The sequence below is a fragment of the Pan paniscus genome, chromosome 8 (genome assembly GCF_029289425.2).
Source record: "Pan paniscus chromosome 8, NHGRI_mPanPan1-v2.0_pri, whole genome shotgun sequence".
Lineage (NCBI taxonomy): Eukaryota > Metazoa > Chordata > Mammalia > Primates > Hominidae > Pan > Pan paniscus.
Window position 1 is genome coordinate 31602451 of NC_073257.2, and position 882689 is coordinate 32485139.

General features: G+C 36.0%; 1 protein-coding gene, 2 non-coding genes and 1 pseudogene across 3 annotated transcripts; 3 read left to right on the plus strand and 1 right to left on the minus strand.

The window, feature by feature from the left end:
• The first annotated feature begins 163194 nt into the window (after positions 1-163194).
• MALRD1 (MAM and LDL receptor class A domain containing 1) lies at positions 163195-805441 on the plus strand. The gene is given in 38 exon segments (XM_055092251.1): positions 163195-164454; positions 183569-183670; positions 184602-184748; positions 188415-188581; positions 194069-194161; positions 196787-196994; positions 206389-206535; positions 215504-215601; positions 224647-224820; positions 233943-234063; positions 262126-262278; positions 262708-262813; positions 263298-263665; positions 267682-268085; positions 318288-318375; positions 340723-340838; positions 340840-340900; positions 343694-343856; positions 384004-384160; positions 387606-387716; positions 391412-391625; positions 415697-415944; positions 419774-420065; positions 455757-455923; positions 455925-456003; positions 457677-457834; positions 518426-518609; positions 559479-559607; positions 566406-566567; positions 598818-598975; positions 641263-641464; positions 668916-669179; positions 681438-681563; positions 689487-689553; positions 763730-763809; positions 763906-764011; positions 801890-801965; positions 805340-805441. Coding segments are annotated over 38 exon segments (5928 nt in total). The 5' UTR covers positions 163195-164324.
• Positions 557059-557413, plus strand: LOC112440995 (non-histone chromosomal protein HMG-14-like; annotated as a pseudogene).
• Positions 671941-672157, plus strand: LOC112441120 (small nucleolar RNA U3). Its single transcript, XR_003029087.3, has one exon. It is a non-coding gene; the product is annotated as a small nucleolar RNA U3 (small nucleolar RNA).
• Positions 805442-863523: 58082 nt separating the features above from the next.
• Positions 863524-863627, minus strand: LOC112441061 (U6 spliceosomal RNA). Its single transcript, XR_003029042.1, has one exon. It is a non-coding gene; the product is annotated as a U6 spliceosomal RNA (small nuclear RNA).
• Between the last annotated feature and the right edge of the window lie 19062 nt (positions 863628-882689).

Here is an 882689-nt window from a genome sequence, read left to right on the forward strand (position 1 = left end):
AAAAATGGTAACATCACAGCAGCAATCATTTGTGTGGAAGGGTGAGCCGATGATCACCAAGGAAGTTGGTAAGTCCTAATCCAGGCGGGTTCAAGAATTAGGCTGTGATGAGGGTTGAAGCAAATAAATCTGAAGGAGCTTATTAATAAAGCAAAAGATCCTGTAGACTACATGTTATCAGATAGTATTACAATATTCCATGATGGCAAAAAATTTTTTGGTATATAATTTTCTATATAAGATTTCTATAATACACAACCCATTCCCAGTGTTCTTTTCCTGAACTGCTGTATTAGAACAGTGCCTGGTGTGTAGTAAGTACTGAATAAAAGCTTTAGTAAATGAATAATTCTTGATACATTTTGGAGGTGATATTTACTGAGCAGTTACTTTGAGCCAGGCACTTTTCTAAGCACTGATAATATGGTGGAATATACATGTACATGAGTAAAACAATTGGATTTTCATGGGGATTCTTGTTCTTCTTGCCATTGGGATTTATAAGCCATTAAACCATAGGTGGCACTTCTCCAAAAGTGGAGGATGTGTTGGAATCTGATACTTCTTCTTCTTCTTCTTTTTTTTTTTTTTTTTTAGACAGAGTGTTTTTCTTGTCACCCAGGCTGGAGTGCAGTGTGGCATGATCTTGGCTGATTACAACCTCTGCCTCCAGGTTCAAGTAATTCTCCTACCTCAGCCTCCTGAGTAGTGAGTAGCTGGGACTACAGGCGCCCAGCACCATGCCTGGCTAATTTTTGTATTTTTAGTAAAGACAGGGTTTTACCATGTTGGCCAGGCTGGTCTCGAGCTCCTGACCTCAGGTGATCCATGGACCTCAGCCTCCCAAAGTGCTGGGATTACAGGAGTGAGCCACTGTGCCTGACCCTTATTCATTTTTTGGATTTTCTAAGATATGAAATGATATTGTATTAGCTCATTAGAAAGTTAGATTGACATTGTAGATGACATTAATTTGCCATAGATATTCACTCAAAGAATGACAACATATATCCTAAGCTTTTACTTTTAGAAGATTATTATTTAAAAAAAGCCACATGAAATAAATTGTTATTGAAGATATTTACATTTAACAGCTTTCATTATGTTGTTAAATATTCTCAATAAAGTAACTGGCAGGAGCCTTTCTCTCCTGAAAATGAGAAGTGCAATAGGTAATAATCATTTTCTTTCTTTACTTTCCATTTCATGAATAGTTTTACTATTTTTGTGGGAAGCCAAATGTTAAATTTTATATTTAGCTGATCTTCTACCAAGAATTAAAAAAAAATTTCTTTCTGACAGTTTTTAAAGGAAGTATACCTTAAGAGTCCTTAAAAAGTATGTTTTAAAGGTTGCCATGGAAATGGTAAGATTGAGAAAAATAACTATTTGGCTTTTTTTCCTTTGACTTTCTAATGACTTTATAATGAAACTGCGTATTGGTTTTATAATGAAGCTACATAACTGATATTTGCAAAGGGATAATATAAGGATGAATCTTTTTATAGCTCTGGAATATAAAGGCTATTTGAAATCTTTCCCATTCCCAAAACCTTCTCTTGACCCCCTCTTCTCCCATCAGCTCTTGTCTAATTTCTCTACCTTCCTCACTAGCAAACTTCTTTGAAATGGTTATAAGTACTTTCTGTCTTCTCTTTCTTTACTGAGCCCACTCCATTAGGCCCTCCTTTCCATGCTTCTATTAATACAAGTGTTTCTGTTCCATGTCCTCTGTGTAGCTAAATTCAGGGGCCAATTCCCAGTCCTCATCTTAACTTGACTGAGTAACAGCATTTGACATCATTGGTTGTTTCCTTCTTTGAAGCTGTGTCCGTGTCTATTCACCACCATAGCCCTCCCTTTTTGTTTTATATGGACCTCATCGTGTGGCTGCTGTGCAATTTTCTCTGCTGGATTCTACTCAGCCTATCATGACCTCAAACATTACAGTCTTGCAGGGGATAGCCTTTGGATCTTTTCTCTGTCTATATTCAGTCATGTGGTTATCTCATCTTTTTTTAAAAATCAAAATTGGTACATTTTATTTGTGTAAATTATATCTCAATAAAGCTGATATTTTAACAAAGAGTAAACTAAGTCATACATTAATTTTTAAAATTATCCATACTTATCCTGTTGAGATATTATTATTATTTATATTTTTTTATTTCCATAGGTTATTGGGGAGCAGGTGGTGTTTGGTTACATGATTGTTCTTTAGTGGTGCTTTGTGAGATTTTGATGCACCCATCACCCGAGCAGCATACACTGCACACAATTTGTAGCCTTTTATCCTAACCCTCTTCCCACCTTTTCCCGCTGAGTCCCCAAAGTCCATTGCATCATTTTTATGCCTTTACATCCTCATAGCTTAGCTCCCACTTACGAGTGAGAAGATGTTTGGTTTTCCATTCCTGAGTTACTTCACTTAGAGTAATAGGCTCTAATCTCATCCAGGTGGCTGCAAATGCCATTAATTCATTCCTTTTCAAGGCTGAGTAGTATTCTATCACATATATATATGTATATATATATATATGTATCTCACAGTTTCTTATATATATCTCCCGTATCTCACATATATATATATGTATCTCACAGTTTATCTACTCATTGATTGATGGGAATTTGGGTTGGTTCCACGTTTTTGCGGTTGCTGATTGTGCTGCTATAAACATGTGTGCAAGTGTCTTTTTTGTATAATGATATCTATCTATCTATCTATCCATCTATATAATGTATAAAGTACCTTTATTTTTCCTCTGGGTAGATACATCCTGAGTACAGAGATTTGGCTGTCAAAAGTTGTCTACCTTTCTTTTAAACCCTATATTTCAAAATATCAGAAAATCCTGCCAGCTTTTTCTTCAAAATATATCCTAATTTTGAGCTATCAATGATATATTTTTAGTTCAAGGCAGTTTCACTTCTTACTAGGTCTACAGCAATCAGTTTTTATTGTGTTTTTCAGTTTCTTCTCTTGCTTTCCTCACCCTAGGGCCACCAATTGCTTATAGTTTCATTCAGAATGAAACCGAAGTGCTTACCACGACATTTAATGTCCTCTATGAAATGAACTTGACTTATTTCTCTTTCTGCATCTCTTAGCAATCTTCACCTCCCCCATAGTACTTCAGCCACATTTGCTTCTTTGTGGTATCATTAGTCATGCTAAGTCTTCTGGGGCTGTGACATATAGGGCTTCTTTTGCCTGAAGCACTTTAACCTGATAACTTGTTAGCACACTCTTACTTCATCCAGGTGTTTTCTCAGTGTCACCTAATCACAGAGTCCTTCCCTGCCCCTCAATCAAAAACATGGGACCTTCCAGCCTTTTCACTACTCATCCTCTTACTCACCTTTATTTTCTTTAAAGCAGCAGTCCGCAACCTTTTTGGGGACCAGTTTCTTGGAAGACAATTTTTCAGTGGATCAGAGAAAGGGGTGGGGTGATGGTTTCAGGATGATTCAAGTGCATTACATTGATTTGTACTTTATTTCTAGTGTTATTACATTGTAACATATAATGAAATACTTATACAACTCACCATAATGTAGAATCAATGAGAGCCCTGAGCTTGTTTTCCTGCAACTAGACCATCCCATCTGGGGGTGAAGGGAGGCAGTGACAGATCATCAGGCATTAGAGTCTCATAAGGAGCCTGCAACCCAGATCCCTTGCATGCACAGGTTACAATAGGGTTCATGCTCCTATGAGAATCTAATGCCACCACTGATCTGACAGGAGGCAGAGCTCAAGCAGTAATGTGAGCGGCCCCAAACAGCTGTAAATACAGATGAAGCTTTGCTCGCTTGCCCACTTCTCACCTCCTGCTGTGTGGCCCTGTTCCTAACTGCTGTGTGGACCAGTACTTGTCTGTGGTGCAGGGGGTTGGAGACCCCTGCTTTAAGTCACCTATCAATATTAATTATCTATTGATTCAGTTGACTGATGGCTACCTTTCTCCAGTAAGATGTAGCCTCTCTAATAGCAGAGATGTTGGCTTTCTGTTTGAAAGTATATCCTCAGTGTTGGAAGGGTGCCTGACCTGTATATAGCAGGTACTCAACAAATTTTGTTTCCAATGAATGAATGGAAGAAATAATGAATGGGTTTTAGTGTGTTGGAATGGAAGTGTTTGCCATTCTCACGTATCCATAAAATGCTGGTTGTGGCTATGATTAATCAACTTGATGATGCTTCACCCTGGGCATCCCTCATTCCACTGGTGAGCCCATGCAGAGGTAATGGAAGGGTCATTCTAAATGCTTTTTGCTAGAAGAGTATCTTGCTGCTTGGAGTTCTCCTGGGAAACTGATCCACTACTGCTGAGAAACGTGATTACTGTGTAGTCTCCACAGCAACACCATTGATGATCACTCCCACTCCATCAAGAATGGATCAGAGATTGAGCAGGAGCCATACTCTTTGGTCGCTTCTTCGAAAGAGCAGGATTTATTTTCAACTCTATGTAATTATTTGCTGGAACCTCATTTTGCAGAACTGTTATTTTACAGTTGGAGTACTGGGGAAAGGTATTTAAACTGCTCTAAAATAAGGACACATTGGAAGTGTTTTCTCTGTTAAGGGAAATTGTCCAAATTTGACTTTTGAGTCAACATTTTTATTGGATATTTAGGGCTTATCAAAATTGCTTGCAGCCCAAATAAAACATCAAGCAGAGGGATACATTTTACTGGTAGAAATTCATGACTTCATTGGATTAAGATTTTATAGTATTTTTGTGATCTATATCTCTTCAAGTTACAGTTTGACAGAAGTTGCATTAAATCTGCCATTTTCAGATGAATCCTGAAGATGGAGAAATTATAAATAATTTTTATAAATGATAAAGCTATGTTCTTCTTTAGCAGTGAATGCCACAGTCAAAATAAATAAATAATTTAAATGTTTATTTGAGATCAGAATTGCTTTCAGAAAAACATACCATTAAAGCTAATGACAGAAAAGTCATAATGGAATAAATATTACAACAGGAAGATGATTAAAATTCTCCAAATGAACTTTGTACATTTTGAAATTAATAAAAATTAATGCTATTTGCTATTTCATTCATTGAAAATATTCCATGTTTAGTAGGGAAAATATTAGTTAGACTTTTGGTGATGTATTATAAAATACGATAGGTTAGAATAGCAAAAAATATTATAAGACTATTTTTTTGAAGAATATAGAGTAATTACAAAGGGAAACCTAGAAGACAACACATTACTGAAACACTGATAATGATGGTGTGTAAAATCAAATTATTTCAAATTTAAAATTACTATAAAATTTAAAAATTTAAATGAAAGAAATGTGAACATTTTGACACATAAATTACATTTATTTTTCATGTTTTTTCCAGTCCTTATCTAAATCCATATTCATGTTTAACAGACATAGTCATAAAGCACATGCAATATTATAGCTATAGTTTTCACTTAAAATCGTATATATTTTTATATCTTGCTACATGACCTTTTATGAATATCATTTTTTGTTTGCTTGTTTTTGAGACACAGTCTTGCTCTGTTGCACAGGCTGGAGTGCAGTGGCGTGATCTCGGCTCACTGCAACCTCTGACTCCTGGGCTCAAGCAATTGTCCTGCCTCAGCCTCCCGAGTAGCTGGAATTACAGGTGCATGCCACCGTGCCCGTCTAATTTTTGTATTTTTTTTTTTTTAGTGGAGACAGGGTTTCACTATGTTGGCTAGGCTGGTCTCGAACTCCTGACCTTGTGATCTGCCTGCGTCAGCCTCCCAAAGTGCTGGGATTACAGGCGTGAGACACTGTGCCTGGACGCGAATATCATTTTTAGTGATCACTTGCTATTTCATTCAGGAGATTGCTGGAATTTGCTTAAACTACTTTTCTAATTCTGTACTCAGTCACTTTCTATTTGCTTTCTGAGTAGGCGCGCACAATATTTAGTTATAATAAATAACTCCCTATGTGGTATGATTGGAGTAATGACAAAAGAGATTTCTCATTTCAAAGTTTCCATGCTAAGTTATACCATGGCCTGGATCAGTTAGCATGTTGGTTCCAGCCAAAATATAAAAAATACATTTGGAACAGAGAAGACACAGCAATAGGGTTTGAACCTAGGCTCAACTCAGGAGACCAGATCTGGTGGGTTGACATTGAGAAAGGATTTTGAGTAAGGATGGACACCCCCAAGGGTCCGAAGGGACACCTCATTTGCAGTATAAAATCTGTTACTGGACAAGGTGTAAAAATTGTATAATTTTTATGGAGTTTGGTTTTATATAGATGAAAAATTTCTAGATGAAAAGAAACAGCTATAAATATTTTTTTTCCTGTCTTTGGGCTGAAAGAAGTTTAAGGAGATGTTACTGATTCACAATGCATATCATAGTGTGGGCAGAAAAATAATAAATTTACCTAATCCTAAATGTACTATAACACAATAACATGACTGTGATACGGTGGTTCAAATCAGTAAAGTCAGAGCTGCACTTGTCAGTTCTGTTGTTTGTCATTAAATCATGAGGAAAATAACAATGACTAGCAAGATTTTAGACACTGATCTATTTTTTCAGATTCTTTCACAGTCCAAATGACCAAGACATCACTGGAACAAGGGTTCATTTAAATTGTAAGGCAGTATACAAGCAGCAATTAAATGATATCTTTTTCGATTAATGGCTGTGTTATAATTTAAAAGAATAATTATTGTTCACCTATGTCCAGCGGTGGCCATTTATGACCAAAATGATAATACTCAATTTTAAGGATTTAATTAGAGCAATGAAGTAAATTGTAAATTACATAAATTGTAAATCATGTGCATAATTACAGCGGTAATTATGTTCATTTACTCATGTAAAATATTTTTTGAGCTTTTTGTGTGTGTCAGACAGTATTTTAGGGAACAAAGTGGTGAATAGAACAAAGTCCTTACCCTCATGGAGTTTGTTTTCTAGTGAAGTGACATAGACACTAAACAAGCAAATACAATACACAATTTCCAGTTTTAAACACATAGTAAAAAATAAAACTAAAAACACTGGAAGAAGACCTGGTTTATATAGGGTGGTCAGAGAAGATCTTTCCAAGTTTGAGATATTTGAATCAAGACCTAAAGAGGGGACAGAACCAGCCTGCCATTAAGAGGTAAAAGATGCTCCAGGTGAAAGAATCACATGTGCCAAGGTGTTGTAGAAGCATTCTGGGCATTGCCCAGGGAAAGTGATGAAGCAGATGGGAATGGAGCAGAGTGACTGAGGTTAGGAGTGGTCTGAGAGGAGACAGGGAGGTTGGGCGGCTAGTGGTGCAGATGGTGTAGGAACTTTAGACCACTTTGATTATTTTGTTTTTTTCACCCAGGGTGAGACAGGAATCCATTACAGGGTTTTGAACAGAGGAAGGACATGCCTGGTTTGTTTTAAAATATTGACTCTGCTGTGTGGAAATTAGGCAATATCAAGATGAGGAGCAGAAAAAGAGAGGCCTATGAGCAATCTCTATAGAAAAGAGGCAACTGTGGCTTTGACGTGGTGGAAGTGGTCAGATTCAGGATGTATTTAGAAGGACGAGCTGATAGGTCTTCAGACAGTATAGTGTGATGTTAAGTGAAACGGCAAGGACAACTGATGCTTCTGGGCTGAGCATCTGGTAGGCTGAGGTTGCCCTTTGCTGAAATACAGAACAGTGTGGAAGAATCAGTGTGGTATGGGTGCAGCTGGGACCAAGAGCTTGATTTGGGATGTGTGAGTTCATGATGCTTATTAACTATCTAAATGGAGAAGTTGCATAGACAGTTTAAGATATATCCAAAGCTCAGAAGTTTGTTCTGGAAATATAAATATTTTAAGTCTGTTCATAAAGCAAGAGCATCAGTGATATGGTTAGGCTTTGTGTCCCCACCCAAATCTCATCATGATTTATAATCCCAGGAGTTTAGGGAGAGACCTGGTGGGAAGTGGTTGGATTATGGGGGTGGTTTCCCCCATGCTGCTATTGTGATAGTGAGTGAATTCTCATGAGATCTGACAGCTTGATAAGTGGTCGTTTTTCCTGTGCTAACACACACTTGCTCTCTTGCCTGCTGCCATGTAAGACATGCCTTCTTCCCCTTCCGCCATGATTGTTAAGTTTCCTGAGGCCTCCCCAGCCATGTGGAACTCTGAGTCAATTAAACCTCTTTCCTTTGTAAATTACGCAGTCTCGGGAAATTCTTTATTGCAGTGTGAGAATGGACTAATGTGATCAGCAAAGACTGAAACTGAGTAATCATATCCCTGGAATGAAAAATGAACGTCCCAGAGTATTCAGACAGCAGTGTATGGCCAACAGGGGACCGTGAATGATGATCCAGCAGATTATAATGGGCAACCCCTTAGACACACTGACCCATCTGTCTGGGAGTGCTTCTTAATCCCCTGTGATTTACTGTACTCACTTATTTTTTAATTTGTTTATTTATCTGATACCTTTTAGCAGGATATAGAAAGGGACCTGTAAGATTATCCTTCCAGACTGGTCAATTGAGGAGCTCAATAAATTGTACTGAATAGAAGTAAGTTCTATGAATCCATAAGACAAATGCAACATAGTCATCCATTTGGATAAAACATTTCTGTATGATATTGATGGCCATTCATTCTTTCACTCACAATTATTTACTGAATGCTTACTATGTATGCTTTTGTGCTCTGTGATGGGGATGTTTCAGTGAACAAAAAAGAAAAAAATTCTATGGAACTTTCATTCTGTAGGAAAGATATAGACAATAAAAATATAAGTAAAATATATATTAGATGGTGGTATTTAGAAAAAACAGACCAGGAAAATGAGACTGGCTTTATAATTTTAAATAGGAAAAGGCATTATTAGGAAGGTGACATATGAAGTTTTATTTTTTCTCCCCAAATTTTATTGTCCATGGAACAATCCTCGATAGTTTCTCTACAGGTGTCTGACTACATCCTAGATGAGATTTACAACTAGCCTAAATTCTGTTGTGAATCAGCACCAGCCTCAGCTTTCTTGGTACTAGGGGAAGAAGGGTTTTGTCTGTAGTTATCTGCGTCAGCTTCACCTCCAGAGAGTCTTATGGGTCACTCTTCTTCAGTCTTTGGGTCATGAGATTTTCAGTGTTGGTACACAATGTTGCAGCTTTTACCATCTATTAGGGTATCACTGGATGCAAGCCATCTCTCTCCTGTTCTAGGATGCTGCAGGTCCAGTTATACACCAAGACAAGCATCAGAGAAAAAGAGACCATGTGATAGCCTTGCATCAAGCCAATCTTGCATCAGCTTCTTGTAAATAATGCATATGTGTGCAAGACCTCCACTAGGAAGACATTCTAGAACTACAATTATTAGTAAGTGTCAGAAGGATTAGTAGAAATTGGACAGATAAGGCAAATATTTGAAGGCCTAAAGACTCTCTCTCATTTTTTTTTTTTTTGAGACAGGACCTTACTCTCTCACCCAGGTTCTAGTGCAGTGGTGTGGACACAATTCATTGCAACCTCTGCCTCCTGGGCTCAGGTGATCCTCCCAACACAGCCTCCTGAGTAGCTGGGACTACAGGTGCACATCACCATGCTGGGCTAATTTTTTTGCATTTTTTGTAGAGGTGGGGTCTTGCCGTATTCCCCAGGCTGGTCTCGAACTCCTGGGCTCAAAGGGATCTGCTTGTCTTGGCCTCCCAAAGTGCTGGGATACAGGCATGAGCCACCATGCCCGGCCTATGAAGACATTTTGAATCTCTCTGTTATCTATATCTGGGTATGTTCTACAATTGCTGAGTTAACTTGGAAAATGACTACCTCACTTTCAACTGCAAATTTCAAAATTTTTGAGTTAGGTATAGTGTTGAATCTTTTGATTGATGGATTTTTCAGCTTTGAAATGTTAAAAAGAAAAAATACCATATTCACCTATTATTTTTCTTCATTTCTAATTTTTGTGGGTATATAATAAGTGTATACATATGGGTATATGGTATATTTTGATAGAGGCATACCATGTATAATAGTCACATCAAAGTAAATGAGATGTCTGTCACCTCAAGCATTTATCTTTTGCGTTATAAACATTATTTATGGTAATTAAAACCACCGTTGGGGCTGGGCGCAGTGGCTCATGCCTGTAATCCCAGCACTTTGGGAGGCCGAGGTGGGTGGATCACCTGAGGTCAGGTGTTCGACATCAGCCTGGCCAACATGGTGAAACCCTGTTTCTACTAAAAATACCAAAAAAATTAGCCGGGCATAGTGGCAGGAGTTACTCAGGAGGCTGAGACAGGAGCATTGCTTGAATCCAGGAGGCAGAGGTTGCAGTGAGCCGAGATCATGCCATTGCACTCCAGCCTGGGCAACAAGAGCAAAACTATGTCTCCAAAAACAAAAAAACAAAAAACTGATGTTGGATAAAGTAGAAACATGTATATATACTTACAATATTCATGCACATCTATCTTTTTATCACAACAATAATTAATGTAAAGTATTGTTTTGTTCTTTTTACTCATTGTGCCTAGGAATTTGGTTCACGTGTGACTGCTAATGTCAGTGCTACTGTGATCTCAGGTACACAAAGTAATGAATGAACACTTGGCCTCTGGAGTCTATAGATGGGGCAGAGATCAGTTCCTCACTTGTGTACTGAGTAACTTGGTAGCTAAACTCTTTTAGCATCAGTTTCCTCATCCAGAAAATGGTGATCATAAAATAATTCTCATGAGGCTGTTGGGAGGATTGAATCAAATTAGATAACATAGGTGATGTGCCTCATCTTGTGAGATATATGGAAGGCACTTAGAAAATGGTAGATGGCACAGAATGGTGGGAAGTTAATTGGATCCCAAAGGACTCATACATGTGAACTTGTCCTTCATAACTTATTCTTCAGCATTTCAAGGCTGCTTCAATACAATATACTACTCTATCATTCATCATTTTAGTGACTATCTCTACTTACCTATGTTGTACCAGTTCTTCCATTAATAAAATGAATTTATTTTTAGATATTAAAATTCTCTTTCTGATTGAATGCCATTTCCCCAATATCCCCCAAGGCAATGTTTTCAAAAGTTTCCCACAGAATAGTAACACAGACGGGAACACTGCCAATTAAATGCTGTGTGGACAAAAGAAGGTTGAAAAACACTATGTATACTGTCTCTCTTTTGCAGAGTCACAGGCATAACAAGAAATCTTTTAATAAAAATATCAGTTTTTCTTAGTGTAATCTTGTATTTCCCAAGCAATCTTGCTAACTGAATTCTTTTTCTTTTTACTTTATTATTATTTTTAATTGGGGGTGAAATACACATAATGTCTTAATCATTTTTAAGTGTACAGTTTAATGGCATTAAGTACATTCATATTGTTGCGCAATCATCACCACCATCCATCTCCAGGACTCTTGATCTTGTAAAACAGAAACTATACCCATTGAATTATAACTTCTCATTTCTCTCCCCTCACCTCCAGCAACTATGATTGTACTTTCTGGCTCTATCAGTTTGACTGTTCTAGGCACGTCATGTAAGTGGAATCATGCAGTATTTGTCCTTTTGTGACTGGCTTCTTTCACTTAGTATGATGTCCTCAAGGTTCATCTATGTTGTAGCATCTGTCAGAATGTTCTTTCTTTTTAAGGTGGAATAATACTCCCTCGTTTGTATGTACTGCATTTTGTTTATCCATTCACCCATCAATGGGCGCTTGGGTTGCTCCTAACTATTGGCTATCATGAAAAATGCAACTATGAACATGTGTGTACAAACATCCTATGAAAGAGAACCTGCTTTTAATTTTTTGGGTATATACACAGAGGTAGAATTGCTGCGTCATCTGGTAATCCTGTTTAATATTTTGTAGAACTGCCATACTGCGTTCCATAGTGGCTGTGTCACTTTACATTGCTCTAACAGTGCACAAGAGTTCCAGTTTCTCCAAATCCTTACCAATACTTGTTATTTTGTGTTTGCATCTTTGTTTAATAGTAGCCATCCCAAAGGGTGTAAGGTGTATCTCGTCGTGGTTTTGACGTGCATTTACTTACTAATTAGTGATGTCTAACATGTTTTCATGTACTTCCTGGCCATTTGTGTAATTTCTTTGGAGAAATATCTGTTCAAGTCCTTTGCTTATTTTAAATTTTTTTTTCTTGTTCAATTGTAGGAGTTCCTTATATGTTCTGGATATTTATGATTTGCAGATGACTTTTCCCATTACTTAGATTGCCTTTTTGTTGATTCTGTCCTTTGATGCACAGTAATTTTAAATTTTGATGTAGTCTTGTTTATCTGTATTTCTTTTGTTGCCTGTTTTTGGTGTCATATCTAAGAAATCATTGCCAAATCCAATGTCATCAAGCTTTTCCTTTATGTTTTCTTAGGAGCTTTGTAGTTCTAGATTTTATGTTTAGATCTTTGATCCATTTTGAATTAACTTTTGTCTGTGGTGTAAGGTAAGGGTCCAACTTCATTCCTTTGCATGTGGACATCGCGCTTTCCTTGCATCATTTGTTGAAAAGATTGTTCTTTCCCCATCAAATGGCCTTGGCACCTTTGTCCAAATCATTTGACTATATATGTAAGGGTTTTTTTCTGGGCTCTTTATATGCCTGTCTTTATGCAAATACCACACTGTTTTGATTACGGTAGATTTATAGTAAGTTTTGAAACAGGAATTGTGAAACCTACAACTTCGTTCTTTTCTTTCAAGATTGATTTTTTTGTTTGGGGTCTTTTGAGATTCCATATGAATTTTAACATGGTTGTTCCTAATTCTTCAGAAAATCCCATTAGGATTTTGATAGGAATTGCATTAAATCTGTAGATTGCTTTGGGTAGTAATGACATTTTAACAATATTGATTGTTCCAATTCATAAACATGAATTGTCTTTCACTTGCTGATTGTATTAATCTGTTCTCATGCTGGTAATAAACACACATCTGAGACTGGGTAATTTATAAAGAAAAGAGGTATAATGGACTCACAGTTCCACATGGCTGGGGAGGCCTCACAATCATGGCAGAAAGTGAATGGGGAGCAAAGTCACGTCTTACATGGCAGCAGGCAAGAGAGTGTGTGTGGGGGAACTCCCATTCATAAAACCATCATATCTCCTGAGACTTATTCACTACCACAAGAACAGTATGGGAGAAACCGCCCCCATGATTCAATTATCTCCACCTGGCCTTGCCCTTGACACATGGGGATTATTACAATTCAAGGTGAGATTTGGGTGGGGACACAGTCAAACCATATCATTAATATCGTCTTTAATTTCTTTCAGTAACATTTTGTTTTCAGTGTACAAGTTTTCACCTGCATAGTTAAGTTTATTACTAAGCATTTTATCCTCTTTTGATTCTATTGTAAATATAATTGTTTTTCTAATATCCTTCTGGGATTGTTCATTGTTAGTGTATAGGAAGCAAAGGATTTCTGTTGAGTTCTTTTTATTCCCACATAATATCTCAACATCCTTTAAAACTGGTGTTCTGAAAAGCACAGTTTACTACTCAAAGCAATAAGCTTTGGAAATACCACTCAAAGGGAGATACTTTTTGTTGTTATTATTGCTGTTGGAAAATCTTTCTTTCAGCTTATTTGCTTTTTCACATCATTTAGAGAGCTTTGTTGATGTCGTTTGTAACATTTATGATGAATCATGTTCTTATTTATTTTGAGGAAAAAACCCTAGAATATTTGAATAATATCATAGTTGAATAAAAGTTGATTTTTTTTTTTTTTGAGACAGAGTCTCACTTTGTCACCCAGGCTGGAGTGTAGTGGCACAGTCTCAGCTCACTGCAACCTCTGCCTCCTGGGTTCAAGCAATTCTTAGGCCTCAGCCTCTGGAGTAGCTGAGACTACAGGTAGGCACCACTATGTCCGGCTAATGTTTTTGCATTTTTGGTAGAGACAGGGTTTCACCACATTGCCCACGCTGGTCTTGAACTCCTGAGCTCAGACAATCCACCCACCTCAGCCTCCCAAAGTGCTAGGATTACAGGCATGAGCCACTGTGCCTGGCCAATAAAAGTTGATTTATTCATCAACCAGATCTCAATATTTACTTGCATTTTATTATTATTATTATTTTTTGAGATGGAGTTTCGCTCTTGTTGCCCCGGCTGGAGTGCAATGGCATGATCTCGGCTCACTGCAACCTCCACCTCCTGGGTTCAAGCGATTCTCCTGCCTCAGCCTCCCAAGTAGGTGGGATTACAGGCACCTGCCACCATGCCCGGCTAGTTTTTGTTATTTTTAGTAGAGATGGGGTTTCACCATGTTGGCCAGCCTGGTCTTGAACTCCTGCCCTCAGGCGATCCACCCGCCTTGGCCTCCCAAAATGCTGGGATTACAGGCATGAGCCACCGCTCGCGGCCGTACTTGCATTTTATTAATTCAAGAGTGAAAAGTTCGAATGTGAGTTTTACTGCATGTGAACTATATGACTTTGCACATTGTGCTTAGTAATTCTGCACCTAAGCTTTCTAACCTGTAAGACATAGTAACAACACCAAACACCAAGTGTATTTTTGTTATAATCAAAGAAGATTTTATATCTATATATTTATAGATATATTTCATTTTAGGGAGTGTTTTGGATTGAAGATGAACAGTGTGTATTATATTTGTACTTTGCTATTGGTTCTATATGTTCTAAGTTAAAATATTAAAAAACTTTTAAACATTAAATCTCTTAGTTCATGGAAAAATGAAGAAATATATGCAAATGGTAGGGTTTGAAATACCATTAATTTATTTCTATAATTTAGGCTTGTCAGTATTGCTAGACTTATTAATTTCTTTGACATTGATCAGATGTCTGTTGTTTGAAAGCACAAAAGTCAATTGTATTTTCTGAGTAGGGGCATCAGATGAGAAGTTCCTAAACATGATTTCTGAGAAACATTGAGCAAACTAGTAAGTGGGAAAGAATCAGGTCCTTACTTCTTGGCAGCAGTCTTCCCTTCTCTTCATTATAAAACCCAACTGTTTTTTTTTTTAATTTAGGCCTATGTATAATGTAAGAATTAATTCATTGATAAGGATAAAACACCATTGCTGCACTTCAAATCATTGACTGTAGAGACTAGTAATCCATAGAGATACGACCTGCTATCTTTTCTCTTTCCCTTATTCAAGGTTGTGGAACAGATTTCCCCCAAAGATTGCTGTTATTTTTGTCTTTAATCTCAGTCCTTTCATAAGAGTTTAAACTAACTTCTTATTGCTACCTTTGGAGGTGACATTGCTATTATCTCTGAGGTGATAACGGGCTTTCTGCTGCACAGAATATTGTTGCAGTCATTTCCCAAACAGCTTACCACCTAAGCAGGAAATCCCATTCTAGGGTAAAATATCTTAAATGAGAAACATCACCAGTGCCCGGTTACTTATTCCCTAACTATGGTTAGAAAGAGATTTTAGTTCCTTGAGAAGTCCTTCTGTTATGAGCGGGGGATCAGCACTTGTGTATCTCCTAGAGGTGCCCCTGGTTTTCTGAATGTGTAATCTGGTGTCTGCAGGCAGCTTTGCTCTGTGCTTATGGTCAGTGAGAGGGCTGCATTTAGTATCATCAGTTCACCCTACTTGCCAGAGCCCTCCGTCCCAGCAGTGTTGAGAAATAGCAGTTTTCTCTGTAAAATGACAAATGTTGAAGAATGCATTCATCCTCTCATTCTTTTATTTGTTGATTTACTTATTTGTTTATCAAGATGTGGCCAGGTGTAGTGGCTAATGCCTGTAATCCCAGCACTTTGGGAGGCTGAGGCAGGTGGATCACTTGAGGTCAGGAGTTTGAGATTAGCCTGGCCAACACAGTGAAACCCCATCTCTACTAAAAATACAAAAAAATTAGCCAGATGCTGTGGTGCATGCCTGTAATACCAGCTACTTGGGAGGCTGAGGCAGGAGAATTGCTTGAACCCGGGAGGTGGAGGTTGCAGTGAGCTGAGATAGTGCCACTGCCCTCCAGCCTGGGCGATACAGTGAGACTAGGATCTCCAGAAACAAACAAACAGAAAGAATGTACAATGTGTAAGGCATTTCTAGGGGTACACAGATGAAAAAAACTATCATTTTTGACCTCAAGGAACTGTCTGTTGAGTGGTAATAAATATGTAACTCTCCTACATTATGAATAGTACCAGCAAACACAGGAAAGACAACTGCAAGGTGGTGGGGAGGGAGCTTACGGTTGAGATTGGAAAAGAGCTGAGGAGGGTACTGAGGTGGGAAGACAATGGAGAGAGGCTTTCAGAAGGGAGGGAAGTGTTGTGTCTCCATCCTTGAGGCTGCAGATGTTAGAGAATACCTGCCTTTCTGGGACAGTGGAGCGGCCGGAGTGATTGGGGTGGAACTTTCCCCTGCCATTCCAAGGGGCCTGAGGTCAGGGCATGGGCAGAACTCCAAGGTGCCACCTCCACAACAATGAAGTGATTCCTTCCTTCAATCAAACAGACCCAATTACTGGGAGGAAAAAAACCAAGACATTCTAAACCAAGCCATTTGACAGGAGAAAGTTAAAATAGTCACCATGTCACTGCTGGAGTCAAGCCTCACCCCTCTGACAGGTTTTTAACAGGTGAAATCTATTCCATTAGTAATTCCCTATAGGACACCATGACAGCTGCCTGAGCTCCCAGTTCCCATGTTTGCGCTATTATTTTCCTGAGGCCCCGTTGTTTTCCTTAGGCCCCAGATACAAACCTGGGATAATCAACAAACTAATTTTGTGCCCTTTTTTGTGAACTCCCCAGCAGAGAATTACTCCACTTTTTTCAGCTCCAAGACACTGCCTTATCTGAAAGATGCTAATAGGATGGCATCTGCCTAGACAGGGATCATAAATATTCAGATCAATTCCATGTAGTACTTGTTATGTGCTCAGCTGTGGCTCTGACAAAAGAGGAGTAAAACATAGTTGTAATCCTCAGAGAAACAGGGTAATTGTTTGTGGGGGGAAATGAGGAGATGCTAAAAATTAAGCATGAAGGACTCTTATGTTTACAGGAGAATTCTACACCAAAACGCTAAAATTCAGGGAGATACATAGCAAAGGACCCAAATGGGCCCACTAGAGAAGGAATTTTAGTATATATGTGTGGGGTAAGTCAGATCGGTGTGGGTTTGTGGTAATACAGGAAGGCTTTATGAATGAATTGGGACTTGGTCTTTAGGAATGAATAGGAGTTGGGTCGACAGAGTGGTTGGTGAGAGGACATTCCAGAAGGAGAAGCAGGACAGCTGAGTGTTGGGAGAAGGACACGGGCATGAAGCTCAAGGAGAGAAGGACACAGCCTGATTGATTTAAGTGGGGCAGGGAAAGACAATGTTAGGAGTGACATGTTACCACTAAATTATGGGAGGCTATAAAGATGAAATGGTTGCTCTTATTTTTTTTTCCCAGAGAAATTAGAAACTGTTGAAGTTATTTGAGCAAGAGACTTGTGAATGAATAAATTTACTTATTAATTTCTTGGAAAAAAGGTGTGCTTTAGATGCGGAGAAGCAAGAAGCTAGGGAGACCAGTTGGGAGACTGATTTAGCAGCTTTAGGGGAATGAAATATTCTTGGATTCAAGTTGTGGCAATGAGGACAGAAATGATTAGAAAAAAATAACATAAGCCTGGACAACATGGTGAAACCTGTCTCTACAAAAAATACAAAAAATTTCAGCCTGTCACCAAAAAAAAAAAAAAAAAAAACCCAAAACATAGCACTATGATGTGCCAGATGCTTTTCTGTCTTTTACCATAATTATATTACTTATTTACTCCTTGGAAAAACTCTTAATGAGGTATGTAAAATGTAATCATTCCCATATTGGTGTAATTGTACATACCTCACCCATTTTATAGATCGGAAAACTGAGGCAATGAGCAGTTGTGTAACTTTTCCGTGGCATGTGGCACAGCCTCGATCCAATCAGGCAAACTGATGACACAGTCTGTACTGTTAACTGCTAAATCCTTTTGCCTCTGGGATGGGTAAAGGGGCTGTTTATGAAGAAACACAGATAATATTTGGAAAATCTATAATGTATGGGAAGACAGGCAGCATCACTCTCTGGATAGCTTTTAACTGTTTTTTTTTTAACATAGTGTATTATTTGAATTAAAGATATATAATATACTTTTAAAATAGAATGATGGGAGATAAATTTAAAAATTTCTGTGATTTGCTTTTAAAGGAGTAGAGAAAACTTAAATCTGTTTATTCAAATGCTTCTAAAATAATAGGTTTTTATATTTTCTAGGAATAACTTGTGCATCTTAAGGTGTTGATTTGTCAGAAATGCAATTTGGAATTGTAAGTGTAAACGATTGATTTATACTATGTCTTGAACCCAAATGAGGCCTTCTGTTCATAACACATTAGTTGATGGTAGGATTTGTAGCAAAATCCACACATTTTCCTTATATGGTGGGCAATTTGCCAGAAAGCTTTTGGGTAACTTGCTAATGTGCCAATAAATAGCCTGTTTTTAGCTCCACTGTCTTAAGAATACTCCATTCTTATATTTGAAGACATAAAAAGACTATAGAGAAGAGGATTTTTATCACTTCCTCAGTTCTTACTCTTTATTTAAGTGGGGAATTACATTTCTAAAGAAAAGACAATCTCTCATTGGGCATTTGTTACTAAGTATGTCGTTTTCGTCTTTCTTTGGGGGAAAATTTTAAGTTGTTTTATAAAAACTCTAATAGTTTTATTAGATTACAAACCAACCCTGGAAGAACATTTCCATTAATATAATATTTGACTGGATTTGTGTTTCTGAGCTTAATGATGGGAGAGAGAAGATATTAAAGACCTCAAAATGAATGTATGAAAAACATTTTACTGGTCTTGTCCTTATTATAATTTCTTTTTAACTTTGTTCTGGTTTAAAGCACATTTTATTTCAAACAAGGTGGATACATAGGAGTAGACTTTTATTTGATAAATTTTTAAAGAAGAACGGAGAATAGTCATTAAAGTGTAATAGATCAAGATAACTTTTATTTTTAAGAGAATTGAAATTTTCTTTGTTGTACAGATAATTTTGGACATGTTGGGTATTTTAGTGCAAAGATTCAAGTTCTTTCTTACATTTGTGGTTATTTGCAAAACAGGAGAAGAATATTCAAGGCTCCTGATGAAAGAAGCCTGTCTTTTCAGGAAAAACACTTCTCTTTCCAGGCATTTTCAGAATTTGCTTTGGAAATTTTGTTGGTCATTTAATTCTTGTTCGTGTTACCTAATGTAATCGAGTTATTTCATTTCCATGCAGGAATATGTGGCTTAATAAACCATTTGTAACAACACTTAGAATTTCTAAGTGAAAGACTTTAGTGTTCCTATATGTAAACACAACAGGCAACTTAACTTCAGAATTGCTAGGAGATAAAACACCAGACTAATTTTTGTGAAGTCTTGACTCACTAGATTTACCTAAAGGAAGGAAAAAGAAAAAGAAGTAAAACCGAAATGAAAAGATCTGTTTGTCTTCAAATGATATTACTCAAGCAGTAATATCATCTGATATTTACTCAAGCAGTGATTGCTGTGATTTAAGTTGCAAGTTTTGTGATGTGCAAATAAAATCAGATTTATGACAGCAAAAATATAGTCTGATAAGTTGCTGTGTATATTGATGACCTTCTAGTCATTGTAGATCTTAGGATAAGGAATATAGTTTCTCCATATGCATATTATTTCAATATTAACATGATAGGAAAATGCAGAAGTTTAGTTATGACCTAGTGCCAAAGTTGTACAGGCCTGCATGAGTTGGTAAAAAGAAAGTGCACTGGGAGGAAAAGTAATAAATGAACATTTAAATTATATTTCCAATTATAAAACAACACAGTGGCAATATCAACAACATGAAAGTACAGAGAAGCAGAAAGATGGAAGAAAAACTACCTATAACTCACAACCTGGAAACAACTATTGTTAACTGTATTATATTTCCTTCCAGAATTCTTTATTCTGCCATATGAATACAACTGATTGGAATCATATTTAATTATATATTTTTCTTTATTTGTTTTTCACTTAACATTGTATCAGGACCATATCATTAAAATTTTTTGAACATTTAATTTTTAATAACTGCAAAATAATCAGGATATAATGTGTTATAATTTATTTAATTACTTCTTTATTTGGACATTTGGTTCAATTTCCACTTCATCTTTGTTACAAATAATGGGTAATGACCATCTAGATATATACATTTTTGTCATCTTCACCTCATTGTTTCCTCTGAGTTGATTTCTAGAATTGGAACTACTGGGTTATTTATTCATTTAATCATTCTGTTACGGTAGGTAGCTAGTCAGGCATGAGCAGGGCAGGAGAGGCCCCCCACCCCCACCAGGAATGTCAGGTGACCATCATGCGGTGGTCAGACCGTTGTTACACTAGTTCTCTAAAATAATTGGTCACAGCTGGTGTCAGGGAAAGGCAGCCTCCTAATAGATAGAAAACACCTGAAACTGGTGATCAGCAGGTTCCCAGTAAGATCTAAGGATTTGGGTGAGTGGGCACAAGCATGCCCATTAAGAGGCCAAATGGCAGAGGTTAATTGGTATATGGCCTCCTAAGTATATTTGACTGGTAAGGGAAGAACACTTCAAGTGAGCGTGCATGTAACTCCAGTAAAAACACTGCGCATGTTCACCTCTCAAGTGCTAGCAGGCCATTGCGCACGCGGACAGCCCACCTCCAGGGAAGAATCAGAGGAGAAGGGACGGAAGGCCTCGGAAGTATGCCAACATATAAAACCCTACCTCAAAGGTCAAATGGGGCACTTGATCTCTCAACTCGCCTGCTTTGTCTTCTTCCGAGTGTTCTTTCCTTCCTTTCATTCCTGTTCTAAAGATTTTTAATAAACTTTCACTTCTGCTCTAAAACTTGCCTCGGCCTCTCCTTTTTGCCTTATCCCTCTCAGTTGAACTCTTCTGAGGAGGCAAGAATTGAGGTTGCCTCGGACCCGTATGGATTCATGGCTGGTAACAATTACTGCGACAAAAACATTTTCGAATGCTAACTTTGCGCTATAAAACATTTTTTCCAGTTCAGCTGTTTTTAAAGTTTATTCACAAAGTTATGCAACCATCACCACTATCTAATTTTAAACATTTTCAAGTCCTCAGAAATATATTCTGCTGCCTCCCTTCTCCATACCCATTCAAGTGTCACTGTTCATTCTGCCTTTTCCTCATCCCCTGTAAACCACAGAAACCATGAGCTTTCCATTTCTAGAATCTGCCTACCCTGGAGATTTTATATATATATGTGCAATAAAACGTTTTTAAGTCTTTTGATACAAGGTGTAAAATTGCTATCCAAAGTGACTCTGCCAACTTTTTGGTGCTTATGCCAAACATACCTACCTCTTGGTGTTTATGCCCTCGTGTAGTCCTTTTCCTAATGAATAGCATCAACCTATGTAAACCAACATGTGGTTACAGAAACACAGACTGGTCATAAAGGCCATGATGGCACCTGCTTTGCTTCCTCTTAGATCTCCTGCCCTGGGAGAAGCCAGCTGCCATATCATGAGAACGTTTAAGCATCCTTGAGGAGCGGTCCTTGTGGTGAGTGAGGAACAGAAGGCTCCTGCCAAGAGCCAGCAAGGTCTTGAGTTCTCCAGTCAACAACTGTAAGCGTGAGCCATTTTGCAAACAGATCCTTCATTCCTCACCCAGCTTTCCAGTGACTGCAGCCCTGGCCAACCTCTTGATGGCCTCCTCATGAGAGCTGATGAGCCAGGACCACCCAATGAAGCCATTCCTGGATTCGTGTCCTGCAGACACGGTAAGATAATAAATATTTAATTTGCTACATTTGGGGGGTAATTTGTTACACATCAATAGATAACTAATACTCATTCCTATCAGCATTTGTAATAGAATTCTTGCTGATGTTGTCATTTTTCAGTTATTTTGGCAGATAAAAATCATCTTATTGTTTTACTTTGCACATTTTGGTTAATAGTTAATATTTGCTTCTTTGGTAACTGAAGCAAAATGTGGAAGATTTTGTATTCCAAAAATGCCACAGCAGCATTTCCCAACCTGCACCATGAGTTTAACACTCTTCCCACTAAGTGCTAGGGTCAAGAGTGGCCTTGAATCTGGATGGGCTAGGGACTGTGCAGCCAGGCCATGTGACTTTTGAAGGGGAATCATAGAAGATGCTATAGCTCCTGCCTGGATTTTTTTTTTTTTTTTTTGATGCTCATTCTTAGAGCTCAGATACCCCGATGTGAGGAAATGCAAATTAGCCCACTTTAAGAGGGCACTTTGAGCGTCTACTGGTAGGTTTTCAGCCAACTGCCCAGCTGAGGTTCTAGTCAACAACCAGCACCAATGGCCAAATATGCAAGTGAAGTTGCCTCTGCATGATTCTGGCTCCAAGGAATTGAGTCACCTCCAACCTTCTAGTCTTTCCAGCTGAGGTTGTAAATTTCTTGGTGCAGAAACAGCCAAGTGCACTCTGCTTTGTCTGAATTCCTGACCTCAAGAACCTGTGCATGATATAATCATGTTGCTTATGCTTTTAAGTTTTGGGTAGTTTGTTATATAGCAATAGGAATTGGAACAGCTACCATATAAGGAAAAGTAGATTGGTTAGACATTTTATTATTGTTTAAATTTTTTCTTTGTATTTCTATACAATGTCTATACAAATGGTTAGGTATTTTTAATCCACGTTTTAGGATGCTCAGGACATACAGGCAAAGAGAGAGGGGAGTGGTGTTTTCAGGATGTATTAATTGGGGCTTTCTATTGGAACAGAGCCAATACGATGGAGATATATGCGTGTGTGTGTATATCTCTATACATATATAAATATAACATTTATATATAGAATTATATTAAATTATTATATATAATTTATTATATACAATATATTTCATATAATTGTATATATAAATATATAATATATAAATTATATATTATAAATTATATAATTTAATATATATACATTATATGTATTAAAATTTTAAACAATAATAAAATGTGTAACCAATCTACTTTTCCTTATATGGTAGCTGTTCCAATTCCAGTTGCTACATAACAAACCACCCAATATATATAATATATATATATGAAATTGGCTTATGCAATTGCAAGGCTGGTATGTCCCACTATCTGCCATCTGCAAAGTGGAGAACAAAGAAAGTATTTGGTATAATTCAATCTGATTCTGAAGGCCTGAGAAACAGAGGATGGGAAGGGTTGGGTAGGGTGCTGGTATAAGTCCTGAGTCAGAAGGCCTGAGATGTCCGAGGGCAAGAGAAGATGAATGTTCCAGCTCAAGAAGACAGAGGACTCACCTTTCCTCCACATTTTAATTCTTTTCAGGCTCTGACTGTTCAGGCATTGAATGGTGCCCACCCTCATTGGTGAGGGCAGATCTTTTTTACACAGTCTGCTGATTCTAATGATAGTCTCTTTTGGAAACACACTCACAGATGCGCGGAGAAATAATGTTTTACCAGCTATCTGGGCATCCCTTAGCTCAGTCAAGTTGGCACATAATATTAACCATCACATATGATTTCCTAATGTTAGTATTAGTCCGCTAGTGGATTCTTTCCATACTTTTTCAAAGTTATAACTGGTGATAAAAACATAATGGAGACATTTTACAGTTAATCATTTATTCATAAATATATATTGAGATATATTAGTAGGTGCTGGGATTAGACTAGATATTGAGGGTTCAATAGTGAGCAAAAACCAGGCATGGATTCCACTTGCATGGAGATTACAGGCCAGTGCAGGGGTAGACATTAATCAAGTAATCCTGCATACATATAAAACTTAACAACTGGGAATACCAGATGAAGGAGGTCATAACAGTTTTCTGAGAGCAAGAACGCACTGATTGTGGTCAGGAAAACTTGGCTGAAGAACTGGTATTTGAGTTGAGAGCTGAAGGATGAATAATTGTATTTAGCTATACTTAGGTTTTCTTTTTATGCAGTATCTAGTTTTTAATTTGTTCATTCACTTTCTACCATTTAATTATACACTGCTTTAGGCCAGAAAATGGCCTTTCTGTTTCACTTGAATAACTTTATAGAGCATATTTATGCTCATAGTCTTGCTTAGCCTTCTGCAAATTACTTGTAGGAACATGTTGGGCTTGAGAGTAATTTAACTTAGGCTTTCATTTCTGTAATTGTTTTACAATGCTGCTTTTATATCACTCACCTACAGGGTTTAGTTGAGATCTCTGTATCATTTGCACAAAGCTGTTCCGAAGAGCATGGTACCCATGGGTTTAGATACTGATCTGCGGTGGAGATTCAGTTGGCTGATGGGCCATGCATTGACGTGGCAAAATGATGGGTTATTTTTACTGATGACATTAGTGACTCCTGTACTGTTAAGTTACAAGAACATTTAATGGTTATTAATTGGCAAGATAAACTAGTAGCAGTTTATGAAGATTGGCAGAACAGATTTTGTTTCTACTGATAATGTAAGAATGGAAAGAAAATGATAGGTAGGATCCAAGATCCTCTAAATCTCTAAAGCTCATCTGACAACTTAACTGCCTTAAGATTCTCAGTATTTTATAACGGAATTTCTACAAAGGGGTTGTAACTATAAAAGAGTCTTTCGGCGGACCCAGACTTGGAGGGTCTGCTGGAACTCAGGATGGTTATGCAAGGACTGAACATGAGGCAGAACACCATGCTTTCTCTAATTTAGTCAAACACTGGTATTCCATTAGGGTTGTAAAGAGCAGATATTCTGAGATGAGCATCTCTCTAGAATTTATCTCTGGTTTAAGGCCTCCTTCCTTTTGAGGGGCCTACTAATTTTGGTATTGAGCTTCTTCTACACTTGCTGAGCCACAGCCCATTTATCTTTTTGTTGGAGACTTAGCTAAGGGTTGGGCAGTCATTGAAGTGGACCAGGTGGTAGCAGAAGATGTGATCTTTTCATGTTAGGGACCAAGAGATGCTGCTAAAGGGGCAATATTTTTGGTGTTTGTTCTGATTTGTGTCAGGGACAAGTGGATGGCTCAATTGTCTTTGTAGTAGTTTGGGTTAAATTAGAGCTATTTCTTTCACTTGAAGTTAACTTACCACTCTGATTAGCTGTATGGCCAGGAAAAAATGCAATCATTTCAGAAACTTGGCAGAGGACACCTTAGCTACAAGAAAAGATTATGAGTCTTTAGCCCATGGTGATGTGATTTGGGAAGTCATGGAGCCAAAAGTCTTAGAATAGGGTTTCTCTTTAGATAAACTTAAGGAAAAGACTGATTGCTCTATGCTCATAGCAACCATTAAACTAACAAAATTGGTTCTAAACCTGTTTAATCATCCAATGACAGTTCAATAGCCATAGTATGAAGTATTAACTGGATGTAGTTTCAAACCTCTTTAGTGGACTAATGACAAATTGCTTCAGTTTAACAGACACCTGGAAGCCAACCATGAATGATATAGCCTCTCACTTTTTTTTTCAACTTTTATTTTAGGCTTAGGAGATACATAAACAGGTTTATGACGTGGGTAGATTGTGTGTTGTGGGGGTTTGCTGTACAGATTATTTTATCACCCAGGAAATAAGCATAGTACCTCATAGGTAGTTTTTCCATCTTCACCCTCATCCCTTCCTCCCCCCTCTCCCAGTCTTCACCCACAAGTAGGCTCCAATGTCTCTCGTTCCCTTCTTTGTGTTCATAGTGTTCTCAACGTTTAGCTCCCACTTATAAGTGAGAATATGTGGTTTTCTGTTCTTGCATTAATGAGATTAGGATAATGTCCTCCAGCTCCATCCATGTTGCTGCAAAGGACATGATTTTGTTCTTTCTTATGGCTGAGTAGTATTCCATGGTGTATATATGCCACATTTGCTTTATTCAGTCCATCACTGATAGGCATCTAGATTAATTCCATGTTTTTGCTATTGTGAATAATGCTGTGATGAACATATGCCATGCATGTGTCTTTATGGTGCAATGATTTATATTCTTTGGGGTATATACCCAGTAATGGGATTGCTGGGTCACATGGTAGTTCTGTTTTAAGTTCTTTGAAATTCTCAAACTGCCTTCCAATCTCTAAACTACTTTTTTTCATTGATGAGCTAATTTGCATTCCCATCGGCAGTGTGTAAGCATTCATTTTTCTTTGCAGCCTGGCCAGAATCTCCTATTTTTTGACTTTTTAATAATAGTCATTCTGACTAGTAGGAGATGGTATCTTATTGTGTTTTTATTTGCATTTCTCTAATGATTAGTGTTGAGCACTTTTTCATATGCTTTTTGGCCACATGCATGTCTTCTTTTGAGAAGTATCTATTCATGTCTATTGCCCATTTTGTAATGCGGTTGTTTGTTTTTTGCTTGTGATTTGTTTAAGTCCCTTATAGATTCGGATATTAGACATTTGTTGGATGCATAGTTTGCAAATATTTTCTCCTATTCTGTAGGTTTTCTGTTTACTCTGTTGATAGTTTCTTTTGCTGTGCAGAAGCTCTTTAGTTTAATTAGGTCCCACATGTCAACTTTTGTATTCGTTGCACTTGTTTTTGAAGACTTACTCATAAATTCTTTGCCAAGGCCAATGTCCAAAATGGTATTTCCTAGCTTCTCTTCTAGGGCTTTAAAAAAAATAGTTTTAGGTTTTACATTTAAGTCTTTAATCCATCTTGAGTTGATTTTTTATGTGAAAGGAAAGGGTGGTTCAATTTCAATCTTCTGCATATGGCTAGCTGGTTATCTCGGCACCATTTATTGAATAGAAGTCTTTTCCCCATTGCTTGCTTGTGTCAACTTTGTTGAAAATCAGATGGTTGTAGGTGGGCAACTTTATTTCTGGGTTCTCTAACCTGTTCCGTTGGTCTATGTTTTTGTTTTTATACCATACCATGCTGTTTTGGTTACTGTAGCCTTATAGTATAGTTTGAAGTCAGGTACTGTAATGCCTCCAGCTTTGCTCTTTTTGTTTAGGATTGTTTTGGCTGTTCTGGCTCTTTTTTGGTTCCATATGAATTTTAGAATAGTTTGTTTTCTAATTCTGTGAAAAATGATGTTGGCAGTTTGATAGGAATAGCGTTGAATCTGTAAGTTGCTTTGTGCAGTATGACCATTTTAACATTATTGATTCTTCTTATCCATGAGCATGGAATGTTTTTCCATTTGTTTGTGTCATCTCTGATTTCTTTGAGCGGTGTTTTCTAATTCTCATTTTAGAGATTTTTTACCCCTTTGGTAAGCTTTATTACTAGGTATTTTATTCTGAAACTTTGCTGAAGTTGTTTATCAGTTCTAGGAGCCTATGGACAGAGATGATAAGGTTTTCTAGGTGTAGAATTATATCTCTCTGAAAAGAGATAGATGGACTTCCTCTCTTTCTATGTGGATGACTTTTATTTCTTTCTCTTACTTCATTGCTCTGGATAGCCTCACACTTTGAAAGTGAGACAATTGGTGGTGGACTGACTGGGCTGATTGGAAGTCAATATTTTCATCAATCTGTGTTCTATGAGCACTACTTCTCTTAGACCTTGAAAAGCCCTTACAAATTGCATTTTTATATTTCTGTTCTGTTTTTAGCATTGGATGTTTATAGTTCAGTGTTTAAAGCACTCAATACATATTTATGTATTTTTATTTTATTTTTAGACGAGTGTTCAGTTGACATTCACCTGAGCTGCTTTACAGAAGTCTCTAGGTGCTGCTAAGGAAGAGTAATGACTCAGGAACCATTGAAGCCCCATTGCAGCTGGATATTGGTAGAAGTCAGAATGTAGAATGATAAAAATGTGGAACAGAGATAGAGACTACAGACATAAAGGGATAGAAACATCTAAGTTCAGTGAATGCATAAATATTAACTTCAAGACAGCACAGATATTATTTATTGGCCCTAAAACATTCCAAAATTTATAATTTTATAATAAATTCACTATGATTCTAAAAGTTAAGGATTGCTTCAAACCTCTGTTCACAGATATGTTAACTCCAGAAACAGAGACATATTTCTGGTTAAACTCCACAGATTATCACATGTAACAGCCAGATAAATATACTGTATATATTTTTCATTGTCTTTGTCCCCACCGCCACTTGCCCACTCTTTTAGTTTTGATACTCTTTAACTCCCAGCACTTATGGAATACATTTTTAGAAAAAGACCATTGCATGGAACACTGAACATATAAACCCCTTTAGAATCTGGCTTCTGTTTTTCTGCCCTAATCTCTTTCCATTCCCACTCCAAACACAGAGACACACACATGCGCACAAACAGACGTACCAAAATATTAATCGTCATCTCAGCATGCTAAAGCCTGCGTTTGTATCCATAGTCCTGCATTTTCTTTGCTGGGAAGGCCTTCTCAGAGTTGTACAAATCCTCATCCTATAAACCTCAGTTTGGAGAGGGCTTTGAAATAAATCTGTTTTCATCCTAGGAAAGGAGTTGATTATTTCAAAGGCTCGTTTGCATCTAAACAACTTCTAGCACTTACCACGAAGAATTGTAGTTATTTTCTTACATGTCAACAGACTCCAGAGAGGAAAAGCTCAAATATTATTATTATTATTATTTGTATTCTGAATCTTAGAATCAAAGAAGACTTATAGGTAATGTTTGAATGAATATAAAGAATTCTTTCCAGTTGGTAGTACAGAAAACAATGCATTACATCTAGTAAATAATTAATTGATCCGTTTCGTATGGCCAATAGATGAAAAGCTTCTATTTTGGCTATATCTCCTGAAGTGTAAGTGGTCTTTAAAAAATGTAATCGTAATGAATGAAAATTCTTAAGAAGAACTCTACCTATCCTAGTTTACAAATGTTGCATCATGATGATAGAAATTATACCAAACTTCAACATTTTTTTGGGTGGAGTTTGTTCATGATTGTCCCATTTGATAGTTTTTTAGAAATTCCACAAATCTAAACAAGGCATGTCTGTTCATGGCATTATTTGCATTAAGTTTTACTAAACATGTTCTTTCCCGGAATAGAATCTCAGGTAAAATAGCACTTCCCATCAGAGCTTCCCAGCCTCTGGTAAGCGTAGGAGTTGTTTGCTAAGCCTGTTTTCCCGAGATGTGTGCTAATGTTGTCTCTTACTCAGAGCTTCCATTAACAGGCTTTTAAGACCCCTCCAATCAACCTCTAACAAGGCTGATGCTCAGATAAATGTAAGTGAAGGAAAAAGAAAAAGTGTATATACATACACACACACACACATATATGTATATGTATATACACTCACGAAAAGTTTCAGAAAAATAATTAGTGTTTACTTTGAGGTTTTCACTTTGAAAGCATCCTTTTAGAAGCAGATCTGTAGATCATTAGGAAGACTTCTGAATAACACAATAGTAGATAAAAACTCTAGTGAAAAAGAGTTATTTCTTTCTGAGTTAGTTTTGAATATAAGGTCAAAATGTATCATTTCAGGGCTAGAGCTATATTTAGGTTATTTGGGCTAAACTCATTTATAGGCAGGATTAATTCACACCAGGAAGGCTGGGAAGTATTGTTAGAAAATGTCAGGAAGGAACTGTTTTTACCGTGGGGTAGGTTTCTGCTTGATGCAGAGACGTCCGGGCTTTTATAACATTATACCACAAAGGTCAAGGCAGTACTCAGGATCAACAAGCAGCCCTTTAGGGTCAGTTTCTTAAAAGGCTTGGATTTCACTCCCACTCAAAGTGGTAAACTGATAAATGTGGAGTCTGGGTAAAGAGATTGGCTGGATCAGCAAATGTATTATCGCTGAAACCAAAACACAACATGACAAACAGCAAACAAAAACCAAAATCAAAGCCAGTATTAAGCCAAGTCCCATCCCCTCCCTTAAAAAAATTAACATTTAAGGAGAACAGGCCAGTATCTTCCTAGTAGATAAAAAGTAGTATATTAAAAGAATTAAGTTCTTGCTTTCATAACCCCTAGGTTCAGCCTTTCATTAAAAAACCAATAACCTTAATTTGAATTAGCAAGTCTGTGATAGAAAGAACTGGCTACGGTAGTATTAGGGACCTGATGTTTTGAGCTCTATGTGCCAAAATTAGCTGTGTCACCTTGGGCATGACCTTGCCTTCAGATTTTTTTTTTTTTAACTAAGAAAATTTAATTAGATGAACTAAAAAGTCTTGTCTGGCTCTGGTGTTAAGAAGGATTTCTGAGGAAGGATGATTAAATTTGGAAGCATAGGTCTGGGGTGCCAACTGATACTATATTAGGACATTTGCTGGAGCTGAAAGGTGCTGGAAATTTTAATTACTCATCATGCATAATGCAACTTTCAGTTGATTTCTGGGTTGAGGGCTGAAACAATTGAAATTGTTCCCCAAGAGATCTTGGCTGTCTTTGTGAAAACTCCTCCAGCAGGCCTCCCCCATAGTTATATTTCAAGTCAGGAATCTTCTCTTCTCTTCTCTTCTCTTTTTTCTTTCTTTCTTTCTTTCTTTTTTTTTTTTGAGACAGAGCCTTGCTCTGTCTCCCAGGCTGGAGTGCAGTGGTGCATTCTGGGCTCACTGCAAACTCCACCTCCCAGGTTCAAGCGATTATCCTGCCTCAGCCTCCCGAGTAGCTGGGATTTCAGGTGTGCACCACCACACCCTGCTAATTTTTGTATTTTCAGCAGAGATGAGGTTTCACCATGTTGGCCAGGCTGGTCTCAAACTCCTGACTTAAGGTGATCCACTTGCCTTGGCCTCCCAAATTGCTGGGATTACAGGCGTGAGCTTCTGTGCCTGGCCAGGAATGTCACTTTTCATATTAAGATATCTTTTTATTCCTTCTTCTCCATTAATATGGTCATTAGCTAGTATAGAAGTTTTCAAACTTTATTGTGCAATTGTATTACTTAAAATACAGATTCCTCTATTCCACCACTAAGGAGTCCCCAGCTCTGAGTTGGGTCAAAGGAATATGCATTTCTAGCAAGCTACCAAAGGGAATGGGCCACACTTGGACAAACTGATCCCAGAGACCATGGTTCCTCTTACCTTCAACCATGTACCTTCCAGTCCCTTGCTATCTTCTGCTGTCTTGAATCAGAACAACTCAAGCAGCAGCAACTTACTTTTCTTTTTTTTTTTTTTTTTTTGAGACAGAGTCTTGCTCTGTCATCCAGGCTGGAGTGCAGTGGTGGGATCTCGGCTCCCTGCAAGCTCCACCTCCCGGGTTCATGCCATTCTCCTGCCTCAGCCTCGTAAGTAGCTGGGACAACAGGCACCCACCACCACGCCTGGCTAATTTTTTGTATTTTTAGTAGAGACGGGGTTTCACCGTGTTAGCCAGGATGGTCTCGATCTCCTGACCTTGTGATCTGCCTGCCTCAGCCTCCCAAAGTGCTGGGATTACAGACGTGAGCCACCACGGTGCCTGGCCAGCAACTGACTTTTGACAATGACATTTCTAGGAGGTGGTGCCTCCACCATCATCTGAGAATCATTTGTTCTACATAGATTCCTGGTCTGAATTCAGAGGTTCTAGCAGTATAGGAACTTACATTTCTTAGCAGAAAAATTAATTTAGGAAACCACAGGCTTAATGAACTTAATCCTTAAGATTTCTTGAGTTATTATGTGATATTAATCATTATTCTATTGGAGGAAGTTACCAGAAGTCCTTATAACATTATGAAATCATTGTGACCTTTGTTTTTACTAAGGCTTTGATATAAAAAATAGCCATATGTTTAATGACATTCTTTGTTCTTTATTGCTTTAGAGTTCATGGCCCATTACCTTCTCAATATTCCTTCTATTAAGACCCTTGGGACAAATTTTTTCTAACACACAGGTTTAAAAAAAGTTTGTTTCTATTGATGAATTGATGTGATTTCTTCTACTAGACAATGAGAATTGTGTAACATATCATATTACCCTTTGCATAGGCTGCTAGGAAGCTCAGGGCAAAGCTTTGAGTTCAGTTTTGGTAGTGTTCATTAGTCAGAGTTTTCTGGATGTAATTTCTACCTTCCATCTTTATAAATTGGCATTTTTGTTTTATTTGATATCAGTATATGTGTGGTTTTATTGTTAGCCAGTTAAAATCACTAATTGAAGTGGAAGGAATAAGCAGATTTAATGAGAATGTTTCGTTTTAAAAGCTATGCTTCTTAACTACTCTCCCATATGCTCTGGCGAAATAGTGTCTTCCTTGTTTTTTACATCTAAGGCACTGTTTTCATCCCTTTCAATCTACATTAACTAACTGCTTCTGTGTATTTGTTGGTCTAAGCATTATTTGGTTATTCCTACATTGCATTTATTTCCCCCCTGGTTCAGTATTTCCAAAACTTCCTTAATCATAGAATCCCTTGGAAGTGCTTGTTAAAAATACTCAATCTCAAGACACCCTCCCCTGTTCCAAAAATCTGATTTGGTAAGTAGATGACATGGTAGGTGATATGGTTTGGCTGTGTCCCCACCCAAATCTTACCTTTTATTGCCATGTGTTGTGGGAGGGACCCAATGGGAGGTGATTGAATCATGGGGGCAGCTCTTTCCTGTACTGTTCTGTTGATAGTGAGTAAGTCTCACAAGATCTGATGGTTTTAAAAACAGGAGTTTCCCTGCACAAGCTCTATTTGCTTGCTGCCATCCATGTAAGACGTGACTTTGCTCCTCCTTGCCTTCCGCCATGATTGTGATGCCTCCCCAGCTATGTGGAACTGTAAGTCCATTAAACCTCTTTTGTAAATTGCCCATTCTCAGGTATGTCTTTCTCAGCAGCGTGAAAACAGACTAATACAGTAGGGTTGCATTATCATTTTAGTATGCTGTACTTGAGAAACCCTGAAGTGGGCATGATCTTACCCTTAAGGAGTTCATTACCTAATAATCTAGATCAGTCATCCTGATGGTAACATGCCTGGAAAACATCTTATGAAATAAACTTTTGAATCCCATCGTGGTTTTATTGAATCAGAATCCTTTGGAGTGGAATAAGAAATTTATATTTAAAAGAGAAATCTGAATTGCATTTGATTATCAGCTATATTTGAGAACCACATGTGAATATCAAGGGACTTTGGAAGAAAGGACTTATGAGACAATTTAATTAAATGATCTTTGGAAGGGCCAGTATCCTGTTAGCTAATATCTGGGAGGCTGTAAAATTCTAGAGCAATATTTTTTTTCTAATTGTTGATCTGATGATGGCTAAGGTTGAGTTTTACCATATCACATCTCTCTTACCTTTCTCTTCCTCTGTGATTCCTCTAGTCTTTCCTTTCCCTGTTTCCCTTCATAACTCCCTCCCTCATTTTTCTCATTCATATCTGGAATATATATTACAGAATTTAAAGTTTATTATGTTATATTATTTATCTCAGAAAACACTGTTGAGATACAATTTTGATTAAATTCATGGCAGAGGTTCTCAAATCTAAGCTTACGCTACAATTATTGGGTCACCTGTGATTTCTTTCAGCAGTGTTTTGTAGTTCTCCTTGTAGAGATCTTTCATCTCCTTGGTTAGATGTATTGCTAGGTACTTTATTTTTTTGTGGCTATTGTAAATGAGATTGCATTCTTTATTTGGCTCTCAGCTTGAAGGTTATTGGTGTATAGAAATGCTGCTGATTTTTGTACAATGATTTTGCTGGTGGGGCTGCAGAGAATAGGGAATGCTTGTATATTGCTGGTGGGAATGTAAATTAGTTCAGCTACTGTGGAAAGCAGTTTGGAGATTTCACAAAGAACTTAAAACAGAACTATCATTTGACCCAGCAATCTCATTACTGAGTATATATCCAATGGAAAATCAATCATTCTACCAAGAAGACACGTGCAGTCATATGTTCACTGCAGTACTATTCACAATAACAGAGACATAGAGTCAACCTAGTTGTCCATTAGTGGTGGGTAAAGAAAAGGTGGTACATGTATACATGGAATACAATGCAACCATAAAAAAGAATGAAATCCTGTCTTTTGTAGTAACATAGATGCAGTCAAAGGCCGTTATCCTAAGTAAATTTACACAGGAACAGAAAACCAAATACTGCATGTTCTCACTTGTAAGTGGGAGCTAAATGTTGGATATACATGGACATAAAGATGGGAACAATAGATACTAGGGACTCCTAGATGTGGGAGAGGGAGGGACAAGGGTTGAAAATCTACCTATTGGGTACTATGCTTACCACCTGGGTGACAAGATCAATCGTACCCCAAACCTCAGCATCACACAATATACACATGTAACAAACTTGTACGTGCACCCCTTGAATCTAAAATAAATGTTGAAATTATATATAAAAAAGAATTACTTGAGGAGCTTTAAAATATGTAAACCTCACCTTATGGTAATTAAGTCTGGGGTTGGGGTCCTGGTATGTGTATTTTTTCTGAAAGTTTTCCAGTTAATTTGAATGGTATTCAGGCTTGAGAATAACTCGTTTATTTTGTTTTACATTAATGCATTCAAGTTTTTGAACTTGAACTGACGTCTTTTGCATTCTGCCTTTTTTGTTGTTGCTCTTCGTATCTTTTTAATGCAAAAATTTTGTTATATTGGACAGCCTTTAATGAGACAGTAAACTGTTGCACTGAGGCCAAAGAGAAAACCATGTAATAAGACATTACTTTATGTCTTGTAATCATAAAACTTACCATCAGGCTCTGACATCATCTATGGGAAATATGGATGTTATCCCCACAAAACTAAGATTTTGGGTTTTCTGTTGTCATCCATTTTTTTTCCTGTATAATTCTAAATATTTTGTAGTGAACTATGCATCTTCCTTAGAGACTGAAGTATTTAGTGCTTATAACTTCCAAGACATGCCATGGCATATCCTGTTGTTTTATTTTCCAAGTAAGGAAAAGCTTAGATTGTGAGTATTTTAACAAAATCTTTTTTAAACCCATAAATATTATTTGAATACCTGTAAATTCAAGGAAGCATAATAATGAGATGTTTGTCTCTGTATTAGTCTGTTTGCACGCTACTGATAAAGACATACCTGACACTTGGTAATTATTTAAAAAAAGATGTATAATGAACTCATAGTCCCAGCCCCACGTTGCTGGGGAGGCCTCACAATCATGATGTAAGACAAAAGGCATGTCTCACATGACCACAAGCAAGAGAGAAAATAAGAGCCAAGCAAAAAGGAAAACCCCTCATAAAACCATCAGATCTCGTGAGACTTATTCACTACCACGAGAACACTATGGGGGAAGCCCCATTATTCAGTTGACTCCCACTGGGTCCATCCCACAACATGTGGGAATTTTGGGAGCTACAATTCAAGAGGAGATTTGGATGGAGACACAGCCAAACCATATTAGTTTCCTTCAGAGAATTTATAGTTATTCATCAAACATTTAGGGAGTCTCTGTGCTAGATGTGTTGCTGGGCATTGGAAATGGGTATAGGAAATTCCTATGGGAATTCCCATAGGAAACTCACAATCACATGAATGAAAAAGATATACTAAGAGATATGACAAAGATATTTGCAGTCTAGTTGGGGAAATAAAATCAATACTTATGAAACAAATACTAGGAAATTGTTATTAGATCATAACTGGAAAATAATTAGAGAATGATTAAGTGCTAAAATAGAGTGCTACTGTTTAAAGTGTAATAGGAGTTCAGAAAGTATAGTGTCCAATATGGGCTAGAGTAGTTGGGGTAAGCGTCATGGAGAAGGTGGTACTTTACTGTGTCCTGAAGGAAGGACAGACTTTGCTAGATGAGTGTGGAAGGGGAGGCCATTCCAGGCATAGGACTTAGCAGAGCATAGGTCCAATAAGGATATTGGACCTATCCAGTAAGGATATACATCATCTGTATGTGTAGCAGGGCAAGGTACATGCAGACACAGAAGAAATGCTTTCTTTTTTTTTTTTTTTTTTGAGACAGAGTCTTGCCCTGTCGCCCAGGCTAGAGTGTAGTGGCATGATCTCAGCTCACTGCAAGCTCCACCTCCCGGCTTCACGCCATTCTCCCTCCTTAGCCTCCCAAGTAGCTGGGACTACAGGCACCCACCATCACGCCCAGCTAATTTTATTTTTGTATTTTTAGTAGAGACAGGGTTTCACCGTGTTAGCCAGGATGGTCTCGATCTCCTGACCTCGTGATCTACCCACCTCGGCCTCCCAAAGTGCTGGGATTACAGGTGTGAGCCACTGCGCCTGGACAAGAAATAAGTTCTTATATTTTGGAGGAGTGTCATGAATCTTTTTGGTGACTGAATGAAATCTATGCAACCCTTTCTCCAGAGATAGGAGGCATGTATAAACATGTATACATATGTATGCACATACATAAAGAGGCAAAGATTTTGTAACTAATTTTAGGGGTTTTATAGATTCCTTAAAAGCAAACAGAGGAAATAAACTATATGTGTTTCTTTTTTTTTTTTCAAAATGACTATAGGTTTATGAGCAAGGGAGTGAGATTATTATCTTGGTTTAGGGATGATTTCCTGGTTTGGGGAAACTTTCCTTGTTGTATCGGTGTAATTACAAGCATCAGAGCCAGGAAAGAACTGGAAATGGAGGAAATGAAGATGACCTAGACTGGGAAGGCAGTTATCAGGATGGAGATTAAAGCAATAAAAGAAAGATATTGTGCATTAATCAACTGACGATGAGTCTTTTGAATAGATGGAATGCAAGGAATAATTTTTTGTGTACATTTTAGTTTTTACATTTAATGTTCCAAATATTTTATGAAGTATTCTATGATATCAAAGGTTATGTAGTTAGCTCTCTTAAGAAGCAGTAAAACTGTAGTAAACATTTTTAGAAGTGACCATTGTGAATGAAGAAAAAAGTAGTATTTTTCACCAGATTAATTTGAAGGATAAAATAGAGGAGGGTAAAAATATATTCAGTGCTATCAAATTTCTCAAAATGGTTTGAATTTGGAAAGAAGGAAAGTTTTGTTGTTAGCATGAATTCAATAATGAGCCATTCAAAAAAAAACCTACTTTTAAAGACGTTTTTATTTACTTGTTCATTCATAGCTGAATTAGGTAACTTGGTTCTTTATAAAGAAGTATAACATAGGAAATCTGTGTGTAAGGGAACCATATGTTCAAGGAAGAGATGATGAGCTTGGATGTCCTTAAGGTTGAGGAAGACAACTGTTAACCAGCAGAGGGAGTGTGTTAACTGGATTTTTGATAGTGTTAATATTTTTCGCACAAGTGACTGAGTGATAGTAAAAGCTTTACTCTGATAGGGTGAAAAATCAAAATTATAAGTGTGTCGTCTAACTTAGTAACTAGGATCAATTACTTTTTTTCAGGAGAATCTCTGCATCATGCTTTTATGAAATTAGATATGAGATTGAAATTGACAAACTTAAGAAAATATGGTAATAAATATTGTTTTATTCTTGTTTACTTTTGCAAAGTTCATAGCTTTTCTTGCTTTCTGCCAGAATGCAGGAAGGGATGTCTGATTTTCAAGAACTGATATGTGGCAATGAGTGTGTTCACATTTTTGACTAAAATATCCTTGGGTAACTTTTATTTTCTTTAAGAAAGGACTGGATTGTGTCAATCTGTCTTCCATTGAAGTTTTATATACTATACATTTACCTGAGGGGTATGGTTAACTTTACACAATACCTTTAGAATGAAAGAAAACTGATTTTAAGAAGGCTGTGCTCATTTTGCATTGCCTGCCAAAAATGCATGCATGAAATAACACAGCAAAAATAACAGTAGTTTAAGCAATCTATCAGTTGCTTTCAGATAAATACTTTTGACAGTTCTTCAGTCCTTCTGTTTCAGATATGAAGAAATCCCTGAAATAGCACAGACTTAACCAGTTTTTTAAAAAATAAGCCACAAAATGTAAAATATTGCTCTGTAATTAAATGAAGATAAGATTTTCAAATAGGTGAAACTCAACAAATTAAAATTTTACATACATTTTAATTATTCTCTCCTTGAAAAAGAAATTTCAAATCTGGTATGTATTGTTACTATAAGACCAGGTTTTCCCAAACCAACTGGTTAAAAGAACAAAGCTTAATTAAATTAATAATAATAACAAGTTTAATTAAAGATTAATAGTACACATCATTCCAGAAAGAAAATGAGGCAGCGTAGAAGCTTATCTAGAGAATAAATAGATGCAAAATAAGTGAAAAATTAGGCTTAATGTGTTTGTGAGAGGAGAGATGGAAATATAAGGGTTAGGAAATGGAAGATGAAGCTAGGTTAAAATCACTGTTTTAAAAATCTAGGGACCTGGGTAAGATGGCTGGGTAGGCACTCCCACGAGACAAACCAAAATGTAGAGTAAATGGGCATACTCCAAAGAGATCATCTGAGAGAACACACTGAGAGAGGGTGGAGAGATGACCCATATGCCGGGAGTGAAGGGGGAGGAAACTGGGAACCACGCATGGGGTTGCCGAGCACTGGGACAGATTCCAGGCCCTGAACAGCTCCAGAGGAATGGGCGGCTCTGACCTGTGTAATCTGCCTGACCTGGAGAAAGCAGGGGCTCTTTCCCATGGGACTGGGATGAGTGTAATGTGCGTGCCAGCCCCTCCCAGAATCCCTGCCTGAACATACAGACACACATTCATTGTGGTCTCTGCTACCCTGCTGGAATGCTTTTGCCAGCAGCCACCGCCATTGTGCTTTCAGCAGCGGCCCCCGCTGCCCCACTGGAGCACATTTGCTGACAACCTCCCACTGGAACATGTTTGCCTGCAACCCCACCACCATCCATCTAAAGCATGTGTACCTGTGGCACCCCGCCAGACTGCCTCCTGTCTGCTGCACTCCTGCTGTCCCTTCTGGAGCACTTATGCCCACAGCCCTTCCCGTTGTTCCCTATGAAGTGCTGTTGCCAGCAGTCTGGGAGTACCTTGGCCCTTCCAGCTCTGCTGGGGCTTGACCTTGGGGGACCAGAAGACAGAGCCATGGACCCAGTCCCAGCCACCTCGGATTAGAGCACACAGACCAGGAGTGCAGAGCTGAGCCTTGGTTGTCTCCAAGCATTGGAAAGGAAGCCATTCAACTATACCCAACTTGCACTACAGTTAAACCCTCAAGGTCAATAAAGATCATAAAAGCAAAAAGCCCACCCAAAGGGCAGCAATTCCAAAGGATAAAGGAACATCAGCATTCACAGATGAGAAGGAACCTTCAAAATACAATTAGCATTAACAACACGATAGACGAAGCTGAGGAAAGAATCTCAGAGCTTGAAGACCACTTCTCTGAAGCAACACAGGCAGACAAAAATAAAGAAAAAATAATTTCAAAAAATGAACAAAACCTCCAAGAAATATGGGATTATGTAAAGAGATCAAACCTATCACTCATTTGCATTTCTGAAAGAGAAGAAGAGAGAGTAACCAATTTGGAAAACATATTTGAAGATATAATTTACAAAATTTTTCCCAATGTCACTAGAGAGACTGACATGCAAATTCAAGAAATTCAGAGAACCCATGTGAGATACTATGTAAGATAACTATCCCCAAGATACATAGTCACCATTTTCCAAGGTCAGTGCAAAAGAAAAAATCTTAAAGGCAGCTGAAAAAGAAGGGGCAGATTACTTACAAAGGGAGCACCATGAGGCTAACAACAGATCTTTCAGCAGAAACCTTATGAGCCAGAAGAGATTGGGGGCCTACTTTCAACATCTTTAAATAGAAGACGTTCCAATAAGAATTTCATATTCTGCCAAACTACAAACTAAGCTTCATAAGCGAGGGAGAGAGGAGATCCTTTTCAGAGAAGCAAATGCTAAGGAAATTTATTACCATGAGACCTACCTTACAAGAAGTCCTAGAAGGAGTGCTAAGCATGGAAATGAAAGAATGATAATTGCCACCACAAAAACACACTGAAGTGTATAGCTCATTGACACCATGAAGCAACTATACAATCAAGTCTACATAACAACTATCTAACAGTATGATAACAGGGTCAAAATCTAATATCTCAATATTGATTCTGAATGTAAATGGGCTAAGATATAGAGTGGCAAGTTGAATAAACAAGCAAGACCTGTTCTTCAAGAGACGTATCTCACAAGTAATGGCACCCCTAGACTCAAAGTAAAGGGATGGAGAAAGATTTATAGAGCAAACAGGTTACAAAAAGGTACAGGGCTTGCTATACCTATGTCAGATAAAACAAACTTTAAGCCAACAATGATCAAAAAGGAAAAAGAAGGGAATTATATAAAGATAAAGTGCTCGATCCAACAAGAAGATTAACTATCCCAAATATATATACACACCAAACATCGAAGTGCTCAGATTCATAAACCAAGTTCTTATAGATTTATTAAGATATTTAGACAACCACCCAGTAATAGTGGGGCACTTTAACATCCCATTGACAGCGTTAGACAGATCTTGAGGCACAAAAATAACAAAGACATTCTTGACTGAAACTCGACACTTGACTCATTGGACTTAATAACCAACTATAGAAAACTCCACCCAACAACCACAGAATATACATTCTTCTTATTTCCACACAGCACAAAGTCTAATGTTAATCACATGCTTGGCCACGAAGCAAGTCTCAACAAATTCAAAAGAACTGAAATCACATTAACCACACTCTTAGACCACAGCACAATACAAACAGAAATCAATACCAAGGAGATCTATCAAACCCATATAATTACATGGAAGTTAAACAACCTGCTCCTAAATGACTTTTGGATAAAAAACAATAATGAGGCAGAAATAAAAATGTTCTTTGAAACTAATGAAAACAGAGACACAATGTAACAGAATCTTTGGGACACAGGTAAAGTAGTGTTAAGAGGAAACTTCACAGCACTAAACACCTATATCAAGAAGTTAGTGGCTGGGCACGGTGGCTCATGCCTGTAATCCCAGCACTTTGGGAGGCCGAGGTGGGCAGGTCACGAGGTCAGGAGATCGAGACCATCCTGGCTAACATGGTGAAACCCTGTCTCTACTAAAAAAAATACAAAAAATTAGCCAGGTGTGGCGGCGGGCGCCTGTAGTCCCAGCTACTTGGGAGGCTGAGGCAGGAGAATGGTGTGAACCCAGGAGGCGGAGCTTGCAGTGAGCCAAGATCACGCCACTGCACTCCAGCCTGGGTGACAGAGGGAGACTCCATCTCAAAAAAAAAGTTAGAAAAATCTCAAATTAACAACCTAATGTTGCACCTAGAGGAACTAGAAAACAAGAGCAAATCAGCCCTAAAACTATCATAAGGAAGAAATAATCAAAATCAGAGCTGAACTGAATGATATATTGAGATACAAAAATCTGTACAAAAGATCAATGGGACCAAAAATTGGTTCTTCAAAAGATTAAACACAATTGATAGACCACTAGCTAGATTAATAAGAAACAAAAAGAGAGAAAATCCAAATAAACACAGAAACAACAAAGGTGACATTACAACCGACCCCACAGAAAAAAAAAAAAAAAGAAAAAACCATCAGTGGCTATTACTGCTATGCATCCAAACTGAAAAACTAGAAGAAATGAATAAATTCTTGAAATGAATAAATTCTTTCGGTCTTTCCCAAGATTGAAACAAGAGGAAATTAAAATCCTGAATCGACCAACAATAAATTCCAAAATTGAATCAGTAGTAAAAAGTCTACTAAAAAGAAAAAGCCCTGGATCAGATGTATTTACAGCTGAATTGTACCAGATGTGAAATCCTACTGAAATTATTCCAAAAAATTGAGGAGGAGGGACTCCTCCCTAACTCATTCTATGAAGCCAGCATTATTCTGATACCAAAGCCTGGCAGAGACACACCAAAAAAAGGAAAACTTTGGGCTGGTATCACTGATGAACACAGATACAAAATCTTCAACAAAATACTAGCAAACTGAATACAGCAGCACATCAAAAAGTTAATTTGTTATGATCAAGTAGGCTTTATTCCTAAGATGCAAGGTTGGTTGAACATATACGAATCAATAAATGTAATTCATCACATAAACAGAATTAACAAAAACCACATGATCTTCTCAAGAGGCACAGAAAGGGCATTCAATAAAATTCAACATCCCTTCATGTTAAAAACTCACAACAAATTGGGCATCAAAGGAGCATTCCTCAAAATAATAAGAGCCATCTAAGACAAAGCCACAGCCAACATCATACTGAATGGGCAAAAGCTGTAAGCATTCCACTTGAGAATTGGAACAAGACAAGGATGTCCAATTTCACCACTTCGTTTCAAAATAGTACCGGAAGTCCTAGCCAAAGCAATTGGGCAAGAGAAGGAAATGAAGGGCATCCAAATAGGAAGAGAGCAAGTCAAACTATCTCTCTCCACGGACAGTATGATTATATACCTAGAAAACCTCATAGACTCTGCCAGAAGGATTCTAGAACTGATAAATGACTTCAGCAAAGTTTCAGAACACAAAATCAGTGTTCAAAAATCAGTAGCATTTCTATACACCAATAATGTTCATGCTCAGAGCCAAATCAAGAACACAGTCTCATTTGCAATAGCCACAAAAGAATAAAATACCTAGAAATGCAGCTTACCAAGACGGTAACAAGTCTCTACAATGAGAATTACAGAATGCCAGTGAAAGAAATCAGAGATGATACAAACAAATGTAAAAATTAATATTGATAAAATGGCCACACTGCCCAAAGCAATTTATAGATTCAATGCTATTTCTATCAAACTGCCAATGATACTTTTCACATAATTAGAAAAAAACTATTTTAAAATTCATATGGAACCAAAAACAAGCCCGAATAACCAAAGCAATCCTAAGCAAAAAGAGCAAAGCTAGAGGTATCACACTACTCGACTTCAAACTATACTTCAAGGCTACAGTACCAAAGCATGATGATACTGGTACAAAAACAGACATACAGACCCACAGAACAGGATAGAGAACCTAGAGATAAAAGCCACACACCTACCACGACCTGATCTTTGACAAAGCTGACAATAACAAACAATGGGGAAAGGATTCCCTATTCAATAAATGGCGCTGGGATAATTGGCTAGCCGTATGCAGAAGATTGAAAGTGGACCCCTTCCTTTCATCATATACAAAAATTAAGGCAAAATCAAAGAGTTAAATGCAAAACCTAAAACAATACAAACTCTAGAAGAAAACCTACGAAATGCCATTCTAAACATTGTCCTTTGCAAAGAAGGTATGACTAATTACAACAATTACAATTACAACAATTACAATTACAATAAAACTAAAAGAATTACAACAAAAACAAAAATTGACATGTGGGACCTAATTCAGCTAAATAGTTTCTGCAGAGCAAAAGAAACTATCAATAGAGTAAACAGACAACCTACAGAATGGGAGAAAGTAATTGCAGACTGTGCATCTGACAAAGGCCTAATATCCAGAATCTGTAAGGAACTTAAATTAACAAGCATAAAACAAATAACTCCATTAAAAAATGGGTAAGGGACATGAACAGATACTTTTGAAAAGAAGACCCACACATAGCCAACAAATATTTGAAAAAATATTCTTCACTAATCATTAGAGAAATGCAAATCAAAACCACAGTGAGATGCCACCTCATACCAGTCAGACTGGCTGTTATTTAAAAGTCAAAAAATGACAGATGCTGGCAAGGTTGCAGGGAAAAGAGAACACTTATATACTGCTGGTGGAAACATAAATTAGTTCAGCCACTGTGGAAAGCAGTTTGGAGATTTCTCAAAGAACATAAAACAGAGCTATTATTTGACCCAGCAATCTCATCACTGGGTATATACCTAAAGGAAAATAAATTGTTCCACCAAAAAGACAGATGCACATATATGTTCATTGCAGCACTATTCACAGTAGCAAAGATGTGGAATCAACCAAGATGCCCATCAATGGTGGACTGGATATAGATAATATGGTACATATACACCATGGAGTACTATGCAGCCATACAAAAGAATGAAATCATGTCCTTTGCAGCAACATGAGTGCAGCTGGAAGCCGTTATCCTCAGTGAACTAAATCAGGAACAGAAAACCAAATGCTACATGTTCTCACTTATAAGTGGAGTGTTAAACATTGAACACGTATGAACACAAAGATGGGAGCAATAGACACTGGGGGCTGTTGAGGAGGGAGGGTAGAAGAGAGGCATGTGTTGGAAGGCTGCCAGTCAGGTAACATGCTGACTACCTCGGTGACAGGATCATTTACACACAAGCCTCAGTGACATGCAATTTACCTATGTAACAAACCTCTATATGTGCCCCTTGAACCTAAAATAGAAATAGAAGAGGAAAAAAAAAATCTATAAAGTTTATACATTTTTCCAAAGTTGTGCAGAACCTTGATTCTGACTCCTTCAAAGTAGGAGCTAAAATATGCTTTGTGATTTTCTTCTCTTTTTTTAAAAATTAAATAACAGCTTCATTAAGATAGAATTCGCATACCATACAGTTCACACATTTAAAGTGTATCATTCAATGGTTTTTAGTATATTCATAAATACATACAGTAATCACTGTAGTCAATTTTAGAGCTTTCATCACCCCAAAAATAAACCTTGCACAACCTGGCTTTTCCTTTTTATCCTTGAGTATCCTCTACCCCTCAGCAATAAGCAACCACTTATCTATTTTCGGTCTCTATAGATTTCCTTATTCTAGGATTTTATATGAAATGGACATATTAAGCATGTATTCTTTATTGTGACTGGCTTCCTTCACTTAACGTGATGTTTTCAAAGTTTATCCATGTTGTAGCATGTTACCAGAACTTCATTCTTTTTTATGAAGGAATAATATTTTATATTATTCCTTCATATAAAATATTTTATATTATTAATTCATATATATTTTGTTTATCCATACATTAACACGTAGACATATAGTTTGTTTCCAGATTTTGGCTAATAGGAATAATTCTGTCATAAACACTTGCGTATGGCATGTCTTCATTTCTCTTGGGTAGGTCTCCAAGAGTGGACTTGCTGGATCCTATGGTAACTCTATGTTTAATCATTTGAGGAACTGCCAGACTGATGTCCAAAGGAGCTTGCACCATTTTATGTTCCCACCAGCGGTGTATTAGGGTCCAGTTTCTCCAAATATTTTTCAACACTTAGCTGAGTTTTTGGTTCTAGCTATCCTAGTAGATGTGAAGTGGTATCCCATTGTGATTTTGATTTGCATTTTCATGACGACTCATGATGGTGTTACATGATCTTTAATGATCATAGGATAAAAAGAAATAATTTTCTTAATAGAATATATTAATTATTTATGTACATGGACCCAAGGGAATGTTATCTTATATGCCTTCATGAAGAAGTCTGTAACACTTGTATAGTCAATGGAATAATATATTCCACAGGGTAAAGTGCAGTTAATAAATGATTCTGTGTCAGAATTGGGGGATGTGAAGCCCTGCAAGAATAATTAAGCTTTACAGCTGTGTTTTATAATCAGCGCTACCGAATATTTCCTTCATGCTGTTGATTAAGGAGACATAGCTGTTGAATAAGCATATGTTTTCTCTGAGGCACAGCTACTAACAGCTGAGGTTCACCTTTATTTGTCCTTATAGGTGTGCTTATCTTACCAAAGGTAAGTCAACAGTCTGTTTACTCTGATTGTTCTGCTTGAAATTAGCAGGAAACAATTTAAGGCTCCTCTGAAGAGCTCATTCTAAAGAGTGCAATTTCTACTTTTTCTTTGCAGAGATCCTGTGTTATCAGCTGGCCCTGCAAAGATAATGAATCCTGTCTTTTGCTGAATGTTCACCCCATTAGAAACTCAGTTTCACTCTGCTTTTATCCACTTTAGACCCTATGTTGATCTTTCTGGATCTTTACAGTTGGGTTGAAAATAATAACAGACAAAAGCCCTATGGAGTCTTCATTCCCTCAGGTGTTTTTGTTGCTGGGACACAAATAGCACAATTTTTCTTTGTCCTTTTCCCAAAATTGCAGCAGAGCAAGCTGAAACTGTGATATTATTAAGAAAAAGTGCTCTCCTTTTCCTTCAAATTAAACCCTGTGGTTCTGAATTAGTCCCTGGAGGTGGTTGAATAGGGATAGTACATCTGTTCAAAAATTAGATGCTTTCCAGTTAATAAGACTGCATTGGATGCTATATTATTCTCTTGTCAGAACATTATAAATTATTTCATAATTTTTAAAGTATTGCAGGAAGTTGTAATAAAACTTTGCTGTTCTCATTAGCAACTCTTTGTTACCAACAGTCTCCTCTAGCTTTGAGGACTTAATTTTTTTGATGACTTATTTAATGTGCTCCAGATTCTCTGAGTTTGGCAAAGAAAACTTTCAATTAAAAAAATAATTAACTGCCCTTTTTGTGAAATTGATGGGTCTCAATCACTGTATGGTGAATTTTTACCAAATGGAAGAATCGAATTCAGCAATATAGAAAAATCTTGTTAGATAACCTCAGCAGATATTATGAGATAACCAGGCAAAATTATTCTAATTACCTTATCATAGAACATATACATAATTTTACTACATCTTCTTTTTTTAAATAATTTTTTTTTGAAATAGAGGCAGGGTCTCACTATATTGCCCAGGCTGGTCTCAAACTCCTGGGCTTGAGTGATCCTCCCACCTCAGCCTCCCAAAGTACAGAGATTACATGCATGAGCCACCACACCTGGCTGCCTTCTTCTTCTTTTTTGTTTTTAACAATGAACTTGCAAGTAGTGGGGAATTAAATTTAATGGAAATTAGATTAAAATTTGTGGATCTCCATGGCAGTACAGTGAGTGAAAAAGTAAATTTGGCTTGAGTAATAGGTAGAAACTGAGAAAGAAAAATAGATTTACTTCCTAAACATTTTAATATCCAGTAACAGCAAAGCTGCTAATTAAATATGTCAGGAATAATAAACATGAACCAATTCAAATCACTTCCGAGAAAGTCTCACTTTCACTGCAGATTTGGTTAAATCTCATTTGTCTTGTCCCAGCAGCTTAGCAGAATAAGGTAAAATATGGAAAGGAGGATTTTGGGGTGCCAGAGGAGCCATTTCCACCAGTGCCTTTAGCTCTAGTTTATTATAATTTAATCAGTTAATATGCCCTGGGCTCTGACCCTCCTCTGTTATCAAGACGGGCTTCATGGACATGCAACCAGTGCAGCTCACAGCACTTAGAGCTTAATGCTATATGAGTCTATTTTAACACTGCTATAAAGATACTACCTGAGACTGAGTAATTTATAAGCAAAAGAGGTTTAACTGACACAGTTTTGTATGGCTGAGGAGGCCTCAGGAAACTTACAATCATGGTGGAAGGCGAATGGGAAGCAAGGCACTTCTTACCTGGCAGCAGGAGATGGGGGCAGGAAGCACCAGACACTTATCAAACAACCAGATCTCATGAGAACTCACTTGCTATAATGAGAACAGCATGGGGGAAACCACCACCATGATCCAATCACCTCCCACCAGGTCCATCCCTCAACATGTGGGGATTGGAATTTGGATTACAATTTGAGTTGAGATTTTGGTGAGGATGCAGCCAAATCATACCAAATGCTCTACATGCAATTGTTGTCCTGAAATTCTGAACAATTTAATATTTCCATTTGTGCTATGCAAGTGAAATCTGACAACTGGGACAACTGAGTATGGGCTAGGGGCTCGGAGCCTTAGTCCATGTGGGATTGCAGCTCCTGCCTCCTCCACACCTCCTAGGATGGATTCTCAGGCACCTGCTCCCCTGCCCCTCCCAACACCACCTGTGACCTATACCCCCACTCCAAGTAGGATCTGGATATGTGTCAGAGGTTAAAGTTGGACTTATACAACATTAAATAGCAAGCAAAAAAACAAAACACAACAAAACAAAAACTCAAAAACCCACTGTGGCAGGTCAAGAGACAAAACTTGGGAAGAAGGGAGAAAGCTTTTTGTCAGTGCTGCAAACAAGGGGCCCTTGTTTGAAATGTAGGCATTTTCATTTTGCTCTGGGCCTTGCAAATTATGCAGCTGGCCCTGTCTGTTAATCAATGATGCTCCCTGTCTTCTCCTTGCTATCAGGTTATTTTCTTTTGAAATGAGTGGATAGAATAAAAATATCTTCACATTTTCCTTGTTTCCTTTTCCCCATGCATCTGAGTGCTTCTACTGTGATTTTCACTGTTCAGATCCACCCTGGAGGCACAAGAGCTGTAATGATGCTTTCTTACAAAGACCATTGTCCTGAGTGCTTCAGGGATTAATGTCTCTTTGAAAGAGCCAATTGTTTTTTTTTTTTTTAATTCCAGGTGATCTAAGAAACTAGTATGGAAAATATTTTTGTTATGTTTGTAATGCCCCATACTTATTTTTGTTATTGTCTGTACTGATTAGCAACATAATCTTACAGTCAAAATCATGCCACTGGAAGCATAACAGAAAGGTCACTCATTGGTTTTCCTATAGTTTTTTTAAATTGGACTAGCTCCACTCAGGTGGGTATGCCCTAAGATGAATTGTATTTGGAGGAACTGAAGACTGCTGAACATTTTACTCCTTTCTTGTACCATAAAGTAAAAACCAGCCATGCTGCCCTAAAGATCACTCAGAAAATACTTTCTTTCAGGCATTTATCTAGTCCTATATATTGATATACTGTAGGACATATTTTTTCTAATATTGGTAGTGATTAGAATTTGATTACTTTTGTTGTTTACAGAGAGTCAACACCGCCTATGCCAAGTTAAAATAGGTAGTGGCTTAAACAAAATTGAGTAGATATACTGAGCATCAAACTGAACGAAGTGGAAAGCTGATGTCAGGAGATAATTTCAGACTTTCTCTAGACTCCATTCTCCTTCTCTGCACCTCCCAGGAGAATATGCCTACAGCTCTCTAATGTCTTGCATTCCTTTATAGATACGACCTTCCCATGTTAACTTTGTAATGTTTGTGCGGTCTAGCGAAGTCTCTTGCAAACTACTATCTATACACTCTCATTGCTTCCTGAAGTTAATCCCCCCTAAAAGGGATATAGACAACTGGAAAGTGCTACAGACACCAAACTTCCCCAGGGGAGCCTTGGCATACATCAGTCCACTGAAGGCTCTTAGTAGGCTTGGAATAAAATTGGTATTTCCCTGGATTTTCCAAACTGATTTTATCATGAGGCGTATTTTTTTCTCATTATTATCTGTTAACATTTTGGGGTCAAAGCCATCCGTGGCAAACCTTTTGGTAATTTCCGATATAGATAGTTAGAACTAGTTGCAGAGGGATTTTGGCCTTTAACCAGTTTTATTTCGATTGTTGTAAAGATATATATGAATTCAGTGATTGGTGTCGGAAATGCGACAGAATATATTTCTGATGCTGTAAGTTTATGGTAATTGTAGCAGCCATAGGAATCTAATCTAGCAAGTAAAGAGAATAATAGTTAAACTTTTCAAAGTTTTCATCACTGATCTAGGCTTGAGACCATTTTTCTTGCTTCCACAAAACTGGAAAATCAAGGTATCTTTAGCATTTCTTCATATTCAGCCTGCAGACTCAGATCTATTTTAGCTATGTTATTTTAGGATTTCTTAGGAGGCTATGGTTACAGGAGGAAACATACATGAGAGGGTGGAACTTGGAGCCAGTAATAGGAAGAATTGCAGTGGTGTTCAAGGTGAAAGAGTGGATAGCAATTATGAAGTTGATATACTACCTTGTCAGCCAATTATGTTGAGAGGTTCCCTCAAATTTGAGGCAACTCTGGCCACGTAGTCTAGGGAGAGCAAAATCAAAAGGGAAGATTGTTTTTTATCACAGATACATATTGTTTGTTTCATGGAATCTGTCTTGAATATAAGGTTAGAGTCAATTGGGATCAGGTGGAGATAAACTAAATATACCTTATTTATTTATTTTTTTATTTTTGAGATGGGGTCTTGCTCAGACTGGAGTACAGTGGCACCATCATGCCTCACAGCAGCCTTGACCTCCCAGGCTCAAGTGATCCTCCAACCTCAGTCACCTGAGTAGCTGGGACCACAGGTGCACACTGCCATGCCTGGTTAATTTTTGTATTTTTTGTAGAAACAGGATTTTCCCATGCTTCCCAAGCTGGTCTCAAACTCCTGGGCTCAAACAATCTGCCTACCTCAACCACCCAAAGCACTGGGATTACAGGTGTGAGCCACTGTACTCAGCCACTAAATGTACTTTTATATCTATACAAACAAAGATGGATAAAATCATCCATCTATCTATCTAGCCATCTGCCTGTCATCTACATCTATCAATGTATGTTTTAACATTTTGTTTGAATTATGACAGTGTCATTATTAACTTTTATATCACTGCAAAAGAAGTAAATAATCAGGTAAATTAGTTCAATAAGGGCCCTAACTAAAGACTGAAAGGATAACAAAGAAAAGAAAAGAAAAGTATCTTACTGTCTTTTAGCGGAAATTTGCACTGTATGAAAGCAAATATGGACATATTCAAATTGGTGCTGAATAAATATGAGAAGGCTAGAATGTCCTGGCTCAGAAAAACTATCTCTACAGTCACAACCATATAATGATATTTAAATTTTATTTATTTCTAAGCTCCCATTCACACCACAAAGCTCCTGCTTATAATGCTATACCATTGAGTAAGAGCAAAATCTTCATTTCAAAATCGAAAAGGTTTAGCGAGGCTCAACTGAATGGATGTGTGCATAAAATGGTATTTTTCCCGGGGAGGTGAGATTTTGGTAATACTAAAGCCTCTCCCCTGACTGAATTGGCCACAAGGAGGAATCCATCCCTGTAAAATGAGGCCAGGGATGGTCTAGCATTTCTGGAATGAAGCCCCTTGGAACTGCCATGCTGATTTTATCACACATGAGTACAGCAACCAGTTGTTGACACTGGGTTCTGTTGCAACAACAGAACTGGGAATGCTGGCCAGCGGTGGATTGAAATGGAAATGAGAAACCTTCTGTGCTCCACTGGCTCAAAACTACCTGCTCTTGTCCTAGCATGCAGGTTGCCCCTAGTATTACCCCATCCCTTCACTGTCCTTGTCCTACAGCCTCAGTCTTATCTAAAATACCTGAAGTTTGTGATTTAGACACACACTGAGTATTCTGGTTCTGACCCAGGCTGAGTTTCCTGGAGTAATTCTTCACCTGTCATTAGCGGCTTTCAGTCTCTTCCCCTGGTTTGCTTATAATTCTTGATGATACTCATCACTGTTATTATTTTTTTTTCATTTTAGTGTGTCACTCAAGCTTCAAATCCTGATAATTGGGAACTCAGCATATGGCGGACTCGAAGGGATCATACTTTTTTCTGTCTTTCTCATCAAATATTAAGCTCAATTATCTTTCCCCCATCATCAGCAATTATACAAGTTTGCATAAATTTACGTTGCCGCAGCAGTCATATTGCCCAACTGAATTTCTGGCAAGTATAAATGTTATTGTCAGAGGCAATTTATAGTGCAAGTCAAACAGACATCCTCCTCCACCCAAATCTCTTTCCCCTCGACTCTCTGGAAGCATAATTAAGAGAAATGTAGAAAGCTGCATGTGAGAAACATGGAAATATAGCTGCTGTGTTAAAGGAAGAGAGAATGAACGAACTAAAATAATTATTCCTAACTTCCCTTCCTTGGAGTGTTGTGTGTGTGGGTGACAAAGATGGAAATTGGAAAGAGAATTCCCTGTTTTCCTATGTATTTGGGTCAATTCAGTTAAAAATTCTTTCTAAAAACAGACATCATTTATTAATGATGCAACTCAACTCTGTGCAAGGCAGTAGGGATACACTAAAGAGTAAGACAAAAAGGCCGGACATGTTGGCTCATGCCTGTAATCCTAGCACTTTGGGAAGCCGAGGTGGGAAGATTGCTTGAGCCAAGGAGGTCAAGATCAGGATAGGCAGCAAAGAGAGCTCCCATTTCTACAAAATAATAAAAAGATTAGCTGAACCTGGTAGTGCACTCCTGTAGTCCCAGCTACTTGATGTGTGAGGATCTCTTGAGCCCAGGAAGTAGAGGCTGCAGTGCCATGATCGTACCACTGTACTTCAGCCTGGGTGACAAAGCCAGACTCTGTCTCAAAAAATGAAAAAAAGAGAAAAAAAAGAAAAAGGAAAAAAGAAAAATCTTGCTTGGAAGGGGCTGGTTGTGTGATTGTTCATTCATTTTGGTTTTGGTGAATTCTCTCCCTTGTATTTAATGGGACAGATTATGGGTTCCATAATAACTTAGATCAAGACCATTCTGGGACTTTGAAAATAATTCTACAGTCCCAAATAATTAAAGAAAGAATTGCCTAATACTTATTCATTTTCTATTTTGGAGATAGTTTCAGAGAAAAATGGACAATGGTCATCCCCTAAGGTTTTGGTCTACTTATCCTAGGAGATGCTGGGGTTTTTGGTATTCATTGGGTGTATAGTATGGACAATACATTTGATAGTTGGTAAGATAATGGAAACGATGCTCTTCAATTATTAAACTCTGAAAGTTAGACAGCACTTTAATGGGACCTTTATTCTAAGGAAAAAAATTTCCCCTCTGGATATTATTTTTCAGCATAGTTCCTTCACTCTCTATGCTTGTTTAATGACTGCTGCTTAAAATTCTTTCATTTCTTATACATTTAGTGGGACAAATGGAGAGAATAATGGTCAGAATAGAAATAGTAATCTTTTCCTGTTTCACACTGTTCATTCTTTTGGGAACAATCACAAATTGTGTTTGAAAGCAGAATGTTCATCCTTTGAAGAAATACTGGGCTTGAAAACCATCAGAGTAAAACTGCGTTTTTCTCAAGGAAAATGACTAACTGTCTCCTGCTCTAACGTTGCCTAGAAAATGCCATTATAGTTTAAAGTAAATAGCAAGTACATGCATTCGAATAACTCCTGTGGGTAGGTGGCATTTACTCTCCAAGCTGAGCCCAAATAAAGTTTTCTTTATGGATTTCTAATTTTATAATGTTCTTGAACTCTTATCTTTTAATGGGTATTATTCAGAAAGCAAAAACGATAACACGGGTAATTAGATACATTTTGAGGTGGAATATTAAGTATTTCACTCAGGAGGGATTTTATTTAATTAAATTGACTCATCATGAAGACTTGAAGCAATCAATTTTATTTTTACAGGGAGTACATTCTTGTTGTTAGAAATCACCTTAATATAGACCCTTCACAAGTCAGAGAAATTTACCTTTTAGCTTTATAAGACACACGAACTATGCTTGTAAGCAGGAATAGTGTGGTATCCCAGGTACATGTTTTATACCTGCATTATTGAACAGTAATTATTTGGTGATTTTAATTTCCATCATGAGTTGAAGCAAAAATTTTGATTTCATTAGGAAGTGAGCTATTATGATGCAACAAGTTATTATAGGATATTATGGCAATTGTTTTTTATGTAATGCGTTAGGGGTTAAATAAAAAAGGAGTGGATATTAGAAAATTCCAGTTAGAGGGAGACGGAGATTGCAGTGAGCTGGAATCACACCACTGCATTCCAGTCTGGGCAACAGAGTGAGACCCTGTCTCAAAAAAAAAAAAAAAATCTGGTTAAAGATATTGGATTAAAAGGAGACTGAAACTTCCTGTCACCCTTTAAAAACAAAATCACTTCACTGAGTATGATGGGCATGTAAAAAGCTGTACATATTTAATGTATACACCATGATGAGATTGGAGATAAGTGTACACCTGTGAAACCATCACCACAATCAATGCTGTAAACTTTTCAGTCATCTCCAAAGACTTCCTCCTTCCCATCCTTCCTCTCTGCTCCCATCCTCCCTCACTGTCGCTCCCTCCCTCCATTCCTCCATTCCTCCCTTCCTTCCTCTTTTCCCTCCCCTCCCCTCCCCCTCCCTCCCCCTCTCCCTCTCATGGACACAAGGTGGGGAACATCACACACTGGGGCCTGTTGGTAGGGGGTGGGGGGCTGGGGGAGGGATAGCATTAGGAGAAATACCTAATGCAAATGACAAGTTGATGGGTGCAGCAAACCAACATGGCACATGTATACCTATGTAACGAACATGCATGTTGTGCACATGTACCCTAGAACTTAAAGTATAATTTAAAAAAAAGCAAAAATAAGAAAAAAAATAAGAAAAAAATTATATTCTTAAGAAAAATACTTGTGACGTTATCAAAGAAATGAATTAGACTATATGAATATATTCTAAGAATAATTATTCTGATTTTTAAGCGTTTAGATACTATAAATAAATATTTTTATATTTTTCATGAATATATGCTAATTGTATTTTTATAAATCTTTTTTTGAAAATAGGTTTTGAAAGGAGCTATTTCATAGGTTTACCAGCATAATGAAACCAATTCATCAGATGGTTTTAATAACTACACAATTATAATAATTGTAGCACCACCTTTTATTCACCAAAATGTCCAAGTTGGTACTGTAATTGTACAGTTACCCTACTAATGCAAAAGCCAAATAAAAAGAAAGTAAAAAACAATAAAAGAGGAAAAGAGAGCCAAAATTTGAAGAAGATGGAAAAATTTGGGCACATTAAAACCTGAAAACATTTAGCAAAAGAAGGTATCATAAAGTTGAAAACAACTGGTAGTCTTGGGAGGACAATATGTGCAACATATATCACAGACAGCCTATGTATCAAAAGAAGAATATGAACAGCATATACAGCATATATAACACATATGATATATGAAAACTCCTTTTGCTGGCAAGCAAAAGACCAGCAACCTAATATAAAAACAAAATGAACCAGAACACAAACAGCCAATTCACATAAGGAAAAAGTGGAAGAATATCTTCATTGCTTTCAAGTTTTGACAATTATGAATAACATTGCTATAACATTCCTGTACAATTTTTTGTGTGTACATACATTTTTAATCTATTTAAGTAAATACCTAGGAGGACAGTTTCTAAACTGTATAGTGAAACTATGTTTAACTTTGTAAGAATTTCGAGATTCTGCCCATCAGCAAAGAATGAGAATCCACGTTACTCTGTGTCCTCACCAAAACTTGGCATTGTCAGTGTGTCGGATTTTAGTAATTTTAATAGATGTGTAGAAGTACTACAAATTTATTTTCAGTTTTCTAATGACAGATGATGTTGAGCATCTTTTCCTATGCTTATTTGCCATTTTTATAACTTCCTTGGTCAGGTCTGTTCAGATCTTTTCTATGTTTTTTAACTGGGTTTTTTTATAAATTGTTGAGTTTTATTTTTGGAGTTTATTTATTGGAGTTTTAGAGTTTATTTTGGAGTTTATTTGTTGAGTTTATTTTTGGAGTTCCTTGTATATTTTGTATACCAATCCTTTATCAGATATATATTTTGTAATATTTCTTTCCCCTCTGTGGTTTATCTTTTCACTGTCTTGGAAGTGTCTTTTGTAGAGTGAAAATTTTCGTTTTCATAAAGTGCAACATGCACATTTTTTTTCTCATGGATCATGCTTTTGGTGTTGAATTTAAGAAGTCATCACCATACCCAAGTCACTTAGATTTTATCCTATGGTATCTCTTAGGAGTTTTTAATGTTTTACCTTTAGGTCTGTGATTCATTTTGTTTTGGGATAACCTGCCCCCAATATTTCAACATAGGTTCTTTCTATTTTCCATGAGTGTCGGCTGGCTGAGAAATAAAGAGAGACAGTACAAAGAGAGGAATTTTACAGCTGGGCTGCCAGGGGTGATATCATATATTGGTAGGACCATGATGTCCACTTGAGCCTCAAATCAGCAAGTTTTTTATTAAGGGTTTCAAAAGGGGAGGGGGTGTAAGAACAGAGAGTAGGTACAAAGATCACATGCTTCAAAGGGCAAAAAGCAGAACAAAGATTACATGCTTCTGAGGGAACAGGACAAAGGGCAAAGCAGAACTAGTGATAAGGGTCTAACAAAGATCACAAGGCAAAGGGCAAAAGCAGAACTACTAATAACGTCCAACAAAGATCACAAAGCAAAGGGCAAAAGCAGAACTACTGATAAGGGTCTGTGTTCAGTGGTGCATGTATTGTCTTGATAAACATCTTGAATAACAGAAAACAGGATTCGAGAGTAGAAAAGCCATCTGACCACAGATTTACCAGGGTGGAGTTTTTCCCCACCCTAGTAAGCCTGAGGGTACTGCAGGAGACCAGGTTGTATCTCAGTCCTTATCTCTACCGTATAAGACAGACACTCCCAGAGCGGCCGTTTATAGACCTCCCCCCAGGAATGCATTCCTTTCCCAGGGTATTAATATTAATATTCCTTGCTAGGAAAAGAATTTAGTGATATGTCTCCTACTTGCACATCCATTTATGGGCTCTCTGCAAGAAGAAAAATATGGTTCTTTTGCCTGACCCCACAGGCAGTCAGACCTTATCGTTGTCTTCCCTTGTTCCCTAAAAATCGCTGTTATTCTGTTATTTTTCAAGGTGCACTGATTTCATATTGTTCAAACACACATGTTTTACAATCCATTTATACAGTTAACACAATTATCTCAGTGGTCCTGAGGTGACACATACATCCTCAGCTTACAAAGATAACAGGATTAAGAGATTAAAGTAAAGACAGGCATAAGAAATTATAAAAGTATTATTTGGGAACTGATAAATGTCCATGAAATCTTCACAATTTATCTTCCTCTGCCGCGGCTCCAGCCAGTCCCTCCATTTGGGGTCCCTGACTTCCTGCAACAATTTTGAGTTAATTTTTATGAACGTTTTAAGGTCTGTGTCTATATTTATGATTTTGCATGTAGATATCCACTTGTTTCAGTACCATTTGTTGAAAAGACTGTCTTTCAACGAAAGATAGTCTACTATTTTGGATCAAATTCTGCTAAATTGAATTTCATCTAGTTTGTTAACTTCCTTTCTGTGTCTTTTTCATGAATATTTTAAGTGTTTGAATTGCCTTTAGTCCTTTGTCAAAGATCAGCTGATGATATGTGTGGGGGTTGATTTCTGGGCTACTTTGATCTAATTCTCTATTTGTTCTTTTACTGATACCATACTGTCTTCCTACTGTCTTCAGTACTGTACCTTCATAGTAAGTCTTCAAGTCATGTAGTGTCAGTTTTCCAACTTTGTTCTTTTCTTTTACATTGTATTAGGTATTCTGGACTTTTTATCTTTTCACCGAAACTGTAGAATCTGTTGGCTTCCGAAAAATAACTTTCTGGGGTTTTAATTGGGATTACATTGAATCTATACAACAAGTTGGGAAGACTGACATCTTAACAATATTGAGTCTTCCTTTTCATGTACATGCAATGTCTTTCCACTTAATTAGGACTTCCATGTTTTCTTTCAAGAGAGTTGTGTTTTTCCTCACATAAATCTTGTACATATTTTGTGATACTTATGACTATTTCATTTCTTTGCTAATACAAGTGGTACTGTGTTTTAATTTCAAATTACAATTGACCATTGCTGGTACATAGGGAAGCAATTGACTTTAATATATTAACTTTATATCCTGAATTCTTATTAGAATCGCTTACTAGTTCCAGGAGTTTATTGTTTCTTCTTTGGGGTTTTCTACATAGAAATGATGTCAATGATGTCATCTGTAAACAAAGATGGTTTGATTTCTTCCTTCTTAATCTATATAATCTTAATTTCCTCTTCTTGTCTTATTGCACAATCTAGCACTTCCGGTGGGATGTTGAATAAGAGTTATGAGAGCAGAAATACTTGCTTTATTCACAATTATGGTGGAAAAGTATTTATTTTCTCAATGTGAAGTATGATGCTAACTATGGGTTCTTTTGTAGATGGCCGTTATCAAGTTGAGGAAGCTTCCCTCTGTTCGTAGTTTGTGGAGAGTTTTTTTTGAAATCACAAATGGGTGTTGGACTTTGACAGATGCTTTTCTGAATATATTGACATGATCCTATAATTTTTTTCTTTAGCCTGTTTATGTGATTGTTTACATTAACTGATTTTTGAATGTTGGTCCAACATTGTATACTTGGAATAAATCTCACTTGGTCATGGTGTATAATTCCTTTTTAAAAATAAATTACAGGATTTGGTTTGCTAATATTTTGTTGAGACTTTTGTATTTATGTTCATGATATGGATTGGCCTATAGTTTTCCTATTTAGTAATGTCTTTGTTTTTATATTAATGTTGGTTTCATAGAATGAGATGTGAAGTATTCCTTCTAATTGTTTGCTGGAAGAGATTATAGAGAATTCATATTGTGTCATCCTTAAATGTTTGGTAGAATTCATAAGTGAACCCATCTTTGCCTGGAATTTTCTATTTTGGAAGGTTATTAATGATGGATTCAATTTCTATGATAGATACAGGCATATTCAGATTGTTTCTTCTCATGTGAGTTTTGGTAGAATGTGTTTTCCAAGGAATAGGTTCATCGCAATGTAAAAATGTGATTATAGAGTTGCTCATACTATTTTTTAATTATCCATTTAGTGTCCATAGGATTAATAGTGTTGACCCCTTTTTCTTTCCTGATATTAGTTATTTGTGTCTTCTCTTTTTATTCTTGGTTAGCCTGGCCAAAGTTTTACCGATTTTCTCTGTTGATTTCCTACCTGTTTTATTGTTATTGATTTCTGCTCTAATTTTTATTATTTCTTTCTGCTTATTTGGATTTAATTTGCTCTTTTCTTATAGTTTCCTAAGGTGGAAGCTTAAATTATTGATTTGAGGTCTTTCTTTCTATAATATGCATTAAATGATAAAAATTTCCCTCTATGCACTGCTTCATTGCATTCTGCCTAATTTGATTCTTTGTATTTCTTTCAAACTCATAATTGTCTTTTGTTCCCACCAAAAAGGACATGCAACTTTGATTTTAGTTGTGAATACAAATTTGAGAAAGACAATAGGGCTGATCAGTTGTGAAAACTTTTATTTCAATAAGTTCAATGAGACCTATAAATGGTTAGTCATGCCTATAGTTTGAGTTAAGAATGAAGCCTGTGATTCTTAAGTTTTACATAGGCCACCTCCAGATGTATGTGCTTTCAATCAATTGGTTTTGAGTTTCAATCTCATGTTGCTTTTGTGGAAATAATACTTTTATTGTCTTTAGAGTTCACAGATTATCATAATTCATGTACAAAGCTTCTAAAAAACCAAATAATTTTTTTTAATAAACTAGTCATAAATATAATGCATCAGAAAATAGTCTTTATCCTTATTGTAAATTTTTATAGCTTTCTTTTTAAAGATGTAGAAACGAATCTTCATGCAGTATGAAAGAAACACATATAATTGGGTCATTTTCTCCAATAATTCTACATAAAATACCATCCAAGTTTAAAATTTACTTTGGAAAGAGAAATTTCAGTTCTGAGTATCTGAGACTAGCACTGGTTAGTAGTGCTTTATTTTAGATTTGTAGTAAGTAAATGTCCTCTCTTTTCACCTTTATTCCAGAAAACCACATTCTGAGGCATAGCACATCTTGAACTATCTTGATTAGCTTCAGTTGTCAGACAACCAAATGTGTAAAACACGCATAGAAAAGCCAGTTTTTTCCCTTTAGGATAATCTATTCTGTTATGAATTTGTATGACCTCTACCATATTTGAGCTTAAGATTTCTCATAGGCTGTTAAATGCACTTGCAAATGTCACTCACATGCTTCATTAAGTAGAAAAGTTTTTGGAAAGTGATTACAATTGTGTAACTCTCTGTTGGAAAGTCCTACGCCCTGTGAGATATGCATGTTCAACAGTAAGAACAAGATGTAGAAAGTGGCTGGAGATGGGGGACTGGTTGAGAAAAGCATGTAGTCTAAAGCTGTAACATCCTGGCTATTTGCAACTTCTCCATGAAGGTAGAAAAAAGCAAAAGTATATGAAATTGTAAACTCATGGAACCCCTCCAGATAAGTTAAAAAAAAAACCCAAACCAAAAATCTCCAAACCCAAATGAACTTACGGAGTGTACTCTCTCTCTCTCTCTTTCTCTCTCTTTCTCTCTCTTTCTCTCTCTCTCTCTCTCTCTCTCTGTCTGTCTTTTTTTGAGACAGGGTCTCACTTTGTTGCCCAGGCTGGAGTCCAGTGGTGTGAACATGGCTCACTGCAGCCTCGAACTCTCAGGCTCAAGCAGTCCTCTTGCCTTAGCCTCTCAAGAAGCTGGGACCACAGGTGCACACCACCACACCTGGCTAACCAGAGCTCTTCCATACTCCATATTATGTCTAGTTTATGCTCCATCTACTATTTTCGATGAAATTCTGCTAAATTGAATTTCATCTAGTTTGTTAACTTCCTTTCTAGGTCTTTTTCATGAATATTTTAAGTGTTTGTTTACTTTTAGCTTTTTTTTTTAAGATGAGAAAGATACCACTTGTAATTCTTTAGGTAAGTTGTGTGTGTGTTCATGCACACTAGACTCATATTGTGTGATTTCTCTAAGGACAACATTGCAAATTTTTGTTACTCTTCTTATCCAAATTAATTCTGTGGAGTCACAGGAAGTACATACTTTTTGAAAACTTTAAAAGGAGATAGAATTTTGTCTCACTTCCATGTCCTAACTTTGTTCATGTAACTATTTCATCTGTGGCTATACTGATGCCACCTAACTTGAAAAGGAAATGAAAAGTAGACATTCACAACATGATGATTTGCCAATCAAGACTATTTTTAGTAGTCAGTAAAAATTCCTGACTGAATATCTAATTTAACAAAAAGCGAATGAGCTATGAAGATTGCTGAGAACAGGTAGTTTAAAATTATCAGTCATAATTGGCTTCTAGTGTCTCTCTTAATGTAACAATCCTATTCTGTCATTTTATAATAGTGGTTCTCAAACTTTAGTATACGTCAACTTCAACTAAGCAGTTTGTTAAAGCACAGATTGTTTGACTTCATTTCTAGAATTTATGATTTATGGAATAGGGTATGGGTTGGATAATTTGCATATCTAACCGGTTCCCAGGTGATGCTGGTCTGGGACCACAGTTTAAGATCTACTATTCTAAGGAGTAAGATCAGTCTCTTCCCGGACCTCCCCGCAACAGCTAATCGGAAACGATTTACGTTATTCTTTTTATACTTAACAATGTTGGTTGCTTCTTCTCTGAAAGGATTATTTTGAAGATTTATTATCCCCTCTCCTGAAGATTAGAAGTTAAGGAGAGGGCAGTTTTGTCACTTAGAGGTTAATCTTGAGAACACACAAAAAAATTGTACCACATACAGAAGCCATCTCTCTCATGTAGGGGTCGCCTTCAATTTTGTTTCAAAGTTCTCTACATTTTGTATATCTTTATGCTTCTTTATTGTTGACAAATTAAAAATCCATATTCATACAAATAAAACTATTGAAAACTATAAATGAGTATCAGTACCAGATTCAGCCAGAGAAGCCATAATATTCCACATAGAATTTTGAAAATCCAAATGGCCATACTGCCCAAGGTAATTTATAGATTCAATGCCATCCCCCTCAAGCTACCAATGACTTTCTTCACAGAATTGGAAAAAACTACTTAAAAGTTCATATGGAACCAAAAAAGAGCCCACATTGCCAAGTCAATCCTAAGCCAAAAGAACAAGGCTGGAGGCATCATGCTACCTGACTTCAAACTACCCTACAAGGCTACAGTAACCAAAACAGCATGGTACTGGTACCAAAACAGAGATATAGACCAATGGAACAGAACAGAGCTCTCAGAAATAATGCCGCATATCTACAACTATCTGATCTTTGGCAAACCTGAGAAAAACAAGCAATGGGGAAAGGATTCCCTATTTAATAAATGGTGCTGGGAAAACTGGCTAGCCATATGTAGAAAGCTGAAACTGGATCCCTTCCTTACACCTTATACAAAAATTAATTCAAGATGGATTAAAGACTTAAATGTTAGACCTAAAACCATAAAAAACCTAGAAGAAAACCTAGGAAATACCATTCAGGACATAGGCATGGGCAAGGACTTCATGTCTAAAACAGCAAAAGCAATGGCAACAAAAGCCAAAATTGACAAATGGGATCTAATTAAACTAAAGAGCTTCTGCACAGCAAAAGAAACTACCATCAGAGTGAACAGGCAACCTACAGAATGGGAGAAAATTTTTGCAATCTGCTTATCTGACAAAGGGCTAATATCCAGAATCTACAATGAACTCAAACAAATTTACAAGATAAAAACAAACAACCCCACCAAAAAGTGGGCAAAGGATATGAACAGACATTTCTCAAAAGAAGACATTTATGCAGCCAAAAGACACATGAAAAAATGCTCATCATCACTGGCCATCAGAGAAATGCAAATCAAAACCACAATGAGATACCGCCTCACACCAGTTAGAATGGCAATCATTAAAAAGTCAGGAAACAACAGGTGCTGGAGAGGATGTGGAGAAATAGGAACACTTTTACACTGTTGGTGGGACTGTAAACCAGTTCAACCATTGTGGAAGTCAGTGTGACGATTCCTCAGGGATCTAGAACTAGAAATACCATTTGACCCAGCAATCCCATTACTGGGTATATACCCAAAGGATTATAAAACATGCTGCTATAAAGACACATGCACATGTATGTTTATTATGGCAGTATTCACAATAGCAAAGACTTGGAATCAACCCAAATGTCCAACAATGATAGACTGGATTAAGAAGATGTGGCACATATACACCATGGAATACTATGCAGCCATCAAAAATGATGAGTTCGTGTCCTTCGTAGGGACATGGATGAAACTGGAAACCATCATTCTCAGCAAACTATCACAAGGACAAAAAACCAAACACCGCATGTTCTCACTCATAGGTGGGAACTGAACAATGAGAACACATGGACACAGGAAGGGGAACGTCATACACCAGGGCGTGTTGTGGGGTGGGGGGAGGGGGGAGGGATAGCATTAGGAGATATACCTAATGTTAAATGAAGTCAATGAGTGCAGCACACCAACATGGCACATGTATACATATGTAACAAACCTGCACATTGTGCACATGTACCCTAAAACTTAAAGTATAATTTAAAAAAACATAAAAAAAGAATTTTGAAAATCCTATCAAATAACTAAATAGTCTCACTTTTATGTCTATATTTTTGACAGAATGTTAAAAGGGAATTCCACCTTTGGCTTTCTGAGGGTGCTTCTCCATTTTCTTAGACAGTGGTCTCAGTTGCTTCCTGTTATAAAATAACACTTCAGTAAATTTCTGTAGTGATTTCTCCTTCTACCTTTGCAGACTTCTGTTGTCTAGAGGACAGATATCAAACTCAGGGAAAATGATGGAGTTAAGTGTGTATGTTTAATCTCAAGTGATAAATGTACTGTTTGCTTACTGCTGTAGGCTATAGACATCTCTTTTTATATGAAGGCAGCCAAACACATACCCAATTTAGAACAATTTTATTAATCCACTCTGTAATAGTCTAATCTCTACAAACCTTATAAATTACAGCTTATATTGTCAGAGGAACTCGGAAATTCTTTAGGTGATAATATTTCTTTCCATGTGAAAAAGCTTGAAATAATTACAACATTAAAATTATTTTGGCTGGTCGCAGTGGCTCATGCCTGTTATCCCAACACTTTGGGAGGCTGAGGTGGGTGGATCACCTGAGGTCAGGAATTTGAGACCAGCCTGGCCAATGTGGCAAAACCCTGTCTCTACTAAAAATACAAAAATTAGCTGGGCATGGTGGCACGTGCCTGTAATCTCAGCTACTTGGGAGGCTGAGACAGGAGAATTGCTTGAACTCAGGAGGCGGAGGTTGCAGTGAGCTGAGATTGCGCCACTGCCTCCAGCCTGGGTGACAGAGCAAGACTCCATTTCAAAAAAAAAAAATTGAGGAGAAATAGTGTATATTTCATGTCATCTCAAAGCCTTATATTTTTAATAAGTTCAGGGTTTCTTTTAATAGGTTAGATAGATCTAAATAATTCAAAAATTGGATTCACTGCATTTGTATTTTTACAGGGTTCCCTGTGGCATATTATAAAAATGGCTACAGATTTCTTTCACCCCTGTATGTGCATTACTTTATATTGTGACTTTCCATTTTCCTTCCATAAAAGGGTGGAGGCTGTTTGTTGATTCTTTGGCTCAGAACATGGCATGCAAATTACTTTGGACAATGAGGAAAATATGTCACAAGGATAAGCTTTTAAAATGCCATGCAGTGGGGCTTGCTTTTTGCTGAATGTGGAACCTCAGATACATCATATGAATGAACATAGGCTATACTGGTGGAAAATTAGAAGCAATGTAGAAGAGAACTGAAGCATCTTGGCTTCTCTTGAGCTAACCAGCTAGATATGTATGTTAGACCACCCTAGACCAAAGATCAGCAAACTATGGCCCGTGAGTTGAATACAGCCCATCAGCAGCTTGTGCAAATAAAGTTTCATTGAAACACAGCCATGTGTATTTATGTACGTATTGTCCATGGCTGCTTTTGCACTAAAGCAGCAGAGTTGAGTGGCTGCAAGGGAGACCCTATGGTCCATAAGGTCTCGTACAGGAAAGGTTTGCTGACCTCTGCTGTAGATCTTTTAGTCTCAGGTAAGCTGGCCCAAATCAGAAGAACCATCCAGCCAGCCCACAAAATCATAAAAAATAATACATGTTTGTTGCTTAAAGCTGCTAAGTTTTGGGGCGTTTTTTTTTAATGCAGCAGAAACTGATACTAACTGAAACTAACTGATAACTAACTCCATCCCTACCACCTCAACCCCAAGCTTTACTGTTATCTTTCTTAATAATGCCCATTCTCTGATGCTCTTAAGCTTGGAGGTTTGGCCCATAAGCTCAGTGAGTATAAGAGGTGAAATAATCTTGGAGATTATTTCTTGGCTCCAGTTTGCAGCCAAGAAAATAAAACCCAGGGAGAGTAACTTAAGGCTGCAGAGATAGTAGTCTTTGCCAACTGACTGGGAATAGGCATTTCACTTGTGCAATTCAAACCTTTCTTCCTTTCCAAGTTGATTGTAAAAATGCCTTGATTTGATTATCTGAGGAAGTGATTCAACATTTGTTTAGTTATTCTTAAGGCAACTTGATCTTCTTTTATATTTTTTTCTAACAAGGGCTTTGAAAATAGGGGGATGTAATGACTTGTGGTCACTGAGAATTCTGCTACAATGGTGTTTGAGAGGACTGATTTAGGGAAGTGACACTTCATCTTTAATCACATCCAAATGGGCAGCTTGGTCTAATGGCTATGTATAATTTTTTTTTTGATTGCTTGTTTCCCAGTTTCCCTGAGTAACTCTGATAAACTTCAGATATATTATTTTATTAATTAGATAAATTCATTAACTGGTTTGCATTTACCTTTCTCAAAAACCTTTATTTGGATTGTATGGCAGACACTTGGGGTGCAAATTGTCACAGCTCTTTTGTCCACTTGATTTCAGCACTAAAGTCGTGGACAGTTCCCTCCCCTTGTCTGCTTTCTGCACCAAGTACTCTGTAGGCATACGCTCGCTGTTCTGCTTTCTTGAAACCTGGACAAGCCATTCAGCTCCAAGCAGGTGCAACCTTGAAGTTCAAAGAGAGGTCATACACTGGGGCAATCCTTCATCAACAGAGGATGAGCGTTGATGGAAACATGACCCAGAATCCCTCTACAGGGACATTTGGAGGCTTTTTCTCCACAGTTCCTTAGAGGGTTTCCCACAGGACTCAGCTAAATGGCCAACTGCTTCATTGCACACCTTGTTAACTTGTTAACATCTTTCTCACAGGAACGTACTCCAAGATCTTATTCAGTTATTGCATCTAACTCCATGCCCAGTGTCTTTGGATGATGTGTAATTTTTCTCCCTCAAGTATCAATCTGGTTCCCCATAGTTCAGGTTTGTAGAGAAAATAGAACTTAATCTTCTTTTTCACATATACAATAATGGATTACAAATGCTAATCCATTACTATTGTCTACACATTCATAAAAGGGGAGAATGGGAAACACTTTATTTCCCTAGAAAGGAACAATGAAGACTTTTGCTAATTAAGGAATGAATCATGAAAGGCCAGAGGAAGGAGGGGTGGTTCTGGAGGAAGGAAAGAAGGATGAAAGAATGGCTAATGTGTAGACAACCAGTGTAGACAACCAATGTAGACAACCAATGTTGTATATCTGCTGGTATACCACAAAAGTATTTTCTATTTTGTTCTATTGAGATTTTAAAAATCTGATTTGTATCAAATGACTTTTCAGCATCTATCAAGATAATCCTATGCTTTCTATTTTACTTATTAATACATGTATTGGTAGATATATTAATATAAAACTAGTAACAAGCTCTATTTGTTCATTATATATTATACTTTTAATACATTTCTGATTTGATTTGTATGGTATTTATTTAGTCTGTTTGATTGTATTACATGTCAGATTAATCTGACATTTTTTGTCTGTTTGCTTATCGCCTGCTAATCTTATTTTCAAGATTGTTTTAGCTGCATAATAAGAATTAGGGTGCTTCCCATTTTGTCTATTCCTGGAATATTTTAAACAGTATGGGCATTGTCTAGTTTTTGTATCTTTAAAAGAACTCAGCAGCAGTACAGTTTCATTGCAGTGTTTTTGTAGAGGTTATTTTTAATAACCCAGAAATTAAGCCCAGTACCCAGCAGTGATCTTTTCTGCTCTTCTCCCTCCTCCCACACCCCACCCTTAAGTAGACCCTAATGTCTTGTTGTTTCCATCTTTGTGTTCCTACGTTCTCATCATTTAGCTGCCATTAAGTGAGAACATACAGTATTTGGTTTTCTGCCATTTCGATATTTCTAACGAGATTATATCATGGTATTCTTCAGCAACTTGCTTTTGATTATGTGGCCTTGGGTTGGCCAACTAAATCCTCCCCTCTTGGGTGTAGTATATGATTTTCCTCATTCCTTAAATGATTTCGTGATAGTCTGTTGTTGTTTAATTTGGTTAAATGTTTTCCTTTTTTTAAAGTTATACTTTAAGTTCTGGGGTACATGTGCACAATGTGCAGGTTTGTTACATAGGTATACATATGCCATGGTGGTTTGCTGCACCCATCAACCCATCATCTACATTAGTTATTTCTCCTAATGCTATCCCTTGCCTACCCCCGACCCCCAACCAGCCCCCGTGTGTGATGTTCCCCTCCCTGTGTCCATGTGTTCTCATTGTTCAACTCCCACTTATGAGTGAGAACATGCAGTGTTTTGTTTTCTGTTTTTTGTGTTAGTTTGCTCAGAATAATGGTTTCCAGCTTCAGTGATGTCCCTGCAAAGGACATGAACTCATTCTTTTTCGTGACTGCATAGTATTCCATGGTGTATAGGTGCGGCATTTTCTTTATCCGGTCTATCATTGATGGACATTCCAGTTGGTTCCAAGTCTTTGCTATTGTGAATAGTGCCGCAATAAACATACTTGTGCATGTGTCTTTATAGTAAAATGATTTATAATCCTTTGGGTATATACCTAGTAATGCGATTGCTGGGTCAAATGGTGTTTCTAGTTCTAGATCCTTGAGGAATCGTCATACTGTCTTCTACAATAGTTGAACTTATTTACACTTCCACCTACAGAGTAAAAGCGTTCCTAGTTCTCCACATCCTGCCCAGCATCTGCTTTTTTTCTGACTTTTTAATGATCACCATTGTAACTGGCATGAGATGGTATCTCTTTGTGGTTTTGATTTGCATTTCTCTAGTGACCAGTTATGATGAGCTTTTTTTCATATGTTTGTTGGCTGCATAAATGTCTTCTTTTGAGAAGTGTCTGTTCATATCCTTTGCCCACTTTTCGACAGGGTTGTATTTTTCTTGTAAATTTGTTTAAGTTCTAAGAGCCAAAATTAACAAATGGGATCTAATTAAACTACAGAGCTTCTGCGCAGCAAAAGAAACTATCATCAGAGTGAACAGTCAACCTATAGAATGAGAGAAAATTTTTGCAACCTATCCATCTGACAAAGGGTTAATATCCAGAATATTTTCATTTTAAAGGACAAATAAAGATTTCTTTCTATGACAAGTAGGATGTCAATGGAAACTTCGTGTTTGTGCTGGTACTAATTTCTAATGTTTCTGTGGAATGATCTCCCAGAAGCAGACTGGCTGGCTTAAAGTTCATTCACATATAAAGTTTTATATTTCTTCCTAGCTAAATTGCCGATTTATATTATTTGTCCATTTTTTTCTATTGAGATACTTGTCTTTTTCTTATAACTTTATAGGAACTTTTGATGTAATATAGATATTATTTGCTTCATAGAGCACATATAGCTTCAGTGTTTTTGTAGATTTTAATCTTTGCTTATGGTATTTGTGTTAAACTGAATTTTAATTTTGGTGACCTTAGTTTTTATGGTTCTCATCTTGCTTACAAAGTTCTTCACCTAAATCTTATAAATTATTACTGTATTTGTTGGAATATTTGTTTTGTATTCACTATGTTTAGTTTTAATGAGTACAGCTTATTTTTTCTCAAATAGCCAGTTGTCTGATAGCATTTACTGAATGGCTATTTCTTTATTGATAAGAATTTATATATCACATTCTCAATGAATATGAAAGTATAAGCATGTGTTCATTTTTATGCTTATTTCTGAATTAACAAGCCATTTTAATTACTCAGTCTTTATTGTAAGTTTTGAGATTCCTTGCTATTTTTGTTTCAAAAATGTATAGGTTTGCCTTGAGTACTTACTTTCCCTTATGAACTTTAAAATCAGTATGCTATTCCCCAGTCAAAAAATAAATATGTATTAGAAATTGGATTGAGATTGTATTTACTATAAAGATTTGGAGGATTTGTTCTAGCCAGTTTCAGATTGTTATTACAGCATAAATAGCCAGTCTCCTTGAAATGCATTAAAATATTGGTTAAAAGAAAATAACACTCTGCATAAAACTAGAGTGTTATTAAAGTTTACCTATGAATGTATGCAAGCTGCAAAAGCAAAATAACCATTTAAAAAATAAATATATGGTATCTTTTTACCTTCTGCAAGATTAATTTTGATCCTGAATATTATAGAACTGATGAGGAGAATGATAATTTTAAGCTTGGCTTCATTTTGATTCCATAGTTTGGAGTTTATACATCTGAAGACTACTGTCACAGATATATTTCTGTAAAACTGAGAATGTAAATGAAAACTCAAAATTCCATTTCTGTGGATGCATGTCAGTATTGCTTTTTTTCTGTACTAATTAAAAATGTCAGTGTATAAGGTTAGTTACATATTATGTATCAAATTATTTTGTTGACAGTATAGACTTGTTAAGTACATATTACAATGTAATAAAGTGGATTGGCTATAATTTTTTGCCACGTACTCTATGCATAGTTTAAAGGAAGTTATCTCTTACTTCCTAAGGTTAACTACTATTAATTTTGAATATTTTCAGATAGCTTTCTTTTAATTTACATGTGTATGCATAATATGTCTGTATTTCTCAAACACAGTGGTATCTGAATGTATATATGGTGTGCCACCTCAATTATTTTACTTATATTTTGGGAGAATGTTTTATGTTAGAACACATAGGTATTCCATTTTCTTTTTAACATCTAAATATAATTCCACGTAGTAGATTATCATAATATGTACAATTTTTTAAATTGAGTCACTTAAGTTATCTTAATTTTTATTATTATAAGCAATGCTTTCATAAATGCTTTTGTGCACATATTGAAGTATTTCTGAGGGATAAATTTATAGCAGCGACGTACCTGGATCTATGTTTGTGCACATTTTAATGTTCTCCAAAATGGTTGTGATATTTTACATTCTTGCCAGTAGTATAAAGACATGACAACAGTAAATTTTATCAGTTATTAAAATTTATGCTAGGCTGATGATAAATTTGAATTCCTATGTTTCCTAATGATTTTATCATTTCAAATGTTTATTTGAAATTTGTATTTCTTCTGTTAATTTCTTATTCATATATCCCAGGGACATTTATATTTATTTAAAAATAATTTATAGGTATTCTCTATACAGTATAGTTAAGAGATTTTTGTGATTCAAAATTTGGCTTTTTAAAAGTCAAATTATAAATTTTTATGGTATTGGGATTTAGTTTTGTTTAAGGCCTTTCCTATCAAAATATAATTTCCTAGATTTTCTTCTAAAAGTTTATATTTTTATTGTTTACATTCAGATGTTTATTTATTATTATTTTTTTGAGTCAGGGTGTCACTGTCATTCAAGTTGCAATACAGTGGCTGCAAGATCATGGCTCACTGCAGCCTCAAACTCCTGTGGCTCATGTAATCCTCCCACCTCAGCCTCCTGAGTAGTTAGGATTACAAGTACACGCTATCATGACTTACTAATTAGGTTTTTTTTTTTTTTTTGTAGAGATAGATTCTCACTGTGTTGCCCTGGTTGTTTCTGAACTCATGGGCTCAAGCCATCTTCCTGTCTCGGCCTCTCAAAGTACTGGGATTACAGGTGTGAGCCACCGCTGCCAGAACATTTAGATCCTTAGTATGGCAGGAATTTATTTTTCTAAATGAGTGATATAGAGATCTGTCTTTAGTTTTTTAAGTATATAGCTGACTATTTTAATGCAACCTTCCCAAATTATCTGAAATGTCACTTGCTCATATATGAATTCCTTGTATGTGCATAGGTCTGTTTTGCACTGTTTAGGGTGATTTATCTACTTCACTGTTCCTTGGGGTTCCAAAACTTTCTGTTATGTTTTGGTATTTGAGTAGTCAAGTGAATAAATCTTTATTCTTTTTTATTTCTTTAAGATTTTATTGCCTATTTTGCCCATTTACTTTTTCAATTGAATGTAGAATAACTTTGGAAAGTTCTATAAAATGAAAGTTTGCATTTGATTAAAATTACATTGGTTTGATAGATTTATTTAAGAAAAATAAATAGGCTTATGGTACTTTTCCCTTCAATCCAAAACATGGTGTTCCTCTCTCTGTGTTCTGGTCTCATCTTATGCCCATGAATAAGGTTTAAATATAATAACTTTGTTTATATATCTCTTGAATATTCTCATGTTAATTCTTAAGTATTTGCTAGTTTTTATTACTATTATAAACTGAATCTTTCTTAAACTAAAAAGAGTGCTTCAGCCAAAAATTGTTGTGCACTTGCTGAAATACTCAACTGCTATTATGTCTAGTTTGCCAGTCTCCAAATACATTTTAAGGTGGAAGTGGTTTTGAAAATTGTTTAAAAATCAAGGATCTAGTATTTCATTTTTCTGTCATCAAAAAATCTTGTCTGTTTGATACTTGTTTGAAACTGTCAATATATGCAATTTTCATTCCCTTTTTATTCTATCTTATTATTCTATATTCCATGTTTTGTCTGTTATTGGCACTCATCAGCAGTCATGAACTTTCCATGCATCTGTCAATTTTTCTCCATCCTTTGGGGGAAAGAAATTTATCATACAGAGTACAGTAATTTTATTGTACTTAGGAACATCTTACTTCTTTGAATGTCTTATTAGAGCTCCAGAGTGAGAACTGTAAGAAAAATATGACTTGAATAACTATAATTTTTCCAACCTTTTTTAGTGCCTCCTCTCAAATGTGTCACTACCAATGCAGTGTTTGTGGCATAATAGTGTAAACAGTTGTTTATTTATAAAAACATTTTAATCCAAATTTTTTTTGGCATCTTACATATCATCAATATACTTTCTATGTTGTGGTATTTCTAAAATCTTGGACATAGTTATTCTGGGCATAGTTATTTCTTGGGTACAGCCTAGAAAGTAGCATTTGGATATTTCAAATCTGATGACTAAATGGCACAAGTTAAATTGAAGCCAAGAGTTCTACTAAATTTAACCTTAATTTTACCTAAATTTAGTATTACATCGGCTGTTATTGGCACTTAGGTTTCTTATGCCTTATAGTCTTAGCCACTAGTATATAAACACCAAAACACAATTCTTGAAGATATAAAAATGAGAACTCATGTTTTCAAGCACTTAATCAATTCGAGGTACATTTAATTCCTAATGTCCACACTATTCTGACTTTTTTTTTTTTTTTTTTTGAGAGAGAGAGTCTTTGTCACCCAGGCTGGAGTGCAGTGGCGTGATTTCGGCTCACTGCAACCTCCAGCTCCTGGGTTCAAGCGATTCTCTTGCCTCAGGCCTCCTAAGTAGCTGAGATTGCAGGTGCACACCACCATGCGCAGCTAATTTTTGTATTTTTAGTAGCAATGGGGTTTTGCCATGTTTCCCAGGCTGGTCTCCAACTCCTGACCTGAAGTGATCCACCCACCTCAGCCTCCCAAAGTGTTGAGATTATGGGTGTGAGCCACCGCACCTGGCCTATTTTCTGACATTCTAAGTGCAGTACAATGTAGAGTCTTTAAAAGTGTGGATAATGCATTTCCATTTTTAGTTGTTAAGGAACACCCATAGTGAAAGGGTAGTTTCCCTCAATTATGAAACATTAGGTTGTGATGTTATATGCAGAAATTTTATTTAATGATAAACATAACAGCTTGGGATTTGACATGGTGACAATGGCTAGAAAAGTGCAGCTTAAGTGCTTTTCAAGCTGTGCTCGCTTCATTCATGCAGAATTGCTGTCTTTGCTGACTTCTGGTTTCTTGCTTAGGCGCTGACAAGAGAAAGTATCTGTCTGTAGTTTCTAATGCTAGTGTTAGTCTAATCATAAAGCCAGCACACCTTTGTCTCATATAACACAAAGTTATTAATCAGCTCCCCAGTGTCTCTTGTAGAAAGAATAAGAGGAAGTATTTTAAAAATACATATTCTATAAATATATTCTTATTGCCCATTCTTAGAGTTTTCATTTGTTGAGCATCAGTGTACCAGGTAATTTACAGACTTCTACAATCTTCATAATTATGGTGTAGGATAAATTTTTTTCCCTAGTTTACAGAAATGACTATTTTTTGTAGTTGTATGTGAAAATTATAGAACAGTTTTGGGGATCTGCACAATGTTATGTTCTCACACAGAGAATTTGCCTTTGTTTCTTGTATGCAGGTAATTTGAAGAAGAACAATTCAATCTCTTTGGGAATTAAGTTGATTTGCAGCTCTATTTAAGTTTCTAGAAGAGCTGTTCTATATCTAGTTGCCCTTTCTCCAATAGCATAGCCCTTCATGAGTCCCAGCTGAAAGCTAGGAGTGTTTACTAAGCTCCTTCCCTCTCCAATTTTTGTTTTCTCAGTCTCATGAACCACTGAACTCCCTGCTGAACTCTGCTCACCTTTTCAGCCTTTGAGTTGCTGCTTCCTGTGTGGCTTTTTAGTCTGTCAGCCAGCACTTTAAAAAAAAATCTATGTGTATAAATAAAACTACCATGTGACCCAGCAATCCCACTACTGGATATTTGTCCAGAGCAAAGGAAATCAGTATATCAGAGATATTTGCACCCCTGTGTTTACTGCAGCACTATTCACAATAGTCAAGATTTGAAATCAACCCAGGTATACAATATCAGATTAATGGGTAAAGAAAATATAACATATATACACAGTGGAATACCATTCAGCTATAAAAAGAATGGAATCCTGCCATTCCTCTCATCCATGCTAACATGGATGGAATTGGAGGACATTACGTTGAGTGACATAAGCCAATCGTGGAAAGATAAGTACAGCATGTTCTCACTCATATGTGGAAGCTAAGAAAGTTGATCTCATGGAAGTAAAAAGTAGCACAGAGGATATTAGAGGCTGGGAAGTGAGAGGGGAGAGGGGACATAGGGAGAGATCTGTTAAAGGAGACAAAATTACAGCTAGTTAGGAGGAATAAGTTCTAGTGTTCCATAACACTGAAGGATGGCTGTAGTTAATAATATATATTTTTTCAAATAGCTAGAAGAGGCTATTGGATGTTCCCAAAGCAAAGAAATAGTAAATATTTGAATGATGGTTATGCCAGTTACCCTGATTTGATCGCTATACATTTTACGTATCAAAAATACACTATGTATGCCATAAATGTGTACCATTATTTTGTGTCAATTAAAAAATAGAATTTTTTAAAAAAGTCAATGACTTGAGGAAAAATATGATGAATTTGGGAGTTACTGTTCTGTACTTCCCTTCTCTCAGGGATGTCAGCTGTCAAGTCCTTGAAACTTTGGTTGCACATTGCCTTCAGGTTTTAAATTAATTAGTTAATATTTTTTATATCCAGGATTTCTAGTTGTTTTCAGCAACAGCTAGCCGATTGCAGGTAGTCCTCTATAACTGTAAGTGGAAGTCTTTCCTGGAGTCCTTCTTCTGGAAGCTTATTGATTTTGTTCTGGAAACAAATCCAGTATTATTTTGAATCACATTGATTTGGTTATTGTCCGTATTTTACCAATAACAATTCACAGTCCATGAAAGCTGGAAGCATGTAGTGCTTCTACAGTATTTCTCTTACATGGTAAGCTTTGTCCATCTGACAGGCAGTTGACAGGTACCCACTTCCAAGGCTGCTGCTGCTAATGTACAACTAGCACAATGACACACAGTAAAATGTTATAAGAATTCAGGAGCATTTCCCAACCCATCTTCTGGTTATAATTTAGAATATACTAGATCTTTAAAAAATTAAAAAAAAATTTTTTTTGGGGGGAGACGGAGTTTTGCCATGTTGTCCAGATGCAGTATTTTGAGCCTATTGTGTCTATAATGTAAAGACAATTAGAAAATTTGACAAATTATCCCATATTAGATAATCCCTTGTCATGAATTGCATTACCCTGACTGACATTTTTCTCACTAGGTGAACCATGAGGCGCTAGATGAAACAGTGATGATTAACAAGGGTATGTATTAGAATCACTTGGAGGGTTTGGACTATAGATCACGCTTCAGGTCCCATCCGGGGAGATTCTGATTGAATTGATCTGGGGTGAGATACAAACGTCTTCCACTTCATATTCCTGATCCTCTGATTCCTACTTAGCCAAGGTGTCCTCTTCTCTGTAATATTTTCTTTTACTTCCCTGGACTCTATTTTTTCTCTTCTCTGAATTTCCAAGTTTACAATACTCCCAGGGCTCTTATGTATATACTCATTTCTTATTAAATCATCTTTTTTTCTTAATTCAACTTTTAATGTTTTTACATTTTTCATTCATTTATATTCAGTCATATATCCCAACTGATGTTTAGCATATTTTATATTATTATCATTATAGTTTTTCTTGTGTCATTCATAATCAAATCATATGGTCTTACCTCACCACCTAAACTGTCAACCCTTTGATTAGGGACTATATCTCGTATTTATTTTGTAAAACGATAGACACAGCCCTGTCCCTGGTGAAGAAAACATTCTTAAAGATTAAAAACAAGCAAAACAAACAATATCATCCAGGGAAAAGCACTACCTTTATGTAAGAAAATACTTTGATAAGCCACTTATAATTGAATGTAAGTATTTGATGGTGGGCCACTAAGGCTGAAGACTACACCTCAGATAGTCAATGCAATTGCTAAATGTCTTTATTTTTATTTTTAGAGATAGGGTCTCATTCTGTCATCCAGGCTGGAGTGCAGGGGCACAGTCTTGGCTCACTGCAGCCTTGACCTCCTGGGCTCAATTGATCTGACCACCTCAGCCTCCCTAGTAGCTGAGACCACAGGTGCATGCCACCACATCTGGTTAATTTTTGTATTTCTCTTTTTTTTGAGCGACGGGTTTTCATCATGTTGCTTAGTCTGACCTCAAACTCCTGGGCTTAAGCGATCTGCCTGCCTCAGCCTTGCAAAGTGCTAGGGTTACAGGTGTTAGCCACTGCACCCAGCCTTTACTTCAGAATGGAGAGAAATGCAGGGGTGATGGAAAAGCAAAAAACTAGATAAGACAGAAGGAAACTGAGAGAGAAGACAAGACAGTGGGGTGTAGCTGAGCAACCAGCTTAGTCAGGTGCCTGGAGAAATTTTAATAAAAGGGAATCCTTATTCAATTTTAAGTTATCTTGCTACACTTAAAAAGTAATAAACTCTCTGTTTCACCTAAGAAATCAGTAAAGAAGTTTGCTATACGTTACCCTATAAAACCTACCATTTAGTTTAGTTTTTTTTCTTTATTTCCATATGAATGAAACATGGGCAAGTGAATGCAGTAGATAGGATGCTGCTTGAACTGAGCTAATTCGGTGAAAGCCACACCTTGGAGTCAGAACTGACCACTTGTCAGCCCCTGTGTAGACATCTCAGATATGCAATATAATACAGATAATTCAAGCCAATTTCATTTAAATGTTAAATTATTTAAGCTTTAAGACTTTAAGAATTAAGATCTTAAACTACTGCATGGGCTATAGAAATAACTGCTTTTTCTTAGCTGGTGTAAGGAACATGTGTATATATTTACGGCAAACTGCCTGGGATTAAATCCTGGATACACCGTATTACCTTGGGAAAGTTACCCAGTTTATTTCTGCCTCAGATTTCTTAACAATGGAAGTAATAATAGTCCCAACCTCAGAGGGTGGCAATGAAGATAAAAACGAGTTAAGACACTTAAATCCTTTAGCCAAGTCCCTGAATGGCACATGCAGGAATGCAAACAGTGTTAACAACCATTATCATTTTACTGCTGTGGTGTAGTTCTCAACCCTGCTTTGCATCAGAGTCACCTGCGGTATCTGAAAAAATGTACATCCTCAGGTTCTAGCCCACACCGATTAAGCAACATTTCTGGCATTGGAAATTGGGCATGCATAGAAAAAAACCACAGGGATCCTGAGAGACAGTCAACTCTGCAGAGCACTTCTGGGATATGTTTGCAGGTAGCAAAATGTGAAGATAAGTGTGAATGGTGAGCTCCTATAGAAATTAGATCACTAGAGACACATAACTCAAGCTACCAATCCCCAAACTCATTAATATCAAAGTGAGTACTGTCCAAAAGTCTTTGGCTGTCAAATGGAGATGTGAGAAACCAGCTGTTGAACACCTTTCTGGGTCTAGCTGGAACCCAACCTTGAGGAAAGAATGTTTGTCATTCCAGCTGGTTCTTAGTGAAAGAAAATACCATTTTTCTCTCTGCTTTGAGAATGAATTCAAGGATCCGGAGAACATAATTGGCGTCTATGATGATGAATGTTTACATGACAATTCTGAGCTGTCTTTTCTTCAGTGTGAACCTAACTGTTATTGCTTTATAGGATTTTGCATTTTAGAAGACTAGAATGACAGTAGCAATTATGTCATGACCTCAGGAGGAGGTAGACTTTTCCAGATAGTTGTGATTTTTCTGGAATCCCTCTTGCCTGACATTGACAATTACACAGCCACTATTTGTGTTGCTCAGTCTGACACCTGACCACAGGTACATGCTTGTAAGTTCTTGCTCAGATTCTTCAATAATTCTTTATGATTGTGTTTCCAGGATAATAAAGATGAACCCTGTGGTTGGCATTCAAGATTCTCTAGTGTGAGTCTCAGTTACTTTACTCTTACTTTAGCCAGTTGAGCCTGTTTCTGGTATACCAAACATTTGGGAGATAGAGATGATGTGATTGTTACACTTAGACTAGCAGACTCAGCTCTTCTCTCCTGACCTTCCCCCTGTAGCCTAATGATAGGCCAGCAATAGTAATAAGAAGGCAAAAACTTGTCTTAGTAATATGGATTTTAGGCACAACCATATACAGTATCTATCAAATTATCATTTGGAGGAGGGCAGAAGGCTATAATGGTTAAAACCATGTACTTTGGAGATAGATTTTGCTTCAGGATGTTCCTTAACCTCTTCATGCTTCTATCTGTAAAATGGGGATAAATCGTAGTAAGTAATTCATAGATACAGGAGAAGGAATTGAGTTTTATTTTCCTTTCTATTTTGTTTTGTTTATTTAGTTCTAGTTTATTTTAATTTTATTTTGTTTTACCTATAGAACAGTGCCTGTCACATAGTAAGTCTTATATTGGTGTTTGTTAGAGGGAAAGAAAAAGTTACAGTGGTGGAAGTTCTTAGCACAATGGAGTCTTCCAAGCATGGCTTCCTCTACTGATTCTTGCCTAGTATTAAGATGTTAGACTCTGATCTTAATGTTTGACCTATTCTTTACCATATTGATTACATACTTATTCTTTACCATATTGATTACATCCTGGGTTTGTCAAAAGTGAAAGGAATAATTCTTACCCTTGTTATTTTAACCAGTATTTTTTTTTTACTTTTATCTAAAAGGGCATTTTTTACAACTATTATAATTTTTCTAGAGTATAACCAAGTCCCACTTGAGTATTCCCTCTTTGCTACTTTCTGGAGGAATTTTGGGTTTCATATCTGGTTTCAAAAGTACAGCAAAGAAAGGAAAACTAGAGTCTTATGCTCTGCTGGTGTGTCCTTCATCTTTCGATCTCTCCTCAATTCCTGTGTTTGGGTCATTTTATAGTTTCTGCAGAACTAGAACTTTGCTGCTTAAAATCATCCCTGGACTCTTAGTCATTGGCCAGCCCAAGCATGCTGTTGGTTCTTGATATGATTTGGTTGTGTCTCCACTCAAATCTCATCTTGAATTCCCACATGTTGTGAGAGGGACCCAGTGGGAGGTAATTGAGTCATGCGGACAGGTCTTTCCTGTGCTGTTCTCATGATAGTGAGTAAGTCTCACAAGATCTGATGGTTCTATAAGGGGGGAGTTTCCCTGCACAAGCTCTCTCTCTTTGCCTGCTGCCATCCATGTAAGATGTGACTTGCTTGCTTCTCCTTGCCTTCCACCATAATTGTGAGGCCTCCTCAGCCACATGAAACTATAAGTCTATTAAACCTCTTTCTTTTGTAAATGGCCAAGTCTTGGGTATGTCTTTATCAGCAGCATGAAATGGACTAATACAGTTCTCCACTCATATTTCTCCACTCTTATTTCCTTACTACATTAGTGCCTGCCATCAGACTTCCAGACACTGTGGCCTGCTGGAGGACTTCCAGAGGACTTTCTCTGCTGCTAAAGAATGCACCTCTGCCTGTGCCCATGACTGGCCCAAAGTGCAGGAGAATTGACATTGCCCAACCAACGACTGATAAATATACCATGTTCCTTCCTTCTCAGGTTAAATCTAGGGCTTTTCCAGTGGGATTGAGCTCTAGAAACTGTCTCTATTGAATGCCTCACCATCCTTCACTGACTTCTCCACTCCCTAACTGTTGTTCTTTCCCTCTGCAAATAAAAGACTTGGACTCCAATACTTATATCAGCTTCTGCTTCTGGGGGAACCCATGCTCAGGCCTACATGTTCTTCCAATGTGTAGCATAAAGGTTGGAGTGATAAAGTCCAATTTGATCTGTTTTGCAGGTGCAGCAGGTACTGGGGACTGGTTGCCACCATTACAGCATTAGTTGGTGCTATAGACTGAATGTAAGTGTCCCCTGAAATTCGTATGTTGAAACCCTAATCCGCAATGTGATGGTAATTGGAATTGGGGCATTGGGAAGTAATTAGGTCATGAGGGTTGAGCCCTCATGGAGGGATTAGTGCCCTTGGAAGAAGAGGAAATGACAAGAACCTCCTTTCACCCCCCAGTCTCTGTGCATGCACCAAGCAAAGGCCATGTGAGGACATACCAGGAAAAGGCCCTCACCAGACACCAAATCTGCCAGCACTCCAGTCTTGAACTTCCCAGCTTCTAGAACGATGAGAAATAAATTTCTATTGTTTAAGCCACCCAATGTAGAGTATCTTGTTATAATGGTCTGGAATGACTAAATCAGTTGGTGACAGAAGTGATATGGGAGATAACATCAAGTAAAGAGTTTATATACCATGTAAAGAGCAAAAGTGCTTAAGGGGCCAGGTGCGGTGGCTCACGCCTGTAATCCCAGCACTTTAGGAGGCCGAGGCAGGTGAATCACCTGAGGTCAGGAGTTCAAGACCAGCCTGGCCAAAATGATGAAACCTCATCTCTACTAAAAATACAAAAAATGAGCTGGAAGTGGTGGTGTGTGCCTGAAATCCCAGCTATTTGGGAAGGTGACACAGGAGAATCTCCTGAACCCAGGAGGCAGAGGTTGCAATGAGCTGAGATTGCGCCACTGTACTCCAGCCTGGGTGACAGAGAGAGACTCTGTGTCAAAAGAGAAAAGAAAAGTGCCTAAGGGATAAATACATCCTTGCATTTTTATTTTGAGTCCTCTTCCTAGTTTTACTCTGGATCAAGTATCAGGGCTGCTTCAGAGATTACATGGAACAATTACTAGAAATACATGCTGAATAGATGTGCCATTCCAGGTCTTTAAAAATGACATATACCAGCCCTATGTATATGAGGACTAAGCAACTCAAAAATTCCTTGCAGACTACTATATACATGTCTTAAATCCCCTCCTCTCTTGCCCCATCAACCCTTCAATGAGTCTCTATTTCCCACTCTTTGTGGACATTCAGAGACTATATTTGGACCCCTTCCCATAGATACAAACCCATTTTCTCTATTACTACCTCCTATATATCCTTGACTTCAGTGAATTTGTTATGTTCATTTTTCCCCCAAATACAGGATGTTCATTTTTGGATATGGCTGTTTTCTCCAGTTTTTTCCCACCTGGATTTCCTTCTCATTCTTCTCTGTTGAACAAAATTCTATTCTCCGCTCAGGCTGCATCCACTGGGATACATTTTAATTAGAAATAGCAGAAAACTCAACTGATAGTGGTAAAATGAATACGAGGTTTATTTATATCATACAACAAGAAATTTGGAAGTAGGATATCTTAGGCTGGTTGATTAGTATAATGGCTTCATACCTCAGTTCCTTTTGTGCTTAAACTTTTATGGCCATGGTTCCAAAAGGCTGTTGTACCTCTAGGCATTGTATCCATATTCCAGGTAGAAGAAAGGGAAGGAATAAATGGCAAAAGCTAAATGCCAAAATGTATACCTTTTTTCATTTTAGAAAGCCTGTCTAATGACTTCTGCTTAAGTTTCACTGGCTGGAAGTGAGTTGCATGGCTAAACTCAGCTGTGGGGGATGCTGGAAGGATTTCTTAACACTCTAGGCTCCATTTCAGAGAAAATTCAGGGAAAACAAAATTGTGGAAGATTTTTGTGTAGCTGATTCACAGCATCCAAACATTCAGCTTTTTAAATTCCATGAACTCCAGCAACATTTATTGATGGCAGCCATTTTGTTTTTTAAATTTAAGCCATGATGTTACAGATGAAAAAATATTATAGATATATGTTTTAGCTTTTTGACTGGATTTGAAACAAATGTGAATTTCATCTTGTCATATGACTAGCAACTACTACTTACAAGTTTCTTGAAAATAAACATATGCCATTGAGGATGAATTAAGCAAATGAAGAATAACTGTTGCAAACCGGACTGGCCAGATCCATGATCATGGGTTCACTGGCTCTTCCTCCTTCTTGCTGATACTAGGTAAGCCCCAGATTTCGTGGATGTGGTCAAATCCATGTGCTAAGAGGTCAAAGCCAAGTGCTAAGAGCTGAAGAGATGTGAATAAAAAGCCCATAGGAAGATGAGTATAGGATGTTTTTCGAAATCCTAATGTATGTCAGTTGTGGGTAAAGAAACAGTATTGATGTAATTCTCATTAGACAGTGAAGGAAATCTATTGGCGGGCATTCAAAGAAGTCAAACAACTTGCGTTAGATAATATAATGGTAGAAAATGAAGCTGGGATTGTCTGACAGGTATACATTCAAAGTTAACTTCTTTCTACTGTTTCAGGATAAAAAACTAAGGGAAATTATATGGGTCAAAGGTTAGCCAACAGCCAGAATTATTTTTCTCAAATCACTTTTGGAAGGACATTAATTCAGAGTTCATCAAGGTTAATCACTTCTGACTATAAAGTAAATATCTAGGCAATTTCTAGCAATGACAACATATTGGGGTCTTAAAACGATTTTGTTTTACGGTGGAGCTAAATCTTTTCAGAATCAATTTGAGCAAGTGAAACGAAAGGCCGAAAAAATACAGCTTTGTAAATAATGGAAGTCTTCACATTCTTTAATACTACAGAGCAAATAGCTCCACACTCTAATTACTGTTGTATTGTGTTTGAGTATCTTTGGTGATGTTAATTAAAGAGTGATTCTTGCATATTTTTCTTAAAATATCCATGCATCCCTTTCATGCTGCTAAATTCTTCCAAAAACACATGCCAGTAACTGGGAAGAAACACAGACCAGACTACATTTCTTTTCAGGCTTTTTATCTCAGTTATTTGTATTAACAGACTGCAAAAAATGGATATTATTTATGCTGGAAGAGAGAATGGAAGGGTATCCTAAATATCAGTATTAGAGCTTTTTGCTCTTTTAGGTTCTTAGGTGAAGGTGATGAAGTATTTTATTTTAGGGGCTTTTAATCTTTTGCTTGTGGGTTTTTTCTTTGTCTAGTATTACAATCTTGAACAATTATGAAGAAGATATTACACTACTTTTCCTGGTCAAATTACAATAAACCTAATAGAATGGAAATTTTACTGTTTAAGGATTAGTGTAGTGGTTTCCAGCTTTTTCAGCTATGCGGAATTCTTTTTAAAGTAACAAATAAATTAATAGAAACATTCACATTTTATTACTTAATAGTATTTTTCATGGTGGTTGACATAACAAAAATGCTATGAAAATAATACTTTCACATAACTTGTAATTTGTTAATCAGTAAAATCTGCATAAATTTGAAATGTAATAACAAGTATATGTGTAAGACACATTATTTATTCCACTACATTCAATGCTTAGTGCTTTGTGAATCTATGGATTATTATGCTACCTTTTAGGATTCAATGGAAATGATCTAGAAGATACCTTTGTAGAGAATTGGAAGAGAAGCTGAGCAAAACAGTTCAGGGCAGGAGATATGTCCAGAGGGGCTGCTAATTGTCCTGTGGTTTAAAGAAATTTCTAAAACTCCAAATAAGAGACATTCAGCCATAACATCCTAAATTTTTCTTAAGAAATGTTTACATTCAGTATTGTAAACTAAGTGCGAGACATTCATGGTAGACTGTGGTTCTTCTGAAGGTAAACTTGTCATTTGAGCTTCCTACAGTAGTTGGTATTATTTTAAATAATATATAATTTAAGACATTAAATAATAGACATTCTGCTTAGAAATATTTAGCCTATTCTTGGATTAAGTGCTAATTTTAGGGAGATTCACATTCAGAAAATTTTGGTATTCATATGGAAACTACTAAAAGTCTAAAACTAAGTGAGTTCATTGTTAATGAGAGATCATATTCTATAGTGGTGAGCATAGGTTTTGGTTTGAGGCTCAGATGTTCATGCATAGTCTAGCTTAGTGATTTATTAGATTTTTTCTTCTTCTTTTTTTTTTAGATTGAGTCTCACTGTGTTGCCCAGGCTGGAGTACAGTGGCATGATCTCAGCTCACTGCAGCCTCTGCCTCCTGGGTTCAAGTGATTCTCCTGCCTCAGACTCCCAAGTAGCTGGGACTATAGGCATGTGCCACCACACCCAGTTAATTTTTGTATTTTTAGTTGAGACGGGTTTCTGCATGTTGGCCAGGCTGGTCTTGAACTCTTGATCTGCCTGGCTTCCCAAAGCGCTGGGATTATTACAGGTGTGAGCCACTGTGCCTGGCCAGCTATTTGTTTTTGATCCTTTGTTAAAAAAAATCTTGGATTTCTCAAGAGAAACTATTATTAGGATTTTTATAGAGATTAAATATATTACGATTAATGTATCTATTATAGGTTTGGCCCATTTTAGTGCTTATTAAGTTATAGCTATGGTTGTTATTCAATTTCATCTTTTCTAGATACAACAATAATTTCTGAAACAGAAGCTATGATTTCAGAGTTGCATAGGTAAATACTAGAAACACAAAGGCTGATATTTTTCAATATGGATATATTTTGCTAATATTTTCAATAAAACCTTTTGGAGAAGTCTTTTAGAATATGAATCCTATATAAGTGGATTGGCTATGCACTTAAAAAGTCAGTTTGAGGGAAACAGTTAATGTCAAAAGCCATGTACGTGGGATGCCTAAAGTGGTCAGTGTTCAGAGGGAGGAACTACAAAGACGCACTGATATTTCAAGTATTCTACATCAGTGGTGCCCAACCTTTTTGGCACCAGGGACCGGTTTTGTGGAAGACAGTTTTTCCATGGACCAGAGAAGAGAGGGAAGGTTTTGGGGTAATTCAAGCACATTACATTTATTGTGCAGTTTATTTCTATTATTATTACATTGTAATATATAATAAAATAATAATGCAACTCACCATAATGTAGAACCAATGGGAGGCCCGAGCTTGTTTTCCTGCAACTGGATGGTTCCATCTGGGGATGATGGGAGACAGTGACAGATCATTAGGCATTAGACTCTCATAAGGAGCACACAACCTAGATCCCTCACATGTGCAGTTCACAATAGGGTTCATGCTCCTATGAGAATCTAATGCTGCCACTGATGTGACAGGAGGTGGAGCTCCGGTGGTAATGCAAGTGATGGGGAGCAGCTGTAAATACAGATGAAGCTTCACTCATTCACCCGCCACTCATCTCCTGCTCTGTACTCCTGGTTGCTAACAGGCTACAGAGTGGTACAAGTCCATGGCTCAGGGAGTTGGGGATCTCTGGTCTATATGGTATTTTCTTTCTCATGGATACCATGTCCTTGCATATGAAACTGTTAGAAAGCAGCTCCTGCCTCGTATTTTCCATCTACTATTCTATATCTGTTCTCAGAAGGCCAAATCAAGGAAATGAATATATATATATAATATATATATAAAACACTGGTGATCTTTATCCAGTCATTTCTAAAATAAATCTAGAGCTAGGACAAAGCAATGGAGTTTTATAGATAGTTCTAATGGTACTTAAACTAAAAAAGATAAATATTTACTTTAAAATGAGAGTTCAAAAGAGAAGCAATAATGAAAGTTAAATTGATTGCCATACAAGCAGAATGTACTTTAGGGGTAAAACCATGGAGGAATAAGTTTTTTTTTCTCAATTAGGATGGAGTTGGAGTAATGACATTCAGTTTCTTATTGCATATTATTACATCTAATATGTGCAAATGTTGCTGTGTAAAGACATAAAACAAATTAAAAAATCTAATTGAACTGCATCCTATTACCTGGTCTTGAAATAAGGAAAAAATACTAAACTAGAAAAGTAGCTCTGCCTTTTTATTCTGGATATTTCAGAATCGATTTTTGTCTTTTCTGAGAAGTGACATGAATAATTTAGGGAATAGAGCATAATGCTGTTAAAAATGGTTAAAGTATAATACCACAGAGGCAACTGCGTAAAAGTCCCTGAAAAATCTCAAAGGTGTTTAATGTTTCTAATTATGTTTAAGGAATTCAGTGGTGAGGTCTGGGAAATGACTTGCTGAGCTTGTCAGCTCACTCACTGACCCACTCAAATTCCTAAACAGAAATCTGGACTCTTTCTAAGTCATTACTTCAGCTCAGGAAACTTTAGGCAATTTCATTTTGCCTTAAGTGGGCTTTGAGACTCCAGAATGATTTGGGGGAGGGAGTAGGTTAATTGAAGTAGAAATAAAGCTCACCTATAATAATGGGTTCTATAGGGATGAATATTTCCTATCTAAATGTATTTTCATCGTAGCAGCTAATTACTACCAATTTGAATCTATCTTAATAGAAATAAAGAAAAATGTTTTCTCCACTATTGTTTTATGAACGATACATATGTTAATGCCAATGGCTTATTATTTTTAAGGAAACGTATTTATACAGTTGACCCATAAACTATGCTGAAGTTAGGAACACCGACCCCTGTGCCCCTGTGAGGCTGAAAATCCCTGTATAACTTTTTTATACAGGGAGACAAGGTCTCGTTCTGTCACCCAAGCTAGAGTGCAGTGACGTGATCTTGGCTCATTCACTGCAACCTCCTCCTCCTAGGCTTACGCGATCCTCCTACTTCACCCTCCATAGTATTTGGGACCACAGTCATGTGCCACCACGCCCAGCTAATTTTGCCCAGGCTGGTCTCAAACTCCTGAGCTCTAGCGATCTGCCTGCCTTGGCCTCACAAGGGGATTACAGGTGTAATCCCTTGCTGGGATTACGGGTGTGAGCCACCTTGCCTGGCTCCAAATTATTTTCTCCTGTACATATATTCTGTAAATTTCTTGATATTTTAAGTTATCATAGTCTTTTTAGCTGCCTAATAATCTATTTGGGAGTAATTGGTAACATTTTAATGTGTCTCTATATACTGCAAGCAATTCCAAATGGAATGACTTGAAGAAATGTGCTAGGTTGTGGATAAACTATTAGGTAGCTTAAAAAATTATTTGTAAATAGCTATTTGCAAAAGGTAAAGGTAAAAAGCAGAATGTGAGAAATTGATTTTGAGGAACTAGTTCTCTTGTTACAAAAAGACTCCAAGAAAACCTCTCAAGAACTAGTTCTAGAGATAGCTGACGCTTAATATTCACGAAATCAAGGTAATACAAAGAAAAGATTTAACAAAAATTGTGTATTTGGGACGTCATGTGCAGGTAAAATGAGTTAATTTGCATTTGCAGTATGCCATTTACATTATGATGATGCTAAGACTCTCAAAATATTTTGGTTTCTGAGGAAAGAAGTGATATATACAAACATACGTGGAGGACTATAATGAAGGATTTAATGGTCCGGTGATCTCTACCTTCTCTGTAGGTGGAGTAAAAGCAATTGGCTTCATACAAGCAAACAAAAATGATGTGGGCGACATGTAAAAAATTATCCAATTGTTAAATATGAAATCATGTATTGGGTTGTCTAATTTTCTTTATTGCAGATTTCAGAGCAGCCAAGTTTTCATCTTAGTTTAGGTAGAGCTCTTTGTTTAGATGCAGAGCTGGGAAGTTAATCCTCTAATGTAGAGGTCAGCAAACTTTCCGTAAAGGGCCAGATAATCCATGTGTTCAGTTTCCAGGGCCATGTAACCTCTGTTGCAGTACTCATCTCTGCTATGGCAGGATGAAAACAGCCATAAGCAATATGTAAATGACTGATCATGACTATGTTCCAATAAATCTTTATTTATAAAAACACGAGGGAGAAGGGATTTGCCCCTTGGACTGTAGTTTCCTGACTCCTGGTTGAGATTACTTTCCTGTAGGAAACATGAAAATTTGCTTGATAGGGTTTAAGGAAAATGAAATAAAAAGTGATCATTTCTGTGACTTAAACTTGATTATTCTACAGTTTTAAAAATTCTATAATAGCTTATTATGGGTATGACATTTTATGGTAACAAGACAAATCTTTAATTGCTTTTTTTTTGAGGAGTCTCTCTCTTCTTGCCCAAAATGGAGTATGCAGTGGCGCGATGTCGGCTCACTGCAGCTTCCACCTCCCAGGTTCAAGCAATTCTCCTGACTCAGCCTCCCAGGTAGCTGGGATTACAGGCATCAGGCACCAAGCCTGGCTAATTTTTGTATTTTTAGTAGAGACGAGGTTTCACCATGTTGTCCAGGCTGGTCTCAAACTCCTGACTTCAGGTGATCCGCCTGCCTCAGCCTCCCAAAGTGCTGGGATTACAGGCATAAGCCACCGTGCCTGGCCTCTTTAATTGCTTTTTATCTGTCTGTATAACCCTGGGACCCATTCCAGCCTTGATGCATTCTAAAGACAGAACTGATTTACTTCATTTCTATATTCCCAATGCACAGTGTACTACCCATCACTAAATAGGTACTTAATAGATATTTTAACTGAAGCATCAAGTGTTTACTCATTTTTAGGCTGCTTTAAGTACATGGAAATTTTGACAAAAGTCTAGAAACAAGGAAATATTCAAAGGCCCTTTTTTATACAATGACAATAAATGTTTTTCTTGCTTTTGGAAACATTTTTATTGCTGTAGTACAAAAAAGTTCTTGATTAAAACCTTTGATTCAGGAGTTCCATGTAGTCTAAGACAGACCAGTTAGGTTTATGTCAGAGTACTATCAAATACAGTGTCTGGAGAGCTAAGATCCAATTTGGCAATACTGTAAAAATTCCAGTATCTGTGGCACTGCAGAAACAACTTGCAGAGTGAATCCCGATTCCATTATCAAGCTCTTTTGTGACAGCAGTAAATATGACCAGGGTCTAGCAGGTTTTCTTTAAGCTCCAATGATAGCTGATGGACAGAAAATGTTGACTGGAAAACTTCCCAAGGAGAAAAGTAAATGTCTCATTCCATGAGAATGTTTTACAACTATTGTTTAATAAAGAGAGGTTACAGTTATAGCAACAGCAGTAAAGGATGGCGTGGATGAGTAAACCCCATACTCCTGGTCATGAAAATTTTTTCAGTAGTTGAATAACTGGTACAATGAACAAGAACAACCTGTGGGATGTAATGAAAAGATAATTTTATTTTTTTCTCTAGTAATGTCTCTACATTTATTTGATGGGTATAATTTGTCCTCTTCCCTGACTGAAAACCAGTCCTTGTCTGATTACTCTTAGGAAATAGGAAGTCCTACTATCACTTAAGTCATAAGCAAAATTTCATTTCCGAAATTAGAAATGTTTTGACTCTACTGGATTTACATTCCCTCCTGAAACAAAAACTAGACAAAAATATATGAAACAACAGTTTTGAAGATGTTGGATGTCAGGTAATGAAAGACAGTGATGTCTGAAAGACAGGAAACACATAAGGTTGCCTTGAGAGAATTTCCAGGCTTCAGTGCAGGAAGCAGGAATGCGGGCAGGGCCCAGTAGACATCCTGAATTGAAGACAAGGAGCTGAGAGTACAAGATGACCAAATCATCTGTAGTGTACAGGAGAGAGTCCTGGAAAAGAGAGATTTACACAAAGAAAGAACCCTTGAGACCTGCACGAGGACTCCATAGGATATTTAACCAAGTGCTTATCACCATATGCATGTGAGCAAAAAATAGACTTGAGTCCAGGGAAATAAATATATGAAAGGAATAGCAGGTCAGTCTGTGGCAATCAATCAAGGTTGGAAGGGTGCCTTTCCTTATTAGCCAGCCTGGAAAACTTCAGAATTAATGGGGCATTGAGTAGATTATTTAGAAGGGTCTTCCCTCAAAAGTGTGGAATAGGTAACCCAGCAGTTAAACACTTTTAAATATTCAGTTTTTCAAAAACGTAAGTAGAGATGTGAAAGATATAAAAAAGATCTAAATCAGACTTTTAGATCAAAACTACAATGTGGAAGATGAAAACTGCACTGACTTGGACTGATGTAAGGTTTGATATCATGGCAGAAAAGATGAATAAAGTTGAAGGCATGGTACTGTAATAGACTATTCAATTGAAATGCAGAGAAAAAGAAACGTAAAAACATGAACATCAGTGAGCTGTGGGACAACTTCAAGTATACTAATGTACCTGTTATTGCCCCTAAGGTGGGTGAGGAGAAAAATTCTAAAAAAAAAAAAATGGCTGAAAATTTGTCATATATGATGAAAACTGTAGATCCATGGAACCAGGAAATTCAAACTCTGTACAGCGGAATAAAGAGCACTGGAAATGGTAACTACATCAGTTAATGCATAAGATGTTTTCCTTATTTATCTCTCTTGTAGATATAATTGACTATTAAAACAAAAACTGTATTATGGGGCTTATAACCTATATAAGTAAAAATGTAAAAAATAGCATAAAAACAAGGATGGGAGAAATTGAAGTACATTACTGGAAATTTGTTACACAGTGTATCATAGTATAGATGAAGGTGTGTTGTGGTAAGTTAAAAACGTAGTCTATAAACCCTAAAAAACCACTGAAATATCAAAACAAAAGTTTATAGCTAATATGCCAGGAGAGAAAATGAATTCATAAGAACACTAAATCTGGATTAAACAAGAAAAAGATGAAAAAAAGAAAAAACAGATGAAGCAAATAGTAGACAAATAGCATGATGATAGACTTAATTACAGTAATAGCCATATTGAATGTAAGTGTTATGAACAGCCCAATAAAAACAGGGTTGATAGCTTGGATAAAAAAGCAAGACCTCATTTATACGTTGCCTTCAATAAATCAATTTTAAATACAAAGACACAGATAGATTAAAAGTAAAAGAATAAGAAATATATGCAGTACTAACACTGGTCAACAGAAAGTGTCTCTATTAATAAGAGACAAAATAAAATTCAGAGAAAGGAATATTACCAAAAAAGAATAAATGGTCGTTGTGTAAAAAAGGCATGCCATTCTGAAATGTTTTTTTTAACCAAATAACAGAACATTAAAATACATGAAGCAAAGCAAAACAAAACAAAACCTTATAGAACTACCAGGAGAAATAGACAAATTCACATTTGAAATTAGAGATTTGAATACCTCTCTGGATAATTGATTTAAAAAACTTGATAAAACAAATCAGCGAAGATATAAAAGACTTGATAAACATTCTCAACCAACTTGATCTAATTGTCAGTTACAGAGCATACCACACAACAAGGCTTGAATGCATGTTTTCAAGTCATATGGAACATTTGTCAAGATATGTCATATTTTGATTCAAAATACATGTTTAAATTAGTTTATAATGATTCAAGTCATACAAGGTATATTCTGTGGCCACACAGAATAAAACTAGAAATCTAACAGAAACTTGTCTAGAATATTCTCAAATATTTGGAAACTAAATAGCATAATTCCAAATAACCCATAAGTCAAATAACTAACTAAAAAAGTTTTTGAAAATATTTTAAATTAAATAAGCATAAAAGCTGGACCAGTCACAGTGGCTCACACCTGTAATCCCAGCACTTTGTGAGGCTGAAGTGGGCAAATTAGTTGAGGTCAGGTGTTCCAGACCAGCCGGACCAACATGGTGAAACCCTGTGTCTACTAAAAATACAAAAATTAGCTGGGCATGGTGGTGGGTGCCTGTAGTCCCACCTACTCGGGAGGCTGAGGTACAAGAATTGCTTGCACCCAGGTGGCGGAGGTTGCAGTGAACCAAGATGGTGCCACTGCACTCCAACCTAGGCAACAAAGTGAGATTCCGTCTCAAAGGAAAAAAAAAAAGGTGTAAAAGCACAACATATCAAAATTTATATCCCCAAATGTCTTTGTTATAACAGAAGAAATTTCTCAGATCAGTGACTTCAATTCCCCCTTAAGAAACTAGAAAAATAAAAAACTAAACTCAAAGTAAGCAGAAGAAAGAAAATAAAGTTCAGAGCAGAAATCCATGGTTCTTTGAGAACATTGATAAAATCAATACATTTCTAACTGGAGAACCTGGGGAAAAAAGAAGAAAGAGATAAATTACCAATACAATGAATGAAATAGGGAGCATCAGTGCTGATTTTATAGACACTAAAAGGATAATATGGAAATATTCTGAATAGCTTTATCATCATATATTCAACAATTTAGAAAGAATGGGAAAAGTACATAATTACAAATATCATTCAAGAAGAAATAGACTTATGATGAAATCTTGCCATGTTAAAAATAAAAGAAGAAATAGACAACCAGAATTGTCCTATGTTTATTAAAGAAATTGAATTTGTAGTTAAAAACCTTCTCACAAAGAAACCTCAAGTTCAGATGGCTTCACTGATGAATGCTACCGAACATTTAAGGAAGTAAATATCTCCAAAAAATTAAAGAACAAGGAAGGTTTTCCAACTTTTTCCATGAGATCAAGAATATAATTATCAGAAAACTAGAAAGACGTTAAAAGAGAACTACAAATGTCACTTATGAACATACATGTAAAAATCCTAAACAAGATATTAGCAAACCAAATTCAACAATATGTGAAAAGGATAATACAGCATGGATAAGTGGGTGTTAGCCACACAAGGTTGGTTTACCTTAGAAAATTAGTCAGTGTAATTCACAACAAACTATAAGAGAAAAACCAAATGATCATATCAATTTATGCAGGGAAAGCATGAAACAAAATTCCACATCCATTCCTTATAAATACTCTCAGTTAGTGGTACTAAAAAGAAGCATCTTCAAACTGATAAAGACAATTAGGAAAATCTGCAAATATCATACTAGATAGTGAAAGGCAGAATGTTTTTCCTTGAGGTGTGATCTCACCACTTCTATTCAGCGTTACGCAGGAACTTTTTACTAGTGCAGTAAAACATGAAAATGAAAGAAAAGCAAATGATAAAGGAAATAAATAAATAAAACATCTTTATTTACACATGACCTGATTGTCCATTTAGAAAATCTGATGGAATCTGTTAAAACAAGCAAGCAAGCAAACAAAACCTAATAGGACTAATAAGTGAATTTAGCAAGGTTTCCCGACACAATATCTATATGCAAAAATCAATTGTATGTTCACTGTTTGCGTGATGGGTACTCTAGAAACCCAGACTCTACCATTCTGCAGTATATCTATGTAACAGATCCGCACATTATCACTGAATCTAAAATAAAATAAAAATTTAAAAACCTAAGAACTGAGAAAGCTAATTTATGGTAGTAAAAATTGGAAGTTAATTACTTGAGGTGGTAGGGGAATTTATTAGAAAGAAGCACAGAAACAATTTCTGGGATTATATGATGGAAATATTCCATGTCTTGAATTGGGTGGTAGTTACATGAGCATACACAATTATTATAACTCATCCAACTGTATAAAACTCAATTGTAAAAAAAAAAAACAACCTTGTTGGAATTTTGATTGGGATTGTGTTGCATCTGTAGATCAAGCTGGGAAGAACTGACATCTTGATGATATTGTCTTCCTATCCATAAACATGGAATTACTCTCTATTCATTCTTTGATTTCTTTCATCAAAGTTTTGTAGTTTTCCTTATATAAAATCTGTATATATTTTCTTAGATTTATATGTAAGTTTTTTTTAAGGTGCTAATGTTAATTGTATTATGTTTTCAATTTCAAATCACAATTGATAATTGCTGGTGTATAGGAAAGCAACTGAGTTTTTAATATTAATCTTATGTCTTGCAACTTTGCTATAATTGTTTATTAGTTCCAGGAGTTTTTGTTATTGTTGTTGCCTCTTTGGGCTTTTCCACATAAACAATCATGTTATCTGCAAACAAAGACAGTTTGATTTCTTTTTTTTTCATCTGTATATGTTTTCTTTTCTTTTCTTGTCTTACTGTCTTAGCTGTGACTTCTAGTACAATGTTGAATAGGAGTGCTAAAAGTGGACATCCTTGCTGTCATCCTGATATTAATGGGAAGCACCTATTTTCTCAGATTTCAGTATGATGTTAGCTGTAGGTTTTTATTTTATGGTCTTGATCAGTTTGAGGAAGTTACTCTCTCTAGTTTGCTGAGAGTTTATATCATTAATGGGTGCTGGATTTTGTCAAATGCTTTTTCTTCTTCTGTTTATATGATTATGTAATTTTTTTCTTCTTTAGCCTATTGATGTGATGGATTACCTTAATTGATTTTTATTTGATTTTTGAATGTTGAGCCCATTTTGCTTACCTGAATTAAAGTCCACTAAGTTGTTGTGTATAATTATTTTTACACATTGTTGTAACCTTTAACTTTTTCCCATTTAGTATGATGTTGGCTGTTGGTTTATCATATTTGAACTTTTTATGTTGTATGTTCCTTCTATACCTAATTTGTTGAGAGTTTTCATCATAAAGGGTGTTGAACTTTGTCAAATGCTTTTTCTACATCTATTAAAGTGATCGTATGGTTTTTTCCCTTCATTCTGTTACTATGATGCATCACTTTATTGTTTTGTGTATGTTAAACCATTCTTGCATGCCTGGGATAAATCATACTTAATCATAGTGGATGATCTTTATAATGTGCTGTTAAATTCTGATTGCTGGTATTTTGTTGAGGACTTTTGCATCCACAGTCATCAGTGATATTGGGCTGTAATTTTTGTGGTTGTTTTATTGTCTGGCTTTGATGTCAGGGTAATGCTGGCCTTGTAGAATAAGTTTAGAAGAGTTTCCTCCTTTTTACTTTTTTGGAATAATTTGTAAATAATTGGTGTTAGTTCATCTTTAAATGTTTTGTAGAATTCAGCAGTGAAGCTATTAGGTGCCAAACTTGATGGGGGACTTTTTATTACTGCTTCAATCTTGGTTTCTTCTATGCTTTCCAACTGTTGACATAATTGTTCATAGCAGAATCTTATGATTTTTTTTTATTTTTGTGGTCTCAGTTGTAAGGTCTCTTTTTGTTATTTATGATTTTATTTTTTATAGTCTTCTCCTTTAGTTAATCTGGCTACAGGTTTGTTGATTCTGAGATTGTCTATTATAAAAAGACTTTTTGTTTTGCTGGTCTTTTGTATTTTTTTAGGCTCTATTTTATGTGTGTTCTGATATTTATTATTCTTTTGTCCTACTACTTTTGGGCTTTGTTTTTGTTTTTCTAGTTCCTTGAAATGTGTTGCAAGGTTGTTTGTTTGAGATTCTTTCTCTATTTTGATGTAGGCATGTATTGCTATCAGCTTCCCTCTAAGGACTGCTTTTGTTGTATCCCATAAGCTTTGGTGTTTCAATTTTTATTTGCTTCAAGAAATTTTAAAATTAAAAAAATTGTATTGACCCATTTGTTGTTTAGGAACATTTTGTTTAATTTCTATATATACTGTTTTCAATGTTCTTCCTCATATTGGTTTCTAGTTTAATTCCATTATGGTCAGAAAAGATACTTGATTTTGATTTTTCAAATTTGTTAAGGCTTATTTTGTAAATGAACATGTGATCTCTCCCGGAGAATGTTCCATGTGCATTTGTGAAGAATGTGAACTCTATAGCTGTTTGATATAATGTTTTGTAAATATCTGTTATGTCCATTTGGTCTAGAATACATTTTAAATATGATGTGCCTTTGTTGACTTTCTGTCTGGATGATCTGTTCATTGCTGAAAGTGGAATGTTGAAGTAAGCTATTATTATATTCCTTTCTATCTCTCTCTTTAGGTCTACTAATGTTTGCTTTTTATATATGAGTGTGCTGATGTTGGGTGCATATATCTTTATTATTGTTATATATCTTTTTATATTGACCACTTTATCATCACATAATGGTCTTTTTTGTCTCTTTTTATAGTTTAAAAAGAAACTTTAAGTTATTTTATCTGATAGAAATATAGCTAGCTACTCCTGCTTTCTTTTGGTTTGCATTTGCAAGGAATATCTATTTTTCATTCATTTTCTTTCAGCCTAAGCATGTCCTTCCAAATAAAGTGAGTCTCTTGTAGGTGGCATATAGTTGGGTCTTGATTTTTATTCATTCAGCCACTCTATTTTCTTTTTTTTGAGACGGAGTCTTGCTGTGTTGCCAGGGTGGAGTGCAGTGGCGCGATCTCGGCTCACTGCAACCTCCACCTCCTGGGTTCAAGCGATTCTCCTGCCTCAGCCTCCTGAGTAGCTGGGACTACAGGCATGCGCCACCATGCCCAGCTAATTTTTGTATTTTTAGTAGAGATGGTGTTGCACCATGTTGGCCAGGATGGTCTTGATCTCTTGACCTTGTGATCTGCCCACCTCGGCCTCCCAAAGTACTGGGATTACAGGCATGAGCCACTGTGCCTGGTCCCTGCCACTCTATTTTCTAATTGGAAAATTTAATCCATTTACATGCAAGGTAATTATTGACAGCTAAGGACTTGGTACTGCCATATTATTTGTTTTCTAGTTGTTTTGTAGCTCCATTCTTCCTTTTTTTCCTTCTTACTGTCTTCCTTTGTTGTTAAGCTATTTTCTCTCTCAGAGTGTTTTGATTCCTTGATTTTTGTTTTTAGTGTAGTTATTAAAGATTTTTTGCTTTGTTATTACCAGGAAGTTTACAAAAACCATCTTATCGTCATAACAGGTTTTTTTTGATGTGATAACAACTTAATTTCGATCACAAAGAAGAAAATACTATTTATTTTGACTCATTCATTTTACTTATTCATAAGCTATAGTCACCAAATTCATGGTTGCTATTATTGTTTTGAATAAACTATTGTCTCTTAGATTGAATATGAATAAGAACAGACAGTTCACCCAAAAAGATATGTTTGGCATACAAGCACATAAAAAACACTTAACATAATTTGTGCTTAGGGCAATGCAAGTAAAATTTCAGTGAGATGCCACTCTTTTACCTGATAGAATTAATAAAATTAGAAAGCAAATTTTATGAAGATGTGGTGGAGCCCTCACATACTGCTGGCAAGAATATAAAAAATATAATCACCTTGGAAAACTGTCAGTTTCTTAAAAAGTTAGACATATACCTAGCATCTAACCTAACACATTACCTGCCATATAACCACAAGAAAATAAAACATGTGTCCAATGTTCATAGCAGCTTTTTTTTTGCAATAGTCAAAAACTGGAAACAACCCAAATGTCCACCAGCACATGAATGGATAAACAGATTGTGGTGTATCCATACAACACAACTCAACAATAAAATAGAATGAACTATTGTTACATACTACAATGTCAGTTTATCTCAAAATAATTATGCTGGATGAAACAAACCAGATAAAAATATTATACACTATATGATTTCATTTATATGAAATTTTTAAAAATGCAAACTACCGTGACAGTAAGCAGATCAGTGGTTGCCTGGGGGGTGTGGTGGAGGACTTGAAGGATTGAGATAGAGCAGGGAGTGATGTGTTGGTTAGTTAAATGTCTTTCCCTTGAATGCCCAGTCCTCTGGGATTTTATCATCATGGCTTCTGCTCCAGTTCAGAGATGTCGAAGCTGGACTTGGTGAACCAGATTTGTAGAATTATTCTACCTCAAATACCAATTATGTCTCTACCAAGAAACCACACTTTTAGGATCTCAGTGAAACATTCATTTTCATGTCACTATGCAGTTATCTATATAATTAGAAATAAGAGAAGAACACAAATTTTGAAAACATTTTAATGACATAGTGAGTCAAAATAATCTATTCCTAGAGAATTAGCATGGATATGACATGAATCTGAATCAAATGTGTTTGGAGGCTTTATTTATATTTTAGTGCATTCCCTAGTTCCATGTTATTTTAGGGAATTTAGCTTGAACCTCTCAGAGTAACAAAATTAAAGAGAGCCAGGTGCGATGGTGTGCCTGTAGTCCTGGTTATTTGGAAGGCTGAGGCAGAAGGATTGCTTGAGCCCGGGCGTTCGAGTCCTGGGCAACATAGCGAGACCCTGTCTCAAAAAAAATTAGAGTCAATTTTATTAAAATCATTAATGAGTCAGAGCTTTTTATTACAATACTTGGTGATAGTTACATAGTAGTAATACCTTGTGGTTAACATCCACTAGCTTCATAGTACATGTGTGCTATCTAGTAGGACATTCATGTTTTCATTCCTTAAATATCAGGTAAGTAGAATCAAGACAGTATTTCTATGATATTTCTATAGTAAGATGTGGGCCAGAATCCTGAGTTACTTTACTCTCATTCAGTCAACTTCCAGCTGTAAATTACCTCCCCTCCATGATGCACCTGGCCCTGGCCACCAAAATGTTCTTGAGAACTAGAAGTAAGTAGCAAAATGCATCTGGTTTGGGAGTCAACTTTTCTCCCTCCATTCTCTGATAACGAGTAGCAGAATGACCAAAAGGTAAAAGAACAGTAATTTCTGCTTTGAAACACTATTTTTCTCTGAGTTTTATATTTAAAAATTTAAGAATATATTTTTAAAAAATAATTACTTGAGTGGTTAATACTCTATCTTCAGTAACATTAGTGATAGCTATCATCTGAGGATAGGAACCATATAAATAACCTAGTATTATTACTTCATTCTTTATTTTCTCATTTCCGTAATCTCTGTAATTTCCTCTCTCAATTCCCTTTTTAGTACTTAAAAACATCACACAAAGTATCATCTGCATTTTCAGGTTTTTTCCTTTCTATTTTAGCGAGGGCCTTATGACACCTGTGGAATAAGGTGTCCTTTAAAGCACCCTTCCTTTAAGATAGAAATTTTGGTCAATTTCCCTGAGAATTATGAGGCTTATATGTGTTATGGAGGATTTGTGATTCACCTCCAGGTGGCAATTCTAGTTGTTGAGTTGAAATAAAATATGTTACCACTGGGCTTTAGTTACCTTAGAAAAATCTGTTTTCCTCATGCAGTCTCAAAAATAAGAAAGATCAATCTGTGTGCTCTCACAGCCATGTCTGTGATGAAACTTCAGGGGAAGCAGTGATAAGATACGGTGTTCACATCTTTGGATTTTGTACCTGCTCTTTGTCTGTCACTGTTATATTAATAAAATATTTTGAAGCAGTGCAAAATTTATATTTTGAAGAGTTTATCTGTACAGGTGGAATTTGGCAGGGCATATTTTATCACCCAGTTCTGGCCATTTGGAAGGATGATTCTATTACTTAAAAGGATATGCTTGCAGGGTAACTAAAAAACTCCTTCTTTAGAAGCATTTTTGCAAACATGTAAAACTAATAATTCTGTCTGCAAGTCATATGGTTAAACTGTTATGTAATCATTAATAAAGATGTTTATATTTATATGTTCATTATACACAACCAAGCATATTTATAAAATATTCTTTTTAAATATAAAAATATAATTATAGCAGTTTACCAGAAATAATAGTTATGAGCCTTTGAAATATCTTCACAATATGCCAGAATGTCTTGGCCTGTTTTGTAATAGAGTTTCTACTACGAGATTCATTTGTCAACTCAGATATTTCCATTGCCTTGCAAGAGGCACTAAGCTACATCCTCTTATGCCACAATGCCATGTTTATTAAGAATGCAAATTCTTGTTTTTTTTAATTGTAGAGGACATACTATTCTTTGACAATGCAGTGTTGTTTAAGGTATTTCTGCAGAATAAAATATAGTGAGAATTATATTGCTTATACACATTTACCTTTTAATCTATGACTACAGAAGTATTTTAAAATTTATATTTTCTGTTACTTCCCCTAGACTTTTTATAAGTACAGAATTTAACTAATGTGCATATTATAGGTTATGCCTGTTCTGTAATGTGCATGCTTATGATTTTTTTTAAACATAAGGCTCTAGTAAACATTGATATTTTCAGTGGATATACCTTTTACTGTTTTCTGTTTTCTAGAAAAATACTCTCAATTATAGGCAATTTAGAAATAAAATTTAAAACTATTATATGTCTTGTATTAAATTGGTGAATTATTGGACATTCCCATACATGGTAACATTGAGTAGGGTTGAGTTGGCAGGAACAAATGGATAGATCCAAGAGATATTTAGAAAGTAAAATTGTTAGAATTTGGTGATGTCTTTCTCCCCTATTTTAACATATTTCTTCCCCTCCTTCAAAACTTGGCCCTCAATTCCTGGATTTTAGCAGTTCTTTCTTTTTTTTTTTTGAGACGGAGTCTCCTGTCTCCCAGGCTGGAGTGCAATGGTGCGATCTGGGTTCACTGTAACCTCTGCCTCCCGGGTTCAAGCCATTCTCTTGCCTCAGCATCCGAAGTAGCTGGGATTACAGGTGCCCACCACCATGCCTGGCTAATTTTTGTATTTTTTGTAGAGACGGGGTTTTACTATGTTAGCCAGGCTGGTCTCAAACTCCTGACCTCAGGTGATCCGCCTACTTTGGCCTCCCAAAATGCTAGCATTACAAGCATGAGCCATCCGCGCCCAGCCTAGCAGTTCATTCTTGACCTCCAATCTGTTCCATTCATTTTCTTTGACTTTCTTGAGACCTTCGTCCACTGATTCCACTATTATTTTTATCAATCGCCACTCCCTTTTAGATTAACTTCTCTAATACTCATCATAGATTTTATGATTCATAATTATAATCACGGTCTTGCAATATCCCCCAATTCCTTGTCCTTCTCTTCTGTATACTCATCTGTGTTGGGGAAACCAGCTCCTCATCACCCAGCAGGTACCCCGAGTCCGGCGGAGACAAAGGAGTTAGAAAGAGACAGAATAAGCGTTTAAAAGGTGGGTCCAGGGGACCAGAGCGTTGGAGGCTTACTCAAGGTCCAGAGCTCTCGGGCTCCGCCCAATTAATTGGTTTACAAGCTCTTTGTTCTTAGGGCAGATGGGAGGGGGAGGAAGGAATGAGGAAAAGGATTAATCAGTGAAAGAGAACTCATGAGTCATTCAATAAGATGTATAGCAGTGGCGGTTTCTGTGAATTTCCTTGAGCAAAGACGTGTGTCTAAACTACTTACAATCTTTAACTTACCGGGACTGAAACAGGTGGGAGTGGGTTTCAGAAGGAGCTGAGATGTTTGATTATACTCCACTACTTCAAGGGAGTGTTATCTCCCTGAGCAACCTGTGGAATGCCGCTGAGCGGTTATGCTCTCGAGGCATAAAGACATGAAGGCAATAAGGAGACTTTTCTCCTGAAAGGCTGCCCATGGCTCCCCATGGGTGTCTCACACAGGCGAGACCAACTCAACTGACACCCCAGAAACTCTCTTTCCCACAATCTGGAAAAACTCAATCCTAATTAAACTCTATGGTCTGACCTTTGTACCTGCTCTGACCAGCTGCATGTTTCTAGAGCAAATCACACAACCTTATTGGTTGATTTCACTTTAAATTAGTTACAGTAAACCCTAAACAGGCACTCAAAAGTACCCAACAATCCCCCAGGAGGCATGAGTGCACATACACATACCTGCACAAATACATGTAATTCATAGATAGATAGATCGATAGGAAATGAAGAAATAAAAGAAAAGGAGATGTCAGGGAAACTCCTGCTTTTTCTGGCATATAGGCCCAGATGTCTTATGAGGAACACACAAGGCAAGTTGGGTCGAGGCAAGGTGGATGAATTCAGTTTTGTACATTTTGCAATTAAAGCGACTTTGTGACATGTTAGAGGAGATGTTAAATATGCATTTATTACATAGATTTAAAATTTAGAGTAGAACTGTGAGTGAAAAACCCTGATTTAGGAAATTCTGGTAAACCTAGGAAGAGAGAATATAATGGTGAAAGAATGGGGCAGAAATGAACCTAGACAACCTGTAGCATCTAAAGGCAATAAGGGGTGATGGGCCAGCAAAGGCTAGGCCAGAAAGTAGATAAATCACCAGAATAATTTGAGATCAGGGAAAAGAAGACTTTAGAAAGAAATGGGGGGCGGGCATGGTGGCATATACCTGTAAATCCCAGCACTTTGGGAGGCCCAGACAGGAGGATTGCTTGATGCCAGGAGTTTGAGACCAGCCTGTATAACATAGCAAGACCTAATCTCTACAAAAAATAAAAAATTAGCTAAGTGTGGTAGCACATGCCTGTAGCCTCAGCTACTAGGGAGACTGAGGCTGCAGTGAGCTATGATCACACCACTGCACTCCAGTCTGGGCAACAATGAGGCTTTGTCTCAAAAATCAATCAATCAATCAATCAATCAATGGAAAAAAGAAGAAATGGTGGAGGGAAGGAGTCATCAGTGTACCAGTGTAGAATGCTGTGAAGATACTTTTTCGTAACTTCGTAACTAAGATATTTCGTATCTTCACAGCACAAAGATAAAACTCTAAGACTAAAATATTTTATTCTTGACGTTAAACAGACAGCATGGTCACTGGTTGCCTTAGGTGGAGAGTAACTTTGATCAGTTGTGGAAGCCAAATTAGAATGGGTGGAATAATTGGAGGTGAGGGAACGGAGGCACATGCAGACAATTTTTTAAGAAGAGACAGCATGAAAGGAAAGCCTGAGAGAGGGTAGGTCTGTACCTGGAAGAGGAAGGGAGATGAGGTGAGATTTTAGTTTGTTGGTTTCCTATTTTTTGCTCTAGGAAAGATTGAACAATGAAATATAATCATAGCTTAATTGGTAGCATAAAGTCATCTAAAGAAAGAGAGGTAATCTGTAGCCTGGAAAAAGGGGAATTTGATATTAAGAATCTGGCAACTTTTATTCTGCAGAGAGAGAGAAGGAGAGAGAGAAAGAGAGCGAGAGAGGCTGAAGTTAGAAGGAATTCCAGTTTATTGTGCATTTCCTAGATGAAAGAAATGCCTATTGGGATCATACTACTCCAGAGTTTTGGCTTCTCTCACTCCTAATTAAGTCTCCCCACCATCTCCACCGCAAGTTAATAAATTGATGCCAAGGTTTCTTTATTAATCTTTTATGTGTTGAGTTAATTTTAATTGGGTTTTGAGAAGTTTTCTGGGTACGTGGATATAATGGAGTTTGTAGACCTTCAAAAACTAAGGTATAGACTGAAGAACAAGGTGCCTGAATTTAAATATCACTGGTTCAAATTGGTATAACGGTTTAGTTCCTCAGTTAATAAGAAGAATAAAAATAATTACTGTTTGTCAAGCCCTTATCATGTGGCACACGCTGTACTTCACATATTTCTAATCCTTTCTGTAACTTTGCAAGCAGGCTATTATTATTTCCTAGGTGAAAGAACTAAAGCTCAAATTAATTCTTTTTTTGGTTCAAATTTTACCATAGAGATATTTGAATGTATAGAAAAATAAGGAAAATAGTGTAAATAACCCCTATGGAATCCAGATTCAAGAATTACTGATATCTGCCCATCTTATTTCAGTTCTGTTCACCCTACTCTGCCACCCCCAGATATATCTCTTTCTCACCAGCTTGGATAATTTAAATGCCTTGCCCAAGGCCACCCAACTAACAGGCTTTCTAAGTATCTTCTATGGGTTAAATACTAAATGAGCAATTGAGGGTATAGACAGAATATCTGGTCCCTTCCAGTACGACCACAAACAGCAACAAGGGTTTGCTAGCCATTTTTTTATGAGAATTAACTCAGTTAATAATTACCATGATCCCATAAGGTTGGTATTACCCCCATCTTACAGATGTGGAAACTGAGTCACAGAGAGGATAAAATGACCCACCCAAGAATGGGAAAGCTGGAATTCTGACCCAGATGGTCTGGTTCCAGAACTGGTGCAGTCAGGTAGGGAGAGCAAACTATAAAGAATTTGGAATGATTAGTGATAGGATGAAAGGATCTGGAAGGTTCATCCTTGTGGTGACATTGGCCAGCTGGCAACCTTCTCTGCTACCTTTTTCATTTTCATCTCCAGATATAATCCTGCAAGGTAAGCAAAAATTTGTATGACAGCACCCACGACATCATTAGAACCATGGCCTGGCTGGGTCTATCTCTTTGGTAGTTTCTGCAGCCAAGTCAAAGTGAAAGTAGGGAAAATTCAGAAGTTAATGACAGACTTTTTGGCCTGCTTGGTTTTTCAGAAAGTGTTAACTGAATGATGTGTATGACTGAACACATTTAGTATAAGTTGGCAGGGCCGGCCTCTGAAAAGCCTTCAGGGGGATAAAACTGGGACTGCTTTTTAACTGCCAGCTAGACATTGTTTCAGCCATGCTGAATTCCAATGAGCTGGGCTTTATTGGCAGCTTGTTCACCGTATCATCATGTTACTTTAAATTAAATAATATCTCAGTCATTAATAAGCATTGTTCTTTTATCTGGAGTAGTGAAGAGTAGAAAAATTGCGTTAGGAAGAAGACGTTCCTCTTGATTTATTTTCTTAGCTCCCCATGGATAGTCAGCTATTATGTGACATACACTCAGATTAATTGCTTATGTGATTAGTAGCGATTTTTGCCTCTGCTCTGGTGACTAAAATGGCAGCTCTGTTACCCTGCAATTCAAAGGCAAATGGATAGGGATGCAGACTTATAGCCGCAGTGCTGATATGAAGAGGGAAAGGAGAAAAGACAAGAGAGGAAATGAAAGGAGTAGGTCGTAGAATACAATTTTTCTCGTTTGTTAAGAATCATGATATTGGGTGTATGAGAATGATCCCTTACAAATGAAATTCTTCTTAGAGGAATCAGTTGTTGTTAGAATTTTTATCTCCTGCCTTGAAATCGGGAATTGTGCAATTGCTGCAATCTTACTTTGTCTTGAAATTCCTTTCTTAGAAATTCAAGCCAAGCCTTCTATTCATCCTGGTAACTGAAAGGCAGTCTTCTTGGCTGATTCAGAGTGTGCCAGTGGGAAGTCAGGTTACTTCTGACTGATGAACTGTCTTGAAGAAATGTTGTACTCTAAATTGCTTCCAAGTTTATTTTGTAAAACTCTATGGAAGGCTGTATTTTCTAGAGGCTTGGCAAACTGCTGGAGAGTAGTGTTCAGTAAGCAAACCATTTTAGTTATTCATCAAAACAAAGTCTTACACTCCCACTCACCTTCCAAATTCTCATTGAGCTTTTGATGGAAAGAGACTGTAACTCAGTAGGCTCACTTTCCTATTAAAAAACAAAAAGAAAGAAGGAAAGCAGCCTCTGTCACAATGATTCATTAGAGGCAACCGCCCATATCCCAGTTCATCTAAAGTTCACTAAGTTCCAATTCCCCCAAACGCCAAGTTCCAATAACATTATAATCCAAGAAGTGAAGGAAATAATTTATCCCAACAGTTTATACACTTGTAAATGCCTTGCTAGGCTTGTGATGTACATGGTTGTATAGAGCTCATTACTATGTTTGACAAGTTTATACTTTAACTTTGGGCAATAGGAATTTTGCTTACATCCTGTTGGTCATATATTGCTAGAGAAACATTTGAATTCTATTAGTTTGCATAATTTTAAGGTTTGAAATCACTATTTTGAAGGATGCTCTACTCTTCAAAAATTTGCAGAATCTGAAGAACATAATTGCAAATTCTACTCCTTAACTTGCACGCCTCTTTTAAAAAAATCACTTTATTGAGGTGTGCTTAACATATAAAAAGCTGTACATAATTAATGTACAATTCGACGAGTTTGGAGTGTATGTCTCTCAAAATTATTGTTGCGCAATACCATGGATTATTATGTGGCTAATGAAAATGAGGAGAAGGATGGTGAAATATTAACATGTGTTTTACTATATGTATAGTTATTAAAGAGCATGAAAGTTTAAAAAGGTAAATTTGACTTCGAGAGAAAAATGAATTGTACCATTGGTGAGACTTAACCCACTAGGGATTTTAATAAATATCATGAAAACATTCAATATATTTTATGTTTGAGTTAAATATCAAATTTGCAAGAGAACTACTTGCTGAATTTGCATTGATTTTAGATATTGAGATTATTTTTGTGACATTAGTAGAATCTGTTCTTGTAGAGGATTATTTTTTTCATATTGGTCACTGACTGAATGGGATTATAACTGAATTATTATAAGTATTGGTTTGTTTCTGAGAAAGAAAAATTGTATTATAGTATATTAGGGTTCGTCAGAGAAACAGAAATGCTAGGATTCGAAATACTGAGTTCAAAGGCCTGAGAACTAGAGAGGAGATGATATAACTCTCAGTCTGAGGCTGAAGCCTGAGAACTGAGTTGGGGATGTTGAGGGTGGCTAGCCTGGGGCTGGCGATGGAGGTCTGAAGGCCTGAGAACAAGGAGCTTTGATGTCTGAGGGCAAGAGAAGATGGATGTGTCCCAATTCAAAGAGAGGAGAGAATTTGCCCTTTCTTCTCCATTTGGTCTATTCAGGCCCTCAGCAAATTGGATGGGGCCCACCCACATGGGTGAGGACAGATCCTTATTCAGCCTGCTGACTCAAATGCTGATCTCTTCCAGAACACCCTCATACGTACATCCAGAAATATTTTTTACCAGCTCTCTGGACATCCCTTAGCCCAGTCAAGGTGACGCATAAAATTAACCGTCATATATAGACCACAGGAAGGGGAAATATCAATTGCCCAATGATTTGACTACTGCTATAATGGAAAGAAAAAAATTTTCAATGCTGATAAAACAAAGTTAATTAAACAGATATATTTTAAGTAAGAATTGTGATTTGAAGAGATATAAGACATATTCTCTTTTTTGTCGTCTCTCTTTTGGGGACTATAGCCTAAGACTTCCTTAAATTTTTTTTAACTGAAGTACATTTTATTTTAGTTCATGTAGGGCATGTCTGTCTAGACTTTTCAGTTACTTTTACAAAAATATCCACGAGATAATTCATGGATCTCATCTTCACCCATTTAACAATAAATATTTGTTCAGTAGGTATTGTATTTCAAGAACTAGGCATTGGGAATATAGCAGTGAAAACAATAGGCAAAGCCCTTTATCTTAAGGGGTTTACAAACTAATAGGGGAACAGACAACAGATCAATAATCATGTATAAACCAGTTTCTATATCTTAGGTGGACATAGATAAACATATATTAGGAAAATAAAGTAGGGTAGTAGTGTTTTTGAGTGGTTAAGAGAGGCTCTCTAATAAGAGATTTGTGTTTTTGGACCAGAGATCTGTAAAATACAAGAGAACAAACCATTCTGTTCTAGGCAGAGGAACATGCTATGATGCATGTGGGCTTGACATGTTTAAGGATCATCCAGGAAGCCACTGCAGAGGAGGAGCAGTAGGAAAGGATAGGAGAGAGTAGCAGGATCCTGATTATACAGAACCTTGTGGTTATTTTAAGACTTAGATTTTGTTTGTTCTAATCTAAGAATTTTAGATTAGAAATTTTCTAATTTTCTAATTCTTTTTTTTGTTAGAGACTGGGTCTCACTCTGTTGCCGAGCCTGGAGTACAGTGGCACAATCATAGCTCATTGAAGCCTTGAACTCCTGGGCTCAAGCAATCCTACTACCTTAGCCTCCCAAGTAGCTAGGACTACAGGTGTGCGCCACTGTGCCTGGCTAATATTTTAAATTTTTCTGTGGAGACAGGATGTCACTATGTTGCCCAGGCTGGTCTCAAACTCCTGGCCTCAAGCAGTCCTCTTGCTTTGGCCTCCCAAAGGACTTAGGTTTTGATATAGAGAAAAATGGGAAGCCATCGAAGGATTTTGAGAGAGAGACGTAATCTGATTTACAATTAATAGGAATTACTCTATTTTTATTTGAGACACATCTCACTCTGTTGCCCAAGCTAGAGTGCAATGGCGTGATCTCAGCTCACCGCAACCTCCATCTGCTTCCTGCGTTCGAGTGGTTCTCCTACCTCAGCCTCCTGAGTAGCTGGCACAGTAGGCACATGCCACCATGCCTGGCTAATTTTTGTATTTTTTTGGTAGAGATGGGGTTTCACCATGTTGGCCAGGCTGGTCTCGAACTCCTGACCTCAAGTGATCAGTCTACCTTGGCCTCCCAAAGTGCTAGGATTACAGACGTGAGCCACCGTGCCCAGCCGGGATTACTCTGATTGCAGTGTGGAAATAGAATGTAGGGACACAAGAAAGTAAGAGAGACGTCAGTTAAAAAACTACTACAATAATTCAGTTGAAAGACAATGGTGGACTTTGGGGAGGTGATAATGGTGAAGTTGGTGAGGAATGAGGAATTCTAGGTATGTATATATATTGCTAGTGGTAGGATTTCATGATGGATTGGGTGTGTCGTGTGAGAAAAACAGACCAACCTAAGAGCTATCTTCTCTGATTTACAGAAGAGCAACACATTTTACTCTATTTCCTTTTTGTCTCATTGGGGTGGTGGTAGGATGGAGTGTCTGGGCATATGAGGTAGGAGACTGTTGAGGAGAATTCATCTTGGGCTTTTTGCAGCCTTCATATTTACTGTTCTTATGGGCTATTCCCCAAGCCTCAGATTGTTCATTCACTTTTGCCCTTGTCATGCTTCCTCTGAGACTTTGGGTGGAATCCTCCCTTGTCTTCTTAGCTTCTGATGGTGGCCAGCAACGCTTGGTGTTTCTGGGATTGTAGATATTAATATCTCACTCCAGTGTTTGCCTCTGTTTTCACATGGTCATCTTCCTGTGCATCCCTGTCGTCTCCTCTTCTTATAAGGGCACCAATCATATTGGATTAGGGACACGTCCTACTCCAGTATGATCTTATCTTAATCATTCACAACCACCCCTTTTCCAAATAAGGTCACATTCTAAATATTGGGGACCAGGGCTTCAACATGTTGTTTTAGGGGACACAATTAAACTCATAATGATGACGGAAATGATGAAGCCTGCTGGTATTCCTTGTAGACCCAATTACTCTTTGGTAGTTTTAGTGCCTGTTTCTCCTAAGAGTTTATTTTTTAGCCTACCACAGTTTTATGAATGCTGGCAGAACAAATATGCATCTTGGGTCAAAGATGGAGAAGAGTTTATTACCCATAGCAATAGGAGTAGTCAAAATACCAGCATTTTGGCATCCATTGCCCAAGCCCCACTTCCCACATGGTGATGTGAAGAGAATCAGATGACATTTGCACACTGAATGGATTGCATTATGAGAGGAAGATGCTGAGTTTAGGGAACCTGAATCTTTTAATGGGCAGTAAGCATGGCTGCTGTCTGTTTCAGAGGGACTCCTGGAGAATTGTTGTCCAACAACTGTTATGAGGGGTTATTTCCTCATGAGAATACATATGGTGATGTTGTAATATTTTTCAGAAAATGTGATGATTTGTATAAAGTTTTGCAGTGAAATATATTTAAATGCTGTTACAACATCATTGCATAGAACAATAACTCTAAGCCATGCACTTCAATGTATAATTCATACATGGTCCTCAAAATGGTATTGTGTAGTAGGTAAAGTAGGAGCTTTGGAGACAGAAAACACTTAGTTTTATCACTAATTGGGCCAATTCTTCATCCATGGGCAAAAAAAAAAAAAAAAAAAAAAATCTTCAAAATTGCTTCCTTAGGCTGGGTGTGGTGGCTCATGACTGTAATCTCAGCAGTTTGAGAGGCAGAGGTGGGCGGATCACTTGAGGTCAGGAGTTCGAGTCCAGCCTGGCCAACATGGCGAAACCTCATCTGTACTAACAATACAAAAATTAGCCGGGCATGGTGGTTGGTGCCTGTAATCCTAGCTAATTGGGAAGCTGAGTCAGGAGAATCACTGGAACCAGGGAGGCGTAGGTTGCAGTGAGCTGAGATCACGCCACTGCGCTCCATCCTGGACAACAGAGTGAGACTCTGTCTCAAAACAGCAAAAAACAAAAATATTGCTTCCTTGTTGAATCCAACTTAATCCTTACAGAAACACATCAGATCAAAGAGCTTTGGTAACTCTCCCAATGTCATAGTGCTAACAGAAGAGAATCAGGACTGAAACCCGAGTCTGCCTGGTACCCATTCCTGATTCTTAACTACTTTATTATGAAAAAGATGTAAAGTACCTGGTATAATTAATAATAGGTGTTTATATTTAGTAGTCATAATTTAGTAGTTAGAATTTATAGAAGTCAACAGATTTCCAAAATGAATTCTGAACTATTTCTTGGAAACAGACAAAGACACAGTTGTGTTAACATCAGAGAAATCAAAGTAGAGAACATCCCTAGAAAACAGACATCTGACATTGTCCTTAGAGCAGTTTTTTTAAGAGAAAAATTTGATATAAAAAAGGAATTGTCATCCCTCTGGGCATGGACATTGTCTGTTAACTAATGGAATTGTTTGGCTTATAACAGCCAGCGAATGTGAACTATAATTCAGATTTATATATTCATTTGATCATATCTGCCAAAACAGGAGAAAAAACAGGGACAAGAGTGGGGAATTTATTTTATTTTGCAAGTCAGAAGAGCAGAAAATTTCCTGTGTGATTGCCTTGGTGTAGAAGGGAGTCCTGAACAGTGCTCTAGGTATTTTGGTTGAGTATACACATGAGATTTACCATCCCCTTACATTTTCTCATTGTGTGCTTGGCTTTGTCATGTTTGTCTCATCTCTACCACTGGGCATTTTCTTCTTTGGTTTTGCTGGTATAAATTTACTAGGCATTAATCACATGCAAGCACTGTAGAAAATACCAGTTACATAGGATCCCTTCTCAGTAAATTTGTGATAGAAATGGAAACATCAAGTGATATTTTCTGGGATGGTGATAGGGTTTGGTTGTGTCCCCACTCAAGTCTCATCTTGAATCGTAGTTCCCATAACCTCCACATGTCATGGGAGAGACCCAGTTGGAGGTAATTTGATCTTGGGGGTGGTTACCCTCATGCTTTTCTCATGCTAGTGAGTTCTCACCGGATCTGATGATTTTATAAGGGGCTTTTCCCTATTTTGTGCAGCACTTCTCTTTGCTGCCAACATGTGAAGAAGGACATGTTTGCTTCCCTTTCCACCATGATTGTAAGTTTCCTGAGCCCTTCCCAGGCATGCTGAACTGTGAGTCAGTTAAACCTCTTTTCTTTATAAACTACCCGGTCTTGCGTATGTTTTTATTAGCAGCATGAGAATGGGCTAATAAAGATGGCAAGTGGATATTTCTGTTTTTAATTTATTTTCAGTGATGGGTCAGTTAGATTCTCAAGTGGCATCCAAACACAGCATGTCACGTGACATATTTATTTTGCTAAGAGTTAACATTTTCTTTGGCCATTGGTTTTGTTATTGCTGGAGCTTATACTGTTCTATGTTGCTTGCTTGTTGGTATAATTGAGTGTACTACCCAGGTGTTTGGACAGTCTTGTTGCCAATAATTAATAAATACTATCACTTGAGGCTTAAGGAAAGAACTTTGATTCTAAAATAAATGTTTACATCTGGGACAAGCATTTGACTTCCAATGTAATATGAGTTTCCTTTAACTTGATTAGCTCTGGGGTTATCTTTTCAAGAATGCCAATTAAGTGCAAACCTGCCCTAGAAAACAAATTCCTTTCAAACACAGGCTGCCAGCAAAGGGGCACAGGCTATTGGCAAGACATTGAAATATCAAAGTTGGAGGCCAAAGGATTGCGTTTTAATCCTAATGCCTCTTCTCATTAAATTCTTAATTTTGGGCAAATCTCTTAAACTTTTGGTGACCATCTTTGGATTTACAATGAGAGCACCTGAATATCTCCAAAACTGATAGGTGCATATAACCTCTTTTATTACTTGTTAATTTTATTTCTTCTAACTTTGTGTGACATTTAAGAGTTTACTAAGATATTATATAAAATTCTTTGTTCCAGTTTGTATTGGTGTAAAATAAATCATCCTGAAACATAGTGGCTTGGCATGGTAATCTTTTCTTCTTTTTTTTCTTATGAATCTGAAATTTGGACAGAGCTTGACAGCAAGGAGCTCATCTCTGCTGGGTACCAGCTGGGGCTGCGTGGTGGTGGCTAGCAGGTTCATTAAAATTTTTTTTTTGGTAGAGATGGGGTCTCAATACATTGCACAGGCTAGTCTTGAACTCCTGGGCTCAAGTGATCCTCCTGCCTTGGCCTCCAAAGATGCTGGCATTACAGGCATGAGCCACTGTACTTGGCCGAGTTCCATTTTTAAGATGCTAGCAAATTGGTGCAGGCCATTTGCAGGGACCTCAGTGCTGTGGGTTAGGGGTCTGGTTCTGATTCAGCTGGACCTCTCCATGGCCTGTTTGTAGATCCTCACAGCATGATGTCAGGTTGCAAGAGCAAGTACCCCAAGAGAAAAGTGGAAGCCGCCAGTTCCTAAAGCCTGGAGTCAGACACAGGTACAGTGTTGCTTTTGCTATATTCTGTTTTTGAAGTTTTTACAAAGCCCCATTTCAAGAGGAGAGAACCTAGAGGCCACCTTTCAGTGAGAGGTGTGTCAAAAAATTTGGAGGCCATTTAAAATAAATTTTTAAAATACATTTATCTGAGTTTTTTATTTTTATGTATGTATGTATGTATGTATTTTTGACATGGAGTCTCATTCTGTCACCCAGGCTGGTGTGCAGTGGCGTGTTCTTGCTTGCAACCTCTGCCTCTCAGGTTCAAGCAATTCTCCTGCCTCGGCCTCCTGAGTAGCTGGGATTACAGGCGTGTGCCACCATGCTCAGCTGATTTTTGTATTTTTAGTAGAGACAGGGGTTTCACCATGTTGGCCAGGCTGCTCTTGAACTCCTGACGTCAGGCAATCCACCCGCCTCAGTGGAGGCCATTTTTAAAACCACCACACCCAGTTTCTGAACTACTGACGATTTATCATGCATCCTTGTAAATAGCATTTCCTATGTTTAACTTTTTTCTTTAAAATAGGAATGTTCCCTTGATAGCCTACATCTCTGAATTTGAAACTTCCTCACCATAGTTATTACATATATGTATATATATATGAATTTCTAATGAAGCAAATGGACAAAGACCTAGAAGACAGAAGAAAAATTTGTTGTCACCTACATCTAAGAGTATGAAAACACTCATAAATTCATTCAGAAAAATTAATTTAAAATTAATTATCACTCAACTTAATTCAGAAAGATAAAACATCTTATTGAGAAACTCTCAATCAGTGACATCAATGTATCATTAAAAGGAAAAGTCAGAGTAGAGCTAGTGGCAGTCAGTCTGATAAATTATAACATAAATACACTTTGTATGAGAACATTCTCACCATTTAATCAATGTCACTGATAAACATCCTCAACAGGAAAGGGCAGGAGTTCCGATCTAGGTTGGGAAAGCATTCCACACATTGAAGTAAAGAAGGCTTTGTGAACATTAGTTCTGGGTAGGTAGGAGGATTTCTAAATAGCTCCAGAATATTAAGATAGAGTAGAGATACTAAATGGATAGAATGGCCACAAGTCCTTTTACAACGTTCACTGGGGCACAATTTCAGAAGCTTGAGCACAAGTACAGCTTTAGAACAGTTAAGGTTGGAAGATAAATAAACCTGATATGAAATAGTCTAAAATGCGATGAGTTTTTTTCTGTAGGAGAAAATATGAGTCAAAGAGGGGAAGGTTAAATTAGCATTAGGTATTGAAAATACCAGCCAAAGCAAAATCTGGAGACTCCTGTAATAGCGAGAGCATCTGTTTTGGCCATCTTCTTCCAGGGGTCCTGAGGAAGAAGGAGGTGGCCACGTGAGATAGCTGGTGTCCCGGACACCTTCTCTGAGGACCTTCCTGCTTCCCCAAGTGCTAATACCTTCATGCTCTTTTCTGCTGTCCTGACAATTAGCCTTCATCAGATGGCTCTTTTATGTCTATTGCAGATTATTGGGTTGCATGTGCATCTCCTTCACTTAATGTACCTTTTTACCGTAATGACTGAATGAATATGGAGCTTTTCACACTACGTTGTTAAATCTACTTGTTCTTCATTATTGGCATGAAATCACCTTTTTGTTCTTCTGCATGGTAGAAGTTAATATTGAGTGTCAACTTGATTGGATTGAAGATGCAAAGTATTGTTCCTGGGTGTGTCAGTGAGGTTGTTACCAAAGGAGATTAACATTTGAGTCAGTGGACGGGGAGAGGTAGACCTACCCTCAATCTGGGTGGACATCATCTAATCAGCTGCCAGTGTGGATAGGATAAAAGCAGGCAGAGGAGCATAGAAGGACTGGACTGGCTTAGTCTTCTGGCCTCCATCTATCTCCCATGCTTGATGCTTTCTGCCCTCGAACATCAGACTCCAAGTTCTTCAGTTTTGAGACTCTTGGACCTCCGACCATAGACTGAAGGCTGCACTGTCGGCTTCCATGCTTTTGAGTTTTGGAACTTGGACTGGCGTCCTTGCTCCTCACCTTGCAGACGGCCTATTGTGAGTCTTCACATTGTTATCATGTGAGCTAATACTCCTTAATAAACTCCCCTTTATCTATCTATTCTATTAGTTCTGTTCCTCTAGAGAACCCTGACGAATACAGTAGGTCTATGTCTGCCTTTTATCTTCACATAATAAATTTACTTATATAATCATCTGTTGAAAGGACCATGTGAATCACAAATTGATTTCTTTAATCAGACTTATATCTACTAATAATTTAGGATTGTTCTTTCAACCCATCGCTAACCACAGCATCATGCACAATGATGTTAAGAGTAAATGCTTTGATATTTGTCCCACTAAGAAAAAAGATCTACTTATTTATATTTGCTTTTGTTATTGGACAATAAGATAAATAACCAATTCACTTTTTAAATCATTAATTTGAAACTTTATTAAATAAATACAGTATATATATATATATACATATATATATATATATATATGCAGGTTTTTAAATTTAAAACATTTTCTTTTGAGACAGGGTCTCACTCTGTTGCCCAGGCTGGTGTGCAGCAGTGCGAACACGGCTCACTGCAGCCTCAACCTCTGAGGCTCAAGGGATCCTCCCACCTCAGCCTCCTGAATAGCTGGAACTATAGGCGTGCACTACCATGTCCAGCTACTTTTTTATTTTTTGGAGAGTTGGGAGTCTCACTATGTTGCCCAGGCTTGTCCAAACTCCTTGGCTCAAGTGATTCTTCTGCCTTGGCCTTTCAAAGTGCTGAGATTATAGGTGTGAGCCACTTCACCTGGCCAGGATATAGAATTTACATGATATCAAGAGGAATAGGACCTCAGCAGTGTTGCTCACATCTGTCTTCTCCTCCTGATACCCTCATGACCTTTATACTCCAGTTGTTGCTGTGGCAACCAGCTATATGCCGGCATAACCTGGTAACACTTTGCCTCAGCTGATCTCATATTTCTGCCCCAGTACTTCTCTGCTTCTTTTCTGTAGGATGTCCACTGAAATCTATCACACCCCTTTAAGCTATGCATAAAAATGGAAGGGTGAGAAAATGACCACTTCATGGTCTAGCCCTTGACCCATGGTGCAGGAGTCTGTATGTGAATACTTTCTTCTTCAGTCCTTCATGCAGACATTATGAAGTACATCCAATAAGAGCAGCAGGACCCAGCTCCAGTTGCCCACAGGGGTGCTCAGGTCAAACATGCACATTAAAAAATAGTTTTGTGGGTACATCGTAGTGTATATATTTATGAGGCACATGAGATATTTTGATACAGGCATACAATACATAATAATAATATCAGGGTAAATGGGGTATCCATCACCTCAAGCATTTGTCCTTTGTTACAAACAATCCATTTGTACTCTTTTAGTTATTTAAAAATGTACAATTATTTTTGACTATAGTCACCCTGTTATGCTAGCAAATACTAGGTCTTATTCATTCTGTTTCTGTACCCATTAACTATCCCCACTACTCTTCCCAGCCTGTGATAGCCATTCTCTTACTCTCTATCTCCATTAGTTCCATTATTTTAATTTTTAGCTCCCACAAATAAGTGAGAACATATGAAATTTGTCTTTTTGTGCCTGACCTATTTCGTTTGACATAATGACCTCCAGTTCCATCCATGTTGTTACAGATGACAGGATCTCATTCTTTTTTATGGCTGCATAGTACTCCATTGTGTATATGTACCACATTTCAAAAATGTACGTTGTGATGCGCTTTTCCTTCTCTGTTTACTCTTTCCACTTCCCCATTCCTGTGTTTTAGGATCACCTCCCAGAATAAACTACCTATATACAAATTCTTGTCTTTGGGGCAACCTGAGCCAAGATATCAGAAAAAAAGACAAAAGCAGGAAGGCTCAAGTACCACAGTACTCCCTAACATGGAGAGCCTTGGTAGTTCACTTGTCTCTCCCTCATTGCCTTTGAAATGCTGTTCTCTTTTTATTTTGTTATGCAAAATACATTAGATGCAAAAGAATGTGCAGCATAACACTTCCTCAGTTTCTATGGTAATGATCTCATGTAGGTATTTACAAGTGAGCATATAAATATGTAATAAAAATTAGGCTCCAGTATCAATGACTTGTGTCCTATTTATATATATACTTTTGCCAAATTCTAAAATCAAGTAGACAAGTCAGTCAATAAAAATGGTGATACCAACTAGGCAAACTTATAAGGAATTCACTTTCCATGCCTATAGAATTGAAATACTAAAATCATGACATAAATTAGAAACATCGATGTTATGAAAAAAGATGAAAATATAGGAGGCAAATAATATACTATCCCAGGGATGTTTTTGCAAAGGAGGACACATAATGTCTGTGTTCTTCATTTTAGCAGTTTAATTGAATTTGTGTATAAGACGATTATGTGCTTGCATTTCTTCTTAATTTCTTCTTTATTTTTCCTTTGTCCTTTCCTAATGAGATTTGACTTCCTCTTTAAACATACTTTTGTAATCTTTGTTCCTTTGGCCTAGTAAAAACCACCTTGCTAGAATGTATAAGGAACACTAGCACCTTTCATATTAAACACATTCAATACAAATGACAAATTTCCTTTTGAAATTCTGGAAAACTTGGCTGATTTACTGATCTTTGTGGTGTCCTTGAGTAACCTATATCTTTTAGTGTATAATTTTTAGTGAAGAAGGATTTATTATGAATATACAAAAGCAATTTGGAGAGCCTAAGGATGAAAGTACCATTTGGTCACACAAAAAATGAGATAAACAAAATGAAACATTGTATGAAGCCAAAGCAGCAAATCTTACTCTTCCATATAAATCTTTTTGTCTCTCTCTATAGCTACAAGTCTCTCCTCTTCATTTTTCCTCTGTATCTTTGGTTCATTCTTTCTTTTCTCTTCATAGGATTTTCTTTTTTGCTTATGTGTGCAGAAAGAGAAGTGGCAGCAACAGACATATGTGGTCTCCCACCAAAATGCTCAGGAGACACATACGAGATTCATACTCCGTATCTCACATATGCTAACATGCACTATTGCTTAATGTATTACCAAGGAAAAAATGCTCTCTGTTAAATGTAATGCACAAGCTATTGTAAGATGCATTATGATTTTGGAAATAAAATATGTGAAAAGTGTATTTAGCATCAACAGAATACAGTACTAGAGTGTCTGGTGTCCAGACTGTAAATTCCTGGAGAGAACCTGATTGGCTCAGCCAACTGACTGTGGCCTTCAAGCTCAAGTGTGTATTCCAGGCCCAGTTAGCCATGGCAAGAGGGACTGCAATTGGTTAAGGGAAAAGTTCCCAGGCAAAGAGCAGGTGGTGGGTGGGAGCCAGGAATTACTCCATATTGTTCTTTAACATTTTCTAGAATTTTGCTTTCAGTATTTTGCTAACACAAATTGTTGATGTGTTTGCTTTTAAGTTTTCTGTTGAATTGCTGCAAAATATTGGTTAAAAAATTCATGCAGGCAAAAATCCAATGTATACTAAATTGTTGTTAATTCAGAAAGTAAAAAATGTATCCTTTTAATATTGAAAGTTCCATTTTGTGGTCCAGCTACAAACTAAAAATAATTTTCTTTTGTGTTGTTGGTGACCATATAACCATATAGGTCAGGCAAAGAACTATGGAAGTTGAGGTTTTGGGTTTAATCTCAAATTAAAAATTAATATTTAACCCTTTATTATGAGATTATTTCAGACTTTCGGAAGAATTCCAGAAATAGTAAAGAGAATTCTCAGATGCCCTTAACTCAGCTTACAATCATGGGAATATCTTACATAACCATAGAACAGTGATCAAAACTAAGACATTTGGCTGGGCGTGGTGGCTCATGCCTGTAATCCCAGCACTTTGGGAGGCCGAGGCAGGTGGATCACCTGAGGTCAGGAGTTTGAGGCCAGGCTGGCCAACATGGTGAAACCTGTCTCTACTAAAATACAGAAATTAGTCAAGCATGGTGGCGGGCGTCTGTTGTCCCAGCTACTTGGGAGGCTGAGGCAGGAGAATTGCTTAAACCCAGGAGGTGGAGGTTGCAGTGAGCAGAGATTGTGCCACTGCACTCCAGCCTGGGTGACAGAGCAAGACTCCATCTCAAAAACAAAAAACAAAACAAAACCCTAAGAAATTTGACCTAGATACAATACCATTGTCTATCCATCCTTGGCATGATGTGGCAATGGAAATAAGCACAATATCACCATTGGATACTCCTAATTTAAACACCTGAAAAGGGCAAAGATCTGGGTGATGAGGCACAGGATGTCTTTGAACATTTTTGTCAAACTGAGTGTAATGAGATTGGCTGGTTGCTCCTAATGTTGCTGGTAAAAGTGAGAGAAGAAAAGGATGAACTCAGGGATACAAGTTCCTAACTCAAGCATAGAATGAATGAACCGAAAGCTTCTATGTCTGCCCAGAATGCAACACTTAACTTCTACAGCTGTGGGGCTGAGATTGCTGAAAACCAAACCAGCATCTCATCCTGTAAGTGACTGTATTACAAAGCAAATTGAATTCTCAGTCTCACAGGGTGTCTACTGTTAAGGTGAGGGCATTGATTAGAAAGGAATGGGATTCAGGAAGTTGGAGAATGTGTGTGTGTGAAAACCATGGAAAAGCTGGGGACATTGAACCCCTAAATTTGAAGGCATCTTCCTTGCCTATAGAAGCAGTCTCGCCACCACCGTTGAGGAGATTAACCGTGCATTGCCTAAAGAAACTGCAACAGCCTCCCTTGAGGCAGTTGCCAAGCAAGACAATGCTCATTCTCCTTAGGACTCATGCTAAATATCCATCTTTGCTTCTCCTCCTATAACTAGACTGAAGTTTTAGAGGTCCCCAAAGGTGAATTACAAAGTGTGAGTCATGCAGAAGTATGCTACTGTCCAGAAAAACGTATTGATTTTTTAATTTATACAAACAGAAACCCGTGGATATGTGTGGAAATGAATATTAAGGGTGTGGAATAATGGTGGAAAGAACCAATAAAGTTGGATCAGGCTGAATTGATTGATGTGAGTTCACTAATTAGACATTCTGCATTTAAGTCACAGTTCAGGGAGTTGGAAAGAATTCTCACAGATAGGTTGGTTGGTTGGTTGGTTGAAACATGGAGCAAAAGGAGGCCCATATTGATTGAACCTGAAATGCCATATCTTCCTTGGTTTACCATAGAGGAAGCCATTCAAAGGGTTAGGGAGTTTGGAACGTCAGAGTGAATTTGTCATCTAAGACCTACTTACCTGCCCTGGGAGCTTCCCCTGCAACTATGGGAAATGAATTTGTTAGAGGAGCCCCAATATTCTTGAAGAGCTCTGTGATCCCTGTTCCCTGTAGGCCAGAACTTACAGTGAGAGCTACAGCCACTGAACTAGGAAAACTAAATGCAATGGGAATAATTGCATCCTGGGGTGGTAGGGGCTAAGTGGTGGCACTCACAACCTAAGGCAGGTAGATACAGTTACTGTAATGAACAGCAGAGGCAAAGCAGTGATTCATTAGTCTGACTCATGCTGATTATGGGATTGGCTAGTTAAATGTTATGTTCCCAGAGGTGAAATAGATAGGAAGACTATTAAATTCATTCCTGATCTATATAAGCAAGAAAGCTCTAGGTCAAGAGAAAAAAAGTCTAACCTGAGTCACAAAAACATAGAGTCATGGCCCGTATGTCAATTATTAGATTTGAACCAGTTTATAGACACGGAGCCCCTTGAATGAAGGGGCAGTTAAATCCCGTTGAGGAAGAACCCTAGTCCACTGCTAAAAATTTATACTGTTAACCTTTCTTCTAGCTTTCCCCCAAAGGACTACAGCTTTTTACTATGGTAGCTATGCACAAGGGAAAAAGAACTAATCAGACTTTAGGGGACTACTGGACACTAACTGAAGTGGTACTGATTTCAAGAGACTCAAACCATTGTTGTGGTCTGTAAGCCAATAGGGACTTCTGAAGGTCATCAATGGAGTTTTAGCTCAGGTCTGTGGGCCTAGTAGATTCCCGAAGCCATCTTGGTTGTTACCCCAGTTCTGGAATTCATAATTGGAATAGACATGTTCAGCAACTGGTAGAATTCCCACATTGATTCTCTGACATGTGGAGTCAGGGCTATCATGATGGGAAAAGATAAGTGTAAGCAACTAGAATTGCCTTTATCTACAAAAGTAGTAAACTAAAATGTGTATCATGTTCCTAGAGAGCTTCAAGAGATGAGTGCCACCAGCAAAGACTTGAAAGAGACAGGGGTGGTGATTCCCACCACAATCCTGTTCAGTTCACTTACTTTGCCTGTGCAGAAGACAGATGGATCTTGGAGAATGGCAGTGGATTATTATAACTTAACCAGGTGGTGACCCTAATTGCAGCTGCTGTATTAGATAATGTGATTTCCTTATTTGAGCAAATTAACACCTAGCACCTGATATGTAGCTATTGATCTGAAATATGCCTTTTCCTCCATACCTGCCCATAAGGTCCATAAGAAAGATTTTACTTTCAGCTGTCAATGCTACCAGTATATCTTCACTGCTCTACCTCAGTGGTATATCAACTCTTCAGCCTTGTGTCATAATTTAGAGTGCAGGGATCTTGTTAGACTTGCCATTCCACCAAATATTACACTTGTCCATTACATTGATGACATTTTGCTGATTAGACCTAGAGAGCAAGAAGTAGAAACCACACTAGACTTATTGGTAAGACATTTGCATGTAAGAGGGTGGGATATAAATCGGTCTAAAATTTGGGAGTCTTCTAGTTCAGTGAAATTTCTAGAGGTCCAGTGGTATAGGACATGTTGAGATATTCCTTTTAAAGTGAAGGATATATTGTTTGCCTCTGGCTCTTCCTACAACAAAAAAAGAGGCTCAATGCCTAGTGGGCCTCTTTAAGTTTTAGAGGGCACATGTTCCTCATTTGGATGTGTTACTCCAGCCATATACATACAGTTTTGAGTCGGGCTCATAAAAAGAGAAGGTTCTGCAACAGGTCCAGGCTGCTCTGCCAACTGCTCTGCCAGTTGGGCCACATGATCCAGTAGATCCAATGGAGTTTGAGGTATCAGTCGTAGGTAGGAATGCTGTTTGATGACTTTGGCTGACCCTTATGGGAGAATCAAAGATGACAACTACGCTCCTTTTTAAATTTTAATTTAATTTTATAATGAGACAAGGTCTTGCTCTGTGGCCCAGGCAGGAGTGCAGTGGTGCAATCACAGCTCACTGCAACCTTGACCTACTGAGCTCAAGCAATCCTCCCACCTCAGCCACCTGAGTAGCTGGGACTACAGATACACACCACTGTGCCTAGCTAATATTTTTTGGCTTTTTTTTTTTTTTCTTAGTGTTACCCAGGCTTGTCTTGAACTCCTGAGTTCAAGCAATCTTCCCACCTTGGCTTCGCAGAGTGCTGAGATTACATGGGTAAGCCATTGCCCTGGCCTTTACTCTCTTTTTCATAAACAATTCTTAACTTGCTTCTGGGCCTTAATAGAGTTATGGGCCATCAAGTTACCTTGGAAGCTGAGCTGTCCATTATGAACTGGGTTTTAGCTGATCTAGAAAAATAGTACACCAAAATTCGTACTAAGCCCTGAAGTTGGGCATGTATAACATGTACATAGCAGCACTCCATCATCAAATGGAGGTGATGTACATGTGATCAGGGCCAAGTAGGCCCTGAAGGCACAGTAAGTTACATGAAGAAGTGGCCCAAATGCCCATGGTCCCCACTCCTGCTGCACTTTCTTTTCTCTTTCAGCCTGAACCTATAGCCTCATGGAGAGTTCCATATGATCAAATAACAGAGGAAGGGTAAATTCAATCTGGTTTACAGGTAGTTTTGCATAATATGCGTGTAATATCCAAAACTGGACAACTGTCGCAATACAGCCTTTTCCTGGGACACCTCTGAAGGACAGTGGTGAAGGGAAATCTTCCCCCTGGGCAGTACTTCCAGCAGTGCACCTGGTTGTTCATTTTGCTTGGAAGGAGAGTTGGCTGGATGAGCAATTATAGACTGACTTATAAGCCATGGCCAATTGTTTGGCTGCATAGTCATGGGCTTGGAAGGAACAGGATTGGAAAATTGGTGATAAAGAAATCTGGGAGAGAGATACATAGACAGACCTCTCTGAATGGGCAAAAAACATTAAGATATTTGTATACTATGTGAATGCTCAATAAAGGGTGACCTTTAGTGCCACCTGGACCCCTTGGGATCCTTATATCTCTAAGTCAACAGGCTAAGCAGGGTGTTATGGTGTTGGCTGGCACAACTGATCCCTACTGTCAAAGGGAAATTGGACTGCTTTGCTAAAATGGTAGCAAGAAAGAGTATATCTGGAATAGAGGAAGTCACTTAGGGTGTGTCTTAGTGTTATGCCCTGTGATTATAGTCAATAGAAAATGACAACAACCCAATCCAGGCAGGACTACTAATGGCCCAGACTCTTCAGGAAAGGAAGCTTGGATCACTGTACCTCGTAAAGAATCATGACCACCTGAGGTACTTGCTGAGGGCAAAAGGAATACAGAATGGGTAACAGAAGAAGGTAGCTATACATATTAATATCGGCTATGACCACATGATCAGTTACAGAAGTGAAGACTGTAATTGTTATGAGTATTTTTTCCTTATTTTGTTGTGAATGCATTTGTGCATTTTTGTTTTATTTCCCTCCGTTATCCTGTTATTATGTAGTGTAGGAGATATTGACTTATAGTATTTAAGTACTCTTTAATTTTGCAACATAGTATTTAAGTTACAGAATATAAGGGAGAAGAGTTAACATCACTCAAGAACTTTGTATCCTCTTCTGGGGAAAGAGTATGTTTTTTGTTGTACGCAGAATACTTTATCATGTATGACTTTATTATTGTTGTTATTTGGAGATTAATATGGCTTAAGAAGATGTGTATGGGTGCGAAGTTTATTATTTTATAATTGTTATTTGGAGATTAACATGGTTAATAAAATATCATTTTATTATTGTTATTTGGAGATTAATATGGTTTATTATTGTTGTTATTTGGAGATTAATATGGTTTAAGAAGATGTGTATGGGTGCGAAGTTGACAAGATTTGCACTTGTGATAGTTAATTTTATGTATTAACTTGGTTGGGCCACAGGGTGCCTACATATGTGGTCAAACATTATGCTGGATGTTTCAGTGAAAAATGTTTTTGGATGAGATTGATGGTTAAACTGGTAGACTTTGGGTAAAGCAGATTACTCTGCATAACGTGGCGTACCTCATTCAATCAGTTGAAGCTCTCAGTGGAACAAAAGATTGACCTCCTCCAAGAGGAAATGAATTCTGCAAGCAGATGATGGCCTTTGGACTTGAATTACAACATCAGATCCTCCCTGGGTTCATGCCTAATGGCTTTCAGATTTGAACTGGAACATTGACTTTCCTGGGTATCCAGCTTGCAAGCCTTCAGACTGGAAGTGAAACATTGGTTCTTCCATGGATCTGTAGCCTACTAGCTCACTTTGCAGATTTTGGACTTGCCAGAACAATTGGTTCTTTTCATCTGGAGACCTCTGACTAATACAGCTTTCAACCCAGCAAACGTCTCCACAAAGGTAGAAGAGGAGGAAGACCGTTTTATTATTGAATAAACATTAAATCACAATGTGATGCACACCACAGGCAATCTGCTAAAGAGATTGGAAAGACAGAAAGAGATCTCACTCTTCCATATAGCTACACAAGTACAACCCATCACATACATGTTTTCAAGATAAGCAATGACTACTCTTCAAGTAAAAGGACTTGACAGCATCATTTGTCATAGCTTGTGGTAAATTCACCTGGTCATTGCAGTCACCATCTCCAATTATCCTTTGGATAATTGGTGTTATTCAAAGGAAAAACTAAACTTCTCATACCTTTATGACAGCACGTAGTTAGTCTTGGAGTAAGGTGCCCACCTAAGTGAGGTTCCACGCCTCTGACAGAAACTGGGAGATAGGGTACTGTCTTCCATTATAATTACATTTCAAAGAGATGGCTCCCAGGTCCTTGAGATTCCTAGTTTGTAAAGTTGCCAAAAGGCTTATTTAGATTTTAAAAAGATTGACACACATCTCAAAGGGACATAGAAGGAATTTATCATAACAAGTTTTCTAAAGAAAATGCTCTGAAAGCAAAAGGGGAAAAGAGTGTCTCTCTTTTTGCGGCAGGGAAAGTTAACCTTTTTCTTTTTTTGATTTGTATTTACCCTTACATTATTCATCATTAGCTTTGGAAGTTCATCTTTGCTATTGGTATGGGCAGTAATTCATTAATCTTCACAAGTAGTAATTCATTGTATAACTACAAGAATTTATTTATGTATTCTCTTGTCAATGAACATTTGGTTGCTGCTGCTGCTGCTCCTCCTCCCCTCCTCCTCCTCCTCTTCCTCCTCCTCCTCTTCTTCTTCTTCTTTTTTTTTTTTACATGCAGTCTCGCTCTGTCATCCAGGCTTGAGAATCCGGGAGGCGGAGATTGAGGTGAGCTGAGATTGAGCCACTGCACTCCAGCCTGCAGGACAGCGGGAGACTCTGGGTAAAAAAGCTGCCCTTTAGATCTGCCCTTTCCCTTTCCCTCCCCTTTTGACAGAGTCTCCATGTGTCATCCAGGCTGGAGTGCAGTGGCGCGATCTGGGTTCAGGTTCACTGCAACCTCCGCCTCTCAGGTTCAAGTGATTCTCCTGCCTCAGTCTCCCTAGTAGCTGGGATTACAGGCATGTGCCGCCAGACTAATTTTTGTATTTTTTACAAAAAAAAAGGCGGGGTTTTTTTTACAAAAAGGAGACGGGATTTCACCACATTGGCCAAACTGATTTCTAACTCCTGACCTCAAGTTATCCGCCCTCCTCGGCCTCCCAAAGTGCCGGGATTACAGGCATGAGCTATCGCACTGGGCCATATTTCTAATTTTTACGTGTTTTTCAGTTAGTCATTTGTCTTTTCCTTCTTAATTTATGAGAATTGTTTATGTATTCTAGCTTATGCTCTACCGGTTGCAATAGTATCTTCTAGGCTGATATTTGATTTTACATTTTCTTTTAAAATATCAGTTGATAAAAAGAAACCTTCATAATTTTAATGAGTCAAGTTTATTTATTTTTCAATCATGTTTTATGCTTTGTATCCTGTTTAAGAAAGTCTTCCTTACCACAGGGTCCCCAAAATACTAACCTATATATTTTTTAAAATGGAAAAATCTCCTGTCACATTTACATCTTTAATCTAGAATTGATTTTTTTGTATGATGTGAGATAGAGTTCCCATTTCTTTTTATTTTAATGTGTTTAATCAATTATTCCAGCCTCACTGTTTTATAAATTCACTTTTCCAACATGATTATTTAAGCTCCAATTCATCTTTACTGATTTGCAATGCCTATTTTATCATATATTATGTTTTCTTGTATATGGGGGGGGTCTCTTTTTGAGGCAATTACAGAGGGTCCCAAGTGGTGAGGCTCATGCTCATTGATGTGACAAGGATAAATGGAATATACTGTACTTTTATTTTTGGCTTCCATTTCATTTAATCGTGCTATTGATTCTTTTGTTTCTTTATCTTTCTTTCATTCTTTTGTCTTTTTATGACTTTTTAAAGGATGTTTTCCTTGTCTTTGGCTTTCTGAATTTTTACTATGCTGTGGCTATGCTGTGATTTTTCTGTTTCTTTTTCTTTATTAAATGAAACCTTGCTTGAGTATTTCTAAGCTTATAATTTCTAGAAAATTCTTAGACATTATTCTTTAGATATTGCCTATGCCCTAACCTCTTTGTTCTTTCTGACTGTGATTAGATATATGTTAAAACTTCTCATCCTATTCTCCAGACCTCTTAAATTATCTTGTTTTTTGGGCTGCATTTGGCTAATTTCTTCAGGTATACTTAATTAATTTTTCCTTTGGTTTTGTTTCATGTGCTGTTTAACTCATCCTCTGAGTGTTGAACTTCAATGATTTTTTTTTTTAATTTTTAGAAGTTTTACTTGGTTCTTTGTCAAAACTGCTTGGTAATTTTTAATATTCTCCTGACGCTTGGCTATGGTTTTATTCTTTAAACATTTTAATCCTTGATTATTTTCTATTCTGTGTATTCTAGTATTAATATAAACTTCCATGTATTAGTACTAGAATATTATAATATAAAATGGTATTAATATTAATAATATAAAAATATCCTTACTTTATATTTTATAATTACCTTACAATAATTATTTTAAATAATTAAATCTTATAATAACATATTATCATAATTATGATAATAAAAATTATTACCATAATACAATTATACAGTTACATTATGATTATTATAAAATAACATATTAATAAATTATAACTGTATAATGATAATTATATAATGAATATATTATCATTATGATAATATAATATTAATATGATAAATAACATTAATTTTAATTAGATTGATATATTACATATTTATATTAATATCAATATATTAATGTATTATTAATAGTATATAACATTATGATATATTAATGTATTAAATTGTGTTAAATATCTATTATAAAATGATATTAAATTATTATTAACATAAAATTCTGTGTATTGGGGCTCTGAATCTCTTTGTTATTTTTACTGACTCTCAAGATATCTTGTTTTCTTATGTAATTGATAATTATTTTGGTCTAATATTTGACTTTAGAAAATCACACTGGGGCTCAGTGGAAGATGCTTTCTTCCCAAGAGGATTTGTGTTGTCATACTCGGTCTACTTTAATTAATATTTTGGCTTCTGCTTCCCCAAATCATACACATGATATGAAACCAAGCCCCAGCCACATGTGGTGGCATTCTATGGTTAGAATTTTTTATGAAACTATTTTTATTCTTCTAATATATTTCTCTCCTTTAACTGAAGCTGGGACAGACAAGTTTTCTTCTTAGCTCTCTTAACTCTGCTGCAGGCCTGAGTTGCCCAGGTCATTCTTCCACCTCGTTAGAGGTTTTTTTTGTTGTTTTTTTGTTTTTTTTATTATACTTTAAGTTTTAGGGTACATGTGCACAATATGCATGTTCGTTACATATGTATACATGTGCCATGTTGGTGTGCTGCACCCATTAACTTGTCCTTTAGCATTAGGTATATCTCCCAATGCTATCCCTCCCCCCTTCCCCCACCCCACAGCAGTCCCCGGAGTCTCATGTTCCCCTTCCTGTGTCCGTGTGTTTTCATTGTTCAGTTCCCACCTATGAGTGAGAACATGCGGTGTTTGGTTTTTTGTCCTTGCGATAGTTTGCTGAGAATGACGATTTCCAGTTTCATCCATGTTCCTACAAAGGACATGAACTCTTCATTTTTTATGGCTGCATAGTATTCCATGGTGTATATGTGCCACATTTTCTTAATCCGGTCTATTGTTGTTGGACATTTGGGTTGGTTCCAAGTCTTTGCTATTGTGAATAGTGCCGCTATAAACATACGTGTGCATGTGTCTTTATAGAGTTGTTTGTTTTGATGGGGGGCTTATGTCCAGCAGTCTTTACTCTGGCAAAACCCCACAGTCTAATCCTCAGTTATCCAGCTGGCATGATCTCAGTCCCCAAAGCTTGAGGCTCCTCTTATTGGCATTTGCCTCCAGGACCTTTCCAACTTCATATTCTCTTTCTCACTGTGCTTGTGGCTTATTATTATTATCATCATTTTTTTTGCCTTTGGGAATTTTTCTGGACTTTGTTTTTAGCTTAACAATGCATTTAAAAGTATGTGGGTTTTTAAAAAATGTATCTTTTTTTGTGTGTCATGGGTTGGGGTAGAGGGATTAGAATGTTAGTCCCCAGATGGCCAGAAACAAAATTCTCACCATATTTTCAGAGATACAAGGAACCAACATTTCAATTACTCTGAACTTTCAGGGAAAAAGAAAATAAGTGATTGTCTTGTGATGTGGGAAAGCATGTTGCAAATGACTCCAAATTTTGGCAGGTGCAGGGGATGATTTGTGAGGTATCACAAAGGGGTGACATTTTACTTTAACCAAGCTTCTGCAATGCCTGCAGTACAAAAGAGACTAATTTATTAATTCCATTCTCTATCTTACTGTAAAGCTGTTGCTCTAAATTACTTTGAAAAGGCTGTAGATTATATTCCAATTCTTGTAGGTAGCCCTAGATATACAGAAAGTCACAATCATGGAATTCCTAATACAATTTTCTCACCTGAGTTTCTGTTCTAAGATCCTTCTTTCTGACAGTATCTACAGCACTGATTTTATCTTAGAACTGATATAACTTCGGCATCAGCCTCACATGTAGAAAGTACTGATTTCATTTTCATAATGAACCAAGTAATACCACTTCGATAATGGATTGAAGTGTTTTATATAAATCATATTAAAGATGTAAAACTTGGGAAATTGAAGATTTTGAGTTAACACAGGAAAATCTAAATGTCCTTCTGACTTATTTTTTCTTTCCCAGTTCATTCTACAGACAACTATGAGACTCTTTTCTGAAAGCAAAAATCTCAGTATATGGGCCTTTCTCTACTTAAGAAACTTTAAAAATTCTGCTTTTTCTAATTCCTTCTTAGACTTTTCTATTTGAATGCTCAGTTTACAGTCAAATGGTATCTGCTTGGTTCCAAGACTTTTATTCCATTAAACCAAGATTTATTGATGCCTTCCTTTATATTGTATTCTGTGCAAGGCAAGGTGAGTCAAAGATGAACTAGTCATGGTCCTACCTTCCAGGGGACATTTAGTCCAACATGGGCAGTCGGAGTGGGGGCAGAGAGGAACCAAAAGCATGTTTTAAAAAGTCACATGCCGTTTTAAGGTCTATAGTGGAAGTTTACGTAAGTAATTATTTTCTTAATTTTCATGGCATTTTATCTTTATGTCTTATGTGGCATCATCACTTTCTTCTTTTAGTATCTTTACCTCTTCTATGATATTAAAGTTTTTGAGAAGCAACATATAGATAGTATGCTTTGTGATATATGTATATTTTTAATCCTACAACACATTTAGTGGACTGCCTTACATGGAAAAATAACAATAACAGAATAACAGTAATGCCAATAATTAAATAAATCACTTAAAAATGGTTAACTTTGGCGAATATGGTGAAACCTGTCTACTAAAAATACAAAAATTAGCTGGGCATGGGGGTGTACACCTATAATCCCAGCTACTTGGGAGGCTGAGGCAGGAGAATCACTTGAACCCAGGAGGGGGAGGTTGCAGTGAGCCTAGATCATGCCACCACTGCACTCAGGCCTAGACAACAGAGCAAGACTCCATCTCAAAAAAAAAAAAAAAAAAAAAGACCACTGGTTAACTGTGTACTAGTCCGTGTTCTAGAGTTTTATGTATATTAATTCTAATTCACACCATAGCTGGTGAAATGCGAACAATTGTTGTCCTCATTCAACTTATGAGGGATCTGAAGCACGAGTAAATTCAATAACTTGCCCCAGTTCACGTAGCTAGTATGTAGAATCCAGAGCTGGGATACAATAGATACTTAGAAAATATAGATTGAAGACATAGTAAATTATTATTAGATACCTTTTTTAAAAATTAAAAACCTTAAACACAAAAGCCTTGGAAATTCTAATACTAATTTGGATTTTGGATTGCATCATTGGCAAGGACAGTAAAACTATATCTGCGTTAAAGGACTTTATTCATGTCTGATAGGAAGCCTGTTCGTGTCTTTACCGGAAGACATGAAAGATTGACACGTTTTACCTCTAGGAGTTCTTTGATTTTGTTGTTCTGTTTCTCAAGTTGGACCGTCCTCAAAGGACAGAAACTTCATTGGCATGCTAGACATTTCTTGTGTATTACATGGAAACTTCCCAATGTTCTGCATATAAATAAGCTTTACCTGCAATGCATAACAACTGACTTGCTCACTCACATATTAATGGAGCACACTGAACTGAAAGTCATTTGGAAACCTGGACCATTTTTGACTTCGTGGTCCTTTACCTTCGGGCCCTAAAATATTCGTAGCTTGTTGGAGTTAGAAAGGGCTTTAGGAATCACACAGTCTAACTGTCTCCTTTTACAGGCCGGGAAGCTATGGTTAAGAGAAGCTCTGACTCACCCTCAGCCACACTATAAATTAACAGAGAACGGCAATGAGAACAGTCCTGGTGAGAGATAAGACTGACATGCACAGAATAATCATGGACATGATCAAGGATAACATGAGTTATTACTATGAAAACAAAACTGTGTAAACCATTCCCTGTATTCGAGTAATTTATACTTAGAGAACAATACGGGGGCAGAAGTAGTTACACTACAAAGTGGTCTGATATGGTCTACACACATGATAGATGCTAGATTATATGGGATTGTGGAGGAATGATGGGAGCATTTTGGCTGTTGTATTCGTTTATTCATTTGAAATATTTTTATCTAGCATATGTTCCAGGGGAATGCAGCAGAATTTAGATTGACCAGGGATCTTGTGTTCTGGGGAAGAAGTGATTTAAAAATTGAGACTAATGCAAAATTGCAAAAAGTATGGTTTTGTTAATTAGGAAATAGGCATCTATTATGAGAATAATATAATTTAAACCTTGGCTTGGGATGATTCACACAATGGATGAGAGAGATGGAGTTTATTAGCAGGAACAGTAGTGCTGAAACTCTTTCAATAGTCTGTGTATGAGATGCTGCTAGAAGAGTGGGAACAGAAGGAATTGGAGAGAAGCAATGGTTTTTGTTGTTGTTTCAAGAATTTCAGAGAATGAAGAAATTGTTCTACTGCATGGGATAAACATGACTTCATACATTTCAATGCACCGTTGTAGCAGCAAACAGTTTTTACTATCAGCCATTAGAGTTTGGCCATGTGTAATTACAAATGATAGGAAGCAATTATAAGCAAAGAGATTCCAAATAATATAAGAGAGTCTTCCAGGCAACTTTTGGCCCAGAAGGTACTATGTCCCTGCCTAAAGCTGGGAAGATCTGAAACCTCACACAGAAGAAAGCTTGTGGCAGGAGGCATTGTTCAGAAAGTAGAAGTCAGTTTCAAAGCACATCTTTGTTTCTGTCCTTTATTCTCTATGCATTTTAAAATGGCTGAGTTCAGGCTGCAGATAAAATTTTGAATCTGATTCTTTTCAGGCATTTTTAGAATTTTTTGGTGGCATAAAAAGTCTTGGTAAGCATAATTGTTAAGCATATTCATGTCTTTGTACATAAACCTTTGCTGATATTTCAAATTATCCCCCTAGGAAATGTTACTAGAAGAGAAATGAATGGACCATTTCCAGTTACTTTTGTTCCTAATAGTTTTTGCATTATTCTTGAGAATGTAGGAAATTGAAGTGGTGGAGAGTCTTTCATTATTCCTTTCAAATGCAAACATGAAAAGTTGAACCTGAATTATCAAAGCATGTCAATGGCTGGCTCAGAATGAAATAATAGTGATTACTTGAATGGCTGATGACTTGGTTCTAGTGATACAGACAGGAGGCAGGGAAATACTGGGTAGAAGAGGGCGGGGTCCCTGGTGAAGCCCTACCCTCAAACCTGAAACTGTGGCTAAAAGTGAGAACATGCATTCCTGTTTCCTGCTTGAATGTTGCCTTTTCTAAACCCACCCATGGCCTGCCCTGCCCTGCATCCTGTACCCGTAAAAACCTCGGGTTACTCTGACAGCAGAGTGGCAGAGAGGAGAGAAGAGAGGAAGGAGCTTGACGTTGGTGAGAAGCAGCTTGACTTCAGAGGTGGGGCTTGATGGCGGGATCTTGGAGAAAAGTTTGGCTGGGGACAGCTGAACTCCAGGGGAAGATCACCTTCCTGCTCCATCCCCTTCCCAGCTCTCCATCTCACTGAGAACCACTTTCATCAGCAATAAAATTCCCTGCATTTACCATGTTCAATTTGTTCATACAACCTAATTATTCCCAGATGCCAAACAAGAGCTTGGGATACAGAGGGCTGTCACATTGAGCTGTTAAACACTGAAGCCCCCCCGTGGACAGCAAAGCTGAAAGAGTGCACTGTAACACACAGCCTCTGGGGCTCCAGGGGGTCGCAAGTACCCCCCTAGATGCTGCCATGGGGCCGCAGGGAGTTCTGCTCCTGCCAGCGCCCAGAAGCACTTGTCCTGGCCCCTGTACCTGCTCACCTGTGTGCTCCTCCTCCTGTGAGGGGTTGAGAGTTGCAGGCTGAGTAAACGAGCCACTCCTTTTGCCAGCCCCGTGAAGGGGTCAGGGGAAATTTCCTGTTTTACTACGGCTTTTATATATTGTCTTCTTTAGGCTTTGAAACAATTCTGAGTCAGGTATTATTATTCCCACTTTGCAAGTGTAGAAACTGAGGCTGTGAGGGTTAGCCAACGCCTGCAAACTGCTATGTTTGACTCCAGAGCCTATGCTCTCAAACCGATGAGACAAATAAATAAAGCTAGATGATAACCTGAATGAGAACATCCAAGCCATTCCTGGTTTACCCTTAACACCGCGAGGGAACTATTTCCTCACCTTAAAACTTACCTTTCATCCTCCCTTCTAGGCTTAAATACTCGGCTGAAGTTGTTTTCCTTACCATTAGATGTTAGCCGTTCTTCCTGATTCCACCTTTAACTGCACAGCCCTCATAACTATAACTACAGTGTAGTTAGACCTTACTGTAGTACCTGTGTATTTAAGATACATTAACGTAGCCTGTAGTTCATTCTGTAGTGTAAATTCAGTTTTGCCATCAACGTAAAGTTAGATGTGTAGAAGGCCTTGAAAGACTAAACATTTTTTGATGTGATGTTTGCAAGACTTTGGCCCCCCAGGTATTTCTCCCCACCCTTCTGGCTAAACCCCAATTGTCCATTCAACAGCTGCTGAGCCATGCATTCATTTCTGGGGCTCTTCCCTGCTTCGTGCTTAGCATAACCTGTTTCCTAAAACTTGCTGAGAATTTGAACACTAAATAATTCTTAGAACAGAATTGATTGGGCTTTCTCCTTTCATAAAAGATTTTCTACAGATAATTTAAGGATGTACTTTGAACTGAATTGACCTGATTGACATTTGAAGTTGCTTGTTTTAGTTACTGTTTGGGACAACCAGGTAATTAGGGATTTTATAACTTCATGCCTCAATAACGATATAAAACAATATTGTAAAGTTATTTACTGAGCAATTATTCAGTATTAGGGTCTGAGCACTTTATAGACACCATGCCATTTACTTCTGAAAAGAAAGGTATAATGTACAATTATCAGCCCATTTAAAAAACAGTGAAACCAAAGCTTAGTTTAAGTAACTTCCCAGATAGTAGATGGCAGAGCTTGGTTTTTAATCCAGATGTACTTGACTCCAAAGCCTGGGTTCCTAACCTCTACAAAGCCTATTCCTGCCTATCCATCCCTGAAAACAATCGGAAATTCAAACTGAGGCATAATTCAATTATGCTTAATTGTTTTTTATATAACCAGGTTGCTTAATTGCATAGTAAAATTTACTGTTTGATCAACAAATTATAATTATACTTCAAATGGGTCTTTTATTGGCTTGCTTTACTCTCAAAGTACATTTTTAAAAAATAAATGCGAATGAAACAAAAGGGAAAGAAAGCAATTTACTGGGCTTAAAAGTCCATTAATTTGTATTTCAATTACACCTTTGAAGATCACAGAGCAATGTTCAAATAAATATATCTCTTTTATGGTCTAAAAGTATCAAATTGTGTGTTTTATTTAAATTTTAAGAAAATTATCAGGATTGCTTGACAGTGAATTTGTCTAAATGACATTTTTTCCAGATAATTTTCATTGAAAAATCATTTCATTATTGCTTTTTATAAATGTCATCATTAAGGAATATATTGGCCATTTATTTGTGCTTTTACTGAGATGAAGGCAAATGACCAGGAAAAGCTTAGGTAGTAAAGAACCCCAAACCTGTGAATTCTTGCTGTTTATCAAGTCTTTAAGATCTAAAGGGCAGCTAGCCGGGCACTGTGGCTCATGTCTGTAATCTGAGCACTTTGGGAGGATGAGGTGGGCGGATTACCTGAGGTCAGGAGTTTGAGACCAGCCTGGCCAACATGGTGAAACTCCATCTTTACTAAAAATACAAATATTAGCTGGGCATGGTGGCACATGCCTGTAGTCCCAGCTACTCAGGAGTCTGAGGCAGGATATCACTTGACCCAGGAGGTGGAGGTTGCAGTGAGCTGAGACTGTGCCACTGCATTCCAGCCTAGGTGACAGCAAGACTCTTTCTCAAAAAACAAAAAAAGATCTAAAGGGCAGTTTTAAATGAATCTCTTGCTATTTCCCAAAGACGACTGGACAACTCTGTGCCATCTGCCAGGGATGTTGTAAATTATGTTTTAGGTTGCAGATTCTCCAGCAAAGTCCATGTCTTGGCCATCTTCAGTTTTCTGCATGTGATATTGTCATCACTCAAGTTGCACAAAATTATCAGAATCCTAATAATTTGTGCTGCCATCATTCCAGGAATGGGCTTGCATCAAAGCAATTCAAATATCAGTGAGTATTTATTTTATTATTATGTCATTTATTTAAAATGACATGAAGAATTGGTATCTGTCCAAAATGTGGAGGGTTTTAATAGCTTTCGAACCAATCCATTTCATCAGTGCTTTTTTTTTTTTTTTTTTTAGATTTTTCTTAATAGATGTGGTGAGTTGCACTCAGGTTATTGACATTTCACAAAATATCAAGTTGATAACATTTCCATACTATTTATCAAATCTATGAATGGTGAACACAGTCTTTTTGCAGTTCTGTAAGAAATTAAAAGTGCTTTGAAACACTTTAAAATTGTTTAGAAAATTTGAGTCAGAGGCCGGGCGCGGTGGCTCACGCCTGTAATCCCAGGACTTTGGGAGGCCGAGGCGGGTGGATCACGACGTCAGGAGATCGAGACCATCCTGGCTAACATGGTGAAACCCCGTCTCTACTAAAAATACAAAAAATTAGCCAGGCGTAGTGGCGGGCGCCTGTAGTCCCAGCTACTTGGGAGGCTGAGGCAGGAGAATGGCGTGAACCCAGGAGGCGGAGCTTGCAGTGAGCCGAGATCGCGCCATTGCACTCCAGCCTGGGCGACGGAGCCAAGACTCTGTCTCAAAAAAAAAAAAAAAATTGAGTCAGAATGTGTAAGTGGATTATTCTTAAGGAGGAGTATGTTTGTATGTTTTCATGCTTTTTCCTTTCCTTAATTCTAATGAGAAGAAGGAAAAAGGGAAAAGTAGACATATATTATTCTTGCTTTATTAATGTGGCCATTTATACAGAGAATGCTTTTATATAAGCTCAAAACAAGCCCAGAAAAGAGGTCAAATGTGCAAACAGGTATTTGGAATCTTAGGTTAATACCATACTTAACATATTAAGTTGTACACAGTAGTCAACATTTAAAAAAATGTACTATGCTTTTCTAAGAATTTTCTATTTATTTATTTATTTATTTATATATTTAGAGTCTCGCTCTGTCACCAGGGTGGAGTGCAGTGGCACGATCTGGGCTCACTACAACCTCTGCCTCTTGGGTTCAAGTGATTCTCCTGCCTCAGCCTCCTGAGTAGCTGGGATTGCTAATAAAGTGAAATTTCCTATCAGTGAGAAGGCTGAACAGAGTAGAAGCATTTGAGGTCCAGCATACCTCTTAAAACGTTTGATTTTAATCTTTCATTCTAATTATAAGTGTCTGGGAATTTTTTTAACCTTTGTTTTGGTTTGCTGGGCTTGTCATGGCCTGTTTGACCTCTGACCCGCTGTAGCCTTTCCTTGCTTGGCTTTTGTCTGAAGGTAAAGTGAACACCTGCAGCCTGCTTTATCCACCAGATGTTGGCTTCCAGTTGGGTGTGGCAAATGGGAGGCTGGGTGGGAATTTAAAGGGCAGTGGAAGAATGGGGCAGATTATCCCCAGCCTGCTCTCCTCCCTATTCCCACCCCCCTATTTTATCTCAATTAGCTGCTTCATATCCTCAGTGGCTGCAATTTCCACCTGACAGGCTCATTGCTGCTTTAGCTACTGTTGTGTGATCCTGATCCCTGGATGCTGAGAACATCACTTCCACACTCTCTCCAGTCAAGGAGTGAGAGTGGCTTCCTTCTGTGCTAATGTCCAGGTTGACTCATTGTCCCATGCTTGACTTCTTCAAACACCACTGTAACCAATTATTTTTACTATATTCCTTCTATTTTAAATGTTTAGAGTAGTTTCTGTCTTCCTTAAATACTCCTGAACAATATACTTGCCAGGAATGTGATAAGGAGTTTAAGAATTTTCTATACTCTAGCACAGAAGTGCAGTCTATTCATTTGGGGATAATAGGGGTACTGGGTTGAATAGTTTACCCCCAAAATTTATGTCAGCCTAAACCTCAGTATATGAATTTATTTGGAAATAGAATCTTTGTAGAAGTAATTAGTTAAAATGTGGTCATACTGAATTAGGGTGGGCTCTTAACCCAATGACTAGAGTCCTTGTAAGAAGGTCACGTGAAGACTCAAAGATACACACAGAGAAAAGCCATGTGCAGGCAGATGCAGAGATCACAGTGATGTGTCTACAAGCCAAGGACCATCAATGATTGCCAGCAACCACTAGAAGCTAGGAGAGGCATGGAACAGATTCTTCAGAGCTTCCAGAAGAAACCCATCCTCCAACACCTTGATTTCAGACATTTGGCTTCCAGAAGTGTAAGAGAATAAATTTCTGTTGTTTAAAGCCACCCAGTCTGAGCTATTTTGTTATGGTAGCCCCAGGAGACAAATGTACCGACTACCTTTTGCGTTGGGAATGTTATTGTAATTCTTTTCATCTTCCTTATTTGTTAGGCCCATTTTGCTGATTCTCCCCATGACTGGGAGCAGATAATTTGCATTATTGATCGAATGAAAAGTGATGACCTTAGGATAGGGTGCTGGCGTGATGAAGTTTCCCCCCAGCCACATTGATATAAAGACTTGCCAATTCCCTGGCACGGTGGCTCACGCCTGTAATCAGTTTGGGGGGCTGAGGTGGGCAGTTCATTTTAGGTCAGGAGTTTAAGTCCAGCCTGGGCAACTTGGTGGAACCCCGTCTCTGCTAAAAATACCAACATTAGCTGGGCATGGTGGCAGGCACATGTAATCTCAACTATTCGGCAGGCTGAGGCAGGAGAATCACTTGAACCCGGGAGGTGGAGGATGCAGTGAGCTGAGATCATGCCACTTGCACTCCAGCCTGGGCGACAGAGTGAATCTGTTTCAAAAAAAAAAAAAAAAAAAAAAAAGAGAAGAAGAATCGGCAATCCAAGTAATCTAATGTAAAAATGTATTTCTATAAGAACACTGTTTTGAAACAATTATGTAACATATACAAAAGAATATATGTAACATATCTAAGTTACAAATGTAAGTTATGAAGCATAATGAGCCAGGAGCCTATCATTGAATTTATGAACTGGAATAGAGATTGGTAAATACTTTCTGTGGAGGACCAGATAGGAAATATTTGGGTTTTGTAGACTAGATGGGATCTCTATTACAACCATTCAAGTCTGCCTTTGTAGCGTGAAAGCCACTATACACAATATGTAAATGAATGTGTTCCAATAAAACCTTACAGGCATCAGGCCAGATGTGACCCATGGCTATAGTTTGCTGAGCCCTGATCTAGAACATTGCCAGCGCAGATCTTAAATACCCTTCTCCTGTACCCTTGCTCTGAGCAGTAACTACTATTCTGATGTTTATGTTGTTCTGTTCCTTAAACATTATATTATTTTATTTTGTTTGTGAGCTTTATTAAAATTCATTTTAAAAGAAAAAAGTCAGAATGGAAGACAATTCTTGCAATCTACTCATCTGACAAAGGTCTAATAATATCCAGAATCTACAAGGAACTTGAATTTACAAGAAGCAAACAACCCCATCAAAAAGTGGGCAAAGGACATGAACAGACATTTCTCAAAAGAAGACACTTATGCAGCCAATAAACATATGAAAAAAAAGCTTAATATCACTGACCATGAGAGAAATGCAAATCAAAACCACAGTGAAATATCATCTCACACCAGTCAGAATGGTGATTATTAAAGTCAAGAAACAACAGATGCTGGCAAGACTGTGGAGAAATAGGAATGCCTTTACACTGTTGGTGGGAATGTAAATTAGTTCAGCCACTGTGGAAGGCAGTGTGGTGATTCCTTAAAGATCTAGAACCAGAAATACCACTTGTCCCAGCAGTCCCATTACTGGGTATATACCCAAAGGAATATAAATCATTCCATTATAAAGATACATGTACGTGTATGTTCACTGCAGCACTATTTACAATAGCAAAGACATGGAATCAACCCAAATACCCATCAATGATAGACTGGATAAAGAATATGTGGCACATATACACCATGGAATACTATGCAGCCATGAAAAGAAATGAGATCATGTCCTTTGTAGGGACACGGATGAAGCAGGAAACCATCATTCTCAGCAAACTGACACAGGAACAGAAAACCAAACACCGCATGTTCTCACTTATAAGTAGGAACTGAACAGTGAGAACATGCAGACCCAGGAAGGGGAAGAACAAACACTGGGGCCTGCTGGGGAGGGTGGCAGGGGAAGGGAGAGCATTAAGATAAATAGCTAATGTATGTGGGGCTTAATACCTAGGTGATGGGTTGACAGGTGCAGCAAACCACCATGGCACATGTTTACCTGTGTAACCGGCACATCCTGCACATGTATCCCAGAACTTAAAGTAAAATAAAATTTTTAAAAAAAGAAATAAGAGAAAAAGTCAAATTATACTTGGGAGAGTCATTTATGGTATTAAGTCAATCATTTTCATAAAATATTTTTAATATTAATATTCTATAGTTTTTCATTTTTCTGTTTTTGGACATTTGGATTGTCTGCTGTTATTTTTTGTTAACATTACTAACAATGTTGCTTTGTTCATAATACTCATATCTCTGTGCACATGTGCATCTATGAGCCATATGCCTGAGGGTGGAACTGATTAATGGTAAAGTATGCCCATCTTCAATTGTATAAGAAATTGCTAAAGTGTTCAAATGTTTTTTAATGTAGTTACAGTAATTTACATCCTGCTAATGATATATAAAAATCTCCAGGATTACACATTGTTGCCAAAGCAATATCGCTCGACTTCTTATCTTTTAATCATTTTGGTGAGTATAAAACGATATCTTGATTTGGTTTTAATTTATATTTCCAGGACTACTAGTTACGTCAAAAATCTTTCTCTGGCCTCTTATTTTCTTTTCTGTGAAATGCCTCTATTTTATTTTTTTTGTGTGTATTTATATTTCATTGGCTCATATGTCTTTTCCTAATTGATTTGCCAGAATTCTTTATACATTCTGGATATTAAGCCTTTATTGATTAAAATAATAGTATAAACATTTGCCTCATGTTGGTATCCTTTAATGGACTTTAGTAAGATTTAATAATCTGCAAACTGAATCTGAACACATTTTTGGACTTAATATCCAAGAACCTTGTATTTTTGTAGTTTGAATAAGTGGATTCAATTAAAGACATTCTGCTTGCTGGTAATAAACCAGGTTTTAATGATAAAAATGGAAATTCTTTAAAAAGTAGGATGCAAATGAGAAGTTGGAATTGGGTAAGTAATAGTGAACTTTATAATAATTGTGAATATTATAGTCATAGGAAATAAATTTATGAAATAAATATATGAATTATAAACAAATATTACATATTATATAATAATACACAATTATATTATTCAGATATACATAATATAAAGCAAATTTATATAAATAATATAAAATAAATTTACAATAATAGTAAACAAATACTAGTAACATTATAATAGTAAAATGGGGAATTTTAATCATAGTTCGGCTTTGCATATGTTTCCTAGAATATCACAAGTTTATTTTTCCTGAGAGTAATACGATGATTATAGCTCCATTTTCTAATGGCATACTTTATAAAGTTATGTTGTAGTGTATTTCAGTTTTGTATCCCTACTGCAGCACAGTGCCAGGAATATTAAATGTTGTGATTATTGCTATTTTGGCAAATGAAAGAAGTTTTCCTGACATATCTGAGTTAGAAACCTGGAGACCCAAAGTTCTGTAGTCCCGATTTGTGCAGTCAGGACTTCCATTAAAAAATTATGCAGAACTTCAACTGAACAACTATGAATTTCTCTCTCTCTTCTGCCTCTTCAGCATTCATTAAGCCAAATCCCTACACAGTTGTTTAAATAACTACCTAAAAATTAAACATTTACATTATCAAAATTACATGACTTTCTAAATGTGATATCTTTTTGCATAGATCAAATAAAGAGATAATTTTCATCTCCAAACTTTGTGATTGTACACTAGATAGCAACTGACTATTATTTTCAACAGGCTTAGTCAAATCAGCTTTGTAGATGGAAAAACAACCTAGAAAAACCATTTTTCTTAAGTGATAAGTTAAAAGCCTCCATTTATTTTCATATTACTATGTTGTGATTTGATATAGAGAGAATTTCATAGATTTGCTCCTTTTATAATAACAAGCATCTTCTGGTGCTGCCTACCGTCCCTTGCAACTGTCCCTCTTTCATCCTCTGTGTTTTCAGCCCACATTGTCTTGTTGCATTTCCATGTCTGCCAAAAAGATGTCTACTGGAAGAATTATTTCATAAATCTTTGCTTAATGTTTCAGCTCATGTATTAAGCCCAGCAGTGTTATCTCACAAACACAGATCCATTTCTATAATTTTTGAAATTTCTCTATTGACATACTCATCTTTAAAAAAAGAACAAATTATAATCACTTAGCTTAATGAATTACCCTGAAGTATGTAACTGCTATTTAGGCAAAAAAAAATGGGAACATTGCCAATGCTAGAGAAGACTCTTTAATGTCCTTTCCCAATCTTTCTACATTCTCCCCTACAAATAACCACAATCTTGACCTTGACCTCTAGCATACAGTTTAAGTTTCGCCATTATTAGCTTTGGTATAGTTATATAATTGGAATCATTTAAAGATATTATTTGGGTTTCGTTTCTGCTGATTAATATTACGTTTATGATATTCCATCACATTTTTGTGACTAGCTGTAGTAAATTTATTTTATATATTTGGTTATACAAGTGTAAGACAATTTAATCTACTTTTTTGGACATTTGGGTTATATTTAGTTTCTACTATCTTGAATTATTCTATTATGAACATTCTCATATATGTCTTCTCGTGCACATACACAGACAGTTTTGTTGGATATATACCTAGAAGTGGATTTGCTGAATCATAAAAAGAGCGTATACTTAACTTTAGTGGACAGTGCCAAATAGTTGTCCTTCTTGGCCTTACCAATTTATACTTTTCCTAGCACTGTATGAGAGTTCCCATTTTTCCACCTAATCAACAAAATTTGATGCTATTAGCATTTTAAAATTTAGCCATTTGGGTAGGTGTCTTTGTATTTCATTGTAGTTTTAATTTTTATGTTCCCAGTGACTAGTGATGGTAAGAATTATGCTAAGCACCATTTCTCATATTTGTTGTTATTCAAAGTCAGTCTCTTATATACAACATTAAACTGTAGTTGTTATTTTTAAATCCAGTTTGACAATATTGGGGTATTTAATTCATTTGTATTTAATGCAACTTTGAAATAGTTGGGCTTAAAATGATCATACTATTACTATTTTCTATTTTATTCATATTTTTAATGTTTCTTTTATCTTTACTTTTTTCGTTTTCTATTATTATATTACCTTTTTACTATTCTAATGCTAATTAAATATTTTAGTTATACATTGTTTTACTATCTTTTATTGGTTACTGTAGAAATTATAATATGTGTCATCTCCTTATTATAGACTAATGCAAAGTATTAATTTTCATATTTCCCCAGTAATGGTAAAAACTTCAAATCTCTAAAATCTTTTTACTTACTTTCTACCTTTACATTATCTTCTTTTTAAAACTTTTTTCTAAATGTAATTAAAATTTCACAAAATATCACAATTATTGCTATCTATAGGCAATACCCTGTTATGCCTACTCATACCATTATTCACATATGTTATTTGTATAGTATTCACGTTCATTTGTATATATTTATATACCTCCAGTATTTATTTATATATATTCTTACTGGTGATCTTCACTTCCTTTTGTATTTTTATATTTCCTTCTAGAATAATTTTTATTTTGCTTGAAGAGCTCTCAGCTTTTCTTTCATTTATGACTGGGAAGTAACTGAACTCAGTTATTGTCTACACGTTTGTTCATGCTGACTTTCATTTTTGAATGTTATTTTCACTGGATATAGAATTCTAGGTTAGCAGTCATTTTGTCAGCCCTTTGGAGATGCCTTTTAATTTCCTCCTTGTTTACATTATTTTTTGTTAAGAAGCGTGCTGTCATTTTGAATATTGTTTCTTTGAAGGCAATGTTCTCCCACTTTGTCTACTTTGAAGCTTTATTCTTTAGCTTTGGTTTATCCTGCTTTGGGTTCATGGAGCTTCTTGGAAACTGTGCATTAATGTCTCATATTAGTTTTGAAATTATCTCATCCATTATCTCTTCAAATTGTTTCTGCCCCATTCTTTTCTCTCATTTAGGGATATCAGTTATAAATGTGATAGATATTTTGAGCATTTTACATTTACCTGCTATTCCCTGTTCTGTCCCCCAACCCCACTATTTTTTATTTTGCAGTGCTTAACTTACTATTTTTATTTACTGATGTTTCAATCTACTAGTCTTGTGTTCTGCTGTATTCAATCTGTTATTAAACTTATCAATAGTATTCTTTATTTTGTACATTCTATTTTTCTATTTTCAGTTCTAGAATGTCCATTTGAACCTTTTTATAGATTCCAATTTTCCATTATATTCCATCCTTTCACTTATTTGATCCATATTTTCATTTATTTCTCAAACATATTGCAGTTGTTTTAAAATATCATTGTCTGCTAAACTTAAACTTGGATTATCTGTATGTCTGTTTCTATTGTCTGCCATTTCTCTTTTTTAATAGGTAACATTTTCTGACTTCTTTCCAATTATAATAGTTTTTTATTACATGTTGAACATGTATATATGTTGGACATATAAGAATTAAGGAGGTTCCTGATGTTGTAAACTTCCACCAGAGAGAGTTCTTTATTTTTTCCTCTATTAATCAGGTAAGATGAGAATCTTGTTACTGCAGTCCAATTCAAAATTGAGCTGGGTAGGAGCTGAGTTTGAATTTCAGCAACACACAGTCAACCTCTGGTTCACCTTTGCTTTGAGGATGTGGCTTTCCCAGACCTTATGTGTGGAGCTTGGATCGTCTTATTTTTCTCAGGTGTAAAATACTACAGAAGTTCCAGTTCTTTACTTCAGAGCCCAAATCTCTAGGCTCATACCCTGCCTATCTTCAAAATGTGGCAAATATCTTGAAGATAAACTTGACAGTGTGCTTGAAACAAGTTTATATTTCTTAGCATTAAAAAATAGAGAGAATTTCAGTCTGCCTATAAAAGAATTTGACCTGTAGTATCATATTTCTTTACAAAATCAAAATGCAGAAAATGCCTTATAAACACATCAACTATTGTTTCAATTTCTTCAAGTTTTTAATTTGCCACGCTATTTCCTCTGTGATTACTACAAGTCTTTCTGGCTTACAGTTCTCTCATTAGAAGCTTTGTGCTTAGGCAAGCCTGAAGCTTGCACAACCCAAATCATTAGTCTACAACAGAAATTAGCTTATGTTCCAAGAAAACAAAACAAAACAAAATCAGAAAACCATAAAACCCCTGGATATTATTAGATTAGCTTCTCTCAGAAAGTTTCCCCTCTTATATACTTCTTAAAATTCTCTTTAGAATTTTATTTCAAATAACTCTTTTTGTTTCCATACATTTCTAGTACCTTTAAAAGTATGATTTTGGTAATTTACTTATCTTTTTTTCTAGTTATTGTTTCAAGAGCATTGGCCTGCTATGAAATAGTACATTATACTTAGAAATTAAAGTTTGAATGGATTGATTATTTTTATTATTTTATATTTTTCCTACCTATTGGATTTTTATTTATATAGTCATTCTTCTATTCCTTTAGTTGTTACTTTAAATATTATAGCACACATTCTTATGTCTGGAAAATGCAAGATGTTTCTGCTATCTATTTTTGTATAACACAAACTGCCAGGAAACTTGTTGCCTTAAGACAACAATTATTTCTCTTGTTTCTGTGGCGACTGGGCTTAGCTGGACAATTCTTATTTGGGTTTTTTATATGGTTCTAATTAGATGATGACTAGGACCAGTGCCTACTAAAAACTTAACTGGGCTGGGTTTTTTTTTCTTTAAAGAAGAACAGCTATCTCCTCTTAATATTTTAATGTGTTTTCTATTTTTTTAATGTGCATGTTGACATGATCTTTTATATTCTGATTGTGAAGGATAGTTATTGGAGAGAATTGCTTTTTATTTTTTCCTGCTTTATTAAGGCATAACTGACCAATAAAAATTATATATACTTATCGTGTAAAACATGATGTTTTGATTTATGTATGCATTGTAAAATGATTAAATCTAGCTAATTAGCATATCTATCACTTCATATACTTATTATTTTTTAGTGAGAATATTTAAGATCTTTCTCAACAATTTTCATGTATACAGTACATTGTTATTAATGATAATCACCATGCTGTACAATAGATGTCCATAACTTATTCATCCTATTTAACTGAAACTTCCTACTTTTTGTCTAACATCTTCCCATTCTTCATCCATCCCCCAACCAGGATGGAGATTCCTGATAGTTTACTCATGTGGTTGACAGTTGATGCTGGTCTTCAGCTGAGAAATCAGCTGGGACTGTCAACTGAGTAAATGCTTTTCTTTGATCAAAAAGTTCTTGGATAGTAAATAACCTCCAATGATACCGTCCTCAATGAATCATATTTCCCAGTATTTACAGCATTGTGTATCCCCCTGTCTTTGAGCCTGACTTACCCTAGAATTCCATTTTTGCCAGTAGAATGGGGCAAACATAATGCTGCATCAGTAAAAACGCAAGGTCGCAAGAGGCATTTCAGCTTCTACCTGTCTCTTGGTGTGTTTGTCCTTGAGATGCTCCCTCTTAGAATTCAATTAGCATGTTATAATAGACTAAAGCCAGGTAGTAAGGTCATGGAAAAGCACTTGGGTTGAGATTCCCTCCTATGACAACAGTAACAAAAGAAGAATTATGTGAATTTTTTTTCACTTCTGAATTTGTTCTCAAAATCCCTTATCCTGAAGTTTATACATTTTTATTTGGGGCTTATATTGGTAGGGTGGAATATTTTTAATACCAAGATGATGTGAAAATATTTCTGATAAGAACTGGAGAGCAAACCTATCCACACAGCCTTGTGCTTACTATTCGGTGCCAAGCCCTTGAAGTTGTGCCTTCTATCTCGTTGTTCTTTAATATATTGCATTAGAATAATCTATTTAAGTTTCTATTAATAAGTCCACAGTACAAAAAATATTCCTCAAGAGTATTGAGCATTCTTATTCATCTTCTAACCCCAGCACCTAAGCATGACTGTCCTATAGTTAGCACTCAATAGATGGTTATTGATCTGTACTGATGAGAAGTACAAGCTGTGGATTTCAGATCAGTAAGCTTTCTAAAGTTGTTATTGTTTTTTTTAATGGTTTAGGTCTCATGGTTCTTGGGTATGAAGAGATAAATGTAAATAGAAGAGAGTTTAAATATTTTGTTCAACTGTAAGTACAAGTTATATAGCATTATCTGGTATGAAACAGGGTTTAATTCAATACAAAATTATTACAGTGATCACTAGGTAAAAGAAAAAATGTACCTTAAGTTTTCAGGAAAAAAGCAGTCACTGTATTTTCTACCAATCCCATTTCTTTTGCTGCATATCTTCCTTTCTTATAATTTTTCTTTATTGTTAATCATCATCATCATATATAAGTTATATTACTTGATCTCCATATGGCATTAAGTTTTAGAAATACAAAGAGGCGAGGCGGGTGGATCACGAGGTCAGCAGATCGAGACCACAGTGAAACCCCGTCTCTACTAAAAACACAAAAAATTAGCCGGGCGCAGTGGCGGGCGCCTGTAGTCCCAGCTACTCGGGAGGCTGAGGCAGGAGAATGGCGTGAACCTGGGAGGCGGAGCTTGCAGTGAGCTGAGATAGCGCCACTGCACTCTAGTCTGGGCGAGAGAGCGAGACTCTGTCTCAAAAAAAAAAAAAAAAAGAAAAAAGAAGTACAACAAGGTTACATTTTGGAGGTAAATATTTATTGATCACTTATTATTTGTTAGGCACTACTTTAGGTTCTTACGATACAATAATGAGTAGAAGAAGTAGATGTGATCACTGCTTTCCTTCATTGCTTTCATAGAATTTATGAGCTAATCACTGTACTTGATTGAGTATGTGAAGCACAAATAGAAAACACTACTGTTAAGCTTCATAGATTCAGAGTAAGTCATCATTGTTGAAGACTCATGTGATTAGATCTCAAGGTAGAAATACAATTTGAATGGTGGCATGATTTATAAAAGTAGGAAGATACCTTGCTTAGTTATTAATAAAATCCTCAGAATTGTGACCTGTTTGGAGATGAGTAGTTTGTTTTGATTAGATAAGAGGCTTTGGCATGGGTTTAATGGGAGATAGGCTTGAAGAAGTAGGTGGAGGTTAGATTGTTAAGAACAAGCACCATTTTTGTTGTTGTTGTTTGTAGCAAAAAAGGGCCAAGTTAGGCAAACTGATGTGACTAATGTGATAACAGGTCGAGTCAAGCAATAGAACCAGACAAATATGAACATCACTTTTGCCATATTCTTTTGGTTAGCAGGATGTCACAGGTTCAGCCCATACTTACAGGAAGGAGATTATGCAAGGGCATAAATACTAGGAAGTTACCTTGTCAGTAAGGTAACCTTGGGAATGGGAAGGCACCAAAATGGAGGAGAAAAGGATAGACTTATAAAAGGGCACAAGAAAACTTCTGGGGGTGATGGATATATTCACTCTCTTGATTGTGGTGATTATAATGATTATTTCATGGATGTATATATATGTCAAAACATTATAGAGTTAAAATGTACAGTTTATTGCATGGCAATTATACCTTAATGCAACTGTTAAGAAAGAAAGAATTGTATTTGTGTATATATCCATATTCAAATTGAAACCAAACAAGAATAGGCAAGGAAAAACACTGGTATTTTCTCAGCTGTAAAGAAGCAAGCCTATGGATGTGTCCTCGACTATTCTCTAGATGAAAATGTACTAAAGGTGCTAATACAGTCAGTTTTATGTAAAGAAATGCAAAGTATACAAAACATTACTGCTACTGATATCAATTTAAATTTATAAAATTTATGAGCTCTTGTAGTTTATGTCTTATAATAAAGAACAATGCAAATTATATATAATTCAACTGGAAGTTAATTCCCCACATAAAGCATGAATAGGATAAGAAAATAATCTGTCACATTTGTGAAACTAGAGTTACAGCCCTTAGAGAAGGTATATTATTTTAATGTCATAATGCAACTCATATTTCACTTTATCATGATAATGAAATTATGCAAATATATTTTACAACATGGGCAAGCGTGGTGTAACTTGATGGAAATGTGGATATTAAAACTGAATTGATTTTATGTTTACTGCTAATTTTGAAAGCGTATGAAAGATAAATCATCAAAACAGCAAAAAATGAAAGAACACAGAAGCTTATTACTTTCCAGTGAGCAGAAATACTGGTAGGTTAATATTATCTAGGATTATGGTAATAGAATCAAGAAAATTTCATTCACAATGGGGAAAGAAAGTAGCAACCATTGAGTATCAGATGTGTTAGGAAAATATGGTAGGCACTTTACATATTATGAGTTGAATATTTAATTCATATAAAATTCCTGCAAGTCATTTTCTAAAGGATGAGAATATGGGGCTGAGGTCACACAGAGTTGTCCACAGTATAACTAGGTTTCCAGTGATGATCTATGTCACCCTAGGTATTTTGTTCCTCAAAATAAGAGGCAGAGAACCATTTTGGAAAGAAGCATAGATTCTGGAGCCACAGTGTGTAGAGTCAAATCCTGATTATATAATCTGATACAAATTATTCCATCTCTCTATGCCTCTGTTTTCTCTACTGTAAATATCAATGGTACTTCCTCATTGGGTTGCTTTTTAACCTATTTCCCATTTAGAAAAAAAAAGTGCAGCCCACTGCCCATGCAGTATTCTTGGTGCAAATGGGAAATGAGATAAGGAATGGGGAAATATCTGTAAAGGGCCTAAAGCAGTGCTTGGCACATAGTAAACACTGCAATTATTTATTCTCATTATTATTACAGGTCCTTGGACATGCATGTTAGGGTTTTCCAGAGAAACAATCAAGAAGATGTATATAGGAGAGGGTCTTCAAAAAGTTCATTGAAAATGCATACTATGAATAAACTACTCATGCATTTCAATTGTTTTTGCACCTAAATAAACTTATACTAACTTGTTATAACGTATTTGAACAGGACCTAGTTTGGGACACTAATTAGGATAAGATATGTGTTTGAAAATAGCCCCTATCAGAGCAACACGAATTCTGTAAAAATCGAAGCAAGAACAAACATCAAATTTATGGTAAGCCTTGAGTAGATGAATGGTGAAATCATGGATGCTTTATGACAAGTTTATGGGGACGATGCACCAAAGAAACCAGTAGTTTTCAAATGGATAACTCATTTTAGGAAGGGACAAGACAATGCTGAAGATACAGCCTGCAGCAGAAGACCATCCATGTCACTTTGTGAGGAAAAAAATTGTCTTGCTTGTGCCCTAATTGACGAGGACCAATGACTAACAGTACAAAAAATACCCAACACCATAGACATCTCAATTGGTTCAGCTTAAATCATTCTGACTGAAAAATTAAAATTGGGCAAACTTTCCATTCAGATGTCAAAACTGTTGCATCCAGACTAGCTATAGACAAGAACAGAGCTTTCAATGCAAATATTAAACAAGTGGGATCAAGACCCTGAAGCATTTCTTCAAATAAATGTAACAGGAGATGAAACATGGCTTTATCAGTGTGATCCTGAAGACAAAGCACAATCAAAGCAATGGCTACCAAGGAGTGGACTGTTCAAGACCAAAGGTCATGGCAACAGTTTTCTGGGATGCCCAAGGAATTTTGCTTGTTGACTTTCTGGAGGACCAAAGAATGATAACATCTGCTTATTATGAGATTTTTTTTTTTTTTAGAAAGTTAGCCAAAGCTTCAGCAAAAAAGAAACCAGGGAAACTTCACCAGAGGGTCCTTCTCTACCACAACAATACTCCTGCTCATTTTTCTCATCAAACAATGGCAATTTTGTGAGTTGCAATAGGAAGTCATTCGGCATCCACTGACAGTCCTGATTGGGCTCCTTCTGACTTATTTTTGGTTCCTAATCTTAAAAAAATCTTTGAAGTGTGCCCATTTTCTTCAGTTAACAATGTAAAAAAATGACTAAATTGACATGGTTGAATTCCCAGGAACCACAGTTCTTCGGGGACGGACTAAATGGCTGATATAATATCAAACGTGTCCTGAACTTGACTGAGCTTGGTTGGAAAATAAAGTTTATATTTTTTATCTTTACCTTTTAATTCCATATTCCCACAAATGTTTTGAAGTCCCCAAATATATAGGAAGAGATTTTCTAAAGGAATTGGCTCATGTGATTATGAAGGCTGACAAGTATCAAGTTCTCCAGTGTTTGTTGTCAAGCTGGAGACACAGGAGAGATGATGGTGTAGTTTCAGCACTAAAGTTGGCAGACTTGAGACCCAGAAAGCCTTGACATTTCAGTTCAAGTCTGAAGGCAGGAAAAAGATGACGTCCCAGTTGAAAGGCATTCAGGCAGGAGGAATCCTCTCTTATTCATGGAAGGATCAGACTTTTTGTTCTATTCCAGCCCTCAACTGATTGGATGAGGTCTATCCACACTAGGGAGGGTGATCTGATTTACTAAATTCACCAATTTAAATGTTAATCTCATAAAAAGAAACCCTCAGAGGCACACTCAGATTAATGTTTGACTAACTATCTGGGAACCCTCTACCCCATGATGGAAACAACTATCATACAAGTCACCAACACTATGCACTGCTAGAACCTAGATTCTGTGATATTTTTGATTGAGGTTTATTGATGTTTAAATGTTTTATTTTATAGCTATGTTTATGCCTTTTTATTACTGAATGCATGATGGTTTCTTGCCTTGGAACAGACACTTATGATTTCTCTTCCTCTCAGTATGACTAATTTATAAGTCATATTGGCTGGAACATGACAAGCTGGCTGCTTATTGTGAAAATAAATCACAATACTTGTGAGTGATAAAATAACAAATGTTATGTTTTTTTTTTCTATTGACAAATGAATCATTGGTTTTTAACTCTTTTGAAGCAATTCAGAAATTTTGGGCCTGGTTGGTTCTTAACTACCGTTTCAGCATCAAGTGAGACGTAAAACAAAAAATGAAAAAGAATAATGAGGTATTATTAGTAGTACCAGTAATAATATTTACCATTTATTGAGCAACTATGGTGTGCCAAGCACTGGAACAGACACTTCACATCAATTACTTCTTTAATTCTCACACACCCTGTGGGTTTGAAATCAATATTTTACTTATGGTTTGATCAAAGTGTCTAATACTTTAGGAAAGAAATGGAGCCAGACTAGCCTTGTGGACTTGAGTGCTTTGACTCTTGGTACCTTATTCCGTCCTTCTGAAGGAAGAGTTAGGTATCACGACAGGGGGCCCCTTGGGAGATGGTAGCTCTCTAACAATTTTTCTTCCCAAATGAGAGTTACTAGGAATTAACTTTAACTTTAGTTGACTTTAGTACATTCTCCCTTCTAATCACTATGGTTTCTCTCTCCTCAGTTCTATATTATAGTGAAAGTCAGCAGGTGTTCTAAAATATAGTGTATAATGGAAAATTTGGGGCATAATAAGTTCAAAAGACCAAGAGATAACTGCTATCAAAAGGATAGTTTATTACTCACAGTTCCCAAAAGAAAGGGCATGTCACACCATGGGGCACCTCATGGGCTGGCACTGGAGTTGGACATGAGGCAGAGGGAGAGGGGCAAACAGTAGGTAAGAGCTTTTATTGTGTTTCTGCAGGAAGGAATGAGTGAGTCAGGGTGAACAGGCTTCAGATTGGCTAGTTTGAATAATTTCAGCAGGCTCTGAGGCATAGAGACTGTCCCTAGTTGTATAGTATCTGGCTCTGGTGTGTATATAATCGCCTGGAGTGTGAGAGTTCAATAAGAAAATAAGTCCAATAAGAAAAGTGGTTGGGGATGTGGATTCTAGTTTGATTGGTTTGTTTGAAAAGTGCATCCCTGGGAGGTGAACTCCTTCTGAGGAAAAAAGGATGATGAAGGAGGCAAAAGAACAAAGCAAAGCAAGTCATATGTATTATTCTGTTGTCTAGAACAAGTTATGTCCAGCATACATGTGTAGGGCAGATGTTAAAGCATCAAGCTTCCAGGAACTAGAAATGTGGTTAATATAATAGCCCAATTTGCTTCAATTAAAGAAAGGGGAGTTCGTGAAGTTGAGTTGAGTATTTGTCTTCTAGTGCTCAACTTTTATCTGTTTTTGGCAGAAATGCACAGAAGTGTTCTTACAGTACCCATTCATTTCCTGTTAGTCTATAGACGCCCACCTGCCATGAAGGTGCTCTTTGTTTGACCAATGGTTGCAAAGACAACCATCTAATGAACGTTTGTTTGCTGCTCAGCGGTGAGATTTGTTAACATGCGCAGAAATCCTCTACTGTAAGGTTATGAATGTAAACACCAAAGCAGAAGATTAAAGCTCCAGGAAACCTTGAGATTTGTGAGAAGGGACCATGACTGTGTTGATTTGCATGTCCTACTGACAGCTCTCTGGGAATGACATGTGCCACAAACCCGAAGGGTAGATTTTTGTCTTGATTCCCACTCTTTTCCAGATTTAAACAAATATTGTTCATTGAAACTAGTCTTTCTGAGTCCCTCCAATGTTTTTTCTGCCTTTTTCACTCTCATTCTCTGTATTTTTTAGGATGTTGCACCAATAGCCAAAAGTAATAAAAAAGTAAGTGATAGAGACAGATTATTTTCATTGACAGAGGAGAAAAAGGAAGCTGAGGGTAACTGCTTACAAGACATAAAAACCTCCTCTTAACAACGAATGTGGGAAAGAGACAATTGGAAAATATTTGCAGTTCAAAATGAAGGCCTGATGGGTGTCTAAGAAGCGGGTAGGTTGAGCTGAATAGGGCAACTTATGAATCTCAGTGTGCCATAAACCTGTAGTGAAAGAAAGCTCTATTGCATCTGTCCAGGCCCAAATATTGTAATATGTTTGCTATCAGCAAAGCTTGAGGAAAAGTTTTGGGTTGTACCTTTCTTTTATTCTGATATTAAGTTCATGGTGAGGGTGCCATTTTTTGGGGTGATTCTGATAAGTGAGATGGAATTTTTCCTTGGATTGTTAAGGTTTTGGTGTGTCATTTTGAATAGTGTAGAGAACCCATTTCAGGTGGACTCTGTGGATAGCAGTAGATGATTCATTGAACGTAAGGACTTGTTCTGTACATCCTTCTAGACTTCCATAAGCATGAAGGATTAAGGAATAATTAACAAGACTTCATTTTTGGAATGGAACTTCACTCTTCCACCTTTCTGATATTCAGGGCATTGCGATGTATTACAGATGCAGCAGTAACAGAAAAGGTATGGATTTGATGATTGTCTAGAAATGTTTCCCAAAGTCCAGGCTCATCAGGCCTTGAAGAATCTTCCTTCAAACAGACTCTGTGGTTGGCTTTAGATCACTAATGCAATGGGAACTAGGGAGATGCTAGAAAGTAAAGATTACAGGTGTAATCTAACACAGAGTTCCTAAACCAGCAGGTTTTAGGGTTGCCACACAGGGCTTCTAGTGGCTGTTTTCACTAACTCTAGCTTTTTTTTTTTTTTTTTAATATGATCATGTCATATGTATTGTACAATCAGAAAATTGTTGAAAATTACTAATCTAAGGAGGTCTAAAAGGAGAATACCATCTGTTTTTTGTATTCATACTTTCCCATGCCTCTTTAAGGGTATGACCAGGTTGTAATGACCCTTTCAAGGGCAAAATATATGTGTCATTCAAAAGGAATAATACCAAGATTTGATATGTGAACAAGCACATGAATTAAGCACCAGGAATGATCCTCCCTTCAACATCAGTCCCTTTGTTGGCTTCCTTGTTAATGAGGGAGCCTCTAACTCACCACATCAAATAAATTGGGTTTATAGTGATCTGTTCTGTTGGTCAGCAGTTGAATAAAAGAAACCACTTTTTCTTAGTTCTAACATAAAGTGTTCTAACATAGGTGGGTGCATTTGGCAGCACTACTCTCTGTATTTAGATAGCTCTAAGACTGAAAACTGTGCATTTTTTTCTGGGTCAAGATATCACATAAGAGAACACAAATCAAGATTGTTTTGTATTTTTCTTTTGTAAATGGTGCTGAATTGCTATTTACTTTTTCTTGTAAGGTTAATACAACTTTTGGCAGCTTTCCTTTCCTTACATTTTCTATTTCAACGACTGATGGCCGCTCAAGTCTTAGTCATTAAGTCAGAAATGTGGGAACTACCTTTGATACAGTCCTCTTTTCCTCTTTTGTCACCTCCCATATTGAATTAGTCATCAAATCTTTTCAGTTTTCTCTTCATGATTTCTGCCTTAGTTCACGCCATTATGGTCTCCTGCATTATTGCAACAACTCCTTTTCAGTTTCTCAGAGTCTAACCCACTCGCTGCTGCCAACTTTCTCCACCCTCCATCCTTCATCCTCCATGTTGATATCATAGTAATCTTCCTAAAATGCAACTTTGATTGTATTGATTTCTGTTCCATATAAGTTGAAGACCAAGTTCCTTAGCATAGTTGTAAGTAAAGGGTTAACAACTCTTTTCCTTTCTACATGAGAAATTGATCTTGAATAAGTGCTTCTAGTTCTTTTCCCCTGAAGACTCAATAAAAGTGGAATGTCCAGCTGTGTTACTGGGCCATATTACAAATGGCAAAAATTGCTTATTGACACACTGCACCTGCTCAAGGAGCATTGCAAGTGGGAAACCACAGGATTGACTCCTTCAGTGTGGTGATGGTTTCACTGGGGCATGTCTCTTTGGATCCCTAAAAGCTGTGTCTACAGGACTGTTATAAGATACATTGGTTCCTATTTGGGGTGTGGAGCTACTAAATCGAAGTGGCTCCCACATCCACGATACCATTCCTTAGTACTGAAGTGCTAGCTGGGGTTGGGGATAAAGAGGATTGGGCTGTGGATTGCAGTGGGAACTCCTGTTGAGGAAACATGCCTGACACTGACTTGCTGGCATGCCGCAGTCCTTTAATTAATTTCATGCCAAGTGCAGCCTATTAGTATTATGGGCTTGACTACTTAGCTGAACTCAAATAGACCTACAAGAAGGGACATTACACTGGCTTACAAGTTGCTGACCCTGCTTCCCAAATTTATCTTCAGCCACTGTCACCCTTATGTATTCTATACTCAGCTTTACTTGTGTTCCCTGAATGTGTTGTCTTCTTTCATCCTTATTTCTCTCAGCATTTCTTCCTCTTCCTCCCCCTCTTTCTTTTCCTCTCCTTCCTCTTCTCTTCCTCCTTTTCTACTTTACTGTAGAACATTATAAGCCTGGTGAGTGCCAGTTTTTCAAATTTCAACTAAATAAAACCTGTCTGAGGTGTTTCTTGAGTGTCTAGAGCAGGAGACACTGGCCTGCAGGACAAATCAGGTCCTGTTTTCTGGATGGCCTGATGGTTCAGAATGATTTTTACATTTTTAAATGGTTAAAAAGGAGGAAAAAAAAAGAATATTGTGACATAGGAAAATTATACGAAAATCAAATATTAGTGTTCCTAAATAAAGTTTTATTGGAACATGGCCACACTCACTTGTATAATACATTGTTTTGGGCTACTTTTGGACTACAGTGGCAAAGTGCAGTTGTTTTGAGAGAGCACATGTGGCTCATAAAGACTGAAATATTTATTATCAGGCCAGGCGCGGTGGCTCATGCCTGTAATCCCAGCACTTCAGGAGGTTGAGGTGGGCGGATCACAAGGTCAAGAGATTGAGACCATCCTGGCCAACATGGTAAAACCCTGTCTCTACTGAAAATACAAAGGTTAGCTTGGCGCGGGGGCATGTGCCTGTAATCCCATCTACTCAGAAGGCTGAGGCAGGAGAATTGCTTGAACCGGGGAGGCAGAGGTTGCAGTGAGCTACGATCGCGCCACTGCACTCCAGCCTGGCAACAAAGTGAGACTCCATCTCAAAAAAAAAAAAAAAAATTATTATCTGCTCTTTTACAGAAAATGTTTACTGACTCCTTGTCTAGAGCAGCACTTTCCAACAGAGATTTCCATAGTGATGGAAATGTTTAAATTTGCACTCTTTAATATGGTAACTACTAGCTTATGTGACCATTTTAGTTTAAATTAATAAAAATTAAATAAAATTTAAAATTCAGTTATTTAGTCACACTATCCACGTATGGCTGGTGGCTGACATATTTGGACAGAGCTGGACTAGAAATCTAGCATTGTTGTGTTGGTTCGTTCCATAGCACCCCAAACACAACTGTGTTACTGCATTTAACACATTATTTAATGAATTCTTATTTCCTTCATTTTTTTCTAATCTAGATAGGGAATTTTGTGGAGACCTTTATTTTTATTTTACTTGACTTTCAATTGTCAGGTCTATTATAGTACCTGGCAGATGACAGGAGCTCAATAAAAGTTTGTCTAACAGCTCCATCTGATAGTAATGTTTTAGGTATCTATAGTTCTGTTGAGCTGCTTTTTTTCAAAGGGATTTTGAAGGCTTTAGGAATCTACTTAACATGACTGGATTTGTCAGAATGATCAACAGAATGTTTATTACTTTCTCAACATGACCCATTCTTAGTGCTAGGCATGATTATATTCAGTACCTTATTTGATTCTCACAATTTTGCATAATAAGTTGTTTATTGTAGCCATCATTGCATAGTTAGTGAAGGTCAGACTCACTATTCTTACATTAAGGTTTCACTCTCCCCTTAGGGATTTTAGATGTAAAATTCTAAAAAAGGAACATTCTTTAAACCAAGTAAAGGATTTCCTAATGCAAAATTTCAATGATCCAGAATAAATGAGAGGGGATGATATTTAGGGTCAGGAAAATAAATTCAGGTTTTCTCAAAATCTTACCCCATAAGTGATTGTCTTCTGTGTGTTTTATTGGTGGGTTCAAAAGGTATTTAAATAATATTATTTATTTATATAGTGAAGGGAAGTATCTTATTTAATCCTCACAATTATCTTGTGAGAGTCTACATAGATTTACCTTTTTATGTAGATTTAAAAATTCCGACTCCAAAAGATTGAAAAAGTGACTAAATTGGGATATAAATACCAAATTATCAAACTCAAAATTTATGATTCTTAATGGAAACTTTCTGCTATGGTTTGAGTATGTCCCCCAAATTGTATGTGTTGGAAACTTAATTCCCAAATTCATATGTTGATGTTACGTGGAGGTGGGGTCTTTGGGAGATAATTAGCGTTAGTTAAGGTCATCAGGCAGGGTTTCCCATGATGAAGCTGATGGCTTTATAAGAAGATAAAGACCTGAACTGGCACTTTCTTGGCCTCTTGCCATGTTATGATGTAGCAAGAAGGCCCTCACCAGATGCCGCGACCATGTGCTTGGACTTCCTGGCCTCCAGAACTGTGAGCAAAATCAACCTCTGTTCTTTGTAAATTACCCAGTCTGTGGTATTCCATTATAGCAAAGAAAACAGACTAAGACACTTCCTTAATAAAGATGCTTTAGAATTAGGTGCTCTAAAATGATAACATCTCTCACAACTGAAGTACTGGGACAATTCTGGGCTCAAGGAAATAGTATTTATATCTAATGTACTGACAATGCTGAGCCTCCCAGATAGTTCAAGAGGATTCTGAGTGTTTCTTTTTCTGTTGTTTCCCATCTAACCTAATTAAGGCTATATTTAAATAGTATGAAGAACTTAGTAAACCACACATCTGTTCTTATGCTTGCTGTCTGCCTGTTTATCTTACATCTTCCTTGAAGAGGTTTTTAAACAATTTTCAATTTTCAAAGTGTTCTGCAAGTCACATGAAATTTCACTAAAATATTCATCACATAAAGTTTTATGTCCTTTTAACAAATGAGCTAGGTGAAGAGAAAATATATATTGTGATGATGATATTTATAGCTGTGGTTTGTCTTGAAGATTTTTAAAAATTATATAAGTAATGCATGAAAATATGCTCACTAGGAAAATTTTTTTAAATCAATAAAGATTATATAGATTTTAAAGTAAGAATCTACCTTATACTCCCCAATCTATTTTTCTTCCTAGAGGTAAATATTGTAAATATTGGTATATATCCCTCTGTACTAGATCTTTTTTCTATATATGAATCAGACATCTTTTTTGTATAATGTAATCATCGTATAATCATTTTTCTGACTTGCCTTCATGACTCAATAGTATATTTTTTTGAAATTGAGTTAGTACATTTCATTAATCTATTACCAGTGTAATGCTGTGTAAGAAAATATCCCAAAGCTTAATGACTTAAAACAATAGCCCTTTTTTACCTTTCATGTGTCTATAGGTTCAGCTGGTAGTTCTTCAAATATAGGTTGATCTTAGTTGTATTTTTTTTATGCATCTGTTAGTAAGTGGGCTAGGAGCTGGCTGGTCTATAATGGTATCAACTGGAAAGCTTGGCTTTTCACCATTTACCTCTCACATCTCTTAAGCAGGCTAGCTCAGGCATGTTATAATTACAGAGGCAGGGATCCAAGAGCTGATGCAGAGGCAATAAGAGTTTTGTCAAACCTCTATTTGCATTGAATTTGCCATTACCCTATTGACTGAAGCCCATCACAAGGTCAAGTGCAGAATCAGTGTGGGCATATACTAACAAAGAATGTGAATACCAGGAGCTGTGAAAAATTGGGGTAATGAATATAGCCTACCACAATGCAAAAACAGCATGATTTTGATTCTGCATAGTATTTTACTATATAGCTCTACCAAAATTCATTAATCCGACCCCAGTGATAGACGCTGAGGATGCTTCTAGTTTTTACTGTTACAAACATTGCTGCAAGGAATATCCTTTTGCATGTATATTTATATCTACATTTAATTTTTTTTTTTTTTTTTTTTGAGAAGGAGTCTCACTCTGTCGCCCAGGCTGGAGTGCAGTGGCACCATCTCGGATCACTTCAACCTCTGCCTCCCAGGTTCAGGCGATTCTCCTGCCTCAGCCTCCTGAGTAGCTGGGATTACAGGTGTGCGCCACCAAGCCTGGCTAATTTTTGTATTTTCAGTAGAGACGGGATTTCACCATGTTGGTCAGGATAGTCTCAAACTCCTGACTTTATGATCTGTTTGCCTCAGCCTCCCAAAGAACTGGGATTACAGCCCAAAGTGCTGGGATTACAGGCGTGAGCCACTGTGCCTGACCATTTAATTTTTTTAAAATAGAAATGCATTCCAAGAACATCTTTACTTTTGCTTCTCATTGACAGGAAATGAAAGTGTGTGTAGTAAAAGACTACACCTAAATCAAGAAGAAGGATGCTTCCCTCAAATTAATTGATTTCTGCCATTGGAAGCAACATTTTCTGCCCACAAGTTGAGATTTTGACTTGCTATTGAATCAGCAAAGAGCAAAGCACATGCTTCTTTCAAGTCTCTCTTGTCCCTCTTAGTGGTGGGAAGTGGGGTCCAATAAAGAGAAGTAGAGACCAAGGACTTGAATAGCACATAATGCCAGGGGAATACTGCACTTTATTCTATATCTACCATTTCTTTTTAGCAAGTTGTTGATATCATAACTAGTAACTTGTCTTATGGATTAAATATTTCTCATATGTGATTATTTCCTTCTGGAATCTACAGATAGAAATGGAATCAACTAAAAGCCACATTGACACAGATACAGTCATGAACAATTCTACATATCTTGGTCATGGTCTAGTTCCAAGTACAAGGATCAGTGCAAGCACATATTAGGTGTTTAATACATTTTTGTTAAATAAATGTCAAAAATGTTACCACCTGCACTAGAAGTCCTTTGTAATGGAGACTATATGATGGGAGAATGTGGGCTGAAATTTGAGATCTGAAACATCTCGTGTTTTTAGCTTCTCAAGGACAGTTGTACATAGCCCTAGGATTCTGTTTTGCTTGACTATTCATTTACTGTTTAAGATGCTGGGAATAGTGATTCTCCAGCATTATGAAGTATCATTCAGTCGTAGTGATAAGAGTCTTTGAGGTACAGCATAAAGATCAGCACATTAGAAATGGATTTGTAAAGAGCCCAGGGCCTGGTTTGGGGTCATGTAATTGAAGACAATTTTTCTAAATATAATGAAAACAGCCAAGGCCTAAAAGCTAAGAGTTTAAAAGAAACAGATTTATGCAAGGATGAGAAATGCTAAGCCATTATGTGAAGAAAGTAATTTTTCATTCTCAAATTGCATTTTCTAATAAGTCAAGGTTCAATTTATTTTACTTATAAATGAATAGACACTTTTGTCCTGCCTCCTCTTTGTTTGATTGTAGGAAAATCCGAGGTATTTTCCCTTTTAATTCAATAATATTTATGATAACATATGATGAGGAAATAATTACTCTCATCATTTTGTGTCTCAAATGTTTTCTTGGGAAATAAATGGAATGTATACTACTAATTAAGAAAACTCTTACATAATACATATAACCGTAAGTGTTTTTAATGTTTATACTCACTCTGAAGCAGCCTCGTTGTCTGGGGCTATACCTGAGGCTCATTGTTTCATGCCAAGGAAATCAAAGACGTGAACATACAAGGAGTGAGGTTAAGAATGGAGGTTTGATAGGTGAAAGAAAGAGAAGAGCTCTCTCCTGCAGAGAGAGGGGTTCTGAATGGGTTTCCAGTCCATGGCGAAATGCAGGGGGTTTTATAGATGAGCTTGAGGAAGCAGTGTCTGATTTACATAGGGCACTAAAGATTGGTCAAACTAGGTGTGTTATTTGCATAAGGCACAAAAAACTGATTGGGGTAGGTGTGCCGTTTGCATAGGGCACAAAAAGCTGGCCTTTCCCACACTAATATTTTATTATGCAAATGGTTCTCTAACTGGCTGGTGCCATGTTGCCCGTTTCTTTACTGTGCATGTGGTAATAAAAGGCAAGACGGAGCTTCTATATTGGTTATGCCTGGCCCCCAGGTAGCCTTTTTTTATTGGCACAACTGCCGGCATTCACCCGTGCAAGCTTCCAGTTTGCTTATCTATGTTTACAGCTCGATTTTTCAGGCTGCTATTTGTTATAGAAAGTAATTTATTGGGCTGCTTTTTGGTAGAAGGGAAGCCTTGCCAAGGACTCTTTTACCCTCACTATCTGCCTAAATAATTTCTTTCTAGCTCCTGTATCAATGCCATCCAGATAGTATTATCCATCGGTCATCACCATTTCCTCTAACATTTAAATCAAGTGGCTTGAGTGCTGACCACTTACGTCTATTCAGAGGTCATCCATCTTCTCTTAAAATGTTTGGGGTGAAAGGAATTTGTTTCATGTTCACTGTTGGATTAGTGCAGGCCATACCTGACTTCTGTGGTATAGGAACTCCATGATCTCTCCTATGATCCACTTTTATTTTGCTGCTTTGCTCATATATATATATATATATATATATATATATATATATATTCTCCAACATTATTAAAATGAGGTGGGTGTTTGGGAAATAATCTTGCTGATGTTTTGGAGAAAACAAAGAATGTTAGATACTACTTTTCCTAAAAATAAAACTACCATACACCAACACAGCTCTGACCAGGACCCTCCATAGAACATATATATATATATATATATATTTTTTTTTTTTTCAAGATGGAATCTCACTCTGTCACCCAGGTTGGCATACAGTGGCACCATCTCAGATTGCAACCTCTGCCTCCCGGGTTCAAGCGATTCTCCTGCCTCAGCCTCCCGAGGCTGGGATTACAGGTGTGTACCACCACACCTGGCTAATTTTTGTATTTTTAATTGAGATGGGGTTTCACCATGTGGGCCAGGTTAGTCTCGAACTCCTGACCTCAGGTGATCCGCCTGCCTTGGCCTCCCAAAGTATTGGGATTATAGGTGTGAGCCACCATAATAATAATTTTTTTTCTTTTTTTTAATCATCCTGGGGTTCCACTTTCTTTAGCTAATTTTCCAGATTCTAACCCAAATCCTTGTCAACTCTTTTCATTTAAATCTGTCTAGCTAGACTATTTAATTATGCCTGATGTGTCTTGTGTTTTACAGCCACATAGACCCATTGGTAAATTTCCCTCCACTTCGAGAAATAGTTATTTCCCTAAGAAAAATGTTCCTTCCTGCTAGGCTAGTGGACTCAAATGGCAGCGAATTTTCAAAATAACGTTTCATCAGTTATACCAAGTTAACATGTAATTTAACAAAATCAAATAAACATATAATATCTATGGCAAACTCTAATGAGGAGAGGATTACAGCAAGAAAGTAATTTAAAAGCTACTTCAGTAGTCCAGGGTGAGGACATGGGAGAGGAAATAAGAATGAAAGGAAAATAGGGATTAATGGAGCTTATCTCATTGGAAATGAGAATGGAGGAGAAAGGGACTCTCAAGGTCATTTTGGAGTTTTGAGCATTGGAGAGCAGCATTCTTCTGGTACCACTGTCAGGAAATGAGAGTGAGATGAGAGCTCCAATCCGAGGAGAAAGGACAAAGTGTTTTGAATTATAAATGACTTGTGTCATCTGAGTGAAAATGTCCAGCAGGCTGTGGAAACTGGGGAGGAGAGTTCAGGAGAGAGATTAACATTTGTTATGTAAGTTTCTGATTTATCAACCCCGAAGATGAATGGTGTTTTTTTTTGGTGAGGAGTGTGGAGAAAAAAACCCAGAGACATGTGATATAGTTAACACTTACTTCTACTTCTTTTTTAAACTATGGTGACTGCAGGCGTATCCTTAACTCAGCAACAGCTAGAGACTATCTCTATGAAAAAGCTTTCAGAAAGAATAAAATGTTAATTTGTAAAGAATAGGTTTTTACCTACAAACACACAATTCATATAACAGCTTAAATATTTTAATAACTATGTTACAATAGCAGTAGTGAACATTATTTAATGCTAACTGTGTACCAGGTACTGTTTTACATGTTCGCAACTCATTTTTCCTTATCATGTAGGCTATCATTTTATCATTACATTGTACAAAGAAGAAAACTGAGGTATAGAGATGTTAAATAAGTTCTCCAAGGTCCTGTTGCTATTAAGTGTTATAGCAAGGAACTGAATCCAAATAGTTTGATTTGAAATACATATATATATATTCAAAATGTATATAATATGTAATAAATATATAACATATATCTATATTATAAATAGATATTTTGAATCAAACTACTTGGATATATATAATATATGTAATTATATATTATATATAACCAACTTGGGTATGTATATTGTATTATGCATATATTATATATTATAATAATATATAATATAATAATTACATATTATATAATTTATATAATTAATACTTGTATATTATATAAAATATATAGCATATGTATATCATTATATAATATATAATATTGATATTATAATATATAAAATATATAATATGTATATTTTATTATATATAATCTGTATATATAATACATAATTTTATGTATATATACATATATACATATGCAAAATATATACAATACATATACTATAGGTACATATATGTATATAATGATATAGGTATATTATACATATATGTATATATAATATATATTCTATAATATATACATTATATCACATATATAATATATATATTATAATATGTATATTATATTATATTATTATATATCCAACTTGGATACATATAGAATAAATTTATAATACATAAATATGTTATATCTCTACTTGGAGATATATCTATAACATATTTGTATATATTACAAATTTATTAATATATATTAATATATAATATATATTATATATAATCTCCAAGTAGCTTGATTAAAAATATCTGTATCTATATAATATGTTAATTTATATTATATGTCATAATATAATTATAACATTATCTATATTATAATGTTTTAATTATAAACTATATTTAATTATAATCTATATTATAATATAATCATAACATAACATATATGGTATAACATATTATATCATATATGATATAAATTATATAGTATATATTATATAACTACATATATAAAAACTATATTTTTTGAAAAAATATCTTTTGAATCAAACTACTTGGTTTCAGATCCTAGCTATATCTTGGATTCAGATTCTAGCCATACTTTTAATCACTATGTTATACTGCCTTTGTATAAAACTATCTCTACACAATAATCTTTGCCAGGCCTTTGCAAAATGGTTCTATTTTCTAAGTAGTTACACTTATTTTTGTATAAAGAAAATACGACTTTCTTAGGACTACCTATTGTCAGATTTTTCTATAGGTTGTGGATGTTTCTCGGTGGACTTTTAATAGAGTGATAGGTAGCATATGGCTTGAAAGGACATATACTGGTACAGCATATTGTACAGGGATGAAAGAATTTCCCATAGAAAAACGATCTGTTATGTTTTGCTGCATCCAGATCAATTGTAAACCTAAAAATCTGGGCTGACTTCTTGAAAAATAAAATGTTTATGTTGTAAACAAGGTTGAATAATGCACAAAGCCTCTAACATCAGTGATACTCATTAATAAGGGTGGGATAATGTCTGCCATCAACATGCCAATTTTCTATCGATTTAGTTAATTAGAAAATCGGAGACTGGCTTCTTTTTAAGTTTCTCAGATCAATCATACCAGAGTATCTTTTCTTAGTGGTGTCTTGGGCGGGCTTCACATCCTAATGTCACGTTCAGTCATTTCTTCTTCTTCTTTTTTTTTGAGAACAAGTCTTGCTCTGTCACCTGGGCTGGAGTGTAGTGGTGCGATCTCTGCTCACTGCAACCTGCGCCTCCCGGTTCAAGCAATTCTGTCTTAGCCTCCTGAGTATATGGGATTATAGGTGCCCGCCACCATTCCCAGCTAATTTTTTGTATTTTTAGTAGAGACGGGGTTTCACCATGTTTGCCAGGCTGGTCTAGAACTCCTGACCTCAAGTGATTCACCTGCCTCAGCCTCCCAAAGTGCTGGGATTACAGGCGTGAGGCACTGTGACAGGCCACGTTCAGTCATTTAAACAATAAGTCACAGAACAATCATTTCCAGTCGATGTTTAGATAATGGCAGAAAATGTGCAATAGGATAGCATGATGATGACATCTAAGGCAAGAGTCGATAAGATTTAGAGAACCGGCCAGGTGCGGTGGCTCAAGCCTGTAATCCCAGCACTTTGGGAGGCCCAGGCGGGCAAATCACAAGGTCAGGAGATCGAGGCCATCCTAGCTAACACGGTGAAACCCTGTCTCTACTAAAAATACAAAAAATTAGCCGGGCGTGGTGGTGGGCGCCTGTAGTCCCAGCTACTTGGGAGGCTGAGGCAGGAGAATGGCATGAATGTGGGAGACGGAGCTTGCAGATAGTGCCACTGCACTCCGGCCTGGGTGAAAGAGCGAGACTCCGTCTCAAAAAAAAAAAAAAAAAAAAAAAAAAAAATGATTTAGAGAACCAAAGGGGAAGATGGGACACAATTGCAAAATGCCAAGAACTGGAGCTCAGGATGGAGCATGGATCCAAAAGCAGGTAAATGCGAAACAGTATGAACACATAGGAAGTGAACATAGGAGATGGTTGTAGGGAAAAATCTGGGTGAGTATTGCTGCATTTCACTATCATGTTACCTATCCTATGCCAGACATTTGAGATACAGTGATGACCCTGCATTTCTTTGTTTTTGAGAATGTTTGCTTTGATTTCTTTGCACCTGGAATTGGCATGATCACCCAAGTGCTTCTAGAGAGTGACATGCTTCCTGTTGCAGGCTCTCTTTCATAGCACTGTGAGACAGTGATGTTCCTTGCTTTATGTTTTTGTTTTGTTTTGTTTTTCTTGTGCAGGTTGTTTTTGAAGGTCAAATGGCTTCAACGTATGAACAGGATGAAGTCATTGCTATTGATGATATATCTTTCAGTTCAGGCTGCTTGCCTGCCAATGGTAAGAACTTTTTCTCTCATTTTGATCTTTACTGTGTTTAAAGATTTCAGTGCAATTTAAACATTGTGACGACTTTAATCTGCTGTTTATTTTTGTCTGATGTTTTCATGTGGGATATTTTTCGTTCTAATACATTGTATAACAGTGACTGGATCTATACTGGGAGTGAAGTTTGGCTGTTTTTCACTGACTGATGCTGTAAAGAACTGAATGGGATAATTTAGTCTCAAACTTGAAATCTTGTAGCAATGTTTACAACGGCTAAAGTTAAATCTTAACAAGAGAACTCTGTGCCTTCTAGGAGACTGGGAGAAAACTAGCCTCCATAGACTTGAAATTGTCTTCTTGGACAATTGGTTTGATTATTCTGCTGAAAGATACAAAATAGAGGTATTAGTTATAATCTATTTTCTATTTTGACACATCAATAAACTACATATATCAGATATAAATTTTTATTTATATTGTTCCTTTGATTATATTAACTAATATTCTATTCTTCATTTATATTATTCCAAAAACAATTCAATATTAAAATTAGAATAGCATAAAATATCAGGCTTAATCCAATAATAAAAAAGAGTCAGTCATATTGAAACCCATATATTTCAGGGTTTTAAGAATTTTGTTATATTTTGGCATGATATAACAGAATAAAGAAGGTATTTTGTAGATAAAGCTTCTGAGTTCAATTTGGTACAAAGATATAGTTGTTGTGGTAAATGATATTTCAAGACAAGAAGAGATGTCTTCATCTACTTAAGAAAGACCATAGGATCTTGATATTGTGCTTGGCTTTTGAAAAGTTTTATTTTATTTTTAATTGACACACAATTGTATATATTCATGGGATACCATGTGATGTTAAATACATGTATCCATTGTGTAATGATTAAATCAGGGTATTTAACTTATTGGTTATTCCAAAAATTTATCTTTTCTTTGTAGTAAGAACATTTGAAATTCTCTCTTTTAGTTATTTTGAAATAATATAATATTGTTAACTATACTGTGTAATAGAAAACCAGAATTTATTCCTCCAATCTCTCGGTAATTTCATACCCATTGACCAGTTTCTATACACACACCATCCACGCTATCCTCCCCAGCCTCTGGTAACCACTATTCTACACTGTACTTCTATAAGATAAGCTTTTGAAAATTTTGCAGATGAGTAAGATAATATGGTATTTGTTTTCCTGTGTCTGTCTTATTTTGTTTAATATATTCCAGATTCATCCATATTGTCACAAATGATAGGCTTTTATTCCTTTTATAGTTAAATAGAAAAGAATTCTACTGCATGTATATTACCACATTTTCTTTATCCATTTGTCCATTGATGGACACTTAGGTTGATTTCATATCTTGGCTATTGTAAGCAGTTCTGCAGTAAACATGGGAATGCAAAAATCTCCTTGACAGAGATTGAATTTGTATCTCTTTGATTTCATTTTCTTTGGATAAATGCTCAGAAGTGGGATTGCTGAGTCATTTGGTACTTCTATTTTCAACTTTTTGAGGAACCTCCATAATGTTCTATATGAGTGTACTAATCTACATTTCTACCAACAGTATATAAGTATTCCCATTTATCCACATCCGAACCAGCATTTATTAACTTTGACTTTTTGATAGTAGCCATTCTGACAAGTATGAGATGATATCTCATTGTGATTTTAATTTGCATTTCCCTGAGGATGAATGATGCTGATAATTTTTTTCATATTCTATTTATTGGTCATTTTTCTGAGAAATAGCTATTGAGGTTTTGTGTCCATTTTCAAATTTGATTATTTGAAAATGAGTTGTTTTGAGTTTCTTATATATTCTGAGTATTGACCCCTTATTAGATGCACAGTTTGCAAACATTGCCTCTGATCCTGTAGGTTGTCTCTTCACTCATTTGTTTACTTTGTTGTACAGAAGATTTTTAGTTTGATGTAATCTCATTTTTTTCAAAAGGACTGGTTTTATTTATTTATTTATTCTATGAGTGAAATATTTTACATATTTATGGGATGCATGTGAGTTTGTTACATGCATAGAATATATTCAGTCCCCTTTATATTCTCTTCCCACCCACTCACCCTTCACAGCTTCTAGTATCTATCATTCTATTCTCTATTTCCATGAGATCAATTTGTTTTTAGCTCTCACATATGAGTGAGAGGTTGTTAGTTATTTATTAAATGTTTGCTAGAATTTAGTAGTGAAGCCATCAGGTTCTGGGTTGTTCTTTGGTGGGAGACATTTTGTTACTGATTCGATCTGTTCAGATTTTCTCTTTCTTCAACTTTAGTAGGTTTTATGTGTCCAGGAATTTATCTATTTCTTCTAGGTTTTCCAGTTTATGGTTGTTGATAATGGTCTTTTATCCTTTGTATTTCTGTGCAACCAGTCATAATAGCTCCATTTTCATCTCTCATTTTATTTGAATCTTCTATCTTTTTTCCCTTAATCCAGCTATGGTTTGTCAATTTTGTTTATCTTTTTTAAAAAAACAACTTTTTGCTTTGTTGTCTTTGGTATTGCTTTGTTTAGTTTCTATTTCATTTAGGTCTGCTCTGATTTTTATTATTTATTTCCTTCTACTAATTTGGGGTTTAGTTTCTTCCTGTGTTTTCTAATTCCTTGAAGTACACATTAGGTTGTTTGAGCTCTTTCTAATATTTTGATGTAAGCATTTATTGGTATAAACTCCTCTCTTAGAATTGGTTTTGCTGTATTCCTTAAGTTTTGGTAGGTTGTTTCTCCATCTTTATTTGTCTCAAGGAATATTTAAATGTTCTATTTAATTTCATCATTGGCTTATTTTGTTTTTCAGGGGTATGATTAATTTTCATGTATTTGTATAGTTTCCAAAGTTCATTTCATTGTTGAATTCTAGTTTTATTCTGTTTTGGCTGGAAAAGATAATTACTATGATTCTGACTTTTAAAAAATGGTTGAGACTTGTTTTGTGGCCTAACATTTGATATATCCTGGAGAAAATTCCATGTGCTGATGGGAAAATGTGTATTTTGTAATTATCGAGCAGAATGTTCTGCAAATATATTTTAGGTTTATTTGATCTAGAGTTCAGTTTAAATATCATGTTTCTTTGTTCATTTTCTGTCTGAATTATCTGTCCATTGCTGAAAGTAGGGAGTTAAAATCCCTTACTATTATTGTATTGCAGTCTATCTATTTCTATACATCTAATAATGTTTGCTTTATATATTGGGAGGTCTAGTTTTGGGTGAATATATATTTACAAGTATTTTATCCTTTTTCTAAATGGATCCCTTTATCATTATATTACGACCATCATTATCCATTTTTTCAGTTTTCAAATTAAAGTCTATTTTATCTGATATAGTTATAGCTACTGCTGCTCTCTTTTGGTTTCTATTTGCATGAAATATTTTTCTTCCATTCCTTTAGTTTCTCAGTCTATGGGTATTTTACAGGTGATGTGAGTCTCTTCTAGGCAGCATATAATTTGGTCTTTTTTTTTTTAATCTACTCATCCACTCTATATATTTTGAAAATTTAATCCATTTACATTTAATGTTATTATTAACAGATAAGGCCCTACTCCTTTCATTTTAGTCGTTATTTTCTGGTTATTTTGTAGAAATTTGTTTCTTTCTTCTCTTGTTGTTTATCTTTGTGGTTTGGTGGTTTTCTATAGTGGTAAGCTTTGATTCTTTTCTATTTCTCATTTGTTTATCTGCTGTAATTTTTTTCTCTGTGGTTACCATGGGGCTTACATTTAAAAAATCTTATAGAAGACTATTTCAAACTGATAACAACTTAAATTTGGTTGCATGCAAATATTCTAGAATTTTACTGTCCTCCCACAATTTGTCTTTGACTTTTGGTAATATGATTATAATGTGTCTTAAAGAGGACATCTTTACATTGAATCTAAGGCAGACTTTGGGCTTTGTGGATATGGATGTTCATATTTGTCCCAAGGCTTGGGAGGTTTTTAACTATTATTTTAATAAGTAAGATTGCTGTGCCTTTCTTCATCTTTTCTCCCTCTGGAAATTGTATAATGCAAAACTTTGTCTGCTTAATGGTTTCCCATAGGTCACATAGGCTTTGCTTGCTGTTTTTCATTCTCTCTTCTTTTTTTCCCTCCTAAGTTATTTCAAAGACTTGTCTTCAAGTTCAGAAAATCCTTGTTCTACTAGTGTGTTACTGACATCCTCAATTGTATTTTTTGTTTCATTTGTTGATATCCTCAGCTACAAGATTTCTGTCTTATAAATGATATCTCTTTGTTCAATTAATTATTGAGCTCATGAATTGTTTTTTCTAATTTTATTGAATTGTGTATATTCTCTTTTATCTCATTGAGTTACCTTAAAATTATTATTTTGAATTCCTTTTTGGGCAATATATAAATTTCCATTTTGGGTGGGGGTCAGGTACTGGAGAGTTATTGTGTTTCTTTGGTGGTATCATGTTTCTTTGCTTTTCTGTATTTCTTGTTTCCCTATGTTGATATCTGTGCAACTGGTGGAATAAATGCTCCTTACAATTTTATAGAATGGCTTTCAGGGGGAAATATTTTCACCTGTTTTATAGTATTGGTTAGATAGGGTACCTTTACTACACCTGTGCTTTAGAGTATTGGTTAGGTAGGGTACACTGACTTTGGTTCCGATTGGGCACAGTAGTGTAGTCTCAGAGCAATTTCTTCAGCTGTAGTCAACATCAGTAATACCTGAAGGTGTCTCATTGACTTAGGTTATAGGAGTTTGTGCAGCTCCTTGGACAAGCTTCCCCACTGGGGGTGGGGATGCTGGGCTGTTCTGAATGCCAAGTGTGCATGAGAGCTGTTCTGTTACTGGGTCAAGCATTACCTCCCTGTCGGGGACAGAAGTGTTGGGCTCTTTCGTGTATTGAGGATTTGTCAGGGCTGCTCCACTACCGGGTTGGGTGTGGCTTCTTTGCTGATGTTCATGGTGCCAGACTGTTTCACACACAAGGATGCATGAGGACTGCTCTATCTCCGGGTCAGTCATGACCTCCCTGGTTGGGAAGATTGCCTATAATTTGGGGGTAAAGACATCTCATAAGCTTGGCCACTGGGGTTGCAGCAGTACCACTAGGTATAGGCTTCAAATAGCTGGGATGGTGTGCTGCAGCCACTTGAATTTGAAGATTGGAATGCCTCCTGGCAATTTATTCACAGAAGTAGATAGCTATAGCTTCTTGGATGGAGAATGGCACACTACCACGTGGGAGCACAGTGTAGTGCCAGCAGATCCTCATGGATGGGGAGATGCAGTGGCTACTGGATCCCAGAGAAAGATGCACTCTAGTCATGGCTCCATTCCCAAGATAGCACTTTATAGCAGCAATGTAGATCACGGGAAGAGAAGGCACAATGTGCGCTCCTTCTTTGGAGCAGCATAACCATGTCAACTTCTGGCAGTGACCTTAGACTGGGCTTAAGGCCTGTGATGACTGCAGAGTTCTGTAGCATCAAAAACTGTGGCAACTGATCTTTGATGGGGGATGCTGGGGGCCTCCTGCTTACCTTTTCTTTGCAAGGATAATTACTTCTGATTCTGAACCTCTCCCAATTGGGGAGACAGGGCAGTCTAGATAGGGTATTTTCTTCCATTTTCTATGAATCCATTCTGAGTCCCCATGCTCTACAGGGTCACTGCTATTCCTCTGCAACACTCTAGTGCTTTCCCTCAGCTGCTGTTGTCAAAATGTGCTTGTTTATTCATTGTTTTAGTCCTTTTTAGTGGAGGGAAAATACATTAAGCGTCTCTAGTCAGTTGTCTTGCTAACATCACTCCAGTCCGTGCTTGGGTTTTTAACATCCCTTCTGTTAGCATAAGAGCTTATGGATAGATGTTTCTTGCCACATAGACCAAGCCTGGGTTTTGTAGAAGCTGGTGACAGCTGCTTCTAACACTGGAACGTGTAAAGTTCTCGTTTGCTTTTGTATTTTTAGTGCTCAGCATTTATCAGGTGAGAAATCACTATATGCTACATTTAAAAGTATATCAATTGAAATAGAGAACTTTAAGGGACCAGATTATAACACCCCTGCCTCAAACCTAGAAGTAAATAATTAAAGTGTCATCCTCAATGCTGTTTCACTATTAGAAAATAACATTTATTGGACTTATCAAAAGGGATGCAATTTATCAGTAGAGAATATATGGCTAACTGAAGGCAATGCAGCCTCTACTGCTGACTGCTTTGTTATTTAAAATCTTCTCTAATACCCCCTCTTCTGTTACTTTGCATGGTATTCCTGGGTCCAGAGCAAAGCCAGCTTAATTTTAATGAGACATCTCGTTCTTGACCCTGATCCCTTCAGCAATGTCTTTATATATCTCAATTTTATAGTTTCTGCAGAGGTCAGGGTCTGTCAAACAAAATGATCCCTGATCATTTTGTACTAGTGTTATTCATTGGCTGGTCTGGCTAATCACATTCAAAGGAGAAAAAGGCAAGGAAATCACCTATTGGCTGGACTTTCCTACTGTAGGGAAGTTAGGAATTGGTTGCTGCCATTGAAACTGTATTTGCATTACAAATTTACAAACACACATGCTTGGGTGATGCTTGGGAATTGAGATGGCCTGTAATAAGATTTTGCTATCATTTTAGATATAAATTTCTCTCTATCTTTGTCTCTGGGAACCAAAGCCATTTCCCTACTTACCCATGAACTATATACTGGGACAAAGACCAAGTAGATGGGCCGTCATATATATTCAGAAGACAAATGTCAGATGTGTGGTAAGTATTTACAAAGACTCTATAAAATCACTACAGAAGTACAAAAGCAATCGTAGTACAAGTGAGATTTTAGAAAGATGAATATTCAAAGGAAAATTGTGATCCAATAGAAAAACATGAGCATTTTCAATTTTTAAGGTAATTGTTCTAGACATCATTATAACCATAATGTATTTGAGGTGGTGTGGAGAAGAAATTTACTAAAGAAGAGGCATCAATAAATGTTAAGACTCATTTATTGTCTGAGCCTTTCAAATGAATATGACATTTATATAACATGACAAGCTTTGGGACTGGAGAGGAGGACTTTGAAATCTAAGACTGAAGTTATCAATGCATATGGAAAGTAGACCTACACGTATGACAGAGGGCAATAAGCTGAATATCATGAACCAAGATGTTTGCACACTTTCAAAGATAAATACTTGTGTTGAAGCAACATTGGGGATTTAGATGAACAGCAACCCTATTTTTAGGCTTTGCCTTTTATGGGGCATTGCAAACAATGTCATCTCCTGGGAATGCTGCAAAGGAAGTAGTTTTCTTATGGAGAAAGCCAGGATTCAGATGAGGTCACCTGGTATGTTCTTTGAAGATGAGGACACAGAGAGTTGTTTCTGTTTTTGTTTTTCAAGTAAAATAAGGATTGAGGACATATTTACATTTTTGGGAGGAAAACACAGCAGCATGAAGATTAATAATAGAGGAAAAACATAAAGCATTATGGGATGAGATTGGCACTTGGCTGGGGCTGCACTTTGTAAATGGCAGAAATGTGAGAGATTGTAAAATTAAGTAGCATTAAATTGCCAAATGGGACTCTCTAGCCAAGTTCAGGCACTGTCATAACAGACTAAACCTAGTTAATCATCAGAATCACATCGGGGAGTGATTGATTCTGGGCTTCACTCCAGTGATAGATGGGAATCACTGTAAATGGAGCCTGAATTTTAAATAAGATTCTCAGGATTTTTTTTTTTTTTTTTTATGAAGCCAGTAGAGCTCAGGCTTAAAAACAGGACTAGCATTTGGGAACCACAAGGTCTGGTATCCTGCTGATGATTGTACTTGGGGCAGAGTCCCAGCTAACTAGAATGAGTAGTTTTAGTCTCATGCAATCCTGGTGGTGGTGGTTGGGGCAGGGGTGGAGGGAGCATCGGAGACATGCCGTTCAGCATCTTCTGGACATCGTCATCAGAAAATCCTATACCTATGGAGGATAGGGATAGGGATTCTTGGATTTGGATGCAAGAAAACAGGCAAGTTTGCTTAAATCACTTAAGGAAATGGAGGAGATAATTATGGAATAGGTTCATCACCCCCAGTACTGTTGGAGTCGGGGACCAAGGAATTTATTTTTTTGTATCTGCCTTACTACCTTACGCTTGTCACTTTGTGGCTATAAGATGACCGTTAAAGGCCTGTACATCTCAAATTTTGGGCAGGAAGAAGGTAGAAATAAGAAGGGGCAATGTTTTTGGCCATATCATTGGCTTGACTATTTTATCTGGATAACTTTAGTTGCTAGGCAGGCTAACAAAACTGAATATTTAGCTTTTAGCCTTTGGAATAGAGGTAAGTAAGGAGAACAAATTTATGAGTGGAATAAGCAAATATATTTGCTACAGAAACTGAAAATCAACAATGTTTAGAAGTAAACTCCAACTTTCTTTCAAAATCTGTTCCCTCTCGTTCATTCCCTGTTTTAGTCATTGGCAGTTGTTTTCTCTCACTCAAAAAGTTAAGAGTAATTTTTACATATTCTTCTCTTTTTTTCACCTTTATATCAATTTGGCTAAAAAATATTATGGAGGGAATGTCCTACCTTATTTCTTAAATTTTCTCCTCTTATTTATTACTACTATTTATCCAACCCTGACTTTGTTCCAGCCCACATTTTTTTTCCCCTATGGGATATTTTTTTTCTTCCAATTTTAATGTATTCTACTCAACAATCTACTTCCAACAGATTATACTTTATAAGAGACACCTATGGCCAGGTCTCCACTTCTCATAGATCCATCAATAAGTCTTACTGCCTCCAGGACAGAATTCAAATATTTTATCATGATATTAGCTCCTCACGATACTGCTCTTTTTCAGTAGTCCAATGTCCTCCTTCACAATTCCCCCAAGAATCCCATACTCTGGTCAAAACAAATTACTTGTGAGTTCAGCAACACAGTGTCCTCTAATTCTTGGGTATTATGCAAACCTCTTTTCCTCTGCCCGAAAGCCTCATTCCATGACTTTTCTTTTTCTTCTTCTTCTCATTTTTCCTCTCCTTCATCCTCTCCCTATCCTCCCCACCTTCTCTTCCCTCTTTTCTCCCCATTCCTCTCCCCTCTGTCCTCCTCCTACATTTCTTCTCCCTCCTTCCTCCACCTCCCTTGCCTTCTTCCTCTCCTTTCCTTTTTCTTCCTTCTTCTCCCTTCTGCCTTCTTTGTTCCTTCCTTTTCTTTCTTTCTTTCTTTCTTTCTTTCTTTCTTTCTTTCTTTCTTTCTTTCTTTCTTTCTTTTCTTTGTTTTTGATATGTCCTTCCACCATTTATGCTCAGGTTTCTGAGCAAAAGTTTCTTGTGAGTTGAGGTTTCTTGTGCAGGGAATTTTCCCTTATAGACTATCCCTCCACATTGCCACTACCACCCCCTACACACACACACACAGACACACAGACACACACACACAGACACACGTGTATTGATTTATCTCCATGACTAAATTCTAAGTGCCTTGAGGCGTAGTTCCTACCCTGTCTAATTCATTTGTGGACCCTAGAACAGAACAAGCACTTAATAAATATAGATTGACCAAATGATTGAACAAAGAACATGTGCAGTTATTCAAATGCCAAATATTTGAGATTTTGGATTATTTCTTCTTCCTTGTGAGATACATATGCTCTATTCCATAAAAAAGCAGATTTAAATAAAATATCAAGGGAAGATGTTTTTAACAGTACTTACATTTGTGCTAAGAATATTATATTATTTCTAGGTTTTTGTTTTAGTATGAAAAATGAAGCTAAGTCCTCAAACTATATAATGAGGCTTTATTGAAGAAGAATTAATCTGGGCCAAGCATTTCCCATATTTTAATAGACATACAGGTACTTTTGCCATATTATAACAGAAATATTGTATTTAGAAATGAGTGGACTTAAAGAAAATGAGTGGACTTAAGTTCTAACATAGCTGTCTTGTGGTAAATCTTTTTGGTTTATAGAAATGATTGTTTAGGAGGCTGAGGTGGACCAGATCACTTGAGGTCAGGAGTTCAAGACCAGCCTGGCCAACATGGTGAAACCCCATCTCTACTAAAAATACAAAAATTAGCTGGGCATGATGGCGTGCCGCTGTAATCCCAGCTACTCCAGAGGGTTGAACCTGGGAGGTGGAGGTTGCAGTGAGCTGAGATGGCACCACTGCACTCCAGCCTGGGTGACAAAAAAAGACTCTGTCCTGGAAAAAAAAAATGATATTTAGATTTCCTAAAAAGACTTCTTTTCACATACGTGGGCCGCTATGCACCTGCCCTACACACCCCAGGGCTAGTATATTAGTCTATTATGGCTGCCATAACAAAGTACCTCAGACTGTGTTACTCAAACAATAGAAATTTATTTTTTCTTGATTATTGAGGCCAGACATCCAAGTTCAAAATGTCAGCAGGATTGATTGAGTTTTGTGTCCTTTCTTCTTGGCTTATAGATGGCTGTTTTCTCCCTGTGTCTTCACATGGTCATTCTATACCTGACTATGACCTAAACTCTAGTTTAAGTACACCAGCCATATTGGATTAGGGCCACCCTGGTTACCTCATTTTACCTTAGTTAGCTCTATAAAGGCTGTATTTCCAATACAGTCACTTTCAGTAGTACTTTGGGTTAACACTTCAACATAGGAATTTTGGGAGGCATGATTTAGCCCATAATAACCAAGTTCCAGACAACTAGAAACAGCTTCTATGTTCTAGGGCCTGCTGACATTAAAACTAGCCAGTCCTAGGCTTGCTTACCCTGCCTCCCCTGCTTCTTCTCCTAGAAACCAGAAGAAAGTTTCTTACCCACATTTCACTCCTCTTCCTCTGCCTCCTGACTGACGCTGGGACTTTCCCACGTGCTCCGTCTTCTTGGAGAGGAGGTGTCTAGAGACACCGAAGAGGAGGTCTATACTCTGGGTGACCAAATAATCTGTATAACAGACCCCCATGACACGAATTTACCTATATAACAAACCCACATATGTACCCCGAAGTTAAAATAAAAGCATTTTTTAAAAAGTAAAAAACAACTCATAGAGCTGAATACTGGAAAATAGGAACTTTACCATATGTAAATTTATAAATAAATTTGAAAATGAAATGACCAACTTTTAAAGTTGAAAAATTCTGAGATGAGGAAGTTTATAATATATGGCTTATTTATTATACCGTTATTTATGAAAATGAAACTATTATTTTACCATATATATTTCTCTTTACTATAAAAATATATCATGAAGTCAGGAGGTCGAGACCAACCCGGGCAACATGGTGAAACCCTGTATCTACTAAAAATATAAAAATTAGCCAGGTGTGGTGGCACATACCTGTAGTCCCAGCTACTGGGGAGGCTGAGATGGGAGAATCGCTTGAACCCAGGAGGCAGAGGTTGCAGTGAGCTGAGATCACGGCACTGTACTCCAGCCTGGGTGACAGGGTGAGATCCCATCTCAAACAAAAGAAAAAAGAAAAAAATACACATAAGCTATTTTATTTATAAAACTGCTTAGTATTAGGTATGTTCACAGTTTCTGAACACTTTGCAAATTGGACAATAAAACTAATTTTTAATATGAAAGAAATTGTTTAGCCTATTTCCAGATTTTCAAACAATACCGTTCTAACCTCTGCCCCTTCCAAGATATGAAATTTTATTGTACATTTATTGAAAAGAGGATCACTTTAGATTTTACCAAAGTAGCTAGTATGAAAAAAAAATCAAGCCTTGCTATTGTGATTAAATAAGAACATGTTTAATCACTGATTCTTGAATAACGCTGATTCTTAAAGAAACAGCTGATTATAATTTTGTATAACGATTTAATGCTGTGGCTCACAATCAGAATATTTTGAATATTCTGTGAATATTTTTAGATTGGTTTCTCAGGACTTTGCCTAAGTCTCATTTGTAAAGCCCTCAAATATACCAATCATCCCTTTATTAGAATCTGAATGATGCATATATATTATCCAGTTAAATAACTAAGGACCTTTTTTATTTTAGTAGCTTCCAGTTCTCTTTTAAGAGACAGTAACTGTTCCTTCCTTGAAATCCACTACAAATAAGGATAACTGACACATTGTCTAAAACCTCTGGAGTAAAAACTGGATGTCACTTATAACTTTTACCACAATGGCCTTGAGACTTGGACTTCATTTTCTACCCTCTGAGAGAGTCTGGACAATTTCATTTAATCTGTTTGTGCAAGATAAGAATGGAAGGATGGCAGGCCCTAGACATGTGACTTCAGTGGTACAGACACCTTGAAATGGTTGGCAAAGCCTTATTCCACTAATCATGTATCATTGACGGAGGATTTGAAAACCCCTAAAATAATATTGTACTGCCAGATTGTGGTACAATGTAAGAATAAGAGAAAGAGAGTTGGGCACAGTGGCTCACACCTGTAATCTCAGCACTTTGGGAGGCTGAGGTGGGCAGATCACCTGAGGTCAGGAGTTCGAGACCAGCCTCAACCTGGCCAACATGACAAAACCCTATCTCTACTAAAAATACAAAAATTAGCCAGGCGTGGTCGTGGACCCCTGTAGTCCCAGCTACTGGGAAGGCTGAGGCAGGAGAATCGCTTGAACCTGAGAGGCAGAGGTTGCAGTGAGCCGAGATTGTGCCACTGCACTCCAGCCTGGGCAACAGAGTGAGACTCTGTCTCAAAAAAAAAGAAAGAAAGAAAGAAAGAAAGAGTGAGAGGAGAGAGGGAAGAAGGGAGAATTAATATGAGTATAAATAACTGACATCTTTAAATAGCTTTGAGCTCTGGGATTGAATGCACTAAAATAAAAATAGCTGTCCAGATTTATTAATTGACAATTTATGCATACCAGGCCAAAATACTTACTCATATACCACTGGTTTTATGGTTGTAAATTCCAGTTTTCAGGCCAAAGGTAGTTAAAGTGGTAGACACTGGTGAAAGAAATGTAATACATTTGACAAAAGCTACGTTTTTAATTCCATGCAATTTGTACTCAACTGTTTTGCTATTTTTGTTTATAGTGCTTCTGCGTTTTTTTTTGTCTTGTGTAAATAGTGATGAATTAGAGATAATATGCAACATTTAACTGAACTATGGCCAATATTTAGTTATGTAGCTCTAGGGACAGAAGATTTGTAGCTATTATATGAATCTACAAAAATTACAGTTTTAATTGTTTCATGGTAATCGTTATTGTGCAATCTTAGCTTCATTTATTGCCAACATTCCCTTAATTGCATATGCAGCTTTGTTTTCAGTGCATCTTACATTCAAGAGGATTTGCATATTCATCATTTGTAAACTCCCATTATGAGAAACCAGATTGTGGATGCATTCATAAATCATTTCCATAACCAATTGCTTCAGTTTTATCACAAATAAAAGTAAACATGATGTATATTGAGTCTACAATGTTTTAAAATTTTTCATCAGGTTGTTCTTAGGCCATTTATTCATTTATCAAACAAGTATACATTGAGCACCTATTATGCCAATAAGTTTTTTAGATAGTCGTGTGATAGCAGTGAAAAAGCAAATAGTAATCATTGCGTTCACCAAGCTCACAATTTAGTCAGAAAAATGATACTAAGCAAATAAATAAAAAATATAGTTTATGTCAAGTGGTGATATTTGCTATGGAGAACAGTAAAACAAAAAACTGTGATAAGAAGTTCTAGAAGTGAGGATGAGATGGTGATGTTTAAATAGTCAGTATGGTCACATTAAAACATATAATCTGAGAAAAATAGCCAAACAATAGAGGAAATAAGCCATGTGAATATTACATATGTTGACAAAAAGAGTCAAGCTCTGTAAAATATTAAAAGAGATTTATTCTGAGCCAAACATGAGTGATCAATGGCTCATGACACAGTCCTCAGGAGATCCTGAGAACAGGTGCCCAAGGTAGTTGGGCTACAAGTTGGTTTTACACAATTTGGGGAGACATAAAATATCAATCAATGAATGCAAGATGTACATTGGTTGAGTTTAGAAAGGCAGAACAACTGGAAGAGGGGGCTTCCAGGTCATAGGTAGATTTACAGATTTTCTGGTTGACCATTGGTTGAGTTATTATCTGAAGACCTGGAATCAATAGAAAGTAATGTCTAGGTTACAATAAGAGCTCGTAGAGACCAAGGTTTTACCATGTAGATGAAGCCTCCAGATAGCAAGCTTCAGAGAAAATAGACTGTAGATGTTTCTTATCATACTTAGTTTGTTCTACCAGTAATTGCAAAAGGGAGGAGGGTATAATGAGGCATGTCTGGCTTCACTTTCCCATCATGGCCTGAACTAGTTTTACAGGTTAACTTCGGAATGTCTGTAGATGAGAGGAGGAGTCCATTCAGATGGTTGGGGGCTTAGGATTTAATTTTTTTATTTATATATCCAGCTATAAATGCAGAGGCCTTGAGGAAAGAGGCTTTGGTTTATATGAGGAAGGTCATAGTAAGGCATTGATGTTTACTTCATGTAGGATGAAAACCCATGGAAGGGCTTTAAGCAGAGGAGACATGATCTGACCCTCAAGATTATAGTGGAGCAGGGACAAGGACAGAAAGACAAATTAAGAAGTTACTAAGATGATCAGGAAAGAGATGATGTTTCCTGAGCCAGAGTTGGTAGTAGTAGTGGAGGTCGTAAGATGTAGTTGGATTCTGGATGTGTTTTATTGATAATGCAGAAATTTGCTGATGGATTGCATGTTTGGTGAGAGAGAGAGAAAGAGATGAGTCTTGGAAGACCCCAAATTTCTCGCCTTAACTAGAAGGATGGAGTTTCATTAACTGGGATAAGAAAGGCTGTGGGAAGAGAAAGTTTACGTTGAGAAAAATCAGAAGTTTATTGAGATAGTAACCGCCCAAGGGGTTCACCTTGCCAGCTGCCTGGGCAGAGCCAATTCATCAAGATGGGAATTGCAATAGAGAAAGAGTAATTCATGCAGAGCCGGCTATGTGGGAGACTGGAGTTATATTATCACGCAAATCAGTCTCGCTGAGCATTCAGGGATCAGAGTTTTTAAGGATAACTTGGTGGGTGGGGGGAAGCCAGTGAGCCAGGAGTGCTGACTGGTCAGAGATGAAATCATAGGAAGTCGGAGCTGTCTTCTTGTGCTCAGTCGGTTCCTGGGTTGAGGCCACAAGATCAGATGAGCCAATTGATTGACCTGGATGGTGCCAGTTGATCCATCAAGTGCAGGTTCTGTGAAATATGTCAAGCACTGATCTTAGAAGCAGTTTAGGGAGGGTCAGAATCTTGTAGCCTCCAGCTGCATGACTCCTAAACTATAATTTCTATTCTTGTGGCTAATGTTAGTCCTACAAAGGCAATCTAGTCCCCAGACAAGAAAGAGGTCTGCTTTGGGAAAGGGCTGTTACCATCCTTGTTTAAACTATAAACTAAGTTCCTCCCAAAGTTAGTCCAGTCTCCACCCAGGAATGAGCAAGGACAGCTTGGAAGTTAGAAGCAAGATGGAGTCGATTAAATTAGATCTCTTTCACTGTCTCAGTCATACTTTTGCAAAGGTGGTTTCAAGATTTAGACCTATTTCTGTGACCCGAGGAAAGAGGCTTAAGTCAGTATCAGGATACTGCTGGAGTGTAGAGTTGGAGTCCACAAAAATTTTGGGCCTGAGGTATAATTTTATGAGTCCCCAGCATTTAGGAAAGGGTTTAATAGCATGTTACTAGGTGATATTAACAAGGTTGTGGGTGTGTAGAGAGGAGAAGAGATGGAGGGACTGAGCTTCCAGGCAGTCTCATGTTGAGCAGATGAGGGAAAACCACAAGAGAGACTGAGAAAAAAAATAGGTGGTAACACAATCAGAAAACCAGAAAAGAGTTTTATGCAAAAGCCTGGTGAAGAAAATATTTCAAGAAAAAGGGAGGGATCAGATCTGTCCAATATTACTGATATGTCAAATATGTTGATGAAAAAAATTAAATATGAGATTTAGCAATATAGAGGTCAATCTCGATATATGCAGTTTCAGGGGAGTGGTAAAGGTGATGAAAAAACAAACAAACAAATAAGGAATAAAATACTGATCCATGCTACAACATGGATGAACCTCAAAAACATTTTGCTGAGTGAAAGGAACCAAGCACAAAGGCTACAGCCTGCATGATTCCATTTATGTGAAATAGCAGAGTCGGCAAATCCATAGAGATAGAAAGCAGATGTAGTGGCTGCCAGGGTAGGGGGGAGAAGAGAGAATGGTGAAGTGACTGATGGGTACAAGTGATGAAAATGTCTTGGAATTAGGTAGTTTGATGATTGCACAACATTTCAAATTTAATAAAAGCCACTGACTTGTACACTTTTTTGTTGTAGTTGTTGAAGCAGAGTTTCGCTCTAGTTGCCCAAGCTGGAGTGCAGTGGCACGATCTCAGTTCACTGCAACCCTGCCTCCCGGGTTCAATTGATTCTCCTGTCTCAGCCTCCTGAGTAGCTGGGACTACAGGCATGCAACACCACACCTGGCTAATTTTTGTATTTTTAGTAGAGACGGAGTTTTGCCATGTTGGCCAGGCTGATCTTGAACTCCTGACTTCAGGTGATCCATCTGCCTCAGCCTCCCAAAATGCTGGGATTACAGGCATGAGCCACTGTGCCCGGCCTTTTTTTTTTTTTTTTTTTTTTTGAGTTGGACTCTCACTCTGTTGCCCAGGCTAAAGTGCAGTGGTGCGATCTCGGCTCACTGCAACCTCCGCCTCCTGGGTTCAAGCAATTCTCCTGCCTCAGATTTCCTAGCTGGGATTACACGCGTGTGCCACCATGCCTTGCTAATTTTTGTATTTTTAGTAGAGATGGGGTTTCACCATGTTGGCCAGGCTGGTCTCGAACTCCTGAACTCAAGTGATCCACCTGCCTCGGCCTCCCAAGTGCTGGGATTACAGTTGTGAGCCACTGTGCCCAGCCTACTTGTACACTTTAAAATAGATAAAATGGAAATGGTTAATGCTATGTTTTGTGAAGTTTATCTCAATTAAAAAAACTGTTATTGACATAGATTCAAGAGAGAATAGGAGGGGAAAGAACTGGTGTTTGAGTCAGTGTGAGAATAGGCAGAACTTTGAGAAGTTAGTTGGAGAAGGTTGTCGGATCAGGAGAATGTTTTTCTAAGATGGATGAAGTTTTGGCCATTTAGGTCCTGAAGGAAATGATCTTGTAGGGAAAGAGAACACATCGTTGTAAATGAGAGGAGAGGAAATTGGCAGCATGATTCCTTAAATAGCCGAGCAGAGATGAAATTTCTGTCTAAATGGAAGGCGTCATCCAGAGAAGGGCATGGAGAGTTGACCCGCTCCTACAGGGGGCAAAGCGTGTGGACAGCTGGCCAGTGAGATTGATGATGCGACTTGTAAAGTTTTCTTCTGATTTCTCTCATTTTCCCAATGAAATGTGAAGCAAGGTGGTGAGCTGAGAATGACAATAGGGAAGGAAGAGCTGGAAGTTAAAAGAGGGAATAGAAAGCTTTGAATAGTTGTCTAGGAATGCGGAAAAGGAAAGAATGAGGGTCACCCTGATGCCAATGGAGTGAGTAGTCATGAATACGAAGTCATTTCAGTCTGCATGATTGTGGACAAAGTGAAATCTGCATGATTTCTTCACTCATTCAGCTGCACAGATACAGGCTAGAGTAAGTGAAGGGATTTATTTTCTAGAGTTTTTGCCATGAGAGTATGGAGAAGTATGAGCATGGCCAGGGAGTGATTGCTTGTCTGACATCTCTAATAAAGGAAATGAAGACAAGATAGGTGAGGGAAATAACTGAAAATAATTTAGGATCCTGGGCTTGTAGAAGCTGGTGCAGCTGAAATATTGTTAGAGTAGAGATATGAAAAGAAGTGAGCTGGACACATAGGGATGATGGTTGGTGAGTGGACCACTTGAAATGAAGACAAGGAAACGTTATCATCATTAGTAATGGTAATACTTCTTTTGAAGAGTGGTGGCAAAGGTTGTTTTTCATCAAAGTTCTCCTTCAAAGTCATCAATAAGAAGAGATCAAGAAACTGAGAAGCAAATAAAAGTGAATATTTACATGACAGAGAATGACAGTGAGCTCAGAGCTAGAATCTTCAGGGGTTGAGGGGCAGGGCATCCTCAGGGCTCACCTACAGTGTCTGTAGGTGATTGTAACAAGCTGGAACAGTGAGGGGTGCCATTTGACATGAGAGTCAAAGCTTGGGTATTTAGGAAGGTCAGAGGGAGAATTGTCTGCAAGTGGTATGGGCAGAAAGGACTCCTAGTCTACCTTCAAGTCTTATATTGGGGGGCTTGGGGAAAAGAAAACAAAAACACAGGCACAATTTTTTTTTTTTTGAGATGGAGTCTCGCTCTGTCACCCAGGGTGGAGTGAAGTGGCGTGACCTTTGCTCACTGCAACCTCCACCTCCTGGGTTCAAGCAATTCTCCTGCCTCAGCCTCCCTAGTAGCTGGGATTATGGATGCATGCCACCACGCCCAGATAATTTTTGTATTTTTAATAGAGACGGGGTTTCACCATGTTGGCCAGGCTCATCTTGAACTCCTGACCTCAGGTGATCCACCCTTCTTGGCCTCCCAAAGGCCAGCCCATGCCTGGGATTACAGGTGTGAGCCACCATGGCCGGCCAACAGACACAATTTGGGAAGGCTCCAGAGAAAGCAGTTCCAGGGAAGATCCACCTTCCACATTTAAGGGGCACCATATCTTGTATTGGACACATGTACAACTGTCCTTCAAATAGTAGACTCTGAGTTCCAACATTAGGGCAATTTTTTTACTCCTATGAAGGATTGGCTTTGGGGCTTGCCTGTCATTATGGAGATATGATTAAAATTCTGAAACATTGGCATAGTTGTTTTGTTCTGTTTTTCTCTGTCTCTATTTGAGTGGTGTGTGTGTGTGTGTGTGTGTGAGAGAGAGAGAGAGAGAGAGAGAGAGAGAGAGAGAGAGAGAGGGTTACCTAAAGGGTGATGATACCATAAAGAGAAATTGATTACAGAGTGCTTTGTAGAATGAATATTAACATTAAAGCAAAATACTTGAGTCTTTCCAGTTGCACCTGCATTTCACTTCTTGCCAATCTTTAAATTTAACAGATGGAATTTTACTGTGTCAAGAAGCATTGAATGCTGAGCGGGAGCTATGTCATCCAGATACAGATCTCTGCAGATTTGATGCTACCGATGAAGAGTTGAGATGTAAGTGTTAAATTGAGATATTCACTTTTCTGGTATATATGCAATATGTGAGACTCAGAGACCACTCACAGGAAAGTGCACACGCCAACCTTTGTTGACATTAATGTCCTAGTTTTAGCTGGAGTGTTATTGGGAGGCTGTGGTGGTTTATACTAAATACATCAATTTAAGGCGATGTCATTTTGTGAAACAAACTAAAGCCATTGTGGATGCATTATGCAATGTTTCTTCTATAAAATTTCAGTGTGATTATGAATAGTAAATAATTTAAACTAACTAATCTAATCCCATAAAGTAGGTAAGGTAAAATATAAAGCCATTTTAAAAATTGTTGACTGGGTATGGTGGCTCATGCCTGTAATCCCAGCACTTTGGGAGGCCGGGATGAGAGGATTGCTTGAGGCCAAGAGCTCAAAATTAGCCTGGGCAATATAGCAAGATGTCATCTCTACCAAAAAAAAAAAAAAAAAAAGAATTACCTGAGCATGGTGGCATGCACCTGTGGTCCTAGCTACTTGGGAGGCTGAGGCTGGAAGATTGCTTGAGCCCAGGAGTTTGAGGCTACAGTGGGCTATGATTGCAACACTGCATTTGGCCTGGGTGGCAGAACAAGACCCTGTCTCTTAAAAAAATTGAAACATATTGTGACTGAAGTGGTGACACATACAACAAAAACTAGGAATCTCCTTTTTTTATGGCAATGGGTCACATTTGAGAGGATATTGTACATGTGGGTCAACTGAGAAATTTTTGCAAAATGGAGTTGCTGGTACACTCTAAGGCTTATTGAATCCCAACTTCCAGATATAAATTAGTGTGTGCTGATGTGTATGTGTGTATATAAGCCTTTTGGTTGATTACAACACATAACTTGGTTAAGCAGCCACTCTAGCAGACTAATAGTCCACCAAGATCTTTTTCTCCCGTTTAGTGTGTCAGGCCTGTGGGTTTGAATTTGACATGTGTGAGTGGACATCAGAAGCATCTGCTGGCCAAATTTCCTGGATGCGCACAAAAGCGAGAGAGATCCCTGCATTCGAATCCACACCTCAGCAGGATCAAGGAGGTGATGATGAAGGTAGAAAAAAAATAATATCTTTTATGTATTACTTTCAGAATTCTGCTTTATGGTGACTAGTTATAAGACATTACATAGGAGGCCTTGGTGAATATACTGAGTATATTTTATTGAAAATACATTCTGCCATAGGAGCTGAAGGCGAAAATAACAATTATGTTTCCAACAGTGTAAAACAAGAATTATACTAGGTTAACAATATTTTTTAAGTTTTATTATTTCCTTCAGGATTTATTATCGTGTGAACAAAAAGTATTAAAAGACTTTTTTTTTTTTTTTTTTTTGAGACAGAGTCTCACTCTGTCACCCAGGCTGGAATGCAGTGGTGAGATCTCGGCTCACTGCAACCCCCGCCTCCTGGGTTCAAGTGATTCTCCTGTCTCAGCCTCCCAAGTAGCTGGGACTACAGGCATGTGCTACCATGCCTGGCTAATTTTTGAATTTTTAGTAGAGACAGGAATTCACCATGTTGGCCAGGCTGGTATCAAACTCCTGACCTCAAGTGATCCACCCACCTTAGCCTCCTGAAGTGCTGAGATTACAGGTGTGAGCCATCATGCCCAGCCAAGTCGGCCAGCTCTTTCTTTCTTTCTCTCTCTCTTTCTTTCTTTCTTTCTTTTTCTTTCTCTTTCTTTCTTTCTCTTTCTTTCTTTCTTTCTCTTTCTTTCTCTTTCTTTTTCTCTTTCTTTCTTTCTTTTTCTTTCTTTCTTTCCTTCCTTCCTTCCTTCCATCCATGCTTCCTTCCTTCCTTCTTTCTTTCTTTCTCTCTTTCTTTCTCTCTCTCTTTCTTTCTTTCTTTCTTTCTTTCCTTCCTTCCTTCCTTCCTTCCTTCCTTCCTTCCTTCCTTCCTTCCATCCATGCTTCCTTCCTTCCTTCTTTCTTTCTTTCTCTCTTTCTTTCAACACTGCTCTGTTGTCAATGAGTTTCTTCCTCTTGCTAACATATTAATTTGTATTTTCTGTTTACTTTTATTCTTTTTGCTTTTTTTTCTTTCTTCTTTTCTTGGAGGGGTGAGTATTGTTACATTTTTATTTTTATTTTTTTCACTGATCTGGAAGCTTTAATTTGTATATCTTATTGTTATGACTATTCTTAATTTTTAGGGTATATTCTTTATATGAAATTTCTTTAACAAAACCTAAAGTGCTCTAGTATTTCTGCCTTCTTGAACATGAGAAAGACCAAACTATCATTTAATTATTTTTTGGTCCTGAGTTACAGTTGAACATTTTAAAGAGTTTTAAAGTCAATATCTTGTTATGATACTTGTAATTAGTAAGTTTATATATTTCATTATTTTTCTTACTCACCATTGTTTTTTAGATTTTATGCTTTCCTTCTTGGTTCCCTTATCCCCTTGCAAAGGTTGATTCTTTAATCAATTTTTCTTTTATTTAGAAAAGATCTGTGGTGATGAGCTCCCATAGTACCTGTAAACTTAAAATGTTTTAAAATTGTTCTCACTTCGAAATAATAATTTATCTGGTCATACAATTTTAGAATTTTTTTTAAAATTTCTAAGTACAGGGTGATTTTCCCTCTTTAGCTCCTGATATGTGCTGTAGTGACGGAGAAGTCTGAGTGCATGTAATGGTTTTTAGTTTAATGCAGATTTTAAAAATGTTTCTTTATCTTTGTTATTTGAAAATTTCAGTATGATGAGTGCAGGAATGAGTATATGTTTAATTTTTAATGCTCAGAATGCACATATATCATCACTTGCAGAAATTATGTTATTCTATTCAAGTAATTATTTCTTACTCCCTCTAATCTTTTCATCTTGAGTTTCTATTAAACACAACTAATGTTCACACTCCATAACCTGACTCCTCCTTTTTATTTTCTATATAATTTACTCTATTTTGAGTTACATTTCAGGGCTTCTGGTACTTGAATTTTCTCTTTGACACTATGGCCAGTCTAGGTTATATTCTGCCTATTGGGCATTTAATTTAAAGTCTTAATTTATTTTTGTTTTAAGTGTATACTTGCTAATATTTTCTTATTTATTTCCTAGTGTATCTTAATATGTTTTTAATAGAATGTATTAGAATTGCATGAAATTTAATTTCTTTTTTGTACAATTTATAAATGTAATTCGTTTTTGCTGTCTTTAGCATTATATTTATATATTTTACTGTGCAGATTATTATTTCTTATTTTTTTATTTTTTGGGGGTAGCAGTAATATTATTATTATGGTTATTTATTTTATTTAAGTTCCAGGCTACGTGTGCAGGATGTGCAGGTTTGTTACATAAGTAAACATGTGCTGTGGTGGTTGGCTGCACCTGTCAACCCATTACCTAGGTATTAAGACCAGCGTGCATTAGCTATTTATCCCAATGATCTCCCTCCCCTCACCCCTCAACAGGCCCCAGTGTGTGTTGTTCCCCTTCCCTGTGTCTGTGTTCAAGTTGTTCAGCTCCCACATATAAGTGAGAACATGTGGTGCTTGGCTTTCTGTTCCAGCATTAGTTTGCTCAGGATAATGGCTTCCAGCCCCATCCATGCTCCTGCAAAGGACATGATCTCATTCCTTTTTATGGATGCATAGTATTCTGTGGTGTATATGTACCACATTTCCTTTATCCAGTCTATCATTGATGGGCATTTGGGTTGATTCCATGTCTTTGCTATTGTGAATAGTGTACAGACTATTTTTAAAAAGATTAATAGACTTTACTTTTTAGAATTACTCTTTTCAAACTGCTTTTTGCCTTGCAGGTGCCTTGTAATTTTTTGTTGAAAGTCAGACATGATTTACTGTGCAAAAGACATTAATGTAAATAGTGTAAGCTTTTACATTACGTTTATCCAGTTAAGGATCATATTATGCTTAGTATTTGCTGTAGCTGTAAATATGTGAGGCTAAAATTTGGTCTCATGTTCTTGTTTTTGTCTTTCTTGTTGTATTTGGGTTTCCTTAGAGACTTCTTTTTAAATAAATGTCAGAGATGTGCAGCAGTTTCAGTAGCATGAAGAAGCATTTCAGACTTTATTTTTGAAAATGAAGTTGTAAAATTATAGAAATCTCTTTATAAATCTGTGTTGTCATTGTTATTAAGTTCAAGAACAGCTCCAACTGGTTTTAAATATCAGATGGGGAAAAATTTATATACAATATCTTTATGTAAAACAAAATTCATAGGTGACGTTTAAAAGGACTGTAGATATCTCATACCTCTATGTGGCTTGGTAAGAAAGAAGACATTTTAAGTTGTATTCCCTAAAACTATAAAGGATTTTCTACAAAAAGTAAATCAAAAAATCATCCAGAGGGGCAAGAATTCTGGGAAGGATGAAGAGAAATTCTTGATTAAAAAAGGATTGAATTGTGATATTTAAAAGAAAATGACAATAATTTGGTGGTATAGCAATTTGTATATGTAGGTTTCTTTTACAGGAATCTTGAATTTTTACAAAAGGGTGTTATCAAATTTTGATTATAGAAATTAGGAGATTTCTCTACATATTGGAAATGATATATAAAAATGAAAACCTGTTATTTGTAGTTGATGTAATCATTTGAAAACACTCTATCCTTTTAAGTAAAATATTTGTGTTTTAAGTCTGGTTTTGAAAACTTCAGAAATGTGATAGTTTTAGTCAGACAGAAAGAAGCTAATGTTTTCCTAAATTGCTTCTTTTTTCTTTTATCTTTCAGGTTATTATGTATGGGTAGGCGCTAAGCATGCTTTCACTCTTAACCATTTAGACAGCAGGGCTTACCTAAATAGCTCTGTGTGTCATTGCCTGGGCAAGAGCTGTCATCTTCAATTCTATTATGCAATGGAAAGCAGTGTCCTGAGAGTAAGACTGTATAATAATAAGGTAAGAAGAAAGTTGCATTTATTTCAAATTCATTGAATCAATGAAGTTTCTAACTCTTGGCAACTTGTGTTTCGATTTCTCAGTTGCGCATAGGCTTTTATTCTTTAACTTGACTTTATTTGGTATACTTTTAAAAAGATTGATTAAGAAACTAGGATAGGGGACACTCTCATGTACAAAAGTTAATGTGATAACTTGCCCAATATTATTTCATAAAGTTTTCAAAATTCATGGAAGTATATTAAAGAAACTATAGATCTAATAAAAATGGGATAGCTGAGATTCTGTATTGTGAGCTCTGTATTGAAGCTCTGATGTGATCTGTTTTGGACATTACATCTATATATCATTAGAACTATAAATATAATGGTTAAAACTTACTTGTTTGGGTAGCAGTAGACATAATTTTTAAGACTGGTAATAATTGATTAAATATTGAACAATGGCACACTGGGTAGAGTGAGTCCATTCTTCTTCTCTCTCCTTGTCCAATATGCTCAATGAGTTCTAAAGTGTAAAGCTGGGTGAGTACTCCAATTAGTATAACAGATAAAAACAAACTGACAGCTGATTCCATAGTATAGGAAAACACCCTGCTTTTTCTACTCTTACGCACTCAGCACTCCCAATATCTCACTTCTGACACCAGATGCATGTTTTTTTTCCAACACAGCAATTCAGTTCTCTAGTGGACACCAACTGAGTGTCCTTTGATTTGCCTCAATTCTGACACTGCTACGTGAAGATAGTACAGATTCCACAGGTTGAGGTCTCAGGCCCACAAGACTACCCCTACTTCAGATGTCAGCTTCCTATTGTGCCTCTTACCTACCAGCTATAAATTGGAGTTCCCATGACCCCCTTCTTAGGTTTGATAATTTGCTAGGATGGCTCACAGAATTCAGGAAAACACTTTACTCATGTTACCCATTTATTATTAAAAATATAGATGAACAACCATATGGAAGAGATGAATAGGGCAAAGTATGTGGGAAGAGGGGTGGTGCTTCTCTTCCATGCATTCCCGGGTGTGCACCCTCTAGGAACCAAAATGCGTTCAGCAATCTAGAAGCTCTCTGAAACCTGTACTTCAGGAATTTGTATAGAGGATTTGTCACATAGGTATGATCATTTATTAGCTCAATCTCCAGCCCCTCTCTTCTTCCCCAAAGAGGTGGGGCTGAAAGTTCCAAGCTTCTAATCATAGCTTGATCTTTCTGGTGATGAGTCCCATAAGATTCTATTAACATCCCTACTGATTAGGAAATTAACAGGTTTTTGGGAACTATCTGCCAGAAACTGGAGATGAATAAATATATTCATAATAAATAATATATAATGTATAATTATATGTAATATAATATATAACAAATAATATATTTATTATTTTATGTATCCAGATTTATATGATTCACATAATTACATCTATATGTATGTGAGATATCTATAGATATATATCTCTACACATCAATATAGATATAAATATATGGATAGATAAATATGGATGTCATATATATATCACATATCTGTAGATATGTGGATGTGATTATATATATATATATATATATCTCCCCACACATCCATATACACACATATAGATATATAAAGTAATATACATATGTATATAAATTCTTTTTTAATTGAATGAGATATAATTTTCCTGGCATTCTGGAACTTGTTATGTTTTTGTGTTTTTTGCAATAGTACTTTGTAGTCACTGCCCTGCAATCTATTTAATATATTTCATTCCATTTGGTAAGGTGTGGGGGGAGGAAGAAAAGGGGACAACATCTCCCTATCCTTCCTGCAGCATTACAAACTGTCCAGATACGTGGGATCAATTTTACCAAAAAGGAAGAGAGAAAAAATTTAACTGTATCCATGTATGTTCCACCATTCATGCCTCAATATTTCAGTTGCTGTCACCTGTGCTGTTTGAACCAATCCCAGCAAGCCTCCATGCAATCTACAACATTCTATAATTTCCAACTCCTTCTTCAATAAAGGCATAGTAGAGAAATTCTAGAATAATTTCGATGAGTTTAAATTATAGTTAAAATGGTTAAATTATATATGTGGGCCTATGGTAATGCTTTTCAGATGACAGATAATTAATTATTTCATTAAAATTGAATGAATTTTTAGCCTAAATTTAAGTGGAAATTTGTATTATAATATGGTCTAATCCTGAGGATTATTTTAATCTGCTCTGAAAATGAGTGATGTATTTTAAAAGTTTCAATGCATGTAGAATGGAATTGTGTATTTAATTATGAATGTGAGTATGTACTGTGTATGTAATTATGAATGTGTATATGTATTATGTAATTATGAATGTGTGTATTTAGTATGTATGTAATTATGAATGTATATAGATTGGAATTACTGAAAATGAGCCATGCCATTCTTCTGGTGGCTTTAGAACCATACAAGAAAAGAGTGAAATCAAATTGGCTTCAAGTGTTACATCATATAAAAATGACATTAGATACCACACATCATTAACTCTATTAATCAGTAATACAGTTATCAAGATTCTGTCTCGAATATTATAAGAAAAGAAGTTAATCATAGGGAAATGATCTAGTGTATTAACCAGAACCAAATGAATGTACATCTTAGAGATTGTTGACTGATGTTTGATTTGTTAGTATCCTGTGAGGTGTCCTGTCTTTTCTGACACTATTTGCTATCCTCTATACATATGTTACTCACTGATGCAAAATCTGCATCAAAGTACATTTAAGTCCCAAGACAATGTTTTATCACACACTTAAAATGACTCCAAACAAACCTATCATTTAAAAAAGTAGCTCTTGATGAAAATGATGATTTACATCTTTCCATGAACAGAATGCTGTTGTATGTTGCGAACATCTATTACTCTATAAATGTGAGGAGGTAAGCCAAGAAATATCTAGCAAGAATGCTGAAGGTTGTTTTCTTTATTTCCAGAGGACATTAGAACTTGAGAAGTGAAAAACTCAGGTGAAGGCAAGTTGTTAAATAAAGAGTTCACTCTTTAGAATCAGCTCAAGTGTGTAGCAATTCTAGTTTGTACCATCTAACCATTCTTGGGTTAGATCTGCGTCCATGATCTATAAAATAATACTCATAGCAACAGACTACTTTTGTTCTGTGTAGGGTTTCCATGTAATTATTTACCAAGAAATTTACATGTAATTTTTCTTTACAACCAAATTTACTTGTAATTCTTTACCAAATTACATGGTCTTATTCCTAGATGCAATCAAAAGTAGTGAAACTCAACAACATTGACTTTGGTACCCTTGATTTCTTCACTGGAAGAGAAAAGCATAGACTGGCATCTCTAAGAGATAGAGTGTTAATAAATATGTTAAATATTTTTCTTGAAAGGTAAATCGGCATTATTGATCCTGGACCGGCGGAGCAAAGATATATTTTTAAAAAAATTATTTACTGATTTTAAGATAAAAGTAGAACATCACTTGAAAAGCTTTGCTGAGTTGGAGATTTCTTTTTTACATTAACACCTGTGAAAAGTAACTAGAAAGTGGAAGAGTAAGAACAGAAATAAAATGAAACCTGATTTCACTAAGAATAAATTCTTTTTACAAAGCATTGCTAGTGCCATCAGACTGGAAAATGTATAGAAAAATATAGATCTCATTCACTGTGTACTATGAACTTGGCTTATGAAAAACTATTTAAGTTTGGAAAGAACACTGCTCACTTTTCAAAAATGTAAGTGCACCCATCTTCAGGGGGAGCAGAGGGGAATCAATTAGTCACTGTGAAAAAAGAGCACAATAACTCTAAATTATTTTCATAAAATGAAAACGGGGGAAAGTGGTGAATGCAATTTGCCAAGAGGTGTCACTAAAAGCATCTGTGTAGGGTGTAAGTGTTTTGATGCTAAATAACTGAAGTTGTGTAAGAAATAAGCAGAAGAAAAATTAGTTGCTTGTGTCAACTTTTCATAACTCCAGTTCATCCTGATCCGCCATGAAAGCTATCAGCCGAAAATATGTCCACCCCATGTGCTTCATTGTCTTGCGGAAATCTTCACAGTTGATATGAATAAGTAATGAAGTAAATTGTAATGGATTTAGACTATCTTCTGAAATATTTAGGTCTTGGAAATTTGGAGTAGGCATCTGAGAGTGCAGGACTAAGTTGAAAGTAGATTCATTTTTAGAAAATCTTGGGCATGCATAAAATATCTGAGGCTGAGTGAGGACACAAATATTGATATCACTTATCATTTGGATTAAAACAAGATGTTGCCTTTCAGGGCCGTTTTCTATCTCATGCTAGAAAGTGGGACAGAGCCAGGCTCAGAGCTCAACCTGAGACATAATTATGTCAATCTTCACATTTTTACCATATTGTTACCTAAAAATTCATGCATTCTATATGTAAACATTATGAACAATTTGGTCTATTTTTGGGAAGAAATGTGAATTTGAATGTCTAATAAAATGTAAATAAAAATAAGATTTCAGAGCATAAAAGCATCAACATAAATCATAAAGACCAATGCCATACATGCCGTAGACAAAATTTTGAGTACCTTATAGACTTTTTTATTTTATTTAGTTTTTTTGAGATGGATTCATGCTCTGTCGCCCAGGCTGGAATGTAGTGGTGGCATCTTGGCTCACTGCACCCTGCGCCTCCCAGGTTCAAGTTATTCTCCTGCCTCAGCCTCCTGAGTAGCTGGGATTACAGGCACCCACCACCATGCCTGGCTAATTTTTGTATTTTTAGTAGATAGGGAGTTTCACCATAGACTTTTATTGAGCTTCTTACATTCAATACATGTTTTGAATGCAGTAAAGGCTTGTTACTACACTCATAGCATGTAGTAACAATTTTACATAGATTTTGCAATCTGAAAAATGATCATTGTACAGGTACATAACATATATTTCTCTAAAAGATGTAAATAGGCCTTTGATAGAATGACCAAATTAAGAATATAATTTTCAGAATGTAACTGTATTGTTTGGAACTTGGACCAAATGTTTCCACAGGAAAAAATATTTAGTATAAATTGAAATTGTGCAGAAAATGCATCTGACAACATTTTTAACCTTTATATTGTTTGCCTGTAATCTTTTTCTTTTCTAGTATCATGGCAATATTACAAAATGTAATAATGTTATTGAGATCAACATTGAAATTGCTGATCTTATTAACTGTTATTTAGAATTTTATTTTTGAAATGCAGTACTGTTTTTTTAAAAGATTTCATCCAAATTTTTGTTCCATCCTAATACTGTTTATCTACAAAAAGCAGCTTTACTACATAAACATGCTTCATTTTCTTATTTTTTAATGATATTCAGCTTTTTCAATTTGACTACCAAGACTTTAGATTTCCTAGTACTTTATATCATACAGGTAAGGTAATACCTACTACAATGTAATTAAAAGAGCATGTATGTAAATGTGAAGATTAGAATATGGGTAATGAGTGATGTCTTTCTCTTCAAATCAAAGGAAGAAGAAATATTTTGGACATAGAACATATCAACTCACAGCCAATGGGTGAAAGCAGATGTGTTAATATCAGAAGATCTGAAGACATTTAAGGTATGAAAGAAAAAAAAAATATTTTTTTTATCATGGTTTAAGTTTTAGCTTTGCAGCAATAAATTGATCATGCACTGCTAAAGTTAAATTAACATTTAAGTTAGGGATGCGTGCTTGTATATTTGGGGAGAGTGATTGCTTACTTTTTAAATTGTACCTTTTCCTTCTGAGACCAAATTTCCCATGGCGGGGGAAATAGAGTGTATCCACTCTTGTTCACAGCTTCCTCATTCTCCACAGCCTTCCTTTATTGCTCCCCAGCACCATGCTTTGCCCCAGGGAAACAAATTGCATTATGAAGTAGGTAAATAATAAACTGGTATTGAAACTTAGTAGAGTATAGGCAAATGTTTTGAATGCAATAATTCATATCTTTATAACACATGGAAAGCTCTATGTACACCAAGAAACATATGAAACATACATAGGCTCAATAGGAATGCTGTCTCTTAAAAAATTAAATTGATATTTTGTGTTGTATTAGGTTGGTGCAAATGTAATTGCAGCTTTTGCCATTGTGGCTTTTGCCATTGCTTTTAATGGCCAAAACCTCAATTATTTTTGCACCAACATGATACACAGAATGCGTAAGTTTATTTATGCTGGAGTGTGAGTATAAAATGATGATACTGATTATATGTGTGGGTTATGAAGCCAATTTCATTTCTTTATAGTGATATTCCATTTATACATCCTGTCACAGCCTATTGAGTTAACATTTTGACACTATTTAATTTTCATAGGCTGATATCTGTTTTTATAACTTCTCAGGTACTAAACAAGTTTCTTTTTTTATAAACTGAAGATTAAATTTTGTTTTAACTCAAAGATAAAACAAAGTAAAATGTAAAGAAAATGAATTTGAGAGTTATTCCAGGTTCTCAAGTGGATATGTAATGTAATTAGCTGTTCAATAATTATAGGCCTTTGAGATCTAAGTTTAAAACCATCAATTTTTGAACCTCAAATTGATATCATTTCTGCATTTCTGATCTCTTGCTGCTATGAAAATATACAGCTATACATTAATAATTTTTACATGTATGATATTCATTATGGGAAAAGTATGTAGCAGCATACAAAGTTTTCTTATTGTTGGATATGATTTAAATTTAATATTATTTTCTAAACCAAATTATTAGACATATTTGCAAACTGAAAATCTGACCTTAAGTAATTATTAATGAACAAACAAATATATATCCCTCGTATTTTGTTTGTTTGAAATGGAGTCTTGCTCTGTCGCCCAGGCTGGAGTGCAGTGATGGGATTTTGTCTCACTGCAGCTTCCACCTCCTGGTCTCAAGCAATTCTCTTGCGTTAGCCTCCCAAGCAGCTGGGACTACAGGCATGTGCCACCATGCCCAGCTAATTTTTTGTATTTTTAGTAGAGATGGGTTTTATCATATTGGCCAGGCTGGTCTCGAACTTCTGACCTCAAATGATCCACCTCCTTGGCCTCACAAAGTGCTGGGATTACAGGTGTCAGTCACTGCACCTGACCTATCCCTCGTGTTTTGAAAAGAAAATCTATTCAGAAACTTTAAGCTGGATGAAACTGAAGGAAGTCAATTTTAATTCTTAGTATCTGGCTGGAATTTTAACCACATTTAGTGCTGTTTAATAGAACTTTCTGCCTAATGGAAATGCTTTATATCTGATGTCCAGTATGGTAGCCACTCATCACATGAGGCTATTGAACAATTGAAATTTGGCTACCATGACTGAGGGAACTAAATTTTATTTGATTTTCATTAATTTGAATTGAAATAGTCCTCTGTAGCTCATGGCTAATGTTCTGGACAGCAAATAATTAGTTATCTGTGATACAGTCAGCTATTTATACTTCTGCACTTTTGGTGTTAAGTAATAATTGCTCTTGGTAGAAACTCAAGGAATGCTAATACTTTGACATTATCTTACACTTGACCAGCAATGTGTGGTTGTTTCATTTGCTAATATTGCTTATCTCCAGAAAAGCTAGCAATTCAATTGGTGACAACAAAATTTATTTACTTTAATTGACACTTCTTTTCTCATTAAAGAAGTTACTCTTTTATGTAAGTTGAATAGAGTTTTATGTTTATTCCCTTACATTTTTTTATTCCTATATTGTGTCTGTTTCCGTTTGCCTGATATTTTTCTTCATGTATTCAAATACTAATTTCACTAGTTAAAAAATAAGTCAGATGCTGTTACAGCTCTTGTTCTATAAGTAATGACAATACTTCTTATTTTCCTTGAAAATGAAAGAAAGAGAGCTGTAAAGATGATGACCAAGTAACAAGTTTGCAGTCAGGGACATTTTTGATAGTTAAGTGGGATGCTTGTGTTTTGCCTGATCCTGGGAGGTTTCTCTGAGCCTTTAGTGGAGCAAATGTTTCCATCAGTTTTTTTTTTTTTTTAATACTTTAAGTTTTAGGGCACATGTGCACAACGTGCAGGTTTGTTACATCAGTTGTATGAGCATGGGTTGAGCTTATCAAACAGGAACTTTGTTATATATTGCCTTGGTTGCTTTAAACACTTTTTCTCAATACCTACTTTGTCTTTATCAACCTTCTTTAGTTTTTTGTCTTATTAAGGAGATTGCAAACTCATAAATTAATCTTTTTCTTCCTAAAGATTATTTTTGAAGGGACTCTTTTGAGCCAGAGAAGTTTTATTGCCCTTGATCACCTCTGGGTCTATGCCTGTGGACAGACCCAATCCAGAAAGCTTTGCTCTGCAGGCGAATTCCCTTGCACTAGTGGCCAGTGCATCGCCAAAGAATCTGTCTGTGACTCTCGGCAGGACTGCTCCGATGAGAGTGATGAAGACCCAGCAACTTGCTGTAAGTGAGTGAATGGCTTACTAGTTTACATGCTCTAATTCAAGACTGTTAGTTGGATTTAAAACAGTCTTTGTTTCTATCAAGGCAAAGGTAAGTCATATGTATGAAATGTGATAAATATGCATTATTGCTCTGAAACTATTAGTACTATGCCTTCAGGGATCTCTATTTTAACTTAATGTTTTGGTGCTTGTTGCAAAGTCTGCAACATCTCTCAATTTATTCTACAAATGAATAGTTGTGATTATTGTTGGCTGGGTGTGCGAATGTGTGTGCTTTGATTAAAGAGAAGATGGGTGGTAGAAGGAAACTTTTTGTACCTTTGCCTTGGAGGCATATAGTATGGGTTGCTAACTTTTATTGTGTATGCTTTTTTCCTCTCTAGTCAATCATCTTGGAAGCTGTAGCTGGGAGGGATGAGTAGGAGGAGGGTGGCCCTTCCTCCAGGGCAGCTACCATGATTGTAGAAATCACTTCAGCCATCATGGCTGCCCTGGAGGAAGGGCCGCTCTCCTCTTACTTGCCTAGAAAACACTTCAGCCAACTGGGTGCAATGGCTCACACCTGTAATCGCAGCACTCTGGGAGGCCAAGGCAGGCAGATCACGAGGTCAGGAGTTCAAGAACAGCCTGGCCAACATAGTGAAACCCCCATCTCTACTAAAAATACAAAAAATTAGCCAGGCGTGGTGGTGGGCACCTGTAATCACAGCTACTTGGGAGGCTGAGGTAGGAGAACTGCCTGAACATGGGAGGTGGAGGTTGCCGTGAGCGGAGATCATGCCATTGCACTCCAGCCCAGGCGACAGTGTGAGACTCCGTCTGAAAAAAAAAAAAAAAAAAAAAAAGAAATCACTTCAGCCATGACTGGCGTTGGGGAGGGCCAAAGTGCCCCAACACCTTTCTTTCAGGCCTTTTCTGAAGAGTCTTTGATAGAAGTGATGACAAGAGATCCCATTACTATTCAAGCATAGTCATAGTTCAACAAAAATATAATTTAATTTACAATCCACAGGATGATTCTCATATGAGGTAACTTAGCAACTGAGATCCCTGTGTCTCTTTAGAAAACATGAATTCCAAGGATATGAATCCAATTTCTGTATCACAAACAGGTGGTTTTTAAAAGATATTAAAAATTTGACGTTTATTTTACTGCAGTGTCTTATTTTAGTGAGATGTTTTGTTGAGCAGAGGTGAAAATACTGTAATAAGATAAATGCCACCTTTTAAGTGAAAAGCTCTGTATAATTGGTTTCTCTTGGGAAGCTTGGATTTTATTAAGAGCAATGCGGAGGGACACAGGAGAGAGGAGATGAGAAAGTAAGGCTAAAATCCCCTTCTGCCATGTTCATCAACAGCAATCCAGTTAATACTTCAGACTCCTAGCTTTAAACCAAGTAATCGGCTAACCAGTGTGAGCTCAAAGGAGCTTTTGGGCTGCTCTCTTCTTTTGTTCAAAACAAGCGATGTAAGAGCAATTTATTTACTCCAATGTATGTGAAGTTTCTTTCTATGTTTTATTTAAATTTTTTACAGACAATTTGCTTCATTTCTGTTGGGGAAATATTTCTTTCTAACAGTTTCTATAATTCTTAATGTCAATAACTGAAGGAAAATATATTTCCTTTCTTTCCACGTATATAATTTTTTTTTTTTTTTTGAGACAGAGTCTTGCTCTGTCACCCAGGCTGGAGTGCAATGGCATGATCTCGGCTCACTACAACCTCCACTTCCCGGGTTCAAGTGATTCTCCTGTCTCGGCCTCCAGAGTAGCTGGGATTACAAGCATGTGCCACCACACCCAGATAATTTTTGTATTTTTAGTAGTGACAGGTTTCATCATGTTGGCCAGGCTGGTCTTGAACTCCTGATCTCAGGTGATCCACCGGCCTCAGCCTCCCAAAGTGCTGGGATTACAGGCATGAGCCACTGCACCTGGGCACTTGTATATTTGGAAGCTTAGCTTTTTCCCCTCCATTATTTTCCCCGTAGTAAATCATAATTTATGTTCACCTTTAAAAAATTGTTTAGCATTTGATTTTTGACATATTTTCTCATTTATTGAAGTTTCATTGATTATGTATATGACATTTTTCCAGTTCAGTAGCTCTTGATGCCATATTCTGCTATTGTCTTTGGGTGAATGCAGGAATGGGTAATTGTTTCTCAACAAAAACAGTGTTACTTATTAGTCTTTTAAGTTTTTAAATAGTGTAACCTCATTTGTCCAAAGAAAACCTGTCATGTTTGCATGATTGAGATTGACTTGATATAGGGAATATGTCATAAAAATGTAGCCATATTGCATACAGTATATATGTATATTCATGTATTTTGATACCAAAATGAGTGTTTCATGTAAATATATATACAATTATTTATGCTGTGAAATTATATAGATTTGGATTATTAGAATTAATATAAATTTACACTATTTGCTGCACTAAAGTATTTAATATATTTTTGCATATAGACACGTGCATATGTATATTCTTACAAAATAAAAGAGGCTTTCCTTTGAAATTTAAAACCATATTGAAACATTTTACACATACAAAAACATTTGTGTTTTACAAATTTGAATTTGTAATATCAAGTTTTTTTTCATAAACGATTCTTCCATGTTCATGAAGCACAAGAAAAATACCTTTATATATTTTTTTTATTGCACTTTAGAATGAATCTCTAGGAGGGTATAGCTTGTGCAGGCAGTTTGAATAGCACCAGGAATACTTACCAAATTCTGGAGAATGAGTAAATATGAACTCGTGAGGATTGTCAGTTGGTATTCCACAGCCAGTGTGCTTTTCCCCAAAGGCAGACTCACTCAGGTCTTCTCTCATTATCAAGTTGCCCTTACTTTTAGGTATTATTTTAATATATGGCATAACATAGCCTCCAGACCGGTGGCTTCTCAAAATCAGTTAATAAAAACGGCCTGTGGGTTTTGCTGCCACAGCAGACTCCATGGACCAGAGCATCAGCATTACCTGGGAACTTAGTGGAAATGCAGAACCTCAGGCCCTGGCCCAGCCTTACAGAACCAAAAGCTACATGGAACAAGGTTCCAGGTGATTTGTCTGCATATGAAACTTTGAGAACCACTGTACCAAATAGGCTTCAGGAAGGAAGACAGCTAGGGGAAGAAACAGATGGCATCTAAAAAAATTGATAAAAGCTAAAGGCAAACAAGTCAGAGTTCTCTCAGCGTAGAAGCAAAAACTCTCTTTACTTTGCTAGTCCTTAAGAGCATCAATATTAATAAAATATTTATAATGTGTATTTGTAATGTATATTAACACAATATTTATAATATAATCCTGTTATAATCTAATATATTCTCATTAAATGAAATATTCCCCATTCATTTCCCATACATAGCTTTCTTTCTTATTTCACGGAGAGCTGATTAACTTCTGGAGGATTCATAAAATATTTTACTTTTCATGATCCAGAATTTTTCCCAGCTGCACAATGAAATTCTTTCTTGTCTACTCATATGCTGTAGTGGTTAAATATGCAAGAGAAAGCTTTGTCATGATCTTAAAATATTACTTTAACTGATGAACTCTGAGTAAAATTTCTCTAAAACCAAACAATAGATTTTTGATGTTTATTAACATAATCCTGTATTAAATGAGGGCAGTTAAGATTAAAATATATCTGCACCCTCATGTTCATTGCAGCATTATTCAAAATATCCAGCCAAAACAACTGAAGTCTCTGAGAATGGATCAAACAAGTGGGGTGTGTGTGTGTGTGTGTGTGTGTGTGTGTGTGTGTAAAATGTATATGTGTTCACGATGGAATATTATTCAGCAATAATGAAGAAAAAAACTTGCTATTTGTGACAATGATGAGCCTGGAGGGGATTATGCAAAGTGAAATAACCCAGACAGAGAAAGACAAATACAGCACGATCTCACTTATACATGGAATCTAAAAAAGTTGAATTTGTAGAAACAGAGAGTAGAATGGCAGTTGTCCAGGGCTGAGGGCTGGCCGAAATGGGGAGGTGTTGGTCAAAAGATACAAATTTTCACTTACAAGATGAATAAGTTCTGGGAGTCTAGTGTACAGCCTGGTGACTATAGTTAGTAACACTGTATTGTATACTTGAAATTTGCTGAGAGTAGATCTGAAATGTTCTGATCACACACACAAAAGGTAACTATATGATGAAATGATGCTAATTAGCTTTACTGTGGTAATCCTTTCACTACGTATATGTATATCAAAACATTACATTGCGTACCTTAGTTACAATTTTATTTGTCACTTATACATCAATAAAGCTTAAAAAATTAATACATATATATGCAATATGTTTTAAAAATTCTATCAAAATAATTAAAATACAACATGCCAAACATGTCCAAAGATACACGTTGGATCCCTGAACAGTTTATACATGAAATAGATCTAATTTTCAGACACACGCTACAACATGGATGAACCTTGAAGACGTTAAGTGAAATAAGCCAGAGACAAAAGGACACATATTGTTTGGTCCCAGTTATATGAACTACCTAAAGTAGGCAAACTCATAGAGACAGATAGTAAAATGGTGGTTGCCAGGGTTTGAGGGGAGGGGAGATGGAAATTATTGCTTAATGGGGGTGGAGATTCAGTTTGGGAATGAAAAAGTTCTGGAGATGGATGGTGGTAATGGTTGTACGACAATGGGAATGTACCTAATACCATAGAAGCTTACATTAAAAATTGTTAAAATGTTACATTTATGTCATGTATATTTTACCACAATAAAATACACATTTGTATTTATATATAAAATTTTCAATAACTCATATAGGAAAAAATATATATATATATATAGAATCTACTTCACTGTGTTCCAAAAAAGTTGGCATGATAGATATATCTTCAAATCAAAATAGTTCAGGAAATTCCATGAAAAACGGGTTTTTTAAATTATAGGACTTTAAAAACAATTTTAAATGCTAATATGAATTGTGTACCTTCACAGGGGACATTGGTATAATAGTCAAATGAAAGAAATTTAAACCAAGGATCTTGTATGATTCATTAATTTTTACTGTGATATTGTCTCTAGATGTCTTTCATGTAAAAAAAAATGTTGGGCCGGGTGCGGTGGCTCACGCCTGTAATCCCAGCATTTTGGGAGGCCGAGGCGGGTGGATCACGAGGTCAGGAGATCGAGACCATCCTTGCTAACACAGTGAAACCCCATCTCTACTAAAAATATAAAAAATTAGCCGGGCGTTGTGGTGGGCGCCTGTAGTCCCAGCTGCTCCGGAGGCTGAGGCAGGAGAATGGCGTGAACCCGGGAGGTGGAGCTTGCAGTGAGCCAAGATTGCACCACTGCACTCCAGCCTGGGCCTCAGAGCGAGACTCTAACTCAAAAAAAAAAAAAAGTGGAATGCTAAAACACTTCATGAAGGGAAAGGAAATACCAATATAAAAATATTTAGTGTAGCAATGATCTGTGTGGGTTTCCAATACATATTAACAAAATATTTATAATGTAATCCTGTTAAAATCTAATATATTCTCATTAAATGAAATATTCCCCATTCATTTCCCATACATAGCTTTTTTTTTCTTATTTCACAGAGAGCTGATTAACTTCTAGAGGATTCATAAAATATTTTACTTTTCATGATCCAGATTTTTTCTCAGCTGAACAATGAAATTCTTTCTTGTCTGCCCATATGCTGCAGTGGTTAAATATGCAAGAGAAAGCTTTGTCATAATCTTAAAATATTACTTTAACTGATGAACTCTGAGTAAAATTTCTCTAAAACTGTGAACAGCGCCATATCTCATACTGCGGTTAGAGATGGTGAAGCGTATTCTGTAATCACAGAAAGTTAAAATAAAAGCAACTAAGTAATCAAAATCATTGTTTTAATGAAAGTACTTTATTTATAACATGAATAGATTTTTTTAGATTTTGCAAATGTTTACATTTAACACATATAGTATGATAAGACATTTAATAATTGCCAGAATGCATTTGACTCTCCCGGCTTTCTTCAGATATTTATAAGTTCACTTTAAAGTTTTTGAATTACACAGGGGAGATATTAATGGAAGAACTTCAATTTAGTTACCGGAATTTGATTTATATTTTACAGTACAGTGAAGTTCTTGAACTTTTAGCTTTAAAAAATATTCTTTTATGTGTACAGGAACACATTAGTAAAAACAGCCAATCAATTCACCAAGGTTTTTACAGAGATGGTTGCACCATGTCACCATGTTGCTTTCACACATCTTTACGGTGACGGATTTTGAAAGCTAATTTTCATTTTTCAAAGGATGGTGGTGTTTAGCATTCTGTAAAAAGCACAATGATTGACATTTTTTAACCAATAAAACATCTAGGTAATGAAAGAAATGGTTTGAACTTTTGTCCTAAAGCCAAATTTCAACATTTATACAATCAAAAGTGGCTTTTATCTTGAGAGCTTCTTTCTTTATGTCTTTGCGGTTGAGCGACTAGCTCAATTATGAAGAGTCTGGGTGAGGGTGTGGGATGCATCAGTCATATGGTACTTTCCATTTTCACACTCATCGATCTCATTGCCATTTCACACCATTGCCTTGTTGGGGAAATTAGGATGGTGCCTTCAGCAGCTGTCTGAATGAAGAACATTGCTGTTTGCATGGACTTGTATAGCAATGCATAATTTGCTGCCCTAACAGTGCAATATTGAGTTTATTACCCAAACAGGGACTGAGAGAGGGAAAAGAAGAGATGAAGTATTAATTATTATACTAGGACAACAGGCATGCATTGAGGCAACCCTGGGCCAGGCAAGACATGTGGTCACTCTACCCATGGAAGATTTTGTATTCGAGGGAAGTGTGTTCTAGGAATTGGAGGTAACCTTGTAGAGAGGTGGAAGGATTCCTTCGTCAAATCCACAGCCAAGAATTTGGAACTTTGAAGCACATTTCAGAGGCCAAATATGTACTTTGAGTCTTAAATATTTCTATACTCCACCAACTGACAGAACATTTTGGAGGTGGCATAGAAGGTGGCAGAGCTCACAGAGGACCGAGGGATTAGGCCAGAGGGTTCTGTAAATGCCCAGGGAGAAAGTCACAGCTAGGTTGTAAGTGCTCAAGATTGTGTCAGAAAACAGAAGGCACTCTCCCCTGGGGAGTAATGTTTTATCTAGAGCCATATCCTATAAATTATGTAGACACACCTGAGAAAAGAAAAACATAGCCAAGAGCAATAGATTTCCAGCTAGGTATATGGGCAAACTGCACTTCCTTGTCATATCAGTGCACCATTAGGCGATGTGCAACATGTTTTTATTATTATGCTGTAGTCAACTTTCTTGTTTTTTATTTGTAGGGAAATCCATTTAGAGGGAAAAATAATATTCATTTGTAATGAAAGAAATGCTGTACCAAAATCTATGGATGCTCAAGTCCCTGGAGAACTTGAGCCCCGGGGAAAAGTCAGCTCTTGTATCTGCAGGTTGCACATCCTGCTAATACTATATTTTTGAACCACTATTGGTTGAATCTGCAACAAGGAACCCACAGATATGGAAGACCCAGTGTCTATTCTATGACTGTCTAACAAGCATGGCTTTCAGATCTAAAGGTTCAGTTTGCATGTAGAGAAATCGGAAGTGACATTGTCATTTGCATACCGCACTTCAATGTTTTAAGAGTTGACATGTCAGTGATAAAATATGTGGTCATAAAATCAGGTGTCCCTATTACAGAGACTTGAAGATGCTTTGATTATTAAGATATAGTGAGCTTATTTGATATGCTGGTTAAATTGGCCTTATTAAAATTTACAAGTTGAACACAATGGTCAGAAGCAAACCCATGGTGATGGAGTCTTTTTAATTATGAAACAGAGTTCCTGGTTTAAGGAGGCTTCGGAGTATGAGCTTTTGGTGTCAGACAGGTTCAAAGTCTAGATGTTCCATTTACTAAAATGTACCACAAGCAAGTTGCTTCATGTTCTGAGTTCCAATTTTCTCTTTTAGGAAATGGTATTTACTATGTAGAGTGTAAGAATTAAGGTTAATATATGTAAAATGCCTGCTACATACTTGGAACTCAGTGGTAGTTTGGCTGTTTTTATTGTTATTAAAGATGATAGCATGAAGATCTTAGGAATCCTGTCAAAACTATGGGTGTTTTCTGACAACTTAATTCTCCTTTTCTTCCCCACTGTTTGAAAACTGCCTCAGCATAAAGAGGAATATTTAGGAATAAGCTTTTAAATTGATTGTATTAATTTATTCCCAAAAGTACTAAGATAGTCTGATACTATGATTCTTATTTTAGGAAAATGAAATTTAAGCACATAAAAATGAATTTCTCGAAAGCACAAATCAAGCTCTTAGACTTTCTAGTTGAATGCCCAGTCTTATGAAACCATCTATTTTTCTCTCATAAATTTGGTGTCAAAGCTGTGAAAGGTGCCTATAAAGTATGCTCCAAACCCCGACTTTCTCTAGAACCAGTTCTTTTATGATAAATGGAGGAAATTAAGTGCTTGGCAACTTTTGAGTTATGTATTAAGAGAAGACAGGCTCAGGCTGGGCACAGTGGCTCATGCCTGTAAACCCAGCACTTTGGCAGGCCAAAATGAGCAGATCATTTGAGGTCAGGAGTTCGAGACCAGCCTGGCCAACATAGTGAAACACTGTCTCTCCTAAAAATAAAAAAAATATCCGAGCATCGTTGCATGTGCCTGTAATCCCAGCTATTTGGGAGGCTGAGGCAGGAGAATTGCTTGAACCCAGGAGGTGGAGATTGCATTCAGACATTGAACTGAGACTGCGCCACTGCACTCCAGCCTGGGCGACAGAGCGAGACTCTGCCTTAAAAAAAAAAAAAAAAGACAAAAGATAACACCAGCTCAGTTCCGAATATCTAATTTACCTGCAATTCCAAAATGGCTAGGTATTTTTTTTTTGAGAAAGTGTTAGGATAGAATAATAAAATGCATACTGAGATGCTGGCCTCAAGTTATTTGTGTGTCCAGAATTAATTTAAACTTCCCCCTTCCCAGTGGATTTTTTTCATTTAAACTACCATCTCAGCAGGTTTATACTGGGCAAGCAAATTAGTTACTCCCTGAAAAGCTTTGGAGTTCCACCTTGCATCATTAAATAAAATGGAGATGGCCAACCAGAATGAAATGTACCAGACTTACAGATGGAAGCATGTGGAAGGGTCATGCCTCACACAGCACCTGAGATATTGTGTGTGACTAGATAAAGGAAAGCTATTCCGATCATTAGAGAATATTCACTACCAAGCAGAATAATTTTGCAGGCCTCCTAAGATGATTAGCTAGCGTAGAGCAGTGTTTGCCTGCATGCTCTTCATTTCTCCTCACCTGTTTTCTCTTCTACGTGTAACAGCAAAGCATCTCACCTGTGACTTTGAGTCGGGTTTCTGCGGTTGTGAGCCATTTCTCACAGAAGATTCACACTGGAAGCTGATGAAAGGATTGAATAATGGAGAGCACCACTTTCCTGCAGCTGATCACACAGCAAACATAAATCATGGTAGGACATTTTCCTCTTTAAAAAAAATAGTTTTCTTTCTTGCATGTTGTGGGATGATGATACTGTGTATTTTCATTTCTATTCTGTAGACTGTATACATGGAACTCTGGTTTGTCTTGCTTTAAAACCTCCTGACCAAGTTAATAATTGGCGGGTAATTGAGTTCCCTGAAAGGAGCATTGTTTTAATCACCAACATGTTTGTTGTTGCAATTTTTATAAGTTGGGTCAAAGGCATAAAGAGGTGGAAAAGTTTTCTGATCATTTTCTCAAGTTGCCCAGAATCAAGTACAGTAGGCTTGCCTTCTTTTTAGAGCAATCCAATTTTTTCAAAACAGGAAGAAAAATAGTCTAATCTTGTTTCTGGGAACTGAGAACAGAGATTTAGCACTATCTGTGAAATAAATTTACAAATACTTGAATGCAATTTAATCAGTCTTCGGGCTTCTTTATAATAAACAGTCTTATTCTTCCACATATATATTTTTAACCATCATTCCAGTGTTTACATATCATCTTAAAATAGAGGAACCATAACTACCTGTGGTATTCCAATAAGTGTCTGTGAAACTCCAATAAAACAGAAAGGGTTTGTTCTCTTTTTTCTTTTTTTTTTTTTTTTTTTTTTTTTTTTTTTGAGATGGAGTCTCGCTGTGTCTCCCAGGTTGGAGTGCAGTGGCGCGATCTCGGCTCACTGCAAGCTCCGCCTCCCCGGTTCATGCCATTCTCCTGCCTCAGCCTCCCAAGTAGCTGGGACTACAGGCGCCCGCCAACACGCCCGGCTAATTTTTTGTATTTTTAGTAGAAACGGGGTTTCACCGTGTTAGCCAAGTTCTCTTTTTTCTTTTGTTTTGTTCACATTTATCGTCGAATGTCATTCCCCATATACGTTAGCATCGTGTTAACTTTACTTTTTAAATGTATGTGTTTTAAGTAAAGAGTGTCTCGCCATGTTGCCCAGGTTGATCTCAAACTCCTGGCCTCAAGCAATCCTCTCACCTCAGCCTCCCAAAAGTGCTGGGATTACAAGAGGGAGCCACCACACCTGGCAAACCTTACAATAGCACAACTGTACTTGTACTGTAGATCATCTTTCAACCTCATTGAACATTATCCTATTTGTTTCTTCTTTCAGACTTCCAAAGAATTATACCAAAAATAAGTGTTGATCATATTTTTAATTACAGCCATTGGAAATTGGGGTTGGTGGTAGTGGGTGAGGGTGCTAGGGGATGGGGTGGGAAAATTCAACCATCCATCTGTTGGCTACAGCCATAAACCTAGTTAATTGTTTAACAGTGTGGTAAGTTCTTAATTTTTGCTTTTGTGCCATGACTCATTTCTTTAACATTTTGTAGCAGACAAAGTTAAGTTTAAAGTTTAAAATAGAAAGGGGACTATAAATCATTGGAACTATGTATTAACAACACATTTTCTCTAAACTCATATAATATTTTACTTCTTTTTCTCTGTTCAAGCCAATTATTAAATACATAGCATAGACGATACCTGGATGCACAAAGATGGATGCCACGATCCCTGCCTTTGAGGTGGTCTCAGTCTGGTAGCTTAAGTAGATAAGCAAGGAATTGCAATCGGTTATGAAGGATGCTTTAAGAGGGATGGAAGGTGATTCAGATGGATTCGAGATGCCTTGTTGAAGGAGATGACTCTTGAACTGAGCACTGAAGGGAAATGAAAAGTAGTCAGGAAGCCAGAAGTAAGGAATTACTGAGAGAAGACGGAACCAAAGAGAGGTGAGAGGGATCATGTCCTAATTGGAGGGAAGAATCCCCAAAGAGGGCAGAAAGATGGGAGTAGTTAGGGATGAAAGACATGTGTGATTGGACAGGGAGAAGAGAACTGATGAAACAGGAGAGGAAGGAAGGGGACTCTAGAGAGTGCTGAGGAATTGGAAATGTGTCTGCAGGATGATGGTGACCCAGGTAGTCATGTTAAAGCATGTGACCAATCAAATTTGCTCTAAAGGGCTGTTCTGTCTGAGATGAGGAGAATGGAGAGGGTGAAAGGCTGGAGTCAAAAAAACATGGATGTGCTGAAGAAATATCAGTGAGAGATGATGAAGGCCTAAGCCAAGGCAGTGATTCTCAAAGGGAAGCTGTGTGGGCAGTGTGTCATGATGGTCTGATGTGAGCATACCATAACCAGTTAGGGAAGAGCACGGGCTGCCCAGGGTTCCGACACGATGTTGACACTGCACCCATGTCTAAATATTAGGGTGCTTCAGTTTTATTAGATAGAAAATACAGAAAAGAAAAGTAGCTTCCCTGTGGAGTTGTCATGAGGATTAAATGAAATAACACCTGTGAAGGTTTTTCCATGCAGTAAGAGCTCCATAAATATTAATAGATATTTGTTGTCCATTCTAATAAGAAGACTAGGAAAAACACCAGATAAGATAATTAGAAAATATGTTTGTAATTCACCTTTAGTCTTTTGCCATCTTATAATTACTACATAACTATGATTTGCATTAAAAAGATTCTAATAGAGCCCCTGTGTTAGATGTTGAAAGACCCATTCTTTTCCGGTGAGATGAAGAATAGTGAAAGATAACAATATGACTGATAAAACTAGGGGCAGCTGGTCTCACCCAGAGTGTGAGGGACAAAAACGCAGTCTTTCTCATTTTAGAAAGGGCCAATTAAAAAAAAAAATATATATATATATATATCTGGATCACGGAGTCAACATCTCTTTACCCATGATTGCCATGATCAAACCTTAAAGAGAATCAGTAGTGTTTTTAAATTGCAAGTGAGGAGGAGAATTAAAAAAAATGAAAAAGGACCAGGAAGGGAAAGGAAAGTGAAATGGAAATTTCTGGTAGAGTCAGAGGCAGCCTAATAGTTCCGATATCTAAGAAAGTGGAGTTCTGGTTCATTTTGTTCTTAGAGCCTTGAACATATAGATTGCAGTTTTTAAATCTGTCTATCTATCTATCTATCTATCTATCTATCTATCTATCTATCTATCTAACTAGCTGAGACAGAGTCTCACTTAGTTGCTCAGGCTGGAGTGCAATGGTGTGATCCATGCTCACTGCAAACTCCACCTCCCAGGTTCAAGCAATTCTCCTGCCTTTTCCTCCCAAGTAGCAGGGACTACACGTGCACACCACCACGCCCAGCTGGTTTTTTGTTTTTGTATTTTTAGTAGAGCCGGAGGTTTCACCGTGTTGACCAGGCTGGATATGTTGATATTATGTAGTTTTTGTGTGTATGTGTGTAATTAAGCCTCGAATTTCCTTCCTGCCTTTTTTGCTTTGTTTCTACCTTCCTATTCCTACTCTGTTAAATTTCCATCGAAATAGGCAACTCATGTTAATTATGTTCCACTTTTATCTATGTTCATATAGTCACACACAGATATATATATAGTAGATACATACATATTCAAAATTATATGTGTTTCTGTGATTGTTTGTTTTTTAAGAAATATATTATCTTGTAACTATTGTCCCTATCTTCTTACTAAAGATAGCTTATGGCAGTTGCTCCAAGTCATCAAATACTATCTATTTTTTTCATTTTTTTATGATAAAGTATTGGTTAAATGTAAAATTCAACCATTTTCGTGTACAGTTCACTGAGTTCTGACATACATACACAATTGTGTAACCATCACAAAAATGAAGATATAAAACAATTCTATTCCTGCCCAACACATTGTTCTGTGCCATTATGTACTCAATAATTCTCCCACCTCCCACCACTGACACCAATGATCTGATTTCTAGCCCTAGTGTATGCCTCTTCCAGAATGCCTTGAAAATGGAATCATATCATATGTAGCATTTTGATTCTGCCTTCTTTCAATTAGCATAAAGGACTTGAGACTCATCCATGTCGCTGGCTTCAGCCACAATTCCTTCCTTTTTCACTGCTGAATAGTTGGGTCCATTGTGTGGATGAGCCACACTTCATTTATCCACTAACCAGCTGAAGGACACTTAGATTGTTTCCAAATATTGTCAGATATGAGTAAAAACACCATTAAATTTGCATACGTGTTTTTGTCTGGACATAAGTGTTTATTTGGTTTGAGTTCTCTATCCAATGCCTATGTCTGTTTTTGTTTTTTTGGCACTCTGGTTGGTGAGAGAACTCTACCATTCCTGACTTTCTGTGACCTTCGGTAAATGTTCCAGCTATTCATTTCAGGTGTTTTTACCCCCAGACTCAGGTAGTTTCTCCAATCCATGCACACGATCGGTCCTTACATGGCAATTTAGGGGGGACTGTCTGCAGATCTTGGGAGCTTGCTGTCTTTTCAAAGCTCCAGTACCTGAAAGGGGCAGCTGGCACTCTGTCTTATGAATTCTACCCATGTGGGTCTCCCCAAAGCACCGACTCTATCTGTTTCAACTTGAGGAGACTACCACACTCCTGTGTTTCCCCTCTGCACAGGTACCTGGAAACTCTGTCTAGGCAGTAAGCTGTGGGAATTACAGGACTTAACTCATTTGTTTCCTCTCTCTCAGAGATCACTATCCTGTGATCTATCACTATCTTACATTCCCATTGTCCTATATTTGACAGTCCATGCTAAATATGCTTTTTTTCTAATATTTTTCTTTTGCTCGTTTAAGACAGAAGATAAAATCCAGTCTGTGATACTGGATTCATGTTTGTTTATTTAGCTAAATTTATTTGATTTGGATATACCATAATGTATCTAGCTATTCCCCTATCCAGTGACATCAATATCATGACAATGTTTCAAATTTACTCTTGTACACATTTCCTCCTGTAGGATACTTTCGATTTTATGCAATAGATAATAACTAGGAGTGAGACTTCTATATTTTTTAAGCAAGATATGTATTTATATTTTCAATAAACATTTATAGATTCATTTACCCTAAAACTTTGGTACTCCAATTTTTAGTGACAAAATGGGACTACTTTTTCCTATTTTCCTACCAGCAAGAGGCATTATAATTCTCTATAAAAATTTCCAGTTAATGGGTGTACAATGATTTCTCATATGTAATATTTATTTGCATTTCACTGAAAAATATTTTTTTCAAATGTTTCCAGTGTCTCAATTTATTTGTGTTCTTTAATTTTACTAAGTAATATTTTACAGCTTTCGGGGTAGAGATTTTGAAAATCTTTTGCTAATATTTTCCTAGGTTTTTGTGTTACTTTTAAAGAACTTCTGATTTTGATTATTGCTGACATATAGAAATGCATTTTTATAGAAAATATTGACCTTGTATCCAGTGGCCTTGCTAATTTTATTTATCATAGCTAGGAACTTATACATATATATTTTATTTTCTAGGATCACAATTATTTTGTCTGCAAATAATGGCAATTTTATTTCCTTTTTTCTAAATATTAACAGTTCTGTCTTCCTTTTGTTGTTTTATGTACTGGACAGAATTTCTAGAATGTGTTGAATAGAACTGGTGGTAGCTGCTAGATTTGTCTTATTTCTCTCTCAGAAGAAAAGCTGTCAATAGTTGAACCTTAAGTGCCATGCTTACTGAAAAATTGGATTCTTTATCAGATAAAAATGTTCCCTTCTATTCAAGAGTGTGCTTTTTAAAAAAATTAAGAAATTGAATGTATGTTAAAAGTTTTCAGTATTTTTCAGCATCTATTATGATATGATTGTCAGATTATCTTTTTTGTCTATAAGGTAAATTGATTTTTTAAATATTAAACCCCTCTTGCACTCCTGAACCAAACCTAATTGGAGTAATTTTATTTATTATTCATTTCTTTATTCTATATGGTAATGCTTGTTTATAACTTTTGCATTTGTGAAAGCTATAGAGACTGGCCTCTAACGTTCTTAAGACATGTAAGGTGTTACTTCTAGGCCAGTGCATTAACAAGGTACCTGTTTTGCAGAAGGTGAGGTCGAGCCAGATGTGAACACTTTAACCCAGGGAGACTATTCACTCTGTCCTTTAATTTTTATATTGTGCTGGTCACATAGCCACTCTGGGGTATGTGGGTGTGTAAGAGTTTTACAATAAACAATTCTGATTACCAGAAGTAAACTTGCCATGACCAGGAATAAAACTGGTAAATTCCATATTTCTCTAACTTGGCTCATTGTTTAGAGCAGGCTGATAGGAAGATAAATCAAGGGACGTGTTCCTAGAAGTCCCTGGGCCTGTGGTCAGAGTTTAGACTCTCTATACCGGGCCTGTGGTCAGAGTTTAGACTCTCTATACCCCTTACCTGCACATATTAATTTTAACGCAATATTGTCAACTTTCTAAATATTTGGTTAAAATTATCATAGGATAGCATTTAGCTTCCAAATCAATGGTCAGTAACTTCATATTTTAATTCTATTATCTTTCCATCTAGAAACATGTTATCTCTTTTCATCTAACCAGAGAGTTTGCAGTCTTTCACAAAGTTTATAATGTTCTTCATATAAATCTTGTCCCTTTTCTGTTAAATTTATTCCTACATTAAAAAAATTAATTTTGCTATCAGGAGTTGGACATTTCTTGCTGTTTATGTATCTGGAAACTTACTGCTAAGATAAGATAAGTAATTGTGTAATATATCTGTTTCCATTTAGCTTACCAAATTTTCTAAATGATACTATAATTATAAAAAATGGAATACTTTGGCTTTCTATTTTTACAATTATATTATTGGTAAAACATGGGAAATTTACTTCTCTTTTTCTATAATGTCTACTAGATATTTTATTTCCTTGACTTCTACACTCACCAGACCTTTAAGATAATATTAGTCTAAGATTATAAATATTGCCTAATATTATCTCTAATTGATAGTTGTGACAGAAATATGTCATTTCCCATTTTAATTAATATTGTTTTATCATTTGCCATTTAGAATGCTATTTATTTTGAGGTTGTTCACTAGTCTTTATTTAATTATTTCCTTTTATTTTATTAAGATTTGTGACTTGAAATTGTTCACTGGTTTTTCATAGTCTTTTCAACATTTAGATAGGATTCTATGACTTGACACTTTCATTTGTTGTTGTAACTGAATATGGAGACCGAGCTCCTAAACTAAACCAAACCTACCTTCTTGGAAGGCTCAGATTAATCAAGACACACTATTTTTGAATAACAATTTCAAATTTATTCGACATCATTTTAATTAGAATATTTGTTCCTATGCTCACAAGTGAGATTGCTCTCTAGAGTTTTAAATTTTGTCCTATTTTCATCCATTTTATTAAAAATTAAAGATATTCTGGCAACCTAATATGAATCAGGGAGCTCTCCATATTTTTCTAAGATCTGAGGTTTCTCGAATAATGTTGCAAATATTTGTTTTTTAAAAATTAAATAGGGAGCCAGGTGCAGTGGCTCATGCCTGAAATCCCAGCACTTTGAAGGGCCAAGGCAGGAGGATTGCTTGAGGCCAGGAGTTTGAGACTCTGCCCCTACAAAAAAATTTAAAAATTGGCTGTATGTGGTAGTGTGCTCCTGTACTCCCAGTGGGAGGCTGAATTTGGAGGATTGTTTGAACCCAGGAGTTCCAGGCAGCAGTGAGCCATAATCATGCTACTGCACTCTAGCCTAGGTGACAGAGCCAGACCCTGTCTCAGGAAAAAAAAAAAGAAAAGAAAATTAAATTTAACTCAGATGTGGGACATACATTTCTCGCTAGATTTTCTTTTCATTACTCTTTCAGTTACTTTTGTTGTCTAAATGATTTATTCAGGCCTTTTGCTTCATTTAGATTTTGGCGTCTTAATGTGTACATGTTCTCACCTTCATTAACCAGCTTGTTTGAAATTGTGTATATTCTTTTGAATGACTGGAGGAGTAAGGTCTTTGAATATCGGTTCATTTGTTTTTAGAATTTTGATCATCTTTTTAAAAATATTCATTTGAATTTTACCTAAAACTGAGCATTTTTAGGTGGAAGAATTTTTCAAAATCAACTTTTCCCATTCTTTTCCTTTTTAGGTGAAGCATAGAGAATTTAATGAACTTGCTTGCATGCACTGTTTCCATTACCTGTAATTTGGAATTTGGGGACAGTAAACTTTATCTTTCCAAGTAGGTTTTGAGATTTAAAAACAATGTAAACTGGGTTCTATTTTTCCCACTCAAAGATGACACTGCTGACTCACATCCTTGGTTGTTTGGTTAAACATGTGATGGAGTCTATAAAATAATACATTCTAATTCTAAATCCTTTCCTTTGTGTGCAGTCGGCATTGACTTGTATCTAGGAAAATCACTCTCTGAATACGGTATTTTCCAATGAAAATAGTTGGTTTTCCAAATTGCCTATCACTGTGATTATCAAAGGGCAGTATCAGACCTTGACATTGTTGGGTATAGCCTTCCTTGTAAGTCTTCAGTATTCAATGAAACTACCCCAGACAGCAGCTCTGAACCTGTGATCTTTTAAGCTGCTGAGAGATGTTATCCCCTGCACATTTGCCATGAGCACATCCGTCGTAGTTAAAATCTAAAAGTGGTGATTTTGTTAATGTTCAGATTAGATCTTTAATTAAGCTTTAATCCCCTCTAGCACAGACAACAATGTCAAACATGTAAGACCCGGGAGAAACTAAAATTCATTCCATAAGCTCATATCCTTCGGTACTTTGTGAAGAAACTAAAAAATAAAGCTCTTGTGGGTATTTCATAAGGGCGTGTTGAATATCTAATTGTCAGCTTAGAAGCTTCATTTAATTTGATGTCAAACTCTATGACATAAATGAAGCCAACAGAAATGTTTGTTTAGGTGATTTGGATCAAGAGCTTGTTTTAATTGATTAAATGTTATTTTAGGTATTTAATGTTATACCGGTATAAATGCTATTTGTTATCTACAAACCATAATAGTAAATATGTAAAAAATGTACTTTTCTTTATCTAATTGATAGTTTAGCATGTGCAAGGATAAGATTGTGGAGCAAAGAACAGCTAAGTGTGTAAGAGAACTTGCATCCGTATGACTTTCCCTTTGTTTTTGCAGGATCGTTTATTTATTTGGAGGCACAGCGCTCCCCCGGGGTGGCCAAGCTTGGAAGTCCTGTTCTTACAAAATTGCTCACTGCCTCTACCCCATGTCAGGTAATCAACTGTTCTGAATTTCCACTGGCCATTCTGTGGTTGTAAATCGCTGAGCTTTGGTTACTCTGCTAGTAAATGCCCGCCATGTTTTACTAGCACTTTAATGATGAATTAAGAGATTTACATGCGCTATTTCAACACAAAATGCTATGTCCTTCTAGAAGACCATTTGTAACACATAAGTGGCACCATTCTTTTGAGGGCTATTAAAGCTTTCTGTTACTTTATATTCTTTTCACACAGTCATTTCAATAATCTAAAGCTGTGGATACGTGTTGCCAAAATTTTTGGCCAACAATGTACATTGAGAAAAATAAAGTCAGTTAAATAAGTGTTTGTTGAAAGAAAGACAAATGGAAATGATTATATTTACTGAAATTTGAGTTTTTTAAATGAGTCCTCTGGTGCCAGGCAAACACAAACTAAGGAGTGAAATACCCATTTTATTTCAGCAGCATATTAGAGAGGATGGACTAGTTAGACTTGGTTCAAGTCTCTTTTGCCACTTTCTAACTGTGGCTCAGACAAATTGTATATTCCTTTTGAGACTCAGTGTCTACACCAGAAACATACATGATTGTATGGATTAAATGTCAGCGTTTACATTGGAAGCATACACGATTATATGGAATAATGTCAAGGATTAAAATGTGATTAAATAAAGCACCTGGCAAAATATTTGGTACATAGTAGGTAAACAATGTTTGTACCAAACATTGGTATATATGTACCAAATATAATGTTAATTCAGTAAACATAATTCCTTTGCTTTCCATAAAAGTAACACCTAAATCAGAGGTCTGTATTCAGCTTGTCTTATTTTCAGTCCTTTTGAGAGCTCCAACATGCCTCTCGGCCCTTAGGATTTCAGCTAATTTTTTCGTCTTTACTTATCAGAAAATAATGAAGAGATCAATAGTGCCACACAGTAAATTCATTGCCTGTAAGTGTAGTGTTAGAGCAGTTTACTTGGGCATTCCTGGTGATAAATGACATATTATTCCGAGGTATAAACCTAATTATACTTTCAGTTTGGTGTAAGTCTAAGTGGGAGTGCCCTGAGTTCTTAATAGTGGTGTCCATAGATACTTTCTTTTAAAGTCCTAAAGATACTTTCTTTTCCTTTCTTTTGTTTTTTTTTCTTCCCATTTCTTTGTGAGAATAAGAATTAAAACAAATGCCTGGTCTCCATTTCCATTTTATCCAAATGCCTTTTACCCATTCCCACCTCTTTATTTTAATTAAATCCTATAAGATAGACAGAAAAAGAAAAAGATAGATATAGAGTGTTTTTTTTTTTGAGGGGAAACTCCAGAAGCACTTGTTCTTTGAAAGTACAAGCTAACTTAGATTTAATTCAAGGTCATACATTAAAGTGATGAGATCACAAATGTTAGATATATAGAAAAAATTGAATGTAAAGGAATATGATGTGTTAATTCTGCCTGCTTTACAGAAATTTGAAGATATTAAGAGTGTATTAGAAATTCCTATGACTCACCTAGAGTCACTGAGAAATCATATGCATGTGTATGATTTTAAAATGTAATCTACCTTTCCCATCATTGTATGCTTCCCGATAGCCATTGATTTGTGGTCACTGGGATTGAGTTTCAGTTTATCATTGTTTCCACTTGAGGACACTTAATTTTTGCTTAAATTGGTAACTTAGTTGGGGTTGGGGTGTTATTTAGGTGGGGTCTCAGTGAAAATGCTGTCATGGACATTTTGGGTGCTTGGTAGTTTATCTCAAAACCAAGGCTTCGATCTCTAAAGGCTATGGATACTGACTTAATGGTTTGCCTTGGTTTTTGAAAAACTGAGACTGTTTCAAGGCGCCACTGCAGACTGCCAGAATAGATATTTGTTTTTCACGCTTTTCTGTATGTGCTTGAATTTTAGGAGTCTTTGAGTTAGCAGGAAGGATATTTGAGTTACTTTGTAATGCTTTCCAGTTTAGGAAATAGGAGTAGACTGTAGGAGAATGTTATTGATAGTCTGAGATACACATAGCTAAGGTTCTCAGGATTTTTCTAAGACTATAATATGAATTTTTTAAATAAGTTTGTGGCAATATGTGATATTTTCTTTTTCTTTCTTTCTTCTTTTTTTTTTTTTTTTTTTTCCTGAGACAGAGTCTCACTCTGTCGCCCAGGCTGGAGTGCAGTGGCGCAATCTGGGCTCACTGCAAGCTCCTGCCTCAGCCTCCTGAGTAGCTGGGACTACAGGTGCCCACCACCACTCCTGGCTAATTTTTTGTATTTTTAGTAGAGTCGGGGTTTCACCATGTTAGCCAGGATGGTCTCGATCTCCTGACCTCGTGATTCACCCGCCTTGGCCTCCCAAAGTGCTGGGATTACAGGCGTGAGCCACCGCACCCGGTTGATATTTTCTTACATAAAAGTTACAGAATAAGCAAACAAAACAAATTCTTACCTTCTTGGGTAACTGGAAAATCTAGCCAATCCTCTGAATTGGAACGTATTAATAATAGTGCTTTCATGGAACCAATGTTCTTCATTATAAGGTAGTAGAGTCAAGCAGTGAGATAACCAGTGTGGGGTACTTTGATGTGATTAAAGCCTTCATTTTCTGAAATTATATGGTTTTTTTTTTCCTACATAATCCTAGCAGACTAATACAGTTAAGAATTTTTTCTTTTTTTTGAAAGGAATTTAAAGCAACTTGAGCTTTCTCGTGAGTTGCCATTTCTAACAGCACGATTTTAGGGCCATTTTGCATGGATTACCTTGCATTTTATATGTGGCCAACACATGCCATCAGCATGGACAATTGTTCTTGCAGCTAATCATTGTTCAAGATGCGGACTTTAATTTATGCTTCAAAAATCCTTTCAGCCACTAGTGGAAAACTGGCATTTTTCTTTGAAATACAAGATAGGACAAACAGAACACGAGGGAGCCCAAAGCTATTCTATCTTACTGCTGTTGAAATGCTGTTACTGTTTACAATTAACTAGGAAATGTAAAGTATGAAGGGGATTAATGTGGGTACTAATATTTTCTGAGTTTTCATATTTGAGTTACTGTGTAAGTAACATAATCTCTTACTTTTAGGACTTCACAATTAAATACAGGAAGATGGATAATATGAAGCTTTTGCTTTCAAAGTTAGTTTGTATGTTCATCTATTGATCTTTCTTTTGTTTTTAATTCTCCAACTTGTTTTGCAAGTACATTAATATTCCTTCAGTAAAAGATAATTCATAGATTGTTTTACAAATATGAATGAGAAAGTCAGGACAAAGGTAGTTGAAACCAGAGATAGGTTGGATCCCAAAGTAAAGTTTATGAGGGCCAGCCTACACATTTGAGTCTGCCAATGCAGAGAGGGCCACATGTGGTTCAGATTCAAGGAAGTAAAGAGAAATAAACAAAACTGAAAATAGTTCTTCTGAGACTTCTCCCGAGTGCTTGCTATATTACCAAAGTAAACATTATACCTACGATTCAACACATATATATTGCTTATCTACTGTGTGTTGATCACAGTCCTCGATGCAGGGAATATAATGACAACAACCTAAACGCATGCTTGCTCTAACAAAATGTTGTTTAGTGGGGGATACTGACAGCAATTCAGTGTAAAATGCTGCAAACTACAAGAGTGTGAGTCCAATATAATAATAACACTTTACAAATCTCTCTCAAAGAGTTTTAAAAGGCCATGTCTTACAATGTCCCCAAAGTAGGACAATGAACTGGAGTCAAAGAACAATTTAGAAAAAAAGTAATTTTGGATCATGTCCTGCAATGGTGCAGTTGTGCTCTATTCCCTGGTCATTGTGTTTAATCCAAAGATCAATGTTAGAATAGCTGATGGATTCTAGAGGAAGCAACAGTCTACAGAGGAAAGGGCGAGCAGGTGCTCTCTCTAATCTGTATATCAAAGCACATAAAGATTAATCATTTAAACGGGAAAAACAGATTCTGTTTTATTGAAGATTCTAAACCTCAACAAAAGCTTGTTCAGGAAAAGAATGCCCAGGAAAAAGCATAACTGACTAGGAGCCATAAAAATCACTATGGTAATGGTGAGGGATGTGTGTGTGTGTCTGTGTGTTTATGTATGTGATGAATGATCCCCTCTTTCAATATATACTTATTCCCAGCTGAATTTTGAGGAGCTATAGATATCTTAGCTTGTTTTTTTTCTTTTCTCCCATTTATTTATTTTGCTTTTTTGGCTATTCTTGTCCTTCTGTATCTTCGTATTCCAGATCTTATAAAGGTGCAGCAAGTGTGGCAATAAGCAGACTGAGGAAGGCATAAAGGGTCTGATGTGAAGCAGAGAAGGCAGAGGTGGCTGAGGGTTTGGAGTAAAATCGAGAATGGCCATGAAGATCTGACCAAGGAGCTCTGAGATTGAGAAGGAATTAGAACAAAGTCCATAGGGAAGTTGAGAAAATTGGCAGAAAATTTGAAGAGGAGAGTTTCAACAGGAGATGATCAAAATTTAAAAAAAAGAAAGAAAGAAAACAGAAAAATAAGGAAGAATTCATTTTGAACCTCTGAATCATGACCTTGGGTGTCCCAGACTGAAGTATCAGAGAGCCCAAGGTCCCAGAGGCACTGTACAGACACGAGAGCCAATGGAACTAAGACTATCACCCCCTCTCCCGCTTAGGTACTCATCCATATGCAGTAACTGGTGTAAATCACCAGATGTTCTTTCCTTTGGTAGTAAAATATATGATTTAATGTATACATATATTTTTTAAAAAATAGAAATAATTTAAAATCATAAGGATACAATTAAAAATGAAATAATTGGAGCTTCCATTTTTATCTTCAATATTCAGAAAGAACTGTTTGTTGGAAACTTTTTTAACCACATGAAATTCTCTTGAATGCAGTGATTCAAAGTCTTGAATAGTCATACTATATATAAAATCTGCCTTAGTGGAGACCCAATAAAAATAAAAGCAAGCCCTTTTTATTAACATTTTACTTAACTTGTTTTGAATGAAGCAGGCATGCATCAAGAAAATTTCCTTTAAAAATGATCAAGTAGTAAATAAAATTTGAATGTTTGGTGTAATTTTCACTTACATGCTTTGCAGACCTGTTTCATGCAACATTCTGGGATGATGGACAATGTTCCCTATGTTAAGTATAGTAGCTACTAGCTACATAGAGCTATTGAGCATTTAAAACAACTGAGAGGCCGGGTGCAGTGGCTCTGGCCTGTAATCCCAGCACTTTGGGAGGCTGAGGCAGGCGGATCACAAGGTCAGGAGATCGAGATCATCCTGGCCAACATGGTAAAACCCCATCGCTACTAAAAATACAAAAATTAGCTGGGTGTGGTGGCACGTGCCTGTAGTCCCAGCTACTCTGGAGGCTGAGGCAGGAGAATCACTTGAACCCAGGAAGTGGAGGCTGCAGTGAGCCGTGATCACGCCACTGCACTCCAGCCTGGGCAACAGAGTGAAACTCTGTCTCAAGAACAACAACAACAACAACAAAAACAAAACCATAACTGAGAAAATGAATTTTTCACTTTGTTTAATTTTAATTAATTTAAATTTAACAGCCACACTATTTTTACAATTTTGTAGTTATGCTCATTATAATTAAATGTTCATTTTCTTTTGCCACTCTTCCTCCAAAAGACTCAAAGGTCCCTAAGGACCTGTAATGCCTTATACATTTTTTTGACATAGAATAGATTATCTTTCTTCCTCTCTTTCCTCTCTCTCTCTCTCTGTTACTTTCTCTATATATATTTCTGAATGTTTATAAGCATTTACTGACAGTCTTCTCATTTCTTTCTTCTTTTTTTTTAATGCAATTAACTGAATACTTAGAAAATACAAATTACTATAATAAGTTCTGTGAGGAATTTATGACACGTTTCCTGATTTGGAGTTTAAGGTTTAGTGTTCTGCTACTGGCATGTACCAGGTTGAGAGGCACAGAGTTTCCATACTTGAGTACTACTTATGTGAAGTCACAGCTTGTATCAATAACTTAAAATTGATCATTAGAGAAATTCAAATCAAAACCACAATGAGATATCATCTCACACCAGTCAGAATGGCCATTATTAAAATGTCAAAAAATAACATGCCGGCAAGGTTGTGGAGAAAAAAGTATGCTTATACACTGTTGATAGGAGTGTAGATTAGTTCAACCATTGCAGAAAGCAGTATGGCAACTCCGCAAAGAGCTAAAAGCAGAGCTACTATTCCACCCAGCAATCCCATTACTGGGTACATATACCTACAGTACTAGAAATTTTTCTACTGTAGGTCAGGTGCAGTGGCTCACGCCTGTAATCCCAGTACTTTGGGCAGCTGAGGTGGGTGGAGTGCTTGAGTCCAGGAGCTTAAGACCAGTCTGGGTAACATGGTGAAACCCTCATCTCTACTAAAAATTTTTTAAAAAATTAGCTGGGTGTGGTGGTGCAAGCCTGTAGTCCCAATTACTGAGAAAGCTGAGGTGGGAGAATTACCTGAGCTCAGGAGTTTGAGGCTGCAGTGAGCCGTGATCATGCCACTGCACTCCAGCCTGAACAACTGGAGTGAAACCCTGTCTAAAAAAAAAAAAAAAAAAAAAAAAAAAGACATCATTCTATCATAAAGATACATTCACATGTATGTGAATGGTCATTGCAGCGCTATTTACAATAGCAAGGATATGGAATCAACCTAGATGCCCATCAATGACAGATTGGATAAAGAAGGAGTGGTACATATGTACTGCGGAATATGCAGCCATAGAAAAAGAACAAGATCATGTCTTTTGTGGGAACATGGATGGAGCTGGAGGCCCTTATCCTTAGCAAACTAACACAGGAAAAGGAAACCAAATACCGCATGTTCTCACTTACAAGTTGGGAGCTAAATAATAAAAACAATGAACACAAAGAAGGAAACAACAGACACGGGGGTCTACTTTGGGGGGAGGGTGGAGGAGGGAGAGGAGCAGAAAAGATAACTATTGGGTACAATGCTTAGTACCTGGGTGACGAAATAATCTGTACAAGTCCCCGTGACACGTGTTTGCCTATGTAACAAATCTTCACATGTACCCCGAACCTAAAATAAAAGTAAAAAGGAAAAACAATGAATTAAAAAAATTTGTGGGCTGTATCAATAACTTTTGTTCAGTGATTTCACCCTCAAAAATTCAAAAGATAATGGAACATTCCTTGGTATTTAATAACTTAAGAATTTAAGTCTGCATAATGCAAATTCTATAAAAAAAGTAAATTAAATATAAGTTCTGAGCTCTTATCCCATTGACTATGGATCCCGTTGGCATTTATACTTAATACACTATTAAAATAACTTCACACTGGTGATGTACTGAGTGACAGTTTGACAGCTCAAAATTCTGATGGGACATGCACCTCTCTTGTACAACTAGGTTTAAAGCTCTGTTTTGCATATTTACAAGCTTGGGACATAGTGAAACTTACAGCAGGGATCTAAAATGTAATCGCAGTTGAGAAACATGAATCCTCTCTTTCCATGGAATTTAATTAAACATTTCCATTATTTTTGTTTCTAACTCACCTGTCAAGGTGTGAATTAAGGTAAGCACAGTAATAAAATCTGAAATGAAATAAACAATCAGAATTTTTAAATCAGGTGGTCACAATTAAGTAGACATTGATAAAAATGTGTACCAAATAGATGCTTGGTGTTTTAAAATGAACATTTTTTTAAAAAAAGCATTTAAAACATTTTTTTTGGTCAACATTCATCACTGGAATTGGGTCCCAACAGTGAAATACATGGCTTGCCTATATATACACTAGTATCTGTCCATGTATCAGTATAAAAGCACAATGATGAATGGGAAAACATTTTTAAAAAAGAATTTAAAATATAATGAACCTGAAAAAATGTCATTGAATCTAAAGAGAAGTATTCCACTTTTGTGGGACCTCATCTTTAAATGTTGGGTTTTTCTTTAAAACATACAGCCTTAGGACCTGTTATATGATAATGAGAAGAAGCAAAAAAATTTGACTGCAGCGTACCTGAACTTGTTTTAATGGAGGTTTTGTGGGCATATTTTACAGAATGAATCATCCAGACAACATTGAGGGAATTAATTTTTGCCTCACACAGCTCCAGGTACTTAGAAAGTGGTCAGTAAATATTGGTTGAATCAATAACAGTACGCAATTTCATGTTAGGGCTACTGCTATCAGCACCTGGCATAATCCTCTCTATTCTCTTCACTATGTAGTTAAGCCATCAAACCTTTAGATTGTGTCATTATTGATGGTGAATAGGAAGTGAAATGATTAAGCCTCCCTACCCTCAAAGAATGTTGTCTTACTTGGCTCAATTATTGATGAACAGTATCCTGTGAGCTTCCCCGTTATTTGTTAATGCTACCACAGAGACTAAATTGATATAAAGTATTAATTACAGTTTTAAAAATTAACCTAAGAAAATAATTTTTAAGGAAAGTTTTTCTTGTTTGAAACATCAAGTTTGTATAGTAATACTTGATTTTGTAACGTTGAGTCTCAACGTGTACCTCTCATATTTGTAAGAAGCCAGAGAGAAGGATTCTGGAAACTTCCATGGAAACAGTGGTACTGCCCATGACTGGGTTACACATCTGGGGGAAAGGAGAATTGAGAAGATTATATTTAACACAGAAGTTGTTTGGAATATATATATATATATATATATTTGTTGTTGTTGTTGTTTGTTGTTGTTTTGTTTTGTTTTGTTTTTTGAGATGGAGTCTCGCTCTTGTTGCCCAGGCTGGAGTGCAATGGTGTGATCTCAGCTCACTGCAACCTCCCCGCCTTCTGGGTTCAAGCGATTCTTCTACCTCAGCCTTCCGAATAGCTGGGATTACACGCATGCACTACCACACCCGGCTAATTTTTTTGTATTATTAGTAGAGATGGTGTTTCATGCCTGTAATCCCAGCACTTTGGGAGGCCGAGGCAGGCAGATCACCTGAGGTCAGGAATATTTCAAATTATAGGAAAAACTACCAGAGACAGGTCAATGGAATATTTATATCATTGAAAACATGTTTTCAACAGGTGCAGTTTTGGTATCATTTGTCTCAACATTCAAATCTCTCAGTTTTTACAAGAACGTCTCTAGATGGAAACTTGCAAAAGCAAGGCAAAATAATCAGATTCTCTGAATCTCAGTGGAGCCACGCAAAAATTGATCTCATTGCAGAAGCGGGAGAATCTACTCTACCTTTTCAGGTAAGCACATACGAAATTAATACAACTCAACAGAAGACACTTATTTAATGCTAATCCTTTCAGATAACAATATAACACACATAGCTCATACCTTTTCAGGTGAGCACATATGAAATTAATACAATGCAACAGAAGACACTTATTTAATGCTAATCCTTTCAGATAACAAAATAACACACACAGCTCATGAATTTATTCAACATTAATGAAGCAAACACATTCAGAGATCAAACACATGATCTGTGATGAGTAGAGAGGTTGTTTTGACTATGCACTTAAGACATGTGTAGAATAGTAGCAAAAATGGAGATAAGAAATGAATAAGATGGCAGAGAGAAGAGTAACTTAAAATCATTTCTAAGTGAAGACATTGGATTATATGATGTAGTGAAAAAAAGTCTGACGTGGGCTGTAATATTTTAATCCTATTGCCTCACTTTCTGCTGCCTGGTAACATTGAGATTGTTATCCACCTTTGGGAACTGGAGGACATTATACAAAGTGAAATAAGCCAGGCACAGAAGGACAAATATGGCAAGTTCTCACTCATGTGTGGGAACTAAAAAGTTGATCTCATGGAGGTAGAGAGGAGAATGATGGTTACTAGAGGCTGAGAAAGGTGGGGAGGAGGAGGTTAGGAAGGGAGGTTTGTTAATAGTTAAAAAATGTAGTTAGTTAGATAGAAGAAATAAGCTGTAGTGTTTGATAGCACAGTAGGGCAATTATAACAAGTTATTGTGTATTTCAAAATATTTAGGGGATAAGATTTGGAGCGTTCCCAACACAAAGAAATGAGAAGTGTGTGAGGAGATGGTATCCCAATTACCTTTATTTGATAGTGACACATTATATGCATGTATCAAAATATCACATTTACCCCATAAATATGTACAACTACTATGTATTAATAAAATATAATAATAAAAGAAGGCAATTGTATCTTGTCAAATGGGTGTTCTAATTTCTACCTTCCTGTATATAAGTCTTCTGGATGACATTTGAAAAGAGCTATTTTGGAAACTAGATTGGATGGAGTGGAATATGGTGGAAAGCACACTGTTTTGGAGTCAGTGGTCTGAGTTTTAGTCTCTGCTCTGCTCATTGGTTGCTAAGTGACTGTGTAAATATTGTCTTTGTGCATCAAATTTCCTAATGTGTGAAAACCAGTGATGATAAAAGCAATACTCCAGGGGAGTCTGAATATTAAAGATAATATAGCTAAAATGGCAGCCATGAACATGGGCTCTGGAAACTTGGGTTCAAGTTAAAGGGTTGGGGGTGGTGGCTCATGCCTGTAATCCCAGCGCTTTGGGAGGCTGAGGCGGGTGGATCACGAGATCAGGAGATCGAGACCATCCTGAGTAACACGGTGAAACCCCACCTCTACAAAAAATACAAAAAATTAGCCGGGCATGGTGGCACGTGCTTGTAGTCCCAGCTACTCTGGAGGCTGAGGCAGGTGAAGCACTTGAACCTGGGAGGTGGAAGTTGCAGTGAGCCGACATGGCGCCACTGCACTGCAGCCTGGGCAACAGAGTGAGACTCCATCTTAAAAAAACAAAAACAAAAAAGTGTATGATTATAGGGAAGTTACCGAAGCCCTCTATGCCTCTTTCATTAGTGGGGTGTGAGGATAATAGTTGGGGATTTAAGGTCATCTCATCCTCATTTCTGAACAAATTGAGATAAATATAGAGGTTAAACAGGTAGAGAATACATATTTTGGAGCAGATGGCTTTAGAATGTAGAGTCACTTATTTAAAATAATGCTTGATCTTAGAATAAATAGAATTACCCAGAGGACAATTGACTGTGCTGGAGAAATATAGAGCTCATACTCTAGGCGAAGTCTCTTACCTTTAGCCAGAGATAATATCAGTGTGCATGCCTCCTGAGGACAGGCTGGCTCCCAATGGTGGTTGTTGAATGGGAGAAGAGGATGAATCGAGCTCCCCCAGGTTACTCTTCTAACTTCACAGTCAGGTAAATCTTCCTCCTCCCACGGAGTGAGGGGTAAGTAACAGCAATGTTACTACAGTGAACCACCTCCCCATGAAAGCAGGAAGACTAGGGCATAAGCATCAACTGTAATCAATTACTGTTCTCTACTTTATACAGTTATTGTGAGGATTATATGGTGTATACTTGTAAAGCACATGGAAGCAAATCCGGCACAAACACAGAATTCAGCTGTTTTTATTGCTGTAGTTATTCCTTGGATATTGTCTGGAAATAGTAGACACTCAATAAATCTTAGTGTTCTCTGTTTTATAAAGGGAATTCCCGCTTGATCAGAACTCTAGGCTTGATCATTAAAGGCTTCTTTACTCAGTGAAGGTCCCCAACGTTCCTTCTCAAAGATCAATTTATTCTATTCTCATATTTAATGGACAAAGACATCATGAATACTAGCAGCTCTTAATTGGGAAGCATTTGACACAAAGGCTGGTCATGGAATCATTTTGGTGTCAATCTCCATTGCAAGGAGCAGGGCAATGAAATCAGAACAATTTGATCTTTTGCCTCCTGCATTTATATTCTATAGAAAATTGTTTTCATTCGGTTTGCTTTTAGTTAGAATGAAACTCACCAAGAAGATCGTTCAGAGTTTGTCATTAATTGACATATTGAGAAGAAAATAGAATGTCCTTTCTAGCAGTAAGTAATTTAGAAATATGAGTTGAAACACATGCCATTTCTGTCTACAGCTGGAAGCTCTCATGGACCCATCAGCATTACTGAAGAGTTTCAGTGAATGCAATTTTTGTTTTCTCTTTAATGTTCTCCTTTTTGGATATAGTAATGGTTTTGCTTTGCAGTGCAAATGGAGACTATCCCTTATTATCTGGGGGCATATTAACTAGTTTGTAGATGGGCAGTGGTTTGGTTAGATTCTGTGATTTGGCTGCAATGGATGTGTGAGGGTTTCTAACCCAGCCCTGCTCCTCCCTCTCCCTTCATCCCCCTGCTGGTGGCTCAGCACCTTGTGTTGCTTTTTCTCTCCAATCAGCCTCAATGCTGAGTTCTTTCGAGGCCTCGGTCACATTGAATTCACCCCAGAGAAGCTAAGACTTTTCCTCTGTGCCTCCCCACTTAATCTGCCTATGAGTTGGCTACAGCACACATTTATTTTGGAAACTACAGATGAGTAAAAGAAAAATAAGAAAAAAACATCCCCTCACATTTCACTCTCAAGAAGCCCATGACAGCCCTATAATATCCAATCAGCAATTTAGAAAATTAAGTTTGGAAAGCAATAAGCTTTTTAAAAATGAGTTTAGAGGCAAAACCCAAGCTGCCCTGAACCACTATGAGGCCTTTAGGCAGCTGATTTCATGATAGGTTTGATTAAACAGTGCTGCCCCCAATCTCCCAGAGGGTGTCATGTAATAAACACTCTCGGTGTTATGTTACCATTCTCAGCTCTGAGCTATTCACATTTCAAAACTCATCTGGCCCCAAAGACTTTAGATAAGGAACTGTGGACTTGCATTGATGTTCTGCTGTGAATCAGTCTGGATTTTATACATACACAATATATAAAAATAGATACACTTGCACAGATACATACATGGTAATATTTAATCCATGAGTATTGCATATATTTACTATTAAATATTTCTAACTAGTAGTTAAAACAGAGAGAAACAAATACCTAAATACAGCTCAGGATTAACTAATGTTAACATTTTGTTTGCTTATAATGTTAAAGTTTGTTTGCTTATGAAGATGCAACTTTTGTCTTCCTTGTATCTCTCTCCATCCCATTTCTTATCCTCTGCAGAAAAAAAAAGATGCTAATATTATGCTGGCTTTAACCTGATTTCTCTGAGTGTATTTTTAAAGATATGAAAATATACATGAGGATTCTAGCTAGGTACAGTTCTACTTTGTTCTTTTATCGACAACAAATGAAAAAGATATTCTACCTACAAATAGTTAATCTAGCTTTTTAAATATTCAAATATTTAAAGTTTGTCTTCTTGGAAATAGGCTAGGATTTAAGATTAGTAGCCTGAATCATTTAAGGGTGACCTTAGTCATTGTCTAGCTTTCAGTTCCGCGTGACTAAGCTCTGAACATATTTATACAGTACAGTGTAATCCAGTCCAAATATTGGAAAGAAGAAAGACATCAAATCACGTGACCTCTGTGTTCCCTTTTAGCCATGAAATTCTGATTCAGTGTGGTTCTTTTGATGTCAATTGTAGACAATATAACAGAATACAAATTGCTTTGGGTTTCATAGCAAATAAGCACCCCTAGTTAGGTAGGGCATTTGCTCTTCCTGCTGGCAAAGAATTAGGTTTACTGTTTTCTCTGTAAGAACAGCAAATTAATGACATTTCAATATTCCCTCTATTTCTTGTGAGAGTTTATTGGAAAAATTTAGGCCAAAGAGTTAATAGTATTTTTTAAATCTGTTTTAACTTGGCCTGCTCACTTGCTATGTTCAGCTTTTCACACAAATAGATTCTTTTAATATTTCTTTTCCCCCCAACTGTTGTGCTGTTTTAGTATCTCAAGGTGGCACTTTTTCTGAGTAGTCCATTGATTTCAAGTTGCTCTACTTTCTTCGAGCTTCCCATTAAAATGTAATTGTGTCATATTTTAGATTTCATTTTGAAATGAACCTTTTGTGAAATTTCACACAATGATGGATACCATGTTCTCTCTTTATCGGAGTCAATGATATAAATCAATAACAATTTCCTGACATTATTTGACGATTCAGTGAAGGGTAAGATTCATAACACAAAAGTAAAAGGTGATCGAGTCTCCGTAAAGTTGCTGTGTCCTTGGCCTGCTTAATCTAGAGCTGCATGAAATCTTGTTTCTCCAGACAGTCCTATTCTGCGGCATCCACTAAAGCCCAGTTATCTCTTTATTTCATTAGAGAGATGCAGGATAGTATAATCATTAATGGCTCAGCTTACATATTTTTCTTACTTGACATGTGACATTCAACCAATTACTTCTATTCTCTAATCTTCTGTTTCTTTCACCTTAAAATAAGACGAAAATAGCATCATCTTCACAGGATTAAAACAAGTGAATGTGACTGGCATATAGTAAGTGCTAAATAAAAGGTGGCTGCTGCTCTTATTATTGATACCATCATCATTCTTCAAAAATTAATATATTCCTACTACTCTCTACTCCTTCTTACTATATCTCTATTTTCTCTTGGATTCATATTCATTTTTTGCTCCTGTTATTTTTTTTGAAAACAAGATTTCTATGTTAATTGCGTATTTGTCTGGAAAAGCACCTGAGTTTTGCACTTGTAAAAAGTAATCACTTGATTATGAACATTTATGAATTTTTATGGTTCCTAAAAGCAAGAAATTATTTTGTTCATAGAAGGAATAATGTAATTGAATAAAACAAAAATCAACAAGATCCCAAAAAATAGTTTTAGAAGAGTGAGTCATCTAATTCAATTTAAAATGTAAATTATTCAATTACCTTGAGAATCTTATCAAATGAGGTTTTCACTCTTCCTCCATCTGTGGTTGAAACAGCTCTTCTGAGTGACCTCTTTCTCACTTACTGATTACCAATTGATGCTGACTGTAGTTCCGAAAAGGAATTGGTCACAACATTCTATATTTATATATATATATATATATGTATATATATACACACACACACATATATATACACACACACATGTATATGTGTCTATGTGTGTATATATATACACACATATATATGTGTGTGTGTGTATATATATGTATATACACGTATATATGTATATGTGTATATACATATATATATCATAATATATGATATATATATACACATATGTATATATATATCATATATACATATATGTGTATATATATATCAGTTTGGTTATATATATACATATATACACATATATACACATATATACATATATACACGTATATATGTATATATATGTATATATCATAATATATGATATATACATATATGTGATATATATCATATATATGTATATTTACACATATATGTGATATATATCATATATACATATATGTGTATATATATCAGTTTGGTTATGTATATACATATATACACATATATACACATACATATATATACATATATACACATATATACATATATATACATATATATGTATATGTATATGTATATATCAGTTTGGTTAAAACCAGCAATAAAAAATAGGAACAGCCAAGGTGATTTTGAAACCATGAGATGGTCATTATTTACAGGTGTAACAGACATTTTTTGAAGGAAGTAATTGCTTGTATTTTAAAATTCGTATGATTTTAATTAATGGTAGAATTACAATTTCTAATTGTATAATTATGAATTTAACTATGTAGAAGTAAGCAAGCAAAATATAGATGACGTAATATTATTTTTATTTGGCTTTTGAAGTTGGATTTATCCTTCCATTTTAATATGAATATCTAAAGGAACCTGGTGGGTCCCTTCAGGTAAAATAATGTAACCACATTTTAAAGACTACCTCAGGATTTTACTTCACCTCATCCCAGGGCCCATGCATTCCATTCAAATAATGTGAGCGTGTACCTCTTTAGGAGCATAGAGAAGTGCCTCAAACTGTCGTGTTTTTTTTCTCCAGTTTTCTCTGAGTAGCACAGACCTTCAAATATGATGGTCAACAAATGCTTGTCTAATGAGTCTGAAGAATTAAACATCTATTTTAATTGACATCAATGCAAGATGTATTATAATAATGAATATAGAAAAACTCTTTCAAAAGTTAAGCTGTCCAAAAAAATCACAGTCACTTAATGGTATTAAACACAATATATTTCTAAAGTACAATACTTGTGTATATTTTACCAAGATCCTTCTTCAAAACCTATGTTATTTTCTGCCTCTGGAATGAAGGCTAAATTTCTTAGTTTAAGATTCTACAGAAATCATCTCTAATCAGAATCTTAAAAAAATATTATGTACATCACATTAAAATATCAAAAATTGCAAATAAAGCAACAGTCCCTGCTGACCACCCTCATCACCCACCGTAGATTTTATCTTGAGTATCTTTAGATACCAGTTTATTTTTACTTCCAGTCCATTTTCTATTTACTTAATATGTATAAATGTACTACATATACTTGGAAATCTAAACCATTGTATGTTTTCAGCCTAAGTAATATTATACTATAATATTTTTCTGTAACTTAATTTTTTTACTCCAAAACACATGTTTAATTTCTTTCCGTAATGACACATGGCAATAGATATTATTTTTAACTGGTATAGTATTTCTCACTATTGATTGATTCATTCACATGTAAGTTCTTTCCTGTCATTTGTCATCAAAACCAGCACTGAAATAAACATTCCTGCACAAGCCTTCATGTGTATACCTTTGAGTGTCTCACTAAGATAAATGCCAAGAAATTAACTCAATTTTTATAGTCTATGCAATTTTTCTTTTTAACAAATGCTATCTAGTTTCTCTCCAATTGAGCTGTACCAACTCATGGAATTTTCCTCTCCATCTATTATCTGATTAATTTGTTGTTCTCTTAAAATCTTATACTCCGTTAACACCCATCAACATTTTCTAAACACACCATACACTTTCTCATCTCTGTGTTTTTGCTGTGATTGCTGCCTCAGTTTCTCGAGGTAAAATGTTTTGCCCAACAAAATTTGGTATCATGGAGGCTTACTATTACTTCTCCACCAAATCTTTTCCCAAACTCTCATTATTGGCAGAAATAATGAAGTGTCTTCTTTGAGTCTCCTAGTATCTTATACTTATTTCTTATACAGCATTTATGATGTAGGGTAGTGAATGTATCATACAAAGTGTAGGAGAGGAAAAGTAATACCGTTTCCTCACTCATCACAAGGGACATGGCTGGAACCCCTATAACAAAAGAGAGGTTAAAAAGAAAAAAAATAACAAATTTATTAACATTTTATGTGACATAGGGGCGTTCAAAAACAAAGGCCTGAAGACCAGGGAAAACTCTCTATGTTTATGCTTAAGTTCAACAATGAATGGACAATCATGAAGAAATACAAATGGAGAGAAAGAATATGATCTCATTGTAAAAACTTGGAGAGAACTCAGCAAAGATCTTTATGGGCCTCTCTGTGTAGTGTTTCTTTCATCCAGGTATAGATAGGGTAGGACACCAGTTAAATGAGGTTCTTATGACCTATTTTGAGGAGAAGTAAGCCAGATAATTCCTTTATGGCTGGCTCTCACAAAGGAAAGAGAGGGGAAGGCAGAGAGGGACTCCAAGGTGCTATATTTTGGGACAGCATGTTCTGACTCCAAGGTGTTGTATTTTGAGATAGCATGTTCTGAGCCCTGGCACAAGTAAATTTAATGATCCTTGAGACTGGAGACCCTCCTTGATAGGATAGAAATGTACCTTCTGTCTGTGTCCTGGACTGGTGGTCCACTATGCAGGTTCATAAGATTCCTGGCATAAATTACTTCTTCCTTTCCCTCCTTTCTCTCTCTCTCTTTTTTTCTTCTTGGAATAACAACATAATATGAGTAATTAACAAGAAAGAAAACAAATTATATCAGTCATTATTCAGCGTTAGAATAAACTAAAATTAAATAGATGTCTCTGAGTGCTTCAGCATATGAATATTATCAACCACTGTATGTGGTTATTGATGTGTGCTTTACTACAGTGAGTATGTTTCTGTGTATGTATATAATATATATTATGTTTGTATGAATGTATATAATATTTGAATATTTTAATATGGAAATAAATCATTGCCTTCAGCACACTGATTACAAATCAATTCATATCTCAATTAAATTGAGTTGTAAGTCACACAGTTGATTACCCCAAAGAGCTCATTATAAATGCATATGACTCTTAATGGCTCCAATGAGAAGAGAGCCCTTCACTCGTGATGAATATTACCACTTTAATTGAAACAAGGTTACCTTTGGCATTAAGGTACATAAGACACTGTCAAAGCAGTTATGGTTTTATAAATTTAAATTAGGATGTTCTGGTCAGAACAGTTTTCTAAAATTAGATTGGAGAATGGGACAGATGTAAATAGGGTTCCTCTACACAAAGAAATATGATTGTAAGACATTACTTTTGTGATGTGTTTTTAACAGTTTTATCTTTCTGTAATTATAGTTAATTTTGGAAGCTACTGTTTTGTCATCAAATGCTACCGTTGCTCTAGATGACATCAGTGTGTCCCAGGAATGTGAAATTTCCTATAAATCACTACCAAGGACCAGTACACAAAGCAAGTGTAAGTTTTTCCTTGTCGTTGTTGCTGTTTTAAACATTGAATTAAGCTCTTCTCAGTATCAAAATATAAAATGTATTAGAGTCACGAATACCTAATACAGGGTGTGGATTATATCACCTGTTCTTGAAACCTAAAATATATATATATATATATTTTAAAAGGTAAACATCTGGTCTAGTCCTTAGGCCTCTCTTCCAGTAATATGGAAAATATTCTATGCTTGCAGCTGAAATTATTGCATCCAAATATTTTAATTATAAATATTATGAAAAAATTATAATTATTTTGCATATTTTAAATACACTTTTATAAATATTCACTTCTCCATTAATTTTATTCAGAACTTCAAATGAGCATGTAATAATATTCATATTTCAGGATCACCCAGGAGTTCAAAAAAAGCAAAAAGGTTGTGTTTGGGAAAATGATGTAAGGCCAACCAAAATTTAAAACTGGACCTTAAAATTCTGTGTTTCTATTCAAAATTTAATATTTTCAAATCACAGATGGAGTTTGTCTAATTCTTTGACTAAATTTTTTGGAGAGAATATCAATTACAGGCCAGAAATGTTGCCATAAAAATGGATCTCATATAGTCAACTATGTATTTTAAAACCTAATCATTATTTAGATTCTGGGATCATGTACACATTGAAAGAATTTACACTATACCTTCAGTTACTTTCTCTTTCTAGTACTAATTGATGTTTCTCTCTGACCACTCCTATCCTCAGATCTCAATGAATCTGACAATATTAAAAATGTTTTCTGAAAAGTGTCACACTTTATTTTTCTTAATCTGTATCTATGGAAAAGATTTGCATATGAAAATCAGACATACTGTATATTCCTAAGTTATATTTACTTAAACAACATATTTAGTGAGTGCAACGGTTGTATTCTTACAGGAGCTGAATGGACTAATCAAGAAAAATTTGGGTCACATGATTCTGGATTGAGACGATTAAAGAACTTTTAATTAAAGGTCCTTTATTAAAGATATTTTTCATTCGAGAGAGTGTATATTTCTGGGTGCTAACTTATATTGGGTTAACGTGTATTTACTTTGTTCAGAATGTGTATCCTGCATGCATAATAGACCATTCTAAGCTCTGCGCATGTGTTCATGCAAGTGTGTGTGTGTGTGCATGTGTGCGCGTGTCTGCCTGTGTGTCTGCATATGTGTGTGTGCATGCCTGTGTGTCCGTGTGTGTGCATGCATGTGTGCATGTGTGTGTGCGTGTGCATGCGTGTGTGCATGCTTGTCTGTGCACATGTGTGTATGATTCTGATAGACACCGAGGAGTGCAGAGCAGCAGATTTAATGATTCATTTAAAGATTCATGAGTTTGGCCAGGCGCGGTGGCTCACACCTGCAATCCTAGCACTTTGGGAGGCTGAGCCGGGCGGATCACTTGAGGTCAGGAGTTCAAGACCTGCCTGGCCAACATGGTGAAACCCTGTCTCTACTAAAAATACAAAAAAATTAGCCAGGGCATGGTGGCGGGCACCTGTAGTCCCAGCTACTCGGGAGGCTGAGGCAGGAGAATGGCGTGAACCCAGGAGGCGGAGCTTGCAGTGAGCCGAGATCGCGCCACTGCACTCAAGCCTGGGTGACAGAGTAAGATTCCTCTCAAAAAAAAAAAAAAAAAAAAAAGATTCACGAGTTTTTAAGGGTTAAACAGGATTACCTTATTTTTGTTGTTTAATTAAAGATTTTCTTTCTCCTAATTAAATACCACATCACCAGAATCATAATAGCTGAAAAGCATTAAAGTTGACATTGAAGAGCATTCTCTTGTAATGTAGTATTTGGAGGTATAGGGGCAGAAAGGTGTGACAAAAACCTTTCCTCACCCATCATAAGGGTCACAGCTGACACTCCGAGAATGAAAGACAGTTTAATGAGAGAAAAGCATAACAAATTTGTTTATCAAAGTTTTACTTGACACAAGAGCCTTCAGAAATGAAGATGCAAAGACCCAGAGAAAAGCATGTGCTTTATTTTATTTTTTCGTTTTTATTTGTTTTTCAGCCCCTTTTCCTATTTAGAAAACTGTGTATTTTTCTGCTTAGTTTTGGTGAAGAACAAACAGCCATTTTGAAATGTGATCGGACAAAAGGGTATGATCCAATGGTAACAGACTGAGCAGGGAAACTTAGCAAAGCCTCTGTGTTCAGAGTCTCCTTGACTCCTTTGTGTAGAATTTCTTCACCCCTGGGAACAGGAAAGGACCCCTCTAGAATGAGGATCTTGTGACCTAATTTCAGGCAAGATAAGCCAGATAATTTCTTTATGACCAGCGCTCACAAAGAAAGGTCAAGGAAGATCAGAGTGACCTTGCTCCTGGGGTACCTCCCAATCTCCTTCAGTTCAAAGTACTTTGGGGCAGCCTTTCCTGAGCTCTTACCGAGGCAAAAGTGTGGTTCAAGGTTTTAAATCATTACTAAAGTTAACCTTAGCAAAAGTTTTTGAGACACTTGATCTTGCTTACGGAGAATTCTTTTCTTAAATTCACTCAGGATTCATGGATATGTGCATCCATCTGAACACCAGATCAGTTGGATAGATAATATATCTAATTAGGACAAATTACATGAATGATTCCTGAAAGATCAATGGATGTACACAAAGGAAAAAAAGGCGTTTCTTATTGTTTTTGCAAATATGTCCAGTAGACAATTATAGGATCTCATTTGTGGAGTTCAGTATTAGTAATGGGCAGAAATTTATGGAGAGAAACTGAAAGGAATATTTAAAAACGTGTCATGCTCCATTGACAGTAAATTGTTATATGTATGGAGCAGAATGGCCAAAGGTTTACCCAGACTACCCAGACCCTGTACAGGACTTGAAGTTTTGAAATCTTTAATAGGCATACAAATGGCTGCACCACTTCAAAGCAATCTTAGAGCTGTAGTTTTCTGCTCACAGTCCGCGTGATGAAAATCGCAAGTGCTACTTTGATTTGGCCTTTAATCAAGCTTCTTCTCCTTCAGAATATTTAAAAGCTACTGTTGATGAAATAATTTTACATTCTGTTTATTTGTTAAAGGGAGAGAGCCTGTTTTACGCTCTTAATCTCAATTTTGAAGCCAGATTTGTGCCTGGTGAGGATGCAGGTTGTATTTCATCCAGGAAGATACGCGATTTTCCAACTGAGTGCCCAAAGGGAGCACATGAAACTAATTGCTGTGAGTGCATTACTGACTCCTTCAGCAGATATTTATATGTACATATTTACTCTCTGAATGTAAAGTGCACACTACTCAAGTGAGCATTGTATGATGAAGACAGTCAGAACAGAGACCTCTGCATGATGGAAATGACTTGCCGGTGAGAACAAACCAGATTCTCTTTAAACTAGAGGCGATGAATGAAAACGTCCTGCTAACTTTCAGTTTTGCCCTGTTGGAGAATAACATTTGAAATATATGCAGGATAGCGCTCAAAACACAAGAGCAAGGATGTATCTAGCCAGTCATAGAAAAATAAGTAACACATGACACCACTTATATGAGGTATCCATGTAGTCATATTTGTAGAATTAGAGTAAAATTGTGGTAACCAGGTTCTGGGAGGAGAGGAAGTGGAAAATTACTAATCAACAGGCATACATTTTCAGTCAAACAAGATGAATAAGCTCTAGACATCTGCTGTATAACATGGTATCTAAAGTCAATGACAATGTATTGTACACTTAAAAATGTGTTGTGGGGGTAGATCTGGCTGGAGGCAGTGGCTCAAGCCTGTAATCCCAGCACTTTGGGAGGCTGAGGCAGGTGGATCACTTGAGGCCAGGAGTTCAAGACCAGCCTGGCCAACATCACAAAACCCCATCTCTACTAAAAATATAAGAATTATCAGGGCATGGTGGCACACACCTGTAATCCCAGCTACTCAGGAGGTGCAGGTTGCAGTGAGCTGAGATCACACCACTGCATTACAGCCTGGGTGACAGAGAGAGACCCTGTCTGCCACCCCCCCATAAAAAAGAGGGTAGATCTTATATTTTCTTATCACAATATATGTATTATAAACATTTATGTATTAAATTATTTTTAACATCATAGTATTCTTATTATCGTAAGCAGTTGCTATTTCAGTACAACTAGCAGTAGAAGACTTTATACTGCTTACAAATGTTATTTCAAATGATAGTGTATCAATAAATAGTTCTATGGTCATAAAACTATAGATCCTGCCTAGTTCTATATATTTTTCCACCTTTAAGAGTCTCCTTTCAGTTTGTCCTTTTCCAGGGCAATGCCTCCATTCTTTCTGCATTCTACTTAAATGATTCTAAAACTATCCTAGCATCCCTGAAAAAGTAATACAGAAGAAGAAAAAAAAAGAAGGTTGTCTGTTGGTGGATAAGCTTTTCCAAAAGTATTTTAATAACTGTGCTATTGAACACAATAAAAAAAAGGCAAGAGGAAAGGCAAGAGAAGCATCCCATTTTATTGATTACCCATACCCGAGGTGAAAACCAAGGTGGTTTTGAGTCAAGACAGTGGAGGAACACAGACATTTTCCAGAAGTGTGGTGGCGCAAAGAGTTGGAGAGACTCTTTCCTCTGCATTCAAAACATACATGAGAATGACGAGAAAAATCAGGGCCATTGCTGATTGCTAATACATTGGCAAGCAGCCATGCTGCGACCCACAAAAAACCTTATGAGCATCTTTTCTATACCAAGAGATTTGGTAAGAAGAAAGTGTGATCATTTCCCTCGAGAAACATAATCTATTACAGAGAGCTCAGAAATAAATCTAAACATAAAAGACCAAATAAGTTTTGACAAAGGCACCAAGAGGACACAGTAGGGAAAAAGTAGTCTCGTCAATAAATGGTGCCAGAAAATCTGGTCGTTCTCATGCGAAAGAATGAAATTGGACCTTTGTCTTACACCGTACACTTAAATAAATTCAAAATGTAAGAAAGTCCTAAATTTAAGACCTGAAATCATTAAACTCCTAGAAGAGAACTTAGGGGAAAAACTCCTTGACATTAGAGTTGGCAATGATTTTTTAATATGACACCAAATGCTCTGGCTACAAAAGCAGAAATAAATAATGGGATTACCTCAAACTAAAAAGCTTCTGCACAGTAAAGGAAACACTCAGCAGAATAAAATAGCAACCTGCATATCGGGAAAAATATTTGCAAACCATATATCTGATAAGGGGTTAATATTCAAAATTTATGAAGATTTTATACAACTCAGAAATAGATAAATAGATAAAAAATGGGCAAAGGCCCTGAATAGACATTTCTCCACAGAAGACATAAAAATAATCAACTGGTATATGAACAGATATTCCACATTTCATTGGCATTAATCATCAGGGAAATACAAATCCAAAACTCTTTTAGATACCTCCTCATATCAATTAGGATAGCTATAATAAAAAAAAGCGTAACACATTTTAGTAAGAGTGTGGAGAAAAGAGTACTCATACTGTTGGTGCAAATGTGAACTGTGCAGCCATTATGGAATATGGTATGGAGGTTTCTAAAAAAATTAGCAATAAAAGTACCCTATGATTTAGCAATCTCTCTTTTGGGTATATACCCAGAAAAAATGAAATTACCACTTCATAAAGCTGTCTGCACTCCCATGATCGCTGCAGGATTATTCTTGATAGCCAAGATATGAAAACAACCTAAGTGTCTGTTGATGTACAGATAGATAAACTGTGGTATCTAAAAAACAGTGGAATATTATTCAGCCTTAAAAAAAGAGAGTCTGCCATTTTTCACATCCTAGGTGAATCTGGAGGAAATTATGCTATGTGAAATAAGCCAAACACAAGAAGGAAAATATTGCATGATCTCAATTATGTGTGGCATCTAAAAATTATATACAGATATAGAGAATGAAACAGTGGTTACCAGAGGCAGGGGCCAAGGGAAGGAAATGGAGATATGTAGCTCGGAGGATATGATGTAACAGATATGGAGGAGAAATGTGTCTAGAGATGTAATGTACAACGTGAGGACTACAGTTAATAACACTTGAGGACTACAGTTAATAACAGATTTGAGATTTGAGATTTGATAAATGAGTAAGTTTTAGCTACTCTTGCCACAAAAAAAGAAAAAAAAGGGCAATTATGTGAGATAATGGATAATTTGCCTCACTGTAATAACCATTTTACTATCTGTATGTATCACATAACCTTATGTTGTATATCTTTAATATACATAATAAAATTTGTTTTAAAAATTAAGAAAAGAAGCTTAGTCTATTAGGTAAGAAATGTATCGATTTAATAGTGTTGTAATGATAACTGGAATAGAGATGTAAACAAGTAGCTATTTTAACTCTAGGAAGTTGGAGAATATATTCAATAGAAAGTAGGTAAGTCCTCAGCAGCAATTTTATTTTATTTCATTATTATTATACTTTAGGAATTTCTTAAGATGTTTTCTAGTTTTCTTGCTGTGTAAGAAGAGTGTCTATTGCAAATTCTGCCAGGGATTAACAGTTCTAGGCCTGTCTCTGATATACATTAAGACTGTTACCAAATGTACATGGTTTAAGAACCTTACCTATATAGTCTTTTAATCAGCAAAATAAATATAAGAGGTACTATTTTCCTCATTTTACGAACTTTCTTGTCATTTAGTTTCTTATCAGTTAGAATTCCATTTTAAACACAGTCTGCCTCCAAAACCTACATTTTTTTTTTTTTTTTTTTTTTTTTTTTTGAGACAGAGTCTGTTGCCCAGGCTGGAGTGCAGTGGTGCGATCTGGGCTCACTGCCAGCTCTGCCTCCCGGGTTCACGCCATTCTCCTGCCTCAGCCTCCCGAGTAGCTGGGACAGCAGGCGCCCGCCATCATGCCTGGCTAATTTTTTTTTTGTATTTTTTTAGTAGAGACGGGGTTTCACCGTGTTAGCCAGGATGGTCTCTATCTCCTGACCTCGTAATCCGTCCGCCTCAGCCTCCCAAAGTGCTGGGATTACAGGTGTGAGCCACCGCACCCGGCCCAAAACCTACGTTCTTAACTGCAAATCGTATAGCCTTTCTATCCTTTTAAGGTCATCATTACATTGAGAATGATGTTTTTAGAAAATGTGAAAAGTTCCCTACATGAGCAGTTTAAGCAATGGGAAGTTTGAAGCCAATGATCAAAACTTCACTTTTGGAGGAGAAACGATGCCCTTAGTCTCTAATATGTCAAATGGTCACTTAGTAAATGCTGTCGAGAAGTTTAAGGAATGAATGTCTTTAAAAAATAATACTTAATACTTTCTCCTTAGTAATTATTTCTTTAATCACAGTACCTTTTATAATCTGAAATGTATTAAATTGCTTTTAATTCTTATAGTGCTTTTCGGGGACCTAAAAGATAATTTTTTAGACATAAAAGGAAAATAAAAGATCACTATTTGGATAAGGGACCCACCCTCATAGGGAATTGAATTAGAAAATTAGCAAACGACCTCCAGTTCTCTAAAGTCTTATTTTGAGGGGTTTTTTTTTTTGCCTGCTTTTTTGAAAAAACTAATTTTTATACTGTGAATCTGTTTATTCATAGAAATGCTCATTCTTCATCCCATTTTTGTGAATCCTTTCATTAAAGATTCTGGCAATGAGTGGAGGTGAGGTAAAGACACAGTGAAGAATACAGAGAAGTAGGAGTCTTTTTTTTTTCTTGTCTTCTTTGCAGCAAAAAGGTTTGAAGGAAGCATGCAAAATTTAGGCTGCGATTCTAATGTTGAACAAATGAGCATTATCACTTCTCTTACAGAGACCTTAACTGCTTGAAAAAACAGGGGTTTCTTATAAGGAGGAAAAGGCAATGCCACCCTCAGGATTTCTATTTATGAACTTAAATCCTCCTAAAAAGGACCATTGCTATTCTTGAATTTCAAACATTTAATATTTTAATGCTATTTATTTTAATTTTTCTCACTTTCACAACCATCTTTAACACAATTTACTTTCTTTTTTACATGAGACTGATTATGACCTACTTCAAACGGGTTATTAAGTTTGCTAAAAATTTAGGTCTTCAGTGCCTTGAAATATTTTCAGATTTTGTAGAAAAAAATAGCAAACATAAATTGCAACCAATTTTGGTAAATGAGAGAACAAGTTATTGGATTTGTTCAAGAACTGTTTGGGATACATAGAGGTTAGGAAGTTTTGCACAATTTTGATAGCCTTGGATAATTTAATCGAATGTTTCCATACTTATTTATATTATGATATAAAAGTGCAGTTACTTAAAATGTAACCCAGGTGTACAGGTTTTCAAGGAGTCTCTCTCTCTCTGCCAGTTAAAACACCACACACTGACTATGATGTTAAATTATCTCTGATTTTTATTTATGATAACTGAAGGGCTGAAAAACCTACATAGCATGACAAATACAACATATCTCAACAAAACTTCTCTGGACCTTCAGAAACTCTAAGGGACAGGCTGCAGTGTGAATCACTGTTGGATGTAATTTTTGCCTGGACGTAGCGAAATTACAGTGTATCAGAAAAGCTCAATGCCAGAGTGGATTTTAGACCTGGGATCATGTTGCCATTTATGAGGAACTAGACAAATACTCTGTATGTTTTCATTTAAGGGAATGTTTAACATGATCTGCACATCTTAGCTCTCAAGTCAAACTTGGCATCAGGACAAACCCTAAAAGAAGGCAGAAGAGGAGTGAGCTCCAGAGAGCAGAGCCAGTACCTAGGTGTCTTCCCATAGTTCCAGTGTTCTGAAAAGTCCATTTCTCCTGGACGGGTTATTTGATGTTGAGGCCAATCAAAATGCTACCTCATCATTTTTGAAAGCTTATCTTTATTTTTTTTTAGATCAAAATTGTTACTCTGAATTGTTTCTTTAGGATAGATCATAAAAAGGGAAATTTGGGGTTTGAGTTTTTTGTAGTTGTTGTTTTGTTTTGTTTTTGAAACAGGGTCTTGCTCTGTTGCCCAGGCTGGGGTGCAGTGGTGCGATCTTGGCTCACTGCAACCTCTGCTTCCCGGATTCAAGTGATTCTCCTGCCTCAGCCTCCGTAGTGGCTAGACTACAGGTGAGCACCACCATGCCCAGCTAATTTTTGTATTTTTAGTGGAGATGGGGTTTTGCCATGTTGGCCAGGCTGGTCTCGAACTCCTGACCTCAGGTGATCCACTTGCCTTGGCCTCCTGAAGTGCTGAGATTACAGGCATGAGCTGCCATGCCTGGCCTAAATTGTCATTTAATGACATTCAACACATTTTGCCAAATGTTTCCCCAAAACATTATGCTAATAAACAATCATATCAACAAAGTAAAACTGTGGCAGTGTCCCTGTGTTTGAAGTCCATTTTGAAATTTACTTTCACTTTTCATGATTATGCAAATACTATTTATAAGTTCCTATTTTTGTGAACAAATACTTTGTTTCCTCAAGACTAAAATAAATAATGCTACTTTATGTAGTGCTTTCTTTCATTCCAAGAGATAATGTGTATACTGGAAAATGAAGATATTATGTGTCAAATAGTATAAATGGTACATTTTCTCACACCTACATTGTATTAACAGGACATATATAAACTATTTTGTTCTGGCTGTGCTATGTAATGCAGGCAAGAAAGCCAAAATTTACTTAAGCAGCTCTGTAAGTTGTAAAGACATTTTAATATTTCCAAACAACATTTAGTGAGCACTATAATTTATTTCTGTCTAAAACCTATTTAGTCCAAAGTGCATGTACTAATTTTATGAAAAAAATTCTAAACAATTTCCTATATTCTACTTTTCTGTCTACTCATGAGAAAAAAAACATGTAAGTCTCTACTGAGTAGTTGAATTCAATGAAACCTTAGCCAAGGTTGAATAGTACAAGGAAAAGGAGTGATTTATTATTTATTTATTTATTCAATCTTAGATGCTGATTATATATTTTCCTCAAACTAGTATATCTGCTAAATACAGAAATACGTGCATTAGACACTGGCATTTCCACAGCAGAGATGCATAATAGAGACAAAGTCATTTTATGTGTGTTGATACTTTGCAAGCCATGTGTCTTATGTACTCAGTATTGACCAAGAATAATTGCATTACTCTGCACTGAGACTTATGTTTTCTTTTATTACATAAATGCATTAAGAGAAGGCTTGAATTTCCTATAGCAACTCTCTGCTCTATATGTTTTGAGATGTGTGTGTGTGTGTGTGCGCGTGTCAGTCTTTGAATTAGGACTACTTTTTTCAGTGTATTTTCTGAAAAATGTTTCTGAGTAGGCCTTTTTGGCTAGATTGGAGATACTTCATCTTAATTATAATATTAAAGGATTTCTATGATGTGTCTCTCTGTATAATTACAAATTACTTTTAATTTTGTAAGGTCTAGAAAAATGAGCTGCTGTTTTCTATGTTCTATCTTATATTCTTTTTCCATAGCCCTGAATACAAGGAAAAAAAGTCTGAAAATATACCTACACTTGCTAATTATTGAGTATCTTCCCCTTTTATTAAATGCATATTGGCAAATAAGTCTCTGTAGGGAAAAAAAAGGCTATCTAGTTATTTTTCCTTAGTAAACTGGATTTCCATTCTCTTCTCATTGTCCTCAAGTTTAAAATCTAGACAACTATTTTCTATTCAGACAAACCCCTCTAGACAGATGTCATTGTGAAAGACCCTAATGGGAGGTTGTTTCTGGTGAAGGCTCATTATTTCTGTGGCATGAAATCAAGAAGTGGATAAAACGTCCATTCACCCTCATTTATGGAAGTCACTGATCTCCGATAAAGAAAAGTGAAAACTATTTCTATAGTCAGGTAAAATCTGATAAATAACCCATGCTATTTTGATCAATCTTTGCTGCAGATAATCATGTTGTTAAATTAGGAGAATTCAGGATAGTAGTGAAAATAAGTGATTCTTCTTCCGCCATTGAAAATTCTATTGAGAATAAAAGTCAGGCATTTAACAAGAAAGCCTTTTTCTATAATTATTTAAGATTAAGTTTCAGTACATTAGATTATTAGTGGTGACTGTGGAGAGAGTGGATTTTTTTTCCATGTCATACTTTGAGCTCGGCTGGGATATTATTTTTTTTGACAAGATCATTGTTCTTCTTCACTCTTAAAATTGTGTTAGAAGTATTACTGCCTTTCCTTTTCTTTTTGTTGCTCATCTGCTGAAACTATTCAGTTCTTCTCTTTTCTCACATGCCACTACTCTTGTTCATTTTGTTTCCATTTTCAGGTTAGCAATGTGTGTGATAGGTAAAAAGGGGGTGTAAAGAGCCTTCCCCACCTAACACTAAGTGTTCCAAGCATCCAAGCAATCGACGTCTCCCTGCCTTGCAGAAACACACCACTGTAGGGAGTGAAATGTACACTGCTTCTGATGTGATATAATTATCTCTTTGGGTTATAGGTTTAAAGACACCTAAAAGACCACATAATAATTTAGTTAATTTATGTAGTATAAATACTCACATGCTTACTTTTAAGCACTTACTTTATAGCTGACAGTGTTTGAAGTAAATTTGCATGCACAAACTAATTTATAGCTCTGTAAAATAAGGCATAAAGAGGATTAATATTAGGGCCCTGCTTCCTAGCTGGGGAGAGACTGACCCTTATAATGAGTGAATAAATTATGTACTATTTTTAGAAGGGATGTATGCTGTAGAAAAAAAAATGAGGCAAGGAAAGGGCAATGGGGGAAGGCAAGGGAACTTTGCAATTTCCAAGAGAGTGGTCATAGTACATCTCAGTTACAAGGTGGCATTGTAACAAAGACTTGAGAAGGTGAGGAAACAAGCTTTGAGATATCTCAAAAGAAAAAAAAAAGAGTGTTCTAAGCAGAAAGAAGGAACTAAGGGATTGGGACAGGAATACATCTGGTGAATTTGAACAATAGCAAGGGGACCAATGTGGCTGGAAGAGGTTGATTATAGAGAACAATTATAGGATAATAAGGCTGAGGAAGAGCAGCCCACCTAGAGCAATGGTTCCCAACATTGGCTGTGTGTGAGAGACACTCAGAGTTCTTTGCAGCAACATGGATTGAGTTGGAGGCCAGAATCCTAAGCAAATTAACAGAAACGGAAACCAAATACCACATGTTCTCACTCGTAAGTGGGAACTAAAACATTGAGTTCACATGGACATAAATATGGACACAATAGACAATGGACTACTGGAGGGTGGAGAGGTGGGTGAGTTTCAAAACTACCTATTGGGTACTGTGCTCACTACCTGGGTTATGGGATCTGTACTCCAAACCTCAGCATCGTGCACATTGCCATGTAACAAATTTGCACATGTATTCACTATATCTAAAATAAAAGTCGAAATAAAAAGTCTTGAGGCAGGGCTAATTAAATCACAATCTCTAGGGTAGAATCCTGGCATTCACAGTTTTTAAATTATGTGCAGCCAAGGTTGAGGACCATTTCAGCCGAGGCCTTATGGGTGATTGTAAGGACACTAGCTTTTAAATGAGACTGGGAGCATTTTGAACAGAAGACTTGCAAGATCTGACTTGCCACAATCACTGTGTTTGCTACATTGAAAAGAGATAGAAGGGGGTTATTGATGCCCATCGTCAATGACCACCTGTAACAAGATTGGGTTTATTGATAGTTGCTAAGCAAGGAAAATAGCCTACTAGGAGAAACTGGGACGTGGCTTAACAAGAGGAACTTGTTCTAGGATTTGGACTTGTGTTGGATCATTTAGAGAAGGGCTCAAGGAAGCAAGAATTTTCTTTTGATTGGATGTTTTCAAGAAATAGGATAATTCTGTAATTGTATATCTGAACAAATTTTATTTAGGAGGTGAGAGAAATTGAACTAAAGTTATAATTGGTTAAAATACAATACTCATGTCAGTCAGGAAAGGGGAATGAATATTTGAGGACTTTCGAGTTTACACTGTGATCTTTTTTTGTCTGTGTTCAGAAATGAATAGAGTGGCCTTCTTTTTGTGTGGTTTTATTTCTCAGTCTACGGAGTGACCTTGTTTAATGTTGTTGATATGTGCAAATCTTTATGTTCAACGGAAGATCACTACAGCTCAGCTGTTATTGTAAGTTCAGGTACTAGCAACACCAAAGTCTAGACGACATCACCAGCAAACTGCCAACTGTTGGCCAGTGTCAGAAATGGAAGCAGAAAGAGCAGTTGGGGAGTATTCCAAGGACTGAATAAGGAAATGTTGGTGACTTGAGCTAGGTAGGGAGAGAGCAGTAGAGATGGTCAGAAGTGGGCAGATTCTGGATCTATTCTGAAGGTAGGTAGAAGTGAAAAGCTTTGATAGAAATGAATAAATAATATAAAGATAATAAAGCAAATCAAAGAAATCAAACATTGATTCTTCAAAAAGATTGGTAAAATTGACAAACCTTTAACGAAATGAGCCTAGGGAGAGAGAGAAAGGGAGAGAGACAGAGAGAGGGATAGACAGAGAGAGAAGATTCAAATTACTATAATCAGAAATAAAAGTGGGGACATTACTTTCAATTCTACATAAATAAAAAAGATTATAAGATTAGAGTACCATATACAAGTACATGCCACAAAATTGGATAACTTAAGTATAATAAACAGATTCCTAGAAATGTAAAACCTACCAAGATTAAAGCACAAAGAAATAGAAAATCTGAATGGACCTACAACTAGCAAAGAGATTTGATGAGTAATAAAAGATTTGCCAACAAAGTAAAGCACTGGAACTGTCCCATTAGTGTCAGTGGTGAAGTTTGCCAAGTATGTAAAAAAGAACTAACAACAATCCTCTCAAATTTTTCCAAAAAATTGAAGACAAGGAATATTTTCTAACTTATTCAATGAGGCCAGCATTACCCTGAGACTCAAGCCAGACAAAGAGACTGCAAAAAAAACTATGAACCTATAGCCTTTATGGTCATTTATGCAAAATCCTCAATAAAATATTAGCAAACTTATTTCAGAAGCATATTAAAAAGATTATACAACATGACCAAGTGGGATTTTTTTCCTGGAATGCAGGAATGGTTCAACCTAGGAATATCTGTCTATGTAATGCACCACATTAACAGAACGAAGGAAAGAAAAAAACACGTGATCACCTCAATTGATGCAGAAAAAAACATTTGATACAATTCAATATTTAATTCAGGATAAAAATACTCAACAAACCAGGAATAAAAGGAAACCACCTCAACATAATAAAAGCCATGTATGAAAAACTCACAGCTACATTATACTCATTGGTGAAAGACTAAAAGCTTTTCTTCTAAGATCAGGAATAAGGAAAGGATGTCCATCCATATCCATGTTTGCCACTTCTATTCGTAGTACTAGCAAAAGCAATTAGTTTAAAACATAACAAAAAATAAAATAATAGGAATAAAGAAAATGAAATAAAAGTCATACAAATTGGAAACAAAGAAAGAATTTTTATATGTAAATATCCCTGTAAGTTCTACAAAAAACCCTGTTAGAACTAAAAAATGAATTCAACAAAATGTAAAGTTAAAATACAAAAATTGGTTGCATTTCTTTACATTAGCAATGAACCATCCAAAAAGGAAATTAAAAAACCAATTCTCTTGCAATAACATAAAAAAGAATAAAAGTCTTTAGGAATTAAGATGGTGAAAGACTTGTACAATAAAAAATAAAAAAGATTTCTGAAATAAGTTTTTAAAAATATAGGTAATGAAAAGATATTCCATGTTCATAGATCAGAAGACGTAATATTCTTAAGATGTCAGTATCACTCAAAGTGATCTACAGATTCAATATAATCCCTATTAAAATATCAGTCACATTTTTTAGCTGAAATAGAAAGTAAGTTCATATTGAATCTCAAAGAACCCCAAATAGACAAAATAATTCTGAAAAAGAGGAACAAAGTTGGAGGACACACACACCCTGATTTCAAAACTTATTACAAAACTACAGTAAACAAAACAGTATGGTACTGCCAAAAAGACCAATGTATAGATCAGTGAAATAGATTACAGAGTCCAGAAATAAATCCTCACATATATGAACAAGTGATTTTTTTTTTTTTTTTGGCAAAGGTACCAACACCATTCAATTGGTAAAATCCAGTATTTTCAATATATGCTGCTGGGAAAACTAGATATCAACTTGCAAAAGTATGAAGTTGGACCCTTACCTAACTTCATATTCAAAAACTAACTCAAAATCAATCCATAAACTAAATATAAGACCTAAAACTATAAAACTCTTAGAAGAAAATATAGGACAGAAACCTTATGATGCTGTGTCTGTCAATGATTTAATGGATGACACCAAAGACACAGGCAACAAAATAAAAAAATAGACAAATCGGACTTTATGAGAGCTTTAAAATTTTTTGCATCCTAAAACACTATCAACAGAGTAAAAAGGCAACCCCAAGAAGGGGAGAAACTTTTTGCAAACTATATATCTGATAAGGGGTTGATATCCACAATATAGGAGAGAACTTCTAAAACTCAATAATAGACCAACAGCTCAATTCAAAAATAGACAAAATATTTTAATGGACATTTCTCCAAAGAAGACAAAATATTTTAATGGACATTTCTCCAATAAGCATGTGAAAAGATGTCCAACATCACCAACATTAGGGAAATGCAAATCAAAACAATGAGATACCACATTGCATCCTTTAGATTACTACCCAAAAATAATAAAAACCCAAAACAAAACCAAACAAAAAACCAATCCAGAAGTGAACAAGTGTTGGTGAGGATGTGGAAATCAGAACTCTTGTGCACTGTTAAGGAATGTAAAATGGCATAGCTACTTTGGAAGAGGAAAGCAATTCTTCAAAAAAATTAAAAATATAATTACCATATGATTCGGCAATTCCAGTTTTGGGTATATACTCAAAATAATTAAAAGCAAGATCTCAAAGAGATATTTGCACACTCGTGTTCATAGAAACATTATTCACAATAGCTAAAACCTGAAAGTAACCCAATTATTCATTGACTGATGAGTGGATCAGAAAAATGTGGTGAATGCATACAATGGAATGTTATTTAGTCATAACAAAGAAAGAAATTCTGACATACACTACAAAGTGAATAAAACTTGAGGACATGGCCAGGTGCGGTTACTCACACCTGTAATCCTAGCACTTTGGGAGGCTGAGGTAGGTGGATCACCTGAGGTCAGGAGTTTGAGACCAACATGGCCAACATGGTGAAATCCCATCTCTACTAAAAATACAAAAATTAGCTGGGAGTGGTGATGTGCATCTGTAATCCCAGCTACTCAGGAGGCTGAGGCAGGAGAATTGCTTGAACCTGGGAAGAGGAGGTTGTAGTGACCTGAAATCGCTCGTGCCACTGCACTCCAGCCTGGGCAATAGAGCAAAACTCTGTCCAAAGAGATAAGTAAATAAATGAAAAAAAAAAAAAAAAAAACTTGAGGACATACTGCTCAGTGAAATAAGCCAGTCACAAAAAGAAGTAATGATATGATTAGACTTATCTGAGGTATAGTGAATAGCCTAAATCTTAGAGACAGAAAGTAGAATGGTAGATTCCTGGGCCTGAGGGAAGAAAGGAGTGGATAATTCTTGTGTAATAGGTACAGATGTCAGTTTTGTGAGATGAAAAGAGTTTTGGACATGGATGTTGGTGATGGTTGTGCAACAATATGAAAGCACTTAATACTCCTAAGTTGTGCACTTAAAATGGTTTAGATAATAATACATTTTATGTTATGTGTATTTTATCACAATAAAGAAAAAGTAGGGGAAAAAGCAAATAAGAAGAGGGCTTGATATACCACTGCTGGTTTAAAGATGTAAGGAGCCACATGAAAAGATACGACAGGTGGGCTTAAGGAGATGAAAGAAATCCTCAGCAGACAGGCAGCAATAAAACAAGGATCTCAGTCTTGTAGCCACAAGAAACTGAATTCTGCCAGCTATCTAAATGAGAATAAGCCAGGAAGTAGTTTTCCGCCCCCTAGCCTCCAGATAGAGCCATCGTACCTTGTACTTTTATTACTACCTTTTGAGACCCTAAGCAGACAGCCATGCCATGCCATCCTAGACCTCTGACCTACAGAAACTAAGAGATAATAAATGAGTGTTGCAAGTCCCTAGGTTTGTGGTTGTTTGTTACATAGCAATAGAAAACTAATAGAAACTAAAATAAAACAAATGCCCTGGGTATCAATAGAAAACAAATGCACTGGCAGTTACTTTCTTTCAACACTCTAAAGATAACATTCCTTTTCCTTCTGGTTTCCATTGCATCTATTAAAGAGGTCTAATAATTATTCTTTGAAGGTGATTTTTGCTTTTTTTTTCCAGCTGCTTTTAACATTTTTCTCTCTGGCACAGATTTTTGGCAGTTTGGCTAGGGTGTGCCTATGTGGGTTTTCTTTGTATTTGTTCTTTTGTGCTCACAGGGATCCTTGAAATATGGCTTTATATTCTTTTCAGTTTTGAAATTTATTAGACAGATTTTTCAAATATTTCTTCAGTTCCTGGAAATACTGTATGCCCCACAATGAGTTCTGAAAGGAGGCCAACATTATTTCAACAAATGACCAACAATATAATTGTTAAGAGGGAATGGGAAGTAGTGATAAAATAACTTACAACATCAGGCATACATAGTCATGAAATAAGATGGAACTATCAAGCCAGGCTCAGTGGCTCACACCTGTAATCTCAGCACTTTGAGAGGCTGAGGCAGGAGGATCGCTTAAGCCCAGAGTTCCAGACCAGTCTGGGCAACATGGCAAAACCTCATCTCTGCAAAAAATACAAAAATTAGCTGGGCATGGTGGCACATGCCTGTAGTCCCAGCTACTCAGAGGCTGAGATGAAAGGATCTCTTGAGCCTGGGAGGTTGAGGCTGCAGTGAGCCGTAATCATGCCACTGCATCCAGCCTGGGCAACACAGCGAGACCCCATCTCAAAAAAACAAAGAAAAGAAAAATGGAATTATTAAATTGTGCTACAAGACATGGGAATATTAATGCAATTGCACTTGATTTGGGTTGTAAAAATGGGTAGCGTTAATATAAATAATTCCTTATATCCTGGAGAGCAGGTTATCTTGGGTAATAAGAGACCCCTGTGAATTTTAAGCAAGCAACTTGAGTTTTTGCTTAAAATATTCATATTTTGGCTCTTTAGGTAATTGAGCTTTTGTCAAGAAGTATAAAACATTTGAGATCATTAGCCTAGTCTGGGGAAAAAATATATATATATATACACACACATATATATAATGCAAAGACAATATAAATAAACATTTAACATGACAGAAAAAAGTCACGTTATTTTAAAAATACATCACTGATTTCTGCCTACCCCCAGAGAAAAAATAGAAGGGTCTTTTACGAATCATACATTTTGTTCATCTATATTACTATAGTATACTGTTAATGTGATTATCTAAAAAAATTATATTATTTGTCTAATAACAACCCACCTCATATCACCATAGCACTAACAATCTTCTCATAAATGTAAGCATAGTAGTGGATACTGTTATTAACATGAGCTGACTAATACAATTTCACATTTCAAACGCAATTGTGGGTGCTCCTTAGACACCCTGATGTGCCTAAGTTATATTTACTTTTAAACATAAACATAAAGAAAATAAACATAGGTTATTTGTAAGACTATAAAAATTTAGTATGAATTAATACGCAGTTATTGATTGTATTTTTGTAATATTTTTCATAGCCTATTGAGTCCTCTTTAAGGACTCTCGAGTTACAAGAGTTCCTGGTGAGACTCATTTATCCAGTAACAACAAAACGTTCTCTTCTTTTTCACTGTCAGTCTTTAGTGCTACTCAAGCAGCCTTGATTTCTTCATTATTCCCAGTTTCTAAAATACAATTTCCATAATGACACTGTCAGTCTATTACCATACACGAGCTGTCTGGACACTTCTATACTTTCTGCTTGTGAACTAGATCCCATCCTTTCTTTACTATTCAATGGTGTCTCTCCAGCAAAGCCCACCACTTTTTCCTTGTCTACTGTGTCTTCCCCATGAGCCTAAATAAACATGCTGTTCAATTCTCTTGACCCCATTTTATATGACAGCTTTCCACCTCATTTCTCAGTTTTCCTTGATAAAGTCTTAGAAAGATGTTGTCAAAAGTTATTCTCTCCTCCAATATTTACTTAAATTCTCTCCATTCAGGCTTTTTCCCCTGTAATCAGGACCCACAAGGGCCTTATATTGTTACATCTAAAAGTCAATTCTTAGCCCTCATCCTGATTTGTACAGTAGTCCACCCTTATCTGCAGTTTTGCCTTCCACAGTCAATCTCAGTCTGAAAATATAAAATGGAAAATTCCAGAAATAAATTCACAAGTTTTAAATTGCACTCCATTCTGAGTAGTGTGATGAGATCCCATGCTGTCCTTATCTGTCCTGCCCAGGATGTGAATCATCCTTTTGTCCAGTGTATTCAGGCGGTCTATGACCCCCCTGCCTGTTAGCCAACTTGATTACCAGATAGAAAAGCAGCGTACATAGTGTTCAGGATAATCCAGAGCTTCGGCCATCTACTAGAGGGTCTTGGAAAATATCTCTTGTAAATAAATGGGGATTACTAAAAGCAATATTTGCAGGTAACCACATTTTCCATTTCCTGAAAACATTTTATTCACTTGGCTTTCAAGATGGCAAATTCCCTAGGTTTTCCTCAACTTCCTTGATTGTTCCTTCTCATCTTTGCTTCTTTTTCTTTCTGGCTCTGACGTCTAGACCTTAGATCTTTTATCTTCACTACTGTAGAAAACTCATCTAGTCTCCAGCTTTAACTGCCGTTGATATGATCGTGTCTCCCAAATTTATATCTCTAGTTTAAACCTCTTCATTGAACTCCAGACTCAGATCTAACTCTCTATTGGACATCTTCCCCTGGATGTTTAATTGGGATCTTAAATTTTTCATACCCACCTGCAAGCTTCTGAGACTTTCCTCCAAACACAGTCTTAGAGTATGCCCGGGGTTAGAAATGACAACACCATTCTTCAGTTGCTACAGGTAAAAACTTTGTACTCATCTTTAACTCCACCCTTTTCCTTATACTCCACATCCAGGCCACAAAGCATAGCTAAATGTGGCTAGAGATGGAAAAACAAAAACAAACAAACAAACAAACAAACAAAAACCCAGTGACACCTGTTCTCACTTTACATTGGGGATTGCTGCCCTAAAGTGTGTTCTTGGTGCTACCCAGCAAGCACATGCATTTTCCCCAGTCCATTCCTTCCCCCGCCCTCCTCAATGAATAACACATTTTTCTTCCGTCTTCTTTGACAGCTGTCTTCCACTTCCCTATTCCTAGCCTCAACTGATGATCTGACATACTATTTCACTGAAAAAATAGAAACAACCAGAAAAGAACTTTTAGAAGTTCCAGCACCACTTCTACCCACTTGTAAAGTCAGTCTTTTCTCCTGTACCCGAAGTAAACTGTCCGTGTTTCTTTTATGTAGAACCCCTCTCTATTTGCCTGTTCAACAGCATTACTCCTGAAAGTTCTTCTGTCTACCAGTCTTTTCTATAAGAAAGAAAAAAAATGTTTTTCCTCTCACATCTTAAAAATATCTTCTCTTGATCTAATTTCTCCTTCCTGCTAACATACCATTTTTCTCTCATTTCCTTTACATTTTCCTCCTTTCTTTTATATTACTCAAAAGAATTCACTGTATTCACTTTCTTTAAACTTTCTCTTCTGAATCTCTTTTTAACTCAGTCCAGTGAGGCTCTGGCTGTCACCATTCAACAGAAACTCTTCTTATCCAAGCTACCAGTGACCTAGATCCGGTGACCTATTCTCAATCTTCATTTGACACAGATGGTATCACCCTCCTCCTTCAAATACTTAAACTTGACTTGGCTCCCATGGCATGGGGCACCACTCTTTGTTTTTTTTTTCTCCTATTTTTATGCCTTCTTTTTGTCACTTTGATAATTTTCTAATTTATATCTCCAGCCTAACCTCCTCATGTGAACTCTGGATTCATACATACAGCTCTTGACCTGACATGATCACTTGAATACCTAATAGGAACAGCAAGTGCAACATGTCCAAAATTGAGATTCTGTTTCCCTCAACCACCTCCAAACCTGCCTCCCCACAGTCTTCCGCACTTCATAAATGGTACCTCCATTGTTCCAAATGCTTAGGTTAAAGACTTTGAAATCATTAACTTCTGTTTTTCTCATACTGCAACTTTGATATCAATTAATCCTGTCATGTCTGCTTTCAAAGTATCTCCAAAATGGCTTATTTTTTTCTTCATTGCTACCACCCTGAATTAGTCTGTTTTCACACTGCTCTAAAGAACGGCCTGAGGCTGGGTAATTTATAAAGGAAAGAAGTTTAATTGACTCACAGTTCTGCATGGCTTGGGAGGCCTCCGGAAACTTACAATCATGGCAGAAGGTGAAGGAGAAGCAAGGCACGTCTTATATGGTGGCAGGAGAGAGAGAGAATGAAAGGAGAAGCACAGCTTTTAAACCATCAGCTCTCATGAGAATTCACTCACTATAACAAGAACAGCATGGGGGGAAATCACCCCCATGATCCAATCTTGTCCCCCCAGGTCCCTCCCTCAACACGTGAGAATTACAATTCAAGATGAGATTTTGGTGGGAACACAGAGCCAAACCATATCACACCTTGACCTCGAATTCTCATTTCTTGTCTGGATTTTTGCAGTATTCTTCCCCTTCCTTTTTTGTCCTCCACTCTCTTCAGTAAAGTCAGATGTTGTCACATCTCTGCTTAAAACATCCCAATTGGTTCCCATCTCATTCAAAATCATAGCCAAAAAAATTGAAGTGACTGTCTAATATAATATCTTATTATTCTACCCTCACTCGTTGTCCTTGTGACACCCTGGTCTCTGAATACATCTGAAACATGAGAAGCATGCTATGGCCTCAAGGCTTTGTCCCTGTGATTCCCTTAGTGGTGGGTGTCCTTTACCGGCATAGCTGCACAACTTGCTTCCTCACCTACCTCCTTCAGCCATTTACCTAGTTGCCAACTTTTCTATAAAGTCTTCCTTGATCATTGATAAAATTACAGCCCTTTGCTCTAACATTTTCAATATTCTTCCTTATTTTATTTTTTATTAGCCCTTTTACCATTACTTATTTATCTTGTGTTTTTATTGTTGTCTCCACTAATGTCCACACCCCCCTGGCTTTCATATGTAAAATCCATGAGGACAGAGGTTTTCTTTCTTTTCCCTGCTGTGCTCTTAGACTTTATACTTGTGCAGACATATAGCATGTATTTGCTAAGTTTTTGTCGAATGAATGAATAATGAATGAATGAGCACATAGTGGTTTTTACTCTCTCATGATTGCTTACTTGCTTATGAATTTCCCACACTAGAGTCTAAGCTTTCCTTTTTTCTTTTTTTGAGACAGAGTCTCTGTCGCCCAGGCTGTAGTGCAGTGGCATGATCTCGGCTCACTGCAAAGTGGTAGTATACATAGATATTTAACATAGCGTCAAGTATTGTGAAGGATCTAAAATTTTACCTGACTGATAAGGAAACAAGTTAGCCTGCCACTGTTTCATGGATGCTGACACAAGAGGTGAGATTCCTGTGTCACAGACAGATGACTTTATTACTAATGGTATAGCAAATGTTGTGAGCAACGTGTTTGCATTGGTTCTTCTTGCTCCCCATGTGCCCTGAGAAAGGGACCAACAGAGAGGTGCCCAGGTAGATAGATGTACACATGAAGCAGGCTTGTATCACCGCTAAAGAGGCCTAAACTTATGGAACTAAAATCTTTTATGATGGGCTGCAAATAAACTTGTCTGACCTTTTCTTTAGAAGGAGACATTATCTTTATTCTACAGGATAATAACTTGCCTTCTGTTGTAGAGGGAGTCACTCTCTGTCTTTCATAGCTCTACTATTTAAATATCCTTGAAAGGATAACCTGGAACAAAGGGGCAGTTAATGGCCCTGCTCATAACCTGTGCAGAAGCATAAGAGACCCATGAGGAATTGTCTACCAATAATATCTGCATTGTCTAGATCTCAGGAGACCCTTTAAGCCATGGGTAGAATAGTGTAGTTAATTATTCTCATTCCAAATACAATAATGATTTCATTATTTATGTATTGGAATTTTTAAAAGAGTTAATTATTTCTATTCATTTATATAGACAGATTTAAAATAATTTTATGGTACTTTTGCAAACATTCCCTTACTATTGTATATTTTATTTTAAATAATTAATGACTATTAACTATTGATGAAGTCTAGAGTTTAATTGCTTCAACCTTATGATAACTTCAAACACATAACCATTAGAATGCATGGAAAAGCCTGAAACTCAAAAGAATTACAACGTTACAGAACCTGTTCCAAAATAGAGAATAGAGTATTCATGAATTTGGAGTTTATAGCAAACGCTTAATCAAAGAAAGGACAACCTCTATGAACCTAAGCCAACATACTAGAATACTCAATTAACTTTTGTCCTCCTTCATGCAACTTTCAGCAGGGGCACAAAATCTAGAGGAAAAAAAAAATCTTTGAAGGAACAAGAAGAGTCAACGTGGTGGACTTAACAGCAATTATTATTGTGTGGCGTAACACCTATTTCCAGAATGTGCCCCGTGGTCATACATGTTTTGATTTTGTATCATCTTCCATTAAAAACACATAGCATAATGCTTGGTATAGAATAGCTGTTTAAAAATGTTATAATTATTAATGATTTAACTTAATAGAAGCTGTATAACTTTTAAGAGGATAGGCTTTGCCATCAGGTTTGGGTTAGAATCGTGACAATAATAATGAGCACTGAAAAATTACATGTCACTCCTCTTTCAACCTCATATTTCTTATATCTAAAATAAGGACACGGGCCAGGTGCAGTGGCTCACGCCTGTAATCTCAGTACTTTGAGAGGCCCAGGCAGGTGGATCACTTGAGGTCAGGAGTTCAAAACCAGCCTGGCCAACATGGCAAAACCCCATCTCTACTAAAAATACAAACAGTAGCTGGGTATGGTGGCAGGCACCTGTAATCCCAGCTACTCAGTAAGCTGAGGCATGAGAATTGCTTGAACCTGGGAGGTGGAGGTTGCAGTGAGCTGAGATCCCACCACTGCACTCCAGCCTGGGGTATAGAGCAAGACTCTGTCTCCAAATAAATAAATAAATAAAATAAAATAAAATAGGGACATGGCCAAGCACTGTGGCTTACCACTTGTAATCCCTGCACTTTGGGAGGCCAAGGCAGGAGGACCCCTGAGCCCTCAGACCAGCGTGGGCAACATGAGGAGACCCCAACTCAACAAAAATTTTTTTTAAAATTATCCAGGTGTGGTGGCATGCACCTGTGTTCCCAGCTACTCAGGAGGCTGAGTCGGAGAACTGCCTGAGCCTGGGAGGTTGAGGCTGCTATGAGCTGAGGTCATGTCACTGCACTCCAGCCTGGGTGACTGAGTGAGACTGTCTCAAAAAAGAATAATAAAATTAAATAGGGACAATAATATTTTCTTTGATATTTCATGAGGATTAAATAAGATGATGTATGTATTAACAGATGTTTTTCACTCTACATTTATGTTCTTTCTGGTTCAGGTCTTTCTGTAAGTCACAATGGCAGCTCTAGGTTTTAACTTTTTAAAATTACTACTCACATGCTCAGCCTTTGTTTTGTTTTTGTTTTATTTTGTTTTTCTCACTCAACATGTGCATCTTGCCTCTGTGGCTAATACCAGAAGGAGTTCAACTGTTCAAAGTTCAACCACATGATGCGTTAGGATGTATTTCCTCCTATGAATGTTTAAATCCTTATGTGAGGCCCAAATTACCAGCTCAGACTTCAGACTTCTTTTTTGTACACTTCATGTTTATTCCTTACCAACAAACCTCGGTAGAATCATCCTGAACCATCAGAGAAGTTCTAAGACAGTGGATCTGAAATAAGAAAGAATCTGATTCTGGGCTTTTTTTTTCCCCCTCCCTGCTTGAGGTTTTTTTTTTTTTTTTTTTTGGCTTCTACATAAATTCGTCTTCTTTTATCTCAATGAAGAGCTCAAAAAAATGACAGGGATGGACCTGTGAGCCAACCCAGCAAGTATCCCCTGACGCCTTTTCTCCAGGGACAACTGCTGTGATGATATTTACATAATTAATAGAGGCCATTTAGGTAATTTTTCTCACAGCAACTAAAAGCTGCTGTAGAATCATTAGCTTTTTAACCTATAGCCATAGTACAGACAGGCATAATTTTTATTAAATAGAAATTTTGTGTCAATGGGCATGCTGTTATGCCTGTAACAGCCCCTAGCACAAAGCTCACTATACACTAAACCCAGAGTAAATGCTACTTGCAATTATTATTGCAAAAATGAGGATTCCAATGATGATAACTGAGAAAGTCAATAATGCTTCAGAAACAGTGAAAAATCCTAGGATCTCAATTTTTAAAACATATCCAGGCTATTTCTCCTTTTCTAACTTAGAAATTTTATATATGTATACATGTGTGTTGACATATACACATATATATATTTATATATTCAATTAATGGCTAACTAGAAGACTAATTTAATTGATTATTACATTTATGATCAATCAAGGGGAGTTTTTAAATCTATAGGAATAAAGAATACTAGAAAAGCATATCTGAATTTTAACAGCATAATTATCTGTTGAAAAATCATTATCTTTGAAGAGTCTTATCTAAGAGGACTACAAAGTCACTGCAATGATTTCTTAAATTTTACTACCATTCGAATATTCACTTATTTCTATAGCAATATCTCCCTGGATAGCAGATAATAAGGTTCCCTTTCCAGGTAGCTATGGGAGATAGATATTATACATTAATAATAACTTGCTTTCTCCCCATATTTACATAACAATAACTCCTAGATCCAGTTCCCTGAATTGTCTGAAATAAGAATCAAAAGCATTTGCTTCCCAGGTATTGAAATGACATCTAGACACTTTGAAAACCCTGGACTCTATGTATATTTATGTGTTGTTTGCATATTATGTACTTATGGAGATAGCTTTTAATCCTGTGAAGACAAATATCCTTTGCATTTTATTTCTAACTTGTATTATTTACTGTTATTATCTTTAATTTTTGAGCAGTATATAATTTTGCTTTACCACAGATTTCTAAACTTTACTTGATAAATCCTTTTTTTGAGGTGGAGTCTCACTCTGTCACCCAGGCTGGAGTGCAGTGGCAGGATCTCAGCTCACTGCAACCTCAGCCTCCCAGATTCAAGCGATTCTCCTGCCTCAGCCTCCCGAGTAGCTGGGACTACAGATGCATGCCACCATGCCCGGCTAATTTTTGTATTTTTAGTAGAGACGGGGTTTCACCATATTGGCCGGTATGGTCTTGATTTCTTGACATCCTGATCAGACCGCCTAGGCCTCCCAAAGTATTGGAATTACATGTGTGAGCCACGGCGCCCAACTCAGAAATCTTTACTCTAAATATAGTAAAGCTTCTTTCATTTCGCTTGTTTCTAATTGTCTTTACATACTGAAGTATAGCTATCTCTTGCATATTAAAGTAGATGTGACATTTTTAAAGTATTTATTTTTAGATATATAGATGTATTTATACATTCCCTTTGATTCTGATAAGATTCAGAACTAGTTTGCTGGCCAAATTTGGGCCAGGAAATTTGATAGAAAGCGAATATGGTTTTGAAATTAGATATTTCATAGAAAGTATAAAAAACTTATAAGTTGTTTGTAATATTATTACCTCACATTCTTCTCCATGTAGAAGAGGCATTTTCAGGATTCAAAATGATATTTTTATCATTAGGTTAAAATGCTCTTACAATTAGGTTAAATTCCCTATAATTTTGTTATTACATTAAAATGCACTTATAATTTTAAATTTTGTAATCTCATTTAGTGATTTAGTTTATACTTTTTTCCCCTAAACTCATTGTTTACTTCCTAATTTATTTTACAAGGGTGTGTCTATGCAGTTTATTCCTATATTCCTTGATAAAAATAGCCAATGGCTAAGAATTTCAGTGTAATCATCATCAATGAAAATGAACTTCATTTTGCGTTGGTCTGTGTAGTAACAGCTGAATGTTCACGCCAAGCAAATTCAGATTATACCTCTTTGCTTTACTTTTTTTTTTCAATCTAATGACAGTTAACACTTATTGTCAACAGTTGCAGAAAGAATATTAGCCTAGGAGTCACAATCTTTGGATTACGATCCCACCCTACAACTTCCTAAATATTTGACCTTGGTTACATTAATAACTTCTCTCAACCTCTCTGTCTTCTTTTGTAAAATAACAACAACAATAATACCTTCCTATATGGCTGTTTGTGAAAGTTAGATATATATATTCCACACAGGGTCTATTTCATAAAGTGTTCAATAACTATCAGCTATATTATTACATTACTAACATTATAATTTCCCTTTCTTTTTCTTTCTTTTCTTCCTTTTTTCCTCTTCATCTTCCAATATATCTCTGTGGAATTTAACTGATTTCTCTGCGTATTTTTCTGAAAAATAGTTCAAATTATTTTCTGCACCAATTAGGCAATGCATATAACACTTTGTGAAATATTAAGCTCTATGAAAATCTGGGGTACACATTGTATTAAATATAGTGTATCTGGGATTCTTCACATATTATATTGTTTAGAAGTAGCAGCTTGTCATGATTTAACATAAAATACCCTGCAGGAACAATGATGCCTCCCCGCTGATGTAGCAGTAGCAGGGAAACTAACATGAGTTTCAGAATGAATTAGGCATACCTTGGCAATTCTATAAGCAATTGGGCTGAATGATGCTGTTTCTCAGAATATTCGGAAAAAAATTGTATTTCTTAAATTGAGAATTCTGCCTTCTCGATCACCAGTATGGAAAGCATAGCTCCATTTTTGCAAATGAGAAAGGATCTTTTTTGTTTTCTGAAATGTGTCCCTCATTGCCCTTCATTTGCATACAGAAGCATAATAAGGTGAATTCTATTTGAGCTCTGCCTTTTCAAAGCGTGGGAGCAGTTTGGAGAGCCAACATAAGAGCCACATTTTTGTTCTTCAGTTTCCAAGTGTGACTTTGAAGCAAACAGCTGTGGTTGGTTTGAAGCAGTTAGTGGTGACCATTTTGACTGGATACGGAGCTCTCAGAGTGAACTTTCTGCTGATTTTGAGCACCAGGCTCCACCTCGGGATCATAGTCTCAACACATCTCAAGGTAAGAAGCAAACAGGGACTCTCCAACCACTGCTATTTACTGTTTAGTTAGACTTCAGAAGAGAAAGGGAAGCTAGTACGGTTCTGTGATAACTACAACAAACAGTCAGATAGTTGAATATTGTCAATTACAGTTATGCTGTCTGCATGGACTGATTCCTTTATGGGTGGTGGTACAGATAGCATATAGATATATTTTTGGCTGAACTAGCTGAAATTACCAATTGTCTTTGGTATCATTTAGCATGAGATGTAGATAGTGGTTCAACATTTATCAGAGCAAATTTGACTAAGAGTCACTGATTGATTGTTTATTGTATAATTTTAATTTCAGTTAGACAATGATCTTGCTCAGTGTAGGGTTAAGAGACAGATGTCTCATTTTAGAATCCAATAGGTTAATGAAGGGTTTGTTTTTTTATCTCAACAGGGCATTTTATGTTCATTCTGAAGAAAAGCAGCAGCTTGTGGCAAGTTGCTAAGCTTCAGAGCCCAACTTTCAGCCAGACAGGACCTGGATGCATACTTTCCTTCTGGTAAATATTAAACAAATATTTAAACAATATTAAACAGTTCACCCTAGTGGTGAAGTGTTTGCAGGCATACCTCTGCACTTATTCATTTATGTGGTTTACTGCTGGTTTTACTCTAAAAATAGTATTGCATTAAACTCATATGATTTTAATTTTACCTAGGAGCGTGTTCTCAGTATATGTTGTTTTCTTTCTTAAGATGAAAGGAGCTCTTTCCCCCCAACCATGGATTATAATTTAATTAAGATTTCTTCCTCTTGTTATGTACTGAGCTCCTTGAGACAAGTTCCCAGCGTTGTGAGAACCACAGAGTGTGTGCCTCAGTAGATAAGCTCTTGCAAATGGACAGCCACAGTTATTGCAGGAAAGAAAAGTGTCTTATGATAACTCATTAAAACTGACTGTTGACTGAGTAGAAAAGTCTAAAGGTTATATATTTAGTCTATTCTATAAATCACTTTCATTTCTTACGTTTACTCTTTTTTAGGTTCTATAACTATGGCCTGTCAGTGGGAGCAGCTGAGCTGCAGCTACATATGGAAAATTCTCATGACTCAACAGTGATTTGGAGAGTATTATACAATCAGGGCAAACAATGGTTGGAGGCAACCATTCAGCTAGGGCGCCTTTTGCAGCCCTTCCATTTGTCACTGGATAAAGTCAGTCTGGGCATTTATGATGGGGTCTCAGCTATTGATGACATCCGATTTGAAAATTGTACTCTCCCTCTTCCTGCTGAGAGCTGTGAAGGACTGGATCATTTCTGGTGTCGCCACACCAGGGCTTGCATAGAAAAGCTTCGGTTATGTGATCTGGTGGATGACTGTGGTGATCGTACTGATGAAGTCAACTGTGGTAAGTTCTTTTTGGTTGGGGGATTCTCTTTCTCATTTTGAAAGTGTTGACCTTGATGAATTCACTTTTGTCTTGCCAATCAAACCGGTAACAGTAAGCATAGCTCCAAAGCTGATGAATGTTATGTGTGGTTAATTAGTCAAGCCATCAGTATTTTTAAGTGGATTTATTAGATACTAGATACTAGATACCAAATACTAGAGATACAATGATAAACATAACTACAGAGTCCCTGCCCTTGTGGAGCTTACAATCTTACTGAAAGACAAATATCTAAATATTTAATAAAGAAAAATGAAATGGTAGCTTTGATAGGAGTGATGAAGAAGAGTGCTGTGACCTTATATAATAGTGGCATTGGACTTTCTAGACATTAGGACTTAGATCAGATCTAAAAAAATCACAAGTCAAAGCATGTATCTAAAAACCCTGAGATGTGGCTGCAAGGCAGATGGAAAATAGCCAGTGTGGCTGGAGCAAGGAATGAAGGGGAAAGAGGGCCCAAAATATAATAAGGATGAAGGTGTGGGGAAGGCCAGATTCGCAGGCCTTTGTAGTACATAGTAGTACAATTTGAACCTAGCTCCAGTATTGCCCTCTGCACTTAGTGGTGCAGTAAGGAAAATAAGTTAGAACTTAATAGGATTTTTTTTTTTTTTGAGTTACAAAACCCTGTCAAGAAAAGAAAAAGTTTGCATCTTTCCTTGGACTCAGATTCCTCATCCAGAAATAGCAATGATTTTTTAAATTGAAGATAGTTGAATATTATATTTATTTTATAAATTACTTATATTTTATATATGAAAATTATTTTATAAATTATGCAATTTATTAAATTTATTTTTAAGTAAATTATTTCTTTTATGTATTAAATTTATGTTCCTGAAATACAGATGCTAATTACAAACCAAAGTAGAAACATAAAATGCTTACTACATCATAGAAAACATTAAGAAATTTCCATATAAATCCTTGTAGAGAGTTTTGCATATATGTAATCTTTGGTACACATATTATCAAAGGCATATCAAAGTCAGGCCTATTAAACTCAGAATTACCATGCATCTCATGAAATTTACACACCAATATTTGAGTGGGTATAATTAAAATGGTGATTTTGACAATGACTATCCTATGAAGTGTAACTTTTCCTAAGGCCAATTCATTTTTGCAAACTTCGAAAGCCTTTTCATCTTTTCAAGCTCTCTGAATACCACTCATTAAAAAATGTCAATGTGCTGCTAAAAATAAGCAAATTGCCCCTCAGGCTTCCCTGTGTTCACTTAGTAGGATGTGATAATGCGAGTACAACTATAGTATCAAAATACTTCTTGCGATTATGGATTAGTGAAAGAATGTCGGTTTCTCACACGGCTTTCCATCAAGGCATGTTACTTCATGACACAGTGTACATTACAGATCCACAAATCCATGTTGGATTTCCTGAAATATATTGAGAGATGCGGTCTTTTATGGAAAGGTGGAGCTAGGCGTATTCCCTTTGGAAATGAAGTTTGAGTGTGCAGTCAGCACCAAGACAGACAATAGAAAAACGTGTTTGCTTTAGCGTCAGTTTTATGTCAGAAACGCAGCAACTTGCCATTCACCTTCTGCCCTACAGCCAAAGACTGACATCTGGAGGGTACCCTGTGTCCCCCCAGTTCACATCACAGCTGGTCTTGATTAGTCACAAGTGAGGAAATATCAAAAGAAAGCTCATCTCCCACTTGACATTTACTCACTTGGTTCCCTTCATTAGGTCTAAGCTCTTCTTCTGTGATTTTCCAAGACAGATGATTTATTCTCGCCTGGCTGCATTTATTCACATACCCTTTTATTTATTGTTTCAGAGTATTTGTTCACTTTTGGCATCAAGTGTCATTACTAACATGAATAAAGGACAGTTGACATTTATTTAAAAAAAACTAACATGTAAATGAAGCTAAAATGTAGAACTACTTGTTAATTCTAAAACCTGTCCCCTTCCTCCAAAGACTGTCAAATGCCCATTTTATACCATTTATGCTACAGTGAATATCATTTGAAAAATTGACACGTTCCTGTATTACCCTAGAAATTTAGATAGAGTTTTCAATTATTGACTATGGTAGGCTTCCCCCTTACCTGGGGGCTTCAGAGATCACCAGTGGATTCCTGAAACTGAGAATAGTACCTAGTCCTACATATACTATGTTTTTTCCTATATATACATACCTATGATAAAGATTTTTGTTTGTTTGTTTTTGTTTTTTGTTTTTTTTTTTTTAGAAAGAGTCTCCCTCTGTTGCTCAGGCTGGAGTACAGTGGCAGGATCTCTGCTCACTGCAACCTCTGCTTCCCGGGTTCAAGCGATTCTCCTGCCTCAGCCTCCTGAGTAGCTGACATTGCAGGCGCCCGCCACCACTCCCAGATAATTTTTTTGTATTTTTAGTAGAGGTGGGGTTTCAGCATGTTGGCTGGGCTGGTCTTGAACTCCTGACCTCGAGTGATCTGCCTGCCTTGGCTTCCCAAAGTGCTAGGATTATAGGAGTGAGCCACTGCGCCCAGCCTGATAATGTTTAATTTATAAATTAGGCATTGTAAGAGATTAACAACTACTAACAAAATAGAACAATTATAACAATATGCCTGCACCGTAACTCTTGCACTTTGGTGCCATTATTAAGTAAAATAGGGGTGACACTTAAACACAGGCACTGTGATCCTGTTACAATCGATCTGATAACTGAGATAGCTACTATTTGTGATGGTACAAGATTTCATCAGGCTGCTCAGAATGACCTGCAACTCAAAATGTATGAATTGCTTATTTCAGGAATTCTCCATTTCACATTTTTTTTTTTTTTTTTACCACAGTTGGTTGTGGGTTAGTGTAACTGCTAAAAGCAAAACATCAGATAAGGTGAGACTGCTGTAAGACTCTTCCTAAGTCTGAATTGGTCTAGGGACTGAAGGAAGTTGGAAGTTGCAGCTCAAAGGAGCTACAATCCAGTGAGAAGAAAAGACCCATACTGATGAATCACAGCAAAAAAAGTGGCAAGGCACATACCTATCATTAGGGTAAACAGAGGTGGAGGAAGTGGTGGGGTGTTTAGAATACATGGGGAAGATGGTGCAGGCTATGGGGAAGAATAGTAGGGATGAGGCAGTCATTTTAATTCGGGAGAAGTGGAGTTTGAAAGAGGAGTTTTTTTTTAAGTATAGATTCTATGAGCATACATGAAAGAACCTGGATTCGAGAAGGAAGTGGTAATACTGCCATTGAAGGATTGTTACCTTGGCACTGATGCGTAGGGACTCTAGGATCTGGGACGGGATGGAACCAAAGACAAGAGATTTTGGGAATGAGGTCAGGAAAACATCTACATCAGGGTGCTTGTTAAAAATGTGGATTTCTGGGCTTCACCCTATATCTAATAAGCTAGTATCTGTTTCAGTGTTTTGCTATGAAGTCAGCAATTTTACCATGAGCCCCAGGTGATTCTTAACACATGATTGTTCCCAGCTCTGCCTGTTAGAATCACCAAGGGAACTTCGAGAAAATCCTGACGCGTGGCTTTACCACTAGGAGCAATTAAATCAACACCTCTGGAGATGAATTCTGGGCTTCAGTGTTTGTTTGTTTTTTAATGTTCCCTGGCGATTGGAACATTCAGTTGAGGTTGAAATCTACTGAGCCAGAAGTTTCTCACAGTGAGCCAGGCATGGGGTCTTGATCATTTGCCTGGAGTTATGGTCATAGAAATGGAGAAGAGATGTGCATAAAAAATATTTGGAAAAAAATGTCCAAAGCAATTCCATCTTTAGTTCATAAAATATTATTCATTGATATATCATTTAGAAACAAAAACTCTTTTTTTAAAAAAACACTTCAGTGTTGGATTTTAAAAATAAAATGGCTTACCTTGGCTTGAGCAAAGTATCAACTAGCATTCTTTAAATATTAATAAATAGAATGTGGTTGCATGTATTTTTGTCCCTAATTATCTTTTGCTTTTATTTCATGTGAATTTCAGCACCTGAGCTGCAGTGTAACTTTGAAACTGGAATCTGTAACTGGGAGCAAGATGCAAAAGATGACTTTGATTGGACCAGGAACCAAGGTCCAACTCCAACACTTAACACAGGGCCAATGAAAGATAACACTCTGGGCACAGCTAAAGGACACTATCTCTACATAGAATCTTCAGAGCCGCAGGCTTTTCAAGACAGTGCTGCCTTACTCAGCCCAATCCTTAATGCCACTGATACAAAAGGCTGCACCTTCCGCTCCTATTACCACATGTTTGGAAAGCGCATTTATAGGTTGGCAATGTACCAACGAATCTGGAGCGACTCAAGGGGACAGCAGATATTTGGGAATCAAGGCAACAGATGGATTAGGAAACACCTCAACATTTCCAGCAGGCAGCCCTTTCAGGTATGGATAATAGATTTTATAATGTACATTTGAAATGCATCTGAATGTCTAAGGAATATGAAAGATCGCTGTATTCTCTAATTAAAAGCAAGTGGAATTTGATCAAAGTTACGTTGAGACACATTTATCATTTAATTGAGGGTGTATCAAAGGTCTTTACATTGTTTCCTCCTTGACTACCCCCAATAATGTAAGATTAGAATTTCTGAAGATGAACATGTGGCCATTGGAAACAGCTGCAGGACCTTCCAATTTCAAGTAATTTCTTTACTGAAATGAACAACCTGGAAGTGGAGGGAAGAGTTTTGCACAATCTCTGATATTTTGCAAAGAGCACAGACACTGAAATCTGTGATTTTGCATATTTCATTTTATTTTTATTATTTTATAGGTTAGTAACAGAAATCCAGGCTTTATTCAACAGTCGGTTCCTCTGAGGAAGAGCTAGAGTTTGAATATAGTTCTCCTTACTCCTGGGGGAATATTCTTTACTTCAGATTTCGCCTGTTGTTTTCTAAAAGTCAGACTTACTATAGCAAGCTCAAATGCGTATGTGGCTGTTAACAGTTTTGTAAAGGCATTTTATATATTATCTATCTGATTCTCTCAGCAATTTCCTGATTTTGGTAAGCCAGAAGTCCTTTCAGCCAATTTTGTAGATTCAAAGAAAAAAGCTTGGAGTGCTGGTTGTTTATCCCTGGCCAAATAGCTTATGGGCAGCAGAACTGGGATTTGGACCAGAACTCACATTTTGTGATTAATGAACATTTATTTACTTTCCAGCATATCATAGAGCCTATAACATGCAGGGGGCTTGAATATTTGTTCTTTCATCCTATAGTCAAATTAATCTACACATAATATACTGGAAAAAAACTTCTTACCTGTCCCTGGCTAAACATTTTATGCATGTACTAAACTTCTTTAGTTACCCAAATTTAAGCACTATATCTATCTAAATGTCTAAATCTAGTTAACAGTTTTGTAACCAAAAACTTAGCTCCAGGCCACCTTTTGAAATCTTCTAAAAGTCATAGATGTAGATTGTACAGTGAAGAACACATTGGAATGGGAGATTTGTCCAGATAGATATAAACCGAAAGCATGAGAACGAATCCCCCATCTATAGTGTGGCATCGTTCAGCTCCGCCACAGTGTAAAGTATGTGTAAGCGTGAGAATGAATCCCCCATCAGTGTGGCATCGTTCTGGTCTCCCACAAACATAAGATACATGTAATCATATGGAATGAAATGGAAAGGAAGTCCTTTGACTTTTATGTAATAATGGCTTATCCACTTCAAATTAATTCTTAAGGTCTCATTGGGTCAATTATGATTTGCCTCAAGCTAGTATGTAGTGGATAAGCCCTTCTTATGATATTTACTCAAGGATTGGTTTCCAGGAGAAAATCAACTTTGCAGGGAAGCAGCTTCATAGCCAGATCGACGTGGGACTAACCAAGGAACACTTTCGTCATGAACCTCAAACATGAAACTTGAGGTTTGAGACCCATGTTGGGTTACAAATGCAGTGTTCTGATTGATTTTTATCTAAGGCTCCTTTTAGTCTTAAAAAATAATAATAATAAGATTCAGGCCCGAAAAGATGAAATCAGAGCTCCTCCATGCTGTTTGGATTTGTCATTCTAGTGAGTAAAAAATGGGGCCTGAAAGGGGGCTCACACCTGTAATCCCAAGACTGGGAGGCTGAGGCGGGAGGATTACTTGAGGTCAGGAGATCAAGACCAGCCTGGGCATCATGGCAAAACCGCATCTCTACTAAAAATAGAAAACAATTAGCCAGGCACGCACCTGTAATCCCAGCTACTTGGGAGGGTGAGGCAGGAGAATCGCTTGAACCCAGGAGGCTGAAGTTGCAGTGAGCCGAGATGCGCTACTGTACTCCAGCCTGGGCAACAAAGCATGACTCCTCAAAAAAAAAAAAAAAAAAAAAAGGTTGGGCAGGGTGAGATACTGATTTAAGGAACAGGATATTTTTTTCTCCATTAAATGATGGATAGACATAGTTTCTGTTCTACTGAGAAACAGCAGCAATAACAACCAGCATTTTAATTAACTGTGATATGGTAGATGGAATTACCAGCAGATAGGAGGTACTCATTCTGTGTTTGCATAAAGAAAAATGCAGAGATTTTTCACGATCACTCATGTAAAATGAAAGAAATAGGATAGGAACAAATTGTACATGTAAGTATACAGGAACCAGTTTACTTGTTAATGTCAGTTGAAATAATCAGCCAATGCTTTCATGTGTGCCTTGGTCAGTAAAGGCTCAGGAAATCATTACACATGAAACTTCAGTTCAATCTTTTGATTTTTATTACAAGCTTTATTTTGTATAACATATAATAAACTAAAAATATTGAAAGTTTAGAAACCATCAGCACACAATCGAGGTGATGGAAATATACTTCACCTCCAGTTTCCTGATGCCTCTTTATAATACATTTCTCTGGCCCCTCATTCCTGGCCCTTAAAAACCACCAAACTGCTTTCTGTCACTGGACAGTAATTTATACAGTCAAAAAATGTATATAAATAAAATTTTACACTATGCACTTTTTTGTCTGACATTTTATGTTTTTTTCTCTGCATGTTTTACCTCTAGAGTCTGCCTTGTTTCATTTAGTATAATTATTTTGAGATTCATTCATGTTATAGTATGTATCCATAATTAATTCGGATAAAGCAAGTTAATTCATTAATGTATTGATTGATATTTAGACTGTTTCTAGTTTGGGCTATTATGAATACATGTGCTATGAACATTTGTGTTGATATCATTATATGAACACCTACTTTTATCTCTCTTGGGTAAATACCCAGGAGTGCAATGGCTGAGTCTTACGGCAGAAGTATGTTTAACTTTTTAAGGGACTCTTAAACTGTTTTTCAAAGGTTACACTTTTTTTTATTCCCATCAGCAGTGTATGAGAGTTTCAGCTTCTCCACATCCAAGCCAGTGCTTGGCTATTATCAGTCATGCTAATCTTAGCTATTTAAAAATAGATAGTGGCGTCTCATTTTGGTTTTAATTTGCATTGCCCTAAGCATTAATTATGTTGAGCATATGTGCTTATTTACCAAACAAATGTCTACTTTGAAATGTCTGTTCCAGTCTTTCACCGAAGTTTTAAATGGGGTTGTTTGTTTTTCATTATTAAATTTTGAGCTTTTAAAATATATTTTTGATGCAAGCCTTTTATCAGATATATGAATTGCAAATATTTTCTCCCGGCCTGCAGCTTGTCTTTTCAGTCTCTTAATAGATTCTTTTGAAGAGCAGATTCTTTTTTTTAAATTTGATGAGTTCTTCTTATCAATATATTATTATATAAATCATGCTGTGGGGTCATATCAAAGAAAGCTTTGCCTGACTCAAAGTCCCAAATGTTTTCACATCTTCCCTCTCCTCTCCTTTGGGAACTGAGATTACACGTAAATTCAGTTACTTGAAATTTACTGTCTACTATTGCTCTGTTCATGTTTTTTAAAAATTTATTTTCTCTCTATATTTTATTTTGAGAGGTGTCTATCTTTTCTTCTTTAATGACTAATGTGCTATCAGCCTACCATGTAGCTGGGACTACAGCCGCATGCTACTATGCCCCGCTAATTTTTGTATTTTTAGTAGAGATGGGATTTCACCATATTGGTCAGGCTGGTCCTGAACTCCTGACTTCGTGATCCACTTGCCTCGGCCTCGCAAAATGCTGAGATTACAGGCGTGAGCCACTGCGCCCAGCCTCCTTTAGTGTATCTTGCATGTCTCTATTTTAGAACATATAGAATACTGTTTCAATAAGCATTTTAATGTTCTTAACTGATAACTCTGGCACCTTGATTTACTCTGGATCAGTTCTGACTCAGTGATTTTTCTCCTTATTATGAGCCACGTTCTTCTGTCTTTTGTTGTTACTGTTGCGTCTCTGCTAAACTGTGTCTGGATGTCAGATACGGTGACTTTTATCTTACTGAGTGCTGGAAGTATATGTAAATATTCTTGATCTTTGTATTGGTATGTATTTAAGTTTAGTTGGAAAGAGTTTGACTCTTTTTGGTCTTGTTTTAAAAATTCATTAGGTGGGATCAGACTAGTTCTCATTTTAGAGCTAATCACTCCCAACTAGTGAGGCAAGATCCTTCTGGGTATCCCTGGGAATCTTGAGGTGTTTCTGGTTTGGCTGATAAAATAAGCACTATTACTGGACCTTGGTGAGCATGTGTACTGTTACTTTTCATCTTATCTGGGTGTTCTTTCCCCAACCGTAGGTACTTTTCTCTAGGCCTGTCCTAACAATTACTTAGCTATGTACTTTAGGGGGACCCTTTGCAGAGCTCTGGAGTTCTCTTTCTGTGCAGCCCCTTCTTCTCGGAAACATTGTCCTGAGAGCTCATGTCAACATGGTTTCTGTGGACTCTCAGCTCTGTCCCCTCAGCTCAGGGAGAACAATGGGCTTCTCTTGGGCTCTTCTCCTGGAGTAGTGGGCTGGAAAACTTTCTCCAGGCATAAATTAGGGCAGTTGATAGGCTCACCTTGTTTGAGACTGACTTTACAGGGTCTTGCAAACTTTTGTGGCATACATTTTGGCCATTTTTTTGGTTGTTTCAGGAGGGAGAGAAAGTCTAGTTCTTGTTACTCCATCATGGTCATTGCAGAAGTCAACCTAACTGATATTTATCAATACAGTCTGTTGCTACACATTGAACTTGCTTAAGATAATTTTTAGATGGCACAGAACTTTCTGTCCATTGAATGAGACTCTCTGCTTATTTTGCAAGTGCTCATTTGTATGGAGACATTTGTATGGAGAAACTTCAAAAAGTTTGTGGAAAAATGAAGTTAAAAGATAAACATTGAAAATGTGATCTTCGGTTTTCATCCCTAAAGAACTGATGGTCCTGGGAACTTAACAATGTCAATGCAGTCTCTTATACATTATTAACTTAAGAAAAATGGGTGCCCTTTCCACATTTGTTGAGATTGGGAAACAAAAAGAAGTCAGAAGGAGCCAAATCAGAGCTGTAAGGTGGATGCCTGACAATTTCCCACTGAGACTCTCACAAAATTGCCTTTGCTTGATGACAGGAATGAGCAGAAACATTGTGGTGTTAGAGGACTGTCTGCTAAAGCTTTCCCAGGTATTTTGCCCTAAAACTTCGGCTAACTTATTCAAAACACTCTCATGATATGCAGATATTATTGTTCTTTGACCTTCCACAAAGTCAACAAGCAAAATGCCTGGAATGTCCCCAAAAAACTGTTGCCATGACCTTTGCTCTTGAGTGGTCCCCTTTTGCTTTGACTGGACCACTTCCACCTTTGGTAGCCATTGCTTTGATTGTGTTTTGCCCTCAGGATCATACTGGGAAAGCCATGTTTTATCTTCTGTTACAATTCTTCAAAGAAATCCTTCAGGATCTTGACCCTAGTTCTTTAAAATTTCCATTGAGAGCTCTCCTCTTGTCTGCAGCTGATCTGAGCACGACACTTTTGGCACCCATGCAGTGGAAAGTTGGTTCAACTTTAATTTTTTAGTCAGAACTGTGTAAGCTGAACCAATTAAGATGTCTGCGATGTTGGCTATTGTTTGTGCTGTTGACTATCAGTCCTCTTCAATTAGGGCACAAACAAGATTAATTTTTTTCCTTGCAAATTGATATGGATGATCTGTCCCTGTGGACGTCATCTTCCACATCGTCTCGTTTCTTCTTTAAAAAAGCTGTCCGCTTGTGAACTACTGATTTCTTTGGTGCATTGTCCCCTCAAGCTTCTTGTAAAGCATCAGTGATTTCACCATTCTTTCACTCAAGCTTCATCATAATCTAATGTTTGTTCTTGCTTCAATTTTAGCAGAATTTACATTGCTCTGCTAGGGGCTCTTTTCAAACTAATGTCTACTCCTTCTTACTGTCTCAAACTAGATCCTGTTCAGACATGCTATAATAAATTAGTATGAGTTTATTTTGCTGCCAAAATTGAAACCTTTGCATAGTTTTTTTCATAATATACATTTTCCATGAACTTTTTAAGGCCTCTCATGTATCCACAGGTAGAGTGCCTTACCTATTCTGACTTCAGTCAATTATTCAAGACCTTTCCTTGTCAGTGATACATTAGAAAGGTAGAGTATTGAAAAATAAGAGTAGCTTCTGCTGATTAAGAAATACTGTATCTTTTTCTACTTCTTTCTTTCGTTTTTTTTTTTTTTTTTTTGAGACAGCGTCTTTCTCTGTCACCCAGGCTGGAGTGCAGTGGTATGATCTCAGCTCACTGCAACCTCTGCGTCCCAGGGTCAAGTGATTCTCCTGCCTCAGCCTCCCGAGTAGCTGGGACTATAGGTGCCTGCCACCACACCCAGCTAATTTTTGTATTTTTAGTGGAGACAAGGTTTCACCATATTGGCCAGGCTGGTCTTGAACTCCTGACCTTGTGATCTGCCTGACTCGGCCTCCCAAAGCGCTGGGATTATAGGCATGAGCCACTATACCTAGCTTTCTACTTCTTTCTTATTATTTTCCTCCTCTCTCATTCCCATATTCTCTCTCTTCTCCTACTTTCCTCCCCACTCCCTGTTTCCTTCCTTTCATCTTTCCTATTTTCAAGACTTAATATTTCTTGAACCTCAGATGTTATCATAGTATGTTATTTGTTTAATTTTCACATAACAATAATAGTTTAAATACAAATAATATTTACTTTCATCCCCATGTTATCAGTATAACAGTAAAGATGTGGAGAGGCCAGCTGGGCACGGTGGCTCACGCCTGTAATCCCAGCACTTTGGGAGGCCGAGGTGCGTGGATCACAAGGTCAGGAGATCGAGACCATCCTGGCTAACGCAGTGAAACCCCATCTCTACTAAAAAATAGAAAAAATTAGCTGGGCGTGGTGGCGCGTGCCTGTAGTCCCAGCTACTCGGGAGGCTGAGGCAGGAGAATAGTGTGAACCCGGGAGGCAGAGCTTGCAGTGAGCCAAGATCACGCCACTGCACTCCAGCCTGGGTGACAGAGCGAGACTCCGTCTCAAAAAAAAAAAAAAAATGAAAATAAAATTAAAAAAATGATGTGGAGAGGCCAAACCAATGGCTCTTATATCCACGTTCTTTCTTCTAAATGATTTCACCTTAGTTTTGGTCTGCATCTCCAACCATAGCTAGTTGCAGTAGGACCTTCTATCTGGCCTTGCTGCTCTCATTTTTGGACCTCCTCACTGAAATCAAATTGATCTTTCTAAAATGCAAACCTGGTTCTTAGTATTTTATTACTTAAAACCCATTGGTGGCTTTCCATGATTTATGGAATAAAGTCAAAATTCCTGTTTTTGCCCATGTTTCTGTGTGCCTCTCATCCCTACATTTACTGATTCCTGTGTGCCATAAATTGCCAGTAGTCCAGAGTTCATTCTCTTTTTGTACTTGGGAAGACTTCTGCATCCTGCAACTTTTCCCCTGAAACATGCTTGGAAAATACCTACTCATTTTTTTCAGATTCAGGTTAGTTTTTTACTTCAGTTTCTTTTCCTGAAGCTTATACTCACTGCTCCATATGCCTTTGGGGATTAGCTACTCATTCCTTTGTGCCCTTTGTAGATATACATTTATCATGCAGTCTTTTTTTTTTTTTTTTTTTGAGACAGAGTCTCACTCTGTCACCAGGCTGGAGTGCAGTGGTGCGATCTCAGCTCACTGCAACCTTCACCTCCCAGGTTCAACTGATTCTCTTGCCTCAGCCTCCCAAGTAACTACAGGCGTGCACCACCGTGCCCAGCTAATTTTTGTATTTTTAGCAGAAATGGGGTTTCACTATGTTGGCCAGGATGGTCTCGATCTCTTGACCTCATGATCTGCCCACGTTGGCCTCCCAAAGTGCTGGGATTACAGGCATGAGCCACCGCTCCCAATCAATCATGCAGTCTTTATAGTTACTTGTTTACTTGCCTGTGAGATCACTGAATGCAGGCACTATTTCCTTGTTGCTCTAGCACCTACACCAGTACCTGGTATCCAGAAGCTGCATGCTAAATGTTTGTTGAGTGGCTGTTTGACTGAATGATTGTACTCCTAATTAGTGGATAGAAAGTCATGAACTTCCCAGTTCATCATTCTTTGTGCTCAATTCTGGTTTCTTTATTGTGTTCAAAAGAGTTCCTTAGTGACATGAAACTATGGAGCTAGTATGTCAGCTCATTTAAGCAATGACTGGTTTATGTGTATAAGAGGCTTCAATAATTATATATTTTTATTTCAGTTTCAATAAATGATCAATTTATTAATTTTCTCTGTTTTGGCTTATTGTTCACATTTAATATCAAATAAAAGTGTTTTACTTAAAATTATTCACGCCAATTATGACAGTTAGGTGAATATTACTTTGATTTACATTCCAGTAGTAGTTTTGGTTGAACCCTGAATATGCTAAGACGTCACTTTTCTTTTTTCTTATGAACAGGCTACTGTGTTTACATATATTATTAAAATCTTCTTTGAAAATACAAAGAGTGTTATATTTCTTATATTTAGTTCTCTGTGCTTCAGAATTCCTGTGATACTTGCACTTAAGTCCTTCTGAGCAGTTGATGTTAATATTTATGTGGTTAATTTCATGAAACATGGTGGTTTTCATTTCTATCATTAATTTATACAGGAGATAGACTGTTTTCCAGGTGTAAGCTCAGTCATATAATTAGAAAATTTATAAGCAGAAAGGAGTTATTTGGTCTAACCCATTTATTCTACAGATAGAGAAATTAGAGTCCAGAAACTCTGTCTTCTTTAAAGTCTTATAGGTATTTAAGAAAAAAGAATAGACTTGAGATTTCCGTGTTCTGAACCCAGTGATCTTGACACTGTAATGATCTTCATCCATATTATTCACAGAAGTAAATATAATCACATATTAAATAATAAACAAAAATACTAAGGAGATATTATACTGAAAAATGAAATAATATTATCTTAATTATTTTGATCAGATTCAATATATAGCAGCTTGAAGGCTAATAATTCCAATGATTCTCTGAATAAACCATTTTTCTAATAAGATTACAAGTTTTAGTAATCTAATTATTTTGACTGATGCAAATGTTACCCCGCCAGTCTGAAAAATGTGTTTATTTGTATGTCATAAAGAATAATTTATTCCAAAAAGGCTAATTTTCAAAATATATGTATCTTCTGAAACTATATCTATTTTTTTCCCACATGTTTTCTAAATATATTTTAGAGGGCATTTGTAGATTTTCATGGTGCTGAAAAATTAAGGTATAATGGTCTCATGAAGGAGAATAATGTCATTTAGACATTGTAATTTTGGAGGGTCACAATACATTTTGGAATGTGGTTGTTGCAGCACTGGTCACTTATACTAATTATATAATAACATACTATACTGATGCAATAATATACCATATTAAATTATTAAATGGTAAATTTGTCTTAAATCCTCTAGAATACTGCAAAGAAATAGTTTATATAAGAAAGAGTGCCATAGCATATGTGAACACAATATTTCCTATTTTTTCTTCTTTTTTATATTTTTGAAGACAAGTTCTCACTCTGTTGCCCAGACTGGAGTTCAGTGCCATGTTCATAGTTCACTGCAACCTCAAACTCCCAAGCTCAAGTGATCCTCTTGATTCAGCCTCCCAAGTAGCTGTGCCTATAGGTGTGCAGCACCACACCGGCTAATTTTTAAATTTTTTATAGATATGTTGCCCAAGCTGGTCTCAAATTCTTGAGCTCAAGAGATCTTCTCACCTTGGCCTCCCAGAGTGTTGGGATTACAGGCATGAGCCACCATACTCAGCCAATATTTCTTTTCTAAAAGACATTTTCTAACATACTTCTCATTTTAACTAACATAATACTGAAAGTGTAGATCTGAGAAAGAGATAGTGCCTGCAGAGCTGGGATCCTACATGCTAATATTATGGGATGCATTCAGATTTGATCAGCAGATATTCCATTTATTCTAGAACACCACCAGCAGAAGAATGTAATTACGTCTATCACTAAAACTTTGTGTCAATACAGACTACCGTATTTGTTATCATAGATGGTCCTTGGATGGCAGCCTTAAGCAATTTTAAACCTAGACAGGTGATGTACTTTTTCTTCTTGGATAATTTTCATTGTTTTATCTAATTTGGTTGTAACTAATGTGTTTAATATGGCTTGCTTGTTTTTTAAAAAGTTGTTCAGTATCCTTAGAACTCAGTGCTGATTTCTTTTTCTAGCAGGCCTTTTATATAGGACATCTCACTTTCTCCTGGCTCTCTACTACTAGCATGAGGTCTCTGAAAAATCAAGACAGCAAAATAATTTGTTATAGAATAGTCTATGTAGAGGGACAGGGGAGGAGTCATATTCCAAGAGGGAAAGACCTTTGAGCCAGGCTCAATTTGTAGAGGCTGTTGAATGAAAATGAGAGAGAGAGAATGCACACTTTATTGCACTATTAAAGCAAAATTCTGACAATAACTTCTAAAAATGATTCAACTCTTATACACTGAGCATATTACAGACCTTCCAAAAGTATAATTTCTTACATGAACGTCCAGGTATATAAGGAAAAATAACTATTTCATACCAATATCTTCAGCCGCCTTTATTGTTGGTTCACCACATAGGTTTTTATCAGAATCGCAGAACATTAATTTTTTAAATTAGCTACCATTACAACTAGCTTGAGAAGAACTTTCTTTTTAATAATTCGACCCAGATGCATTCTAGATACTCCAGTGTTACAAATCGATGGCTTCATGAGGAGCAGCTGTTGACTCATGCTATCTGGACACACTGACAGGAAATGTTTTCTTACACCTGTTTTCCTCCTGCTTTTCCTTGGTAGGACTTAGTTCCTTGGCATAGTTCAGTATCAATGGCAGTCATAGAGAAGTGTTACAAAAACCCAGCTTATTCCAACTTGTGAATTATTTGGCACCCAGGAACCAGGTCTTACAATCTTCAACCCACTTTTTCCTAACATGGCCCCTTTTCTGAAATGTTTATTTATATATGATGTAGGCCTGGGGAAAGGACATGGACTTTCAAATAAAATATTCTCCAATAGATCTCTCAACTCCAGAGAACCTTCTGACTAAATCTGAAAGAATTCCAGTGTGCTCTGATAACATCCTTTAATAATGAAGGAAAAGATATTTTTCCCCCAGGAGGATTTTGTAGTGAAAGAGATGGCATAGTTTTTTTTAAAAATGTTGTTTATAATCTAATTTGTTTTTTCATTTGTGGGGTGTGTCTTAAATCCTAAATGGTACATCATTTTTTAAATACTTCTAGTAATAAAATGTTTCTGAAGTTATGTTGTAAATATCATTGGACTATGTTTAATAATGTTAAGTTGATCCCACTTCCCCTGAAATTATATACATAAATGCTGAAAGTATAAATTTACATATACAACTTCATGGAACATTTTTCTTCCAAGTGTGCATTTGCTAGAATTTGCATTGAAAGGTTTTGGAAGGAGCCTGTTGGTATGAATCCTGTGTGAGCAACACTCAGATTCGTTGCATACTGAACAGCATGCTAAATCTCACTTCACAATCTTAGATTTCTCATCTACCATCTTGAGCTGAATTTAAAATGTAACTGCAGTTTATTATGTCACCTGTTTGTCAAACACTGATGCAAAGCTTAGTTTTCAGTGTGAAGAACCCATGACTAGAGAAGGGAAGAAGAAAGGGTCAAGCAGACCTCATTAAAGAGTGTATGGGCAAGAAAACACATCAGATGTCTTGATAGGTTTTTTAAAGTCCTGTTAGACTTGTAGTGATTTCCAAAACACTAAATGCCATCTAGTATTTTGGACCCTCCAAAATTACAGTAGAATATTATTATGGGTCATCTTAATTGGAAATATACAGGAAAATCCTGATGATTAATGTAGACTAGTGATAGCTCTCACACATTTATATAACCTATGTTGAAAAGAAAGAAGAAAGGCAGGGAGGAAAGAAGGAAAAAGAGCGGAGAGGGAGGAACAAGAAAACACGTGGATTTGTGGAAATGAAATTTTTTAAATTACTAATTTGCAAGAATGGGTAAGAAAAATACCGAATATGAACATAAATGCTTTCAATTCAGTTTGTCTCTTAATCCTTCTCAGTCCGTGGCCAGTTTTGAAACTTGGTGTAACTTCCTTCCTTTATTCCTCCCTCCCTTGCTCCCTCCATCCCTTCTTGCCAGGCTCCTTCCCTTCCTCTCTCCTTGAGTTTCCTTCTTCTTTCTTGTTCCCTCCCTCCCTCTCTCTATTTTTCCCTTAGTTCCCCCGGAAGCACATATACCAGCCATTTGAATGCTTTCTGCTCATAGATACTGCCAAGCCCCCTCACCCAGACTGCTGACTAGATTTGGTAGAATGGAATGAGGAACATAGACTTTGTGTCTGTGGCGGCCACCTCTGATGTTGCAGATTTTTGCCGTGATTATGCTCTCCAGCCGAGGGACGCTAGAGAGGTTGAAATTTCAACTGTGGGATTTGCCATTTTGGAATTTGCAGAAATGTACTGGATATGCTAACAGCAGCCTGGCTAGCCTCCACTTCACAAGGAAGTATTTAAATATACACGTGTAATATGAAGAAAATTGCATTAGATCATAAGGGATGAATTATTTTGTAAATGACTCTACCATCAAATACCATACCTGATATCAATCATCTTCATCAGACAGTATCTGTGTATGTAAGTAGATAGACAAAAAAGCAGGAGTTTATTTCTCTCTAATGTATCCTTGACTCTCTAGCAGTGACCTCTGAAATGTCTCTTCTGATCCAGACTTGTTTGAATCATGTGCAACATTTTAGATTTGTCTTTTCTCTGCAAGTTTTCTTTTGTTAAGTACCATAACATATTGAACCAAATAGTTTTGCTTGCTTTCTATTGATGACACATGATTTTGGCTTTTATCTTCAGTGGAAAATCAATGTGTCACATGGCGTTCACTAAGAAAAAGGTATGGGGCCTCTTTGTAATTCTTTGTCAGATGATTGCTTTATCTTCATTTATGCCTTCAAACTTTTTCCCATTCAGCAGAAAATATTGTGTCGCTATCTGTGAGAGCAAAGCGATCTATACCAATTTATGCTCTAAGTGTAGCCTCCTTCCAGAACTGCTTATGGAACATATCAACTCACTATAGATTAGGGACATAATGGATTCTTCTTTCTTAAAAGTGGCAGATTGACAATTTTAGTTCATATACAAGCTTTTATATTAACATTAAAACAATATTTCTATGTAAAATAAAATATTGTAGTTGATTATTATTCGAGGGCCTCCCAGAATTTCAAGGTCTGAAAAGAAATTCAATGTTCCTGGTGGTAACAAAATTGCCCCTACTTCCTTGTATCAGGACTGCCATTTGGAACTGCTGGGGAAGCTCTTTTCAGAAATTATTTTCAAAACAGCATTGTTGCCTTTTGCCAAACTGAAATCTGGTTGTAAACTTTTGAAAACTAGTTCCTTGGAATGGAATTCAAGGTGTCTTCTAAGCAATTTTTTTTTTAACTCAAACATACATTCTATCTTGCTTTATTATGTCACTATTTGTGTAGGAAACATATTTCTATTTTTACCATTTTCAATTTATTTACATTTACATTTACATTTGTGTGCATATATATACACACATACACACACTTTAAGTTCTGGGATACATATGCAGAACTTGCAATTTTGTGAAATAGGTATACATGTGCTGTCGTGGTTTGCTGCACCCATCAACCCGTCATCTACATTAAGTATTTCTCCTAATGCTATCCCTCCTCTTTCCTTCCTACCCACTGACAGGCCCCAGTGTGTGATGTTCCCCTCCCTGTGTCTATGTGTTCTCATTGTTCAACTCCCACTTATGAGTGAGAACGTGTGGTGTTTGGTTTTCTGTTCTTGTGATAGTTTGTTGAGAATGATGGTTTCCAGCTTCATCCATGTCTCTGCAAAAGACATGAATCCATCCTTTTTTATAGCTGCATAGTATTCCATGGTGTATATGTGCCACATATTCTTTATCCAGTCTATCATTGATGGGCATTTGGGTTGGTTCCTAGTCTTTGCTATTGTGAATAGTGCTGCAATAAACATATGTGTGAATGTGTCTTTATAGTAGAATGATTTATAATCCTTTGGATGTGTACCTAGTAATGAGACTGTTAGGTCAAATGGTATTTCTAGTTCTGGATCCTTGAGGAATTGCTACACTGTCTTCCACAATGGTTGAACTAATTTACACTCCCACCAACAGTGTAAAAGCATTCCTATTTCTCCACATCCTCTCTAGCGCCTGTTGTTTCCTGACTTTTTAATGATTGCCATTCTAACTGGCGCGAGATGGTATCTCATTGGACCGGGGTGATGAGCTTTTTTTTTTTTTTTCTTCGAGACAGCCTCGCTCTGTCACCCAGGGTGGAGTGCAGTGGCACAATTTCGGCTCACTGCAACCTCCACCTAATGGGTTCAAGCAATTCTCCTGCCTTAGCCTCTTGAGTAGCTGGGATTACAGATATATACCACCACACCTGGCTAAAGTTTTTTTTTGTGTTTTTGGTAGAGACAGAGTTTCACCATATTGGCCAGGCAAGTCTCAAACTCCTGACCTTGTGATCCACTCGCCTTGGCCTCCCAAAGTGATGGGATTACAGGCGTGAGCCACCACGCCCAGCCTATGATGAGCTTTTTTTCATGTGTTTATTGGCCGCATAAATGTCTTCTTTTGAGAAGTGTCTGTTCATATCCTTTTCCCACTTTTTGATGGGGTTGTTTTTTTCTTGTAAATTTGTTTAAGTTCCTTGTAGATTCTGGATATTAGCCCTTTGTTAGATGGATAGATTGCAAAAATTTTCTCCCACTCTGTAGGTTGTGTGTTCACTCCGATGATAGTGTCTTTTGCTGTGCAGAAACTATCTTTAGTTTAATTAGATCCCATTTCTCAATTTTGGCTTCTGTTGCCACTGCTTTTGGTGTTTTAGTCCTGAAGTCTTTGCCTATGCCTATGTTCTGAATGGTATTGGCTAGGTTTTCTTCTAGAGTTTTTATGGTTTTAGATCTTATGTTTAAATCTTTAATCCATCTTGAGTTAATTATTTTATAAGGTTTAAGGAAGGGGTCCAGTTTCAGCTTTCTTCATATGGCTAGCCAGTTTTCCCATCACCATTTATTAAATAGTAAATCTTTCCCCATTGTTTGTTTTCATCAGGTGTGTCAGAGATATGTTGTATATTTTATGGTACAATGCCTTCTGTCAATGGGGAAAAATAACAAGCATATATGGGATGAATGAAGTCTGCTATGGTTAAGGTTGAGAATATTTACTGATCCTTGAGTTCAGTCTCCAGGAATGTTGGAAATAGAGAATGGAGATAATGGAGATAAAGAAAAGTTCTAAAAATGACACTTCCCATAGTGTCAAAATTGTGATCTATTGGAGAATTCTGTGATACATCAAAACCTCTGTTTATACTGATGTTTGTTATTTTGTATGAGCATATCTTTATCAGGTGTAGGCTATTTCTATACTTTCATGTCTTTAAATCAATGTTTCTATTCACATATGTATATGTGCAAATAGAAGCATGTTAATATTATATATATATTTTCTGTCATTACCATGATTGCTATGATTATCATTAGCATGTATTATTAGTGTGACCGAAGTATCATCAGTATCAGTTTCTTTCTAAATGCAGTGCTCCTGTAATGCTTCATTTCTACAGAGCCAACCTACACTCACCGTTTCCCTGACTATAACTTTACCTAAAGTATAAGCCCTTATAAAGCCATGAAAGCCTACCAAGAATTGTCAAAGAAGCTAGGCAGCAGCCAGGCTCTGCCTTAGGAAAAGACTTTACTTTTTATTATCATGTGCAGTACTTAACTACTTGTTTTGACCTCTAAGATTTTGCTCTCCTATATTTCTATCCCCTGGCTTTCTGATATTTCATGTGATTATATTTGAAAATTTAATCTTGCTTTTCTTTTTGGAATCTCTGATATCTCTGCTGCCACAGGTAATGACAGGTTCCTCTCTAACTGTTGGTGTTATCCCTGGTCAGATTATTACTGATGACAGAAGTAGATGTTTTACGTGGATTCTCTCGATATCAGAAACAAATACAGATATCACAACTCAAAAATGACAGACTGATAACCATTATGAACTTAGATGCAACATTCTTAATACAATATTAGCAAATTGAGTCTAGGAATATTTAAAAATGATAATGTGTTTTAACCAAGTGGGGTTTATCTCAAGTTGGTTTCAACAACTGAAAATCTACCATGCTGACAGAAAAAAGAAAAATCACGTGACACTCTCAATAGATGCAAAAAAGGAATTTACAAAATGTAACACATTTTTTAAATTAAAAACTCCCAGCAAACTGAGGATAGAAAAGTACATTTTCAAACTGATTATGTGTTTACAAAAAATCTATAGCAAACGTCTTACTTAAAATGGTGAAAGCCTTAATACTTTCTACATAAGATTATGAAAAATGCAATGATGTCCTCTCTCCCTAGTTCTTTAAAGTATTGCATTCAATATTAAATAAGTGGAAATATATACCAAGTTCATTGATAAATATTCAATACTTATGAGATGATAATTCTCCTGAAATTGATCTCTAGATTCAGTGGAATTCCCATGAAACCTTATAGGTCCTTTTGGATAAATTACAAAACTGATTCTAAAACAGGGAGAAAGAAAGAAGGGAAGGAAGGAGGAATGGACAGAAAGAAGAAAGAAATAAAGAGAAAAGAAAAGAAAATAAGAAATAAGTGACACCCAAGTTGGGAAGAAAGAAAAATACTATTCTCATCTGATGTAAACATATACATAGAAAATCCTTAGGCATCTGCAGAAGTGTGCTAGAGGTATGAAGTGAATTTAACAAAGTTGTAGGATGAAAGATCAATAAATAAAATCAATTGTGTTTCTATACACAATCAACACCAATTAGAAAATAAAATTATGTAAGCAATTTAACTTATAATAGCCTCAAAAATAATAAAATAATTCAGAATAAATTTAATAAAAGGTATGCTGATCCAAAATTTCTAAATCACTAATACGAGAAATTGAATAGGTAGAAATATGTATCAAGTTCATTGGTAAATATACATGTAATACTTATTAGATGATAATTCTTCTGAAACTGATCTCCAGATTTGGCACAATCCCAATCAAACCTATAGGCCTTTTTGGAGAAATTACAAAGCTGATTCTAATTTTTTTTTTAAATGCGGAAGTCCTAGAATAGCCAGAGCATGTTTTAGAAAGAAGAATAAAGTTGGAAAACTTTCCAAATTTCAAGACGTATTGTAAAGCTACACTAACTAGTACAGTAAACTTACTGGCATGAAGAAGACATATATATCAGTGAAACAGAATAAATAATTTAGAAATATATCCAGCCTCACATGGCCAAAGTTGCCAAAATAATTCAATAAGGAAATCAATGTCTTTATAAAGATGGTACTATTAAAATTGGATATTAAATGGAGAATATGAACTTCAGAATTACCTCACACCATATCCTCAAATTAACTCAACATGTATTTTATACATAATGTAAATATAAAAAGTATAAAGCTTACTGAATAGGAAAAATTTTTAATAATCTTACTATAGCTAAAAATTTTTTAGATAAGAAAAGGATGGATGAAAATGGAAAAAAATAGTAAGTTGGACTTCATGAAATTAAAACTTTTGAAATTTAAAACATAGCATCAAAAAATGAAAAGGCAAACCACAGATTGGGACAGAATAATTTTAAATATGTCTGATAAAGAACTTTCATCTAGAATGTACACATAACTAAAAAACTAAATAACAAAACACCAATAACTCATTTAACATAATATTTTGACCTAAATGGGCCAAATATTTGTACAGATATTTTAATTTAAAAAGAGATGATGTCCAATACACAAATGAAAAGATACTTAACATTACCTGTCATCAGGGAAATGCAAGTTAAAACCACATTGAGGTACCACTGTACACCCACTGGAGTGGCTGACACGAGCAGAACTGACCATACCACATGATGTGAAGAATTGCTATTCACACCTGGCTAGTGGGACTTCAAAATGGTACAGACATTTTGGAAAGCAGTTTGGTAGTTTCTTTTAATGTTAAACTTAGTACTGATCATATAGCCAAATAATTCCACTGCGACTCAAAATAAATAAAAACATATCCGTACCAAGCCTCATCCTTGAAGTTCATAGCAGATGTGTCCATCAACTTGTAAATGGATAAACCAGTTGTAGATGGAGTACCACTCAACAATAAAAAGGAGCAAACTGATACAACAGCAATATAAATGAATATCAAAAGCATTATGCTCAGTGAAAGAAGCTAGACATGAAAGACACCAATGTATCATTCCACTAATAGGATACTCTAGAAAATGCAAACTGTAGAAACAGAAGCAGATTAGTGGTTGCCTGTGTTCAGGAATGGAGAAAAGATCAAATGCAAAACAGCAAAAGAAAACATTTTGTGATGATGCAGATTTTCTGTATCTTGATCATGATTGTGGTCAAATGATGATATTCATCTGCCATAACCCATTAAATTGCACATTTAAAAGGGTGAATTTTACTGTGTGTACATTATACTTAAATGGAGCTGTAAATATGTTTGGAGCTTATCTGTGAACATTAGTTGCAGAGCAGGAGTTATTTTTATAGAGTGGAAATCTGCTGAGTGCCAACTTGAGAAGGGTTGAAAAAAATTAGAACCTTCTTCCAACACATTTCAGTTAGAACACTCTTAGGATGTCGTTACAGCTATGCTCTATATTGGAGTCTCTGATGAAATCACATCTAACAATCTCAGCATGCTTTTAATCAACAGAATATACACGTGTTTTCTTTTTTTACTATAAAGGATATACCAAACAACTTTTTCAAGACTTTACTTCAAAAAGGCACGTAGTTTTGCAACATTTTTGGTAAGTCTTTAATTATTTCAAAATGAAAAATTGAAAATAAAATGCAATTATTTACTCAGGCCCCCCAAAAAAAGGCCTGTATGGGGAATGCATGTGTGGTGTGTGTGTGTGTGTGTGTGTGTGTAAGTGTGTGATTTGAAGAATTGAAAAAATTTTAGTGGGGTTTTGTAGCATCACTTTGATAGCATCCTGTAATTTTGTATTGTGTTTGAAATAAAAATAAAGTGAATACACTGACAAAAGAATTTGAAAAGAATTTGCATTATTGCCTAAATTATGTGTGGTTTCCACAGTGGCATGAATCGAGCATCCTTAACCTACATAACAATATATCAGAATGTATTAGGTAAAAAATAAGTAAACTAGTATAATGAAGTTAAATATTTCTAGGGGAAAATTATAGCTTTATTTTTTTTCCTGAAATGTTTTGAGGAGATATTTACACCAAAAGATATTATCACTGATCAATGAAACTTTTTCAGAATTTGCTTGTGTCCCACCAATATTTGATTACATAGTGCTTCTGTGAGTTCCATTTCATTAATTTAGCATTGACAGGAGAGAAGGCAATGGCTCTGCAGCCTCTCTCGGTGTGGCATGATCCTGGTTCCGCTGGCTGATCTCTATTAGAACCATGGCCTTAATCATGCCTTTCATGCTTCTAACTTGATTTGCATTTGTTGTGTAATCCAAATTTATTCTCTCTTTTAGTCACTTCCACCCATAGAAAAGCAGGTCTTTTTCATTTCCCCTTCACCATTGCCCCCATTTTTTCTTTTTGTCCTCCCATGATGAAAAACAAGACAGAAAACAAACTATAACAACAACAGACACCTTTTGTCTGTGGTCACCAATGCATTGTAGCACTAAACTTTGTTCAAAATCTCTAGATCTAACCTCTATATCTGCTGTTCCCAGAGTTTTTCAATGTATTCTCTAGACTGCTGTGACCCACTGACAGAAAGCCTAGCTATATTTAATTGAAAGTTATTACTGTCTGATATGGTTTGGCTGTGTCCCCACCCAAATCTCATCTTGCACTGTAGCTCCCATAATTCACATGTTGTGGGAGGGACCCAGTGAGAGGTAAGTGGATCATGGGGGCAGTTTTCCCCACACTGTTCTAGTGGTAGCGAATAAGTCTCATGAGATCTGATGGTTTTATAAGGGGAAACCCCTTTCGCCTTTCACTTGGTTCTCATTTGCTGTTTGCCTGCTGCCATGTAAGACGTGCCTTTCGCCTTCTGCCGTAATTGTGAGGCCTCCTCAGCCATGTGGAACTGTGAATTCATTAAACCTCTTTTTCTTTATAAATTACCCAGTCTTGGGTATGTCTTTATCAGCAGCATGAAAATTGACTAATACGCTGTCCATGAATGATACTCTGTTAGCCCATTTGCATTGTTATAAAGAAATACCTGAGGCTGGGTAATTTATAAAGAAATGAGGTTTATTTGGCTCCTTGTTCTGAAGGCTGTACATGAAGCATAGTACTGGCACCTGCTTCCAGGGAGGGCCTCAGGAACCTTCCAATCATGGTGGAAGGTGAAGGGAAACCAGCATATCACATGGTGAGAGAGGAAGCAAGAGAGACAGGGAGGAGGTGTCAGTCTCTTTTAAACAACCAGATATCGCATGAACTCACAGGGTAAGAACTCATTCATTACCAAGAGGACAGCACCAAGCCATTCAGGAGGCATCTATCTCCAACATCGAGGATCACATTTTAACATGAGATTTGAAGGGGACAAACATCCAAACTATGTCAGATACCAAAGCTGACAATGCTTAGGATCTTTAGCTGTTCCAGGTTCTGGGAAAAGGGAGAGAGTTAGCTTCCCTCCTGTATGCTGTGCTACTCCATATTATATTAGTAATTATTGTTCTCTAAAGGCTCTTAAAAGCAAATAAACAAATGCAAGGCAAAACATATGAAATGCAAGGCAAAACATACGAAATGCAAGGCAAATGCATTAAAAACTTTTGAGTGTTAATATATAGATTTTATTTTATCTTTTTAATTTCTTTTGCTTAACCAAATAGATTATGTAGTTTTGATTAACTGGCCATGAAATAGCTCTGCCTACATAGAATTTCCCATGAATAATTGGTTGTGGAGACTTTTGTGTGTGACCCAAATCCTCCCTCAAAACTGAAGTTTGCCTAGCTATTGGGAGTGTTGGCAAATCATGCCTCTCAGCTGATTCTCTCTAGAATTTATTCTCAGGAGATCTAATTAATAACTTGTCAAGCTGATGTCCATCCTTGGGGACAACTCGTATCTGAAGAATGGCCAGTGAAAGGTATTAAAACTCCATACTCCTGCCTCAATTTAGGGCAACTCTGAAGGGTCACCCCAGCTTCTCAGCTCCCCCTTGAGATTAGCTGAGGTATTTGTTGTGACTGCCTCACATCTCAACTCCCTTTATCCAATTCAGCTTTTTCGCCACAGTTGTTGGTTCCTAGGATTTTACCCAGTTAAATGTTCTCTACACAAATCTCTATCTCAAATCTGCTTTACAGGGAATGTGGCCTCAGACAGGTTTTCTTTAGGTTCTGGACATAACTCTCATTAGTCATTGATATGATTCGGCTGTGTCTCCGCCCGAATCTCACCTTGATTGTAATTATCCCCACATGTCAAGGATGGAGTCAGGTGGAGATAATTGAATCATAGGGGCGGTTTCCCCCTACTGTTCTCGTGGTAGCGAATAAGTCTCACGAGATCTGATGGTTTTAAAATGGGAGTTTCCCTACACAAGCTTTCTTCTCTGCTACCATTTAAGATGTGCCTTTGCTTCTTTTTTGCCTTCTGCCGTGACTGTGAGGCCTCCCCAGCCATGTGGAATTGTGAGTTCATTAAACCTCTTTCCTTTATAAATTATCTGGTCTTGGGTATGACTTTATTAGCAGCATGAGAACAAACTAGTACAGTCTGTTCTATAAGCCCAAGTCGGATCACAGAGTCCCGCTTTCTGTTTTTTTTTTTTTCTAGCCTATATTTCTACTAAAACTTGACTCATATAGACTTAAAACAAAATAATTAAGCATGGCTAATATTTATTTAATATTTTATACATGTCAGGTACTGTATTTTGTAACTTATCTTTTAATAATCTTTCCAAATCTCTAAAAGGAGAATTCTGCTCTTTTATAGAGAAAATAAGGATGACTCTGAAAATGTTAGTATTAGGGGAAGTAGGGTGAGGGACATAGGGGGCACTTTGTGTTATTTGTGCATTTTACTATCAGTCTAAAATCAGGTCAAAATAAAAATTAAAAAAAATGAGTAGTAGAAGCAGGTTGTTAAGATTTTCAGTGTGACTCTAGAATTTTTTTGTTTGTTGTTTGTTTTGGAGTGTAGTGGTAAGATCTCTGCTCACTGCAACCTCCACTTCCCAGGCTCAAGCAATTCTCCTGCCTCAGTCTCCCAAGTAGCTGGAATTATAGGTGCCCGCCACCATACCCAGCTAATTTTTGTATTTTTTTTTTTTTTTTTTTAGTAGAGATGGGGTTTCAGCATGTTGGCCAGGCCAGTCTCCAACTCCTGACTTCAAGTCATCCGCCCGCCTCAGCCTCCCGAAGTGCTGGGATTATAGGCATGAGCCACCACTCCTGGCCCAAAGTTCATATTTTAACTACTAACCTAAATTATTTTAAAAACAAAAGTCTCCTTGGACTCAAACCAGGTCAGAGTGACATGATCAAGTGCCTGTTTTGTGCAGGGTAAAGTGAGATTGTTATCTAGGAAATAGGTGAAATGTCTTGTTGTGGGCATAAATATTTCATATAAATTCTCAGCTTCATATTAGCACTTAGATTATAATTACCTAAAGAATAGAGAACAATTTCAAATAATTTTCAGTGTATCAGGCGAATCAAAAGTATACATACAAGCATGCAGATGAATTTCAGTGAATATAGTGGTGACAATGCTCAGCAGAATATGTGTCCCCCACCCCAACCCTGCTTCTTGCTCTTTCACTGTCCTAAAGATAGAACAAAATGGTTCAGGCATCCAGCTTGTCCCCTCCACACTTCACACTTTTACTTAATAGCAGCTTATCTTTAACACTTTGTCATCTTTAAGATGTTGCTAATTCTTTCTGGTAGATCCCAGGACTGAGGATGAGAAAGAATGATTTTATTTAAATAAGGTTGCTTAATTAAAAAACAATTTTTTTTAGTTTTAAAATATTTTCATTATTTTATAAAATTTTTGTGGGTACATAGGGGGTTTATATATTTGTGGGGTACATGAGATGTTTTGATACAGGCATGCAGTGTGAAATAATCACGTCATGAGGAATGGGCTTTCCATCCCCTCAAGCATTTATCCTCTGAGTTAAAAACTATTCAATTGGCTGGGCGTGGTGGCTCACACCTGTAGTCCCAGCTCTTTGGGAGGCCGAGGTGGGCGGATCGCCTGAGGTCAGGAGTTTGAGACCAGCCTGGCCAACATGATGAAACCCCATCTCTACTAAAAATACAAAAATTAGCCAGGTGTGGTGGCGAGTGCCTGTCATCCCAGCTACTCGGGAGGCTGAGACAGGAGAATCATTTGAACCTGGGAGGTGGAGGTTACAGTGAGCCGAGATCATGCCATTGTACTCCAGCCTGAGTGACAAGAGTGAAACTCCATGTCAAAACCAAACAAACAAAAATCAATTACATTCTTTAAGTTATTAAAATTAAACATTGTAAATGATTTTTTTCCCAAAGCTTTTTCAAAGAAAAAAAAAAGTAGAAACAAAGACACTTTCTACTGATTTCCAACATGGTGACTCTGTATTTCTAGCATGTGTTAAGGTGAAAAATTGATTTTATGTTTAATACAAAACATAGCATAATGTAATGAAAAGCAAGATTGTAATGATAAAGGAAAATAACATTAGTGCTAATTTTTTTCAATTTGAAGCATTGGATTAAAATGAATTAGGTTATATTCCAACATGTTTATATTGAATTTCTTTTTTCTCCAATTGGTTTCTTTTTTTTAATGGGGGAGTGTTGCATTTGTATAAGGTTTCCCTATTATATTCAATTGTTTTGAGATGCTTTTAATATGAAGTTTTTATGTTTTCTTTTTGATGTATACATGTTATGCTTTTATGCTGAATTTGATAATTGGTGCTGTATATGCAAAGCAAATGTAATTTCCCAGCTTTTATTTTTTAAAGCCCTGGGAAGCAACATAATAAAGTAGAAATAGTATCAAGACAGGAGTTAGAATACCTGGATTCTAAAATTTAAATTAAATTAGGATCTAGTGACATTATAGGTGTTCCTTGATCTTCTGATGACCTGATTCCTCAAAAGAAAAATAAAATAATCTATAAATTGTTTCGAATTCTAAAACTCTATAAATCTTATTTTTAAAATTATAATTAGTTGAACTCTATAAGGTCACAAAAATCCCTATTAAGAAACTAAAATAAAATTTTATCATATCTTAAAAATACTCTGATCTTTTTTTGTATGCTGACATGAATTCTAATTATTTTTGAGCCCCTAAAAAACATTTAAGATCACAGTTTATGTTTTATTATTGACTTTCAGATAATTAACATTTTACTGATAGATATGAACAAATCTACTCTAATAGAGATAGTCATTAGTTTATTTCTCTCTTTTCAGTATCAATAAAAAGTATCGATTTACCAATAACAATGAATTAATTGCCTGAAATAAATGAAACGTAAGCAGCAAAAGTGAACTTTTTAGTATAACTCTTCTTGTAAACATTGACTTAGTTCAAAGGGAGCTTATCTTTAAAAAAAAAAAAGCGCTAATTCATGTCTATTGGTATAGATATAATCTTTTGTTCCTTGAAAATAGATCCTACTATACTTCAGACACTATGCCACTTGGTGGAGATATTAACACAAATAGCAGGTGATCATTGTCCTCATGGAGTTTATTTTAAAGAGAACAAAGTGAGACAAAGGCACACAAGCAAAGAACTACAATACAAAGGGGATGGCATCTGACTCAGCATGGAGGTGTCACGGAAGGTGTTGTTTAGCTTAGGTTTTGAAGTGTGGGTAGGAGATGGCCCATGTTGAGAGTGGGAACTGGGAATTAAAAAGATGAGGAGGTCTCTGCAAATCTACATGGATGGGAAGTAGCATGCTGATGTGGGAAACAACTAAAAAGTTCCAGAATGCATGGTTTATAAAGCGTGAGTCAGAGAGGGCTAGACCAGTAGCCAGATCAAGGATATCTCAGATGTTATAGTCATGAATTAGTGCATTGACCTGCAGGCCATGGGAGTCACTGAAGGTTTCAGTCAGGTAAGTGAGCTGATCAGAACAGTCCTTTAGATAGGCCGCTCTTTTGGCTGTAAGGGGGACACGTTTGAAGTAGGGCTATAGCTAAAAATATACAGACACTTCCTCTTGTCTACAGCCCTGCTGGCATCTGTTGTATTTTGACTTTTTAATAATAGCCATTCCAACCGGTATGAAATGGTATCTCATTGTGTTTTGATTTGCATTTTTCTGATGATTAGTGATTCTAAGCATTTTTTTTCGTGTATTTGTTGGCCATTTGTTCGTTTGAGAAGTGTTTGTTCATGTCCTTTGCCCATTTTTTAATCAGGTTATTTTTTTTTCTAATTGATTTAAGTTCCCTGTAGATTCTGGATACTAAAAAACAAACAAAAACCAGAAGTAAATAAATACTCAGGACACACACACCCACACCCACAGAGAGAGAGAGAGAGAGAGAGCGCCTAGGTAAGAGGACACCAACCACCAGGGTCTAAACTGGGAACACTTTCTAGTACAGAATGAATGGAAAGGATTCATGAAATATCTAGAAAGTAACGTTAATGAGATTTACATGTATGGAGTGAATGAGGAGAAACAGGGATCATTCAGGATTCTGGTGGGAATAACAGGGGGAGCCATTAGTTGAAATTTTGAAGTGGGAGAAGGAGAGGGAGTTTTAGGGAGAAAGATGAGTTGTTTTTTAGGTATTTCAAACCCTTGAAGCTTCTATGGGACATCGAAGTGGAAATAACAGTCTGTGGGTTGGGACAATAAAGAAAGAAATTGGTTGAAGACTAGGGGAAGAGTATAGAGCAAAGAAATATTTAAGATAATAAACGTATAGAGATAGCTGAAAATGTGGGACTGGATTACAAAGGAAGAATGATTTAGTTATGAAGCCCAAGGGCTGACAGGAATGGGTGACTACTCGAGGAGTTCATATGCATCTGTTATTGTATGAATAAAAAAAATTATCTGTTCCTTCCTAAAGATATCTTCAACCTGTTTTTGGATACATATGGGCACTGCTTTTCACTCTCTTAGCCCCATTTCTTATTTTAGCCTCTGCTGTAGCAATCAGTTCTGCACAGGCTTTGACCCAGGCTTTGACTAATTGGTGCAGGTGTGATATGACACTTACCTGGAATGGCCCACAGTTTGTGGCTGCTCTCACTTAAGCAGGTGAGATGCTCATGTAGGTGTAACCTAGAAGCTTGGTAGAGTTTATGCCCATGGGGCAACCTGTGACCACTCAAAAATAAAGCCCTTTCCTCCTCCCAGATTGAGGAGTCTTGCATTATGTAATAAAACTCCTTAGAAGGCCTATTAGGTTCCAATACAGCATTAGGCAACTTGATAAGGTATCCCATCATCAGCCTTCCTTTCTTCCCTCATTCCTCTGCCTCTCACTCTTTCTTCCTAAGTTAACTTCTTAGATAAAATGCCAACTTTCTATATTTTGCTTCACATCAGGGAAAATAATTGTATATCCCATTTCAAAAGCACATAAAAAGGAAGGTTACTGTATAGAAAATTTGTCTTTAATAGATTAAGCTGTAATTTTCCAAATACTTTAAAATTTTATTTCAGATACGTTTTTCATTTTTATAAGCTTCATCTAAAAGCAGAGTTCACCTAAGAATATACCTAAGAGCATATTACATAAAATATATTTTATATTTCAGTAGTTTAGCTAGGATTCTTTCAAAATTGAGAGGATCTACAAATATTTCTAACACATTAGTTTTCAGTCTTAAGGCTGAGTCAAGAACAAAGCTCCTAAACTTTGCATTGGTGATTCAGAACACTTTAAAATTGTTATTTAATTCATTAATTTATTTTTAAAAATTTTTCACATTGTAATTATATAGATTTATAGGATACAATTTGATGTTTCAATGAATATGTATGTTGTCTAATGATCCAATAAGGATAGTCAGTGTATTAATTACCTCATGCATTTATCATTTCTTTTTAATAAGAAATTTCAAAATCCTTTCTTCTAGATACTTTGTAATATACAATAATTTACTTTTAACTATAGTCACACTGCTTTGCAAAGAACACTACAACTTATTCTTCCTATATAATTGTGATTTCATAACTGTTAACCAATCTACCTCCATTTTGCCCTCCCCACTTCTTCCTCACTGTTTGGTAACCATTATTCTACTCTACTTCTGTATTAACATTTTTTTTTTTAAGATTCCACATATGAGAGAGATCATGCGGCATTTGCTTTCTGTGTCTGGCTTATTTCATTTAACATTGTATCCTACAGGGTCATCCATGTTGTTGCAACTGGCAGAATTTCATTCTTTTTTTATGGCTGAATAGTATTTCATTGTGTGTGTGTCCATATATATATATATATATATATATATAAAATTTTATGTACAATTATAATTGCACATAAAATTATATATAATTATAATTACACATAAAATTATATATAATTATAAATGTATAATTATATAATTATAAATATATAATTATAAATATATAAAAAATATACAATTAATTATATATAAATATATAAATATATAATTATATATAATTTATATATAAATAAATAATTATATATTTATATATCAATATATAATTATATATAAATACATAATTATATATAATTTATATATAAATAAATAATTATATATTTCTATATAAATATATAATTATATATAAAAATATAATTATTTATAATTTCATATATAATTATAATTATATATAATTTTATATGTAATTATAACTATATATAATTATATATAGTTATATATAATTATATATAATTATATATAGTTATATATAATTATATATAATTTTATATAGTTATATATAATTATATATAATTTTATATAGTTATATATAATTATATATAATTTTATATAGTTATATATAATTATATATAATTTTATATAGTTATATATAATTATATATAATTTTATATAGTTATATATAATTATATATAATTTTATATAGTTATATATAATTATATATAATTTTATATAGTTATATATAATTATATATAATTTTATATAGTTATATATAATTATATATAATTTTATATAGTTATATATAATTATATATAATTTTATATAGTTATATATAATTATATATAATTTTATATAGTTATATATAATTATACATAATTTTATATAGTTATATATAATTATATATAATTTTATATAGTTATATATAATTATATATAATTTTATATAGTTATATATAATTATATATAATTTTATATAGTTATATATAATTATATATAATTTTATATAGTTATATATAATTATATATAATTTTATATAGTTATATATAATTATATATAATTTTATATAGTTATGTATAATTATATATAATTTTATATAGTTATGTATAATATATAATTTTATATAGTTATATACAATTCTATATAATTTTATATAGTTATATACATTATAAATAATTTTATACAGTTATATATAATTATGAATAATTTTATACAGTTATATATAATTATATGTAATTTTACACAGTTATATATAATTATATGTAATTTTATACAGTTATATATAATTATATGTAATTTTATACAGTTATATATAATTATATGTAATTTTATACAGTTATATATAATTATATGTAATTTTATACAGTTATATATAATTATATGTAATTTTATACAGTTATATATAATTATCTGTAATTTTATATAGTTATATATAATTGTACATAATTTTACATAGTTATATATAGTTATAACTATATGTAGTTATATATGATTATATATAATTATATATAATTTCTATACTTATAAATATGTAATTATATATATTATAATTATAAATATATATAATATAAATATACAATACATTTTATATAATATATGATATATAATATATAGTATAATATAAAATATACATTGTCATATAATATATAATATATAGTACTATATATTATAATATATAATTATATATTATAATATATAATACTATATATTATATATAAATGTAATATGTAATACTATATATTATAATATATAATACATAATATATTATAATATATAAAATTGTAATGTAGTATAATATATAATATATATTATATATTATAATATATAATATATATTATATATTGTAATATATATAATATATAATAATATATACCATATATAATATAAATTATTATATATACTATATAATATAAATTATATATACTATATATAATATAAATTATTATATATAATATATAATATAAATTATTATATTTAATACATATAATTTTACAATATATGATATATAATATTTAATATATATCATATATGATATATGATATATATGATATATATCATATATCATATATGATATATATTACATATAATATAGATATATGTAATACATATTATATATAATAATTTATATTACATATATAGCATATATTATAATATATTATATATTATAATATATTATAATATTGTACATTATTATATATTATTATGTAATATATATTATAATATATATTATTATATATTATATTTATATATAAGATATGTATTAGATATTATATATAGTTATATAATATATTTATATATAATATATGTATTTTATATAATTATATATTATAATGTATATTATTATATTTTATATATTATAATATATTATAATGTATATTTTATATTATACTGTATATTATATATTCTATAAAATGTATTGTATATTTATATTTTATATATTTATAATTATAATATATAATTACATATTTATAAGTATATGAATTATATATAATTATATATAACTACATATACTTATAACTATATATAACTATGTAAAATTACATATAATTTTATATAACTATATAAAATTATGTATATTATATATTATATACATGATGTATATTATGTATGTTATATATTATATGCATAATGTATATTATGTATATTATATATTATATACAACATATTATGTATAATATATGTCATATATAATATATATATCATATATAATATATATGTCATATATAATATATTATATATATCATATATAATATATTGATATATATCTCAATATATTGATATATATAAGATATATAGGTCATATATTATATATTATATATATCATATATAATATATATATCATATGTAATATATGATATATCTTATATATATAATATATATGGTATATAATATATTGTATATATAATATATATTATATATATGGTATATATGACAGATTATATATATCATATATAATATATATCATATATTATCTAATATATATTATATATGACATATATAATATATATTAGATAATATATGATATATATCATATATGATTTATATAATATATATGATATATATCATATAATATATGATATATATCATATATATCATATATCATATATATAAGATATATGATATATAATATATTATACATATCATATATTGTATATATCATATATATCATATATTATATATCATATATCATATATAACATATTATATATAATATATCATATATGATATATTATATATGAGATACTATATATGGTATATTATATATAATATATCATATATATAATATATATGATATATTATATATAATACATAATATACATTATACATAATATATAATATACATAATACACATTATGTATATAATATATTATACACATTATGTATATAATATATTATATACATAATGTATATAATATATAATATACAATATATATTATGTATAATATACATAATATATATTATATATAATATACACAATATATATTATATACAATATACATAATATATATTTTATATATATATAATTCACTTGTTTGTTTTTAGACACATAGGTTGATTCCATATCTGATTATTAGAAATAGTGCTACAGTAAATATAAGAGTGCAGATATTTTTCAAACACAATGATTTCATTTCCTATGGATATATACCCATTAGTGGGATTGCTGGGTTTTGTGATTGAATGATTTTTTTTTTTTTTTAACGAACTTCCATAAAGTTTTGCTTAATATTTGTACTAGTTTACAATCCCATCAATAGTGTGTAAGTGTTCCCTTTTCTCCACTTCCTTGCCAACTCTTATCTTTTACCTTTTTGGTAATAGCCATTCTAATGGGTGAACTGGTATCTCATTGTAGTTTTGATTTGCATTTCCCTGATGGTTAGTGGTGTTGAACATGATTTTGTTATATATTCGTCTTGACCATTTCTATATTTTCTCTTGTGGCATGTCTTTTAGTTTATTTTGTCCTTTTTTTTTTTTTTTTTTTTTGAGAAGGAGTCTTGCTCTGTTGCCCAAGCTGGAGTGCAGTGGTGCAATCGGGGCTCACGGCAACCTCCATCTCCCTGGTTCAAGCAATTCCCCTGCCTCCGCCTGCTGAGTAGCTATGGTTACAGGCACACGCCATCATGTTTGGCTAAATTTTTGTATTTTTAGTAGAGAAATGATTTCACCATATTGGTCAGGCTGGTCTCAAACTCCTGACCTCAGGCAATCCACCCGCCTCAGCCTCCCAGTTTTGCCCATTTTTAAATAAGTTATTTATGTTTTTGCTGTTGAGTTGTTTAAGTTTCTTATATAATCTGGGCATTAACTCCTTAGCAGATGTGTAGTTTGCAAATATTGTATCCCATTCTGTAAGTTGTTTTTTCACTCTGTTAAGTTTCCTTTGCTGTGCAAAAGCATTTTAGTTTGATGAAACCCCATTTATCTATTTTTGCTTTTGTTGCCTGTGCTTTTGACGTCTCATTTTAAAAATCCTTGTACAACCCAATGTTATAGAGAATTTCCCACATATTATGTTCTAGTAGTTGTTCATAGTTTTCAATCTTACCTTTAGGTCTTTAATCGCATTTGAGTTGATTTTTGTATAAGGTAGAAGATAGGGGTCTAATTTCATTTTCCCACATGTAGATATCCAATCTTCTCAGTACTATTTAATGAAGAGACTGTCTTTACCCCTGTGTGTGCTCTTGACTCCTTTTTGGAAAATCAGTTGACTTTAGGTATGAGAATTTATTTCTGAGCTGTATATTCTCTTCCATTGGTCTATGTGTTTGCTTTATGGCAGTGCCATGCTGTTTTGCTTACTATGGCTTTGTAGTACATTTTGAAGTCAGGTAGTGTGGTGCCTCCAGCTTTGTTATTTTTGCACAGGATTGCTTTGGTTATTTGGGGTCTTTTCTGGTTTCATACAAATTTTAGCGTATTTTTTTCTATTTCTGTGAAGAATTTCATTGGTATTTTGATAGGGATTGCATTGAATCTGTAGGACATTTTGTTAGTATGGTCATTTCAATAGTATCAGTTCTTCCAATCCATGAGTATATAATGTCCATTTTTTGTGTATCATAAATTTTTCCATCAGTGTGTTATAGTTTTCGTTGTAGAGATCTTTCACGACCTTGATTAAATTTATCTGCAGATTTCTTGGTAGCTATTGTAAATGGAATTCCTTTCTTGATGACTTTTTCAGATAGTTCACTATTAGTGTATAGAAACACCACTGAATTTTCTGTGTTGATTTTGTATACTACAACTTTACTGAATTTATTTATTATTTCTAGTAGTTTTTGGTCAAGTCTTTAGGGTTCTCACTCTATATAAGTATATATAGAAAGAACCCTAAAGAGAGAGAGATCATATATATCTATATGATCATATATATAGATGTATACGTATGTATGTGAGATCACATTTTCTACAAACAGAAACAATCTTACTTCCTTCTTTCCAGTTTGGATCCCTCTTATTTATTTCTTTTGTCTAATTGCTCTGGCTCTGACCTCCAGTACTATGCTAAATAGAAGTGGTAGAAGTTGACATCCTTGTCTTCCTCCATATCATAGAGGAAAAGCATTTAACTATTCACCATAAATAAGATGTTAGCTGTGGGTTTGTCACATATGGCCTTTACTGCATTGAGGTACACTCCTATACCTACTTTCTTGACAGTTTTTATCATAAAGGAATGTTGACTTTTGTCAAGTGTTCTTTTTGCATATGTTGAAATGATCACATGGTTTTTGTTTTTCTTTCTATTGTGGTGGTGTATCATATTTACTGATTTGTGCATGTTAAGCCATCCTTTCATCCCTGGGATGAATCCCACTTGATTATAGTGAATAATCTTTTTAGTGTGCTGTCGAAGTCAGTTCACTTGTATCTTGTTGAGAATTTTTGTATCTATGTTCTTCAGGAATATTGGCCTGTTATTTTCATTTTATGCGTGTCTTTGTCTGGTTTTAGAATCAGGATATTGTGAGCCTCATAAGATGAGTATGGAAGTATTCCTTCCTCATTACTTTTGTGAAAAATTTTGTGGAGAATTGGTAGTTATTCTTTAACTGTTTGGTAGAATTCAGCAGTGAAGACATCAGGTCCTGGGTGTTGGTTGTTGTTGTTGTTGTTTTGATGGAAGATGTTTTATTATTGATTCAATTTCCAAACTCATTATTGATGTGTTCAGATGTTATATTTCCTCACAATTTAATCTTGGTAGTTGTATGTGTGCAGAAATTTATTCATTTGATTCTACATTATCAAATTTGTTGGCATATAGTTACGAGTAATGTCTTACAATCCCTTATATTTCTGTGGTGTATCAGTTGTAATGTCTCCTTTTTCATCTTTTATTTATTTGAATTTTCTCTCTTTTTGTCTTAGTTTAGCTAAAGGTTTGTCAGTTTTACCTTTACACTTTGTTTTATTTATCTTTTGAAATATTTTTTAGTGTCTGTTTCATTTATATCTGCTGTGAGCTTTATTATTTCCTTCCTTCTACCAATTTTGGGTTTAGTTTGTTTTTGATGTTCTAGTTACTTGAAGTGTATAATTTTGCTTTGTGATTTGAAAATCTTTCTTCTTTTTTGGTGTAGGCTTTTATTGCTATAAATTTCCCTCTTAGAACTGCTTTTGCTACGTTCCATAGGTTTGGGTATGTTGGATTTTCATTCTTACTTGTCTCAGTGACTTTTGAAATTTTCCTATTAATGTCTTAATGAGACCCATTGATTTCTTGGGTGCATGCTATTTAATTTCCGTGTTTTTATAAAATTTCCAAGGGCTTTCCTGTTGTTGATTTCTGGCTTTATATCACTGTAATCAGAAAAGATACTTCATATGATATCTGTCTTCTTAAGTTTGTTAAGACTTATTATGTGTCATAATGTATGATTGGTTCTAGAGAATGTTTGGTGTACAGTTGAGAATAATTTGTATTCTGCAGCTGTTGGATGATGTATTAGTCTTTTTTCATACTGCTGATAAAGACATACCTGAGACTGGGTAATTTACAGAGAAAAAGAGGTTTAGTGGACTCATAGTTCCACGTGGCTGGGGAGGTCTCCCAATCATGATGGAAGGCGAAAGGCACATCTTACATGGTAGCAAACAAAATAGAATTGAGAACCAAGTGAAAGGGTTCCCCCTTATAAAACCATCAGATCTTGTTAGACGCATTCACTACCACAAGAACAGTATGGGGGAACCGCCCCCATGATTCAATTATCTCCCACTGGTTCCCTCCCACAACATGTATGAATTATGGGAGCTATAATCAAGATGAGATTTGGGTGGGGATATACAGCCAAACCATATCAGGTGAGATCTTCTTTACCTGCTAGGTCCATTTGGTCTATGGTATAGTTTGAGTCTGTCATTTTTTGGTTGATTTTCTCTTCATGTAATCTGTCCATTTTTAAAGTGGAGCATTGAAATTTCCTACTAATATTGTATTGCAGTCTATCTCTACCTTTAAATCTAATATTTGCTTTATATATCTAGTTGTTTTGGTGTTGGGTACATATATAGTTACACCTAAGTAATATATATGTTATGTCCTCTTATTGAATTGGGCCTTTTATCATTATACAGTGACATTCTTTTTTTATATAGTTTTTTTATTTAAAGCCTTTTAAAATATGACATGACTGTGGCTACTCCTGCTTGCTTTTCATTTGTTTGCATAAAATATATTTTTCCATCTCTTCACTTTCAGTCTATTTGTCTTTATTAGTGAGATAAGTATCATGTAGGCAGCATATAGGTGGGTTTTGCTATCTGAATCCATTCATCCACTTTATATCTTTTAATTAGAGTTTAATCCACTTCTATTCAAGTTCATTATTGATAAATTAGGACTTCCTTCTACCATTTCATTAGTTGTTTTTTAGATTACTTGTTCACTTCTTCCTTTCTTATTGTTTATCTCTCTAGTTTGGTGGTTTTCTGTGGTGCTAAGCTTTGTTTCTTTTCCCTTTTTGTGTGTGTGTGTGTGTGTATCTGCTGTAATTTATTTCTTTCTGGTTAGTGAAACTAACATACAGAGTCCTGTATTTGTAACAGACTATTTTACACTGATAACAACTTAACTTCTGTCACATAAAAACACTCTTGACTTCTCCCCCCCACACACACAATTTATATTTTTGTTACCTTACATTACATCTTTATGAATGGTAGACTCCATGGAACATAGGATCTATGTCACAACTAAATCAATTATTTAATGGCAGCATTAAAGCAGCCCAAAGAATGTGAAAAACTGGTGTGGGTGTATTTAACTTTTTAAAAACTGTGTTTCATAATGTTTTCATTAAAAAGTCTTTATCAGTTTGCTAATGCCTAATTTTTACAACCAGCCACCATACATTTTACAGGATAAATATATTATTTCAGTAGTAATTGAAGCAGAATTTTTGTTGCTCTTCTTACCCTTAGAGATTGTGTATTATCCTCAGACGTAATTCTTTGATTTTTTTTTCTTTTCATGTTGTTACACATAGTTACCAACAATCAATGTGAGAATAACCTTTGAATATTTTCAAGCATTAAGATTTGTTTATACAGCTGCACAATTAGACAACCAACACTCTTGGGTCTTTACCTCTCAGCATACACCTGATTATTAACTTAAAGGTATGATGGGAAAAGTATCAATTTTTCTTGGTCACCTAGATTTAGAAATATGTAATAACAATAAGCTTGGGTCTGCTTCTTCAGAACCCTAGGAAGTGGAGTGATGGTTCTCTGAAGAGGCTGAAAACAAAGTATGTGTTTCCAGAAGGCTTAATAGAATATGTTGAGACATAGACCATTAACACAAAAGTGAAAGAAATGCAAAAAAAGTATGAAAGTAAGGATTTGAGAAGGGAAATTTTATTTTTAACTCTAAGATTCCTATGAATTATATGAAAGTAAATGTCCTATCCTTAAAATTAGCCAAAGGAAGCACTTTAATTATCAATATGATATGACTTTTCATACTCTTATCTGAAGATATCCTAAACTAAGATCCAGTTTTCTAAGAAAAGACCTTTTACTCATGCTTTAAAGCATGTTAGATGATTCCTACCACATCACATCATGTTGTTTACATGTATGATTTAAACTGCATTTATTCTTCAACTCACTGGTTCCTTAGGCTTCTTATCTTTCCTTGCACGCTTAGATAATTTTATGTAAAATTGATTTTTACAAGTTTAGTTGCTGGGCGTAGTGGCTGTCACCTGTAAACTCAGTACTTTGGGAATTCAAGGCAGGTGGATTGCTTGAGTCTTGGAGTTTGAGGCCTGCCTGGGAAAGATGACAAACCCCATTTGTACAAAAATAAAAATATTAGCTGGATATGGTGGCACATGCCTGTGGTCCCAGCTACTCCAAGGCTGAGGTGGGAGGATGGCTTGAGTCCGAGAGGCAGAGGTGTGAGCCAAGATCATGCCCTGCTCTTCAGCCTGGGCAACGAAGCCAGACCCTGTTTCAAAAAAAAAAAAATCTAGTGAGATTTGATTTCTATTTCTATGTGATTCAAAACTAGGAGAGCTCCAAGGCTAATGACTATTAAAAAATGGCCATTGCTACTTGCATTTTCTATGAAGCCAGCATACACAGCAACGTGCAACATGCAACCTAAAAACCAAGCTATTTAATATGTAGCTTAGATTTCAGGTTTGATTGTCTTTGAGGTTTGATTATTGCAGAGATCAATTGCCAGACCAAATATAGACTAATTCTGTATTTGGTCTTTTTATCATATGAAACATCCCAGCCTTGGGTATAAATTAAGAGCAAATACGGATGTCCTTGTCAGGTGGTTGCTTCTCTGCACCTCCCGTAGGTGGCCAGTGAACTAAGACCATCAAGAGAGGAGAAGTCACAATAGTATCTTAGATGATGTTAAATTACGTTACAGTAACTCATGAACTCTGTCAGTGAGCTTGCATCATTGCTGGAGCATACCTCTTAGAATCCAAGAGATGAAAAGCAGGTACAAATAAATTGTGTATTGAGTGGCTTTCAGACTGCACTAGAATTAATTTTGTTTCAGTGTTGAAATGTTGTCATTGAAGAAGTCCTAGATTCCACATGAGCTTATACACTGAGAGTTCACAATGAGATGCAGCATTATTTTTAACTATAATCTAGGTAATGTGAGGAACTGGAGAAAGCAGAATAGATTCTTAGGAAGTAGAAATAAAGAGAGAGCTCATCTAAATTACAAATGATTTTTTTGTGTAGGCTTTAGCTGGTTTTATAGGAGACTACAAGGTACAAACTGAATCCTCCATAGACTAGGGAAAACATAGCAAAAATTTTCTTTTGAGCAATAAAATAAATAAATGTATGCATACTGTATTCTCCCCACATTGCGTGGTTGAATAGAAATTTGATTTAAGAGGAATTGATAATTCATTCTTATCTCAGTTATCAGGTCAAGTAATTTATATTCCTAGGACTTTTATTTGCATGTGTGTGAAAAAGTATAAAATATCTCAGTTATCAGGCAGAGGACTTGATATCCCTGGGAATCCACTTGTCCTTTTTAACACAGAACTTAGATTAGATTAGTAGCTCTTAAATTTTCCTAATTATCAGAAAAACCTAAAGTCTTATACAAAAATGTAGATTCCCTACAAACACCAATATCAAAAGCTCCAGAGGAGAATCCTAGGAATCTGTATTTTTAGCAAAAGCTGTTAGTGATTCTGATGGTAAGAAAGACAAATTGGGGAAACATTAGATTAAGTGATGTGTAAAGTAAGTGCCATGCTATTGAATGTCACAATATATTTTAAAAATTTCTTGAGATGAGTTGTAAATGTGACAATTCATTCTAGCTTATCTCCTAAATAGCATCAAGGACCCTATATTCTCTCTTTAAATTTCATTACAAAGATGCTAACTTAAATGCAGTCAGTGGAAGGTAGCTGAATTATAAAAAATGATGATGTGTCAAACAGTTAATAAGAGCTTTTGTTAATGGTGAAGATTATATCTGTGCTTTTAGTTCTGTGGTGTCAATACAGTATCCCTTTCTAGTTGGTAGACAACTGACTATATTAGTTTGCTGATACTATCTCAATAGAATATTCCAGACCTCTCTCCCTCTACTTTATCTGCTTAGCAAACACTTCTATCCTTCATTTTGTTCAAGTAGATTTCCTTTCCTGATAACCATATTTTGATAAACAGCTAGCATAAATATTCAGACACATGTAGAGTTATATTTTCATTTTGTATTAAGTAACTGGCATTTTGTTTTATGGTTACTTTATGGGGATACTGTCCAGGTCACTGAAGACCAGACACAAGCTGAATATACCCAGAGGGGGAGACACCATAAGAGGCTGGCATGAGGCGCTAGTGCTTATTTTCTTCTGCTGTAAGATGCCTGGGCATGAAGGGGAAAAAGCCTGGATGTAATTTGATCTGGAATTTCTGACCTAATGCTTTAAAGGGATTTCTGATTTGAGGCACTGCTTGAGACAAACTCATCCTCTTAAATAGGAGCCTGGGGCAGTGGCTGGACATCAGAGTACAAGAACAAAAAATAGAACTCAGGCTTATCTTGTGACAGATGAAGCTGAGGTGATTGCTTGAATATTTACCCCAGGCATAACTGAGATAAAAGACCATCCTGTTGAGCTGCCAGATAATGCAATGAGAATGGTTTTGATAAGTAATTCCCAGTTTTCAGGGAAAGTAGTATACTAATTTGTCAGAATTGAATACTTAATTTTTATTTCTATATGTACAAAAATATGATGCTTGATGAGTTTGGGAAAAGCATTAATGGACAATTTCATCAGTTTGATATAAAGGGATGCTCTCTATCACTGAGCTTAATATGAATATGTGGCTCTATACAACAGTGTGTTTCTTTTTTCTTTAGTTGTGTGACTTACTGCCATCAAAAATCCCATTATACAAATGTGTATAATGAGAAAGGCTGCCACCTGGTTTAGTGAAATTATGATGAAAGATGTTTAGCAAAACTTTGACCAAACATATAATCAAAAATAGTTGATTGCACAGCTAGTCTACATAGTGCCTAGGATCTCATGAAGATCTAGAAAGTTCTTGCAAATGGAATTTTTTTAAATAGAAAAGCCAAAGGGCTTTTTGATTGTACTACTGCCACATCTTCACAAACTGAAAAAGAAATACAAAAACAAAAAGCCTTAAGAAATTAATGACCCTCAACATGTTCAAAAATTAAATTACTTCATTAAAAATATTCTCTTAACATTCATCACATTAAGAAATCACATAAGTAATGAAATAGCTCTTAAATATTCAAGGATAACTTGGGTTGCAAGGGCTTCCGAAGGTATAAACCACCAAAGAGATTTTACTCTAGATTTCTAGAATTAAAGTTATCTATTTTTTTCAAGCAGTTAAGGAGTGATGTTTAGTTTCTATGTTAAAGAGTTTGCAACACTTATGAATATTCCTGTGTTCTTATGATTCTTTGGTCTTGTAAGGTCTGTTTTATATATATTAGCCTTATTGTAAGGAGAAATTTATGTTAAATTATAGATTTTGATGAACTAAATTCCCCCACCCCCAAACTACATTATAATGTGCACATCATGTCACAGTTAATGTTCAACATACCCTCAAATACCATTTTGGGAATCAGAGGCTTAAGTGACACCAAAGCATTTCCACATGTAAATAATAAAAAAGATAACATTAACATTATATTTTTATTTTCAAGGAAGTCAGATTTGAAGAGCAATTACAAAGTGGACAGGAACTTGACAATAAAAACTTAAAAGTTACATTTCAAATGAAATACTATAACTTTTAAAGAAGAAAATGTTATTAACAGCATTAATTTTGTTAAAATAAAAACTTTACCCCTGTTAAATTTAACATAATTTAATTGAGCAAGGAAAGATTCATGAATTGGGCAGCACTCAGAACCAGGAGAAGTTCAGAGAGCTCCACTCAGTAACATGGGCAGGCAGTATTTGTAGACAGAAAAAGTAAGTGACATACAGAAACAGCTTGATTGGTTAGAGCTCAGCATTTGCCTTATTTGAGCATGGTGTGCTAAGGCCTTTGCTTTATATGAACATGGTTTAATCATTTGTGCTGAACTTTGGCTGCTGTGATTGGCAGACACTCGTTTACAAGAGTATACGCTTAGATTGCAGGTTGTTTACATACTAAGGTTGCTGTTTGCTATGTAGGGATTCAAAGTACTACATAATAACTATGGAGGAAGCTTTAGGCCAAATTTAATTTAATCTAACAGTTTCAAAAGCAGGTATTATTTTCACTAAAATGAGATTTTAAAATCTAAATTGAAAAAAGTGTTTATTTTGGAAAAACATTTATTATTACAGAACTTGTTCCTCTTGTAAGGGTCCAAAGTCAGTTACATAATGAATATTAAGGTGCCATGAAAAAAAAATAAAATGTGACACATGTAGAAAATGTTATATTACTAGTATAGTGCTAACCACTTGGTAGATGTTACAATTTTATAGTAAGAATTAATAGTTGTTTAAATATAAATAACTGTTTAAATTGGTTTTGTATTATTTGTATAGCTTCCTCTGTCATTTGACACCTATTAGTGACTATGTGATCAGTAAAAAAAGCAAGAAGCCTTGTAAAAGAGAAAGTGAAAGTAAAAATTTGAAGCATTTGGACTTTTTAAACCAGTCAAGAATTAGACTCTTTGACTGTTTGGACATCATTTAACCAATGGTCTTTCTATGGGCCTATGGATGAGTTATTTAAATTTTGTGGGTCTCATTTATTCAGATCTAAACTAAGAATTTTAGATTCTAAATGTTCTCTATGGACCCATTTAGTATTAAAATGATAGATTTTAAAAACTATGTTGTAAGACTGGCCACAACTAATAGCTATTATACAGATGTATAACATATATGATATATGTGTATATCATATATGTGTATATGTTTTAATTTATATTATATATTTTATAATATATGTTATATATTTATATTAAATATATTTATATGATATATAATATAAATTAAAACATATACACACATATGTGTGTATATGTCTCTGTGCACATACACATATATATGCATACACACATACGTGTGTGTATGTGTGTATATATATTTCTTTTAATTCATCTAACAAATGAAATTGATATTACTCCAGATAGAAAGTGATGCTTGATAAATAACCGAAGATTGAAGGAAAGGACTTGGAAATGCAGGCATAAGTTGGGGAATGGAAAAAGGAGGACAGTCATGGCAAAACTATATAAATGTAGGTAGAAATCGAATTGGAATCCAGGAACTAGGCCATGTAAGGAAGAGAAAGACACGGTTTCAAAGTAAAAGGATGCAGGATTTGTCAGCAGTTTAGATAGTAGTGTGAAATATTAGCGTAATCAGTATCTTTGGCACACGTTTTTTTTTTGATAATTGTATGTCATGTAAAACAGATGGGATATGGCATGGCACCAAGTGTAACACCAACAGTTTTAGTTGAAAGGGGAAGTTTCATTTTTTCTTAAAATACATTAAGAGCTTATCATGTGTTAGTTACTGTGCTGGATGCTGTGTTTGCAGCGCTTGTGTCCTTCAGTGTCCCTCCCGGAGGTTGTCCTTAAAGTCTCATAGAGAAGATGAACATTAAATGCACAAATACTTATGTGATTATAAACAATAAGAAGTTTGTAAAAAGAAAAAGAAAATAGCCTTAGCTTGAGTGGTCAAGGAAAGCTTCTCTGAGAAAGTAACATCTAACCTGGAACTTCAGATACAATTTCTAATTCACAATAACTAATGGGTGGGTATGTGGGACATTGAGCTAGAACAAAAGACAAATATGGGTTAGTTACGGTTTAAGTAGAGTTTAAATCTATCTTTTTTTTAATTTCTGCTTTAGGTCTGCATCAGTGTTAAGTTGCTACATAGAAACATAAAAATGGGGGAAATTTGGGATTTGGTGTCTCCTTTTACAAAGAGAATGAAAGTCATATGATGATTTTTTGTAGAAAGACTTGTATATTAAAATAATAAATTAGAGTTCAACTCTTTTCCTTAAATATTACCTTTAATGGTATGGAAGATAAAATTAGTCTGATGGGAAAAAAAATGACATTTAAGAATTTTAAAACTATGCTTCCTAAATAAGAATTTAATTTTGGTATGTGTGAGCCTATTGATCGGACAGTAGTGCATTGTATTCTGTTAAAATCTTATACCTTATTATGTCATTTTTAAATAATAAAAACACAATTTACTGAAAATTTTAATCAATAGCTCTGAACCTTCTTCACTTTTTTCTAAAATATCAACCAGACTTTTTTCAATTAAATCATTCATTGTAACCTTTAGTAAAATAGGTTCCGTCTAATTTTTAAGATTTGGAAAAACTGAGAATAATTTGTCCTCATTCACATAATATATGAGATGCGAAGTGGGTTACAGGGTATATGGGTTCTCAGAGGGTATTTTAAAATAGCATGTGAGTGTGCAGAGTTTCAAGTAGCAAACTAATTTCAAGATGATCAACACTGATTCTTTTTAAAATTTACTTAGGCAGGTTTCAGGAAGGCATTGTTATATATTAGAGGCAAAAACACAAATGTGCCCCAATTTGGGCCCTTTTTTTGCGCATCTAAAAACACACAGAGGAAAATGGAACTGAAATGAACTTTGTGGTTTGTGAATCCTTTAAAAACCGCAAAAAGCAAATTAATCTCATATGACTTGAGTACTTAGAGATGATGTGTGTGATGATATGTGTAAGACATTTGTTTAGATTCCAAAGTAATGATCAGCTCCCCACAGCCTCCCTCTCTCTACCTCTCTCTCTCAATGTGTGTATTCTCTTTCACTCAACAAGATTAGCAGAAAGAATTCTCTGTAAGTAAAAAATCATGTCTGAGGTTTTGAATGGCCCAATTTCTTAAATCTTTTTTTGATTTCTCTTTTAATATTATTATTATTATTTACTCTCTGCCCTCAACACAGCAGAGGCCTTGATGGGAAAAGGCTTTGTGGGCAAGCGGCAGGTGGGTAGTTGAATCTGGAAGACTCTAACAAATGATACTCCTTCCTTCAGAAGAGTATGAAATGAGACATTTTATAAGGGGAGGGGAGGCTGAGTTGATTTAACCATTCCAGTGTGCAGATACATTAGAAAAGAATTAAGGGATCGTAATGCTTCCACAAATGAAATATTTCAACCATGTAGCACCATCCAAGTGCCCTGTTTGGAGATAATTCTCCATGGATTTCTTCTGTTTGGCACAGTTCAGCCTTTGAGCAAAGGGCGTATTTAAATGGTCTTTACCTTGAGACATTTGCTTACATTCCAGAGTAAAAATAAGCTCTTCTTGCCACCTCTCTTTCTCTGGAGGGGAGAATGGGCAGACATGCCAGCAGCCTATTCCAGCTACAGTCTCCTCATTTTGCATTCCTCTCCTATGGTGTGACTGTCTCACATGCAGGTAAACATCCCTGCCTCCTCATATTGCCCTGTGGGAATGGAAGGTACTTCTCTGGCTGTTGCTTTTTCCTGTCTTTCTGTATCAGGGATCTAGTGTCTTATATCAGTGTATATATATGAAATAGTGGCAAATTTACTCATTAGCTTCCAAGTAGGGTAAAATCTCAGGCCCTTCGTGCTTTCTGATTTGAACTGTGCAAGGAATGGCAAACCCAAATAACTATGGGAACCAGACATGGGACATGAATTGAAAGAAGTAGGTGATATGGTTTGACTCTATGTCCCCCACTTAAATCTCTTGTTGATTTGTAATCCCCAGTGTTCGGGGCAGGACTGGTGAAAGTGATTGGATCATAGGGGCGGATTGCCCCTTGCTGTTTTCATGATAATGAGGGAGTTCTCATGAGATCTGGTTGTTTAAAAGTGTGTCACACTTTCCCCCTTTCCCCTTCTTTCTCTTCCTCCTACTCCAGCCATGTAGGAAATGCTGGCTTCCCTTTGCCTTCTGCCATGATTGTAAGTTTCCTGAGGCCTCCCAAGCCATGCTTCCTGTACAGGCTGTGGAACTGTGAGTCAATGAAACCTCTTTTCTTTATAGATTACCCAGTCTCACATAGTTCTTTACAGCAATGTGAAAACGAACTAATAAAGTAGGTGAAGTTTAAAATAATGAATGGCCGCTGACAACCTTGGTGTGGGTGCTTAATAGGGAGGACTAGTGTCTGCAGCAGCTGAGGAGCAATGTCTTCTTGTGAGATATCCTACTTTTAAAATATTGGCAACCAATCTGACTCAAGAGCACTCATGGAGTTAAACGAAACTGTTATGGACTGGGTCCAGCCCAAGGGCCACCATTTAGTCTTCTCTATCGTAAATGGTGAGATAGTCAAGGATGGGGATGAATTTATTTCTTCCTGTTAACTGTGGAATCACTTGGCACAATGCCTAAGTAGGCACTCATTTTTCTTTTTTTAATCAAAAGTTCTCAGCAAGCTATAAGCCAGACATTAGCTAAGAAGAAATACAATATAATGCCAAAAGATCAACATAAATTTTGTTATGATTTTGTTTCCCAAAATAAGAAAACAGATTTGGTAGACATCATATTTTTTTGTCAGTAATCATCTTATAGTTCTTGACTACTTATATATCCCAGCATTTTATTTTGTCTCTACTATTACCACAATGTTATTATTATCCATTCCTTTGCCCAGTTTCTCACACAGTTTTAATATGGCACTGATGACCCTTGTTTCATGATAAATGGTTTTCATATGTCTACTATAGTAATTGAAAAACTCCAATTATTCTGCAATTTTGTGTATGTGATAGAGTCAGCCACAGAGTTAGAATCATAAAATTTGTCAGGTCAAATCTGAGTTTTATTTCATAGAGATTGGTTTCAGGGTTGTGTAAACAATTGCAAAGATGATTTAAAAACTCTTTTATATTGTATTCAGCAAATAGTTCCCTCAGTATTGGCCTAAAAAGTTTGGAATTCTAAGCTGATTTTCTAAAAGCTCCCAAGAATTGTAGGTTATGTGGTTAAATATTAGATCGTTGTCTGAATGTGTTTATAAGAATTTACTTAACACCTTAGGTGTTAAAATGGGCTAAAAGAGAGCTTCATGTAATGCCTTTCATTCTGTTTGTGCATTTTTGATTATTGGAAAATCCAATGAAAAATAAGTGGGTATCATTAAGAAGTATAAGAGAGAGTGTAAGTATTTGTCCTCTAGGAAATTATAAGTGGATAGCAACAGAAAATTGTTCATAGCTGAATTGAAGAATAGATTGAGATTCTTGAGATTACTATATGCTGGTTATAAAATGCCACACATTAAATTAGCAATTGAGAAAAAGACATGAAAGTAATAGACACATTGATGACTTATGGCAATAAGTATAGAATAAATGCTTTGTATTTGTTTATTGAGGTATAATTTATATGTCGATTTTATCCTGTTTAGGTGAGCAGTTCTATGAATTTCAACAAATGTACAGTTGTCTTTTGGGATTCAGAGGATCAGCTCCAGGACTGCCCCCATGTAACTAAATCAGCACATACTCAAGTCCTGTACTGGAAACAAAGTGTTGGCCCTCTGTATACACATCTTTCACAGCCACAAGTATTTTTTATTGTGTTTGATTTAAAATAAGCCACACATAAGTGGACCAAGGCAGTTCAAACTCATGTTGTTTAAGAGCCAACTGTATACAGTTGTGTAAGCAACCACTACAACCAAAATAGAGTATATCTCCACCATTCCCCCAAATCTTCCATTTCCTGATATAGTCAATCTCCTCCTTTTACACCCCCAGCTCCTGTCAACACAAATCTGATTTCTTTCCCAATTGATATGGTTTGGCTCTGTGTCCCCACCCAAATCTCACCTTGAATTGTAATACTCACCATGGGTCAAGGGTGGGACCAGGTTTATATATGGGGGTGGTTTCCCCCATACTGTTCTCACAAAATCTGATGGTTTTATAAGGGATTTCACCCTTTGCTCGGGTCTCATTCTCTCTCCTGTCACCATGTGAAGAAGGATGTGTTATCTTCCCCTTCTGCCACAATTGTAAGTTTCTTGAGGCCTCCCCAGCCCTATGGAACTGTGAGTCAATTAAGCCTCTTTTCTTTGCAAATTACCCAGTTTTAGGCAGTTCTTTATAGCAGCATGAGAGTATTCAAATACACCAATAATTCTGACTTTTCTAAAATGGCATAAAAGGAGCTGATAAATGATACAGGATTTTGAGTCTGGCTTCTTTCACTTTAATGCTTTTGAGGTTCACAGCTGTTGTTGCATACATCATTGTTCCTTTTTGTTGCTGAGTGGTACTCTATTGTATGAATATACTGCAATTTGCTTATCTGCTTACCAGTTGGGAGATATTTGGGTTGATTTGAGCTTTTGGAGATTATTAACAAAGCCTGTATAAACCTTGTTAATGGATTCTTGTTTAGACACATCTTCATTTGTCTTGAATAAACAAATACCTACATGTGCATTGCCATGTCATATAAAAGTGTATGTTTAATTTTATAAGAACCTGCCAAATTAGTTGTATTAATATAGCTGTGCCATTTAGGATTCTCATCAGGAATGCATTGGAGTCCCAGTTGCTCCACATAGAATATGTGCTTTTTATAAATTTTAAACTAAAATTTCTGCCTCAGATATAATGTATCTTCATATAAAATACATTATATTTGAGACAGAAATTCTTATTTAAAGTTTATAAATTTATAATATATCTAAAATACATTATAGTTATAAAACATACCAATTTTTAATATAATGTATCTGAGGATACATTATATTAAAAACTGATATGTTATATTGGAATTGTGTAATATTTTACAAATACATGATGGCTAAAGTGAAAGTAAGCAGCAGGTTGAATTAATTCCATTTCTCTTATGAGTTAATGGAGGCTAAAACATGTGTTTGTATGTGAGGACAGTCGTTTTTATATCATTTAAAATTTTGGTCAGTCATTCAGTTTCCTAAATACATAGAAGGATGAGTTCAGGAAAGTTGCTAGAGCCTCGTTAATGTTTAAGCCTCAAAGTTCCAACGTGGTTACCAAGGCCAGTCTGTCTTTACGTGGAGCAGGTGGCAGCCCATGCAAAGAACAGCTTGGATGAGCTGGTTTACTTCATAACATTTCCAAGACGATGATAGTTCTAATATAAGTAGAATTGACCTGTACAGATAAGGCAGGTCATTTAAACTAAACTGGATTTTCAGTTGCCCTTTGAGGCACTCCGTGAGGTAGCAATGGGACTTAGGAGTAAAATTCGACTTCCCTAATTTCCAGAATCAATACTATCTTATATACAATGTATAATGCTTGTGTTTTGATAATCTTCTACTCATTCTCGGGGAAAAACACCATAAATGAAAGTGACATTTTCATAATAGAGGCATTTGGGTTTATTCTTTTTGTGGTCATTTTCTTAGGACTAGTATTTTAGAATAATTTACCAAGCTTTTTTGCAAGACTAAAATATAGGGTTAAAGTAGGGTTAAACCTTAACAGTCATAACTTTGTTCCTGAAGTGTGATTATTATCAAAAAGTCTTTTAAAAATGTTTTTCTTAAATATTCAAAAGAGATTGAGACTATCATACAAATGGACAATTTTAGTTTCTCAAATTGTAATTATTGTTCATTAATTCTCAAGAATGCTAACATTTAGAGGTTAGCAAATTGAAGATATTTTGGTAAAAATTATGATTAAATTATGTATTAGAGCAAACCCAACTGTCTTCTGTCTTGGAATGTTTCTGTCTTCCCGTGGGCCTTGAATGCAGATAGAAACAATATTAAAATACTTCTCATGCAACATGAAGTAAACTCCAAAGGAAAAATGCCTTGAGCAAATCACATTCTCTAACCTGTTATGGCCCTCTCTGGGTTACAGAGTTTTGTCTTAAATTTTCATAAATAGCCAATTCTTCAATTTGTGACTATATAAAGACAATAAAAAGTCTTGGAACAATTGACTCCAAACACCAGAATGGAGCTATGAATGTGTATATATCCCTAAAGCTGGTTTACAGCTACTTATATGTACAGCGGCCTCACTCTCTATGAAGTGGGATGTTAATATCAATTTTCTATTCCTTCTCATTAATAAGATAATGATAATCATGAGGAGTGAGGCCAAGTCAATAGTATTTATTTTTATTTACCCTAGTTTCTTCTTTCTTTTGCTGTTTCTTCTAAGCAATTTGTTAGCATGTTCTGTGTTTTATTGCAGTGGGATTTACATGTATGGGTACAGGACATTAATTGGTGATTAATTTATATTTGTGCCTTTTCCCCAATTGTTCACCCAACTCTATTTTTAAAAATAAAACAGAATATGTTTTTCTGTAGTATGTTCTTTCAAATTCTGTCAGCTAGTTTAGGTTTATTGAAAATAATTGTATGAGTTTGGACTAAACATTCTTCATACATTTTTGTTTTCTCTGCCTACAATGCCTTTCACTCATGGTGGTGGTGGGAAAAAGGATGCATTTTTATGTTTGGAGAGACTCATTGTAAAACAGCAGGACACTTCCTGTATAACACCATTAAATGTTGTTCAAACAATGTCAGGGGGACTATATTTGCCCACTAGTTCTATGCAGAAACATTTCCCAAATTAATTAATCTCCTGGTAGACCTCAAGAAAGGGTAGAAAGTTGAAGAAAAGTGTTAAGAGGTTTGAGGTCAGCAATTTGACCTTTTAAAACTTTCTTTCATAAGGAGAATGTCAACAAATAATGTTTGTGGTAACTTTCAATGAAGGATAGAGCTTGAAAAGTAAAACTTCAACTCCCACATATAACATTTGTGAGGAAAATGAAATGAAAACATATGTTCATATAATAATGGGAAAACATAATGTATTTTTCTAAGTTTGAGTTTGCTAGAAGTTCTTTATTATTAAATTATGCTGGGATTCCTAGTAAGCATGCAACACATTTGCATAAGTATTAAAATAATTCATCATGATCAATTCTGTTACAGTAAATCTCAACCCTAATCACAATCTACCATATACTACAGTGGTTCGTCTATATGTGGTATTTCATATTTTACTAAGTTTTGGTGGAACTGCAGCTCCTGCAGCAGCACAAATGTCATCTGAGTTCACTGTGATTAATGTGGCCCTGAAGGAGATCTAATCATGATTAGCCAGTTTCATAAAGTGTTACAGCATCAGTGTCATGTGAGAAACATTTTAAAGCCCTTAAAACTGTATATCCTAGCAAGTAACTCTGGTAGAAAATCTAGGAGGATGACGAGGTTTAATTTGGGAAACAGATGACCCAGGGGGATGAGGGAACAATTATTTGCCTTCAAATACTTAAAGGACCAGAAGGGAACAACACAAATCTAGAACTAATGGCTGAAAGTTATAGGGCAGTGGATATCAACCTAATATACTGAAATTTCAAAAATGGAAACTCATCAGAAATGCAGTGAGCTCCATGGGTCTAATAGGCTCAATGAAGTATGGAGGTTTCTGTTACTAGAAGTATTCAAGGCAAGATGACCACTTCTGGAGACTACTGCAAAGTAATTTTTTAATGGCACAGAAGGTTATATTTGGGTACATTTTAAATTCCTCTTCATCCATTCCATAACTTAATTTCCTTTACCACATAAACACATTTCTTATTTTTATTTATTTATTTTATTTTTTTAGATATTGGTGGAGGCTTCAGTGGGAGATGGCTTCACTGGAGATATTGCAATTGATGATCTGTCATTTATGGACTGCACCCTATACCCTGGTAAGAGAGAACATTTTAATTTGGGGTTATTTCTAAATCTGTTTACTTGGAAAACTTGCAAGGAAATCAATATTTCATTTCTACAAAATTTCCAACATGACCTTGCTTTTATTCTTTTTCTCAAAACTATTAACTCTGGAAAAGATTTTTTTAGATCCTTGCTAGTAATTAGTTTTAAAGTGTCAAACATAGTCAAGATGTTTGAATCACTTATGTCTATGACTTATCACATGCAAAATACTAGAAAATCCTGCCTGAAGTTAAAATGTAATTCCATTATATTTAAGGAGTTACAGTAACCAAACCATTTGCCTTATAATTACATCGCATTGGATACTTTATTAACCTCTCGGATTACTCTCGGGAGGCACTTTAAATATTTCTAACAATTGTTGTCAACCATTTCCTCACTATTTTATGGATTTATGTCTATTAAAATGACATAAATGACATATTTTCCAGATATATATCAATTTTCAAACTTTCCCCTAACTCCAGACTCATATACTCACTACCTACTCAACAGCTTAACCTGGATGTCTAGAAGGCATCTTAAAGATAATGATAGAAAATAACCTAAAATAAACACAACCCAGGCCTTGAATAGTGTTATGAGGAGAAACCCATTCTGAGAAGTGCATAGTGATCTAAGAAGACTGGATATTAAACTAATGGAGTTTGGCACTCAGACTGAGAGCTCTTAAAGTGCACGACAAGAGGGAACATGATCTCCTCCCTGGAGTGATCAGAGGCTGGGGCCCAACAACATTCTCATTTGCCGAAAACTTAATATCCATCCCTGCTCTATCATCTTAGCCTCACTGGTCTGCGGAGCACCAGCTCCATCCCATGCAGAGTCAGGGGATGGGGCTGATTCCAATATTTTCAGTTGTAGCTATGTGACACAGCTCTGATCCTACCCACCACTCAGCATCCTAACAGGATCGATTGGTGTCACCACTGTGTGTCATGGTTTTCATAGAACTCTGGAGACAGCCGAATCCCTCTCTTGAAGGCTGGTAAAACAAGAGGCAGAACTGAACAAATTTACTCTTACCTCTCAATGCCTAAAAGTGAATTCCTGATTACCAGTTGCCTCTCAATCCTGCCACTCCTGTATACCTCCCTATCTCAGCAAATGACAGTTTATATCTAGCTGCTTATTCCATATTAACAAATCTGGTTTATATTAACAAATTTGGTTTAGTACCCACTCCTCATTGCCCTCACCACTTTCCCCATGGTCCAAGCAACCAGTGTCTATGCATGGATCATTGCAATTGCTTTTTAAATGATCTATCTGCTCCTACCTTTGATTGCTATATTCTGAAAACAGCAGCCCACATGTTTCTTTTCAAACTTAGATGAGATTAGGTCATTCTATAGTCAGAATCTTCCTATGACTTTCTGTCTCATTCAGAGCAAACCTCAAACTAATGATAGCTTCCAAGGAATAAATGACTAACCCCTTATACCTCTTGAATTCACCTTTCAACAGTGTATATCTCATTCACTTTTCCCTACTACAAAGGTCTCTTAGCTAATACTTGAGCACTTCAGCCAATTTATGGTGTATTAGTCCATTCTCACACTGCTAATAAAGACATACCCGAGCCTGGGTAATTTATAAAGAAAGGTGATTTAACTGACTCACAGTTCTACATGGCTGTGAGGGCCTCACAATCATGGCAGAAGGTGAAAGAGGAGCAAAGTCACATCTTACATGTTATAGGCAAAGAGAGTGTGTACTGGGTAACTCCCCTTTATAAAACTATCAAATCTTGTAAGACTTACTCACTTTCACAAGAACAGTGTAGGAAAGACCTGCCCCCGTGATTCAATTACCTGTCAATGGGTCCCTCCCATGACATTTGGGAATTATAGGAGCCATAATTCAAGATGAGATTTGGGTAGGGACACAGCCAAACCATATCATATGTTTAGGGCTTTTCCATCTGCTTTCCCCTGTTCCTGGAACAGGTTTCCCACAGATGTCTATCTGACTCCTTCCCTTACTTCCTTCTGGTCTCTGCCAGAGTTTCTTCTTCAGGGAAGCCTCCTCTGAACACAACACAACACAGTTTCTTTCTTATCTGGCATTTTCTATTTCTATTCCTGGTGTTATTTTTCTCCACATCACCTATCACCCTTATGGTTAAATTTCTGTTTTCCCCCATAATGATGTTAGTTGCATGAGAGCAGGTATATCACCTCTTCACTGTTTAATCTCCAATTCCTACAACAGTATTTGACACATACTAGTACTCAACAAATACTTGTTGGATGGATAAGTAGGTAGAGGAATGTCAATAATTTTAGGTGTTTTATATACTCTCGTTATATATTTTAGTTTAGTTTTAATATTATTGCTAAAATATTAAGTATTTCTATGTGCCAGATACTATAGTATATGTCAGTCAGCTTTTGTTGAAAGCCAAGTCTCAGTAGCTTATGACTACATTTAGTTCTTGCTCTCAAGCGTGTGGGTTGGCATAGAGAATAAGAGCAAAGACATAGACAGACAGACAGATAGATAGACAGACAGATAGATCTTAATCATAGCTCTGTGTAATTTTATGTAGCTCTAGGCTATGTGTCTCTGTTTCACGTGGTCCTATCTCTCTGAGACCATGGCTAAAAGACCAAGTCCCTGTTTGACACATTTCATAGAGGATGGAAAAAAAAAGCATATTTGAAATTTCAACTGGGACATGGTATACATCTTACTGTGTCTGTTCATGTTCATTATCCCTTGATCAGATCCTAACAATGGGGCAGAGAAGGATTTTCCACCTACAGGGAGCTCAGCAGGGGTAGGGGAGATAGAAAATCTTTACAAGAAAGAGAGGTGATGTGTAGGGACAATATTACAACCGGCCATTCATACGTATTTTATTTTACTTAATCTTATAATGTTTTAAGAGTCTAGAAGAGTGCCTGGTCCATCATAGGTGAATAGATGTTGTATGTGGGGTAGGATTAATGCCTTTATTATACCAGTTTTATGGAGGAAATTGAAAAGGAGATAACCTGCTCAAGGGTACCTAGCTGTAAAGTGGCAGAACACAGTCACTGCTTCTTGGAACCATAATGTTCACCACTAGTATTATAGGGCTCATCAAACACACTAAACCTGAAAGGAAGAGGCTACAATCTCCAGTTTACAGATATGAAAAATTAAAGACATAAGTAGCGTGGATGAGAATACAAAATTAAGGATTGGACTGTGATTTTACCTAAGCCGGTCTGATTTCAGTGGCCAGGGCTTTCCCCACATTGCCCCCAAATCTGAGATTAGAGAGAATCACTGTGACCTCAGAGTCAGAAGAGAACAAAAAAAGAACACAGAAAAGAAACACAAGTCACCATTGAAACTATTGTTGCCCTAATTATCCGGCTAAATCCATTCCGTGGCTCACAGTTCCAAGGGGAGGTAGAACAGCTACTAGAAGCATAGGCAGAGATGCGAAATATCAGTTACTGAGTGTTGGTCCCAATTTTCTGTTTCAAGTTTTGGAAGAAAAATAAAAAAACTTGAAAAACTGTAGGAGCTGTGTTTTTTGCAATGTCATAAGAAAATAAACTATGGGTCAAAACCACAAGGCTTGTTGAATCCATAGGTTTGATAAAGGAATTTGATAAAGGAATCTTACCATAAAATGAAACAAAAATAAAAATTGAGCTCTATGTAAAAAAAAAAAAAATGTTACTCTTGATGCTTTCCAGTCATTTTTTTTTTTCATAGCATCATGTTATCTGAAGTAAGAATCATGCTTGTAACTTCACTAAGGGGCATTGATTTCCTTTTAATATTAACTGATTATTTGTTTATAGCATTTTTCTTCTTTGGCCAATAAAACAAAGCAAAATAAATAAAAACTCAAAGTCACATACACACAAACCAAAATGTTGACCTAATCCCCAAGATGTGGGTTTCTATCTTACCTACAACTTTTATTTTATAGAAAATGACTGAGCAGTAGATTATTTTACTTTTCTTTGGTACTTCAAAATCAACCTTTTCCCCTCGTGCCTGCCTTGTAATTTTAATGAAAGCAGTGTTCTCCAGCAACCTGGGCTTGAATTTCCACAGTCGTCTTTGACTTTCTTCTTAAACTTCTTCGGTTGTAAATTCCACTGACTACAACTACAAGATATTTCTCGGACCTGCTGTTTTTTCCATTACTCTAATTCAAGTCAGTGTTGACTTGAATGAAAAACAAATATTAGACCAAAAATGTTATTAATATTCCCCAAAAGTTTTTATGCCCTTAAATTAGTTTATTTTTACTTTGTCTTAAAACGTCATCATTTGCTCTTCCAAGTCATCTCTCTCATATTCTGAGCTATAGCTTTTTTCTAATTTAATTTTCAAATCATTCTCAATTATGAATTATACCTGATTTGTTTCAATACTTTTATAATATTGTTAATTTATTTTTCCTACTTTATTAAGATATAATTGGCAAAATGATGTATAGTCAAGGTGTACAATATGATGTTTTGACATGTCTATATATTATGAAATAGTTACCACAATCAAACTGTTAGTAATTGACACATCTCTAACCTCATATAGTTACCCATCCTCTGTGTGTGTGTGGTAAGAGAACTTGGCCGGGCCTGGTGGCTCATGCATGTAATCCTAGCACTTTGGGAAGCCGAGGTGGGCAGATCACCTGAGGTCAGGAGTTCAACACCAGCCTGGTCAACATGGTGAAACGTGGTCTATACTAAAAATACAAAAGTTAGCTGGGCATGGTGGCACACACTTGTAATCCCAGCTACTTAGGAGGCTGAGGCAGGAGAATTGCTTGAAACTGGGAGGTGGAAGTTGCAGTGAGCCAAGATCATGCTACTGCACTCTAGCCTGGGCGACAGAGCAAGACTCTGTCTCAAAAAAAAAAAAGCACTTAAGATCTACTCTCAGCAATTTTCAACTGTACAATATCTTACTGCTGACTATAGTCACCAGAACTTATTCTTCGGATAACTGAAAATTTGTACCATCTTACCAACATATCTCCATTTCTTTCATCCCTCAACCTCTGCTAACTACCTCTCTACTCTGTTCTGTGAGTTCAACTTTTAGATTCCTCTTACATGTGTAATCATGCAGTATTTGCTTTCTGTGTCTGTCTTATTTCACTTAGTGTAATGGACATGGCATTATTCTAATTTCATAATGACAGGATTTCTTGATTTTTTTTAAAGCTGCATAATGTTCCAATGTACATATATATTAGATTTTCTTTATCCATTCATCTATCTCCATACATGTAAGTTGTTTCCCTATTGTGACTATCGTGAATCACGCTGCAATGAACATGGGAGTTCATTGGAGTCCAGATGTCTCTTTGAAATAGTGATTTTATTGCCCCTGGGTATACACCCAGAACTGGGATTGCTGGATTATGTGGATAGTTACATTTTAATTTTTTTGAGCAACCTCCATACTGTTTTTCATAATGGCTGTATCAATTTACATTCCTACCAACAGGTATAAGTGTTCCCCTTTCTCCACATCTTCACCAACACTAGCTATCTTTTAACTTTTGATAATAGACATCCTAACAGATGAGAGTTAATATCTCATTGTAGTTTTGGTTTGCATTTTCCTGATCATTACTGATAATGAGTGCCTTTTCATATACCTGTTGTCTATGTCTTCTTTGGAAAAAAAGTCTATTCAGGTATTTTGCCCCTCTTAAAATTGGATTATTTGTTGTTGTTTTTTGTTTTGTTTGTTTTTGCTGTTGAGTTGTATAAGTTTCTTACGTAGTTTGATATTAACTCCTTATCTGTTATATGGTTCGGAAATACTTTCTTTTGTGATTTTTGTACATGATGTAAGATAAGAGCCCAATTTCATTTTGCTTTGCGTGTGGATATCCATTTCTTTAACATCACTTATTGAAGAGATTATTTTTTCCCATTGTATATTCTTGTCACTTTTTTTTATAGGTTGCTTGACTGTATATGTGTGGGCTTATTTCTGTGCTTTCTATTATGCTCCATTGGTCCATGTTTCTGCTTTTATGCAAGTACCATGATGTTGTGATTACTACAGCATTGTAATATAATTTGAAATCGGGAAGTATGATGCCATCAGTTTTTTTCTTCTTGTTCAAAATTGCTTTAGCTATTTGGAATGTTTTGTAGATCTCTATGAATTTTTGTCTTAGAGACAAAGATTTGAGGATCTTAGAGGAAAAGCTTTTAACTTTTTACCATTGAGTGTGATGTTAACTTTGGGCTTGTACAGGGGTTCGCTTTTACCCACATCCTCCCAATACTTGTTAAAAGTTTTAAGACTGTTACTGTATTAAGGAGCATTTCTTCTATTCCTAATCTGTTTGGAGTTTTTATCATGAAATGATGTTAAATATTGTCAAATGCCTTTTCTACATTTGTTGACGTGATCATAAGATTTTAAGCCTTCATTCTGTTAATGTTATGTATCACATTTATTAATTTTCATATGTTGAACCACCTTTATGTCCCAGGGATAAATTCCACTTGGTCATAATATATGATCCTTTTACACTGTTATTGAAATCAGTTTGCTAGTATTTTGTTGAGGATTTGCATCTATATTCATCAGTCACATTGTCCTGTAATTTTCTTTCCTTGTAGTCTCCGTTTCTGGCTTGGAATCAGGCTGAAATTTTTTTTTCTTTTTTCTTCTTTTTTTTTTGAGACGGAGTCTCACTCTGTCGCCCAGGCTAGAGTGCAGTGGCATGATCTCGGCTCACTGCAAGCTCCGCCTCCCAGGTTCACGCCATTCTCCAGCCTCACCCTTCTGAGTAGCTGGGAGTACAGGCGCCCACCACCATGCCCAGCTAATTTTTTGTACTTTTCGTAGATCCGGGGTTTCACTGTGTTAGCCAGGATGGTCTCGATGTCCTGGCCTCGTTATCCGCCTGCCTCGGCCTCTCAAAGTGCTGGGATTACAGGCGTGAGCCACCACGCCCAGCCCAGGCTGATCTTAAAAAATGAGTTTGAAAGTGTTTCTGCCTCTTTAGTTTTTGGAGGAGTTTGATAAGGATTGGTATGAATTCTTTAAATGTTTGGTGGAATTTAGCAGTGAATCCATAAGGCCCTGGACTTTTCTTTGGTGGGAGATTTTTGGTTAATTATTCAGTCTCTTTACTCATAATTCATCTGTTTAGATTTTTTTATTTCTTGTTGATTCCATCTTGGTAGGTTGTATGTTTGTAGGAATTTATCCATTTCTTTAATGCTATTCAATTTCTTGGAGTATAATTGTTCATAGCAGTCTCGTATGATCCTTTGTATTTCTGTGGCATCAGTTGTAATGTCTGTTTCTGGTTTTATTTATTTGGGTCTTCTGTTTTTCTTATCTAAATGGTTGTTAATTTTATCTTTTCAAAAAATTAATTTTGTTTCATTGATCTTTTTTTTTCTTCATTGTAATTATTTTTGCTCTGATCTTTATTAGTTCCTTCTTTCTATTAACTTGGAGCTTAGTTTGTTCTTTTTCAAGTTCCTTGAGGTATAAAGATAGATTGCTTATTTGAGTTTTTTTTAATTTCTGATTTTTTTTTATTTTTTAGGTATTCAGTACTATAAACTTTCCTCTTAGAACTGCTATTGCTGTATCCCATAAGTTTTGGTATGTTGTGTTTCCATTTTCATTTATCTCAGATTTTTTTATTTCATTTTGATTTCTTCTTTGACCTACTGGTTTTTAAGGAGTGTGTTGTTTTAATTGCCATGTTTGTGAATTTTCCAGCTTTTCCCCTGTCAATGATTTCTAGTTTCATACCATTGTGGTTAGAAAAGATGCTGGATATGACTTCAAACTTCCTAATTTGTTAATGCTTGTTTTGTGGACTTACATATTATCTATCCTGGAGAATGTTCTGTGTGCTCTTGAGAAGGTGTATTCTGCTGCTGTTGAATGAAATGTTTTGTATATGACTGTTAGGTCAACTTCCTCTAAAGTATCATTTAAGTTCAATGTTTCTTAATTGATTTTCTGTCTATATGATCTATCCATTGTTGGAAGTGGGATATTGAAGTCCTTTACTATTATTGTTTTGCTGTCTCTTTCTCCCCTCAGATTTATTAATATTTGCTATACATTTGGGTTCTCTCATATTGAGTACATATATATTTATAATTATTATATCCTCTTGATTAATTGCTATATATTTATATAATGACTTTTTGTCTCTTTTTACCATTTTTTGCTTAAAGTATATTTTGTCTTATGTAAGTCTAGCTTCCTGTGCTCTTTTCTGGTTTGCATTTGCATGGAATGTGTTTTTTGTTCTTTCAGTTTTAGTATATCTGTGTCCTCAAAGTGGAAGTGAGACTCTTGTACGCAGCACATTATTGGATATTTTTTTTTTATCTGTTAAGACATTCTATGTCTTTTTGTTGTAGAATGTAATTCACTTACATTTAAAGTAATTATTAATAGGTAAGGACTTACTATTGCCATTTAAAAAATTCCTTCCTAGCTGTTTCGTAGATCTTTTGTTTCTTTCTCTCTTGCTATCTTCCATTGTGATTTGATGATTTTTCTGTAGTGGTATGCTTTGATTGCTTTCTCTTTACCTTTTGTGTATTTACTATAGGTTTTTGCTATGTGTTTAACATAAGGCTTACAAAAACCAGCTTATAGTTACAACAATTCATTTTAAGCTGATAAAAACTTAATTTTAATTCCATACAAAAATCCTACACGTCTTCCCACCCCAACATTTATGTTTTTAATTTCACAATTTACATCTTTTTATATTTATAATATTTAAAAATAATTCTAAATTCTGAATACAGAATACACACTAGTACTGTAATGATAATATGTAAATCACTTATAACTCTAAATACTAAAAGATAAATGTTGTTAAAAATAACTATAGCATCAGTAATTTGTTAATGGATATGCAATATGTAAATAAATTCTTATTTTTAATCTAATCCATTAGGCAAAATTAATTACATTTCTAGTAGGAACTTAGCCATGTAATACATTTCTACAGTTCTTTGCATAGCTGTAAAATGATGTTGTCTATTACCTGAGGAGACCACGGTGAGGAATGATGACAAAGTTAAAGATATTTCCTTATATCTTGAATCAGATCTTCAGATTAGATTAGGAATTGCTCTGAGACATTTATATTAAAAAGTGTGTATCTCAAAGGAAGTATTTGCTTTTCATTATTCTTTCTGTCCTTCATTAGAAAGGCCAGAATTATATTTTCTTTAGCTGAACATATATGACAGAAATTTTCTTTCTTGCACCAAGGATTACTGGTGAGATAGCTAGTTTATTTAGAAAAATAAAACACTGACTACATCACAAAATACTGTCTGCAAATTGAAAAATAATTTATGTGCTCTTTCTTTTAAATTTTCAGATTTCAGCATGCACATTAGAATTGTTAGTTACTAAAATTATTAGTTATTACAATGTAAGTATTATATGAATATCCATGTTTACATTATTATTAGTATTTTATTTTCCCCAGGATAACTGTTACTAAAGCAGTGGCACATTGTACAACTGATGATGCCTTCAAATTGATAAAATATGATGACTATTTTAAGGACACTTAACATAATTTTTATGATGTCCTCCCCCACCCCTCACACATTAAATGTGTTGTTTTGTTGTTGTTGAATTGGGTTGATTACATTTTTGGCATCCCTTCTCGTTAGCCTCAATGTCTCACCAGCTTTATTTACAAATGGTGTTTAAGTCTTCCTTTATTCTGCAGAGATGAATGTTTGTTTCAGTGTGAATCAAAAAGCAAGGGGAACAGTGTAAATACTATTGGCTTTACTTTTAAGATATCACCTGCAGCTTTTCGTCTTCTAATATGCTGTTTGGCGTATTCATTATATTTGTCTCAGAATAATAAATTACATGAAAGCACTGTGTTTTGAAATATGCCTTTCTTTTGTATTTTTCTAAAGGAGGTGTAGACTCAGAAGAAAATACCAGATTATTGGAAAATTTTGCAGTTTAAAGTAAGATTGCAGGGGAAAAATAAAGAAATTTGAGCCTTGGTGATTGCAATCTTAAATATTCTGGTTTTAGCTTCTTTGGTGTAGTCTGTAAATTGATTTAGCATATATATAGGGAAGAAAAATTTGGCCAAAGTCTGCGATATGGTCAATTAACAGTTTTATTGTGTTCTTAGAAAATAAAATTGAACAAATTATTCACTTAACTTATTTAAAGTTAAAACTGTTACATTGTTTCACATTCTCTCTTAATTGAGAGAAATGCTAAATGTTAAACATGGAGAAGGTTGTCTAAATGGTTAGTTCACAGCTTGGAAATTTTCCATCTGCTACTTCAGTCATTTGTAGTCACATTCAAATATAGTAGAATGCCTGTAAAGATGGAAAATGTCATTGAATCTTTGTTATAAAGCAAAAGTATTTCAAAAATTGCTGATTGGCTACCAGAGACAGAAAAAAAAAAGCACTGCATAGTTTATGGCAAACAGCTATAACACAGTTGTTATAATAGTATCCAAAGAATAGCTATGCTTTCATAAAACCTTTTCACCTAGAAAGTATATCTAACACAGACACTTCAATAAAATCATACTAAACATAGTTCTTTCAGCTTGTGAGTATAACTCCAAGTTATTGTACTAAGTGAAATAGAAGAAATGTACGATATTCCCCAAAAGCTATAGATATTTAAACATTTTAAATTTTCTAAAGAGACTGTTTAAGCTTCAAATACACTTTTAGATTTTTATATTAAATATATTTCTTAACTCAAAAAGTCACAGGGAAAACATATACGTTGTTAGCTACAGATAGATATAAAGTACAATGGCTCATATTAGTCAAGCAATTCATTCAGTAATCATATGTCTAAAGTTGGTAATAATTTATCAAGGACTAGAGATGTTAAAATGTTATTTTTATTTGCTTAATTATCAATGTGGGAATGGCTGTAGGGAGGGAAGTCTAGTATAAAACAAGTTGGAAAATCTATTTTACCAGACAGAATATATTAATGTAGCCTGAAGTTTGTCATATTTGTTACAGTGAACTTACAGAGCGAGGAGTTAGATCACTGAGTCCATTTGGAGCCTGAGACATCTACTTATGAAATCTTCCACATGACAGATGTGCAGGTAGTTTGGTTCCCCTGTGGCTCAGAGATGTGGAAGAAGATCAGATCAAACCAGACTAATCTCTGCTTCTTAGTGAGTGCAAACTTCAGTCATATGCATTTCATCTTTTCAATTTTTGTTTCATCTGCAAAGATTTTAGTGTTCTTTGTTTAAAGAGACTTAAGTCTATCATTGCTACCAACTTTAGCCTTATTCTAAGCAATTATAGGCCAACAAAACCCTATAAGCTTTGTAATAAGTTGAATATTTGCCCCACTCCACAATTCATATCTGGAAACCTTAATCCCCATTGAGATGGTATTTGGAAGTGGGGCCTTTGAGAGGTAATTTGGAGTAGATTAGGTCATGAGGATGAGGTTCTCATAATGGGATTAGTGCTCTTACAAAAAGAGGATGAGACAGGAGCTCTCACGCGCTCTCTCGCCTCTCTTGCTCTCTCTTTCTATATACTGCATAGTCATTTCTAGCATCATCTGAGTTAAGAGTGTGATACTTTAGAAAATACTCTTCTAAGTATTTGCAAAGTTAAATGAGTTGACCTCATGTCCCTTAGAGGAAAGTCTAAACAATGTGTGAGGACCAGAGAGTCCATCAGGAATCTTGCAGTCCTTGTCATGCCTCAGTCACACATGAAGAAATGGCCTGACCATGTTTCTGGATTCTGTTTTACTTCCACATCACAGAATCTGTGAAATCAGCTGCAACAACATCTTCCCAGTTACAACCACCACCAACTGCAAAGTTCAGCTCCAGAAGAAGAAACGCTTTTCTCATTTAGCTCTTTTAGTGCTCTTCTCTTCAATGCAAGACATTGGACTTACTTGGTTTGTAAAATTTCCTCATTCTGGTAGAGTAATAAGGAAGTAATGAGAATAGGACTAAGAATTATGAACTCTTAAAATGTTTTTGCTTAGAGTAGTTGTCCTTTTACTTATTCTCTGAAACCTTTTTAAAATAAAAATGAATTGTCTCTACTTTTCCTCAGTATGAACTCATCGGTGTCTCTTTCAAGTCATCCAACTCATGTCCATGATTTCTCTCTAATGATTATTCTCTAGTTAAGTTGAAATCAGAACTAAAGATGCAGTTCAGACTGCTGGTTTTGCTGAGTGTGGTGGCTCATGCCTGTAATCCCAGGACTTTGGGAGGCCGAGGCAACTGGATCACCTGAGGTCAGGAGTTTGAGACCAGCCTGGCCAACACGGTGAAACCCGGTCTCTACTGAAAATACAAAAAATTAGATGGGCATGGTGGTAGGTGCCTGTAATCCCAGCTACTCAGGAGGCTGAGGCACAAGAATCGCTTGAACTGGGAGGCAGAAGTTGCAGTGATTCGCAGTGATTCGAGATCACGCCACTGCACTCCAGCCTGGGCGACAGTGAGACTGTCTCTCTCTCTTCTCTCTCTCTCTCACACACACACACACACACACACACACACACACACACACACACACACACACACACACACACACCAGACTGCTGATTTTAGTAGTATGGAAGACCAGATGACCTAAAAACTGTGACACTGTTTATTCCTAGAAATGTCAACTATAATATAACGTGCATTGATTTAAATGTCAAGCTGAGCTTAAAAAGGGGAAATCTCCAGGTGAGAGAAAAAAAGAGAGAGTATTGAGAAATAGAACAGAAAGACAAAGCAAATGCCAGAATTAGGGAGTAAGAGCATATGGGATGGACAAGATGGAGAGAAAGGGGAGAGGAGAGCCAGAAGTGAGTGAATTGCAAAAGAAGCACAATTAGGCTGATGACTGACTTCTTAACAGCAAGAACAGAAGTCAGAGGATAGATGTAATTTTCAGAGTTCTAAAAACTATTAATTGTTAGCCTAAAGCAAAGCAAAACTTTTTCAGGAAAGAGGGTTAAGATGGCATTCAAAGGATAACACACACACACACACACACACACACACACACACACACACACACACAAAATAATATTATTTCACTGCACCAGATTCTGCAGTTCAGACAAATGAACTATGTAAATGTGAATCTCAGAAAGACACAAAATGAGCTCAACCAGGGATGTGATGAAAAATGGCAAACACATGGATAAACCTAAATATACGAATGAATGTCAAGTACATAATGCATATTGAATGTTTATATACTGCTGGGAAGTATAGAATTACTTTGGAAACTGGTTTGGCATTATCTCCTAAAGTTGAAATTGTACATACCCCGTAACCAAGCAATTCCATTTCTAGAATACATAAGGAGAAATGTACAAAATGAGAAAACAATACCTTAGAAGAATCAACCCCAAAATCATTAACGGTAGAATGGCTAACTACAATATATTTTCATATAATAAAATACTAGACAGCATTCAGAGTTACTGAATTACAATATACACATTAACACTAATGAATTAAAGTACTATCTTGAGGAAAATACCACGTGGCATTGGTTGAAATCTCTAATTGTTATAATCTCTGTTGCTGATACAGAGAAAGCTTCCATTCATCTAAAGTTAAAAACCCAAATACCATTTTATTTAAAAAGGACCTCCCTGATGTTTACTATATTCTGTCACTATTATTAGAATTTTAAAATGTTAGGCCGGGTACGGTGGCTCATGCCTGTAATCCCAGCACTTTGGGAGGCCGAGGTGGGCAGATCACGAGGTCAGAGATCGAGACCATCCTGGCTAACACGGTGAAACCCCATCTCTACCAAAAACACAAAAAACTAGCCAGGCGTGGTGGCACATGCCTGTAGTCCCAGCTACTTGGGAGGCCGAGGCAGGAGAATCACTTGAACCCGGGAGGTGGAGGTTGCAGGGAGCCGAGATCTCACCACTGCACTCCATCCTGGGCAACAGAGCGAGATTCTGTCTCAAAAAAATAAAAAAGTTAACTCATTTAATCACATAACAACCTAATGAAATAGAAACTGTGAGAGGATATTTGGTGTACCTGCAAATGAAAAAAATCATAAAAGCAAATAAATGAAAAATAATTCAGTATACTACTCACCTTGAGAGATGAGCAATGAGGGGTGAGAATCAGCAAGAAAGACACTGGAGGCTTCAAAACTATCAGGAAATTGACATTTCATAAACTGGTAGGTTCATATCTTGTATTCTTTAAAGCAGGCATATATTTTACTCATTTTTATTCATGTGTAATAAAAATTTATACATTTCATAATAAAGTGTAAATAAGTGAGAAAAGTTTGTGCTGCTCAATAGACTAATCGATCAAAACTGGCTATTTATATAAATTAGATTATAATCATAGATAATATACAATAAAGTCTAAAGTAAAGACTTGAATGTGCAAACCACAACTATCAAAATTTAAAAATTATAGAAACATCTCGAATATTAGAGAAAAAAATTAGAGAAACTTTAAGGCATTAGTCATAGAAGAAGTGATTGATAAATTAAAGGTCATTAAATTTTTTTTTATTTTGAAGGACACCATACAAAACAAAAAGACATTTCACAGACTAGGGGAATATATTTGTCATACAGATAAATAAGAGGATTAGAATGGAGTATGTGGAATATAAACCTGTAAATAAGAAAACTATAATCCAATTGGAAAAAGAATAGGAGATATGAACCATCAGTTATAAGCCAGAGCAAAATACCAAAGTGGCCCTTTAAAAATATGTATTTAAAAATATTTCATTTAAAATTTTATCTTTTATTTATTTTTATTATATTTTAAGTTCTGGGATACATGTGTAGAACGTGCAGGTTTGTTACATAGGTATACATGTGCCATGGTGGTTTGCTGCACCTATCAATCTTTCATCTAGGTTTTAAGCCGTGCATGCATTAGGTATTTGTCCTAATGCTATCCTTCCCCTTGCCCTCCACCCACCAGAGGCTCCGGTGTGTAATATTCCCCTCCTTGTGTCCATGTGTTCTTGTTGTTCAACTCCCACTGTGAGTGAGAACATGTGGTGTTTGGTTTTCTGTTCCTGTGTTAGTTTGCTGAGAATGATGATTTCCAGCTTCATCCATGTCCCTGCAAAGGACATGAACTCGTTCTTTTTTATGGCTGCATAGTATTCCATGGTGTATATGTGCCACATTTTCTTTATCCAGTCTATCATTGATGGACATTTGGGTTGGTTCCAAATGTTTGCTATTGTAAATAGTGCTGCAATAAACATATGTGTGCATGTATCTTTATAGTAGAATAATTTATAATCCTTTGGGTATATATCCAGTAATGGTATTACTGGGTCAAATGGTATTTCTGGTTCTAAATCCTTGAGGAATCGCCACACTGTCTTCCACAATGGTTAAACTAATTTACACTCCCACCCAAAATATTTCTTGATGTAAAAATTACATAATTTTTACAATCTCAATAATTTTCATAATTTCCATAATTGGGAAAATACAAATTAAAATGTCAAATGTGAAATGCAAGCATGTGGAGCAACAGGAATTCACGTTCATTGCTGGTAGAAATACCAAGTTATATAGCCGCTTTGAAAAAGGTTTGGTATTTTCTTCTAGAATTAAACATAGTCTTACCGTGTCATCCAGCAATCAAGTGCTTTAGTATTTACCCAAATGAGTATATTCACACAAAAAACCTAGATACAGATAGGTGTTTATAGCAGCTTTATTCACAATTGCTAAAACTTGGAAGCAACCAGGATGTCCTTCAGTAGATAAATAGGTAATACACTGGATCACTTCCAGAGAAAAATATTATTCAATGCTAAATAAATGAGCTGTCAAGCTGAGATATGAAGGAAATTTACCTGCCTGTTACTAAGCAGAAGAAGCCAATATGAAAAGGCTACATACCCTATGATTCTGACAATATGACGTTCTGGAAAAAAGCGAAACTCTGGAGATAGTAAAAACATTAGTGTTTGCCATTGTTTAGGGGAGAGGGTGGGATGCATAGATGGAGGATTTTTAGAGCAGTAAAACTAGTCTGCATGATACTGTAATTGCTGATCTAAGTGCTGACAGGAATAGGGTGTCAGATTTGGGGTTGATGAGAACAAAAAGATATGCCAGTGTCCAACAAGCATATGAAAACATGCTCAACATGATCAAATAAGGAAAATGGAAATCAAAACCACAATGAGACATCACCTCATACCCATTAGGATGGCCACTATCCAAATAATAAAAAATAGCATTAGTGAGACTATAGAGAGATCAAAATTCTTGTGCATTCTTGGTGGGACTGTAAAGTGGTTTAGCCATTATGGAAAGCAGTATGACCATTCCTCAAAAAATTAAAAATAGAATTATCCTATGATGTAGCAATGCTACTTTCAGATACATATCCAAAATAATTCAAGCAGAATCTTGAGATTTTTGCCTCCCCTTATTCATTGCTACATTATTCACAATAGCTAAGAGGTGGAAGAACCCAAATGTCTATTAACAGATGATTGGATAAAGAAAATGTGGTATATACGTACAATGGAATATCATGCAGCCTTAAGGGGGAAGGAAATCCCATCACATGCTACCACATAGATGCTGTGGACTGAACGTATTTTCCCAAAATTTATATGTTGACATTCCAACCCCCAACGTGATGGTATTTGTATGTGGGATAATTAGGTCAGGAGAGTAAAGCTTTCATGGATGGAATCAATGCCTTTATAAAAAGACAGGAGAGAGCTTGCTTTTTCTCTCCCTATTCTCTACCATTTGAGGATACAAGGAGAAAATGGCCATCAGCAAACCAGGAAGTGGGCCAGACACCACTTCTGCTGGCACCTTGAGCTTACACTTCCCAGCCTTCAGGACTAAGATAAATAAATGGCTGTTTAAGACACTCAGTGTGTAATGTGTTATAGCAGCCTGAACTGACTAAGACAATGGATTAACCTCGAGGACATCATGCTAAGCTAAATAAGCCAGTCAGGAAAGTACAACCATTGTAGGACTCAACTCATATGAATTATTTAAGGTAGTCAATATCATAGAAACAAATGTAGAAAGGTGCTTGCCGAGAGCTGGGGGGAGGGAGGAAGGAAGGAGAACAAGTGTTTAATGGATATAGTTTCTGGTTTTTGAGATTAAAAAAAGCTCTAAAGAGCTGTTGTACAACCTTGTGAATAGCCTTAATACTATTTACCACAATAAAAACAATTAGAAAACAAACATGAGAAAATACAAATTGGTACAAACTAGTATTTGGATAAGGGTCCCTCTGAAGGCATTAGTGAAGGGGTAGAAAGAGGAAGAATGAGGTCTGAGCTTTATAGAAAGGTTTTCTTTCTTTCTATTCTTTCTTCCTCATTTATTTGTTAATATAAGGATCTGAAACAATGCTATAATAACAATTTACTTAGTCTTAGTGGTGGAGTCATGTATCTATTATATAATTTTCTTAATTTATATCAATGTTTAAAGTTATTCATAATTAAAGTCATTTTTTTAAAGAAAAGATGTAATTGAATCTGAAGCAGTTCAGTCGATGTCTTCTTTGTCTCAAATGCAAAGTTATTGACACTCAATTCGCTGGGCTTCTGTCCTGCCCTGAAATGTTCTTCTCTTGAAGGAAGAATAATAAAATCAGAAATCGGCCGGGTGAGGTGGCTCACGCCTGTAATCCCAGCACTTTGGGAGGCCAAGGCGGGTGGATCACTAGGTCAGGAGATCATGACCAGTCTGGTTAACACAGTGGAACCCCGTCTCTACTAAAAATACAAAAAAATTAGCCTGGCGTGGTGGCGGGCGCCTGTAGTCCCCGCTACTTAGGTGGCTGAGGCAGGAGAATGGCGTGAACCCGGGAGGCGGAGCTTGCAGTGAGCCGAGATCGCGACACTGCACTCCCGCCTGGACGACAGAGCGAGACTCTGTCTCAAAAAATAAAAATAAAAATAAAATAAAAAATAAAATCAGAAATCAGTAAATCCTAGGTATTTGTGACTAGAAGTGTATTATCGAGCAAGTTTAAAGTAGTACAGTCAGTGAAGAACATCATATATGTGTTTCCATTTAGCTGTTTATTGAAGTTTCTGTGTATTAAGGTAAGATGATTAATTGTAAATGTCTACTTCCATAAATATACATAATATACAGCAATGTGAAGAATAGGAAAACATGTGTGATCCACTGTTTTTTAAGACTTTTACTGTTCTAGTAATGTGTATTTACCCTGAGCTTGGAACACACATTTACCCATTCTCTCTTGAAATTAACGCATTTCAAAATGGCTGCCTAAATTGGAGCATAGAACATTTTTCTCAGTGCAAATGACAGTCATCTCTGTGTAATTAAAATCTTTGTCTTAAACTAAAACTTTATTATCTAAATATGGAACAAACCAGCTTGGATGAGCATGTGCTAAAGTGAAAGAACTTGACATCCTGCTTTGGTTAAAGGAAAACTTTCATTGAAACTTTGACAAAATACGTCACTTTCCAGATGCCATTTTTGATATAGGACATACAAATAAAAAGTTTACATGCATCTTCTAATGCATTTTAATTATATATGTATATTTTCAGTAAAATTATGTAAGTAAATTATGCTCTGAAATGGCACAACAAATTTAGCGATCAAATTAGAAGATTATTTTTAAGACCTTGTATTTAAACATTTTAAAAGGATGATTTTCAAAGAAATTTGTTCCATATATTCCATTGAGACATATAAAATATCCATCAACCTGGCCATTGAATGTTTTGCAGTTCTCAGCAAATTCCCTCAGAAGTGATTTTTATAATCTCATTATAGATTTATTTGAAAATAATTTTTCATCAAGGCTACCGAATTTTTCTTTCTCTGATTCAAACTCTGTCCTTCAAGATCTTCAAAGTCATCAGCATTCAAAAATGATAAAATGATTGTCTTTTTAATTTTTTTTCACATTTTATTATAACGTTGGATGCGTCAGATTTCTATGGAAGGTAATAACTTTCACCTCTAATTGGGTTCTTATTTTTGTTCAATGACTTAGACGTGAGTATATCCAACTGGATGTGAGATAAAGTTTCCAACCTGTTAGGATCTCCTTTTTTTTGTGTTGTTGTCATTGGCTTTCTATTTTAGGATAGAAAATATTTCTTTTTACATTTATTTTATTTTGATTGTTTAATTTTTTATTTTTTGTTTGGGTTGGGGGGGTGGGAAGGTGGGGTCTTACTCTGTCACCCAGACCAGAGTGCAGTGGTGTGATCTCGGCTCACTGCAGCCTCAACCTCCCCAACTGAAGTGATTTTCCCACCTCAGCCTCCCACGTAGTTGGAACTACAGGTGTGGGCCACCATGCCCAGCTAATCTTTGTAGTTTTTATTTTTGTAGAGATGAGGTTTCACCATGTTGCCCAGGCTAGTCTCAAAATCCTGAGCTCAAGTGATCCACCTGCCTTAGCCTCCCAAAGTGCTGGGATTATAGGTGTGAGCCACCACACCTGGTGAGAAAATATTTCTTATCCCTAAAAACTGACTCCTCTTCTATATTTTATATATCTGATCTTGGGGAATAGAATGCTCATTTACTTAACAATTGATTAATCATTTCAAACTCACCCCTATGGGATCAGAATACTGTTTCCTTGGTCTTAATCTCTCATGTAGACTGAGCTGTATCTGGCAGCCTAATATTCCTGGTCTCTCTTCATCCTCTTATTCATTCCTTCCCAGAGGAAGGAAGAGCAACAATGGATTGGTGAGTTTTCAAGAAGAATCTGAGTATGCATGCCTGGTCCCTCACCTCCTCTTTTCTTTTTAATGTTTACTAGCTGAGGAAATATGAAATCTGGTCAAATCTTCCTTGCTATAGTTTCACACAGCGTAGCCTGGAAGACACAGTTTGGGCTCTTATTTCTGGGTTTCACATTTTAGAAGACCACTTGTCTACAGAAATAGGAAATTTTCTTCAGGATTAGCTATATCAATAAAAAGTTGATATTTTGATCTATCTTCAATCTTAGGTCTTAATTGCCTCTGCATTTGAGCTAAGAAATAAACTACTAGTTATTGGACTTTCCCCAGATTCCCAACAGCATGTAAATCCCCAGTCCTCCAGATACTGGACGTTTAGTATTGCTCAGATTTTTGCTCTTTCCTTTAAACCATCTCTGTTTTGGTTTATTAGTTGACTGGATTAAATAAAGAGGTTAACTATTCTAACTATTATTTTTTTTCAATGTTAGAGCAACCTACAATTCATGCTTCACACTGATGCCAAAAAGTACATCTTGAAATAGACATTTTATATCTTGTTATTTCTCCATATTTTTGTGTGTTTATTTCAGACTCTCAAGTTGATTTCAGCTGGCTCTTTATGGTAACTGTCTACTCTCCAGTTCCATATCTAATGAGTCAATCAGACGCATGCTTATCATATCACAAGATATTATCATATCACAAGATATTATCATGTTAAATTCTCACAGTATTTAAAATAAAAAAACAGTTTAATGTATTTCCATGCATTCACACAAGTTTTTTCTCTTTGCCCATAAAGACCTTGTATTCTTTTTCACCTAGCAATATGAGCTCATCAACCTTTGAAAGTCAGTTTAAGCATCAGCTTGCCAAGGCATCTTATTTGACTCCCGTCTGATATATGGTTTTCCTCTGTTTTCTTTCAATACACTGTGAAATCTTCCATTTGTTATTTTATTCATTCATCCACTCTGGTATTCATTCATCCGTCCATCCATCTATCCATCTATCCATCTATCCATCCATCCATCTGTCCATCTATCTGTCCATTTATTCACTTGTCAGTGTCAGTATACCTACCATATGCCATGGTCTGTGAATTGTGCTATGGATGCAGGGATGAAAGATACCATTCTTGCTTCCCTGGAGTTTTATCTTTACCATAAATTTATCCCAAATACCTGTAATGAAAGATACATCTGACTGCCTTGTCCACTAGATGTAAACTATTTAATGGCAGAGATGGCATATTTGACTTGTGTTCTGTGCAGAAAATGCACGAGGAGAGAAGGAAAGACACACACACAATACCTCTAAGGGTAAACAAGCTTTATCCCACATAAATAGCAATGCAGATATAATAAGCAAATGATATAAGCAAATTAACATAAGCAAATTGATATAATAAGCAAATGATATAATAAGTAAATTGCAATGGGAAGGGGAGAAGGGAAAAATATATACATATTTACACTCACCAGACTATGGAGGATTCACCACCAAACTGGGAAGCAACAGCCTGGGCTCCAGAGTTGGACACCGCACTCACCAGACAATGGAGGATTCACCACTAGGCCCGGAAGCAGCGGCCTAGGCTCCAGAGTTGGCCAGTCGTCCATGCACAGAGGAGGAGAGGTCTCATGAAGCTTCGGAGCAGCCTGGGACCCTAGCTCTTTTTGTAATGAGTTGTTTGGCATGAGGTCCAGTCACAAGGGTCCTTTGTGACTGGGCCCAAGGAACACAAAAAGGTTGACTTGTTTTTGTGACTGTCTGTTGTTTTTCAATAACTAACGTATAGGAATAGATTGAAATAGAGATTTCTTCTAAACAACACTGGATGAAAGCCTGAAGGGGCTCACACAACCCATTCTGGGACTTGGTGATCATTCTTTGTGTCCATGTTCAATTTAGTTCAGGTTTAATATTTAACTTTTTCTCCACAGCTTGGATTCCCTGCATCTACCATGTGTATGGCACAGACATGTTATCAATACATGTTTATTGAATAACTTATAAATCAGTCATCATCTATAAATGTCTTCCATCCTCAGTAATTTCGGAAGTTGTAGTCTCGTATAAAATTTCTAGATGAGGATTTCAGGTTTGACTCTTTCCTGAAACCTTGAATTTTAAATAAGTGAAAATATGTTAAACAAAGATGAGGAGATGTTAGATTTATTGTAGCAGTGGAAGGACAAAGGTTATTTACCTAGTAAATTAGAAAGTTATTTAGATCTTTACTCTGGCTCTTAATTCCAGAATCTGAAACTCCCTTGGTTCCTGCTGATTCTCTAAGCCCTGGCCTTGGGCCTCCCATTGATTTGGTGAGCTCTGAATAGCTTTCCAGTAATTTCCGTCTGTACCTTCATCATTTTTCATGATCGAAGCTGTTTAGTTATTTACTGTTACTAAAAACAAGAACCTCAATTTTATTTTAGCAGAGTAGCTGATACTACCCACTGTTCTCTATGATATTGTGAGGCATATTTAGAAAGCTTCATTGTGTAAAATCTCTAAAGAAGTAGAAAACCAGAAAACCTGCTAAATGATGCCTGTATATTATTTCTTATCAAGGTAATTTGCCAGCAGACCTCCCAACTCCACCAGAAACGTCAGTTCCTGTAACATTACCTCCACACAACTGCACAGACAATGAATTTGTCTGCAGGTCTGATGGTCACTGCATCGAAAAAAATGCAGAAATGTGATTTTAAATATGACTGCCCCGACAAATCAGATGAAGCATCCTGTGGTAGGTGGATTCTTAAAATTTGTTTAAATATTGCCACAAAATAGAAAATACAAGTGTAATCTCTAAGTAGCACAGCCTAGCATCATAGTTAGATATTTTTAACATGAGTTAGGACAACTTCTAAATGTAACAGTTATTCATACAGAAAATTGTAATGGAAGAATCAGAATGCATTTTCTGCCAGGCCCAGTAAGTGGTAAGTGTCTTTAGATTAATGTTTTGGATTCAAAACTATCATTTTCACAAACTTTACTTGACTCTGGGAGTAGCATTTAGTAGCTCTTTCCATCCATTCCCTTTGATCTGTACTCCTGACACTATAAAATAGGGAATAAACGGGAGGTAGCTTTATAATACTGTCAAATTAATTCATTCAAATTTTGCCATTGCCAAAATGCACATACAACGTTAGTACTATTAAAATATGCAGAGTTCATGAGAAAACCTATCTTAATGCAAATGAGACCTTTATCCCCTGTGTCCTGGTTTTTACCTGCCAATTCAATGGTACCTGCCAATTCAATGGCTTTTCCTAAATGGATCAAAGACAAACTATTTAATTTAAAAATGGACTTCTCAGCCAAAGATACAGTCTGAGAGGAGAAAAATTAATCTGTGTCTGAATGAGCAAAGCATAAGATCAGAAGGGTAAACACTTTGAAATATCTTTCCCTTCCCTGTTCTTCATGGAGTAGCCTGTGAATTGACTGTACCATCATATTTCTCAAGTGTCTTGATAATATTAAGGGCTTAGAACAGACAGATAACACAGAGAGAGTAGTGAAACCCTTGTTTTATGTCAACCTTGTGAAGAAATTCTAGGACTTAAGAAATCCAGTGAGGTTCATATTTATTCTTTTAATCTAGAAAAAAATGTTTTTTAATGTACAAATACACCACCAATTAACTATCTAATCTAGACTAAAAAAGTCATAAAATCAAAGCTGACTCACTTCGTGCATAAGATGAGACAGTAATTAACTCAAGCTAGCCAGGGATTTATATCATGCATCACAGATAGAAAATAATACAATGGAAGGTGTGGTGGTGTTCAGACTTGCTCATCGGAAGGCATTCGAATCCCCTTATGATCTTATATAAGTTGTAGTGTTTGTAAGAGTTTATACAAAACCTAATTAATTACACAAAATGAGTATCTTTAGGGAATACTGAATTTCCTCTAAGTTCAACTTTGCCATTTTAGTCATGTCGTTTATGATTAGAGGGGAAGTTTTGATAAATTCTTTAAATGTCCTAAATGAGTGCCTACTATTAAGTTATTCTTAGTCAAATAGTTTTTATAATTTTGAACAAATATAAATGAATTATTACCATTTTATTTATGAATAAACTGAGATATTGTCTCTTCCACCCTTTTGTAAGATAAAATAGTATGACAAATCTGCTTGTAAACTATACAGATTTTCTAACTGATTTTGAAAATTGTGATAAAAACACATAACATGGCCAGGTGCAGTGGCTCACGCCTGTAATCATAGCACTTTGGGAGGCCAAGGTGAGCAGATCAGTTGAGCCAAGGAGTTTGAGACCAGCTTGGCCAACATGGCAAAACCCCATCTCTACAAAAAGAATACACAAATTAGCTGGGTGTGGTGGCGTGTGCCTGTAATCCCAGCTACTTAGGAGACTGAAGCAGGACAATTGCTTGAGCCTGGGAGGGGGAGCCGAGATCGTGCCAATGCACTCTGGCCTGGATGACGAAGTGAGACGATGTCTCAAAAAAAAAAAAAAAAAAAAAAAAAAATGAACACATAACATGAGATCTACCATCTTAACAAAATGCTAAGGGTACAATACATTATGGTTGACTCTACTGTAATATTGTACAGCAGATCCCTAGAACCTATTCATCTTGCTTGACATGTTATATTTTCTAATAGTTCTATTAAAAGCCTACAAATTATATATTTTAAATGATATGAAGAACAGAGATATATTGGATCCTAAATCCCTTCACAAGATAAACAATTAATGTCAGAGATTAACTAATACACCTGAATGTCATGACTGAAAACACTTTTTTAAATGTTTCCTTTTCAGATTTCACATTAACTCATATACCCAAATTTCTAAATGGTCATAGTGGTATGCTGCCATTATTAATGTCATTTAAAAGCTAGAGTGCACACCAGGTTTTCTATAGTATACACAAGAATTTCATTGAATGAATATTTCTTTTTTATTCAGCAGTGGAAGATTTTAGACACGAACACATTCGGAGAGAGAATTCAGATAACAGTTTTACACATAACCTGTACATTTTAAAAAATCACTGGACCTGTAATTTCCTGTGATATTAGAATAAAATTATTACAAGAATCTGTAAAACTTTATAGGAAACAGGTCCAATATAAAAGTTATTGGAAACCTCGTTGCTTAAACTGAAGTTGGGAATTAGCAATAACCCCTTCAGAGACTGAGAAAAGAACAGACTTGTCAGAACTTGGAGATCATGCAAGCAATGAAATTGCTTAATGGAAGTGCTTAAATTGCTGCTGTAGAAGCTAATTAAAATCTCACCTCCTCATGAAACCAGATCATTAGTATATGTATTTTTTCCTATATTTTTTTCCTGTAAATATTTGACTAGAATAAACCTAGATTTCTTTGAAACTCTTCCAGTGATTTTACAAACCATTTGCCTAATTATTTTAATAATGTTTAAAAGTTACATTATATTTAAAAACAAGAGTAAGAAAGTGCTGATTAAGATTGTACAGATAGAAACTGCCACTTACTAGCTCACCTTTTCTTTGTTCTACCCTGTCCAAGTTATGGAAGTTTGCAGCTTTGAGAAAAGAAGCCTGTGTAAATGGTATCAACCAATCCCAGTGCATTTGCTTCAAGATTCAAACACATTCAGGTGGGGGCTTGGGAACGGGATTAGCATTCATCATGGGGAAGAAAACCACAGGCCATCAGTGGATCATACACAGTAAGTGACCATGTATTTTGAATATGTCTCTTGGGAAATATTTATTAAGCATCTCCCAAATTTCTGCCCCCACCACCTTATCCTAGGCCAATGCTATTGTAAAGACAAATGTTAAGTTGAAAAGAAGGCTGAGTGTTTTCTTTCATACAAAATGGAAAAAATATCAATTAAAAAAGCAATGAATGCTCTTGTGAATTTCATAGAAACCGGAGAAGAGCATGAATAAGTGAACAAAACAATTTAATATTATCACTCTTTGAAAAGCCCTGTTAATATATTGTTTTTAAAATGATCTATGGATTTCTTCCCTCCCCAAATCTCTTTTCTCCTTCTTCCCTTTTCCATCTCTTCCACCACCTCCTCCTCCCATTTCCTCTTCTTCAGCCTCCCTTTTTTCCCCTCCCCTTTCCCCTTTCTGTCTTCCTACTTTTTCTCACTCCGATGTGTATTTGTCATACATGTATGAACACAGGTAAATGTGCAGATTTTCAACATAGATGAAAAGATTTTTCCACTTTTCAATAAATCATGCCATTAAATATTCATCATTATTTGCATTTCACTGTAATGACTTTCAACAGTTTACTAATCTGTTCTCAACTAGTGGATTTCCCAGTTAATTTCACATTATCTCAATATTATAAAGTTGCTTCAAAGAAGAAATAGAGTGCCTACTGTGTGAGAACGCTGCGGTAGGCACTAGAAATAAACGAGTGACTGACACAGATGATCCTTGTTCTCATTAGGGAGACAGGCAGTAAGTCAATAAATAGAAAGCGGGGCAGATGGTGTTAACTGCTACACAGCAGAATGGAAACAAGGAAAGGGTTTGTTAGTGATGGAGCATTTCTTTCTGAATGGAACACAAAGGGAAAGGCCCTGAGCCAGGACCATGCAGGAAGACCAGCATGGCTGGGGTGGGATAAGAAGAGCAGACTACACAACAAATGTGATATTTTTCTTTATTGACTATTAAGGCTTTTGTCCATTTTGAACTTTTTTCACTTTTGTGAAATGCATGAATATTTTCTAGTGTTGTAAGCATGTTTGTATTTTACATACCAACTTTTTATGTCTACCTCTTTCATCTTTATGTACCACATGTAACAAATTTTTATCACAGTGACTGCGTGCATCTAGTCTAAAAGTGTCAAAGAGAATTGACAGTCATAATGACAGCTGTCATTCCTTCAGTAATATCAATCCAATTCCCTGGAGATATCCTATTATGTCCTAAGATCATTCCTCTATACTTTTCTCACTTTTATCAGGGACTGGTTATAGGTGCTAGTCCATATTTATAAAAGAATATATAGTCGTTTCTTGATTCAAAAATTTTGGCTTCCTCTATTGACATCCTATTAAGAGGAATAAAACCTCTATTTCTCTCCCCAAATTCCTATTTCTCTCCCTCCCATCGTTCCGACTGTGTATATTTATACACAGTTCTGTTTAAGTTTTTAGCTTATCAGTATTCTGATTCTTTAAATTTCTGAGCTAGATATTCCATGATGATTATTTCCTTTGTTTATATTTTTATGTGAAAATTAATAGTTTTATCTTTTTTCTGTAGATGTTTTATGATCTTAATGTTCTTTTCCTCAATATCTGTTGCAATATCAATTTGCATTCCCACACACCAGGTAGGGAAAATGATTGATATTTAGTAATGGTGCTGGGATATTTGATTTTTCATATAAAAATTGCATACATAAATTTAAAAACTATACCATATAGTTTTGTGTAACTGTGTTCTATGATGTTGAGGTGAAGACAACTCACCTAACAATGCATTTCTCAGAACTTATTCCCGTCATTAAGTGACACATGACTGTGTATAGTTATATAGTTGTTCAGCTTGTTTTTTATTAGGACTTGTTTATAGGGAGCAGAATCTAAGACATAGGTGGAATTATTAATTTTACCTTGGAAGAAGGATATCCCTTGCTGTAAACAAGCAGGGAGAAAGAATGTATTGGTACTGACTCAGATGAATTTATGAATTTAAAAAAATTAAGCAACATGACATGCAAAGTAATTTAATGGGTTTTTTCAAGTACCCATCTTTCAAGGCCTTGTCTTTTTTTTTTTTAGTTTTAATTTTTTTCTTTTTTGGAGTCTCACTCTGCCACACAGGCTGGAGTGCAGTGGCTCAATCTCAGCTCACTGAAACCTCTAGTTTTAATTTTTGTGGGTACATGGTAGGTGTATATATTTATGGACTATATAAAGTGTTTTGATACAGGCATGCAATGTATAATAATCACATCATGGAAAGTGGGGTACCCATCCCCTAAGCATTTATCCTTTGAGTTACAAACAATCCAGTTACTCTCTTTATTTTAAAATGTACCATTATTATCGATGATAACAACCCTGTTGTGTTATTAAATAGGTCCTATTCATTCTTTCTATTTTTTGTACCCATTAATCATCCCCACCTCCCTCACAGCCCCCTGCTACCCTTCCCAGCACAAATATTCATCCTTTTCTGGCTTCTTTTTCATGTGTCATTTTCTTTACATTTTTCCTTGTTCATTTGCTCCTCACATACACATGGTAATAATTATTTTAAGTAGGGATTTTCTGACCTCATTTTGTTCTTTGTTATTTATTTTGGTATCTTCTCTTTTTCTGAGGTTCCGTAACTAGTATCTTTCCCCTGTTTTGTAGTTCACAGTTCTGTGTGTGCCCAAGTCCTGCGAGATCCCATCCTTCCTCCTCTCATTCTGATGATTCCAGGGAAATGTTATTGCAGATGCTCTTATATTAAAGAATCTTTTCAAAATCTTTATGCCCTTTACAGCCCTCTCCACACTTAAAACTTCACAACCCCCAGACTCTGTAGCTGCTGCTTCAAAGAAAACTAATGGTGTCTCTGCTGCTCTGTGTGGGACCTCCTTCTGCAGATGGGCCTTATACTAAAGAGATTCACAATATCTTTAGCATCCAGTTATTTGCTTCAGGCTGATTTCACCCCTCCCTGCTTTTGGATCTCTCTTTTGTCATTGTTTTTGTTCTATTAAGATGGCTCCAGTTTTTTATTTAATATGTTTTAATTTTGAAAGTTTTTTATTCAAAATTTTTTTCTTTCATTTTTTTCCTTGGGCTGCTTCTGACTCACAAAAAAAGCAAAGGACACTTACAGAAAGTTTTTGTGGCTTATATCAATAAACTACATCTTATGAATAATCTATAAGTCCATTAAGAAAAGGTGGACTGGAATTTCACGTATAAGTGGTAAAGGTAGAAGTAGCAATGTGTCAAAAGCAATAATTTGTATTTCCGTATTTCCTCTCACCCTACCACTTTCAATAGACTGGAAATTTCCTAAGGAATCCCAGGAGCTGTGATTTCCCAATGTGTTGCATTATTTTCAGGTGTCTGGTGTATAATAGGCCTCAATAATTATTTGTTGAATGAATTAGTTGCTAATTAGCATCAGTATATTTGTGTTTTATAATTATAGGCTACAGAACACAAAATTAACTTTTAAATCGGAATGCTTAATGGTCAGATAATATTTAACATATGTGCTCTACATGACAATAAATCGTGGAGAAGGGAACAGCCTCTAACCTTATATCTCCTCTCCTTTTCTTCTTTTCTCTCTAGGCTCGTTCCTCAGCCAAGGAAGGCTTGATATTTTTTCTTTTCTTAACAAATAGTTCTTATGCGTCAGATATCCTACTCTATAGCTTATAGTAAGATTCTAAGTTCAGTTTTCCAAATTTTGTTTTTTGTGTTTGAAGGAAAACTTTTCTAATTTTAAAATGGCTTTTCTCTCTCAGGCGTCTCACTATAGAAATTTAAAGCCAGGTTTTTAAGGATGTTGTTTTGGAAATAGTTCTCAAGATTAGTTTTAAAAATTGAAAGGCTTTCTGTCAATTCTTTCTTGTCTCTTTCTCTGATCCCGGCTGTCTTGGAGACAAAGATTGCTTCTGGCTCAGTAAAGTAAGGATTATTTATAAGCAAGTATAAGAGAAAAAAACCCACAATAATATATTTCAAAATATTCTCTCGCTTTATACACCTAATGAAACAATAAAAAGTCTAGAAAAGCCACAGTATGGTAGGAATATGTAGGGAAATTTTCACTGTGTAGTTGAGTCTTAGGCAAGGTCTTAAAATGCATATTTTTTACCATGAAAATGACATGACTACCTGATATTCTACTTTTTTTTTTCTCCCCAGAAAATGGGTTTTTATTTTATTTTTATTTATTTTTTTTTATTATACTTTAAGTTTTAGGGTACATGTGCACATTGTGCAGGTTAGATACATATGTATACATGTGCCATGCTGGTGTGCTGCACCCACTAACTCGTCATCTAGCATTAGGTATATCTCCCAATGCTATACCTCCCCCCTCCCCCCACCCCACAACAGTCCCCAGAGTGTGATGTTCCCCTTCCTGTGTCCATGTGATCTCATTGTTCAATTCCCACCTATGAGTGAGAATATGCGGTGTTTGGTTTTTTGTTCTTGCGATAGTTTACTGAGAATGATGATTTCCAATTTCATCCATGTCTACTTTTTTTTGCATCCACAATTTAATGGACTATCCTTGGTACATCAGAAGTGAACTCTGTGATATAAAGTTAAGATTGCATCTTTATTTTTTATGTTTGTGGGAGAGTAACACCATTCCATACAGCTAGTTTATTAATTTTTACATGAATTAGAAAAAGGCATCTCTTCTTGTAGATGGAGGCATTTTCAGCACAGAGTTCGGTGAGTAGATTCTCCCTTTCTCCTGCTCAGCAGGGCTCAACTGAGGTTGCCTGGTGTGATTTTTCTAGGGTTGTAATCAAGGTATATGGAAATATTGCTCTCAACTATAATGCAATGGAAAGATAAAGTAAAAATCATTCAATGACAATATCATCAGTTGCAATTTACATGTTTTTTTGAGATTGGGGTTGAATAAGATTTCCATTTCCTTTAAATTATGTAGAGAAGGAGAATATTTAGTAGAAAAGTATTTTTCATAGTATTTTGAGAAAAGAATCATAATCTAGTATTAAATAAAATGAGTTTGTACCCATTCATGCTCCAACAACTACTAAGGCAGTTGGCAAAATCGTGAGTTCTCTTCAGCTGAGAAATTTTTTTAAAAATTATTATTTGCTTATCATTGAATCAAGATACTTGGATCACCTAGAATCTGAGCCTTATAGTTCACATTTAAATATGCTTAGAATACTGTATATTTGCAGGTCTTGTGTAATGATTCCTCTCAGTTTGTGATTTTATATGATCTCAGAGTCCTGTACTCTGACCTACACAATTAGTTTAATTGGTCAAGTCTCTTAGCCCAGGCAGTGTTTCTATAGTATGTAAACTGGCTCATAGCCAAGCACCATAAATTTTATGATCATTTTTATCTCATAAGAAAAGCCTTTATTTGATCCAATTTATTCATTTTTATTGCTGGAAGCTAGAGAGCAAAGTTTTAAGTTCTTGGTCCTCAAATACATTTTATTTCAGTAAATGCCAATCTATTGGTTAAATAATGTTTAATATTAACACTTTTTTTAGTATAAAATTATTCCCTTAAGCAAAATAAAGTTCCTCACACTTCATTCATGTGAAATGATGTCTGGTAGAATACCTATGTGTATTCTAGGTCATTGGTTTCTAACTATGCTCATAGAACCCTTGGGGGAAATTCTCAAAATGGAGATTAAAGACCACTGAAAATTTATATATAAATTTGCTTATACATTTTTAAATGCAGGTTCTAAAACCTTGTATTAAAATCTCTGGGAATGAGGCCAGGTGTAGTCACTCAAACCGGTAATCCCATTGAAAGGGGAAAGGTGGTTGGATCACTTGAGCCCAGGAAATTGAGGTTGTAGTACACTACGATCATGCCATTGCACTCCAGCCTGGGTGACAGAATGACACTTTATCTCTAAAAAGAAAAAAAAATTCATGGAATGGAGTTGGGAATTTGTATTTTTACAAATTCTAGATGCTTCTAGAATCTCACTGTTAGGGGCTTTCAAGGCAAGAAGTGGGGAAGGTATTGCTAAAAGAGAGAGGGTTGCTTTCTCACCTAATTCCAATTTTGATCAGAGAAGATTCATTTTTCTCTAAATGTAATAACTAATTTAAAAAAAATAAGAAAGAAAAATTGCTCTAAGTTCCTTCCATTAAAAAAAAATAAAATTTGTGGGCTGGGTGCAGTGCTTCACACCTGTAATCCCAGCACTTTGGGAGGCTGAGGCGGGTGGATCACTTGATGTCAGGAGGTCAAGACCAGCCTGGTCAACTTGGTGAAACCCCATCTCTATTAAAAATGCAAAAAATTAGTCAGACATGGTGGTGCATGCATGTAATCCCAGTTACTCAGGAGGCTGAGTCAGAATAGCTACAACCCGGAAGGCGGAGTTTGCAGTAAGCTGAGATAGTGCCACTGCACTCCAGCCTGGGTGACAGAGCAAGACTGTCTCAAAAAAAAAAAAAAAAAAAAAAAAACCAAAAACAAAAAACAAATTTGTGTGTCCTAAAGGAACTATTATAATTGTAAAATAGTTTTGAGGGAAAACTCTACCCTGAGTCAGTCTAAAAAACATCATTTCAAGGCACCCTTTGGCTTGCTTCATTTATTGTACAATACACAATGTTTTTTTCTGTCGTTTTTGCATACATGATCTCTTCTCGGTCTAATCAAAATTACCTTTGTCTTTCTGTTGGATCAAAACAAAAACACACATACCAATCTCATGATTACCTGGAAGTGATGGATATTTTAAAATGTTGTGGATTTGCTTAAAATGTTAGAACTTGCTTACAGGTGGTTGAGAAACTATGTGTTTGAATATACACTATCTTGAAAAGTAGAAGTACCCAGACTTAAAAAAAAAAAAAAAAAAAAAAACACTGATCATTATCTTTCAGTTGGAAATGAGTTATGGTCCCCACTGCTGCTCATGCACCTGCGTTCCTATCTGTATTATACATTTGTGCAGATTTGACATCATGATAAACTAAAAGCCACATAAATAATGCAGGCCGGGTGCGGTGGCTCACGCCTGTAATCCCAGCACTTTGGGAGGCTGAGGTGGGCGGATCACGAGGTCAGGAGATCGAGACCATCCTGGCTAACACTGTGAAACCCCGTCTCTACTAAAAATACAAAAAAAATTAGCCGGGCATGGTGGCGGGTGCCTGTAGTCCCAGCTACTTGGGAGGCTGAGGCAGCAGAATGGTGTGAACCTGGGAGGCGGAGCTTGCAGTGAGCCAAGATCATGCCACTGCACTCCAGCCTGGGCAACAGAGTGAGACTCTGCCTCAAAAAAAAAAAAAAAAAAAAAAAATGCAAACTATGTCACTGTGACACTAACTCTGTGTATCCTTCTATATCTAGTGCTGGATATGAATGTGGATAAAAGCTTCAGTAAAGAGAAAATATTATAATTTTTTTCTGTAACGATAATAATTTTCAAAGCTTTAGTCCCTTAGACAGTAAATACCAGAATTATTGCCTTCTCTGGTAAGAAGATAAGCCAATATTTTATAGGCCAGTTTAGAAGCCATAACATTCTCCCAGCATAATTTCTAACAGATCAAGACTTTTAACTAAAATAATGGTTAAATACCAGTCCTTAGAAACAGTTGTAGTGCAATAAAAAGCAAGTGGTGCAAACAGCTGAAATTTAAATCAACTGTAGTTATATATACATATATTTTTTTGCCAAGACACCAAATGCAAGTATGTAGTTATTTTCTTTTAACTGTTTTGATACTTGTTGTCAAGCAGCATTCTGGCAGTATTGCCATAGGACTGAATATAAAGCATAATTATCCCTCTAAACACACAAAACAATGTCCTTATTTTAGATTGTCCTTGAGTTAAGGATCTATTATTTGCATTTTCATATATATCAGTAATTTGTTGTGCGTAAGTAAATTAAATCACTTTAATTTTGATTTTATTCAAAGATATTTTATCTGGATAATTTTTAAAAATTAACTAGAAAAGAACGAGATCATGTCTTTTGTGGGAACATGGATGGAGTTGAAGGCCATCATATTTAGCGAACTATAATGCAGGAACAGAAAACCAAATACTGCATGCTCTCACTTATAAGTGGGAGCTAAATGATAAGAACTCTTGGACACAAAGAAGGGAACAACAGACATTGTGATCTATTTGAGGGTGGAGGGTGGGAGGAGGAAGAGAACCAGAAAAAATAACTTGGGTACCATCGTTATTACCTGGGGGATGAAATAATCTGTACAACAAATCCCCGTTACATGAATTTTACCTATATGACAAACCTGCACATGTACCCCTGAACCTAAATGTTTACAAAAAAATGAAATGCAGTCGCTTGAGATACATGGGATTTAAGAAAAATTTGTGCTGAAAATATACGAACCATATCTAAAATGACACAGAGAGTGAGTGGTTAGGTAGCATACTTGCTATACAAGGTAAAGTTTTAAGAAGGTAGTCATAAAAAGGTCTATAAAATTATGTTACCAAAGATCACAGCATTTTTGACTAATAATAAAATAATAACTTTTATATCTCGGTTACAATTGCATTCAAAAATTAAAAATTCATTTTCATTATATAATCTTTAAATATGCTTTTCCTTTAACCACATTAAAAAGAAATAATTATACTTACATTCCAACTCCTGTGAAGAATTGTTATAATTGCCCCCAAAAATTGTAGGAAAAACGTTTCCCAAACTAAGTATAGGTAAATTAGACTTGATTCCCTATAGTGAGACAAGAACTTGAACAAATGAATATGCCATATGAAATATGAATCATTTTTATGACATCAGTATGATCTTGTGACATAGTGATTTATGCAGATATATCAATTACTCAAATCAAACATTTTTATTGCCTAAAAGATTCATAGATTGTATTGACTAGGCATACCATTTATCCTTAACATTAGTCATATGTTTCCTGAGCCCCTACTCTGTGAGAACAGAAAACTGTAAGTAGATGTATAAAACCCAGCAGAAAGTTTTACTTACTGAAAGAGTGGTCCACTCAGGTAACGACCTGTCAGGACTATGTGCTTGGTTGTATGTCTGTCTTTAAAGATACCCAAGGCATTCTCTATCTTTGGATTTTGTTGGATAATATAAGTTAACTAAAATAATACAATGGGTAAAGACCATACACTGTTAAGAATTTCTTAGCTTTTTTATTGCTACAAAATTTCTTTTTTTAACTATGAAAAGAAAAATACAGTTTTATTTTAGAAAAGTGTTTAGATATAGATAAGAAAGACAATACATTAACCATAATCCTACTATCATGATATGAACATTATGCATATAAGCATATATATTTTTAATAAATATGCATTTATATTGACCATACTGTTTTTGACTATGGTTTTAATTTTGTTTGCAATCTGTAATCATCTATTTATTAATATTTTTATGAGTTAAGAGTATTCCATTAAGTGAATGTACCAAAATTTACTAATTCAAGTCATCACTGTTATTAGTTGCTTTTGGTGATAAACAATTTTAATCAATCTTCGTTGAACAATGTATAGCTTTGCCACATGTCACATCATGTACTGAAAGGAAAATGAAACCATACACAGTAGAATTTTGTGTTAATTATTATTATAAATTATTACAAATTATTATTCGTAATTTAGGCATTTGATAAGTCTCAATTACTCCTCAAAAATGTACCACTTTTGCAAGCAGTTTATGAGATGTCTGTCTTTCTATGTGCTTACCAACACTGAATATGTAAGTATTTTTTCATATTTTCTAATTTGACAAGTTAAAATAGTATCCAATTGTATATATATTTTTATGTCTTTGGTACTAATGAAGCTCAACATTTTTTATGCCTTGCCCAAGTATATTTTGTGTGTGTGTGTGTGTGTGTGTGTGTGTGTGTCCTGTTTGTGCCCTTGGCTTGGTTTGAAGTGTGCAGTCAGAAGATAATAGATGTTTATTAAATATTTATGGTGATATTTGTATATAGACAGGTTTGAGAAAGAAAAAAGCTGGAAGTTAGAAAATTAATTGAAGTAATTGAACAGGTTTTATTGGTATAAACTAGACAGAAAGAATAGTTTTGCAAAGGAAGGATCTTTCCTGTGTCTTCTAGACCTCAAGCTCCAGGAAGGTAGAAAGGAGGCTATTTTGTTCACCATTGTAGCCCTAGTACCTAGCAAAGCACATTACACCTGTGCTGTATTCTCAAGCACATCAGAATTGCCTGGAGATTTGTTAAAACACAGGAATCTTGGGCTCATTCCAGAGTTTCTGATTTAGTAGGTCTGGGGTAGACCCTAAGAATTTACATTTTAAACAAATTCCCAGGTGATGCTGATGGTACAGGTGTGGGAACCTCACTTTGAGGACCACTTAGTCAAGATCTGGTTCTTGAAGTTGGCAGCACAGTGGAATTACTTGGAGGCAGTGTTGAAACATACTGATACCCAGGCCCTGTTTCATTCAATGAAATCAGAATCTTGATGGTGGACATGGTTGTATTTTATAAAGCATTGCAAGGGTGGGCAGCCAACTCTTGGGAAATGGCCATCTATACTAGGCTGATAACTTTAAACACAGTTCCAGGGAATATTTCATGATCCAAAATATAGTTTCTTCTTAACTTTTTCACCTTTATTACCTTTTTGGATATGTGCTCACCTGACTGTACTTTTGTTACACTTTTTCCTCAAATGTAACTATTTCCTCTCCCAGAGTTGCAGTCCTTTACATTTCTAGTGTTTTTATTTATTTATTTATTTATTTTTGGCTGACAGTTTCTTATTTGGCAAGTTGATAGTCTGACTTTCCTAGCTATGTGTTTTATAAGAGGAACAAGCAGGCTTTGGCATGATTTTTCCAGTTTGGAAAAATATTGCTGTCTTCATCATTTTGTGGGGAAAATTTCAGGAATGATAAGTTATTCTTAAATAATTGTTATATATCAAAATATTATCTGGAGGTTTTATCAACTTTTCCTCAGCACTTAAGTGTTAAAAGGAAATGGATTTAAGGCATATGCTTACTATAAAGAACTGCACTATCATTTCAAGATAAGTTGGGACTGGTTTATGAAGGACACATTAAAATATCTTATTGGCTATTCATGTATTGATTTACTGAATTGACATATATGAGTATTTGTTATATAAAATAGTCTGTTGGAAGTCCTTCATTATGCATTGTTAAAATGTGATTGAAGTAATTCTTAATTATGTTATACTTGTTCTCTTTGAAAAGACATTTGTGAGAAATTAGTTTCCAGTCTTTTATGAGCACATGATGTAATTTTACTGAAGAATCAGTTTGTTTTTGTGTTTTCATAAGGCTCTCATGATTATTACTAATTATGTTTTCTTCCTCAGATTGGCTCATAGAAACCTTAGAACCAAATTTTTCATATATTGTTAGTAAGTCTGTGAAATTTCGATAATGCCTTTTGTGATCTACTTTTATCCTTGACTCCATTTAGTGCCTCAACTCTTTTCTCTTGGTATTATCTTTATTTATATATATATATATATATATATTTGTGTGAGTGTATCTTTTAGTTTATTATATTGTACTGTATTGCATGTGTTTTTGAGAATAAGGTGAGTTTTAAGTAAACGATAAAATTAAACTTTAAAAGTATAAGCATTATTAATGATCTCATTAGAAATATATAAGTTCTGTGAACTTTGTTTTAATTGAAATAATTATTTACTTATAATTGTTTTCACTTTATGAACTAATTTTCTCATTCACTATAAAATAATTTAAAAGAGTTAATTCTATAATCATAAGATTAAAAGAGGGAGTATATATAGATTGAGTTTTCTTTAGGTAACTAAAAAAATATTTAGACATTTTATTAGTGGCATGATGGTAAAAGTAATGCAGTTTCTGGAATAATAAAGTTTGGGGTAAGAGTGTAGATCATCATGGCTATTTTTAAGACTTTTCTTTATATATATAGTTACACTTTTATAAGAATGTAGTGGCTGCATACCCTGCCTCATAAATGTATAAACTATATTTATAGCATTATTTGTATGCCCTATGAAATATTACTTTCGAAGGCATGTTAAAATGCAATTTTATAGCTATTTTGCACACAAGATATGAGAAATATTTTCTGCAAGTAACAGGGAATGCAAAGATCTTTAAATTTAGATTTAAAAAACTGTGTCATTTAAAACAAAGTAAGGACCCGAAAGAAGATACAAAGTATTCTACAGGAACTGAAGAGAGAGACTTCATATCCAGAAAGGGAAAAAAACGGCATTATGGGAAAGGTAATTTTTGAGTTGGCTGTAAAGCATTGCATAGAATTTCATCAAGCAAAGCGATGGCTACACCCAACATGGGGAAATAATAAATGATTATTTTATTATATAAAATCTTAGTGTGTAAGAGCAACGGCTTGGGAGGTGTCTTCATCCATTTTGTGTTGCTCTAAAGGAATACCTGAGACTGAATAATATATGAACGAAACAGGCTTATTTAGCTCATGGTCTGCAGACTGCACAAGAAGCATGGTGCCCGCATCTGCTCAGTTTCTGGTGAGGAATTTGTGCTACATCAAAACATAGCAGAAAAGGCCAAAGGGGAAATGGGCACATGGGAAGAAGGACCAAGCCTAAGAGGCTTCCTTGCTTTATAACAACCCACTAATCCCTTCCCCACAAGAGTCAATCCAGTCTCCTGAGAGTGGGAACTCACTACTGCTAGAAAAGCACCAAGCCATTCATAGGTAATCAGTGCCCATGACCCAAATATCTCCTGCTTCACCTCCCAGCACTGCCACACTGGAGATCAAATTTCAACATGATATTTGGTTGGAAAGGGACAAAGGATATGATTTACAAGAGAACTGATAGGAAAGACAAGAAGGATAGGAAAGGAAACAAGGGGAAACAAAGGGAAAGAAAGGGAAGGGAAGCAAGGGAAAAAGGGGAAAAGGGAGAAAGGGAAAAAGGGAAAGGGAAATCTAAGGGGAACATGTGTGAGAGAGACTATAGGAAATTATTAATGTCAAATGGGTAATGTCATGACTAAACTGTAAGAGAAGAGAATGACTGTGGAACCTTGGAGAGTGCCTTTTTAAAAAGCATCAGCAGGACTAGAAAAGAGACACAAGAATGTGTCTTGGCGGAGAGGTACTCAGCACCTTAAGATGCTCAGCAGCATGGGCAGGTGAGAAGGTAAGAATGCAGAGTTTTGGCTCACAGGAATAGAAAACCTCAAAGCACAACTTTAATCAGTTCACTCCATATTTAAGATGTTTTGCTGGAAGACATTTTGCTGGCCAGAAGTCAACATTTATCTTCTTAGGGAGGAGATAACGTCATCCAGACCCTCAAATCCTTTGCGTAGTTCCAGGCACAATGTATCAGAGAAAAAGAAAATCAAAACTAGAATTCTATACCTGGTAAAAATATTCTTCAAAACTTAAGACAAAGACTTTTTCAAACAAATGAAACCAAGAAAATTTGTCATCAGCAGGCTTATACAAAAGAAATGTCTACAACCGGAAGGAAAACAATCCTAGATAGAAATAAGGAATGCATTATTGAATGAAAAGCTGACAGATAAATGTACAAATTAATTTAAATGAATGTATGCTATATGAAATAATATTGATGGATTTATAATATGTAAATCATATATTGATTAAGATACACAAAATTAATAGTATAAAAAGCAGTATAAGGGGGTGCTTCACATGATAAGTGCCTTGGGAATTCTGCTTCTCCATAAAAGCTGGCAAAAGCTATCAAATACAAAGTAAAGAGGTGGAGAAAGATCTATTGAATAGAAAACAATAGGGAGCAAGGATTGCTATTCTAATTTCAGACAAAACAGACTTTGAGCCAGCAATGATCAAAAAGGACAAAGAAGTGCATTAGATAATAAAGGGTACAACTCAACAAGAATCTATAACTATCCTAATTATATATGCATCCAATACTGGAGCACCTGAATTGATAAAACAAATTCTTAGAGACCTGCAAATAGACTTATACACAGTATACACAAATCAATAAATGTGATGTGATTCAGCACATAAACAGAACTAAAACCAAAACCTACATGATTATCTCAATAGATGCAGAAAAGGCTTTCAATAAAATTCAACATCTCTTCATGTTAAACCCTCAACAAACTAGGCATTGAAGGAACATACCTCAAAATAACAAAAGTCATCTATGGCAGACCCACAGACAACATAATGAGAGGACAAAAGCTGGAAGCATTCCTCCTGAGAACCAGAACAAGACAAGGATGCCCACTCTCATCATTGCTATTCAACATAGCTCTGGAGTCTTAGCCAGGGCAATCAATCAAGAGAAACAAATAAAAAAGGCATCTGAATACGAAGAGAAGAAGCCATACTATCCTCTTTACAAACAATGTGATTCTATAACTGGAAAACCCCATAAGTTCTGCCCAGAGGCTCCTGGATTCAAGAAACAATTTTAGCAAAATTTCAGGATACAAAATCAATGTACAAAAGTCAGTAACATTTCTATATGCCAACAACATCCAAGCTGAGAGTCAAATCAAGGACACAGTTCCATTCACAATGGCCACAAAAAGAACAAGATACCTAGGGATGCAGCTCACCAGGCAGGTGAAAGATCTTTATAACAAGAATTACGAAACACTTCTGAAATAAAACAGAGATGACACAAGCAAATGGAAAAGAAATTCATGCTCATGGATAGGAAGAATCAATGTTAAAATGGCTATACTGCCCAAAGCAATTATAGATTTAATGCTATTTCTATCAAATTGCCAATGACATTTTTCACAGAATTCAAAAAACTATTCTAAAATTAATATGCAATCAAAAAAGAGCCTGAATAGCAAGAGCAATCCTAAGCAAAAATAAAGCAGGAGAAATCATACTACCCAATAAACTATATTACAAAGCTACAGTAACCAAAATAGAATAGTGCTGTGACAAAAATAGACACATAGACCAATAGAAGAGGTTAAAGAACCCAGAAATAAAGCTGCACACCTCAAACCATCTGATCTTTGACAAAATTGACAATAACAAGCAATGGGGAAAGGACTCACCTAGTCAATAAACGATGCTGGGATAACTGGCTAGATATACACAGAAGATTGAAACTGGACCCCTTCCTTACTCCATATTCAAAAACCAACTCAATGTGGATTAAAACACTTAAATGTAAAACGTAAAACTGTAAAATCCTTAGAAGAAATGCTAGGAAATACTATTCTGGACATATACCCTGGCAAAGATTTCATAAGCAGATGCCAAAGCAATGGTAACAAAAACAAAAATTGACAAGTGAGACCTAATTAAACTAAAGACCTTATGCACAGCAAAAGAAGCTATCAACAGAGTAAACAGAAAATCTATAGAATGGGAGAAAATATTTGTAAACTCTGCATTGGCAAAGGCCTAACTTCCAGAATCTATAAGGAACTTAAAGAAATCAAACAAACAAAACCAAATAATCCCATTAGAAAATGTGCAAAGGACATGAGCAGACACTTGTCAAAGTTACACATACAGGTGCCCAACCAGCACATGAAGAAATGTTCATCACTAATCATTAGAGAATTGCAAATCAAAATCACAGTGAGATGCCATCTCAAACCTGTCAAAATGGCTATTACTAAAAAGTCAAAAATTAACACAGGCTGACGAGGTTAGGGAGAAAAGTAAATGCTTATACCCTGCTGGTGGCAATGTAAATCTGTTCAGCTGTTGTGGAAAGCAGTGTGGTGATTTCTCAAAGAACTGAAAGCAGAATTACCATTCAATCCAGCAATCCCATTATTGAGTATATATCCAAAGCAATATAAATCATTCTACCATAAAGACACATGCACTACATGTATGTTCATGGCAGCGCTGTTCACAATAACAAAGACATGGAATCAACCTAAATTCCCATCAACAGCAGACAGGATAGAGAAAATGTACATATATAGAGCATAGAACACTATGCAGCCATAGAGAAGAATGAGATAATGCCCTTTGCAGTGACAGGGATGAAGCTGGAGGTCATCATCTTAAGAAAATTAACACAGGAACAGAAAACCAAATACCATATATTCTTCTTTAGAAGTGGGAACTAAACATTGAGTACACGTGGACACAAAGAAGGGAACAACAGTCACCGGGACCTTCTTGAGGGTGGAGGTGGGAGGAGGGTGAGGATTGAAATGCTACCTATTGGGTACTATGCTCATTATCTGATGACAAAATAATTTGTACATCAAACCTCAGTGACACAGAATTTACCCATTTAACAAACCTGCCCATGGACCCATTGAACCTAAAATAAAAGTTAAAAGGAAAAAAAGCATATGTAAATAACTCTTATAACTAAGCCATAAAAAGATAACCTACTTTAAAATAGGAAAAGCATTTGAGTAGGTGTTTTTCCAAAGAAGTTATACAAACAGCTAAAAGTCAAATAAAAGAAGCTAAACATCAGTAGTCAATAGAAAATTCAAATCAAAACCAGAGTGAGATACCACTTCACATCCACTAGGATGGCAATAGAGGAGAATTAGACAATAACAGGTGTTGATGAGAATGTGCAGAAATTCAAGTCCTCATAGTTGCTAATGGTAATGTAAAATTATACAGGCAACTGTGAACATTGTCTGGCAGTTTCTTAAAAAGTCAAACAGAATTATATGACTCAGCAGTTCCTCAACCAATTGAATGAGTCACCATATGATTCATAGGTGTATACCTGAAGAAGTGAAAACATAGACCCACAAAAAACCTTGTACGTGAGTACTCATAACAGCACTATTCATAATAGATAAAATGTGGCCACTACTCAATGACCATCATCCTATGAATGGACAAACAAAAAAGTTATATCCGTGTAAGGAAATGCTATTCAGCTGTAAAATGGAATGAAGGACCGTTGTGTGCTACAACATGGATGAATGTTGAGAACATTATGCTAAGTGAAAGAAGCCAAATGCAAGGCCACATGTATTTTTATTGCATTGATATGAAATTTCCAGATTGGGCAAACCTATAGAAAGAGAAAGTCTTCCAAAGGATAGAGAAAGGTTGAATGGATAAGGGGTTACTTTTTGGGATGATCAAAATGTCCTGGAATTTAATAGAGATTGACAACTCTGAATATACTAAAATTCTCTACATTGTGTACTTCAAAAATTACGTGAAGTGTGAACTTTATGGTATGTGAATTACAATTCAAGGCTAATTTTTTGAAAAATAAAAAGGAGGTAAATATTCAATAGGTGAGGGATGAATTTTTTAAAACTATTAAAGATATATGTTTAATTTCTCCGATGATGTGAAAATTATAAGATTTTATAACTAACAACTAATAAAATAGAAAAGTAAAGCAAAAATATCTTTAACTCAGATTAGTTAGGGAAGGAAATGAAAGAAGAAATGCAAAAAGTTGAAACAAAGAGTATAAAATGGTAAGGTGGTAAAATTGAACCCTAAAGTAACAAAAGATTAAATATGTTTGGCTAAATACTCAATTGAAAGACAAAGATAGACTGGATGAAAAGTTATACATACACACCCCAAAACCCAACTGTATAGTACTTAAAAAATAAACATGTTAAATAAAAGGATTCAACAAGTTTGAAAATAGTATGGTAAAAAGATAATATACTATCCGAAGACCAAAACAAGCAAGCTGGCATAACAATATAAATATCTGAGAAAATAGACATTAGGTCAAAATTACTACAGAGACAACAATTCATTTTATAATGATAAATAAAATAGTCATTACACCAAGTATGATAGTACCAAGTTTGGGTGTCTCTTATAACTTATTTAATATATAAATAAATATTTGGCTGTGATCAGAAATCACAGATATAAATAGAAAAACTCACAATTGAAATGGGAGATGTTAAGACACTTTGCAAAGGAGAAAATGAATAGACAAAACAGTAAATACATAGAATTAATGCGATTAGCAAACTTGAACTAATGCATATCTCTTGTACTCTCTACTGGTGCTATCCAATGAAAATATAATGCAAGCCATGTGTGTAATTTTAAATTTTCTAGTAGCCACAACATACAAAAACAAAAATAAATGGGTGAGATGATTTCTATAATACATTAACTTATTTTCATTAATATATACAAGTCTTTTCAATGTGTAATCAATATAAAGTTGAGATATTTATGTCCTTTTTAAAATAATCTTCAAAATCCAGTGTGAATATTACATACTACATTGTAATTTAAAAACTAAAATCCCATTGGAATTAGTTGTTCTCTGGACTTCCTAAAATTTACATTTGAAAAAGTGGATTCGTATACTCAGGTTATTTCAAATATACTTAAAAGTCCAGTACCAAAAATGAAAAACTGGGTCATCTTTTTAGAAGAATCATTTTTACCTTAAAACAAAAGCATACATGATCCTTAATTTTAAGTTTCAACTTGACTGGGTTAAGGGATACTGGGGTAGCTGGTCAAGTGTTATGTCTGGGTATGTGAGGGTGTTTCTGGAAGAGAATGATATTTGAATCACTGGACTAAGAAAGGAAGATCTGTCCTCACCAAGTGAGCAGGCACCATTCAATTCGTTGAGGAACAAAAAGACAGCGGGAAGGTGAATTTGACTTGAACGAGCAGCCACTCAGATTCCCTGGCCTGTGGACTTGGACTAAATTATGCCATCAGCTTCTCATGTTCTCCAGGTTACACATGGCATATCGTGGAACTTCTCAGCCTCCATAATTATGTGAGCCGATTCCCACAATGTCTGTCTGTCTATCCCTCATCTCTCTCTCTCTCTCTCTCTATCATCTATCTATTAGTCATCATCATCATCTATCTATATCTTATTGTTACTGTTTCTCTGGAGATTCTTGACTAATATAGCATATCAGTTTCAAAATTACATTTGTACAAGTCAAATATATTCCTTAGCGCTTGCATTAAATTGGTATTATTGACGTCAATTTCAAAGGGATACATCATAAATTGAAAAGCAACTCTAAATTTATCAATGTCAACAAAACATTCTTCACATTTTTCTTGTAGATCCGTAGCCAATTACATAATCCTATCAATTGGATTTAAATTAACCTGCATGTTGATTTGTGTTTGAAAAATATGTTTCATCATTATTACTGATTTGTATTATGAAAAGTTTCCATTTCAACGTAGATTTTAGTACTTGTCACCTTTGTGACCAAGGTCATAAATAAACTTTTCTTTATTTCTTGAAGCTTCACATTTAGCTTGTTCATCACATTGTGATATCAGTGAGAAACTGCAAATCACAATGCCTGTTTTGTTTTCATTGATTATTGTCTATTTGGCAAGCATTCCTTTTTGTCAGGAAAAGCTTGAATTGGAGTTAATAGTACAGTAGATGTTCATAGCACCCTTCCCTCATCAACCAAAAAGTATTGACAAAGCATCCACAATCATTGAAGTCATTGCCTTCTGCTTCTTTCAGTGGTTCCTTGAGCTGGAGTTGATTCATAGCATTACTATGCAAATCCTGAATGACTATCAACTGAATCCATGAAACTTTCTATTAGGTTGGTGCAAAAGTAATTGTGGTTTTTGCCAGTATACAGAGTCTTGTTCAGAAAGCAAATCGTATCTATTTTAACATATCACGCAGTGGAATGAGGCAATAAGAAAAACATCGATCTTTTGTTTAAAAATTCCAAGGAATCTAATCTCAATCTAACATTAATGTGCAGTACTACTTTTGTTGTAATAGAAAATGCTTTTCAAAAATCTAGCTGAAATTCTTCTTTGAAAATTATACGAATAAGAAATATGCCCCAAGTAAGGTTTTCAGGTTATGACTTGACAACTTTTTTTTGTTTTTGTGCATTTTGATGTAATTTGAAACCTAATATGCTCTAATATGAGACACTGGGGAGTTATTCTTAGAGCATAAATCAATATAAAGCTAAGTAAAAGTATTGCAAGTTTTCAATTTTGAACCAATTTGTTGTTGTGAGAAAGATCTTATATTCTATGGGCAATTCTTGGGCAGCTTGACTGATGATCTTTCATTTCTTTTCAAGCCTATGTCCTCATTTCATTGTTTCTGTATTTACCCTGTTAGAGGATAATACCTACTTCTTCAAGTAACTTAATCCTGATATTATCTGTCCTCAGCATACTGCTGGGTAAATTAGCATTCAACCAATTCTATATATAGAGAGTATAGTATATATATACACTATACTATATATTATATATATACTATATATGTACTATCTATTATGTATATACTATATATACAATATATTATGTATATACTATATATTATAGTGTATATATAAAATCTATATAATATATTATATATTATATATATTATATACTATATACTATACTATATATTATATATACTATCTATACTATGCTATATATTATACTATATATACTATGCTATATATTATACTATATATTATATATTATACTATATATTATATATACTATATATACTATATATTATATATTATACAATTTATGATACTATATATTGTATATATAATATAGTATATATAGTAATATATAGTATATTATATAGTATATATAGTAATATATAGTATATTGTGTTTTATATATTATATTATATATTATATTATATTATATATTATATTATAATATAGTATATATAGTAATATATAGTATAGTATACTATATATAGTATAGTATATTATACAGTATATATAGTTATATATAGTATATATTATATAGTATATATACTATATAATTATATAATTCTATATAGTATGTGTGTATATATAGTATATATATACACTATATACACACATGCTATATAGAATTGGTTGAATGCTAATTTACATATATAGTATATATATACACACACATACTATATATACTATACTGTATATATAGTATATATAGTATATATACCACACTATATATAGTATATATAGGATATATACTACACTATATATAGTATATATAGGATATATACTACACTATATATAGTATATATATAGTGTATATACTACACTATGTATACTATATATAGTGTATATATATACACTATTTATACTATATACAGTGTAGTATATATCCTATATCTACTATATATAGTGTATAATATATATACTACATATACACTGTATATGTAGTATATATTATACACTATATATAGTAGATATAGGATATATACTACACTGTATATAGTATATATACTACACTATATGTAGTATATATACTACACTATATGTAGTATATATACTACACTATATATACACTACACTATGTATAGTATATATATATACTACACTATATATAGTATATATATACTACACTATATATAGTATATATATACTACACTATATATAGGATATATATAGTATATATACTACACTATATATAGTATATATACTACACTATATATAGTATATATACTACACTATATATAGTATATATACTATACATATATACACACATACTATATATATACTATACATATATACTATACATATATACACACATATATATAGAATTGGTTGAATGCTAATTTACATATATATTATATATACACACATACTATATATATACACTATAGTGTAGTGTATATAAACTACATATAGATATAGTATATATACTACAGTATATAGTGTATATAGTATATATAGTATATAGGATATAGTATATAGTATATATAATATATGTACACATACTATATATACTACACTATAGTATATATAGTATATATATAGTATATATAGTGTAGTGTATATATTGTATGTATATATAGTATATATAGTGTAGTATATATAGTATGTGTATATATATTCTATATATGTGAATTAGCATTCAACCAATTCTATATATATAGTGTGTGTATATATTCTATATATAGTATATATATACAATATAGCATAGTATATGTAGTATATATATTCACTATATAAATAGTATATATAGCATATATAGTGTAGTATATGTGCTATATATACTTATATATAGCATATATAGTGTAGTATATATACTATGTATACTATATATAGTATATGTAGTATATATACTACATATACTATATATAGCATATATAAGTATATGTAGTATATATACTACATATACTATATATGCTATATATCATATATATAGTACAGTATATATACTATATTCTATACTATATATAGTATATATAGTGTAGTATATATACTTTATATGCTATATAGTATATATACTATGTATACTATATATAGTATATATACTATGCATAGTATATGTAGTATATATACTATGCATAGTATATGTAGTATATATACTATGCATAGTATATGTAGTATATATAGTATAGTAGTATATATATACCTTATATATACTGTATATATATACCTTATATATACTGTATATATATACCTTATATATACTGTATATATATACCTTATATATACTGTATATATATACCTTATATATACTGTATGTATATACCTTATATATACTGTATGTATATACCTTATATATACTGTATGTATATACCTTATATATACTGTATGTATATACCTTATATATACTGTATGTATATACCTTATATATACTGTATGTATATACCTTATATATACTGTATGTATATACCTTATATATACTGTATGTATATACCTTATATATACTGTATGTATATACCTTATATATACTGTATGTATATACCTTATATATACTGTATGTATATACCTTATATATACTGTATGTATATACCTTATATATACTGTATGTATATACCTTATATATACTGTATGTATATACCTTATATATACTGTATGTATATACCTTATATATACTGTATGTATATACCTTATATATACTGTATGTATATACCTTATATATACTGTATGTATATACCTTATATATACTGTATGTATATACCTTATATATACTGTATGTATATACCTTATATATACTGTATGTATATACCTTATATATACTGTATATATATACCTTATATATACTGTATATATATACCTTATATATACTGTATATATATACCTTATATATACTGTATATATACTTAGTTGTATATATATATGTACTTAAATGAAGGTATATTAGTCTGTTCTCATGCTGCTGATAAAGACATACCCAGGACTAAGTATGCATAAAAGAGGCTTAATTGACTCACAGTTCAGCATGGCTTGAGAGGCCTCAGGAAACTTACAATCATGGCAGAAGGGGAAGCAAACGTTTCCTTTTCACATGGCAGCAAGGAGAAGTGCTAAGCAAAAGGGGGAAAAGCCCCTTATAAAGCCACTGGATCTTGTGAGAGCTCATTCACTATCAAGAGAACAGCAGCATGGGGGTAACTTACCCCATGATTCAGTCACCTCCCTCCAGGTCCCTCCCAAAGCATGTGGGGATTATGGGAACTACAATTCAAGATGAGATATTGGTGGGGATACAGACAAAACATATCAGAAGGAAAACCATCAAATCATGCTGAACAGAGGGTGTATGACAGAGACCTTGGAATTGTAAGGGAACAACATTTTAAAAATTATGCTTCATGGGGTCTGCAGTTATGACATAAACAATATTACTGTTTCTTGAGTTGGGATGCATTGCACATTCATTGTGCAAAAGTGGGTACCCATTATATACTTTGGTAGGACATAACTATTCTCAGCTACAGAAACATCAAACTCTCTCACCTGAACCAAAGGATTTTCATCTGTATTCCATTAATTTGTCTAAGGGGGATACTTGATGAATTAGTTCTGCCTGACACTACTGCCTTATCTGTACCATATGCTGTGATTCTGCTGGGACCCGATTTCTATGAGCCCTCAACTGTCAGGAGGCAGTCTCTCCATCAGATTTGGAAGAGCTGAGCTGAACACAGCTAGTAATTGTAACTTTTTAGCTTGAGAGATGTGAAAAATTGAGAATTTGACACATTCAGTCATAAAATACAGTTTCAGTGATATATAACTCGGGGTGTGGATGAGACATTAGTTCAAAGGATGATCATTTCTTAAGGAAACAGACTGAGGCACATTTTTACTTGCAAACTGCATGGCATGGCTCTTTGAGGCAAATTGGTAGTGAAAACAACATGCTGAATCTAATGCCAGAGACATAGTTATCCTCCATAGTTTTATAGTGGGGAGGAAAAATATTGGATAGAGAATTGGGTTTGGAATGAAAAAAATTGAATTAGAATTTTGCTACCTACCAACCTACTGCTAACCTTATGCTAAAGTTGTTTCTTTCTTGAATATTTAATTAAATTTAATTTTTAATTGACAAATAATAATTGCCCATATTTATGGGGTACATAGTAATGCTTTTATCTTTTTAAAAAATTTTGTGGGTCCATAGTAGGTGTATATATTTATGAGGTACATATGATGTTTTGATACAGGCATGAAATGAGAAATCACGTCGTGGAGAATGCGGTATCCATTCCTTCAAGAATTTATCCTTTGTGTTAAAAACAGTCCAATTACATTCTTTTAGTTATTTTAAAATGTACAGTTAAGTTATTATCGGCTATAGTCACCCCAGTGTGCTGTCAAGTAGTAGGTATTATTGTTTCTTTCTATTTTTTTTATACTCATTAACTATCCCTACATTTCCCCTAGACTCCCACTACCTTTCCCAGCCTCTGGTAACACCATCCTTCTATTCTCTATGTCTGTGCGTTCAATTGTTTTGATTTTATATGGTGTGTAATGATCAGAACAGGGTAATTAGCGTGTTCACCATCTCAAGCATTTATCACGGCTTTACATTGGGAACATTCAATATCCTCCTCCTATGTAAACTATATGGTCTATTATTGTTATCTATACTCATTCTACAGTGATGTAAAATACTAGGACCTTCTTTATATCCAGAAATAGAAAAAGAAGTAATAGACTAGGGATGATTAGCAGAAGTGGACAGAGTGAGGACGATAAACTTGGCCTAGGGGGAGTCTTAAGCTTAGGCTAGTCCAGATAATAGTTTCTGCAGGCTGTTTTGTTCTTCTTCTAAGAAGATATCATAATTCTCTATTTTATACTGATTTGAGATGCTACCATATCTTGTCCCCAGGTAGAGTTTAGCATGACGTTACAGAGTCAGACAGTATACCTGGCCGTACTTGTCCTACTGTAATGACTGGCTTAAGAACACATTTCTCCTATTACGTTGTGAGCCCATTAGAGAAAAAGTGTGTCTTTCCTATCTCAGGCCCTTTGAGCTTTAGTCCAGTGTTTGGAACAAAAGAGCTTACCTAATGTAAATTTCCAAATTCAGAGAAAGAAATGCAGTTTAATCTTAAAAACAATTATTTTGTACTAAGAATGTAATAAATCAAAGACAGCTGAACTGAGAAGGTAGTATGAGAGACTAATATTATATTGAGTATGTTTCTGTTTGTTTTAGTTTTTTTAAAAATGAAGATATATTTTATAATCTGGGTTTTGGGCTTGTATTGCAAATCAGGATTAAGAAAAATAAATGCATAGGAAATTACAGGATTTAAGGTTTGTTCTTTTACCATAAATCTAAATTTAACATTGTTCTATCATTGTTAAATGAACCAGAATTTCTTTTGTTTTTATGCTTGCCTGTTGAATTCAGTGGAGATTGATTCTCACAGAGGTGATTCATGGAGCATAATATTTTTTAGTGAAGAGATGGCAACCAGAGTAGAAACTTGGGCTCCTTCAATGTGGTGCCTTTACCTTTTATTTAGAGTCTTTAAATAACAACACTCACCAATATTTAAGAATTTATAGTATCTCTTTTATTTTCTCTGCTTACTTCATTTTTGTAAAAGATGGGAGGGAATTTTTACCAAAATATATTTATTTACCAGACCGTATTTATACCTCTGTAACTGAAATTTATTATATATAGGATTCTCTACAGTATATCTATAGTAGTGTTATGGGCCACTATTGTTAAAAGGTACTATATTGAACAGGCACCATTCCAGGTGCTGGGGGAAATGATAAAAAAGTATTTGCTTAGGTGAGATAGTCAAAGACAGATTGAAAGTAAGTAGAGACTGTGTGAACAGGTGAAAAGGTGGTGTTGGTGTTTAATACTGAGAAATGTATGGCATGAACTAGCTGGTTAAAAGTATTCTAAAAAGAGTTGACAGATTTTGTAAAAACAGGGATCAATGAAGAGTCCTAGGTTAACTGTACAGTGGTGTTAAGTAACCTGTGACAGAACGGTAGGCTCCATGGGGAAAAATGAGTTAGGTAAAGGGTAGGATGGGGGCTATATTAGTTAGGGCCCAGGCAGGAAACAGTTGGCACAAAGAATTTAATCAGAGACTTTACTGCAAAGACTACAAAGGATTGAGTGATGCACTGAAAGACCAGCAACACCTAAATCCAAAGGGACAAGGGAAGGAGACCAGATTGCCCCATCCAAAAGGAAAGGCTTTAAAAGAGACCAGCTCCCACAGTGAGTCAGGGAGGAAAGGGATTGGAGTTGTGGAAATAAATACTGTGAACTCTTTCCTGTCACTTTCCAATCTCTTGTCAGTGTCTCACACAGGCCAAATCTAATTCAAGGTCAGAAGGCTAATGGAACCTTTACTGAGTAAAGGTCCTCACAGTTGGGACTGTTTTGCAAACAGTAGGGTCATAAAAGAGACAGGAAATGAAGGAAAGGATGTGCTTAGGTTTGCTTTTTTACTGACGTTATTGGTAACAGAGACTGATTTGAGTAGGGCATGATTTTATGCACGGGAGCCGCTTCATTGTTGAAATCTTCTGAGTAAGTGATGAATAAGGAGCAGTGTTAGAAAGGACAATTGAAGGGATAACTATATTTAAACGCTGAATTGTGATACATTCGTGGTGTAAAGGCAATACAGTATGATGATTAACTGGAAATGCATGTTGAAAAACAAAAAGCAGCTAGATAAAGAGGACCATTAGCTTTAAACTTGCAAACCTGGATTGTCAGAAGTCCAATTAGGAATGTTCTGTGAACACAGGAGATAATCCATCTTAGTTTTGAATTCTTTAGTTTAAGAAAACCAGAAGACATCCAAATAGCTGTTCTTCATCTCCTAAATTTGGTCTTAAGATCTTTCATTGTGTGGCCCAGGCTTCTTGTTTTGGACTCAGTCAGCAGCCTACTTCTCTCATCCATGCAATTAATCCATCTGTTCTTCCAATATGACTCTATTTTGTGCCACTGTGCCTTCATTAAACGATCTCGTAATCATCTTTCCAAACTGAGTTCAAGATCAACTTTCCTTGATGGCTCTCTCTAGTCTGATCCCACAGTCCCTTCTCTGGGTATTATCTATATTACAGTGCATGTCCCAGAATACCATCAGTATTAATTCACTTAACTCCCGCATGAGTCTGTAAGCATCTCAAGGGAAACGACACTGACTAATTTACTTTTTAGTCAACATCTATCTTAGTGCTCGTCTCAGATTAGGCCATGAGAAGAGAAGGATACCTTGAATGATAAAAAGAAAAAGTTGAAACACATAATATTTAGACAAAAGAGAATAGTTCATTTATGTTAAGGAGAAGCTGAAGACAAGGGCAAAAGAGATACAGTAACAATAATAACATCTTTCAGATAAAATTAGTTCTCTTTTCTAAGCTGCTTAGATACAGTTTTAATACTTCTGTGGATTATTCCCTTATGAGTTATATTCTTAACTCATGCACAGATATGTTACTTTTATTAACCTTGGTTATATTTTTCATGAGTATGTAGGAAGTTTCTTATAAAAAAAAGAAGAAAGACACAGAAAAATGTCTTGAGCTAGAATTTGGGGAAATTCCTAGGTTTAAAATTACATTTTCTCATATCTACTTTAAAGTAAATATCTAAATTTCCTGCTAGTGATTACCTTTTATTCCATTTTAAATTAAATACAAAATTTTCTAACTGAACATTTGCTAGGATGTGATGAACTGAAAGTATTCTAGTGACTTAATGAGAAAATAAAGATTTTTAAAAGTAAACAATTTTTACTTAATATATTTTTTAAAATTAAGTCATTAAGTTCAAGATTTTAATATTTTTATCAATAAAATTCTAAAATATGTAAATTATGAACAATCTATATTTCTGTCAATATAATCAACATTGTTTCAAAGCTCAGGGTAGAAATGAAATGCAATGATATAATTTTATGAAATGGGAAAATATGCTCTTAAATTATCCTGAATTTGACTCATTTGGATTAGACCCATTCACTATTCATGTTCAAATCAAAGAAAAGTTTCCTTTCAACAGTATTTAAACTGTTAAAGCTTGTAAAATTTCCATCTCACTGCTAGCATTGCCTTAGAATAAATTCCAGTTGTGACATTTTGTACTCATGTTATTATAAAAACAGTGATAGACCACAAAACACTGTGGTGATATTTATTTACCTTCTGAAATACTTCCAGCATTATCTGCATCTTTTATATATTCAGAATTTAGATTGGCCTTTCCATCACGGGCCATGATGCTATAAATAACCGATAAAGGCAGTTGCTGATGAGCAAAGCTGTAGGGCAATGTAAAGGTCAAAGAATGATAATTCATGATCATCTTAACAAAGTACATATACCACGCATTAAAATACTGAAACTGAACTCTGGTGGCAAAACACAGGAAAGAAATGGCACCATGTGAATTCCCTCATGTAAATGTGACTGTGAGGAGGTTAAGAACTAGAACAAACTTACCTGTTTTTCCATTGAATGTTTATATCCAAGGTCGGCTTTCTCTGTATAACACATTACAGTGGATAGTTTTAGACCTTATAGCTATTTTTATGCTCTATTAATTAACCTCTGGTTCAGTACAGGGCACAGAGGAATGTATATATATATATATATATGTGTGTGTGTGTGTGTGTGTGTCTGTGTGTGTGTGTGTGTGTGTGAGAGAGAGAGTTTGTGTATATGTATATGTATAATGGCACAGAGGTTTAAGGGATTAAAATTTGAAAGCATCGTAGTCTTTAACATCTAGAAAAGTGTTTCAATATGTGAATACACATATATAGGAGCCATTTAAATTTTAAACACAAGATACTTTTCCAGTTTTTTTCAGACCCTGATAATATTGAAGGGTGTAAGAATGAGACTGGAAAACTTTGACTCATTTGCAAAATGGTGATCATCATTTACATCTGACATGCCTACCACCCCATCAACTACTTCTACACTGCTTTCCTCCTATAGACTCTTAGGCTGTATGCTGATTTTAGATGACATTAGATGAAATTTAGATGACATTTAGATGAAATTAGATTTTAAATTTCCTTTCAGAAGAATCTGGGAAATGCTAGTGCAGGTGAATTAGTGTTAGACATGAGTAGAAATGAAGGGCAGGGAAACGATCAATGGCTGAAAAGGAAAGCCACAGTGATCGTTGTAAAAACGGAACATCTTCCAAGAGGTCAAGAATTTAGTATGCAGCAAAACAAACTAGAGATTTTGTTAGATTACTGAACCCTCACTCCAGAGTTACTGATTCAGCAGGTGTAAGATAGGTCCCAAGAACTGGCATTTTAACAAGCAACATAGTGATGCTGATGTTGCCAAATCAGGTGCTACACTAAGAGAACATGTTGTTTACAGTCTATAACATTTGCACATCAATCTGTTTCAAATCCTGGCTTCAGCACTCACCATGCAAATTACCACTGGCAGATTATGTAATTTTAGTTAACTCATCTAGGAAATAGTCATGATTATAATCCTTACTTCTCAGATTTATTGAAAATATTAAACAATTTTCAATAAATATTATTAAATAAATATTAAATAAATATTGAAAATATTAAACAATTAACTTAAAAGCCTCCTAACTTAAAGACTGATCTAAAATCTGTAATTTAAAATTTTCATACATCTCAGATGTGAATGTTTTTGTCCTAAAATCTAATTTACAAAGATTATATTTACTTTTATGAGACTTTTTTCCCCAAAATAGCTAGAATAGAATAATTTGAATGTTTCCAGTATGAAGGAAAGACAAAAATTTAAGGTAATTGATATCCCAAGTACCCCAATTTGATCTTTACAAATTATATGAAGGTATTAAATGATCACACATACCTCAAACTATGTACATCTATTATGAATCAGTTAAAATGTTTTATAAAGGTCTAATATGTATTTACTGAGACTCTTAGAGTCCTATTTGAAATTAGGCCTTAAATAAAATATATTACATCATGTAATTTCTTAGACTTTTTTATTCATGTGTTTATACTTGCCCCATAAAGTGTTATTCTCCAGTGAATGTCATACAATATTGAAACAGGAACTGTGGTTGCCCCTAATGAGAATAGTTGGCTCTGGTACCTTTGTTATTGAATTTTTTAGTTAGTTAAACCATAGGTGGTTCTGTAACATTTCAACAAATGTTGTCATTACATCATTTTTATTTCATGAGACTAGGAAAGAGAAATGTAAAAGCACTCTGCTAAAATTGTAAGTGTATTTTCAAAATCAAAGATGCCTTACTTCATAAAGGAGAATTTCATATAGAAAAGCAAGAATCCTCTGTCAGTTTTATTTAGCAACAGATTCAGCGAATATTTGCTGAGTGCCACTTGAGTTCAAGCTACTTTTCAAGAGATTCTAGATATTATAATAAAGAAGTTAAAAATGTGTGCATTGGTATGTATAACTTATAACTTACTGGGCATCCAGCTATGTAGTCAATGAATTGATATCTATAATGTTGAATGCATTGAAAAAATTACATGGAAGGTGCTGTAGAATTCTTAGGTGAATCAAGAAATCTTGAGTTTAGAAACCTGAGTCTAGGAATCTAAAAAGGCTTGAAAATGAGGGTACATTTGAAATATACTGTGGAAGATTAGTAACTATAATGGAAGGAGGACCAATAGCAGAAGTTATAAGTGTGCCCAGAAGAAAGACCAACATAAAGGAGGCATAGAGAAATGAAAAGGCGTGATGTATTTAAGTAATTGCATGAATCCATGAAATGGGCATATCTGGGTGTCCGAATACTTATGTAAATTTGAAGGTAGAAATTGGAATATAAAGTTATTCCTCAGAGCCTAACAGGCTGAATCTTTATCTGTAGAACAGCAGTGAGCAAACTATAGCCTGTAAGCAAAATCCAATCTGATGCCTGTTTTTGTAAATATGGTTTCATTGGAACATAGCCATACCACTCATTTAAGTAGTATCCATGGCTGCTTTCATACTACAAAGGTAGAGTTGAATAGTTATAACAGAGACCATATAGCCTTCAAAGTCTGAAATATTTTCTATCTATATCTTTACCAAAAAAATTTCTGACCTCAGTTGTAGACCAGCGCAACATGAAGTGCCAGTCTGTTGATCGTTAGTTATAAGTGTTATATATGACCAGATAAAGAGCTTTCATAGAATGCAAATTAATTCACTTTATCAAGAGAATCTTGCTATGGAAAAAATAATTCCAGCTGATCTGGACTGTGTGCTTAGTAAATTTATATAATTTATATAAATATATAAATATATATATATTTATATAAATATATAAGTATAAGTTATATGAATATATAAGTATAAGTTATATGAATATATAAGTATAAGTTATATAAATATATAAATATAAGTTATATAAATATATAAGTTATATAAATATATAAATATAAGTTATATAAATATATAAATATAAGTTATATAAAAATATAAGTATAAGTTATATAAATATATAAATATAAAAATATAATTTATATAAATATATAAATATAATTTATATGATTATAGTTATATATTATATATAATTATATATAATACATATTTAATTATATATTGCATATTATAATGTTATATAATATATCTAATATGTAATATATGTATATAATATGTATGTATTATATAATTTATATAATTTACTAGGCACACAGTCCATATTAGCTGAAATTTTTAAATTATTTTATTATTTATAATGTTTACTTATAAATAGTTATATTATTTTACTAAAATAGTACAATTTTACTAAAATAGTATAGCAGTATACTGTTATACTAAATTCATATACCTATGAATTTACTCAGACATCCACATATACCCATTTCATGGGTTCATGCCTTTACTTAAATAAATCATGTACTTTTATTTCTCTGTGACTCCTTTATATTGGTACTATTAAACTCATTAGTAAATTTTTGTAATATACTAAGGAAACTCCTTAGTAAATTTACGTAATTTACTAAGGAAATTTACGTACTTTACTAAGGAAACTCCTTAGTAAATTTACGTACTTTACTAAGGAAACTCCTTAGTAAATTTACGTACTTTACTAAGGAAACTCCTTAGTAAATTTACGTACTTTACTAAGGAAACTCCTTAGTAAATTTACGTACTTTACTAAGGAAACTCCTTAGTAAATTTACGTAATTTACTAAGGAAACTGCTTAGTAAATTTATGTAATTTACTAAGGACACTTGCTCTGCAGGTATATATATATGTTCTAGTAACACTGTGTGTTTACTTCCAGAGCAATGCTATACAGTTTAGTTAAAGACTTCACCTTGAGTCAGTAAAGATGTAGTGAACATTTCTATGCAGGATATTAGGATCAGATGTGTATTTTGGAAAGGACCAATAAAGTCAAAAACAAGACTTTCTTGGTTTCTTCTGGAATACTACAGCAGAGTAGAGAGGGCATATGTGGAGCTATGGAGTTGGCCAGAGCTGTTTCCAAACTCTGGGGAGTCAGCCAGTAAGAAGACTGGGCAAACAATACAGAATATTCTTTTTTTCATTAATTTACATTCTAAAATCCCACACAGGAACTCTGATTGGTCTGACGTGTTTACGAAGCCCACTTACTCCAGCAGTTGGTGGGTCAGGGACTTTTATCATCACACATTGGGGTTGGTAGTGGGAATGGGGAGCAGTTCTGCACAACGAGGAATGATCTGCTGCAGATACCAGGGTAATGCTGTGGAAACTATAAGAAGTCTAGTGCTGTCACCTATTTGTGGGATCTGGACATAAAACAATTGAACTCATGGAGATACAGAATATAATGGTGGTTATCAGAGTCTGAGAAGGGTAGTATGGGGAGCAAGGCAGAGGTGGGGATAGTTAATGGGTACAAAAAAATAGAATGATTAAGACTTACTATTTGATAGCACACTGGGAGACTATAGTCAATAATTTAATTGTGCACCTTAAAATAACTAAAGGAATATGATTAGATTGTAACAGAAAGGATAAATGCTTGAGGAGATTGATACCAATTTTTCCATGATGTAATTATTACGCATGCATGCCTGTACCAAAATATCTCATGTGCCCGTAAAGATATACACACCTACTAGATACACACAGAAATCAAAACTGAAAAAAAAATTTTTTAAAGAATGCTAGTACTATTGAACACTGGCTTGGCTCATTTGGGCCCCTGTTTCTAAATGCTATAAACTGGGTTGCTTATAAACAACAAACATATATTTCTCACAGTTCTGAAGGCTAATAAGGCAATGATCAAGGCACTGACATATTTGCTGAGAGGTTTCTTGTTTGTAGATAGAGAATTCTAGCTGTGTTTTCCCATGGTGGAAAAGCTGAGATAGTTCTAGGGTCTCTTTTCTAAGGACAGTAATCCCAATCATGACAGTTTTACCCTAAAAACCCAACCACCTCCCAGTGGCCCCACTCCTTAATAACATTACCTTGGAGAGTAGGATTTCAACATACAAATTTTGGGGTATGGACTCTAAACATTCAGACCATAGCAAGTTTTTTGTATTTTCTGCAGCTCAAAGTATTGTTCACAACAGCTTTTTTAGTGGATTATGTCTTGTCAGATATGCTAAAACAGCCTAAGTTAGCACAGTGAATCAAAGGACAAATTCCATCTGATCCTGGAGAATATGTCTCTCATACTGTGTGTGTCCAGGCCCAAAGATTGATGGGCCTTACTGAAAAATATCTTGATTTGCTCAAGAATGGGTATTTTTTCCTACTTATTGAATTAGAGTAACTACTCACGAGATTCTCAACAAAGGAAAACACAGTCAGTGTTTTAATTACTTAATCTGTGTGATAGTAAGAGTTTAGAAACTGATTATCCTGTAAGACCTAGGCAACTTTTGTGAAAATAGCATGGACTATAAATCAGATCTCTTTTTATGTAATGACTTTTAAAATGACTTGTACCTTATCACCTTGGACCTTTACTTTTGCAACACCTGAAAGTAAAGCACGATTTTCTTAAACCTTTACTACTGTGTGGTTTATGATATGTTTTATTAGAAAAAGATATGCTTCTATAAAATGTCCTACTTCCCGCTCTGTATGAGAAAAGATAATTTGAAGGTTGGTAAAGGGATGCTGATATTTTATGAGTGACAGTACTGTTAGCTGTGGTCATTACTGCTGTACTCATTCCAGGAGAGGAGCTGATTTCCTCTGCAGGTGTATGCTTGAATAATCTCATTGCAGACATAGGCAAGTGTTTATGCAATTCTTCATTTTTACATTAGGAATCATACATACATCATGTGCCCCCAATTAATACCTATAAGACTGGCAACCAAATGATATATTGCTACATTGTACTGTTCACAGTTTGATAAAAACACAAATGCAGTTTTGTTGTTCGCATTTTTCAAATTGATCTCCTGACATGTCTCCTTTTTTTTTCTTTTCCCTGCAGGTGAAAGGGGTATTTCAGAGATATATAATATTAGAGAATTGTTTCGATAGTTTATTTTGTATTTGTCCTTATGATTGCATTTTCTAGAATTCTTTTGGATTGGGGAAATTATACCTTGGTTACCTTAGGGTTTTTTTTTAATTATTTGTGTAGTTTCTGGGAAATTAATACAGGGACCTCTACTTGAAGAACCAGTGACATATGCTTTTATCATTTCTAGAATTGTGACCTCTAGTCACGTAATTTCTCCATGGTCTCCAGATCTATTAGCCTTGTTCTGTCTCTTCTTACATTTTATTTTTGCCCCAGCCTGAAACAATGATCAACTTTTTATGTATAATTTCATCTGAGTCTACAATTTCTGTCACACCCTTATATTTTTATTACACATGTGCTTTATTAATTTTAAATTCACTTGGTTATTTTGCCTATTTTGAAGGTCTGCTAGACCCTGTGTAGACAACAAAATGGATATGGTCCCTAAGTAAAGCAATAAATATATCAACATTTTGAGATATTTTATCCAGTTCTAGCTGGCAGGTATATAGTTAAATAAATATGTACATATAATAACATACACAGACATACACACACACACACACACACAGTTGAACATCTGGCGTAGTGCATGCTACAAAGAAAGCAATCAATAAATGTTATATTCATTTAACATGATACAAATGTTTTCTCCCATTGACTGGTTGGCCTTTACATCATATTGATTTTTATGATAAACAGAAATCCTTATTTTGAATGCAGTCTCTTTTTTTCAATATTTTCCTTTATGGTTAGTGATTTTTATATACTGTTGAAAACAAACTTTCTTACTCCCACATCAGGAAGATATTGTTATGTTATATAAGCTTTCATTCCAAGTATGATCTACCTGGAATTTATTATTTTTGATTGCTGTGAAATACCAGTCAAGGTTCATTTTCCCCCTCATGGCTAACTAACTTATTCAGTTCATTTATAAAAAACGTTATTCTTTCCATCGCTACTTCACAGGAGCCACAGTTTTCATAAATCAGGTGTCCAAATACATGTGGATCTGTTTCAGGACTATTTCTTATAGTTCTCTGGATTGTTTGTTTGTTCTTGTTCTAATTCCACTCTGTCTTAATGTTTTAGCCCATTCAGGCTGCTGTAACAAAAAATCTCATAAACAAAGAGACTTATAAATAAAACACATTTATTTATCACAGTTCTGGAGGCTTGGATCATGGTGCTGGCAGAATTGGTATCTGGTGAGGGCCTATTTCCTCCTTCATGGATGGTGCCTGCTTGCTGTTTCCTCACGAGGTAGAAGGGACTTGCTAGCTCTCTGGGGTCTCCTTTGTAAGAGCACTAATCTCATTAAGGTCACTTAATCGACTCCCCAAAGGCCCTGCGTAATAAGATGATCACCTTTGTATTTAGGAGTTCAACATGTGAATTTGGGGGGAACACAAATGTTCACACCATAGCACCTGATAACTATACCTTTATAATGAGTCTTTTTTTTTTAAACTTAAAGCATTTATTGCATTTAAAACATTTAATGCATTTGTAGACAAAAACATCTTATTTTTTAGAGTTATTTTCTTTTGTAGCCACATATGAAATGGAATTTGTAAACTGCTAACCTGAGTTTTATAAAACTGCTTTTTTTTTTTTTTCAAATTTTACTTTAGGTTCTGGGATATATGTGCTGAATGTGCAGGTTTGTTACATAGGTATACATGTGCCATGGTGGTTAGCTGCACCTATCAACCCATCCTCTAGGTTTTAAGCCCTGCATGCAGTAGGTGTTTGTCGTGATGCTCTCCCTCCCCTTACCCACCGACAGGCCCCGGTGTGTGATGTTCCCCTTCCTGTGTCCATGTGTTCTCATTGTTCAGCTCCCACTTGTGAGGGAGAACATGCAGTGTTTGGTTTTCTGTTCCTGTTACTTTGCTGAGGATGATGGTTTCCACCTTCATCCATGTCCCTGCAAAGGACATGAACTTTCTTTTTTATGGCTGCACAGTATTCCATGGTGTATATGTGCCAAATTTTCTTTATCTAATCTATCATTGATGGGATTTTGGGTTGGTTCCAAATCTTTGCTATTGTAAATAGTGCTGCAATAAACATACATGTGCATGTGTCTTTATAGTAGAATGATTTATATTCCTTTGGGTAAATACCCAGTAATGGGATTGCTGGGTCAAATGGTATTTCTAGTTCTAGATCCTTGAGGAATTGCTACACTGTCTTCTACAATGGTTGAACTAATTTAATTTACACTCCTACCAACAATGTAAAAGCATTCCTATTTCTCCACATCCTCTCCAGCATCTGTTGTTTCCTGTCTTTTTAATTATCACCATTTTAACTGGCATGAGATGGTATCTCATTGTGGTTTTGATTTGCATTTCGCTAATGACCTGTGATGATGAGCTTTTTTTCATGTTTGTTGGCTGCATAAATGTCTTCTTTTGAGAAGTGTCTATTCATATCCTGTGCCTACTTTTTGATGGGGTTGTTTTTTTTCTTATAAATTTCTGTAAGTTCCTTGTAGCTTCTGGATATTAGAACTTTGTCAGATGGGTATATTGCAAAAATTTTCTCCCATTCTGTAGGTTGCCTATTCACTCTGATAGTTTCTTTTGCTGACCAGAAGCTCTTTAGTTTAATTAGATCCCATTTGTCTATTTTGGCTTTAGTTGCAATTGATTTCGTTGTTCTTGTCATGAAGTCTTTGCCCATGCTTGTGTCCTGAAGGAGTCTTGATGTCTGATTAAGTCCTGCACCTCTGTTCTTCTCATGATAAAATTGGCTATTCCTGTCTTCTTGTATTTCATTAACATTAGTTTTCCAATTTCTGAAAAATAAAGTCTATTGGGAATGTGTTGGGATTTCATTTAATCTTTAAATCAATTTGTTTGATAATTCACACATGCAGTGTTGTACTGGAGTCACATTGTATTGGCTCAGGAAGGATGATGGGAATCATCTCTTCCCAACTCCTATTCCTACTGGGAGACAGAGATAAGTTATGTAGAGATTTGTAAGCCATATTAAATATATATTTTTAATTATTTCAAAACTATGTTTTAATTGATGCATGATAGATGTACATAGCTCCAGAGTACATGTGATAATTTAATACATTCAACTAAATCATAAAGATCTAATCAGCATACCTGGGATATTCATCTCCTTAAATATTTGTCTTTTCTTTTTGTTAGAAACATCTGAACTATTCCCTTCTAGCCACTTAGAAGTGTACAGTAGATTATTGTAAACTATAGTCACTCTACTGATTTATCAAACACTAGATCTTTTTCTTCCATTAAACTGTATGTTTGCACCCATTAATCAACTTCACTTTTTTCCTTCTTGCTCCCACTTCCTGGTATCCTATGTCAATTAAAAAGACTTTAGCAGGTTTTCAGAAGTGGATTGGGGGACATGATTTAATCCAATCTCCATTAAAAAAATGATTCTAAGTGATGTGTGAAGAATGAATAGAGTGAATCAACGGTAGATGTGAAAGACCAATGAGGAGATTTATTATTCTAAGCAAGAGGTAGTAAAAATTTAATGAGGTGGTAGCATTAAAATTGGAGAGGAATGGACAATTCAAGCTATATCTCATAAGTAGAACTCAATTTCCTGGTGGACATTTAGATGTAGCACATTGAAATAATTTTCAATGAAGTATAAAATTATAATAATCCTGACATTTGCTTAAAGAAAGATTTACAGGTTAAATAAATCATATACATATAGATATGTGCATGCAGTTTTTTCTTGACTGTTGCCTCTATGTATCTGGATGTATAAGTATACACATCTTTGTTCTGCGTATCCCTGTTATACTGGGATATTTAACGTATGATATATAAGAGAGCTGGAAATGCTTTTTCACTGAGACGTAATTCAGATAAATATAAATGATAATTCTGCATCTTAAAAATTAACTCATAACTCTGTGGTTTGCATGACACTACTTATTTCATTAGGAAGAATGAATGATATATATATAACCACAAATTACAACTACCATTTTTTAAATATATAAATGGGCCAGGTACTGTGTTAGATATTCCACATATTTTATGATTCTTATTAACACCATACATGGAACTGTCTCATTTTCTGAAATGAAGAAACTAAGATGTTTAGAGAAGTTAAATAATCTGCCTTAAATTGACCATCTAGTAAATGAGGAGGCCTGAGGCCAAACCCTGCTGTGTCTTTTGCAGACAATTATATTCGTAGAAACTTGGACAGCCACTGGCAAGACCTGCAAGACTGAGCACTCAGTAAATACATGGTGACTGAATGACTACTTCCACCTCTCTTTCCATCTGTTTGCTCTTCATAATTCCCCCAAAATGATAAAAAATTTCAAAATAAAATAGTTTTAATAAGAAGCAAATTTAAACTCTGTAGTTTCTAGCATCTATATTTAATTTAGAAAGTGGCAAGAAATCAAGTTAATCCAAAACAGAATGCCAGAATACCCAAACTGTGCGGATCACTTCTTTATGCTTCAAAAAGCTGTGTATAACCTAGAATGACTTTAATGTTTTATTCTCTTTTTTGAATTAATTGTCCAAGTAGGGTCATAAATTCTTTCTTTTATGGCAAAAAAAATTCGTATTTAGTTGTTTCCATCATTATTTTTCCTCTTTAATTTAAGCCTAGGAAAGAAAGGATATTCTTTAAAATTATATACAAGGTTACTAAAATGTGTTGAAGTGAAACTGAGCTAAATCAATATAGAGAGAGTAAATTGGAATGGAAACCCTTTGAGACTGATAAGTTGAAGCCCAGACCAGTTTACTGTTTTTCATCTCCTACTTATTCATGTTTTTCCCTTCCTTTTATGTTTCTTCTAAAGGCAATCAGTGCTTTAGGGCCTCATTTTATTCACATTAAAATGAGCTCTAAAAAGCTGATTAGAGCATTAGTGGTATTATTGTAAAAATATCAACCAAGTTATTACAGATTTGGTAGTTTCAGTCTTTGTCATAATTTTATACACATTGTACCAATTGATATCATTGCAAGGACTATGGGTTCAAAATCAAAGTGGCGGAAGTATTATTTCTGATGAAGATAATGGACCATAATTAAGCTATATAACACATTATACTTTTAGGAAAAAATATAAAGCAATAAAATATGGTTAGTGACAAACTGTACTATGTTTCACAATATTCTTCTTCTTCTTTTTGAGACGGAGTTTCGCTCTAGTTGCCCAGACGGGAGTGCAATGGCGCGATCTCGGCTCACTGCAACCTGCACCTCCTGGGTTCAAGCGATTCTCCTGCCTCAGCCTCCTGAATAGCTGGGATTACAAGCACATGCCACCACTCCCAGCTTATTTTTTTGTATTTTTAGTAGAGATGGTGTTTCATCATGGTAGCCAGGCTGGTCTCGAACTCCTGACCGCAGGTGACCCACCTGCCTCAGTCTCCCAAATTCCTGGGATTATAGGCATGCGCCACCGCGCCCGGCCTCTTATTCTTTTTATAATATGATAAATTCCTTTTCCAGAAATACCACAGATGGCTGGTACCTGTATGCTGACAGTTCTGATGGGAAATTTGGTGACACGGCTGACATTCTCACTCCTATCATTTCACTCACGGGACCAAAATGTACCTTGGTGTTCTGGACACATATGAATGGGGCCACCGTTTGTTCTCTCCAGGTACTGCTTAGGCAATCACATTTTCTGAATTTTCTCTGTAAAAGTTCACAGTGCATAATTTGGTATCATTAAAATATATTCTGTTAATAAGTGAAAATGGACAATTACCAACACTTCACTAGATTTATAGTGGTATATGGAGTAAAAGCTTTAGCACAATTGGACATGAATAGCTAATAAGTAATTTTTATTCTATTTAATTATGAATGTTGTCTCTATGCTGAGGTTACAGCTTCTGGGTAATACTATTTTACACTTGAAACATATGCAGGTTTCAGTATCAGTGTTCTGAGTATAACCACAATCAAATAAATATATACACTTGGGTAATATCTGGATGTGTCTTCTTGTTGCCTTTGATGGTAGTAGTGCTACATTCTGTAATAGTCTTTTTCACAATGTTTCTCTGTTAAAAAAATTAAGCTGTTTTAAACTCATAACATGTTTCAAGAACAGCACAGACAACTCCAATATACACTTCACTCAGAGATCTTTTTTTTAAAAAAAAAAAAAAACGAGTTGTCCTGGTAATGTCCCCTATAGAAAAAAAAATCCAGTATAGGATAATATATTATACCAAGTTATTTCTTTCTACTGTCTTTCAAACAGGAATAATTCCTTATCTTCCCTAGGTTTTTATAAACTTGATATTTTAAAAGCCGATAGCCAAGTCATTTTGTAAAATGTCTCTTAGTTTAATTTTATTGTGTTAAGCTCTTTTTTCCTATTATATAACCAATATCGTGTTATTTTTATTGCATCCTGTTAGTGATCCTTATAAGCCCCATTACTTTTGTTTTTTTGTTATCAATAAATATTTTGCGAAGAGATATTTTAAGGATATGTAAAACATGGATTTCATCTCCATTTTACCCACAAATTTTTGCCTTCAGTAGTGGCTTTTTTTTTTTTTTTTTTGCTTGAACTAATTTTACAATGCTGATTGCCTAATTGTGATTTTCTAACTCAATTATTCTGTCCACATTTGTAGGTTGGATTCATGTTGGAAAAAAAAATTCTCATCCCTCTGTTTGTTTGCATATTTACTGTTTTATATCAATGTGGACTCATAAGTTTCTATTTTAGTCAATGTATTATAATCTATTAGTATTATTATTTATTTGCTCCTCAAATTATCTCAGATTTGGAAATAAGAGTCCCTCTTAACGAACTCCATGTCTCTCTAAAAAGGCCCATTATTCTTTGAGCATATTCTTTCTATTTGGCCAAGATGTTACAAACTTCACCTTATTTTTATCCTGTCCTGTCTCTGGAATTAACTATTCTTTCAGAAAGTCCTGTATTTTTTTTTTTCTGGAGCGTCCAACATATACAGGCCAGAGAAGAGTTCTGGAATATTAATTCAGATTCCCAAGTCCTGTATTCCCATGCTGTATATGCCCTGGTAGAGAATAATGCATAAAGTTCGTGAGTAATATGCGTAGACACCTCAGTTATATTGAAGAAGCCAACTCAATTTTGGAGCATCTCTGTTTATTGTGTTTCATAGCTTATGTGTTTCTTTCCAGGAAGCCCTGTCTGAAATAAATCCATGAATTCCAGAATTGTATGTACTCTGAGCAGTTTTAGAGTAGGGCTATCTTGCTGGAAGCAATCTATTGATAAGGACTCTCCCCCTTTTAGATACTATTAGCTTGCCAAGAAATCTCTAGCATATTTGCAACAAGATTAGACGTGAGTTTCCTGCTTTCTTTTTCCTCAGTAGAGAGATACAGACTGTGACTAACTGCTAGGTCATATGTTTTCCAAAAGGTTGATTGCAATATTAGTAGTAGGTGCTACCCTGACTCCTATTTTGTTTTATTCTAGGATTTTCCTGGCTGTTGTTATTCATTTTTCTAAAGAAACTTGAGATAAACATAGTTTCTTTCAAAAAACATATTAAATTTCATATCAATTTTAGAATTTTTTTATAATGTGAGACTTCGTTCTGAAAACAGTTAAAAAGTATATTTGTGTGTATACATGCATGGTTATGTTTAATAATCTAAAGACATCCAAATGGTCTTCTGGGTTGACGTTAAAACTTATTGTTGTAAATTGACTTTTTAAAAATGTTTTCAGGCAAAACAATTACTACAACTTACTGTAAGATTTTTGTCAATAAAATAAGAATTGTTTGCCTGGAATATTGTGGGGTTAAGATTGATGATGTGAAATATGCTTTCATTTTTTCAGTATAAAATTTGGTATTGGTAGATGAACTTTTTTAAAAGGATTAAAATTTTGTAAGTATGGAATTATAAAATGAATAAAATGATATCAATGCCTTATTTTTGTGTATGGATAAATAAAATAACATTAAATGTTGCATTAGTAAGTTTCTTGAACATATTTTTTCTCAGTGATTTGTATATAGTGTGGTATTAATATAAAGAAGACTCATTTGCTATACATTTTTTTCAATGCCTTTCAAAATTGATTTTTACTTATTGGTTAGAAATGACATTTTCTTGACCTTGATAATGTTCCAAATTAATTTGAATTTTATAGACTGATCATTTCATGATAGTTTTGCTAGTAACACATTATTTTTCTATGACTCTGGAAACTCCATTTATATTTTTAAAATGTGAATTTAATTAAAAAAACAGGTAATGAAATCATTAAAATTCATCTTCACTTTTAAAAGTCAGGACTTTCACAAATCTTTTATCTGAATAATTATTTGGTTGTATAAATTCTATTTTTAAAAAGTAATGTTGTGAAATCATTTAATACACTATGTAAGTCAGTTATTTTAAAATCAGAAATTGTTCCACTCTCCTTTGAGCCTTAGTTACTCTCTTCATGGCTCATTTTGTATCATTCTAAAAGAAGAGCCATAATAGTTTCCTGAGAGTAATCTGGATTCTGCTTTACATTGGGGGTACAGTACTGATGAGAACACGTTTGTTTCATGGTTGTTGGGCAAGAAGCTCTTACTGGTGCAGCATAAATAGATGCTCACTCATCTTACCCATCTGTGTGCTTACAATGAAATGAGCTGACATTGTAACATTACTGCCTCTCTGGAACCGTCTAATGAGAAAGATCATTCTCAAAAGAGTGTTTTAGTAAGCAATTCCATACTTTCTCATTTGACCACATGAATATTATTTAATATATAAAACAGCAATTGTTACTGCTGCCAGATTTTTAAAAAGTTAATGCAGTTGAGTTCTTAATTAAATGGTGCCCAGATACCTTAGGACTTGACTGACAGATATTCATGCACATCTTTATTGTAGAAAGCTTGTGAGGTACGCTAGGGGCACAATGCTGTAGAAAACAAAGATATCTAATAAAAAATATCTTAGCTCTTCTCTCCAGGACTTCATGTTGATATTGCAACTAAAAAAAAAAATCACTGGAAGAATTCTACATGTTTGCAATTTCTCAAGATAAAATACTTCAATGCCTTTTACTTGATTTATCTCTGTAGGTACTCATCAAGAAAGATAATGTTACTTCTAAATTGTGGGCTCAAACTGGACAGCAAGGTGCACAGTGGAAGAGAGCAGAAGTGTTTTTAGGCATTCGTTCACATACACAGGTGTGTAATACAGGTAGTTATGGGGTGAGTGAGTTCTGCTGATTTTTTTCATCCTCATTTATTTCCTTCTCTACTCACAGTCTTCTTGCCCCCGTTCCCTTTTTGATGTGTTCTGTGAATGCGTGGACACCACGCTTAACACTCCATGGAGCATTTTACATAAGGGATTGACAACTTCAGAATACTCTGATTTCTTCCAAGTAGATATTCGTACCTCTAGGAACATTTAATTTGAATAACAACCTTCCTTCACTCCCTAATCAGCCTCACACGTATAAGGAACATTTACCTCTGTTTTGCAAATATATTCTCAGAGCTTGTACAGCAATTAATTCTTTCAACCCTAATTTAAAAGATAGTCTTTGGAAAACATATTATATTATTAAACCTTATTATAGGGAATAGATTCACCTAATTTAAAAATATTTTTGGGAGGCACAGTATTGTGTAATGCTGTATTTGTCTTCATGGAATTTGTGACAATAGTAAGAGGATCAGACCTATACATATTAATAACTAAAGAAAAGTACTAGTACGAAGATGAAAATGTTTAAACTGGAAATAAGCATGTGCTGAAATGTTTGGCACAAAGCATATTTCTTATGGATTAACAAGAAAGCAAGACCTCCATTGGCTGTTGTTTTATTGGGAATTTTCTCAGAAGATGAGGCTTAGCTCTGAAGATTTGTTAAAATTTGAATAAGCAGAGTGAGAACACAGAGCCATTTATGTACAACATTTTCTTCTTAGTCTTAACTGCCTGGGTCTTAATTCCATGAATTTAGAGCTGTTTATCTCCAGATAGAAGGGATAAAATTCTTGTTAAATATTGCATTTTCACTCTTCCATGTGCAGCTGGGGTAGCCAAGTTGGCTGTGAATGTTCAGATAAATACATCTACAATCATGTGCTTTCTCTGATAGATCAGCTCCTCTCAACTCCAGTGGGAGTATACAGGCTTCCATTGTATAAAAGCACTGAAAAGTGTTACAGCCAATTTCTTGGAATGATAGGTGTGGTAAATCCCATGTATCTTTTGCCTCTTTCTGGAACCCAGTTTACTTATGAATCACTTGTAGATAATTTAGGATATACATAAGAAGGAAGTTCAACCTGAAGCAGTAAAGACTGAATATCAGTTTCATAGCCTTGCACAACATGAAACTTTTTATTACAGGGATCCCAACTGTTCAGCCTCTCAGGTCTTTAAACTGAGGCGAGAAGAAATCTCAGCAAGAACATGTAGAAAATTCTACTCTGCCACACTTGGCCTTCCACCCCAGGAGATGAAGTCTTAACTATTTCTGTGCATGTAAAATATTTTTATAGTAAAATTGTGTTTGAAGTAATATTAAGGGGAATTTCAGCACATACAATCAATTATTAATTTAGCCATTCTGAATTTCTAATTTTTCACATATTGAGATTAAAGAGGAGTATACCCCTGATTTTTTTGACTCTTAAAAGTAAATATTAATGGCTTGTGAATATTTGCTGTTTTATGTGTGATTTCTTCCATATTAAGCACTTACTACGTGCAAAGCACATTGCTATGCACCATGCACGAGAGAGACAGTGGTTAGTTAGGCACACTCTTCGTGATTCTGCCATTTCTTACAAGATTGTTCTCTTTAGTCTCACAAAGATGACTGCCTCTAGCCCTTGGGGAAACATATAAAATATTTTTAGAAATGGTATGCTGAAGCATCACTGGGAAGCTTGTATAATTTTATTTGGGAACCCCCCCCAAATTTAAACAAAATATTTAATTACAATAATTTTTACTATTCGAGCAATTGCATATGTAGCAGTTACTGAGTGCTACATACTATTTATGAATTTTTAAAAGATTTACTCATTTTGCTTTCACAATAACCTTTTGAGTTACATAGTATTATTATCTCCATATTATAAATTAGAATACAGAAATACCCAGATGTTAGGTCTTTTGTTCTAGTTATGTAACTACAAATGGCAGAGGCTGACTGTAGACAAGGTCAGGCCTTCCACCAGTCCACAATGCAACTGCCATGCTACATTGTCTACCAAATTTTACAAAAATGATTAACCCTGACTATATTCTGTCTGAAGAAAGATGCATTGTAGTTTCTCTCTTTTTTAATAACAGTTAATCACATTTGGTATTAAAGTCTAGGGAATCCCAACCAACCTTATATGAAGCATTGAGATATAAGTGATGATTTGATTATTTGAACAAGGCAAGCATCTGAGGTTGTACCTATATGGCAGAAGATAAGCCAGTTAACAGTGCAACACTCATTGCATTATCTGATTTCTTATTCACAGAGCATTGCAGCATATATTGAAATTTTAGACTATCCAGATAATAGAGTATCTTTTATATTTTGCATGTCAACATTTTTCCATTGCTAAATTTCCCTTTTAAGAAAGTCGTAGTCCTTATTATACTTTCTGGTTTCATCTCTTTTTAATCACTTTCAAGCTCTTCATCTATCTTACTAATATTTTTTTCTTTCCAAGCTCACCTACTATGAAGAGCAGTCTATTCCTTTTACGTAAAGTCAATATATGTACACAGTTATATATTTTTTTGATAATGTGAGAGGCATGATTTCAATTATTCCAACCTCTCATGTTAAGAGGAGAACACCTAGGTTCACACAATAGTATAAAGACCTACTGCATCTGAAGGAAAAGAAAAAAACTATAATTATTTCTTTTAAGAAAAATAATTGTCCAGAATTGGTCAAAAGATATTTCTAAATATGGTAACAGTAAATATTTCGTGCAAAATCACTAAAGTAAAACTGTCCTTGTTAACTCACCTCCAATTGTTCTAAATTTTTTTGAAATATCTCAATATTTCTTATGTTAACATATACATACTTAGCTTGCAGAAAAACTTAATAAAAAGACTGAATTCATTTCTCTGAAAAATCCTAAACTACAGAATATGTGATGTTTTATGTACCTGTGAAACAACATTCATTTTTATTCCAAGCAATGGTATTGTTAATAAATTGAAGATGGAATTTGTAAAAGCATTAATGATTCCTGTTACTATTCTTCATTCTTCCTGATTCTACTGAAGTCCACACACGTGGGAAATCATTGTCAAACAATAGGACACATGAAGATTCTGCTCATCACATACATAAATCAAAAGCAAATCAAAATCATTTCAATTCCAAAGATGTGTCCAATTAAAAAAAAAAACTCATGGTATTGAGGACTTATCTTTTAGCTTTCAAACAGTAGGAATGGAGAGATCTGACGAATGACAAGAATTGAGCAAAATAAAGAATATACTTGTATCTTTTCATTCTTGGTACTTTATGTCATCTGATCTACTGTTTTCCTGTGCAGTGATGCTCTAAAACAGGAGTAGGTCTTGTTGGAGATCTGAGAGCTGGCAAAGGCAGTAGTGGATTGGTGTCTCCTGCAAATTTTCTAGACCCATATCCTAAAAATCTAGACATAAGCCAGTGGTGTTGCCGCTCCCACATTCTTAGGTGTTGAGGGTGACCTAGGTCTTAAATGGTCCTTAAATTTCCTGGGTCACTTTCAACATAGGGACATAAAAAACAAAAACACAAACAAAAAACAAACAACAAAAAACAGATTCACGATTGATGTGCTTGATACTTAGTGTTTGCCCAGGTTTTGAACTTCTTGATTGACAGTTTAACTGTAACTGGCTTTTTTTTTTTTAGATTGTCTTCAGAGCCAAACGTGGTATCAGTTACATAGGAGATGTAGCAGTGGATGATATTTCCTTCCAAGATTGCTCCCCTTCGCTTAGCCCAGAGAGAAAGTGTACTGCTCATGAATTCATGTGTGCTAATAAGCACTGCATTGCCAAAGACAAGCTGTGTGATTTTGTGAATGATTGTGCTGATAATTCAGATGAGACTACTTTCATTTGCCGTAAGTAAAAGGGTTCTGTTTTCTTACTTTTGCCTTCAACTCCCACAACCTTACTCAATATCTGTGTTTATTGTTGAAACATGCAGAGTGTGTGTATCTCAACACCAGGGGAAGGTAAGGTGATTTAACTTGACACATTCTCTCCTTTCTCTGAATAATTCATTTATAATCATAATTCATTTAAAACCAATTGATGGCTGTGTGTGTGTATGTGTGTATTAATTGGAGATAAATTGGAAAACAGGTGTCTTCAAAGAAAAACAGAATGGAAACAAGTATTTTTCATATGAAAGTTTTTTGTTTTTTTTTTTTTTCGAGACGGAATCTCACTCTGTTGCAGGATGGAGTGCAGTGGCGTGATCTCGGTTCACTGCAAACTCCGCCTCCCAGGTTCAAGTGATTCTCCTGCCTCAGCCTCCCGAATAGCTGGGACTACAGGCGCCTGCCACCACGCCCAGCTATTTTTTTGTATTTTTAGTAGAGGTGGGGTTTCACCATCTTGGCCAGGATGGTCTTGATCTCTGGACCTCATGATCTGCCTGCCTTGGCTGCCCAGAGTGCTGGGATTGCAGGCATGAGTTACCTGGCCTGAAATAATTTTTTTTTTTTAAATGACAGGCAAAATTTTCATTAAAGACAATTCATGCAGGACTGGTGAGCCTACAGCCTCTGATGCATTTCAGAGGATTGTCATTTCTCTGTGTATATTGTCAGATGTGATAGGTTGTTAAAAAAAATCAACACCCTGTTAAATACCTGTATATAAAATAGACAAAGTGATCTCTCAAGGAGATACATATCAGCTGTGTGATATGGTTAAAGGAGATCAACTCATAATGAACACCATATATTAAAATATCCTTAGCTAAATGCACCATATGTACTCATTCTGCTAAGCCTGTAAGATTGTGCAACATAGTCCAATTGTTGCTTCATTTAACTGCAAGTGAGGTGTATATAAATTGTCAAAATGAAGGTTGACAAATTATGTCACCATTACCTTTAATAATTTCTGAGATAGAATATTGCAGTTTGATATTATTTGCTTCTTGGAACCAAACCTGGAATATCATGAACAACTTCAGTATATAGAGCTTACATATATATAGAACTCTTAATGTTCAAAGCCTTTTTATTTATTAATCTTCATTTGAACTTCAGAAGTCTTGAGAGGTACGTGGGAAAGATATTATTAGTGCAGTCAACAGATGAAGCTGTCAACAAGAGTGCCTTAGGTTTTGTCAAAGTTCATAAAACTTGTACTGACAGAGTTGGTCCTAGAACACAAGTATTTTATTTATTATTATACTTTAAGTTCTCGGGTACATGTGCACAACGTGCAGGTTTGTTACATAGGTATACACATGCCATGGTTGTTTGCTGCACCCATCAACATTAGGTATTTCTCCTAATGCTATCCCTCCCCTAGCCCCCTACCCTCTGGCAGGCCCTGGTGTATGATGTTCCCCTCCCTTTGTCCATGTGTTCTCATTAGAATTCAAGTATTTTGATTTATGATCCAATGTTTTGCCCAAGCTACCACACCACTTCTTTTTTTTTAAAAAAAGGTTATTTCAACTTTTATTTTAGAATCAGTGGTACATTTGCAGGTTTCTTGTATATTGTGTGATGGGGAGATTTGGGGTATGATTAGTCTTGTCAGCCAGATAGTGAGCATAGGACACAATAGATTTTTAGCCCTTTTCCTCCTCTCCCTCTCTCCACTCTAGTAGTCCCCAGCTCTTTTTGTTCCCATGTTTATGTCCACATTTACACAGTGTTGAGCATCCACTTATAAGTGAGAATATGCAGTGTTTGGTTTTCTGTTCCTGCATTGATTCACTTAGAATTATGGCCTCCACCTGTGTCCATGTTGATGCAAAGGACTTGATTTCATTCTATTTTATGACTGTGTATTATTCCGTGGTGTATATGTAACAGATTTTCTTTATTCAATCCACCATTGATGGGCACCTGGATTGATTCCATGTCTTTGCTATTGTGAATCGTGCTCCGATGAACATAGGAATGCGTGTATCTTTTCGGGAAAAAGATCTATTTTCCTTTGGTTATATACCCAATAATGGAATTGCTGGGTCAAATGGTAATTCTGCTTTGAGTTCTTTCAGAAGTCTTCAAACTCCTTTCCACAGTGGCTGAACTAATTTACATTCCCACCAGCAGTGTGTAAGCTTTGCCTTTTCTCGGTAACCTCGCCAACATCTGTTCTTTTTTGGCTTTTTAATAATGGCCATTTTGACTAGTGTAAGATGGTGTCTCACTGTGGTTTTGATTTGCATTTCTCTGATGATTAGTGATACAGAGCATTTCTTTCATATGTTTGTTGCCCCTTGTTTGTCTTCTTTTGAAAAGTGTCTGTTCATGTCCTTTGCCCACTTTTTAATGGGGTTGTTTTTTGTTTGTTGAATTGACTAAATTCTTTATGGATTCAGGAAAGTAGACCTTTGTTGTATGCGTAGTCTGTGACTATTTTCTGCTGTCTTGTAGGTTGTCTGTTTACTCTGTTGGTAGGTTTTTTGTTTTTTTTTTTTTTTCTGTGCAGAGCTCTTTAGTTTAATTAGGTCCCACTTGTCAAGTTTTGGTTTCGTTTCAATTGCTTTTGATAATTTAGTCATAAATTCCTTTCCAAGGCTGTTGTGAAAAATTCAGTTTCCTTGGTTTTCTTCTAGAATTTTTATAGTTTTGGGTCTTGCCTTTAAGTCTTTAATCTGTCCTGAGTTTATATTTGTGTATGATAAAAGGTAGAGTTCCAGCTTCATTCTCCTGCATATACCCTATCACTTTTGTGTATAACTGAATCTTAAAAAAAAAAAAAAACTTAATGTTTTTACCACCAAGAGATGACAAGTGTTTGAGAGATGATAAGTGTTAACTTTGGTTTGATCAGTACTATAATACATACATATATGAAAACATTACACTGTACCCCATAAATATGACAATTACTGTATCAGTTGAAAACAAAACTTATTCTCTACAGTTATAGACATAGATGTCCTTTTAAAATCACATGACTATATATTCCTTCAATTTTGGGTTATTTATTATATCCATTATGTGAAAAAGGGAAAATACTTTGCTACTCTGGAATTCTGTATTTATTAATATTTATCTTTACCTTATGAATATTTTCTGCTATTAGTTATTTTTGTATCAAATGCTTGTAGATTTTCTTCATTGTCATTTTCACTTAAATATTACACAAATAAGGTTAACAGTTAAATAGAGCACATATAATGCTTTCGAATTTTATTTGTAATGTTTCCAGTGTATCTCTTTCCTAGAGATATAGTTTAGTGTAATTTTTCAGAATTCAAGGTATCATTTTATTTCTGGCTAAATATTTCTTGAACTCTTTGTATTTAGGCTCTAAAGTTGTGCGTATTTCTAGGAATTTCTCTCTGTATTAGGGAAAGTATGCTGATTTACCAAGGGAATCGGAAACATATTAAAAACATACTGTCTTGTTAGTTCTTTTATTTCAAACCTAAAGGCAAAAGTAATCATGAACCTTTGGAGGATAAGTTGTATCAGAAGGTGCTTTTTGGTGAATGATTGCAAAACCTCTTGTTCTGTGTTTTTTTTTTTTTTTTTTTTTTTAGATTTGAGTGGGCATATTCATACCGGTAATATTAGAGCAACAAAGCTGAATTAGTTCCAAATAATGCATAGGAAAAGTAAAACTTTTTCAGCTCCTAGGACAAACAAACAAATCAGAATAAACCTGATTTTGGCATTGGTTGCCATTACATGAGAATTATTTCTTTTAACATAGCATTGCTAATTTTTTTTAAAAGTTCAACTGTGTTTCCAGTCTACTGGTCTTAAATGTTACGTTTTAGTTATAAAGTGGCTGGAATCTGCCATATGAATTATAAGTGATGTTATTATATTTATATGCTATGAACTTTGATGCCCTAATTTGACCCAGAAGAAGAGAAAGATAATATTAAAAGAATCACCATAGCAACTGATTTCAAAAGTTTGGCTGGCAAGCAACCATGTATTTGGGTTTAAATTCCACAGTCTCCTTTCTTTGTTTTGTTTTGAGAATTCTAAGTAAAGCTTGAACACATAACATAACTCTGAGAAGGCTTTGAAAATGTGATTAGGTAGAAATATACCATCTAGGAATAGCAGAAAGAATGAAAGAAATCAACTCTTTTTAAAGATATAAGACGTTTCATGGAGAAATTTTTTTTTTATTATTATACTTTAAGTTCTGGAGTATATGTGCAGAACATGCAGATTTGTTACATAGATATACACGTGCCATGGTGGTTTGCTGCACCCATCAACCCGTCATCTACATTAGGCATTTCTCCTAATGCTGTCCCTCCCCTAGCCCCCCACCCCCCGACAGCCAATAACAGACAGAGAGCCAAATCATGAGTGAACTCCCATTCACAACTGCTACAAAGAGAATGAAATACTTAGAAATCCTTTGTAATATAAACATGTACATCCTGCTTTAATTATCTGTATATCAGTGTAGACTCTGAAAGCAAGAATCTATAAAAAAGTAATTTAAAAAAATAATCTGAATAACACTTCTACAATACAGGATGTAGTCAAAGTGATTTGTGTATCTAGGAACTCTAAAATCTTATTTGAACATAATCATGCCATTGATACAGAGACTTCTATGGGAAACAACCATTTTATTAGCTTCCAAATACATTCTAATTAGCTTATTTACGGATGAGACACAATTCAGAGTATCTCAGGCATTCTCCAAATGTTTTAACTTTGTGCTGTGGTAAGGATGCAATAGAGTTGACCAACAGAGTCAGTGATCTGCACCTAAGGGCATATGTAACACAGTTTCACAGCTTCAGATATGTATCATTTTCAAGCACACACAGAACATTTAGCAAGGAACAAAAAAGGGTTATAATTTTAAGTAGTAATTTTTGATGGTTTAAAGTCACTTAGGGTATACCTTCTGAATTAGGCTGGAGATCAATGACAAGACAATGTCTAGGAAACTCCCGTTGTTTAGGAAAAAGACACTTTTAATAGCCCATGCCCCCCTCCTAAATCACATTAAATTAAAAAATGTATTGAAACAGAAATAACAAGAATATTGCATAACATAAACTGTGGGCATTTGCTAAGCCAGTAGATAGAGAAAAATGTATTGCCTTAAAAAATTGTATTAGAAACCAATTAGGTAATAGCACAAATTAATGAAATAGAACACAAATCTAAGATGGAGGACTTCAGAAGACCAATAAAATTTTCAAAACCCTGCCAAGAATAACGAAAAATAAAGACAAAACTATTTAATTAATATATATTTATTGGGCAGTTGTTATATGGCAAGCAATTTTTGAGACACCTAGTATATATCATTAAATGAAACAGAAAAAATATCCTGTTCTTCTTGAGCATGTACTTTTTTGTTAAACAGAAAATATATATTGTGTGTGTATATATATTACACAAAATATATTGTGTGTATATATTTGTGTATATATTATACACAAGTAAACTTACACATATGTATATGTAAGTAAACTTTCATATACATATGCATGTATGTGTATATGTACATACTTAACATATGTGTATATAAGTAAGCTAGACAATTTGTTAAGTAATAGGTACACACTTACATATGTGTATATAAAATTACACAGCTTGTTAAGAGGTGATCAGTGCTATGAGAAAAAGATAAAACTTAAGAAACCATGAAATGGAAGGATGGCAAATTAAAATCTTAAGTAGCACAGTAAGGACAGGCCTAGGTGAGAAGGTATTGCAGCACATTTTTGAAGGAGGTCTGGGACCTGCTGCTTTCCTTTTTAAGCTTTTTAGTTAGAGCCATCCTAGGGAGTATGAAGTGTAATCTCATGGTGGTTTTGATTTGTATTTTCCTAATGATGAATGATGTTGAACATCTTTTCTTGATCTTATTGGCCATTTGTGTATCTTTTTTGGAGAAATGTCTATGGAAGTATTTTGTCCATTTTTTCACAGAATTGTTTATCTTTTGTTGAGTTACAGAAGTTCTTTAGAATTCTAAATCTTAAATCATTATCAAATATGCAATTTACAAATATTTATCATCATTTTGTAGGTTGTCTTTTTTCATGTTTATTTTTAATTCCTTTACTTTTATAGCAATTTTAGGTTTACAACAAACTGAGTAGAAAGTACAGTTATCAACTGGGTGCGGTGGCTCATGCCTGTAATCCCAGCACTTTGGGAGGCCAAGGCGGGCGGATCATGAGGTCAGGAGATCGAGACCATCCTCGCCAACATTGTGAAACCCCATCTCCACTAAAAATACAAAAAATTAGCTGGGCGTGGTGACACACGCTTGTAGTCCCAGCTACTCGGGAGGCAGGGGCAGGGGAATTGCTTGAACCCAGGAGGCAGAGGTTGTAGTGAGCCAAGATCACGCCACTGCACTCCAGCCTGGTGACAGAGCAAGATTCTGTCTCAAAAAAGAAAAAAAAGAAAAAAAAAAGAAAGAAAGTACATATACTCCTTCTTTCCATATACCCACAGCCTTCCCCATACAAGAGTGGTACATTTTCTACAATCGATAAACCTACAATGACACATCATTAACACTCAAACTCCATAGTTTACATTAGGTCTCACTCTTGGTGCTGTATATTCTGTGGGTTTAACAAATGTATAATAACATGTATCGACTATCATAGTATCCTTACAGAGTCGTTTCATTGCCCTAAAAATCCTCTATGCTCCGCTTGTTTATTCCTCTCTACCCTTAAACAGCTGGCAACTGATTTTGATCCTGTCTCCATAGTTTTGTCTTTTCCAGAATATCATGTAGTTGGAATAATACAGCATGTAGCCTTTTCAAATTTCCTTTTTTCAATTAATAATACACGTGATAGCTCAATTATTTTTAAAGCTGGATAATATTCTGTTGTCTGAACATGCCACAGTTTATCTGTCCATTCACTCGCTGAGGGGCATCTTGGTTGCTTCCAATTTTGGCAATTATTAATGAAGCTGCTGTAAGCATGCATGTGCAGGTTCTTGTGTGGACATAAGTTTTTAACTCCTTTGGGTAAATACCAGGGAGCAACTTTACTGGATTATATGGTAAAGTATGTTTAGTTCTGCAAGGAACTGCCAAACTGTTTTCCAAAGTGGCTGTACCATTTTGCTTTCACAGCATCAATGAATGGCAATTTCTGTTACTCTATATCTTTGCCAGCACTTGATGTTTTCAGTTTTGTTTTTTAAATTTTTGCTATCTTAATAGGTATTTAGTAGTATGTCGTTTTTTAAAATTTGCAATTTCTGATGACATATGATGTTGAGCATTGTTTCATTTGCTTACTTGCCATTGTATATCTTCTTTGATGAGGTGTCTGTTTAGATCTTCTGTCTGTTTATTAATTAGATTGTTTGTTTTTGAGTTTTGAATGTTCTTTGTATATTTTGGATAATTTTTTTTATCAGATGTATCTTTCACATATTTTCTTCCAGTTTGTGACTAGTCTTCTACTGGTAATTTGCTTTACAGTGTCTTTCAGAAAGCATCAGTTTTAAATTTTAACAAAGTCTGGCTTACCAATTATTTGTTTCATGAATTGTGCCATTGGTATTGTATTTAAAAAGCTATCACCATAGCAAAAGATCATCTAGATCTTCTCAGATGTTATTTTCTAGCATTTTTATAGTTTTGCATTTTCATGTCTATTGTCCATTTTGAGTTAATTTTTGTGAAGGATATAAACTTATAAACTCTGTGTCTAGATTCATTGTTTTGCATGTAGATGTTCAGTTTTTCCAGTGCCATTTACTAAAAAGACTCTTCTTTCACCATTGACTTGACTATGTTCTGTTTTTCAAATATCAGTTAACCATATTTTTGTTCATCTGCTTCTGGGCTCTGTATTCTGTTTGATTCATCTATTTGTATATTCTTTTGCCAATACCTCATTGTCTTGATTACTGTAACTTTATTGTAAGGCCTGGGGTCAGGTAGTTTTAGGCGTCTTCTTTTGTTTTATTTTTACTATTGTCTTGACTATTCTTAATCTTTTGCCTCTCTATGCCAGCCTTAGGATTGTTTGTCAATATCCACAAAATAACTTGCTGGGATTTTATTGGGAGTGCATTGTATCTAAAGGTCAAATTGGGAAGAATTGATATCTTGACAACCTTGAGCATTTCTTTTGATGAACATGAAATAACTCTCCATTTAGTTAGTCTTTGATATATTTTATCATAGTTTAATAGTTTTCCACGTATAAGTCTTACATCTGGCAGGGTGCGGTGGATCACACCTGTAATGCCAGCACTTCGGGAGGCCGAGACAGATGGATACACTGAGGTCAGGAGTTCGAGACTAGCCTGGCCAACATGGCGAAACCCCGTCTCTACTAAAATTGCAAAAAATTAGCTGGGTGTGGTGGCGGGTGCCTGTAATCCCAGCTACTCAGGAGGCTGAGACAGGAGAATCACTTGAACCCGGGAGGCAGAGGTTGCAGTGAACCGAGATCATGCCACTGCACTCCATCCTGGGTAACAGAGCAAGACTCCGCCTCAGAAAAAAACAAAAATAAAATAAAAATAAATCTTACATCTACTTCGTTAGACATATACCTAAGTATTTCATTTCTGCGGGGAGAGAGTGCTTATATAAATGTTATCATGTTTTTAATTTCAAATTCCACTTGTTGACTGCCGATATATAGGAAAGCAATTGACTTTTGTGTATTAATCATGTATCCTGCAACCCACGGTAATTGATTACTAGTTACAGAATATTTTTGTCTATTCTTTTAGAACTTTACATAGGTAATTATGCCATATGTGACCAAAGACAGTTTTATATCTTCCTTCCTGGTGTGCATAACTTTTACTTCCTTTACTTGTTTTACTGCATGAGCTAGGACTGTCAGTGTGATGTTAAAAAGGAGTTGTGAGAGGGAACATCCTTGTCTTGATCCTGATTTTAGCAAAAATGCGTCTAGCTTTTCACCATTAAATGTAATTTTAGCTGTAGGATTTTTTGTAGTTGTTCTTTAAGAAGTTGAGAAAGTTTCCCTCTATTTCTAGTTTGCTGAGAGTTTTTATCGTGAGTGGGTGTCGGATTTTGTCAGATACTTTTTCTCATGTATTGATATGACTGTATGATTTTTCTTCTTTAGCTTGTTGATGTGATGGATTACATTATTTGGTTTTCGAATGCTGAGCCAGCCTTACAAACCTGGAACAAGTCCCCTTTGGCTCTGGCATGTAGTTATTTTTAGACATTGTTGGATTTGGTTTGCTAATGTTTTACTGAAGATTCTCAGATCTACGTTCATGAGAGATGTTGCTCTTTAGTTCTTGTTTCTTATAAGTCTTTGTCTGGTTTTGGTATTAGAAATACTGGCTTCATACAATGAGTAAGAAAATATTCCCTCTGCTTCTATCTTCTATAAGAAATTGTAGAGAATCTTCCTACCATTTTTAGGTTGCTATCTTCTTGATTCAGCATTTGCTTGCTTGTTGTAATCTTTTGACTGCTTTCCAGAGTTCTGACAACATTGATTCGGACATTTTCTGCTTGCATTTTGATGTGTCTGTGGTTGAACGGAGCTTAGAGCTGCCTCTTCACCAGTTTGCAGATGTGACTTCTGCTTTTGCAAGAGACTCCCCACCTACAAGTTCTGCAGTTCATGTTGCTTCTCACCCACTGTTAAATTCTTTGTGTGATGTGTCTTTTTCTCTAAATTTATTCACAGTTTTTTTTTGATGTCTCAGACTTTTGTAAAACCATAACAAAATAAACCATAAAAAATATCACCTCCCACCAGGTCCCTCCCTGACATGTGGGGATTACAATTTGAGAAGAGATTTGGGTGGGGACAAAGAGCCAAACAATATAATAGTAGGTGTATATATTTATGGGGTACATGAGATGTTTGGATACAGGCATGCAACGTGAAATAAGCATATCATAGAGAATGGGGTATCCATCTCCTCAAGCATTTATCCTTTGAATTACGAACAATTCAATTATACTCTTTAAGTTATTTTAAGTAAAACTAAGATATTATTGATTATAGTCACCCTGATGTGCTGTCAAACAGTATGTATTATTATTTCTAACTATATGTATATATATATATATACACACACGTACATATACATACATATATATTATATATATAAAACTACATATATACTATATGCTAGTATATACATATACTAGTTATATACTATATATACAACTATGTGTATATATATAGTTAGAATGAATTAATAAGTCCTACTATTACCACGTCAGGGTGACTATACACACACACACACACACACACACACAAACACACATACGCACACACACATCCCTAAGAGGATGCTTTTCCTGTCAAAAGTCTGAAAAACAGTCTGCAGCTCTACACTTGGTTTGGACTTTATCCCAAGGCCATGCCTTCATGGTGGAGCCCTGGGTTTGATCTTTTCTGGAAGATGTATTTTAGCAGTCCACTATTTAAATGATCAATTAAAGTTTCTACTTCTGAGGTTTAAAATCTCAGAATTTCTGACCTCTCTCCTTGCCTTCTTAAATGTGTTTACTAGCTGCTCAGTTCTTTCCTGAGCTTATATTTTTCTCATGGCATCTTATCAAATACGTCAAGTAGTAGCCAATTCACATTTTCAACATTTTGCCCAAAAAGCTCCTCACACAAATTTGTAATATAATTATGTACATATTCAGCTTTCCACAATATGTTGGGCACCAGGTTTCTCAAATGTTTTGATGTTACATAACATAAATCTCAAAATTTTCAGTCTCCTATAATAGTTCCTTTATTGCTTGCCATCCTGGCCATTGCTACAAATTTTAGGTAATTTTTATGTCCTCACTCCATTACAAGTACTAACTTCTGCATAAGTCGTCTGTATCATGATAATGCTGTGTAACAAACTACCGCAAAATTCATTGCCATTTAAAAACCATTTCTTATTTTCACCCTGTATGTGATGAGGTTCTGTGATTTGTTTTCTTAATTTTTAAATTTCTAAATTTTGTAGGTACATAGTATGTGTTATATTAGTTCATTCTCACGCTGCTATAAAGACATATTTGAGACTGGGTAATTTAAAAATAAAAGAGATTTAACTGACTTACAGTTCCACATGGCTGGGGAGGCCTCAGGAAACTTACAATCACAGTGGAAGGTGTAGAGGAAGCAAGGAATGTCTTCCATGGAAGCAGAAGAGAGAGAACGAAGGAGTGAGTGCCATACTTTTAAACCATCAGATCTCCTGAGAACTCACTCACTGTCATAAGAACAGCATGAGGGAAACCGTCCTCATGATCTAATTACCTCCCACCAGGTCCCTCTCTGACACTTGGAGATTACAATTTGAGATGACATTTGGGTAGGGACAAAGAGCCAAACCATTTCATAGTAGATGTCTATATTTATGGGTTACATAAGATGTTTTGATACAGACATGCCTTGAGAAATAATCACATCACAGAGAATGGGATATCTACCCTCTCAAACATTTATCCTATGTGTTACAATCTATTTACACTCTTTTAGTTATTTTAAAATGTAAAATTAATTTATCACTGACTATAGTCAATTTGATGTGCTAACTTTTTTTTTTTGTACCCATTAACATCCCCACAAGATTCTGTGATTCGGGTTGAGCTTAGCAGGGCTTACTTGTAAGGTGTGGGTGGAGTCCAGGCTTGAGCCAGCAGCTACCTAAGGCATGTTCTTTGAGCAAAAAATAGGAGGAAAAGGGCACAAATCCAGCCATGAAAGTAAATGTTTATTCTCTGCCTGTGTCATGCCTCTAAATATTTCATTGGCCATACAAAGTCACAAATCCATTTCCAAAATCAGTGGGATAGAAAAGTGTACTCTGCATAGACTGGGAGGATGAGGGGAAAGAACATTTAATAAAAAAATCAACCAAACTCTTATACTCAATCACTTAATAGCAGTCTTTCACAATTATTACAGATATGTTTAAACACAGGTTATTTCCCACTGGATGAAATGTGCTTCAAAATATCATTACTTTTTATGTCATAGCAGTGCAAAATTTAGCATTGCTAAATAATTAAACTCACCTCTACTTAAATTTTGGTCTAGAGAGCATCAGCATCTTTGCCAGCATTGAGACCCCATCTGAGACTCATTAAATCATAAACTTCATGTTAGCAAGTTCCTCAGGTGATTCATATGTGTATTAAAATTTGAAAAGCATTGCTCTCAATAATATAAAAAATTTTACAAAGCTTTCTGGTGGAAGGGGGAGCTAGTATTGCACTCTTTAGTTCCTTGTCAACATAAGCAAATATTTATTGGTTTTAATATTTGATATTAATTTTTTAACCATTAGCAATAATTTGTTTTATTTTGTATATCTTTCTATATTTTTTACAACTTTCTCTCTGTTTTTATGAATTGAATAGACTAAAATATATTCAAGTCAAGACATAGTTCATATGCATGTATTTGCCTACTAATATAACTTATTGAAGGTTTTGAGAAACTTGTAAAAATGAGCATTCATTCAGCAAGTGTTTATTATGATATGTCTGGCATTTTTTCTAGTTTCTTGGGATAATGAAGTGAACAATACATACACATGTCCTGTTGTGGAGTTTCCATTCTGACTGTTGGTGGTGGGTGGGACACAAACATCAAACAAAATAAGTAAAATAACACTATATATATATATATATGTATATATATGTGTATATATGTATATATGTATATATGTGTGTGTATAAGTGTATATATGTACATATGTATATATACACACATATATATACACACACATATTTTATACATGCATGTATATAAAACACACACACACACACACACACACACAGATATTACAGTGATTAGTGGTCCAGCAAAAAGTAAGGAAAAGTAAAGCAAAATGCTTGCAGTGGTGGCTTATAATTTTAAATAGGGTAGTCATAGAAATTCTCATTGAGAAATTAATATTTGACTAAAGAATGAAAAATGATGAATCAAGCCAAAGGATATGCGATGTAACTGAAGGAGTTAAAAAAATCAAAGACATTTTTAAAAGCCAAGAATAATTAAAACACAGCCCCTTTTATTTCATCACCGTGTCAATAGCAGTGTCGTTTGGGTTCTATAAATGCATAAGGAGAATTTCACCACCCACTTTATCCCTCAGGATGTTTTTATTTACTGAGTTTTTTGAGTTGATGTGTTCACATCTTGACTGCCCTCTTTTAATTGTTATGGCATATAACTATATAGCGTTCTCTAATTTCCAAGTAAACAGATGAATTCTAGGAGAGAAGGGACTGTGGTTTGAAGGTATAATTGTTCCTTTTTGCAGTAAGGTTATATTATGTATATTATTTATTTATTATAGTAAGGTCGACGTTCCATCTGAAACTTTTTATCATTTTGTAATTAGTGCTCCGTTGTGGCAAAAATTAATTTCACAGTGTACACTGCCTCTGGGCTAGGGAGTAGTACACCAGTGTGCATTATCCTGGGTACTGAAAACCACTGACCTGCGTAATTACTTTGTTCTTAGTCAATAACCATTTAAAATCTAAGGAAGCATCTTATAATTAACACTCACATTATCTGACATATTACTACCAGATTTCCTTTTCATTTGTTTATTTGGTAAACATTAGGCAACCCCAATAGAAGTGGCCCTAGAGCAAAAACAAAGAAAACAAGATATGACCTGAATAATTGTGGAGCTTCTTGTCTAGTAAAAGAGATATGTAAATAAACATTTGCATTTCTTGAGAGTTAGAGAAAGTGCCAAGTACTTTTGGAGGGGCTAAATGAAGATAATTTAGTCATATATAAATACTAATCCCAACATGGGCTTTCATGAAAGTAACACATTGCTTTGAAAACAACCAGTGTGTTTTCAGAGATGTTATTAAGCATGGACTGAGAATAGCTTTTGTTTTCTTTGAAAAATTATGTTAGAAAATAGGTCAGGTATCATGATGTTATTAAGGGAGGCTTTCTGGGAAGGATCAGCTGTCCTGACTGCAGCTGAGTGACAGGAGCTAAGACCACTTTCATTGTCTTTCCAAAATTACCAGCAGTGGTCCCTCCTCTCACTATCGCAGTGTCTTAAGTGGCAAGTCTTAGGATAATATTTTCCAGATTATAAAATCAGGTCGTTGACAGAGAAGAAAAAATTATATGTGAAGGACCTCTCTGAATCACTCATGAGATAATCCATATTTTCCAAATGTTTGATATATAATGTGCCTTATGAATTTTCAAAAGGTTGATGCACATAGAGTTTTTCTAAATTATTTACCCTCAAAACTGCCTTTTTCTTTGTAGGAGCACAAATATGCCCTTTATAGGACGGTCATTCTGTATATCACAGTGTGAAAAATTTTGTTTAATGTATTTATGATTATTACTTCACAGAATAACAAAATACACTGGAAACCACTCTATCATAAATTCCTAATGATAATCAGCAAGTGATATTAATATTTTTAGCCTTCAATTTTGAAATAATTATGAATTCATAGAAACTTCAAAGAGAGTGCAGAAAAATACTATGTACCCTTCATGCATTTTTCCCTCAGTGGTTACCTAACTATGGTCCAGTATTAAAACCCAGAAACTAATATTGTCTCAATGTTTGAAAGTCTGCAGCATTTCATTACATGCATAAATTTGTGTAAAGCATCATTGCCACAATCAAGATACTCCATCTTTACAAAGATCTTCCTTGAGCTACTTCTTTATAGTCAAACTCATTCCCATCATCCCTAACCTCAGGAAGCCACTACTTTGTTTTATATCTCTTTGCTTTATCATGTTGAGAAAGTTATATAAATGGAACTATACAGGATGTGACCTTTGAGAATAGGTCTCAAAGATCTTCTTTCTCTCAGCATCATCCTCTTGAGATCCATCAAAGTTGTTGTGTGTATAAATCACGTTTTCCTTTGTATTGCTTAGTCATGTTTCATGCTATTGAGGTAACATACCCTGGTACTATTTTCCAGAGCGATTGCGTCGTGTCACACTACCACCAATAATGTACACAAGAACAAGTGTTTCCATGTCCTTGTGATGATTTGGTGGTGTTACTATTTTATTTTTATATTACCCTTCTTGTAACTGAGGAGTAATATCTCACCATGTTCTTAATCTGCACTTTCCCAGTAGCTTGTAATGTTGAATATTATTTCCTGTGCTTGTTTATAATCCATATATCCCCTTGGCTGAAATATCTCTTTTGCCCATTCTCTAATTAGACTTTTTAACTGTTGAGTTTTGAGAGTTCTTTACACATTATGGGTATAAGTCTTTTAACAGATATGTGAATGGCACATATTTTCTCTCCGGCTTTGGGTTGTCTTTTTTGTTCTCTTAACAGGATCATTTGCAGAGCAAACATTTTTAATGTTGATGAAGTTCAATGTATTGATCTTTCTTCTTCCAGATCATGCTTTGATATCACATCTAAGAATACTTCACCAAGTCCTACGTCCCTGATTTTCTCCTTTGTGTTCTTTAAAAAGTTGTATGATATTACATTTTACATTTAAGGGTATGAATCATTTAGTTAATTTTAGTCTAAAGTGTCAAATTTGGTCACAGTTTCTTTATTTTTATGTTTGCCCATAACCAACTACTCCAGCATCATTGACAAGACTGTCCTACTTTTATTTAATTGTTTTTGTACGTTTGTCAAAAATTAGTTGTACTTACATGGAGCTATTTCTGGGTTCTTTTCTGTTCTATTGATCCAGGTATCTATTCCTCCACCAGTACAAGACAGTCTGGTTAACTAAAACTGTATCATAAATCTTGAAATCAGTTAGATTAATTCCTCCTAATTCATTCTTCTTATACAAAATTGTTTTAGTTATTCTAGTTCCTTTGACGTTCTATATATATTTTATAAAAATATATATCTACAAATTATTTTGATGGAACTTTGATAAAAATTGCATTTAATACCATGTCAATTTGGGGAGAAGTCATATTTTTAATATATTGAGTTTTCCAATCATGAGCATAGTAGGTTTCTCCCCATTATTTAGATCTTTCATTTCTCTCATCAACATTTCGTAGTTTTCAACATACAAATTCTATGTATGTCTTACAACATTTACACCTATTTCATTTTCTGAAGGATTATAAATGGTATTATATATTAATTTTATTTCTGTCTTCATTTCTTGGATTCAGAAATAAATTGTAATTATTTAATTTTCCTTAATTCATATGGTATGTCAATCTTGTGTCCTGTGACCTTGCTGACTCATTTATTAGCTATCAGAGTTTTGTAGATTTTCTTTGTGGACAGTCATGCCTTCAGAAAATAAAAATGGTTTTTTAAGTTTTTCCCTCCTTCCCTCCCTCCCTTCCTCTCTTCGTCCTTCCCCACTTCCCAGTACACTCCTTAGTTTTTCTTTGTAGATATTTGTGCCTTCAGAAAATACAAACAGTTTTTAACCAACCTCCCTCCATCTGTCCGTCCGTCCGTCCGTCCCTCCCTCCCTCCCTCCCTTCCTCCCTCCCTACCTTCCTTCCTTCCTTCCTCCCTTCTTTCCTTTTCTTGAGATAGGAACTCACTCTGTTGCCCAAGCTGGAGTACAGTGGCACAATCTTGGCTCACTGCAACCTCCACCTCCCAGGTTGCAGTGATTCTGGTGCCTCAGCCTCCTGAATAGTTGAGATTACAGGCGTGCCCCACCATGCCTGACTAATTTTTGTATTTTTAGTAGAGATGGAGTTTCAACATGTTGCCCAGGCTGGTCTCAAACTCCTGGCCTCAAGCGATCCGCCCACCTCGGCTTCCCAAAGTGCTGGGATTACAGGCAAGAGCCACTGTGCCCGGCAGGTTTTAAGTCTTTCTTAGTTTAAGCTCATTGAAACAGGGATGTAACATTTAGACTTTTGTATAGTATTTATTATACTCAATTACAATTAATCCTAAATTTTTCATCTCCATCCTAGCACTTAACCCATTCTATTAAAATGTGAGAGAACTCCATTAGGACATGCTTATTGATGAACCAGCCCCAGCATCTATTACATTGTTAAATTAATTGATCAAATGAAACACCAACCAGTAAAGGAATCATTTTTATAACTTCCCTGACTTGGCTGACAGTGGAGGTGGAAGGAAGTCAACTAATTCCTGTTTCAACATTTTCATAAAAGAGAGTACATTGACTCATACCAAAGGCCTTTTCAACTGTCAGGTTTCCCTGTTGTAACAGTGTTTTTCCCAATATGAATCCACGTTTCCGTATTTTCCAAGTATGGATTTTGAGTATACTCCCTAAATGGAACAACAAAGCCTGAATGACAGCACATCTGTTTGCATGGGTTACTGAAGCCCACTGTTCAAATTTACTGCTCAGAAAAAAAATATATTACTGTCAAAATATTACTGCTTATTGACAATACACCTAGTCACCCAAGAGCTCTGATGGAGATATAATGGGAGACTAATGTTGCTTTCATGCCTACTAACACAATATTCGTTTTGTTGTCCATGAATCAAGGAGTAATTTTGACTTTCAGGTTTTACTATTTAAGAAATACATTTTATAAGGCGACAACCGCCATAGGGGGTGATTCCTTTGATGGATCTGGGCAAAGTAAATCTAAAACGTTCTGGAAAGGATTCACCATTCTAGATGCCATTAAAAGAACATTTGTGATTCATGGCAGAAGGTCAAAATGCTAACATTAATAGGAGTATGGAAGAAGTTGATTTTAACCTTCGTGGATGACTTTGAGGGCTTCAAGATTTCAGTGCAGGAAGTAACGCAGATGTGGTGGAAATAGCAAAAGAACTAGAATTAGAAGTGGAGCCTGAAGATGTGTCTGAATTACTGCGATCTCACGATAAACTTGAATAGAAGAGGAATTGCTTCTTACAGATGAGCAAGAAGTGGTTTCTTGAGATGGAATCTACTACTGGTGAAGATTCTGTAAACATGGCTGAAATGACAACAAAGGGTTTAGAATATTACAACTTAGTTGATAAAGCAACAGTAGGGTTTGAGAGGACTGACTTCCAATTGAAAAGAAGTTCTTCTGTAGGTAAAATGCTATCAAACAGCATCACATGCTACAGACAAGTCTTTGGTAAAGAGTCAACCAATGTAGCAAACTTTATTGTTGTCTTATTTTAAGAAATTGCTACAGTAGCCAACTTAGTAGCTACCTTCAGCAACCACCATCTTGAGCATTCAGCAACCATCAACATTGAGGCAAGACCCTCCATCAGCAAAAGCATGTTGATTCACTAAGTGTTCAGGTGATAGCATTTTTTGGGAATAAATTATTTTTAATTAAGGCATTTACATTTTTAGACATAATGTTACTGCACTTTTAGGACACTGTAGTATCATGTAAACATAACTTCTATATGCACTGAGAAACCCAAAATTTCATGTGATTTGCTTTATTGTGATATTCACTTTTTTGCAATGGCCTAGAATTGACAGAGCAACACATTAGAGGTGTGCCTGTGTATCCACATACACATGAATTTAGATGGAGAGAATGGAGAAAATATAAACATTTGTGAACTTGGTTAAAGGGTAAATGAAATATATTTTTATTATTCTTGCAACTTTTTTGCAAGTTTGAAACTATTTCAAAATAAAATTTTGCAAAAATATTGTTAAGAAAATGAGAAATGCTAACTTGAAAAAAACTCAAATGATAAGTCCAAGAATATATACATATGTAACTAACCTGCACATTGTGCACATGTACCCTAAAACTTAAAGTATAATAATAATAAATAAAAAATAAAAAAAGAATGTTCTTTTTAAAAGTAGATATAGTAGATAAAATTTTACTAATTTTTAATTTAAAGAAGGGAAGATACAAATAAATGTAGTTTTGCTAAAGGAGACATATAAAGGATATAGAGAACAATAACTCTGTGCTAATTTGCAAATGTCAATGATATAGTCAATTTTCCAGGGGCAAAATAACCAAAATTAACTAATAAAGCAAAAAACCTGAAAAGACCATCAACTATCGAATAACTTATCAACAAATGTCCTCCAGTTCTTTCTCCTGGGATAGATACTGCGGAGTTCTATCAAATTTTAATGAACTAATAATGCCCAAAGAAACTATTTCAATCATATGAAAAGATGGAATTTATTTTATTAAGCTAATATATCACTGATAATGAAGCCTCCAAAAATTAGACAAGTGATATTCAAACATCCTGTGAATATACATGCAGAAAAGCTTAAGATGATAGCAAACTAAATTCATCATAATATATATAGTATATACATAGTAATATATCATACACTTTGAGATGAAGATCTTATATAACATTTTAAGTGTATTTTAATGTCATAATGTATTAATGTACCCAAATCACTGAAGAAAATAGTAGCAAGCTGATAGGTGCTGAAAATACTTGTTTAAATTAAGCAACCATTTCTTACGATATGCAGAGCATGCATACGGTTATTTTAACACATTAAAGCTGATCTAACAAATTAGGGAACAGTGAAAATACTTATATTAAAATCAAGAACGTGTCAAAGTATCTACTATTAGTATTACTATTTAATATTGTTTTTGTGGTTCTGGTCAATATATAAAACATGAAATGAAATCAAGGATGCTCAAATTATAATTATTTTTGAATGATATGATTATATAGTGCAAAAGCCCAAGAGATTTACCTTTAAACAAGTAAACATTTAAGTAACTGGGTTGTATAATGTCCACTGAAAATTTGTGGACACCTGATCACCTGGAATTTTAAACTCATGGTCACCTGGAATCTCAGAATGTGAGCTTATTTGGAAATAGGGCTTTTGCAGATGTCATCTAGTTAAAGTCCTGCTGGATAAAGGTGGGACCTAATTCTGTGACTCGTGTACTTATCAGAAGAGGGAAAATTGGGCACAGACTGACAGAAGATGATGTGAAGACAAACTGGGAGAATGACATGTGATTGATGTGATACGTCTACAAGGCAAGGAACACTATGATGGCCTGTAGCCACCAGCAGCTATGAAGAGGCAAGGAAGGATTCTTCTCTGTAGCCATCAGAGAGAGCATGATGCTGCCAACACCTTCATTTCAGACTTCCAGTCTGAAAATGAAGTCAGAGAAAAAAATTCTGTTGATTTAAGCCACCCAGTTTGTGATACTTTTGTTATGCAGCCCTAGGAAACTAATACCTAGCTTCTGTAATTATGCCTTTTGCTTTCGTGTCTTAACATCAGGATTTGAAAATCTTGTCCTGTATAATTAGCATAGTATTCTACAATATGTTAATAGTTCTTCCAAAAAAAAAAAGATTCCTTAGTCAAATAAATTGGGAATATACTCTGTTGTATGAAGAAATAGTTTGCATATTGTGGGAATTCTCAGAGCCTTTAATATATTAGCATCTTTTAAAATCTTTCAAAGAAAGATAAAATTTATAGAATTGATCCCATTCATTTGAATGCAGAATCTTCTTCCTCTGAATGACAAATTGACACCTGTAGGACATTCACATTCAGATGAACAGTTAAAGAAGTGATGAACTACATCATGTCATAATACCTCAAGAATAATCACACTAAATTGAACGACTGCCATCTTCATGTTGGTACCAACTCACAGAGGAAGGAGTCTCTTAGAGAATTTTTTCTATAGATACATGTACTTTCTTATCCCATTGTATTTGTAAATTTGTTTTATTTTAGCTCTCACCCCTAACTGCTGCATCCCACATTATCAAAGGGAATAGTACTAAAGGAGCTGTGTGTGGTATCCTTCTTCAGCTCATAGCTCTGCTACTTACTGTGGAATACTAAGCAAAGTTTAATTCCGAACTTCAACTTTCTCATCAACCAAAATAAGAATAATAACTATTACATAGAGACGAAGTGAGGATTAAATGAAATGACAGATATAAAGAGAATGTTTTAGGACCTGGCATACATTATATTTAATACCCACTACCCCTCTTTTCCTATTTTCCTAAATGTGCTTTATTTATAGAATATGCTGAATAAATTTATATTGAATGAATACATGAATATAATGGTATGATTTTAATTTTTTGAGTTTGATGATAGGACCTCAAAAGGAATTATGTTATGTTCCTTCAAAATATGCCTTTTCAAATGAGGCATATTTTGTACCTGTAAGAGATATCGATCAATGGACAAATTATAGGATTGGGAAAGGTAGAAAATAGTTTGATTGATGACACAGCTTTAGACAAAGGTGATCATTGTCTTCCTGATGGCACAGGTGTCTGATATTGGCATTAATTGCACCAGAAATGCCAGGAATTGGCATCAGTTCCCAAGACTATGTGCTACTTTTTTTACCTGGTGCCTATAGGAAATAATAGGATATGAAATTATAAGTTGTTCCCCCTCATCACAGTGATGTGAAATTCAAACTACTTATTTTTGCTTATTTTATTTTCCCCACTGGTATATTAGAAATAAACTTTCCAAGGAAACATAACTTCAAAACAAGGGAAAAGATCAAAAGAAAAATATGATTTACATTATAAAGATCTATTTAGCAGTGTTTACATGAATAAAAATATCAAATCTGTTTTTCAGCAGCACACATTATTTTCTTGTACAAATGGCCTCTCTAGATGCTGCTCTGTATGCTAATATATTTCTCACAGGCTGCTAAATTTTCCAACACAAGGCAACTGAATTATTTACTTCATTTTATAGTTCTTAACTAAGACAGCGGTTCATATTCTAAACTGGATGCTGAGTTGGGGTTCATTATTATTTTCCTGACATCTACTCCCCAGTCCTTTGAAAGGATACTTAGAACTTCAGTATTCTATACTACAAGAGGTTATAAGTATTATAGTCTATTCTAGGAAAAAAAATTACAAAATGCATTTCAAATGACATTTGAAAACTGAATTAGCAGTTAGATTTTTAAAAGGCATTCTCTTCATTTGATGACATAAATTATGACAGAAAATGTATCTCTATCCTTGAAGACATTACAAATTTGTATTGACTGTTAAACAATTTAGAAAAACAAATTATTAGTCTTGATGTTTTCTTGAAGTAATCTTTTTTTTTAGTTCTTTCAGCAGCTAAAAATGATTATTTTAAGCCCTTTTTCTTTATTGTACAAGTTTCTTGCTCAGAGGTGTAATAAAGTTAGCTTACATTTTATGCTGGTATTTTCTTATATATCCCCAAATGACATAGAAACAATGGTAAAACTCGTATGTTTTCTTTTTTAATTTTTAAATTTTAATTTAATTATTTGTAGAGACAAAGTCTCACTTTGTTGGCCAGGATGGTCTTGAACTCCTAGCCTCATGTGATCCTCCCACCTTAGCCTCCTAAAATGTTGTGATTACAGGGGTGAAGCACTCCACCCAGCCTCGTATGCTTTCATATTCTCCACCTTATAAACTACAAAGAGTAATTGGTTTATTTTGCACCTTGAGACAATTTTATCTGACTTGGGATAACTGTAAGAATGTATCTATACAGAAACAAACAAACAAAAACCTCACTGATTTGATGCCAAGTGCAATAGAACTTGGACATTCTTAAAGAGTCATATGTAATAAAATAGAGTACATGATTTGTCCAGGAATTACCATAGCATCTGTGGGGTTATCTGCCTTTCTTTGGCTTGTGCATTGGAGAGCAAATCCCTGAGTGTTTTGATGACAGAATCATTCTTGCCCTCATTTGCCTTCAAAATTTTGAACAATTGTTTAAATGAGGCTGATTTAAGAGAGAAACATTTATCTGAAGACATATCAACATGCTACCCTAGGTTCTTTTCAAGTTTTTTTAATATTTGGACACTTATTTCACTGATGATTTTACAGATTTTTCTTTCAGTTGTAATATTCAAGAAGAACTTCATAAAGAATTATTGTCATTAAAGAATTCTAAACAGTACATTTTGTTACTTACCAATTACTCACTCATTGGTTTTTTGTTTTTTGTTTTTGAGATGGAGTCTCGCTCTGTCACCCAGGCTGGATTGCAATGGCACGATCTCATTCACTGCACCCTCTACCTCCTGGGTTCAAGCAGTTCTTCTGCCTCAGCCTCCCAAGTAGCTGGGACCACAGATGCCTGTCACCATGCCCAGCTAATTTTGTATTTTTAGTAGAGATGGGGTTTTACCATGTTGGCCAGGCTGGTCTTGAACTCCTGACCTTAGGTGATCCACCTGCCTCAGCCTCTCAACGTGCTAGGATTACAGGTGTGAGCCACCATGCCCAGCCTCCCTCATTGGTTTTATGCAGAATCATGAATATTGACTTAAAAATGAAAAGTATCAAAAGTCCTAAATATATAAATGTATAAGGTATGACACCTTCATACAACAATGCTCAGTTTTATAACATCTTCACTACCATTTTCAGCTTCATAATTTACTTGAAGCACGATAAAAAGATGCCTGTGTAATTACTACTGTCATGGAAATGGGAAAATAAAACAACTTAAGCAATGACAGTAATAAAATACTTCAAAAAGTACCTGGGAGATAGTGTGGTATTTAATGCAACTTAACATGTTTAATTTCTGCAACTTATTTCGATAAGCTCATTCAAATTATCACACCTTTTTACCTCACTTTTCTGTTTCACAATTTTCTCTAAAATAAAGAACTGTTCTAAAAAAATAACTACTATGATAAATGATAACTTTTGCTTGGGGCAGCATTACCCAACCTAAAATGTATTGCAGAATAATAAACTTCATAAATTTCTTACCAAGACCTGAGAAGCATAGATGAGAAGACAGAATAAATAAATTATATTGACCAAATAGGTATTTAGAGAAGGAAATGTGTGTAATGCTAAAATAGTTTATCAGTTTTGAAACTGGGACCAGATTTGTAGAGAAATGAACTTACAGAAGCCACAGAAATAGCTGTGTGTATCGCAAACCAAAATAGTCTCTTTATATGTTGCTATCAGGATAGCATTATAAAGGTTTCAAATATTACATGATACAGCAAGATCACTGCAGTTTTGAATTGCATGTTTTAAAGTAGGCAAATTTCCATTTTCTGTAACATATATTTGGAAATATTTTCCAGGTACCTCCAGTGGGCGCTGTGATTTCGAATTTGACCTTTGTTCCTGGGAGCAGGAGAAAGATGAGGACTTTGACTGGAATCTGAAAGCTAGCAGCATCCCTGCAGCAGGAACAGAGCCAGCAGCAGATCACACTTTGGGAAATTCATCTGGTCATTACATCTTTATAAAGAGTTTCTTCCCTCAGCAGCCCATGAGAGCTGCCAGAATTTCAAGTCCAGTTATAAGTAAGAGAAGCAAAAACTGCAAGGTATGGGGAAAATCGAACCAACCAACCAAACAAACACAGAATTATTGCGAGCAAGTTGATAAATTGACATACAGAAAATAGAGTGGCTGGGGCCAGAGAAAAGATGAGTTTGAATTTATTCAACTTTGGATATGTGAGGGAGGGAAAAAATGATGTTCAGAATGAAAGGGAAGGATTGCTATAACTGTTGGAAGAATTTCTCCTATGGATAAATTCCATGGATACTGAAGTTTGGGAAACTGTTGGAAAATTCCATGGTTGTTATTCACAACCATGTATAATACAGAAGAAGTAAGATATATCAGTTGTTTTCTCTTAAGAAGTTTAGTACTTATTAAAACTATGGAAATTTTACAAACAGAAATAGAATTAAACAACAGTCAGTATATGAAAACATGAAAATCATGAAAACATCTATGGAGAATTAAAAGTATAAATAAGGTTGTATGGCTCTTTGGGAAAAGCAGCAGCCTCATTTGATAACTATGTATTTACAGGGTTTTCCACCTTCCTTTGTTTATTGTTTGCTTGTTTGTTTATATTCCATAAAAGACTTGAGTTAGCTAGGCTAGGAACTAAATTTAGCTTTACATATAGTACAAATTAAGTGTTCAGAGATCACAAGCACTCAGAGATCTCTTGCTTACAAGAGATGGATACAGAAATAAATACATTTACAATAAGAAATGCAGTCTGTAATTTCTGAACACATGTATTCTGACTAGAGTGTTCCCCAATGTTTGAACTCCAAAAAGCAAACAAATTACATCCAGAAACTTTCTTCCCTTCCCCTTCCCTTCAACAGTCTCACTCTGTCGCCCAGGCTGGAGTGCAGTGGCGTGATTTCAGCTCACTGTAACATCCACCTCCCAGGTTCAAGTGGTTCTCCTGCCTCAGCTGCCTAAGGAGCTGGGATTACAGGCGTGCGCAACCATCCCAGCTAATTTCTGTATTTTTAGTAGAGATGAGGTTTCACTATGTTGCCCAGGCTGGTCTCGAACTCCTGACCTCAAGTGATCTGCCCACCTTGACCTCCCAAAGTGTCGGGATTACAGGCGTGAGCCACTGCGCCCAGCCCAACTTACACTTCTCTGTGCCTGTGTCCACAACTGACGGAGCCCTAACCATGGGAGAGAGACATATCAAACAGCCTTCAACACCTTACCACTGCCATAGTATTAATACATGTTAAACTTTTACTTTGTCTTAAGAGTTTTTCTGTCTCATCGTGAGTTGATTTTATAGTTTAACTCTCATAGAGCAATTTCATCTATCACATAGACAGTGAAGATTTTTCTGTAAGGAAAGTGACATGATCAGATGAGAGTTTTAGTGACAGCACTTGGTCAGCAGTCTAGAATGAAAGTAAATCATACAAATCTATTTTGGCAAAAATTGAGTTTTTATCAAGTATAGTTTCTATCTGTTTTTACTGTCTTCCAGATAACTTAGTACTTTCTCAAGAATAAAACCCAAGCACACCAGATTTTCTCTATGTTGGGTATATATCTATAAATTTAGCTTTATACATCTATAGATATTCTGAAAATCACAAATTAGTTTTAGTCTTATAAACCTAATTAAATATTAAATACAAAATACGACAATTCCAGGTTGACCTCTAAGCTTTTCTATTTAAACACTTCTAAAAATGTCCAGTGGATTATTTTTTCATACTGTAGTAACTAAGATTTCATCCATTGCTATATTCCCCTGGTCCCAGAACTAGAGTCCCCAATGTTTTAAACATCTGTGTGAAAATAATGAAGTATGCCTAGAAGAAATGTCAAAAAATTAATGATGAATGGTTCATTTTATGAATATTTATGATATAGATGGAATAAAAGCAAGTAAGGAAAGATTGTGCTAGGAAATATTGGGTCTCCTATATTAAAAATATATTCATCGGGTAAGCAGATTGACCTCCCAGCTTTTTATGAGAATCACCTCTGCCCCTTCATCTTGTGGAATACCTTTCAAGCAGAAATAATCAATTTTTTTTTCTTTGTAGGGGTTGGTGTATAGGAAGGATGCATGTAGAGGGTGATGAGAGAAGAGATGAGACCTTAATGATTTTTTCTTTTTCTTTTTCTTTTTTTTTTTTTTTTGAGATGGAGTCTCAGTTTGCTGCCCGGGCTGGAGTGCAGTAGTGTGATCTCTGCTCACTGCAACCTCTGCCTCCCAGGTTCAAGCAATTCTCCTGCCTCAGCCTCCTGAGTAGCTGGGACTGCAGGCGCACACCACCAAGCACAGCTATTTTTTTGTTGTTGTTGTATTTTTAGTAGAGACAGGGTTTCACCAAGTTGGCAAGGCTGGTCTCGAACTCCTGACCTCTGGTGATCCGCCTGCCTTGGCCTCCCAAAGTGAGGGGATTACAGGTGTGAGCCACCGTGCCTGCCAATGCTTAGAAGATTTTTATTCACTCTCACTACCCTGTGTTAGGCTTTGTGGTCACCAGATGTTCCCCTTGGAAATAGGGGTGTTGGTGCATCTGTTTGCATGTTAACCTGATGGCATCATTCAGCAAATGACCTGAAGAAGATACAAACGTATTTACTGAGACATAAAACATATGCCTCATATTTGTTGCACGAATAAGACAAACAAAAGGAGAAGTCCCTCTTTGTAGCTGCAAGGGGTCCTTGCAGAAGTGTGCCACACAGGTGGCTCTGGGATGCTGTCTGAGAGGTTGGCCCCTGGCCACTTTGTTTCTCACTCAAATGAGTCATGGTACCCAAGTTTCACCGGTACCAGGACAATCCATAATGATCACAGAGCTCATGTTGGGAAAGTTAGTCCACAGAACAAGTATTTTGGGGTCATAAAATAATAATTAAAGATTTCATCAGTTGGGAGATGGTAGAGTCACTGCATGGCTCACCCATTCTTCGTTGATCCTTTTTGAATTAATGTACTGCATATATGATTTAATGGTGTTCATTTTTCTTCTTGTAGAGTATGATATATGTGACTGCTAGTGTTTCAAACATGTTTTTTTTCCTATGTGCAGAACAGTTTCGTCACTGTTTTCCCTCATTCACACAAATGACAAGACAAAAGCTTTAAAGGCTTTGAATTCCTACTGCTCCTAACCTGTCCTGTTCTTTTCCCAGAATTTTTCTGGACTTTTTTCACTGTGTGACAATCACTGAAAATCTAGTAAATTTCATCTATGCAACATTGAAATATTAATCCCTGAAAATACTTTTTATTAATTTTTACTCAGAGAAAAGCTCCCTGGGCTGCTCTGTGAAGGCCCATTTGTAGCATTTCAAGTAAAATTTGGATAATTACCGTTCTGGGGTTTTGCTGTATTTAAATGGAGCCCAGAGAATCTTACAGAACTGAAAAAGTGTTTCAAGTACAAGAATGGCAGTGGAATAAGCAAAAGAAGAAAAGAAAAAAATTTAAGTTTCATGAGATTAAGAATAATCTTCTTTTGTTCCTGTTATTTCTTAATCATGAAAAGTCTTTTTGTATAATGCATAGCAATTTAATGATCTTGTATTCCTTTGACAATGGGCTCTAAGAGTTTATGAAGGAATCTTACTTTTAGAAGTCACAGAGAGAAAGTAAACTCAGCCCTTTAATTCCTACTAAATTTCTATTTGATTCTTCCTCTGCTGTCTCCCATACATTGCAACATATGATTCAAGGCTGGTCTAACTTCACTCAGTGTTAAAGTGCAGACAGAGCAAGAGAATAAACAGGTGTAATTTTCCTTCAGAAATCTGTTAATCAAGAAGAGGGCAATGTGATAGAACTGAAAATACTATCATATTAATTATACTAATCATATCATATGTAATATTCCTATTCTTGATTACAGATTATTTTTCATTATCACATGTATGGAAATGGCATTGGGGCACTCACCTTAATGCAGGTGTCAGTCACAAACCAAACGAAGGTTCTACTTAACCTCACTGTAGAACAAGGCAATTTCTGGCGGAGAGAAGAACTGTCACTGTTTGGTGATGAAGACTTCCAACTCAAATTTGAAGGTAGAGTTGGGAAAGGTCAGCGTGGAGACATTGCCCTTGATGACATTGTGCTTACAGAAAATTGTCTATCACTCCATGATTCCATGCAAGAAGAACTGGCAGTGCCTCCTCCAACAGGTACATTCTAATCTGTGTGTGTGTGGTATTTTTGCATGGTGAAAGGTGAAAAGGAAGAAAGAAAATGCAAAAGAAATAGCATAAACACCTAGTAATTTATCACTTTCATAAAGAAAATATAAGATCTTTTTAAACTCAAAAAAATATTTCTCAAGCCTTTATTCATAAAAATGTCTTCCACATTTTCTCCAAGTTTTGGTCTGTTTATCAGTTCCTGGCTTCTCTGTTTAGTCACCTTCCTCTTAGATCAATAAAATAAGAGAAGACTCCTTTGTTTGCAGTCTGCTTCAGAATTTAATCCTAAGCAAACATCTATTCACTTCCAATAAAACATAGGTAAGTTGAGGACTGAGTTATTCAATTTTAATTAGACATTTTTGAGGTTATGATATTTGCCACCTTCTTCATGGACCCGTGAGCATGCCAATTTGATATTGAAACAAAGCAGATGATTAAATGTGTCCATATGTCCTTTTAACCTAAAATAACTTTTGATAATTTGTTGAAAGAATTTTACTCAAATGTTGAGTTGGCAGATGTTCAATATAATTCCTACAGATACAATGTTGTAAGTAGTAGAATTAGCAAGCACCATTAACCCATATAATATTAAAGGTCTGAGATGAAAATAAACGCAATAAATATTATTAATGAGACAAAGGAGTAAATTTTATTAGCCAGTGATATGATAGATACTACTTTTTTTTTCTTTTTTTCTTTTTTTGAGACAGGGTGTAGCTCAGTCACCCACACTGGAGTGCAGTGGTACAGTCTAAGTTCACTGCAACCTCTTCCTCCTGGGCTCAATTGATCCTCCCACCTCAGCCTCCTGAATAGCTGGGTTTACAGGCATGCTCCACCACACCTGGCAAATTTTTGTGTTTTTTGCAGAGATGGGGTCTCACCGTATTGCCTTGGTTGGTCTCAGACTCTGGGGCTCAAGAGATCCACGTGCCTTGGCCTCCCGAAGTACTGGGATTATAGGCATGAACCACCATGCCCAGCAGATATTAATTTTTTAAACCATGAGTTTAGTGTAGAAAACAGAAGTGCAGTTTCATTGATATTTAAATTATATTTATTATAATTGATGAATATAAAAATGGTTTATTAAGAGCAAACTAATTTGTTTGCTCTGGCTTGTAACATAGTAGGTGGAATGGGCAGTGTTGCCACTTCTGCCTTCCCCGTTTATTTCAAAGCAAGTATTTTCATTTGGTTACAAAGAAGTTTCTAGATAAATGTTTCCCAGTTGACAATTAGTTAAACAAGCTCTTTGCCTGACAGGCTTCTAACACTATATGGAATAGTATAGAGGAAAGCAAATAAACATTTTAAGACTGTAATGAAAGGGAAATATACATAGGTGGATTTAATGCAAAGGTAATTGACCTGCCCAAGATACTCTACTTCTCCAAGAAAAGCTTTGCCTTTCATTCTGTGTGGGATGTTTGATGGCAGATATAGGTCTTATATAAGTCTGGTCCTTTGAAGAGTAATTATTTGATCGTAATAAAAAATAATCTTGTAGCATCCAGTTGGTGGGGGAGCAAGAGTTTTGTGGTGGTTTTTTTTTGTTTGTTTGTTTGTTTTTTGTTTTTTGGTAGAGACGAGTTTTCGTTATGTTGGCCAGGCTGATCTGAAACTCTTGAGCTCAAAGCAATCCACCTGCCTCAGCCTCCCAAAGTCCTAGGATTACAGGCATGAGCCACATGCCCGACTCAAGGAAGCAACATTAAAAAAAAAGTTAAACCACTTTAAAATTTAATAAACAACTATTGAGTGGGATACTAAAGGAACAAACCAATCTTGTTGGGGATTTTAAGACTTTAAACTAGTAAAATCTTGAATGAGGTCATATTTTAGGAAATCTGCAACAGGAAAATTTTAAAGTATGTACAAAATAGTATTGATTATACACTAATTACAAATTAAGAGCACAGATGAATCATACCAGAGCTCTTTGAATATCATAATATTCGAGGGGGTGTATTAAAATTTTTAATGAATATAATTTGTTTTAAAAAATTGCTCTTAAAAATAATACAAGATGGCAAGTGGGTAGGAAAAAAATGCCTTGAATAACTTTAATATTGAGTAGGATGTAACTAAATACCAGGAGAAATATTTAAACATTACGCAGTACTGAACACTAGATTGTATTCCTTCAATCTAACTGTATTTTTGTACCCATTCACCAGCCTCTCTTTATCTCCCCATCCCCACTACCCTTTCCAGCCTCTGGTAACTACCATTCTACTCTCTACCTTTGTGGGATCATTTTTTTTAGTTCTCGCATGTGAGTGAGAACACGTGATATTTGTCTCTGTGCCTGGCTTATTTCACTTAACATAATATCCTCCAGTTCCATCCATGTTGCAAATAGGATGAATATCATTAACAATAATTTACTGTATATTTCCAAATAACTAGAGGAATGAATTTGGAATGTTCCCAACATTTAAAAAAATGATAAATGTTTGAGGTGATGGTTATCCCAATTACCCTGATTTGATCATTACACATCACATGCTTGTATCAAAATATCACATGCCCCCTATAAGTATGTACAGCTATTGTGTATCCATAAATATTAAAAATAAAAAAGAAGTTTGGAGAAAAGTAAGCAGAAAAACTTTTATGAGGTGGTAGTGAAAAATAAAACATTCAGCTGAGGATATCTAATTTGAAATGTATTTATAGCATGCTCAAGAATTTGGAACCACACTTAGAGCTCATAGGAGGGAAAGATCCCTTCAGTTTGTAGGGCAGGGGCAGTGGAATTTGAGCCCTGGAGGACCAGATAAAGGATATGGTTGTGAGAGTGCTGTAGGCAGGCTGAATGGCATAAGAAAGAACAGGGATGGTTCGTGCACACTGCAGGGTGGGCTGTGGGTGATGATTTGGCTGAGGTGGGCACCTTATGTAGCTATCTGAGATATTACAAAGGAAATAGAGCCAAATTGTGGACCACCTTGAGTATCAGTTTAATTTTTTCTCAAAATGAACCTACATTGAAAAGATATTAAATGGTCTTAGAAAACAAAGAATAAACAAGAATTTAATATAAGAATATGAAAAGTTAATATAAAAGGTTAATTATATTAAACATTAATATAATTTATTACATTAAAATAAAAAAGTATTCATTCATATAAAGTATGATAACTTGTGGGAATGTCTGCAGTAGAAAGACTCCAAGAAAAACAACTGAATGCCTTTATTTCTATGATTAGGAGCATTCTGAAAATTGAGGCGAGATACTGCAATGTTTGTATAGCTATCTCAGCTGTAACGCTTACATTCAAGCAGATAACAAATAAATGCATGTGGAGTTCACTTTCCTATAAGCTACTTGATGTACCTTTAATTGTGCCTTCAGAAACTAGAAGTATATACTCATTTCTTGGTAAAAGTGAAATGCTAAACTTGGTTTAGAGACTCAAGCTGCAAAATGATTCTGAAACACCTTAACTTCACTGTGAGTTTAGAAGACTCTGCAGGAGTCTGATATTTTTAGGGAAGAACATATATTATATATATATATATATATGATATACATTAGCTAAGCATATATATATGTTGAATATATATATATGCTGAGGTTATATATCATATATAATATATATATGCTAGGGTTAGGGTTGGAATGCAGACAATATAAGTCACTCTAAATATTTTAAGCAGAGTGTAATTCGGTGGAGACAATTTTATATGTGTAAATTGTTGAAATGGTTGGATGAATGAGCTCTAATGAGGTCTTCTAGAAATGGCTCCCAGTACCACTACAGTAGTTACAGGACATCTTTCTTGGTGAGATATGTTTATGTCTGTATGTATATCTATACCATTTATATCTATATGAAGTTACAGAACATCTTTCTTGGTGAGGTATATCTATATGTAAATCTGTAACTATATCTAACATCTGTCTGTATCTGTATGGAAGGGAGGATAAAGCCAGAAGTGGGAATAGTGGTATCTTGAACAAATGAAAAGCCAGCATGTTTCTTTTGATGTTTGTGGAAGTTGGTGCAAGCGAGTTAAGGAATACCATGAATTTCCAATAGAGTCACAATGTGTAAGCCACATATTTACTTTTACATTTTCTAATAGTCACATTTTTAAAAACGAAATTAATTTTAATAATATATTTTAATTCGATCTACCCAAATTTTACCAGCTTAACACAAAATCAGTATAAAGTATTAATGAGATATTTTGCATTCTTGTTTACATACTAAGTTTTTAAATCCAGTGTGTATTGTACACTCACAGCACATCTCAATTTGAATTAGTCACATTTCAATTACCCAGTAGGTACTCATGGCTATTGGTTACCCCAGTGGACAGCAAAGGAGATAAAATCAGCACTCTAGGGCACTTTTGGGCCTGTCTCTGACAAAAGAGCTCCATTAGTTGATGTGATATTTGTAAATTTCCAATAATTTCAGCTATTTTCCTATTTAATAGAAGTATAAAAATGTACCTTGTCAGGCACGGTGGCTCACACCTGTAATCCCAGCACTTTGGGAGCCTGAGGTGGGCAGATCATCTGAGGTCAGGAGTTCAAGACCAGCCTGACCAACATGGCAAAACCCCATCTCTACTAAAAATACAAAAATTAGCCAGGCATGGTGGTGGGTGCCTGTAATTCCAGCTACCTGGGAGGCTGAGGCAGGGAGAATTGCTTGAACCTGGGAGGCGGAGGTTGCAGTGAGCTGAGATCTTGCCGCTGCACTCCAGCCTGGGCGACAGAGTGAGACTCTGTCTGGAAAAAAAAAAAAAAAAAAAAAAAAATGCACCTCAAGGTCAAATGTGAAAGCACAGGCACCATGTTCTAGTGGATTAGATATTAATATCAGACTCTCCTCTTATTAGCTATTTTTACCCAATGTATCTGAAACACAGTTTCCTCTTCTATAAAGCAGAGATAATTTCCACATGTTTCTTAGGTTCTAAGATTCTTAAGAATTAAAAGAGGTAACTGCCCATGTAATTTACTTAATGTCTGGCATATGGTAGGTATTTTTCAAAAAAAAAATCTCATTTTACATTATCCTGTATTTTTTATATCTCTACCTGTATTCTTTAGGTGGTGTAAACATTTGACAGTAAACCTTGTTTATTTGCATTTTATTAAGCACATGTTTCTTTTATTTGCTTTGGCAAAATTATATTTCTTGCACATATCACAAGCATATCCTTATTTTATATTACATTATAACTATAAAATCTTATTATTTATTGAAAACATCTCTTATTTTTGATGTCTCATGAGTAGTGTATGTGTGTGTATCTTTAGAATGTTTAATGATTCTTAATTTCTCATTACGGCAAAAACGCTTAACTTGGAATTTGCACAATGTAAACTGGGATAAATGGCATTATGTTCTAGCAACAGTAACAACATCCATTAAACTTTTGGAAATGACTCTAGTTCACACAGACTTTTCATCTGTATTCATGTGTGTGGGCTAACAACTCCATCAAGGATAGCTTAAAATAGAAAAGACAAGAGGGGAAAAATGTATATATTTAGGAAGATGCAATTGAGCAGAATCTGGAATCAGTAATTCTGATTAATCAAAATAGACCCAGGGCTTTATTAGCAAAAGTAATATTAAATTATTATTAAGTCCCTAGGAGTCACATTTAAGAGCTTATCTGGATGGCAATTTTGTTAATTGCTAAATGATGAAGGATAAAAATAATTGTTTTATGAATTTTAATAAGAAAAAGACAACCAACTTTCCTCTTCTAAATGTCCATATGCAAATTCAATCATGGTCATATTCTCTACTTATTGACATATATTTAATAAAACCTACATATATGCAATCAGGGCAGGAGTCAAGTGTGTGTGTGTGTGTGTGTGTGTGTGTGTGTGTGTGTGAGAGTTTAATCACCACAGCTACTTCCAAACAGGAGTTATTCAATACATCTGTTTTGGGATATAACATGGAAATCAGTTTCTTTAAAAAACATATGTAAAACAATGAGGACTGAATAGCTCATCTTTCAGGTCACTCATTTCTCTGCAATATTTAGCAGTGCTTTAAAACTAGTGCCTAGTGATGAGAATGCTGGTGTAGCAACTCAGTCAGAGTCCTGAATTAGGAATATCTGACTGGTTGTGTGTGGCTAAATAATTTCGTGAAACCTACATATGCTGTTTAGTGCAAAGTACGTGTTACATGCTGAGATTTAAAGACATAAACTTGGATCGTGACACTGCTTACTAACTGTGTGATGTCAGCTAATCTACTTCAACCTCTCTAATTCCTATCTTTACGTTCTGTACCATTGGGACTGTCGGAATCTACTTCTGAGCGATTTGAAAAATAAATCAGATAGTAACATATAGCACTTTTGGAACAATGTATGGAATATAATCGGTGTTGTGTGTTACTTTGTTTGCCTCTCTTTATTCCTGCTAAGGAGACTGTGAAATTAAACTGTACACATGTTGACATTTCTTAAAAGCATATTTTATACTTGCTGTTCTTTCTTCCTCATGTTCTATTCTCTGCTGAAAGCAAGGGTTCAGTTCTCCTTTGCCTTCACTTTCTCTTTAGAAAAAAAAATGCTTTCAAAAAGTCTCTAAAATTTCTAATTGCTAAATGTGGTGGTTTAACTGATTATACATAATAAGAAATGGAGAAGAAAGAACAGTCACAATAAAGATCCAGAGATAGAAGTGACATGACGGCTACTGATGGACAAAGGAGACAAAGAAGAAATTATAGTTTTGAACGTGGAAAACCTTACAAAACAGAACTGAGATTCAGAGAAGTTGATGAGTTGGCTGGATATGATGTGTGTGAGGGAGAGAAAAGTTCATTTTTAAAAATATTGGCATATTCCACCAAATATTTTCCAAATTAATGTTTTCCCAATAAAACACTTCTTGGTTTTTAATATCCAAATTTCACAGAATGCCTCTTTTTGCTTTTGGTTTTTGACTAATATCTGTATTGGAAATACATATTGACATCACCCCAAACACACTAGACTACTGTTCATACAGTATGTTGTGCAAGAAAAATCACAAGTTCCATTCCAAATATAAGTTCCATTCCAAACTGGTAGACAAAGACATTTTGAAGATTTTGTGGAGTAGCAATGAAGGCTGTTCATCATGGGTGTTGCTGGAACTGGGAGAAACAGCACAGCATTAGATGCACTGTGGGCCAATACTCCACTGCGCAATTCTTCCAAATAGATTTCACTATTGTCTTTCCTGTGTAGTCATGTTTTTGTCTAACTTGAGCTATAAATGGCCCTAGAGGTTGAGAAAGTGTTGGAGAAAATTGTGGAGAGGAAAGCAAAGCAAGTGAAAAAAAAGACATCACGAGGTAGGAGAGCATAAAAAGAATACAGGATTTTGACCCAGGAGAGCTGGCTTTGATGAAGTAGATGAAAAAAAAAATAATTAAAGAACTCTTGGAAAATGTAACTGAGGGATTCACTACCAAGTTTATTCATATAAACATGTAATGTTAGTCTAAAGAAGACAGCAGTGAAGACCCAACAAACCAGCTCATCACACGGTTAGACATCACTGGTTTCAAAGAATTTGTGGCCCTTGCAGATGCCATGATAAACATTACACCTTTTTTAGTTTCACTGGATTTCATCTGCATTTTAAGAACTTAGAATGATGGTAGATATGGAATACCTTATAATTATCCCCATTTACATAATGGGAAATTTAAAAAGAGAAAAATTAAAATAATTATTATAATTATAATGGGAAATTGCCTCTAGGATCTAGCATTTCATTTATATAAGCAGGACATCTGACTTTCAGGAATACATTACTAAAAGTATATGAGTAGGGGGTATACTTTGTTTAAATTCTCCATGGGGCATGATGGTGTATATATTCGGTCAGCACTTGGACTTGTGAAACTTAAGATCTCTGAATGGCCAGGGATGAACTGGGCCTTTTAATGTCTGAAAGCTCTGTTTATTTTCTGCTACCTAGGTCTATTTAAAAATACTTATCTTCTGTTCGTGGATCTAATGATAAATAGCCTAAATAGCTCCACAGCCTCTCTCTACTTTAAATATAAGATATTTTCCTGGAAACCTGCTTTTTTGTATATTTGTCCTAAGGACTAAAATTTCTTCATTATGGCAGCTAGATTGTCTACCCGTCCCTGCTCACTCTCATTCCCAAATTCCTCTATTGCTGGTGATAACTATATTTTACCTATCCTCTTTCTTCCAACTTCAGATGTTATAGTACAGAAATTGTATACAATTCTGTATGGCCTGCATAGAAAACACTCCTGGAAATACTAGCTAATATTTTTAATATACTTAAATTGCTTTTGAATATAACAACACATAGTAAACAGCCTTATAAATATTGACACAGCAGCTTCTCCCACATTATTTACCCAGTGCATCAATTTAAAAATGCATGACATCATTATGTATGAAAATTATAGAATGATTTAGTAGAAAATAGTAATAATGTTAAGTTGCATATTATTGTACTGCAATATTTGTTCATAGTAGCATAGTATTATTTTAAAATCTCTGGTTAAGGTAACCAGTGAAGTTTTTTTTTTGAAATTCATTCTTTCATATAGCTTTACTATGGTCTCATTATTACACAAATTAACTACATAAAAGTAAGCACCGTTGCCTAAACAAGTTGTCATTGTTTTATCAAATCACCCAAGACTGGAGGTGTGGTAGTCTGCTATTTGCTCCTCAACAGCCATTCTCTTCTGTTTCTTGTAGTAATAAAACTCCCAATACTTATATAGATACATAGCCAAACAGAGTAACGACTCTATTTCCCAGTCTCTGTTATCACCAGTGTGGAACATGTGAATATATTTTGCCAATGGAATGTGAACATATACTATACACAATCTGTAGTTTGTGCAATTAAACAGAAGAGGCATTCCCTCCATTTCCCTTCTCTCCTTCCCACTGGCCAGCATGTGAATGTGAGGGCAGGAGCTCAAGCTTTGATCTCAGTTCATGAGTTTGAAGAATTGCCTCTTCAGCAAAGAACACGGTAGAAGGGGTCTGGTTCCCATCCCCCAGACACTAAAGAGCTGCCATATCAGCCTACGATTTCTTAGCTCATATTGTTCTGTGAAAAAGAGAATAATCTCTCACCTTTTCACTGCTATCTTGTGGTTTGGCATAGCAGCTAAGCCTACATCTTAATAAAGGAACTTACTATTTTTCATTATTATGTGCTATGTAACTAGGATATTTAACTGAATGTTGGCTTATCCCTAGTTAAACTCAGAAGATCTCTAATTTCCCAGAAGTCATCAAGAAAGATGTTCTGTGACTTCTGTATTGGTAGTCGGTTTCATGGAGAGCCAATTCTGGGAGCCATTTCTGGAAGACCTCAATAGAGCTCACTCCTCTAACCATTTCAACATTTTATCTATGTAAAATTCTCTCCATAAAATTACATTCTGCTTAAAATATTTATGGTGATTTAGATCGTCTGCATTTAAACCCTGACTAACCCCAGTATTTCTTATCAAAAGTTGGGTTTTATTGTTTGAATCACTTGTGGTTGTATAAATTTTCTAGATGTGACATTCTGATTCTAAAGATTCAAATTTTTTTCCCAAGAAAGTGCCCCAAATTTTACTTATAGGACCTTTCCAGGCTTGGTTTTAATCTTTATTCTAATTCTGCAATCTGATGAGTCAAATCCTGTGTCTGATTTTTGCCTGCGTCAGCTTTGTGCCTACAAGCAAGAAGAAATTCTTTTAGGGCTATCATAGCAATACTCTGAATTTCTGACCAGCCCGTGAGTCAAGAATTTAAGAGCCAATTGTTTCTTTTTATAAACTCTCTGGTTATCAACTTCAGTGTATCCAATTTACTCCTATAATACTTGAATTTCTTATACCGCTCACTCTGCTATGGAAACCACCATTTGGTATTCTAATACTTTGCCTTTAATGGATACTTCTTTCCTGGTAACTGTAGATAATATTGAAAGTATTATTTTGTGCCATATATTACTAGTAATGTTCCTGTAATGGTAACATACCCTCACTCCCTCCAAATCTAATCAGGTCATGTAAACAATACAGATAAGCAAAGACAAAAAGTAATTTCATGGGAGGTTATTTGAGCAGACTTGAAGGAGATATGGAAATTAGCTAAGCAGACATCAGAGAAGAGAGAATCCCACACATAGGAAGCATCCCAGGTGATGGTACCAAGACAGGGCATGCCTGACAAATTTAAAGAAGAGGCCAGTGTAGCTGAGAAACTAAAGCTGGAAGAAGGTAGTGGGATAGGAGGTCAGAGAGGAGATGGGGAGGCAGGTTTTGTAGGTTACTACAAGGGCTTTGGTTTTAATTTTGAGCAAAATGGATAAAACCCTGCAAGTGATGTGATCTGACTTATATTTAGAAAGAATATTTTTGGCTGTAATGTAGAGAGATTTCAGAATAACCAGGTAAGAGCAGCAGGACTACTTAGGAGGACGTTGAAGTTATGCAAGCAAGAAATGATAATACCATAGACTAGTATGGTGGCAAAGAAGATAGCAAGAGGTGGTTAAGTGAAAGACTAGATGTGAGGTGAGAGGTAAAAAGAGGAATTAAGAGAGATTTTTGATTTGAGGCCCTTGAAGGATGAATTTGCCATCAGAGGAAGTGAGGAAGACTGTGGGAGGAGCAGATTTCATGGGGGAGAGTTCAGGCATTCAATTTGGACATGCTCAGTTTAAATGTCCATCGTCTAGGCACGTACAGATGTCAACTCAGCATTTGAATACAAATCTAAGCTTTGAGGGAGGCCTGAGAGGCAGACATTAATCTAGGAGTTGTCAGAATTAAAGTCATATGCATATAAAATCATCAAAGAATGAATAGACATTTATTCCTTGAAGAATGAATAATAAAGGATAAGAGAAGATCCAGAGAAAAATAAAGAACCAGGAACTAAGCCCTGGGACATTCAACATTATGAGGTCAAGAGATAAAGAAAAGGTAACAAAGAAAACAGACATAGAGAGACCAGAGTGAAAGGAAGACGATCAGGTGAACAGTGTTCTGGAAGCCAAAAGAAAATGAGTATTACCCAGGAGTGACTACGTCAAATGTTGCTGCTGGGTTAAACAAAATGAGGTCTGAAACTGGCCATTGTATTTAGCAATGTGCAAGGCAGTGGTGATTTTTATGAGAGCAATTTTGCACTGTGGGTGTCTTCCTCCTCAACCTTGAAATCCCTTGTCTAATGACAAAACTTGTAGTGAAATGAGACTATAAGAAATGGCCCAAATTCTTAGAGAATGCCAGAGTTGACCAGGAGATTGAGAGAAGACAATAAATAAGAAGCAACTGGAAGTTTCATAAGTGGGAGACATGGGTCTTAAAGGATGAATGAGTCTTGATGAGACTAGGAGTTACAGAAGGAGGGTTTGTCCTGTGAGAAGAGCCAGAATATAGTACCCTGGCTTCCAAAGAATCATCAGTAATTTCTTTAAAAATTCTAACTCCCATGACATCCCACTTCCAATGTCCCATAAGTCAGTATTTCTGTCATTGAGGACTGATCATCGGGTGATTCTAATATGCAATCAGGGTGGAAAATATTGCATTGCAGTAAAAAAGAGACAGAGTAGTGTTTTGTGAAGGCCCTGAGAATATGAAGGAGTTTGTTTACAAACACAGAATCCTAGGGCATGATGGAAAGGATTGTGAAGGGGCCAAAAAAGTTAAAAAATATCAGCATGGGAGGAGGAAGGGAAAACCAGTTTTTACATTACAGGACAAGAAAGAACTGGAAGTCACTTTTCTAGAATAAAAATATAAGGATCATAATGATCAGTGTCAAGGATGAAATTAACTGAGGGTGATGCTCTGTGGATCTTGCAAAGGTAGCACCTTGCAATATAATTGTTTAATAACAACTGACATGATTTAAATTTATTACTTGATATGCTAACTTAAAATGAATACCTCATTTCCTATCAGTGATTGGTAGGAGTGAAATCATTGCATAATTCCCCAAAATATGCTCCTATATCACAAATATGTTCCTTAGCACTCACAATTTGGTTGTTTCTTAGGAGCTCTAAAAACCAAAAGACTACATTTTTAATGTCCTAAGTAATATATGTGTTTGTGTTTCTGATAAACGTAATCTTTACTGAAATATAAGGCAAGTTTGAAATTACAGAATTATTGGCATTATCTTGGTTATCAAGCTAAAACTAAACTATTTTTTACTGCGTGAGCTCCTAAAATATGTTCTAGTTAAACGAAAACCAAAAATGGTCATATGATAACCTATTTTGAATAGTTGAGTGTAAGTGAAACAACACGTTACATTTCTCTTGGAAGAAAAAATATTATTGTGTGAAACTGAATATATTACATATCCCAATGAACTGAATTTGTTAGAAAACTTCAGCTTCACTTGAAATGCCAATTGGCTGTACTCTACTTATGTAATAGGGGTGAGATGTGCAGTTTAAAATAATTTAATTTTTAACTCTATCATTGTTCCAAGAAAATGTCCTTAATTCAATTGAGGATTCTTTCCACATAAGCCATTTCTTTGATTTCTTTGGAAAGAATATTGGGGATTAGCATATTATCTGAGTGCTATTATTTCAACTGTTATTTGGTCTTCCCAACCTGCCACCACATCATCTGCTTTCACAGATACATGAATAGATTACAAAAATAACATTTCTAAAAAGAATGTCATTTAAAATTTTAAAATTGTTAATATAAAATTTTGTGTCAAACCATAAAAATGAAAACACATACATGTTTTCTCTATGAAATATATTTAATTTAAAATGAAATAAAATGAAAAGGAAAATGCTTAACATTTGTAGATCCAGTTTTCCTACTCATTTGTCTCTATTTACATCTCTGTTCTGCCTTCTCAGATTTTCTTAATTCCTTAAATATGCTAACTCTAAGAAATGCTTTTAATGATGATATTTTTTGTGGTTACCTGTAATTAACTTAAATGCTTTTACTTCAGCAGAGTGTTTGAAAATAGTTGAACTGGACATACTACAGGTTTAGGTTGGAAGTTATTTTCTATTAGATATTTTTGACAGACATTTTATCACTGTCTCTTGGTTTCTAATTTTGTGATCAAGAAATCAGCTCTGAATCTAATTGTCACACCTTTTAAGCAAAGTCTTTTTTTTTCCTTTTAAGCTTTTGTGATTTTCTCTTTGTCTCTGGTATTCCACTCAATACTATGATGTGTATTAGAATGGGTTTCTTATTCATCCTGTTTGAGATTCATTAAGATTTCTCAATCTGATAATTGACATGTTTTATAAATTCTAAAAAACAAAAAAAACAAAAACCCAAGCTACTATGTTTTTTGAATATTGCTTTCTCTCATTCGAATCTCTGAAGAGACTTACTTGGATCTTCTCACCTTATCCTTTCATTCTGGTATACAATACGATGAATTCTGACAAATACAGACCAGCATAAATTCAACTCCACCAAAATAGAGGACATCTACATCAACCCAGAAACTTTCCTGTTCTCCTTCCCGGTAATACTGCCCTCCACCCCAGCACTCAGAGGCAACCAGTATTTTGATGTCTATTACCATACATTAGATTTGTTTGTCATGAACTTCCTATCAATTGTGTGAATTTTAGAGTAGCGATCCACAACCTTTTTGGCACCAGGGACCGGTTTCATGGAAGACAGTTTTTCCACATACTGGGGAGTAGGGGGAAGGGGTGGTTTAGGGATGATTCAAGTATATTACATTTATTGTATACTTTATTTCTATTATTATTACTACACTGTAATATGTAATGAAATAAACATACAACTTACCATAATGTAGAATCAATGGGAGCCCTGAGTTTATTTTCCTGCAACTAGATGGTCCCATCTGGGGGTGATGGGAGACAGTGACAGATCATCAGGCATTAGGTTCTCATAAGGAGCACGCAACCTAGATCCCTTGCATGCACAGCAAATAATAGGGTTTGCACTCCTATGAGAAGCTAGCGCTGCTGATGATCTGACAGGAGGCGGAGCTCAGGTGGTAATGTGAGCGGTGGGGAGCAGCCGTAAATACAGATGAAGGTTAGCTCACTTGCCCGCTGCTCACCTCCTGCTATGCGGCCAGTTCCTAACAGGCTATGGACTGGTACCAGTCTGTGGCCCAGGGTTTGGAGACTGCTTTTCTAGCGTGTCTGACTCCTTTATCTCAACATAATATTTTTGTAACATATCCATATTGTTCTGTTGTTTACTTGTTTATTTTAAATTAATGAATAGCATTTTATTGTATGACTATTTCATAATGTGCTTATGCATTCTGGTGATGAACATATGGGTTGGTTCAAACCATTAGATCTTGTGCATTAGGCTGCTGTGAAAATGTATGTACACATCTCCTTGTAAGTACCTGGAACTTTGGTTGCTGGGTCCAGAAGCATGTCTTACTTTATAAGAAATAACTAAACAATTTTAAAATATGTATATCACTTTATAATCTCACTGGCAAATTTCAGTGTATGAAATTTGTAGTTGCCCCACATCTTCACCAGTATTTGGTTTGTCAGTGTCTTTAAGTTTAGCAATTCTAGTGGGCATAAAGTCTTGCATTGTGCTTCCAATTTGCATTTAAAAAATTTTTAAATTGCCACATCATAATTGTACTTATTTATGGGGTACATAGTGATACTGTAATACATGCAATGTATAGTGATCAGATCAGGGTAATTTGTATATCCATTTCAAATGTGTATTATTTATTTGTATTGGAAACATTCAGTATCCTCCTTCTAGCTATTTGAAACTGTAATATATTATTTTGTTAGCTATAGTCATCCTAGTGTGCTGTAATACACTAGATCTTACTCCTTCTCTCTAGCTGTAATTTTATACCTTTAGCAAACTCTCCCTATCCTCCTCTTCCTTCTACCCTTCCAAGCCTCTAGTATCCTCTGTTCTACTGTTTACTTCTAGGCGATCAACTTTATTTTAGCTTCTACATATGAGTGAGAACATGTGTTGTTTAACTTTCTATTCCTGGCTTATTTCACTTAACATAATGTCTTCAGTTCCATCCATGTTGCTGCTCACGACGGGATTTCATGCCTTTTTATGGCTGAATAAGATTGCATTGCATATTTTTACCACATTTTCTTTATCCATTCACTTGTTATTGGACACCTAGGCTGATTTCTTATCTTGGCTATTGTGAATAGTGCTGCAGTAGACGTAAGAGTGCATATATCTCTTTGATGTACTAATTATTTTTCCTCCTTCGGATAAATGCCCATGGGGGAATTGTATGGCAGTTCTATTTGAAGTTTTTTGAGAAACCTCCATACTGTTCTTCATAGTGGCTGCACTAGTTTTCATTCTCAAGAAGAGTGTATAAGAGTTCTCTTTTCTCTGCATTCTCACCAGTATGTATTTTTTGTCTTATTGTATAATAGCCATCCTATAAGGGTGATGTGATACCTCATTGTGATTTTGATTTGCATTTCCCTGGTAATTAGTGATGCTGATCATTTTTTTCCTACAATTCTTGGCCATTTCTATGTGTTTTGAGAAATGTTTGTTCAGATCATTTGCCTTTTTTTAAATTGGAGTATTATTATTATTATTTTGCTGTTGAGATGTGTGTTTTCCTCATATATTCTGGATATTAGTCCTTGGTTGGATGGATAGTTTGCAATATTTTCAATTCAACAGGCTGTCTTTTTACCCTGTTGATTGTTTTCTTTGCTGTGCAAAAACTTTTTATTTTTATATAATCCCATGTATTTACTTTGTTTTATTTTTGTTTGTTTGTTTTTTGCCTGTGCTTTTTTGGTCTTACTCATGAATTGATTTCCCAGCCAAAACTCCTGAAGCATTTCCCTTATGTTTTCTTCTAGTAGGCTTATAGTTTTGTGTCTTAAATTAGGTCTTTGATCAATTTTAATTTTGTATGGGCTGAGAGGTGGGGGCCTAGTTTCCTTCTTCTGCATGTGGATATCTAGGTTTCCCTAGCACCATTTATTTGAAGACACTGTCCTTTCTCCAATGTCTGTTCTTGGTGCCTTTGTCAAAAATCAATTGACTGTAGAATTGTGGATTCATTTTGGGGTTCTGTATTCTGTTCCATTGGTCTATGTTTCTGTTTTTATGCCAATATCATGTTGTTTTGGTTACTACAGCTTTGTAATGTATTTTGAAGTTTGGTAGTGTGATGCCTGCAGCTTTGTTCTTTTGGATGAGGATTGCTTTGACTATTTGGGGTCTTTCGTAATGCCATATCAGTATTAAGGTTTTTTTATATCTGTGAAGAACGTCATTGATATTTTTATAGAAATTGTATTGAATCTATAGATTTCTTATGTAGTATGCTTATTTTAACAATATTAATTCTGCTTAGTGATCATGGGATGTTTCTCCATTCCTTTGTATCCTCTTCAATTTCTTTCCTCAGTGTTTTGGTGTTTTCCTCGTAGACTTCAATTCGCTTTTTCTGATAGTTTTTTGCTTGTGCTTTTTGGTGATTTGTGTGTGTGTGTGTGTATGTAATTTAAATAGATTTATTTAAATAATATATCAGTAATATATATAATGATACTTGCATCGAGTATATATAACAGATATCTGTAACTCAATGTTAAACAGACAAATAGATACCTTAGCAGATACTCCAGAGGAATATATTTATTATTCCTCTGTGTATGTATTAATATATATTTAAATATATTTATATATAACATTTAAATATTAATTATTGTATTTAAATTTAATATTATATATAAACTAATATTTATATATAAACTAATATATATAAACTAATATTTAAATTTGAATATTAATTCTTGTATATAAATATATTTATATTTAAATATACACTTATGTTGTATACATTCATGGTGTATAGAATATATATTATGTGATATAAATATAATACATAAATATATAAATATAAAATATGTATATATATTGTATATATGTATATTAAATATACAACATATTGAAATATATTTATATATAAATGCACACACACACATGCTATGGAGTAGCTGCTAAAGTATCTATTTGCTTAACATTGAGATATAGATTTTTTTATATACTCTGGATGGAAGTATCATGGTGTGCGTTTATATATAAATTTAAATATATGTAAATACACAAATATTTAAATATATTTACATATAATATGCAAATATGTGAATATATCCATATAAATATATCCACATAAATATATTTAAATATACATAAGAGTACAGATATATTTAAATACATACATGTTTTCAAATATGCATAAGTACACAAATACATATATTTAAATATATATAAGTATACACACACACACACACACACACACACACACATATTCCTCTATGGAGTATCTGTTAAAGTATCTATTTGTCTGATTAACATTGAATTATAGATATTTTTTATATACTCTGGATGCCAGTATCATTATATATATTACTGATATATTACTTTCTTCAGTAAGTGTCCTATTTATTTTCTTAATTGTGTCTTCTGATGATTAGAAATGTTTAGTTTTGATGACATACAATTTATTAACCTTTTTCTATAATGGTTGCTGCTTTCTATGCTTCTGCAAAGAATTTTTCTCCACCCTGGTCACAGAGATATTCTACTATATTTTCTTGGAAGTTTTTGAGTTTTAGCTTTTACATATAGGCCTCTGATTCATCATGAATTAATGTCATGTATGGTGTTCCAGCGTCGTTTGTTGAAATGACTCTCATTTACCTATTGATTGCCTGAAAGATTTGGTTGAAAATTAATTATATACCTGTAGATCTACAACTGGTACTTTGTTGTCTTTCATCAATCTGTTTGCCTTATTTTACTACTGATTTTGTTTCCTATATATTTTTATATAAATGTGAGAACCTACTGGGATATTGATTATCATATTATTAAATCTGTTAATCTGGGAGGATTGGTGTATGAATTATATTGACTTTTCCTATCCATGGGCATGATATATCTCTTCAATTGTTCAAGTATTCTTTCATTTGTCTCAGTGCTGCTTTTTAGTTTGATTGTATAGATCTTGTCTATATTTTTTAAAAAATTGTCTCTATTTTATTTTTTAATGCTATCGTTAAGTCATACTGGTTTTTTTGCTGTATTAAAACTACAGTTAATTTTTATATGATACTTTTGTATTTTACAGCTTTGCTAAATTCACATATTGTTTTGTTTTGTTTTGTTTTTGAGACAGTCTCAATGGCTCTGTTGCCCAGGGTTTAGTGCAGTGGTGTAAACTCAGTTCACTTCAACCTCTGCCTCCTGGGTTCAAGTGATTCTTGTGTCTCAACCTCCTGGGTACCTGAAACTACAGGGACACACCACCAAACCTGGCTAATTTTTGTTTATTTTGTAGAGACTCGATTTTGCCCCATTCGTCTGGCTGGTCTCAAACTCCTGACCTCAAGTAATCTGCCTGCCTTGGCCTACCAAAGTGCTGGGATAACAGGCATGAGCCACTGCACCAGGCCCACATATTAGTTTTAATAGTCACCTTTTCATAAATTCTTTATAATTTAAAATTATAAAAGCTGTGATTTTTAAAAAAGTGTTTTTCTTCCTTTTCAAAATTTAGGCCTTTTTTTTTTTTTTGGTATTGTTGGATAGGATATCCAAGACCATATTTTTAAGATGTGGTAGGAGTTTTAGACCAGGCTGGGCAACATAGTGAGGCCCTCTCTCTACGAAATAAAAAAAAAAAAAAAAAAAAAAGAAAAAGCCAGGTGTGGTGGCATGCACCTGTCGTCCCAGCTCTCAGGAGGATCACTTGAGCCCAGGAGTTGGAGGCTGCAGGGAGCTATGATGGCCCTACTGCACTTCAGCCTGGGCAACCCAGTGAGACTCTGTCTCTTAAAAAAGAAAAGAAAAGAAGAAAAACAGAATTGGCATTGCTTCTGATTTTAGAGGAAAGCCACCTTTCTCCGTGGAGTATATTAGCTGTACATTTTTTATGTAGTATCCTTTGTCAGTATGAGGAAGTTTCCTTCCATTCTCAATATCCTAAGAGATTTTATCATCATTGAACATTACATTTTGTCAAATCATCTTTTGAATCTATGCAGAAAATTATGTTTGTTTTGTTTTGTTTTGTTTTTTGTTTTTTTCTTTTTTACTTTTATATCTAGCTGTGGGTATTACACTAACCAATTTTCAAATCTTGGCCCAGGCCCGCAGTCTTAGAATTAACCCTACTTGGTCAGAATCTATTATCCCTTCTATATATTGCTAGATTTTAGCTAATCATAGTTTGTTGAAATTTTTGCAAATATTATTTCTGAAAGGCACTGTTCTATAATTGTCTTTTTGAAGTTTGTTGCTTACAATTATATTCACTCATAGTATGTATTATGTGCATATATAAAGGTATATATGAAACATTTATATAATTGTTTTGTATTTTCTATCACTACAATTTCAGCTTCATAGCGCTAGGGATAATTGGTTAATTGCTTTGTTTACTACCTGGATCATAGTTGGAGCTCAGTAAATACTTCTGAAATAAATGAATGAGAAAGGTAAAGGGAATTCCCACAGATATGAGTATACAGAAGGTCTAAAGGGTAGCTCATCCAGACTGGGTCTGGAGCCCTAAACTGAAGCAATATATTCCAGAACACATACAAATGAACAATTACATCATTGAATTGATTATATTTAGAGGAGTTCTGTAACTCAGTTATACAATTATGTTAAATAAAAATAGGAAATAATTAAATTCAAGACAAATAATAGTTGTATGAGAACTTAAATATAACATACTATATGACTTAATTGCAATATTTATATAGTTATAGTAATATGAACAATGGATATACATTTAAACAAAAATTATAACAACTCTTGGATTGTTGAGGGGAGAAAAGAATACATCTTGGGGAAAGAAATAGCATAAGACCTATATCCTTATCCCTCGTAGGGCAAAGGTAAAATTGAAAAATCAAAAATTAGCATTATAAATATTTAGACACATGCAGAAAATATCAGAAAAATAGAAAGGTGTTAAAAATGATTTTATCCAAAGTGTACCATAGAGTTAGTGTAGGATGAGACATAGGCCTCTTGAAATAATATTTAATTTTTTTTTTTTTTGCAAATGGAGTTTCGCTCTGTCACTCAGGCTGGAGTGTAGTGGTGCAATCTCGGCTCACTGCAACCTCCACCTCCCAGGTTCAAGTGATTCTCCTGCCTTAGCCTCCCGAGTAGCTGGGATTACAGGTGCTCATTATCACGCCTGGCTAATTTTTGTATTTTTAGTAGAGACGGGGTTTCACCATGTTGGCCAGGATGGTTTCAAACTCCTGAACTCAAGTGATCCACCTGCCTCGGCCCCCCTAAGTGCTGGGATTACAGGTGTGAGCCACAGTGCCCAGCCAATATTCAATTTTTTAAACTCCATTTATGTATTACTTTAATAAAAATTTAAATTAAAGGTAAATTTAACTGGATAAGAGAGCTTATGTATAACAAATACGTAAGACTGGTGCAGTTTTTAAAAGCTCAGCAGGTTTCTCAAGACTACAAGATTACTAATCAGCTCATATATTTTTCGCTATCATTATATTCCTCATAAATAATCTTTGTGAAGATAATTACATAAATATGGATGTTCATGTGAATGAAAGTTCCCTGGCCATGCTTATTCTCAAGTGAATTTTAAAGATGAAAAGTCTTCAAAAGTGTGAATTTACACTTTTGGAGAAAAAATAATTCATTGATGAAATTTCAGTAGACAAAGCAGAAAAATAAAAGTTGCTCTCATTTTTTTTTCCAGAATGTTTCCTCCTTGCATTTCAGCAAACTCTAAATACAAAATAAAAAATAATAATAAAGGGGCCGGGCACGGTGGCTCATGCCTGTAATCCCAGCACTTTGGGAGGCCGAGGCGGACGGATCACGAGGTCAGGAGTTCAAGACCAGCCTGGCCAACATGGTGAAACCCCGTCTCTACTAAAAATACAGAAACAACAACAAAAAAATGTAGCCAGATGTGGTGGTGGCGGGTGCCTGTAATTCCAGCTACTCTGGAGGCTGAGACAGGAGAATCGCTTGAAACCAGAGGGCGGAGGTTGCAATGAGCCGAGATCATGCCACTGCACTCCAGCCTGGGTGACAAAAGCAAAACTCTGTCAAAAAAAAAAGAAAGAAAAGGAAGGAAGGAAGAGGAAGGGGAAGAAGGGAGAGAGGGAGGGATGGAAGAAGAAAAAAAATGACAACATAAAATACGAGAGAAAACATTTCTATATAACCTTCTAAGGACGTGTCTTGTCATTAAGTTTCTCACACGTGTGTACTTGTATATGTGCTATTCTTCACTTTACATTGTCCTTGAATCCATAGGCAAGACATAACAGTGTTTTTCTAAAAATTATGAAGGTCAATTAACCAAGAAGCTTTGACAGTTTTCACACTGTTTTGTGTGTATAACTCAGGCTTTAACTTGGAAACTGAAAAACTGAAATTTTCTCTTGGTTAGATTTTCACTAGATATACAAGAACGCACATTTATCAATTCAAAACAATTTGTGACTGGTCTGTTTCTCTCTCACCCTGAATAGTGCAAAACCAATAGAACTAAATGAAATACAGTTCTTTACTGCTCTCTTAGCATACATTATTGTTTGCACTGGGAAATTGTTTAAGCGGCTATCTGTGAGGGGACTTTAAGTTTGGCATCTTTATTGCCTTTCCAAAGAAAGTTCATTTAAATATGTGCATACATTAGCTACTTTTTAAATGTTTTCAATGACTTAGTCTGCATATATAAATACACATTACTGTTTTTTAAATGCCTTAGTAATTTAGACTGCATGCTTAGTACAATGAAGTACTAATGTAGAAATCCATATTCTTGTGATACATAGAACATTTTAATATTCTAGAAATTATACTGTATAATCTTACTACAGTATGCTGCTCAGATTTCAATTCCTATTAATGCTATAGCCTGTTTCAGATAAATTAAAATTTTCAATGTAATAGTTTACTTGATAAATGTTCACATTAAAAATCTGATGGTTGATATAAAGCCCAGTAGCATAATTACTATAGGCTGCTTTCTGCAAGCTATAACAAACCTACTTAGTTTATTTCCTGAAGTTCTATGCAAATTTTTGAAACAGTTTTGTGATTTTATTTAGTATCACATCTTATTTCATAAGTGATTTGAAGTATCACTTAAATGACTTGCGTATAGTTTCGCCCATGTGCACACACACATATACATACACATGCATATATACTGAAGGTTTATGGAATCAAGATTCAAGCAACTCATTGTCCTGGGCAGCCCTTTACAGTTTTCACTCTTCAGGATCCACAATGGTGGTATGCACCTTCCAGGTAGCAAGGTGGATGAAGAAATAAAGAAACTGGCCAACAGGTGCATGCCAGCTGTCCTTTAAGAAAAGTATCTGGAGATCATCACAGGACCCGTGGGATTATATGATATTAGCCAGAAACTAGTAGTGTGATCATACTACATTTTTCTGGGGAATGGATTTCATTCTGGGCAGTCATGTAACCATCTAAGAATTGTAAATCAGAAGCAAAGGACAGATATAGGGGGCAAACATTAGTCCCTACCACGTGCAATGATAATACATTGTGAAAGAATGGTCACAAAGGGAAATGGGCCATGGGATGCTATGGCCCTGCACTTTTTCTAGATATAGACTGAAAATAAAAGCTTTTTATTGACCGGAGGGAAAAGAAAAAATTATGATGAGATTGGACACTCATCACCATAACCAATAACCAGGTCAGTAGAAACACAACTTATACTAGTTGAGAATCTGATAAAATTTTCTTTTGATATACTTTCAATATTCCCCAAAGTAGGTACAATAGGTAATTTTAATATTTCATTTTTTAAAATAATGTTTCTCAATACATGCCAAGGTGAAATTCACTAATTGCAACAATAGAGGAATGCAAAGTTAGACAGCTAATGTATACCCAGATATAAGATAGTGTAGCTTGATCTAGTGTTGTGTTTATTATAGAGAAAGGGTTTTTCTCTGGTGGTGAGAAAGAGTTGGGAGAAAACTTTAATTATGGAACAATATATTGGGCTTTAAGGTAATAGATCTTAATCTTGTTGATATACCAAAATCACCTGCAGGGCCCTGGATAAGGACACACATCCTCACCATACTGTCACCCGCCATGCTCTCCTACTAAGTTGGAAGGTATGACCTTATAATCTGTATTTTTCTAAAGATACACTGATTATTTTGATACATAACTGGTTGAGAACCATTGTTATAAGATGTGAGAGTAATTCGTTCCTTGTTATAAGGAGAGAGACCAATTACTTCCTTGAAAGCCACACGCTAACAAAGCTCAACCACGATGAAATTAAAACAACAACAAAAACAGACTAGTTAATCCTGTAAACTAGAAGGAACTTGAATTTACAATTAAAAAGTTTCCAAAAAGAAAAATCTCCAGGCGGCCAGACATATTGGCTCATGCCTGTAATCCCAGCACTTTGGGAGGCCAAAGCAGGTGGATCACGAGGTCAACAGATCGAGACCATCCTGGCCAATGTGGTGAAACCATGTCTCTACTAAAAATACAAAAATTTGCTGGGTGTGGTGATGCACACCTGTAGTCCCAGCTACTCAGGAGGCTGAGGCAGGGGAATTGCTTGAACCCAGGAGATGGAGGTTGCAGTGAGCCAAGATTGCACCACTGTACTCCAGCCTGGGTGACAGAGCGAGACTTCGTCTCAAAAAACAAAACAAAACAAAGCAAAAACAAAAACAAAAAAAACTTCAAGCTCTGTTGATTTCACTATTTAAAGAAGATCTTTCTTCCTTTCCTTGCCCTCAGCGTCTTCAAATTATAACTGTCTCATATTTCATTCCCTCAGATTTCTACCTTTATTTAATCTGGGCTTATGAATCTGTGGTTAATAAGATGGTTAAGTTGTGTTGCACTTGAGTTCCTGCTTCTCTGAGGAGCCTCTTAAGAACCAATTACATGTGTAGGGGCAAAATGCTGTTAACGTGGGACAGACAGGAGGGGGAGGTCTCCAGATATCAAAAATTGCTTCCCTCACAGTAGCTGGGTAGATGTATTTTGATACTGTGTACCATTTGAACAAACAATGGAGGAAAAAATGTTTGAAAGTCGAGGAGTTGATACGTTCCTTTTTTTTGTTGTTGTTAAGAGGGAGCCTTGCTCCTATTGCCCAGGCTGGAGTGCAGTGGCATGATCTTGGCTCACTGCAACCTCTGCCTCCTGGGTTCAAGTGATTCTCCTGCCTCAGCCTCCCAAGTAGCTGAGATTACAGGTACCCAACACCACACCCGCTAATTTTTGTATTTTATTAGAGATGGGGTTTCCCCATCTTTATTACAGACGGGGTTTCAGTCTGTTGGTCAGGCTGGTCTCAAACTCCTGACAGTAAATGATCTGACCACCTCGGCCTCCCCGAGTGCTGATACATTAATCTAGTTCACCTTAATATCCAAGCAAGGAACTCCCTCTTTTGTGAAAAGACTGTTGCACTAAGTTGATTTATTGGGAAAAACTATACAGGAATAGCAAGGAGGACTCTTATTTTTCAAATTATATTAAGTAAAAGGAGAATGATTAAGGTAAAATAAATGAAACACTATGTGGTACAATTCTTAGAACAGGATTCTATTCCATTCAAAATAGTCAATGCAAAGTATAACATATTATTACCACGTATCATGCTGAGGCATAAATAAAACTATGCATAACTGTTGGGCTCAAAACTGATGTTCAAGCACCTTAATTCCATTGCTAGATAATTTGTTGGTTAACTTTTGCAAAGTGGAGAGAATAGTAAGATCACTTAAAAAATGAAAAGATGGGTTTTTTTTGTGTGTGTTTTTAAAAAAGGAATAATGCATGGGTTATTTTTATATATTAAGTAAAAAATAATATAACATTTTCTTACTAAAGAAACTAACATTTTCTTACTAAAATACATTTCATGCCCTTAAGCTATTGGTAATATGCAAAGTTATTGAGAATGGATTCTGGAACTAAATTACCTAGATTCAGATCTCAGGTCTGCTCCCTACTCAATTGTGTAACATTGAGGAGGATGTTTTATTCTCTGCTCGTTAGTTTTTTCATCTGTAAAATGAGGTTATTAAACAGAACTACTTCATAAGATTTATGTGAAGATTGAATAAGATATATAAAATTCTTATAAGCGTGACTAACAACTGAAAAGTATAAGTCTCAGTCATAATTATTGTTTTTTTTTTTGTTTTTGATACAAATCCTATAACCATTAATGAATTAAGAACAAATCTGTTACAATCAACATATACGTTAAAGGAAAATATCAGGTGTAAAATGAGGTGATTTCAGGAATTAATAGATTATTATTTCTGAGTATTTTGTTTGCATTGCCAGTATTCTATAAGCAAATTAATAAACCTAAACTTCATAAATAATGAAATATAATTTCCTTTCATGTATTTTAAAATACTCTATGCACAAAGCTTTGCCCAGTTCTATGAAATACCAATGATAATTGCCAGCAATAAAATCCCAATCCCTTTCGTTCACAATTTTCACCATTTTTGTCAATCAAGAATTCTGTGATTAAAGTAAGCTGGACACACAGATTTTACAGCATAATTGGATTAATTGACATTTTTCTGTCCCTACTTTATTAGAAACATTATGCATTTAGCTTTTCAAATATATACAGTTTTTGTACTCTAAACTTGACACTTCTAGAGGGCCAGTATTAGATTTTATACTATATGGAAGCTACCTCTCTATCTTGAACTAGAACCATACCAAAGCTTAAACAATATGTATTCAATTAATGAAGAAGGGAATTTGTTTTGCATTTCCAAAAGCATTATTGAAAATAAATTCTCCACTGTAATTTATCACATGCACTTGTGATGATAATGGTGAAATGAAATCCCTGGTAGAAGTGGATTTGGTTGAATGAATATGTTGTCAAAACCTCTTCTATACCACTGTATCAACAAATATTTTCCAGATTCAGTCAGCATCTTTTTGGTGGCCATGGAAAGAAGTATTAATCTGCACCAGCAAAGTCTTAAGACACGCATAGTTGAAAGAACACAGGGCCTGTGATCAATCAGTGTATGGTCTACCTCTTGATCTGATGTGTGCCAGATATTTCAGAAGACAAATATTTTTTGTTTATATCTTTTTCTGAATCTATTAAAAATATCTTGTGTTTTTCCCTTCATTTTGTTTATGGTTATTTATATTACTTGATATTCAAGTGAATTCCTTGCACTCTGACATGAACATGATCATGACGTACTGTCTTATGTGCAGAACTTTATTGGCTAATTTAGTACAAAATTTTGTGCCTATGTTCATGAGACATATTGGTCTATCATCTTGTCATGTATTTTTCTGTTTTCGGTATTAGAGTAATATTGACATCATAAAATACACGTGAGAGTGCTCCCTCTTTCTCTATTTTATGGAAGAGTACATGTTGGGTTACTATTCTTTCTGTTTACATGTGTTGTAGAATTCATCAGCCAAATTTTGCCCTAGAGTCTTCTTTGTGACAAGACTGTTAATTATGGTTTCTATCCATGTAATAGTTGTAGGGCTGTTCACCTTTTTTTTTCCTCTAGTTGGATTTGGTAATTTGTTTTTGAAGGAATTGATGTATTTCACCAAAGTTGTCAAGTTTATTGTTATAAACTTGCTCATAATAATCCTTTATTATCTTTTTAAACTGTATACAACATGTAGTGATATCTTGTCTTTCATTTTTCACATTGGTAATCTTTGTCTTATTTTTATTTATTTATTCATCAGTACAGATGCTGTTTTATCAGTTTTATTGATATGTGCAACTAAACAGCTTTTGGTTGAACTGCTGTTTTTCACAGTTGTTCATTTTGTCTTTAATGGATATTTCCTCTTTATTATTTTCTTCCTTCTACTTACTTTGTGATAAATTTGCTTTTATTTTTCTAGCTTCTTGTGATAGAAACTTAGTTAATTGATTTTGGATCTTGTTTTGTTAAATGTAAGCACTTATAGCTATATGTTACCTGAACTGCTTTACCTGGAGCCCATAAATTTTGATATGCTGAGTTTTCATTTTCATAAGAGTTCAAACTATATTCTAACTACTGTTGTTATTTCTTCTTTGACTCAATGGTTACTTACAAATATGTTGTCAAATATTTGGGTGATTTTTCAGATACCTAATTTGATACTGATTTCTATTTTAATTCTGTTGTGCTTAGAGAGCATACTCTGCATGATTTTAATTCTTCTAAATTTCTTGAAACCTGTTTTATGGCCTTTTATAGGGTCCAGCTAGTGACTATTTCACATGTCCTTGAAAACAATGTATATTCTGTTCTTGTTTGGTGTAGTGTTATGTAAATGTTAACTAGACCAGTATGCTTGATCATGGGTTCATGTCTTCCATACATTTACTTTCTGTTTTATCAGTAACTGAAAGAAGAGTGGTGATACTTCCAACTAACCTTGCAGATTTGCTTATTTCTCCTTTTGATTCTGTCAGTGTTTGTTTGTTGTAATTACATGGATAAACACTGAAGTTTTATTTTTACTTAATTTTTTTTTTTTTTGAGACAGAGTGTCACTCTGTCACCCAGGCTGGAGTGCAGTGGCAGGATCTTGGCTCACTGCAGCCTCTGCCTCCCAGGTTCCAGGAATTCTCCTGCCTCAGCCTCCCAAGTAGCTGGGATTACAGACATGCACCACCATGCCTGGCTAATTTTTTGTATTTTTAGTAGAGACGGGGTTTCACCATGTTGGCCAGGCTGGTCTCGAGCTCCTGACCTCAGGTGATCCACCTGCCTTGGCCTCCCAAAGTGCTAGGATTACAGGTGTGAGCCACTGCGCCCAGCCTTCTTTTTTTTTTTTTTTTTTTTCTGATTGAATGACTCTTTATTACTGCAAAATGGTCCTCTTTGTTCTTGGAAGTGTTCCATACCATGAGTTCTGCTTATTCTCTCTGTTCTGGTGGAGTTCCAACACCTATTGGCCGTAAGTGATTTGTATGAATTATTCCCCTCAGCTGTTCGGTAGTTCTTTTGTTTCATTTTTTGATTACGTTCTTATTTCTTTTAAAAGTGTTTGGAATTTTACTTTACACACTTTTTCTCTCTTAAGTAAAATCCCAATTTACTGTTTCTCTTAATTCCCAATTTTCTCTTCCTCTTACATTTGTATATAGTCTTTACCATAGAAGTTTAATGTCCATACATAATATTATAAGGTTTAAAGTAATTTAATATATTTATCATCCTTTTGAACATTATATAGAATTTAAAAATGTTTTAATCATTTCCTCTCTATCCATTTACTTGTGGTTAGTTGTTTTGCCACATTTTGATACATTACATAAAAATTTGGCAGTGTTGTTGTCATTGTTTTTTATATTTACCGTCAAGTGTACTGCTTTCTTTACTGGAAATTTTTTGTAACATCTTAGGTTTTTATTCTAGGATCACTTGATTTCTTTCTAAAGAACGTTCCGTAGCAATTTCTTAATAGAGTCTTTTGGTGACAAAGTCTTTCACAAGATCTGCTGAAGGCACGTTAGCCAAATGTCTTGTCTCTAAATAGCTCTCCTTACAGATATATCATGTATTGCATTCTCTATTATTTTCATTATAACCTCATTGAAAAATGGGTTATGGCCAGGCACGGTGGCTCACGCTTGTAATCCCAGCATAACGGGAGGCCAAGGTGGGTGGATCACTTGAGGTCAGGAGTTCCAGACCAGCCTGGCCTACATGGTGAAACTCTTTCTCTACTAAAAATACAAAAAAAAAAATTAGCCGGGCCTGATTCCGGGCACCTGTAATCCCAGCTACTTGGGAGGCTGAGGCAGGAGAATTGCTTGAACCTGGGATGTGGAGTTTGCAGTGAGCCGAGATTACGCCACTGCACTCCAGCCTGGGTGACAGATTAAGACTCTGTCTCAAAAATAAAATACAATAAAAATGATTATCATTAATATTATGGAACAACAAGCAACATGAGAGTTCAGGGAATAAATGGTATTTCCAACTGAGTAAAATTTTAACAGATTCTGTGGTATGTATTAAAACATTATTTTGACCAATGGTACTACGAAATTTATATGTGTATGTATTCAGGTGTGTATACTTGAGAAATAGCTTATAGATAATTGAACTTCAAAACATTACTCCAGTCTATACCCTTAATGTCAAGAATGTGTCTGTTCTCTTAAACGCTGCCTGGCTTTAACAATTAAGGTTTGTTTTAATAATATAAGAGTCTCAGACTTCATTGTGCTAAGAAATTCCAAAACTCTAGATCATCCTCACAGTATGTTGTTTTGATGTCTTTTCCTGAATACCTGTAAAAATAAATAGAATTTTGACATTCACAACAGGCCTGATCTACTTGTAGTGTAGTGTGATGCATGGGATGACATCTGATATTATTTGATAGATGGAAGTGTGTGTGTGTGTGTATGTGTGAGTGTGTGTGTGCATGTGTGTCTTAGAGAAATGGAGAGAAATGGACATAGTAAAAGGAACGTTGGCATAAAAGTTAGAATATCTGAATGGTTTTATTCTTTGCTTATCTGCTATTATATAATCACAAACTAGAAGGCATAGTTGTGTCACTTAATTTTAGTAACTGTGATTTTTATAATAGAAGTTTTATTTTTCATGTTTGAGTTTATGTAATATAGGACTGCAGAAGTAAATACTTGGGATTTACACCTGCTGTTTAATTCAGATAAAGGTCTTGATCGGGGCTTTCTTCTTTATGTACTTTGTTCTTTCCATTAATTTTCCTGGTCTGCTCTGGGAGTCATTATAAATATATGGAACCCTCAACCTCCACTCATCAGAAGGCTCACTGAGTAGGAGCTGTTAGTATACTAGAATGTTTAACAACATAGATACTTGTGTGATAAAATTATTTCAGGTGGAAGATTTTCATCCTGTACCACTCCTGCTACTCAGTGTTTCTGCAAATGTTGAAAGGTTGTATACTCTTTCTTTAGTAGTTAGATTCTTATAACCTTCAGTACCAAAATTCTTTATATGACTTACTACAATTTATTAAATGTTTTATGCAAATTATTAATATCAGAAATGAAGTAGGGAACATCACTACAGATACCATGGACATTAAAAGGATAATAAAAGAATACTATGAACAACTCTATGTTCACAGTTTGCTAATCTAGATGAAATGTTTGTTATATAGGTAACTTGCATGTCATGGGGGTTTGGTATACTGATTATTTTGTCACCCAGGTAATCAACAAAGTACCTGATAGGTAGCTTTTTGATTTGCAGTCCTCTCCCATCCCCCACCCTCAAGTAAGCCCTGGTGTCTGTTGTTCCTTTCTTAGTGTCCGTATATCCTCAAAGTTTAGCTCCCATTGATAAGTGAGAACATACAGTATTGGCTTTCTGTTCCTGTGTTATTTTACTTAGGATAATGGTCTCCAGTTCCACCCATGTTGCTGCAAAGGATATAATCTCATTCTATTTTATATCTGCATAGAATTCTCTGGTAAATATATACCACATTTTCCTTATCCAGTCTACTGTGATGGGCATATGGGTCATTCCATGTCTTTGCTATTCTGGATAGCGCTGTGATGATCATGAATGTGTATGTGTCTTTATGATAGAATGATTTATATTCCTTTGATAACTTTTTGATAATGAATATGAATTGAGAGTTACTAAGTACATACTTTATATGGTTCATGCTGCTTAGTCTATTACATGTTAACTAATTTTAATACTTGTAATTCTGAAAGGTAGACAAGTGTTATTATTATTTCCATTACTTAGGTAAATCAAATTTACATGTGATGATCAAAATATCTCTTCCAATAACAAAAACTTTATGGGCTGCCTATTTTAAGTCTATTTCTTATTCAGTATTAAATAGATACTAGATGCTAAGCCCTGGGTCTGCAGCAAAATGGAAATAGTACATTCTCTAGGACTTTGAGAGAGGCAGATAAATTAAGCAAGGAATTAAAGTGTGATGAGTGCTATGATATGGGAAGTGTGAGGTGTTATGGAAATGTATAGCATTTAAGTTTGTAGAACCTAACTTAGACCAAATGGTAAAAAAAGGGAATCCTAAGAAAAAAGACTTAAAGTCTGAATGATAATTCTGGTATTGGAAGATAAGTATTCCAGGTAAGAGAGTGCATGGTGTGAGATGATATTGTGGTTTGCATTTGCATTCCTCTGATGATTCGTGATGTTGAGCATCCTTTCATATATATATATATATTGTCTACTTGTATGTCTTCTTTGGAGACATGTCTTTTGCCAATTTTTAAATCAGGTTACCTGAGTTTTGTCCTACAGAGTTGTAAGAGTTTATATATATATATATAAAATATATAATACATATATAATACATAATATATGTATTATATATGTATTATATATAATATATGTATTATATATGTATTACATATAATATATGTATTATATGTATTACTTATATGTCTTATATATGTATTACTTATAATATATGTATTATATATGTATTATATATGTATTTTATATATGTATTATATATAATATATGTATTATATATGTATTATATAATATATGTGTTATATATGTATTATATATAATATATGTGTTATATATGTATTATATATAATATATGTATTATATATGTATTATATATAATATATGTATTATATATGTATTATATATAATATATGTATTATATATGTATTATATATAATATATGATATATATTATATAGTATATATAATATTTACTATATATTATATAGTATATATAATATTTACTATATATTATCTAGTATATATAATATTTACTATATATTATATAGTATATATAATATTTACTATATATTATCTAGTATATATAATATAATATGTACTATATATTATATTGTATATAATATAATATTTACTATATATTATATAGTATATATATACTTATATATATATTATATATATTATATATAATATATATATTATATAGTATATATTATATATATTATATATAATATATATAATATAGTATATATTATATATACTATATAATATATATATTATATATACTATATAATATATATATTATATAGTATATATAATATATTTACTGTATATTATATAGTATATATAATATAATATTTACTATATATTACATAGTATATATAATATAATATTTACTATATATTATATAGTATATATAATACAATATTTACTATATATTATATAGTATATATAATATAATATTTACTATATATTATATAGTATATAATATAATATTTACTATATATCATATAGTATATAATATATTTGCTATATATTATATAGTACATAATATAATATATACTATATATTATATAATTTTTACTATATATTATATAGTATATATAATATAACATATACTATGTATTGTATAGTATATATAATATAATATTTACTATACATTATATAGTAATATAATATAATATATACCATATATTATATAGTATATATAATATAATATTTACTATATATTATATGGTATATATAATGTAATATTTATTATATATTATATAGTATATATAATATAATATATACTACATAATAATATATACTATATATTATATAGTATATATAATATATACTATATAATATATAGTATATATAATATATACTATATAATATATTGTATATATAATATATACTATATAATATATTGTATATATAATATAATATTTACTATATATTATGTAGTATATATTATATAATATTTACTATATATTATATATTATATAGTATAGATAAAATTATATATACTATATAATATATATAATTCCATTTATTCTTTTTATATTTGAATGCTTCATTTTTTTCTTTTTCTTGCCTAATTGCTCAGGCTAGGACTACTAGTACTAGTTTGAATAGAAGTGCCAAGACTGGGCATTAATTCTTTGCTCCTTATGCTAGTGAAATAACTGAAAAGTTTTTACTTTTGAGTGTGATATTGTATTTGAGCTTTTTATATATGACCTTTATTATGTTGATGTAAATTCCTTCTATGTATAGTTTAAGAAATTTTATTATGAAATGATGTTGAATTTCGTCAAATGCTTTTTCTGCATCTATTGAAATCATCCTAAGATTTTTATTCTTCATTCTGTTAATGTGGGGTATCACATTATTAATTTGCTGATGTTAAACTATTCTTGCATATCAGGTGTAATCTTATGTGATAATGATGTATGATCCTCTTAAAGTGCTGTTGAATTTGGTTTTCCATTATTTTGTTGAGGATTTTTGCATCTATATTTATTAGGGATATTGGCTGTAGTTTTCTCCTTTTGTAGTGTTTGTGCATGGTTTTGGTATTGAGATAATGCTGGATTAATAAAATGAATTAGGAAATGTTCACTTCTCTTCAGTTTTTTGGAAGAGTTTGAGAAGGATTAATGGCAATTCTTCTCTGAATATTTAGTGGAATTCACCCTTGAAGCCGACTGGTTCTGGGCTTTTCTTTAATGGGAGGGTTGTTACCATTTCAGTCTCATTACTCATTATTGGTCTGTTCAGATTTTCTGTTTCTTATGATTCAGTCTTAGTAGGCTGTAGGAATTTCTAGGAATGTATCCATTTATCCAAGTTATTCAATTCTTGGTGTATAATTGTTCATAGAAGTCTCAGTGATCCTTTATGTTTCTATGGAATCAGTTGTATTAACTCCTCCTTTAATTTCTAAGTTTATTTATCTGAGTCTTCTTTATTCTTTGTTCATCTAGCTAAGTGTCTGTCAGTTTTATCTTTTCAAAAAATGAACCATGTATTTTATTGACATTTTCTATGGTTTATTCTCTATATTATTTATTTATGTTCTAATCTTTATAATTATTTTTGTTCTGCTAACTTCGGCCTTAGTTCTTTTTCTTCTAGTTTTCTGTCAAATAAAGTTAGGATGTTTATTTAAGATCTTTCTTTTTTAATGTAGGTATTTATCACTATACACTTCCCTGTTAGTTCTGCTTTTGCTGCATCTCACAAGTTTTGCTATGTTGTGTTTTCATTTCATAAAATATTAATAATTAACCAAAAAAATTTTGTCATAGACGGAGTCCATGATTGAAGCTTATTTTCAATGGCTTCATAATACAAAGTCCACCTAATTAGGCAACCTCAAACAATTCAGGAACAGCATAACACACAAAATTGCCAGAAGCCTTCATAATACGTTTCCTCTCCAGTGGCTTCAATGTGGCATTCCATTCATCTTCATCTTCTGCTCTCTTCCCTCTTGACCATCTATTGTCTAAAATGTGAGACTTATCCAGGAGGTACAAGCTTCTGTATGAGGTTGTATCACCAGCCGTTTCCAGCTCCCAGAAAACCTTATAATAAATACCTGAACTTCATCCCCTACCTCTGACCCACATCAACCCCTCATCTACCAGGTAACTTGCCTCCAGAGGTTCATGTGGCAGGGTGGGGCTACCACCTTCGAAGTAAAGCAAGGAGTGATGTTATCAGCTCCTCTACCTGGAAGAAGGAGAAGACAAGAAAAAAAAAAAAAGTCATATCCTGTAGTGTCAGAGAAAAAAATGTGAAGCTGATATCCCAAGCTGGATTTCTGAACAACTTTTTCTATTGAAATATTGTTACCCATGACAGTTAAATTCTGTTGCAATATTGGAGTAGTATAATAATAATGCCTTCAATATACATTCTAAATAACCTCGTTCCAAAGCACTTTATTTCCCTCATTCATGTATTTGACTAATATTTACTAATCACATAGTAAGGACCAGGCACTGTTCTAGACACTGGTGAGATATGTATATACACACACAAATACATATACATATGCATACACACACACACACACACAATACTCTTTTAAATTAGATTAACTTCTGTAGGATTTTGCTCTTTTTTTCTCTTTTGAGCTAAGGAAACTAAAATTTATCAAATGTTGGTATGATCCAAGTCACGTTACTAATAAATATTAGCACTAGAGGTCAAACTCAGGTCTTCAAAAGCATTACTTTTTCTCATGTTTTGTAAACAAATCTCTATGGTTGGCATTGCATTGTAGAAAAATTGCTTCTAAAAGTCCAAATTATAGACAAATAAATATGCATTTTAGAGAAAAATCTGTTGTAGTGTCAGTTATTAGTTATATAAGCATAGCCGTGCTTCTAAGGAGGTATCTTACATATTGTGGCTTCTGAAAAATATTAGAGTGGACGGATGCTAATGGAATGTATTTCCAAATGCCACATAATACATGATCTCTTAGTTCCTTAAAGATTTTGTTTCAGGATGAAAAAATAGAAGGCCTCACATTGGCTCTCAGATATAATTTACATCCTTGAACACAGTTTACTAGGAATGTTGCATTTGGGGAGATGGAGGGGTACTTTCCTAGATCAATAAAGTGATGCTTTTTTTTTTTTAGCATTTGTGAATAATCATAGTCATGAATAAGCATCTATAGGTTAGAGCTCTGGAGCAGAGTGGGAGAGAGAGAGATGGGGTTCAGGTACCTCAAATTCCTAAGAACAATATGTTCCTTTATAGATTAAAATGAATCCACTCTTACTGCTTTTTGACCTCACTGAATGTGTTAGGAGTGTTCGCTCATTCTTGTTTTGTTTTGTTTTGTTTTAGGTTTCTGCCCACTTGGCTATAAGGAATGTCAGAATGGAAAATGCTATAGGCTGGAACAAAGCTGTAACTTCATGGATAACTGTGGAGATAATACTGATGAAAATGAGTGTGGTAGCTCCTGTACTTTTGAAAAAGGCTGGTGTGGCTGGCAAAACTCCCAGGCTGAACAACTTTGATTGGGTTTTAGGGGTTGGCTCTCATCAAAGCTTAAGACCTCCCAAAGACCACACACTTGGAAATGAAAATGGTAGGTTATTAGATTGTTGTAATTGATTTCACATGATATTCACAATGTACATCAAAATGTCTTTTCTGATAGCAACTGGGGAGCTCTGAAGAGACCACCACGATGATATTGCAAGGCGATCAAACATTTAGTGAGTTTTTTTTTTCTTAGGACTGCTGTAAGAAAGGGCCACAGAGTGGATGACTTAGACAACAGACATTTATTTCTCAAATTCTGCATGCTGGAAGTTCAAGATCAAGATATTGGCGATGGTGATTTCTTCTGAGGGTTGTGAGGGAGCATGATCTCTTCCATGTCCCCTCTTAGATTCTGGTAGTTTCAATAGTTCCTTGGCTTGTGTATGGTGGTTTTCCCTAATTCTTCACATCATCTTCTCTGTAAGCATGTCTGTTTTTAGGCCCATATTCCCTGTTTCATTAGGACCCAGTCATATTGGATTAGTGTCCATCCTAACAGCCTGATTTTAACCTGATCATCAGCAAAAACCCTATTTCCAAATAAGGTCACATTCATAAGAACTGGGGGTTAGAACTCTGGCATATTTTTGGGGAGGAGGGAACACAATTCAAACCATAACAGTTTTTAGCCAAAATCCAATATTAATCATTAATTCGGCAATTGAAGTTAGATGATAATGTATGCTGCCATCAGACATCTTTCCTAAATGGTACACACTTGTAATCAATAACCCTGAATTCTGCCACTCATGTGATCATTAGCAAGTCATTTAAATTTCAGATTTTCAGATTCCTCATCTGTCATTTTGAGATAACAAAATTTGAACTGTGTGCCTCACAGAGATTGTGGAGATGATGTATATGAAGGGAAAAGAGTTTGAAACCTATAGAGATGCCATGAAAATTAAACTTTAAAGCCACATATGTTAAGGGTGTTGGACATGGCTCATTTTTGTAGTGAGTGGCTGAGACTTGATGAAGGAATAAAGGACAGTAGCAGAATAAAGCTGGTTACTTTATTCCTTGGTGAAGGAACTTTTTTCCTTGGTGAAGGAATAAAGGACAGTAGCAGAATGAAGAAGTGACCCTGAATCCCTGGATGCTACGTCATAGGCAAAGAAGTCTAAATATTGAAATTCCATAGGTCTACTGAAAAAAAAAAAAAAAACTGACCAAGGCAGGGAAAGCAAGGCAAAAGTGTCATTCAAACACTCAGCCCTACATACATGAAATGTTATGGATATGTCAATGTACAAGAACAAAACTCAATACCTTTCTTCCCATGTTACTTATTAAATTTCTTAGTGTTATATTTACACACTCAACAGATGACTAAATTTTTAAAAGCACACCTTATCACTCTTTCTTTTTTAGATTTCATTGGTAGTCTTTACATTATTTTACAATCACTTGATAGTTTGGGAAATCTATAAAATAATTTTTGTAGCTATCTTGTTGATGCGACGGCATAAATATCCCATCAGATCAGTTAATGTGCATACTGTGAAGCACGTGCTAAAAGCACAGACGGTTGGAAATTGTTCTGTCAGCAAGCTAGAGGCGAGGCTATTAGATTTTCTTTCTGTTCCAAATGAAAATACTTTTGGCAGCTCAGATCATATGAATTGTAATTAAAGACCCTAGCTATGATGGAAATGCAAAAACAATCCCATCATTGTTATTTCGGTCTTCTCTGAATTCTGTCCTTGTCCCTAGGGCACTTCATGTATCTGGAAGCTACTCCAGTGGGCCTTCGGGGTGACAAAGCACACTTAAGGAGTACCATGTGGCGAGAATCCAGTGCAGCCTGCACAATGAGCTTCTGGTATTTCATATCTGCAAAGGCCACAGGATCCATTCAGATTCTCATCAAGGTAGGAACATGGCCTGTGATGCCTCTGAGCTTGTTTTGTTGTGTTTTAGAGACAGGGTCTTGCTCTGTCACTCAGGCTGCAGTGCAGTGGTGCAGTCATGGCTTACTGCAGCCTCCAACTCCTGGACTCCAGCGATCCTCCTGCCTCCGCCTCCCGAATAACTGGGACTACAGGCATGCACTATCATGCCTGGCTAATTTTATATTCTTTGTAGAGAATAATTTTATATTTTTTGTAGAGATTTTATATTCTTTGTTGCCCAGGCTTGTCTCAAATTCCTGGGCTCAAGCAATCCTCCCACTTCAACCTCTCAAAGTGCTGGGACTACATGCATGAGCCACCACACCTGGCCCCTCTCTATAGGTCGCATGTGGCCTGAGGGAGTTGACTTGGCTAGAGAAGTCCCCCTGTTTTTCAAAGGTGCCATCTCCTGTGGCTGAAATGATCTATGGGGTTTGGTAAGCTGAGACATGAGAACCAGCTTTGAGTTCAACATCATATCTTGTGATTATGACTGAATCCCAGAGACTCCTTATATAATAGTAATTAATCTAGGACACATACATTTCTTCTTCCTATTTAGTTGTTTCCTTCCCTTTCCTTTCCAATAAAAGAAAATAAATTATTTGTGCATCTGAAAGAAGACCGGCTATCCATTTTTCCTCACATATGAGCAATCATTAAGGGAACTAATAATAGACATTCTGGTTCTAAGCACACTGTGCAAAGGACTGAACTACTCAGGAGAATGATCAAGGTATGATTACATGAAACTGCTTATTAACTGTGACACAGTAATGCATTTTCTTAGTAAGGATTAATTGGATGTTTCTGTCAGAGCTTTAATTTAGTATAACAAAGTGACAGTGTTCAGGGAACAAAATAACGTAGTAAATATTAATATTAATGAGACTTGGTCAAACACCTTTACTCTTTACTGAGTTAAAACAGTAGCCGAAAGGAGATGTATATGTGCACGCGCAGGTATGTGTGTATTTATTTGAAGAATCTAGGTAGAATTCCAAGAAAGCTTACTTTAAAGCATGCTGTGGAGACCATTGCTTTTTTTTTTTAATGACACATGAGCTTTGGTTAAGTGCCCTGGTACTGATAGAAAATGCCTGAGCTGAATACCAAAGAGCTTATACCTATGAACAGCTTATGTCTGCAGAGTCTATGTTTTATTGGAAACCAGAATTGACTTTATAACTTAGAACTCTTCTATAATGATGCAGAAAAGTCTGCCTAATAAAATACATGTTGCAAGAACCACAGCAAATCATTCTTATATTTAAAGATGGAAACTTACAAAAATATAGCACTTAAAGTTCTCATAAGAGGACTTCACCAGCACTCTTGAAATGTGATACTTGATTCTATGGTGTGCACCATGTTAGAGATTTTGTACTGTTCTGTGGGGTTTGCTTTGATTATTTGCTTCAGTCGTGTTTACATTTCAATTATGTTACAGTAACAAGCTTTTTATGTCTAGAAAGTGTAATACTAAACCATTTTGCGATATTAGTCTTCCTATCAATGGCATAGAATTCCTGTGGTTCCTCTAATTGATTCTTAGGGAAATTTAACAGCATTTTAAAAAGCCTGTCTTCCTACTGTACACACACACAAACATACACACACACACACTTAAAAAGTATATATGCCTGTACTTAATTAGTCACATTGATTGTGAAGAAATCTCTCATAATATATTTGGATTCTATATTCATGAGTATTAGGGCAATCATTTCATCTTGGTGATTAATAAGATATGTATTTTCAACCAGCATTACAAAGTAGTTATTTGGCTGTCTCTATGTGGAATCATGCTAGATTTTACCTTGCTCATTAGTTTGAAAGCATCCTAGCTAGATGGTAAGCCCAATAAAGGCAAGGATTCTGCCTCCAAATTCTTTCTTTACTCCTCGTCTTTTAAGATGTTCCAGTACACACATTCGCTCCCTCTGGCTTGGCACTCCCTGTCTATTCTTAGTTAGGCCCCCTTCTGTGTTTTCTGGCTTTTCCCTCCACACCGAGTCGCACCCAATTGGGAAGACTCGACCTTTTGCAGAACTTTCCTTGGCCACATTTGCCTAGCCTCCCACAATAATTCCTTTTCTGAGTGTCTTGCAGTTCCAGAAAGATTCCTGCTAACTGGCTGTTCATTAGAAATTATTCTAGTTCAACCAACTGATTGTAAAGTCTTGAGAGCAAGGCACTGAAGTTTTAGGCTTCAAGTGTCCCTCTCAGATCTTCAGAAAAGGGACTGCTGGATGAAGCAAAAAAGTGGTGGCCTCCCAGAGGTTGTGGCTGGGCTGGAGCCAACCCTTATTTAGGGCAACCCTTGCGAAGGGATGGCCATTGTGCATTACATGCATGACGTTCAAGTCTAGCCTGAAGAAACATCTATCATCTAAATCAGAAACATATACATGGAATCAGATTTAAAAGCATGTGCCATTGAACAATAATTAATTGGTAGCATCATTTATATGGGGTAATACTGACTATAGATCACTACAACAATGCATCCATAAATACGTCATTTATAGAACACCATCACTTATATTATTTCATGGAATTCTTAACACACCCCTCTGAGTTAAATAATGGGAGCCTTATTTTACTAAAGGGGTAGAGGAGTCACAGAAATAACTTTACCACCCTATAGCTAAATACCCAGTCAGTGACAGAGTGGGAACATGAATCCAAGTATGTCTGTGTCCAAAACTCATTTGTTTACTCCCAACCCTGAGCCCCAAGTGTTCCACACTGACTTTAATATTGAAATGAAGATCCCCCTTTATCCAGATCTATACACATTGCATAGAATATTTTTTTAGAAAAAAACAAAATGAATCATGGTTCTTAGAATGGCCATATATGATTCTTAAATGACTCCTGTAATAAGAAAGTAAATTCAGAGAAACCTCAACAAAGCAAAGCTAATGCTTTTGAGAACATTTGGTGAAAAGCAGTACCATATTATCTATTTCTGTATTTTTTGCCTTTGGTTACATGAGAGTTGCTTTTCATTAGAGAGATGTAACTGAAACAAATGTAAGTTTTGTGTCTTCAGTCAAGCAATGGGTGAATAATAAGAGGATCAAAAAAATTGAGAAATTGATGTTAATTTTTTCATTTTCTTGAAGTTTGCTTTAGTTATAAATGAGAAAAAAAAACCTTTAAAAGGATGTAGTTAAACTTTTTTGAAGGAATAACAATTTTTTAAATACAGTTGTTTGGTATACGATCAGAGGGTTTACTAGGTAGGATGATTGACTCTCACTCTCTGCTTCAACCAAGCCAAACACTGTGTGCATGAGATTCAGCCTGTGGGAAGCAATGAGAATCTCTGTTACTCCACTCCTTCATTTCATGAGTGAGTCAAGAGAGGCTCAGATGGGCTAAGTTATAAACTCAAGGTCACCAGTAAGTGGACTGACTATGACTTGAACTCAGGTATTCTGAAATTAAGTTTAGAAAGTCTGCATAATTGGTTTGGTGTATGTCTTTCTAAGGAGTAGATTTGGATGTTAATCTAAGTTAAAATAACTGGGTCCTATCTTTTTCTGAATTTTATAATAGTTTATTTTTTAAATGGCATCCTTATTTTTGCTAATATTTCTCATTTTTCATTTTTAACTCATTTATATTCAGTATTAAATTTCTCATTAAATTTAAATGCATTACCTTCCAGACCACCTAAGATTTAAAACAAAATATAAAACAAGCACTCAAGAGTAGTAGAAAATGGGTTTTATAACATGAAATTAACTTATTTCACAAATTTTACTCCCACTATTTTTTACCTATTTTCTAGTCACTTGTTTCCTGATGAGGTTAATTTTTTTTTTGTTTTGTTTTTGTTTTTTGAGACCGCGTCTCGCTCTGTCACCCAGGCTGGAGTGCAGTGGTGTGATCTCGGCTCACTGCAAGCTCCGCCTCCCGGGTTCATGCCATTCTCCTGCCTCAGCCTCCCAAGTAGCTGGGACTACAGGCGCCGGCCACCACGCCTGGCTAAATTTTTTTTTTTTTTTTTTGTATTTTTAGTAGAGTCAGAGTTTCACCATGTTAGCCAGGATGGTCTCCATCGCCTGACCTCGTGATCTGCCCACCTTGGCCTCCCAAAGTGCTGGATTACAGGCGTGAGCCACCGCGCCTGGCCCTGATGGGGTTAATTAATGATGAGTAATATGTATACATGAATACGCTAAAAGTAATTTCAGGGAAATTTTGAAATGGACTTTGTTTTCGACAATTTGTTTTCATTGGGTAAAATCTGTCTAGCCTCTACAAGAAACAAAAGACCTATGCATCTTTTCAACCAGCCTTTTGAATAAAATGCAGGAACACCTGCTACCTGAAGAGCATTATCTTCTTTTGGAACTATTCCATCTGTAATAAACTGTTGATGTTTTAATCAAGATTACTGCATGCTTTAGGGAATTTGAATATATTTAATTGAAGGTGTTCAGGACTATCCATTATGCAGTCATGATAGAAAACATAATGTATTCAAGCCAGAAGTGGAGAAAAATAATGTGTTTCAGGAGAGCCCTCCTGATATAGCAACCTAGTTATGCTGAAAGACCACAATTAAATTAGTTCATCGCTTTATCTTGCTTAGTGGTTCAGATAATTTTAGAGTTGGTGGGGTCTTACTCTCAGCTATTCATTTTACAGATGAAGGAAGTAAGAGTAAGAGGTTATATTTCTTGCCTCAGCTCACATGGTATTTTAAGAAAAAAGTCAGGATATGAATTCAGTTTTTCTGAATTCTAACTTAAGGCTCTTCTACATGTCTTCCTAGAAATTTTATCTAACAAATTTGATATGTAATAGGGAAATAAATATTTTGTTCAAGAGGCTGCGGAAAATGTCAGATAAAAAGAAGCTAGCTTCCTTTGATTACGTAAAAGACTGTGGTCATTCTGGGTCCACTTTTAACGTTAGTCTAGGGAGCAACTGAGTTCATGGTAAGCTCTCCGCATCCATCCAAACCCACCTGCACCCTGTCCTCTGCACGCATATTCACCACTGCCATAATCTGAAAAGATTTACAACACAGATTGAGTATTCCTTATCCAAAAATCCAAAATTTGAAATGCTCCAGTGAGCCTTTGCTTTGAGCCTCATGTCGACCTTCTAAAAGTTTTGGATTTTAGAGCATTTCAGATTTTGGATTGCGGGGTTAGGGATACTCATCCTGTAATTGCTTATACTAGAGTAGTAATCAGACAGGTTTTCAAAGTTAGGGTTATTTTGATATTGACAAGCTACTGAATATCTAATGTTATTTTGAGTATACTGTTTGCATTTTATTCATTATTTCAGAAAAAGAGTATAGATAATATAGGAGATTCATAGAATCTAGATAGGGAATTTGACTTCTCCAAGACTATCATGTGGATTTTGGAATGTAAATCAATTAAACTACATTTTTAGTGCTTTTTCAGAATCGTTTCAGTATCTTAGCAGTGTAATCTGCATAGTTTTGTTATATTGTGCTAGTGTACTTGGCCAAATAATTGAAGAAAAGTTGATCCTTTCATTTCAAGTTGTGAACCACCAAATATCTGAGACAGATCTCAGTCAATTTAGGAAGTTTATTTTCCCAGAGTTAAGGACGTGTGCCCATGACACAGCCTCCAGAGGTCCTGATGACATGTGCCCAAGGTGGTCCGAGCACAGCTTGGTTTTATACATTTTTAGGTAGACATGAGACATCAATCAACATATGTAAGATAAACACTGGTTTGTTCCAGAAAGGTGGGACAACTTGAAGCAAAGGGGGAACTATTCGAACTGGGGAGAGGGCTTCCAGGTCATACATAGATAAGAGACAGATGGTTGCATTCCTTTGAGTTTCTGATTAGCCTTTCCAAGGGAGGCAATCAGTTATGCATGTATCTCAGTGAGCAAAGGGATGACTGGATAGAATGGGAGGCAGGTTTTCCCTAAGCAGTTCCCAGCTTGACTTTTCCCTTTAGCTAAGTGATTCTGGGGCCCCAAGATTTATTTTCTTTTCACAAAGGTATAACCACACAAGATATCAACACACCCAGAGTTTAATTCAGTTAGTTGCAACAACATCGCAATGCCCTAGTTATATAAAATAAATATTTCTTTATATCATCTTGGAGAACATGCGATAATTATTCCAGGCATATTTTTGAATATGTGAGATTTTTCTTTTAAACTTCTTCTGTTCCCATGTTCTTTACCTCTTTTAGTGTCTCTACTATTTCCAAGTAGGAGTCCTACGAAGCTAGTTCCACCGGAATCTCTTCTGTCTTGAAGAAAAGATTTTCGTTAGGATGCTAACACCTTAGTTTAATTTATCCCAGGAGCCCAGGAGTTTTTGCTTTACAGAGAAGCATATAGTCGGCTCTAAAGAATGACATTATCACTATTATTGTTGCCATTCTATTTCTGTTTCTACTCCCACTAGCACTGCTACTCTTGTGTCCAGTCCAAATATTGACTAATTCATTCATTCATTCCTTCGTTTCTTTTTTTTTTCTTTTTTTTTGACGAAGTCTCGTTCTGTCACCCTGGCTGGGGTGCAGTGATGCAGTCTCAGCTCACTGCAACCTCCACCTCCCTGGTTCAAGCGATTCTCCTGCCTCAGCCTCCTGGGTAGCTGGGAACACAGGTGCACGCCACCACGCCTGGCTAATTTTTGTATTTTTAGTAAAGACGGGGGTTTCACCGTGTTGCTCAGGCTGGTCTCGAACTCCTGGCCTCGTGATTTTCCTGTCTCGGCCTTCCAAAGAGCCGGATTACATTCATGAGCCACTGTGCTGGCCTCGTTTTTTTCTATATCATGTGCTAAGTCTTCCAACTATATGAATCCATTTAATCTTCAAAATAAGATGGCAAGGAAGATACTTTGTTTTCTAATTTTACAGACCACAAAATGAAGACCCATGTCACATAAAAATTTTGTTGAATAATCAGGATTAAAAAACAATTCTAGCTTCAATATTCATACTCTTAACCACTATACTCAACTTCTGCTATTAGAATTTAAAATATTCTAATACTCAGGAGTCAGAGAGGTTATTGTCCCTCAGAGTTTTCCAGTGTCTCTGAAGTCATAAAAATCAGAAATTTCCATCTCTACATATTAATAAATCTATAGATGTATTCCACACATGTTACAGAGGAGAGGTGACTACTTTGTGTTCATCAACTTCAGCAGTTTTTTTTTTTTCTAACTTAGCTTGCCAGCATCTAGTAACAGTTACTGCATTTATCTAAATTATTCCTTATCATATTTAATATAACTCAGACATTTTAAAATCATGCTTAATATAGCTGCATTTTATTTTTAAAATTATTTTTAAATAATTTTTAATAAATAATTCCACATATTTATGGGGTACAATGTGATGTTTTGATACATGTATACATTGTGTAATGATCAAATCAGGGTAATTAGCTCATCTATAACCTCAAATATCTGTCATTTCTTTGTGGTAAGATCAATGAAAATCCTCTCTGCTAGCTATTTTGAAATATATATTATTTTTAATTATATTCACCTCACTGTGCAAAGAAACACGAGGACTTATTCCTACTAACTGTAACTTCACACTCCACCAATCTCTCCCCATCTTCACCTCCCCTGTCCCCTCCACATTCTCTGGTAACTACTGTTCTACTCCCTGCTTCTATGAGATACATGTTTTTAGGTCCTGAATATGAATGAGATCATGAGGTGTCTGTCTTTCTGTACCTGGTATATTTCACTTAACATAATTTCCTCCAGCCTTATCAATGTTATTGCAAATAACAGGATTTCATTTTTTTAATGGATGAGTAATATTCCATTGTGTATATAGACCCCATTTTCTTTATCCATTTATTCATTTTTGGACACTTAAGTTGATTCCATATCTTGGCTATTGTTAATAGTGCTACAATAAACATGAGAGGACAGATATCTCAACCTATTGATTTCATTTCCTTTGGATATATACCCAGTAGTGGATTTGGTAGATTATATGGTAGCTCTGTTTGAATTTTTTTTTTGAGAAACCTACATACTGTTTTCATAATGGCTGTACTAATTTATAATCCCACTAACAGTGTGCAAGGGGACAGTGTTACTGGGTGTATAACACTTGTTATACTATTTTTGCTTTTGTTGTCTGTGAATTTGAGGTCTTATCCTAGTTCCCCAACGTTGCTAACACTTCTTTATCTTTTGTCTTTTTGATAATACCCATTCTAACAGGCATGGGGTGATATCCATCATGGTTTTGATTTGTATTTCCCTGATGATTAGTGATGCCGAGCATTTTTTTTTTCATATATCTCTTGGCCATGTATATGCTCTCATTTAAGACTCATGTATATTAAGGTCTTTTTCCCATTGTTTAATCAGATTATTTGCTTTTTTGACTATTGAATTTTTTGAGTTCCTTATATATTCTGGATATTATCCCTTTGTCAGATGTAGAGTTTGCAAATATTTTATACGATTCTGTAGATTGTCTCTTCGTTCTGTTGATTGTTTCCTTTGCTGTGCAGAAGATTTATAGTTTGGTGCAATCTCATTTGTCTATTTTTGCTTTTGTTGTCTGTGAATTTGAGGTCTTATCCAAAAAAATCCTTGTGCATTCTGATGTCATGAAGCATTTCTTCAATATTTTCTTCTAGTAGTTTTATAGCAATAGCTGCATTTAATGTTGGTTAGGAAAGAATGAATTAGAAACAAATTAATACCAATTATTAAAATATTTTTAAAAATCTATAATAGTGACTTTGAAAAATATATGTTAAACAAGAAGATTTATGGAGGATGAAGTAATTACCATTATTTTAAAGGCGTGATGAACATAAATGATACTTTTGAGACAGCCAAAGTATTATAATGGGATATTAAAATATCTACCATTACTATTGGTGAGAAAGTCACAGGTACTACTAATACCTGTGATCTGTTGCCTGTATTCACAATTTGAAGAAAATACGAGAACTTTAGTTGAAGTTTGTGAAAATAAAGATGTATTTCCTCCATCCATGTTATAACTCTCTTGAAAATTAATATTCTATTTATAAGGAGGCTGAAGAATTTTTAATTTTATGAGGACATCTATCTTATGTGCTCAGTGTTTACATTATTTATTAAGAAATATTAGTGTGCCTTGTCTGCAGAGGAATTTCTTACATGAAAAAGCAATTCCAGTTTCTAACATTTGAGATACATTAAGTCACTGAAGATAGCATTCTATCTGAGACAAGTTTAGAGCAGATTAAGTATAAATGGGTTTAAATGCTGCCACAGCAAAGAGCTATTTCAGCCAACTAGACATCAGGCCTGCAGCCAGGTAGAGTCAGCAACTTCCATACTGGCTGCTCGTGAATTAATATAGTGAGAGATTTGTCACCCAGACTCAAGAGTATCTCTTCAAATGTCATAAGTAGTCATAGACATTGTCATCTTAGGTATTATAAGATCTGAGAGAAGGAAGAGAATAAAAGCAATATTGTGGCTTGTCTAGTTTAAAATGTGGCTTCACATGGTTGCTGTCCATTTGCCCATGGAAACTTTGTAGGTTCAACTGCTGTGCACACAACTAGTCTGTGTAGGAATCCTGAGAGCCAGTTAATTTCAATTTAACTTCTGCTTATTTACTGAAAATATTTGAATTTTGATTATTTCAAACACATTTTTCATGGTGAAACATTTCTTTTTTTCTCTTCTCATTTTTCTAGGGCATTGCTTGAAAAATTGTAACAGTTTTCAGCGCATGATAGTAACTGTTTGTAGAACTCGTTTAAGTTCTTAATTAATTTTTACTGCCTACTCTTCATTTTCTATGGAGTTTGCAATACATGCTCCAACCAAAGTAGGGTAGAATTGCTTATCAGTGGGCTGATTGTTCTAACTGAATCACATTTCTGACTCAGATGCTGCTATAAGTTTGGCAGTCGGTTTTTACCAATTACAGATTACAGAGTTGGAGTAGAGAGAAAACCCTTGTGATTCACTCTTGTATGCATTGATAAAATAAGCAATTAAAATGGCAATAATCTTAGATATCTTATCTCTGTAAGAAATGAATATACAGAACAATACCATTTGTAATCTTTGAGGGAATTTTAATTAAAATAAATGTTTTAAACTTTTTTTAACAAATAAAGAAATATTTAGACTTACATTTCCTAGATTAGTGTATTTCTTTACATCTTCTAAAGAAGTCAGGAATATTTTCTGATAATCTGTTGTGACAATAAAGCTCCTTGGTAAATTCTGCTATTGTTCTCCCACTATGGATAGTATTATGTGAAAGATATAAACAAGAAAAGCTGAGCAGTTTGGGATATACTATGCCCAACTTAGACTATTTCTAACTAACAATTCCTTTAATTTAGGATTACAACTTTCTTCTGCAAATACTGAGTTTCCAGCTCCTTCCCAATTCTTTTCACCCTTGCTTTCATTCATTGCGATTTAAACATATATTTAGTGAGCTTTTCCTAAATACACTGTCTACTCTCATGGAGCTTGTGAGTTTAAAGTGGGCTTAACTGCTGGCAAAAAGCAATGGTATGGCATGGATTCTTTCTATCAGAAGTTGTAAGAGCTTCTCATTAGAAAGTGAATGTCCTTCAATATTTAATTCTCCTCATTCTGAAGTCGTCCTTTTCCTGAAAAAGTAGTTTATGACTTCATGTGCTACATTCTTGGCACTGGAACCTCTCTGAGGTTCATGGAATGAGTTTGAATTCAGTGGCGGTGTGTTCCCATATGATTAAGTCTTTGTCTCCTGGCACTGCTACGCTGCATGATGACTGAGTATGTGAAAAGTTCTATTCTCCAGTGATGAGGGAGGTTTCATGACGCAGACCTCATCTGCCTTGTTTACTGTCCTGTCTGTAGCAAGTAGCATAGTGCCTAGCACATAGTAGGTATTAAACACATATTTTTTTAATTGAATGAAAGATTGAATGTACAAGCAGTACATAAATGCCAACTCTACAGAATAATTCAATATTATCAGAATTAAAAAGCTACTGAAATATTTATAGACTGAAAGTGTTTAGAAGAAATAAAAAAATTAAACTGGATTTTGAAAGACAAGTAGAATTTGGAAAAAATAGAAGAAAGAGGCCAGGTGTGGTAGCTCACGCCTATAATCCCAGCACTTTTGGAGGCCAAGGCAGGCAGATCACTTGAGGTGAGAAGTTTGAGACCAGCCTGGTCAACATGGTGAAACCCTACCTCTACTAAAAATACAAAAATTAGCCAGGCGTGGTGGCACGTTCCTGTAATCCTAGTTACTCCGGAGGCTGAGGCAGGAGAATCGCTTGAACCCAAAAGGTGGAGGTTGCAATGAGCCAAGATTGTGCCACTGCACTCTAGCCTGGACTACAGAGGGAGACTATGTCTCAAAAATAAAAAAAATAAAAAAAGAAGAAGAAGAAAGAAAGGAGAACATTATTTCAAATGAGAGAATACACAAAGGAAGAGAAGCCTGGGATGTATTGAGTGGCCCCTGAATTCACCAATTATTGGATAGTAATTAAGGATATGATACTAATGACAATAAAAAATAAGCATTTATTCTACCCTCTACAGTCTACGTCATACATTTGCATATCTGATACTGTGATTCTATTTGTGTTAACATAGCACTGCTTTCATTGTTTCTATAATTTTCAATTATTTCTGACTTATGAACATATTTGGCTTTAATTTAACTTCGTAATCATTTCTTTTGGGTAACTTCTAACATAATGTATTTAAATTAAATAAGTTATGTACCAAATTATATATGGAAATTAGCAGTTTGTATAAACACGAATAATAGGAAGTAATCAAATTGAAAACTAATCCAAAACTGCTTTTTGAATGGCAGAAGGAAAACAATTGAAAAATGAAATCCTTAAATATTATTTGAATGACCTTAACTTTTAATTTTTTCTTGATACGAGAAAACAAATTTCAACTTAGTTGCTAGATATTCATTCAGACATTGACATTATTTTCTTTGCAGCAATGGACATAATGATAGGTAAAATAACTTTAGTAGAATTAACAAAATATAAATTTTTAATTTAATTCTCGTGGCTCAAGTTCACACAAGATCACCGAGAATCAAGCATAAAAAGCATTAACACAACAGTAAGTGGCAGCCAACAGGCACACACTGGCCACCTCTAGTGATACGACTTTAAGATTGATCAAACAATCAAAAGAGAGTTATTTAATCAAAACAATCTATTTGCCAACATTTTGTAGCATTTGTCTTGTGCACTTTTTATGTAATTTTTAAGAACTCTAATACCACTCATGTTGATACTTACGAAAACATGATACTTACATAAACCCAACAAGAATAATTAAATATTGAAGAATGAGACTTACATGTAACACTGAGCTTTGGAAAGCCAAAAACTACATGATATCTAAAATTATGCTCCCCCAAAACCAATTTTTGTCCCCTTGGGGGCAATATTGGCCCCTCTTAACAATGCATGTTATACCCTCTACTTTTTCTCCAAGTCCCACCTGTCAGTCTCTGAGAATGCTCTTTCTTCTGGGAAGGCCATCATTCTTTATCTTTTGAGAGAGCAAGTTGTCAAACTTAACACAATCACCAAACTTGAGTCCCAGAGATTGAGACCATCATGGGCAACGTAGCAAGACCCCATGATATGGTTTGGCTGTTTCCCCACCCAAATCTCACCTTGAATTGTAATAATCCCCATGTGTCAATAACGGGGCCAGGTGGAGATCATTGAATCATGGGGGTGATTTCCCCTGTACTGTTCTCTTGGTAGTGAGTAACTCTCAGGAGATCCAATGGGTTTTATAAATCGGAGCACAAGCTCTCCTGCCTGCCACCATGTAAAACATGACTTTGCTCCTCACTTGCCTTCAGCCATGACTGTGAGGCCTCCCCAGCCATGTGGAACTGTGAGTCAATTAAACTTCTTTCCTTTATAAATTACCCACTCTTGGGTATGTCTTTATTAGCAGCATGAGAACAGACTAATATACCCCATCTCAAAAAAAATGAATAAAATAAAATAGTTATTCCCTTAAAATCTTTCTTAATAAGCCAGGGTAACCACATATTATTAATACACATGTGTCTTCCATGCTCTTATTTGTGCCTTTTTCTTATCCATGCCTTTGTTAAATCCATATCTTTTTCTACATTTGGAATCCTTGTCTCCCTCCATCCTTCCCCCACCAAACACACACATATAGATTTTGACATAACCAAATCCTGAACATCTTCCTAGATCCAGATTGAATATTTTCCCTTCTGCGTCTTGTCACTTACTACCACAACCTTGAAAGTCAGATGTAGGTACAATTTAGTTTTGTGTCCTCCATAATAAATGGCTCATTGTAGACTCATATAATGTTAGAAAAAATAAGACATTTATAGTGCTTAAAGAAGCTTAACTATAAACAAGGAGAAAAATATGTGAACCTATAATAATAATTTACAAAGTGGAAGATTTAGGGGAAATTGGAAGCTGATGATGGAATTATCTATGCAGTCTAAAAAGAATTTATGTTTTCCAAAAAAAAAGTCTAGTTTTGTAGTCCTGATTTAAAACCCTTACATCATGTTGTGAGTATTATGCCTCCATGAATAAAAAATAGAAGCTATAAAAGTGGACTTGGATGAATTACTATTATTTTTATAAATTAGACCATCTGGTTATGAATTTACTTTATGAATTAGACCATATGTATTAGGATTTTGCCATTAAAAATTCCATGAATGACTCATTGAGGACTTTGTTATGGGTTACAAATGCTGATACATTTTATTTTCCATTCACAATGTGGCATTTAATATATCCACATATAATCATTGAGCATTGCTTTGCCCTCTTTTATGCTAACCTGTTGGTGACAAGAAAGCAGACTTAGTTTTTCAGACTTATGAGCTGAGGGATCATTATTCTGAGTGCTAGCAATTGAAGTGACTTAGATACTTAAGGTTAAAAAGAAGGGTAAAATAATATTTTTATGTGAATTCATGGATTTCTTTTCATCAGCATTCATGAGCCCTAAGGATTTTACAGGTCATATTTTTAATGAGTTATCTTGACTCTTTTTGACTTCACTGGGGGTCATTCAGCAAATAAAATCTTACCAAAGTTAGAGCTGCATATGGCTCCTGAATGATGAAAGAATGTTGAGAATATTCTTTAGTCTTTTTAGGGTTTGTTTCTAAGTTATTTTTCAGAAAATCCCCAAATTATAAGACAGAACATTGAAATTAATTACTTTGTTGGCTTCATTAGAATCAGAGCTGAATTTTCTTGGTAGTCAAAAGAATATAAAACATCAGAAAACATGTATTGTGAAAAGCAGAAAATAATACTTCAAATGGCATTAAACACGTTAAGCTTTTTACTAAGCAATTTTGTTTCTTGTGAGGTTTTTAAAAAATGTCTAAGCAGAAGATAAACTAAAAATATAGTCAAGCTTAGAGGAAAAAATACTTTTTATTTTGTTTTTCCATTTGAACACAAAATATAATGGGAGCATATAAGTAAAACTTCTACAATTTACTATGTTTCCTTAGATGTAGGGAGATTGTGAACAGTTTTATTTTTATAGATAGATGGTTTGCAGTGATTTCAGAATGCACTTATGCTTTTTTTATTATTACTTTATCCATGTAGTAATAAACATCATTAGGAAAAAATGTCATACAATAATTTTAAGCAGATATCTCAGTACTTAAAATTTTTTTATGCCTTGTAGAATGATTAAGGGCAGAGTGTTGACCTGGAACTACAGATAATTTATCTTTGACTAAGATGTAGTATATTCTATTTCATATTAGAAGTTTCTGATGTATGTTGCTCCCTTGAAAATCTTCCACTTATTTTCCTCTAAACTTCCAAGCCACAAATATATGTGTTTTTTTCTAAGTAGCTTCAGCACTGTTAAACATTTTAGAAAATTTTATTAATGTAAATATAGCCAGATCATTGAGTAGGAAAACAATCAATGGTGGCAAATAACTGACATATCCATAATAGAGTCACTTTGTTTTCCTAGACCTCTGGGGAAGTGATCATTTTATATCACTTCACTCATTTTGCACACACATACTGCAAATTACTTAAAATTCTGTTTCTGAAATAATTTGTTTAAAAAATAGCACTCCAGAAAATTTCTGTTAAATTTAATAACTTCATTGTGAACACCCTGGATCAGAATCATTATACGTAACAGAGCACTCGATATATCCATTTGCATCTTCTCATATATGGTGAGCTCTGAAAATATACGGAATTCTATGCACAGAGAAGAGAAAGCAAATGTACTAGTTGCTTTTCCTTGTAACTTCTTATGAATGCATCCATGAAAATGCATGTCCTATGTATATTCATGAAGAGAAGTAGCACTTTATTTAGTAGGTTTTTCATGACAACAAAAAAACCTGTGAAAGGCAGAATTTGTGAAAATAATCAAACTTAGAAATGAGGCATTGAAATGAAGTGATGTTTTGCATGTATACACGTTACCTCAACTTTCTAAATATTTCTTAATTTGGTAAGAATACTTCAACATCTTATTTGTTATTTTGCATGAAGGAAGTTAGAACTACTGGTAGAATGTAGAAGGAGAAATATGAACAAAATTATTACCTTTTCTGGAAATTTATGTTCAACAAGAAGGGTCACCTCCTCTCCCTCTTTGAAGTCCCACCATTCTCTTGTATTTTTGAGATTATTTTTATATCTACCACAGAGTTGTTTACTGTGCACTGCTTCTCAGCATTGTGTACTTTTCCCTGCAACTTCCAACAATAGTTTTGGCCATTGATTATTCTGTTCTAGTTGCTGCCTGAGAGTCTGAGACCCCTGACTTGATCATCTGCTATAATCAACATACTGTTTTCAACAGAGATTCAATGGGAGGAAAACCACATCTCTCTTTGGTCCCATCCATCAGTTCAAAACAAAAACACCAACACAAGGCTTATTTACATGTTATAGATTTCACAGAAGTGTTGATCCTAATTATAATCTTAGAACCCAGAATATGGCTGTACTCAGAGTACAAAAGGAAAATCAGATATCAAACTTTCACACATAGATTCTCTCCATACACACACATATCCTAGTTCCTAGACTCATTCCTTTGAATCTTTTAAAGGAGCCACATGTTCTATTCTTCCAATGCATACATAGACTCCATTTTCAGATAACACCACTCACTAAACATAGGGATTACTTTTGCGTTAGGATGCATTTTTTTTTTCCTTTTTGCTGGAGCGATGAAGACCGTTTGACCTATAGAGTTTATTTCCTGAAGTATGAGGTGTTTAGCCAACAGAGTGTCACAGTGGGCTCCTAGATGTGACAAAAGATCACTGGTCATGTAACTGGAGACAGACTTGGATTTGAATGTCAACTCTGCCGCTTACTACTCATTATCTTGGGCAAATTATTTAGAATCCATAAGCCACTTTCTTTACGTATGTAAAATGATGATTATAACATGAGTTGCAAATTGTTTTCAGGGCCACCAAATGCTATACCAATGGAAGAGCGAGTGCTTTGGAAACTATAAAGCATTTAACACACTTTAGGTAAAGTTTTCTAAAATTAATCCTTCATAAAATGTAAGCATAGGAAAGGGAGAAAAAGTAAAATTCAGAATATTTGTTTAGTTGTGTTATTAAAATAGACTGCATTAGTATCTGTATCATCTAAAACTGTGCAATCTATTACTTTTCTGAACAGGAGTTTTCATTGTATTTCCATTTAAATGCCCTTTCACTTGATGCCAGAATTCGTTCTATGTGTTTGTTCTCACACATTGTCTGTTTGGATGGGTGTTCATTAAACTTCATGCCTGTGTTCACTGATAGCTGGGCCTCGATGAGATCCCGTCAGGTGTTAAGCTTAGAGCACAAGCTGTTCACTGTTTGCCTCCGGTAACCTGGCTAAGGGTGTCTGTCATTTAGGAGATAATGTTAGAAAGAGTGAATGTTGTCAGCGGGTGAGTTGTTCATGACGAATAAATATCCAAGGAAAATGAAAATGTTTGTTTTTAAAGCAAAGGAAGGGCATTGAGATCTGTTGACGTATTCTTTAAAAATAAATAAATAAATAAATAACATTCTGCCGTTCTCACACATGGTGAATGTTCAAATAATGACCTTATCTCACAGACAGAAGAGCATTAAGATGACATAGTGCCATACACAACTCGCTTATTAGCTCTTTACTGAGAAAAAATACAACACCCTCATTTGTTATTGGAGTGCCAACTTCTCCATAAAAACACAAAATAGGAGGATAATCTGATGATTAATATATCAGATTTTTTTTTAGTTTTTCATGTAGAACCCTCATGTATACCTTCCACCACCAAACACATGTGCTGCTTCCTGTCTTAAATGAGGAGAGGTCTGTCTTCCTGATGAATTCAAACTCTTCTACCTTTAGTCTTGACTCTACTCCCCACTCCCCAATTCTGGAATCTGGCTTTTATGAGCATGGATCAAATCCCAAGATTTAAGCTTCAGTACCTGTGCTTGTAACCGCCATATACTACTGCCTCTATAAATAACCACTGGCCAGGCATGGTGGCTCACAGCTGTAATCCCAGCACTTTGGGAAGCTGAGGCAGAAGGATTCCTTTAAGCCAGGAGTTCAAGACCACTTTGGGAAACATAGGGAGACCCTATCACTACAATAAAATAAAATAAAATAAAAATCAATAGCCAGATGTGGTGGTGTGCACCTGTAGTCCCAACAACTCAGGACGCTGAGGTGGGAGGCTCACTGGAGCACAGGAGTTCAAGGCTGCAGTGAGCTATGATTATGCCACTGCACTCCAGTCTGGGCAACAGAGCAAGTCCTGTTTCTTAAAAAATAATAATAATAAAAATAAAAAATAAAGAACTTCTAATTGCTAAAGCATAGACAAATTGACAAAACACATACATAGGTATCACACCTAAGAGGAAATAGAAAAGGCAACTAATAAACCTATAAAAAGATGCCTTACCACTATAGTGATCAGGATAATGCAAATAAACTCTAAATACCCAAATGTTGAGCAAAAGTTAAAAAGCTAATACCAAGGATTCCTATGGATGTGGAACAAACAATTAAAAATTTAGTATACTTTTGGCAGTAGTATAAATTGGTAAAACAATAATAATTTGGCAGTAGTAAGTGATATTGAAGCTGCACATATTATCCTGTTACATAGCTATGTTCCTCCTTTGTATGTTCTTTAGAAGAAATGCTTATCTGTGTGTCCAAGAGGTATAAGCAAAAATGTTCAAAGCAGAGAGTTTTGAAACACCCTGAAAATGGGTGTTTCCATAACACTGTTACCAAACACCATGGATTCAGTCTAGGTTCCCTTGCTTACCTCACGGAAAGCCAATCACTGAAACAATGAGTATTGCCAGGCTTTATTATATTATGGGTAACATCAGCCAGAGAGATGATAGTCAAACCTCAACTCCATTCCTCCTCCCCAAGTAAAGGATTTATATAGATGGGAAGGAAAACAGGAAGGGAAAGGAAGAGAAGTTGGTCAACAGGCAGCAGGTGGTTGAATGAAGGGTCTAGTGTCTCATGGTAACCACATGAAGGAAAACAGGAATTAGGGAAGGGTAAGGAATAGGAATTGGTCAGCAGGCGACAGGTGCATCTGTAGGTGAAACTGTAGGTTTCTCAATCTTCAGTTCTATGGGCATCTGGCTTGTTGGAAAATTGGGCCAGTTTCAACACAAAAGGAGAGACAAATATCAAACTTCACACATGGTTTCTCTTCATAAGCACATTCTAGTTCCCAGCCTTGATCCTTGACTTCAGATTTGACTCTCCTTTGAGTTTTTTAAAGGAGTCATATATTCTATCCTTGCAATGAATAGATGAACTCCATTAAATAATCGGTGATATATTCAAACAAAGAAAATCATACATTAGTGAAATGCATTAACAAAAAAATTAAACAATCCAATTAGAAAATGGGCAAAAGATATAAAGAGACATTTCACTGAAAAGAATATACAGATGGCAAAACAAAAACATGAGAAGGTTTTCAACATCAGTAGACATTAGGGGAATACAAGGTAAATCCACAGTGAGATATCACTACACGCCGACCAGAATAGTGAAAAAAATTTAAATGATAATAACGTCAATACCAAATGCTTGGGAGGATATAGAGATACTGAATCATTATACATTGCTCCTGAGAATATAAAATGGTATAGAAACTCTGTAACAAAGGGTTTGGCAGTTTCTCAAAAACAAATAAACCAAAAACTAAACATGCAACTACCATATAATCCAGCAGTTGCACCGATAGTTGTTTATCCCAGAGAAATGAAGACTTATGTTCACATGAATACCTGTACACAGATGTTTATAACAGCATTCTGTTAACTGTACTAGCCATTATCTAGAAACAACATTCTTTGTAACAACCAATATCTAGAAACAACCCAGATGGCCTTCAGTGAGTGAATGGTTAAATAAACTGTGGTACATCCATACCATAGAATACCACTCAGCAATGAAAAAGAGCAAACTATTGCATGCAACAACCTGGATGAATCACTAAAAAATCAGATTGACTGAAAGATGAGGATTCCAAAAAGTGACTCATTTTTTGATTCCATTCATATGACATTTTTGAAATGACCGAATTCCTTCAGAAATAGATAACAGGCTGGGTGAGTGCAGTGGCTTACACCTGTACTCTCAGTGCTTTGGGAAGCTGGAGAAGGAAGACCACTTGGGCTCAGGATATCAAGTCTGCAGTGAGCTATGATCATGCCAATGCACTCTAGCCTGGGCAACAGAGTGAGACCCCATCTTTAAAAAAAATAAATGAAAATAAATAGATAACATATTAGGGATTGCAAAAAGTTAAGGAGGGAAATGGGATAGGAGAAAAGCAGGTACAGCTATTAGAGAGTAACATGAAGAATATTATCAATCCTTGTGGTAATGGAAATATTTTGTATCTTGACTGTATTTGTGTCAATATCCTAGTTATGATATCGTACTCTAGTTTTGAAAGACGTTACCATTGGGGGAACTGGATAAAAGATATTTTGAGATTGCTCCATATTATTTCTTAAAACTTCATTTGAATTCATAGTTATCTTACAATAAGAACTTTAAATAAAAATAATTATGTTAAATTTACATTCTAGTGGTGATTTAGTTTCATTTAGCTTTTATATAGCCAAAATTTACTTCCAATTTGTACAATGTAAAAGCATCTCCATCTTCTTTTTTATTTTTAATTTAATTTAATTTTAGTTGAAAAAAATATGCATATGCATGGGGTGCATAGTGATATTTTGATACATATAATATGTGGTGATCATGACATATTTAGATCTGTAAAATCTGTAGTCCACAATATCATCACAAAATGGACAAGAAAATAATCTTAGTCATTGACATTTCAGGTTTTAGTTAATTAGTAGCTTGCTCTGTGTCTGTTCCAAGCCATGTCACGTAATTACTACATGGATAACATCCATGACTGCTTATAGTTTTTTGTCAGTTTTACCCTCATTTAGGCAATTCTTGAACATTTTCCAAATGTATTATTTTTGTACTTTCTGCTTTTCATATTGCCTATATTATCCAATGTCAAGTTGTAGATTGAAGCTAGATTTAGTATGATAAATAGTTTTTGATATCTCACACCCAAGTTTAGTATAGATTTTTTATTCACCTCATTGCAAACCATTCTAAATGAACCTCAAGGCGGTCTTCATGAACCTCAAGTCTAGAAAACAGTCATTTTTCTCACTACTTAAAAAGTATAGATGAAATAATTTGTATTCTGGAATGAAGCTGTAGTCAGGCATTTCAAACCAAAAAACTTGCATAGTACAAGCCTAGGTCTTGACCTCTGAAAATCTAAATTAAATCTCTCAGCTAAGTGTGAACATTGTGCACTTCAGGGAATAACCTTGATAATGGACGCTAGGAAAGTAGAGGGAGACAGAAGCTAGTGAACAACTTCCTTCCTTCCTCCCTCCCCTCCTCCTTCCTTTCTTCCTTCCTCCCTCCCTCCCCTCCTCCCCTCCCCTCCATCCATTCTTCCTTCCTTCCTTTTTTTTTTTATCTTTATCAAGTGTTTAGTGAGGACCTACTTTAGGAAGAGTCAAGAATAAATGTTGCATGGTAGTAGCAAATACATGATTAACTAATATTCTAGAAATTCCATTTAGCTTATGGGATAATGCAGAATATACAGATTTAGACATCTACTATGTCAAAAACTGAATTTGTGTACAAGAACATAAATGAATCTTTTTGACATAAATGTTGCCTAGTAATATAGTTCATCTTGATAAGCTATATGACCATGTGGATTTTTTCCATTTTATTCACTCTTAATTGGGCATTTTTGGTAAATGTGCTATAATTTCTTTTTCAGAAAAATATTTTCACCAAATGCAGGATTATTATAATATCAAATCTGCGACTTTTTGAATGAGAAGACTTTAAATATCAGGCCATTCTCTTAGGCAGCAGTAAGTGAAAGCGTGGTTTTAAAATATTATGTAGCAATTGTCCACAATGATGTGTGACCCAATCCTGAAAATATAAAATTCAAGCTTTCGAGAAGATATTGTTTAGACTCCATGAGGTTGCCTTTTTTAGGTCAGCTAGGTAAAGATATGAAGAACACAAACTAAAATAGTTGGGTTTGTGAATACATATGCTTAGTTCCAAAAACTACCACTAGCAGCAGCAGCAGCTAGCATTTCCCTGGTGCTCTCTAATACCAGTATTATCCAAACACAGCCTAACTCGTAATTGGCAATTAATAAATGTTTGCTTAATGGAACAATTAATGGTACCTAAGTCTTATTCATCTCTTCCTGTGAACTAAGCACTCTTCTAACTACATGATCTCGTTTAATGTGCATAATAAGTGCAAAAAAGCTACCATGATCATACTTTATGCAGACCAGATAACTAAGTTACAGAGAACTCATTAACTTTTTAATGTTAGTAAGTGGTTGAGCAGGAGTACAACTCCAGACAGTCCAGTTCCAGGATCCGAGCACTTAACTATCACCCCAGACTACCTGTCAAGGTTTAGGACTTCAAGGTTTACTAATTCCATACACAGCCTTTACCCAACATTTATCAGGCAAACAACCAAGGGACACTAGTATTTTCCTAGAATTATTTAAGCATAGCAGTGATTTGGAGCTTGGTAAGAGAAAATTTTAATTATAGAGCTATATTAAGTTCATGGATGGAAAAAATGTTGCAGCTGCCAAAACTTTCTGATTAAATGTGTAAGCTGTTAAAAAATTAAAGTATAAGCCTTGTGGGACAACTGACAGTTCACTCATGGTTTTTCATATCTTTACATTGATCATTACTTCAGTAAATTGTATAACATGTAATGGTATTAAGAAGTTTATGGCTGGGTGCAGTGGCTCACACCTGCAATCCCAGCACTTTGGGAGGCCAAGGTGGGTGGATCACCTGAGGTCAGGAGTTCGAGACCAGCCTGGCCAACATGGTGAAACCCCGTCTCTACTAAAAATACAAAAATTAGCCAGGCATGGGCCTGTAATCCCAGCTACTTGGGAGGCTGAGGTGGGAGAATCACTTGAACTTGGGAGGCGGAAGTTGCAGTGAGCCGAAATCACGCCATTGCACTCCAGTCTGGGTGAAAGAGCGAAACTCGGTCTCAAATAAATAAATACAAGTTTATAAAATTATGTACTCTCTTAAATGACAGCAATGAGCTTTTAACCTCCATCAATTAAACTACTTAATCAATTGAAGGGGTGCTAGAAAAACCCCATCAACCAGCAAGGAAAAGAATAAAGAAGTTTGTCACCTGTCAGGAATCTTGTATGGGGGCTGAAACGCCTCTGATATAAGTAGAAAACCCAAATTTGTACAAGTGATTCAGTGGGGACTCCAAATGTATACTATTGTGTAATGAAGACATGATGAGCTAAGAAATTAGTATTGAAACAAATGTAGGACCCTGGATTCTTTCAGGTGGAACCTGTAGCCCTATAGTGAAGAATTGATAACTTAAACACACAACCTCCTGCACATGATGAACTCATGGTGAAAAATGACAAACCAATGTAAGAGATGAGCCACCAGGAGGCAGAGTCTGCCAACCATAAAACAGAAGAATCATCATTTCACTACTGCTCCTGAGCTTGTGTCTTGCCATCTTTTTCCATGAAAATCCTGCTCATCTGTCAAGGGGATTAATTCTATGATTTACCTATCACTGTTTTCTCTCATAGTAATGTTAAGTGTAGACATTTCATGTGTCGAATAAATTAAAAGCTATTACTATGTAGATCAAACATTTTATTTTACAAAGAAAGAAAGTAAATTATTCCTATATGATGTATTTCATAACATAACTTTATTCTTAAAAATTGAATCTCTTTATGTAAAGAGATTGAAATCTTAGAAAAAAAATAGTTAACATCAATTGTGGAATACCTCCTATGTGTAAGGTTACCATCACATACATGATGTAACCCAGTTCTCTTAAAAATATTTTGAAACAGTTATCCTCGCATTTTACAAATGAAAAACTGAGACTCAAAGATTTTCAGTCTCTGACTTCATAGCCCTTGATAACAAAAAACTACTAAATAGTTTTGAGATTGAGGCACTATTAATGATTTGACCATGATTATATTGTGTAAAGTGTCTTTAACTTTTTATCATCTTGCAACATTATTTCAAATTTAGGTCTGAGATATTGGTAGATTTATGTTCTCAGAAAAAGCACCCTAACCCTTCAACGGTAATACTCAGTTTACTATACTTTTCCTGTGCTTGTTTCACCAATTTTCTGCTTTATACTAGATTGAATTTGAGAGATTTCCTTTATTTACAATTTTTGATTTATGCTTTGAAAACTGTGTATCCAATTTTAATTATTTAAATAGAAATAATTTAGATTACTTCTCTTTTAATCATGAAAAAAAAGGATTTTAGGACAATTTAATTTATTACCTCCCAATCTTTTCCACCCATTTACCAGATTATTATTCTCTAGTTTCTCCTTGTTTTTCTGCACTGCCACATAGCCAGTGAGGTTTTTTAAAAATGATTTTAGGCTGTGTGTGGTGGCTCACACCTGTAATCCCAGTGCTTTGGGAGGCCGAGGTGAGTGGATCACAAGGTCAGGAGTTTGAGACCAGCCTGGCCAATATGGTGAAACACCATCTCTGGCGGGTACCTGTAGTCCCAGCCACTTGGGGGGCTGAGGCTGGAGAATCGCTTGAACCCAGGAAGCAGAGGTTGCAGTGAGCCGAGATCGCACTACTGCACTCCAGCCTGGGTGACAGAGTGAGACTCTGTCTCAAAAAAACAAAAACAAACAAACAAAAAAACAATGATTTTACCAATTGCGTTCCTCATAATTGATTCTCCTTCCTTCTAAGATCAGTTTCCAAAAAAAAAAAAGTTCAATTTCCTCTTAAATGTAGTAGATCATTTAGTAGTTTTATCAGTAAGGTTCTCTTAGTTATAGACTCTACAGAACTTTATATAATTATGTACTCTGTTTAATAATTAAAATTATGGATAAATAATTCCTGCATATTTTCCAGAACGTTGTCGTAGTGGTAGCAAATGGAACACACTAGAGGGGGGACAAGAAGTAAAATCCATTCAGGTGCAACTTAAAATTATTACAGAGCAATAACTGATAAGTCATTTTGTCACAAATAAGATACAACCTATGTGATAAATTTTAAAAAATATATTGTTAAGTAAGTGGTTTGTGACTCAGAATTGGAAAACCAAGGAAAGAGAGGCATAAAGATCCTAAGTTTTTTATTTGAGTTATTGGGGTAAAACTTAGGAAACTCAGGAAGATGATCAACCTAGTTTTGGAGAAGAAAATGATGAATTGGTTTTAGATTGCCATGTAATTTTAGTGCTTGTATGACATCTAGCATTTAATATGAATTGTACAGCTGTGTCCAGAAAGATGTTAAAGTTAGAGGTGAAAATTTGGTAGTTATTCTCAGAAATGTATTAGTGAAAGTTGGGAAAGGATGTAATAGTTACTTCACGGAGTGTAGGGGAAGGGAAAGGAGGGCTTTGTGAAAGCTGTTGATAATCAGTACTGTAATCAGCATCTTCTGAGGCACTGATTCCCCCAAGAACTCTACAGGCTAGAAATTTCCTGGACACCAGGCTAGCAATTTCATGGAGTTTCTTGCAAAATTTATACATGGCATAACTTTCTTATAAATATAAAAGAGAGTCATATTGTGCAACCCTTTACTACAGGCCAAAGACTACAGGTTTCATATTGATTACAGACAGGACCAAATGATCTTATTTTCCATAAAATCATCTGCATACCTTCTACTTGAACTCATAACACTTTTTTTCTGTAGAAATAATATTGTAAGCCATGGTTTGTTTCACCTATTAGGCTATGAAGCCCTATTTAAACCATAATTTAGCTCTACTTTTGAAATTAAAACAATAGGTATAGAAAACATATTTTTTGTTGTTGTTTAAACATCAAAACTATAATTCAATACATAGGACAGACAAAATAATCTTTAGTAGATACAATAATTTTTAAATGTGTTAAACTAGAGAAAACTAGAGCATACTAATAAAACACATCCATACAAAGGATTTATTTATTTGGGCGTTGACCATACCTTATCAAGATTAGTATAAGACTTGTATTCATTTCAATAAAGGTGGTTGCATAAACTTTTCCTAAAAATAGTTAATGATACTGTGATTCCCCCTTGTGAATTATTAGACAAAATCAATACTTTAAAGACATAATCCCTCTAATTTTTTATTTGTTGTTAAGATGATTTATCTTCATAATGTGTTATTGTACTAGCTTAAGGCTAATTAAGTTAATTCACATATTTAAACTTGGTAAATGACAACCAATGTACTATTTCTGCATGGAGATCAAGCAGGAAAGCAAGATTTTAAAAAATAAGATATATTCAAATTATCAGATTATTTTAAAGTTGACTAATTTTTTAAAAATTCATTAATGTGCTCTTTTAAGAAATGGGTCTAGAGAATAGATGATTTCTATAGACTTCTAAAAGATCATTATTTTTTAAAAGACCCTAGGACAGCTTTCATATCAAAGAGAGACAATACCAAAATTGTATTAAGTGAAAAACCCTGCTTTGTAATACTGCCAATAGAAAAGGGTGTTCTCATGGTCTTTATAAAATCTCTAGACAGTAAATCTTTGTAAACAGCAGCCATCAGTTTTCTGTGTTGTTCACACGTGAATTCCAAATATTAAGAATACGGTTAGATAAATTTGGTAAAACTCAACCTTTTACTTAATGAAGTGGGCTTTTAAAGAAAAAAGTAGAAACTGAGTGAGGAAAGTTTTCGGATTTGTCTCTGGCTATAAACAAACTGCTTATATGTTAGTAAGAAAGTGCAGGTTGCTTGTTAACTAATTTGCCTAACTTCCAGGATAAACTGAAGTTCCTATTATCATGGATGTAGTTTGTGTTAGGTTTTTAGGATCTGGAGTTCTACTTAATTGTGTTTGAAGTAGGTTAGATTTAAAAGACAAAGCAAGATAGTGGTTGTGCCAATTAAACTAAATGAGAGTTACAAGGAAGAGATCTGTTCCACAAATTATCTGAAAGTAACCCAGTTGAGAGAATCAGAGAAGCCACAAATCAGCATTTCCACAATATGTGATTTGTTGTATCAGCCAGCACTATTCAATGTGGGAAGGGACTACCGAAGAGCACCACAGGCCAGAATAAATGAATATTGAGAGGCAGAGATTAAGGTCCATCTTGGAGGCTGATTGCCCCAGGGACATCCTGATAACCACTAGCAGCTTAATCTTCATTGATGTGAGTTCTAACCCTTCTCATCTGCTCAAATATATTCAGCAGCTCATCATTGCCAGGTGGAAAAAAAAAAGTCCAAACCTATAATCCTTGTGTATCACTCTCAACAGTTTGGCAACAAAAGTCAACTTTTACAGCTATATCTCATACAGTACCTCTCTATTTACTATCCAGCTATGTTCTGGATTTTAATCCTGCTCTTCTGCTGAAGGACCTTGTTTACTTGATGCTCTTTCTTCTATTTCAAGTCTCACCCTCTCACTGCATCAGCAAATGAGCCTACAAACATCTTAAAAAGGTTTTCATCTACCATATTCCTTGCTTGAGTTATCATTTCTTTACTCTGCTTCCCTGCACAGGAAAACTTTTCAAAAACTTGCCATTCTTGCTCTTTCTTCTTTAATTTGTATTCACTGACCAATCCCTAAAACTCCATAGAATCTGCTCTTGGGAAGGTCATCAGTTTCATCTCACCAACAGGTGATGAACACTTCGCTACCTGTCACCAAATTGCTTGACTGTTCAGTCACATTCAACAACTATGGCCAGCCCTTCTTGGAAGCCCTTTCTCTTTTTAGCTTATGGGATACCATACCTCCTTGGTTTTCCTCCCACTTTCCCAGCTTTTTATTCTTATCTCTTTTTCCATCTGTGTCTCTTCCAATTTCTAAATACTGGATTACCTGAGGACTGGGTCTTTGCCTCCTTAATTTTTCTCTTCACATGGTCTCTCTGGGCCATTGTATCCTTTCATATAGCTATAAATGTCCACTGTTTTATTCTTTAACTCCTATCAAACTGCCTAATCAATTGGATTTACAATAAATTTAGCCTACCAAATTGAACTTTGATTTTGGTGGACATTTTTAAGTTTCCCTATTTTATAATACTTTCATGTGTATGTGACTTATCTTCCCCAAATTAGTTGTAAATACTTAAGAGTTTTTGAAATAGCATTTTGTATTTTTCAACTTGTTATGACATATACCAGGAGAGGGGACTATTTGGTACTTAATACTCATTGAATTCCATTAACATATCAATATGGCAAGACAAACCCTGTGAAATAAATTTGTTCCACAGCTTTAGGCAGTGAAATAAATTTACTCTTAAGTAAAGTTTTAATTAGCTTTACTAATTTACATAAGCAGAGATCTCTAAAGCTATATCTTAAGTCAGCATATGTAATAGTTTTAAATGAATATGATATTGAGGGTCACATCAGCATTCCAGAATGCTTTCCTTAGACTGAGATCATTCATTTTTAGGTACACCTTGAGCAGCAGTTAATTGAGTGCTGTTTTTACTCACTAATTCAATACAATGTAAAGATCTCAATTCTCAGTGAGCTGAATGCATGTAACATGGTATGGATTACACTATGTGTCACATCATATAAATGTATGACATAGTGAAACCATCATTTCCTTATTGTTCAACAAAGCTTTACTGAGTTAATGAGTGCCTACGGTGCACTGGGGTTACAACCGCAAACCACACATACACACACACACACACATACACACACCTGCCCTCTGGATTAATTTCTCTTAAGGAAAACAAATTTATCTAAGAAAAGTCTTGACAAATTTTTTTAATATCGATGATCCCATATGAATATTTTCATTATAAAGTAAAGCCTTAGGATGAATGTAGATCAATTGACCTGTCTCTATCTATCTATCTATAGATATAGATATGTTGATAAACTATCATTATAGATTATCTGTGCCTAAGAAAGAGATATATTCAGTAAACTAGCTAGATAATAGATCAAATATGCACCATTCCCCCGCCCCCAGCCCCCAACAAATACACATTGCTTTCAAACATAAGTGCCATGATTAAGATTTTAAACTAAAAATAATTTTAAAAAAATATTATGTTTTTCAAGCTCATCTCTTTTTAGGTATGTTTTATATTTTTCTTGGGATTTCAGCATACGTTTTTTGGAGATTGAGATTAAGGTTTTATTCATCTTTGAATGAACTCCAACAGCCACTGCTATGCCTGACATGTAGTAACATTTTAAGGAATGTTTGTTTTTGGTGCCTTCCATGATGTCTAAATTGTTTACAATAACAGAGAATAATTTCAGTGTGGATGCTACACTGTTATGATCATATGATTTTCCTTAGATACATTTCTGATTACTGAAATAATTGCAAAATTAAGACATCATATTTTAATCATGAAATGTGATATAAAAGCTTATTTTCAAAGCTACATAGAAGAGATATCTCTTTATCTGCCAATGGAAAAAATATATATTTCAAATCTTAAGGTCAATAAATTGTGATTGTCTATCAGCTAAACCCTTAAGCCTTTCATAATTTTTTCTATCCTTATAACCAATATCTTAGCTCAGGTTATCACATAGCAATTTTAGGATTGGCCTCCTTTCATTCTAACTTCACATCTCTCTTAATGCCTGGGACAGTGCCCTATATCCACATTGCCTCCTTGAAAGCTATTCTGTCTATCCTGCCACAAAAAAAGTAGTATGGTGGAGCAAATACATGATCATTTCATTATTCAAAATCATTTGGTGGTTTCCCATAACCACAGAGGATGAACTCAACCATTTCAATATGCACAACCTTCTCTAGCTAACCGCCTTCCTTTCCACATCTCCATCCTTTGCCACCTGACTCCCACGTGATCTATATACCCTTGTCTTTTAATACCTTCATTTCCCTTAACTCATGATCCTTTACACTTTCCTGGTTTAAAACATGGTCCTCTTAAAATGATTTTCCTTATTCTCATTCTCCTTCTCCTTCTTCTTCATCTTCTTTCTTTCTTTTGTTTGTTTGTTTGTTTGTTTGAGACTGAGTCTCATTCTGTCACCCAGGCTGGAGTGCAGTGGCACGATCTCAGCTCACTGTAACCTCCACTTCCCGGGTTCAAGTGATTCTCCTGTATCAGCCCCCTGAGTAGCCATGACTACAGGTGCACGCCACCATGCCCAGCAAATTTAATTTTTTTTGTTGTTGTTATTAGAGATGGGGTTGCACTGTCTCTACTAAAAAGAGTAGTTGGCCAGGCTGGTCTCAAACTCCTGGCCTCAGGTAGTCTGCTGGCCTCTGCCTCCCAAAGTGCTGGGATTACAGATGTGAGCCACCATGCCCGGCCGATTTTCCTTCTTTCAAATGGAAAAATCCTTTTACTTGTCAAATCCCATTCAGTATTACTGCTTCTCTGAAACATTCCAGCCCAAAACAGTGATCACTGCAATATATTCATACTTTAATTGTAGTAGTTATAGTATTGTATTTTACAGCTATCTTTTCCAATAGACTCTGAACTCCTGAATAGCTGTCAACTTTTCTTATTCGTAAAGCTCAGAGCCAGGCATGATAAATATTTATTGAATGGATCAATAAACTAAATACTATCCTACTATTAGGAAAGGAAAAAAATAAAAAGAAGACATAAAGTGTCACTCACTGTCCTCTATTAAATAGAAAGATCAAAGTGTTATATGTAAAGTTTCGGTGCCACAAAATAAATGGCACTGGAATATAAAATTTTCTTTTTAATTCCCAGCAAGGCAAGATACTTCTATAGAAGGTTGCACCCTTACAGAGGGAGCAGTGGAGCACACACTTGGACAAGGGAGGGGAAGGGGTTCTTATGCCTGACGCTCGTGGCCCCTGCTGCTCTGTCGTTCCCCTGTAGGCTAGGGTTAGACTGAGCAGGCTAAACTAATTATGATTGGCTCATTTAAAGAGAATGATGGAGTGAGTGGTTTGGCAGGAAAAATGGTTATGACAGAGCAGGTAATCGGAATGAGTCAGGGTGGAGTAGGTAATCGGAATGAGTCAGGGTGGAGCCGGTAATCCAAAAAGGTTGCTTTATGAAGAAGTTAAGTTTAAAAGTAGAAGGCAAAGAATTGAACATACTGACATATTGATTCTTTGAAAAGAAATTTAGAACTTATATCTAACAAAAGTTATCTTCATAAGGAAAAGCAATCATATATTTGTTTCCATGGAATCACTATTCCCTACATCTAATATCAAAAACAGAGGAATAAGTTTTCTCTTAAAGTCATGTCTATATTTAACTAATGCTCATCAGTGATTCATGCTCTGGGTAACAAGCCATTTAATCAAGTTGCAACTAGATAAGGAACATGTTATTTTTAAATCCTTATTATTGTGTCTCTTAAGAGTCTTTTGTGCACATACACTCTGCCTGGATCAGAGCTTTGTCTCCCATGCTGCAAAGCAATATTGTAAAATTTAAAAAATGCATTTGACTTACAGAAACTTCCAGGGATAGAGAGATACACAATAAATGCAGTGCACAGGGGTAGCAATGTCACCAGAGGCTCACAGCATCCCTCAAATGGGCAACTCCAAAGTGGGGAAGGCTGTGAAACCATCCTCACCACTGGAATCAGAAGGGTGCATTTCATTTTTTATGGAAACAGGGCTACTTGTCTCTTTTGAGTTGCCATTCATTTTGACTTTGTTCACATAGACTTACCTGAGTACCCTCTCTTACACTTGCAAAATGACTCTACCCTTGGTTGATCATGGGATTTGAATGATAAAGATGAATATTCCCAAGGATATGTGGGGCACAGAGTCTGGGGTAATGGGAGAGATCTTGCTCTGTAATCAGCCACCTCAAAGGGTTAGTGCCCCCTTGAAATCAGCCAAAACAACAATACCTGATGTTTTTTCCTGTCTCTGAAGATGCTTTTGATGCATCTGTTTGTGTGTGTATGTGTATGTGTGCATGTTTGTGCACACTTTCATCCTAGAATTTGTTAAATGCTATGTTTTAGAAACTCTGCCAGTGACACCAGGATTTGAACCCTGGCTTTCCAGTGCGCTCTGATTCTAAGCACTGACATTCCAATGCTAGCTTTGGAGATGAATGGAGAAAGTCACTAACTTAAGTAGGGAATAACAAGTAACTGTGTGAAAAGATGGGCAATCTTAAAAGGGATTATTTTTAATTTCTGGTTAGAAGCTGCAGTGAAGTAAGTATGAGGCATTACAGATACCAAGTCCTGTAATTACTGTGCCCCTAGATAATTATGCCCCAGTTAATGGCTGCACTAGTCAACGTATCCCATATCTTCTAGTCATGTTAATAAGGTTAAAAACATCATTTGTGTTTTTCCCACTATCATAGTATTGGATTGTCAGCAGCTCATAAAGGCGATTTTTACAATTAATCGTCTTTCTCTCCACTTTTCAGAGGCAGATTGCTACTGCCTTTTTTCCCCTGGCCAGTAAAGGGTTAAACCCTCTACTTGAAAGACATGTTGAGAGTTTGGCTTAGATGCAGAGATTTTGAAGATCAGAGCCAAAGTGAGTGTGTTTGTGCCAAGAAGGATGGAAGGAGCATATGACTGGACCCATCTGTAGCAAATTGCCTTTGATGATGCAACAAAAAATAATTAAAACACAACAAAGAATAGTGAATGATCCCAGTAATGAGCAGAATCCTCTGGAAGACTGATAAAGATGCTAGTGCAGAAAAACAGCATTTTTTTCCAGGAAGACATTTTCAAAAGGAAACCACATTGATTTAACCTTTAGAAAGTCTTACTGCTTCTATTAGTTTCCATTTAAATCATGTTCTTTTCTAACCTCATGTTGGCATTACCAGTAGTTAGTAAAATTTTCTGTGAAGCCCTGAGATGGAATGCCACTTTGCAGTATCTTTGCAATTTTATGACCAATAAAATACCTTTGTGTCAGAACACAGTAATCAATGTATGAGAAATACATTTCAAACAAAACAATAACAAAGATATTGGTGAGAAAATATCTTTTAGATGTTAAAAATGTCACATATAGAGAGTAAACACAGAAAAACATAGAGTAACCAGAAGACTTACAACATTTGCATCAGTCATGGTATAAAACCTGAAGGCTAGTTAGACAAAATGTAAGAGAGGATTTAAGGATAGTAAAGATAATTATTACTCTGTATTGTTTGTGCATAGAGTAGTAATCGCTTTCTGGCCCCAGAGATACAGATATAGAGTGAAATTGAACAAATGAGAATTGTATTTTTATACTTCATGATTAGATGTAGAATACCCTCGACCTATGGTTTGCTGGAGTATGTAAAGTAATTACTATATTATATCATTTTCTAAGCCAGATTTCACCTTCTGTCTAGAATTTTTTCCTGAAGTTTATTTTGTCTGAGTTTTCATTTCCCCCTCAATGGGGAAAGTTTATGAAGCCTCACTAATTAGGCTGGAAATTTCAATGACAAAAAGTGCTAAATAATGATAGCATTTTCATTTTTGGCTCTTGTGTTTCAAGTATGCCTCCAAGAGAAGCAGTTTGGGCCTGCACTCTGTTTCTGTCTCACTTCAGGGCAATCCCATCAGTAAGTAGGCTCTGGTATCTCTTGTACTGCTCATATTTACTGTTCTCCTAAGAAGCGAGATTCTTAAGCCCTTGCAGTGCTCACCATAGATTCATGGCTTCCTGTCCTATGCTGTCAGGTTGGAGGATGCCTTTAGAATTGAAAGACTGATATTAAGCAAAAAATGTGCTAATTCCAATTTAGCAAGTTTTGGGAAGCCTAGCAATGGCTGTTTGAGGATCACCTAAATCTTATGTAGAAGATTTTGTCAGATTGCAATTTATATTGTTCCAACAAACAGATCTAGGATATTGTACACACCTACCACTCCATGGTAAAATGCAATCCTATTTGCTCAGTTTGACTCTAAATTTGCTCTCTGTGGACCTGAAGTTATTACCAATCTATGAACAAATATTATAATGATGATTTCTACTATTTTTAAGGTAGACTATTTCCCCAATAATTAAGAAGCTTATTATTAAATAAATATTAAATAATATATCAAATGATAGGTAGATTAATCTGATACAAAAATGCCCTCCCACCCCCCAGAAAAACATAAACCTACAATGAAGTGCTCTAAGTGAATGGTGATGGCAAAGTTTAAACAAAATACATTAAGCCGTGAGTCACTCTGTGTGCAAGCTGTGTAGTACAGGTGATGCTCTGAGTGTCTATAGAAGAATGTAGGCACATGGAGAGGTTCCCGTGGCAGGTCATCATGTATGTCAAATGATGAGAGCACCCATTCAGCTGCCAGGAATGGGAGAGGAGAAATTAGGGGATTGAGGCCCTAGGAGGGAGGTCATGTGTCCCTTCCCTAAAACTGAAAAGAGACGTGTAAAATTGGCAGATTCATGTCACCCTGAAGCACTTCCTCCTGCTGTTCAAGAACAGCCAGGATGCAGCAGGGAGGCTGATTTCAATCTGCATACCGGCGGCCATCCTAACAATGAACACAGTTTGACATAGGAAGAGTCTGACTCAAATGTCACAAGACTACATGGAGGTGATTATTTCGTATGGATCATTTATGTTGGATGTTAATCTTACAGAGATGACATGTACAAATATCAATGCAACCTTAGAGATGGACATAGCATCTATAGTCGAAAATAAAACAGAAAAAAAGACTCAATTTGTTTTGAGTATCAGTTTAATGAAAAAAATTGAGCCAAGAGTTTGGAAATCTAGCTCATGTGTGTTTCTGCAATTATGCCACTTGTTCTTTGTTTTTCTTTTTTTTTTTCTTTTGTTTTTTAGATAGAGTCTTGCTCTGTTGCCCAGCCAGAGTGGAGTGCAGTGGCACAATCTCAGCTTACTGCAACCTGCACCTTCCAGGTTCAAGCGATTCTCCTGCCTCAGCCTCTCGAGTAGGTGGGATTACAGGCACCCACCACCACGCTTAGCTCATTTTTGTATTTTTAGTAGAGATGGGGTTTCGCCATGTTGGCCAGTCTGGTCTCGATCTCCTGACTTCAAGTGATCCACCTGCCTCAGCCTCCCGAAGTTCTGGGATCACAGGCATGAGCCACTATGCCCAGCTGCTAATTATTCTTAAATGTAACCTTAACTAAGTTCAGTTCTCAAACAATATTTAAAAATAAAAATACTCACATTTCTACAGAAAAACATACACTAATATGAGATCTGCTTTTTTGCAGAGATATTTCAAAAATCAGAACTAAAGTAATTTTCAGTGTTACAATTAAAATATTACATAAATGTGTTCATTTCTTTTGTGACATGGACAATTCAGCATTGCCTGATTTGGTTTTCAGAAACTCCTCCAATTGTGTTTGATGGTAAGAAATAATATTTTCTTTAAAAATCACATTTGTTTTTTTTCTCTAAGTCTTGATACAGCTTTTATCCAAAAGCAGTAGAATCCTGACCTGAATTTGCTTGGGAGCAGATACCAGTAACTGGATTAATATCAGGCACTAGAAAATTCTGAGTCTGTAGCTGACAAAAGGGTGGCTCTTTAAAACTGAATGTCAAAAGAACCAAAGAGTGAAATGGAAAAAAATAAATAAAAAATAAGAAAATAAAGGCAACAAAGGAGAAAAGGATAGGATTACAACAGGGAGAACACTTTCCAAAAATCATATTCATGGTTGACATGAATTATTTTTGGATTTGCCTTTTAAAATATGATAGTTTTATATTTAATCAGATCATTAAAAAGTGCTTGGGGGCCATTTTTTCTCTTTTTATCTTCCAGAGTGGCTTTCCAAGAGAGTGACAATCTGCCCTTTAGCAGCTATTAAATGACAATGTGAAGTAAACCCAAGCCCTTTTTATTAGGCTTTAAAAATTCGTCTTTTCCTTATTAGCCTTAATAATAGAGTTTTGGCTATTGCTTTTGACATTTTACCTTAGTTTGGTCTTAATGTATTATTTGTGATTTCCCCTTCTTCCCTTTATTCATCATCAGTGAGTCAGCCCTGTGGAAAAAATGGTCTCCAGTGACTATTAAGGAATAGTAGCATTGAATATGTTCTGGTAGAAGAAGGGTGTAAGTGTGTGTGGAAGTATATACGTGTGTGTGTATGTATACATGGATCCATACCCACACATCTGTCTGTGACTGTCTTTTCTTTTCTTTCCTTTCTTTCTTTTAAACCGAAGGCTGACAAGTGTGCATTACAGGGAGGATGTAACTGTTCTCGATGGGCTGCAGAGAACTGCAAGGGCAGAGCGAAGTGAGGGACAATGTACCTGTTCTCTGTTGCATTAAGGGAGTTCAGTGCATTCTCCTGAGATGTTTAAAACCGGAGAGGGAAGTAAGAGGGAAAAGAATTCCAGCCCGCGTTTGACTCCATTTCTTGATAGAACAAATAGTTTTAGCATGGAAACGTCTGTGGTCCTGGGAGTTGTGGAGGAGGACGATTGAATTGTTAAAAATTAAAATAAGGGTGATTATTTGTCCTTAGAGTCTCCTTCGTACCACAGGCTACCAGCTCATTCATTAGTCTTGCCTCCTGCCCAAATCCCAGAGCACTAATCTAATCCATGACAAATTAAGGCATACATGTATATTTTTCCTTAGTTTTATTTTTCTTCATCTCTCTCCCAAAACATTTCACTGGAAAGAAAATAAGATGAGGGATGCTATTGTTTAAACAATTATTATTTATATTTTAGAAAAATATTTTTAACAGTCTTATTAATGAGTGTTGACATATGAATATATATCAGCAAAATGTTAATGTCTTCCATATGCCAAGCATCATGTTAGAAGCTTTAAATCCTTGATTTCCAATCCTCACAATAGCCTGCTTGGTAAATGTGGCAGTTTTCATGTTTCAGAATGAGGAAAAAGGGGTACTTAGTGGTTAAAACATGTCAAATAAATAGAGAGCTGGATTATTTCTGTTACACTCCATTGAGTTCAAAATCAAGTAAATATAGATGAGTGGAGTTTGAGAATAGTGAAAGAGTTCAGTTCATTTGTCACTTGCCATGAAGTTTAAGGGATGGAAAATACCTGCAGAAAGCGTGATTTTTTTTCCCATTCAGCACTTATGAAAGACATCACTAATCAGTCATGATATATATATGTAATTTTTCCTACTAGCCACATGCAGTTTAAAAATTTTCAGGCTTTGGCTGGGCACGGTGGCTCACGCTTGTAATCCCAGCACTTTGGGAGGTTGAGATGGGTGAATCATTTGAGGTCAGGAGTTTGAGACCAACCTGGCCAACATGGTAAAACCCTGTCTCTACTAAAAACACAAAAAATTAGCTGGGCATGGTGGGGCATGCCTGTAGTCCCAGCTTCTCGGGAGGCTGAGGCAAGAGAATCACTTGAACCTGGGAGGTAGAGGTTGCAGTGAGCCGAGATCGTGCCACTGCACTCCAGCCTGGGCTCCATCTCAAAACAAACAAACAAAAACATTCAGGCTTTGATAAATGAAAATAAATTCTGGCATCTTAAGTCTATGGGTAGGATTTTATATATATATTTTTCCTTTTAAATGTGGTCTCATAACACTTTTCTAATTAGCTTCCTCTTTTCGATTATATAAATGTGTGTTGTATGTGCATGTCTATATTTGCAGTTTCTTTTCCATAATGACTGTCGCTATGAAGAATGTTGATGCTGACACCTAAGTCATTGCACTACAATTTGCTTAATTTTTACATGAATTTTCTCTTAACCAGTTTTATCGCTTAGTTTTATATTTTATATTCTAGTTCCTCCATTTTTAATCCTTAGAACAAGGATATGAATTAATAAAAGCAATATTTTTTCTTTCTATATGGCATCCTTGTTCTTTCCATTTATTGCTGAGTAATTAATCCACTATTCATGGGCATTTGGGTCTCAGTCCTGTTGCCCAAGGCTTTAAGGGACATACACAGCTCTTTCATAATATTAAACCTTAATGAGCATGGCTATCATATTTTTATATACGTAATAAATTGAGAGGCTAAACCAAATCAAAATTTTATTTTTAATTCTCACCCTGGTGTTTCAGCAGTTAAAATGTCCAGATAATAGATTATAGAGTGAGTATTGTTATTGCCATTTTAAAGAGAAATATGACAATTGCCTAACACTGGCTTAAACCATGTCTCGCAGATGGCCTCTTGTTAATTTAGCTCTCTAGTTCCTAGTAGTGGATGGTAGCACGGACATCAAATTCAAACAAATCTGGGTTCAATCTCTTAAATTTCCTGCAATGTATTTTTGGCTTCATCCCCTAAGTAGTCTGAGCCTCAATTTCCTTATTTGTAAAATGGATAAATAATAGGTCTTCTAGGGGTTATTATTGGCGTTATATAGACTGTGTGTAAGATCCTACTATAGTTACATCTATTTTGGGGTTAATATTATTATAATTTATATATAGAACATACCTACATGAGGGCTAAAAGAGTCCCAATCATTTTGCAGTTTACTGAGCATCTTCTGTGTAGGATGCATCTTTGATAGAGGAACACAGAGATTTAAGACATGGAATTTGCCTTGAATGCAATCCCAGTGAGAAGCTTATGTATGTTGCATATCACTGTATACACATGAGTGCAGCCTAAATCTTAAATTGCATACACTAATTTCCTGAGCTAGAAGCATCAAGAGCTGTAAATACTTTGCCTTTCTTACCTGTCCAGAATCTGTGATCAGCATCAACGTTCCCACCTTGTGGACAGAATAAAGAACAGTTTGACCCAGCGTCACTTTCCTCTACTGCCTTAGTTTCTCCTTGGGGTGGGCAGGGAGGCTTTGGGAGATGAGGCGTTGGCAATTAGGAGATGGGTGGATGATCTCCAAGCGTTTCACCGAGATTTCACGGCAAGCTCCATGTTTAATTAATTTCATCAAAGGTTTTCCTTCTTTATGAAGCTCATGCATAGGTTTATCTGACTTCTCTTTTTTCTTTTCTTAGACCTGAACCTTGGAAACTGCTTCAGAAAAGTCTTCTTCACCTGAAATTGTTCTGATCTGATTCTGAAATCTTTAACTCTGAAATTTTAATCCCTGAATACGATCTTCTGCCATTTTATTTCTCAAATGACTTTTCTATCTCATGGTAACCCCAAATTCCGCTTATTCTCCTAATCTCTGCCTCTTCTTTTCCTTCATAAACACCACCATCCTCACCACCACAGGAACTACTGAGTGCTTCCAGGTCCAGATGCTCTCCAAAATCCTTCACATATATTATCTCTTTTAATGATCACAGCCTTATGGTTTAGGTGCTAAAGTTCACACACCCCTATCCAGAAACTCTTTCAATCACTTGAAATATCAAAAATTTGAAAAAAAAATCAGGTAATAGAAAAGTTACATTATTTAAACCGCAAGCATACTGAAATGTTTAAAGTTTACATATAAGTTAATCCCATTTTGTATTTTCAGAATAAGGTGAAATTAGCTGTAGACTCTTTTAGATTTGCATAAAATCTATTCCAGAGAAATAACCATAAATTCAAAGTCTAAAAAGCTCTGAAGCTTTTTTAAAAATTGTAACTCACTTGCCATCAAATTTGACAAAAACTGACATGAGCCTATCTGTAGTCTGAATTTATTCCATTGAACATAAATAGCCATATATTTTACTTTGGAAGTATTCCTGTATGTTATTATGGAACTGCTATTACAAACTTACTGGGCTATTACACCTAGTATATGGTATGTGTACTATAAGAACTTTCTAAAGTTTAAGCAATTCTAAATTTAAAAACACACTTGACGACAAAGGCTTGCATTAAGGGACTGTAAATATGTATTACTGTTATCTTCACGTTACAACTGAGGAAAACAAAGCCAGAATAAATTGAGTGACTTGTCCAAAGTCACATACTAATGTAATGTGTAATGTGTAATGTGACTGGGAGTCAAATAGAGTCACTTAGGCCGGGCGTGGTGGCTCACACCTGTAATCCCAGCACTTCAGGAGGCCGAGACAGGTGGATTGCCTGAGGTCAGGAGTTTAAGACCAGCCTGGTGGTGAAACCCCATCTCTACTAAAAATACAAAAATGAGCCAGGCGTGGTGGTGCACACCTGTGATCCCAGCTACTCAGAAGGCTGAAGCTGGAGGATCACGTGAACCCGGGAGGTGGAGGTTGCGGTGAGCCGAGGCCATGCCATTGTACCCTAGCATGGGCAACAGAGTGAGATTCCATCTCAAAATAAAACAAAACAAAACAAATAGAGTCACTTGGTACTCAGAGCCTGTGTCCAGTTGCTGCTAAGCCTGTGGGTATTTTTGATACCTGCTATAGCCCCCAATATTCTCAGCCCTATCCTAGATATTTTACCCCCATACGTTCAATTATCTTCATCTAATTTCTAGTTCTTGATATTGATCTCATATTGATCAGTTCCATTAATGAATTTATGATATCTAATGTCAACTTGATCTTCAATGTGACCCTTCAATTCTCCCGCTTATTCCAAGGCCATGCCTACTCTCAGGCTTCTGAGCTTCACCTCCCCAAGTTCCCTACCATCTTTAAGATTCCTGCCCTGACTCATCCCACAAATCCTTGTCATAGACGCTTTCAGAATATGGCCAATGTACCCAGTCATTACTTCTTAAGGTCTTTAACTCACTATTGATGTTCTCAACATCTCAGACTATTCGAGATTCCAATAATATTCAGACACTTCCATACTCCAGTGCCTTCAATCATGCCGTTTCTTGGTTTCTTTGCTTGGAATTTCTCCATTTTCCTTTTTTTTTTTTTTTTTTTTTTTTTTGAGATGGAGTCTCACTCTGTTGCCCAGGCTGGAGTGCAGTGGCACAGTCTTGGCTCACTGCAAGCTCTGCCTCCTGGGTTCATGCCATTCTTCTGTCTGAGCCTCCCAAGTAGCTGGGACTACAGGCGCCCACCACCATGCCTGGCTAATTTTGTTTTTGTATTTTTAGTAGACATGGGGCTTCACTGTGTTAGCCAGGATGGTCTTGATTTGACCTGGTGATCCACCCACCCCGGCCTCCCAAAGCGCTGGGATTACCGGCATGAGCCACCATGCCCCGGCCTCCTCATTTTCTTTATGCTCTTGCTGGTATCCTGTTCACCTTCCGAGGCCCATTTCAAGTGCTACACACTTTATATTACACCTTGCTAATTTCATACAGGTCCTTCATTTCACTGATAGCCCACTAAAGTACTCTCCCTTTTTGCTATAATATAATAAAATTTGCTCACACACAAGTATAATCATTACATGTTTTCCTTGCCTTTTATCTGTGAGCTCCTTAAATCATGTATTCTTATTTTCCCATGTGACACCCAGCTCTATTGACACATAAAAGACACTTAATATTAATTGGATTTGAATGAAAATTTGACCTTAATGTGGATTGTATCTGTGCAGGTTTCATTATGTGTCCTCACCTGCGCTAAGGAGTATTAAAATGTATTGAGCAAGTTAAATATGCCTTGTTCGAATTTGTGTAAAACAAGCATAAATTTAAGTTGTGTTTCTATTATTTTAACATTTTACCAGCAAATAGAAGGGTGCCTAATGTAGACTTGATGCTCCATATATGAGTTGAGTAAGTAAGAAAAAAATAAATTTATCATGTTGGGATTCTAATCTTTAGTTAATAAGCCATTTTTTAATTTTAATTTTTATTTCAAGTTCTGGTGTACATGTGCAGGATGTGAAGGTTTGTTACATAGATAAATGTGTGCCATGGTAGTTTGCTGTACCTATCAACCCATCACCTATGTATTAAGCCCATCATATATTAGCTATTTTTCCTAACTCTCTCCCTCCCCTGACCCCATGAACAGTAAACCAATTTTTATCCCACTTAATTCCCATCCTGCATGAATTGATGGCTAGACTTCTCTCTTCTGTTATAGACTTAATTCTTCATTTAATGCTTTGTTGTTTTAGCGTAAGGTTCATTTTTTAGGTTTATACTTCTTTTTTTTTCAGTATATCTTTCTAATTCATTAGTATATTTTGAGAGTAAAAGTTTGGATATTTTGACTTGTCTCTTCTTAAGGAAATACAAAATAGCTTTTCTATTTTGGAGAATCCAGCAATTTATTCAAGCAGAAAATTATCCGATTCCCTTATATGTATACAGTATAGACTTTTATGAGTAGTAACATATTTCTATATTTTATTTTTATGTACTGTTAGATAGTATTGGTTTTCAGAAAATTTCACGTTGAACATTTTGCTTTTAGCACTCCTCAAAAGACTTTTATTCATTTATACCCAATGTATGCAAGTGTTCTCTGGGAAGAGAAATTGGTACAAGAATCTTGGCTTGGAATTTGTTGTTCCTTTATACACAGTTGCTGTTTCACATGCATACATTTGTTTTATTTTCTCTCTCATTATTCCCCACCCCTCAAGGAAGACAAGTGAGCTGAGTTATGTCCAATAATTTTGCCATAAAGTACTGTTCTTCTGTTTGCATTGAATGGTTATCAACCTTCATGAACGACAATGTGCCATGGGACAGATACAATCATTCATAACTGACACATTGCTTTTGACCTTGCTGCCTTTACTTATTACTCTTCCTGTCAGGTGCTTCCTAAGGCCTTTTCATTTTTTATTTTTTTCCCAGTGTTCTTCTATGTTCTACCATATGAATTTTTTTTTCTCCTTCAGGAACCAAATATAGTGTGAAAGACAGTGAAAATCAGCCATCAACCACTAAGTGGGAAATCATCTCGAATGTCATGGATTGGGGTTTTAATTAGGTTAGTGAGCCTTTTCTATACAGAGAGTATAGTAAGGACCTGGCATGAGTCATTCTGAATATAACTTTGTCAGAGCAATGAGCAACATTGGCTATTGTCTGTTATAGACAATGCTTACTCTTTTTTGTGTTATGTAAGATTGAGAACAATGATAGTATGCCTCAGGAAAATCACCTATGTAAATGAAACAATTCACTGTTTAGGAAAAACACCCTTTGGTGAATTTTGAAATGTTTATTTTACATTAGTGCAATTTAGTTATGCAATTTAAACTAATTAAGATTATTTTTTACCTATATCAGAGAAAGAATCTGAAATCTATTAGTTGGATAGGGAAGTTTTGAGTCAACTTTTAGCCAGTGGTTACAGTTCCATGAAATGCCTTAATTCATTCAGTTGAAATTAATTGATTAAATAAACACTTATTTAGTGCCTTCACAATGCTCTGTTTTAGGCATGGGAAATCCAGAAATGAATGAAGTGGAGAAAGGGCTTGTCCTCATGAATCTTAAATTGTGATGGGAAGACAGACAATGCACAAATATGATTTTGAAAAGAGAAGTGAAAGGTGCTATAAAAAAGCAAGTTGATTCAACATGAATAAGAATGGAGCCCATTTTGCAAGTTCTGAAAAGGCTTCTCCAAAGTGATATTTGAAGAGAAAAAGCCAATCACTAAATATTGCTTTTCTGCAATTCCAATGATTACATTCCTGATATGTTTTCTCTTTCTCCCCCAAACTTGCAATATCCAAAGGTTCTTGTGAACATTTCAAAGAGAAAACTGAATAACTTTGGATGCTTTATAATAAACACATTTTAAAATTACATTCTTTACATTCCATGCACACTCATTATCTCTTACGTAATACACTTGTAATGCCTCTGCACACCTATATGTATATATAGATACAGTTATTCCACTTGCAGTTATTTATTGAACACTTATTATGTGCAGGGCACTGTGTTAGGTACTCCTTATCAGATTTTGCCTATCATTATATTATTTTTATCTAATCAGAGAGACAGATTATCAGGTTATCATACCAGGGAAAACTGTATATAAGTGTAGTAAGTGCTAAGAAGGAAAAGTATATCCTGCTCTCAGAGTGTATGGCAGGGAGGCATGCCTTTGTTGAGGGGGTCAGTGAAGGCTCCCATGAGGACGTGATTCCACTGAAATGTGCAGAAATCAAGGAGGTTGAAATGGGGAAAGATAAAGAGTATTTCCCATAAATGTCCTGAGATGGGAGGGATCTTGGGTCATTGGAAGACTCTTTGAAAGGGAATGTGTGACTGGAGCAGGAGTGAGGAGAAGCATGATAGGAAATGAAGTTGGGCAGAGGGCCTCTGAGCCCTTCTAACATGACAGCCTCTTAGTGTCATATTTTGGTATCGATTTCATAAGATCACTTGATAAGTCAAATTTTGGTCAACAGTCATGTCAGTTAGATGGCTTATTGGACATGTTTTAGGACATTGTGAAAAGTTTTTAACTCCATTAACTATATTGAAGATCTAGAGGCAGCTGTCAGATGTTGCTTTATTAACTTCCAATCATGAGCATAGCAGAAAATGATCATTTGAACATGGAGGAAAAAAAATGAACACCTGTGTGGAGAATAGAAAGGCTCAGTGAGAGTCATGCATGGGAACTGTGACCACTGTGTAGACAGACAGGGGCAAATAATGGCCAGGGTGAGAATGTGTTTTCTATTTCCACAGGAAGACCCTTGAAGGACCTTTGCCAGCAGTTATATGGCAAACACACACACACACGCGCGCGCACACGGGCGCACACACACCCAGGGATATTTATATCATATTTATGTGTTTGTGTGAATGAAAGAGAAACTAAACTTTCTATCATATATAATATAAATGAGTTTATGGTTCTGTAATTGGAAACCCTGGAAAACAGAGAAAGACTGGTATGGTAAAAATGAAAATGATTGCTAAGTATGGTTTCTACCTCTTCAGCTCCTTTGATCTTCATAATTTGCATTAAAATTCCTCCGTCACCTTTGAGTCGCATATTGACCCAAATCTTTAAAGAAAAATGTCAGTAAATAAATATTTCAGATTTAAAGAACACTATTTTAGCAAAGAATGGGAGGACATTCTGTCTGTTTAAAACGATTTTATAAATGTATGTCTAAAATTACACATGTCTACCCAATGTGTATATTGATCTAACCTTCATAATTATTCTCTCAGGGAAGAAAATTTTCTGTAAATGCAAGAGCCACTGACACAGGTATTTCTCCAAGAATAATAGCTGTTTGCAAGATATTTCTGTAGATGAGATTTTATGTAAATTTAAAATAGTCTACAATGATTTCATTTTATTTTTAAAAATTCAAAATATAATTAACATATATATAAACTTTAAACATTTCAAAATGTTTGCAGTTTAAAGAATATAACTTTTCTATTACTCAATTTTTTCTACATTTTAAATATTTTAAATGATTTAAAGAATTATATATATTAATCTAGATTCACATATTATTCTACATTCAAGCCACTCCTTTCCATTTTTTTAAAGATATTTAAAAATATTTTATTGTAACTATGGAGGATTTTAATACCAGAAAACCATCTACGTAGCTTGAAATATTTTTATGTTGTAGTCTTTTTCTGAGGCAAAAGATAAATCTGGACCTTCATGGCAGTGATAAGGGCCACACATGTATAAAATGATTTTTCTTTTGTTGTTGATTAGATTCAAAAGGATTCCTATATGGTCCTGAATCTTTTTATTTATTATTTGCATGGTCTGCCTTAAACATAGCTTAAGGTTTAATTGATAAAATATGAAAAAAATTAACAACAAAATAATTATTGGACACACCAGACACAAAAAGAAAGTTTTATTTAATTAAAATATTGAAAGCTATGCTCTATTATATTAAAAATGAATAAAGGTCAGACAGTTCTTACAGTTATTAATTGTTCTGACTTTGTCAGAATCAATTTGATAAATTCTCATTACATGTGGGAATTATACAAAAATATACATAATATATTTTATAATATATATTTTATTTTATAATATCCTATTTATATATAGAGAGAGCAGCTTTGCAGCTTTTACAAATTTATTTAATTAACTGCCTTATTTTAGAACAGTTTCAGATTGAGGTAATTATTGCAAAGATAGTACAGGGAGTTCCTGTATACCTCACACTCATTTCCCCTGTTATTAACATCTTACATTAGAATAGTACATTTGTCACAATTAATGAACCAATATTGTCCGCTGTTAGTAACTGAGTCCATACCTTATCCAGATTTCCTTGGTTTTAGACTAATGTCATTTTCTGTTGTAGTACTCAGGCCTTCCTAGCCTCCTGCTGGTTGTGACAGTTTCCCAGTCTTTTCCTGTTTTTGGTGATCATGACAGTTTTAAGGCATACTGATCAGGTATTTTTTAGAATGCCCATTAATTAGTATTTAATCTGATGCTTTTTTTTAAATGAATAGATTGGGGTAATATGTTGGAGAATAAGACCACAGAGGTCCCATTGTTATCACGTCATGTCAAGAGTCCGTAGTATCAAAATGCAAGGTCATGGTTGATAGTAACTTTAATCACCAGACTTGATAAAGTTATCAAGTTCCTTCCCATATCCCTGGAAAGTTGCTGTCCCTTATTTCCTTACTGTACTTTTCAGAAGAAATGCACTGCGTGCAGCCCACGCTCAAGGAGTGAGAAATCATGGTCCACCTCCGTAAGGGTGGAGGATCTATGTAAATCATTTAGAATTCTTTAGCATGGGATATTTATCTATTCTCCCATTTATTTCTTTATTCAACCATTTATTTATATTAGTATGGGCTCATTCATATTTATCTTGTAATATGGGTTATAATTCAATAGTATTCTGTTCTGTTGCTCAAGTTGTTCCAGCTTTGGGCACAGCTCTCAGCACCTGTATCACCTGATGTATCCCCGTTATTGTGGGAATTTATTTATTTAACCACTTTCTGACTTCAGCCCTACAAGATGTCCCAGGCTCTTGTAGATTGCAAGACCAAGTCCTAGAATCAGCCATTTCTCCAAAGACCACTGGTGCTTTTATTGGAGAATAATACTAGAAGCGACAACTGAGCACTGTGTTGCTTGCTGGGCTTCTCAGCTGACAGAGCTAAGAGACCTGAGTCTATGTAGAGATCCATGAATATACACATATCTATAAATATTTGTATATGCAGTCATCTGTATCTAAATTGATCTAAATACAATTTTATATTATTTCCAACTACAGTCTATTACCACAGGGATCATTCCAGTCTTCTCCATTAGCTTAACTGTAATCTTTCACTCCAACAGTGAGAAACCTGGTTTCTATATAACATTCCATTAAAATGGTTCCATCCCCTAACCATTTAATTAGTCATTTAATTTTTGTAGACATGGATAGTGCTTTCATAATTGTAGACCTATACCCCTGTAGGAAACAGCTTTAGTAACCAGAGTACAGTGCTTACGTGCAGTTCCTTTTCCCTTTAGTTTTACAGACTCCATCTCATTTCCCCATTTTCCTAGGTCAATATCTTATTTCCACTCATCCGTCTATGAGGTTTTTTCATACATTTGTAATACATTTGCATTGATTGGTCGGATTCTGCATTTCTTCCTGGCATACTTCAAAACTCCTAAATGATCTTTTTAAATGGCTTACTTTTAATGGCATAACATGCTGTTAAGTTGTATGAGTTTTGACAAATGCTTAGTATCTTGAGCTTAGCATTACAGTATTGTACAGAAAAGTGTCACTGCTCTAAAGAAATCCCCTGTTCCTCACCTATTCAGTTATCTTCCCATACTCCTGGACCACTGACAGTCACTGATAGCTTTATCATCTCTATACTTTTGGGTTTTCTAGAATATTATGACAATTACATTTAGGAGGAGTATTTGAGGGGGAATATAATGATTCTTCAGACACTGAAAGTGCAACGAATATTAGCAAAACGAGTGTGATTTTTTTGTAGACAGGATTCTGTAGCAGAAGAAAATGACAAACACTCCAAAAGGACAAGGCCACAATACAGAGCTTAAATCTTTGTAGTTAACAGATAAATGATATGATGGCTTGGGTATTGGTCCTAAGATCACCTGTTTTGTCTCTTTGTTCTTCGTTTTATTTTGTTTCTTCTTTTTATTTATGTATGTTTTCTTTGTTTTTGTTTGTTTGTTCCACTGCTTTGTATATTTAATGTTTCAGTTGCGAGGGCCCTGATACTGATATGATTTTCTTTCTTTGTAAGTAAATAACTTCCAATTTCTGGAAGCTTGTGACATTTTCTCTTAAACTTGGAGTTTAGAAATGTCACCAGGACGTGTTTCAATCTTAACGTTTTGAATTGTTCTTCAGCCCAGAAATTGTCTTTTATTATTATTATTTTTTTGTTATTGTTTCTCCTCCATCTATTTCTCTCTGGAACTCACCTTTGGATCTATATTTCCTGAATCCATTCACATTGCTTGTCTTTTCACTCACAATATTCATTTTTTGCATTTTGCTTACTAGTGTTATAATAAATATTATTTGAATATAATATCAACAACTAATGTTATATACTAATGCTAGCTGCTGATAAGGGCTGAGCTTAATTTTAGACCTGGCAGTCTACCTTCAGAGCCTAGAGGCCCATCGATACAGTAATACATGCTGTATTTTGAGATAACCTCACTTATTTCAGATCACATATTTGGCTTCTAGAAATCTCAATTCTATTATTCATTTAAGCTTTTTTTCTGAAATAATTTTGTCTTAATAGACCCAGTTCTTTACATCCTCAAATTGCCCCATTCCAAGTCCTTCCTTACAATTTTTGGTAGTTTCTTTTTGAGAACGTGTCTTTCTCTGCTATTAAATATGCCTTGGTAGAAGTCCCTGATGTGACTTTTAGATTTTTTTATTTTAAATTGTGGTAAAATCTATTCAAGAGCTCTTTTCATCTTGCAAAACTGAAATTCTGTACCCATTACACTCTAACTCTTCTTTCTTCCCTCCCCCAACCCTTAAAAACCACCATTTCACTTTCTGTCTCTGTGTTTCTTTTTTTACTCTAGGTGTCTTATATAAGTGGAATAATGGAGTATTTGTCTTTTCGTCACTACCCTACTCTGCACAATAGAAATAGAAATATGTCCTCAAATATAAAAATGTCCTCAAAGTACACGCATGTTGTAGCATGTGTCAGAATTGGCTTTTTAAGGCTGAATAATATTCCATTTTATGTATATACCACATTACATAATGGATTATATATACCACATATCCATTCATTCATGGATACACATGTAGATTGCTTCCATATTTTGCTATTGCAAATAATGTTGTTATTAACATGGGTTTACAACTATATCTCTTCAAGTCTCTGCGTTCAATTACTTACCCAGAAACATAATTGCTGGATCACATAGTAATTCCATTTTTAGTTTCCTATAGAACCTCCATACTGTTTTCTGCAGTGACTGTACCATTCTACATTCTTACCAACGTGCACAAGAGTTCCAATTTCTTTGCCTCTTCACCAACACTTGTTATTTTGTTTCATAGTAGCCATGTCAGTGGGTGTGAAATAGACTTGGTGTGATTTTGATGGTTTACTTTAGTGTTCATACAAGCTATTGGGTTCTCTTGAGTGGTGAGTGACTTTTTTTCTTGTGCCCACCAGACCCCACAGCTCAGACAGACAAGCCTTCTTTGTAGACTGCAGCGTGAATAATGTTCAGTAAAAATGTTTTCCACAGGATCTATCCCAGGCTCTTCTGAACTCAGTGCCTGCAGCACGGGTACCGTTCATCCAAGATTCACTGGCAACCGATGCTTTTTCTTGAATCCGCTGGCTGTTTACTATCATAGTTATGTGTCTCCATCAGGGAACTAGGAGCATGATGAGGTCACAGATAGGTTTACAAGATGCTAATTTCCTCAAAATTCTCACAGATTATACTTGAAAACTACCAATCTGTTGCATTTTAATTTGTAATTGTTTTTAAAAATTACAATTTTAATTAAAATTTAATTTAAAAATTACATAAAACAGCCATTATTATGTTCATTGTTAAACATTGTTCTGAAAGATTAAGGCAATGTACAAATAAAGTTAAAAGAGAGAAGAAGCTGGGCATGGTGGCTCTTGCCTGCAATTCCAGCACTTTGGGAAGCCAAGGCAGGAGGATAGCTTGAGCCCAGTAGTTTAAAACCAGCCTGGGCAATGTAGTAAGACCCGGTCTCTGCACAAAAATAAATTTAAAAAATATTCACTGATTGTAGTGGCGCATCCCTGCAGTTGTGATGGTGGGAGGCTGAGGCAGGAGGATCACTTGTGCCTGGGAGGTCAGAGGCTGTAGTGAGCTAGAGTCACACCACTGCACGCTAGGCTGGGCAACAAAGCAAGACCCTGTCTCAAAAAAAAGGGGGGGATAAATATTAGCAAGGAGTAAATAAAATCGATGCAGTAACAAGACAATATAATTAAAAGTCAAAGTATTTAGAGTGCAGTACATTAGCTATACAACTATACTAATTAGCTGAAATTATAGTTTTATTTATTTTAATGTATTTAGTGTGTGTATATATAGATATAAATAATAAGTATATAATATATGGACTATTGTTTTGAATGTTTCATATTTTTCACTTTGTATTGTATGTATTTTATTTTACCTTTTATCCCCCTTCCCCACTCCATTTCCCTTTTACTCCATAGGCAACCTTTCTAATGTATATTCTTTGGTCGTATACATTTTATAATACGTGTGCTATTACTTCGAGTGTGTCAAAACTTACATTTTGTTTATTACATTTTCCCCTTCTTTCTATGTCTTAAAGATCCATCTTGGCTTTGATGTATACATCCAGTCCATTGCTTCTCCCTGCTGCAAAACATTTCCTGGGGCGTACTCATCACACTTTAGGTGTCCATCTTACCACTGTCTGATTGCCAACAAGTCTGAGCATCTCCCTTTATGCTTGTTGAGCTGTTGTCTCCTGTAAATTGGTTAAAAAGATCTCTTTCACATTTTTCTGTTTTTCTGTCATTTTCGCATTGACTTGGGGAGAGTTCTGTTTATATACTAGTTTTTAGTCCATAGTCTATTTATGTTTCAATTTGTATTATGGTAAAGCTTATTGCTATTCTGTTTCATATTTTTTCAAGTTTTGCATTTTATTTTTGTTCTTATGAGGGTTTTTATCTGTAGCTTAAAACCCATTCTTTTTTTTTAAATTATACTTTAAGTTCTAGGGTACATGTGCACAACATACAGGTGTGTTACACATGTATACATGTGTCATGTTGGTGTGCTGCACTCATTAAATCATCATTTACATTAGGTATTTCTCCTAATACTATCCCTCCCCCCGCAACAACCCCACAACAGGACCCGACGTGTGATGTTCCCCACCCTGTGTCCAAATGTTCTCATTGTTCAGTTCCCACCTATGAGTGGGAACATGCGGTGTTTGGTTTTCTATTCTTGCGATAGTTTGCTGAGAATGATGGTTTCCAGCTTCATCCATGTCCCTACAAAGGACATGAACTCATCCTTTTTTATCACTGCATAGTATTCCATGGTGTATGTGTGCCACGTTTTCTTAATGCAGTCTATCACTGATGGACATTTGGGTTGGTTGCAAGTCTTTGCTATTGTGAATAGTGCCGCAATAAACATACGTGTGCATGTGTCTTTATAGCAGCATGATTTATAATTCTTTGGGTACATACCCAGTAATAGGGTGGCTGGGTCAAATGGTATTTCTAGTTCTAGATCCTTGAGGAATCACCACACTGTCTTCCACAATGGTTGAACTAGTTGACAGTCCCACGAACAGTGTAAAAGTGTTCCTATTTCTCCAGATCCTCTCCAGCACCTGTTGTTTCCTGACTTTTTAATGATCTCCATTCTAACTGGTGTGAGATGGTATCTCACTGTGGTTTTGATTTGCATTTCTCTGATGGCCAGTGATGATGAGCATTTTTTCATATGTCTGTTGGCTGCATAAATGTCTTCTTATGAGAAGTGTCTGTTCATATCCTTTGCCCACTTTTTGATGGGGTTGTTTGATTTTTTCTTGTAAATTTAAGTTCTTTGTAGATTCTGGATATTAGTCCTTTGTAAGATGGGTAGATTGTAAAAATTTTCTCCCATTCTGTAGGTTGCTTGTTCACTCTGATGGTAGTTTCTTTTGCTGTGCAGAAGCTCTTTCATTTAATTAGATCCCATTTGTCAATTTTGGCTTTTGTTGCCATTGCTTTTGGTGTTTTAGTCATGAAGTCCTTTCCCATGCCTATGTCCTGAATGGTATTGCCTAGGTTTTCTTCTAGGATTTTTATGGTTATAGGTCTAATATTTATGTCTTTAATCCATCTTGAATTAATTTTCGTATAAGGTGTGAGGAAGGGCTCCACTTTCAGCTTTCTACATATGGCTAGCCAGTTTTCCCAGCACCATTTATTAAATAGGGAATCCTTCTTGTTTTTGTCAGGTTTGTCAAAGGTCAGATGGTTGTAGATGTGTGGTATTATTTCTAAGGTTTCTGTTCTGTTCCATTGGTCTATATCTGTTTTTTGGTACCAGTTCCATGCTATTTGGGTTACTGTAGCCTTGTAGTATAGTTTGAAGTCAGGTAGCATGATGCCTCCAGCTTTGTTCTTTCGGCTTAGGATTGTCTTGACAATGTGGGCTCTTTTTTGGTTCCATATGAACTTCAAAGTAGTTTTTTTCCAATTCTGTGAAGAAAGTCATTGGTAGCTTGGTGGGGATAACATTGAATCTATAAATTACCTTTGGCAGTATGGCCATTTTCACAATATTGATTCTTCCTATCCATGAGCATGGAATGTTCTTCCATTTGTTTGTGTCCTCTTTTATTTCATTGAGCAGTGGTTTGTAGTTCTCTGTGAAGAGGTCCTTCACAAACCTTGTAAGTTGGATTCCTAGGTATTTTATTCTCTTTGAAGCAATTGTGAATGGGAGTTCACTCATGATTTGGCTCTCTGTTAGTCTGTTATTGGTGTGTAGGAATGGTTGTGATTTTTGCACATTGATTTTGTACCCTGAGATTTTGCTGAAGTTGCTTATCAGCTTAAGGAGATTTGGGGCTGAGATGATGGGGTTTTCTGAATATACAATCATGTCATCTGCAAACAGGGACAATTTGACTTCCTTTTTTCCTAATTGAATACCCTTCATTTCTTTCTCCTGTCTGATTGCTAGCATTATGTTGAATAGGAGTGGTGAGAGAGGGCATCCCTGTCTTGTGCCAGTTTTCAAAGGGAATGCTTCCAGTTTTAGTTCATTCAGTATGATATTGGCTGTGGGTTTGTTATAAATAGCTCTTATTATTTTGAGATACATCCCATCAATACCTAATTTTGAGAGTTTTTAGCAGGAAGGGCTGTTGAATTTTGTCAGAGGCTTTTTTGCATCTATTGAGATAATCATGTGGTTTTTGTCTTTGGTTCTGTTTATATGCTGGATTATGTTTATTGATTTTTGTATGTTGAACCAGCCTTGCATCCCAGGGATGAAGCCCACTTGATCATGGTGGATAAGCTTTTTGATGTGCCGCTGGATTCATTTTGCCAGTATTTTATTGAGGATTTTTGCATCGAGGTTCATCGGGGATATTTGTCTAAAATTCTCTGTTGTTGCTGTGTCTCTGCCAGGCTTTGGTATCAGGATGATGCTGGCCTCGTACAATGAGTTAAGGAGGATTCCCTCTTTTTCTGTTCATTGGAATAGTTTCAGAAGGAATGATACCAGCTCCTCTTTATACCTCTGGTAGAATTAAGCTGTGAATCCATCTCGTCCTGGACTTTTTTTGGTTGGTAAGCTATTAATTATTGCCTCAATTTCAGAGCCTGATATTGACCTATTCAGAGATTCAACTTCTTCATGGTTTAGTCTGGGAGGGTGTATGTGTCTAGGAATTTATCCATTTCTTCTAGATTTTCTAGTTTATTTGCATAGAGGTGTTTATAGTATTCTCTGATGGTAGTTTGTATTTCTGTGGGATCGGTGGTGATATCCCCTTTATCATTTTTTTATTGCATCTATTTGATTCTTCTCTCTTTTCTTCTTTATTAGTCTTGCTAGTGGTCTATCAACTTTGTTGATCTTTTCAAAAAACCAGCTCCTGGATTCATTTATTTTTTGAAGGGTTTTTTTGTGTTTCTATCTCCTTCAGTTCTGCTCTGATCTTAGTTATTTCTTGCCTTCTGCTAGCTTTTGAGTGTGTTTGCTCTTGCTTCTCTAGTTCTTTTAATTGCAATGTTAGGGTGTCAATTTTAGATCTTTCCTGCTTTCTCTTGTGGGCATTTAGTGCTATAAATTTCCCTCTACACACTGCTTTAAATGTGTCCCAGAGATTCTGCTATGTGTTGTCTTTGCTCTCATTGGTTTCAAAGAACATCTTTATTTCTGCTTTCATTTGGTTATGTACTCAGTAGTCATTCAGGAGCAGGTTATTCAGTTTCCACGTAGTTGTGCGGTTTTGAGTGAGTTTCTTTATCCTGAGTTCTAGTTTGATTGCACTGTGGTCTGCGAGACAGTTTGTTATAATTTCTGTTCTTTTATATTTGCTGAGGAGTTCTTTACTTCCAACTATGTGGTCAATTTTGGAATAAGTGTGATGTGGTGCTAAGAAGAATGTATATTCTGTTGATTTGGGGTGGAGAGTTCTGTAGATGTCTATTAGATCCACTTGGTGCACAGCTGAGTTCAAGTCCTGGATATCCTTGTTAACTTTCTGTCTCGTGGATCTGTCTAATGTTGACAGTGGGATGTTATTATTGTGTGGGAGTCTAAGTCTCTTTCTAGGTCTCTGAGGACTTGCTTTATGAATCTGGGTGCTCCTGTATTGGGTGCATATATATTTAGGATAGTTAGCCCTTCTTGTTGAATTGATCCCTTTATCGTTATGTAATGGCCCTCTTTGTCTCCTTTGATCTCTGTTGGTTTAAATTCTGTTTTATCAGAGACTAGGATTGCAACCCCTGCTTTTTTTTTGTTTTCCATTTGCTTGGTAGATCTTCCTCCATCCCTTTATTTTGGGCCTATGTGTGTTTCTGCACGTGAGATGGGTCTCATGAATACAGCACACTGATGGGTCTTGACTCTTTATCCAATTTGCCAGTCTTTGTCTTTTAATTGGAACATTGAGCCCATTTACATTTAAGGTTAATATTGTTATGTGTGAATTTGATCCTGTCATTATGATGTTAGCTGGTTATTTTGCTCGTTAGTTGATGAAGTTTCTTCCTAGCATTGATGGTCTTTACAATTTGGCATGTTTTTGCAGTGGCTGGTACCAGTAGTTCTTTCCATGTTTATTGCTTCCTTCAGGAGCTATTGTGAGGCAGGCTTTGTGGTGACAAAATCTCTCAGCATTTGCTTGTCTGTAAAGGATATGAAGATTAGTTTGGCTGGATATGAAATTCTGGGTTGAAAATTCTTTTCTTTAAGAATGTTGAATATTGGTCCCCACTCTCTTCTGGCTTGTAGAGTTTCTGCCGAGAGATCTGCTGTTAGTCTGATGGGCTTCCCTTTCGTGGGTAACCCAACCTTTCTCTCTGGCTGCCCTTAACATTTTTTCCTTCATTTCAACTTTGGTGTATCTGACAATTATGTGTCTTGGAGTTGCTCTTCTCAAGGAGTATCTTTGTGGCATTCTCTGTATCTCCTGACTTTGAATGTTGGCCTGCCTTGCTAGGTTGGGGAAGTTCTGGATAATATCCTGCAGAGTATTTTCCAACTTGGTTCCATTCTCCCCGTCACTTTCAGGTACACCAATCAGATGTAGATTTGGTCTATTCACATAGTCCCATATTTCTTGGAGGCTTTGTTCATTTCTTTTTACTCTTTTTTCTCTAACCTTGTTTTCTTGCTTCATTGCATTCATTTGATCTTCAATCACTGATACCCTTTCTTCCAGTTGATTGAATCGGCTACTGAAGCTTGTGCATGTATCACATAGCTCTCGTGCCATGATTTTCAGCTCCATCAGGTCATTTAAGGTCTTATCTATGCTGTTTATTCTAGTTAGCCTTTCATCTAATCTTTTTTCAAGGTTTTTAGCTTATTTGCAGTGGGTTCAAACATCCTCTTTTAGCCCGGAGAAGTTTGTTGTTACCAGTCGTCTGAAGCTTACTTCTGTCAACTTGTCAAAGTTATTCTCCATCCACCTTTGTTCCGTTGCTGACTAGGAGCTGCGTTCCTTTGGAGGGGAAGAGGCACTCTGATTTTTAGAATTTTCAGCTTTTGTGCTCTGGTTTCTCCCCATCTTTGTGGTTTTATCTACCTTTGGTCTTTGATGATGGTGACATACAGATAGGGTTTTGGTGTGGATGTCCTTTCTGTTTGTTAGTTTTCCTTCTAACAGTCAGGACCCTCAGCTGCAGGTTTGCTGGAGGTCTACTCCAGACCCTGTTTGCCTGGGTATCACCAGTGGAGGCTGCAGAACAGCAAATATTGCAGAATGGCAAATGGTGCTGCCTGATCGTTCCTCTGGAATCTTTGTCTCAGAGGGGCACCCAGCTGTGTGAGGTGTCACCCTACTGGGAGGTGTCTCCCACTTAGGCTACTTGGGCTCAGGGACCCACTTGAGGAGGCAGTCTGTCTGTTCTCAGATCTCAAACTCCGTGCTGGGAGAACCACTACTCTCTTCAAAGCTGTCAGACAGGGACGTTTAAGTCTGCAAAAGTTTCTGCTGCCTTTTGTTCAGCTATGCCCTGCCCCTAGAGGTGGAGTCTACAGAGGCAGGCAGGCCTCCTTGAGCTGTGGTGGGCTCCACCTAGTTTGAGCTTCCGGGTCGCTTTGTTTACCTACTCTAGCCTCAGCAGCGGTGGACGCCCCTCCTTCAGCCTCGCAGTTCAATCTCAGACTGCTGTGCTAGCCATGAGTGAGGCTCTGTGGTCATGGGACCCTCCGAGCCAGGCATGGGATATAATTTCCTGGTGTGCCATTTGCTAAGACCATTGGAAAAGTGCAGTATTAGCGTGGGAGTGTCCTGATTTTGCATGTACCGTCTGTCATGGCTTCCCTTGGCTAGGAAATGGAATTCCCCAGTCCCCTGTGGTTCCCACGTGAGGTGATGCCCCACCCTGCTTCAGCTCACACTCTGTGGGCTGCACCCACTGTCCAACAAGCCCCAGTGAGTTGAACCCAGTACCTCAGTTGGAAATGCAGAAAAATACATTCTTATATTTATTTACCTTGTTAAATACTAAAAACTCTAGAAATAGATTAAAATGTCAATTGGAAAAAAGAGAGGTATTATTTAAATGGTTTAAAAAAATGGCTAGTTATTTGGGAAAAAGTTGTATATTCACTTCAAACATATGAAATGGAGCTTCCAAGGAGATCTGTCTATTAATATGTTTGTACAATTTGAAGTGGTTCTGTCTTTTTAGTGTTTCTTATTGCCTTTCTTTGCACAGCAAATAAAGGAAAGACTGGCATAAAGTATGAAGACAAACACACTATAAAATAAATATGCAATTTGCAAGACAAAATTTCCATGCATATACTATATGTGAGGAATCAATTCAAAATTTGGAAAAAGGTTAAATTATGAGAAGAAAATAATTCTTCAATATCTCTAACCATTTTTGTATTAGTGTCTATTTTTTACTATTATTAATGTGGTTAATCACTTTTCACATGCTTATTTCCTCTGGGTATTGAGATTAAAATCTGTATATATACAAGGGAAAAGTCCCTCAGCAGTGGCAAAATTATGAGTTGGGAGTGAGCAATTTTTCACTTTCACAATTTAGAATGAATGTAAATCAGGATATTAAGTAAATAGGTGAAGTAACGACATATGTGGAATAAAAATTTGGGAATTGACTACATAATCACTTTTTAAAAAGTTTCTCTGTTAGGAACACACACACACACACACACACAGACACACACACACACACACAGAGCGCGAGCAAGAGTGAGAGTGCTTTTATGGTAGTTTATTTTTATGACTTTTTCTCCTGTATTAAATTATTACGTCTCCAGGTAGGCTCCATGTCTTTTCACCTTTTTGTCCCTGGCATCTAACATAGTACCTGGCACTGTGTGAGCACAGAAAGTTTGCTGAATAAAGGAATGAATGAGTGGATAAGGAAATAAACCTCCATTCCACATTTAGATGAGTATTTTTGTTAGTTATAGGGATAACATTTGATGTTATGAAACAACAGCTAATATAGTAGAATGATGTCTTATAGTACATCATCATTAGGTTGATCCATGATTGGTTTGCAAAATAATTTACCCATTTTTTTTCTAACACATAAAATGACAGTGAATGCATTATTTGTCTCTTTTTTTACTAGAAGACCAGTTGTAAGGTTTAAGAAATAGTTCGCATTTTTTGATTAGCGTGATCATATGCTCTTCTTTGATGGTATTTGTTGAAAATTCTTTGGGGATTTGGCATAGCTAATGAGTGGCTTTATAAACTGCAGAGGCAGATAAATAGGAAAAGTTAGTAAAGTGAATTAAGTTTGTAAATCAAGACAGGCTTTTATCAATATCCAGCCTGTAATATTGCTAGGAGTCAGACAGACCATCCTTTCCTTTAATTTTTAATTTAATTAACCATCCCTTTGATTTCAAATCACTAAGACATCACTGAGAGTCAAAGACTAACCTTGAGAAGGACTTATCTTCTTTAGTCATCAAAAAGATATGAAATTCCATTAATTAGGTGTGAATTCTCCACCCCTTTCAATACAGAAGTTACATGAATCAGTGGGTGTCAGATTTGTTGTTGTTTTGTTAAGGACGTTAATGATCTATCTATGAACTGTTAGTTGTTTTGCAAAGTTAATTTTAGATTAACTGATGCATAGTTGTGCTCTCGGTAACCATGCAGAGGAAGAACCACTTGATCAAACATCTTCATCTACCTCAGCAGAACAAGGCATCAGACATATTTATTAGCATTAGTTCCCTGAAAACACAAAGTTATGAATGTCTAGCTCCTTGGTATCCCCTCTTCAGACATTCCTTTTTTTTCCTCTTTAGCTTTTATTCTTTAAATTATGTGTAAATTACACATTTCATACCTATATGCTATAAATCTATTGGAACATTTTGCTTCACTTCTGTATGTCATTTCCCTAAATCTTCTCTAGTCTACTTTTTTGATTACAAGCTTCAGAGACAAAGTTTTTCTTGTGAATCATCATGAAAGTGCGATGACCCAGGACCAAGGAATATTAACTGGGAACTAACCATAAACATAATAGTGTGTATATATGTATATTTTTTTCTTTGCCAAATATCCATCATTATGATTTGTTAAATCATCTAGTTCCCAGAAAGGGCTAGACCTAGAATAACAAACAACAGTGTATACAATCTAAGCCTTGTCCTTTGCTCAACTGGTTAATATGCTGTTTTAATGAAGTTGTCATTTTTATTCGGTCATTGGGATTATATGTCATTTTACGTCATGTTACCTTGTACTGGGACTGTTCATGTATTAGAATATTGTATTACTAGTTAGCCACCCTCAGATATCCATGTTTACATAAGATTTTTAGAAAATTCATTTTTTCTTTTCAATTAAAAAATTTTATGTAAAAACAATCATAGTCGTTACTTATATAATAATTACATTATAACAGAATTTATGAAAATCAAAATAATCTGAGTATATAATAATATAATTTTTGGAATCTGTTGTTAAAATTATCACTTTTCCTTCTAACTCAATTCACTTCATAAATCCTTTATTACATCCATCAGGGATAAGTGATTTCTCCAACATGTTTCTCCTTTTCTCTTTTCCTCTGTCAGTGATTTAAGCTTTTTGTAAGAAGCTACAACTTGAATAATTACACAACATGAATAGAAGTTTGGATAGCTAATCACATCTGGAACTAGAAACCCAGGGCCTCAGTAAATCGTTCAGTTTTCATCAAATATAAATACTTCGTGTAAATGCAAGGAAAGGTAGATTTTACTGAGTAGGGCAATTTGTTTTATTTTAGTTTAGTTTGTTTATTTATTTATTTATTTATTTATTTTGAGGCAGAGTCTGACTCTGTTGCCAGGCTGGAGTGCAGTGGCGCGATCTCAGCTCACTGCAACCCCTGCCTCCTGGGTTCAAGTGATTCTTCTGCCTCAGCCTCCCAAGTAGCTGGGACTACTGGCACGTGCCACCACGCCTGGCTAATGTTTGTATTTTTAGTAGAGATGGGGTTTCACCATATTGGCCAAGATGATCTCAATCTCTTGACCTTGTGATCCAAGTAGAGCAATTTATAATAATGGTGTCTCTAAAAATTCCAAAATACGTGTATTGCTAATTCTGCTAGTTTTTATTTTGGGAAATACTTTAGTAGATTAATATGCCTCTGTTTTGGTGAGATAAACTATGTCATAGTTATCATCAGAGATGTGTTGAAGTCAAATAAAATATAGATAAAAATCTCTAAAAATTTTTTTGAGGGAAGCAAGAATTGCAATTTGGGGCATATATACAGACCAGGTGGTCTTCAGTATATCTGAAGAACAAAGAGAAGATTGGTGGTTTTATAAAAGAGAAATGTAAAAATAACTATTTGGTACTATGCTTAGTACCTGGTTGACAAAATAATCTGTACATCAAACCTCCATGACAGGATTTTGCCTGTATAGCAAACCTGCACACGTACCCCTGAACCTAAAATAAAAGTTTTTGGGGGGTGGGAGAGAAAAAAGAAATGTTCCATATTGTTGTGAAAGAAAGTTCATTGGCACTAGTAAAGTTGTGCAGAGCTGGAAAGCTCTAACTGGTGCATGATGGGTAAAACTAGTTTTAGAGTCTCAGCAGATTGTTTCAGTATCTGTCAGATACAACTAGTTTCAGGTTACGGCTGTCAGTTTCAGGAGCCAGGTTTGTAGTGAATTATATTTTTGGAGCAGTATTACGAGCCCTGAGTGCTTTCCCTGACCCCTGACCTCTTGACTCTTTTTGAGTTGGGTTTGACAAGAATGACTCAATTTGTAAGATCACCTTTCACAGATTCAGTGCTTCTTTGTTTTTTCAGTTTTTATTGGTCGAATGCTTCTGAGATAAATAACTGGGTTTTGCCCCACACTGCATCATCTTCTTTTGTGTTTGATTATTTCCCTCATACAAACTTCTTTACTTTCAGACAGAGAAAGGACTATCAAAAGTATGGCAAGAAAGTAAGCAGAACCCTGGTAATCATTGGCAAAAGGCTGACATCCTGCTAGGAAAGTTGAGGAATTTTGAAGTCATATTTCAAGGTATCAGAACAAGGGACCTGGGAGGAGGAGCTGCAATTGATGATATTTAATTTAAAAACTGCACAACTGGTAAGTTTCCAGAAAGCACTTCCATTTGGAAGTACATTTGTAATCTAGCCATTTTATTTTTATTACACATGTTTAAAATGCTTTACTCTTATGTATTTTGTACACATACACAAATCAATGGAAAGGCATAATTTTATAATTGTGAACTTAAAACTATATGTTGAGATAATACCTATCTTAGTCTGTTTGGGCTGCTGTTACAAAATGCCATAAGCTGGGTAGCATATAAACAACAGAAGTTTTTTCCCTGTGGTTCTGGAGTCTGGGAAGTCCAAGATCAAGACAGGCAGATTTGGTATCTGGTGAAGGCTCATTTCCTGGTTAATAGATGGCACCTTCTTGCTGTGTCTTCACTTGGTGGAGTCCAAGTGGAGCCCTTATAAAATGAGCTCCCTTGGGCCTATTTTATAAGGGCACTAATCCCATTCATGAGGGCTCTGCCCTCATGACCTAGTCATCTTCCTGAAGACTCTGTCTCTGGACACTATCACCTTTGGGTTTAGGATTTCAACATATGAATGAAGGGAGGAGAATAAACAGTCAGACCATAGCCATATCTTCTTCATCTTTCAGTTGCACAAGTAACTCCCCTCTTCCTTCCGTTCCATCTGCTTTCTAACATGAATAATTTTTCCCTTCTGAATTTGTTTTTCAACACAATTTTAAATGTGAGCCTAATATTTACATGTATTTACCTAATTTAAACTAATTATAAATGAACCAATAAAAACAGGTTAGAAATCTGGTGGTTAGTGCATCTATAAGAAATAAATTCAATCAGGCAAAATTCAAGCAGAAATTGAGCTGAGAGCTGTGCTTGGGAGATTTAAAGATGCTACTCAGCCTGTGAACAGTAACTTGAAAAAAAAGTACCGCCATTTATCATGTTTCTAAATGAGAAGTATAACTACACTTAGATTCTCTTTACAAAACTACCCAGAAAATGTCAAAAATAATTATAAATACATTTGTACAATTTCACAGTTTGCAAGGTTCTTTCAGAGGAATTATTCCATTTGGTTTCCAAAATAATCCTGTGTGAGATATACTGCCAGTGAAAGATATGCCTTCTGTGGTTTTCTATACTGATTCACTTGGCAGCAAGTCTCTGCGACTAAAAGAGCTAAACCTGAATGCTGTTTAATTTTATTGTTGCTCTCATATTAAAATATCATTTCACTGAGGCAGTTCAAAAATGTGACTTTGGTTTTTTCATAGTGTTACAGCATCTGCTCTTTTTATGAGTGGTACTGTTTCAAAAGATTCTACTTAGAAATACATTCTTTAAACTTTGAATTCCCTCTCCTCCAACCTATGTTTCCAGACAAGGTGGTTGTTACTCAGCTACCTTATGTTACATAGAATCAGAAATTATGTGTTTCATACCATGTAAGGAGCATGTAGCTCCAGGTGTCTTTGTCATGCAGGAGACAGGATTTGGCCTTCAAGATGCTGGAGAGAGGGTGTCTTAATGAAAGAAGATGAGGTTTTGCACATGCATTTGTGTAAAGGGAATCTTAGACATGAGAATATGCTTCTTGAACTCTCTCCTAGTAACTTTCCAAGTAATATGTTGAAATTCTATTATGGTTAGTAACTCAATCTAGAAATGATTCTGGCAACTTGAAAAGGAAAAATTCTTCAAAACTTTCTCTAAGATTTTAGAAAGAAAGCTTTATTCAATAAGAGAAATTCCTTTCCTCTCAAGGGAAGCAGAGTGATTCCTAGATGGGTTGATTCAGGACAGAAGGAAACTGAGAGTTATTATTCTAGCTTTGCTCGTCTCATGTAGAAGTCTGCACTCTTTCTTCCCTTTTTCGTAATAGAGTTCTGTGAGAGTTTACGTGATTACAATTAATTTTGTTCAATTGAAGCCAACACTTGGCTTACTAAGTTATACTTTAATATCTTACATTTAGTGATCAACTGCTTTTAGGCCTATAATTCTTTCTTTTTCATTAAGCAAAGAGGCATCATGTTGTCAATTATAGTTGAATATAGTAAATTACACATTTAATACATTTTCAGAAAAAGTAGCCATTGGTTTTTAACAGCCTAGCCACCTACAATTAACAAGGATTTTCAAATTGTTTTTCAGTTAAGATAGAAAACATGAAAAAATTATGGGAAAGTTTGAAAGACTATGAATGGAACTAAACAACATTCTTTTTAATCATCTTAGTGTTTAGCTTTATGCAGGTGAAATATCAGGGCTGTGTAACATGGATGATCAGAAGGAGCTTAGAGTGTAAGTTACACTAAGTTGCTTTCTGCAGTTGCCACTTTAGATGATGAGAATGGTATTTAGCAAAACACGTCAAAGTCAGAAAGGCACTTTATCATAGTGGTTAAGAACAAGGAGCCTTGAGTCAAACTATGTGGGCATGGCATCTGGCTGTGTCATCTGGCTCAGGTAAGTTTCTTCATTTCGCTTTGCGTCGGTTTCCTCATCAATAAAATTGAGAAGATGAAAATAGTTATTTTCATCATACGTTTACATGAATATTAAATATGTTAATATATGTGAAGTTCTTTGAATAGTCTTGGCACATAGAAAAATTAATGTTACATTTTATTATTACAGTGATCATCATTATTATTAACATGCATTATTCTCAAATGGTGCTTTATTGCCCTGTATTAGGAAACCAACTTCAGATCATAAACTACCAGGTCACCACACAATTTATCATGAAGTTGTTGATGTTCTGCATGTGAAATAACTTAAAAAATGACTGAATGTTTATTTCTGTCACATTTTGCTAATCACAAAAAATCCCCACATATTGTATGCTACCATTTATATGAAATGTACAGAACAGACAAATGTATAGAGACAGAGAGGAGGTGAGTGGTTACTTAGGTGTGAGGGAATGGGGAGAGGGGAATGGCTGCTAATTGATATAGGGTTTCTTCATGGAGTGATAAAAATATTCTAATGTTGTTTATAGTGATCATTGTACAACTTCATAAACATATTAGAAACATTAAGTGTTATATGGCTAAACTTAATGGCATGTAAATTATAAATCGATAAAACTTTTTAAATGAAAGGAATGACTAACCTGGGCAACATGGCGAAACTCCCATCTCTATAAAAATTTTAGGGTGGGCACTATGGCTCATTCCTGCAATCCAGCACTTTGGGAGGTTGAGGCAAGTGGATTAATTAAGGCCAGGAGTTCGAGACCAGCCTGGCCAACATGGTGAAACTCCAACTCTACTAAAAATAGAAAAATCAGCTGGGCGTTGTGGCACATGCTTGTAATCCCAGCTACTCAGCAGGCTGAGGCATGAGAATTGCCTGAACCAGGGAGGCAGAGGTTTGCAGTGAGCCGAGATCGCGCCACTGCATTCCAGCTAGGGTGATGGAGCAGGACTCCGTCTGAAAAAAAAGAAAAAAATTGAAAATTAAAACATAAGCCAGGCATTGTGGCTTGCGCCTGTAGTCCCAGCTACTCAGGAGGCTGAGGCAGGAGAATTGCAAGAGGCTAAGCCCAGGAGTTGGAGGTTTCAATGAGCCATGATCATGCCACTGCACTCCAGCCTGGGTAACAGAGTCAGACCCTGTCTCAAAGAAAAAAGATCAAGAATTCTGGAAAGATGGCAATAGTAGTGGCATAACAGCTTTTGGATTTTCCTAAGTCCTCACACAAAACAGTCAGAGAACCTAATTAGCAAAGTCAGCAAGTCATGAAAAGCATATGCAACAAAATTAAATGAAAATACATCCCTACAAAATCCAAAAATACAAACTAATAGGACAAACCACAAACAGTGACAAGACTTGTGTATTATTTATTTCTATAAGGGGGAAGGCAGGAAAATCACAAAAGAGTCAACAGATATTCACTGGAAAATGCAGCCAGGTTTGAGAATTGGTTGTGAGTAGAAATGAGGAAAGGTAGATTATGCATATGATATATATATATATATATATATATATATAATTATATGATACATATAAATATATATATATATCTATATATAATGGTAATACAGATATTCCTGGACTTATGATGGTGTTATATATGGATAAACCCATATAAGTTGAAAATGCATTCCATACCCAATAAACCCGTTATAAAGTCAAAAAATTGTAAGTCAAATCATTGTAAATGCAGAAGCTCCTAGATTTGTGATGAGGTTATGTCCTGATAAACCCATTGTAAAGTTGAAGGATTATAAATCAAACCATTGTAAATTGAGGACTGTCCATGCACACGTACACACACACACACACACACACACACACACACACACACACACACACGGACATTATATATACCATAATATGTATGGTACATATTTGGTAGTTATCTACTTTAACTGCAAATAGGAAAGCTATTTAAGTTTCATATTTCTTTCTTTCTATTCAAAAACTTACAACTCAATTTATTAGATAATATTTAGAAAATAGCCAACATAAAGCTAGATATATTCTTTTTTATTTATTTGCATTCTGAATACATTATGGTGCTATCTTCAACTTACTATCAAATGTATTTTTCTTAAAAGAAAAATAAAGCAAAATAATGGGCATATTCTGTAGTCTGTCCAGGAACACAATAAGAAGCCTCTCTCCTTTTTGGACAAGTTAATAAGGAAACAAGTAGCTTATTTATAGAAAAATAAGTGACAGATTATAAATTTGATGTTTCTCCTTTTTATTCAGGTTGGTTTAAAAATGGTTTATACAGAAATCTTATAAAATGTAGCAACCATTCCAGAGAACAAAGAAGTAGGAAGACAATTCATATTGAAAAGAAAGGGTTATCCTATCATTGTAATTCTAAAGTTCGAAATTTAAATGACTTCTGAAATTTCAGAACGTTACTTAAAGTATAATCGTTTCTTAAGTACAGTCATTCACCTGATACTCAGGGAGCTTACTATTAATACTAAATAGCATTTATGTCAGCTGTTAAGATCCCAGATCAGCAATAAGACCACTAGGTGTTAGTCCTAGCTTACCCATTTGCTATCTGCTGTATGATTTTAGGCAAATAACATGATCTTCTTTTGCCTTATGTTTTTCATCTATAAAATAGTAATAATAATGCTTCCATCTCATAAAGTTCTTATGAGGATTAAATTATTAACTCTATACAAGGTACTTTGAAAAACGCATGAGATATAGCAAGCATCTGAATATTCATTGGCCAATAAATATAAATGAACTACACTGCAAGGCTTCTTAATTGTTTTAGGGACAACACTTTTTACATCACATTTAGAATTCTATTCTGTTTTGTTCCTTCATTTTCACATGTTCCGCAAACATCGATTTTCTAGTCTGCAGAAAGCTTTGTGCAATGCACTGCACACATCTACGGAGAGCTGGGCTGAAATGTGTGCTTTCCAGAGTGTTCAGTTTTGTGGATTTTTCTGTTTCCCTTTTCAGTGCCTCTTTCTTAATTCCTGGCATTTGTCTCCTTCCCCAGTGTGTTCCCCTCCATGTTTTCTACTTACAGGACCCCTCTGTGAACTGCTCAAAGACACTGGTAAACCCAGGACCTCAGGGTAGAATCCAATAATGGTATAAGATGTTGCCTTTTCAACTGAATATCTAGAAAATTCAATTGAATGATGACCAGTTTTCAGTTCAAGGAAAAGGAAGAGATAATTTAGGGAACAGAGAATGTTTCCAGAATCTTTTGACAGTAGCTACTCAATCTTTCCCTACATTCATACATAGCAAAACACTCACACCCCCCAAATAATCTTAATTATGAAAAGAAAAAAAATACCTTGAGGGTAAAATAAAAGAAGCTGGCATTCTTATAATTTCAGATGTCTTAGGTGTTGTCTTCACAGATAATGTAAAAAGACATTCTTTTTTATTATAGCCACTTTTGCATCTTTCATTTTTTTCTTGTTAAAAACTGTATGTATGACTCCTGAGTGTCCTTTAAACAGTGATTTTATCTGGAGTGAAAAATAGTGGCATGATGATAATGATCTCAATGCAGCATCACTCTGGATTCAAATTGAACTTGGGAGATCACAAAACACTGATTGCTCTATATAAAGTTCACACACAAATAAATCTATAAAGAGAACTCCATAGAGTTTAACTTCAGAACTTACCTTCTTCACTTAGTTTACATGAAAAGCTGTATTTCTGCTCACATTTGAGTGCTCCGAGTGTTGCATTCAGATCGCTCACAGTCTTCTTTTAAAGTAAATGTCAGACAAGAAAAAGAAGAAGGCAATGAGTAGAAAAGTAATGCACATCTCACCCTAATGAAATAATTAAAAGTGACATTTACTTATTTATTTATTTATTTATTTATTTTGAGATAGAGTCTCGCTCTGTCGCCAGGCTGGAGTGCAATGGCACGATCTCAGCTCACTGCAACCTCCACCTCCTGGGTTCAAGCGATTCTCATGCCTCAGCCTCCTGAGTAGCCAGGATTACAGGCATGCACCACCATGCCCAGCTAAAAAAAAAAAAAAAAAAAGAACCTGCCTTATATTATTAGAATGATAGTGTGGATTTAAAAGTTACTATATGCTAAGTGCTTTATACAATAATTCTTCATGGTAACTACTCAAGCAATGTTGGATATGATTGCCATCACTCATCAACACCATCATATTTAATTGAATCCTTAAGACTCTGAAAAATTGAAATAGCTAGATGTTACACCAAGTATCAGCTGAGTTGATTTCCCTCCTGATGCTTAATGGCATGGAAACAGCCATATGTAGCCATAACATCATAGAATACTACTAAAACAATGATAAACAACTTGGAGGTAAAAGCAGTCACACAGCACTTGACATATCTGTCAAGCAGGTTCACTGTCTACTGGTTACCAACTTGCCTGAGTCTGGTGAGACAGAATCCTCATAAACTAATTACATAAAGTGGGTTTATTACCTACAGATAGGCAGCAAGGGACAACAGAAAATTAGGGTTCATCATTAAGTTGGTCCCCCAAGGCTCAGGAAAGCTGCCCAGGGTGGATGTAATCTCATCTGTGCAAGACCCTGTTGCACCACAGCTGATGATCTGGCGAAGCCCGCCCTGGGTTTTATACCTTAGGTGAAAGCATGAAAGGATGTTCTGTTTCTAAAAGAAATTTGAACTAAGACCGGGCTGTTCTAGAACATCCCTTCTTATCTCAGAATGTTGCATTCCTAGCACATTCTGCGTTTCTTCGTGAGAACTGCAAGCAAGAAACTAGGGAGAATTGGGTTGGTCCAAGGCCACAGGGAGAAATGTTTGGCATTATCTAGTTTGCCAATGATTTCAAATGGTCTTGAAAGAAAATAAGTGATATCAGGCATATCATTAGTGTTTCTAATAGTAGAATGTTTTAATAGTACTAGTTTAAGTATTTTAAAACATTGTTAAGTGATGTTTTAAAATTTTTTAATATTCAAATAATCCTTACTGTTACAGGCTTGTTTTATTTTGGATTCAAAATCTTTTCAGTAAGGAAAGGGTGGGAAAAGAATATGATCCTTACCTACAAATATTATTTAACTTGAACCAGACCCAGGTCATAGCAGTTTCTTTCTTTACCTGATTACATATGACTATTTTTTATACTAGGTTTCTTTATACACTGCAATGCACCTTTTGTACCGAGAGCTAAAATTTTCTGCCAACACTTGATATAAATTGTTAAATATACTCTTTATAGAAGAATCCATACATTTAAGCCTGCACTTTAAATGAAACTTTACTTATTGGCAGGATGAAGTACACAATGCTTCTCAAATGACAAAATAGTCTTATTTGAAGTAACTACATCCCTGCAAATATTGATTAACAAAAAGTGTCAAAGTCATGTTTAAAAATAGCTTGTTATAATTAGTTTATCTCCTGATTGTATGTTCTATTCCAACTTACTTATCAATATTAATAACATGTCCATATATAAATTGATATTTTACTAACTATATATCATATATGGATACAAAGATTAATTTTGACTTTTCAGTGAAAGGTAACTGGTTTTTATTGATTGAAGAATTTTGATTATCAAAAGGTAAGAATGGTGACATCGTTGTCATTTATTTATAAACAGATGCTATCTTTTTGAAAATGTATCACCACATGTGGTAGAGATATTTACTCTTTGAATGACATCAGTTTCTTTCCCGCATGTTTCCCTTTATTTAAACGGGTCAATAAGAATCAGAACTGGCCAATGTGCTGTGAGGAAGTAGCATGTGTCATTTCCAGTTGAAATATTTAAAATGTAGTGTACAATTTTCATCGTTACAGATTTATTTTGAATTCAAAAATAAGTCTCATCAGCTCTCCCTTGCATGTTAAAAGGGGCCTTATATCCCAGATAGTATATCTACATCTGCCTCATCTTCCTGAATCTGTAGATGAGAATCTCTTAGCCAACTTGTTTTTTAGATATGTATAGTTGAGTTATATATATATGTGCGTATATATATAGTATATTTTAAGATTTAAGTGGTATTTTAAAAGTATATCATCAAGCCCATCCTAACACACAATGCAATCTACTACCTAACACACAGTGCAATATTACATAAAGAGACATTATTTAACGTTGAGTTTTCCAGTTTCTCTACCTTGGAAGCAAACACATTTGCTGTATTTAAGGTCACAGTCTCAGGATTATGGTTGCTTAATTAATAAACAAAAAGAAATCACAACCAAGCTATCAATCCTTTGCAGGTTTATTCAACCTGAAGATGTAAGAGAGAAGTATACTTACCTTCAGATTCTAATAGTCTAAAGGTGTTAACCAAAAGCTCCCAGCATTCCTGGGTTCAGCCTTTTGAGGAAGTACCCTCAGTGAATAAAGTTGACACTAAACAAAATTCTTAACGAAGAGGTGGAAATAGTCTTTGTGACATCAACCCTCTACATTCAGTCATTGCCAGTTATAAATCTAACTTTCTTTTATTGCTTGAATTGATTTGAGACAGGCTTCAGAAGAGAGGCTTCATTGCCATGGTCAACTAACTGCATTGTTCTTCATTAAGCCTTAGAGCCCAATTACTTCTTTCTTATAAAATCAGGGACTAGTTCTTTTTTTCTTGTCCAAGGCCATTCTTTAAACAAAAGAACTATGTGATTGAGTTTATTATACTTTTAATCAGTGATTTTAAATTTAAAAAGTCAAAGCCATGGAAGAATCTAATTACTTTAACATTGTATTCACGTAAACCATTTGTTACATACCTTGAAAGCATCAAATACTGCTTTGTCTCTCAATAAAATTAAGAAAATTAGCATCTGAATGTTAAAAAGGTCTGTATTTAAAGATGTAATTTAAATCATATTATAATGATAAATATTACTATTAATATAATTATATTTAATTATAATCCAAGCACAATGATATAACTTGGTTCATTTGCATTATTAAGAAAAAATAATTATTTGACCAGACATTTTAGTAAGGCTTAAATAGCCCTTGAAATATCTCTAGGTTCAAATAGAGGCAACTGTAAATCTGAATGTTAACATTATCCTCAGTTCGTGTAATTTCTAATTAGAATTTGTTTCAATGACAATGAAAATTTTCATATTTAGGATCTAGGTCAGTAGGACCATTGCATAGAGTTTTTGTGATGATATGGTGTTTCAATTTTTACTGAACTATATTTTACTTATTTTCACTCAAAATGAATATTGATGTTTATCAAGAAGACTCCTACTTTATACTCATATATATTTTTTCCACTACATAATTGAAGTATATGTTATTTAGTCCTGAAATATCGGTACAGATATATGCTAGTATATAAGATGTATAAGCTACAGTTGAACTTGAGTAGATGTGGAACACATGAAAATTACATCTAGTTGAGCCAAACATAAAGAAACAGTTAACAATAAAATCTACAGATATTTATACATGCACAAATATTAAGCCAGGACTAGAAACCAATTTTCTTGTCTATTACACTTAATGGAACGCACACACAAATGCACATACTCACACACAGATTTTTTTTTTTACTATAACATATAAGTTTCTGAAAAACCTCGTGTTTTGAATAATATGAAAAGAAGAAAGCCTTTGGAAAAATAGGATTGGAGCAAGCCACTGAAATCATAGGTAATCTAGTCACCCAGCACTAATATAAACACTAGCAATCATATTCAAACTACTAGTACAGTTTAAAGTATCTGAATTCCTAATAAATAGAGGAACTTTTGAGTAAATGTATGACTCTACCTAAAACAGTGGGGGTGGATGGGAGGCAAGGACCCTTGATGTAAACATAGTATAAAATGTTTAAGGCTGTTGAATTTTGAAGGCAAGAGCAAATTACCCGAAGACCAGGAGAACTAGGCAATAAAGAAGCACTTTCAAAAGAAAGCATACGGATAACTCATCTGAAAACGTTGGTTGAAGCACACTCTGCGCAGTCCTGAGATTCCTGTATGACTTGCTGAGCTCAGCTGTGCAAGTACTCTTTGGTTTCATCTGCTGTATGTTGGTGCTTCAAGAATTATTGTAGTGGTCAAAATCATGGACCAATCAATACAACTTCTGGTTATAGTAACCTAATTCCTCCACTGATCAGTTGCATACATGCCTACTTGTTTAATTGTTTTACAGAAGCATGCATTGAATAAGTGACAAGACAATGGAAGGAAATGAATAGATATTGAAAAATCAGTGGGTGACAAGATCATACTAGACCCAGCATATACACAATCTCATTTAAGAGGGGAATAAGAATGTGTAGTATGGAATGGATTCTTGAAGGATTTGAGTCAAATGACTCACACAAATTGTCTGGAAAGTTGTCTTGGAGGAACTGGGAAATGAAGAGTTTAAAATCGTTGATTAAAAGGTCAGGAAGGAGTTCAGAGAAAGAAACCAAATGTGTTTGGAGTTTTTTCCACTAGCTTACTTTTTGGTCTTTTAGTCTTTGTACATTCTAATGATAATTTCTTGGAAATCTCTATGTTAAGTAGATTTACTCTAACTGCCAACAATGTCAAACATAAAAGGAGTTCATGTAAAGGTACAAGGAATCACATAGATCAAGAATACAGTACAATATCAGGAAGATATGGAAATCAAAGATTAAAAAGTGAGAGGGGGTAGGGGCAGTGGCTCACATCTGTAATCCTACACTGTGGGAGGAGGCTGAGGCAGGAAGATCACTTGAGCTCAGAACTTCAGCTTGGGCCACATAGTGAGGCCCCATCTCTACAAAAAAATTTTAAAAATTGGCTGGTGTGGTGGTGTACACCTGTGGTCCCAGCTACTTAGAAGGCTGAGGCAAGAAGATCACTTGAGCCTGGGAGGTTGAGGCTGCAGTGAGTCATGATCTCACCACTGCACCCCAACCTGGGTGACAGAACCTGTGTGTTTCAGCTCATATATTTAATTTCCCTTTCTGCGGAACGTCCATCTCTACTTTACCATACATAAAGAAAACATGTCTCCGGGGAATACACGAGCCTGGACACATTGTTGCAGGCATCCTTTAGTTTTATTTCTAAATTATCTGACCTATCTTGGGTCAAATGGCCACCCTCAGACTAGTTATTGTAGACAGATGGCAGGATACGTTAGACAAACATGCCTACTGGAACTCCACCTTGGTGACCTTATTGATGAAGGAGTGTCACCAGAATAGGGGAGCTGGATATACAGATCATATTCACTATGTCTTATTTTCTGTATTCTGATGCTTCCTAGCGATAGTAAAGCACTTCCTCTTGAGTGCATTTTTCAAATGCAAACCAACCACTCTAGAGCCCACATCTCCACCTACTTCCTTTATGAAGCCCTCACACTCACAGCCACTATCTACCTGCCCTAATCATCCTAGGGTTAAGTACCAGAGACTAGGAAGAGCCACCATGCCCCAGAGTTTACTGAAATTATTCAAACTAGCCAATTGTAAATCTGCTTCTCATAGAAACTACAATAAAGGTGCTTGCCCACAATTTTGCATCTCCTTCTGCCTCCGGATCAATCCGAGTGTTTGCCTGTGCAGCCTCCCTACAGTGAAGTGTTCTCCCTTCACTCAGGTTCTGTGAGTATAAAAACCTATCTTTTCCATGGCAGTCATTTCGTGATCTGTTGGCCTCACCATGCCTAAATATTACTAAAACCTAAATGAAAACACAAATCCACTATAAGCTCATTGAAAATCTATTCTTAGAACATGATATTTTGCATTCAATAAATATTAATACAATACCTCCTACTAGCAAGTATAGAAGGATATTACACAGATAAGTTGATTATTCTAATAGATGGCTAGTCCAATAGTGAGGATAAAAAGTAATGAACTGCACTAGAGCAGTACAGTGAGAGTTGAGACGGAGAGAGGGCTGCCTGAAATATTGTGAGAGGAATGATAATTCAAGAGAGTGCTTTAGCTCTGGTTATTATAGCTTCCATCTGGCTGGCAAGAAAAAATAAGGCAGGGAAAGAGGCAAAGGAAGGACACATACTTGGTGTCTTTTAAAATTGTTTTCTTGAAGCTTTTGTGTATTAATTATACTTATAATGAATTAACCAAAATTTAGTTGCGTGGTTAAATCATAAGGAAATCTACGAAATGTGTTTATTCAAAACTAAGTTGTATTACTAGGAAAGAGGAAGAGAATATATATTTGTATAGAGAACCAATAGCCTACCACAATTTCTTATAAGGTAATTTCTTTTATTTTTAAATTTAATTTTAATTTTATTTATTATTTCCATAGGTTTTCGGGGAATAGGTGGTATTTGGTTACATGAGTACGTTCTTTAGTGGTGATTTGAGAGATTTTGGTGCACCCATCACGTGAGCAGTACACAGTGAACCCAATTTGTAGTTTTTTAATCTGTCACCTCTCTTCCACCTCCCACCCTTTCCCGAGTCCTCAAAGTCCATTGTATCATTCTTATGCCTCTGCATCCTCATAGCTTACCTCCCACTTACGAGTCAGAACATAGGATGTTTGGTTTTCCATTCCCAAGTTAGTTTACTTAGAATAACAGTCTCTAGTTCCATGCAGGTTGCTGCAAATGCCAAATGCCACTAATTCGTTCCCTTTCATGGCTGACTAGTGTGTGTGTGTGTGTGTGTGTGTGTGTGTGTGTGTGTATGTGTGTATATATGTATATATATATATATACACTCTTTCTTTACTCATTGACTGGTGGGCATTTGGTTACATATTTTTGAAACTGTCAACTGTGCTGCTATAAACATGCATGTGCAAGTATCTTTTTTTCGTATAATTATTTCTTTTCCTCTGGGTAGATACCCAGTAGTGGGATTGCTGGATCAAATGGTATTTCTACTCTTGGTTCTTTAAGGACTATTCACACTGTTTTCCATAGTGGTTGTACTAGTTTACATTCCCACCAGCAGTGTAAAAGTGTTCCCTTTGCGCCATATCCACACCAACATCTATTATTTTTTGATTTTTTGATTATGGCCATTCTTGCAGTAGTAAGGTGGTATCACATTGTGGTTTTGATTTGCATTTCTCTGATCATTAGTGATGTTGGACATTTTTTCATATGTTTGTTGACCATTTGTATATCTTCTTTGGACAATTGTCTATTTATGTCCTTAGCCTACTTTTTGATGGGATTGTTTTTTTCTTGCTAGTTTATTTGAGTTCATTGTAGATTCTGGATATTAGTCCTTTGTTCAGAGGTATATATTGTGAAGATTTTTCTCCCATTCTGTAGGTTGTCTGTTTACTCTGCTCACTGTTCCTTTTGCTATGCGGCAGCTCTTTAATTTAGTCCCACCTGTTTATCTTTGTTTTTGTTGCATTTGCTTTTGGGTTCTTGGTCGTGAAGTCTTTGCCTAAGCCAATGGCTAGAAGGGGTTTTCCGATGTTACCTTCTAGAATTTTTATAGCTTCAGGTCTTAGATTTAAGTCCTTGATCCATCTTGAGTTGATTTTTGTATAAGGTGAGAGATGAGGACCCAGTTGCATTCTCATACATGTGGCTTGCCAATTATCCCAGCACCATTTTTTGAATAGGGTGTCCTTTCTCTAATTTATGTTTTTGCTTGCTTTGTCAAACATCAGTTGGCTGTAAGTATTTGGGGTTTATTTATTGGTTCTCTATTCTGTTCCATTGGTCTATGTTCCTATTTTTATACCACTACCATGCTGTTTTGGTGACTATGGCCATATAGTACAGTTTGAAGTCAAGTAATGTGATTCCTCCAGATTTGTTCTTTTTGGTTAGTCTTGCTTTGGCTATGTGGGCTCTTTTCTGTTCCATATGAATTTTAGGATTGTTTTCTCTAGTTCTGTGAAAATGATGGTGGTATTTTCATGGGAACTACATTGAATTTGTAGATTGCTTTTGGCAGGATGGTCATTTTCACAATATTGATTCTACCCATCCCCGAACATGGGACGTGTTTCCATTTGTTTGTGTTGTCTGTAATTTCTTTCAGCAGTGTTTTATAGTTTTCCTTGTAGAGGTCTTTCACCTCCTTGGTTAGGTATAATTCCAATTTTTTTTTTTTTTTTTTTTTTTGCAGCTCTTGTAAAAGTAGTTGAGTTCTTGATTTGATTCTCAGCTTTGTCACTGTTGTTGTATAGCAGGGCTACTGAATTATGTATATTAATTTTGTAGCTGGAAACTTTGCTGAATTCATTTATCAGTTTTAGGAGCTTTTTGGAGGAGTCTTTAGGGTTCTCTAGGTATATGATCATATCATCAGCAAACAGTGACAGTTTGACTTCCTCCTTACCAATTTAAATGCCCTTTATTTCTTTCTCTTGTCTGAATGCTCTAGCTAGGGCTTCCAGTACTCTGTTGAATAGAAGTGGTGAGAGTGGGCATCCTTGTCTTGTTACGGTTCTCAAAGGAAATGCTTTCAACTTTTCCCCTTTCAGTATTCTGTTGGTTGTCAGTTTGTCATAAATGGCTTTTTATAAGGTAATTTCTGAGCTTAAACATATGTAAAAGTATGACTTTAACATATATTGTCAGTTAAGAATTTGTATCAAATGTAAATTTTCACCTAACCCCACGTTCTTAGGGCGGTTTCTTCACATACTCTCTGTTGAGGTTGCTTGTTGTTTGATTCTCTGGAGTCTTTTTAAAAAATTTTTTTTGAGACAGTCTCACTCTGTCACCCAGGCTGAAGTATAATAGCATGATCACAGCTCACTGCAGCCTAAACTTCACAGGCTCCAGCAATCCTCCCACCTCAGCCTCTCAAGTAGCCATGACCACAGGTGCGTGTGCCAGCACGTCCAGCTAATTTTTTGTATTTTTAATAGAGACAGGATTTAGCCATGTTGCCCAGGCTAGTCTCAAACTCCTGAGCTCAAGCAATCTACCTGCTTTGGCCTCCCAAAGTGCTGCGATTACTGAGCCACCATGCTTGGCCTCTCCAGAGTCTGTGGATATCTTTCCCTGTCTCTGTAATTCAAAAACCTAAACCTTTCTTATAATCCCACCACTCCCATCAGGTTCCTTTCCTTTTTTAATTTAGGTGAAATAATTTGTCAATTTCTTTAAATTCTCACCAAACTTTTTAAAGAGAAATTTCAATTTTTTAAATAGAAAAATTTCCTAATAAGGAAATGAAATTGTAGATTGTTTTAATTTACATCTATGATTAATAATGGGGTTGAATGTTTTTTAAAAATTAATGTGCTAATTATTAAACATTTATTTTTCTTCTTTTGAGAATTACCCATTTATTTTTTTGCCAAGAATTTCTACTGAGCTGCTTGCTTTCTTGTATTCATTCAGAAGTGGTCTGTCTTCATTAACTATATTAACCTTTTTTATAAGATATAATGTAAATATTTTTTTCTTGATTTTCGTTGTCTTCGCATATTGTTTCTAGTAATTTTGATGAAAATTTTTTTTCCAATTTGTTTAATTTAGTCTAGATTTTCTTTTATTGCTTTTGCCTTTGTCATTAGGCTTAAGAAGCCCCCTAAAATTAAATAAATATTATTCATGTGTTTCTATATTTTCTGTCTTTACATTTTAGTGCCTATTTTAGTTTGTTTGAGCTGTCATAATAAAATACCACAGACTAGGCATCTTAAACAAGAGAAGTTAACTTTCTTACAGTTCTGGAGGCTGGAAGTCCAGGATCAAAGTGTTAGCAGGCTTGGTTTCTTCTAGGGCCTCTCTCCACGGCTTGAAGATGATTTTCTTCTACTTGTGTTATTACAAGTTCTTTCCTCTGTGCATGTAGCTGTTGAGTATTCCTTATTGGAAATCCTTGGGACCAGAAGTGTCTTGAATTTTTTATTTTTTCAGAATTTGGAGTATTTGCATATACATGAAATATCTTGGGAATGGGGTCCAGATCCAAGCAGAAAATTCACTTATGTTTAATATACACCTATGCACATAGCCTGAAGGTAATTTTATACAATATTTTAAATAATATATATGACCCATCACATGAGACCAGGTGTGGAATTTTTCACTGACATCATAACTCTGTGCTGAAAAAATTTTGACTTTTGAAGCATTACCAATTTTGGATTTTCAGATTAGGGATGTTTAACATGTTCATGCCTGGCGTCTGTCTCTCGCTTTCTAAGGACAGAAGTCACATTGGATTACTGCTCCACCCTTAGGGCTTCAGTTCAATTTAAGGACCTTTCTTGGCCAGGCATGGTGGCTCACGCCTGTAATCCCAGCACTTTGGGAGGCTGAGGCAGGCGAATCATGAGGTTAGGAGATCAAGACCATCCTGGCTAACATGGTGAAACCCCATCTCTACTAAAAATACAAAAAAATTAGCCGGGTGTGGTGGCGGGTGCTTGTAGTCTCAGCTACTCAGGAGGCTGAGGCAGGAGAATGGCGTGAACCCGGGAGGTGGAGCTTGCAGTGAGCCGAGATTGCGCCACTGCACTACAGCCTGGGCGACAGAGCGAGACTCCGTCTGAAAAAAAAAAAAAAAAAAGACCTTTCTTACAGCGCTATCTCCAAATATACTAACATGGATTGTAGCTTACCCATATTCTCTCATTTAACCTTAATTATCTCTTTAAAGGCATTATTTCCAAATATGACTTCATTTGAGATACCAGGGGTTGGCTGGGACTTCAACTTAGGAATTTTGGGGGAAAGGATGTAGTTCACCCCACAATAATGCTGCAGTCCTCATATGTAAATGTCCTTGAACCATACCTTATTCCCAAGTTCCCTACCAAAATAATGTACCATAAGGCTTTTTTGGCTTTTTTTGTCTAACAACATTTTTTCCCTTTACAAAATGCTAGTATGTATTATTTCCCTGGTTGCCTAATCTACATACTTTTTACATTTTTTTTAAATTAAAATAATTTTTTTTTTGAGGTGGAGTTTCACTCTGTTGCCCAGGCTGGAGTGCAGTGGCACGATCTCGGCTCACTGCAACCTCTGCCTCTTGGGTTCACGTAATTCTCCTGCTTCAGCCTCCCGAGCAGCTGAGATTACAGGCATGTGCCACCATGCCCAGCTAATTTTTGTATGTTTAGTAGAGACTGGGTTTCTCCATGTTGGCCAGACTGGTCTCTAAGTCCTGACCTCAAGTGATTCACCTGCCTCAGCCTCCCAAAGTGCTAGGATTACATATGTGAGCTACCACACCTGGCCTAGATACTTTAAAACAAAAAAAAAAATCTATTGTGCTTTGCACCAAGAGAACGTCCTGTATTCATTTTAGTTGTTTGTTTATTTCTTAATGGTTAATTAGAATTCCCTTAATTGTCCCACTCTGGTGGAAACTAAACTATGGAATTAGGTGATTATCCTGATTATCACAGACTCACAGGAATTCATTTGACTGGGTGATGCTTTTATTTTCTTAATTGCTTTAAATATAAGCATAGTCCAAAATATTAAAAGGTTCTTTTAATCTATACTAAGATTAAATTTGTTAGTTGAGTTAATTTTAGAAAGAAAACAAAAAAGAAATGAACATACTTAGAAATTAATAATTTTATCACTCATTAATGTTTTACTCTTGTGAATATATTTCTAGATCTTCCTTAGTGTGAGTTATTTTTTCCTAGATACATTTTCATGAGTTGAGTCACTGACTGAAAGTTATCTTGGAATATATTAAATATCATAAGCACATTGAAATAAAGTTGAGTAGAATAGAGCTTTCTTTGGCAACTAGATAACATTTTCCAGTAAGCTAGGGAATATCTGAAACAGACTGTAAGAACACAGCCTCTGTGAGGTTAGCTGGGGGCCCTACACCACCAAAGCCTCAGTGTTTATATAATCTGAAAGACTCTGTATCTCCAGTCTTTACAAATCCCAGAAAACCCATTTCCAGAAATACACTCCTTGTTTAATGTTTTGCCCTTTGTTCTTTTTGGTTCTGATACTAATGTTACCCACAGCCCTCCATGACAAATGTATTTCTATGAAAAGGTAAAACTTTGTTTTCCTTTCAGTTTTCTTTATTTCTCTCTCTTCTCTCCCTCCTCTTAATTTTTTTTTAATAAATAATATTTATTTCCTATCGTGAAATGCATCAGTGATTGTGGTTCTCAAACTTGGCTACATATAAAAATCTTTTGAGGAACATAAAATACTATTTCTGCCTGGGCCCCACAGCAGACCAATTAAATCATTCTCTCTGGGTATGGGGTCCTGGAATCCATACTTTTTAAAGCTTCAAATTATTCTAAGGTGAAGACAGTAATGTGAACCCTTATTATACACATAAAAGAGTATTTTTAATGTACGCTTTCAGCTTAATAATAAAATAAGAGGTTCCCCTTAGTTACTCCACACAAAGTAAACATATTACGTGTCTTTGGGAAATTTTTTATGTGTTCTTGTTGAATTACGTACTTTTCTCTTCTGCTAGAGGAAGTCACTACCATGTCTTTTATGATAATGATCTTCTTGACTTTTTTAGTTTTAGCACAGCTGATTGTATTCCTAAATAATGCTATTTAATTTTGCCACTTTTTGTCCTTTATGTAGATAGTCACACTACAAAATTGTATGCATTTTGGTGACTTGCTTCTTTCTGAGCGATGTGTGTTTGAGATTCTTCACTAAGCACAGAGCTGTGACTCATTCATTTTATCTATTACTTTATGTAATCATGGATGAATATTCCTAAAATAAGAAAGAATTCCATTTTGTTTCTAATTTTTGCTTTTATGGAAGTAAGTAATAAGAAACCTCATCCACATAGAATTGGGATGTTTGCTAAGATTAGAGTTTTGCTATTGCATTGTCCTGCAGGTGTTTGAACTGGGTTACATGCCAAAAGTAAGTTACATGCCAAAAATCAGTGTTGCATAATCAAAAATTGTTATTCTCTTTCTTTCCAGAAAACTTTATTCAAGTGTGATTGCCATATAAAAAGCTGTGTTTAGTGTATACAACTCAATGTGTTTGGGGATAAGTATACACTCATGAAAAAAGTCACCGTTGTCAAGGCCATAGACATATACCGCACATCCCAAAGTTTCCTCCCATCCCCTTTATTGGACTTTTTATGGTAAAAACACTAAACATAAGGTCTGCCTTCTTAGCAAATTTTAAATATCCAATATAGTGTTGTTATCTGGAGGCACTATACAATATAGGGCAACCCCAGAACGTATTTATCTTGCATAACTGAAACTTTGTACCCCTTAAACATTACCTCCACATTTCCCCCTTCCACCAGACTCTGGCAATCACCATTCTATGCTTCTCTGAATCTAGAAGAAGATTCCACATATAACTAAAATCATGTCATATTTATCTTTCTGTGTCTGGCATATTTCACTTAGCTAATACCTTCCAGAGTCACCCATGTTGTCCCAAATGTCAGGATTCCCTTCATTTTTCAAGGTTGAATACTATTCCATTGCGTGTGTATACCACATTTTCTTTATGCATTCATCCATCCATGGACATTTAGGTTGTTTCCATATCTTGGTTATAATGCTGCAATTATGATACCAGGTGTAAATATCTCTTTGAGATATTAATTTCAATTCCTTTGGGATATATACCCAGAAGTAGAATTGTCAGTTTATTATGATAGTTTTATTTTTAATTTTTTAAGGAAACTCTCTACTGTTTTCTGTATGGTTGTACCAACTTACATTTTCACCAACAGTGTGCAATGGTTTCCTTTTCTCCACATTCTCTCCTTTTATTTTTTAAAACAATAGCCATCCCAAGAGATGTGTGGAGATAGCTCATGGAGGTTTTGATTTGTATTTCTCTAATGATTAGTGATATTGTCCATGTTTTCATATACCTGTTGTCCATTTGTTATGTCTTTTTTGGGAAAATGTCCATTCAGGGTCTTTGGCAATTTTTGCAAGTTAATTATTATTTTTTGTCTGTTGTGTGAGCTACTTATATATTTTGGATATTAGTCCCTTATCAGATATATGATTCACAAATATTTTCTCCTAATACTTTCTTGGGTCGCGTAGGCTGCCTTTTCACTGTGTTGATTGCTTCCTTTACTATGCAGAAGCTTTTCAGTTTGATGTAGTCTTACTTGTTTATTTTTGTTTTTGTTGCCTTACGTTAGGGGTTGACATCCAAAAATTTATTGCCAAGATCAATGTCAAGGAAATTTTCCCCTCTTTTTTTTAGGAGTTTTGCCATTTGGGGTCTTATTTCATTTTAATCCATTTGAGTTGATTTTTTTGTTCGTAAGATAAATGTTCAATTGCATTCTTGTGCATGTGGGTATTCAGTTTTCCCAGTACCATTTGCTGGAGAGATTATTCTTTTTTCATTATGTATTCTTGGCACCCTTGTCCAAAATTAGTTAGTCCTACATGTATGGGCTTATTTCTGGGCTCTTGATTATGTTCCATTGGTCTATGGGTCTGGTTTTAATGCCAGTATCCACACTGTTTTCATTACTGTGGCTTTGTAATATGTTTTGAAATCAGGAAATATGATGCCTTTGGCTTTATTTTTCTTGCTTGAGGTTGCTTTGTCTAATCAGCGTATTTTGTAATTCGATATGAATTTTAGGACTTTTTTTCTATTTCTGTGGAAAACGACTTAGAATTTGGATGAGGATTGCACTGAATGTGTGGATCACTTTGGGTAGTATAGACATTTTAACAATATTAATGTTTCAATTCATGAACATGGGATTTCTTCCCAGTTATTTGTCCCTTTTCCTATTTTTCTCAGGATTTTTTTTTTTTTTTACTTTTCAGTATGCATATATTTCACCTCTGCTTAATTTTTTTTTGATTCTTTCATAGGTGGGTTTGTTTGCCTAATTTCTTTTTCATATAGTTTATTTTTATCATGAAGAAACACTACTGATTTTTGTAAGTTGATTTTTGCATCCTGCAACTTTACAAAATTTGTTTAATAATTCTAACAGGGTGTTTTTTTGTGGATTCTTCAGAGTTTTCTATATATAAGATCATGTCATCTACAAACAGAGACAACTTTACTTTTTCTTTCAAATTTGGATGCCTTTTATTTCCTTTTCTTATCTATTTTCCCTGGCAAGGACTTGCAGTACTGTTTTAAATACTGTCTTAAATAAAAGTGGTAAGAGTGGGCATTCTTGCTTTGTTCCTGATCTTAGAGGAAAAACATTTTTCTTTTTCACCATTGAGCTTTCACATATGGCTTTTATTATGTTGAGTTAATTCCTTCTATACCTAAATTTGTTGACAAGTTTCATCATAAGATGTTGAAATTTGTCAAATGCTTTTTCTCCATCTATTGAAATGACTGTATGATTTTTATTCTTCATCAGTAAAGGTGGTGTACCACATTTCTTGATTTACCTATGTTGAACCAACTTTGAATCTCATGAATAAATCACACTTGATCAGGGTATATGATCCTTTCAGTGTGCTGTTGAGTTCTGTTTGCTAGAGCTGAGGATTTTGCATGGATGTTTATCAGAAATATTTGCCTGTATTTTCTTTTCCTGTGGTGTTTTTGTCTGGCTTTGATATCAGAGTGATGCAGGTCTCGTAAATGAACTTGGAAGTATTTCCTCCTCTTCAGTTATTTGTGAAAGTTTGAGAAGGATTGTCATCAATCTTTTTTAAAAGAAGAATTTGGTAAAATTCACCAGTCAAGCAATCCAGGCCTGGGCTTTTCTTTGTTGAGAGTTTTTGATAACTGATTCAATCTCTTTACTCATTATTGGTCTGTTCAGATTTTCTCTTTCTTCATGATTCAGTCTTGGTAGAAGGTATGTTACTAGGAATTTATCTATTTCTTTTAGGTTATCAAAGTTGTTAGAATACAATTGTTAATAGTAGTATCATATGATCCTTTGTATCTCTGTGGTAACAGTGGTAATATCATTTATAATATTATTTATGTTGTTATCTGGCCTTTCTAAGTCTAGCTAAAGGTTTATCAATTTTGTATGTCTTTTCAAAAAACAAACTTGTAGTTTTTTTATCTTTTTAATTTTTTTCTCATTCCCTATATCATTTATTTCTGTTCTAATCATGATTTTCTGACTTCTAAATTTAATCATTGATAAATATGAATTTATCTCATATCCTTCACATATATTTTTTAAATATGCAATTTTAATATCCTAGACAATAATATTTGCCATTCAAATGACAATATTCCACACTAAGTGGAAACTGAAGCTAAACATTTTTGGCATCCAAAGCTTGTTCATATATAAGAAATGTGAAAGCTTGTTCATAACCTCACTTTATCCTCAAAATTTAAGTTGAGGATAAAGTGAGGTTATGGCGTATACCCTGCTCCTATAACAGTGCCTGGCATACTACAGACAACAAGCAAATAAATAGGTAATTTTTAAAAAAGTATTTAAAAATTGTGGTAAAATATATAGAACATAAAATTACCATCTTAATCATTGTTAGGCCTACAGTTCAGTAGCTTTGAGTACATTTACATTGTTCAACCGTCACCATCATCCATCTCCAGAATTTTCATCTTGCAAAACTGAAATTCTGTACCTGTTGACAATAACGCATCATTTTCTCCTTCCCCAGCCCCTGATGTCTACCATTTTATGTTCTGTCTCTGTGAATTTTTCTACTCTGGGTGCCACACATGAGTGGCATCATACAGTATTTGCCCATTTGTGACTGGTTTATTTCATTTAGCATAATGTCCTCAAAGCTTATCCTGTTGTAGCCTGTGTCAAAACTTCCGTGAAAACTTGTTTTTTTCAGGCAGAATAATGTTCTATTGTATGCATATACCACATTTTGTTTATCTGTCAATGGACAGTTGGATTGCTTTTGCCTTTTGACTATTGTGAAAAATGCTGCTATGACATTAGTGCACAAATACCTGCTCAAGTCCCTGCTTTCAGTTCCTTTCAATATAAGCCAGAAGTGGAACAGTTTGATTATATGGTAATTCTATTTGTAATTTTTGTAAGAACCACCACATTCTTTTCCATAGCAGCTCTATCATTTTACAATCCCACCAAAAGTGCACGAGGGTTCCATTTTCTCCACATCTTCACCAACACACATATTTTCTGTTTTGTTTTGTTTTTTTCATAGTAGTCATTCCCATGGGTGTAAGATGGTATCTAATTTTGGTTTTCATTTGTATTTCCCTAATGATTAATGATGTTGAACATCGTTTCATGTGCTTATTGGACATTTGTGTATGTTCTTTGGAGAAATATCTACTTAAGTCCTTTGCCCATTCATTAGCCAGGTTATTTTTTTATTATTGCTTTTGTCAAGTTTTAAGCAGTCATTTTTTAAAAATGAGTAAAGAGATGAATGTGAAGAGTAGGATCGCTCTTCTGCTTTGTCATTGAGCAGCTAATAAGAAAATATAAGTACATATACAGTTACAAATATAGAAACATTTATAAATTTATCCTATTTCCAATATACATCCAAAGAGATTTGAATAAAAGTGGCCAAGTTTTAAAAATCTCTTCATCAAATAGTCAAGTCTTTGTTTGCTATAATCTCATTAGTAACAAAATATTCTTTGCTCTAAGGCATAGCTTTTCTTTTTAATCTACCATACATTTCGACACAGTCTGTTGAACAATGTCTTCTGCCATCCTTTTCATTCACCAACTAATGTTGTTCCCTGGTGTCATTACAAGGAATAAGCCCATTGTAAGTTATCAATTTTAATATCATCTGCTAATATTATTTTATAACTTTATTTAGAAAGTAAATGATAATATAAAATATTATTTATGTTTTCTCAAAGAAGCATTTTGTTCTTAAAAGAATGCTGGCCAAGGATGAAAACAACAACAAAAAAATTTAGAACTTTCAACATTTCCTATAAATCAAGAACTGTTTTGTCAACTTTATATATTTTATTTTATCTTGGCAAAATCTTAGTAGAACCCATTTTATAGAACTAAGGGTGTAACAGGGCAGGAAATTAAGAATCAAGGAGGAAAAAAACCTAGAAAAATGAATGTCATATAACATTTATTAAATGCCAAACGTACTGAAAATTTTGCATTCATTAGTTCATTAAATGTTTACGTACCACTTCATATAGGAAGTTCAATATCCCTATTTATCACATGAGAAATATGAGGCTCAGAAAGATTTGTTAAATTTGACCAAATCACACAGTTGTGGCAGATTTTGCTGAAGGATTTTAAGATTTCATTTAAAAACATTTTAAACTTTCTGGCCGGGCGCAGTGGCTCACGCCTGTAATCCCAGCACTTTGGGAGGCCGAGGTGGGCGGATCATGAGGTCAGGAGATCGAGACCATGCTGGCTAACACGGTGAAACCCCGTTTCTACTAAAAATACAAAAAATTAGCCAGGCGTGGTGGTGGGCGCCTGTAGTCCCAGCTACTCTGGAGGCTGAGGCAGGAGAATGGTGTGAACCCAGGAGGCGGAGCTTGTAGTGAGCTGAGATTGCACCACTGCATTCCAGCCTGGGCGACAGAGTAAGACTCCATCTCAAAAAATAATAATAATAAACTTTCTTTAAATTTTCTTTTTTGTAGCTTTGTTAACAATTACAAAATAAAGAATATAAGGTAAAAATATTAATCTTGAGTCCCAGTGTCAATAATAATCCCCAGTTCACAGCAAACCTATTGAATTCTGAAGGCGTGATTGAAATACTATGTCAAAAATATAGTAGAGATGAAATTGTTATACATTCCCTAAATATAAGCAAGTTCAATGGAAAGGGTCAAAGACAATATTAGGCTGTGATTAGACTTGTTTGTATTCATTTTATGCAGAAAAACATAACTTGTTCATTGACCCTGAAATTTGCACATAAATTGAACATTATGTAACTGTGTTCTGCAGTGACCTTTCTATGTCAATAATAGACAAGAAAGGCTAATTAAAAGGTCTCAATCTAATTGCTCAGCTTCTCAAAATCTCTTATTCTTCATTAAAGCCCATTAATGTTATCAAAATCAAGGAGATTCTAAAACCTTATGTTTGGGAAAGTTATATTTCCTTGAACGTGGGATTGTTTTTCTTTTATTACACACATCAGTGATTATTGTTGCCGCTCCTCCCCTCACTTTTACAATGGGACCTAAAAAGAGCAATAATAGATGCAATTAATAGTTAATATTCTTTTTAGTGCACATACCTTAAATAAATCAAGGGCATTTTTGCCAAAGACTGGGGGATAATGGGTCGGAAAAGTGAAGAAACTATTGTGGAAGCCATCCTTGGGGAGAGTAAGGTCCAAGGATCTCAGCAGTAGGTGTTTACAGAAATTTGCTCCAAAGAGCTGCCCACTAGATGCCTGTCCACGCCAAACTTGGCATCCCTACGTGTTTTAGTACAGCATTCAATCCCAAATGGAATAGTCCTGTTATTCTGTCTTTGATCAATTGTCTATCCTTAGGTCAATAAGCCATATAATACCATCTTGAGATCCAGGATAATGAGTATTTGAGGGCTCTTTTCTGTCCCTCTCTGAGCTACACCCTTCCTCACTTGGCAAGGGGTGTGTCCAGCTAAGAAGACACGCCCACTCAGAGACATACTCCCTGTTCCAGATCCAGGATCTCAGGTTTCTGTGGTTCATATCTACTTCAGAGGTCTTTGTAGGCCTCTTCCCCAGCTCTGTCCTCTTTCAGATGAACTGCCTTGCTGGTGTGCTTACCCCAGGCTGGTGGGGTGGCTAAGCAATGACTGTGGATTTGAGGCATTTGTATGTGAATAGGTTAGAAGTGGATCTACAACAATAGCCTGAGCGGTCATCTTGAACCAGGATATACATTCATTTTGTGTTTACTTTGGACACCATTCCAGGCTGCACATAATAGCACTTATTTTACAACACTCTAGTTATGTTTTTTATTCGTATGACATGTTCTTACACAATGAACATAGAAGATTCGTGAGTCTTTCGTGGAGGTATGTACACTTCAGAAATACATCTCTATATTTCAACATACGCTTCCAAACTCTCCATCTCATTAACCTAACTTCTTTGTCAAATAAAAAAAAAATATTTTCTACTGAAAAACATTAATGTTTTCATTTTTTCCAGGTATTCCAACATCTCATTTTTTAGGATCAATGGTAGTAAACTCTTAGCTCTATATAATTCTTGATTTTTTCATTCCAGTGGAAACATACATTCAGAGATGGGAATGCCTGTGGCTTGAAATGCACTACAAGAATATGTTTTAACCCTTAGTGCTCAACAATATTAATAGAATTTTAATCTTATATTTTACCTCATAAGAGGAATATATTATTGCATAGCTGAAAATGATACTTTTATATGACTTGTTATAGAAATTTTTATACTTGTATTTATATATTTTAAAGGCAACAAGAGAATTGTCAATGAATTAACTAAGTATCTTCAAGGTGTAATATTCAAAACTCCATAACACTTTAAAGATCCAAAGTAATTGAATTATATCATTCAAAGTTACTTGGGGGATTTTACAAATGGGAAAATAGAAATAAGGCCTGTTAGCTCTCAGTTGAGTGACTATTCTGCTACTCTAGAGTAGTTGGAAATAAATAAATAAACAAACACAATAATTGTTGACTTGCTTGGTCATGAAGTGGCATCATTGTCTGGGGCAAACACCTGGGGTTCATTGTCTCATGCCAGAGAAATTGTGGTTGCAGACACACAAGAAGTGAGTTTAAGGGTGGAGGTTTAATAGGCGAAAGAAAGAGAAAAAAGAATAGCGCTCTTTCTTGCAGAGAGAGAGGGGCTCCCAAGTGGGACTTCCAGTTTTGTGATGAAATGCACCAGATTTCATAGATAAACTTGAGGAGGCAGTGTCTGATTTACACAGGGCCCAAGAGATTGGTCGGACCAGGTGTGACATTTGCATAGCACATGAAGAAGCTGGTCATCCCACCCTAATCTTTTATTATGCAGATGGAGTCTCTAACTGGCCGTCACCATGTTGTCTGTTCATTATTGTACACATGGTTGACAAAAGGGAAGTTGGAGCTGCCATGTTGAACATGCCTGGCTCCCAAGTAACCCTTTTCGATTGGCACAGTTGCCGGCATTCGCTTGTGCAAGCTTCTAGTTTCCCTTTCTATGTCTGCAGCTGAATTTTACAGGCTGCTCTTTGTTGGAAAGGAAATGATTTGGGGGCTGCTTTTATTAAAAGGGAAATCTTACCAAGGACTCTCTGGCCCTAACATTTTCAAACTCCATCAGAATAAATCAACTCTATCACACAATATAGCCAATTAAACACATATCCTTACTGCGCATTATTGTTTTGAACAGATAAGCGAATGCTTCAATGCAAATCCTAAGCAAAAGCTATCTGAACAAAGGAAATAATCATCTCCCAAGACAAAAGTAAGATGCTCAGTTGAACCTGCTTCCTTTTGCCATTCCCTATCAGATGTATATGACGTTGATGCTTTATTGTAAAAATTTCATTTTACACCTCACCTTCAGTAGAGTGGAGATGAGCTAGGAGCAATGTGTGCACTCCCCTCTCAATATAGCAATTCGAAAATATTAATTAAGACTAAACACATATCTCATCAATCATGGTTTTCTTCAAGTTAGAGTTAAAATTCAGCACGTGAAAAGGTACCCTTAAAGAAGGGCCCCTTTTTAATGAGGATCACAGTTTCCTAGTCTAATTTCTTTTCTTTCCTTGCAATTTTATATCTCATACTAAGTTCACCTTTCTCAAAAAGAGCATTTATTATTTCAATACTCCTTATTGCTTTGACCCAATTCTGGTTTGTTTACCTTTGCTTTCTGCCTCATTTCATCACGTACTATGGGCCTCCTTGTCTATATAACAACCAGTAAATTACTTCATTAGTTGTGTTTATATAGAGTATCAAAGTCACCAAACACATCACATTTCAGAAATTATCTTGGCCAATGAGAATAATTACCTCACAGGCTATTTATCCTCTGAATGATTTTCAATGGTTGATAGCCTTTTTAGCAACCATTCTTAACTGTAAAATATTCTAAGAATCATTTTACCCAAAGTATTTTAAATTCATTGAATGTAGGAATTAGCCTAGTACAAATAGCATGTTTAGAATGTATTTGGTGTTTCAAATAGCCACCTATTCTCACTGCAATGGTGAAGCCAGCCCAAGTGGTTTTACCAAATTTAAACACAGTTCCATGAAATACTATTTGATCACTCAAAAGATATCTAGGTTTTGTGCTAGTATTGAGTACATAGTGATGATTATAATACAGTTTCTTCCTTTAAGGATTCTTCATTTTCTTTCAGAATGGGCAAGTTTAGTTTATCTGTTACAGAGTAAAGAAATCAAATAGGAAATGCACCATTGTATAGCATTTCAATATCATGTGCTATAATTAGGATATCTGGAGCCCCAGGAGAGCCAGATGGATAGATGGGTCTGAGGCAGGTCAGATAATTCTTCGTGGAAGGAACAGCACCTAAGGTGTGAGTTATAGGAATCCATATTTGAGTCAGATGAGAGAACATATGGATTTTGTTGGCTAAGGGTAAAGACTGTGGTGCCAAAGCATGTATTCTGGCTTGGCTATTAAGTAACTACATGAAATTAGGTAAGTGACATAAGAATTGTAGTACCTGCTTCACGAAGCTGTTTTGAGAATTACATGAGTTAATATATTAATATGTAATGTGCTTAAATTGAATGAGGCACGTATAAATTCGCCATAAGTGCTAGTGTCACCATCATCATCATCACATCCTTATCATATCAGGCTACTGCTATAACAAAATAGATCCCAAAAAAACATAATCCAGGAAGTTTATCTCCTATCCACTTTACAGCAGCTGTCATGTAAACAGATTGGTGGGGTGGCTTTTCTATTGAATTTACTCAGGGACCCAGGCCTTCAATCCCTGGCCTTCAAGGTCCATCCCACTGATCATGACTTTTCCATCCACGTGGAGAGGTACAGAACATGGGGAACAGTGTGGGGAAGTCTGTATGGCCTCGCCTGGATGTGTGCACATTACTTCTACTCACATTCCATGGGTTAGAACTCAGCCTCATGATCTCACCTAGTAGCAAAAGGAGCTGATAAAGTGCCTGTGTGAGCAGCCACAGCCCAGAAATAAGCATGTGCTATAGAAACGTGTCCACAGGACCCAAAACAGCCATCCTTCTCCACCACGTGGCTGAGGAGGGAGAAGTGCGTGAAAGAAGATGGTGTGCATCTCCGGACCACACGTGGATGCTTCTCGTGAGATTGTTCATGAGTCAGGAGTAGAGAATGATAAATTAGGAGGCAAAGAAAGAAGCTAGTGTGTGAATTTTTAATCCTGTTTAGTGTGTCTGATATGTTGCAGAGAAATCTCACAGAAAATGTACAATAAGTGTTTAGATCTCAGCAAAAGGAACAGGTTGCGATTGTAGACATGGGGCCATCAGCCTCCAGATAGCAGTTAAAATCAAGTGGGACTACCAAGGAAAATGAATTGGAGTCACAGTTTGTTTTTCTAGCAATTGAAAGTCTGAACTGGAAAAGGACCCAAGAGAGGAGAAGGAAGGTTGAGACACTGACAGGGTGCCAGGAATATCATGCCAAAGAGCTTAAGGAATTGACGTTTCAAAGTGGAAGCCATTTTTGGCATATCAGCAGTAGCAGTAAATCCAGAATGGGAAGGGTTGACATTTATTTTAAAATGGTAATTAGGACATCATTAGATATCTATGCAAGGGTCCTTTTAGTGCAGTAGTAGAAATTGCTAAGAGGCAAGGAGTGAATGATGACTTCTGAATCACTGAAGCACTGAAAATGCTTCTTTTTGCATAAGAGCATAGTGGTCCTTGTCGGGTGTACCGGTTCTGAGCTTTTGTTCTTGTGTTGCTTTAATTTCTTGTTATCTCTTCTTCCTTCTTTCTAGGCCTTCTAAACAGGCTTTTTTTTGGGCGGGGGGAGGGGATTGGGTCTGAAACTGTAAACCAGTGATTTGAAGTAGGCATAACCTAGGGTTCAGCAATCAATTTTTCTAAAATTATATGAAGAATTCATTTTTAAAAACTGGATATTTAAAATATGTCCATGCACAAAATATTAAAGATAAAATGTCAGAAAAGAGAGCTTGGTATATATATATGTATACTTTTCTTTCAAACAAGTATACATACAGTTTATGAAGTCGTCTTTTTATTTAAAATATGAAAATTCAAACTTCAGGAAATACTCCTTTCAGCATGCACCTTGCCTCTGTGTATTGCCAGTGAAATCACATTTTAAAATATTTTTCTAAACTGTTTCTGTGCACTAATACATGGTCCAGTAACTCTGTTAACACCTCTGATAATTTTGATGCAAACTGAAGTTTGCTGTCACTGAGATCACTAAGGTTACAGTTTCAGATGTGTTGCTATTAATTGCCTGATATGTGCATTGACCTTTAAACCTAATTCTTTTGAGATAGACTTAAATTATCATGGTGAATCGAAAATATTCTATTATGTGTATGTTCTAGATATTTGAAAATACTGGTCATGTAATATCAAATCATTGGCAGTGCTGAGATGTCCTTTTATTTGCAAACTTGCCTCTGATAGTTCCTTCTAGAATAAGAGAGCAACCAAATGAAATAAGTAGTTCATCTGTGAAGAGACATTTGGGTGCATAATCTTCCCAAAATATATGTCCCCTTTATTTTCTCAGATGTTGTTCTTCCTTTATGTAAATATGAATCTTCTAGTCATATTTATTTGTAATAGGTTGCCAAACTTGCTTGATAAGGAAACTGAGAAGAATGGAATTTTATAAATAAGGAAACTCAAAAAGGAATTGATCCCTTTCTATTGAGTGTCTGGCCTATTATTCTACTTGGTTAAATGACCAGCTAGCGTGGTAGGTAATTCGAAAGGTCATCAACAATTTATATTAACACGCCAGTACAAGCTGGGGCCGCTTTTATTGTCTTCTGATAGCAATTCATAAATATATTCAATTATAGCACTAAATATACTGTTTTACTAATAACTTTTCATCACTGGATCATAAATTCCTCGAAGGTGAAAGCTATCTCAATATTTTCCATCGTGTCTGACAGTTGCTTAATACATGTTTCTGGCATGAATAAATGGAAGGTTCTAAATTGTTGGCATCGCTAGATGTAAACACACTGTACTTTGTATGAGAAAGTGATTATTATTATTCTCATTTGGAAATCACATTAAATGACTTATCAAAGATTACAACTCTTATAAGGACTGGGGTTCAAATCATTATCTTGGTCTACATATTTGCACTGCTCAATAGCAATCAGTGTTTCCTCTCCAGAATTACCAGGTCTAACTAGAGGTTAACTTTTGCTTGCAAATTCAAAACTTTTGAAACATGCCTACCATAAAAACTGTCCAAAGATAATTTATCAACAAGTCAAAACAGATAGATGACAAGGAAAATTCATGTATTAAAAAGCTAAAAAAAAGTCAAACAAAAAAACAGTTTTATAGAAAATTTTCTGGGAGTCCTAGCCACAGCAATGAGAGAAGAGAAAGAAATAAAAGGCATCCAAATAGGGTAAGAAGTCAAACTATCTCTCTTCGCTGATGATAGGATTCTATACTGAGAAAGCCCGAAAGACTCTTCCAGAAGGCCCCTGTAACTGATCCACAACAATGTGCAAAAAATAGTAGCATGTCTATACACTAATAAGGTTCAAGCTGAGACCTAAGTAAAGAGCACAATCCCATTTACAACAGTCACACACACACACACACACACACACACACACACAAAAAGCAAAAAAAACTTAGGAATACATCTAATCAAGGAGGTGAAAGATATCTGCAAGACGAACTATAAAATGCTTCTGAAAGTAATTATAAATAACACAAAAAATGTAAAAACATTCCATGTTCATGGGTTGGAAGAATCAGTATCATTAAAATGGCCATATTGCCCAAATCAGTCAGCAGATTCAATGCTATTCCTATCAAACAACTAATATCATTTTTCACAAAATTAGAAAACACTATCCTAAAATCCATATGGAACCATAAAAGAGCCCAAATAGCTAGAGTAATCCTGACCACAAAGAACAAAGCTAGAGTCATCACATTACTTGACTTCAAACTATAAGGCTACATTAACCAAAACAGCATGGTACTGGTATAAAAAATAGACACATAGACCAATGGAACAGAACCCAAAAATAAGGCCACACACCTCTTACAAAAATTAACTCAAAATGGATTAAAGATTTAATGGAAGACCTCAAACTATAAGAATCCTAGAAAAAAAAAAAAAAAACTAGGAAACACCATTTTTGACTGACCTTGGGAAATAATTTATGACTAAGTCCTCAAAAGCAATTGCAACAAAAACAAAAGTTGACAAATGGAGCCTAATTAAAAAGCTTCTGCACAGCAAAAGAAACTATCAACAGAGTCAACGGACAATTTACAGAATGAGAGAAAACATTCAGACTATGCATGCAACAAAGGTCTAATATTCAGAATCTATAAGCAACTGAAGTTGATAAGCAAAAAAAAAAAACCCCATTAAAAAGTAGGCAAAGGACACGAACAGACACTTCTCAAAAGAAGACATACATATGGTCAACGAACATGAAAAATGTTCCACATCACCAGTCTTCAGAGAAATGCAAATTAAAGCCACAATGAGATACCATTTCACATCAGCCAGAATGGTTACTATTAGAAAGCCAAAAAATAACAGATGCTTGTGAGGTAATGCTTATACACTGCTGGTGGAAATATAAATTTGCTCAGCCACTGTAGAAAGCAGTTTGGAGATTTCTCAAAGAACTTAGAACTAACATTCAACTCAGCAATCCCATTACTGGATATATATTCAAAAGAAAATAAATATTTCTACTAAAAAAAAGATGCATGAATGCATATGCTCTTCATAGCACCATTCTCAATAGCAAAGACATGGAATCAACCTAGGTGCCCATCAACAGTGGATTGAATAAAGAAAATGTACATATTATACACTATGGAATACTACACAGCCATAAAAAGGAATGATATATCCTTTGCAGCAACATGGATGTAGCTGAAGGCCATTATCCTAAGTGAATTAACACAGGAACAGAAACCCAAATACCACATCTTCTCACTTAACATGAGGCCTAAACCTTGGGTGCTCATGGACATAAAGATGGCAACAATAAACACTGGGAACTACTGACAAGAGAAGAGAGGGAGGAGGGCAAAGATTGACATGCTAACTTTTGTGACAAGCTCACTACCTAGGTGACAGGATTATTTGTATCTTAAATCTCAGCATCACACAATATATCCATGTGACAAACCTGTGCCATGTGCCCTGTGAATCTAAAATGAAATTGAAATTATAAAAATAAATAAGAAAAGTTTTCTAGCTACTAAAATGCATTTTAATATTTCTGTTTTAATTAATGCACCCAGATGTTCATACATATTTACTTGTATGTGAACATGAAAAAGAGAGTGCATGTGTCAGTTTTCAGTTTTTTAAAGAATAAATTTACTATTAGACAATATGCAATTAGCATAAAGCTCATCTTAAATAAGGAGTATTATTTGCAGAAAATTGATTTATGGGGTTTTCTTGTTATTTTTATAATTCATAACAAAATAGCAACAGTTTTTTAAAAGATTAATTTTATATTACAAATTGGACTACAGAAAAATTAATGAAACCATAGAATATGCTTCCCACTCACTGGAAACATTTGAAAATATTTTTTAAAAGCATAATAATATATGTTGGCACAGATATTGTTAAAAGGGAACATTTATACACCACTGATGGAAATGTAAACTAATACAACCTCTATGGAAAACAATGTGGAGATTTCTTAAAGTACTAAAGGTAGATGTACCATTTGATCCAGCAATCCCGTTACTGGGTATCTACCCAAAGGAAAAGTAGGCATTATTTACAAAAGGTACCTCCATGTGTATGTTTATCAACAGCACAATTCACAATTGCAAAGATATGGAATCACCCTAAGAGCTCAGCAACCCATGAGTGGATAAGGAAAATGTGGTATATATACACCATGAAATACTACTCAGCCATACAAAATAATGAAATAAGGTCTTTTGCAGCAACTTGGATGGAACTGAAAGCCACTGTCCTAAGCAAAGTAACTCAGGAATGGAGAACCAAATACTGCATGTTCTCACTTAAAAGTTGGAGCTAAGCTATGGATATATGGAGTGGCATACAGAGTGGTATAAAGAACATTGGAAACTCAGAAAGAGGGAGGCTGAGAGAGTAGTTCGAGGGATGAAAAACTATCTGATGAGTGTAATGTATGTACTCTATTTGTATTATAGTTGCAGTAAAAGCCTAGACTTTATCGCTATACAATTCATCATGTAACCAAAACCATTTCCATCCCTAAACCTATGAAAATTAAAAATATTTTTAAAATAATAAAGAAGGCCGGGCACGGTGGCTCACGCCTGTAATCCCAGCACTTTGGGAGGCCGAGGCAGGCAGATCACAAGGTCAGGAGATCGAGACCATTCTGGCTAATAGGGTGAAACCCCGTCTCTACTAAAAATACAAAAAATTAGCCGGGCGTGGTGGCGGACACCTGTAGTCCCAGCTACTGGGGAGGCTGAAGCAGGAGAATGGCATGAACCAAGGAGGAGGACCTTGCAGTGAGCCCAGATCGCGCCACTGCACTCCAGCCTGGGCGACAGAGCAAGACTCCGTCTCAATTAAAAAAAAAAAAAAAATAGTAATAATAAAATAAACCAGTGTAGTTTTTTAAAAAAGCAATTAATTTTATTGATAGATATCAAAAGCCCTAAAAGACACAAATCCATTGATACATTTTTATACCCAATAGTGGCATGTTAGGAGTCTGTCTTACATAACTACTTCCAATTATGAAGAAGCTAAACATAGTTTTGTTTAAATATAAAATACTGAAACAACTCTGTGATGAATAATAATGGAATTATTAACTAAATTAGGGGTATATTCAGTTTTCATTATATTTTATAGATATTAGTGATTACTGTGAAAATCAGACAAAATATTTATGATATGATAAATATAAAAAGGTAGAGAAAATATTGTGTATATGTTATGATTACAAGTATTTAACCTAGTTACAAAAAAATTGAAAAAGAAAAATGCGACAAAATGTTAAAGACATTGTGTAACGAAGAAGAGATTTTTTTTCTACATTTTTATGTGTTTAAACTCTTACCATAATAAAATATGTTTTAAAAGCTCAGAGGTTTCCATTTACTTATCACATTAAATCAAATGTCAATCTGCATTTTCAGAACCAAAAGACGTAGTTTCTCCAGTACTTCACAGACCAACATACCTTTGTAAGTCTGATCAGTTTTTTTAACTCCTGCTCACTCATGAACATCTTTGAGTCTTTGATAGTTAAAATTCTTTGTTGTGGTCTAAGTTCCTTTCATGCCTTCAATGCATCTAGATGTTTACTTGCTTAGGACTTTTCTTAGATATGTTTCCTGACTCACTGTATTCCATGGGAAAGTTCTCTTGTACTTGGAATTTCACTAGGTCTTCCATACATATATAGCAGCCTTAGAAACCCTAATTGTTTCTTTTCAGTTGATTCCAAAGCTGAATATGTGGATTTGTCATCTAAATAACATGGTCTTCAAAAGCAGGGATTATGCCCATTTTAATATTCTTCATGTGGTTACATGAAAAACAAAGGTACTTAGAAATGCATGTCCATATGAAACTTGCCGTCTGGAATCTCAGAGCATATTGAATGTCATCAGCTTAAGAAAGTAATAAAACAACAAGTGTTTCTTCATAAATATTATCTATAGAATTATTATATCTAGTTCAGTGTAATGAACTCTGTGTACAAAACGATTTTAATCCAAATTGAAATTTATAGGATCGAGGATTTGTAAGCTCTGTTTCAAAGTAAAATGAAACTAGTTTTCAATTGATGTCACTTTCATGTTGGTGAGAGTTTGTTTAAATCTACAGTAGATTAGTCCTATATATACCTTATGTTCTTACTGGATTAAATTTTCTTTTCTTATGGCTGCATTATTTTCCATGGCCTTCATAGGATCTTTGAGTTTCTCATGCTTTAGTTAGGTCTTTACATCTCTGTTTGTCAGTCTTTTACTAGCAAAATAAATATTCTAGTTTTTTCATATGCCATAATCTGCTGGCCAGGTTATTTTCAACTTTTATTGTGAGCACCAATGTTCCATCCATTCTTTTATCATCAAATATAGAATATGTGAGATATCTTTCATTTCATATATTTGACAACCAGGTGAATAGTTTTTGCCTTTATCATTACCATTTTGGCTGAATAAAAAATATAAAATCGCTAAACACATGCAAAACAGTCTTTCATTAAAAAAATCTATCTTTTCAATTTACTGTATTCTTAAAAAAGATATGTGAGGCTGTTTGTTTTTTTTTTCTTTGGACACCTAATATTTCATAGATATTCTAGTCATTGTTCAGTTTACTGCAATTCAGAGCATCACTTTATTTCTCTTCATGGCTTTGCTATTCTATATTATCAAAGAAAATAAGCCTTATTTAGAGATGTAGCCTATTTTAGCCTTTTTTTTTTTTTTATAAAAGCCAAAGAACCAACTATTTAGAGTGACGTCAAAGCACATTTCCCCTGTGGAGTAATTATATGGCTTTACATCCTATGGCATGGAAAAATAAAATAATCTCAAATGCATAGACTTGCATATGGAAAAATGTCCACATACTGCCCTAGGGTTAACTGTAAATTCTCACTAGTGTTAATTAAAATTATGTGGCAAAGTTCCTAAACTACTTGGTAAATATGACCTTTAAGTCTTCGTCTTTTTAATGCCCATAATTGGACCATTTGCTGTTGTCTTAGATGTTCTTTCTTCAGTCTTCATATTTGTATATACCAAATTTTACTGGTAAATTGTTTTTGGATATCATACAGGTTTTAGCTATTGTATTATGGGCATAATCCAAAGACTCTGGATATGCACTTTTAGTCAAGTCTGTAGAGTTGTGTTCTTTTTATTTGTGGAAGTACTGCCTAATTGTCAGTAAATTACCTCCAACTCGGGTACATCACCTCTGAACCTATAATCACCTATGTAACAAAGGAACTGCTGAATTTTATTTAATTTGTTGAAGTTGATAAAAAAATTGTAAACCTTTAATATAAGTCACTATGAATCTGTGAAGTATTGTCATTTGACTACATATCTGATGAAATAATATTTAAATATAAGAATTGCTCTAAAAATTCTATGTCAATTCACTTTTCTAAGCCCCCTTTAGATGAAACCATTGTTTATGAAATTATGATAACCAAGATTTATAAAGAGCCAACTATATATCAGGTTCTATGTGAGGCCCAAGAGAACACGATAAAAACTTCTGGTTCTAAGGAGCTTGGAGTCTGGAGGGACAGCCAGCCATGCATAAATAGCTCTTATATGTGATGATACTCATTGTAATATAGGAATAAAAGGGTACTTAGGTGGCATGAGACAGAAGTGTTTCACCTGGGGCAAAGATGGCAGTGAGAAAGGCAAGACAAAAGTAGAGAGAGAGAAGTCATTTCATTGAATCATAAGTTTGGGCAGCGGGCACCTGGGGCTCTGGAGGGAATAGTCAGGGCAGACAGGAAGTAGCGTCTGTGAATGCATGAAAAAACGAAGAGCAAGGGACAGATTTGTGAAACCTTCAGTCATAGGATATAGAACAATTGCAGGTACTTGAGAGTCACAGAAAATGAGACTGGAAAACTAAGCTGGAACCAAGGACAAAGGATTTTTAATGTCTTTATTAGGGGGTTTGGATTTATGTACTAGGTAATGATCAGCCTCAGTCCCCACGTGTACGATGGGAAGGTGTGTGGCCATGCAAAGAAGTCAGATGTCATGAATGACCTTCCTGCAGAGTTAGGATTTTTGTTAAGAATACTTTGCATTTTCTAAGAAGTAGTTTGGGTTATTACATGGGTTATTAAGATCCCGTGAACTGAAAAAATTTAGGCGGGCAGAGGAGAAGGCGGGCTCCCGATCCGGTTCTATCCGGTTCTCCCACCATCCCCCGCCAGGGGTCTCAGCAGCTCGGAGGGTGGAGGAGCGGCAGCGCCAGGCACCGCGCACGCGCCTTTCCGGAGCCAGAATGCCCAAGAGGAAGGTCAGCTCTGCTGCAGGGGCCGCCACAGGAAGAGCCTAACAGGAGGTCAGCGCTGTTGTCAGGTAAACCTGCTCCTGCAAAAGTGCAGGCGAAGCCGAAAAAGGCAGCAGCGAAGGATACATCTTAAGACAAAAAAGCACAAACAAAAGGGAAAAGGAGAGCAAAGGGAAAACAGGCCTAAGTGGCTAACCACGAAAGTAAAGAAGAGTTAACTGCAGAAAACGGGGAAAGGAAAACTGAGGAGAGTCCAGCCTCTGATGAAGCAGGAGAGAAAGTAGCCAAGTTTGATTAATACTATGTACCATGTCTTATCAGTGGTCCCTGTCTCCCTTCTTGTACAATCCAGGGGAATATTTTTATCAACCATTTTGTAAATGCAAGTTGTTTAGTAGCAGCTCCAGAAACATTTTTAAGAAGGAGGGAATCCCATCGCATCCTATTTTTTAAGTGTAAATGCTTTTTTTTAAGAGGTGAAATCATTCGCTGGTTGTTTATTTTTTGGTACAACCAGAGAATAGTGTGGGATATTGAATTATGGGATGCTTTCACTGTCTTGGGTGTCAGCTTAACATTCCATCGATGGGGGTTAGTTTTTATATCCTATAATACAAAGCATATTAAATGGCAATATGGAGTCACAATCTTGCATCTAACGTCTTTAGCATTTTAAATTACTTCTATTCCCATGTTGTTTTGTAGTAGAATTTTTTCCTAAAGAAAACTACTCCTTGATCGTGGCTCTGCTGTCAGAATTGTGGGCACTGTGTAGCCTCTTTGGTTGTGATAGTCCTATTTTCCTAATAACTTTGTTACTGTGCTGTGAAAGGTCAAAAATTTGCATATGTAGCATACATGCTATTCAGTTGTGAATTGGTGGGATGTAGATAACAGCTTATCAACATGTGAAGATACTGGTACTTGATAGCCTCTTAAGGAAAATTTGCTTCCAAATTTTAAGCTGGAAAGTCACTGGAATCACTTTAAAAAAGAATTACAATATATAGGTTTTTAGATTTTTGGTACATGTGTTAGGAATTGTGTACATATTGAAAGGTCTGTACTGATCCTCAACCAATACAATGTCAGTTATGAAAGAAAAATATCTTTTTATCTTTTTTTCCTTTGTCCATTTAAAATGTTTGATTTTTCTATCTAAATTAGGTTGTGATGTGCCACTGAAATAGGCAATGTTGGCAACACAATGTCTGTTACAATAAAATAAATTAGACATTTAAATAATCTTAAAAACCATGTGAAGGGACATAAACCCGGTCGATTAAATCTGGAACAATGTTTTCTGCACAAGCGAGTGCAGGCATACCTCTCGTTAAAACTGATGTAAACAGTCATACCTCTGTTTAAAACTGATGTAAACAGAAGAAGCCAAGTGGGGCGGGGGGGGGGGCAGGGTTATGGGGGTGAGGGTAGAGTGGGGGTGCGGTGAAGGGAGGCTGAGGTGGGTGGGGGAAATGGCAAACCAAAACAACACTAACTGAAGTAGCAGGACTCTGCTCAGTGCAGAAAAATTGGCTTATGAATAAAAATTAGACTGTGATATCAAATTAAATTCAGATCATCACGCAAAAGACACAATACATGCTATTTAGTTTTAGAAAAAAACACACATTCATTTCCTGAAGTCTGCTGCCAATTAATTTTCTGACAATGTCTGCTGGCTTGACTATTTTTTTATACGAGGATGAGTATTAAACACTGTCCATACTTTTTCATCTACAAAAAATTTGCATAAAATAGTGTTAGTTCTCTGTACTTGTCAATGGACACTTTAATTATGTGTATAAAAAAGGAAAATTTTGCCCCATGGGAGTCAGAAAAAGCAAAATAAAATTTAGAGTATGAAACCTCCAGCAGCCAGTATGTTTATGTGAAAATTCAGCAGAAATAGACAGTTGCTTTAACCAATAAAGTTAACATCTTCTTTATGTAAAATTTTCAGTAAAGACAGGAACATATCATTAAAATTAGTGTCTTTGCTATAGACTCAGATCACCAGGAGCATTACGATTAGCACAAATGGCCAGAAAATCTCATCAGTGCATGCTGACAAGGAGCAGGATTTGGTGGCAGGCTGCACATACCCTTTACCAGGTTCCAGGTAGTTGTGGGCCACAAATTTGAGTGTCTCATCCATGAGAATCATAGGCAAGGAGATTTTCAGCACCATCAAAGTGCATAAAAGATATTTCAGAAGTAGAATCTATATAACTTGCTGAACCATTGAAGGTGGGACTGAGAAAGAGGAAGTTGGGGAAGTCCACCTTAGGCAACTGTTGAAATCCTTAACTTGCTTACTAGTGTGAAATCTATAAAATACCTAACAGGAATCTTCAAGTCTAATGAAAATATTGATGGAATACTGCTTTTGTTTTTTTGTTTTTCCCTAGTGGGAGAGATCTCTGAGGTTTGTCCGGAAATCACTGATTTTTTGTGCCGGGACAAGAAGTGCATTGCATCCCACCTTCTTTGTGACTATAAGCCAGACTGCTCTGATAGGTCTGATGAAGCTCACTGTGGTAAGTTTATCTATCTGCTGTATGGCAGCCAGTTCAGCAGAGATTTTCCTTCATAAGTAGAGTTAGATATTGGTGTTGATGATGGAGAAGAAATATTATTTTCATGCACTAGAGTAGATTTAGAATAGCCCAAATATTTCCCCAAATTTGTATACAAGTATCAAATACAAATACAAATGACAGCACTTTCATATTCTTTACCCCATACTGAGAACAGTAACAAATCTATAGAAAATCATTTTACCAAAAAATAATCCCATTCTGTAATTAGGCACACTGTGTGTAGGGTTAGAATTAAAGTTTCTAGGAACTGCGGTAGCAATCTGCCTTTCTTTATTGGTCTTCGTTTTTTTTTTTCTATTTTTTTTCCCAAAAAATTGTTGATTTTGTATATGCGGCTGAAAATGATCACTTTTAATAAATACAAGTTTAGTAATTATTTTTATCAATTACATTGCACTGGAGAAAAAGGACTGGGTGGGCTCCATTGTATTTTTATTCAAGCTTTAATTCAAGCAATGTTTAAAAACATATATAAAAGTATATAATTTTAAAATATGAGCAGATATTTAAATTCAAAGCATCTTTTTTCCATATATTGTACTGGAAAAAAAGGATATTTTTTCCATTTATCTTATCTTTCCTAGAGAATATTGATATCATACCAGCTACCTGTTGCAGTTACCATTTGCTGCCTAACAAGCTACCCCAGAAGTTAGTGGTCTAGGCCACTGTTACATTTTGCTCACAGTTTTTTGGATCAGTAATTCAGGAAGGGCTCTTCTGGGCAGTTTGTCTCTGATGGCCTGAGTCGAACTGATAGGGTGGAACTAGATAATCACATCCAAGATGACTTCTTCTGTTGATACTCTTTGGTCTCTCTGTCTTACTAGAGATGGTGTCTCATCCTCCAGAGTACTCCATGTGGCTTGGGCTTTACATAACATGGTAGCCACAGGGTGGTAAGCCATTGTACACAGGGCTGGCTTCTACTAGAAAGTGTCCCCCGATCCTCAGGAAAAATAGCAACAGTTACTTTGATTTAGCCTCAGATGTTGCATAATACCATACCTGATTCTTGCTAATGGCCAAGCAAATAACAAAGTCTAGACTAGGCTTTCAATGGGAAAATACATCAAATGTAGAGAAGGTTGTAGGGTGACCTTTTTGGAGACAAACTACCACACAAGCATATTTACATTTTTATTGTATAGCTCAATTTAATTTTTTATTTCTTAGGATCTTATACTGATGCTTCCAATGGGCTCATTTTCTATTTAAAATTTTTAATAGATTTTTAAACTTTAAAAAGCTGTGGTAAAAAATACATAATAAAAAATTTACCATTTTAACCATTTAAAATGTATAATTTAATGGCATTAAGTACGTTTGTATTGTTGTGCAACCACTGCCACCATCCACCTCTATAACTATTTTCATCCAAGAAAAACAAAACCGTACTAATTAAAGAATAACACCCTTCCCCTAGACCATGGTAACTACCCTTCTCCTCTCCATCTCTATAAAAGATCTTTCATTTCTATTCTAGGTACCTCATATCAGTGGAGTCATATAGTATTTTTCTTTTCTGTGACTGGCTTATGTCACTTACCCTAATGTCTTCAAGGTTCATTTCGTATTTTAATTTTAAATGAAAGTATTTTTAAAAAGTCAAAACAATCAACACATCTTAAGACTTTATTACTAATACCATAGTATTATAGTATTAATTGTATAAAATACCATGTATTTCTTTCATAGTATGTACATTCTCAAATAAAACTTATAGTTCACTGAGTAACACTTTCTAGTGTTATTTCTAGCTTCTTTTAAATTCACCGGCCAGGCGCAGTGGCTCACACCTGTAGTCCCAGCACTTTGGGAGGCCGATGCGGGTGGATCACAAGGTCAGGAGTTCAAGACCAGCCTGGCCAACATGGTGAAACCCCGTCTCTACCAAAAAAAAAAAAAAAAAAAATTAGCCGGGCCTGGTGGTGGACGCCTGTAATCCCAGCCACTTGGGAGGCTGAGGCAGAGAATTGCTTGAACCTGGAAGGCGGAGGTTGCAGTGAGCTGAGATTGTACCACTGCACTCCAGCCTGGGCTACAGAGTAAGACTCGTCTCAAAAAAAAAAAAGACAAAAAAAACCCGACAAAAGTGTATTTTTAAAAATACTGAGTGTAAGGAATTAATTTCAATGGAAGACTCTAAAACGTGTGAAATCACCATTTTCCCCACAAGATGTACTAAGTAGGGCATTTAATAGTCACCCACGACACAGTAAAAACTTGGACAAATTCAAGCCTGTAAACTGCAGCCAGCACTCAGGTGGAAGAGTAGCCCACACATTCAGGGCATTAAGAGGGAGCACAGCTGCAACTGTGAGGAAATATAGAGGAGCCACATGATTAAGAGCCTACCTACTGACTACTGCACTTAGCGCCACATGCTGGCTGGATTACACCCCAAATCTTCAACACCAAAGTACTTTGCTAGTATACCCTCCATCAAACCAAAGGCAAGAAGTCAGCTACAAATGAAGACCCTGAGCAAAGCCTCAGCCCTCTGGAAACATGCAGAAAAGAATTCTAATGACTGTACTCAATCTACACTGAAGTTAAAGGAACATTTGCACACAGAAATAAGAAAGAACCAGTGAAAGAACTCTGGCAACTCAAATGGCCAGAGTGTCTTCTGTTCTCCAAAGGACTGTGCTAGTTCTCCAGCAAGGGTTCTTAATCAGGTGAGATGGCTGAAATGGCACACATAGAATTCAGAATATGGGTAGGAACAAATACTATTGAGATTCAGGAGGACATTGAAACCCAATCCAAAGAAGCTAAGAATAACAATTATGCAGGAGCTGACGGATGAAATATCCAGTATAAAAAAATAACCTAACTCACCTAATGGAGCTGAAAAACACACTACAAGAATTTTACAATGTAATAACAAGTATTAGCACCAGAATAGAACAAGTTAAGGAAAGAATCACAGAGCTTGAAGACTGGATTACTGAAAAAACATGGACAAAAATAAAGAAAAAAGAATAAAAAGGAATGAAAAAATTCTCTGAGAAATGTGGGATTATGTTAAGAGGCCAAATCTATGAATCACTGGTATCCTTGAAAGAGACAGGGAGAAAGCAAGCAACTTGAAAAATTGCTTTCAGCATATTGTTAATAAAAACTTTTCCAACCTCACTAAAGAGGCCAACATTCAAATTCAGGAAATGAAGAGAACCCCTGCAAGATATTAGACATGAAGATTATCCACAAGACACATAATCATCACTTTTTTTTTTTTTTTGTAAGACAGAGTCTTGCTTTGTCACCCAGGTTGGAGTGCAGTGGCATAATCTCAGCTCACTGCAACCTCCGTCTCCCAGGTTCAAGCAATTCTCCCGCCTCAGCCTCATTAGCAGCTGGGATTACAAGTGTCTACCACCACACCCAGCTAATTTTTCTATTTTTAGTAGAGATGGGGTGTTGCCATGTTGGCCAGGCTGGTTTCAAACTCCTGATCTCAAGTGATCTGCCTGCCTCGGCCTCCCAAAGTGGCGGGATTACAGGTATGAGCCACCACATTTGGCCATAATAATCACATTTCCCAAGGTCAAAATGAAAGAAAAAAGGTTAAAGGTAGCTAAAAAGAAAGGACAGGTCACCTACAAAGGGAACCTCATCAGACTAATAGTGAATCTTTCAGCAGTGAATCTTTTACCTTCCAAGCCAGAAAAATTGGGGGCCTATATTCAACATTCTAAAAAAAGAAAAAGAAAACCTACAACCAAGAATTTCACATACAGGCAAACTAAACTTCATAAATGAAGGAGAAATAACATCCTTTTCAGACAAGCAAATGCTAAGATAATTCATTATCAGCAAACCTGCCTTAAAAGAGCTTCTGAAGACCATCACCAGCCACTACAAAAACACACGTAAGTACACAGACTAGTGACACTGTAAGCAACCAGACAAACAAATCTGCATAACAACCAGCTAATGACATGATGACAGGATTAAATCCATGCATTATCATGTTAACCTTGAATGTAAATAGGCAAAATGCCCCAATTAAAAGGCACAGAGTGGCAAGCTAAATGAAGAAGCAAGACCAAGTGGTTGGCTGTCTTCAAGAGACCCATCTCACACTCAATGACACCCATAGGCTCAAAATAAAGAGAAGGAGAAAAACCTACCAAGCAAATGGAAATCAGTAAAAAGCAGAGATTGCAAACCTCATTTCAGACAAAATAGACTTTAAACCAATAAAGATCAAGAAAGACAATGACTGTAGATATGGTAAAGGATTCAATTCAACAAGAAGACCTAACTATCCTAAATATATAGGCACCCAACACAGGAGTACCCATATTCATAAAGCCAGTTTCTAGAGACCTATGAAGAGACTTAGACTCCCAAACAATAATAGTGGAAGACTTCAACACCCCACTGACAGTATTAGACAGATAATTGAGGCAGAAAATTAACAAAGATATTCAGGACCTGAACTCAACACTTCACCAATGGACCTAATAGACATCTACAGAATACCCTACCCCCAAACCACAGAATATACATTCTTATTGCCAGATGGCACATGCTTTAAAATTGACCACATAGTTGTACATAAAACAATCCTCAGCAAATTCCAAAAAAAACGAAATTATACCAACCATCACAGCACAATAAAAATAGAAATCTATACCAAGAAGATCTCTCAAAACAACACATTTACACAGAAATTAAACAGCCTGCTTCTGAATGACTTTTGGGTAAATAATGACACTAAGGTAGAAATCAAGATGTTTTTTGAAACTAATGAGAACAGGCATACAACATATCAGAATCTCTGGGACACAGCTAAGACACTGTTAAGAGGGAAATTTATAGCACCAAATGCCCACATCAAAAAGTTGGAAAGATCTCAAGTTAACAACCTCAAATAATCTCAAATTAACCATCGCAGTTATTGCTTGGTGGGAAATCTGCATAAAAGTGTGAAAGGCCATGGAAAGGGATGACTAAGGCCAATACAGAGTGAGAAATATAAGCAAGCAAATATATGTGAATATTTTTAAATTAATAGGGGCAGCCTGGCTGTGTGGCTGCAAATTAGAAGAAAGGAATTAGAAGAGAATGTGAAATTGAAGGACATGGAAAAATGTGTAACTTTGCAGAAAATGAAGCTGTGGAAAGTCAATAGCAGTGTTTTCCTAAGGAGTTGAGATCATAAACAGAGATTAGCCTTAGGAAAGAGAAAAGTGGCATATTTTGAGAATGAGAGAATGAAATGTAAGAGAATTTATCCTGATTGGATAAATATCTTTAGCATCAAAAATGAAGTCATATATTAAGCAAGTCGGGACAGGAGGTACAAGGATGATCACAGAGAATAGAAAAGGATGCGGAATAAATGTTGTAGGGCTGTATATCAGGGAGTCACTTACATAGAAAACTAGTAAAGAATGTGCAGGTGACATCATTCCAAAGAACACATGATGACTGTCTTTTATGTCCATTGCAAGATTCTGAATTTTTACAGATGTGTTGGCTAAACACCAGCAGAATGGAATGTCTCATTTTTTATCCATATCACATAATAAAAACCTATTCTATGTTATATAACACTGGCATGACAAACACAAAAAAGGCACACAGAGCCCATAAATAAGCATACAAGAAGCAATAGGTTATATATAGTCATATAGAATGAACGAAAGGAATGTACATGAATACAAGTGGTTGTAATTTGTAGGGATAAGATACAATAATGCTTGAGAAGTAAAATGCTAATATTTTATTTAAATAATCTCAGGGATCCAGAAAGTTTTGTGTGGAAATATTAAAGCTTTGCTTGCTATATATTTAGTATCTATTTTTACAGCAAGGCTTTTTTCTGATTACATTTCTATATGCTAACATTGGTTGTATGTTAAGGAAAAGTTGTGAACGAGAAGGAATTTTAAAAATAACACAAACTTTCTTTCTAAAAAGAAAGGAAAAGTCAATGACAATCTCAATTGATTCATACCGATTAAATCACCCAGTCATTCATTCTGTCTGTACAATGCAGTCTGGTTTTACAGTGAGTGCTCAAAAGTAATAACTGACGTACAAAAAAAAGAAAAATGAAAGCCTAGATCAGGGTATCATGATGGCACTTTTCACAGGTGACTAGAAATAGATACAGTTATTATCTATTAATTTTTCTCATTGTGAATTTAATTTTTAATGAGTTATCAATCAACACTTTTAGAAGAGAATTTCTTTCTTTAATTTAGTAACTAGCTCTGATATTTGATGCTGCAGTGATTGGTATGGTGTCCAAGATAATTTGTGTCCTATACAGTTTACTACTTCTCCCAAAGTGCCTTTTCTTTAGTAAATGACTTTGCGTCGCTAATAGGCTATGCTATTCAAACATCAGAATAAGGGACGGAAGTGAATTAAACATCCAGACAACTGAAGCTGTTTATTTATTTGACCTGAATAATCTTGTATTAGCATAATGTTATGTTTATTTTTCATGTGTAGACACAGTTTTAACTATCATCTATAAATATTATTCGTCAATGCATATAACTCCTTAATGAATAAGTGACAACATTCATACACTGCTTCTAGATCCTTCAATTAAAATATTAACAATGAGTACAAATGTCTCGATGCTGTAAATGTATTTATAAAGAATTAGAATATGCAGATACTAATTTTAAATGATCCCAAATATAGGGTAGTAGCAAATGTGATAGACATTTCCAGAAACTTCCATTAATGTTTTTGCTTCCCCAGCACAGTATACAAGCACAACAGGAAGCTGCAATTTTGAAACAAGTTCAGGAAACTGGACCACAGCCTGCAGTCTTACTCAAGACTCTGAGGATGACTTGGACTGGGCCATTGGCAGCAGAATTCCTGCCAAAGCATTAATTCCAGACTCTGATCACACGCCAGGTAAATCTAGTAGCCATCCCCAGACCAAGAAACCCACTCATCTTAAAGTTTGCTTTAACAATTTGTGTGAATTTCAGTGTGCATTTCTTATGTGTATGTGGGGACAGAGCTCAGCAGGTTTTATGGAAAGAGGGCTAGTCCCTTCTATTGCAAACTCTGAATTACTAAATAGACCCAGAGCTGACACTGCTACAACAAAGCAGCTCACGACTCATATTTTAAGAGACTCAGATTTTACTCACTCTACCCTAAGGGTGCCATTAAATTCCCTAATTGGAGGAGTGTAGGTGGGTGGCATTCAGATTAATGATTGCAATATGCAAAGATATACAACTGGCAATGCTAAAAGTTATCCTGTTGTGACAATGGCCAGTCACAACAATGAAATGGCTGACCACCAATTTCCTTCCCATCATTTTGAAGTACAGGAGCCAAAGTGTAAAATGGTAAGTGGCGATGGAATGAGTGAGTATCAGCATAATCTTCACAAGTGTTGCTTTCTGCCCTGTGATTTCAGATTATGCAATCTTTAATGGCTTTACAGTTAATAGACTCAAAGTAGGAGTAAGCTTGTAATCTTATTTACTCTTACAAAAAAGTCCTACTGACTCAGAATTTATCTTAGAAATCTAGCTTTTATTAGGGATAAAAAAAATCTAAGATATTTGTGATGCTAATTTTATGTGTCAAATTGGAGGTGTTTTGGATGAGATCAACATTTAAATTGATGAACTTTGAGTAAAGTGGATTGCCCTTCATAATGTGGCCTCCTCCAATCAACTGAAGGCCTGAATAGAAAAACAAAAACAAAAACAAAACAAAAACACCAGCCTATGCAGCAAGAAGGATCCCCAAGAGAATGTCTTCAGATTTCATCTGCACCATGGGCTTTTATGGTTCTCCAGCCTGACAGTCCGCCCTGCAGATATTGGACTTGGCAGCCTTCATAATGTCATGAGCCAATTCCTTATAATAAATCTCCTTCTATATATATACACATCCTATTGATTCTGTTTCTCAGGAGAACCCTAACCAATACAATATTCTTCAAAACAGTTGAAGCATATGCACAGTAAAAAAGAACGAGATTACATGGAATTTAAGTAACTTTCAAAAGATTGTCCTAGCCATTATATGACTAGTGAAAAGAGCACATTAATTTTATTATTTATACATTCCAGGCAGATTGAATGTATCATGCTATTCAATTACAGTATGGACATTCATTCTTGTTTTAAAGATTTTTCCCTAATTCGTTCTATATGGTGAATCACATGTATTGATTTGCGTATGTCGAACCAACCTTGCATCTTAGGAATGAACCCTACTGGATTGTGGTGAATTAACTCTTTGATATGATGGTGGATTTGGTTTTCAAGTATTTTGTTGAGGATTTTTGTGTCTGTGTTTATCAGGGATATTGGCCTGTAGTTTACTTTTTTCACTGTGGCTTTGCCAGATTTTAGTATCAGGGTAATGCTGGCTTCATAGAATGAGTTAGGGAGGAGTCCCTCCTCCTTGAATTTTTGGAACTGTCACCAGCTCTTCTTTTTATGTCTGGTAGAATTTTATGTCTGGTAGAATTAATCTTTAAATTGAATATTCTAACTCCTTTTGACTTGCCATGTTGTAGCTCCCTTTCGCAAGTTTTTGTTTCCCTTAAAAACATGAAGTTAGTGTATACTATAAGATGAACAGGACAGAGAACCAAGAAACTAAGGTCAGTAATTAGAAGGATTTAGTGTATAACAAAGGTAGATATTTAAAATAGTGGGCAAAAGATGGACGATACAGTATGGTGCTGGCATATCTGGTTATCCACCTGGAAGGACTTAAAATTAAATCCAAGTTTTATATCATATACAGCAATACAATCTAGATAAAGACTTAAATGTAACAAATAAAAACAAGAAAATCTTTGCAAGAAAACAGAGAGTAAACTGTGTGTAATTTAGAGCAGAATATTTTAAAATCTCCTAAACCCAATTTACAAAGCATTTTGGCCTCTTTGACATAGAAGTCAACTTTTAAAACCTGAAGTCAGCTTCTAAACCCAATTTAGAAAGCATTTTGGCCTCAAGGACATAGAAGGGCCAACACATAATGACTTATATGAGGATATTTATGTCAGCATTGCTTTTAGCAGAAATAATGGGAAATAAATGAATGCCTATTATGTGATCATTTATATGTTCCTTCCTTCATTCACTTAACTATTTCTCAAATGCCAGGCACTTGGCCAGGTCCTGTGGATGCATCAGTGAATAAAACAGGCATAAATCCCTGTCACGGTAGAGCTTACATTACAGAAGGAGGGAAAAGATAATGGGTAAACATAATAAATAAATAAATTAGATGGCTTATTAGAAGTTAAGGGGACAAAAAGAAAGGAATGGAGTACATAGGAGTGTGAAATAGGTATGTGCCAGTAGATAGGTATGTGCCTTGGAGTTGGGAGGATGGCCTGTAAATAGGCTGGTCAAATTAGACCCTGCACAGAAATGCCATTCAATAATGGACCTGAAGGAGCTGTGAGGAAGTGACCTGTGGTTACCTAAGGAAAGAATGTTCCAGAGCTAGATCAGCCTGTGTTTGGAAGGTGTCTCAACCTGGTTGCTAATACATTTGGGGCAGTCTAATTAATTAGGGGTTTGACCTGTGCATTTGTAAGATGTTTAGCAGCACTTGAGGCCTCTGCCAACTAGATGTCGGAAGCACTCCTCTTTCTAATTATAATAAAGCCAAAATATCTTTAGAAATTGCCCCTGTTGAGAACCCAGAGAAACAGTCTGGAAGCCAAGGTAACTTGTAAAATCCACAATGTGCAATATTGTGCAGTCATTAAAAAGAGTTTAGTCATGTATAGTTGATTTGAAAGGATTTCCAAATGACAGTGTTGAAGGAGTAAAGCAATATGCAAAATGTTAAGATGGTGTGATCTAGTTTTTCTAAAGCAGACAACAACTAGTACCCCCTTATTGTGCATATGTATAAATCTGTACATAGATATTTCTATGAATGACTGTGAGCATGGAGGATAGGATAAAAGGATACATACTTGTTTATTGACATAGATTACTTGAATGGGTGACAGGGTTAAAGTAGAGGAGGAAATAAACTCAGTAGAAAAAGAAACAAGGCTGGGCAGGGTGGCTCATGCCTGTAATCCCAGCCCTTTGGGAGGCTGTGGCAGGAGGATTGCTTAAATCCAGCAGTTCGAGACCAGCCTGGGCAACATAGTGAAACCCCATCTCTACAAAAAATAAAAAATTAGCCAGGTGTGGTAGAGTGCCTGTTGTCTCCACTACTCGGGAGGCTGAGGCAGGAGAATGGCTTGAGCCCATGAGATTGAGGCTGCAGTGTCGTGTTTACTCCATTGCACTCCAGCAAGATTCTGTCTCAAAAAAAAGAAAAAAAAAGAAAAGAAAAGAAAAGAAGAAGCAAGTAACAGGAACTGTACCTGAAAAGAAAATCCAGTATACATGGTGGTAGCACATTTGTGTGTTTGTGAAAAACGTGGTGAATATATTAAGGTTCCCCACTTGAAAGGTCTGAACTGTTCTTGTCCTTTTAATATTTACTTTTTCTTCAATATTTCTATTTATCAATTTTACATTACTAAATAATAAACTTTTCTAAAATTTTTAAAATATAAACAAGCAGAAAAAACTTTTCTAGTAACCTCAGAGTAATGATAAAGCCATCGATAAGCCTTATGTATGTTCATACTCCCATTCTTTCTTAATATATGCATTTTCAAAGAGAAATAGGTTTCTATTTGATTTTGTAATTCTAAAAATGTAGTGTAAATAAGTTTATATGTAGTGAAGTATCTTGCACAGCATAGTTTTATAGTATTTTACTTTTTGAAAATATCAAAATTTATAAAATCTTATTATAAACATATTATTTTCTCCATTATGATAAATATCACAACAACAAATTGACATTTAGATGGAACTTTTTTACTTCTATAATTCCCAAAGATGAATATATGGGATTTTTTGAGAAAATATGAGAAACAAGCCAATTTTCATTTATTCTGCTAAGATCTGTACAATAACGTGTGGACACAAATGCCTGTGAGCTCATTAAATATTATCTGCCATAATCTTCCCTTATCCTAGGATGGTATTTGAGAACTACAGAGCATGTCTTCTGCTATAATAATACTAATGATACAAAAACTGCAGGCTCAGTTGAGAGCAAGATTAAAGTATAGTCAATAGATATGAGAAAGTTTACATCTGTTGTTCAGAAAGAAAACACGAGTGATCAATTGATACCTTTTAATGGAAACATTAAAGATTATTAATAAGGGTATTAATTTTTCTTTTTTGAACTTTTAGAGCTTGTGTATGTTCATCAAAGATCACATGAAAAGTTTTGAATCTGGTTATTTATGTAATGTTATATACAAGCAATGTTGTCTGCAGATTTAAAAAAAAAAGCAGTAATTCTGACAGAATACTTTATTATCCTCCTTGTTAATCACTACTTGAGACAGTATATTTTACAGAGTGCTCTCTTCAAAGCAGCCTGATTATATCATTCTTGATACACTAATACGGCTGAGTGAGACTATTTAGGCATCTCTGAGATAATGGGATGCTGAATAAATTGTAAGGACATTAATTAATTTTGACCCTCTGGGAAAAACAAAATTCTTTATGAGAAGGCCAACAAATTCAATGAGCCTATGGTCTATTTCTAAGCATCACAACAGAGCTGTTAATTAAAATTGTATTTATGGACCTTTGCACTTATTGTTATCAAGATGAAGAATTAGATACATAAGAGGGCCATTTTCAATGCCCATCACAGGGCTATTTATGAGCCTTTTTGGAGACATTGACGAAGTTGGGGAGAGAAACAACAAACATCAGTCGACTCTCTGGTCTACACATGAATACTGTTTAGACTTAATGTATACAAGATTGAATGGCAAGAGTGACATTTATGTAGCTTGAATTAATGAAGGCATAAGGCACAAAGCTGCTGCTGTCTCTCTTTTTCCCTTCCTTCATAACTTTATGTTCTTTTAAATGATATAATCGGCCATCTCCACAATTAGACTATCAACTCCAGTAAGACAACTGTCACATCTTTTGCTATTGTTACGTCTCCTCTAGCATTTAAATAAGTTTGAATTGCACCTGATAAATACTTCTGTAGGTTACTTGGAACTATCTCTTACTATATTTATTGACAGCGAAGTATTTTGGATTACTTAATGCATTAAGCATTTCCTGAGTGCTTACTAAATACCATTCATTGTGTTGGGAACTGAGAATATGAATTAACTAAATGTTTGGTAAATAACTAAGGAATCAAATATGCTGACTGATAACAGCATACAAGCTTACTATCATGCATTTCTATACTCACCACTCAAGGTCAGAAAACACCCCCAAATAATCTTAGCAAGCTAATGCTCTCCTATGTATAATAGCAATTTAAGACATATAGTATTCAATAAATACAACTCAATTTGATATTTGGTTGATAGTGTCCTGCAGGTTATGCAGATGATAACTGTACTTCCTATGGGCAGACAGGACGGATATTATTCTGATATCAGAGATGAGGAACACAGATCTTATGGTTTTTCTCAACCCGTAAAATGAGTAGCAAAGCCAGAGTGGAAACCCTGGCGTATGGATCCGAATCCAAGCCCTTTTCCAGGACATCACTGTAGTGTGTTCTTTCCTTATAAACAGCTCTGCCTGGATCCCCTTAACCTTCATATTCAGGGCCGCTAAACCTCAATTTCACTCTTGATTTGTATCACCCTGGTCTCTGATAGAGTAGAGAGAGACTCCCCTACTTCTACTAATTCATTTGCTTGAGAAGGTTGGACAGGGATATGGAGTTAGATATAGAAAAGCCAGCACTCCCTCACATGATTCCCAGACCATTATTCTTGGACCCACTTTGATCTTACTCATATGCACTCAAACATACACATACACTTAAAGACATACTTGCACACACACTCATACATAGACACACACACACATATACAAAAACATATAATGACTATATTGTAACACATTTTTTAAAGATTCAACTGTTTGACAAGAAATTTTTGAGGCATTCCAGAAAAAGAAGGAGAAGATGAGGGAGGAGCTGGGGCAGAAAAAGAAGGGAGAAACAAGGAGAGGAGGAGGAAGAGGGAGAGGTAGAGTAGGAGGAAGAGGAAAAAGGCAAATGGGATCAGAATGAATGGAGGAAAAATATCAGAAATCCTAAGTTAAGGAAAAATAGTTCACTATAGGTCTTCCCAAAGAAGCTACACATATATACAGATATCCTAAGATCCAAGTAAAAAGTACTGGTAAGGACTGAGTTGTGCCCCCTTCCTCCAGAATTCTTAGGTTGAAGTGCTAATCCTAGTGTGACTATTTGGAGATACGGTCTTTAAGTAGGTGATTAATGTTAAATGGGGTCATAAGAGTCCTAATTCAATAGGACTGTTGTCCTCATAAAATGAAGGAGAAACACCAGGAATCTTCAAGTACAGAGGAAAGGCCACATAAGGACACAGAGAGAAGACAGTCATTGCAAGCCAAGGAAAGAGGCCTCAGGAGAAATCAGATCTCCTGGCACCTTGGTCTTGGACTTCCAGTCTTCAGAACTGTGAAGAAATAAATTTCTGTCGTTTAAGTCATTCAGCCTCTGGTATTTTGTTATGGCAGTGCTAGCAGACTAATACAAATTCTAAGAAAGGCTGTGAAGAACTTTTCAGGGGAACTCACTCAGACCACTTGGAGGAATAGGGAAATTGGCCCTGCTTCTCACATTTCAACCAATGATCACTGCTTCCAAACACAACTTCTTGCATAAATGGCTTTCTCTCTCAGGATAAAGTCAGGGAAGGGCAGTCTAAAGAAATTTGGACATCTGCCTGGGGAAAGATAATCATGAGATAATTACAGCCTGAAAATGAGTCAGTGTCATAGTTGGGGTTACACAGGATCATCATAATAGGGAGTGGTTTTGAACCTTGGCTGCATATTAGAATCATCTAGGGACTTAATAAAAGTACTAATAGCTGGGTCCCACCCACAAAGATTCTTATTTAATTGGTCTTTGCTGTAGCCTGGGCATGAAGATTTTTAAGAATTCTGCATGGGATTCCAGTGCATGGTCAAGGATGAGAATGCCTGCCCTATGGGGAAGTGTATTTGCCTGCATGCTCAACCTACATCCAAAGCACCTGCTATTCATCCTCCCAATCACAGAAGTCTGTTGGGAAAACAGTTCTTTATGTTGACTATTGAAATTCTTTATTGTGTGCTAAGCAACAGAGGCTTTCATTCATGAGTTTAAATGAATAACCAAGAATCACCACACATTTGAAGACAACCAACGTCATGAAAGAGAAAGTAGAGGAAAAGAACAGTTATCCCTGGAAGAAACAGAACTCAGCATAATGGACAAAAATCAAATTTCTCATTGCTCTTTAGAGAACTGTGACTGGGTTTATTATCCAGCTATATGAGCCCAATCTCATTCAAATTCTCATGTACTTAGAATGAAAGCTATCAATCAGATGCACCTGTAGGAGGCATTGATTTGGAAGTGAGCATCAATTATTCATATCTCTTGACACTTGTGTATCATACAAGTGCAACCATTTTTGTCATGATACTAAAAATATTGCTGAGATATATATATATATTTCCATATACATGTATATATTCTAATTCAAATGTGCATATATAAGTAAATATTTACATAAAATATATTTTCTATTGGTTAGATATGATAATAAGTGTAGTTAAATGTAATATGCCAGTAATAAAAAAGAAGTCATTATCTGATAAAAATATATACTGAAGTATTTAAAGATGGTGCAATTTGATACCAGGCTTGCTTTCAAATAATTCTGTAGTATTGAAAATGTGGGTGGAAATATAGACAAAGCAAGATGGACCATGTGTATTAGGCCATCCTTGCATTGCTATAGAGAAATACGTGAGACTGGGTAAGTGATAAAGAAATTTAGTTGACTCACAGTTCTACAGCCTTTACAGGAAGAATAGTGCCAACATCTGCTTGGCTTCTGGGAAGGCCTCAGGAAGCTTGCTATTATGACAGATGGTGAAGGGGGAGCAGGCAGAACGCATGGTGAAAGCAGGAACAAGAGAGAAAGTGGCAGGGAGAGGAGGTGCCACACACTTTTAACTGACCAGGTCTCCAGAGAACTCACTCTCACAAAGAGAGCACCGAGCCATAAGGGAGGGATCTTCCGCCATGATCCAGTCACCTCTCACCAGGCCCCAACTCCAGCAATGGGGATTTCAGTTAAGCATGAGATTTAGGCAGGAACCAATATCCAAACTACATCACCATGGGTTGAAATGGTTAAAGCTGGGTTTTGGGTAGGTAGGAGTTCATTAGTCTATTATTTCCACTTTGGTATAAATGTAAAAATTTTCAAAATAAAGGCGTTTAGAAAAATCGTTCCCACAAAGTATGAACGTGATCAAATCTAGTGAAAAAACCTAACAATATGAAATCTAGTGTGGAATTAGAACTGATTGTTTAGAAAATACCAAGGGAGTTGTACACCACATAGAAGCGAAGACAATAAATAATAATAATAATAATATCTCTTCACTAGGTTTTCAAGTTATACTGAAACATAACAAAGAATATGATACATAAATTCTTCTTTAATATGAATTTTAAACAATACATTGGAATTTATTGTGATGCAAATTCAGAACAAATTTCTGTGTAATACTGGTTAGTGTTTGGATACTCAAAAGGAGTTAATTACTACCAATAGTCATGATAATAATAAAATTAAATCCTGAGAGTATTAAAGTGAAACATTTGGGATTTCTATGATGCTTCAATCACCACATTGAAAATGTATGTGAATAAATGGAGGTGTTTTCACAGGTGGGTGACACAAAAGTAAAATAATGTACATTGGCATGATGAAAAAAATGTTTCTTCAATAATTCATTCATCAAGAAATATTTTTTTGAAGCCCATTTTTTTGAGGCACTATTCTAGGTGCTTGGAATATCTGTTGAATAAATCAGAGAAGGATCTCTGCCATCATGTGGCTGACATTGTAGCAAAGGGGGAAAGAAAGTCAATATGAAGCATTATTAATCACAAATTTGTATAGTGTGTTATTGTTGATAAGTGCTATAGGAAAAAAAGGAGTTTCTGGATGGTGGGGGTGGGGGAAGAAGAGTGAGTTAAATAAAATGTTACATGTAACTACTGCAATAAAGATGCTTTCATTAGTGTTTTTAGTTTTTCAAAGTGTTGTGGATGGATGGATGGATGTGTGATGTATACTGAATAGACAAAAAAGCTTTTTTCAAACACAATGAGAAATTTCAGAATGATTTAGAGGAAGAGATCTGACACTTATTAAATGTTTCCTAAGAGTCAGAAACTGTGAAAAAAAGAATTTATGTATGTTGTCTCATTTAATATTTTTAAAACACTGTGATGTAAAACATGATGTTTTTAGAAAGGTTAAAAAGCTTTACCATGTCACATGGATGACTGAGCAGGTAGATTGGAATACCAAATTTTCTGACTCAAAACACTTTCTCCTGAACCTATACTGTCCAATGTGTTAGCAACTAGCCACATGGAACTATTGAGCCCTTGAAATGTGGCTAGTCAAAATTGACATGTGCTCTATGTGTAAATTACAAACTGGATTTCAAATATGTAGTAACAAGCAAAGAATATAAAATATTATACTAGGAGGTTGTATATTGATTATATGTTGAAATTATAACATTTTGGATATATTAGATTAAATAAATTACTAAAAACTTGTTTGCTTCTTAAAATGTGGCTACTAAATATTCTAAAACTACATATGTGGCTCACGTTATATTTTAATTGGACAACCCTGTTTAATATTACACTGCATAGGTAAAGAAGGCTTTCTTGTCTACCAAGTGAATAAAACACTGGAATTGACTGAAGAAATATTGAAAAAAGCCATCCCTGTATAACTTTGAAGATGAGTAGTCTTTTACTTATAAATTTACACACTTTCAGCAAGAAGTGGCAAAGATGGTCTATTTGACATCCAATCCACTTTAAGCAAAAAGTACTTTGGAGAAAAAGAGAACAATGAAAAGCAAAGTGGTATAATTGTAACAATTTAGCCTAATCTATTATCTTTATATTACATTATATATATTAACAAAGTATATCCTAATAATTAAACATTATTAAAAGAAGAATGTTAGACAAATTACGTTTAGCAGAGTTTATTTGCACAATAAATAATTCATGAATTGGGCAACACTCAGAACCAAAAGTGGTTCAGAGAGCTCCACCCTTCAGTGTGAGCAACAAGCTTTTATGAGCCCAAAACAAGCAAGTTAGAGAAATTATCTGATTGACTATAGCTAGGCATCTGCCTCATTTTGGTATGGTGTGATGAGTTGGCTGCCTGTGATTGGCTGAAATTTGTCTGTTATACTCCTAAATTTGGTTTTGGTTTATTTCTGTACTAAGTGAGGTTGCAGTTGGTTATCTAGGAACTCAAAGTACAAAGAAGACTTCAGGGTAATGGCCTCTTGGTTATTTACTTTGACAATTCCCTTTTCTGGTCAGCCTCTCAATCTTGAGAGATTGATGCAAACCTTGGGCATTGATGCTAAGGTTTGTCACCATCATAGTGGATATATCTGGTCTCAGTATGGAACTCACAAGGTACAGTATCGAGTCAGCTGAATGATTATGTTCTCTTTGTGTTTTTGTTGTTCAAACCAAAGTGAGACCATTTGATACACAGTGAATGGCTACGCACAAGCATTTAAGACCCTTGAGAGAATACAGTGTACCAGGCAGACTACTATGATGACTATCAGAAGGATAATACCAAGACACTGAAGGATGAAAGGGTGGGTTGCCCCTCCACACCTGTGGGTGTTTCTCGTCAGGTGGAAGGAGACACTTGAGAAAAGAAAGAGACACAGAGACAAAGTATAGAGAAAGAAAAGTGGGCCCAGGGGACCAGCGCTCAGCATGCGGAGGACCCGCGCCAGCACCAGTCTCTGAGTTCCCTCAGTATTTATTGATCATTATCTCTACCATCTTGGAGAGGGGGATGTGGCAGGACAATAGGGTAATAGTGGAGAGAGAGTCAGCAGGAAAACCTGAACAAATGTCTCTGCATCATAAACAAGGTAAAGAAAAAGGTGCTGTGCTTTTGATGTGCACGTACGTAAACATCTCAATGCCTTAAAGAGCCAGCCTGTCTCACCTCCAGCCCTAAGAGAGTTTTCTGCTATCTCAGTAGATGGAATATACAATCAAGTTTTACACTGAGACATTCCATTGCCAAGGGAGGAGCAGGAGACAGATGCCTTCCTCTTACCTCAACTGCAAAGAGGCTTTCCTCTTTTACTAATCCTCCTCAGCACAGACCCTTTACAGGTGTCGGGCTGGGGGATGGTCAGGTCTTTCCCTTCCCACAAGGCCATATTTCAGACTATCACATGGGGAGAAACCTTGGACAATACCTGGCTTTCCTAGGCAGAGTTCCCTGCGGCCTTCCGCAGTGTTTTATGTCCCTGGGTACTTGAGAGTAGGGAGTGGTGATGACTTTTAACAAGCATGCTGCCTTCAAGCATTTGTTTAACAAAGCACATCCTGCATAGCCCTAAATCCATTAAACCTTGAGTCGACACAGCACATGTTTCTGCAAGCACAGGGTTGAGGGTAGGGTTACAGATTAACAGCATCTCAAGGCAGAAGAATTTTTCTTAGTACAGAACAAAATGGTGTCTCTTATGTCTACTTCTTTCTACATAGACACAGTAACAGTCTGATCTCTCTTTCTTTTCCCCATATTGTTTACTCCATAGCAGGAGCCCTAAGAATCATATGAATTAAAATCAAATAAATCAAAAAATAAACCAGAAGTGGAATCTACTTGTTTTAACCAAATAGCTTGTTTGTTGAATTCTTGCAGATTAGTTTCTATACCAGATGTATTTATCCGTGTGCAGCAAGAGGTGTTAGCTATTGTAGACACTCCCCGCTGTTCAGCCAACAGGTAGTCCAAAACAGTCTTGCTATCTAAAACAACCTTATCAAGAGAATTTAAAGAAATGTACTGGGCAGCCATAGCCTTTGCAATATAGTCAGCTATATCAGTTAGTATTTGAGACTGATTTCTAACCATAACTTTATTATATTTATGCCAAGCCAGGAAAGGAGTGTTCTACCCAAAGATGCTCATTTACAGCTAGAAAAAATCTTATTTATTTTACATTGAAAATTGAATTGTATAGATCAATGATCAGTTTCCAGTTGATTATGGAGTGAGTGGTGCCGTTAAAATGCCTAACCCACATTGGCCTCTTTTTGAGACATGGAGTCAAAAAGATCAGCACACGGCTGATCTTTAAATTCTCTACAAATAAAAATATATCTTCAAGAGCCACAACAGACAGTTCCCTTTAAGATGTCTTGTGATTTAAGGGTCACTAGTAGGAAAGCACTAAAATTTATCCAAGGCTTTATTATCAAATCATAGCATGGTTAGAGCCCATCAACAATTAGGGTTATATATTTGTCTACAAAATGCCAAATTATTTTTTGTTGTTCTTATTCAATTTCTGGCATAATTAACTGCAAAACCCTCACTATATGTTTTGCCTACTGTTAGCTTTAAACAAGGAATATGAATATGTGAATCTAAAAGTCTAACCCTATAGAAGAACCAAATCTGCAATATGAGAAAATGGTCACATTTGGAATATCAGTAACTTTTGTTTCAGGGTGAACTAGAGGATCTCTAAGATCATGTAGGGATATTGGTTTAACATGACATAGTCAACATTCAGTTAGGTTTTCTGCAGAAGTTATCAACTATGACATCTTGATTTTGGCATTATCTCACCATTTGTAAACAGAAAAGAAACACAGAGAAAAAATAAAAAAGACAAAGTTTTCATAATGAGAGAGGGGAGAAGTTTTGATCCTTGTTTTGGGGAAAGTTGGCCACATCTAGGATGTCATCTTCTTCTGAAGAGAAATCTCCTTGGTCAGTTTTGCCTTGAGGTCTCCAAAAGATGTGCAGTCTTGGAGGAGTCCTCTTGAGTTGAGAGATAGGGAGCCAAGACTGAAGGTTATAAAGTTTTGCTGCAGTATGATTGCTTAAAAGAGCTTGGTATCATTCCCTCCAGTGGGGCTCAGGGGCAGTCTTTCTCTAGTGTCACTTCCAAAAGAGCCATTCTGTGTCCTAGATCATGAAAAATGTGGTTATCATCAGTTGGTGGGTAACAAAGGGCTTTTTTTACATGGTAAACATATACTCTGGCATAATACATTAAAGCTTGGCAATATTTCATCATTTATAAGAACAGGAGATACAGGCAGCTCTATTATTATGGGCAAAGGCCTCAGTGACTATTTGATAAGCTTTCATAATTGGTGCTTTCCAGGGAGAATAGATATTATTGCCATCAAGGACAGCAGTAATACATTTGCCCAAGGCAATACAGTCTATTCAGTTAGTTTTGCATAATGCCATTGTGTTTGTAATATCTTATTTAACTGTTTGATGATTTGCCCAGTGAAATGAGTGCCTCCATCACTGGAAATTTCTTCAAGAATACCCCATAAAAGAAAAACATTTATAATAACCTCTTAGTTACTGTCATAGCATTGGCTTTCCTATACAGGAAAGCTTCTGTCTAACCAGGAAACATACAAACTACAAGAACACATTGATATCCCATTGAAGGTGGCAATTGAGGTAAATCCATTTGTAAAAGTTTAAATGATTTATAGGTAGAAATGCAACGCCTAAAGACTTGATTGTCTTCCCAGAATTATGGATTTGACAAACCAAAAAATGCTTACAAACCATTTTAGCAATTTTAGACTAGTCACTCCAAGATTTTTTTTTCATAATTTAAGTCATTTTGAAACTTCCATAATGATTCATGGAGTGCATAGTTTTAAATAATGGAAGATTTAAGGACTCAGGAAGGACGAAGTGGTCATCTGGGTCCTCCATGGGTGTACAATTAACATCGAATTTACTTAATTTTAAATAACACATTTGTTTCTTCATTTCAGGTGTATAGCACTGTTTATTAAATAGGTTGTCATAGATAATTTGAGTTGGGTCAATCTTACTGTGTTCACTTAAATTGCATATATGATACGGTTTGTATGTTTGTTGCCTCCAAATCTCATGTTAAAAGGTAATCCCCGGTGTTGGAGATGGGACCTAGTGAGAGGTGCTTGGGTCATGAGGATGGATTCCTCATGAACGGCATGGTGCTCCATCTCTGGTAATGAGTCCACATGAGAACTCATTGTTAAAATGTGTGTAGACCTCCCCCTTCACTCTCTTGCTTCCTTTCTCACTATGTGATCTAGCAGGTTCCCTTTTTCCTTTTTTCATGACTGTAAGCTTCCTGAGGCCTCACCAGAAGCCAAGCAGATACTGGTGCCATGCTTATACAGCTTGCAGAACCATGAGCCAAATAAATCTCTTTTTTTTTTTTTTTGAAAATTATCCAACCTGGCCGGGCGTGGTGGCTCACGCCTGTAATCTCAGCTCTTTGGGAGGCCGAGGCGGGCGGATCACGAGGTCAGGAGATTGAGACCATCCTGGCTAACACGGGGAAACCCCGTCTCTACTAAAAATACAAAAAATTAGCCAGGCGTGGTAGCGGGTGCCTGTAGCCCCAGCTACTCGGGAGGCTGAGGCAGGAGAATGGTGTGAACCTGGGAGGCGGCGGTTGCAGTGAGCCGAGATTGGGCCACTGTACTCCAACCTGGGTGAAAGAGCAAGACTCCATCTCAAAAAAAAAGAAAAAAAAAATTATCCAACCTAAGGTACTCCTTTATAGCAATGCAGAATTAACTAACACAGTATCTTAACAATTTCAGTATTGGCTGACTTAACCACGAAAATCTGCAACAGCATTTTCTTGGCATTCAATTAATTCTTGTTCTACTAGATATTGGGTTAGCAATTTAGGTGCCAATCAGTTTCTTCATTAAAATTCTGAGAATTCTTACCTAGTCAAATGATGGGATCTTAAAGTTACCAGAAACCTGTACTTGTTAGAGTCCTTTCCGTGAATCCCCTGAAAGATAAAATATTTTAGGCTTACAGCTGTTTGTAATAGCTTTCAGGAACGTAACAGAATAAAACAATGAACTATCTACAGATGACAAGACTTAAAATGGCCATGGCTTAAAGATCTTATTACAGTTTATTATAGTGCAACTGGCAAGAAAATTTTGTTTTTGCAACATAAAATAATTTAAGGTAATAACTAGAATTATGACTGACAGCATTATACTACAACTATCAGTTTTCTTGGAATTTTATATAATTTCTCAAACACATATTAATAACATATCATACAATATAACTGAAATAAGGTTTAGTATCACTTATTATTTGACAATGTTTCCCATGCCATTTAACATGTTAGATAAGCCTAATTAGTTTTACACCTCTCTTTTAATCAAGAGAAAGAAAAAAATTGTTTTGAGATATTTCTATGGCCTGTAGGAAAACTCCCTAAGTTAGTTCAACGTCAAAAGATCCTAATTTAGACTTTGATTTTGGGAAGTCTTGAAAAATAAGAGGTTTTAAATACTTGATTAAAATAGGATTACAGGGCAATGTGAAACAATGCTTACTCATTTAACTAGAGTGATAATTAAAATATTTAAAGACAAATACAGAAAGGTACATAGTTATAGGAAAGAAGAGCCTTAGTTCATTTAATAAACAGAACTCACTTTTCTTAAGAAATGAAAGATCCCATACAGACTGCATGAAGTGTAGGAAATTATCTTGATAAAACACAGAATATTTGTTTCCTAGGTCAATTATCTAAAAGGAAAGCCTTTTACAATTTTCTACTAAAGGCAGACCAATACTCCAAGAAAACCTTGTTGTTTTAACATAGAGGATCAAATTCTTGTTTTGTATCAGTGTACTTTTGATATAAATGCTTATTTTTTTGGAAGACTTAAAAATAATTCCCTTCTAATTGCAGCCAGTTTGATCACACATAAAGTATCTGTCCATTCCATCTACAATACCCTTATGTCCATTCAGTTTTTGTTTTATACTTTTTTCTTTTTCCCATTTTGAAACAGCCATTTCTTATGCTTTAGGACAAAAAAAAAATCTTTTTTACTTAACAAACAACAAAAACACAACTTTATACTTTATAGCTTTTCTTACCAAAAGCATAGCTTACCATCTTTATGTACTTGGATTTAGAATGGTTTTTCTAATTATTTCTAGTCATTTTAGTTACATGTATGAATTCAAATAATGAACTCTTAGTGACCTTAATTTACAGGGAACACTAGGAAGCAAACAACTGAGCTATATCACACCAGCTTCCTGTAGATTGGCAAATCTATGAATCAGAATTTCTAGAAATATGTACTTTTTCATAGTACACTTTTTTTGGTACGACACAGAACATGTGTACTAACAGTTTAAACCATCTTTAGTCCTGTAATGAGAAACTGTAGAAGAGGCAAAATTTTATCTCTGTCCTTTCAAGGTTTTTTTTTAGTAGGTCACTTTAACTTGTTGTTTGTACAGATTTCCTGTAGCCTCAACTTTCTCTTTTTTTTTAATTTTTATTTATTTATTTTTTTTGAGACAGAGTCTCGCTCTGTTGCCCAGGCTGGAGCACAGTGGCCCGATCTTAGCTCACTGCATGCTCTGCCTCCCGGGTTCACGCCATTCTCCTGCCTCAGCCTCCCGAGTAGCTGGGACTACAGGCACCCGCCACAACTCCTGGCTAATTTTTTTTTTTTTTTGTATTTTTAGTAGAGATGGGGTTTCACCATGTTAGCCAGGATGGTCTCAATCTCCTGACCTTGTGATCTGCCCGCCTTGGCCTCCCAAAGAGCTGGGATTACAGGCGTGAGCCACCGTGCATGGCCAACTGTCTCTTCTTGCTGATAAGAACGTTAAAACCAGCTAGTATAAGGACATCATTCACATGGGAATATTAGATTACTTACACCTATATAATTCACTTGTTTTTATGATTATGCTTGGATTGCTTATGAAGATGAGACATTAAACAACTAGCTATCGTCTTATTTTTATTGCTGACAAATTTTGTAATATAGAGATAACATAAGCTTGTTTTACTAATAAACCTAGGTAGAAAAAGTTGTGCATCTGAATTATGTCAAATGTTGAGAAATCTGGAGATGTACCTGCTTTAATCAAACTCACACACTTTAATTAGCTTTTATTTACCAAAGACTATCCCAGATCATGTAAATTTGAAAATAATTTGTGTTACTTTCTATCTTAGAGTTTAAGGAATATCTAATTTACGCAAGTGCTCATTTTTTTAAGCCAATGTAAGAGAACTCTTTTACAATTTAATTTTGGCAGTCCTGTAAGCTGGTAGAAAAATACCACACATACATAACATATAGACAATTAGACAAAAATATATAGAGAGAAACATTTCTTATAGCTTTTATTTGAAAATTTAAACTGTGTTTCAAGTACAATAATATGAAACTCACTAATTTATTAAAGATTTAGAGTCAAATTCTTTTTCTTGTCCGTGGAACAAGATTGCTTTCCTAGATGACTAAATATTCTACTAATATTTGTGGGGAAACTTTTAAGATTTTTTCATTTGTTCAATTTTCAAATATCTTCTCCTCCTCCTGCTCCTCCTCTTCCTCCTCCTCCTCTTCCTCTTCCTACTCTTCTTCCTCCTCCTCATCTCCCTCCCTCCCTCCCTCCCTTGCTTACCTCCCTCCCTCCCTCCCTCCCTCTTCCTTCTTCCTTGTTCTTTCTCTTCTCCTTCACCTTCTTCTCCTCCCTCTTCTCCTCCTTCTCCTTCATCATTATCATTTTCTCTATACTTGCATTTTAAAATGATATCTATGAGGTCCTACAGAAGACAGGGTTAAATTTTTACATCTTAAAGTCACAGAGCTTAAACTTTAGGCTTAAATACTGTAGTCTGCCTAAACCAAGAAAGAACGGCATAGCTAAAAGCCCAGTTAAGACAAGATGGCCATGACAAGCACTTAAAACAAAAGTAAGGCTTTTCATGTCATCAGGGGTTTGAGACGAGGGGTTTTAGTTGACCGAGTAATTCCTCTGGTTGAAGCAGGATTGAATAGAAAAAACAGAACTAATTCTAACAAACGTTTTTCTGAAAATGATCCTAATATCAATTGGATAGATTAAGACTGTAGACTTTTGGGGGCTTGACTTGAAATTCCCACCATGGAAATATGCTTTTTTATCTGAGGGATTGGTTGGTTATTGTCCTGGGATTCAAGCCCTTAAGTACTTTCTCCAGTAGGGAAACATTCCAGGCCAATGTGAGTGCATTCATCAGATGGCTGGTGAAAACACGGGCAATTTCTTTTCCAATAGCCTGGCTGTTTACAATAAAGGCAAAAATCTCGGGGCACGAGGTTCTAGTTTGAAATCTCTCAGTTTGGGTTTTAAAATACACACAAGGAGGACCTCTTAGTCCCATAGATACAAAGACATGCATCATGCCTTTTCTAAAGAGTTTTCTCGCTGTAGCCAATGTAACTCTAAGTTACCTTTGATAAAGTTCACCCATTTCTGTAGAAAAACACAGATTCTAGGTCCATAGTTCTTATATATGAAATCAGCTGGTGTTCCAGATGGGGGAGTTCTAGATACCTTGGATACAGATGACCTACAATTTTATGTAGTAACCTTACCTATTGGATCCAGTCCAGTTTTGTTATGAAGTTCAGTATGAGCCTGGGCACAGTCATATCCAATAATTGTTCAAATAAAATCAGGAAGCTCAAAACACAAATTTGAGGAGCTCAAATTTAAGAGAGAACTCACCCACAGCCTTCACTTGTTGCAAGAGAGCAATGGACATAATGCTTGGTCACTTGGTGCTTCTGAGGGTCATGGGAGGTTTCCTCCACATCCCACTTCTGACACCAAACTGTTAATTCAGACAAATTAAATTTAGCAGAGTTTATTTTTGCAGATATGATTTATAAATCAGGTAGCACTCAGAACCAGAAAAGGTTCAGAGAGCTCTGCCTGAGTTTGAGCAAGTTTTTATGAGCCAAACACAGAAGCACTTTAGGGAATCCCCTGATTGGCTATACTGCTAGGCATCTGCCTTATTTCGGAATATTGTGATTAGTTGCCTGCCTGTGACTGGCTGAAACACAGCTGCTTATGATTAGCTGGAGCTCTGTTGTTTGTTATACTCCTAAGTTTTATTATAGTTTGTGTACATACTAAGTTAGGTTGTAGTTTGTTTTGCAGAAACTCAAAGAGACAACCTCAGACTAATGGCCTCCTGCTAATTTAATTTAACAACATTAACATGGCAATCTGAATATATCAGCAATTTCAATGTCCATAAATAACTGTCTTCTGAATTATTGTGCAGATATTATCATTTCTGTTTTATAATTTCCATAGAGAAAAACCAATGACATTCTTAATTTTATATTTTCTTTATCTTCTATGATTTTCTTTTTCTTATATAATGTCAAAGTTGATATTTTATTATTTTTTGAAATTACAGAGTCTCTACTGACCTGTGAGATAGTATTTATGATAGTGTGATAACATCTCTATAATGACATACGTTGCCTTCATAATTCACTATACAAAATCATCCAGATCTCTATTTCCAAATTTTGTATTAATTGTTACAGGCTTTGCATTTTCAGGTAATGGTGTGAACATTTTTTTTTTCATAAATACTAAAATGCAATTATCTTTGTCAGCAGAAAGGTACTTTTCTTAATAAAATGTTTAGTTGTTTCACTAACAGTCATGTTCTGAAACTTCCTAAATAGAACAAACTTTGGCTTACTACATAATTGGTTTCAATTTTAGTGGCAATTGCCATTCATGAATCACTCACAACCACAGTGAAAATTATGACCATCAGCACTGCCAGTGCAACACTAGTCATAAAGTTGATTTGCTTTAGATGTTTTGCTTTTACAATGAATTAGACAGCATTATCCCTATAATGCTGTTTGGTGTATGTAATGCAGGATCTCACTTTTTAATGATGTATGAATGTATCTCAGGTTATTTTAAAAGCTTTCTCTCTTTTTCTCTCTTTTCTTTGACTTGCCCTAGAAATATCCTCTTCATGTTTACCATTACTTAAAAAAATGTATATACCTGTTCTAATTTTCTTTCATTGTCAAAATTTTTCATCAGTACATACTTATTCTAATTTTCTTTCATTGTCAAAATTTTTCATCAGCATAGTAAAGTTTTGCATAGTAGCATTTATTTACACTATGAATATCAGTTTTTTTCTCATTTTCTTCTATTGTTGCCTCCTACTTTTTCTTTTCCTTTGACTTTTCTCCTATTATGCCACCAAAACATATAAGCATGAAGTGAAAGGAGATTTTTATCAAGGAGAATGACAAACTATTAGTATAAAATGAACAGTTATTAATATTACTAATATTTCCTATACTCATTATATACTTTGAAAAATCTTTAGTATCATCTTTTAAAAATAATTTGGTTCTAGACTGGGCACAGAGGCTTACACCTGTAATCCTAGCACTTTGGCAGGCCATCGCAGGAGGCAGGAGGACTACTTGAGCCCAGGAATTTGAGACCAGCCTGGGAGACATAGTGAGACCCTGTTGCTACAATTTTTTTTTTATAAGGTAGCCAGGTGTGTGCCTGTAGTCCTAGCTACTCGGGAAGCTGAAGTGAGAAGATTGCTTGAGCACAGGAGGTTGAAGCTGCAATGAACTGTTATCACGCCACTGCAATGTAGCCAGGGCAACAGAGCTAGGTGCCTTCTCAAACAACAATAACAAAAAACTGGTTCTGATATTTTCTAATTATTATATTTGTTCAATGATTAAGTAAATACTTTAGTTTGGAACAAAAGACTATTAAACGGTCTACTTTCATACAAAGCAAATGAAGAGGGGTTCTTACAGTTGCTATTGTTTACCTCTTTTTAAAGGAATAACATATAACTAAAGGTAGATCATTGTTATGTCCACCTAAATAGAACATGTCTTGTCAAAACTGATGTGACCCTTTGTAGCTACTATTCACTGAGTGTCAATCACCGTGCACCTGACTCTGAACAGGCTTTTTCATTTAATCCTCACAACAACCTTGAGTCGTTCACGGAAGAGGAAATTGATGCACAGAGAGGGTTACTAACTTTCCCCCAACTACACAGAAGGCACTTGTTGAACTTAGCATTGAAACTCGTGTGTATCTAAAGCAAAAGCCTGTATTTGTAACCACTGTCCTTTAATGTGGATTTCTCAAAACATCCCAAAATGTATAAAACTGATGACATAAAAATGGTAATTGATGGTTTGTTTTCTAAAAAAAAAGAGCTGCAATTGGTATCATCTTTGTCATTGCATTTTGTCTACCAATGGCTCAAAACAAGTATGTTTTTTCTGTCCTTCTTAGTTACTCTAGTTGCTGTTTTCTTCCTACATATCAGTATATTTCTACTTTCTCCTTGTCTCATTTAACTTTTTAGAAATACAAGTATTCTACTCCAAACATACAATACCATCAAAAAAGAAATCCAGGTGACTTTGTTGGCTGATAAGCCTCAGAATGTGTCTTGCAGATTTAGTTTTCTTAAAAGTTTTCTGTGAAAAGAAATAAATGATAGCCATTGTTTGCTTGTTAACCACAATTAGAATAAAAGTGTTTCTCTATGATACCATAGTGAGTGTTTAGGTTAGGGTCCTTCCTGTTTCTTTTATTTTTTTTCTGAGACAGGTTTTTTACCTTAGTGATGTTTAGACAACAAAAACAAACCCTGATTATCTACAGCTGCTCTATATTTCTTCAGCTATTCACCCCATCAAACAAACAGTAATTTTCATTTTGCTGCCAAAAAGCAATGCTGGTCTGAAAATATGAACCCCTTCTATTCATCCACATGTACCATCTGAATCAGATACCCAATCAAATATTCCTTCCTTTACTTTGGTATATTTGTCTACATTTATTTAAAATATTTCCAAAAATACTTAACAAATGTTTCAAGCACGACCCAAATGATGCTTGCTTGCTTGCGTTTTTTGTTTGTGTCAAAGGTATTATCTGTGAGATGATACTGAGTGAAAAACATGTGAATGAATCAGTTCATTTGGAATCTTGGAGGGCATGATTAGACTCTGAATATGTAATCTGAAAACTTTTCAGATGAATTATCTCATCGTTTTATAAGCATCTAGACACCGTAATTTCTCTAAAAAGAATCTTCTAAATATGTATTTATTTACAGACTCTATTTCCCGGTAAAATAATGAACTACTTAACCATTTCTATCTTTCCATAATCTTGCTTCCTTTAATTTATTTCCTTGAGTGTCCTTAAACTGTCACTCTGTCACCACATCATACTTTTTGTCTTCAAGCATCACAGTTCTCTCTGATCTTAACCAAAAAAAGACAAAATGAAATAAACTTAGTCTAGATTCTCTTCTAATGATTATTGTTTTTGTTATAAATATATATTAAATAACCATTCCTCATGCACTTTGTATCCTCCCCCTCACTATCCACACCTTCCTTGGTGCCCTTCAATCTGTCTTCTGCAAAATATTATTTCTGCAACTAGTAATTATTGGTCACTCATTCTTGGCCATTGATCTAGATAGTGTAAAGATAATATTTAATATTTTACAAGTTGCAGTCTCTGTCCTCTTGAATATATTCTAGTTCTCTTCCAGGACTTTTATGATTTTTTAAATTGTAACAACCTGATTCTTGCTATTATATGTATTTAATACCACTGATCAATCACTTATTTCCACATTTGGGTTCCATACTATCATTTGCCCACTAGGTAATTGTTAGTATCTCCAAGTCACATATTCAAATGTAAACTTGCCTTCCTTGCAGAAAGCATCTTCTTCTCATGACTCTAATATCTCTGTTATTGTCATCATCATTGTTAACACTGTTAATTCTCTCTCAATTTCAAATTCTGTCAGCTCTCTTTCTCAGCTGATTATATGTTTTCATATCTTTGCATTTTCACATCTGTCATCCATACTCACTTCTGGGCTATTGTAGATAAGGCCACTCATTTACAACGCAACTATTCTTCTGAACGAGGCCACTCTTCACACTGACGCAAGATTAATATTTATAATTGGTGACTCCTGGTCCGCCAAATAATCAGAGGCTCTTCATTGCCTTTCAGTTTAGCATCAAGGAGTCTCTGCATTCTTCTACAGATTGTATTTTTCATTTTAATTCTTATGATCTTCTTCTACAAACTGAGTTCTTGTACCTCAAAAGTACTTTGGGTTTTATTAATATCAATACTTCATTGTACCGTTGTTTTGGTATGATTTGTAATTTTTGGCTGATAGTAGACACTATATACTGGGTAAAAGGAACTGAGATTAAAAGGCCATTAGTGTGAGGTTTTTAATGTTTACCTGACTAGGACTAAGATTGTATTTACTGTTTGTTATAGCTGTAGGTGTCAGAAGGTAACATTTCCTCTGGTATCCTTGTCTTTGTCTTCCTCATGATAGTTGAGTTTCCTTAGAAGCTTCTTCTTAAATAAGGACTGCAGGATGGCCTGTCTTTCAGTGGTAGTACCCCATTAGGACACACCTTTTATGAAGTTTTTCCTCCTTCACCAAATGTAAGCCATCTTTTATTTGTTGAACTAAGTAGCATTTATGATCTACTTCAATATTTGGTATTATATGCTCCCAATAATCCAAATGAGCTGTAAATTATTATTATCCCCATTTGATAGATGATAAATATGAGACATAGTAGGGATTAAGAAATTTTCCCAAAGTCACAAAGCTTATAACTATCAGTATTTGGCTTTTAACTCAGGCAGTTTGACTCAGAGCTTGTCTTTAAAACAATACATATTATTAGCTTGTAAGATTATTTTGCATTTGTTTTGTATTTTACCAGTCTTGCACATCATTCTACATCCAAATGAAAGACATGCTACCTTCTCTATAGTAGTTATTCAATCAATAACTTGCAATTAATTGTCTTATTTCCACTGGTAGAATCATCTTTATATCTATTCTCTAAATTTCCCAGGAGAGTAGCACTAATTTGCAACTATGTTCTAAGTACTTTACATGTAGTAGATCATTTAATTTTTACCATAACCCCATGAGGCTGAAGTATGTACTATAATTATCTCTTATTGCTTCTGAGTCCTAGAGAATTTAAGTAGGTTGCCCAAGGTCACATACCTAATAAGTGGTAGAGTCAGGATGCAAATCAAAGTCTACAGCTCCAGTGCCTTCAGACTTAACCAGTGGACAATCCTGCCTACAGTTCTGCCCATTACATATGCATTAAAATAATGTGATAATATATTTCTGTTTCAATGAAAATAACTATTCTTCTGTTCTTACTTGCTTTCCACACTCCTCCAGGTAAAATAGATCTGAAATTTAAATGAAGTCAAAGCTCTTTTATAATAGTGACCACTTATCGTTTTACCTAAATAAAAGCATCTATCATTTATTAGTTTTGCCTTCCCGCATGACCATGAAACAAGTTTTACTTGTAATCTCATTTGGAAAACAAAGTTACAGAAATGTTATTAAGTTAATTCATGTTTCCAAAGGCATCTTGACAAATAAATGACTCATAAAGAGGTTTTTCAGGGTTCTTTGAATATGAGGATGCAGAGATTTAGAATCTCTTGTCTCTAGCTGTAACTTATAGGAAATGGCAACGAATTTCACTTATATATCATCTTCCTGTGATTGAGGTATTCTTGCTGCTAAGCATATTAGGATCTTTAAAAATAAGATGACTCTACCTTGTGTTGGCATGCCACAACCAGAAGCTTCATTTTTGTATCAGATTAATGCATACTGCGGGGGGCGCATGGGGGGAGTTTATAATATTGATTTTGATGACAGTTAATAGCATTAAAATGAGACATTCTGGTAAAAAAGTGTTTTTATTTAAGAGGCAATAATTAGTCTCAAAAGAGATTAATGCCTAAAGCATTACTTATTGGAACAAAATATAATTTATGACATTTAAAAGAAATAGTCATTGTATCACTCTTTAAAAAGCAAATCAGAATAATGTAATGACAGACATTTTTATCAAATGCTATGAGAAAAATTCATTCGTCTCCAGAAACACTGCATCTGTGTTTTCCATTCTGACAACTTTGAGGAAACTTTTTCTCTCGCTGGCCATATTTACATTTCACAGCCTTTAAAAATTGCAGATGTGAGCTGGGTGCAGTGACTCACGCCTGTAATTCCAGCACTTTGGGAGGCCAAGGTGGTGGATCACCTGAGGTCAGGAGTTCGAGATCAGCCTGGCCAATGTGGTGAAACCCTGTCTCTACTAAAAATATAAAAAATTAGCTGGGTGTGGTGGTGTGTGCCTGTAGTCCCAGCTACTTGGGAGGCTGAGGCACGAGAATCACTTGAACCCAAGAGGCGGAGGTTGCAGTGAGCCAAGATTGTGCCACTGCACTGCAGCCTGGGAGACAGAGTAAGAAAAAAAAAAATTGCAGATGCACGTTGGAAATCTGCGGGAAGAAAATGAAAGCACAAAAAGAGATTGAGAGCGTTTCACCTGATAGTCATTAGACACCCTTCTATTGAGAGTGAGAGACAGGCAGAAATTATGGAGGATGCAGAGGCAGACTGAATAAATCTGACTCTGAAGAATGGAGCTTTTGCTATTTTGAGAGAGGCATAATGCACAGCATTTTTAAAAACTATTAGCCAGCTTTATTTTATGAACAGGAAAATGAGAAAAAAAAGTCTAAAACTGAGTCTTAATTTAAAGCAGGGATTGAATTCAGATCACTTGAAGTGAGAAATTGTCTTTTATTATTTTTCCTTAGTGCAGTAAGTATGATTCTTCTTAGGGCACTGAAGCTGTCAAAGCATACCTTTCCTTTATTTTATTTTTTAAATTTTATTACTATTATTATTATTATTTTGAGATGGAGTTTTGCTCTTGTTATCCAGGCTGAAGTGCAATGGCATAATCTCGGCTTACTGCAACCTCCCGCCTCCTAGGTTCAAGCGATTTTCCTGCCTCAGCCTCCCAAGTAGCTGGGATTACAGGCATGTACCACCATGCCCAGCTAATTTTTTTTTTTTTTTTTTTTTGTATTTTCAGTAGAGACGGGGTTTCCCTATGTTGGTCAGGCTGGTCTCGAGCTCCTGCCCCTAGGTGATCTGCCCGCCTGGGCCTCCCAAGGTGCTGAGATTACAGGCGTGAGCCACCGAGCCCAGCTAGCTTTCCTTTAAAAGTACGAACTTTTTTTTTTAACAGAAAAATGTAAAATTGATTACCTTATAGTAGAATGACTCAATGAAACAGTTTAAAAATCTCGAGAGTGTAGCTAATCACATCTAAAAGACAAATTAGAATTTTTAACCCTCTGCTGACATCAATGTGAAAAAAATGTCCATGAAGCATAGTGATTAATTCTGAATTTGGCTAGTATATATTTGGCACTCTGATATTAAGTAACTGTTGTGATTTGAGGATAGTACACTTTGATGCTGAATTTATAGTATTGTATTTGACATTAAGCAGCTACAATTTTCAAAAATGTGTGCAACTCTTTTAAAGAGATTTTAAGGTAAAAGTTGAATATTAATTGGAAATCTCTATTCATTGCCTAATTGTAGCTAATTAAGATGCAAAATGTAAAATCTGTGCCCCAGGAATCTTAAGAACTTATAATCATAAACTTACACAAGCAAAAGTGAAGTATTAAGTGAAAAGTGTCCAGAAAATATTTGGTGTCAGTTTGGGAGAGGCAAAATTCAGATATATTTAATGAATACAATATTCCAGAACACTACACCTGGTAGTATTTAATTAAAGTGTAATCGATTTTACAAAATTAATTGAATGCATTCTGATCTGAATATATGAGGGTTAAGTAGCTTTTGAAATGGCAAGTAGTAAGCTGTAAAACAGTCCAAAATCAAACAAATAAACGAAAATTCTGCTTCTATAAATAGCTGTCCTGTGAATGTTGTTGATCTTTTCATAGAGTCATATAAATAAAGCGAGTTGGTTTAATGATTTAACATTAAATTTTAAATATGCTGTGGCAGTTCAGACATTTCAGCTTTATTATCTGCTTTAATATATTCTGAACTTTGTGCAAGAGGCTACATTGACCTTCCCCAAGGATTTTGCTAGATATAAATAGGTAGGTCTCAATGAAGCAACTGAAAGTTTATAAATGTTTGAAAGTGGGTCTAGTCTGAGCTTGCTAGATAAAGAATGAGTCTATTTCTGAAAGTATAATTCAATGTAAGGTGTTATAACATTGAGATACAGTACATAGTTTCTGGATAATTCATGAATTTCTATTAATAATTTCAAGAGGCTAAGCAACTTTCATCTTTATGATTCTCCAAATATATATATATATATATATATATATATGGCATCACAAAAGTTCATCCCTCTTATAAGGTCAAACTTAGATATGCTAGAGTTTCAGAATTAAAAATTGCCAAAGATTAAATTTGCAATGGTGTCTTTTAAATTTCCAGGTACATTTTTGCTTTCTTAAATTTTAAAATGGATACCTTGGCATGCATTAATACTTTGGCCAAGATTCAGTTTTCTGACTTTTGTGTTAGACTGCACAATTTTGTAAGACCAAAATTGAGTATGCAAATTTGAAGATGTTAAGTGGGGATATACTTTGATAACTCAGCCCAGAGTCCCTTAATTAATAATTGGAATGGTTAGCTTTGATATTGGGCCTTACATGACATTGATTGTCCTGTGCCAAAATAAATATGCTGCAGCGAAATAGTGGATTATCATTCCCAGTGAATTAATTTTCTTTACATTGTGTTTCATGACATAGCCCTAAAATGCAAACATTAGATTGTATAACATTTCTTTCTACGAAGTCATATCTTTGCTAAGCTGGTTTTAGTAGTTGCTGTCACAAAAGTGACATTTACTGGGGAAAATGTAGAATAGGAAAGAAGGTGATGTTCAGTATGATTTCAAGGTTTGGGAATTTGTGTAGGGCCCAAAAGACACACACCCCATTAGAAAATAACTATGGCTATTTAAGAAAGCAATAATACATATATTATTGTTTCCATCTGTGTGCAGTAATTTTCCAAGTACCTGCGATGTTGTTAGAATATTTTTCAAGTACTTGAAATGTTGTTAGGTACCAGGCTGGAAGAAATATCTCAATTTTGTTTTTTACTTCTCTTTATTAGTAAATTACTGAGAACTCTAAAGATGTTGTGACTTGAGTTACTTCAGGAGCCTGTAAGTTATTACAAAGGATGGAGCATTTGGTTAGACTTAATTCAGGTTGCTGTGGAAACTTAAAATTGGCCTTTTATAGTTAAATATTGGAGTAAAAGTATTGAAAAGAAATATCTGAATTAGTGAAGTTTCAATGTATGTATGCAATTGAAGGAATACATTTACATAAATACAAGATTTTAAATCGGAATTCAATTCCTAACTTTGCAAAATTGGTTAAATTTGTGTCAGTGAACCTAATTACTAATTTACCTACTGCTTTAAATATTTGGCTTTCAACATCAGGTTGACACTACAACATGGAAAAAGAAATATTTAAAGTCTGAATTAAATAGAATCTGCTTCTGAGATGGAAGTACATTAGTTATCATTATACATGTTATAGTATTTGAGAACTGAACTATAAAATAGAAATAACTTATACAAACATATTAGTTATTTAACTATTTGGGACAAAGTCAAGGCTATTTATTCACATCCAATATAGGATGAATATATTCCATACTTTCAATTAAGCCTTACTGTACATGAAAAGTTATTATGGCTCATTGGATTATACCATATTTTTCTTACTGAAGATAATGTTTTAAAGTTGGTCTGATAAAGTGCAGTCTAAATGCATTAGAAATTCTCAAGTGTGTAAAAGGCAACAGAATGTGGAGAAATCCAGATATTCTTATGTAATTAAAAATACCTTGGATTTAAAGAAAGTACGTTTTTAATGAATAAGCCACCGTTCATAGTAGGTTTGACAGGTGCAGTCTAGGTATATTGGCTTTGCATGCCACCTATGTTGTGATTTTCCAAATAAGAAAACAAGCCGTAGTTTTGGAACAAAATGTGAAACTTAGAAAACTTTTTTTTCTGTGGCATTAAGTACTGTGTTCAATTTTCCTAACTCAATATTTGGTGGTACATACAATGTATTTCAAAGAACAATGAGGATAGAAAACAGCTTACCAATGCTACAGGAACAGTCCAAGTTGCTTTCATGTGTAATCTTTTGTACTGAAAATTTTGTTGCAATAATTCTCAGACAAAGTTCCCTGCTTATCTTACTCATATAAAATTAGGCCAGGCACGGTGACTCAAGCCTGTAATCCCAGCACTTTGGGAAGCCAAGGCGGGCGGATCACAAGGTCAGGAGATCGAGACCATCCTGGGCAACATGGTGAAACCCCATCTCTACCAAAAATACAAAAATTAGCTGGGCTTGGTGGCACACACCTATAGTCCCATCTACTTGGGAGGCTGAGGCAGGAGAACCGCTTGAACCCGGGAGGCAGAGGTTGCAGTGAGCCAATATCGTGCCATTGCACTCCAGCCTGGTGACAGAGCAAGACTCCGTCTCTAAATAAATAAAGAAATACAAATAAATTTTATTGAAATTTTCTTATTTTGGCAGCCTTTATAAAGGGGTGTTGTTGAAAAGAGAAATTTTCAGTAAAATAGCTTTTTTTAAAAAATAGATGCAAGTTATTTGCATCTTCCAGTCCAGCATGTAAGGAGCTTGGAAGGCATCATTCCTATCATTGTAGAAGGAAAGGTGAACCAACTGAAAATCAACAATTCTTTTTAGATTCATTAGAGAACTGAAGTCACAGTCAAACCACTAACCCCAACATTGGACAGCCAGCCAGACAGACACAGAGTATCGTAACTTACCTGGGCAAGTAGCCCATGAACGGGAACTCTTCGGGGACAAGTACTGGTGTAGGAATCCTAACTGTAACCGACAGATTGCTGCAGCCTCAAGGTGGACAAGTTTGAGAGATAACAATGTCATGAGGACCCAGCCGTTGGCAGCCCACACACTTTGGTGAATGTTCCCTTCAGGACCCCTCCCACATTCTCACAGCAAAGATGAAAGAAAAAATCCCCTCAGTTTTCAGCAGGGGAAAGGGGGAAAGTAGCCATTTTGAAATATTCCTAGAGCATTCTATTCTTAACAAGGCCTGCCTTCAAGAAAAACTATTTTACCAGAACCTAACCAACCTAGGGGAATAGAAATGCCCAATTATATTATAAGAAGTGGGAGGGAATAATTGAAAATACTCTGTTTTACAGTACTTGTACTACCCATGAAATGGGTTAGTTATGTTGTTACATAAGTTGCTTATAAAATGGTATGATGATATTTGACAGAGGATTTGGTTTGGTAGTTATAATGTATATTGCAAATTCAAAGTCAGTCCCTAGAAAAAGAATGTAAAAACAGAAGATATAAAATTGATATGTTAAGAGAGGATAAAAACAGAATTGTGAAAAGTTCAATTAAAAAACCAGAGAAGACAGAAAAAAACAGGAGGGGGGGAAAAAACAAAGATTAAGGATATAAGAATATTGAATACAAAATGAAGACAAATATGGTAAATGTTATAAATATTAGTCCAACTATATGAATAATTACTTTAAGTGCTAATCATCTAAATTCACCTATTTGTCAAAATAGATGCAAACACAAGACCCAACTATATATCGTCAGTAAGAAACCTACATTTAATATAAACACACAGATTAAAAATAAAGGCATGGAGAAACATATACCATGCTAACATTAATCAAAAGAATGTAGAAATTTAGATAAAGATGACTTTGGAGAAAGGAAGATTACAGGAATAAAAAGAAACATTACATAACATTATGTAGTAATAATTAGATCATTACTCCCAGAAGACAAAACATAGAATATGTTCTATGTACATGCATAGGAAGACAATATTTTGTAGACATCAGTTCTTCCCAACATGATGTATAAATTCAATGCAATTCCAATCCCAAGTTATTTTGTAGATATTAACAAACCGATTCTAAACATTGCATGGAAAAGCAAAAGACTCAGAATAGCCAAAACAATATTTAATTAATAAGAATGTGTCAATATTGGCTCATTAATTGTAACTAATATAACACACTAATGCAAAAAAGGTTAATAATACACAAATGGTCTGTGGGAGAGGTATGAGGACACAGGAAACTCTCTACTGTCCTCTCAACTTCCTTTAAACCTAAAATTGCTCTAAAAAATTGTGTATTCATTTTTATCGTCATCTATATTTTGAAGGACATTGTTGAAATGTTGAAATTTATATAAATATATAATATTTATATAAATATTTATATAATTATATAATAATAAATATATAATATATAATATATAATAATAAATATATAATATATAATATATATACTAATAAATAATTATATAATATTAATATAAATAAATATAAATATATTAGTAGTCTTGAATGGGACTACAAATAAATATTTAACTTAAGGAAAAAATACACACACATATATATATATATTTCATATTTACCTACCCACAAAGGAGAATGATAGCTATGATGAATTTCTGACAATGGCAACAGAAAAAAATCCAATTGTGTTTAAATGCAGAAATCTTTCACATACTAATGCATTTGAGAAGAAAAGAAATAGTGTATTACCCAGAAAAAGCTATTGTAATGACTCTTAGAATCACATTTCACTTTGCAGTTATAGCCATTCACTACTACCCTGGCCAGTGTGGGAATCAGAGCAACTGAAAATAAGATACAATACCAATCAGTCCCCAGTACCTACTCTGTATTTGCTGTATGCACAGCATACAAAGTATTTTATTGCTGGAATCTGACAGGTTTAAGCAAATTAGGAGAATAGGAATACACCTTCATATTCAAAACCAATATTTGATTACTTTATTAGTCACTGGCTCAAGGGAATTTTGTGAATCACATGATCATAGTGACACTTTTTAGGCTCAGAAGAATTAAATGTTATTGATATATGACTCCCAAAATGAAAATGAGTTCTGTTTGATTGTGTGTATGTATAAGGATAAAAAGATATCTGTTAATAGTTTAAACACATTCCGACTCATGCGATATTATCATAGCACTGAAAAAAATTTTGTTAATCTATTTCAAGGTAGTGGTCAGCACTTCCTGTACGTCAACTCATCTGGCTCCAAGGAAGGATCTGTTGCCAGAATTACTACTTCCAAATCCTTCCCAGCAAGCCTTGGAATGTGTACTGTTCGGTTCTGGTTCTACATGATTGATCCCAGGAGTATGGGAATATTAAAGGTACAAAAGGAAGCCAGAGATTTATGATCACTGAAATATGCATGACATGTTTAAACATTGTCTTCCCTTGTCTTATTTGTATTTTTGTTGGTCGCACCGCCAGTGCTGATGCCATTAATTTCTCATTTCTTTCTGGGGCAATGGGACTTTGGCAAGCTGTGCTGTCATTCATCTTAATCTCATTCAAGATTTATCTCACTGACGGCTGCCACCTGAACTCAATTATGTTGTATGGTATTTAAAAGATTATCTGGAGATAAAAGAGTTTGGGCAGATTCCACATGTATCTTCTATTAGCAGCTTAGCTAGGGACAGTAAAGAAATGTGATGTGATGCATAATGGTGAGGAAGATAATTTTCTACCCAAAATTCAGTTAAGGAAAAGCAAATTTGAGACTTTAAGTATATATCAGCTCACAGTAAAATCAACATGCGCGCTCTATTTTTAACTAGTTTAAAGCAATAATCTGTACCAAATGCAGATACCTTTAATGAAATAAGTTGCTGCACTTATACTTTTCATTGTATCAATGAGTTTTTCAATCATCATAAACCAATTTTAAGATCTTGGTTTCTAATTAAATGGTTACGTATCAGCACACCACACCTAGTGTTATTAACTTACAATTATCCAATCCTGTTTTTTGAATAAATACAATTGGGATTTTTGTGTTTATATCAAATATGGTCCTCTGTAAATAATAGCAGCTCTTATTAAGTTCTGCCTTATATTTACATGTATTATAAACACTCTATGGTATCAATTTTAATTCTCACCTTCACCTGATGAGGTAAGTATATTTTTTCCCAATTTTACAACAAAGAAACTGAGACTCAAAGAGGCTTAGTAACTTTTTCAACATTTCACAGTCAAAATTATGATTTCAAAAATCTGATATCTTTTTTTTTGGTGGGGGGCAGGGAGAGACAGAGTCTTGCTCTGTCGCCCCGACTGAAGTGCAGTGGTGCGATCTCAGTTCACTGGAACCTCCGCCTCCCAGGTTCAAGTGATTCTCCTGCCTCAGCCTCCTGAGTAGCTGGGATCACAGGCATGCATCACGACGCCCAGCTAATTTTTTGTACTTTTAGTAGAGATGGGGTTTCATCATGTTGGCCAGGCTGGTCTCAAATTCCTGACCTCATGATCCACCCACCTCAGCCTCCCAGGGGGCTGGGATTACAGGCCTGAGCCACCATGCCCCCCTTCTCAAAAATATGATATCTATTACACAGTTTTGTTTCTCATATTCTCTGTGGTCAACCAAAGAAGTCAGAAGAGAAACATGGGAAAATGAGAGAACGAAAAAAGGCCTTATCAATTCTAGACAGCGACAGAAATTGAAACTCTTAAGTAAAAATCTAAACATGCAAAGAAAGTTGAGAATTTATCCTGACTCTATGAGAATGTCTGTTTTTTCAAAGGAAGCCAGTAAAACAACAGAGAAAGAGGTTCATTTTTAACAGTTTGAGAGCACACGAATAAATGCAAAGCATGTAAAAATTTTAAATTATTTCTCATAGTTTTTACATCTAATCGATGAATATTCAATAGATTAGCCTATTGCTTATGCTAAATTTTATCTAGTGTAATTTATAACCACTGAGCTTCAAGAAACTCCACAACACCTTATTTCTACTGACATTATTAAACACAGATTCCTGCAATTGAAGAGGACACTAGTCTACAGTTCCTCATCAAAGCAAGCATCAGTGGAAAGGCCACCAGACCTTTCCATATAATGTAGGCAGATTTCGGTCACTTTCTAAGAAATTGTTGCTTCCTCAATTCAAAAAGACCACCCCTGTGTTCTTTAGCTACTCACCAGCTGGGCCTTCAGTTCCTTAGTTACCCAGTTAAGTGGCCCTCTGTGTTTAGCCATGTTTCTGTAAATAGCCTTTGAAATAGAAATAGTGACCTCACGTCTTGATTTCTGATACCTGACTTTGGTGCTTACTGGATTTTCTAACCAGAGGGCAGCAGTTAAGTATAACGATGCTTTTGTACTCTGGGAAGTTTTCAGAGAGGTCTACTAGAAAGAATGGTGGCAGGAAATTGACAATCAGCATGATATTGATTTTTCTGTAGCAACAGTCTTGGTGGGTGTATTAGATCATTCTTGTGTTGCTGTAAAGAAATACCTGAGACTGGTAATTTATAAAGGAAATGGGTTTAATTGGCTCATAGTTCTATAGGCTGTACAGGAAGCATGGCACTGGGCATCTGCTCAGCTTCTGATGAGGGTTCAAGAAGCATTCAAGTATGGCGGAATGCAAAGTGGGAGCTGTCACAGGGTGAAAGCAGAGGCAAAAGAGGGAGGTGCTAACACTTTTAAATGACCAGATATCATGAGAACTCACTCATTATTATGAAGACAGCATCCAGCCATGACAGATCTGCCCCCATGACCCAACAGCTCCCACCAGTCCCAACCTCCAGCATTGGGGATTACAATTCAACATGAGATTTGGACGGGGTCAAATATCCAAACTATATCAGCGGAGTTGACTGCCACAGTGACTTGCTTTTACCACGTCCATGGGTGACCTCAGTAGGGCCAGTCATAGGGTCCTCTAAGCATTTAATGCAGAGGAAGAGAGGTATTTCTTTTTCTTTTGGATTACAAGTTGTAGGAACATAGACTAGGCTTGGGGCTGTTGGTAGCCATCTTTCCCCACAAAGGGAGAGAGATTGTTTGACAAAGAAGCTAACACATGGGGACACAGAGCTAAAGAAAGGGGAAGAAACAGAAAGGTACCTGCTCTGTTTAAACCCTCAATCCCAGTTTTTCTGCACCAGTAGAATTCTCCTTTTGTTACTTGCTACTGAAAAAGCCCTCGCCATTACAGAAACTCAGCAAAAACTGTTTTCATAATGTGGCCTTATATCACTGATGGATCATAGCAGCTGGGGCAAATCTTATTTTCTCAACTATTGCTGTGGAAAATCGTGAGTTATTCACAGATGAAAACCTTCCTAAGCATGCAGTAATTTTACATGTGGAGGAACCAGTGAAGTGGAAACCCATTCTCCGTGTTCTTCGGATTGAGGCTTTCCATTAGCATGCTTTTCTTTCACCTGCAAGTTTGTGCTTTCTTACAATCTCTAATTTCGGTATTACAGTGCTGCAGGACCACTCCTTATAAAGGAGATGTGGACCCATGTTTGTGGCTCTATTTTTTACAAATAATTGATGCCAAAAGTCCAATTAATATAATCTGGACTTGTGGTGGGAAAAAAACTTCTTTTTCTAAGTAAAAAACAAGTCCTTTTTCCCCCTTCTCTAATAATGTTGACACCATAAAACAAATCTTAAAAGAATAAAATAAATGATCATATCTGCTGTTGGTGTGGATGTAAAGAAACAGATATTCATTGCTAGCTAGACTATCAGTTTGCAATTATGAAGAATATTTTGACAATTAAAAAATTTATAATTTTTATATTATTTACTAAAACATTTTACATCTAGAAATTTATTGTAATGAAATAAAGATAGATAGATATATATGCTATTTTATTTATAAAGTTTTTGTTGTTGTTGTTGTTTTTGTTTTTTGAGATGGAGTCTCGCTCTGTTGCCAGACTGGAGTGCAGTGGCGCGATCTCGGCTCGCTGCAACCTCCGCCTCCCTGGTTCAAGCGATTCTCCTGCCTCAGCTTCCGGAGTAGCTAGGATTACAGGCAGGTGCCACCACACCCAGCTAACTTTTGTATTTTTAGTAGAGATGGCGTTTCACCATGTTGGCCAGGCTGGTCTTAATCTCCTGACCTAGTGATTCGCCCACCTCGGCCTCCCAAAGTGCTGGGATTACAGGCGTGAGCCACTGCGCCCGACCAAAGTTTTTTTTTTATCTCAATGTTTACCCTTGTAAATATTGGAAACCACGTGAGCATCAAATAGTAGGAATTACTCAAATATAGTACATTCGGTCATACGGAAACACTGTAGAACAATTAATTCTGTGAATGAATAATTAGTGATAAAAAGAAATGTTTATGATTCTTTAATGACCTAAGCAGATTGTTAAGGAATATGTGTACTAGTATGCAATTTTTTAAAAAAATCAGATTTTGTGTGAAAATGTGTATATGGCTATAGATATTTCCCTCATAAATATATGTATATATGTGTATATGTATATACATATATACATATATATACACATATATACATATATGTATATACGTATATATATATATATATATGACAGGGAAAAGAAAGAAATGGAGAAATATACACTACAATGGTTAAAATAATTATGTGTACTTTTTGAGATGAAAAAGTTTATTTTAATATTTTGCAGTCTTATGTATTTTATAATTTTTGTACATGAAACTTGTATTAGCTTTCTAATAAAAATTACGTATTTCTAAAGGGTCCTCATATTTGGAAGGGTTGAGAGACACTGCCCCAGAATGTGCCATAAACACATGACCTCTTGAGTTAATAATAGCAAATGTGGCTCCAGAGTACATGGTAGATTACAATTGTCTGAAACTATTTCTTAAGTTGATTATAGAAACCCTTCAGAGGGGATGTGGCAAAGAAAATACCTAAGATGAATTTTCAGAGGCAAGGGTTTATGAGGCAATAAAAATAGGAATGCATTCTCAAAAGAGATTCCAAATTGTAGACTGTGGGAGTATGTCTCCTTGTCAGCGTAAATTTTCTGAAATCTCACTAAAGGTTAGGCATTCCCTGCCCTTCCAGGATCTGCTCTGTATTCCAGAGAACTACACTTCCCTAGCTGCTTTACTTTCTGCCTTGCTAGGTAGGTTTGGTCAATGGAAGGTACCCACAAAAGACCTGAGGACAGGAAGAGAAGACAAGCCTTCCTCCTCTATCTTCCTATTTTGGATTGAGTCTCTAACTGTACCTTATCTGTGACTCAGCTTCCCGCAATTAGGCCATGCTTCCTTAGTTCCAGCTCCCATAGAACATGCCCGAAAATTTTTTTTTCTTTCTTTTTTTTTTTTTTAAATTATACTTTAAGTTTTAGGGTACATGTGCACAACGTGCAGTTTTGTTTCATTCTTCCAGCAGCTTGACTTTGGTGACATTCTTCCTTCGTCCCTCTCGTTTTAGGGATGGAAACATTCTACATATGGTAGGTTGCATCATAATTTCCTTGCTGATTTCTCATCTCTTTCGTAGCCTTTGTAATCAGTCCCCTATCTCTCTATATTAAACTTCCTTTATTTGAAATATGTTAGTTTAGCTACTCTAAACTTGAATTTGTCTGATATAAGTGTGCACTGTAAAGAAAACAGAAATCTTTTGGTGCTATGACCTTACAAAATAATAAAAAAAAAATTGAGTGACAGTCAGCTTCAATTTGTCCTCAACATTAATTACATTAATTACATTACATTAACTTATTTCTGAATAAGGTTCTAGTAGTGATAACAGAAAACAGGTAAACAAACAAAACAGATAACTATGAGACCTTCCATTTGTCATACAGCACTGGAGCAAATAAGAAAGTTTCCTGTGATAATTACTCATCACCTGCTGAGAGAGGCATTTTATATTAATGGTAAGAAAGCCCCTCTCAGAAAGATGGTATTTGGATTTAGAGTTGAAGAGCAAGAAGGAGCCAGCCTCGCGACTATCTGGAGAAAAACTGCTCTAAGCAGAGGTTGCAAGTTAATGAAAAAGCTCCCATGTAGAAATTTCGAGGGCTGGCATAGCTGGAACAACATAGACAAAAGGATAAATAAGATTGAAGATGGAGGAAGAGATCAGGTCATTTATGACCTTGTACATGATAAGGAGACTCAGTTTTATTCTAAAAACCATGGGAAGCTATCGGAGAGTATTAACATGAAGAGTAATTAAAAATATGTAAAAGGGCTGTTTGGCTGCTATATGGAAAAGGGCTGGAATCTGGTGGGTAGGAGGACGCCAAAGTGAAAATGAAACTTGATATCTTAGTTCTTTCAGGTTGCTATTACCAAATACCATTGACTGCATGACTTATAAACAACATAAATTTATTTCTTATAGTTCTGGAGGCTGCGAAGTCCAAGATCAAGGGGCTGGCAAGTTTGGTGTCTTACCAGACCTTTTTTGTGACTTCACATGATGGAAAAGGCAGGAGAGCGCTCTTCTCTCTCTCCTTTTTCTTCTCCCTCCTCTTTCTCCAGATATTCACAAGGCTGGCTTCTTGTATTCAAACATCATCTTTCTCAGAGGGCCTTCCTTATCATTTGATATAAAATAACTCTCTCAGCAGAAGATGAGTAATTACTTATCATGGGAAACTTATTTTATTTTTCCAAAGAACTATATCACAAATGGAAAGTTTCATAGCTACCTGTGTTGTTTGTTTTCTGTCATTTCTCTTACTTGACTTCAGTCTCTTTATAAGGGCACTAATCCCATTCATGAGGTCTCCCCCTTCATGATCTTGTCCCTCCTATAGGCCCTACCTTCTAATACCATCACCTTCGGGGTTAGGATTTCAACATGTGAATCTTGGGGAGTAATATTCAGTCCATTGCACAGGGAGAAAACTGAAGATGATTTCAGAAGTCCGGGGCAACAAAGATGTGGCTTGATTTAAAATGGAATATAAAGATAAACTGAAAACCAATGTCTGTAAATAATGCACAGGACTTAGATCTTCACTGACATTTAAGATAATTTTCTAAATAAAGCATATCTAAATTTTATTAGCATATTAATGAAGTGTATCATATAAAGTGAAAGCAGTCAACAACTAGTACAGTCATGAGATCAAAGTGAAATTCAATTATGATTTTCCTATTATGTTTTAGGATAAAAAGCCAAACTATGCTGATTTATCTCAGCCTTCAAAGTAGAGGGCTGCATAAAGAAAATATTTTATAGAAATTAGGAAGACTTCAATATCTTTTCATCATAAATGACTGATAATCAGAATAATAAAATGTTCACATGGGCATCAATATCCTTCAATTAAAGGCTGAGGGAATTAGAGAACAATGCTAATTTGTACTTACCTAATAATTGCTTTATTTTCTAGTAATGCCAAACCAGAAGAACTTACAAAGATCAGTTTCTTTCTGTCTTTCAGTTACCTACTTACATGTCAAATTAATGCAGTCTTTAAAATGATGGTGGTCACTTTTTGATCCATACTGCCAAAAGAGCCCTAAATGAAACCAAATTAATTTCCCATTATATTATTTAATTACAGCTATTCAGCTTCCTAGCTTCTGTCTTGTTTTGATATTTAATGCTATCTCAATTGATTTGGTCTACAAATAGCAGTTAACTTGGCACTGAACAAGATGATTTCTCTAAAAATAACTAATATATTTTATTACTCCAAACTTAAAGAAATAAAAGGAAAATGAATAGGTAACTCACAATTTATACTTTTCGTAATATTTTTGTAATTTATATAAATTTCTAATTGCTCATGAAAAAAAAAAAGCTACTTTCTAAAACTTCCGTGATCACAGATAAGTTTATATATATATGGGATTCCGGAAACCGATTGTTCGTATTTCAGAACAAGTAGCCTATGGTGTTGAAATGGTCTCTATCTTAGATTTGAGGCATTCTTAGGCCTAAATGAGTTTCAGTAAAACCCATAGGATAAGACATTTAGCATGTATATGCTCCAGTTCAGAAAACCATTATTGTTATGAGCTGGTGCTGTTGAGTTTTGTTTTGTTTTGTTTCAATGTAATATTTAGGAAGATAGTAAAAGCAGAGAAAAAAATGGAGAATAATATCAGAGTCAGACTTAATAAGATCAGATGGTTACGATATGCCATACACCATTCAGAGTCCTTTATCATAAATTAATTAGTCTGATTCTCACACCCTCCAAATGAGGCAAGTACTGACGTTATCTACATTTTAACGGGTAAGGCAAATGAGATAGACAAAGCTTCAGGAATTTGTCCAAGGTCATAGAGCTGGGCAGGTTTTTCCACATGGCCTATCTCTACTCTATGCTTATAACTACTATGCTTTTCTGCCTTTCAGAACTAGAGGGCTATTTATGACGTATTGAGGGTTTGCATTTTCATTACTCAAAATTGTCTTATATTTTCTACCAGTAGTTGATAAAATCTAATTCTTTAAAAGGTATTTTGCATATTTTGTGTTCTGCATATTATATTTTTCAGTATACATTTGGTTTGAATTTTAAATTTTACAAAATGGCACCATGGTTACTTAAATAGTTAGATGTGTCCCCAAATGCTTAGTGTGTGTGAGCCGATATGGGGGATGCTGTAAGTATTTGTCTTACCAATAGTTGCCTGTAAGACATGCCACGCAATCCTTTTGTTCTGCTGCTTTGCTTTTTTATTTTTTTGTATTTTTGAGACAGGGTCTCACTCTGTCACCCAGGCTGGAGTGCAGTGGTGCAGTCTCCACTCACTGCAGTCTCAACCTCCTGTGCTCAAGTTATCCTCCCACGTCAGCCTCCCTAGTAGCTGGGACTACCAGCATGCGCCACCACACCCAGCTAATTTGTGTGTGTGTGTGTGTGTGTGTGTGTGTGTGCGCGCGCGTGCACGCGCAGTGATGGGGTTTTGCCATGTTGCCCAGGCTGGTCTTGAACTCCTGAGCTCAAGTGATCTGCCCACCTCGGCCTCCCATGCCACATGCCCAGTGTGTTCTGCTGCTTAAGATGATTAACTTTTGAATGAGCTGCTCAAGGACAAGGGCCACCAAGACTGTATCTTCTTTGTCAAACTCACTGAGGGCCCTTCTGATCGACTTTGTAATCACCTAGAATTTGTCATTAGATCTACAGTTGTCCTGTTAGAATTGGCAGATGTTTCTGGAACCCCTTCTTTAGGCTAGTGCAAGAGGAAATTCTATTCCCTGTGATGATAGCAGACATATAATCGTCAGAATAGGAAGTTTGGCAGGGAAGAAAAAGAGTCTTACCCCAACTCAGCCTCTCTTAAATGCAGAATGACTGTGGGCCCTCTGGGGTGTGGTGCAAAGACACGTGGCACCCACAGTGGAAGGTATTTTGAGGTAGTAAGGCTTTTGATACATCATTCAACAATGATTCTCACAACCCATAATAAGATAACACAGCAATATGAATAATGAACCAATGAAATATGGTGCATAAAGAGTTTCTAATAATAGAGGAAATGCGTTGATATTTATATTCACTCAATCAGGTACTAGGTTATCATTTATTGCAGTGAAGTAATCATTTAGAAAATGATAACCCTTGTTAATGAGCTGCTAAAAAGGCTCTGGTTATTCTCATGAGATGTTACTATATAGACGAGGACCCAGCCCATCTCATAGTTATCACTTGTGTTGCAGAAATTTCTCCAGGCATATGTTGAGTGAAAAGAGAAGTGGAAAAAAAACCTTGACGTTTCAATAGCAAAAAATATGCAAAGTTGAATATTCACTTAAATTTACAAAAATATATATATTTTCAGAAATTAAAAATGGAAGTCCAGGCACAGTGGCTCATGGCTGTAATCCCAGCACTTTGGGAGGCCAAAGCAGGAGGATTGCTTGATGCCAGGATTTTGAGACCAGCCTGGGCAACATGGCAAGACCTTGTGTCTTTAAAAATAAAAATATATTCAGGGTAAAAAAAATGAAACTAATTAAGTGGGTACTAGTTTGTATAACATATGCTTAAGGCAATAGAAACATCAGGCCTTTTTATTGTATTTCTTTTATTATTGACATTGTAAAAATGCAATCTTATTATGAAAGTTATTGAGTGGCACTATCAGTATTCTGTCTCTAAATTTATTCATTTTCAAAGTATATTTTAACTAATTTTCTAGACTAACCGGTTCTCTTTCATTTCTGTTTATGCTGAACTTCATGGCCATTGTTTTTACAAGTGGTGTTAAACTGCTTATCAATGGTAGCTTTGGAGAAAAATATTAGATAGTATTTAAGAGACATATGCAATTATCCCCATGCATAAAAGGTAGGGAGATGTGTGTAGAAGTTTTTAAGCATATTTAACAAATTTATAAAACCTAGATTATACCTTAAATCTGAGCATGTCTTACTATTTTCAGCAGAAACATGAAAAGTAATATTCTAGGGCAATAGCTCTTAATGTGTCACTCATCCTGGCACATTGAAATCATTTGTACAATATCACACAAGTAATGTGTTATAGCAGTAGTTAAAATGAAGCAAAGTATTTTTTTTTCTCTTTGTAAGAATAGATTCAAGTTTCTCCTTCTATGGTATCAATGTCTTATATTTTAATCTAATATGTTTTACTGAATAACAGAAAAAGGCAAGGTTTGGTCTGGTGTGCCAGAGACACTTAGGATCCTGCGAAAAGGTACACTTAGGAGTGTGTCAAGCATACAAACATAATCTATCACATAATAAGAATCACTGGCTCATATTAACACTTTAGCAAAGATGGGTGAATAGGTCTTGATAGCAAAGAGACACTTTGACAGCTGCGCCAGAGTAAACCTTGCTAAAATGTGCTATGTATCTTCCATTGTGAATAATAGAAAATATAAACCATAGGATGGCAAAAAACACTGGTATTAAGTTTGCTATTAAAATATAAATTAGGCAGGGTGGGAAGGCACCACACAAAATGCAAAGGTCGACACTCAAGAGAAAGAGCTAATCTAATATGACCTTCAAAATAGACTTTCTTTTCACAATATAATAAAAGTAGAAAAATAAAAGTAAACTCAACTTGAAGAGTTATGCAACTAAAAATTAAAATCAAGTCACAGTTTTAAGACAGAGGCATGGGAATTTGCAAAAGAAGGTCTTTCTTACACCTGACTACAAACAGACTAGGTGCAAAGTCACCTTGAGAAAGAACCTAAATCAGCTTCACTTGGAAGTCTCGGTCTGAAGCTGAATATTATTTCTTTATAAAAACCATTTAATATACTTGAAGCTCAAGTAACTTTTCTTTTACATTTTTATTTCGTGAAAGCCACCCATCTTTATTTTCCTTACAGAGTCTGGGTTTAATGCCTCATTTAGAAAGCCATTTTCTGTCATAAAATAACAAAATATTTTCATTTGTTTTAATAATTATATAATTTATAATTTTAATAATTATATAATTCTGATTTCTAGTTTTAACTACTTAATCTAGTTATAATTCATTTTTGTTTATGGGTGGTGAGAGGTTAGAATCTCCTGATGGTTTTTTTCCAAATTGCAGTATAGTAGTTCCAATATCATTGATATAATTCTTTGTCCTCTCCTGTGGATTGGACATGCCTCCACTGTCACATGTTAAATTTATATATATAGATGTAAATTTTCTTGAAATGTGTGAAAGAATGATAGCTTCTCAGTTGGATACAAAGATAGGTAGATAAATAGATGTTAGAAATACAGAGAGAAACCTTAATCTTCTCTATCCTTACTGTTTTTGGCTTAATTTGTCCATGTAGGAAAAAGGTATTTTAAAAGCCTCCAGTACAATTATAAAAGTGTCTATTTGTCTTTTTGTTTTACCTGTCTTAGATTTTTATGTGTTGAAGTTATGTTGTTGAATGCCTAAAGATTCAAGACAGTTATGTCTGTTTGGGGAATTACAACTTTTATCAACAGTAAATAGCCCTCTTTGTACTTTCCATGGAAATCCTGTATTATTTGTTAATAATATGGATGTTCTACTGTCTTCATTTTTTGTTGGATTCATATAAGAAAATAAAGGAACTTTTATCTGAGCACTGCAAGAGTACTATTAATTATTACATCCAGGGAGACATTAAACTGAGACAGCAATCACACCCTACTCCCCTGGATTTTTCACAGCTCACTGCAGCCTTGCCTTCCCAGGCTCAAGCAATTCTCTGGCCTCAGCCTCTCAAGTAGCTGGGACTACAGATATAAAAATCATGCCCAGCTGATTTTTCGTTTTTGTTTTATTTATCTTTTTTTGAGACAGGGTCTTGTACTGTCAGTCAGGCTGGAGTACAGTGGTGCAATCACAGCTCACTGCAGCCTTGGCTTCCCAGGCTCAAGCAATTCTCTGGCCTCAGCCTCTCAAGTAGCTGGGACTACAGATGTAAAAATCATGCCCAGCTGATTTCTTTTTTTTTTTTTTTTTTTTTTTTTTTTGAGAGATAAATGGGGTCTCACTGTGTTTCCTAGGCTGGTCTCCAACTGCTGGACTCATGCTGTCCTCCTGCCTCAGAATCCCAAAGTGCTGAGATTACAGGTCTGAGCCACCATACTAGGCTTACTCCCCTTTTTGAGTTATGTAGTTATCTCTTCAAACTGCTTGTGATTGCCCCAACCATCTATAAATTAACCTAATAATGCCACACCAGACACTGTAACCCAAACTCTGTAGCTTAACAATGCATAGCCAATCACTAATCCACGTTATTTCTGCAAACCAATGGAGAATTCTTGGCAAACAACTTTGTATCAACTTACTCCCTATCCCTGTTTTTGCCTTTACAAATCAACTTGTAACTGCTGCTAAATGAAGTGTATATTCAGGGCAACTGGAGTCTATGCTCCTGGGTTTCCATCCTCAAGCCTGGCCCAAATAAACTCTCTACTTGACGTTAATTTCTCCTCACCTTCTTCTTGTTAAATCAATATGTATCTTATCTTTATTTTTATTATTCCATGCTACTTGGCTTTAGTTATGCCTATTATAAACACTATATGGCTGAATTGTGTTTTTTTCACACAATCTGAGCTTCTAGTTTTTTAAATAAATCCAGTCTTTTTATATGTGTTGTGGTTACAGTTTCATTGTCATATAGATCTTTTGGTTGTGTGTTTTCTACTGGTATTTTTTATTTTTCCCCTCTACTTGAGTCTTTTTTGCTTTGTTTTGGGTGTTTTTGTTTTTGTTTTTTTTTTAGATGGAGTCTCGCTCTTGTCACCCAGGCCGAAATGCGATGGTGTGATCTTGGCATACTGCAACCTCTGCCTCCTGGGCTCAGGCGATTCTCCTGCCTCAGCCTCCCAATTAGCTGGGACTATGGGTGCCTGCCACCATACCTGACTAATTTTTGTATTTTTAGTAGAGAATGGATTTCACCGTGTTGGCCAGGCTGGTCTTGAACTCCTGACCTCAAGTGATTCGCCCACCTAGGCCTCCCAAAGTGTTGGGATTGCAGATGTGAGTCACCACACCAGGCCTACTTGAGTCTTTAGATGGGTTGGCTAGATTTCTGTTGTTCTTGCTTATTCCCAGTGTTTATAAGTTTTAATTGCTGTGCCTTTTTTTTTTTAAAGTGGACGAATTTTTATTGTCTATTAAAGTATTTATTATGAATAAAAATTAATAACCTACCCACCACCCACTAAAAGTAGATCTTTGGTCAGATTTGATTGGCCTGAATCATCCTCTCTAACAGCTCTATGACATATTAAAATTGTCTGGAACTAAAGTGCAAATCATTTCTCTACCTTCTTGGCAATCATATTCATAAAAATGACCATGACCTCTCTTCAGTTTTTCAATTCACAGTATGTTATCATCAAGTAAAACTATGCATTTTACTTGATGATAATATCAAGCAGTGGGCAAGTTATCTTTGCTCACCACTCTTTATTAATGCCTATGCAGTCTACTATATTGGATTCTTTTTGTTTGATATGCATATTAGCTTGCTAGAGTTGCCATAACAAGATACCATGACTGGGTGGCTTCAACAATAGAAATGTATTTCCTTATAATCATGGAGGCTGGAGGTCCAAGATCAAGGTGTCAGCAGGTGTGGGTTCTTCTGAGGCTTCTTCCTTGACTGGTCACTGGTCACCTTTCCACTGTCCTCACAAGGTCTTCCCTCTATGCAGGCATATCTATCCCTCATGTTTCTTCTTATGTCTAAATTTTTTTCATTTTATAAGGGCATCATTCACATTGGATTAGAGCCTACCCTAACAGCCTCATTATAACTTAATGAGGCCCTGTTTCAAAATACAGTCACATTCTGAGGTTCTGTGGTTTAGGGCTGCAACATATGAACTTTAGGGGAATACATTCATCCTGTAACAGTATGTTTTGCTCATATGCATTTCAGATAAGTGCAAAATGCTAACCTTTTGAGTTCCTGATTGAAAAAAGCAATCGTGTCTATATTGGAAAGATTGGTTGGGTATAGATTTCTAGGTTGAAAATTATTTTTCCTTACGTAATTGAAGATGTGGCTGCATTGCATGCTAATATCCAGTACCTGCCTACCTTTTAGAAGACTGATGTCTGTCTGATTATTTCTCCTTCAGGACTTTTACACGACCTACTTTTCCCTGTATGTGAATAAAATGTTCTTTTTATTCCCTGGAATCCATAAATTTTCCTGGAAATTTAATGAGCCCTCATCATTCGTCACCTTAGGGAGATTTTCAGCTGTAATTTGCTTGGTTATCTCCTTCAAGGAAAATTATTAGACAGATCTGCAAACTTCTGGACCTTTCCCCACCAACCCCTCATGTAAATTCACGACGTTTTCAGCTTTTAGTCCTCTGGCACTGTGGTCTTAGAGGATCACTTCTTTCAGTTTTCCTGTTCACTTTTTGGTATTTAATCTGAGTCAGTTTTGCTATTCAGTCTATCTCTGAGGCTTTTATTTTTACAATCATACTGTTAATTTCCAAGAACTGTGAATGCTTCCCCCTTTCATATTTGCCTGTTAGATATGACTGACACCCAAATCTCTCAAGAGAGTTAATTATATTTCTTTCTTTATTTTCCCATTGGTTCTGTTAACTGTCTTTCCCATGGTGTTCAGTATTCTGTTTAATGTAGTGTCTCTATTTTACAGTTTTTCACAACTGTCTGGTTACTTAGTGTTCTATTTCTATAGATGGATGAGTCTAGGTTGAATAATATTACTATGTGTGCTTTATCTTCTCAGACCAAGTAAGAAATTCCCTTCCCCTAACAGTGAATATGCATTCTGATACAGCATCTCTGGTTTCATATTTATCTGATGTAAAGTACTAGCTGTTTTCTAGTGTGTTTATGTTTACGATGTATTGTTAGCTTGTTTATGTGTTGAAGGAGGTACACGTATTTTTATGGCAGTCGTAAGGGACATTGCATCATTTCTATGGTCTCAGTCCAAACTCTTGGAAACTCCTGTGTCAGAGCTCCATTTCAGCAATATTTACTCATCTTGTCTGTTCTGGGTACAAATGCTGGAATCAGCAACTCCTAACCCAAGGAATCAACCTGGCTCTTCTGGAGTCCTTGGATTAATTACCAGATGGTGACATATGCACAGCTTCTTCTCTTTGGTCTTTGTCCCTTTGAGTTATTCCAGAATTTGGCTAGAACAGTTCACATTTTTGTCATTGGTACTGATCTTTTCTTTCACCTGTAGGTGTTTGCAAATGCCTCAGTTCTGTTTATGTATTTTCATCAAACAGTTTCCATTTGATTTAAAACCTCCAAAAAGTCCTAACTATTTCTGTAAGCTAGTACCTGTGATCCTGATTTTCCATTGCTTCTGTTGATTTATGTCAGTGTTTTTCCTGTCTTTCCAGTGGAACATTTTTGGAGAGTATAGGTAAGTGTGTGTTTTCAGTTAGCCATCAGAACCAGAAATGAGTTTTCTAAATATTTACAACTTTTGAAGAACCTACTAAAAGAACAGTAATTCAGCTTAGAAATTCATTTTTTTTCCTGTTTGCTGTCTTGCAGTATAAATTTTCTTTCAATTTGAGGGAAGGTGTTTTGAAGGCATTCTGAAGGTGGGCTGTGCAGTGATATTGTTCATTGAGAGAAAAGCCTCTAAGTGTCGGGCTAACTAACATTAAATGCTACATGGGTCATTTTGCTATGAAGAGACATTTTCTTGGTGCTTTATTTCTGATTACTCCTATTTCTAATTACTTGGTCTCTTTCAAATAATGTGGGGTTAACGTTGAAGAGCTAAATACAAGTCAGCCATTTCAATTTCCACATGCATAGTAGCTATACGTTTTTTCAGTTCTTCCTCCTGTGAGACATTCAGTGATGTTTATTACAAACCAAGTGAGGTGGAAGAACGACTGCCCAACTGGAACACAGGAAACCTATGTCCAACACCCAGTCACTAGGGATTAGAAACTCCGAAATTTCTAAAGCTGTCTGCGTCTCATCCTTCTTATTTGCAAGGACCTTAGCAATGCCTTAAAAAAAAATCTGAAAAACCTAAAACTACATCTGAAATTATTATTTTTTTAATCCCACAAAAGAATGCCAGCTTCTCATAATGAAATTCCCCAGTTACCACTCTCGTTAACATGACATGACTTATCCTTCTATATTAGCTCCTTTTTTCCACCATAAGATATATATGATGTGTAATAGCAATAGTAATAAAATGTGCTCGGTGTTGGTAATGAATTGACATACTTCACTTAAATTTAAACCTAATAACAAATCTATCAGGGAGCTACAGCACACTTCATTTTATTGTACTCCATTTTACTGAACTTCACAGATACATATATATATATATAATATATATATATATATTTTTTTTTTACAAATTGAAGGTTTGTAACAACATTGCATTCAGCAAGTCTATGTATGGCTGCTATTTTCCCAACAACTTGTGCTCGCTTTGTGTTTCTGTGTCACATTTTGATAATTCTCCCAACATTTCAAGCTTTTCTGTTATCACTATACTTTTTTTTTTTTTTTTTTGAGACAAAATTTCCCTCTTGTTGGCCAGGCTGGAGTGCAATGGCACAATCTCAGATCACTGCAACCTCCACCTCCCAGTTCAGGCAATTCTCCTGCCTCAGCCTGCCAAGTAGCTGGGATTACAAGCATGCGCCACCACCCCTGGCTAATTTTGTATTTTTACTAAAGATGGGGTTTCACCATGTTGGTCAGACTGATCTCGAACTCCTGACCTCAGGTGATTTGCCCCCCTCTGCCTCCCAAAGTTCTGGGATTACAGGCGTGAACCACCACGCCTGGCCTACTTGAGTCTTTCGATGGGTTGGTTAGATTTTCTTTTTTCTTCCTTATTCCCAGTGTTTATAAGTTTTCATTGCTGTGCCTTTTTTTCTAAAGTGGACATAATATTTTTTGCCTATTAAATTAGTTATCTATTATGAATGAAAATTAATTGCACACTTCTAACTTACCCATCACCCAAGTAAAAGTAGATCTTTGGCAAGATGTGACTGGCCTGAATCATCCTCCCTAACAACTCTATGACTTATTAAAATTGTCACCGTGCCCGGCCTCATTATATTTCTTATGGTGATCTGTGATCAGTGATCTTCGATGCTACTATTGTATTTTTTTCTGGGGTGTTATGAACTGTAATATAAAATGGTGAATATAATTGATAAATACTGTGTGTGTTCTGACTGCTAGATTGACCTGTGGATCCCTTGTGTCTCTCCCTCTCTTCGGGCCTTCCTATTTCCTGAGACAAGACCACATCCAAATTAGGCCAACCCTTAAAGGCCAATGGTCTTTAAGTGTTCAAGCGAAAGGAAGAACAGCACTTCTCCTACTTTAAATCAAAAGCTAGAAATGATTAAGCTTAGTGAGGAAAGCATGTCGAAAGGTGAGATAGGCTGAAAGCTAGACGTCTTGCTCCAAACAGCTAGTCAAGTTGGGGATGCAAGGGAAAAGTTCGTGAAGGAAGTTAAAAGTGCTACTCCAGTGAACACACACATGATAATGAAGCAAAACAACCTTAGTGCTAATATGGAGAAGGTTTAAGTGGTCTGGATAGAAGACCAAACCAGCTTTGACATTCCCTTAAGCCAAAGCCTAATCCAGAGCAAGACCCAACTCTCTTCAGTTTGGCTGAGAGAGGTGAGGAAGCTGTGGAAGAAAAGTTGGAAGCTAGTAGAGGATGGTTAGTTCATGAGGTTTAAGGAGAGAAGCCACCTGCTTAACATAAAAGTGCAAAGTGAAGCAGAAAGTGCTGACAGAGTGCTTGATAAAGCAGCAGCAGGTTGGAGAGGATTGACTTCAGTTTTGAAAGAAGTTCTACTGTGGGTAAAACGCTATCAAATAGCATCATTTGCTACAGAGAAATCTTTTGAGCAAGAAAGTCGATCGTGCAGCAAACTTATTGTCTTGTTTTAAGAAATTGCCACAACCACTCCACCCTTCAGCAATCACCACCCTAATCAGTGAGCAGCCCAATAAAGTAAGACCCTTCACCAGCAAGATTATGACTTGAAGGCTGAGATGGTCATTAGCATATTTTAGCAATAATATATTTTTAAGTTAAGGTATATACATTGCTTTTTGTAGGCATAATGCTGTTGCACACTTAACCGACTACAGTATAGTGTAAACATGACTTTTATATGCTCTGGGAAACCGAAAGATTTTTATGACTCATGTTATTGCAATATTTGGTTTATTGCAGTAGTCTGGAACTGAACCTGCAATATCTTTGAGCTCTGCTTATTAATGTGTTTCATTTAATAGCAGTGGAAACTGAAATTTAAAGACGTTAAGTAACTTGGCCTAAAACATTCAATTAATCTGGGCAGAGACAGGATTGGAATCTGGTTCCTAATTCCTAACTATTACATTGCTCAGCCTTCTGGCTAATAGGTTAAACATTGGGGGAAAGTTTTATGCTTCTGGAATGTAATAGAGAGAAATGCCTCTCTATATCACAAATAATCACCAACCAATTTTGGACACTCCTTTATAGTTTGAAAAAGTATTTCATATATATAAACCCATTTAATTTGCTTTGAGGTGTTAGAAAGAAAACTGGGGGATTCTTGGTCTTAATCTTAAGTAAGAAAGGTGAAAAAAAGACAACAGTGATCTATTTCCTCAGTCCTTAATGACCCAGCTGAATTGTAGATTGTTATTTCATCCTAATTCTGATTGTTCTAAGATTTGTTTTTTATAATTACCTGCTCCCCTACTTGCCTATGATACATTCTTTACAACATGTCCTAGATTATTTATAATTCAGTGACATCCAAACCCAGAAATTGTGGTGAAGTTTTAGTGTAACAAAGTAATTATGTTTTTTAAACTTTTTAATTGTAAGTTCAGGGGTACATGTGCAGTTTTGTTACATAGATAAACATGTGTCTTGGTTTTTTCTTTATTATTTCATCACCTATATTAAGCCAAATAACTAGTACCAATTAATTATTTTTCCTGACCCTCTACCTCCTTCCAACCTCCACCCTCCAATAGGCCCCAGTGTGTGTGGGTTCCCCTCTATGTGTCCACATGTTCTCGTCATTTAGCTCCCACTTAAGTGTGAGAACATGCGGTATTTGGTTTTCTGTTCCAGCATTAGTTTCCTGAGGATAATGGCTTCTAGCTCCATCCATGTCCCTGCACGGGATGTGATCTCATTCTTTTTAATGGCTGCATAGTATTCCATGGTGTGTATGTACCATATTTTCCTTATCCCTTATCACTAATAGGGGTTTAGGTTGATTCCATGTCTTTGCTACCATTAATAGTGCTGCAATGAACATACATACCTATGTGTATGTCTTTATAATAGAATGATTTATATTTTGGGCGGTATATACCCCATAATGGGATTGCTGGGTAAAATGCTAGTTCTGTTTCTAGGTTTTTGAGGAATCACCACACTGTCTTCCACAATATAAGTGTTCCTTTTTCTCCACAACCTTGCCAGCGTCTGTTATTTTTTGCCTTTTTAATAATAGCCATTCTGACTGGTGTGAGATGATATCTCATTGTGGTTTTGATTTGCATTTCTGTAAAGATCACTGATTGAGCTTTTTTTTCATATGATTGTTGGCTGCATGTAGGTCTTCTTTTGAAAAGTGTCTGTTCATATCCTTTGCACATTTTTAATAAGGTTGTTTTTGTTCCTGTAAACTTAAGTTCTTTACAGATGCTGGATATTAGACCTTTATAAGATGCACAGTATGCAAATATTTCCTCCCATCGTCTCTGATATTTTTGTCATCTCCCATATTTTTCGGCACTGTCTTGTAATTTTCATTGTAGAGATCTTTCACCTCCCCGGTTCACTGTATTCCCAGATATTTTATTCATTTGTTGCTATTGTGAATGGGATTTTATTCCTGGCTCAGCTCTTGGCTTGGCTGTTGCTGGTATATAGGAACGCTACTGATTGTTGTATGCTGATTTTGTATCTTTAGACTTTACTGAAGTTGCTTATCAGCTTAAGAAGCTTTTGCACTGAGACAGTGGGGTTTTCTAGATATAGGATCATGTCGCCTGTAAAGAGGGGTAATTTAACTTTCTGTCTTCCTTTTTGGAAGCCCTTTATTTCTTTATCTTTCCCAATTGCCCTGGCCTGGACTTTGAGTACTGTGTTGAATAGGAGTGGTGAGAGAGTGCATCCTTGTCTTGAAAGCGGAATGCTTCTAGCTTTTGCCCATTGAGTATAATATTGGCTGTGGGTTTGTCTTGTATGGCTCTTATTTTGAGGTATATTCCTTCAATATCTAGTTTATTGAGAGTTTTTAACCTGAACAGGTGCTGAATTTCAATGAAAGCCTTTTTGCATCTATTGAGATAATCATGTGGTTTTTGTATTTAGTTTTGTTTATGCGGTGAATCACATTTATTGATTTCTGTATGTTGAACGAACCTTGCATCCTAGGGATGAAGGCTACTTGATTGTGGTAAATACACTTTTTGATGTGCTGCTAGATTAGTTTGCCAGTATTTTTTTTGAGGATTTCTGCATTCATGTTCATCAAAGATATTGGCCTGAAATTTTCTTTTTTTCCTTGTATCTCTGCCAGGTTTTGCTATCAGGATGATGCTGGCCTCATAGAATGAGTTAGAGAGGAGTCCCTCCTTTTCAATTTTTTTGTATAGTTTCTCTAGGAATGGTACCAGCTATTCTTTGTACATCTGGTAGAATTCAGCTGTGAATTAATCTGGCCCTAGGATTTTTTGGTTGGTAGGCTATTTATTACTGCTTCAATTTCAGAACTCGTTATTGGCCTGTTCAGGGATTCAATTTCAGGGTGTATATGTCCAGAAATTTATCAGTTTCTTCTAGATTTCCTAGTTCATGTGCATAGAGGTATTTATAATATTCTCTGATGGTTGTTTGTATTTCTGTGGAGTCAGTGGTAATATTACCCTTATCATTTCTGGTTGTGTTTATTTGAATCTTCTCTCTTTTCTTCTTTATTAGTCTAGCTAGCAGTCTACCTACTTTATTAATTTTTTTCAGAGTGCCAGCGCCTGGATTTGTTGATGTTTTGAATTTTTGTGTGTGTGTGTGTGTCTGTATCCTTATTTGTAAACATACTAAGAACACTACTACCTCTCACAACAGTACCTGAATAATCCTGGTTTTTGTAAGTAGATGGATTTGTCTTTTATATAAGTTGATGAATTGATTATCGTAGAAATATTTTTTAATTTCAAAAGAAAAAAATTATTTTGTTTTTCTTTTTTTCAGTGTTTGCTTTTGCAAAGCATTAGTAGTTACACTGTAATAACTTATACACAATAAACATCAAGTTCTGCTCTCCTGCCCTCCTTCTCCATGATGCTTCCAGTCCACATGTTCAAGCTATAGTCCACAACATTATTTTCTGATAAATATAACAGTTTGATCTAAGTGTGGTTACATTATATTGTACTTGTCCCTGGAAGAAGACAAATTTTAATATGCAAGTGTTTATTTATATAATACATAAATGGAAAAAACTATAGTAGCCATACATCCTAATTATGACTTGTAGATGATGATTTCTGGATACTCTCCTACTAGAAATGAATGTTTAAAAGTCCTAAGAGGACTATTTTATTTATACATGCACTCGTGTTCACCTTATTCCATATAATGTATGTGGTTATTGACAATCTGGGAATTTAAAGGTGCAGCCCTCAAGAAACTGTTAAATAACTAAAAAAATAAACAATTGGGCTCTATGGTTGGACAAGGAAAACACTCACAAAATTTCCAATTTAAAATTTCATATCAATAGGAAAATATTAAAAAATAGTTTTCTGTATATATATATGGATATATGTATATATTGAATTCTTCATATATCTCATGTTATCAATACATTTTAAGTCAAGACATTTGGTTGTGCTGTTTTTCTGGCTAATAACCAATATGTCAGAATATAAAAATATTTTGTTACATCATTTTAAAAAATCCATTTATCATTTCAACAGCTTGTACTGTGTTTTAAAAAATTTTATACTTTTCATAACTAAATTCTCTGATTTCTAGTGTTAAATCCCCTATTTAAATTGAAACCTGGGGCTTTTTGTTATTCAGAAACTGATGAATAAAATCAAATCTACTTCAAAATTCCATTGATCAAATAAATTTTATTACCTGATTTATCAGTAATATATCTCAGCTCTGAGCATATGTATTTAAATTATTCTCCCTGTAATAAATAGATGATGAAAATATTCTAAACTAGATGGAGGTAGCATACATGATGTTGTGATGTGGCAGCAATTACCCAGTGATACACGTGAGATTCTACTCTACTTCCGTTACTGATGGTGAGTAACATAGGCACGTCCCTTATTCTCTCTCATCTCCTAGGAAGTTTGAGACTAGAAGATCTCCAAGGTCCTTTCTAACTCTAAAGTTCTTAAATCCTTAACTTTCCCATTCTTTCATTCTTTAGCAAATATTTGTTGAGCTCCTATTATGTGCCTGGCAGTGCTCTAGGCATTTAGGGTACATAAATAAGCAAAACATACAAAATCCCCTGCTTTTATAGCATTTATATTACAGTGAAAGAAACAGGCAGTAAGCAGAAGATGTAATAAGTAGGTTGGGTAGTATCTTTAAGGATTATGGAACAAAGTTGTATTAGTCCATTTGTGTTGCTAAGAAGAAATACCTGAAGTTGAGTAGTTTATAAAGTAAGGAGGTTTGTTTTGGCTCACAGTTCTGTAGGTTCTACAGGAAGCTGGGTTCCAGCATCTGCTTCTGGTGAGGACTCAGGAAGTTTCCAATCATTGTAGAAGGCGAACGGGTAGCAGGCAATGTCACATGCTGAGAGCAGGAGCAAGAGGTGGAGGGAGGAGGAGGTGCCAAGCTTGCTCTTTCTTTTTATATTAATTTAAATTTTTATTTTAAGTTCCAGGGTACATGCGCAGGATGTGCAGCTTTGTTACATAGGTAAATGTGTACCATGGTAGTTTGCTGCACCTATCAACCTATAACCTAAGTATCAAGCCCAGCATGCATTAGCCATTTTTTCTAATGCTCTCCCTCCCCAACCCCACTCCCCACAGGCCCCAGTGTGTGTTGTCCCATTCTTTGTGTCCATGTGTTCTCATTGTTCAGCTCCCACTTATAAGTGAGAACATGCAGTGTTTGGTTTTCTGTTCCTGTGTTAGCATGCTGAGGATAATGGCTTCCAGCTCCATTTATGTCCCTGCAAAGGACATGATCTTGTTCCTTTTTATGGCTGCATAGCATTCTATGGTGTATATGCACCACATTTTTTGTACCACATTTTCTTTATCCAGTCTATCATTGACGGGCATTTGGGTTGATTCCATTTCTTTGCTACTGTGAATAGTGCAATGTACATATGCATGCATGTATCTTTGTAATAGAATGATTTATATTCCTTTGGGTATATACCCACTAATGGGATTGCTGGGTCAAATGGTATTTCTGGTTCTGGATCTTTGAGGAATCGCCATACTGTCTTACACAATGGTTGAACTAGTTTACATTCCTACCAACAGTGTAAAAGCATTCCTATTTCTCCACAGCCTCTCCAGAATCTGTTGTTTCTCAACATTTTAATAATCGCCATTCTGACTGGCATGAGATGATATCTCATTGTGTTTTTGATTTGAATTTCTTTAATGATCAGTGATGTTGAGCTCATGTGGCCAGGCTTCTTTAAACAACCAGCAAGAACTCACTTATTACTCAGAAGAGGGTATCAAACCATTCATGAGGGATTTGCCCCCATGACCCAAACACCTCCTACCAGGCTCACCTTTAACATTGGGGATCACATTTCAACATGAGATTTGGAGGGGACAAACATCTAAACCCCATCAAAAGTAAAGTAGCGTAGGAGGATTGGGAAAGCTGGGTAGGACTTCATTTTTACAACCATGGAGGTCAGAGTGGGCCTCATTAAGAATGTAACTTTGAGCAAACATTTGAAGGAAGTGGGGAGGTGGGCCATGCAAATACAGGTGTCAGAGGGAAAACATTTCAAACAGAAAAAGTCATGTGAAGCTGTAAGTCAGGAGTGTTTCTAGAATTTAAGGGGGTTGGCAATGTAACCTTATGCTAGAGCATAAGGAGGCAAAGAGTAGTGAGAAGATACAGAGGAAATGTGTAGGGGAGACAGAGCTTGAGAAAACTTCTACACCATTGTAAAGACATTCTTACAATGTGTCTGTGGCACCCAGTTCTAGAAAACTATTACTAAATTAATTCTAAAGTGCCCCCTTTGATAGATTAATGTACCTGGTATTTTGATCATTCTTGCCTCTAATTAGGCAAAGATGTTTGGTCTCTAAAGATTGAGTTGGGGAAAGTAGTTGATGTTGGCAAGGTTAATGATGGTATGCTACTGATTTATTTTAAAGTCCAAAATTAGAGATAGAAAGCTTGACAGAGAGGGAGAGAAAAGGAGGGCGACTAAATGTATTAATGGAACAAGTGATTATTTTAATAATTTCTTTAATTGGCATTGAAATTGATGAGACATTTGTGTTTTTCCAACTAAGGCAACTCAGTAAACCAAAGGAAATAAGGAAAATTCTCTCACCAGCGCTATCATTTCTGTACTGTGTATTTTTAAAATTTACTTTTAAACATTAAACAGCTTTATTATTGGAGCAGTTTTAGGTTTATAGGAAAACTGAGTGGAAAGAACAAACAGTTTTCGTATAATATAATCCCTCTCAACTTACCCTTGTCCTACCCAGTTTTCATCCATCATTAACATCTTCCATTAGTATGGAACATTAGTTACAATTGATGAGCCAATATGGAGGCATTATCATTAAAGTTCATAGTTTACACTAGGGCTCACTCTGGGTTGCACATTTCATGGATTTTGACAAATGTATGACCTATATCCATAGTATCATGCAGAATAGTTTCACTGCCCTAAAATTCCCCTTTGCTCCACCTATTTATCCCTTTCTCCCCCAAAACCCTTTTTTTTTACTGTCTCCATAGTTTTACCTTTTCCATGAATTCACATAGTTGGAATCATACAGTAACTACGCTTTTCAGATTGACTTATTTCACTTAAAAATATACATGTAAGTCCCCTCTCTGTCTTTTCATGGCTTGATACCTCATTTACTTATTGCAGAATAAGATTTCATACTATGGATGTGCCAGAGTTCGTTTATTCACCAGTTCAAAGACATGCTAGTTGCTTCCAAGTTTTGGCAATTATAAATAAAGTTGCTATAAACAATCACATGCACATTTAGTGTAGACATAAACATTCAGCACATCTGGGTGAAAACCAAGTAGTACAGTTGCTGGTTCACATGGTAAGAGTATGTTCAGTTTTGTAAGAAACTGCCAAACTGTCTGACAAAGTGGCTATACCAGTTTGCATTCCCACCAGAAGATAACCTCCTCTGTTATCTTCTAATGTTTCATAGTGAATGAGAGTTCCTGTTGCTCTATATCCTCGGGAGTGTTTGATAATGTCAGTGATTTGGAAATAGCCATTTTATTTTTATTTTATTTTTATTTTTTTATTTTTTAATTATACTTTAAGTTTTAGGGTACATGTGCACATTGTGCAGGTTAGTTACATATGTATACATGTGCCATGCTGGTGCGCTGCACCCACTAACTCGTCATCTAGCATTAGGTATATTTCCCAATGCTATCCCTCCCCCTCCCCCCTCCCCACCACAGTCCCCAGAGTGTGATATTCCCCTTCCTGTGTCCATGTGATCTCGTTGTTCAATTCCCACCTATGAGTGAGAACACGCGGTGTTTGTTTTTTTGTCCTTGTGATAGTTTGCTGAGAATGATGGTTTCCAGCTTCATCCATGTCCCTGCAAAGGACATGAACTCATCATTTTTTATGGCTGCATAGTGTTCCCTGGTGTATATGTGTCACATTTTCTTAATCCAGTCTATCATTGTTGGACATTTGGGTTGGTTCCAAGTCTTTGCTATTGTGAATAGTGCCACAATAAACATACGTGTGCCTGTGTCTCTATAGCAGCATGATTTATAATCCTTTGGGTATATACCCAGTAATGGGATGGCTGGGTCAAATGGTATTTCTAGTTCTAGATCCCTGAGGAAACGCCACACTGACTTCCACAATGGTTGAACTAGTTGACAGTCCCACCAACAGTGTAAAAGTGTTCCTATTTCTCCACATCCTCTCCAGCACCTGTTGTTTCCTGACTTTTTAATGATTGCCATTCTAACTGGTGTGAGATGATGTCTCATAGTGGTTTTGATTTACATTTCTCTGATGGCCAGTGATGATGAGCATTTTTTCATGTGTTTTTTGGCTGCATAAATATCTTCTTTTGAGAAGTCTCTGTTCATGTCCTTCGCCCACTTTTTGATGGGGTTGTTTGTTTTTTTCTTGTAAATTTGTTTGAGTTCATTGTAGATTCTGGATATTAGCCCTTTGTCAGATAAGTAGGTTGTGAAAATTTTCTCCCATTTTGTAGATTGCCTGTTCACTCTGATGGTAGTTTCTTTTGCTGTGCAGAAGCTCTTTAGTTTAATTAGATCCCATTTGTCAATTATGGCTTTTGTTGCCATTGCTTTTGGTGTTTTGGACATGAAGTCCTTGCCCACGCCTATGTCCTCAATGGTAATGCCTAGGTTTTCTTCTAGGATTTTTATGGTTTTAAGTCTAACGTTTAAATCTTTAATCCATCTTGAATTGATTTTTGTATAAGGTGTAAGGAAGGGATCCAGTTTCAGCTTTCTACATATGGCTAGCCAGTTTTCCCAGCACCATTTATTAAATAGGGAATCCTTTCCCCATTGCTTGTTTTTCTCAGGTTTGTCAAATATCAGATAGTTGTAGGTAAGTGGTGTTATCTCTGAGGGCTCTGTTCTGTTCCATTGATCTATATCTCTGTTTTGGTACCAGTACCATGCTGTTTTGGTTACTGTAGCCTTGTAGTATAGTTTGAAGTCAGGTAGCGTGATGCCTCCAGCTTTGTTCTTTTGGCTTAGGATTGACTTGGCGATGCGGGCTCTTTTTTGGTTCCATATGAACTTTAAAGTAGTTTTTTCCAATTCTGTGAAGAAAGTCATTGGTAGCTTGATGGGGATGGCATTGAATCTGTAAATTACCTTGGGCAGTATGGCCATTTTCACGATATTGATTCTTCCTACCCATGAGCATGGAATGTTCTTCCATTTGTTTGTATCCTCTTTTATTTCCTTGAGCAGTGGTTTGTAGTTCTCCTTGAAGAGGTCCTTCACATCCCTTGTAAGTTGGATTCCTAGGTATTTTATTCTCTTTGAAGCAATTGTGAATGGGAGTTCACTCATGATTTGGCTCTCTGTTTGTCTGTTGTTGGTGTATAAGAATGCTTGTGATTTTTGTACATTGATTTTGTATCCTGAGACTTTGCTGAAGTTGCTTATCAGCTTCAGGAGATTTTGGGCTGAGACAATGGGGTTTTCTAGATAAACAATCATGTCATCTGCAAACACGGACAATTTGACTTCCTCTTTTCCTAATTGAATACCCTTTATTTCCTTCTCCTGCCTGATTGCCCTGGCCAGAACTTCCAACACTATGTTGAATAGGAGTGGTGAGAGAGGGCATCCCTGTCTTGTGCCAGTTTTCAAAGGGAATGCTTCCAGTTTTTGCCCATTCAGTATGATATTGGCTGTGGGTTTGTCATAGATAGCTCTTATTATTTTGAAATACATCCCATCAATACCTAATTTATTGAGAATTTTTAGCATGAAGGGTTGTTGAATTTTGTCAAAGGCTTTTTCTGCATCTATTGAGATAATCATGTGGTTTTTGTCTTTGGCTCTGTTTATATGCTGGATTACATTTATTGATTTGCGTATATTGAACCAGCCTTGCATCCCAGGGATGAAGCCCACTTGATCATGGTGGATAAGCTTTTTGATGTGCTGCTGGATTCGGTTTGCCAGTATTTTATTGAGGATTTTTGCATCAATGTTCATCAAGGATATTGGTCTAAAATTCTCTTTTTTGGTTGTGTCTCTGCCCGACTTTGGTATCAGAATGATGCTGGCCTCATAAAATGAGTTAGGGAGGATTCCCTCTTTTTCTATTGATTGGAATAGTTTCAGAAGGAATGGTACCAGTTTCTCCTTGTCCCTCTGGTAGAATTCGGCTGTGAATCCATCTGGTCCTGGACTCTTTTTGGTTGGTAAACTATTGATTATTGCCACAATTTCAGCTCCTGTTATTGGTCTATTCAGAGATTCAACTTCTTCCTGGTTTAGTCTTGGGAGAGTGTATGTGTCGAGGAATGTATCCATTTCTTCTAGATTTTCTAGTTTATTTGCGTAGAGGTGTTTGTAGTATTCTCTGATGGTAGTTTGTATTTCTGTGGGATCGGTGGTGATATCCCCTTTATCATTTTTTATTGTGTCTATTTGATTCTTCTCTCTTTTTTTCTTTATTAGTCTTGCTAGCGGTCTATCAATTTTGTTGATCCTTTCAAAAAACCAGCTCCTGGATTCATTGATTTTTTGAAGGGTTTTTTGTGTCTCTATTTCCTTCGGTTCTGCTCTGATTTTGGTTATTTCTTGCCTTCTGCTAGCTTTTGAATGTGTTTGCTCTGCTTTTCTAGTTCTTTTAATTGTGATGTTAGGGTGTCAATTTTGGATCTTTCCTGCTTTCTCTTGTGGGCATTTAGTGCTATAAATTTCCCTCTACACACTGCTTTGAATGCGTCCCAGAGATTCTGGTATGTTGTGTCTTTGTCCTCGTTGGTTTCAAAGAACATCTTTATTTCTGCCTTCATTTCGTTATGTACCCAGTAGTCATTCAGGAGCAGGTTGTTCAGTTTCCATGTAGTTGAGCGGCTTTGAGTGAGATTCTTAATCCTGAGTTCTAGTTTGATTGCACTGTGGTCTGAGAGATAGTTTGTTATAATTTCTGTTCTTTTACATTTGCTGAGGAGAGCTTTACTTCCAAGTATGTGGTCAATTTTGGAATAGGTGGGGTGTGGTGCTGAAAAAAATGTATATTCTGTTGATTTGGGGTGGAGAGTTCTGTAGATGTCTATTAGGTCCGCTTGGTGCAGAGCTGAGTTCAATTCCTGGGTATCCTTGTTGACTTTCTGTCTCGTTGATCTGTGTAATGTTGCCAGTGGGGTGTTAAAGTCTCCCATTATTAATGTGTGGGAGTCTAAGTCTCTTTGTAGGTCACTCAGGACTTGCTTTATGAATCTGGGTGCTCCTGTATTGGGTGCATATATATTTAGGATAGTTAGCTCCTCTTGTTGAATTGATCCCTTTACCATTATGTAATGGCCTTCTTTGTCTCCTTTGATCTTTGTTGGTTTAAAGTCTGTTTTATCAGAGACTAGGATTGCAACCCCTGCCTTTTTTTTGTTTTCCATTTGCTTGGTAGATCTTCCTCCATCCTTTTATTTTGAGCCTATGTGTGTCTCTGCACTTGAGATAGGTTTCCTGAGTACAGCACACTGATGGGTCTTGACTCTATCCAACTTGCCAGTCTGTGTCTTTTAATTGGAGAATTTAGTCCATTTACATTTAAAGTTAATATTGTTATGTGTGAATTTGATCCTGTCATTATGATGTTAGCTGGTGATTTTGCTCGTTAGTTGATGCCGTTTCTTCCTAGTCTCGATGGTCTTTACATTTTGGCATGATTTTGCAGTGGCTGGTACCAGTTGTTCCTTTCCATGTTTAGCACTTCCTTCAGGAGCTGTTCTAGGGCAGGCCTGGTGGTGACAAAATCGGTCAGCATTTGCTTGTCTGTAAAGTTTTTTATTTCTCCTTCACTTATGAAGCTTAGTTTGGCTGGATATGAAATTCTGGGTTGAAAATTCTTTTCTTTAAGAATGTTGAATATCGGCCCCCACTCTCTTCTGGCTTGTAGGGTTTCTGCCGAGAGATCTGCTGTTAGTCTGATGGGCTTCCCTTTCGTGGGTAACCCAACCTTTCTCTCTGGCTGCCCTTAACATTTTTTCCTTCATTTCAACTTTGGTGTATCTGACAATTATGTGTCTTGGAGTTGCTCTTCTCGAGGAGTATCTTTGTGGCGTTCTCTGTATTTCCTGAATCTGAACGTTGGCCTGCCTTGCTAGATTGGGGAAGTTCTCCTGGATAATATCCTGCAGAGTGTTTTCCAACTTGGTTCCATTCTCCGCATCACTTTCAGGTACACCAATCAGACGTAGATTTGGTCTTTTCACATAGTCCCATATTTCTTGGAGGCTTTGCTCATTTCTTTTTCTTCTTTTTTCTCTAAACTTCCCTTCTTGCTTCATTTCATTCATTTCATCTTCCATTGCTGATACCCTTTCTTCCAGTTGATCGCATCGGCTCCTGAGGCTTCTGCATTCTTCACGTAGTTCTCGAGCCTTGGTTTTCAGCTCCATCAGCTGCTTTAAGCACTTCTCTGTATTGGTTATTCTAGTTATACATTCTTCTAAATTTTTTTCAAAGTTTTCAACTTCTTTGCCTTTGGTTTGAATGTCCTCCCGTAGCTCAGAGTAATTTGATCGTCTGAAGCCTTCTTCTCTCAGCTCGTCAAAATCATTCTCCATCCAGCTTTGTTCCATTGCTGGTGAGGAACTGCGTTCCTTTGGAGGAGGAGAGGCGCTCTGCGTTTTAGAGTTTCCAGTTTTTCTGTTCTGTTTTTTCCCCATCTTTGTGGTTTTATCTACTTTTGGTCTTTGATGATGGTGATGTACAGATGGGTTTTCGGTGTGGATGTCCTTTCTGTTTGTTAGTTTTCCTTCTAACAGACAGGACCCTCAGCTGCAGGTCTGTTGGAATACCCTGCCGTGTGAGGTGTCAGTGTGCCCCTGCTGGGGGGTGCCTCCCAGTTAGGCTACTGGGGGGTCAGGGGTCAGGGACCCACTTGAGGAAGCAGTCTGCCCGTTCTCAGATCTCCAGCTGCGTGCTGGGAGAACCACTGCTCTCTTCAAAGCTGTCAGACAGGGACATTTAAGTCTGCAGAGGTTACTGCTGTCTTTTTGTTTGTCTGTGCCCTGCCCCCAGAGGTGGAGCCTACAGAGGCAGGCAGGCCTCCTTGAGCTGTGGTGGGCTCCACCCAGTTCGAGCTTCCGGGCTGCTTTGTTTACCTAAGCAAGCCTGGGCAATGGTGGGCGCCCCTCCCCCAGCCTCGCTGCCGCCTTGCAGTTTGATCTCAGACTGGTGTGCCAGCAATCAGCGAGATTCCGTGGGCGTAGGACCCTCCGAGCCAGGTGTGGGATATAGTCTCATGGTGCGCCGTTTTTTAAGCCGGTCTGAAAAGCGCAATATTCGGGTGGGAGTGACCCGATTTTCCAGGTGCGTCTGTCACCCCTTTCTTTGACTCAGAAAGGGAACTCCCTGACCCCTTGCGCTTCCCAGGTGAGGCAATGCCTCACCCTCCTTCGGCTCGCGCACGGTGCGCGCACCCACTGGCCTGCGCCCACTGTTTGGCACTCCCCAGTGAGATGAACCCGGTACCTCAGATGGAAATGCAGAAATCACCCGTCTTCTGCGTCGCTCATGCTGGGAGCTGTAGACCGGAGCTGTTCCTATTCGGCCATCTTGGCTCCTCCCCCCTATTTTTTTGTAATAGTTTTTTTGTTAGTCTGTAGAAACAACACTCAATTTTTTATAAAATTTTACTAAATTTTCTTATTATTGCTAACAAGTTTGTGCTGTAGCATTCAGGGTTATACCGGAAATAGCCATTTTAAAAGATGTTTAGTGGCATTCCATTTTTGTTTTAATTTGAAAATCCCTGATAACAAATGAGTTTGAGTATTTTCTATATGCCATTAGCCATTTGAATAGATTCTTTAGGGAGGTTTCTATTTAGATGTTTCATCCATTTTTCTCATCAGGTTGTTTATTTTCTTATTTTTGAGTTTTTAAAGTTCTTTATATATTTTGAATACCAGGCCTTATCAGATATGTGTTTTAGAATATTTTCTTTGGTCTCTAGCTTGTCTTTTCATTCTCCTAACAGTGTCATTTACATAGAAGTTTTTAATTTAACAAAGTCCAACTTACCAATTTCCCATTTATGGTTCCCGGTTTTGGCAATATATGTAAAAACTCATTGCAACACCCAAAGCCACTAGATTTTCCCCTATGTTATCTTCTACAAGTTTTATAGTTTGCGGTTGACTTTTAATTCAATGAACAATTTTGAGTTAATTTTGGTAACACATGTATACTCTGTGTCTAGATTCTTTTTTTGTTTGTTTGTTTGCTTGCTTGTGTGTGTAGTTGTTCTGCATTATCCTTTCTGCATTAGATTGCCTTTGATTCCTTGTCAAATATCAGTTACTTCTATTTGTGTGAGTCTGTTTCTGGGCTCTCTATTCTATTCCATTATCAATGTGTCTATTCTTTCACAAATACTACATTGTCTTGATTACTATAGCCTTATATTATGTCTAAAGTCTGGTAGTGTCAGTTGTCTGACTTTGTTCTTCTCCTTTAACCTTGTGTTGGTTATTTGGAGTCTTTGACTTTCCTTTTTAAACTTCCAAGTGAGCCTCTCAGTATCCTCAAAATAACTTGCTAGGACTTTGACTATGATTGATTGAATCTATAAATTAAGTTGGGAAGAACTTATATCTTGAAAATATTGAGTCTTCCTCATGAAATAACATCTATTTATCTATATTTGAGATTTTCATCAGTTTTGTAGTGTTCTTCATATATATCATGTACTTTTTTGTTAGATTTATAAATATATATTTCTTTTTTGGTGCTAATATAAATTTTATTGTTTTAAATTTTGAATTCCAATTGTTCATTCCTGCTATATAAAAAATAACTAAATTTGCATATTATTCTTGCATCCTGCAACTTTTCTCTAATTGCTTCTCACTTCCAGGAAGTTTTTTGGTTGATTATTGGTTGATTTTGTACAGAGACAATCATGTCATCTATGAACAGTTTTCTTTCTTTCTCAATTAGTATGCTTTTTTTCCCCCTTTTTTCTATTATTATGCTACCAAGGACTTCCAGTATGATGTTAAATAGGAGTTGTGAGAGCACACATCCTTGCTTGTTCATGATTTTAGTAGGAAAATGGCTAGTTTTTCACTATTAAGGATGATATTAGCTATAGGTTCTTCATCAATATTCTTTATCAATATGAAGTTCCCTGCTATTCCTAGTTCCCTAACAGTTGTCATCATGAATGGGTATTGCTTTTCATCATATTCTTTTCTGCATGTATTGATATAATTATTTAATGTTTATTCTGTAGCTTGTTGATATGATGGATTACATTAATTGATTTTCCAATGTTTACTGGCCTAGCATACTTGGAATAAATCCTACCAGATCATGGTATATTATTCTTTTCTTCCATTGCTTAATTTAATTTGGTAATACTTTTTGAGAATTTTTGCATCTATCTTTATGAGAAATGTTGGTCTGTAGTTTTCCTTTCTAGTAATGTTTTTGTCTGGTTTTGTATTATGGTTTTGTTTTGAAAGGTTATTAGTAATTGATTGAATTTCTTTAATAGATATAGGTGTAGTCAGATTATCTGTTTTTTCTTGTGTAATTTTCAGTAGATGTGCCTTTCAAGGAATTGGTCAATTACATCTAGATTATCAAATATATGGTATATATTGTTAATAATATTTTTTGGCTGGGTGCGGTGGCTCACACCTGTAATCCCAGCACTTTGGGAGGCTAAGGTGGGCAGATCACTTGAGGTTAGGGATTCGAGACCAGCCTGGCCAACATGGTGAAACCTGTCTCTACTAAAAACACAAAAATTAGCCAGGCATGATGGTGGGCACCTGTGATCCCAGTTACTCAGGAGGCTGAGGTGGGAGAATCGCTTGAACCTGGGAGGCAAAAGTTGCAGTGAGCCGAGATAGTACCACTGCACTCCAGCCTGGGCGACAGAACAAGACTCTGTCTCAATAATAATAATAATGATGATAATAATATTTTTCATTACCCTTTTAAAATTCATGGGATCAGTAGTGATGGTTCTTTTGTCATTTTCAATATTAATGCTTTGGGTCTTCTCTCTTTTTTTCTCAGGTAACTTGGCTAGAGGTTTAGCAATTTTATTAGTCTTTTCAAAGAATCAACTTTTTATTGATTTCCAGTTTTTCTTACTTTAAACTATATGCATTCAATGCTGTAAAATTTTCCTCTAAGCACTGCTTCACTTCATCCCATATACTTTGATTAAGCATATTTTATTTTTAATTTTTAATTGAAATAGAATATTTTAAAATTTCTCTTGGAACTTCGTTGACCTGTGTGTTATTGGAAATTGTGTAGAATTCGTGTGTGAATCCACCTGGTCAAAGACTTCATGACTAAAACACCAAAAGCAATGGCAAGAAAGACCAAAATTGACAAATGGGTTCTAATTAAACTAAAGGACTTCTGCAAAGCAAAAGAAACTATTATCAGAGTGAAGGCAACCTAGAGAATGGGAGAAAATTTTTGCAATCTATCCATCTGACAGAGGGCTAATATCCAGAATCTACAAGAAAGTTAAACAAATTTACAAGAAAAAAGGGAAACAACCCCATCGAACCATGGACAAAGGATGTGAACAGACACTTCTGAAAAGAAGACATTTATGAGGCCAACAAACATATGAAAAAAAGCTCATCATCACTGGTCATTAGAGAAATGCAAATCAAAACCACAATTATATATACTATCTCACACCAGAATGGTGATCATTAAAAAGTCAGGAAACAACAGATGCTGGAGAGGATTTGGAGAAATAGGAATGCTTTCACACTGTTGTTAGGAGTGTAAATTAATTCAACCATTGTGGAAGACAGTGTGGTGACTCTTCAAGGATCTAGAACCAGAAATACTATTTGACCCAGTCATCCCATTACTGGGTATATACCCAAAGGATTATAAATCATTCTACTTTAAAGACACATGCATGGCCGGGTGTGGTGGCTCACGCCTATAATCCCAGCACTTTGGGAGGCTGAGGTGGGTGGATCACAAGGTCAAGAGCTCAAGGCCATCCTGGCAAACATGGTGAAACAGAAACACTGTCTCTAGTAAAAATACAAAAAATTAGCCGGCGTGGTGTCAGGCACCTGTAGTCCCAGCTACTTGGGAGGCTGAGGCAGGAGAATCACTTGAACCCAGGAGGCGGAGGTTGCAGTGAGCCAAGTCTGCACCACTGCACTCTCCAGCCTGGTGACAGAGTGAGACTCCATCTGAAAAAATAAAATAAAATAAAAAATAAATAAAGACACATGCACATGTATGTTTATTGCAGCACTATTCCCAATAGCAAAGACTTGGAACCAACCCAAATGCCCATCAATGATAGACTAGATAAAGAAAATGTGGCACATATACACCATAGAATACTATGTAGCCATAAAAAAGGATGAGTTCATGTCTTTTGCCGGGACATGGATGAAGCTGGAAAGCATCATTCACAGCAAACTAACACAGGAACAGAAAACCAAACAGCACATGTTCTCACTTATAAGTGGGAGTTGAACAATGAGAACATATGGACACAGGGAGTGGAACATCACACACTGGGGCCTGTTGGGGTGGGAGATAGGGGAGGGATAGCATTAGGAGAAATACCTAATGTAGATAACGGGTTGATGGGTACAGCAAACCACCATGGCACGTGTATACCTATGTAACAAACCTGCAGGTTCTGCACATGTATCCCAAAACTTAAAGTATAATAAAAAAATGATAATCATACTAAAGGAAAAAATAAAAATAATTTCCTGACTATGCATAATTAAAAATCTTTCTAATATATCTAATGACAATTTGGGAATTGGGCATTTGAGAAATAAAAATAAAATAATTTATAATAAAAAGAAAATTGTGTAGTATAATATCAAACAGGATTTTTCAGCTATCTCCCTGTTATTGACTTCTAGTTTAATTCCATTGTGTTCTAAGAGCATACATTGTATGATTTCTATTCTTTTAAATTTGCTACAGTTCGTTTAATAGCTCAGAATGTTGTCAATCTTCATGAATATTCTGTGTGAGCTTGAGAAGAGTGTGTATTCTGCTGTTTCTGGGTGAAGTACTTTATAAATGTAAATTAGACCCAGTTGATTGATGCTGTTAAGTTCAACTACTGCCTGACTGGTTTGCTGCCCTCTGATCTGCCAATTACTGAGAGAGGAATCTTGGCATCTTTAACTATAATAGTAAATTCATTAGTAAATTGGCAAGTATTTCCCTTTGCAATTCTGTGAGCTTTTGCCTCAAATGATGCTCTGTTGTTAGGTGCATACACATAAATGATTGTTATGTCTCTTGAACATTATATAATGCTATACCAGGCCATTTGGGCTGCTATAACAATGCCTTTGACTGGGTAATTTGTGAATAGAAGAAATTTTTAAATGGGGTTATGATTAGGTCTCAGTCTTTTAGCGAGACTGTGCCCTGAGTTGTGTCCTTTACAATTGCCTCTCAGCATTTTTTTTTTCTTTTTTCTCCTTCTTGGATGAAACAAGAAGGCTGGAATGCCTGGAACTGGTTATTTCCCTTCTCCCCCATGGAGAACTAGAGGGGATGGGGTTTTATATTTTCCCTTCTATACTTTTGTTAGGCTGTGGTACGCTGCAGTCAGTTAAGCTCTCTTTAAATAGTTTGCCTTAAGGGCAGGCCTCATTGACAAGAACAGAATATTCTTGGTATGTTTCAAAATAGTTATTTCCCCTCTCCTACCAGAAACAGAAGGGAATGTTCCTCTGATCTTCATTATAAGAACTTGATGGGGCCAGGCGCAGTGGCTCACCCCTTAATCCCAGCACTTTGGCAGGCCAAGGTGGGTGGATCACAAGGTCAGGAGTTCAAGACCAGCCTGGCCAAGATGGTGAAACCCTGTCTCTACTAAAAATACAAAAATTAGCCAGGCGTGGTGGCGGGTGCCTGTAATCCCAGCTACTCAGGAGGCTGAGGCAGAGAATTGCTTGAACCCAGAAGGTGGAGTTTGCAGTGAGCCAAGATCGCGCCACTGCACTCCAGCCTGGGCAGCAGAGCGAGATGCTGTCTTAGATAGATAGATAGATAGATAGATAGATAGATAGATAGATAGATAGATAAATAGATAGACAGACAGACAGACAGATAGATAGAGAACTTGATGAGACTTCTGGAAGTAAAACTCATGAAACTCTGGGTGTCCTCAAAAGAGTTCCTCCCCTCAACCCTCAGAGTATTTAACTTTCAAACTTATTCACCCTGAGCCTCCAGCAGTTGATCAATTACAGTTTAGGATTTTCTACCCTTGTCTTAGTTCCTGCAGGAGTACCTTTCCCTGGTCTTCTGTTCTAGTACATTGTGGTTCCATGTGTCCCCCTCTTTCTTTCTTCAGTTTTAGGGGCAGCAGTTTGTCCTATGACCTCAATTCTCTAATGCAGGGGTATCCAAGCTCTGGGCCCATGGCCTGTTAGGAACCAGATTGCACAGCAGAAGGTGAGGGGCAGGTGAGCGAGCATTAACTTCTGAGCTCCACCTCCTGTCAGATTGGTGGCAGTGGCGTTAGATTCCCATAGAAGCATGAACCCTACTGTGACCTGTGCATGTGAGGGACCTAGATTGTGTGCTCCTCATGAGGATCTAACTAATGCCTCATGATCTGAGGTGGAGCAGTTTCATTGCAAAGTCACTTCCCCTGGCACCCCATCTGTGGAAAAACTTGTCTTCCATGAAAGGGTCCCTGGTGCCAAAAAGACTGGGGATCACTGCTCTAATGGATCTAAAAATAGTTGTTGATTTTCAGTTTATTCAGCTTTTTTGTGTGTGTGTGAAGACTGGATCAATGATTTCCAGTTCCTTATATGCTGAACCAGAGACTGCAAGTCTGTGCTGTGTACAGTTAATGGATTGTTTGATCTCTCTATATATCTGTAATTCTGAAGCTATAGAGGGCAGTTAATTGGTCTTACCCTACAATCATACATCACTTAGGAGACATGACAGAAAATATGGGAATGAGCTAAATTTTCATTAATATCAGTAGCATTGTTGTTATGTCCATCCTGTATCAACGTACCTTAAAACCTGTATCCTCTTCTCTTCAAGGGAAATTTTCCTATTATTTTAGATTTTTTTCTTTCTTCTTATATATGATTTGAGTGTTTTCAAACTAACCCATAGGAAACTATGCACTTCTAATGATTAAGCAGTAACTCAGTTCATTGCTTTGCCTCATCAGTGGTAATTAAAGAGCAGACCCCTTTTAGAACAGCCGAGTGTAGCTGGGGCCAAGAAATGTCATATTGTCCTCTCACTGATGCATTTCACACACTGGTTTTAATAAGCTACATACCTAGTGAAATGCATGCGGTGTTTTTCTTAGCCAAAGGATTTCACTCAGAGACTTCAAGTCAGTACCAGTGACCTGCCTTCAACATTGCAGGCACCAGGAGTGTCTGGAAACTGCAGGAGAGGAACTTCAGGAAAAACTCCTAATCATTTTCTTTCAAGGCCTTATCTGGCCAACCTAGATACATGGACATTGTTGAAGTAGATGGTCTCTAATACACATCTGATATAGGTTGGATGTCCCCTCCAAATCATATTGAGGTGTAATCCCCAATGTTGGAGGTGGGGCCTGGTGGGGTCTTGGGTGTGGATCTCTTATGGCTGATAGTGAGTTCTCACAAAATCTGGTTGTTGTAAAGTGTGGCACACCGCCCGCCTCCGGCACTGTCTCTCTTTTTCCTGCTTTCCCCATGTAATGTGCCTGCTCCCAGTTGGCCTTCTGCCATGAGAAAAAGATTTTTGAAGCCTCCCCAGAAGCAGTTGCTGGTGCTATGCTTCCTGGAGAGCCTGCAGAACCATGAGACAGTTAAACCTCTTTTCTTAAGTATTACCCAGTCTCAGGTATTCCTTTATAGAAATGCATGCATGGCTTAATACACCATCTATTCTGGAACTTAACACCATATTTTCTATTACCTCTTCGTATCTGTTGTTGAATGTTTTCCTTCAAAGGAGTCTTCATTAAAAATAAATGCTGAGGAGTTTCTTCATCAAAAAATTTAACATAGATTTAATTTGATAATATTATAATAGTTATATTTAGATGACCTGATTTTGGTCTATCTATGTTTAAATTTAGCAAGTTCTCTCTAAGTTTTTAATGTTCTACATTATAAGCAGTAGCTTTGATCATAATATAATCTTTGCATATAACCTTGATGATAACATAAACTCTACTATAATTTAATATTTTTGTATATTCTTGGAATCCATATTTTATGACAAAAGTTATGCTAAAATTATTACTTTACATTATAAAATGTTGACAGTTAATATATTACTGGGTCTGTGTTTGACTAAAATTTAAAAAATATTAAAATAGATATAGGCAAATTCATCCAGCAGTTAATTTTTAGAAAGCTATTTCAAATAATTATTACTGTGATATGAGTTGCCGTTTTAGTTAAGTATGTTTAATAAATATAAGATTAGAAACAAATGACATTAGAATTAATTATTTTTCAAGGAAGTTAGCCATTGTGGTTTTTCAAAATTATCAACGTTTAAAAGTTATTAAAAATACTTTGCTGAGAGTTATAAAGACACCCTCAGAATACAATAATATCATTTCTATTGAAGGACAGAAATATATGCTATAATTTTAGTTGTTAGTGGGCTTCGCATTAGACATAATGAATAAACAATGTTATGAGTTCCTAAGTAATACTCCTAGTTTTCTCATTGGCCACAGTGGCTAAGAAAACACTTGACATAACATGTAATTATTCAACTTAATATACTGGAGGTATTATAAATAACCTGTTACTAATGAAATAACCTACAAACTGGCCAGAAATTTCATTGAAGTAAATAGTGAGTTAGTAAAGTTGACCAGAATTAATTGGGATTAGTGGTAGGGTCAAATAATGGGGTAAGATGTGTTGACATGTATTGGAGAGTTTAATGCTCATGACATTGGGGAGGGAAAGTCATGGTGTGGTTTTGAGAAGTAGAGTAGGAAGAGAATAGAAGGAAAATGAATTTGACAAGAGCATGTAGGATTGAAGATTAAAAAGACTGAATGCAGAGAGAAAAATAAACTGTAAAACCAATAAAAATAGACACATAAATAAATAAATATGTGCTGAGGTTCGGGGAAAAACAAAGTGTTGCAGTTACATTTTCATGTAATTTGTAAACTAATTTTGCCAGGAAGAAATTACAAAATAAATATAATAAAGCCATTTCTTTTTAAGTTATTGGGATGTAAACCAAGATTTGTGTAAAAATCAGAGTTCACTTTAATTAGGTTCTGTATAGTATGCTCTATTACCAACAAGTTGAATTAGAAACTTCACATCTTTTTATTTTTAATTTTTAAGAAATGGAAAAGTAATTACATAAACTTGTAAACCAAGTATCCACCAGATCCTGGAGCTGAAGATTCTTTGGGATGAGTGCTTACGTGTCAGACTGGAAGTAGTCAGTGGATCCAAATTCCCTTCATATTGAATCTTAGCTGCTTTTGTTAATTAAAGGATCAACATTAAAAGTAATTTTTTGCTTGAGAAATGTCTTGAGAAGCTTCTTTTCCAAAATGTCCAATTTGATATTAGAGTTAAAGTCTCACATTTCAGGTTTCCAAACTTTGGGCAAGTTTTAAATTTTTCTTTAGTTTATAATCATCTTGATTTATTTTTGTTTTGTTTAATTTCCATTAACATCTCGATTTCTGAAATTGATCTTAGATTTCTTTTGTACTTGGGTACACTAGCAGCATTCTTATCTTCTGTCTCTGGAATATTTGGTGATTCTTGCTAGTATTTCTGGAATGACAATTTAATATCGTAAAACGTAATAAGATGACTGTTATTCTTTCCTTCTTATAGAATAAATTTTGGATATATATTTTTTATTTATCTTTTGAGACAGAGTCTCCGTCTCTTGCCCAGGCTGGAGTGCAGTGGCATGATCTCCTCTCACTGCAAGCTCCACTTCCCGGGTTCACGCCATTCTCCTGCCTCAGCCTCCTGAGTAGTAGCTGGGACTACAGGCACCTGCCACCATGCCTGGCTAATTTTTTTTTTTTTTTTTTTTTTTTGTATTTTTAGTAGAGACGTGTTAGCCAGGATGGTCTCGATCTCCTGACCTCGTGATCTGCCCGCCTTGGCCTCCCAAAGTGCTGGGATTACAGGGGTGAGCCACTGCGCCAGGCCATATTTTATAGGATAAGTTAACTGTAGCTAAATTTTGACACTAAGAAAACACTGACACAGTAAGATTTTTTAGTAAGAGGGAGGTCACTGGAAGAATGTACTATTGCAATAGAAGAAAATTAATATCCATGTGTTTTCTTTTCTCTGGGTCTTATTTTTCCCATGTGAAAAAAAGGGTTGTATAACTGATTGCTGAAGTATACTATAAGCCAAATATAAATATATAGAGATATATAGATAGTATTTTATATATATATATCTATATATGGTATGATGTATAAATATTACTATATTACCAAATTATATATAATGTTGGTATCTGATAACTATAAAATTTAGGTGCAAAAAGAGAATATAGAAATATAACTCTTTAATCTTAACTTTTTTCTTAATTATAGAATGTTTTAAACAGCACTAGAAAATGCCATATTTTATTTTTTTAAATTATTTGTACTGATAAGCAAAAATACTAGAATCTAGCATGTTTGTTGGTTTCAAAGCTAACTCTATTTTATTTCCTTATTTCTTGCATTTGTTAGTCACTGAACTATTAAAAAAAAGTGGTGAATATCAATGTTAGTTTCTCCAGGAAGATTTTCTGTCTTCAAAATGTTAAAATATTTTCTGCACATTACTGTGGTTTTTAAAATGACTTCTATAATCTCATATTCATTTATCATATTCATGTATCATGAGGTCCTCTTTTTCTGCAGTCACACAACCTTAGTCTAACATAGACAAAGTTTTTTAGCAATAAAAAATTTGTGTTTATATCTCCTCCAGCTTTTTAAATGCTTAAGACAGTTACGGTTTTTTTAATTATGTCCAGTTTGACATACAGAAGTTGATGACAGAAGCAAATAAAGGTCCTACTAACCCAGGAAAATATAACATCCATTGGCTCACTTTATAACCCACAATTTCTACAGATAGAAAATACAATAGTCAATCTATTGAGCTGTTACATAGCCAGAGATTTCATTATTTCATCAATCATCTGGATGTCTTGATACTTCTAATATCCAATCATAAAAAGTTCTTTTTTAATGATTTTTAAAGGTGTATACCATTGAAGAATCGGGGCTAAACATCCTGGTGTGGTCAGTGATTGGAAATAAAAGAATGGGATGGACATATGGCTATGTGCCTCTCTCCAGTAACAGTCCGTTTAAGGTGGCATTTGAAGCTGATTTGGATGGAAATGAGGACATCTTTATTGCTCTTGATGACATCTCTTTTACCCCAGAGTGTGTGACTGGAGGTAAGTGATTCTTTCAGAAAATGGGAATAAGTATTTGTTTTTAGTATCTAAATAGACTAAAGATTTGGGAATTTCTGAGGAATTACATTTATTTCTGGGTCCAGTTCTATTTACACATGGAAAAGAGTCATATATAGTAAGAAGTAAAGTTTCTCTGCCTGTGAACTTTGCCATGAAATTTTCATGTCTTGTAGGCAACAAAATAACTTTGCACTAAAGTTGTTTTAGAAACCCTGAGGAAATTTTGTTCGGTGAATGTAGCTTTATTTTCTGCTTTCCTTATTCCCAAAGGTTCACAAGAACTGCACAAGGCAAAGGCCCCTGTGGCTACCTATTATCTTCCAGACTGTCTTCTCCATCTGTATTAAGCTTTTCCCTTCCCCAGGCCACGTTCCTTCTCTTAACCATTTCTATTGTACAAGCTAGAATGCTCATTCTATTTCAAAAAGAAAAAAAGGAAAAGTTCTATTCTAAACACCTTTTCTAAAAAAGTCACCCCTTTAACTGAAATCTGAATTTCTGCTGTTTAAGATGTTCCCCCCTAAGTGGGGCTGTTTGTTCCCTTACTGAGTCTTCTATTTAAAATATTAAATAGTAGGGTCGTTGTCTTTCTAGCTACTCAATGCCTCTTTAAAAGTGGTTTTGTTGTTGTTGTTGTTTTTTCCTAACACTCCTACTCAAAGTTTCTTTTCTTTTAAGGCCGCACATCTGAATTTTTATTCTTCTCATAGTTTTTCTCTGGATTCAAAATCCTGGGCAATTTCAACTTCAGGTGACACACCCTATCTAAAACATCAACTTCTTTGAGTCTAATAACCAGTGCGAACCTGCTTCCTCAGGAAGTCACTCCCATAGTTAACATTCAGGGCCTGAGCATCCCCTTTGAAATCTTAAGATTAAAAATCTCATATAATCACCACTTTCTCATCTTCATTACTCCTCCTAAACCCATTTTCTAGTAACATTAATAAGAAAAAAATATATATTCTAGATCATCAAGGCCTCCTGGTTTTTGGGGTTCCATAAGCAGCCTCTTACTTTTTCCCCCAATAATTATAGATTTAATGATTAACACCTTATCCAAATCCATTCGCATTCAGAATTTTGAATTCTATTACGTTCTATTTCTTAATTTTTTCACATGAATTTGAATAGTATGTGCCAGGCAATTGGCTAAGCATTTTGCACATGTTAATACATTTATTTATCAGCACACCCCTGTAGATTCTAGATACATATTCATATAATGATATGAATAGATTATTCAGCTCAAATTCTGCCATAATGGCTTTATGATAAGTAAACTTATTTACAATAAATTATAATTTATTTACAGTAAGTAAATCTATTATTGTAAATATCTTCTACATCTATATTCATATAGTAATATGAATCAATTATTCATCCCATATTCTGCCATAATGGCTTTAATCATCTTTGCAATTGAGGTCATATAACCATCTGAATTTTCCAAAAGTGCTGCTGGTCATGCTAGTGGGGACCACTAAATATGCTGGTTTATCACCTTAGCTAGGCCTTTTAGGGTCCCAGATGCATGAGTTTCTCATTTCCTGGCACCAATTTTCTCCAGCAATTCTCAAATTCTCCCATTTCTCCCTGGCATGTTCTTTACTTTGCTGGTATTTTTGTGTCCTTTGAATAGAATAAAGCCATTTTGTGATAAATTCCTTTAATTTTCTCATTTTCACCTCCAAATGGGCCTTCACCTGTCTCCAAACTCTTTTTCTCACCATTTATCTCAGGAAAAAAAAAATCTCCATCTTCCCAAGCATGAATATATATTTTTAGAACATTTGCTTTCTCAACTTCTTTCAGCCATTGCTCCATAAAAGTCTTCTGTAGCTCGTGTCTTCAATATCTCTTCTTCCAGTCATTCTTGGCTCTGTCTTTTATATATATATTCCATAATATGTATATATATTATAAAATGTATTATTATATATTATATTATTATATATTGTTAATATTATTATATTATATATTAGTAACATATATTAACATGCAGTCCATATATAGAATTCCATATTTATCATTATATATAATTATATATATACTGGAATATATATTTATATATATTTCTCATATATATTATTCCATATGTATATAATGGAATAATACATAATTATATGTATTTTACTAATTTTGAGCTCCTCAAGAGCAAGAGAAGCTTGAGAGCTTGTATTCCATCTCCAAATTCTAACATAGGGCCTAGGAAATGTAGCCTAAGAAATTACTATTTTTCAAAATAACATACTAACAATGAAAACTGATTGTGTGAAGAACAACCTAACATTCACTAAAGTATAAAGGTTCATCTTTCCCAGTGTGTTATAGAACAGACTTTCCTGTCAAGGACGATTTAAAAACAAAACAAAACACTAAGGCCTTTGGTATTAAACCTTGAACTTTGTCATTTTGTGTAATAAAAGTACCTCTCCCAAGCCCCATTCTCTCCTCCAAAATCCAGAGTCTTATGGCATAGCTTCTACAGCACGACTTCATTATTGATTCAGGCAGATGCTTTTAGAAAATCATAAATTAAATCAGTACTCCTCAGACTGGGGTATACAGATATCCACAGCAATGTCTTAGGGATTATGCAATACCGTGAAATAAATCTGATGTAATTCATTGGGTTTATTTGAAGATTTGGCGAGAAAGGTTAAGTAATTTATTATGTGACATTTGAAGTAAACTCAAATCTACTATAGAGGGGAATGTCAAAGAGAAAACAGAAAGCTTTAAAGAAATGTGATCCTTTAGCACTATTACTAATATCCTCTTCCCTGTGGTTTGTGGCACTATGGTGGAAAATTTTGAGAGGTGCCTAATACATAATTTAGGCATTGAGCACCTATGTCATATAATAGCCAATATGCGTAATATATTGGTGAATGTGAAAGTTATAACCAATGCAAGATCTAAATAATACAAGAGTCTGTTGTTAAGTGTAGAAAATGGTAAAGAAAAGTGTGCAACCAATTTTAATAAGGTATCCATCAAAAAAGATATCTATGTATAAATCCTGAAAGATATACAAAATATAATATCTGTCTCTGAAAAATAGAAATATGAATTATTTTTCTTTTCTTCGTGGTATTTTTCTTCCATATTTTTAAATGTCTTCTTAAAACTGTGTTGTTTGTAATTGGGAAAAAATAATGATGTTACTTTATCAAGTAAAAGTATAAAGTCATGATACATATAATTATTAGAACCACATATTTTGGGTTAATTATTGTTTTAATCTTGCCCTAAATGAAGTTATTTGTTGGAATTATTATAGGGAACTATTGCGTAGATGGATTTATTTCTATTACTTTGAGCCTTGTGTTTTTCCAATAGTTATTCCTGTTAATAATAACTCATATCTGTGAAACTTTGTGAAATGTGAGAACAGATTATAATTAGTTCTTCTTACTTGCCAAAGTTAAGGAACATCAGGCAGAATAAACATTATGAGTGAGCTGTTCTGCTAGTAGTTCAGGGATCTGATGTTTCACTGTTCTGGAGCAAATCTTTATCCTGTGTAAGAATGAGTAATCTAGAATTAGTTTTGCCTTAGCAGTTTTTCTTCCAGTTGCCTTAACTTTCCAAATAGCAGCCAACGAAGTCAGACAGAATTTTTAGATGTTCAAGAAGGAAAAAAAAAATAACAATTATATATATGCCTCAGAGACATTTGGTAAAAATTATCTTTTAAGTGTTAGTACTTAGCAAGGAAAACTTCATTTCCCAGAAATGCTGGATAAAGGAAGCATTCTTTTTCACGTTAAATTTAAAATAGGTCAAATTTTGAGACATTCCTCTTTAAAGTTTTTATTTTGTAGGCTAAAAATCTCCAGAATATGTTGCAGTTTTCCAATGAAGTAGAGTTGTTAAAAAATGCAAGAATTCTGATAGTACAGGACCTACCACAATGAATGTTTACTGAATAAAGCAAGAAACAGAAATTAAATAGACTTTTTTTCAGTATTCATTTATGTGTTCATACTTCAGCCCTTAGGAAATGTGAAAAAGTCTATACCATTAAAACTACTAGCTTTGTTTGTCTTTCCTTAGTTAACTCAGATGAGACACAAATGAACCAAGGCGCCTGAATTAACAGATAGTTTTCTTAAGATCTTATAACAAAACATCCAGATTTGTATGTTGAACCTGCCAGCTTTCTGCTCAGGTCCAGATTAACATCCTACGATGAAAAATGGCAAACTCTCAACTTCATTTCAACCTTGTATTAGGTGTTTTGTTGTCATTTTTACCACCCCCACAAACTCCCATAATCAGAAGGAATATAGAACAACATTTGTCACCCCAAGTTACCTGCAGTTTTCTTTCCATGTAGAAGAGTCCACTAAAAACAGCAGTCCTATCCCCCACCAACCTTTACCTTCCGCATTATTACTTCTCTGTCCTACCTTAATTCCTTTAGGTTTCCCAGGGCAACATTTTGTAAATGAGACAAACTTGATGAAATAGAGCATCTCCAGAAATTCTGAGTCAGCAGAAGAGTGTGTTTATTTTTATTGCATCTGTTTTCCTTAGCCATGTGAGTTTCCAAGAGAGAAATGTGTTTTCTGTTTTACTTCTATCATTTGAAACAAGGAGGATCTCATCTGTCTCCATGATGAAGAAACATTTGACAGCACTGTTAGGACATTGATACTTTTAACACTATATGAGAGGTTGTAAAATATTTGAAACAACAACGGCTTGAAAATACTGTGCATTTCTACACAGTTTTGTCAGGAGTTTAATAAGGTGGCAAATACCAATAGACACAACCCTATGGAGATTGCACCATAGCTAGGAAGTGGATTATTTCCATAGAGAAGTTGGCTGGTATACTGGGTAGAATAGTATCTCCTCAAAAATCCATGTCCTTTGCAAGACCTCAGAATGTGATCCCATTTAGAAATACGGCCTTTGTAGATGTAATTAAGATGTAAATTAACGGCATTTTGAAGTACGGTGGGCCCTAATCCAATATGACCAATGTCCTTAGAAGAAGAAGAGGAGAAAACACACAGAGAGTACCATGTAATGAAGGGAGCAGAGATTGGAGTAACTCATCTACAAGCCAGGGAATGCCCAACATGGTCAGCTAAAAAGAAGCTAAGAGAAAGGAGTGGAGCAGCTTCTCCCCAGAGTCTTCAGAGAGAGCAGGGCTCTAGCAATACCTTGAATTCAGACTTCTGGCCTCCACAACTATGGAAGCATAAATGTCTGGTGTTTTCAGCCATCCAGCTTGGGATACTTTGTTACTGCGACCTTAGAAAACTAATACAACTGGGAACATTGAACTCTATTTTATAGTCAAGAACTGGGTGCAGATGTTCATTACACACTGCTTCCTGATTTGCTTTCTGTCTCTCTTGTTTGCTGTCTGGGAAGGGACCCCACTGAGCCATGAGCTCTAGATTCTGTACAGTGGGCAGATGACCTTGATCATGGCACGTGTTCCTTCTGGATCCTGCCCCAGGTCAAGGTGGTTGGAAACCCTCCCTGGCCCTGGAAGCCGTTAAGGCTCAGACTCACATCACCATGGCCCTCCCCTAGGAGGGACTCAAGGCTGGCATGGCTCTGCATGGCAGGCATGGTGGATCAGGGCACCTACCCAGCTCAGCCAGCCTCTGGTGCCCCTTCCTCTGAGCCAGGTGGTGGCAGCAGCCCTGGGCAGAAGAGACAGCAAGGAAGTGGTCTCATGGAAGCCCAGTGGAGCAGAGACATGAGGAAATAAATCATATTTCATCCAACTTTAGGCAGGAAAAGCAGGGATTCGCCGCCTCCCTCATTTTCTTTCTCTTCCCAGAACAATCATTAAACTTTTCCCATGCTCAGCCATCCCTTTACCCCCCAAAAAAGAAAAAAATCTTCATTACGCTTACTACTCATTGGACCTGATTTTTCTCATCCATGAAATGGTTATTGTCAGGATTTAGGAATATGCCTTTCCTAAGAGTTGCATTAACCACTTCACGCAAATGAGGAATCATTTTGAAAAACCTAAGAATAATTCTTAAGTGACCTAATATGTCACTTAATATTCTCCATTGAAACATGCTGCATCTGAAACTCCCTTACATAAATACAATAAATAATGAGGTGCTACAACATGTTCAAACCCTGAGAAAACTCCAGTTTGGGAGATTAGCATTATGGGCACTTTTTCCCCACCCACCCTGACTAGGTTTTGTTGTTATTGAATTGAAAGAAAATAGACCTTCGGAGAGTGAATGCATATTGTAAAGAAAAGAAATGTCATCATAGGGCATCCTTTTTGTCTTGACTTGATAAATATAAGTTATTGGCAAATAGCAAGATGCCAAACAAAATAAAGAATAAAATTCGTAAGAAAGTCAAGGGGAATAATACAAATTCTGCTTCACTGCTGAAAAATAATAGCTCTCACTTCGTTAATGAATAGAGACTCCCATTCTTCTCTGGTATCTCTAGGCTTGAATAGCAAGTCCAAGTAACTATTTTCAGATGTAATCTGTTAAGCACAAGTTATTTAAAGGCAGAGATCTTTGTCAGTTGTGTTCAATGGTGTATTCTATATGCCTGGATGAGTTCCTGTTATGTAGTAAGCATTCAATAAGTATGTTGTATGACTAGAGAAATATGTTGAATGAAGAGATAATTAAGTAAAAGTCACTATCAGATGAATTTATATGTTATATGGCACCTCTCTCTTCATACTCACCAGTGACCTCAGCCTCCAAAGTTGTTCTCAATTTCATGTTTGGGGAAAAGAGAGATCGCGAACAAGAGACAGGCAGAGAGAAAGAGAGAGAATGAATTTTGTGAATAGTCTAGCAGGCTCTGTGTGGTGTATCAAGTGATAGAAAGAGAACCACTGGAATGAAATTTTGGAGAGCTTGGTATAAACTATGGCTGTACCATACTTGTACAATTTTAAGCAAATCATTTAAACTCTCCAGACCATGTTATGTCACCGGGGAAGTGAAATAGATGATTGCTTAAATCCCTTCCAACTCTGCCATTTTATGATTATATGATACTGGATTTGGAGGAGAGGATTAGGGAAACAGAAGGCACAGGGCATGACATGGGAGAGGAGAAAGTTCAGAGAGAATGAGGAGGGAGTTAAAGGAGATCTGAGAATTAGGGCAGCGAGGTAAAAGTAGAAATGTCATTGCAGTTAGATGCAGAAGACTTCTCACTACTGGGCATGTCTTTGAATTTAAGTTTGCCATTCATTCAGTCAATACTTGTTGAAAATCTATGTGGTGCCCTTGAGTTGGATTGGAAAGACAGGTAGGAATGTAGTAGTGTCTACAGCTCTCAAGGAATTTACAATCTAAGAAAATACTGCTATAATGATGCATACTTGAAAGTTTAAAGTACAGTTTGTCCTTAAACAACATGGGTTTGAATTGCCCAGTTTCACTTATTTATGGATTTTCTTCAACCAAATGCAGATGGCAAATGCAATACTCATGGGATGCAAAACCCACATATACAGAGGACCAACTATTGGTATAAGCAAGACCCAGTAGGGCTAAACAAACCCCCAATTTGTGGCATTTGCCTATTTCTTTGGTATAAATACTCCCAGCATGGTTGATTTCAAGCTGTGCATGTGACATCACTGAAGGTGATATTAAAAATAAATGCTCAGCACAGTACAAGTAGTCTGCTACACATAGTGTCAGAGGAGTGAGCCCCAGGTTCAACAGCACCACCTCCCTCCCAGCTAGACAGTGGAATGAAAGTAAAGGCCATGGTTCACACACACACACACACACAAACACACACTTACTCAGCATTACTAATAGAGATTATTGCCAACGAGCAATAATTTTTTTCATAATAAGGATATTTGTACCTTTTGTTTCAGTTGGTAAAGAAGACCTCAAAAATCTCTTGGTTATGAATAATAAGAAAATGCCATTAATGTCTTCAGTGCCTGTGCATACCTTTCTAAATATCCACTTTGAAACCAGTTATTGTCCACTGCTCCATATCCTTACTCTCAGTACAGCTCAGTCAGCAAGTTCTATAAATGTTGCCACCTTTTCTTCTCCCAGTTTCTTTTTACTGCCCAAGTTCTCATTTGAGACCTTATGATTGCTCATCAGAATCTCTGTAACGGCCACATAACTGATATATCTAATTTACTCACACATATACAACTCCCAAATTAGTCCTCTAGTACCAATTATGTTGTCATTTCCAGAAAGATAGACCACTCCCCTATCTTACCATAATAGCCCAAAGAATATGTTATTGCAAGCAACAGAATTGCACTTGGGCTAACTTAAGCAAAAAGTAAGTTTACTGAAAGGATATTGGATTGCTCCAAAATTCAGAAGTAAGGCTAAGAACCCAAACCAAGGACATGAGCAGGAAGCAAGTGAGGTTGACAACATTCAAGGGTAAGACTGGCTAATACCACTGCCTTCAAGTAATAGCTTTGGAAGCTGAGCTATCTACCCCTCTGACATCACTATGAATAATCTTGAATGCTCCCTATGCCATTCCTCTGAAATTGAAAGTGCTGGTTGGAGCATACCACTTCCAATCCCAAGTCGTATTTCCACACTTCAAAGTCACATTAAGTTACTCTATCATCTTCATTTACACAACATGCGTCTCTGGATGATAGCAATTCTTATTCTCATTGTATCAGAATTAAACTTGAAAATTCTGCAACATTTGTGCCAAATTATAATATTAACCAGCAACAACAAACCCTCTATGTATACTTTCGTGTTGTATAATATAGAGCAAATGGAAGGGAAATTAATCAAAATACATAAATTCATACAAGTTATAAAGAGGAGAAAAATGCTAAGTGGTTAATTGCCTACTAAATAAGTTTCTTATTCTTTAGTACACCTACTGACTTGTCTGTCTCTGTCTATAAAATGATCCCATCTAACAGGATCATTTGTCTTTCTCAAGTCATTACCCTTATCCCCTCATCTCCATGATTTTAGTCCTACCACTTCTCTGGCTGAGAAAGCACAGCCCTTTATCTCCTCTTGTGTAAATCCTCCTCCAATTTCAGGGGCAGAGCGAAAGCTGCTTTCTTCATGAATTTATCATTAATCCTCCCCACAAGAAACCACGCTCTGAGATTGTCTTAGTCTTAACTTTGCAGTTCTTCTATAGTATATCTTTTAAGGTGTTGTTGATATCTGTAGCTTTTTATCTGTTATTTTTAGTTCCTCCTCATTGAAAAATCCACATTGTCTTTTTTTTTTTTTGATTTGGCAAGAATGAGTGATCTTTAACTTCAAAGTTGATTGAGAAAAATGTAAAATAAATTTCAAGTCAATATATAACATAGAGTAGGTATGTATTGTATGTAATATAACAATTGTAGATAAATTATTTAAAACGGTTTTAATACAAGTGTCATTTTTATGATTTTGGTTCAGTTAGTGATTCATAAGGCCTCGTTTTAAAATGAGTAGTGATAAATGTATAAAAGCCGAAAGGAAATGATTACCAGGCAATCCTGATTCACTTATTGGATTATAGAATATTATTAGATTTTAAATCTATTATTGTGGGTCATGAAGTCCTTACTGTTTGTCAAAAGATGGGTTAATTCCTTTTTGCTCCTAGAAGGGATATTAGATTTGAAGGCAAAAACATTAGAGCCAGAAAATGCCATTAAATGCTAATACCAGGCAGGCTTACGGGAGTAAAACCTGGATTCCCTGCTTGTCAGCCTTTGGAGGAGTCTGCCTGTTATACTAGGAGGTGGTTCTTACTTGGTTGCCTGCTGATCATCAGGCTGGAAGGAATTTTGTTGAATTAGGAGGAGGAACTCCAGATGACAACCATGGAAAGATCACTCTCAGTGTGAACTATATTCCATTAGCTTGAATTTCACAAGTGTCTCATCCAGAACTCAAAGATAAAACACAAATCAGTGTCCCAACACTCTGTCTTAAAGATGAAGCCTTTTATGTGAATGATGACATTGGCCACATAAACACATATGCATTAATATATATGTAACATAACATATATATAATAAAACATAACATGGTAACTTAGTCATTTCACAACCATATGGAAACAATAATCAATTCCTAAATTCCTGGTCACTTTTGGAAATTATAACCTTTGCTGACTCTTATTTTCACTCAGAAAAGCTCAGCATCCAAATGTTTTACCAGGCCAAGTATGTCAGAGAGATTCTGTGGGCTTTTCACAGCCAGGGTCAGTCTGGCCCTGTTTTGTTCTCTTGGGCTATGAGAGGCTACTTTTATTAAGATTTTTCTGATTCCCTGGAACACATATGTTGTTTGCTGGAAAGCATCCAGACTTTATAAAAACAAGTTCATTTGTTGCCTAAGAAATAGGAGAATGCAACACTGTTTTACTTAATAGTCTAAGTTTTAAGAAAAGATTTTTTTTTTCAAATAGAAAAACAAGAGACTTTCCCACAATGACCAGTTTTTGTTTTGTTTGTTTTGCATTAGCATCTTATTGATGTGTAACAATATTTCACCCAGAAAGGACCGGTTGCTATTTGTAGAAATAGCTGAAAATGAGGGCCTGGGTGGGATTCATGGTTCAACAAACAGTGACTTTGTATACATATATGAGTTTTCATTTTTCACCAGTGTAAAGTTGCTCAAAATAGAAAGCATGGGATTAGAGAAATAACCAGCTTCCAGGTACAGTGGCTCATGCCTGTAATTCCAGCACTTTGGAAGGCTGAGGCAGATGTAACACGTGAGGTCAGGTGTTTGAGACCACCCTGGCCAACATTGTGAAGTCCCGTCTCTACTAAAAATACAAAAATTAGCTAAATGTGGTGGCGCATGCCTGTAATCTCAACTACTTGGGAAGATGAGGCGGAAGAATTGCTTGAACCCAGGAGGCGGAGGTTGCAGTGAGCTGAGATCATGTCACTGCACTCCAGCCTGGGGGACAGAAAAGAGTTGACAAGCTCATGGCTGGTTTTTTTTTTTTTTTTTTTTTTTCCCCCACAGTACACATGACTAAGCAATTTAAAGACCAGTCCAAGAACCAAAATATCTAAACCTTGTGTTTTGCCCTTCCTTCCTCTTCTGATGGTAATGTAACTCATGTTATGCTGGTGAGATGTGCGCCCTGTCGGTTTCCATATATACATCTTTTAGCTTACATCTTCGTACTTGAGCCACCCAGTTCTGACCAATAATCTCCAAGAACACGTGTTATATAATGGGACGAGATAACCCAACACAACTTAATCTAATCACATTTAGTTGTTTCTATTAGGAAGGCAGAAATTCATGTAAACCTCTTTCTTTTATAAAATAATGATACAGTCGTATACAATGCTCTAAAGTTTAGGTTAAGCTACTCATTCACATTCCTCAAAAGTTACTCTTCCGTTAAACATAGCTATGTTTGTCTTTGTCTTCAGTGCTGATCACTGTTAACTGGAAGTTATGGTATCACAGCCACTTGTTCTATTTGATTGCATCATAAAGTAGTTGAGATATCGCACCTGGAAGGTCTCTAATAGACAATTGTAGAATAATATCTGAGTCTTGAGTGGTCTTCTCTAATGCCCATGTCACTAAATGATTTGTCTCTCATTTGACCTTTCTAAGACAGATAAAACTGTTGTTCCCAAAGTGCATGTGAAATTTGACACTTCCTTCACTGATAGATTGTCTAAAACTCCTAGAATTTTTTTATCGTCTATATTTACGGTATGTGATGAGAGATGGCTTCTAACTCACCATTCTCGGCCTTTTATACTAAGAGAAAGATCTGATTATGTTTTGGTACCAAAGCACCTGCTCATAATTTCTGTGAGTAACAGCTTTCCACTCATAGGACCGATGATGATTTTCTCTTTCTCAGCCCTATATCAGCTAACCAAGAATATAATGCATGTCCTATCATCTGATATATTCATTATTTCCTCTGTAATTTTAGGGTTTTATGGGGAAGAACGTGAGCATAGGTGAGTCTGAATCAGGTGTCAGTTTGTTGAATACCAACCAAAAACGGTAGACTTAACCCTGTAAGGCGTTGGAGAACCATTTTTGAGCAGAGTTCTTCCTTTGGGAAATGTGTGCTGGAAGAAATGTGAACATTGAATTAAAAGAGGCATGTATTTAATAATACTGGGCCTAAAGTTAGAAGTCAGGAGTTAAGGATTTGGGGAATGCTTTAGCTATTAAATAAACTTTGCAGTCAATATGAGCTAGAGCTATCAGTGAGCAACAGCGTTAAATTAGGCCAAGTACACAACCTCGTCCAACATTGCATATAATTGTGGCCACACTAACACTGATATGTCAGACTGGGAACTATAGCACCGTATGGAAATGATTAAACAGGAATGAATCTGTAATCCACAGGGGACCTTCTGGGTTGCAGGCCTTATGGCAGGAAAAAAATGGCCAGCAACCACACTCCTTTTTTATATTTTTAATATATTCTATCACTTTTACATATGTTTTAGATTATTGGGGGTTATACGAAGGCAGAAAATTCATCATGTATGCAATTTCAGCCATTTGCAGTGGTATCACTATTTTTGGTTATGGAGGAATTCTTTATAATCCTGGCAAATATTGATATTGGGTAAAAGCGATAACTCTTTTGGGGCCTCTTAAGACATTCTGTTTCTTCAGATCTTATTTTCTTTCAAGTCTGCAGCCTCTGTATGTGCTGGAGGAAAGGAAGAACTCTGATAATAGGGTTTTCACTTCTCCACCTCAATCTCATGTTTCCTCTGAATGACATCGCCCATCATCCACTGCCCAGCTATCTTCTCCAAAACTCCTCTATTATTAGTGAGTAGCTTCCTGCTTTCAGGTAACCTGCCACTGGATGTGTGTACATGCATGCACACATATTTATACAAATCACATATACATACATAAGTGCATTTATGTTGTGTTAAGTCTGAATTTTTTCCAGCTCCCTCTTATGTTAATTTTATTTAGCTTTGGCCTCGACTAGCTGCAGTTATTCACTTTGAAAATAGTTATCATTTTGTGCTTGGCATCTCTTCTCAGGTACTTGTTAGCTTCCATATTGGACATAAGTTCTGGAAAATTCTCCATTTTCTTCACTCTTGTCTCTCTGTCTGGCTTTTGACATTTGGTCATGGCCAAACAAGCCTTCCTGATTCCTTATACTACACACACTCTGTGTACTTTCCCAAGCATGCCAGGACTCTCTGAGTCTTTAGTCAAATAGAGGTCAAATAGAGGTCATGTTCCATCTTTCTAGGAATATTTAAGCTATTAAATCATATGGAAATGAAATAAGATCAAATTATTCTTTTCTCTTTCCCTATTACAGAGGATGATTTTTTAAAGTAAAAAAGAAATTAATATTTGTATACTTTAGGAAGGGCTCTTATGGAGACACAAGCACAAAGTTATAATTCACAATAACCTCAAAACAAGAGTACTTATAATTGCCGCTACTAAATTATAAGTTTCCTCCCTCATAGTTTTCTTGTAATCTTTATTTATTTATTTATTTATTATTATACTTTAAGTTTTAGGGTACATGTGCACAATGTGCAGGTTAGTTACATATGTATACATGTGACATGCTGGTGCGCTGCACCCACTAACTCGTCATCTAGCATTAGGTATATCTCCCAATGCTATCCCTCCCTCCTCCCCCCACCCCACAACAGTCCCCAGAGTGTGATGTTCCCCTTCCTGTGTCCATGTGTTCTCATTGTTCAATTCCCACCTATGAGTGAGAATATGTGGTGTTTGGTATTTTGTTCTTGTGACAGTTTACTGAGAATGATGATTTCCAATTTCATCCATGTCCCTACAAAGGACATGAACTCATCATTTTTTATGGCTGCATAGTATTCCATGGTGTATATGTGCCACATTTTCTTAATCCAGTCTATCATTGTCGGACATTTGGGTTGGTTCCAAGTCTTTGCTATTGTGAATAATGCCGCAATAAACATATGTGTGCATGTGTCTTTATAGCAGCATGATTTATAGTCCTTTGGGTATATACCCAGTAATGGGATGGCTGGGTCAAATGGTATTTCTAGTTCTAGATCCCTGAGGAATCGCCACACTGACTTCCACAATGGTTGAACTAGTTGACAGTCCCACCAACAGTGTAAAAGTGTTCCTATTTCTCCACATCCTCTCCAGCACCTGTTGTTTCCTGACTTTTTTAATGATTCCCATTCTAACTGGTGTGAGATGGTATCTCATTGTGGTTTTGATTTGCATTTCTCTGATGGCCAGTGATGGTGAGCATTTTTTTCATGTGTTTTTTGGCTGCATAAATGTCTTCTTTTGAGAAGTGTCTGTTCATGTCCTTTGCCCACTTTTTGATGGGGTTGTTTGTTTTTTTCTTGTAAATTTGTTTGAGTTCATTGTAGATCCTGGATATTAGCCCTTTGTCAGATGAGTAGGTTGCAAAAATTTTCTCCCATTTCATGGGTTGCCTGTTCACTCTGATGGTAGTTTCTTTTGCTGTGCAGAAGCTCTTTAGTTTAATTAGATCCCATTTGCCAATTTTGTCTTTTGTTGCCATTGCTTTTGGTGTTTTAGACATGAAGTCCTTGCCCATGCCTATGTCCTGAATGGTATTGCCTAGGTTTTCTCCTAGGGTTTTTATGGTTTTAGGTCTAACATGTAAGTCTTTAATCCATCTTGAATTGATTTTTGTATAAGGTGTAAAGAAGGGATCCAGTTTCAGCTTTCTACATATGGCTAGCCAGTTTTCCCAGCACCATTTATTAAATAGGGAATCCTTTCCCCATTGCTTGTTTTTCTCAGGTTTGTCAAAGATCAGACAGTTGTAGATATGTGGCATTATTTCTGAGGGCTCTGTTCTGTTCCATTGATCTATATCTCTGTTTTGGTACCAGTACCATGCTGTTTTGGTTACTGTAGCCTTGTAGTATAGTTTGAAGTCAGGTATTATGATGCCTCCAGCTTTGTTCTTTTGGCTCAGGATTGACTTGGCAATGCGGGCTCTTTTTTGGTTCCATATGAACTTTAAAGCAGTTTTTTCCAATTCTGTGAAGAAAGTCATTGGTAGCTTGATGGGGATGGCATTGAATCTGTAAATTACCTTGGGCAGTATGGCCATTTTCACGATATTGATTCTTCCTACCCATGAGTATGGAATGTTCTTCCATTTGTTTGTATCCTCTTTTATTTCCTTGAGCAGTGGTTTGTAGTTCTCCTTGAAGAGGTCCTTCACATCCCTTGTAAGTTGGATTCCTAGGTATTTTATTCTCTTTGAAGCAATTGTGAATGGGAGTTCACTCATGATTTGGCTCTCTGTTTGTCTGTTGTTGGTGTATAAGAATGCTTGTAATTTTTGTACATTGATTTTGTATCCTGAGACTTTGCTGAAGTTGCTTATCAGCTTAAGGAGATTTTGGGCTGAGACAATGGGGTTTTCTAGATATACAATCATGTCATCTGCAAACAGGGACAATTTGACTCCCTCCTTTCCTAATTGAATACCCTTTATTTCCTTCTCCTTCCTAATTGCCCTGGCCAGAACTTCCAACACTATGTTGAATAGGAGTGGTGAGAGAGGGCATCCCTGTCTTGTGCCAGTTTTCAAAGAGAATGCTTCCAGTTTTTGCCCATTCAGTATGATATTGGCTGTGGGTTTGTTGTAGATAGCTCTTATTATTTTGAGATACGTCCCATCAATACCTAATTTATTGAGAGTTTTTAGCATGAAGGGTTGTTGAATTTTGTCAAAGGTCTTTTCTGCATCTATTGAGATAATCATGTGGTTTTTGTCTTTGGTTCTGTTTATATGCTGGATTACATTTATTGATTTGCATATATTGAACCAGCTTTACATCCCAGGGATGAAGCCCACTTGATCATGGTGGATAAGCTTTTCGATGTGCTACTGGATTCGGTTTGCCAGTATTTTATTGAGGATTTTTGCATCAATGTTCATCAAGGGTATTGGTCTAAAATTCTGTTTTTTGGTTGTGTCTCTGCCAGGCTTTGGTATCAGGATGATGGTGGCCTCATAAAATGAGTTAGGGAGGATTCCCTCTTTTTCTATTGATTGGAATAGTTTCAGAAGGAATGGTACCAGTTCCTCCTTGTACCTCTGGTAGAATTTGGCTGTGAATCCATCTAGTCCTGGACTCTTTTTGGTTGGTAAGCTATTGATTATTGCCACAATTTCAGCTCCCGTTATTGGTCTATTCAGAGATTCAACTTCTTCCTGGTTTAGTCTTGGGAGAGTGTATGTGTCGAGGAATTTATGCATTTCTTCTAGATTTTCTAGTTTATTTGCGTAGAGGTGTTTGTAGTATTCTCTGATGGTAGTTTGTATTCCTATGTGATCGGTGGTGATATCCCCTTTATCATTTTTTATTGCATCTATTTGATTCTTCTCTCTTTTTTTCTTTATTAGTCTTGCTAGCGGTCTATCAATTTTGTTGATCCGTTCAAAAAACCAGCTCCTGGATTCGTTAATTTTTTGAAGGGTTTTTTGTGTCTCTATTTCCTTCAGTTCTGCTCTGATTTTGGTTATTTCTTGCCTTCTGCTAGCTTTTGAATGTGTTTGCTCTTGCTTTTCTAGTTCTTTTAATTGTGATGTTAGGATGTCAATTTTGGATCTTTTCTGCTTTCTCTTGTGGGCATTTAGTGCTATAAATTTCGCTCTACACACTGCTTTGAATGCGTCCCAGAGATTCTGGTATGTTGTGTCTTTGTTCTCGTAGGTTTCAAAGAACATCTTTATTTCTGCCTTCATTTCTTTATGTACCCAGTAGTCATTCAGGAGCAGGTTGGTCAGTTTCCATGTAGTTGATCGGTTTTGAGTGAGTTTCTTAATCCTGAGTTCTAGTTTGATTGCACTGTGGTCTGAGAGATAATTTGTTATAATTTCTGTTCTTTTACATTTGCTGAGGAGAGCTTTACTTCCAATTATGTGGTCAATTTTGGAATAGGTGTGGTGTGGTGCTGAAAAAAATGTATATTCTCTTGATTTGGGGTGGAGAGTTCTGTAGATGTCTATTAGGTCCACTTGGTGCAGAGCTGAGTTCAATTCCTGGGTATTGTTGTTGACTTTCTGTCTTGTTGATCTGTCTAATGTTGACTGTGGGGTGTTAAAGTCTCCCATTATTAATGTGTGGGAGTCTAAGTCTCTTTGTAGGTCACTCAGGACTTGCTTTATGAATCTGGGTGCTCCTGTATTGGGTGCATATATATTTAGAATAGTTAGCTCTTCTTGTTGAATTGATCCCTTTACCATTATGTAATGGCCTTCTTTGTCTCTTTTGATCTTTGTTGGTTTAAAGTCTGTTTTATCAGAGACTAGGATTGCAACCCCTGCCCTTTTTTGTTTTCTGTTTGCTTGGTAGATCTTCCTCCATCCTTTTATTTTGAGCCTATGTGTGTCTCTGCTCGTGAGATGCGTTTCCTGAATACAGCACACTGATGGGTCTGGACTCTTTATCCAATTTGCCAGTCTGTGTCTTTTAATTGGAGCATTTAGTCCATTTACATTTAAAGTTAATATTCTTATGTGTGAATTTGTTCCTGTCATGATGATGTTAGCTGGTTCTTTTGCTTGTTAGTTGATGTAGTTTCTTTCTAGTCTCGATGGTCTTTACATTTTGGCATGATTTTGCAGTGGCTGGTACCGGTTGTTCCTTTCCGTGTTTAGCGCTTCCTTCAGGAGCTCTGTTAGGGCAGGCCTGGTGGTGACAAAATCTCTCAGCATTTGCTTGTCTGTAAAGGATTTTATTTCTCCTTCATTTATGAAGCTTAGTTTGGCTGGATATGAAATTTTGGGTTGAAAATTCTTTTCTTTAAGAATGTTGAATATTGGCCCCCACTCTCTTCTGGCTTGTAGAGTTTCTGCCGAGAGATCTGCTGTTATTCTGATGGGCTTCCCTTTGTAGGTAACCCGACCTTTCTCTCTGGCTGCCCTTAACATTTTTTCCTTCTTTTCAACTTTGGTGAATCTGACAATTATGTGTCTTGGAGTTGCTCTTCTCGAGGAGTGTCTTTGTGGCATTCTCTGTATTTCCTGAATCTGAATGTTGGCCTGCCTTGCTAGATTGGGGAAGTTCTCCTGGATAATATCCTGCAGAGTGTTTTCCAACTTGGTTCCATTCTCCGCATCACTTTCAGGTACACCAATCAGACGTAGATTTGGTCTTTTCACATAGTCCCATATTTGTTGGAGGCTTTGCTCGTTTCTTTTTATTCTTTTTCCTCTAAACTTCCCTTCTCGCTTCATTTCATTCGTTTCATCTTCTGTCGCTGATACCCTTTCTTCCAGTTGATCGCATCGTCTACTGAGGCTTCTGCATTCTTCACGTAGTTTTCGAGCCTTGATTTTCAGCTCCATCAGCTCCTTTAAGCCCTTCTCTGTATTGGTTATTCTAGTTATACATTCTTCTAAATTTTTTCCAAGTTTTCCACTTCTTTGCCTTTGGTTTGAATGTTCTCCCATAGCTCGGAGTAATTTGATCGTCTGAAGCCTTCTTCTCTCAGCTCGTCAAAGTCATTCTCCATCCAGCTTTGTTCTGTTGCTGGTGAGGAACTGTGTTCCTTTGGAGGAGGAGAGGTGCTCTGCTTTTTAGAGTTTCCAGTTTTTCTGCTCTGTTTTTTCCCCATTTTTGTGGTTTTATCTACTTTTGGTCTTTGATGATGGTGATGTACAGATGGCTTTTTGGTGTGGATGTCCTTTCTGTTTGTTAGTTTTCCTTCTAACAGACAGGACCCTCAGCTGCAGGTCTGTTGGAGTACCCGGCCGTGTGAGGTGTCAATCTGCCCTTGCTGGTGGGTCCCTCCCAGTTAGGCTGCTCGGGGGTCAGGGGTCAGGGACCCACTTGAGGAAGCAGTCTGCCCATTCTCAGATCTCTAGCTGTGTACTGGGAGAACCACTGCTCTCTTCAAAGCTGTCAGACAGGGACATTTAAGTCTGCAGAGGTTACTGCTGTCTTTTTGTTTGTCTGTGCCCTGTCCCCAGAGGTGGAGCCTACAGTGGCCCGCAGGCCTCCTTGAGCTGTGGTGGGCTCCACCCAGTTCGAGCTTCCGGGCTGCTTTGTTTACCTAAGCAAGCCTGGGCAATGGCAGGCGCTCCTCCCCCAGCCTCGCTGCCGCCTTGCAGTTTGATCTCAGACTGCTGTGCTAGCATTCAGCGAGACTCCGTGGGCGTAGGACCCTCCAAGCCATGTGCGGGATATAATCTCCTGGTGCGCCATTTTTTAAGCCTGTCGGAAAAGCGCAGTATTTGGGTGGGAGTGACCCGATTTTCCAGGTGCCGTCTGTCACCACATTCTTTGACTAGGAAAGGGAACTCCCTGACCCCTTGCTCTTCCCGAGTGAGGCAATGCCTCGCCCTGCTTCGGCTCACGCACGGTGCACGCACCCACTGACCTGCGTCCACTGTCTGGCACTCCCTAGTGAGATGAACCCGGTACCTCAGATGGAAATGCAGAAATCACCCGTCTTCTGCGTCGCTCACGCTGGGAGCTGTAGACCGGAGCTGTTCCTATTTGGCCATCTTGGCTCCTCCCCTCTTTTGTAATCTTTTTGAATGCTATTACTAAAATGCCTGCCAGAGACAGTTACCCATTTGTAACAGGTGTGTTATATTTTACAATGAGCATTTTTACTGTCTATATCACTGCGTATGACAATATTTGACAACAACATAATTTCTGCCCTTTAAAACTGAAGTTCTACTTGCGTATCATTTTTTCTTTCAAAACAGACAATTTTCCTTTTCTCTAAACATATTAATCATAAAGGTAAAAATCCATCAGATTATCGTTGGGCACTTTAGGCTTTTATGGAACTTGTATGAAATTCTTGAGCACATTTCATTGAATTTCATTGCAAATTATCAGTGTGATGTAATTTTTATTCCTATAAGAAATATGTTTCTACTGCTGTGCAAACATTAAATGAACAATGAAACTTAACGTCTTGTGGGAGGGCAAAGAAACACCTACAATATCAGGAACTGGAACTGTCTGCATAGCACAAAGTGAAGTGGAGTATGGTAATCAGAGAGATGTCTTGGTTACTGGGAATGTTGAAGTTCCTAAATGCCAGGAATTGGAACTGTCTGCATAGCACAAAGTGAAGTGGAGTATGGTAATCAGAGAGATGTCTTGGTTACTAGGAATGTCAAAGTTCCGAAATGCCAGTTCCTAAATTCCTTATCCTAGGTGTTTTTTTTTTCCTTAAATATTTTCCTTTCCTCTCTTTTAAGATCTAGTAGAAAACAAAAATGGCAGGTTTATTCTTTTAAACATATATACATGTATATACAACATCATCTGCAAAAGTCCTTTATGTAAAATCACATAAAACTTCTGAAGCAATTGGTAAAGACCTGTAGGATGCATGTGAAATGAATGACAGAGTTCTTTACTTAATTATAAGTTTATATTCAAATATATTCGAAATTTTTTTTTAAAGACCTTTCCAATTTCTATATTGTTGATCTATGCTTTTACTATTTATGATTTATTCCATGGAAATAGTCAATGAAAGCATTCTTCAGTTCATCCATTTTGATTATCTAACTCCATATTAATTATCAAGAAAAGTAAAATTACTATTTAAACCATTGATTTATTATTCATCAATGTAAGAAATATTGATTGAACACACATCTCATGCCATTTACTCTTTTGGGCATTAGGATGTCAGTGTATTCTCAAAGAGAGGTTAAAACCTGTCCAGTATGATTTGGAGTGTCCAAGCTCTATTTGAAGTCACAATTTTGAGGAAAACCTGAGTAAAGACCTGGTGAAGGTACTTTTGTAGTGATGCAATTACAATTTCCTGACAGAGCACAAGTATAGCTTTGATTGTGGGATTTTCTGTTGTTTCAGATTCCTTTTTCTCAAAACTAATTTGTACACTGATTCCCTAAATTCTAAAGCAACATTTCTTATTTACTCATGTATGTAGAGACGGAGTCTTGCTCTGTCGCCCAGTCTGGAATTCAATTGCGCAATCTCTGCTCACTGCAACCTCCACCTCCTGGGTTACAGTGATTCTGTCACCTCAGCCTTCCAAGTAGCTGGGATTACAGACACCCACTACCATGCCTGACTAATTTTTGTATTTTTAGTAGAGATAGGGTTTCACCACGCTGGCCAGGCTGATCTTGAACTGTTGACCTCAAGTCATCCGACCGCCTCAGCCTTCCAAAGTGCCAGGATTACAGGCATGAGCCACCGTGCCCAGTCTAAAGCAACATTTCTTAACCTGTTTTCTGCTGAAACCCATGCTAGCTGATGTTTATGTGCTTGTCACATTACTTGCACAATAAAGACAAGGGTAAACATTTTATTGTACATTTTAAGCGTTGGATTACTGAATATTAAAAGGGATTTGGAGAAATTAAAAAATTAAAAGTCTAAGAGAAAAGTATCACATACAATGTACAGACTGAAACATAGGTTCTAAGGGATATTGATCCAAGATAGATAGATAGATGTATGGGTGGATAGATAGATAGATAGAAGATAGATAGCTCAATACCAATATTGGTATTTATGTATACCAGTATTAGTGTGTATAAACAAAGTATGTCTATATATATATAGCTGTATATATAGCTGTGACTCCACACCCTTGTTCCTTATTGAAGGAAGCATATTTGGTGGCATGCAAGTGAATGAGAGTAACTTTATTGCTGGTACAGCCTTGAATCATCTCCAATATACAAAGAATAAATCAGTTGCAAACAATGGCATGAGATACGCTTTATTGCTGATTCCAACACACTTGAAACTTGGGATCCTCCTTTTGAGAAACACTCCCTAAAGCACATAAACTAAGCTTTCATATAAGTCTCTTTGTTCTTCTCACCCAGCATTAGGTCTGTATAATACCCCTAATCAGATGTAGCTTGAAAACTGTTGACTTAACATAAAGAAACAAACAACCCTAAGATATATAATGAGTCATCTTGTCAAAATTAATCAACAATTTTTTGGAATGTTTTTATTTTCTCATCTCTTTCCCTCTATCACAGTCATCAACATTTCTGAGTGCCCATCTACATTTCTTTTGTACATCCCTTCATCCTTTCTGATGGTACTCTTTGGGGTATATGCGAACGACACTATCAACACAGAATGTGCTATTTTCGTTTGCTTTCCTGATCTAAGTTTTATTTTTGCTCTGAGCGTGTTAGGCTCTTCTACACAGTAATTGTCTCGCATAATGAACAACAACATGAATTCCCAAGGAAGCTAACTACTGTCGGGACCGACCTTACAACATTTCCCTTGCACGGTCACTGGCCTTACACCTCAATGCCATTGGTTTTAAGCAGCCTGACCAAGCAGCTCACTGGGCATAGTAAGAAATGGACCAATGTGCTTGATCAAGACACAGTACATTTATCAAAATGTTATGCATTTACTTGCTGAATTGCTACATTCTGAAATAAATTTGGAGAAATTAGAACATAGAAATTTTAAAAGAAAATCATCAAACATGAGGTGTTGGTTACAATGTAGGTTCTAAGGAATATTGGTGGTGATATATATATAATATATGTATATATACATATTTTATATACATGTATATATTATATATGTTATATATGTATATATACATATTTTATATATGTACATATTTTATATAATATATGTATATGTCTATATACATATTTTATATATGTATATATTTTATATAACATATATAGGTGGTTAGATATCTATCTATAGATCTATCTATAGATCTATCTATAGATCTATCTATAGATCTATCTATAGATCTGTCCTATGCCTTTGCAGGGATGTTCCTGAGAGAATTTCTAAGAAATCTCTGATTTAGAGTGTGCCTTAAAGTCAGCTTCCCAGGGAACCTGGCTTATAACACTCTCCAAACATAAAAATGAATCTAGTTTAAATTAAATCTGCTCTGAACTGCTCCTCAAATTTTCATAAGACAGATCAATAAATAGATATCTCACCACCAGTATTTTATTTTTATATAGCAAAATTAATACGTGTATATATACAGTGTGTGTGTGTGTCTGTGTGTGTGTATGTGTATACTTTATATTCTACAGCAGTTTTAGGTTCACAGCAGAATTGAGAAGAAAATTTCCCATATACTCCCTGCCCCCACCCTCATAGTCTTCCCTGCTGTTAACATTCTGCACCAGAGTGGAACATTTGTTACAATCAGTGAGATGAGCCTACTTTGGCACATTGTTGTCACCCAAAGTCCATAGTATACATTAAGTTTCACTCTTTGTGTTGAAAGTTCTGTGAACTTTGACAAACATATAATGACATGTATCCACCATTATAATATGACACATACAGTTAGTTTCACCACCCTAAAAATCTCCTGTGCTCTACCTATTCATTCCTCCTTGACCTACCTCCCACCCCATAATTCCTGGCAGATATTTTTCCTGTCTCCATAATTTTGCCTTTTCTAGAATGTCATATAGTCAAAATCAGACAGCATGTAGCCTTTTCAGATTGGCTTCTTTCACTTAGTAACCTGCATTTAAGGTAGTGCTGAGGTTTTTCAGAGTATTAAAAAGAGAACAATGAATGTTGTTCTTATTTTACAGAGTTAAAGGAATTGTATATTATTATCAGCTCCAATATCTAAAGAATAAATCAACTGCAAACTGCAAAATGAGATAAACTTTATGGTTGATTCCAACACACTTGAAATTTGCAATCCTCCTATGATAATTAGGTAAATCCATGGGTGAAACCCAAGAATAAATCCATTAACATTAACTTTCTTAACGGTGGCCACACTTACTTCTTTCTTTCCTTCCTTCCTTTTATTTTAGTTTTTTTTTTTTTTTTGACCAAGTTTTGCTCTTGTTGTCCAGGCTGGAGTGCAGTTGCACTATCTTGGCTCACTGCAACCTTCTCCTCCTCGGTTCAAGCGATAATCTTGCCTTAGCCTACTGAGTTGCTGGGATTACGGGCGTGTGCCACCACGCAGGCTAATTTTTGTATTTTTAGAAGAGACAGGGATTCACCGTATTGGCCAGGCTGGTCTTGAACTCCTCACCTCAGTTGATCTGCCCACCTCAGCCTCCCAAACTGTTGGGATTACAGGCATGAGCCGCTATGCCCATCCGGCCACACTTCTTGAAGCATATATGTGGCAAAGTGCATCCAAGTCAAAAGATAAAGATAGTACATCTTCCAGGAGTATTAGTTTTATTTGATTACTGAAAGGAAACCACTTATATCAAAAAGTATAGATTTATAGTAGAATACAGAATTTTCATTAGGTTAAAACAAGAGACAAAAGAAATATGGAGTGAATGAAGGACTGCCTCTTGGCTAAGAGACTACCTAGACTCTCTGTAGGAAGCAAAGTCATGTTCTCCCTACATCAGAAATATTTCATTAGAAAATCTGCGGGGCAATTCAGAGGAGGTTTAATTTAAACTAGATTCATTTTTATGTTTGGAGAGTGTTATAAGTCAGGTTCCCTGGGAAGCTGACTTTAAGGCAGACTCCAAATCAGAAATTTCTTAGAAATTCTCTCAGGAACATCCCTGCAAAGGAGGGGAGGAAACAGAACTGGACATCTGCCTGGTGGCAGGTGGGGTTTAGCTGTGATGCAGATGCAATAAGAGGCTCAGCCGATACCACGGGGAGCTCTGGAGCTGCCATGGCTCTTCGTAGATGCCCTACATTGAGGCATAGGGCCTGGGCCATCTTATCTCCAACTCACTGGTCAATGAATGGAGCTGTTCCCAGGAGGAGGTGTAACTCTGGAGGGCAATTCCTGGGGCCTGACTCAACCATGAGCTGTCATCTGGCAACCTCCCAGGAGCTGGGGGAATGAACACCTTGATGTGGATGGAGAAAGCTGGGCAGTACAAGCCAGTATCTGTTATACGCAGGACAAGCCCAATGGCGTCCTTGAAAAGAAGGGCCTAGAACAAGTGAGTTCTGAGTACCATTCAATAAAAAAAATTTCTGCTTTTAATGCAATGCCTACCTCCAAAAGGAGAAATTTTTTTTTTGCATATCCACTATAAGGAAAAATATAAAGAGACACACACACACACACACACACACACCATTCTGAATAGGAACTGGGAAACATAAAAGTCTTTGTTTTTGAATAGAGAACATTATTTTCCTCATTTTTTAAAAAGAAAAGGTTAATACTTAGCTAAGTCATAGATATATTACTAAAGTTGGTTCTAGATTCTCGTTATATGCAAAGAATTTGCTAAATCTTTTCAACCTTTGGTGAGCTCATAAAGATGAAAGTTTTATGCATAAAATACTTAAAAAAATTTCTGTACTTTAAGTGTGAGATTAATCTAATGGAAAGATTGCAGAGAAACTATTTATTTGACCATGGTCCAGTACCAGAAGAGCTACATATAAAAGTATAAAGATTTAAATCCAATTTGCTTTCAAGGTTTGAATTTATAATTTGTACATTGGAACATTGCAATTTTATATGCTGCTGTGATCTCAGGCAGTTAGATTAAAACGTGATAGCGATGTCTCCAAGTCATACATTTATCTCTCTCCTACTTAAATATACTGATTTCTACAAACATAGGCTCCCTAAGCACAGCCACATATATCTCAGATACTTGGCTTTGGTCATAGGGTCAGAGTCTAAATACCTTCTAGATACATCTTCACTATTGGTTTAGTGAGGAGGGAGAGGGACTTTCAAATCTCATTTTTTAAATGAATTTGCTATATCATCTTTACATATAACACAAATTATTCTCATACAACCCATAAATAAAAGTAGTTTAAAATGTCAAGAAAACAAACCATTCCTGTACTGGCCTCCATTGCTACCTGGCTCTATATTTTCCCTTAATATATTGATGAGTCCCTCATTAACTAGCACAGAGACAATACAAAGTGTAAGAAGCATCCCACTAATCACCAATTAGTTCCGTTCTATATGTTCACATACATTCTCTGACCTTTAGAAACATGAGATAGTCAACACTCAACAGTCAGTCTCTGCTTTAAGTTTGACTTAATGTAGACCCAAACCTTTGCTGCAGAAAAGTTTCATGTAACAAAAGTTTATTACACTAGCATTGAGTCTTTGGATATTTAAAATTTGTGGGCTTCAGTGTCTTCGTTTGTAAAATGAGTTGGTTGGGTTTGAAGCAGGTTATCTTCAGGATTCCTAATGCAACGTCTTAGATTACACTGTGATTTTATCTAGCTTTGGATATGACAGCACATGGCCGTTGACCTGTAACCAAGATTCAAGGACAGAGTGCAGTGTGACAAAACCATAGCGGATCTCTATTTCTGTGGCCCAACCCTGGCCAGGGTCTCAAGAGCCAGATTCCCTGGGTGGAGGCCACTAAGAGACAGTAAATAAATGATATCTGATATTGTAACAGTTCCCTTAAATTCTTAAACTGGGAGTGCATCTTTCCAAAGTTTTCAATTTACTGCATGAAAGTATCTTTTAACTCGAGCACAATCTGATTTAATAGTCCAATTGAAGGCATAGAAATAAAAATTTCTTCTTTAATTTGAAGGTGTCAGTTTTCATGTCAATGATGCTTTTTAAAAAATATTGTACTGATAAGAATGGCCATAATTAAAAAGTCAAAAAACAGTAGAAGTTGGTGCGGATGTGGTGAAATGGAACACTTTTACACTGCTGGTGGGAATGTAAATTAGTACAATCACTATGGAAAATAGTATGGAGATGCCTTAAAGAACTAAAAGTTGAACTACCATTTGATTCAGCAATCTCACTACTGGGTATCTACCCCACAAAAAAGTTATTATATGAAAAAGACACATCCTTATGCAAGTTTATAGCAGCACAATTCACAGTTGCAAAGATATGGAACCAACCCAAATGCCCATCAATCAACAAGTTGATGAAGAAAATGTAGTGCATATACTTCATGGAATGCTACTCAGCCATAAAAAGGAATGAAAAAATGTCTTTTGCAGCAACTAGGATGGAGCTGGAGGCCATTATTCTAAATGAAGTAAACCAGGAATGGAAAACTAAATATTGTATATTCTCATGTATAAATGGGAGCTAAGCTGTGAGGATGCAAAGGCATAATAATGACATAATGGACTGTGGGGACTCAAGGGGAAAGACTGGGCATGTGGTGAGAAATAAAAGACTATATATCGGGTACAGTGTACACTGCTCAGGTGATGGGTGCACAAAAATCTCAGAAATCACCACTAAAGAACTTATCAATATAACCAAAAACCACCTGTTCCCCCCAAATTATTGAAATTAAAATAATTTTTTATGTTCCTGACATTATGATAAGGTATATTCTTGAATCAGATTTGTAGGCATCATATTAATCCTAATTAGAAATTAATTTACTTCAATTAATAAAATTCATTTGATACAATAAGAAATGCAACCTGTAATGTCCCAACACTGGATGGAGGGAAACTCCCTAATGCCAAAATAACTTGACTTGCTCTCTTTTTTAGGTCCTGTCCCAGTGCAGCCATCACCCTGTGAAGCTGATCAGTTTTCTTGTATCTATACACTCCAATGTGTCCCTCTCTCAGGGAAATGTGATGGACATGAAGACTGCATAGATGGATCTGATGAAATGGATTGTCCTCTCAGCCCCACCCCTCCACTCTGTAGTAACATGGAGTTCCCGTGCTCTACAGATGAGTGTATACCTTCCCTCCTGCTATGCGATGGAGTGCCCGACTGCCACTTTAATGAAGATGAGCTCATCTGCTGTGAGTTATTTTCACTAACTCAATGTGTCAGGGAAGGCATGCTGCTTTAAAATGAGAAAGAAAGCTCGACAGATAAAATGAAGTTCTCTAGAGCCTTACCGTGATTGTATCATTAATAACACAGCTTCCAGTGTTATGTTGCAAAACAAGGCATCTGTCCTTTGCTTAGTGTTTCCAGCAACACCCCGTTTGTGGTCATGCTAATTTTTGTTAAACCTATCTTTTTCCTTTTCCATTTATATCTGAGTCATTCATATGGGAGATGCCGTTATGTGTTCTTATCTCATTAACGTGTTTATGGAAGTGGTTTGAAGAAGTTCAGTTAGAATTTCTTCCTACCATAAAGGTTCATGAAAATGGCTCAAGTGAAGGGCATATTGATAGAGATTTCCTTTTTGATCAAGTGACAAATATTGATTTTAATGGGTATATATAGTTAAGGGTTGGATCTGGATAATTACCTGAGTAAATGTCATGTCATTAAGAGTCCATGGGATAATGCATCCTAGAGATGTGGGTTTGAATTTCATCCCTGTTACTTACTATGTGTGCAGTCTTGGCAGAAGTTATTTAAGTGCTGCCAATTTCATTTTGTCATCCAGGTATTGAATTCAATAATACCTGACTTACAAGGCTGTGATGAGTTGAGCAAATGCATGTAAAATTCCAGGCTGTGTATTCAGTACCTTTGATTTTTAGTATAATTAGCCAGTGTCAGGTAGGGAAGGGAAAATGTTAGGTAAGAAGTAATTACACACATCTTAAAGTGAGTACATATCATGGTGGTGTCCAAATACCCCTAACATTTTATTATTTGTTTGCTTCCTTACTTATTTTATATTTTATATTTTATTATACCATATTATATTTTTGGATGAGTGCTGCAGTGATAGTATTCCACAAACTACACGTTAATGATTATACTTTTTGGTATAGTAAAAGGCAGTTTGAAATGTAACTATAAGAGGGGAACATTGAATGAGGCTGGGTGCAGTGGCTCAGGCCTATTATCCCAGCACTTTGAAAGGCCGAGGTGGGAGGATCCCTTGGGCCCAGGAGTTTAAGCCAGCCTGGGCAACATAGTGAGACCCCATCTATACAAAAATAGCAATAGTAATAACCAGGTATGGTGGTGCATGACTGTAGTTCCAGCTACTCTGGAGGCTGAGGTGGAAGGATTGCTTGGGCCCAGGAGTTTGAGGCTGCAGTGAACTATGATTGTGCCACTGTACCACTGCACCCCAGCCTGGGTGACAAAGTGAGACTCTGTCTCAAAAAGAAAAGAAAAGAAAAGAACAAAAGAAAGAGAGACAGAGAGAAGGAAGGAAGAGGGGAAGGGAGGAAAGGAGGAAGTGGGGGAGGGAGGGAGGGACAGAGAGGAGGAAGGAAGGAAGGAAAGGAAGGAAGGAAAGATGGAAAGATGGAAGGAAGAAAGCAAGGGCTATTTTAGGGTCCTGTGTAATATGGGACCTCTAGAAATCTGGAACAATTGGAAGAGGAGTAAAGATGAATGAAAGAAAGGAGAGATGACCTTGGGATGTTTAAAGGCTTTAGCCTTAAATCAGTGAAACTCTTTTCCTGGTTGGGGCTAACAAATTGGTTTTCCAACTCCCTGTTATTTCCTACCTATATATTGTCTCTGAGATAAAGCCAACCTGTCAGGTCTTCTAATCTTTTCTTAGAAACAAGGTAAGCAAATGGAGGTGAATAGAAAAGAGAAAGCCTGCCAAATTACTTTTCCCTGTTCCCATCAGAGCTCTAATGTAATTTGGCTGATAGAAATCATATTAAGTTCAATATAGCCATATGATATTTGGCTTCAAATAAGACTGCTATTTAAAGAGAAGCTTAGGAAAGTACTGTGTCCTTATAATGCTAAGCATTCATTGGAAAATTGGAGTTTGCCTAGTCCTGAGAAGTTCTGTTCCAAAAGGGAAATAAGCCCATGTTAGAAATAGACTGGGGACAAAATTCTAGAGCAAAATTATAGAATAAGAGAATTCAGTGGCCACAATTCACCAAACATTTGAAGATATAACAGACTTTGAGGGCTTTCCTATTGGTTTAGAATGTCATTTTGTAAACTCACATTCATTCGTTCATTTATTCACAAACCTCATTAAGATCCTAACTGATGCCACATATTATGTTACACATTGATGAGACAGATGGATATGACACTGTCAGAGCTCAGGCTGAAGATGTGCTATACATTAGGGAAGGAGGCTAGTCAGTGAAAGTGAGGAATACTATATGAGCAATCCTGTGACAGAGACAAGCACCTCGTGTTAGAAGGCACGTAGGGAACTCTCTATGGTGCTAGGGAGTCTTTACATTTTCAGAAGAATAGTGATTACACAGCCAAACTTGGAAAGACAAATAGTCATTGGACGAATAAAGCAGAGATCTGGATTCAAGTGAAGTGAAGATTGTTCCAGGAGCAGAGAATAAGCCGTTAGAGTGAAGCATATTTTGTGTTGCTAGAGCAGAGCCAGTGGTTGGAAATGTAGAAAGAATCCTGGAGAGAGAAGCAGGACCCAGATCTTGCAGAATCCTCACCACCCTGCCACCATGCCAGTGCTATATAACTGCACTTAACTTGGATATGGGATGGATTGGAGTGAGGAAGAGGGGATGGTTAGGAGATGTCACAGTTCAAGTACAAAGCAAATGATTAGGTAACAGTGTAAGGTAAATATTATTAATAGGCTTAAGGGATGGTCAGGTGATGAGGAAGAGAAAGGAATCAATAGTGACTTCCAAGACTGTGCTTTCAGGGATCATGTCTATAGTTTGCCACTAGAGAAGTTTTTTTGAACACATAGTAGGGCACCAGAAGCACAAGGAAGAGGCACAGCCTTCTCTCCTGAGCATGAAGCTGGCTCTTGGTCTTGCTTTGTTCCAACTACCATTTGCCATTGATTATGTCCTTCTCTTCCTTCCAGAAAGTAAAAGGGAGAGAATGCAGTCTGAGTGGTTTTTTTAATCAAAAAAAAAAAAAAAAGAAGGACTTCCAAGTTTCTAATTTGGACATCAGGTCAGCTCATGTGCCATTGCTTGAGCTAGGGAAAATAAGAGGAGAGGAACATGTTGGGGGAAGATGTGGCTTCAGTTTTAGATGTGTTGTATTTATGATACCTGAGACCCATGCACATGAAAAGGTTCAGAATGTGTTTGGAAGTGTATATATAAAGCTCAGGAGAGAGCTAAAATAACATAAGGTTACATGGCCATCAGCGTATGATTATTGAAGCTGTGGGTGTAGATGAGATCAAAGAGAGAGGATAGAGATAAAGTGGCAGGCAGAACCTGAAAGAACAGCTAAAAGACCGTTTAGAAAAAGCAGACATTGAAGACCCTGAGAAGATGTGGTCCTAGACATAGCGAGGTCACAAGAGACTGAGGATCTTAAAGGCAAAAATCCTTTAGTATCAAAATATTCACAGGTTGAAATGTTTCTGAGAGATCAGATAAGAGAGGGCCTAAAAAATATAAATTGGAAAAAGCCAAAAATGTGGTTTTTGGAATTTTGGAGAGAGAACTTTTTATGGAGTAGGAGGGCAGAATTCTGAAGCCATTCTTTTTTAAGAGCAAATGGGAAATGTCGAAGAGGGAAATCAATTGTAGATAACTCTTTCAAGAAGTTGCAATTGGAATGGAATGCAGGAAAAAAGAATTGGTTTCTTTGTTTTCAGTGGCTTTCTCATGTTTAAATGTTGTAGGACTAAGGATTTGGAGATGTTTACAATTTTAGACAGGGAAATCGATAATAATTGATATTTGCAGGCCTTTATTTTTGCAGAAATAATTTTTCTAGCATTGGAAGTGTTTAGATAAACCTGTGAGTTCAACGTTTAAGAACACTTCGTATTGAATATTGTCTTTCCACTGGAAACATTAATTTTTCATGGACTGAAGCAATATAGTTTTTATCAAACATATCCCCTTTTTGTAAAAATATAAAAGAAAAGAAAAAGAAAAAGAAAAAAGAAGCATAGTTAATTATATGGAAGAACAGCACAAAACTAGAAACACTCTTTTCACTGATATTCCTCTGAGAGCCATCTTCTGTTCACCAGGAGGGTTTCAAGATTTCATCAGCTGTTGTGTCAGTCAATATCCTGGCAAGAAATAGTTATTGATATCGCATAGGTTGAAAAAATATTAATAAGGGGATTGTTTATTAGAGAAATAGTATGCATAGAAAAGCCATAAGGGATAGTAAGAGTGGGGGTTTTTATCACCTATAGACCAAAGAGTGTGAGAGGAGGTTCGGTTGCCTGAGCCTAGAGTGAGAAGGGAGTACTTGGTAAGAGGCATGACATTTAGTTAAGGGAAGCGGTTAGTCCATGCTGATCTCAAAGAGTCTCTTCGCTCTGTATTAATCTGCTGGTGGTGATAGCCATTGACCAAATCCAATCGTACACCAGAAGACTAAAAGGCTTATTAATGTATCCTTATCATCCAGCCTTCCAGGGCCCAGATGGGGAGAGAAGGTGGAGAATAGATCAGGAGAAGTACATGGAAACTATCCACCAGTGACAGAACAACTGTGAAAAACAAAGGGAAGAAGTGGGTAGCTTACCTCCTTTCCAGTAGCGGTGGATGTGTCCTGTGAAGTGCATGCCACTTCTGGTGATTTAGAATGGTCCAAATTCCTAAGACTTGTAGATCAAACCTTATCATCAATATTTTTGCTATTGGCCTTTAAATATGAAAGCTAAGATCCCAACATCCGATAGTGATTTTGAACAACAGTGTAAAGATTATTCCTCTGCATTTACCAGCTTCATTTCATACAACAGTGTTCCTCAGTTTCTTCGACATTAAAAATCATGGTAATTAATCTGTTTCAGGGAGATATTGGAGGACTAAGTGAAATCAATATGGTAAAGTGCATAATACACACAATAAATTATTATCCTTTCCCCATTAAATTATCTTATAGTTTCATTGAAAATTATTTAAACTGCTAAGGTATTTTAATAAGAGTACTGGTTGAATTTAAATCAAGAATAAAATAAATACCCATCCTGCTGTATGTTAGGTGTGTGTGCCCTGAAGGGCTTGTAGCCTTCATTCTCATAGCCCAAGACCATAGTTTCTCTGCCATTAGAAATATTGACCTGCTGCATATAGATTTTATTTTAGTAGAAAATGGGTATACATCCATAGTCTTACATACTCTACGTTCGAATATATTTTCCATGCAGCAACTATAATCAATGAAGAAATTTTGCTTTCAGGAAGTAGCGCCAATGAACCATTCATGAATTGTTTAAAGTATCATCAACCTGAGTGAATGAGCTATGTGGCACAAAATGCCCTGTGTTACTTAGCCTATTTTGTTAAGAAATAATACCAATTTCTAGGATGATAGATGAAATAACTATTTTTGTTTGTTTCTTTGTTTGTTTTTGAGACAGAGTCTCACTCTTTTGCCCGGGTTGGAGTACAGTGGCACAGTTGTAAATCACTGCAGCCTTGCCCTCCCAGGCTCAAGCAATCCCCCCACCTTAGTCTCCCAAGCAGCACAGGCATGCTCCACCATGTCTGGCTAATTTTTTAAAACAAAATTTGTAGAGGTAGGGTCTTGCTAGGTGGCTCAGGCTGGTTTCAAGCTTCTGGGCTCAAATGATCCTGCCGCCTTGGTCTCTCAAAGTTTTGGGCTTACAGGTGTGAGCCACTGTGCTCAGCCAAATAAATATTTTATAGATATTAAAATATAATGTCTGAAAGAGAATGTACCAAAAAATAGATATTATTCATGGAAACATTTTGAAACCTAAGTTTTCCATGAATTTTATGTGTGAATTTTTTGGCTTAATTTTGCAATTATTCTATGTTGTACCTATATTAATAAAGAAGGAAAAATAGAAAGTAAATGGCTCAGATTATTTTCCTATATTCAGTACAATGTTATTTGCTTTATGGTTGCCAATAAATATTAGATGCATTCATAATTTATTTGCTACCTACTCTTAAAAGAAAATTTATAAATATTAAATATAACATTAATGCTATTTAAAATGCAACAGAAACTAATATTTTTGTTTACAAATTTCATAAAGCCAAAGTCAGTTTTTAACTATCTAAACGGTTAACTAAGAAAAAAGTAAAGCTTTTTATATTGAAACCATTTATTTTCTGATTTTTTAATGTCTTTCAACTGTATTTGTGCCAAAGTTGTGAACTTATAACACTTATAAATTAGAGCTCTTTATTGAACAGTCAACTTGAAAATAAGTTACCAGTCACAGTAGAAATTGGATGAAGAAATATGGATAAATTCCTATCTCCAATAGAGGAAGGGTTCAAAATATATGTTTTCAAGAAGATGAGTAGTATCTGCCATATTTGTATAAAAATGTTAAGTTATATTGTTTAAAACCTTGAAACTATGATCTTATATGATCTCTCAGCTTTTTGCAATGAAAAATAATGATAAAAATATGTATGCACACAAAAATTTGTGTATATATACACAAATATATATCATAGATACATATATACACACATATTTTTGTGTGCATACAAAATAAAATAAATAAAACAGGCATACCTTGTTTTACTGTGTATTGCTTTATTGCGCTTCACGGATGTCACATTTTTTACAAATTGGAGGTCTTCATCCTTGCATCCTGCAAGTCTATCAGTGCCAATTTTCTTTTTTTCTTTTTTTTTTGTCCGTCTTTGCAGGTAGCATAGTCTTTTTTTTTTTTTTTTATACTTTAAGTTCTGGGGTGCATGTGCACAACGTGCAGGTTTGTTACATAAGTATACATGCGCCATGCTGGTGTGCTGCACCCATTAACTCATCATTTACATTAGGTATATCTCCTAATGCTATCCCTCCCCCCTCCCCCCACCCTATGACAGGCCCCGGTGTGTGATGTTACCCTTCCTGTGTCCAAGTGTTCTCATTGTTCAATTCCCATCTATGAGTGAGAACACGTGGTGTTTGTTTTTTTGTCCTTGTGATAGTTTGCTGAGAATGATGGTTTCCAGCTTCATCCATGTCCCTGCAAAGGACATGAACTCATCATTTTTTACGGCTGCATAGTGTTCCATGGTGTATATGTGTCACATTTTCTTAATCCAGTCTATCATTGTTGGACATTTGGGTTGGTTCCAAGTCTTTGCTATTGTGAATAGTGCCACAATAAACATACGTGTGCCTGTGTCTCTATAGCAGCATGATTTATAATCCTTTGGGTATATACCCAGTAATGGGATGGCTGGGTCAAATGGTATTTCTAGTTCTAGATCCTTGAGGAATCACCACACTGTCTTCCACAATGGTTGAACTAGTTGACAGTCCCACCGACAGTGTAAAAGTGTTCCTATTTCTCCACATCCTCTCCAGCACCTGTTGTTTCCTGACTTTTTAATGATCGCCATTCTAACTGGTGTGAGACGGTATCTCATTGTGGTTTTGATTTGCATTTCTCTGATGGCCAGTGATGATGAGCATTTTTTCATGTGTCTGTTGGCTGCATAAATGCCTTCTTTTGAGAAGTGTCCGTTCATATCCTTTGCCCACCTGTTGATGGGGTTGTTTTTTTTCTTGTAAATTTGTTTGAGTTCATTGTAGATTCTGGATATTAGCCCTTTGTCAGATGAGTAGATTGCAAAAATTTTCTCCCATTCTGTAGGTCGCCTGTTCACTCTGATGGTAATTTTTTTTGCTGTGCAGAAGCTCTTTAGTTTAATTAGATCTCATTTGTCAATTTTGTCTTTTGTTGTCATTGCTTTTGGTGTTTTAGACATGAAGTCCTTGCCCATGCCTGTGTTCTGAATGGAATTGCCTAGGTTTTCTTCTAGGGTTTTTATGATTTTAGGTCTAACATTTACGTCTTTAATCCATCTTGAATTAATTTTTGTATAAGGTGTAAGGAAGGGATCCAGTTTCAGCTTTCTACATATGGCTAGCCAGTTTTCCCAGCACCATTTATTAAATAGGGACTCCTTTCCCCATTTCTTGTTTTTGTCAGGTTTGTCAAAGATCAGATGGTTGTAGATGTGTGGTATTATTTCTGAGGGCTCTGTTCTGTTCCATTGGTCTGTATCTCTGTTTTGGTACCAGTACTATTCTGTTTTGGTTACTGTAGCCTTGTAGTATAGTTTGAAGTCAGGTAGTGTGATGCCTCTGGCTTTGTTGTTTTGGCTTAGGATTGTCTTGGCAATGCGGGCCCTTTTTTGGTTTCATATTTTCTAACAGTATATGCTCACTTCGTGTCTGTATCCTATTTTAATGTTTCTCACAATATTTCAAACTTCTTCATGACTATCATGTCTGCTATGGTGATCTGTGATCAGTGATCTTTGATGTTACTATTGTAATTGTTCTGTGGTGCCATGAACCATGCCCTTATAAGATGGTAAATTTAATTGATAAATGTTGTGTATGTTCTGACTGCTCCACCAACCAGCCATTCCCCTGTTTGTCTTTTCCTCTCCTTGGGTCTCCCCATTCCCTGAGGCTGAACAATATTGCAGTTTGGCCAACTACAATAGCTTCTACGTATTCAAGTGAAAGGAGGAAATGCAGATCTCTGACTTTAAATCAAAAGCTAGAAATGATTATTAATGAGTAAGTCATGTTGAACACCAAGATAGGCTGAAAGCTGGGCCTCTTGCTCCAAACAGCCAAGTTGTGAATGTGAAGGAAAAAAATCTTGAAGGCAATTAAAACGCTACTCCAGTGAATACACAAATGATAGGAAAGCAAAACAGCCTTATTGTGGATATGGAGAAAGTTTTGACATATGTCTGCTGAACCCTGGAACTCAGAGGAGCAGGGTTAGAAGACAAGAATAGATTGATACCACTATTATTTAGTGCTTTTGAAATCTATCCAGACTTTCTGACAAAATGGTGCAATGGGTTCATTATTTGACACATTCCCTCTGCTCCAGCCTAATCTAGAGCAAAGTTCTAACTATCTTTAATTCTGTGAAGTCTGAGAGAGGTGAGGAAGCTTTGGAAGAAAAGCTGGAAGATAGCAGAGGTTGGTTTATGAAGTTGAAGGAAAGAAGCTATCACCATAACATGAAAGTACAGGATGAATCAGCAAATGCTGAGATGGAGAAGCTATACCAAGTTATCTAGATCTAGCTAAAATCATTGATGAATGTGGCTGCACTGAACAACGGATTTTCAGTGTCAATGAAAGAGCCTTCTGTTGGAAGAAGATGCCACATAGGACTTCCACAGCTAGAGAGGAGAAGTCAATGCCTGGCTTAACTAAAAACTAAATATTTTCTAGTTATTATTTTTTTAGGCATTAGGCTGTTGCACATTTAATTGACTAAGGTATAGTGCAGACATAACATTTATATGCACTGGGAAACAAAACAATTTTATGTGACTTGCATTAATGCAACATTAGCTTTATTATGGTTATCTGGAACTGAGCCTGCCATATTGCTGAGATATACCTGTGCATACTTCTTCATTTTTAATAAACATTATCTTTAAGATTTTGCCTTAAGAGTTTATCTTATAAGAGTTTGAAGATTATTATTTCCTAGTTTACTTGGTTTGCAATGTAATTTATCTTGTCTATGTATATCCTAAAATGATTTAAACATTTGGGAAAACTGAAGATCAGTCTTCTTCTGAAACCCTAGACAATTTCTACCATTTGATTACAGATTTTTTTTTTTTTTTTTTACAGAATCTTGCTCCATTCCCTGGCTGGAGTGCAGTGGCACGATCTTGGCTCACTGTAACCTCCACCTCCCAGGTTCAAGTGATTCTCCTTCCTCAGTCTCCCAAGTAGCTGGCACTACAGGCATGAGCCACCAATCCTGGCTATTTTTATTTTATTATTATTATTATGTTAGTAGGGAAGGGAGTTCACCATGTTGGCCAGGCTGGTCTCAAACTCCTGACCTCATGTGATCTGCCCACCTCGGCATTCCAAAGTGCTGGGATTACAGGCGTGAGCCACTGCGCCTGGACCAGCTTTGTTTTTCTTTCTTTTTTTTTTTTTTGGTTTATCTGTGCTACTTCCTTATCCAACCTCCCTAGTCAAAAGCGACCTGCTGTACTCACTGAACCAATAGAAAACTTATTGATTTTCCATCTGTAGACTTTATTCCTACTTTACTATATGGCTTTTCTCTAGAAATATTAAAATTTTAAATATATTTCAATATTCTGGTCTTGACCTTCAGCCTTTATAGATCTCCGTATGCTAAAGGAATTCTCGTTTTTATAAATGCTTGTCTACAACAATGCTTTGCCTATTAAGTTTGACCTTATGGAATTTCTTTTGTTATTATTTTCAGCTGTTTATCACTCCTGTGTTCTTGTTCTCTTGTCATCACCATGTATGATTCTGGTCATTCATTTTTAAATTTCTCCCCTGCACTCTACATTCTCAGTTCTAAGACACTGTGTTACATGTGGTGGAAGCTCAATATTTTTTGTTGTGGATTGATATTCTAGCACCTTAGTAAGAATTGCTCAATAAAGAGTATTGCCTAAATTTTTCAGAGTCAGCGTTTTCAGTCAATGGAGATACATATTCTTAAAAACACTATTTTTTTACGTCCAACTTTAAAATATATTTTAATGGGCCATTTTCAAAATTAATTGTGTCAATTACCTATGATAAGTAAAATAAATTATTTGTTCCAACTCATAATTATACTTGAAGAAAAAAATAATTTATGAAAGAACTGGCAATATCTGTGTAAGAACCATACATGGGGACATTTATTCTTGGGTCATTTAAATAATTTACTTTGAAAAGGTTGTAACTTCATTGTCTTTATTCATGTGCAAGGAATTTTTCAGACTAATCCTCTTTAAACTTTTAGTAGCAGGTTTAGAGTAAAATGTTCAAATGAGAAGTTGTATATGATACCGTTAAGTAAATCAGAGGAAAACAAAGCTGTTCTTGCTGAACCTGGGTTAAGTGCAAGACAGTTCTGACTATCTACTGCTGCCTTTGACATATTTCTGCTGAACCCTGGTACTCAGAGGAGCTGGGTTAGAAAACAAGTATAGATCAATACCATTATTATTTAGTGCTTTTGAAATCTATCCAGACTTTCTGACAAAATGGTGCAGTAGGTTCATGCTTTGACACATTCCCTCTGCTCCACACACATCACAGTGCTAGAGAGTAGAGTTATCGCATTAAACACTCTGAGAAACAAGATGAACATCACCACTGGCACAGACCAGAACCAGAGGAGAACCAGAAAAGGGATCAGGCCTGCAACTCCGGCTTCTTGGCTTCCAGGTCCTGAAGCAAGCAGGATAACAGAGGAACCATATTTCACACTGGGTGGCAGCCTGAAATGAGAAGTTCCCATTTAACTCTAACACATAAAACCAATGCCAACCATAGCCTCTTCTTTCTAGGAAGTTGTAATCCTAAAGAAAGGAAGAACATAATACAATTTTAGGATAATTATTTTAGGAAAACTGAGCTTCCTAGTAGACAAATCCGATATAATTAAATTAATCAAGTTGTATACAGAAAGGTAAAGTGCTTTGCAAGACTAGGTAGCCATTGAACAGGCATCAGTGCTCTTGATGGGCATCAATAAGGACACTTTTCGAAACAACCAAAGTCTTATGAGTATTAGCATCTCTATGCTATTGAAATGTTTGCCTATTGAAGTCAGATCAGTGTCTGCTTGCATTTCATGCAATGCATTTGATGATATGTGTAATACTACATAATGCATGTATTAGTCAGCACAGGCTGCCATAAGAAAATAACACACACTGGATAGCTAAAACAACAGGAATTTATTTTCTCCCACTTCTGGAGGCTAAAAGTCCAAGATCAACGTGTAGGCAGGTTTGGTGTCTCCTTGGCTTACAGATGGCTGCCTTCTTGCTGTGTCTTCACGTAGCCTTTCCTGTATGTCAGTGCATCCCTGATATCTCTCTCTTCTTATAACCTTTGTTACCTTCTTAAAGCTCCTATCTGTAAATACAGTCCTATTGCGGGTTAGGGTTTCAAGATAAGAATGTTGAGGTGAGGACACAATTCAGTCCCTAAGAATGCACATCTGCGAAGTGATTTTTCAGGCAAATGTGGTTTTTCTTTCAGACATTTTTAAGTTAATCCATTTGAAATGTTCTTCAAAAAGAACTGTGTTCTAAAATATCAGACTAGAAAAAATCAAGAGTAATATAATAAACTGTTTTATGTTATTTTGTTGTGAGAATTCATTGGGACAAAAAAAAATCATGCTGGCATCCCTGATCATTATTCTTTTTTTTTTGCAGCCAACAAAAGCTGTTCTAATGGAGCTCTGGTGTGTGCCTCCTCTAACAGCTGTATCCCAGCCCACCAGCGCTGTGATGGTTTTGCCAACTGCATGGATTTCCAGCTTGATGAGTCCAGCTGCTCAGGTACCCCATTTCCATTCAGATATTCTTGTGATATGAACCAGCAACTTAACCTGCAACACAATGAAAATATTAAAACTTGAGGTTCTAAATAATGGCAAGCATGGAATAATTGAATTTCTATTCTTGGTTTGGGGGCAGAAAGAATGTTGACATTAATTGCCACATGTCTAAAATATTATAAACATATAATGGGCTCATGCTAGTTCTACACAATGTTTGATAAGAAAAGAAAAATCAAATATGTAATTTTAACACAATGTAATTTAAGATTATTAGCATTTAATAATCTCTCCTCTGAAAATTGCTTGGTTTCTATAATAAGGAAACCCTATACAATCTAGTGCTATTATTTTATTTTTAAATTGTGGTCTTCCTTTGTCCACTTCTTTATAAGAGTTTTCTATTTGCATAATCTAGTTACATATTTAATAGGAAATTTATTAAACCTTAGCTTGACTTCTAAACATTTTTCTTTCTTCTGACCTTGGAACATTTATACAGCATAGGAACTGACAGTATATATCTGTCATTATACTTTTATCAAAACTGCTTTAAAATTTTCTAATTTATTGTAGCCCTTTGTTAACATCTCTCCTGAGTAGATGATTTTTTTTTATTTCACATGGATGATATTTAAAATAACAGACCGTTAAAGGTAATATCATTTTGTCCTAACTAAAGGATAATATAAATTAATGATAGAGATATATTCAGTGAAATTTCCTAAATAAGTTGTAAATATTTTATATCAAAACTAGTTAAGAAAATACTCTGTATCTTTCAAGAGAGGAGAACATTATGAGATATATGGTGTAAGAATGATAATTGTAATCAAATCACATTGTGAGAAAGTCTTACTTTTTTATACTGCTAGAAGTGAGTACTCACACACCACTGCATTTTATGAGTACAAAAGCAAATGAAAAAGTGACCAGATCTGGCCCCATAAAATGTGCAAAGATGGATACTCTTTGTCACTTTCTCTGCACTCAGAATGCATGTACTTCAGATGAGATACCAGTATTATTTTCTTTCCAGAGAGTAGGAAAGCCGTTACTGAATAGCTCCATTCTTTGACACTATTAAGACAGTATTTATGCCAGACCCAAACTTATTTCCATAAAGACAAGATTATCTTCAGCGTGGTCCTATAGGAGCACAAATATAATATGTTATAATCTGTTATCTTCTTTGATATAATCTACTTTTAAAAATAGGATCAGAAAAACAGAAGACTTGTCATTCATACCCAGCCATAGACAATCTGTAGGTAGTGCTATAGAACACATTTTTGTTGTCCGTCTCTTTTCATCACTCACCAGTCATGTTTACAGTTCACTTAGAAAGTGAAGGTCATGTTGACACAGATATTGGGTTAGAGTAAAATAAAGAACTAGTGAAATACAGTTTTCAGAAATAAAATCCCTATTATATTATGTTTTATCTATTTACATGTTGTATGCTTTTTGGCTTGTCAATCAAATATATTAAAGCCAAGCTTCTGTTTTTAAGATATCTTTAAGCCTGACCCACACTAAAGATTTGTCAATGTACATTACACATTACTCTTTCTTTCCAACATTATATTCTTTTAAGGTCAGCATTTAATAGGCTTTTGTAAACCCGATCCTTACAGCATCCAATAATTCCCATAGTGGTCTCACCATGGTCACTATCTGGCCTCACCTACCTTGAGGTTTAAGTCATAAACAAGAACATTAAGCTCGGGCACTGTATAGATGTTGCAGGCTACATATATTTCAATGAATCCTGTTCATGCCTAACTTATATTATGCAATATATTATTTTCAAGTTTTTGTTGCTTTGCAACCAGAAATTATTGGCCAGCATTTGTCTGGCTAAATCTAAACTGAAAGTGTTTTTCAAGTCATTTGCAGTAGTAGAGGTTAATAAAGCTTATGCTAAGGTGAAACTATAATTATGATAATCATTCATTTGAAGGAGAATTAGGAAAGGACACTAAAAATGTAAAATTGTAGGATGGGACATTATAAATATAATACTATACATAATAAATATTGATAATGGTGGTGATTATTATGATGATGATGATACAGCTTAATAAAGTCTCAGAAGTATTTAAAAAACAAACCAAAACAAACACAAACACTTCTCAGGCAAGTACTGTGGAGCTACTTCAAGTTTGTTTATTATGATTATTTTTATTTTTTAATTAACACATCATAATTATACGTATTTATGAGGTACAATTTGACATTTCAGTGCATACATTTTGTATAATAATCAAATCAGGGTAGTTAGCTTATCCATCACCTCATGCATTAATTATTTCTTTGTGGTAAGAACGTTGAAGAGCCTCTCTCCTAGCAGTTTTGTAATATACAATATCTTAATATTCACCCGTTACCCTACTGTGCAGTAGAACACCAAAACTTATTCCTTCTATCTAATAGTAACTTTGTACCCATTGGCCAACCTCTGCCTGTCCTTTTTCTCCTCTCTCCAGTCACTGGTAAGCACTGTTCTGTTCTCTGCTTCTATGATATCAACTTTTGAGGTTTGATAGATTTTCCCGCAGTCCCTGTGCCAGGATTTCAAGATAAAGAGAATAATCTCTTCCCTCTGAGACTTGGTTTGTTGCACAAAATCTTCGGGTGGACTCCTAGGTGTATATATCTCTTCAAACTATGTGCAGATAATTGTGTATATGCATACTTATCTGGGACAGTACATAAATGCCACACGATTCAAAGGGGTTTGTATGCCCACAGCATCAAAAACTGCAAGCAGTTGTAGAAATTCTGAGATGAATAGCTAATCATTTGACATTTTTACTCTAACAGGCTTTGGAGTCAGAAGACCAGGGTTTAGTTCTAGTTCAGATGCTTCTTTGCTATTAACTCAAGTAAGTTATATGAAAGGCCTCACTTTCCTCCTCTGCAAAATGAGGATAATTATGGTATATAAGACACAATGTTATGAAGGACTAAGTGAGATAACACATGTAAAACTCTTAGGCCAGTCCCTGACACATAGCAGGCCTTACGTAAATGGTAGTGGTGATGGTGATGGTGATTATAACCACAAAGGAAGAAAAGGAAGAGAAGAAGAAGATGGAGAGAACAAGATCGAGGAAACTAGGTTTCATAGGCAATGCAAATACTCCCCCCAGTATAGAAAGATGATTGAGAACAATTATTTAATACCTTATACACACCATTCACTAGTATAAAAATTGTAACAAATTTAATTTAACCTTCCTAGCAGTCCTATAAGAAAGTGATATCATACATATTTCTACATGAAGAATCTTATACTTAGAGTACCTAGCTCAAAGTCCCATAACTCTTAAATGACTGAGCCAGGTATCATCAGGGAACACCAGGACTTAGGTGGTTATCAATCTTCCCAGCAAACTAGTATATAGCACCTGTCACTTCCCTAGTCTCTATGTACATTAAGGGGGAAAAATGAGGGCTTACTTGCAAATTATTTCTATTTACGTTTAAAAGTTACTATTGTTTTTATATGCATGTTCTTGCTTTTCCAATGAGATGTATCAGAATGGGATTCAATGTGAAATACTCAGAATGATATTTCTGTGTAATCAGTTGTGAATTGTATTGGCCTCCATACACATATTCATAATAACCAACACAAAGGGGTACAAACCAGACAGACATTGCTGTGGCTAAAGATTGGGAACCTCTGCTAATGGTAATATTATCCCATAGATTCCCACTTCCCATATTGGGAATTATATCTACTTATCTCCTGGAAATACTCAGCCTCTTCATGGCTAATTAGCCATATCCGTCTCCTTCCCCATTTCATTTGCTCTCTCCTTAAAATTGTTTTGAGTAAATCAAAGCTGAAAATACTTTGTGCTGTGTCTTTCTGTATTATGGATAAAGAACCTGGGTCTAAAGTAGAAACTTATAAAATCTTATCACAGAGATGAACTGTGAGTTTTCTGCCCTGCTAAACAACAGGATTCACCTCTGGTTCCAGTGAACATCTGTGTTCTTTGCACTGTGCTCCACTATAGAGCATAAAAATGCATATTTAGATTCACACAGAATTATTCTGATGTAAAGCAAGCTTATATTTCATTTTTTGTAGTAAATTTAAATATGAATGACCCACCCAAAAGTGGTCAGCCCTCCTGTACTGTTGGTTTTCTGATACTCTGCAGTCTCAGACACTCTTCTCATGTTTCAATAAAACAAAATCCATATTTGAGGAAGACTGAAATTATACCTAAGATAAAAAATAACCATAAAACAGCTTATCTAACAAGGTTTATACCAATTTATGCTTTATCATCTTGGTGGCTATTCTTCAGTCAAACCAGCAAATTCCTTATTTGTAAAGGAGAGCTTATGTTTGTTCTGTTCAGAGGAGCGTGCCCCCCAGTCCTGAGGTATGGAGCTCCTTACTCTCATCTTTGGCACCTTACTCCCCTGTTTTATGTAATTAGTTAAATAAGGAGGACTAAGGGAGGGCAAGATGGGAAATACATCCCTGGGAAAACAAATTGCTGATTTTTTTGAAACCAAAAATGATGCCAGACTCAAGATATATTTCAGTTTTGATCCTATACTGCAACTTCCCTCCTTCCTTGCTTTCCTCTTTCTTAATGCCTGCTATCCCTTCTCTAGTGTGCAATGACTGCCTTTATTAGCCCATTCTCACAGTGCTATAAAGACATACCTGAGACTAGGTAGTTTATTTAAAAAAAAAAAAGGTTTCATTGGCTCATGGTTCTGCCAGTTAGACAGGATTCTGCTTCTAAGCTGGCTTCAGGAAACTTAAAATCATGATGGAAGACAAAGCAAGCACATATTCACTTGGCCGGCAGGAGAGAGAGAGAGAACGGGAAGTGCTCATGAGAACTCTATTATGAGACAGCACTAGGGGGATGGTGGTAACCTATTAGAAACCACTCCCATGATCCATTCACCTCCCACTAGGCCCCACCTCTAACACTGGGGATCACAGTTTGACATAAGATTTGGATGGGGACACAGAACCAAACCTTATCACTGCTTAACAGGCTACGCTCTCATGCCACCCTTTCCTTGTATGTTTTACTTCAATACGTATTGCTTACATAAAATTTCTAGCTCTCTATTTTCTCACTATCCTTCATGATTATCATCATTTCTCTGTTCTAGTAAATGTTTTCTCTGTCTCTGCTAAGATTGGGCTTATCAAAGACAAGGAGCATATCTGTGTACCAGAAGCAATGATGTCAAAATGACTTGAGGAAAAACCCTGAACAGTGGTGCTATCTAAAAGGCAGAGAAAAAAATCTGAAGAAAGACCACAAATCTGTATCTCTACTTCATATTAAATATTTCATCTGAGGTTCAGACCTGCAAATTCCAGTGCCCACAGGTCGGGTCACTTCCACTTCGATGCCCCTTATGCACTTAAAATATAACATTATCTTTTCCTTTAAAAATCTTAATTCTCCATAAATCCCCCTCAGTGAATGAAACCACCAACTAGCCAATGACCCAGCCAGAAGTGTGGCCATTATCCTCGACTCTTCCAAATAGTCACCAAGATGTTTCAATCCTAATATTTAAATACCTCTTAAAAATTCAACAACTTTCTACCCCCAACCCCACCCTAATGCTTTAGTTCAGGCAACCATTATATTTTTGCTAGTTTATTACAAAAAAGAAACTCTTTAACGGGGCTCCCACATTTTAGTCTTGGTCTTTCTGTTGACTTGACACACTGCAGCCAGAATTCTAACACATGAAACATGAGACTTTCCTTTTTAAAATGTTGGCCCTGCTGGGCTGATGTAACCCAGAAGCTGTGTGTCTCTGAATTTTTTCTGCACTATCTTTGTATTATGAGCAATTCAACCAGTCTGGGCGGTCTTCAGTTCCTCAAACATGCAACACCCTCTTCTCTGGCCTCTGGGTCTTTATGCTCACCTTTACACACACACTACCACTACTGCCCAAATAAATGGCTGCTGATTCTCTCTGGAAAGCTTTTTCTTACTCCCCAAACGTGAGCGAAGTGCTCTTCTTGGTGTTCCCATCACCCTTAGAACATCCATCCCAATAGAGTAATTTCATTCTGCATTTTAATGCCACACTCACATTTTTTTTTCATCTGGAAGGACAGTAGGAGCACGAACCATGGCTGTATATCTTTTAAAGTCAACATTTATTAAACTCATACTATGAACTGGTTGTTCTTCTAACATTCTCACAACCCTATGAGATAGTTATTGTTTGTTAACCTTGTTTACAGAAAGCAAACAGAGGCACAGAGAGATTAACTACCTTACCCAATACTACTCAGCTAATAAATTGAGCTGAGAAGAGCAATTGTGCTCCTGTGCCGTCAGTGTGAACATCTATACTAAGATGTCTATGTTATCATTATATTTCCAGTGCCCAGCCCAGTGGCAGACATTTTATAGGGACTCAGAATAAATTTGTTCAATTAAAATTAAAGACAGAGGAAATTTTAATCAAGTGTTGGAGTTAAAGTAACCCAACAAGGGAGCACTGGTATCCTGCAAGAAAGGTGTTGAATTATACCCCATAAATATGTACAATTGCAGTGTGTTAAGTAAAAACAAAAGGCCTAGGAGCAACTTGGGTCTTAACTGAATAGGGGAATTGACAGGCCTTAGTAGGTCAAGATGTCTCATGAGGAAATAAGGAGGCAGCTCGTATGAACACAGCATCAGGAGCTAACTGTGCTAACCACTCTCACGGTAGTTACTCTATGAAGATATTTAGCTTCTTTTTAACCTATAAGTAAACCACCTTTGAAAATAAATGCTCTTGTTAAACTGGAACTAGAGAGTGACACAAGCAGTGAAATAGGAGGACCAGGGACGAACTTGAGTTATACTGACATTGATCATGGATGCAGAGGTAGGACATCTGCATGCTCATAAGTGAGTGACTTATCGAAAAAGGCTTTTGCCTGCCATGACATGAGGACTGTTGTGTAGAACTAGAGAAATATTTCAGTAAACAAAACACTTTATTGTTATCACAAATATGTCATGCAGACACATTCTAAATAAGTAGATGATACCCAATCCAGGGGAGAAGTTCTAGTGTTCTAAAGCACTGTGAGATGACTATAGTTAACAATAATATATCGTACAGTTTCAAATAGTTCCAAGGAAGATATTGAATGTTCTCAACACAAAGAAATGATAAATTTTTGAGATGATGGATATGCTAATTTCCCTGATCTGGTCACTATACACTATCTATATACATATAACTTTGTACTCCATAAATATGAAAAATTATTATATGTCAATTAATAAAAAGAGGTCTGATGCGATGGTTTGCACCTGTAATCCTAGCATTTTGGGAGGTCAAGGTGGGAGGATTGCTTGAGGCTAAGAGTTTAAGACCAGACTGGACAACAATGGCAAGATCCCATCTTTACAATAATTTAAAAATTAGGCAAGTGTAGTAGTGTGCCCCTGTGGCCCCAGCTATTCAAGGCTGAGGTGGGAGGATTGCTTGAGCCCAGGAGGTTGAGGCTGCAGTGAGCTGTGTTTATACCACTCTATTCCAGCCTGAATGACAGAGCAAGACCCTGCCTCAAAAAAAAAAAAAAAAAAGAGGGAGAAAGAAAAAATAGCAAAAAATAAATAAAAATTAAAAAATTAAACAAGTAAATAATTTTTTAAAAAGTCTTCTCCTTTTGCGGATTATTCAAGCATGCGAAGGGCATGAACACATTCAGGGCAGCAGGGGCCAGTGAACAAATTTGAAGAGAGTACAGGAAAGTAGCCTATGGGAATTCTTTTGCTTTTTGCAACTGGAAAGGGATTTACTCTCAGAGATTAGATTTAATGTAATGACAAATAGTGATATCTTCTTCTTCCTCCTAATACTATTTATAATTAACTGGTGTCTTTGTGATGCTTCTTTTTAGAATGTCCATTAAATTACTGCAGAAATGGTGGGACTTGTGTAGTGGAGAAAAATGGTCCTATGTGTCGGTAATAAGCATTGTTTAATTTTTTTTTAAGATTTTTTGGAGCTGGCTTACTTATTTTTCTATAGGCTGATATAATAGAGCATCAATCAGTTTGTGGTTAGTAGGTAAAAATAGTGGGTAATGGTACTATTTACATTTATTTGTCTGAATAAGGTAAAGGAATATGTGAGTGCATTTTAGAGCAATATCTCTTTATTATGATTGTGCATGTTTTTCAACATTTTATATGTGTAATATATAATTTTAATAATACTCACTATTCCTTGCATTTATTATTTCTATCAGGTTTTTAAAAGATTTTTTTCTGATATGAATATCTTTCTATTTCAGATAAACTTTGTGTCTGTATTTTCTCTTTTCATTTCAATGTTCTTATTTCTCTTTAACAAAGGATGAAATTAATTTATAAATAAAATCATTTGCTGGTTTATGCAGTGGGTATTTATAAGTAAAGTTAAGGTGTAGGTAAGAAATACATTTGCATACTCAAAGCAAGAGTAAACAAAAATAGGCGTTGTGATTTCTTTGGGGAAATATTTATATTGCATATCAAAGGTGGCTTGATTTCTTCTCTCACCCTTTGGGGAATTGTGCAAAACAGTTTCAAAAACTCCAAAGGAAATGATTAATATTTCATTATATTTGTGTTTCTGCCTTTATAATTTACCAGACCAATGGATATATCACTTTCCTTATTAGAAAACTCATTGAAGGTTGCTATTCAAGTCATTACAAAACACACAAAGGAATCTGAAAAACAATGATTAATAGTTGTTTGAGTCCTTATTTCTGTCTTAATCAACACACATAGTTTAGAAAAAGTAATTTATTCCTAAAAAAATAAAAGATTCTACCAATTAAAACAATAACAAAAATTTTATGATGGACCATATTTAGACACTGCTTTAGTTTAACATTGTTGAAATGTAATTACTAATGAGTTTCTTGGAACTGTTTTCCCTTTCAATACTTTACATAATTTATTTCTAAACATGTCAACAAAATTATACTTTCCCCATATCAGTTTCCATGGAAATTAATTTATCAGAAACTATTACTTGATGGAAAGACAGGATACATAATATTAATTTCTAAAATCTCCTGAAAGAAGTTTGAATGATGCCAAAAAGTTTATTAAATATCAGCTGAGTAGATACTATTATTTAATGTCAACTGCTTACAGTAAAGAGGTTGATTTTTGTCCGCTTTAATCCTGAGAGTTAGGCCAGAAAACTCCCAGAAAGAGCAAGAAAAGAGCTTTACATTCTTGGCAACACTCTCGTGGTCTTAAATAAACTTGAAAAATTAAAATCCAGATGGTGAAGTCTTAAACTTCTCTCAAATGGGAGAACTCTAAGGTGAGGGAGATGAGACAGAGAATTGGGAGAAGAAAGGAAGTCAATGGAGAAAAATGTAGAAAGGAATTCACTGCTAAGAAAGTCAATCAAATATCCTAAAGTATTATTTTTGATAGCAAATAATACTTTACAAATAGTGAAATAACGATAATGAACATCAATGCAAACAAATGTTGGAATTAGTGCTATCTAGAATGTAGGTATGAAAAAATGACTTTTGAAACTTTCTCCATATTGTAATAGCTTAGCCATTTCATTCAAGTTTTTCTTTCTTTAAAATTATGTACTAAAAAAGTAATATATGTGGGTTGTCATGAGTCTTTTTAAAATATACAGTAGTGTATCAGGCAAAAAGTAGAACTCTTGACACTCAAATCCTACACTGTAGTAGTAAGGTTTGTATCCCTTTGGATATATTTTTCTTTACACAAGCACACATACACACACAATTTTAAATTCCTAGATCCCTTATATATTCTTTTAACATTTATTTTAGGTTCAGGGTTTATTTTAGGTTCAAAATCTCCCATGACAAGTTTACTTATGTAACAAACCTACACATGTAGTTTTGTTTATCAAAAATTTATTGAGTTAAATATTTATTAAGTAAGCTCATCATGGGGGATTTTGTACAGATTATTCCATCACCCAGGTACTAAGCCTAGTACTCATTTTTTATTTTGCCTGATCCTCTCTTTTCTTCCACCCTCCATGCTTCAATAGTCCCCAGTGTCTGTTGTTTCCCTTTGTGCATCCATGTGTTCTCATCATTTAGCTCACACTTATAAATGAGAACATGTGGTGTTTGGTTTTCTGTTCCTGCATTAGTTTGCTAAAGATAATGGCCTCTGGCTCCATCCATGTTCCTGCAAAAGACATGATCTAATTCTTTTTTAAGGCTGCATAGTATTCCATGGTGTATATGTACCACATTTCCTTTATCCAGTCTACCATCGATGGGCGTTTAGATTGATTCTGCGTCGTTGCTATTGTGAATAGTGCTGCAGTGAACATACGTATGGAGGTGCCTTTATGACAGTAAAACTTATATTCCTTTGGGTATATACCCAGTAATGGGATTGCTGGGTCCAATGGTAGTTCTGTTTTTAGCTTTTGGAGGAATCACCATACTGCTTTGACAATGGTTGAAGTAATTTACACTTTCACCAACAGTATATAAGTGTTCCTTTTTCTCCACAACCTTGCTAGCATCTGATGTTTTTTGACTTTTTAATAATAGCCATTTTGACTGGTGTGAGATGATATGTCACTATGGTTTTGACTTCCATTCCTCTAATGATCAGTGATGTTGGGCTTTTTTTCATATGCTTATTGGCAGCATGTGTGTCTTCTTTCAAAAAATGTCTTTTCATGTCCTTTGCTCACTTTTCAATGGGGTTGTTTGTTTTCTTCTTGTAAATTTGAAACCCCTTGTATTAAAAAGGCACTTTAACCTGGAATTTACAATAAAGTGATAATCTTTACTTTTCACCTTTTCGTCTTGGCAGTGTTTACAGTGGATTGCTCTTTCTCATTACCTGATTTCTGGGATATCACTGCCCATGCCTGTCACTCTCCTTCACCCATTCTTTTTCTTTCCTGTTGTCTAAATATTGGGACGTTAGATGATGCTTGCAGTTTCTCTTCTGTTTGTCTACACTCGCTCACTCTCTAATCTTGTCTAGCGTTGGACCTGTGAATAAAATTTGTAGACTTCGAATACAGCTTACCAGCAGACGAGACTCCGCATTCTTAGATTTAACCACCGACACGATGCCAGATCTCATTCAGATTTTATTTGGATATCTCCTAGCCATCACGAATTTCACGTGTTCTAAAAGACCGGTTGTCTGGACAGGCCCTGTTCTTCTATTTCTCCAAGCTTTGGATAAACTGATCCTTCTGTCTAGAACTTTCTGTTTGTTTAACCTATTTGCCCAGAGGATGCCTTTTCATCCTTTAGATCCAACATAGGTGATGTTTTTTTCTGGGAAGCCGATTCCAGCCCAGCCAGGGAGGGTCTCTTTTTCCTCCTTCTGGCTCCTCTCCTCTTTTGCTTCCCTTTCCACAATATTTTGTAAATGTTAGTTTTACAAAACGACCTGTTGAAAATCAGCCCTAGCTATCTAAAAAATGCATTTCCAGTAAAATTCTGTTCTTTATGATCATCAGAATTTGTTTTGCCCAACTTTTTACTAGTTTTCATTTTTAAGGATACCTCCAACAATTATGATCATTGAAAAAACATAAAATATGCTGACTTCTTACAAAGTACACATTATATAAATTAATGAAACAGGAATGAAAAATGTTTAAAACTAACACAAAAGAGGAAAGAAAGGAATAAATAATAGCACAACAGATCAGTTGCTTTTCTGAAAGAAACATCTATTGTAAAGTGTAACATTATATACTGACATCATTGCATTGCAAGTTTTTCTAGCTATTAATTCTTATTTATCTTTTGCAAGAATTTATATTTCTGATCTGATAATTTGTTCAAGATATCAAAACTAAATTACTATCTGACAAATGTGACAACTTAAAAATATCATGGTTAATAAAAAGCATTTCATCCAAATAAAGGCCAGGTTCAGTGGCTCACCCTCACCCTCATAGTCTCAGTACTTTGGGAGACTGAGGCAGGAGGATTGCTTGAGCCTGGGAGGTAGAGGCTGCAATGAGTCGTGATCATGCCAGACTGAGTGACAGAGTAAGTTCGTGTCTCAATAATAATAATAATAATAATAATAATATATTGTTTATATTTTGTGGCAGAAAAAAGATTAATAATATAATCAAAGACCCTAAAGTATGAAATAGATTAGGATAAAATATGTCAAGAAGAGAAATCAAAGTGTTAGTTTAAGGAGGAGAGGTACATTTAAAATTTTTTTTACTTATTTATTAACTTTTATTTTAGGTTCACAGGTACATGTGTAGGTTTGTTGTCTCAGAGGTGTGGTGTACAGATTATTTCATCACCCAGATAATAAGCACAGTACCCAATAGGTAGTAGTTTTATCCTCACCGTCCTCCCACCCTCCACTCTCAAGTAGGCCTCAGTGTTTGTTGTTCCCTTCTTTGTGTCCAAGTATATTTGATGTTTAGCTCACAATTAAAATGTCTAACCGTTAAAAACTTATAGGTATTTTGTATTGAAAGATGACGCATATTCAGTCACCATTGTAATTACATTTTCGATGTCTACATTTAAGAGAGTGATGTCAGTTTCATTTACAGTAACCTGGAAATTGTATCTTTTGCAATTGATTAATATTAACCTGAAAAACATTAATTTTGACTTAAAATTAAAGGGACTATGAAATTTTTCAAAAACTCTTTTGGAGAGTTCATGGGCAAAAATTTTGAAGACCGTGGGCCAAGAAAATAAAGATCATGTCTTCAATACATTTTCATGACCCGTCCCTAATGTATAACTGAGATTGCAAGAGTTATTTCAATATGTGCTCACAAAATAAATGATGAATGAAAGTCCTGAAATTTCAAAGAAAAGCGTCAATACATTGAAATATATTCTTGAAATGTATTGAAATATGAGAAAATGACCTCACCATAACCCAAACTACCATTCAAAAAAGAATTAGTGGGGGATTTTCTATGTATGCAGCAAGAACTATTGAGTAAGCATATGATGTGTTCATCATACTAAAAAGAAATTTCTCTCCAGTTTATAGGATAGAGCAACTACCAAAAAAAAAAAAAGTAATCTATTAAAGAAATTCCATTTTACTACAATGACAGAAGAGGGTGCTCTTAAATTAGAAATCTTGTAAACTATCTCAAATTTCATCAAATGAAGAGACAAATGAAATTTTCATTCATACAAGGCCTTTGTTAAAAATAAAATTCAGTTAGAACACTTCCCCTCCCCACCCAAAAAACAACAAAGAAACATGGTGTAAAAAATAAAATACATCAAGACCTTGAACTCCAATTCCAAGTTAAATTAAATATTATTTATAAAACATATAATTGGGGATATTTGAAAACAAATACATGCAACACTTTAATTTAAAATTTTAAAGTCTAAGTGTAAAAATATGTAAAAAAAATAAAAATTAAAGTAAGAATCAATTGAACCCAAGGAAATAAATTGGCTGGATTAACTGAATTGCTTGAACCCAGGAAAAAATGAAATTGAAAAAGTAAAGATTAAATTATCATTTTCAAAGGATGATATATTCAAATGTAAATGTATTCAGAAATTTTTAACAAAGGTGCAAAAGTAAGGAAATGGAAATGAGATAAAATAAGGAGAATCAAAGAGAAAGTAGTTCAAGTGGAAGAAAAAGAACATGCATATGATTGGAGTCCCTAAAGAGGAAAATAAAGTAGTAGAACAGAACTAACATTTAAACTATAATTCAAGTAAACTTTTTTCAAAAAATGAAAAGAGACCTGAACTTACATACTGAAAAAGTCAGCAAGTACCTGAAATTTTTAACACAAAACCAAAAACTCTAATGTATATCCTGGTAAAAATATTAAACTTTAAGAAACGGAAAAAAATTTTTCATGGCCTCTAGGAAAAGAACCAAATAACACAAGAGGACAAAGAATTTGGTTGGCATTAGACTTCTGAAAACAAAGAAACAAAGAAAACTCGTGATTGTCTCCAGAGTTGTGAAAAAGTCTTTGAAAAAATTTAACATCTATTCTTTATATTTTAAAAAGAGGCACTATGGAAAATGTAAATTGATGGATATTTTTTAAGTATGGTAAAGTCTATATTCCCTATTCCTAAATTTAGCACCTTCCTTAAGAGAAAACCATAAAAAGCACTTCCATTAAAATTAGAAACAAAGCAAGTATAACCACTAGTTTCACTGATATTTCATATTGTACTGGAGGTAGTCACCAATAAGAAAAAAAATTATTAAGAATCAGAAAAGAAGTTATCATGATGGTATACATGAAAAACCCTAGAGAATTGATAAAAGTTAATTCAAACAATAAAAACAATTTACTAAGTAGGTTTGGAGGATATAAAATTAGTATTCTTAGATTAATAGCCTACATACATAGACAAAACTATTAAAAGGAAAAAATGAAAAAACTCTATTCACATTGACAACAAAAAGAGAAAATATTAGAAATACATTTAATAAAATAAAAGCAAATCTGTATAATAAAAACAATCCAGAAGAACTTAAACAAGTGGAAAAACATTTCCTTTCCTAGATAGTTGACTCAACATCGTAAAGGTGTTACTTCTCCCTAGGTAATTCTATAAGTTTAACACAATCTCAACAAAAAGACCTACAAGGTTTTCATAGGGGTAAACAATTAGATATTGCATTCGTATGGAGAAATGAGTGGAACAATAGCTAGTGAAACACTGAAAAAAAAAAAACAAACTATGAGAATCTGAGTAGCTATGAGAAGCTATGAGAATATGAGTACTACTGAGCTTTGTAGCTCAGTAGTACTGAACCTACCAATATCAATAGAATAAAGCTCTTATTATTAAACTGTATTATGCAGGCATCTGAATAGAAAATTTGACATTTCAGACTAGCAGAGTAGAAAGTTAAAAAATGTATCCAAGTACATATGAAAATTTAGTAAATGATAAAAGATGGCATCTCAAATTTCTGGACAAAGATGAACTTTTTAAAAGGGAGTATTGGGGCAACTAGTAAGTATTTGGAAAAAGATAAAATTAGAACCATACCTCACACTATATATACACAAAGATAATCTTCACTTAAATCAGAATTCGAAGTGAAACCATATACACTATAGAAATAAGCAGTAAATTTCTCTATATTATGAATGTAGGAAAAAGCTTTTTTTCAATGACTCAAATGCAATTGCATTTGAAGACAGATAAAGTTAATTACATAAAAATTTATTTTTAACAATGTTTTTTAATGACAAAAAATACCACCAAAAGCAATATCAAAAGATAAATGGCAATCTGAGAGAAAATACTTATGTTGCATGTATCAGAAAAAGGACAAATATCCCTAATACACAAAGAACTATTTTAATATACAGGGAAAGCCCGAATATCACAGAGAAGAAAGAGATAAAAAATTCATTTTAAAATATAGAGAATGATGCTGCTATTTATCAGTGTTCTCCAGAGAACCAGAACCAATAGGATATGTATAGATATATAAGCAAAGATTTATGATGAGAATTGGTTCCTGTAGTTATGGAGGCTGGGAAATCCCACAACATGCCATCTGCAAATTGAAGAACCAGGAAATACAGTGATGTAATTCAGTCCCAGTTTGAAGAACTAAGAACCAGAGAAGCCAGTGCTTTAACTCCCAGTCCAAGGCTGTAGGCCTGAGAACTGGGGATGGCTGGTGTACATCCAAACTCCCAAGACTGACAACCAAGACCTCTGATGTCTAACAGCAGCAAGATGGTTGTCCCATCTCAAGAAGGAACCACTTCCCTCTCCCTTCACCTTTTTATTCTATTTGGGCTCTCAGTAGGTTGCATGAAGCCTCCCCTCATTAGTGAAGGTGAATCTTTTTTACCCAGTCTACTGATTAAAATGCTAATCTCTTCTGGAAACATCCTCACAGACACACTCAGAAATAATATTTTACCAGCTATCTGGGCATCCCTTAGCTCAGTTAAAACATAAAATTAACCATCACAATGCATAAACATATGAAAAAAAGATTCATTTATTTAAAAAAGCAAATTAAAACAATGTTAAGATGTCATTTCTCACCTCTTGAATAAGCAACATATTCTGATAGCAAAGATATGAAGAAACACACACTTTGCTAATTGCTAATGCGAATTGGTGTAATTCTCATGGAGGTGAATTTGGTAATCTCTCACAAAACTACATATTCATTCACTTTGGGACCTAACAATTCCATTTATAGAATTTATTCTGTAGGCACCTTTCTAACACTGTGAAAATACATGTCCATAAGGCTACTCACTCTGTTGCTTTTATAATTTCAAAATATTGGAAACATCCTAAATGCCCATGGATGAATAATCTATTATATGATACACCCATACAGTGGAATGCAAGGGAACATAGAACAGTTAAGAAGCATTCCTTGGGCCAGGTATAGAAAAGTTATTTTCTGGGGAAAGCTAAAGGAAAATGAAAAAATATATAGTTATCACTGAAACTGTTCTGTGGCTTTCTTTCATTTGACTCAAATTTTAAAATAACCTAAAAAGTGTGTTATTATTGATAATTACATGTCATGTGTTTGACATGCCTATGGTCATGACATAAACCTGTGGAGCAGATAATAGTATGTGTAATTTAGCAGTTAAGATGAGGAGCATTTAGGCCGGGCATGGTGGCTCACACCTATAATCCCAGCACTTTGGGAGGTCAGGGCAGGTGGATCACTTGAGATCAGGAGTTCAAGACCAGCCTGGCCAACATAGTGAAACCCCATCTCTACTAAAAATACAAAAATTAGCCGGGGGTGATGGCGCATGCCTGTAATTTTAGCTGCCCTGGAGGCTAAGGCAGGAGAATCACCTGAACCTGGGAGGTGGAGGTTGAAGTGAGCTGAGATCGCATCACTGCACTCCACACTCCAGCCTGGGTGACGGAGGGAGACTATCTCAAAAAAGGAAAAAAAAAAAAAAAAAAAAGATCGGGAACATTTAGATGAGGCTGAGCACAGTGGCTCACACCTGTAATCCTAGCATTTCAGAGGCAGAAGTGGGAGGATTGCTTGAGCCCAGGCTGTAGTGAGCTATGATCGCAATACTGCACTTTAGCTTGTGTGACTGAACGAGAGCCTATTTTAAAAAGAGAGAGAGAGAGAGAGAGACATGAGACATGGTGAAATTAAGTACTTTTCCCGGAGACAAAAAATAAAACAGAGCTAGAGTCCAGATTCAAACCTAGTTCTTTGGCCACGATCTATGCTCAACCCTTGTGGATGTTGCCTCTTTGGAGATCTGACTAGACGGCTTATGATTCTAGAGTTCCATGATACTATGAGGACAAATTTGAATAAAATGCCTTAAAGGAAATCTAAAACTTAACTTTATTTGCATTTGGCTGTTTCCTTTTTTTTAACACACTGTGCAGTTTTGTTCCTATGAAAATTCTTATGGTTGCTTTTGCCTATTTTACGCTTTCCCACCTTGACTAACTGAAAAATTCCAGATTCATCCTTTACTTCCCAGTTAATGTGGAATATCCTCTCTAGAACATTCCCTGAACCCATAAGCATACAGATCATATCCTGTGTGCAGTGCAGTGTACAAAAAAGGAAAGAGATATGATTCTAAAAACAGGCAGACCCGGGTTTGGATATGAACTCCACTGCTAACTAACTCCATGACTTAAAAAAATGACCTAAGCTCTCTCTAAGGCCGAAGATGAAAATGTACATTTGCTTAAAACTCACCTTCTCTGCCATGATGAAGCTGTGAATTAAAAGGGGGTACTGCACTTGCTGAAATATATCATTAATAGTTGTTTTCTTTACTGAAGAATGTTTTTTAAAAATTGTGTATCTAAGTGGGAGTCACTAGTAATCTGTTTGCCAGTTGCATATTTAACATCAGCTAAATCATCTCCGTAGCAACCAACAATCATTCTTTACTAGGTGGAATACAGAACAAATTATCAAAATTTAAGACCATGACCTCCGCTGTTATTTTTTTCAAATATAACATAGTACTCAAGTGCTAAGGACTAACAAAAATCCTCATAATAACACTGGACTGTTTTGCAAAGAAAAATCATTCCGAAGTTTCAAAAAGTCAATTTAAAGTGGAGAATATTTAGATATCTTTTAGGTAATAAGCTTAAGAGACCATGCAGGGTGGTGCATTATTTTCAAATCTAACTTATGGAAAAGACAATTTTGTAGAGAAACAGAAATTACTAAAATTGGCCCAAGAATAGGCATAAAAGTTGAATACATTGGTGGACATAGGAGAAATCTAAAAGTCAAAACTGTAGTCTCTCCCTTCAAAAAATTTCAACGTTTTTTCTGTCAAAAAACTGAAGGCATTTTCCCTTAAAACCAAGATTATTATTATTTTTTTTTAAGTCAGGGAGGTCTGCCAGGCCTTGGATTACTATTTGCTCACGGGGTTTTAGCCAAAGGTACAAGCCAAATAAGTAGAAGCTAAACATATTGAAAAAGAAGAAACAAATATTTTTGCAGATATTGACAGCCTAGGAAATCCACGCAAATGTACTGCAATACTATTAGATTGAAAACAGGGTTCAGCGAGATAGATGGACATAAGATAAATATAAAAGACTAGATGAATTTCCTTTTCACCAGTAGTAACAATAATTAAACTAGATAATTGGAAAAGGGCTCCATTCTGAAACAGCAGCAATTATTATAATATATAGAGGGCTATACTGAACAGTACATGCACATCACCCACATAAAGAGTGCTGAAAAGCACAAATGAAGGACCCTCACAGAAGACCTAAATAAATGGATAGAAAAAAAAAAATGAACAAACCACTTTCTAGAGTTAGTGATTTTCAATATTGCACAAATGACCATTAGCCAATTAATTACATTGGCTAATTAAATCTAGTTAATAATTTAGATTTTTGTTTGATTTTGAAATAGGCAGATGGATTTTAATGTTCACTTGGAAAAATAAATAAAACTTAAAGCCAAAATTATGAAATGGTATTTACAATACTTGACAATACAGCTTGCTATAAAGTCATTGTAATAAATATTATGAAGCTGGAACAGGAACAGACAAATAGACACTTGGAAAAGAATAAAAAGTCTACAAATAGCTTAACGTGGTTACCTAAAATTAGTATAAAATAGGTGGCTTTCAAGTTAATGAGAATGGATGAGTTGGGATATGTAATAATTGATATTAAGATAATTGGTTAGCCATTAATTTAAAATGTAAATTATTATTGACATAACACACAGGAATTAACTTCAGAATTATTAAAAATATATATAGGGGAAAAGTATAAAATTTCTTTGGGAAAATAGCATACAAGAATAGTTTAAAATCTTGAAGTATGAAGGTCTTTTCTAAGCTTAGTAAGCAGCCGTAAAATAAAAGATAAACAGATTCGAAAACTTGATCACATGGATGATTCTTAAAAGTATTCAGTGTGGTAAAAGACACCATAAACAAAGTTAAGAAAAAAACAACAAACAAACAAAAAAGCAACAAAAAAACAATAACAGGGCCACGTGCGGTGGCTCACACCTGTAATCCCAGCACTTTGGGAGGCCAGGTAGAGTGGATTACCTGAGGTCAGGAGTGCAAGACTAGCCTGGCCGACATGATGAAACCCCATCTCTTCTAAAAATATAAAAATACAATTACAAAAAAATACAAAAAATTAACCAGGCGTGGTGGCAGGTTCCTGTAATCCCAGCTACACGGGAAGCTGGGGTAGGAGAATCACTTGAACACGGTGGGCAGAGGTTTCGCAGTGAGCCAATATTCCACCACTGCACTCCAGCCTGGGCGACAGAGCAAGACTGTCTCAAAAAAAAAAAAAAAAAAAAAAAAAGGAAAAAAGAAAGAAAAAACAATAATAGGCCAGGCCAGGAGGAAAATATACAGGATACACAACAGCTAGGGATTAGTCATAATATATACTCAAACAATAAAAATTATGTAACAGATAAACTAGACACACATTATTTACAGAAAAAGGAAAATAAATGGTCAACACACATCTGAAAAAAATTCAAAACAAAATTATGTAACAGATAAACTAGACAAACATTATTTACAGAAAAAGGAAAATAAATGGTCAACACACATCTGAAAAAAAAATTCAACCTAATGAATAAATAAGTGCAAAGTAAGTCGCTGATATCCTGTTTTTACCTATTAAAGTGACAAAACATTTTTTGGTAATATCCATTATTTATGAGACTATAGAAACACTGTCCCTTTTATATATAGCTTGTGGGACTATAGCTTTTCTAAATATACAACATGGAGAAAAATACAACTTTTGGAAAAATAAAGTGGCAATATTCATTCAATGTTTTAATATACACATTCCTTAATTCAACAATCCCAATCCTAGGAATGTAGCCTACTAACATATTAACAAGAAATATAAACACAAACGTATTGGTCTCAGCATTTTGCAATAGCACCATATTGAAAACACAGTTAAGTGTTCCAAATAGTGTCATGGAATAGTATGTAACATTTTTTTAAAATAGAAGATATAAATCCTGACATAGAAAAGTATCCATATTGTTAGGTGAAAACGCAAATGCCAGAATAATATGTATATTAAGATCCTATTTGGAGAGGGAGAAAATGTGTAACTGTGTATGAAAAAGAAAAAAAGGAGACTGGTGAGTTACACATCAAACTGTTAAGAATAGTTAGTGAGCTCTGTAGAAGATTGGCTTGGGGGAAAGAGAGATTTCATACTTGAATTTTTGCATTTTTATTTTACCAGGTACTGCTTTTTATAACTTAAAAAAGCATTAAAAAGATTTTTGAAAACATATGTTGCTAATTTTTCAGGTAAGAAACAAAGGAAAAAAGAGTTTTTATATTTTTAAAAACACTAACATATCTTACAGTAAAAGGCAGAGTCAGTTGGCTGCTTCTAACAAAGTGTCCTGCGGATGAATGTGCCCGTCCCTCAGTTTTTCTTTCCGTGTTGTCAGAAAGCATTACACACTTTCTGCCTCCTGCAGAGCCAAGCAAGCAAGACAGACCAGGAATGTGATTGAAGGTGAAGCAACAAACTGCTCTCGCCCAGCTCACCAAGCCTTCTTCCCTGCCTAATTTGCAGAGCTGGATTGTACTCCAATCACATATGCTAACAGAGTCACAAAAATGAAAAGCACAGTGATACCTAATTTCCCCTCTCTGCACCCCTTCCCAAAAAGCAAGCCTCGTGATATGTTTGTACACTTAGCTATTAAATGGTTTTTAGGCTCCTGATGATAGCTGTAAGCATTGGCAGTAGGTGCCTTCCAAATGAATGACCTGTTGACTCATCCAGGGAGGGCATCCTCTAAGGAAAGGCATGGCCCAGATTCTGTTCGCTGGTCATTGCTGACAGGGATTTGTGATCCAGATATTTTCCAAGATCTCTGGTATGACCTGACTGTTAAGTAGATATTTCTTTCCTCCGAGAGGAGTGGTGGGTTATTTGTGAGGCAGTATCTAATGCCAGAGGGCTTGCTTTAAAAGAGAGAACAAGAAATAGCTGTCTAGAGTGTAAGAATCAGGAGATTCAAAAAGCTCACTCCATCCCCCATCCTAAAGTAGCTGCATAGGAAAATGTTTCTACACAGTTTTCACTTTATCGGTCATCCTAGTATGTGCACGACCAAGCTTCATGGGGTAGCCGTTGGTTGAAAATGACACCTCTTCTTTCTTTGTTGTGTGTGATGTGTGTGCATGTGGCCAACGCACTGTACTGAATGGAAGCAAGAGACACAGCTCAGTGGTGGAGCTCGAGACACTGGAGCTTCTAAGAATGCTGACAAAAAAGTCATTCCTCAGACTGAATTTCACAGTTTCCCCAATCAGGCCTCCCCAGTGGCCCTGGAACGGCTGGCCATCCAGCTCTGCTCTGATCCTACACAGCTTTTCTTCCTGCTCAGCCAGCATGAGTTTAACTATGTCAGAGTAGAAGCTTTTGTGCTGTTGCTAAGTGGCTGATCTCTGCCTTACAGAAGCAAAATCTAGCAAATGAGGTAGAACTTTTTGAACTTATCCCTCTTAGTAGAGAAATGTTGACAGATCTAAGTAGTTCAATGAATTTTAATTTTGAAACCCCCGTGGGACTTTTCTTATCCTCTGAAAGAACTAGTTTATGTTTGCTATTGCCCTAATCTGCTGTCTGTAATTCTGCCATGTAGGAAATCCCTTTGTATTTTTCAGAGAAAGACTTATTTTCCTTATGTCCATCAGGCAAAAGAAGGAGATAATGAAACTGGTTTATTTTCCTAAGTTTAAGGTTAAATTATGACTATTCATGATCAGTGGTTAGAGTTTTTATATATGGTTATATAAACATACACATTGGTATTGAATTCATAAATACATCTCTTTCAAATTTATTGTTTGGGCATCCAGAATGAAAACATATAATATCACTTCATAGTAAGTCTTTTCGTTTTAGTGCCACCACCATCTAACAATTTTGAGGACTAATGTAGCATACTTTCTAAATATATAGGGGGAATTCTAACTTTGGAATAAGAACATTTTCTAAGAATTACATTTTTCATTCTGTAGATAAAAACCAAAAAGCAATATTTTCCTGTTAGAGTGTTAGAATGAGAGTGTGTTTAGTTTGAATAAAGACTTTAGTAATGAGAATAAGGCTTTGCATATATTATTCTTTTCCATTTGTTGAAATTAAAAATGATATTATAAGAATTTTCTCCATAGCAATGTAAGTTATGATGTATTGTCTTTTGCTATTGTTTATGGATTTTATGGTGTCAAGAGAACACAAGTTATGTACATAAAAAGAATAAGTGAAAGGTATTTTATAGATATAAATATGTATTTATAAGCATATATTTAACTAGGATAAATTGCCCTGGCAAACAAATATATATTTATATTGACAAGTATTTGCCTATATTTTTTGGTTTGTTTTTATGGCAAAACATCATAATATATAAAACTAAATTAGTCATTCATTGGCTATGAAGTATATGAAACATTGTGATGTACAAGGGAAGGAAGACTGGCCTTGGAATTAAAAGACCTGTCTTGACTGCCCTTTGAAAAACTTTTATTTTAGATTCAGAGGTACATGTGGAGGTTTGTAATATAGGCAAACTCATGTCATGGAGGTTTGTTGGACAGATTATTCATCACCCAGTGCTAAGTCTAATAACCAATAGTTATTTTTTTCCTGCTCCCAACCTGCACCTTCAAGTAGGCCCCAGTGTCTGTTGTTCCCCTCTATGTGTCCATGTGTTCTCATCATTTAGCTCCCACTTATAAGTGAGAACAGGTGGTATGTAGTTTTTTGGTCCTGCATTAGTTTACTAAGGATGATGGCCTCCAGCTCCATCCATGTTCTTGTAAAGGACATAATCTCTTTGTTTTTTATGGCTGCATAGTATTTCATGATGTATATGTATCATACTTCTTTTATCCAGTCTACCACTGATTGGCATGTAAGTTGATCCCATATCTTTGATATTGTGAATAGTGCTATAATGAACATACGCATGCATGTGTCTTTATGGTAGGACAATTTATATTCCTTTGGGTACATATCCAGTATTGGGATTGCTGGATCCAATGGTAGCTCTGTTTTAGTTCTTTGAGGAATCATCACACTGCTTTCCACAATGGTTGAACTAATTTACACTCTCATCGACAGTGTATAAGGTTCATTTTTCTCCTCAACCTCACCAGCATCTGTTATTTTTTGACTTTTTAATAATAGCCATTCTGATTGGTGTGAGATGCTATGTCATTGTGGTTTTGATTTACATTTCTCTAATGATCAGTGATTGAGCTTTTCTTCATATGCATGTTGCCTGCATGTATGTCTTCTTTTGAAAAGTGTGTTCGTGACGTTTGCCCACTTCTTAATGGGGTTGCTTTTTCTTGAAAATTTGTTCAAGTTCCTTATAGATGCTGGATATTAGACCTTTGTCAGATGCCTAGTTTGCAAAGATTTTCTCCCGTTCTATAGGATGTTTGTTTACTCTGTTGATAGTTTCTTCTGCTGCTGCACTTAATAATTGTATAGCAGTATCAGTCAGGAACCTGGTAGAAAGAGAATTCAAGCCAGATGGCCCAAATAACAAAATTTTCATGAAGTGGCCTCTTAGTTTAATGAAGGTATGAGCAAGGTTGAAAGAACAACATATTGAGGCTCCAGAAAACTAGCAGCAGTAGAAAGCCTAAATCTAAAGAGACAAGGAGTAGACCTTGGTTAACTAGCTTCTAATGAGAACTGGCACTGTGGTAGAGCTTCAAAGAAAAATCTGTAGTTGGAGGACAACCTGGTTACTGCCATCGTGAAGAAGTTGGAGCAAGCAGGCAAAATGTATTCCACATCCTCTGTCCTTCCACCTTCCAATCTCCAGTTGCTATCTTCCATAGGCCAAGAACAGCAGGAAGCCAGCCAACCAGGCAACATGGATAGGAAAGCAGTCCATAGATTCCTTTCTCCCAGAGCTCTGAATAGGGGATAGAAGAGGCTCTGAGCCAGCATAGTGATGCTGGTGAATCTTTTCATCTCTATCTTAGTATATGTAAAAGTTATAAAGATCATTCAGTTTCCAGAAATAAAAATCTGGCTTAAAAACATAAGGAATAATGATTTTTTTGATAACAAAAATTCTAGTGGTAAATGATTACCAACATTGTTTCACTTATTCAAGGATGTCAGAAACAAATCTATGTTTCTCCCAACCTTACATGCTGGGCCCAGAGCTCCACCCTAACCCCTTTCCAGACAAATCCCCAAAAAGACAGGGCAGAAAAACAAAAAGAGCTCAACCAGACGCCTCACCCAACAATTTTTACATATGTCTCATTTTCCTAAGAAATATGCTGAAAAAATGTTAAGTGAATGTTTAGATTAAGGTATAATGACCAATAAATAAGAGATTATCCAGATTATGAGTGTGATTTTTTAGAACTTTTGTGCTACATTGAGACTATGAAAAGTGTTGAGAGAGAAATGTGAAGAGAGTGGACTTCTGGGCCAGGCATGGTGGCTCATGCCTGTAATCCCAACACTTTGGGAGGCTGAGGCAGGTGGATCACTTGAGGTCAGGAGTTCAAGACCAGCCTGGCCAATATGGTGAAACCCTGTCTCTACTAAAGACACAAAAATTAGCTGAGTGTGGTGGTGTGCACCTGTAATCACAGCTATTCTGGAGGTTGAGGCTGGAGATCACTTGAATCTGGGAGGTGGAGGTTACAGTGAGCCAAGATCGTGACACTGCACTGCAGCCTTGGCAACAGAGCAAGATTCTGTCTCAAAGAAAAAAAAAGAGAGAGAGAGAGAGATGACTTTTCAAGATTTCTTGGCCATGTTGTGAGTTTCACGCCCCTCATTGGAGAAGCACGGTGTAATTAACTTCGAGGGGACTTCCCAGAGAGCATTGATATGTTTCTTACAGTAGTAAAAGCCCGTAGGAACGTTTGTCAAGCACATGAGATATCTAAAGACATTTGCTGTGGCTGTTGGCCCATCAAGTCAAAGCAGAGTGAGAGTAGCTGTAACATTGGAAACTCCACTTCTACCCTTAGAAGTGGGTCAAAAATATACAAATCCTACAGACATAATATCCTACCCATATTAGTAATGCCAGCCTGGTGGCTTCAAAAAGATTTCCCCAAATAGTTTTGTCAGAAGTTGAGGAGACCCCAAAGTAAAGAAACTCCAAAAAGCCTTGTGAAAAAACACTTACAGATTTTTTTTTAAGCCTACAGCACACAGTATTCCCAGGAAGCTTCCCATTCAGGTAGTAACCAGGCCCAACCCTGGCTTAGCTTCGACAAGACCAGATAAGATCAGACATTCAAACACATTCAGGATAGTATGATTATAAGGCACAGTTTCTTTCTTTTTCTTTTCTTTTCTTTTCTTTTTTTTTTTTTTTTTTTTTTTTGACAGAGTCTCACTCTGTCACCCAGGCTGTAGTGCAGTGGGACGATTTCAGCTCACTGCAACCTCCACCTCTGGGGTTCAAGCAATTCTCCTGCCTTAGCCTCCCAAGTAGCTGGGACTACAGGGGGACACCACCAGGCCCAGCTAGTTTTGTTGTATTTTTAGTAGAAATGGTGTTTTGCCGTGTTGGCTAGGCTGGTCTTGAACTCCTGACCTCAAGTGATCCTCCCACTTCGGCCTTCCAAAGTGCTGGGATTACAGACATGAGCCACCCCACCCGGCTACACAGTTTCTTCTTAAAATACCTGCCAGGCCCAGAGAACTGGAAGCACACTCAAATCAAAAAGTTATTCCTCTCATTTCCTGCTGCTTTCCCAGACTCCAATGCCAGATGAGCAGAAGACACTGGGACTGGAGTAGCTGAAGAAGAACGAAAATGTCAACTCACCTACTTAGTCGATGGTCAACCTTCTGGAGGGGAAGAAATGCTGCTAAATTTGAGGTTTTTGTTGTTACACAAGACTGAGCATTTAAATCACCAAAATTAGGCCCATTTTTGTGACTTAGAGTGCCCATCACATTATTGGTTTACCCAAGAGTGATCAAGGAAGTCATGAGATCTGGTAGAAATGTTATTCAAGTGTAGCAGGTTTAAAGATCATGGAAGACAAAATGGATTTCTATTTTAAATTCTATTCCAAAAGTCATGCTTGCGGAATATGGAGACTTAGATTTTCAGCTCGGCATTGTTCTGGATTCTGTTGGTAAGAAAGGAAAAAATAGGCATGGGCTAAGCTCACAGCACTCTTTTCCGTAATACTCATCTGGAAAGCAAGCAGAGTGAACTAGACCAGGGACCTCAATGTGGTTGCACAGCTAAAAAATAATCATAGGCTGTAAGAAGTCAGAACGCTATAAAAACTTAGCAAGAAGAGTTGGATGCCAGAGACCTATTTGAAAAACAACAACACCAACAACAAAGCTAAATTGGCTGGACATCTGACTCCACTAAAAGAATCAACAAAAAGTGCTTCCAGGTTGGTGAAATAGAGGTTCACCGGATGAAACTGGATGTGCAAGCAACATCCTGTACCCATGAAATTAGAATGAAGAAATGGTAAAATTTTGCCTTGATCTGTAGCTTTTCCAGAACTGAATATTTGTCATGGCAGGGATCACAGAGTGCCTTGCAACTAGTACTTGGATCAAACCTTTTATAGGAATAATCCCTAAGGTGATGGCAGCACAGGGACCTTGAAACAGCAAAAGACTTAACTGGAGAATGGAAGAAAACCTAAGGAAAGTAACCCTAAAATCACTCCATAGAAAAACATCATAAGGGAGAAAACTTCAATTCAAGAGAAGCTCAAAAATAAAACTCCAAGATAGTAAGAAAATCTCATGGTAAAAGAGACAGAAAGTGAAATCGGCAATTGGAAAATATGCTCCTGATAAAATAAAAAGAATAAGTCAACTGAAAATGTGTTTATATAAGTGTGTTTATGATTCTCAAAAACTTGAAGAAATATAGTTCATAAGAAACAAAAAGAGTTAAAAGGTTCAAAAGCAGCTGATTAAAGAAAAATTAGGCATAAAAACTAGTCCCTGGAAATTTAAAATCAAATCCAATTCTAAGTTAAATACAGTCGAAGACAGAAGTAATAAAGTGAAGGATATCATTAAGGAATTCACTCAGAATACAACACGAAAGGAAAAAAAGATTAAAAAATACAGAACAATAATGATATATGTGATATATGGATGAATACATGGAAAAGCTACAATGTATGGCTGCTAGGATTTCTAGAAGTCTTAGCTAAAATATTTTTTAAACACAGTGAAAGAATAAAATATCTGAGAATATTTCATATTTGCATAAATTTGCATAAAATAACCTCAAAATTAACACACAAAATGCTCTCACACACATGCATGCAAAACATACACTGAAATAAACTAAAAATGCATACCTTGACATATTGTAAAATTGCAGGAAAACAAGGAAAATAAAATATTTAATTTTTTATTATATTTATTTATTTATTGTTAATTTTTTTTTTGAAACGCAGCGTCACTCTGTCACCTAGGCTGGAGTGCAATGGCACAATCTTGGCTCACTGCAAACTCCTCTTCCTGGGTTCAAGCAATTCTCCTGCCTCAGCCTTCCCAGTAGCTGGGATTACAGACACGCACCACCACGGCCGGCTAATTTTTTGGAAAATAAAATATTTTAAAAGCCTTCACAGAAGTAATACAAATTACCTATATAGTTTTAACAACTACATTGACCATGGAATTCTCTCAGGACAAAAGATATCAGAAGACAACAGAAAGAAAATACTAAGGCAAATTGTCAAACTAGAATTTCATACCCAAGTAAACTAGTTCTATTAAGACAGCAGGGTGAAATAAAGACATTGTCAGCCAAACAGAGTTAGGAACATTTAATACCCATTGACTTTCCAATAAAGCAAACAATTCCTTGGTAAGTATTTAAGCAAAAAGAGAAGTTTATCCCCAAAGAGAACATGAAGATAAACAAAACAATTGGGATATAATGTTGGTATCAACAATGCTTAGGGACAGAACAAAAGAAGTATAGACCAATCTTTCTTATGAATAAAGGTGGATTAAAAAAAATTCCTCATGAACTTAAATACACAAAACACAGCCTCAAAATAAATATATATAGTAAAAATTGAACAAATTACAAGAAAAATACATTTCTAGGGTTGAAGAAAGAATAAAACTTAGGCCCAGTACAGTGGTTCACGTCTGTAATCCCAGCACTTTGGAAGGCCGCGGCGAGTGGATCACCTGAGGTCAGGAGTTCAAGACCAGCCAGAGCAACGTGGTGAAACCCTGTCTCTACTAAAAATACAAAACTTAGCCAGGCGCGCTGGCATGTGCCTGTAATCCCAGCTACTCAGGAGGCTGAGGCAGGAGAGTCACTTGAGCCTGGGAGGCAGAAGTTGCAGTGAGCCAAGACTGTGTCATTGCACTCCAGCCTGGGTGACAGAGTGAGACTCTGTCTCAAAAAAAAAAAAAAAATGCAAAGTAGTTTTTTTTTTTAAATATGAGATTACTATATTATTTTGTCAATAAATTTTAAAACTATACAAAATTGGTAATTATCTGGAAATTTTAAATTACCAGAAATGACTTAGGATGAAATAAAAGTAAACTTGTCACCCTAAATAAATTAAATTGATAACCAAAAAGTCATCCTATTAAATGGCCAATAAGACTTGATAAGTTTACTTTTTCCTTCACCTTTTAATGTGAAATATACATTTAGAAAATTGAAGAAAATACATATGTCAACCTAACAAATAATTGCAAAGCAAACTCCTATATCTGATGGTTTTAAAACTTTACCATATTTTCATGGAACAAGAATGTCAGTTTCATGCCACCTATTTCAGAAACAAACAAAAAAAGAGGTAGAAAACTATCCTACTTATTTGATAAGACTTGAGATAATGATGGTATCAACAATGATTAAGGACAGTAGAAAGGAAGTATAGATTAATCTTAAATCAAAAGTAAATTATTAGAAAATCAAGTTGATTAATTGTCACCAGGTAAAGTGACTTAGTCATAGAGAGGTTCAGAAGCTTTCCCTTGTGCTCACGATAAAACTGGATACCATGTTGACCCGGCTCCAGAATTCCAGTTGAGAGAGGAGTTGCTGATGGTGTGTAACTACATAAGCCATATGATTAAAATTATTTTTGGAGAGGTTATTGTCGTATTCGCTTTGTAGAAAAAAGAAATGCCTTAGCCAACATCCAGCCACATGACTTGGTGGGCACCTGGGGCTAACTCAGGGCACTGGTATGCAGTAGTGAAAGTACATGTAGTTCCCAAAACCGGTTTGAGATCATTTCCTTGAAAAGCAGCCAGGTGATCCTAGGGAGAGAGCATCATGTGGCACATATAAGAATTCGGTAAGCCAGATACGGTGGTTCATGTCTGTAATCCCAGCACTTTGGGAGGCCGAGGCAGGTGGATCACCTAAGGTCAGGAGTTCGAGACCAGCCTGGCCAATATGGTGAAACCCCATCTCTACTAAAAATACAAAGATTAGCCAGGTGTGGTGGCGGGTGCCTGTAATCCTAGCTACTCGGGAGGCTGAGGCAGGAGAATTGCTTGAACCCAGGAGGCAGGGGTTGCAGTGAGCAGAGATTGTGCCACTGCACTCTAGCCTGGGCAACAAGAGAGAGAAACTCACTCTCAAAAAAAAAAATAAAATAAATAAAAATAAATAGAATTCGGTAGCCGTGGCAAAACTATCCATGCTAATTTGTCAACAAAAGGACAGCCAAGGTTTTATAAGGTAAGTATCTAAGCAAAGCCTGTGAATAAGGTCACATGCCAAAGGCTACTTTTTTTCCCTTTTTGTTACTTTCCATGAATTATAAAAACATGTCAAGTATGTTACAGACACAGGAAAAACAAAAGGAGGTGGGGATGAAAGTAGAGAGATTGTTTACAGAGACTGAAAATAATAAAAGTGACAGACACTCTATTAGTCATCTAAAAGTAAAGTGATACTGCATTAAGGGAGTAGCAGAAGGTTTATTTTAGAAAAGAGATTTTAGAATTATTAATTAATTGAGTATGAGTGAGGGATGATCAAGAAGAAAGAAAAATCAAAGTATGTTGAGCCTTCTTAATCACTTGGAAAATGGTAGTACTGCAAGCAGGAAGTGGAATGTCTACAAGAAGTGTTGTTTTTAAGAGAAGAGACCTACTGTTCTATTAAACTGTCCAAAAAGCATATTTCCAGCTACTTCAGAAATGTGAGTCAAGCAATCCTGCACCAGAGCTAGGGTTTGTTTGCAATGATTATGGCACGTATTTTAGCCTTTGCCCTCAGATTCCAGTGAGGTCACCACCCACAGAAGATTGTCTGTGGAAGCTGAGTATTTGGCAAGACTCCTAAGAAGGGAGCTCAGACTCAAACCATAAGAGACATGTCAGCAAACAGTTTAACTTCCTTTTTGTCATGTGGATGACCATCGTAATAGGAAGCTTGTCTTTATTTTATTTTATGTTTTATTTTTGCAATTGAAGCCTCATGAATACTAAGTTCTCAAAATTTGCTTTATCTCGGGGTTGTTTGGGGGTGGGAGCGGGGTGAAGGTTGGGGAATAAATCATCCAGAGCTCCCTAAGAAAGAAAACCAAACTGAAAGTAAAAAATTAGGAAATGGAAGTATGGCATGGTCCAAAAGTTCAGATGTAGAAACACATATAGGTTTAAAAATGAGCACTATTTTTCTCCTTCAAAAAGTGATTGTGTAGCAAAGAAAAATAAAATAGTCTTGATCCAGAACTTTTGTTTCAGAAAAAGTATCCATTATATCATCAAGGAAGACTCAGCTGTACACAGATGGGTGAAACTTAAATGAGTTTATTATTTGTCTCTAGAACACTCCAGGATATAGTCGTCTCTAAGGGATCTCGATTAGGCAAGTGGCTGAGATGGAGTTAAAATGAAATAGACACATCTCTTTGATCGCCACAAGAATCCTATAAAATAATTCTCTGCCTACCACACATGGAGATGCCATACCCTTTAAGGCAACATTTCCTCAGTTCACACCATACATTTTGAGACATCAGCAACAAAAATAACACTTCAAAATCAGAGTTTCACTCTGCACAGTATCCCTGAAGGAGTCACTTAAATCTCAGTGGTCCATTCCTGTAGCTCACGGGAACCATTAGTGTGCATCTCAAGCCTTCCACCATGTTAGTGTGAGAAATGACAGATACAAATGATTTTACTGAGAGAGGAAATTAAAAGAGTATAAATGTATAGCAGTTGAATGTTAGTGTGCTCTCTGATCCTATTTCCAACATATATGCCTCTGGTGGGAAGCTAAGCACAGTATCATTTTCAGAATACAGATAATGTGAATGTTTTTAACACAACAGGGCAAGATGTAGTTTCAGTCACCATTAACTAAACCTAGAGTTACCATTGCCCTAAAGAGTCAATGTGTGGCTTTGTATCTATATTTTACATATATTAGAAAATATGGGATTTTGTGGGGAGTGGTAAGAATGGAGATGGAGGTTAAGTCCACAGCCAAGCTGTGCAGGTTCCACTGAAATGGGTCAAGTCACTTTCTTTCCCCCCAGCGCATAGGGAGTAAATGCAGTTACTCCCCATTGACTGTGAGGCCCACCGTGGGGGAAGGGATGCTTCATTGTCTTGTTTTTAATTTTATTTTTTTCTTGAGAAAGAGTTTTGCTCTTGTCACCCAGGCTGGAGTGCAGTGGCCCTGTCTCGGCTCATTGCAACCTCCACCTCCCGGGTTCAAGCTGTTCTCCTGCCTCAGCCTCTGGAGTAACTGGGATTACAGGTGTGCACCACCACACCCAGCTAATTTTTGTATTTTAGTAGAGGTGGCGTTTCACCATGTTGGCCAGGCTGGTCTCAAACTCTTGACCTCAGGTGGTCCACCCACCTCGGCCTCCCAAAATGCTGTGATTACCGGCATGAGCCACCGCACCCGGACTTCTTTGTCTTCTACTCACTGGCTGACATTCCTTAGGGTCCCATTGCAACATCCAAAGGCACTTTCATTCCTGGAAAAGAAGAGACAGGAGAAGAAAGTATGTTTTAATTTTTTTTTTCAAATAAATAAATGTCTGTGGGGAATTTCAAAAAAATTGCTAATTGAGATAACATTTATTCGTGTTCCTTTCTACGCTAACCCTGTTCTATATAAGGTATTTTATGGAGTCTCCTAGCACTAGACTATTTTGGAAAATGTGGTATCCAACAGCATCTAATTCTAATTTGTATCTTTCTAGGTCACTGTTACCCTGTGGTTAAAAAGGTTTCTTTTAAAATTTCATTTTTTGAACTTATCTAGTTTCCTCCTTTCCCCTTTCTACCCAATCCAGAAATAACTGTATTTGTGGTATTACATATTACACAGCAAAATAGCTGAAATGTGGAAATGATATAGTAAGTTCTTGTTTATCTAATGAAAATTGTTTAAAAGGCAAATAAAATAATTTGTTAGAATAATGGAGTTTTGTATATGAAAAAAATAGTTTTTGTATCCAATAGGAAATCATCTAATAATTGTTTTCTACCCATATTATCATTTTAATGCCATGTACATTTATTTATCTTGGATATTCACTTTTACTAATGGTCCCTTGGCAGAAAAAGATAGGCTTAAATGAGTGAAAAAGACTGTTGCATGCATTTATCAGATTAAAACATCCCTTAAGGTATATTTAAGGTAATGCAGTCTCTATGATGGCGGGTAATTTTTTTAGGACAGCAAATATGGTAGGATGAATGTGACAAACAGCTAGATACATAGTGACATTCTAGAGTTAGCATTGAAAACCTCATTCTCAGATAAAATAATCGAATAATGCAACACTGAAGATATTATAGATAAACTGTCCATGTCAGAGTGTAAAGCAATAGTTATACGGACACCACTCATTGCCCTTTGATCACTAAACAGAGGCTTTACATGCAAAAGAAAAGAATGCACTCTGAAATACAAAAAGGAAACAAGGTAGTGGGTAATATTTATTTTAAAAATATGGTTGAGACGAGCAAGACACCTGCACTAAGAAAGATGTATAATTTTGTTTTACTTATTGAACAAATGTCTTCTCTCCAGTACCATATTGGACATCATTTAGAACCCTTTGTTAGACTCTAGTTCTTCTTTGCATATCATGGGAGGCAACATATAAATTATGGAAAAAACAGGACCTTCAGAAACTGTTTGTTATATTCTTGGAGTCAAGAACCTTTGTTAGGAAAGAATTAGCATTGTGGCTATGTTTCTCAATTTATAATATAATGTGAGCTTGCCTCTCCCTTATGCAAGCTCATTAGTTGATTTTTCATGGCTGGTACAAGCAGCATAAATTTAATTACAAGTGTATTTTACAAAATATTTCCCAATCACTAGACATGGCTTCCCCAGAGTGAAATTGTAAATTTAATGCCCATGTATGTTAAATGACCCAAGTGGTGTTACAACCCACAGATCTGAACTCTGTCCTTTTATTATTGGCAATAACAAGTAGTTCAGAATAATAGGAGTCAAAAGATTGTCTTTGAGTGAAAAAAAAGATTAATGCATAATCTGCCTCAAAATTAAAACTAATCTTGATCATTTGGAGAATATTTCTAAGAAATGTCTTCAAATGATACATTACAAACTCAACCCCAAACTAAATTTATTAAAAGTTCATAACATGCTTAGTTTCAAAGGGTTATATCAGCAAAACATATATTTTGCTTGCTAGTTTATGCATCTTCTCATATTGGCTTGAATTGTAGAAACCAGATGACAGACTATTCCAGAAAATCTAATGAATCTTGGTAGTTAATTCTATCACTCTTCTGTGAAGGTATATTGAACTCTGTGATCTCAAGAATTAGCCAATGGGTAATTTAAAAATTTTTCTTTTTTTAATGAGACTGTACTCGTGCTTTTGAAACCCATTCAGAGGTACAGAAAATACGTATGAAGAGCTAACCAAAGCAAACAAGAATGACAAATTTCTTTACTTGAAACTCAGTCTGCCTGCATAGTTGACCCTCTTACATTGCTACCTCCCATTCCTCAGTAAAAGTGGAAGATAAAGGAAAAGCAAAATAATACAAAACAAGCTAGAATGTATTGAATAGAATCACAGGGGGAAAAATATCAAAATTAGCAGTACAGTAACTATACCTACCATCTATCTGGACAAACCTACTTCTAAAGCTAGGAACAAATTAGAAAGATCTGAAAGCAACAACAAAAATCACATTCTGCATAGAAATCCTCAAGTTCAGTGTGGGTAACATTCCTAGGAGAAGATCTGAGGCTTCTGAAATTTGAAGTCCTTGATTAAATGTCTCAAGTTTGAGAGCCTAGAGGGAAAGAGTCAAAGATTATTGCATCTATGTATTACTAATAGGGGGTATAAATTTGTTAGGGAAGAGGGAGGGCGTGGGAGAGAATATTTCTAATAGGTTTCAGGGAGTAGATGCTGATAGGCATGAGCAAACAAAGGGATTATTACCACTGGCTCCAGAAATTCCTTCTTCAGGTTCTCATTGGACTTTATTCACACTATGACTTAATTATTGTAGTAATTTTGTAGTTAGTTTGAACGTTGCCATCTTATCACATCCTTGTGGCTAGTGATCAAGTCCAGTTGTCTTCATATCTCTTTTTTTATATTCTCTCTGTTGTAGAATTAGTAGTAATGTGGTAATTAGTAGTAATGTGGGCAAAATAAAAATTGTTTAAGCCCGGAGCGGTGGCTCACGCCTGTAATCCCAGCACTTTGGGAGGCGGAAGTGGGTGGATCACCTCAGGTCGGGAGTTCGTGACCAGCCTGGCCAACATGGTGAAACCCCGTCTCTAATAAAAATACAGAAAAAAGAAAAAAAAAATTAGGCGGACATGGTGGCAGGTGCCTGTAATCCCAACTACTCAGGAGGCTGAGGCAGTAGAATCGCTTGAACCTGGGAGGCGGAGGTTTCAGTGAGCCGAGACTGTGCCAACGCACTTCAGTGTGGGCAACAAGAAAGAAACTCCCATCTCAAAAAAAAATGTTTAAGCATTCATGAATAAGACTGTGTTTATTATTTATTCAATTAACCAAAGTTAATTGATTAATTGACTAAAATGCCCAATAGTTTAGACATAATTTTATGATAGACGCTCATATTAAGACATTAGAGTAGAAAAATCAGCACTAATTCTGATTTGAGCCCCCACACTACTCCAATAACAGATGAAATTAAAGTGTAGACACCAGTATGTTTTAAGTAGAATCATATTTATTAGTATACAGTATCAAGTCCAGAAACACTGCCTATTCTGTCCCCTTCCTTGAAGCATGCATTGCGTTTCCCCTTTTCTATCTATTCTCTCCCTTTCTTCTCCCATACTCGGTGCCTGGGATGCTGGCCATCCTGGGCTGCGTCAAGAGGCTCCCTTATCCTCTGGCTTCTAACTGAATTAGCCAGTGGGATGCACTGGCAAAGGTCAGAGGGTAGAGGGAGAATGAGAGTATCTTCCCCAGCTCCCTTCCTTCTGCACCACTGTAGACTGTGCTTTAATGAGAGCCAGCTTCTGGCAAGCAGCTCTCTGCTACAGATCTGTTTCTTCACAGAGCTCTCTCCTCTTGCCTCTTCGGCTTTTTACTGCTACTTGACCTAACATACTGCTCCATCTTTTGTTGCATTACCTAAAACTTTCCAGTGTTTTGTAAAATTCCCTTCAATGGACTCTCCTTAAAAACCCAACTTGACTATGTCCTCTGTGTTCTGCTGGAACCCTGATAAACTCCTCATCTCCAAACTCTTGATGTTAAGAAGGGAGAAGATTCAAAGGCAATGCTTTATAGGTTTGTAGGTTCCCTAACTACAGGAACCAGAAATTCTGTGGGATACTCTCTTCCTGAGCTCATTTTAGATACCTGATCTGGTGAGGAAATCCCATCATCATTCATTTGAAAGAGACATTAACGTTGCCTGGAGGCTCATAAGGTTCTTACTGCAACTGCCTTATCAGTCTACTTTGCTAGAAGAAACTTATGCCCCCAAATGCTTTGCTTACGGTCATCAGACATTAACAAAAGGAAGCAGTTACTTCATTTAGATCATGCATAGTGATGGGGGCCAGTTTGTGCTTCTGTAAGTAAAGGTTATATGACTTTATCCTTCCATACAAGACAGCATCTGATTCTAAGCCATGAAATGGACTTAAATCAGGACCGTCTTAAAGATAAGCACTTTCCAAGATCTTATCCTATGACAAAACCCCAAAAAATGTGTTAGTAGATAATATAACGTATAATAATATAAATGGTCACCATTTTTTAATATTATGAGTCAGGCACCATTGTCTCATTTAATTCTAAGAAAAATAATGAGGGTGTTACTTTCAGATGGTGAATTTGAGGATTAGACATACATTCCTAAAGTCATGCAGCTAACAAGCAGCAAAATTGGAATGTAAACCAAATTTGTCTACCTGTAAGTAATATTCCTATAACTCTTAACCCTCAAAACTAGACTCTTAGTGCAGATAAGAAAGCAATAGTTCATAAATCTATTGTCCATGTGGAGTAAGTAACAGATCCTGTAAAAATTAATATTGTTTTGATAATAGAATGAAGCAATTATCTAATACTGATTAAAACTTGGAATAAATCACATTAATTCAAATTCAAAGGCATTATCAGATCATTTTTCTTATTTTCTCATTTTCATAGTGTCATTATATCTTGTAAAATCTTAGATGTGACCTCTGAATTCAGTATATAAGAAATGGATAGGACATCAGAGAAATGCAAATCAAAACCGCAATGAGATACCATCTCACACCAGTTAGAATGGCGATCATTAAAAAGTCAGGAACAACAGGTGCTGGAGAGGATGTGGAGAAATAGGAACACTTTTACACTGTTGGTGGGACTGTAAACTAGTTCAACCATTGTGGAAGTCAGTGTGGTGATTCCTCAGGGGTCTAGAACTAGAAATACCATTTGACCCAGCCATCCCATTACTGGGTATATACCCAAAGGATTATAAATCATGCTGCTATAAAGACACATGCACACATATGTTTATTGAGGCGCTATTCACAATAGCAAAGACTTGGAACCAAGCCAAATGTCCAACAGTGATAGACTGGATTAAGAAAATGTGGCACATATACACTGTGGAATACTATGCAGCCATAAAAATGATGAGTTCATGTCCTTTGTAGGGACATGGATGAAGCTGGAAACCATCATTCTCAGCAAACTATCCCAAGGACAAAAAACCAAACACCACATGTTCTCACTCATAGGTGGGAATTGAACAATGAGAACACATGGACACAGGAAGGGGAACATCACACTCCAGGGACTGTTGTGGGGTGGGAGGAGGGGGGAGGGATAGCATTTGGAGATATACCTAATGCTAAATGACGAGTTAATGGGTGCAGCGCACCAACATGGCACATGTATACATATGTAACAAACCTGCACATTGTGCACATGTACCCTAAAACTTAAAGTATAATAATAAAAAAAAAATGGATAGGAGTCAAATTATTTTTTTTTATTTTTAAATAGTAAATTAAACAACAACTTGTCTGTTTTCCTATGAAAACAAATTCTGGTTTGCCTTTGTTTTTGTTCTTGTGAACTAAATGTAAGTTTTGTAGCTTGTAGAAATAGAAAAAGCAAATTATTTTTATAGTAAACATGGATAAAGTTTTTTCAAAAATTTTTCTTTTCTTTTTAAAACATGAGACTCTTTCTTCTTTTGTTGATTTTCCCTGAGACTACCCAAAGGTTAGCATTTCCCTTACAGCAGTTCATTAGGAAGAGTGTTGGCATGTAGGGGCTGCTGGCTGGGGTTACTAATAGGAAAACTCTCTACACTGTCTGATCTACTACATCATTTCCAGCTTTTGGTTAACCAATGACCAAAATAGTTGTAGATCATAAAATATTTTAGGGCTCGGCCCAGTGGCTCATGCCTATAATGGCAGCACTTCGGGAGGCCGAGGGGGGCAGATCACCTGAGGCCAGGAATTCAAGACCAGCCTGGCCAACATGGCAAAACCCCATCTCTACTAAAAATACAAAAAATTAGCTGGGTGTAGTGGCACGCACATGTAATACCAGCTACTTGGGAGGCTGAGGCAGGAGAACTGCCTGAACCTGGGAGGCGGAGGTTGCAGTGAGCTGAAATCGCACCACTGCACTCCAGTCTGGGTGACAGAGCGAGACTGTGTCTCAAGAAAAAAAAAAAAAAAAGTTTAAAGTAGGTATTGAAGTTTCTTCTGTTAGGCTCTATTAGTTTATCAACAATAGGAGGTAAGTACTGTTTATCTCTGTATCCCTGACACTCAAAACAGTGTCTGGCAAATGTGTGCTTTAAAAAAATATATATAATGCTAATGATAATCCTCATTTTTATAAAGTTGTTTTATGTGTTGAATGAGAGATAACACATGTTTCACTCTCGTTTGTGACAGAAGAAAGGGACAGAAGGCATTGCATTGTAGTTTAAGATATGAAATGTGCTGGAGGTGTAATCCTTAACTGAAAACTCCTAACTGAGCTCTGCTGAGCACTGAGTGATCAAAGACCTATGAGAGGTAATTGAGCAGACAGGAGAAAGGAACAAAGATCACTTTAAAAAGCTGGATGAAACTTGAAAAATGTCCTCAGGTGACCTAGAAGTGTTTCTTAATATGTTTCAACAACAGAGCCCTAGCATCAGGAAGAAACGAATGCACTTCCCTGGAGAAATCTGAGGGTACAGCTTGAAGCAGCTCCTTGCAAATGTGACATTTCATCAAAGTGCCCTGTTTTATCTGGAAAAAGTCACGCAAATTTGCAATGTACGCCCTATTTTATCTGCATGTATCTTTAGATAGCAATGTTTTTCCAAACTCATTGAATCTAATTGATGTCTCACAATTAAGTATGCCATTTCTACTGTGTTTTGCTTATTCCTAGCACACCACTATTAGACCAGCCTGTTAGAGGGAAACCAAGGTAGAGGAGCTTACCACGCCCAGTCTCCTTGGGAGTACATAGCAAGTAGGCCTTCCATAGGAAAGTGACTGTTACAAATGGGCTGCACTTGAAGAGGAATAGGAATAGATGAGTAAAGTGACCAGTGATTTATTTTCTAAGGTGGAAAGTGGAACATACTTGAATGTGAAAGGGTCACAATTTAGCCAGGACAAATTAAGCAACACTGTCCCAAGTAAACCAGGACATATGGTAATCTAATTTATACAGGGAGAGCCTAAGTAAATTGTGCAACTGATAGAGCAAGAACTGTCCAACTGGTTTAACCTGGGATATTGACATCTTATGTGTCAAAAAGATTGGCAAGAGATAGACTAAATGAAGTCATTACGTCAATAATATGAAATATTAGAACTTTTGTTTCCATCTATTGTGGAATAACTCACATAAGACTTAACCATCTTGTTTTCAACAACCATAAAACTAGGCAAAATACATGACACAACTCTTTTCCAACACTGGACAAGAGGGCTGCACCACACAGCAGTCCCTGTGAGAAGAGAAACTCAGGAGGTAAGTCCCATGATTTTGCAGACTCTCTGCCTGGGGATAATTTCCCAATTGTGGCACAGAATGTAAGTGTCCAAGCAGAGTATGATGACTAGGGAAGCTGGAGCTACTGGAATTTGCAAAGCAGGACTCAGGGAGGAGGAACCTCTGCAGAAGAGAGGCCTAGAAGAATGTGAAGGCTGTGTTCCACATGCACAGTGCAAAACTCCTCAAGGGTTACCAGAGAGAAACTGCTGTGGGGCCAGAAATGAAAGAGAAATACTAGAGATCAAGCAGTTCTGACAGGTGTTGGAAGTCCAACATGACCAAATAGAAAGATCTTATTAACACATTTCTTAGCATCACTGGTATTCATTCAAGACACATAAAATCTGTTACAAGATAAAGCCTTACTTTAGATTAAGAATCACACCCCAGAATAAGGCCTATTCCATAGATCATTACAACAAAGACTAAAATCAAACCTTGACAAATGCACCAGGGAGAGAAAGTTTGGAGGTTGAGTCCACCAAGTTAGAGGAGCTTGGAAAACCCCTTAGGCTTTCACAGATCAGCCCTATCATAGCTTAAAACCATGCTTTCACAAGTTTCAAGATAATCAACCAATAAATGAACAACTGAGGTCTGCTAGAGAAAAACATCAACACTTTTCAGAGGAAGATGATCAAAATATCTCCAGTATATAACCTACAGATCAAGTGAATACAAACTTACAGAGATTCAGAAAAAGGTAACCCTTAGTCAAAGAAAAAAGCAGCCAATACAAACCAACTCCAAAATATCTGATTATTGCAGTTAGCATCTATTTTGTATATATGCTAAAACAATTTTTTAAACTTTTAGTTTTGGGAGTAAATGTGAAAGTTTGTTATATAGGTAAACGTGTGTCATGGGGATTTGTTGTACATAATATTTCATCACCCAGGTATAAAGACCAGTACCCAATAGTTATCTTTCCTGCTCCTCTCCCTCCTCTCACCCACCTCAAGTAGACCCTGGTGTCCGTTGTTTCCTTCTTTGGGTTCATAAGTTCTTATCATTTAGCCCCCACTTATAAGTGAGAACATGCGGTATTTGGTTTCCTGTTCCTGCGTTAGTTTGCTAAGGATGATAGCCTCCAGCTCCATCCACGATCCCACAAAAGACATGATCTTGTTCTTTTTATGGCTGCATAATATTCCATGGGATGTCTTCCACATTTTCTTTATCCAGTCTGTCATTGATGGGCGTTTAGGTGGATTCCATGTCTTTGCTATTGTGAACACTGCTGCAATGAACATTCATGTTTATGTGTCTTTATGGTAGAATGCTTTATATTCCTCTGGGTATACACCCAGTAATGAGATTGCTGGGTTGAATGGTAGTTCTGCTTTTAGCTCCTTGAGGAATCACCACAGTGCTTTCCAGAATAACTGAACTAATTTATACTCCCACCAATAGTGTATAAGTGTTCCCTTTTCTCTGCAACTTCACCAGCATCTGTTATTTTTTGACTTTTTAATAATAACCATTTGGACAGGTGTGAGATGGTATCTCATATGGTTTTGATTGTCTTTCTCTAATGATCAGTGATATTGAGCTTCTTTTCATATGCTTCTTGGCCACTTGTATGTCTTTTCAGAAGTGTCTGTTCATGTCCTTTGTCCACTTTTTAATGGAGTTGTTTTTCTCTTGTAACTTTGTTTAAGTTCCTTATAGATTCTGGATATTAAACCTTTGTCAGATGCATAGTTTGCAAATATTTTCTCCCATTTTGTGGGTTGTCTGTTTACTCTGTTGATAGTTTCTTTTGCTGTGCAGAAGCTCTTTAGTTTAGATACCATTGGTCAATTTTTGCCTTTGTTGTGATTGTTTTTGGTGTCTTTGTCATAAAATTTCTGCCCATTCCTATGTCCAGGATGGTATTGCCTAGCTTGTCTTCCAGGGTTTTTATAGTTTTCTGTTTTACATTTAAGCCTTTAATCCATCTTGAGTTGATTTTTATATATGGTGTGAGGAAGGTTTCCAGCTTCAATCTTCTGCATATGACTAGCCAGTTATCCCAGCATCATTTATTGAACAGGGAGTCTTTTCCCCATTGCTTGTTTTTGTCATATGCTCAAAGAATTAAAGGAAAGTATGATCTTAATTTTTAAGCAGATATGGAATCTTAGCAGAGAAATGGAAATTATAAAAAAAGAACAAAATGGAAACTCTAGAACTGAAAAGTCAATAATTGGACTGAAAATTTTCCTGAGTAGGATTAGCAGATTACAGATGGCAGAATAAGGATTCAGTGGCTTTGAAGACAGAAATTATCCTATCTGGAACAGTCTACAGTGATGAAGCAAAAAGGAATTGTCCAATAAAAATATCACTGAAAGCGAACATGAAATACAACACAACTTCAGATAGACAAAAACTGTGAAAATTTGTCATCAGCAGCTGTCTACTATAAGAAATGCATAAAAATAACATTCAGGCTGAAGAGAAATAATACAAAATGGAAATGTGCATCTATAGAGAAAAACAAAGGCATTAAGAATAGCAATTAAGAAATAAATGTAGAAGACTATGCTGTTTTTCCTTATTTTTCCTTAAAAGACAACTAACACCTTATAGAAAATCTGTAATAAGTTTTCTGTAACATCGTTAGGTAGGAAATAGGAAATATGTAGAGTAAGAGACATAATAATAGCAAAATAATGATGAGGTGGGGAAATGGAATTATATTGTTGTGAATTTATTACATTTGTAAAGTAGGAGATAGGGAGTTTCTCAATTATAGGGAGGTGTAAAGTCAATAAAAGTAGATTGCAGCCTCAACTAATGTCTCTGTAATCGCATTTTAATACGTCTTAACATTCCAGATTTCCAACCAGTTCTCAAGCACCTTTCAATTCAGCTCAGGCTCTCCAAGCTGCCTCCTTTGTCTCCTATTAGGTTTAGTATCAGCAGTTTAGCAGCAGTTTCTACTAAGAGTGAGAATAGGTGTCCTTTTGGCCTGACAGTCAATCCTGACAGCAGGAGAGTGTACTGCAAATTAGAGAATGCATCAGGAGTGGTTTCCAAACCCACTGAGTGGATAATAGAAAGCCAGTCTCCCCGCTATCTCTAGAATCCCTTGTCCATATCAAAAGATGGTCTCTGTTCTTGACCCACATGAAATACTTAAAGTCAATAATGGCATATTTTACACAATACCATTTCTCTTCTTTTTCTCTGTTTAAAAAAATGTTAAATGGCCACGAGTCCAAAGAATTTAGTTACTATCTTAGTTACAGTAATATTTTAATTAACTATCATGGTTAGGAAGTTGATATTTCTAGTTAACTGAAGATTAGTTAGTAAAACTGATTGGGACTGGAGCATCCTTGAATATGTTGGGATGTGCTATGGTGATGTAGTTCTTATCTAACTTCAGAAAAGTTAATGTTTCTTTCTAAATTAAAAACAAGGGATTTTTTCATCCCTCAACTATGTGTCTTTAGTAAACAATATAAATAATGATTTAAGGTAGGCCAATGCATCCTACTTACATATTATTCTTATTTTAAAAGAAGGCCGTTATTTGAAGGAAAAAAAAGCATAACGTGAAAAAGCAGACTACTTCAAAACCACAATTATTCAGTTATTCATTAAATAGTTCCCTCATACCAAACAAACAAACAAACAACACTTAATGAGCATTATTATGTACAAGGACCTGGGATCAGATGTGGATAAAAACATAAAGAAGGCAATTATCCAAGCTCTCAGATGGTTAATATAATGGGAGAGACAGATGAGCAACAGAGCCACAATATAATGAGATATTGCACAACATCTCACTGTAAAAGACATGTAAGCACTGTAGAAAGAATGCCATGAGATCAGAGAGTGGGGCTTGATTCATTCTGTCTGGGCATGATGTCAGGGCTCTTAGTTACAAGCAACAGAAATGACTCTGACGAATTTAAATACAGAGGAGGAATTTTGTTTTTCTTAATGTTGCATGACCCACAGAAACACTTGGAGGTCTGGAGAACAAGGCTTGGTGTCTATGAAGCCAGGCACAAGGGCCAAATTGATGCCACAGAGCTGATGGAGAAGGGGCACCAGTGTGGTTGCGACTTGAACCTAGGGCTAGCCTTGGGGCGATACTGTCTCAGAAGCTGACAACTGATGAAACTGCCAACAGGGCCAGTGAGGGTGACCATGAGGCATCACTAGATCCAAATTCAAAGTCCAGGATGAGAGCCTGTTCTTGGCACAGCCTGTGTCATGTGCCAACACCCTGGCTGATGTGGAAACCAAAAAAGCAAGTGTCAGGTGTGTCTGATTTTATCATACAAGGTTGGTTTGTCCTCCCACTTCATTTTTAAAGCACTCTTGAGGTGAATATTGAACAATAAATATGTGCTTACTAAATAGGCAAGCAATTACATGTTCTGAGAAGACAGAGCCAAATGTGCCAAAGCATAATTTTCAAACTGCAAGTAGTTTAGTAGTGCTCGAGTATATGGCCCATATGAGAGAGGCATGGAAGGTGAAATTTCAAAGGTAGATATACCAAGATCATGAAAGTTTGTGTATGATACTGTAAAGAGTATAAGCTTTATCCTTGGAGAAATGGGAAGAGATATTCTGGGATTTGAGTTTCATGAAATTCACTGTGTGCTGTGGGAGATGCTCTGTGAACCAAGTGTGGGTCAGCACTGAAATGAAGAAAGGAGGATTTGTCCAGAGGTGATTAAACTGGCTGGGTGCAGTGACTCACACCTGTAACCCCAACACCTAAGAACTACCAGCTTACCAAGAAATTGTATACCCTGTGATTGGCATACATTATCTAACTCTTTATATAAACATTAGGGGTAGAGCTTGTTCCCATTTTATAGTTGAAGAAACTGAGGTTTACAGATTTAAATAACTTATCAAGATCATATAGCTTGTAAGTTGTAGAACAGAGACTCAAATCAAAGACAGTCTGACAAAAAGCTTTGGCTCCTGCCACCATGCAACGTTGCTTCTTTCTCAACAATCTGTCTAAGTGCCAGACATTCATTTAGAACTCTCCAGGAGGAATCACCATGGGCATAATTTACATATCAGTATGTCTAAGATTGAATTCAACATCATCTTGCAAAACCTTCTAATGTATCTGCCTCTCTTATTCAGAGGTCATTATTCCTAGCAGTCTATTGTACAAATCAGCAGTCTTGAGTGTTTTGGGAAGCCATTCATTTTCTTTCATCCCTGAGCAGCTGGAAACATCTGATCAGTTTCCACCTCTTGCTGATTTCTCTTTTATATTTTATTATTATTATTTTTTTTTTGAGACAGAGTTTCACTCTGTCACCCAGGCTGGAGTGCAGTGGCACAATCATAGCTAACTACAGCCTCAAAATCCTGGGCTCAGGTGATCATCGCACCTTAGCCTCCTGAGTAGCTGGGACTACAGACATGCACCACCACACTCAGCCAATTTTTGAATTTCTTTAGAAAGAGGGAGGTCTCACTATGTTACCCAGGCTGGTCTCAAACTCCTGGTCTTAAGCAGTCCACCCACTTCAGCCTCCCAAAGCAAGATTTTTTGTTTCCTCAGATCTAAATTGTTGTTCCATAGGTTTAAAAGTGAAACAGAAATAGTAGCAGAAAGAAATCCTTGGGAAAGAGCTTAAAGTTTCTATGTCCTCTTGTGTTGAAGTTTTCATTTGTTCATTTTTAGTTTTTTCTTCTTGCCTCTGGGAGACTTTGTTTCTTACCTCTGAGCAGGTAACTCAAAGGCAATGTCCGAATAGTCTATGTAAATTTCAGAGTAATTTCAAACTTCTTCTGTAAGCAGGTAACTCAAAGGCAATATCCAAATAGTCTACGTAAATTTCAGAGTAATATCAAAGTTATTCTTTGGTGGTCCATGGTGATCCATTTCAGTAATTTTTCCACTATCAGGTCTTGTCTTTCTCCTCTGTTTTTTTGAGACTATGATGGAGAGCTAATTTGGGCACTCCTTTGCTGCTGAGAAATGATTCTACATCTCAACCCAGAGTCATCCAGATGGGTGAAATCCAAGTGCCACTAATCACAAGCGTTAACTTTTTAATTAAACTCTTTGTTAACAATGAGCAGAGTTATCATTAATACAGTGAGTAGCTTCCTGACATGTGCCACATTAAAAATAGGCAGCCATAGCTATTTAAAGCATAATATTGTCTCCTGTGGGAGCAGATGAATTTGTGATTTTTTTGAAATGACAAAATGATTTATCACCTCCCATAAGCACTGCCATCTACCTGGCAGGAATGATACATCCCCTAGCATCCTCCATCCAGTGGGAACAAACACATTTGATGGATAAAAGAGTAAGCCACGATTAAGAAAAGGGAAAGAAAACAATTTTATCAAAAAAGTGGGGTTTTTTTTAGCATGTCTTATTAACAAGATGTGTAGCAGTACACGTTTAACCAAACACAGTCATCATTCAAGCCTGTATGTAAATGTCTGTTTAATTTTTTCAGTGTTTTGATGATTTATAGTGCAAGCATCAATGGAAACAAATATAAAGGCTGACTTCAGCTGGGACAAATGACCATTATCAATATCTCTACATAGATTAATCCAAAAGGAGAGTCATATTAAATAGTGAAGTTGCTTGTTCTGACTATATTTGAGAAAGGAAACCTTTGCTGGTAGTAAATGACTGTCTTTTCTTTGCTTTCGCTTACTCTCAATTGCTAACAAATAACTTTCAGTTGAATCTAAAATCCAATGTTCTTAAAGTAAAAAGAGCTTAGGAAACAAAGTTCCTGAAAGAAACTACCTTTGTTGCTGAGTACAGTAAAATACAAATGAGACAGAACGAAAATTGAAGCTGAAAATATCCAGGCACAGAAGGGAAATCAGGAAGTGGCTACCAAGAGAATTAGACACAAGAAAGGAATGTAAAAGATAGACACATCTGTGTGTGCTGGGGCTGGACGCTTACATATTTATGGACTGTTTCAGCTTCCTACCCCACCTGCTGCATAAAAATCTTATGAAGATGAGCTATTTGAGTTCAGTAGGGATTAAAGAAGTGCCACATTATTTCCTATTAATAATAACTTTAAATAAATCAGAATTATGTGAAACTAAATATGCATTTTAGAAACAAACACGATGCAATTTGTCAATACTTTGCCCTGTTCTATGGAATAAGAATCATGAAGAATAGGAATCTGTAGACAGAATAAAGCTGCAAAAGTTATAGAAACTGCATTTGAGATCAAAAAGAAACATGCATACGTTGTTTTTTGTTCTTCTTGTTGTTGTTGTTCTCCCACAGTCTTTTGGTCAAATTAATTTTGAAAATGAAATGCAAATTGGAGACTTTTTAAATTTCTGCAGTAAGACTTGAGAAAAAGGGTCTGTTTCTAGAAGTTTGTCCTTAGTATGCCTGAATGACAGGAAGAGACAAGTAATTTTATAAACCATTTCTGGCCCCAATTTCTCCATATGATTTGGCCCTCCAGATCTTACTTTCTTCAATGTAATTATTGTTGATTTGAAGATATTCTTGACATCAAAGAGCCTAGAGATCCCAGGAAGTTATATACATGTGTATGTGTACATATATATGTGTGAGAGTATATATATATAGAGAGAGATCATTTTATTCACAATTCTAATTATACATGAAATATAACATAATTGCTTTGTGAGATATATCTAGACATACGACATACTCATTTTCGAAAAAAAATACCACTAGGATAAAGATTTTCTTTTAGAGCAGGTAGTGATTGAAATAGAAAGACTCATTATTACCACATCTCTGATTTACCTTCTGCCAATTTCTACATATTTCTGTTCCGCTAAAGGGCCACACAGTTACCTTCATTGATTTCAGGCAGTAGAGTGTATGGAATTTGGGGACAGAGTGTCTGAGTAAGTATCTGGGTCTGATGCCATCTAGCTGATTAAGTGTATAGAATTTGAGGACAGAGTGTCTCAGTTGGTACCTGGCTCTGATGCTGTCTAGCTGCAGGAGCTTGGACGTGTTAATCACATTCTCTTCAATATTCTCATATATAAATTGTAGATAGTAATGGAACCCATCTCAGAGTTTAAGTGTAAGGATTAAATGAGTGAATATTGGTAAAACAATGCCAATATATAGTAAGTGCTCAATTCTTGAAATGATTTATAATTATTTCAGTGGATTTGCACTAAGGAAAACTCTACCATTTTACAGAACTTATCAAAAAGCAGAGTATCTGATATCTTGACCCAAATAGATGAGTCCTAATACTACTTGAGGTGTTTAGAGATTCCAAGCCATTCTTGGATTCATTTATGCTAACCACTTATAAACTCATATTTGAAAAATATCTATGAAAGTTCAATTATTTCAGAGTGCTTTATTTGGTGTTATTTACAATAGCCTATATATTACTCTTATAATTAGTGTTTTGTGAGAACAATAATCAGATACATTCACCTAAACTTTCCAATTTACTAATTCTATAAATAAGTGTTTTTCTTTATTAAATATGATTTAGAATAATAATAAGGGCCAATTACTTCTTGCTGAAGGGCCACCATTCATTCTCAATATTCCTTTTGCTGCTGTGGCCCAAGCAACCCTGGCAATATTTCACACAGCAAACATTTTTTTTTTCTGTCTGACTCAAATTAACCTTTGCCCTGTATATTTATCTGCAGCCTCCATGTAATCTTGCAAAAACTTTCCCAATAGATACAAATTTGGCATTCTGGGAACATTTCTCAGCTGTATACCTGCTTTATGAGTGGTATGATGATTTTAGAGCAGACAACCATTTATTCATTAGGGTGTCTATCAGCTTGTCCAGTAGTGACCTTGACCTTGTCTTCATGAAGCATTTTATTTTGGGACTCTTTTCATTATGACACACACAGTGTCATTTGCTGTAATACCTTTATTCACTCTGCTTACAAGCACTTGCAGTTTTGTTGTGAGCTATGTATCAATCTGGTTTGTTTTTATTTTTAATTTAGAGGATCTAAGAGCATAGTTGCTACTAAATCAATGTATTGCACCAATGTAGATATGGATCAAATAATATTTTGCCAAAATGGTAAGTGATGGTTTTGTATCCTTCCCTCCATCCACCAAATTTTTCCAATCTATACATCACAGCTGCTATCCTCATTCTCTCACAGTCTTTTCATTCCTTTACCCTTGATACTGTGGTGCACTGGCAAAGGTGTTCCGACCCTTCGCCCACTCCCTAATTAGCTAATTCAGTCTTTTCTCTCTCTGACCTATCTTCAGCTTTTGCTTTGCGGACTAATCTGGCCTTTACACTAATTGAATTTTTATTCTTTGTTGAATTAGCTCCCCTTTCCCACATCCTAACTGTGTACATTCTTCCATACTCAATCTTCAGGTCTTTCCTTTCTGTTTCTTAAAAACTCAGAGCTCAGAGTGGCTTTCCAGAAGAACCCAGGAAGAACACACTCCAGCCCAGGGGTCCACATCAGGGGCATCTGTATCTGGGGTCAGGAAACCCAGTCAAGAAGGAGCCCTCCCTACATACTGAGAAATGACTACAAATACAGTAAATTACAGAGTTGAGATTTTTTTCTTAACATTTTTTTTTAGTTTTAATTTTTGTTGTTAAATATTAGGCATATATATAATGGGACACATGAAATATTTTGGTAAAACATTTATGAATAATAATCACATCACGGAGAATTGGGTATCCATCACCTCAAGCATTTATGTTTTGAGATAAACAACCAATTATACTCTGTTAGCTATTTTAAATTAAACAGTTAATTATTATTGACTATAACCTCACAGGGTTTTTTTGTTATTTCAAAAATAAAGGAATGAAGAAAGAAGAATCAAACAATATAGATTATATACACATGCATTTAATAATTAGTTAAATACACCACTAATTTTGGCCAGGTGCAGCAGCTCACGCCTGTAATCTCAGCACTTTGGGAGGCTGAGGCGGGTGGATCACCTGAGGTTGGGAGTTTGAGACCAGCCTGACCAACATGGAGAAACCCTGTCTCTACTAAAAATACAAAAATTAGCCAGACATGGTGGTGCATGCCTGTAATCCCAGCTACTCAGGAGGTTGAGGCAGGAGAATCTCTTGAACCCAGGAGGCAGAGGTTGCTGTGAGCCGAGATCATGCCATTGCACTCCAGCCTGGGCAACAAGAGCGAAACTCAATCTCAAAACAAAGCAAACAAAAAAAACCCACTAATTTCAAAATGTACAAGTCATAAAACATTAAGAATCTCCATTATATATTCATTAAGTCTACACATCTTGCTTTCTGCTATTTTTGCTTTTGAGACCTCTTTAAACATTGATATCTTCGTCTGTAAAATGTGGTAACAATGTTTGCCTTGGGTGATTCATAGGGCTATTCTGAGATCTGAAAAAAATAATGCGTATAGAAGTTATTTGAAGCTTCTGTTCTGTAGATAATCAAGCATCAAAGATACTTTAGCTTTTGAAAGAGAGCAGGAGAGCTAAACAGTTTATCCCTGGTAGTCTAGTGGTTAGGAAAACACACCACACACACACACACATACACACAAACACACACCCCAGTTTGGAATATTAGAGAGATCTTTATATTAAGTAAGGGTCAAGAGTTATTGGCCTAATAACTGCTCTGTCAAAAGCTGGGCTATTTCTCTCCAGTTAATTCACTTCTCTGATCTCCAACTTTCTTATGTGTAAATCAAAACAGAGGCAGGGACTTGAACAAGAAGAACAATTAAGGTCCCTGCCAACTTGAATTTCTATTACTCTCTCCTATTTACCTACCATGGTAGTTGGTATGACCTCCAATTTCATACTATTTCTTTTCCACTGTACCATTGGCCACAGTTGAAAACCACGCTCGGTCTCTCTTGATGGTTTACCTCAGACAGTAGTCATTGCTGCATGAGTTTTCCTAGAAGAATGCCATTAAAAACAATCTTGATTTTTTTTAAGAAAGAAATGAAAAATCAATTGAGCCAAACGTTTACTTTGGAAAACAAATGGTTTGTTATCTGTATGTGTTTTAATTGGCAAGGCAGAAAGCTGCCTGTTTACCAAACGGACCAAAAAAATGACTAGTCTGTGTATTTTCCTACTTTTTGCTCTTTAGCCATCAGGGTTATTTTAGGACAGAGAGCTCTTCCTATTTCAGTCTTCTGCTAGTTATCAGAACAACTTTTGTCAATATGTCAGTTGCTTTAGCCTTTATACTTCTAATAATTAGCACTATACACTGCATATATTAGGAGCTTAATAAAATGATCGTTTATGGTAATAATAGCAAATATTCATAGAGTGTGTAATATGTACAGTTCTAGGCACTTTCATGTGTTTAATGAGTTAAGACTTACAATAGTCCTAGGAGGTGGGTACTATTATGTTTGTGTATTTCACAAATAAGCAAACAGAAACACAAAGGGATTAAATCATTGTCTTTATCTTCTTACTTACATGATGAGATTCTTAAGTTACTCCTCATCAATCAACTATTTTTTGAAATACCTATTTCTATATTCATTACCACTGATATATAGATAACCTTAAATTTTATTTTAAATTTTAATATGGGATTCCATATATTTTTCCTGTTCATATCAATTTCATTCTCTTCACCAGTTGTCTGCCTCATAAAAGCCATTTCTGCTTAGAATAACGCATTGTCTGGATCTTCAGGATAATGTTCCTTTCAACTTTTCAACTTTTTCTAACATAATTGTAAGATTACATATAGATTGCATATTTAATTTTCTCATTTTTTAATATAAAGTCAATAAATAAAATATATAAGGTACTCATGCCCCTGTTGAATTTTTCCTGGGTAATTTGAAGCCCCGTCTCAAATCCAATGATGAGTGTTCCATTTTCAGCTCCACACTCTACTGAGGTAGAACATTTCCTATCCATGCTATTTTGTCCTCTGATTTGCTGAATTGGTAAATAACAGGTACTGAATTTTCTAAGATACAGAGCACAGCCTGAGCTATTAGGACAATTTCTCCCTAACTACATCCCCCTTTACAGTGCCTTTAGCTGTAAGAACTAAATCAGACAGTCGTCATATGCCCCAGTCAGTACCTTTGGGCCGTGTTTCTCTCTGGGGGTTTATTCCACTGAAAGGACATAGAGAGAAAAGTACACCCTTGTAGTAACAAAATGACTTTTTTGTTCTCTGCTAGGCACTGACTCTGAACTTGTGACTAACGTCTGGTTATACAGACAATATGTCAGAGCTCGGGTATGTTTGTCTTAATCTGCCGGATTTATGATTTGGAGAAATTTCTCCCAGACAATATTGATTTTAAGTTTTCTTCTTTTTCTCTGTGACATTCTGGGTTATACAGCCACATCAGCACAATTTAATTGAAAATGTGTAAATTTTATGACCAAAAACCAAACCTATTCAAACCTGTAGACAAAGCAGTGACCAAGGTAGATAGTACTACTGCCTTCCTGGACCTTAGAGGGTGAGAGGAGAAATACACTTTTAATGAGTCACTCTGTATGCATGATGAGTTTAATGGGAGTAGAAGAACAGCATCCTAGGCATGTTTACAGTCATCAGGCACCATGTTAAAATGCCCAAAGTACCTTATGCACTACCTTCACCTTTCTCCATGTGAAAAGTAGTTTTGTTTTATTTTGACTTGACTTGCTTTTGAGAGTAAAGAGTGATTGTCATCACATGAAAGCATGGAATATTTTCTCCCATAAATATCCAATCTAATAAAATAGCATGTGTCAAAATACCAGTGGTGTTAATTCTAGCAGGCTTTTCCACTTCCTTACATTTTCTTAAAAGAGAAACCTAGTTAGCCACAGTTCTCATCGTTCCTCAAAGAACTGTTTTACAATTGGATTTCCTTGTTTAACTATGTTTCCCCTAAGTTCAGCCTGTTATTTTTGCATGCAGAAAGAGGTAGTAGATACTTCAGTTACTTCAACATCATTCTTCCTAACACACTTAAGAATTTTTGCTTTGTAACAACCCCATCAAAAAGTGGGCGAAGGATATGAACAGACACTTCTTGAAAGAAGACATTTATGCAGCCAACAGACACATGAAAAAAATGCTCATCATCAGTGGCCATCAGAGAAATGCAAATCAAAACCACAATGAGGTACCATCTCACACCAGTTAGAATGGCAATCATTAAAAAGTCAGGAAACAACAGTTGCTGGAGAGGATGTGGAGAAATAGGAACGCTTTTACACTGTTGGTGGGACTGTAAACTAGTTCAACCATTGTGGAAGTCAGTGTGGCGATTCCTCAGGGATCTAGAACTAGAAATACCATTTGTTCCGGCCATCCCATTACTGGGTATATACCCAAAGGATTATAAATCATACTGCTATAAAGACACATGCACACGTATGTTTATTGCAGCACTATTCACAATAGCAAAGACTTGGAACCAACCCAAATGTCCAACAATGATAGACTGGATTAAGAAAATGTGGCACATATACACCATGGAATACTATGCAGCCATAAAAAATGATGAGTTCATGTCCTTTGTAGGGACATGGATGAAGCTGGAAACCATCATTCTCAGCAAACTGTCACAAGGACAAAAAACCAAACGCTGCATGTTCTCACTCATAGGTGGGAACTGAGCAATGAGAACACATGGACAGAGGAAAGGAAGCATCACACACTGGGGCCTGTTGAGGGGTAGGGGCGGGGGGAAGGATAGCATTAGGAGATACACCTAATGTTAAATGACGAGTTAATGGGTGCAGCACACCAACATGGCACCTGTATACATATGTAACAAACCTGCACGTTGTGCACATGTACCCTAAAACTTAAAGTATAATTTAAAAAAAAAAGAATTTTTGTTTGGTAAAAAGGAAAACAAGTGACAGATGAAAATTAACAAGGATATAATTACAGAGAACAAACCAAGGATAACAGCCTTAACTGCTACTGTCAGAAACGATACATCTATTAAACACCATGGCGAACACCTAGATGAACAAAATAAGTACTTCAGGTTCAAAAACTGAGATTCTGAATTCATTTTCCAATATATAAATGGATTCAATATGACACATACTCCTTCATTTTTATTTTTTAAATATCCAAACAAGTAGCATCTGTTAATGTAATCACAGACTATTTTAATATGAAAGAGCATAATTATTATGTACTATTCTAAGTCCTAGGAAGAAAAAAAATAATTGAATAAGACTTTTTTCATATATTCTTGCTATTTACTAGGTACTGTTCAATACTAACACTATTTCGTATTTATAATTGAATACACATAAATTAACTTGTTATTTGAACAAAATGCATACAGCAAAATCAAAGCTTGAATGGAATTTAAAGGACCTTTAAGATGAAAGTCTCCATTGAGGCTCTCCTTCACCTGATCTTTAAGGGAGATTAGGAAGCACACTAATTTCATTACAGAACAGCAGGTTGCAGAAGCAAAAAGCAGATAGATAACTCATTCTTTAATTCACCATTTGTTATTTAACAAAATTAAATACTATTTTCGAATTTAATATACCGTCATTCTTTTTGAAGAATCCAAAAGACTCTCCCACTCTTAAAACGTTATGTATTTGTAGCATTTCTAAGATGTAAAGAATATAAAGCAGTGTGTGCAGACCAAGGTATTAAGAGTTTTAGTGATTTACTCAAGGTCATCCAATTATTCAAGGAAAGAGAAAAGTCAGGTTTTTAAATTTTCAACTGCTCATGTTTTTGCACCATTTTGTGCATTTCTGTATATAACTTTGGAAAACATGATCCTGATTATGATTCATCGAGGTGTGACTTGGCCTATCACCCATGCCAATTCCATAACAAAAGCAGTAAGAGCAAGAAAAATGAATCAAAAATCTGAAAACTCAGAGATCACCCAGGTAAGTGTGACGTGGAGGCCAAGAATTTGTTCTAGAAAAAGCCAAGGTAAAAAGCTTCAAGAGAAGAGTCCATTTTTCATTAATCATAGAATGTTGACCCTCAGAAAAGGAGTATACCATATCCATGGATGGCTTGAGTGGCTGGCCCTGTAGTGGGATTTTTTGTAATTGCTAGATTTCTATATTTTATTGTATTTATTTTTATGGATTTAGGGAGTACAAGTGCAGTTTTGTTTCATGGATATACTGCATAATGGCAAAGTCTAGGCTTTTAGTTTAACCATCACCCATATAATGGACATTGCACCCAATTGGTAATTTTCTATCCCTCACCCCTCTTCCACCCTTTCATATTTTTGAGTCTCCAGTGCCTATTATTCCAGTCTCTATGCCCATGTGTACAAATTATTTAGCTCCCACTTATAAGTGAGATCATGTGGTATTTGACTTTCTTTTTCTCAGTTATTTCACTTAGTATAATGGCCTCCAGGTTCATCCATGTTGCTGCAAAAGACATGATTTCATTTTTTCTTATGGATGAGTAGTATTCCATGGTATATATGTGTGACATTTTCCTTATCCAGTCCTCCACTGAAAGACACTTAAGTTGATTCCATGACTTTGCTATTGTGAATAGTGCTGCAGTGAACATACAAATGCAGGTGTATTTTTTTAATGTAATGGCTTCTTTTCCTTTGGATAGATAGCCAGTAGAGGGAGTGCAGAATCCATTAGTGGTTCTAGTTTTAGTTCTTTGAGAAATTCGAGCATGATTTTTAATGGGTTGTCAGAAGATAGAGCAGAACCCAGGATGCATGATAGGGGCTGCACTCAGCTTCCACAGAGCTCCCACAACCCTCAGACAGACAGCATCCAGCTCTCAAACCCTTCATCTGGGAAACAGGTGAACTGCTTTCAGACCATTTCAGAATAATTCACTTGTTAGGGTGGAGAAATGGGAGTTTTTTTTTCCCAGATATTGTTCTGGACAACAGGTGGATATGGTTAAAATGTTCTGTCCTGCTGGGCTAGCTTTGACCAGTGTTTTTTCGGCTAGACAGAACAGGCCTTTTGGGGAACTTTTATTGGCCACACCCATACACATTTCTGGGTTGTGGCCTTTTCTACTTGCCAGGCAGGGACATATAAGAAACAAGGAAAAGGCAAACAAACAAGCAAAAACAAGAGGGAATTCATCCCTAAGTGGTTCATTGATTCCTGAAGTCCCTGAACAATTTGACTTCTCTTCTCTACCTTCAGAGTCTTCCATAGGTGACTTTCATATTTTTTCCAGGGTTTTTTTTTCTTGTGATCAGCTGCAAGAATAAAATGAAATGCCTTTACACCATCTAAGACTCTAGTGTCATAGTATAAAATAAAATAAAGAAACATGGTGACTAGTTCCATCTACCTGCTAATTTAGATTGTTAATTTAATGATTAATTAGATCTAATTTAATTTCTTTTGCTTTGTACCTTTCTTGTGACAGTGGTTTCAAAATTTTATATATTATCTAATCATCAGAATAATCATGCACTCCAGGGATTTTTGATTCAGTAATTCTCGGGCAGGCTCAGGAGATCTCTTTTTTTTCCTCCTTCTGTTTTTAATTGCTTTCCTAGTAATTCTGATGATGAGTGTAGTTGTAAATTGCTGGCTTCAAGTGTTAATTCAATTTAATGGCCTTTGTATATGTCAAAAGCAAGCTTGTTTATTAAGTTAAAGGCTTCACAGAATAACATCTTTCTTTAAATAAATGGAGCCCCACGTCTAAGGAAGGAAAAAGATGTAATTCCTGTATTACTGATACAATTTTTAAATTTGTGTTGTTTCTATATTGAAAAAATGTGTTTTAATATATTTATTATAATTTAAAAATTCAGAAGCTTATCCAGTTTAAACCGAAAACCTCAGAAATAACCAAAATTAATATGTTTGTGTATCTTTACCTTTAAAAGTGGGATCATACAGTTTGTTAACCATTGGAATGCTTATTTTTGTACTTTTTATCATGACCTTTTTTTGCATTTCATTAGAAATATTATCGTCAAATAATATTAATCATTCACCTATCATCAAAAATTTAGGTTTAAACCAAAGGCCAATTACCTTGAATCTTAGCAGATCAAGAGGCACTTATTAAGATTGATTATATTTATAACCTTTGTAAGAGAAGAAAATAACTTTGTCCTCTACCCATCTTAGGTTCATTAACTAGGGCTCTGCAAATTAGACTGACAAAATATAGATTAACAAGACAAAAAACAAACAGAAGTTTATTAACGCATGTATACATGTAGGAGAACTCTGTGATGAGTAACTCAGAGGTGGTTAGAATTTAGGCTTACATAGCATCCTAACAAAAGAACAATACATTTACAGAGAAGTGACAAGACAAAACAAAACAAACAAACAAACAAACAAAACGGATTTTGAGCTTCTGTGGTGGAAAGTTGTGGGAGAAATATAGAGGGAAACTAATGGTAGATGAGGGCTAGCTAATAAAGTTTTTTTGCGTAGCATCTCAGTGCCATCTTTCCTCCGGTGATAAGGTCATTCTCCCATTTCTCGTACCGGAAGCAGAGCAGGGGTAGGACCTTCCTAAGGGGAATTTATGTTCTGTTTTCAGGCAGATAAAGGGAATGGTAGAGTTCATTCTCTGTGGTTTTTTTCTCAATTGCCTCAAAGTGATCCTTTTTCCAAAGTGGCACATTTTAGGGTGACATAACTCAGATCCCCTTCACCTTCCTCCCCCAAGACATCGCACCATTTCACACTACTGATACAGCAGCTTCCCTGAAATTCTACTAAAACGTGGGCATTCAGGGCTTTAACTTAAACATTAACTTCTCTATGCTTTTGCTCTCAAAGCCGTCGATTACCACTCAGGATTTCTGATTCCATTTTGCAGAATACATTTGCTCATCTAAATTAATCCTGTCCTCTCTCCATTTTCCCAAACTCTTTCTTTGTGTCCCTTGGATCTCCAGCTCTGTGGTTAACTAACTGTCCTGTAGCCTTGAGATCTTCTCTAATGATTTTTTTTTTATTCCTTGCCCTAACAGAAAACAGGCTGTCCCTGGAGGACAGTGCTTTCGCTGTGGCCCTCTCAGTGCAAGCTGGTTATATGTTCACAAGTCAAATGGTTGGAATTCAAACCCAGGAGGGAGATAGGTGTCCTCTTCATCCCTCCTTGCTTCCCCCAAAACTTTCGTCCTCCCTCCTCTTTCAAAGCCACAAGCTTCTTTGAGGCATGTGCCATCTGGCTACCCTGTTTGCTACTCCTTATAGTTCCTGGCATCAGCCTCCTCACATTTATTGATTTGTATCTTTCACCTGTATTTATTTTCATTCCTGTAATCATTCTTAGTCACCTAACCATCCATGAGTTTATCTTCCAAATGCTCTTGGTCCTTTCAATTCTCTGACCTCTCCTTAATTAGCTTGTCTTCTATACTTTCAGATCTTTTCATTCTTTTTGTCACATTCTGGACATTGTCATCACCTACAGCTATAGTATTTCCATTTCAGATATCACTGTTTCTGACTATAATGCTGTATACTACTAGGCTATGGAATCAGTCTAGTACTTTCACTGCAATATTCCCTGTTCTTATTCAGATTCTCAAACTACTGACCTCAAACCCATTTTTACATATTTCATAATTTTCCTCATCTTCCTTTACCTCCATTCTTACCAAACTTAAATTCCATGATCCATTATTGCGAGTATTCTCTTGGGAATATTGCCAATTTCTTTTTACTTTTCTCCCTGAATCATGTTTATTGGGAAAAAACTTTACTTCCAAATGAACCCAACTACCTATCTTTTCTATAACTGCATTAGAGCAGCTAAAGTAGATGGAGAAAATTTTAAATGCTGGTAGGTAGCTGGTAGCATAAGCCTTTATCATTTCTCCCTTTCCAGACTCACCAAAACAATAACAAAAAAGAATAAAGCCATATAAATCCACAAGGGCAGGGCAGTGAAGAATGAACTAAAAAAGTTAATAACATTTTAGAAGATGGTGCAGTGACTTATCTGAGTGGAAGAGCTAGAACTTGTGTACCTGCAGAAGAAGCTATCAATGAGGAGCAAATGCATTCACTTTACAGACACCCTAGGAGGCCCAGGAATTAGAGGTAACCTACACCTCACACTGCTGGATGAAACACTAAATGGGACAGAAATTGCTTGCTACCCTGTAAGGATTCTTTGATATCCAAACTCCAGCTGCACCCCAGAAGACCCCACCCCCAGCACTGCCTCTCAATTAAGGAGATTTATTCTCTAGAAAAATTGTGCCAAAAACTTTGGACTGAGGCCAGGTTCTGTGGCTCACACCTATAATCCTAGTGCTTTAGGAGGCTGAGGCGAAGGATTGCTTGAAGCCAGGAGTTTGAGACCAGCCTGGGCAACATATGGAGATCTCATCTCTATTTAAAAAAGGAAAAAAAAATATCTGGACTCAGTAACAGCTTACTTAGCAGGGGCCAGCTATGAGGTACTGTTCCAATGTTTTAGTCCTTTGGGGCTGCTGTAACAAAACACCACATGATATACTTTGGATCTGTGTCCCTGCCCAAATCTCATGTTGAACTGTAATCTCCAATGCTAGAGTTGGGGCCTGGTGGGAGGTGTTTGGGTCATGGGGACAGATTCTTTGTGGCTTGGTGCTGTCTTCACAATAGTGAGTTCTCATGAGAGTTGGTTATTTAAAAGTGTGTGGCACCTCCCTGCCACTCTCTCTCTCTCTCTCTCTTGCTTACCGCTGCTTGCTTACCCCTGCTTTCACCATGTAATGTGCTGGCTTCCCCTTTGCTTTCTGCTATGATTGAAAGCTCCCTGAGGCTTCACCAGAAGCTGAGCAGATGCAGCACCATGCTTTCTGTACAGTCTGCAAAACTGTGAGCCAATCAAACCTCCTCTCTTTATAAATTACCCAGGGTATTTCTTTATGGTAATGTAATGACGGCCTGATACACCATAGAAGGGGTAACTTATAAACAACACAAATTCTTTTTTCATGGTTCTGGAGGCTGAGAAGTCCAAGGACAAGTTGCTGGCAAATTCATTGTCTGTTGTGAGCAATCTCTGGATCTCTGGTTCATAGATGGTGCCTTTTTGCTGTGTCTTCACATGATGGAAGGTGCAAGGCAATCCTCTGGGGCCTCTTTTATAAGGGCATTAATCCCATTAATGAGGGCTCCACCCTCATGATTTCAACACCTCCCAAAGACCCCACCTCTGAATATCATCCAATTGGTAATTAGGTTCTCAAGAAATAAATTTAGGGAGATACAAACATTCAGACCATAGCATCCAAGAATTGCCCATTTTCATATTTATTGAAGAGAAACCTGTTTCATTTCCTCCCTGGTTCCTGGGACACCAGCAGTCACTCTTAGATCTTCCCCATGCCAAACTCCCACTGTCACCACAGAGTGAAAGATGGAAGTATTTCTCAATGGGGAGGCGAAATGACACCAGAATGAAGCCTCGAAAATTCTATAATAGGGCATGCACCAAGAAAGGGAGGTTGGTGACCTAAAACATAGCCCTTCAATCACCCAGTCCAGCCCATGCTAGACATCCAGTGATCATTTTTTCAGGGCTTTAGTCATCAATGCACCCAGAAAGCTGAGAATAACCAAATGTGGGAGAATGCCACTAATAAGAAAGTCAGATACAACTAATAAATCAACAGATTCTGATAGAAAAATATAACCCTGATGAAACAGAAATGACATAGAGAGCTGAAGAGAAACATTTAATTCTATTTAATATGTGCAAAGAGTTAGAATATATACCTGGAGTCTGTGAAAAAGTAATGACTAGAGGAAAAAAGGGATTTAGGAAATTATAATACAACACTCGAAAATTTTAGACATTGACAAAAATACTGGAATATAAATTCAACCCCTTCTCCTCCAAAAAAAGAGTATAAAGGAAAGGAAAATATGGAAAAAAAAGAAAATTTAAGGGTCAATTCAGAAGGTTCAATATCCAAATAGTAGAAATTCCAGAAAGAGAGAACAGAGAAAATGGACCAGGGAGAAAATGGTAAAATAAATAATGAAAAATTTCCCCAGATTGATGAAGGCCTCTAACTTCCAGGTACAATAAATTAGGAAATATTTATTCCAAGGCCCTCCACAGGGAAATTTCAGGGAAACTGAGATGGCAGCACTATCCATAAAGATTATCTGTGAATGTAACTGTCCACATAAAAAGATTCATGAATACTGAAAGAATCACTGGAAGCTGGAAGATACTGGAGTGATCTTCTTAGAAACTGGAAGATGATAGAGTTATCTAGAAGCTGGAAGATAATGGAGAAGCTCTCTAGAAGCTAGAAGTTCATGGAGAAGCTATCTAGAAGCTAGAAGATTTGTGTTCATTAGATTAAATAATTTTTGAACCTGAGTTCCAAAGCCAACCAAACTAAAAATGGAGTATGAACATAGTATTTGAAACAAACAATCTTTAGAAATTAACCTCCCATGCATCCTGTACTCTAGCAAAATGAGGGAGGAAACTGAGGAAGAGGAAGACCTGGGATGTGGGACTCAGGGCTGATGTTCGAGAGAAGGCCTACAGGTTGTTAAGGGGAAGACCCTGAGAGCAAGCCTTTCAGGTTGGAGCGAAGGGACAGGGGGTTTTGGAAGTCTTCTTCTAAAACATTTATAAATTTCCCTTTCCTAAAGGAAAAGGGTACTCATAGTTTATCTAATAATTTAATTTAGTACAAAATTGTGTTGAGAAGTTGTTGGAGAGTTTAGGAATTAGCCATAAAGCATAGAGAACTGAGCAAATGAAAATAAATTAGATAATTAACTCCAGAAAAAAATTAAAAAATAAGTGATCATTAATCCTCATAACGCTATTGGCTCAGCAGTAAACCATACTATTTATGTAGTAATAATGTTATAAATTCTGAATATGAATTTAATAATATCAGGTGGTAGAGAGAGGCTGCTTGGAGGCAGTGAGTGAATAAGAAACTGCTGATTATATAATACAGAAAAATTTTTGGTTATAACAATAAAATAAAGAACCTCACGCATGTTTATTATTTATCAAAATGGAGGTTCACACTAGAAGAAACAAAGAAATCAAAATTCTTTGTCATCAGAGCTCAAGACTTCTAGTGCAACTTGAATTTTTGAACAATATGCATAAAATAATTAAAATAAAGTATAATGCCCTCTTCCCTCGCACGTGCACACACACACACACACACACACACATAGTTATAACCTTAAATAGGCATTCAGCACTGCCTTAAAGTTTCACTACATGTTTCTAGTTTGAATGCTTTCTGGAAGTTAAAAATTACTCCAAATGTATGCTTTCTTCTCATCCCCTCAATCCTCCCACTCCCACATTTCTGCGAATTATTTACCCATGAATTTTCTTAAGGGATTCATTGTCAAAGAATTCCCAAGTTGTTCCATCAGCAAACCCATCAGCCAGCCTTCACCTGTTGTGGTGATCCATGTCTTCCCTCAGAAAAGACCCTTTGCCTCCAACACTCGGAAACCCATTCCTCCTCCTCTTCCCAAGAATTTTCTTTATGGTCTTGCTCTCTTTTTCAGACACTAGTCACTCTACTGAATTGTCTGCTGAATTATCAACAAGCAGATTCACATGGCCACCCTAAAACAAGAAAAACACAAAACAACCCTCACTTGTCCCCACTCCTATTCCAGCTTCCAACAGATTCGTCTTATTCATTTCATGATAAAACTTCTTGAAAGAGTTGACCACATTGCTGTTTCCAACTTGGTCCTCACATTGGCACTGCAACACCCCTGACTCCACCAACAACCTAGTTACTTTTATCTTTGCATATTGTCTTTCTCAACACATACACACACTCCCTTCAATAAAATGTAAACTTCGTGAAGTCAGGGAGTTTATCTTTTGTGCTGCTATCCTGATTCTTAATACATAGCACCTAGCCTTCAATAAATATTTTTGGTCACTATAATATCTTTATTTCTCAACAAGACAATGATTTTTTTTTTTTTGAGATGGAGTCTTGCTCTGTTGCCCAGGCTGGAGTGCAGTGGCACCATCTCGGCTCACTGCAAGCTCCGCCTCCTGGGTTCACGCCATTCTCCTGCCTCAGCCTCCCAAGTAGCTGGGACTACAGGCACCCGCCACCACTCCTGGCTAATTTTTTTATTTTTTATTTATTTTTAGTAGAGACAGGGTTTCAGCATGTTAGCCAGGATAAGACAATGATTTTCTAAAAGATATTTTAGCATAAAATGTATAGTACACACTGTGGAATGTACAATATGAGGACTACTTGAATAGATTTTTAAAATCTAAACTTTAAAACCCCTTCTATTTAGTATAAATATGGAATGTAAATCCCATGCTGATATACATTTATTGTTTTGCACCAGTCTGTGTGTATGTTACATATGTAAATATAACATGCTACAAAAATAGCTAAATATTGGCCAGGCATGGTGACTCACACCTGTAATCCCAACACTTTGAGAGGCCAAGGTGGGTGGATCACCTGAGGTTAGAAGTTCGAGACCAGCCCGACCAACATGGCAAAACCTCGTCTCTACTAAAAATATAAAAATTAGCCAAGTGTGGTGGCATGCACCTGTAGTCCCAGTAACTCAGGAGGTTGAGGCAAGAGAACCACTTGAACCCAGGAGGCGGAGGATAGAGTGAGCTGAGATGGCACCACTGTACTCCAGCACTCCAGTCTCGGTGACAGAGCGAGACTCCATCTCAAAAAAATAAATAATAAATAAATATTTATCGCTACAAACACCACCAATACATGCTACGTATCCATTGCCTAAAAATTAGAATTTTAGTGTCCATTTGTTTCCTGGAAAATGTGGTAGAATGCTCAGGAAATAATGAAAACTCTATACATTTTTAATTTAACAGAAAATTCCTGTTGCTCTGTAGATGGGATGGGGCAAAATCACTTGGTACCAGGATTTATTGTGACAGAAACTGCTGAACCCTAAGCAGAAGATAAGGCAACCTTTCTTTGGTAGGAATCAGCAATCATCTCTCACTCTGCCTTTTTTTTTTTTCATTTTTTCTTTTTTCCAATTTTTCTCTTGCCCTAACCAACTAGAGTGTCCACAGGCCAGGTGGTAAATGTCCTATTGTCCTTAAAACTTATGAGACTATTACAACATGAAATAGTTCCTAGGAGACTCATTTTTCTTCCATTGTTAGCCATGCCACCCTATTCTTATTCCAGAGAGTCCACATCTCTGTCACCTCCAGCCCCATCTTCACAGGTGTTACACATTAAAGACCATCATTTTTCATTTTGTCCAAGGGTGTGAAGATTTCAGAGATCATTAAATCATCTAACAACAAAGATATATAAACAGTGGAATTGCTCTTAAATCTCTCTCTCTATATATATAATATTATATTACTACCAGCTCTTTAGACTCTTTTATAGGAGATTATCTACTGCATAGATCAACTTTCAGGTTGATCTATGACTTTGTAGATGTGTTATATTTGATTGATGCAACAGAGATATATAGCTTTTTTTTTTTTTTTTGTATTTTGTTTTTTGAGACAGTCTCTCTCTGTCACCTACGCTGGAGTGTAGTGGCACCATCTCAGCTCACTGCAACCTCCGCCTCCTGGGTTCAAGCAATTCTCCTGCCTCAGCTTCCCGAGTAGCTGGTATTACAGGTGCACACCACCATGCCCGGCTAATTTTTGTATTTTTAGTAGAGAAGGGGTTTTGCCATGTTGGCCAGGCTGAAGTCGAACTCCTGACCTCAGGTGATCTGTCTGCCTCGGCCTCCCAAAGTGCTGGGATTACAGGTGTGAGCCACTGGACCCAACCAATATATATCTTTTTGAAACCTATCAGTTAGCCTTCATCTTTTTAAAAGAGTACATATAACCTGAGAATTACCTGTTTATTAAACATTTTTGAGATAATTCACCAGTAAATTGATGGAGGCCAGAATATATCTTAAGAGATTCTTCATTAATAGGAAAATAGTTTTGATTTTACTCATTTTATATGTTTAGAAGAGCTTATATAACATGAGGATTATTTATTCACTAAGAGTTTGAGGAAATTCTTAAGTACAGTGCTCTTTGGTGGAAATATTATTGGAGGTAGTCTGTTGATAACTTAGGACATTAGATTTTCTGCTATATTTTTACTTCTCTCCCACAAGGTCCTCTGCTTTTTATACAAATTTATTTGCCTTTGGTCGGGCGCAGTGGCTCACACCTGTAATCCCAGCACTTTGGGAGGCTGAGGAGGGCAGATCCCGAGGTCAGGAGATCGAGACCATCCTGGCTAACATGGTGAAACCCCATCTCTACTAAAAAAAAATACAAAAAAATTAACCGGGCATGGTGGTGGGCGCCTGTAGTCCCAGCTTCTCAGGAGGCTGAGGCAGGAGAATGGGGTAAACCCGGGAGGTAGAGCTTGCAGTGAGCCGAGATCGTGCCACTGCACTCCAGCCTGGGTGACAGAGCGGGACTCCGTCTCAAAATAAATAAATAAATAAAATTATTTGCCTTTTCCTTATATGATTAGAACTGTATAGTGAGGGAAGAGGCAGTGTTCACTAAATGCTGCAGCACCATATACTCTTATATTCAGATTGCCAGTAATTTAGTTAAGATGTTCACATCTATAAATGACACTGTTTTCAGATTTTCTTCTGTGCATAAGATTTTTTGAGCTTCTATTACCAGGCAGATGTTGACTTATTTTCCAAATGTATAGCATGAAGATTACCTTTTCCTGAAACTTTGAAAGAACAAACAGCCAAATAGCCTAGATTGAAGCATGTGGTAAGAATTTTTCAGTATCATAAATATTATTGAACTATCATGGATTTATACAGTTTCTGTTACTTTTTTATGATTTATAGTGTCTCTTTAAAATCATTCATTTTGGTCAGGTTTTCAGATTTCTATTGATATATCTATTTTAATATATGTACATGATATTTAAGTACTTTTATTATACTTACAAATATATTTTAAATATATATACATAATTTATATGTGTGTGCATGTATGTATCTGGGTGCATGTGTGTGTGCATAAGGTTTGGGTAGTAAAAAATGCAATAAAGAGAATTAGGGTAAGCAGATATCCGAAAGAGATGGGGAAGAGATGATGGCAGTGGCCTATCTTAGACTTGTTGACTAAGACATCTCTGAGAGGGTATAATTTGAGTTAAGACCTCAATTCCATGAAAGTGCAAGATAGTCTAAGATTTGGGTAGAGTGTATCTGTCACTGGAAAGAGCAAACATGAAGTCACTAAGAAAAGGATAAGCTTAGTATATTTAGGGAATGGCGTAACCTCATCTCCAGTGAGTAAGTTCAGAGGCCAGAAAGCACATGGTTTGATAGGATATGATGCCTACAACCTAGTGCAAAGCCTAGCAAATAGAAGGTACTCAATGATTACTCGCTAGCCAACATGTTCAGAGTTTACACTTTTTATCTCCATCTGATGGAAAGCCATTGAAAAATTTCCTGTTTTAGTTGAGCAAGTAGAGAACCTCCTTGTTTTCCCAAAAGGTCAAAGAGAGTCTTAGAGCCTCATAGATTCTCAGCCTGGCCCCTCACAGATTCTGCAGTTGGTAGAAATTCCTTCCTTCCAGAGCCCAGCAATTCATTGCTCATTCTTTCTAATTTCAACATTCTCATTTTTGTTTATTTTGTGTGCTTTTATGTGTATTTCAAGTGATAAAGAGAAAACATGAATAAGATCTTACTGGAAATAAGAGGCCAGAATATACATTTTAAAGGAAAAATTTTTCAGACTTCCTATGAAAAGAGGAGAAAAATTTCAAAAACCTGTTTCTTGGAAGGACTACACTCCACAGCAAAAATTTAATGCCTTCACCTTCTTCACCTTAAAACAAGACTGGTTTCTATTGACTTGCAGCCATTTTCAATTGCCCAGTTTCTGAATTATTTAGTTTCCTCTCTATTTCTTCTTGCTTTTTTTTTCTATTCAGCTCTAGGGAAATATTACTTCATAACAGCTTGAAAAAAAGGAAAGGAAGGAGAAATAGAAGCTCAAAACACCAACTTCAGGACATTTTTTTAAACTAAAACTTTTTTTTAGTATCATCTCAGCCGTAACATCGTGCCATCAACCTGTTTGAACAAAGAGGGAAAAGAAGAACACTTTTTATCTGCTGCATTTCTACTCAAGTAATTAAAGTTATTTCTACTGTACTGTAATAATTTTGAAAAAATGTTGAAATGTGCTTCCTTCCTACATTTGCAATTCTATGCAACTTGACTACCAATTCAAATGAAAATTTCAATAAAAACCACACAGGAGCACATGATTTGCGTTTTCATATTATAATCTCCTAAGGACAGAATTTGATAATATATAAACTGCCTTTTATGAAGAACTGAAATAAATTTACCATTTCACTAATATTCACATGGTACAATGACAAGCAGACAAGCAGTTCAGAGGCCCTGAATTTACTACTTACAAAGCCATTGCTCTCTGAGCTTCAATTTCCTCTGTAAATTAGGAATAACATTTAACCTTTCACAGGGATGTTCTAAGGCAGTGGTTCTCAAAGTGTGTACCCCAGACCAGCGGAGGCAGCATTACTTGAGAGTGTTAGAAATGAAATTATTGGGCCACCCCAGACTTAATGAATCAGAAACTCGGGGGAGGAGACTAAATAATCTGTGTTTTAACAAACTTTCCACATGATTCTGATGCATGCTAAAATTGTAAGTGATTATTTTAATTATTAAATGAGATAATATATGTACTCCAAAAAAGTGCTTTGTTAACCGTAACACATTGTCCAAATGTTAACTACTGTTACTGTGATGGTAATGCATATTTTCAGTAAATATTGATGGACAAGCTTGTGCTAATTGCAGTGTACAAGAATAAACAGGTATAGATCCTATCTTCTCAAAGCATATAGCTTGCAAAGATTGATAAAGAAACTGGCAAGGGCAGTACTATGTGATTAAGCACTGTCATAGAGTTTGCTGGGTTCCATGAGACCAAGGATGGCATGTCTAAAGCACAGGCACAGAGAAAGGCTTCCAGAGATAAATGATAATTGGTCTGTATCCTTAAAGGTAAAGATGAGTTAGCAAGATTGATAAGAAGTGAAGCCATCTTCCAGCCAATGAAAACAGATGTCGTGGAAAGCCCTTGAAGTATGAGAGTATGTTTCTTGGGGGAAGGGGCTTTGAATAAGAGTAGAGGGTTTGTGAGTCAAGGAGGAATTGAGATGAAACTAGCTGTGCCAGCGAGAAGCCAGATAACAAGATGCCTGTATGTAAAACCACCTCATAGGGACAAGATTCTAAAAGCTGTGGGAAAGTAGTAAAGGTTTTGAGTCAGGCAACTTATACCACGTGACATCAGTCTGGAGTCAGGAAATGCAGTTCAGAGCCTGGTACAGTACTAGAGTGATGAGGGCCTTTGCCACATGGCAGATTCAGGATGGGCAGGACAAAGTAGCCTAGAGATATTTAGGCGAAATTGATGGGACAGTCATGACTAAGATAAAGTGATGGAGTGAATATGAGAATTTGGACATATTTTTTAACCTACAAGTTTTTTAATATAAAATTCTTATCTCTTTCTGATGCCTGGAATGTCATGATTTGAAATTGACTTAATGATTCCTTTAAGTTTGAATAATGCAGCCAAATGTGTTCTCCCCATTATCTTGAATCAGGGAAAAGTATTGGATCCTGTTATCTTGTTTACATTTATAATGTCTTCTAAACTGGAACATACAAATGTCACTGTTTTATTGTATTATTTTATTTTAGTTCCGGGATACATGTGCAGGATATGCAGGTTTGTTACATAGGTAAACATGTGCTATGGTGGTTTGCTGCACCTATCAACCCATCACCTACGTATTAAGCCCGGCATGTGTTAGCTATTTTTCCTGATGCTCTCCCTCTCCCCTGACAGGACCCAGTGTGTGTTGTTCCCCTCCCTGAGTTCATGTGTTCTCATTGTTCAGCTTCCACTTATAAGTGAGAACATTCAGTGTTTGGTTTTCTGTTCTTGAGTTAGTTTGCTAAGGATAATGGCTTCCAGCTCCATCCATGTCCCTGCCAAGAACATGATCTCATTCTGTTTTGTGGCTGCATAGTATCCCATGGTGTATATGTACCACATTTTTTTTCTAGTCTATCATTGATAGGCATTTGGGTTGACTCCATGTCTTTGCTATTGTGAATAGTGCTGCAGTGAACATATGTGAGCCCGTATCTTTATAATAGAATGATTTGTATTCCTTTGGGTATATACCCAGTAATGGGATTGCTGGGTAAAATGGTATTTCTGGTTCTAGGTCTTCGAGGAATCATCACACTGTCTTCCATAATGGTTGAACTAATTTACATTCCCACCAGCAGTGTAAAAGCATTCCCGTTTCTCCAGTCTCACAGCATCTGTTGTTTCTTGACTTTTTAATAATCGCCATTCTGACTGCTGTGAGATGGTATCTCATTGTGGTTTTGATTTGCATTTCTATAATGATCAGTGATGTTGAGCTTTTTAAAAAATTTATGTTTGTTGGCTGCATAAATGTCTTCTTTCGAGAAGTGTTTGTTCATGTCCTTTGCCCACTTTTTAATGGGGTTGTTTGGGGTTTATTTTTGTAAATTTGTTTAAGTCCCTTGTAGATTCTGGATGTTAGACATTTGTCAGATGAATAGTTGCAAAAATTTTCTCCCATTCTGTAGGTTGTCTGTTCACTCTGATGATACTTTCTTTTGCTGTGCAGAAGCTCTTTAGTATAATTAGATCCCATTTGTCAATGTTTGCTTTTGTGGCAACTGCTGTTGACATTTTCATCATGAAATCTTTGCCCATGCCTATATCCTGAATAGTATTGCCTAAATTTTCTTCTAGGGTTTTTATAGTTTTGGGTTTTACATTTAAGTCTTTAATCCATCTTGAATTAATTTTTATGTAATGTGTAAAAAAGGGATCCAGTTTCAGTTTTCTGCATATGCTAGCTAGTTATCCCAGCACCATTTATTAAATAGGGAATCCTTTCCTCATTGCTAGTTTTTGTCAGGTTTGTCAAAGATCAGTTGGTTGTAGATGTGTGGTCTTACTTCTGAGTTCTAGATTCTGTTCCATTGGTCTATGTTTCTGTTTTTGTACTAGTACCATGCTGTTTTCGTTACTGTAGCCTTGTAGTACAGTTTGAAGCCAGGTAGCATGATGCTTCCAGTTTTGTTCTTTATCTTAGGATTGTCTTGGCTATATTGGCTCTTTTTTGTTTCCATATGAATTTTAAGGTAGCTTTTTTCTAATTCTGTGAAGAATGTCAATAGTCATTTAATGGGAATAGCAGTGAATTTATAAATTACTTTGGGCACTATGGCCATTTTCACAATATTGATTCTTCCTATCCATGACCCTGGAATGTCTTACCATTTGTTTGTGTCCTCTCTCCTTTCCTTGAGGAGAGGTTTGTAGTTCTCCTTGAAGAGGTCCTTCATTTCCCTTGTTAGCTGTATCCCTAGGTATTGTATTCTCTTTGTAGCAATTGTGAATGGGAGTCCATTCATGATTTGGCTCTCTGCTTATATATTGTTGTTGTATAGGAATGCTTGTGATTTTTGTACATTGATTTTGTATCCTGAGACTTTGCTGAAGTTGCATTTCAGCTTAAGAAGCTTTTGGGCTGAGATGATAGGGTTTTTTAGATATAGGATTATGTAATCTGTAATTCTTCCTATTTGGATACCCTTTATTTCTTTCTCTTGTCTGATTGCCCTGGCCAGAACTTCCAATTCTATGTTGAATAGGAGTGATGAAAGAGGACATCCTTGTCTTATGCTGGTTTTCAAAGGGAATGCTTCCAGCTTTTGCCCATTCAGTATGATATTGGCAGTGAGTTTGTCATAAATGACTCTTATTATTTTGAGATACGTTCCATCAATACCTGGTTTATTGAGAGTTTTTAACAGGAAGGGATGTGGTATTTTATTGAAGGCCTTTTCTGCATCTATTGAGACAATCCATGATTATGTGATTTTTGTCTTTAGTTCTGTTTATGTGATGAATTATGCTTATTGATTTGCATATGTTGAACCAGCCTTGCATCCTGGGGTTGAAGCCACCTTGATCATGGTAGATAAGCTTTTTGATGTGCTGCTGGATTCAGTTTGCCAGTATTTTGTTGAGAATTTTTACACTAATGTTCATCAGGGATGTTTGTCTGATGTTTTCTTTTTTTGTTGTATCTCTACCAGGTTTTGGTATCAGGATGATGCTGGCCCCATTAAATGAGTTAGGGAGGAGTCCTCCCTTGTTAATTGTTTGGAATAATTTCAGAAGGAATGGTACCAGCTTCTCTTTGTACCTCTGGTAGAATTCAGTGGTAAATTCAACTGGTCCTGGGCTTTTATTTGTTGGTAGGCTATTTATTACTGCCTCAATTTCAGAACTTGTTATTGGTCTATTCAGGGATTCAACTTCTTTCTGGTTCAGTCTTGGGAGGGTGTATGTGTCCAGGAATTTATCTATTTCTTCTAGATTTTCTAGTTTATTTGCATAGAGGTATTTACACTATTCTCTAATGATTGTTTGTATTTCTGTGGGTTCAGTTGTGATATCCCCTTCATCATTTTTATTGTGTCTATTTAATTCTTCTCTCTTTTCTTATTAGTCTAGCTAGTGGTCTATTTTACTGTTTTTTTCAAAAAACACCTCCTGGATTCGTTGATCTTTTGAAGGCTTTTTCATGCCTCTGTCTCCTTCAGTTCCACCTTGATCTTGGTTGTTTCTTGTCTTCTGCTAGCTTTGGGTTTTTTTTCCTCTTGGTTCTCTAGTTCTTTTAGTTTGATGTTAGGATGTCAATTTGAGATCTTTTGAGCTTTTCGATGTGGGGATTTAGTGCTACAAATTTCCCTCTTAACACTGCTTTATCTGTGTCCCAGAGATTCTGGTACATTGTCCCTTTGTTCTCATTGGTTTCAAAAAACTTCATTTCTACCTTAATTTCATTATTTACCCAGGAATCATTCAGAAGCAGGTTGTTCAATTTCCATTTAGCTGTGTGGTTTGGAGTAAGTTTCTTAATCTTGAGTTCTAGTTTGATTGTGCTGTAGTCTGAGAGACTGTTTGTTATGATTTCAGTTCTTTTGCATTTGCTGGAGAGTGTCTTACTTCCAATTTATGATCAATTTTAGAGTGAGTACCATGTGGTGCCAAGAAGAATGTATATTGTTTTGTTTTGCAGTGTACAGTTCTACAGATATCTATCAGGTTCAGTTGATCCAGAGCTAAGTTCCAGTCCTGAATATCCTTGTTTATTTTCTGTCTCAATGATCTGTGTAATATTGACAGTTTGGTGTTAAAGTCTTCCACTATTATTGTGTGGAAGTAAAAGTCTCTTTGTAGGTCTCTAAGAACTTGTTTTATGAATCTGGGTGCTCCTATATTGGGTGCATATATATTTAGAATAGTTAGCTCTTCTTCTTGAATTGACCCCTTTACCATTATGTAATGCCCTTCTTTGTCTTTTTTGATCTTTGTTGGTTTAAAGTGTGTTTTGCCAGAAACTGGGATTGCAACCCCTGCTTTTTTCTGCTTTCCATTTGCTTGGTAAATTTCCCTCCATACTTTATTTTGAGCCTATGTGTATCTTTCGATGTGAGATGGATCTCTTGAATACAGCATACCAATGGGTCTTGACTGTATATCCATCTTGCCATTCTGTGTCTTTTAATTGGGGCATTTAGCTGATTTATATTTAAAGTTACTATTGTTATATGTGAATGTGATCCTGTCATCATGATGCTAGCTGGTTATTTTGCAGACTTGTTGATGTAGTTGCTTCATAGTGTCATTGGTCTTTGTACTTCAGTGTGTTTTTGTAGTGGCTGGTAACAGTTTTTCCTTTCCATATTTAGTTCTTCCTTCAGGAGCTCTTGGAAGGCAGGTCTGGTGGTGATGAATTCCCTCAGCATTTGCTTGCCTGAAAAGAATTTTATTAATATTTCTCTTTTGCTTATGAAGCTTAGTTTGGCCAGATATGAAATTCTGGGTTGGAAATTATTGTCTTTAAGAATGTTAAATATTGCCCCCCGATATCTGCTGGCTTGTAGGGTTTCTGCTGAGAGGTCTGCTGTTAGTCTGATGGGCTTCTCTTAGTAGATGACCTGGCCTTTCTCTCTGGCTGCCCTTAACATTTTTTTCCTTCATTTTGACCTTGGAGAATCTGATTATGTGTCTTGGGGTTGGTCTTCTTCTGGAGTATCTTACTGAGGTTCTCTTGATTTCCTGAATTTGAATGTTGAATTTGAATGTTGGTCTGTCTTGCTAGGCTCGGGAAGTTCTCCTGGATGATATCCTGAAGTATGTTTTCCAACCTGGTTCCATTTTCCTCATCTCTTTCAGGTACCCCAGTCAGTCATGGGTTCAGTCTTTTTACATAATCCCATAGTTCTCTGAGGTTTTGTTCATTCCTTTTTATTCTTTTTTCTCTAATCATGTCTGCCTGTCTTATTTCAGCAAGATAGTCTTTACGCTCTGAAATTCTTTACTCTGCTTGGTCAGTTTGGCTATTGATATTTGCGATTGCATTGTGACATTCTTGTGTTGTGTTTTTTCAGCTCCATCAGGTTATTTATGCTTGCTTCAAACCTGGTTATTCTGGTTAACGCCTCCTGTAATGTTTTATCATGGTTCTTAGCTTCTTTGCATTGGGTTAGAACATGCTCCTTTAGCTCAACAAAGTTCATTATTACCCACCTTCTGAAACCGACTTCTGTCAGTTCAACCATCTCAGCCTCAGCCCAGTTCTGTGCCCTTGCTAGAGAGGTGTTGTGATCATTTGGAGGAAAAGAGGCACTCTGGGTTTTTGAGTTTTCTGCATTTTTTCGTTGATTCTTTCTCATCTTCATGACTTTCTCCATCTTTTATCTTTAAGGCTACTGACCTTTGGATGGGGTTTTTGTGGGGAAATGTCACTTTTTATTTTTATTTTTCTGAGATAGAGTCTTGCTGTTTCCAGGCTGGAGTGCAATGGCACAGTCTCAGCTCACTGCTACCTCTGTCTCCCCACATTAGCTGTAGCTGAGACTACAGGCATGCACCACCACACCCAGCTAATTTCTGGGATACCAACATTTTATGGAATAACTACATCTCTGTGTTAGTACTTTATTTTACTTTAGACTTATTAGAACAATTATAAATAAATAAAACTTTTTTTTTACTTTAGACTTATTAGAACAATTCAAGTCGATTAAAAGACTGGAGTAAACCCTCTGCCAGTTCCTACCAAATTAATCATGAACCCATGCTTAGAAAACGTGAGGTTCCTCATTTGTTTTCTCTGACAATGAGACAAATGAGCTGAGATGGGCACACAATGACAATAAGGGTAGGAGGAGTTTTTGTTCCAGGTGTTAGTGAGTAATGAATGGGTGTTACCAGGCACACTCAGAAATAAGTTATTTCAAAAACTTCTTCATTATAACCTACTAATAGCAAAAGACCTGTTAGAATTTAAGAAAGATTTGATTAGGTTGGCTGTGGCTGAAAGCGTCCAATTATATTTTATTTTTTCCTTTCTCCTCTTCATGTTAAGAAAACAGGCTCTTATGCATGAATGGAGCGGGATGTTTATCTCTCTCTTTCAGGTGGGCTCTGCCTAATACTTATAAATATTATGAAACATGCCAGAGCTAATTAGATGTGGAAGAAATTAGTCCAAGCAAATTAATCACTGCTACTCAATGTGGAATTTTAGCGCTTTGTGGCTCAGAGATTATTTAGTGGCTTCTCTTGCTTTCTCATTTTGTTGCGATATAATTCACCCATGACAATGAGAATGGCTTGCTGAGGATTACCTCAATTTCCCCTTCTGCTGACAGAGGCTCAGCCTATGGCCCAGAAAACACTCGATCTGAGCTGCAGCTTTCAAGTTAAGTTGGAAGAGCAGTACTTTCTCCCGCCTGGAGCCCTTCTGATGGGATAGAAACCTCACCTGGGCATGGGGAAAAGTCATGTACATGGCAGGCCCTGAGCATCTTCAGCACCTGCTGATTCTTCCCTTTCCTGTGTAACATGATCAAAAGCCTCCAGCCTACTGAGACATCAAAATGGGTTTGAGGCCGGGCACAGTGGCTGACTCCTGTAATCTCAGCACTTTGGGAGGCCGAGGAAGGCAGATCACTTGAGGCCAGGTTGTTCAAGACCAGCCTGGCCAATATGGGGAAACCCCATCTCTACCAAAAAAAAAAAAAAAAAAAAAAGAAGAAGTTTTCAAAATGGCAGAATTGGTAAGCCATGAAAACAGAAACTATGGCAGTCACTTTTTACTCTTTCTAAGTCTTAACCAAATGCTCACAATGGGATCGGAGACTGCCTTTGTTAGATCCAGCTCCCTGGCAGGCCAGGCTGTTAGGGAATGTGGGCCTAAGGTCAGCTGGGAAAAGCCACGACCAGAATTTATAGCAGAAAGCTGAAGATTGTGTAGCAAATAGCTTGGCATAGCACTTTACAGTCTACAATGTATTTTCATGTGCATCGTAATATTTAATTCTCATACACATTCTGAGAGTGACACTTACTGCAGTTTGTAAATAGGAAACTGAATCTGCCTGACTCTCCCAAAGCCACATAGCTAGAAAGCAGCAGAGTCTAGCTTGAACTCCAGGTGCCCTGAGTCCTGCATTCCTTTCTCTTTCCAGCGTCACAGCTGCCTCTCTATATCTTGAGATGTTTGCAGGATGAGGCTTAATGTGATAAACTGACATTTTCAAACCTTTACAGCCAGAAATTTATTATGAGAGTGTTGCTCTCATAACAGATAAAAATTGTAAAGTTAATTAGCATTACAAATGATTTTTTATGCATTCTTTTATTTATTTATTTATTTTACTTTAAGTTCTGGGATACACGTGCAGAACGTGCAGGATTGCTACATAGGTATACATGTGCTGTGGTGGTTTGCTGCACATATCAACCCGTCATCTGGTTTTCAAGCCCAGCATGCATTAGGTATTTGTCCTAATGCTCTCCCTCCCCTTGTCCCTCACCCCCCGATAGGCCCCGGTGTGTGATGTTCCCCTCCCTGTGTCCATGTGTTCTCATTGTTCAGCTCCCACTTATGAGTGAGAACATGCAATGTTTGGTTTTCTGTTCCTGTGTTCTTGTGTTAGTTTGCTGAGGATGATGGTTTCTGGCTTCATCCACGTTCCTGCAAAGGACATGAACTCATTCTTTTTTATGTCTGCATATTTTAACTTTAGTGAAGCAAAACCGTGTAGTCAACAGAGCCAATGTTGAAAATCTCCATCAGATTGCACCCTTTGGTGATTTACAGCGCAATCTCTCTGTGACTTCATCTTCTCCACTGTGAAATGAGGAAATAATTCTGACTTTGTAACATTATCATATTATAAAAATCGAGAAAGCATTTAGAATCTTGTCTAGCACACAACAAGTGCTCAATAAATATTTCTTATTGGGTGGGCTTTATATAATTTCTAAAGCATGTAATGTAAATAGAGAGCAACACCATCACCTTTCAACATGATAGACATGAGTTGCTATAAAAAATACCTGCTAATGGCTGGGCATGGTGGCTTATGCCTGTAATTCCAGCACTTTGGGAGGCTGGGGCAGATGGATCACTTGAGGCCGGAATTTTGAGACCAGCCTGGTCAACATGGTGAAACCCTGTCTCTACTAAAAATACAAAAATTAGGCATGCTGGCGCATGCCTGTAGTCTCAGCTGCTCAGATGGCTGAGGCAGGAGAATCTGTTGAACCTGGGAGATGGAGGTTGCAGTGAGCCAAGATCGTGCCATTGCACTCCAGCCTGGGTGACACAGCAAGACTCTAACTCAAAAACAAATAAATAAATAAACATAACCTGCTAAAAAGAAAAACAAGGCTATGTACTGTGAAACAAAATTATAAATCGAATCTGGAATATATTCGAAACATACTGCTTCTGAAGGAATTTTTCTTCCACATCCTTTAAAACTACAAAATTAGAGACTGAGCATGGTATGGAATCAGTATACTATGATATAGAATTAGTAAATCTGCAGGTTAGTGTAGGATCCTATTAACAACTCATATTTGGATATATCTCTCCAGAAAAAATCAGTTATAGGATTTCTATATACTTGGATAACCAATTTTTTCAAAGCACAGTTACAGTATACATATATAAACACTTCCTTCTTTGGAATAAATATAATTTAATATATCACATGGTCCATAAATGCCCAGGTGAGATTGCACATTTTTTACTTTCTAGGTCTGGAGAAATAAAGATTCATGAGGCAATTTTTTCATGCTCTCTTTAAGAACTTTTCTTTATCTTTCTTCTATTTTATTTTCTATTTTGCATCTTAGTTATTTTTACATGTATTTTTCATTTTCTTTCTAAGTTCATACTTCCACAAATTCCCCAGCCATGGCTTGTCCATCTTTGTATCCTCAACATATCTGGTAGAGTACCTTGTACATAGTAGATGTTCAATAAATATTTTATGAACACAGGATTATTGATTTAATGAGCAGAGCTGTAGGGAGAAAAATGGAGAAGTAGAAGAATTAAAGTTTGTGTGTAGATGTGTGTGTGTGCTAGTAATCGAAGACCCAATTCAAACTGGCTCAAATGATACAGGAATTTATTGACTTATACAACTGAAAGTCTACATGCAGAGCAGGCTTGGAACATGAACTGATGGAAAAGTTTGCAATGCCATCAAAGTTATTTTGCTGTTTCTCAATGACTTTGAAGGCTCTGTCTTCCTATCAATTGATTTTATCCCTAGGCTGCTTATTGTAGCAGCCTAGCAGATGAGTACCTGAACTTAAGAGAGCTGGATGCTTCCTGTTTTACATCAGAGTTGGGGAGAATAGGTCTCTTACCACAATTATCCATTGAAATGTACCCTTTTGTGACAGAATTCTTACTGGACAAACTTACATCCATGTCTATCTGTGAACCAATCCCATGGATTAGCAATGCCGTGCAGTGATAGGTGTGGTTCTGAGCCCAATTACAGCAAGAAAAATGGCATGGCCCTAGGAATTGGGTTGAGGATCCAATTCTGTTAGCAATGGAGAGTATCTGAGTCATGCAGCACCTAAGTATGTTACTGTAGGCAGTGAATTCTTATGGGTCTGCAGCAACCTCCATTCTTGCCTTCTCAGAAGAAAGAGTTCCACCGAGGGGCATAAGACAGAGGAGAGACACAGTCAAGTTTTAGAGCAGGAGTGAAAATTTATTAAAAAGCTTTAGAACAGGAATGAAAAGGAGTAAAGTACACTTGGAAGAGGGCCAAGAGGGAAACTCGAGAGATCAAGAGCACATTTTGACGTTTGACTTGGAGTTTTACATGTTGGCATACTTCCAGGGTCTTGCATCCCTTCTCCCCTGATTCTTCCCTTGGGGTGGGCTGTCTGCATGTGTGGGGGCCCACTGATGCTTTGGAGTGGCCGTGCGTGGCGTGTTTGCTGCAGTTGTGCGCATGCTCACTCGAGGCGTTCTTCGCTTACCAGTCCAACATCCCTAGAGGAAGGTCATATACCAGTTAAACTGCCGTTTTGCCTCTTAGTGTGCATGTGTGAGCCCATTTGCTCAACTCCTGAGATCTTATTAGGAAGCTGCTGATCTCCAGTTTCAGGTGTTTCTATCCAATGGGAGACTGCCTTTCCCTTGCTCCGGCTGTGGCCAATTATTATTTTAGAGAGGCAGCTTAACAACTGCCTAACAATCACCTGATGGTCACCTGGCATTTCTGGTGGAGGGTTGCCTTCTCCTGCCCTGTTAATATCTGACTAGCGACCTACTGTGACAATCCCAACCAAATCGTGGAAATGCTATACAATTTGTGGAGGGAAGGGAGTGAGGATGGAAGGCTAAATGAATTTGAAGGCGGTAACCACAGCATGTGCAACATACATTGGGTAATAGTTTAAACTTCCAGAGTTCAAAAAATAGGCTGAAATGCCGCAGTGTTACAGTCACACTTACTAGACACACAAAAGAAGTGGTAAAATGTAGAGCCCCATAAAAGCTCAAAATACATCAGGTCCTCCTGGGATGCTTTTTACTTATGAGTGCTCTTTGAAAAAAAAAAAAATAACGAGTGGATTTTTTTCCCTCCTATTAAGCTTAATTGTTAATTTTATGAGTAAAACTGATTCTAATAATTTCCTATAATAAGATGGCCAAAGTAATTACATCGTATCTAACATTTTTTTTCTTCTTGACGTTAAAACAAACAAGCATTCTAATTTAGACTGATGTGTCTTAGTACAAGTATTATTTAATGTTTATGGTCTTTATGGATCTTTTTGCATTACACAAAGGGCAGAATCATATTTGCATTCAGCCTTGTGTAGTCATGAAATAGCAAGGAGATTACCTGCAAAGGGCTCTTCTAGTCCTTAAGTAATTGTCAAGCTCGTAAGGTGAATCTCATTGTGCTATTCCTTTAAGATCCTTCTTTCTGGACTCAGACAATCGTTCAGCATTTCCCATACCCACCCACCAACCCACTTAGCCACTCGGCTTCCCACAGCTATGCCTAAAATATCCCCACTTGCACTGGTTTTCTCTGGTTGGCATCAGCCTAGCCTAAATCCACTGAATTACCTTCACAGAGCTTATCCACTTTCCTTGTCCTATTTCTCTCTATAGGAGCCTTCACCCTTTACCCCAACCAACTATAAAAATACCCAACACACCACTTAAAAACAAATACTTGCTTTATCCCTTCAGGATTAGACATTTTTTTGTTGTTATACAAATCTTACTGATTTACTATTGAGAAAGTTGGTACAAAAGTAATTTCGCTTTTGGCCATTCCTTTTAGAGACAATGACTGCAATTACTTTTGCACCAATCTAATAAATAGATGAGGAAGATAGCTAAGCTTCCCTACCCAGATTCCATGTGAAAAATAATGGAGAAAATCACTGTAACATTTTCTTTGTAAAACACCTTAATTATTATTATTTTTTATGTTATGTTATGTTATGTTATGTTATGTTATGTTATGTTATGTTATGTTATGTTATGTTATTTTTGGAGAAGGAGTCTCACTCTGTTGCCCAGGCTGGAGTGCAGTGGAGCGATCTCGAGTCACTGCAAACTCCGCCTCCCAGGTTCAAGCAGTTTTCCTGCCTCAGCCTCCCACGTCGCTGGGATTACAGGCACCCGCCACCACACCCAGCTAATTTTTGTATTTTTAGTAGAGAAGGGGTTTCGCCATGTTGGCCAGGCTGGTCTTGGAACTTCTGATCTCAGATGATCTGCCCGCCTTGGCCTCCCAAAGTGCTTGGATTACAGGCATGAGCCACTGTGCCCGGCCTATTATTATTATTATCTGAGACAGGGTCTTGCTCTGTCACCCATGTGACAACAGGTCTTTACAAAGTTCAGAATTGGAGAATATCCTGGGCCTCTAAATGGGTGACGAGGTTTATTTCTCACCAAATCTTTCTGTTATTTTTATTTTTATAGGCAAACTTTTGTCAATAAGAGCAAATTTTCTATCTTTATTTTTTGTTTTATCCCTCATTCTATGTGTATTTTCTGTAAAATTAACATAAGAATTATTTCAGTCTAGTTGAACTCTCCATAGAACTGTCAAAAGGCCACTCAGTACTCTATTTGTTCATCACCAGGTTTTATATATAAATATAAATATATATACATTTAGATAAATAGGCAGTATAGATAATAGATAGATGGATAGAAGATAGAATGAAAGAACAATAGGTAGGTAGATAGATAGATAGTTAGACAGACAGACAGCATTCATATTCTTTCTCCATATGTCTTGGGTTTCTCCATTATTTTTTTTAACTGATAACCTAAGACAGTTTTCCACTAAAATTTATCAATAGGCACATTCAAACGTGTACTATTTGTCTAAGATCATTACTGTAGCCCTGATGCCAGGAAAGTGGCACTTTCAACATTTAAAGGAATTGAATTAACTCAGAGTGAAAATGTGTCCCCATCTCTAGATCATACCAGTGTGTGCACGTGTGAAAGATTGACAAGTAGGATTCACAAGGTCAAATGAGGACTGACAAGGAATGCATCTTAAGGATTGTGAGGGAAAAAAACAAATACCCCAATCTCTCACAATTCTAATTTATTTTAACTTGAATTGCAGAAACGTTAAAACAATGAAATTATCTTCATTTCTACTTTAAAAATAATATTTGCTAAAGAAAGAAAGGCATTCTGATAGGCCTCCATGAACTTCTAAGCTTTTTATATTTAAAGAAGCTGATTGCTTTTGTGAAGGAATTACTTTTGAGCATACAAATTTTCAAATTTAAAAGAGATTAAGTGAAAATTCAATACATTGTACTGAAGAAGCATTGCTTCTAACACTCAGTTTTTATACACTCATATTCAAAAGCTACGCTTTCATCCTATTTTGTAGCATGTACTGTGAAGTTGGCAGGAAATTTGACCAAACCCTTCGAAATTTGTATCCTGTTACTGCTGTTAAACAAATGTGTATACATGAACTTTCAGATACTACCAGAAAAATTTCAATACATTTACTGCTTAGCAATAAACCTTATCCCTTAGAGGCAGAAGGTACTCTTTCATTCTTAACTTTCTCAAGACCATCCGTACCAGTGTTAAAAGTTTCATCATGTACATCTCTAAATAAAACAAAGGTGATGGAACCCTAGTAAGTGTCTGAGAATTTACTAGTACATCAAATGAGATTATTAACCTGTTTCCAAATCTAAACACTTGAAGGATTATCCCTTTGTAATGAGAAATAAATGTGTTCTTTGGTTTGTATTTATGGTAATGTAAAATTTGAATCTGCTCCGTTAGTTTCCTGAAATGACTTGAATCTCTTCACTATAGAAAAATGTGCTGCCTTTTGGATTTGAGGCAAATGATGGATAAAGTAAAGTAATATTGGACACTGGTGAAAAATGAGTCAATTTTTAAAAACAAAGAACGATGTGGAAACCATGTTTCTACCTTATAAAGTCAAGAAGATGAATATTGAAGAAAATTATCTTACACAATGATATGAAAATAATACAATTTAATTTTGGTTTTGCTTTGGCTTGAAGTTTTTGTTTTTTTTATCAAAGTTGTCCATGTTCCTAGTATCTCGTTATTTATTGACATTCATGATTTTATCCCATGCCAGTTGTGTTCAAATATCTTTTCACTTTTCTTTTTTCCAACTGTTTCATTTTATCTCATTTCCAGATGTAGACAAGGCTGGAAAGGAAATCGATGCCATATCAAGTTTAATCCTCCTACTACAGACTTCACATACACTCAGAATAGTAGGTGACATTGTGACTAAACAAATGGCTTGGTTTGGGGTGGTCTGTAATATATTTCACTGCATATTTATCTTTTTCTTTGGTTTAAAATTCCAGATACATGGACTCTCCTGGGTATTGGATTAGCATTCCTGATGACTCACATCACAGTTGCAGTCTTGTGTTTTCTTGCAAACAGAAAGGTACCAATAAGATAAGTGATGCCTTTAGTTGCTAAATGAAATATACCATAGCAGAAAAATTTTCTTCAACATTTCCTTTGCTATTTTTTTCTTTCACTCCATATTACATGCAGGAAACTTTAGTGTTTTGCTGCTTTATGGATTTATTTTTCTGGGCAGAAAAGAGGAGCTACCTAACAAGAATTGCTCTTCGTTTTTTAGTTTAAAGCCTGAAGTTTACTTTTCAGATTATATTAGGGGCTTTTTGAGGGCATATATATATATATATATATATATATATATGAAATTTATGTATATATGAAATTTATATATATATGAAATTTATATATATATGAAATTTTTATATATATGAAATTTCATTTATATAGAAATTTTTATATATATGAAATTTCATATATATAGAAATTTTTATATATATGAAATTATATATATATATATATATATAAAATTTCATCCCTGGGATGCAAGGCTGGTTCAACATACACAAATCAATAAATGTAATCCAGCATATAAACAGAACAAAGACAAAAACCACATGATTATCTCAATAGATGCAGAAAAGGCCTTTGACAAAATTCAACAGCCCTTCATGCTAAAAACTCTCAATAAATTAAGTATGGATGGGACATATCTCAAAATTATAAGAGCTATTTCTGTCAACCCACAGCCAATATCATACTGAATGGGCAAAAGCTGGAAGCATTCCCTTTGAAAACTGGCACAAGACAGGGATGCCCTCTCTCACCACTCCTATTCAACATAGTGTTGGAAGTTCTGGCCAGGGCAGTCAGGCAGGAGAAAGAAAGAAAGGGTATTCAATTAGGAAAAGAGGAAGTCAAATTGTCCCTGTTTGCAGCTGACATGATTGTATATCTAGAAAACCCCATCGTCTCAGCCCAAAATCTCCTTAAGCTGATAAGCAACTTCAGCAAAGTCTCAGGATACAAAATCAATGTGCAGAAATCACAAGCATTCTTATACACCAATAACAGACAAACAGAGAGCCAAATCATGAGTGAACTCCCATTCACAATTACTTCAAAGAGAATAAAATACCTAGGAATCCAACTTACAAGGGATGTGAAGGACCTCTTCAAGGAGAACTACAAACCACTGCTCAATGAAATAAAAGAGGACACAAACAAATGGAAGAACCTTCCATGCTCATGGATAGGAAAAATCAATATTGTGAAAATGGCCATACTGCCCAAGGTAATTTATAGATTCAGTGCCATCCCTATCAAGCAAGCAATGACTTTCTTCACAGAATTGGAAAAAACTACTTTAAAGTTCATATGGAACCAAAAAAGAGCCCGCATCACCAAGTCAATCCTAAGGCAAAAGAACAAAGCTGGAGGCATCACGCTACCTGACTTCAAACTATACTACAAGGCTATAGTAACCAAAACAGCATGGTACTGGTACCAAAACAGAGATATAGACTAATGGAACAGAACAGAGCCCTCAGAAATAATACCACACATCTACAACCATCTGATCTTTGACAAACCTGACAAAAACAAGAAATGGGGAAAGGATTCCCTATTTAATAAATGGTGCTGGGAAAACTAGCTAGCCATATGTAGAAAGCTGAAACTGGATCCCTTCCTTACACCTTATACAAAAATTAATTCAAGGTGGATTAAAGACGTAAATGTTAGACCTAAAACCATAAAAACCCTAGAAGAAAACCTAGGCAATACCATTCAGGACATAGGCGTGGGCAAGGACTTCATGTCTAAAACACCAAAAGCAATGGCAACAAAAGCCAAAATTGACAAATGGGATCTAATTAAACTAAAGAGCTTCTGCACAGCAAAAGAAACCACCATCAGAGTGAACAGGCAACCTACAGAATGGGAGAAAATTTTTGCAATCTACTCATCGGACAAAGGGCTAATATCCAGGATCTACAATGAACTCAAACAAATTCACAAGAAAAAAACAAACAACCCCATCAACAAGTGGGCAAAGGATATGAACAGACACTTCTCAAAAGAAGACATTTATGCAGCCAACAGACACATGAAAAAATGCTCATCATCACTGGCCATCAGAGAAATGTAAATCAAAACCACAATGAGATATCATCTCACACCAGTTAGAATGGCGATCATTAAAAAGTCAGGAAACAGCAGGTGCTAGAGAGGATGTGGAGAAATAGGAACACTTTTACACTGTTGGTGGGACTGTCAACTAGTTCAACCATTGTGGAAGTCAGTGTGGCGATTCCTGAAGGATCTAGAACTAGAAATACCATTTGACCCAGCCATCCATTACTGGGTATATACCCAAAGGATTATAAATCATGCTGCTATAAAGACACATGCACATGTACGTTTATTGCGGCACTATTCACAATAGCAAAGACTTGGAACCAAGCCAAATGTCCAACAATGATAGACTGGATTAAGCAAATGTGGCACATATACACCATGGAATACTATGCAGCCATAAAAAATGATAAGTTCATGTCCTTTGCAGGGACATGGATGAAGCTGGGAACCATTGTTCTCAGCAAACTATCGCAAGGACAAAAAACCAAACACCGCGTGTTCTCACTCACAGGTGGGAATTGAACAATGAGAATACTTGGACAGAGGAAGGGTGACATCACACACCGGGGCCTGTCTTGGGGTGGGGGTAGTGGGGAGGCATAGCATTAGGAGACATACCCAATGTAAATGATGAGTTAATGGGTGCAGCACACCAACATGGTGCATGTATACATATGTAACAAGACTGCATGTCGTGCACATGTACCCTAGAACTTAAAGTATAATAAAAAATATATAAATATATTTGAAATATTTATATATGACATTATCCACCGACTAAAAAGAGATGAGGGGCTAGATTTGCCATTACTGGTGGTGCCTGGGGAAGATAGCAGAACGGCAAAGGAAATTCTTTCTTTGCTTACACAGTGTGTTAGCCTGTTCTCACACTGCTAATAAAGACATACCAAGACTGCATAATTTCTAAAGGAAAGAAGTTTAATGGACTCACAGTTTCATATGGCTGGGGAGGCCTCACAATCATGGTAGAAGGCAAAAGAGAAGCAAAGGCATGTTTTTCTTTCTTTCTTTTTTTTTTTTTTTGAGATGGAGTCTCACTCTGTTGCCCAGGCTGAAGTGCAGTGGCACAATCTCGGCTCACTGCAACCTCCACCACCTGGGTTCAAATGATTCTTCTGCCTCAGCCTCCCAAGTAGCTGGGATTACAGGTACCTGCCACCATGCCCGGCTAATTTTTTATTTTTTATTTTTAGTAGAGACAGGGTTTCACCATCTTGACCAGGTTGGTCTCAAACTTCTGACCTAGTAATCCACCTGCCTCAGCCTCCCAAAGTGCTGGGATTACAGGCATGAGTCACCGTGCCCGGCCGCCAAAGCCATGTCTTTCATGGCAGCAGGCAAGAGAGCTTGTGTAGGGGAACTCCCCTTTATAAAACCATTGGATCTTGTGAGACGTAATCACTATCATAAGAACAGCATGGGAAAAACTCACTCCCATGATTCAATTGCCTTCCGCCAAGTCACTCCAATGACACATGAGAATTATTACAATTTTAGGTGAGATTTGGGTGGAGACACAGCTGAACCATATCACATACGGAGGCAGGACTCGTGGCACTAATGTTTTAGCCCAAGCATCCCATGTACTGAGCATGTGCAAAACAGGGGCCAAGAGCTGCTGCATCTGCATGAAGGAACTCTGCAGTCTGGGCTCAGACAAGACTCAGAGACCCTGCCAATCAACAGTGCCACTAAGGGTCCTGGATCCTTTCAACCCATTACCCATTTTCTCATTCCTAGTATGGGTTCCAAGTAAACCAAGTAACAAATGTGATTGGCTTTTATGAACTCAGCAAGATAAGGGCTCACTTAAAGATTTAATAACATTTTTAGAAATTAAAGAAATACATCATATCTTGAACACCTGAGTTTGTGGTCAGAAATTCAGATCTACTGCAACACCAAATATGTCACAGAGCAAAGGATAATTCACTGTTTTCCTTGATGTCAAATTGTACAACCGCCTGATGAATTCTCTTCAGATCTTCAGCCTGCAGTCATGTGAATAAGCAGACAGCTATCTTGATAACAGCAATTACAGCAAGGTTATTATAGAATTACGGTGTTCATTAGAAAAAAATGATATTTTTAATCCATTAAGACTATCTTGGTCCAGGCACAGTGGCTCATAACTGTAATCCCAGCACTTTGGGAGGCCAAGATGGGCAGATCACTTGAGGTCAGGAGTTCAAGACCAGCCTGGCCACCATGAGGAAACCCCATCTCTGCCCAAAATTTAAAAAAAAAAAATTAGCCTAGTGTGTTGGCATATGCCTGTAATCCCAGCTGCTTGGGAGAGTGAGACAGGAGAATCATTTGAACCTGGGAGGCAGAGGTTGCAGTGAGCTGAGGTCACGCCACCACACTCCAACCTGGGTGACAAAGTGAGACTCCAGAAAACAAAAAAAGACTATCTTATTCATTAGTAATTCTTTATTTTTTATGAGCCTACAATATGCTAGACAACATGAACACAAACATGAATGAGAAGCAGTCTAGACTTTAAGAAGTTTGTAATCTAGGGAAAGAAGAAGATACATAAACCACTAGGTGAAATACTAGTGTATTTGTCTGGCTTCTCCAGAAAAACACACAAAAAAATAGGATATAGAGATAGAGACAGAGAGACAAAGAGAAAGAGAGAGAGAGATTTAAGCAGTTGTCTCATGCAATTGTGGGGACTGGCAAGCTTGAAACCTGTAAGGCAGACCAGCAGACTAGAAATCCAAGTAAGAGTTGATGGTCCAGTCTTGAGTCTAAAATCTACAGGGCAAACCACCAGGCAGGAAACTCTGACAGAGTTTTGCATCTCAGTCTTGAGGCAGAACCCTTTCTTCATAAGGAAATCCCAGTCTGCGCTTGAGCCCCCGCCCCCGCCCCCATTATGGAGGGCCATGTGCCTTAATTAAAGTCAACTGATTATAAAGGTTAATCATGTCTGAAAACTACCTCCACAGCAACCTCTAGACTAGTGTCTGACCAAACAATCGGGCATCATAGCCTAGCCAAGTTAACACAAAAAGTTTACTTTCGTAATATAGAAGCAACCTGTCATTTTCACACCCCCAGCAAGAGCGTTCCAAAAGAATTCTAAATTTCACAGTTTCTCCAGATTCATGTTGAACAACCTATCATATGGAAGTTATTGAGAGGACCCTCGGGCAAATATTGGTGGCAGTATGCCACAGCCCAACAGAGCCACCTCTCTTGCTCTCTTCTATTTCTCTCATTTTCTTTAATTTTACATGTTCCTTTCTCTTTGCTTCTTACCTTCTTTCTTTGCCAGGCTCTACTCCTATTTACCCTTTCCCTATTTCTTTGTCCATCTTCTCTTAACCTCAATTTTTCTTCTGTCTCCCTGTTTTTAAAAGTATTTTCTTCCAGTAATACTGGGAGAAATACTTATTTAGATGCCCCAGGGTTTGCCTCTCCAACCACTTTTCTTCCTCCTCTACACATTCTCCATAGATGTCATTCATTTCCAAGGTTTTAAGTGACATCTAGATGTAAATGCCTTCAAGTCAGGTCTCTCTGTTACTGAAATATTTTTCCAAGCTCCAGATCCATACCATGCTTTCAACCATTTGTTAGTCTTTCCAGCTGAATATTTCTCTAACTACTTTGACCTTAACATATGAGATATTAGTGCTTATAATTTCTATATCCTGGAATCTACCTTTGAAGCCTGAGGAATAAAGGGTACCATCATCATTTGAGGTGTAAAGCTCAGATATAGCTGTTTTTATTGTCTTACCAAACACATCAGAGCTCTAATAGTATCAATCCCTCATACACAAGTATCACAAGGAATTGAGTAAAAGTGGCTACACCCCTCAAATAAGAGGTCCAAGTAACACATGTTCTATGAACTGCCAAAGACTACTAATAATTGGGGTCAGACACAATCCCTGAGGCTCACAAAAGGATGCAGAACCATCTCTGTTGAACCATCTCTTTCCTCTTCCCAGTCTATACTAGGAGGCAACTGGAAAGAAAGGAGGATGAGAGTTTTTGAAGTTATTGTCTTTTGAATAGTGCGGTATCTTTGGTGAGAAGTTTTTCCTCTTTCCTGGGAGAAGAAATGGGGAAGGAGAGGAAGATACCATCACCAGCACTACCCAAAACCAATGATGGAAAGGCTCCAAAAGGACAATAGTTTAGATTGATGATGCCTAGAAAACAGGTGCAAAATCTACAAAAATCTCCCCGGAGCTGCATCAGAATAGAGAGTAAAGAAAACGTTGCTAGGAGTGTAAAGACAATTTTTGGCTTAATGTTTTGAAAGTAGATGGCCACTGGAGTATTCTGTCCCAGCAAGTCTTAAAAAGACTGTGGTATGGAATACTATGTAGCCATAAAAAATGAATGAGTTCATGCCCTTTGCAGAGACATGGGTGAAGCTGGGAACCACCATTCTTAGCAAACTAACACAGGAACAGAAAACCAAACACCGCATGTTCTCACCATAAGTGAGAGTTGAACAATGAGAACACATGGACACAGGGAGGGGAATATCACACACCGGGGCCTGTTTGGGGGTGAGGGACAAGGGGAGGGAGAGCATTGGGACAAATACCTAATGCCTGCAAGGCTTAAAACCTAGATGACGGGTTGATGGGTGCAGCAAACCACCATGGCACATGTATACCTGTGTAAAAAACCTGCATGTTCTGCAGATGTATCCCAGAACTTAAAGTATAATAATAATAATAATAAAGACCATGGTGTAATATGTACCTGGGAAGGGAGAAAATTGTACTGTGGAGAAAGGAGGGAAAGGAGGGAAAGGAAAGAGGGAGGAAATTGTACTATGTCTCAGTTATGCAGATCCACGGAAGATGTGAAAGCTGGAGTTTACTTTCAGTCCATTTGAGGAAACATGGAAAATAGAGATAAATTGGAACTGTAGGGTTGTTCAGGCAGTGCTCATTCAGGTGAGGTGATGCCCTTCCTGGAGAGGGCAATAGGGGCAGGGTTGAGCTGAAGGTAGACACAGCTACCTTTCCTTTAAAAGGTGTATTGGGCTATTGTTGCATTGCTACAAAGACATACCTGAAACTGGGTCATTTATTTAGAAAGATGTTTAATTGGCTCACAGTTCTGCAGGCTATATAGGAAGCATAGCACCAGCATCTGCTTCTGGGTAGGCTTCAGGAGGCTTTTACTCATGGAAGAAGGCAAGGCAGGAGCTTGCACATCACATGGTGAAAACAGGAGCAGGAGAGAGAGAGTAGGGGGGAAGTGCCACACACTTTTAAACGACCAGATCTGGTGAGACCTCACTCACTACAGTAAGAACAGCACCAAGTCATGAGGGATCTGCTCCCATGACACAAACACCTCCCACCAGGCCCCACCTCCAACACTGGGGATTAAAATTCAACATGAGATTTGGGTGGCAACAAATAACCAAACTATTAATATATCATAGTATATCAAAAGACATCCAATGATAGAAGGGTCCCAAGTGAAATTGATTTAGACACACACACACACACACACACACACACGAAATCATTACACTGTCACCATGAAGGCCACAACAACAGAAAAGTCAAGCCAAAAAGTCAGAACTACATTAACCCACTGCAATAGAAGACACCTCCCTACTGTTGACAAGTAACAAGTTACCGAAGAAGTTTCCACCCTCTGTTTCCATCTCTTCTCTGTGTCTACTACACCTTACACCTAAGCCTTGACAAAAGAGAGGGGCATGCTTCAGAGCCAGAACATAACCTTCCCCCTTTTCTTTGCTCAAGGCAGCAGCCTTGTACAAATCTGCAACCTGCCATGAGGAAAGGGTAGGAGGCAAATAGAGGTTGGAATTTGGTTTTATTTGACAGCTTTAAAGGGGACTGGACTAAGTTTTAATCATTAAAAGTGACCATAAATTTATGAAATTTGCCCAAGATAGATGAACTGGACCAGGAAGGAAGGAGGTTGATAAAATATGAAAGAAGTGAATAATTGCAAAGAATAGGAGCACTTTCATATTTTTAAACTACCTTGTTGTGATACTCGATCTATGGGTGACTCAAGTCTTGGTCTCTGCTACCTAATAGAAGTGGGTTAGGTCCAAGACAATATCTGTCTCTAACCCTCTGATTATCTTCCTGTTGTCATTTTCCCTTTCCTTGATACCTTCTCTTCTGATTTCCGTAATCTCCAAACAAAAGGCTTTTTTCCCTGTGACTGCCAAAAACAATTATCACCCAAGACTTTTGTCAGTCTTAGTGACCTTTTGAGTCATTTGATCCACACCTGCTCTTAGGACCAAGATAATGAAGTTCTTACAAGTTGCACTCAAGAGAGAAGGATTCCCTCAGTCTGGGTGCAGTGGCTCATACCTGTAATCCCAACACTTTGGGAGGCCAAGGTGAGGGATCTTTAGCTCAAGACAACCCTGGGCAACATAGCAAAACCCCACCTCTACAGAAAAATACAAAAATTAGCCAGGCATGGTGGTACGTGCCTGTAGTCCCAGCTATTCCGGAGGCAGAGGTGAGTGGATTGCTTGAGCCTGGGAGGTCAAGGCTGCAATGAGCTGTGATCGAGCCACTGCACTCCAGCCTGGGTGACAAAGCAAGACCCTGTCTCTCTAAAAATAAAATAAAATAAAATAAATTAAAAAGAGAGAGAGAAGGAGTCCCTCAAAGGAAGCAGACCAGCCCAGCAGATGGCTAGGCAGACCCAAAGGTTCACCCTACTGAAGGTCTTCAGATCCTCAGATCCTTACTCTCAGGTCTTCAGATCCTCAGATCCTTACTCTCAGGCCTCAGTGACCTCATAAGTGGATGTGGCCCAGATAGTTCTAGGGAATCATTTTGCAGATGCTCAAATGTCATATATTCTCTTCTGAAAGGGATCTCATTGAGGAAGGTGCACCAGCCTGCTGTGCCTTCTTTGTCATTTCATCTTTCTCAAATGTCCTTTTCCTTATCTCAAAACTGGGTTGGGGTGACGGAGGAATATGCCCTGGACGAAGGGAGCAGAGGGACAGTCAGGGACTGAAGCACCCAAAAAAGAAACTTAAGTAGCAAAAGATGAGATTTGAGACAAGCAATATGGAAAAAGGAGTAGGAGATAAACCTTTACCAAGTTTCTGTATTTCCCTTCCCTTCCCTTTCCTCCCCTCCCCTTCCCCTTCCCCTCCCCTCCCCTCCCCCTCCCTTTCCCCTTCCCCTCTCCTCCCTTCCTCTCCCTTCCCCTTCTCTTCTTCTCCTTCCCCCTTTTCCTCCTTCTTCTTTTCTCTTTCTCTTCTCCATCCCTCACCTTCTCCCTTCTCCCTCCTCCCTTCTCTCTCTTCTTCCTTTCTCTTCTCACCCCTTAGAATTAGAAATCGCAATCAATAGAGATGATTGTGCTAGGACGTATTTTAACATTTCTAATTGAATTGGACAATAAACTTAAACTTCTCAAAAGAAAATTCTGATTTCATTGACTGGACAGACAGCCCGACTGGCTTTGTCCTTTAGATTAAATGAAAGACAATCCATCTAGTTTTAAGGAGCTCAACTTACATCTTCAGAATTTCGTGCTATTATATTTAAAGCACGTCTACAACATAGAATATGTTAGAAATGTAAATGTATAGTAAAAGTCTTAGATATGAACTTAAAGATGCAAAAGGAGATGCATAGCTTTTCAAAATTATTTTAGGAAGTATTCAAGTGATAATGTTCAAAAACCACTACAGCAAGTTTAATTTTTCACTGTTCCCATTCTTCCACACCCTACTCTTGGGAAAAGTCTCACTATTCCCAAAAAGCATATGACTATTCGTGCCCTCTGCCTGGCAGAGCTATTCAACCGCACATATATTTGATACCAGGCAAATATTTCCTGCCATCCTGTCAGGGTGAGTCACTCAGTAATGCTGTCCTCAGCAACAATGTTATAGCAATGATGACATCATGTTGTAACAGCTATTTCCATATTAATCCTTATTTTTATATTTCTGATATCTGGGATTGTATGCATAATTTGTATCCAATATATGATTGCCGAAGATTATGTAGACTTTATTTAAGATTATCTACTTGAAAGCATCACCAAAACCATTGCTTATATCCATTGATTACATCCACATAATGATATTACAAGTTAAACCTCAAAATCAGTCTTTTTGCATGAAATCATTTAAGCCCTAAAGTAAGTTAAAATGTTTGGGCAAGAGATGGCTAAATGAAATAACGTGGCTCACCTTGAAAATAATGCCAAAACCTTGAGATACACAGAACTTCATGTAAGCAGAAAACCATCACCCTCTCGAAATTAACCCTAACCTTAATATTTTTCATTAGATTTTGTACAAAGAATCTGTGGCGTAAGAGGACTTCAATAACTTGAAGTAAAATTTTTGTATTGCTTTTTAAAAACATGGAATGGAGCATGGTGTGCTCAGACAAAGCTAAGCACAGGAACAGGCCTCTTAAAGTTGTTGTTAGAGATTTGATTTCCTGGATTTTATTATACATTCTGTGACTCTTCTGTTAGCTACTTGCCACCTAATCTGTTAGTGTGGACACTTTGATTACACGGGAAAAAAAGCAACTCAAGATGATTTGATCAAAATAAAGAATTTAGGGTAAGGACACAGGATGTCTCACAGAGCTCAAGGGTGGGAATGAATGAGTGGGGCCTCAGAAAGGCCTGAGCCAGAGGAATTCTTCATCTGCCTCTCATCTCTGTTTCTTTTTGCTCGTCTGTTTTGATTCTCTCTCTGCAGGTATATTTCCTCTGCTTCCTGTCCCTGTAACAAAATAGTGTTACCTAAAGGATGATTGTATATGGGGCGAGGGCCACAGCACACCATAGCTACAGGGAAACATACCAAGGCACTCTCGTGGCGGGGATGGGCCAAAAAAGAAGTCATCATGAAAGATCTCTGAAAGCTGTCTTCTACATCTATCCTCATGGTTTAAAATACTCCAGATTCTCATTCATGACACCTTCAAGGAAGCAGGAAATACAGCAGCCTTCAAGAGTTCATAGTAAAAGAAGAGAGATGTAATCATCAAATCTATATCTGTAAATCAAGATTAAAGGGCACAAATAAGTCTTGTGCAGTGGCTCACATCAGTAATCCCAGCACTTTGGGAGGTCAAGGCGGGTGGATCACTTGAGGTCAGGAGTTCAAAACCAGCCTGGCCAACATGGCAAAACCCTATCTCTACTAAAAATACAAAAATTAGCCAGGGGTGGTGGCAGGTCCCTATAATCCCAGCTACTCAGAGGGCTGAGGCTGGAGAACCACTTGAACCCAGGAAGCGGAGGTTGCAGTGAGCTGAGATTGTGCCACTGCATTCCAGTCTAGGTGGCAGAGCAAGTCTCTGACTCAAAAACAAATAAATAAATAAAATAAAAATTACAAAATAAAGGGTAAAAATAAACAGGAAGCCATTTATTCTTACCTTACCAGCAGCCTGACTATGCCCATTGCTTTCCTTTTTAGACTGTATCATCTTTGACTGGGGAAACATTTGCAATAAATGTTTACTATTCAGCATTGGGGCATATCCTCTTGAAGCATTGTACTAATTTAGTAAATAAACTAACTAAGGTTAAAAATCAGAATTTTTTTTTTTAGCTATGCTGAGAAATAACATATTCATGTGAAAAGTTGTTTGAAAAGTTTAGATCTGGAAGTATTCTAAGTAATTTCATAGAATCTTAAGTCAGTTTGGGCTATTACAACAAAATACCATAAACTCGGTGGTATAAACAAGAGCATTTAATTCTCACAGTTCTGGAGGCTAAAAAGTCTAAGATCCAGGAACTGGCAGATTCAGTTTCTGGTGAGGACCCTCTCTCTGGCTTGCAGGCAGCCACCTTCCTTTGTATTATTACATGGCAAAGAGAGAAAGATCTGGAGCCTCTTTGCCTTCTTATAAGGGCATGAGGGTGCCATCATCGTGGCCTCATGTAAGCCAAATTACTTCCAAGGGCCCCACCTCCTAATGCCATCGCTTTAATAGGGCTTCAAGATATAAATTTGGGGGGACACAAACGTTCAGTTCATCACAGTAAGTATGCAATAGTAGAAAGATTGTTGAGTAGGAAATTATAAGATGTGAAAGTGATCTGGAGCAAGTCTCATAATTCCCTTCCACAAACGTTTATTAAGACTTCCTTTGTGTCAGCAAATAATACCCTCACTTTCTGGTTCATCTGAATATGTTCAGTTATAATATATGTTTGACTCTGATGAATGCTATGATAGAAATGTAAACCAAAATACTTTGGGGGTAAAATGGAAGGAAAGAATGATCAAGAGAATGATGCTTGTTTATATTTCTGATAAGGAAAGTAAGAGGCCAGGAGTGGGTGCTCATGCCTGTAATCCCAGCACTTTGGGAGAACGAGGCAGGCAGATGACTTGAACCCAGGAGTTCAAGACTAGCTACAGCAACATGACAAAACCCTGTCTCTACAAAAAAAGAAAGAGAGGTGATTAGGATCCCAAATCTTGGACTAGCTAACCCCGTGAGAGGTACAGAATATTGTTTGAGATTCTTGAATGTTTGGCCCTGGCCCCAAATGAAATATCTGTTCCTGTAATATTATATTCTCTCTATCAGACCCTTTCTCACTGCAAACATTTCTATGATAATGTGAATCCTTGAAGGCAGAAGTTTAGCTGCTATCCAAGCCTGACATCCCTAGATAGGCCTAGTCTGCGCCCACCGATGAATATTTATCCTTAGCAAAAATCAAAATCTTGCTTACTCTATACCTCAAGGCATACAGCTGCTTTTGCAGCTAGAGTGTCACGAGTCAGCATGTCCTGGTCCCAGAAATACTTATCCTTAGCAAACTGGAATTTCACTAGCACAGTGACCGAGGTCATCTCATAATGCTGGCAAAACCGTTACTCTCTCCACGTGTCCACATGTGCCTTCGCCTACAAGAAGTAAAGCTGTTCTCACAGTTTGAGATCCACAAACCTCACTCCCAAATCCCAGTCCCTTGTGCATGTATTGGCCACGCTCTGACAATCCTGCTAAATGTTAACTTTGAGCAAGAAAAGGGAAATTGAGTACAGGGTTTTGAAATCTTACCCTTAAAAACAGGGTTAGGCCACCAGCATGATTCCTCCTCCTCCTCCTCCTCCTCTTTCTATTCCTCCTGCGCCACCTATTCCTCCTCCTCCTCCTCCTTTTTTCTTCTTTTCTATTTTAAAAGAGAAGCCTAAACAGCCTGATCTCTGATTATTTCCTTAATCCCTAACCTTGTTCTCATGTCCTGCAATAGTAAAAAAAAAAAAAAAAAAAAAAGCCCACAAGAGAGGCTTCAAAGGAAAGAAAGCATTTTTTTCAAGCCAGTCATTATTTATTCCACCCAGAAAACATTCTACCCCTTACCCTTTTTCCAGAGATTTCATGAAGTTAGACCTCCTTGTTCAGAGTCAAATGAGAGGTGCACCTTGATATATGACTCGAAGGTCATACTGGATACTGAAGAGCCAGCAGTATTGAAGAGCTTCCAGTATTGAAAGATACTGGAGAGCCAGCAATTTGGATGGATGAATTCACAGGGCTATAAAAGGAGATAGCATTTGGATTGAGATCTGAAGGATGGAGAAATCTGGTAGAGATGCGGAAAGGGAGTTCAAGAAAATAAAAGAAAATGCAGAAACTTGTGGTTTCAAAAACGATGAACACAGCTAGAGACTCTGGGAAAGGAAACAGATTACACTTAGAAAAGTCTGCTGTAGAGATGTGGTTAAGGTCTTTGAAAGCTAACAAAAGAGATTTTCATTTATTTTCATTTATTTTATTTTATTTGAGATGGACTTTTGCTCTTTCGCCCAGGCTAGAGGCTGGAGTGAAGTGAAGTGGTGTGATCTCAGCTCACTGCAACCTCTGCCCCCGCCCCCCTTGGCCCCGGGTTCAAGTGATTCTCCTGCCTCAGTCTCCCCAGCCTCCCTTGTAGGTGGGATTACAGGTGCCTGCCACCACGCCTGGCTAATTTTTGTATTTTTAGTAGAGACAGGATTTTTGCCACATGGGCCAGGCTAGTCTCAAACTCCTGACCTCAGGTGATTTGCCCACCTTGGCCTCCTAAAGTGCTAGGATTACAGGTATGAGCCACCGCCTGTAATTTATGTTTAAAAAGGAAAAAAAGGGCCGAGTGTTGTCTCCTGTCTCCCTCTCAGATCCACCCTCCACCCATTGTCCACCAACTAGACAGAGAAGGATAGCAGTTGGATCTAGGAGCTGGCTCTTATGGATTTCATTAATGGGCTCCCTGTCATCTGAATTTGCATTATGTTTGACCACACTGGAGCACCTTGAGACAGGAAAAATAGGGAGAACTGGATATTCATAATCCTGGATTCCTTCCTGCAACCTAATTCCACCTGGCTACTTGGAGTGACAGGTCTGTCAGCATACCTTTACACTGACAACTTCCAGTAACCCTTCCTCCTTCTCCTCTTCCTCCTCCTCCTTCTCCTCCTCCTCCTCCTCTTCCTCCTTCTCTTCCTTTCTTCTTCTTCCTCCTCCTCCTTTCTTCTACTTCTCCCTTCTCCTCCTCCTCTTCCTCCCTTCTTCTTCCTTCTCCTCCTCCTTTCTTCTTCTTCCTTCTCCTCCTCATCCTCCTTTCTTCGTCTTCTTCGTCCTCCTCCTCTGCCTCCTCCTCCTTCTCTTCCTCCTTCTCCTCCTTCTTCTTCTCCTTCTCCTCCTTCTCCTTCTCCTTCTTCTTTCCTCCAGCTTAAGGTGGTAACAGGCCTTATATTTTTAGCCCAGCCCAATGCACATCACTTATGATTTCACTTTATTCTGGCCACACCTTCATAAATTGCCCCTTTATCAAAAACTCAAATTTTCCAATTTAAGTATGTCAGCTGGTTCCTGCTAGGGCCCTAACTGATACGAACAAGGCAAGTGCTCTAAACAGAAGAAGACAAGAGCATGTCTGTGTTTAAGAGAAGAATGCAGAGTGTGAGAATAGATTTTAAAAGATTGAGAAAGAGATTTTCAGTCTAGAGGGCATAAGCCTGTTCAGATGAGTTAGATGAGAGATGATGAGGACTTGAACCTGAGCAGCAGTGATTGCTTAATACAAGTCATGGGTTTGAAGTCATGGGTTTGATGTGCCATTTAAAAATATTTCCATTATGACTGGGTGCTGTGGCTCATGCCTGTAATCCCAGTGCTTTGGGAGGCCAAGGTGGGAAGACCACTTTAGGCCAGGAGTTCAAGACCAGCCTGGCTAACATGGTGAAACCCCGTCTGTACTAAAAAAAAAAAAAAAAAAAAATACAAAAATTAGCCAGGCATGCTGGCATGCACCAGCTACTTGGGGGCCTGAGGCAGGAGAATCGCTTGAACCCAGGAGGCAAAGGTTGTAGTGAGCTAAGATTGGAGATTGGCCACTGCACTCTAGCCTGGGTGTTAGAGCAAGATTCTGTCTAAATATGTATTATTTTTCATTATACCTTTAATATAAAATTTAATTATAAAATTAAATTTTTATATTTTCTCATTTAATACAGAAAGTGAGAAAATAAAAAAAAAAAGCAAGCATCAAAGATGATCCCAGAGTATTATACTTAGGTGACTGCACAGTTGATAATGCTGAGATCTGAAAACTTAAGAGGAAAGCTTATTTGGGCAGTAGGGAAGGAAATTATGTTGATAATGTATATTTTCTTATGTATAAAATGAGGAAGTTGGCATCAATCAGTTTTATCCAAACTTCTATCATTTATAGGCTACCCCCACAATTTAGACCATGACTACATATGATGTTATGTGTTTTTTTTTTTTAACCTTCTTTTTCTTTTTTTTTTCTTTTTTTTTTTTTTTTTTTTGAGACAGGGTCTTGTTCTGCTGCCCATGCTAAAGTGCAAGGGCACAATCATGGTTCACTGCAGCCTCAAGCTCCCAGGCTCAAGTAATCCTCCCATCTTAGCCTCCTTAATAGCTGGAACCAGAGACATGTACCCAACACTCCCAGCTTTTTTTTTTTTTTTTTTTTTTTTTGTACAGACATGGTCTTGCTGTATTGTTGAGACTGGATTCAAACTCCTGGGCTCAAGTGATTCTCCTTCCGGGGCCTCCCAAAGTACTGGAATCATGTGCCTGAGCCGCTGTGCCTGGCCACAATTATTTTTTATTTTTATTTATTTATTTTTTGAGACAGAGCCTCGCCTTGTCACCCAGGCTGGAGTGCAGAGGCACGATCTCGGCTCACCACAACCTCCGCCTCCCAGGTTCAAGCGATTCTCCTGCCTCAGCCTCCCGAATAACTGGGACTCCAGGTGCACGCCACCACACCCAGCTAATTTTTGTGTTTTTAGTAGAGATGGGGTTTAACCATGTTGGCCAAGATGGTCTTGGAACTCCCGACTTCAGGTGATCTGCCTGCCTCAGCCTCCCAAAGTGCTGGGATTACAGGCATGAGCCACCACACCTGGCGGGCCACATTTATTTTGAAATGGAAACAGTGTATCACAGAAACATGGATAAGCCTTTTTTTTTTTCATTTTTTGAAATTGTCTTTTTACTTTGCTCTTTCCTAAGCAAAAATATTCATGAAGTCATGGGTTTGATGTGCCATTTAATAATATTTCCATTATGACTGGGTGCTGTGGCTCATGCCTGTAATCCCAGTGCTTTGGGAGGCCAAGGTGGGAAGACCACTTTAGGCCAGGAGTTCAAGACCAGCTTGGCTAACATGGTGAAACCCCGTCTGTACTAAAAAAAAAAAAAAAAAAAAAAATACACAAATTAGCCAGGCGTGGTGGCATGCACCAGCTACTTGGGGGCCTGAGGCAGGGGAATCGCTTGAACCCAGGAGGCAAGGGTTGTAGTGAGCTGAGATTGGAGATTGGCCACTGCACTCTAGCCTGGGTGATAGAGCAAGATTCTGTCTAAATACGTATTATTTTTCATTATACCTTTAATATGAAATTTAACTATGAAATTATAATCTTTGTGTTGCCCAAAGTTAATCTCTTTTATGAGCCATTCACACCCACAACATAATGGGAAATAATAAATTATTTTAAGGTTCTTTCCCAGGTCTGAAATTCTATGATTTAAATAGAATATTGAGCTTAGTTCTTTTGGGTCCTAAGTATTCCCTAGTTGCAATGTAACTTGGCATTAAATCTTTCAGTTCTTAGGGTGTCTCTAATTTGACTGAATAGTGCTCTACACTTATCTTTGCATTACAACTCCCTGAAAGAGTTAATGCTCATTTTAAAAATTGAAAAGGCGCCTAATTTACAATTCATGATTAGATGAGACACTCGGCAACTTTATCTGTGTGCTGGTCTTAACTACACAACTGACTGATGGTTAAAACAACAAAGTCTGGGGCTCATTTGTTGTAATTCTATTTGCTGAAAAACCTCTGGAAAGTAGGGACAGCATTGTGTGTCTTGCATCTTCCCTAACACATTGTGGGAATTTTATAAATAACGTGTTGGGCAGGTGCAAAATCAGAACCTGAGGGAGAAGATCGCTTGAGCCCAGGAGTTGGAGACTGTAGTGAGCCATGATCACACCACTGCACTCCAGCCTGGGCAACAAAGCAAAACCCTATCTGAATAACAAAACAAAACCAAACAAAACAAGCAGAGGGACTGTGCTCAGTCATTCCAATATTGCCCTCACTTTAGACTATTTAATTTGGATGTCTATATTTGTGACAGATTCTGCCCCTAAGTTCCTGAAAAGCAGTGCCTGGCAGCTGAAAACGTATTTACCAATGTTACTAATAAGGATATCACTCTTGCATTTTTTTTTTAGAGAAATGAGTGCATGATGAACCCTTTTTAAAAAAGTAATAATCATATTTATTGATGGAACATGATTTAAAATTTCGCGTGTATTTCAAAATGATTTCCTATTGTAACTAATATCTCATATTTCTTTAATCAATTCCTTGATCATTTAAGATATTATTTGACCATACAAAATCAGTTTACATGCAACATATCAGGAACACATTTATTGAATAATGCACGCTTCTTTGGTGTGTATATACGTTTGTGCGTTGTTATTACTAAGTATCCCAGGTTGTTCTAAATCCATTTTCATTGGACACAAACTCCAAGCAACCTATAGAACAATACAAACTGTATAAAGTATATGAAGACTACTTTACTGTATTACGGCTCCATATTCTAATTATTTGGTCTGACAGCTATTTCACCATTATCATTTCGTCAGTATAATGTCTCTGTTTGGCAGAGATAGTCCCTGGAGCAATGGTTGTAGCATTTTTCCACATCCTCCCTCTATTCACAGTAAATCTTACACAGCAAGAAGACAACCTTTCAGTCTCTGACATTTCTGGGTTGCATTGTTTTCTTCTACAAGCAATCAGTGTAGATGAATGTGTTGTAGGCAAATCAAAGATGCCTCTTAAAAGAGGTGACTTGGGTAAATGAAGAAAGACAGTAAAAAGAAGTGAGGTGTTTTATTAGTAGTAAGTTATGTAGTTTTCCAATGGCATGTATCAAATTATTCAGCACTTTTGGCTAGTGTGAATCAGTAATGTTACCAAGGGGTAGAAACTTGGGAGGGCGATCGGCTTCTTAATTTTTGTTTAATAATTGCTTTCTTATCTTCCTGATAGATTCTTTTTTGCTTTCAAATCTTCTGTCACATCATTTCTCCTTAAATGCATCCTTAGGGATACTCCTTCCACTTCCACTATCTGTTTATTGTGTTGGGTTTTCAAGCTCACTAATGAATCAAAGTTCTTCAAAGACCAGTTTATTTTCATCTTTTCAAAGAAAGAAACACGTAAGTCAGAAACTCTTAGCAATTCATTCTTATATTTTTTGACAAACATCTGTTAAGCACCTATTATTTGCTAGTCACTGTGTTAGGGGCTAGGAATATAAGAATAAATAATAGTTTATGCTCTAATGGAGGAGGTATATATAAAAGCAAATAATCTCAATACTGCAATAAGCATATATCAAACATATGCAGTCACTTCATAGAAAGCACTGGAAAAGGAGAGACAGTCTTTGGTTTGAAGGTAATGATAATATGGAAGGTTGAGAAAGGGTTGGTGCAGAGGTGCTGTATCACTCCAACCTAGACTCATGGATTGAAATCCACCAAGTGTCAAAGAAGAGCACCCCAAAAAATAGAACAGCCTGTGTATATGTGTGTGGCACAGACTGTGACAGGGAATTGTTTGTGAAACACCAGGGGTTTGGTCTAGGCCCTGCTACTTGCCACACAGAAAGCCAATCACTGAGACAACAAGTATTGCCAGGGAAGAAGGTTTTAATGGGGTTCTGTAGCCAAGGAGATGGGAGATCAGTCTCAATCCATCTCCCTGACCAATTAAAATCAGGGAGTAGCAGGGAAGAAATATAACCATCTGTGGGAAAACAGGAATTAGAGAGGGGTAAGGAAGAGGAGCTGGTCAAAAGGGGGCAGGTGGTCAGTTGGAAAATCGTAATGGGTGAGGGGTCTGACATCTCATTTTCCAGATCCAGTGGTCTGATGAGTTTCAGGTCCTTGATACTATCTGGGAGTCCTGATGGTTGGTTTCCCAAGAAAGGAACTCAGATAAGACAAATATCAATTTCTATGTTTAGTCAAAGAAACTATAAACATCAGCTCTATGGAACACTTGGGTCAGCTTCAGAATTGCATGGTTACTATGAATAGAACACAGGTCAGGGATGAAAAAATGGTGAGCAATTGACTAGGAATTTAATAGAGAAAGATCACTTTTAAGAAATCGAATAAAATCCTAATTGTATCTTTGTATGCCTATAATTTGTTTTTAAATAGGTTATTTTAAAATAACTACAAGAAAATGCAGTTTTGTTGCTTTTTGCAATGTTTCCATTGTCCTAAAAGCTGAAATTGTTCATAGATTCAGAACAGTTTAACTAAATGTATTAATAAACCCAAAATGAGATATATGTAAAGGAATTTGTGGATATGCAGGAGTCATAATGAAATAAGACCATTTTTCTAGACAGATTCTTAACATAAGGCTATTAAGTTTAAATTGTCTAAAAAATAGGAAAAAGGAAGCTGCTAGGTGATTGCTAAGGGAAATCATGAAAGCTGATAATTAACTTCAACATTGAATTAGTTTTCAATCAAACAGATCATGTGTCTAAAAGAACCCAATAAAAAATTATGGTGAGTTTTCATATAGAGCCATTTGTAGGGAAAAAATATTTCCTTATGACCAGAGAAGGTTAGACAGTACCTGGACCTTTCCAACTGTGGAAACTTGGAGATATCACATTCATAAGGGGAAAGGAAGAGAAAAGACTATCTTTAGAAGAGATAGCCAGCAAAAGCATGTTGAATGAAAAATAGAAGTCAACCATGTAAGTCAATATTTACTCATATCCCTGTCAATAGAACAGAGCCACTCAAATGCTGTGTGTTGAAGGAATATCTCTGTTTTTGTTTTTTTGTTTTTTTTGTTTTGTTTCCAATCCATTATATGCCAATGTTTTGTAAAATATAATAAAAATAATTCTTAGAAACCAGAAATGAAGGGGGTGTTCCTCTTTCAGCTTTGGAGGAGACCCCCTCCTTCTGTCTCTGTACAGGGGAGCTTCATTCTTCTACCTTCTTCCTTCTTTCTTGCCTATTAAACTCTCCACTCCTTAAAGCCACACATAAAAAAAGAAACAGGAAATAAAAAGACACATAAAATACTAGTCCAACTTTCTTATTCTTATCATCAACAGACAAAATTACTCTGTCAGATTGCTATGAATGTTTCTAAACATTTATTCTCTGTTCTTATACTTATCTGATCCTGGAACCATATCCAGTTAAGACCAAAACCATACATAAACCACACTCTGAGTAGCTCTGTGGTAGGGGATAAGGCATATAGTTGGAGCTCAAATAATGTTTCCTAAGCAAGTTGGAAAATAAAGACTTTGGCTCTGCCCACAGGAAGTTAATCTTCAAGAGACATGAATGTAAATAAATAGATGCCACTAAGTCCATTTTTCTGGACAGATTCTTACATAGGTTGTCAACTTTTAATTGTCTGAAAAATATTTAAGAAGCAAGTTGCTAGGTGGTTGCTAAGGGCAATCACAAAGACAGCAGTATTGCAATTCATTTTCAACCCAAGAGATTATATGTCTAAGAGAATTTAATAAGGAAAGTAGAGTGAGTTTGCATATAGAGCAATCTAGTGGGAAAAATATTTTATTGCAAGGAGAGAAAGTACTAGACATCTTCATGGTAAAATGCACAATGCACAGTGACGTGCAGAGAAGTGGTCATTCTGGTTCCGGAGTTAGCAAAGGTTCTGGCCAATGAGAAAGGGATTCAAAAGCAAATCCAAGAGTTAAGAAAAATGTTGAAATGGGAAAAGTCCCTTTATCGCTCTTGCAGAGCATGCAGTGGGTGTGTGGGGCTTGCTCCGTCCATGCCCCGCTGCCCAAACCTCTAGGGGGAGAATGCAGAAAGGCAAGTTGTGGGGATCCGACCCCATGGCAGTGTCTAGGGTTGAGTTTTTACAGCGTCTCAGTGGGCGTGTGTTATAGTGTGCTCTTTCAGTTTAGCTGTCTGTAGGCAGCTTGTGTTATTCAGCTCCATTAGACCCTCTGCCTTATGGCAAAGACAGAGGGCTTTCTTTTTCCTGGATTCTTGCCTTGGTGTACTGGAAAAATCGGATCACACTTGGGCTTGGAGGATGGCTGCAAGGGTTTTTATTGAGTGGTGGTAGCTCTCAGAAGACGGGGGAGCCAGAAGGGAATGTATTGGGAAAGTGGTTTTCCTCCGGAGTAGGGCTGCCCAGTGGCCGGGCTCCCCTCCAACCACCCCGGCCAAACTCCGCATCGTTCTGCTGGTCAGCCTGCCAGCGTCTACCGGCTTCTGCTGATGTCCGTTTGGGTGTTCTTCCACCAGAGTGTTCCTCTCGACGTCCAGCTGCCTGCATGTCTGTCTGCTAGGGTCTCGGGGTTTTTATACGCACAGGATGGGGGCTTGACAGGCCAGGATGGTCTGGGAAATGCAACATTTGGGCAAGAAAACAGAAATGCTTGTCCTCACCTAGGTCCGTGGGCACAGTCCTGGGGGTACAGCCCTCACCAGGGACCTGCCTTTTCTACCCAGCACTTCCCTGTCCCCCTCCCCGTATCAATGTGACACATCCATAAAAGTGTTGAGTAGTGCTGCAGGGCTAGGAGAAGAGATGATAAAAGACGGGAATCAGCAAAACAGGGAACGTGAAGATCATGAGGCATGCGGATCGCATCTTTTATTTAGGCAAATGGCCTACAAGGTGTGTGGGCAGGGTGGAGGTGGGGAGCTCAAGTTGGGGACACAGCTTGTGATCTTTCCAAATTGTGAAACTATCACCCCTACCCTGAGATTCCAGTGCACAAGAGACCCATAAATAGAACTTGGGAAATACAACTACATGGGTTTAAAATAATTTAAAATGTTAGTTAATCTCATCACCCAGAGTTACATACTGTTAACATTTTGATGTATCTTCTTTTGAACTTTTATCAGTATATAAATATGTACATGCACTCTTTCCTCTTAAAATTGAAATTGCTACGAAATTTATTGCTCCTTATTTCCCTATACTGACCATTCTTAAAATTGAAATTGCTACGAAATTTATTGCTCCTTATTTCCCTATACTGACCATTCTTAAAATTGAAATTGCTACGAAATTTATTGCTCCTTATTTCCCTATACTGACCATTCTCAAACATTTTGGTCTCAACATACCATCACACCTTTAAAACTTATTGAAGACCCCAAAGACTTTTCTTAAGGTGGTTTATACCTATCAAGACTTACCATATAAGAAAGTAAACTAAGAGATATTTACAATTATATTTATTAATATATTTTAAAATGACAAGATATCCATTATAACTTATTATGAAAACATATTTGTATATTTAAAGTATATATATATAATATTTATCTATATATAAAATGTAACATTCTGTTTAAAAATGACCTTTACCAACTGTGGGGCTTTGAGGTATCACATTTGTTGAAGAAAGTGAGTGAAAAAATATTTCCACAATAGGTGACTAGCAAAAATTTATTGGAGAAAAGTATATGTTAGCCAAGTAAATAAGTATTTACTCATATTTGAACCCCCAGTGCTTAGTAGAACAAAGCTACTTGTATTACTCCATTTGGACTGTTATAAAGAAATACCTGAGGGTGGGTAATTTATAAAGAAAAGAGATTTGTTTGGCTGACGGTTCTGCAGGCTGTACAAACAGCATGATGTCGGCATCTGCTTATGGTGAGGCCTCAGGCAACTTACAGTCATGGCGGAAGGCAAAGGGGAAACTGGTGCATCACATGACAAGAGTGATTGAGAGAGAGAGGGAGGAGGTGCCATGCTCTTGTAAACAACTAGACCTCTCATGGATTCATAGAGTGAGAACTCACTCATTACTGCAAGGGCAGCACTAAGCCCTTCATGGGGGATCTGCCCCCATGGCCCAAACACCTCCCAGTAGGCCCACTTTCCAACATTGGAGGTCACATTTCAACAGTAGCCCACTTTCCAACATTGGAGGTCACATTTCAACATGAGACTTGAAGGGGACAAAACATCCAAATCATATCACTACTCAAACTAAAACAAACCTTTAGTGAGGGCTAGTGTGGGATTCTTATATCTACTTCTTCATTAAAGCCATTATCTTGATTTGTTGAAATATATTAAACACATTCAACCTCACACAGATATGTATTTTTTAAAAGGAGGTGATATGGTTTGGATCTGTGTCCCCACCAAACTTCAGCTCAAATTGTAATCCCCATTGTTGGAGGTGGAGCCTGCTGGGAGGTGATTGAATCATGGGGGTGGAGTTTTCATTAATGGATTAGCACCATCCCCCCCAGTGCTGTTCTACTGATAGTGAGTGAGTTATTGTGAGATCTGGTTGTTTAAAATTGTGTGTCACCTGCCCCAACTCTCTCTTGCTCCTGCCCCAGCCATGGAAGACATGCCTGCTTCCACCTGACTGTATGTTTCCTCAGGCATCCCCAGAAACAGAAGCCACTATGCTTCCTGTATAGCCTGCGGAACTGTGAGCCAATCAAACCTCTTTTCTTTATAAATTACCCAGTCTCAGGTATTTCATCATAGCAATGCAAGAACGGAAAAATACAGAAGCTGTGTTTTACTAGCTTTTGAGATAATTATTGATACTTTTCTTTTACACCAAAACTTTACATGAGGTAGTTTCTTAAAATGCAGTTGTAATGCAGAATCTGAAACCACATCCATAGAATTTTTGAACTGTTACATTAAAAATTCACTGGTCTATTTTTCACTTTGAATGGATCACTTACCTGTGTGTGATTTTGTAGCATCATGCATGTTACATTTAGAAAACATTGGTTCAGTGATTTATGCAGTATGTCAGATGCTGACCCGTTTCATTCTGCAATATAGCAAAAAAACAAAAAACGAAACAAAAAAGAAACCCCTCATCAATCAAGTATTTAAAGTATGGGGAACTTGTCATACTCATGGTGGACAATACTGATTTTTCAAAATTCTCATTTTTCTTTGGATGTTTCAAGTTTCTCATCAGCAATAGATACTATCAGGTGTTTTATTTGATTTAAGAGCCTTGCTTCACTTGTTTTTATGAAAATGTCTGCCAAATGCCCTAGTGTAAAGAACCATAGTTTTTCTGTCAGTAATTCTTTCAAATACAAGTTCTGCTCCGAGATGAAAAAGTGGCTCATTTAGCATGCAACTCAATCTCAGTGCTTTTCCATAAGACAACACGTGCTTCAGTATTCCACAAAGATGCTTTATATGCATATTTCACAGAATATAAAAATGACTTGTACTAATGACTTGAAAGTTAATATGATTAATAATTTTTGAGGATTTATCAAAGTCATTTTGAGGTATAACTGACTTTACTGGCAGCAGATGGTGATGAAGAACACAGTGTATAATTTGGCACCATGGCTTTAACTGGTGCTAAGAACTAGTGCTAAGATAGCAGCAGTTTTCCCCTCCATCACATCTGGGCCATCAGTGTAAATGTCATCCCAGTAAAAAGTCTGTTATAATAAAAATTCATTAATTTAGCTTGAAATTTCAGTGAATATTTTACCCATGTGTTTTATTATTAATGCAAAAATTAGTTTTGAATTTGTAGATCCTTGGAAGGTGTCTTAGGACCTCCAGAAGTCCAGAGCCCACACTTTGAAAACCACAGCCTGTGTTAGGCCATTTTTGGGTTGCTATAAAGAAATACCTGAGGCTGGGGCTGGGTGCAGTGGCTCACACCTATAATCTCAGCACTTTGGTAGGCCAAGACTGGTGAAACGCTTGAGGTCAGGAGTTTAAGACCAGCCTGGCCTACATGGCAAAACCCTGTTTCTACTAAAAATACAAAAATTAGGCATGGTGGTGCACACTTGTAATTTCAGCTACTTGGGAGGCTGAGACATGAGAATCACTTGAACCCAGGAGGTGGAGGCTGCAGTGAGCCAATATTGTGCCACTGCACTCCAGAGAGATTCTATCTGAAAAATAAATAAATAAATAAAAAAGAGGAAGAAGAAGAGGAAGAAGAAGGAGGAGAGGAGGAAGTAGAGGAAGAAGAAGAGGAAGAAGAAGAAGGAGAGGAAGAAGTAGAAGAAGAAGAGGAAGAAGAGGAAGAGGAAGAAGATGAAGAGGAAGAAGAGGAAGAGGAAGAAGATGAAGAGGAAGAAGAGGAAGAAGAGGAAGAGGAAGAAAGGAAAAAGAAGAAGACGAAGAAGAAGAGGAAGAAGAAGAAGAAGCAACAGCAGCAGCAGCAGCAGCAATACCTGAGGCTGAGGCTGGATAATTTATAAAGAAAAGGGGCTTAGTTGGCTCACAATTCTGCAAGCTACATAAGAATCTTGGTGCCAGCATCTACTCAGCTCCTGTGGAGGAATCAGGGAGCTTTTACTAATGGCAGAAGGCAAAGCAGGAGCAAGCACATCACGTAGCAAGAGCAAGAGCAAAAGAGACCGGAAGGAGGTCCCACACACTTTTAAACAACCAAATCACATGAACTCAACGCAAGAACTCACTCATCACCTAGGCGATGTGGCGCTAAGCCTTTCCTGGGGATCTGCCCCCATGATCCAGTCAGGTCCCACCAGGCTCTACCTCCAATATTAGGGATCGCATTTCATCATGAGATTTGAAGGGGACAGACATCCAAACCATATCACAGCCCTGTACCACTAAACATTCTTTAAAGCATGACTTGAAAAGGTTGAATAATGCTGTGTCAAGTACATGCATCGTCATTTAACCATTCTCCTACTATTAGACATTGAGCTTGCATCTAATTTTTCTAATTTGTGATGAACCTTTTTCTATATATATTTTTGTCTTTCTCTCTAATTATTACCTAAAGACTGACTCCAGTAATTTTACTAGGCCAAGATGGGTTTTTAAAATGTGCTGTTAGGCCAGGCATGGTGGCTCATGCCTTTAATCCCAGTGCTTTGTGAGGCCGAGGCAGGAGGATTGCTTGAGTCTGGGAGCTCGAGGCAACACAGCAAGAGCTCATCTCGGCAGAACAATTTAAAAAAAAAAATTAGCTGGTCATGGCGGTATTTGGCTGTAGGGCTAGCTACCCAAGAGGCTGAGTAGGGAGGATTGCGTGAGTCCAGGAGGTCAAACTATGATCCCACGACTGCACTCCAACCTGGGCAGCAGAGCAAGACACTGTCCAAATTATATATATATATATATATATATATATATATGTATATATGCTATCAAATATATTTCTAAAGGGACTTTCCTGCTAGGCATCTGGTTTCTATTAGGTGGTTGTGAATTTGCTAACACTGCACTTGTGAAGTGGAGTGAAGACGGAGCTCCCATTGGCAGCCTGGGTTTTCTTTAAGATTAAGTTACAGAAACCTGGGTCAGTTTTATTCCTACTAATTGCCTCCATATTCCTGGGCATGTTCCCATTAAAATGCTCTGCCACAGCAAGAGTGCTTAAACAGTGACGGCTTTTGTGGTCAGCATATTTACTTCCTGCCTGAAAAGAGTGGAAGAAAAATAAAGCAGCTGCTGTATCATGTGAATGAGTTTGGCAAAATTTGGTGTTCCAATTGTTTGGTTTTGTGACCCTGGGTGATGAATCTTTTCCTCTGCCTTTTGTGGCATTTCTGGTTGTGTTTGCAAACGCAGTTCTTTCTGAACTTTTTCACCCAAACATTTGGTTCAGTTTGTTCCTTAAGGACTTGGAAATGAAAATGTGAGTTCATGGACATTTCTCGTTAATGTATCCTTGCTTTTTCAAATTGCCTTCTTTTCTTTCTTCCTTTTTCTCCAGATTGTTTATTAAAAAAAAAAAAATCATCTTGACAGGAATAGAGCCATTAGATAGTTTACTATTTACATTCTCTTATAATTTCTCTCTCTCTCTCTCTTTTTATTAGCAGTAGTCAGATAACATGGTATTTTATGGGAGTGTACACTCAATGAGAATAGGTTGACTTCATAGACTCAACTTATTTCTTCTATTACCTTATGACTCTGTGCAATTTTTTTTCTACCTGTAGACTTTTATAACAGATCTAATGTGTTACACTGCAATGATGTAAATTATAACCTTGGTGTTGACTATAAATTATAAGCTTGGTGTTGACTTTTTTATGATAAACATGAACATATGAAAATGCCCCCAAAATCAAATTCGCTAAGGCGTTGTTGTGCTTCAAGATCTCCATAAAATCTCTCCTCCCTCCTTGCCAACACTTTCTGGGTAGCTTTTACTGAAGCACATCTTGGCATCGTTTCAGCCTGGTGTTTGAAAAGTATTAGTTGAAACAACCTAGTGTAACCCTTTGCTGATTTTCCTAAAATAATGTGGTTAGGGACTTGTTACTTTGTTACATTAGATTACAGTAACAGGATCCACAAAATAAATGCTGTATCTCTTGAGTTAGAGAAGTGCTTCTAAGCATCTGGTTTGTTTGTTTCTTTTTGAAATTATAGCCTGTGTAATTGATTGTCCTGCTTAAATTTGATTTCTAGAATCTTAAAGTCTAAGTTCCATCCTGCCTCTAATAAATATACATACTCCAATGATATCCATTTCATGAACTCTCCATCTTGTTACCTTTGCCTCAATTCTATTTTCCTGCTCTCAGATTCCCCTTCTCCAACTTCCTACTTCGTATTTGTTTTATGTTCTTTTACTGTGCTATTTTTTTTGTAAAATGCTATAAATCTGTCTTTATTACAAAAAGGACAAAATAGTGCCTAAAATTAAAATTTATGATTACTTTCCTTGAAAAAACAGTCTGTTCAAACAGGCTAAAAAATGGACTGTAAATGATCAGAGACCAGGTATAAAATAATACTTTAAGGTTTTGAGAAAAGAAAGATGATACATGTGAATCATTTGAGACTGTGAGTTACATAGGAAACACAGGGCACCAATCTCTCATGATTACTGCAAGTTAAAAATGAACAAGTAAACATACCACAAAACCTATTTCCTTAGGTTATAAAGCCAGGGAAGAAAAAAAAATAAAAGAACATTGCTCATTGATTTTTAGGATGAGACGAAGTTAAAAAAAAGAAAACAGTACACTGGTTAAGAAACAAACATTTCTAAAAAGATCTCTTCTTGGCAGAGGGAAATATATTTAATGAACATTAAAAATTGGTATAATCAAAAATGGAAACCCAAGAATATTTTATTTTTATTGGAATGCTATATTATATTTTCCTTTTATCTGGAAGATTGGATCTTTGGGAAAGGCTTCAAATTCCGTAAATCTTAAGACTGGAAACTTTTGGGAAAAACTAATTGAAGACTTTAAAATGAGAGAGGTGGAAGTAGGGAGAGGAGAATTAAGGTTTACTTCTGTGGGACAACTCAGATTCACCATTAATTATGCTAAACAAAATGTAATGTAATAGGCATGACTCAGAATAAGTGAATTCTATTCCCACCAGTGAAATGATTGTCTTTTATAATTTAGATGCATCCTTTAAAAAAAAAGTCACTTTCATTTTTATGGTTAGGAAACATCTCTCCCTAGTAGTAACAAATCACATACTTCACAACCTGAAAATTCACTTGAAGACCTTGATGTTTATGCATAGATGTTCCATACCCCTCATTGTTTAAAAAGAAATACATAGGAAGACCACAGGTCTTTATTGTCAAATATTGTAAAATAGCAAATTAGTACCAAGGTGATTTTTTTTCCAGCCATATAGCTTTTTCAGTTTCTCCATTGTAGAAATAGATAGAAAGGCCATGCCTAATCTACTGCACTCTGCTCATCTTCAGGGAAGCCACCAAGCTACTCTGGGCTGCCACTTGAGCAGGTGACAAAGGAATGGAAAAAAACAGAGGGCAGAGTTTACTCCTGACCCACTTAATGTCTTGGGCTAAGCGGAACAGGAAGCTACATACAAACATGGCTCTATTAAACAATAGTAAAAAATGAATTGTCTTTCCTCTGTGGGGTTTGAGGAAATATATTATTGAGGGTGGAAATAAGCAGAGAGAAGTTAGTGGACTTCATTTCATCACTAAACCTTTAGACTATAGGTAATTATCGTTATTCTTTCTACAAACATTCAGTTGATTCTTACTGTCTTCTAGGCATTCACAGGGTGCTGTGACAGACAGATGAGGAAACCAGACATGTTCCTTATCCCTCAGAGAACTTATAGTCTAGTTGGGGAAGAATCTCAGTTGCTCCATCTGTAATAGAAGACAGAGACAAGATGATTGCAAGGGTTCCTGCTAGGCTCTAAATTAATCTATTTTTTTAAATTAAAAGTAATGCTAGGCATGGTGGCTCATACCTGTAATTCCAGCACGTTCAGAGGCTGAGGTGGGAGGATTGCTTGAGGCTAGAAGTTCAAGACCAGCCTGGGCAATATAGTGAGATGTCATCTCTACAAAAAATTAAAAAATTAGCTGGGTGTGGTAGCACATTCCTGTAGTCCCAGCTAGTCAGAAGGCTGAGGCAGGAGGATCTCTTGAGCCCAGGAGTTGGAGGCTGCTGTGAGCTAGGATCACGCCACTGTATTACAGCCTAGGTGACAGAGCAAGACCATGTCTCTAAAAAAAAAAAAAAAAGGTGGAAAAAATTTAAAGTACTACAGTGATTATTAATTTTGACACCTCCTTATTGTTCTTTATACCAATGTCCTTTCATTTCACAAATTTGGGGGTCAGGAGAAAGAAGCAGGAAGTTTAAAAGAAGATGTAAATGACAAAAGGAGGAAAGCATAAGGAAAGAAGGTGAAGAGAATAGCACTCAACTATCGGTGGGCACCTACTTTTGATAAGCATTTTTATAAACATGTCATTTCATCTAAGAGACAGAAACCAACAGTTGCCACCCTCTGAAAAGTTCTAGAGGTAGGAGCCATATACTAATCAACTTAGTAAGTCTAGGACCCAGTGCAATGTTTAGTATGTAGTATGTGTCCTAGACATGTTGGGTGAATGTCAATAAGTAAGAAAAATGATAAGTAACATTTAAAAATTCTCTTTCCACCATCTTAAGGAGTGAGTTACCACATTGGAGAGCATCAGTTCCTTTCAGGCACTTAACTCATGACGACTGTGTCTCGGATTTTAGGATATTGTCTGACATCTTAGAAACAGTGTTTAGAAATCATTTCACTCATGGAAGCATGAGAACCAATGCCTCCACACACGAAATACAGGGAAAATATCTTTTGATAGATAAATTATTATGTTTATCCATTAACATCATTTGACAGCTGCATTGTAATTATCCTAATTTCAGACAGTATGATTCTTCATACTTTCAAGTGGACAGGTTTTGACACTGAAGTTTTATAACACAATCCACCAAGATACGACAGAAATAATCATCCATGACCCTCATAAATGGTATTCCCTTTCACTTAAAAAAATCTGTGCTAAAGTTTTGAGCTCAGGTCAGGCAAAGTGGCTCACACCCATAATCCCAGTGCTTTAGGAGACCAAGATGAAAGGATTGCTTGAGGTCAGGAGTTTTGAGTTCAAGACCAGACTGGACAATATAGCAAGACCCCATCTCTACAAAAAATTTAAAAAATTAGCCAGGTGTGTTGACATGCACCTATAGTCCCAGCAACTCAGGAAGCCAAGGCAGGAGGATCGCTTGGGCCCAGGAGTTCAAGGCTGCAGTGAGCTATGGTCACACCACTGTAAACCAGCCTAGGCAACAGAGTGAGAATGTGTCTCTAAAAATAAAAAATAAAAAAATTTGAACTTTTGAGCTAAGTTTTCTTTGAGTATTTTCTAAGTCTACTTTTAAATATGAACATATTGCAAGAGTGTTACTCCCGTGAGATAGTAGTAGAAACTAGGTGTTTGGTGAATTTCACTAAGCAGCTTGAGCAGTTTTAAAATTAGCCAGGTGTGTTGGCATGCACCTATAGTCCCAGCAACTCAGGGGGCTGAGGCAGGAGGATCGCTTGGGCCCAGGAGTTCAAGGCTGCACTGAGCTATGATCACACCACTGTATACAAGCCTGGACAACAGAGTGAGACTCTGTCTCTAAAATTAAAAAATAAAAAAATTTAAGCTTTTGAGCTCATTTTTCTTTGAATATTTTCTAAACCTAATTTTAAATATGAACTATTGTAACAGGGTTACTCCCATGAGATGGTAATGCAAACTAGGTGTCTGGTGAGTTTCACTAAGCAGCCTGAGCAGTTTTACAGACACACCAAGTGACTTACTGGTAAATTGGTAGCGGGGGAAGCACACGTCTGTAGTTAACATAAAGAAATTAAATCACCCGTTTATCACCAAAAATGGCAATCAATTTAGTAAATAAAGTTAATAGAAAACACTCACTGAAACAAATTATAAAAGTGTATTTTAAAAATAAACTTGCAATGTGTGTAAAAAGATGTTCATTTTGAAGGACAGGCCTCTCAGCAGGAACATTGTGCTGTCACTCTGTCCTAGACACTTCAGCATTCGGAGTGACAGCTAGTCTCACTGTCACCTTTGTTTCCTTTCAACCCAGATAAAGGTTTATTCACTTATCTAGTCCAAAGATGTTCACTTTAAGTGGCAATGAGACTATACCCTGAAACTGTCCAACATTGCCATCATAATTTTCCTATACACTAGCTTTAAATTGTTTACATTAAGGAAGTTTTATAGCCCCACTAAGCTAGGGATAAATGTGGTTATCAAAAATAAACTTTTGCCAGAGGAATTGGGAAAAAAGGAAGTAAAAGGCATTCAAACTGGAAAAGAAGACGTAAAATTCAGTATTCATAAATGGCATGATACTATATATAAGAAATCCCAAAGAATCCACAAGAAAGCTACTAGAGCAAATAAACAAATTCAGAGAAGTTACAAGGTATAAGAGCAACACTTAAAAATCAGTTGTATTGCTACATACCAGCAATGAACAATCAGAAAAGGAATCTTGAAGGCAATTCTATTGACAATAGCATCTAAAAGAATAAAATACCTGGGAATAAATTTAACCAATGAGGTGAAAGATTTATACACTTAAAATCACAAAGCATTATTGAAAGAAATTAAATAAGACCTAACTAAATGGAATGACACACTAAGTTCATGGAAAGGAAGACAATATTGTCGAGACGTTAATACTAACTAAAGCAACTGATATGGTTTGGCTCCATGTCCCCACCCAAATCTCATCTTGAATTCTAGTTTCCATAATCCCCACAAGCCATGGGAGGGACCTAGTGGGAGGTAATCTAAGCATGGGGGTGGTTACCCTCATGCTGCTGTTCTCAGGATAGTGAGTAAGTTCTCACAAGATCTGATGGCTTTAGACGGGGCTTTTCCGGCTTTTGCTCTGCACTTCTGGCTGCCACTGTGTGAAGAAGGGCATGTTTGCTTCCCCTTCTGCCATGATTGTAAGTTACCTGAGGCCTCCCCAGGCCTGTGGAACTGTGAGTCAATTAAACCTCTTTCCTTTATAAATTACCCAGGCTCAGGTATTTCTTCACAGCAGCATGAGAACAGACTAATACAGCAACCTGCAGATTCAAGGCAATCTCTATCGAAAATTCCAACAGCCATTTTTGCAAAAATGAAAAACCTCTTCTCAAATTTATAAATCGCAAGGGTACCAAATAGCCAAAACAATGTTGGAGAACTCAAACTTCCAAATTTCAAAATTTACTACAAAAGTACAGTAAACAAAACAGTGTGGTATTGGCATGAGGCATGAGAACAGACATATAGATCAATTGAATTGAACTGAATTGAAAATTCAAATATAATCCTATACATCTGTCATGAATTGATGCTTAACAAAGATGCCAAGTCCATCCAATGGGGATCAAATAGTCTCTTCAATAGATGATATTTGGACAACTGGATTTTGCAATGCAAAAGAATGCAGATGGACCCCCTACTTCACACCACATACAGAAATTAGCTCAAAATGGATCAAGGAGCTACATGTAAGAGCAAAAGCCATAATGCATTTAAAAGAAAACATAGTGGTAAATCTTCATGATCTTGGATTTGGAAATTGATTCTTTCTTAAATATGATACCAAAAACACAAGCAACAACAAAAAATAAATAAGTAAATTGGACTTTATCAAAATCAAAAACTTTTGTGCAACAAAAGACATTATCAAGAAAGTGAAAAGACAATCTACAAAATGATAGAAAATATTCAAAAGTACGTATCTGATAAAAGTTTAATATCCAGAATATATAAAAATCCATACAACTTAAGAACAAAAAGACAACCCAATTTCAAAATGGGCAAAGGACTAGAATAGTCATTTCTTCAAAGAAGATTACATATAGTTGAACATAAAAAGATGTTCAACATCACTAGTCATTAGGGAAATGAAAATCAGTACCACAATTAGATACCAATTCACATCCACTGAGATAGCAATAATAATAATAATTTAAAAACTGAAAATAACAAGTGTTGATGAGGATGAGGAGAAATAGAAACCCTCACACATTGTTGGTGGGAATGTAAAATGGTGCAGCACTATCAAAAACAGTTTGGCAGTTCCTCAAAAGTTAAAAAAGAATTACCGTGTGTTCTATCAATTCAACTCCTAGTTATATACCTCGAAGAATCAAAATAGAGACTTAAACAGATATTCATGCAGCAATGTTCCCCATAGCAGTATTCACAATAGTGAAAAGATGGAAACTACCCAAATTTCCATCAACAGGTGAATGAATAAACAAAATGTGACATATACATGCAAGGGAATATTATTCAGCAATAAAAATGATTAAAGTTCTGATACATACTACAATATGGATGAATCTTGAAAACATTATGCTAAGTGAAATAAGCCAAACACAAAAGGACAAATACTGTATGATTCCACTTAGGTGAGGTACCTCAAGTCTCATAAAGACAGAAGGTAAATCAGAATTTACCTGGGATTGGTTGGAGGGGAATGGGGTGTTAATGCTTACTGGCCATGGAGCTTCAGTTCAGAGTTATAAAAACATTTTGGAAATAGTGGTAATGGTAGCACAACACTGTGAGTGGAATTAATGGCATTGAATTGTATACTTGAAATGGTTAAAATGGCAAATTTTATGTGATATATACCACTGTTTTAAAAATTAAAAATTAATAAAAATAACATTACTGAAAACTATTGAATTGTGTACTTTAAGTTTGTGAATTGTATGGCATGTGATTTATAGCTCCATAAAGCTGTTAAAAATAAAAATACAAAATATTCACCTCAAAGTCATGTTTATTGGATGTAACATAGATTGGTTTTTGTTTTATTCTTTTTTTCTCCCTTCCCATTTGTAATAATTTCAGACTATTATAAACACTTCCATGCTTTTATCAACACTAAAACAATGTTGTCAGTTAATAAGTGAATTCCATTAGAAGTATAAATATGCTTACTAAATTAAAATTGGAAACTGCCATCAGAATTATCTTAGTTCTGCATTGATCTAGGTCTCTTGTCGCACATTCAGAATGCCACTTCGCACAGTATCTGCGCGTAATGGATGTAAGATAAACAATAATAATTTATGTGAATGCATGATAAGGGAGAAAAACTTATATGATCCATGCAACTTCCTTTCCTCTACTCAAAATTTCTAAGTCAGTTCCTTTATCATCATTATTCCTAGAGGTGGTTATATTATTTAGAACCTCAATTCTTACAACTCACTTATTCATTGGAGGAAAAAAAATCAACTGCTTAAGAGCTACCGGCATATTGACAAATACAGTAAGTCAAACATTGCCTTTTTTTTTTTTTTTGGCCTGATGAAGACTTATCATTACACCATTGAGTTTCAGAACTGGCAGGAAACTTTGTAATGAAACAAACATTTTATTTCCCTCATGTAAGGATCCACCATTTTAAGTAAAATTGCCTGTGTTTGAATATCAAATTGACATAGTTGATGAAAATGGAAAATCATAATATTGAACTTGAAATACTAAATGTATAGAGTGACACTAGCAATTTCCTTCATGGAAGAATCTGTGGACGGTGTAATAGTTTGCCTTATAAATAAATAAGAAAGACATTAAAATTTAAGTCTAATAATCCAGGGATTTTCAAGAATGGGAGATATATCTTTAATCTAGGAAAAATAAAAGCAATTTGAGACTACTAAAAAACAAAAGTTGAAGTAGAAAGGATTTGCCATTCCTCACCTTCCAATACTCACACTGAAACCCTTTCTTCTTTTATTACAACTCCACATCCTTACTCTTAAATATCATCTTCCTTCTTTGTAGTTACCCAAATCTTGAAGGCCAGACACCTTCAAATGTTTTTTCATTTTAATAGAAAATTATTTCAGACTTAAAACCCTTTCAGAAGACAAGTAGCTTCAATAATTGAATTAACAGAGCTGAGAATTATATAAATTTACCTGGCTTCTGCCTGCTGACCATGGTCTGGGTCATCTGGAGTCCCAGCAGTTTAAGACCAAAAATAATTGCTTCATATCAAGATCTTTTGTGTTGCTTCTGCCTCACATCCTTGCAACTGACGGCCAAGCTGGTCCCTTCAGCTCCTGGTTGTATGCTCAGGCTTTGACCATCTGTCCTGTCTAGCCCTGTGGTTTGGGTTTCCTCCTGCTTCCTGATTTCATGCCTGATTTCAGCCTCTTAATTTTTCTGAGCTCTTGGTGTCAGTGTCTGTCTTATCTTTACTTAGTTCCTAATTTCTATTATGTTTTGATCATCCCTACTTCCATGTCCAATTTTTCCTGCTTTGGTATTTTGATGCATTTCAAAACTACACTTCACTCCCTACCCAATCTCAACTCCAGGATCATCCCTGGCTCAGTTCATGCACTAACCATGCTATGTACTGAGATTACTACTCCGAGAATTTAACGTAGACTAGTCTTGAATAAAGTAAAGGCAAAGAGTCAAACACAACTTACTCAAATTAATCAGAGCAACTAATAAGCATTCAATTAGTGCTTAAGGAATTAACAGATATTTGTTGACTCAATTCAGACTTTTTTCAGTAATAACCCACAAAATAGATGCATATGGCCCTATTCATCAATAAGCAAAATGTACCCGCAGTGAGGGTGAAACATTTAATCTATTGTATATTTAAGCCAGTGGAGATCAGGAAGCTTAAAAGACACTGAATCTACAGGGACAATGTATTGCCAGCCAAACATAATTAGCCAGATTAGACTGTTAGGCTCACTGATGCTGCAGTTTCTTTGAAAAGGACCATGTGGTTTGGTAGATGACAATAGGCAGTTATGCCTATGGCAATTTGTTTTCAGAAATCAAATCAGTAAGAGCCCCCTTTTTGCTACATTTTATTTTGGGATTTAGAATTATATTACTGACAAACATTAATTTTCACTATATCCTGAATAGGCAAAAAATATACATTATACATACATTATACATTGTATTATACAATTATCATACATTATATATTTGTTACTCGTGTCATTAAGCTCTTAAAACAATCATCCTGGGATTGGTCTTCCATTCTCCATTGTGTGTGTGTGTGTACACATGCATGTATAGGATCCTTTCTTGTGTGTGTGTGTGTACACATGTGTGTATAGGATCCTTTCGTGTGTGTGTGTGTGTGTATTTAGTTTTTGGTTACTTTTTTTTGTTCCTATGATGGACATTTTTTCTTCATCAATTGTCACCAAGTAGTCCAGGGCTGTGTGTCTTCTAATAAGTCTATTAATTCTTAAGTAAAGTATAAAAGGAAAATAATCATATGGAGCCCAGTTAGTTATAGTGAATTATGCACATGTAGTCCAATATGTGATATTACCAAGGGCTTGCTGTTTTTGATTTTCATGAAACACTACCCTAAAGAACTTTTCAAAACACTTGTATTTAAATGTGCTGATTAAAATGTTAAAGACTATGACTCATGTGCTACAGATATTTATGACAGATACTGTCATGGAAAACAGTCTTCAGGATGTAGTGGTTTGGCACTTTGCAGTGTAAAGGACTTCAAGATGGCCTTTCTTTATCACTAGTACAGCTTCATATTACATTGTTCTTTCTAATGTTGGACACTTTGCACTGAGTAATATTTTAAGAAGTCAACATTAAGACTAACTTTTGCAATTTCTTTTATTTGCCTGAGTTTATTTGGATCTAAACACTCAGAGTTCAAATTACATTTGCTTTCATGAATGTGGTTGCCTTGGTGTCCTGCAAAAGATAAAAAATAAAAAACAAACTTTACTTATGGTAATACATTCATGAAAATAAGTGTGCTGGCTAGACAACATGTCTCTCAAAAGTTTCTAAGAAACAATAACCTGAAAATGTACTATGGTAAATGTCAATAGTTTTTTATTTTTGATGGCCCTGTGTGCTTTAAGGAAAATCGAGAGAAGTGGTAACTGTGCCTTTGTCAATCCAGTTTACGGGAACTGGAGCAACCCAGAGAAAACAGAGGTAGTGGCAAGGGTGAACTGTATCATTTCACACATATGCACACACATACAAACACACACACACACACACACATACACACGCTGAACCAGTGTTGCTTGATCATGTTTCTACATCATAACTAAAAGAAATGTTTTAGTGGAGTTATTTCAACTGGGGGTAGAAAGGAGTTTCCATCTCTATAAATATGCTGTGAGAATTGTCCATTTCAGGACAGTTTCAGTCTGCTTGTAAGATCACTTCACTGTTAAATGGTGTTGTGGTCACTGTTTATACTCAAAAAGAGCTGAAAAATCTGGGGAATATCAGTTTAACCCACAGAGTATTAGTCAGCTGCTTACAGTAACTATTCATTGAATGTCTTTCATATTTTATTTTCAAAAACAAAAGAGAGGATAGCATTCTATGTTCTGTTTAAATTTAGGGTGACTAGTGAGGGCCATTACCTGATAACTTAGAAGAGAAAAAACAAATGAGAATGTATTACATCTTCCTTGGCCCTTTTTGGGGCTACCCCTTATTTTTATAAGTGGGGAGAAAATGGCAAGGAAAACCTTTCTTGTTCCTTTTTTAGATTTTTTAAAATTTTAAGTCATTTTTAGTTATAGTTGACAAATAAAACTTTTATATGTTTAAGGTATACATTATATTTTACTGTAGGTATACATTGTGAAGTGATTACTACAATGAAACTATTTAAAATATCTGTCACCTCACATAGTTTACTTTGTGTGTGTGTGTGTGTGTGTGTGTGCTGAAAACATTTAGGATCTCTCAGCAAATTTTGAGTATATCACACATTATTATAGTCACATGCTATACATTAGATCCCCAGAATTTATTCATCCTGCACAAAAACTTTGCACTCTTTGATCAATATCTCATTCCTTTCTTTTTATTTTCCCATTCCTTTCTTAAGTAAGTGTTATGAGAATTCATCTGGATATAAAGTAAGTTTAGTTATGACACACCACTTCCGAACTGTAAAAGTTTTATTACATCTGAGTTTAGAGCTATATAAAATTCAGTCCTTATAAAATGAGTATTATAGAAAGCTAAAGTTTTAATTATTCTCTTTCTTTATGAAAATAGGTCATAGTTTTTTATCTTGTTCCTGGTTATGAAAATGAGTAGCGAGGTATCAGGTCAGGTGGTTTCTAGTAGTTTAAGAGCCTTGAGTGCTGTGGCCGAAGCCTAACCAAACACTTGACTTTTTAATTTTTGTGTTTTAATCAATAATGATATGATACACACTTTTAGTATTGTTTTGGTAGGAATGAAAACAGGAAGTAAATGATTTCCTAAAGCACAGAGAAAATGAATTTAGATGATTCGACAAGTAAATCAAGACAGAGTAAAAATGAAAAGGTAGACCTACTTCATGGATAAAAAAACACATACACATTTAAGAAAACAAATGTAATATATCCTTTTGACAAAATAGGATGGTGTAATATAAGTATATTTTCATTTTTACTAGAGAAAGAAAATCTATTATTTATTTATTTTTTGAGATGGAGTTTCACTCTTGCCACCCAGGCTGGAGTGCAATGGCGTGATCTCGACTCACTGCAACCTCCACCTCCTGGGTTCAAGTGATTCTCCTGCCTCAGCCTCCTGAGTAGCTGGGATTAGAGGCGTCTGCCACCATGCCCAGCTAATTTTTGTATTTTTAGTAGAGACAGGGTTTCATCATGTTGGCCAGGCTGATCTCAAACTCCTGACCTTAGGTGATCCGCCTTCCTTGGCCTCCCAAAGTGCTGGGATTACAGGCGTGAGCCACTGTACCTGGCCAGAACATTTAATATTTTTTATCCTCAGCTTAGTTTAACTTTTAGGGTCTGAAAGGTACACATGAGATAAGGAATTAAAGTGAGATCTTTTCAATTTTAAATATAAAATTTTGTATTAGTGCCTCATAAACTTGTAGTAACTAAAAAGTGGCTCGATAGGTATTATGGATTCTTTACTTTCTACTGAGATGGGTTCTGTTGCATTCAGATTTGTACTTCTCAGCAAGTACAGGAAGGGGCCTCCATCAAAGACCCACCTTTCAACCTGCTTTCAAGATGGTTTCCACTGTGTGTGAGTGTGGTGGCGTAATGGATGACTTGAGAGCACCTCAGAAGTGATTTATGTTTATTTTCTATTTCGATAAAAGAAAAATTCCTTTTTCATTTTCTGTTTTCCTTTCATTATGAATGGCTAAAGAAGAAATCCTGGCACATCTCCTGACCTTTGTGGCTATTTTGATTTCTATTGTTTCAGAAACAAATGACTCTGTATTGATTAAACTAGGTCTACTTTCCCCATCATCAGAAAGATAGACTTCTCTATCTTTCAAACTATGTTTTAAATTATTGGAGAAAACTCTCACATTCTGATACAGAAATGGAGAGAATATTCATGGCAACATTCGTTGGCAATTCATGCCAATATTCATGGCAATGTTCATTGTAAGCAACTGCCACGTGCCCATCAGCCAGCTTCAAGGACTATCAACCCATGGTCTTTGTTGTTTCACCTCTACTGCCCTCCATTTCCTCACCCTCCAGAAGGTTTTCAAACAAATTTCAAATATCATTTAATTTCAACTGTAAAGACTTCAGTTGTGTTTTTAACGGACAAGGACTTTTAAAAATATACTGCAGGATCATCCCTAAACATTTAACAAGAATGTCTTGAGGCCATCAAACATTCAGTATTCATCCTACCCCAAGTGTCTCATTAAAACCTAAAAGGTTTTCTTTTGGGGTTTTGTGTTGTTGCTATATTTTAAAAATCAGAAATTTTAGAAGGTATATGCATCCAAATGGGTAGATATGGCTCTTAAATCTCTTTTCATCTCTAGGCTCTATTCTCTCTTATTTTTTTTTCTTGCACATTATTTGTTGAAGAAACCAGATTGTCCTATAGAATTTCACACATTTTAGATTTTCCTGTAAACTATCTAATTATAGTTTACAGGAAACTTAAATGAAATGGCATTTAAACTTATATAAAATGCCTTTATTTACTTAAAGGCATTGGTTTTGTTTTGTTTTGTCTAACCTAACTATATTCAATACAGAAGGCTTAGTGAAACCAGCACCAGAGAAAGCAGTAGTCAAAATATTGGTCATTGCATTTCCCCACCCCACCAGAGGTGAGGCAGTGGTGCCTAAGTCCTGAGGACCCCAGGATACATGGAATCTAGGCTTGTGTCAGAAACTCAAGCAGTGTGGGCTGTAGGTGCTGGAACAAGAGTCAGGGATGTTCTAGTTATTACTCCAGTGAAAATCCATTGGGACCTTTGCTGCATTCTGCGTGATCTTTAAAGAGTTTTCTTATCTTAATGCCTAAAATTCTACCCTTTCAAATGTGTTTTTCTTCGTCAGAGTTCTGTCTATTCCTTCTCAAACCCGTTATATGGCACAACATCAGGAAGCCTGGAGACCCTGTCACATCATCTCAAACAGCAGCATCGAGACCAAGTCTGATCCAACATGTGTAGTTTCTAGAAAATTGAAGTCTCCACAATCTGATAGAAACTCATCTTCTACAATGGTAAAAAGAGAAAGGATTGTAAATGCGACTGTAATTATAACATTTATGAATGAATTTTCTTACAGAATATAGAGAATGTTTATATGGAATCAGAATCAGTACCTTATCTTCACTGAACATCTGAATATTTTAATAAAATTTCTATTTAATCTAGTTTCTTGTTTTTCTTTGATTTTATCTTTTTTTAAATGATGAATGAATTTGTTTCAGATTCTGAATATAAAGAAGTTTTAAAATGCTCTTTCTTTGCTGTATAGCTTAGAAACACAGGTGAACTGACTTAGTGTACACACAGGCAGAAATGAACAAATCAAAGAAATCCAAGGCAACATAATCATAAGTTGTTTCAGCACTTTGTAAAAAAATGTGATAAATTATCCTCCTATTCTTGCCTTTTTCAAATAATTACTTAATACTTTTCTATAGACGTAAAAATAATGCTAAACCTATGAGTTAAGAAGCTTGTAGCTACAAGAAACTGAAAACTCCCCAAGCGAATGTCTTGAATCATGTGGCAATAATTATCCCCCAAACCAGGAAATTAGGAGATGGAGCCCCTCTTAACGATGGTCGTTGCAACACTTCCATGACCCCAGTAAGGACCTCATCGGTTGATGAGTTTCACTTCCCAGCCTGTGCTCTCAGGTTAGCTCCCCTGCAGGTTAGATGAGGGCTCCATGAGCTGCAGCATCGTTGTGTTCGCAGTAAAGTTCAGAGGCAGAGAAAGGCCCATTTCTTTCTGCTTTTCATGTTTTACCAGCAAAAAAATCCCTTCCCCCACGCACTTCCCTCCACAGCATTCTTCTTATTGGCCAGCATAAACGTGGAGCTCAGGCTAAGCCAATCTCTTCAAAGGCAATGAGGCCACCATGATTGGCTGGAACTCTTCACTTATACCCCCTGCCGCTGAGAGTAGCTGTGAAGCACCTTGTGAAGCAGATGACGGTAGGTTCTTAAACGAAGATGAAGTTAGGAAAGTTGAAGGGGATTATATCTATTAGGCAGCAATCAGCATCTAAAGGAAAGAAATGTTCCTCTCTCTAGTAATGTGCCCTGCAATCATTTCAGTGGATTTAGATAGAATGGATTAACAATCTGCCCAGCCTTTGCCCTGAAGGCGTTGAAGAGGAGAAAAAGCCGGGAGTCACTACCACGTGATAATCTGGGATATTTCTAAGCCGAATAGAAAGTCAGTTGTACACCATGTAAGTTTCATTATTCTATTAGTGTCTTTTGTAAAAGTACAGTCTGGCAGGGAAATATTATTTCTCATCAATGTTGCAGTAAATTGATCTCAAATTTTATCTAAATTAATTTTTTGAATGCATTATTCTTTTGCTCTGTATTATCTTTTTCTAATTGCTGCTTTCATATTGACACCAACGTTTTTGATTTGAGAAATATTAACACAAGGAAAGATCAGTAGTAGTAGCAGGTGTTGTTCCTGTCCTTGACTCAGTCTGAATCTTGGCATTGTGGGACATATGCACTTTTGAAAGCTGCATTTGTTTTAGCTTAAAACTACTAATGTTATCCACATAGATTCAGAATCTTTGCTTAAGCATACAGTATTCTTTTAAAAAGAATAGAATTAAAATTCAGCTGTGGTCTCAGTAAAGAACTTGAGGCTACTACATGAAAAATGTAGGAAAATGCAATTCCTTACACAAAAGATAATAAAGACTATTGTACAACGTCAACTGGCCTGCTTCACAGGGATATTGAGAGAATTCATGACATACAAGGAGCCCCAAATACAGGTTAGTGACAGAAAATCAACAAAGAACAGAAATGAGAGCACTCTTTTTTTTTTTTTTTTTTAAATCTACTTTAAGTTCTGGGCTACATGTGCAGAACGTGCAGGTTTGTTACATAGGTATACATGTGCCATGGTGATTTGCTGCACCCATCAACCACTCATTTACATTAAGTATTTGCTCTAATGCTCTCCTTCCCCTAGCCGCTCGCCCCCCAACAGGCCCCGGTGTGTGATGTTCTCTCCCTGTGCTCGTGTGTTCTTATTGTTCAACATCCACTTATCAGTGAGAACATGTGGTGTTTGGTTTTCTGTTCCTGTGTTAGTTTGCTGAGAATGATGATTTCCAGCTTCATCCATGTCCCTGCAAAGGGCATGAACTCATTTTTTTTTATGGCTGCATAGTATACCATGGTGTATATGTGCCTTATTTTCTTTATCCAGTCTGTCAATTATGGGCATTTGGGTTGGTTCCAAGTCTTTGTTATTGTGAATAGTGCTGCAATAAACATATGTGTGCATGTGTCTTTATAGTAGAATGGTTTACTGCCCAAAGTAATTTATAGATTAAATGCTATCCCCATCCAGCTACCATTGACTTTCTTCACATAATAAGAAAAAAACTACTTTAAATTTCATATGGAACCAAAAAAAGAGTCTGTGTAGCCAAGACAATCCTAAGCAAAAAGAATAAAGCTAGAGGCATCATGCTACCTGACTTCAAACTATGCTACAAGGCTATAGTAACCAAAACATCATGGTACTTACACCAAAACAGACATATAGACCAATGGAACAGAACAGAGGCCTCAGAAATAACGCCACACATCTACAACCATCTGATCTTTGAGAAACCTGACAAAAACAAGCAATATGGGAAGGATTCCCTATTTAATAAATGCTGTTGGGAAAATGGGCTAGCAATATGCAGAAAACTGAAATGGGACCCTTTCCTTACACCTTATACAAAAATTAACTCAAGATAGATTAAAAACTTACATGTTAGACCTAAAACCATAAAAACCCTAGAAGAAAACCTAGGCAATACCATTCAGGACATAGGCATGGGCAAAGACTTCATGACTAAAATACCAAAAGCAATGGCAACAAAAGCCATAATTGACAAATGGGATCTAATTAAACTAAAGACCTTCTGCACAGCAAAAGAAACTATCATCAGAGTGAACAGACAGCCTACAGAGTGGGAGAAAAGTTTTGCAATCTATCCATCTGACAAAGGGCTAATATCCAGAATCTACAAGGAACTTAAACAAATTTACAAGAAAAAAAAAACCCATCAAAAAGTGGGCAAAGGATACGAACAGACACTTCTCAAAAGAAGACATTTATGCAGCCAACAAACATATGAAAAAAAAGCTCATCATCACTGGTCATCAGAGAAATGCAAATTAAAACCACAATGAGATACCATCTCACGCCAGTTGGAATGGTGATCATTAAAAATTCAGGAAACAGCAGATCCTGGGGAGGATGTGGAGAAATAGGAATGCTTTTACCCTGTTGTTGGGAGTGCAAATTAGTTCAACCATTGTGGAAGACAGTGTGGCATTTCCTCAAAGATCTATAACCAGAAATACCATTTGACCCAGCAATCCCATTACTGGGTATACACCCAAAGGAGAGTACTCTTAAGGGTATTTAAATTTTTCTTCAGGTGCAAGTTATATGTGCCCTAAACTGCTTAAAGCAAGTAGTTAGTAAGGTGTTATAAATACAGATTGCAATTCTGTGAACCAAAAAAGTAAAACTGATTTTTCTTATTCAATATGTAAAATAGTTTCAGTGCCCTTGTTCAGTTTTCTTTATTTGATATGAGATTCAGAAATGAAGAATGTAGTTTTCTTTGCATCATTTTTCTTTGGAAAACATTTTGGCATAAGTCCAAATTTGCACCATTGTGATTGTAAAAATAGGCAAAGGTGTAAGGAGGGAAAACCAGCAGTGTACAGTGCCCACGATTATACAACCTATTTTTCAAAACATACTTTAAGCATACAATTATATAACAATAGCAACAAGAAACACAAGTAAGTATGGATTATCTGCCAAATACTGTTCTAAGTATTTTATGTATTTTTACTCATGTAAATGTAAATAACATACCATATACTACTCTAGTAACTAGCCATATGTGGCTATTTAATTTGGAATTTAAATTAATTAAAATTACATATATATCTTTAAACTTTTATGTTTGGGGGTACATGTGCAGGGTTGTTATGTAGGTAAACTTGTGTCATGGGAGTTTGTTGTACAGATTATTTTGTCACCCAGGTATTAAGCCTAGGACCCATTTTTCTTGATCCTCTGCCTCCCCCTGTCCTCTACCCTTCAATAGGCCCCAGTGTCTGTTGTTCCCCACTATGTGTTCTCATCATTTAGCTCCCACTTGCAAGTGATAATATGCATACCCTTAAGCATATTCTGTTTTCTGTTCCCATGTTAGTTTGCTAAGGTTAATGGCTTCTGGCTCCACCCATGTTCCTGTAAAGGACATGATCTCATTCTTTTTTAGGGCTGCATACTATTCTATGGTGTATATGTACCACATTTTCTTTATCCAGTCTACCATTGACAAGCCTTTAGGTTGATTCTATGTCTTTGCTATTGTGAAAAGTGCTGCAATGAACATATGTGTGCATGTGTTTTCATAATAGAACAATTTATATTCCTTTGGGTATATCTCTCATAATGGGATTTCTGGGGCAAGTGGTTGTTCTGTTTTTAGTTCTTTGAGGAATCACCACACTGCTTTCCACAATGGTTGAACTGATTTACACTTCTATGAAGAGTGCATAAGCATTCCTTTTTCTCTGCAACCTCGTCAACATCTTGCCAGTTATTTTCTGACTTTTCGATAGTGGCCATTCTGACTGTTGTGAGATAGTATCTTACTGTGGTTTTGATTTGCGTCTCTCTAATGATCAGTAATGTTGAGCTTTTTTTTTCATATGCTTGTTGGCTGCATGTATGTCTTCTTTTGAGAAGAGTCTGTTCATGTCCTTCACCTACATTTTAATGGGGTTTGTTTTTCTCTTATAAATTTGTTTAAGTTTCTTATAGATTCTGGATAATAGACCTTTGTCAGATGCATAGTTTAGAAAAATTTTCTCCATTTGCAGGTTGTCTTTTTACTCTGTTGATAGTTTCTTTTGCTGTGCAGAAGGTCTTTAGTTTAATTAGATTCCATCTGTCAATAAAGTTAAATGAAATCTAAAATGTAGTTCCTCAGACGCACTAGCTACATTCCAAGTGCTCAGTAGCTAAATGTGCCAGTAGCTACTATATTGGGCAACTAGAGAATGTTGTCATCATCCCAATAAGTTATTTTGGTGAGCATTAGCTTAGAACAATGTTGAAATAATGTACTATAAATAGTACAGTAGGCCAGGTGCAGTGGCTCACGCTTGTAATCTCAACACTTTGGGAGGCCGAGACGGGCAGATCACAAGGTCAGGAGATCGAGACCATCCTTGCTAACACCGTGAAACCCCATCTCTACCACAAATACAAAAAAATTCGCCGGGCGTGGTGGCGGGCACCTGTAGTCCCAGCTACTCAGGAGGCTGAGGCAGGAGAATGACGTGAACCCGGGAGGCGGAGCTTGCAGTGAGCTTAGATCGCGCCACTGCACTCCAGCCTGGGTAACAGAGTAAGACTCCATCTCAAAAAAAAAAAAAAAAAAAAAAAAAAAAAAAATAGTAGAGTAGTCTTTATTCACCTAATTGGTGCTCTCATTATTTCCCAGTATGTGTATTTTAACCAGAAACAGCCAGTTTTCACATGATAATAAATTAAAAATAATACAAAGGATATTGAGCTGAAAGCAAATGTATGTGAAGTTCATTTTAATGTTTTCTCACAATATAAATATGTTATATCATTCTATTATATCCATATCATCTTTGAATATTCCTTTTTATATTTAGATGGAACATTGAAAAAACTATGTAAGAGTTTGCTTTTCCCTTTTTAGCTTCCTGTTCTTCAATCATTTTTCATATTTATCACACAAAGAACTGAAGATTCACGTTCTCCTTGAAATACTAACTGCATTGTGTTTGGCTTTTAAGGGTATACCTTTAGATAAACCAATTACTATATCCAGGGGAATGTTTTTTGCTATAAGTAGTCTTAAATTTCATTCCTATAAATAAAAACCAGGGAAAATTCATCATGAAACATAAAAAGACTGGACTTTTTTTTCCCCTAATGGCCTTTAAAAAAAAAAAATCAAACATAAGTGTATGTTTCAATGTCAAACCAATGACAGCTTTGCAATTCTTAATGTTATTTTGCTTTTCTTTGTGTCAACTTGCAAAATGCTTTGCATTTCATTGTTAATATGTCTATAAAACCAATGCAAGGGTTAGTACCTAAAGCAAGTAATCATCAAACTCAAGAACCTACTCTTTAAATAATTAATTACGAGTGGAAAGGCACCACTTTCTACAAGCATCCACTTGTGAAATTTTAATGAAACTAGGTACAAGCTATATCTTGAATTAAAGGACTCTATATCTGTGAATCAATTTGAGTATGCATGAACAAAAAATAAATGATTATAATATTTAAGGACCTACTTAAAAGTTCACAGTGATACATGTCATTAAACATTCTGAGAAAGTAAAGTGCTCTAAAAAGCACGTTTTCTTCTCTAGAATGGAGAAGCAATAATAAAGAGTTTTTTGTTTTTCTAATTATTTAAATTTTTGCTTATTTATTTAGGTGTGGTCTGGCTTTTTTAGAGGTAGCTTCCTTGAAACTTCATAATATCTATCCAGAGTTTTGTTGCTGAGAAATCTGCTCAGTAAATTAGCATAATTATCTGCAGTCAGTGTAATATAATTTAGGGCTAATAAAAGAAATGCCATCCTAATAGATCAGCAATGACAAATCTAGTTTTTTTATCCAGTTTCTTACTAAAACTATTACATAAACATTTAATCTATTAATAACCATAAACTAATGGTTAAAGAAAAGATTTAGTCACTGTGACAAAACTTGACTTGCTATTAATTTGTTCGACAAATCTTTTTAAAGAATTTTTATAGTGAAAGAAGTAAGAGAAGGCAATAAGGAAGTGAGATGACAGCTGAGTAACAAACAATGTGTATAATGTGGCCATTGCCCATCTATCCTCCTAGGACATCTACCTTCTAGATGCCAGCCTCATAATTATTCTTTCATCAGTACTGGAGTTTTTTCAAGCATACAAGGTAAGAAATTAATGAAATAGAAACACATATAAAATAAAGTCGGTAAACAAAACTAAATATTGCTTTTATGAAAACAGTGATAAATCCTTGATGAGACAAAAATTGATAAGCCTCTGGCAAAAACAAATTACAAAATGAATAATAAACACTTAAAAATCAGAGAAAAAAGACAATGCACAAATAGCCAATGTCAGAAATAAAAATGATATAATCACCCCAGATCTTACAAACATTAAGAGGATAAGTAAAATGTTTATTGAAAAGCTTTATGACAAAAATAATCAAAATTCAGTGGAAATAAATTTCTGAAAAATGCAAGTTTTCTAAAACATAAGAAATATAAGAGCTAAGTAGTCCTATAACGAAGTAATTGATTCATGTTAAATAATCTTCCTTCAACAAATTCTAAGTTCGTAAGTTTCACTGCAGCAGCATAATTAAGGAATCAGAGAGACCGAGGGGTTGAGGAGGAATTATTTAATTATTTAGGTGCACCCACCCAGTCGGATTAACATCCAAAGGACTGAGCCCCGAACAGAGTCCGGTTACCTTTTAAGCATTTTGTGGGGCAGGGGGAGATCTGTGCAGGGGGAAGCATATTACAGAAGTGAGAAACAAAGACAGTTATTCAATTAAGACATGCATTACATCATTTCTTACTTTTCAAGGAACAACATGTTTTACGACTTGAGTTTATCTGCCTAATTGACCTTGCAGCTGCACAGCTAGAGAAACAGGGTCTTCACAATGCCTGGGAAAGGGAGAGATAAGGCTCACTAGCCACAGAAAAACAGGCAGTTAATTTTAAAGGACTCCAGCTCTTTCTCTTCTTCAGGAGGAATTGGATTTTCTTACATACAACTGAGTTTTTGCTTACACATTCTTTAATTTCTTTTAATTCCTGTTCTGTCACTAGCAACTTTTAAGAATTAATCACATTTGGCCAGGCACAGTGGCTCACACCTGTAATCCCAGCACTTTGGGAGGCCGAGATGGGTGGATCATGAGGTCAGGAGATCGAGACCATCCTGGCTAACATGGTGAAACCCCGCCTCTATTAAAAATACAAAAAAATTAGCCAGGCATGGTGGCGGGAGCCTGTAGTCCCAGCTACTTGGGAGGCTGAGGCAGGAGAATGGCGTGAACCTGGGAGGCGGAGCTTGGAGTGAGCTGAGATCACGCCACTGCCCTCCAGCCTGGGTGACAGAGTGAGACTCCATCTCAAAAAAAAAAAAAAAAAAATTAATCACATTTAATTAATTTAATTTCATTTCATTTAAGAATTGACCAACTTCTACGAGTATTTTCAAAGAACAGGAAAAGATGTAATACTTCCCAATACATGTCATGAGCACAGCATAGTTTTGATACAAACCCTGACAAAGACATTGTAAGAAAGAAAAATTTTAGACCAATGTTACATATAAACACAAATGTGAAGCATTGTATGCATATAATATATATTATGTAATATATGATGTGAAGTAATAAATATGTTATATATAATATAAATGTGTGATATAATATAAATACATGATATATGTGAATAACCAAATATATATGTGTATGTGTGTATATATGTATAATATATATTATATATTATATATATATCTGTTTTTATAGTTACTCTATGAATGCAAGTTTGGTTTAACTTAAAACCTCAGTGTAACGCAACACATTAGCGGAATGAGAAAAAAGTACATGATAATTATAATAGGTGCATAGAAAACATTTGGTAAAATACATCTGTTCATAATAAAAATTTTTAGAAAACTAGGAAATGAAGGAAAGTTAACATTATTAATATAATAAAGGCATCTGCAAAAAAATCTCATAGCATATTTAATGGTAAAATGTTGAAAACTTTCACCTTGATATGAGGAATAAGCCAAGTATACCCACTATTGCCACTTCTTTCAAGATATTTTAACTGCTTACTGGGTATCTTAGTGAGAAAATAAGACATGAAAAAGAAATATAAGTTATAACGACTGAAAAGGAAAAAAATGCTGTAATTATTTACAGCTAGTATGATTGGTTACACAGAAAGTTTAGAACAATTTCAAGGTTAATAAATTAATTATTGACTTTAGTAGGTTTGTTAGTTATACAGTTAATATATAATGTTTAATTGAATTTCTATAGATCTTGAAACAAATATAAAATAAGTAAAATCATAAGTTAAAAATAAATACATTAGAATAAATTTTACAAAAGACACATATAACAAAAATTTTAATGAGCAATATTAAAGAAGACGTATAAATAGAGACACATACTATGTATTTTTTTCAAATTGATCTTTAAAGATTCAATTAAATTCTTACCAAATTTCTGCCAGATATTAAAGACCTGAGGAACTGATTCTAAAATGTATAAGGAAATGCAGTGACCTAAAATTAGCCAAGAAAGTCTTGAAGAATGTGGTGTGAGGAATTCTTTATTGAAGTTCATATATAAAGTTAGCATAATTTTCGCGTTGTGATATTGTCTATAAAGATAGACAAACCAAAGGGAAAGAGTAGATATCCCAGAAATAGACACCCACACAGAGGGATATCTGATTTCCAACAAATGGGGCACTGCAACATAGTGCAGAAAGGGCATTTTCAATGATGGGCTAAAGCTTTGTTTCCATGCAGAAAAATTAGTGAAACCTGACATCCCCCACCTACTTTATGTGAATATCAGTTCCAGGTGGGTTTTATTGAACAAATGTTCCCCAATTTATGATGGTTTCATTTAGGATTTTTTGACTTTACAATGCTATGAAAGGAATATTCAGTAGAAACTGTACTTTGAGTACCCACACAACCATTGTTTTTCACTTTCTGTATGGTGTTCAATAAATTACATGAAATATTCAACAATTTATTATAAAACAAGCTTTTTGTTACATGCTTTTGTCCAACTGTAGGCTAATGTAAGTGTTCTGAGCATGTCTAGAGTAGACTAGGCCAAGCTATGAAGTTTGGTAAGTTGAATGTGTTGAATGCGTTTTTGGCTTATGATATTTTCAATTTGCAATGTGTTTATCAGGATGTAACCCCATCATAAGTGGAGGAGCATCTGTCCATCTAAATGTGAAAGACATAACACTAAACCTCCTAGAATGACCTAGAATATAATCTATACAAAAATATGATTGTTATCTCCATAAGAGGAAGACTTCTTAAATGAGCACAAAATTAACCATGAAAGATTAATAAATTGGATGATATTAAATTTAGACACTTCTGTTCAACAAAAGATGCCATTAAGAGATGAAAAAGAGTGAACTACATACAACTAATAAGATACATATACAAAGAATATATTTTTATTACTCTGTCACCCAGGCTTGAGGGCAACGGTGCAATCATGGCTTACTGCAGCCTCAATCTCCTGGGATTAAACAATCCTCCTGCCTCAGCCTCCAGAGTAGCTGGGACTACTGGTGTGTGCTTTTTATTTTTTTATTTTATTTATTTGGAGAGACAGTACTTCAGTACGTAGTTCAGGCTGGTCTCAAACTCCTGGTCTCAAGTGATTCTCCTGCCTTGGCCTCTCAAAGTGCTAGGATTACAGGCATGACCCACCATGCCTGGCCAGAACATATTTTTTTTAAACTCTAAATCCATAAGAAAAAAGCAACAGAAAAATTAGCAAGATACTTGAACATGAAATTCACAAAACAAAATGAGGAAATAATCATATGAATACATCCTAACCTTGTAAATTATCTGGCAAATCCAAATTAAATGTACAACTAGATAGCACTAGATAATTGGTTCATACATACTACTACTTGCCAAGCAGAATGGCTAAAATTTGAGAAGACTGACAATACTAAATGTTAGTGTTATAGACTGACTGTGTCTCCCCATATTCATATGTTAAGTCCTAACCCCCAATGTGATAGCATTTGGAAATGGGGCGTTTGTGAGGTAACTAATGTTAGCTGAGGTCATGAGAATGGGACCACCATGATGGGATTAGTGGCCTTATGAAAGACACCCAGAGAAACCTCTCTCTGTGTCCCTCTCTGTCTCTTTCTCTCTTTCTCTTTCTCCCTGCCTCTGCCTTTCTGTCTCTTTCTCTGTCTCTCTCTGTTTCTCTGTCTCGCTCTCCATTATGCCTTGCATGCGAAAAAAATAGATCATGTGAGCACACAATGAGATGGCAGCTGCCTAAGGCCAAGAGGAGTTTTCAAAATGAAACCTACCCTGTCAGCACGTTGACCTTAGACGTCCCAGCTTCCATAACTGTGAGAAATATGTTTCTGTTGTCTAAGCCACCAGACTATGGTGTTTTGTTACAGTAGCCCAAGTTCACTAAGACAACTGGCAAATACCAAGGATGCTGCCAAGAAACTGTTGACAATGCCTAGGAAATGAAGCAAGTAGACTTTCATACCTGCTGCTAAGAGTGTAAATGTGTCATTATCTTCTAAAGCTGAGCATATGGTTACCTCATAACCCACCATTCACCCCCTTCAGGAATTCCATATATATGTCAATCCAGGAATTATATATATATATATATATATGTCTCCATTAAAATGTGCAACCAGTATACAAAATTGCATACATATGTGGATTGAGAGACATATATAAGAATAAGGATCACCACATTATGATAAATAGGAAAAAATCCAAATATCTGTCAATTGTGTGTGTGTGTCTGTATAATACATTAAGTAAAGTATAGCATAGTAATAAAATAGAACAATAGAATGAACAAACTACAGTACATGCAACAGTGTCGAATCTCACGAACACAAGGTTCAGGAAAGAGGGTAGATGCAAAAACATATATATTAGGAATATAGTATTTAGGTGTGCAAGTCTAGGTGGTGAAATTATGAAAGAAAATATGAAAAGGAGGTCTTGACAATTACCTACTTTTTGACTTAGAAGCTATCACACAACCATGATTTATGTGATAATTCATGAAACTATGTATTTTGATTTTTTAAGTTGAGATAATTCATATACCATAACATTTACCATTTAGCCTATTATACAGGTATCACGAAGACATTCTCCATTGCATAAGCTTACATCAGACCAGAATAACCCACTGATAGTTAACAGCCTAATATTAATAAACAATATAATAAGCACCCTGTTATTTACACTGTTAACCCAACACAGCCATGCTCTGAGGAAAGATTACAAAAAGTAAAAGGAATTCAGCCAATCTTACCCCGCCTGTTTACCAAAAACATCACCTGTAGCATTACCAGTATTAAAGGCACTGCCTTCCCAGTGATATATGTTCAATGGCCGTGGTATCCTGGCTGTGCAAAGGTAGCATAATCACTTGTTCCCTAGATAGGGACTTGTATGAATGGCCACACAAGGGTTCAGCTGTCTCTTACTTTTAATCAGTGAAATTGACCTATCCATGAAGAAGCGGATATAAACAAATAAGACAAGAAGACCCTATGGAGCTTTAATTCATTAATGCAAATAAAAACTCAAACAAGCCTCGAGGCCCTAGCCTACTATCCCTGCATTAAAAAATGTGGTTGGGGTGACCTCGGAGCATAATTCAACCTCCGTAGGGAGGGGACTTTGTAAGAGGAGAGCGATAGAAAGGGCCAGGGTTGGAGCAATAATATAAAGGGTAATAGTAGATATTGAGAGCGGTAAAGGTTCTTTGGTGAAAAGTTTTATTGCGTCAATGAATGGTTGAAGCAGGCCATAGGGACCTACAATGTTGGGTCCTTTGTGTGGTTGTATATAGCCTAAAATTTTTCATTTGGTGAGTGCAAGGAACGCTATAATGGTAAGAATGGGGATAAGGAGAAGGTTAATTATAGGCATATTGTTAAGAAGAGGAGTTGAAATTCTGATTATAAAGTTTTAGGTTTTATGCAATTGCTGGGCTCTGCCATCTTAACAAACTTAGCACTTACACTAGCATTTTTGCATATGACATATCTCAATGCCTGTCTTAATTTCCAGCATCCCACCCCAAACATATGAAATATGTCTGACAAAAGAATTACTTTGATAGAGTAAACAATAGAGGTTAAAATGCTCTTATTTCTAGGATTTGAAATAATTCCTAGGTTCTATAGGAATTGAACCTATCCCTGAGAATCCAGAATTCTCTGTGCTACCTATTACACCACGTCCTAGAGCAAGGTCAGCTAAATAAGCTATCGGGCCCATACCTCACAAATGTAGGTTACACCCTTCCCATACTAATTAATCCCTTAGCTCAACTTAGTATTTCTCTTACTATTTTCACAGGAACTCTTATCACAATGCTAGGCTCACACTGATTTCTCACCTGAACAGGCCTAGAAATAAACAAACTAGCCTTACTCCAATCTTAATTTAAAAAATAAATCCCTGCTCTACAGAAGCAGCCACCAAATATTTCCTTACACAAGCAAGCACATCTATAATTCTCATAATAGACATCCCTCCCAATAACCTGGCTTCCAGACAATGAACAATTATAAACTCTATCAATCAATTCTCATTCTTAATAATAAATAGTGGCCCTAGTAATAAAACTAGGAATAGCCCCCTTTCACTTCTGAGTCTCAGAGGTAACCCAAGGAATCTCTCTAATGTCTGGTATACTTCTCCTGATATGACAAAAACTAGCCCCTATCTCGATTATGTTTCAAATTTTCCCATCCACAAACATGAACATCCCCTTATCTATCAGAATCCTATCCATTAGAGTGGGCAGTTGAGGGAGACTTAATGAAACACAACTGTGTAAAATCCTGGCCTACTCCTCAATCACTCGCAGAGGTTGAATAACAGCAGTACTAATTTATAACCCAAATATTACCACCCTAAACCTGATTATTTACCTTATCTTAACAACAACCGCATTTCTAGCACTCAACCTGAGTGTAAGCACCACAACCCTGTCACTATCTCACACCTGAAACAAATGAGCATGGTTGACACCTATAATTCCACTAATTCTACTATCCCTAGGAGGTTTACCCCCATTAACAGGGTTCCTGCCTAAATGAATCATCATCCAAGAACTTACAAAAAACAATAGCCTTATTACCCCTATATAAATTACAAAATTCAGTGATTTTTATATATATTCTCATCTTGTGCATCTATTACCACAGTCTAATCCCAGAATGTTTCTGTCACCTCAAAAACAAATTCCATATCTGTGAGCCCTTATTCCCAATTCTCCCTTTCCCACATTACCTGACAATCAGTAATGCGCTTTCTGTCTTTGTAGATTTCCCTATTCTAGATATTTAATAGAGACGAAATTATCTACTTCTCTGCAGAATTCACAGAAAAATAAGGAACTTATATAATATGTAACTTTTTATGTCTGGCTTCTTTCACTTAGCTAATGTTTTCAAGATTGTCAATGTTGTAGGGTGTTCTAGTACTTTAATACTATGTATTGTTGAATAATATATAGATATATGGATATATTTATATGGTATAGATATGTCATATTTTGTTTGTACATTCATCAGTTGATAAAATGAACTATTTCCACTTTTCAGCTATTATGAATAGGTCTGCTGTGCACATTCATGTATAAGTTTTTGTGTGACAAATAGTTTCAATTATCTTGTGTAGGTATCAAGGAGTAAGATTACTGGGTTATATTTTTTAACTTCTTCAGATATCACCAAACTATTTTCCACACTGATTGCATCATTTACATTCTTACCAGCAATGCATGAGGTTTCCAGTTTCTCCATATTGTCACAAAGATTTGTTAATATCCATATTTTTTATTGTAGCCACCCTAGTGGTGATAAAGTGGTGTTTTGTGGTTTTAAGTTGGATTTCTCTAATGACTAATAATGTTGGGAATCTTTTCATGTGCTTGTTAGCCATTTGTATATCTTCTTCGGAGATCTGTGTAATGAATTCTTAAAATTTTATGTTGCACCTGTGTCCATTTTCAATACAAGTTTAACTTTCTCACACCAGAAGCAGCACTCATTTACCCTTGACACAGTGTCCAGTCTAGAGCACACCCAGATTACTCAAGCTGGTGGCCAGAGATGAGAACTTAGGGACGCCTTTTCTGTCTAGGAGACTGGGATTCCCTCTTTCCTGCCACTTCCTTTAAATGCACTATTCAAACATTTGCCCAAAAACTTAAAGTGATCCACACCCTATTTCCTTATATATACCTTCATGAGCTCATTCTCTTTCTGCCTGACTCTTCATTCCTGCCTACATGATACAGGGATAAAGGACCACCCTTCTGACTCATTGCACCCTCCTTGACCAGGATCTGTAAGTAAAAACCTTTGAACTTGTTCCCTATTGTGGTGGTGTATTAAATTTGCGCTTTCTACCTAAAGCACCAAGGGTTGCTCCATGTTGAGCTTTCCCTGGGACACCAGAAGAGAACACAAGGTCAGGTTCCTAGCCCCAGAGCCTTAGTCAGAGAATCATAAACTTGATACATTGCAGAAGAGCCACAAGGGCATCTGCCAGTATAAACACGTTTCCCATGTGAGAGACAATCCCCTAGTCACAGGTTGGACAACAAGGCTTCAGGTCACCTGCCCGGTAAAAGAAGTATCACATGAAAAGCACAGAGTAAACACCCACATCTAGTTCTTCATTGTATTGTGTTAGGGGCGGGTTGCTAGCTTCTCTAGTACTAGAACCTCAGTTTAGCTGGGAGCTCCAAAAACAAACTGTCTACTCAAATACTTTGGCCATTTTTCATGGACTTATTTTTAAATTGTTGAGTTGTAAGTGTTCTTTATATATTGTGGATACTAGACCCTTATCAGACAGATGATTTGCAAACACTTTCTGCCATTCTGTGGGTTGTCTTTTCGCTTCCTTAATCGTGTCCTTTGATGTACAATTTGTTTTTATTTTTATGATGTATGATTTCTTTATGTTTTGCCCTTGGTTATATCTAAGAAACTCTTGCCAATTGCAAGGTCAAGAAGATTTATACTGTTCTCTTCTAGAGTTTTTCTTGAGATTCTTGCATGTGTATAGTTTTTTGAAATCAAATTTGAGAAATATTTGCCCATATTTCTTCATATGTTCTTTCTGGCCATTTTACTTTTCCTCCTTCTTCTGGGCCTCCCATGAGTGGTTGTTGGTGTACTTCATAGTTCCCACAGATCTCTGAAGTCTGTTCATTTTCCTTCATTTATTTTTCTTTCTGTTTCTCATACTAGAGAATTGTATGATCTTTAAATGTATTGCTTCTTTCTTCTGCATGCTGGAATCTGCTTTTGAGACCCTCTAGTAATCTTTTTAAAATTTCAGTTATTGTATTTTTCATCTGCATAATTTCAGTTTAGTTCTTTTTTATAATTTCAATATCTTTGTTGATATTCTGTATTTGGTGAGATCTAATTTTTATGCTTTCTAAATTTTTATGCTTTCAGCTCTTAAAAATGACAGTAAAGGAAACAAAATTTATAAATACCATAGATATTTTAGTAAAAGCAAAAAGAATATTTATTGGTTAAAAACACAAAAACACTTACTGTATACAAAACATACACCTAATGTAAAATGAAGTTGAAAGTAGAGTGGTGAACTAAGTCATATTTTTTTAAATGTCAGCAAAATCAAATTCTGATTAAGAAAATTAATATTTGAAAAAGCTGAAGCCAAGGAAATATCATTAAGTGTTACTGGGAGCTCTTATTATGCTTATAAAGAATATGATAAGAATATGGTAGCATAACTGCCACGAATCCTCTTTACCAAATCACATAATATTTAAATATATAAAGAAAAAATTCCTCTGAGTAGAAAACAATACTAGGGAGAGATTTAAACATAATTGTCCCTGTCATTAGCCAATCAAATACATCAAAAACTTAAGTGTATAAGGTATAAATAATAAGGCTAGTCTAGAAACACATAAAAATCTATACCCTATCAAAAACATCTTTCCAAGCTCCATGAAATATTTATAAAAATTGATCATTAAAAGAATCCTAAAAAAATCAATACATTAACATCACCTGAATTGATTATGTTCTCTTTTCAAAAAGCAATGGAAATCATTATGGCCTAAGTAGAAACCAAACTGAAACTTATTTACCTGAAGGAAAATTAAAATCTGTCTCAGATGCAACTGTTAATAAGAAGAGATAAAAGAACGGTTTGATTGTGTAATATATTTGAGGATTGGTGACAAAGAGTTATCTCTTATGAGATGTCACCAAAGATGTATGCACGTGAAGATTTGTCACTTTACTTATTTTGCCAGTAGATATAAGGATAATTTAATTATGTATTTAATTCAATTAAAAATGGCAAAAGAATAACAAACCTATGGACTACATTAAAAACTGACTAATAAAGATCAAATGGGAAATTTGACAAATTATAGCGCACGGGCATATATTAAAACTGATTATGAGACCCATGCACTTCAACGGTAATAAAAGAGATAAGCTACCAGCTAGTTCAATAAAGTAAAGAAAATATGAAAATCACGAAGAGAAACGAGATAAGGAAAAGCTTTACAACTACTGGCCAGATTTTGAAACTATAAAAAGTTATTTGTACTAATGAAGGCTAATCAATTTGAAAACCTAGGTAAAATTAATGATTTTCTAGGGAAATGTCAATAAAAAATTGAGGCAACAGATAACAGAAATCATGGAGTAATAACTATAGCAGACATTCAGAAATCCAAAAGCAAAGATGATTTCAAAGGAAATTATTTCAGATCTTCTAGAAAAATATTTACATGTGATTTGGCCAGGCAAGGTGGCTCATGCCTGTTATCCCAGCACTTTGGGAGGCCGAGGTGGGTGGATCACTTGAGGCCAGCAGTTCAAGACCAGCCTGGCCAATATGGTGAAACCCAGTCTCTACTAAAAATACAAAAATTAGTTGGGCGTGTTGGTATGCACCTGTAGTCCCAGCTACTTGGGAGGCTGAGGCATGAGAATCACTTGAACCCAGGAGGTGGAGGTTGCAGTGAACCCAGATTGTGCCACTGCACTCCAGCCTGGGGAAGAGGGTGAGACTCTGTCTCAAAAAAAAAAAAAAAAGGATATTTACATGCGATTTAAGCAATTCTATACCATTGTTCTCCTTTTTCAATTGTGATACCTGCCTTACTATGTCAAAAAACTGGAATACAGCAAAGAAAATATAATTTTGACAGATGTTACTTATACAGATTGATATAAAATTATGAAATAAATGTTACCAATCCCAGGTACGTCAATGAAGTTCACTCTAGTGGGAATTTGCGTCTTAAACAAAGACATAGAATGGAAAGTGGTTATGAAGTGAACATGGCTGAAGCAACTGAGAGAAATGCCTGGAAACATGATGACCTTACTCCTGATATGGCCATTCACAAAGCAAACCTACATCATATTCTTCACGGATTCTGGTTGTTCTGCTTTTCTCTTTAATTCTGAGAGCTCCCTGGTATCCTTCCAGTGTGTCTTTTTTTTTCTTGCTTAGGTTATTAAGGTTAGTTTCTGTTGCTAAACAACCAAAGAATACCAACTTAAGCAACATAAGTTGGTGCTTTTCTTAGTTCTGGCTGCTATAACAATGTATCCTCAACTGGGTTGCTTAAAAAACAGACATTTATTTCTCAAACGTCTCGAGGCTGGGAAGTCCAAAATCAAGGGGCCAACAAGGCAAGTTTCTTTCTGAGGCCTCCTGGCTTGGAGGTGGATGCAACCTCCATTTGTCCTTACATGACCTCTTTTTTGTGTGCACTCAAGCAACCTCGCTGGTGTCTCTTCTTTATTTATTTATTTTTGAGATGGAGTCTTGCTCTGCTGCCCAGGCTGGAGTGCAGTGGCGCAATCTCGGCTCACTGCAACCTCTGCCTCCTGGGTTCAAGAGACTCTCCTGCCTCAGCCTCCCAAATAGCTGGGATTACAGGCGTGCACTACCACACCCAGCTCATTTTTGTATTTTTAGTAGAGATGGGGTTTCATCATGTTGACAAGGCTGGTCTCGAACTCCCGACCTCAGACGATCCACCCACCTTGGCCTCCCAAAGTTCTGGGATTACAGACTAGCCACCGTGCCTGGTCTGGTTTCTCTTCTTATAAGTGCACTAATCCCATCATGAGGGTTCGACCTTCATAACCTCATTTAATATTAATTAATCTCCTAAAGGCCTCATATCAAATACCATCCCATTGAGGTTAGGGCCTCAACATTTGAATTTTGGGTATACACAAACTTTCGGTTCATAATACTACCGTTACAAGAACCTACCATTTTTGCCATTATTAGTTCATAGATAATATGCGTGGGAAATATATTATGAATTGGCTGAGAATACAAGAGAATAAGAATGCAACTTCATATGCAGATGGGGACCTGGGAATGCAGACAAGGAATGTGTTAGAAAAATGTATCCCTTCAGGTTTCCAATAATTCTTCCACGTCTTGTTTACAGATACTTTTGCATATTGCCTGTTATTCAGGATTAATCATAATCAATCACAAGTTAAGTTTTTCAGAAAAAAAATTATTAAAATAACAAAAAAAATTTTTGATTTTTTTTCTATTTTTTGAGATGGTCTCACTCTTTCACCCAGGCCGAAGTGCGGTGGCATCATCACGGGTCACTGCAACCTTAACCTCGTAGGCTCAAGTGATCCTCCCACCTCAGTTTCCCAAGAGTCTGGGACTTCAGGCATATGCCACCACACCCAGCTATTTTAAAAATTCTTTTGTAGATACAACGTCTCACTACATTGTGCAGGGTGGTCTCAAATTCCTGAGCTCAAGTGATTCTCCAGCCTCAGCCTCCCAAAGTGCTGGGATTATAGGTATGAGCTACCATGCCCAGTCAAAATATTATATTGATAGATTTTCAGAAGGTGTAATGGTTAATATTGAGTGTCAACTTGATTGGATTGAAGGATACAAAGTATTGTTCCTGGATATGTCTGTGAAGATATTGCCAAAGGAGATTATCATTTGAGTCATTGGACTGGGAGAGGCAGATCCACCCTCAATCTGGGTGGGCACCATCTTATCAGCTATCAGTATGGCTAGAATAAAGCAGGCAGAAGAAAGTGGAATGAGGGAGACTTATTGAGTCTTCATCTTTCTCCTGTGCTGTGTGCTTCCTGCCCTCGAACATCAGACCCAAGTTCTTCAGCTTTTGGACTCTTGAACTTACACCAGTGGTTTGCCAGGGGCTCTCAGGCCTTTGGCCACAGACTAAAGCCTGCACTGTTGGCTTTCTTACTTTTGAAGTTTTGGAACTTGTACTGACCCACAACTTCCTTGCTTCTCAACTTGCAGATGGCCTCTTGTGAGACTTTACCTTGTGATCCTGTGAGTTAATTCTCCTTAATAAATGCCCTTTCATGCATACATATATACTACTAGTTCCATTCCTCTAGAAAACCCCTAATACAGAAGGCATTACGTGCTTTGAGAACAGACTGTAAGAGCAGAACAATAAAAATACCTTAAAAATAAAACTCATGAAAGGTTATCACTGAATTAGCAAAGTTATTAAAATTGCTTTTAAAATAAATCAGGAAGGATCACAGTAAATATTTACTTGGCAAATTTTGCATTCATTTGGTCTAGTAGACTCCAATAAGCACAATTCCACTTTACTTTGACTTTCCTAGTGAACATTCTATGGTGAGACATTCTGAGGAGGTGATATGTTATTCCTCACAAATCAATGTATAGGACCTTACTTTTGCTGCAGATGCAAATGTGTAAAGTACTGAACTGTACAAATCTCGAAACACATTAAAATACATGTCACAATACTGTTCATTATTAATCTGCTCATGGAAACAAATTTCAGGAAGTAGAGGGTATTTAATGTCAAATTAAAGCAGACTTGTGATAGAACTCGACACTATAATCACATTAATATCAAAAATGATAATAATTGATGTCAGTGTGCCTGAAAAATAGTAATGATTTCTCAGCTAAAGAAAGAAGGAAATCTATTCATTTAAATGGCATTAAATCTGTCCAGGTATATAAGTAGCACATTCAAACCCATATATAATTCTATCCCATGTCTGTACACCAGTGTTACATTACAGGCCGCAAAAGGAAAACTCTTTTTGTCCAGAAAATGTGCAGTTTAACAGAGAACTTTGTAGTGATGGTAGAACGAAGTACTGATAAAAGCATAGCATTCTCAAGAACAATATAGAGAGATAGAAATAGAGATAGAGACACATGTCTATGTGTATGTATATATATATAGCGAGAGGAGCGAGAGAGAGAGAGAGAGGGAGATTGGTTCCGGTCTGTGTCAAATCATGAAATTGAGGCTTAAGTCCTTTCTTTTGCTACCCTCTTTAGTCTACTCCAGTCTAATTGTGGCCATGATGGAAAGAAGTCACGTCTCTGCACCTGCCCAGGCAAGCCAAGTGTCTCAGTGCGCCTGGTAGGAAATTCTTAGGTCACGCCCTCTCTATGCCTGCACAGTTCTTGGGTCCCGGGAGCTCTGTTTCTTGGGAAGAATCCCATGTGATAATCTGGAGGCAGATCTTTCCCTTACATGTAAAAAATAGTAAGGAACTTATAGATTCCTTAATCTGTAAGTTAAGATCAACTTCTCACATGAGACTTTTTTTTCTTTTTAGTCACCTTTTAAGTTGCTAAAATTGGTCAGTTTTCATTCTAATAATGTGCCTATTAGAAAATGTATTTTTTGGTAGTATCAGAAAGCTACAAAAATCCACCAGTTTTTCTTAAATTTGTACATTTTTCTACAAAATAAATTCCTCTAGAAAATTTTGATTACAAAAGGATCTTGGAATTTCACTTTTTGAAGAACATTTGATGGAGTATATCAGATTCAGAGATACTGTATCATATAATAAATAGAATAAAATATGGAACATTTTATTCAAAATTGTAAATGTTAACAGAGGAAAACCATGTAGAGTCACCTGTGCCCTACATATAGAGACAAGGCACATTATGCATGTGCCAAACAGGATTTCTGTGATCTAGAAATTTCTGAAAGCAAATTTTAAAATTTTTGAGAGCACTAGAAATTTTTCTCCTAATGGATACCTATTTGGCAGATGCCCACTTGCAGTCTCCCGAAACATTTGCATTTTTCCACACTTAAGATGCTTGCAAGACACAAATATGAAAATAGACTATTTCTGATTCAAAAGACTGCCAACCAGTGCTTGGTATTATACATTTCAATGCTTGGTCATTTCATGTTGCCAAAGTAATTAAAACCAATTCTTTGAAATTGAATTGCTCATTTGATGTGTCTTACATTAATTGCAGAACCACCTACCGCACTGAAAATGCTCGTCCAACAGAGGCTATCTTCCCCCAAAAAATCCTAGTTCAAAATGATTATTTCCATCTGAGGTTACAGAAAAAGCTTCTACAATAGGCACATATCAATTCTGCACAGTTCAGCTCGCCCTTCTATGATTGATGCATAATAGATACTATTGTAGCTGTTCCAAATATTCTTGTTCCTCTTCATCACTCTCTATCATACCATGACTCAAAAGACAATGAGCACATTGCTGCTTTTGAGATGCTTTGATCTACTGCAGCATCTAGAGGCAGAACTGAAAAGAAAGGAAGAATGATGGAAAAGGATTTCTGAAAACCAGCCTGGCCAGTATTTATTTCTACGCAAAGCATAAAACCACTACCAAGCCAAAGATCAGAATGAATGTAGATCAATTAGTGCAAGAAAGGAGCCAGTGTTTGATGGGCTTCTATGAATCATATTACAGCAATATCTGTAATTTGGAAGTTGAAGAATTATCAAAGCTGATATTACAATTAAAAGCTCAACTTTTATGTTTTATTGGAACTAAATGTGTTTGATGGGAACTAAAAAGATAAATATTATATTTTATTGATGTCTTTTGGATCTAAAATATCAGTATGAATTAAAGTGGAGTAAAACGCATTAGGACCAAATAAACCATGTCCTTTCTTCCCATTAAAAGCTCCACAAATATAATTCCTCTTTGTGCTGAAGCTTTTTACACTGTCTATGTATTTGCAATGGTATATTTAGAAATATAATGCCTTGGAAAGTGATTTTATAATGCATGTTCATTATTTTTTCTACCATGGTAAGGAGTGGAAAGGAGAAGATTTCATCTTATTACTTGCTAACAAAATATTGTTCACTTGCTCCACGAGATTCTTTACTATATAAATATTAGGGGATTTTTATGTTTGTTTATGTGGTTTTTGTTTGTTTGTTTTTGAGACAGCCTCTTGCTAAGTTTCCTAGGCTGAACTTACTCCTGGGCTGGGCTCCAGTGATCCTCCTGCCTCAGCCTCCTAAGTAGCTGAGACTACAGGCATGACCACCATGCCCAGCTAATCTTAGTTATTTTATGTTTGAATTTGCAGAAAGACTACAGCATGTAAAAAGATAAATGTATTGATTTTAGAATTAAAGACATATTAAAACATATTTGCATTTTCAACTGATAGCAAAGGTTTTATGAGAGCATCAGATCACTAATTATTATCAAGATTGGTTTAAAGTGTTATATTTTTATTTTAAGGATTTCTTATACTCCACTATAGGTAAAATGTTATATTATTTTTAAGTGATTGATGTAGATGTTTATACCATACATCAGTAACTTATCACAGTAAACTTTCAAATGTCATTTCACGTATAGTGTAAGGGCCTTACAACAGTATTTTTCTGTCTTCTCCCTCTTTTCCTATATGCTGTTTTTTGTATACTTTTGCATCTGTGTATGTCAAAACTCCACAATACATTGCTCATATTTCTACATTATTATCTTTTAAAGCAATTCAAAAGATGGAAACACGTCTTTTATATTTTACCATTATTTTTACCCTTCCAGGCACAATGTTTCTTTGGATAGTTTCTAATTTTCAATCTGATGTCATATTCCTCTGTCTAAAGAATAAAGAGCTTCTTTAATAAACAAAGGGCTAATGCCAATAAATCCTCTAAGCCTTTATTTATTTGCCTAATCAACTTTTTATTTCATATTAACTTTTTAAAGATTTTTTTGCTTAGTATAAAAGTCATGTTGAAAGATTTCTTGCATTACTTTAAAGATATCACTAATTTTTGGAGGAGTTACAGAGTTTCTAAGAAGTCTAATGAAATTATTATCTTTGTTTCTCTCTTTGTAATATTTATATTTTTTCTGGTTGCTTTCTATATTTTTCTGTTTATCATTCGTTTTTAGCTGGTAGATGATGATGTGTATAGGTGTGTTTTCAGAAATTTACCCTGCTTAGGGCTCTTTGAGCTTCATAGATCTATGGCTTATATTTTTTCCATTAATTTTGAAAAATTTCAAAAAACAATCTTTGCCTTTTCCGGTGTCTAGAAAAAAAAGAAAAAATTGTCTGGCTGTTTTCTCTGCATATTTTTATTCTGTTCCATTCTCTGTCTTCTTCTTCTTTTGGGACTCCAGTTTCGTATATGTTAGACCATTTGATATTGTCCTGAAGCTCCTGGGAGCTCAGTCTGTTTTGGGTTTGTTTTTACAGTTTTTATCTTTGAGCTTCAGTCTGGATCATTTCTACTGACCCATGTTCAAGTTTATTTATTATTTTCTCAGCTACGCTTAGCCGGCTGATGAGCCCATTGCAGGACTTTTTCACCTCTGATATCCTACATTTTATTTTTAATGTCTTCATTGGACTTTTTAGAAATGATTTCTTCTTATCTGCTAAAATTCCCGTTCTTCTCATGCGTGTTTACTTTTCCACAAGCTTCTTGTGAATTATAGTTATTTAAAATTCTCTATCAGATAATTTCAACATCTCAGTCACTTCAAAACTGGACCTTTTGATTACTTTATCTCCTCATGATGGATTGTTTTCCTTGTTTTTTAATCTGTCTGATAAATAGCTTTATTTATTTATTTATTTATTCATTCATTCATTCATTCATTCATTCATTCTAAGAGACTGGGTCTCATTCTGTCATCTAGACAGGAGTGCAGTGGCACAATGATGACTTGCTGCAGCCTCCAACTCCTGGGCTCAAGCGATCCTCCCAACTCAGCCTCCCGAAGTGCTTGGATTACAGGTGCATGCCACCATAGCACCTGGCCCTGGTAGATTTTTATTGAATGCTGGATATCATACATAGAACAGCAGAGGCTGAAGTAAATAGTATTTATGTGTACAAATGAGCATATACCTCTTCTTTAGTCATGGTTTTAGTGCGTGGGTTTGAGATATTTTAATCAGAAGCTTACGTGTTTGTTTCTGTTCTCATGCTCTTTAGTTTACCAGACTTCAAATCTTCGAGCAATTGGCTATTGTTATCTTGAGCTTTGAGTACAGACTAAGGTACTAGAGGTTTTTTTCTGTGCTCATGCTCCACCCTCATGTTCAGCAACACCTGCATGTCTAAGCTAAAAAACTAAGTCTCTCTTCACTTTCTATCCCCACAAGGTGCTAGATTTAGGGTGGGAGCAGCAATGGAGGGAGTTCTGTGGTCTCCTTCTTGGCCCTCGGGGCTGGGTCTCCTTCTGGCCTATGTGTGTGACTGGCCCTCGGGGGTAGGTCGGTCTCCTTCTGGCCTGTGTGTGTGACTGGCCCTCGGGGCTGGGTCTCCTTCTGGCCTATGTGTGTGACTGGCCCTCGGGGGTGGTACTTCACCACTCCCAGGTATCCTCACTGTGGCATTGGTCTTAAGGAGGAGAGAGTTCTCTGACCTAACCCAGCATTAATAGATCTCTTCTGGGTATTGATTTACGATCCCAGACAAGACAATTTTCTACTCTTTCTAAGGATTGGGAGTTATAGTTTCTATCCTGTTAAGAATTGAATTTTGTCTTCCTCAAAATTAGTATGTCAAAGCCCTAACCCTCAGTACTTCAGAATGCTGCTGTATTTGCAGACAGAGCCTTTGAAGAGGACATTAACTTAAAATGAGGTTGTTAGGATGGGCCTTAATGCAATCTGACAGGTGTCCTTATAAGGAAATGAAATTTGTACTCATAGAGACCCCAGGGATGTGCACCTGGGCAGATGTGGCCATGTGAGAACACAGAAGGTGGCTGTTTTCAGGCCAAGGAGAGAGACCTCAGAAGAAATCAAACCTGCCAATTGATCTTGGACCTCCTCCAGAGCTCTGAAAGCATAAATTTCTGTCATTTAAGCCACCCAGTCTCTAGTAGTTTGTTACAACCTTAGCAAGCCAGTACATTCCCTTTGTCCCCGCCTTCCCTAGCAGCAATAAACCTTTGTCTGTGTCCTGAGATACAAGAGGTTTACCTACCCTTCTACAGGCAGATGGATTTTGTTTCTACTCTTCCCCAGAGGACATGGATTTTCAGCTGAGCTCCTGGTATATGGACAAGGAGCTGAATTGCTGCCCCTATTCCAGTGATTTAATTAAGTCTTCTACATCGCAGCGGAGACCATCCAAGTGATAGTACTCCAGGCTTGTCCCCCACGACCAGCCAGTTGCCTTCGTTGCCGTCAAAGGGAAATCTCCAGTTTCTTGCTCTGCCTCCAGACTTCTTTGTGAGAAGAAGTGATAGAAGCCTATGGAAAAATAATTGTGAATGCAGCTTTTGCCTGAGGCTTCCACCTTCCACCAATTGACATGCTAGCTCATGCTTGGCCTTTTGAAAAATGTTAAAGTTTTGCCTGATTTCTTCTTTTTTAAAACAACTTTGTTGGCTGGGTGTGGTGGCTCATGCCTGTAATACGGCCACTTTGGGAGGCCGAGGCAGGTAGATCACCTGAGGTCAGGAGTTCCAGACCAGCCTATCCAACGTAGTGAAACCCCATCTCTACTAAAAATACAAAAATTAGCAGGGCGTGGTGGCAGTCGCCTGTAATCACTGCTGCTCTGGAAGCTGAGGCAGGAGAATCGCTTGAACCCGGGAGGCGGAGGTCGCAGTGAGTGAAACTCCGTCTCAAAACAAAACAAAACAAAACAAAAAACCCAAAACTTTATTGAGATATAATTCACATACCATACCAATTCACTTAAGTGTACAATTATTCAGTGGTTTTTAATATATTCACAGATTTGTGTATAATCATCACTATAGTCAATGTTAGAACATTTTTTAATCTCAAAAACCTCATAGTTTTCAAGCTATCATCCTCACCCAAGCTGTCACCCCAGCCCAAGGCATCTACCAATCTACTTTGTCTCTGCAGATTTCCTTGTTTTGGACTTTCATATAAATACAATTGTATAATAGGTGGTATGTTGTGACTGGCTTCTGGCACTTAGCGTGCTATTTTTACGGTTCATCTGTGTTGTAGAACATATCAGTACTATATTCCTTTTTATGGCTGAGTAGTATTTCATTGTATTGCTATACAACCTTTTGTTTATCTGTTCATCAGTTGATGCACATTTAGTTTGTTTCCACCTTTTGGCTGTTACAAATAGTGTTTCTATAAATATCCTTATACAAGTTGCTATGTAGACATATGTTTTCATTTATTTGGGGTGAAATCTAGCAGTGGAATTGCTGAGTTATTTGATAACACCATATTTAATTATTTGAGAAACTGCTAGACTGTTTTCCAAAGCAGCTGCATGATCATACATTCTTACCAGTAGTGTATGAAGGTACTGATTTATCCAGTGTTGGTGTTTCTCACCAACATGTGATAGTATCAGACGTAGGATTCTAGCCATCCTAGTGGTTAGGAAGTGGTAACTTGCGATATTTATTTGCATTTTCCTGATGACTAATTATGTCAAGAATCTTTTCATGTGCTTGTTAGGCACTTGTATGCCTTCCTTACAAAAGTGTCTATTCAGATCCTTTGTCCATTTTTAATTTTTTTAAAATTTTTGAATTGTAAGAGTTTTTATGTAGTCTGGATGGAAGTCCTTTATCAGATATATGATTTGCAAATATTTTCTGCCATTCTGAGGGTTGTCTTTTTACTTTTTAGATGGTGTCCTTGGAAGCGCAAAAGTTTTTTTTTTAACTTTGTTGAAGTCTAATTTATCTATTTTTTGTTTTGTTGTTCATGTTTTTGGTACCATGCCTAAGAATCCATTGCCAAATGCAAGGTCATAAAGATTTATTCTTATGTTTTCTTGGTTAAGGAAATTTGTGCCTATCTTTATAAGATATATTAAGCTGTACTTTTCTTATGATGTCTTTGTCTAATTTTGGTATCAACATAATAGAAGTCTCATAAAAAGAGTTGGGAAATATTCCCTTCTCTTCCATTTTTTTGAAAGGGTCCATAAATAATTGGTTTTAATTATTCTTTAAATATAATATTGGGTAAGATTTAGTGGTGAAGCCCTCTAGGCCTGGACTTTTCTTTATGGGTAATTTATTATTATCATTATTACTCCTTCGTTCTAGCCACTTATGACATGTCTAGTCAGATTGTCTATTTTTGTCTGGAGTCAGTTTTAGTCATTTATACATTTTCAGGAATTAGTCCATTTTTTCCCAAGCTGCCTGATTTGTTGGCATACAATTGTATATAGTATTCATTTAAAATCCTTTTTATTCCTGTAGGGTCCATAGTAATGTTCCTTTTTAAATTTCTGATTCAGATGACTTGAGTCCTCTCTCTTTTCTGTGGTAAATCTAGCTAAAGACTTGCTAATTTTGTTATTCTTTTTAAAGAACCAGCTTTTGGTTTCATTGAATTTTCTCTATCATTTTCCTAACCATTAATTCATTAACTTTTTTCTAATATTCATTATATTCTCCATTCTGCTTGCTTTATGTTTAGTTTGCACTTCCTTTTCCAGCATCAAAAGGTAGACGGTTAGGTTATTGATTTAAGATATTTTCTTCCTTTACGTGGTAGACATTTACTGCAAGAAAATGGCCTCTAGGCACTGCTTCAATTGCATCTAATAAGTTTTGATATGGTGTGTGTTCATTTTCATTTATCGCAAAGTATGTCCTGATTTTTCTTTTGATTTCTTCTTTGACCCACTGATGATTCAGGAGTGTGTTTAATTTCCACATATTTATGAGTTACCAGTTTTTTGAATGCTATTGATTTCTAATTTCATTTCATTGTAGTCAGAGAACGTATTTTGCATTATTTCTATCCTTTTAAAGTTATTGAGGCTTGTTTTATGGCTTAGCAATGTTATTGGGGTTCCCTTTTAAATACTGAGTAATTTTTCTCTTACTGCCCACAAGATGTTTTCCTTGTCTTCACCTTTCAACGTTTTTACTATGATTTGTACATTGGTGGTTCTTTCTGAGTTTATCCTATGTAAAATGCATTGAGCTTTCCGGATGGGTACAATACTGTTTTTCAGTAAATTTGGGAAGCTTTCAACTATTGATTTTTTGCCTACTCTTTTTCTGTTCCTTTCTCTCCTTTCCTTTGGTACTCCCATTACACATATATTGTTATGCTTAATGATGTCCCACATTTCTCTGAAGCATTTGTCACTTTTCTTCATACTTTATATTCATTCTTTTTATTTATGTTTTTCAGCTTACATAATTTTTATTGATCTGTCTTCTACTTCCTTATTGTTTCTTCTGTGAGATCAAATCTAATGTTGCGCCCTTCTTTGAGCCCTTCTGATAATTTTTTAAATTTTAGTAATTAGTTAGAATTTTCATTTGTTTTCTAAAATTTCTATCTCTATTGATATTGTATATTTGATTCAATGTTGTTCTTATTCTTTCTTTACTTCTTTATTTTTTGTTGCATTAGCTCTGTGAACATGCTTATAATGGCTACTTCAAAGTCTTTTTCTGAAAAACCTAACATCTGGTCTCTCTCACATGCAGTTTCTATTGCTTTATTTACTTTTTTTTTTAACTGTTCGGGTCATACTTTCCTTTTTTTTGGTATGCCTCACAATTTCTTTGTTGAAAATTTTATATAGTATATATAATTACAAATATATTTAATGTATATCTTAATTAATTTATAAGACTACTCAGAAATTCTGAGTACTAGCCAACCCCAGGGAGAGCTTGTTATTATTTGCCTGAGTGGATTATTTCAGCAAAATCTATTTCTCTTCATCTCTGGTGTTAGCTTTTGATGTTTTTCCTCTGGGAGGTATAGCTTCAGGTGTGCCCATAGTCACCCTAGAATGACAGTGGTACTAGTAGGACTATTTTCATCTCTTTCACTGACCATTCTTAGCTATTAAACTCCACCAGTTGCCGGCAGATTGTTCTATTGTCTTTAACAATGCCCTGTGACATAAACTGTCCCATGAACTAACCCAATCAAATTGTAGCTTCTTTGACGGAATAGTTACTGAAGTGACTGATTTTTGCTCAGACCTCAGGCAGACTCCAGGAAGACTCTTTCCAGATTCCCTGGTTCTCTCCTTCAAACTTGCTGACCTACAGTTCAGACTGTATCTTTTTTATTTATTTATTTATTTTAGAGCCAGGATCTCACTCTGTCACCTAATCTGGAGCACAAGGGCACAATCACAACTCACTGCAACCTCAAAATCTTGAGCTCAAGCAATCCTCCTGCCTCAGAATCCTGAGTAGCTCAGCCTATGGGTGTGCACCATCACACCTGGTTAATTTTCTAAAATTGTTTTTTGTAGAGATGGGGTCTCACTGGCTTTGAACTTCTGGACTCAAGCAGTCCTCCTGCCTGGGCCTCTCAAAGTGCCGGGATTACAGTACAGGCATGAGCCTAGCCTAGCCTTACTTTATAAGGAGATCTTGAATCTCTGAATCTCCTTTCAATTGCCTTTCACTCCAACTGCCATTATTCTTTTTTTTTTTTGAGACAGAGTCTTGCTCTGTTGCCCAGGCTGGAGTGCAGTGGCGTGATCTCGGCTCACTGCGACCTCTGCCTCCCGGGTTCAAGCAATTCTCCTGCCTCAGCCTCTTGAGTAGCTGGGATTACAGGTGCCCGCCACCATGTTCAGGTAATTTTTTGTATTTTTAGTAGAGATGGGGTTTCGTCATGTTGGGCAGGCTGGTCTCAGACTCCTGACCTCGGGTGATCTGCCCGCCTCGGCCTCCCAAAGGGCTGAGATTACAGGTGTGAGCCACCGCGCCCAGCCACAACTGCCATTATTCTTGACAGTGCCTCTAGAATTGAATTTCTTCTCTGTTGCAAATGAAGTCAGTTCCTTAAAAATAAATCAGGTGGACCGAGCACGGTGGCTCACACCTGTAATCCCAGCACTTTGGGAGGCTGAGGAGGGTGGATCACCTGAGGTAAGGAGTTCGAGACCAGCCTGGCCAACATGGTGAAACCCCGTCTCTCCTAAAAATTCAATAATTAGCACGGCATGGTGGCACGCACCTATAATCCCAGTTAGTCTACTCCGGAGGCTGAAGCAGGAGAATCATTGGAATCTGGGAGGCGATGAGCCCAGAACATACCACTGCATTCCACCCTGGGCGACAGAGCAAGACTCTGTCTCAATCAGTCAATCAGGTGTTAACTATTTTTTGGCCTGTTTTCACTCAGGCAAAATCTCTGAACTAAGGTTCTGGAATTATGGGCGGAGATGATGGCAGTCTCTGTGAGTGACATCCCTGCTCTAGGACCCCAGTACTCAGTGAGTGAGAGCAAGAGTGAGCATGGCCCCAGTATTTCAGCAGAACACACCCATGGTAGAGTCTCTGACCAAGGAGTGATGGTTAGGCAGAAGGGTATCCCCACTCCTCCACTGCACTCAGGCAGAACTTTGCCTCAGTAGCAGGTGGTTGAGATCAGGAATGGAAAGCAAGGATGCCCTGCTCCTCCTGGGAGGAAAGCCCTCCAACTGCGAACTGGGAGGAAAGGCAGCCCTGTGTTCTTGGAGGCAGCAGCGTGGAGTCTGCCTCACTGAGATGACAGGGAGTCGGGAGGAACTGGTCTTGGCTCAAGTACTATAAATTCTTGCCTTTATTACTGAATTTTCAGAGGTGTTCTTGAATAGATGTTTGTTCATTTGCTCTCTGTCCTTGGGATGATCTCTAGAGGTTTTACACGGTTGTTATTTCTTGTAGTTTTCAGCCATTTCAGTAGGAACAGGGCAGCATGGTTCTTCATGCTGCCACGCTGGAAGTCTATCACCTACTTTCTTACCTACTTTTGTTACAGACCACAGGCTCTTGGGGCCTTATGTAATGGAAATTTACATGGGCCAAGCGGATTTCTCAGATAAGGCTTTATTTCAGGGCTTGTGCTTCAGTGCAAGGGAAACAGCAGAGATACAAGGATCCTCTGGTTGGCTCCTTAAAAAGCCAGTAGGGGCCGGGCACAGTGGCTCACATCTGTAATCCCAGCACTTTGGGCGGCTGAGGCGGGCGGATCATGAGGTCAGAAGATTGAGACCAGCCCAATATGGGGAAACCCTGTCTCTACTAAACATACAAAAATTAGCTGGGCATGGTGGCGTGTGCCTGTAATCCCATCTGCTCAGGAGGCTGAGGCAGGAGAATCGCTTGAACCTGGGAGGCAGAGGTTGCAGTCAGCGGAGATCATGCCACTGCGCTACAGCCTGGTGATAGAGCGAGACTCTGTCAAGGAAAAAAAAAAAAAGCCACTAGGGATTTTTTTAATTAGGCAAAGTGAGGAATTGACTTTGCTAGGAAAACGGGAGCATAGGAGAGCCAGAGTGACATCTTTCTTTTTTTTTGAGATGGAATCTAGCTCTGTCGCCCAGGCTGGAGTGTGGAGTTCAGTGGCGTGATCTCAGCTCACTGCAACATCCACTTCCCGGGTTCAAGCGTTTCTCCTGCCTCAGCCTCCCGAGTAGCTGGGACTACAGGCACGCGCCACCATGCCCAGATAATTTTTTGTATTTTTAGTAGAGACGGGGTTTCATCGTATTAGCCCGGATAGTTTCTATCTCTGGACCTCGTGATCCACCTGCCTTGGCCTGCCGAAGTGCTGGGATTACAGGCATGGGCCACCGCAGTGTCACGGCCGAGTGACACCTTTTTAAAAATCAACTCCATCTTAAAACTAGTAAGGCACATTCCTTGCCAGTCATGACCCACGGTCATATGATGTTTAAGACTGAGGAAGCAGCTTAATAATGCCTGCAAGGATAAACACCTGGGACAACTAAACACCCAGATGTCCCAATATTATTTAACAATATGCATTTTTTAAGTGATAATACTTATGCTTTGTGCTTATGCACTAAAATGCCAAGGATAACCTTCTTTAAATCAACAAAGTAATAAATTCTGTCATTCTGTGAGCCCACCCACATGCAGACATAATTTAGCTTAGCTTTTACATAGATAAGACCCCTATATAAGAAAAACTTAAAAACACAGATGTTGCATTCCTCCTCTTGCTTTCTGAGAACACCCTACTCTGTAACTGAGTAGCTTTCAATAAACTCTCTCTTCTCACTGCACTCTATAACTCGCCTTGCATTCCTTCCTGCAGAAGATCCAAACATCCTATCTTGGAGTCTGGATCAGGACCTCTTTTTCTGGTGACAACAACAGGGATAGGGTATGCAGGCTCTGCTAGGCAAAGCGGGTGAGGGGTAGGGCCTGCAGGTCGCTTATCTGGTTGTGATGGTTATCTTGAGTAATGGGCCACCTGGTGGTCTGGCCAATGGCAACAAGACTTTCAACCAGCGTTCCTTTCCTGGTTGGGGCATTACTCATTATTTCAGTCACGTTCCACTCCACATCTCCCACACTCATGCCAGGGCAATTGTTAAAGGGCATTTTGTTCCTGACTAGCTGCCTCCTCAATTACCTTCATGTTCCTGGAATTTGTGACGCAAAAAACAATCTACAGCCAATCAAGAGCTTATGTTATTTTAAGGTAAATTATTGGAAAACAACTTAGGAATGGCTTCTTTTTTCTTTAAAAATCTACTTGGAACTGCTGCTAATTGGAGTATATATTTAGGGAAACTGGAATCTGTGTTACTAGGTGGCTATCTCAAGCTTTGAGCTGGAATATACTCTATAACTAATTATATTTTCTGAATCTCATTATTTAAGGTTAACATTTTCTATGTCTATACAATATTACTGAGTATAAATATGTCCAGACCTTATTAAAGTAAAATATGGTTTTGATAACCTTTTGAATTTCTTGTGTATTCAGATGTAGACTATTAATTCAATCATTTATTTCACAAAAAAATTATTAAGCACTTCTATATATGATAATACGGTAGTTTTCAGGGATAGGGGACTAAATCCTGAGTCTTACCTTCCAGGAGATGTCAGTTTACTAGGAGACACATGCATGCAGACAGATAACTAAAGAAAGACTTAATAAAGGAGCTAGGAAAAGCTAAGTCTGAAGAATGGAAGAGAGTTTTAAAGGCAAGAAATATTGGGGAAGTCCACTGAAGTAGAAGCTAGAATAAACACTTTCTAGACAAGTTTCGTGTGTCCAAGGATTGGATACAAAGTATGCCGAAAATGAAACCAGAAATATAGGTCAAGGCACGTTAATAAAGGATGCTGTGTCTTGATAAGGAGTTACAACATGATAGGTGCTTTTGGATAGAGAATAATTGGTAACAAGGAGACCAATGTACAGGCTATCATATCAACCAACAATTATTTGAATTTGGACTAAAAATGTGGCTGTGTGGGTAGAAGATGGTGAAACCTACTTTTATAGTAGAAGTGGCTATTTTTTTGACTATTTGGCCATGGTGGTTTAGAGAAAGAGAACGTAAAACCAATGCAGGTTTCTGGCTTGCAAACCTAAGTAGATATTGTTATAATGAACTAAATTATTAATGCAAGGCAGAGAATCTCATCTTGGAAGGAAAATAATGAATTCAGAATTAAACATGTTAAATTTGAGTAACCTAGATATTCCAGTGAAGATTGTAATACACTGTAGGTGACATGGATCTGCGGTTCTAGGCCAATGTGAAAGTGTGAAAGTGACAACAGGCAGACCTGGATTTACATTCTGGTTTTCTTTCTTTCTTTCTTTCTTTCTTTCTTTCTTTCTTTCTTTCTTTTCTTTTCCTTCCTTTTCTTTTCTTTCTTTTCTTTCTCTTTCTTGCTTTCTTGCTTGCTTGCTTTCTTGCTTGCTTGCTTTCTTGCTTTATCTTTCTTGCTTGCTTTCTCTTTCTTGCTTGCTTTTTCTTTTCTTTTCTTTCTTTTCTTTCTCTTTCTTGCTTGCTTGCTTTCTTTCTTGCTTGCTTGCTTTCTCTTTCTTGCTTGCTTGCTTTCTTCTTTCTCTTTCTTTCTTTCTTCTTTCTTTTTCTTTCTTCCTTTCTTTTTTTTTTTTTGACAGTCTCACTCTCTCACCCAGGCTGGAATGCAGTGGCATGATCTCAGCTCACTGCAACCTCTGCCTCCTGAGTTCAAGCAATTCTTCTGCCTCAGCCTTCCGAGTAGCTGGAATTACAGGCATGTGCCACCATGCCAGGCTAATTTTTGTATTTTCAGTAAAGACAGAGTTTCACCATGTTGGCCAGGCTGGTCTTGAACTACTGACCTCAGGTGACCTGCCTGCATTGGCCTCCCAAAGTGCTGGAATTACAGGCATGAGCCACTGCACCCGGCCTACATTCTGGTTTTCTTAAACAAGTTCTTTTAATTTCATTTTTAAAGTACAAGTAATATGAGCTACTTCACAGAGCTTTTAGTGGGCGATTAAATTAGAAGTGGACAGTGCTTCAATAAATGACAGCTATGATGCTATTTATTTTGTTTGTAATTGATATCTGATCATTGTTCACGTTTATAGGGTACAGGCTGGTGTTTCAATACATGTGTACAATGTATAGTGATCAAATCAGGGTAGTTAGGATGTCCGCCACTTGAAACCTTTATCATTTCTTTGTGATGATACTTTGAAGATCCTCTTTTCTACCTATCTTGAAACATAACAATACGTTGTTCTTAGCTATAGTCACCATACTATGTAATAGAACAGCAGTACTTATTCTCCCCATCTAAGTATTGATGCTATTTATTAATGAAGTCTGATTTGTATTAACAGAGATGAATTAAATCAACCAAAAAGAGTACATTCAGGTTGAGTATCACTTATTTGAAATGCTGGGTACCAGAAATGTTTCAGATTTCAGGTTTTTTTCTGATTTGGGAATATTTGATTTATACTTACAAGTTGAGCATCTGTAATCTGGATATCAAAGTAAGGTTGAGCATCATGTCAACACTAAAAATGTTTCAGACTTGGGAGCATTTCCAATTTTGGATTTTCAGATCAGGAACACTCAACCTGTAGTGTGTCTGAAGTTAAATCCAAAGAAGTGCTTCTTGGTACAGTTTTGTGGTTTAACAGAATATTTCAACCTTAGGTCAAGCTTGATGCTTTAAGGTAGCAGACCAGGAGAAAATCTAAATAGAGTTTGAGATTTGTTTTGCCTTTTGCGCTTTTTGAGTGATTTTTTATGTATCATCTCATCACATTCTCAAAGCCATTCTTTGAATGAGGTATGTTCACCCCAATTTTATACAATTTATGACTTGCCTGCCTAAAGTCAATCACAAAGTGTAGTTATGGAACTGAACGCTTAAGTCTGGCTTCTGGCTTGTAGCCTACAACTCTGCCATATCAAACCTGCCATTCAGCGGGCTCCACATTCATCGTCCTATTCTGTAACTGATCTTAGACCTCAATAAAAAAGCTCTATGAAAGAGGGCCTTTGCAAGGCAGCTCTGACGTGTAACCTTTTTTGGCTCAAAAGCACATTAGTAGTTTGTTATTCCCATTTGAAAAACGCCTTCAAGAAGGAGACAAGAGATCAAAACCAACAAGTAAATTAAGGTGTTAGGTGCACGATTCAATTAAATAATTTGGAAATATAGGTGATCTTGTTTTTTTCAAAAGTCTGTGTTGGAATTCTAATGCTGTTATGACATTAAACCAATCAAATTGTAAAAAGGTTACTGTTGTCACCAAAAATTCAGCCCCCACACACTCAGTGCTGTCATAAATAATAGTTATCCTTATGGAAAGACTAACACATTTTGTTAGCTATAAGTCAATATGAAAAATAAAATTCAAAATGAAGCAAAAATATATGCTATAGACTTTTCTTCCTTCGACTCTTTCATCTCTTCAACAATCTAAATTTTTTCTTAGGTTTTTCTTGTTAATTGAAGAGTTAAAGCATATGAACAATATTTTGTTACCAAGTCCGTGATGCATTTCTTGAAAACTTACTCCTCTAGTGACAATATTACTATCATGTGAACAATCAGTTTCTGCAAAATGAAATTTGTTTTTTACATGAGTTAATGGTGATATCTGCAGTTTTCCTCCTTTCAGGAACCTCAAAGCATTCGTAACAGTATCACTTTGGCTATGATAAGAACACGTTCTCCTCAAGTTAGTTTCTATTTCTTATATTCCATGAAACAATGTCCCATGACATGAGAAGATGGGAACTTAATTCTGTTCAGGTACATAATTGCTGCAGCCCATGGAAAATAACAGCAGTAGATCTTGAGTTCATCTAAAAAGAGCAATTATGCATTAAATGATCCAGTTTATACTGGACATCTGTAGCATATAGCTGTAATTAAGAACCAGTAAATGTGAAAATATTAAATATGAGGATAAGCATTCTCTGTCCCTTGTTTTTTTCCTATTCACTAAAAGAGAAAATGAATATCTTAGAATTAAGAGTAAATTATGAAAAGGTTTATTTGAAAGAAAATCTTGAATCTTCAAAGTTTTGAGATAAATAACCCTAAAGAAAACTGATTCTTGATAAAAACCTTTATGATAGGTCCAAATTGGAAGGAATGAGGAGAAAACATTTTATAATAATAAAGAGAAGAAATAGAAAAAGTAAATGGGGGAGAGAGGAAATTTCAGTTTAGCCATCATCCTTTGAGTAAAAGTTAAATGATCAAATATGATTCTAATATTCTGTACCTGTGCACTCCTAGGTAAAACAGTAAGGTATGCAAAAGATCCAGGAAAAACCCTCCAATATAATTCTCAAGATTATGTGCATTTTATGATAATATTGGTAAACTCCAAAAAAGTATAATTATATAGGTATAATTTCAGGTGCTCTGGCATCTGAACAGAAATGGAATTTAATCCAGTAAATGACTTTGGGGCACCTACTATCTTACCTGTACTGTTTTTACTGCTGGAAATAAAAAGATGAGTAATACCTGGTCCCTGTTCTGGATAAACTAAAAATCCAGGCAGTATTTTAGAGCACACCCAAAAACAAGCAAACAACAAAAAACACAATAAACGACTGAAGTCATAATACGAATAAATTATCATCACAACACAGAGAAATACATGCTTAACTTTTTAGCCTAGAGGAAACAGAAATGCAGATTAGTAAACAGCCTCTCAGAGGAAGTGAACTTGAGCTGGCATTTGACCAATGTAGAGTTGTCTCCAGGCAGGCCAGGGTAAGAGATGGAGTTCTTTTAAGTCCCTCAGAGCCTCTGACACTCTTTGAAGTACTTAATGACATGAAACATATTTAAAATGTGCCCATTTATGCATAATCATATGAGTTGAATTACATTTGGCAAGATACTACAATGTGCACTTTGTAGACATTAAATGCTCATCAACTCAATTTTGTGATTTAAAAATATATTTATTACAATAGTTTCTCCACTTTCCAACACTTTCTTACACTCTTGGAGAACTCATGTTCTTTCTGCAGTATTCCCACGGTGCCTAATGGAAAACAATGGCTGAGGAGAAGGCATTCCAGCCACAAGGTCCAGCTTGAATCCAAGCTCTGGGAAGATGTATATTTAAGTAGAAAAGTTTTTTGGCCCATTTAGGCTGCTATAATACAATATCTTAGAATGAGTAGCTTATAAACAACAGAAATGTATTTCTCACAGTTCTGGAGGCTGTGAAGTCCAAGATCAAGGCTCTGGCATATTTGGTATATTGAGGGCCTGTTTCTGGTTCACAGATGACCTTCTTCTTGCTGTGTCCTCATATGGTGGAAGGGGTGAGGCAGCTCTTTGGGGTTGCTTTCGTAAAGGCACTAATCCCATTCATGAGGGCTTTACCCTCATTACCTAATCATCTCCCCAAAGCCCCATGTCCAAATATCATTGCATTCAGGGTCAGGTTTAGACATATAAATTTGGGGGGATGCAAGCATACAGTCTGTAGCATAAAGCCTCTCAAATCATAATATCACTGATTAACCCTGTGTAGGCATATAGATTTCCACATTGTCATAGTCATTCTTTCCACCCTGTAGTCAGATGTCATCAGCAAAGTGCCTGAATGAGGATTTCTCTGAGAACATACTTCCCCACTAACTCTGTAATTGTGGATAACTCCTTAGCCTCTTAAGTCTTTGTTGACTTGTGTGTAAAATAAGGATAGTACTGTAGTACTCTAAATGCAATGTATTTGAAGTTGCCTATGGAAGACTTTCTAGAGATGTAAGGCATTAGAGCAGCCACAATCATTCAGTGTTTTTTATTTACCACTCTTTTTAGAACCCAGGAATGGCAAAAGTACTTAAAATGTTTTCTGTACTAGAAAAACAGCATGTAATAAGAAAATGAGTAAAACTCCTCTCTTCTTTACTTTTAGAAAGAATTGAAAGAGAGCTTTTCTTTTAATAGAAAATACTTGAGAAATGTTGGCTTTCTTTGTGAATTATCATATGTAAAATCATACTTGACTAATAGCATGCAATATTTAACCTTAGCTCAAGCTGTGAGGAATTAGACTGATATCCTTCCCACAAATGTAGAGTGACAGTAATATGATCTGAGGCATTTGGGGCTTGGGAAGATAGCTAATGGTGTAAACATGTCAATTAAGTAAATATTTTAAAACATAAGCAGATTTTTTCTTTTTCTTTTTTTTTTTTTTTTTTTTTTTGGCAAGGTCTGGCTCTGTTGCTCAGGCTAGAGTGCAGTGGCATGATCTTTGCTCACTACAACCTTTGCCTCCTGGGTTCAAGCAATTCTTGTGCCTCAGTCTCTTGAGTAGCTGGGATTACAGGTGTGCACCATCATACCCAGCAAATTTTGGTATTTCAGTAGAGATGTGGTATTGTCATGTTGCTCAGGCTGGTCTTGAACTCCTAAACTCAAGCGATCCACCCACCTCGGCCTCCCAAAGTGCTGGAATTACAGGCATGAGCCGCTGCACCCAGCCATTAGAAATATTTAAAATGTTGTGTAGGTTGTATATTTTACAGGAAAAGTTCACAGTTGAAATATCTTACCTAATTTACTTATATATCACTAGCAACTTCTGGTTATTATAATTTAACACTAACAGTCTCCATACATATTGAAGGGTAAATTTTGTTCTTTCCAGATGTGTTATTGTTGCTGGGTGTAGGTATTTGTTTTTTTGTTGTTGTTGTTAGGCATTTACTTGTGTTTTTGTCAAGGGGCTACAATTATGTGCTTCAGATACCAGAAAGCATTAAAATATATACAGTGAGACATCTCTCTCGTGTCTCTGTCCCCTGCTTCCAAGTCTTCACCCCTCTCTTCCATCTTCTTAATCCCATTTTAGCCACACCCCACAAATAATCACCATTGTTAATGCTAACATTAAACACTTTGCTTAAAAAATTAAAATGTGACTGTTTAGTCATTTGTAGGAGGAAACTGATGGGTATTTTGTAGACTCAGAGAAATTACAGAAGCGAAATCTCAGAGAATTGAGGAAGGAAAGGGACTTAGATAACAAGTGAAAAGCCTGTGTCATTGTTCATGTCACTGTCTGAGTCTATCTGCTTTAACAAATTCTTCCTTGAAAAGCAGCTATGCAGTTAACCTTGTGTGTGCCTGCTGCTATAGCTTCTGTTTCTTCAAGGAAAATCCAAAACACTCTGTGTTAGTCTGTTTTCTCGTTGCTATCTAGGAATACTTGAGGCTGGTTAATTTATAAAGAAAAGAGGTTTTATTTTGGTTCATGGTTCTGCAGACTGTACACAAAGTACAGTGCCAGCATCTGCTTCTGATGAGGTACTCTGGAAGCTTACAATCATGGCAGGAGGCAAAGGAGAACCTGCACATCACATGGCAAGAGAGAGAAGCAGGAGGTCCCATACACTTTATTTATTTATTTATTTATTTATTTACTTTTTGAGACGGAGTTTCACTCTTGTTGCCCAGGCTGGAGTGCAATGGCACAATCTCGGCTCACCACAACCTCTGCCTCCGGGATTCAAGTGATTCTCCTGCCTCAGCCTCCCGTGTAGCTGGGATTGCAGGCGTGTGCCACCACGTCTGGCTACTTTTTGTATTTTTAGTAGAGACCGGGTTTCTCCATGTTGGTCAGGCTGGTCTCGAACTCCCGACATCATGTGATCTGACCGCCTCAGCCTCCCAAAGTGCTGGGATTACAGGCGTGAGCCACTGCGCCCGGCCACACTTTTAAACAATCAGATCCTGGGTGAACTCAGAGCATGAGCTCACTCATTACCAGGGGGATGGCACCAAGCCAGTCATAAGGGATCTGCTCCCGTGTTCCAGTGCCTCCCACGAGGCCCCACCTCCAACACTAGGGTCACATTTCTGCCTGAGATTTGGAGTAGACACACATCCAAACCATATTAAGTCTGAAAATTGATAGATAAGGATATGCCCTGCCAAATTCATGGCATTGTAAAATTTTTTTCCAGGAAGTAATGTCATCATTCTGTCACCACCTTTTTATTTTGTAGTTAAGGAAACAGAACTCGTAGGCATTTTTGGGACTTCCAAAGTTTCTATTTCCTTCTTTCTAATAAATGGATATTTTGAAATAATTATATGATAAATTTGGTCACCTCTATAAGCTAAGAATAATCAATCTAATTTAAATATTCTGCAGTGATATTGTAAAAACATATTTGTTGAATGAAATTAGTAGTTATGTATCAGGATCGATCAACGTTAATAAATCAGGCAAAAAATATTTGTCAGGTTTCTTTGGAATAGAGTACATATAAATCAAAATGTTCATTTATTAGAAAGAACTATTTGCATTATATTATTGACTGAGTTTTGTTGGTTTCATAACTTCTTCCTTATTCCATTCACTCTTGGTTTGAAAAATTATTTCTTACTCCAATCAGAGAGCATTTTGATTTGTATCTGTCCCAGCACCTGCCACAGAGCCTGACACATAGCAGGTGCCAAATAAATATTTATTGACATCTAGACCAATTATATATATTACAAAATTATTAAATTATTATTTGTTATTTTTCATGGGATATTTAACATTATTTGTTACTACAAAGGGTTTTTTATACAAATTTATTGTTTATTTGCTTTAAGAAAATAAAAAACTAGAAAATGTTATAAAAGATTATTCTGTTTCATAATTTATTAAATATATAACACTATTAGAAAATTATGAAAATAAGTAATTAATAACATTGCCAGAATAAGTTCATCTCACAAGGCATCATGTTTCTTTGTTTGAGATTTTTCACAGAAAAGTGGGGAATGAGTGAATCATAGACAAGTTGCAGCTTATTTTCCCAAACTTATCTTGTGGTTTTTAATTTTCAACAAAACTTTCTTCTCATGTCATTACCCTCCATCTTTATCACCTACAATCCTACCGCCACATCAACCAAATGAACCTCCCTATCCTGTCTTCACTGTTTATCCATCTCGTACTCTGTCTTGAAGTTTCCAGTGAAGTCCTCCCTTCTCCAGGAAGCCTCTCCTCCACCTCTCAGCCTGCAGTGAACTCTTTGCCCTGGATTCTCACGGTAGCGATAACACTCGTTGCACACTTAACCTCCCTTATGTTTTGACATTATTGCCTACGTTTCTTGTGCATACATTCTAGTCAGATTGATTTCAAGAATTTCAAGAGTAAGAAAAACCACCACATTATCTCAGATCAACCCTGGGACTTGAGAATGTATGGGAAACTGGGGCTCACCAAGAGGGGGTAAACGAATGGCTCACATTCATAGGTTTGCATGGCAGGAATGAATATATCTCTCATTCCCCAGTGTTTTTACTTTTTTTCTGTGTACCTAGAGAGTAGGGTCTTTGCATGTCTTTCTATCCACAACAAGGCTAAGCATGCTGCCTTACATAGAATGCATTTGGGGTTCTTCATTACTGTTGTTTTGTTTTAAACTTGATGTAAAACATATAGTCTACTATAGGTTTTAAGAAATATTGGCTCAGTGCTTTGATAGAGGAGCGTTTGTGCTGGCATGCATTCATATTGTAAAGCAGCACTTGCTTTTTGGAGGCTATTTGGCAACAGTCTATTCCTGTGTTTGACAGGCCTGTCATAACTGACTCATTGGGCAAAACAAATTCTATGTTTAGACAAATAAAAAAGAGGGGAGAAGCTTAGAAAGTTGAATTAATTTACCATTATCAAAAGCATAAGGACACATTATGTTTACTTATGCCTCCCTCACTACCCTACCTAGCAAAAGAAACCAGATATACACACACACATATGCACGCATGCGAGCACACACACACACACACATACATACATACATACATAGAATGGACTAAATGTTTGTTTTGCTTCAAAATTCATATGTTGAAAACCTACTTCCCAATGTGATAATATTTGGAGGTAGAGTTTTTGGAAGGTAATCCTAGCTACTCAGGAAGCTGAGGCAGGAGAATCACTTGAACCCAAGAGGTGGAGGTTGCAGTGAGCTGAGATGGTGCCATTGCACTCCAGCCTGGGTGACAGAGTGAGACTCTGTATCAAAAACAAACACACAATCAAAAAAAAAAAAAAAAGAGCTCCTTAAAGTTGTTGGAGGTATGGCAGACTCAGCAGGAGTCTCATTTTCCCCTCACTGTCCTCACTTGGGTCCTCTGCCCATTGCTCAGTCATTATCATGCATCTCACATCACCTAGCCTCAAGGTCTTATCTCTCAGTCTCACAGTGATTGGTCCAGCAGGTAGTGGGGCTTCCCGTATCTTTTCCCATCATCCATAGGAAGAGCTGTAACTGCCCCAGTGGTAGTGGAAGACTCCCGCTTAGACCAGGAAGTGATGGAGAAAGCAATTTTGGCGACTGATTCTTTCTTCCACACTCTGCTCCCACAGCAGCCCTAGGGGATGCTGTGATTACTTGGATCAATTTAATTATGACTCGTGCATCCCTCTTTCTTAGGACAAAGTTTGTAAGTCTCTGACCTTTCCTATTCTCTGGGTTACAGAATAACAGCAAGAAAAGTGACAATGATGATAATTAACATTTGTTAGAACTTACTAGGTGCTAGATAATAAGCACATGTTTTTACATGTAACTCATTAATCTTCGTAGTTCCATGAGGTAAATAGACAGTCATGTGCTTCCCAACAATGTTTTGGTGGAAGACAGACTGCATAAATAAAAGTGGTCTCATAATATTATAATGCAGCTGAAAACTTCCTATGGCTTAGGGACACTGTAGCTATCCTAATTGTGTCATTGTGAAACACATTACTCACATGTTTGTGGTGATGCTGGTGTAAACAAGCCTATTGTGCTGACAGTAATGTAAAAATACAGCACATATAGCGTATCTATGTATAATACATAATACTTGCTAGTGATAACAAACAATGTTATTACTGGTTTATGCATTTACCATACTATTTATTATTATTATAGAGTGTACTCTTTCTACTTAAAAAACGTTAACTATAAAACAGCCTCAGGCATATATTTCAGGGAGTATTCCAGGAGAAGGCACTGTTTATGCAGGAGATGACATTTCTATACATATTATTACCCCCAAGGACCTTCCAGGTGGGACAGGATGTGGAGGTGGAAGACAGTGAAATTGGTGATTCTCACCCTGTATTGGCCTAGATCAATATGTGTGTTTGTGTCTTAATTTTCAACAAAAGCGATTCAAAAGTAAAAAATTTAAAAATGAAAAATTTTAAAAAGAGAAAAAAAAGCTTGTAGAATAAGGATATAATAAAAGAAAACATTTTTGGACAGTTGTACAATGTATTTGTGTTTTAAAGCTAAGTGTTATTGCAAAGGAGACAAAAATTTAGAAATCAAACTTTTATATAGTAAATCATTACAGTGAGCTAAGGTTAATTTGTTAATGAGGAAAGAAAAATATTTTTGAATAACGTAGTCTGGGTATGCAGTGTTTATAAGGGCTACAGTAGTGTACAGTAATGTCTTAGGCCATTGCTCACCACCCACTCACGGACTCACCCAGTGCAACTTCCAATTCCGCAACCTCCTTTCATGGTCACTGCCCTATATAGGTGTACTATTTCTTATATACTATACTTTTACTGTACCTTTCCTATGTTCAGACACATGAATACTTTCATTGTGTTACAATTGCCTATAGCATTCGGTCCAATAACATGCTGTGCGATATTGTAGCCTAGGAGCAACAGACTATTCATTCCATATAACCTGGATGTGTAGGAGGCTCTACCATAAAGGTTTGTGTAAGTACACCCAAGGATGTTTGTCAGCAACGAAATCACCTATCGATGCATATCTCAGAATGTATTCCCACCAAGAAGTGACATATGACTCTGTTATTCCCATTTCTCAGTTAATGACTTTGAGGCCCTCAGTAGTTGAGCAATTTACCCAAATTCACAGCTTAAAAGTGGTGAAGGCAGCATTCAAACTCTATCTGCCTCTAGAATTTGTATTCTGAACTATGAGTTCCAGTGGCCTCTCATAATGTACATTCCATAGTAATAATAACAAACAATCAATGACACTATAGATACCCATTGGTAAGTCCCATGCTTTGAGTAGTTTTTCAATGAGTTGAATGGGTTGCACTGAATTAAATTATTTGCTCTCTCCCCTGGTTCCTCTAAATAGGAGCACCCTTGCGGGGCTGGCTAAATGGAACTGGAAATGTAATCTGTAGTTAGGAAACATTAGGGGGTTCTTGTTTGTTGTTAAATCTAAGATAACTATTTATTAATAGCCTTTTGGGGATGTTTGAATGTTTATAAAGTATTATTACAATCAGAGTCCACTTCAAAGTATAATCGAGAGTTCAAATGATTTCCTTCTTCCTTAACCTTATAATACAAAAGGGAATTCACTCCTTTTCTGCAAGTAGAAAATCTGAAATTTAGTTATAGGAAAGAAGAACATGAAAGTGCAAATGTGTTTTTTTTTCCTTTCCCTTTGAAATCCATCACCTTCCTTTACCATGGAGACAAAAGATTATTATAATTTTTTTCTAAGATTATTAGAATTTATTTCATGTGCAATACTTCCTGGCTTTAATATCTCATAAATTTGAAATGTTCTGAATTTCTATGGCTTAGTTATTCTTCAGGAAGTATTTATCTTTCTGTTTGTTTGTTTTTCTTAGCACATTTAGAAAAAGAAAATATTTGTACTCTCATTTGTCATGTAACAGTTCCCAAGCATTCCAATTTATTCTTCAGAATCTATTAGTGTGGAGTTGAAAGCCTTATCATTTTAGGGACATTTTTAAGCTTTCCTATTTTTCTCTCCTGGCACTTTCTAAAACTTCTAGAGTTAACTTTAACATTGCATTTCTGAAATTTAATGAAAACCATTTTGTCTTGGATATTACCACAAGAAACACATTTAGTGACCAATGTACATGTTTTCACCCCCACTACCTCATTAATCTAGAATAATCAGGGAAGAAATACTCTGAATAAGAAATTTTCCAGAAATTAGGAATTTGCTAATTTAAATATTCAAAATGTGGAAAATATATATGGTTAACAAATATTTTCTTGCTTTAAAAAGAATATGTGAAGCACAACCTAACCACGTTTGTTATTTTTGTTTCAGTAGGAGTATAAATTATTATGGAGTACTGCAATAATACAACAGCTATTTTCTCACTGGTAAAACTCCTTCTCACCTTAAATTCAACAAGTTTATTCAGCACACATCTTTAATGAATGCCTATTATATTTGACACTCTGCCAAGTGAATGACGACTTATGAAAACAGCACTCATATAAAAACATGGACCATCACCAGTACCCCTAAAACCGCCCCCAATGGCTTCTCCCAATCATCAACCCCACCTCCTTCCCATTGCTATCTACTCTTTGACTTCCTACATCATATGTTAGTTACTGTCCTTTGTAAATGAAATAATATATATTCTTTTGTATCTTGCTTTTTTTAACATTATATTTGTGAAATTCATTCATCTTGTGGCATTTTGCAGCAGTTTTCATTGTGAATGAATATGCCAAAAATTACTTATCCATTCTATTTGTTCATGGGCATTTTGGCCTGTTTCTAATTTGAAGTTATAGAAAGAGTGCTGTTTTAAATATTCTTGGACTTGCCTTGTGGTAAACATATGTATGCATTTTTTGCTAGATATTTATCTAAGAAAAGAAGTGCTATGTTTTCAGATAAACGTATGCTTAGCTTTAATACAAAAGGGTCACATCATGTAGTCTCAAACACCTTTATAGAAATCTCACATGATACTTCTGAGTATGTGTATCTCATTGGCCATAACCCAGCTGAAGGCCACATACCTAGCTTCAAGAAAGGGAAGGCAGCAATGGATTTTGGCTGGATCCATTCCCATTCTTAATAAAATCTGAATTCTGACACCAATAAAGAAAGGGAATATTGGTAATGCGTGAAAAGCACAGGTCTCTGCCACACTAACTCTCCGTCAGCCCTTGCCATCTCAGGAAATAGAACTCTTGTCCACTTTGTGTTCCAGTAAAATATCCCAGGATCATTCTTCTCTCCTCCTACCCCCTTCCAGTCTATCAGCAAGTCTTCTTAGTTCTATTTCCCAAATACATCTTGACTGTATCATCTTCTCTCCTCCTCTGCTATCCCCTTAACATAAGCCACATCATCTCTTAGATAGACGCACTATTGCAGCTGCTTCCTGTTGGAGCTCTTTTGATCCAGTTTTGCTCCCCCACCATCCTTATAGCAATCAGTGTGGTTTGGTTTGGTTTTGCCTTCCTGTTTGGGGGGTTTATTTCCTTCCAATAACGCCACATTAGTTCCCTATCTAAAAGCTTTCAATGGCTTCCTTTTGTACTTAACAGTAAAAATTCAACTTCCTAACACTGGCCCTCGTGAACATCTACATGTTCATTCCATTCTCATCCTCTGCTTCAGCTACAAAAGCTTCACATACATCAAATTCTTTCCCACTTCGTGATCTTTGCCCCAGAACATACTCCTTCCAAGTTTTATGGTTTTGTTTGCTCATTTTGTTTGCAGTTTGTCTCCCACCATGGGAACGTAGGCATTGTGAATGTACGGCTTGTCTGAGCTCTGTACCCAAAGGGACCAGCCTAAACCCCTGTGGTAGTGAACAATGTTGAATGAACAAATGCATCTCTTATTTGTGAACCTATGAACAATTTTGATTTCTTATTATGGCTTATATTCTATTCTAAATATTCTCAATATGCTTTAGCAAACATGGATTGCTCTTGAATGTTAAAAAGGTTTAATTTAGTGACTACATTAAATAATTTGCCGTGTATAATTTTTAAGTCTGAAGTTAATTAATCAGTAATGTCAACTAATATTTTGCAGCAGCACCTAGAATACTTAATATATAGTGTAGGAACATCAGGTAACAAACAAATCAACCCACATTATAACTTCGAGGAACTTGTGATTCTGAAATGAGAACTAAGAAATAAACATAGCTATCTATATTCTAATCCAGACTTTTTAAGTTCTAGAAAAGGTACATAATGTTAAATGTGAGTGATTACTGTATAATTTTTTCTCATTAAATGTTGTTATAATGGGTCTCAAAATTCTGTGGCAGATTTTTGATCAAGTTGTTTCCATTAAAAATTACTCACTTTAAAAGCTATTAACTTAAAACTGCCCCATGCAGAAAAGGCCAAAATAGTCCACAAAACATTCTTCTCTTCTTCTAAAGGTTTTATGATGCGTTGTTATCATTACCCAGTTTTTTACTATTAAACTTAAATGGCCAATGGAAACAAAGAGTTCTGAGAATATTCTTGTACCACTTATTAAGACTGTGATGGCAGGTGTTACGGATAATTTCATTTAGCCACACAATATGGTTTGGATTTGTGTCCCTGCTCAAATCTCCTGTGGAATTGGAGGAGGGGCCTGGTGGGAGGTGACTGGATCATGGAGGTGGATTTCCTCCTTGCCGTTCTTGTGCTAGTGAGTGTCCCTTGTGCAGCTGTTATGTAAAGTAACATAACAATACCATTCAGGTATTGGAATGTTAATACCATTCAGGTATTCAAGGCGATACCATTCAGTACATAGGAATGAGCAAAGATTTCCTGATGAAGATGCCAAAAATTATCTCAGCAAAAGCAAAAATTCAAATTGTTGCTTGATCTTACAGCAAATATTTCTCCATCTTATTTCATGTTTTGTCATTATTTACCCTAAAAGCAAATCTAACATAAAAATAAGAAAAGAATTAAAAAAAACCATAAAAACAAATAACAAAGAAAAACACCACTCTCTGAAGCAAGTTCCCAAGTATGCCTGCAATTGCTGTCTAGATACAAGGAAGGTATTTTCCAGCACTTGGTCTGACTCCGCAATGCTGTTCAGCTTACTTCAGGGAAAATGAGCAGCTTATTTGATATATGCTGGATTAATCTGCCTTTTCTACAGGATAACATCCTCAGGGAAAGGCACCATTCGGAAATCAAAGCTGAAAAACTTTAAGACTTCCAAAGAACACTAGAGATAAGGTATAACTGAAGTTAAAAAGAAACATTTAATAGCCTTAGTTTATCTTAAAAAATAAATGCCTCATGACATTGAAAGATGTTTAGTAAGCTGTTTATTGAAAAGAACCAAGATAAATATTATATAAAGTGTGGCAAAGTCTAGCAATGTTATGGTGCTATTTAAAATTACTTTGATAGGCATCCAAATGGGAAAAGAGGAAGACAAACTATCCGTGTTTGCAGAGGACCTAATTCTATATCTGGAAAACCCCATAGTCTCTGTCTAAAAGCTCCTTTAGCTGATAAACAACTTCAGCAAAGTTTCAGAATACAAAATCAATGTACAAAAATCAATAAAATTCCAATACACCAACATCCAAGCCCAGAGGCAAATCAGGAATGAAATCTCATTCACAGTTGCTACAAAAAGAGTAAAATACCTAGGAATATAGCTAACCAGGGAAGTGAAACATCCCTAAAATGAAAAATATACAGCACTGCTCAAAGAAAACAGAGATGACACAAGCAAATGCTCATGGATAGGAAGAATCAATAATGTTAAAAATGGCCATATTGTCCAAGGGAATGAAGAGATTCAATGCTATTCCCATCAAACTACCAATGGCATTTCTTCGCAAAACAAGAAAAAACTATTTAAAAATTCATATGAAACCAAAAATTCATATGAAAAAACTATTTAAAAATTCATATGAGCCTGAATAGCCAAGACAATACTAAGCAAAATGAACAAAGCTGGAGGCATTACATTACCTGACTTCAAACTGTACTACAGGGCTACAGTAACCAAAACATCATGGTACTGGGAGAAAAGCAGACACATTGACCAACGGAACAGAAGAGACGACCCAGAAATAAAACTGCACACCTACGACCATCTGATCTTTGACAAAACTGACAAAAACAAGCAATGGGAAAATGAATCCCTATTTAACAAATGGTGCTGGGATAATTGGCTAGCCAGATGCAGAAGACTGAAGCTGGACCCCTTTTTTATACCATATACAAAAGTCAACTCAAGATGGATTAAAGACTTAAATGTGAAACCCAAAACTATAAAAACCCCTTGTAGATAGCCTAGGCAATACCATTCAGGATGTAGGAATGAGCAAAGATTTCCTGACGAAGATGCCAAAAACGATTGCAACAAAAGCAAAAAATGACTAATGGAATCTAATTAAACCAAAGAGCTTCCACACAGCAAAAGAAACTACCAACAGAGTAAACAGGAAGCCTACAGAATGGTAAACAAATTTTTGCCAACTATGCTTCTGACAAAGGTCTAATATCGCGAATCTATAACGAACTTACACAAATTTACAAGCAAAAACAACCCCATTAAAATGTGGGCAAAGAACATGAACAGACACTTCTCAAAAGAAGACATACAAATGGCCAATAAGCATATAAAAAGAAAGCTGATTACCACTGATCATTAGAGAAATGCAAATCAAACCACAATGAGATACTATCTTTCATCAGTCAGAGTGGCTATTATTAAAAAGTCAAAGATGCTGGTGAGGTTGTGGAGGAAAGGAAACCCTTATACATTGTTTGTGAACGTATAAATTCATTCAGCCATTGTGGACAGCAGTGTGGAGATTCCTCAAAGAGCTAGAAACAGAATTACCATATTACCCGGCAATTCCATTACTGGGTATATAACCAAAGGAATATAAATTGTTCTACCATAAAGACACATGCACTTGTATGTTCAATGCAGTGCTATTCACAATAGCAAAGACATGGAATAAATCTAAGTTTCCATCAATGGTAGACTGGAAAAAGAAAACATAGTACATATACACCATGGAATGCTATGCAGCGATAAAAAGGAATGAGATCACGTCCTTTGCAGTAACATGGGTGGAGCTGGAGGCCATTATCCTTAGCAAACTAATGCAAGAATAGAAAAGCAAATACTGCACGTCCTCACTTACAAGTGGGAGCTAAATAATGAGAACACATGGACACATAGAGGGGAGCAACACACACTGGGTCCTACTTGAGGGAGGAGGGTAAGAGGAAGGAAAGGACCTGAAAAAAGTAACCATCCAGTACTATGCTTAGTACCTAGGTGACAAAATAATATGTATACCAAACCCCCATGACAGCAATTTACCTATGTTATGCACTGCACATGTACCTCTGAACCTAAAATAAAAGTTAAATAAATACATAAAATAAAATAAAAATATGTTGACTCCTTTTGCTCTTATTTTCCTATTTACTTCTTGAGAAGTATTTGTAGTTATAGTTTTATTAATAAGAGGCATCCTCAGAATTCTACACATGAACTACTTAATAAATGATAGTTACCATTTATTGTGCAAACACAGTAATGTGCAAAGAAATCTACTCACATTTTTCCTATATCCTTTATAAAGCCTGATCCTGCCTCAGTTCACCTTGGGTATTTAGTACATATTTGTTTATTTTACTATGTTGTTGGGAAAACATTGTATTGAGAACTATAAATGAAACACTAATTCTCAATTCAATCACTTATTAACACTTATTAAATGGAATACCTTGGACTGGTTTTTCATAGATTATGTAACTGCTAAAGTTCCCCCTGGCTCTAAGTCCTTTAGTTTTAGTATTGTCTCTCCTTCTCTTTCTTTCCCTTCCCTCCCTCCCTCCCTTCCTTCCTTTCTTCCTTCCTTTTCTTTCCTTTCTTTTTCTTTTTTTCTCTTTCCTTCCTTTCTACGTCTATATAGCATACATTCCCCTTCTTAGACCATATTCATCCACTTAACCATTATTTGTTGAAGGCTTACCACCCAGTCTTCCAGTGTAATTCGGCAATATCAAAAAAGTCTTTGCCTTCTCATGGATTTAGGGTTTGTAGCTCCTTGAGAGAAGACTCAGTCTGATCCATTCTTACATTTTTCCATGGTGTCTGGAAGAGGGCATTTGCCTTTTAGACAAAAAAAAAAAAAAAACAACAACAAAAACCTGAATTAATGAAGTGACCTTTTCACTACTTCAGATTTTAAAATGCAGTCCTGTTTTTGATAAATTATACTTAAAGGAACACCAGATGGCCTCAGAGAGATTGAACCAAGGAGACAAAATGTAGATAATTATAGGCAGTTACCTTTTTCTAAATTTGTTCATCTTCCATAGAAGTTTAATTTTCACAAATTATACATCTATGTCCTTTAAACGACCTTCAGAATTCTGATTTCAGACTTTCATAAGCAGCGGACGCACATTTTAAGCTATCACAAAAAAGAACCCTTCTTTGGCTATTCCCTTTTGATGACATTACCATTTATGTGCACCAGAGTTTTTATACTTATTTTAATCTTATTGCATTTTGTCCTTATTGCTTGACAAAAAATATGAAAACTGAAAAACAAAACATGCTGACTTGGCTGACAGGAACTATGGCTCTCATAAACCTAATACATTTTAAATAGAGGTGGAAAATTTTTAAAGTTTTAAATATATATATATATATATCTTAACCAGATTCTGATTAGATTTAAGTAGGTCTACCCTGTATTTGGTTGTTAAATTAAAATTAAAAAAACAACTTTAATATGTATAAAATGTTGGAATTTTATCATGGAAGATTAAATGTAACAAAAAGAGGTTGCCTTTTTTAAATTTTTTCTTTAAACTCTCTGGGAAGAGAAACTCTTCCCATATTTGACTATTATCTGATTAATGTGCATGAGACTTTCACACACACTTTCAAAAATGCATTTAATATGAAAGTAGATCTATCCAACAGGGGTCTGTGGTAGCCAATTGGTGGTGGTATCCTCTGTTTTATTTCTCTCTTTGTTTTTCTTTTCTTCTATCTCCTTGTTTTTCTGCATTTTCTCTACTTATGCGTTAGGCTTGCTAGTGACACCTAGAGGTATCTGCAGGCATGACATACCACAGGATAGAAGAGTTGGTTGATCTCTACTATGAATTTTAAATAATGAGAGGTTTTGGAACCCATATGTTTTCTTTTGTCCCATTTTTACAAATGCTACAGAGAGTTTGAAGACATTTCATAATTTTTAAAATGCTTGGCTCGTTCAGCATGGCATAGTGGAAAATGTGTGTGTGTGTTTGCACTGGATTAAAAACGTGGCTCTGTCATTGATCAGCTGCATAACTTTGAGCAACATATTCACTTAAAAAGTTGGGTTCCACATTTATAAATTGTATATTAAGATACTGATCACTTAAAATTTTTGTGAGAATCAGATATATGTATATGAAGCACCTGACATATAGTAGATGCTAAATAAGTGGGTTATTATCATGATGTGAATTATAATGTTCATATTTTCTATTACACTGGATTAAATTATTTTTACATTTAAAACATGGGTAAAATTAAATGAAATTGAAGATTGCTCCCTCAAGAAAACCTTGAAAATTGAAAGCAAAATTGACTATCACTTCATATTTTTATCTGATTTTTAAGAAAGTGTTAATAAATTCCTAAATGTTTAACAGTGGTGCCTTGGGTGTCAGTGACAAAAGCTCAAATAATTAAGACAGTGAATAAATTAACTGTGAAAGAAGATCTCTTCCTTAAAAATAAGACAATGAACAAAATGTTTCTAGATTTTCTCATAACTCTGAGACACCAAAATGGTACTGAATCATGACCACTCTCCTTATCCTTACTAACTGAAAGGAGAAAATGTTCAGTAACAGTGGAATTCAAAGAATTTACATCTCAAAATTAAGCAGCAAGAACTGCTGAATGTCTGCTTCTTCCCACTGATCCAGCTTTAAAAAGGCCTTATTTAAATCCTCGGGAGAAAACACAGGGGAACCATTAAAACAAACAAAAATCAACAGCCGAGGGAATAATTGAATTGTTTCATTTCTTTATTTTATTGTTTATATATGTATATATATTTTTTTCTCCCCCCAGTTTTTTTTTCTTCACTGTCCTGGATAGCGATTTCTTTTCCCAACATCTCAAAACTTTGCCTCCCCTCTTTTTTTTTTTCATCCTCTTTCATGATCATTTTCATTTATGATTCATCTTTTGATTCCACACTCTAAGATATAAGGGCAATTTGAGAACATCTTGAGCTGAGTACCAACTTTATTAAATAGATAAAAATACAAGCTCTGGAAAACAAATTATGGACCTGAAAACTGTTGGTATTTTAAAAAGCAGTGGGCATATATAGAGGAAAGAGCACATTCTGTACTAGCGTTTTTCTCAAAGGCGATAGGGTTACATATTCAGTAATGGATAGAGCAAGAAGTGAAGACACCGTAAGGGGTTGACTGTATATTTCCATTAAAGTGAATTACATGAGCAAGTTAACAGAGGCAGAAAGAATACAGGTTTAAACTTGATGACTTGGGTTAAAGGCAGGTCATCAAGTTTCAGGGCTACTGGAGAAGATCCACGAAATGTGGGCAATACCGAAACCTGCTTTGAAAGACAGTCTAAGGAGGCTGAACTCTAGTGAAGAGCATAACATCTCGGAGAAAATAATTTTGGCGACAAAATGGAGAAAGGATGGTAGGAAGAGGTGTAACTTACTCATTGTAACATTCCAAGCCTGAGATTTCAAGTGCCTGAAATAATAAATTTGGGATGCTTATCTAAGCACTTAGTATTTCTGATAGAAAATAATACTGCATTTCTAGTTGCAGTAGAGTTTACCATGTGGTTCTATATTATTTCATTTTTACAACCACCTTCTGAACTAAGGAAGGAATTGTTATTTTTGTTTTACAGAGGAGAAATGTGATGCTCAGAGGGTGTGGCTGACAAGCTCCAGGACACAGGTAATAAGTAAAATCTAGATCTCGGGTCTTTCAATTGAAACTAGAAACATAGGAAACAACAACAGAAGTCACAACAATTTAACAGTTATTTAGAGGTGTCAGTGATTTGGGATTTAAAAACATGGAATTTAACATTTCTGGTTTCAAAGGCAATACACAGCTTCCATATGACACTATAGAATAAGTCAAAAAGAAACATAATTTATCTGATGCATCGTTAATTGTGCTTTAATAATTCTCATGTTATTGGCTTGGGATTATAATTGGAAATTATATCTGAAAGTAATAAAATTATAGTTGATGATAGAATGAGACAGTCTTTACCCACCTTTCCAAAATTCAGATGGCTTTCCAAATTTTATTTTTAAAATGTCCACCAAATAATTTTTTAAAAGATTAATAGGTTCTCACAGAGCACAAATACATAAAATAATGGCTGCCTTTTGAAAGATTACATTGTTTTCATATATCTCATTAGAATTTGAGGAGAAATTAGGACTTGTATTTTCTCACAAAATGTGAAGAGAAAGACTCTAATAGCATTTTAAACCACCAAAAGGGCATGATTGATTATTATACTCATGTGGTTGAATTTCTCTAAATTTTGCTTTTTAATGAATCTTTAAATTATAGTGTTAATAGTTACACTTGTTAATTTCAATAGACTATTTTCTGTAATAGAAGAAGAATAAACATGTAGCATAACTAAAGAAAAAAAGAAAATCAAGTGAAATGGAAGAGTAAATGATAAATTCTCCAGTCTCTGTTCATCTCATCCAGTCTTTGTTAATCTTATGGTTGAGACCAGAAAGTTGCATGTCAGTCATTTCGTGTGTACTACATATACTCTGACTTAAAAGATATCTGGAATGATACAGCATCAGATTGTTCCTTCTAACACTTAAGTGTCCTTGATACATAGAAAAGAGAAGAAAGTGCCAATCAGGCAGATTAAGACCTTTACTTACAAATGATTCATTTCCGTGCTTGCTTAATTTCTAAAAGTAGGTATCTGCGTGTTGTCCAACAAAATGAATGGAAAAATCCCAGCCTGCATGATATGTACATGTGAGACTGAAGTCACCTGATAACTGGGTCAAGAATTCATGTTACACACTGAAGGATGCACTTCAAACACAGGCTTATACTTTACACAGCTTAAAAATAATAGTTAATAAGAAAACAACTTTTGAGAAGGGCTAATTTGCTTTGTAGTCAATTCCATCCAAATGTGTACATAATAGTTTATATATGTGTTTATAAATGTTATAAAAGTTGAAGAGATATCCTAATTTCCCACTGGTTTGTTGACCACATCTTTATTCCCAGAACCTATGAATATCTTACTTTACATGGTAGAAGGGACTTTGTAGACATTAATTTAAGCACCTTGAGATGGATGATTCTGGATTATTTGGATGGGCATGATATAATCACAAGAGAGAGGGAGGAGAATCAGAGTCAGTAGAAGAAAGTGTAACAATGAGAGCAAAAGGCTGGAGCTATGCAAGGTTCAGGCCACGAGCCAATGGATGCAGGAAGCCTCCAGAAGCTGAGAAAAGTAAGGAAAATGTATTCCCCCAGAGAAGAAATGCAGCCCTGCCAATATCTTGCTTTTTCCCTGGAGACCCATTTTGGACTTCTGACCTCCCACCAGACTAGTAAGGTAATAAATTCATGTTGTTTTAAGACACAAAGTTTGTGTTTATTTATTTATTTTAGAGACAGGCTCTCGCTCTGTCCTGCACGTTGGAGTGCGGTAGCACACTCATGGCTCATTGCAATCTCGAACTCCTGGGCTCAAGCCATCTTCCTACCTTAGGCTTTCTAGTAGCTAGGACTACAGGCTCATGCCACCATGCCCAGCTAGCTTTTTATTTGTGTTATTATTATTATTATTATTATTATTATTATTATTGTAGAGATAGGCTTTTGCTATGTTACTCAGGCCGGACTCCAATTCCCCAGCTTCAAGCAATCCTTCTGCCTCGGCCTCCCAAAGAACTGGGAATACAGGTGTGAGCCACCATGCCAGACCTGTGGTAATATACTACAGCAGCAATAGGAAACATACTGAAAGTAAGATTTCCAAATAAATGTATAATAATCACATAACTTTGCTATAATTGTCTTAACCATTTCTGTATTGTTCAACTTTTAGCTTGTTTCCATTTTTTTCTATTATAAATAGTGCTGAAGTGAATATCCTTATGTATAAATCTTGGCATACACTTCTGATTTATTTTCCTTAGATTAAAAAACTGGAAATGGCTTGGAGCAGTGGCTCAAGCCTGTAATCCCAGCACTTTGGGAGGATGAGGCAGGCAGACTTGCTTGAGCCGAGGAGTTTGAGACCAGCCTAGGCAACATGGTGAAACCCGGTCTCTACCAAAATTACAAAAATTAGCTGTGTGTGGTGGCACACATCTGTGGTCCAGCTTCTCAGGAGGCTGAAGTGGGATGATCACTTGAGCCTGGGAAGCTAAGGCTGTGGTGAGTTGTAATCGGGCCACTGCACTCCAGCCTGGGCAACAGACTGAGACCCTGTCTCTAAATAGATAAAAAAATAAATAAAATTGGAAGAAATAAGAACTTGGAAATGAAATGACTGCTGTAATATTTAAAAAAATATTTAAACACAAAAATCAGTAGAAAGATACAACTAACACTTAGATTCATATGTGAAGATGAACTTTTATTAATATAAGAAGTAAAATATTAGTGATAGAGATGAAGTACCCTTTAATCCCCTTTTCCATCCTCCCTCCATACTCTCGTCTCTTCCAACACAAAGATTGAAAAATATGGAATGATTCACAAATGTGTGAACCACCCTTGCACATGGACGATATTGATCTCTGTGCTGTTCCAGTTTTAGTATATATATTAATGAAGCAAGCACCAAGGTTTTATTTTATTCTTAAAAACACCCTTGAAGAAACTAGCCAAGGTTATACATTATAGCTTCTTTATGACAATAATCTTTTAGACTCCAAAATATCTTCGTAGACAAGAAAAGGCAAATGCAGGCATTAAAAGAAGGAAGAATGAGAAAGAGAAGGGCAGAATTGAATAATGAGCTAATTGGAGCTATTTTTTCTAGATAGGCATTTCATTTTCACTGTTGATTTTACCTCACATTTAAAGTATGAAAAGTTAAAATTTTAAAAATCATCTAATTATGCGTTTACAAACCGTTACTAATTTTGTCACCGTTCCCAAATTAGCCAGACTGGTCTCTGTTCTGAGCTGTGAAGAAAAGGCAATAAAAAGGATATTGTTCCCTTTACTGTAACTCCACTGTTTTATTCAAGTGTCATCGTGGCCACTTCACAATCTGATTTGAGAAGAGGTTCTGTCAAGCTTGATTATAATTTGGATGAACTCTCTACTTACGCAGAACCCAGCTCTGTTATGAGGATCAGGATTCATTCCAGCTGTAGAATATCACAAAACTAGAGGTTGACCTAACGGAATCCCCAAATTAAAGAACATCTAAAATATAAGATATTCTCAAGGTCTGTAACTTTTTAATAAGTTTTACATTCCAAACCGTGTATATGACAGTATCAGTTTCTATTGAACAACTACTTTGATTCATTTGGAAGAACAAGTATCAGACCCTCGTCGATCTAAATATTCTCCAGCCTTGGCAACATGGTGAAACCCTGTCTCTACTAAAACAACAACAACAACAACAACAACAAAAAAAATACAAAAATTAGCCAGGTGTGTGGTGTGCACCTGTAGTCGAAGCTACTAGGGAGGCTGAGGTGGGGGGATCACTGGATCCCAAGGGGTGGAAGTTGCAGTGAGCCAAGATCATGGCACTGCACTCCTGCCTGGGTGACAGAATGAGACCCTGCCTCAAAAAATAAATAAATAGGCTGGGCGTGGTGGCTCACTCCTGTAATCCCAGCACTTTGGGAGGCCGAGGCAGGTGGATCATGAGTTCAGGAGTTCGAGACCAGCCTAGCCAGCATGGTGAAACCCCACCTCTACTAAAAAAAAAAAATTTTTTTTTGCCAGACATGGTGGCACGCAGCTATAATCCCAGCTACTTAGGAGGCTGAGGCAGAATTGCTTGAACCCGGGAGGTAGAGATTGCAGTGAGCTGAGATTGTACCACTGCACTCTAGCCTGGGTAACAGAGCAAGACTCCATCTCAAAATAAATAAATAAATGAATAAATACATATTCTAACACAAGTTTTAGATAATATAATTTATATAAAAACAAGATATAAATTTACTGCTATTTAAATGATGCATATGAATTAATTCCTATAAAGTATTTTGCATAACTGAAAGCATACATCACAAAGCTAAAAATTAGTATTTGGGTAACAGTGAACCCTTAAAACACAAAGTATTTATTTCTTACAGTCTGTACTATTTTCTCAGATAAAGCCATGAATAATGTGTTTTTTCATTGCTTTCAATAATTTAAAAAGTTGTTTAAAGCTAAAATAAATAATCAAATAATAGATGTCATTATATGTATGTATAAGCAATGAGAGATTTTATGTGTAATTAAAGGGCTAGTTTTCCCAGACACCAATTATATCCCTGTTTAAAATAGTTACAATATGAATAATGCACTGCCTTCTGTAGGTATGTTTTACTTATTCTGATAAATGAAGCAAGGAAGAAGAAAGTTTCCCTAAATATCTCTAAAAAACCCTATAGGAGAAACTATTGTTTTAGAATCAGAAGGATTTAAGCTTTGACTGGTAACATATAAACATAATCAAGGAGGAGCCATTTAATAAGATGGGCTGGTCTTCAACTTACCTGTTACTGTCCTTCCTAAATTCTGAGTAACAACTCATTATATAAACGGATTTCATCTTAGAGGAATGTGCTTCATATTTAATTTTTAATGTATGCTTCTTACTTTCTAATCCAAATAAAACACACTTCAGAAATATAGACACTGATGCCAGGCGCAGTGGCTCATGCCTGTAATCCCAGCACTTTGGGAGGCCGAGGCCAGCAGATCACCTGAGGTCGGGAGTTCAAGACAAGCCTGGTCAACATGGTGAAACCCTGTCACTACTAAAAATACAAAAAATTAGCCAAGTGTGGTGGTGCACGCCTGTAGTCCCAGCTACTTGGGAGACTGAGGCAGGAAAATGGCTTGAACCCAGGAAGCAGAGGTTGCAGTAAGCCGAGATCACACCACTGCACTCCAGCCTGGGCAACAGAGCGAGACTCCGTCTCAAAACAAAACAAAACAAAACAAAAAATGTAGACACTAGAGAAGCGTAAAAAAAAAAAAATCACTCATTAGCTAGACACGGTGGTTTGCTCCTATAATCCTAGCTACTGGAGAGGTTGAGGTAGAAAGAAAACTTGAGGCCAGGACTTCAAGATCAGCCTGGGCAATCCCATCTCTACAAACAATAAAAGTAATAAATATTGTGCATTATTATTTTATGGAGGTACATTTTCTTTTAAGGTTATCCTCATTCATCATTAACATTCGAGAGAGAGTATAAAAAATTCATTCAGATACACGTGTATAATAGAAATTTATTGCGATGTCTTTAACCTAGGGTTGTTTTGGATGTGTGGTGTTAGGATGACTTGCATCATTTAATCACCTAAAAAGCTTGTTAAAAAAGTACTTTCCCACATTCCGCCCAGAGTCAGACTCACTGAATCAGAATCATCAGGCCGGGTGTGGTTCAGAAGTCTGCATCTGAAACGAGACTATCTGGTGATACTGGTAGAGGCAGTGGAAGGAGGGACCTCCAAGCAGCATTGTTTTAGGGGCTGATGTCAGATTTATCTAAGGTTTGCTCTATAAAGCTCCCTTATAGTACATTTCAATGTAATACCAGAGGATCTCTATTGTGTATTTTGTAAGGTTTTTTTGTTTTGTTTTGTTTTGATGGAGTTTCGCTCTTATTGCCTAGGCTGGAGTGCAATGGCACAATCTCAGCTCTCTGCAATCTCCGCCTCCTGGGTTCAAGCGATTCTACTGCCTCAGCCTCCCGGTAGCTGGGATTACAGGCGCTCCCCGCCACGCCCAGCTAATTTTTTGTATTTTTAGTAGAGACGGGGTTTCACTATGTTGGCCAAGCTGGTCTTGAACTCCTGACGTCAGGCGATCCACCCGCCTCGGCCTCCCAAAGTGCTGGGATTACAAGGGTGAGCCACTGTGCCTGGTCCATGAGGCTTCTTTTTAAAATAATGATTGACAAGGAATGGAACTGCCCACAGTGGCAGTCCTTATGGAGTCACTAAATTAGTCCTATCCCCAATTTGATACTAAGCCATTCAAAGCTACTTAAATGCTGACTCCTGCAAGCAGTTGTGTAACAGCACTGATTAGCCATTATACATGATTGATATTTTGTGTGCTATTTAATGTTCTCTTTTAATAAGCATAAAAATCTAATTCCTTTCTCATACACCCCACTTCCAGGGTATGGCAGCTACACCACAGCCCCATTAAGAATAACTATCTTTTTTGGCAAGGCGTGGTGGCTCATGCCTGTAATCCTAGCACTTTGGGAGGCCAGGGAAGGAGGATCACTTGAGTCCAGGAGTTCGAGACCAGCCTGGGCAACATAGTGAAATCTTGTCTCTACAAAAAATAAAGATAAATAAAAATTAGCCAGGCATGCTGGCACACGCTTGTGGTCCTAACTACTTGGGAGGCTAAGGTGGGAAGATCACTTGAGCCTGGGAGGTCAAGGTTGCCGTGAGCCATGATAGTTGGGTAAGACTCCCAACTTTCCAAAAAAATAAATAAATAAAAAATAAATATATATATATATGTGTGTGTGTGTGTGTGTATATACATATATATATAAAAGCCAGGTGTGTTGGTCCACACCCATAGTCCAGCTACTTGGGAGACTGAGGAGGGAGAATTGCTTGAGTCCAGGAGGTCAAAGTTGCAGTGAGCTATGATTGTGCCATTGCACTCCAGCCTGGTCTCCAGAGTAAGACATGGCCTCAAAACAAAACAAACAAAAAGGAATAACTATCTTTTTAATATTCCCATTAATTGAGATTTTATTTTGTAGTTTGTATTTTTAAAAATAGACTTCTTTTGTTTCCCAAAAGCAAAACTATAACATCATTTCTTTTTCTATTTACATATAGTTGAAACTACCTTTGCAAAATTATGACAGAGAAATCTGACATGGTTGACTCCATCTTGCTTCTGACCTCCAAGCTGTCCTTGGTCATTCCTGGGCATGGGCCAAGCTAACTTTGGGAGAAATCTAGTTTATAGTTTAACTTGAAAGCAAAGATGATAATGGTCCCTCCCTAAAACTAATCCCCTCCTTGTTCAGGGGCCCAAAACCACCTTTGGAAGACTAATAAAAGGCCACAAGAATAGGATTATGAGAGGTACCTGAATTATGATAAGATATACATAGTTTCTATAATCTTTTATTGCTCAGGGCTTCTGTGGCCAAAGGTCACAAGATATATGAGTTTCCCAGTTGGTCATATAGAGAACATCACTATTGTAGAACCTAAGATTGGTTTTCAGAGATATCTTTCAGACTGACCCCACCAGGACTCCTGACTCATGACTGGACTGATCCTATGGTCCCACCCAGAGGCAGACTCAGTGCACAAGGACTGTTTTCCACACCCCTATGAATCCATCCCCAACCAATCAGCAGCACCTATTCCCTAGCTCCCTACCCACCAAATTATCCATAAAAACTCTAACCTCTAAGCCTTTGGGGAGACTGATTTGAGTGGTAACTCCAGTTCTCCCTCAGGGGCCAGCCTCACATCAGTTAAACTCTTTCTCTACTGTAATGCTGTGGTCTCAGTGGATGCTTTTCATTTGTGCAGTGGGCAGGAAGAACACTCAGATGATCAGAGTGCTTTTCCTAAAACATCCTCAGATTTGCAGGAAATAATGACAAGTTCATCCTGTTGAGAATCACATTTATGTAAAAACCTCAGGGCCAGGCATGGTGGCTCACACCTATAATCCCAGCACTTTGGGAGGCTGAGGGAAGAGGATCACTTGAGCCCAGGAGTTCAAGACTAGCCTGGGCAACATAGTGAAATCCTGCCTCTACAAAAAATAAAAATAAACAAAAATTAGCCAGGCATGGTGGCACACACTTGTGGTCCCAACTACTTGGGAGGCTAAGGTGGGAAGATCGCTTGAGCCTGGGAGGTCAAGGTTGCCATTGTAATAGTGCCATTGTAATCCAGCCGGGGTGACAGAGTGACACCCTATCTCAAAAATAAATAAATAAAATTCAGATACCAATGTGCATCAAATAAAAATGCAGATACCGAGTCAAGTGGCCATTATTAATCTTGGATCTAATTTTAGAGTTTATAAAATTGGCTACACAAGTCTTGAGGTTAGTTAATGATGTGAGGACTCTTGGGTATCACTTGAAACCAAGAGAGGGATCATTATGTGGTTGTAACTCTATGTCTATCCTCTGATCATATTTTGTCTGTATCTCTCCCTGTCCTGTATCTGGAATCATTCTTTGGTGCTGTCTCCAGAACTACACGTCAGTTATCTCTGATCCATCTTTTGCTAGTATATATATCTATCCAGAGTATGCTCAGTTGTTATAGCTTCTCATAGATCTTCAGAGTCTTTGAAATGTTACCTCTTGATTTTTATCTTTCAGTGAACTTCCTCCCACTCAAGCATGGAGTTGTTTGCTCCTACTCCTCTTACACATCCTCTATGTTCATGTTCAGATACTACCAAGGATAGTGTATGCACTCTGTACTGTAGTGCAAGCATTTCTTGTCTAGACTTTGATCTTGGTTGGCCTTCATCAAGTAAATTTAAAAGTGAATTCTCAGGTCCCTAAGCAATATATCTGTTTGCTTTCCCTTCCACACAAAATAGAAAGTTTGAATGGTCTAAGGGTATTAATACAAAACACTCTTGTAGTAGTCCATTTTCACACTGCTGTTAAAGAACAACCTGAGACTGGTTGATTTAGGAAAAAAAGGGGTTTAATTGATTCACAGTTCTGCATGGCTGGAAAGATTTTAGGAAACTTACAATCATGGCAGAAGACAAAGAGGAAGCATGTTTTACATGGCATCAGGAAAGAGAGAGTGAAGGGGGAAGTGCCACACTTTTAAACCATGAGATCTCATGAGAACTCACTCACTATCACAAGAACAGCAAGGAGGAAATCTGATCCCATGAACCAATCACCTCCCACCAGGGCCCTCCTCTGACACGTGGGGGTTACAGTTAGAGATGAGATTTGAGTGGGGACACAGAGCCAAACCATATCAACTCTCCAGTCCCTAAAATAAAGTAAGTAACTAACATGATCATCTTAATCCAATACATTAAAAAGCTCTTCCCTCTCATTACCACAGGATTTAGAGGTTATGGAATATTTACAAGATGTACAATGAAAATATAGAGATAATGTTTTTTATTTGGGGGATCTGTTTATTTTATTGAAGCCCCCAAATCGAGATAGAAATTCAAAATTTCAAAACCTAAGTCATATTGACTAATGAAAAGACAGGAAAAGCATAAAGAATAATAAATAGAAAAATGAACTGAAACTAAAATGCTATTAGAAAAATTTTCAGTAAGAAAGTCACTGAACTATTTTCAAAGTGACATATCAGAAAAAGAAACTTGCAAATAGCTAAAGCTAGTGAGGCAGTCCCAAAAACCAATAAGGAGAAAAATCATCCTAAAAATGATGGATGATTTAATCAGGGCAACTAAAATTAAACCAGAAAGAGAGAACACACACAGGTAGTAAAATATGTCAGACCACATTCTGTAGAACTAGAAAAAAATGGGAGTATTGAATTCTTTAATAATAAATGGAATCCTCCAAGTATTAAAAGAAACGAATAGACTTTTCCAGTTATGTGCAAAAGATATTCATTAACAATAGCACATTAGCATTCATTAAAATTTTTTGGATGCTCTTAAGAGATTCTAAAGCTTTCATTTGCCTTTTAATACACAAATTACGCTGTGATTTGTCTGTCATTTTAAGTAGATCAGAGAATACCTGAGTTTCACTGTTCCTTCATCTTTTGCAGGATTTCAATAAATAGTGCATACATATTTCAGTGAATTAGTCATGATTAAATAATACTTATGTTCTACTGGAAAAATGCATTGGTGGCCAAATTCTGTGACTTCTTAAGTACTTGGCCCTGACAAACTCAATACGAAGCTATAGGAAAGTTCAAAGTGTACAATAACATATTACTTGAAAGTTACATATTACTTTTTTGCTCTCATGGCTTTTCATCATATTATTATTAGATCAATGTAATATTATCATATGTATTTCTCGGAAATATCTCCCATCCTTTTTTTTTGTAGTTAACTTGTAGGATATTATTAAGTATGTATGTTATATCATTATACATATATAACCATGTATATAACTAATGGTTATATGTTTTAGTTTTGTCAATTTTTTTCTGCTATAAGTACAATTTCAGTACTATTATGAGCCAAAAACATACTTTAGACTGTCCTGGCAACTTACTTTGGTGTTGACATACTTCATAACATTTATCACAGCATATTTGCTAATGGGAATATAGGTTGCAGGTTAAAAATTAAAAATGACAGACATGGACCTTTGGAGCATAATGCCTTCTGAGCCAAGATTTTGTATATTTCTCTTTTGAAAGATGCTACTTAGTTCTATTTGGTTTCATAAACTGTGAAAAGAAGTCTTCTGCCTGACTTGCCTGTGCCATCTGCATCAACTCAATCTGAAAGATATTTTCAACTTGTTCCATTAAAATGAGGGGTTGTTTATTAGCTTATTCTAAGCTGATCTCCCAAATATTTGTCTACGAATTCTCTCCTAGTATAACACTGTTTATCTAATTAGTTAATACATTAAATTATTTATTTATTTATCAGAACAAGAAGGAACATTATATTGTTTTTAAATTTAGAAATATACGTTCAGATCTGCTAAGCATCACATGTGAAGTAAATATGATTTCCTATAAAATTCTGGGTTTACGAGCCTGGGCAACATAGTGAAACCCTGTCTCTACAACAAATACAAAAATTTGCTGGGTGTAGTGGTGTGTGCTGTGGTCCCAGCTACCTAGGGGCCTGAGGTGGGAGGATTGCTTGAGCCCAGAAGGTCAAGGCAGCAGTGAACCAAGATCACGCCACTGCTTTCCAGGCTGGGCGACAGAGTGAGACCCTGCCTCAAAAAAAAAAAATAGGTTTATCTTTTCATCCCGGCCATAAAAGAGGCACAGGGAAGAATCCCTGAGATGACTGGGTTGATATTAGCCTGTTGATGTGACTGTGCAGGAACTTGCTGAAGCCATCGAGTTTCAATTGGCTGCATACACAGCAGAAAGAGTTTTCACCACATCCTTTTCTTGCCTTCTGAAGCTTTCACATCACATTACATGAGCAATCTTGACTCTTGTATATGTTGATTTTAATTATCCATGTCCCATGTGACATTTAGCCTTCATTCCTTAATAAAAGTGGATACGTTGTGATAATCCAGTAACATTTCTCACATTTAAATGGTTCATATCTGCAATCACATTGATATTAAATTTCCTTCCTTGCAGTAATATGTTTATAGCAAATTAATTCTGTGGTATTGTCTTAGTTGAGGATAAAAGAAAAATAAAATAGAAATGGAAGTGCAATATCTTAAGAAACAAAGTAGTAATATTTGAGGATGCAAAGGAGAGCTTTAGGGGAATAACCAGATTGCCAGGAAAATTCTGAAGCAAGTGACAGTCGAAGAGTAGGTTAGAGCAAGAATGAAACCAGAGTAACGAGACTAAAAAGCAAACAAACAGGACTAATTAGTCTTTTAAAAAATTAAAATTGGTATATTGCAAAACCATTGCTATAAAGAATATATTATTAAGTAGTATTTAAGACTTTTGGTGTATGTGTTTTACAAATCTTAATATTGAGAATAGAGATTTTTACACCAAGTTTATTACATGAAATAAAAGAGCAAGTAAAAGTTAATTTTCAGCCAGCAGTCAGTATTGAATGGTTCATATGCAGGTAAACAAAATCTCAAGTGTATCTGCATTCTAGTCATGTAGATATGGTATCTTGAAATATGAATGTGGCCTAAGGGATTTATACGGAATGCCTTTTATTCTTCACTTGCTAGCATAATTTTCTTTTCCAAGTTAGTTTTGGATTGAACATATGGACTAATTGTATGCCATTGTTTTGTTAAAATCATATCAAGAAAGGAGGTTAGACAAATGTCTTTCGATGGATGAATGGATAAACAAAATGTGTTATGTACATACAATGGAATATTATTCAGTCTTAAAAAGGAATGAAATTTGATACATGGCACAACATGGGTGAATGTTGAGGACATTATACTAAGTGAAATAAGCCAGACCCCAAAGAACAAATATTATATGAGTCCATTTATATGAGGTACCTAGACTAGTCAAATTCATAAAGATGAAAAGTAAAATAGTGGTTATTAAGGGATGGGGGAATGTGGAATGGGGAATTATTGTGTAATGAACACAGAATTTCACTTTGGGATAATGAAAAAGTTTTGAAGACAGAGAATGATGTTGGTTGCACAACAATGAGAAAGTCCTTTTTTTCTGAGATGGAGTCTTGCTCTTTCACTCAGGCTGCAATGCAGTGGCATGATCTTGGCTCACTGCAGCCTCCATCTCCCAGGCTCAAGCTATTCTCTTGCCTCAGCCTCCTGAGTAGCTGCAACTACAGGTGCACACCAGCACAACTGGCTAAGTTTTGTATTTTTAGCAGGGACAGGGTCTTACCATGTTGGCCAGGCTGGTCTCGAACTCCTGACCTCAAGTGATCTGCCCATCTTGGCCTCCCAAATTGCTGGGATTACAGGTGTGAGCCACTGCACCTGGCCCAATGCGAAAGTTCTTATTGCCACTTAAATTCTACACTTAAAAATGGTTAGGATGCTAAATTTTATGTTATGCATATTTTATCACAATAAAAGGATGTTAGAGAACTTGAAACATCTTTAGCCCATTTAAGATCTTAGGATCACTTCGGAAACATGCTAAAATCCAACCAGAAAGAGTATGGAGAAGCACAAAATAATGGGCTGAGGTCAACATCCATTAGTGATAAAAGAGCTATTAAAATAAATCACTTTAATGATTCATTTTAGTGAACATCTATGTATAAAGAAATGTGTTTAAGGTGAATCTACCTCTTTTAAGAAATGTTCAAAATATGATAACATGCTCTGCATCTGTTTACTTGTTGAGACTGGACTGATTAATAAAAGATTTTAATGTTTTACAAGAATACATCGATAAGAAGTCAAGTGAGAAAATAAATCAATATATTTATTTGAACTATTTGCTAAGATTTCTAATAACTCAGAAGTCAACTTTCATCTATGCAACTCTTTTCTTTTTTTTTTTTTTTTTTTTTTGAGACAGGATCTCACTCTGCCACTCAGGCTGGAATGCAGTGGCACAATCATGGCTCACTGCAGCCTCAGCCTCCCATGCTCAAGCTGGACTTAAAGTATGTGCCACCACACAGAGAATTAGCCTGGCTAATTCTTTTACTTTTGTAGAGGCGGGGTCTTGCCATGTTGCTCAGGCTGGTCTAGACCTCTTGGACTCAGTGATCCTCCCACCTGACTCCCAAAGTGATGGGATCACAGGCATGAGTCACTGTGCCTGGCCTGATGTAACTCATTTTTATCTTACAGATTAAAAGTTAATACTTATTTAGTTAAAAATTATTCAAAGGGATGCTGAGCAGTAGTTTGCAGTGCTGCATTGTGTAGGAGCAGGCAGTATAGGTTAATGAGTTTAAAGATATAAATATTTTCTATTATGACATATGTTAACATTTTCAAACCAAAATGCATAAAAAGGTAGGGGGGAACTAGTGTATTTTTTAAATCTCTTAACAAATATTCTTAAATCAAAAGAATGTACAAATGTGATGCTATTCTATCTCCACATATTTTGAAGGACTTAACTTACTTTAATGTTAAAGTTAAACTAGATATTATAACTTCACGTACTGTATCTTCTTCTTGTTATACTTTAATTATTTCAAATTTATTTTTTTATAAATGTCCTTAATCTCTAAAGTTTTCAGACTATTTAAAAAGGTGCAGGAGTGACATCAGTAAAAATGTTAGAATAAGGATCTCAAAAATTTTCTCCTCTAGAAAAGCAACCGGCAAAGGTAACAGAATCATCCTTTTCAGGATTCTAGAAATTAACCAAATGCTTGAAAGAACCCAGAAAGTGTTTATTCAAGAAAAAATAGATACTCAACAAAAACCTGGGAGTTTTGTGGAATTTTATCATGCTCTAGTTCTATGTCTTACTCTTCAGCTCAGTGGCAACCATAAAAAATAACAGTCTGCATTCCTGGTGCACCTTGGTAGCTATTGGAATTAGCAAACAGAGCTGGAGCCATTTCAAAGAGTCATTCCTGAATATCTGTCCTTATTTGACCTGCCTGAAGGATTCCAGAAAGACCCACTTACAAGGTAACTTGGCACGTTCCCAGTACTAAAAGCCATATGGCAGGTGAGTGTGGGGGCATTTGTCAGAAACAATTATAAGCAAGAGTTTTACCTTTGTGGCTGCCTATGGAGATTGATAATTGATGGGGCAAATAATAGACTAACCAAAAAGCTTAAAAGGAGAAACTGAAGAATGAGATACTTAGATGAGTTTTGAGAAGCTACAATGTATTTCTGGACTGTAGAAGGCCACATGCATGCATAAGGCTACAGAAAGACCTTATAAGGCTGTAAGGACTCACTTCTGGCTGACTGTCAACAGAAAGTGAAGGCTTAAAGCAGATTTGTGGACTGCCAGGCTGAGTGTTAAAGGCTAACCCCAACAAGCACACAGAGCCCCTTGCAATAGACTGAAATAATTTTTCAATCCATTTTTTTTTGTGGAAACTTCTGTGTAACCATTAGCTGACCCCTTGGCTAACCAAATAGAGACTTAGAAGACCACATGTAACAAAGAATACAGACTTCACGAAACTTGTTCAGAAAATTTACTAGGTAAACAACGGTGGCTATATCAAGCAGCAATAACAATGAAACCTGGTGAGGGGAGAGAATCTGATTTATAAAGTTGTCACACTGTATTGTTTAAAATGTCCAGTTTCCAACAAAAAATTATGAGACATGCAAAAAAAAAGTAAGAATATTTGGCTCATGCACAGGGAAAAATTCAGTCAATAGAGACTATCTCTGAAGAAGCTCATGTTGGTTTCACTAGACAAAAATTTAAACAAACTATTTCAAATATTTTCAAAAACCTGCAATAAACCATGCATAAATAAGTTTTTTTAAAGCATGAGAATTCATGCTCATAAATGGAATTATAAAAATGAACCAAAAAGAAATTCTGGGTTGAAAAATATAATAACTGAAATGAAAAATTTACTAGAGGGTTTCACCAGAATATCTGAACAGTCAGAAGAAAGAATCAGTAAACTTCAATACAGTCAACTGAGATTATTTTGTCTGAGAGATAAAAAGAAGAAAAAATTAAGGAAAAATGAACAGCTATCAGAGAATGGTGGGACGACATTGAGTGCACCGATGGATGCAAAATAGAATTCCAGAATGAGAGGACAAAAGAAGAGGCAGAAAAAAAAATCTGAGGGAGTAGTTGGAAAAATTTATTATATTTGATGAAAATGATTAAGTTACATATCCAAGAAACTCAACAAACTCCAACTAGGAAAAAAAATCAAAGAAATCCACATCTAGATATATCATAATAAGCTGTTGAAGGAAAAGAAAGAATCTTGAAAGTACCAAGAGAGAAATGATTCATCACATAAACAGAATTCTCGATAAGACTGATATTTAATTTCTCATCAGAAATCTTGGAGACCAGAAGGCATTGAAATGATATTTTCAAGTGCTAGAAAACGAAACGAAACAAGACTTCATCAACCAAGAATTCTATAGCAGGCAAAACTACTTTTCAAAAATAAAGGTGAAGATAAAACATTCCCAGAGAAACAAAAACCAAAGGAGTTCATCATTGGAAAACCTGCCCGACAAGAAATACTAAAAGAAGTTCTCAGGCTAAAATGAAAGAATACTAGATAGTAACGCTAATTCACATGAATTTTCTTTTTTTTTTCTAAAAAGCACCAGTAAAAACAACTACATACATAAACATAAAAGACAGTATAAGTTTATTTTTTTTGTAATTTTTTCTGCTGACTTTAAAAGACAACTGCATAAAGCAATATTATAAATCTATGTTGATGGGTGCACAATGTATAAACATGTAATTTATGCTAAAAACAGTATGGGGGGATAACAAAGCTACATAGGAGCAACATTTTTGTATGCTATTGAAATTAATTTTGTATTAATTAAAATTAGATCATTATAAATTAAGATACTAATTATAATCCACAGGACAACTGCTAGGAAAATAAAATATAAAAGAAAAGAAATAACACAAGAATTAAAATGGTATGCTAGAAGATATATCTGTTAAACACAAAATAAGTCAGAAATAATGGGGAAAAATACATACAGAAAATTGGTCGGGCATGATGGCTCACACCTGTAATCCCAGCACTTTGGGACGCTGAGGCGGGTGGATCACCTGAGTTCAGGAGTTCAAGACCAGCCTGGCCAACATGGTGAAACCCTGTCTCTACTAAAAATACAAAAATCATCTGGGTGTGGTGGCGTACATCTGTAATCACAGCTACTTGGGAGGCAGAGGCAGGAGATCGCTTGAACCTGGAAGATGGAGGTTGCAGTGAGCCAAGATGGTGCCACTGCACTCCAGCCTGGGTGATAGAGTGAGAGACTCCATCAAAAAACAACAACAAAAAAAGAAAACAATAACAAAATTGCAAATATGAAACTTACCTTATCAGTAATTATATTACATTTAAATGGATTAAACTTTCCAATTAACAGGAAGATATTGCATAATATATTTTTTTAAAACAAAGTTTATCTATATGCTAACTCTAAGAGATAAAATTTAGATTCAATGACACACACACAAAAATTAAAAGAATAGGAAAACATATACCATCTAAAGAGTAACCAAGAGAGCTGGAGAGTCCATACTAATATTTGACAATAAAAGATTTTAAAACAAAACTTGTTACCAGAGATCAAAAGAACTTTTTATAATTATGAGTCAATCTTCTGAGAAGATATAACAATTATAAACATATATGCAGTTAACAATGGAGCATAAAAGACATAAAGACAAACTGAAAGAATTGAAAAGATAAAAAGACAGTTAAAAATAATAGTTGAAGACATTAAATAGTGGTTAGAACATGTAAACACAAAATTAAACATACTGCTGAACACTTGTGCAAACCTATAAACCGTCTAGACCAGAGACATCTGCAGAACATTCTCTATGTCTGTGGACTTCTGTAGAACATCTGTGAAACAACAGAATATATTCTTCTCAAGTGCTCACTGAATGTTCTCCAAAAGAGACTATGTATTAGTCAATACAGCAAGTCTTAATAAATGTAAAAGGTTTGACATCTTACAAAATATGTTCTCAGACCAAAATGAAATAAAGTTAGAAATCAATAATAGAGAAAATTTGGGATATTCTCTGATGCGTAGATATTAAACAACACATTCCTAAATGACTGATGGAAAAAAGAAGAAATCACAAGGGAAATTAGAAAATATTTTGAGATTAGTGAAATAAAAACACAATATATCAAAACTTGGGATGCAGCAAAAACAGTGTTCAGAGAGAAAATTATAGCTACAAATGCCTACGTTTAAAAAGAATAGATCTAAAATTAATGACCTAACTTTCCACCTTAAGAAACTAGAAAAAAACATAAGCTAACCTAAAGCAAATAGGTGGTAAACGAGAAAGATTATTGTGGAAATAAAAGAAATAGAGAATGAGAATAGAAAAACAATCAAGAATGTCAACAAAACTCTTAGTTTTTGATCAACAAAATTGACAAAGCTTTACTTCAATTTACCAAGAAAAAAGACAGAACACCCAAGTTATCAGAAACGAAAAAGTGGACATTACTACCAACCATACAGAAATAAAAATTATTATATGAGAATATTATACACAATTGTATACTAATAAATTAGATAACAAATGGAAAATTCCTGACAAAGAAAATATCAAAACAGGCTCAAACAGTAATAGAAAATCTGACAAGACTGATAAAAAAGAGAAACAGTAGATTAATAAAGAAAAAATTTCCACACACACAAAAAATCATACCCAGATGGCTTCACTGGTGAATTCTACTAAAAGATTAAAGATAAATTAACACATATTTTCCAAATGTTTCCAAAAGATAAAGAAGAAGGAACACTTCCTAACTCATTCTAATGAGGGTAGTATTACCCTGATACCAAAACCTGGCAAAGACCTCACAAGAAAAGACAAATAAAAACTAATGCCCCTTACATATATGGATGCAGAATTTTTTTAAAATGCTAGAAAGCTGAATTTAGTATCTGAGAAAAAGGACCATATCCCATGACCAAGTAGAATTTCTCTTGAGTATATAAGATTGGTTCAACACATCAAAATCTATCCAAGTAATATGCCATACCAATAGAATAAAAGAAACAAATGCACAATCTTATTAGTTGATGCAGAAAAAAAAATTGGCTAAATCCAACACCCACTCATGATAAATATACTCATAAACTAGGAATGGGAGGAATCTTGCTCAACCTGATAAAGGGCATCAGTGAAAACTCCACAGCTAATGTCATGTTTAATGGTGAAAGAGTTAAAGGTTTCCCTATAGGATCAAGAACAAGACAACTACTGTCAACACTTCCATTTAACATTGTACCAGAGGTTCTAACCAGGGTAATTTGGTAAGAAAATATAACAAAAGGCATCTATCTATATGGGAAAGGAAGACAAAAGAAAAAGATATTTGAAGATCTTATACCTAAAAAAAACCCCTAAGAAATTCTTACACCTGTAAAAAACTATTAGATATAATAAATGCATTGGGAATGTGGGAATATCTCACATTCATGGATTGGAAGACTTCATATTGTCAAGATGGCAACAGTCCAAAAATTAATCTAGAGGTTCAATTAAATCCCAATCAATTGGCAAGTTTGCAAGATTAATAAACAAAAAATAAGTTGTACTCCTATCTATTAGCTGGTATATGCTGGATTTTGTCCCCCTCCAAACTCATATGTTAAAGGCCTAACTCTCAGAACCCGAAAATGTGCCTGTAATTGGGAATTGAGCATTCAAAGAGGTGTTCAAGTTAAAATGAGGCCATTATGGTGGTTCCTAATCCAATCTCACTGCTGACCTTATGATAAAAGAAAATTTGAATAAAAAGGAAGATGTGTACACAGAGAAATGATCATGTGAGAACATGAGCATTTACAAGCCAAGAAGTAAGGCCTCTGAAGAAACCAAAACTGCTGGCACCCTGATCTGGGACTCTTAGCCTCCAGAAATGTGAGTGTTTACACCACTCAGTCAGTGGTGTTTTGTCGTGGCAGCCCTAGCAAACTAATATGAGAACCATTCGAAATCTACAAATGTAATTAAGAAAATGATTTCATTTATAACAGCATCAAAAAGAATAAAATACTTAGAAATAAATATAACAAAACAAGTGCAATGCTAGTACTTTGAAGCTACAAAACTACATAACAATATTGAAATAAATTAAAGAAGAGCAAAATTAATAGAAAGACATCTCACATTCATGGATTGGAAGACTTCATATTGTCAAGATGGCAACAGTCCCAAAATTAATCTAGAGGTTCAATTAAATCCCAATCAAAATTCCAACAGCCTCTTTTGGAGAAATGGACAAGCGAATTCTAAACTTTATATGAAAATGCAAAGGATTCAGACTAGCTAAATCAATCTTGATAAACAGAACATAGCAAGAGGACTCACACTTCCTTATTTCAACTCTTACCAAAAAGCTACAGTAACCAAAACAGTGTAGTATAAGGAGAGACATATATATTAATGGGATAGAATTGGGAGTCCAGAAATAAACCTATATGTCTATGGCCAACTGATTTTCAACAATGATGTCAAGATCATTCAATGCAGTAACAATCTTTTCAACAAGTGGCTGAGACAATTGTATGTCCATATGCAAAAGAATAATTTTTGTCCCCTTCCTCACATTTTATACAAAAATTTATATAAATGGATCAAAGAACTAAATATGAAAATGAAACTATAAAATTCTTAGGAGAAAATATAGGCATAAATCAACCTTGGATTAGGCATGAGTTTCTTATACATGACACCTATAGTAGAAGTAACCAAAGAAAAATATATACATCTTGCTTTATCAAAATAAAAAACAACGTGCATCAAAGAACACTATCAAGAAAGCGAAAAGACAACCCATATTATGTCATTTCTTTCAGAAAATGTTTGCAAATCCTACATACTTTAAGAGCCCAACATCCAGACTATGTTGAGAATTCATACAACTCAACAATAAAAACACAGTCGAATTAAAAATGAGAAAGGGTTTAGAGAGAATCTTTTCCAGAGAAGATACATGAATGCTCAATAAGCCCAAGAAAAGATGCTTACCATCAATAGTCGTCAGGGAAATGCAAATAAAAACCAGAATGTCATACCACTTCACACCAACTGGGATCACTGTAATTTTTTTTTTTAAATGAAAAACAAGTATTTGCAAAGATGAGGAGAAATTTGAACCCTCATGCATTGTTAGGAAAGTAAAAAGGTGCAACCACTGTGGAAAACAGTTTGTCATTTTCTCACAAAGTTAATTATAGTGTTACCATACTGCTCATATGTTCACACAAATTGTGCATAGATTTTTAAAGTCACGTTATTCATAATAGGCAAAAAGTGGGAACAACCCAAATGTCCAATAACTGATGGACTTAATCTTTTATCCATAATATAATTCAATGGAATATTGGAAATAAAAAGGAACGAAGTACAGATATAGTCAACAGCATGGGTGAATTTGAAAACATTATGCTAAGCAAAAGAAATCAGCCGCAAAAGTCCGTATACTGTATGATTCCATTTATGTGAGCTCTCCAGGAGGAACAAATTCCCAGAGACAGAAAGTAGATTAGTGTTTGCCAGGGGCTGAGGAGAAAGGGGAATGGGCAGTGATTGTTAATGGGTATGGGGTTTCTTTTTGGAGTGATGACATGTTATGGAATTAGATGGTAGTCTTGATTTTACCATCTTGTGGGCATATTAAAAACCACTGAATTATGTACACTTTAAAAAGGTGAATCTTAAGCTACATAAACTATATCTCAATAAAAATTTTGTAGAGATGGAAATAAAAAGACTGGAAATTTAGGGCAAATGAAAACAGGATGAATGCAAGATGAGGAAAGGAAATTCAGTACAAGTCATTTTGGCGGACACTGGCAGTGGTGGTGCCTATGTGAATCAGAGCAGTCCTGCCTCCAACACAAGAAGCCCTGTGCCAGGAGTAACAGCCTCCACTAGGGGCTCTGCAGAAACACAATTTCTCCTGGGGCTGATATTTGAGAGTCAAATTTCCTGCAGTTTAGATATTTCCACCAGTTTAGCAAAATCTGGATAGGCTATAAGGCTGACAACTGTGTCCAAAGCAAAAATCGCTTGAGAACTTTTCTATGTGCCCCATCACTCTGCATTGTACAGCATATTCTTTAACACATTTATTTCATTTTTCAATTCACTAAGTGCTTGCTGAGCACTTGCCCATTTTCCTTTATTTGCAAAATGCAGGAATTTAACCTATCTTTGAGTACAATTTAGGAATATGGTCTAAGTTTCTATGATACAATGTTGCCATTTAAAAATAAATGTAACATAATGCTCCTACCCCCTTTTGATAATATAGTGTTCCATCTTATTAATATCTTTTCTACATTTTGAGTTACACATTTTTATGCTTTGCTATTTACTGGTCAAAACCACTTTAGCTCATTAAGATTCAGAAAGGAGGC